This window comes from Heptranchias perlo, chromosome 27 (assembly GCF_035084215.1).
Source record: "Heptranchias perlo isolate sHepPer1 chromosome 27, sHepPer1.hap1, whole genome shotgun sequence".
NCBI lineage: Eukaryota > Metazoa > Chordata > Chondrichthyes > Hexanchiformes > Hexanchidae > Heptranchias > Heptranchias perlo.
The window spans coordinates 19112333-20265765 of record NC_090351.1 but is presented as its reverse complement, the minus strand read 5'-3'; the positions used below and the strand labels follow the sequence as shown (position 1 = coordinate 20265765).

At 41.9% G+C, this 1153433-nt stretch overlaps 3 protein-coding genes across 8 annotated transcripts in view; 2 read left to right on the top strand and 1 right to left on the bottom strand.

The window, feature by feature from the left end:
- itpr3 (inositol 1,4,5-trisphosphate receptor, type 3) overlaps nucleotides 1-127486 on the top strand; it is a 263682-nt gene extending 136196 nt beyond the window's left edge. Inside the window, exons 10-58 of one of the 2 annotated variants that reach the window (XM_068007423.1) lie at nucleotides 1983-2027; nucleotides 3347-3498; nucleotides 5954-6053; nucleotides 7397-7557; nucleotides 10464-10605; nucleotides 11686-11844; nucleotides 12990-13162; nucleotides 19444-19563; nucleotides 25494-25676; nucleotides 31018-31269; nucleotides 31584-31728; nucleotides 39313-39457; nucleotides 41439-41635; nucleotides 42851-42983; nucleotides 50321-50378; nucleotides 52037-52202; nucleotides 54965-55114; nucleotides 57588-57662; nucleotides 58359-58484; nucleotides 60180-60302; nucleotides 62688-62888; nucleotides 63018-63269; nucleotides 65506-65631; nucleotides 66587-66712; nucleotides 67618-67738; nucleotides 68723-68904; nucleotides 69727-69875; nucleotides 73107-73215; nucleotides 74254-74344; nucleotides 75300-75475; nucleotides 79814-80006; nucleotides 82433-82605; nucleotides 86201-86401; nucleotides 88577-88687; nucleotides 90307-90402; nucleotides 92471-92572; nucleotides 93312-93395; nucleotides 98359-98469; nucleotides 100572-100764; nucleotides 103255-103380; nucleotides 104300-104472; nucleotides 109169-109333; nucleotides 110715-110907; nucleotides 111719-111820; nucleotides 114663-114787; nucleotides 119311-119476; nucleotides 121443-121603; nucleotides 125975-126136; nucleotides 126589-127486. In XM_068007423.1, coding sequence (XP_067863524.1) covers nucleotides 1983-2027; nucleotides 3347-3498; nucleotides 5954-6053; nucleotides 7397-7557; nucleotides 10464-10605; nucleotides 11686-11844; nucleotides 12990-13162; nucleotides 19444-19563; nucleotides 25494-25676; nucleotides 31018-31269; nucleotides 31584-31728; nucleotides 39313-39457; nucleotides 41439-41635; nucleotides 42851-42983; nucleotides 50321-50378; nucleotides 52037-52202; nucleotides 54965-55114; nucleotides 57588-57662; nucleotides 58359-58484; nucleotides 60180-60302; nucleotides 62688-62888; nucleotides 63018-63269; nucleotides 65506-65631; nucleotides 66587-66712; nucleotides 67618-67738; nucleotides 68723-68904; nucleotides 69727-69875; nucleotides 73107-73215; nucleotides 74254-74344; nucleotides 75300-75475; nucleotides 79814-80006; nucleotides 82433-82605; nucleotides 86201-86401; nucleotides 88577-88687; nucleotides 90307-90402; nucleotides 92471-92572; nucleotides 93312-93395; nucleotides 98359-98469; nucleotides 100572-100764; nucleotides 103255-103380; nucleotides 104300-104472; nucleotides 109169-109333; nucleotides 110715-110907; nucleotides 111719-111820; nucleotides 114663-114787; nucleotides 119311-119476; nucleotides 121443-121603; nucleotides 125975-126136; nucleotides 126589-126681 — 7068 coding nt within the window. In that variant the 3' untranslated portion in view covers nucleotides 126682-127486. The remainder of the gene's footprint in view (nucleotides 1-1982; nucleotides 2028-3346; nucleotides 3499-5953; nucleotides 6054-7396; nucleotides 7558-10463; nucleotides 10606-11685; nucleotides 11845-12989; nucleotides 13163-19443; nucleotides 19564-25493; nucleotides 25677-31017; nucleotides 31270-31583; nucleotides 31729-39312; nucleotides 39458-41438; nucleotides 41636-42850; nucleotides 42984-50320; nucleotides 50379-52036; nucleotides 52203-54964; nucleotides 55115-57587; nucleotides 57663-58358; nucleotides 58485-60179; nucleotides 60303-62687; nucleotides 62889-63017; nucleotides 63270-65505; nucleotides 65632-66586; nucleotides 66713-67617; nucleotides 67739-68722; nucleotides 68905-69726; nucleotides 69876-73106; nucleotides 73216-74253; nucleotides 74345-75299; nucleotides 75476-79813; nucleotides 80007-82432; nucleotides 82606-86200; nucleotides 86402-88576; nucleotides 88688-90306; nucleotides 90403-92470; nucleotides 92573-93311; nucleotides 93396-98358; nucleotides 98470-100571; nucleotides 100765-103254; nucleotides 103381-104299; nucleotides 104473-109168; nucleotides 109334-110714; nucleotides 110908-111718; nucleotides 111821-114662; nucleotides 114788-119310; nucleotides 119477-121442; nucleotides 121604-125974; nucleotides 126137-126588) is intronic. The other variant, XM_068007424.1, reaches the window with a different exon arrangement.
- Nucleotides 127487-140417: 12931 nt separating this feature from the next.
- uqcc2 (ubiquinol-cytochrome c reductase complex assembly factor 2) lies at nucleotides 140418-156614 on the bottom strand. Its single transcript, XM_068007422.1, has 4 exons — nucleotides 156354-156614; nucleotides 149135-149209; nucleotides 146668-146737; nucleotides 140418-140653 (listed from the first exon to the last, which is right to left on the bottom strand). The coding sequence occupies exons 1-4, from the start codon at nucleotides 156489-156491 to the stop codon at nucleotides 140553-140555; spliced, it is 384 nt and encodes a 127-aa protein (XP_067863523.1). The 5' UTR covers nucleotides 156492-156614; the 3' UTR covers nucleotides 140418-140552.
- A 35372-nt stretch (nucleotides 156615-191986) lies between these two features.
- Nucleotides 191987-1114925, top strand: LOC137344446 (metabotropic glutamate receptor 4-like). Of its 5 annotated transcripts, XM_068007420.1 has the most exons (12): nucleotides 192004-192612; nucleotides 252610-253607; nucleotides 402840-403056; nucleotides 610018-610153; nucleotides 614020-614174; nucleotides 633225-633365; nucleotides 731704-731904; nucleotides 831339-831478; nucleotides 847948-848189; nucleotides 848721-848883; nucleotides 1076103-1076349; nucleotides 1114336-1114925. In XM_068007420.1, the coding sequence occupies exons 2-12, from the start codon at nucleotides 253083-253085 to the stop codon at nucleotides 1114383-1114385; spliced, it is 2217 nt and encodes a 738-aa protein (XP_067863521.1). In that variant the 5' UTR covers nucleotides 192004-192612; nucleotides 252610-253082; the 3' UTR covers nucleotides 1114386-1114925. The 5 variants fall into 5 exon arrangements, with proteins under 5 accessions (XP_067863522.1, XP_067863521.1, XP_067863518.1 ...); XM_068007417.1 differs by having other exon boundaries at nucleotides 192009-192612; nucleotides 252613-253607; nucleotides 847948-848883; XM_068007416.1 differs by having other exon boundaries at nucleotides 192009-192612; nucleotides 847948-848883.
- Nucleotides 1114926-1153433: the final 38508 nt, after the last annotated feature.

Sequence of the window (1153433 nt, the reverse complement as noted above, 5' to 3'; positions counted from 1 at the left end):
TCCAAACGATCATTGAGAAGCAAATTTAGAATGATTTAAAGATGCAGTAAAGTTTTCCTTTAAATTCACTTCTGCCTGTCAGCAGCTGTCTCGGGACTCTGAATGCCTGTTATATACCAGTGCTGGTAGCAATGGTAGGCAGTTCACATACAGCCGTCAGTATTTGGGTAGGTGCCCCCAGCTGCTGATCTCATGGTCTTTAGGGGGCATGGATGCAGCACTATCCATCTCCACCCATTTTCCTCTTCTGGCTGCCCCAAAACCATTTGAAATTGGATGGTAAAACAGAGGAAAATCAAATCCATGGAAGCAAGAACAAGGTTGTAAAGTCTATAATGAATTGGCTGGAAAATAAAGACTAGTTATCAATAACAAAGTTCTAGCTGAGTTGATCCAAGCCCCTGTCCATCCAATTATCAGTCCAGGGACCACTGCCATACTATTTATTAATGACCTTGAGGAGAGTATTGTAAGTAGACTATGTAACTGCTGATTACACTGAGTTGTATGGGAAAGTAAGGAATCCTATGGAGAGAAGTTTAATTTGAAGAGATTTAAATGACTAATAACTAGGTAGAAGAATATTCATCTATTTTATATTTAGAAATGCCATTACACAGTGAAAGTACATTGTTAAATAAGGTACATCAGGAATTTGTTTTGGGTGTCACAGTCAGAAGACATTCTTGGAACAAATTTTAGAAAATAGTATTCTGTTGTTTGGCACCAACTGTCAATGCAAATCAAATGGAAGGGCAAACTGAACAGCTATTTCCCATTTTATGTTCAGATCTTCTATGCAATATATCTTCTCGCATCACAATGAAGTAACGCGTTATATTTGTGCTTGTATTGTGATTCATATCATAAAATAAGCACCCACTCCACGGTACAGTGATCAAAATGTAATAGGTGCTGTATTCATGAAATGTGTATTGGTAAGATGGTACTCTGATATGGTGATGTAGTTGGCATCAACACTCTTTTTTTATTGCTGTGTGTTAACTTTGTGATGAAAATCAACCTAGACACTGCCCCTTTAAGTATCTGACTGTATCTATGTAGCAGTCAGAGAGGGGAGACAGGCACTGTCTCCGGTTTATCTTCTACCAAGTTGAGTAATTACCTCAGATACAAATGGATAGACAAAACTCAGACACAAGTCTAATACTAACTACTCTCACCTTCATTGGATGTGTCACTGTTCCTGTACTGATGTAGTTTTGATATGAAATAAAAATCACAGTGTAACTGTAAGCTTTTTTGCTGAAATTTTATCGTATCTGGTATTTACCAGGGGAGAAATATGCTTACAATATTCTAGAACTTATGTTAACAGGCGAACTTTTAACATGTTCGTATGACATTCCGCCATCTTTTATTTTAAAGGAGGTATTGACCCTTTTAAAATAAATAGGTAAAATAGCGGACAGAGGAAAGTCTGCTAATATTGGTACACTTGCCAATTCTGGTTGGGAGTGTACCTGGAGGTTTTATCGCATGACTTCTTTGCTCCAACTGTCCTGCCTAGTCAAACAGCCTTTTTCCCCATCTCCAATATTTTTTATGACAAATAAACAGAAGTGTTCGAAGAAAATGAAAGTAAAAACCAAAAATTTTTAATGCCCTTATGATTTTTCTCCTGGGTTCCTCGCAGCAGTGTCCAGAAGATTAATCTTTAATCCCTGGAGAGTCCAGGACAATCCTGGAGGGTTGGTGATGGTAATTTAAGATTACTGTCTGTACCATCTCCATGCATTATATCCTTAACAATTTTCACTATGTACAGCTTTACTTTGTCCTGCTTCTTTCAGACAACTTCTACATGACTCAAAGTAGGACTATGCTACCAGTTTTACAGTGTAGTCAGACAGTTTACTTTAAAGTAAAGTTACAGTGTCCTCTCTGCAAGCACTTTTATAGTTTTCTTGTTAGTGGACAGAAAATATTCATTTCATAATGTTAATTGTCAATGTTTTTAGGAAAACTCAGCTTACAAGGGAGATGCCTCTGATTCAAAATCTGTGGTAAGTTTTGTTTTTAATGTCAAACACTGAAGTGAAGTTAGTATGAAAATTGTATTTCTCTGAAGTTCCCAAGTCTATGCTCACATTAGCTGAGACAACAGTTGAAGCTGTGCAATTGGGCGTATTGCTCTTGTGATAGTGAGGGGAAAATAGCCAGGATCCCCTCTCCAGATAGTTATCCCATTGACTCCTAATGTGTGTGAATGTCAAATGAGTACAGGAATGGGATCAGCTGTGATCTTTTTCATAGTTGAATAGCCTGCTGCCCACTGTGTAGGCTCACGCATGAAGAAAGGTGATGCAGGCAAATTATCAAAGGGCTGGCAGCACCTGTGGAACTGTACTTCAGCAAGAGGATTGGTGAAAGAATTATAATGCTGAGAGTGCCGAGTACATAAGAACATAAGAAATAGGAGCAGGAGTAAACCATACGGCCCCTCGAGCTTGCTCCACCATTAAATAAGATCATGGCTGATCTTCGGCCTCAACTCCACTTTCCTGCCCGATCCCCATATCCCTTGATTCCCCTGGAGTCCAAAAACCTATCTATCTCAGCCTTGAACATATTCAATGACTCAGCATCCACAGCCCTCTGGGGTAGAGAATTCCAAAGATTCACAACCCTCTGTGTGAAAAAATTCTTCCTCATCGCAGTCTTAAAATGACTGATCCCTTATTCTGAGACTATACCCCCTAGTTCTAGACTGTCCATGGGAAACAACCTCTCAGCATCTACCCTGAAAGCCCCCTCAGAATCTTGTATGTTTCAATGAGATGAGTACTCAAATGTTGTTCAGAGATTTAATTTGTGATGGTGCTGGTTTTCCTATGATGCAGTGTATTCATACTCTGATGCACTGTACTGGATGTAGGCTCCATCCCATGATTCCGTACAGAACGTGACAAGTTTCCAATCTTAGTCAAGTGAGATCATCTAGGAGCTGCTGAGTGAAGGTGAATTGTGGCTATCATGGGCCTTGTCAACTTATGCAGCTCCCAGTACTGTGTTACACAGGAGTGCTGACACAGCATGGCAGCTGACTGCTACCTGCCTTCTTGAGAAAGGATGAGGCACAGAAAGATTGAAAAATTAGGGTCAGGGTAAATCAAATGGGGTAAACACATTTTTGTTGAAAGAGAAATTTACCTTTTAGCCATTATATAAAATGCCACTGGTCTTTTCAGAATAGTTAAGTAAGGTTACTTTTATAGTATCTATAGACCATTCAATAGGTTGAAAGCATTCTGTGACTGTACTGTGTTAGGAGTAAAAAATAAACACTGACTGCTTTAAATTGGATTTTACACTCTCTCGGCAGGGAGAATCCAGAGCCCTGAATCGAAACAGCAAGAGAAAGGCAGGGGACAGGGTCAGGTACAAACTAGTGGCTGTGCCCCATGGAAGTGACATTGCATCTCTGTTTGAACAGGATCCAACTACTCTGCAAAAAACAGATTCATTCGTTCCCAGGTACTGAAGTTCAAAATGAAAGATAATAGGTTTTACCAGCTGCTTAATGCCGTGTAACATCTCATTCTGGCACTAGGTCTGTGATGATTTAGTCATCTGAGTCACTATTCAAATTTAAACTGTCCATCACATTGCACAAAAAGTCTGGACGTTTTAGATCCAAATTGTTACTAAGTTACTGCTTAAGTTGTTAAGTTCGATCCTAAAATCTGAATTAGTGTAGATTTGGTTTATTTAAAGCTTGGCTCAGTATTGATACAGATTTGTCTGACTTGTCACATTAAGAAATAGAGAAAAGTTTTAACTCAGTTGATCGAGCACCAGACTCGGCACCACAAACTTACAGTATCTCCTAGCTTGTCATAAATAAAAGGGGAACAGCGCTGCACCCAATAGGAACTTCTTGACTAATGGAGACTGACCTCTCCTGGTAATCTCCCTTTAAGAAATATGTTCTATGCATGCATGTCCCTTGTGGTTTATTATGTCACAGTGCTTGCTAATGCTGGCAAGACTCTATGGGCAGCTACAAGTGGGAACTTAAGAGGAATTTTAAAAATTCAATTACTTAAAATACTGTAGGTGTTTTTTATTGTTGACTCAGAATTTTCTGTGTGTTGGTGGGCATTCTTTGCTCCATTAAAACATTAATTAGCTTTGAAATTCCTTGGGAGGCTTTTTGGGGGCAGATCGGGGGTGAGGTGGAAAATCCACCTGCCCACTTGTGCTCCAGATCTCATTTTCCAGGGTCAGAGCATTTGAATGGATCAGGGGGGTGTCCATGGCACTAATGGCATAACTGGGGCACCTGCATCAGAAAACTCACTGCTGGACCTGGCCCAATGCAACAGTACTGACCGAAAGAAACTCAAAGTAAACAAAAACATTCCTTATTTTTGAAAGGCCAGTTTCCATACTGCAGGCAATAATTTTGTGATCAATTTGCAAAAAGGGAACCTTAGCCTTAAAATGTGAATGGTTCTGCAGCCCTAGCAACACTGGAGGCCAAGGACCTAGATTTCCATGTATTTTAGTCAGCATTGTGTATGAAACACTACTTATAAGTGTAATAAACTTCATTACTAATGACTATGGACCAAGCTCAATGTTGAGATTCAGAACATGGGATTGATACATGCGCAGTAATATTTTTGTCTCATTTGCATGTGCACATTGCAGGTACCTACTTTCACAGAGTACACTTTAACTGGCAATCTCATGCAAATAAACATTTCAGTGCAAAAGAACAGCTGTGCCCTGCTCACACTGGAAATCACAGCCAATTTTTATTCCCTATAACCATAATATTTCCCTTCTCACTTAAATTTGAATGTTTTCCCAAATAGAATCATGTTTCCATAAAATGAATTCATAGTTTTGGTAACATCTTTGGAAGCATATGAAGGTTAGTGCTGATGTTTGGAATTCAGGTACTAATATTGTACTACTGCTTAAGATAATATGACTATCTCTAAAATCCGAGTATGTTGCAGAATTATTAATAAATCCTTGTGTAAGTTTCAGGAATGTATTTTGAGTTTTAAGAGTTCAGTGCCATATTCAGGTTTAAAATTCAGGTGTGAAAAATCATGCTTAAATCTGATTCTAAATGGTAGGAATGGATAGAAAAGTAATATATAATGGATAGGAGGCACAAGAGGGGTTGTTTTAAAGTTAAGATTGAAGTGCATTTGAGTGTGAAAATTTAGTAGGAGTTTCACCCAACTAACTCCATGCTTTCCTCACAGTGCTTGGCATTGTCTTAAAATTCAAAGAAGGAGACAAATCCTTGACTTGGGCATTCTCAGTAAAATCATAGAATTGTACAGCACAGAAGGAGGCCATTCTGCCCTATCACGCATGTGCCAGCTGTCTGAAAGAGCTAACCACTTAGTCTTATTCTCCTTCCCCTTTTTTCCTCTCAAATAAGCATCAAAAGGAAACTTATTTTAAACAGAAATACTTCAGGGATTTGAGGGTTGAGACTGTGCTGCTGGCAGGGCTCCTCAGTCGTCTGTGGTGCCTAATGAGAAATCATGACTCACTACCTGTAGTTTTCCATACAAATGGGCTGAAAATCGTGGACAGTATTCCTATGACTTCTCTTTCCATCGCTGTGGACAAGGCTGCTGCTGATGGGTGAACTCATCGGCCCTATAAGTAAACTTATAGAACATTAGAGGGCTGAGTTCTCAAGTCAGAACTGGAGGTGGATATTGGGAAATTGTGGAAACGCTGATCACAATGTTTCTTCCAATATGGGTGGAAAATAGTGGGCAGCGTGCCCACAATATCCCAATATCCGTGGCTGACAGGTGAGAATTCGCGCTGGCGAAACAAACGCACAAAACTCACCCTTTCAAGTATGAATTAGTTATTGTAAAAATTGATAATGCTTCCATTTATATGTAAGCATGCCAGTCATTTCTTACAAATATATTTTTCAACATTTCAGGAATTCATTTGTGAGGTTGCGGCATCTGTGTACCAATACGTGGATTCAGAGCACAAATATTCCTATTGATACCGATGAAGAGAGACCAATAAGATTAATGGTATTTGTTGAATTCAGGTTCCTCTGTCTAATTTTATGTTTCCTGGTCAAGTTTAGAATAATAGTATATGTTTCTCAACATAGTAAAAAAATGCTAGCAATTGATGTCGATCTATACTTCTGTGGTGATTCACTACATTTTGCAATCTCTCTGCACAGATTACATGGTTTGGTGAATCACTATAGATGCGGACTGGATTTTGCACAGTCCCATTGACCTTAAGTATGCAAAACTGCAAACAAATGGGATTTATTGAGATTTTAACTTAGGTTTGTGTAATTTGGAAGGCCACCATGGGGGATATTGGAGATTTCAGCAAGGAAGGTGACAGGGGCCAGAAGGAGCATGCATCAGTATGAAACTGCAACTTTAAAGCAGTTAAATGTAGTAGATTTAAACAAGAAATATGAGGGGAAGAGTAACATCACTGTCAATCTTCACACATGATGTGACAAATTTTGTGGACAGTGTTTTAACTAATCAGATTTACATTGTGTAAGGACTTATTTATTTATTAACCTTAAGATCGTTCTTTGGTCCCTATGGGGATGGATCTCTTAAGCTTGGTGATTAGATTAGTATGTGCAAAACTATTTAAATAGTGGAGTCTGATGACTGGAGATACATAAGTGAAACAGATGCAAGAAGATTACTTTGAAATGTTGTTGGATAATTTCATATTTGTTGGATTGTTCATGATATGGAGTCCATCCCTAATCAAGAATGCTAACAAAAGCTCACTAGAACACAAGGGAAAAGAAACAGATTTGTTCCATTGAATGTAATGTGTGCAATAAAAGAAGTCCACACATTACTGTTGAATGTAGGGAGATTTCATTGCAATTTCTGATAGTTAGGGGGGAAAAACATCATACATTGTGCACAAGAAATAATTGAAACTAGTACAAAACTCCAATCACTAAGGAACATTTTAGTTTTGGATTATGTTATTCATTTCAATTTATCAGGAATTCAATGTAATGGGACAGGGTTAATGGGAAGTAAGTTGATTAATTGTAATTTACTGAATGGCGGTGAAGAGGTGTGATTCGATACAATGGGGGTGAATGGGAAATTATTGTTTTGTAGTTCAGTAGAATGAAAGTATATGTTAAATAGACTAATGGAATTGCGTGTCTCAGGGGTATAAGCAAGGTATATTGGAATTGTTTGCTTGGATCAAGTGCGCATTTATGTGAAGTTTACTGTAGGTCTACAACTTTAAATTGATTAATTGGCAGGACAGATTGAAATATATTGAATAACTCGAGATTTAGCCTGCATACATAACATAGCATAAGTAATCATGCATATTCTATAAATGTTATCTTTATTTATTTTAGCTTGGAACGTGCCCAAGCAAGGAAGACAAAGAAGCCTTTGCCATTGTCTCTGTTCCAGTTTCAGAAATTCGGGATTTGGACTTTGCAAATGATGCCAGTAAAATCCTAGGGTCAATCGTAGAAAAGTTGGAGCAAGGGACCTTAAGCCATAATGACCGAAGGTAACATCAGAATCTTTTTCCTGTGAAGTATATCTTCCAAGTGGCTGAAGTACTATATCATAGGATTGTAGTACATAAGCTTAGTCCCATGATTCCCATCTATTGATTTTTCTATCTTAGCTGAGCTTATCTGGGGCAGGTGCTGGGTGGAGGTGAGAAGCTTCAGTTGGAAGGGCAAGTGAAGTAGGGTTGGGTTCCTGTACCAGCCAGCTCGATAGCTCCAGTGGTCAGACAAGTCTCACTCATTTGAAATGAGTCACATTTGTGTCTTGGTCATAAAAACCTGAGGCATTGTAAATTAATTCTCTTGTCCATAAAAGTCCCAATGGATGGGCAAGCTAGATTAGATGAATGGCCTTTTCTGGAATGCTTGCTGCCTTATTCTGCAGCTGCGTAATTGCTGCAATGTCCCTCAATGTGAACTTGATGCAGAGCAAAATCACCCACTCGCTGAAGGCAGATTTAATTTTGATCAACAGCAAAATAATTAAACTTGCCCATGTTAGCAGAACCAAAGCTGAATATCTCACTTTGGACTGGGATAAGGCAGCAGTCCATTGTTTTGTTTTTAAGAGCAAACTGTTTCAGCATTCAGTTTGGGCAGGGTGAAGTTGTACCTTAAAAACATATATTTTGCAGTAGTTTGCAATTGGATAAGTATTTTTTTTCCCAAGAGCATTTTATAAAATATTTTTCTTGCCCCGTTGCAAATCTGTGCTGGTTTGCTTCAGAGCATCTTCTTTTTGCAGTGATTATGAATAAAATTCCAAAGTGACTGAATTATATTGGTTGAAGAATAGGGAAGTTAAGTACCAGCATGTGAGGGCACGGAAGGAAAGTGAGAGCATATGTAGTGTTTATATAAATAGAAGACACAAGAGGAAGAGCCATAGATTAAGGTTTGAATCCTGTTTGTGGGCTTTTCTGATAACTTTAAAGTACTGAATCCACAATTAAGTTATGGAGCTACAAGTGGAATATGGATCAGATCATCACTCTTCTTCATGTATTCTGTTTATACTATGCATTAGGTAAGCAAGAGGAATATGTGTTCATTTTAAATGCAAACTATATTGCTGTGCAGATCATGGACTGGTTCCTATGAAGTCACTGTGAACCATTTTTCTCAGTTATACCATCGTCTCCTTGAAAGATTTTATCTGCTTTCCTTTTATTCTCCTGGAGTTTTTTTCTTCTCTCGTTAGTTTAATATTTCCCCTTTCTTCATTTCTTCAGTCTTTTCCTTTTCTCAGTCTTCTCAATCACCTTTTGCTCTGTCTGAGGACTTCTGGAAACTTTACTATCCAATTCGGAATCAGCTGAATTGTTGGATACAACAGGTATGGAAACACACGGTGATTCACTGCAGAAGAATTCAATTTGTTCATGCCCCACCCATTATGAAAACAGGGCAAAATATATGATTGTTCAAACACCCAATTCATTTGCAGCATGCAGTGTTAAAATCACAAGATTATCCAGCTGTCTTCTGTCATTATTCTAGGCTGCCAAGCATTACGTTTCTTCCTGGCTTGTCAAGACTAGTGTTGGTGATTTTTTTTGATGTAATTTCTGGGGTTGCTTCTAATCCACAATACTTCACCTCAAACCATGCTAAGTAAGACCTGTTGGTTGCACATCTTGAATTGTACTTCTTAATAATCAATATTTTTAAAATATAGCCTCCACTACTTGCACCCTCCATGCTTATCACAGACAGCTGCCTGCACTGGGCAAATGGCGCTAACCATTTGTCATTACCATAGGTGTCAGTTCCAAAGGAGCCGCTTAAACCGTATTAAGTGCGCCGGCTATTTCATGCAGTTCAGCACTTACCGATTTAATATCTTCGCTGATTTCAGGCAAAGTCAAGTCTTCAAGCAGCTTTAATCAGCTGTTCGCACTGTTAACAATTACGGGAAGAAGTCGGAAAGTGGAGACTTCAAGAAGCTTCAATCAGCTGAATGAAGCTGTCTGAAGTCTCCATGTTTGGACTGTCTCCCATATTTGTTAACAGTGCTAAAAGCTGATTAAAGCTGTCAATTGATTTGGAGTCAGTTTTCAAAACCCACATGATCTGCAGCTTCTTGCTTCACTTTCACAGCTACCATGGTTTCAGGTGTTGAGCATGACAGTGTATTGGAATGAATGCAGCTCAGGGCTTATTGCAAAACTGTGCTGCTCTGACAGCACATGCTTCAATCACACGTTCCAAATCTTCTGTTCCGCAATTTGAATTGAGTTCCAAATTGTGTGTTCCACATTTCAAATTGAGTTCCAAATCTTACGTTCCACATTTCAAATTGAGTTCCAAATCTTACGTTCCACTTTCCAAATTGAGTTCCAAATCTTACGTTCCACTTTCCAAATTGAGTTCCAAATCTTACGTTCCACTTTCCAAATTGAGTTCCAAATCTTACGTTCCACATTTCAAATTGAGTTCCAAATCTTACGATCCACATTTCAAATTGAGTTCCAAATCTTACGATCCACATTCCAAATTGAGTTCCAAATCTTACGTTCCACTTTCCAAATTGAGTTCCAAATCTTACGTTCCACATTCCAAATTGAGTTCCAAATTGTACATTCCCCATTCCAATTTGACAGTGTAAACAGTTGATTGAAGCTGCCTGAAGTCTCCATCAGCTGTTCGCACTGTTAAAAATTACAGAGGTCATTGGAAAGTGGAGACTTCAAGCAGCTTCAATTAGCTATTTGCACCATTTTATCACCCATCATGTATAGCGGGCAAATTACGTTAGCACGAACACACCCATTATATGTGGTGGGGACTGTATTTGGTTCTGCACATTTTCCTTTGTCAGTGAACATTATTTCCTGTGATCTTTGAGCTTGCTTACTGAAATCAGTGACAAAGATTTTGCATTATTATCTTCCCATTATAGGTTTGCAATCAAATTATTGGAAGATCTTGTTTTCTTCGTTGTGGAAGTTGTTAACAACGGTCAGAATGTTCTGGACATCGTCATGACAAAACCCAACAGGGAAAGGCAGAAACTGATGCGGGAACAAAATATACTGAAGCAGGTACTTAATAAATACCTTATTCATTATGCTGTTATTAATGGTTAGACAAAACAATACAAACAGTATGGGCTACTGCACATTACTGTGGTAGTGCCCAAGGTAAACATTTCAATTAAAATCAACAGGCTGACTTTATTTTCTCTTAGTCTGTGTTAGACTTATTTAGGGTTATGGCTATAGTCCCTCAGTCCAGCTGCTAAAATTGCAGCTTAATGTTCTCCCAATAATTTACAGAACAGGTAATCTACTCTCCAGATATCCTTACTTAATATGAATATGGGAATAAAGAAAAAAATTGTGATTTATATATTCTTAAGACTGTGAAGAAAACCCCCTCCCATACTTACGATAACCACCACATAACTACAGTTTTTTCCTTTCCTCCCAGAAACAAATCTCCAGATTTTGTGATTCTCCCTCCAGTTCCTCAGTAAATCTTTAGATTTAGTATTATAAAATTGCATGATCCTTTTCTCCTGAGGGACTCCTTCAGTGGATTAGTGAGTTTATCCGTGAGCAGCTGAGCTATACAGACCAGGAAAGCTTCAGATATGATCTTTGATCAGTACTCAGTTAGTTGATCTCAGCTGGGACTCTCAGTTCCAAATTGACAGTGGAGGGAATATTGGCAAGGTTCCTGTCCTGATGGCTATCCAATGACTGCTGTTGGAATTGTGGCCATCATAATGTTGGCAGTCCCCGTGCAGTTAGTCATTCAGGTAGTTCCTGCTACGGTGAATCTCTTCTTGTAGTGAAATGTCAGTGCGAGGGGAAACAATTTTGCTGTAAATGGTTCTACTATATGGGGGAATGGGACCAATTGGATAGCTCTTTCAAAGAGTCGGCACCGGCACGATGGGCCGAATGGCTTCCTCCTGTGCTGTACCTACTAATGATGTGGAGATGCCGGTGATGGACTGGGGTTGACAATTGTAAACAATTTTACAACACCAAGTTATAGTCCAGCAATTTTATTTTAAATTCCTACTACCTACTAATGATACCAATGATATATGTGGTTTTTTTTGTATAGTGAAAACATTACATAATCATCTATCTGTTGCCTCCTGTTTTGCACAGATATTTGGACTCCTGAAGGCTCCTTTTGATGATAAAGGAGAAGGGCCTATGTTAAGGTTGGAGGAGCTGGCTGATCAGAAGAATGCACCATACCAGTACATGTTCCGACTCTGTTACAGAGTACTTCGGCACTCACAGGATGATTACAGGAAAAACCAGGTGTGGTGCAATGACTCATGTTCATTGGTTTAAACCCAATTCTCAAGCATGATCTCAAGAGAGAATTAATTTCTCCAATGAGCATTCATGAGGTAGATTTGTAAAACTAGGTTTTTCTAATATCAGCATTGAGATTTAGAGCAAATGGCAATGAACAAAGGGCACAGTGTGAGACCATTTGGTTGTACAAAGTAGTAAATGTTACTCAAAATGAAAATACAGAATTCACAGACTGTAGGTGAGCAGAGATTTCACTGCTCACAAGATATGAGAATTAAAAGTTTGATTAATCACCCAGGATGTAACACTTAATGATCACTGGCAACATGCAGTGTTTCTGAATTCATTCACACTGAAAGTTCTCCCAGAAGCCATGGGCCTACAGAATAAAATTGTTCTCTCCAGTGACTGAACTGCCGGTGTTTTTTCATTCATTCAAGAGACCATCATCACTCACTTGTGCCTGTGCTGCTTGTGAATTCTAACATGGAATAATTGCCAATACTCACTGTCAGCAATGAGATATCCCGTACATGTTTCACAGTTAAAATTAATAGAGTAAAGTGTAGATACCACACACGTAAGGGCCTTGTCAGTTGACTAATTAAAACAGGAGTGCATTCTCATTTTTCTCCCCACTTCCAGCTTCTGCTATTGTATGACTAGTAGTGTTTTGGGTTAGAAACAAACTAAAAACATCAATAAACTAACTAGTGGTGAGAGAAATGGATTTCCTTCCATAAGGCAGTTTGCTGTAACCTGTGACATTGTCTGGGGCATGCTGACCTCCATGCCTGAATTCTTGTTTTGTGCCCCCATCATGCGTAGCAAGGTGTCGGAAGCAATAATTTATAAAGTCTACTTCACAAAGAACAATAATGAAACAATGCTTTTGTAAGGCACCTGTCTCTTTTGGAACGCATATGGCTTATGTGTGTGTGGGAGGGGGCTGAGGAAAGAATGCTATTGTATTTGCACAAAACTGCAGCAATAGTGAAACGTCCAGGTTTCAAGAGCACTAAATCAGTGAATAGTCAGCCCACGCCATGCAGTCTTGATGAGGGAGGAGACGATAGGATGAGAGCAAATGGGGTAAGGAAACAAATTTATTTTTGTTTCACATCTTCCTCTTGTTACTGTGCTAGGAACACATAGCGAAGCAATTTGGAGTGATGCAGTCTCAGATTGGCTATGACATTCTGGCTGAAGACACAATCACAGCTCTGCTCCACAACAACAGGAAGCTGCTGGAAAAGCACATCACAAAAACAGAGATTGAAACCTTTGTCAAACTGGTGAGGAAGAACCGAGAACCCAGGTAGGATGATAGATGGGTTTGGGCTGGTCCATCCATTCAGTGTACTTCAATCAGGTGTGGTCAGTGCAGCCCAGCCACTGGGTGGATTCTGTTCAGCCTGGTTGAACGGTCTGTGAAAGCCTCGGACGCAGCTTCTGCTGAGGGGGATTCCTCCAGCCATCGGTGGGATGCTGAGGTAGTGTTGCATTGTCAGAGGTGCAGTCCTTTGGATGAGATATTAAAACGAGATTTCTTCTGCCTAACCAGGTGGACATTTAAGATCCTATGGCACAACTCAAAGAAGATGAGGGAGTTCTCCCAATGTTTCGCACAACATTCTTCCCTCAACTAATACCGCCAAAAAAAAGATTAAATGTTCCTTCATTTCATCCTAGTTTTTGTGAATGTTGCTGGCACAGAATGGCTGCTAGTTGACAATAGTTACTGCGCTCCACAAGTAATTAATTGTGCCGACTGCTTTGCGATATTTAAACATGATGGGGTATATTTTCAACTTGCTGCCCAGGTGTAAAGCTGGCATTCCGGATTGGCTCCCTGTTCTAAAAACCACCTGATTGCCTTTGACTTCAGTTGGGTGGCTTCTATAATGAGCGGCCGATCCACAACACCAGTTTTAGTTCTGGGCGGCAATTTGGAAATCCGTCCCGATAAATCATGATACAGGTTACTTCAGAATAAGTGGCTGCAGCTTTAAATAACGGAACAAGTTTTGATTTATGCAATTGGACAGCAACAAAGCGTGTTTGTGTGGTATTGTAAATAGGTCAAACAATTGCATATCAGATTAGCTCCCATTCATTTTAAAAGGGAGCAGAAATGATCGGAAATATTTAAAAAGAGAAAGTTTTTAATTTTTTTGAGAAATTTGATCAAATTCATTTAAAAAAATGAATATATTTTCTTCACAGCTCATAGCTACAGAATTCAATTTTTTTGCTGCTTTATCAATACAGGATTTGAGCAAATCAGATGAAAGTGTGACACAGAGGTTTGCATGTAGACAGTCTGAAGGACATTGAAGTGAGAGGAGCACTGAAATATTTTGGACAAAATGTCTCTGCTGCAGAATTTATCAAAAACCAAAAATGAAGAATCAGTAATAGCGTTACATTTGAGGCCAGGTAGAGAGATAACACACTCAACTGGCTTCAAACACGGGATAAATCATTGATTCAGACGGGATTAATGTCATTTCCATTCATGAATGCTAATCTGGGTATGCAATGGCATAATTAGCAGGGAAGGTGAAACTCGTTGTTCCTACCGAGGGTGAGGTTAAGAAACAATGGGGGGAATTTGAAGCCGATGTCATGATGTCTGGACCATCTTCAGGCTCAGGCCTCATTTTAATGTAGCCCATCTGGCGCTTGCAGCTTACCAGATGTGGCAGGTCAGGCCTGGGGGAGGCTAGTCAATCCCAGAGGGGGTTGAACAGGGGCCAGCAGCAGGTTGCAGTATTTCTGTGGAGCCAGGAGGAGCACACAAGCACCTCCGCGCCCCACAAAAATTCTCCAAAACAAATGTTTTTTTTTCTTGAGCGGCCATCAACTGTCCCTTTAAGGACCACTGGCTGGGTGGTTAACTGCTTGGTGCAAATTTTGGGCGCTGTAAACTCCACCCATTTTGTACCTGCAACCTGTGTGGGACCCCGATCTGCATTTGTAAGCAACTTCCTGCCCGAAATGCACCCCTTTACAGACCCGCCTACAAATTGCATCAAGTGGACCTTGGACATAAGTGGGGCAGCCGAGTTGCCTCCATCCAATTTTTGAACTAATGGCCACCCAGGCTGCCAGCAGTTGAAAATCGCCCCCATTGTGAGGAGCAAAGTAGAAAAGGCTGAATTGTGCATCAGACCCCCTATCATGCCTGACCTGGCAATGCTTAGTGTTGACTTAGTGTTGTCAAAAGTGGAAAAATGGTATATTCTCCAGCACTGAAATCCCTCATCTTAATAAATAATAGACATATAAGTAAGTCAGTAATGGCTGAATACTCCTACAAGCCAGTTGCTCTTTGTCGTTAAAATAGAGAATAGAGAAAAAAAAATAGAGGCATTAAAATTCAGGATAATTATTTTTGAATGTTTGATTTTTAAAAGGATTCTTGATAATGAGACTCAATGGCCTCGATTGTAACCCCGCCACCCCCCACTCCCACCCCACTGGACAGGCAGGAATGGATTGGGCGAGGGGTTAAATCTTGAAATTCAAGATCCCGCTGTATTCTCGGCCGCCATAATACTAACGGCGGCAATTCAGGCCCTTGTCGAGGCTCCCACTAAAAGCAGACGGGGGGCCTACTGAAGATACGTGGCAGGAGGAACTGACTGGCCAGAAGAGGCTAAGGTAAGTTCTAAAATCGTCCTTCTCTTTGAACTCCTTGCCAGCCAGGAGGAGCAGGAATGCTCCCCCCAGGCCCATCAACGAGTCCTTGGACCTTCCCAACCCCAACCGCGCAACAAATCCTTAGCCCTCCCCAATCCCACCATGGTTGCCTTGGAATCCCTCCACCACTGACTGCCGGGGACTGTTCCCATGGTTCCCCGGCTGCGGCCTCTTGCGACCAAATTCCCGCTCTCGCCAGTCGGCCAGGTAGTGTATCTGGCCAGGTGTCGGGCGGGGGTCCTGGAAATTTTATTTAAATGAGGCCCTGCTGTTAAGAGTGGCAGAGCCTCCACGTCCCTGATTGGTCAATGTCCCAGACTCTTCCATCACCATCCCTGGGTATGTCCTGTCCCACCGGCAGGACAGACCCACCAGAGGTGGCGGTACAGTGATATACAGTCAGGAGGGAGTGGCCCTGGGAGTCCTCAACATTGACTCTGGACCCCATGAAATCTCATGGCATCAGGTCAAACTTGGGCAAGGAAACCTCCTGCTGATTACCACCTACCGTCCTCCCTCAGCTGATGAATCAGTCCTCCTCCATGTTGAACACCACTTGAAGGAAGCACTGAGGGTAGCAAGGGCACAAAATGTACTCTGGGTGGGGGACTTCAATGTCCATCACCAAGAGTGGCTCGGTAGCACCACTACTGACCGAGCTGGCCGAGTCCTGAAGGACATAGCTGCTAGACTGGGCCTGCGGCAGGTGGTGAGCGAACCAACACGAGGGAAAAACTTACTTGACCTCGTCCTCACCAATCTACCTGTCGCAAATGCATCTGTCCATGACAGTATTGGTAGGAGTGACCACCGCACAGTCCTCATGGAGATGAAATCCCGTCTTCGCACTGAGGACACCATCCAACGTCTTGTGTGGCACTACCACCGTGCTCAATGGGATAGATTCAGAACAGATCTCGCAGCTCAAAACTGGGCATCCATGAGGCGCTGTGGGCCATCAGCAGCAGCAGAATTGTATTTCAGCACAATCTGTAACCTCATGGCCCGGCATATTCCTCACTCTACCATTACCAACAAGCCAGGGGATCAACCCTGGTTCAATGAGGAGTGTAGAAGAGCATGCCAGGAGCAGCACCAGGCGTACCTAAAAATGAGGTGCCAACCTGGTGAAGCTACAACTCAGGACTACATGCATGCTAAACAGTGGAAGCAACATGCTATAGACAGAGCTAAGCGATTCCACAACCAACGGATCAGATCAAAGCTCTGCAGTCCTGCCACATCCAGTCGTGAATGGTGGTGGACAATTAAACAACTAACGGGAGGAGGAGGCTCTGCAAACATCCCCATTCTCAATGATGGCGGAGTCCAGCACGTGAGTGCAAAAAACAAGGCTGAAGCGTTTGCAACCATCTTCAGCCAGAAGTGCCGAGTGGATAATCCATCTCAGCCTCCTCCCGATATCCCCACCATCACGGAAGCCAGTCTTCGGCCAATTCGATTCACTCCACGTGATATCAAGAAACGGCTGAGTGCACTGGATACAGCAAAGGCTATGGGCCCCGACAACATCCCAGCTATAGTGCTGAAGACTTGTGCTCCAGAACTAGCTGCGCCTCTAGCCAAGCTGTTCCAGTACAGCTACAACACTGGCATCCACCCGACAATGTGGAAAATTGCCCAGGTATGTCCTGTCCACAAAAAGCAGGACAAATCCAATCTGGCCAATTACCGCCCCATCAGTCTACTCTCAATCATCAGCAAAGTGATGGAAGGTGTCGTCGACAGTGCTATCAAGCGGCACTTGCTCACCAATAACCTGCTCACCGATGCTCAGTTTGGGTTCCGCCAGGACCACTCGGCTCCAGACCTCATTACAGCCTTGGTCCAAACATGGACAAAAGAGCTGAATTCCAGAGGTGAGGTGAGAGTGACTGCCCTTGACATCAAGGCAGCATTTGACCGAGTGTGGCACCAAGGAGCCCTAGTAAAATTGAAGTCAATGGGAATCAGGGGGAAAACTCTCCAGTGGCTGGAGTCATACCTGGCACAAAGGAAGATGGTAGTGGTTGTTGGAGGCCAGTCATCTCAGCCCCAGGGCATTGCTGCAGGAGTTCCTCAGGGCAGTGTCCTTGGCCCAACCATCTTCAGCTGCTTCATCAATGACCTTCCCTCCATCATAAGGTCAGAAATGGGGATGTTCGCTGATGACTGCACAGTGTTCAGTTCCATTCGCAACCCCTCAGATAATGAAGCAGTCCGAGCCTGCATGCAGCAAGACCTGGACAACATCCAGGCTTGGGCTCATAAGTGGCAAGTAACATTCGCGCCAGATAAGTGCCAGGCAATGACCATCTCCAACAAGAGAGAGTCTAACCACCTCCCCTTGACATTCAACGGCATTACCATCGCCGAATCCCCCACCATCAACATCCTGGGGGTCACCATTGACCAGAAACTTAACTGGACCAGCCATATAAATACTGTGGCTACGAGAGCAGGTCAGAGGCTGGGTATTCTGCGGCGAGTGACTCACTTCCTGACTCCCCAAAGCCTTTCCACTATCTACAAGGCACAAGTCAGGAGTGTGATGGAATACTCTCCACTTGCCTGGATGAGTGCAGCTCCAACAACACTCAAGAAGCTCGACACCATCCAAGATAAAGCAGCCCGCTTGATTGGCACCCCATCCACCACCCTAAACATTCACTCCCTTCACCACCGGCGCACTGTGGCTGCAGTGTGCACCATCCACAGGATGCACTGCAGCAACTCGCCAAGGCTTCTTCGACAGCACCTCCCAAACCCGCGACCTCTACCACCTAGAAGGACAAGGGCAGCAGGCGCATGGGAACAACACCACCTGCACGTTCCCCTCCAAGTCACACACCATCCCGACTTGGAAATATATCGCCGTTCCTTCATTGTCGCTGGGTCAAAATCCTGGAACTCCCTTCCTAACAGCATTGTGGGAGAACCGTCACCACACGGACTGCAGCGGTTCAAGAAGGCGGCTCACCACCACCATCTCGAGGGCAATTAGGGATGGGCAATAAATGCCGGCCTTGCCAGCGACGCCCACATCCCGTGAACGAATAAAAAAAAAGGTCCAGGTGCGCCGCCCGCTACCAGACCGCCCCGCGTCCTTCACGCCCCCCCCGTCAAAATTAAGGCCAATATTTCTATTTCCCTTGTGTATTGTAGCAACTTTTAGCACCAAGTGCTGACATCAGTTGCTTCAAAGCAGTTCATAGCTGCTTTCAGTAAAGTGGAAAGCACTTTAAACTTATTGTTTAAGTATGATACAATAAAAATCAATTTTATGTCAGGAATTCATTATTTGGGCATTAAGTGTGGTGTTTGGAACTGGAATCTTCCTTCAATAGCATTTATGTTTGAAAGTGATTTTTAAAGAAAAGGGTGTTGGGTTCTACAATGTTAATATTCTAATCTAGCACAACTTAAAAAAATGTTCATTAAAAAAAATAATTCTCGGGATGTTGGCGTCGTTGGCAAGGCTGGCATTTATCACCCATCTCTCGTTTCCATGAGAAGGTGGTGGTGGGCCTTCTTCTTGAACCATTGACGGTAGCAGCTTGATACAACTGAGTGGCTTGCTAGGCCACTTCAGAGGGCAGTTAAGAGTCAACCACTTTGGTGTCTAACTGCAGTCACATATAGGCCAGACCAGGTAAGGACAGCGGGTTTCCTTCCCTAAAGGATATTAGTGTGCGAGTTGGGTTTTTATGACAATCTGATAGCTTCATGTTCACTTTCACCGATACCAGTTCATTCCCAGATTTTTTTGAGAACAAGTCTTTGTGCGTTAAAGTATGAAAACCTGTAGAGTTAAAGGGTTAATCAAGGTACGATACTGAAATAATCTTCACTTTTGTCAAACTCCTGTCTCTAATTCTTGCCTCTTTCTAACAGATTTTTAGATTATTTATCAGATCTCTGTGTGTCAAATCACATCGCCATTCCAGTAACCCAGGAGCTTATATGCAAATGCATGCTGGATCCCAAGAATGAAGATATTCTCATAAAAACTGAGTGAGTTACAGCTTTTCTCAGCAACACAAAATAATGTATTATAGGAGTTCTTGATTCATTTTTTGCTTAAAAAAACAAAGCTGATTTAGGTGCTGAATGAAACATATAGGTTGGTGCATAGGGTTTTCATTGTTTGATTAAAAGAACAACAACCATTCAGAGCAAAATTATACAGGACTATAAATGTCATCCTGTATTCACAGTATTCCTGATTACTCTAATAAATCAATAGCACTTCAGTGACTGTGGCATCTTCCAAAGTGGCATGCATCTTGAATAAATATTGCATTATGTTGACAAATGGTGTAAGTAGCTGCCAGTTTATGAATACTTCAAGTCTTGGTGTTCCTTTATATGAAAAAACAGCAAAAATGATTGACCTGCAGTGTGTTAGAATAACACTGTTCACTTCTCTCAATGATAACCAGTGTATCTGTCTCAGGACAGATATGATAACTTTTCTCTTCCATAAGTGTTGGGGTCCAAAGCAGATTGAGTTTGACTCTTCTCATTCTGTCTCACAAAGCACTGACATCTCAATTTAAGGAATAATTACCAGCCCAGAGACTGTACAAGTGAAGCAAGTGAAAGTAAAATTGCCACATAAGGGGACGTGCTTGTGTGTTTTCTTTGACTGAGGTTGAGGCGCATTGCCAAAGGTGTAGAAGGAGTTCTGCACTGCAGTTGACCTGTGTCATACCTGATCTGGGAGTGTCTGGAGGTATTTGTGGTTGTGATGTGGGAGAATGTTATTTTGTTTAGTGCTATTGTTTTATTCCATAAGCATTTACGTACAGACGCAGAGTGCCATCTACACTGTTTTTCTGGAATTTTTAAAGCTCTTCCGCTGAAGTTATGGTGAACAAACAGGAGAAATTCCATGGAAATTCACCTGCCTAGACATTAGACATGGCAAGCAAAATCACTAGAAATGAAGTGAGAATTGATTACATTGAGAAATATCCCATGACAGCAGTAAAATAAAAAGAAATACCCTGACTTTCCACATTTAATTATTCTTCACCACCTTATTGCATTTACCTGAGTAATCTGGAACATTGTCAAAACTAGATTCTTCTGTGCCCAACCATCTATTTAGGCAAGGAGACCGTGAATTTAACAATAATTTACACTTATATAGTATCTGTAATGCAGCTAATGTCCAAAAACGCTTCACAGTGGAGAAAATGGGATGGGGGAAACACACTGAGCAGTGCTAGGAGAAAATTTAGGGGAGATTATCAAAGGCATGATGGAAGAGGTAAGTTTTGAGTGGATATTTGAAAGTCAGGAATGACGTCGCTCGGCAGAGGGGGTTAGATCGAGAGTTCTACAGTTATGATGAAGATACCTAAAGACTCTTGTTAATGATAGGGCTGGGGGAAGGTATGCACAAATAGCCAGAGTTGGAAGGGCAGAGGCACAAGCTGGGATGTAGGGCTGGAAGAGGTTGCAGAGGTAGGGCGGAGTGAGGAATTTGTAAATGAAGGCAAAGATTTTGAATTCAGTAGGTTGGGGGAAGGTCAGCTGATGGTGGTCCCCATGGACAGGGGTAATAGATGAGTAAGATGTGGGCAACAGAGTTTTGGAGTTCATGAAGGGTGGCTAGTGAAGACAGCAGTGGAGAAATTGGAGGGGGAGACTTTAACTGGTTCCACCGGGGCGATAGTGGGGAAAAAATTAGCGGCCTGCTCACAGTCCATCTGACACCATCCTGGAAAGCACTTTCCACCGGCTGGAGTGCCCATCTTTTTCAGGTGGTAGACCCTTTTAATATGTAAACCGGGGTCCTATGATGTACTTAGGATCCCAATTGCCATTTCGGGAGACAACCGGGCGGAGCAAACGCCGTGCACGCTACACCCAGTTTTACCCGGCAGCAGAGCCAAAGAGGACCAAAAATGGTCAGTTTAAAATTATTTTTGTGGGGCGGCAAGTGCTGGAGTATCCCTCTGGGCCCCACAAGAATAATGTGGGTTGCTGCCACCCGGGCTCTTCCACAATCTGAGATTACCGCCCCCCCCTTCCCCTTCCTTGACGTACCTTACTGTTGGACTTTGGCGAGGAAAGGTAGATTGGAGATGGAGTGGTCATTTGTAAGGACAGAGGGTTTTGAGGGTGGATTTTTTTGAAGAAGGGGGCGATGACAGTGCTTTTGAACTCAAGAGGGATAGTACCTGAGGGGAGGGAACCATTTACAATGTCAGCTAGCATGGGGGCCAGGAAACAAAGTTTGGCAATCAGCAGTTTAGTGGGAATGGGGTCAAGGGAGCGGGAGGTGGTTCTCGTGAACTAGGTGAGCTCAGAGAGCGCAAGAGGGGAGATGGGAAAGAAACAAGAGAAAGATGTGGGTTCAGGGCTAGGGCAGGAGGGAGCCTTGGGGGAGATTTGGCTTGGTGGGAGAGGGGGAAGCAACAGAGGCAGCAGAAGTGATGGTCTCAATCTTAGTGAAGTCCATGAACTCCGCACACTTGTTCTTGGAGGTGAGGGTGGAAGAGGCAGGAGAGAAGGGTTTAAGGAGACAGCTGGTAGTGGCAAAAAGAAGCTGAGGGTCATTTTTGGTCTGCAAGAGGATCCTGACAGTTTTGGCAGAGGAGATTGTGGCCCAATAGTGCTTCATTTGGTCCAGCCAGATCTGGTGATGGATGGCTAAACCAGTTTTGTACCAAATAAGCTAGGCTGGCCATTCAGGGGCCCTGAATTTCCTCTCATCCCTCTCCGTTGCCATAGGTATGGCGAAGTGAGACTTCCGCCCACCCACTAGTTGCACCCCTGATCCTATATCAATTCCCAGGATCCCTTCCATTTAAATATTTCTGGCAGGTATCATGCAACAAATACAGCACAGCTGAGACACGCACCTCTGGTGGGGGTGGGGGGTGGTGGCGGGGAGTGGGGGTATTGTCGGGTTACAAACTTGACGCGGTGCCCTGCCACAGTGTAACTGGGCTCATGGAGCCTTCCTGCCCCGATAAACAGCGTCAAAAAATTTTGACAGTTCCCCCCCCCCAACCTCATTTTTTTCATAGACTTCAATATTGCAGTTAAACGCAGTAGGGGAACCGGCCTTTTCAATTCTAAATGCTCCTTAACAGACCTTAGCAACACCCTACCCCAGGGATGTACAGGCATCCCTTACACCCAGCATTCCTAAGATGCAAATAGAGGAACATTGCAGGACGGATTCCCTCACTTGTGTGGTGTCGTATTACGCCTGCTCTCAAATCCACAGAAAACAGACCAGTCGGGCCGAATGGCCTGTTTCTGTGCTGTAAATTCTATGTAATTCTATGACCGGGTTGGCCATTGGGTTGCCTGATATTGCAACTGCCCGGAGCTGGAGAGCTGTGGCGCGGTGCCGGATTGACACCCTCAGACCGCTGGTGACGTGGTAATGAGGCCCAGCCCTCAAAATGGGACCTGGCCTTCTGCCGGCATTACCGGGCGGCTGGCTGGTGCGCTCTGTCAGTTGGTCGTCCGATAGTTAAAATCTATCCCGAGTTAACTAAAACATAGGTGAAGATTGCAGCAACGGTAGGGGTAACGCCAGAGGTATGGGATGTTACAGGGATGTAAGCAGGTGTTCGTGGTGATGCATAGAATGTTGTGTTTGAAGCTCAGCTTGGGATCACCTCAGCTTGGGATCACCTCAGCTTGGACGGACACTGAGGTTTTGTACCAGTGAGTAAGTCAGATAGAATCAGCGTCTAGAGTCTTTTGTGACGCCAATTAAGATGGCTTTAGTCTTACCGATGTTAAGTTGAAGAAAGTTCTGGCTCATCCATAGCTTGCTGTTGAATAAGCAGTTGTTCAGAACAGTGACAGTTGTGGAGTTGAGAGTGATGGTGGAGAGGTGGAGCTGGAGGGGTAGAGCTGGGTATTGTTAGTTTCCATATGTACGCTGATCCCATGTTTATGGATAATGTTACCGAGGGCTAGCATATAGATGAGGAAAATGAGGGGATCAAAGATGGAACCTCTGAGGCACTCATGATTATGGGCGCAGGAGGAGAAGCCATTTAAAGAGATGTGCTAGCTACACTGGGACAAGTAGAAGTGGAATGAAGTGGGAACAGTGCCACAGGGATGGATCACTGAGGAGAGGAATAGTCAACCATGTTAAAAACCTAAAAATTGTCGAGAAGGACAAGGAGAGATAACACAGCAAGGCTGCAGTCACAAAAGGCATTTACTAGGGCAATCTTATAGATGTGAGCTATGTCGAAAGCAGACTGAAGGAATTCGAACAGGGGGTGGTAGATGTAGGGGTCCATGGCAACGACACAATCAACGCTTTTTTTTTTACCTGGAACTGATAATTGCAGGCCTAAAAGTTTTGTACAAAATTGATACGTTTTTCTGGTCCTGTTTTTGTAGTTCAAGTTAAATAACATAATGATGTTCCAGATTCAACACCAGGTTGACAGGCTCAATTCTGTGAAGCCCATGTGTAAGAGAGATGGGTGGAAATCCTGCATAAAGTGGCTATGTCACTTCTCTTACTGTATTTTTTTCCTGTTTCTCATAATAGCTTGAGACTAGCATAGCTACACAATGTTCCATGGATGACATACACAAATTGTTCTGAAATGCTTTATATTAATGCTGGTTGGTCAATCTCGAGCAAAGTTTGTCTCATTGTCAATTGTCATCTTTTCATCGCCATGATCTCAGCACAGCTAGCCAATCTTAGCTGTGGTTGGCATGTCATGTTGTGAGGTACTGCTGATACTTGAACTCATAACAGGATGTGAGGAAAGCGTCTCAACCTCTGCATTAGAAACTTGCTACAAATAGTTCTCTGAGACTAGTATCGAGGATCATATCAAACATTATAAGTGGAATGTAGCATTGTTGGTGATCCTCTATTATCTACAACTTGAAGGAGAGCTATCACTGAACACAAAGTGCAACAGGGTCCTGCTGTTACATAAGAACATAAGAAATAGGAGCAGGAGTAGGCCAATCGGCCCTTCGAGCCTGCTCCGCCATTCAATAAGATCATGGCTGATCTGATCCTAACCTCAAATCTAAATTCATGTCCAATTTCCTCCCCGCTCCCCGTAACCCCTAATTCCCTTTACTTCTAGGAAACTGTCTATTTCCGTTTCAAATTTATTTAATGATGTAGCTTCCACAGCTTCCTGGGGCAGCAAATTCCACAGACCTACTACCCTCTGAGTGAAGAAGTTTCTCCTCATCTCAGTTTTGAAAGAGCAGCCCCTTATTCTAAGATTATGCCCCCTCGTTCTAGTTTCACCCATTCTTGGGAACATCCTTACCGCATCCACCCGATCAAGCCCCTTCACAACCTTATATGTTTCAATAAGGTCGCCTCTCATTCCTCTGAACTCCAATGAGTAGAGTCCCAATCTACTCAACCTCTCCTCATATGTCCGCCCCCTCATCCCCGGGATTAACCGAGTGAACCTTCTTTGTACTGCCTCGAGAGCAAGTATGTCTTTTCTTAAGTATGGGCACCAAAACTGTATGCAGTATTCCAGGTGCGGTCTCACCAATACCTTATATTAGTTAAAGCATTCTTCAACAGAGTGAACATGCATTTGTTACAAGTGAAGGGAGGACTGTATGCAAAAGTGTAGCTTGGATCAATGTTGAGATAAAATGTCAAACTGAGGACTTATCTCCCTACTCAGTTAAGTTCTCTTGATGTCCTGGCCAATATTCCTGCCTCAAGCAACACCTCCAAAAACGGATTATCTGGCCATTCATTCATTTACTGTTTGTGGGACGTTGTTGCATGCAAACACTGCTGTGCTTTCCTACAAAACAAGAGGGACTCTATTTCATTCATTGTAAAGCATTTTGGGACTTCCTGAGGTCATGATAAGTGCAAGTTCTATTGTGATTTTTTGCAATGCTTTGTAAAGAGTGAAGAAGTTAAATGCTCTCTTGCATCTTCTTTGTAGATTGAGGCCAGTGAAGGAGATGTCTCAGTCTCCAGAATACATGAGTATGGAGTACTTTGATGAGGAAGTTTGGTTGATCTGGACAGACAAAACCAAGGAAGTCCAGGAGAAGAGCATCAGACAGCTAGCTCAAGAGGCCAGAGCTGGCAATGTTCATGATGAAAGTATATTGACTTATTACAGGTAATTAATAAATAGTTTATTAACATAATACAGTTGAATTGACTGACTAGTGTGGACTAATCCTTAGCTTTTTAATAAAGTTACATTCAGAAGCAGTACTCTATATACTTGTTAATGAACGGTGCTTCAAACAATCTAGTAATCATTAGATTGTGTGAGGCTCCTCTGATGATCATTCTGTGGCAAAGCTAAAAGTCGCCTTTTTGGAAGCGGTGCTGGTGATCAACGCAAGCCTCATTATAGCAACAGATTTTATTTAGTCCAAGAATGGATCTTGCTGGCAGCGCTGCTTGCCCTCCTGAAATTTGGTGGCTGGCCTGCAGGAGTAGGCATCTTAAAGATAAATGTCATTTTTTAATTGTTAGTTGAAAAGTTTGATTTTTTTTTTATTATGTTGCTTTATCAACATTTTTATTGGTGCATCAGACATCGCACATGTAAAACACAGATGCAGGTCCCATCCCTATGTTTACAAAATGTTGAGTTATGTTAAACCATTGAATAAAGGTTGCGCACTACTAAATCTCACATCCTCCAATCTGCAAGTCAGACATCACCAATCTGCCGATCTGAGTTTGTAACAGGCCTGCGAGAGAGTGTGCACCAAGGTTCTCTGATGATGTACTAGAGGCCTTGGTGCAAGAGGTGGACAGAAGGAGGGCCATCCTATGGCCTCGGGGGGCAAGAGGCATATGCTCCCGAGGCAATGGGAGGATGTAGGGAACGTAGTCAATGCCAGGCGCGTAGCACCATGAACATGGATGCAGTGCAGGAAGAAGTTCAATGCTTTGACACAAGTGGTCAAGGTGAGTGAGGTCAACTGTCAGTGGCATCTCCTACCAACTACACCACTAGCCACATCCACTGCCCCACACACGACACCCCCCATCACCCACATACCAACAAACTCTTTCAATCAGTACTCAACTCTTCCAATCATATGCTTTCTCTCACCCATTACCACTGTTGCAAGCCGCACACCCACAACTCACAGGTCAAACACACTGGCAGTTATTCAACCATGACAGCCACACTACCCAAACATTTTGCAGGACATTCACCGACACACGTCCCGCTTTCTTGCAGAAGAAGGTGGCGTATAACAGGAGGCAGCAAGTGGTGGTGGCTCCATAAAACATGAGCCTCTCTCAGGATGACAGCATTCCTGTCCCACCCCTGCCACTCCACCAGTGCCCTTGCTGTTGCCTGTCAACTACCCAGCCCACTCCCTGTAGAGTGTTGAAACTTTATTATAGGAACATATGGAGATAGGAACAGGAGTAGGCCATTTAGCCTCTCGAGCCTGTTCTGCCATTCATTGAGATCATGGTTGATCTGTGACCTAACTCCATATGCCCGTCTTAGCCCTCTTTCCCTTAATATCTTTGGTTAACAAAAATCTATCAATCTCAGATTTAAAATTAACAATTGAGCTAGCATTGACTGCAGTTTGTAGAACAGCGTTCCAAACTTCGACCACCCTTTGCATGTAGAAGCGTTTCCTAACTTCACTTCTGAAAGTCCTGGCTCTAATTTTTAGACTATGTCCCATCGTCCTAATATTCAAATATAAGAGACCTCCAAAAAACAGGTACAAATGCATCAGCAACCAGAAGCAATAATCCAGCATCTAACCTGTAACTCCTGCATGATCCCTTTAAATAGCACTTGTGGGGTGTGGGGAGGGTCCTCCATGCTGTTTATGACCTGTTCAGCTGTGCGAGGTTAAGACGGTGCATTGGCTGGAGCGTTGAGTTCCAAAATCGCATCGGTCCCTTTAAATCAGCGTTGCACACTGATCTACCGCATAGTCTCCCTTTTTTCTTGCTGCCGGTGTTCGTTATCTGCGCATGTGCAAACACCTTTACCAAGATGACGTCCAGCGCACATCACACTAGAAATGTGCGTGTATTTCGGACGCCATTTTGGGTCCTCAGGAGGCCGTGTAGTGCCTACAAAACGGGCACCATGTGGCCCAATTCATAGCCCATATACACCACATCACTGCATTACTTTTATCTTCCCAAATTAATAATTTCTTTGAAAAAAACTCTCTTAACTCTATCCAACCGTCTTGCTTCCAGCTACAGTTTCACTTGCAGCAATCAAAGTGGGCATGATGGTGGGGGGGGTTCCAATGGTGCTGAAGATTGGGAAGAAAGTTCTTAGGAGGACAAGAAACACAGGTGCGACTGTACCTCATGCTTTAAGTATGCACCTGTCCTCACCCCAAGACCTGCCTTTACTGGCCGAAACATGTCGGAGAAGACCAATCTTCAACAGCTCGGCTTCAAAGCTGCCAAAGAGCTACTTCGTCTCCTGAAGGCCAACTTGCAGACAATTTGTATCATATGGCCCCATATCTTGAGTGTGAAGGGTCAATAAACAAATTAATCTTTTATACCACTGGATCCTTCCAAGCCAGCACAGTCAACATATGCCAAATCAATCAGCTGTCCACTGATGCGTCAAGCAAATGATGTAGGCTTTTTACACAAGGGGCAACACATCTAAAATTTTCCTTGTGGAAAGAAGATATTTGCACGACAAAGCACAGAGCTTTACTTGGATGGTAGCGTTCCTAAGAATGCAGAGGCTGATAAGTGACAGACTGGTACTGTACAAATCGTTGAGCGTGGCCGCCACCTGCTGATGGGCAGTGGGCATTGTTGGTTTATGGAGAAGTTGCCCTGGAGTACCAGACAAGAAATGAAATAGGAACTTGCAAGTGGCCAGATTATTACTTACCATGTATCTGAACATAAAGGCAGATAATGAAACTCAGCTGTAATAATATAAGAGTTTTATCAATCTTTTATTACAGGGTTCTCATTTTGAATAGGACCATATAATAGAAACTGTTCATGCACCAGGAATCCAAATATTACCTCATTATGGCTATATGGGATTAAGGGACACAATATAATCTCCAAATTCAGATGCTGCCGTCCTGATTTTGCAGTCCTGATTTTGCACTCCTGGGAAAGTTTCTGCTGGGAATGATCAGGAGCCACCTCATGCAGCAGCATGTCCACCTTGCCAGCCATCAAACCGGAGGTCGAGTGTTGTGCCATTCCATTACTTGCCCATAGAATCTATTTCATGTCTCCACAATGGGGTTCACTTTTGTCTGCCACTTCCTCCCTCCCCCACCCCCCAGCCCCCCTCCACAGCCTTGGCAAAGATTGACAAATATTTTAAAATCCATTTTAAAACTTTATAAAGACAGAATAATGTTTGTTCCCTAATGCAGCCACTGAATTTGAGTAGGTAGATCCCTTTAAATTTGAGCTGCTGGCTGGATTTTCCATATGCTGCTTTAGACTAGCTGCTGGCAAAAAGGCCAAAGTTGAGCAGGGAGCTTATATTGTTTGGATGACCCTAATCTTGTAAACTTGTGTATAGTCAGCTCTGTGTGCTGTGTGCTAGGGTTGCTTTGGCTCCTGATCATTCCCAGCACAGACTTTGCCAGGAGTGCAAAACCAGGACAGCAGCATCTGAATTTGGAGATTATATTATGGCCCTTAATCCCATATAGTCATATTGAGGTAACATGAATGCTAATAATTGGATTCCTGGTGCATGAACAGTCTGTATTGTATGGCCCTATTCAAAATGAGAACCCTGTAATAAAAGATTGATAAAACTCTTATATTATTACAGCAGAGTTTCATTATCTGCCTTTACGTTCAGATACATGGAAAGTAATAATCTGGCCACTTGCAAAGTTCCTACTTCATTTCTTAATTTGGATGACAGGACTACCAGATACTTAAAGTGTATTCATAATTTTCGACTTTCATCCTATTTGTTTGGGCTAGATTTGAACCTACTTCCCAGGGACAAAAGGTAACTCTTTATCCCATTGTGTCGCCCAGTCACCTACTTAATGATTTTTCATATCTGTGTTTCCATACTGAATAGATTTATACACTCACCCTAATGAGATATTTTGATAGAGTAGATCTTACGATAATATCTACAGTACATGGGAGCTACTGAAGTTGTATATGGAGTAAAGGTTCTAGTTTGACAGGCTCAATTAATTTCCTAGTGAACATTGGCCCTTACTACAATGTTTCCTTCAGTACAGCAATAGTTGACAGTCTTATACAGAGAGACTACAGGTGTGGAAAATGGAAAAACGCAAGATCAGATGCTCCTCTGAAGTACAGGCTGAAGGATGTTGTTGGGTCAAAGTAAAGGGAACATTGTTCTGCATCTAACCGTGCTTTTGCTGAGCTAGGAGTGCTAGATGCTGATGCTGAGTGCCTGAAATGGAAAATGTTCCATTCCCCAGCACTATTATCCCTCACCTTGATGAACAGAGATATTAACACAAAAAAATCATAAAGAAAAATAAGTATTCGGTTCACGTAAGCGCAGTGTAGGCTAGAATCCATTACCATTTAGGTTGCACAAACTTGTATTTGTGTCTGAAGCATAAATGAATTGCATTCTCTCCCATTTGAGCAACATAAGTTGTTTCAATTTCCAGAAAGTTCAATTTATAAAATTGATAATTTCAGTTTATGCTTGCTTTGTGAGCTAGGCAAAAATGGCCTCTTAAATGTTTCTGTGCCAAATGAAGCAATTTCCATAAATGTTCATAATCAGTTATTTTGATAGGGGTGTTCAGTTTACATCAGTTTTTTTAGATCTGTTATTGTAATCATCTCGCTTCACTCTCAGACTCCAGAAGCATGGGCACTTCTCCCTCATAGATTGGTCCTTCCACATTTCGAATGACGGGTCGGTTGTTGTCATCATTAAATTGCACATGGACCTGAGTACACATCTGTTAGAAATCCAATACTGAACACACAAAAAGCAAGGCGAGCAATCAAAATGTGTCTTATTTTAGTATTTAAACAATGTTAATACACATTTAGTAAATATTTGCAGGTCACACAATTCAAACTTAATTTTTGGCAGTTATTCCAGAACAGCATTTTTAAAAATCCATTTATAGAAGCCCTACAGAAAGCATATTTAGCAGTTGTGGTGCACTGGAGAGTATTGTAAAGGGATCTACAGTGCATGGGGCTATCAACTCTAGAGGAGATTATCAGTTGTTAACACATGGGCGTACTTAGTGCATTGAAGATTATTAATAATTCAAACATTTTGATATTACAGAGGATCAAGTTACTTTGCCATTGTTAATCTACTACTTCAGTCATAAACTATAAATGAAGGTTACAATGGTAGCTCCAGCCATCTCAGTATGTAATACAATCTGTCACTGCCAAATAAGGCTTTCCACAGCAAAGGGATAGAACAAGTTGAAAAGAATATTTCCAAAGTATATTTTTAATATGTCCCAATTCTTATGTTTTAGGTATCAGCTGAAACTCTTTGCAAGGATCTGTCTGGATCGTCAGTATTTGGCAATTGATGAAATTTCCAAGCAGCTGAGTGTGGATTTGATATTTCTGTGCATGGCAGATGAAACATTGCCGTTCGATATACGGGCCTCATTCTGCAATTTGATGTTGCATGTCCATGTTGACAGGGACCCCCAGGAACTGGTAACACCAGTGAAATTTGCTAGGCTGTGGACTGAAATACCTACAACAATTACTATCAAAGAGTAAGACCATTTTTAGTTTTATCAACAGGTTTGCTTGCAGTAGATAAAGGTTAGATAGAACCATTTAAGAATATATATATTTGTGAGAGGGTATTATAACCCAGCAACACAAAATGCATTATTATATTTTTATTTTATAAAAGAATTTCTTGTCAGCTGACAGCATAACAGTTCCTGTTCTAAACTCATAATCTTGTAAAACCCCATTCTGACTATCACATGATACAATCCAGACAGTAAAACCCAACAGCCATGTTGATGACTATTAGTGTTGGTGAGAGAAAACTTGACAGTGGTTTAATTTTCATTGGCAGTTATGATTCCAATTTGAATGACTCACGGGATGACAAGAAAAACAAATTTGCTCACACAATGGAGTTTATGGAAGATTATCTCAATAATGTGGTGAATGATGCTCTTCCATTTTCTGATGAGGAAAAGAACAAGCTCACATATGAGGTAATTATTTTTTGTGCTTGCTTCCTTATAATTAATTATAGTTCTCACTCAGTCTGAACAATTCTGACAGTCTGGTGCACACAGATAGATGTTTTGTCAGGTTTGGTAGCTGCAGTACCAAACTTTACTTACAATGAAGGCTGCTATTTTTCATTGATTTTCAACAACAGATACATCTTGTCTCAGTGTGACTACAAGATCTATAATCCATGTTCTTCAAACTAATGCTCAATCCATCAACTGCCATTTTAATATATGGAGGTCCTCATTAGTACTGTGCTAGAAATACTGGGTAAAAGCTACAACTCTGCTGTGCATTCGTCCCTCAATCTGCTGTAGAATTCTCTTCGTAAATTTTTTCATCTTGCTCTGCCTTTAACTACCATAAAAATCTCCTCAAAATCTATTTCTTTAACTACCTCTTCAATCATCTCCCTTAACTTTTTTTCTAGCTTTTGCTTTGTGTCAGTCTACCTCCTTTAGACATTTCACTACATTAAAGATGCTATATAGTACAAGTTAATGTTGGCTGAAACTGTAGGCTTCATATGTGATTTCGTATCAACTCCTGTACATACACTTCACCCAGTTCACAATTTGTATGGTCACCATAGTAGATGGGTCTGTGTTTGAGAAGAAGACAAATGATTAATTGAGGGGCAGAGTTCATTTTTCCATCATTTCTGCCACATGTACATGTGTATATACCCCGGATATGTTTCCTGTATGATATAGTGGGGGTGTATAAATATGGCAATCAGGAAAGAATGTAGCAAAACAATGTGGTTATAATGGGAGATTTTAATTTTCATGTAGACTGGGGGAAGCAGAACAGATCAAGTAGTAAAGGCAATGAATTTCTAGATTGTATCTAGGACAGCTTTCTAGAATAATATGTTTTAGAACCAACAAGGGAATAGGCCCAACTGAGTTCAGTGAAGAGTAATAAATCAGAACTACCCACAATCTGATACTAAGGGAATATCTTGCAAATAGTGACCATAATATGATTGATTTTAATATTAGGTTTGAGATGGAGAAGGGAGAATCACAAACCAAGGTTTTAAATTTAAATAAGGCGACCTTCGAAGAAATGGGAAATGAATTGAACGCAGTAAACTGGGCTGAAGTGTTAATGGTAAACCTACAGACAAACAGTGGTAAATATTCAAAGAAGTATTTTGTACAATACAAAACTAGTACAAATCCCTAAAAGGCAAAGGCTCTACTTATGCAGTTAAGCAACCCTGGTCAACAAATGAGGTAAGAGACAGTATCAAGCTAAAAGAAAAAGCTTACACTAATGCAAGGAAAACTGGAAATCCAGCAGACTGGGAGAGCTTAAAAAGCAACAAAGGGATAAAAAGAAAGTAATAAGAGGTGCAAAAAGGGAATATGGAATAAAAAACTTGCAAGGGATATCAAAGCTAATAGCAAAAATTTTCTTTAAAAATATATTACGAGAAAAGAGTGGTAAAGGGGAATGTGGGCCTATTAAAGAGGGATGCAGGCGAGTCTATAATGGATATTAAGGAAATTACAGACTTGTTAAATGAGCACTTTTTATCTGTTTTCATATTCGCAGAAGAAAACGAAATACCATCAGTACAAGGGAACCTAAAAATAAGGCAAGGGGAGAACTTAGTGGACTTAATATAAGTAGAAAAAAATGGTAATGGAGAAAATAATGGGACTTAAGATAACTCTTCAGGACCTGATGGTTATCCCAGGGTATTAAAAGGAATAGATTCAGGAGTTGTGCCTTCGGATTGGAAATTTGCAAACGTCACTCCATTATTTAAGAAGGAAGGGAGGGAGAAACCAAGTAACTACAAAGCTGTCAGTTTAACATCAATTATGGGGCAGTTACTGGAATCTATCATCAGAGACAGAGTGAGTTGGACAAATATTAAGGAGAGTCAGCATATATTTGTGAAGTGTAGGTCATGTCCAACTAATCTAGTTGAATTTTTTGAGGCGGTCACTGGCATGGTGGATAGGGGAGTGTTTATGGATGTTGTCCATATGGAGTTCTCGAAGGCAATTGATAAGGATCGGCCCAAGAGATTATTAGCAAAAATTGGCGCATGGAATTGGAGGCAACCTTGCAATCTGGGTCGGTAATTGTTTGGGAGGTAGGAGACAGAGAGTTGGGATAAAGGGAATGTTCCAGGAGGATGCCTAAAACAGGCATTAGTCCCTTTAAATATGTAAATTAGTGGCTTAATGCCTGTTGAAGGACCCCATCAAGAAATGTGTTGCCGATGAACGGGGCAAGCAGGATTCTTCAGCAGCCCCCGCAGCCGCCAACGAAAAGTACGTTTTTAAAAAAAAATCTTTAAAAAACTGTTCCTGTGAAGCCCCCCTCATAGCCCACTCCAATCCCTCCCTCCTCTTTCCAGGACTGAGGACCGCTGCCAACATTGATCTCTTTGCTCGGGCGAGCTGCCTGTGGGAGGCGCGACCAGTGCTGAGTGTGCTGATGAGGCCCGAGGACCCATTTCCATCAAACCTTGGGCCTCTCGGTCTGGACGCACGCTGGTTGCACAAAGCCGAGTCTGGGACCGAAAACTGGCCCAGACTAAAAGATACCTGGCTATTTCCTCTGGTGGGGGAATCCAGAACAAGAAGACATAATGTTAAAATTAAAGCTAAGTCATTTAGGAGTGAAATCAGGAAGCACTTTTTCATGCAAAGGGTAGTGGAAATCGGGAACTCTCTCCCCCAAAAGGCTGTGGACACTAGTCAATTGAAATTTCCAAGACTGAGATGGATAGATTTTTTTTGGGTAAGGGTATCAAGGGATATGGAGCAAAGGCAGGTAAATGGAGTTAAACATATACTTGTATATGTATTAAACCTTGAAACTATAATTTCTTCACACCCTGAAAAACAGACTGACATATACCTTCAACCCACCTGTCCCAACTAGACCCACGGGAGTCACATGCATCACCATCCTCTCTCAATTAAATTGTCAGGAATTGAACTACAACTACACATTACATTGAAAAACTGTCACAGTGGCTTCAGCCAACAATAACATCTGTCAGGATGGAGGAAAACTATTCGCACTGCAAAATGGTATAGCGCATGTATGTTAAAGGACAACTGCATCTGAACTTAATGTCAGGGTGAGCACACCTAGTTTTTTTTGAAGCAACTCCTGTTTACCTGTACTTCTCTTGATCCAGGCGTGCACCTGTGCTTCTCTCTGTTGATTAATCTGCATGTCCCCTGTTGCTATTTATTCATTGTCTTCTTTTACTCAGTCTCTCCCCTTTCCAGTTATTCTCCTTTTCTCCCCCCCTTCAGTATGTTAATTTTTGTTACTTGCTTTTTTCTGCTGACTTTTGATTTAATTGGGCTTTTATGAAGCTGATCTACACTATTTCTCTCCCTCGGCAAGATTTCTCAACCCCACCTCACACTCTTGGGACAGTTGGATCGTCTATTCTCATTCCATTCCTGTGGCCCACATTAAAAAATATCACTTTGGGAGCACAGCGCAGCTCCCTGCCACTTTCAAAACACATCAGAGTGGCGGGTGATAATTTGGGCCAAACAAATGGGAATTACAATCGGGCACGTTAGCTCCAGAGGGTAGGACTTAGCATTTTGGACTGCAGGATCACGAATGGGAGTTAGAGGTGGCTTTTAATTTGGACCTTACAGGCTTAATGCTCAGGCCTGGGGGGTCCACGTGAAACTTTCAGGTGAGAGGCACTGCTGTGGAGTACAGTTGACACTGATTTATAGTCGTCGCCTTGGTACAGGAAGTCCCGTACTGTCACTCCCATGAGACCCAGTGGCAGATTTAAAATCTAGGAAGTGGCCACTTTACATGAATGTTGTGATTCACACTGTTTACGCACAGATTTACAAAAAAGAACCCACTTAGTGAAAAGGTCCACATTGATCTGGATTGATATTGGAATTGTAAAAATTTCTTCAAACTGACGTAACGTGTCACCCATCACAACTGAAGTTTCCAATATTAGCTTGAAAATATGGACTGGTTCTTCTGGGGAGGAGAATTGGATCAGGCCTGTTTTTGGGCGGGAGCTGCACGATCCGCTCTTGCCCCGCGTGTAATGGTCCCTGCGCAGGCAGGACGAGATTTTCGTCAGGCCTGAGGACTCACCTGCAATCTGCGTTGGAAATCAGTGTTGAACGAGCATTCCATGCAGTTTGCACTTTCCACCAGCAGGGGGAGCGCCAATCTCTTAAAGGCAGGCTGGCTGTTAGAAATCTCTTAAAGGTAGCTGATACCTGTTATTTGCTGAATATAACAGCCTGCTGTCTGCACGGAGCCTGAACGGAGATCAGACATTGCACACGTAAAGCACAGATGCAGGTCCCATCCCTATGTTTACATACTGATGAGTTATGTTAGAACATTGAATAAAGGTTGTGCACCACAAAATCCCACATCCACCAATCTGCATGCCAGACCTCACCAATCTGCTGATCTGAGAGTCCGTACAGCAAGGTTCTCTGCTGATGCACTAGAGACCTTGGTGCAAGAGGTAGACAGAAGGAGGGACATCCTATATCCGGGGTGGGTGGGGGGGTGGAGGGAGCAAGAGGCCCTCCAGACATACACCCAAAAGGCAGTGGGAGGCAGTAGGGGATGAAGTCAATGCCAGGCGCACAGCATCGTGAACATGAATGCAGTACAGGAATAAGTTCAATGCTTTGACATGAGTGGTCAAGGTGAGTGAGGTCAACTGTCAAGTGGCATCACCTACCAACTACACCACGAGCCGCATCCATTCCTCCACGCATGAAACCCCCCAACACCTACCTACCAACAAACTCTTTCCATCAGAACTCAACTCTTCAAATCAGATGCTTCCTCTCACCCTCACACATTACTACTGTTGCAAGCCGCCGAACCACAACTCACAGGCCACACGCACTGGCAGCTATTCATAAATAACAAGCACATTGCCCAGACCCACGTCCCGCTTTCTTGCAGGAGAAGGTAGCGCATATCAGTCGGCAGCAAGTGGCAGCGGCATTCAGCCCCTCGAGCATGATCCTCCATTCAGTGAGATCATGGTAGGCCTGTGACTTAATTCCATATTTCCGCCTTAGCCCCATATCCCTTAATATCCTTGGTTCACAGAAATCTATCAATCTCATATTTAGAATTCACAATTGAGCTAGCATCAACTGCTGTTTGCAGAAGAGCTTCCCAAACTTCTCTCAACCTTTTCATGTAGAAGCATTTCCTAACTTCACTCCTGCACGTCCTGGCTCTAAATATTAGGCTATGTCCCTGCGTCCTCGTACTCAAGTGTAGGAGACCTCCAAAAACAGTTGTAAATGTGGGGGCAGCCAGAAGTAATAATCCAGCCACTATCCTGTAAATCCTGCATAGTCCTTTTTAAATAGCGCTGGTAGGGGGTCCTCCAGGCACTCTAAGACACGTTCAGATGGTCGGGGTTAAGATTGTGCGTTGAGTTGAGCGGTATGTCCCAAAATCGTGTGCATCACTCTAAATCAGCGTTGTACACTGATTGAAGCCATTTTCTCGCTACTCTACATGATTCCAGCGTTCGTTATCTGTGCCTGCGCTAACTCCTATACCAAGATGGCGTCTGGCGCACGTCACGCTGGAAACATGCGTGCGCATCCAAGATGCCATCTTGGATGTCGGAGAGGCCGTGTAGCGCCGAAATAACGGGCGTTACAGGGCCCAATTTAGCGCCCATGGTTACATTGATACAAGATAAGTCTTTAGCTGAATGTCAAGGAACAATAACAGCCTCCATTTTAAGAACTCGTCCTGGTTTCTCTCTACGTGTAATATAAAGTGACAGCACAGTACACTCAGTATGACGGCCTTGCACTCCATTTGGACTTTCTAAAACACTCTTACATACTGAATATGAGCTCCTTCAACGTTGAGATTTCTGAAAGTAATGTTTCTGTATTGATATTGTTCTTTAATTTTATTCAAGCATATGGCCTGAATATACTGCACTAGGACAACAAAAAATAATAGTTTTGCACCAAAGAATTTGTTTTCCTCTGGAAATTTATGTGCAAAAATATATACTTGAAATAATCTCTGAGAACATTTGTAAAATGAAATCAGCTCTTGTACGAAAATTATGTTAACATAACAATCTGATTAAGTTCATTATATCATGTGTTACTGTTGCATATTTTGACAGAATTATTGTATTATTAGAACTAGAGGCTTTGAGGTTGGGGGGTGGGGATAGAAATGGGGAACAAAACCATGAATCCTAGACATATTTTCAATAAGGAGCTAAAATAAAAAGAGAAAATGCTGGAAATACACAGCAGGTCTGTTAGAACCTATAAAGAGAAAAAAAAAGTTAACGTTTTGGGTGTAGATCTTTCATCAGAATTGGTTCAGATAAAACTACTTACACATTTTGAAGCATTTCTCTGCCATCATCAAAAACTATAAGTTGATTTGGATAAATTAATTTATTTAAACAATAGTGATTTCAAATTATTTTCAGAAGTGTTTTCTGTGATGAAAATTGCACCAGTATCAGCACAAGCTCCAAGATTTCCGGACCACATACTGTTAAGGAAGTTCATATTGATTTTCTGAGTAGGTAGATCAGCATTCATCTAGTGTGGCAATAATAAATCATACACGCTCCACTATCCTTGTAAGGCTCTCAGTTACAATGCATTTGTTATCAGTAAGTCCATTAGACCATGGTTCTTAGCTTTTGAGTTTCATTTTATCCTTTATGGGATGTTTACTGCAACGTACCTTCTCATAACGTGCAAAATGCTTAACTCCACAGACCACTTTAAAATGGTGGTGAGGTCGATATGCTGCCTTAATACAACATGATCAAATTCCTGGTAACATCCTCCTCATGTGCAAATTGTAATCAAATCCCAGTTTTGTTCCTTATGTAGTGAGGGTATAGTTATGGTGCATGCAGGCATGTGTGTCTCTATAGAAGAGAGCATGATGTGGAATTTGCAACGTGACTACAGTAAAGGAGGGGGGAATGATAGGTGAGTGGGGGAAAGTGAAATGTGTATAAACTAACAATAACGCACTATGAAGATGTTCATTCAGTATTTCTTCATAATTTTTGTCTATTATAATTGTTAATCAAAGAGGAGCTCAGATGGTATTGTATTACAGCCATACAGAGCGATGTGGCAGAGTGATCTATAAAACAGCATTAGGTATTTGTTGTAAACCATTATATATTTGATAATGTCAATATTATCCATGAAATTGAAGTTCTTTCAGGATAAACTACTTATATTGACGAAGGGTCATCGACCTGAAAGGTTAACTCTGTTTCTTTTTCCACAGATGCTGCCTCACTTGCTGAGTAGTTCCAGCATTTTCTGGTTTTATTTCAGATTTCCAGCATGCGCAGTATTTTGCTTTTGATTTACTTATATTGAATTACCTTAAATCATTAGTCATAATATTTGTTGTATGGATTGGATAAGGTTCTTATTTACTCAGCAGGGTAAGGATTCAAGCTTTGTTCTGTGTGTGAATATGGTTGTGCATTGTACATTATAGCATCATTGATCCTCCTCATTTGTATTCTATTCTAGGTGGTCAGCTTGGCTAGACATCTGATCTATTTTGGTTTCTACAGCTTCAGTGAGCTCCTGCGACTGACCAGGACTCTCCTTGGTATTATAGATTGCATTCAAGATCCCAATGTTGTCGATGCAATGTATCATAATGAGGGGACAGGTGAATATTTTAGTACAATAGTTTTGTTCTCCGGGTTTTTACTTAGCAACAGTGGAGCCAATTTTTGATGTGATCATTTTCATTGGGCCCCAGGTAGGAGGAGCAAGCCCACCACCTGCCCAATGAAAGCAGTCAGAACTCCAAAGCATTTTGATAGTTGGGCCTCATTGACATATTCGTGGTGAATTTCCCACACAGTCAGAGCAACTCGCTAATCAGTGGGGGGGACGGGGAGAGGACTGCGGCGATGAGGCCATTGAGTTAAGATGAGGGATGGGGGTGATTCCGAGGGAGAGCTGCAGAGGGTTGGGCATCGGGTGGGTCAATTTTTTGTGGGGTCAGAGGAAGCATTAACGCGGCACCTGGCTCCACAAAAATTGCTGAAAAACCTACTTGCCCCGTTTTTGGAGTGGCCACCAGCAGTCCCACTGGTACTTGAAAATTACATCGGGGTCCTGCTGCATCAGATCCCGATTTGCATTGTATCATGAGGTTTCCACCTGTTTCCGGAGGGATCCTTGTCAGCCTATCTGAAGGCTGCAATCAAAAAGGTGGCAGATGGAACTACGGCAGCAACTGGGGGTAATTTCTCTACTCCAATTTTGAGCAAGCTACTGTTTATGGTTATGAGTACAGCCAATGTTAGGAGACGTGTGATTCTCCTAACATTGGCTGTACTCATAACTATAAACAGCTGAACATGAGGGAACTGAAAGCTTCAGTGACCCGCAAACATATGGGACTATGAATTTGCTGTTCCTGCCCAAAAACAGGGCTGAAAATAAGGGCCTATGTGATGAGAAGGAACTGCTCCAATATATAACTGCATTTTACACTGACTTAGAAATATAACCTGTGCAGAAATACATCTGCCGGCATCAACATCACCTGGTTTGAGAATATCCATTCAGGTAGTTTGGAAATTCCAATATCGTAACAAAAAAACAGCTTTTCACACATCTGCAGGTTGAACGGTTACACAGTTTGAGCAGATCTTCCACTTTCCTGGTTTTTACATAATATCTACTTAAAATCACACAATCTTTCTTGTGTACACACTGTGAGTCATTACAAAGTAATCAATTTTGCAGGAATTCCCATATCATATAAAATATCTACTGTTGTAAATATCAAAAGGGAATTCAGATTCCAAACTCCAAGCGATGGAGAATTGAGGCAGTGTGTGTTCCTTCACAGCATTCTCAGCTCTGACTCAGCTCGTGGTTGAAATTTATTGCCGATGTTAATGATGAATGTGGTAATGTGTTCCAATAAAATTTGTTGCTCACAATTTTAACCCATTCATGTAAAGCAGTTCAGTGCCTTCATTAAAATAGCAGACAGATGAATTTAATGCAGATGTTTTAACGCTTTTACTACTAATATTGCACAATTTCAACCTATATATAGATTTGGAACAGCTCACCATTTAAAAGAAATAATGATGCCAAATGTACATTGCTATTTTCCCAGTTCCTGTATGGGCTTCCTTCCTGTGTTATGATGGATGATGCTAAAGGAACTGCCAGCTGTGGCTTCAGTCGCAGTAACAAAGGCAAATTCTTTGAAAACTGAAATAATCCTTATCTTGCAGTGGCAGGGAATCAAAATAATAGCAGTGAGAGGAACACCTCATTGCTAACAGCACTTGCAAAATGTTAACAAAGTTTTTTAAAGATGTTCAGAGTCTTTCCCCTGTTTAATATTTTCTGGAGAGCTACCATTAGTGCTTAGTTTTAAGAAACTGATTATAATTTTACACCTTTCTCCAATTCCAATATATAATTTTCAGCATAAAATCATTTATCAGGTGATGTATGAAAAAAATGCTACAGAATTAAGTGGTCATTATCTAAAGAACTGATCTGCACCGTAACGGATTATGAGGCCAAATTATAGAGCTCTTGGGATATTCTCATAACATTATATGATTACAGCCTGGCCTACCTCAAAGCCCACCTCATTCATATATTTGTTTTAGCGAAAAGTATGAAGAAGTCAATCCATGGAGTTGGACAAATAGTATCCACTATGGTTCTAAACAGAAAACAGTCTCTCTTTGGTTCCGTTCCACCTCCCAGCGCAAGCATAGAACCACAGATAAAGCCGAAAGATATTCCTGACAGTAAAAACATCACAGTTATGGATACAAAGCTGAAAATCCTGGAGATTTTACAGGTATGAAAGATTATTGGGTCCATGGTTACAATATTAACCTTTCGCTTTTATCCTTGTTTTCAAAGTCTTGATCCTAATGCATCTGTAGATTGTAGGCCAGAGAGTAAATCTGTATTTCAGTATGTTTTAAGTATTGTTAAGAGTACTGCTATGTACTCAGGCTGTATTGACTTTTCCTGGTTTGGGTGCTTTATGGTCATTATCTAAGTCAGTTTTAAATGCCAATCTATAGCCACTTTTATATTAGAGGAATGGAGTGGACTATAGACCTGTGATTCTCCTAACATTGGCTGTACTCCTATCTAAAAACTGCTGAACATGAAGGGAACTGAATGCTTCAGTGACCCGCAAACATATAGGAATATGAATTTGCTGCTGGATTAAAGCTGGAGTCAGTCCACGTGTTTATACTCCAGGTCTGCATATAACTCGGCAGAACCCAGCATCCCTATGGCGATTGGCAGTTGATGCAAAAATTAAAAAGGGAAGGAAAGCAATGCACAAAGGTTACTCTTCTGAAATGGAAACTAAAGGAAAAGAACCTGGTAAAGTAAATATGCCTTATAGGGTTCTCTGTAGAGCCATTCCCTGACATGCCCATAGTCAACGTCAACAGAGTAACTCCCTGATGTGAGGGGATACCTGAAAGAATCCATGGGGTTGTAAAGTAATAATTGGAATGAGGATAAAGTACATAGATAAAGGCAGGGGGCAAGCCCTGATTTGAAATTGCACCTTCTATGGCTTCTTCCTTTGGAATTACTTGAATTTGATGACAGGTTTGAAACTTGTCAAAGAAAAAGCTCTGCAGATTTCACATTGAACACTTTAAAAATAAATCCTGTTTTATTTATGGCCCAATAGAAAGAGGCATTGTTGCTCGTCTGAGAATGAATTTGAGCTCTCAGTGAGTTATTGAAGAAAATGATTCAAAACTCTCAGCAGTTTGATCCCTTTAGTGTACTAACACGTAGGATGTCATGCTGTCTACAAGTACTAACCTCCAAGTCATTTTTGAGCCATTCACTTAATTACGTCGAGCTGGTGCTGAAGGGCAATCTGTAGAAGATCCAGTCAGTAATTTGACACTTTCCAGAAGAAACTGAATCCAAAATAGTGAAGCCAGGAAGTAAATGCTCGTTCACCTCTTCCCCCCCCACCTCCCACTCAAAAGAAAACTGTTCACTGAATTAATTTAAGTTCTTTGCTTTTCAGTTCATCCTTAATGTCAGGTTAGACTTCAGAATTTCATACCTGCTGTCAGTCTTCAAAAAGGAATTTGTTGACAGTAACCCTATGCCAGAGAGTACGGCTGAAGGTGCCATCGCTACATTTATGGAGTCAACAGGTAACAAAAACAATAACTTATCTCTCAGGAGTGTTTGACGTCCAAGATTAAAATTCTTGTAGAAACAATTTGTCTGCTCAGCATGACTGAATTCTGAGTTCTATGTGATCTTTCCAGTAGCTTTTAAACACTCTGATCTCTGTAGAGGAGCTTCTGTGTGAGTACTGTGCTCCTTCAATTCTGGAAAACCAGTGAGCTAGAAATTGGGCTGTGTAGCGCCCATTGTTTCGGCATTACGCGTCCTCCTGAAGTGCCAAGATGGCGTCTTGGCTGCACACGCATGTTTCCACGTGACGTGCGGCGGACACCATCTTGGTATAGGTATTAGCGCATGCACAAATACCGAATGCCGGCAGCATGTAAAGTAGGGAGAAAATGCTTGCAATCAGTGTGCAATGCTGATTTAAAGTGATAGACACCATTTTAGACCTTGAGGCTCAACTCAACGCACAGTCTTAACCACGCACACATGAACATGCCTGGAGGACCCCCCCTCCTCCCATCTGCGCTATTTAAAGGGACCATGCAGATGTTGCAGGTTAGTTGCTGGATTATTGCTTCTGGCTGCTGGTGGAATAGGAAGTGTTTTTTTGAAGCTCCCTATAGTTACTGAGAGTTGCTAGAGTACATTTGAGTGGTTTGGCAGGTACTGCCTTACAGTTTGGAAAGTTACAAGCGTGTTGAACAACATTCCTGGCAACCATGGATGGTCTGCAAGGGCTCCCGCTGGGAATTGAGCACAACTGGGAGCCTGCAGAGAGGCCACGCATAGCAGGTCAAGCGGAGAGGAGAGGAGGAGGATGTGCATGGCACTGATCAGGAGGCCATATCCAATGAGGGCCTTCCGGGACCAATTCTCTTACCTGAACATGAACGAGGAGCATTGCATCCAACGGCTGAGGTTCACCAAGGAGGCCGTGACGGAGATCCATCAACTGGTGTGGCCACCACTGCAGCCTCAGAGCAGGGCAAAGACAGCATTGCCTGTGGCTGTGAAGGTCAGCTTGGCGCTGAATTTTTATGGCTCAGGGGCATTTCAGGCCTCTGCTGGTGACATGTGCAACATCTCGCAGTATGCAGTGCACTGCTGCATAAGGGAGGTCACAGATTCACTGTACGAGATGAGGAACAGGTTCATTACCTTCCTTCTTGACAGAGACCAGCAGAACAAACGAGCGTGGGGTTTCGCTCACATTACTGGCTTCCCCGTGGTGCAGGGTGCCATTGACTGCACGCACATTGCCTTGCGTGCCCCACATATTAACTTGGTCCTCTTCATCAACGGAAAGGGCTTCTACTCCCTGAACGTGCAGCTGGTGTGTGACCACACGCATTGAATCAAGGAGGTCGATGCCCGCTACCCTTGGGACAATCACGACACCTTTGCTATGTGGCAGTCCAATGTGCCAGCTACCTTTCACCCGGCTCGACAAGTCAAAGGCTGGCTACTAGGCAACAAGGGCTATCCCCTCACGCCGTGGCTCATGACTCCGGTCAGGAACCCATGTACACGTGCACAGCAGGCCTACAATGAGAGTCATGCTGCCACACGCAACATCGTGGAGCACACCATAGGCCTCCTGAAACAACGCTTCCGCTGCCTGGACTATTCTGGAGGAGCCCTGCAGTACTCCGCTGAGCGGGTGGGCAGATTTGTGGTGGTCTGCTGCATGCTGCACAACCTCGTCACCATGAGGGACCAGCCCTTGCCACCGATGATCGGAGAAGACCCTGAGCCAGAGGCTGAGGAGGAAGAGGGGGAGGAGCCGGAGGAGGAAGTGGAGGAAGACGCAAGGGTGCAACAGAGAAGACACGCCTTGTCTGCAAGGGCTCTGCGTGCTCGCCTGATCCGTGCCCACTACCAATAATGTCAAACACATCCTCGGGCTCACCGACAGTCCTACACACCCCACCTGTCCGCTCCCATAGGACCATCAAATCGCCCTCCATCTGATTACATATTGGTTTCCCCCTCAGATCATCGCATAAATAAAAACCACCACCAAATGCAAATTCAAAGTCACATTCATCAATTAACAAATAAAATTATGGAAATAGAACAGAACCATTCACCCTTGTGCACTGCCTTAGTGCCTGTTGTTTGTGTGCCTTTGCCTTTCCTAGTGCTCCTACGAGGTGCATCCTCAGTGGCCGGAGCATGTAGTGGAAGGCTGCTGGCCTTCAATGGATGAGCGTGTTAGATGGCCTTGGAGGACGACTTCGGGCAGCTTTGGGCCAGGTGGGTCCGGCTTCAGACTGCACCATCTCAGCATGGGCTGCAGCTGTCTGGCTGATAGGCAACAACAAGGGCACTGGCGTAGTGGCAGGGGTGGGAGCAGGAATGCTGTCGTCCTGAGAGAGGACAGCAGGTCCGACTGCCGTGGCACCACTGCCAGTCTCCCGGGGCGGCGCCTCAGCACTCCTGGTGATCGTCTGGAGAACGGATTGTTGGAGTGCTGTGACGCCCTGGAAGCCCTGTTCCACAGTGGTCCCCAGATCCACAATAGCAGCAGTCTGAGCTGCAACCGTAGCTTGCAGATCTTTGATCACATCGGTTTGTGCTGCAATGGAAGCCAGAACATCGGCCATCAAGCGCTGCATCATGGTGGGTTCCACAGGTGCGCTGATGGAGGTGACCACCTGTTGGAAAGGATGGGCTCCAAGCTCTGCACAAAGGCCTGTGCCAATTTGGAGTGGGACTCCTCCATGCCCCTTCTCATTATGCGCATGCTTTCTGGTAGGCTTTCCAGTGCCCCAAGCATTTGATGGTGCACTCCCATTAACTGTCTTCTGTAGCCTAGTCCATTGAAGTCCTCATCTGACTCCTCTGCAGCAGAACCAGGGTGCCGCCACGTGTTCTTGGGTATCCACAATGACAAAGGCAAACAGGTTGGGTTGTGGAGCGGGGAGAGGAGCAAGTAAGACGTGTGTGCCGACAGCATCTGCACCATGTGAGTCAGAAAAGATTATGGGAGGAGGGAGATGTGGGAAACGAGAAGGAGCATTAGATATGCAGAGACCCCCTTCATCGGGACCTCCAGCGCAGCATGTGGTCACAGGTGCAGTGATGACCCGCCCAATGATCCGAAGCACAGTCTCCTCCAAGGAGGTGAGGATGTGTAGGCATGCCCATCCACCCTCAGGTCTCGCCGGCTGTTATGCACCACCTTCTCCTGCAAGACAGAGGGCAGTGTGTCAGTGAGTATCCTGCAAGGTGCCTGGGTGATGTGCCTGTCATGGTTGAATAGCTGCCAGTGTGTGTGACCTATTAGTGGTTGTTGCGTGGCCTAAAGTGTGGTACTATATGCAGGTGAGATGCAGCATACCGACTGCAGCATTGCGTATGGATGGGCAGTGTTTGCTGGTGGGTGGGTGACGGGGGGTGTGATGCATGGAGCAGTGGTGCAGTTGGTAGGATGTGCCACTTGACACTTGCATTCACTCACCTTGACCACTCGTGTCAAATCATTGAACTTCTTTCGGCACTGCACCCACGTGCATGGTGCAATGCTCCTGACGTTCACCTCCTGGTTCAATGCCCGCGGAGCTGGAGTCTGGAGCGTCTCCTGCCACCTTGCGGGTACATGTTGGCCCTCCTTTCATCCACCCCCTCCACCAGGGCCTCCGTGGGGCCCGCTCTCGTGCCGGTCCTGCCATCCTTCCGGCCATCTTTCCCTCCTCCTAGTGGAATGTGCATGTCCCATTTAAAATGTGCACCTGCACTTTTCAGAGGTGCAGGCTGCCGATAACGTGCGCTGAGTACGCCCCATTTCGGGCTTCCTCATTCTCCATGCAGCCTCTCAGCAGCGTGGGTAGCACTGGCTGAACAGAACTATCATGCTAATTAGCAGGCAGCATGAAATTCACGTGCTGCCAGCATAGGGGGCATCGGGTGCGGGTTAATAGCAGATCGCGCTACCTACGCCCAATAATAGGCCTTATCCAATTTTTTTTCCCCCCAGTGTTTCTGAAAAACATTGTAGCAGATGGGCACCTTACTGGTTTGTCGAACTCTCACTGAAGCAAGATTTCATCTGGTCACAGTGTATCAGTGACATCATAAACAGCTTGAAGATTTCCTCTGAATGCTATTTCTTGTAAAGTTGTAAAATAGTGAAGACAGTAAATGTTCCCACTATGTTTATGATAGGATCAATTTATAATAACCAGAAGAAATCTTTCTCCATTGCCAAAACAGATCAAGCTGCTCAGCCCCTTTATTATATTTACCCACTCCTACAACCCTGCAATGTAGGAATAATGTCCCTTCAAGGGAACATCTAAAAACAGTCCCAGAAACACACTGGGCAGGTTATAGGATGTGACATTCACACAACTTGTTTATTGTAAAAACACAGTGTTAGATATATGTATATTAATTTAAATTTTGCCCTGGTGTAAAAGCACAAGTTTATTTGGGTCACTGGTGTTGGAAAAGCGTTAAAACATTGATCTTAAATATTTTCACTGGTGACTATTTTTCAAATAATCTCAAGTTAATCTCTTATTTCATTATGCATGGCCAAGTTAAAAAAAAATATGGATCTCTCTCTTGTAGCTGTCTTACTGCTTGTTTCCTTCTCGAATTCTTTCTGTCTTTTCCTTTCTGTTTATCTTTCTTTCTGTCTCTGTGCTTCTCACATACTTTTGTTACTACTCCTGTATCTCTGTTTGCCCCTGACTCCCTTTCTCATTATATTTCCCTCATCCTCTCTCCCTTGATTCTGTCATGTATGTCTCCTAGTGTCTCTATGACTGGTAATTTCTGTGTTCTAAATAACTCTCTGGCCCCGATATTTACGGGGAGGCGGGGAGGGAGCGGGGGTGCGTGTCAGCGGCCGGGAAACCCAGAAATACCGGGAAGGCGGAGGTCCTGGCAAATTTAAAGGCAGGACATCCTTAGAGTTGTTTTACTCCATTTCCCACCTTGCAGCCAGCCAGATCGAAGGCTAGCCAGCTGCTGGGCAAGAAAGCCTGCTGCAGAAGGCAGCAGCCGGGGACTGCTGGAGACAGACCCCAGCAACTGCAGAAGATCGGAGTTCCTGGGGGGAGGGCTTGGAGTGCGGCAGCAATGAGAGGGGAGTCGTTGCGGGAGGGAGACATCCCAGGGGGAGACATCGCTGGGGGTGGGGGGGAGGGGTCAGCTGATCGTGGGGAGGGGAGATCGGGGGCGGGGGGTGTTCGGCCGATCATGGGTAGGGGGAGATCATGGGTGGGGGGGGCGTCGATCGTGGGGAGGGAGGCAGATCGTGGCAGGTTTGCTTGTAGGGCCAGGGGGAAGCACTCCTGCTCCTCCTGGCCCACAAGCAGGGCTGGTAAAGCACTTATCTGCTGGATCCAGCAGTCCTCCTCTCCCTTCAGCTGCCGGGTTTCCCGAGCCCTGGGAAACTCAGCCCGCAGCCATTAAATTTAAACGGCTGCCAAAATCTGAGCAACGCAGTCTCATTAACATATTCTAATAACTGACCTGCCTCTTGAGAGCAGGTTACTCGGCCATCCACCAACCCACCGCAGTTACACCGGATGTGGGCCGTGACGGATTGGGGTCGGGTTTCTTGTCGGGGGGGATTAAAATTCCCCCCCTTTATGTCTATTTTTTAATATATCTGGTACTCTATGTGTATCTCTCACATACTTTCTCACCATAACTCTCTATATGTCTGTCTTTTTTTCTGTCTGTCTCAGTTCTCACATTTTCATCTCGTTTGCCATGGAAACCTGAACTTTTATTTTTATTCGTTCATGGGATGTGGGCGTCGCTGGCAAGGCCGGCAGTTATTGCCCATCCCTAATTGCCCTTGAGAAGGTGGTGGTGAGCCGCCTTCTTGAACCACTGCAGTCCGTGTGGTGAAGGTTCTCCCACACTAAGGGCTCCAAATTTGGTAGCTGCAGACATGCAGTTGTTTGAGGGAGTTGGCACCGGGTTAGGAGGGAATGGGCTGGGGCTTTTTTGGATAGTAGTGGAGTGGCAGAATCTGGGGCTGAGGTTGGAGATGAGAGGGAAGATGGGTCTTGGAATACAGCTCTGGCTATAAAATTGATCGGAATTAATGATATTACTCTATGCTCTATACTTATTATTACTGCGATGCAGTTTTGGCTTTTCCATTGCATATTGTTGTCCTGCTCTGTTTTATAAATATTATATATTAATATTATTAATGGGGTGCAGTTTTACATCTATTTATTATTGCTGTGGATTGCCTGCATTATAATTGCTTTAGTTATTATTTTGCTGTCTGGGAATGAAGTCCAGGCTATGGCTGGCCTGTCTGGATCCTGGGCAAGTTGGGAGGACAAAGGGGCCAGAGCTGGAGGGCAAAGTAAGGTAGCCAGGTCAGGGTTGTGCAGGAATACAGTCAGCTCAGGTCGGAGGTCAGAAGGCAATAAGGATAGGTCTTTGGCTCAGAGACAGGCAGGCCAGGCTGAGGCCATGAGGCAGTGAGGTTGTTACGTAAATGAATAAAATTAGGAGTTTGTTCATTGGTGATGAGACCTGCATGTGAAGCTGTCAATGGCTGTGTGACAAAAGAAGCAAGTTCCTTTACACATATTTTGGAGCCCCACCATGTGGTAGCTCCTATAATTTGTATTCTTTAAACAATTGAATGACTTTTCCACATCTGCATGTTGTTTGTCATAAGGGGGCATCACATTGGGACTCTGGGGTCAGCTAGCTGGGTGGGGATCCGAAATATATGTATGTAGACTATGTTGTGCTGTTTGTCGAAAAGGAAAGAGGTGCTCGTGAGTTAGTGATTCTTTCTGATTTCTTTTTGTGTTTTTAATTTTAGGAGTATATAGTGCAGTGGGTGAGGAGCTGCCATGGTAGCCAATACCAAAGATATTTTTTGGTGGTTGGGGGGGGACAGGAATATGACAGGATACTTTTTTGTGACTGAGCCAACATGACACAGATGGTCCTAATTGGGCTCTTGTTGCATGGTTCTGGCATCTGTTTTATTCTTGGTTCTGGTATCTGATAGATTGAAGTCTAGTCACATTTTTGGATGAGATTCGTTGAAGGAACAGTGGTATACGGTTCTGTGATCAAAGAGGCTTTACAGATTATAGGATTACAGTCACACAGACACAAAGATTTCAACAATCTGGATAGATGGAACATAATAATTGGTGCTCTTACAGCATTATTTCCATCCAATTATATAACTGGTGGTAAGCTCAGAATGGAACCGATTTAAGCAAAATCTCTGCTTCTGCAATTCCAGATAATTTGAATCCCACCAGGAATAACTTAAGAGTAAATTATAGGCGAGGTTTTTCTCACTGACATAAATGATTGGGATGTTACTTGAACTCTACGTTTATCTTTTCAGTCACAACAGTAAACCTGGATCGTATTGGTGAGCAAGCAGAATTAATGTTTGTCATTGGGTAAGTGTCCTGATAATTACTTTGATTCTTTTTTGTTCTAAGATTGCAGCAATTGGAGTTGTAAATATGAAGGTAGAATAGAGGATACATGGAGAGCTGCAGTATATATTTTTTTTACCACAAATGTAATGATTGTTGACTATACTTTTGGTACTAAGCAGTTTCTCATTTACATCTGAATTCCCAACCGCACTTTCCAGTTAAAGTTAGAATATGTGTACCAATAGAACTCCTTATGTTTCACTGTCCTTCCACATGACATGAACCGATGATGTTGTACCACATTAATAAATCCCTTACGATGCTTTTTTACTGTGCTAATGCTGCCAGGTCCCCAAAGCACAGGCCTCGTGGAGCCAGCTACAAGCCAAATATAAAGCTTCTGGGTGTTCCTGGCAGCTGATCTCAGTGATTCCTGACAGTTTTATTAAAACAGCTGAAAATGGGTTTATGATCAAAAATGAGCATTTTTAATAGAAGTCTCCAGTCCTCTGCCTGCGAGTAACCTGATTTAAAATCACTGAAAATGACTCAAAAAAACTATACTGAAGCATTTACTACTGTTTTTTAATATTTAAGAACATTTAAACAGTTCCTACTAGTGCTTTTGCACCTAAGAAAGCTAGCGTAATTTTAAAACCCTCCTCAAATGGTCGCCGGCTGAATTAATCGGCGGAAACTCTCCATCCTCGTTGTTTCAAGCGGGGGCCGTGGCCAGTTTTGTAGGCGGGCTAGTCTCAGGGATTTTTTTTTGGCCAATGCAAAACATTGCAGAAACTCGACTAACACCGGATACATCAGTGTGAGGGGTTCATATCCTACACAGTAGAGAAAGAGAATGGAGGCATTGTTGCTTTGTAAAACCCCTTCCAAGATGTCATTGCAGACATTGCTGTACCAAAGCCCCCACCTCCCCAAAAAAACTTCAACTCCTATAGATGATGCTCATTGCCATCAGATGGGATTTACCTGTCTTTCTGCACTGCCCTAAGTGTGTTTAAATAGTGTCACAGTCACAACGTTGCTTAGTGGCCCCACAAAGTGCACACAGTTTTAACCCATACCCTCACTTTAGGCTCTCATTCTCATTACTATCTCAGTGACAAAGGTACTGGACCATGGTCCTGATTTTTTTCATGTGCTGTTTGTACTGTGTAGTCGGCCCTTTGTTTTATTTTTAACCATACCTAGGTTAAACTTTAAAAAAAACTCAAGTCAGTTGTTGAGCTGTGGCAAGGCGTGAGAATGACATTCTAAACAAATACTGACAGAGCCTAGCCGAGGACACATCTAGCCAGCATTAGATGACACCCCAACATTTTCCATGGTACAATTGGAGCCAATTTCTGATCCTTTTAATGAATGACCCAACAGATCTGACCCTTATTGTATTCAATTCCAGTCTCTGTCTAGACTCCTCCCTGTTTGATTTTTCAGTGCCCTTGTCTTGAATTTTGATTCTGAGATCTAAGCCACATCTCAACTAGGACTCAGCCTGTAAATGCATGTCTGGCATACCTCCAGCAATAACACATGAAATCCTTGGAAGTAGAAGTCAGTGTCTTGGTGATGGCACAGTAGTGGGTGTTGTAAACCACTCCATTGGTTTAGTGTTTCTGATCTTGTTTTGTTAATATACTTAATTTTCTTTTATTCAGCAAAAACAGCAGTCCACTGGAGGTGGATGATGAAGGGGGTACGATGTTTCTGCGAGTACTCATTCACCTGACAATGCATGACTATCCACCACTTGTTTCTGGATCTCTGCAGCTTCTTTTCAAACATTTCAGCCAAAGGCAGGAGTTGCTAGCCACTTTTAAACAGGTGAGAAATGGACTGTCGTACCGTTGGGAGACAAATACCAAACTTATACTAGAAGCAGGCTTGGGATTACGGGCAATTGGCCTGTAGAAGCAGTTTGCAAATTTCCAGCCTGGAAGTGCTGGAAGACCAATGATGAGGATACATAAAGCAGAGATGTAATTCTTTGCAGAAGGGGGTCAGGGGGAGACACAAAGGTCCCGATTTTAAAGGGTGGGGGGCATGGTGCATGTGAGCCCCAAAGCGAGCAGGGAGTCCAGGGACGTGGAGGCCTGGACAATTTTAACGGCCGGTCCTCATTTCCATAAATTTTTTCTGACTCCCACCTGAACCTGGCCAGATCCACTACCTAGCTGGTGGGCGGGAGCGGGAAATTCAGGCGGACTGATCTGCGGGATCGGTACCCAACAGGGTGTGGGGGGGGGGGGGGGGGGGCTTGGTGTGCGATCGTGGGGATGGTTGGAGCCCGGGGCATAGGAGGCCCAAGGCTTCCTTGTGGAGTCTGGAGGAGCATTCCTGCTCCTCCTGGTGCAAAAGAACACCTAAAAATAATGTTAGGCTCTTCTTCTGGCCCACAGTCCCCCTCTCAACAGGTTTGGCTTGATGGGGAAGCTGTCACTGCTCCCCTGCTCAGGCCTCCAACTAAAATTGCAAATCAGGTCCCAATTACTTCATCGGGCCCCAATCTGCATATTTAAACAAGACCAGTTTCCACCAGGTGGGGGAGTTAAAATCGGGTTCAAAGAGTGGAAAACAAATAGAAAGACTCAAGGAAGGAGATTGAAAGAATTAGAGAGTGGGAGACAAACAAAGTGGGAATATGTCTGTGAGGAACACCCAGAAGGCCAAATAATTTTGTATTTAAAAATAGCAATGTGTGGAAATATTTAAGATCAATTTCTTAACTCCTGTCACACATCAGTGGCAAAACAAACGTGTCGTTTTGCATCAAGGCAACACAGAGATTAGATCGTTCAAATTAACTTCCAAATCCAGTATTGTTTTTGTACTATGTATAAGCTGTATTAGTAGCAGTACCTAGTTGCTTGTGTCTGTCGCTCAGAATCCAGGACTTGGACAATCCTGTGCAATTTCTCACTGAAAAAAATCAATACTGAATCTAGTGGCCAGTTACTGAATTGCAAAATGACAAGGCATTATTGTCGACAGAGTTCCTACTTGGATTTAAATGACAACTTAAAAAAGTCTTAAGTTCTATTTAGTATGTTTGTTTACATGTTACGTTGGGTGAGTGAATTTTGCCCTTTTAAACAGAAGTGATGTGTGTAATAGATGTATATGAGCATTATTTCCTTTTTCTCCATCATGGTCATCACAGATGTTGTAAGTATGGGAGAGTGGGCTATGTTTATGTGGGCTTCATTACATTGTATAGTTCAGAAGCTTTTGTAGCTCACTACACTTTGACGTTAAATAAATGAAATTGCTAATTACAGAATGGAGTAAATCACAGCCAGTGCTGAACAGCATTGCAATTGTCCAAAAAGTGTTATTTTAATACTGGGGTTAACCCATTTATTTTGGACAGGTTAACACTGGTGTTACATTAATGGCAATCGGAAAATGTAGGCATATGTCACATAATGTGACTGCATCTAACTGATGACTTTTACAGATGCAGTGCGCACTATGAAACACAAGCCTAGATTTTCCAGCTGGCATTTCTTTTAATACCAGCGTTAATTCATTCAAAGTATTTTGGGTCTTTTAAAAACCTTCTTAATCTAGATTATTCCGGCTCTGGTATCTTAGATCTCTCTCATAGGTGCGTCCCAACTCCCTTTACCCTTGTAAGTGCCTTTCCTTGTCTTTAGATCCAGGCAAGATTTTGATAATGTGCCCGAGTAAAAAAAGGAAAATCCTGTTTGGTAATTGCTGTAGAATACTGGACTGTTTTAAACCTCCTTAAGATTTAACTTTGAAAGTGGTAGAGCATCATATCAGATGTTGCTTCTAAGTTTAACATATTTCAAGATATGAAGTGAATTTATTAAACTAGCATGAACAAGCAAATAATGTAACTGTTTTACAATACAATTATTTATTTACAGTAGAATGTCTATTAACTAACTTGCCAAGTGTGCACAATAATAAGAGTTACTATTTTCTTTATAGCTAATTTCTATCAACATAGTCCTTTTCTTTTTTACAACCATTTCTGACTATGGGAGTTAACTACTCTGCCTTCTCTTTTCCTGTGATGTTTCCAACTAGTTAAACTACCCTCTGAATACCTCAACTCTGAACAAATCCAGCCACTTAAATATCCTTTCACCACTTGCCATGGCTTGTATGGATTTTTTTATAACTGACAGTCGGATTAAAAACAGTTTGCTGCCATGCATTTAACCAAACAAATCACACTGCTTGCGTTTTTCAAAATTACTTTAGTTCCTCCCTTCAAGCCCACAGTTCGAAAGCCACAAGCCTGATCTAGGGATCTGAACTGCAGTCATTTTTTAAATGGCTTATACACAGTGACTGGATTTAAAGGGAAAGCCACTAAATAAAACCAGACAAACATAGATATTTTTGTCACAACAAAGAAAAGACTGAAAATTGCACTATGTGATATTAGAATATCAGATGACCTTCATTAAAATAGTGGACAAAGTAATTTTATATACGTTAAAAGCACTATTTTTAGATTCTGGTGTTACAGATTCTCCCCCCCAGTAAAATAGCAATTTTTAATCATGCTTAGTGGAAGTGAAAGTGATGTCTTTATTTTTCTTCCCTGTTAGGTCCAGCTTCTTATATCACCTCAAGATGTTGATAACTACAAAGGGATCAAATCTGATTTGGATCGCCTGCGCACAATGGTGGAAAAGTCCGAGCTTTGGGTGGACAAAAAGAGCAGGGGAGGATCCGAAGGAAAAAAAGCAAAATCAGAGGTAACTACCCGTTATACCATCTAAATATCTATACCCTGTGCTCGCTGACCTACATTGGCTCCCGGTCTCGGCAACACCTTGATTTTAAAATTCTCATCCTTGTTTTCAAATTCCTCCATGGCCTTGCCCCTCCCTATCTCTGTAACCTCCTCTAGCCCTACAACCCTCTGAGATCTGTGCGCTCCTCCAATTCTTGCCTCTTCTGCATCCTCGATTTTAATCGCTTCACCATTGGTGGCCGTGCCTTCAGCTGCCTAGACCCTAAGCTTTGGAATTCCCTCCTTAAACCTCTCTGCCTCTCTCTCTCTCTCTCTCTCTCCTCCTTTAAGCCGCTCTTTAAAACATACCTCTTTGACCAAGCTTTTGATCACCTGTCCTAATATCTCCTTATGTGGCTCGGTGTCAAATTTTGTTTGGGAACGCTCCTGTGAAGCGCCTTGGGACGTTTTACTACGTTAAAGGTGCTATTTAAATGCAAGCTGTTGTTGTAGTAGTAGTATCATAGTATGAGAATACCCATCTTGGGGATTACCCTGCTAAAAAAAATTACAAAATTCAGATCTTATTAGTTGATTAACAAATATTACTTAGTTTTACTTTACTTTTCTGGTCATGTTGGCAAGGTAGTAATAAAATTATTGAGCTGGGAGTTTAATTTCCTATAGCAGCATCACTGGTTAATGAGTTAGTACAGAATACAATTGTGCACTATTTTAAGGCAGTCGTTAAAGGTTTATCTCAAACAGATTAATGACACCATTAAAATTGAAATTTTATGCCAATACGTTAACCTTTCCTACCAGTGTTTTGTGATCAGCTATTTCATCATCACAGTGTCAGTGTCCAGACATTGTTGGGACATGAAAAAGCTGATTGAGTTCCACCAGAATGTTATTTTACGATGTGTAATGTTTCTAATCTCTACAAAATCAAACACATTCCCATTTTTATGGGAAGAGTCAAATTCAGTCTGTGACACTGTGAATTATGTCAGAAAACACGGTCAATAGATTTCAACACCATCTAGATAACAAATAGGAAACTTTGCCACTGACAGTTAAAGCCACTACAGGAAGATTACTGCATTGTAATATATACACAAACTCAGCTTTATCTTCCTAACTTCACTGTGTCGTTTATGAATTTTGTGATTGCTTTTCTGCTTTGCAACACATTCTAAGTTGGGTTGTATTTATTTTGTGGGACTGATCACGAGTACTGTAGCTTGTAGATTGTGTCTCTCTCAGCTGGGCAAATTCTGCTGGAATGAATGAAGATAGAGCAGATGACTGCATTTTTGTCATCTCACTAACATGGCCAGATTTGTGGGTGGAGATTCGTTCGGATGGAAGATTTGATGGACAAACGTAAATGATCAAGGAGACTTGAGCGTATTGTAGTTATGCGCGGAACTCACCCAAAATTCCACGATCTTTTAATTGTAAACAATTTTACAACACCAAGTTATAGTCCAGCAATTTTATTTTAATTTAAAATTATTTTATTTTAAAATAAAATTGCTGGACTCTAACTTGGTGTTGTAAAATTGTTTACAATTGTCAACCCCAGTCCATCAATTGCATCTCCACATCACGATCTTTTAAGCCATGTAATTTGTTTGTGCCCAGATTACGCCCAGTATGCATCTGGGCGTAAATGCGAAGAAACTCCAGGCCAGGGATTCAGTATTAATCATGATGCCTGTTTTCTTTTATTATGTATCTTGTTGAGGTAAAAATCCACCTTCCTTTAAGGTCTTTTTGTTCTGTTCAGCTGGAAATAGACACTGTATTTCGATACAATACTATCTCTGTGCTGGCAGGTGGTGGTGTTGCACTGTAACTAACAATTCAGGACATGTACAACAGCACAGATCTGATGAGCCTCTTGAAAGGGATTGAAAAGAAGTCTTTCTGTTCATCAGGAAATTTCTAATTTTATGATTATATTACTGAACCTCCTAATGGCTCTGTGGGTAAATGCATCATGTACAGTGGTCCTAAGCCATACAACAACAATTTGCACTTTTATAGCATCATGTGGATGGTGAAGTTGAGGGAGCATAAGTGAAATTGGAGAAGTGGGGGCTAGAGCAATTTAAATGAAGGTTGAATAGACAATGGTCCCAGAATCGATTTGCAGCGGGCACCCATGCCTGGAGGCAGCGAATTTTGGGGGAAAAAACTAATAGATGGAAAATTGTGGGCAGTGCACTCCCGATCTCCCAATCTGTGCAGCTGGCGGGCAAGGCTCCCTATTGGAAGCACAACCATAGAAAACGACCCCATTCAGGGTTTCCTACTTGGTTCAGATTTATGAGCCACTTGTCTGGATGTAGCAACAAAAATTATTTTATCTTCTTGCTAATGAAAACCACAACTGCTTACTTGGGTGTGTACATACTGTTGTGTCAGTTGAATTTCAAGGTGTCACATTTCTGTCTGATTCCACCATTCTATTGTTCATGTTTCAGGAGCCTGCTGATGATGCAGCTTTGGAGAAGACATTAGGAGGAAAAAGTAGCGGCAATTATAAAATTGCCAAAGAGGTGAGTTGTTTTATTTCGGAAGGCACGGAGGCAATTAACGGTGACTGTGTGTCTCCCTCAATTCCCTGGCCTCCCAGCGCTGCAGACCAGCGGTGGGCTGGCATCCTACAACTTGCTCCCAGATCTCTAATTGTGCCATTTGAACCATCACTTGGAGGAGGTGTACAAGAGTATCCTGGAGATGACTATGTGTCTCTTTTTTCCCCACTCAGCCTGTGGGAATGAATTTACTTGCTCACTGATTCCCTATAGCAGTATGGCTAAGATGGAATCTGAACAGTGTAAGGAGATGGGACATGGAACCTCATCTCACTGCCTCCTGGTGCATTGCGTATTCTAATGGGCAGTTCAAGAATGATATTGCTAAGGTCCTTGAAACAAGCTGTCAACTAGGCCTCTCATCATGTGAATGGAAGCAGCAAGGTGCTGACGTAAAAGAGCTGGGAAAACAAAAGAAATGAGGAATATAAAACCAGTAGTAATGAGACAGTTTGTCATTTGAACCAGTAATGTAATAGTTACACATCAGGGGTGATTTAATGAATTTGTACTTCACACAAGGAGTACAAATTTATGATAGCACCCCTATTATATCCTAGGAATTAGAGAGGCCATATTGGAAAATAAGGTGGGAGATGGTTAAGAAGCCATGATGTCAGTCCCACATGAGCTGATCTGTAATGTAAATCTTTTCAGATCTTGGAGCGGCTGAATAAAATGTGTGGAGTTGGAGAGCAAGTTCGAAAGAAGCAGCAGAGACTGCTGAAAAATATGGGTGCACACAAAGTGATGCTGGATCTGCTGCAGGTACCTTATGACAAGGTGAGAATATCGCCATGCCCAGAGTTAGTTTTGTACATTCTGACAATGACCTAACAAGAAAAAAGAACATGATTTACAGCCACATAAGATAACTGTTAGGCAGTGGGTGCTGGCCTTTTACGAGAAGATATTTTTGCTGTTTCACTGTTTGGCTTAATTTTATTCCAAGGTTTTGCCCCTTTATTTTCTCTCAGTCTCTTTGAGTCTCCCCACCCTGGGTCAGCAAGTCTCCTGCTCCGAGGCCTGTGCTAGTGCTCAACTGAGCCAGCTGCTAGGAGGTGTGTGAGAGAGAGAGAATTTCTGCTTCCTTAATGACTCTTGAATTGGACTTTGCTCCATTGCTGACACCTGGCGAGAGTTCACTTCTTAAGACCAGTTCTCGGATATTGGACTGGCTACCTTTCTCCTTTCAGTTTCCACCTTTAGAATCTTCCTTGCCACACAAACTGTTTCCCACCAGTCCATGTATTCTAAGGTTTCCTTTATGTTCATTTGCATGCACATACTAGTTGCCACTATGGACCTGAAGCTCCTAATCTCCCTATTACTTTTTGGTCATTTCCAGGCTCTGCTCTGCCCTCTCCTCCTCTTCATTTCATACAACCATTCCTCCTTTCACCTACCCATCTACAATACTATACCTCCCTCAATCCATCTCCTCACTTGACATTACTCCTCAATCATATTTTCTCTCCTGCTGCTGTCCCTGTCTTGAGTCCATTTAAGAATGAATCCATTGCCTCCCTCTGCACCTCTCTTCATATTTTCTGTCATGCCCAATGTGGCTCCCATCAGTGGCTCTCCCAGAGGAATATTCCCTGTCTCATCCCTTCCTCCTTGCGACTATCTCATCCAACTCATTCCTTGGGGATTAACCTCTTTATCTTCTTTCTATCTCTCTTAGCTCTTCCATGTGGATCACCAGTGCAGTGGGAGTAGTTTTGGATTGCTGTATTAAAGTGCCAGCAGAGATACAATGGGCCGATAGGTCTCCTTCTGTGCTGTAAAGTTAAATGGTTCCAAGCTGCGCAATGGGTCTACATATCCTGTATAAAACACAATAAATATTATTAACTAGGTATGCATGCCTTGTGTAACACAATATGTGTTATCCAATGGATCTCCAGATCATATACTTATCCAATCGATCTACAGCAAAAATGTATAGCACAGTATTAGCCAATGAGTCTATAGGCTCTTAGTGTAACTTGATGAGTCTGCGGACATAGGTTGACAATTTCCATGAAGCTGCTCCCACTCCACCGTCCCACCTTTGCCAGATTTGTGGCAGAAACCCTTGTAAACAAGGTTTCCGCCACACTTCCATCTAAGTTAGGGTAGCAGAGCAGGAGCAGCTCCGAGGAGATTCCCTGCCATTATTAATCAGGCTAACACCGTGTGTTTCAAAGAATCTGCAGTTTCCTCATGTATCACAATGTGCACTTTCTAGTTGGTGTCACAATGTCTTAGCATGCGACTACAGACTGATCATGTAACACAATGTGTATTATTCAGTGAATCTACAGCGCCATTGATACAAAGCAGAGGGGCACTGGGGGAAGAAAAGGTACCCAATTGTGAATAATGCCTCCATAATGACATAGGACTTACAATGGCAGTTTACTGTGCTCTTTCTCAGTGTAGTCATCTGCATCTATTCTGTAAATAATGAATAAAGGTTGTGTTTTGTTGCAGAATGATGTGAAAATGTGTGAAATTTTGAAGTACACACATCAGTTCCTTCAGAAATTCTGTGCAGGAAGCCCTGAGAATCAGACTCTGCTTTACAAGCACCTGAACCTATTCTTGACTCCTGGAGTAAGTAACCTTGTGGCTCACACAGTTACACTAGATTCAGATTTGTCAATGTCCACAGGTTGTTATTTTTTTTTAACAGCTGAGCCCATGCCTAAAGTTTCAATTAAGGAAATACTGATATCCTTTTAGATATGAATTGTCAGCTCAATGTCACTAAAAGCGCAACCCAGGAAAATTATGTTAGTGACTCCATATCAAACATCGGTGGCAGAATTTAAAGTTGGCCCAGATTTTCCTGCAACGGTGAGATCGGTGATGCACACCGTAAATCTCGCCATTGCTTATTTGCTCCAAATATTGCTGCTTTTCTAATTAGAATAGGCCACAGCGAACATAGCGGCAAATCAGACACTCAGCGCTGATCTGAATTGCTGAAGTGATGGCACATTCACCATCTAGAGCTGCGGGAGAGTTTCAGTGAACGGAAGTGTAATTTCTTAAATAAATGTTAATCTACAATCGAGCTTTGTATTAAACACTGATGTCCTGCTAAAGTACTCACCTGCCCCTGACAGAAAGATTAAGAGTAATAATTGACTCAGCTGCATCTGTTTAACAACCAATGATCCTGCGGCAGTGAGTGCTCCTTTACACACAGCAGCTCTCGGAGAAGGATGTGAGCCCCGTGGTCATACCGACAAACTCCTCTCACTGTTTGGTTTGTTTAATGAACAAGGTAAATAACACTGGCGCTTAATTGCAAGCATATCTGTATCAACGTATTAAGGGCACATGACGAATATCTCAACACCACAAGAAAAATGATTTCTGCAGCAGCTGCACTAGAAAATCAACATAAATGGAACATTAGTCTGATATTAATTAAAAATCATTATTCCTAAACCACTGAAATGGCTATACTCAAGTCCCTTCATTCTTCAACTTGCTAGTATAAGTTATGATCTTTTAAAGGGTTCTTTATTTAATGCTGAAGAAATGTTTCTAATTGTTCCTTTCATCTGGGGAAATGTGGAAACTTGACTCCATAATTGTTTTATTTTGCTTCCAATAATGGCACAGGAACTAGGTGCTAACATCGGGCTAAATAAACGGATGAATAAAAACCGCCTCGGTTCCTTTGTGATCTGAGGCAGTTGAGACGTTTCCAGGATAGTCACCATCACAAAATGATAGCAACAAACTTCCGAGTAAAGGATAAATAATACCGTAGACTACAGTTTGATTTTGACTGTCATAAATCATGCCATTGCCAGGCCACCAGCACCATTATTTTTAAGTCTGAGTGGCAGCGGCATAAGAACTGGCTGAAATGCAGGAAAATCTTGATCGCCATTGGTTTTATCGAGGTGGAGCTACGATAATTACCATCTGACTTTTTAGCGAGGGTAACGGTGGAGTGGCACAAAATGGCGGAGCGGCGTAATGAATGGCGAGTTACTTACTCCATAATTTCCTCTTTTGCGCGTCCGTGGGTCCCTAGTCCCCAGGAAAATCTGGGTCAAAGTGATTACTTATTGTGTAACCCATTGAGTTATGCTTCAACAGGACCTGCTGTCGAAGAGTAAGCAGCAGTACTGGTCTCCTGGAAGGCAAGCAAAGCCATGATTCCAACCAGACACAAATTGCTAGCATCCTGCCAACATTAGGCAGGTCCACTAGCCAGCACTGAACTCCACATAGACATTCTCTGTGTAGCTGATAATGAGCTGCATCTTTATTCATACTGAGTTTTAACAACTATGTGCCAACTCAATGCCAGCTAGCAGGTATGTTCTAAGGACATCCTTCTCCCTCAGTCTGACGAGATGGCATCTTGGTTACATTAAGATGAAAAGTGTAAAGAATAGATTTCTGTTTGATGGATACAAATTTCAGAGCCTTTCTCTGCTAACGTGCTCAAGTTTTAATTAATTGTTTCTATCCATGTAGGACCTTTGAAAGGTCCTGCAGGCCTATTTGGGTAGAGTCCCAAGATGCAGCTGAGCTGCTGAATGGTTACTTTGCATCCATTTTCACTTCAGAAGATGATGCTGGGTGTTGATAGTGTAATCTGATGCCAAAATTGAATCTGTGGAAACTGATGCAGAGTTGGTTCTGGCGAGGATTAGGATTCTTAAAGCAGATGGGACAGCTGGCCTTCATGGTATTCACCATAAAGTACTAAAAGACATTTTGGATACTCAGTGTGTGGGTGAGCAAGTCCAGAAAAGACACGTTAAAGTTTCATCCCTTCATCACTTCTAATGGAATATCTTATCCAGACCATTCACTGTTCCTTTTTCAGATGCTAACTGACCTACTGATTTTATTTCAGTCTTTCCTTTTGCTGTGCAATGTTCTTTGTGGTAAAAGTGATAAAGTATCTGTGGTGCCTTTTAGATAACATTGATGTGTCTCATTCTCTGAGCTCTCTCACTTTTGCAGCTCTTGGAGACTGAGACCATGCAGCACATCTTCATGAACAATTATCAGCTGTGTTCAGAAATAAGTGAAACCGTCTTGCAGCATTTTGTGCAGTGCTCAGCGACACACGGCCGCCATGTGAAGTATCTTGATTTCCTACATACCATAATAAAAGCTGAGGGAAAGTATGTCAAAAAGTGTCAAGATATGGTGATGACCGAGGTAAAAGCAGCTAAAGGCACCCAGCCTTGCAATGTTTGACCGTTTTTCATTGTAACTTTGAGTAACTGACTTGTCAACACAACAAAAAGGTTGCATTCATTTTGAGTACCTTATGTTTTATATCAACAGCTGACCAGCGCGGGTGATGATGTTGTTGTGTTCTATAATGACAAGGCCTCATTTTCTACCATGTTGGAAATGATGAATACAGCTAGAGATGGCGTGGAAGAAAACAGTCCCCTCGCGTATCATATCTCACTGGTGGAATTGCTTGCAGCCTGCGCCGAGGGCAAGAATGTTTATACAGAAATCAAGTGTACCTCACTGCTGCCTTTGGAGGACATTGTACGAGTGGTCACTCACGAAGACTGTATAACAGAGGTATTGCCAGCTGTTTAGCGATATACAAAACAAATAAAAAAATTCCTAATGTGGTCCTGTAACTCTTTTAGCAATCAAGCAGATTGGGGCAGAGGAAGAGTGAGGAAAATCAAGGAGGCAAATATTTAAAAAAACAAACTAGAATTTAGCCATTTAGTTAAAGAAGGTTGCTGTTGTCAGCAAAATCAGTGCAGAATCAGAGTTCAGTAAAAGAAAATCCAACACAATGCATTGAAGTAACTCTGGTGTGGTACAGGTTTGATCTGAATAAGTTACAATTGTCATGTATGAACCCAGGATGCCCATCAGACCAAGCATATGGGAGCAATGTGTTATGAGTGTGACCAACTAAAATAATGCACAGTATTCTTTTAGGTCAATTGGTTTACCATACATTACCAGGGGATAGGCAGTGCCTGTTTAATACAAGCCCACCAACAAAATGCTTACAGATTTAACATTGTTTTTTGGTTTAAATGTATATATTGGCATGGTAGTGGAACTCATAATGTGGGCCCTGTGTTTCAGCACAGAGCAAAAGAAAGAGATAGTTGTCCTCAACAAAAGTTAATGAGTAATTCTAAATCCTACAACATGACTTATGCACCAGTGTGATTTACAGATTTTTGGTAACTCATCAGAAAACTTTCATACGATGACCGACTGGGAAAGTTAACTGAATGTCTTTGGTTTTAGTAACTTACACAGTCTTCATTTTTACATCATTACTGGTAGTTCTTCGTTAGTTAAGTTCACAGAAACGCTGCTGTAGTTGCTTATGACCCTTTCAACTTAAACCAAAAATGTAAAATGCTCCACGTGAAATTGACAGAAGGTGTGAAGCTGGTTTCCCAGATTATTGCAATAAAAATGTTTAATCGTCTGATCTCAGTTGCGACTGAATATTGGGCACTCTTTGGGTAATTAGAGCTCTCAACACCTTTCACAATGCTTACTCCCTGCCATATAACCAGGAATCACTTCATAATTATTGACTAGCCCTAGCAAACAAAATGATGGGCTTCTATAGTTTATACAGTTGATGCCAGATGCTCAGCAGGCATGTGTGATGTAATTATTCTTCATTACTTTGCCTGGCACTATTTTGCCTATATGTTGAAATATGTCAGAGAAATGTTAATGTGTAGGAATTCTGTAATACTTGGATATGCTGCAGTGTAGTCTGCTAATACTGGGTCTCACCCTGGCTTAGTTGGTGCACTCTTGCATACGAGTCAGTGGGTTGGGGGTTCAAGCCTCACTCCAGGGTTTGAGGATATAATCGAACTGATACTTCACTGAGGGAATGCTGAATTGTTGGAAGTGCTGTCTTTCAGATGAGGTGTTAAACTGAGGCTGCCTGCTTGTTCTATGGTTTGGGTGGATGTATCGGATCCTATGGCACTATTTGAGGAAGAACGGGGAGTTCCTCTACTGTCCTGGCCAACATTCCTCCATCAATCACCACCACCAAAACAGATTAATTGGCCAGTTATCTCATTTGCTGTCTGTGAGAATTTACTGTGTGCAAAATGTCTCCCATGTTTTGATGGGCAGAAACCAAGTTCTGTGGTTTGGGCAGAGACACTACTGACTAGAGATGAACAGCATTTCCCTGGAAGCTGCAGACTACAGTCGCACTCTCTCATTCATCTGACAGGATGCCCTGCTATAGCTAATAAAATAATCTCGTGTTATGTTTTCCTGCGTTTGCTAATTTTAGCAAACAAGTATTCATAAAGATTCACAGATTTAAGATAATTGGCAAAAAAGCCAGGGGGGAGATGAGGAGAATTTTTTTCACTCAATGAGTTGTTATGAACTGGAATGCATTGCCTGAAAGGGTGGTGGAAGCAGATTCAATAGTAACTTTCAAAAGGGAATTGGATATAAACTTGAAAAGGAAAAATTTGCAGGGCTATGAGGAAAGAACAGGTGAGTGGGACTAAATGGCAGCTCTTTCAGAGAGCCAGCACAAGAACGAGAGGCCAAATGGTCTCTTTCTGTGCTGTATGATTCCATGAGTATAATTTTGGAAAGACCCTGTTATACTCATCTGCTTTTACACAAACATTAGTAAATTGAGAAAAATAAAGCTGTTAAAAGGAAAGGATCCAATGGAAATTTCTAAGGAGGGGAAAATAGAATAATGGTAGGGATATAGTCTGCTTCATTCCTATTGATATTTCAATGGACTTACCATTTACAGCTGTATATGTTTATTTCTGCTTATTAGGTGAAAATAGCCTATGTCAATTTTGTGAATCACTGCTACGTAGACACAGAAGTGGAAATGAAGGAGATTTACACCAGTAATCACATCTGGAAACTTTTTGAGAACTTCACCGTGGACATGGCTAGGGTAGGTCATAGAAAGTGTGTAATGCTAAGAGCATAATGAAATAGCGAACATAACAAAGTAGAGTCTGAGGAAAGTGTAATATTGTATAGCTTGGGGATGTGCTCGAAAAGGTGTATTAAAGGCTTTTGTATTTGTGGGCCACGTAGGTGTGCACCATGGAGTCTTGGGGGCCACATTAAAAATATTAATCAATGCTTCATTAATTTGCATACAGTTTCTGATTTCAGATTAATTCACCAATGAAGCAATTAATGATAAAAGCAGCCCATTCCAAACCTCCAGGCTCACAAAACCAGTCAATAAGAAATCTAAGCCAAATCGAGCTTACGCATCTGGGCTTTGTGGCTTTGATTGCCAGAATTTGAATGCTGCCATAGTTTGGACATCTCTGTGCTACTAAAATCACACCCGCGTCCCTGAGAGGTTAATATGATGTGACTCCCTTTGATGGAAGGATATTACTGTAGTTTAGTCATATTTTATCCTTATCGAAAGTAACAGTAATACAAGAGCAAGGTTCAACTAGCATTGTTTTTTCTTGTTGACTATACAATTTTGTGACAAAGTTGAACCTAAATCTAACAAATATATTTAATCTATTCTACAATTTTCTATAAGTTATGGAAACTAGGAGAGATCATGTACTGAGAAATATTACTGCAGTATCGGCCTATTTGAATTTGTTTATTGAAGAAACAAAAGCTGACATTTTATATATTGCGGTCATCAATTATTTAACATTTTATTTCAAATTCCGTGAATAATAATTAAATTTAGAAGCTTTAAACATGTCATCATTATTGTTTAGGCAAAATACATGTGAAAATTGCTGTAATATAATTTTGGATATAAACATAAAGAATAATTAGTCTTCATTATTATCAGATTTTTAATGAACTAATTCAAGTGTACTCCATTTGATGCAAAGGATCTGCTTTCATTTTAATTATATAAGGTTTGCAATAAAAGGGAGAAAAGGCTTTCAGACCCTACTCTGGAGAAATATGTGGTGACTGTTGTCATGGATACCATCAGTGCATTCTTCACTTCTCCATTCTCTGAAAACAGCACATCGCTGCAGGTAATTCACTGGGAATTCTTCATTATTAAGCTTTAAGCAAAACAACATTTCCCCTCTTTTCAACAGTGCCTGCATCTCTACTTAGGGTTTCCACCTAATCGAAAATCATATAGGTGCAGGAAATGGGTAGACTGGGGGTGGGATTATGGTTTGAGTTCTGAGATTGGCTTTGCTGATGATGAAAATTTATCACTAACCTTAATAATTAACTCCTGACCTTTGTGAGACACAAATAATTGGAAAATAGAGTTTGACTTCAATAAAAAAGACTTTTGGTGTTGGTTTACAGCTTAGAGATTTCCAGTGAGCCCATTCAAATATCGAGCTGTCCTATTAAGCCTGACTCCACCATGGACACAAATCATTCTCTGACCAAGAGGGTGGACAGACAGTTTTGCAGGCCTCTACTAATGGTGCATCATTACATACTGCTGAAAGGAGTGTGAGAGCAGTGATAGGTACGGCAATTGTACCACCACATCCCTCTCTCATATTGAGCACCAGGTCTCCGTCTCATGAGATGGACAAAAATCGCCCTACGAGGGTTCAAGTCCACTTTATAGCATTTCGTGGTGCAATGGCCTTTTTGCAGGTTCCACAAGAGCAAATTAACAAAAGGATTTTTACACAGTAAATCTATGTCAAGAAAATGGAACATTTTAAATTGCTGCTTCAGGAATGTATTTCCTCATTGCATGTGGGTGACATAACAAAATTAACATATTTTGCATATTGATATATGATGGAATTTAATGTGGCACCTCATGCCAGGATCCTTGTGCAGTAATGAACATATCAATGATTTCCTCCTATTCTCATTCTTAATGTTGAAAGGCACACAGTAAATTGTTCCATTTTAACCTGAATACATAATAACTGCATGTATTCCTTTCCATTTCTTGTAGACACACCAGTCTATTGTTGTGCAGCTGCTGCAGTCCACATGTCGGCTTCTGGATTGCTCATGGCTACAACAGCAGCAAAAGTTTTCAGTGGAAACCTGTATTAGGACATTAGCTCTGATGGGTAAGGTTCAAGTCCACTTTTTGGATTATTATGGTAAGAGATCTGAATTCAAAATAAATGAGACCATTCAGACAACACATGGCACATTTACCGTTATTGAGTAATATCCTTTTTCTTCTTGACCATCAAAGCATATCCTTATAGCCACAAAAATCAATTTAATATTGAGCAGGGGGAAGCAATTTTTTCTGTCTGTCTTCCTTTCACTTCCCTAGCTAAAGTAAACCTTATTTTGGTTTCTCTGGATAACCAAAGTACGAAGGGATGAATGCGTCTGGGGCGATAGCGCATCTACAGCCCGTTTTACACTCCACGCCACTTTCCTTTCTGTTGACTTCAAGAGAAAAGAAAATGGGGTGGAGTGTAAAATGGGCTGCCAATTCCCTATCACCCATTTTGCACTACCACCTGAGAGCAATTTTGCCCCCTATGTAATCAAAATGACATTAGAAAAGCCAGGAGTTTTCTACAAGTGTATTTAAAGGAGAGATATTTCTTAACTGGCATTGTCAGTGGTAAAGTCTATCACTTTAAGAATTAATTACCCATAGATTAGTGTTCCGGCTGGGACGACCATTTTGAATGTAGGTGTTGACCAGGCTGCAGATGTTTCTCCTCTCCTCTCCCTGAACTGTAGCCTGATCCCATTTCACAGGCTGCCAATAGTGACTGACATTATTTTGTATAAATCTGCCGATTTCAGTAAATTAGTTGTATGATGTTTATTTGATTATGAAGAGGTTTATTTGGGTCCTATCTTTGACTATTTTAAATGTTGTAGGGTGACTTCAGGGCCTTATGCAAGCGAGTTCAATTGTGTTAGCTGACTGTTTTTAAGTGTTCAGATTGGCTAAGAGTTGTTTCACATATAATGAATGCACAGGAGTGCCCCAAGAGACTGTGAAACTCAGTCTGTTTAGCTGATCGCATTACTTTCCAGGTTGGTAGGAAAAGCTAGTATAACTTTGTGGTTTTTCATTTTAGCAAAAAGCCGTTCAATACCCCTTCCAATGGACCTGGACACTCAGGCTGGCACCTTGTTAAACAACCAGTCATCGATAGCTCAGAGAAATGCTATGAACTGGAAGACAAGCACCCGAGCGTTCCCTCGCGCTGCATGCACACAGCAGCAATGGGACTACAAAAATATAATTGAAAAACTACAGGTTTGCTACTTCTGTTTAAAAGATATTTGTTTTTATTTAAAAATGGTCCAGACATTCACCTTTACTGTAATTCCAAGATAAACCTCAACAACTCACCTCCTACATATGGGTCTTTGTTCTCTTGTTCCCTGCCCCACAGGAAGATGGGGACCTGATTCTTGAGCCCTCCACTTGTTCTCAAGGGTTGGGCAAAAGAGCTGCAAGTCAAGCATGGTACCCCACCCCCAACTATGAAACTAGCCTCATGCTAACCCTAAAGTGTAAATGTTTGGTAGACACTTCTGAGATGAGGTAGCGAATCCCCTATTGTCCCTGATTATCAGTGGCTGCTCATTATCATGCCAATCTTCTCTTTTTCTTAGCAGCATTTTACACTTTTGTTAACTCACTTTAATTTAAAAGCAACACTTTAACGTAGCTAACTTGGTTAATCTATCTATGTCTTCCTGAAGTTCTCTATATTTCCCACTATGCCAAACGTCCTACCATTATGTTGTGAGCAAATTTTGAGCTTGTCCTCCCTGTAAGTAAGTCCAAATAATTTATATATAGATGCATATAACAAGCAAAAAGGACTGTAATGTCAACACATTTTATGCCAAATCATTGTCAGATCGCTTCATGAAATCACTTATTGGTCATAATATTGTTGCACTGCCAAATATAGTGGTTAAAATGGAATAGGAGCTTCAGTATATAATGCATTGATAGCTACAAGTCAGAAGTATACTATGACACTGATTCAAACAATGTCTATATGATGGTGGCACCTAGGTTTTTATTTCTCCTCCAGTTCTTATGTATCCTTGTGATTTTCTGTAGGATATCATAACGACTCTGGAAGATCGACTACAACCGCTGGTGGAGGCTGAGCTCTCTGTTCTTGTTGATGTCATGCATAGGCCAGAGTTGTTGTTTATGGAAGGAACAGAAGCCAGGCTGCGGTGCGAAAGTGGAGGATTTATCTCTAAGTAAGCAAGCAAACTATGGGCCTCGTGTAAAACATTACAAGAAGAATTTTCTACTGATGCAAGGCCAGCACCAAACTTACTGCCAATGTAGTGCATTTGCTCTATTAGCAAAAGTAACATTGTTGCCTCCTACACTAACTGGCAGTTTTAATGCAGATTATGTAATGACTGTGGAGAAGAGATGCTCTGCTGACCATGTCAACATTCATACAAGCATAAATTGAGATGTCTGATATAGAACAAAACATAAGTGCTGTTGCAAAATTTTTGCAGCCATATTTGTATTGTGGAATTATAGGAAAGTTTGGATCTTCGTATTCGTAAAAAATCTAGGCACTTAGTGCAAAGAGCATTACCCATTCCACTCCTGACTGATCTGTCTCTTCCTCCTACCCATTGTAGCACATTTCTTAATGCTGCTGCATTTAATTGAGAAAAAACTTGCATTTATATAGCACTTTATCACATCCTCAGGATGTCCTAAGCCACTATCACCTCAAAGATTTACTTTTGAAATGCAGTTGCAGGTGTTATGCAAGGAAGGAAAGCAGCCAATATATGCACAGCAAGATCCCACAACTATCAGTGAGATGAATGACCAGTTAATTTGTTGTTTTTGGTGCTGTTGGTTGAGGGAAGAATGTTGGTCAGGATACCTGGAAAACTCCCCAGTCGTCTTTGAATAATATTGTGGGAGCTTTTACATCCAACTGAACAGGTAAACAGGGTCATGGTTTAAAGGCAATTCCGTCAATGTAATACTCCTTCAGCATTATCCTGAAGTGTCAAACTATATTATGTGCTGAAGTCCTGGAGTGGGAAAATGAAAATACCCTTGCACCCTCTAATGGAGCAAGCTTTCTGTGTCAGTTTAAGAAGCAGGGGAAAAAATAATGTTGATGTATGCTTCAGTGGCAAGGTAGCAGATTTTCACCTTGAGTGACTGATCACTAGATAAAGCTAATGGTTGAGCTAGAGTTTGTTCTAATGATCTATCACAGCTCAGATGCTATAAACTTTCAAAGTGAAATGTGAAGGCTTGTGAACATCATCTGAGCCCCAAGAATATTTTACGACCAGTAACTCACTTTAACCTGACCATTATTTTATGAAATGAAAAGTCGGTGTTGTTTTTGAATGGTAAGCAGTAATAGTACTGCAAAGTTTGCAAAAGTTCTGCAGTACAGCATTGTCCACAGCCGTTTGGAACAGCCATCTTCTGAAGACAACAGCACTTGTTATCTTCCTTTGTTGTATTCCATAATCTAACAGTAGTTCTGATATCACATTGGATGATGAGAACGGTCATTGATACATTATTTTCCAGAAATTAACATAAATTTAATATGTAGATTCTAGAATACTTCTAAACATTGTATGAATATAGCAACCAAACATGAACAACAGAATGGATTTGGTGTAATGATATTGGTAGTAGTTGCTGGAGTTTAAAAGGACATATCACTTATAAGGCTGTTTATTTGACTGAATGTAGCACCTAGGAGCCCTAGCAAAGGCAAGCTTAATGGTGGTAAATGGGAAAACCCTTCAGTGGTTGGAGTAATTTCTGACACACAGGAAGATGTATGCGGTTGTTGGAGGTAAATCATCACAGCCCTAGCACGTTGCTGCAGGTGTTCCTCAGGGCAGCGTTGTCAGCCCAATCATCTTCAGCTATTTCTTCAGTGATCTTCCCTGCATCTTGAGGTCAGAGTGGGACTGTTTGTTGATGATTTTACAGTGTTCAGCTCCATTCACAACTTGAATGAAGTAGCGCATGCCAACCTATAACAGGACTTGGACAACATCCAGGCTTGGGCTGACATTGGCAGGTAATAATTGCAGCACATAAGTGCCAGTTAATAATCCCTGACAAGAGAAAGACTAGCCATCTCCCCATGATCTTCAGTGGTACCACCATCACTGAGTCCCACGCCATTAACATCATGGGGGTCACCATTGACCAGAAGCTTAACTGGACCCGCTATATCAACACTGTGGCTACAGGAGCAGAGCAGAGGGTGGATACTCCGTGATGAGTGGCTCTCCTCCTGGCCCCTCACAGCCTCTTCACTCTCTACAAGGCTCGAGTTAGGAGTGTGGTGGTACACACACTGCTCACTTGGACAGGTGCAGCTGCAACAACACTCAAGAAACTTAACACCATCGAGGATAGAGTAGTTAACTTTATTGACACGCCTGTCACTGACTCAGTATCCACTCTCCACCACCAGCCCACTGCAGCTGCAGCATGTACTGGATATAGGATGCACTGCAGCAACTCACCAAGGTTACTTTGATGACATCTCTCTCCCTGCGATCTCTACCATGAAGAAGGACAAGAGCAGCAATACTATGAGAACACCATTATCTCCAATTCACTCACCATTCTGACTTGATCTGTGTTTTCATCATCATTAAGTCAAAATCCGAGAATTCTCTACCCAATACCATTGTGGGTGCACAAGGACTGCAGCGGTTCAAAATAAGGTTCCAGTATCACCATCTCTGGGCAATAAGTATGATCTTGGCAGAGCCACCCGCATCCCTTGAACAACATTTCTTTTAAAAAATCCTTTCAGATCTAGGCTCTAGCTTCATATCTAGACCATACTAACAGAATGAAAGTTTCTCTGATAGCTGTTCAAGGCCCGGGTGAAGTGAGCAGAGGTACTAAGTGTAATTCATAAGTAAAAAAACTAGAACAAATTTATCATGAGAGAACTAACCACCTAAACCATACTCAGGAAGGTCTCTTTGCTCTATGCTCATGCAACATGTCTCTATATTAAAACAATAATTTGCTTTTGTTTTAATGGCTAGTGTAGTTTGTAGCAGCTGTGCACAACACCCAAGTATTATACTGGTAATAGAAAGAAAAAAAGACTTGCATTTATATAATGCCTTTCATGAGCTCAAGATGTCCCAAAGCACTTTACAGCCAATGAGGTACTTTTTGAAGTGTAGTCACTGTTGTAACAATACGCTGAGCAGTCATGATATTGACTATCATTACCATGGATTAAAAAACACCCCATAAAAACAAGTCGTCCACTAGGAACCACATATCTTTTCAAATAATGCTTCAACAAAGGCAGACAGGATTATGAGGATATTATTCATACTTACTAGCCATGATGTGGTGGCAATGACTCAAGGACCTACCGTTAGGCCACTGGGTGGCTGTGTAGTTGTTGCTCTTTTTGTTCCTAAATCTGTTTACTTTTCTAGGCTAATTCAGCACACACAGAATCTCATGTCAACGGAAGAGAAGCTCTGCATTAAAGTTCTCCGTAACCTTCAAGAAATGTTGGTCAGAAAAAGCAGCTATGGAGACCGGGTAAAGATAAAGAAATGTAACTGTATCCCTCTGGGCTGTTGCGTATAGAGAGAGCTGAGAGTCTGTTTAATTCTTTCACTAACACAAACCTGTATTTGGGTTCTATATTTCAGGATGTTTTACTCTACATTTCACGTTAACTGCCATATGTTTTATATAAATATTTGGTCTCGCCAAAGTCAAAAAAAGAGGGTAGAGGGTTGTATGCAAAGGGCTTCGGGCCAGGATTAAATGTTAGAAACATAAGGATAAATATGTTGATATTTTGTATTGGGAATCAGAGCATTTCCACAGAACTTTCTCTCAGGAGGTTAAATAAGTGACATAGGCAATGATACAATAGATTGTATACAATCTGTGAAATGAGTATGATTCATGGCGGAATGGCCTTTTCTCACTATGCTTTATTTGCATAATTAAAATGTTGCACAGGTGGATGTGTTAGTACAATTGTGATACATTTTTTTCACAAGCCTTTTATGGGACAAATACATTTATACATTGAGTCTATTGAAATTACAGTATCTACCTGAGTAGTGTTACACATTTGAGGGCTGCGGAGCAGGGTTATTGTTACTAGTGCCTTCAGTGAGGGAAAGGGCTTGTGAAGTTGGTGCCATCTTATGTCTTAATTAAGATGTGAACCCACATTAAGAGTTTAGAACCAAACATTTTTGGATGAAGCCCTGGGATGATTATTCTTCATTTCAGAATCCAGTGGCTTTAGTGAAATGTGCATTTGACTTTCACAGGAAAAAACTCCCATTCTCCAGATGAACCAACATTTGTGAAGGGATTGTACTAAGAGGGTTTAAGCCTTCCCACTAGGAACTTGCCTCAGCTCATCACACATATGCTCAACAGGTTGGAGTTTGAACTGCTGCTGAAATAGTATCAAATAATAAGCAAATTTTCCAATTTAATGGGAAGTTACCATTAAGATGATACATTTGCTGATCAGTGTGGAACTACAGCAGTGACCGCGAATATGTTGGAATTTTCAGCCCCAGTGCTCATCATATGATTCTCTTCCCACAGGGAAATGATTTAAGAAAAACTCTTCTGAACAGCTACCTTTATAGCAAAAAAACAAACTCAAAAGGCGACTCCAGCGATCTGTGTATTGGAGGTATTTATTAGCAAAATACAAACAATTAACATTCAATCAAGCTGCACTTTCATTGTAATTTTTCTACTGCAATGGAAACTTGATTATCCATCATAACGGAGGGCCGCCCCCCGCTCCCATCAGCTCCTATCAGTGAATGATCGAGATTCTCGAAATTGTAGCCTTGTATGTATGATGCAGTGGATCACTAGGCACAGGAATGAATCGAAGTATAATACAATCAACAAAAGAAACAGTGAGGGTCATGTTCTGAGTACACACCAGGGCATTTGAGAAAATTGCGGCAATCTTCCTTTATGAACTGAGGAGGCATGCTTTCCCATTGTCAAGGTTTATTCAGAAAATTGGCACATTAAGAAATTTTGTTCACGACAAGAAGGAGATTAAATACAATTTCTTTTTAAAATTGCAATGAGATGATAAGAACATAAGAAATAGGAGCATGAGTAGGCCATACGGCCCCTCGAGCCTGCTCCACCATTCAGTAAGATCATGGCTGATCTTCAACCTCAGTTCCACTTTCCCTCCCGATCCCCATGCCACACACCAAGGCTTTGCCCAGCGAAAATTCTGCTGCATTATAGGAATGTGGGTAATGGAAGCTGCTCTGTACACACGATATTATAAAGAGCATGTTTTAGATTCTTAGATAATAGATATCAGTGTGGAGTCTGTGCATTGAAACAAAAATATGTTTTATAAGCAAACCACTACACCAAGTGTATGTGTTTATTTTAATCCAGATTTTAATTTTTAATAAACTCCAACGTTTTTAACAATAGTTGCAACAGACTACACATTACTCTATATCTTTAAGGAACATCTCTTATTTCCATTTTCCATTCATCCTTCAGGATTGGTATGCAGTTTATAGGCTGCTGCACGACTTTCTGCATTGTTGCTTTTCACACATTTACCAAAAATAGTAATGTCTTTTAATTTATTCTTGTATAAGATCCAGATAAGTCTCATGACTGGAACTCAATAGCTCCTATCCAGTGTCGCCTAGACAGAGAAGGAGCCACAAAACTGGTTGCAGATCTCATCACAAGCTCCAACAGTGACAAAATTTTCCAGGAGAGTGTTTTACTAGCCATTGCCTTGCTAGATGGAGGAAACACAGAAATTCAGGTAACAACCCAGACTGTTGATGCGGACAATTGTAATCACCTTTATGCCTGAACCTTGGTTGAAATGAAATAATCGGCAACTTTATTACTAGTGACCGCGTATTTACATGCAGTAGATGTGCCAACATGTTTCCGAGATTTACTGTCTGATATGAGTATAACTTCAGTGCTCCTACGCTCTTAACAGGGATGTACACTTGAAGGAGGCATGAGTCGGAGAAAGGGCTACTACACTAGTGCTAATTCTCTGATTGGTACTGCCTTCGAATGTGGCTTCTTTCAGGCAGTGCAATGCTACTGAATTTATTCTATAGTTCCATGTAAACACTTTCCATGGCAGGATTTACTGCATCTGGTTTAAACAGAGTAGAGACACTACACTAATGAATGACTGTAATGCATGTAAGCATGTTACTTCACAATAGATGTGGTGGGGTATATTTGCTGATCAGCATTATTTTGATGCTAGTGGTAATCCACTTAAAATAAATAGGTTAATATAACTGGGTTACTGCTGACATTGTAATAATGCCAGTAGTACTTCCTGGATTCTTCATACAGTTGGAAATACCAGTGATCACAGATTGACAAGGATTCTTGTTTTAAATGGGAAGGCCAGTAAATAATGCTGCAAGAACAAGGATACAAACAGGATTTTAATTCCGTTCTATCTTTGCCAATTTTTGCTTTTTTTTTAAGAGCCTTTTTATTCCTTTTTTTTACAGTGGCAGTTCACAAGCAAAATGAAATAGAAAGAAAAAAAATAGCTGGAAAGGTGAAATAAAATAAATTTTTAAAATGCATAGCCGTTCTGTCAACATTTGAAAAGAGAACAAAAAGTTAATTTTTTGAGTAGACTCCCTTCATCTGTTATAATTCCACTGGGAGCATCATTCTCAAAGCACTTTGAAGGAAGACCACTTACTGCAGACACACAGTTCTCTACCATGTACCGCACTTTGTAATGCAAAGTACCCAACTTCCAGAGACCGAAAGGCATAGAAGACACACATTTTCATAGGTCTTATGAGCATCTATTGGATCTCCAATTAAAACTAAACTCTGACGATGTAGCTATGGGAATTGTGGGTTTCTAGCTTCCAACAGGCCTTAATTAGAAAAGGCAGCACCAGTTAATGAAAACAGGAAAAGGCAAAGCATGGAGGTTGTGACTCTCCCTTTGAGCGCTGCTTCCCTGGGATTTCTTATGAGAATATAAAAATGCCTTTAGGTAAGAAAACAGCCATTCATGGTAGTTTGTATTTTACGAGATTTAGGGAGTGCCACATCTGTACTGCACTCTTCCCCTTTTATACTCTGCTTTGGGAGGCAACCCCCTAATTGCTGCAGGGCTCCACCGTTAGATACCGAAACCCACAGCATTTACTTTACTGAACCCAGTGGCCTTTAGCTGACTACTCCATCATGCTAGCATCACCAGTTCCCCAAATGCGGGGTGCATCTGATGGAGGGGGAGCTGCAGGTCTGCTGTTGGGTGAACTCCTGTGGTATAAAAGTGCCTTCTGTCTCACCGACCTTTGGCCACTAAAATACCTATATATAAAACCAGGAAAAGATGGAAATGCATAGCAGGCTTATCAGTATCGGAAACGAGAAAGGAGCCTGTGCTGGAAAAATTAACTGTCTTTTCCCTCTTCAGATACTGACAGATTTGTTCTGTATTTCCAGCATTTTTGGTTTTTATTTGGATTGCTCGACATAACTGACAAATGAACAATCAACCTCCCAGCGTCAGTGTAGCACAATAACTAATTAAAGAGTTAGATCCCAGTGTCTCATGGCTAGCTCTAAATGGGCTGACAAAGATCTATCAGCTCCCTGCCTGGGAACATTAATGAAGCACGTCAGCAAATAAACAAGTAAAATTTACAGTTTAACAACAAACCGTCTTGAAAATGTGCAGTAGGTCAGAGAAAAGCAGGTTAATTTCCCTGATGGGACCATCCGCTCTGATGAATGATCCAGAATAACACCTGTCCGGCTTTTGACTGGATGGTCTGGTTTTTGATTGGTACATCTGGATATTTCTAAAATGAAAACCAGACACCAAAGTATTATTTTCTTTTAAAAACAGAACTACTTTTCTATTTCCATTTGCCTCCTCAGATAGTTATTATTTGAGGTATTAGTTAATGAGGTTTCTAAGGTTTTCATTTCTTAAAAATCAGCTCAAAAGCAAACAACAGAACTCAAACCACCGCCCCGCTCTCTAATCCCTTCCTATCCTGCCCTCTGTCCAGTTTTGGTCTTAGTGAATAATGGCAATCTTCCCACCATAGAACATTAAATGCTGACTGCCTTTCCCGTTTCCAACATTTTCCGTTATAATTTCAGACTTTTCAGCATTCACAGATTTTATTTTTTATTCTATCCAGTTGAACAATATAAGCACATCTGCCATCCTCAGGTCATTCCAAACAGTTACGCAGATTGTGTAGGGTGAGATAGACATAGCAACGTCTCCTCTACCATTCCCACTTGCCACGGCCATGACTTACTCGCTGCCTGTGTTGGCCAGCACATTTTCCTCCAGAAGGAAAGAGTGTGCAGGCTGGCGCAGCCTCCTCCGGTCGCCATCTCTTGCCTCATGTTGTGCCTAACCTTCTGCAAGAAAGAGGGGAGTGTGTTGGTTACAGCCTTGTGAGGTGTTTTGAGACTGTGCCTATAATGGTGGAATAGTTCATGTGTTGTGTGAGGTGTGGAATTGAGGGTTGCAAGAAGTGGTGAGAGTATGAAGTTCGGAGGGTGTGAGCAGGAGTAGAAGGAGGTGGAGTGAAGTGTGGTACAGTGATTGTAGAAGAATGAAGGGAAGCTGGAGAAGTGAGTGTTGTCAGCAGTGAGGCTGCTGGTGGTGGAGGTGTGCGGAGATAGTAATTGAGGTGAGAGTTAAGATTCTTACCTTAACAACTCTGTTGACGTCATTGAACATTTTCTGACATTGTAGCCATGTCCTGGGCGCCAGGCTCCTGGCATTGACCTCCTCAGCCACCTCTTCCCACTGGCGGTGGAGGTAGTGTCTGGAGGGTTTTCTGCCCGCCCCCAGGGGGAGCAGATCTCCCTCCTCCTGTCCACGACCTGAACCAGAGCCTCCAAAGTGACATCGTAGAACCTGTGGGTCCATTATACAGGACTTGCAGTCATTTCTGTGTTCACAAGCGTTCCCCACTGTTTGCAGGCACCGTGCACCTCCCCTTTAAGTGGCGTCGGAGATGCCCAAATTCCTCCCCCCCCCAAATAGGCGTGCAGCCAATAAGCAGTGCCGATAATGCTGTACACTTGACCCTCATGATAATGAGGTCCCAGTACATTTTTTCACACGGCCCCTGCGCCCATGTGAGCAGGTGCGTGCATCCTGTGCCCCACCCTCTGTAAGACTGTTGTTAGGTGCAATCGAATATCTAGGCCATTGAGTCTAAGTTCAACTCCTGTACGAATATGTTGAAAGATCATTTTCTTCATCACAGGAAACTGTTGTTTTTGTATTTTATGACCATTTATTGTTCCATTTTTGTGAAAATGGCCATGGTAATTAGCATAATTGCTTCATCACAAAAACCCTCTTGAGTAAAGAGTGCTTGATATCTGGTTGTGAATGCAGTTGTGCCCTGAATTCTTCTTGTTACTAAAACTCTTACTACCCCATGAGTCTCCCTGGATAATCCATGCAGCCAGACCTCACCAAAGAATAATTTTGATTAGTTTTAGTCCCGACATTGTTCTGGAGACCAGAGACTGATAGTAAATCTGAAATGGGTTGTGATTTATGTACAGACACTGATGTCTAGAATTTTTTTTATTTGAGAACAAAATGTTCCTAAGAACTGTGCTTGAGAGTGACAGATGCAATAACCCTCTTCTGTAATGATGGGCAGATTTGAAGCTCTAAAAATACACCCTTTCTATGGGGTCGATTTAAACTTGGAACAGGTTTTGGCCAAAGGGGGGGGTGGGGCCGAGTCGAAAACACACTCGTTAGCCTTCGTTTTAGGCCTGAGGTATTTTAACTCCCTTAAATGCAGACCGTCCACTTCCCGCCCGGAATGGTAAAGATTGCGTGACTCTTGGCTGCCTATTGGCTTCCAGTTAAGAGAGGGGGTTTCGGGAGGGGATTTCATAGGCAGGGGAGACTGGCACTTTCCTTATAAGGCCTGGAGGTGCTTCCCGGCTCAGGCCTCGGCTAAAATGCTATTGGTGCCCTTCGACATAATAGGACTCCGATTTACACGGATGATGTGCCCGCCTAAAGCAGGCAGCAGCTTCTTGAATTATGTCATGCTTGTTTGCTAATATGTTCGGCTGATTCATATTTTGTCTCTAGAATTCCTTCTACAGTCTTATGACTAGTGACAATAAATCAGAGAAGTTTTTCAAGGTGCTTCATCAACGCATGAAGATCGCTCAGCAAGAAATCAAAGCAACTGTTTCAGTCAACATGAATGATCTGGGAGTAAAAATAACAAAGGATGATGTGAACGAGAAAACAAATTCTAATCCGGGAGCTGCTCAGAAAGGTTAGAAGGTTCTCACTGATAGTTGCATTGTTCTGTTAAATCCACCATAGACAATGAAGCAGAGAAGGAATACTGCTTGAAAGGTCATTATGAATACGGATGATATTTTATGATGGTACCACAATTCCTCTTCTAAAAGAAACCTGATGCCTCAATATTTTCTACATACTGCGTTTGGAAACCAGCCAAAACCATATTGGCCTTTAAATTGCTCTCGGCCGCTCGTGAGATTTAAGTTCATCCACTAAGTTACCGCGTTCTTTTTGGCGGCAACTTCCTTGAAATCCGAGTTCAAAAAACAGCAGCACTTTTTCCCGGGCTGTGTGAGCGGGGAAAGGATCGCTATGTCCCCTCAACCAATCAGTTTGAAGCAAGCCAAGCTGTAAGAACCTGGAAGTAAAACTCAATTGACAAACTGCACAGACTAAAAACCAGGAAGTGCCCAACAAGATTTGTAAATGTACATTAAAATGAGATAGAGAAAGCGAAATAAATAGAGGGTAAGATTTAAAATCTAAGATAAAAGAGATAGAAAGAAAAAGTTTTTAAAAAATATTAAATTTTAAAATTTAATTTTTTTTTAAATGTCCAAAAACTATTAAAATCAGGAGTAACGAGACTCCACATTTTTCAAAGTAAATTTTCAGTGCCAGAGAGATTGTTTGGCAATCATTAATACTTACCACGCCGTTAAAGGTTAATTTGGATCTAAAAAACTCAGCGTACCTTTTTTTTAAGCGAGATTAGTTAGTTTCCAGCAGAGCAGGAAAGTAAGTTGGCGCTGGTCCATTGATTGCAGCCGGCGAGGTCCCTTTAACGAGAAGCAGTGAATCAGTAAGAGTGAGTTCTGGATTTCAGCATTTGACTGCGCATGTGTGCTCGTCAGAACTTGCTCTTCAATTTGCCCATTAATAACGGTGAGCGCTGTTATGCTCAGTGTTATTTTCCGAGCAATTTCCGGCCCCGTTGTTTATTAAAATTGCTGAGAGGGTCACAAAATTTCATTTCAAAATGCATTGAAAACTCTTATGTCATATGCTCTTTATGGGAAGAAACATTCCAAATGTGTCCACAGAGCTGCAGTACCAGTTATGCCTGTAACTGGTGCAATGATGCAATATAATTAATTGCTCTTCGTGTGACTGTCACGTGACAGGTACCATTTATCTAGTTGTAATCTTGATCTCTTTGAGCAGAACAATGGCAAGAAAAAATAAATCTGGGGCAAGCAAAGCTATTAAAATTTAAATTTGTTTGCCTTGATGGGATTTAGGAAAAAGCCTTCATGTTCGTAAAATTGTCAGTCAGGTGGCATTGTTTTGTCTCAGTGGCGTCTCATGATGACCCAGCTTGAGGCCCATCATTCAAAATAGCCTGGGATGGCTTCCTGAAAAACTTCTGGTCTATATCTTTCCCTGCCGTGCTCCTCAAAGGTCAGAACCCACTGCCAGCACACCTAAGCAGTCTTTGCAGGGATCATTCGTCACCTCAAAGTCTCCTAAAAGCCATTCTCCGAATTTTCCTTAGGATTGCCATCCTGGTTCATCTTCCATATCATTATGCTATATGCCTACCACACTGAATGTGCTTTCTATCCTACTGTTCTCTGTAAACCCCCACCCCCCAATGCCAAATGTCATTCCGGGTCCATTGCCGCTAGAGGCGATATCTGATATTGGAATTCAGATAGCAGGCATGAAGCAAGGAAAGTGCTGAGCAGCAGATCTGTGAATGGGCCTCCTCCCCTTCCCCTGCCTTGGTTCACTTATCCCTCTCCCCTGCTTGATCTGAATACTGCATTTGATTCTGACTCCTGAAGCAGAACACTGTGGGTGATCAACTTGTATTATATGAAATGTGTATTTTAATTACGGTCAACTTTAATTTGTGACATTTGGAACGTTTGGAAAATGTGATGCAGTACGTCCTGAGACCTGCAATGATTAAACAAAATATATTATGTGGTAAAATGATCAATTCTTTTAACTATTTTAGTGAATTTTTACCAATGAAGATTGCAACTAAAGCATACGAAATGTAGATTCAGTAAAAACAAGCATCTGTATTCTGAGGAATGACTGAATTTTCCAAAATCTTAATTGTTTTAATTTTTTTGTAGCTAATAAGTCTTTGTAGTTGTCAAGGCTATCTTGATTTAAGTTATCATCATAAAGGAAAAACAGACAGTTCATTGGAATAGCATCATGAAACCTCCAATGGGTTGGAATCATGCTGTGCAATATTAGTAACAAACACATTAACACCTTATAAAACTCCTCTGTCTGCTATTTTAATGAAGCCATTAACATCTGCTAGTGTAGTGGATAAAGAAAATTTACAGACATTTAATGTGTTTGACACTGATATTGCACAGCGCCAGTGATTTTGTTTCTGTTGAGTTTCAATCATGCTTATTTCCCCTGTAGGAAAGGGCGTCCATGTTTTGTTGGCCACAGCTCATAACAGGTCGCTGATGAACAAATTAGGAGATGCTGAACGTGGACAAAAGGAAGCTGAAATGAGCCCAGCAGTGGCAATAATGCAACCCATCCTACGCTTCCTACAGCTCCTGTGTGAGAACCATAACTGTAACCTCCAGGTTAGATCACATTGTCTCTTATAAGTCACCTTCAGTGAGGCTAAAAATACCACCAATTTCGATGTCAGGGAGCTGCTGTCTTGGGTTTGGATCTCCAAAAGCGTCAAAGAACCAATGGACAAGGTATAAGACTAGAAACTACTGACAGTGATATTAGTGGACAAATGATTAACACATTTGTATGATATTGTTCAGTCCACTATTCTAACAGAGGCATTAACCTGCTCATTTAAATGGGTCAGTACCTCCATTAATACCAGATAGACAAATGGTCTTAGAGGGGGTGCAACACAGATTCATCAGAATGATACCTGGGCTAAAAGGGTTAAATTATGAGGACAGGTTGCATAGATTAGAGTTGAGTATAAAAGATTAAGGAGTGATGTAATTGAGGTGTTTAAGGTGATCAAAGGAGTTGATAGGGTAGATAGAAACTATGGGCATGATTTTAGCCTGGAAAAACAGGTGGGTTGGAGGCGGGGGAGCATTAAAAATGGCAACAATTTCAAACCCACCTCCAACCCGTTGCACTTACTCCCATCTGGAGGCTGCGTTGCCTCAACTCACTCAACCTACCAGCCTCCAGTCCTACATCAGGTCCCGACTAAGTTGGGGAAGCAAGATTGGGAGCACTCAATCCAGCTTCGCCCTCAGGGCTATCCCTGACACCATTTGGCTTATAAGGTCCACGTAGAGGTTCCATCCCTTACAAGGCTGCCCAGAAAATCCCGAATCCAGCGCACTTACCTCTTCCTGACTCTTCTTTCTCTCATCTGACTGACACCAGCCTGTCAATCAGGGTGGGAAACCGTTAAAAAAATAAAAGACGTCCTTACATCAAAATCGTAAGGACGTCTGGGAAACCCGTACTTCCCGTTTCCCGTCTGCAATTCGATCCCCCCGCCCCCCCCCTTCCCGGCACCAGGCTAAAATTACCCTCCATTTTCTCTGGTGGGGGAGTCCTGAACAAGGGGGCGTAACCTTAAAATTAGAGCAAGACTGTTCAGGGATGATGTCAGGAAGCACTTCTTCACACAAAGGGTAGTGGAAATCTGGAACTCTTTTCCTCCAAAAAGCTGTTGAGACTGGGGGTCAATTGAAAATGTCAAAACTGAGATTGATAGATTATTAAGGGTTACGGAACCAAGGCGGGTACATGGATTTAAGATACAGATCAGCCATGAGCTAATTGAATGGCGGAACAGGCTCAAGGGGCTGAATGGCGTACTCCTGTCCCTACGAGTGTCTGTCTGCAAATATCAGCAACAGTGATTCATAGGCCTTTCGTGAATGGTAGTGTTGCAGCTCCAGACTTCTGCCACTATCAGGTTCTAGCAGCAGTATCACAGTATGTAACAGTATGAACATAGCTTAAAGACTCCAGGTCTGACTATTTTGATGCTGTCAGGTCCTACATCAGTTCCCTTCACCTCAACCTACAAAAAAAATATTTTCCCACCATAACCGTGCAGGCATATTGAATCTCTATTTACTGTCATTTTAAAATCTTTTTCCTCGGTTTCATCCTGTCATTTGTATTTGTTCAATTCATTTGAGTTTTAAGCTGTTTTTTCAGGTTTTAGTAACTCGATTGGCATTGAAAGATAAATAAAATTCTTAGAGGGCTTGAAAGGGTAGATGCGGAGAGGCTGTTTCCCCTGGCTGGAGAGTTTAGAACTAGGGGGCACAGTCTCAGGATAAGGGGTGGGCGATTTAGGACTGAGATGAGGAGGAATTTCTTCACTCAGAGGGTGGTGAATCTTTGGAATTCTCTACCCCAGAGGGCTGTGGATGCTTAATCGTTGAGTATATTCAAGACAGAGAGTGATAGATTTTTTGACTCTGAGGGAATCAAGGGGTATGGGGATCGGGCAGGAAAGTGGAGTTGAGGTCGAAGGTCAGTCATGATCTTATTAAATGGCGGAGGAAGCTCGAGGGGCTGTATGGCCTACTCCTGCTCCTATTTCTTATGTTCTTATAATGAATTACCAAATTATGAATGTGTTCTAATCAATTTTAGGAATAGATGCAAAAAAAAACACCGTACACAGGCATTCGATGTTCTATTCATAACACTCAAGTTTTCATCATTAATAAAATGATATGAAAGATGTTATTCCACTATTTCCAAGTCTGGAGTAAACCATCAGGTACTGTCACAGAATCAGTATACTATAACTAGTTTAGTAGGCCCCAAAATTCCCCAGGGATTTCGGCAGCCTACCGCTGTAACTCCGGTAGGAGTCCAGTGGAACGTACCAGAAAACAGCAGTGACTCAGTTGCACAAGATTTGGGATTTTCTGGGCAGCATTGCAAGGGATGGTACTTCCACGTGGACCTTATAAGCCAAAAGGTGTTGGGGATGACCCTGAGGGCAAAGCTGGATTGAGTGCTCCCAATCTTGCTTCCCCAACTTAGTCAGGACCTGGTGTAGGACTGGAGGCTGGTAGGTTGAGTGAGTTGAGGCAACGCAGCCTCCAGATGGGAGTAAGTGGACTCCACAGGAAGGGGATGGCAGGCTAGGGAAGTGGCCTGGACTCCCAAAGACTGGCCAATATTTTTTTGGGATCGGCCCCATTTATATCAGTGGCCAGGGGCAGACTCCATGGGATCAGAAGGGAGCTTGTGCAACCCCTCCCAAACCCAAAAGGTGGCCAGGTGCTGTATTTTCCAGCTGGATGGGGCAGGTAGGTGCCCATGGTGACACATAGGCCTACTGTCCCATGCAAATTGGGTGCTCCCCCACTGACTTCGCAAACTCCAGTGCTGTCAACACTGAAGGGCATTCATTGCTCAATCCCAGCATAACCACTAGGATCATGGCCCACAGAACTTCAAGACCAGAACATAGAGGGAAGAATTGCCATGGTCACTATGTTGGCATTTTTAACAAATTCCATATCATGCCAATCAAAGGGAAATCTCACAGAACACAGTAATAAAGTACAGACGACGGAGGCCATTCGTCCCATCCAGCTCATCCTTCCATAGGAATCTATGATCTCCAAAGTAAACCTATAAGAGTCATTTTGTGGCCATCCCCACCACAGTTGGGACCTCGCATACAGCCAGCAATATCAGAGGTGCGCTGCCCACAATTTTCCATCCTTTGAAATCAATGGATGTAAAATCATGGGCAGCGTGTCCATAATGTTTTGATATGTGGTGGCTGTGTGTGAGGCCGCACACCAGGGCCTCACAGAATTTACCTAATAGATTCTGCAGGAACACATTTACGACGCACAGCATTTCATTATTTCCATTCCGCACTTCAGGGACCAAATAAATGTTTTAATAATAATTCTAGCAAAAGTAGAGACATCAAATAGGGTATTGGTTTTTAATAGTGCACACTCATTGGTCAACCCTGTCTTACCTCCTTGGATAATGGTTTTGCCACTTAAGCAGATGCATGAGTGTTAAAAATTATTCTCTCGGTGCTAATGTTTTGCTTCTGGGCCTTTGTATTTTTAAATGAAGAGGATGTACAAATTGAATCCTCGTCTGCACCTAAACCTTGCATTTGATTCCATTCTGCAAGATTTTATCAGTAGCACTTTTTTTCTTGACTAAGTGTGTATTTTTCCTCAACAGAATTTTCTCCGCTGTCAAAGCAACAAGACAAATTACAACTTAGTCTGTCAGACTCTACAGTTCTTGGATATTATGTGTGGGAGCACCACTGGAGGCCTGGGGCTGCTGGGACTGTACATCAATGAAAATAATGTGTTACTTATTATTCAGACATTGGAGACACTAACAGAGTACTGTCAGGGACCTTGCACTGAAAACCAGGTACGCAGTATACCCAACATTACTGAACCATGCTCTGTGTAGTGCACACGGATGCCAGTTTCCATTTGGCATATTGGTACAACGGTACACCCCACCTGACACAAATTGGAAAATAAAAATCTGCTAATGCCAACTTCCTTTCTTACTTAGTGTTACTGGCATGAAGTTATCAGGACTCAGCAGACAAGTAATGACAATTAGTATTAGGGCAGCAAGAAGACCCTTTCTTTTTAGTCTTGAAACAGCTGGCAAAATCCAGGGCAGAAATTAGTTCAATTTGAATGAGGACTTTTCATTGCGGGTGTAAAAGCTATTTCAGGAAGGTTAACCATAACAACCCTTAAAAAACAACACATGAAAACTGGTATGAAAACAAAATATGCAGGAAAAACTTAGCAGGTCAGGCAATATCTGTGGAAAGAGAAACAGAGTTAACATTTCAGGTCGCCGACCTTTCATAGAATCATAGAAAGTTATGGCACAGAAGGAGGCCATTCGGCCCATCGTGTCCGTGCCGGTCGAAAAAGAGCTATCCAGCTTAATCCCACTTTCCAGCACTTGCTCCATTGCCCTATAAGTTACAGCACTTCAAGTGCACATCCAAGTATTATTTAAAAGAGTTGAGGGTTTCTGCCTCTACCACCCTTTCAGGCAGTGAGTTCCTGACCCCCACCACCCTCTGGGTGAAAAGATTTCTCCTCAGCTCCCCTCTAATCCTTCTACCAATTACTTTAAATCTATGCCCCCTGGTTGCTGACCCCTCTGCTAAGGGAAATAGGTGCTCCCTATCCACTCTATTTAGTCCTGTCATAATTTTATACATCTTAATTAAATCTCCCCTCAGCCTCCTTTGTTCCAAAGAAAACATCCCCAGCCTATCAAATCTTTTCTCTTAGCTAAAATTCTCCAGCCCTGGGAACATCCTCGTAAATCTCCTCTGTACCCTCTCACTTGCAATCACATCTTTCCTGTAATGTGGTGACCAGAACTGTATGCAGTACTCAAGCTGTGACCTAACTAGTGTTTTATACAGTTCTAGCATAACCTCCCTGCTCTTATATTCTATGCCTCGGCAAATAAAGGAAAGTATCCTTTATGCCTTTTTAACCACCTTATCTACCTGTCCTGCTACCTTCAGCGATCTGTGGATATGCACTCCAAGGTCCCTTTGTTCCTCTACACCTCTCAGTATCCTCCCATTTATTGTGTACTCCCTTGCCTTGTTTGCCCTTCCCAAATGCATTACCTCACACTTCTCTGGATTGAATTCCATTTGCTACTTTTCTGTCCACCTGACCAGTCCATTGATATCTTCCTGCAGTTTACAGCTTTCCTCCTTACTATCAACCACACGGTCAATTTTTGTATCATCTGCAAACTTCTTGATCAAGCCCCCCACATTCAAGTCCAAATCATTAATATATACCACAAAAAGCAAGGGAGCTAGTACTGAGTCTTGCGGAACCCCACTGGAAACAACCTTCCAGTCGCAAAAACATCCGTCAACCATTACCCTTTGCTTCCTGCCACTGAGCCAATTTTAGATCCAACTAGCCACTTTCCCTTGGATCCCATGGGCTTTTACTTTTTTGACCGGTCTGCCATGTGGGACCTTGTCAAAGGCCTTGCTAAAATCCATGTACACTACATCAAACTCATTACCCTCATCGACTCTCCTTGTTACCTGCTCAAAAAATTCAATCAAGTTAGTCAGACATGACCTTCTCTTAACAAATCCATGTTGACTGCCCTTGATTGGTTCGTCAGACTCGACCTTCCCTTAACAAATCCATGCGGTCTGTGCCTTTCTAAATGACGATTTATGCTGTCCCTCAGAATCGATTGTAGGATTCATCAGACCTCAATAGATGGGTAGCCTGTTAACAGGTTGTTTAAATCTACTCTTTGTAAAATGGACAATTGCTCAGGCATTGATTCATTACCCATCGAAGCTGCAATCCATAGTGGTTCTCTTACAGGAGGGACTGGTGAAAGGGAGCATATTTCTCACCCGTGAGTATTTCTATTAGGTTTATGTTCATTAAATTCTTGAAAAATATGAACTTATATCAGTACGTACAAAGCACAGCTTTAATAAGATGAGTAATCCTGAATATATTTCCTACTTTCTGCTGCGAGATATTTCAGAAGATTTTTTGATTTTTCATTGTCTAGACTTGCATTGTAACTCATGAGAGCAATGGCATTGATATTATCACCGCACTGATCCTGAATGATATCAGCCCACTCTGCAAGTACAGGATGGACCTAGTGCTACAGCTAAAGGTGAGGAGAGGTCTGGTCAAAAACATTGATAGCAGATTCCACCTAATATGTTCCACAGTAGACGCACTATATAAAGTATTGGACTGGGTAGAACTTGAGTAACAAGGCAGTGACACAATTGAGAAATTCAGATAAGAACATTAACCAGAAGAGACATTCATTTCTTCTTACCCATTTCATTTTAGATCAGAGATTTTATTTTTATTTGTGGAGGTTGTAGATTCTCAATGACTGGTTCAAATTATATTTAAAGTCACTGGGGGTAATTTTGTCTTTGGGTGATAGTGTAAAACGGATTATATCAATTTAGTCACCTGTTATATATCTCCTGAAAATCAGAAGAGATGTATAACAAGCAGGTGAATCGGTACTACTGCCCTCTCAAGAAGAAGGCCCACCACCACCTTCTCAGGGCAACTAAGGATGGGCAATAAATACTGGCCATGCCAGCATCATGAGTATGAATATAAAAAAAATGAGGTTCAGGATCCATACACCAAAGTCTTGCAAAAGCTTGAACACTTCCCTTCCTCCCCACCCCCCCCCCCAAAAAAAAAATAGAAGATGCAGTTGTCTCTTAGTATAGCATGCTAACATCAGCAGTGAAGTGTACCTCAGAATAATGGGTCTGGGTTGTACGTATTCACTGAGTTCCCAATCTCATGCTGCTGTGGGAAGCTGTCATGCAGAGGCTGAGCACTTCCCACAGTAAAAGAAGGAAAATTAGAGGTCGACCTACAAATTAGTCTGGGCCATGCTCCCGAACCAAGAGGCCCGAGGATTGATGGTGATTGGTCCAGGGGCCTTGTTTACGTACTTGGCACCTTCACAGGAAGCTCGCCCGAGTGAAGACATCAGTGTCAGACCGACTACCTCACCGGTAATGGCCCTTAGGTAAGTCCTGGGAGGGGCAATTGGAGTGGACTCCGATGGAGTTGGAGGAGCCCTCTGGCTCCACAGAATGAGTTTTTTAACAAAAAAACCTTTTTTTTAACTTGCTTGGAGTTGTGAGCCGTGGGTACCGCTGAAGAATCCGGAACAGGGGAGACTAATTACTTTCTTGATGAGGTTCTTCAATGGCGTTAGGCCTCTAATTTACATATTTTAAGGGGCGTAAAGCTTGTTTTAGGCGTCCAGCCGGGACCCACGAATTTAGCAACGGGGCCAACACCTGCGCACATTGGGCACAGGCCGTCCAACTGCTAAATTGGTATGCATTGCGCTCATTTTACGCCCCCGATAAATGGGCGCAATGCTTACCAGTTTCTACCCCGTAGTCTTTGCCAGACCATTCTTGCATATATTCTATCAGTCATGCATGTGCGAGTTATTAACGGAGACCTTTTAAGGAGACCATGTGCATTCTTATAATGTATTGGTGTGTGAAAAGCAGAAAAATAAAAGAGTGTAATTCACATTAAAAACTGAAAGCAACATACCACAGCAAAAAGAATATAAATACAAATTCCATGGCCTGTACTTCCCAAGTGAATAGTGAATTTGATGAGGTTCAATCCTGAAAAGAAAGTTTTAATTAAAGTATGTTTATCTTTTCTTTCTGGCAGTGCCAGTAGTTACATTAAACACTCAGATATTATCTTTAATATTCTTGTTAATAGGACAATGCTTCAAAGCTTCTACTTGGACTTATGGAAAGTAGGCATGACACTGAGAATGCAGAGAGGATCCTCTTCAACATGAGGCCCCAGGAATTGGTGAGTGTTAAAACATATTTTATTTATGGTCACAAATCTTGAACACAAGCATATCACTTTGCATGGGTTCACTGAGCTGTACCTGAATGTAGCTGAAATGGGTTAGCTGAACGTCTCAAATAAAAACAGAAAATGCTGGAAACACTCAGCAGGTCAGGAAGCATCTGTGGAGAGAGGAAGGTAGGGTTAATGTTTCAGGTCAGTGACCTTTCATTAGAACCTTGGGTCCCGATATTGAAGGGGAGGGAGCAGGGGTGGGAGGGGGGGTGGTGGAGGTTTAGCATCAGGAGAACGATTTGCCGGAGGTCCTGCCAAAATTTTTTGAATCGGTTTCCCAGCTGCAGTCAGCCAGCTTGAGAGGCTGGCTGACTGTCGGGCGGCCGCAGCAGGGGAGTAGACGGAGGGAGGGAGGAGGGACATCGGTGGGGAAGGGGTGTGGAATCGCGGGGCGGATATCAGGGGGGAAATCACAGGGAGGAGGTCCGATCGTGGGGTTGGGGGGAGGGTCCGATCGCGGGGGTCCGATCATGAGGTGGTTTACAGGTTAGCTTGGTGGGCCGGGGGGAAGCACTCTTTCTCCTCCTGGCCCACTAGCAGTGCTGGAAAGGCACTTACCTGTTCCGTCCAACAGTTCTTGCCTCCCTTCCCGAGGCCCAGGAAACCCAACCCCCAGGAGTTAAATGTGAAACAGAGGTTAATTTTGAGACAAGCAGCCTCATTAAAATGTTTTAAGGATGGACCCGCCTCCGGAGAGCAGGTTAGTTGCCCATCTCCAACCCACCTCCATTAAAACTGGAAGTGGGTGCATTGGAGGCAGTTTGGGGTCAGGGTTCAGATTTTTTTATTTTTACCCTGCCTCCCACCTTGTCCGTCCGGGGGGGTGGGGGTAAAATTACCCCCGTAATGTCTGATGAAAGGTCATCGACCTGAGAAGTCAACCCTACCTTCCTGTCTCCACAGATGCTGCTTAACCTGTTTAGTGTTTCCAGCATTTTCTATTTTTATTTTAGATTTCCAGCATCTGCACTATTTTGCTTGTCCAGCTGAATAACTATAGATATAATGTAATATTTGCAATGGAATATAGGCCATTACAAGAAATTTTTATGCACATCACAGTAGTTTTGAAGAAAAGAAGGAACTTGTATTTATGTAGCCTTTCGTGTCCTAAGAACAACTCAAAACGCTTAACACCCAATTAAATACTTTTTGAAGTGTAGACACTGTTGTTATAAAGGCAAACACGGCAGCCAATATTGCACATAGCAGTATCCCACTATCAGCAAATTAGATAAGTGAGCAGTCAAACTGTTTTTGGTGGCGTTGGGTTTGGGAGGAATTTTGTTCAGGACTGGGAGACCTTCATACCTTTTTTCATATTGTGCCATGGAATCTTTAGCATCCACTTAAACGGGCAAGTGGGGTGCAGTTTAATGTCTCATCAAAAAGGTGCAGCACTCAATCAATGCTGCATTATAGCTAAAGACTAGATTATATGCTTAAGTCACGACCTTCTGACTCAAAGGCAAGAATACTAAAGCCCAACATTTTTAGATACAAAGCTCCAAGTAAATCTTAAAAATGTGGAATTTTTAATCAGTATGATACTTTAAATTTCTCACCTGATGAAAGAACTCACATAAGCCGCAAACTTGTGTGATTTGCACACACTAAATTGGCCCAGTAAAATGAATCATATTGCTCTTAGAACACATTTTGAGAACAGCAGCATGACAAACTCTCTAGTCTAATAGTTTGAATCAAAGGTATCTTTTTATTGGGATCTGCTTTGTGTGTGTGTGTGTGTGTGTGTGTGTGTGTGTGTGGTGGGGGCCGGGCTGGGGGGGTGGGTACACTAGCATAGAATTGCAGTTGTTGATGACTTTACCAGAAAGAATACAGCATTAACTGTCAAAACAATTGGCTCACATTTTCACTTGACGATTCATTGTCATGACAAAGGCATGAATGAAAGAAATAAAAGAAGCATGTGCTGATATATTCTGATGTGACTCGAAGCACACTTCTGTCCTAAGTATTTAATTACTCTCGAATTATACCCTTTAAGGTTGATGTTATCAATAAGGCCTACTACCAAGAGGCAGAATGTGAGAATTCAGAAGTTTCCCCAAGAGATGTAGGACACAACATTTATATTTTAGCCTTACAGGTAATGCTGTTTCATTATTTGTTTCTTTGAATGTTACCTTTTACTTTCCTGTTCTCTTCTCTTCACATGTCTGTGGCTTTGCTTTCTCTTGAAGCACAGAAAGGAGTGAGGAAGCAATATGATCCTCACTGCTGTGATATGGTGCTGTTCAAGGATGAACGGGAGGAGGTAGATCATAGATCACCAGCTGTTCCCAAAGGAAGAACAGACTATTAAAATGGCCAGATATGAAACTCCCGGAATCACCACATATATTGATATGTTCACGCATTCAGGTGGCTGTATTATTTGCAGTAGTCTTAAGATCCTGTCAAATATGTAGCTACAAAAATATGGGGCTTCACAAGACTTCAGAATTAAGCGGGGTGGGGAGGTTGGGAGAGAAAAATCATTCCAGATAAAATTGAACATGACCACATTACTACTGAGTACATGCAATCAAACTTAGAAACGATTACAGTGTACCTAACACCAGATAATACAAGACAGTTGTTCACAGATGAATATTGTTGGTTAGTAGGCCTTTGTTTCATCTGCTGCCTTACCTTTTCTGTTTTTCTGTGAGATTTGTGTCTGATGACCACAGGAGATTTCCAGCCCTATCATACATGCCAGCTTCTTCCAGCTCTTTTTGCTGTAGATGCCAGATGGCATACGTAGTGTGGCAGTACCTCATCACAAATAATTCTTTACTTGATAAATAGTAAAGATTTTCTAAAGCTTGTGTTGTCTTTTCCAGTTGTCACGTCACAACAAACAACTGCAGCAGTTGCTGAAGCCAGTCAAACGGGTACAAGAGGAGGTGGAAGAAGGTATTTCAATGGTGAGCCAGTGAAAGTTTGCACTAATGAACAGGAATCATTACACAAAATTGTTGACTAAGTAAATGTGCCAAAGATTTGTATTTCCCATTCAGATTTTGGGTTAATCAGGCAACATGTTAATTGCCAGCTAAAGAGTTTTCACTTCCTGAGATCTGAAGTACATAATCTTTTGTTAAAGCCTATTTTGTGTGCTTTATTTTGGCAGATTGTGTATCCCGTTTACAATTAGAGGTCCCTAGAGTACACTGGGTAGTAGGGAGGGTTTATCCACGTGTGTGTGTGTGTGTGTGTGTGTGTGTGTGTGAGTTCGGTGGGATACTTTGGTTACACCCAACTCTTTGGGGGTAATTTACCTCCTTTAATTTGAAATGAGAGACTACCCATTTAACTCTATAATTAAGGACTACGAACAAAATTATTTTCTCAGTAATTGCACCTTTCGTAGTTGTGCTTTATATTTTGTTAGTGGGTTTTCAATTATAAGAGGAAAGCAGGCATTCTCCCATTTTTCATTAGAAGATGAAATTTGGCACCTTTGTAATCAGTGCCAGGGATCTTTATTGCCCAGCAGGATGCTTATTATCTTAGCCTGACACCAAAAACAATAATTTGTATTTTTATAAGGCCATTAACATTGAAAAACATCCCAAGGCACTTTACAGAGGCATCATCATAAATAAATGGACGCGGAGCCAAAGAAGGAGCTACTACGATGGGCCGAAGGGCCTCTATCCGTGCTGTATGACTCTATGACTAGGAGGGGTGCCCAAAAGCTCGGTCAAAGAGATAGTTTTTAAGGAGGATCTCAAAGGAGATGGAGAAGTAGAGGCAGAGAATTCCAGAGCATAACATCTCATCTGAAATTTGGTGCCTCCAGCAGAATGATGTCCCCTTAACATTGCACCTTCATGCCAGTCTTGGGCATGAGCTCAAATTCCCTCGGTGGGTGAAAAAGTAAGAGTTGTATCATCAAACTCAAATAATTGTACAAATGTACAAAGATTTTTTATTATTCATTCATGGGATGTGGGCATCACTGGCATTTATTGCCCATCCCTAATTGCCCTTGAGAAGGTGGTGGTGAGCCGCCTTCTTGAACCGCTGCAGTCCGTGTGGTGAGGATTCTCCCACAGTGCTGTTAGGAAGGGAGTTCCAGGATTTTGACCCAGCGACAATGAAGGAACATCGATATATTTCCAAGTCGGGATGGTGTGTGACTTGGAGGGGAACGTGCAGGTGGTGTTGTTCCCATGTGCCTGCTGCCCTTGTCCTTCTAGGTGGTAGCGGTCACGGGTTTGGGATGTGCTGTTGAAGAAGCCTTGGCGAGTTGCTGCAGTGCATCCTGTGGATGGTACACACTGTAGCCACTGTGCGCCGGTGGTGAAGGGAGTGAATGTTTAGGGTGGTGGATGGGGTGCCAATCAAGCGGGCTGCTTTGTCCTGGATGGTGTCGAGCTTCTTGAGTGTTGTTGGAGCTGCACTCCTCCAAGCAAGTGGAGAGTATTCCATCACACTCCTGACTTGTGCCATGTAGATGGTGGAAAGGCTTTGCGGAGTCAGGAGGTCAGTCACGCACCGCAGAATGCCCAGCCTCTGACCTGCTCTTGTTGCCACAGTATTTATATGGTTGGTCCAGTTAATTTTCTGGTCAATGGTGACCCCCAGGATGTTGATGGTGGGGGATTCGGCGATGGTAATGTCGTTGAATGACAAGGGGAGGTGGTTAGGACTCTCTCTTGTTACATAAGAACATAAGAACATAAGAAATAGGAGCAGGAGTAGGCCAATTGGCTCCTCGAGCCTGCTCCGCCATTCAATAAGATCATGGCTGATCTGATCCTAACCTCAAATCTAAATTCATGTCCAATTTCCTGCCCGCTCCCCGTAACCCCTAATTCCATTAACTTCTAGGAAACTGTCTATTTCTGTTTTAAATTTATTTAATGATGTAGCTTTCGCAGCTTCCTGGGGCAGCAAATTCCACAGACCTACTACCCTCTGAGTGAAGAAGTTTCTCCTCATCTCAGTTTTGAAAGAGCAGCCCCTTATTCTAAGATTATGCCCCCTAGTTCTAGTTTCACCCATCCTTGGGAACATCCTTACCGCATCCACCCGATCAAGCCCCTTCACAATCTTATATGTTTCAATAAGATCGCCTCTCATTCTTCTGAACTCCAATGAGTAGAGTCCCAATCTACTCAACCTCTCCTCATATGTCCACCCCCTCATCCCCGGGATTAACTGAGTGAACCTTCTTTGTACTGCCTCGAGAGCAAGTATGTCTTTTCTTAAGTATGGAGACCAAAACTGTATGCAGTATTCCAGGTGCGGTCTCACCAATACCTTATATAACTGCAGCAATACCTCCCTGTTTTTATATTCTATCCCCCTAGCAATAAATGCCAACATTCCGTTGGCCTTCTTGATCACCTGCTGCACCTGCAAACGAACCTTTTGATTTTCTTGCACTAGGACCCCCAGATCCCTTTGTACTGCAGTACTTTCCAGTTTCTCGCCATTAAGATAATAACTTGCTCTCCGATTTTTCCTGCCAAAGTGCATAACCTCACAGATGTTGGAGATGGTCATTGCCTGGCACTTGTCTGGCGCGAATGTTAATTGCCACATTTCAGCCCAAGCCTGGATGTTGTCCAGGTCTTGCTGCATGCGGGCTCGGACTGCTTCATTATCTGAGGGGTTGCGAATGGAACTGAACACTGTGCAATCATCAGCAAACATCCCCATTTCTGACCTTATGATGGAGGGAAGGTCATTGATGAAGCAGCTGAAGATGGTTGGGCCTAGGACACTGCCCTGAGGAACTCCTGCAGCAATGTCCTGGGGCTGAGATGATTGGCCTCCAACAACCACTACCATCTTCCTTTGTGCTAGGTATGACTCCAGCCACTGGAGAGTTTTCCCCCTGATTCCCATTGACTTCAATTTTACTGGGGCTCCTTGCTGCCACACTCGGTCAAATGCCTTGATGTCAAGGGCAGTCACTCTCACCTCTGGAATTCAGCTCTTTTGTCCATGTTTGGACCACGGCTGTAATGAGGTCTGGAGCCGAGTGGTCCTGGCGGAACCCAAACTGAGCATCGGTGAGCAGGTTATTGGTGAGTAAGTGCCGCTTGATAGCACTGTCGACGACACCTTCCATCACTTTGCTGATGATTGAGAGTAGACTGATGGGGTGTTAATTGGCTGGATTGGATTTGTCCTGCTTTTTGTGGACAGGACATATCTGGACAATTTTCCACATTGTCGGGTAGATGCCTGTGTTGTCGCTGTACTGGAACAGTTTGGCTAGAGGCGCAGCTAGTTCTGGAGCACAAGTCTTCAGCAGTACTGCTGGGATGTTGTCGGGGCCCATAGCCTTTGCTGTATCCAGTGCACTCAGCCGTTTCTTGATATCACATGGAGTGAATCGAATTGGCTGAAGACTGGCTTCTGTGATGGTGGGGATACCGGGAGGAGGCCGAGATGGATCATCCACTCGGCACTTCTGGCTGAAGACGGTTGCTTCAGCCTTGTCTTTTGCACTCACGTACTGGACTCCACCATAATTGAGGATGGGGATGTTTGCAGAGCCTCCTCCTCCCGTTAGTTGTTTAATTGTTCACCACCATTCATGACTGGATGTGGCAGGACTGCAGAGCTTTGATCTGATCCGTTGGTTGTGGAATCGCTTAGCTCTGTCTATAGCATATCACTTCCACTGTTCAGCATGCATGTAGTCCTGAGTTGTAGCTTCACCAGGTTGGCACCTCATTTTTAGGTACGCCTGGTGCTGCTCCTGGCATGCTCTTCTGCATGGTAGAGTGAATGTACAAAGATCATTCTCATAATATAGCTTTTCAAATTTTGGTCTTGCATAACAATCTCAGGTGTTTCTTTCCATACATTGTGCGCTATAGAAATATAAGTCAAGTTGTTGATTATTAACAACAATGCCAGGTTTTGATATTGGAACCTCAAATTGTTCCAAATGAGTCAAGAACTATTATAGTCATAAAACTCTGATGATAATTGGCTATTTTATTGACATTTAGCATTATAAAGCTTAAAACAGTGAAATTATTCCTCGGCTTTTATTGCCAAGATAATGTGTGTCCCTCTTTTCATGTGTTCTGTTGTATTGGATGATGCAATAAATTGAACACATAATACACAGAAAGTTACTAAACCGCACCAACCAGTGACATCATCTGTGAAGCATTCAATTGAAATTGGGGAAATAGCATTCATTTAAGAAGCAACCCATTCATTATCATAATTTGGAAGTCTACTCTTAGTAGTTTAGCTAACCATTTACTGTAATGAATGCCTTTGTTAGCAAAAGATATATCGTAATTAAGTAAATCCTGATTGCAGAATTGCTGGGTTTCTGTGGCAATAAATTTCCTCAAAGTAAATTCCCACCTAAACCAAACAGAATTCTGAGGCAGTAATATAATTCTGATATACAAAATAACTTCCTATTACATAGAATTCCTCTTCTGAGAATAGCAGTGATACGAAATGTAGCTCCCAGCCTTGTTGTAAATGCTTCCTAGTTGTCTGTGTTTTGGTTACGTAACATGCCATAAGAGCCTTGGGACGTTTTGCTACATTAAAGATGTTATGCAAATTCAAGTTATTGTTGTTGTTACTGAATGTTATAAGCCTATCAGGTGTCAGTCACCTTCACACACTGGCATCTTGATTTTAAAAAGCTTCTCTTGTATAAAAGTTTTCATTTAATTCGGCTTGCAGGATGCATAATTTAATGAGATGAGGTACACATAATCAGTTTTTACAGAAGTCCTGATCCAAAAAATAAATTTTAAAATAATAAGTGAAGCAACATGTACACAGAGTGACAGGACCAAAAATGTTCAGATTTCAGCTTCAGGATGTCGAATAAGCAGCAACAATAAATCCTCTGACTGGTGATTTAATGGATTTTTCCACATTTTCCAGCTTATGCTGAACAACATGCAAATACAGCAAATGTTGAAAACGGGTCATCAGGAGCAACAAGAAGAGGAAGATCCTTTGACCTACTATTCGAACCACACAGCACAGATAGAGGTAGACTCTTAACAAATGTGTCTTCAATTTGTGGGCCTGGCGATGTGCTACTTCCAATTGAGCAGCGCCACCAAGACCAATAAGCACTTTATTGCTGGCACAAGATCCTGAACAAAGTACAAAGAAGTAGTCTTTTTATAGCAGTAGGAATCAATGAAGTGCACATTATAGCAAGGACTGTTTTACAACATGGTGTTTTATATTCATGCCTGTTAATGAAGGAAAGCCAAAAAATCTGAATAATTTGAGAGGTTGTGGTAGGTAGTGTGAGGAGCTGCTGTACTTCACTAATGCTCTGAGGTTTGCAATATCATTTCAACATCAAGATTAAACGAATGTCCATAATAGAACATGTTTCAGCTTATTGTCGAAAGTCAATATAATGAAATGGTCTGTAGTTCCTCATATTTCTCTAATCCCATTCTTGTTTAAAAGAATGTTGCAATATATTTTATTCTACAGCAAGCTGTTCCTTGTCTTTTAATCTGTTTAAGATGATCTATCCCAGTATGAAACCCAGTGGGATGTTAATTGTAATTAGTCTTAAATAGGATAAAACCAATTACAAAGTAACAGTGAAAGTTTAAAGACTCACACAATAGTGGTTTGGCTGGCTGAACAACTAGGACTAGGAGCTTTTATCATACATTAATGCCACTTTATTGGCCAATCAGATCATCTGATTATAATAATCTATAGTGATAAATCTACACAGCTGTTGGGCACTTCCGAGAGGTTCCTTTCGAGCAACCTGACAGGTCAGTTACTGCTCTCTTGGTGCAGGGAACTGGAAGAAAATAGATACAAAATGGTGAGAAAACAAAATATCCCCCAACACCCATCAGAATCCCTTGGTATGTTATTGCTAGGTAATTCATTCTAACATGTGTGTTATCTGATGTGCAATCACTCCCAGGTTTCTATAATTCACTATCTAGTGCAATGTGAAGTACTTCAGCAAAACTAAGCTGGACACTTTGGAGTTGCTGGAATCATATAACACAAACTGGCAGCAGATATGGCAGGGTGGTGATATTCTCCACTGCTGGACCTGCAAATGATTCAGAAATTTAGAGTCAAGGGTCAACTAAGGCTCATTGGTGGCTACAAGTAACTGAATAAAAGCACAGCTAGTGAATACATACAATCAGATTTAATCATTTTAAATATTTGAAGTTTAAAAGGATTGTTTCAAAGTTTTGTCTATTTGCAGGAGCTTATTTTTATGTATCCAGACAAGTGCCAGGCAATGACCATCTCCAACAAGAGGGAGTCTAACCACCTCCCCTTGACATTCAACAGCATTACCATCGCCGAATCCCCCACCATCAACATCCTGGGGGTCATCTTTGACCAGAAACTTAACTGGACCAGCCACATAAATACTGTGGCTACAAGAGCAGGTCAGAGGCTGGGTATTCTGCGGCGAGTGACTCACCTCCTGACTCCCCAAAGCCTTTCCACCATCTACAAGGCACAAGTCAGGAGTGTGATGGAATACTCTCCACTTGCCTGGATGAGTGCAGCTCCAACAATACTCAAGAAGCTCGGCATCATCCAGAACAAAGCAGCCCGTTTGATTGGCACCCCATCCACCACCCTAAACATTCACTCCCTCCACCACTGGCGCACAGTGGCTGCAGTGTGTACCATCCACAGGATGCACTGCAGCAACTTGCCAAGGCTTCTTCGACGGCACCTCCCAAACCCACGACCTCTACCACCTAGAAGGACAAGGGCAGCAGGCACATGGGAACAACACCACCTGCACGTTCCCCTCCAAGTCACACACCATCCTGACTTGGAAATATATCGCCGTTCCTTCATTGTCACTGGGTCAAAATCCTGGAACTCCCTTCCTAACAGCACTGTGGGAGAACCTTCACCACACAGACTGCAGCGGTTCAAGAAGATGGCTTACCGCCACCTTCTTAAGGGCAATTAGGGATAGGTAATAAATGCTGGCCTTGCCAGCAATGCCCACATCCCATGAACGAACATTAAAAAAATCAAGATAATAAAAACCGGGGCCATACAGCTGTTAAGGCTGTGTGGTGTCCATCTGTTTAATTGCATTTTCCAACTGTGTTTGTGGTCACCAGATTATTCGGAATGACCGAAGTATGGAGCAGATTGTATTCCCCGTGCCAAGTATTTGTGAATACTTAACAATTGAGTCAAAGCACAGAGTGATCAACACCACAGAACAGGACGAGCAAGGCAGCAAAGTCAGCGACTTCTTTGAAAAGACCAATTTTTTATACAATGAGATGATTTGGCAAAAGAAACTCAGAAGTAAGAACATTTTGAAAGATTTCCTTTACTTTTCAGTCAATTCAAAGATTCATTGTTGTCTGAAATTCATGTTGGGAAGAAGAGAATTTGCTGCATCGATATACTGGACTGATCCACAGTATGTAGAAAGAGGCAGCAATGACACTATTGTGTTAAGCTTAGATCTCAGAAAGGACTATTTCACACAAATTGATTTCATTTCCTCATTAGGTATTTGTAGTGCAGTAGTTAAGACATTCATGGTAGTTCCTGTCTGCATATTTTAATGCAGTTGTTAACACATTTATTTTTAAGATAGTGTTGGAATTTATGTGAATGTATTTACCAGTGTGTTACAGATAGCACACAGAGAAAATTAAACCCAAAAAGATAGTAATGATATGAAGTTCGTAGAGAATGCCATTCAACCAAACAATATTAAGTGTGAAGGAAAATTGTCTCAATGAAATGACAGGAATTAAATGACTGGAACTACACTGTTGAAATAGAACTTGATCTTCAGAAAAAATAATTTGGTCACAGATCCTTTCAGAATAATTTCATTTTGGAGAGTTTATTAAATTATTTGGTTTGTACTAATATTTGAAGCTCATATAGTTACAGATTGTTTGTTTAAATCCCTCCCTTCTAGAATACAACACTAACCCTTTTGTACTGTTTTCAAATTTTAAGCTTTATAGTTTATTCAAGCTGTGCCATTAAAAATAAAACTAAAGTCTGAATTAGATTCCCATCATGTTCCAGAGAGGTGAAAGACCTCATTCACAAATTAAAGAATACTCAGGAAGAGGATTGTTGGGCTGGTGTTTCAAATCATTCCAAAATGAAATGTGAACCATTGTACACAAGTACTGTTTGTATTTTCACTGATGTTAAAGGTCATCTTTGGAGCTAGTATACCACCAATAAACAAAGAATAAGTCTCTTTATGTGATGCTCTTTCCTTTGCCCCCAATTTTCTCATCCCTTTCATGAAGGTAGTGACATACTAGAGTACGTTTTCACAGATGCAAACAGTCCCCTGGTACCAGGTAGCCCTTCTTCACAAGTGAGCCTACACAGTGTTCACAGACTAATCTCCGTGATTGGTATTAGAGCTGAGCCCTATCCTGTTTGTTACTTAATGTTCACACACACGTACGCACATACGCACATGCACACACATACGCACGTATACGTACATTCTGTTACTTTTCAGCATGGCTCACTGGGTAACAATCAGGAAGCCTTGCTGATTTTCCCTCCCTAACATGGCGGGCATGGATACTAGTTGTTGTGTTTCCACACACCCCCTCCGCCCCCCCCCCCCCCACCCCCCACTATTTGTGGCTGAGATTTGCTCAAGGATTGAACTGGGAGCATGAAGGCTAATTCAGCGATCCTTCACTCCCAGCAGGCAGTCACGCTTGCAGTTTATGATTTGGAGAATGAGAGCTACTGTGTTGCATCCTTGTCTTTGACCTATGCCCCTTTGGAGCATGACTTCCCCACTGAGATTGAGAAATTAGCCCCATGTATAACTCAGTACTGTATGGGTAGTGTATTTACTTACTGAGCCTTCAGGATAATCTTTATCCTCATTATAGTATTGCACGTCCTACTTGTAAGTTATTGCAGAATAGGCGTGTAAATGGCAAATGAGGTGGTGCATTTTGATAGGAGGAATAAGGGGGCCACCTACACCTTGGAAAATAAGAGTCTAAATGGGGTAGAGACTCAAAGGGATCCAGGGGTACACAAACACAAATCATTAGAAGTAGCAACGCAGGTTAACAAAGCCATAAAAAGTCCAAACAAAGCACTGTGGTCCATTTCTAGAGGAATAGAATTCAAAAGCAGGTTTACAAGGATGATACCAGAACGGAGAGGGTACAACTATCAGGAAAGACTGAACAGGCTGGGGCTCTTTTCTCTAGAAAAAAGACTGGGGGGATGACCTGATAGAAGTCTTTAAAATTATGAAGGGTTTCGATAGGGTAGACGTAGAGAAAATGTTTCCACTTCTGGAGGAGTCTAAAACTAGAGACTATAAATATAAGATAGTCATTAATAAATCCAATAAGGAATGCAGGAGAAACTTCTTTACTCAGATGGTGGTGAGAATGTGGAACTTGCTACCACATGGAGTGATTGAAATAAATGGCAGAGATGCACTTAAGGGGAAGCTAGATAAGTGCATGAGGAAGAAAGGAATAGAAGGATATGGTGAGATGAAGTAGAGTCGGAGGAAGCTCGTGTTGAGCATAAACATTGGCATAGCCGATGCTGGGCTAAATAGCCTATTTCTGTACTGTAAATTCTGTGTACGTAATTCTATTGTGTGATGGGAATTCAGTTCTCAAGAGAGTTCAGGAGAAATCCTGGCAATCACTAAATTTTAACAGAGAATTGAACAGTAAATCTTTGTGCACTCACTGATAGAATTATTTCCAGCAAGTTTATTTATAGATTGCAAGTCTTCACATGTATTGTCCCTCTTTTTTTTATTAGGCATGCCCCTGTTGTACTGGTTCTCCAGGAGGATGTCACTGTGGGGCAGCATCTCCTTCAACCTGGCTGTGTTTATCAATCTGGTCATTGCCTTCTTCTATCCATATGAAGAAGCTACTTCAATGGGTAGGCAATCGTGGATTATTTGAATGTATAAAATGTCCATCGAGTTGTTACGATCTGGAATGCACTGCCTGAAAGGGCGGTGGAAGCAGATTCAACAATAACTTTCAAAAGGGAATTGGATAAATACTTGAAGAGGAAAAAATGCTAAGGGCAAAGAGCAGGGGTGTGAGACTAATTGGATAGCTTTTTCAAGGAGCCAGCACAGGCACGAAGGGCCAAATAGCCTCCTGTGCTCTATGATTCTATGATCTGGATAGATTATGAATGATTGTCTGTGAATAATTAGGCTAGCATTTAATCAAGGACTTTAGCTAACTTCTTAAACTATGAATGGCAAAGTCCAAGCATTTGTCATCTGAACACAGGGCATTGTTTCACTTGCTGTTTATTCTCTTTTATGCTTTTTCTATGGTGTGCCTTGATAAACTCCAAACAGCATTAATAACAGTTAATAATAATGGAAGGTTACATTGTTGAAGACTGTAAGGACCAATTATGCTGTCAAGGTTGGAGAATAGCACTGTCTATTCTTCATCTCTAAACCACAGGCTTTTCTTATATTGAGATGCTTAGGTGAATGGACTTGATCCATAACCCAGAATACCACAAAGGTTGAAAAGAATAGGAAAAAGGGCAAGTATAGAAGACAATAAATAGCAGTTAAATGACATCAAGCTTAGGTTTTATAAGCCTGAGAGAAGGAGTTCCCCAGCTTTGATAACCAAATTTGATTTGAAACTACAGCCATGTAAGGTGCAGTTAGCTGCTGCTGAAGTGGTATTGCCAGTGTCCTACAGGCATAACTTGAAGGCCCACCTCAATGACTAGAAAGAAGGTTACATTATGCTTTGTTACTCAATAAAAATACATTAAGTCAAGAAGCATAGCAACAATCTGTTTTCTATTTTTCTTCTTACAGGAGCCCTGGATTCATCCTTTCTCTCGCTTGTTTTTTGGGGTGTAATATGTTTCTCAGCAGTTTCTCTGTTTTCCAAGAGATATGGCCTCAGGCCATTAATAATAGCACTGATAGTTCGATCTATATATTACATAGGAATAGGCCACACATTGTTAACACTGGGATTACTTAATGTAAGTATGAAGCTGATTATTAGCAAACTTTTATATTGAATTATGCAAAACATATGCTAACTTGCTTGTATTGGATAAGTATTAATTCCACAACATTTAATCCCTATTGCCAAAACAATTGTTCTACTCCGACATCTATGGTTTTCTTTCTATTTTTTATTTAGTTGATTAATTTATTATTTAATGCAATAGCTGGATAATTATCCAGAGAATCCTAAAAAAAATCAATACAAGGTGCCCTCATTTAGCAATTAGCAGACCAGTAGCTGAGCATAGAAATTACATCTACAAGTGATGCTGGCATTTACCCATGACCAACACAAGACTTCACATTTCAATTTGTTTGCTGGAGTAATTTGGCAAAGTACCAAGATCCTTGTACACATCCTCCATTTAATTACTTTGAGGATTACCTGACATATGGGCTTAATTGAACAGATAATCATCCACCTGAAAAATCAAATACACAACAGGAGAGCATGTTAGTTAATGAGATAAGAGGATTCTTTCAATATGAAGAGACAAATTGGATAACTTCAGTGCATGCATATAACTCAGGCCAGTGCTGTCTAATTTTGCAGAAAAATAAAGAACCAGAACTAAATTAGAAGAATTAGTATATGCATTGACTGATGTGAAAAGAATGAATAAGAAATAAGAAAATAACATGTAATTGTAACTCAGAAATAGGGAAAAAAAACTTGAATTTATATAGTGCCTTATCACATCTCTCACAGTATGCCAAAGCATTTCACAGCAGTGACTGTTGTTATGTAGATAAATGTGGTAGCCATTTTGCACATATTATGATGCCACAAACATCAATAAAATGAATGACAATCTGTTTTTAGTGGCAGGAGGAATATTGGCAAGGACACTGGGTAAAGATTTCTTCAAAAAGCACCATGGGATCGTTAATATCCACTGAACCACAATAACAAGCAGATAGGGTCTTGGTTTAACATCTCACCTGAAGGACAGCACCTCTGACAGTGCAGCACTCCCTCAGCATTGCCCTGGAGTGACAGCCTAGATTATGCGCTTGCCTAGACTGGGACTTTAAACCTCTATGAAAGTGTTACCAACTGAGCTCAGCTGACACTACGGCCCCTTAGACCTCACCATCCAGGACTCTCCAGCTCTGACCCCATTGGAATATGCAGTGTCATTTAAATATCCCACTTCAGTAGGAATGCTCCATAGATGCCCACTCAGCTCGAAAACTCAGCAACTGCTGCTATTTTATTGTGGGGGGGGGGTGCGGTCAGGGGCGCTTCCGGTAATACATTAATCACCAAGAGTAAACCAACGACATATTCAATAGTAAATCATTATCCCATTCAACAGTAAACCACCATCACGTTCCACAGTAAATCACCATCACATTGCACAGTAAATCACCATCACATTGCACAGTAAATCACCATCACATTGCACAGTAATTCACCATCACATTCCACAGTAATTCACCATCACATTCCACAGTAATTCACCATCACATTCCACAGTAAATCACCATCACATTCCACAGTAATTCACCATCACATTCCACAGTAATTCACCATCACATTCCACAGTAAATCACCATCACATTCCACAGTAAATCACCATCACATTCCACAGTAATTCACCATCACATTCCACAGTAATTCACCATCACATTCCACAGTAAATCACCATCACATTCCACAGTAAATCACCATCACATTCCACAGTAATTCACCATCACATTCCACAGTAATTCACCATCACATTCCACAGTAAATCACCATCACATTCCACAGTAAATCACCATCACATTCCACAGTAAATCACCATCACATTCCACAGTAATTCACCATCACATTCCACAGTAATTCACCATCACATTCCACAGTAATTCACCATCACATTCCACAGTAATTCACCATCACATTCCACGGTAAATCACCATCACATTCCACGGTAAATCACCATCACATTCCACGGTAATTCACCATCACATTCCACAGTAATTCACCATCACATTCCACGGTAATTCACCATCACATTCCACAGTAAATCACCATCACATTCCACAGTAATTCACCATCACATTCCACAGTAATTCACCATCACATTCCACAGTAAATCACCATCACATTCCACAGTAATTCACCATCACATTCCACGGTAATTCACCATCACATTGCACGGTAAGTCACCATCACATTCCACAGTAATTCACCATCACATTCCACAGTAATTCACCATCACATTCCACGGTAATTCACCATCACATTGCACAGTAAATCACCATCACATTCCACGGTAATTCACCATCACATTGCACAGTAAATCACCATCACATTCCACGGTAATTCACCATCACATTCCACGGTAATTCACCATCACATTCCACGGTAAATCACCATCACATTCCACAGTAATTCACCATCAGGTTCAACAGTTAACCACCATCACATTCCACAGTAAATCACCATCACATTCCACAGTAATTCACCATCACGTTCCACAGTAAATCACCATCACATTCCACAGTAATTCACCATCACATTCCACAGTAAATCACCATCACATTCCACAGTAAATCACCATCACGTTCCACAGCAATTCACCATCACATACAACAGTAAATCACCATCACGTTCAACAGTAAATCACCATCACATTCCACAGTAATTCACCATCACATTCCACAGTAATTCACCATCACATTCCACAGTAATTCACCATCACATTCCACAGTAAATCACCATCACATTCCACAGTAAATCACCATCACATTCCACAACAATTCACCATCACATTCCACGGTAATTCACTATCACATTCCACGGTAATTCACCATCACATTCCACAGTAATTCACTATCACATTCCACAGTAAATCACCATCACATTCCACAGTAATTCACCATCACATTCCACAGTAATTCACCATCACATTCCACGGTAAATCACCATCACATTCCACGGTAATTCACCATCACATTCCACAGTAAATCACCATCACATTCCACGGTAATTCACCATCACGTTCCACAGTAAATCACCATCACATTCCACAGTAATTCACCATCACATTCCACAGTAAATCACCATCACATTCCACAGTAATTCACCATCACATTCCACAGTAAATCACCATCACATTCCACGGTAATTCACCATCACATTCCACAGTAATTCACCATCACATTCCACAGTAATTCACCATCACATTCCACAGTAAATCACCATCACATTCCACGGTAATTCACCATCACATTGCACAGTAAATCACCATCACATTCCACGGTAATTCACCATCACATTCCACAGTAAATCACCATCACATTCCACGGTAATTCACCATCACATTGCACAGTAAATCACCATCACATTCCACAGTAATTCACCATCACATTCCACAGTAAATCACCATCACATTCCACGGTAATTCACCATCACATTCCACAGTAAATCACCATCACATTCCACAGTAATTCACCATCAGGTTCAACAGTTAACCACCATCACATTCCACAGTAAATCACCATCACGTTCCACAGTAATTCACCATCACGTTCCACAGTAATTCACCATCACATTCCACAGTAATTCACCATCACATTCCACAGTAAATCACCATCACATTCCACAGTAAATCACCATCACATTCCACAGTAAATCACCATCACATTCCACAGTAATTCACCAGCACATTCCACAGTAATTCACCAGCACATTCCACAGTAAATCACCATCACGTTCCACAGCAATTCACCATCACATACAACAGTAAATCACCATCACGTTCAACAGTAAATCACCACTACATACAACAGTAAATCACCATTACGTTCCACAGTAAACCACCATCTCATTCCACAGTAATTCACCATCACATTCCACAGTAATTCACCATCACATTCCACAGTAAATCACCATCACATTCCACAACAATTCACCATCACATTCCACGGTAATTCACCATCACATTCCACGGTAATTCACCATCACATTCCACGGTAATTCACCATCACATTCCACGGTAAATCACCATCACATTCCACAGTAATTCACCATCACATTCCACGGTAATTCACTATCACATTCCACAGTAAATCACCATCACATTCCACAACAATTCACCATCACATTCCACAGTAATTCACCATCACATTCCACGGTAATTCACCATCACATTCCACGGTAAATCACCATCACATTCCACAGTAAATCACCATCACATTCCACAGTAAACCACCATCACGTCCAACAGTAAATCACCATCACATTCCACAGTAATTCACCATCACATTCCACAGTAAACCACCATCACGTCCAACAGTAAATCACCATCACATTCCACAGTAATTCACCATCACATTACACAGTAAACCACCATCACATTCCACAGTAATTCACCATCACATTACACAGTAAATCACCATCACATTCCACAGTAAATCACCATCACATTCCTAAGCAATTCACCATCACGTTCCACAGTAAACCACCATCACGTCCAACAGTAATTCACTATCACATTCCACAGTATATCACCATCGCATTCAACAGCAACGGAAACAGTAATGCACTCTGACCATAGAATATTGTGTACAGTTCACATGTAACTAATTTTGCCATACTCCCTGAATATTGGAATATTTTTGATATACATTATTTTATATACTAATAATTAATATTTATTTTCTTTTTGTTATATTCAGCTCATCAACAAAATAGTTTATCTGGTTAGTTTTGTGGGCAATGGTGGGAAATTTATCATTGGATACAAGGCCATGATCATGGACATGGCATTCCTTTATCACATTGGATACATAGTGACAAGTGTGCTGGGGCTCTTTGTCCATGAGTTTTTCTACAGTATCCTGGTATGTTACATCTTTATAACTATTTTATCTAGACATGTTTTAGCTCTTTAATCGTAGAATGTTCCACCTCACTTCTGTTGCATTTTGTAATGAGCTCTGGTTGGGTTCAGTTGTTGCTTATAATGTTTTATCTCATCAAAAACTTTGTATGAAGTATAAAAAATTTGCATTCAAAGTGCTTTGGCTTTTTGTAATTAAAGACAGAAACTACACGGCTTGAAAATGCATATTGTAAATTGATTCTGTGTTTCATGCACTGTTGTACATGAGCTTCCCTACTGTCTAATCTTAAAAATATTTCAACTTAGAACTAATTTATAATCATTCTTGTGAATGATTAGTAGAATAGAAATGGTTAGAATTGTTGAATTTTATACATTAAAAGAAGGGGTGCAAGAGCCGAGGAATGGGACATTTTCCACTTTGTGGACACAACATCGGCATTAAATAACCCTTGGTCAGGCACAGCACAGCTAGCTCTTCTTCTTCACTGTCTGACTGCAATGATCTCTGTGCTTTCCAGGACTTTTTCAAATTATTTCTGCTTTTTAAAGAATCAATCAAAAAAAAAAATCAGTTCTGCTGAAGAGTCTACACCAGAAAGGAAGGGTTCACCAATTCTCTCTACAGATATTAATGACTTGATGTATATTTGCAGCATGTTCCGTTTTTAGTGCAGATTAAAATTGCCCTTACACTGCCTCAACTATACCCCATGTCCTAAATGCTGAGGAGAACCCATACTGCACCTGTGTGAATTCTCCATTCCTCATACCTTTATTGTCAATTTAGGGACAATTTTCCTGAATTATGGGCAGTGTCACACAGTGGACCCAGGTCAACTAGAAACTGGGTTGTAGTTTCTCAAGCTCATTTCAAGTAGGATTCCTAGAACCAATAGAAAGAGGAGATTCATGCCATCAGTCTGGGCTGGATTCAAACCCAGGCTCCTGAGATGAAGGGACAATTTACTAACCCAATGTACTACCCAGTCCACCATTTAAATTTGTTTTAATTTTTTGGACTAATGAAAGTATGGGAATGACATGAAAATTTAAGAAGGCATTACAAAACATTGGTCTTACCTTAAAATGTGTAGTAGATGTCATGGGATTTGAGGAAAGATGAACTAGATGAATATAAATCTAAAATCATTTTGATTTGGTTTCAGTAAACCTCAAAAAATGAAGTGCAGAAAAAGTTTTTGTTTCATGGTAACTTGGCCTAAATTCAAAACTACCTTATCATTGACATGTATTAGTGGAAATGTGCTAGATCAGACTATCCTGATAGTCTATCCTGCGTGGGTCAGAGCATAGAAATGACACTTTTAAAAACTGGCAAATGTAAACTTATCATATATCTGATTTCTGTATTTCAGCTGTTTGATTTGATCTATAGAGAAGAGACTCTGTTTAATGTCATAAAAAGTGTTACACGTAATGGCCGCTCCATCCTCCTGACAGCTGTGCTTGCTCTCATCCTTGTCTATCTCTTCTCAATTGTGGGCTTCCTCTTCCTAAAGGATGACTTCATTTTAGAAGTTGACAGGTTACCAAGCAGCAACACACCAGGTAAATATAGTTTGACGCTCAACTACCTTAACACAGTGGAGCTCAATTGTAATTAAGATTATGCTGCCTGAAGCTCTTGCACTGTCACGGTCATCAGACAGGGCCTTCTGCTTCTGCACTTGCCAGCCTGTGATTTCCCACCCATTCACTTTAATGGGCGGAAAATCGTGGGCTGGAAACACAGAAAAGGAAAACCCTACCCAGTATGTCTGCTATTAACTGCTCAGCCATTCCACTACATGCAGACCGACCAGAGTTTTAGAGCCTGCAGTGCATCCGTATATGTTTCATCTTCGAATTATCTGACATAGGACAGTCTGGTCACAAAATATGTTTCTGCACAAAGGTGGTATGAAACAGATTAACACAATTCCTTGCATAATAATCTCCTCATCTTGGACCTGTGACCAAGGAAAGTTGTTGAGAGTGGTAAGGTTTTTTTTTCCCATAGAGAGGAAGGGAAATTACAGGGTTAATTGCCACGGCTACCTTTGCATATCTCCTAATTAATGATCAACATTGTCAAAGGGCTGAGATTGGGTTGCTTTCCAACCTCTTGCCTGAGGAATGGTAGATGGCACATTGGGACCTAAAGAGAGTAAATTAAATACATTTGAAAATGGGACAAAAATAATTCAATAAAATGAAATGATATAGTAATAGCAAGAATTTTGTTCTTGAACCAAGTGTTGAGGGTGGTAAAACAAAACTAAATTAGATGCATAAACAAGAAGCTTCAGGCCAGGCAGAGCAAACCATCAGTAAAACAATGTTAAACAGACTATGTGTGAAATGTTTCTTTTGTTAATAGGTCCATTTACAGTACAAGGAAGAGCAATAAAGGATTTCATTAACTCATGTGCTGCTGATGATATTAATTGTTCTGCAGGCATCCAAGTCACTGAGTCACAAGGTCAGCATATTAAAGTTTAATCTACAGAAAGAAATGAGCAAAAAGCTACACATCACTCTACAGATCTCATAAACCATAAGATTGCAGAAGATATATACTGCATTAGTTTATGAAAATGGTTCTTTTCCTTTTCCACAGTTTCCTCCCGTCCTCTGATTTCTGCAGGGCTTGTATAGTTTCAGTGGTACTGACATCCCCCTGCTGTCTTACCCATTCACCCAAGTGTTTTTTATTCATGCATGAGCTGACAAGAAGTGTCTTCTCAAATGTGTAGGGCATCATAGCTGACCCCAGGCCTGTTCTCATCTGACTGCCATACGTCTGTATTTTCCAGCAGGAGTCATTAGATAGTGATCAGAAGTGGATATTTATGGATTTTCCCATCCTGAAGCCAGGGGCACTGGACCCCTAGAGCTACCTTAGCTAAGATGAGGTAAAAATGCAGACCAGGATCAAACTTGGAACATTCCTGGAATGACTCAGTACCACAGTAGATGATGTATTTGGACACTTGAGTGAACAGAGCAGCTCAAAGACTGTTTTTCAACAATATCTGTACAAGTGGTTGCATTGCTTGTGATGAATTCCAATACAATGTACATATTGATATGAATGTATTATTTTTTAAAAAGCTATATTTAACAGCACAAGCATTTGGATTTGAAAACTTTCAAATAGATTTTTGTTGAAAAATCTGAGGTGTATAATTGTTTTGAATTTTTGTTTAGAATTTTAATTTCATTCATCTAGAAAGGTGCAAGAATATACAGTTTAATTATGATGTGGAGATTATGATGTGGAAATTATGGAGTGCGAAGACAATGCAGATTACGGTGTGGGTTGACAGCGCCCTAACTTATCAAATTCTTCAGTCATACTCACTTCAAAATTCTTTAGAATACTGGGTGTACTGGATGATTTTGAATTCAAAATCCTCCTGAACATCCACAGGTAGTGAAACACTGTACGTATACAGATTCAAATTTGTTAATAATACAAAAAATGGAAGGAATAGTAGAAACAGAGGTTGCAGTTAATGGTCTTCCTCATGTGTAACTGGTCTCATAACCTTGTGTGAAATGTAGAATACAAGTTTACAAAAATTATGCTAAAACTTTCCAATACTTTAGTCAGACCACTCTTGGACAGCTGTATTTAGTTTGGTATTTACACCACAAAATTGCATTAGAATCCATGCAGAAAACAGCAACAGTAAAGGAAGGTGAGCTATGAATGAAAGACTTGCACCTTATTACATCTTTCTGAAACCCTCACATGCAATGAATTACTTTGAAGTTCAATGACAATTATGTGGGCAAATTTGGCAGCCATTTTGCACACAGCAAGATCCCACAAACAGCAACGACATGAAAGACCAGTTAATCTGCTTTTGATTGTGGTGACTAAGAAAGGGCTGTTGAATAAGAGACCAAGAGAACTCCCTGCTGTTCTTTGAGTAGTGCCATAGGATCTTAAATGTCCTTCTGAACCGCCAGAATAGATAGCCAGGACCTTGGTTTCATATCTCATCTGAAAGGTGGCACTTCTGACAATGCAGCATTCCCTAAGAACAAGCTGATATAAGAAAAGACTATGACAAAAGACTTGAAAAGTTTAAGTTTTACTATCTAGAAAGAAGCAGTTAAGGAGAACTTCATTGAGTTGCATATAAAATATTAAATGGCATAGAAAGGGTAAACTTCAAAATATGCGAATAATCATAGGACATGGAGAAATGTGTGAAAGGCAGATTTCGAATCAATATCAGAAAAAGTTATTTACTCAAAGAGTGGCAAATGTTTGGAATAAGCCAGCAAGGAGAGTTCTGGAAGCAAAAAATCATCAGGCTAGGCTAGGTACAGACTGAGATGATAAAAATCGGCTAGGTAAAGCAGCACCAGCATCCCATATAAACAATACTATGGAACTGTATGGGTTTGGTTAGGGAATTAAGGTTTAGTCCATTGTAAGCAGTCATTGACTATCCCCGCATCCTATGTAAATAGAACTAACTATTCTTCAACATGTTATTCTATCATCAGACAATCAATACTGTGAATGTGGATGTCAGAGATCGGGATGTCTGGTTCTGACTATTTGACTAGGCAATTGCATTTAACCTATTCAGCCAGTTATCAGATACGTTACTGAGTTCCACAATTCCATATAATCAAAATATTCAGTAAGAATGGGGCATTCCTCATGTGTTGCAAATCTAGCTTCGGTCGTATTAGCCTTGGTTTTCCGATCAGCATTATTTTGATGCCAGTGTTAACCCATTTAAAATGAGTGGTTTATGCTGGCATTCAAATTAAATTGATTGGAAAATCTAAGTTATTGAGTGAAGATAGTGCAGATCATTTAGTGGCAGGAGATAGGTTCTTCTGAGATATTGCTCTTTGCTACCGTCCTAATCTGAGCCAAACTTTTATGAATAGAAACAAGATACTTTCCCACAGGAAGCAAGGGATTATCAGAGTACAAATCAACCTACTTGCTCTACTGGTCTTGCTCTTTCAGTGACCAGTTACAGTTGTAGCATTGGCAGAAGCCTGGGGAAAATTGCCTACCTGTCCTCTCAGTCAATGGATGAAATAGCTTGTGGTGCAAGAGGGATCTCGAGAAACTAAAAATGGATGATTGGCATGGTGGAAGGGAAGGAGATCTCTCCACAAGTGGGTTCAGATTATTGACAGTGCAAGAGTCACAATTGATTAACTTTCATAAAAAATATGAGAACAATTGGCATTGAGCACACAGTCTAATTACTAATCATCACATTTTTAAAAGAGCACTGAAGACAAATTCTAATTTACTTTTGCTGCTACTTCTGTCATTACAGATGAGGAAGAGAGTGACAAAGAGCGTGCCTGTGACACTCTATTGATGTGTATAGTAACAGTATTGAATCATGGCCTGCGTAATGGAGGTGGTGTTGGAGATGTACTCAGACAACCGTCAAAAGATGTATGTAAATCTTCATAATGAGACAGCTGGAAGCATTTGTCTCTTACCTTTGCAGTTTGAAGTTTAAAATCTAGCACTTAGTAACCACAATTACTTATTGCCATATATATAGGTGCCAGATTTACTGAGTTGCCTCTTGAATGCCTAAACAGAAAAACTCTCTAACAACTATCTGTTAACATATTTGGAGTTTTGGAGTATATGCTATATTTCCTCTAATTCACAAATGTATAAGTAGTTACTTCCATGTTATTACAGTAGGAAAGGCTAAAACTCATTACTAGGCTATGCCTTTTGGTTTCTCTATTATTACACCTATAATTGTTTCAAATACCTTGGGGGATAAAAATTGGATAAGGGCCGCTTTTGGGCACGGATAGCGTGATGTGCTATTACCCCGCGCCCAATGACCCCTGCGCAGGCAGGATGCGAGTTTCGGCCAGTCTGAGTACGAACCTTCAATCAGCATTCATTTCTGGGCCTTGCACGTGGAATCAGTGCAATTTGCACTTTCCACCAGCAGGGGGAGCCCAATCTCTTAAAGGGAGGATGTTTCTTCGAACTCTCAAAGGCAGCTGGTACCTGTTATTTGCTGAATATAACAATCGACTGTCTGCACAGAGTCTGAACAGAGATCATACATCGCACACGTAAAACACAGATGCAGGTTCCATCCCTTTGTTTACACATTGATGAGTTATGTTAAAACATTGAATAAATCCCACATCCTCCAATCTGCACACCAGACCTCACCGATCTGCCGATCTGAGTTGGTACCAGGCCTGCAAGAGTGCATGCACCAAGATTCTCTGCTGATGCACTAGAGGCGTTGGCGCAAGAGGTGGACAGAAGGAGGGACATCCTATATCTGCGGGGGAGGGGGGTGCAAGAGGCCCTCCAGACATATATCCAAAAGGCAGTGGGAGGCAGCGGGGGACGAAGTCAATGCCAGGCGCACAGCATCATGAACATGGATGCAGTGCAGGAAGAAGTTCAATGCTTTGACATGAGTGGTCAAGGTGAGTGAGGTCAACTGTCAAGTGGTGTCTCCTACCAACTGCAACACGCACTACACCACCCCCCCCCATCACCCACATACCAACAAACCCTTCTGATCAGTGCTCAACTCTTCCAATCAGATGCTTCCTCTCACCCTTACACATTACCACTGTTTCAAGCTGCCCACCCACAACTCACAGACACTGGCAGCTATTCAACCATGACAGGCATATCACCCAGACACACGTCCCACTTTCTTTCAGGAGAAAGTGCCCCATATCAGGAGGCAGCAAGTGGCAGTGGCATTTAGCTCCTCAAGCCTGTTCCACGTTTCAGTGAGATCATGGTGGACCTGTGACCTAACTCCATATACCCACCTTAGCCCCATATCCCTTAATATCCTTGGTTCACAGAAATCTATCGATCTCAGATTTAATGTTCACAAGTGAGCTAACATCAACTGTCATCTGCAGAAGAACGTTCCAAACGTCTCCCACCCTTTGCGTGTAGAAGCATTTCCTAACTTCATTCCTGCACGTCCTGACTCGAAATGTTAGGCTATGTCTCCCCGCATCCTAGTATTCAAGTCTAGGAGACCTCCAAAAACAGTTACAAATGTCTCGGCAGCCAGAAGCAATAACCCAGCCACTAACCTGTAAATCCTGCATGGTCCCTTTAAATAGCCCTGGTGGAGGGTCCTCCAGGCACTCTAAGACACGTTCAGATGGTCGAGGTTAAGACTGTGCGATGAGTTGAATGTTAAGTCCCAAAATGGTGTCTATCACTTTAAATCAGCGTTGCACACTGATTGAAGCCATTTTCTCCCTGCTTTACACAATTCCAGCGTTCGTTATCTGTGCCTGCGCTAACTCCTATACCAAGATGGCATCTGGTGCGCGTCACGCTGGAAACGTGTGTGCGCATCCAAGACGCCATCTTGGATGTCAGAGAGGTCGTGTAGTGCCTAAACAACGGGCGCTACACGGCCCAATTTAGCGTCCCTTGTGTATTAAGTAAAGAACTGTGTGAAAAACTTACCTCAGTGTCTATCAAGCAAAACACAATACTAGAATTTATTTTTGTAATTTTAAGTCATTTCTATTTTTAAAGTTTGTTTAATTTAATACCACCTCCAAAAAAATGTTTTGATTTCCCTCTTTAGGTATCCCCATTCTACCTTCCATTCCCCTCATCAAGAGGGTTAACAGCTCCTAGGCCCCATTAATATGGCTTTTGAGCCAGTCACTAAAAACTATATAAAAGTGACAGGTGATTTAATGCCTGATGTTATCCAATTTCCCTGCGGAAATGTGCCTGTCCCATGCTTGGCATCACCTCTAATGGCACAGATGGGAATTGAACATGGGATTGAAGGGATGGTGGTAACTTGGTTACATAATTGGCTAAGGGATATTAGGCAGAGAGTAGTAGTGAACGGACATTTTTCTGACCCGAGAGAAGTATGTAGTGGGGTCTCCCAGGGGTTGATATTAGGACCATTGCTTTTCTTGTTATATATAAATGATCTGGACTTGGATATAAGGAGTACAATTTCGAAGTTCGCGGATGATACAAAACTTGGCAACATAGTAAATAGTGAACAGGATAGTAGCAGACTTCAGGAGGACATAGACAGACTGGTGAAATTGGCAGACACATGGCTGATGCAATTTAATGCAGATAAGTGTGAAGTGATGCACTTTGGGAGGAATAACATGGAGTCGCAGTATAATCTAAATGGTGTTATTTTGAGGGGGATGCAAGAGCAGAGGGACCTGGGAGTACATATTCACAAATCTTTGAAGTTGGCAGGGCAAGTTGATAAGGCGGTTAAGAAAGCGTATGGGATACTCGGCTTTGTAAATAGGGGCATTAAATACAAACACAAGGAAGTCATACTAAACCTTTACAAATCACTGGTTAGGCATCAGCTGGAGTATTGTGTAAAATTCTGGGCACCACACTTTAGGAAGGATGTCAAGGCCTTGGAGAGGATATAGAGGAGGTTCACCACGATGATACCAGGGATGGGGGACTTCAGTTATGTGGGGAGATTGGAGAAGCTGGGATTGTTCACCATGGAGCAGAGAAGGTTAAGCGGAGACCTAATTGAGGCATTCAAAATTATGAGGAGTTTTGAGAGAGCAAGTAGAGAGAAACTGTTTCCTCTGGCAAATAGATCGGTAACCAGAGCTCACAGATTTAAAATAATTAGCAAAAGAATTAGAGGGGAAATGAAGAGAAGTTTTTTCACACAGAGGGTTGTTAAGATCTGGAATGCACTACCTGAAAGAGTGTTGGAAGGAGGTTCCTTAGGAACTTTCAAAAGGCAACTGGACATGTACTTGAAGAGGACTAATTTGCAGGGTTATGGGAAAAAAGCTGGGGTGTGGGACTAAATTGGACAGCTCTTTCAAAGAGCCAGCGCAGGCACGACGGGTCGAATGGCCTCCTTCTGTGCTGTAAGATTCTATAAAGAGAATTGCAAGCAAACCAACATCCAACCAATGTACTGCAACACCACTCTGTCTGTCCTAAATTTTCAACATTGTTTAATTTACAATCTTAAAATAATATATTGTGAATAGCAGCTGCATCTTGTGGTTCAGCCTGTGGTGATGAAGAACGATGGTGTGAAAGGCTTTTTAAAAATTTTGTCCTTCATATAGTTTAAAGTTCAAATAGGGATCAAAGTCTGGAATTGGGAAGAAGGAAATCAAATCCAGGATAATAAACATTTATTTAGAAGTTACAAGTTACAACATGGAAACAGGCCCTTCGGCCCAACATGTCCATTTAGAAACACCAAGAAGAAAACAGAAAGGGAATAACAGGAATATTTAACTAAAAATGTTGGAAATTTAAGCTGGAAAGTGACAGGGTCAGGTGACAGAGAAAGACAGGGTCAAGAGACAGAGAAAGACAGGGTCAGGTGACAGAGAAAGACAGGGTCAGGTGACAGAGAAAGACAGGGTCAGGTGACAGAGAAAGACAGGGTCAGGTGACAGAGAAAGACAGGGTCAGGTGACAGAGCTGACAGAATTTCAGTGTGGAAAAGGACAAGTCTTGGGAGATGAAGAGGAAGATGGGAAACAGAGACATAACTGAGAGACTGAGAGATGAGAGACAGCTATATTGAGATTAAAATCTGCATGAAAATGATTTATTTAGAACACCATGAACAAAATAAGGTAGAAAATAATCAAGAATTACTTAGATCACATAGGAAAAGAAACTTAAACGTACAAAGAGGAGAGAAAGTGAGAAAATGAGTTTCGCAAAGACAGATCTCACAAGGAACTCGGCCAGCTTGTTTCATAGGAAAATGTTTCACTTATTAAATAATAAACTTTGAATACCAAACGGCCTGAGAAATTTTCAAAATAAAACAACTTCTCCCTAATATGGTGTCTGAAAATGATTTTCTGTAACTTTCAAGTGATTTATTCAAATTATTCTGCAGAAACATAGAGATATTGAACTTGTAGATTAAATTCAATCCTGCAATGATTGATTTATTCCAGGAGGCACTGTTTCCCGCCCGTGTTATTTTTGATCTGCTCTTTTTCTTCGTTGTTATCATCATTGTATTGAACCTGATCTTTGGTGTTATCATTGACACCTTTGCTGATTTGAGAAGTGAGAAACAAAAGAAAGAAGAAGTCCTCAAGTCAACATGCTTTATCTGTGGTAGGTACAGACGTCCAATACTTTTTGTCCAACAAATGGATAGAAACAGTCGGTAAAAATGTCTGCTGAAGAAATTAAAATTTCAGGTTGAAAATAACAGGTCAACCCAGTTCACTGGTCCAAGAAACAGCTTCCAGAGAGTATGAGGCTACATTAGATTTTTTTTGTTCATTTGCTGCGATATATCTTATTTTGACACATAAGCTGAAATGTCACAATTCTTAGATAATGCACATAAAAAATAGATGTAAAGGAATTAAATGTGTTACTTTCATCCTTTAAATAAGGTACAGAGCTGTCAGTACAGTGAAAATGATGGTGAGATGTGTGATCAACAATAATAGCACCACTCATAAACCTATTTAAACACACGGAGCTGCGTTTATTTTTCAGTGACTTGCATCAAAATAGGCTAAATTTTAGAGCTAAAATGAATGACTGTCACTGCCATTGACTGACACTTGGCAGGTCTGGATCTCTCTGTACCAGTTTTATTATAAAACTATCACTTGTGACAAATAAGTGTTTAAAATCTGCTGCAATGTAGGACAGAATGCACTCATAAGAGTCCTTAATATTTCCAATTCACATGGCATGACTGAAAGGAAAATCGACCCTGTTCTCTCACCCATCCCTGGGATCTTGCAGGCTAAAGAGGTTTTTGTTTAATGTTTCCATGCGACCAATAGTTAAATTGGCATTTCAAAGCAATTTCAATCTCTCTTGAAAAATAGAGCCTCAAGTTTCCCAAAGTGTCAACTGCTAAAAGCAGTGTGCACCTGAGTCATAAAGTCCAGAAGACTCCAGGTTTCAATCCCAATGTGTGCTGAGTTAGTTGATCTCAACTGGGGTGGCAGGATGGAGGTAACAATTAATCTGATCATCCCTTGGCTTAAGAGGGGAGGATGAGCCAAGTGACCTGATTGTTATCCAGTGACCCCGACAGGAACATGCACATGTATGGGCTCTGGGTGAAGACGGAATTGGGATCAGTAGTGATGCCCCATATGGTACAATGGCCTGTAGACATTTTACTATGTTAAAGGCACTATACAAATACAAGTTGTTGCTGTTGTGGACACTAACTGTCTAGGCTCACATGCATAATGGTTATTTATCGTCCAAGTATAATATATATACTCCAATTTATTCGAGAAAAACTATCGCCTGTGGAACTGTACCCCAACATGAGTCGATGCCTTTGGGAGGAGGGGATTTGCAAATAAACATAGTGCATCAAATAAAGTATCTGTTTAAAAAGCAGTTAAAAATAATACTGATTACCAACAAGCCTCAGATTACTGATAGGTCCACGAAAACTCCTTCCTTTCCATGCTGACTGTTTTCTTTGTTTTCAGCTTAGACACTGATAAACATTAATATTACAGATATTACGTTCCATCTAACATAAGGAATCATTTTATTACTGTGTTGTGGACCTTTAACTACCAACTTAAACCAACTAAAGTGTAATTACGCAAAGAAAACGGCAGGAATTTTCTCGGGGGATTCTCCCGATTGGCCACTGCCACTTCAGACAAAGATCGGCAGAGAACCCCCAAAGAAATTCCTGGCAAGAAAGATTTAAATGCTTTGCCAGTGCCTCCAGTGGCAGGACGCTCAAGCATTACTTTTTACCTGAGCCACCAGCAGCACATGTAAATGGAACCTTTCAACAATGCTGGTTGCTGAATGCTGCCATTTTTTTCTGGTTATTAGCAGGTTGACATTGAGAAAGGCCCACAGTTGGAATAGTAAAAATTGCAATTGGGACTTGTCAACTTGTGCATTATTCTGGTTTGCTGCTGGTACTCTGAAACTTGTGCCCCAGTGGAAACAAGGCAAATTCAGACAAGTGGGAGCTAAAACATACAACAGAACCAGAAATAATCTACAGTTCAAACTATTTTATGTGCTCGGTAACTTTATTTTTTCTGGAAGTAACTGTCTTTTTTATTTTGTGCAGGCCTTGAGCGAGATAAGTTTGATAACAAGACAGTATCATTTGAAGAGCACATTAACATTGAACATGATATCTGGAATTACTTATACTTTATTGTATTGGTTAACGTCAAAAAAAGAACTGATTACACAGGTCCCGAAAGCTATGTTGCTCAAATGATAAAGGTAATATTTTCATGAAACTGTCAACACAATTTCCCACTACATAAATGTGTGTACTTATTAATAGAAGAGGCTGCGTGGTGCCCTCTCACCCCTGAGTCCCAGGTTCCAATCCAGCTCAGACAAATGAGATGGCGGTATCTTTGCCCTGCTGGCTGAAATGAGTTTGGGCAATCTCATCCTGTTTCTACATGTCCAAGCGGAATTCATAAAACTGTCCCTAATTCAGCAAAAGTTGACACAAAATTTATAATGTCAATCAGAGAGGCCATAAGATGGCTGATTTGGGCAGTGGTAAAGTTCAGATTGATGCATTAAGTGCTCTCCTGAGGTTGAAGTTAAGGCACATTGGTATGGCAGAGTTAAGGGAGCGTTGTTCTGTAGCTGTCCATATCACATCTGATCGAAGAATATTTGATGTTGATTTCAGACTGTTAGCCAGCTTTCATGGCCTTATGCTCAGTCTACAGTTAGTCATGTCACTGGGACAGACGCATTCAATAAAATGCCAACTGTCATTTCTTGTTATTTTGCTCCCTACTTCATGGACTAATCCAACAAGGCTTCTGTTTGTATAAATGGAAGGAATCTTACAACACCAGGTTATAGTCCAACAATTTTATTTTAAAATCACAAGCATTCGGAGATTATCCCCTTCGTCAGGTGAATGAGTGAAAGATTCTCAAATCGCATATCTTATATTAGGCTGGGACAGCATCACACCAATCAAAAGGTGTCGTTGTTGTTCAAACAGGCCAGTCACGGAGAACAGCACGTCCCAGTACACTGGATATACATTGTGTCAATTACACAGACAGAAAGAAAGAGACCCAAATGGCAGAGAGAGAGAGAATATTAAAACACATAACTTTTTTTTCCCTTTTTGCTGTTGGGGTTACGTGTAGTGTGACATGAACCCAAGATCCCGGTTGAGGCCGTCCTCATGGGTGCGGAACTCGGCTATCAACTTCTGCTCGACGATTTTGCGTTGTCGTGTGTCTCGAAGGCCGCCTTGGAGAACGCTGACCCGAAGATCAGTGGCTGAATGTGCTTGACTGCTAAAGTGTTCCCCGACTGGGAGGGAACCCTCCTGTTTGGTGATTGTTGCGTGGTGTCCGTTCATCTGTTGTCGCAGTGTCTGCATGGTCTCGCCAATGTACCATGCTCCGGAGCATCCTTTCCTGCAACGTATGAGGTAGACAATGTTGGCCGAGTCACAGGAGTATGAACCATGTACTTGGTGGGTGGTGTCCTCTCGTGTGATGGTGGTATCCGTGTCGATGATCTGGCATGTCTTGCAGAGGTTACCGTGGCAGGGTTGTGTGGTGTCGTGGACGCTGTTCTCCTGAAAGCTGGGTAATTTGCTGCAAACGATGGTCTGTTTGAGGTTGGGTGGCTGTTTGAAGGTGAGTAGTGGAGGTGTGGGGATGGCCTTAGCGAGGTGTTCATCGTCATCGATGACATGTTGAAGGCTGCGGAGAACATGGTACACAAAGCCAACACACCCGGACATCCTATCGTATCAGGCAACGGAACCCTGTGTGAGAACCTCTCTGGATACGTCGAGGGCATCCTGTACAGGGAACCCCCAGCTTCTGTCGCGACACTACAGACTTCCTACAAAAACTCAGCACCCACGGACCAGTTGAACCAGGAACACTTCTCACCACGATGGACGTCTCGGCACTCTACACCAGTGTCCCCCACGATGACGGCATCGCTGCAACAGCCTCAGTACTCAACACCAACAACAGCCAATCTCCAGACGCCATCCTACAACTCATCCGCTTCATCCTGGATCACAATGTCTTCACCTTCGATAACCAGTTCTTTACCCAAACACATGGAACAGCCATGGGGACCAAATTCGCACCCCAATACGCCAACATTTTCATGCACAAGTTCGAGCAGGACTTCTTCACTGCACAGGATCTCCAACCAACGCTATACACCAGATACATCGACGACATTTTCTTCCTATGGACCCACGGCGAAGAATCACTGAAGAGACTACATGATAACATCAACAAGTTCCATCCCACCATCTAACTCACCATGGACTACTCCTCAGAATCGGTTTCTTTCTTGGACACACAAATCTCCATCAAAGACGGGCACCTCAGCACCTCTCTACCGCAAGCCCACGGACAACCTCACGATGCTCCACTTTTCCAGCTTCCACCCCAACCACGTCAAAGAGGCCATCCCCTATGGACAGGCCCTACGAATACACAGGATCTGCTCAGACGAGGAGGAACGCGATGGACACCTACAGACGCTGAAAGACGCCCTAGTAAGAACGGGATATGACGCTCGACTCGTCGATCGACAGTTCCGACGGGCCACAGTGAAGAATCGCATAGACCTCCTCAGAAGACAAACACGGGACGCAACCAACAGAGTACCCTTCGTCGTCCAGTACTTCCCCGGAGCGGAGAAACTACACCATGTTCTCCGCAGCCTTCAACATGTCATCGATGACGACGAACACCTCACTAAGGCCATCTCCATGCCTCCACTACTTGCCTTCAAACAGCCTCAACCTCAAACAGACCATCGTTCGCAGCAAATTACCCAGCTTTCAGGAGAACACCACACAACCCTGCCACGGCAACCTCTGCAAGACATGCCAGATCATCGACACGGATACCACCATCACACGAGAGGACACCACCCGCCAGGTACATGGTTCATACTCCTGTGACTCGGCCAACGTTGTCTACCTCATACGTTGCAGGAAAGGATGCCCCGGAGCATGGTACATTGGCGAGACCATGCAGACACTGCAACAACGGATGAACGGACACCGCGCAACAATCGCCAGACAGGAGGGTTCCCTCCCAGTCGGGGAACACTTTAGCAGTCAAGGACATTCAGCCACTGATCTTCGGGTCAGCGTTCTCCAAGGCGGCCTTTGAGACACACGACAACGCAAAATCGTCGAGCAGAAGTTGATAGCTAAGTTTCGCACCCATGAGGACGGCCTCAACCGGGATCTTGGGTTCATGTCACGCTACACGTTACCCCAACAGCAAAAAGGGGAAAAAAAGTTATGTGTTTTAATATTCTCTCTCTCTCTCTCTGCCATTTGGGTCTCTTTCTTTCTGTCTGTGTAATTGACACAATGTATATCCAGTGTACTGGGACGTGCTGTTCTCCGTGACTGGCCTGTTTGAACAACAACGACACCTTTTGATTGGTGTGATGCTATTCCCAGCCTAATATAAGATATGCGATTTGAGAATCTTTCACTCATTCACCTGATGAAGGGGATAATCTCCGAAAGCTTGTGATTTTAAAATAAAATTGTTGGACTATAACCTGGTGTTGTAAGATTCCTTACATTTGTCCACCCCAGTCCATCACCGGCATCTCCACATCATGGCTTCTGTTTGTATAGGCATTTCTTAATTATGCCCCTAAACTTAATGTCTATTATATTAGGGTTTTCATGCCCAATTTGGTTTCTTTTTAAAATTAGAGTGTGGCACAAGAACCTGCACGGTTGTACTCTAGGTTGCAAAGGAAACTGGAATGTTGCTGACTGCAAGCAGTGTACCCTGGTAGACAGGTGAGCTGGCCTTAGCTCAGTGGTAGCTTTTGAATCAGAAGGTTGTGGGTTAAAGCCCCACTGCAGAGATTTAGGCATATAATCTGGACTGACACTTTGGTGCAGTACTGAAGCAATGCTGCACTGTTGGAGATGCTGTCTTTAGGATGAGATGTTAAACCGAGGCCCCATCTGCCTGCTCAGGTGGATGTAAAAGATCCCTGGCATTATGTGAAGAAGAGAAAGGGAGTTCTTCCAGTGTCCTGCCCAACATTTATCCCTTGAGGAACACCATTGAAACAGATTATTTGGTGGTTTATTTCATTGTTATTTGTGGGACCTTACTGTATAAGATTTGGCTGCCACATTTGCCTACAAAACAACAGTGACTACATTGGCTATGAAACACTTTGGAATGTCCTGAGAAAGTGAAAAGCAATATATAATTTTTAAAAATTCGTTCATGGGATGTGCGCGTCGCAGGAAAGGCCAGCATTTATTGCCCATCGCTAATTGCCCTTGAGAAGGTGGTGGTGAGCCGCCTTCTTGAACCGCTGCAGTCCGTGTGGTGAAGGTTCTCCCACAGTGCTGTTAGGTAGGGAGTTCCAGGATTTTGACCCAGCGACGATGAAGGAACGGCGATATATTTCCAAGTCGGGATGGTGTGTGATATGGAGAGATGTAAGTTCTTTCTTTTTTCAATTCACTACTCTCATGCTGAAGGTTAAGTATAACAAGGTCATACATTCCAGAGACTTTGGACCAGTCCTAAAATGAAGACAACCTGAAGTTCAGTTGCTGTTTTCTTTCTTTACTTTCTGTAGACTAAAAACTTGGATTGGTTTCCACGCATGCGTGCCATGTCACTGGTCAGTAATGAAGGGGAAGGAGAACAGAATGAACTTCGAAATCTACAGGACAAGCTGTTCTCGACAATGAAGCTAGTAACAAACCTCACAAGCCAACTTACAGAACTAAAAGAACAGGTTGGTGTTTAAAATGAAAGTACTTCATTTATAGTGCAAAAAGGACAGATTTGCATATGAATTCAGACATTCATTTTGTGAAATAAAGTCTGTGAGCTTCCAATCTCAAACTGGTTCAGCCCCACCTTAGTCTGAGAAAATTTGGAATCCACCCGATTTCCATGCAGAAAAATAATTGCCAGTCAGTCCCTTGACTGCATTTTCATCCTCTCCTTCCCCATGCAGCCACTTTCTCCCTATCTGCCTTGGTGAGGCTGGCCAAAAGTTATGCAAAAAAAAATTAAAACTTGATTACATCTTATTATGAAGGTGGGGAAAATAAATTAATGCAAAAAAACCCTTTGTAATGAATGAGTAGTGGAATCAATATAATGGTAATGTTATCACTGAATAGTGTTTATTTAGATTTTAAGGAAATTAAATTAAAATTAGTCATCATTTGTTTTGTATAGATGACAGAACAAAGGAAACGCAGGCAGAGAATGGGATTTGTGGACGTCCAAAACAACCCATCAAACACAAACCATCAGATGACTAAAGCATGAAACTTTCCAGTGCACTATGATTAATACCCAAATGTCACTGCCTAAGAATGCTGTTGTGTACTATTGACATCTTCACAACAAAAGAATATCTGAATGGTAGATTAAATTGAAACAAAATATATTAGAATTTTCTCTGGGTCTGTGGAAGAGATCTTAAAATAAGGAAACTACATTTTTCAAACTACATGTGGATTAAATAATTTGTAAATTAAAAATGAGTATAGTTCTTGGGGAAGGGATGTGGTTTGATGTTACACGTTCTGGTGCTGATGTCACCGTGCAATACTTTATTTTAAAAATATGTGATTATTACTATTTTCTTACTGTGGGTTATATATATATTGAAAGTGTGTGTTGTACAAAGTCATTCATTCCTGTGTTTTACATTTTGGTAAAATTGGAAAACTTGAAGAAATCTTCTGCTTGCCTGCCTCAGGCAGGGAAACATTATCACTCAATGAACTTTGCCCTACTAACTTGCTCTGTAGGTTGCTGTCAAAATCATTAAACTGCATTGTCTAAACCCACAGGTTTAATGCTGGACTAGGAGACAGAGCAGTATCACCTCATAATTTAATCAGCATGAGCTCTTCATCCCTGAATTGGACTTGTGTGTTCACTCCTTGTAGCCATGTATGAATGAATATTTGGATACATGCAGTGCCGGTGTTAATATTTGCTGCATTCACAAGAATGCACTGATTACTACACTAACATTAAAATTAATTCTCAGAATGTGGAATCTACTAGAAATCACTTGGTAGATGACAGATTGTTGGATTCTAATAAACTTTGTTTTAAACTATTTATTGGAATGTGAAATGTTTTATACTCGCCCTGAGCTCTAATGAACAGTGAACAACAAAGCATCATAAAGATAGACTTGCATTTATGTAGCACCTTATCACCTGAAATGTCTCAAACATCTTCAGATATGTGTCCAAATATTCTGCCTTCCACATAAAGAAAGCTCTATGATTAGCCAACTGTTATTTATATGGTACAAAGTGTACTGCATTTGGTATTTTCGATTTTCTGATGTTTTTAGTGTGTTATACAGTTTGTCCTATGGATGAGTGAGGAACCTCATAATAAATGAGTAATGCATGGTTTCAAGGCAGTAACATATTAAGGAATCGATGTATCAAATCTAAACCGGAGATGTCATGTCTGCTTGAAACATATTCCACCCAGCGTTACTGTTCTGGGTAATGTATACAGGTCAAATTTGGCTGGTTTTATTTCATGTTTCATCTCTGGTATATTTACTGTTTTATTGCCAGTGACCTGTGTCACAGCAAACCCATTGTAAGATTTAAATTGAGTTTAATTTCATTACATTACATTACATTGGAATATAAATTGTGTATTGCACTAAGAAGCAATTGTGTTTTTACAATTTTCAAATGATTGGGAGATGGGTGGAAAGGTGCCAACAATATTGTGCAGAAAGACTCTGAGTTATAAGAAAAATCTACCAGTTCTGCAATGCTTTTGTGCTGATTTGTAGCCAAAGTGACAGACTAGGACATTGTAGACATGTGGGACTTTTGTCATTTAAATGGGACATATTAACATACAAGCATACGAAAAAGGACAGGAAAAGACCAGATGATCCATCAAGCCTGTTCCATCCCACATGGCGCAACATGCTCACACCATTAAACCCACCCCCACAATCTCTCAGGAGTGACAAAAAGACAGAGAAAGAAACATAGGCTAATTTAGGAAATAACTCTGGGAAATTCCTCTCCGACCCCTGTAGGCATCCAAACAAACTCCAGATCATAGCGACTGGTACCACCAGCTCCATCAATCCGCCTACTTTACTTAAATTGGAGGGGGCAGGGTGGGAGGGAGTATTTTTCACCTTCACCACCTGGGTGGTAATCTGGTGGAGTGGATCGCTTGCCCATTGTAGAATCCGCCTGATGTTCATCCTATTGAAACCAACATTAAACGGATCAATTAAGTATCTGTTATACATAAATAGTAAATAATCAGAGTAATTAATTTCAAATCAAACTAATCCGTCAGCTAATTAATACTGGACATCAAGTGATTCTATTAGTTCTAGAAATAAATAACTGCTAACTAATAAATCAATAAAGATTAGAGATGGCAGCACAGGCAGTCTGTTGGGACTGTAATATGTGGAGTTTGTGGACAGTGAGACTGTCCCGGATTGCCACATCTACAGGAAATGTCTCTGCCTTGTGTCGTTCCAGCTCAGAGTTCTTGAACTGGAGTGCGAGTTAGAGCCACTCTGACACATTAGGGAGGGGGAGGAATTTCTGGATAGTTTTCTGCAGAGTACAGTCACATCTCAGAGGAAAGCACAGGTGCAGGAAGGGGAGAGTGTGACTGTCAGTCAGCAGGGTACATGGAACCAAGGGGAGATAGAGAAGGAGATCCCACAGAACTGGTCCTATTCAACAGGTATGATGTGCTTGCTACCTGTGAGGATAAGGATGAAGGCTGCAGGGAGGATGGCCAGAATGCTAGCCATGGCAGTGTGGAGCAGGATGCGATCCAAGAGGGGAAGGGGCAGAATAGAAGAATAGAAAGGTTGCAGTCATAGGGAATTTGATAATTAGGGGGATAGATAGCGCTCTCTGAAGTCGTGACCAAGAGTCCAAGAGGATTTGTTACCAACTTGGTGCAAGGGTAAAGGATATCTCTGAGCAACTGGAGAGGAACTTGGAAAAGGAGGGGGAAGATCCAGTTGTCATGGTCCATGTTGGGACCAATGACATAGGGAAAAAAAGGGAGGAGGTCCTGCTAAGGGAATATCAGAAGTTAGGAACTAAATTAAAAAATCAGGACCTCACAGGTGGTAATCTCGGGTTTACTATCCGTGCCACGTGGTAATTGGCATAGGGATAGACAAATCAGGAAGGTGAAAGACTGGTATGGGAAGGAGGGGTTCCGTTTCACGGGATACTGGCACCAGTACTGGGACAGGAAGGAGCTGTACTGCTGGGCTGGGCTACACCTGAACTGGAATGAGACCAGTTCCTAGCGGAAAGGATAAATAGGGCTGTTGATAGGACTTTAAGCTCGTAAGACTGGGCGGGCGGGGTGGGGGGGGGGGTGGAGATCTGGTGAAAATAACACAAGCCTGAAGATAAAAGAAAAAGGAGATGAGAGTAAAGGTCAGACCAAGGTGAAGAATAAGGGTAAGATAAACGGTCAGGTAACAGATAGTTATAGAACATAAGTATAAGATGACTGTTAAAAATAAAGTGAGTGAAACAATTAATTAAAAAAAATTAAATTGCTTGTACACAGCATCCAGACCTAAACAAGGGAACTGGAGGCAATAATTTGTAATGGGGAGCCAGATGTAGTAGGGATAACTGAAACTTGGCTTAATAAAGAACAGGACTGGCAGTTAAATATTGCACGATATAACATATTTAGAAAGGATAGGGAAGGAAGGACGGGTGAGGTAGCTGTACTAATTAGAGACAACATAATGACGGTAGGAAAAAGGGACAAAACTAACATTAAGATAGAAACAGAATCCATGTAGATTGCGACAAAGGATAAGAAGGGATCGATCATATTAATAGGTATATTCTACAGACCACCTAATAGTGGACGGGAAGTGGAGGAAGAAATATGTAGCCAAATCTATGAAATGAATAAAAGACATAGAATAATAACCATGGGAGATTTCAACTACCCCCAAATAAACTGATAAGAAGAGGTAGGGAAAAGGGAAACGGGAATGGAGTTTTTATAGTGTGTTCAAGACTCCTTTCTTACCCAGTATATAAGAAGCCCAACAAAAGAGGAATCACTACTGGATCTAGTAATGGGAAATGAACCAGAGCAGGTAAGAGAAGTAAGCAGAGGGGAACATCTAGGCAATAGTGATCATAACATAATAATGTTTAAAATAATGATTGTGAAAGGGTAAGTCAAAGTAATAGATTGGAAAAAAGCTAATTTTGAGGGGATGAGAACGGAACTGGGAAAGGTAAACAGGAAAAAAGTGTTGACAAAGAAATAGAATAGCAGTGAGAAATATTTAAAACAGTGATCAATAGAATTCAGGAGAAATATATTCCTTAAAAAACAAGAACAAATTAGCCAATAATAAGAACATAAGAAATAGGAGCAGGAATCAGCCATATGGCCCTTTGAGTCTGCTCCACCGTTCAATCAGATCATGACTGATCTTCAACCTCAACTCCACTTTCCCGCCTGATCCCCATATCTCTTGATTCCCCTAGAGACCAAAAATCTATCCATCTCAGCCTTCAATATTTTCAATGACTCAGCATCCCTGGGGTAGAGAATTCCAAAGATTCACAACCCTCTGTGTGAAGAAATTCCTCCTCATCAGTCTTAAATGGCTGCCCCCTTATCCTGTGACTATGCCCCCTAGTTCTAGATTCTCCAGCCAGAGGAAACAACCTCTCAGCATCTACCCTGTCAAGTCCCCTCATAATCTGTATGTTTCAATGAGATCACCTCTCATTCTTCTAAACTCCAGAGAGTATCGGCCCATTCTGCTTAACCTCTCTTCATAGGACAACCCTCTCATTCCAGGAATTAATCTAATGAAACATCATGCATGAATAAAAAGATCAGGGTAAAATTGAAACTGAAAAAAAAGGCACACACTAAATACATAGACAATAAAGGAAAGGATGACAAAAGGGAATACGAAGAGGTTAGGAAAGAAGTAAAAAAAAATAATTAGGAAAGCAAAGAGGAACTAAATTATCGAGAAATATAAAAAGAAACAGTGACGTTTTGTGCAGACACATGAATAACAAAAGAAAAATTAGGATAGGTATAGGGCCACTAAGGAATGCACAAGATAAACTCACAGGTAATGACAGTGAAATGGCAGAAATATTGAATAGTTACTTCGCCTCACTATTTATATGGGAGACTAACAAGGTGGTTATGACATTATATGTTTTTTGATCTCTTCTAATGACATTTAAGATAGAAAGGGGGGAGATAATTGATAAACTGATCAAACTTAGAGAGGATCAATCCCCTGGTCCGGATAGATTGCATCCGCGCATCTTAAAATAAGTGAGGGAAGAGATAGCAGAGGCACTGTTACAGATATATAAAAATTCATTAGAAAAGGGAATAGTGCCAGAGGACTGGCGGACAGCTAATGTTATTCCTATTTTTAAAAAGGGAGCTAGAACAAATCTAGGGAACTATAGATCAGTTTGATAGAAAAGGTAATGGAATCTTTACTCAAAGATGTAATAGAAAAACATCTAAAAACTGAAAATATAACAAAGATAGTCAGCACAGATTTCAAAAGGGAAAGTCATGCTTGACCAACTTTATTGAATTCTTTGAAGAAGTAACAGAAAGAGTAGACAAGGATAATGCAATAGATGTAATATATTTGGATTTTCAAAAGGCCTGCAATAAGGTACCGCATTGTAGACTCATGACTAGAGTCAGAGCATGTGGAGTCAGGGGACAGGTAGCAGAATGGACAGCAAACTGGCTACAAAACAGAAATCGGAGAGTAGCTCCTCAGACTGGCAAAAGGTGGGAAGTGGTGTTCCACAGGGATCAGTGCAATTTACATTAATGATATGGATTCGGGAATCAGAAGAACAATTTCAAGATTTGTGGACAACACCAAATTGAGAGTTGTAGTTAATACTAAGGAAGAATGTGACAAAATACAGGAAGAAGTTAATAAACCTAACAGAATGGACGTGTAATTGGCAAATGAATTTCAATATAGATAAGCGTGAAGTGGTGCATTTTGGTAGGAAGCATAACGAGGCCACATACTCTTTGGAAAATAAGAGTCTAAATCGGTGCAAAGGGATCTTGGGGTACAGATAAACAAATCACTAAAAGTAGTGACGCAGATTAATAAGGCCATAAAAAATAAGCACTGGAGTTCATTTCTAGAGGGATAGAATTGAAAAGCAGAGAAGTCATGTTAAACTTGCATACAACCTTGGTTAGACCACAGTTGGAGTACAGTGAACAGTTCTGGTCTCCATATTATAAAAAGGATATGGAGGCATTGAAGAAGGTGCAAAAAAGATTCATAAGGATGATACCAGAACTGAGAGAATATACTTATCAGGAAAGGCTGAACAGGCTGGGTCTCTTTTCTCTAGAAAGAGAAAGCTGAGGTGGGGCCTGATAGAGGTCTTTAAGATAATGAAGGGGTTTGATAGGGTAGATGTAGAGAAAATGTTTCCACTTGTTGGTGTGTTCAAAACTAGAGGTCATAAATATAAGATAGTCACTAATAAATCCAATAGGGAATTCAGATGAAACATCTTTACCCAAAGAGTAGAAAGAACGTGGAACACACTACCACAGGAGTAGTTGAGGCAAATAGCATAGGTGCATTTAAGAGGAAGCTAGATAAGCGCATGAGGGAGAAAGGAATAGAAGGATATACTGATCGGGTTAGATGAAGAGGAGCAGGAGGAGGCTCGTGTGGAGCATAAACGCCAGCATAGACCAATTGGGCCAAATGGCCTGTTTCTGTGTTGTAGACTCTATTTAACTATGTAACTCTATGTTCTGCAATGGGCAGGCAATTCATGCTGCCAGATTACCACCCAGGCGGTGAAAGTGAAAATTACCTCTGAGATGTCTTCCACTCACAGGAACTCGCCTAGACCCATTTTGAACACTTGCAACAAATTCAAACTCAGTGAAACACATAATTTAATAATGTTTTAAAATATTTTTTTAATGGGATACGACTCCTCCCAAGTAATTGGTCTGAGTAAAAATATATTTATTTTCAGCTTTTTTTTTCTTTGAGACACCTCTTTGATGGTAGGATTAAAATCAAATAATCATTGAGGCATATTGGAATACTTAAGTGCTTAATGATCAATACAGATATACTGAAGGAAGGTCAGTTTGCTGTCAAGGAGTGCAAAGACACATGTGCATATGTAACTTAATTTTTAAAAAATTAAATCCTAAGACTAATGATTTTTTAACAGATTTTTCCATCAGACCTTGTCACATTAAGAGTAGATTCTAGTTTCCAGTGATTATGGTGTGACCCAACCCAACAACTTTACAACTGCTTGACCAGGTGAAATTAGGTTTGGGTTATTAGTCATACTAATAGAGTAAGGGTGTATCACCCCAATGTTAATAGAACTGGAATTTATCACAGTCGTTACTAGGGACTTTTAATGATTCATCTGCAACAGATGTTGTAAATTTAAATTGAACTTTTAAAAAATCTTTTGACGATCAGAGACAGAAGCAAATAATAGTCATTGCTTGAGATTCAATAACCTTGGGGTAAGGGAAGGTGCAGACCTTATTTTCTATCTTTACCAAAAAGGAATACTGCATGTAAATAATTTTTAAAAAGAACAGTGAATAACTGTTTCATTCCTATTTCTTCACTAAAGATCAAATGATACAATGTCAAGAGAAATTCATACTGGCCACTTCATTCACATCTGAAACTTTGAGATTGCTTAACGCCACAGTGGGTAAATTCACCGTCTGGTGTAGGGCTAAGCTATTCAGACCAGCAAGGTTTCAGGTTCAGGACCTGTTCTATGCTGAGCTATTTTAGGTGGTGGCAGTAGGGTCTCTTGCTTTATTTCTATATATATATATGCATGTTTCTACATCAAAGGTGCTTTATAAATGCAAGTTGTTGTTGGCTAGGGAGAGAAAAGATCACCCAGGGTTCCTGCTCTCGATCACTCAGCTACTGGAAAGTGTGCACTTATGGATATCTATTGACTTGAGTATGACTCCCCACCTCATCTTAATTTGAATTACTTTTGATGTCACTGTTCTATTGAGGGCAAATGCTGCAGTCAGTTTACACACAGCAAGGCCCCACAAACAGCAATGTGATAAATGATTAGTTAATCTTTTGGAGAAAAGTAAGGAATCTTACAACACTAGGTTATAGAACACCTAAAATAACCAACACCAGGTTTTCTTGGAGATGTTGATTGAGAGATAAATTAGGACACCAGGAGAATTCCTCTGCAGTTCTTCAAATAGTGCTATGTTATATCCACATAAACAGGTAGGTGAGACCTTAGTTTAACATCTCATCTGATAATGTAGTGCTCCTTCAGGACTGCATTCAAGTGTCAGATGAGATTATGTGCTCAAGTTCCTGGCATAGGGCTTGAACCCACAATATTCTAACTTAGAGGCAAGAGTGCTACCAATGAGCCAAGCTGATACATGAAGAATAGTCACACGAGCAAAGTACCAGTAGTTTACCACTGCTTATGATACCATACCTTTTTTAGTCAGTACTTTCAGGAAAGGAAGGCAATTGGGAAGGAATTCTGAATTATACTGCCTTTTACAGTAACAATTAGCCCTAAAGTTTGTCCTCAAGCAGAATTCTTAATCCTAACCAATTTATTTGAAGCATTTCTGATATTTAAGGTTATTCCTCTTTTTAATGCTTTCCTCTGAGTCAGGACTATATTTTCTGACATTATCTTAAAATTAAGATAACAGTGACTACTAAGGGTCAGTGATCATCTGGAAGAGATTACCTCCTAATTTTCTACAATTTTGAGTCCTTTCTTTTAGGAGAAATTCCTTCTCTTTTCAATAATGTGTCATAGAATCAGTCATTGCTGTGTAGGTAGAAACAATGTTTCTCTGCTACATTAATCAAGAAGTAGTGGAATAGCTGATGCATGCAAGTTTATGAATTGTTCCATAGTATTTCTAATTTGTGACATAGTCTAAAAAAATTCCCTGCAGGGAAAGGAATGTCAGGCCCTTTTTGTTCAAAATATAATCTTACTTCAAATACAATGACTGAGAATACTTAAAACAAATCACAGGTAGTTGGCCTTTAGTTGAAGGCTACTTAATTAATAGAAAGACTGAGTTTCTATTTGAGAATGATGTAATTATGTGCAAACGTTCCACCCTTTGTGGTTCAACAGAAAAAAAATTGTTCGCCAAATTTGGTTTGTTCTCCTTAAAGCAGATAAGGTTAAGGGGAGATTTAACAGAGGCATTCAAAATCATGAAGGGTTTTGATAGAGTAAATAAGGAGAAACTGGTTCCAGTGGCAGAAGGATCAGTAACCAGAGGACTCAGATTTAAGGTAATTGACAAATGAACCAGAGGCGAGATGAGAATTTTTTTTAATGCAGCAAGTTATGAACTGGAATGCACTGCCTGAAAGGGTGGTGGAAGCAGATTCAATAATAACTTTCAAAAAGAAATTGGATAAATACTTGAAGGAGAAAAATTTGCAGGGCTATAGGGAAAGGACAGGGGAGTAGGACTAATTGGCTAGCTCTTTCAAAGATCCAGCAGGGGCCGTATGTCCTCCTGTGCTATATCATTCTATGATTCTATTATTTCTCCCTCTCCACGCTATTCAGATCCTTTCATTATCATTTATTAGTTAATTTACTAGAGGATGGATTTGGATACTGCAACAACTGTTTCATTAACCAGTCTCCCCTCACTTCTCCAGCTAAGATGCTCCATCTACATGAAGCCTATGTTTTAATAACGGGAGAGATGATTTACAGCCGTTAGATAACGTAACCAGGGATGGGCAGTAAAAAAACAGCTTTGCCAGCATTGCTTGCAACCCAAAAACAAATGAAAAAATACATAGTGAGTGGAGATTATATTTAATTTATTCTGATACTATTACACTATACAACATAATACTTATGGAGTGTAATGCTTAACATTGTATCTAATGAGTTATTTTTTGTCACCATACTTGTCATTTCACCAACTATTGCAAAAAATATTTATTTAAGTAGAAATAATTGTGAACTTTTTAAAACAAAATGTTCCTCTGATTATGGCTTTATTCTCAGCACATATAGTCCCTGAAAATATTTTTTGATGTGTCTGAGTTTAAAAGTACTATGATTTAGAGGGAGGATACTTGCATCCCGCTGTCATTGCATGAAGTACCGTACTGCTCTGCAGTTGTCAAGTAAATAACGTGACACAGGCACTACAGGTGCAAGTTCTTAAACGAGAGATCAACATCCAGGAATCACACAGGAGTTAATGTTTGAACAAAGATCCAATGTGCGATCCTGTCATTGGCAGAACAAAAGAAGTCACAGTGGAATTGAGGAGAAAAGGATTCCTGGGAAACCTCAAGAATAAGAAGTCTCTAGCAGAGTAAGTAGACCAGAGATGAGTTGGAGTTCAAATAACAAATTGGATGAAGGGTAGGAAACGTGATTACTTATTTGGTGAGTTAGGGGGAATTGTGGGGTGGTGGTGGGGGCGCGGTGGAGAGGAGGAGTAGTACTCAAGTGACCAGTGCTGGGACTCCTGCTATTTGTAACTGTGATAAATTCCTTTTATATTAAAATCGGGATGATACACCCATCTCCAATACTAAATTCAGGATTGGGGGTGGGTGGCTTGGGGGGTGGGGGGTGGTTGAGTTTGAAGGGCGAATAAAATGATCTAAATTAAATCTTTGTGAGCAGAACAGTGGCAGATGAAATTCAATATGGATAAGTCTACGGTATTGCACAAGGGAAGGAAAAAATGGGCAACATCTGTATTCCCGCAAGCGGTATTGAAAGGATAAAATTTACTCGTAGCTAAGCCTGACGTGTCCCGTCACCTGTGGAGCAGCAAAAGAATGCTGAATTATGTATTGCTAAAGTACAAATGAGATGTCATACTAAAACTGTACAGTGCTCTGGTCAGACCTCTTTATTGTTTTGTCCACCAAGACAAAAAGGACACATTCTAAACTCAGATGGTACAGACATGAGTCACTAAACTGTCAAAGGAAGCTTGGGCTCCACCCTTTCAAAGCAGGTGACTGAGAAGGGGACTTCATGGTATATAAGGTAGTTAACCATATACAAAAAGGTAAATCTGGAACACAGTACAGCAACAGAACACAGGCTCAAACTGGACAAAATATGTCCCAAGACACACATTGGCATAATGAAAATGGACAGACAATTGGATGCTGTGATTGGGGGTGGTAAAGAGGGGACGTGTTGTACATTTTTCTTTATCAGCTAGGATGGCTGAATGATTTTACTCATCTGTATCTATCTTGCAAAATAACCTACAGGGACAGTGTTTCCAACAGTTACGACTTATCGGTTTTACATTATTTGTTTTGATGCACACAAGCCATAAGGAGGGGGAGGTAGAAATTGTCTCTCCCATGTATTACAGTAAATTGGATGCATTAAAATAATAGTGCAGAACCAGTAAATCTTTACCAAAATTCTAAATATTGGCAGTACTGCGGTGAATGTTAAAATTAGGCACAATAAAGGGGCTCAGGAAAGGAAGCTGAAGAGAAGCTGCTAATGTTAAAAGACTGAAGTAGACTGAAGAAGTATTGGAGACAAAAGAACAAAAAAAGTGTGGCAGAGAAGAGTTTAGCATTAAACACTGGATACTAGTTTCTTGGCCATCTGTGCTGCCATTACTTGAACGTCAGCAGTGGGGTGGGGGGGATGGAAATCAAGCAGGGGTTGAATCAAGCTGGTTCCCCATTACCCAACACCACTACTGGGATTTTCTGCAGGAAATGTCATTGAATGTATAATACACCCACCTAAATATACAGATGTATTGTTATATGACATTTATTATTTGCACCGGAGCAACAATGAGCTCCTGGCATCCAACATTGCTGTAGACTGTTTAAAATTTAAACGGCCAATTTACATTACATTGGAAGAGGAGTAGGCCATTTAGGCCCTCGAGTCTGTTCCATCATTCAATGAGATCAAGGCTGATCTGTGCCCGAACTCCATATACCCGCCTTAGCCCTATATCCCTTAATACCTTTAGTTAACAAAAATCTATCAATCTCAGATTTAAAATTAACAATTGAGCGAGCATCAACTGCCATTTGCGGAAGAGCGTTCCAAACTTCTACCGCCCTCTGTGTGTAAAATTTCCTAACTTCACTCCTGAAAGTCCTGGCTCTAATTTTTAGGCTACGTCCCCTCGTTCTAAACTCCCCAACCAGCAGAAATAGTTTCTCTCTATGTACCCTAACAGTTCCCCTTAATATCTTGAAAACTTTGATCAAATAACCCCTTAATCTTCTAAATTCCAGGGATTACAACTCTAGTTTGTGTAATCTCTCCTCGTAATTTAACCCTTGGAGTCCAGGTATCATTCTAGTAAATCTACACTGCACTCCCTCCAAGGCCAATATATCCTTCTTAAGGTGCGGGTCCCAGAACTGAACATAGTACTCCTGGTGTGGTCTAACCAGGGCTTTGTACAGCTGTAGCATAACTTCTACCCTCCTCTTGTATTCTAGTCCTCTAGATATAAAGGCCAGCATTCCATTAGCCTTGTTGATTATTTTCTGTACTTGTCCATGACATTTTAATGATCGATGTACATGGACCCCTAAGTCTCTTTGGACCTCCACTGTTTCGAGCTTTTCACCATTTAGAAAGTACTCTGATCTATCCTTTTTAGGTCCAAAGTGGATGACCTCACTTGCTTACATTGAAATCTATTTGCCACAGTTTTGCCCATTCACTTAATCTATTAATATCTCTCTGTAACTTTATGCTTCCATCTACACTGCTTCCAATGTTGCCTATCATTGGCAAACTTGGATATGTGGCTCTGCATCCTGTCATCTAAGTCGTTAAAAATACAGTGAATAGTTGAGGTGCCAACACAAATCCCTGTGGGACACTACTAGTCACATGCTGCCAATTTGAGTACCTGCCTATTATCCCTACTCTCTGTCTCCTGCCGCTCAGCCAATTTCCTAACCAGATCAATAATTTGCCTTCAATTCCATGAGCTTCTACTTTAGCTAACAGTCTCTTATGAGGGACTTTTAGCGAATGCCTGTGGATGTCCATATAAACATCCACTGACATTCCCCTGTCCACTACTTTGGTCACCTCTTCAAAAAATTCTATCAGGTTCGTTAGGCATTACCTACCCTTTACAAATCCATGTACAAGGCAATTGATTACGTTGACTGCCTTAAAGTGGCAAACTTAGAAAATAAAACCTTTTCCTTATCTTGTGCTGCTGATCACACTACATTATGGCAAGGTGCTGCAGCAATTTCCCTCCCTCTCATCTGAGATGGGTGTCGCAGCAGCTGTGCAAATAGATCCCCCCTTATGTAAATTAATGTTAATTGTCATCTTTAGAAAAAAAGCTGCATACATCTGTTTAAAAGGAATTGAGGTTACAATTATTCACTTAGGTGATCAAACTTAAAATGTTTCCAAATAGTGTTGAAACTAAGGAAATCCCATCCAAAACTTGTCAGCATTGAATCATGCAAGTTTTGATATTGGACATAGCCTAGAATTTTGCTATCTTTTTGAAGTCCGAAAATAAAAACTTTATTAGCAGCTTGATTAGTTGGCTCCTTCAGGAGATTTGAGTGGGTTGGGTAGAATCCATGATGGGGCAAACAGCAGAATGCTGTGGTGCAGGGGGAAGAGAAGATGAAATTGAGCTTGATGAGCAATTTTTTTTGTCATACATCTGTTAGCATTCTAAAGTCAAAAATAGTTCCTTTAAAGTACACTGTCACAAAGATCGTTCTGAAAAATATGACTGTGTTTTGTGGCATTTTAGAATGATTCCTTGAGAAAACTGCTGATGTTACAATTTATTTTTAAACTTCAAACTTAATTTGGATTCACATTTACATTTTAGAAAATGTGAAAGTGCACATTCAGGGAATGCACTCTTACTACATTGGTGTACTTCAATCATCAATAATAAGACTTCCATTTTTTTAGATTATGAAAGATTTTATTTCCATCCAACACTAGTATAATAAAAAGTCATGTCTAGAAACCAGACCCTTATTATTTAGAAATTGCAGTTTATAAGATCTAAGCAGCAATACTAACAAGATGAAACAGTTAGACATATTCCTTGGGGATGTCTTCTGGTTTGCCTGTGAACTTCTCTCGCAGCTTTTTCCACATACCTTTCTTCATTTCTTCCATCTGTTTCATGTTATCTATCAACAAAAAATAAAACAATAATAAACAAAGACATTCTATCTGGGAATCCTGCAACCCAGAGCATTGAAGTCAACTGTACCAATCCAAATGTCATCCTGGCTGGGATCAACTAACTCAGCACAGACCAGGAATTGAACCTGAAATCTGCTGATGTGTATGGCTCAGCTACAGGCTGACTTTACCAACTGAGCCATCAGGGATGCTTGAATATGACACTTCTTAAATATGATTAAGGTGTAAAGAAATCAGGCCGTGCCTATTAAAGTAGTAATGTTAGAGGATTCACAATATATTTCTACCATTTTGAAAAAACTTTTAGCCAAAAATAGCATTCAAAACAGTCTTAAAGAGATGTTATCTTAACAATTCTATCCTCCTGATTATTCTCTTGCTTTTAGGGTGTATTCAAGAACAGTAAATTTACAGAGATAAACAAAACAATTTGAAATAAAACAAAATGTGATGATTCCTTTCAATACAAGATTACATAAAAGCCAATTTTCAGCATATTTACAGATTTTCTATAATACAGAAAATGTATTGGCCATTAAATATAGTTAGCACTGTTATACAACTAATGTACATGTGTCATTTTTCACCTACAAAGGCATTCATATTACATGAGCCCCTAGGGTACCTGAAAACAATGTTTTTACTGGTTCAGTGATTTTCTGAATGTACATTTATCAGCAGTGTTGATGAGAATTTCCTTTTAAAGGAGAATGATGCTGCAAATAACATAAGAGTTCCAGCACAGTAATAAAGCAATACAAGTGAAAACTATATAAAAATAATGAAAATCGTTAGCTCCCCCAATTGTTCAAAGTTTATCCCATCAATAGCTAAGCCATTAACAAACCAGGAATGCTCCAGGTTCAATCCAAGTCTGTCTCAAGTTAGTTCATCTCAGCCAAGGATGTAGGGATGCTACAACTGGCTTCAGAATTTTTGGGCTAGGGAAAAGAAAATTAGCCAGGATTCCTGCTCAATATTTTGGGATAGGATCAGGCTTGGCCTTGATGTCCCTTTTGGTGTTGAGTAGCCTACCAACACTCACACAAGCAAGATTCACATACAAATAAAGGGAAGTAAGGGATCAAAGGATATGGGGATAGGGTGGGAAAGTGGGGTTGAGGTAGAAGATCAGCCATATATCTTATTGAATGGCAGAGCAGGCTCGAGGGGCTGTATCGCCCACTTCTGCTCCTATTTCTTATGTCTTTTTTATAAATAATAACCATTTTCAGGTAGTAGAAGGTAACTGCCACCTATGGAATCATACCTGCTTTTGGGAAAAGAGAGCAAATAGTTTTTAAAAATCAATGTTTGAAGCAAATGCTTTATTTAATATAGAGTGGAGTTGCCCACAGTGAATACCAACAAGCAAAAACAGATGGGGCTCTGTACATTCTACTTAATCTAAATACCAAAAACTATTATATTTAATTTGCAATCATTTGTTTTCTCCCTAGCAGGTTTATTTACAGGTGTTTTAAGTCAAGTTAGTGCATTATAATACCATCCACCCTAATTATCACACATTGTTTAGTGTTTATATTACCATGTCCCTATTTCTCGAGGCAATATAGTGTACACCTATGGTAAGTGAATAAACATGTCAGTGCTGCTACTGGAAAACTAGCACTAGAACATAATGCTGAGCGCATCAGAACCCACACAGTCTCTGGTTTCCAAAAGGTATGAAGAGAAAGTATTAAATATTGCTTTGCATTTATAATGTGCTCGAGTGACTCAATTACAAAGTACATCTAGGCAGAATTATCAGCTGTTAAACTGCTGAAAACAATATTATGTGTGGTCAATGTTTTTGCAGGCTGGGCTCATGCAGACCAGTTAATTGTGCTTTACTTTCACACCCTTCTGTACTACAAGCAATAGTGCAATGCAATTTCAGAAACATGCACATTAAGATCCTTGCATTTTTTAAATCAATTGCTGGACTTTTGAGATGTAGACTAGCTGAAGCAACATAGAGGATTTTCCACAGATTTGCTTAGCACATTAGCTTGTAACATTCCTCAGAGAAGCAAAAGTGAACCTTTAATTGCTGAGAAGCATCTGCATTTTGTAAATTGCAACTCATTCATGTGGTTTTAATTGAGATTTACAAAATGCATTTCCTCACATTCTACTCCTGAGTTTGTTGCAGCATGCACTACCAGACTAATGGATGGTTTCTTGGTGCGTTAAGATTTGCGAAAGATTCTAAGCAGTCTCAGTTTTTGCAAAATACTTTTCTTTGCCAGTTCCAAACTAAGTGGATGCCAGTAAGATAACGCTAGCTTAAGCAATATTTGTAAAGATGCATACTTTTTTTTTAAAGTGTCCAAAACCCCATCAATGTTCAAAAAATTAACTGCAATATTTGCACCTCCAAATATTACAATTTTCAAAGAACAGAAGTGCTTGACTTGAACTGTCTTGAATACAATCGTGCAACTCAAGCTTACTGCCTTGACCTTCGCAAGATGCTGTTAAATTGTTTTCTTTATAATAGACTCCAGTGTTTCTCACTTTCATAAATGTCAAGATAAAAGAGCTACAATTCCCATCATTGTTATGATTGATTCAAATCATTTACTAAGACCTCTTCAAGGCATCTGAAACCACCCTCCTTTGCAATGTAATGGTAGAAATGTCATAGATAGTGCTGATGCTACCCCAATTGCTTTCAATAATGTTGGATGTAAGTTACAGTGGGAGATCAGGAGAACTCCCCGCACAAATTCTACCCTCTGGTATATCGTCCAGTACTCCAATTTCCTTTATAAACTCATATTCCTCACCAGTTTAGTTATCTTGCTTGCAAATACTCATTAGACTTCAGTGGAGAAAAAAATTCAAACTTCTACATATGGGCCAGATTTTGCTGAAAAAATAATGGCGTCTGAACGACACATGCCGTTATTAATGCGCAAATCAGCCAGCAACTTGTAGAGAGGAAATGATACACCATGAATTGCGAATCGCCACAAATTGCTGGCTGATTTTTGCCGCTCCACCAGTAGCTTTGCAAAAACAACATCTCGTGCTTAACCTCTGTGATTTTCATGAAGTTGCTGTATTTGCATATTAATTGCCCATTAAACTCACCAGAAAGTTAAGTCTTGTAATTAACATCGTAAGTACCCTTTTAACAATGTAGTAATTGTTAATGACTGCCAATCAACTTCTCTTGCCTAGAAAGTAAACAATTATAAGTGTGGAGTCTCATTCCTTCAAGTTGTGAATTATTTTAGGAGATTTATAAAAGGTCAAACTTTAAATTAAAACTTCTTTTTTCTTTCAATCCAATTTTTCTTTCCCTCCTTATTTCTCTTTCTGTACCAGATTTGATATTGAATTTACCAACTCTAATTCACTCTCCTTCTCAGTCCTTCCTCTGTTTATTTCTCGATCCTTTTTCTCAGTGGTTAAGGAGATACACTGTTCCATTGTTCACCATGGTCCCAGATGCTCTGTTGTCCTCGCTGTGCCGTTAACAGCTCGCATTTCTAGCAACTTTGTGGGCAAAAAATTTAAAACCTTAATCCAGCAAAATCTGGCCCAATGTTAAACTCCCTGATTATCTTGACTTTCTTATACAGTACTTATAAGGTCAGAAATGGGGATGTTCGCTGATGATTGCACAGTGTTCAGTTCCATTCACAACCCCTCAGATAATGAAGCAGTCCGTGCCTGCATGCAGCAAGACCTGGACAACATCCAGGCTTGGGCTGATAAGTGGCAAGTAACATTCGCGCCAGACAAGTGCCAGGCAATGACCATCTCCAACAAAAGAGTCTAACCACGTTCCCATGACATTCAACGGCATTACCATTGCCGAATCCCCCACCATCAACATCCTGGGGGTCACCATTGACCAGAAACTGAACTGGACCAGCCATATAAATACTGTGGCTATAAGAGCAGGTCAGAGGCTGGGCATTCTGCGGCAAGTGACTCACCTCCTGACTCCCCAAAGCCTTTCCACCATGTACAAGGCACAAGTCAGGAGTATGATGGAATACTCTCCACTTGCCTGGATGAGTGCAGCTCCAAGAACACTCAAGAAGTTTGACACCATCCAGGACAAAGCAGCCCACTTGATTGGCACCCCATCCGCCACCCTAAACATTCACTCCCTTCTCCACCGGCGCACCGTGGCTGCAATGTGTACCATCCACAGGATGCACTGCAGCAACTTGCCAAGGCTTCTTCAACAGCACCTCCCAAACCCACGACCTCTACCACCTAGAAGTACAAGGGCAGCAGGCACATGGGAACAACACCACCTGCACGTTGCCCTCCAAGTCTCACACTATCCCGACTTGGAAATATATTGCCGTTCCTTCATCGTCACTGAGTCAAATCCTGGAACTCCCTTCCTAACAGCACTGTGGGAGAACCTTCACCACACGGACTGCAGCGGTTCAAGGCAGCGACTCACCACCACCTTCTTAAGGGCAATTAGGGATGGGCAATAAATGCTGGCCTCGGCAGCAACGCCCACATCCCATGAACGAATAAAAAAAAATTTAAAGGCCTACTATGGATGTAACGAAAGAATCTTCATTTCACCCAATGTTAATTCAGATTTGCTTTTCCAATTTCTTTCTTCACACTGAATATCATTTTAGCAGTTCTTTGCTTTATGCACTTTCCAATCTTCCTCTTTTCTGGTTACTTTCAATCGTTTACCTCACTTTTCTTTATCAATGCTGACTTTTCTACTTAATCATGAAATCTAGGTTTTGATATTCTCTTACCTCAATATATTTGTACTCTCTATAGCTATTCCTTAAATATTCATTTTTGCATTATTCTTTCAGACATGTTTATTGACAATGCCGCTGCCATCAGCTTTGTTTTATTACTCCCTCCCCCTCTTTGCTGGAGCCATGCCACAAGGCTGAATCTAATGACATTACTGGCAATAAAGTAATCCGCAAGCTCAATACTTTAAATCCATCTTGGGCACACTGTAAAATAACAGATCAAATAGGGACTTCCCAGTACACTTCTAAAATGCAATGTTAAGAAGTGCTGCAGCATGAGCTCCATGAATTTTTCACCCATTTTTAAATGTCTGCACCATCATTTTCATCCTCATCTCAGAAAACTAAAATTACTTACAATTAATACATTCCCTTTCTCTAATGTATTTTCCTCCATTCTTTAAATAAATGTCAATTTCTTTCCTTTTCTATGGAGAACTAAAATAATTCCAAACATTGTTTCCAGTGGTGGTGGTTTCACCTAGATTCAACTTCACCCTCCCTGGTGGAAAAGATTACGGCCTAGAAATTTGTTGATGCTGTGCCCGTTCTACAGGTGTAAAATGGGCACCTAGGTGTCCAATTTGGTGGGCAGCATTGGCATACACATTCCACAGCAGAAATGCACCACCCTCCATTAGTAAAGACTCCAGTCTAGGCGTCCAACGCCCATGCCTGAAAGGTGTTAGGCCATTTGCACATGTTTGAGGCCTCCTTCCCGAAATTGTTCCTGCCCTGAACGCAGCAGCCTGTTGCATTCAGGACAACAATGTCTACATGCAGCTTAACCAGTGGTCCTCAAAGGGACTAGTGGAGGCACCACCAAAAAGACGTCTTTTTAAAAAAAAACTTACCTGCATGTGGAGCCATGAGAAGGAGCGCTCCTCCAGGCTCCAGAACAGTCCTAAAGACCACTGCCAGCCCCCTCCCGATCGCTCCCTTCCCTCCCTCTTGTTCACCCCCACCTCCCAGGAGCTACTGAGGGAGGCAGCTAGCCCAACTTAGTCCTTGTAGAACCGGCGAGCTATCTCTGGAAACTCAAGCGGCATCTGCAGCTCGCAGGCACCACCTATTTCAGGGCCGAAAACGGGCTGAATGAAGTTCCACCCGTAAAACTTTTAATTCCTCTTCTACTCAATGTGGAAAAAAGTGGACAATATTGGTACTAATTTGCTTTGATGTTACAATGGCAGAACTCTTACCAGTTAGATGATAAAGTCTTAAATGGTTACCTGTTGCAAGAACCATTCGGCATTCTTCCGCTGTTACACCAGTAAAACTTGTGTTTCTAAGACGAGGGTACTGAAATGAAATAAATTGTTACACTTAAGAGATATTTATTTGTACAGTTCCGTGCAGAACCCACCTGCAGTCTTCTGATATTCTGGCAATCAGATTAAGTAACATTTTAAAGTATTTTTTTAAAGAATTCTGCAAAAGTAGAAAGAATTCAGTTTTAATGCGTTGCATGTGTACAGAACGGGGTTTCAATAAAAGATTGTTGGAGGGGCCAAGAAATTGATAATTACAACCTGCAAGCAAATTTTTTTATGAACCTCAATCAAACCGCGCTCTCTCTCTCGGATTGAATGCTATTCCAGGGCTAGAGCAGTTTCTCTGCCGCTATGGATGCTGCCCATTTGCCAAAAGCCGTTTCTTTCCCAAAACCCGCTGCTGCCTCGCACTGACCTGCACGCACTGACCTCACCAGCCTCCTGAATCAAGGAAAGCGCGTGCGAACGGCAAGAGGGGCCGTCCTTTCCTGCCCCAGTACCGTGTCCATATTCTTTCAGCGGCTGCTGGCAGCTCCTCTCCCCCTGATCCTGCCATCATCTTCTTTTCCTCGTGTTCTGATGGTGGATCCATTTCTTTGAGGAGTTTTGGCTTTGGGAAGTGAAGGTGGATGGCTGTCCCGGCTCTCCCTGTCTTTCTGCTGCTCTATAGGGTGATGGGCTGGCCTGTGACTCCCAGCTATCAGTCAGTCTTCCTGCAGATTCACTGCTCAACCAGAAAACTGCAATTTCACTCCTACCCATAATGGGACCTGTTGTGTTTTCCCTCCCTCTCAATCTGTTCTAAGACTTGCCTTTGGAAGCTTCAATATACCAGCACAACCTGTCATCACATTTCCCCCCTTTTTTTGGTCCTGTGATTTCCCTAATGCTGGTAAGTAGAATTGAGAAACACAGTTCATTACCGAAGTTACACTCGGCTCCAAGTGAGAGCGGTTTGAAATGAAATGGGAATTTAGACTGCAAAACTGTTCAGTGAACAGACCTGAACACTGGTGTGTGGGAGGGGGATTCTTAGGATTGTTGCAGCTAATAAACTGCTGATTAGAATCTCAGCTGGTTCTTCAAGATTGGAAAAATATTTTACAGTACATAATGACCATTTTGAAAATAAGGATACCTACAAAAAAAAAGGACAGCCACTGCCAATCCGTAAGGTGTCTGTAATTTACAGGTTTCACTATACATACATCCTATGATCATACAAAACTTAGGAATACTTTGTTCCAAAAATAAAATGCACAAGAAATTGATCTGTTCTGACCAAATTTGAAGGTTCCTAAATGTAGCCGTTTCATTGGGTTTCACAGCAACATTTTTTTATTTTGGTCATCCAGATTTGAATATTCCCCTCTAGCTGTTATCCTCCCTCTTATGGCTTCAAGCCTAGTCCAACTCCATCTAGACAAGCTTCTGGTGTTGAATTCCAGTATCTTTATTTCAACCCTTCAATGTTCTTAATTTTCTTACTATCTCTAATTCTAATCTTAACTTGCGTTTTTGCTGTCTAAAATGCAAATTGGATAACATTGGCAGAATACAAAACTGATAAACGAGCTGTGGAGGAATGGAAAGTCCACATGTTCTGCATTTTCAATGTAATTCCCAAATATATGGCTCTTTTGACATATTAAAGATTATTACATACTTCTGAACAAAATGTCTTAGATTCATCTGTGTTTTCTTTCATCCCTGGTTGCAGTGGTGATATCACAATCAAAGCTAGTTAGTTATTTGATCAACTTCAAAATGCTCCTCACTCTTCACAACATATTTTATGGGAGAAAGATGTGGAGCTCTTAAATGTCACAAGAAAAAAGAGACCTGCAAAGTCACTGCCAATAAAGAAATCTAAAAATATACAACTATTGCAAGTCTGATTTTTGGCTCCAAATAGATTTATACTAGGAGCGTTTTCATGCATTTTAAATGCACATTGACACTTTGCAAAATTGGTGTGATGTTCAGGAGGTCAACTGAAGTGAAGTCACTTAAATATTTAGTTGAAAGCTAATTAGACCGGTGTTTGTCAGTTTCCAGAAACTGAATTTCTGTCTTGAAATTAAAGATGCAAAAAGTCATACATCAGAATTGGTAAAAACCCAGTGAACATTTTCAAGAAATGAAGTTACAACTTTAGTACAGATCCAGTGTGTTCTTTATCTGGCAATTTCCAAAAATAAACCAGTAGTATTTGAGACATCTTGGCAGGTTGTGATGGTTTCCAGCTTTGAAGGGAGGCCATTGGTCTTATTGGCACAGGAAGCTTATAAAGTTTGAATAAAAAGATGACAAGTTGCTTTATCCAAGGAAAGCTAGTGGGCGAGCTGGGTCCTAACCTATGCCCTTTCCATCTAGCAATGTGTTTGGTATGCAAATACAAGGGGAGAAGTCAAAACACCAGTACCTTGTTTTTGTAGTAAGCAGAATGGATTCTGGCTAAACTTTCATACATCTGGTCACATTTCTCTGGATCTGTAATCTGAGCACAGAAAATATTTAAGCAAACATACTAAACAGTAAAACAATAAAAGCCAACAGTGGTACACATATCCTATGGAAATTATGTCACTTTATGACTTCTATAAATCAAAAATATGAAACAAATAACAGCTCATCCAATAATTCTTACACCAGCCCTTCACAACTCCCGAAGCAGAAAGAACTAAATGACAAACAACCCTATACTGAATATAACTGAATTGTCAATTTTTATCTTGTATACTGTGCTTATAATGGAATCAACATAACATGTTTTAACAAATCCATAAATCTTTGGTTTCATTTTAACTTTAAAGCAATTTGTGTGATGTGGACAGGTACTGCTATGGATAAGTGAGACTATCTTTCTATCGAGCAGTGCAATACTGTTTTGTTCTCCAATGCTGATGTCCTCATAATTTTTTTGGAATGGGGAATAGTTTTACTATTAATATCCATTTTCAAAAGCACACCCATATAAAATGAGTTGCAAATAATCAATTTGAACTTCCTTTTGTTTTCCTTTTCCCATCTATTTCTTAAGATTTGGCTACAATTGGTGATCATAGCTGGCTAATTAACTTGGTGTACTAAATTGCGAACCTGAGGCGGTTAAATTCAGTGATATACAATCATGAATTCATAGTGCATCATCAATAACTTTGTCATTTCAAATGTGTATGCCATTTCAACTCCCTCACAAAGTCAAGGCTTTATTTCTTCCCTAAATGACTTCTTTGCCCATTTAGTAGCACTCTAAGCTCTGAATCAAAGACGACAGGTTCAACTCCTTCTTTAGGACTGTAAGTTCAACCCCCTGGGATCCATCCTTGGGGCTCTCTGCCTCATCTACATGCTGTCCTTTGCAACACCATTCGTGGACAGGGAGTCAGCTGCAACATATATGCTGTTGACACCCAGCTCTACCTCTCCACCACCTCTCTCTCAATCCCTCCATTACCTCTGTGCTGTCAAGACTGTTTGTCTGACATTCAGTCTTGGATGAGCCGCAATTTCCCCCAGCAAAACATTGAGAAGACCGAAGCCATCGTTTCTGGCCCTCGCCACAAAGTCCGTATTCTTGTCACTAATTCCAACCCCCAATCCAACCAGTTTTGGGCTGAACCAGACTGTTTGCAACTTCGCCGCTGTATTTGACCTCTAGCTGAGTTTCCAACCCCATATCTTCTGCATAACAAAGAGTGCCTACTTCCACCTCTGTAACACTGTCCGCCTCCGCCTCCACCCCTACCCCAGACCATCCACTGCTGAAACCCTCATCCATGCCTTTGTCACCTCCAATGCTCTCTTGGTTGGCCTCCCATCGTTCACCCTCCATAAACTTCAACTCATCCAAAACAGTTTAAGCATAAATGCTTCTGCTAACTAATCTAGGCTGACATTTCAGTGCAGTACTGAGGAAGTGCTGCACTGTCAGAGGGACCATTCTTCAGATGAGATATTAAATGGTCTGCCTGTCCTGGTGATTTAGGCGGATGCTAAAAATTCCACAGCAGTCCTTGAATAAGAGCAGAAGTCCTCACAATGTCCTGGCAAACATTTCTATCTTAACCACCCACCAAAAACAGGTTAACTGGTCATCCACCTCATTGCTGCTTTTGGGATCTAAATGTGCATAAGATGCAATATAAATGTATGTCCAGCTTTCTTTCCCTTAATAGTGAGTGCATCAACATTGTTATAACTTTGTATCCACTGATAAGGCAATATTTATTGCCCATCCCTGCTTCTCCTGATGGCAACGAGTCAACCACAAACTGGAATCACATATAGACCAGACCAGGTAGGGGTCGCAGGTCGCTCCCTGAAGGACATTAGTGAACCAGTTGTTTTTCTGGCAACAATCTGGCAGCTTTCAGTCATTTTTCTTTTCTGGTGGCAGCCCACAAGTTACTGGATTTCTGTATTCAGTTTCACAACATGCCATGGTGGGATTTGAACTCACAAAGTCCAGTGATTACTTGGCTACCATAACCACCAACAGTTGATAGTTTCATGTAATTAGTTAAGATGGCTAAGCAATAACGAGCAATTCTTTTTAAGCTGTGAAATCTCTTCTACTTTATTAACAACTGATCTTAATAACAAACACTACATGGTGTCAGAATTCAAAGTATCTCACTGAATTTACCAGCATGTTTTAAGGGTAGATGCAGGGAAAACATGTTTGAAACTAGAAAAGCCAGCTTCAGCTCAATTTGCTTTTCAGCTAAATACTCTAAACCAATCTTGTACTCTTTTTGGCTTTATCCCTGTCTGTGCATGAGTTGAAAGTAATATAAAATGGCAAATTAAAATGTTAGGCACTGGCAATACAGCCACTGTACAGTTTTGTGAATCTATTATTCAAAATGTACTGTTACCAGCAAAACTGGAGATGGCATTCATCAAGCAACTGGAAAACTGTTTAAGAAAATTAGCAAAAATTATGAGAATGCATCACATCTCATGAAGCAACCAAAAGATGCCAGAACTGCTACGCTAATTGCTAGTATTGATAGTGAAGGACTGAAAATACCTGATGATCTTCAGTTTGAGAATGATGGAGAAGGTCAATATAGAGGCTGTTCTTGACATGACAGAAAAATTTTGTGTTAAATTCATGAAATCTATTGGACACTATATATTTGACAATAAGGATCAAAAGTCTGATGAAACAGTAGAGTTGTATGTAGTTAGTCTCTATAACTTAGCTGTGGGACGCTTGGAAAAAAGTATAATCAGACATAATAGTTATTGGAATACAGAATAATGGATACTGAATAACAGGACTGTGAAGAGACTTTTATAAGAACCAGATTGACATTGAAAGCTTACAATGAAATATGTGAAACTAGTAAATTGACAGCAAAGTAGCTGAAAGAAATAAGCACCTAAGAAACATGCAATTTTAGCAAGGGAATAAATGATTTCAGATATGAAGCCCAAGAAATTTTGAAACACTCCTGAAACAGGTTGTAAATATTGTGGAAAATATCATGTCAGAAAGAAAGAAGTCTGTTCTGCTTGAGATCAGAAATACAATACATGTGGAGAACAGAACCATTTCTCAGCCAAATGTCCAAAGCTCAGAAATTGGAACAAAGGCAAACAGCAGCCACGCAATTTAGAGGAAGCTACCTGTAACTCAGATGAAGGTTATGTTCGCTCACTTGATTTTGTTGGATTTGTAGAAGACCAATATGTTAAATTATATGCCACTATACTCATAACTACGGGTCAGACTTCAGCTGAACTGTTGAAGTTGCTACTCTCAATGTTTTACCTGATGATCCAAGTGGCAGAGAACTTGAAGATTCTAACACTTCACTGCTCATGTTCAACACAGAAGTTAAGCCAATAAGGAAGAGAATCAATGCTAGAAATTCCCAAAACAATAAAAAGCATGTCAACTAGCGCCAAAGTTACCAGACACTCTGCATCTTCAAATTGATCCCACCTACACAGTTGCAAGCCAGGAAACTATCTCTTGCTCTAAAACAACACCAAGTAACACATTAATGAGCTTGTTGAGAGGAAAGTTCTTGCATCAGTCAGTGTCCCAACTTACTGTCCCTCCAATTGTGATCAAAAGCAATTGATAAAGTATGCTTATGCATTGATCCAAAGCCACTTAACAAATTTGTCAAACATAATTGCTACCCACCTTGAACCATAAATGATCTGCCTGAACTAACGAAAGCAAAATTATTCATGGTTGCAAAGGCAAAGAATAGGTTTTGATATGTTGTTAAAGAATCGAGTCTCTTGGGACGATTTCCATTGGGGCAGAAAAGGCCAAGAATTTTAAGAGGTTTTTCTCAATTATGAAGAATCTTCATAGGGTGAATAGGGAAAGACCATTTCCTCTGAATAGGGAGTTAGTGACAAGGAATCATCAACCTAAATTGTCAATAAAAGAATGAGGGAGACCGGTTAGGAGGAACTTATTTACACAGAGTTGTCAGAGCATTGAGCAGTTAAGGCACAGACCATTGCATCTTTTAAGGGAATAATGGATAAATGTTTGAATCAGAGGAAGATACAGAGTTATTGGGAGAGAGCATGGCAGTATGATTAGTTTTGGATTGTTCTAGCAAAGAACCCGCACAGCTGAATGGCCTCTTTCTGCACTTATGTGGCCATAAGAGGTGGTCAAAACCACAGGCTCAAACTACACTGCAATAACCAGCCCAGTACCCTAAAAAAAGGAGTGGTACAGTAGTGTGAAAAAGACACAATTTTACCTGTGGGTGACTTTGTATGAACTGTTACTACTTGAACGGTTTGAATTAAGAATTTTTATCATTGTTGTTCATTAGATGTTTTTATTTAGTTTTTCTTTTGATGTGGGAGGTGCATCAATAGTGCTGAAACTTTGTATCCATGAACACAGTCAAGTAAAGAAGGAATAAGCTTGCATTTATATAGCACCTTTCACAACCAAGTAATTACTTTTGAAGTAAAGTTACTATTGTTATGTAGGCAAATGCAGCAATGAACTTGCACAAAGTCTCACAAATGAAACAAGTGACCAGATCCTCCAATTCTGGCCTCTTGTGTATCCCCGATTTTCTTCGTTCCACCTTTGGTGGCCGTGCCTTCAGCTGCCTAGGCCATAAGCTCTGAAATTCCCTCCCTAAACCTCGCTACCTCCCCTCCTTTAAGACGCTCCTTAAAACCTATCTCTTTGACCAAGCTTTTGGTCACCTGTCCTAATATCTCTTTATGTGGCTCAGTGTCAAACTCTATTCAATAATGCTTCTGTGAAACGCCTCGGGACATTTTACTACGTTAAAGGCACTATATAAATGCAAGTTGTTTTGGTGGCATTGTTTAAGGGAGGAATGTTTGCCAGAACAAAAGAGGAATTGTATGATTGACAATTGCCAGTTAGTGGAGATGGATGAAAAGTCCCTATTGCTTCCTGAATGAATGGCTACTTTAGATCTTTGATAGGGAGTCCTACTATGTTGTATTCTTAATTGTCCTATGCACTAGAAAAAGGACAATGTAGATCCTGTCCAGCTGGGCTGAGTCTGACTGCTCCCTTTAGCACAAAAGGTTTTTACAATTATATTAGAAGGAAAAAGGGTAGTCAAGGGTAATGTGGGCCCGTTAAAAACAAATGCGGGTAATGGCAACTACTTTGTGTCAGTCTTCACATAGAGGAAGAGGATAATATACCTGAATCAAGGACTGGAACTCACTAAAGTTAGAGTAAGCAAGCAAACTCTATTAGAAAAAATAATGGCACGAAAGACTGACAAATCCACAGAACCTGATGGTTTCCAACCCAGGGTTTTAAAGGAAGTAGGTGAGGAAATTGCAGATGCATTAGCCATAATCTTCCAAAGCTCTCTTGATTCAGGAATTGTCCCTTTAGACTGGAAAATTGCGAATGTAACTCCATTATTTAAGGTAAGAGAGAGAAACCAGACAATTATAGACCTGTTTGTCTAACATCTGTTGTGGGGAAGTTATTGGCAAATGGCATGTTGGCCTTCATTTCAAGGGGCTTGGAGTACAAGAGTAAGGAAGTCTTGCTGCAATTGTACAGGGCTTTGGTGAGACCTCACCTGGAGTACTGTGTACAGTTTTGGTCTCCTTACCTAAGGAAGGATATACTTCCCTTAGAGGCGGTGCAACGAAGGTTCACTAGATTGATTCCTGAGATGAGAGGGTTGTCCTATCAGGATTGTGTAGAATGGGCCTATACTGGGGTTTAGAAGAACGAGAGGTGATCTCATTGAAACATAAAAGATTCTGAGAGGGCTTGACAGGGTAGATGGTGAGAGGCTGGAGAGTCTAGAACTAGGGGGCATTGTCTCAGGATAAGGGGTCGGCCATTTAGGACTGCGATGAGGAGGAATTTCTTCACTCAGAAGGTTGCGAATCTTTGGAATTCTCTACCCCAGAGAGCTGTGGATGCTCAGTCGTTGAGTATATTCAAGCCTGAAACTGATCGATTTTTGGACTTTAAGGGAATCAAGGGATATGGTGATTGGGCGGGAAAGTGGAGTTGAGGTAGATCAGCCATAATCGTATTGAATTGGCTTGAGGGGCCGTATGGCCTATTCCTGCTCCTATTTCTTATGTTCTTATCTATAATTAAGGACAGCGTGACTGAGCATTTAGAGAAATTTGAGCTGATTAGAGACAGCCAACATGGAATTGTAAAGGTTAGATCATGTCTAGCAAACCTCATTGAATTTTTTGAGGAAGTAACTAAAGTAGTAGACAGTGGAATGTCTGTAGATGTAGTTTATATGGACTTCCAGAAGGCATTCGATAAGGTTCCGCATAAGAGACTGTTAGCTAAAATTAAAGCTCATGGAATTGAAAGAAAATTATTGACCTGGTTTGGAGATTGGTTAGGCGGTAGAAGATGGAGAGTAGGGATAATGGAATCTCGAATTGGAAGGAAGTGACTAGTGGTGTTCCACAAGGATCTGTGCTCGGGCCTCAACTATACGCTAGTTTATTAATTATTAGATAACATAATAGAACTATACATCCAAGTTTGCCGATGACACAAAGATAGATGGCATAGTAAGTATTGTAGGCGGAAGCATAAAATTACAAAAAGACATTGATAGATTAAGTGAGTGGGCAAAACTATGCCAGATGAATTTCAACGCAGTTAAGTGGACCAAAAAAGGATAGATCAGATTATTTTTTAAATGGTGGAAAGCTAGAAAAAATTGAGGTCTGAAGAGATTTAGGGGTCCATGTAGTTAGGATACAGATCAGTCATGATCTCTTTGAATGGTGGCACAGGCTCGAGGGGCTGAATTGCCTACTTCTGCTCCTATGTTCCCTCATGCCCCTTGATCCAACTGGGCTGAACCTCACTGAATCCCATTCGCCTCTTGAATCAGATGGGCTGAGTCTGACTACTCCCTCATGCCTTGACCCGACTGGCCTGAGTCTGAATGAGCCCCACTCGCCCCTTGACCCGACTGGCCTGAGTCTGAATGACTCCCACTAGCCCCTTGACCCGACTGGCCTGAGTCTGAATGACTCCCACTGGCCCCTTGACCCGACTGGGCGGGCTGGCTGGCTCCCTCCGCTCGGACATCGCGTTATCTGACGCCCTCTGGCGTTTCTCCCGCTGACTCCCTGCCTCCAGTTGCCGGGGTTACCTGGGTGCTTTCCCCTTCTCGGAAATCTTGTGCCACTCGCTGCCGAACGTAAGCGCCGAGATCGCGGCCCTTCTTGGTCTGATCGAGGGGCCACTCCTCGCAGAGTCTGAGGAACCGCCGGTACCGCGTGGCCGCCATGTTAGCGCACACTGGCCGGCATCCAGCAACGGGAATATTAAGAGTTTGAAGGTCGCGCCGGCACCGATTGTTAAACGAGAAATAAAACAAAATGGCGGAAATAACCGGAGCGCAAGAAACCAAGTGTGCGCATGTGCAGCATGCAGCCTGAACTACGTCACAAGCTGTTGTGCTCGCGCTGTCAAAGCTGTCAATCAATGAGAACTATTGCGTTCTCCAGTGCCTCTGAATGAACTGTTTTCAACTGCACGTGGTGGAATCATTTACTTTGGAGTAAGTTTTAGCTAATTTGACAATGGTCACTTTTGAAATTAGATGCAAAGCTCTTTCAATCATCTTATTTCTAGTGAATCTCCCGTGGCATTGCTCAGTCTCCCTAATCTGTTTTTTAGTCTCCCTAATCTATCTTTGTTGCTGATGCATTCTTTCTCCCTCCCTGCTTATCATGAGTACTGTTTTTTGTTTCACTCCTTTGGATGGACAGAGTTGGAGGAAGAGGAAAAGAAGCAGTAGCCTGCAGAACCAGGCTAAGCAGCAGCTGGGCCTGTAGAAAGCCTTACCCACCCAGCTCACAGGGTTATAGGACTATTTACTTACTTTCTTGTTTCTTGCTACTTACTTTCTTGGAATCTTCTGAGGAGCACTGCAGGAGGAGGTTGCGCTTCACCCGGCAGGCTGTCGCTGACCTAAGCAACCTCTTGCAGCGGAACCTGCTGCCTGCTGAACCAGGGGACCATGCTTTGCCAATGGCTGTCAAAGTCATCACCGTCCTTAACTTTGATGCAATAGGTTCCTTCCAGATTGCTACAGGGGACATCACCCGCATCTTTAAATCTGCAGTGTACAGCTGCATCAAACAGATTGCCAATGCCCTCCTTGCCAGAGGAAACCAGTATTATCTTTATGATGGATGCCAACAGCCAGAATGAGAGCGCTCTGGTATTTACAGTAGTGGCCAGTTTCCCTCATGTCCAGGGCATAATAGACTGCACTCGTAGCTATTGAAGCACCAGCAGATGAGCCAGGAGCTTATGTGAATGGGAAGGCCTTCCATTCCAGCAATGTTCAACTAGTGTGATCATCACAGAAGGGTAGTGCAAGTCTGCGCCAGTTTTGCTGACAGCTGTGACACTCATCCACCCCCCCCCCAATTTTCCACCCATCCAGGAAGTTCAGAGGATGGTCACCACCTAGCTGGTGACACCTCTTGGCAAACCAACCAGACCTGAGCAATATAGGTACAATGAGAGCCATGGGACCCCAGGAACCGCATAGATGCTCAGCTTGGGTTCCGCCAGGACCACTCGGCTCCAGACCTCATTACAGCCGTGGTCCAAACATCGACAAAAGAGCTAAATTCCAGAGGTGAGGTGAGAGTGACTGCCCTTGACATCAAGGCAGCATTTGACCGAGTGTGGCACCAAGGAGCCCTAATAAAATTGAAGTGAATGGGAATCAGGGGGAAAACTCTCCAGTGGCTGGAGTCATACCTAGTACAAAGGAAGATGGTAGTGGTTGTTGGAGGCCAATCATCTCAGCCCCAGGGCATTGCTGCAGGAGTTCCTCAGGGCAGTATCCTAGGCCCAACCACCTTCAGCTGCTTCATCAATGACCTTCCCTCCATCATAAGGTCAGAAATGGGTATATTCGCTGATGATTGCACAGTGTTCAGTTCCATTCACAACCCCTCAAATAATGAAGCAGTCCGAGCCTGCATGCAGCAAGACCTGGACAACATCCAGGCTTAGGCAGACAAGTGCCAGGCAATGACCATCTCCAACAAGAAAGAGTCTAACCACCTCCCCTTGACATTTAACAGCATTTCCATCGCCGAATCCCCCACCATCAACATCCTGGGGGGGGTCACTGTTGACCAGAAACTTAACTGGACCAGCCATATAAATACTGTGGCTGCAAGAGCAGGTCAGAGGCTGGGTATTCTGCGGTGAGTGACTCACCTCCTGACTCCCCAAAGCCTTTCCACCATCTACAAGGCACAAGTCAGGAGTGTGATGGAATACTCTCCACTTGCTTGGATGAGTACAGCTCCAACAACACTCAAGAAGCTCGACACCATCCAGGACAAAGCAGCCCACTTGATTGGCACCCCATCCACCACCCTAAACATTCACTCCCTTCACCACCGGCGCACAGTGGCTGCAGTGTGTACCATCCACTGGCTGCACTGCAGCAACTCGCCAAGGCTTCTTCGACAGCACCTCCCAAACCCGCGACCTCTACCACTTAGAAGGACAAGAGCAGCAGGTACATGGGAATAACACCACCTGCACGTTCCCCTCCAAGTCACACACCATCCCAACTTGGAAATATATCGCCGTTCCTTCATCGTCGCTGGGTCAAAATCCTAGAACTCCCTTCCTAACAGCACTGTGGGAAAACCGTCACCACACGGACTGCAGCGATTCAAGAACGCGACTCACCACCACCTTCTCGAGGGCAATTAGGTATGGGCAATAAATGCTGGCCTCGCCAGCGATGCCCACATCCCATGAACGAATAAAAAAAAGAGCATACCACGGGCATTTCGAAGTAAAGATTCAGATGCCTTGATCACTCTGGGGCTCCCTACAATATGGCTGAGGTAACGTGTAGTTTGCTGCAATCTGCACAGCCTGACAATGCAAAGAGGATTGGGGTTGTAGGAGGCACAGTAACAAGAAGAGGCATTATCTGCTGAGGAAAAATTAAATGAAGGTGAAGAAGTACCACAAGCAGGAGGGCCAGCAGAACGCATTGTAGGTGGACAGGCAGGATGAAGTTCATCGAGCAGTGGTTTCGGTGACCTCTATAAAGTCAGAAAAAGCACCATAGTATTGTTAACCCCTTCACCACTCCCTTGATTCTGCATTGAAACCATTCAGCCAACCTCTATGTCACTGACTTTCTGACAATGGAGACTAAGAAGTTGTAATCAGAAGAAACTACAGACCAAAGTTGCAAATGTAATAAGGTGTTGATTTTGATTCCAAGCACAATAGTGTAGTTAACTTTTTTTCACCTATGTGATCAATCCACAGTGCTTTTGTTAAAAGAAGGTTTACTAACTCTACTTCTTCTATGAGGTGACCCTCCAGTGGCTTCAGCAGAGCTGGTGGAAGGCTGCTGTTGCTCAGGTGGGAAACCTTGAGATGCTCGTGGCCGGCAACCTTTGGGAGCTCTGAGGGCCTGGCTGCAGACTGCCGCACTTTTGTTGCTGTCGGGGCAGTCTGGCCTAGCTGGTTTCCTGGCACTGTAGTTGGTATTGGTTGAGGGGCTGGCGAGGAAGTAGACATGCTTCCATCCTGAGAGAGGGCAATATATGTCGCTCCCGCTGTGCCATTGGCACTCCCATGGGGCTGGGCCTTAGCACTTCCACTCATCTGCATTAGAGTAGATTGCAAAATCATAGAATCATACAGCGCAGACAGAGGCCATTCGGCCCTTCGTGGCTGTGCTAGCTCTTTAAAAGAGCTATCCGATTAGTCCCACTCCCCTACTCTTTCCCCATAGCCCTGCAAATTTCTCCTTTTTCTAGTATATATCCAATTCCAAAATATGAGTGACACTTTGAAAGCCCCTATCTATTTGGCCTATTAACCTGTAAACAGATTTTTTTCAAGCAGTCAACTCTTTGTATACCTGTTCAGCTTTGCACTGGTTTTAGCCATTCAAGTGTTTATATTTGCTCGATCTTGACATTTTGCAATGTGAGTTTCACTTTAGTTCTAGTTTTGAAATAGTGCTAAAACATTTTGACAGGACCAGCAGAGCTGAGATGGACATCTACAACAAGTGTCACATAGATCAGGTGACACTTAAGGGCTGACACAATGCCTGCAGTGATTTAATCTGTTTCAGTAAACATGATGGAAGATATTCAGTGTGAGAGTTCATCAAAGAGGAGAGGTACACAGCATTAGATGTTGATGCAGTAACTCAAACTGGTGTTACGAGTTTTTTTTAAGGTAAAATAAATTTCCTAAGATCAAAAGAAGTAAAAGACAAAACACTTAAACTGGATCTTCTAGTTCTTGAACTTGCAGCTAAATTGGCACGGCTTGCTGTACTTTCTGTTACCTTTTAGCAATGTCATCTTAAGAACATGAGAGATCCTGGTAGGAAAGCTTCAAGTGTAAAATTATGTTAATTGGCAAACAGCTGATTACATATCCTGAAATAGGGACCTTTAGGGATACTCTATAACCAGCAACATTTTATTTATATCTTAACTATGTACAGTTATATTATTAATAGCATACAAAAGTAATGTCCTCATATGCATAGAATATAAATATAAAGTTTCTTTTAACTTTATTTGAATAGATCTTGGCACTTTCAACATTCACAAAAAGAAAGCTATATTTGCATCTCCCAATCACAAAAATTGAAAGGGAATATATTAAGTAAGCTTCAATGAACCTGCAACCAATCCAAATCAAACCTATGTAAAAAAAAATATGAATATCAACGAGATAAATGTGCGGTTTCTGGAATAGCTGCTGGTACGTATACAATCAGAATGACAATCGGCTGGAAAATTGTAGTAAAGGTGCCTAGTTTCTAGAATATAAATGGGTCTTAACACCCATCTAACATGATTTACACCTCCTCGTTATGATCTGGAATGCACTGCCTGAAAGGGTGATGGAAGCAGATTCAATCGTGGCTTTCAAAAATTGAATAAATACATGAAGGGAAAAATTTGCAGGTCCATGGGGAAAGAGTGGGGAAATGGGACTAACTGGATTGCTCTTACAAAGAGCTGGCACGAGCTCCATGGACCAAATGGCCTCCTGTGCTATAACCATTCTATGATTCTAAGCTCAGCTTAGATTTCATGGATCCCAACAATATTCGTTTAGCCCTCTTGGGCACCTATAACATGTTACGCCAAAAAAAAATCTATGAGTATTGAAATATAAGTTCTGGAATACTCATTGATAAAATTGCATATTTCAATTCAGGTACATTCATTCTCATTAATACCATAACAGAAGAATTCAAAATTGCAAAGTTTGTGGACATCCAAGAACAATCAGGAATTACTATCTGCACAAATGATAAACCATTGTTGAAAGTCCATGAGAATTTATAAGATTCTGCGGCCTCTTCTCAATTAACATTTATCAAAGTTCATCCAGTAGCATATGCAAATTTACCAACTGTTCAATAATAAAAGTCTGTGAGCAGCACTAAATAAAAATAAATAAAACATTAATACCCTTTCATGAATATTCATTTCAAGTGTCCAGTTGGTACCGTCGCCGCTCTTCGATGTCAATGCATTATTCTAATCAACAACAAATTAAAAAACACCCAAATAAGCAAATCTACAAAGTATCATAAATTGGATAATTCAAACTTCAAAGAAGCATTTTATTGGCTGGAACTAGTTTTATTTAATTGAAATAAATGACACAATTTTACTATAGGAACAATCAATATGCACCTTGCAATGTAATTGTGCTGTTTTTGTACATATGATTTGAGGAAATAAGACCACTGATTTCAACACAATAGGCTATAATCCACTAAGTTGCTGAGAGGCCATGAAAATAACAGAATTATAGATTAGTATTCTTTTTGACACAGCTTGTATAAAAATCATGTGTATTGATTTGATAAACATCTTGTGGGTATTAATGAACTAATCTGTTTGGGTCATAGCTTCCTTTCTGTCTGCTTTGTCATTAAATTAACGAACATGAACAGTGCATCAAGATTGATTGGAAGTCATAATGGAATTTTTGTCCATTTGTGCCACTACACTGAGTCTTGCTCCCATCCTATAATTTGATATATAAATTTGTCACATGTATGAAAAAAATCCTAATTACAACAAACTTTTCTTTTGATACTTAATTGTTTTTAAATATACAAGTATTCTCTTTTATAAATCGTCAAAGTCCAATCTATCTCAGCAGCATTAATGTGCTTTTCTTCTGTTCAGGCTTTCTTCATATGGATCTGAAGGAAGTGCTGTGTGATTGTTTACTCTGGAGTCTGCTTCGTCTGCAATCTTTGACAAGTAAACACGTGCTGCCTCATCCCTTGCAAAACACATGGGTATACAATTACATACATCTACCTGTCGAAGCGATTTCATGCAGAAAAGCCAAAGGATGATTGGTGCGGAAAAGTACAAAGATTCACACTAGCGGGGCACTGTGTTGTGGTTGAGCGTGGGTTTGAGGTAGAGATGTGGATTTGACCTGTGCTATACTGACCTGTGAGATGTTGATGCTGGATGCCCAAAATGGAAAAGCATTGCATTTCACATTTTGATGGCTATTTGGAAAAAAAGGCTTCCTTCCCCTTTGTCTTTATAGGTTTAAGCCCTAGCCTCTCAAAGGATAATGTATAATAATAGTTTTAGTCGGCAATTTGTGCTTCCTAGTGTTTAAAAACTGGTAAACTCAAAATTTGAAGCTGAGTTGCATACATGACGAAATCCTATTCTGGTTGCACTCCTTGTTGCTAGACAAGATAATATTATGCTATGAGTGTTCACATATGAACATTTTAACATTCCTTAGAAAATCCCTCATGGGTTAATGTCTCCATTAAATTAGAAGACAAAGAAATTCATATAAACTCCTTAAGCCTTCATATGCCAATACTGCACAACATATTTTCATGGTCTTAATTTTGAGCATATGCATTCAAAATACATTGAAGTAATTTTTTCTCTTGTTATGCACAAATGTGACAAGATAAATAAGAAGCTACCATTTTCAGGCAATTACTCTTAAATGCTGTGAGGATTTGCACACATACTTCCCAAATTGAATTAATAATTCTATAACTGTTTTGCACAAAACGTCATTGTTTTTCACAAAAGGATGATTTCTAACCAGATAGTTTGTCTAGTGCAAATTACCACACAGCAAACTGTACGCCTGCACGTGTCATTCTAAAAATGGTTCATGAAAAATGTTTTGAACCCAGCACTTCAGCTCTCTAGCTGTAGGAGAGTTCTGACAAAATATACATTATATTAGTATTTCCTTTACTTCATTGTTTAGCTGTCACTACAAACAACGTTTCCATAGAGGATTTCCTCCAGGTAAATCAGGCCTGAAGGCTTAGACTTTCCCATTTACAATTGCAAGACTGCCAGGCCTTTCAATTTTCTCAGTTGTTCATCAAGGATGAAGAAGTCTTAGAAATATGGGAGTCTTGCAGGTGAGATTATTCCCATAAAACATATTCTATTCCAAGATTAATGAACTTATATGGCAAGGCCTGAGGACTGAAAGTGAGAATGAATGGAGAATTTTGGAATTTCTATGCACAGCAAGGTGAGGGATATATATGCATGCTAGCAAATAAAATATTTTTCCCCTAATTTCTGCAATTAGAGTAAACATCAGTTACTTCAGATTACATATTATGTGGGCCAAATGAAGATTAAAATTTAAGATATCCATGCCCAAATAAAATTCTTGAACTCTAACTTGAGAAGAGCACCTTCAGCTCACCATATTTTCTACGTACACCACTTCTGTAGATTCATGTTTGAGACTGCCAGTTTTTGTAGAATTGTGAGCAGGTTTGTGATGTGGACTTGTGCACACAAGCAGATGTACTGCTACTTCCCTGAACTCTTAGTTTAGGAGGCTGGAACCAATTGAAGAGAGGAATCATTCCTCACATTAGTTTGGCTGTATTCAAACTCTGAAAAACATGCTGGATGAAATGGCCAAAGTAAAATTAGAAAGACCTGCTATTTTTTGATTGTTGGTTTTTATGATTAAACAGGTCCAAAAATGGAATAACTCTTATAAGCACAAGAGAAAAATATTACCCTTAGTATTCATGAATGGTTTTGTCAGACTGTGTGGGAACAGAATATAATTCCAGAGGCTTTTGTCAGCATAAAACTCAAAGGAAAACAAGGGAGTGCACGCCTAGAATTTTTTAAAAAATGTAGTGGGAGCTAACGGTGACAAATAACTTGGACTTTAGAAAGAGTCAGGTTAATTTGTAGGAATTATGGACAGTACTGTTCCCTGACACTTGCACTTCAGTCAGACCCAACAATCAATGAATTGTTTGTAATACCTACATACATCATGAACTCAATACAATGGTTTGATCACTGGGAGCCTTAAATGATGAACTGCAAAACGGCAAACAAATGCTACTTCAAAGGAAACTAAACCCTGGTCAAGTTTCTTAAATTACATTGCTCATTCTTTTTCTTAAATAAAAACAGAAAATGCAGGAAATTCACAGTGGGATATATTATAACCGGCAGGAGCGGATTAGCCGCCCGTTATACACTCTGCCTAATTTTCCTTTCCATTGAAGTCAATGGGTGGCCAATTTCCCACTGCCAGTTCACTGCCTGGCTGGGAAAGTTAACAGCTATCCCAATAGGTCTGTCAGCATCAGTAAAGAGAAAAGAGAGTTTAATATTTCAGGTGTAGAGCCTTCATCAGAATTAAAAGATGAGCAAGTCCCTTAGTAGGACTAGGGGGAAAAAAAGGAAGTTCAGAAAGGAGAGTTACTACAATCACAAAGAAAGAAAGACTTGCATTTATATAATGCCTTTCACGACCTCAGGATGTCAAACGCATTATAGCCAATGAAGTACTTTTGAGGTTTAGTCAACTGTTGTCATGTAGGAAATAGGTTGAATGCAAACTGCTTAATAGAAAAGCAGGAAACTATTCGGTGATATAAGAGGTCATCTCAGTGAGACAATGAAAATAACAAAAGAGCATACAATTAGTTGTGATGGTGAAAAGGCCCCACAAGAAAGAGCAAGGAAATGGGGGCAAAATTGAAACAAAAATCTGCGCACTTGAGCCTGCTATGTATTTCCAATATTATTTGTTTTTTCCAGTTTTTACATTTTTTTTCTTTTCACTCACTCTTCTTGCTGCTTAGTTACTGCAGATGTTTCCCAGCTGCTTCTTAATGCAGTGCTTAAAGAACCCTGTCATCAATTACTTCAACCACCTAGGTTGATGGCATATTTTTTACCCTGTTAAGAATTAGAGTTAAATCGCTAGGCCTTACTGACCCGTGGTTCACATGTAAACCCCGTTACTATAATTACTTATAATAATGAAAGTATTGAAGAAGAGGACAACCCTATTTCCTACATTAAATCAGTGGCCTGGATTTTAACTGCTAGTGAGTTTTAGGCAGGAAACCGTGCTGGTGAGTTGATTTCCTGCAGAATGAGACCTGCCAGATTTGAATGACCAGGCCTCACTTAAATCCCGCCGACCCATATCCTGCTTGAAACAAGTGGGAAGTCAGTGGGCATTGGCGGAAAAATCACATGGCCAGAAGTCAGTTACTATCACAAGGTAGGGGACGGGATTGGGTTCCGGGGGTGTCTCGTGTTTAGGAAGGGGGTGGGGGTAGAGCAGGGTAGGGGAGACCCAAGCTTTCTTTGTGGGGCCTGGAGAAACACTACTGCTCCTCCTGCCCCACAAAGGAAAGAAAAACACTTTACATTTTCCAGCCTCTTCTGGGCTTGTTCCTCTTCTGTCTCGGGTTGGCTTGGCGGAAAAGCAGCAGCGACTTCACTGGGAAGCAAAGTTTTTAGGAAGTGCACCTCAGGAAATTGAAGATGGCATCCTGTGATTTTCTGTCCATTCTTTAATGAATTAAATATCACAGACTATGTACCTGCGACTTCCAGCAAGGTGCTACCTATGAGTGCTGCTCTCTGCTGGAAAGCACCAGAATGCTATGAACAATGATCCACCATGTAGTACTTAATGATCAGGTTCACCTATTGTATAAACATCATAGGACATGGGTAGCATTTTGTTTACACCATGTTTTTTTCTGGGTCAAAAAAATAAAATGTTGACTTATAAAACCAAAACAGTAGAATATTAAATCGGAGGAAGTCGTGATTAAACTGCTCAGTGCTCTGGTCAGACTGCACCTTGAGTATTGTGTTCAGTCCTGGTCACTGAATCGCAAGGGAGACAGCAGAGAAGAACCATAAGGCTGATCCCAAGTGTTGAAGGTCTAACTTATGAAGAAAGTTTAGCGAAACTTGGGCTTTTCAGCTTGGAAATAAGTAATCTGAGTGTTGATCATATAAGGGTATATAAGATAATTAATAGAATTAAAAAGGTAAATCCAGAATATTACTTTAAATTAAATTGCGAGAATAGGACAAGGAATAGTACAAAGCAACACTCGTTCAAACTAGTGAAAGATAAATTTAGGACTAATATCAGGAGCTCTTTCATGCAGAGTAAGCAACACATAGAATAGACTTCCAGATAGAGTAGTGGAGGAAAAACTACCACTCTGTGTCTATGCGCGTCAGATAAATTATTTCCCTTGTATACTTAATTTGTCTCACTTACCTTTGTTTAAACTCTAGACTTGCAGCAAATGGCAGGCAACATGTCAGAGGTTAGTACTGAAGATGGGAAGGGAGAGGCCAGGGCCTAAATTTTAACCCGGAAGAACGGGTGGGGGTTGTGTGTGAGGGGGTGGGGGGGGCAGTAAAAATTGTAATAGTTTGGAGCAGGAATGAATCCCGGCTCCAACTCGCCAAAAAATGCGTTTCACCCAGACGCACCTGGGTGCGCGTGTGCTTCAGAAATGCGGAAGTCTCGCAGGCAGGATGACATTTAAAGGGGCAATTAAGATCGTTCAAGTAGTTAGCTCAATTAAATTTTTGTGGATTGAGGCAGATAAACCATTTTAACTCTACCTGAATGTGTCTCCTGTGGCCTCTGAAACACGCCATGGAAATGGAGGCAAGTTGCAGCCAGCAGCCATTTGGACATTTAAACCAGTGATTGACGCATGTGAATAAAAGATGAGTTTATGCAGTAGGGCAATCCATTCTCTCAGACAAACCTTTGGCTGGGTGTTCTTTGTGTTTGGACTGAGATTTCTTTGTTCATACTCAGAATTCTTGTGTTCACACATATTTATCTACATTTTGGACCCCCTCAAACTGACGCTATCAGGATGGGGGGGCGCAATGGATGTATTCAGCAGTACATGTGAGGAGAAAGCACATCAGCATCCGCAGAAAGCATAGCGTGCAGTTCTGGGAGTTGTAGCTCCACCACAGAGATGTACGCCACAAGGAGCTGCAGAAGAGGGGACCAACAGAGGGGCTGACATTGCAGGAGGCACTACCCTCATGAGACAGTTTACAGGCAGATGCTGAGGTTCCTGGAATTCTCTGAGGATCAGTGCCTATGAAGGCTCAGATTGAGTCGCCAGGTAGCCAGAGACATCTGCAGGCTACTTCATGCAGAGCTGCTCTCGGCTGGGCCTGGCGGCCACGCATTGCCAATCGCAGTTAAATTCACCAGTTCCCTCAATTTCTTTGCCTCCTGATCCTTCCAAGGCACCAGCGGTGACATCACCAGAATCTCTCAGTTGTCTGCCCTTAAATGTATACGACAGGTCACAGGGGGCTTGTTTGCCAGGGCATCCCACTACATCAACTTCCCCATCGACAACATCAGCCAGACTGAGAGGGCTTATGTGGTACCCATTTTACCTGCCTCTTGACCAATTTCTACCTCTAGAAATCTTCAGTGTTTGTAACAAGTAATTGTGGGCCTGAAGAATTGTTTTCCAAAATTGTAGGAAATCTCCCCTTCATTTGAATGGTTAGCTATCATGAGGTGGAATTGAAAATCGAACTCCGTAGTTTGAGTTTAAATGAGATGTTTCAAGTTGTTGCAGGATGTAGAGCATTCTTTCTGATTGTGTTAACAGCAAATTGGGGTGAAGAATTGAATGGGGTATTTTTAACTTTAATCGCTGGGTGAAAAATGGGCGATTGTGAACCGGCAGCCCGTTTTATGCCCGGTGATCAAAACTAAAATTACCACTATTAATATGTCCTGATACTTAGCTATTTTACCAGTTCAACATGAAACATTGAATAGTTGATTAATCATTTTTGATTAATTTGTAAATTTGTAGCTCATTGTAGCTCATTTTTTCTGAGCTAGTATTCAAAGAAAGTGTTGGGTGCCTGTAAAGACAAAGTAGTGGTTGATCTGGCATCTGACTGGAAAAATCAAACCATTCTATAAGTTAATTGATCAATATCCATTTATTTGTGTCATGGTGTGTGTGACATGCATTCACTGAGGGGGCATTTTGAGTGACCCAGGGGTACTGGATGGATACACTAATATGCTACACTGTGGAGCAGTGGACGTAGAAACCTCCTCTGAGATTCCTTGTGTGATAAGCCTCTGCTCTCACTGGAGGCTATTCGGGAAGAAGGATAGTGGATGTAAGCTCTGCTAATGGCAGAGTGAAGGAGAACGATTGCTGCCTGGTGAGTTAACTTGCTTCACTCTCCTTCACTTAATGGGCAGTTATCATTATGAAGGCCTAGGAAAATAATTCTTGGCTCTCCTGGTGGGAAAAATACATAATACACCATTCAATTTTTCTTCATTTCCTTGGAAAGCTGCTTTATCCCTATCCAGTAACTGCCCTCTCCTCAAATGATTTAATTGACGATGAGAGTTCACTCAGAGGGCATGAACTTTAGCCCTGCCATACCATGGTGTTGTACATTAGTATACCAATATATTCAAACGTTAAATTTTGCAAACTAGGATGAGAATGATGTGTTGCAATGTATCGCAAATAATTAGCAATCAATGGGTGAAAGATTGAAGATCATAAAAATAAAAAGAACTATAATTCCTTGGAAAAAAGAAAGCAATCACATTCTCGATACTTTCAGCTGGTGCTCTGATAAGCATATCTAGAGTAAGCACTGTGAGACACAATTGATAGGGTTCAATCATTCATGATTTATACTGTGATTTTACTAGCCCTATAATTTTGCTTCCTGATTGCAAAATAAATATCTTATTACCATCTTGTGCAATGCATCACCATATTATGTCATCAAAATGGTCTTCACCTCCTTCATAAAATGTGATTTGAAAACTACTTTTAACAGACAGTAGCATTTTATTGAGTCTATATATCATACAAAATAATAAATGGTTTCAAGTGAATAATAAGGCTGTAATTTTACCTTGTGGTTCAGAAGGTGCCTGTAAATCGTTTTAACATCAATTTCATGCTTTAGGACAGAATCTGAACCCTTCAATTAAATGATGGTCTTATTATATGCTCACAGCCATCCACACTTTCTACACTACCAAAGGCAATGTTTTACCTTTATAAGAGTAAAGCTTTTTTAGTCATTAAGGGCAAAATTTTGATAACACAGCACTATAGCCACAATGAATTGTATATCACTAGGTGGTATTTGAAATCTCTGATAAATGAACTACATGGGATTTTTACTGACTGAAGGCTGCATCTGCATTAGATCCAAAAAAAATGACTCCATTGAGAATTTTTGATGTCCTCCAAGGCCCACTACATGTATCATGTAGCATATGTCTCCCTTTACCATTTCAGACAGGAAAGGAAATAATCAAAAGAAAGGTTTGTTTCTCAGAAACTTACAACAAGCCTTTAAATCTACAGGGTAACACAGCCTAATATTTTTATTTTTCTTGAATTTAATAAATTGTCAAAGAATTAAGAAATGAATCATCTTCCAGGTTTTGTAGTGACCAACTAATAAGTTTGTTGTATGTACATATTTGTCTTTATAAATGAACTAGGCTTGTGGATCAATTCCATTTGGTACACCAAATAATAGTGAGGCATGACACTTTAATGAAACACTTGGGAACATCAATTAACACTCCAGCTAGTTTCCTTGCTATTTTTATTTACTGCAAACTCTGCTTCATATTGCTGTCAAGGTCTGAGATTAATGAAGGTACACAGCTCAGTGATAATCTCCATGGAAATGGCAGATAGATAATTTGGAAATACTAATTGTGAAAATCTGCAGCATTATTTATTTGAGATTTCAGTTCTGAGGTATTACTTCCAACAATGGCATTTTTCCAGTTTTTGCATGTTTTGCTCTAATAACTCTTTGATGTTAATGGCTTTCTCTAACATAACCTTTAGAATGTGTGTGTGTGACATGGAATGCCAGTTGCTGACCTGCCAAGTGCTAATCATTAAGAGCAGAAAATGCTGGAAACACTCAGCAGGTCAGACAGCATCTGTGGAGAGAGAGTCAACGTTTCAGGTAGATGACCTTTTCAGGAGATGTTCCGGATGAATAGCTTAGGACGGAGGAACAGAGCTAAGGAAAAGGCGGGGAGGAAAAAAAAGAATGGTCTGTGAATAGGTGTAGGAGATGGTTAAATACCAGAAGTGATAGTGTGACAAAAGGAGGCAATAATGAGAGAAATTAAAGATGTATCCGAGACCCAGAAGATGTGCTGTCTATGTTGGGGAGATCAAACACAGGTTGGCAAGTGTGAACCTGAGCTTTTGGTCTCTTGCCATTTTAATCCTCCATCTCATTCCCACTCTGACCTCTCCATTCTTGGCCTCCTATGCTGTTCCAATTAAGCTCAACACACGTTCAAGGAACAGCAGTTCATCTTTCTACTAGGCACTTTACAGCATCTGGCCTTAACACTGACTTCAACAACTTCAGACCTTTATTACAGCTTTCAGTGTCTCTTGGACAACAGTTGCTGCTAATGTAGAATGGGGCCTTCTGGGAATGGAGGTTGGTGCTTGGGATGGGGATCCCCTATCGGGTTACACGGCTAGCAGTCTACACCCTGGCTGTCACCTGCCTTTTTCTTCCTTATACTCCTGGGTCACTGGAGCCTTCTGCACTTTGCCAGATTTTCCATGCTTCCTTCCTCCTCTGCTATTCTGCTATAGTCATTTACATATCCTCTGGGTAACCATCCTTAATTTCTCTCATTATTGGATCAAAATCCCTGAGATCTGAGTCTGCAGGCTCCTGAGCCAAGGGATGACATCTCCCGAGCCTCCACTTAGCACCATCTGGCTTCTCTTCAGGCTGCCTTGTGGTCTGTGAATCACCCAGTGCCAAATATCCATCTGAACAGTGCCTTTCCCCTAGTGGTAGCAAGAAACTAAATGATTGCATGGGTGAGGTTGCAGTGGTATTCCCAGAGACACAGGGGCTTGCCATTTCTTCCTGCTAATCCTCCTCTGCTGCTTCTTGCTTTGTTTGCTCCTGGACAAGAAGAAGAGAGGTGAAAAAGGATTTCAGGTAAAATGGGAAGTCATCTAGTGCACAGAAAAAAGTTACAGGAGGGCTGTCCGTTCTCCCATTGCAGACCAGAGAAAAGATGCACATTGTCACCACAAACTACCTATGGACAGAGTGTCTCCCACTTCTTCATTGCCCCAATGTGGGTGGAGTGCCTCCCCTGGAGTGACAATGCCTCATTCTCATGTATGGTCAGCTCACAAATATGGGAGGGAACTTCCCCCGCAGCCTACCTCTCTCTTGCATTAGAGGCTGTCATAGAGTCATAGAGTTATACAGCACGGATAGAGGCCCTTCGGCCTATCGTGTCCGCGCCGGCCATCAAGCCCTGTCTACTCTAATCCCATATTCCAGCATTTGGTCCGTAGCCTTGTATGCTATGGCATTTCAAGTGCTCATCCAAATGTCTTCTCCCTCAGGAATTATGCAGACATTTTGAATTGTCTGTGAGTGGCTTGTAATTGTGCTCTACACTAGCTGATGGCAGGATTTATCATGGGGTCAGTGTTGGGACCAGTTGGCAGCTGGAAGTCCCACTCTGCTGTACTCACCAAAATGATACTCTAAATCAGATTTAACATGAACTCTATTGTGCTGAGTTTGCTACTGTGTCCACATGATGGAGCTGTTAACTGCTTTTTTTTGTGAATGTAATTACTGCTGGATAAATTCCCCTGCCAACCACACATTCACTGAACATTAATACAGATCAACCCATAAGATTTCCACAAGGGCTTTGCTAAAGTATAACCACATTTGGCTTGTTCTCACAGTAATTGTATTGCCTGAATGGAACAGAAATGCATCAGAAATATTTTTGTGAAGCATTTTGGCTAGTCATTAGTAATGAACTATAGGAGCATTAGGAACAGGAATAGGCCATTCAGCCGCTCAAGCATGCTTCGCCATTCAATTAGATCATGGCTTATCTGCACCTCAACTCCATTTACCCGCCTTTGCTCCATACCTGTTGATGCCCTTACCTAACAAAAGTCCATCTGAGATAGCCTTGAAAGCTCCCAATTGTCCTAGCATCCACAGCCTTTTGGGGGAGAGAGTTCCAGATTTCTACTACCCTTTGTGTGAAAAATGCTTCCTGATTTTGCTTATGAATGATCTAGCTCTAATTTTAATATCATGTTCCCTTTTTCTGGATTTCCCCCACCAGAGGAAATAGTTTCTCCATATTGACTCTATCAAATCCTTTTAAAATTTTAAACACCACGATCAGATCACCCCTCAATCTTCTAAACTCAAGGGAATACAAGCCAAGTTTTATGCAACCTGTCCTCATAATTTAACTCTCTAAGTCCCAGTATCATTTTGGTGAATCTGTGTGGCACCCACTCCAAGGCCAATATATCCTTCCTGAGGTGCAGTGCCCAAAACTGAATGCAGTGTCCCAGATGGGGTCTGACCAAGGCTCTATACAACTGAAAAACATGACCAGCTCTCTTTGCAGGAGCAGAACTAGCAAGTGCCCATACAGCAACCAATTAAAAATAAGAAAGAATCCAGAAATGATCCATAGCAGTCCACTTAACCAAGGATGTTATTTTTATTAGATTAAATATAGAAGATGGCATTAGAATCTATATCACTTTCTACGACAGGTAGAACCTGTTATAAATATAATGTTGGAAGTCACAAGATAAATTCAGATGAGTGAGGCCCTTCAGCTCATCTTAATTTATCCATCCAAAAATCTCTCTCAATTCTGCATCATCTAACTATCTTGAATGAATCTAGGGTTGCCTAAAATGGACTTTCTCCTATATCCCTCTGTTCTAGTGTCTTGGCTTACCTTGAAGTAGTGCTCCAAGTCTATCTTATCTATATAGTTTCATTTCTTTTATAAGGTCCCCTCTCAGTTGCTGACTTTGAAGACTAAAAGGAGCCCCAATTTATCCAGTCCTTCCTCTTGACTCAAGTCAGTGGACTTTAGCATTAAAAATTCTAAAAATAGCTTTTTTTGTAATGCTGTTTTGTAGCCAAAATTAATGAAAATAAGCAATAGCACAATTTCAGAAAAGCACAATTACACAAGACAAACATGCAGAATCCAAAAATGTAGAAAATTAGACTCTTGCCTTTTTATTTTGCTTCCTTCTAACCAATTTTTCTGATGAAAATTTTTATTTAATGCTTGAGTAAATCCCTACTTGGCACTTACACTGAGAGCATATTGTTTTTTTAAATTATCAACAATCATGTTGGGGTTACAATGTGTGTGACATGTGAAATGTAGTTTACCAAATGTTTTGAAAAATATTGAAATGGGTTCTGCTTTAAATATGACTCTTCATCAAGAACTCTATGCTGAAAGAGTTTTAGAACAAATGATGGGCTGGTCAAGAGCATTTTATCTATCAAGTGATCTAAATTCAGTTACAAATTCAACATCCGACTGAATAAACTGATGTTTAAATTTAGAATACACAGACCTTGTTGGATGAATTTTTTTGGATTTCAGCCCCACTTGAATTTGCCAGTTTGACAGAACTAAGTACAGTCCATTAAAACTCTGTTCTAGCCTCTTTAAGCATGGCACTTTCATGATGCTGGATGAATCCTGTTGCAAAATGAAGCTGAGGAATGTGAACAATTATATTGTGACTGCAACATCTCTAACTTTAAAAGCTAAAGTAATCCATACCCTAATGCATCTATTAAGAGAAGCAGTCAACATCACCGCAAAGGTAAGACACTATTGGAATTCAGTCTGCAGTGTACAGTGCCTAGATCATCCACCATGGGAGGGAGTGGAAAAAGAAGTGCCCATCACAAAATTTAATACACTGATCTAATTATTGTTCCTGTCACAGAAAACCTGGAGCCTGGAGAGCTTTTTTAAAAGCTTAGGGAACCTGAAGCATGAAGCCACTTTCAGGATAATGGGAGCAGCTCTGAACTGCATCTAACCTGACTTGAGCTTGGCCTTGGAATATTTAATACTACCACTGATATAAAGAGGGAAAGTGCTCCATTGCTCAGTTTGATGCAGACACAATTCAGTAAGTAAAATTCCACAAAAAAAGGCATGATTTTGAACAAAGTCTTTCTAACGTTTGCCCTAAAGAAATACAAATAAATTAATTCTGAACAAATGAGATGCTGAACAAAAACATTCTAGTTTTGTAATATGGGTCTTGGATCACACTAAGAACATAAGAAATAGGAGCAGGAGTAGGCCATTCGGCCCCTCGAGCCTGCTCCGCCATTCAACAAGATCAAGGCTGATCTTCTCCCTCAACTCAACTTTCCCTCCTGATCCCTATATCCCTTGATTCCCCTAGAGTCCAAAAATCTATCACTGTACCTGCATGATCCATAAATACTAACAATATCTGGCTGGATCCAAGAACAGACGATGATTTCCATAACAGCTTTCGCAGAATATTGGCATTTTCTGTTATTTTAACACTAATTATCAGTAATCTCATTTCAATTCTATGTCTGGTTTTGTTATCACTGTTTCAAACATGGTTAGAGTTTAATTGAAAAGATAATATCTGCCATCAGTATTCTATCTTAAGACTGGGAACATGAGTGTACGGATAATTTGACAAACCATGCTTTAGAACAGCATTCATTTTTAATGCTGTATCATTGAAAATGGACTGTTAAATTTCTTTTCTAACAGATAGTTGGAAGTCTTGTACCTCATTTGATGGAGTATATAACTCATCTATGATGTCTTACACTATGTGTTGCTTGCCTTTCTTAGATAGTTTTGTTATTTTGAAGCCTGGTTCCTGGACCAGGTTGCAAGGTTTGATGCCATTAGAGAAGGGATAAAGCCTTCACTCTCTGCCTTGTCCCTGCTTGAAATATACCCATTGTTACCTAATCATGAAGCAGTATTGACAGTGAAAGAAAAGTCATTTGCATCTCATTCTGTACTGCCTTCCGAACTAGAGGTAGTGTGTGGGTATTGGTCTGCAAGTGAAGGATGCGGGATGGCCCAAAGAATTGCTGTAGTCCTTTTCTTCTATTGTGTGCACTTCTTTCCAACCAGAGAGTGGAACCAAAAGCAATTGTGGACAGCTTAATAACCCATTATGTCCTGCTATCTTGGCCAAAGGGAACAAACCAGCTTTGTATGAAATATTGGTAAAAACAAAAAATTAAAAAATAACAATGTGATTGGTTACTTAACACAACAGCTTTGTGTTGAGTTAATGAGGGCAATTTTAACTTAACCCGCTCAGCAGGAATCTGATGGTATCAGATTGGCTGCCTGTCTTTATACCCCGCCTGACCGTATATTCCAATGATTTGAATGGAAAGTAAAATAGGACGGGATGTGAAACAAGCAGCAGATCTGATCCCATTAGTTTCCCACCAGGCGAGATAGTTAAAATTACGCCCATGTAATGTGTAAAAACAATAGAAATATGTATTTTTCTGATTAAAAACAAGATAGTTTCTAAAGATTTTTTCAAGCAGTATTGTTTGAGATGATGGTACGTTACTATCTGTTACTGGATTTTGGCAGGTATAATTAAATTAAGCTATCAAGAGAATGTAACAGTAAATGTATTAAAGTATCAGGATACATCGAGTTACATCGGAACTACAGCACAGAAACAGGCCATTTGGCCCAACTGGTCTATGCCGGCATTTATGCTCCACACGAGCCTCCTCCCTCCCTACTTCATCTAACCCTACCAGCATATCCTTCTATTCCTTTCTCCCTCATGTGCTTATCTAGCTTCCCCTTAAATATATCTATGCTATTTGCCTCAACTACTCCTTATGGTAGCACGTTTCAAATTCTTACCACTCTTTGGGTAAAGAAATTTCTTCTGAATTCTCTATTGGACTTATTAGCGACTATTTTATATTCATGACCTCTAGTTTTGGACTCCCCTACAAGTGGAAACATTTTGTCTACGTCTACGTTTACCCTATCAAACCCTTTCATTATCTAGAAGACATGTATCAGGCCATCCCACAGTCATTTTTTTAGAGAAAAGAGCCCTAGCCTGTTCAGCCTTTCCTGATAAGTATATCCTCTCAGTTCTATTATCATCCTCGCGAATCTTTTTTGTATCCTCTCCAATGCCTTTATATCCTTTTTATAATATGGAGACCAGAACGGTGCACATACTCCAAGTGTGATGTAACCAAGCTTCTATACAAGTTTAACATAACATCTCTGCTTTTCAAATCTATCCCTCTAGAAATTAACCCCAGTGCTTGATTTGCCTTTTTTTATGGCCTAAAAAACCTGCATTGCTACTTTTAGTGATATGTGTATCTGCACCCCAAGATCCCTTTGCTCCTCTTTCCCAATTGGACTCTTATTATTAAAGCAGCATGTGGCCTCCTTATTCTTCCTACCAAAATGCACCTCCTCACACATTGAAATTAATTTGCCAATTACATGCCCATTCTGCAAGTTTATTAATGTCCTCTTGCATTTTGATGTATTGCTCCTTTGTATTAACTGCACCCCCCAATTTGGTGTCATCCACAAATTTTGAAATTGTACTTCCATGGTACTTTGCTTGTATAACAGGTAATTAAAGTCAAAGCACAGTCCACTTTCTACTTAATCAGCATGAGTAAATAGTCCAATATGCAACATTTATTAATATTACCTTTAATAGAGTAGCAATTATATAATTTTTAAACTTCATAAATCTTAGATTAATATGATGTGGAGATGCCGGTGATGGACTGGGGTTGACAATTGTAAGGAATCTTACAACACCAGGTTATAGTCCAACAGTTTTATTTGAAAATCACAAGCTTTCGGAGGCTTTCTCCTTCGTCAGGTGAAGTGTGGGATTCCCTGAAGGTTACCGCATTTATAGTCAGAGAACAATACCTGGTGATTACAGATAATCTTTCCAACTGCCCGTTGTCAAGGCAATCAAAGTGTTCAGACAGAGAGATGTTACATACAGGACCACCGAATATACAAACGGCCAGTTGAAAAGACAGAGAGAGAGAGAGAGAGAAACATCCGAAAGGAAGAGAAAGAGAGAGAATGACCCGTTGTATTAAAAACAGATAACATTTTTTTTGCTGGTGGGGCAACGTGTAGCATGACATGAACCCAAGATCCCGGTTGAGGCCGTCCTCATGGAGGCAGACAACGTTGGCCGAGTCACAGGAGTATGAACCATGTACCTGGTGGGTGGTGTCCTCTCATGTGATGGTGGTATCTGTGTCGATGATCTGGCATGTCTTGCAGAGGTTGCCGTGGCAGGGTTGTGTGGTGTTGTGGACGCTGTTCTCCTGAAAGCTGGGTAATTTGCTGCGAACGATGGTCTGTTTGAGGTTGGGTGGCTGTTTGAAGGCGAGGTGTGGAGATGGCCTTAGCGAGGTGTTCGTCGTCATTGATGACATGTTGAAGGCTGCGGAGAACATGGCGTAGTTTCTCCGCTCCGGGGAAGTACTGGACGACGAAGGGTACTCTGTTGGTTGCGTCCCGTGTTCGTCTTCTGAGGAGGTCTATGCGATTTTTCGCTGTGACCTGTCGGAACTGTCGATCGACGAGTCGAGCGTCATATCCCGTTGTCTACCTCATACGTTGCAGGAAAGGATGCCCCGGAGCATGGTACATTGGCGAGACCATGCAGACACTGCGACAACGGATGAACGGACACCACGCAACAATCGCCAGACAGGAGGGTTCCCTCCCAGTCGGGGAACACTTCAGCAGTCAAGCACATTCTGCCACCGATCTTCGGGTAAGCGTTCTCCAAGGCGGCCTTCGAGACACACGACAACGCAAAATCGTTGAGCAGAAATTGATAGCCAAGTTCCGCGCCCATGAGGATGGCCTCAACCGGGATCTTGGGTTCATGTCACGCTACACGTAACCCCACCAGCGAAAAAAAGTTATCTGTTTTTAATACAATGAGTCATTCTCTCTCTTTCTCTTCCTTTCGGATGTTTCTCTCTCTCTCTCTTTCTCTGTCTTTTGCTCTGGCCGTTTGTATATTCGGTGGTCCTGTATGTAACATCTCTCTGTCTGAACACTTTGATTGCCTTGACAACGGGCAGTTGGAAAGATTATCTGTAATCACCAGGTATTGTTCTCTGACTATAAATGCGGTAACCTTCAGGGAATCCCACACTTCACCTGACGAAGGAGAAAGCCTCCGAAAGCTTGTGATTTTCAAATAAAACTGTTGGACTATAACCTGGTGTTGTAAGATTCCTTACAATTAGATTAATATGCCTGAGCAATAGCTTACTTTCTAATTACCCAAATTGCATAAAACTTATTTTTCTTGAGCAATAAATGAAGACTCAAAAAAAGTATTCATGGGGTAGATTTTCGTCTTCACAATTTAGATGGTAATCTGGTGGAACGGTTCGCCTGCCCATAATAGAACCTGCATGATTGAAGTCAGTGGCTTGAAAATTGGATGGGTTCAATAATGAGCAGGTAATCCACTCTGCCATGCATTGTCAAAAGCAGAACTAGTACAATAGTGAGCACATTTACATTGTAAATAATGTTTCAAAACGAGCCAATGCATCTTTTGTCTGTTTTGACTTTGAAAGCGATTTAATCACACCTTGTGTACTTAAAAACTGTTCAGCAGTATTTCCTCTCGAGAGCTTCAGTTATCAAAGAATAAAGTTTTTGATCAGTGATCAAAGAATAAAAATACAAAATCTTTTTTGTAATTTTATTCTTTGATAACTGAATCTCTCTTTCTCTCTCTCTCTCCCAAACACACATTAGCAAGTACAAGGGTTGTACCTTGGCCTAGTCACTGGAGGACCTCTGCTTCCGATAGTCTTCTCATACAGTTAATCTGTAGCCATTAATCCCTTTTTCTACCTCTACCTATCTCTATGTATATGTAATAAATCTAGAAAAAGGATTTGTTTCAAGTTAGAAAAGCATAGCTTCTAATGCTTTCTGATCAACTTTGAAGATTTATAGACTCTATAATTTTGTCATATCCAACAATTAGATGTTTATTAAAATTAAAGATGTAAATCTGTGAAAGTGTATAATTTTTTGGTTGAAATTATTTAAATTTAGAATGATTATTGGATTGACTTCTGATTTCATTTAGGTGTATCTTGCTATAATATTAAATTAGAAGAGAACAAAGTTAAAGTTTATAATTATCATCATCTACAACTTACATTTGGATACTACCATTAATGTAGCAAAATGTGTGAAGGTGATTAACAGATAGGAGTGAGGGAGGGGGGGTGGGTTTGGACACCAAATGGGAGATAGGTGGAGGTGATAGAAAGAAAGATTGAACAGGTAGGCTCTGAGGGAGCTTTTGAAAGTGGGGAGAAATGTAGCAAGTTGAAGGTGTTTAGAAGGAGAATTCCAGAGTGTAAGGGCGTGATGACCGAAGGGTCTGCCACTGATGGTGGAATGATAAATGTCCAGAGTCTGAGGATCAGAGAGTGTGAGCTGGACTGTCGGGCTGCAGGAGATTATAGAGGGAGGGTGGAGCAAGAACATGGAAAGATCTGCAAACAATGATGAGGATTTTGAAATCTGGAGACAGGGAGTAGCAAGGACGGGGTGATAGGTGAAAAGATCTTAACCTGGAATAGTCTGTGTGCAACAAAATTCTGGATAAGGCAGCTTTTGTGTTGGGAGACTGTGAGGAAAGTGAAGCCTTTATTAGGATTGGTATGAATGGAATCAAGAGAGACCGGTGCCATACAGGTGAACCACAGAAGCACGATAATGGAGGAGGATGAAATGGTTGAACGTGTTGAAGGCTATTGAGAGGTCAGGGGATAAAGAGAGATAACGTACTGCAGTTGCGGTCACTGAGGACATGTGCTTGTTTTTAAGTAGGGCAGTCTCAGAGCTGTGGGCAGAAAGAAAATCAGACTGAAGGGATTGAAGTGGTAGGAGAGTTGAACACAAGAGTTAGATAGTGGTGACACATTCAAGGGCTTTGTGAGGAAGAAGGCACTAGAAATGAGTTCGTAGTTGTAGAGGACATAAGAGTTGAGGGTGGGCTTTTTAAGAATAGGAAGATAGCAGTTTTGAAGAGGGGGAAAACATTGTCCAAAAAAAGAGCAATAATGGATAGGATATCAATATGGACGGGACCTATCATTAATGGGATTAAGTGCATACAAAACAAGTGTATGTTTCAAAGTGTACACAAGTTTTTTAACAAGTAGAGAGGCCATTCTGGTCCAATTGGGGGATTCTCTCGGGATTAAGGCTGAAAGTCATTTTTAAGACTACATAGAAAGTAGCCAGTGCTATACCCCTTCAGGGTTGCTCTCTACTCCCAGGGCAAAGCAGAGTACATTTCTAGATATATCTACACAAGACAAAAATTGACTGCATCCTCTAGTATTGATGTGTTGTTTGCATAGGGATGTGACAGTGTGCAAATATTTTTTAATCTGTGCTACAAAAATTATGATTATTTGGATATTGGTATGATAGCTACTAACCATTGAATCATTGGAAAAAATCATGTTTCACAAATATGTTGCATTGATATTACAATATTTGCAACCCTATTTGTATTTTCCTTTATATTTTGGGCTGGAAAGGCTACTTAGACTTTTTCAAACATACATTAGAAAAAATATAAAAAATGTAAATGAAAAGGGTTCAGATTTATTTATTGACGTTCAGATTTATTTATTGACTGAATATGTATGTTGTGGCTCAATGGAAGAAAGTGTGATTTTATACTGATCAAATGGATAATAATTGACTGGTTCACGAGGTAGAGTTCTCCTCTGGGTGCAAGCATAAAACTGAGTTTGTGCACAGGGCAGGCATTTTAACCCACTGTCCACAAAGCCACTAAGAAGCTAAACCCTTGCTTTGGCTAACAGAATGGATATGTACAGATTCAAGAAACATAGAGCAAGTAGTATTCTTTCAGCCACTAGCCATGCGCTAAGTCCTGGAATTGTGTAGCGATGTGTTAGAGATGATACTTTGGTTCTTCAGCTTTATACAGCTGGTATTTGCATGTTTCTAATAGGCTAAACTTTAACTTCTGAGAGCCAAAACAAGACAGAAATCCTGGAAATATGGCTCTGGATTTATCCCAGTTTCAGTAAAAATTTTATTGGTCTGTAAGAAAAACACAAGTCCTGAATGCTAGTCTCTGTTACGAAAATACAAAATTGACGGGCAGGAAATGACCAGCTGGTCAGTCACGTCTGCCCTACACCATGGTGGCCGGACCATCGTGGTTAAACACTTCTTCCCACCTTCCACCCACCCCTGCAGTCATGTAATCTCCTGGGAGAGGTAAAAAGCCACAGAAAAAACCCAGGGCCAATAAGGGGAAAAAATACTTTGGAAAATTCCTCTCCGACCCACTCAGGCGATCGAATAAATGAATATTGATGGGAAGCATATCAACAAACTGACAAATTAACCTGTAAATGAAGGTAGAACAGTATAATTTATTGGAATAGGTGGCATAGTGGGGGAGGAGCAGCACTTCTTGGCTGACTAAACACATTGGCTAATGCTTTGTAACATGGTCTGAATGGGGCAAACGGCCTGTTTCCAATGTAATTTTCCTGTTGCACAAATATGATGTAAACAGTTGCCATCATACTTGTAAGCTGTCTGAAGAAGATATACAGAACTTGCCATTGATCTCCTAGCCCCTTATAATGCTAGGTATCAAGGCAATTGCATTACAGTGTAGAGAGCAATTCTTAGGCTGGGCATGAATCTTGGCAAGTAAAAAATGCCATCAAAGTCAGTTTCAGGTTGGTTAAAAAGGTTGCTGATTTCTTCAACCATTTAATTAAAACATTACTGTTGACAAAAATGTACAGTGAGCTAAGCATCAGTATTGGGGGGAGGTGGGGGTGGGGAAATGAGAAATAGATTTCAAAACATTTATCCCAGGATTGAGCTCCTTGATCTCCATCTTCTTAAAAGGCCTTTGCTAATCCCCTGGTGCATGAGAGTAACATCCAAGTTCCTCATTTTATAAACAATGACTTACTTGAAGCTTCCTGAGAGAAATGGAGAGACAATAAGGTAAAAATTATGGAAACATTTGGCTGTAAACTAAAATGGGTAGCTGAATGGTGTGATGGTTAAGATGCTGTTTCTGGATACAGGTTCAAACCCCAGTGGGAAGGATGAGAGAATATTTTAGGTCTGACTTGTCCCTTTGATGGTGCTTTTTTGTGGCACTTGTTTTGATGTGATTTCTTTGATATTCCCTCTGAATTTCCTGAAACCAGAATGGATACTTTTTTTAAAAGGACTACATTGTGATATTTTCTTCCGATTTTATTTTTCTGCATGACACTTAGGTGAAAAAATGAAACCTCATCAAAATAAAGTACAATGATTTAGAAATTGGACCTTGTTGCGCCTATTTTATGGGTGTAAAACAGGCATTACGAGTCCCAATTTTGGGGCTCAATGTCCTGCAACCCAAGGATGACTGAAAAACATCCAAACCCAAATTGGGTCAGGTGCCTTGCAGCCACCTAAAACAGCTGTTGGTTCCCTTACATATGTAAATGAGGGGCTAAACGCTTGTTTCAGATCCCCTCCTAGAAATCGGTCTGCCCTGCTCAGGATTCTTCAACGGCTGCCAAATATAAATAAGTTTTTATTAAAATCATTCTAAAAAACCTCCAGGATTGCTCCCCGCAGCTCTGCAGCATTCCTGATGGCCGCTGCCAGCTCAGTCTATTCCCCACCCTCCTGCTGACCTCCCCTCGCACCCCAGGATCTCACCTGAGAACCGCGACTGGCGAGACAGGTGGCCTGAATTTGTTACTGCAAAAGGGTGAGCTTCATGTGGAGGTGGTTGCTAGATTATTTAGATGAGGCCCAAGACCCAATTTCAGACCAGCCCGGGGCCTCCCAGTTCAGGTGCATGTAATGGCCGCCTTGCTGCCTTCATGCCCAAAATCAGGCGCTGACAAATTTTCTCCCCAATTTCTTTTCATTTCAGTTAACACAAAAGTCTGAAAGTATAAAAGAAACAGCACCAAGCTCCTTTGATGACTCATTGGGTAAAAGTGTGTTGTGTTACAGAGCCACAAAGAGCCGTAAAGTCTCTGGTCTAGAGTGCATCAGCTGATTTCAGTTGGGATGATGCTGGATGTGCTACACTTAGTGCAAAAAAAATAAGCCAGGGTTCTTGCACCTTGTATCCAGTAATTCCTGCTGGAAGGTGTGCATGTGTGGATGGTGGGTCAGCAGAGAATCGGCTCAACTACATTGCCCCATATAGTTGAATAGCCCAGCCAAAATTCATACATGAACAATGGCTGTTTGCATGAGCACCTGGAGGATGGGTGAGCAGAGAAAATAATCAGGAAAAACACACAAATATCATCAAAGCAAATACTTCCACCATTTAAAGAAACAATGAATCTGAACTTCACATCACCTCCAATATACCATTGTTATTTGTAACCAAACATTTTGCAAGTTATCCTGTAAGATACTTTGAGTGTGCTATAATAATAGTAAAATGCAAAAAGCCAAGATTCAGCAGTGTTCTAATGAATTTAAAGTGTATCTTTTCATTGACACACCAACATGAAATGTATTAGCTGTGAGAATAGTTATAGTATGAAAATCTTGTACTAGTTGCAGAATTTTTTCATGGGGGCATAGAGAAGGTTGATTCTCTATCCTAATTAAAGGAATATGAAATGCTAAGGGAATTATTTGACATCACAACACGTTCAATGCAAATAAAACAAATAAACGTGCAAACTGCTGTCAAAAGGAATCTTGGAAGCATCATTCTACTTGTGACGGGACGTAGAAATCCTTTAATATTTATTATCTCATAGGACTTTCTATGACTCTGTGGTACAGCATTCCACAATTTTCAACTCTATTATTAGGTCCATCTAATGCCAATTTTCCAATAGTTACCATGGATTTCCCATTTGTTTTTTACCTTATAATGTCAACTTTGTCATCTTTTGATTAATATTTGTAAAACTTTCTAATGTGTTCTCACCTATCAGTACATTATAATCACACTAGTTGGATACAAGTGTTGGATTCTCTCTAAAAGGGATGACACATGAAACACTGAAGCTGCTGTTCCAAAAAGAAAACGACTGACATCTTGACATGGTTTTATTTTATTTCAAAATGTCCCTCTTGAATACTTGTTTCAGAAAAAAACATGTTGAATTGAAGGTTTCAGGCTGGTAAACAGAAAATGAATAAAATACATGGTTTAGATATACCTTGCTGGATGATTACTTAAATTATGGTATTAGCATACAATAGAATAATAGGATGCATTTTCCAGCTGATATTTAATATGCACAACCATTGGAAATCAGGCAACTGAACAGAAAATATAAAGTTCTAATTGGCACAAATCAGTGTGAGTTATTCCAGCATGGGCACAGACAATTCTTCAGAAGACGCCTCCTTCTCTATTGAACTGAGTAGTAAATGGCCAACTGGGAGTGTGCTTCGCAAGTGCAATAAATTCAAGTGCAACTTGAAATACTTCAAGGTTTTCAATATCACTTTCAGCTGTCTTTGCTAATGACATAGAGAAGCAACTGAAGGTAGCTGCAAAAAGATTGCACAACTTGTGCTGATACACTCCATTGCATATTGCTGCTGGGTAACTAAAAACACGTTATTACTGCGAAGGCCTATGAAAGAGAGATTAAAAGATAAACGAATGTGTGATGTGCAAATGTGTACATGCTAGTTAATTTTCCCCATCTGTTTATTTTACTATTTGGTTAATTGGAACAAGTGAGTAAATGGAACGTGTTGTTCACCATGGTAATGTTCCCCTCAAGAAGGTTATAAATCATAACTAATGATTGATAAGGACCTTTAGAAAAATTCACAATGGCCCAGGAATTTAACTGCACAGCTTTCATTTTTTGGGCAGCCACCTAAGCCTCTAATATGGCGGGCAGAAAGCGCACAATCATTATGAGCCGGAAGTGCACCACCCGCCATATTGGTAAAGGCCAATTTTCCACTTCAGCCCTCCCCCCTGAATTTCTAGGCCAAAGAATTGTATACCTTATCAATCATGAATGCTGTATGATGATGTGAATATATTCATCTTTAGTGCATACAAGCCTATGAAAGGAATTGGTTAGAGCTATGTATACGAGTGAAGCAGATTGCATGGAGTTCTACATTCTAGAAAAATACTCTTAGCAGCCGATTTGACTGGTGTAGGTTTCTTCCATAGACATTTTGCTGTCACTGCCTGTCTGATAAAATCCTATGGTTTTTGAGATAATCAAGTTTTTAGTTTTAGCTTCATTGCTGTCAAGTGATTAAGGAGACAATTCTTTTTCCCGCAAAATCCTTGATATGTTTTTCTCTGAGGAATACCAAATAAATTCAAATTACAAATGACAAAAAACTATCATGTTTTGAAGATATAATTTTTTAAATATTAAAATATCATAGCATTTTGTCTATGGATTAATCAACTGTATTGGTGGCATAGAAGAAGTCTTACTCCTTGTGTTGTAGATAGATAAGAGAGTTCATTACTTCGCTTCTTCAATCAGCTGTCTCAACCATGTACTCTTTGTGAGAATTCCTTATGTCCACCCAGGACAATAGGACAATCAGTTGTTTTAAATGTGTTCAATTATTCACATTTGTTTTTCTAATGTTCTCTAATGTATTGAAGGCATATTCCAGAAACATATTGTTACTGCTAAGTACTGTCTGGGTATGGGAATACTTCTTAACAATGGAAAACTGAGTTCCAGGTATGAAAGAGAGGCTTATTTTGTGGAGAATTCTCTTTCTCTATAAGTGAACTTGTTGCACCTCGCATCACAGAAGTTTGTATAAATATGTTCATGGTTGAGGTATACCAATGCATAAAGTATCTAAATGCACTTAAGCCACATTGTAACAGATAACATTACAAATATTCAATTAATGTTTCTCTCACCGAATTAGGCATTAAAAGAAGCCCCAGTTCATAACTGATTCCAATCTCTAGCCAGTATAATCATCTACCTTCTTAACTGATTACAGATCCATGGTCAAGTGGTTCAGTTTCTATTTTATTTCCCGTACCATCTTGGGAGATCATTTCTTTCTTTCTTCCTGCAATGTGTAAGCTGTCATCATTTGTAAGCTTCATTATTTTTGTTGTGGAACATTCTTCAAGATGCCATAATTTATATATTTTCCTTAACATTTAAAATAATAATTGATCTATGAATTCAGTTGTACTACAGCTATGGGCCTCTGATTGGTGTTGTATAATGTGATGTACATCTGGCAGAGTTATTCTGCTGACCACATCAGATTGAATGTGAGGAAAATAGTGTTATGAGCATGGTGCAAAGCTCCATTCTCCAGATAACATTTTTTTTATGATAGTTAAAAAAAGCAAATATTCCTGCCCACTCCTAACATTAAAATGACTGAATGAATAAGACATTTACAGTGATTTCCTGGTATTTTTAAAATGCAGCTTTGGATCAGGCTTGAATTAAACCTGAAGACCAATAGGTGAAGAATAGAAAACAACAGGTACTTGGTGGATGAGCTACATTGTGGGGGTGGGGGCAGTCCTGAGCAAGGTTGGGATTGCTACTGTTTCTAATTTACATATGCAACGTGGACTCAATGCAAATTGCAGATGGTACCAAACTAGGAAAGGTAGTGGAATTGAAGAAGATAGCTCAAAAATTAAAGAATGAGTTGGACAAAATATTTAAGTGGGCAGAACAATAGCACATGAAATTTAATACAGGCAAATGGAAGGTGTTACGTATAGGAAAGAAATATGGTCACTGACTGGCCCGAGACCGTTCGAAATTGTGCCACGGCCTCAACTACATCTTCAGGGCGAGCTGCCGACGCCTATTGTGCAATCATAGGCAGCTCACCCCACGAGAAAAATTAAAGTTTTTTTTTAAATTTCAAAAATGTGCCTTTAGTTGACCATCGCAGGGGTTGCTGAAAAATCCGTGGTGCAGCAGGCCCGATATCTGCGTTCATCAGGAACAAATCTTGCAGGGAGGGGGGGGGGTCCTTCAACAGGCATTGGGTTCCTTATTAACATATTTAAGGGGCTTATCGCCTGTTTTAGGCATCTGCCTAGGAAGCCTCAAAATCCTATCCTTTTTCTCTTTAATTTTTATTATTGTCTGCATATCTGGGTAAGTGGAATTTAAATGGTGTTACACAGCCTTACATTAATCATATCTAAATGAGTCACAATGCTTTTATAATTCAACATTTGTGTGTATATTTTACATTTGAATGAGTCACTTAGCATTCCTAAATGCATAGAGACAGATATATCAATTGTTTCAAACAGTTAAATGGTACCAGACATAGGCAGGGGTTGGTTGGCTCCATAACAGGTAGCTGCAGGTTAAACAAGGAGATGATTGGATTGGGCATCATGACAAATGGGTACAAATGGTGAATTGGTAGTTTGCAGTAATTCTCTGATGACCTCCCTACTGGTCTTCCTGGAATGGGACAGCTGGAGAGGGTCCAGGGATGGGGCTTTGGTGAATTGAATGAAGTAGACTCACAGATAGGGGATCCATAATCATTTGGTGCTTTCCTAGCTCCAGGCACAGCCCGTGCATTGCACCATCATACTGGCATTTGTTGCAACAGACTTGGATTTCTTTGCCAACTTGTATATGACAGAGTTGAACCCATTATGTTATGGTGGTCTATTTCTTTTAGAGCAAGGTCCACACTTTTATTTCTGAATGGTTTTATTTTCTATATTAATTGTAAATCAAGAACATTTCAGTGGTGATTTGTTAAGTCAGCTCTTTTATGTGTAGGAGAGACCCATACTTCATAAATGCTGCAGGAAAAGCAAATTGTGCTTTGCTTTCATAACCGTGACAAGCAAAATTGGGACTCCATTTCACTCGAGACTTTGTTTATACAATAGATATTTTAATAAATGTTGTTGGATTAAAATATATCACATTCTGGTGTAATGCAAAATTTCTAATGGAATCATAGAATGTTAAGGCATACGTTCTGTTCCCAATCTTAGTTATGCTGTGATCAGAAGGGGGGAATAGAGGAATTTCATACCATAAAACAAGAGAGAAGAGCAGAAAACACTGAACCCCTAATTTATTCCACAGGTAAGGAATAATTTGATAACTGGAGTGATATTACATGTAAGTTATTAGATCTTCAATCATGAATAAATTGTCTAGCCTGTTAAGTTTCTATTGTGTATCCTCAATTTATTCTATGGATATGCCTCATAAGTGAGATCAACCGAACAAACATCCCTCGAGTGAATATTCCATTTTTTGTACATATTTTAATATTAGTTGAAAAAAACAATGATTGTAAATAGTTTTGAAACTGTAAAATTGTATTACTTTTTTCTATTGGTGGTAACATTAGCACTCATAGTTCTCCCAGTAATGATTCTTCAGCATCACCTTTGCTACTAGCAATCCTTTATTCTTGTGGTGCCAGCTGAAAGAGTAGAAAGTTTTGGAGGTTCTTTGTGAAATCTTACGTTTATCAGTCACATCACAGTATATAGCAGAAACTGAGTGTACAAATGCACGTTATCATTTGTATTTTCACTAATGTGAAATAACAGTTTGAAAATTACATGGAAATATAATTTATACAGGGACTTTGTAACGTAAAGCCCAATATCACTATAGTTCAATAAATGTGACACAACAGTTCATTTCAAATCAGTGAATTTGATTAACGATGTTGGCCATAAATCATTCGTTTGTCATGAATTCCACTGCTGAGGCTAAGAAAAGAATGAAAACACCCCATGAACTCTATGTACATTGTATAAAATAACACTGACTAGAATGTATTTGAAGGACATAAGTTTTGGGGGTTTACAAAATATGTTGATAAAATAATGGAACTTTGTTCTGGCAGTTCATGATGCCATCTGAAACTCTCCACGTGTTTCACCTTTGTAACACATCTCAGTCTATATGTTATCCAATATATAATAAACAAAATTATTCTGCACAAGTTTCATATACAACATGTTGGGAAGGAATTCTTATCCTTCTAACTGAATACGCATTTAAAACATGTGATTAGAACATTACAGGAATACAAAAGGTTGGGACAAACTTCTCTCCCGAAATCCCACATTTTTTTTATTAATCAAAAATTCTATGATAACAGAAATATGTTATAACCCTTACCCTGCAAATATGCTGAAAGCAAAAGCTGTATCGACAGTTAGGTGCCTTTTTAAAATCCCAAGTACTGCGGGGAGAGGGAGGGGGGCAAGAATTTAAGATGGGTAGATCTTGCAAGAGAATTATCTGACGATCTCGAAATGTAGATGTTACGCACAGATCCCTTCCCTTTGACACTTGTTAAACTGGGGATATAGATTTACAAGGGGAGTCTATCGGGCTGGCCTCGGTGTTGCTGCAAAAACATAAGGATATTGGTCTGATCCCAGTAATCAATAGTTGAGGCAGATCTGAGCACTAGACGGCGCCTTAAGCCGTAAAACAGAGCGCCACTCAGTTTGAAAAGGAGTTGGAATTCTGCAGCGAACTTTTTGGGAAAGTATTAGCAACGTGATCTCGTGTTGTGATGGTGGGCTTAATTATACCAGAATGCTGCAGTTTAATAACCGTTCTCCGTATAAATCGAAGCTCCCCTTTTGCTTCTTTTTTTACCATTCTATTTTGACAAACAACATGCCCTTTAAAGATGGAGTCGATATTAAATTACTTACAAGAGGATTAATTGGACTCGGTGTCACTTCGAGGTTAACTAACTAAGGGAGTCGCACTAATTATCACTTAATTCCACACTCAGGTACAAGTGAACCGTAGTGGAATCACGAGTCGCTTGTTCTTCAGCTGTGGGACATTATGTTAACATCAATCAATTCAATTCTGATATTCTCAGATCTCTATAAAATATCCACTGCTAGATCTCTACAAAATATCCTCTGCTCTCGGGTACCTTCCATTTCCAAAGCGATTTTAACAGTTTTTTTGTTTTCGGCAATGATTTTTGCTTTTATTTTATCTGAATAAAAGTTGCGTGTGTTTTGTTTTTAAGTACGAAAAACAAATTAGAATAAAATTGTAGAAATGGTTTCAAAAACGAAGGGGTGATTTTCAAGATATGTTTAAGTATTGATGTGTTTATCTGGTAAGTGTTTTACACACACACACCAGTGCCACTATAGAGATATATTAGCACCACCCTTTGCAGTGTCTGGAAGAGGGCGAGCTGGCATTTAGCGCTTGCCTCGTCCTGTGTTTTATGCTTGTTTCTTTGGGTGCACCTATATACGCCAACAAATCATCCCTCCGCCATCATCAGTGGACTGATGTTAGATACTATTAGTTGATTGATACTGCAACAGTGCAATTGCATATCAGTGCAAGTGCATATTGCACATTTAGGAGAACGGATCTTTTTGCCATTTTATCTTTTGTGCGAATTAAGACCTCGTTCGAATTGTTGCCATCTGAGAATTATTTTAGTATTTATCTGACAAACGTCGGTCATGTCGAATAGCCAGCCGATGAAGCTCTGGTGATCAGATTATAAAGCACTGCAGGAATTCCCAAAGCGATTTGAAGACCTCTTGGTGTAGGAAGCCTTTTTGGTGGATGTTTTAACTATCAGTACATGCCATGCTCACTGGTCGTCATTTGCCCTCTCTGTCACACAGACACACGCAGTCACCGTCTGGTTCAATGACTTGAACTTTGTTCTGTTCAGGCTGGGTCTCTAACTATTAACCAAGAAAATCTAACTTCCATCCGCATTTTTTGATTTACATCCATCAAGTTCATTTGGAAACGTGCCTATTAACATCGTTGTAATATTGAAAGGCACGACGCCCTTATAAGTATTGAAATCTAAAAGAAAGTGAATTAAAATCAGAACTACATAATGTGCTGTATTTGCAAATCTCATGAAAATCTCAATCTGTTGCAGACCTATCCCCAGCGCTATGTTGTACTACACGCACGCCTGGTTAGAAACAACTTTTGGGGGCTTTTTAAAAAATTTATTGCAAGTACCATATTCCATTATGTTACTATGGTAATCCATTTACCGGCCGCTCTATTTCCAAACCAGCCGACTACATTGAAATCCCAGGTTGATTAGGTATCAGTAAATGGAACTGAAATGATATTGACAGGCAGATCGGTGGAAAGCCGATACTGCACCTCTGATGCAAACTGTACGCCACAGATGTCAGATGATGCCTGCACAGATACCGCTTTAGTTTAAATGAATTGGCAACAAGGTTTGGTACAGTGTTTAAATGTGTGCTTTGAAACGCTCGTGGTACACAGATTTTTGCAACATCATAAATGTGTTGTTTTTTTAAGATAACGCAAAACCTTTGTGATTCTAGTCATCAATAGAGATTATTGCTTTACAAAAAGTGAAAATGAATGCCTAGAGCCAAAGATCAGAATACAGTTGTTAGAATTCACTCCGAATGGAGCACGGTTACTGCAGAATGCCGATCGATTTCTTAAATCACGATTACTCTGTTCATGCGAAATCCAATTTCTTCAAAATGAGAATCTCTTCACCATGCTAAGTTGAAGGAATTGGTCCACACGAGGAAACTGCACTGTGACACGTCGAGTGGAGTTGCTTAAACGTGAAATAAGCGGCTCAGACTGATTGGAATCCCGGGCTTCTGGCTTTTTACAGTCACTCGGAGAGCTGGATAGGAACTGAAGACATTCATTACAAGACGTGTCGTGTTGCGTAGGGTATTTATACAGTTAGGTTCAGTTTCGCCGCCTGAATCACTGGTGTGGAGGAATGGAAAGGCATTAGACGGTCCTTGGAGAGCTGCTTCTTCTCATCAATGGATACTTCCCAGCCTACTTAGACCTTGGGTCGTTCCAGCATCGCCGGCGACCCCACTGCCTATTGCTCAAAGCAAGCAACAGCAGCTTGTAGATTTTCAGTGGCGAAATTAGTAAGAGAGAAGCGAAACCTGGAGACTGCACGACAAGCGATCTGGGATATCTTTAAAATTACCGGGCATCGCAATCTCAGGCTCAATCTCCCGTCTCAAGGTATGAGCACCTCAAACCTTTGCACTGGCGTTCTCTCGATTTTAAAATACAACAGTTCCGCGTTTTGAGTTCCCTCTGTGTAGCGGGTTGCAGCTTACCAAGCGCTCGTTGGGAGCCTAGCATTCAACATTGCGCACAAACTATTAAAGCGGGGAGGTTAAAAATAGTGTTGCTCGGATGATAATATTTAACAAAAGAAAAAGTTCCAAATACTGCAGAAGTTGCCTTCCAGCAATGATTGCAACGTAAAAGAAACCGCGCGTCGTTCACGATAGGTTGTGAGCGGCGCCTTTAATCAGAAGCTCCCAGTGAAGGGATTTCTTGGTTAGGTACCTAGCCAGGCACAGTGGGAAATGCAGAGGATGTCTGATAAAAGTCATTTACATAATTAGTAGGGATCTGCAGTGTACAGAACCCACCGGGATTAGTTTTCCAGCAAGGTTGATGCTGGCTGTTAATCTCTTGTTTAATTAATGGCATCGAACAACATCACTAACCAGTCAATATACCAGCTCGGAAATGAAAGGGCTCCCAGGCTTATGCTGGGCTGTATTGAAACTGAAAGGCGGTGCGTGGGATGAGGAGCTTGTTGAATATGGACAGCGCCGATCTGTCCAGGGCGCTGATATGACGGCCGGTAGGGTTAAACCCTTTGCCGTACTGTAGGAAGCGATGCGGATAGAACTTTCATCGGTTCTGAAAGGCTCTAGATCTCCTTCATAGCCCCGCATGTTGGTTGGGTATGTAGAAAGACGTTTTAAACAACTGTTCTGATTTAATCGGCTCTCAAGAGGTTAAACTCCGCTTCAGACTACAATGCAACGGAGGTATGTAAGGGTTTTAAGGCGCAGAACCACTTAGTTCTCAGTGGTTTCAAATGATTCACGCTGGTTCAAAAATAATAACGATTGAGTTACTTTAGTCAGTTTTTCAACTGATGCAAATCTGCATTACAATGTGCCATATAATAGTGTAGGTGTTTCACGTATACCGTGCTGATACATAGAGTTATATTCTGCTTTACAACAGTGGGTAATAAGATACAGGTACACAGAGCAGTTAAATGATTTGTTCGGGTAAATGGGATAAAACTGGCTTTGCAGTGGAATTTGAAAAGATCCGCATATTATTTCTAATATGTCTTTGTGTTAAGAGTCGGACACTAGCCGAATGGACTGTATGGCCTTTTTATATTTCCCACCTTCTTTGAAGCAATGGCAGCTATGATTCTTATTTTAAAACAGCTGACAATACTTGATCGTACTTTACAATAGATATTTACTCGACCTTTCTGCATTAATAGTGATGAAATATTGAAGATCTTAGTAAAGCCTTATGTTTCTCGTGTAAACATTAAACACGTCCCAATAAGTAGACTTAAAGAATATAGTTTTTTTTAGGATAGGAAGGGAATACAATACTAAGTCAGTTTTCATAACGAAGAATAATGTGACCAGTCCTATCTATACTTGGGGGAAGTAAAACGGCCAGATTTATTCTACTCTGCTGAATTCTCCCCGCTCCGCTCCCTTCCCCCAACAAAGCGCCCCAGACTATGAATATCACGGACATAAAGGAGAAGGCAGTTCAAGGTTCAGTAGTTAGTCTACATTTTAAGCGGAAAGCTATCTAATGGTTCTATTAGCTATCACTGTCATAGTAGCGGCCGTATTTCTACACACACAGGGTTTTATTGGGTTTGATTTAACAGTGGTGTGAATTTATTAGCTACAGCGAACAGCAATTTGCCAGTCTGGGTCAGGATAATATACTTAAGAACGTTCCTTCAGATAGATTTATTGTGCAAGCCTTTATTGCTTCAGCCGAGTGATGCTTAACCCTTTATGATTTCTGGCGGTATATTGCATCACGTCCAGGATAAAACCGGAGTAGCCAAGTGAGGCATAATGTGTATCTTTAGTAGTTAATAGCAGAGTATTTCTAGGTTATCCATTATTATTACCTTATCTTAAAGAACCATCGCAGTTCAAAATGTAGCGTCTCATTCTCGGAGATACCAGCACAATAATTATTTGCTTGTAAAGTTGGCATTAAATAGTCGCAGGCACGTTTCTGCAATAATAGTGTGCATTATAGTAGACAGTCACTTAAAAGCAAAATGGTGGTTGACAGTAAATGGGCATCTTTATGTCTCTCACTTTGTATGCAATGTAGCACAGATATATACATTTCTGTTGCATTTAAGTCTGGCTTCATGCAGTTTGCTTTTGTGTGTCATACAACGTGTCATCAACAATCAAATTCTCTTGAGAAAATCACCTTCCTCCCTTCTGATTTTCTGGAAATTTATATTTTATTGAACCATTTTATCTCCAATATAAGGCGATGTAAAACAAAAGCAGAAAATGCTGGAAAACGCTCAGCAGGTCAGGCAGCATCTGTGGAGAGAGAAACAGAGTTAACGTTTCAGGTTGATGACCGTACATCAGAACAAGACGTAAATACTCCAATAACACATTTAAATTGAAACCTTTGAACATTGACAATGGAAAACCTTGTTTTGATGGTGTCATTCACTCAGGTCACCAATAAAATACGTTGTTGAGCAGGTAGGATGCTCTTATGTTGTGCTGGAAAAAATCGTGGATTTGACCTGGTCATTTTTGTGATGTGACTCAGTGAAACTATTATGTCCTGACCATTGCTTGACTGAAAAAAGAGGCTTTGGAGCCAGTCTTCAACCAATCAGAGACCAATATTTGAAGATGTTCTTTTTAGTTCCAGGATGGGATTGCAGAAGCAAAGGAATGAAAAGGCAGGTACATTATCTATATCTAAAAAAAAGTTGCAGAAAAAGTAAGTTAGAAATGATGTTAACTGAATGTAAAAAGAGAACATCAGGAAGGGGAGGGGAACAAGACGGGGAGAACAGAAGTATAGTTTTAAAAGCTTTTTATCTAAAGATTTTTAAAGTACTTATACTAGTAGCATAGTATTTATAAAACTGATCTTCAAATGACATTATTATTGTAAAATATGAGGATTTTTTTCAGCATTACTGAGCTGACACTGCAACCTTTAAAAAATGACTGGCCCATGGAACACAGAATTCCTTGGAGCTGTCAGCAGTCTAAGGGTTAAACTGTAATGAAAGTATAATTTTCTTCTATAATTCAATAATGTTGATAGTCAGTGCTTTTTACCCTACAGGGAGGACAGTGGTATCTCTATAAAACCAAATGTAATTCAAGATGCCACTGGGATCTGGATCAAAGGTGGGTAAATAGAGTTGAAGTATAGATCAGCCATGATTTAATTGAATGGCGGAGCAGGCTCAAGGGGCTGAATGGCTTACTCCTGTTCCTATGTTCTATGTAACACTTTGGATGCTGAGATGATAATGATGATCTTCCATTGCAGCATTAGACGGGCATTAGAGTTTCCAACACATGAGTTTAAGTGCATCAGCAGTTTATGTCAGACCAAGTGCGTTTCCCTGAAGAAAATATCAACAAAGTTATCTCCTCAGAAATATATATATATTTAACAAATGTCTTCTGTCGGAAATAAAATGTTTTGTTGTTTAGCAAGAAAACTTGTGGAACATGATAAAAGATTGCACATTCAATTTTTACTTCACACAGAGAATTAAACTATTGATTTGTGAACACCTGTTGATACAAAAACATTACATTGTACAAAATCAATACATATCAGTAATTGTTCTTCTTGAGATAACCTATTTACCTTTTTAAGACCTTTCTTTCACCACCACATAAGTAGTGTGAGGCAAAGTAGACTTGCAACTTTTCCATAATTGCCATCATTGACATTAATCCATGTTCAGCTGGCAGATGGATGCTAGCCATAGGGTGAAATGAACAGTACCAATTTTCTTGCTCACATGTGATGCCCTCTACAGACTAACATCAGTCATCATGGCTATTGTTTCCTCTGTTTGCCAATTTTAGGGAAAATGTAGACCTGAGTACAAAGTGGGAAATTCTGATTTACACACTTTTTTTTGCTAAAATTTAACAATAAGTAATAAAATATGGGAAACATAGGTGCTGGTATTCTTCTGGGGAATCCTTAGTTAAAAATGAGATAAATGATTTGATAAATCTGCTTTTGGTGGTGTTGGTTCTTCAGAAAGTGTTATTGGATCTTATATGTCCACCTTGGTTTATCATGTCATCAATAAACTGATATTAAAGTACCTTTACATAATTAATAGACATTAAATAGGCTTTAATATTTTTATTAGAATGATTGTTTAGGTAGCTAATTCAAATCCTTTATTACAAAATATCATGATTTATGTTAGTAAATAGTTGTTATGGATTACATATTACTAAAGACATTTTTCTCCAAAGCACCACTCTCAGCATCTCCTCCCCAAAGCCATGGTCCCAGTTTCTGTCCCCTCTTTCTCTCGTTAATATTAATTTCCCTCTTCCCTCTATTGCCATCAACTTACCACTGCCATTCACTCCCCCTTTTCTCTGTCATACACTTGCCCCTCACTGCTATCCATACATCTCTTCCCCTCCCCATTCATTTCCCCCTTTCCATCCATTCTCTGCCTCCCCTCCTCTGTCATCCATTCGGTCTCCCCTTGCCATCTATTTTCTCCACCTGCTATTACTGGAGTCTAGTTGCCCAATGCATCAGACAGGGCCAGTTCTACTCTCCGTGCATTCCCAGCACTAATAGCTGGGATTGCCGTCTCTGTAAACTCTGAGCAGGAACTCTTGAGTTCCTGCCTGCAGTTTTCAGAGAAGGCAAACTCGGCCATTGGTGCTGAGGTGCAAGGCTGTATGTATCTGGTGAATTAGCTATCAGGCTCAGAAGGAGCAGGAATGGAGGTCAGTGTGGATCCCGGTTGTACTAATTTATGTCAGCATATGCTGACTGGTGCCCAAAACCTAGAGTGTTAGTGTGAAATGCTAATAATTAGCATGTATGATTATGCATTCTGATTTCATAAACTAATCAGAAACACATAAGCTTGATTGAGTATACTTTTACATATCAGCTCCCCTATAAACAATAAAATCACCACCATCTCTCTCAAACCCAAAATGCTTTTGTGCAGTCTCAGACATCCAGCCCTAATTGCAGCACTCAAAAGCTCTACACATAACACTTGTAACTTCTGGAGGAAACACTATCTTTAATCATTTTCAAGTAATTCACACATATAAATAAAAAATGCTATTGCTCCTAAAAATGCGGGCAAAGATGTAATTGTGAATCCAAACTGCAACTTTCAGGAATAGTCATTATGTTGAATTCATCAAGTCCACAAAAGAACAAAAATGCACTAATTTTATCAACATAATCTCCCACAAAAAAGGTAAACCTGAACAGTAATGTTGGCTCCATTTCATTATACAGGGCAATTAAAGACAGCATACCAATTGAAGCAGTTGATTTAGGGTTTCATCATTCAGGTGTTAGCTATGGATCAGTGGTTGCTTCTAGCCTCTGAGTCAGAAGGTTATGGGTTCAAGTCCCACTCCGGAGACTTGAACACAAAATCTAGGCTGGTACTGTGAGAGTGCTGCACTGTTGGAACGCTCTCTTTGTCTGCCCTCTCGGGTGGAAATAAAAGATTCCCTGCCACTATTTCGAATAAGAGCAGGGGAGTTCTTAAGAGTGCATGTGCACATGACAAGTTTGTAAAGTTTACCAAAACAAAATCATATTTTCACCTATAAGGGGCATCTAATTTGAAATGTAATGTAAAATCGTATAACAATCTTACCTGTCACATCCAGCCTTCACTTCTGAACCCAAAATGTTGAAGACCCACTTTTGAACCCAAACTGCTGAAGTCCATGTTTTTATTGCCGTCTAGGATCTGAAGTTCAGGTGTAAAATCCCAGCTGTTGGTGTTGCACTTAAGCAGATCCAGCGCAATCTGTGATTGGTTTTCATCGGTCCCTTTTACATAACAAATTCAGCTTTGCAGCAAAGTGGAAACCTGGTGCAATGCTAAAGTTGGTGAGAAAAGGTACCCTCAACTGCCCTTTAAAACTGTTTAGAGGAGATATCTGGAGACAGATATTTTTGTAAGACTCCTCATGATGTTTTGTTCCAGACGTCATGAATGGGCATCAAAACCATAGCCCAGCATTCTGATTCCTAAAGTAGTAAAGTGAAACTCCAAGAGGTCACAACGGTAGGACCTTGGGTAAATTTTCAGAGACTCCACTCCCTTGGAGAGTCTTGCTTGAATGGAGCAAAGATCAGAGAATTTTGCCCAGGAATAGCGGCCCTATTCACATTGCTCTCAATATTTTGGTAATTAATTTTAATGAAAAATGTAAGTAGCACAAATTGGAAGTGCTGACGTCCACCTTAGATTCTTTGATTCACATTCTCATTGAGTAGAGTCTCTAAAAACCTTACCCTATTTTCTATTTGTGGCTGCTTCCAAGTAACAGTTTTAAAGCTCAAAATGGTAGCAAAACCTGCTGAGAAGTCATAAATGTACAGATATCTTCCATTATGACATTTACAGTTCTATAACTATTCAGAATGCACTTTTTCTTCCAATAATTCAAATATTTTTTATGGGAAAACTAACCCCAATAGCAAAGTCATATTTCTCACAATCTCTCTATTTAGTTACTATGATCTTTTCTGAACTCCTTTATGTCCCTCCGGACAAAGCATCCTATAGACTTCCTCGTTCTTCTCTATCTCTTAGAATCTACAGGCTTTTAAAGCCAAACTTAATGTAAAGCCAATATAAATGCAAGTTATTAACTCCACCTCTTCACTATTTCTTGATTTACCCTATCCTTTTCAATCTTGGTGCGGTGCTGTATGGCCTTTGAGTCTTCACCTAGGTTTCTCAATTTAAAAAAAAACACAACATTTCAATTTCATTTTGTGCTAAGAATTTTAGTCATAGATATCAATGTAGGATCACTGTTCGTGTATAAATCCTTTGCCCATGGTCTCTATCTAGTACACAACTGAGTCCTTCATTGCATCATTTATCCAAAGGTCTTAGCAGCAAAAGAATCTGATGGCACCCAGGTGGCCTGAATAAGTAAGTAAAGCCTAGAGGACCATGAACAAAGGAATAGGAAACAACTGAGAAACATTTACAATGTTCATGAGTAATGGAATGAAAGAAATGGATTTAACTCTCCTTTAACTTGAACTGACGGAAAATCATTGGACTTCTATTGGTCACAAACAAGTTGAATTTTTGTATGTTAAGAAAAATAATCCCTGTACCAGGGTGATATTTCTATTTCTTGCACTTTCTATGATTATAGCCTCTCGTCAAAATTGCTAATCTGTGTCAAACTTAAAGGTAGGTTTGTGCTGAGTACTGTCATTGAATGGGGATTTGATTGGGACTGCCAAGTTCTTGAATTCGATTCTCAATCTAAAATATTAATAGTGAACTTTTAAAATCTTGATAAGTGTGGATCTATTATTATATAGTTAGAATATTGAAAGCTTTTAAATTCTGAATCCATAACTTCAATTTTGTGGTAATTTTTAATTTTTCAATCACTTTTCTCCTTAAAATGAGAACAAGCAAGGTAATGTGATACCACTGCAGATTCAGTATTAGGGTTTTGAACCCTTAATCGTATTTTTAAACTAGACTTTGCCTGCTTATAATGCAATTATACATGCTTTTGAAGAGCATATTGTCCTATCTGGCAAGAAGAAGAAAAAAATCTGCATCAGATTGTTTCTTATTCCCTGTCCCATCCAATCTCCAAGCAAATGTCTAATATGAATAATGTTATAATAGACTGCTGACATAGACAAATGGTTGTACTATGTCCAGTTTAGTTTTGAGGTACCAAAGTAGAGACTAAGTAGTCTCCATAGGGAGGATAGGAAAATAATCAGCTGAGACACTTTGAGTGGATTTCATGCAAGACTTAACAGCTGGCTCAAGAACAAGCTGATAAAAGTCAGGAATAGGATGGCTGCCAGCCTTCTCAACCATGGAAGAATCCAAAAGAAGAGAGAATAATGAATGCAACGTTGAGGAGGAGATAAGTTTTAAGACAAAAAAGGAATGGATTTTCTGTTCCCCATATAAAGAAAACAACATTACTAATTCTAAAACTATCTAGGGTTATTCATTCGTAGTCAATGCTTTTCTTACTGTTCCTGATTATCTACCTCCTCGAGTCAGTTCAACACATTTGTTTCCCCCCTTCCCTGACTGTACAAACATTTCCTTTAACCCTACTGTTTGGTCTCGCTTTCAGCAGGTGTACTTAGTATGTTCACAAAGGGAAGTCCAAATGCAAATGTTAGAGATTGTGACTGAAATTTAGGGCTTCATTGCTCTGGCATTGTGTTGATTAGATTACCCGTTCCATTTTCAAATGCAACTTTTACAAATACATATTCCTATTCAGCAATACTGTAGATGTATATTATAAGCAAATCTAAAACCATGCATTCTTGAAACAAAAAACTGATTACATCACTTAAGACTAAGTACCATTTATACTCAAATTTTTACTCAAATTTTTACTCAAATATTAGCACTGGGAAGAAAAAAGCTTTATAAGCATAAAGGATTAACAATTTTGTTTGAAAAATGTTACTTGTCAGCAGAGTTCTCATGGCATTGCTCATGACAAGTTGGAGGATACGCTGTTTTATAACAACAAAAGCATCACATCATGTAATGTACATTGTATCATTATATAACATTGCTCATCTTCTGTGTTGTTGCTCTTGGATGGGGGGGTGGTGGAATAAAATCAAAATTGTTTCTCTCTTCCTGCTCTCCTGAGTAGGTGGGTACCCTTGCTGCCTGAAGTCGGCAGGGTCCTTCTTTAAATATGCATGTCAGGCCCTGATAACGTCATCAAGACCGATTGTACTTTTAATTCTGACCTGAGCGGGCAAGGCCCTGCGGCTTTCCCACCAGGGTAACCTGAGACAGAAGAGGTATCAGCCCTGGAAGAGGCTGAAGAGGTGTGTTTTTCTTTCCTTTTTGTGGGGCTAGGAGGGGCAGGATTCCCCCTTCCTCTTTCTCCTGAACCCCATCCTGCAACATACCATGTGCTGGCGAGTGGCCTCTGGGCTAGGCGATATTCCGCCACTTCCCGCTGGGTGAGAAGTGAACCAGCAGCATGTTAATGAGGTCTGGCCGTTAAAATAGCCCGGGCCTGATTTCTGCGACAGTAAGTGAGTTTCGAACTTGCCTTGCCTACCCCCAAAATCCACCTGAAGTTAGAATTGGAGCCATTGTGTGCAAAGCCTAGCTTGGGTAAACTGTCAAACTATTTGCTCGTTTTCTTTTTCTCAACTTGAATCTCACTTTGTCTCTAAGTACAATGAGAGAATGTTAAGTGGTTGGTTAGTTAATTAATTGTTATGCCACAGGTGTGATCTCCTGAGTAATAGGTTATACTCAGTGAGTTATTTTGTTATTCAGAAATAAAAACTGATAACTTCAGGGGCCATAAGCAGCACCATGATTTAAAATGTAATTATATCTCTCTTTCCTAAAGCTAGTTGGAGGTTTTATGCACTCATCATAAAGCAAATTTTACTTGTTAAAAATATTAAGCTTTTCTATCTGTGGGTTGAGAATTTCAACTTGCCCAATGAACATCAGTGGTAAAAATTAAGAACTACTTTGATTTTTCCTCTTCTTTTTCCCTTCCCCTCCTGAAGGTTTAGGTATTGGTAGTTCTCTTATGTCAATTAAGCATCCACCCTTTATATGTGAACCTAGACAATGAGTTGTCAACATGTATACTTTAATCAGTTTTATCTTGTGCCTCCATATTCTGGCTTACCTTGAAGTAGTTCTCTGCATTTATCTTATTTATACTATTTGACACCTTGTACTTCTTTAAGGTCCCCTCTCAGTCACCTCCTTTCAAGGCTAAAGAGCCTCACTTTCTGCAGACTCTCTTCATAACTCAATTCTTTGACACCAGGGATCAGCCTTGTGGCTCTTCTCGGCAGTGCCTCAATGACTTGAATGTTTCCCTTATTTTCTGGTACACAGTACTTGAAGATGCTGTCTGACCAGGGCAATATATTGTTTTAGCATGACATCTTCTGGTTTATACTCAGCTGATCTTGCAATGTAATTTGGCCTTTTGTTTGCTTTGTTTATTGTTGTTCCACACTGATTTGATATGCTGAATCTACTATCACCCCCATATACCTTCCCACTTCAACTTTAGCTATTTCCATGCCATCCTTAATGTACTTTTGACATGCATTTTCCTTCCATTGTGCAGTATCTTGCACTTAGTTTCATTGCCACTTCATCTACCTCTGATTTGCACATTTGCTGTTTTCACCTAACTTCTTTTGTAGGTCCTTGGCTGATTCCTCCGATTCAACGACAAGCCCCACCAGTTTAATGTCATCTGCAAATTTGATCAGTTTACCTTGAGTTTCTGAATTCAAGTTGCTATTGGCCCCAGCATCAATCCCTGGGTTACTAAACTCATTACTTATCCCTTCCCATCTTGACATCATTCCCCTAAAAAGAACCCACTGCTTTCTTTCCTTCAGCCATTTCCTTATTCATATCAAGGTTTTACCTTGAATTATCATTGCTTTCAGTTTCAATAGCGACCTTTCATGAGAAACTTTATCAAATGCTTTCTGGAAATCGACGTACACCACATAATATAGTTTCTACTGTCCATGTGGGATGTCACTTCCTCCTAAAAATGAAGGGGGTTTGTCAGGCAGCATCTACTGAAGCCACTTTGATGGTCATTTATCAGATTTCCTCATTCAGGTAGTTCTCAAGTTTGCTTCTTTTGGTTGATTCCATTATTTTACCAGATATTGATATGAGATTGATGGGTTTGTAATTGCACGGATTAGATTTGTTCTCTTTCCTATATATGGGTACTATGTTAGTTTGTTTCCAATTTAGTGGGAACTCCCCAGCATTCAATGACTTCCTCATGATAATTGTCAGTGCTGCACAAGAGTAGGCCATACGACCCCTCGACCCTGCTCTGCATTCAATAAGATGATGGCTGATCTTCGTCCTCCACTCCACTTTCCCACCCAATCCCCATATCCCTTGATTCCTTAAGAGTCCAAAAATCTATCAATCTCAGTCTTGAATATACGCAACGACTGAGCATCCACAGCCCTCTGGGGTAGAGAATTCCAAAGATTCACAACCCTTTGAGTGAAGAAATTTCTTCTCATCTCAATCCTAAATGGCTGACCTCTTATCCTGAGACTATGCTCACTAGTTCTAGGCTCTCCAGCCAGGGGAAATAGCCTCTCAGCATCAACCCTGTCAAGCCCTCTCAGAATCTTATATGTTTCAATAAGGGGTGATCTGATCGAAGTTTATAAGATATTAAGGGGTACAGATAGGGTGGATAGAGAGAAACTATTTCCGCTGGTTGGGGATTCTAGGACTAGAGGGCACAGTCTAAAAATTAGAGCCAGACCTTTCAGGAGTGAGATTAGAAAACATTTCTACACACAAAGGGTGGGGAAGTTTGGAACTCTCTTCCGCAAATGGCAATTGACGCTAGCTCAATTGCTAATTTTAAATGTGAGATAGATAGCTTTTTGGCAACCAAAGGTATTAAGGGATATGGGCCAAAGGCAGGTATATGGAGTTAGATCACAGATCAGCCATGATCTTATCAAATGGCGGAGCGGGCTCGAGGGGCTGAATGGCCTACTTATGTTCCAATGTTCCTCGATCACCTCTCATTCTTCTAAACTCCAGAGAGTATCGGCCCATTCTACTCAACCTCTCCTCATAGGACAACCCTCTCATTCCAGGAATCAATCTAGTGAACCTTTGTTGCACCATCTCTAAGGCAAGTATATCCTTCCTTGGGTAAGAAGACCAAAAATGTACACAGTACTCCAGGTGTGGTGTCACCAAATTCCTGTACAATTGCAGCAAGACGTCCTTACTCTTGTACTCCAACCCCCTTGCAATAAAGGCCAATATGCACATTTGCCTTCCTAATTGCTTGCTGTACCAGCATGTTAACTTTCTGTGTTTCATGTACACGGACACCCAAATCTCTCTGAATACCAATATTTAATAGTTTCTCACCATTTAAAAAATATTCTTTTTATCTATTCTTCCTACCAAAGTGAACAATCTCACATTTCCCCTCATTATACTCCATCTGCCACCTTCATGCTCACTTACTTAACCTGTCTATATCCCTTTGCAGACTCTTTGTGTCCTCCTCACAGCTTACTTTCCCACCTAGCTTTGTATCATCAGCAAACTTGGATATGTTACACTCGGTCCCTTCATCCATATCATTAATCCAGATTGTAAATAGCTGAGGCCCAAGCACTGATCCTTGCGGCACCCCACTAATTACAGCCTGCCAACCTGAAAATGATCCGTTTATTCCTACTCTCTGTTTTCTGTCCTTTAACCAACCCTCTGTCCATGCTAATATATTACCCCCAACCCCATGAGCCCTTATCTTGTGTAACAACCTTTTGTGTGGCACCTTAACGAATGCCTTTTGAAAATCCAAATATATTACGTCCACTGGTTCCCCTTTATCTACCCTGCTAGTTACATCCTCAAAAAACTCCAATAGATTTGTCACTAGATCCATTCTCACTACTGTCTTTATGTCATCCTTTATTATCAGGGCTACCCCACCTTCCTTTTCCATTTTGTCTGTATTTTCGAAAAGTCAATTCCCCTGGAATATTTGGTTCCCAACCTTGGTCACCTTGCAACCACATCTCAGTAATGGCTACTAGATGAAACCCATTTATCTCTTTTTGTGCATTAATTTGTCTATCCTGTTACGAATGCTTCATGCATTCAGATAAAGCGCCTTTAAATTTAACTTTTTACTGTCTTGTTGATGTCAAAGACTGTAAATCCGCATGGATTATTTCAATTGATAGAAGATCTGTTACTGCGGTCTTGTCTAGTGACTACTTCAAGGAAATAATCATTGACTATTTTACCAATTCTCTAATCATTCTCAGTTTCATTGCCATTAAGGTTCTCATCTCTTCTTTGACTGTCCTCTAGCTGTCATAGTCCTGGAGGATTTTCTTGCTGTTGCATTTACTGTTTGCAGCTATACTCCCTTCTGGTCCCCTCTTTGTCCCTCTGACCACCCTTTTTATATGCTTTTAAATATTTTTATATTCTTCTCAGTGGACAGCCTACCTTTCTCTCTGAAGCCTTCTATTCCTAGCATTTACCATAGCTAATAAAAACTGTTAAACTATTAAAAGTCAAAGAAGCAATATGAGAGAATGGGATTAATGTGAGATAATGAGAGAGAGGTGCCGTTGCAGTGAATGGGAAGAATTGGAAGTACAGAGATAACTTTGTCTAAGATGAAAGACCAGAGCAAAAGGCACAGAACTGGGAGCCTGAGTAGCATGTGACAAAGTACAGTAGGATGTGGATTCAGCTTGTTATTTCCCAAATAGGAAGTTGCTGATTTTGAGAAGTGAGCTCTTCCCTACAGAAAGGGAAATAAAATCTTAGCATATCATCTTAGGCCTGCTGATTATACAGCATCAGAAGAAGGCTCCTGGGAGGAAACTGTACACCCTACCTTTGCTGGTGAAAGAGAGAAACATTTTTTTAAAAATTACAAATGATTATCCTGTTGCATTTTGGAATGCCATCAGAGTTTGTGCAGTGTAACCGTCTGGCCTGAAGGAAAGCCAGAATTCACCTTTTAACTTGCAGGAATGTGAACACTAGATTTTCCGCCCATTGACTATGAATAGGTGCAAGTTTCTACTCTGATACACCTGAAACCTTAATTCAGGACTGACCCTAGAGTGAATCCGAGAGTGTTTCTGAATACGAGTATAAACACAGCTTATGTATCAGGATTGTTTTTTACACTGCATAAATGTCAAAATAAACACTGCTGCGCTATGCAACTCTATTTGTTTGAACAGTTTTAAATATTGTGTTCCAATCATTTCTTGTATGAAAATAAATTGAAACTTACCTCATTTAGTGACAAGAATGATGTTCTGTTTGTTTTGATGGCATACGATACACACTGCAGTAGACGCAATGCTGTTAAACATATCACACATGTATTGTATACTGTCCTATCGAAACTATAACTGAAACAAACCTGTTTGTTCAGGAGACATACACAATTTTGCAGGAGCTAACTGTCATTTATTCAGTTGCCTTATGCACCTAAGCTGCTAGGCAAATGAATATTGGGTCCTTCAACATCAGCACAGCTTATTTCAAATATCAGCTCCTCTGCTTTTGTGGGCACAGTTTACCCAATTTATTGTGTACTTTATAAGAGTTGGCATGCAGACATACACTAGACATAGTACCAGATGTGAATGAATGATCACCTTGTGCATTGTAGTGTAATGCCTTTGTGTCTTTTACTACATGCTGCTATCTGGATTGCTTTACCCCATGCTGACACTACATAACTGCAGTAAGAAAAACACTATGGTGTCTTCCCAGGACCAGGAAGTACAGATGTGCAGCAGAGATTGTACTGATAATGGGGTCTTAATTGGGAAATAAATGGGTGTGCTGCTTACGTTTGAGAAGTAGTGAATGTATTTAGATTTAAGTAAAGGGTGTAATTTATATTTGCTAAAATCTCCTTAATTAGTCAACTTTGCTGACTTGCTGATAATGTCTAAACTGATTTTGAGCATCAGATTTGTACTTAGCTTACATATACCATCAGCATAAATAAAATGTGGATTTTTAATGGATTCCGATCATGTTTACATACAATTCATCTGAATTTGTTACCATTTATAGTTTGCTTATCATACATTTTTTTTACTCTGAACATTCACAATTCTGTCTTTTCTGAAACTGCTTCTTGTCCTCATCCAGGATCAATTAGCATGGTGCATTATCTGTAATGACTTGAATGAATTCCTCATCCAGCAAAAATGATCACGAGACCAGGAGTTCCTGTATGTAGCATAGAGTCTACTCCCAGAGCGCAGCAACAGCATTAGTGTACAAGCTGGAAGCAGAACAGGCAGTACAAAAAGTGGAGTGGGGGCAATCTCTCGGCAGATTATCGTGGAGCAGCAAATCAGCAGGTACAGTGGATATCGTTAAAGAATCACAGGGATAGTTAATTTGTCAATGGTTAATGGGGGAGAAAAGAAAGGGAAGAGAGCAAAAGGAAGCTGGAGATACATGGTGAAAGAATAGTGTAAAGTCAAGGCGGCAAATCAGATTGTGCAATTGGCTTGAGATTGAGGGATGTTTGCTGTTAAAGCCACCAACCTCTGGATCAAAGTTGGATCAGAGGGGTATGTCCTCCATTGGTTCTGCAGCTCCCTGAAGAAATCAATATTCTGAGGAAAGTTAGTTAGGTCCTTTTCTTAGTCTTTTGGAGGAGGGAGCATTGTTTCCCACCTAATAGCATAGGAAATACATTTTTAATACTTGTGGTTCATCCATCTGAAATCCCTTCTGCTTGATTAGTTTTTATGCAGGAACTTTTGTCTTCTTTCAGCAACAGCGACCATACCTTCCTTTATAAATGAGCCCAAGTCCTCGACTACTTTCCTAGTGAACCCGTCAAAGTGGAAGGTGCTCAAATGTGTGTATTGTGTTTGTTATATTGTTAAGATTTTTAATAACCCATAATCAAATACTAAAGCAAAAATAATTTTACATACAGCACCATTCAGCAGTTTACTGCTAGTTTACAAACGCCATCTTGCAGACTTCTAGATCTAACTAGTTGCTTAATTTCAACACTAATACAGCACTTAACTGCATTAAGGAAATGCCTCTAAATTCTCGTACTCAAACTGATATATAATCAGATGATGTATGTAGTCTTAGTACCCCTCTAATAACGAAGGGACGTAAATGGTTTTAAAAATAATGTGCTTAGCTTTGAACAATAAAGTTACAACTGGAATGAAAGTGACAATCTTAACGTCCAGCCGGGAAGGAAGCGGTGGGAGGGGGGAGAATTCCAGGTGCGTAACCCGCGAAGTAAGTGGGTGGGAACCAGGTCAATCAATTGCATTTCCAGGTTTTGCGGCCAGCAACTAGCCTGATTGACAGGCTGGCTGGCTTTCGGGCAGCAAAAGGCTGTTGCAGCAGGCCGCAGCTGGGGATCGGAGGGAGGGAATGAGGGAGGGAGGGATCACGGGCCAGATAGAAGATCGGGGGGGGGGGGTGCCGAGGTACAGATCAGTACAGGGGGGGAGGGGGCAAGGAATGGATCGGGGTGGGGGCTGAGTAACAAATAGGGGGACAGAGGAACAGATTGGGGGGTGGTCGGCTGATCGTGGCGATCCTGTCGGCCAGGTGAGTTTGTTGGGCCTGGATGAAGCATTCCAGCTCCTCTGGCCCACAAGCAGTGCAATAAAGGCACTCACCTCATGGATCCGGCCCTTCCCGCCTGCTTTCACCTGACGTGAATCGAAAGTGATGGGAAACCTGAACAGGTAAAGTTTAAATTTGTTTAATTATTCCAATACACAAGAAATTAAGTACCACAAGTATCTCAATGGGGTACATTGCACTTTTAAGTATCGGCCTGCCAGCTTTAAGTGGGGGTGGGACTTCCTGGTGTCTGCTTTCCACACGCACACAAACCTGCCTGGGTTAAACCCAGAAGTAGGTGTGTTGGAGCCGGGATGCCGTCCCACTCTGAAAACGGAGGATTTTTACTCCCACCCGCCCCCAACCCACCTGTTCTTGGGGGTTAAATGTGAAGGCAATCTGTGGTCTTTCCGAAAGTAACCAACCTACATGGTGAGGATTTGAGAGCTCCTATTATGCCATACTCTTGATTTTTTGCAAGAAATTATGCCCAGATTGAGCACCAGTTTTAATTGATGACACCGATTTATTTTAGTTTCTTATCATTTGTAAGCTGTGTTGTTTTGTGTTTCACTGAATCAAACATTTAAATGTGATTTTTAGTGCCTGAACCGTAAATCAGTTGAAGAGGACTTCAAATTGTGCTTTCAAAGTATGGCTCGATGCTGCTAAGGAAGGCAATAGTAACCCTACATTTTAGTCAGCATGGTCACATGAGAGACCTCTTAATTTGCTGATTCACATTACTTTATTCAACTCAACTCTGTAACACCAAGTATGGCTGAAAAAACAGCTCTAACTTTCTAATCCAGTGCAATGATAGCTGAGTTTGCATTAGTTACATAAACACAGTGGAATTATATATTAGCAATAAATATGATTGAGCTCTGTCCAATGCCCCAGAAGGTTGTTTTGAATTTAGCTGATGTCAGTGGTTATTAATGAAAGGAAGTGAAAAATATTACTTGACAGAATTACCGAATGCCATTACAGTACCTGGGATTAATGAAAAATCTCAGTGTGGAGTAGAGCTCATACAATTCTATTAATATTGATGCAGATATTAAGAGTGGTTGACTTTTAAAGAGGACCACTGCTGATTGCCACATGTTAATGAAGCAGAACATACACCTTTCATCAAAAAATCATTGTGTCACACAGCACAATAGACAATCTAAAATACATTAGCGAGCATAGTTGATAGAGCCATATGTTAATTATTAGAAAGTCCTTGTGTAGCCTTTTCATTTGTACAGTTTAGCAGAATATTTTATTTATATACTACAAATAACTGATATCTGAGAAAATAACTGGATATTTTTCATGTCTGGACATTGCGATGCAACTAAAATCTGATTTCTGCCCCCCACCACAAAAAAAAACTTTTAAAAGATGTGGGGAAGTACAAAGTGTCATAGCCAGCAGTGAAGTATGATAAATATCATTATCAGTGAGATTGACAGTATCGTGCATGAGTTTTTTTGGCCAGCCTCACTCGTGCAGAGGCAGTGCTTCTCCTGTCTCCGCATTAATATTGGGAGCCGCTGCCGGCCTACACTCACTCCCCCCACTCCCCCATTGGATTTACCTGCAGTTCGGCTTAACATCCGAGCCGGACGAAATTTGAATGGCCCGTAACAGTGAACTACATTGGGGTGCCCAATTGGCTCACTGGATTTATTCCGATGTGGCCCAAGAATGAATTTTAAATGGTTGTCGGGCCTTTCACACCAATAATTTTGCGTCTGTTATCGGGCACAATCGAATTTAGCCCCCAATGTATTTGTATGCGAGTGTTATAAATTGTACTTTCTGGGTTTAGATTCTTTTATTTAACTAGGTGTACGTGAATGTATGGAGGAACAGTAGTTTACATAAATATTTCTACCAAATGTGTTCTCATGGGACCAGCAGTGTGATTTCTGCTCAGTAATGTTATTGCAACCAATTTTGATGTAAAACGTACATTGAGTTTAAGATGAGTTCAAAAGTGGCTGTGCAGCTGGAACTGACTTAAATATGTGAAAGTTCAGTTATTTTCATGGATAACAGGAAGTGACACTTACTTGACACATCAAACAAAACCATGGATCTGAACAGCTAATTAGAAACATAAAATGCTGCACAATAAGTCATAAAACTATTAAAGAAACAAATATTGCCACAAAAGCATCAAAATGGACATTGATTTCAACTTATACTACAATGACACTTTTGATGAATTATAAGAGAAATGTACAGAGGATATTTTACTGGGAAATGTTGTCAATAAAAGCTAATATCCTCGGCATGGATTCTTCTACAGAACAGAAAACTGAAGAAATAACACCACAAAATAAGGAAGAAAATTACAAACCCCCCAACAAGGACAGTGAATGCAGAAAATAACTGCCAAATAACATTGTCACAAAGCCAAAAAAACACTCAAGTGAGCAAGTCATTTTGAAACACAAAGCAATCAAAACATAAACTAACTTAACAGAAAGATGATAGAAAAAGGGTGCCAACTTATAATGGAAAAATATATCAGTATCCTTGTTGGACACAAAAGGAAACAGAGAAAGAAAATAAACACAGATGAAACACTGCTAATATTTTATTTGAAGATGATAACTAATTGCAGGAAACCAGCACATACAAAACAGGCACAATAACCAAATGAATGTTTATTCACGTTTTTGTGAGGAAACATGGAAAAAGACAATTTTAGAAAATCTTCCATGGCATTGCTGACAATGATTCGGAGGTTACATTGTTGCAAGGGGAAGCGCAAGGAGGAGGGGTACACGTTTCCATGGAGAAAGTTTATAAAAGATTGCCGAGACAACGAGGTTAAGTACTTTTTGATTGGTTCATATAAAAATGTTTTTTATTCGTTCATAGGATGTGGGGGCCGCTAGCAAGGCCAGCATTTATTGCCCATCCCTAATTACCCTTGAGAAGGTGGTGGTGAGCCGCCTTCTTGAACCGCTGCAGTCCATGTGATGAAGGTTCTCCCACAGTGCTGTTAGGTAGGGAGTTCCAGGATTTTGACCCAGCGACAATGAAGGAACAGCGATATATTTCCAAGTCGGGATGGTGTGTGACTTGGAGGGGAACGTGCAGATGGTGTTGTTCCCATGTGCCTGCTGCCCTTGTCCTTCTAGGTGGTAGAGGCCGCAGGTTTGGGAGGTGCTGTCGAAGAAGCCTTGGCGAGTTGCTGCAGTGCATCCTGTGGATGGTACACACTGCAGCCACTGTGCACCGGTGGGGGAGGGAGTGAATGTTTAGGGTGGTGGATGGGGCGCCAATCGAGCGGGCCGCTTTGTCCTGGATGGTGTTGAGCTTCTTGAGTGTTATTGAAGCTGCACTCATCCAGGCAAGTGGAGAGTATTCCATCACACTCCTGACTTGTGCCTTGTAGATGGTGGAAAGGCTTTGGGGAGTCAGGAGGTCAGTCATTCGCCGCAGAATACCCAGTCTCTGACCTGCCACAGTACTTATATGGCTGGTCCAGTTAAGTTTCTGGTCAATGGTAACCCCCAGGATGTTGATGATGGGGGATTCAGCGATGGTAATGCCGTTGAATGTCAAGGAGAGGTGGTTAGATTCTCTCTTGTTGGAGATTGTCATTGCCAGGCACTTGTCTGGCGCGAATGTTACTTGCTACTTATTAGCCCAAGCCTGGATGTTGTTCAGGTCTTGCTGCATGCGGGCTCGGACTGCTTCATTATCTGAGGGGTTGCGAATGGAACTAACCACCGTGCAATCATCAGCGAACATCCCCATTTCTGACTTTATGATGGAGGGAAGATCATTGATGAAGCAGCTAAAATGGTTGGGCCTAGGACACTGCCCTGAGGAATTCCTGCAGCAATGTGCTGGGGCTGAGATGATTGGCCTCCAACAACCACTACCATCTTCCTTTGTGCTAGGTATGACTCCAGCCACTGGAGAGCTTTCCCCCTGATTCCCATTGACTTCAATTTCACTAGGGCTCCTTGGTGCCACACTCTGTCAAATGCTGCTTTGATGTCAAGGGCAGTTTCTCTCACCTCACCTCTGGAATTCAGCTCTTTTGCCTGTGTTTGGACCAAGGCTGTAATAAGACCTGAAGCCGAGTGGTCCTGGCAGAACCCAAACTGAGCATTGGTTATTAGTGAGTAAGTGCCGCTTGATAGCACTGTTGACGACACCTTCCATCACTTTGCTGATGATTGAGAGTAGATTGATGGGGCGGTAATTGGCCGGATTGGATTTGTCCTGCTTTTTGTGTTCAGGACATACCTGGGCAATTTTCCACATTGTTGGGTAGATGCCAGTGTTGTAGCTGTACTGGAACAGTTTGGCAAGTGGCGCAGCCAGTTCGTATAAAATAAATAAACAATATTTTCTTTATTCAATAGGGAACTACTTAGTTTATTTTTGGTGTTGATATGGCTGGTTCAGTTCAGGTTCATGTCAGTGGTGACCTCTAGGATGTTTCTGGTGGGAGAAACGGTGATGGGAGTGCTGTTGAAGGTCAAGGGGAGATGGCTGGCTTTCTCTTGTTTGAGAAGGTCATTACTTGGCACTTATTGGCCCAAGCTTGAATGTTATCCAGGTCCTGCTGTAGGCTGGCATTAGCTGCATCATTACTGGAGGAGCTGTAAATGGAACTGAGTATGGGGGGTGTGGGTAAAATATCCATCCTCTACCCCCTTCTCCAGAATTTCCTGGCCTTTCCTTGGGGTGGAATCTTGGCAGAACTGAATTCTGCCCATTTTCCAGCCCCCTTTCAACAGCAGAGATACAACTAGGCCAAGGCAGAATTTTGGGCGCAAATGACATATGTATTTTGAATAGACCAACCAGACTATCGTTTAGCCAAAATATTCGCTCTCACATTGGGACCTGTGTGGTGCATTTGCCATTGTACTCAAGAGAGCATGATGTGGTGGGAGGGAAGCAGGGGGGGACCAGTCGCACAGTTTGGTGTCAGCAAATGTTGACACGCTGATCAGGCCCTGGAAATACTGACTGTCAGTCTAAATGCTGATGGTTTGTATGTATCATTTCAGCTTATTACTTTAGCAGTGCAGTGAGGCAGCATCAGTTGCAAACCATATTCTTTTTACTTTTTTTCCAGTTTTTCTTTCTGATTTATTCTCTCCCGATCCTTCTCCTTTGAAAGTGGCAACTCATGGTGCTGTATAATTCCATGGGCAACATCACCCTAAATATGCAAGGAAGGATAGTGAGTACTGATTGGACTAGAACAACAAACAACAACAACTTGCATTTATATAGCGCCTTTAATGTAGTAAAACGTCCCAAGGCACTTCACAGGAGCGTTATCAGACAAAATGTGACACCGAGCCAGATAAGCAGATATTAGAACAGATGACCAGAAGCTTGGTCAAAGAGGTAGGTTTTAAGTGGCATGTTAAAGGAGGAGAGAGGTGTGGAGAGGTTTAGAGAGGGAATTCCAGAGCTTGGGGCCTAGGCAGCTGAAGGCATGGCCACCAATGGTGGGGCAAATGAAATCGGGGATGCATGAAGTCAGAATTGGAGGAACGCATAGTTCTCGGAGGGTTCTAGGGCTGGAGAAGGTTACAGAGATAAGAAGGGGTGAGGCCAGGATTTGAACACAAGGATAAGAATTTTAAATTTGAAGCGTTGCTGGACCAGGAGTCAATGTAGGTCATTGAGCACAGGTGACTATTCAGCCACTGAGTTCATCGTCATCTGATATCACCATAAGTAGATTTCCAGCTGGAGCCATTGCATGGTGATCAAAAGCAGAAAGCAACCCTGGCAGACTTTTCCTTTCTTGTCAAGCTCAAGGATGTTTACACCAATTAGAGTGTTGTCACTGCTGGCCCAGCCGAATCAGCCAACTCAGCACATACCTGGGACTAAACCTTGTTACCTTCCTCATCAGTATGGCTCAGTGCCCACCACATGGTGCATTTAACCACTGAGCCTTTGAGTAGGACCTAAACCCCTAACTCTGAGTTAAAATTCTATCTGTAGCTAATGTGCAAATGTGTCAGTTACACATGTGTAATGATTTGCTTCAGCTCTTGTCTAGGGGACAAGGTGAAAGATCTTCTGGGAGTTAAAGTGCATTATGTCCAGTGGACCACGTGTTCTATCCATTGGCTATGTATTGAACGACACTGGCTTAGGAAACCAGAGAGAAATTTATAAACTGTTCACCCCTCCTCCTATCAAGTGGCAGATGGGTACAGATCAATAAGTTTGACAAAACTGGGATATAAATAGAAAACTTGGGGAAAAAAAGCATTAAAAATGTATTAGATCAATGAGACATTTTTATCATTTTGTGTGGGATCGCGAGTCAATAGGTTTAAATCAATGAACGTAAAATAATTTGGAACAATCTTCAACTATTTTTGTGACTATTTCAATCTTTATTCCTATAATCTTGTTAATGTTGTGAATTCTGTTTGAGATAAATAGCAGTTTTTCACTTGTGTTTTGTTGAAGACCAAACAGTGCTCTGGGAATGCTTCTATTCCTGCCTTGGGAATGTCTCCTCATCTTGTCACATTATTGCAGCTAGTAATGTTTCAGTGAGCCAACAGCCAAGAGTTACCAGATCCATTAACGCCTGATTACATCAGCTCAATCCACATTTAACATTGATTGTGTGTCAATATTTGATGTATAAATGCAACTGAGAGCCAAGTGAATTCAGGAGCTAAAGTGCTTCTTTACAACAAAGCAAAATACAAGCAAACATCAAGTGGCAATAGAGAAGGCAAGACAAACTTACTTTTGAGCCCTAAATAAAGAAAAACTAAAACTGGAAGAAATGCAAATATCTACATTACAAGTGCACCATAAAAGAAAGTAGATTCAGGAACAGATTTTCCTGCTCCTGCATCTGGGACCATTTACATAGCCTGGGTCCAGTGAATACAGGAAAACTGAGCCGGTAAGGGAGGCCGCACAATTTTCTGTCCTTTTAAATTGGATGGGCTCCATTAGGTTTGTGCACACTTCTTTCTGTCCAATTTTCACTGTGTCCAGTCTATCCAATAGCCTTAGGCATAGGAATAGGAAAATCTGCCCCGACGCATCGTCTAAGCTCAGTAGTTCTATGAGTCAGATTATTTATTTATTCATTTGTCGGTAGTGGGATCTTGCTGTATGTAAGGCAGTGTTTTTGGACCATTTACAGAAGAACAGTGAATACAATTCAAAAGTAATCATTCACTAAAGAGACCTTTGGAAAATCTTGAGGATGTGATAAGATGCTATATAAATGCAAATTCTTTCTTGCAAAGACCCAGATATTTATTTTTAATGATTATACATTCAAGCTAATAAAACTGTAGGCCATTTGTGATACTGTGCCCTTTGTCAAGTAATATACATTTTGAATTATTTTCCCAACTTCTACTGAAACTGAAGAAATAATAGAGATTCTAATGCAGGGTTCACATAAGCATTTTAACTTATTTTTGAAGATAATTTTTGATACCTCTTGTGTAGTCACAATTTACAAGATCTCACACTGCATAATTATAATGGATAATTGTTTGACAACATTAAATACTTTCTATTGTCCTTTTAATAACAAACTACTTTAGTCAAATGTGGCGAGGCTTCCAAACTAGTTTTTCACACTGGATCATACTATTTCCCTTTTTGTAAGGCACACTATTTTCAATTTTCTACAGGCTGCCTGTTACAGGCATTATCCTTAAGCAAAGGGTCAGTTTCCAATTGTATGCTAATGATGATGTGGAGATGCCAGTGATTGACTGGGATGTACAAATGTAAGGAATCTTACAACACCAGGTTATAGTCCAACAGTTTTATTTGAAAATCACAAACTTTCGGAGGCTTTCTCCTTCGTCACTCACCTGATGAAGGAGAAAGCCTCCGAAAGCTTGTGATTTTCAAATAAAACTGTTGGATTATAACCTGGTGTTGTAAGATTCCTTACATTTATGCTAATGATGCCCAACTCTACCTGTTCACCACTTCTCTCAACCCTTCAAGTCGTAAATGGATTCATTTTACTGTAAGTAAAGTAATAAGAAAGGGAAGGTCTGCAGGTTTTATAGCAGGTAGTGTTTTTTTTAGTGAACCTAGGTCCCTAGTATAGTTAACATTTTCTAATTTCAACGTAATTTAAAAGGGGTAACGAAGCAAAGGCAAGTCATGGCAGCAGACCTCGCACCCGTGATATGCCCCTCCTGCAAGCTGTGGGAAGTCATGGACACTACCAGTGACCCTGCCGACCATGTGTGCGGGAAGTGTGTCCACCTACAGCTACTGACCGATCGTATCTCGGAGCTGGAGCTGCGGGTGGACTCACTGTGGAGCATCCGCGATGCAGAGAAACTCGTGGATAGCACGTTTAGCGAGTTGGTCACACCGCAGGTAAAGGGAGTACAGGCAGGAAGTGAATGGGTGACCACCAGGCAGAGTAAGAGGTGCAGGCAGGTAGTGCAGGCAGGTAGTGCAGGGGTCCCCTGTGGCCATCCCCCTCTCAAACAGGTATACCGTTTTGGATACTGTTGGGGGTGATGGCTCACCAGGGGAAGGTGACAGCGGCCAGGTTCATGGCACCGTGGCTGGCTCTGCTGCACAGGAGGGCAGGAAAAAGAGTGGTAGAGCTATAGTGATAGGGGACTCGATTGTAAGGGGAATAGACAGGCGTTTCTGCGGACGCAACTGAGACTCCAGGATGGTATGTTGCCTCCCTGGTGCAAGGGTCAGGGATGTCTCGGAGCGGCTGCAGAACATTCTGGAGGGGGAGGGTGAACAGCCAGTTGTCGTGGTGCATATAGGTACCAACGACATAGGTAAAAAACGAGATGAAGTCCTACAAGCTGAATTTAGGGAGTTAGGAGTTAAACTAAAAAGTAGGACCTCAAAGGTAGTAATCTCAGGATTGCTACCAGTGCCACGGGCTAGTCAGAGTAGGAATGACAGGATAGCTAGGATGAATACATGGCTTGAGAGATGGTGCAAGAGGGAGGGATTCAAATTCCTGGGACATTGGAACCAGTTCTGGGGGAGGTGGGACCAGTACAAATTGGACGGTCTGCATCTGGGCAGGACTGGAACCAATGTCCTGGGGGGAGTGTTTGCTAGTGCTGTTGGGGAGGGTTTAAACTAATGTGGCAGGGGGATGGGAACCGATGCAGGAAGTCAGTGGGAAATAAAGTGGTGACAGAAACAAAAGGCAGTAAGGGAGAGTGTACAAAACATGACCGGACAGATGGTCTGAGAAAGCAGGGCAAAGACCAAGGGAAGTCTAGATTAAACTGCATTTATTTCAATGCAAGAAGTCTGATGGGCAAGGCAGATGAACTCAGGGCATGGATGGGTACATGGGACTGGGATGTTATAGCTATTACTGAAACATGGCTAAGGGAGGGGCAGGACTGGCAGCTCAATGTTCCAGGGTACAGATGCTATAGGAAAGATAGAGCAGGAGGTAAGAGGAGGGGGAGTTGCGTTCTTGATTAGGGAGAACATCACTGCAGTAGTGAGAGGGGATATATCCGAGGGTTCGCCCACGGAGTCTATATGGGCAGAACTGAAAAATAAGAAGGGAGAGATCACTTTGATAGGATTGTACTACAGACCCCCCAAATAGTCAACGGGAAATTGAGGAGCAAATATGTAAGGAGATTACAGACAGTTGCAAGAAAAATAGGGTGGTAATAGTAGGGGACTTTAACTTTCCCAACATTGACTGGGACAGCCATAGCATTAGGGGCTTGGATGGAGAGAAATTTGTTGAGTGTATTCAGGAGGAATTTCTCATTCAGTATGTGGATGGCCCGACTAGAGAGGGGGCAAAACTTGACCTCCTCTTGGGAAATAAGGAAGGGCAGGTGACAGAAGTGTTAGTGAGGGATCACTTTGGGACCAGTGATCATAATTCCATTAGTTTTAAGATAGCTATGGAGAATGATAGGTCTGGCCCAGAAGTTAAAATTCTAAATTGGGGAAAGGCCAATTTTGATGGTATTAGACAGGAACTTTCAGAAGTTGATTGGGAGAGTCTGTTGGCAGGCAAAGGGACGTCTGGTAAGTGGGAGGCCTTCAAAAGTGTGTTAACCAGGGTTCAGGGTAAGCACATTCCTTATAAAGTGAAGGGCAAGGCTGGTAGAAGTAGGGAACCTTGGATGACTCGGGAGATTGAGGCCCTAGTCAGAAAGAAGAAGGAGGCATATGACATGCATAGACAGCTAGGATCAAGTGGATCCCTTGAAGAGTATAGAGATTGCCAGAGAAGAGTTAAGAGAAAAATCAGGAGGGCAAAAAGGGGATATGAGATTGCTTTGGCAGATAAGGCAAAGGTGAATCCAAAGAGCTTCTACAAATACATAAAGGGCAAAAGAGTAACTAGGGAGAGAGTAGGGCCACTTAAGGATCAACAAGGTCATCTATGTGCGGAACCACAAGAGATGGGTGAGATCCTAAATTAATATTTCGCTTTGGTATTTACGGTTGAGAAAGGCATGGATGTTAGGGAACTTGGGGAAATAAATAGTGATGTCTTGATGAGTGTACATATTACAGAGAGGGAGGTGCTGGTAGTCTTAACGCGCATCAAGGTAGATAAATCTCCGGGACCTGATGAAATGTATCCCAGGACGTTATGGGAGGTTAGGGAGGAAATTGTGGGTCCCCTAGCAGAGATATTTGAATCATCGACAGCTACAGGTGAGGTGCCTGAAGATTGGAGGGTAGCAAATGTTGTGCCTTTGTTTAAGAAGGGCGGCAGGGAAAAGCCTGGGAACTACAGACCGGTGAGCCTGACATCTGTAGTGGGTAAGTTGTTGGAGGGTATTCTGAGAGACAGGGACTGATTAGGAACAGTCAGCATGGTTTTGTGAGAGGAAAATCATGTCTCACGAATTTGATTGAGTTTTTTGAAGGGGTAACCAAGAAGATAGATGAGGGCTGTGCAGTGGACGTGGTCTACATGGACTTTAGCAAAGCCTTTGACAAGGTACCGCATGGTAGGTTGTTACATAAGGTTAAATCTCACGGGATCCAAGGTGAGGTAGCCAATTGGATACAAAATTGGATTGACGGCAGAAGACAGAGGGTGGTTGTAGAGGGTTGTTTTTCAAACAGGAGGCCTGTGACCAGCGGTGTGCCTCAGGGATCGGTGCTGGGTCTGCTGTTATTTGTTATTTATATGAATGATTTGGATGAGAATTTAGGAGGCATGGTTAGTAAGTTTGCAGATGACACCAAGATTGGTGGCATTGTGGACAGTGAAGAAGGTTATCTAGGATTGCAACGGGATCTTGATAAATTGGGCCAGTGGGCCGATGAATGGCAGATGGAGTTTAATTTAGATAAATGTGAGGTGATGCATTTTGGTAGATCGAATCGGGCCAGGACCTACTCCGTTAATGGTCGGGCGTTGGGGAGAGTTATAGAACAAAGAGATCTAGGAGTACAGGTTCATAGCTCCTTGAAAGTGGAGTCACAGGTGGATAGGGTGGTGAAGAAGGCATTCGGCATGCTTGGTTTCATTGGTCAGAACATTGAATACAGGAGTTGGGATGTCTTGTTGAAGTTGTACAAGACATTAGTAAGGCCACATTTGGAATACTGTGTACAGTTCTGGTCACCCTATTATAGAAAGGATATTATTAAACTAGAACGAGTGCAGAAAAGATTTACTAGGATGCTACCGGGACTTGATGGTTTGACTTATAGGGAGAGGTTGGATAGACTGAGACTTTTTTCCCTGGAGAGTAGGAGGTTTCGGGGTGATCTTATAGAAGTCTATAAAATAATGAGGGGCATAGATAAGGTCGATGGTCAAAATCTTTTCCCAAAGGTAGGGGAGTCTATAACGAGGGGGCATAGATTTAAGGTGAGAGGGGAGAGATACAAAAGGGTCCAGAGGGGCAATTTTTTCACTCAAAGGGTGGTGAGTGTCTGGAACGAGCTGCCAGAGGCAGTAGTAGAGGCGGGTACAATTTTGTCTTTTAAAAAGCATTTGGACAGTTACATGGGTGATATGGGCCAAGTGCAGGCAATTGGGACTAGCTTAGTGGTATAAACTGGGCGACATGGACATGTTGGGCCAAAGGGCCTGTTTCCATGTTGTAAACTTCTATGATTCTGATTTTAACTTTCAGGTGTTTAAAACGGGCAGCACTGCATCAGCTATCCATTATAAACCCCGTTCGATTTTCCGTTCCTTTGAAGTCATTTTGAAAACTGTAGTAAAGTATCAGCTATTCATTAGAAGCAGTTAATAATTTCCATATACCATCATTGGATTACTTTAGAAAGGAGTAATATGACATGAAAAAGATTATTTAATTGGGGTGATTTTCCAATTATGCAATGATGATGTTCAATCTTGCCCACAACCAGTGCATATCAGAAAATAATGGGCAGATGGAGAGAGTAAATGTTGACTAGTTATTATGATCCAGACTCATTGAAGAAGACTGGGGCTGGTTTAGCTATTATAGGGTAATTTCTGCGAAGCTCTATAGTAGGTGTAGGATATAAATCCTTATTCACCGCTGCAAATCGTGCTATAAACATGCATGAGCCTCATTTAAATAGTATATTGATTAAGATTAGTTCCTCTGCCAAATTTCTCTAGACACATTGGAATGCCAGGGAGTTGGTTTCCTCAAGCAAACTTCTTAAAAGGAAATAAGTTTTAGTTCCTTGTAAAAAAAAATTGAACTTTTTGTTTTTTTCCCCAGTACTATTCTTGGTTGTTGATGTCATTTAAATAGCAGATTCCAAGGAGAGCAATTGCTCTGGGGGGTTTCCATAAGACTCCATTATTTAGATGAGGACGATGCATTCATGAGGGGACAACAAATACAGGTGCAATGACGTCTGAGATGTTTTGTCCACACCCATCGCAACACTGGGACCTATATTTATGGATCTCTGCACAAGCACCTGGATGTATCACAGCCTCTGCTTCATAAGACAGCTTTTACAGAGTTGTACCATCTGATGCATGGTGATCTGCAGGCAACATCAGGCAAAAGGGATGGCTCCTCCGATAGAAGTGAAGGTTTCATGTTTTTACGCGACAGGACCTTTCCAAGCTGCTGCAGAAGAAATCTGCCACATCAGCAAGTCTGCAGTGCACGCATGTACCAAGCAAGTAACAAACATTAAGGGGTTGAATTTCCATGGGGATTCATCTTCCAAACTCTGGCGGAAGATCCTCGGAAACTCAGGAGAAATGCTATTTCTCTCGGGTTTCCATTGGTCTTCTGCCAAAGCTACAACAGACAATTGGAAGGACCCATGTGTTTGCAAGGGGTGATGCCATCGTTGCTTTCCTGTGGAAAGGATGCATCAACTAAACAATATATAGAGCTTTCACTGGATAGTAGGATACTTTTAAGTCCCAGCTCCTCATATTAACTACATGGCCTACATGAACAAAAAGGGTTTGGGATAGAAATTGGTTATGGTCCACTTTCAGGCACGTAACCAATGGTGCGCAGACAGCATGCGCCTAACCAGGTGGCCTGAGGCTCACGCAAAATTAGGTCTTGGCCCTCATTTCAATAATTTGGGTAAACTGTCGGTGCCTGTCGGGCTTCCAGAAGCAGCTCACACGCTGCCATTGAATTAATTTTGGGCCGCTTGCTAGTTTGGCAGCATAACTCCTGAGGCGGTGGTGGGGGGGGGGGGGGGTGGGTGAGGACAATGGGAGGGAGACCGATCACGGGCCAACAACGCCTGTCACTCCTGCTCCTTCTGATTATACATCAAACACCAGCATGTGCGACTACAGCTATTATTGAGGAGGCAAAATGATGCCTTCATTATGTGGAAATCTGTGGTGCTTGTATTTTTGGAAGAAGAAACACTGGGGCATGGCTATTAAGAGTTTAGGGTTAACCTTCGCATCTATGGCTGTTGAACCTCGTAACAGCAGAGGAGTGTCTCAGGCTAGAAGCATGAGGATCTGTTTTTGTTCCTTGACCACCATTTCCACCGGCAAAAAAAGTGTGCCGTGCAGCTTTGGCACGGTAAAAGAGTGTGGGCAAAAGGTCACTATTGCATACAGTGCTTTAAATAGTACCTTGCAAAGGGTGTATGGGTTCTCTGACTTAGACTTGAGGGCACATAAGAAACTTGTGAGTAGTGTGAAGTAAACTTACCTTCACCTTCCTCCTGATATGAACAAACTCCTTTCTTACTTGCAGGCAAGTACAAGGGATCTAGGTGACTGCATTGACTTGGTTGATGACCTTTCACCTTACAGCTTGCACCTATGTTTTTACTGAAAGGAGGCCTTCAGTCGCAAATAGGGCCCAACCTACTTTTGTGCACTTCCTGCAGCAGAACCATCAGGTCTTCAGTATTGAAGGGAGCAATGCTGCCCAAATGTCTCTGCTATGCAATTTACAGATGCTGACTGATCTGAGTACATCCAGCAATTTTTGATTTTCTTTCCATTTCTAGCATTTGCAGTGAACATTTTATTTCAAAGTGAGTAATGCTGCCCTCGTGTCTCCACTGTGCAATTCTGACCAATTAGTCAACTTTTCCGTCACCACCATCATACTTTTCCCTTCAACAGCAAGCTGCTGCCTTCCTGGGTTTTATGCTCCCTCGCCAAACGTCCGACAGGCCAAACTTTATGGACAAACATTTTATGAACCAGTCATCTATTTACATCAAGGGCCGCAATTCATTGCAAAATTTGGTGCAGCCTGTCTATTGAGCTGCAGGCAACCCTGTGCATGGACCAACTCAATCCCACTTCTATTTTTGCACATTCTTGGCTTATATACACTTCTGGCTGACACTTAAATTATTGGGAATTGTTAACTCCATTAAGAACACTTTGTGTGACAGGTATATATGAAAATCTGGTTGCATTACTCCAGTTACTTTGATTTTTGTTGATAATCTTTAGTCACTTGACCACACAAACATATCAGAAACATGCACTACATAGGTTTGATTACCATTCATATTAGTTCAAAGTACCTCACATACCAAAATTACTAGCTATAACTCATTAGGCTACTAAATAGGTTAGAGAGGGAGAATTATAAATATTACTTACTCCACTTTAGACAGCCAATAAATTTTACACAGAAATGGCATGGTGACAAGTTCTGGAGAAATTCACTGCCTGCTCTCACAGTGAGGGACGAATGCCAGGCATCAGGGGACCAGAACAAAAAGTAGAGCAGGAAATAAATACATTAGGAGTCCATCTCCCTAGTTTAACTGAAGTCCTTTAAAGAAGAGTAGAAGTGTGTCTGATTATAACCATATTGCTTTTTCAAGTAGGATTTTCCCCAAGTAAAAACTATTCGTAAAAAATATTTACATTCAAAATGAAAGCAACTGAAATTACCATGTGATCCTTAAATTAGAGGAAATTTCGGATGAAACTTTTAACTGAGGCCCCCGTCTACTCTCTGAGGTGGATGTAAACGATCCCATTGCACTACTTGTAGGAGAGCAGGTTTTTCCCAGTGTCCTGGCCAATATTTATCCCTCAATCAACATCACTTTTAAAAGAAACAGATTATCTGATCATTAATTGCTGTTTGTGGGACCTTGCTGTGTACAAATTGACAGCCGCATTTCCTACATTACAACAGTGACTACACTTCAAAAGTACTTTGTTGGCTGTTAAGCGCATTGGGACGTCCTGAAGCCATGAAAGGTGCTTTATAAATGCAAATTAATTCTTTCTTTTCTTTCTTTAAATATTTCTAAGTCTCTTCATCTTGAATGATGTGAATAGTTCAGAATGTACGGAAAGAGAGACTGAAGGACTTCCAGTCACAATTTTGGCATATCAGGGGTAATTTTTCGACTTTGCTCTTCAAGCAGGACACTTGCCTACGGAGACCTCGCATCAGAAATTTGGGTGCACCCTGCCCACAATTTTTCAAATGGTCGGAAAATTGTGGGCAGTCTACTCCCAAATTTCTGATGTGTGCTGTTGGTGGGTGAGTCTCCCCACTGGTAGCGCAAAGATAGAAAATTATTTCCGTAGTATTATATAAAGAAAATAGCTATGTCATGGTTGAAATGAAGCAGCAATAAATTCTATTCTATTTAGACCATAACAGATAGGAGCAGGAGTAGGCCACTTTTCCGCTCTTTCCCCATATCCTTTGACTCCCTTGCTGATCAAAAATTTGTCTAACTCAGCCTTGAATGTATTCAATGACTCAGCCTCCACAGCTTTTTGGGGTAAAGAATTCCAAAGATTCACGACCCTCTGGGAGAAGAAATTCCTCCTCATTTCCATCTTAAACGGGTGACCCCTTATTCTGAGACAATGTCCCCTAGTTTTAGATTCCCCCAGGAAGGGTAACATCCTCTCAGTATCTACCCTATCAAGTCCCCTCAGAATCTTGTGTGTTTCAATAAGATCTCCTCTCATTCTTCTAAACTCCAATGAGTATAGACCCAACCTGTTCAATCTTTCCTCACAAGACAACCCTTCCATACCCGGAATCAACCTTGTGAACCTTCTCTGAACTGCCTCCAATGCAAGTATGTCCTTCCTTAAATAAGGGCACCAGAACTGTCCGCAGTACTCCAGGTGTGGTCTCACCAGCACCCTGTAGCATGACTTCCATGTTTTTATACTCCATCCCCCCAGAAATGAAGGCCAATATTCCATTTGCCTTCTGGATTACCAGCTGCACCTATATATTGACTTTTTGTGTTTCATGTACGAGGACACCCAGATCCCTCTGTACCGCAGCATTTTGTAGTATTTCTCCATTCAAGTAATATTTTGTTTTTTTTATTTTTCCTCCCAAAGTGGATGACTTCACATTTTCCCACATTATATTCCATCTGCCAAAATTTTGCCCATTCGCTTAACCTGTCAATATCCCCTTGCAGACACTTTGGGCTCGATTTTCAGACGTCCGAGACGGCGGGTTCATGGCGGGTGGGCTCCGAAAATCGGGGATTCCCGGGGCGGGTCCGGAGCCCGGCTCCAACCCGCCCACTTCCAGGTTCCCCAGTGATGCGATTAGAGGCGTGCAGCCCCCGCATGCGGGAATCCCGCTGGCAATTAAAGCCGGCGGGATCCCACTTAAACCAATTAATGAGATAGTTCAGGTCGTTTGCACACCTGATTTGAAGGATATTTTACGAGGGGTGGGATTTTCAACTCAACTGAGCGTGTTTCCCCTACTGGGGGAAACGCTCCCAGTTGAAATGGACGTGTTGCAGCCACCCAGCCTGTGGCAGCTACAAAGGTCCATTTGACAGGTGGGGGTGGGGGGGAGAGACCCTCACTCATTGCAGGAGGTCACTCTGTCACTTTGGACAAAGTTTGGCCTCCACCACCCTCCTCCTAACAAAATTTATGAACTTGCAACCTCAACCCCGGTGTCCAGACACATTTACCTACCATGCGGACCCCCTCAAACGTACATCTTCCGGATGGGGGCCGCCGTAGCTGCCGTCATGACCTCCTCGGAGGGCGAACAGCATCACCAGCCATGCCGTCCACCTCTGACACGTGGAGCTCCACAACACAGTGCTGTGACACATCCACCTGCATAGCAGGAGGGAGGGCAACCGCAGAGAGAGATGCATCGCAGAAGGCACTACCCTCGCCACAGGGTCTACAGACCGAGGCTCAGCTTCCTGGACTTCTCTGAGCAGCAGTGCACACGGAGGCTCAGAGTCACTCGACATGTCGTCGTGGACATCTGCAGCCTTCTTCATGCCGAGCTGCTTCCGGCTGGCCTGAGCACCATCTTCTTACCTGTCGCTGTCAAAGTCACCATTGCCCTCAACAACTTCTCTTCCACATCCTTCCAGGGTGCCACCGGGGACATGGCCGACATCTCTCAGTCGTCTGCAAAAAGGAGCCCTGCAAATACACCTACACCCACTCTGCAGTGACACAATGGGTGACATCAGTTGTGGGGCTTCATGGTGATCCTCAGGAAAGGGCATTATTGCACAAGCCAGTCAAGAATGGCCAAAATGTGGCAGTAGTGGTGTGAGTTGATCAGAAATCAAATATAAGTAAAAACCATGACAAACCCTCAGACACCCTTGTGCATCCCCTTCATGTTCACAACACGTTTGCCTTACGCTTCCTGCTACACATGTGATGCATGCCCCGTGGCTGCAGCACAGGTAGTGGCAGGTTGGGTGAGGCTGACCGTGAAAGAGATGCATGAGAGGGTGAGTATGAGACGGACCCATAAGATTGTATGAGGATTGGGTTGAGTGGTAGTGGTGGGATGAGTACTGGCGAGGTGAGTAAGTGCAGGTAAGATGAGGATGAGCTTTGAGTGGGTGTGAGGAGTGATGTGATAGAGAAGTGTTGGCAGCGCAGAAGGAGATGTGGGGTGAGGGCGGTGATGTGGCAGATGGAGTGCAGGGGAATGAGTAAGTGTACTCACTTCGGCTGACCTACTTAGTTCATTGAAGCGCCTCCTGCACTGTATGCAGGTGCGTGATATGTTGGTGGTGCTGGTGACCTCCTCTGCCACCTCGAGCCAGGCCTTCCTGGTGGCAGAGGCAGGCCACTTCCTCCCGCCCGCCGGGGAGAAGATCTCTGTCCTCCTCCTCCTCCTCCTCACCCCATCCAGTAGGACCTTGAGTGAGGTATCATTAAACCTGGGAGCAGCCTTTCCCCTGGGCTGCTCCATGCTGTAATTTTGGCGCCTTTCTGCAGCATCAGTCAGTGGAGGACTGCCCCTTTAAATAGGGCTCCTCCAGCCTATGATGCCGCTGCGCAGTCCGCCTGCTGCGCAGCTTTCCAGCGCGAAACCCGGAAGTCAAGGTAAGTGGCTTCAATTAGGCTGTGATTGCGTGCGAGCACCCTGAATTCATTGGGTGCGTTACCCACGCGCCCAGTCGACCCCCCCCCCCCCGCCACCGCTGCCAACCCGCCTCCCTCCTAAAATCGAGCCCTTTGTGTCCTCATTGCAACTTGTTTTTCCATCTATCTTTGTATCATCAGCAAATTTGGCCACAAGACACTCTGTTCCTTCATCCAAGTCATTGATATATATTGTAAATAGTTGAGGCCCCAGCACTGATCATTGCGGCATCCCACTAGTTACAGATTGCCATTTTGAAAATTACCCTTTTATCCCGACTCTTTGTTTTCTGTTAGTTAGCCAATCCTCTATCCATGCCAATATATTACCCCCAACACCATGAGCTCTTATCTTGTACAGTAATCTTTTATGTGGCACCTTATCGAATGCCTTTTAGAAATCCAAATAAACTGCATCCATTGGTTCCCCTTTATCCACCCTGCGAGTATGTGCACTAATAGTTTTTGTTTTGAGCACATCCCAAAGCTGTCTGTCGCTTAAATCTGCCTGCTACAGCTGGGTGACTATTGTCAGTTAATGTTTGGGCTAGTAAATGGGGTACTGCGTGGCAGTGAGTACTTTAGTCCTCACTGCTTATCATTCTGGTATAAGATTGGAAGACTCAAGATTTCATTTTCGACAGAGAGAAAATCTTTTTTAAAGAACATTTTAAAATTTGATAGCATAGGGGAACTATATATTGGTGTTAAATGTGAATTTGGTAATTACTTTTGTGGAACTAGATAAGGGAGAAAATGTTTCTGAAGATCAAAATATCCTTGCCCAATTATAAATGTGTAGCTGCAACTATTCAGATCACCAAGTAGTAATCTGATTTAATGAATCAGAAATATGGATGTAAGCCAGGCTTGGAGGGTTTTACCCAAGGGACAAGTTCTCTGAACTACTGTTGCTATTTTTACAGGAGCACTCTAATTTATATCCAGGATGTACAAGGATTTCATGGCCTAGAAATTGGTTCTCATTGGCCTGCTGTCACAAACTGGGTTCAGGGAACGATCCCCATGGCAGAATGGGTAGGCTCGAGGCATATTCAATATTGGGCCTCGGGTCTCATTTAAATGAGACTGGTGAGCTGCTGACGCATGTTGGGCACTCCCAGGCAGCTGGGGAATTGGCATTGGATTGCAGGCTGCTGCACTGCCAAGAGCGGCTTTTGGGAAGGAGGCAGCGATTGGGAGGGGGCCGAGTGGGAACCTGCAACAGTCTTCACCTGGAGTGCCGTGATCTACAAGGCAACAGACCAAGTGCTGTAAAGTGGGATTAGGCTGGGTGGCTCATTTTCAGTTGGCACAGACAAGATGGGCTGAATGGCCACCTTTTGTGCTGTAAATTTTCTATGATTCTATGATTCAGCACTGCAATGGAGCTGGGAGAAGCACTCCTGGTGCCACATTCAGGTAAGTATTATTTTATAAACTTACCTTTTTGGTGGCGGCCTTCAGCGATCCCTTTAAGAACCACTGATTAGGCCGCATGTAGAATATATTTTCCTTAACTCAGCTTGCCCAGCACTGGCTAATTTCAGGGCAGACCAGTTTTGTAAAAGGGGCATCAAACTGGCATTAGGACCCTTACTTGAATATGCAAAGGGCCTATTGCCTGTTTCAGGCGTGGGCCCAGGATGCCTCGTTTTCTGCTTTCACCAATATGACAGGTGACACACTTCTGATGCGGAATGTGCGCGTGCATGCCGCCCGCCACATTCGACTCTTTGGCGCCCATTTTACGGCTGTAAGTCAACCAATTTCTAGACCCATGTTTTGAAAAATATTTTAAATATACATATATATGGATTTTTGTATTTCTAAAAAAAATGCTAACCAGTTCTCGGAGGTTCATGCCGTGGGCCTCTTAAAACAAAATATTAGTCATAACAGATTATTATTTCATGTCTTTTGCTATCCTAACCAACAACATTCTTGATACTCCTTGCAACTTGTCAGGAGAAGGCATATAGGCTTAAATGATTTCAGTGCATGCAGCACACGTGTGATTCATTGAGAAGTGGGGACCGATAATGACTTTCTAAATCATTTTAGCCTTGCCTTTCTATATCAGGAGTTCAAGGCTGAGTGAAAAAGAAAGCTGTAACAGGTAGAAACTTGCATGCATGAACTGGAAAATGGTATTGGAATAAAGCTGGCAAAATCCTGCAGCATTTCATTAGTGATTTTTTGAAGACAAGTTAAATGCAAGTAAGTCCACAAAGGGGACAGATGTGCATTTGATGAATTTCAGCATGAAAGCCAGTCGTCTCTAGATTTCAATTTTAGCTCTGATTTGTAGGGCTTGGGTCTGTCCAAACTGAATTTAACAATAAAACAACACTCCAGCTGACTCACAAGAAATTACTTTATATAGAGTGGCTTGGTGCATGAGAACATAAGGGAGAATGGCACAAAAAAAGCTTGCTTCTACCAGTGAACCACATACAAATTAAACTGCCACAGAAGTGAAATCTTCCAAGAGGAGGATACTCTGAAGTTTCTTCCTGATCCCAAAGCTAATCAAGTAAAATTTCCAGAACAGCAATCTACTATTGCAATGGGTTATTCAACCCTAACTGGTTGCATATCACAAACTGAATTTCCATGGTTCAAAAAGAACTGGAGCCACACTGTTTTAAAGAGCATTTGATCACATATGCTAATAATTAACCCAAGAAAAGAATTGAGTCTCTTTTTCATAACAAAATATTGGCCAAGCACTATTTAAAAGGAACTAATCAACATAGTATTCATTATATTTGATGGGAGACTATTCTACATATCTACTATGTTGCAGGGGGAAACGTTTTCCAATCATTAAGGTTGCTTGAGGCTAACCAATCCAGTACTCATACTGTATTAGTTTGAAAGTATAAGTACAGTGATAGCTTTGATGGTTATCACTGGCTGACTGAATTCCTTACAAACAAGTTCATATTTTATAACTTTCTTCCAAATATTTAGCTCAGAAATTATATACAAATATTAGAGAGCAAATCAATTTGTATATCTGCTATTTTAATGGAGGCATTAACTATTTTATTGTAAATTGTTTAGTGCCTCTGTTAACATAATGCAGAAAGGAATGCATTAAGCATTCCTATACTATTTCTTTGTCTGCTATATTGTATAGATATTAGTATTTTAATATATTAAACTTTCATCTGAAAATGTTCACACAGTGCAATCTTAAGGCCTGTATTCTGTTTTGTTCATCACAGCTGATGTGACCCAGATTGTTGTACCTAAGTTGTGAAGTTGCGTCTAAGCAAGATTTAGATTTTTAAAAAACTTTCTGTTGAAGTTAGGCACAGAGCATAAGCTGAAAGTTTGCTTGACTCCAGTTAGATGGAAGAAGAGAATTTTTTGTGATTTGTCGAATATTACAGCTGATTGCACGATCCTGGGAAAAATCACCCTGGGTTCAGTGTGTGTGTGTGTGTGTGTGTGTGTACACTTGTGCAACTGGAGTGGGGAGCTAACCTTGTCAGATTCATTGTCCTGGTGGGTACGTGTGCCAAAGTTTGCAGAGCAGTTTGGGGCCTGCTGATCTTCCTGGCATGCCTTCTTTCATCCTTCTTATCACCTGTACCACAAGGTGCTTTAAAAACAAACTCACCTTACTGAGTGGAAAAAAGACCTGCAATTTTTTTTCCAAAAAATTAATATGTTAATAAAAATTACAGAAACATGTCAAACACAGTACTATAAAGGTACTAAAAACATTATGATAAAACCTTTCCAAGGGCTATTTAAGATTTCCTGTGCCTACGGAGCTTCCCTGATCCCATTCTAAATGGGCCCAGAGAGAAATGGCATGCAGGACCAACATGCTTAAAAATGAATACTTAAATGAAGCACCTGCCTGTATGAGGTTGCTAGCCCCCCCATCAGCAAACGTGTTGGGTTGCAACTTGGCATACGTTCAGCCCGACAGGATTTCTGCCAATTTTCCATTATTGGTTGCCAAAATACAAACTGAAGATTGGGTGATAACATCAGGAAAATCAGGGCCTCAGTATCTGCCGACAGGAATAATGAATGGCCCTGCAACTACAGGCACCATGACTATTGCGGTGATGGCTGCTTGGACCTGTATGCTGAGCAATATGTTTGTCGCCATTTGAGCGAGGTGGCTAGGATGAAACAGATATGGCTTTGTGTCGAGAGACAACAGCATCATCTGCAGCAGCTCCTGCCATCCTCCTGCTGCTGAGCGCTCCTTTAGCTGGGACTTCGGATCTACCTGGGAGCAGACTGCAGGGCAGCAGTGAGGTTGTTGAGGTCCTGTGTTATCTGGTTGTCCAACATGGTGAATGTAGAGAAGACAGGGTGAGCCCCAGTAATAACATTCATTCGAGAACAGAATATCACCAGCTCCTATATGTCTTGGAGAGAATGTAAAATGTATTTGGTATTTCCTGATCAGCTTTCCCTGCTCCTCAAAACCCACTTGACCTCATTTATTAGTTTCTTGTAACATTATTGAGTGAAACTTGAATTGTTTGTTGAATTATTTTCCTGGTACACTTCTTTGAATTTCTCAGTGAGTAACATTTCTTTCAAAAGTGATATCATGGAAGAACTGACACAAATTAACTGATATGGATTGACAGCTTTTATTTTCCAATCTTTATATAGCCAGGTGTTAGCTTTAACTGGTTCAGACTGATTTTAACTAGTTTAGATTGCTAATGACAGTTACCCGTTGGGACTAATATGTGAATTCATTGTTTGTGGTAAAACGTTAAAAGGAGTAGAGGAGCACAGAGACTTCAGTGCTCAGATACACAGAACGTTAACAGTTGATCAAGCTGCAGAAAAAGCATATGGAATACTAAGTTTTATAAAGAGGGGCATAGAGTACAAAAGCAGAGGTAATGTTCAACTTGTACAAATTATTGGTTGGGCCATAGTTAGAATATATGGGTAGATTTTCAATTTGTTGCGGGCATAAAATTGATGTTGCAGATCAGCCGCCCGTTATAGAAACGGGCCAATTTTTATTACCATTCAAATCAATGGAAATGAAAATTAAGCCGTTTCTATAACTGATATCTGCAATGCTAGTTTAATGCCTGGGTGGCAAGTTGAAAATGTAAGCCAATGCGTGCAGTTTTGGGAAGGATGTCAAGGCCATGGAACAGGTACAGAAGTGATTTATTGAGAGGATATCAAGGATTAGCAGCTTTAGTTGAAAGGAAAGGCTAGAGAAACTGGATCTCTTTTTTTCTAGAACGGAGAAAGTTAAGAAGAGATGTGTTCCGAGTGTTTTTGGATAAAGTAAATCAGGAAAAGCTGTTTTCACTGGTTGGTAGCATGGTAATTAGTGGGCATAAATTTAAGATCAATACCAAAAAAATGAAAGGAGAGATGAGGAGATTTCTACACAGAAGGTTGTTAGTGCATGGATTGCCCTGGAGAAACAATGGTTGGGGCTGAAGAGTGAAATTCCTCCTGTTGGTAATTGTACCAAAACATCAGTACAAGTGCAAAACAGGACATCCCATTTTGTAATATGGTAACCTATTTGTGAACATTAGTGCTTCTAAATTCTGTACCTGAATCTGGAGAATAATTCTTTCAGTAACCCTTTAAATTCTCCATTTAAATCTACAATACAGTACTGTCTGCCAGATAATCCGCTCCCCGTCCTATCAATTCCAATCCCAAAGTAACTCATTGTGCGACTGAGATAAGCATATATCTTTTTTTTTTATTCGTTCATGGGATGTGGGCATCGCTGGCGAGGCTGCCATTTATTGCCTATACCTAATTGCCCTTGAGAAGGTGGTGGTGAGCCGCCTTCTTGAACTGCTGCAGTCCGTGTGGTGACGGTTCTCCCACAGTGCTGTTAGGAAGGGAGTTCCAGGATTTTGACCCAGTGACGATGAAGGAACAGCGCTACATTTCCAAGTCGGGATGGTGTGCGACTTGGAGGGGAACGTGCAGGTGGTGTTGTTCCCATGTGCCTGCTGCTTTTGTCATTCTAGGTGGTAGAGGTCACGGGTTTGGGAGGTGCTGTCGAAGAAGCCTTGGCGAGTTGCTGCTGTGCATCCTGTGGATGGTACACTTTGCAGCCACTGTGCGCCGGTGGTGAAGGGAGTGAATGTTTAGGGTGGTGGATGGGGTGCCAATCAAGTGGGCTGCTTTGTCCTGGATGGTGCGAGCTTCCTGACTGTTGGAGCTGCACTCATCCAAGCAAGTGGAGAGTACTCCATCAAACGCCTGACTTGTGCCTTGTAGATGGTGGAAAGGCTTTGGGGAGTCAGGAGGTGAGTCACTCGCCGCAGAATACCCAGCCTCTGACCTGCTCTTGTAGCCACAGTATTTATATGGCTGGTCCAGTTAAGTTTCTGGTCAATGGTGACCCCCAGGATGTTGATGGTGGGGGATTCGGCGATGGTAATGCCGTTGAATGTCAAGGGGAGGTGGTTAGACTCTCTCTTGTTGGAGATGGTCATTGCCTGGCACTTGTCTGGTGCAAATGTTACTTGCCACTTATCAGCCCAAGCCTGGATGTTGTCCAGGTCTTGCTGCATGTGGGCTTGGACTGCTTCATTATTTGAGGGGTTGTGAATGGAACTGAACACTATGCAATCATCAGTGAACATCCCCATTTCTGACCTTATGATGGAGGGAAGGTCATTGATGAAGCAGCTGAAGATGGTTGGGCCTAGGACACTGCCCTGAGGAACTCCTGCAGCAATGTGCTGGGGCTGAGATGATTGGACTCCAACAACCACTGCCATCTTCCTTTGTGCTAGGTATGACTCCAGCCACTGGAGATTTTTTCCCCTGATTCCCATTGACTTCAATTTCACTAGGGCTCCTTGGTGCCACACTCAGTCAAATGCTGCCTTGATGTCAAGGGCAGTCACTCTCACCTCACCTCTGGAATTCAGCTCTTTTGTCCATGTTTGGACCAAGGCTGTAATGAGGTCTGGAGCCGAGTGGTCCTGGCGGAACCCAAACTGAGCATCGGTGAGCAGGTTATTGATGAGTAAGTGCCGCCTGATAGCACTGTTGACGACACCTTCCATCACTTTGCTGATGATTGAGAGTGGTCTGATGGGGCGGTAATTGGCCGGATTGGATTTGTCCTGCTTTTTGTAGACAGGACATACCTGGGCAATTTTCCACATTGTCAGATAGATGCCAGTGTTGTAGCTGTACTGGAACAGCTTGCAATGTTCTCAAAACAAAATGAGCACGTTTTATTGTCGCATTCAGAACAGTTTTATTACTGAGAGAACCAGAAAGAGAAATCAGCCAGGTACCTGCTTTTGTACAAAACTGCTTTGGGGAGAAGACTTGATACAGTTGCCATCCCCATGGATTGTTGTTACCTGAATGCCCTTTACTCTTGCACTCAAAACAGTTAATCACTCTGCTTCTTATACATTGCTTGGTCCTTTGACCTGAGACAGAGGGTGAGAGAGAGAAATGTGGATTGATTCATACTCTGGTTGCCATAGAGATGTGATCACTGGAGTGTCCACTAACTTTCCGCACAAAATGGATGCTGTTTAGTTAGGTACTGCCTACTGTTATTTCCATTGTTGTCACAGGGGCATGAAGTTAATTGTAAGAATTGACTGCTCTCCATCAATTCTGAGCAGCCACTTCTTTGTCCTTACAGAGAGATTACATTATAAGAATTTCTCTTTCTCTCTTTCTAGCTCACTCTCTGCCTCCTTCACTATAGACATTGGCAATCAGTGGACTCCTAACTTTCTAGTCTCTACAGAGCCCTGATGTTACACCTATCCATTTCATAAAATCATCCAGCCACATTTGTTTCCTTACTTCCTTTTTAACTTTTCCAGATTGTAACAACCCGAACAATTGTCCTTGTGTCCTAACTAATGTGCCTACAGTGTGTTATTTTTCTTAACATAATCAGCCTCATGACTTGTTTCTTTTCCTGCCCTAGTTCAAAGGTACTCTTATTACTCTTAGTCCAAATAAATATCAAGATAAGAGTTCGTGAATTTGAAAAAAGGCCATTAAATCCATCATTTAGGCTCTTCTCAGGATCTTCTATCGGTCCCTTTTCATTTTTCTGTTATGCCACACTCCTATTCCTCTACTCCCTAATGAATCTAGGAAGCTGTTCAACTCCCTTATGAATTCTTCAGCTCAGTTAAGAATTACTACACTATGTGGCAGTCCGTTCTGAGTCAGAAGTTGCCCCTTCTATTACATTTAGGTTGTACTTTTAGTTAGTCATGTTTTCAGGGTTCTCCTACATTGACTACACACAAAATATCTTTCAATATCCACCTTATCAATTTCTCTCCTTTGAAAAATGTTTTGAGATTAAAACAAAACTTAAACTTAAGTTACTTAAGCACATGTCTAGAAACTGCGAGTTCCATGTAAGAGCAAGTTTAATGTTGTGGGCCCATGTGTTGTGAGTACCATACATTGGTAATAGTATCCTGAGTGCAGGTTGGTTACTGCAAGTATGTACATTTTATTAAGAAACCTATTTTAGTTTATTATTGGCACCACACACAAATCTACTTCACTTGCTGGACTATAGTGACTAAATACATTAAGAATCTGTCTTGGTATTATTGTGAATGTAGTTTGGTCCACACGTTCATGTTATTGAGAAACCTTTTTGGTACTTTAGTTACATTGTTTGTTGTATGGTGATTAAGTGAAGAGATATAGCTGGCATTTTGCTTGTACAAAAAACATTTGGTTTAAGTATTGGTTGGTCTTCATGCACTTAAGCCCATTGTTAAGAAATGATTTTAGTGTATTATGTTTTTTTTACAGAACTCTCCATTCCCTTGTTGGAGTACAGTGATTAAGTGGAGTGGTATAGAACAGGTTTCATCAATGCAGTGAGTCCATTAGTCTTTTGTTATTTTTTTTTACAGTGAGAGTTTCCCATTTTTCCTTCGAAACAAAAAGGAACTGACAGGAATCAATGCTACTGGTGGCAAATGTAATAGTGGAGATAAGGGTGTAAGGATGTAGAATGGGTTCCTGTTCCAACTGAGACAAAGAACGGGTGGGTTGGGGGCAGGTGGGAGGTTAAAATAATAACTTTTTGCAGCAGGACCGCATCCCAGCTCCAACAGGCCAACTTCTGGGTTTAACCCAGGCAGGTTTGTATGCATGTGCACGACAAACACCAGGAAGTCCCGGCCCCACTTAAAGTCGAGGGCCGATACTTAAAGGGGCAATGCACCTCATTGAAATACTTGAGGTATTTAATATTTTGTGGATTATTATTTCTAGGCCTTTCAGTCTGCTAATATCAGCAACAGTAGCTTCTTGGATTATGTGTTCTGTGAAGTAGTCCAAAATCAGGAGATATGAACTTCATCTCAATTCAAACAGTAGCCATGATGTGGAGATGCCAGTGATGGACTGGGGTTGACAAATGTAAAGAATCTTACAACACCAGGTTATAGTCCAACAATTTTATTTGAAAATCACAAGCTTTCGGAGATTATCTCCTTCGTCAGGTGAGTGTGGGAATCCTTGCACTTTTCGCATTTATAGTCAGAGAACAATACCTGGTGATTACAGATAATCTTTCCAACTGCCCGTTGTCAAGGCAATCAAAGTGTTCAGACAGAGAGGTGTTACCTACAGGACCACCGAATATACAAACGGCCAGAAAACGACCCATCATTCTCTGTCTTTCTCTTCCTTTCGGATGTTTCTCCCTCTCTCTCTCTGTCTTGTGTTCTGGCCGTTTGTATATTCGGTGGTCCTGTAGGTAACGCCTCTCTGTCTGAACACTTTGATTGCCTTGACAACGGGCAGTTGGAAAGATTATCTGTAATCACCAGGTATTGTTCTCTGACTATAAATGCAAAACGTTCAAGGATTCCCACACTCACCTGATGAAGGAGATAATCTCCGAAAGCTTGTGATTTTCAAATAAAATTGTTGGACTATAACCTGGTGTTGTAAGATTCTTTACATTTGTCAATTCAAACAGGTCAGTTTCAACCTTCTACCTAGGACACTCTGGCACAACGGACATAATTTTAGCCCGGGGGTAGGGGGGTGGAACTCCTGACGGGAAACCGGAAGTACGGGTTTCCCGGACGTCCTTATGATTTTGATGTAAGGACATCGTTTTTTTCTCTTTTGTCGGTTTCCCGCCCGACAGGCCAGCCTGATTGACAGTCTGGCTTTCAGTCGGACGGGAGAAGAGGACGTGATCAGGTAAGTGTTACATTGGTGGGGGGGGGGGGGTCAATGGCCGGGGTGGGGGGTCAGGGGTCACTAGGGGGTGAACGGATGGGTTAGCGGGGGTCAGTTATTGGGAGGCTGTCAGTCATTGAGGGGGCTGTCAGTCATTGAGGGGGCTGTCAGTCATTGAGGGGGCTGTCAGTCATTGGGGGGGTCAGCCATTGGGGGAGATAGGGTTGGGGGTCATCGCGGGGTTGGAGATCGTAGTGGGGTTAGAGATCATGTGGGTGGTCGGAGATCCTGTGAGGGGAGGTCAGAGATGATAGGGTGGGGTCGGAAATTGTGGGGGCACGGCGGGTTGAAGATCGTGGTTGGCGGCAGGTGGGAATCGTGGGGATGGTTGCAGCAGGTAGGCTTGTTGGGCCTAGGGAACGCACTCTTGCTCCTCTGGGCCCACAAGCAATGCTATAAAGGCACTTACCTGCAGTTTCGGGCCTTCTTGCCTCCTCTCGTGTGACATGAAGGTGAAGGCCCAGGAATCTGGGTCCCCAGGGGCTAAATCAAAAAAACTTTGAAATTGGAGGCCGGCAGCCTCCTTAAAAGCTTTTAATGCGGGTCACCCTCCCCTTGTCCTGCCCCCATGAAAACTGGAAATGGGCAGGATGGAGGCAGGTTTCGGGGGTGGGGTTGAGATTTTTGCAATTGTTACTGCCCCCTGCCCCCAACCCACCTGTTTTTCCAGGCTAAAATCATGCCCAAGGAATCATTGCTTCAGATGAGTTTATTTTTTGCGTGACTCTTCTGCATACTTGAGATTATTCAAGATTTTTGGACAAATCTGGTCACCACATGCCTTACTTCGCTCATTCTTTGCATTTTAGGAGTGCTTGGTGTCCTTTGCGTACTCTGTCCAACATTTCAGAGTGCATTGATGTATGAATCATCAAGCAAGCTGTCCATCTTGAACTATCACTTAACCTGCCATGGGACAGTGCAGTATTAGTCTGATATCTAGCCTTGATTTTGCTGGCTGACTGCATACATTGTTCTACAATCAGCTTATAGATAACTTCTTGAAGCTTGTTTCTTGTGACCTGTAGCTGCATTGCTGTGGATGGAATGCTTTGTAAAGTATGGATTTGTTTCCACTTGAAAGCCTCACACTGCTTTAGATCCTCCTGACATCAGAGCTCATGATATGCTGATATCGCATTTTTCCTTGGAACATGAGAAATAGTATACAAGAATCTCCTGAGAGGTAGATCAAACCTTTGTACTCAAGGAGGTAACTAGTCAGTATTTTTATGGTCCATTAAAAGTGGCTGCTGGTCAGTCTCAAACTGGAATTTCTTTCAAATAATGTACTTGTGAAATGTCTCTCATGCCCAACTAATAGCACAAGCTTCTTTCTCCATTTCTGCATATCTTGCTTCCATGATATTTAGTAATCATGAGGACTATATTACTGGTAGAATGATACCTGGTCCATATGAGGATGTGTCCATTGAGACTTAGGTTTCCATCGAGACATTGGCCTTGATTTTAACTCAGGGCGGGATTGGGTGGGGGCCAGGGCAAGCTACAAGCCTGCCAGCCCTCTGCCTGGAAAATTTTGGCCTAGAAATTCGATGACACTACGCCCCGTTTTACAGGACCTGATCTACATATTTAAAGCAGGACCCTGTTGCCTTCCGGCCGGTATCCTGCGTGCCTGCTGAAAACAGCAGGTTAAAATGCAAGACTGCGGGAAAGCAATGGGATCCCGGGTGGTAAAGTGCTGCCCATATTTTAACTGCCTCCAGCTCAGTTTCCTCTAGTCAGGGAGAGTTAAAATCGAGACCGTTGCTTTTTCTCACATGGTCATATCAGTGTGGATAAGGCAACTGTATAACCTAACATTTTCCTTAATTCTCTCCTTTTGAGATAATCTTGAATGATCCTTCTTCAGAAGGTAACAAAAGCTTTGTTGACTGAACAAAATTCACTGCAGGTTTTTTTCGCCCCATTGTTAAAGATAGACCAACATTCAGTCCAAGGTTGACGTCAAGGAAGTCATTACTTTTCCCACAGAGTGTTGGATACATGTAATAGACTCCAACAGTTATGATTGTGTCAGTTAACACTATGGAGAAAATAAGTTGTATGAATACCTGATAAAGAATGGAATTGAAGGCTTTATGGAAATTACAGGTAGATAATCAAATGTAATGTGGGACATGACCATTGTTGAGTTAGGAGCCATAGATAAATTGTAGCAAGAAAAGCAACTAGTTATGATGAATAATGTAGGTTGTAAGTATGGAATGTAAGTTGCAAGATTTGACAGGTATTCTGGAGATATCTTGATTTACATTTGGGGGTCAAGGAGAAACTGCAGAACTTTTCCTCTGGGGAATAGTTTGGGTCGATGTCAAAAGTACAGCAGGTTGTACAAAGTCGGTGGAAGAAGTGAGGTTGATAAGTCAAATGGCCTTTTATCACTGGATGTTTTCTTCTGTTATTAAATAGTTGATAAAATAAGAAGATGGGTACAGTATTAATATTGTGCCACTAGGTGGCACTAGCCTATTTAGTAAATAATGCAGCTTATCATATTTACAAAACACATTGAAGATAATTAAGAGCAAAACATCACAACTTACGCAATTTTTCATTTCATTGTTGACTCCTTGAATCCATCATTAAGGTCCTGTAAATCATACATGGGAGTCTCAATGGATTCCTAGATTTCTAGATCTAACTGCACTTCTGAAGTGCTTTATTCTACTCCCACAATGCATCACAACTAGTGGCATGATGGAGAACTGACAAAACTCATGAGGCTGAGGCAGATTGGTGCATAAACTCAGAGAGATGAAATAATACACCATTATCAGTCAATTATCAGTTGTTGGGTGATAACAATTTGTATGTAATTTTTAAATTGACAAAAGTACAGAATGGCCTTGGGCCTCCTTCAAAGCGTAATGAATCTCCTTTTTAAAATGTGAACCCAACTGAAATTGCACTCGTCTGTAATTTGCTTTCTGATTGATACGAAATAGCTCAAAAGTTTACACACAGTGGTAATAGTTACATTTTTCAGTAAAATAAAATGTAAGCAATAGTACAGTTTTAAAAAAATCATTACTTTAGGATTTTCCTAATGTGATGTCCATTTGTTGATGTTTATAGAAGTACATATTTTTGGATTTTTATTGATAAGAAATTGTGTGCAATAACGTTTATTAAAACATCCTACTGAACTCTCCTGCAGATTTTCTGTTAATCTGGGCAATAACAATATGATAGATTCTGCAGAAGCTGGGAGTGACATCAGTTTGTTGTCACTTTTTATGAATGGCCTGATAATGCATCCTGAGGCTTTTATTTTGTGGCTTGAATCCTGGATGATTAATGGGTTGGACACTTGACAGAAGACTATAGGGCCATCTCAAATTAATATAGGTGAGAAGGACCTTCCCCCTTGGGAAAATTGCTTGATCTTATCAGCAATTAAGTGCCACAGAGAGGGGAGAAGTTCTCTATATGGATCAAACTTCCTCTCGTGCAGTTTCCCCATAATCAGACTAGTTTTCAAGTGAAGTTCTCTGGAGTTCAATGGAAGCACAGTAAGAATTAAAAATTTATTTAACATGCTTTCACCGACAGAATATCCAGCTTATGGATAAATACATGAATGCTGTAGAGTGAAATAGTTGAAGGATTTTTATTGTTCCATTCAATTTGCCAGACAAGAAGGAAAAATAAGTGGTTGTTGATCCATTAATATAGTCATACCAGGCATGGGTATCCCTTTAATAACATTTAATTAAAGGAAAGATTGTCTTTGTCACTAATTTAGCCAATAATATGCTGTACCGTATGAGGAATAACTGGACTTTACTCTTCATGCAGTGTTTCCACCAAGTTCTGTTTTGGATTTATTTTAAAATGAAGAAAATACTCCTTCCTGTAGCGTTCCAAACAGTTATGTACTTCTTGCCAGTTACACTGTATTTATATAAAATGTATAACAGTTATACATTTTATATAAATACAGTGCTCAAAATCTGGAAAGTAATCAAGAAAATATAGCCCAGCTATAGATCCCAACAAGAGCCTTGAGATTACAAACAATTTACGAGATACAGCAAAACTTGAACATTGAAAACGGACCCTAGCTTTGCAAAAGCCTGTTAAAAGGAATGACCATGGGATGTGAAACTCAATAAATGGTATAACACAATAAAAACAATAGCTTGGAAATTGCTGGGTATGATATTATCATAAGAATGTATAAGGCATTCGTATCAATTTTCTCAGTCCACTATTTTAATGGAGGCATTAACCCATTTAAACTAAATAGATTTGTGTTAAAATTACAGAGAGGGGAATTTGATATAAACACATTAAGCATGTGTATGGTAACATTGGAAATTTTGAGCTAATAGGGCCAGATTTGTAATCCCACAATGAAGCAGTGGTATTATCAGATGATTTAATTTAATCGCCCAGTGTAGGAAAAAACACAGTCCTTCCATTATTAAAGAGACATTCTGACCATGGCAAAGCTTCCTGTCTTTCTATAAACAAATGAATGCAAAGTGGTGCAATTGATGATTCGGTGACAGTATCACTTAACTGACTGTATCTGCTGCTTCATATTCTTTATTGTAGTTACAGTTGTAAAAAATATTTTTTCCAATTTTCTCCTCTTCTCTCATGAAAGTGCTGTTTCTTGCTGGGTTTTATTTTCAGAAGCACCAGTGTATCTCCGCCCCCCCACCCCCAACACTGTAGGTTGCATAGCAGCCATTCTTCATATGTAAACTCGGACAGTGAGTGCTGCCTCAGATTATTTATTCCTCTCCTCTCCTGGAGGTACTAACTCTTTGCTATAACCTTCTGCAGCCTCACTCATTTGGCCATTCTACAGGTGCAAGCCGAGACAGTGAATGTTGACAGGCTGTTTGCCTGTGAAGGGGAATCACTGGATCACAAACTCACATCACATCCAAACATGTGCTTTGCTAACAGGAGTCACTGGATAATTATCAGGAGAGCGACCCTGACTGAAAACCTTTTTTCCCCTTTGCCTAAGGACACTGAAGTGCCCCAACTGATGCCTGGTTGAGATCTGCTAATTTAGCAAAGACTGGGAATTGAGCTCGGTCTGGTCTGTGCTGCTCAGTGTTACACCAGGAACTGCAAATTTTAATTCTAATTTGAGTAAAATACTGGAAAGCCATATGGGAAAGGTCGATGCTGCAGTGTATCTGGAGTCATTTGACTCGAGGTTTTGATGCAGGCTGTTCCAGAGCTAAACCTGCCCAAAGGACTCTTTAAATAATACGCATAACATTAATACTATGTATAGAACGAAATAGATCCTAATTTTGTTCATGAATTAACTTACTAGACTAATTAAAAAACAATACATTCCAAGGATAACCATTATTCTGTACATAATGCTATTGCATGTTCTCTATCTAATAAATTAAAAAATAAGCAGCCCTTTTTTGAAAGGCCTTCTTTGAAAAGGGCTGAAGCTATGAACAAAATGTTCAACAAATAAAAAGTTACAACAAAGAAAAGGTCATGGGAAAGCTCCATTGTAATACAAGCGGCTATCATTTCATTTAATAATTGTATTTAAAAATTCACAACATTTGCAAATGGCCATGTTACACAGAAATAGCAACCCAGCTGACTAGAGACCTTTTGTTCTCAAAAAGCAATTTGCAGAAAACTTCTTCCGCTTGAATTTATTAAAATAATTTCAAATCTAATTAAAAGTTTGCAGCTTTATGGTGCTTTTACAAACAACAAGCTAGGGAGCAGAGAAGTGCAGCAGCTTGGCTAACCTCCACAGAAAATGAGGTAAACTCAAATTTTTGTATCAAGCACAGCAATGACATGGAAGTAATTGGCTCATTAAGAATATTAGCATTTTGGCAAAGAAGAGAAGAAATATTTCAACCAAGCAAAGCCCTAATGTGTCTTTTGGTTGTTTGCTTAATGGAGGGCTAAACTTACTGTTGTGAGATGAGAAGGTAAGATAGGAAATGGATAAATTGCATTGGATGCAATCTGATAAAACTCTAAATGCATAAATATGTACTGAACAAACATGAAAATAATAGAAACAGTGCACCAGATTCATCTTTCATATGGAACTCCAGGATTAATAAAACAGTACTATGGGACAGTCTTTTGGGTTCTGTTGGCTGTTTTATGTAACAGCCATGTCCAGAAACTATCAGAAGCCAATTTAATGATGCTGAACTCAGAATTTCATTACACAAGAATGTTAAGTCTGTCCATTTTAGTGCTTCCAAGCAAGAAGAATGGGTGACATAGTTTTAAAATGAGCTGTATATCTTAAATGAAGGCTACAGTAAGCTTTTTGAACAAAGTATATACTTAATTGCTTAGAAATTGGATTGTGCTCGGCCTGTTTTATTTGCATAAAACAGACTAAGGGTCCAATATGGCGGGCAGCATGCGTGCGCACATTCCATGCTGGAAGTATGCTGCAGGCCATATTGATTAGGGCTTCTCAGTAGGCATCCAGGGCGCATGCCTGAAACTGGTATTCTGCCCATTATGCATCCTCACGTAATTTGTAGTTAGAGGATAGGGGGTAGTTGGACCAGGGTAAGCAGACATAATTTAGTCCCTATTTTAAAATCATACATTCTGTCTTTATTTTTATATTTAGTTCCATTATAAATTCTTGTGCCCACATTTATAATGGAAGCTGTCTGTGTAGATTTGTCATACTGTAATTACAGCCTCCCACCAGTGGTGGCGCTACAACAGCTCTAGTGGTGGAGGGTGTAATTACAGTGTGACAAGTTTACATGGGCAGTTCCCATTATAAATTCTTATAATGGGAACTGCCTATATTCTTCCCTGCACACAGAGTTTCTAGAGGACATGTTCCCACTGCACAAAACTGATCCTAATTTTGTGGGCAGTCACACAAAGAAGCCGCAGGATGGCATGTCTAATGGATAGAAAATGCGTACAGTTATGTGTGCCCTTCTGAAGTTGGGTCTGAGGCAATGTTGGTGCAGACTGGAGGGAGCATTACTTTGTATCTAACTCGGGAGTACTTGATGCTGAGACTGGATAACTGTAAGAAGAAAACATTCTATTCCCCAGCACTACATAAAAACACCTTCGAAAAAAGCACAAATACAATTTATTGATGCATAGAGAAGATTTCACCCTGCATTTTTTAAAATTATACTTTCTCACTGAGTTAGCAAATCAAAATATACCAGATGAATACCCCAAGTACTCACAGAGTGTAATATTGATAGAAACAAACAAGTGCTTCTAAATGCAATAAAATGAATATTTTCAAAACAGGTGTTTAAAAAATCATGATTTTATTTATACTGTAATCGGTTACAGTGTGTACGGTGCGAAAACTACAATAACAAATTGTGGGGTATCACCACTGTTGGAAGATACAGTTTAAGCTTTTTATTCTCTGCCCTGTGCGTAAGCAATGTAGTTTTAAAGAAATACTCCAGGATAAAGACTCTGTAATGGCCTTATTGCTGAGGTTCTATAGGATAAATATTGCCTTATATTTGTGAAAACATGATGAAGTGGCTTTCAAAATGATTTTAAAAATTCCATTATTTCCTTGTTTTCATGAGGCCAAGCCAGCTTGAGTCTACTTGCTTTTGTCCTGCAGGTAGTTCTTCAAAGATGACTCACTGATCAGTCTAAAACTACAGGACAGGAGCACTCAGTAAATTAACTTTGGGGAGGAGCCGAGGGATACAATGTTTAACCACAGGCTGAGTGTGCAACCGACTGTTAAATTGTGGATGAAGAACTTGATCTATGTCTAAAACCATGGCAGAAAAAAATGAAACCATGGGGCAAAAATGCATCCAAGTACACAAAAATACAGAATAAATGTGATCAAGCCCATAGCCATGAGCACAAAAAGTGGGACAAGAATCTGAATAAGAACAAATTCTTGTGGAAAGATTGGCACATGTGAGGAGGGCCTGGCAGCGAGCAAGAAATTGGGACAAAAACATAACTGTTATCAATTAGAAATTTTTTAAAGGGTATGTGAAAAGGGCAAGGGAAGGTGACAAAGTGGGTAGCTTTTTCAGAGACTTGATGCAGGTACGATTGGCTGAATGGTTTCCTTCTGTGCTGTAAAACGCTCCTAATTATATAAAAACTGTGGCAGAAAAGTGCCGACCTATAGAAACAGATTATAATAAATGATGGGATGACAGGAATTCTGGGGCAATGGCCATGGGGGTAATTTTAACCCCCAAGAATGGGTGGGTTGGGGGCAAGTGGACAGTAAAAATAGTATATTTTTGGAGCGGGACCACATCCTGGCTCCAACGTGCCCACTTCTGAGTTTAACCCAGGTGCGTTTGGATGTGTGCACAACAGAAACCCAGAAGTCCCGTCCCCACTTAAAGCTGGTGGGCCGATACTTAAAGGGGCAATGTACCTCATTGCGATAGTTGAGGCACTTAATATTTTGTGTATTAGAAATGTCAAACAAATTTAACCTTACCTGTTCGGGTTTCCCATCGCTTCTGATTCACGTCAGGTGGGAAGGGCCGGATCCATGAGGTGCTTTTACTGCACTACTCGTGGGCCAGGAGGAGCAGGCGTACTTCATCCAGGCCCAACATGCTCACCTGGCATGATCGGATCCCTGCGATCGGCCGCCTCCCTTCCGCTTCTGGACCCCCACCCCCCCCTTGATGCTGGACTGCCTTCCGCCCCCCCCCCCCCCCCAAATTCTGGACCCTTTCTCCAATGTTGGACTCTTTTTTTACCCCCCCCCCCCCCCCACCTGATTCTGTACCACCCTCCCACCCCCTCCAATACTGGACCAATCCTCCCCCCCCCCCCCCCCCCCCCGATCTTCTCCAAGGCCCACCTGATGCCGTCCACCTCCCCCACCCCTCCGATTTCCTCCATGGCCCACGATCCCTCTCTCCCTCCTGCCCTCCCCTCCGATTCGTAGCTCCTTTCCCTCTGGACAAGCAGGCAGCCTTTCAATCTGGCTGCCTAGCATGTGGGAAACCCTGAAGCACAAATACTTATCTTCAGTTGAGTTGTGATCGCAGATTGCAACACACTCATTTGGCTTCCGGGTTCCCCACGCGAATATCTACGAACACACTGGGTTCCCGGCTCAGAGCTAAAATCATGCCCCATATTTCCCAAACATAACAAGACATTTAAATATGACGAAAGAGTTTGCAATACCTATGGTCATTATTGATGAATTTTAGCCAGAAATGCATAATGATGCTCTTGGGCTGGTGTAGTGTTGTGGCTAGAGAAAAACTTTGAACAAGGGGACAGATTGAAACCTTGTAGACAATGTAGGGCTAATTTACAACTTCTGGCCAGCAATTGGAAATAGTGGGGGAAGGTGGGGGTACCTCAGTTGCCCCATTGATACCCAAGACCCAAATTGTGCAATTTTCAGGCTGGTTTGTAAATGGGTGAGCAGCCCACCCACCTGGAACAAGTAGGCGGCTGCTTAAATATGCAAATTGGGGTCCTACACTGGTTGTAGGACCATTATCACAATTTTCAGGTACAAATGGGCGGAGCTTGCATCGTACATGCTCAACCCAGTTGTACCAGGTGTTCCATAAGGGTCCTATTAAAAACTCCAGCATTCTGCCGGCCTACTTGAGACCCCCATAGGCCTGACTCAGCGTGGGAAATGGAAGTTTTCCTGCCCTCCCAGAACTGGCAGCATGGTAACTTGGCCCGAGCTTCAAAATGGCTTGGGCCTATTGCTGGTATGAACAAATGGGCGGGCGGAGTGGCTTTTTCCTTTTATTCGTTCATGGGATGTGGGCGTTGCTGGCGAGGCCGGCATTTATTGCCCATCCCTAATTGCCCTTGAGGAGGTGGTGGTGAGCCGCCTTCTCGAACCGCTGCAGTCCGTGTGGTGACGGTTCTCCCACAGTGCTGTTAGGTAGGGAATTCCAGGATTTTGACCCAGCGACGATGAAGGAACGGCGATATATTTCCAAGTCGGGATGGTGTGTGACTTGGAGGGGAATGTGCAGGTGGTGGTGTTCCCATGTACCTGCTGCTTTTGTCCTTCCAGGTGATAGAGATTGCGGGTTTGGGAGGTGCTGTCGAAGAAGCCTTGGCGAGTTGCTGCAGTGCATCGTATGGATGGTACACACTGCAGCCACTGTGTGTCGGTGGTGAAGGGAGTGAATGTTTAGGGTGGTGGATGGGGTGCCAATCAAGCGGGCTGCTTTGTCCCGGATGGTGTCGAGCTTCTTGAGTGTTGTTGGAGCTGCACTCATCCAGGCAAGTGGAGAGTACTCCATCACACTCCTGACTTGTGCCTTGTAGATGGTGGAAAGGCTTTGGGGAGTCAGGAGGTGAGTCACTCGCCGCAGAATACCCAGCCTCTGACCTGCTCTTGTAGCCACAGTCTTTATATGGCTGGTCCAGTTAAGTTTCTGGTCAACGGTGACCCTCAGGATGTTGATGGTGGGGGATTCGGTGATGGTAATGCCGTTGAATGTCAAGGGGAGGTGGTTAGACTCTCTCTTGTTGGAGATGGTCATTGCCTGGCACTTCTCTGGCGCGAATGTTACTTGCCACTTATGAGCCCAAGCCTGGATGTTGTCCAGGTCTTGCTGCATGCGGGCTCGGACTGCTTAATTATTTGAGGGGTTGCGAATGGAACTGAACATTGTGCAATCATCAGCGAACATCCCCATTTCTGACTTTATGATGGAGGGAAGGTCATTGAAGCAGCTGGTCTACCAACTTCACTCCTGTCTTGAGTGCTACTTGAAAATTATGCCCTCTGTTTTTATATTTTGTTTGGATTGACTTTGGAAAGGATAGAAAACTGGCTTGGGGAGAAATCCATTCCTGTATTGTTAAGTGAGCTTTCTTCTGGGATGGATCAGTGAGCATCATTAATGGCCTTGATAGTGATATCCAGCTCAACCGGAAAGTTACTTTGGATAATGTCTCATCACTGAAATCACTGAACAATTCATTCTCTTTGCACCTTGAAGTTCTGGTTCCAAAACTACAGGTAGTTCACCTAGGATTTGGTAAATCAAGACAGCACATTTAAGGAGTGAAATTGGCCTTCAGCCATGAAATGGGTGATAGTGAATTGGCAGGCCATTTTCACTGCGCCTGATTTTCTTTTCCATTGACTTCAACATAGTCCTGCAGAGCATCACTCACCACATCTTTCCAGTCTGAGAAATTTCTATTTACCCCAACCCTTTGTTTTTTGCCCTCCGACCATCTTTCTAACCACGTGGCCACATTCCCCTTAATTCCATAAGTCATTATTTTTTTAATAAGTATCTACATGGTACCTTACCAAATGCTTTTGGAAAATCAATATAAATCGTATCCACTACATTTCCCTTATCTATCCTCTGTGTTATTTCTTCAAAGAACTCTATAAGGTTGGTCAACCACAAATTGCCTCTTACAAATCCATGCTTACTGGTCTTGATTAATTCATTTTTCTCATAGTGCTAAATAATTCCATCTCGTGTTGTACATGCTACTAGTTTACCAACAACTGAAGTGAGACTGAAGTAAGAGCCGATTTTGTCCTCCTGCACATCCAGTGGGGAGTAGCACTCTCATGGAGTGCATCGTGGGACATTGCAGATATACATAGGAACATAGGAACAGGAGTAGGCCATTCAGCCCCTCATGCCTGCTCCGCCATTTGATAAGATCATGGCTGATCTGTGATCTAACTCCATATACCTGCCTTTGGCCCATATCCCTTAATACTTTTGGTTGCCAAAAAGCTATCTATCTCAGATTTAAATTTAGCAGTTGAGCTAGTATCAATTGCCGTTTGCGGAAGAGAGTTCCAAACTTCTACAACCTGTGATTTTCCATCCATCAATTTTAATGATGGAAAATTATAGGCTGTGTGTCTGTGAGGTGCTCCTGTGAGAGTCACTCCCTGATGGGAATGAAGGAATGCAGAAAATGTCCTATAATTGCCCGGCTTATCCCTGATTTTTTTTTTGAAGAGGGGAATCGTAGTTTCCACCCTCTGGTCCTTTGGCACGATTTTTCTTTCCACAGAATATTGGAAAAATATTGTCATCCCTCTGCTGTTCCTTTCCTGGCTTTTCTATAGGATCCTCGAATTAACCAACCGGTCTTGGTGATTTGATGATCTTGCGCTTGAGTACTTATTTCATACAATTTCTCTTTGAATAATGACCTTCACTAACTGGTGTACACTCGCCTCTAGTACTCCTAAAATCCCAATCCTCGTCTATTGTGACACTCCCCAAATTGAACAGCCTGCTAGCAAGTTTACCCATGTTGATGGTCCCTTGGGACAATACTGGAAGGCTGCTGTTGCCATGGAACTGTACTCCATTGGCAGAGGAGAAAATTGGGAAAAGCAAATAAGCTGGGAGAGTTGTTTACAATTTCTGCCAATAACAATTTCATTCAGAAACTAAACTGCACGTCAGCCAATTCTTAAAGAGATTGAGCTGTCCTTTAAGACCATAATTAGCTGATGAAAATTGAGTTAATCTAATTAATGTTAATCTAATCACAACTTGTTATCCCAATTGTAAATGTCTGATTGCAAAGATTTATTGTGTATGATCATGGTACCTTACTGCAAACTGTCTTGACTGTTGCTGTGCACAATAGATTAAATGAGTACTGGCCAAATGTCAGGATCCCTTGATCATGATATAACCTACAATGGTTGCATTTTAATTGCGACTTTGATTAGTAGAACATGAGTATCAAATTAACTATTATACACTTGACTTTGGAAGTTCATTAAGTCCATTAATGTATTATTATAATTTTTGTTTTATGCATGCCTTTTGCACTCTTGTTTGTGGTTCAATATAAAAAAAATTCTAGAAGAACAGAATTCAAAATTCAAGCAGATTTATTTCAGAAGAATATGTAGCACATACTCACCATTTAGATGCTAAAAAATGGGATTGATTCCACAAGTGATGGGGAATAAGTATTGGAGGCAATAATAAGATGGGGAGGTTCCTTTGCATGGGGCAATAATTTTCAATTTAACACCTAATCCTGCTGGTCAATCATTCCACATGAGTTTGCAGCCCACATTTGCTCTTTTACTGGGGGTCTGTCAGACTGCATGTTAATATCAGCTGTCAATGTAGCGATTTCCAAGTTGACATTCAACTTTGACGCTGATTAGATCTGAGCCCAATCCTGTCTTTTACAAACCTTTTTTAAAAAGAGTATCAGAACGTAGTGACATAACTGTAGTATTCTGTAGTATAATATTGCACCAATCTAGGTACTCATGCAAATATGTAACTGGTGAACTTCTGAGCATATTAATGCATTTTCATTTGATGAAATACTGAGTGTTATTTGAACCAGGGCACAGAAAAAATTGTCCTGATTTATCCAACTTTGAATTCAACATAAATTAAACTTAATTGGTAAATATTCTGTTTCATAGAATCATAGAAATTTAAGGCACAGAAGGAGGCCATTCGGCCCATCGTGTCTGTGCCGGCCGATAAAGAGCTATCCAGTCTAATCCCACTTTCCAGCTCTTGTGCCGTAGCCTTGTAAGTTATGGCACTTCAAGCGCACATCCAAGTACTTTTTAGATGCGATGAGGGTTCCTGCCTCTACCACCCTTTCAGGCAGTGAGTTCCAGACCCCCACTACCCTCTGGGTGAAAAGAATTCTCCTCAACTCCCCTCTAATCCTTCTACTTTAAATCTATGCCCCTTGGTTATTGACCTCTCTGATGAGGGAAATAGGTCCTTCCTATCCACTCTATCTAGGCCCCTCATAATTTTATACACCTCAATTAAATCTCCCTCAGCCTCCTCTGTTCCAAGGAAAACAACCCCAGCCTATCCAATCTTTCCTCATAGCCAGAATTCTCCAGTCCTGGCAACATCCTCGTAAATCTCCTATGTACCCTCTCTAGTGCAATCACATCTTTCCTGTTTCTGCCATAGGTACAGGATACAGAAATAATTTTAAGATAAATATTGTTTTTCCATATAATTTCAGTGATGGTTACCATGAGAATGAGGAATGCTATAATACTCCCCATTACTTTATATGAAGCTGCCATATAGTCGGATAGCCCTCATCTTGAATTATTCCCCATCTTAAAATTCCTCAAACTTGGATCGTATTTAAAAATAAGGGGCGAATACATTTCAATAATTTGTCACGGAATTGTTTTATATTTCTAGCCCTGTAATATAATGGGAATGTAAAAATATTAACAGTGGAGTTTCACACTGTTTTGAACTTTTACAGCATATTATTCTGTCTGATAGCACATATTTAAAGCATGTGAGTCACTCTCATGCAGTAAAGAAGTTAAAAAGTAAATTCACTAGTGTCATACGAATGACTTCATATCAAAAGTATTTAATTGTCTATAAGCGCTTTGGGACGTTCTAAGGTTGTGGAAGACACTAAATAAATGCAGATCCTTCCCTTTCCTTTTTTTTATACCTATGACAGTCAAGTGGTTGACATAGTCTCCAAAATGGCACATTTTGATAAAATGATATATAATGTAATTGAGGTAAAAGATTATACTGGGAACTATATAATGAGTACCACAAAGTAAGCTCACAATTTCATATAATTATTGCAAACAATGTCTGCATTGTTGACATAACACTTCCTAAAATGTTTGACTTTAATTTTCTCTCTCTTTCTTTAGCAGGAATACTGTGCAACATGTTAATCTTCAAATCTGATCATTGATGGCAGCACCTCCTATTTCTGACTCTTTTGGATATATTTCAGTGGCAACGTAAGGGCTAATAAACTTCGTTCAGGACACGCATAACCAGTCCTTGTATCTCAGGAGAATTTCTACCAACTGATGCAAAACAGAAACACAAGAAACTACAATAAACTCTGCGAAAGCATTTGATAAGTTAAATATTCGCAAAAAGAAAACCACAAACCTCAGCAATGCGTACAGCTTTATAAAATATGCAGCAAGAAATAAGTAAACACATTTCAACTGCACAGATGTTCTTTGATATGCTTGATGGGAGATTTCTGTCTTTTGTTTTGTGCTTTCTAAGAGGATTCCAGATAATTGCATAGCCACCACCCTACAACACAGCAACTTGAAGACAATATTTTTCTGGCAGTATTATGTCAGAAATAATTATTCAGTAGGAAATGGGGGCGTATAAAAGAAACCTCTATTTTTGGTCTGAACGTTTGTCTTTACTTTTATTTCTGTCTAGCTTTCACTGGCTTGATCCAGTTATTGGAAAACCTAGAGCATCATCACGTCCCCATGTGAATTCCATAAGAATTGATGGGGACATTGCCCTGGGTGGACTTTTTCCTGTGCATGCTCGGGGCGGGTCTGGTGCTAACTGCGGAGAACTGAAAAAAGAAAAAGGAATACACAGGCTGGAAGCAATGCTATTTGCCTTAGATAGGATCAACAACGATCAAGAACTTCTTCCCAATATCACATTAGGAGCTCGGATCCTGGACACCTGTTCCAGGGACACCCACGCCTTGGAGCAATCGTTGACATTTGTGCAAGCTTTGATTGAGAAAGACAGCACTGATGTGAAGTGCATGAGTGGAGGACCACCAATCATTACCAAGCCAGAACGAGTGGTAGCAGTTATAGGTGCTTCAGCAAGTTCTGTATCCATAATGGTTGCCAACATATTACGTCTCTTTAAGGTAAGCCTTGCATATTGAAGTAATAACATAAATTGGATTGTTTTAAGTCTGAGATATTGTTTCTCTTTTTGCAAGTGAAGGATCCACTTTAGATTTCTCAGAAAAAATGGTAATTTGATATTAAATTGTCAGGATTTTTTGTATAAAACAAGATTCTGTTTATTGCAATTGTAATTCACTTGTATGAATGATACAATATTGCACAATTTTAGTATGAGGAATTTCCAAAAATATTCATACCTTTATAAATAACTAGTTTCCAATACCTTTGAGCTACAGGAATTAAAATTTTGCTGTGTTTATTTATTTATAATTGGAGCTGTCAAATGAGGGTGGAACTAGATGAACAAGCTGAAGCCAGACCAGACAGTATGGTCTTAGTCACCCCTACTTGGTTGACTGACCACTCTATAGATTAACTTGTGTGCAAGTTTTATATTATTAGATCTCAGTAATTAAAGGATATGTGTGGCTGATTCATTGGTCAAGTCATTGCACTGAGGCTTTAAGTTATAATGAACTCATGTGAAGATTTGCTCTGCCAACAAAATCACTGCCAACCATCAGTTACCAAGTCAAAAACATTGACTGTGTAATGATCAAAAGTGGTACCAACAAGAATCTGTCACAAATGGAGTTTATTTGAGATTTAACCAAATCAAATGGAAACAGGCTGACATTGCACGATATTTCTGCCATTTTGATAGATGTCTGTAAAACTACTGCAACTAGTTTTAAGAGACTAGTGAGAGATCATTGATTTGACATCAATACTCCTATGTCTTCTCTCTGATGGACTATATTAGAAGGTGGCAGACTGGTGGGAAGAGCCGACTGTTTCACATATTGGAGTGTGTACTGTACTGTTTTATATTGTGTACCATTGTGAAGGAGCCAATTTTATCCCAAAATGTTGAAAGTTGGATTTATCTTTTAAATATACTATGAAATAATACTTTGTAACTCTCCATCTGATGTTTATTAATGTTAGTTTGGTAATGATAACACTAATAGAATATATCTGCACTTCAATGTTATAAATAAAATGCCTGTGCCTTTTAGTGCAATATAACCTAGATTCCTGTGGACAAAACATTAAAGTATGTCAAACTTGAAGCATTGAATTATATAAAGGAAAGAAAGCCAGAAGATGTGTTCCATAGGGACAATTAATTGATCGACTCAGGCCTTTGTCAGAAAGGAAGAAGGGATGTGTGGTCCCATCAGCTTGTTGCCTAATCCAGGATTAGATACAGAGACAGATGTGGCAGAGAGCTTGTTGCATATATCTCTGTACAATGTGATAAAAGGGGTCATATTAAAAAAAAAGAGTAGAAACATGGAGCTGCAGCTGTTAATGACAATTCAGTTCCAAGGTGGCCAGCATGACAAGCCCATTTTTTATTCAATTATTTTAACAAAGGTGAGTTTAAAAAATAGATTTCCATAGTTTAACCTCATAAACTGCTCATGATAACGTCAATTATAGCAATACTACTGCTAAAAAAGAAGGGCAAAATTTGATTACTGTCTATAGTTACACATAAGGCAAACTGGTGTATCTTCTGATGCTCCAGTCATGTCTTGCGAGGAATGATGAGTGCAAACCATATCTTAACATTTCATGATAAGGTGCACAGTTCATCACAGTAGTGAACATGATCTTTTTATTCCAGTTATGTATCTCACTTCCATGATGCATGATGTGAAAAAGACCACGTAGCACCACCAAATGAGATACAGAAAGATAGGGATGATTCTGGACGTGCGTCACAGATCAAACTGGCACAAGCAGAGTAGTTTCTGATGAATCAGACCAAACGTAGTCTCTTAGCCAATTCATTTTATGTCTGCATTTTCATTCAATCCAGCACACCCAATCCCTGTGATTCAATGCCGTTTTTATCTTTCTTGATGCAGCACAAATAGGCTAAAAGCTAGTTATGTTGTGGTCTCAGAACTAAAATGCTATTTTCATGATGGGTGCAGATCAGGTATTAATTCTGACATTAATTCAATATAAATGTATCATTTTGTGGCCATAATGAACATGGGATATCATGTTGGGTAAGTGGCTAGTTAATTTGAATTACTTAATTTTAAAAAGAATGATTTTAATATGGGGTTTTCTATTACATTTTGCAATGGAAATTCACAAATTTGGCTAGAAATTCCTCCATGTGTTACATTTATCCCATTGACAAAGTCACTGTGATTTTTCTCGTGGGATGTAACACAGGAAGGAATTCCTAGTCAATAATAATAACTACAACATACACAAGCTGTGCTGGTGATTCAGTCTGACAGTGGTAGCCCGGCCTGAAGAGTAACAACAAAATATCAAGGAAGCTAACTGATTAGGTGTGAGTCACAAAGCCCGTTCTATCCCAAATCCCCACGGCCACACTTTCTTCCAAGCTTTGCTGGTCGTAGAAGGTCAATTAAAATTTGAATGTTGTAAGTGCTGCCACGACCTCCATTCCTCCACCATTCCATTCCAATTACTGCCTCAGCAGAACAGAATTTGCAACAGTGTAAATAGTGGGTCTTGTGAGAGGAACTTTGAGCCATCAGTATTTGTAGTAACTTGGTAACTCTACTAGTAGAGTGTTGGCCTTGTAACCGTTTCTTTATATACTGAGAAACTAATGTGAAGGGGTAAGGCCGAGAGTGCACAACATCACTAATGTTGGAAAGAATGGGAAAGAAGTTAAGACAAGTGAACAAGTCACAGCTTGATGATTATAGACTTGGGTTTTAAAAGCCTGAATAGCGCGGAGGCAAGGGTGAAGAACAGAGGTAAGGAATTCCACTGTTTTGAGGTCCTGGGAAAGAATCAATTTCAAAAAGAGATAAGTCTTGATTTCAATACATTGATGATACATGGTAGGTTGGGATGAACAAGGGAGGGAAGATTGAAACAACCGTAACAACAATGATATTGATAAAATAGACAACTGAAAGAAAAGTTGCAATGGAGAAAGAGAGAAAGGTGATCTTCCTCTCCCCTTTAAACTCCAACCTTTCAGACTGGTGATGAGAAAGGATCACTTTTCAGACTGGAGGTGTGAGGAGGATCACTTTTCAGACTGGAGGTGTGAGGAGGATCACTTTTCAGACTGGAGGTGAGAGGAGGATCACTTTTCAGACTGGAGGTGAGAGGAGGATCACTTTTCAGACTGGAGGTGTGAGGAGGATCACTTTTCAGACTGGAGGTGAGAGGAGGATCACCTTTCAGACTGGAGGTGAGAGGAGGATCACTTTTCAGACTGGAGGTGAGAGGAGGATCACCTTTCAGACTGGAGGTGAGAGGAGGATCACCTTTCAGACTGGAGGTGTGAGGACGATCACTTTTCAGACTGGAGGTGTGAGGAGGATCACTTTTCAGACTGGAGGTGAGAGGAGGATCACCTTTCAGACTGGAGGTGTGAGGAGGATCACTTTTCAGACTGGAGGTGTGAGGAGGATCACTTTTCAGACTGGAGGTGTGAGGAGGATCACTTTTCAGACTGGAGGTGATCTGCCTCTCATCTGTCAGGTAACCAGCTTTTCCTTGTGTTCTGTCAAGGTGTGCAAGAGTAAAGCTAGAATAGGCTGCCCAGAAATTGAAGAATTATTCATTGTTTTTAATGGACTTGGGCTTTGTCGGGAGTTAAGAGTAGTTGATGGGAATCAGAGGAAATAGCAAGACTAAGACTATCAGTAGGTGAAGAAGAACAAAGATTAGAACCATCAGAGGTGGGAGCTGTTATTGGACTTGCGTGGGACATGAAGAATTGAATTAAACAAGCTTTTTATTGTTGCCATAAAGGGCATGGGGGAGGTCACAATTTAGAGATTGAACCACAGAACTGAGAAGAATGAAGGACTATGACGGTGTACGGCATTGGAAGTTGCCTGCATTTCTTGGTCAAATGATCAACGGAGTTGCAAAATAGAGCACTGCTGCATTTCATTATCAAAGACCCTAGAAGTACATCTCTTAAATCACAGAAAAGTGTCTGCGGAGAAGCCCATGTCTGAAAGTGGTCAGGGTGGAAGTGGAATGGAAGCAAGGGACCTTCAGGGTGACAAAGCAATAAAAATATTATTCAAAAAGATCAACAGGTGATAATTCCACATTCTGCCTATATGAACAATGGTGTAGACAATATGCACCCATGTCAATATGCTTAAAATTTTACACATGATGTGATTCAGTGACCGTCTAGCGATGCAGCATTTAAGAAGGCACATTGTTCTTGGCTCACTTCAGACTGTAACTGTCAAATCAAATTTCTTATGTGTATTTTACAACAGCTTTTGAGTTGACATAATTCATTTTGAATGCTGCATTATTTTACAGGCATGTAAATAAACAATGAAGTGGATTTCTGTGTTACCGGTGACATTTTATTAGATTAAAATGATTTAATATCTTGAGAAATGTGACCAGGCTTGGCTATACAAAGCAGAATGACTGGTGGGTGGCATATAAACACCAAAAAAAGGGATAAACTTTAGAAGGTCTGCATATAATCTTTGCATAATAATTCTTATTAAAATTTTCGTTGACTATTTGATGGGAAAGAATTTTCATCCTGAAATATGCAAAGGCAAGGGATTGAATAATAAAACACTTTAGATCCAGGCCATGTCGAAGGACTTATGCTTTTGATTTTGCCAGAGTTGAGTTTACACTATAGTAGCAAAGTGTGTTGTTTCCGAGTGAAATTTTACAGAGCTAAATTAGAAATGACTGTTGCATTCAGACTCAATTGGACTGGAATTAAGCTGAACTGTTTGAATCCAGGTTGAACAAATATTCATTTCTGTTCCAGTGTGACCATAGCTCTTCCAGGGCTACGAGTCATTGGGGCAAATTTAAACTTTTGGTGACAGTATAAAATGGGTGGCTGATCAGCTATTGTCCATTTTACACTATTGCCAAAAGTTAAAACTATCCCGATTAAGTGTACTGTGGGGTGGGTGTCATAATTGAATATAAATGAATGCAAATCCTGATTTAAGATCCAAGTTAATCCAAATTTTTGGCAGTGCCAAGAACTTAGTCAAGTGCAAGCTTTGATAGAGTCAGTATCAAATCAATCTTCTTTCTTATTTTTTTCTATAATATCACTCAAATTTTACCAGTGAGTCAAGTTTTCATGGTTCAGTGCTTCAGGATTGCCCTGAAGTCAACAAGAAATCTTCCTGTATCACTGTTCAGTGTGGAGTGCATATAATTGTCTGAGCAAACATCTAATATAGGGCTCTAAATTGGGCTGCGAAGTACCCGTTGTGTAGGCGCTACACGGATTACTAAGGACCCAAAATGGCGTCCAGAATGTGCACGCACACTTCAAGCGTGACTTGCGCCGGATGCCATTCGCGCATGTGCAGATGACAAATGCCGGCAGCGTGTAAAGTAGGGAGAATATGCGGTAGATCAGCATGCAACGTTGATTTAAAGGGACAGATGCGATTTTGGAACTCAATGCTCCAGCCAATGCACTGTCTTAACCTCACACAACTGAACAGGCTGTAAACAATATGGAGGACCCCCCCCCCACCCACCCAGCGGCGCTATTTAAAGGGATCATGCAGGAGTTACAGATTAGTTGCTGTATTATTGCTTCTGACTGCTGATGCATGTGTACCTGTTTTTGGATGTCTCCTATACTTGAATACTAGGACTAGGGGACATAGCCTAAAAATTAAAGCCAGGACTTGCAGGTCTGAAGTTAGGAAACACTTCCACATACAAAGGGTGGTAGAAGTTTGCAACGCTGTTCAGCAAACAGCAGTCAATGCTAGCTTAATTGTTAATTTTAAATCTGAGATCAATAGATTTTTGTTACCCAAAGATATTAAGGGATGGAGGGCTAAGGCGAGTATATGGAGTTAGGCCACAGATCAACCATGATCTCATTAAATGGCAGAACATGCTCAAGGGGCTAAATGACCTATGCCTGTTCCTATCTTCCTATGTTCCTATAATAAAGTTTAAATACTCTACAGGGAGTGGGCTGGCTAGCTGACAGGCAACAGCAAGGGCACTGGTGGAGTGGCAGGGGTGGGACAGGAATGCTGTCATCCTGAGAGAGGACAGCAGGTTCATTTCCATGGAGCCACTGCCACTTGTTGCCTCCTGTTATACGCCACCTTCTCCTGCAAGAAAGCAGGACGTGTGTCGGTGAGTGCCCTGCAAAATGTTTGGGTGGTGTGGCTGTCATGGTTGAATAGCTGCCAGTGTGTTTGAACTGTGACTTGTGGGTGTGCGGCTTGTAACAGTGGTAATGTGTGAGGATGAGAGGAAGCATCTGATTGGAAGAGTTGAGTACTGATGGAAAGAGCTTGTTGGTAGGTGGGTGATGGAGGGTGTAGTGTGTGGAGCAGTGGATGCGGCTAGTGGTGCAGTTGGTAGGAGATGCCACTTGACAGTTGACCTCACTCACCTTGACTGCTCATGTCAAAGCAATGAACTTCTTCCTGCACTACATCCATGTTCGTGGTGCTACGCGCCTGGCATTGACTTTGTCCCCTAATGCCTCGGGAACATATGTCTGGAGGGCCTCTTGCCCCACTGCAGATATAGGATGTCCCTCCTTCTGTCCACCTCTTGCACCATGGCTCGAGTGCATCAACAAAGAACCTTGGTGCACACTCTCTCGCTGGTCCGGTACAAACTCAGATCGGCGGATTGGTGGGGTCTGGCATTGGAAGATGTGGGATTTAGTAGTGCACAACCTTTATTCATTGTTTTAAAATAACTCAACAGTTTGTAAACATAGGGACGGGACCTGCATCTGTGTTTCACGTGTGCAATGTCTGATCTTCGTTCAGAATCCGTGCGGTCCTGTATCGTATATTTTCCAAATATCAGAGTCCCGCAAATGTTGAGCAGCCCAGTTGTTGCTCATTAAAAATTCCAGAGGTCCCAGCATCACTATATTTGCAGCACAGATTCACTTCACCATTGACTTCCACCACTTCCCGCCCCCACACTGCAGGCTGCCTTTAAATGGTGCTAGCCACTTGCGATATGTGGGCCCCCTGCTGTTGAGCAGCCACTCAACAGCGCAGGTAGCATTAGCTGGACGCAGCAATCAGGTAAATCGCCAGGCAGCACGAATGTTACGTGCTGCCTGCATCTCAACGACCGGGCACGGATTAATCGCGCAACGCGACTAGTGTGCCTGGTTTCAGGGGTGTTATCCAATGTAACCCCCATAGTATTTTATGGGATCCCGTTACTGCAGAGCAGGCCACAGGCTGTTGTCAGTTCTAACCTGAATCAAATGATGATAAATTGATTGTGCTACTGGAATAAAGGACCCAGTTCTGGAATAATTCAGGACAATAATTTGATGTTTTAAAAAAAATTCTAGTTGCTCTAAATGTGATAAAATTTGTTTAAAATGGATTAAACACAGTATCATTTTGTGTGTGAAACCAAGGATGGCTACAGAACAATTTAAAAATATCCTCATTTTAAAAAAAAATCTTCAGCAAAGTCAGATTAATGCGATTTTCCTCATAATTAAATTACTGGCTAATTGTCATTAATTAAGGCACTAGGTCTGCGCTCGCCTAGTTCTATTCTTATCTATCCAGTCATAGCCAGAGAATCACCTGCAATGGCTTCTCATCCCGCTCCTGCAGCGTAACCTCTTGAGTCCCCCAATGATATATCCTTGGGCCCCTCCTATTTCTCATCTATATGCTGCCCCTCAGTGCCATCATCCGAAAACATGACGTCAGGTTTCAAATGTACCCTGACGACACCCAGGTCTACCTTACCACCACCTCCCTTGACCCCTCCACTGTCTTTCATTTGTCACACTGCTTGTCCGTCATCCAGTACTGAATGAGCAAAAATTTCCTCCAACTAAATATTGGGAAGATCGAAGCCATTGTCTTCAGTCCCCACCACAAACTCCATTCCCTAACCACTGACTCCATCCTTCTCCTTGGCCACTGTCTGAGGCTGAATCAGACTGTTCGCAACCTTGGTGTCCTATTTGACCCCGAGATGAGCTTCCGACTATATATCCGCCTACTTCCTCTTCCGTAACATCACCCATCTCCACCCCTGCCTCAGCTCATCTGCTGAAACCCTCATCCATGCCTTTGTTACCTCTAGACTTGACTATTCCAAAGCTCTCCTGGCCTCCCATCTTCCACCTTCCATAAGCTTGAGCTCATCCAAAACTCTGCAGACTCGCACCAAGTCTTGTTCACCCATCACCCCTGTGCCCGCTGACCGACATTGGCTCACGGTCTGGCAATGCCTCGATTTTAAAATTCTCATAATTGTTTTCAAATCCTTCCACAGCCTTGCCCCTCTCTATCTCTGTAAGCTCCTCCAGCCCTACAACCCTCTGAGATCCCTGCGCTCCTATAATTCTTGCCTCTTGCGCATCCCCGATTTTAATTGCTCCATCATTGGTGGCCGTGCCTTCAGCTGCCTAGGCCCTAAGCTCTGGAATCCCCTCCCTAAACCTCTCTGCCTCTCTACCTCTACCTTCTTTAAGATGCTCCTTAAAACCTACCTCTTTGACCAAGCTTTGGTCACCTGTCTTAATATCTTCTTAGGTGGTTCAGCGTCAAATTTTGTTTGAAAATCGCTCCTGTGAAATGCCTTGGGACGTTTTGCTACGTTAAAGGCGCTATATAAATGCAAGTTGTGGTTGTTGTTATAAAATAACTTTGAAGTTACAACAAGGAAACAGGCCGTTTAGCCCAACCAGTCTGTTTTGGTGCTTATCTTCCACACAAGCAGTACTTCTAATCCCATGTACCTATTCTATTCCCATATCCCTTTATTCCCCTTTTCTTCAACCACCTTAAATGTTTACATGGTTTTTGCTTCAGGCACTTAACTAGTGCATTCCCAGCCTCACCACTCTCTTTGTCATTTCATTCTAGACCTGTCAACCAGTGGAAACAATCTGTTTCAATCTACTTTGTCTTATCTTTGTTACCTTCATAATTTTAAACACCACTATTAAATCATCCTGTAAACTCCTCTCTTCTAGTAAAAACAGCTGCAATTTTTCAAGTCTTTCTTTGTATATGTTTTTCCTCATACCAGGCAACATCCTAGTAAATTTGTGCTGTACCCTATCTGTTGCCCAATACTGCCTATGATATTCCAACTCTGCTCTTAGAAAGGTTTTATATGGATTCACCATTGCATCTCGATTTTTATATTCTGTACCTCTTTCTATTATAACATAGTATTCCATTGGAAGGTCATCGACCTGAAACGTTAAGTCTGTTTCTCTGTCTACAGATGCTTAATTATATTGAAAAAAAAACAATTATTATATGGATTGCCATCCATCATGATAAACATCAGAAAATGCACACAAATCCCCAGACCACCCATGAGAAATATGACAAGAGATCTGCTTGTTTTAAATGCAAATTTAAGAGAGTCTGACCATCAGAATAATTTTTACAAAGAACTATGAGCAACTTTTTTTGTTTTCTGTTTGTTTTTGTGTTTTTGTTTAAACAATGACAGCTGATGGTATTACCGGGGAATAATTCTTCATCTTGACAGTATGATTAAGTTGAATTAACATGGGTACTGTAACCAGCATGCTTCAGCAAATGTGGCATTTTAGCTATGTACATTAATTCAGCACTGTCACACTGCCAGACCAGCAATTCCTTAGGCTAGTTCCCCATAGTTAGTCAGGTACATTTGCTCAGTTTTTGCATAGTAAATGGCGTAAGAACATAGTGGAACTAAAAGCAACTGTGATAACATAAGATGTCTCATGAAATTATCCAGGTGACTGTTGAGAGAATAGAGAAACTTGGGTAATTTGTGCTGAAATGCAACAGACAAGTTGAAGTGTTCTCATCCTCCACTAACCCTGGATTCAGCAAATGAAAGGTAACTCGGCATTTGAGCTTCAGCACAGAAGATCAACGTTCTCAGCTATGACACTAAGAGACTTCTACTGGCATTTTTGGAAAGTGTTTTCAACATTGCTACAGAATACTGAAGTGCAGTTGCAGAAGCTCTTGTGTTCCTTACATAAATGTAGATGTCTTGTTTAAGTCGTATGGTGGTACTCTTGACTTACCTTAATGCTCTTTTTTTAAGCCGTGGAACTTAGTGTAACTTAATGTAAGTTAGTGGACCTCCAGAGTCCCAAAAGTTTAAAAGGAATTTCCAGAGCATTATCGTCCCAGTCATGAAATGATCCTACAGCTGGATCAACAAAATCAGAGTTCATGCTGGGGAAGTGTGATTGGAACATTATTACAGGTGTATTGTGATGGGTTTTCTTTAATTTCTGCCATTTCTGGTTGCATGGAAACTTAGGCAGCAAAAATAATTGCAGCCACCATCTTGATTTTGATTTCCACAAAGAAACTATATAGAATGCATTTTTTATGGTATAGATCTCACAATAATGCACAAATACAGCCTCACAGAGATGGTTTACTGCACTTCAAATAACCTTTAGCATCCTGGCAGGTCCAACAAAATTCCACTCTCCATGGGCCAGGCATCTGCTCTAAATTTTCAGTTCATGCACTGCAATACTGAGACAAAAACCAGAATTACTGGAATAATGCTATTCACATGTCAGGAGTAGCTTTAATATAGTAATAATAGTCCTCTATTATAAAAATAAACTATAAAAATAAAAACACTTTACATTTATTAACACAAACAGTTCTACATGGCCGTGTGCAAACATGGGGCCTTCCATCAATCATCCTCTCTGTCTCATGGAGCTGCCATCCATTTTACTCCATTTATATTCCAGATGACACACTACATCTGACATCACTGCCTCCCTTATGATTAATTGTCTCTGACTTATCAAGGACACTTCTGTTTGCCCAAAGCATCCTTTATTCTTACTAAACAATGGCCAACTCCATTTACCCATCTTATGCACAAGATAAGAATGGGATATGCACTACTCAAGGATGCCTCAAAGGTGACCAAAATATGCTGATATACAGAGAACAGAAAGCCTTGTTCACAGAAAAAAGCCTATATAATGTTTTTCCTAACAAGGTTAGCAATATTATATAGAAAGCTTGTATAATGCTTCTCTTACACATATATTTCACATGACAGGGTTTCAAATATTTAGATCTGATAGAAATCAAAAGCATCAAATTAACCTCAGATAGAAGGAATCAATGTGGCTGGAAACCTATGACATCAAGGGAAATAATTCAATTGCGAATCATTATAAAACGCCAATGGGAATTATTCAGTTAGTAAGAGCATTGGAGAAAAGGAAGGTACTAGTTATTGATGATAGAGATCTTTAAAATTGCAAATATAAATCCAAGGATTGACTGCAAGATTAGTTCTTGACACAGAATATTCAAGAGTATCGCAGAAGAGGTAATATATATTTGTTTAATATTCAGCAGTTAGTCTGAGAAAACTTGAAAGTTAGGGATTGATTGTTGTACCATTAGGATCAACCTTGTGTCACAGGCTGAAGTGAGTGCATAATAAGTGGCAAGTAACATTAGTGCCAGGCAATGACCATCTCCAACAAGAGGGAGTCTAACCACCTCCACATGACATTCAGTGGCATTACCATCGCCAAATTCCCTACCATCAACATCCAGGGGGTCACCATTGACCAGAAGCTTAACTGGACCAGCCACATAAATATTGTGGCCACAAGAGCAGGTCAGAGGCTGGGTATTCTGCGGCGAGTGACTCACCTCCTGACTCCCCAAATCCTTTCCACCATCTACAAAGCACAAGTCAGGTGTGTGATGGAATACACTTCACTTGCCTGGATGAGTGCAGCTCCAACAACACTCAAGAAGCTTGACACCATCCAGGACAAAGCAGCCCACTTAATTGAGACCCCATCCACCACCCTAAACATTCACTCCCTCCACCACCAGCGCACCGTGGCCGCAGTGTGTGCCATCCACAGGATGCACTGCAGCAACTCGCCAAGGCTTCTTCAACAACATCTCCCAAACCCACGACCTCTACCACTTAGAAGTGGCACATGGGAACAACACCACCTGCACGTTCCCCTCCAAGTCAGACACTATCCCAACTTGGAAAGATATCGCCGTTCCATCACCCTCGCTGGGTCAAAATCCTGGAACTCCCTTCCCAACAGCACTGTGGGAGAACGTTCACCACACGGACTGCAGCAGTTCAAGAAGGCGGCTCACCACCACCTTCTCAAGAGCAATTAGGGATGGGCAATAAATGTTGGCCTTGCCAGCGATGCTCACATCCCATGAATGAATAATAAAAAAAATAAGACGGATGTCCTAGTTTTTAGGAAAGGTGGTTTTAAAGCAATAAGGGAACAATGAGGAGGAGAAATAAAATGTACTAATAGATTTACAGAGAAGAACATAGAATATATTCCACATAGACACTCGGAGTATAAAATGAAAACAAACAAAAAATTATCTGCATTTTTTTTTTAAATGGGGGAAGATTGAAATATATACCGGAATGTAGTAAACAAAAGTAAAATGATAATCATAATTAGGAATCAGTCATCATGAGGAATAAGGTGGGCCCTCTTATTCTATTGACCGCCTTGACAAAAGTATTCAAAATAATGTCGAAGTTTATTGATGGCACTGCATTGTATGGAAAGCAGCATGTTACAAGGAAATGGACTCTGTTGAAATAGACAAATCATCATAAATGATAGGGCAGGTGATTTTGCATGCTTTGACAATCCCCTCCATATACTGCAAATTTCTATCATTAACACGTGATTTGCTGGCAGTGTACCACGATTTTACACAATTTTACTAAAGTAGTCCTGCAGGCAGCCAAAATACTGGCTTCTGAGTTGCCCTGAGTGATGATAAATCACTCATCCATTACTGAGAGTGAAAAATAATGAACAATAGTGCTGCACAATAGCAAACATTATTATGCAAGGAGGGTAGTATTGCTAAATAAGGTGCAGCAAGAAAATACTTGGGGCGTGATTTTATCTCGGAGCCGGGTACCTTGGGTGTTCGTAAATATTCCCGTGGGGAGCCAGGGAGCCGATTGAGTGTGTCACAATCCACGATCGCAACTCAACTGAAGTTAAGTATTTGTGGTTCCGGGTTTCCCACGCACCAGGCAGCCAGATTGACAGGCGGGAGGGAGAGAGATATCGTGGGCCATGGAAAAAATCAGAGTGGGGGTGGGTGTGGGTGGAGAAGGGTGGGATGCGGATGACATCTGGGATCCAGCCAACATCAGGATCGGAGTGGGGGTGGGGTCCAGTCAGCATTGGGATTGGGGTGGGGGGGGTCCAGTCAGTGTCTAGATTGAGGGGGGGTACAATCAGCATCTGGATTGGCGGGGGGAGTCCAGTCAGCATTAGGATCGGGGGAAATCCAGCCAGCAACAGGATCGGTGGGGGGTGGTCCAGTCAGCATTGGGATTGGTGGGGGGGGGGGTCCAGTCAGCATCGAGATTGAGGGGGGGTACAATCAGCATCGGGATTGGGGGGGTGGGGGAGGAGTCCAGTCAGCATTAGGATCGGGGGAAATCCAGCCAGCGTCAGGATCGGGGGGGCCAGCATCAGGTGGGGGAGCGGCCGGTCGCGGGGGTCCTGTGGGCCAAGTGAGCTTGTTGTTGGGCTTGGATGAAACACTCCTGCTCCTCTGGGCCCACAAGCTGTGCAATAAAGGCACTCATCTAATGGCTCCAGTCCTTCCCGTCTGCATTCACCTGACATGAATCGGAATTGATGGGAAAACCGAACAAGTAAGGTTAAATTCATTTTACTTTTGTAATACACAGAGTATAAAGTGCTTCAACTATCTCAACGAGCCCCTTTAATTATTGGTCCGCCGGCTTTAAGTGGGGGTGGGACTTCTGGGTGTCTGTTGTGCGCACACAGACAAACCTGACTGGGTCAAACCCAGAAGTGGGCTCGTTGGACCCACCCGTTCTTGGGGGTTAAAATTACCCCATTGGTGTGGCACTGACCAATGGCGGAAAGCGTTGTCAAATAGAATTACAACCATTACTGAGTCAATTAGAATGTTGGGGTTTCTAAGTAGTTTCATAGGGGCTGATAATGTGATGCAAAGTGCTTTTGGTACCAGAGCTCCTTATTATCTGATGTGGTGGCCCAATGCCAACACTGCATTTAATGTGCAGTGCCCATGTCTAGGCGATTGGGAAGTGATTTGGACACTAGGAGCCTGCACACAAACTGTACATCAGGCTCATTAAAGGGATAAATTTTATTTAAGCGCAAGGTCCTCTCCATAGAATAATAGAATCATAGAAAGATTACAACAAAGAAAGGGGCCATTCGGCCCATCGAGTCCGCGCTGGCTCTATGCACGAGCAATCTAGCTCGAGCACGAGCAATACTCCAGTTGTGGTTAAACCAATGTTTTATAAAGGTTCATCATCTGGAGCCTTGATCAGCTCCCAATTGGTGGAGTGCTTTATAAGACTTCAATTAGGCCCACATCGTACAAGGTGCATTGCTGATCTTTCTGTCTTAGGAATTCAATGTTGGTTTACACTATTTACACCATTTTTCAGGGGTTTTTGCTGTTTTTCCACTGAAGTTATGGTGGACGAACGGGAGAACCTCATGAAAACTCACTCTGAATGTTTCTGAACCATTTTGGTCGTAATAAGGGCAGATGCATTATGCCCTGAAATGCAGCATGTATTATTCTTCTGTCAAGCTGAGCTTTTAAGATCACAAGGTATCATTGCTGTAACTAATCACAGCCTGGTACAATTACAGGCTAATTCCTCTTTGACTTATCCTGAGGTCAGTCAGAGTATAAATTTTTTTTGTAAATTCATAGCTGATTTTAAATCCTTGGCTCCTCCAATGTCAGACAAACCAGCAAGAAATGTTTGGCTTTCTTTCGTCTTCTCTTAATTTTTTTAAGGTTGTTTTGTTTCTGTAATAAAGTGTGATATATGATGTGTGATGGATTCAAAGGGGTACATTTTCCTCTCCTTTTGCACACAGAGATTGCTCAGTTCCTGGGTGCAAAATGGAGGAAAGGGGTGGGGGGTGGCCTGTTTGTTGGGTTTCCATCTCCTTGACATTGTCCAGGGTGTTCCTGAGATTCCTGCCAGGGTGGGTGAAGTGGATACACTTCAAAATGGTAGTCGTGCAAATGAGGCAGAATGTTGCAAAATCAGCCATTTGTCCCATTTTACTTCTGCAATGCTGAGTGAGTGTTCATTTTGAGGGTCCCCCAAAAGAAGTGGGCCATAAATCTTATGCCCAGTCCCTTTCAGATTGGAGGACCTGAGAGAGGCAGGTAACAAGAAGGTGGAGCCTGGAAAAGGGTAAAGTACTTTTTCTTTACAGGTACTGGGCATCATTCTTGTGGCTTGGAGGCCTGGAAGCTTCTGTTGGGGACAGCAGCCAGAGGCCTCACAGCTGGCACTTGTATTTCTGCACTAGTTCTAGGTGCAAGGTCCTGCCAGGGGCTCGCCCTATGTCAGGAGAGCATCTGGCCTAGGCTAATGACCTAAATCCAGGTGGGTTCAGGGCATGTCAGGTGGTGTGCACTTCACGGTGTGCTGCCTGGCTAGCACCCAGGTGTGGAGTAAGGGAATCAAGGGATATGGGGATAGGGCGGGAAAGTGGAGTTGAGGTAGAAGATCAGCCTTGATCTTATTGAATGGCGGAGCAGGCTTGAGGGGCCGTATGGCCTACTCCTGCTCCTACTTCTTATGTTCTTATGTGGTGGGGGGAGGAACATCTAAAATATTTATTTATGTGTGGGTAACTTGAAGATTGACTACTTTGCACTGTTGCTAATCGATGGAATGGACTATCACCAAGTGCAGTGAACTCAGGCATGGATATAGTTCTTTCAGGTTAGTTTCTAGTCTAATAACCGGTGCTATAAGCTTGCCTTTGTTTGAGATCTTTGAACTACCTTAAGTAATCCATTATCTAATTTACTTAGATATTTAATATTTTAATTCTGCAATTGACGGCTGCCAAAATGATTCCACAGCTATAAGATGTTGTCAGTTTGAAATTATGACCTGCAATTTCAAATAAATCTTTAATCTTCTACTATATTAGACTGTGAAAGTCTGTTAAGCTGGCTGCTGTTAATTTGAGGAGTCACTTTAGGTCTAACCGTGAGGATAATTTCCACTTTCCATTAAGTATAGTGAAATCATAAGTGCGTTTTTTATGTATGGGTTGAAGAGTTCAATACACAGCACACAGAGGAAATTTCCCTACTCCCCCCCCCCCCCCCCCCCCTCCCGATCCATTGGATGGTTGATATTTCAGGTAAACACCACAAAAAGGCTGAGTCCAAATCCAGACAACCTGTCAATGAAAACTGTGCAGATGTTTATATGTTCTGTCACCAGGAGGACATCTCATGGAGAATTATTATAGTTTGTAACTATTATATATCATCTATATTTTCAGATGATTTGCATTGACAAGTGGAGATGCAATTATAATTGATGCATTCTGACTGTGCTACTAAGGCAGATGAATACAGAATAGGCCATATTGAACTTGTAAGACCTACAATTTTGAAACTGGGTGTCCTTTAAGACTCCCATGCCCTATATTCCGGAGCACAATATTGAATTCAAGGAATTAAAATGGATCAGAAACTGTAGCAAATATTGTTTTATTTTCTGCTATAAACCTAAATCAAAAAGAGACAAGGTACTACCTGCATATGCAACACCCCTCCTCCACTGAAAAATAAAGTTTTTATTTGAAAAAGTGCTCAACAAAAATAATATTCTATAATTTTCCATTCAGCTATTTTACCAAATACCAAAGCACATCCAATGTTACTACTTCTAACAACTTCTGTTGCTTTGTTTCAAATGCTGTATAATTGCCACTATAATACAATGCTTTATTTCAGCTGAGTCCCTGTTATAATAATTCAAATTGAACAGTGGGCTTCAGCTGGGTTTGGAACTAATTGTACACGTCAAAAAGATCCTACCTATAAGAACTATAAAGTTCCCTCTCTGCTCCTCACTATAGGCACCTAATGAGGACAACTAGCTACAACATTCTAAAGCCAAAAGTACAAGAAGGAAATAAATGGGCTCATTTCTCCATCAAAATAGAAGACTGAGGAACGACATAAGCGTGTATTACGTGTAACAGTAATTTTTGGGCTGTGGTTGCTTTAATGTGGTGAATTGTGTGGTAAATATTTTGTTCTAATTTTTCCAGTACAATTTAAGGAAGCAACATGGGGAGTATAACTTAAAGGGGCAGTCTTTTAAAATGGATAATCAGACAAGACTCTAGTAAAGAGCTGTTTTTAAAAAAAAAATCACATTTAAAGATTTATAGTAACTAGTTTTCATTGTACCACCTAAAGAGTACCACATTAGTGGGTTGTTGTTGGGTTTGCTGAGATAGTGATGCTATTGATAACTTATAATGTTAAACTTTTAATATCAAGCAGAAAAAAACCATACGTTTTGCATTTCCAGATATTGGACAAAATTGACAATTTGGCTCTATTGTGGCTCTTTAAGGTGCTGCTCTGTGTTCCAACCACTTGCCCCCTTCTCCTTGCTACCTGATTCTACTTCTAAATGACAGCGGCACATATGATAGACAACTGGGCCTGACCTTCCAGGTGCATGGAACCCAACAGGACAAGTTGGACTAAAGGGACACTGATCAATTAACAGTGAAATAAAAAATATGAACTATTCAGCAAGATCGTACTTTTAAAAAAAAACTAACCTTTTTGAAACCCTGTTCCTTTAGTTTGATACGCAATATTATGTACCACTTAGTTCTGTAGTGCAGAGGAAATGTTAAAACAGCATTTCATAATTATTTGCAAGCTAATAAAATACATTTAATGATACAAAGAACAAATCATTAAGTAGTGGACTATCCAGTGGAGCTAATTAGTACAGCATCTAAATATGCTAATACTTTGAATTCCTTAAATACTGCATAATAATTCACCTGCACAACAAGCAGATTAAGGTCGCAAACAGCTTGCTCAGTACTACACATCTTTAATTATGAACAGCATAAAAAATAGACATGTTATGCCTTGTTGAAAACATTTAAATTCAAATATTAAAGGTTTTCTGAACCATTTTATGGCAAGCTTTTGTTCGAAGGAATTATTTCTATCATTTGAAATTTTGATGTGCACATCATCTATGACGAATCCTTGTGGTCTGGCAGCAGAAATGCTTGTACGTGAACTCATGCAGTAGAAGATGTCTTCAGGTGATATTTGTATTCAAGCCCCCTGCCCATAACCCCCACCCTGCAAATTGACAATCTCAGTTAGATTATCAGCAGCAAGAGGAGAGAAAAATGTCACCAATAACCTACCAAAAGGTTAAAAAAAATTCCAGTTTTAAATAGTATTGGAAGTCTGTGGGTAATGGTAGTGCATAGAATCATAGAATGGTTACAACAGGGAAGGCAGCCATTCGGCCCATTGAGTCCGTGCCAGCTCTCTGCAAGACTAATCCAGCTAGTCCCACTCCCCTGCCCTTTCCCCGTAGCCCTGCAAATTTTTTCCCTTCAAGTACTTATCCAATTCCCTTTTGAAAGCCACGATAGAATCTGCCTCCACCAACCCCTCAGGCAGTGTGTTCCAGATCATAACCACTCGCAGTGTAAAAAAGTTTTTCCTCAAGTCACCTTTGGTTCTTTTGCCAATCACCTTAAATCTATGATCTCTGGCTCTTGACCCTTCCGCCAATGGGAAGAGTTTCTCTCTATCTACTCTGTCCAGACCCTTCATGATTTTGAATACCTCTATCAAATCTCCTCTCAACCTTCTCTGCTCGACGGAGAACAACCCCAGCTTCTCCAGTCTATCCATGTAACTGGATTTGGTTGGTTTGAGTTCTGTTTACTTTCACTTATTAACGACAGGCGCATAAAATTTCTGTTGCAACAAAAAACTTTATCATTGATGATCTGCTAACAAAATCACAGGTGTGAGTGGATTTGAAATGTGGGACTTCTAAGAATGTGATTTCCTCAACAGATTGTTAATTGTAGAGGAAAAGAGCCATCTGCCCATTTTTCATTAAGAGAAATTTTACCTCTCAAGTCCTATCAGAAACAATTAGTTTTGACACAGTCCCCACCACTTATAGCGGGCGTGTTGGTGTTATCGCGATTTGCCTGCTATATGCAGTGGATGGTAAGACCAAAAAGATAAGTAACCAACATATTTTTAAAAAACAGGAAATCTCACTGAGCAACGGCCTTTCATAATTGATAGCAGCTGCATCCAGAATCTTATCACGAAGGTAATCACACTTTAACGAGGTGCAAACAGCTGATTGAAACTGCTTGAAGACCCGACTTTGCCTGATATCAGCAGAACCTTTTAAATCAGTAAGTACAGGGTAAGTACTTGTTGAACTGCCTGAAATAGTCGGCATGCTTAATAGATAGGAACAGAGGAACAGGAGTAGGCCATTCAACTGCTTGAGCCTGTTCCGCCATTCAATTGGATCATGGCTGATCTGTATCGTTACGTGATATGCGGCGCCCTTGTAACTGACTCCCATGCTACTGACCAATGGTTAGCGCCATTTGTCCGATAGAGGTGGCTGCCCGTGTTAAACACGTTTGGTGTAAGTGGTAGGGACTGTACTAGTAGGTTATGATGTGGAGATGCCGGTGATGGACTGGGGTTGACAATTGTAAACAATTTTACAACACCAAGTTATAGTCCAACAATTTTATTTGAAATTCACAAGCTTTCAGAGGCTTCCTCCTTCCTCAGGTGAATGTGGAAAAAAAACAGCTGCTTTGATTGGAAGCAGCAGAAATTGGGCTGGGACGTAAAGATGTTCCCAATATTTTTCCTGGTATGAGCTAACGTTATGAAGAAATGCATTACAAGGACAAGTGAGGCAGGCATGAAAGGCTATGGTTATTATTCTAAGCACTTTGCTTATGTTTTCATTTTGATTTTGCATTTTAACAGCAGACAAATAATTTCCATAGATGCATCGCCAAATGAATTATTCAATCTTCACTTGTGTGTTAGGCTACTGAATGAGAATAAGTACAGTGAAGGAAATGTTTTTGCCGACAGCCTGTGTTCATGATGCAAATAAACACATTCCATTAAATCAGCATGCATCACCTCAGAGTACTAGCATCTGATTAGTATCTGTTAAGGAACAAACGCTAATGCAGATGAAGTTACTTTAAAACCTGCCATGCAATTAATCAGATGAATGCTTGTAGTTTTAACATTGTTTTATGCAGTTTAGAAGTGTGAACATGAATGGGCGTTAATGAAACTTTAAATAAAAGAACACACTGAAAAGTTTGTATTGAGGTCTGTGTTTAGTGCAACCAGCTGCCTTTGTCACAGCTTATATTCACGCATATTGTTTGCTAAATCAAGAAAGTAGACAGCTTCCCACTGCTAAGGCAATGATCACAAAAATACTTCCCCTTTCAAATGGTTATAACAATTGTGAGGGATATCAAAAAAAAAGCAGAATTAGAAATACTTACATAAATTTTTATTTTGAATCTTCCTGAAGTCAGATTTCTTTCAAATTTTGGCTAGATTGCTTGGTTCATAAAGCACAGGATTGCATCAATATAGATAAAATACTGTAGCTTTTCAGTCTAATGACATTAGCGCTGTGACAAGCATGAGTTCAGACAGGCTCCCCTGGGACGGCGGCGGGGGTGAGTCAGTGTAATTGTAAAGATTTACATTCTCAATAACTCGTTTTCCATTCCTGTTTTCTTAAACCCTAGATGTAGATCGTGTTGGAAATAGGTCACATGGTACATCGAGGACATATTTGTGGTGTAACCACGTGGTGTTAAGAACTACATTTAGATTGATAATGTTTCAGTGACGTTTGGCACTTAATAATCAAATAAAGACGACCCCTGTCTCCTTTCCATGTCTTGCATTCAAATTGAATGCAGAGAATATGAAGAGATGAAGGCTTTTGTAGCGTGCTATCTTAAAATTATAGAGATGCTGCCGGATGGATTAGTTGGTAATGGCAGCGTGTAACTGAGCCATACAGCCAAGAAGATCCCAGGTTCAATTCCTGAGTTAGCTCATCTTACCTGTGATAGCAGTAGGGTTGCTACAGTTGGTCTCAGTGGCAAGGTAGAGGAAAATCAGCTGGGTTTGGCACGGGTCATCACCATGCAGTGAACCTTGGTACAAAATTTTTGAGTGAACATCAGGTGAGGACAGGATTGGGCTCAACTGTGATGCCCCAAGTAACTTGTCAACACTCACTGTCTCAGCTCGTAAGAGAAGAATGGCCATTTGGGTGAGGTACCAGAGGGTACCCCGTACCTGTGGAATCTTCAGGGGAGAAGGAGGGGAGGAATGGGAGAACAATTGGCAAATGAGAAAGAAAGGTACAGGACTGGACTCCCATGCTGGTGCAGTTAAATTTTGATCCTTATTTAATCTCTTGTCATTCTCAAAGGGCAAAGTTGCTGGTTCTTATCTGGGTTAAAAGGTGAAACATCCTTTGGTTGCAGAACATTCCATGCAGTTAGGTTTGAATAATTATAAATTGTAATGATGGCATTCAGAATTTGTGCTTTATTACCAGTCGGAGATTGGAGAAAATTTCAGTTTTATCTTCTTGTTTTTGCCTGTAGTTACTCATCTCTCTAAAGCAATTAAATAATGTGAGGAGGATGCGCAAGAGTGCAAGTTGTACATGATCAGTTGGAAAGAGTGGGCTTGATGGGCTAAATGGCATTCTCTCATCTCCTGCTTTCTTAATGAGCCACGGGGCTGATGAAATTAGCAGAGAAGTTGACCACCCAGAGTACCAAAAGGGAAGGGTCATGTTTAGAGGAAATAACAGCTGGGACTGGCAGGATCCTTTAATCAAATCCAGGATGGCAGGTGCACCTGCCACTGGAATAAGGTCAGCAGTTAGAAGTGCATGTAAGTTCAGATTTGCTGCCTACACTCCTGGCTCATTACAACTAACTTGAGACTGCCCAAACACTTCTCACTAAGGGGACTTACAGCTAGCACAAAAAGGGTTTCATCCAATAAATCTGGACTGGATTCAAACCCAGAACTGAGAATTGTTATTTATCATTTATAAACATAAAGAAATTCAAGTAACTAGGTACAATATGGTTTAAAAACTCATTTCCCCATTATTATATTTAATTAAAATTCAGAGCAAACTATTATAATTTGCACATAAATTGATTATTACCCAATTGGTCACGTAATTACACTCTATTACTAAGGTTAGATTTCCCGATTGGTGTTGACCCCTTTATTTTAAACCAGTTAACACAGGTTTTAAATTATGCCAATCAGAAATTTATGCTGCAAAGGAATTTATATATTAAATCAGTAGAATATTGATCAGGTTAATGAAAGCCAATGAGAATCTCTGACTTTGAATCAACAGTTAAAAATTGCTGGTCAAAAGAAGGCACTTCAACTTTATTAATTTATTAAAGCAGTTCTAAATGCCTCTTTTTTGTGATACTAGAGTATATTATTACACTTCGTGGTTGGGCTGAAGCATAGTATGGAACAGAATGGATTGCAGGAAGAAAGATCAGATAATATCACGGCTAAATTTCAGAAACTTCGTCCATGCCAAGCCATGGACATTTCGTCGAGGTAGGACAAGGGGGAATGCAGCAAGAACAAATTTTTGTAAAAAGGGAAAAAATTGGAAGATGTGACAATTTATGAAAAATCCAATCTGTATCAGACAATTTTAATTATTAACACAGGAATGATTTCATCTAAGGCTGCCTTCACTATAATCTTTTGTCTGTATGTTTGCATTTTTTTTGAGGACAGAGGGTAAATTATTCTCTTGAGTTTCGTTTAGATCTGAGTGCACTACTTAAAAGTTTATTAACAGACGCCAGACTATCTGTACATTATGCTCCTTTCCTCTAAATCATAAATCTAAGCCCATACTTTCCTTTTTAAATTGTAAATTATCATTTAGGAGAATTTGATAACATCAAACACTCGCCTGCGAATTAGCCAGATCTTCCTGCATCATCTGTTACAGCTGCAATTCCTAATGTGGAATGCGCTTAGTATAAACTGGTTAAAACAATAGAACAATGATTGCTTTAGATGGGAAGGTTCTGCCTGCACATTTTCTGCCCACATAATTTAATGCAATTTCATTATAGGTCAGAGGTTAGATGGTTGTGACAGACAGGTGAATATTAATTCAAACTTTACATCCATGGCTGACACTTCATCTAGTAGGTAATTAAAATGGCAACAAGGCCCAATGTATAACATAGTTTGCATAGAATAATTATGCTCCCAGCTGATTCAGGCGGACGCCTTGGCCGCCCAGTGGAAGGCCTCAGGAAAAATGTCCTCCATTATTGCTCCATTTCCACCGCCAATCTCCCCCAAAATGTCATGCACTTTGAAAAAGTTAATGAAATATGCAGTTTGGATCATAGCTATATTGTGAACAGACCTTAGGAGACCTTCTGACTTGCAAATCATGTTTTGGTCTGTTAATATGCCAAGATTATCATAATAAAATATAAAAGAGTGAATGTAAATAGCTGCGCTAAATAGGAATGACCTAATTTTGGTCTTGTTTTAATTAACAGAATAGGTGGATTAAAAAAACAATAGAAAACAAATTAGATTGATGTGTGAAACTTCACACTGAGCAGCAAGAAGCTTATGATAATGGTAATAGCTTGAAAGGGAGCACTGGATTTTCATTATAGCTGCATATTTTATTTAATTTGAACAGCATAATCTATTCTACGTGATAAGTCATTGAAAAGCAAAGGGTTTCATCTATTCCTACCCTGCCCCCACTACTTTCAAACTGCTTTAATCAGTTTTACATCTTTTATATCAATCAGGAGATTGATTAAATTATCAAAATAATGTTCTGTGCCAACGGACACTGATGTGGGCACCAGTTCGCAGTATATGGCTGCGATATTTTAAATATAAACACAATAAATCATGTTAACCTATTATTTGCCCTGCAAACTGAGTGCGTTTGAAGGCATTATTATATTGTAGGTACTAGCTTGAAACCAATACCCATAAGAGAGTGATGCAGGGCTAGCAGAACGGAGTTATACTGCCAGCTCCAATTGCTCTCTGACCAGGAAAAATTTGTTCTGTTCATCAAATTCCATTTAACTCGTTCATTATCAGCCGAGAGCTGACCATATTATGGAGGAACTGCTCAACTGAAATGAAAAGCTGCAAATGTTAGCGATCTGAACTAAAAGCAAAAAATGCTGGAAATATACAGCCGGTTTGTCAGCATGTGTAAGACATGTGCAGGTTAATATGTGTTCTGGTCTGATGAAGGATCTATACCCAAAATGTTAAACGACAGTGGTGCTGCAGCCAGTGTGAAGCTGAAGTCGTGAGAGTCCATCTCCTGGAGATGGTATCACACCTCTTTCCTAAATGTGATTTAGGCAACTTCATACTTGAATTACTCTACACACCTTATATTAATCCGATGGAAAGACCATTTCAACTCAACAGAAACTGTATTATAACCAACTTTTTTTGCTCAATGCTCGCACTCTTGCCCTTGTAGGCTAATACTTCAGTGCTGCAGTTTTGGAGATGCTGTCGTTCAGATGAGATGTTAATCTGAGGTCCCGTCTGCCCTCCCAGGCAGACGTAAAACATCCTATTTGAAGACGAGCAGGGGACTTCTTCCAGTCTCATAACCAATATTTATCTCTCAGCCAACACCACGAAAAATAAATTATCTGGTCATTATATTGCTGTTTGTGGGACCTTGCTGTGCACAAATTGGCTGATGTGTTTCCTTGCATTACAACAGTGATTACACTTCAAAAGTACTTTTTGGGCTGTAAAGCACTTTGGGACGTCCTGAGGTTGTGAAAGATGGTATATAAATACAAGTTCTTTCTACTAAGGTATCGAGGGGATAATTGGCTTAAGATCTCTTGTAGCTTTATGCAGCCTTCATATTTTAAAGTTTTTAAAAAATGTACCTGTAACATAAAACATTCCGTCTCTGATGCTACATTCCCATTACCTTTCATTATAAATTACCTCCTAATTGCTGATTCCAAGCCAGTTAAACAAACATAAAAAATAATAAAATTTATGCAAATTAATGGTGCTTTGATATGAATTATCAACATACGTAAGGTCCTTCATTAACTCTGGGCTTGAATGTGCCCAGGATACTTGTGGACATGTTGATTCCCTGCCCCCCACCACCTCCAGACTGAATTCATAATTTGAATTTTGATCTTCCACTATATTATATATTATATACACTATATGTATATATATTCCTCAATTAATGTCAGAATTCACATTTTACGAAGGAAGCAATGTTTTGAAAGTAAAACCTATTCATGCACCAATTTTATAAGTCTAACACTTAACTGCGGTGTTACATACAATAATAAAGGCCAAGCTATATATATATATATACACACTTAAATCAGAATGTATGCTTATGAAACAAAGTCATTCTTTCAAAATATTTTTTATCACACTGATCTGCCTCGCTATAGAAATTTTATGAATTTGCAAACTGAAGCTCGTGACTATTTCTGTAACGGTGTCTCTAATTGTAACAGTCTTGATTTATGATGATTAAAATTGCTGAACTATAAAACTGAAGTTGAAACATTTAGGTGGAAACTATAACTAACAAAAGTCATTTGGGACTCTGATATTTTTATGAATAGCAAGTAAAGATTGGCTTCTAGAACTATAATAAACCAATTAACAGTCCTTGAAGCATGTTAAATTGAAGACAAATTCTTGCTTTCATTATATCTTGTCTGACTTTGCAGTTTCAAAAGAATCTTTTCTCAAATGTCCAAACATACAGAATGCACCTCTTTAAACTGTTATTATAACTGTTAGGCTTTAAAGTCTTGCAGAATATTATGATAATGAGCATTTAATCCTGTTGTTCACTTCTAAGGTCACCACTAATAAGACAATGGGATAGAAATTGATCATCATTGCATCCGTTTTCTGGATGGAAAATGGGGGCAAAGTTGACAAATTTTGCAGGACTCTGCCCTGCGCCCCAAGGACACCTGAAAAACATCTGATGCCATATTAGCCTCAGGTGATTTTCAGACGTCCGCCTAAAACCAGCATTAAGCTCCTTGTATATACTAATGAGAGACCTAATGCCTGTTTTCGGACCCATCTGAAAACCTGTTGTGCTCAGGTTTTCCTGGCGTTGATGTGGCCTGGGAACTGGCTGCCACCACAAAAATTCATGTGTAGCCAGGAGGAGCAGGAGCAGGAGTGTTCCTCCTAACTCCACGGCACACCTGATGCCCGCTGCCGGCCGCGATTAGCTCTCCTCCCATTGTCCATTGTCCCCCCCGCACCTCTTACCCGAGGGCCGGTGCCAGAAATGCAAGTGGCCTGAAATTCGCCTTATGAAATAAGAGAGCTGCCTCTAGAGGCACCTCAGGCACTGGCCGTTCACCCAAATTATTGAAATCAGGCCCGAGGCCCAATATCAGGCTGGCCTTAGGCCTCCTGGTTGGGGCATGCTTTGCCTGTGCTGTGCCAATTCTGGGCCTGAAAACGAACGAATTTCTACCCCTACCTTTTTTAAATTCAACTTTTTCTAAGCAATATCATTGAATTATTTCTAAAGCAGTCATTTTTAATTCAATCTTTTTCTGATTAAATTCAATATACTTTATGTCAAAATTGAATTGATTTTACTGGAGTTTGCTTCTGTTTAACATGTGTTCGAAGAAACATTGATTTCATCAACAGACTCAACTGCCAAAAAATAATTTGTTACAGGGTTAAGGTGCAAGAATAACAGTGAGTGTAGATCCTACACCTGTTTAGGTGCATTCAGTTGAGACAGTTGGCCAAGGCACTAATTTGACAAACCTGTGTTTGAATAGAGTCCAAATAGAAGATGTGAAAGTCTTTGTTTTTATCAGTAATGTGGAAATAGAACAAAATTACATCTGAGGCAAAATTTTTCCATTGGCACAGCAAAATGAATGCTGCATCTTGGAAACAGGTTCACAACCAAGGAGTTGGATAATATATAGGGGGGTTGCTACAGTACCTGTGATCTTAGTATCCCCCTACCCCAACTAGCTGCAATGATAAACTTAAGGACAAGAATAAGCCATTTAGCCCCTCGAGCATTCTAATAAATCAAGGCTGGTCTATGACGAACAATGACAGACGGGAAAAGACCCTCTGGTCCATCCAGCCTGTCCCACACAACTGCAATGCCCTGTGCATCTCACCTGAAAGCCACGCGATCTCCTGGAAGAGGCAAAAAAAACACATAAAAACCCAGGCCAATTTGGGGGAAAAAATTCTGGAAAGTTCCTTAGGTGATTGAAACTAGTCCAGGAGAAACTATTCCATTTACTTGCCTTTTCTCCATATCCCTTGGTACCCTTAACTAATAAAAGTCCATTGATCTCAGTCTTGAAAATTTCAATTGACCCATCATGCACAGCCTTTTTGGGGCAGAGAGTTCCAGATTTCTGTTTCCTTCCTATCTATTGGCACTAAAGTTGGCTCTGAAAAGGCAGAAGTTTTTGGGGCCATCAGAGTTTTTTTTTTCTTTCAGTCTGCATTTTTATTTAATTTTTGATGGCATTGGAAAATACTCCTCAAACAGCATTGATCTTCTTGTCATTAATTCTTATTGAATCAGGTTCTTCAACACAGGTCCCTGTTTTCATGGGAAATGTGTTTAATTTCAGATGCATTAGACCTAGTGGGCATCCTGTGGTAAATGATGACACTCGCTCACACACTGAAAAGAAAAGTTTACTCCTAGCCTCCAAAGCTCCTCGTCCAGAGCCTCGCCTTGTGTGAACAAACAAAGCTGAAGAAGTGAGCAGCACAGCACCATATTAGCAACAGGAAACCATGTTCTGAATGGAGATAATGGCAGCTTTCAAATAAGTCCCGCTGAGTGCAAAATGTTACTTTTAGTTTGATATGAAGCTGGGATGATAGTAACACATTATGGTCTTCATATAATCACCTACTTTGTTCCCCGGGATTCGCTCTGGCTACCCTGGAATTTTTCTTTAAGATTTAATTCACAGTAAACAGCAGCAAGCTTTAGCAGTAATGGGGACAGCTCCTGTGGCTGGATCTCAGCTGCCTGTCAAGAGCAAAGTAGAAAAGGGAAGAGTATGAAGACCCAGTGGCTGTTTGTATTGCTGGCATGAGAAAGGGTCTGTTCATTTTGTAATCTATTCATACATTTCTTAAAATGCAGATGTTGACAGTGACGTGAAAAACATTTCAATCAAAGTGTAAAATATAGAATTTGGGAATCTTTATGTTATCTTTGAGCATTACCTCTCTACGCGGGGAAGGCAGACCATCTGAAGACTAATTCTTAAAGTTGGTGTGCACAACTTGTAAACTTTATTTGCACATAAATTATGTCATTTTAAGCCCAGAGTTCCTTTTCACAACTATCAGGAACAATTCAGAGTTACAAATCACGCCAAGACTGAAACTGCCTGGCAGATATTGTACAAGAACCATAAATTGTGCACAAAACATGTGTTTTATGCTGTACCTGTCTAAGCTATACAGCAAATGAATCCTATAATCATGCCCTTCTATCAATGAATCCTATAATCATGCCCTACCAGCTAAGAATTCTATAATCACACCCTTCTATCAATGAATCCTTTAATCATGCCCTTCTATCAATGATTCCTATAATCATGTCATTTCATCATTGTCCACCATGTAGTTTAGTAATATTTACACAGTTTGCTGTGTACGTTATAAGCTCTGTAGAGAAGAGCTAAAATGGAGTCTTATGGCAATCATTATGCATTAGATGCTCTGTGTAGATAATGTGAGGTCAACTCATTTGCGCTGTATGACGGTGCCCTCAGCACTTTATGCATGATGCAATGGGAGCGTGCCAACGTTAGGATTTCTGGTGCCAGTAGCTCCTAAAATGATTGGGAGCAGAGCAGCCCAATTCAACATTCAGGTGCTAGAGGTTCTGCTGTTGGAGGTCATGCTTGAAGTTGCTTGCATTTGGAGGAGAGGGCCACCATGCAATAAAGAATACTGCCAGAGTAGCATGGCTGAGATGATGAAGCACATCAAAGCACTCCTACCTGTTGCTTGAACCTGGTAACAGATGAGGAAGAAATGTCTTGCTGTACTTCAGTGCAATACTGAGGGAGTGCCGTCTTTCACTTTAAACAAAGCCCCATCTGCCCTCTCAGGTGGGCATAAAAGATCTCAACATTATTCGAAAAAGAATAGGGACTTCTGCTAGTGTGCTGGCCAACATTTATCCCTCAAACAATAAAGCCCAAAAAACAGGTTATTTATCTCATTGCTGTTCTTGGGACCTTGATGTGCCAAATTAGCTGCCTTATTTCCCAATATTGCTACACTACAAAATACTTCATTGGCTGTGAATTGTTTTGGGACAAGTGATATTGAGGCTTTGGAAAGGGTGCAGCGGAGGGCCACTAGACTAAATCTCAGCTTCATCATAGTGTTATAGTAGGTAAGGCACAGGAGGAGGCCATTCAGCCCATCATGCCTGTGCCAGCTCTTTGAAAGAGCTATCCAATTAGTCCCATCTCCCTGCTCTTTCCCCATAGCTCTGTAAATTTTTTCCCTTCAAGTACTTACCTAATTCCCTTTTGAAAGTTACTATTGAATCAGCTTCCACCATCCTTTCAGGCAGTGCATTCCAGATCATTACAACTCGCTGCATAAAAAAATGTTTCCTCATGTTGCCTCTGGCTCTTTTGCCGATAACCTTAAATCTGCATCCTCTGGTTACCGACCCTTCTGACACTGGAAACAGTTTCTTCTTATTTACTCTATCAAAACTGTTCATAATTTTGAACACCTGTATCAAATCTTCCCTTAACCTTCACTGTTCTAAGGAGAACCACCCCAGCTTCTCCAGTCTCGCCACATAACTTAAGTCCCTCACTCCTGGTACCATTCTAGTAAATCTCTTCTGCACCCTCTCTAAGACCTTCCTAAAGTGTGGTGCCCAGAATTAAACACAATATTCCAGCTGAGACCTACCCACTGTTTTATAAAGGTTTAGCATAACTTCCTTGGTTTTGTACTCTGTGCATCTATTAATGAAGCCAAGGATCCCAAATGCTTTTTTAACAGCCTTCTCAACTTGTCCTGCCACCTTCAAAGATTTGTGTATGTACACCCACAGGTTTCTCTGTTCCTGCAACCTCTTTAAAATTGTACCATTTAGTTTATGTTGCCTCTTCTCATTCTTCCTACCAAAATGTGTTACTTCACACTTCTCTGTGTTAAATTTCATCTGCCATGTGTCTGCCCATTTCACCAGTCTGTCTATCTCCTTCTCAAGTTACTATCCTCCACATTGTTTACTACATTTCCGAGTTTCATGTCATCTGCAAACTTGTAAATTATATCCCCTATACCCAAGTCCAGGTCATTAATATATATATCAAAAAGAGCAGTGGTCCTAATACTGACCCTTGGGGAACACCACTATATACTTCCCTCCAATCTGAAAAACAACCATTCACCAGTACTCTCTGCTTTCTGTCCCTTAGCCAATTTTGTATCTACGCTGCCACTGTCCCTTTAATCCCATGGGCTTTAATTTTGCTAACAAGTCTGTTATGTGGTACTTTATCAAATGCCTTTTTAAAGTCCTTATACACAACAACCGCACTACCCTGATCAACCCTTTCCGTTACTTCATCAAAGAACTCAATCAAGTTAGTCAAACATGATTTTCCTTTAACAAATTCGTGCTGACTTTCATTTATTAGCCCATACTTTTCCAAGTGCCAATTCATTTTGTCCTGGATTATTGTCTCTAAAGGTTTCCCCACCACCGACGTTAGGCTGACTGGCCTGAATTGTCGGGTTTATCCCTCTCCCCTGTTTTGAACAGGGGTGTAACATTTTCAATTCTCCAGTCCTTTGGCAACGTCCCCATATCTAAGGAGGATTGGAAGATTGTGGCCAGAGCCTCTGCAATTTCAACACTGACTTCCCTCAGTAATCTAGGATGCATCTTAAAGCATTTAAGTTTTCAAGATAGGCTGAAAGAGCTGGAACTCTACACTTTCGAGAAGTGTAGACTTAGGGGTGATCTGATTAAGGTTTATAAGATGATGAAAGGAATAGAATGTGTTCCAGTTGACAGTTTGTTCCAATTAAATAGGTTAGGGAAGGACCATTGGTCACAATTTTAAGTTGTATAATGCCAGATCTAGATTAGATATCAGGAGGTTGTTCTTTTCCCAGAGAACAGTGGACCTCTGGAACAGGCTGTGGTGGATGCCGATTCGCTGAATTCCTTCAAGCGAGAGCTGGACCTTTTTCTGGCTGGGGCGGAGATCACCTCTTACAAAAGGTAGTGCACAGAATTATCAGGGTCAAAGTGATCTCCTGGATGAGTTTCAATCGTTAAAGGGGTCGGAAAGGAATTTCCCAGATCTTTTCCCCCCAAATTGGCCTGGCTTTTTATCTGGTTTCTCGCCTCTCCCAAGAGATCACATGGTGTGGGGTAGGGAGTATATATATTGTGTTAAACAAGGTATCACAATTGTATGGGACAGGCTGGATGGACCAGAGGGTCTTTTCCTGACCGTCATTGTTCGTATGTATCTAGAGGACATGAAAGAAGCTATATAAATGCAAATTTGTTCTTTCGTTTCTTTCTTTCTTTCATTCTTTCTTTTGTTCTTTCTTTGTGCAAACATGTGACAGCATCTTAATAGGCTGCCTTGTAACTAGAAAGATATGTCCAGAGCTGCACACAAATAAGCTTACTAAAAGCTCAGCTGAAAAGTTACAGATAAAAGATGCAGTGCAATTAGGAATGCTCTAAGAAGTTCCCTATTGCCTTTGTTTCTATGCATTTTTGTCTTTTATAGTGAGTCAATAAGAGAAACAGCAGTGTACCTTTAACAATAAGGACCTAAGTGAAGGAATCTGGATTTTTTATTGTACTTTTTTTATATGGACACTCAACCTATTGGGTACTGCTCAGGCCTCAGGATTATGTCTGACCCAATTCCGCCCCCTTCCTGCTGGATGGGTTAGGTTAAAATGACCCCTGTAGATAGGCCAGAGAGACTCCCTGAATGGTTCGCAGTAAACTGTGCCTAGTCCAGTTTACATTTAAATTTAGTGCAACAGAGATAACTGTTTGTTATTTTCTATCTTCCTGGGAAGGATAGTTAAACTGTAACCATTGTAAATTTACAGTATGTCATTACGCCTGTTCACTTATCATTTTGTTGTTTAATAAATCTGTTCGGCTGTTTATAGCCTAAGCCATGGTCTAGTGGATTGACTGTTCTACTGTCATTTAGAATTCAAGGAAGAGCACAGGAGCTGGAATACAGTGAAGAACATTTTAAGTTTGACCCCTTGACTTGCTACAAATGACCTAGATATTGGGAAGGTAAAGGCACACTCTGCGTCATAGGGAGTGAAGTGCTTGCCTTCAGGAGTTATGCAAGATGGTGACCCAGAGAATATATTTGGAATAAAAAAATGTAACTGATATCTCCAACAATGCACCATTCTCTCATACGTCACTTCACTGGCGGATTAGCTTATGAGCTCAAAACCACAGCCTTTTGATTCAGAAGTGATTCATTTAGCCAAGCAGATATGTAATGAATTAAAAAAAAAATCTTTGTCTATCTTCTTCTCTGGCAACAATAACCAGGATTTCAATTTGTCGAAATGTGCACGTGTTGGGGGAGAGGAAGGTGGCAAAATAAAGGAGGGGTTTTGTGGTGGGCCAAATAGAACTTTTTAGAAAGCATTTCTCAACAGCTCCAACACCACAAGAAAACACTCAACAAAATATTATTGTATGTAGCATTTAGAAAAACCCACCGGAATAAAAAGAATTGAAAATACGAGATTGGTATTATGGCTTGACTGTGTGAAACCAGTCAGTTAATACACAGCTTTGGAAGAATGCAGCTCCTTGAGTGGTTTCCAACTAGAATTGACAGGTTGAATCTCAAGCAGGCAACACATCTAATTTCAGGTTTAGACATCTCAAAGATTTCCATTCAAACCTTTCCTTATTAAGTGACAAAATTTATCTGGGCTTTATGTTTCCTGTTATGAATTCTTGTGATTTTAACCTGGATGCCCCACAGAACCAGGATATTAATCACTGGGGAGACAGTAATAGGGTCAATCATAGAGTCATAGAGTTATACAGCACGGATAGAGGCCCTTCGGCCCATCGTGTCCGCGCCGGCCATCAGCCCTGTCGACTCTAATCCCATATTCCAGCATTTGGTCCGTAGCCTTGTATGCTATGGCATTTCAAGTGCTCATCCAAATGCTTCTTGAATGTTGTGAGGGTTCCTGCCTCCACAACCCTTTCAGGCAGTGAGTTCCAGACTCCAACCACCCTCTGGGTGAAAAAGTTCTTTCTCAAATCCCCTCTAAACCTCCCGCCTTTTACCTTGAATCTATGTCCCCTTGTTATAGAACCCTCAACGAAGGGAAAAAGCTCCTTAGTATCCATCCTATCTGTGCCCCTCATAATTTTGTACACCTCAATCATGTCCCCCCTCAGCCTCCTCTGCTCCAAGGAAAACAAACCCAATCTTCCCAGTCTCTCTTCATAGCTGAAGCGTTCCAGCCCTGGTAACATCCTGGTGAATCTCCTCTGCACCCTCTCCAAAGCGATCACATGCTTCCTGTAGTGTGGCGACCAGAACTGCACACAGTACTCCAGCTGTGGCCTAACCAGTGTTTTATACAGCTCCATCATAACCTCCTTGCTCTTATATTCTATGCCTCGGCTAATAAAGGCAAGTATCCCATATGCCTTCTTTACCACCTTATCTACCTGTTCCGCCGCCTTCAGGGATCTGTGAACTTGCACACCAAGATCCCTCTGACCCTCTGTCTTGCCTAGGGTCCTCCCATTCATTGTGTATTCCCTTGCCTTGTTAGTCCCTCCAAAGTGCATCACCTCGCACTTTTCCGGGTTAAATTCCATTTGCCACTGTTCCGCCCATCTGACCAACCCATCTATATCGTCCTGCAGACTGAGGCTATCCTCCTCGCTATTTACCACCCTACCAATTTTTGTATCATCAGCGAACTTACTGATCATACCTTTTACATTCATATCCAAGTCATTAATGTAGACCACAAACAGCAAGGGACCCAGCACCGATCCCTGTGGTACCCCACTGGCCACAGGCTTCCAGTCACAAAAACAACCTTCGACCATCACCCTCTGCCTTCTGCCACTAAGCCAGTTTTGTATCCAAAGTGCCAAGGCACCCTGGATTCCATGGGCTCGTACCTTCTTGACCAGTCTCCTGTGGGGGACTTTATCGAAGGCCTTACTGAAATCCATGTATACCACATCCACTGCGTTACCCTCATCCACACGCCTAGTCACCCCCTCAAAAAATTCAATCAAATTAGTCAGACATGATCTTCCCTTGACAAAGCCATGTTGACTATCCCTGATTAATCCTTGCTTCTCCAAGTGGAGACTAATTTTGTCCTTCAGAATTTTTTCCAATAATTTTCCTACCACTGATGTTAGGCTCACTGGCCTGTAGTTCCCCGATTTTTCCCTACTCCCCTTCTTGAATAATGGTATTACATTAGCGGTTCTCCAGTCCTCTGGCACATCCCCTGTGGCCAGAGAGGTTCTGAATATATGTGTCAGAGCCCCCGCAATCTCCTCCTTTGCCTCACACAGTAGCCTGGGATACATTTCGTCCGGGCCTGGGGATTTATCCATTTTTAGGCCTGCTAAAACCGCCAATACCTCCTCCCGCTCGATGTTAATATGTTCGAGTATATCACAGTCCCCCTGCCGTATTTCTATGTCTACATCGTCCTTCTCCAAAGTGAAAACAGATGCAAAAAATTCATTTAGAACCCCTCCTACATCTGCCGGCTCCACACACAGATTGCCATTTTTGTCCCTAATGGGCCCTATTTTTTCCCTAGTCATCCTCTTACCCTTAATATACTTATAAAACATCTTAGGATTTTCCTTTATTTTGCTCGCCAGTGTTATTTCATGGCCCCTCCTTGATCTCCTAATTTCTTTTTTAAGTATCCCCCTGCACTTTTTGTACTCCTCTAGGGCTTCCTCCGTCTTTAGCCTTTTGTATCTGCCAAAAGCCCTCCTTTTTTTCCTAATCCATTCTCGTATATCCCCTGACATCCAAGGTTCCCTGGAGTTCTTGGAACCACCCTTGACCTTTACGGGAACATGTTGCCATTGTATGGTCTCAATCTCCCTTCTGAAAGACTCCCATTGCTCCGATGCGGATTTTCCTACAAGCAGCTGATCCCAGTCCATTTTGGCCAGATCCTGCCTTATCCTATTAAAATCGGCCTTCCCCCAATTTAGAACCTTTATTTCCGGCCCCTCCCTGTCCTTTTCCATGACCACCTTAAATCTCACCGAATTATGGTCACTCTCACCAAAGTGCTCACCTACTAGCACTTCTTCCACTTGGCCGGCCACATTCCCTAGAATTAGGTCCAGTACCGCCCCCTCTCTTGTAGGACTTTCTACATGCTGGCTCAAAAAGCTCTCCTGGATGCACGTTAAGAATTTTGTACCCTCTAAGCCTTTTACACTCTGAGTATCCCAGTTAATATTGGGGAAGTTGAAATCCCCCACTATTATTACCCTATTATTTGCACAATTTTCTGAGATTTGCCTACATATCTGTTCCTCTATCTCCCCCTGACTGTTTGGGGGCCTATAGTACACTCCCATCAAAGTGCTTGCCCCCTTTTTGTTTTTAAGCTCCACCCATATGGCCTCATTAGAGGAACCTGCTAATATATCATCCCTCCTTATGGCAGTAATTGATTCTTTAATTAATATTGCGACCCCCCCTCCTCTTATACCTCCCCCTCTGTCTCGCCTGAAGATTCTGTACCCCGGAATATTGAGCTGCCAGTCTTGCCCCTCCCTCAACCATGTCTCTGTGACAGCAACAATATCATACTCCCATGTGTTTATCAACACCTTCAGTTCATCCACCTTATTCGCAAGACTCCTTGCATTAAAATAGATGCCATCCAGCCTTGCCCTCACATATTTGCCCTGTCTTCCAAGCTGACTTGTTTTTTTCTCTATATTTGGCTGCACATCACCCCCTATTGTAGCTCCACTCTGTATCCCATCCCCCTGCCAAGTTAGTTTAAACCCCCCCCAACAGTGCGAGCAAACCTCCCCGCAAGGATATTTGTCCCGCTCTGGTTCAGGTGCAACCCGTCCGACTTGTACAAGTCCCACCTTCCCCAGAAGCAGGCCCAGTGATCCAGGAAACTGAAACCCTCCCTCCTGCACCAACTCTTTAGCCACGCATTCATCTGTTCTATCCTCCTATTTCTATACTCACTAGCCCTTGGCACTGGGAGTAATCCAGAGATTACAACCTTTGAGGTCCTGCTCTTTAATCTGCTACCGAGCTCCCTAAATTCTTGATGCAGGACCTCATCTCCCTTCCTACCTATGTCGTTGGTCCCAATGTGGACCACGACCTCTGCCTGCTCACCCTCCCCCTTGAGAATGCCTTGTTGCCGCTCAGTGACATCCATGACCCTGGCACCAGGGAGGCAACAAACCATCCTGGAGTCACGTTTACGGCCACAGAAACGCCTGTCTGTTCCCCTTACGATAGAATCCCCTACCACTATAGCTCTTCCACTCTCTTTCCTCCCAGCCTGTGCAGCAGAGCTACCCCTGGTGCCAGGAAGTTGGCTGCTGCTGCCTTCCCCTGATAAGTCATCCCCCTCAACAATATCCAAAGCGGTATATTTGTTTGAGAGGGGGACGGCCACAGGGGACCCCTGCACTGCCTGCCTGCTCTTCTTACTCTGCCTGGTGGTCACCCAATTACTTCCTGCCTGTACAACCTTTACCTGCGGTGTGACCATCTCACTAATCGTGCTATCCACGACGTTCTCAGCATCGCGAATGCTCCTTAATTAATCCATCCTCAGCTCCAGTGCCGCAATGCGGTTTGTCAGTAGCTGCAGCTGGATGCATTTCCCGCACACATGGTCGTCAGGGACACCGGAAGGGTCCCTGATTTCCCACATAGAGCAGGAAGAGCATAACACGGGGCTGGGCTGTCCTGACATGACTTACCCTTTAACTAATTAATTCCAATTAAATGAATCCCACCAATTTCACTTCAATTAAAAAGGTATACTCAAGGGCCCTTGCTGAACAGCAGTCCCCCACTACACAACAGAGACCAGAGAATCCACAAACTCTAACCTTAGACAAATTCAGCAGGAAAATACTCACCAGCCAATCACTTACCTCTTCCTTGGTGACGTCCCACTTGGATTACTTTTTGATTCTTATTTATCTTAGGTCCAGGAGTTAAGTCCCTGTGATGTCGCACAGTAGTTGTCTCTTGGTGCAGGTCTGCTGCTGCTTTTATTCCACAATCTCAGTCTTCTACTCTCAGGTCCACTACCGCTCTGCAGGAAAAGTTTGGAAAAGCAAGGCAAAGCAGCACCTCCTTCCCCCACTTCACCAAACTCCCACACTTACCGAACTCTCAGCACACTGTGTAATATCCGCACTGACAGGCCCCTGTATTTCTACAGTTGAGACTCAGATGAGTCAGGCCTGCCCCACCTTCAGGTACCAATTGAATCTTGCTAACCAATTAACTTGCTACAGCAATGTCATACCATGCAATAACATATAGCTGGTGTTTCTCATGGATCACAAAATTCATAATTTTGGCAACTGATGCTGTTGTTGCAAATTGTAATTTTGTGGATCAGCCTCACCTTCTCCACAGCAATAATAATGAACGCATAAACTGATTTCAGAGTAATTAAAGTTTTGTGAAGCTGTTCTTAACTGTAAAGATGAGCTGCTCCTTCCCACAAATACTGTAGCTACCTCGGCCCCGATATTTACAGGGAGGCGGGGAGGGAGCGGGGGGGTAGGGGTAAGCGGCCGGGAGACCTGGAAATACAGGAGGTCCTGCCGAATTTAACGGCAGGAACTAATTTACACTTTTGGACTCTGTTTACCGGCCAGATTGAGAGGCTGGCTGGCTGTCGGGTGGGAATGCCTGCTGCACCAGGCCACAGCAAGGGAGCAGAGAGGAGGGAAAGATCATGGGGTAGGGGGGAGGATATTGTGGGGTGGGGAGGGGGGGAGCATAGATTGATTGGAGGGGCTGGAGACATTAAGGGTGGAGACATTGGGAGTTGGGGGGGGGCGGAGATATTGGGGGGGGGGGATGCCCAGAAACATCATGGGAGAGGGGGGTGCGGGGTGCCCGGAGATAACGGGAGGGAGGGAGGGGGGGGCGAGACATCGGGAGGGAGGGGGGGGCGGAGACATCGGTCGAGAGCTGGAGAGATGGGTCGTGTGTTGGAGAGATCGTTGGGGCAGGCACGACTGCAGGGGTCCGATCGCGAGGAGGTTAACAGGTTAGCTTGGTGGACCGAGGGGAAGCACTCATGCTTGTCCTGGCCCACAAGCAGTGCTGGAAAGGCATTTACTTACCTGTTGAATCCAGCCATTCTCACTTCCCTTCAGCTGCCGAATTTTCCAAGGCCTGGGAAACCCGGCCTGCAGGCGTTAAATCATTAAAATATTTAAATTAGGGACCCACCTCCGGAGAGCAGGTTAGTTACCAGCCCCCCAACCTGCCTCCATTAAAACTGGAAGTGGGTGCTTTGGAGGCAGGTTGGGGTCGGGTTTCCCATTTAAAAAATTTTAACCCCCTCCATCCTGAGGGGTTAAAATTACCTCCCTAATGTCAATTAATAAATTATTTTGCTGCTATTTGTGAGTCTTTGATGTAAACATTTGTATCTGTTATATTGAGTAATGGAAGATTGTAACACAGTGTCACTAAAGCTGTGACACCAAACAAAATGTCGATCAGTTTGCTCATTGTGTGCAATTTCCAAAACCTTTATTTAGAGAGAAGATACAGGGGTAGAAACTGGGCCTCATTGCACCTTTAAAATGGGCGCAACGAGGTCCAATTTCAGGGACCAACATCCTGCACCCTGAGGACACCTGAAAAACGTCAGGCCATAGTGCTAGTCTAACAGTGATTTGAGTATGAAGAAAGATATTTTGTATGCTTGTGTTTTCATTTACCATTTCGTAATTCTACTTCAAGGCCAATGTTCTGTGTGCAGCTTTAGATCTTCAGACAATTTACAAAAGCTGTCATGACAACCACAGTGAATAAATATCTGCTGCAGTGAGGACTCTCCTCTAGCAAGTTTCACAACTGTGCCTTCATCTTATTGGATTTGGTTTTACAGTTTATACCATCCATTGACATGTAAGGTATGATGGTGACATCAGTGGACACCCAGTGATATCATCATATTCACAAAGTTGCCAAATGTTGTAAAATGTCTTGTAGGACATTTTATTCAGGATCAATCCAATTGAATTGTGAATAGTATGGAAAATCCAGCAAATGCACCTTTAGATATATTGCAATGGAATTGGTTTAAAACACGCGTTACCATATTAATAAAGCTTTTCTGATCTGGTGTGTTTATACCACTTCCCTCCCAATGGCTGTGTGACCGGTTGCAAGCTGTTAATGGGGCTTATCAATCGCAGCCTTTCAATTTGTTCGCAAAATATTATTCAAAATCAGGGAAACTTCAAGGTAAGATTCTCATTTCAAGTGCTGTAATTCTGAAGTTAAAAGGTAGCAAAATGTAAGATAGAATCCTCCACACAGTCGTTCTCCGATGATTCTGAGAGAAACCACGACAATGTCTGTATAATTTTACCAGGTGTCAGTTGTAAAATGCAATGAAAAGGAACACTTCTCACTCTTGATTTATCATACTATTTATGATAAGTATCACGAGCAGAAATCAGTAAGACACAGTATGAAAACAACTGCTGCACCATGCAACACTGTAGAGCTACGGCCTTTTCTGAATCGGTTTTCAATAAGAAACGAGGGAACCGTACAAATAAAAAGTTGTCATACTTAGTCAGTTATTGACACTGTGATTAATTATTGTGTTTGTACTTGTCTTTCACCAGTTCAGACCTATACCATTGACCAATGCATAGTTTGTGAATTGTCAGTGAACTAACTATTCATCCAATTGTCATTCTGCAGCACTTTATTTTCACCCCGAGACCAAATCCAACTCTGATGCAGGGTACAAAATTCTTCCTTTTTTATGTTACTCTAAAGATACACAAGTAACATGAAAATGAAATAAGATAGATTTAATTTTAGCCCTTGTCGTCGTTAGTTCACAGCACAAATCTGTGTTGATTTTATTCCATTTTATAGCATCACTCTTTTGATGTCATGGATTCTATATTTTGAGGAATGTAACAGGAATGGGGAAAGCGATGGCTGGGGAGGGGGAGAGATGCTGGCACTGGTACCGAGCGTGAACATTAAAGTGAAGCAGCTCAGTTTAGCAATGAACTCATTCGGTAACTTATCTGGAAATGCTTGATGTTGTCATAATTGGAAAATATTATATTATTTGGCACCTGCGGTTATCACCCTTGCTTTCATGAGCATGAAGTAATTATTTTAGCTGCAACATTTTAGCAACACTGTACTGCCTAATGTGTTGGGCGTGGTGGGGGGGAGCATTCCATGGATGCTGCCACCTCAATCAATCAAAGGGGAAGTTTCCCAGGAAGCTCAAATTCTCGAACAGCTAGAAACTGTCCATTCTGAAAGGTCCCAGACTGACTTCCTGCCCGTTTGACAGCACCATTTAAAATGTGGCTGCTTCTGTACCTGATGCTGTACGAACTTAAATACATTTTAAAACTTAAACTCTGAAATTATGCACTGGGATATGAACATATGAATGTTTCATATTTTCGTCTGAAATTCCTCTCCCCATTAATTTAATGTAAGGAGTCGTACAACACCAGGTTATAGTCCAACAGCTTTATTTGAAATCACAAGCTTTCGGAGCTTTGCTCCTTCGTCAGGTGACGTGAAGAGATGCATATAGGCACAGCATATATAGTCAGAGAACAATGCCTGGTGATTACAGATAATCTTTCTAACTGCCCTTTATCACACCTCGGCAGAGAGATAATCACAGCAATCAAAGGAGTGCATGGTGTTCAAACAGGTTAGTCAGGGAAACATTACATCCAAGAATACAGAGGTGGGGTCACAAGGGGTCAAATGTGGCAGATGCTGGGATTTGTATTGAGAACAGATAACTTTTTTTTGCTGGAAATCGCAGCAGGTCCGGCCGCATTTGTGTATGGAGAACAAGCCAACTACGACTTGAGTCTGGATGACTCTACGTCAGGTGGGGTTACATGTAGCGTGACATGAACCCAAGATCCCGGTTGAGGCCGTCCTCATGGGTGCGGCATCTCCACATCATTAATTTAATGGATGAGTTAACCAGTTTTACATCTCTGCTAAAATAGTGGAGAGAAGAGTTTCACGTGACTATGTGAGACGTTTGTTAATATCCTAAAGCGCACTTTCAAGGCCTTAGCTTTTATTTAATCTGAAATAAAAGATTAGTAGTAGACATGGTTGGCAACAAGATGACATGAACTATACCATTGCTCATGTACTTTTGGCCCCTCTAGCTATAAACAAGGTAAAGTGTCTTAAGAGACAAGATGGGGTGGGACTCATTTTCCTGGGTCAAGGTCAATGCAGGGCAGGTTCCCAGCAGTATCTCTGCCCTGCAGAGGGAGACCACCGCTGCTCAGGAGGAAAATATTGTGGATCTCCAGATGGACACTCGCTGCAGTTGCAAAAAAATGGTGGGTTAATTATTAAAGGGCCAAAAAAATCACTAAACTTGTATCGTTTATTGTAATTTCAATGGCAACAAAACTGGCAGTTGGAGGGAATAGGAGAGGGAGAGGTGACCAAATCTCAATCCTCTCCTTTCTTTCAGGTATTTCTCTGGCCTCCTGCTGCAACTGAGGCTTGAAGATAGGGAAATGTGTCCCAAGCCCTGTTCCCCTCATTGTCATTTAAATGTGATGGGGTAGGCAAAGGATGCTATCGACTGATATCAATGGCAGTGGGGGAGGCAGAGGGAAAAGTTGGTGGATCATTTTTGGGGCAGTGCTAGGCCTCCCTGCTCCATTTTCCTCTCCCCAAAATAAGTGGATTCCCAAGGGAAAATCCTTACCTTTACCTTCTTTACAAATCTTGCTCCTTTAATTGAAGGTCTAGTTTAAATGGACCATTCATCAGTGGAATAAGTTTTCAAGAGCCACAGCAATGTGGCACAATATGTTAAACCAATAATAAGAGCATCAAAAGTATAGAAATATTTTCTACAAAATAATCATAGAATTTTACAGTACAGAGGAAGGCCGTTCAGGTCATCGTGCCTGAGTTGGCTGACTCCTTGAAAGAGATTTCCATTTAGTTTGGGAGGTTTAACAATGTGTGGATTTTCAGCAAAGGCACGAAAGTGGGAGTAAGATTAAAAACAGCGGACATGTAGCAATTAAAAAGGTTAAAAAAAACAAGGTGGGAGTGGAACTGAGGAATAGAAACACCAGCAGTGGGAGTAAAGAAAATTGTCAGAGTGGGTGTAAGACCAAAGGAAACCGAAATACTAGGAGCAGGAGTTAAAAGCAGAAGAATTGCTGTGCTTAAAAAGAGAAGTGCTTGCAGTGGTATTAAAAATATAACTGCAGTTGCAGTTTTAAAAAAGAAGACATACTGAGAATGGGAATAAAACCAAAGAGCAGAACCATAGTTCAAGAAAAGTAAAATTGGAAGAGGGAGTAGAAAGGAAACAGCAGATCTATATTTTAAAACAGAAGCAGCACAGAGAAGGCTACAAAAAAGAAAAAGATGGAGCGGAACTTAGAAAAAATATAATTATTAGGAGTAAAAAATGTTGCGGTGTGGAATCGTAGATGCAGACGGTGCTGTCGAGCAGATTTGGGGTTGTGGCTTGGAGTGATCTGACTGATGTTTGAGGAATGTTTCAGGTTGCCAGACAAAGGATGTGATCAGGGCGCTCACATCTTATTCCCTATCCATTCAGAAAACGCCTCAACTCTCTTCCGCAAACGGCAATTGATACTAGCTCAATTGCTAAATTTAAATCTGAGATAGATAGCTTTTTGGCAACCAAAGGTATTAAGGGATATGGGCCAAAGGCAGGTATATGGAGTTAGATCACTGATCAGCCATGATCTTATCAAATGGCGGAGCAGGCACAAGGGGCTGAATGGCCTACTCCTGTTCCTATGTTCCTAACTGTTTGAAACTGCTCTTTTCTGCCTCATAATTTGTCCCTACTGTGTTGCACATCATGACCTCCAGGCCCTACCTGCTACTTTGTGGTTCTTGTATCATGCTCCCTCTTTTGCATGCCATTCCAATTCCTTCGTACTTGTCTGTTACTGCCTCAACTCCCATTGTACCCTCTGCTACCCCATTGCCACTCACTCCTCTCATTCCCACTTCAGAGTTGATCTCATTCTGTCCACTTTGCAGCCTGCTGTCACCCCTATATCATTTGCTCCACCTTATTACCCCTGTGTCATCCCCTATCAAGGCACCTACCCAGCAACAACCCCTGCCTCATCCCATTTCAATCTAACCTAGCACGTGATTCCTTTTTAGTGCTTTGTCATCTCTATTGCCCTCTCTCTGAGAGATAACCTGCCTCTTCCTGCTGCACCCTCTCCCCCTTCCCATGGCTGATCACATATCATCCTCTCCAGTTTGCCCAATATCACACCTCTCTGCTGACTGTCCTATATCTCACTCTTTCTTCGAGTCTCTCATCACCTTCTTCTGCAGCTGAATGTTTTTTGGTTTTCCCCCAATCTTGCTGTATGGTTTCATCCCCTCCCCCCCACCTCCCAATACCCATTACATCTACATTCTTCATTGGGAAAATATCACTGCCCATAGAAACATATTTACACCCCAAAATAATACGGTAAATATCACTACCACACAGACATGTCTACAGGCCAAAATAAGATAGTAAATATCACTGCCCACAAAAACACATCAAAATCCCAAAATAATAGCAGCAGAAGCAATTTACATTTATATAGTGCCTTTAATGTAGAAAATGCCCCAAGGTGCTTCACAGGGGCATAATCAAAAAAATTGGTGCCTATCCAAAAAACAAGATATTAGAGGGATGACCAAAAGCTAGGGTCAAAGAGAGGAATTTTAAGAAAGATCTTAAAGGAGGAGATGGAAGTGGAATAGATGGAATGATTTAAAGAGCATGGGGTTAGGCAGCTGAAGGCAAGGCCACCATTGGTGGGCCAAAGGTTGGGTGGGATACACAAGAGGCCAGAGTTAGAGGAAAGGAGAGTTTGGGGTGGGGGGTTTAGAGGAAGTTACAGTGATAGGGAGGGGCGAGGTACTGAAGGGGTTTAAACATGAAGATGAGAATTTTAAATTGTAAGTGTAGGTGGACCTGGAGCCAATGTACGTTAGTAAGGACAGGGGCGATGGGTGAGTGGGAATTGGAGTGGGATGGGATATGGGCAGCAGTGTTTCGGATGAGCTGAAGTTTACGGAGGGTGGAGGATGGGAATTCAGTCAGGAGAGCATTGGAATAGTTGAGTCTGGAGATGACAAAGATATGAGAAAAGAAAGAGAAAGAGAGAGAATATAGTTTCTTTCATGACCTCAAGATAGCCCAAAGCACTTCACAGCCAATTAATTACTTTCGAAGTGTAATCACTGATGCAATGTTGGAAGACCTGACAAACAGTTTGCACACTGCAAGGTCTGAGACAAATGACCATCATACTTCAGTGATGTTGGTTGAGGGATAAATGTTGGATGAGATACCACGAGTGCTCATTTGAACTTCTTTGAATAGTGCCATAGGATCTTTTATGTCCACCTGAGAGGGCAGACCCTGAGTGCTGCACCCAAGTGTCAGCCTAGATTATGTGCTGATGACTCTGGAGTGGGGCTTAAACACACAATTTTCTGACTCAGAGGTGTTAGAAATGTATTTTTGTAATAATATAGACAGAGATTGCAGTAGAGATTGAAGGAGAGAGAAGTACAGAGACAGTGAGGTTTAGGGAGGGAATGCCAGAGCTTAGGGCGTAGGCAGCTGAAGGCACAGCCGCCAATGGTGGAGCGATTAAAATCGGGGATGCGCAAGAGGCAAGAATTGTAGGAGTGCAGAGATCTCGGAGGGTTGTAGGGCTGGAGGGGGTTACAGACATAGGGAGGGGTCAGGCAATGGATGGATTTGAAAAGACAATCCCGGACCAGGTGACAATTTAGGTCAACGAGCACAGGGGTGATGGGAGAACGTGACTTGGTGCGAGTTAGGATACAGGCAGCAGGATGAACTCAAGTTTACGGAGGGTGGAAGATGGGAGGCCAGCCAGAAGAGCATTGGAATAGCCGAGTCTGGAGGTAACAAAGGCATGGATGAGGGTTTCAGCAGCAGATGAGCTGAGGCGTGGTGGAGATGGGCAATGTCACAGAGGTGGAAGTAGGCGGTCTTGGTGATGGAGCGCATATGTGGTCAGAAGCTCATCTCAGCCAAATAGGACGCTACGGTTGCAAAAAGTCTGGTTCAGCCTCAGACAATGGTCAGGGAGAGGGATGGAGTCGGTAGTTAGGGAATGGAGTTTGTGGCAGAGACCGAAGACAATGGCTTCTAACTTCCCAATATTTAGTTGGAGGAAATTTTTGCTGATGTCGGACAAGCAGTGTGACAAATGAGAGACAGTGGAGGGGCGAGAGAGGTGGTGGTGAGTTAGAGCTGGGAGTCATCAGTGGACATGTGGAACCTGACGTTTTGTTTTCGGATGATGTTGTCGAGGGGCAGCATGTAGATGAGATACAGATAATTTAGTCTCTCAGTGTAAACAATGTGTAACCTCTGTGCAGAGATTGCAACTTTCTGGACAATCAGTTAATGGCTATAGACTTAACTTTAGGCTTTTAACTTTAGAGCTCAATAAAAATGGATTATTTTACAAAATTGTTTGCTTAATAAATCTCGATCTTCATCTCTAAAGAGGCGAGACTGCTCCCACTGAGCCATGGCCGATACCTAACTGGGGGAGGGATAGAAAATCAGCTTGGACTCGAATAGGAACCTGAGATTGCGAAGAGTCTGGTTCAACCTGAGACAGTAACTGGGGAAGGAGATGGAATCGATGGCAAGTGTCTGAAGTTTCCAGGGGGAAAGGGACAAAGACGATGGCTTTAGTTATCCCAGTGTTTAACTGGAGGATATTGTGGCTCATCCAAGACTAGATGTCAGGCAAGCAGTCTGACAACACAGAGGCAGTAGAGGGGTTGAGAAAGCTGGTGGACAGTTAGAGCTGGGTGTTGCTTCCATACATGTGGAACTTGACCCCATGTCTACGAATCATATCAGGGTGACAGGAAGAGGAGGAGACATCAAAGCAGAGCCTGGGAGGGGCCAAGAGTTAAATAAAAAGGAGATAGGAGTAATGTGTTCGGGTATGGGGTGGTGTCAAACGTGCATATGAATGGATGCAGAGGGAATTCTTGTTACACAAATGTGTAAGTGCCCTCATACGTAGGCTTACAAACATCTGATTGAAAACTGAGCAAGCTGTAAAGTAATGGGTCTGTTTAATCTTTGAGTTATCTATTTTATGGGTTTAGTCTTTAATCAAAAAGGCTGCAAGGTGTTTTGTTCCAAAGCACAATAGCTTTATTAAGAAGTTATAATAAGTAGCAAAGATGTTAAAGTACAAGAGTACAATTAAACATACAACCGACAAGCTGCAAAGTTCATCACTGCAGACCTCTCGAAGGTCTTTGTTATTAGTTGAGTAGTCCAGCCCCGCTCCGAGAACATTCTAATCCATATGAAGATGCCTTCAACTTATACGTTTTTAGACACATTGGAGTAAATTTTAACCCCCAAGATGGGTGGGTTGGGCGTGGGTGGGGAGTAAAAATCCTCCGTTTTCAGAGCGGGACGGCATCCCGGCCCCAACACGCTTACTTCTGGATTTAACCCAGGCAGGTTTGTCTGCGTGTGGAGAGCAGACACCAGGAAGTCTCGCCCCCACTTAAGTCTGGTGGGCTGATACTTAAAAGGGCAATGTATCCCATTGAGATACTTGAGGTATTTAATATTTTGTGTATTGGAATATAAAATGAATTTAACCTTACCTCTTCAGGTTTCCCGTCGCTTCCGATTCGCGTCAGGCGAAAGCAGGTGAGAAGGGCCGGATCCATGAGGTGAGTGCCTTTATCGCACTGCTTGTGGGCCCGGAGGAACAGGAGTGCATCATCCAGGCCCAACAAACTCAACTGGCCCAAAGGACTCACTCGATCGGCCAGCTTCACCCCCCACCCGCCCCCCCCCCCCGCCGCCCTGCCGATGGTGGACCCCATCTACCTCCATCACTTCACCCGACCTCCACCAACCTCCGATCTTTTTCTCAACCCCTCCCCTGGGATTTTCTCCCCGCATCCACCCCCCCCACCCCGATCTTCTCACTATGATCCCTCCCTCCTGGCCGACAGCCAGCCAGCCTGTCAATCAGGCTGGCTGCCGGGCGCAACATCCAGAAGTGCCATTGATGGGCCTCGTGCGATCATGACCTTCCCACTTACCTCCTGGGTTTCGCACTGGGAAAACATCCCCCTACTTTCCTGGCTCTCAATTAAAAATTTACCCCATTAGCTCTATATGGGCCATGTGCAAACATCAATAGCTTTCTCTGTCTCCAAGCCATGACTCAGTCTTTAAACATTTGTTATTCACAATACTCGAATCCCCCTTATCAAAACTGCATACAAAGACTCCCCGGACATCTCAGATAACAGAATACCTGACATCGTTAGCCTCCCTTATGATTAGTTGTCTCCGAATTATCGAGAACTCTTATCTTTACCCAAACTAGAGACAACTCTCCTTTCCCATCTTATAAACAGGAGACCAGAATGACGCCAGATGCTCATGACTCAAAGAGGCCCTCTCTTCACAAAGTGACCCAAAAGCTTGTTTTGGATGAACAGAAAGCCTTTGTTCATAGGGAAAATGCTCTTCCCTAACTAGGTTAGCAATATTATAGAAAGCTTGTTTATTGCTTTTCTTACGTACTTATATTGAACAATATTTACAGAGCTAGCTAATCTCCGCGCCCCCCACCGCCCCCACACACACAAAATAGCAAACTCAGGATGCTAAAAAGCTGCAGAACTTATCAAACAACTTTCAGATGTTTTTTTATCTGTGACATCATGCACGTGTTAAAAGCTGCTGTGGGTATTTCAGACATGAAAATCTAAAGAATATTTTATCAGGGAGTATCGGAGACCTTGTACATGCTGATGGTGTGTTCCTGGACATTGGGAGATGCCTCTGCACCTCATCATTTTCATGTACAGTGGAGGTGATATCAGGCTGACAGCATGTTTGTAGATGGTGGCAGCAACCTAGACGAAGCTGGCTGGATACTTGTGACTAGTACATATTCTAAAATGGAGGCAGACAGTGACCGTGTAGAAGTTGCCTTAAGTAGGATAATGTCATATATTTATGTGAGGATTGGCAGCACCGACCTTGAATAAGCTATGTCCTCAGAGATGGTAGTGTCTTTCTTATGGAGATTGTTGGTGATGATGTGGTTAGTTACAGCAAACCATTAATAGCTGGCAGCAATCTCCTAGATGGCAGTGGTATCCACAGGAACATGGTAGCATTCGTGAAGAACTGAGCACAATCTGATAGATGCTGCTGATATAGTTGGGCTGGTGGGGTTTTGGGGGATATTAACAACACTGTATGAGTTTTTATGCTAAGTTTAAAAATTCTCTCCAGGTATCTCTCTCCAGCAAATGACTCTGACCGGCATCAAATGAAACAGTAAGTTTACACATGCATTCGCTTGCTTACACCAGTAAGCAATGTAAAAACTAGGTTTCCTCTAGAATAAACAAGCATTAAATTGGGACCACTATGGTTGCCAAAACCTTCTGCTATTGGTAAAAAATTCTCTAAGCAGGTGCTAATCCATTGAAAGTTGCAGGCCCTTTTTCTCTAATTTGGCTCACTTGTTACTTACCAGAAATCAATGTTAATCACTCAGACATTTCATCTTCTTTGTAAAAGAAATCAAGCAATTCACCATCAGTTATGATGAGGTTTGGTATCTGTTCATATTAATTCTTCAGCTTCTGGATCAATGAGTCTTCATGTTTCATTTCATCTAAATCAGTGAAATATGGGAAATGCAGTCTTGCAAAAAGAGGACTCCGCTGACTCCTTTCCTAACAGAAATATTGATGCTTCATTTCATTCAAACCAATGAAAGGGGAGAGAATGCCATCTTGAAATGGGAACTCCGATAATTCCTCTCTTAACTGAGATATTAATGTGTCACTCTAAGGATACAAGTTTGATTAAACAAGTTGCTCAAACGATTCAGAAGGTTAAGAGTCAAAGAAACCATCTTGTCTCATCAGTACCAAGAAAAGGAACTGTATACGTGGAATTAGCAATTCCTGATAAGACACAGAATTAACTGAACTGGGAATTAGAAAAATTAACTTCAGAGGGGTTATTAAATAAATAGTATTTAATGTAATCATTCACCAGGTTTCTAGTTGAACAATGATCTAGGACTACACATGTAAAACAAATGAAATGATATTTTAGTATAAAATTCAAAACTAAGTTTAGAACAACTGGAACTTTTAACTTCTTGATGTCCTTAATTTGAAAAAAATGATTTAATTTGAATAATTTTTGAAGTTTTGTTCCAAGGATGTAAGAAATGCTGCCAATGCTGTATTTACTGCCCATTCCTAGTTGTCCTGAATAGGTGGTAATGGGTCATCTTTTTGAACCACTGCAGTTCTTGTGGTGATGGTGCTCCCACATTAGTTCTAGGTAGAGAATTCCAAGATATTGACCCAGTGATGATGGAGGAACAGCAATATATGTCTGGTAAGTAAGATGTTTATGCACAAAGTAAGACAAATTAGAAAGAAGAGTCTCTGTCCTCAGAGATGGTGGTGTCTTTCTCATGGAGGTTGTTGGTGATGTGATTAGTTACAGCAAACCCATTAAGGGTGTGTGACTTGGTGAGGAACATGTAATAACTGGCCTATGACAACCACAATCACCATTTTTTGCATCAAGTATGACTCCAGCCACCGGAGGGTTATTCATTTGATCCCCATTGACTTCAGTTTTCCTAGGGCTTCTGGGTGCTATACTTGATTGAATGCCACCTTTATATTGAGGGCAGTTGCATTCACCTTTCCTCTGGCATTCAGCTCTTATGTCCATGTGTGGATCCAGGCTGTGATGAGGTCTGGGACTGAGTGCTTCTAGCAGAACCTGAACTGAATGTTGGTGAGGTGGCCATTGGTGTTGCTTGATGACACTATGGTGACTCCTTCTATCACTTTACTGATGATTTGGAGGAGACTGATAAGATGGTAATTGGTTGGGTGAGATTTATCCTGTTTTTGTAGATAGCACATACCCAGGCACTCTTGCGCAATGTCGGATAGATGCTAGTATCATAGCTATACTGCAAACGCTTGGCTGTGCCAGTGGCAAGTTTTGGAGCACAGGTCTTTAGCACTGCAGTCATGACATTGTCAGAACCTGTAGCCAGTGCACTTAGCCCCCTCATAATGTTATGTGGAATGAACTGAATTGGCTGGACACTAGCATCTATGATGGTGGGAACCTTAGGAGGAGGCCAATTAAGAGCATCCACTCGGCAATTTTGGCTGAAGACACTTGCAAACATTTCAGCCTTGTCTCTTGCACTCGCATGCTGGGCTCCACTGTAGTTGAAGATGGAGGTGTTCATGGAGCTTCCTCCTCCTGTAAGTTGCCTGGTTGGCCATCACCATTCTCAACTGGATGTAGTAGGGCTACAGAGTTTCTTCCAAAGTGAAGTTCAACACTGATTCTTCAGTTGGGGCAAGGGGAGGGGTGGTGGTCAGTAGATGGTGATCAGCAGGAGATTTCCTTGGCCTTGTTTGACCTGAAGCTGTAATGGGGTTCATTTTTGTGACTATTTTAAGTTCGGGTGTATTCTAATAAAACTCGAGCAAAATTTGACATCGGCAAAATAGGCTCGGGAAAGGAAGCATTTTCGCGTCCAACTTCCGGGATATGCCCGCGGAAGATATTCCAGGTCGTGATTTCTAAAATCTGTGCAACTTCTCTATTAAGTTTGTGATGGAAGAATATCTAGAGAGAGCACATATTTCTATAAAAGAAATCCCAGGATGCTCATGATCACCTGTTGTGGGGATATTTGCTAAAAATCATTGCTGAACGCAGGCCTTGCCAACGACGCCCACATCCCATGAATGAATAAAAAAGAATTAGCAAACAGACACTTAGCACACTGGTATGACATTTGTCTGTCTGCTATTTTAACAGAATTATTAACCCATAAACATCAAATGAATTAGCACTTCCATTAAAATACTAGACAGAGAAATAGCATATGAACACATAGAACATTTGTCCAATCATATAAATAACACCATTCCTAGCCTATTGTCTTTTTATAGGCACTGTTACAGTTTCATTTAAGCACTGCAATCAATCATGATTGGGGTTGGTTCAGTTGAAGGTCTTGTGATCCTATATACAATGGAGCTCCTGGATATACAGCACTGAACAAGAAGAATGGTTCTATTATTTGATGTCTGTGCTAGCAACCTTAAGGGAGTGATGTGTAATGGTTTTCAAATGGATTACATGAATTACTATAATTGCCCTTTTCTTTTCATTCGGGGAGCCCCCTTACCAAAATTTTAATCGAATGATGAAAAAGTGTAAAAATACTTTTACATTTTCTTTGTACCAGAGGCCATGAGAAACATAACCCTTCTAAACATTATGCTTTAACTTACTATTGCTCATCAAAAAAACTGGTTTTCCACCCCAAATTTTCAAGAAACGTCCATGTCGGAGAACCATCAGGGAAACGAAAGCAAGAAGTGACAGCTCTCTGTTGCACTGCTCCTACACCTGCTTCAGAATTATCTAACCGGTCCTGACAGTATATCCAGTCATCCATATGCAGATTTATTTATACATATCACTGAGTGCAACAATACATGCAGGAGCCAGGGAGGTGACCGTTTCTGTGGTGACTTCTAATCATTTCTGGAAAAGGATGGCCAGCCCAACTGGAGCAGCAGGTGTTGCAATACATTAATCATTTTGACAACTTCTCAGATAACCTCAACTGTACGATACAAAAAGTTGCTCTGGATTACAGAAATCGTTTGCACTAGATATGTGAATAGGAACTGGAAACCGAATGCAACTGAATTCGAATCGCAGTAAAATCGTAAAGGTGCTCCAACATTTAGTTTGCAATGAGTGGAATATTTTCTGATTGTTCAAATCCTTTGGGTTCTTTTATTTTGAGAGGGAACTTTGGATTTGCTTGGACGATTATTGAGTGGTTAATAATTTCTGTATATGGAACATCACCAGTAATGAGGATATAAAGTTCAGCGGCTCTTCTTACTGACACAATAGCTGCAAATAAAACTACTTTGCACGGTATGAATTTTAGGTCAAAGGTCGCGAAAGGCTAAGGAGGCAGAATTCATTATATTCTTCGACATTAAATTCATCTCTGGTGGGCAACCTGCTGCATTATGCACATGAAATGGTCTATAATCTTTCCATAAAATTTGAAACATTTTAACCCTATCCGCCCCCAGTGGAAACCAGGCAGGTGGCCAGTTAAAGTTGCTCAGGTTACTTACCCGTCCTGGGGCCACTGGGAGCTGACCGTTCCCGATTTGAACCTGAACAGGAGGCAAGGATATCCACCCAAAGCCGTCAGGCTTCTTTTTTACATGTGACGTCATCGGGACCTGACAGCAATTTTATCTCAAAGCTGCAGTGGTTTCCTGCCAGGTGAAGACAGTGGGAAAGAGAATCCAGGGTCAGAAGATACCCAAAGAGGTAAGGTGTTAAACTTTTATTTGCACTCATTGTGGGGCCCAGAGGAGCAGGAGTTTTCCTCCAGGCCCCACAAGAAAAGCTGAGGCCTTCTTTGCTGCTGACTCGACCCCCATCTTAATTGTGAGACCCCCCACCCCCCCACCCACCCCGGGATGGTTCTGCCCGCGCAGCCCGATTTTCCGCTGTCTCCTGATGATTTCTTGCCTGGAATGGGTGGGAAGTCGGCTGGTGGTATTTAAATGAGGCCCTGGAGTTAATATACCTCTGGCTTGGTTTCTGGAGCAGCGAGTGAGTTTCTAACTTACATCACCCACTCAAAACTAGCCCAGAGGTTAAATCTGGCCTCATGTTTGATCCAGCATCATAACAATAAAAGTAATCATATTTTGGTGGAACAAAGGAAGTAACCACATGATATAATTAATTGTATTCCAAGACAATAACAATAAACTATTAAAAGTTAGAAGAATAGGAGAAATGCTTTTTTAATGAGCTATGTGCTAACAAACATTGGACATGTGCAAACACCTTCATAAAAAAGGGTTTGATAAAATCTTTGTTTTGTTTGGGGGGAGAAATGACTTTATTATTTGTGATATATTGCAGGAGTAACATAATGATGTGTTTCAACTCAGTGTCAGCCTTTGCGTTGTGTCTTTGTAAGTAAACAAAAGCAAAATTTTACAAAACACTATTTTTTACTGAAGAAAATGCCATTCAAACACAGAAATGTGTGTGAGAGAGAATTCATGTGGTATCATTGTAAACGAATCCTTGATGCCTCATACCCAATTTTCTCTGGCCAGTCCTAATCGCTTTGTGTTCCCAATTTTGGATGGTTTGCCGGAAATACTTGGATGAAAGAAAAGCATTAGGAGACACATAGACAGGTTAGCAGTCAGTACAGTAGGCTATTTGTCATGCTGGGATCAAGTTTGATAATGCACATAATTAAGCTTGTTTCAGTCGGCTTTACTCCTCCTATAACTGAGTACGGTAATTGATATAAGTGTCTGTGTTGCATGCACTGCAACATCTCAAGTTACTAATGGGCAACCTACTGTTACAGTGTTACACATCAGAGAGACAGAACAAAGTGACTCGTTCACATTTGGAATCAGAAGAAAAAAATATATTCCTCCTCATTTGTTCAATCTCCACAAACAAATAGAATTTGCTTTCATTCTAAAAACTACCTGTTATTCCACAGAAGCCTTGATAGAGATAGGTTGTTGTAAAATACTGTAACAAAGAGTCGAAAGTTTAAGCACTATCTTAATAGTTGTAAAATATGGCTTCTCATATATGATTTGGTGAGCTATAGCAGTTCTTTGATAAGTCTGAAAAACCATTGTAACTTATAAGCAGTAAAGGGATTTATGAATTATGATGGTCTTTCACAAAATTATAAGAATTCTGGAACTAATGTTATGGTTTATATTGAGGCTGGTATCTGCAGGGTGTGATTTGCAGCCAGGAGTATCTAAATTATGCTGCAGGCTGTAAATCACACTCTGGGCACCAGTAGAGAGCTTTGCGCATGTGTAATGACATGGATTTGCAGAGCTCTGTTCCAACTGGTGAATTTGGAATATTTTGGGCATGAAGGCAGGAGCATCTGTTTTACCAAAATATTTAAAAGAAACTTTGCTGAAGTTCAATGGACTGCCTCAGCGCTATCATCCAGGTAAAATACCCTTTATTGGGTATACTAGGCTTTGCAATAATTCCAACTAGTAGCATGAGTCAGGGACGGGAAAATCATGTCCATTTAATTATGTAATATATAATGCATGAGCTGTCTTTTTTTAATTCATTTTGGACGTCGCTGGAACTGAGCTGTCTAATCCCATTTCTAATCCCATTTTTCCTCTCTCCTCATATCCGTTCATATTCTAATTTTCCAAATACTTAACCTATTCCCTTTTAAATGATGTTATAGTATCTGCCTCAATAGCCATTTGTGTTTAAACATTCTGGGGTGAAAATTCGGGGGCTCGCAGGGGGCACAGGGTACATTCCCTGCACCTGAAGGGTGAGGCCCAAGATGCCCCTGATATTGGGCCTCATTCCAATCAGTTAGAATGGCGCGAACAGTCAGCCGGTAAAGCAGCATCGCAGTGGCCCTCAGCTGGAGCACTCCAGCTTCATTCATTTCAAGAACTTACCTTTTTGGTCGCAAGGTCTGGTTTTACTGAGTGCAGCCAGCACTGGTGTTGCTTGCCTCCGGGCAAGAAAGCTTTGCAGCGGGGGCTTCAAACAGGTGATTGGCCCTTTGCCTTTTGCCTGTTTCAAACATGGGCCCTGGACATCTATTTATTTTCCTTCGCCAATATGGCGGGCAGCACTCATCCGGCCGGAAATGAGTGCGGGCTTCCTGCTCATCATAATGAGGGCTTGGTAGGCCTCTGTCTTCTAATAACCCTCTGTGAAAACATTTCTTCCAGCAATAATCCTAAATCTATGGCCTCCTGTTCCCAATTTTCCACCCAGTGAATCAACGGAGTATATTTTCCTCATGTGGTTTTCTGGCAGTCGCCCAGGGGAGCGCACCGACCGACCGGCCGATAATGCCAGCAGGAGGCCTGGTCCGTTTTGAGGGCCGGTCGTTATCAACATACTGTCGGCAGGCTGTAGGTGGAAAACGAGCATCCGGGCTGCCACAATATCGGGGCGGGGGGGTGGGGGGAACATGTCGGCCTCCGGGTCTGGAAAAAGGTAGGTCGGGGGAGGAGTGGACTGTTCCTTGGAATGGGGAGGGGGATGGCGGGGGGACCCAGTGCATCAGGGCTCTAGGTTGTTTTTGTGGAACCAGAGGAGCACCCCTGCTCCTCCTGGCATGACCAAAATAAGTAAGAACTTACCTTTGGGCTCCTCTTCAGATGGACTGCCAGCTGATACTGTGCGAAATGTGCGTGGTGCACGATCCACTGAGTTGAGTCCTAAAATAGCATTCAGGATCCTGTATAGGTTCTCGGACTGTGATTTGCATATTAAAAGTGCCCACTGCCTGACTCAGGCAGGCATCTGGCCATCCAGCGGTAGGTCCTTTGGTGGATAGCGTCGACCACACCATCAGTAAGACAATCCCCACCATTTTCAGGGTGCTACCATCCCATTTACGGCCAGTGGGCGGCCTCAACATCTCCCCCAATCTTTCATTACTCTCTCAAAACTTTTCATAATTTTGTAAACCTCTGTTAGTTCCCTCCTTGACTTTTTCTCTTCAAGTGAAAAATGTCCCACTTTTTCAAAACTTTCGTCATAACTATAATCTCTGATGCTCGGTACGTTCTAGTAAATCTTCACTATGCTGTGGCTTAAGTTTGCACAACTGATTTTACTTCAGACCATCATTTAGAAGAGTTTGCACTCCATCTAGACTTGTAATGGAGTCACCGAGTTGGAAAAACATGTTTCCAACGCATTGCGTGACCCAATCCCTCACACTGTTATGAATTGTAGTTAGTATAACTAAATTGGAAGCTCTTGTGTATTCTGTCAGAGTAAAAGATAACACTTCACCTCTTCAGATCGAATAGTTACCTAATATAGCTGGCCTTGATTAATTCTGTCTGAGCCTGTTATTCCATCAGACAGTAATTAGCTGGTTTAATTACTTTGACTCATTCTGCAAGAAACAGGGGAGGGCAAGTCTCTTCTCTGTCTCAGTTGAGTCATCAGGTGGAGGACATCTGAGTGTCTCCTGAGATCTCCAGATGTTTGTTGTTGATTAAATGCTTGTTGCACAGTTGTTCATGACTACTTAGAAAGAAGCGTTAACTTTGAATTACTTTAGAAAATTGTACATGATTTTTTAAAAAAATTAATGAAATGCTGTAAAATGCATTTCATTATTGTCAATTTACATTTGAATTTGTGCTGTCTTGTTACTTGACAGATTTTATTTTTAGTAATTATATATGAGAACTTTTGCATCATACTTACATTTTGTTGTCTGAATATCTCATTGATGTGACAGGTTATTAGATGGGTAAAAAACAGGATTTGAGACATCGGTAAAAGCATTCCAGGTTTATGTGTCAAGAGCCTGGATTTCTCAAAAATCAATAGGAAGATCTTCCCAGAAGCTCTAGCTGAATGTTTCAATGTCTCTGCTGGAATAATCTAGCCACGTTTAATGAGCGGAGAGGGCAGAAAATGATAAGTGGGACTAAGTCTAAGGTATGTCACCTACAGCACTGTGAAGCAGTTTCTGCATTGTAATAACACAAATGTGACAGTATAACTCTGGAATCAGGTCCTGATTTGACTCTGGAACAATTTGCAATGAGGCTGCCTTCGGTAGGCCATCTCGTATTGCTTGGGCTTGATACTGCATAGAGTATAACCCGAATGCAATTGTTGTTTTCGTATCTTCACACTCTTGTCTTGGAGAATAGTCTGAAGTAGTGGAAGGATTTGCATGCTGATTAACAGTCCGACATGAATGCTCCTTCCCCATAGCTATAACCATCTTTATATCAGTGAATAGGTTGGTTAGTTCCCGACGGTGGGAGAGAGGATGAGGGGGGAACCACACACATCCACCAGACACGAGTATCCTGCAGGGTGTCAACCCAAAAAGTTGCGTTGAAACCTTGCACTTTCTGACTCACAGGCTGGAATGTTACCACTAAGCCAAAGGCTGGCTCCTCTCGAGTGTAGTGTGATATTGGATTTTAAAAGCGCTGAGGAGGTCCATTGGACTTGAGCTAAGTTTCTTCTAAATATTTTGGTAAAACAGATGCTCCTGCCTTCATGCTCAAAATATTCCAAGTTCACCAGTTGGAGCAGAGCTCTGCAAATTCATGTCATTACACATGCGCAAAGCTCTCTACTGGTGCCCAGAATGTGATTTGCAGCCTGCAGCATAATTTGGATATTTCTGGCTGCAAATCTCACCCTGCAGATATCAGCCTCAGACTGGTCACTCAGTGTAACCATAACATTAGTTTCAGAATTCTTATAATTGTGTGAAAGACCATCATAATTCACAAATCCCTTTACCGCTTATAAGTTGCAATGGTCTTTCAGACTTATCGAAGAACTGCCAAAGCTCACCAAATCATATATGAGAAGCCCTATTTTACAATTATTAAGAGTGCTTAAACTTTGTACTCTTTGTTCCAGTATTTTATGATGTGGAGATGCCGGTGATGGACTGGGGTTGACAATTGTAAACAATTTTACAACACCAAGTTATAGTCCAGCAATTTTATTTTAAATTCACAAGCTTTCGGAGGCTTCCTCCTTCCTCAGGTGAACGTTGTTGGAAATGAAATCCTCGAAATGAAAAAATCCAGTATTTTATGACAACCTATCTCCATCAAGGCTTCTATGGAATAACAAGTAGTTTTTAGAATGGTAGGTGAAATGAAGAAAGACTCAAACACAGGGGATTTGTTTATCATGTGTCATACTGGATGACAGCTCATTTGTTTTGCTCTATGCTCACTGAAACTTTGTGATACTGTTACAGTGAAAGGAAGTAGTGGTAACTTAATAGCTGACATTTTATTTATTGAAGAAACACCATGATACGTCAGGTCAGATGTGTTAGAGTTGAAGGAAGGTTTAGGCAAAAATTAATGATTAACATGTTTAAAATTTTCAATTGTCCTTTTCTCTTCCACTATTTTTAAAAAAAAGATTGACTTTAATGCATTTTCTCAAAACCATTTTTTATATTTTTGAAGTGTAAGCAATGTAGATGCTTTCTTTTTACAATTCTGTGGTTGGGATGCATTAGTCAAAGGCTGGTGTGCTTTCGTCTGCATGCTGCCTTATGTTAAGTTGATTTTTAATGGCAGGTGCACGGAACCTACCCAGAAACTTTGTCTAGAATTGATGTTTTCAGAAGTTTGGGTGGATTAAGTGTGGTGTGATCTTTATGGCATGGATATGTAATATAAATAAAGAATGCATTCACACCATTCTTATTAATGTCACAAAAAATAACAACTTGCACTAATATAGCACCTTTAACATACAAAAACATCCTAAGGCACTTCACAAAGTTGTAAGGAAAAAAATGGATGCTGACCCAAAGGAAAGGGTGACCAAAGATTGATCAAAGAGGAGGGTTCTAAAGGAGGAAAGGGAGATGGAGAGACGGAGGGGTATAGGGAGTAAATTCCAGTGTGTGGGGCTTAGGCAGCTAAAGGCATGGCCGCATATGTTGGGACAAAGAGAAGAGAGATGCTTCAAAGGAATGGAGAGTTTGGTGGTGGTGGGGAAGTTGTCGTACTGAAGAAAGTTACAGAGATAGGGAGGGGTGAGCCAGTTAAATACAAGCATTTGCATTTTAAATTTGAGGCTTTGGGGGAAGCCAGTGTAGCTCAGCGAGGACAGGGGTGATGGGCGAGTGGGAACTGGTGCAAGATAGGATATTATTAGCAGTTTTCAATAAGCTGACTTTTATAGAGGGCAGAGAGTAGGAAGCTGGCCATGGGTACATTGGAATAGTCAAATCAGGAGGTGACAAAGGCCTAATGTTAGGCTATTTTTTCAGATTAAACCTACTTTAGGACTTTGTGTATGCAGTTGACTAAAATATATAGAATATTGCTATGAAGCTCAGTTATAATACTCATTACATTATGGATCATGATTGTTGGTTCCTAATTGTTTTATGTTGCATTTTATTTTAAATTATAAAGACATTGATAAAAGCATGTAACTCATTACAATGCATAAAATGCTTTACTCCCAAGGTCCATCTTATAATAAGGATGATTGAGGAGGCCCTCAATTATTGTACAAGGATTTCTCCATCTAATGAATTAAGAAGAGATCAGTTTAGCCAAGAATATGATAGTGGTAGATTACCTGCTCTGTATTTGCATGCAAGAACATTCGTGGTGCAGTAGTAATCACTGTTAAAAAGCCTTCTGTTCTTTGTGGGCGTTTCATTCAAAGTTCTATGATGAGGAAATTAAAGTTAAAGAAATTGGGGCAGTGAAGGCTTATTCTTAAAGGGGAACTGGGTGCAGAGCTAATACATTATGCTGAGGAAACTAGTCAAGTGAAAGCAGAACCTTCTAATGCAGTTTTGTACTAAATGAACTGCTGCTGAAGAAATTGGAATTGAAATGTTAAATGATCCTCAAGCAAAAAAAGAAGAAATAATGAGCTCATCTTTCTATCTAACCTTAAATCTACAGAGACAGTTGCCTGGAAATTCTTGTTTGTCTGCTAATCATGGACAAATTGTGAGTTGACTGAAAGTTTCTGGGAGAATTTATTTCTGTGGTTTTTCTATCACTATTTACAGTCTGTGAACAAGACTGTGAGCAGCATTGAGAAGGGAATGGCACTAACTTCTTCAAATCAGCTTTGAACTGCAATTAGGTGCCAAATAAGCAACTGAAATGACACTGAGAAACTAAAGCCAGCTGATTACTCACTGTAGATGCGGGTGCTACTGACCGAGGAACAGTTTGATTGACCAAGGGCTGTAAACCCTTCTGCAAGGACTGAGGCAGAGGAGGCACACACTTAAAGGGAATGTTGATCACACTCCTCCCCCAAGCAGCTACCTCTTTTAAATGCTGCCTGAGCTACTGTGCATTTCTAGCATTATCTATTTTTTTCTACCATGTAAAGTAGAACTCTTAAAATGTCACTCTGAAATCTCTGAAATTTATAGAAGTCCCACTTTATTATTTGATGCCCTATTTTTTTTAATAGGATTACATTTCCTTTACAGTTTCATCATACTTTTTTCCTGGGGCAATTATAGACTCTTACCTATAAAACCAGAAAGCGGAAAACTGTAAAATGTATACCATTAAAAAAAACTGTTTAGCAAACACTATAACATATACTAATGGTTTTAAATCCTGAAGGCATAATTGCTTTGCACAATCACTATGCGTTTTACAATTTTTCATTCTGTAAAATAAGATGCATTGACCCATCTTTGAGATGTTATAATTATTTCCTGCACCAAGCTCTTATTGTTTAATGATTTTCAAAATATATCTTTCCAGTTCCAGGAATATACATGAGCTTTTTTACTTGAATTCAGTAACAAGAAGGAAGTAAATCCGTAAATTAAAAAAAATGTAGATGGCTCCGCTCATGGTTCAGCTGGTTAAGGCAGAGTGTAGCTGAGTGATACATGGCAAGAATGATCTAGCGTTCAAATCCCAGTCTGTGTTAAGTTAGCTGATATCAGCTGGGGCAAGGTTAGGGGCATCACAATTGGCCACAGCACCTTGAATCAGGGAGCGGACATTGTTTTATCTTCCCCAACTCAATCACTATCCAACAATCCCGGTAAATGTGGGCATTGGAGCAAACAGGATCAGCTTAGCTGTGCTTTCCTTGTTCAAATAATTTGTCAACATTCATTATCTAGGCTTACACATGAAGAATAATCATTTGGGTGAGGGACTGAAGGATGACTGATGTTCATGGAACTCTACCAAGACAAGGATGCAGTGTTTTCAAGGAGGGAAGTAAACTGGCAGAAAAAGAGGGAGGAATAAAGCTAAACATTCTAATAATGAAATAATACATTCTAGCATGGTCTGTTAAAGATTGAAAGAAAGCATGTGACTGTAGAGAGCGACCTAAAGTGCTCATGGACTATTACAAAATGACTTTTTAGGTGCTCATGGAGGAGGAAGAGTTACAAAAGCTATTTATATTTTATTGAATTTTATCTATTTTCTGATATTCACTGCTCCTAAATTAACATTCGTTATCTCGGCTTACACATGAAGAATAATCATTTGGGTGAGGGACTAAAGGATGACTGATGTCTGAATGATGGCTGATTGATTCTGAATCTTTGAAACTCACCTGAAATTGAAAATTTAAGCAATGGAAAAAGGGCACTAAAGCTTCAAGATGAACTTTTCTTGTCTTTATCAAAAATTGAATTGATCTTTTAGGCTTAACTGTATTGTAATGCTCAGTGGTCAAGCACTTGTTATACTCAGTAGATGTGAATTTCATTAGTATAGGTAATTGTGGATGGTGAGACCTCATTTTCTGTCAAATGGGCTTCTATGTGTAAGTTATTCTCAGTAAAACAATCTTGTAGCAATAAAGACTTGGTTCAGTGGTACATTTACACTGTGTGACAGCTGGTCGATTCTCCTAAAATTAATGATAATGACAACCGTGTTTCAAACAGCCAATATCTTCATTCATAATAAAGTGCAATAGAAACAACGGAATACCATAATAGTAAACTTAACCCTTTGTAAAAATGGCGTACATTGTTTATCCTTTGACAGGTGTCACATTTTGGGATTTCTGACTATGCCTCCTTGCTTCTTAGTATAATATATGTTAGAATGCTACTAATGAATTACATTGAGCCCTTAACAGGTTAAATTCACAGGAAAGCATGGCTGGGGAATGTAGATTAAGATGAAGATGGGGTGTCTGAACTAGCATTCTTCAGTCAATGAAAATTAGCTTGGTCAGTGATTGTTCACACCCACCTAGTCTGGTTGAGATGGCTTGATTCATTTGAGCTCAGCAGGGATAGTTGCAGTCTGGTGAGATTCCACTTTCTGGGGTCAGAATTAACAAAAGGAAAGAAAAACCCATGTTCATGGTCAGTTGGGTCTAACAAAGGCTGTAAAAAGGCAGATCTTAGCTTCAGTTGGGAATGAAGATGTAGAAGGTTTGTTTTCCCAGCTTGAAGCTGACCTGAAGTGAATATTCCATCCATCACTCGGGAGAGTGTATGTTTTTGATGTTTTGTGCTGTTACAAGAAGCATTGGCGGAGAAATGTTAAAATGTGTAGAATTACTGCTTTTGCTCAATCACATGTATTTTTCAAAATGGACCAACTTCTTGATTTGTCTTTGACCTTGTTTTACCAGAGTGGTCATCAGTACCACACGTGGGAACATGTTCATATCTAGTTCATATGTTGAGGAGGACACATTGATACATCCTCTGGGTTATGTTATCATTTAAGTAGATATTGGGCAATGTGAACTAACTCTGGAATGTAAGAGACATGCAACTGGTGCCACTAAGGGTAGATAAGGGGGAACTAGTGGATGTAGTATATTTGGATTTTCAAAAGGCATTTGATAAGGTGCCACACAAGAAGTTGTTATATAAGATTAGGGCTCATGGGATCGGGGGTAATTATATTAGCATGGACTGGGAATTGGTTAACGGAGAGAAAACAGAGAGTAGGAATAAACGGGTCATTTTCAGGTTGGCAGGTTGTAACAAGTGGGGTGCCACAAGGATCAGTGTTTGAGCCTCAGCTGTTTACAATATATATCAATGACTTAGATAAGGAAACCGAGTGTAATGTATCCAAATTTGCTGATGATACAAAGCTAGGTAGGAAAATAAGCTGTGACGAGGACGCAAAGAGGCTGCAAAGGGATATAAACAGGTTAAGTGAGTGGGCGAGAAGGTGGGAGATGGAGTGTAATGTGGGGAAATGTGAAGTTATCCACTTTGGTAGGAAGAATAGAAAAGCAGAACATTTTTTAGAAGGTGAGAGACTAAGAAATGTTGGTAGTCAGAGGAATTTGGGTGTCCTTGTACACGAATCACAGAAAGTTAACATGCAGGTACAGCAAGCAATTAAGAAGGCAAATGGTATGTTAGCCTTTATTGCAAGGGGGTTGGAGTATAGGAGTAAGGAGGTCTTGCTGCAATTATATAGGGCTCTGGCGAGACCACATCTGGAGCACTGTGTACAGTTTTGGTCTCCTTACCTAAGGAAGGATATACTTGCCTTAGAGGCGGTGCAACGAAGGCTCACTATTGATTGCTGGAATGAGAGGGTTGTCCAATGAGGAGAGATTGAGTAGAATGGGCCTATATTCTCTGGAGTTTAGAAGAATGAGAGGTGATCTCATTGAAACGTATAAAATTCTGAGAGGGCTTGACAGGGTAGTTGCTGAGAGGCTGTTTCCCCTGTCTGGCGAGTCTAGAACTAGGAGTCATAGTCTCAAGATAAGGGGTCGGCCATTTAGGACAGAGATTAGGAAAAATTTCTTCACTCGGGTTGTGAATCTTTGGAATTCTCTACCCCAGAGGGCTGTGGAGGCTCAGTCGTTGAGTATATTCAAGACTGAGTCCGATAGATTTTTGGACACTAAGAGAATCAAGGGTTATGAGGATAGAGCAGGAAAGTGGAGTTGAGGTAGAAGATCAGCCATGATCTCATTGAATGGCAGAGCAGGCTCGCGGGGCTGTATGGCCTACACCTGTCCCTATTTCTTATCTTCTTATGTTGAACCCTAGAATGTATTTACTGCAGACCTGAAAATTGTAAGAATGGCTTACTTTATCAGGGGCTCATTTTGGTCTCACTATTGTCCTGTTTATTTAATTTAAATACCTAATTTAAGGAGCTTTCTATCAATGCTTCCCATGACATATCACGATTCCTGAGGGTCTGGGGATGAAATGACTTTGTATGATGCAGCACAGGTGCTACTACTCCCAAGGGTATAAAAGGATTGTGCCTTTAAATAAGGTGGAAAAAATGAACTAAAATTATTAATGCATGAAACATCATGGCTGGTTAATATTTGTGTGTATGTGTATTATATATATATAAATAAAGAGATATCCTATGGTGCTGTTCACAGTGAGTTGGAGGATACCTCATTGTGCCATGATAGGGCTTTATGCAATGAAATGCAAAATGTAGTATTATACAATAGAAGTCTTTTAACTCCATTGCTGTAACCTGAATACTTCTAAAGCTATAAAATCCTTTATAAAGGATGTTCTACAAGGGGATAATTGCACAGCATTTCAGTTTAACAGAAATAGTAAAATAACAATCCACAAGTGCAGAAGTGATTTGATTTTAAATTCCTGGTGTCGAAGAGCAACGATTAATGAAAGTGGTAAACTGTTTGGTCCAACTCTAAGGTGAGAACATTCAGCTCAAATTGGAAAACTCACACGTATTGCTAAGCTAATTTTGTAGCCAACTATAACTTGGTAATTGAAGGGAAATAAAATCAGGTTTGTTCTCGTTAGTACCTTTTATAATTAACATTCAAACAAGTAATACACAGTGTATTTGTGGTTGCTATGGTGATTGTTTCATGTGGAGAAAAGTTAAAAAGAAAATTTGTTAATTTGACTTGAAAGTGGAATTATTAAAAGCAACGTTTTGAAATCAACTTTTATATTAAGGTATCTATAAGTGATTTATAAAGTGAAGGTGGTAATTGTGTTGGTGATATATTACTTTGCTTTTGATAATTGCGAGAGTAGTCTGATGTTAAGCTTATTACAGCTTAGATGAGTTTTTTTTTAATACTGATTAAAACTGAAAGCCAGGTTCAGCAGGGGAATCCATGACGTCCTATAGAAATGTGAATGGACTACAGCAGGAAGTAGAGATCGAGAAAAATTGTGTGATTATACTTGGGACTCAGATATTGCACAACAGTGAGGCTGGATAGCTGGATTTAAAAAAATGTAATTAGAAATAATGCAGAGCGACAAATGGAAAAATTACTTCTGAAATGCATCATATCTAGGCAGAGGAAAGCAGCATGAGAGGAAGTGACAGAAAATGATGGAATTGGTGAAAGGAAGAGAAAATGGGGCATGGACAAAAAGAGATGGAAGTGATGAGGGAGAAAAACATTATAGTGAAGACAGAGAGAGCAAGTGCAAGGTTAGGGAAATGATAGGCTAAGTCAAGAGTGGAAATAAAATGAATGGAGACCAGGCATACAGGCTGGGGAAGGTGGACGGCAAAGTCATGCTGGGAAATAAAATGAGCAGACAACCAAATACAGAAAGTGAAGGGTCAGGGAAATGGACAGAAAAATCAGGATAGGAAATAAAATGAGTGGAGATCTAACACAACGAGCACAGGGTCAGGAGGATGGACAGAAAAACCTGGGAATTTGGGGAGAGGGAAAATTGACAGCCAAATATTTAATTAAAATACTCAATATTCACAGCTCATGGCCAGGAGCATGAAGGTACATAAACCAACTTGAAGGATGAAGATGGCATGAAAAATATTAAACCCGGTTCCTGAGATCAGGCACGTGACAACAGTGTCAACATATCTGAGAGATATCCCTGTCTCCTTTTTTAAAGATGTATGTCATATTTGCCACTCGCCAGTCCTTTCCACAGAATCTTGGAAAGTTATAGTCAGATCCTCTTGTTTTCTTTCCCTAGCTCACTTCAGGATCCTCAGACATAACCCATCTTACTATGATTAGTCTACCTTAAGCTTGAGTAACATTCTTTTTTAACCATTTCTCTTTGAATAATAAGCTCCACTAACTGTTCTACACCCACTTCTGGTGGTCTACAATACAAATATATGAACATATGAAAAGAATGATGCAAAAAGTTGATCAAGTGAGGAGGAACAAACCATAAGGCCCATCAAGCCAGCCATATTCAGATGTGATACAACTATTGACCCAACCTCCAATCATGCAATTTCAATCCAAATAACATGTCCTCTGGTAAAAACGGAGGCAAAGTATTTATTTAGCTTTGCTATCATTCTTCTCTACAAATTTCCCTCCTTCATCTCAAAACACCCCTGACCCATGACTATCCTCTTATTATCAAATGGCTATAGAAACTCTTTTATTGTCTGTCATATTTTTTACAAATCATATTTCATACACCCTCTTAACCTTTCCAGTCTCCCTTTTTGTAGCTTTCTCAAAATCTTTAATCTTACCCTGGCTTTCAATGTTATTATCTATCAATGAAAGGACTGAATACATTTTTAAATTTCAAATTTGATATAATTTTCCTGCTTATTCATGGAACCCCAGTTTTTAATATATTCCATTTTTCCTCCATTTGCTTTGTATCCTTTCCATCTTCTCTTTAAATATTTCTATTGCTAATCCGAAGTTCTCTTCGCTAATTTTTCCTTTAATTTAATCTGGGTAAGGTTCCCTTTTACTAACATTTTCTTTTTTCTAGTCATGTATCTTGTTCGTGACCATTCTTTTTCCTTTTTTATTCTTACACTGGACCTAATTATATTGTGGTCACTGTTTCCTAAATGCTCCCTTTCTCATAGGTCACCGATTTGCTCTGTATCATTGCCCACAATCAGGTGATGGGGCTTTCTTCCTAGTTGGAGTAGCAACATATTGACAGAAAAATAGTCCTGAACAAATTGCAAAAAAAACCTCTTTCACCACAAACATGATATTTATGGATATTTCAAATTGTCTATAATTATAACTCAATTGTTAATAATTCCTCTTTAATTTGTCCACAATTTTCAACCTTAATTTCCTTTCTACTGTTCAGTAGTCTATAGTGTACTAGTAATATGATTGGACCCTTGCTATCCCTCAGCTCAACTCAAAGGGATTCTAATTTGACAACTTTCTATTTAAAGCCTTATGAACCAAAGTACCTCAATGTTATTACTTATATTTTGCACATTTTAGTTTGGATTCCCTTGGTTTAGCAACTTCACTTTTTTTTTGGCCTTCCCCACTTTCATTTCTTTTTTTACGATCTGGTACTGCTCCAATCTCTTTCAATCTTTCTGTCTCCTTGTACCCTATACACTTACTTTCCCTTCCATGGTTTGTCAGCTCGACCGTCTTGCTTTTCCTCCCTCTACTGACACAGCTGGAGTTAACCTCCTTGCAAAGGCATTGGCCCCAGCGCTGGTCAGGTGTAATTTGTCCCATCAGTACAGCTCTGTACTACCTCAGAACTAATCTCGATGCCAAAGGAATCTGAACATTTCTAACCACACATTTACCTCTCCTGAGACTATGTTCTGTACATAAAAGTGGTAAGTGACTTCGAGTATCATATTCTACTTGAGACCCAGCAAAATAATGTGTTGAATGGGAGCACTGTGGAATTCCTTCTGATCTCATTAAAAATATATCACAGATTATGTGTCATGTTAATGGGAAAGTTTGAATAAAGAGAATTTTTACTCAGGTACTAATTCATTCCCTGTACGATGAACAGCATGTGCTTGGCACGAATGATTCCCTATATTGAACAGTTTGTTTGTCTATTAAAAGGCTGTTACTGTAATTCTTTACTGCAGACCATATGTTCAACTACTGCAAAAGTTACATATAAGAGGTTTATTAGTGCCAATTGTATCACTGTTCCACTGAGAACTTGCAATATCCTTTACCTTCATTATACTGCTTCTTTATTATTTGCAACTTTGAACCTTTTCGCTATGTTTTCCACTCTTTGGGCATTCATCTCCATGCCTTTCAACTGTCATCTTCTCTCTTCCTTATGGAGAGTTCTCTGGTTAAAAACAAGATTAATCTAGTCTACATGGACGTTAAACCGGAATATTGCTAACCAATCATAATACTTCATCGGGTTTCTACAAGCAAAGCATCCATCACAAGACACAAAGGGGATCTTCATTAACAGATGACGTCTGGCACTTAGCCTGTTACAGGAATGTGCTGCACGATATAATATTGATTAATTAACCTTTTCATGAAGCTGCAGTTTTCAGAAACAGAGGGCCCGATATTAGGAGGGCGGCGGGTTGGCAGCGGTGGGGGGTCGACTGGGCGTGTGGGTAACGCGCCCAGTGAAATCGGGGTACTCCACACGCAATCGCAGCTTGATTGAAGGTACTTACCTTTGCTTCCGGGTTTCGGCTGGAAAGCTGCGCAGTGGGCAGACTGCACATGCGCAGCATAGGCTGTCAGCTGGAGGAGCCCTATTTAAAGGGGCAGTCCTCCACTGATTGATGCTGCAGAAAATAGGCAAAATTACAGCCTGGAGCAGCCCAGGGGGAAGGCTGCTCCCATGTTTAATGATGCCTCACTCCAGGTCTTATTGGATGGGGTGAGGAGGAGGGGGAGGACGGAGAAGTTCTCCCCGGCAGGCGGGAGGAAGTGGCCTGCCTCTGCCACCAAGAAGGCCTGGCGCGAGGTGGCAGAGGAGGTCACCAGCACCGCCAACATATCGCTTACCTGCATACAGTGCAGGAGGCGCTTCAATGACCTAAATAGGTCAGCCAAAGTGAGTAGACTTACTCATTCCCCTACACTCCGTCTGCCACATCACCGCCCTCACCCCACATCTCCTTCTGCACTGCCAACACTATTCTATCACATCACTCCTCACACCCACTCATAGCTCATCCTCATCTTACCTGCACTTACTCACCTCACCAGTACTCATCCCACCACTACCACTCAACCCAATCCTCATACAATCTCATGGCTCTATCTCTTACTCACCCTCTCATGCATCTCTTTCACGGTCAGCCTCACTCAACCTGCCACTACCTGTGTTGCAGCCACAGGGCATGCATCACATATGTGCAGTAGGAAGCGTAAGGCAAACGTGTCGTGAGCATGAAGGGGATGCAGAAGGGTGTTTGAGGGTTTGTCATGGTTTTTACTTATATTTAATTTCTGATCAACTCACATTACATATTATATTGTCACCACTACTGCAAGGTCTTTGCAAATCTTGTCTGGTTTGTGCAATAATGCCCTTTCCTGAGGATCACTATGAAGACCCACAACTGATGCCACCCATTGTGTCACTTCAGAGTGGGTGTAGGTGTATTTGCAGGGCTCTTTTGTGCAGACGACTGAGAGACGTCGGCGATGTCCCCGGTGGCACCCTAGAAGGAGAAGTTGTTGAGGGCAGTGGTGACTTTGACAGCATCAGGTAAGAGGATGGTGCTCGGGCCAGCTGGGAGCAGCTCGGCATGAAAGAGGCTGCAGTTGTCCACGACTACATGTCGAGTGACTCTGAGCCTTCATGTGCACTGCTGCTCAGAGAGTTCCAGGAAGCTGAGCCTCGGTCTGTAGACCCTATGGCGAGGGTAGTGCCTTCTGAGACGCATCTCTCTCTGCCGTTGCCCTCCCTCCTGCTGTGCAGGTGGAAGTGTCAGAGCACTATGTTGTGGAGCTCCACGTGTCAGAGGTGGACGGCGTGGCCGGCGAGGCTGGTGATGCTGTTCATCCTCCGAGGAGGTCATGACTGCAGCTACAGCGGCCCCCATCCGGAAGATGTATGTTTGAGGGGGTCCGCAAGGTAGGTAAATGTGTCTGGACACCTGGGTAAGTGTACAAGTTTGTGAATTTTATTGTTAGGAGGAGGGTGGTGGAGACGAAACTTTGTCCAAAGTGACAGAGTGGCCTCCTGCAATGAGTGAGGGTCTCCCCTCTCCACCTGTCAAATGGACCTTTGTAGCTGCCACAGGCTGGTGGCTGCAACACGTCCATTTCAACTGGGAGTGTTTCCCCCAGTACGGGAAACAGTCCCAGTTGACTTGAAAATCCCACCCCTCCTAAAATATCAGGTCAATCAGGTCTGTAAACGACCTGAAGTACCTAGTTAATTACTTTAAGTGGCATCCCGCCGGCTTTATTTGCCGACGGGAGTCCCACATGCGGGGGCTGCGCGCGCATGTCAGTGCGTCACTGGGGAACCCGGAAGTGGGCGGCTTGGAGCCGGGCTCTGGACCCGCCCCGGGAATCCCTGATTTTTGGAGCCCCCCCGCCACGAACGCACCCGCTCGGGAGTGCGAAAATCGAGCCCAAGGTGTGAGCAGAATGCATTATCTGTTCCTCCCAAGTGTTTGTGCATAAATTGTGCATAAATTGAAAATATTTCATTGTAAAATCACTGGAGATAAAGATTTATTTTCTTAAAAATCAGAATAACATAAGTTGAATGAGCAAATAATCTTATGTTGAGCTGCTTACATCTCCATCTCCTTCCTTTCTGCAGTGAAAGACAAAGATTCTCCCAAACTCTCGGGCATGGAGAGATCCCTTAAGTTGAGAAGCTTGCCATGATCACACATTGTTTTGAAAACCTATTCTTGATATATTTAACTTGTATATACAGGAAAAAAACATTTACTTATTTCAATCAACGGTTGCACATATGAAAATCTGCACATTTTAGGCATATTACTCAAGAAGGTAAAATTTAATGTGAAGGAGGTCATGTCTAACAAATCTATTGGATTTCTTCAAGTAGATAGTGGAGCTAATGGTCAAGGGGAACTCAGTAGATACTATAGGGCCAATTTTCTCCTCTGAGGCGCCGGGGGGATACTCAGTTCTTAGGTGCAAAAGTGAGGAAAAGGGGGTTGGAGACCCAATAAGGCTGGGTCTTCTGTGCCTTAATATTGCCCCAGGATTTCCGGGGCTTCTTGAGGTGGGGAAAGGAAAAATGGCTGCGCCTACACCATGGCACGGGCAAAGGGCAGTCTGGGAAATGAGGTGGTTCACTAGAAAGGCACCCATTGTGAGGGGCGCAAGGCAAAGTTGGCGGTAGGCCTTGCACTTCAAGGATTGAAAGATCTGAGTAGCACAGACAGCAAGGTAAGGGAGTTGCGTAAAGGTAGGTCAAAGTTTATTTTTAATGCTCCCTGTGAGCTTTTGGGCTTGGAGGCCTTCTGGCTGTTGTTTTTGGACATGGGGGCACAGGAAATGCTGCACAGGAGACTTGTACAAAAAAGTCTGAAATCACAAAATGAGGGAGAGCTTCTGTAAAGATCAGAAATTGACTCAGTCAGATAGCAAAGGGCAATTGCTCATCTGAATGGAAGACAGTGATTTGTGGGGTGTCTAAGTGCTAAGAGTATTATTATTCACATTGTACATAAATGATACAGATATGCATGGAGATAGTATGGTTACTGAGCTGATGAGATGAAAATGATGAGATGAAACTGACTAGATGAAACTGGCTGCAAATAACAGAACAAGCTGATCAAATACCCTTTTAAAAGGCATTCAGATAGGTTGGGGGAGGGCTTGGGCTGACAAGTGACAGATGTCATTTACAAATGCAAGCATATGAAACTGGGGGAGGGGACTAAGCAGTGGGAAAATAAGATGAATGGTAGGACACAACACAGTCGAGGGATCTAAACATCTAAAGAAGATGAGGAAGACTTTGGGGTGTAGAGCCTGGGGATAAGACATAGTTCCGTGGTGTAATAGTGAACCTGTACAGAGCACTGGCTCAGCTCCACTTGAAGTACTGTCTAATTTCTGATCACTATACGACAGGGAGGATATCCTGGCTTTGGAAGGGTGTAGAGGGTGGCAAATAAACTGCTAATGGGAATTAGGCACCGGGGAGAAAATAAGGACGCTGAGTGTTATGACATTGGCAAAGAGAAAACTCGGGGGAAATCTTACTGGTGTGTTCAAGATTCTAAGGCATATGGATAAATTGAACCCCAATAAAGTATTTGGCATCAATTCTTTTCAAAAGGAATTTGGTTGCTTGAAAAAGGAACATTAAAGTGTATAAGGAGTGAGCAAGAGAGTGGGATTAGACTAGATGGCTCATGAGAAAAATACCAGCACAGACTTGAGAGGCAAAAAGGCCTGTTGACCGGAGGTCACCGGTTATGGTTATTGGCTTAGTACAAAGAGGAGAAGAGTCAATTCTCTCTTAACTCTCAATTCGCTTTATTTACGTTGTTAGATCATATACATATAGCTTATACGTCTGGTTAGATATAGACATGCAGTTTGCACCAGGTTATACAGTTTTATACCCAAACTAGGATCTAAACGCACACCCACTAGGTTTCTCTGACACTCCCTGAGTGGTCACAGAATATAAAAGCTAATACCCGAAAAGGAGATCTGACGCTGGCCAGGCGTTCCGTTCTCTCTCTCTTTCGACGTCGTCTCTACGTCCCTGACGTAGGTTCTTCCACTTCTGCAATGGTTGGTCTCCAGAGTCTTCACTCTGGCTCCATGCCCCAGATTCTTCATTCTTATTCCGAATCTTATCTCTTCAAGCTGTGCTGCCTCTCTCCCGTTGGTTTAGGCTTGCTCGCCTAGTCCGTGTCTTCTCCTCATTGGCTCTGTCCCAAGGACTTAGGTAGCATTACCTCATTACTCCTTTTCTAAATAAGGACTTGTGTCTTATCACATCTCCTTTGTCTTTCACAAAACTTAGCTAATTCAAACCGGTTCCAGCCAGCTCAGGCCAGCGACTGAACTCAGGTTACTTCAGTTCAAAAGTTGCTTTTGCCTGTGTGTCAGCAGTTCGGAATAAACTCAGTAGTTTCTGCATCCCCTGGCCAACAGGCCCATGATTATAGGATTCTACATAGAAATAAACTCTGTAATCAGGAGGCATAGACTTAAGCTGAAGGAGACGAAGTGAACGGAAAGTTTAGATTTAACTATTTCAAACAGTAGGTGATGAATGCGTGGAACAATCTGCTCAGGATCACAGTGGAGTTGGATCGTGTCAGCAAATTCACAGTAAGAAGCCATTTGGTCCATTATGCCTGTGCCACCCCTTTGAAAGAGCTATCCAATTGGTCCCATACTCCCTCTCTTTGCCGCTAGCCCTGTAAACTTGGTCAATAAGGCAGTGGTGGGGGTGGATTCAAATTAGTATGGCAGGAGGGAAGGGAAAGCAGAACAGACTGTAGGTTAAGAATAATTAGGAAAAAGGGATTGAGGATATTAAAGGATAACCTGAATTGTGTTTATATGAATGCAAGGAGTCTAAGAAATAAAATAGGTGAGCGAGAAGTGCTGCTACACAGGGAGGCAATGGATGTTGCAGGAGTGACTGAAAACTGGTTGAAATCTAATAATGAATGGGGAATTAACTTGCAAGATATTCTGTGTTTCAGGAAAGACATGAAAGGTAAGGCACAAGGATGGAGCTGGAATCATAGAAAGTTATGGCACAGAAGGAGGCCATTCAGCCCATTGTGTCCATGCCGGCCAAAAAAGAGCTATCCAGTTTAATCCCACTTTCCAGCACTTGGTCCGTAGCCCTGTAGGTTATGGCACTTCAAGTGCACATCCAAGTACTTTTTAAATGGGTTGAGGGTTTCTGCCTCTACCACCCTTTCAGGCAGTGAGTTCCAGACCCCCACCACCCTCTGGATGAAAGAATGTCTCCTCAACTCCCCTCTAATCCTCTACCAATTACTTTAAATCTATGCCTTCTGGTCACTCACTCCTCTGCTAAGGGAAACAGGTCTCCCTAGCCACTCTATCTAGTGCTGTCATAATTTTATATACCTCAATTAAATCTCCCTAAGCCTCCTTTGCTCCAAAGAAAACATCCCCAGCCTATCTAATCTTTTCTCATAGCTAAAATTCTCCAGCCCTGGGAACATCCTCGTAAATCTCCTCTGTACCCTCTCTAGTGCAATCATATCTTTCCTGTAATGTGGTAACCAGAACTGTACACAGTATTCAAGCTGTGGCCTAACCAATGTTGTATGCAGTTCCAGCATAACCTCTCTGCTCTTATATTCTATGCCTTGGCTAATAAAGGAAAGTATCCTATATGCCTTTTTAACCGCCTTATCTACCTGTCCTTCTATCTTCAGGGATCTGCGGACATGCACTCCAAGATCCCTCACTTTCTCTACACCTTTCAGTATCCTTCCATTGTTGTGTGTTCCCTTGTCTTGTTTGCCCTCCCCAAAGGCATTACCTCACACTTCTCTGGATTGAATTCCATTTGCTACTTTTCTGCTCACCTGACCAGTCCATTGATATCTTCCTGCAGTCTACAGCTTTCCTCCTCACTATCAACCACACGGCCAATTTTTGTATCATCTGCAAACTTCTTGATCAAGCCCCCCACATTCAAGTCCAAATCATTAATATATACCACAAAAAGCATGGGACCTAGTACTGAGCCTTGCGGAACCCCACTGGAAACAGCCTTCCAGTCGCAAAACACCCATCGACCATTATCCTTTGCTTCCTGCCACTGAGCTAATTTTGGATCCAACTGGCCACTTTCCCTTGGATCCCATGGGCTTTTACTTTTTTGACCAGTCTGCCATGTGGGACCTTGTCAAAAGCCTTGCTAAAATCCATGTTCACTATGTCAAATGCCCTCATCGACCCTCCTTGTTACCTCCTAAAAAAATCAATCAAGTTAGTCAGACACGACCTTCCCTTAACAAATCCATGCTGACTGTCCTTGATTAACCCGTGCCTTTCTAAATGACGATTTATGCTGTCCCTCAGAATTGATTCCAATAATTTGCCCACCACTGAGGTTAGATTGACTGGCCAATAATTACTTGGTCTATCTCTCCCTCCCTTTTTAAACAATAGTACAATGTTAGCAGTCCTCCAATCCTCCGGCACCACGCCTGTAGCCAGGGTGGATCGGAAAATGATGGTCAGAGCCTCCGCTATTTCCTCCCTTGCTTCTCTTAACAGCCTGGGATACATCTCATCCGGGCCTGGCAATTTATCTACTTTCAAAGATGCTAAACCTCTTAATACTTCTTCTCTCACTGTTTATCCCATCCAATATTTCACACTCCTCCTCCTCAACTACAACCTCTGCATCATCCCCCTTTTTTGTGAAGACAGACGCAAAGTATTCATTAAGAACCATACCCACATCTTCTGCCTCCACACATCGGTCACCTTTTTGGTCTCTAATCGGCCCCATTCTTTCCTTAGTTATCCTCTTGCTCTTTATGTATAGGTAGGAGGAGCATTATTTCTTAGAGTAGTACTGAGTCTCATTGGATAGAATTAAAGGAGAGAAAATGGAAAAAGATAGTAATAGGAATATACTGCAGGCCATCAAATAATCAAAGGGAGGCTGATACAGTTTTGTGGGAGACGACAAGACAGATGAGTGCCAAGAATTCACTCGTAATCCTGGGGGATTTCAATCTTCCTCATATTAACTAAAGTGCACGTGGGGACAGTCTGTATGTGATCAGAAATTTACTGAAATTTTGAGGGACTTGTTTCCAAAACTATGTTAAAGAACCCACAAGAGGCAATGCAATATTGGATTTAGTTCTATGAATGAGGAGGTAGCAATAAGCAAAGTAGAAGTAAGGGAACATTTAGGATCGAGTGGCCATAAAGTTCTGACATCAGCCCACATAATAAGCTACACATAAAGTCCAAATCCATGGGTATTAAAATGGATTGACAAATGGTTGGTTGGTAGACAACAACGGACAGGAGTGCATGGGCAGGTCTCTGGTTGACAGCCAGTTACCAGTGGAGTCCCACAGGTTCAGTGTTGGGCTGCTATTCTTTATAATATTTATAAATAATTTGGAAGAAGGAATTGTGTATAAGGTGTCCGAATTTGCAGACGATGCCAAATTAGGAGCAGTGGCAAATGATGAATATCAATGCGAACAAATTCAAAAGGAAATGTAAGGTTATGAGATTTGGCAGAGGGAAGGTTGATGTGGATTATGTGCTAAATGGGAATGTACCTGAATGGGTTTCAAGGAGGAATTAGACAGGTTCTTTTCAACAAATGGGATTCAGGGTTATTAGAAATACACCAAGGGAATATTGTGGGTAGGTGGGCTAGATGGACCGAAGGTCTTTTCCTGCCTGAAACTGTTATTATGATGCTAATTTTCTTAAAACAATTTCTGTTTTCATTGAAAATTCTGACCTTAGTCCCCATAGGTTTGGAATGGTTTATAATTAGCTGCTTCTGAATATGACAGTACTGTCTTTAATTGTCTCATATTTCAAGTAAGAAAATTGCCTAAGTGCTAACCTAGATTTTCTGGACAGTTACTAAACTATGTATGAGACCGTAGGTCATTCTCTGCTGATACACTAATCATGTTACAAAAGCCCCTTTTTGTGCTGGGTAGAGAGTATTACAACTGGGCTCATGGTAACCTGATTATTTTGAGGCTATGACAAGAAATTTCAGATTTCATTTCGTTTTTATGGAGAAAATCCACAAAATTCAAATAGGCCACTTTTTTTGAACAAAAAAGTAAATATTTATACAGCTGAGGCGTTTAGATCAAGTGATTTATATAGTTCTGTGAAGTGTTGCAGTACAACTTTTGCATTAATTTTGATAACGGTGTGGGATGAAAATTTCCTCTGCATGCTAGCTGTAGTGAAATTCTCAACTTGTTCTTTGTAAAGGTGCTTCAATTTTGCTACACCTGGTAGACAGAGGAGAAGTATATTTCTGGCCATGAGCGCCTGGATGTGTTCACACACAGCAGTACGAGGTGATCTCAATTGCTTTTTCAATCCTCTGGTGGGTAAATTGGCTGCAAGCAGGAACTCTTTGTAGAAAGATTTAATCTAATTGCACAGTTGTGTAATCTATTGCATTTTTCAAGCAAGAGGAGAAAAAAAATCTCACTCCCAGTAATGTGCCAAGGTTAGCTATGCATAGGGGATGATAACGCCATCCTGCGCTCCCAACAGGAAGGCTGCACTTGCAGGCAGCATGTCTCAGGCTTAGGGCCTCAATTCACCGACCTATGCTTCCTTCATGTGTAGCTCCCATCTTGGAGTCTGGGATTGCAGAATCACCCCTACATTGTCTCCTTGACGTGTAGTACATATTCAATGACAAAAACAGCATGCTTAAGATATGAAGGACGACTTTACAAAATTAGATCCCTGGCAGGAACCCCATGCATTTGGAAAATCACACATGCGTTTCCCGTGATTTAAATGAGGACGCCTGCAATTCCCCGATATTGGTGAGTGAAGTTGCCTGCGGGGAGCAAGTTTTTGTAAAATCGTTCCGATGATGCGGCAGAAGGCTTATGTTCCATATACGGCAGTAACTGCTGTCTATTTCACATGTGAAACTTCTTCTATGACTCGAAATCTGGTGATAGACATTCCCATTATCCACAAGAGTTTTCACAGTAGTCAGGGTTTAGTTTGCACAAACCAATTGAAAAAGGCAATTGAGCATTTTTCACTGATTGTTCGTAGACGTTGTGTTCTCAATCTAACTGGATGAGGGGTTGTTATCTGGATGGCCAGTACCCGGTGGAATTTATTTTCCATGATCTAGGCAACCAGCAGGAATTGGGTTGCCAGTATTTTTTTTGAAGAATATCTCCTCAAACGGAAAAACGTGGATCTTATTTGCACGTAAGGAACTTGATTAGGTAATCTGAATAGACCTAACAGAATCTAAAGGGTGCTTTCAATTATCTGGCAATTTCCCTTATCCACTGGCTGATTAATCCAGTTCTGCCTCAAAGTACACTTCTTAGAATAAATAAACCAACCCCTGGATTAACTGTTGGATTAACTGTGTGGTTAATTATAATCAAAATAAATCTGAATATAACACTCAGCATTGCTTTTCCACACTTGTTGCTCTTACAATGTATTATTTGAAAGATATCAAAGAGATGAGGAATGGTTTTCTTTTACTAGTTCAGCGGGAATGGACTCAATGGCAAGTAACTTTGTGGTTGATCAAGTTTCAAACAGCCAGTGTATTAAATAAGGAATTAACTGGAAAATGTTCTCCACTGAAGCTGATGTATTCTAAAATGTTGATGTTGATTGTAGGAGTTCTCTTAATTTCCAGCAAAAGGAAGAGGGTAAAAACCTACAAAAGTGATAGTAGTGATTAAAAAGTAGCAAATATTATAATATCATAATATATATTACTGAATGAATACTGAAGCTTATTTCTCACATGCACAAATCCAAGAGATATGGAAAGGAATGGAAAAAGAGGAAGAGAATGGGACATACAGAGACAAACCTCAATAGTTATTTTATATTCAAAGAAAAATTAAGTTTTGTTAATAGTTATGTGTGAGATTCTTTTATTGATAAAGTTAATCGATTTTTTTTTTGCTGACTGTTTGGTAAAATTACTGACTGACTGAATTTCATCCTCTTGACTCCTCTGATTCCTTCATTTTTACAGGAATACTTTTCATATCCCTCCAATCAATACATCATACAAAATGGATAATTTTGGATAAAAGTTTTAAAATTAATTTAAAAACCTGTGTGGATGAAGGAGTATGCTAGCAAAGTGATTTTTAAGCTGTTATCAGTGCCACTGAATTATATGGGCATAGAACACAAAGATCAATTTCAAGGACAATTGATTATAATAAAGTTACTTTAACTTAATACGGCTCATTAGTAAGGCTGCATATGAAATACTGCATGCAAATTTGTTCATCTTACCTTGAAAAGGACATCGAGGCATTGGAGAAGGTTCAAACAGCAACAATAGAGATGATTCTGAGGATATGTCTGACAGAATCTAACTTGTTTTCACTGGAGAAAATGCTGGGAGATACAGATAGTATGGAGATAATTAAATTAATTAACCTGAACGGTGACCACAGAATTAGAGAATGAAAACATAGTCTTGCTTGCATTTTGCTAATTCTAACGATCAGAAAAGGAATTAATATATTGGTGAACTTTAATTTTTAAGAAAAGGGCTAAATGAATATCTGGTTAAGAATGGGATAAAGTTTACAAGAATAAATATGGATGTCAATGGTTTCCCACTTTGTACTCAGGTTGATGCTTTTTTGGCAAATTTATCAACAGAAGGGATTTCACTTCTCTTCCCAAATGTTCTGTGTACTATTACGTGACTAGTTAGAGTTCAATATTGCATTGTAACATTAGGTTCATACCTAGGAATTCTCATTCAATCATCTTTGGTGGTCAGAGAGAAATTTTACAGGATTATCTTTGTAGAAATGTTATATTTGGTTATTCACCGCACTCAGGAAATTAAATAAATTGGAGAGGGTCCATGAAAGCAAAAGCTGTAGATGACCATCAAGAATAGTAGGTTCAATGCCCAAATGACCTTTTCTGTTCTCTACTTTACTTTATGTTCCATCATTTTATAATGTACATGTGTTTCTTTATCATCCTGTATTTTGTGAAAATGAGATCACAGTCTGCTGTTTTGTAAGTTTGCTGCTCTGGTGTGAAATGACCATGTCTACATTATTCTTTGGTATTGATTTTCTCCTTGCCTGTGCAATTCTTCATTAACTATTTTCTCCCCTTTGACCTTTGCCAGCCACTAACTGTGCTCCCTTGTCACTAATTCCACTCCCCCTTCACCCCCCCCCCCCGCCCCGCCTTTCAAGCTGACCCAGACCATCTATAATCTTGGCATCCTGTTGAACCCTAACCTGAGCTTTTAAACTCCAAATCCTATCTAGCAGCAAAACTTCTTACTTCCACCTTGGCAACTTTGCCCACCTCCATCTCATCTCAACCCATCCACTGCCGAAACCTTTATACATGTCTTTGTCACCTTCAGACTCAACTACTCTAACATTCTCTTTGCTGGCCTCCCATCATACACTGGCCATAAGCTCCAATATATCCAAAACTCTGCTACAAATATTCAGTCCTGCATCAAGTCTGACTTGCCCATCGATCCTGTCCTTGATGACTTGCACTGGCTCCTGGTCCCTCCAATACATTACATTTAAAATCCTTGTTCTTTTCTACAAATTCCTCCATGGCTTTGTCCCACCCGATCTCTGCAAACTCCTTGAGCCCCATATCCCATATGAATGCTCCATTCCTCTGACTCCAGTCTTCTGTACATCCCTCCTTTCCTTCACCCTATTAATAGCAGAGCATTCAGCTGCCCATATCCTACACTTTGGAACTCTCTCCCTAAACTTCACTGCTTCTCTCTCCACTTTTTAGAACTCCTTCAAGACCCATCTCTTTGATCTAGCTTTCAACCATACCGTCCAATCTCTCCCTTCTTGGCTCAATATCCGTTTTGCTTATCCCTATTTGTGAAATACCTTGGGATGTTTCTTATGTTAAAGATGCTACATAAATGCAAATTGTTGTTGTTAACACATCCCAGGGCGACACTGGTTATTTACACATACATAATAAAAAATTTGAAGAATCTTGCATATATTATGCAAAACAATGCATGAATTGGTGGCATATAGGAACAGGAGTAGGCCATTCAGCCCCTCGTGCCTGCTCCACCATTTGATAAGATCATAGTTGATCTGTGATCTAACTCCAAATACCTGCCTTTGGCCCATATCCCTTAATACCTTTGGTTGCCAAAAAGCTATCTATCTCAGATTTAAATTTAGCAGTTGAGCTAGTATCAATTGACGTTTGCAGAAGAGAGTTCCAAACTTCTACCACCCTTTGTGTGTAGAAATGTTTTCTAATCTCCCTCCTGAAATGTCTGGCTCTAATTTTTAGACTGTGCCCCCTAGTCCTAGAATCCCCAACCAGCGGAAATAGTTTATCTCTATCTACCCTATCTGTTCCCCTTAATATCTTATAAACTTCGATCAGATCACCCCTTAACCTTCTAAACTCGAGAGAATACAACCTCAATTTGTGTAATCTCTATTTGGGTTTCCACACTATCAGATCATATATTGTTCTGTATTTTACTACATGCTTGTGGACCTCAGTGTGACTTCTTATTTGATTCACGCATCACTGATGGCCTACTGGGTCAAGGGATCACCGGATGTAGTACTAACTCACAGAGACCGAAAGGGCCATAGGTTCAATTCCTGGTTTGTCCTGAGTTAGCTGATTCAGTTGCTATTTTAATAGAGACATGAATATTTAAAATAAATGGGTTGATGGCAGAGGGATATCATACAAATGTATTAAGCATTCATCTCGTAATATTACTAAAAATAATTTCTAGGTTCCGTCTAGAAGCAAAGAACTTGCATTTATATAACGTAATGTCCCAAAGTCCCAAAGTGTTTTGCAGCCAATGGAGTAGAATCATTTTTGTAATGTAGGCAAATGTGTCAGCCAATTTACACACAGTTTTTAGTCGTGTTGGTTCAGGGATAAATGTTGACCAGGCCATTAGGAGAATTCCCTTGCTCTTCAAATAGTGCCCTGGGATCTTTTACATCCGCCTAAGAGGGAAGACAAGACTCGGTTTAATGTCTCATCTGAAAAACAGCACCTTTTGACGGTACGGTACTGAAATGTCAACATAATATTTGGAGTAGGGCTTGAGCCCACAGTTTATTGACTCAGAGGCAAGAATGCTTAGCAAGGGCTGACATTGTCTAGGCTTAAAAGCGAAGAATGACCAGTTGGGGGAGGTATAGTAGGACAGTTGTCGGAGCCAGAGGATGGAAGAAAACTGGGTTATTCTTAATCACTGCAGACTATTAGTTGCCCTCCCACTTGCCATATTATTCTCGATAGACTCAGTCACTTGCTCTTCTGCCAGATGTCAATCTTTGTGGGCTCTACTTGCTTTCCCATTTGTACTATGGGCTGTGAACTGATGCCAATTTAAAAAAGGTGGATTTAGAATAAGCCAATTCATTTCATTTGAGATGCTCACAGCCATTAGATATTCATCTCATTGATCTGTGCTTCATTTAAACCTAAATCCTACAAATGAATGGGCAGTATTTTAGCCCATTGTTACCCATTCATAGATAAATCCTTATTTAAATCCATGGAATATTATCTGGATCATTAATTTAACACTACATTCCTTATATAAACTCCAAATATGTGTTTTTCTATAGAAAAGTTCACAGCATTTCATTTTGTTTAGTGTTCATGTACAACTAGGCAACATTAAATTAACTTTTAAATAAATAATCAGGATAATTTTGATTAATCTCTTTTCAGCTCAGTTATTTATTTAGCTTTCACACTTGTTAATGAAACTAATTAAATTCTTGAGCATTAATCCAGTTAATTATTTTTTTTAGTCAGGTGCATTGGACACATAAATTGGTCTTTTCTACAGTTTGCTTACCACAGCACATTCTATACAATCTGTAGAATTTACTGGTGCATACATTACTATGCCTGCTGCAGAGAGCGACTATCATCTCATCAGCTGAATGTGAAGCATACTTGGTGGTAGCACTTCAGCAGGAGCTCCTGACAAGCAGGACTTCCTGGCCTGTTTCCTTAAATGTCACAATTCATGATGTAATTGGAAAAAAAATAACATTGAATTAATATTTTGTAGGAAACCTTCCAGGTTGCTATAGAAATGGTGTCTGTGTATGAAGCAATCAGTTACTTAATCAATACAATCATGACAGCTGAATGGAGAGATACTCCGTGGACATTTTGAAAGATGTTTTAATATATTAAAAATGTATTAAAAAGCAGGCATAGTATTGCATGCAGCAATAAATTCCACAGATTGGGTGGTAGGTTAACAATAAAAAGGTCAATACATTATTATACTAGCACTGCAGTCAGAACTTGTCTATTTTCAAGGTATGAACTTGACAATAAGATTGATTGTTGGATGAGGGTTGTGTTCAAGGTATTTAAAGTGCCCATGAGTTTACAAATGTTTAAAGTTCTTGAAACAGTAATAATGGAGTGTATTATTTATTATAAAAAGGAATTTAAAATAATTGTAATACAGACTTACACTTATTTTAACTTGCTATCAGGATTCTTTATGATTATCTGCCATAAACATATTATTTGAAAAGGCTATCACTGAATATCAAAATATTTATGGTATGCCTCCCTAATTTACTGCCATTATTCATGTCATGGAACATCTTTATAGATAGCTGTGTATAACAGCACAATGACATAGTGCTACCTTTTTTATAGTTACTTCTTGCATACCTTAAAAGAGTTGGAGAATTCAATAAGGTAGTCTTAGTAAGGTTGGTTTGCTGGGTGGAGAAGCCAATTGCATCCAGCATGCATTTTTTTTTATATTTTGAATTTTGTAGTCACACTTGCAAGTTTCTGTGTTATATTTGCACCTGGTTAATGAAAATGAAGTCAAACAGCAACAAATCACAACTGAACAGGTGAGCAATTAATTAACAATCAGCAAATAACAAATTGGAAAGAAAACCACTAGTCCCGATGTTCTACAAATCAAGAAATGGCATCAGCAACATGTAACAAATAAAAATAAAATGTAAGTTTGAGCTTCAATTGCTCAAAATATTTTCTGACAATCCTTTGGTTGCCATCCTGGTTTCTGCATTAAACTGAGAACATACTATTAGAATTAAGGTTTGCAACATAATGATATCAGATTGCAACATTTACAAGAAAATGAATACACTTATCTATACAGTAGCATTTTCTGTTTTTAAAATACATGTAACAATGTTTTCCATCGGAAGCCTGTGCAAGTGTGAGTCGCGTGAGTTTGAAGTTTGTGCAGGTTAGTATTAACTGAAGACTCAACGGGGTAGCAGGCTACACCTCTCAGCATGCAGCAGTGCCTACAACTTCGAGATTTTTGTGATTAACAGCAAGACTGTCTATGCATAAAGCATAGCAGTACCTGCTCCCGCCAATGGAAATTACTCAGAACATCCCCCATAGAAATTATTGAGAGTAACAGAATCCCCCCCCCCCACCCTATTAAACACCAGAACAAGATAAAGCATGAATTCCTCAACTTTTTCTGAGGTAAATTTGAAAGCAAAAATACATAAACTATATATTAGCTGATCTCCTTCAAATAGTGTTGGAAGGTAAGGAAAAAGAACTGAACACAAGTACAGCTGAGGGGAAAATCAGCAATTTATGAATGACTTGGGTGGGAATGACTTCAAATGGAGTTAGTATTTTTGTACAGAGCTATGAATCTGTAAGCCAAAGGTAGATCCCACAGAGTGAGAGTAAGCATATGTAGTATGCACAATTTCCCAAAAATGCATTAGTAGCATTTTGCCTGCACAAGTGGAAGAATCTTTCTCTTCAGCCTCTAAGAGTATGTGATTGCTTTTTGAAATAATTTGGAGTAGACAAATTTCAAAAAAAAATTCAGGTGAAGTTTATAATTGATTTTTAAGAAGAGAGAGGCTGTGTGTAAGTAACAGGAACTTCAAACATGACAAGTAATACTGATAAAACATCTGAGGCAACTTACATTTATCATCCAATTCCAATTCTAGTATTTATTTTTCTCAGTGGAAAATTCAAATTGTGCTTTTGTACTTGACAGTATTTCAGTTTGTGTTTTTGAAAATGATTTGAATACAAATGGGATAATGGATTGTGTAGGTTTTCAACTAAACATTTAAACAAAACCATTAACTTCATCTTTCACTTCAGAAAGTGTGTCAAGCTGAAACACTGAGACAGTGATCGACAGATGAAAGAGCAAGAGGCACAATTCTGGTGTTTATATTTACAACTGAAAAACAAACCCCTTATTTGTCGAAGTTTTGTTTATGCATTTACAGTGAGGGGGGGGGGGGGACACTACTTATTTGCTGTTGAGTAGAAAATTCTGGAAGCCATATGAGGTAATTTATTTTTGTACATTTTTTTTGTTTTAACTCTCTTTACTCTTTAGGATAATCAGAGGTAAGAATCAACCAAAGTCTTATTACTTTTTTAACTAATTGGTTTTATTAACATTAAAATAGAACACATTTTACAGATAGAGATTCCTACAACCTTTAAGTCAATGGTATAATTGGAAACTTAGAATGGCCAATTCTTCTGCTTCGGGAGGCTGAGACGTTAATAATCCATCAACATCCTGTGTGGTGTTCTTTTGGTCTGTCTCGTGAACTGTGTTCTTATCGGTCTCATGGACTGTCTTTGGTCGGTCTCGAGGACTATCTCCTCAAACTTACTAAAATGATTGACTTTATACCCTTCTTGCTGGCAAAAACATGCTGTTGGTACTTCTCCACACACTTTTTCTCTCTTTCCTATGGTTTAAAACAAGGTGATACTACAGAATCTGATGTTTACAACAGCTTCTCAGATTTTCAAGGCCTAGTAGCTATCTTATTGCTAACTTTCCAGACAACCTGCTAATAAGACGTTTTGAATGTCGGCAACCTTCCCAACATGCCTTCTTGAACAGTCAGTTTAACAGTTCTTTAATGCAAACTCAGCTCCTTTTAGCAGGTATTTAATATTGAAGAGTCCTAAATCCTTCCCTATTAACTTGATTGTTAGGTTTTTCATGTTTTTTTTAAATAAAGGACTGTTACCTTGATAAATATTGTTTTCTGAGGAAATTTCTGGGAGTGTTTATGATTGATAACAAGATTGACCATTCACAAAGGGTATTACTTTTTATCATTTTCCAAGAGATATAAAAAACATGATAGTCCAGTAAACTTGGTCAATGAGGAAAGAGCAGGGGAGTGGGACTAATTGGATAGCTCCTTCAAAGAGCCAGCACAGGCACGATGGGTCGAATGACCTCCTTCTGTACAATAAGATTCTGTGATTCCGAGTGTTGATAGTTTAAAAAATTAAATTTACATTTTACGTTACATTTACGTTTATATATTTTTCCAAAGAAGCAGAAACAGTGGGCTCTATATATGTATTTGTGCAACTGTGGTATTTATTTATTAAAGGAAAGCAGTAACAATCAAAGTTTACTGATGACACAAACAAAAAGGGCTTGGCAAACAACCAGGAGTACTGTAATAAAATTCATGAAGAAATAAGTTAGTGGACTAGGCAGACAGCTGGTGGATGCAATTTGAGGTGAGGTAATACAGTTTGAGAGAAAGAACAAGAAATGGGAGTGTACACTTAACAGAAAGTCAATGGTTAAGGAGTCAGTGATGAGAGTTCATCAATGTAAAATTGTCACTGAGAGTTGGGATGCTTAGGAAAGTGGTTCGGACAAATTTCTTTACACTCAGGGTTGTTGGAGCATGGAATGCTTTGCTACATGGAATAGTTGAGGCGGTGACCATCACATCTTTTAATGGAAAAGCGGATACATATTTGAAACAGGGGAAGGTACAGGGCTATGGGAAGCCTGGTTTTGGTACAATCCAAAGCCACTCATTTACTGGAATGATACCCGGACTTCAAGGGTTAAGTTATGAGGAGAGATTACACAAATTGGGGTTGTATTCTCTAGAGTTTTGAAGGTTAAGGGGTGATCTGATCGAAGTTTATAAGATATTAAGGAGGAACAGATAGGGTGGATAGAGAGAAACTATTTCCGCTGGTTGGGGATTCGAGGACTAGGGGGCACAGTCTAAAAATTAGAGCCAGACCTTTCAGGAGGGAGATTAGAAAACATTTCTACACACAAAGGGTGGTAGAAGTTTGGAACTCTCTTCCACAAATGTCAATTGATACTAGCTCAATTGCTAAATTTAAATCTGAGATAGATAGCTTTTTGGCAACCAAAGGTATTAAGGGATATGGGTCAAAGGCAGGTAGAAGGAGTTAGATCACAGATCAGCCATGATCTTATCAAATGACGGAGCAGGCACGAGGGACTGAATGGCCTACTCCTGTTCCTATGTTCCTAGATCAATGAAGTAAATGAGGGTTGCCCACTCAATGCCTTTTCATTTTCAGCATGGAAAAGGTCTGACCAGGCTGTCAATCCTCCACAGGATTGCAGCTGGGGAGGTACCAAAAGAGCTGCTCGTCCTTGAGTCAGAACTCCATATTTGTACCAGGACCTCGAAAGTTGCTGCAACTGCTCCTCAACATTCTTTATCACTACAAAAAGTTTACATAGAATGCCAGTGGCAAACCTTGACACATCGCATACCTCTGGACTTTCTCCAGACGTGTCCGTGTTTGGAGCACTGACCTTCTGCTCAAAAGCTTAAAGGTGGAGTCAAAAACACTTGTTAAATTAGCATTCCTGGAAAATCACTACACTGTCTACTGGAATCCCAGTGCAGCTTCTCTAGTAGCCATCAAGGTCAATTTTGTGAGGCATTTGCCCTTGTTAGAGCTAGCTCTTGCTGTTTTTGCTACCTTAAATTATGTATTTTTGAAAAAACATTTAAATTATTCATTGGTTTATAAAATAGCAAGCACTGATTTTAATAAAAGTTGCTTGAGAGTCATTAGGAAATCCTAAAAGAGTTTTTAGTTATAGAAATAGGTTATCAATATAGACAATGAATTATTAAACATTTATTTGGAACTTACAAAGCTTTACTGATTGCTGTGGATTCTATTAAAATAAGTGGGTGTTCTGTCCCATTGCAGAAGTAAAGACATGATGATTTATTGGGTTTTCAGATGCCAGTTGATCAACTCCATTCTGTGCTAAAATGTTGCAATGTACATCTTGCTCAACTGGGAATGATAAAGATCGACAGACCTACACCTTTTGTTCATCCTTTGATCATTCGTGCAATCTCAATTTGGCAAGACAAAATACACACACTTTAATTGCGTATTGTACAAATTGAAGCAATATTGATGTAAAGCTATGTAGGCCAAATGCCACAAATAACAATTACATTGAGAGATTCAATTAAAAGTTAAAGTAAACCAAATTAATAAAAACAAATGAGAAATTCTGGAATATCTTGGAACATTGTTCTAAGCATTCAGATCTGCAATAGTCTGTCTATCTCATAATAAATTAGCCTCTCTACTCACATCAAAATTCATTTTGCCTAGAGAAAACTTGGTCACATTGATTCAGTGGCGTTGTTTTAACCTACGGCCCAAGTAGTAAGTGACGCAGAAGTGTCTTGAGGCCTATGCTTTGTAGAAGGGAATAAACAGGGTCTATAACACAGTAGGGGTAATTTTCCGACTGCTCTATCATGGGGAGCCTTGCTCATGAAGGCATGTATCGGAAATTTGGGTGGGTACTGTCCAAGATTTTCTAACCATTGTTGTAAATAATTGGGAATCATGAGAAGCGCGTACTTGAAATTTTTATAAGTGCTCTCGGCTGGTGAGCGTCCTTGATAGAAGTGCGAAGTCAGAAAATTAGCCCAAATGTGTCAAGAAATAATTCTATGGATAACAATAGTAAAATGTATGCTGCATTCACATTGAAGGGCCGCTTGTGGTTGTTTCAAAGTCACGAATCGGCAGAAGATTTCCTCCGTGTGTTATGCATAGTGAAATCGTAATCCCATTTATAAAGAACATGTTTATGATTTTGCTGCACATAATGAATGGAGGAAATATTCGCCCAGTTCCTCGGGAAGGTTAGTATAGGGTAATGACAGTAAAACTGCATTACGTGCCTGTTTGGGGCAGGCACGATGTCAGTCTACTTAGCAACCAAAAATATAGTCACTTCCACCCTGACAACAGCCACTTTGGATTTATGATGCCATTGGAGGTGCATTGTAGGCTCAAATCTTTCAGTGGTGTCTACTGCCTCATTTACATTGACAGTTGGTCACCAACTTTGGAGCTGTCATGGATGGCAGTCTAGCAACCTAAATTAGTTCTAAGTAAATCACTGCCAGGTAAAAGAAAGACTTGCATTTATTTAGCGCCATTCACAATCTTAGGACGTCCCAATGACGTTGCTTTACAACCAATTAAATACTTTTTTGCAGTGTAGTCACTGTTGTAATGTAGGAAACACAGCAGCCAATTTGTGCACAGCAAGCTCCCACAGACAGCAATGTGATTATGACCAGATAATCTGTTTTAGTGGTGTTGGTTGAGGGATAAATGTTAGCCAGGACATCGGGGAGAACTCCCCTGCTCTTCTTCGAAATAGTGCCATGGGATCTTTTACGTCCACCTAAGGAGTCTTGGTTTCAATGGCACCTCTAACAGTGCAGCACTCCCTCAGTACTGGAATATCAGCCTGGATTTTGTGCTTAAGTCCCTGGCATGGGACTTGAACCCACAACCTTCTGACTCAGTGGCGAGAGTGCTACCCACTGAGCCAGAGCTGATACCTAGGCAGATAAGCACTTCTACTTATTTTAGAACAAATTCAAGTTGTAAACATCCATTAAATTTGCAAAACGGAATGTTAATTTTTTCAGTTTAAACTAAAGTGGAAAGTGGCTTGTATTTAATATGAAAATTACTGGCGAAACCATCTGAGAACAATATCCGAAATGATAACTTAATCCTTCAATTTGGTAATTAACAAGGTAAATTGTGAGGAAAACTCATTCCATTGCAATCCTATTTACAATCTTTATCAATGACTTGGATGAAGGGACCGAATGTATGGTTGCTAAATTTGCTGATGACGCAAAGGTAGGTAGGAAAATAAGTTGTGAAGAGGACATAAGGAGTCTGCAAAGGGATATTGACAGGTTAAGTGAATGGGCAAAAGTTTGGCCGATGGAGTATAATGTGGGAAAATGTGAACATGTCCACTTTGGCAGGAGGAATAGAAAAGCAGTAAATTATTTAAATGCAAAGATTGCAGAACTCTGAGGTACAGAGGTGCTGCTCAATGGGGTGAGGAGGAGGAGGGGAACGTTTTTCCCAGCAGACGGAAGTGGCCTGCCTCTGCCACCAAGAAGGTCTGGCTCAAGGTGGCAGAGGAGGCCACCAGCAGCAGTAACATCTCCCAAACCTGGGTCCAGTGCAGGAAGTGCTTTAATGACCTAACCAAGTCAGCCAAAATGAGGATACTTATGCATTCTCCCACACTCCATCTTCCACATCACCTCCACCACCACACAACTCCTTCTGCACTGCCACCACAACGTACTCACATCACTCCTCACATCCATCCCACTTAAGGCAATTAATTTGATACTTCAGGTCATTAGCAGACCTGATTGGGAGCATATTTCAGGAGGGGAGGGATTTTCATCTCAACTAAGCGTGTTTCCTGTACTGGGGGAAACACTCCCAGTTGAAATGGATGTGTTGCAGCCACCAGCCTGTGGGAGCTGCAAAGGTCCATTTGATAGGTGTTGGGGGGGGTGGGGGAGACCCTCAGTCATTGCAGGAGGCCAATCTGTCACTTTGGACAAAGTTTGGCCTGCACCACCCACCTCCTAACACTAAAATTCACCAACTTGGAACCTCAACCCCGGTGTGCAGACACATTTACCTATCTTGTGGACCCCCTCAAATGTACACCTTCCGGATGGGGGCCGCCATAGCTGCAGTCATGACCTCCTCGGAGGTCGAACAGCATCACCAGCCTCGCCGGCCACGCAGCCACCTCTGACACGTGGAGCTCCACAACACAGTGCTGTGACACATCCACCTGCACAGTGGGAGGGAGGGCAACCGCAGAGAGAGATGCGTCGTAGAAGGCACTACCCTTGACACAGGGTCTGCAGACCGAGACTCAGCTTCCTGGACCTCTCTGAGGAGCAGTGCACACGGAGGCTCAGAGTCAGTCGCCAGGTAGTCGCGGACATCTGCAGCCTCCTTAATGACGAGCTGCTCCCGGATGGACAGAGCAGCATCTTCTTACCTGTCGCTGTCAAAGTCACCACTGCCCTCAACTTCTTCGCCTCCGGATCCTTCCAGGGTGCCACCGGGGACATCGCCGGGGTCTCTGAGACGACTGCACACAAGTGCATAAGGCAGGTCACCGACGGCTTGTTCTGCAGGGCCTCGCACTATATCAACTTCCCCATGGATGACCTCACTGTGGCTTGCTTCCCACGGGTGCAGGGTGCAATCGATTGCACCCATATAGCAATACAAGCACCTCCACACGAGCCAGGACTGTTCATCAACAGGAAGGGCAATCACTCCATGAACGCTCAGCTCATCTATGACCACTGCAAGAGATTCCTTCACGTGTGTGCCAGATACCCTGGCAGCTGCCACGATTCCTTCATCCTCGGGGATTCCAACGTCCCGCCCTTCTTCCACTCACCCAACACCCTCAAGGGCTGGCTCCTCGGGGATAAGGGATACCCCTGCACATGTGGCTTATGACACCGCTGAGGAACCCCACCACTGAGCCACAGCATTGATATAACGACACCTGGAGTGAGGAGTCAGAGAACCTTGCAGCAGCCTTGCCTCTGGCCTGCTCCATGCTCCTAAATTGTTTCTTTGCTGCAGGAGGAGCATTGGAGGACTGCCCCTTTAAACAGGGCTCCTCCTGCTGACAGCCTGTGATGCGGATGCGCAGTGCGCCCGCTGCGCCGGTCTAGAATGGGAAACCCGGAAGCCAAGGTAAGTGCCTTCAATTAGGCTGCAATGTCGTGCGGAGCACCCCAAATTCACTGGGCGCGTTACCCACGCGCCCAGTCGACCCCCACTGCCAACCCGCCTCCCTCCTAACATCGGGCCCCATAAGTCAAATCCTCTCCCACGCAAAGTCTTACACATCCATTATGTCCTTATAATGCTTCACAGAGCCACCTTCTTGTTTTCAAATAACTCTGGTCTTGACCCACCATAACTGAATAATGTTCTTCAACTGTATATCCCAGTCTGCAGCTTCCATTCCTTTGTCTCTGGATTAGTGTTTGTTTTCCGTTTCCTCCACTCTACCTCCAGTGGCGAATCTTTCAGGCACTACACCCATGCTCTTCAGAACTGAATCCCCAAATCACTCTGATTTTCTCCCTTTCTTCAAAAAGCTATTAAAAACCTATTTGTTTGGCTGTGCTTTCGGTTTGCTCTCCCTAATCTTTCCATTCTCTTGCTCAGTATCCTACCCTTCTCTCCTGTAAAGTGCTCTGAGACGTCCTTCTACAAGAGAGGTACTATAACAAAAATATAGCTTATTATTGCAAAGAACCATCCCCAAAGGCTCCATTGTATTTATAGTGGCTTGTTTCTTGGAAGCTGAATTCACTTGTGATTCACTCCATAATGAAATGTACTGCATTTGAGGAGCTTTTCATTCTGAATGTTTTATATGTTTTTCATGGAAAAGTCTAATTGAAAAGGAAAAAGAGAAGTATTGGATTTATAAAGTGCCTTATCATATCCAACATTTGATCTTGACTATAGGTTGCATTTTGCCAGGCCCGGTGTCACTGGTGTAACTTTAAATGAAGCCAGCGCACATGGGAAACTCTCAGGCCGACTTACAGCGATTTGAGATACACAAAGGTCATGACCAGCATTGAGATCCCATCAAAACAGCTGGATCTTATCTAGGAGCTTGATGACCACCTAAAGTTCACAAATTAAGCTGAATCTCACTGTTGACAGTGAAATGCATCTCCTCTGCTTGGAGGCACATACAGCATGTCCTCCTCAGCAACCCCACAACACACTCCTGTTCAAGGAAAGGCCATCCTATCTTTTCCTGGAGTGTCACTGGGTTTGGTTACCATTTTGTGATGCCCAGAGCAAGTGATGGTCTGTTCTCATCTTCCTTCTTGCTCTGGGCATCACAAAAATGGTAAACAAACCCAGTGACACTCCAGGAAAAGAAAGGATTGACTTTATGGACTGCTGCCCAACTACCTCATCCTTGCCAGTGGCCACCTAATCTCACAAGTGTGTAAACCTACTATGCACAACTATGCCAACAGACTAATTATATCAAATTGTGATTCCATAAAACAAATTTCATTGTCATTAAAAAAAAATGTATGGGGGAGAACTGTCTTTGAATTCAATTTTATTGTACATTTTTGTAAAATGTCATTGGCCATGAAGGGCTAGACATGATGGGCCCGATATTAAGAGGGAGGTGAGTTGGCAGCGGGGGGTCGACTGGGTGTGCTCGCAGCCTAATTGAAGTTACTTACACATGTTTCCGGGTTTCCCGTTGCAGACCTGCGCAGCGCGCGCACTGCGCACCCGCATCACAGGCTGTCAGCAGGCGGAGCCCTATTTAAAGGGGCAGTCCTCCAATGCTCCACCTGCACCAAAGAACCAAATTGGCAGCATGGAGCAGCCCAGAGGCAAGGCTGCTCCAAGGTTCTCAGACTCCTCATTCCAGGTGCTGCTCGATGGTGTCAGGAGGAGGAGGGAAACATTTTTCCCAGCGGACGGGAGGAAGTTGCTTGCCTCTGCCACAAAAAAGGTCTGGCTCGAGGTGGCAGAGGAAGTCAGCAGCAGCAGTAACATCTCCCGAACCTGGGTCCAGTGCAGGAAGCGCTTTAATGACCTAACCAGGTCAGCCAAAATGAGTATACTTACGCCTGCTCCCACACTCCGTCTTCCACATCACCTCCAACACCGCACAACTCCTGCACTGCTACCACAACGCTCTCGCATCACTCCTCACATCCACTCAACCATCATCCTCACCTTGCCTGCACTTACTCAACGCCCCAGTTCCCATTCAAACACTACCACACAACCCAATCCTGTCTCACATGCACCCTCCCATGCATCTCCCTCACGGTCACCCCCAACCACACCAATGCATGCAGCGGGTCACGTTGCAACCATCACTCAATCACTGTGTTTTGCCTTGATAGGAGAAGAGATGCCAGAAGGCCCAGGATAGGGATGATGGTAAAAGGGGACGTGGAAGTGGGGACGCCACTCAAAGCGCTTCCGCGTCTCACCAGTTGCCCCCCTCTCAACCAGTACCCACAATGCTGCCTCCTCTCCAGTTGCTCGAGTCAGCCCAAAGCATCTAATCAGTCAGTGCTTGAACAAGAGCAACCTGCCACTACCTCTGCTCCAGCCACAGGGGAAGCACCATATAGGAGTAGTAGGAAGCGTAAGCCAAAGGTTTTGTGAGCATAAAGGGGATGCGCAAGGGTGCTTGACGATTTGTCATGTTTTTTATTTATATTTGTTTTCTTTCACATTCACAATAAATCCTATTATTATCACCACTACTGCCACGTCTTGCCCATTCTTGACTGGCTTGTGGAATAGGTCCCTTTCATGAGGTTCACCACGTACACACACACTTGATGCCACCCATTGGGTCATTCTACAGTGGGTGTAGGTGTAGTTGCGCCAATGTTTTGTGCAGGGGGTGGGGGAGGGGGCTGGTGTGGCCGCTCCTCTGTCCAGGTGATGAGGACTGGACTCTTCACACTGTCTGATGTTAGGAGAACCGTTCACATATCAGTGACTCCCTGACCTAACGAGCAGCCAGGTGAGCCACTGTTCTGCCCATGGGTTGCTCCTCCTCCTCCACCTCCTCAATGTGGGTGGCAGATGTGGATGGGGCCTCCTCCAGCGGCACCCCTCTCTGTTGTGTCATGTTGTGCAGAGCACACCAGATGACAATAATGTGTCCCACTCTGTCTGGCGCGTATTGAAGCGCTCCTCCAGAACAATCAAAGCACCTGAAGCACATCTTGAGCAGCCCTATAGCATGCTCAATTGTAGACCTGGTAACGATGTGGCTGTCGTTATATCGACGCTGTGCCTCGGTGGTGGGGTTCGTCAGAGGTGTCATGCATCACATGTGCAGGGGGTACCCCTTGTCCCCGAGGAGCCAGCCCTTGTGGGTGTTGGGTGCGTGGAAGAGGGGCGGGACATTGGACTCCCCGAGGATGAAGGAATCGTGGCAGCTGCCAGGGTATCTGGCGCACATGTGAAGGAATCTCTTGCGGTGGTCACAGATGAGCTGAGTGTTGATGGAGTGATAGCCCTTCCTGTTGATGAACAGTCCTGGCTCGTGTGGAGGTGCTCGTATTGCTATATGGGTGCAATCGATTACACCCTGCACCCTTGGGAAGCCAGCCACAGTGTGGAATCCCACTGCCCTCTCCGTCTAGCTGAGGTCATCCATGGGGAAGTTGATATCGTGCGAGACCCTGCAGAACAAGCCATCGGTGACCTGCCTGATGCACTTGTGTGCAGACGACTGAGAGACCCCGGCGATGTCCCCGGTGGCACCCTGGAAGGATCCGGAGGCGAAGAAGTTGAGGGCAGTGGTGACTTTGACAGCGACAGATAAGAAGATGCTGCTCTGTCCATCCGGGAGCAGCTCGTCATTAAGGAGGCTGCAGATGTCTGCGACTACCTGGCGACTGACTCTGAACCCCTGTATGCACTGCTCCTCAGAGAGGTCCAGGAAGCTGAGCCTCAGTCTGTAGACCCTGTGTCGAGGTTAGTGCCTTCTGCGACGCATCTCTCTCTGTGGTTGCCCTCCTTCCTGCTGTGCAGGCGGATGTGTCACAGCACTGTGTTGTGGAGCTCCACGTGTCTGAGGTGGACGGCGTGGTCGGCGAGGAGGTCATAACTGCAGCTATGGCGGCCCCCATCCGGAAGATGTACGTTTCAAGGGGTCCGCAAGGTAGGTAAATGTGTCTCCACACCGGGGTTGAGGTTCCAAGTTGGTGAATTTTAGTGTTAGGAGGAGGGTGGTGGAGGCCAAACTTTGGCCAAAGTGACAGAGTGGCCTCCTGCAATGATTGAGGGTCTCCCCCCACCCCACCTGTCAAATGGACCTTTGCAGCTCCCACTGGCTGGTGGCTCTGTTGACATGAAAATCCCACCTCTCCTAAAATATCCCCCCAATCAGGTCTGCAAACGACCTGAACTATGTAATTAATTGCTTTAAGTGGGATCCCGCCGGCTTTAATTGCCGGTGGGAGTCCCACATGCGGGGGCTGCGCGTGCATCTAAGCACGTCATTGGGGAAATCAGAAGTGAGCGGGTTGGAGCCGGGCTCCGGACCCGCCACGGGAGTCCCCAATTTTAGGAGCCCCCCCCCCCCACCCCCAGCCACGAATGCACCCGCTCGGCCATCCGAAAATTGACCCCGATATTTTTTTCTAGTGCACAAAAATGTCTCAACAAACATGATACATTTAGTCTTAACCGTGACAAGAACACAACTGTAAAATCTATAATAAATAATGCATAAATGCACATTTTTGAATTGTCTGTAAAACCATCGGGAACAGATTTTGGAGATTTCTGTGTGGGACAGTAATTTAAAAACAGGGGCTATAATTGTGGAATTTGCTTTTGTGTCTGAGAATACTATCCTGTCCTATGAGGAAATAAAATGTCATATGACAATCACCTGTTGAATGATTAGGTGCTATTCGTTGGAGCCCCATATTGGAAACAATAACATGATACATCATGCTGTAATTAGTAATGAGTCTGGAAAAGCCGGATTCGAAATAAATAAAGATCTCGATTTTTTTTTTTAACTATTGTATTTTAATTATCCCAGTAGTATTTCTGCAACATAAAAATAGAGGCCTATGAATCACCACAATCTGGTGGGCAGGGGTTTTAGCTTACCAGTCTGACTTAACGCTGTCCCTTCCTGAATCCTGGGCAGGGGGCAGAGTGTAGGGTGTTATTACATAAAAAGGCAGGCACCCATGCCCCACAGCGGGTCGGAATTTCAGAGTTGCCCGTTGCTGCACCATTGAGGGGATGAGGCAGTCCAGGCTGGCTGAAGCCTAAATTTGTGCACCAGACGTACTCCTTCCTTTGTTGCCACTTTTCTTGGGAAACAGCTTTGTGATATATCTGCATCATACGTTGGCCGTACATTAGGCAGATTTAGTAAGATCTCGAGGAGGAATGTCATCTCGTCAGTCCACTTCTGAGACTGACCGACTGACATCAGGATGGAGAGGGATTGGCAGAAGAAGTGCTTGCTCCCTCTACCAATCGGGGAGTTTTGTACTGGGACTAAAAAAGAGCAGATACCCAGCAGATTCTGCTTCAGGTCCAATTCTTCTCCCCCGCCCTAGCCTAGAATACATAATTTATGCACCAAAAAATAGAATATATTTTGGGGCTAGTTTTGTAAATTTAGAAAAGAACACTGTCCCACATTGGACCAGACCACAGTATCTTCTACCACAGCTCTTACCTTCTCTGTGCTTCTGAGGTCCTTATTTCTATTTCTATTTCTATTTCTATTTCTAAACTACTGGTATGTTCCCCCTCCCCACCCAAACTGCTCACCTCCAAATCAGAAAATATTACCCCTCCTATCTGCTCCATGATTGTTCCTGCCATTTTCTCTAAAGCCACTACCAATCCCCTTCCGTGTTATTCTCTCAACAGGATAGGGAGCACTACAGGGAAATTTTAGAAGTGGCATTTTTGTGTCAACCATGGCTTAGTTGGTAGCACTCTCACCACTATGTTCAAATATTGTTTTAAAAGGTGAGAGCCTAAAAAAGGTGGTATTCAGAGGGATTTGTGTGTCCTTGTACACGAATCACAGAAAGTTAACATTCAGGTACAGCAAGCAATTAAGAAGGCACAAATTTAGCCTTTACTACAAGAGGGTTGGAGTATAAGAGTATGGCGGTCTTGCTGCAATTATATAGGGCTCTGGTGAGACCACACCTGGATTACTGTGTACCGTTTTGGTCTTTTTATCTAAAGGAAGGATATACTTGCAACAAAGTTTTCACTAGATTGATTCCTGGGATGAGAGGGTTGTCCTATGAGGAGAGGTTGAGTAGATATTCTCTGGAGTTTAGAAGAATGAGAGGTGATCTCATTGAAACATATAAAATTCTTAGTGGGCTTGACAGGGTAGATGCTGAGAGGCTGTTTCCCCAGGCTGGTGAATCTAGAATTAAGGGTCATAATTTCAAGATAAGAGGTCAGTCAATTAGGACCGAGATGAGGAAAAATGTCTTCACTCAGAGGGTTGTGAATCTTTGGAATTCTCTACCCCAGAGGGCTGTGGATGTTCAGTCATTGAGTATATTCAATACTGAGATTGATAGATTTTTGGCCACTATGGGAATCAAGGGATATGGGGATAGAGTGGGAAAGTGGAGTTGAGGTAGAAGATCAGCCATGATCTTATTTTTTTTATGTTTTAGGCCCCCCTTTTATAAGAAGGGGTGGTTTAGGGTGTGTTCATGTGCAGAAAACCAAAAAAACCCCAAAATAAGTGTCAAATTAAAATTTTATTATGTCAGTCTCGGATGCACTCCAGTCCCTGCGGTGCCCACCGGTCGCGGAAAGCCTCAAGCGTACCGGCAGACACCACGTGCTCCCTCTCGAGGGCCACCCGGGTGCGCAGAATGCCGCGGAAGAGAGGCAGACAGTCAGAGCGACCGCCGCCACGGGCCGCGTCTAACCTGGACCTGTGGATAAGGCTCGATGTTAATTGTATCCGTGTGATTTATATCAATTAGTGTTAATTGTATTCAGATGGTGCGTATCAAATGGGAACACACTCTTGTATCCATTTATAAGAGAGCTGATCTAGGCTGTGGTAGTGGTAATGTGGATCTCTGTGAATAAAGGCTTGAAGTAACTGAAGATCAGGCTCTAATATTCTATCCTTCACCACCTGGCTATCCAGTTTGTAACATGGTTAGCAGAGAATGGTTTGTACTGAAAATGTCCTTGCAGATGGGACTTATAAAGCTAAAGCAAGGTTGGTAGCTCGGGGTTTTGAAGAGAAACTGGGTGATACAGACGTTCGAGTGGATTCTCCCACTGCTGGAAAGGTAATCTTAAAAGTCTTTTTGGCAACATATTCATGGCTGTATAGGTCAATTGACATAAAGGCTGCATTTATGCAAGGCAATACTTTTCAGAGAGAAGTGTTTCCGAAACCGCCTCAAGAGGCAGCAGATGCGGAAGGAAAACTATGGAGACTAAACAAATGCGTCTATGGCCTGAATGATGCTTCCAGGCTATTGTATTTTTTTGGTGAGATCTGTTTTGCTGAAAATAGGTTGTGTTCAACTAAAAGCAGATCCTGCAATGTTTTATTGGTGTCATAACGGAAAACTTTCAGGTATCTTCACGATGCATGTTGATGATTTCTTATGGGGTGGTACTGCTGAATTTGAGAAATTCATCATTAATAAGATTAAGGTAGAAGTTAAATTGGGAGTCAGGCCTGTGGGACTTTTAAATATATTGGTTTAGACATTAAGCAGAGTGGGTCTGGTATAACTTTAAATCATCAGTCCTATTTCAAGAGTGTTACTCCCATCCTAGTGAATTGTACTAGGTCATCACAGAAAATTGATGTTATAGCTAAAGAAGAGACAGAGCAATTACGAGGCTTGATTGGTTAGTTGAACTGGTTGTGCACTCAAAGTAGACCAGATGCTAGTTTTGATGTGTTGGAGTTAAGTACGTCAATGAACCATCCCATGGTAGAGAATATTTTAAGGGCAAATAAAACATTATGAAAATTAAATATAGATAAATATGTACTTAAGTTCCTATCCTTAGGTGACCCAAAGAAAATGAAGCTAGTTATCTTTATTGATGCTCCAATGCTAATCTTCCTGATGGATATCCTAGTGCAGCTGGTTTCGTAATGTTTCTTATGGGTGAGAATAGGAAATGTTGTTCTTTAGCTCGGGAAGCTAAGAAAATTAAAAAAAGGATGTTAAAAGTACACTGGCTGCTGAAACACTGGCTCTTGTCGACACAATGGATATGAGATTCTATTTGGCAAATATTTTGAGTGACATCCTGTACAATGGAAGTACTGAAGATAGTATACCCATTGAATGTTATGTGGACGATAATGTGAGTGAGAAAAGATTAGGGATTGAACTTGCTGGCTCGAAACAAATGCTGGCGAGAAAGGAAATCTCTAGAATTAAATGGGTGGATTCAAGCCATCGACGATCGGATTGTTTTACTAAGAGGAATACATGTACAAAGAAATTATTTGGGGTCCTGGAGAAGGGTCACCTCACAATGTAATACTTTGAATAGTATAAGTTGTGATTTTTGAAATTTTTGTTTGTATTGTGTGTGTGTGTGTGTGTGTGTGTGTGTGTAATATATATGTATGTATGTTTATTTTTTTTATTTAGAGAGAATTGTTAATTGTGATTTATATCTATTAGTGTTAATTGTATTCAGGTGGTGCATATCAATTGGGAAAACTCTTGTATCCATTTATAAGAGAGCTGATCTCGGCTGTAGTGGTGGTAATGTGGATCTCTGTGAATAAAGGCTTGAAGTAACTGAAGGCCAGGCTCTAGTATTCTATCCTTCAACACCCGGCTATCCAATTTGTAACACTCGAGGGGTTGTATGGCCTACTCCTGCTCCTATTTCTTATGTTCTGTGTTAAATTTCATCTGCCATGTGTCTGTCCATTTCACCAGTCTGTCTATGTCCGCCTGAAATCTGTTACTATCCCCAGAACTAGATCCAGCACTGTTTCCTTCCTGTTTGGGCGAGAAACACACTATTGAACACATTTCAGGAATTTCTCCCCCTCTTTGCCCTTTACACTGTTACTGTCCCAGTCTATATTGGGATAATTGAAGCCTCCTATTATCACTACTCTATAGTTCTTGCATCTTTCTGTAATTTGCCTGCAAATGTTCTCCTCTATCTCCTTCCCATTATTTGGTGGCCTATAGTGTACACCCAGTAGCATAACAGCTCTATTGTTTCCTAATTCTAATGAAATAAATTCTGTCTTTGATCCCTCTACAACATCATCCCTTTCCAGTGCTATAATAATTTATTTGATCAATTCTGCCACACCCCCCTCCTTTCTTTCCTTCCCGATCTGGAACTCTAGGTTGTGGGTTCAAGTCCCACTCCAGAGGCTTGAGCACATAATCTAGGCTGACACTCCAGTGCAGTACTGAGGGAGTGCTGCACTGTTAAACCGAGCCCCGTCTGCCCTCTCAGGTGGACGTAAAAGATCCCATTGCACTATTTCAAAGAAGAGGAGTTCCCCTGGGTGTACTGGCCAATATTGATCCCTCAACCAACACCACTAAAACAGATTATCTGTTCATCATCACATTGCTGGTTGTGGGACCTTGCTGTGCACAAATTGGCTGCCGTATTTCCTACTTTACAACAATGACTACACTTCAAAAGTATTTAGTTGGCTGTAAAGCGCTTTGGGATGTCCTGAGGTCATGAAAGGCACTATATAAATGCAAGTTCTTTCTTAACTATCAACAAGATTGATACAAATTGCATACCTATTTAAACTCATGGGTCTGGGGTTCCTTTTGCATTTGTGCTCCGAGACATGCCACCAATTACGTGCTTTAAAGATCGTGGAATTTTGGCGTACGTGAATTAAGCGCATGACTGCAATATGTCCAAGTCTCCTCGAACTTTTGTGGCCATCCTTCAAAACCCTAACTAATCTCTGCCCACAAAATTGACAACGCCCCCAACTCTTAAATGTGATTATCCTCCAATTGCACTTGTTCAGAGGGTCTCTTCACATTGCGACCAGATTTTCAGGCACAGCAGGAAAGAAAATCATTCTTCTGGTGTTCTATTGCAATATTTTGGCTTTTTAACAAAAAAACAATTTTCACTGCAGTCGCATTGAAAAGCTTTCGTGATTGCAGGTTCCTAAACATGCTGTGTCTGATGTACTTGAATGATGGTTAAATGAGTTTTCATACTTGGAGAAGAAATCTACTGGTGTGAGTTCAGCACTTTCCTTGGGGCCCCAATTTATTTACGTTGATGTACATCCGTTTAGAGTCATTTTAATTTCGGGCATATTCTAATGTTTGGGAGGATACTTGGGTGTGATTTGACATCGACAAAATGGGTGCAGCATTTGGTATATTTTTGGGCCTAACTTCTGAACTGCATCCATGGAGGAAATGCCAAGCCATGGAGCTATACTTTGCTTTTAAAAGTGGCATAAATCAAGATCGGTTACATTATTAAACCAAAATGTATGATTGATTGCTAATCCTAATTACTGATATTTGGCAGATCTGTTCCCATTGCCAATCAAAGTGGTTTACTTATTTTATTTATAAACAGAAAATGCTGGCAAACAATCAGCAGGTCAGGCAACACCCGTGGGGAGAGAGAGAGAAACAGTTAACATTTCAGGTCGATGACCTTTTATCAGAACCTTTCATCTGAGATGTCTAGCCTTGTGGTACTACAAGTGCAGGCCATGAAATGAAAAGTATGGAGTGATCATGGACTAAATCCAAAGAATAAGGCAAAGAGGGCACATTGTTGTTTGTTCTTCCAACATTTGCCCATCGTTTAAGGCAAAATGATGATTTCCATAAGCAGACTGAGTGTTCTATGAACTGCAACCCACGTGCTTTATACATGCTGTGAGGGATTAATATGCCACGGGATGTGCAATTACCCTTTAATTACAGCATAATGCACAGGAGACCATGTGGGACGCCCATAAATTTTCCTGCTTGCTATGAAAGGTGGTAAATACAATAGTGTCAATTATATTCAGGCTAATACTAATTAGCAGATTTTTTTTTTGCAAGTAAAACAATTCATAGATGCAGTAAAACACGGATGATAATGATGCCTCAGAGCGAACCCCCTTGCTGGTTCAGCCATTTAGAACATAATGTATTCATCTATAAGCCATTATACTTTGACACTTGCGAGCAATTGAAACCATTCCTATGTATGCTTGGTTTGGAACCTACAAATAAAATACCCATTTCCCTTCAAAGAACGAATAATATGATTGGCATCTATAACTGAGTTAATTAACTATCCTGGCCAATCTACAGACCAAAGAACCTGCCTGGAACTTCCACAGACAGCTTGGGTCTGGTCTCCATTTTAGAGTTTAATAAGGGAAGGTGGCTTTACCTTAATTCTATTTCTGAAATACATATACCCTGTATCTGTTCTATATTAAATTGTATGAGGGTTGCAACCAATATTTCAAAGTATATTAATAACTCCTATGTCAGGCTTTGTAAATGAGAAGATCAATCTTACTAGGACAGCATTTGAAATAAGTACCTGTTAAGCCTGTAGGTGGTGCTGTGATTCGCATTTATAATGGTAAAAGATCTGTCCTGTAACGTTAGCTCAAAACTGAATTTTATGTTGTTGCTCTTAAAGCAACCATCTCTGTGAGCATGCAGGTCCACTGGGTGGCAGTGCTGAATAAACAGTTGTGTGAAGGGTAATGTAAAAATCATCTCTTAATGGCATTAGGAATCAAATCTTCATGGCCTTAGGTTGCTGATCCCACCCACTTCCCCAGTTTCTTCCTGACCCCCCGCCACCTCCCCCAATAACTTTAAAAAAAAATTGCCCGCCTTCTTACAAGATTGGGTTTTCCAAAACTAGAGTGTTACACCCCATTGGTCGTCATAACAACTGCATTGCCTCCCCCTACCCCACAAAAAGCATTCAAAGAGCTTCAATTATGTACATCTGGCTCTCATTCAAGCACATCCCTCCAGCCTCATGAACCATCAGTCATTGTCCCCACACTACTTCGGTGCCATTCATGTTGCATTTCTGCTGTACTTCAGCTATCGCTGGCCCAAAGAATCCCGATCATGCTAAAGGACTAACCCATGAAACAATCTGACTAGCTTCCTTCCTTCCTTCTTCCCCTCTTTTCCTCTCCTCCCTCCTGCCCCTGCTGTTCCTCCTCCCTTTGCCTATTCATCCTCCCATCTTTCCGCCATCCCTATCTATTTCCTTTCCACAAATTCCCTCCCATTCCCCCACCTTCCTTCATCTCTCCACCTGTTATCGGCTTTCTCATAGAATCATAGAATGATTACAGCACAGAAGGAGGCCATTCAGCCCATTGAGCCTGTGCCGGCTCTCTGCAAGGGCAATCCAGCTAGTCCCACTCCCCCGCCTTTCCCCGTAGCCCTGAAAATTTTTTCTTTCAAGTATTTATCCAATTCCACTTTGAAATCCACGATTGAATCCACCTCCACCACCCTTTCAGGCAGTGCATTCCAGATCATAACCGCTTGCTGCATAAAAATGTTTTTCCTCATGTCGCCTTTGGTTCTTGTGCCAATGACCTTAAATCTGTGTCCTCTGGTTCTCGACCCATCTGCCAATGGGAACAGCATCTCAATCTACTCTGTCTGGGCCCCTTGTGATTTTGAACACATCTATCAAATCTCCTTTCAACCTTCTCTGCTCTAAGGAGAACAACCCCAGCATCTCCAGCCTATCCACAAAACTGAAGTCTCTCATCCCTGGAACCATGCTAGTAAATATTTTCTGCACCCTCTAAGGCTTTCACATCCTTCCTAAAGTGCAGTATCCAGAATTGGACACAATACTCCAGTTGTAGCCGAAACAGTGTTTCATAAAGGTTCATCATAACTTCCTTACTTTTGTACTCTATGCCTCAATTTATAAAGCCCAGGATCCTGTATGCTTTTTTTAACTACTTTCTCAAGCTGCCCTGCCACCTTCTGCGATTTGTGCACGTATACCCCCAGGTCTCTCTGTTCCTGCACCCCCTTTAGAATTGTACCCTTTAGTTTATATTGCCTCTCCTCATTCTTCCTACCAAAATGTATCACTTTGTACTTCTCTGCGTTAAATTTCATCTGCCACGTGTCCGCCCATTCCACAAGCCTGTCTGTCCTCTTGAAGTCTATTACTAACCTTCTCACCGTTCACTACACTTCCAAGTTTTGTCACTACTGTCGTAACTATGGGTTGTTCGTTCATTCAACAACAACCTCCGCTTGATTCTAGCCCAAGTGGTTATAAAATAGCAAGTTTTAAAAGACTGACTTACAACAGAGTTGCACTACAGCTGTCTTCAACATTACATTCAACAGTTATTATAGTTATAATACAACTGTCTATAGGTTACATTAGGGACCAACAATCAATACAGCCTGATTTGTCCGTTCTTCAGGTTGATCAGACCTGACCTCCGTGGACTGCCTGTGACAATGGACTTCTGACCATTTCCTCTTGACAGTTTGAACTTTTGGGAGGGAACATGCCCTATCTTTATACTATTAAGCTGTGTTGTTCTGTATGTAAGCACCGCTGGTCTTATCTCATGGTCGTAAACCATCCTACTGTGCTGACTCTCCAAAAACCACCAAGGATTGTTTCAATGTCTTAGTGTTTATGTAACTTTTACCATTATCAGGTCTTAATATGTTTATACTAGGTTAGGACACCCTGTCTTGTGAATCTTATTGTTTTTCACTCTTCCAATGCCTCAGCACTCTTGCAATGACCTCTTGGGTTTCTGCAAGTTATTTTCCTTACAGAGCTGCGGACCTTTGCCCTCCTATTTTCTATGCTTATTTTAAACCATATTCTTACACCACCGCTCCTCTCTTTCACCGCTCATTCCTCCTTCTCCTCCCCTACTTTGGTTTAGTTATCAGCTCCAACCCTAACTCTGCTTGATCTGAATACTGCGTTTGGTCTTGACATCCCATGTGTAATGTCAAGGAGAATCTTACTGTATCCACAAAAAAACATAATACAGATGTTTCCCAAAATGTTGCAGCAGGGGAGGGAGGGGTGGAGAAAGGGTGAGATCTAGTGGGAAGAAGTTCAGGGCAGTTTGAACCAGACAGTTCACAGCCGTGTATATGGCAGACAGAGAAGAAATAATAAACATCCAGAGCTAAACATGATATTCCAGAATAAAAATTCAAACAGGGAATTCAATTCATAAATGATTATCACAATATTTTATTGGGGTACATATTACACCAGTATTTAATTTTGTTGTTGTTGTTGGATTCAACCAAAATTGTATATTGTGAATTGGTACAAGTCGACAGTTGTTTGTGGTACTCTGTGACCCTTAATAGAATACTGAAGCAGAAAGGCTCAATATGGTATGTTTTCATACTTTATATATTTGAATTATTAATCTAGTATTATATAATAAAGGAAAAAATCTAACATGGTTGGAAACAACTACACATAAAGCAGCATTCAACAGCTCACTGCTAACGTACAAATTTTGTCTTGCAGACTGACTCCTTGTCTGGAGTCGGGATCTCATGGGATGTTTAATTGTAGCTTTGACGCAGCGTTTATTGGTGGGCTGGGATGTCTATAGATTCTGATACTCAAACTAATATATCTTTGCAGCTGACATTTTTGGAAAGTTGTTTTCTGTGGTAATATGCGTAAGGAATTTGTTTGATTGAAAGGATTGCTGCTCTGCAACAGATCATATCATTTAAGTCAGTTCAAAAGTATTCACAGCTCTTAAAAGATCCAGAGATTCCTGATGTTAATTGGTTTTCACTTCAGTGTATTGTTGCTGAGAAGTAATCTTCACGTGTATTTCGCACACCTTTTTAATAGTGCATTCGACAGCAGACTGTGAGACAGCATAACTATGATCTAAAACAACATATTTTAAAACATTCAAAGGTTATTGATTGGCAATCTTTACCATTTTGTTCTTTGAATTATTTACTATTTGAGGAGGCCTCTGTGACAAAAATTGAACGATACAGAGAATGCAAATTCAATATACATAATGATCCTAAAATTCCTGATGATTATGTTGGGATCTCAGTCAGTGGTGCATTCCAGGAAGTTTCCTCCGGAGTTTTCGGGTTCTTGAGAAATCACCTCTTTTTAGTATAGGGCAGGCACGTGCATGAGCTACTTTGAGCACATCTCTGGGAATTGTTTGCTCCAAGCCTATGGAAATCCTGATGTTGCTCTACCTCTGGGTGTTGGAGTGGGGAAGGAGGGGCTTGTTGATGGCCTTTTCAGGCCCTGGCAGTCCTCCTCTTAGTCCCCTGAGCCAGGGGGCCTTATTGGATAATTTTGTTCAAAAAATATGAACTCTTTGAAGATCTCAGCCATTTGCTTGTCCTGGACTCCACCAGTGGGGATCACATACCCTTGTGGAGGCTGCTATGACTCCGCTGACTCAGTGTACCAGCAGCCACTGCAATGCCGATTCCCTGCATCTGGCCCCGCCCCCAGCTAATCATATTAAAGCGTGCAGCTTGCAATTAAATTTCAAATGCTCTGTCGATGTATTAAAAATGTACCCTTGTTCTGTCACAAGACAAAAGCTAGCATTTTATTTTCTGATAAACACCTATTTGTTATGTAACTTGAAAGTGCATGATAAATGTGGCTGTCAAAACAATATTGCTAAGGAAAGAACGCTGTCAGTAACTGGAGACTTGAATTCCAACATCAGAGCTCAAAGGGGAAAGCTCACTCACAGAAAAAAATCAAACCATGTCAGAATGTATTACAGTTGGCAATATAATTTGGAGTTTTGACGACTCAATGTTGAAACTTCACCCCTGATGTTTTATGATATTAGAATCCCAAACTGTGTTCTAAGCCTCTATTTTAACTGGACTGTATGTGGCAGGCGGGAGTTGGATGTTGGGTGGGAAGAGGTTGCCACCAAGGGCCTGAGGGAACAGTCCCTGGCATAAGATAAGTGTTCGGGGAGTGGTTTCTGAGGCCATCATGGTCGGGGAGGGGGAGGCCCAAGGCCTTGTGGTGCCTGGAGGACCACGCCTGCTCCTACTGGTGCACAAGGAATCCTTTTTTAAAAAATAAATAAATAAATTAAGACGTACCATGGCCTCATCTGGCCACAATCCTGTTGGCTGCTAGGTTTTACCGGTGGGCCAGGCTTTGAGCGTCACTACCGCGATTGGCAGTTAAGATCGGGTTGGGGTCCGAGTGATGTGATCGGACCCTGACGTTTAACTGTTGATGAGTCCTCCGCTTGTTTGAGGCTGGCGACCCTGATACTGCCGGAAATCCAGTAGTTAAAATGGTGACAGGCACGACCGTGTTAGAAATGCCTCTGGGCTAGCAGGGCTAAAATCTAGTTTTCCAACATACTCCAAGCTCATCTTATTTTCTACATATCTAAATTAAATTCACTGTGTCCTCAAATGGCCCAAGGTTTTTAAGTAAATAACATTTAATATATTTAATTGCCTTTTCTTGTCATGGCTTATTGCCTTCTTGCAACACACATGCGGAATGGAAAGCCCAGTTCGATGGTGTAAATGTATATATGATTGCCAGGAGCACTATTGCATTATACTCTTTTATAAATTATCCAGACACAGCACTTCTTCTGTACATGATAATGAGTGCACCCATCATACAACACACTTATAAAAATGGATGACAGCAAGGAAGGAAAGAAAACATCAGCCAAGAACAATTTGCTGACACATTTAAAAAGACAGTATTTAGCTTTTATAAGATTCTTTTCCGTTTCCTTTGTTCTTTCTATTTTGTGGAGAAGTTCGACAAACACTGAAGCTCCGTTAACACTTTCCATTCAGAATCCATGAAACTTCGATCGTTATTTTTCATAGATGCTTCATCGTTTTTATGACCTCATAGCAGATCATTTCAATACAATTCCAGAGTTTGTGAAGATATTTTGTGGCAGGCCGACTCTCCACACTATCCCGACTACTTTCCAATGTAACATGCAAGGAGACAAATGGCTCTTCAATTGAATTCTTTAGCAGTGCCAACTCTCATTCAAAAGCAGATTCAATAAGGCTTCTATCCGATGCAACTTAGGAGGGGCACTCAGCAAGCTGAGCCTCTGCTCAATACCACTTGGCCCCTCATCATCCACCGTAATGGCTATCCCTTCCTCCACCAGTGCCTGATGATTCACTCTGTGTTCCCGTTTCATTATCACTAGATACTTGGATAGTGTGCATATCAGTGCTGGTATTTGATATGAGCATAATGATGATTTGGAGCTTTGATGGATGCTCTTCTTCAAATTCAGACATGTGGATTCTCCTTGTTCTGTGAAGAGAGCAGATGGTACTTTATGGGGGTAATTTTCTGAGTATGTGCTGGTTCTGATTTTAACCTGTTGTTCTGGGGTGGTACACATGCTGGAAACTGGTGGGTTGGTTCTTTAAATATGCAGGTCGGGCTCCAATTATGTCATCAGGACCAAATATTTAACCAGCGGCCTGCACTGGGAAGCTGTTGCGACTTTACTGTCAGGCCAAATTAATGGGAAGAGGAGTCGGGGGCAGAAGAGGCCTAAAAAGATAAGTAATTTTAATGAATGCTTCTCCGGGCACCACACGGGAAGTTTAGGCCTCTCCGTGCCTGGGCTTTGCCATTCACTGATCAGTGGAAATAATATTTACCTTCTCACATCTTTTCACAATTCTGAACATTTCTATTACATCTCTTAATCAGCTCGCCTCTTGTGAATGCAGTGCTAGTTAAGTCTCTCATCATGACCATATCCTCTCATCCATAGTATCACAATGTATCTAGGTTGCAGTTTTTCAATGCATCTAGTATTTTTTTTATAATTGGGTTTCCAAAACCACACACAATACTCTAACTTTGGCCTAAACAATGTCTCGTTCAGATTCTTCATCACCTCCTTGCTTTTGCATTCAATGCCTTTGTACATCTGTGTGCCTAAATCTACAACTTCCTCAGAATAATATTTTTAGGATATATTCCCATTCCCTCTTGTTCCCATAATGTACGAATTTAACTGTTAATCCTGTTTCTGGATAAATGCTTTAACATAAACTGAGAGGTTTATTATTTTGAAAATGTAATTAATGTTAAAAACAGTTTTGAAAGTTAAGGGGGTATAACACATCATGTACTATTAAAGTAAACATTCTATTCAGAATTCCTGATAAGTGTTGTAGTAAACGGGAATTCACTGAACAGGATTAGACTTCATTACCTAATCAGCTGTGACCTGTATTTAGAAGAACGCTGGATTCATTTAAAAGTTTTCAGTCCTTCAGTGAGTGAGTGCTTTGTGAAGCTATTGGTTGGCAATGTTCTGGGGGTGGAGTTGGAGGGAGGAGGTGAAGTGGAGAGCAAGCGAGAAACAGTATGATATTCAAAAAGGGAGTAAATCAAGGAATATATAAGCTTACATGTAGCCATAAAGAAAGGTATAAAAAAAACTATAGTATAGAATTGTATGTTGGGGAATTAGAGGTGTTTACAGATGCAGTAAGGTAGTAACTATCAGTAAATTGTAACTGGATGAAAAGGATAACATAAGATAGAATAAAACACCTGACTGTTCAGTCTCTGTGCTGGAGGACAAGGTGGATGCCTGCTGACTGTATCCATCATGGAAACATCCTAGAGGCCAGTCCAGCTATATGTAGATCTTTATTCATTCTATATTACCACAAAGGACAGAAAACGTTTTTAATGTTTGCAGATCATATGCTACAATACTAATAATTAGAATAAATTCAATGTACAGTGGAACAGTGAGGAAAGATTTGAGCCAATTGACTTTTATAATGTATAAAGTAAAGAACTTGCATTTATGTAGTGCTTCATTACATCCTCATTCAATGTTGTTATGTAGGTAAACACAGCGGCCAATGTGCACACAGCAATGTCCCACAAACTGCAAATAAGACAAATGACCAAGTCATTAGTTTTGACTGAGGGAGGAATGTTGGTCAGGACATCAGAAGAATTCTCTGCTCTTTGTCAATTTACACCAAGGAATTGTTTACATTCATCTCAACATGCAGGCAAGGGCTTGGTTTAACTGCACATCTGAAAGACAGCACCTCCAATAATCCCTCAGTATTGTACTGAAATGTCACCTTAGATTAGATGCTCATGTTGTGGAGTGAGGCTTGAAACCACAACCTTCTGACAGAGGCTAGAGTGCTATCAAATGAGCCACTGATACTTATAACAGATAGTTGTTCATTTTTTTTCAGTAGTCCACAATAGCATTTCGGCCAAGAACATTGAGTGAATATGAACTATGACCCTTGATATCACCTCTTGTAAATTTCACAAGAGGCTGGAAATAGAACTTGGATGTAGACCAATGACTCAGCAGCTTCTGTCAAATGACATCATGTCCTCAGGTAGTATGACAATTGCATATAGTTTCTGACACGAGCAGCTTTAAGTGGGACACAAGCGGGGGGAAAAAAATCACAGCATAATAAATGATCTTTTCAGTTTATATAGTTATAAAGATGGAATAGGTCTTTCATATAGCTCTTGTTCAAAATTTATGTCATGAAACTAGCTACATCATTCAGATTCAACAGCTACTTAAGTAATCTGTATGATTCAGTCACAAAATTGACTGCTAAAAGCCCTCTGTTTCTATTTTCTTGCTTACAAGCAACAAAACAGCATACACAAAGTACAGGAGGTCATGTCTGCTTATAGTGCAACATGTGTAGTTATAGTTAATGTATTGGTGGCAGATTGAATGTATTGTGGCTTTTTCAATAAATATTTGAGGTACTCTCAGTAGGGAATCTTTATACAAGAAATCTATCTTCAAAGATCCTGCAATTGAATGCCTCAACCAATCTTTATCACAAAAAATCATTGCTGTGTCAACCTAAATGCCTGTTTGCAGTTATTACACATGTTTCTGTATAACAAACCAGATCCTCACATCTTAGTATTTCTACCAAGAATGTTACTTCGAAAAACAGATTTATGGCAGCACTGAAGTTTAAATATAGGTTTACTAATCTATATTTCAGAACCTAAGGTAGTTTCATCTTTCATAATCTGACAGTAAGGTTACCACCTATCCTGTGTTTTCCAGAACTGTCAGGATTTAACATGTGTTGTTGCAGGTTGGCCAGTTAACTTGTATGTTCTTGGGTCTGGGTGACAGTAAGGGTTCTTGATTTCCAGGCACCTGGTTTGTTGGGGGGGTGGGTTTGGTAGTGGGGTCACCTTCACGCCTTTTGACACTGCAAGAGAAGCAGTGATTTCCTTAACGATTTCTGTACGTCTTGAGAATTTCTACTACTGATGTTCTACCGCAGTGTTCAGGAATAGCCTGCTGTAAAATTTCCACCATGGAGCTTAGTTCCTCATCTCAACAGGTATGTTTTGAGACCAGTGAAGATTTGTATGGAGCAGGATCTTTTTAAAAATTCTTCTAGCTCAGTGTCCATCCTTCTGTGGTTTACATGGTTCTAGTATCATTGAAACCAATATTTAATAATTGGGAATGGAAGTACTTATTACAGTTACAATTAAAATGGAACCCTGTTATTGTCGGTCAGAATTGTGGCAATGGCTGAAATTTTCTCTTCATTCATAATGTTTGAGGGAAAATTCCATTACATTATAAGAGAAAATTGGAGGACTGAGAGGTCAGTGTCTAATCCACTACAATCACTTCTGGCACCTGGGTTTGAATCCAGCCCAGACTGACAGATTGAAGTCTCATCTGTCTGCTGGCTGTATGTGTCCAATATGATACGAGTTTGGGTAGTCTCCGTCTAGTTCAACAGAACAAGCTGCTCCTAATTTGGTGCTAATTGACAATTTCATTCAGAGACCCCAGTATGCTGAGGTATGAAATGGAACTATGTCATGCTAGTACATTAGGGGTCTGTGACTGAGGTTTGGGTAGAGTAAAAGGACCAACGGTTGTTTGCACTGCAGTCTGCTATTGAGCATCCATCTGTGCTGTACAAGAACGATCCGTGTTTGATCCTGACACTGGGTGCCCTGCATCAGTGTCAGAGGTTCTGTTGCTTTAGGTTCTGTAGACTCAGCTTTCAGAGGCAGTGGTTACTGTCAATTATGTAGGGCTGCATGATGAGACAGAACTGCCGCTAACAATTAGTTCCTCTTGCACAACTCCACACATGCTCCTGCTGGAAGGCATCTCTTCATAATGCTCCTGATCTCTGAGAATATAGAACAATGGCCATTTATCATTTGTTGCCTGCAAATGTTCTCTAAGTGAGGTGAAATTGTGGCCCAAAGCCTCCGCAGCAGCACTCTGAATATTAGTGTAAGATGGTCCGACTATGCCTATGACCCGTGCAACTAAGGTCACCACTGTTGATGCCACTGGTGTTGCTATGTACATTATCAGACTGTTGTGCAAACAATTGTTAGTCCAACTTATGCCATCTTCCAATATTGGTGCCTCGTTCTATGCATCTTCAGCAACTGTCTACTACTTCTGTGGTGTGTGCACCTACACTTGTATCTCCTTCAAATAGGGGTGCTGATGGTTGGTGATCAGGTGTGTGGTGCTGGTCCACTGGGTTCTCCCTACTCTGTGAAAAGCAGATGATGTATTTTGAATATATAGTACACTGACCTATTTGACTACTGTATTGTGCTTACATGTAGTCAGTGTTTACAGACACATTGATATAATGTGTCTGTAAACACTGACTACACGTAAGCACAATACAGCGGGAAAGAGCGAGACCAGAGCGGGGATATAAACAGCGCGGAGTCCAGTCGGTGAGCGGCGGGAAAGAGCGAGACCAGAGCGGGGATATAAACAGCGTGGAGAGAGCGGAGTCCAGTCGGTGAGGGGGGGGTCGGGGGTCGGGGGTCGGGGTGAGTCTAGTCGGTGAGGGGGGCGTCGGGGGTCGGGGTGAGTTCAGTCGGTGAGGGGGGAGTCGGGGGTCGGGGTGAGTCTAGTCGGTGAGGGGGGGGTCGGGGTGAGTTCAGTCGGTGAGGGGGGGGTCGGGGGTCGGGGTGAGTCTAGTCGGTGAGGGGGGCGTCGGGGGTCGGGGTGAGTCTAGTCGGTGAGGGGGGGTCGGGGGTCGGGGTGAGTTCAGTCGGTGAGGGGGGGTCGGGGGTCGGGGTGAGTCTAGTCGGTGAGGGGGGGTCGGGGGTCGGGGTGAGTTCAGTCGGTGAGGGGGGGTCGGGGGTCAGGGTGAGTTCAGTCGATGAGCGGGGGTCGGGGTGAGTTCAGTCGGTGAGGGGGGGTCGGGGGTCGGGGGTCGGGGTGAGTTCAGTCGGTGAGGGGGGGTCGGGGGTCGGGGGTCGGGGTGAGTTCAGTCGGTGAGCCACCCACCACGTTCTGAGAAAAATCCAAGTGTGACATCACGGAAACAAGTAAGTGATTGGTTGGTGAATATTTGACTCGTTTAACTTTCAAAATTAGTGTAACTTAGTAATTGTAAGGTTTTAGTAGTAGTAGAAGGTTTACTAGCAGTTGTAAAGCTTATTGGGAGTAGTAGGGCTTATAAATTATAAATTTAATTAAGAAAAATAATAAATCATTGTAGTTGTTGTTAAGCAAACTTAAGGGTTAAGTCATGGCAGGAGATCCCAAACCCATGTCATGTTCCTCTTGTGAGATGTGGGAATTCAGGGATCCTCCCTGGTTCCTTCACCTGTGGGAAGTGTGTCCAGCTGCAGCAACTGTTTGACCGCTTGACGGCTCTGGAGCTGCGGATGGACTCACTTTGGAGCATCCGCGATGCTGAGGAAGTCGTGGATAGCACGTTCAGTGAGTTGGTCACACCACAGATAAAAATTACTGAGGGAGATAGTGAATGGGTGACCAACAGACAGAGGAAGAGTAGGAAGGCAGTGCAGGGGTCCCCTGCGGTCATCTCCCTCCAAAACAGGTATACCGTTTTGGATGCTGTTGGGGGAAATGGCTCACAAGGGGAAGGTGACAGTGGCCAGGTTCATGGCACCGTGGCTGGCTCTGCTGCACAGGAGGGCAGGAAAAAGAGTGGCAGAGCTATAGTGATAGGGGACTCGATTGTAAGGGGAATAGACAGGCGTTTCTGCGGACGCAACCGAGACTCCAGGATGGTATGTTACCTCCCTGGTGCAAGGGTCAGGGATGTCTCGGAGCGGCTGCAGAACATTCTGGAGGGGGAGGGTGAACAGCCAGTTGTCGTGGTGCATATAGGTACCAACGATATAGGTAAAAAACGGGATGAGGTCCTACAAGCTGAATTTAGGGAGTTAGGAGTTAAACTAAAAAGTAGGACCTCAAAGGTAGTAATCTCAGGATTGCTACCAGTGCCACGGGCTAGTCAGAGTAGGAATGACAGGATAGCTAGGATGAAAGTTGCTTGAGAGATGGTGCAAGAGGGAGGGATTCAAATTCCTGGGGCATTGGAACCGGTTCTGGGGGAGGTGGGACCAGTACAAATTGGACGGTCTGCATCTGGGCAGGACTGGAACCAATGTCCTAGGGGGAGTGTTTGCTAGTGCTGTTGGGGAGGGTTTAAACTAATGTGGCAGGGGGATGGGAACCGATGCAGGAAGTCAGTGGGAAGTAAAGTGGTGACAGAAACAAAAGGCAGTAAGGGAGAGTGTACAAAACATGACCAGACAGATGGTCTGAGAAAACAGGGCAAAGACCAAGGGAAGTCTAGATTAAACTGCATTTATTTCAATGCAAGAAGTCTGATGGGCAAGGTAGATGAACTCAGGGCATGGATGGGTACATGGGACTGGGATGTTATAGCTATTACTGAAACATGGCTAAGGGAGGGGCAGGACTGGCAGCTCAATGTTCCAGGGTACAGATGCTATAGGAAAGATAGAGCAGGAGGTAAGAGAGGAGGGGGAGTTGCGTTCTTGATTAGGGAGAACATCACAGCAGTAGTGAGAGGGGATATATCCGAGGGTTCGCCCACTGAGTCTATATGGGTAGAACTGAAAAATAAGAAGGGAGAGATCACTTTGATAGAATTGTACTACAGACCCCCAAATAGTCAACGGGAAATTGAGGAGCAAATATGTAAGGAGATTACAGACAGTTGCAAGAAAAATAGGGTGGTAATAGTAGGGGACTTTAACTTTCCCAACATTGACTGGGACAGCCATAGCATTAGGGGCTTGGATGGAGAGAAATTTGTTGAGTGTATTCAGGAGGAATTTCTCATTCAGTATGTGGATGGCCCGACTAGAGAGGGGGCAAAACTTGACCTCCTCTTGGGAAATAAGGAAGGGCAGGTGAAAGAAGTGTTTGTGAGGGATCACTTTGGGACCAGTGATCATAATTCCATTAGTTTTAAGATAGCTATGGAGAATGATAGGTCTGGCCCAAAAGTTAAAATTCTAAATTGGAGAAAGGCCAATTTTGATGGTATTAGACAGGAACTTTCAGAAGTTGATTGGGAGAGTCTGTTGGAAGGCAAAGGGATGTCTGGTAAGTGGGAGGCCTTCAAAAGTGTGTTAACCAGGGTTCAGGGTAAGCACATTCCTTATAAAGTGAAGGGCAAGGCTGGTAGAAGTAGGGAACCTTGGATGACTCGGGAGATTGAGGCACTAGTCAAAAAGAAGAAGGAGGCATATGACATGCATAGGCAGCTGGGATCAAGTGGATCCCTTGAAGAGTATAGAGATTGCCAGAGTAGAGTTAAGAGAGAAATCAAGAGGGCAAAAAGGGGACATGAGATTGCTTTGGCAGATAAGGCAAAAGAGTAACTAGGGAGAGAGTAGGGCCTCTTAAGGATCAACAAGGTCATCTATGTGCGGAACCACAAGAGATGGGTGAGATCCTAAATGAATATTTCACATCGGTATTTACGGTTGAGAAAGGCATGGATGTTAGGGAACTTAGGGAAATAAATAGTGATATCTTGAGGAGTGTACATATTACAGAGAGGGAGGTGCTGGAAGTCTTAACCCGCATCAAGGTAGATAAATCTCCGGGACCTGATGAAATGTATCCCAGGACGTTATGGGAGGTTAGGGAGGAAATTGCGGGTCCCCTAGCAGAGATATTTGAATCATCGACAGCTACAGGTGAGGTGCCTGAAGATTGGAGGGTAGCAAATCTTGTGCCTTTGTTTAAGAAGGGCGGCAGGGAAAAGCCTGGGAACTACAGACCGGTGAGCCTGACATCTGTAGTGGGTAAGTTGTTCGAGGGTATTCTGAGAGACAGGATCTACAGGCATTTGGAGAGGCAGGGACTAATTAGGAACAGTCAGCATGGTTTTGTGAGAGGAAAATCATGTCTCACGAATTTGATTGAGTTTTTTGAAGGGGTAACCAAGAAGATAGATGAGGGCTGTGCAGTAGACGTGTGGTCTACATGGACTTTAGCAAATCCTTTGACAAGGTACCGCATGGTAGGTTGTTACATAAGGTTAAATCTCACGGGATCCAAGGTGAGGTAGCCAATTGGATACAAAATTGGATTGACGACAGAAGACAGAGGGTGGTTGTAGAGGGTTGTTTTTCAAACTGGAGGCCTGTGACCAGCAGTGTGCCTCAGGGATCGGTGCTGGGTCCGCTGTTATTTGTTATTTATATTAATGATTTGGATGAGAATTTAGGAGGCATGGTTAGTAAGTTTGCAGATGACACCAAGATTGGTGGCATTGTGGACAGTGAAGAAGGTTATCTAGGATTGCAACGGGATCTTGATAAATTGGGCCAGTGGGCCGATGAATGGCAGATGGAGTTTAATTTAGATAAATGTGAGGTGATGCATTTTGGTAGATCAAATCGGGCCAGGACCTACTCCGTTAATGGTAGGGCGTTGGGGAGAGTTATATAACAAAGAGATCTGGGAGTACAGGTTCATAGCTCCTTGAAAGTGGAGTCACAGGTGGATAGGGTGGTGAAGAAGGCATTCAAGATGCTTGGTTTCATTGGTCAGAACTTTGAATACAGGAGTTGGGATGTCTTGTTGAAGTTGTACAAGACATTAGTAAGGCCACACTTGGAATACTGTGTACAGTTCTGGTCACCCTATTATAGAAAGGATATTATTAAACTAGAAAGAGTGCAGAAAAAATTTACTAGGATGCTACCAGGACTTGATGGTTTGACTTATAGGGAGAGGTTAGATAGACTGGGACTTTTTTCCCTGGAGAGTAGGAGGTTTCGGGGTGATCTTATCGAAGTCTATAAAATAATGAGGGGCATAGATAAGGTGGATAGTCAAAATCTTTTCCCAAAGGTAGAGGAGTCTATAACGAGGGGACATAGATTTAAGGTGAGAGGGGAGAGATACAAAAGGGTCCAGAGGGGCAATTTTTTCACTCAAAGGGTGGTGAGTGTCTGGAACGAGCTGCCAGAGGCAGTAGTAGAGGCGGGTACAATTTTGTCTTTTAAAAAGCATTTGGACAGTTACATGGGTAAGATGGGTATAGAGGGATATGGGCCAAGTGCAGGCAATTGGGACTAGCTTAGTGGTATAAACTGGGCGACATGGACATGTTGGGCCGAAGGGCCTGTTTCCATGTTGTAAACTTCTATGATTCTAATTATGGTACAAGCCACCTATTCCACATTGTGCCAACTTCACCTTTCGAACAAAAGAGCAGTGGGGATTGAGATATGCTGGTCTCTCATATTCGGAACATGGCACGTGCTTAAATTCCTGATTTCCTTCCCTGGAGCATGAAGCTCTGTCAGGAGCTCGAGAGATGAAAAGTAACCCTTGGTGATTTGGCTTATGAAAATCCCTCCCTGCGGTACATTCCTCTCTTCCATCATGAGTAATATAGTTTACAAACAGTTATTTTTATCTCTGCTGCTTCATGCTTGCTAACTTTTCTCGATTAATTCATTGTTTTTGCAGGTATCTTTTGCAACGACTATCCTACATGTACATATTTATCTTTTTGCCCTTCTTTACACCAGGCATCTTCCAGCCAGATCCTCTGAGTCCTGAATACCCTGTCTGCCACAAATGGCCACACCTCCTGCCTTCTTTATGTGCTAAAGAGCTGTCCTCCCACACCAAGAATGTGCTTACATAACTCCATGACAGAGCTTGACAGCACCTGCAGAAGCTCATTGTTAAATTAACTCTTTCTTCGTTGGTATTGATAAATGTTCTCAAAATTGGGCATTTCACATTTGCATGAACCAACTTTTTGATATTTATTCCAGTTAACTGGTTCATTTGTTGCTTGAATAGCATTAAGGAATCATTATTGCACATGTATTATAATTGGCGGCTAATTTCTTTGCTGCTGCTCCCAAAATTGCATCTGAAAGGTGGATGTTGCTGTAATCTTGTCAGGGGCTCATTAACTTGGTAGAAAAACATGATTTCTATTGTTTTAATAAAATGAGATGTCACGTCACTGCAGAGGTGAATTTATTTATGAAAGATAGGTGACATATTTGAAGTTATTATAGGTTGATAAGTCATAGTATATGGTTATATTTACACCTGCCATTACAGTTCACAGTGTGCCCATTTGGGACAAAAAACACCTATTGAGGGTAATTTTAACCTAACCCGCCCCAAAGTCAATGGAAGAGAAAATCAGTGGGGTCTAAAATGGGACGTTAAAATTATCCCCATTGTTTTATGATAGAATGGCATATTGGAGTTTTGTTCAAATCTGTTCTTGTTACTGACTTAAAAGATTTCCAAACTGGCAAATGGAGAGCACAGTGATGTCAACCCCAAAATTTCTCATGGTGTGGATGGATTAAAATTAATGGACATCTGATTTAAAAAGTATTGTCACTTTTTGTTTTGTTAAATGCTTCCATCTTTCATGTGTTTTCCTCCCATTGGTGACCGTACGCAACAATAAGGGGGGGGAGGGGGGAAGGAAACAGAAGAATCCAAAATCACAGGTGGAGAGAGATAAAAGCAAAAGCACAAATGCTGAAAATCTGAAATGAAAAGGAAAGTTCCAGAAATTTACAGTGAGTTGATTAGCATCTGAAAGAGAAAGGCAGGATAGGACGTAAAACTTTAACCTACTTTGCTCTTTCAGATGCCGATCGGCCTGCTGTGCATTTCCATTCATTGTTGCTTCACAAGCATTATTGATATTCGGCACCATGCAGTACTTTCATTCACTGATGTATTCTGATTTTTAAAAAATCCTGTTACTCTGCAGTGTGAATAACACTTTTGACAGATTGATAACAGATTCACTTGCCTGAAGAATTTGCACAACTTCACCTCCCATTCAGTTAATTTAAAAATGGAGCTCATAATATTGGACATTTGTAGCTGCTGTGGTCACTCAACTCAGTAAAATTGATTGAAGCCACATGTGAAATAAATGACAAATTGTGTCAATATCGGCCAACAAAAGGAAACAACTGAGCTTTGAAATTTGGATTCTGCATGCATACAGTTATTTGTACATTTCTATCTGCTCTGTCTAAACCCTTTATGATTTTGAATACCTCTATTAAATCCCCTCACAACCATCTCTGTTCCAAGAACAATCCCAGCTTCTCCAGTCTATCCACGTAACTAAAGTTCCTCATCCCTGGAATCATTCCAGTAAATCTCTTCTGCACCATCTCTAAGACCTTCACATCTTTCCTAAAGCGCAGCACCTAGAACTGGACACAATACTCCAATTCTGGCCATTCCAGTGTTTCATAAAGGTTCATCATGACTTCCATACTTTTGTACTCTATGCCTCTATTTATAAAGCCCAGTTTACATCGCGCTCACCTCTGGGACTCTCCTTTTACACCTCGCTCACCTCTGAGACTCGGAATTGTCGGGAAATTCTAGTAAAAGATCTGCCTGGTATAATGACATGCTCCACCTAACACCCTAAGTGCTTAACTGCAGGACTATGTGAAATATATGTTCATGCCACTGGGTCATCCCCTCCCCAATGGCATTTTGTTTATCAGTGTGAGGTCTTAAGTAAATAATTTATACTGTACTGCTACACAGAAAGCACAATGCTTATTTTATCTTTAGGTATTTGAGATGACAGATTTATAATTCTTCCATTTTATAAATCATCTGGTTTAAAGCACATCAGGTACTAAAAGACACCCTCCCACCCCTGTAATCCCTGGAGCATGAATCAGCTTTCTGGTGTGCACAATAATAATTACAACTTCAAAACTGATGGCATTCCTGGTTCTTATTTATTGTCTTTTGATACTGGTATTTGTGCAAGCAAGAAAGATTAGATCATGGGAGAAGGGGACTAAAATATCTGACAATGATTTAGTACTAAATTCTTAGAGGTATAAACAGTGTAAAAATGCCATGTAGGGTCACTGTTTTGTGCGGAGCTGCGCTAAAGCACATCAGTTATTTCACAAAGTTGTCAATTATTGATCTTTTTATATAGTGATTGTCTGTTTTATGTGGGGGTAGCTGAAAAATCTGTAGCTGAAGATACGAATTGTGGAAGATGCTGTGTGGGATGGAGTATTAGCCAGTTATTGATGGGGAAAACAAAGGGATAAGGAGGAGGATAAGGAGGATATTGAAATGCATATGTAGTAAGCTTTCAGTAGCTCAATAAGATGCCTCCATAACAAAATGACAGTATGGTAAACCAAGGGTTAATATAAGTGGCCCATTTTGCTAGCTAGAATTAGAACAATGAGCTTTTCAAATGAGCTTATCCTTGACCATTCGTTTATGTTATTAATTTCCTGTATGAAAATGTATGCTTTATTATGAATCAAGCAAAGCGATATGATAAGCTGAATTCTGGGGTAAGCAGGTGTAGGGAGTGTTGTTTTGCAGCTACCTAATGAATGGATCCTTATTTCGGACAAGGTCGAAAAACATCCCAGGCCTGAGATAAGTGAGACTACCTTTCCTGTGACCTACGTATGAACAGGTATCACCTGTGAGTGGTCGGTCATTATGTCAGTTAGTATGGCTTGCCCAGACTCAGCTTATGATTGGTTTTAACCCCTTGCTACTCATGTCCCTCCCCACTCTGAAAATGTATAATTGTGTGAACTTTGACTGTGTAATTTGCCTGTTCTATGAGATTGACCAGACTCTGTCAAGAGTTGAAATCAATTCTATAGATAAGGTCAGCTGCAGCTAATAAAATTGTGTTAAAACTTTCAAGTGTATTCGCTTTCAGTTTTTGCTGAACCAGACTAAGAATAAAGAATCCGGTATCGTCAATATTACAGTCTTGTTCAATTAGGATCAGCTGTTCTCAGTCGGTTATGAGTTTTTCAATGTTCTATTTATGTTTAGCCTCAGCATTTTTTGCCTGCTAGACTTCCAAATCATACCCCAACTTTTTAAAATAAGATTTGATTTTTTTTTAAAGAAGTTCATCGCCCTATTGTCCTTTTCAATTAAAAGCCCACTGCATTCCATTGTAAAGGTAGAATTTTGGAATTGGTTGTCCTTTTAGTTAAGAGATTGATTTTATTTTGTTGTTACAAAATAAGATGGGAATTGATCGCAATTCAATTGAAATTAAGAATGAAATGCACTGGGTGCCCTTTTTGAACTCTTAAGTTTGAGGAAGGAAAATGGCCCTGTATTAAATGCAAGACAGGCAAACTCTGGGAAACGAGACCTGGTGCAGAGTGGAAAGGAGCTGCGTGTGGTTAACACAGCAAATGTGGGGTCTGAGTGCTTTAAGGTCCAAATTACGGTACTTATTTTTTAGAAACAAAATTAAAGAAACCTATCTGTTTCTTTTAAGTACTGTAGAAAATTCCATGGTCAGATACAGTATGAGGTGTGGTATTTCAGCCACACAGTACCAGGAGATAATGACATTTGATCCTTGTAGTTTGCAGATAACTGGTCTCAGGTGAGGCAGAGTGGAGGCACCAATGTTGGCCTAAGTTTCTCCACAAGTACTTTCAGGAAAGGAGAAGAAAAATTGGGGAAAAAGTAACTCTGAGTTTGATTTAATTCTTTGTTACCCCCTTGATTTTCTTCCTACCCAAAATTTATCATTTTTAAAATAAATCATGGTAAATTCTTCGATAAAGAAAATTATTCCAAAATCTGTAGATTGATTTTGGAAGTCCACATGCTTGAGTGTTGTGAAGTGCTAGCAACTGTTTGCTGAACAATCCAAAGTGAGAGGAGGGTCACTTTTTAAGAAGAACTATTTATCAGGATGTCATATTTTATTGCAGTTGAGCTTTAATAACTGACGAATTTAAAAAATACAAAATAAAGAATCAAATGGCAGTTAGAGATTCCTTCAGCTGATCAAATATAAGATAGTCACTAATAAATCTAATAGGGAATTCAGGAGAAACTTCTTTACCCAGAGAATGGTTAGAATGTGAAACATGCTACCACAAGGAGTAGTTGAAGCGACTAGCATGGATGCATTTAAGGGGAAGCTAGATAAGCGTGGGGAGAAAGGAATAGAAGGTTAAGGAAGCTCGTGGAGCATAAACACCATCATAGACCAATTGGGCCGACGAGCCTGTTTTTGTGCTGGACCTTCTATGTAGTCTTTAAGCTCTTGCTTCACACTTCTATAAGATGGGAAAGTGTCTTGAGGTTATGCATTGATTAACAATATGTATGCATTCCCACCAACATTGTTCTTTGATTGAAGGGGTCGGTTTGTATGGGGAAGGTGGGTCCAGGGGTAGAGCTATGTATGGGGAAGGTGGGTCCAGGGGCAGCATGGAGGCCAGCACTGAGCTCCTGAGAATAAGGGTAAGGGTGGATGCTAGGTTGGGGTTTCAGGTGCGTGGGTAGTGGGACTAGGTGATGGGGAGGCAAATTGATTTACAATAGAAGGAAAATTAAACTCAGGAACAGGACATAGATGGGCTTGGGAGTAGAATACAGTTTGGCGATAGAGGTGTTGGGAATGCAGAATCGAGCATAGGCTCTTCAAGCCAAGGCTTGTAGAGGTCCAGGCCTTTACATCAGAGTGCTGTAAATGCAGTTTTATGTTCAAACAGATAATCTCCTTGTGACTTTTGTTAAAATTGGATAGCCGTGTGGTGAAGGATAGAATACTAGAGCCTGGTCTTTAGCTGTTTCCAAGCCTTTAATCACAGAGATTCCCCTTACACACACCACACCCCAGCTAAGCTCTCCTATAAAAAGGATACTAGAGAGTTCCCCAATTGATACCCACCATCTGAATACAATTAACACTCACTGATATAAATCATACAATTAACAATTTTATTCCCAGGATTATATAATAATAATCCACTCATGTTTTTACAGAAAACTTTCCTTTCAGTCTAATTGTGGGTGGAAGGCTGTCTTGGCTGCTATATCTCAGAATTTTCCTTTTGCTCCAATGTGATAGGATACATTTTTTTTCGTGGTGAAATCTGACTGGAGAGAAAATTGAAATTGGAGAAAAAGATTTGTGTAATATGGTGAATCACAAAAGTAGAAATTAACTAGTTCGAAAGAGAAAAACGCAGCAACTTAACCAATGAGGAAGAAGAAACACTTGAGCAATGGAGAAAAAGGAATTTGACACATAAACCTGACAGTGGTGATATATATGACAGACATAAGAAATTTAATCTGATGAAACTACTGGGGTATTCATAGTTTGTTTTCTGGCAGCATTAGAAAAGCACATTACAGAAAGAAATAATTCACAAAAGGAAAGATGATTAATGTGCATAGATACAGTCGATTAGGTATTATTAATTTAGGTATTGTGATACTGGCTTTATGAATAAAAGAAACTATTAGGTAATACACTCCAAGTACTGTGTGAAGAAATATATTTTTCCTCTGTGTTTATTATTTAAGGGTGAACAGTTATTCCCTCTATTCCCTTTTCACCAAGTCACTCAGCAGCTTTGGTTTAAAAGTATAGGGACATAACCTGATCCCAGCCCTCTGTTAGTGTTATTCTGAATTGCTCTGAATCAGTCACAAGGAAGTGTGCAAAAAAGGGTAAAGGATGACTCGCTCTCCCAGAATGGTGCTGTTGAGATTGAGAATGACAACCCCTCAGTGAGGGAGTTCAACCTGTGCCCCATCACCCCTTCACACTCTTCTTTATCCTAACTTTAAAAAATTTGTACTTGGGGCATCTGTTTTGTCTCAGTGCTCAGGGTAGTATTGTGATTATTTTGTTGTCTGTTCCATGAGTTGCCCTCGATTCTTTGCCGTTTGATCTGTTGATGTGTGTGAACGTTGGAGGGCTCTGTAGATGTTTTGGATATGTGGGGTGGAACTTTGAGACCCGCACGACTGGGACCGTGCACACAGCAGGTGCCTTGTTGGAAAATTGCAAAGTCATTGCTTGTGATTGTCCACCTATTGATTGCAAATGGACAGAAAATTGTTGGCAAAGCATCCATGATTTTCCTCACTATGTGGAAGGCCCCGTTAGTGGCACAGGACGTTGGAAAGTTTTGCTAATGGTCTTTCTGTCACACACAAACAACTCGATGAATTTTGTGGCATGGGATAGGATGTAGGCAGAGGAATTTTGGACAAGTTGGAGTTTATATGGAGTGGAGCTCGTAAGGAGACTGTTGGAACCGTTGAGCTTGTGAGTGGATTTTAGCAGCAATGGGATTGGGTTAAGGGAGGAGGCAGGCAATGTCATAGAGGTGGAAATGGGCATTCTTGGTGACCAATAGCAGATTGAAGCTCAGCTCAAGATTAAATGGGAGACTAAGGGGGATAAATTGGATAAGGGTCCGTTCTGGACGATGGTAGCATGATGCGCTAACACCCTGCGCCGAATGGACCCTGGGCAAACAAGACGCAGATCTGGTCCCCAGGGAGCACTTACCTGCAACCGGTGTTCCTTTCCAGGCTTTGCACGTGGAATGAATGCAATTTGCACTTTCCCCCAACAGAGGGAGCTCAATCTCTTAAAGGGAGGATGTTTTTTAGAACTCTCTTAAAGGTAGCTTGAACCTGTTAATCGCTGATAATAACAGTCTACTGTCTGCATGGAGTCTGAACAGAGATCAGACATCACACACGTAAAACACAAATGCAGATTCCATCCCTATATTTACACACTGAGTTATGTTTAAATATTGAATAAAGGTTGCACATTACTAAATCCCACATCCTCAAATCTGCACACCAGACCTCACCAATCTGCTGATCTGAGTTGGTACCAGGCCTGCAAGAGTGCATGCACCAAGGTTCTCTGCTGATGCACTAGAGACCTTGGGTGCAAGAGGTGGACAGAAGGAGGGACATCCTATATCCGCAGTGGTGGTGGGTTGGGGTGCAAGAGGCCCTCCAGCCATATACTCAAAAGACAGTGGGAGGCAGCGGGGGACGAAGTCAATGGCAGGCGCACAGCATCATGAACATGGATGCAGTGTAGGAAGAAGTTCAATGCTTTGACATGAGTGGTCAAGGTGAGTGAGGTCAACTGTCAAGTGGTGTCTCCTACCAACTGCACCACGCACTACACCCCCCCTATCACCCACAAACCAATAAACTCGTTCTATCAGTACTTAACTCTTCCAATCAGATGCTTCCTCTCACCCTCACACATTACCACTGTTTCAAGCTGCCCACCCACAACTCACAGGCCACACACACTGGCAGCTATTCAACCATGACAGGCACATCACCCAGACACACGTCCCGCTTTCTTGCAGGAGAAGGTGGCACATATTCAGAGGCAGCAAGTAGCAGTGGCATTTAGCCCCTTGACCCTGTTCCACCATTCAGTGAGATCATGGTGGACCTGTGACCTAACTCCATATTTCCGCCTTAGCCCAATATCCCTTAATTCCTATGGTTCACAGAAATCTATCAATCTCCGATTTAACATTCACAAGTGAGCTAGCATCAACTGCCGTCTGCAGAAGAGCGTTCCAACCTTCTCCCACCCGTTGCGTGTAGAAGCATTTCCTAACTTCACTCCTGCATGTCCTGGCTCTAAATGTTAGGCGATGTCCCCGTGTCCCAGTATCGATGTCTAGGAGACCTCCAAAAATAGTTACAAATGTCTCGGCAGCCAGAGGCAATAATCCAGCCACTAACCTGTAAATTCTGCATGATCCCTTTAAATAGCACCGGTGGGGGGTCCTCCAGGCATTCTAAGACACGTTCAGATGGTCAGGGTTAAGACTATGCGTTGAGTTGAGCGTTAGGCACCATTTTGGGACCTATCACTTTAAATCGACGTTGCACACTGAAGCCATTTTCTCCCTGCTTTACATGATTCCAGCGTTCGGGGTTAGCGCACATGCGGTAACTCCTATACCAAGATGGCGTCTGGCACACGTCACGCAGGAAACATGCGTGCGCATCCAAGACGCCATTTTGGATGTCGGAGGAGCCGTGTCGCACCGAAACAATGGGCGCTACATGGCCCAGTTTAGCGCCCTAAGTCTGTACACCATTGGGTTCAGGAAAAGGGGATTGAATCAGGGATTATGGTGCAGAATTTCTAGTGGGAGCGGAACAAGTTAACTTGGAAGAAGTTCTGTTCCTCTGTGTATCCTCATTATACTGAACTCAAGCTTCATGACACTCTCGCATATTCTTTTCCAGGACCTCAAATGTGGAACTTCTTACTTTTGTCAATTTTTCATTCCTCCTACAATTTAGAGGCTTTTAAAACCTAAGATGATGTTGCCTGATTCCTACTTCTTGATTCAGCTTGTCTCCTCTTTTGCCCTTTTCAACCTCTGGTTGAAACAAGGTCTTCAGTGAGGATGTGCAAATTGACCACAGCACCGTGGTACAGGAGGCCATTCAAGTGGGGGGAGTAAAAAGGAATGTGTTAGTGGTAGGGGATAGTATAGTCAGGGGGCTAGACACTGTTCTCTGCAGCCGCAACCGAAAGTCCCGAAGGCTCTGTTGCCTGCCTGGTGCCAGGGTTAAGGACCTCTCCTCGCGGCTGAAAAAGAACTTGGGGCATGAGGGGGAGGATCCAGTTGTCATGGTCCACGTAGGAACCAACGACATAGGTAGAACTAACAATGGGGTTCTGCTGAGACAGTTTGAGGAACTAGGATCTAAATTAATTAGCAGAACCTCAAATGTGGTAATCTCTGGATTGCTACCTGTGCCACAGTGACAAAGCGATCACAGAGCTAAACGCGTGGCTCAGTGGTGTGGGAGACAGGGTTTCGATTCATGGGCCACTGGCACCAGTACTGGGGAAGAGAGCTGTTCCGTTGGGACGGGTTCCACTTAAACCGGGCTGGGACCAGCATCCTGGCAAACTGAATAGCTAGGGCATTAAACTAAAAAGGCGGGGGGGGGGGGGGCGGGGAGGGGTCAAGTGAGGGGAAATTTAGAAATCTAATCAGGAAAGTCAAGATAACAGAGCAGTGTAGTGATTTTGGGTGAAGATAAGCAGAGCTTGGCAGGAAGGGATAGAGAGTTTACCAATAATAGTGCATCAGCAAATAATGTCAAAGCAGGAAGAAATAGTAAAAATTTAAAATTAAAGGCTCTTTATCTGAATGCATGGAGCATTTGTAACAAGATAGATGAATTAGTTGCACAAATAGAGATGAATGGGTTTGATCTAATAGCCATTACAGAGACATAGTTGCAAAGTGACCAAGATTGGGAACTAAATATTCCAGGGTACATGATGTTTACTAAAGACAAGCAGAATGGAAAGGGAGGGGGTGTAGCCCTAATAATAAAGGATGACATAAGGACAGTGGTGAGAAAGGATCTTTGCTCGGAAGATCAGGAAATAGAATCAATGTGGGTGGAGATAAGAAATAACAAGGGGCAGAAAACACTGGTGGGAGTAGTTTATAGGCTCCCTATTAGTAGCAATGCCACTGGACAGAGTATTAATCATGAAATAAGAGGAGCTTGTAACAAAGGTAATGCAGTAATCGTGGGGTCTTTAATCTTCATGTAGACTGGGCAAATCAAATTGGAGGGTGAGTTCATGGAATGCATTCGAGATGGTTTCCTAGAGCAATCCATCATGGAAGCAACAAGGGAACAGGTTATTTTTGATCTTGTATTATGTAATGAGACAGGGTTAATTAGTAATCGCACAGTAAGAGATCGTCTGGGGAAGAGTGATCATAATATGATAGAACTTCACATTGAGTTTGAGAGTGATGTACTTTAAGTCAGAAACTAGAGTCTTGAACTTAAATAAAGCCAATTACATAGGTATGAGGGGCAAGTTGGCTAAGGTAGATTGGGAAACCAAATTAAAGGGTATGACGGTTGAAAAGCAAAGGCAAATATTTCAATATTCTCAACAAATATACGTTCCATTGAGAAATAAAATCTCGATGGGAAAAGTGATCCACCAGGTGGCTAACGAATGAAATTAAGGATAGTATTAGATTAAAAGAAGAGGCCTACAACATTGCCAAGAAGAGTAGCAAGCCTGAGGATTGGGAGAGTTTTAGAAACCAGCAAAGAACAACCAAAAAATTGATAAAAAGAGAAAAAAATAGAATATGAAAGTAAACTAGCAAGAAATATAAAAACAGATTGTAAGAGCTTCTACAAGTATGTAAAAAGGAAGGGAGTAGCAAAAGTAAACGTTGGTCCCTTAGTGGCTGAGACAGGAGAAATTATAATGGGGGAATCAAGAAATGGCAGATACATTAAACAAATATTTTTTATCTGTCTACACAGTAGGAGACACAAAAAAATACAAGAAATAGTAGGGAACCAAGGGTGTAATGAGAGTGAGGAACTTAAAGTAATTTAATATCATTAGAGAAAAAGTACTTGAGAAACTAATGGCACTAAAAGCTGATAAACTCCCTGGACCTGATGGCCTACATCCGAGGGTTCTAAAAGAGGTGGCTGCCGATATAATGGATGCATTGGTTATAATCTTCCAAAATTCCCTAGATTCTAGAATGGTCCCAGTGGATTGGAAGGTAGCAAATGTGACCCCGCTATTCAAGAAAGGAGGGAGAGCGAAAATGGGGAAGTACAGGCCTGTTAGCCTGACATCAGTTGTCGGGAAAATGCTGGAATCCATTATTAAGGAAGTGGTAACTGGGCACTTAGAAAATCACAATATGATTAGTCAGATTCAACATCGTTTTATGACGGGGAAATTGTGTTTGACAAATTTATTAGAGTTTTTTGATGCAACTAGCAGAGTAGATAACGGGAACCAGTGGATGTCGTATATTTGGATTTTCAAAAGGCATTCGATAAGGTGCCACGTAAAAGGTTGTTGCGCAAGATAAGGGCTCATGGGGTTGGGGGTAGCATGTTAGCATGGATAAAGGATTAGTTAACGGACAGAAAAGAGAGAGTAGGGGTACACGGGTCATTTTCAGGTTGGCAGGCTGTAACTGGTGGGGTGCTGCAAGGACCGATGCTTGGGCCTCAGCTATTAACAATCTACATTAATGACTTGGATGAAGGGACTGAGTGTAATGTATCCAAGTTTGCTGACAATACAAAGCTAGGTAGGAAAGTAAGCTGTGAGGAGGACACATAGTCTGCAAACTGATATAAACAGGTTAAGTGAGTGGGCAAGAAGGTGGCAGATGGAGTATAATGTGGGGAAATGTGAAGTTATTTACTTTGGTTGGAAGAATAGAAAAACAGAATATTGTTTAAATGTTGAGAAACTATTAAATGTAGATTGTTTAGAGAGACTTGGGTGTCCTCGTACAAGAAACATAAAAAGTTAGAATGCAGGTACGGCAAGCAATTAGGAAAGCAAATGGAATGTTGGCCTTTATTGCAAGGGGTTTGGAGAACAAAAGTAAGGAAGTCTTAGTATTGTACAGGGCTTTGGTGAGACCTCACCTGGAGTACTGTGTACAGTTTTGGCCTCCTTATCTAAGGAAGGATATATTTGTCTTTAGAGGCGGTGCAGCAAAGATTCACTAGATTAATACCTGGGATGAGAAGGTTGTTCGATGAGGTGAGGTTGAGTAGAATGGGCCTATACTCTCTGGAGTTTAGAAGATTGAGAGGTGATCTCATTGAAACATACAAGATTATGAGGGGGCTTGACGGTGGATGCTGAGAGGTTGTTGTCGCAGGATAAGGGTTTGACCATTTTAACACTGAGACGAGGAGGAATTTCTTCACTCAGAGGGTTGTGAATCTTTGGAATTCTCTACCCCAGAGGGCTGTGGATGCTGTGTCGTTGAATATATTGAAGGCTGAGAGGCAGATTTGATGACGCTAGGGGAACCAAGGGATATGGGGTTCGGGCAGGAAAGTGGGGTTGAGGTTGAAAATCAGCCATGATCTGATTGAATGGCAGAGCAGGCTTGAGGGGCTACGTGGCCTACTCCTGCTCCTATTTCTTATTGTAAACAATTTTACAACACCAAGTTATAGTCCAGCAAATTTTACAACACCAAGTTATTGCTGGACTATAACTTGGTGTTGTAAAATTGTTTACAATTGTCAACCCCAGTCCATCACCGGCATCTCCACATCATGCCTATTTCTTATGTTCTAAGATGGTGCATAACAGGAGGCAGCAAGTGACAGTGGCTCCATGGAACATGAACCCATTATCCTCTCAGGTTGACAGCATTCCTATCTCACCACTGCCACTCCACCAGTGCCCTTGCTGTTGCCTGTCAGCTAGCCAGCCCACTCCCTGTCGAGTACTAAAACCTTATTCAAATAGGAAGCCTCCAAAAACATGTACAAATGCATCAGCAGCCAGAAGCAATTATCCAGCAACCAATCTGTAACTCCTGCCTGATCCCTTTAAATAACGCTGGTGGGGGGTGCTCCATGCCGTTTAAGACCCATTCAGCTGTGCGAGGTGGAGTTCCAAAATAGCAGCCAACCCTTTAAATCAGCGTTGCACACTGATTCACACCCTGAACTCCATACTCTCCATGCTGCTGCCGTTCGTTAGGTGCGCGTGCGCAAACACCTTTACCAAGATGGCGTCCTGCGCACGTCACGTATGTGCGCGCACGCATCTCGGAAACCATTTTCAACGCTTGGGTGTCCGCGTAGTGCCTTCACAACACGTGCTACGTGGCCCAATTTCGCCCCCAATGTTTTTAATCTAGTGAACGAAAAGTGGCGATAACAGGAATTTATTGTACTTCAGCGCCGATGTTAGCACATCAGGCAGTAGCAAATGGTCACGATCAATATGATAGATTTAGATCCACACTATGCTGATCTGATAGTGGCTTTATTGTCCCTCTGAACCACAGTGTAATAGACAAATTTGACTATCTGTTTCGCGTTGATGCTCAGTGGTTTAAGCCTTGCATCAATGTGAATTCTGTTACGTAATTCAGGCATGAAATTACCCAAAGTAAACTAAGGCCATTAGTGTAAGTCCGCCTTCAAGATATGAGGGTAGACTTTCAACTTGGTGCCCAAGTGTAAAATTGGTGTGGCAGATCAGCCGCCAGTTATAGGAACTGCAGTGCCAGTTTTATGCCCGGGTGCCAAGTTGAAATTCTATTCCATTGTCTCTCACCGTTTTATCACTGCTGTTCATTTTCTTTCTCACATCCATTGCAGCATAACAGCAACTGGTGAGAAATGAACTTTAAGCAGAACTTTTTAAAGTTAATTTTTAATTTGTCATGTTAGAGAGCTAACTGTCCTGTTGGCTTTTTATTAAAGTTAAATTTAACTTTTTTTGGAAGCATAGGAAGAGCTGTATGTTTGGCAGAAATCAATGTGGAGCTGGCATTTTTTAAAAAAAACAATTCTTTGGATGTGGTGATGCTGGCAAGGGCACATTTATTGCCCATCCCTAGTTGTCACCTGAGAACATGATGGTGGGCAGTGGGATTTCTTCTTAATAGCCATTGATTTTACAACTGAGTGAGTTGCCATGTTGCTTCAGAGGCCATTAAGAGTCAATCACTCTTAGCTGAAGGACATTATTGAACCATTTGTATTTTTATTATGCTCCAGCAACACCCCAAATAGAATTCTGGTATTGCCTCCAACTATATGGAATACATTGTGGAAATTGTAATCCACAAGAAACCTTGTTCCTCTTCATTTCACTGTAAATATGATTCCAATTATTTCTTTGTTTGCAGTTTTATTCAGTAGAGACGATGTGTAGGCAAGAAGTTAACTGTTCTACCAACTGAATACCATTAGCTTTGTTTCACCATTGGACTGAGCTTGAAATCATCCCATTTGACATCAAACTGCGGTAATTTGCATCCCTAGGGTTACATTGATTTTCATGGAAGCCTTCCCATCTCAAATTAAACTCATAATTTCAACATAGTCTTAAAATATTTGAGGCTGATTTCTGTTTGTTTACGCCAATTTTTACGTTTCAGTTTATGCTAATGAGATTGGCAGGAAATTCAGGCCATGAATGGGTGTAATTTAAGGCGTAACTTCCCGATTAAATCCCCACAGGAAATTCCACCCCATGGTGTGGGTGAATGGGGAGCAAGGAGAACCTAAGGAGATATATTTTGAAACGTAATACTCCCACTAAGAATATTTATCAAGGATACCAATCAAATCCTTATCCCTTTCACCACGTCAAGAAATAGTTTGCTGTTTACTACTGAGGAATTTATGCTTAGAAGTTAATGATGCCTAAATTTGGCTTGGCAAACTGCCTTGCATCATCCAATTTGGATTATATTAGCATTCACACTACAAACCTTCCATCAAGAGCCACACAAGCTACTGAGTGAATGAATTAACCCTTGCCAATTATCAAAAGTCAGACAACAAAGTCATGAACTAACAATTGTTTATTAGCCTTGGAATCATAGTCAGCAGCACTTAAACATTGAGTATGCAAATAATTAGTAAATAGGATTAATTGACAAAATCGTAACAGAGGTTACAAACAGTTTATGTTCTAGTAGTTCAGTATTAACTGCTTTGCTGGTTATAGATTTACAGATATCTAGGATTGACATAAATTGGTGAGATTAATTTAGGATTGGACCGCTTCAGTAGCTGACTGGTTAACAGCATTATTAGTATTCGGTGTCCAACTTTTAATATTTCTCATTTGGATTTACCGAGAATTTGCATGGCCATGGGGAAAGAGCAAGGGAGTGGGAGTAATTGGATAGCTCTTTCAAAGAGCCGGTACAGGCACGTTGGGCCGAAAGGCCTCCTGTGCTGTGTCGTTCGATGATTCTATGAATTGCATTTTATATACTAATAACATCAATAGACTGTTAACATTTGCTGGATAGACAGACACATTTCCTATTTATTCATCTAAGTAAGGATGACCGTGGCTTGGCTGTACTACATAGATTGCCATGACTATCATCCACTAGAAAAATACTCTTAAGCATGCACTACTTAATAAACATTCAGGATCACATATGATTCTTTTATCTAAAAAGATACATAGGAGTGCAGTTAGGTTTAACTATAACTTGTCCATGATTAGTGAATAGGTTGACAAATCAGTTATAATTATTCTACCTGATGTACAGTAATGGCAGACCATTGAAAGAATCTATATCACATTATTCATGTGAAATTGTTGCTACTCATTACTTCCAGATAGGTAGTTTTACATTGATTTTATCATTAGCCACTTAAAATCTATATTGTACACTGATCCACTTCTGGCTATGTGACATTGAACAAAAGCCAAAGTATTGTTTTTTTAAATGTAAAGAATTGTGTTTTAATGTTTTGTCCAAAGGACAGTCAAATTTCAACAATTTGCGGAGACAGCGGCAATCAGTTCTAAAGAAGGTAGCCATTGGAAGTGTTCTTATCGTCAAAGAAAACAAGTTGCCACGACTGCTATTTTAACAAATTATTCAGTGTCAAACTTTTAATATTTCTCATTTGGATTTACTGAGAATTTGCAGGGCAATGGGGAAAGAGCAGGGGAGTGGGACTAATTGGACAGCTCTTTCAAAGAGCTGGGACAGTTTTATAACCTTTTATAAATTCTATTATGGATTGACGGTGAAATTAAAATCCACTTTTTCTAATTTCATCTCACTGTATTAGCTAACCTTGCCTGTATTTCTGAATTTGGAGACTTTAGATTTACAGCTATACGGTAATGTCTTTATTTATGATTCGCCAACAGCTGCAGCGCATTGCAGAGATATATATATATATATCTCTCTCTTAACATTGTGACCTCCGAATTGCTCAGTCATAAATAGATATGAAAGTTATGGAGGAAAGATGGCTGTGCTGGAGTAATAATTGTAGATAATTAGAGTCATTATAAATAATTGGAGCAATATTTATTATTTGGAAAAAACACTGTGGGGAAAGGCAGGGATTAAAATCTTCTGTACATCTTCTAAAATGTTTGTTCAACCAAAGGTTACACTGCAGTTGTATAGTATTAACACCATGATTCTAACATCAGTATGTTTGTGAATGTTGATACTGTAATAACTATATTGATAGCACAAATTTGGTGGCTGATCAAAGTGATGAGATAGCATAAACTAGGGAAAAAGGACTAAGCACACAGCAGCTTTCGGATCGGCAGCAGTGATCCAACCTCAATTTTTCTTTGTAATGAAGCCAATGCCTTAATTCATTCATTCTTCTGTGAACGGAATCAGTTAGCTAATTTTCCCCACATTTCCCTCCCCCTGTGGATTTCAAATATCCTTCAGTGACAGTGATTGATTGTTGTGTAAAATAATGACCCTTTCAAGAGAGGTACATGATTGTGGTGTTGTGTGACTTTTTTAAACTGCTGTGTTCATTCATTTCCTGCCATGCTTTGGCTCTGTGGTGTATTGCCTGTGATTACGGTTGAAATCACTTCATTACAAAGTGCACCTTATAAAATATATAAAACAAAGTAATTTGAACAAGTTTAGTTTCACTGTGGCGCTTTGTAGCTATCCATTGTAATCAAAATGTACTGAGCTGACTTTTGCAGGCTAATGGAAGATTTATCTTCAAACAATTGCTGTACATAGGACTGCATTTTTAATAAGGTGAACGATTTAAGCAGTCAGAACCATGATCCCACAACCCATTGGAAACTGAAGTGTTGAATTGCATTTAAGTGCAACAACAACAACTTGCATATACCGCCTATACTTTATATACCGCCTTTAACGTGGTAAAATCTCCCAAGGTGCTTCCTAGGAGCGTTATCAAACACCGAGCCATATAAAGAGATATTAGGACAGATGAGGTCAAAGAGGTAGGTTTTAAGGAGCGTCCTAAAGGAGGAGCAAGAGGTAGAGATGAGAGGTTTAGGGAGGGAATTTCAGAGCTTAGGGTCTAGGCAGCTGAAAGCACAGCCGCCAATGATGGAGAAATTAAAATCGGGGATGTGCAAGAGGCCAGAATGAATTAGGCTTCCACTATCAAAAGTTTAGTGCTGTGGCCTTCATCACCTGATTGGGATGGAGGGTGAAATAGCTCTTTTTTTGGTCTTCTGTGCTCTTATTCTACTTCAAACCTGTACTGGTTTCATATTTGGTTCTTGATTTCATATCCATCTACTTAATGCTGCTATTCATTCATATATTGTCTTGGGCAGAGTTTTATCTGCCTTGCGAAGTGCCGAGTCCATATTGGGATCAATTGCCATATGGTTCTTTCAATTTTTAATGCTTGTCCTAGTTAGTGCCCTTCGTCATCTGTCCTTCATCTCCTGGCATTCCACAATTCTACAAGGCATACATACACTAAACAGAAAGCAGCCATTTCACTACAACTGCTTTTATATTGCTCTGGTACTGCTAGCTCCACATAGCTGGGAACAACATCAGGCTAATTCCACTGAATTTTTTTTAAGACTGGCAGCCAGGAAGACCCATTTTTTTATTGGGTTGTCCCGACTGCCACCAGTATTTGTGGAGCTTGTAAATATGCTGCTCCAATGGAGGCAGTGCAATTTTCGTGGTGGTTTTTTTTCATTTGTTCATAGGATGTGGGTGTCGCTGGCAAGGCCAGCATTTATTGCCCATCCCTAATTGCCCTTGAGAAGGTGGTGGTGAGCTGCCACCTTGAACCGCTGCAGTCTGTGTGGTGAAGGTTCTCCCACAGTGCTGTTAGGAAGGGAGTTCCAGGATTTTGATCCGGTGACGATGAAAGAACGGCGATACATTTCCAAGTCGGGATGCTGTGTGACTTTGGAGGGGAACGTGCAGGTGGTGGTGTTCCCATGTGCCTGCTGCCCTTGTCCTTTTAGGTGGTAGAGGTCGTGGGTTTGGGAGGTGCTGTTGAAGAAGCCTTGGTGATTTGCTGCAGTGCATCCTGTGGATGGTACACACTGCAGCCACGATGCACCGATGGTGAAGGGAGTGAATGTTTAGGGTGGTGGATGGGGTGCCAATCAAGTGGGCTGCTTTGTCCTGGATGGTGTTGAGCTTCTTGAGTGTTGTTAGAGCTGCACTCATCCAGGCAAGTGGAGAGTATTCCATCACACTCCTGACTTGTGCCTTGTAGATGGTGGAAAGGCTTTGGGGAGTCAGGAGGTGAGTCACTCGCCACAGAATACCCAGCCTCTGACCTGCACTTGTAGCCACAATATTTATGTGGCTGGTCCAGTTAAGTTTCTGGTCAATGGTGACCCTCAGGGTGTGATGTGTGATGGTTTCTTTTTGTAACCTCATGATGACAGTACTTTGCACATTTGCACTGGCCAAAGTGTCACGGCCATTCTGTTTATACACACAGAGTACCCGATCCACTTTGCAAGAAGTCCAGATGCACTTTTCAGACATCAATATGCGAAAGATCAGTGCACTTAGGTCAGTCTTACAAGATCAGGGCTGCAACATAAAAGCAGCTCTTCTATCATGAGGACAGGAAATAAATGATAGCGTCTGTAAAATGCAAATACGCTATAGAAGCACTAATGTTCCTTTGTACGAGTTCAGGAAATAAAGTTGGTGCACACTAGCAAAGAGGAATGTGTTTTTCTGCAGGTGTGCATGTGCATGACTGGTGGTTTTTAAAATCATTCGGCCAGCTTCGGATCTTTTTGAATATATGCTGAGAAAGGGCCTATTCCAATTATTTTTGGTTCACTCTTCATCCAAGAAATGTCCTGCTTGTGCAGATGATGGACCACTTGTTTAAAAAAAAATGCCCTGTTGTTAACATCTGTGAGCCAGCACCCTAAGTCACCTGCAAGGCAACTCTTGATCCAAATCAAGACATTGTTATACAAAACATGTGCTTTTCGAAGAAAGTTTGGATATAATAGATGATATATTTAATAAAACATGTATACTTGAAGAACACATTAAGCTTTGGACAGCTCTGTATTTCACTTCCGAATGTAGCTGTATGAACCCCTTCCCTTGATCCAACCAATTTAAACCAATTCATCTTGACACCAATGACAAAGTTACCAAAGGTATCCTATGTGACTGCGACCATTACAAGCTAACTCCTCATTCTCCTTGGTCTCTCCATTAGTTCTGACATGGTTGATTTACTCTATCCTTTTTTCACTGCTTCTCCTTTGTAATCCATCTCTTTGACACCATTCTTGATTGAATCCATTTCTCTCTCTATCCCAACACAGCCACTAGATCTCTTGCAATGACTTCTCCTCCAACCACCTCCAGGATTTGATAAGCTTCCATCCTTGGTTCCCTTGTCTTCCTCATATACATGTTGTCCCTCATCCATAAACATGGAGTTCACCTCTATATGAATGCCAATGACATTATGTTGTCTGGATGTCTGCCATGCTGGATGAACCACAATTTTCTGCAACTTAATACTGACAAGATGATAGCCATCCATTTTGGTTCCCACCAGAAACTTCAGACACTATTCCTTTTTCCAGCTGCTTGCTCAGAACCTGACAATGCACAACCTTGGTGACCTGTTTGACTCTAAACTAAACTTCAAATTCCACACCCAGCCCATAGCCACGACTGCCCACTTCCACCTCTGGAATATTGATTGCCTATATCCTATGCTCCCCAACACCACTGAAACCCTAATCCATGCCTACATCACCTCATATTTTGATTTCCCCAACATTATTCTCGCCATGCTTCTGACTGACTCCATGAACTCCATCTCATCCAGAACTCTGTTGCTTTTATCCCATTCTTGTACAAAGTCCAGAACTTCTATCAATCCTATCCTCATCAACCACTTTTAGCTCTGCATTCTTCAGTGCACTGACTTTAAAATCCTGGTCTGTAGTTTGTGTCTCTCGCTTCTTCAGCTGCCAAACCCCTACACTCTGGAACTCTTCTGCATTGCCTCCGCTCTTCCCACTTTCAAAAGCTTTCTCAAAACCTACCTTTGTCACTGCACCTTCTGCCATCTCCTATAACTTTATTCCTTCTTCCTGTTCTGTGTTCTCCAATTGTCAGTGAGGTGCCTTGGGATGTTTATTACATGAAAGATATTGTACAAGTTCATATTGGCACCACATAAAGTGTTACTCCAGTGGTGTCAAGCCAGGTTTAAAAAATGCTCAGTCAGTTTGTTGGATCTCCTTTGGGTTTCTAGAGATTGAAGCAGGGTTACTAATGTTATGACAATGCAGGTGTTCCCTACTGGGCTCTCAAATAATTTTGTCTGTAAGCAGGGTAAAAGTGCGTCTATGCAACATTCTCTCTCAATGCTGGGAGTATGGATTAACAACCTGCATATAAATCTGGTGCTGCTGGGTGCCAACGACTTATTGCAGCTACTGATCTCAAACCAGTGACATGGTATAACAGCAGATAAAGTGTTTGCTCAGATCAGGAATTTTAAAAATTCATTCTTAGGATGTGAGTATCGCTGGCAACGTCAGCATTTATTGTCCATTCCTAGATGTTCTGAAAAGGTGGTGATGGGCCTTGTTCTTGAACTGCTGCAGTCTATGTGGTGAAGGTGTTCAGTAGCAGTTTGGATGCAACAAAGTGGCTTGTTTGCCCACTTCAGAGGGCAGTTAAGAGTCAACCATGTTGATGTAGGACTGGATTCACATATAGGCCTGACCAGGTAAGGACCACAGCTTTCTATTAGTGAACCAGTTGGGATTTTATGAGAATCCGACAGCTTCGTGGTCACTTTTACTAATGCCAGATTTTTTTAAAATTTCCAGATTTAAAAAAAACTGAATTAAAATTCTCAAACTGACATGGTAGATTTTGAACTCGCATTCTCTGGATTATTAGTCCAGTAACGTAACCACTACTTCCCCATTTCCTTGTGATAATCGGAATGAATGAAAACTATGGTCCATTGAAATTCTATGCTTGGATCAGAATTACGTTCAGAAGAGAAGTCTGTTCATCTAGAATCAAGTGTAGTATTTTGAAGCTTCTTTACGATATCAAATGCTAGCAGCTTGTAATAATCTGTGCTGGTGTTTATTTAAAAATGCGCTCAATTAATCAAATTATTATGCAGCAGAGCATAGAATTCACGCACTTCAAAAATTCATTCTATGATTTAAAGTTGTGAGGTGCACTTTTTAATATATCAGGCTATCCGAAACATTGATGCTCTGAGTGGTTCTACTAAATAACATGGTAAGTTTATGAGCTGTGTGGAGTCCTCCTCAATGATTTGTAATGTGTTTGACGCACTGTTGATCAATCCATTATGTGAATTACTGAGAAGGGAAAGAGAAGAAGCTGTGAATATACATCATCAGCATGAAGGCTGAATTTTAAGAGAGGAGTGAAACATTTGTTTTGCTGTGTAACCAGGAATAACATTAAGCACCTCCCAGGCAAGATATCAAGGGTACGAGATGGAACCTAGCACTTGCTCAGCATTGATCCAACAATATATTTAATCCTCAACCTAAGAAGAGCATACTCTGCTGCACTAATGTGACAGCCAACCTGTTCTTGGCCTCAATAAAGTAATGCCATTTAACAACAATTTCTGGACGGTTTTGTGCTGTCTGCTTGTGTCTACTGGGAACTGGGTTGAGATGGCGGAGAAACTAAATTCACTTTAGATACTTAACAGCTGCCAGGGAAATTAGGATTTATTCTATCTATCTGGGTTTCATTCAAACCTGAGCTTCAAAGATAAAAGGATAGTGACAAAATAACACAGTGCTATCCAATCCCCAGCAGTGAATTGATTTGAAAATTTAAAGGGAGACAAGAAACAGACAAAAATCTAATGGTTTCTTGGAATTTTATTTATATTGTAAATGCCAGTAATACTACTGCCGACAAGCTCTTGGCATCTTTACAGTTTTTTGTATCTTTTGGACTTGCAATATTGCACGGTAAATTGAAATTATTTAAATCATCAACGTAAATGCACAGTGTGATGTGGTAAAAGTATTTGCATTTATATAGAGACTTATCACACCATCAAAACATCTTAAAGTCTGAGGCATGGAGCATTGCTGTGATGTTTTGCTGCCAACCTGGCCTGTACCTTTTTAAGTTCACATACTCACTGTGGGATAGTGGTGTAAATAGTCACATCAGGTAATTGCAGCTTTTTGTAAACTCTTGGTAAGTTACAGGTCAGTTGGAACTCTTTGCAAATTTCAGACACCAGGTCAGTGACTCACTTTTTCTTTTTTGGAAAGATTGTTTTGCATTTGTAACAAAGGGGAGAGGAATTTTAACTGGGAGTGGTTTTCAGGTGGGCAGGGAGTGGTGACACCCCACAGTGGCATCGTTATGAGGCCGGGGCTATTTTAACTCCAAGCCCAAACAACCCAGTGTGGCTGGTTGCAGATCCAGAAAAATTTCCCATGGAGGACAACAATACTCCATTTACTGTGGTTATCTGAACTGAAACTATTTTCTTTTTGTTTTAAAAACATGCTTCAATTTTCTAACGTACAGCACGATTATTATTGCTATCCTCTGGCTCTGTAGTGATCCGCATTATAAATCATTGAAGAAATGAATAGAACTACAAGACATTTTTCAAAGAATCACAGGGTCACACAATAACCTTGCAGTTTTTTAAATTGTAATCCAAAATCTTAATGCGGCTTTCAGAAGCTCCATGACCAAAGTCAAATGACAGCATATAAAGGAGAAGTTGGACAGAATTTACAACTGCAAGGAAAGGGACGTGGCATGCCAGCTGGTGCTGTTGATGCAGATGCACAGTGCATCCAGTCAACAATAGCACTGAGGCAAGCTAGTATGTAAAGTGTTGGGAAAGTTATGGTAACAGGTGAACAATTGTGACTATCTTGCCAGGAGATTGATAAAGCAGGACATGAGTCTTTTGAAGCACAAGTGTGTGCCATGGAAATCAGTTAACTGACTCAAGGAATCAGCAATCATGTACAATAGGTCCAAGGGAACAAATATGTCAGCTTTTTGTCTGCGAGTTATTAAGTTGCAAGTGTTATGGGCTTTGAAGAGCTTAGAAACTGAACACTTTTGCATAGAAATATAAAGCATTCAAGATTCAGATGTAATTAGATAATCACTCCTTAATTAATGATGTATTCCAAAAACATTCACCATTTCACTCATTTTAGGCTTTAAAATCATAAATTGTTTATGTTTAACTCCTGATCTATCAATACGTTTGGCAGGACCACCATTTTTATTTTTCAATTGAACAGGAGGGGTCAGCCTACTAAGGATATCAGATTTACCACAGCCCTTAGACATTTTTGGTTCCTGAGCCACTGAGATGAATTTGAGACCGGAAATCACTAAAGTTTTAATTATTTAAATAAATGCATACTGTTCCTTTAAGTAATAAGAAGTGAGACTCTGCTGGATGAATGCCACCAAGTAATGCTTTTTGTGCACTTGAAGCCACTTTTCATGTAGCAGTAACTGAGAGAAAATATAGAAAAATCTAGTGTTAGGTAGCCATAAACTTCAAAAGACAAAGGCCAAACAAATTATACAGCTTAGTTTTTAAAAAAAATCATTCCCATGCTGAGATGTGTGGAAAACTTTGAGTGGACTTTAACATTTTCCAACAAAATATGCTCCCTCATTATCATGTTAAATGCTTAAATTCAGCAGATCATTACAAATATGTAAGAGGAGCTATTAATGGTGTTGAAAGTGGGTCAATCTGTCATGCAGCTGTGACTGGTTGGACCTTCAGCTTGGTGAGATTTTGGGAACGTCTCAAAATCTGCGGTCTACTTACAGGAGAGAAAAGATGAAAATTAAAAATTTAATTAAAACCCCACTAGCTCTTGACTTGAATACTTCCCAAAAAAGGTGCTGCTGTACTTTTGAGAATCCCAATTAATCACATCTGAGATTTCCTGTTACTGGTGTCACAGGAAATATTATAATCCTCCTGTGGCTCAGGTAATTTCGTGAATATTCTCCTACTCTTTTAATTATGCTGTAGCAATCCATGTAAATACTGATTATTTTTCTTTTTAAAAAAAATTAACTATTACTATTCTTTAATTTTTTTTTCCCGCCCCAGTCCTTAAGAATATAGTTTTTTTTTTATTCGTTCACGGGATGTGGGCGTCGCTGGCAAGGCCTGCATTTATTGCCCATCCCTAATTGCCCTCGAGAAGGTGGTGGTGAGCCGCCTTCTTGAACCGGTGCAGTCCGTGTGGTGACGGTTCTCCCACAGTGCTGTTAGGAAGGGAGTTCCAGGATTTTGACCCAGCGACAATGAAGGAACGGCGATATATTTCCAAGTCAGGATGGTGTGCGACTTGGAGGGGAATGTGCAGGTGGTGTTGTTCCAATGCGCCTGCTGCCCTTGTCCTTCTAGGTGGTAGAGGTCGCGGGTTTGAGAGGTGCTGTCGAAGAAGCCTTGGCGAATTGCTGGAGTGCATCCTGTGGATGGTGCACACTGCAGCCACAGTGCGCCGGTGGTGAAGGGAGTGAATGTTTAGGGTGGTGGATGGGGTGCCAATCAAGCGGGCTGCTTTATCTTGGATGGTGTCGAGCTTCTTGAGTGTTGTTGGAGCTGCACTCATCCAGGCAAGTGGAGAGTATTCCATCACACTCCTGACTTGTGCCTTGTAGATGGTGGAAAGGCTTTGGGGAGTCAGGAGGTGAGTAACTCGCCACAGAATACCCAGCCTCTGACCTGCTCTCGTAGCCACAGTATTTATATGGCTGGTCCAGTTAAGTTTCTGGTCAATGGTGACCCCCAGGATGTTGATGGTGGGGGATTCGGCGATGGTAATGCCGTTGAATGTCAAGGGGAGGTGGTTAGACTCTCTCTTGTTGGAGATGGTCATTGCCTGGCACTTATCTGGCGCGAATGTTACTTGCCACTTATCAGCCCAAGCCTGGATGTTGTCCAGGTCTTGCTGCATGCAGGCTCGGACTGCTTCATTATCTGAGGGGTTGCGAATGGAACTGAACACTGTGCAGTCATCAGCGAACATCCCCATTTCTGACCTTATGATGGAGGGAAGGTCATTGATGAAGCAGCTGATTGCTCAATCTTAATCAACAATATCAACAACAACTTACATTTATATAGCGCCTTTAACATAGTAAAACATCCCAAGGCGCTTCACAGGAGTGTTATCAAACAGAATTTGACACTGAGCCACATAAGGAGATATTAGGACAGGTGACCAAAAGCTTGGCCAAAGATGTAGATTTTAAGGAGCGACTTAAAGGAGGATAGAGAGGTTTAGGGAGGGATCTCCGGAGCTTAGGGCCTCAACAGCTGAGAGCACGGCCGACAACGGTGGAGAAATGAAAATTGGGGATCATCAGGGAGGTTTTAACAAACTTGGGGCTAGATTTTAACATGGGCAGCCGACTGGCAAAGTGCGCCAGCTGACTGGCCAGCCACGCCATGAAATGAAGAGTCTGGAGCCCTGTTGAGGCTTGGGCATCACTTAAATAGAACTGCTAAGCTGCCACCTCAAACTATCGTCCTGTTACTGCTCGACAAATTCAGGTTGACGCAATATCGGGTGGTCTGGAGACCACCTGGCTGGCACCTAATAGTGGAAAGGAGGTGGAGGAAGAAATATATGGAAGCAAATATGTGAAATGAATAAAGGACATAGAATAATAATCATGGGAGATTTTAACTACCCCCAAATAAACTGGCAAGAAGAGGTAGGTAAAGGGGAACAGGGAATAGAGTTTTTATAATGTTTGCAGGACTCCTTTCTTGCCTAGTATGTATTTGGACAGGGGTGGGGAAAAAATTAAAGAATAGTAATAGTTATGTTTTTAAAAAAACAAATCCCAACAACAGGGGAAGCACTGCTGGATCTTATAATAGGAAATTAACCAGAACAGGTAGGAGAAGTCAGCGTAGGGGAACATCTAGATAATAGCGATCACAACATAATAAGGTTTAAGATAAAGATTGAGAATGGCATAAGTAAGACAAAGACCAAAGTAATAAATTGGAAAAAGCTGATTTTCGGGATAAGAATGGCATGAGGGAAAATAAACTGAAAAAATTTACAGATAAACAAAGAAATAGAACAGCAGTAGAAAACATTTTAAAACAGTGATCAAAGAGTCCAGGTGAAATATATCCCACTAAAAAGCAAGAACAAATGAGCCAGTAATGAAAGACCATGGATGAATAAAGAAATAAGGGCAAAATTGAAACTAAAGGAAAAGGCATACACTAAGTATGTAGCCAACAAATGAGATGACAAAAGAGAATATGAAAAGGTTAGGAAACAAGTTTATAAAAAAAAACAATTAGGAAGGCAAAAAGAAATTATGAAATTAAATTATTGAGGAATATAAAAGGAAATAGTAAAGTATTCTACAGACACATAAAGAAAAATAAGGACAGGGCTGCTAAGGGATACACACAACAAACTCACAGGTAATGACAGCGAAATGGCAGAAATATTAAATAATTACTTTGCATCAGTATTTACCAGTGAGACTAACATGGTGGGCATGACATTAGAAGAAGAGATCAAAAAAGATGTAGACATTTTAAGATTAAAAAGGGGGAGATAATTGATAAACTAATCAAACTTGGAGAGGATCAAACCCCTGGTCTGGATGGATTGCATCTGTGTATATTAAAAGAAATTAGGGAAGAGATAGCAAAGGTACTATTACATATATATAAAAATTCATTAGAAGAGGGAATAGTGCCAGAGGACTGGCAGACAGCTAATGTGATTCCTGTATTTAAAAAGGGAGATGGAACCAATCCAGGGAACTATAGGCCAATTAGGTTAACATCGGTGGTGGGAACGATAATCCTTACTCAAAAATGTAATAGATCTAGAAACCAAAAATATATTAAAGAATAGTCAGCATGGATTTCAAAAAGGAAGGTTATGCTTGACCAACTTTATTGAATTCTTTGAAGAAGTAGCAAAAGGTGTAGACAAGGGTGATGTGGTAGATGTAATATATTCGGATTTTCAAAAGGCCTTCGATAAGGTACCATATAATAGACTCATGATTAATGTCAAAGAATGTGGAGTCAGGGGACAAGTAGCAGAATGGATAGCAATCTGGTTACAAAACAGAAAACAGAGACTAGGGTTTAAAGATAGTTACTCAGACTGGCAAAAGGTGGGAAGTGGTGTTCCACAAGGATCGGTGCAGGGACCACTGTTGTTCACCATTTAAATAAATGATTTGGACTTGGGAATTGGAAGTACAATTTCAAAATTTGTGGATGATGCCAAATTGGAGGGGTATAGTTAATACTGAGGAGGACTGTGACAAAATACAGGAAGACATTAATAAATTTGCAGAATGGGCATGTAATTGGCAAATGAATTTCAATATAGATAAGTGTGAGGTATTACATTTTGGTCAAAATAAGGGAACCATATACTGCTTGGATAATAAGAGTCTAAATAGGGTAGAAGAGCAGAGTGTTCTGGGTGTACAAACACACAAATCACTAAAAGTAATAGAGCTATATTAAATAAAAAAAACAAACCAAACACTGGGTTTCATTTCTAGAGGGATAGAATTGAAAAGCAGACAAGTTATGTCAAACTTGTATAGAACCTTAGTTAGATCACAGTTGGAAAACTGTGAACAGTTCTGGTCTCTTATAAAAAGGATATAGAGACACTGCAGAAGGTGCAAAAAAGATTTACTAGGATGATACTAGAACTGAGAGGTTATGCCTATCAGGAAAGATTGAGCAGGATGGGACTCTTTTCTCTGGAAAAGAGAAGACTGAGAGGTGACCTGATAGAAGTGTTTAAGATGATGAAAGGTTTTGATAGGGTGGATGTAGAGTAGATGTTTCCATTTGCAGGGGGAGACCAGAACTAGGGGCCATAAATACCAGATAGTCACTAATAAATCTAATAGGGAATTCAGGAGAAACTTCTTTACCCAGAGAATGGTTAGAATGTGGAACTCGCTACCACAAGGAGTAGTTGAGGCGAATAGCATAGATGCCTTTAAGGGCAAGCTAGATAAACACATGAGGGTGTAAGGAATAGAAGGATATGCTGATAGAGTTAGATGAAGTAGGGAGGGAGGAGTCTTGTGTGGAGCATAAACATCGGCATGGACCTGCTGGGTTGAATGGCCTGTTTCTGTGCTGTACATTCTAAGTAATTCTATTTGACAAATTAAGTCCCGGAGGGACTTTTGGGAGGGGCTGAAGCCCGGAGTGGCAGCGGCCCTGATTCTTTTTGTGGGGCTCTGGGGGAGTACTTCTGCTCCTCCTGGTCCCACAAATATTATTTAAAACTTAACCTTTTCTTGGCACCATGGATTTGGCTTGTTTCATTTTTAATTAGAGTTCATATGATGTTGCTCTTTTAATTCTAGGTTTGGAAGGTTTGCTGATTTCAATTGCTAATGGCTGCAGCAATGTAAATTACAACAGTTACTGTAACTTGAAAAAGCTAATTTTTGGATTGTATTTCTGGAAAAACTAATATTGGGCAAATCTGTGCAGAAAGAATGGATATTTCTGATTGGATGTGTGAATTTTTTATATATATATTTGAATGTGACTTCTGTATTTATGAATTCCAATCTTATTAAATTAGTATTCTAACCTGACTTCAAATGACTTGAATGGTTTTTTTTATTCGTCCATGGGATGTGGGTGTCGCTGGCGAGGCCAGCGTTTATTGCCCATCCCTAATTGCCCTCGAGAAGGTGGTGGTGAGCCGCCTTCTTGAACCGCTGCAGTCCGTGTGGTGAAGGTTCTCCCACAGTGCTGTTAGGAAGGGAGATCCAGGATTTTGACCCAGCGACAATGAAGGAACGGCGATATATTTCCAAGTTGGGATGGTGTGAGACTTGGAGGGTAATGTGCAGGTGATGTTGTTCCCATGTGCCTGCTGCCCTTGTCCTTCTAGGTGGTAGATTAAGCCTTGGCAAGTTGCTGCAGTGCATCCTCTGGATGGTACACACTGCAGCCACAGTGTGCCGGTGGTGAAGGGAGTGAATGTTTAGGGTGGTGGATGGGGTGCCAATCAAGCGGGCTGCTTTGTCCTGGATGGTGTCGAGCTTCTTGAGTGTTGTTGGAGCTGCAGTCATCCAGACAAGTGGAGAGTATTCCATCACACTCCTGACTTGTGCCTTGTAGATGGTGGAAAGGCTTTGGGGAGTCAGGAGGTGAGTCGCTCGCCGCAGAATACCCAGCCTCTGACCTGCTCTTGTAGCCACAATATTTATGTGGCTGGTACAGTTAAGTTTCTGGTCAGTGGTGACCCCCCAGGATGTTGATGGTGGGGGATTCGGCGATGGTAATGCCGTTGAATGTCAAGGGGAGGTGGTTAGACTCCCTCTTGTTGGAGATGGTCATTGCCTGGCACTTGTCTGGCACGAATGTTACTTGCCACTTATCAGCCCAAGCCTGGATGTTGTCCAGGTCTTGCTGCATGCAGGCTCGGACTGCTTCATTATCTCAGGGGTTGCGAATGGAACTGAACACTGTGCAATCATCAGCGAACATCCCCATTTCTGACCTTATGATGGAGGGAAGGTCGTTGATGAAGCAGCTGAAGATGGTTGGGCTTAGGACACTGCCCTGAGGAACTCCTGCAGCAATGCCCTGGGGCTGAGATGATTGGCCTCCAACAACCACTACCATCTTCCTTTGTGCTAGGTATGACTCCAGCCACTGGAGAGTTTTCCCCCTGATTCTCATTGACTTCAATTTTACTCGGGCTGCTTGGTGCCATACTCGGTCAAATGCTACCTTGATGTCGAGGGCAGTCACTCTCACCTCACCTCTGGAATTCAGCTCTTTTGTCCATGAATTGAATGGTTAAAAGCAGAGCAATGAAAAAGTAATGTGGTTTTCCTAAAATTGTGGTGACTTGATTCAGATGGCAAACTCTCAGTGTGTACCATCTTCAAGATGCACTGCAGCAACTCGCTAAGGCTTCTTCGACAGCACCTCCCAAACACGTGACCTCTACCATTTAGAAGGACAAGGGCAGCAGGCACATGGGAACGCCACCGACTGCATGTTCCCCTCCAAGTCACACACCATCCTGACTTGGAAATATATTGACGTTCCTTCATTGTTGCTGGATCAAAATCTTGGAACTCCCTACCTACCAGCACTGAGGGAGTACCTTCACTACTCGGACTGCAGTGGTTCAAGAAGGCAGCTCACCACCACCTTCCCAAGGGCAATTGGGTATGGGCAATAAATGCTGGCCTTGAGTAATGCCCACATCCCATGAATGAATTTGAAAAAATGCCACAATAAGAAATGAAAAATACTGATGCTGGTACAAAGTTCTTAAATGGCAAATGTTGCTTTTTTTTAAGGATTTTCTATTTATAGTGAAGATATTTCTTATAAAGGTCAATCTTACATTTAAATTTCAAATATTGAGTAAATGGTTATGTAAAAACCACAGTTAGTAACAGAGGGCTTAGGAATGGCTTGTGTAAGAAACAAATTAATTCACACTGATGATGTCGGGAGTGCAGTTCTGAGGTATGGGTTAGGCATATTATTTTGGTAAAATAGAGGGAGCTCATGCTGGTCTTTACTTTGCTCAACCTGGGAGTGCCTGATGCTGATGTGGGTACCAAAAGGGGAGAAGTAACTCCATAGCCCCATGAATGATGACCTTCACGTATTTGAACACAAGAAATTAACATCTACGTACTTCATAATTTATATTTACCTTGAGGGGGAAGACTAAAATGAGTCTTTGAATAAAAGGAATCATTGAAAAGTATTACATTTTTATGCATTTGTTTTCTTTGTTACAGATTCCTCAGATAAGCTATGCATCTACAGCCCCAGAGCTGAGTGATAACAGCAGGTATGACTTTTTCTCTCGTGTGGTCCCATCTGACACCTATCAGACACAGGCCATGGTTGACATTGTCAAAGCGTTACGATGGAATTATGTCTCTACTCTTGCCTCCGAGGGAAACTATGGAGAGAGTGGAGTGGAAGCCTTCATACAGAAATCTCGGGAAGACGGTCAGTAATCATTTAGCATTGATTTTCATTAGTACAATAACTAAATGGCCTTAAGTGGATTAAGAAAAAATGCTCGAGGCAATTTTCAATTGAGCAGATAAACCTTCATGTTTCCATTAAATACCTAATAATGCTTACACCGTTTCAATAGCTTTCTCTATTAAAAGACAGGTAAAAAGCAAAATGAAACATTGCAAAAGAATAAGATGACAATCAACGCCATGCTAAAAAATGTAATAACAGAACTAAAGGTAACTAATTACATTCATTCAAGCAAGTTAAGCTCTTATTGTTACCACAGCATGAAGTATTCTATAGACATTAAAAACCACAGTGCTTCTTTCTACTCTGTAAATTACCCTAGTACATAGTTTAGAGTGATTAGTGCTCTCGGAGTTACAGCTACAGTGATCTGATCCCGCGCACCTTCAAAGGAGTTCAAAATGGGGTGTGAAAGTCTTTATTTTTCCGAAGCAATTTGCTACTAAATCGTGACTCCTGGGTGCTACAAAGGTTGTCTAATTTTTCAGGTGAGGACAATACACTTATTGGAGCAAAAACAACAGGCAACTAATTGGTGCAACCCTGCAAAAATGAACTGGATATTTCAGTGGCTTCCCTGAGAGTTAATGAGTTCTTACGAGTGAATAGTTATTAATTGATATTAAGAACTCTTGAAAGAACAAACGAGAAGATAGCTGTTGGATGAACAGTTTCAGGGTTGTATAAGGTGTGTATAATGTGACTACCAGCATTGATACGAAATGACATTGCAGACACTGCATATTTGCATTTGTTTGTGTGTTATAATGTATCTCACAGCTCTGAGGGCTATTATATTAGAACGCTATGTTTCAGAGTGATATTTACAAGAAAATTACCTACATGTTATTGTATTAGGCTTTTTGTTTGGCATTTTATTTTTGTGCCTACAGCTCGTGTAGATGGAAAAAAAGGACGACAGTTTATATACTGTGACACTAGCTATCAAGAGAGCAACACACAGTTGACACCTTTATTTAAGAGTATGTGTTAAAGGAAAAAAATCAAAATTGCTCAATAGAAGCATCAATCAAAATGGTGCTAGAACAATCCCTGGTATAGGTGTAGTAGATTCGGCAAAGCCCCGTTCTTAAGCAAGGCTTTATATGTTGTTGAAAATTGTACCAGCAGTAGCTTAATTTCTTACATGATTAAACTTTAATGTTTTCAAGATCTTGGTGGAGATTTTGCTGTGTTATTCTCATAGACACTTTATCAACAATCTAAGTATTACATTTTCAGTATTTGTTCAAGTTAAACTTAGAACACAAAAACCCAGAAAAGTGATCAATTATTTGCTGAGGGCAATGCACAATCATAGGTGAGCAACAAAGCCTATTTCTGTAACATTGATAAAGACTCACCACATTGGTTATCTCTATTGGTTATCAGCCATGATCTGATTGAATGGCGGAGCAGGCTCGAGGTTGCCATGCGGCCTGCTCCTGCTCCTAGTTCCTATGTTCTTATTCATATCATATTTAACCCAGTCTTCTGCTGAATATGACACCTTGTTATAGATCCAATCAATCCCATTTGGAAAACATTCTTTTAAGTTTTTGAGAGATTTAGTTGGCATTTACTGAATACAAGTATGCACAGTGATTTGGAGACTTTGAAAACCGATGTTGAAGTGGTAACGTGTAGTCTTACTGTCATTGCAAAAGAGAAGAAAAAAGAATAACAAAGGGAAGAAATGGCATGAAAGACAAAATCTATTCTGAAATTGACTATTTTGTCACTTTGTCAGTTTAAAGTCAGCCAGCAATACCCAATGACTGATTTTATATTTTTGTTTCAGCAGTAAGATTTTCAGAATTTACTTCACTGTCCTACTTTGCACCTCCGAACTATACTCTGTCTAAGAGACAATATTTGTTTTATTTAATACAAGGACAAACGCCACATAGTTTTCAAAGCATTCATTGTTTCAGAGAGATGGGATTTTTCTGCTTATCAATGTGAAGGATTTCAGTGTCAAATCCTTTGTCCTGCTGTGTTAGTATAGAGCATTCTCACATCAGGTGTAGCATGGCTGGATTCAGAATAAACCTCTCCTGAGGTTCCTTAAACAATGTACCTTAACTTTAATCTCAGTAGAGAAACCCTTGTGCACTGCTGTGAATTTTTCTATTTTCCATCCCTATACCTCTTCGAGTGAGGTTACCAGCTTCATGCTGCGTTGTACCAAGTAATTTGGAGCTGTGCATTGCAACTGGCTACATTAATTTTACATAGGCCTTTATAAGCAGCAGAGAGAGAGAGAAAAGAATTTCATTTCCATCAGTCTGAGTTGGATTCAAATCTGGGTCAGAGGTGAAAGGACTATTTGGTAATCCCTGCCGAAAAAGCAAAAAGCAAACCTCTCAATTGCCAGTCACAGGTCCTTGGTAAATTACACAATGATGTGAATTATATGACACGACCTGTTTTCAATTATATTTAAAACAATGACAAGCAACAGGTAAACTCAAGGCTAATGAGTCCTGATTTCTAAAATCTGTAAGTTAATAAATCATTAGAAAAAGAGAAGTAATAATGAAACTTCTTTGTTTCGAAAATTATTAACTGGTTCAATAACAGCCAAATTAGTTAAGTTATTTAAGAGACCGAATGTTCCTGAATCAGAAGACAGTTGATGGGGATTAGAATTTTAGGTCGACAAGGTGATCAAGCCAAAACTGTGACTAGTACAAATAGAATAGGGGAATTTTAACTCCTGCCTGGCAGAAACTGGGCTGAACAGGGGATAAAGGCCAAGCGGTACCTTACCGCTGCTTTCCTGCCCTGTGGCTAGTTTAACGCCGCTGTTTTCTTGGGCAGCTCAGGAGGGAGCCTCAAGAATATATTGAAATCGGGGTCCTATCACTTAGATAATAAAACTAGTCATTGTGGGGCTGGGAGGGTAGGAGTGCTCCTCCAAGACTGCAAAGTAAGTTTGGGTCACTGCCCTCAAAGCTCTCACCTCTTCCCTTCAGAATAACCCTGCCAAACCCCCCCCCCCCCCGCCACCTCCTGCCTGACTGCTGACCTGGCGGTCTCTGGGCCTCCTGGTCTTCACAGACTGCAAGCTGGTGAGTTGCCTCTGGATGCCCGTTTCGAGTGGACAGCTGGCCGGTGGGATATTAATGAGGCCTGACCTTTCACATGGACGGGGTCTCCCACTGCAGCTCCTGGGAAGGTGGCCCACACATCCTGCCAGCTTCCCACCCATGAGTTAGAATTCCTCCTAAAGTCTAAAATAATATAGAAACAACTGAATGTAACATTGATTTATAGCACAAACTGGATGGTCCAAATGGCTTTTTCTTCTTGTTTTTCCTTCTGTAAATGTCTTCCTGCAAGGATGGTTGGGGTTATGTGATTATGGTAACAGTTTAAAACAGCTGCATGTTTTGCCTAGCAATTTAGATCAAGTCAGAATAATCAACGATCCAATAAATATGAATATTCAAGACACTCTTCACATGAAAGTGTCATCTTGGCTCAGTTGATAGCATTCTCATTTCGAAATCTAAAAGACTGTGGGTTCAAGCCCAATATGGACTTGAGGAAGTTGCAGTTCATCCAAGACTGGATATCAGACAAGCAGCCTGTCAGCAGAGAGTGGAGGGGCGAGAGAGGTAGTGGAGAGGAAGAACTCTGTGTCATCAATGTATATGTGACAGCTGACCCCATGTCTGCAGATGATGTCGCCAAGAGACCACATGTAGATGAGGACGAGGAGAGGGTCAAGGATTAATTCTTCGGGAACTCTGATGATAACAGTGTTGGGGTGGGAAGGTAAGCCATTGCTCTGGCTATGAGCAGATAGATAAGACTGGGACCAAATGAGAGCGTTCCCAGTGAGCTGGATGATGGAGGAGAGGAGTTGAAGCAGGATGGTGAGCTCAACAGTATCAAAGGCTGCAGAGAGAACAAGGAAGGATTATGGAGTACAGTCAGCCACAGAGAATCATCACTTTGGTTGCTGCGAGAGTGGCGGAAACCTGATTGCAGATATTCAAATAGGGAGTTGCAGGAGAGGTGAATACGTATTTGGGAGGCGACTACAAGCTCAAGGACTTGGATTGGAGATGGGTGGCAATTTGCAAAGACAATGATTGAGGAGAGGGCGATGATGGTGCTTTTGCAAGGAACGACAATGGTACTTGTGGATAGGAAGCCATAGTATGGGGGCCAGGAAGGGAAGTTGGTTGGTTAGGAGGTTGGTAAGAATAGAATCGAGGGAGCTGTGGGTGGGCCTCATGGGAGGGAGGGGAGGCCACTACTAATCCTTTTCCCTCTATGCATTGACTTGGGAGGCTTACCACTGCTGCCCAGGGCCTACTTCTACCCCACTCCTGGCAGTTGCTGGGGACAACACAGTGTGGTGGTAAGTAGGTGCCCTGCCAATGTGGTTGATTCTTAATCGCCCTCTGAAATGGCCTAGCAAGCCACTTGGTTGTAAAATCTTGCTACGAAAAGTCATAATAAGAATAAAACCGGATGGACCACCCGGCATCGGACCACGAGGCACTGGACATGACAAAGGCAAACCAAGCCCGGTCGACCCTGCAAAGTCCTCCTCACTAACATCTGGGGACTTGTGCCAAAATTGGGAGAGCTGTCCCACAGACCAGTCAAGCAACAGCCTGACATAGCCATACTCACAGAATCATACCTTTCAGCCAACGTCCCAGACTCTTCCGTCACCATCCCTGGGTATGTCCTGTCCCACTGGCAGGACAGACCCACCAGAGGTGGCGGTACAGTGATATACAGTCAGGAGGGAGTGGCCCTGGGAGTCCTCAACATTGACTCTGGACCCCATGAAATCTCATGGCATCAGGCATGTTGAGCACCACTTGGAGGAAGCACTGAGGGTAGTAAGGGCACAGAATGTACTTTGGGTGGGAGACTTCAATGTCCATCTCCAAGAGTGGCTCGGTTGCACCACGACTGACCGAGCTGGCCGAGTCCTAAAGGACATAGCTGCCAGACTGGGCCTGCGGCAAGTGGTGAGCGAACCAACATGAGGGAAAAACCTACTTGATCTCGTCCTCGCCGATCTACCTGTCGCAAATGCATCTGTCCATGACAGTATTGGTAGGAGTGACCACCGCATAGTCTTGTGGAGACGAAGTCCCGTCTTCACACTGAGGACACCATCCAACTTGTGGTGTGGCATGACCACCGTGCTAAATGGGATAGATTCAGAACAGATCTAGCAGCTCAAAACTGGGCATCCATGAGGCGCTGTGGGCCATCAGCAGTAGCAGATTTGTATTCCAGCACAATCTGTAACCTCATAGCCCGGCATATTCCTCACTCTACCATTACCAACAAGCAAGAGGATCAATCCTGGTTCAATGAGGAGTGTAGAAGAGCATGTCAGGAGCAGCACCAGGCGTACCTAAAAATGAGGTGCCAACCTCATGAAGCTACAACACAGGACTCCATGCATGCTGAACAGCGGAAGCAACATGCTATAGACAGAGCTAAGTGATTCCACAACCAATGGATCAGATCAAAGCTCTGCAGTCCTACCGCATCCAGTCGTGAATGGTGGTGGACAATTAAACAACAAACGGGAGGAGGAGGCTCTGGAATCATCTCCATCCTCCATCCTCAATGATGGCAGAGCGCAGCACGTGAGTGCAAAAGACAAGGCTGAAGCGTTTGCAACCATCTTCAGCCAGAAGTGCCGAGTAGATGATCCATCTCTGCCTCCTCCCAATATCTCCACCATCACAGAAGTCAGTCTTCAGCCAATTTGATTCACTCCATGTGATATCAAGAAACGGCTGACTGCACTGGATACAGCAAAGGCTATGGGCCCGACAACATCCCGGCTGTAGTGCTGAAGACTTGTGCACCAGAACTAGCTGTGCCTCTAGCCAAACTGTTCCAGTACAGCTACAACACTGGCATCTACCCAACAATGTGGAAAATTGCCCAGGTATGTCCTGTGCACAAAAAGCTGGACAAATCCAATCCAGCCAATTACCGCCCCATCAGTCTACTCTCAGTCATCAGCAAAGTGATGGAAGGTGTCGTCTACAGTGCTATCAAGCGGCACTTACTCACCAATAACCTGCTCACCAATGCTCAGTTTGGGTTCTGCCAGGACCACTCTGCTCCAGACCTCATTACAGCCTTGGCCCAAACATGGACAAAAGAGCTGAATTCCAGTGGTGAGGTGAGAGTGACTGCCCTTGACATCAAGGCAACATTTGACCGAGTGTGGCACCAAGGAGGCCGAGTAAAATTGAAGTCAATGGGAATCGGGGAAAACTCTCCAGTGGCTGGAGTCATACCTAGCACAAAGGAAGATGGTAGTGGTAGTTGGAGGCCAATCATCTCAGCCCCAGGGCATTGCTGCAGGAGTTCCTCAGGGCAGTGTCCTAGGCCCAACCATCTTCAGCTACTTCATCAATGACCTTCCCTCCATCATAAGGTCAGAAATGGGGATGTTCGCTGATGATTGCACAGTGTTCAGTTCCATTCGCAACCCCTCAGATAGTGAAGCAGTCTGTGCCCGCATGCAGCAAGACCTGGACAACATCCAGGTTTGGGCTGATAAGTGGCAAGTAACATTCGCGCCAGACAAGTGCCAGGCAATGACCATCTCCTACAAGAGAGAATCTAACCACCTCCCCTTGACATTCAACGGCATTACCATCACTGAATCCCCCATCATCAACATCCTGGGGGTCACCATTGACCAGAAACTTAACTGGACCATCCACAGAAGTACTGTGGCTAGAAGAGCAGCTCAGAGGCTGGGTATTCTGCAGCGAGTGACTCACCACCTGACTCTCCCCAAAGCCTTTCCACCATCTACAAGGCACAAGTCAGGAGTGTGATGGAATACTCTCCACTTGCTTGGATGAGTGCAGCTCCAACAACACTCAAGAAGCTCAACACCATCCAGGACAAAGCAGCCCACTTGATTGGCACCCCATCCACCACCCTAAACATTCACTCCCTCCACCACTGGCGCACAGTTGCTGCAGTGTGTACCATCCACAGAATGCGCTGCAGTGTGTACCATCCACAGAATGCACTGCAGCAACTCGCCAAGGCTTCTTCGACAGCACCTCCCATAGCCACGACCTCTACCACCTAGAAGGACAAGGGCAGCAGGCACATGGGAACACCACCACCTGCACGTTCCCCTCCAAGTCACACACCATCCCGATTTTGGAAATATATCGCCGTTCCTTCATCATCGCTGGGTCAAAATCCTGGAACTCCCTACCTAACAGCACTGTGGGAGAACCTCCAACACACAGACTGCAGCGGTTCAAGAAGGCGGCTCATCACCACCTTCTCAAGGGCAATTAGGGGTGGGCAATAAATGCTGGCCTTGCCAGCGACGCTCACATCCCATGAACAAAAAAAAGAATAAAATCCCCATTGGCATTTACATTCAGTCGGCAGGGAAGGGGCGGCTGTCCGGGTGGGGAAGGGAAATTAAACTTGTGGCAGTAATGTGGTGATTGGCCTCACCCTTCAACTTTGCCTCATTTTCCAATGGTATTCTGCTCAATTAAAACAGGAGCCAGAAGAGCAGGGTGCACTCCTGGAGTTCCTGGACAGAGTTCAGGTAGTGCAATAAATCTCCGAGAACTGACTTTGGACCAGTACATCTATTGAAAGAGCAATTTGGGGAACGCAGCATCCGTGATTAATGGAGACTTGAAAGGAGGAGGAGCATGAAGTACAAGGAAGTACCTCTCCGGTGTTATAGGGGATAAAGTCCACCACAAGAACTTGATGGAATATAGGTGGCTCAAACCAGGCAGCTTCCTGTAAATCACAGAGAACTGTGTCAGAAGGCTATATTTCAACAGTGAAGCTTTGAGTGAACTGTATGATCTAGTAAAAGAATAGCTGGACCTAAGATGTATCTGCGCTGCATGCAAAGTAACCACTACCTTAAATTTCTGTGTTACTGGCTCATTCAAGCTAACCACAGGAGACTTCTTCAGAGTCGGTTGGTTTGCTATACCGGTCGATGCATTAGTTAAGTTAGAGATACCACTTTCCTCATATCAGGAGATGCATCTGTTTTATCACCGGGCGGCAGCAACAGCAGGAGAGACAAACAACAATTGTGGCATCCCCGGGGTGCAGGCCATCAACAGCACTAGCATGCCAATTTGTGTACCTGTGTGGCACACACAAACAGAAAAGGATATTGCTCCCTTAACATCCATATGAAATTTGCCTGTAGGCAATGTATCACATTTGAATGGATGATTTCCCAGAAGTTTCATGACGCATTTATTTTACGACAATCCTGTGTCTCCTTTGAAGGTGATAATAGTTTACCAGGTTGGTTCCTGGGAGATGTGGCTTACTTTTGGAATCAAATTTTTGCTGACACCACTTCAAAACTCCCATACCCCAGAGCAAACTCTCTTGAATGGGACAGGAGCATTATAAATCAGATCTTTGGGGTATTCGAACAATGGTTGCAGTGCTTACACCGCATGGGATGGACACGAGAGCTTATCGTATGTCCCAGGATAGAAAGAACTATTATTGTGTGCTGTATGCTTGACACAAAGGGGCCGAGTTGAGGTGGCTGTAACCCGTAAAATGGTGGTGCTGCACTTCGCGTCCTTTTCCCGTCCCAATCCGCCCACCACCATTTTGTTCAGACCTTCATGAGGACGATCCAGGCAGCTGCCTGAAGCAGGCGGAAGGATTATTGAAGTATTTAAATCGAGGCCCATGACAGCAGTAGGACCCTGATGCAATTTTCAGCTGGAAGAAGTGGAAGTAATGCGCAGTGCCTGACCCATTCAGTACTATTGGGCAGTACAGGCATGAAATGGTATTTGGAAGCACTATTTGAAGAGGCACTGGCCTGCAAGCACTCAGCTTATTGGAATTAGTTTACAATTCACCTGGCTGATTTTGAAATTTCTGCCTCCAAAATTGCTGAATTTCTGTGTTATTCTGCTACAAAACTTTCACGTTTTGGGGGCTTTCTGCAGTACGGCCCATAAGAGAGATTATGGCCGTCTTCTGCATCCTGCACAACTTTGCTGTGCAACAGGGACGGACAATAGAGTCTGCACAGCAAGAAGACGTTCCACCTTCAACAGAGGAAGACCCCGAATACAGCGAGGATGTCGCAGAAGTAGGACGTAGCTGACAGCACCAGCCTGCAGCTAGAGGTCTTCTCCAGCATTTGATTAACCCACACTTTCGCTGATCATCTCCTTCCACATACCCTACCTCCCATCGGCGCATTAACAGCCCCCTGCACCATTTCTACCAGTCCTTCCACCCTCCAATAAAGTACTTCCAACCTCTGGCCAGCATTGATATACATGACACCTGGCATTGCTGGCTTAGTCGCCACCACAGAACCGCACTGCAGACAAGGTTACAATTTATAACTGGCATTTTAATGGCCGACACATCAAACAATATTTTCACCTGTGTTAGTGCTTTCCTTAAGTTTTTATTTGGTACTCTTCTGTTCCTAATAGGTACAGAAGAGTCCCTCAGGAGCTTCAGTATGGGTGGTGGTAGGTTGCTGAGTTGAGAGCCCTTGAGACGCTCGAAGTCAGCGGCTTCTAGGAGCTCGGATCTGAGAGGGCCTGACTGCAGACTGCAGCATCTCAGCTGTTGCCGGGGCAGTCTGGTCCAGCTGCCTTTCTGGCACCATGGTGGGCATTGGTTGAGGGAGTTGCAAGGGAGCAGGTGTGTTGTCACGTGAGAGAGGTTAATGCGTGCCAGGCCCATTGCATCATCGCCGCCCCCACTGAACTGTGGCTCATCACTCCCACTGATCTGCAGAAGAACAGACTGTAGGAGATCTCTGACATGATTAAAATCCGTATCAATGCGTTCCCGCAGCCTTTCGAAGGTGGTGGAGCCCAGAGCCTGAATGACGCCACTTTGATCTTCGATCAAAACTGTAAGCTGGTAACCAAGTCTCCTGTACCAAGGGCCCTAACTGCAGCATCCACAGACCTGACCACACACTCCATGATAGAGTTCCTCCTGCAGGGATCTGATGCCTTGTGGTAGAATGCTACACAAGCTGGAAACAGACTCCACCACATGCTCAGATGTGATGTGACAGTTTCTAGCAGGCTGAATGTACTTTGAACAATTTCTGGTGTGCAAAAAGTAGTTTCCTTTTGAAGACTGGGCCCCTAAAGTTGGCATCACAGTCCTTTCTGTCCTTGGCATTTCTGTCCACTTCAGCAAAGCTAGGACCCAAGGTTGCCCTCTGGCAATCCATCTTCTGGGCTGTCCTTCCCACTAGTCTCTGCTCCTCCTCACTTGTGCTCTATGATTCATCCTTTTCAGACCTCTCTGACTCATTTTCTACACCACCTGAGGTGCTAATTTCTGTGCTGGTGCTTGGGAAGGATTGAGTGAACCGATGTGTTCTTCAGGAGGTTTGTCCCCTTCCGGGTCTTGTTCTGCAGTCATGGGATGGACTTAGAAAAAGGGGAGAGGGACAAGGGTCCGCGTGGCACGGAAAGGTTAGGCAGTAGCAGTAGACTGGCAGCACATTGCAGCACCAGTTTGCCATGCTGCCCGCATGTGTGATTGCTTGAGGAGAGAGAAAGGATAAGAGAAAGGGTAAGAGAAATCCAGCTGAGCATAGCCTCCAGCCACGCCATCGGGAAGCTCCTTGATGCGCATGCTCCAATTATCTGCAAGACTTCCTCCTTCATCTGGGAGAGGGCCTGGAGGGAGGCTGGCCCTGCCCTGGTTCTGATCCTCTCCCTCGTGTTGTGAGACAACTTGTCCTGCAAAAAATGTGGGAGTAGGTTATTGTGTGGTTCTTGCATAGGGTTGTGTGGATGTGCGAGGCAGCTTCATAGAATGTGCATGTTGATGGGGAGAATCAGTGGATGGAGAGGTGGTCATGCACAAGAAAGTAGTTCCAATGTAAAATGTGAAAGCAGTTTGTGCCTGTTGTGAGGGCAGCGACAGCAGGTGAATTTGTGATTAAAATGAGACGGAGAGATGGTGCAGGGTCCCATTGTGATTAGAAGAGAAGCATGTGGAGTGGGAGAGGGAAGTGTTTGGAGTGCTGGAGGGGGCAGAAAGTGCTGTGGCAAGGTTGTAATACACAAAAATAGAAATATCACGACATCCTGCTCATGCCCACCTTTGTTGAAGTGCTTGCGGCACTGAACCCACGCCCTGGGGGTGATATTTTCAGGCAACAACCTTCAGGCCTGCTGCAGGGTCAGAGTTTAAATAAATGGTGGGCAGAATGATGCTGTTGGAGTATCTGCCTGTGGTAGGGGGAAGGAAACTGCAGCGGAGCGTGGCCACTGGTGCTGGCTGAAGATTTGGCAAAGTTCTCAGAACAAAAAAAGTTACATTTTAAAATCTCTTGCTTTGACTGAAAAAAGAGCAGTTTTCATTTCACCTTCCGCCACCGAGCAGTGAAAAGCTCAAAGATCAGCAACACTGTCTCATATCGTGCATAGTACAATCCTGCAGCTGATCTTACAACATCTAACTATGTAAACTTGCTTTCTCAGTGCTTTGAATGAAAACTAATAATGCACAATTTGTGCACAGTTAACCTTTTTCCTGCCAGCAATTTCAATTCAACTGTTTCATTTATGGCATCTGGAATTCCTCGCAAATAATCTGAATTTGTTTCCTTAGTGTTGAGGTGTCACCATTGCTGCAGCTTTAAAAGACTCTTTGCCAAGGAATCATGATGGACACTGGCTAGTTAGCTTCATGTCCATATTAGGCTCCCTCTTTTTAGGAATTCTGAAAGATCCTTTTTGTACCTTTCTTAAAATCTAGCAACATGTGTTTGGCAAATGCAGAAACTGGGTTTAACGTCCTTCTCATCGGTGATCATCTCTCAGCTAACTGTACCGTGCTCCCATTTGTTACCAGGCCCATTGTACTGTAAAGCACTCTGCAGTTTACCATGTACTCTACAATAATGTCCTCAACCTCATCAATGATCCTAGCTTTTTGAGCTCTACAACCCTCTACAGATCTCTGCTCTCCTCCAATTCTGGCCTCTTAAACATCCCTGATTTTCTTCGCTCCACCATTGGCAACTGTGCCTTCAACTGCCTAGGCCCTAATCTCTGGAATTTACCTCCCTACACCTCTCTGCCTCTCTACCTCTCCTCCTTTTAAGATGCTCCTTAAAACCTACCTCTTTGACCAAGCTTTTGGTCACCTGTCCTAATATCTTCTTATGTAGCTCAGTATCAAATTTTGTTTGACAACGCTCCTGCGAAGGGTCTTGGGACGTTTTACTATGTTAAAGGCGCTATATAAATGCAAGTTGTTGTTGTTGTGTATTCCTGATATTTACACAGAAAAGTATGCACTGCACAACTGTATCTGTTTTGGTCCATAGTTAAAATCTGAGCACTAATCGCCCATTGATCTATTGTGGATTAGAAATCATAGAATCATTGACGTTTACAACATGGAAACAGGCCCTTCGGCCCAACATGTCCATGTCGCCCAGTTTATACCCCTAAGCTAGTCCCAATTGTCTAGGTAGTAAACACGGTTTAAACACTGAACATTCCTCTTCCCCTCAGTGAGGCTGCTCAGAGCATTTGGCCTGAAATCTTTCTTGCCAAGAGTTTGAAGCCTTCACTTCGTCATTGAGGCCAACCCTGAGATTATAACTGATGTCATCACAGTTGTATTAGAATTATCTGATTTGCAATTAGCAGCACAATCGCATAAATTGGCTGACATCAGATCTGTGTTAAATTCAGCAAAATGATTTTTCCATTTGACAACCTCAGCACCAACACAATGATTCAGATCCCAGTGATATATTCTTCGCTTTAGTTAGAAGTGTTCCCTTACACTATTTTTTGTTGATTTAAGTGCCACCAATCAAAATAGCAGCTGGAAGCAGTTCTCATGTGGTTGCTTTTGCGAAATACACTTCGAATAGTGAGATTGACACAAAAGCAGCTGCGACAAAAATAAACAGCTTTGTCCATGGTATTCGCTTTCTTTCTGTTACAGTAAATATTAGGTTAAAATCCAGCTACAATCATAGAAGATGGACTAGCTTGTTATATTACATGATAATATCAGAATATAAATATTTTGGCATATTGACAGTGAGTCTGGTAAATGAGCGTATAGTTGATCTGGTTCATAACATGGGACAGAATAATTCTACTAAATACAATCTGATTGCAAATCTTAAAGAAGGGGACAAACATAAAAGCTTCATAAGGGCTTTTGAATTAATAGCCAATCACAAGAAGTGGAATAAAGAAATTTGGGCTGAGAGACACTCACCGTCACTTAGCGTTAAACATTAGAACGTAAGAAGTAGGAGCAGGAGGAGACCATACGGCCCCTCGAGCCTGCTCTACCATTCAATAAGATCATGGCTGATCTTCTACCTCAACTCCACTTGCCTACCCTATTCCCAGATCCCTTGATTTCCTTAGTGTCCGAAAATCTATCGATCTCCATCTTGAATATACTCAACGACTGAGCATCCACAGCCCTCTGGGGTAGAGAATTCCCAAGATTCACAATAGAAATAGCAAGACATCATGCTCATGCCCACCTTTGTTGACGTGCTTGTGGCACTGAAGCCACGCCCTCAGGGTGATGGTCTGACCATTGATATTTTCAGTCAACACCCTCCAGGCCAACTGCTGGGTAGATGCTGAGAGGTTGTTTCCCCTGGCGGGAGAGTCTAGAATCAGGGGTCATAGTCTCAAGATAAAAGGTCGGCCATTTAGGACTGAGATGAGGAAAAATTCCTGATCATCTTGTTTAAGAAAAATTGTTCCTCAGCCACTCTTGTTCAAATTGGGTGGTCCATCTGAAACCAACAGAGAGATAGATAGGCCTGAGGCATTTCATGGACGGCCAGCAATAAACTACAATGTGAAGTCGATAATATCGGCCTTTGTGTCAGGTCTAGTTCACATTGCCGTTTAATGCAGCAGACATGACTGTTTGTTACTTTTCAGTCTTCTGAGGTCTGGTTTAAGCATGTAACTAATGTAAATATGCAGCCAGGCATTGCTTTTATTCACTGATCCATTCACTATTTAATAAATGTACCATTTATAGGCTAAGCCATGGAAATGTACATACTACCACCTTCGAGGTCGAGGAAGATCACATGAGGGCACGTGATAAAAACTATAAGCTGGAATTTCCTGCATCGTACTTACACAAAATTTATGCCGGATTCTACGCTCATCTTGCTGACGGGAACTTAGATCAAAATTTCTCGCAGGGCACATTTGCCTATGCTGGAGCATAAAAGTCAACGGAAAACAAGCACAAATGCAGTGCCACCACTAAGAGTAATAACAAGTGGGCTGCTATCTTCTGCCATGGTGCCTCGCTCTGAGCCTCTTGCCTCTGCTGCTCCTTGTCCTCCTTCATTATTATGCAGAACAGGGGTATGCCCATTAGGAATGACATTCCAGCTGCTTAGTTTTTCTGAATGCTTGTGGGGAGAGGGAGGCGGTGGGGTCAGAAAGATTTTGGGTGCATTGGGACTGACAGCACATTAGTTAAGTATAATACAGGACTCAGTGAGAATTTTTTTTTAAAAGGCATTTTTTTTTTAGAATTTGGCTATCAAACTCCAGAAATCCCAGTTACGCCACTTTAGGGTGACTTCAGGCTGTGCTTCGCCTATATTTTTGGGCGTCAATCTGTGCCAGTGCATTACTGGCATAAATGCAGGAAACTGATGTGAGCTGGCCTTCTGCATGGAAGGCGGAGCTATGTAGATGAGTGACAGGGTTTCGGAAGGCTTGATCCATTGTGGATATCCAGAGGTACAGTGCAAACGATCGAAGAAATTCTCGCATACCGATGTTTCAGGTTCAATCAATTATGCGCAAATTTCCTTGGATAAAACAGCGCAACTTTGCTCTTGGACCGAAAAGTTCCAGAAATTACAAGCCACAGTAACAAGGATTTCTGTTCAGTCTCTAGGCTCGCGACAAATTGCCTAGATATTCAGGTAAAGGATCTATCTGGTTTGTAGGGAGTGAGGACTCACCTACGATTGTGGTCTTAAACACTGCACTCGGCGGGGGGGGGGGGGGGGGAAATATCTGGAGTAAAAACCCACAAACATGACATCAGCCAACCATGACCCCTGCAATCATGCTCCATCCACACTTCTAAATCAACTAAAGTGCCAGTTCAGTGGTGTAATGGAGGAAAGGTTCGTGCAGATAGCTGTAAAGTGAGTGAAACTTAAGCTTAATGCGAATATTTAGAAAATCCCAATGATAACCCAGTGCCCTACATGTAATAAAAGTTTCAGTACTCTTCTGCATTGTGTCATTAAACTAGGTGCAACCTGGGTAACTGTGCACTCTATAAGTGCGTTGTAAATCAGTTTTACGGCTCATGTACCTGCGATTTTCCATCATTGCTTGGTTAATTCATGTCTTTACAATGTCATGCATCAGATTTTAGAGGGATGATGCACGTCTTATAAGCAAAGCTAAAGGCTGCTGGCAATAGCATTTCATGAAGAAACAAAGCAGCTTGATGAAAGATGTCTGAAATGCTTTACTGAAGTGTTGCTGTAATATTCAGTTTTGTGTCTTTGACATGGTAACGATCTGAACTCTTAATTTTTTTTTGGTGAGACAAGCATCTGACACATGCAGAAACCTGGTCATCAGTTGCATTGCTGTAATATAACACATGTGCATTTGAGAAGGAATGTTGAGGATTAGTAATACAATATTCTGTGGTAAATTATGTATTGGAAGCAGATGTTGCTAATTGGAACCTGAACAGTCTATGTCTTTCAATCTGCTATTAGATTGGCATGATTTGAATTTAATTAATAGCCATCCAGGTCACCTCTCCCACAATTCTCTGTTCAGATCTTTTCAGTCCAGCTTCTGCACTGCCCACAACACAGACTACTCTGCTTAAAGTCACCAATAACATCCTTTGTGATTGTGACTGTGGACCTCCTCGACCCCTCTGTAGCATTCAACATGATTGATAATTCCATCCTTCTCCAGCATCTCTCCTTAAATTTGTAATGGGATAAGAGGAGTCGCTAAAATGGACAGAAAATGGGGGTACATCATAGTCAAGCCTGATCTGTTCCCAGCTGATGTCGACAGAAGAGTATTTTCCAACAAGGATCACCTGATAGCAACATGGAGTTTGAACTCTGTTTGTCCTCTCTTTAGTCCAGAGGTGCCAAGAGAAAGATAGGATTTGCATTTATAAATACTTAAATCTCTCAAACATCTCAAAGTGCTGACCACAGCACTGAAAGAACTCCATGTTGTTCAAGTAAGAACTTAGAGCACGAGGGGGAAGATCCAGTTGTCGTGGTCCACTTGGGAACCAATGACATAGGTAGAACTAGGAATGAGGTTCTGCTGAGGGAGTTTGAGGAGCTAGGGTCCAAATCTGGATTACTACCTGAACCACATGAAAATTGGCATAGGGTAAAACAGATCAGAGAGTTAAATGCGTGGCTCAAAGAGTGGTGTGGGCGACAGGGGTTTCAATTCATGGGGCACTGGCACCAGTACTTGGGAAAGAGGGAGCTGTTTCGTTGGGACGGGCTCCACTTAAACCGGGCTGGGACCAGTGTTCTTGCGAATCGAATAACTAGGCGGTAGGGCTTTGAACTTAAAAAATAAAAAGGGGAGGAGGGTTCAAGTAAGGGTAAATTTATAAATCTAAAGAGAAAAGTCAAGACCGTAGAGTAGTGTCGTGATTTGGGTAAAGATAAGCAGAGTGTGTCAGGAAGGGACAGAGTTTAACGGTAATAGTGCATCAGTGAATAAGGTCAAATCAGGGAAAAGTAGTAAAAAGTCAAAATTAAAGGTGCTTTATCTGATTGCACGAGGCATTCGTAACAAGATAGATGATTTAGTTGCACAAATAGAGATAAATGGGTTTGATCTAGCAGCCGTTACTGAGACGTGGTTGCAAGGTGTCCAAGGTTGGGAACCAAATATTCCAGGGTATTTGATTTTTTGAAAAGACAGACAAAATGGAAAAGGGGCATAAAGGCAGTAGTGAGAAAGGATCTTGACTCGGAAGATCAGGAAGTAGAATCAGTATGGGTGGAGATAAGAAATAACAAGGGGCAGAAAACACTGGTGGGTGTAGTTTATAGGCCCCCTAACAGTAGTTATACTGTTGGACAGAGTATTAATCTAGAAATAAGAGGAGCTTGTAACAAAGTTAATGCAATCGTGAAGGACTTTAATCTTCATATAGACTGGGCAAATTAAATTGGCAAAAGTAGTTTGGAAGACGAGTTCATGGAATGCATTAGAGACAGTTTCCTAGAACAATACATTGTGGAATCAACCAGGGAACAGGCTATTTTAGATCTTGTCTTGTGTAATGAGACATGCAGAATTAGTAAGCTCATAATAATTATCAACGAATATTCATTCCATTGAGGAATAAAAACTCCATGGGAAAAGTGATCCATTCGTGGCTAACTAAAGAAGTTAAGGATAGTACTAGATTAAAAGAGGCTTATAATGTTGGCAAGAAGAGTAGAAAGCTTGAATATTAGGAGAGTTTTAAAAACCAGCAAAGGATGACTAAGAAATTGATAAAGAGAAATTAGAATATGAGAGTAAACTAGCAAGAAATATAAAAACAGATTGTAAGAGCTTCTACAAGTGTGTAAAAAGGAAGAGAGTGGCGAAAGTAAACGTGGGTCTCTTAGTGGCTGCTACGGGAGAAATTATAATGGGTAATAAGGAAATGGCAAAGACGTTAAACAAATATTTTGTATCTGTCTTCACAGTATAAGACACAAAAAACATTCCAAAAATAATGGGGAACCAAGGGGCTAATAAGAGTGACGAACTTAAAGTAATTAATAGTAATTTCTCCAGTATGTTTTCTTTATTAACTGAACTAAAAGCCGACAAATCCCCTGGACCTGATGGGTTACATGCTCGGGTTCTAAAAGAGGTGGCTGCAGAGATAGTGGATGCATTGTTTGTGATCTTCCAAAATTCCCTAGATTCCACAACGGTCCCATTGGATTGGAAGGTAGCAAATGTAACACCACTATTCAAGAAACGAGGGAGAGAGAAAACAGGGAACTACAGGCCCGTTAGCCCGGCATTAGTAGTCGGGAAAATGCTGAAATTTATTATTAAGGATGTGATAATGGGGCACTTAGAAAATCATAATATGATTAGGCAGAGTCAACATGATTTTATGAAAGGGAAATCGTGCTTGACAAATCTATTAGAGTTTTTTGAGTCTGTAACTAGCAGGCTAGATAAAGAGGAGCCAGTGGATATAGTATATTTGGATTTTCAAAAGGCATTCCATAAGGTGCCACACAAAAAGTTGTAATGCAAGATAAGGGCTCATGGAGTTGGGGGTAATATATTAGCATGGATGGAGGATTAGTTAAAGGACAGTGAACAGAGAGTAGGGATAAACGGGTCATTCTCAGGTTGCCAGGCTGTAACTAGTGGGATGCCACAAGGATCAGTGGTTGGGCCTCAGCTGTTTACATTCTATATTAATGACTCAGATGAAGGAACAGAGTGTAATGTATCCAAGTTTGTTGTTGATACAAAGCTAGGTGGGAAGCTATGAGGAGGACACAAAGCATTTGCAAAGGGATATAGAAAGGTTAAGTGAGTGGGTAAGAAGGTGGCAGATGGAATATAATGTGGAGGTTATTCACTTTGGTAGAAAGAATAGAAAAACTGGATATCTTTTAAATGGTGAGAAACTATTAAATGTTGGTGTTCAGAGGAATTTGAGTGTCCTTGCACACAAAATACAGAAAGTTAACATGCAGTTACAGCAAGCAATTAGGAAGGTAACTGGCATGTTGGCCTTTATTGCAAGGTGGTTGGAGTACAAGAGTAAGGAAGTCTTGCTGCTATTGTACAGGGCTTTGGTGAGACCACACCTGCAGTAATGTGTTCAACTTTGGTCTCCTTACCTAAGAAACGATATACTTGCCTTGGAGACGGTACACCATAGGTTCACTAGATTGATTTCTGGGATGAGAGGGTTATCCTATGAGGAGAGATTGAGTAGAATGGGCCTATACTCTCTGGAGTTTGGAAGAATGAGAGGTGATCTCATTGAAACATTAAAGATTCTGAGAGGCTTAGACAGGGTTGATGCTAAGAGGCTGTTTTCCCTGGCTGGAAGAGTCTTGAATTAGAGACATAGTCTCAGGATTAAGGGTCGGCCATTTAGGACTGAGATGAGGAGAAATTTCTTCACTCAGAGTTGTGAACCTTTGGAATTCTCTAGCCCAGAGAGCTGTTGATGCTCAGTCATTGAGTATATTCAAGGCTGAGATTGATTAGATTTTTGGACTCTAAGGGAATCGAGGGATATGGGGATTGAGGGGGAAAGTGGAGTTGATGTTGAAGATCAGCCATGAACTTATTGAATGGCGCAGCAGGCTCAATGGACCGTATGGCCTACTCCTGCTCTTTCTTATCTTTTTATGTAAACCATCAGAACAGACAGATTGTGCCTCAGTGTATTGTCACAAACGGTACAGAGCTCTTCCAGCACTGCACTGAATTGTCACCCTCAAGAACTCCCTTAGAACTGTGCTGAAGTGTCAGCCTAGATTATGTGCATCCGTCCTAGATTGGGACTTGAACCTACAACCTTCTGGCACAGAGCTAAGTGTGCTACCAATTCAGCCAAGTTAACACCTACAGTTAACAATGGCCATGGCTAATTGTAGCATTCCTATTAAGATCAGTGAACTCATCACAAGTCAGCATTAAAACCTAGGACCTTCTGGTCTGTCTACCTCAGGTACACATTCTTCACTAACTCAGCTAGGGGAGCTTTAATAGTGAAACATTCATTCCTAAACTGTACCTTGTAACTGTATCATAATTGCATCTTGTAATGTGAACCAAAACAAATCCCCAAATTGTCATATGAAGTAAACATATGAACAGATGGAGACATAAGGGCATTTTTTTATATCCTTATTACTCTTCAGAGCATAAATTCTGCATGTAATCATGTTCAGTCTGAAGTGAGTGCATTTGTATGTGTGTTTGTTTTGGCCTTTCATTCCAAATAAATGATTGATTCAAAATCTTGTGATTGGGGTGTTCCATCAACTCTGCATTAAGCAGTGTCTGCCCAACATGAGTGTGACCATTATTCATGACTGTAATGTGGGCAGTCTAACCACATTTGAGCAGGCTAATATGGAGCAACAAATAATTAGTTCAGCTTGAGAGATTGTTATTTGAGTCACGCCTGCTTTGACGATGATGCACACATGCTAGTTTACCAGCTGGAAGCCGATTCTGGGAATAACTATGTACTTTTAGAGCCATTGCTGGTGCCTGGAGAACTCTTAATTGGCAAATCTATAACCTAATTTTAGCTGAATGGACAGAAAAAATAATCAACCTTTTCAGCAGTGGATTTTCTTTTGAACTTGACGAATATCCTGAATAAATTCAAAGGGATCTAAGAAAACGTGCAAGAAAGAAACCTGAAAGTAAATGTGCATCACAATTAGAAGACTGAGCATTATGGTCATTTTTGTAATTTTTCCAAAATATGACAGGGTTTCCACCTTTTAGTTGAATCACTCCAATTTTATGTTCATAAGATATTATAATTTCATCAAATGTCATGTTCTTTTAGATTAGTTATCAGGTAATTTACAATGAATGCATGGATTTGAAAGAATTTACGGTGATATGGGATGGTGACTCACCATTATCAATCGGCTTGTAAAGATTATTCTATGTGCGATGTGCATACATTAAATTATGTGATGCTTCATTTAACAAGTAAAGAAATAAATATGAGAAGCATATAATATGAAGTAAGAATTTCTTATCTCTTGACTCTCCCACACATTCTCAGCCATCCTCTTGACCTTGCCACCTTACATGGCCTCTCTACTCTCACGATCTCGATTACAGACAAGGCTATTTCTGACCGCTTCTTTTTATACCTCATTACCCGCTTCCAACTTTAACTTCTTCTACATCCACCCCTGGAAAAAAAAGTCTCCCCCAGATGACTTAAAATTGTACTTTCAAGTTACCAACTGCCTAGCTTTTGGCCTTCTATTCTTCACAATACTTCAGCAGCTGTTGATTTGCTTAACCAATCCCTCGCCTCCATCTTTGATGCCTGTGTCCTCAGCAAAACCTTTACTCTCTCCCAACCTGGTTATTTCTCCATTATGGCCCCATCTTTGCTCCCTCAGGTCCAAGGGGTGCAGACTTCAACTTATCAGGCACACAATTGGTTTAGCCATCCATCACCATATCTGGCTGGACTACACAAAGCGCTCTCAGAGCTCACTCTTCTTTGGCAAAACCACCCACCACTCCAGGATCATTCTCGAGAGCAGAAATAGCTACTTTTCTCCACCACCAACTATCTCCTAAACCCCTCCATCCTCATTTCCATTAAGTGTGAGAAGCGCATGGACTTCTTTGTCGATAAGATTGAAGCCATCCATTCAGCTGCATCTCCTGCTTTCCCCCCCCACTTCCCCTTGCCAATCAAGGCAAATCTTCCTCCCAGAATTCGCCCTGCCCCAAACCCTGATACTGCATCTTTTCTAGTGTCTGTCCTATCTCTCCTCATGCACTCTCCATCAGACTCATCTCCTGTTCCCTTGACCCCCATTCCCACTAAACTGCTAACCATCCAACTTAACTTCCTGGCCTGCATGCTAGCTAACATTATAAATGGTTTCCTTTCCTCGGGTACTGTCCCCCTCCCTTGCGAAACTACTGCCACCCCGCCACCCCACCCCCCAAAAAAACACACCTTTATCCTTGCAAACTACTTCCTCATCACCAACCTCCCTTTCTTTTCCAAAGTCCTTGAACATACCGACACCTTGCAAATCCATTGTCTCCTTACCATGTTTGACTCTCTCCAGTTGGGTTTCCAACCCTTCAACAGCACTGAAACGACCCTAATAAATGTCACAAATGTTACTTTGGGATTTCCCCAAGGATCTAGCATTGGCTCCTACCACTTCCTCATCTACACACTGCCCCTTGGCCACATCATCCACAGACATGGGGTCAGCTTCCACATGTACGCTGATGACACTTGGTTCTACCCCTCCATCACCTCTCGACTCCTCCACTGCTTTTGTGCTATCAAACTGCATATCCAAAATCCAATATTGAATGAGTTGCAATTTCCTCCAGTTCAATTTTGTGAAGACCAAAGCCATCATCTTTAGCCCCTGCCACAAACTCTGTACCCTTGCCACCGATTCCATCTCTTTCCCTGGGCAGTATATCTTGCGCTGAACCAGACTGTTCGCAACCTTCACTTCCTGTTCGACCTTGAGCTGAGCTTCCGACCCCATATTCTCTCCATCACAAAGCCCACCTACTTCCATCTCCATAACATTGCCCATTTCCTCTCCTGCCTCAACATATCTGCTGCTGAAAGTCCCAAAAGTGCCTTTGTCACCTCCAGACTCGACTATTCCAATGGTCTCCTGGTTAGCCTCTCATCCTTCCTGCTATATAGACTTCAGCTTATCCAACATTCTGTTGCCTGTATCCAATCCCGCACCAAGTGCTGCTCACTCGTCACTCCTGTCCTTGCTGACCAACATTGCGTCCCGGTCCCCTCACGCCTCCAATTTAAAATTCTTATCCTCCTGTTTAAATCCATTCATGGTTTTTCTCCTCCCGATCTCTGTAATCTCTTCCAGCCCAACCACCACCTCCATCTCCCCTCGCGCCCCCCACCACCCAGAACGTTTTGTGCCTCTGATTATAGGCTCTTGTACAGCTCCCCTCTCTCCGCCCCATCATTAGCGGCTGTGCCATCACCCATCGAGCGATTTCTCTCCCTTTCCACCTCCCTCTCTTCCTTCCTTAAAACCCAACACTTTGACCAATCCTTTGGTCACCCTTCCTAGCATATCCTTCTGCGGCTTGGCATTCATTTTTGTCTGATTATGCCTCTGTGAAACACCTTGGGATGTTTTTCTACATTAAAGATGCTATATAAATGCAAGTTATTGTTCTGGTTGACATTGTTGTTAATTTCCTATTGCTGTATGGAATAGTATAAGAGAAAAAACAAACCATACTAAGAAATAAATGTATTTTTTTTCTGTTCAAGGTGAGGCATTACCAGGATATTGGTAAATGGGTTGCACACTGCCCTTTGGCCATATCATCCACAGACATGTGGTCAGCTTCCACATGTATGCTGATGACACCCAGCTTTACCCCTCCATCACCTCTCTTGACTCCTCCCCTGCTTTTGTGCTATCAAACTGCATATCCAACATCCAATATTGGATGAGCCACAATTTCCTCCAGTTCAATTCTGGGAAGACCAAAGCCATCATCTTTAGCCCCTGCTACTCTGTTCCAATAATATGATTTAGCACTTTCCACTTCACTAGAGTGGCATTCTCCACTTCCCACATCAACCATCCCTGTGGCCTTTCTGAACAAGATTGCCAATTAGTCCTAAGTCAGAGGAGCTTTTGTGCTGTGGGACAAAGCTCAATATAATAAGACTGAGGCTATTCAATCTAATTTCACATTGGACCAGCCAGCAGAAAGAAGAGACTTTTATCACTCCTGGTCTGAATGTGAACTCACGTCCCAGAGGTATCAGGGCACTGTGCTAACCCATTACGTTACCTAGTCCCCTCAAAAATTAGCAATTTTAAAAGTATAAATAAAAGTAAAGAAAAAAAATTCAGGTAACATTTCTGAAAACCTATATAAACTATTTAACGTCATGCGTGCTTGCTGCAGTGTGAAACAAGGCCCATTATACTTAGATATGCCTCCTACTGGTTGAACTGCCAAAACTGATTACAATCAAAACCAGTTGATCAGAGTGATAGCTCTGGGACATTAACCCTGACGTATGTAGTAACATCTTATTTGGAAGTATGAATCATAGAATGATACAGCACAGAAGTAGGCCATTCAGCCCATTGTGTCTGCGCTGGCTCTTTGAAAGAGCAATCCAATTAGTCCCACTTCCCTGCTCTTTCCCCATGGTCCTGCAAATTTTTCCCCTTCAAGTATTCATCCAATTCCCTTTTGAAAGTTGTTATTGAATCTGCTTCCATCACCCTTTTGGGCAGTGCATTCCAGATCGTAACTCACTGTGTAAAAAAAATTTTTCTCATCTCGCCTCTGGTTCTTAAATTACCTTAAGAACCTTACCTTAAATCTGTGTTACTGACCCTTCTGCCACTGGAAACAGTTTCTCCTTATTTACTCTATCAAAATCCTTCATGATTTTGAACACTTCTATTAAATCTCCCATTAACCAGCTTCTCTAGTATCTCCATGTAACTGAAGTCCTGCATCACTGGGACCATTCTACTAAATCTCCTCTGCACCCCCTCTAAGACCTTGACATCCTTCCTAAAGTGTGGTGCCCAGAATTGGACACAATACTACAGTTGGGGCCTAACCAGTGATTTATAAAGGTTTAGCATAACTTCCTTGCTGTTGTACTCTATGCCTCACGCCTATGAACTTGCTGTGGTGTCATTTCGCAAACACTGCTGAAAAATTTCACATGCATTTAATCTGTTTTTTTAGCGCTTAATAACTGATAGCCTCAAAAGTTGCAGAAGCTAATGTTGTTCTCAAAATTAACTTTAAACTTTGTGTTGCGAGTCATTTTAAGTTGGAAGAATTTGAAAAGATGAGTTTATACAGGAGCTTTTATTCACATGCAGAGGATGTCATCACACACATAATGATTAAAAGAACACATCTCACAAAGGATAATCTGTAAGGTTCAGTGGTCGTGTCTTCACTGCACAAGCAGTGAAATTAGCATATATTTGAGCCTTTCCGATTTTTGTGATTGAGTGAGCTGTGCCTAATCAGGAAATGGTCCTTGGTAATTACAGTTGTTCTAGAAGAATACATATTGAATCACCGCAATACTGTTTTATCGTCTGGAACTGGAGCATCATAAAACACACACGTTCTGTTCATGTCATGTGGCAATTGCATTTGTTGCAAAGTACTAAAAGCAATAGTTGTGTTGCTCCAGGGCTATAGTCATTACATGCATTGTTTAAAAACCTGTTTATTGTAATTGGAATGTTTGAATAATCACAGAATTTTGTTCAGATTTTTTTTTATAACTTGATCTACATTTGATCTGTAAACATGAGGATATATGTGTTTTTTCAATCCATTGTAGTATACTCTAGTTGTTTTTCTTTGTTAAACCATATTTTATTTTGTCGACTTCCTTGGAACATGTTTGATACCTATTCAACAGAAAGAAAATGGAAGGCCTGGAATTTCCTGAAAACATGCGCCATGGTAATGACGCATCTACGGCGGACGCCGTTATCTGGCGTGCAAGTTTCAGGAAATTACGGAGTAAATGACCTGTAAAATTATTTACACCGTGCCATAATTTCCCGGGACTTTGGCCATTACCCGCGCCAAAACACTGACAACTTAATTATGATAGCTCTGGCTGCCCAATAAAATCAATGCAGATTGGAAATTTCCTGAATGAACGCTACTTTTTTTGCTGGTGCCATTTTGACTTGAAAGTTAATGGTACTGGTGGCCTGGCAGCAACATGATTTATTGCTCCTAGATCAGTTCCTTTGAACATATTCCCAATGCTCGCATAAATTATTTATCATCAGCTTCAACAATGGAAGTTGGGTGGGAAGCATTGCATCACCGGCTACAAAACAGGCCTAGCACGTACTGAGAGGAGCATTAGTTCCTTTACCTAATGTTCTTGCTTGATCTTGCAAGTTTTGGCAGCAGAGCATGCTACTCCCACACTACCAAGAAGGTGTATTGTTAGGACCTCTGAAGTTTGAAAATCCCAACCATCATCTTCCTCTCCCAAGGCGAAGTTTGCTTCCCTGGGGTCGTACATATCACTGGGAGAATTTAAATGTTGTTTCAGCTTCTGTACAATCTTCTCATATAAAATGCTCCTCATTATATTTAAGTTAATGGCAGTTTCACAAATTCTCTTCCCTGTTTTCAGTGAGATACTTTTTTATTTGGATGGGAAGACTTGTATTTTAGTTGTATATAATGGAATTGTTCAGCAAACGTCTGGTACGCTAGCATAGTGGTTATGTTACTGGACTAGTAATCCAGAGGTCTGGATTTAATAATCGGGAGTCGTGAGTTCAAATCCCACCACAGCAGCTGGGGAATTTAAATTCAATTAATTAAATAAAAATCTGGAATAAAAAACACTAGTATCAGTAATGGTGGCCATGAAACTACTGGATAGTCATGAAAACCAACCCTTCCTTTAGGGAAGGAAACCTGCCGTCCTTACCCAGACCCACAGCAATGTGGTTGATTCTTAACTGCCCTCTGAAATGGCCTAGCAAGCCACTCAGTTGTACAATCTCACTACCGAAAGTCACAATAAGAATAGAACTGGACGGACCACTAGGTATCGGACACGACCAAGGAAAACCAAGCCCAGTCGACCCTGCAAAGTCCTCCTCACCAACATCTGGGGACTTGTGCCAAAATTGGGAGAGCTGTCCCGCAGACTAGTCTAGCAACAGCCTGACATAGCCATACTCGAGAATCATAACTGTCAGCCAACATACCAGACTCTTCCATCACCATCCCCAAGTATGCCCTGTCCCATGAGCAGGACAGACCCACCAGAGGTGGTGGTACAGTGATATACAGTCAGGAGGGAGTGGCCCTGGGTGTCCTCAACATTGACTCCGGACCCTATGAAATCTCATGGCATCAGGTCAAACATGAGCAAGGAAACCTCTTGCCGATTATCATCCACCGTCCTCCCTCAGCTGATAAATCAGTCCTCCTCCATGTTGAGCACCACTTGGAGGAAGCACGAGAGGGTAGCAAGGGCACAGAATGTACTCTGGGTGGGGGACTTCACTGTCCATCACCAAGAGTGTCTCGGTAGCACCACTACTCTGGCCGAGTCCTGAAGGACATAGCTGCCGGACTGGGCCTGCGGCAGGTGGGGAGCGAAGCAACACAAGGGAAAAACCTACTTGACCTCGTCCTCATCAATCTACCTATCGTAGATGCATCTGTCCATGACAGTATTGGTAGGAGTGACCACCGCAGAGTCCTTGTGGAGACAAAGTCCTCTCTTCACGCTGAGGACACCATCCGACGTGTTGTGTGGCACTATTACCGTGCTAAATGGGATAGATTCAGAACAGATCTAGCAGCTCAAAACTGGGCATCCATGAGGCGCTGTGGGCCTTCAGCAGCAGCAGAATTGAATTCCAGCACAATCTGTAACCTCATGGCCCGGCATATTCCTCCATCTACCCTTACCAACAAACCAGGGGATCAACCCTGGTTCAATGAGGAGTGTAGAAGAGCATGCCAGCAGCACCAGGTGTACCTAAAAATGAGGTGCCAACCTGGTGAAGCTGCAACTCAGGACAACATGTATGCGAAACAGCGGAAGCAACATGCTATAGACAGAGCTAAGTGATTCCACAACCAACGGATCAGATCAAAGCTTTTTTATATTCGTTCATGGGATGTGGGCATCACAAGGCCTGCATTTATTGCCCATCCCTAATTGCCCTTGAGAAGGTGGTGGTGAGCCACCTTCTTGAACCGCTGCAGTCCATGTGGTGAAGGTTCTCCCACAGTGCTGTTAGGTAGGGAGTTCCAAGATTTTGAGCCAGCGATGATGAAGGAACGGCGATATATTTCCAAGTCGGGATGGTTTGTGACTTGGAGGGGAATGTGCACGTGGTGTTGTTCCCAGACTTCTACGTGGTAGAGGTCTTGGGCTTGGGAGGTGCTGTCAAAGAAGCCTTGGCGAATTGTTGCAGTGCATACTGTGGATGGTACACACTGCAGCAACCTTGCGCCGGTGGTGAAGGGTGTGAATGTTTAGGGTGGTGGATGGGGTGCCAATCAAGTGGGCTGCTTTGTCCGAGATGGTGTTGAGCTGCTTGAGTGTTGTTGGAGCTGCACTCATCCAGGCAAGTGGAGAGTGTTCCATCACACTCCTGACTTGTGTCTTGTAGATGATGGAAAGGCTTTGGGGAGTCAGGAGGTGAGTCACTCGCCGCAGAATACCCAGCCTCTGACCTGCTCTTGTAGCCACAATATTTATGTGGTTGGTCCAGTTAAGTTTCCCTCCAGCCAAGCTGAGCTGCGCTGTTGAGTGGCTGCTCACCAGCAGGGGGGCCTGATATCGCACTAATGGCTAGCACCGCTTAAAGGCAGCCTGCACCTCTTATTTGCAAAATAAAAGGTATGTGTCCACATGGAGTCCGAATGGAGATCGGACATCACACACGTAAAACACAGATGCAGGTTCTGTTCCTATGTTTACAACTGTTGAGTTATGTTAAAACATTGAATAAAGTTTGTGCACTACTAAATCCCACATCCTCCAATCTGCCCCCCTGGACCTCACCAATCTGCTGATCTGAGTTTGTACTGCAAGAGACCGTGCACCAAGGAGGGGCATCAGCAGGGGGGCAAGAGCCCTCCAAACATATACTCAAGAGGCTGTGGGAGGCAATAGGGGACAAAGTCAATGCCAGGTGCATAGCACCATGAACATGGATACAGTGCAGGAAGAAGTTCAATGCTTTGACACGAGTGGGCAAGATGAGTGAGGTCAATTGTCAAGTGGCATCTCCTATTAACTGCACCACTATCCACATCCACTATTCCACGCACTATACCCCCCCATCCCTCACCTACCAACAAACATCCCTGAAATCAGTACTCAACTCTTCCAATCAGATGCAACCTCTCACTCTCATACATTACCACTGTTGCAAGCCACACACACTGGCAGCTATTCACCATGACAGGCACATCACCCAAACATCCTGCAGGGCACTCACCTACACACGTCCCGCTTTCTTGGAGGAGAAGGTGGCACATAACAGGAGGCAGCAAATGGCAGTGGCTCCATGGAACATGAACCTGCTGTCCTCTCTCAGGATGACAGCATTCCTGTCCCACCCCTGCCACTCTGTCAGTGCCCTTGCTGTTGTCTGTCAGCAAGCCAGTCCACTCCCTGTAGCGTATTGAAAATTTACTATAGGTACATAAGAAGATAGGAACAGGAGGAGGCCATTTAGTCTCTTGAGCCTGTTCCACCATTCATTGAGATCATGGTTGCTCTGTGACCTAACTCCATATACCCACCTTAGTCCCATATCCCTTAATACCTTTGGTTAACAAAAATCTATCAATCTCAGATTTAAAATTAACAATTGAGCTAGCATCAGCTACCATTTGCAGAAGAGCGTGCCAAACTTCTACCACCCTTTGCATGTAGAAGCGTTTCCTAACTTCACTCCTGAAAGTCCCGGCTCTAATTTTTAGGCTCTGTCACTAGTCCTAGTATTCAAGTATAAGAGGCCTCCAAAAACAGGTACAAATGCATCAGCAGCCAGAAGCAATAATCCAGCAACTAACCTGTAAATCCTGCATGATCCCTTTAAATAGCACTGGTTGGGGGGTGTCCTCCATGCTGTTTATGATTTGTTCAGCTGTGCGAGGTTAAGACAGTGCGTTCGCTGGATCGTTTCTGTCCCTTTAAATCAGCATTGCACACTGATCTAACGCATATACTCCCTACTTTACATGCTGCTGGTGTTCGTTATCTGCATGTGTGCGAATGCCTTTATTAAGATGGTGTCCAGCACATGTCACGCTAGAAGCGCATTCCAGACACCATTTTGGGTCCTTAAGAGGCCGCGTAGCAAATTCAATACAGAGTTAAAGAAATGTTTAATAACAATTAAGGCTACTGATTTAGATTTTCCAGGAAAATGTGAACATAAATTCAACCTGAAAACACTGCCAACACTCCCAAAATATCTTTGTAAGAACAATACAATTTCACATATTCAATCATCATAAATCAGTGGGCCTGACAATACATTGTATGGTACATAACATATAAAATCATCTCCTCTGGCTCACCATGAGAAGCACCACTGGAGATTGCTAGAAATATTTTAATCTCTGCATGCAGATGTCACACTCCATACATCACACTTTGTTACAGAGCAAAATAATTTTAAAATCAATGGTCCTTCTAAGCTGATATTCCAAATTCCCGATATGTGCTCCCAGCATGTGAAGAGAGACAGAGAGAAACTGAGAAACATAGAGACAGAAAAATACTTACCCAGAGATCAAGAGACAGAGAGACAAATGGACCATTTTTTTTTCCAAATACAGTTCATGGCATGGAATCCCATCTACTGGGAATATATAAAATATAATTTATTTCTTGGCCTTCTATAAAAACTCACATTCTAAATGAGGGACAGTCGCAGTAGAAAGCTGGTTCTCCATATTACATGCAGATATTATTTCTTTATGTAACTCTGGTGTGTGAGTACAACAAATTTATTGTTTTACTTACCTATAGCAGGCAATTTATTTATTTATCTTTTTTTGCTTAGTTCCTGGGAAATAGATAATCAGTGTCTCTGAGGAGATCTCTTACAAATTTCTTTTGAAATACTTTCGGTGGGAATGTGTAGCAGTCTTCAGTTTTAACACCTTTAGAGCCCCTTCCCACCTTGCAACATTGAAAGAGCATAACCTCTGAATTGTTGTGAGCAATATCAGAGGAGACCTGCTGGAATAGTACTATCAGCTAGGACAAAAAATAATAAGAGCAGATGAATATACAGATTTAAGTGTTTGGGCATTTAACAGATTTAATTCAAATCTAACCACCTGACATGAAACTGAATGTATCTTTCATTTCAAGCAATACCTGGAGGATAATTATTATTCAGGTGTGATTACATGAGACTGACCTCTTCATAGAATTTATAAACTGTGAGAGTAATACTTAACTGATTTTGAATTGTTTTCTACCCCCTCAGTGATATGGCCTTGTAATCACTCCCTTATATCTGTTGATGATGTATGCTATGGAGCTTGTGAACTGGTTTTATCCAAGTTTTGTTGGAGGTGGTAGTGTCACTTGAATGTTGATGGTAAGACTAGGTTTTATGAGACAGTTATTTAAAGGGAGACTCCCTTTTGTGGAATAGAGATTTTCAATATTCCCTGGCTGACATCACTGCAAAGGATCTGTTCCACATATTCTGCTGAAGATAAATATAAGGATTATATATAAGAATATAATAGAATGAACCTTGTAAATAAAGGTTAGCAAGAAGCTATAACAGAAGAATGTTATTTACAACCAGAAAGGAACTGTTTGTGGAAGTACCCATCTGTCATGGAAGTTGCCCATAATGTTACTTCTTCTTTCAATGAATGTTTTGACTCATTTCCAATTCATTGTAGGCCAATCATGACCATACAACCTCTTCTACCCAAAAGACAAGGTGGTTTTTGACTCATTCAAGATCATTGTCAATTATCTATTGTTGAATAGGCAGATATAATTTAAACTAAAATTCAACCTCAACTCCGCTTTCCTGCCCTATCCCCATATCCCTTGGTTCCCCTGGAGTCCAAAAATCTATCTATCTCAGCCTTGAATATACTCAATGACTGAACATTCACAGCCCTCTGGGGTAGACAATTGTAATATCATAAATAATGCATAAATGCACATTTTCGAATTGTCTGTAAAACCATTGGGAACAGATTTTGTGTAATTCTGGAGATTTTAGTGTGGGACAGTAGTTTAAAAACAGGGACCCTAATTATGGAATTTACTTTTGTGTCTGAGGATACTATCCTGGGGTAGAGAATTCCAAAGATTCATGACCCTCTGAGTTTTTTTTTTACTCGTGGGCGTCGCTGGCAAGGCCAGCATTTATTGTCCATCCCTAATTGCCTTTGAGAAGGTGTCGCTGAGCCACCTTCTTGAACCGCTGCAGTCCGAGTGGTGCTTTTTGTAACGTGATTGTACCACTGAGTGGCTTGCTAGGCCATTTCAGAGGACAGTTCAGAATCAACCAATTTGCTGTGAGTCTGGAGTCCCATGTAGCCAGACCAGGTAACGATGGCAGGTTTCTTTTCCTAAAGGACATTAGTGAACCAGACGGGTTTTTACGACAATCCGGTAGTTTCATGGTCACCATTACTGACACCAGCATTTTTTTATTCCAGATTTTATTTAATTTTAATTAACTGAACTTTAATTCCCCAGCTGACATGGCAGCATTTGAACTCATGTCTCTGGATTATTAGTCCAGGCTTCTGGATTATTAGTCTAGTGACATAACCACTATACGACTGTAGCCGATAATGAGTGAAGAAATTCCTCCTCTTCTCAACCTTAAATGGCCGACCCCTTATACTGAGACTATGCCCCGTTGTTCTAGACTCTCCAGCCAGGGGAAACAACCTCTCAGCATCTACCCTGTCAAGCCCCCTCAGCATCTTGTATGTTTCAATGAGATCACCTCTCATTCTTCTAAACTCCAGAGAGTAGAGGCCCATTCTACTCGACCTCTCCTCATAGGACAACCCTCTCATCCCAGGAATCAATCCAGTGAACCTTTGTTACATCACCTCTAAAGCAAGTATATCCTTCCTTAAATAAGGAGACCAAAACTGTACACAGTACTCCAGGTGAGGTCTCACCAAAGCCCCGTACAGTTGCACCAAGACCTCCCTACTCTTGTACTCCAACCCCCTTTCAATAAAGGCCAACATGCCGTTTGCCTTCCTAATTGCTTGCTGTACCTGCATGCTAACTTATTGTGTTTCTTGTATGAGGACACCTAAATCTCTCTGAACACTAACATCTAATAGTTTCTCACCATTTAAAAAAAATCCTGTTTTTCTATTCTTTCTACCAAAGTCAATAACCTCACATTTCCCCATATTATACTCCATCTGCCACCTTCTTGCCCCCACTCACTTAACCTGTCTATATCACTTTGCAGACTCTTTGTGTCCTCCTCACAGCTTACTTTCCCACCTAGCTTTGTATCGTCAGAAAACTTGGATACACTATACTCGGTCCCTTCATCTAAGTCATTAATACAGATTGTAAATAGCTGAAGCCCAAGCACTGATCCTTGCGGCACTCCACTAATTACAGTCTGCCAACCTGAAAATGACCCATTCATCCCTGTTTTCTGTCCGTTAACCAATCCTTTATCCATGCTAATATATTACCACCAACCCCATGAACCCTTATCTTGCGTAACGACCTTAAATGTGGTACCGTATCGAATGCCTTTTGAAAATTCAAATATACTACATCCACTGGTTCCCCTTTATCTACCCTGCTAGTTACATCCTCAAAAAACTCTAATAAATGTGTCAAACACAATTTCCCTTTCATAAAACCATGTTGACTCTGCCTAATCATTTTCTTAGTGCCCTGTTACCACTTCCTTAATAATGGATTCCAGCATCTTCCCGACGACAGATGTCAGGCTAACTGGCCTGTAGTTCCCTGTTTTCTCTCACTCTCCTTTCTTGAATAGCAGGGTTACATTTGCTACCTTCCAATCCACTGGGACCGTTCTAGAACCTAGGGAATATTGGATGATCACAACCAATACATCCACGATCTCTGCAGCCACCTCTTTTAGAACTCTGGGATGTCGGTCATCAGGTCCAGGGGATTTGTTGGCTTTTAGTCCCATTAGTTTCTCAAGTACTTTTTCTCTATTGATATTAATTACTTAAGTTCCTCACTCTCATTAGCCCCTTGGTTCCCCACTATTTCTGGTATGTTTTTTGTGTCTTGTGAAGAGAGATTCAAAATATTTGTTTAACATCTCTGCCATTTCCTTATTCCCCATTATAATTTCTCCTGACTCAGTCTCTAAGGGACCCACGTTTACTTTTGCTACTCTTTTCCTTTTTACATATTTGTAAAGGCTCTTATAATCTGTGTTTATGTTTCTTGCTAGTTTACTTTCATATTCTATTTTCTCCCTTTTTATCAATTTTTTGATCATTCTTTGCTGGTTTCTAAATTACTCTCTCCTCAGGCTTGCTATTCTTCTTCGCAACATTATAGGCCTTTTCTTTTAATCTAATATTATCCTTAACTTCTTTAGATAGCCACGGATGAATCACTTTTCCTGTGGAGTTTTTATTTCTCAATGAATGTATATACATTGAGAATATTGAAATATATCTTTAAATGTTTGCCATTGCTTATCTACCATCATTCCTTTTAATCTAATTTCCCAATCTACCTTAGCCAACTCGCCCCTCATACCTATATAATTGGCTTTATTTAAGTTTAAGACTCTAGTTTCGGACTTAAGTACGTCACTCTGAAACTCATATTATGATCACTCTTCCCCAGAGGATTCTTCACTGTGAGATTACTAATTAATCCTCAGACTGTCTGAACTTTACATCAACATTACTTTTCAATCATTTTTTTTGGTCAGTCGGACTTAATGACCCTGATATTTAGGGGGAGGTGGGGAGGGTGTGGGGAGGTCAAAAACAGCCAAAGAACCCAGCAAGACCCGGAGGTCCTGCCGAACGTAATGGCAGAACCTTATCACTTTATTGTTCCGTTTCCTGCCCAGCACTTGGCCAAGTTGACAAATGAATTCTCTACCCCAGAGGGCTGTGGATGCTGAGTCATTGAATATATTCAAGGCTGAGAGACAGATTTCTGGACTCTAGGGGAATCAAGGAATATGGGAATTGGGCAGGAAAGTGGAGTTGAGGTCGAGGATCAGCCATGAACTGATTGAATTGCAGAGCAGGCTCGAGGGGCCACGTGGCCTACTCCTGCTCCTATTTCTTATGTTCTTACAGCCTGGATAGGGGTTGGGAGAGAACACCAGCAGCAGGAGGTTACAGGCGGGGACCCTTGGGGACAGTCTCCGGCAATCGGGAGGGAGGAATGTCGGTGACTGGGGCTGGGGAGGTTGGTAGACTGGTTGGGGGGGGATGGGGCGGGAAGTGGTGCTTGGGTTGAAGTTGGTGATCAACAGGAGGGAAAGAGAGGCCGTGATCGGCGGGGGAAGTCTGAAAGCTTCCTTGAGGGGCTGGGGGGGAGCACTCCTGCTCCTCCTAGCCCACAAGGAATGCTGAAAAAGGCTTGTAGAGATGGCAACTCCTGTCTCCCTTTCACTGCCAGGATTTCCGACCTCTGGGAAACCCACGCAGCAGCAGAGAATTTTAAATCGGGCTCCCAATTGCACTGTGGGAGCCTAATTGATATATGTTAATGAAGTGCTCCACCACTCCATGGCAGGACACTCGGACACCACGATATCCGCCACTGTAAAAAGGGCAGCAGACGCACACGTGGCATGTTGAGGACGTGTTCCCAGAATTTAATTCTTTAACCCCGCCGGGAGTTAATACCGAGGCCAATGAATTGAATTTGGTAATTTATCAAATGAATGTATCCACATCAATGCCACAGTAAATTGATAAGTATAACCTCTGTGCCTCATGACCCATGCAAGTTGGTTCACTTTTTTCTTCAAATTTATTCTTGTAAATTCAATAACTATGAATAAATTTGGAGGAACCTCATACTATGGCAAACCTCATAATTTATATAATTATATGGTTACTGAATAAGGAATAAATTACTGTAACTCAGTGATGATGTCTTACATCAATGATAACATTCAAAACGATTCAGATGATTTGGACTTGAACTCAGAGTTTGAATTTTAGAAGTTCAAATAGGCTGTTAACAACTGACATTGCTTAAGATTAACTTTCCTGTGACAAGTGGAAATTCATTTTAAGAGAATCCACTCTGTTATTTGCAAGTTAGCAGCATAATAGGGTTGCTAGACTTTGTAGGGGGAAATTGGTCTTGGTCCATTTGGAGCACAAGGTGCTGGAGGCCCGAGGCTCACCTCGAATTGGGCATATTGCTAATGATATGCAGACACAATTGGGTGTCCAGAGATAGCTCTACGTTCCACGAGGGTGAAGTTGGGCCAGCTGCCTCTCTGGCAGTGGCGCTCAGGTAGGTCCTGAGTGGGGTGGGGAGGTGATCGGGAGGGAAGGAGCCGAGCAGGGGCCAGCTATGGTTTTTGTGACTGCGCTGGAGCGTTCAGATAATTTAAAAAAAAACTTACCTTTTCGGTGGTGATCTCCAGCAGCCCCTTTAAATTAGGCCACATGTAGACTTTGTTATCCTGAATGCAGCCAGCCCAGCACTGGCTGCATTCAGGGCTGCTCATTTTTGAGAAGGGGGACTCAAACTGAAGTTAGGCGCCCTATTTTATGCATAGGGACTAATGCCTGTTTCGCGCACGGGCACTGGACGCCTATACTAGAGCCCTTAACAAAATGGCGGGTGACACACTTCTGTCATGGAATGTGTGTGGGCACGTCGCCCGCCATATTGGACCCTTAGGCGCCAGCATAACACCTATAAAATGGGCGCAGCATCAACAAATTTCTAGGCCTGTATCTCAGAGTTGTTGGACTTTGACATATAATCCTAACAAAGCCTCTATGAGATCCCCTCTTCATGGTTCCTCTCACAGTCCCTTTATTCCCCTGCCAGTTTTAATTGGTATTAAATTTTGAAAAAAACTTTAGCATTTTGAAAAAAATTATAGGTACATTTCTCAAGTAAATTGAACCAATTTGTAAATGGAATGTAGTCATTTTTGCATAAGGGGGATACTTGATCAGTGATTATGAACTGATATATAAGGATGAATTTGAAGCCTAAAAGGCAACACTGTAGGATCAAATTTCCGGTACATTGGCACAAGCATGAAGTTAGGCATGTGTGGTTGAGTTGCATCAGAGAACAAGATTTATGACATCAAGAAGTCATAAAGTAAGGCTACCTGCATACAGGCCGGATGTAATTTAGTTTCTGCCTCCCTGCTAATTAATTGCCCTTCTTAATACTTGATTTAATTCCTGGCAACTGAAAACGATGTATCCAAGATTTGCCAAATGGTTGGTAATTATTTCTTATCAAGTATGCATCCAACAACAAAATGGTGTAGTGTAAATTATATTTACATCTGTATGTGTTTTGCCTTACCTTAGAACACGTCCATCCCAAAAGGATATAATTCTTGTTCTCGGGTCCAGTGCCCCCACTTTGTGAAAAATAGATAGTTCAACTAAAGTTATTTGAAGATGCACTGGTAACAAATAATTCTAAGATGGCTGTTTTTTTCAGAATTATTTCTCTAGTGAGTTGGTTTCTGATTCCATGTAAGTTTTTTAAAACAATTTTTTAATTGAAACATTCCAGTGGCAGACCGCTATCTGTGGCAGCACGATGGTATGGGTGATCTGTGAGAGTAATTCAGCATAATGGCCAATGTCCAATCTACCTGATTCAGTAGGGGAGACTTTAGGGTTGGGTGTCCTGTTTGAGGGGAGCAGATGCCAGGTGAACAAGAACAGGCTGGCAGTGGCCTGGAAGATTTTGATGGGGCTCAGAGGAGCACCCTTGCTCCACTTGGCCCCACAAAAATCTTTATATATATATATAAAAAAAGTGCCTTTGGATCAGGCCTCCAGTGATCCCTTTAAGGACCGCCAGTTCGGCCTCTCAATGCCAGGAGAAAGTGGGGTTAGCATGCAGTGTGCATGCTTTGCCTGTTTCTCCTTGAAAGTTGCAATCAGGATGCTACAGTTGGCATGGGACCCCAATTTGTATATTTAAACAGTATTCCACCTGTTTTGGGCAGGAGTGCTGGACACCCATTCAAAGATCTACCTGAAAGTTGATTCAGGCAAGCCACCAAATTTTCAACTGTTTGTTTCGCTCAGTGCCTATTAAAGGCCTGAATCTCACTGCAGTTCTATCAAGAACATTCAACTGCTTGCTTCAACCAAGCCTTAACATTTTTCTGGTGAGTTCTTATTCCTTATAGTGCGATTTCAGATTGACTGATTATTACTCATCTTGCAGACAGCTGTTAGTGCTATTCCATGAAGAAATCAACTGTCAGTGAAAGCTGCACTGTGTGAACATAAATGAGGCAGACACTTTGCAAAACGTAACACTGACTGACAGTGGGGTTTTAGACAAGCAATAATCAGCCTATCTGAGCTGTTGCTACATGGGATGTGACAGACAAATATTAAGGTATTTTTTTTCTGACCAAGTCAGTTGTGGAATGATTTTGGCAAGACCAGAATGAGATTTATGGGTTTATCAATGATAGTCAGCTAAGAGTTCGCTGCACGTTTGTGCCACATAGTCCAGCCATACGTCACAAAACATGACATGAAATAAGTCTGCTACTGTAAAGATGAAAACAACCGGCATGCATCTAATCCTTCTCATTCTAGTCAATAATACTCCCATGTGCTGCAAATAAGGGCAGTTTGTTTTCTTTTGCAGATGTAAAATAACGTACATTTAAGGAGCATGTCACCAAGTGACTGAAGGAGGAAAGTGCTCGATCTAAACCAAATTCAGAGGGATATTGATCCAAGTACAGTGATGATTTGTTGTATTGTAAGCACCAGACTAGGTTGTAAACCAGTTGTTCATCAAACAAGTTAGACAGTCACAAATGACATTCTCTGTGACTGAGAATAGTGCACTATCCCACCTCATCCTTCTCCACCTCTGCAGCCTTTGATATGGTCAACCACGCCATCCTCCTCGAACACCTCTTGTCCAGCTGAGTGTGATTGCCCTCGCCTGGTTTCACTCTTACCTATCCAGTTGCAACTAGAGAATCACCTGCAATGGCTTCTCTTCCTGCCCCCCGCACTGTCACCTCTGGAGTCTCCAAAAGAATTATCCTTGGCCCCCTCTTATTTCTCATCTACCTGCTGCCCCTCAGTAAGATTATCCAACGACATGACTACAGGTTTCATATTTACGCTGATGACACCCAGTTCTACCTCACCACCTCCTCTCTCAACCAATCTACAGCCTCTGTGTTGTCAGACTGCTTGTCCGACATTCAATTCCTGGAATTTCCTTCAATTAAACATTGGGAAAACCAAAGCCGTTGTATTTGGCACAAATTTTATTCCCTCACCTTCAAATCCATCTCCCTAACTGGCCACTGTATCTGGCAGAACCAGATTGTTCACAATCTTAGAGTCCTATTTGATGCTGTGCTGAGCTTCTAACCCCATTATTTCCATCACAAAGACCACCTACTTCCACCCCCGTAACATTGCCCGTCTATACTCATGCCTCAGCCCGTCTGTTTTTGAAACTCTCAATCATGTTTTTGTTGCCACCAGACTTGTCTATTCCAATGCTCTCCCGGCTGGGCTTCCATCTTTCACCCTCAATAAAATTGAACTCATCCAAAACTCTGCTTCCCGTATCCTAACCCACACCAAGTCTTGCTCACCCATCACCCCTGTACTCGCTGACCTACTTTGGCTCCCGGTCCTCCAATGCCTCAAATTTAAAATTCTCATTCTTGTGTTCAAATCCCTCCAGGGCCTTGCACCTTCTATCTCCTCCAGCCTACAACCTTCAAAAACCCTGCTGCATTCCAACTCTGTCCTCTTACATGTCTCCCACTCCCTTCGTCCCACCGTTGGTGGCTGTGCCTTTGCCATCTAAGCCCTAATCGCTGGAATTCCCTTTCTAAACCTCTTTGCCTCTCCACGACCCCACTTAAAACATACCTCTTTGAGCTTTTAGTCACCCCTCCCATTATCCCCTTCTTTGGTTTGGTGTCAATTTTTGTCTGATTATGCTCCTGTGAAGCACCTTGGGATGTTTTTCAATATTAAACGTACTATATCGATGCAAGTTGCTGTTGTTGAAAGTGTTATTACCTAAATTTGTCGCTCTGTACTTGTGACAGATACTTGTATCATGGAATCCTTTCTTGTAATTATAGGTGAGCAAGAAAAATAATGACTATTTTACTGCATGTAATAAGTGCCATTGTTTCTACTTATTAGCTCAGTGGTTCAGCTTCATTTTAAAATGCTTGTTTCGAGGTCTTCTTAGATGAAGTGCAGCAAAGGAGAAATGCCCTCTTTGGCATCCTAAGGTACCCTGTTGTGAGAAAAAACGCTCAGGCTGTTAGCAGGAATTGGCTGAATGCGTGAATAGAATCTTAAACATGCAGAGGACCTGTGAGCAGATGAGAATAAAAAAACAATATTCTGCTAAGGTAAGGCTGGAGGGCTGGATGAAAGTCAGGACTAGTACTATCCTTTTTTGTTCTTCTTCCTCCCCCTAATAACTTACTCACTCATTCATCCATTTACTCACGTACATACATTGCAGCAAAACACCACATACACAATATTAACTATGCAAGGACTGTTTCATGGGTGCGTCTTAGGCAGTATTGTAACATACAGCTCTCCTATTTCTATAGGTGTTACCAATTAATCAGTTAATGGCCTGAGAAAGTCATCACTTCACAGAAATCTATTACTCACTCCACCTGTGCTAATCACTAGAACAGGTACATCTACCCAGGGGATTTAGGTAAGCCCTATGAGCTTGGTGCATCAGTTGAGGAACAGAGCATGAGTGAGCAGAGTGAGCAGAGAGAGGTAGGGGAGGCAGGAATCTTTTGGCCAGAAGTCTAGCTGGCGTCCTTCTTCAGCATTCAATATGGATGTCATGGGGTGCACAATTAAGACAAAGATGCAATCTGAGCACCAACATTTTCTGCAGTTTTTGGAGAATGTGCCATGCAAGGTCTAATAGTGAGTGTCGAGTAGAGCACTAGCCAATTCTATGCAACCTTGCACAAAGGCTTTTCAGATCTGTAGTCCACCACAGAAATTCCAGTGACAGAGGTTGTAAGACCAGTTGGAATATCTCTTGTGAATGCCCACACTGAAGCTGTAGAGGTCTTTGGCCCATTCTCCAAAAACCTGTATTGTCCAGCTTCAATATGATGAGATCAGATGGAGAGTACCATTATGCAGGGCTTCACTGTCCTCATTGCTATCCAGAGCTCTACTCACACACACTTCATCAGCAAAGTCATGGCTGGAGTAGGCATTACATAGAAAAAGGCCATTCGGCCCAACTAGTCTATGCCGGAGTTCATTCTTCACACAAGCCTCCTCCCACCCTTTTTCATCTAGGCATGACTGGAGCTGCTGCCTCGCAAGACAATGTGACCTCAGGCTCTTCCACTCAATTCAACCAACAGTATATATTCCATAAATCATGCAGGAGCAAGCAATCACTGCGGCAGTAGATATGGTGAGAGCAGTTGCAGGACCATTTTATGGAGTAGAGGGTCATTCAATACTGAGATCCAGCAGCCAGTTATCTCACTGCTGCCACTGAGGGAACACTCAGAAGGAGCACTACATTAGGCTCTAGAGTGCACAAATCATACACTATCACCAAGGGAAAACACTGCAGGGGGAAACAAACAGTCGCCACATACACTTATCACATTTAAGGAATTTGTTTGCAGTTCATTTCAACTGTTTCCAGTGAGACTTTTTGGGAAGTTGTAGAATAAGCATCTGTCAGATGAAAAGAATGAGATCTATGGTAGATGAGTTAATGCAGAGGTAAATATTGGTGATAATTCATTTGACCATTGCATGTTGCAGATGGAGAAAGGTCTATTGATGCACTGGGTGGATCGAACACTTAGTTGAAGGTTTCATCTATGAGATCCTGCCATATAGCTGTAGCATCCTGTAAAGGCAATTCAACAGAAATATCTTCCGGCTTCTCCTTTTTCTCATGCTCTTGGTTGAGGATGGGTGTATTCCTGCCCCATGTACTCCATGCTTGTGCCTTTTTGGAGCATGCAGCACACTACAATGATCTTGGAGCAGTTGTATTGTTCCATGTTCCCGATCTATCGAGGCATGATGCCTATAATGTGTTTGCTTACGATCCTGGTGGCTGCATGATCCTTGTTATATCTGTAGTTATATCTGTACTTTGCTCTGTTGCTACTCATGGCTGTCTCATGAACCAAGCCTGAAGAAAGTCTCCTGGGAGCCAACCTTGCACTCTTCTCGGTTCAAATAATCTTGGCATCTGGACCACTTTAGAATGCTGTACAAAGGATTATGGAAGCCTATGTGTCAGCTGGAAACATTAAAAAAACAAGTACAAGACGGACTTTTAAAAGGTTTAATGCCTTACCTTTTAAGTGTATGAGTCTTTTAAATGCATTTCCGCTTGCAGAGCCGCATGAGGCCTTGTCCATACCAGGTTTCACTGGCATACAGGAGACTCTGTGTCCAGCATGCCTGTGTGCCCAAAAGTGGCACGGAGCTCTTCCCCACTCTCTTCTGCATTTGCTAATGAAACCCTCAGGCAGGAGCTTCAGACCCAAAGATCAAATGGGGCCTTAACCAGTCGGGAATCCGGCGAAACTGATTTTCATCAGATTTCTGTACCTCTGCGAACTCAAATTGGAAGCAAGATGAAAATCGCCCTTATGAATATGAATAATAGTTTGTGTGTCCCTAGGATAAATATAAATAAGAGAGACAGTTGTTGCAATCACTTGGAATACATTATAAAATATATAGCTCCTTTTCCACTCTTTGGTTTTCTCCTCAGATGTAAATGTGTCTGACACTCTTATAGTTGCTGACTATTTACGTTATTTCTGCTTTCAAATTTACCTCAGAAAAGGTGGAAGAGTTGATGTTTTGCTTTGTTTTTATTTTTTTACAAAAAAGAAAAACATTCAAATTCCCTTAACTCCTTCGAATAACGACTTCACTGCAGTAACTTTCCATCAATATAGAGGATGAAGGAGGATGTGGGTCTTATCAAACATTAAATCCTGGCACCCATATATTGAGTTCAGGCTTGAATTCACACTGGGAACTGTAGCCTGTCACTTGGTAAGTCTCCTAGCTGAGATGGTACTGGGTACTCCCATGAACTCCAGACTGAGGCTTTTTACTTTGGCACCAGTGGAAAACATTCTTACAGGTATTTCAAACATAGAAAATGCAATTGTGCCAGTAGTTTTAATTTTTTAATACTTCTTTATTATGATACACACCTTTGAATACATTTTCTGATTTACTGCTTTCAGTACATGGCTTTACATGATGGAAACTCATATTGGGAACTCTGGTATAGAGGTCAGCATGCCCGAATGACAGCCTGCACCAATCCATCCATTAGAACAAATGAATGGGAAATCATTCAGTACATGAATTGGTCATGCTGACATACATGCCTGAGTTTCTAACATGTGCTGCTGTCAGACAAAACTCTGCATCATTAACGCTAAATGGGAAAATTTACCTTTTTATTTCCAAAGTAAGCCCTTTGTTTAGCAGAGAACCCAATTCGGTGGCAAAAAGCATTTTCAAAAATAATTGAAGTATTTTACTTTCAAAAATATTTGGATTGGCTCCCTTTTTGGTTCCTTGCTATTGGTAACTGTTGCTGAATGTTGATATCTGATCAGAATTTTTTTGAAATTGCTGATTGGTGGCTTTCATTTCTGGTTTCTACTTGTTGATTGGTAGGTTCCATATCTGTTCAGTTGTGATTTCTTGTTGTTTATTTTCAGCCAATCAGTTGTATGCATGTCACAGGAAATTTACCCAGGACTTTACTTATAATTAACTGTGAGCTGAAGTGACACACAGGAAATGTGATGTGACAGATAAGAAATGTCATATTGCATAGTGGACAGGGCTATTACACAACGTAACACACAATGGCCCAGAAATTGCTCAGAGCGGCGAACCGACATTGCTCGCTGCTCCATAGATTTATATTAAACCACTAACTTATTTTATTGGGTGCACTTCCTCCAATAGGAAGTGGAGAAGAGCCCAGCGTTAGTTCCAGAGAAGCTAGGACCCATGGGAGGAGCGAGAGTATCACTCTCTCCCCTCGACCAACCAGATTGCAGCATTTTTGACAAGCTGTGAACATTTTCATCAAGCTGGAGCGTAAAATCCAGAAAGTGAAAGGTACACCACTAAAATCATCTGTAAAAACAGTTATAGACAGCGCAAAAAAGAGAGGGTAAGAAATAATCAAATTAAATAAAAGAGACAGAAGGAATAAGTTTTTAAAAAAATGTTTTCATTTAAAAAATTTATTTACTGACCAAAAGCTATTAAAATAAGGAGTAATGAGACTTGACGTTTTTAAAAGTTAATTTTTAGTTGTTTGGCAGTCATTAAGACTTACCAGGCTGTTAAAGCCTAGTTTAGACCTGGTATTTTTAAGCATACCTGTTTTGTGGCGATATTAGTTACTTTCCAACTGGGCACATGAGCAAATTGGCATGGTCCGTTGTTTTCACTGATTCCAGCCAGCGATATCTTTTTTTAATTCAAAGCTGTCATATCGCCAGCAAACAGGGAGGAGCAAGTTCTGGATTTCCACATTTCACTGCACCTGCGCGAATGCCGGTACTTGCTCCTCGATTTTGCCACTAACAACGGTGAGCACCGTTGAGCTCACTGTTCTTTTTTAAACAATTTCTGGGCCAATGTTTTATTCTGTTGTGTCCCTTTAAAGAAACAAAGTCTGCTTTGGAACATCAGAGACAAAATTTGACCATAATTAGAAATTACTTTCAGCTCATCTATTGAAATTAGTTATGGTTCAGTTCCTTGTTAAATTATAGCTTGCACAAACGTTAGCTTCTTTCTGCTGCTGCTATTAGTTGTATGCTTTTTTTTTCCAATTTTGTGTTTACATTAGGTGCTTTTGTGTTAAAGGGTTATTAATTATATTCTTCCAATATTTCACTCCTCCAACTGAGACAAAAGTCACGTCATTTTAGTGACCTACTTCAGCTGCACTATGGAAAATTGCATGGCATTTAGATTAAGATTAAGAAAATTTTTTCACATTTTAGCCGGGAAATTATTGTTGGCATTATTAACAGATGAATTCTTAATATGTTGAAAAGACATTCCTTTGTCTGCTATTTTATTAAAATAAATGACTATGTTAAACTTATGAAGGGAATATCAATCAAATAGATTGGGGAAGAAATTGGATAGTGCTGGCCTGTCAGTGCAAAATGAGAATGATCCCTGGGTGGGGCCAAGGTTTGATCGACATTGGGCCTCGGACCTCATTTAAAGTACACTGGCAAGCTGTGGACACCTGCTGCGCGTCCCCTGGCAGCTCGCCAGTGAAGTGGACATTAATTTTAGGCCGCTGTGACACCAGCAACAGACCTCATGTAGGTCTTTGGAGGAGAGAGTAAGTAAAATGGGCCTATACTCTCTGGAGTTTAGAAGAATGAGATGTGATCTCATTGAGACATATAAGATTCTGAGGGAGCTTGACAGGGCAGATGCTGAGAGGTTGTTTCACCTGGCTGGCGAGTCTCGAACTATAGGGCATTGTCTCAGGATAAGGGGTCGGCCATTTAAGATTGAGATGAGGAGGAATTTCTTCACTCAGAGGGTCGTGAATATTTGGAATTCTCTACCCCAGAGGGCTGTGGATGCTGAGTCATGGAGTATATTCAAGCTGAGATAGATAAATTTTGGACTCTAGGGGATTCAAGGGATATGGGGATAGAGCGGGAAAGTTTAGTTGAGGCCAAAGATCAGCCATGATCTTATTGAATGGCGGAGCAGGCTCGAGGGGCCTAATGGCCTACTCCTGCTCCTATTTCTTGTGTTCTTATGTTTGTGGGGAGGCAATCGGGAGGGGGCTGAGTAACGGTCGCAATTGGAGGAGTGATATATTGGCAGAAGCTGTTTGTCTCTTCAACCAATCACAGGAGTTACCAAACCTTGGTTTATTTGCATTTGTGCTCATACACTGCCTCCAAGGTAAGACCTGTCAGCAGCTGTCATCCCAAGTTTGAGTTTCCTCATCAGCCATACAGTGGGCATTTAGTTTCAGCATGGTGAAGGGACATATGCAGGGCAGCTTGCAATGTGCCAGCCACTTTGATATCCTAGACATCCAGGCTTGCTCATTACCAACTTATCAATCTAAGTTCTTAAGTGAGGTGTTTGGCAAAGGGATGTGCCCAATAAGATTGATTCCTTCTGCGGCATTCTCATTGATAGGTTCATGTAGACTGGAGTTTTCTCTTCCTACAACTGTTCCATTTTTTGCCACAAATCTACTTCACAGCTTGGTCCTAGATTGCACACATGGCCCAACAGCACTTCTTCCACTGTATGCCTCGGAGTTCTGAACCACAAAAGAGAAATATCTGGACACGTCTTATACGGCACAAGCTTAACCTGCATTGGGACTTTGCTGGCATTGAAGAAAGACCAACTTGCATTTTTCCCTTTCTCAATGTGATCTTGAAATATGTCCAGGCTAAAGTTGATATCCAGCAGGACCCCTGGATACCATTATGAACTTACAATTGAGAAAGAAGCCGATTGTACCTTTGAATCAACATTTGTGAGATTTTTTATGTGGTGTGCAAAAGCCATAATACTGCACTTGAAGGCATCCACCAATCTGGCATTGAGCACACTGGAGGGCAAGTCACCCTCATGGTGGTCTCTTTAGCAAAACTCCTCACATGAGCATCTGGATTGAGAACTTGGTAACACACAAACACAATGCATAGCAGTGGATTTCGAAATGTAGAATATCAAGATGACCCATTAACTAATAGATAACTAACCACTAATTGGCAGTAATTAGACTTAGTTGGCATTTTCACTGAGATAGGCAATACCTGAAAATGTCACCCTGGTGCAGTAGAGGTGACGGTTGCTTAAGGCTGGAATTAAGGTGCTTTGTTGGGGTAAAGTGAAATTAGAGCTGTTCTGAGAAAGTTTGATGCTGATAATGGAAGCTAAAGCAGTGTCCAGGGTTTTTAAACCAGTACTGACAGCCCTCATCTTGAACATAAATCCCACCATCCTAATAGCATGAAGCAAATCCCTCCCCCTTATAGATGTAATTTTTCTCCCCATGCTGACTGATTTACTGCCATACATCCCCCCAATTGAAAGGATGGAAATACATCAGGACCAGTTCTGGTGGGGAAGCAGGGAAGACTAGACAATCTTTTTTTTAATGTATAAATTCTGATAGGTTGCGTTATTAAAAATTAATTTTGTTTAAAGGGATCTCTTTCTAATGCTATGCTCTCCAGCTTTGCAATAGTCAAAATCCTGTTTTGCTTTAAATGTATATAGATACTAACCATTCCAGGTTCATCCTGTGATCTCTGTGGGTAGGACTAAATGTTCTGTGGTAGGAATTACCATAAATGAGCAAGGAGAGTGCTGCAGTGATGAGCTTTTAAATCTGAATGTTTTAGATATATTTTGGAACTAGCATGCAAGCTTTTTTTTTATCAAAGTTTAATAATGATTATAGCAACTTCAGAAAAATGGCTAGATGCAGCTCAAATTGGATTGGGCATTCATAAACATACATAAACATCATGTGATATCCTGTACATAACCTTACAAAGTACCAGTGAGCACATCATCATTGATTCTAATGGAGTTAGTGAATCACTTTGTAGCTCTTGTTAATTCAATAGCCATCTAAATATTGGATCCACATCTCAGTCCTGGTGGAAATGGATCGAGCACAAACAAATTTCATTACTTCAGAGGTTTTTTTTCTAAAAATCAATGCGTGGATTTTGTCGTGAAAAGTACAACAAGCACTGCACATACTAAAGGGCCAATTTACCTCTCTACGAAATGGTAACTATTTACTACATGAATGCTTCGCAAAATACTGAAAATGTACCTGAAGGGAATGAGAATACTGACTGCAAATTCATAATGAGCTCTGACATTAAAATCTTTGAAAGGGGACCTCAAATCCCATTTATATAGGACTGCATTTTTTATGGCTCTGTTACGAGCACGATCTTCTGCGAGATTTTATGAAGCATCATTGGCTGTGCAATGCAGAGATCCAGATTGTACTTTTGTAATCTTTTCACTTCCAGGAGAATACCACTGCATTTTCTTCCAACAAAACATCCTAGACCTCAGCAAGGTTGTCGTTTGCTCTGTGAATATTTATTACAGAAACTTGACTCATAAATATGTTGGATGAGTCAATAGGTGGCTATGGAATTAAAGAAATGGAGCTTTATACTTGCTTTCTGTAGCATGTACGAGAGAGAGAAATGTTGACACCATAAAATCAATTTTACATTCAACTCAGAGCGGGGGATTTTAATTTGGGACTGGCCACGTTTTGAAAATGTACAGTGGGAGCAAAAAGGCAAAATTACTTTCTTGAATTTATTTTAAAATGGATTTATGTTCCTGATTTTCTCCTTGTCTATCAACTACAGCAAAGTGGTCTTCAACCAAGAGTGGGGGATAATCTGAGCTGTGCATTTTTCATGACTGTTGTCAAAGCCAAACTGTTCTCAGTCAACGACTGGGGTAATTATGGTAATGGCAATGGGAACAGCCAATTATCCCCGTTTTCTTTTTCTTGATATACTGTAAAGTGATACCAGAGGCAGGTACTGAATTCCTGATTGAGTCTTGATTAAATTCCCAAAAATGGCATGTACAATGGGTTGAAATGGCATGTGTGGTTGGTATTACTTTTAAATATTAGCATAGCCTATCCCTATAATTCCAATTTAGAATATAGCGTTAATATTCACAGAAATATTCATGGCTTTTCAGCTTCAACTCTTTATTCACTCTGGGCACTGGCCAGGTAAAATTCAGAGTGACAGGCATCCTGGGAGTCCATCCTATGACCATCTGTTTGCTAAGCAGGTACTCTTCTGGCAGTGCTAATATAGCTGACTCAAACCATTTTGCTGTCATAAACCTATAAACCGCTTTGAACAAAGTTACTTTAAAGTAAATTAACCTTTACACGAGCAACTAAAGCATTGTCAGCAGTAAAGGAGTACAACATCTTCTGTTGAAGGTAGAAATTTGAGGGCATCTGTAATTAAATCTTGAAAACTGTGCTGTGCAATGATATCGTCAAATTCCTCTGTCTGCTATTTAACAAATGCATTAAACGGTTAATGTAAATGGGTTCAGACCTCTATTAAAATTGTAGAAAAATTTGATACAAATACTTAGGATTCATAGGTAATATTGCAGCCTCAGGTTTCCCCAATGAGATATCTGTGAGAAGAATGCTAAATTTTCAAAGATGACTGAACATAATTAATTAGGAAATATTCCAATCAATAAATGGAAGGGAACTTTCATTCTTTTTTTTTCAGCATTGGTTCCCCATATGTACCACATATGTTCCCAGTCTTTCCATCTCCGATTGAGAGGGATGTCGATGTGCCACTTATCTCCATGGCTTCCACCTCTGCATCTGTGAGCTGCACTATTTGTGGAGGGCTACCTCCAGTCATCTCCCTCTTCCTTGCATTTTGCGCTCTTTTCTACTACTAGGGGCAAAAGAACAGACCTATGAGTGACTGAAGGTCACGTATTCACCCGACCGATGCAGTGCATTGGCTGAGGGTGACTAATCAGATTGAATAAGGATTGGGGTGAGTGGCAGCAGTGGAAGTCTGGGAAAGCAGTATCATTGAAAATTCTCTACCTTTGATACCGTGCTGCTAAAACAATTCCTCAGCAGTTAAACTGTCAGTTTAGGCCAAGAGAGACTGGGTCAAACTACCTAATAATGTTATTTCTTCCTCATTATGGAACATGCAGCCTTGCAGTACAAAATGCTTTAATCATTGAATGTTTGTACTGAACAAGTGAATATCACCTCTCCCGAGCCAAACTCTGTCCAACACTTGCTTATTTGTGCTAGTGACCTTAATAGGAGCAACGATCCCCTTCTCAGCCACTCTAGCCCAGTGCAACCCAGATTGCAGACAGAAGTTTTGAAATTTTGCTTCAAATATGAAACATTCTGTCTACCTTTTTGGTCTTGCCGAGCAACGCAAGTTAGGTTGTATTAACATTGGAAGCAATGCAGAAAAGCGCAATGAGAATGATTCTTGATATAAAAGGTCTATTATGCGGGAAGATTGTAGAAACTTGGGATTTTCAGCCTGGAAAGGAGGCAATTGAGAAGTGATCTTATAAAGCTGTACAGAAAGTTAAGAGTATGGAAATGGCAAATCCAGAATATTACTTTATATTAAACTGCAAGAGTAGGGAATGCAAAGTGATACATTTCGGTAGGAAGAATGAGGAGAGGCAATATAAATTAGAGGGCACAACTCTAAAAGGGGTACAGGAACAAAGAGATCTGGGGGTATACGTGCACAAATCGTTGAAGGTGGCAGGGCAGGTTGAGAATACAGTTAAAAAAGCATACGGGATCCTGGTCTTTATAAATAGACCTTTTACCTGAGGAAGGAGGAAGCCTCCGAAAGCTTGTAGATTTCAAATAAAATCGTTGGACTATAACTCGGTGTTGTAAAATTGTTTACAATTGTCAACCCTAGTCCATCACCAGCATCTCCACATCATTTATAAATAGAGGCATAGAGTCCAAAAGTATGGAAGTCATGATGAACCTTTGTAAAACACTGGTTCCGCCACAACTGGAGTATTGTGTCCAGTTCTGGGCACCGCACATCAGGAAAGATGTGTAGGCCTTAAAGAGGGTGCAGAAGAGATTTACTAGAATGATTCCAGGGATGAGGGACTATAGTTACGTGGATAGAGTGGAGAAGCTGGACTTGTTCTTCTTGGACCAGAGATGGTTGTGAGGGGATTTGATAGAGGTGTTCAAAATCATGAAGGGTCGAGACAGAGCAGATAGAGAGAAATTGTTCCCATTGGTGGAAGGGTCAAGAACTAGAGGACATAGATTTAAGGTGATTGGCAAAAGAACCAAAGGTGACATGAGGAAAAACTTGTTTACACAGCGAATGGTTAGGATCTGGAATGCACTGCCTGAGGGGGTGGTGGAGGCAGATTCAATCACGGCCTTCAAAAAGGAACTGGATAAGTACTTGAAAGGAAAAAAATTTGCAGGGCTACGGAGATAGGGCAGGGGAGTGGGACTAGCTAGATTGCTCTTGCATAGAACCAGCGCGGACTCAATGGGCCGAATGGCTTCTTTCCATACTGTAACCTTTCTATGATTCTATGACAAGGAGACACACACAGTTTAAACTGGTAAAAGGTAAATTTAACACTGATATCAGAAACTTCTTCACACCAAGAGTGATCAAAACATGAAATGGGCTTCCAGATAAAGTAATGAAAGCAAAAACACCCTGGAATCATTTAATAAACAATTAGATGTTTCAATTAGGGGAACGCAAGGTCTTTCTGTGAGGCTGAATTGCCTTCGTCATCTGTAATGATTTTGTTATCTGACTAAATATGTGCATATGTGGTTTTCATTATAATGCAGCTTTAGGGATAAACAAGTGCCAATGATATTATTTACATGATTGCTCTAGGCTAGAATGGCTGTAAGGGGATCACTGCCTCTATATTTTACATTTAAAGTTAACAAATGTTAATAAAAGGGTAAACCTGAATCATACAAATTCTGTTCCGATATCTCATATAACTTTTATGGAAGTGTAATTTTGGTCATAAATTAAGTTGGAGCGACCATTGTAGTTGCTATATTAGTAAGATGGTACAACTTTTATGGAACAGTTTCTTTTTCCCTTTTCCCCCTTAGATTTTCTTCCCCCCCCATCCCCCCCCTCCCCTGAAAGTGCTGACATTTGCTGGGTTCAATTCCATGAATACTGATCACCCTCCAGTACCTCATCCATGACCATTTTTAATGTATGACCATAGATAGTGATTTATCACCAGGCCATTGAATCATGGGGAACCACAGCCAAGCCTCATCCAGTCCTTACTTGATTTCTACTTTCCAGTAGGGTTTACTGAATAGTTATCAGGAGTGGGAACCATGGCTGAATTTGCCTTCCCCAAACCAGGGGTACTATGAATTCCATGTCCCCTCCCCTTCAAAGTTCCACACATCAATCACCATTTACTCACCTAGCTCTGCTGGCTCATTGTGTCCAGAAAATTGATTTCAGGATCTTCATCCTTGTCTTCAGTCCTCAATCCACCCTATTTGGAAAATCTTCCACATCCACACATCCCATCCTCTGCCTGACATTCCTCCAAATCTGGATTATTGCGTGTTTTCTGCTCCCTCCACTCTTTCACGTGTGGCTGATCTTTCGCCCATTATATCTCTGTCCTCTGCAATTCTCTCCCAAAACCACACTACCCCTTCCTACTTCACTCCTTACCTTAAAAAGCCTGCTAACAACTTGTCTCATTGACTATACTATCAATCAATCCCACTCCGCCCCCAATTCCTTCAGTTCCTGCTCAGTGTTCAGTTCTACATGGGAAGCACCATTAAAGTGTAAGATGGTGGTTGTTGTAAATCTTCAACTGGCAAAAAATAGTGTTTTGCGCGATTGCAAAAAATAAATGGAGACGAGAGATCTCTAAGCAACATGCTTGAGGAAATGAGTTTGGCAAACCATTAACTCTACCAGATCCTGAACGATGATGTAAACTACTGAATTTGGCAACATGTTTAGATAAGCAAACTTGCTGACACTAGCATTTTAAAGAAGGCCATAGAACGAACTGCAGATGTCTTACTGGAACGCTATGAATTATGCAGATACTTATTGGGAAATGGAAGCTTAATGTTTCTAACAAAAAATAGGCAAACAGTATCTTGCCTCCTTGATTTTAATAGTTCTAACAGGTAGTTGAAACACAAAGCTACTTGAAAAGTCCTATAAAGAGCAATAACTTGCTATAAAACGTAATTGAAAAGAAGAAAATGTTAGAAATATGTGATTAGTCACGTGTGTGATTTAAAATAATGTCTTTTATTGTATTGTGCCTAGTCAACTTCAGGAACTGGCTTAATGGATTGTATAGTGGAACTTCATGAATTATTTGTATCATTTTTTTTCTTATAGCAGTGGCAACCTGAATTATTGTCAGATTTTCAGCTTCCTAAGCAGCTAATTCGTGACAGGATTTCCACTGACACATTGGGTAACCTCTTTTCCCAAGGTAATTTTCCGAGTGCGCATGCTGGCAGGGGGAGCTTCACCCGCCTGTAGCACATATTGAAGCATTGTGCTATGTAAAATTGAAACTGATGGGCATAAAATCCCGATCAATTCATGCACAAGTTGAAGATATCCAATGTGAACGTCTGGTTTAGTCAACATATATGGGTAAGAATTCTTCTGGTTGCTGTGGATAACAACGTCATCAATGTGCTCGTGAGGATTTCCTCACAATTTTCCGAAAAGCATGGCGATTGGTCAAGGTCCTCTCTGCCAACATGTATTCAGAAACTTGACCCCCTTTAAATGTTACAATGGGCAAAAATAACTTGCCTTAAGGACACACAGGAAAAAATGGGCCGGATTTTGCTGTGAGCGGCGAACGAATGGAGCCCACCATTCATTAGACTTGCACTTGCCCATAGACTTTCTATGAGCTTTTACATGAAAACTTCTTATAAATTAGAGGGCCAAAAAGCACGGCGCTCTCTATAAGGCGACCTGTGTGAACAGGGCAAGCAAAAGTGTATCCTCTTAACCAAACAGATTGAAGCATGTTACTGAGCCGCACAGAGACTGAACCAAGGAGTATAAGTCAGAATAATGACTTCAATGTCAAATCAGGTACAGAAAGCGAAATAAAGAGAGGGTAAGAAAGATTGAATTAAGAGACAGAGATAAAAGAGACAGAAGGAGAAAGTAAAAAAAAATAAAAGTTTATTATTTTTTAAAATGTCCAACAACAGTTAAAATCAAAAGGAATGAGACTCCAGACTTGTAAAAGCTAATTTTTAGTGCCAGAGAGGTTGTTTGGCAGTCATTAAGAGTTACCACACCATTAAAAGGGTATTTACATCAGAATGGTCAAGCCCTAACTTTTTCTGGCGAGATTAGTCCGTATCTATGACATCAGTGCAGGATCCTCACGCTGTTCCATTCATTTGAATGGGGAGCCAGCCGGCAAGATGCCGTTTCTGTGGCGCTTACAGAGGAGGCTCGCATCTGGCAACTTCCGGATTTCTGCGTTTAGCTGCGCGTGTGCAGTCGCCGGAAGTTGCTGTCCGATTTGCATGTGAATAACGGTGAGCGCTGTTAGCCTCGCCATTATTTTTACAGCAAAATCTGGCCCAATGTAACCGACCAACTCTATTCTCAAATTAAAACAGAAAATGCTGCAAATACACAACAGGCCAGTCAGCATATATAAAGAGAGAAGATAAGTCAATGTTTCAGGTATATACCCTTCATCAGAACTCAAGCTTACTTCTGAAAGATTGACTTGTCTTTTCCCATTAAAGATGCTAACTGACCTGTTGTGCATTTCCAGCATTTTCTGTTTTAATTTTTAAGATTTTCAGCAATTGCAGTTTTTCATGTGGCGCCAGGAGAAGCTGATGATCGCAACTGGCCCCCTTCATTTCCTGGCTGTTTGTTGTGGTGCGTTGTTTGCTGTTTGCTAAGTAAATAATCTTTGTTTGCTGTAGTAAGTCCTGCCGTAAATCCCACTCAGCCTCCAACTCATTGGCTGACACAGTAGTATCAATACTCACTTTGATTGTTAAATTGCTGGGGGTGGAATTTCCTGTGTATTGTGCTCAGAGACGTGTGTAATCGGGGCGTAAAGCAAATATCCAGCGTGCAAAATCGAGCAAACCCGGGCAAAGTATGTTACGCATTAATTACACTGCACCCGAATTTCCTCAATCTTTTACACCAGTCTATCGATCCTTACATTGAGACTCAGTTTAATGGCTCTGACCTCAATTGTAAAGAGCTGTACAGGTGAATTTCCTGCAATTTCCTGCCACCATCCCGACTTGGAAATATATCGCCGTTCCTTCATTGTCGCTGGGTCAAAATCCTGGAACTCCCTACCTAACAACACTGTGGGAGAACCTTCACCACACGGACTGCAGCGGTTCAAAAAGGCAGCTCACCACCACCTTCTCAAGGGCAATTAGGGATGGGCAATAAATGCTGGCCTCGCCAGCGACGCCCACATCCCATGAACGAATTTAAAAAAAAATTATGCTGGTTCAAAATGGGTGTAAAATTAAGCCCAGAATTTTAAGTGCAGCAGGAAACAAAATAATTTTTTCTGGTGTTTTATTGTGATTATTTAAGCGTTTCTGAAAAAAAATTATCCTCAGAGGCCCGCACTGTTTTTTGTTTCTTTGAATGCATGTTTATGGCTTTTGTATGAGTCCCATTAAAAATTGAAAAGCTTTCACAGTTGCATATTCTTAAAGATTTGTGCCTGATATGCATGATTGATAGTTAAATGGCTTGAAACTTTAATTTTCATATTTAAAGGATTATATGGTGTGAGCTTCGTGCTTTTCTCGGCCCCGATTGTTTACAATGGTTGATGCCGAATTTTACATTCCAGCGTATGCAGGAAATTTAACAGTAAATTAATATCGGCAAAATGGGTGCAAATTGGGCATAATTTTGGGTGTAACTTTCCAATTATGCCCCCACAGGAAATTCCACCCCTTAAAGCCTTCCAAATAGTGCCCAATACTGAGAAGGATCCTGAATAGGTTTATGTGAAGTTATTCAACGATAGACCTGCTGCCGATTTCAGCCGAGTGTCTATTTGCCATTTTTTCTGGTCATTGAGACTGTGTGGGGAAGGAATTAAAAAGTGAAATTTCTGTGACTAGGTTACTAGAGTTTAAAACTGCTTTTGTTTAGTAAGTAATTCAAAGTACTTCCAGTAGTAATCACTTTTAAGCTGACTGTTTTATTAATTTCACAGAAACATTGATACAAATGGAAATACACTTAAATGGAATACAGTAGGGATTATCTTTGCAGCACACTAATATATCACATTCTGCAATCATTACAAAATCCCTTTCACAGTATATCCATTTATCTTGCTAATAGCCATCCTTCCTACCTCTAGTCCCTAATCTCCATGAGGCTAGACATTTAAATCTTAGTTCAATTTCTTCTTTCTGAGCCCTTGTGGTTTGAGAGCTCTCCATTAAACCCTTGCTAGCTCCCCTGTGACTCCTTCAAACTTACACATAAGAAGCTGATTTATACCTCCTGCCTAAATCTAAGGTGGACAACCATTGCAGTGTTGAGTATAAAGTTTATTCATCCCACCATTGTGTAAGAGGCCTTATTCACCTAGTTCTGAGTAATGTTTTTTTAAAACCAATGGGTCCCAAAGTGAGTTCTTAGTATTCCTTCTCATTTGTTCCTTTTTGTCAGAAGATCCAAAAGTTGTGGGAACATCTAATCCCCCCCCCACCAAGGGAAAATGGCTGAGGTTGTTATTAGAGTGTTGTTTCTGACATTTTTTGTGTCATGACAAACCAGTCAAATACTAATGCTTCTGCACAAAATAAACATATTAGTGCATCAAATAGCTGCACTTAAAACCCGCACAAAATCACAAGTGTATTCATGAATGGCTGTGAGACTTTTTATGCTAGCAACTTTCATTCTTACTTTCATGTTAAAAAGCTATCTTTCCAGATGTTTTGTCTAAATGTAAGACTGGGTTAGTTCTCTCTGCTTTATTCAGGTCTATTTAGTTCATGTCCCTCTATTTAGAATGTTTTAGCAGTATGATGTATTCATTTTGCAGTAATAGAGTTAAGGCTGAAAGAGTGCATTTGGTTTATTTCAAAATCATGGGCCAAATTTCCCTAATTCTGGCCCAGTTATGGATGTGTGGTAAAGACTGAATGAAGAGAGGTGTACTGAAAGCCATTGTACAGGTGTTTACATAGGCAGAGGAACAGACTTGGTGAAAAGAAAGTATATAACACAGACAAGTTTGGAAGTACTTTAGGAAAAGTTATCAACTACAAATATGAGATAAAATACATGCCGGGGAAGAACAGCATAAAGGTGGACATAATGGGGCTGAAATTGGTCTTCAGCAGTAGCGCAGAATGGGTGATAGCGAATCGGCATCCCATTTTACACTCCGCCTTCAATTGCACTCAATAGAAAAGAAAAACACACGAGGTGTAAAATGGGCTGCCGAATCACTGTCACCCATTTTGCGCTATTGCTGAAGACCAATTTCATTCCCCAATGTATCGGACACCACAAGCAGTGAAGGATCCAGAAGAAGCATCTGCTATTGAAGACCTGGAAAGGCCTGCCTATAGCACCATGAGGACAGAAGTAAAGCAGATTTGCTGTAAAATATTCCAATATCCAGCCTCCGCACCAGCAGGAACTCATAACAAAAAAGATATCAACCCAGAAAAGGAATGGAAAACCTACAACCAGGAAGCATTTCTCCGCCCCCACCGCACCCCATAACACAGACTATGTGGATGCAACAGCATTGAGAGGATCCTGTTTTGGGGAGTCTAATCTACAATCAAATTAAGAGAAGAAAACCCAATCCACAGCAATGGATTGAGGAGTCACCTGATTTCATGAAGCTACTGAGATAATAAGATTGGTTGAAATTGCACCAAGGACTGCTGTATAAGCTCATCTGGGAACTGAAGCACCTTAGTACCAGACACCAGTTGTTCCTACCAGCAATTCTTGGATTGGATGGGATTTGGGTTGGGACCTAGCTCTGGCCAGCCTTTGCCCTTTATTTTATGTAGAGAAATTCCAACGAGGGTTGTTGCTTCTTGTGCCTAATCCCCCCTCCCATGCTGATATCAGAAGAGGAGGCAGGGCTGGCATGATGATGTCAACCCCCAGTTCTGCCTCCTTTGAAATGTTTGCCTGCATAATGCAGTCGTATTGTGCTTGTCATCACTACATATTTTTTGGAAGTGGGCCGCACAGTGCTGGTTTTCTAATGGCCATCGATTGCAGAGTGTTAAGAAGGTGCAACTGCAAGAAGACTTGTTTTTAGGAGAGCAATTCACTCCTTCGCCAATTCAGCCAGAACAGCTCACCTCCCCCCACTTCCCCTGATGGAGTGGCAAGCTGCTGTCCCAAAATACTGAGCCCCCCATGGTATCCATGCCCAGGGAACACTGATTCCTTATCACTTTATGAAAATGACCCTGTTCCAGTGACTATGGACAGCATTAGGGAAGACTGGTTGCTGAAAGTCCTGCCCCACTGCAATGGCCCACCAGAGATTTGGGCATAGGACCTTTAGAATCAGGAAGATGTCAAGTCACGAGGGCTGTGCTCTCTTGTCAACTCCTGCTTTTCTACCAGCTTTTCCAACCATTTACACTTGCTGATCCAGCCTGCTTATCAAACAAAGGTACTGAATGTCTAACCAAAGACAGTTTCCAACCGTTGAGGTGGATGTACAGCATCATGATTAATCTTTCTTGAAAAAGGTATTGATTTGGTCTTCTCATTGCAGTTTATAGGACAAATAATTAAAAACTTCACTGTCTTTGTGGTTTTCCTTAGTTTTTGTCATCTGAATATCTAAAAAAAAACACAATAGGTTGAGAAAGCTTAATAAAGATGACTGAAAATTTCCACAAAGCACCTGAGGAACTACATACCATGAATGTTTAGAGCATCAAAGGATAGTTTAAGTATTTTGCTTGGTTGTCAGTCAACACTAGAATTGAATTCTCCTCACTTTCAGGCCAACTTGATTTAACCTTTTAAATACCGTAAGAGCGGTTTAATGTTAACACAAATGGGTTGAAATTATGCCGTACAATAGTAGCGACAAATGGGTTTAAATATTTTTATAAAATTTCATTGTTGGCTATTTTAATCATTGTGTTCATTCTTAATTATCACCGGCACTATTTTAACACAATAATGTATCCTTGTCACGAGGAACAAAAGCTACTGCAGAGTTCATGAACACTAATCCCCATAATTGAGGTACTTGTAAATTATGAGTCTTACATTTATGAAATCAGTAGTATGCCACTGCCACTGTGGTGGTCTTTATTGTACATCTTTCTATGTCTGCACGAAAATTGAAAAATTCTGCAATAAATTTTGAATCTTTTGAACAGCTCAATTTTAATACAAATGACTGTGGTTCCCATGGTGATGAGTCTTCTGGTTTTCTCTTCCTACCATTCCATAATATGTATAGTTGAATGATTTTTTTCCCCCTGCTTTCCAATACTGAGGAACAAAATATAGGGCCAATTTTGCTAGGCTGCGCTGCTGGTGCAGAGCCTCGCTGATGGGAGCATGGATTGCAGGATCAGGGGTTAAGCTCAACATGCCTGATTCATGGCGCACCAAGTAATCCAAAGAAAAATGTTTCATTGTTTATTGAGATCACGCTGCCATCCTCATTATACCTGTGACTACTAAATGAATGCATAGAAATTGATCCCATGTCAAATCTCCTTTCCCACAGTGTTGCTCAACCAGGGATGTTTGAATGGCCCAGCCTTTAACAAATTGGCTTCTTAAAGGTGTATCCTATTTCAAGTGTGGTTTGAAATTTTAAAGTTTTATCATCTACATTTTCAATGGGAGGAAGGAAAGAAGTGCAAATAGGAGAGTTCCACCTCCGATTCCATTTAAATTGCTCCCAATGGCTGGCCAAGAAGTCATACAGCGATATTTGCCTTCAGACTGCCTGTCTATAAAGAATGAGTTTACAATTTTGCTACAAGTAATAAGCAGAAGAAATTTCCCCCTCCATGTCAAGTGTGCTCTGGAAAGATTCCTCCTCACCCCCAACAAAAAGTTAATCGAATATTATATCATTAATTATAAATAACTTATGTAAAAGAAGGTGGCTCACACCATATTCATTGCAGTATAACACATCATTTGGAACTAACCATTAAACAGTATATTTATGTCTATGGGTTGGTTGATTGCACAAGTCCTGAGGTAAGAATTTTAAAGCATCTAGGAACAGCAAATGTATGTCGAACAAAAAAAAGTACACAAACAGTACATGCGATACAATAAAGACAAACAAATTCAAGGACTGTCTGCACAAACACTAACAATTATGCAGGATCCTCTTTGGGTTATTTTGGTCTGCTCTGCAAACTGATCCATTTGCCCAGAAATTGCTTAAAAAAGAATGTTGTGGAGATGCCGGTGATGGACTGGGGTTGACAATTGTAAACAATTTTACAACGCCAAGTTATAGTCCAACAATTTTATTTTAAAATCCACAAGCTTTCGGAGGCATCCTCCTTCCTCAGGTGAATGTGGAAATGAAAACTTCATTTCCACATTCACCTGAGGAAGGAGGAAGCCTCCGAAAGCTTGTGGATTTTAAAATAAAATTGTTGGACTATAACTTGGTGTTGTAAAATTGTTTACAATTAAAAAAGAATGGTGAGCTCAATAACGCTCTCCATTGTGAGTGGCAAAATCGAGGAGCAAGTTCTGGCATTCATGCTTGCGCAGGGAAACGCAGAAATCCGAAACTTGCTCCTCCTGGTTCGCCGGCAATCTGACAGCTTCAAATTAAAGGGATATCGCCAGCTGGAATCAATGGAACAGCGCCAACTTGTTCATCTGCCCAGCTGGAAAGTAACTAATATTGTCACAAATCAGGTACGCTTAAAAATACCAGGTCTAAGCTAAGTTTTAACAGTGCGTTAAGCCTTAATGACTGCCAAACAACTAAAAATTAACTTTTAAAAATGTGGAGTCTCATTACTCCTTATTTTAATAGCTTTTGGTCCTTAAAAATGTTTTTTTAAATTAAAAGTTTTTTTTAAATTTTCCTTTCTGTCTCTTTTATCCAATTCGATTATTTTATACCCTTTTTTTTTCACTGTCTATAACAAATCACAAATGATTTTAGTGTTGTACCTTTCACTTCCTGGATTTTACCTTCCAGCTTGCAAAAACTCTTCACAGCTTGTCAAAAATGATTGGTTGGGGGGAGAGAGTGCTCCTTTCGCTTCTCCCATTGATCCTAGCTTCTCTGGAACTAATGCTGGGCTCTTCTCCACTTCCAATAGAGGAAGTGCACCCAGTAAAGACTGCGGTAAGTTAGTGGGTTAGTATAAATCTATGGAACAGTGAGCACTGTTGGTTCACCACTCCGAGCAATTTCTGGGCCGTTGTGTTTTAATTAATTGCTCCTGACTATACCTTATCCCGCTTTGTACTCCACTATCTCAACAATCCCACCATCTATATCAATTCTCCTGTAGTTTGAAATTATTTTGCGCAATATTAATAATAACACCATTAACGGGTTCGTGTGAAATTTCCAAAACATTATTAGGAAAGAAATGATAATGACATTGTCCAAGATGAGCTCATTCAAACCGCAGTATTTTTATAAACAGACTTCTGACCTAGCGATTAGTAAATTTCTTCAGAGGCCTCGCTAAACATAACACCATGGTACTGTGTAAAAAAGCAACTTTTAAAACATTATTCATGTTTGATAGACCTGCTTTCACTATTTTCTAATTAACTTAATTTGTATATTTAATTAAGTGTAATTAGAGTAATCCATTAATGTAGTGACTCTAACAAATATTTTCTGCTGAAATTACTATGCAAGTTCCATGAAAAATTACTGTTTTTTTTTGTGGTTCATTCTCAATGAGCATCCATCAGAGTTAATCACAGCCTGTGAATGTTCTGCAATGTCTGTTGATGTTAAATGGCACCTTTAAGCTTCACGGACAATCACAGGCATTAATACTGTAACAGAAGCATTCAAATTCATGCATATTTCTGAATGATCAATTAGAAAAGTTTATGAATATCCATGAACTGTCTTGAGTTACTTATGGAAAATGGATGAACCTTTATCAATGTCCATGATTTATCAATGCATTTTGTGGCTTTTTCTCAATGGCCGCCATCATTGTTCATCCAGTTGTGTGTGTAAATTTAGTAACTGCTCAACTGCAAAGCTCCATAAGCAACCCTTGATAAAAATGTTTTTGCATTGAATACTCATTCATGGATATTAATTAAAAATATCCAGCAATCTTTCTTTAACATCGGTTCATTGTTTCTAGCCAGAAATGAATACAAAACAAAGAATTCTTCAAAGTGGCATAACTCAAATGATGAACATCAAACAATTATATTTCATTTGTTTGAGTTAGTTCAAAAAGAATTGTTTGCAAAAGACTATGGTTGAAATCAGCATGATGTAGAGGGGAGGGGGGGGCAGTAAAAAGTCAGATCTATGGCTATCAGGATCACTATGTAATGCTTTTATTAATCCTTGAACTTTAGGAGTGCTTCAGCTCTATGTAACAGAAATAATAAATGAAGAAGAATTATTATTGCTGCTAGTGGATTTCCCATAGCAATGCTAATGGTGTGTTGAAGGATATTAGTGAGCCATGTTTTATAGCATGGGCCTGCTAAACCGTGACAGCAATCTTTCCACCTTGCTCCCAGCAGAGACAGAGCTGTTGTCCCCACTCCCCTCCCGCAACAAGATTCCTCTCTTATGCCTCCTCTCCTTCAATAGGGTTTTCCCCCTCAACAAATTTTTCTCATCAACCTCTGAAAAGGGCTATCTCTCTCTGTGTCTCTCTCCTTCCCCTGAAAATGGCTCTCTCTCCCTGTCCCTCTCCCCTGCCAACCCAACAGGGTATTTCTCTTCCCCTCCTAGCTTCCCTTTTTGATCTTCCTCAACTGGGGATGTCATCTGCTAGTGGATCTCTTTCCCACTTCTGCCCCCCACCCCCCCTGAGCATGTCTTCTCTCATCTATTAACTCCTTAAGAAGATATCTCACCCCATCCATCTCCCTTTTCACCCTACCTCCCCCCCCCCCCCCAAACAACATCTCTGTCTTCTATCTTCCCCAGTTTTCCAAATTGCAATAATGGTGAAATAACATCAGAGGTTTGGTCATTGAAGAGAGACTCCTGCACATGCCAATATCTGGGCCGTCATTCATCATATCACTGGTGTTTTACAATGGAAAAATCTCTTTCTGTCCACTTCTGAGGCACACTACATCCTATTGGCTACAGGCATAATGTTAAACTTCGGTTCATAAAAGGTGAGGGCCTGCTTATATAAATTGCCTTTTGCAACGTACATGAGTAAAGTATGTTGGGAGGCAGTTGTAAAGCTATCTGGTCAAATTATTATGCATGAAGAAACACTATACTAAATTGTTCAGAGTAAAATCAGCAAAAGTAAAAATCCACATGATCCTATTTTGTAGTTACCCTGTGGCAATATATCTGCTGACTAACTCAACAGTAAAATATTTGAGTGGAAATGAACAATTATCTGCATAACAGTACAACTCATGCAGCATGGTGAATATTGTATTTATTATCCCTACAGTGTATCAACAAATATTTACAAATATGCTGGTCCGAATACTTCTCCCCTCCTCCTGCATTCTCAATGCATTATATCAAGGCTCATTGTCTCCTACTCTAACTCATTCTTTCCGTGGATCTCAAAACTGTGGAGCTCCTTATCTCCTCCCTTCTACAACCTTAAGATTTTAAAAACCCAAGCTTGGTGTCACCAAATCACTACTTCCTGATTTAACTTTCTCCTTTACCTTTTTCAACCTTACTGGTGTACTGTAGCATGGACCTGGGTCTTGGTTTCTCAAATAATAAGGAAAACAAAATAACCTATTGGGCTTGGTAGTTTGACCCAATAAACAGATTTATACAATGCATGTGGTAAATCGCATGTGATAAATAGTACTTGTCTCATGTAGATGGGATATGGAATTTATGCCATGCAAGTGAGAAAACAACCTGATGGGAAATAATTTCCCACAAATCACTCAGTTTAAAAATTGAAACATTGCACCTATGTTCAATGCCAGTGAATGGACAACTATAAATAAAACTACCGAAGGGTAGATTCTACAAGTTTGTACTCCTGGAGCAGAGTTTCATGCTCGGGAATTTGAGAGTGGAGGTAGTTATAATGGACAGAAAATCCTGCAGGATTTGGCCCTAGTCAAAGCACCATGTTCTATGCAAGAAAAAACCCCACCATACCGCAACAACAATATAGATTTATATAATGCCTTTCAAATAGAAAAACTACTCAAGGTGTTTCACAGAGGCTTGAGGAAAATGGACACTGAGCCAAGAATGAGAGAATAGGAGGGGTGACCAACATATAAATTTGTTTTAATCTTTTAGCAAAATAATATGGAACGGCAACACGTAACTTTTGTAAAGAGAATGTGAATTGGAAATTGGTGAACATGGGGGTTGATTTTAAGCAGATGGGTTTGCAGTTAAAACTGAGCAGGTCAGTTACCCACTCAGAACTGGTCCCTTTCCGGTCGCAGCCTCGACCTGCAGGGTTCTGCAGGCAAATAAGCCATCCACCTAGAGCAGGCAAGGGCCTCATGAATTTATGTGAATTGGGGGTCCTATTGTGTTAATAGGACCCCTGTTATATTCTTACTTGGGCCGGAACGCAGAAGCCACCATGGTTTTCCTGCCAAGTGAAAAGAGGTCGGGAAGGGATGCCTGATCTTCAGTAGCCCACAGCCGTTCTGTGCTCTCTTCTCACTTCCCATGCGGGAAGTGGACTAAGTGGCATTTAAATGAGGCTCAGCGATTAAATTTGCGGAAGGCCTCCTGCTGCGATTGGTGGGCGGGAAACAGCTGGAGCGGTTTTCGGCTAGAGTTAAAATTCCATCCGCCCATAGGCCTTGAATTTCCGATTGGTGGGTGGGAAACTGCTGGAGCGGTTTTCGGCTGGTGTTAAAATTCCATCCCCCCATAGGCCTTGAATTTCTTGTGTGGTCGCATCCTGGAAGTTGGGCCCAAAAATGCAACAATTCCCGTGCTAATTCTCCTGATCTCAAGCTAAGCCTGAATTCCTGCCAATCTTATTAGAATATACCCGAACTTAAAAAATGGGTGTAAATCAGCGCAAACAATCAAGGGCCAAGGGAAGAGGTGAATTCATACCAATTCATTCTTCTTTAAGTATGAAAATTAAAGTTTCAACTCATTTAGCCATCATTCATGCACACCAGGCACACCATGTTTAGGAATCTGCAAACAAGGGAAGCTTTTCAATTTTTAATATGACATATTTATGCCATAAAATACATTAAAAGAGACAGAAAATACAGAGCCGGTCTCGGTGAGGATAACCTTCTTTAAGTGCTCAATAAATTGCAATAAAATACCAGAAAAATGTCTTTTTTGCTGCAAGTGCCTGAAAATCTGGTAGTAATTTGAAGAGATCCTCTAAGTGCAATTTGAGGAAACTTGTGTATAAGGTGCTGTAATTTAGGAGTGGGGCCATTATAGTGGGCGGAGATGCATTCAGGCGGAGGGATCGATAGACGGCCGTAAAAGATCGAGGAGATTTGTATGTGTTGTACATGCGAGTGTAACTCACGCCAAAAATTCTGTGATCTCTTAAACCACGTAATTGGTTTGCACCCAGGTTACTCGTGTCTCTGGGTACAAATAGGGAGGAAATTCAACACCATGGTGTTTATTGCACTTGTCAAGGGTACATGATTCATGTAGAATAAGTGTTATGTTCAACAAGTTTGGTTTATTGTTAATTATCTATAGCAAAATTGTACTAATGCCACAATCCACACCACCAACCTGATTCAACAGTGAAAGAAATATGTAATGAATTTGGATTCCCCTTTTTATATAGTCAAGAGGAGATGAGCTGCTCTGGTTGCTTGTGTAACAGAATTATCGATTAATTAAAAAAGAACATGTTTATGATATCTCTACGCAAAGTGACCAGAGCAATTCTTTCTCAAGGACATTAAGGATGAAGCTGAAGAAGATCTTAGAGTCTTATTACACTCGATGCTCAACATGTCCAACCGGTGAAGAGCAGCAATCAACAAAGCCAATAGAGTGTTGAATTACACAGCCAGAACAGTAGAGTACAAGTCAAAAGAAGCTGTGGTCAAATAGTGTGCTGGTCAGAACACATCTTAAATACTGGATCCAATTCTGGTCACTGAAATGCTAGATTTAGTGCAGAGAAGAGTCATGAGGTTGGTCCCTGGGGCTTGATTTTCCCCGGAAATTGGGAGTGCTTTGAGGGTGGCGGGGGAGTGGGGGGGCTCCGAAAATCGGGGAAATCCCGTTCAGTTTCGGAAGCCAGCTCCAACCCACCAATTTCCAAGTTCCCTACGGATGCATCTGTGTGCGCACGGGCGTCCCGAATCTGGAAGTCCCGTCGGCAATTAAAGCCAGCGGGATGATAATTAAAGAGCCAAATGTACCTCATTGAGGTACTTACGGCACTTTACTTGTGACAGATTAGGTAGTTGGAACGATTTTTAACTTACCTGGGCGGCTTTCCCACGGCTTCTGATTCATGCCTGATGAAACCAGGGTGAAGAGCTGGATCAGGCAAAAAGAAACAAAATAAATTAAATAAAAAACCATTGCACGAAGTTAAAACACAAAATCAACATACCTTTCCACCCTGCTCCGATGTCTGATGTCTCCCTCTCCGATCTCCCCCTCTTACCCTCCACCGATCTCCCCTTCTTCACTGCCCTCTTCCCCCCCCCCCCCCCGATCTTCCACTGTCCCACCCCCCCCCCCACCCCTAATCTTCCGTTCCAGTGCCAGATGACATCTCGCTCTTTCTTTCCCCTCCCCCCCCCCCCCCCCAACCCTCGCGTTGCAGCTCCTGACCACAGCCAGGCTGGCTGCCGGGCGCGAAACCCGGAGAGTACGTTAATCACCATCAATTACAATGCGATTGCGTCGGAAACGGTAAGTTTTGTTTATTCGGGTTTGCCACGCGCATCTTTACCCCCCCGCTGCCAACCTGTCACCATTTCGAAAATGAGCCCCTGGTGTCAAAGATCTGAGTAATGAGAAACTTGAACTTTTCAGCCTTGAAAAGAAGCCTTCTGCGAGATGATCTTCAAGGTATATAAGATGGTAAACAGTATAGCAAAGGGAAATCGATGACTTCAAATTAATTTGCAAGAGTAGGATATGGGGTGACAGGTCCAAACTAGTAAAAGACAAATTTAAGACTGATATCGGGAAATTCTTCACACACAGAGTGATCCATCCATGGAATAACCTCCCATATAGAGTAGTGTAGGCAAAAAGTCTGCAATGTGGTGAGTTTAGTATCATTCTGGATGGAAAAAACTAAGATGAGCCAAATGGCCTTTCTCATCCATTATTATCTTTTGATCTTGTGAGTAATGCAACATTGCAGCCTACATTATTCAACTCTTCAATCCTGGCTCATTTTTCAGGAAGCAAACCACTATTTTTGAAACAAGAAGTTGCAAACTCCATATTTTGAATTTGAGCTGGACCAAAAAAGGTGGTACTTCCCTAATTGGTGAAAATCCTGATTTTTTTTTTTCCCCATTTCCTAGAATTGAAGATTATCCTAGAAAAGCATGTGAAATAGATAATTAGTCTCATTGCCGGAGAAGGATGTAGGGTACTTCGTTACTTTTCAGGATCAGAGATTATTCATGAAAAAATTTTTGCACAGGAGATTAAATGAGTGGAATAAGTTCTATGATAAAGTAGATTGTGCATTATGTTTGGACGAACCTTGAATTCCTTTATTCTTACAGCAAGCAGCTGCAAGGAAGAGAAAAATTGGGACTAACAAATAAAAGGAAAATAATTAAAAGAAAAAAAATTCTAATTAGCTTCACGTTGGCTCAAGAGTTTATCTATTGCAAAACTGAAGCATATGACAAAGAACATCCCAGATTCAACCCCTAATCTGTCTTGAGACAACTAATTTAAGCCAGAGTAATAGGAGGGACACCAAATTTGGCTTCAAGGTCTCTAGGTTAGAGAAGAGAAAATCAGCCAAGGTTCCCGTGACTCTTTCTCACATGTGGATGTCGGATGAGGATGGGCTTGGACTCAGCTGTGAAGGTCCACATAGTTAAATAGCCTGCCGACACTCTCTGTCAAGGGTCAGACATGAATATTGGCCAACTGGCTGAGCTACCAGAGGGCACGTGGTGCCTGTGGAGATGAATCCCAGCAAGGAGTCAATGTCTTTCGGAGTGGAAAGGAGGGGAAAAAAAATACTAAAATGAAACAGGTTATTGCTCTACAAAGCAGCAAAGGAGTGTTTAATATTATAAAGATTAGTTGCTTTAATAGCCTATTTTGTCGATGTGAAAGGTTTTAGAATTTAGATCTATCATGGAATACTGGATTAGGGTACTATTTTTTGACTTCTGGAACCTGGATTAAAGTCTTTGTAAATCTCAAGTTCTCTAAGAGTTAGGGGAAAACCCCAATTTTTAGCTGTAACTGATCGGTGTGACGGGGAAAAATCATTTGTGCAAAGTGGAAATGCCACCTGAAAAGGAAGACCAAATAAATAAGCAACAGGGAGACACACAATCCTCTGCTAAGAATGTTTTTATAAAGCAACATTGTTATTCTAGTGGGGAGTTTTCAGGCAGGCTAATGCCTGGGATAGCTTGAATCAAAATCTCAGTTTGATACAGGTACATTGTTGTTGGAAAAAGGCAAACAGTTTTTGCATTCTGCTTTTAGTTAAATTTGATATAATCAAAAATAAAACAGATTTTAACATCAACAAATGCTTGGTACGTTTTTCAGTTTACAAATTAATAGAATGGCCCTTTTACGCATCTGATTTGCATACGACAACAGGGGAAAAAAAATGATCAGTTTTCAAAGTGCTCCAAATTAGAATTGGAGACATTTAGATTTGTTGGAAGTTATTGGAATTGATCAATTTGAAATGAGTTTGGCTTTGCAATTAGTTTCAGAACTCAACTTATTTGTGATTCCTGCACCAATTACAGTAACACAGTCCCCAAAGATTGAATGGAATGTCGAGCACGATAGCAGTGTGTGTGTGTAGCTGTTTGTGAAAATTCTCCAGATGCATAACATTGTCTTAATTTCCCATTTGGGATGGAAATTGCTGGTGCAGCTCCATCTTCCAGCAGTCACTGCAGGGTAGAATGCCGAATATAGAAGCACAAAAGCAGGTCCTGTGGTCCTAGTGGCCAAAGAAACTATTGCAGATGAAAGCACAGTGTGAGGTTTTGAAGCAATAGATTTTAAGTAAACCACACTGGGGAATTTGATACAGTCACATCTTCAAAGGCACATTTAAAAAATGTAAAAAGTAAGTTAACCCTTTCTAAACCTAAAGCAGCCCTAAACAGTTGAGGGAGTTTATCATAATGCTTAGGCTGTTAATTTTGTACTAGAGTATATATGGAAATCCATCCAATCACTTCTTCATTTTAGTTTACTGCAGAAATGGATGGCTAGTCTGTGCCAGAGAGAGCCTTTCATCTCTCTGTCAGTATTTGAACAACAACAGTAACTTGCATCCCTTAAATGTTACAAAATGTCCCAAGGCATTTCGCAGAGGCGTAATTAGACATAAAATGGACACTAAGACAAAGAAGGAGATGTTAGGATCAAAAGCTTGGTTTTAAAGAGGGTCTTAAAGGAGGGATGGGAGGCAGAGAGGCACAGTGGTTTTGGGAGGGAATTAGAGTGTGGAGCCTCTCTGGGCCTCAACATGCGAGTTAGTCGTGCGCTCCAGGCCCCCGCGTGCACCGATCCCGCCCTGAGTTACAACCAAGGCCCATATCTTGGACGATGTCACAAAAGGGCAGAGATAACGGATGGGAAGAGAAGCCATTGTTGGAGTTGCTCTGGCTATGACTGGACCCAAGCAAGGGTAGTCCCAATGAGCTGGACAGCAAGTGATGTCGGTGTGGTCATGTGGCTTCTGTACACAGCAGCCCGTAACCAATAAAGCATTGAACACGGCACGAACACCCTCTGCCACCTTAACCCGCTGCCCCCATCATTGCCGTTGGGCGGGGACAGTTAAACTACCTGCTTAAATGCTTGTAATAGAACATTGACTGACAAAGGGTGAAGAACAAACAGCATGATGAAGTATGGAAAAAGAAAAAGTTCTTCAGTCCATCCAGTCCTGTCTTTAGAATGGGCTATATATAAATGAGAGCATCATAGTTTGTCCCTAATTTAGTTTGTTGAAGGCTACAAATAACCTGAGCTATGACTTCAAAGAAACATTTTAATTTCCTCTAACCCCATATTTAATCAAGTAAAAACTGAACATCCAGTTCCTCTCCCAGGAGTTAATTGACACAGCATTAATTAACTATGGAGGGGCTAAATTTCACACATTAGTTTATCATTGATGGAAGAAAAGTTTTCCAATTTCCAGTTTTGCTGGAAATTTGGCAGATTTGTACCCTCATTTTGTACCTTGGCAGTTAGTCTAATGTAAACCAGTACCAATGTAAACACAGCCAAATTGGATTGGCACCAACTGTTAGCCTTGGTTTCCAGCTCAAAGGAGGCACTGTGATATCAGTAATAATATGGTAATATCTGAAGGCTAAAAATTATTGCCGCAACCAAGCGTCAACACTTTTTTCAATTTAACATCTGATGTTAAGTGGTTCTAAGAATGGCCATACAAAGACTGAAGGCTAGATTTTCCTCCATGATACCCTCCGAAATTATGCGGGATAGCGACTGAAAATGGGGCAAAATTGGATGGCGAGGCTTACTGCTTCCTCCCCACTCCGCTCACCATCATTGTGCTGGATCACTCCCCCACCTGCCACCTGTAAATGCTGGCAGGGGCGAGTGGTGACAGCTTCTGGGCAGGTTTTCCTGCCACTTGCCCCTTTTATTGCTGCTCCCTGGGCTGCCTGGTAAAAGATGACTGTTGACCCAGAGTAGTGGCGGTAATGACCCTGATTTTTGTAAATGGAGGGAGATAGCCTGTTGGAGAGCTCCTCTTCCTCCATTTCAGCCCAATCTCCGACCTGCTGAAGGCCTCAGTCTCAGCCAAAACCTTCAGTAAAAATGTAACTAAAGGGACTAGATGAACACGACCACAAAATAAAAATACACCTACACCAAATATAAAAGTGAACTATCTGGGAGACTGGATGGCACAGTGGGTTAGTGCATTTACCTTTCATTTCTGGCATCTGGGTTTGAATCAGTCCAAATGGAAGGAATGGAATTCTTCTCTCACAGCTAGCAATATAACCTGAATTTATGTGGCCCCAATGCAGATCCTGATGAGTACAGATCTACAGTACAAAACTGCTTAATTAGGATTAATTTTGGTAATTTCTCTTCCTGCTTATAAAATATGAGATTAACTATTAGGAATTGAAGTACAGGAATGCAGGATGGCTATAAAAAGAGACTGATAATGATTTTTAGTGTGTTTTGTTCTCAAAAGAAAATTTAAATATGTAAACCACAATCTACTGAATGCTGAGGACAATTATAACTGTTAGGGTAAGGAGAGATGCATCCCCCAATTGAGTGAGCCCTTGTCTCAATTGTAGACTTCGCTGGAACAAATTGTGTTGCGACACCATGCCAGATTTTGTTGAATACAAACATTAGACTTCAGTTTTTGTTTTGATTTTTGTCCCTCTAATTTTCTCCTGTTCCCTCCTGAAGCTGCTAACTCAAGCTTGCGTATGGTTCCACAGGCACTAAGCACTCACTGACACTTTGCCCAAGTGGACATTCATCTTGTGTAGGATAGTCAATGAGTGTCAACTATATAGACTTCATAGTCCAGCTCAGTGCTATACTCACCTTATGTCCACCCATGCACATTTTCCAATAGGAGTCATTGGCTGATTTATGTCCTCCCTAACTCATGGCTTACTGATGCAACTATTATGAAGTAAATTCCAGAATCACTCTATACCTAGATTGGCAATACTTTAGCCAGGAGAGTTGAATTTGTGCCCTAAGTACACTTACTTAGCAGAAGGAGCACCGCAACAGAACACAGAGTAAAGGCATTGGAGCAACACACGTAAATCACAGGTAGCGTGCATTCTGTTGTGGCTGAACAACTGAGAAGCAAGTGATAAAATAAGCAATTAAAAAACTTGAAATTGCCTTTTGGCAGCTTGAACTTTTCTAGAGGAGTAATAACCGGCCTTATAAACTACTCCCAGGAGAAGGGAAATGACTTTCTAAATCTTTCACTCACTATGTTTCAGAACTTTTCATTTTCTTTACATTGTCATTTTTCTGGATAACCTTTCTCGCTGGTCTACAGAAAAGTGAGGGGTGAACTTCAAACCTTGTTGTAGACAGGAATCTGTTAAAGGTTAAGAGCTCAGGATTACAACTAGCAAGTTAATTAAGGGCTGGATGGGTTTGATGTGGGGATTCATTAAAAGTGAAAGGAGCTGTATTCCATTTACAACACTACAAACTGCTGTTATGCTGCATACACACATGCTCTACTTAATTGGAATTGAAATCATTTTTAAATATCGAGAAGAATATAAAATACAATAATTTGTTAATTAATGACCCGATAATATCTCTCGTAAGATCACATCCATTTTAGATATAGGGATATTAGTTATTGCATTTTGATTCTATTAAATGCAATGTTAAAAGAGAAAACAAAATTTTAGACAAAGTTGATTTTATCAAATTTTGACTTTATTAGGGAGACCAGGCTGTTCTTTCTAAACTATTCCATAGGAAATTCTAACAGCTTTCATTGAACAAATGTGGGTTAAATGATTTGTTATTCACGGTGCATTTCTAATGAGGCTCACTATTTGAAACAGTCATGCATCTGTAGTAAATTCGTACTGCCTCCTCTTCATTTCAAGCTGTTCTATAGGAATAATTGGGTCTATTAGCTATGATTCAACAGTCTCAGTGACAATTAAAGTATAATATTTTAGGCTGAAAATTACTGTTTGCGATAATAGTCAACATCTAACGTATTCGCATGACCTTTGTTTACTATTTGAATTCAGATATAAGCCCATTTATTTTAAATGGGTTAAGTCTTTTAAAATGCTGGAGAAAGGAATTACATGTGAATGTGTTAAGCATTTTTCTGCTATTATCACCAACAGTAATTTGTTGCCTGATATTTTCAAAATTACAGGCCCTGAAATTTCTGGAGCTGGAGAGGGTGTAAGTTGCATTTACATTGGGGAAGGGAGACTGGAAGATGAGCTGGATCTTCTGCCTGACCCCCCAAGTCAAAGAGACATTTTGGGGGGAGTTCTCGAGCATCCCCATGGAATTCCTTCCTTTGTGTCCTTGAAAGGCCTCACACCAGCTGAGCCTGGCACAAATTTATCCGGGGCATTCTAACAGCCCCAAACCTTTACTAGAGTAAGTTATTTGTTCCTGGAGCGAATCAATTACTATCTCTGGTTGGATTGGTTTCAGTGGGTGTTGAAGAGTTGTGAACAACACAAAACTATTTGACATGACCAGAAGTGAGGAAAGATTAGAGAAGGATTTAGATTTGTGTATTTTAATTAAAAATTTGTAATGAATACTTTGCGTCCGTCGTCACAGAAGAGAGGGACAATGTAGACATTGTAGTTAAGGAGGAGGAATGTGAAATACTGGATGGGATAAACATAGTGAGAGAGGAAGTATTAAGGGCATTAGCATCTTTGAAAGTAGATAAATGACCAGGTCCGGATGAAATGTATCCCAGGCTGTTAAAAGAAGCAAGGGAGGAAATAACGGAGGCTCTGACTATCATTTTCCAATCCTCACTGGATACAGGCATGGTGCTGGAGGATTGGAGAACCGCTAACGTTGTACCATTGTTTAAAAATGGAATGAGCGATAGACTGAGTAATTACAGGCCAGTCAGTCTAACCTCGGTGGTGGGCAAATTATTGGAATCCATTCTGAGGGACAGGATAAACATGTCACTTAGAAAAGCACGGAGTAATCAAGGACAGTCAGCATGGATTTGTTAAATGAAGGTTGTGTCTGACTAACTTGATCGAATTTTTTGTGGAGGTAACAAGGAGGGTCGATGAGGGTAGTGCATTTGATGTAGTCTACATGGATTTTAGCAAGGCTTTTGACAAGGTCCCATATGGCAGACTGGTCAAAAAAGATCCAAGGGAAAGTGGCAAGTTGGATCCAAAATTGGCTCAATGGCAGGAAACAAAGGGTAATGGTCGATGGGTGTTTTTGTGACTGGAAGGCTGTTTCCAGTGGGGTTGCGCAGGGTTCATTACTAGGTCCCTTGCTTTTTGTGGCATATATTAATGATTTAGACTTAAATGTAGGAGTCATGATTAAGAAGTTTGCAGATGATACAAAAATTGGCTGTGTGGTTGATAATGAGGAGGAAAGCAGTAGACTGCAGGAAGATATCAGTGGACTGGTCATTCAATCCAGAGAAGTGTGAGCTAATGCATTTGGGGAGGGCAAACAAGGCAAGGCAATATGCAATAACTGGGAGGATACTGAGAGGTGTAGATGAAGTGAGGGACCTTGGGGCACATGTCCACAGATTTCTGAAGGTAGCAGGACAGGTAGATAAGGTGGTTAAGAAGATGCATCCCATTTTCCAGCACTTGGTCCGTAGCCTTGTAGGTTAGGTTTCTGCCTCTACCACCCTTTCAGGCAGTGAGTTCCAGACCCCCACCATCCTCTGGGTGAAAAAAAAATCCCCTCAGCTCCCCTCTAATCATTCTACCAATTACTTTAAACCTTTATTAGCCGAGGCATAGAATACAAGAGCAGGGAGGTTATGCTAGAACTGTATAAAACACTAGTTAGGCCACAGCTTGAGTACTACGTGCAGTTCCGGTCACCACATTACAGGAAGGATGTAATTGCACAAGAGAGGGTACAGAGAAGATTTACAAGGATGTTGCCAGGACTGGAGAATTTTAGCAATGAGGAAAGATTGGATAGGCTGGGGTTGTTTTCCTTGGAACAGAGGAGGCTGAGGGTTGATTTAATTGAGGTGTACAAAATTATGAGGGGCCTAGATAGAGTGGATAGGGAGAACCTATTTAACTTAGCAGAGAGGTCAATAACCAGGGGGCATAGATTTAAAGTAATTGGTAGAAGGATTAGAGGGGAGCTGAGGGGAATTTTTTTTCACCCAGAGGATGGTGGGGGTCTGGAACTCACTGCCTGAAAGGGTGGTAGAGGCAGAAACCTAACCTACAAGGCTACGGACCAAGTGCTGGAAAATGGGATTCGGCTGAGTCGCTCATTTTTGGCCAGCACGGACACGATGGGCCAAATGGCCACCCTCTGTGCCCTGTAAATTTTCTACGATTCTATGAAAATTGTATATTTTTGTTTATGCAAATTTAATTTCAAATGATATTCAGGTATTACGTGTAAACAAAATATTTGTAAATTGTTTTATTTATTTTTATATGCATATGTGCATACATATATACACGTGTGTGTGTGTGTGTGTGTGTATTGATCAATACCTGAAGACATCACATCTCACAAGTTGGGTTACCATTAACCCAAGTGCACAATCTAAAGTGTATTGATTGCATAACAGACATATTGTTTGGCCAACGCACTCTTCACAAGAATTAAAGCTTCATTTATATACTGGTCACCAGCATAGATCATATTTATGAGCAAGGTATCGTGTGAGAATTTTTTACACACTGTGTTTAGTGCAACTATTTTTATATGATTTGAGAAGTTGTAAATACTTACTAGTACATAAAAGGCTACGGAGGGAAATATATCTGAATTCATAAGATTGCCTTTTCTCTCACTAAGGCCTTGGAGTCAGACTCCTTTCTGGTCTCTCTGATAGTAAACCCATGCTGTTAATAGATTCCCCCCCCCCACTCCCGTCTTACCCAAAAAGGTCAATTTAGAAGCACACTGCATAGGCTATTTTCTCTGATGATAAAATTTCCCAAAGCATTTTCATCCATGTGGTAATCAGAAGTGGATCGATCTGTAATTATTGCAAGTAATGACTTTTAGACAGACTAGAATGGGCTATTTATTTTCCTCTTATTGATTGGACATGTCCTCACTTACAAGCCCCACAAGAAGAATCCTATGTTCTTGGGAATCCAAAGTTTCGTAATATGAATAAAAGGGTCCAGTATGCTTCCACATTTGCATCAATGCAGAGTGGTTTTAATATGAAAAGTCAAGGCATAACTTGGGTGTCGGATTGCAATCTAACTCCAAACTTCACTGAAGCAGGGGGGTGTCAATCATCCTCCCATCAGTTTCAGTTCACAATTACTGCTGTATAATTCCACTCTATTTTGAAAACATAATTAAAAGTGACCAGATGATCCATTGGGTCCCTGAAAGTGTTGTATGAAATGTTTTTAATGTTAGAAGAGTGCAGACATTTCTGCACACTTTCTATCAACATTACAATTTAGCTGCCTTGGAAGCAGAACTCAATGCAATCTGCAGTAATATCCAGTCAGCAATAGAAATCTGTAGGTCGTGCATCGCACTTCACAGGTACTAGTCTCAAACCACAGGTACTAGTCTCAAACCACAGGTACTAGTCTCAAACCACAGGTACTAGTCTCAAACCGGTAAATGGTTTACATCTGCAGCCTTGGATTGTTTTTCCAGAATGCATGCAACTTGTGACATGTTTGAGAGGTATGCAGCTTCTTTGTGTTCTCCCAGTTGCAGTAGGTGGATGGAGCAATGAAGTTTATTGTGTTGCGAGTGGTGTGTCTGTGTTTTTGTTCTAATTGTATCTGCATCACTGTGGCACAGATTTATTCAGATAACTGTTTGTTTTAGTTCACTCATCCAAGATCCTTCGACTTGAAGTCTGATTTTTCCTTGATTAAGAAATATTTTTCGGTTGATATTTGCTTTATTTGTGGTTCTTGTTTTTTAAAAAAAAATAGGGATGTAATTCCCTAACTGCCCAATCTATCTCTCTTTAAGAAATGACACACATAAGTATCTGAAGAAGGCAGGCTTGTGAAGACAATAATCGGTTTGGAGTGAATAAAATTACTTTATCAAGTTGATCTGGGCAGGTTGGCTAGGCATTGGATGCCCTTGTCCTCCTAAATTTGGAAATTGACATTGATACGGACTGGCACTAAGTCCAGCTGTTTGTGCACGAAAGCTTGAGTTGTTTCTGTACTGTCAACGACACCATTAAGGTGTTTTTTCATTTGGTTAGTGTTCGCATGCCAAAGGGTACAGGGGTAGTGTTCTTGTGATCTACATATGGCAGTAATGCGTAGCAGTTGGATCCCTGATTTAACTGGCAGCTGCTATCCCTTTGTCTATATTGTCATTTGTTGGCAAACAGCTATTCTGCCCAGATGGAACCATCTATGTTAGGCTTGCTCCCTGCTCCGAGGGAAGCTTTAAATGTTTGATTAAATCCAAAAAATTATTAATTGCAGAACGCATTTCAAAGTTATAACAAGATAAGAAAAATACTTGTTAAAATGTTGGTGGATTCCATCAAGGCAATGGAGAGGGTGATCAAATATTATAGATTGCTGTAAATGCTTTGAAAAATGTACTTATTACATTCATATGGAGACTGTTACGTGTTAGGGTAATGTTAGCTCAAAAATATTTTGAATTTGTGTGAGGTTAATGGAAATTAAAGCAGGGAAAATGTTATATGACTTATATGTGAGATTTTTCTCTTGCCATTATTGATTTTTATAATCGTGTTGGCAGTATTTCTCAATTGTCCAAAGCAAGTTGTGCAAGGAGATAGTTTTTGGAAATGTATATTTTGCTCCTCACTGTTGGAGTTCACTTGTTATATCAATATTGATATTGGGTTATGTCAATAGTGGTTCAATCTCCAACCAACATTGTCAATTCTCACTGATGATTGGCAAGTAGAATAAAGGAACATTTAGTCAAACTTGAAACCATGGTGTCATGACCATGAACTGAATCAGTCTAATGCCTTTTGTAGGAAAGTAACCGCCAAACTTAGACATTGGGAAAATAGTTTTGAGTTCAAGACTCCACACCATCTTGTCAGCCATTTTGGAAGGGTGCAATGTCTGGAATATTTCAAAGCAATGCAGGCTTTGCCCATTAGTGACAACATCAAATTATCCAACTTTCCTATAAGTGCATTGCTGAATGTGCACTGATCCATCACATCCGAATTGCTGCTTAGCAGTAACATCATTAAACCAGACAGATTACTGTCATTTTTATCTGACTTGCAAGCTTTATTTGTTTTTAAGTACAGGAAAGGCCTATGTTTTCTGCTCTAATAGCATCAATTTAAATTTCAATTTGACACTCTCGGTAATGCAGTCTGTGTGTTTGCAGTGCTCCTTTTTTTCTGCTGGGCATTATATTAATGACTAGATTTTAATTGCATTATTTATGTTCCTATGTGTTTCCAATAAAAAAAAGATGAAATGTAAATTTATTAGTCATGTGATAATTTTTGAATGCAGTATCATTTTCTCACATACCCATTTTGGTAAACTGTTCTCATATTGTAGAAACAATGATACATAGTCTGACCTGTGAAATATTCCATTTCAATGCACGGTAGAATGGTGTTGCAGAGTAATATCTCATTCCAGCTGTTCTGAATTGTACCATTTAGGATATTTCCCTCCTAAATTTGCTCTATTCACATCAATGTAAACTTGATAACACCTAGCCCATCCTAGGTCAATGCAATGGCAAATGTTATTACAGATAATACTTTAAGCTTCCTAGGACATTATAAAATTAAGAATCAGGGATCTAAAAATCTGATTACAAATCTGACCGCCAGATTGGATTCTCCGAATATATTGGGGGAAATTTTAACCCTCAAGAATAGATGGGTTGAGGGCGGGTGAGAAGTTAAAATAATAAATTTTGCAGCCCGACTGCAACCTGCTCCAATGCGCCCACTTCCGGGTTTAACGGAGGTGTGTTTGGCTGCGTACGAGTAACCTACTCGCTGGAAGCAGGTTGATAATTAGTGCGGGCGGGTACTTTTCACAGCAGTTAACCTCGTCATCACGTTAATTAGGGGATTTTAAATTGAATTTAACAGACCCTCGAATTTAACGCCTCTAGCACGGGTTTCCCGGGCCGCTGGAAGTGTAGCGGGTAAAGGGAGGCGAGAAGGGCTGGATCCAGGAAGGAAGGGTTTTTATTGCACTGCTTGTGGGTCTGGAGGAGCAGATGTTGGGTATTCCTTATTTCCTGTGATTGGAACTGGACAAATACTCAAGCAAAGAAAATCACCCTCACTCACGGTAGTTTCATTAATCAAAAGTAATTATTTAATGATATAATTCCTACATGCATTTATGAAGCAAAATCAAACCATACATATGACTTTCCTCTATAAAATCCTGTTATACACTTAATAATTCGCAACGTTATTATGTAATGACTTAATAATTTATACACACATCAGGCAAACCATGTAACGTGTACAACCTTTAAACCAAGGTTTTTACTCATCAAGGCAGCTCAGAAGTGATCAGTTTCTTGTGTCTCGAGGTCCTCTTCTTGTGTGATGTTCGACTGCAGTGTGCATTCCTTGTGAATGCCAGGTGGTGAAGAGACTGTTCTTCTCTCAAAGTCTTCTTTTATATTGTTTTTGCCAATAGGACGTAGGATTGGGGAGTGTCATTCTTTTAGTCCAATTGCTCCCTGTTGCTCTGCCTCAATCATTAACACACCCAATGATTGACAGTTTAGGTTTTGATCATGTGACTGAAGACCATGTGCTCGAACCATGGAATGTAAAAGGCCCCTTTACTAGCTCTGTTTATGACCTTTCATGTAGAGGTAGCCCCTTTCATTTCTATGCACAGACATTCTTATTGGTCCTGACATCTCCAATTTTGATTGCTTCAATGGATTCAAATCCATTCCTTACACCATTTGACCATATGCTAGATGCAATACTGTTTGATGTTTTACAAATCCCAGTTCTTTGAACAGATCACCAGACAGGAATGAGAGGCCCATGCCTTTTCACACCTATCATTGCTTTCCCGATCCAAAGCCTTTGATGTATGCCCTTGTTGCCTTTTCTTACATTACCCCCTGCTATGTTGTAAAGCTTCTGGTTTTGAAAGCCTGACGATGCTTTAAGCTCAATGTTATCCATTTAGCTTATTTATTTAATAATCTAGATCTCTATCCGCTGTAATATATCTTCAAACCCAAATACTTCTCCAATACCATCAGCGTGATTGAGGGAAAAACAGGATTTGAGAGAACACAGTTTACTGCATTACTGTGTTTGCAGGTTATCAGATGTCTTTGTTTAAAAGGACCTTTCCTTCAAATGTCTTTTGTTAAAGGGGTTTTGAACCCCAAACAGAAGTGCTTCCCCGCTGCTTACCAAGCTTACCTTTTAAACACCCCACGATCGGCCGACCCCCCTCCCACGTGTCTAATGGGCCCCAATCCTCCCAGGATGTCCGATTTCACCCAACCTTCATGGTCTTTTCTACATCAAAGGGTCTCCAGTCACATGATCAAAACCAAGGATCAGCACCCCCTTCCAAAACTCGAAGGCTGCTTTCCCGCCCGACAGGCAGCCAGCTGTCAATCTAGCTGGCCGATGGGTACAAAACCTGTTGAAAACATTTTAAAGATGTCCTACCGTCAAAATCGTCACGACGTGTGGAAAACCCTTACTTCCGGGTTTCCCATCTGAAAATCCTCCTCACCCCCCACCTCTGCTCTCTTCCTGGCTCCGAGTTAATACCCAGGCCATTCAGTTTATTTGGGGAATTTCTCAGCTATCATTTGGTAAGTCGAAGCTTTCGTAAGACAACGCATGTCCTTGAAAATTCCTGGAGCGAAACAAACTGCAACTTGTCTCTTGTGTTATCAAAATAAACCAGAAGTGTCAAATTTGAAAACATCTCAATCCACCCTAACTAAAGAAACTGCAGAAATGCCTTTTAAGTTTATCCCCACTATTGTCAACCTAAAGTGCTACGTTGTATATGTACAAATGGTAACAGCTTAAGAATTAACATTGTACAGTGCAATCAGGGTGCTAAATGAAGAACCAACATGGTACAATGTAAAAATGGTATTTGGCAAAGATATTACTTTATGGAGTATTGACGAGATACTCTGAATGCAGAACACTGCCTATATTTGCACAATGTAACATATTTTTGAATTAAGCTTAATATTAATATTAACCCTTGCAGTTGATGTAATAAATTTTGTTGGAATCCACCTACAGTTTCAGAACTATTTCATTCTTAGAGATTAAAAAAACTTCTGATCACAATTCCTCTGTTTCCCTTCAGAGCAGAATAAAACACTTTGACTTCTGCTTTAATAGAAAAGATTTGAAACAAGAGTTGGTTGCTGCAGTGTATGCACTTCATGCCATTGGTTGATTACATTTATTCAGTGCCTTATCTCTGTAGTAATTTTAATGACTATAGAGAAATTATGGCCAGGGTCAGCATGTTTCTAATGGTGACATTCACTTAAGTCCGACATGTGGCAAGTGGTCTCATTATTTTCAACAAAACGTCAGAGAATATTTAAGCTTTCAACACAACCCGTGCTCCCATCACTAAGTAGAACAGCGAAAGCTTTTCCCATGTTGCTCCAGAGCAACTAATAACCTGACATTTAATATTTACCTTTCATTACCTCTGTCAGTTTTGAAGTTGTAGTGTTGTAATTTACAAAATAATTGTGGCTTAACAAGGAAAGTTGAGTTTTGTGGACTTTGTTGTGAGTATTTAATGATTTGCACTGAAAGCTTAGTCCCTCACTGAGCCATTGCTTTCACTCAGTTCTCTTACACTAAGGTCATATTTTGCTCTCTCTGATAAGGTTAGCAAAAAAAAGTAGATATTAATAAAAAGTGATGTAGTGCAGATAGAAAATGCTAATGGTTTATCTGTCTGTGTTTACTACTTCTGAGAGTTCCTGTCACTCCAAAATGGCTTCACATACATTAGCAAAGAGTTGGGAAACAATTGAACTTGTTGAAGGGCCAAACATGAGAACTTGCCCAGAGTTACTCAAGAATGGAAGGTAATTGAACAATGAATGTTTTACTCCAGGTCAGACCTTGTATGAGTGAGGAGACAATTTCAAAGCATCACTTTGACAGCAATAGAAGTAAATAGTACAGGGGAATTTTCCATGTCAAAGGATAGATTCAATGTCCACCGCCAGATAGCTCAAAGGGGGTCATTGGTCATTTTAACCTAACCCACCCAGCGGGAAATTGAGGGGATTGTATTGGCTGCCGGTTTTATACCCTGCTCAATTTTACTTTCCATTGAAGTCACTCACTTTGATCTTCTCCAGAATTTGAGCATCTGTAATGATGATTGCTTTGATTGTGCGTGCTCTGGTGAGTGGGGCATTTTAGGTGTGCTTTGCAAACCATTGGTTTCTCCTTGTTCCATGAAGATAGAACATTATGACTACATAACTATTCTTATCAATCTGTGGACTCTATTGTCCTTTAAGCACTATTGAATGCTTGTGCACAATCAATATTTCTGTGCACATTGATATAATGCACTGTGAAATTCATAGTATATGTGCCATTAATGTGGTACTAGGTTGGCACTTCAGTACATTTCTGTGCGAGTGCTGTGATAACAGAAATGCTGTCTCTTGAATAATATGTTAAACTGAGACCCCACCTGCCTGCTCAAATAGATGCAAAAGATCCCATGGCCGTATTCAGAGAAGAATTTGGAATTCCCCCGGTGTCCTGACAATATTCTTCCTTCAAGTAATGCTACCAAAAACAGATTAACTGGTCGTTCATTTATTTGCTGTTAGTAGGACTTTGCTGGGTGCAAATTTTCTGCATAATAATAACTGGAAAGCACTTTGAAACATCCTGAGAAGATGGCAAGGTGCTATATTAATGAAGTTTGTTCATTCTTTCTTTTACATACCTGAGCCTGAACATTCATGGGGTTTTCCTGATCTCCCTCTGTAACTACTGCAGAAGATCGATGGAAACTCTGGAGAAATGGCAGTTTTTAGCCATTGACCACATTTCTCATGGGTGGGGTTCCATCGATCTCCCGCTGGAGAACGCCCATGACCATTCCAGGTGCAGTTGTTTTCCATACCCCTGCATTCTCCAGATGTGCGACACCTTCTAGAGTTTCTCAACTGAATAAATCTATTATTCTCTCCTTATAGTCTAGAGATTACTGTTGGCTTAATGTTTTCATGGTATTCCTCTGCCCACTATTTTAATCCAGGCACTGACTTGTTTATTTTAACTGGGTTAAAGTCTCTGCTAAAATAGCAGAAAGGGGAATTTCATGTGAGCACATTAAACTTTCAATTGATATTGTCAACAATCATTACTATGCTTAAGTGTTTGTGTCAATAGTGCCTGCCACATGGGACCTGTATGTACCAAATTTTTCTTTTGAACATAACAGCAATGAATTAATACAATGTCACGTTAACCATTGAAATTTTTTCCTGGTGTACATTTTATTTGTCACCATGGCATGTTTAATGTAAGTTCCATAACTCTGCTATTTTCACTTCTGCCACCTTGCTTGGCTCAGTAGGTAGCTCTTGTACTTCTGAGGCAGAAGGATTATAGACACAAACCCCACTACAGGATTTAAGCACATAATCTATGCTGGCATTCCAGTGCAATACTAAGTGGGTAGACTGGACCCTACAGCATATCTGTGAAATCTTCCCTGGTCTGACTGGGGAACAGCAGATCCCCATATGATTCTATAAAAAGATTTCAGCGCTTCAGGGACAGCATGAATGATAGGAGGCTGCAACAAATTTTGTTTTTTTACTCTTTTCGGAAGCTTAGATTGAAAAAGATGTTTTCACTGAGTTCAAACAGAGGAAAATTGAATGATTTAATTCCACACAAATGAAAAGAAAAAAAAGAAAGACTTGCATTTATATAGTGCCTTTCACGACCTCAGGACATCCCAAAGTGCTTTACAATCAATTAAATGCTTTTGGTAGTCACTGTTGTAATATAGAAAATGCGGCAGCCAAATTGTGCACAGCAAGGTCCCACAAACAGCAATGAGTTAATGAGCAGATAATCTGTTTTTAGTGATGTCGGTTGAGGAATAAATATTGGCCAGGACACTGAGGAGAACTCCCCTGCTCATCTTCAAATATTGCCATGGAATCTTTTACGTCTACCTGAGAGGGCAGATGGGGCCTCGGTTTAATGTCTCATCCGAAAGACTCCCTCAGTACTGCACTGAGGTGTCAGCCTGTATTATGTGCTCAAATCTGTGGAGAGGGACTTGAACTCACAACCTCTGACTCAGAGATGAGAGTGCTACCCCTGAGTCACGACTGACACTTAAATGAATGACAGTATCTGGCATGATAAAATACCCAGTAACTAAAAAGAATTAGATCATTTGTTTGAGTGCACAGACTCCAAAGCAGCCAGCAATATCAAAGTCAAATCATTATACACTGAGAGGAGGTTCAGCTCCTGTTTGTCAGAATAATCGGAAAGGCATAGTGCTGTAATGCTATGGGGATTTATTTTCTTTTTAAATTTCAAGACTTGAACAAGAATTTATTAAACCAATTGTGTGCTGCTCACTCTTGCTTTACATCCAGAGTTTATTCTAGATATTTACACTGAAGTCAATAGAAAGGAACTTCGGGCTGGTGTAAAATGGGCAGCTGATTCTCTACCACCTGGATTCCATCCCCACTGATGTTGAATTTCACCCCATTGTAATGTTTGCAACCACATGGTAAATGTTTGAAAATATAAAACATTTTTAAAAAGCTTTTTTTAAAACTATTTTCTAGTTCTCGGAAATTAAGTTTTAACCACCCTGCGTTTTTAACTTTATCGTGTTGTGATTCAGTCCGCTATAGTACATTAAAATTTCCAGTTCAAGCTCATTATTCTGTTGTACCTGCCATTTTCCTTCAAAACAGAGAAAAAGCATATCTCCAGGTATTGGCTAAAATAAAGGCGCTGTGGGAATTCATAACTATAGATTTACACTAAATGCAATAAAATAAACGAAGATAATTAAACAACATTATAAAGAACATTAAAATACTGCACAGAAGGGTACTAGATGGAAAAGATTTCATCAGCACTAAAGGTTGGTGTCTAAGGGCAGATAAATGATAAAACTTTGCAATATTTCACTATATTCAGTGCTACAGAAGACTTCAGCTAATCAGTGAATTCTGCCTATTTATGAAAATTACAAGACACTGCTGATTAGGTAAATGAGTGGTATAATAGCATCAATTAAAATGCTCCCAATTGAAGTAAGGGTATTTCTATGCATTGTAAAAAATTAACTAACTACTTACATCAGAAGGGGGCTCCATTTTATATGGAATTACATAGAATTTACAGCACAAACAGGCGACTTGGCCCAACTGGTCAATGCTGGTGTTTATGCTCCACACGAGCCTCCTCCCACCCTACTTCATCCAACCCTATCTGCATATCCTTCTATTTCTTTCTCCCTCATGTACTTATCTAGCCTCCCTTTAAATGTAGCTATGCTATTTGCCTCAACGACTCCATGTGGTAGCAAGTTCCATTCTCTGAGTAAAGAAATTTCTCCTGAATTCCTTATTGGATTTATTAATGACTACCTTATATTAATGACCACAGACTTGGATTCCCACAAGTGGAAACATCTTCTCTCCGTCTGCCCTTTCAAATCCCTTTGTAATTTTAAAGACCTCTTTTACATGCACATGCATAGTATCAGAGGTAGGTCAACGACTGAGATATTCAGCAGAAACTTGTGAAAAAAGACCAATTTTACACAAGGCACCAGCAGAATATCGGGTAGTTGTGCTCAGAATGCTGAATGCACCCTCCAAGAAAGCTTTCTTTTAAAAAAAACTTTGAAGAATATTTTTGCCTCCTGCTAGGTCAGTTTAAAACATTCACTTGTCCATGTGTCCATTCGCATGCACATTTTGGCTGCTGCTCCGGACCTGAGCTCATTGCTTCTATATCCCCTTTTTTCAACTTTTTTCTTCTTTTACCCCTCCCAGTCCCCTCTTTCCTGTCACCATGCCTCCTTTCATTTCTCTCCTCTCAGGTACTCTGCTCCCCCAAATCCCTATCCCAACCATTCAGCACTCCTCGACCTTCCTACTCTCCTGCAGCCATCCCAGGATTGATTCCGTCTTAAATAAGCCTACAGCCTCCCTCTGTGCCTCCCTTGGCATCCTCCGAAGGTCCCATCGAGGCACTCGTCACTGCCTCCTTACGAGCAGCAACCCCAACTGCCTCATCCTACTCTCTCACCGACTTTCTCGTCCAGCATGCCCGCTAGGGGTTAATCTTGCCAATCTCTATCCTGTCCCACTCACCCCTCCCAGTGCTGACCCTGTGGACTCTGCCAGCGGATTAGCTACCACTGTCCCTCTCCGCATCTCCCTCCAGAATGCCCGTTCACTTGTGAACAAGGCCCTTGCCATCCATGAGCTTATTGTAGATGATTGCATTGACATCATGGCCTTGACGGAAACCTGGCTGACGGGTGATGATACCTTCCCCCTCAATGAAGCTTCCCCGCCTGGCTATATCTTCCGCCACTTGCCCTGCCCAGACCGCCGCGGTGGTATTGTGACCCTTATTACCAAATCACACTTCGGTCTGCCCCCCTGCTCCTCTGGCACCTTCTCTTCCTTTGAGCATCTCGCCTTGTTCCACTCCTCTCTCCTCCTTAAAAATTCTCATTCCCTACCGCCCACCCAAGTACCAGGCCAAGTTTCTCACCGAGATATCGTCACTGCGTTCCTCCCTCAGCCTCTGCACTGAGCGACTTCTCATCCTCGGACATTTCAACCTCCATCTCAACTCATCAGGCTCTCTCTCCTCTGAGTTCACTGCTCTCCTCTCCTCCCATAATCTCTCCCTCCATATAAACTCTCCTACCCATATTCACGGCCACTCCCTCGACCTTGCCATTTCAGGTGGCCTCTCTACTCCCATCGTGTCAATCATGGATAAGGCCATCTCTGATCATTTCCTTGTATCCCTCTCCACCCACATTCCCCTTGCCCCTCCCAACGCAACTTTCTTCTATGTGGAAAAAAACTCTTCCCCACGTCACTTACAATGGCACTTTCAAATTCCCAACTGTCCAGCCTTTGGTCCTCCATTCACCACAACATTTCTGCAGCTATCGCTCTGTTCAATCACACCCTCACCTCCACCTTTGATACCCTTGTCCCCATTACACCATCATCCCGGTCATTCCCCCAGGAATGGCCCTCATATCCGCTCCCTGAAGTCCAAGGGAAGCAGACTTGAATGTTTATGGTGGACAACTGGTTTAGCCATTCATCGCCAGATCTGTCTGGACCACATAAAGCACTATCGGGTCCTGCTCTCCTCTGCCAAAACAGCTCACTATTCTAGGAACATCTTGGAATGCAAAGATAACTCCCGGCTTCTCTTGTCCACTACAAAACATCTTCTCAAACCCCTCTCCACTGCCTCCTCCACCCTCACCTCTAACGAAAAATGTGAGGAGCTCATGGACTTCATTGTCACTAAGATTGAGACCTTCCATTTAGCTGCCTTTGCCGCTTCCCTCCCTTCCCCTAGCCCACCAACCCAAATTTACCCTACGATTCCCCCCTGCCCTATCACTGAATTCACATCTTTCTCTAGTTTCTCTCCTATCTCCACTGATGCCCTCCCCGAGTTCATATTGACCATGAGACCCACCTCCTGATCCCTTGACCTTATTCCCACTGGGATATCGTCACTGCTTTCCTCCCTCAGCCTCTGCACTGAGCGACTTCTCATCCTCGGACATTTCAACCTCCATCTCAACTCCTCACGCTCTCTCTCCTCTGAGTTCACTGCTCTCCCATCCTCCCATAATCTCTCCCTCCATATAAACTCTCCGACCTCTCAAACAGCTGACCACCCAACTCACTTTCCTGGCCCCCATGTTAGCTGATATTGTTAATGGTTCTCTCTCCTCAGGTACTGTCCCCCTCCCCTTTAAATCTGCCGTCATATCACCCCTCCTCAAAAAACCCACCCTTAACCCCTCTGTTCTTGCAAACTACCATCCCATCTCCAACCTCCTTTGCTTTCCAAAGTCCTTGAATGTGTTGTTGCCTCCCAAATCCATGCCCATTTTTCCCGCAACTCCATCTTTGAATTCCTCCAATCAGGTTTCTGCCCCTGCCACAGTACTGAAACGGCCCTTATCAAAGCCACAAATGACATCCTGTGACTGTGGTCAACTATCTCTCCTCATCCTTCTCGACCTGTCTGCAGTCTTTGACATGGTTGACCACACCGTCCTCCTCCAACGCCGCTCCTCCGTCATCCAGCTGGGTGGGACGCAGCTTGCCTTGCTCCATTCTTATCTATCCAGTCACGGCCAGAGAATGACCTGCAATGACTTCTCTTCCCACTGCTACCCCTGTAGTTAGGGATGGCCAAAAAATACTGGCCGTGTCAGTGACGCCCACATCCCATGAATGAATTTTTAAAAAGTCCCCCAAGGATCAGTCCTTGGCTCCCTCCTATTTCTCATCTAAATGCTAACCCTTGGTGACATAGAATTATAGAAAGGTTACAGCACAGAAGGATGCCATTCGGCCCATCGAGCCCATGCCAGCTCTATGCAAGAGCAATCCAGCTAGTCCCACTCCCCCGCCCTATCCCCGTTGCCCTGCAATTTTTTTCCTTTCAGGTACTTTTCCAGTTCCCTTTTGAAGGCCATGATTGAATCTGCCTCCACCACCCCCTCGGGCAGTGCATTCCAGATCCTAACCACTCGCTGTGTAAAAAAGTTTTTCCTCATGTCACCTTTGGTTCTTTTGCCAATCACCTTAAATCTATGTCCTCTGGTCCTTGATCCTTCCACCAATGGGAACAGTTTCTCTCTATCTACTCTGTCTCGACCCTTCATGATTTTGAATACCTCCATCAAATCTCCTCGCAACTGTCTCTGTTCGAAGGAGAACAACCCCAGCTTCTCCAGTTGATCCACGTAATTAAAGTCCCTCATCCTTGGAATCATTCTAGTAAATCTCTTCTGCACCCTCTCTAAGGCCTTCACATCTTTCCTAAAGTGCGGTGCCCAGAACTGGACACAATACTCCAATTGTGGCCGAACTAATATTTTATAAAGGTTCATCATGACTTCCATACTTTTGTACTCTATGCCTCTATTTATAAAGCCCAGCATCCTGTATGCTTTTTTAACCGCTTTCTCAACCTGCCCTGCCACCTTCAATGATTTGTGCACATATACCCCCAGATATCTCTGTTCTTGTACCCCTCTTAGAGTTGTGCCCACTAGTTTATATTGCCTCTCCTACTAAAATATATTGCTTCGCATTTTTCTGCATTAAATTTCATCTGCCACGTGTCTGCCCATGCCACCAGCCTGTCTATATCCTCTTGAAGTCTATCGCTATCCCCCTCACTGTTTACTACCCTTCCAAGTTTTGTGTCATCTGCAAATTTTGAAATTGTGCCCTATACACCCAAGTCCAAGTCATTAATATATATCAAAAAAAGCAGTGGTCCCAGCACTGACCTCTGGGGAACATCACTGTACACCTCCCTCCTATCCGAAGAACAACAATTCACCACTATTCTCTGTTTCCTGTCCCTTAGCCAATTTTGTATCTATGCTGCTACTGCCCCCTTTATTCCATGGGCTTCAATCTTGATGACAAGCCTATTATGCAACACTTTATCATACGCCTTTTGAAAGTCAATATACACCACATCAACTGCATTGTCCCCATCGACCCTCTCTGTTACCTCATCAAAAAACTCTATCAAGTTAGTTAAACACGATTTGCCTTTAACAAATCTGTGCTGGTTTTCCTTAATCAGTCCACACTTGTCCAAGTTACGGCAAATTCTGTCCTGGATTGTTGTTTCTAAAAGTTTCTCCACCACCGAGGTTAAACTGACTGGCCTGTAATTGCTGGGTTTATCCTTACACCCTTTCTTGAACAAGAGTGTAACATTTGCAATTCCCCAGTCCTCTGGCACCACCCCCGTATCTAAGGATGTTTGGAAGATTATGGCCAGTACCGCCACAATTTTCACCCTTACTTCCCTCAGCAACCTAGGATGCATCCCATCCAGACCGGGTGACTTATCTACTTTAAGTACTGCTGTGAAAGAGACCTATGCAGTCCACATACATTTTCCTTGCTCATAGAATAAACATTGCATTTAATAACTTCCTATTCAGTATCATGTAGTTCTGTTATTTCTGAACTCAAATCTTGTGCATGTGCACTGATGGCTATCAGAAGACAATTGGATGTCTTTACATTAAAAATTTACACTTCCCTGCCACAGCTGTGTGAAAATATCAAGGTAAAGAAAAATATGGTAAACTTGTTTAAGCAATTTACTATAAGCATATGACTCACAGATTATGTGTTCATCATTCCCGCATTTCATCGTTTAAATTTCTCCAAAAAGGTTTCTGTCCTGAGCACAGTAGTCACCAAAGTCTTTGAAGCAGTCGACCACACCATCCTCCTCCAGCATCTCTCCTCCATTGTCCAGCTCAGTGGGACTGCCGTGGCTTGGTTCCACTCTAACCTATCCAGTCGTAGCCAGAGCATCTCCAGCAATGGCTTCTCTTCCTATCCCTGCACCATTTACCTCTTGAGTCTCCCAAGGATCTATCCTTGGTCCCTCCTTTTCATCAACGACATGCTACTTCTTGGCAACATCATCCGAAGATATGAGATCAGCTTTCACATGTATGCTGATGACACCCAAGTTTACCTCTCCACTACCTCTCTTGAGACACCCACTGCCTCTTTACTGCTAGTCTTGGATGAGCCACAATTTCTTCCAGTTAAACATTGGAAAGACCAAAGCCATCATTTCATCACCCCAGATGCTCTGGCTACGACTGGATAGGTTGGAGTGGAACCAAGCCACGGCAGTCCCACTGAGCTGGACAATGGAGGAGAGATGCTGGAGGAGGATGGTGTGGTCAACTGCTTCAAAGACTTTGGTGACTACTGTGCTCGGGACAGAAACCTTTTTGGAGAAATTCCTCACTGACCTACATTGGCTCCCAGTCCCCCGTCACCTCATATTTAAAATTTTCATTACTTATGTTTAAATGCTCTCATGATCACACCCCTCCCTATCTCTGACATAGTCTCCCATCCTACAACCTCCTTTGATCTCCCCGTTCCTCAAACTCTTGCCTTGGTGCATCCCCCTTTCACTCTGGAATTTCTTCCTCAGCATCTCCAACTCCCTCTCCTCCTTGAAGATCCTTCTTAAAACCTACTTCTTTGATCAAGCTTTTGGACACCCCTTCAAATATCTCCTTCTATAGCTTGGCATCCATTTTTATTTGTTTTCTCCTCAATGAAGTGCCTTGGGATGTTTTTCTATGTTAAAGGCAGGATACAAATGCAAGTTGTTGTTGTCTATTGATTAAACATTTTTTCCCCTGTGATTATTGTGGATGTACTCACGCTGATTAGTTCACAGGTTTACAAATGATGCAGGAGATGGGGTGTAATCTGTTCAAAATTACATAGGGCAGTATGTAGCATCATGCAGTATTAAGTGCATCTTTTGCTCAAAGAAATAGGTTCGATAAAATTCTGGCAATATTGTAAAGGAGTTCTGATGAAGAGAACTACTGTTGGCTGAGGCATTTTTTACAGTATCCTGACCAACTACATAGAATACAATTCAAAATCTTTTATTAAATATACATAATCCTCCTATATACTTGAGTACATAATCTCGACTGATGCTTCAATCCAGTATTGAGGGAGTGCTACATTGTTGAATGTGCTGTCTTTCGGATGAGACATTAAAGTGAAGCCCTGTCTGCCTGCTCAAGGGGATGTAAAACAATTTAATCAGTACAATTTGAAGAGCAGAGAGTTCTGCCAACATTTCTCTCAATTATCACCACCACCAAAAACAGCTTGGCCCAGAACTCACAGGGGATCTCCTGATCTCCCATCGCAACTTTGGTGGAAGATTGGCAGAACCCCTGGAGAAATGGTGTCAAGAGCTGAAATCAGCTGTTTCTTTGAGGTTTCCGCTGGTCTCCTGCCAGAGTCACAGCGGGTGATCGATGGTATCCCATGGAATTTCAGGGTGTTATCTAGTCATTCGTTCATTTGCAGTGTGCAAATTGGCTGCCATGTTTGTCTACAAAAAAGAAAGATTATAAACTGGCATTTATATAGCACATTTCAGGTTGCCAGAACAGAGCAAATCACTTCACAGTCAATGAATTAATTTCTTGAATTACTGTCTTGTAGGCAAACGTGACACAAATATAACAATAGTGACTGCACTTTAAACGAATCCATTGGTTGTAAAGCATTCTGTGACATCCTGAGTATATAAGAAGGTATATAAGGGCAAGTTCTTTTTTTAAACTGTACTCTTGATCTACGGAGAGGTGGGGGGGGGGATTTTCCTCTTCTTCGGTTTGGATTTCCGGTGGGGCGGTATTTCCGCTTGGCCCCCTGTATCTATTCCGGTCCTGACCTATTTTTGGGGCTTATTAAGTATGCATGGTGGCATTCCTTCCTTCCAGTGCAAAGGAACAGACTCTGATGGCACTGCAGCAGGTTTGCCGCTGCAGCGCCAGAAGATTCAGCGAGGGATCTTAAAGAGATAGAAGCGCCCTGAAGATGAGAAATGAAGACCCACTGAAGGCTTCAGAGAAGATCCCAGCCTTCATTAGGAAAATCGCTGGGGACAGAATGGAGGGGGCAGAGGTCACTACAAGGTCCTTTGCTTCCATGGGGGCACCTCAGGACAGTTACTGTTGCTTCTCAGGGCCCATCACCACTATCCCCATGGTGGCCCCAGGAAGCAGCGGTGGTCTCAGCAGGATTGGGGAGGAGAGAAATCCCATTTGGGGCAGTTTGGCGGTGGTCGGCCTCACTGCATCATTTTCCCATCATTTCTGCCATAATCCAACCCAATTTCTGGTAGAATCATGGAGGAAAATTACCCTTCATGGTGTATTGTCTGTGCAATTTTTACATCTGACCTTGCTTTCATGAGTAACTAAATAAGCATGATTGTCAAATATTGCTCAGTTTTTCATTTTAAAGTTACCTTTATTTTAATATATCGATAAAAATTTGTGGCACTTTGTTACAAAAACAACTGATTGAGGGGGCAGTCCATAATTTAAGATTTATTGTAAGAGCCGTGCCTCTCTATTGACCTCGGTTCAGGTTTGTGTGCCTCCTGGTATGAGTGATGGTTATTAAGCACTCTAGCTATCATAGTGACAGTTGTCTAGGCAAGCTGTATCAGTGAGTTATACAGGGCTGTGGGAGACACTCAAAGCTCGGTCGATATGTATGACTGAGCAAAATCCATCCTTGGGCTTCTGAATATGTCATTTTAACAGCACCAGAGCTACCTACTAGGAATATGTCTGAGAATGCCTTAAGGTAATGGCTTAAAATGAAACCTTGGCATAGTTGGTACTTCAAAACATGGAATGATGAACACAAATGGCTTTAATTTGACACTGTATACCAGGAAGAGAGTTAGAATGTTACAAGTCAGCAGCATTTAAAGATTCACTTAAGGGTCTATCAGGAACCATGGAGTAAATTTTAACCCCCACGAGCAGGTGGGTTGGGGGCAGATGGGTAGTAAAAATACTCTGTTTCTGGAGCGGGACCGCATCCCGGCTCCAATGCGCCTACTTACGGGTTTGATCCAAACGTCTTTGGATGTGCACGCGCTTCTGACACCCGGAAGTCCCGTCGATTTAAGTGCCCTTTAAGATATTTAAAGGGCCATTTTAGGTCTTTAAGGTACATAATCCTATTAAGTTTTTGTGTATTGAGTTACACAAAGCATTTTAACTTCTCCCCATCGTCACTCCCGTGGCCTTTGAAACAAGCCATGGAAACGGAGGCGAGTTGCAGCCTACCCTCATTTGGATCTTTAAACCAGTGATTGACACGTGAAGAAAAGATGAGGTTTTTATCGCAGATCACTCCGTTCTCTCAGACAAACCTTTGGCTGGAAGTTCTTTGTGTTTAGATTGAGATTTCTTGGTTCACACTCAGAATTCTTGTGTTCAGACAAGAATTACCTATAATTTGGACCCCCTCAAACTGTCATCATCAGGATTGGGGGGGGGGCCGAATTGGATTTATTGAGCAGTACATCTGAGGAGGAGGCACATCACCATCCGCAGCAGGCACGGCGTGTAGTTCTGGGAGTTGCAGGTCCACAAGACAGAAGTGCGCCACTAGGACCTACAGAAAATCAGAGAGGGGACCAATGGAGGGGCGGATGTTGCAGGTACTACACACGAGAGGGTCTACAGGCAGAAGCTAAGCTTCCTAGACCTCTCTGAGGAGCAGTGCCTTCGCAGGCTGAGATTGAGTCGGCAGATGGTCGCAGACATCTGCATGCTCTTTAATGCAGAGTTGCTCTGGGCTGGGCCTGTTGGTCATGCCTTGCCCGTCGCAGTTAAAGTCACCACTGTCCTCAATTTCTTCACATCCGGATCCTTCCAGGGCACCATTGATGTCATCTCCATGGTCTCTCAGTCGTCTGCACATAAGTGTATACAACAGATCGTGGATGGCTTGTTTGCCAGGGCATCCAACTACGTCAACTTCCCCTGCGATAAGATCAGCCAGGCTGGGAGGTCAGTGGGTTTCAACACTCTTGCTGACCTCCCACGAGTATAGGGCGCAATTGATTGCACACATGTAGCAATCCAAGGACCTGCACATAAGCCAGGACTGTTCATTAACCGAAAGGGATATCACTCCATCAATGCACAATTGGTTTGCGACCACCGGATGAGGTTTCTGCAGGTGTGTGCCAAATTCCCTGGCAGCTGCCATGATTCCTTCATTTTGTGCGAATCCAAACATCCCGGCCCTCTTCCACACACAAAACAAACTTAATAGCTGGCTGCTTGGAGACAAGGGATACTCCCTGCATATGTGGCTCATGACACCTGTGAGAAGCCCCACCAACAAGGCACAGAGGCAGTACAACGACAGCCACATCACCAACAGGTCTGCCATTGAACAAGCCATAAGAATGTTGAAGATGCACTTCAGGAGTCTGGGTCGACCTGGGGGACCCTTCAGTACTCACCAGCGAGGGTGTGCAGAATAATAGTCATGTGTTACGTCCTGCACAACATCGCTCAACAGAGAGGGTTACAGGTGAAGGAGGTCAAATATCTTCTGTCGGCAACATTGAAGAAGACGAGGAGGACGATGAAGGTGGGCAAACCTTCACCAGAGCAGCAGCACACACGGCTGCTCGTGATGCCAGGGAGTCACTCATAACTAATAGGTTTTCATAAGGAGATCTGCAAAATGAAGATAGTCAAGTACTCAGACCACCTGGAACAATCAACACCAGCCTCCAACACCAGCCTCCACCTCCCCCGCTGCTGCACAAAACAGTCCTTCAACCACACATACATCCATTGTAAACATGCCCAGTGGGTGGCATCAAGTTTTGGTGTTCATGATGAAGCACATGAAAGGGCGCTTTCACAAAAGGGACTCAAAAATAAACAAGACGTGGCAGTGGTGGTAACAATTATAACATTTAATGCGCACGTAAGAAAAAACAAATATAAATGAAAAACATAACAGTCAGTCAGACACCCTTGTGCATACCCTTGGTGATCACAAAACCTTCGTCTTCCTCTTCCCACCGCTTCTACGTGGTGCATCCCCTGTGGCTTCAGCAGAGATAGTGGCAGGTTGCTCAGGTCCCTGCCCTGACTGCTGAGATGCTCTTGGCCTACGCCCTCTGGGTTTTGGAGCCCATGAGGGCCCCACCAAAGACTGCTCCACCTGCACCTGCATAGGGGCAGACTCGACCATCAGGAGAGGAGGCAGCATTGCGGTTACTGGTTGAGGTGGGGGGGGCAACGGGTCAGACATGGAATCGCTTTGAGCGGAGTCTTCACTTCCATGTCCCCTTTCGCCATCATCCCTCTCCTGGGCCAGGGCCATATCACTCCTGCTACTTTGCTGGACAACAGCTTGGAGCACATCTGTGATGCATTCTAAGGCCATGGCTAAAGTATCTATCTGCCTGTTTAAGAAAAGTTGGCTACCTGAGTCTGCACAGCCGTTGTCATGGCCTGAATGTATTCATTTGTGAATCGTGCTTGAAACTCAATGGAGGCGGTCATCGCAGACATTCCCACACTTAATTGTTCCCACACTTAATTGTGCCGTCATTCCACTAATCCTGGTGGTGGACTCCTCCAGCCTCTCCGCTATTGCAGAGAGTGTGCGTGGCATATTTTTCAGCGCCTCACAAAGGTGCAGCTGTACCTCTATCATTCTCGATCTCAACGATGGCCCCCCTGGGTTCAGCATCTGTGTTCAGCTGAGCAGAGCTTGGAGAGCTGGTAGTTACTCAGACCAGCAAAAGATGGGAAGTGGTGTTCCACAAGGATCGGTTCTGGGACAACCAAGTGCGCCCCCCGACGCAGACTCTCCACAGCTGCCCCTGCCACCAATGTCTGCTTGTGCTCACTTGTGAATGGTGAATCACCAGTTAACAACCCAACTATCTGCCTAACAGGACCCACTGAAGTGCCTGTATCTGCACTGTTGCATGGCTGGATGTGATGTGATGGTGCGCTCTCAGAGGGATGGAGCTCCTCTGAGGAATCACCCTCTTCCATGACGTGTGCCTCCTCATCAATCCTTGAAGGTCTTAGTTAATATTGCTTTATATTCTCTTCTATCAGCACAGAAGTTGTTTTGCAATTAGCATACTGAGGTGTGCAACAAGTCAATCATTGATAACATCAATTCATGATGTGTGTGAAGGATGTTAAAGTTCTGTCACCAGCCGTTTGTGGGTTGCCAGTCTCACCATCTCCAATGACCAGGCCTACAAACGTGCACTGAGCTTCAAGGCCTCCTCCTCAGCCTCTATCAGGAGCACTATTTGTGGTGCCCCCCCCCCCTCCGGTCCTACTCCTCTCCTTTGCATTTTGCGCTCTCTTCTCCTACAAGGGGAGAAAGAACTGACGTGTGAGTGAGTGAGGGTGACGTGGTCACCCAATGGATGCATTGCTATGGGTGAGGCTGCCAATGAAAGCAATGCATCAGAGGGTGAATATCAGACAGATTGATCACATTGCATCAGGGTTGGGGTGAGTGGGAGTGGTGGGTTCACAAATGGGGAGGTGAGGAAATGCACAGAAAGTGAAGATAAGTTGATAATGAGACTTAAGTGGGTGTGTAGGCTTGGCAAGACAGAGTGAGAGGGGGGCTAATGTGCACCACAGGATGTGAATCAGCTTTTCCTGATTTGGTTAGGTCATTAAAGCGCTTCCTGCACTGCACCCACAACCTTGCCACAGTGCTCCTGCTGCTCAGCAACTCTGCCACATCGAACCAGGCCTTCCTGATGGCAGGGGCAAGGTGCTTCCTCCTATCACCCGGGTACAGTATGTCCCACCTGCTTCTCATACCAGCCAGTGGCAACTCAAGCAAAGAGTGTAAAGTGGCAGTAGACCAGAAACTATCACTCACAGACATTATGAAGCAAGGTCACAGTCCTTTGAAATATTAGTCATTTTAAAAATAAATATAATATAATGAAGCTGCATCTTTCAAACTGTAATTGCCCCTTGAATTACAGAAAGCAGCTAGAATGTGTTAAGATCTGCATTATAGACACCCATTCACACAGGCTGAAATAATGTCACTGGAAAGTTTAATGAGATACCCACTCATTCAGAATATTTTAATGTCACAGATCGGGGGGGGGCTATCCTTATTCTGGCAATATGATCATTATAAAAAATGTGTATTGAAGGATATCATTAATCATGCCAAATTCCTCTGGGAGCTGAGGATTATAATAAATGCAGAGTTAGATATAAGTTAAAAATGCACGTGGTTAAAAATGTCATTCTTTAAATTGTCTCGTTTATTCAAGATTTCAATGTCACAGCTAATGCTTGCAGTTCAATTGACTTTGTCCAGATGAAAGTCTGTTCTGGTCTTCTGAATTAATTTTATTTTGATTTATTAAAATCAAGGAACATTGTTACTTTGCAGAAGTATTTAGTATATTCTCATTTTGTGATCCTCAGTATCATTGAACAATACCATCCAAAGTGGGGGCAATACTGCTCTCCTTTGAACATCATTTAGAGACACCTGAACAAAATGGCATAGTGTGCTTAAAATGTAAATAAAAAATAAAGAGAAGGGTGTCACAAGTTAGTTCACTATATTTTCTACAACAACAAAATAAAAGAAAAGGATCATAATCTTCTTTAAGGGATGATCGCTAAATCTCCCACCATCAATATCCTGGGGATCACCATTGACCAGAAACTTAACTGGACCAGCCACATAAATACTGTGGCTACACGAGCAGGTCAGAGGCTGGGTATTCTGTGGTGAGTGACTCACCTCCTGACTCCACAAAGCCTTTCCACCATCTACAAGGCACAAGTCAGGAGTGTAATGGAATACTCTCCACTTGTCTGGATGAGTGCAGCTCCAACAACACTCAAGAAGCTCATCACCATCCAGGACAAAGCAGCCCGATTGGTACCCCATCCACCACCTTAAACATTCACTCCCTCCACCATCGGCGCATCGTCTATGCACTGTGTACCATCTACAAGATGAACTGCAGAAACTCGCCAAACCTTCTTTGACAGCACCTCCCAAACCCGTGACCTCTACCACCTAGAAGGACAAGGGCAGCAGACGCATGGGAACACCACCACCTGCACGTTCCCCTCCAAGTCACACACCATCCTGACTTGGAACTATATCGCCGTTCCTTCATTGTCGCTGGGTCAAAATCCTGGAACTCCCTACCTAACAGCACTGTGGGAGATCCTTCACCACACGGACTGCAGCAGTTCAAGAAGGCGGCTCACCACCACCTTCTCAAGGACAATTAAAGATGGGCAATAAATGCTGGCCTTGTCAGCGATGCCCATGAATGAATATAAAAACAATTAAAAAAGGATTATTGAATTTATGACAGGCCAGCAAAGCAAATTTAAAGATGTTTTGGCTTTGGCAACTTACAAATATACGAAAATGACAGGCAGGAAAAGACCAGCTGGTCCATCAAGCCTGCCCCACACTCATGATGGCTGGAGTGGCTTATGTTTAATTTCTAATAATTTATTTTTAAGTGCTGTTAATTTATTCTTAGTGTTAATTTGAACAGAATGCAAACATTTTTGATTCAGATGAGTAAATTAATTCAAAATATTGGTGTCATGTGAGTCTGAAATGACTAATTAAAAAAATGTACATGGTGCTGTATAAGCTCTGACTTCAGCCTGTTTTTATCGACCATTGGGGGTTCCATTACTTTTCACACAGTACCAGTACACACTCATCCTGTTTTTTTCTCCTCTTTGTTATGTACTGGGTTTCTTGTTACACATTGTTGTTTTTTCTTGATTAGCTCCCTGTATGCCTGTTTATGTATTGGGAGATGTTTCAAGGTGGATTGTTATTTCGGCACAAATGGTGCAGCAACTTCAGGCGAGATTAACCAGATGCGTGGTTAAACGCGGAAATCCAAAAGTTGCTGTCCAAGATGTGCCACTCCACCGATGGCTTCGCGAAAACAGCATCTCACTGTCTGCCTCGCCATTGAGATGCATTGTACGGCGTGAAGTTGTTGTATTTGCGTGGTAGTTACGGCCCAAACTCGCCACAGAAAGTCTTGTCGTTTTCAGTCTATGTACCCTTTTAACAATAACAAGTGTTAATTACTGCCAGTCAACCTCCCTGGCACTGAAAATTAACTATTCCAAGTGTGGAGTCTCATTCCTTCAGGTTTTAATTGTTGTTGGAGATTTAAAAAATATAACATTATAAATTTTTTTTTTACTTTTCCCCTGTCATTTTTCCTCTCTCTCTTAATCCAATCTTTCTTTCCCTCTCTTTAGTTCTCTTTCTGTCCCTGATTTGACATTGAATTCACCCACTCTAATTTACACTTCCTTCTCAGTCCTTGTGCTGTCAATTTCACAATCCTTCACTCTGATTGGTTAAGGAGATACCCAGTTGCTTGCCCTGTTCACTCAGGCCCCAGATGCCCTGTTTCCCTCGCTGTGACATTATCAGCTCGCACTTTCAGCAACTTGCCACGCAAAAATTTAAAAAACCTAAACGTACAAGAGCAAGTCTAACTAATGGCAGATGCTGTCAGATACCCTGCTACAGCAAACTATGGCTCATTATTTTTTGGTGATGGGGAATCTTGTGTTGTATATAGTCTCACTCTGTTCTGAGCTTTACTGACAATGGAGGTCGGGGTGGGGGGGAGTAGTTAACTTCTATAAACAGCAGCACCACTCGCGTTTTGGGAAAGGCGGAGGGAAGATCGAGTTGATTGGCTGTTAACATTATTATGCTTATGGAACCCATTTCTTGCACAACGGTAAATGATAACTAGTTGTTTGTGTGAAGAGAAGGATGATTTGTTTGTTTATTCTTAATAAGGAAGCAACCAATGTTTCACACAAACAAAGGAGATTGTGAATGCTTGAAATCTAAAATAAAAATAACTTCAACTTTTCGCTCAATCTAGCTTTGTAGTCAATGTCACATGCACTTGGATGAATCTGTCATGTATTTTCTGCTTATTTAGAAGTGTTTACTGAGTCAAGGACCTGAAATGGCCTACTGGGGGTTACATGACACTGATATTTACTTACCATAGTGCCCTTATCTGCCAGTTGACAGTCCCTATGTCTGTTATATTTTTGTGAATTGTAAACAATTTTACAACACCAAGTTATAGTCCAAGAAATTTATTTTAAATTCCACAAGCTTTCGGAGGCTTCCTCCTTCCTCAGGTGAACGATGTGGAAAATCACCGTTCCACACCGTTCATCTGAGGAAGGAGGAAGCCTCCGAAAGCTTGTGGAATTTAAAATAAATTTCTTGGACTATAACTTGGTGTTGTAAAATTGTTTACAATTGTCAACCCCAGTCCATCACCGGCATCTCCACATCATATTTTTGTGACTTATAGTATATTGTTACTGCTGCAGTTTATAAAATTGTAGAGATTACCAAAAGTCTTGCATTGAAAGGATTCATCACCATGATTCCCAGTTTTAGCTGGACTCTCGGTTGAGATGTCTTCTCTCTCCTCACACTGAAAGTGCAGTGGGTCATGAGCTTGTCATTAGTAAAGTTGCAAGTGTACCCAAAATTCCTTATATAATAGAAAATTGTGGCAAAAATTGCAGAGAAATTGTAGAGTATTATACATATATATTTATGGTTTAATTGTGTTAAAGTCACTTGTACAGTTCTCACAGTTACATAAAGGCACTCTTCTTCCCCTTTCTCCCAGATCATAAAGGCATTGTTCTTTTTCCTCTCTCTCCTCAGTTCACTTTGGCACTCTTCACCTTCTCTCACCTGGTTTATGTTGGCACAATACTTTGCCCCCCCCCCCCCCCCGCCCAGTTGATGCTGGCACTCTTCTCCTTCTGCTCCCTCAGTACAAAGTGGCCCTCTCCTCAGTTCATGTAGGTACTCTTCTTCCTCTCACCCCTTAAATTCAAGCAGCCACCCTTCTTCCTGTCTCCTCCAAGAGCACGCTGGCATTCTCCTTCCGCATGAATCATGAACAGTTGGCATGCATGCAGAATGATTTTGGCAGCAGCCGAGGGGCAGACTGTCTCCATGCTCTCTCAAGTGCAGAAGTGTGCAAACCATCAGGAGAGCTATAAAAGAAGGGAGCAATGTTAAAACTTCAAAAGATTAAGAGAAATTATCTCGGGAATATTCATAGAATCATAGAAAGGTTACAGCATGGAAGGAAGCCATTTGGCCCATCGAGTCCATACCTGCTCTATGCAAGAGCAATCCAACTAGTTCCACTCCCGTGCCCTGTCCCCATAGCCCTGCAATTTTTTTCCTTTTCAAGTACTTATCCAGTTCCCTTTTGCAGGCCATGATTGAATCTGCCTCCACCACCCCCTCGGGCAGTGCATTCCAGATCCTAACCACTCGCTGTGTAAAAAAAGTTTTTCCTCATGTCACATTTGGATCTTTTGCCAATCACCTTAAATCAATGTCCTCTGGTTCTTGATCCTTCTGCCAATGGGAATAGTTTCTCTCTATCTATTCTGTCTAGACCCTTCATGATTTTGAATACCTCCATCTAATCTCCTCGCAACCGTCTCTGTTCGAAGGAGAACAGCCCCAGCTTCTCCAGTCTATCCATGTAACTGAAGTCCCTCATCCCTGGAATCATTCTAGTAAATCTCTTCTGCACCCTCACTAGGGCCTTCACATCTTTCCTAAAGTGCGGTGCCCAGAACTGGACACAATACTCCAGTTGTGGCCAAACCAGTGTTTTAGAAAGGTTCGCTGTGACTTCCATACTTTTGTACTCTATGCCTCTATTTATAAAACCCAGGATCCCGTATGCTTTTTTAACCGCTTTCTCAACCGCTTTCTCAACCTGCCCTACCACCTTCAATGATTTGTGCGCATATACCCCCAGATCTCTCTGTTCCTGTACCCCTTTTAGAGTTGTGCCCTCTAATTTATATTGCCTCTCCTTGTTCTTCCTACCAAAATATGTGACTTCTCATTTTTCTGTATTAAATTTCATCTGCCACGTATCCACCCATTCCACCAGCCTGTCTATGTCCTCTTGAAGTCTATCACTATCCTCCTCACTGTTTACTACCCTTCTAAGTTTTGTGTCACCTGCAAATTTTGAAATTGTGCCCTGTACACCCAAGTCCAAGTCACTAATATATATCAAGAAAAGCAATGGTCCCAGCACTGACCCCTCCAGTCTGAAAAACAACTGTTCACCACTACGCTCTGTTTCCTGTCCCTCAGCCAATTCTGTATCGATGTTGCTATTTCCCCCTTTATTCCATGGCCACAATCTTGATGATAAGCCTATTGTGCGGCACTTTATCAAACACCTTTTGAAAGTTCATTTACACAACATCAACTGCATTGCTTCATCTACCTTCTCTGTTACCTCATCAAAAAACACTATCAGGTTAGTTAAACTGGATTTGCCTTTAACAAATCCATGCTGGCTTTCCCGAATCAATCTACACTCCTCCAAGTGACTGTTAATTTTGTCCCTGATTATCGGTTCTAAAAGTTTCCCCACCACTGAGGTTAAACTGACTGGTCTATAGTTGCTGGGTTTATCCTGACAGCCTTTTTTGAACAAGGGTTTAACATTTGCAATTCTCCAGTCCTCTGGCACCACCCCTGTATCTACGGTTGTTTGGAAGATTATGGCCAGTACCTCTCCAATTTCCTCCCTTATTTCCCTCAGCAACCTAGGATGCAACCCATCTGGTCTGGGTGACTTATCTACTTTAAGTACAGCTAGCCTTTCTAGTACCTCTTTATTAATTTTTAGCCCATCAACTATATCTTCCTTTACTGAGACTCTGGCAGCATCTTCTTCCTTGGTAACGACAGGTGCAAAGTATTCATTTAATACCTCGGCCATCCCCTCTGCCTCCATGAGTAGATCTCCCTTATGGTCACTAATCGGCCCCACCCCTCTTACTACCTGTTTACATGTCTGTAGAAGACTTTTGGATTCCCTTTTATGTTGGCCGTCAGTCTATTCTCATACTTTCTCTTTGCCCCCCTTATTTCCCTTTTCACTTCTCCTCTGAATTTTCTATATTCTGCCTGGTTCTCACTTGTGTTATCAACCTGACATCTGTCATATGAGTCTTTTTTCCGTTTCTTCTTACTATCTCCTTTGTCATCCAGGGAGTTCTGGCTTTAGTTGCCCTACCTTTTGCTATAAGATATCTCAGTTGGAGGAAAATGGAAATTTGATGTATGCATTTTGGAAGGAAACAACATGGAATGTGACTGTACAACATATATTAGTATCATAAGATAAATTGTAGGGTATTGTGCATATATATTGGTATTTACGGTTTAATTGTATTAAATTCACTTGTACAGTTCTCACCATTACAGAAAGGCACTCTTCTTCCCCCTTCTCCCAGATCATAAAGGCATTGTTCTTCTTCCTCTCCCAGTTTGGCACTCTTCACCTTCTCTCACCTGGTTTATGTTGGCACAATACTTTCCCCTCTCCCCCCAGTTGATGCTGGCACTCTTCTCCTTCTGCTCCCTCAGTACAAAGTGGCCCTCTCCTCAGTTCATGTAGGTACTCTTCTTCCTCTCACCCCTTAAATTCAAGCTGCCACCCTTCTTCCTGTCTCCTCCTAGAGCACGCTGGCATTCTCCTTCCGCATGAATCATGAACAGTTGGCATGCATGCAGAATGATTTTGGCAGCAGCCTAGGGGCAGACTGTCTCCATGCTCTCTCAAGTGCAGAAGTGTGCAAACCATCAGGAGAGCTATAAAAGAGGGGAGAATTTTTAAAACTTCAAAAGAATAAGAGAAATTATCTTGGGAATATTGCTAAAAGATATCTCAGTTGGAGGAAAATGGAAATGTAATGTTTGCATTTTGGAAGGAAACAACATGGATGTGAGGATACAACACATATTAGTATCATGAGAGCATAGTCGTTAATTGGAAAGATGCTGAAAGATAAAGTAGAACAGAGAGACCTATAAGTGCAAAAACATAATTCCTTGAAAGTGTGAATGCAGATAGATAAAGTCACAAAAAAGCCAATAGCCTTTTGGGGTTTACCAAGGGGGCATAGTGTACAGGAGCAAAGAAGTTATGATAAATTTGTTAGGCCATAATTTGAGAACTCTGCAGTTTTGCCCACCCCGTTACAGAAAGGACATTAATCCTTATAGAACATATAGTATCGCCTTACCATCATATTACCAGGGATGAGAAACTATAGTCCCGATTTTAACTTGGGGTGGGGGCCATAACAGGTGGCAAACAGTCCAGCCCTCCGGAGATTGAGGGCTGGGAGTTTTTAACACCCAGGCCTCATGTATGTGCCCCAACGTTGTTGATCTCCATCAACAGTCAGAAGGCTCCAATCTCGGAGAAGCTTGCAGCAGTGCTCAAATGTCTTCTCCCTTCGAATGCTGCTAGCCCCTGCCAGGGAATGGGCCTGCACCAAGTGCCCCAGGGCCATATTGTTGACTCTGAAAAGGACATACCGGTGCTCCTGAGGCAGCACTTCAGGTGCACTGCTCTTGTCCAGCAATGGGATAGAGGGTGCCTGGAAAATCCTGACAATGCAATGGTTAGATTACACTTGGACCATTCTGTTCAGTTTAGGTGACCATGACACACACAAGATATACACGCATTGGAAAGGTTACAGAGAAGAAGAGTAAGACTGATCCTGAGAGTAAAGAGGATGGGCTATGAGGAAAGACTACAGCATAAGTTTTCCAGATTAGCGTGAAAATGGTTAAGAAGCATGGACTTCAGGTGAGGTATATAAAATATTAAATTGTGTAGATAGATAAATCCAGATTATTACTTCAAAGTAAGCCAGGAAAGTAAAATCAGTGGACATAAATGGAAATGAGTGAAAAGTACAATTAAACCAGATATATTAGGAAAGACTTTACTGAAAGAGTGTTAAATGCTTGGTATAATTTACCAAGCAGATGAGCAGAAACCAGAACATTAGGTTATTTAAAATACAGTTGATAGGGCATAGGCTTTGACAGGCCAGATGACCTTTTCGTTTCCTTGATTTTTATTATGTTCCCAAAATAGCAAATTTAACATGAAAGGTCTAAAACGTGTAACACAAAGATTTTGTAATTCACTTCCACTGATGAATATTGATGGCCTTTACATTTTTGAAAATGATTCGAGTGTACCTTTAGACACGTAAAATCTGACTAAATTTGTTTTTTCAATTCAATGCATATAAATTATCTTGTGCAGTAAGTGGAAATTTAATGAATAGTTAATAAGTTTTATATTAATTAGAGATACCATAAATGAGATTAAATATTTATGCACTGTCATGTAGATGAGATTATTCATACATAAATCAGAATCCTATTGTATCTAATATAATAGCAAGACATCTGTACCATTACTTGGTATCCTTGGACCACAATAAGGACCTTGTAATAATTAGTGTATACATTTATTAAATAATGGATAAGCAGGAGGGAATTATCAAAATCCCACTTAGTTCTGGAACAAATATTAGTAAGTTGATGAATATTATTTTGGTATTCTTTTATGCCATTTTAGCAATATTTCAGGATATAGTTTGTTGGCATTAAGAAGGAAAGTGTATTCCATAATATTGCTTGCAGGCCAGATAGCTTACAGATGGGATTTAGGGACAGACAGTTGTGACAGATGTGTGCTCTGTCCAGTGTCATATCATAACATATTTTCATGTTCTATTTTGTTCATATGAAATTGAAGCTTGGCCTCTGTACTGGGTGTTAAAATGGGGCTCTGCTGGCTACATCTGAAGAGGATTTTCTTTTTTTTTGCCTTTGGTCCTTAGTTTAAGCAGACATATGGACACTCTTTAGGATCATAAATCTTCCTTTGGGAATGTTTGAGCTCAACCAACCTCTGGAAGTATGGTCGTCAACGTATTTATTGTTTGGCCAAATGCCTCACACTTTTGAAATATATGTAAGTGAGCTAACTGAGGGGGAAAAAACAAATCAATTATCTGTTATTGGTAGACTATTAATCCTAAAGCTTGCTACCCCAATTACTTCATACATAAAGTTAAAATTTGGTTCATAGGAGATGTGGGAAACTTTATTTTAAAGTGTGCTTTAGGTGATATTATAACCCAATTTACATTACAAAGTCTACATCCATGAAAAATTGAATGTGCAATATAACTGACCTGTAAAATACCAAGGGGCTGATATTCCACTATTGGTGCAGTGACAGTGCAAACACATTTGCTTGGGTGTATTGTGCCAGCACATTAAGGGGACTTCCGCAGGTTTACCTCTGTCCCTGCAGTGCTATTGTGCTCCCAAAGCAATCTACATCCTGCACTGGCAGCACTGAGGCTAGGGCACCAGCACTTCCTGTTGGCAGCAGGGTTTGAAATTGGGCATTTCCTGCTGTGTATTATGCTGAGGTGAAGCAGGAGCCTGCTAATGTCCAGGCTGTAGGGAGGACAACCTATGTCAGGAAAAGAGTCTTGAACAGTCGGTGCATCAGTAAATTCAAAACTAAACAAAGGGGGAAAAAATTGATCCAACCCAAACAAGCAATCGTGCAATGCAAAGAAAAAACCTAACAATTAGGACTCATCTCCTTGACAGTTTAGGGCAAAAGTTTTAAAACTACTTCCAGTGGCTGTGCATCTTTAGAAGTGAGCTGTTTTCCAGCTTTTAAAGGCACACAGCGCTGGCTGCCTACCAATGGGGCAACATATTGGAATTCCCAGGCTGCAATGATATACCCCAACATACCTATACAACAACAACAGCAACTTACATTTATATAGAGCCTTTAATGTAGTAAAATGTCCCAAGGTGCTTCACAGGAGAGTTATCAAACAAAATTTGACACCCAGCCACATATTAGGACAGGTGGTCAAACAGATAGGTTTTAAGGAGCGTCTTACAGGAGCGTCTTACAGGTGGAGAGAGAGGTAGAGGGGCGGTGAGATTTAGGGAGGGAATTCCAGAGCTTAGGGCATAGGCAGCTGAAGACATAGCCGCCACCAATGGTGGAGCAATTAAAATCAGGGGTGCGCAGGAGGCCAGAATTGGATGAGCACAGAGATCTCGACCAAAGATTAAAGTTCCCAAATGTTTTGTAGAACTTGTCGGCAGGAATTGCAGGAAAATCAAGGGTGTAGGATGGTTTAGATCTGCAGGACCACAACCCTTAATTTGTAATCTTAAAATACACCCAATTAGGAAGCCTCTTTGCAGTCAAATGCCGACCCTCCACTTTGAATGGCAACCCCACTTTGTTCACCTTACTCTCCCAAACGATATCAACTTTAAATAAGAAACTGTGTGCTATGTGTGGTGAAATCAAAAATCCATTTATAAAGAACGCGTTTACGATTTCACTACACGTAGGAAACCTTCTCCCCAGGAACCTTAAGGAAAACAAAATCTCAATTTTGACCTGGTTGAATATAGTTACTGAGATTATGGAGCATTGCAGATGTTCAGCTCTTTGAATCATACCTATATGTTAGTAAAGAATTTAAAAATAATTGTTGCCAAAGATGATAGCACAATAGGGTAAATTGTCATCTTTTATACAGATCTGAAAAATTCATACAAAAATAAAGCGGCATTAAACGTTAAAGTAATTTCAACAGCACTTTAGTTCAGATTAGTTTCTGATGAATAGTGGGTTGTAGAGGTTTGATTTTCTAATAGTTCTGAAATGCATTGTAGGTAGGTCAACAAACTGTACAATCAAACATGACTCACTGTTAGTACGGTAACAGAGGTGAAATAATGAATCAAATTCAATTCATTTCAACATATGGCAAATCCTAAATATCCATGTAGCAGGAGACAGTTCTGTCATTAAGGAGCTACAGAAAACCATAAACAAGCTTTTTTTAAAATATATTTCTGCCAAAGAATTAAATTACCAGAAAGTCAGGGCCTTTCTAAATACATGTCTTGACCTGCTAAATTATGACTCAATTTATGAAAAAGATCTAACATTTTAGTGCTGAATATGTTGAAGTAGAATTCAATACAGAGAACAATAGAACATTTCCTAACTCAATGGAGCTTGATATATTCAGCCTCAGAGATAAGAGAATGTATCCAACTGTGTATATAGAGGAACAGGGATACGATGCTTGCAACTCAAACTCAAAATATGATCTAAGCATGATGAAAATAATTTTGATTTTATATTCATTTATTGAAGGAGCATGTATAAAACGGGCATGATTTTAGCATGGAGCCGGGAACCGAGTGGAAGTCAAGTGAGCGTGCTGGATTCTGCAATCGCAACTCAATTGAAGGCAATTGATTTCACTTCCGGGTTTCCCTACTAACAGCCTGCCAGATTGACAGGCAGGGGTGTCTCGACCATGAGGGTGTCTCGACCACCATGGGGAGTTTTCGACCATTGGCGGGGGGGTCTTGACAATTGGCGGGGGTCTTAACCACTGCGGGAGAGGGGGTATGGGGGAGTGAATGATGGTTTAATATCCTAACCATCAATTTCTGAGATAGAGGCGCTTGGGGGTGAATGAGAGTTTGTGATCCTATGCCAGAATTTCTGCTCAGTGATGGGGAGGAGAAAATTTGTTGTCCTAACCTGGAATTTCTGCTATGTGTTTGTGGTCCTATGCTGTGGGGATGCATTTGGGCTTATGTCATTTTTTGGGGGGTTGTTCTCAGATATATACTCGTTGGCTTGGTTCCCAATCTTTGCTCAGTGGGTGGGTTTTGATTTTTTTTGCTCAGTTGAGTGGGGCAATGTTTATTATTCTGCCGGGGGATGTAGAAAATGATGCAATGGTGGTGCTGCAGGGGAGAGATTTCTTTTCATTGGTTGTAGTTCTTACTAGTTGATCTTCCATGGCATTACACATGGGGAGTCAAAACCAATGAAATTTTTCAGATCAACCAAGGGAGATAATTGAACCAAGACAGGAGGGGAGGGTTAAGAGAAAGGGAGAGGGTGAGAACAGTGAAGGCAGATTGAGCGAGGGGGAGAGGCAGCGAGGGGAAGGAATGGGGAGCGGAGATAGAGTCGATAGAGGGTGAGCGCAGAGGAGGGGTGAGGTGAGGGAGAGATGAGAAGAGAGGAGGATGGTAAGGGAGAGGAGAGAGGGGAAAATGAAAGAGGAGGGGAGGAATAGAGAGGGATCAGGAGGAGGGGAGAGGGAGAGAAGATGATGAGTTGGAGAAGTAGAGAAACGATTTTATGATCAGTGCAATATAAGTTATATTCATTTTTTGAACTTGCTAACAGCACCAGCACTAGCATTAGCATTAAAAGATGAGAACCATAACAAATGTCTCTGGAATGCCACTGCATATGGGAAATGTGATGGATTCAATCAAAGGACCTGTCAACCACTGCTGTTGGAAGACTCAGCTGAGGAAAAAGAAGGACCTTTATGAACTCTGGTGTGGAAAATAGATTTATTACAGCAGATATGACAGAGAAGAAGAAAATTAGAGAAAGGGTCGAAGTATTTACTGGAAATGGGGTGGAAAGAAACACAATCCAAATAGTTGTGGGAGTCTGACTTGTAATGAATTTCTATGGAAAGCCTATTGCCAAAGATGGAGAGAAAAAGCCTGAAAAAGAAAAGAGACAGTCCATTCAAAGGCAAATAATGGATGAGAATCGGAAACACATGAAGTTCAACAATTTTTATTAGTAAAGCAGCCAAGTTCTTACAAAATGTTATTTTTTTTAAAGTAACTTGACTGCAGAATCTGCCAATATTTCAGATGATGTCATCATTCTTGAAAACATAAGTCTGTGCACACACTCAACATTGATTTAAAATGTTAACAATTGATTATTTTCAGTTCATTTAATTTAATTGAGTGATGACTGGAAGAGTGAGACCCAACACAAACAACTCTCAGCCAAACGTTTGCCTGAGAGAACAGAGATCAGCTGCAATCCCTGAGCTTTTCTTGAGATGTGTCAATCACAGGTTTAAAGGGCCAATTCAACTTCTGCACAAATCTCGCCTCCGTTTCATTGGCGCGTTTGAGAAGCCATGGAAAACCCGTGCAGGTAGGGTAAAATTTATTTCAGGTACAGAATCCGCAAAAAAATTAAGTACCTCCACTGTTTAAATTACCTACATTGCCTCTTTAACAAGCCAGCCACTGGCATTATTAGGGGATGCAATGTTCGGGTTACGGACGCGCGCGCATCCAAACGTGCTTGGGTTAAACCTGGAGTTGGCGCTTTGGAGCCGGGTTGCAGTTCCGCTGATTAAATCAACAATTTTTACTCTCCACCCACCCCACCCACCCCACCCCAGTTCTTGGGGATTAAAATTATCCCCAATTGCCTACAATATTCACAGTACTAAGATTACACTCATGTCTGATTCAGTGGATTTTGTCATGGGATTGATGAATGTTCAGGCAGGTTAAATGTGATCGAGAGGGAAATTAATCATGCTTCAAATTGTATAAAGACTCCACAGGGGTAATTGGCTCATATGGAGCACAATCCAGTTGTGCTGTAAATTATATGTAATTTTGACTTTACACGATAATGTAAAACACGTGATTTCGGTTTGGCCACCCCTTGAACACTGATTTTTGTTTCCAGAAATCAATGTACAATAAAGTTTCACGTGAAAAGTTTTTGTCCCTTTTGTTTTTTAAACAACATGGAAATGTGTGCGCAGCGCAAACATAGCAGAGATCCAGTTGAATGGCTCACCACTAAACTTTCTGCTCTAACACACCCCAAAAATTGGTACACATAGGGCACAATAGAAATGAAAATCATCTTATATATTTTTAGTATCTATTTGTGGGATTTTGGTTTGAATTGATTATTGCAGAAGGCAGTCTAGCTGCAATGTACATATGCTATGGTGACCCAGATCACACCAACCTGGCCCATAATTATTCAAATAATGTCCCCTGTGTGAGACAGGCTATGTACTTGTCACCAAAACAACGGGTTGTTCATTTGGGGTCCTCTGTCACTTATGATTTGGACACCGAACCTCAGGATACATATATTGGCCTTGGAAGTGGTTAAGTGCAGATTTACCAAAATGACTCCTCTGGTGAAGGAATCCAAAACAAAGGGGCATAATCTTAAAAGTACAGGTAGGCCATTTAGGAGTAAATTCACAAAGCAATTTTTTTTACAAAGGGTATGGAATTCTAGAACTCACTCTCCAAAAGGCTGTGGATGCTGGGACGATTGAAATTTTCAAGACTAAGATTGGTAGATTTTTGTTAGGTAAGAGTATCAAGGGATATGACACAAAGGCGGGTAAATGGAGTTGAGGCACAGATCAGCCATGATCTAATTGAATGGCGGAACAGGCGCTCCTATTCCTGTTCCTATGTGTTAAGGTTTGCAGGTTGTGTCAGGTTTTAACCATAGTCCAAAATGTAGAAGAAGGAAACTTGCAGTTTGTCTCAAATAACATTACGTAGCCTTAAATGTGCTTTGTATTTATAGATGAGAAGATGAGTGCTTTTGAGAATCTTTCCATTTTGACGGCTTTGTTCAAATTTGTATGATAGCTTTCTGTCAATCACACTTTTGAGATTAAAAGGGCCACTGGATTATAACCAGGAAAGGAATCTCTGCCAGTTAGCTCTTCTTGTACAGTGAATGTGGCAGTGAAAAGATGAAGGCTCCATTATGTATTCCTAACCTCACATATAGGGGTAGATTTTCATTTGGGTCTGTCAACGAATGCCCGAACCGAGAAGCCTGAGGATCACCAGGAATTGGTCTTCGGGACTCATATACATATACAGTATGAGGCTGGCAGCTCACCCATCAGGAAAAATCAATTCCAGGCCATCTGCCTTGTCGGTCAACAGGCAGGTCCTGGGAAGGGAGTTGGATTGGGCTTTGGAGGGGGGTGGTGATCACATGGAGTCGGGGGAGCACTCCTGCTCCCCCTGGCTCCACAGGAAGGCTTTATTTAAAAAAAAAGATTTGGGAATAAACCAACCTTTTGTTGGCGAGGAGAATGGAACTTAGACAATGAGTGAAATATCTGGTGGAGCTTGAAAATCCTAAGTTCTTGGGACAACCAGAAACAATCTCGCTTGTGAACAACTTATAAAATACTGAAGTCCAGGAGGTATGGCAAATACATTTTACCACCATTGTGTGGGAGGGATTGCAGTGAAAAGGATTGAACACAAATAGTTTCCAGCAAGCACTGGACAAGTGGGATTGTACTAAGAGATTACAAACTGCTCCTTGACTGAGTTTCTGTGTTTTAGGTTTTATTTACACAACTTCTGAGAGAAGCCTCATTCTGGGAATTTCACAGGGATTCAGCCTCTCTTGCTGTTCGCAATGTAGATACTTAAGTGAATTTCACAATTTTTTGCATTTTCTATGTTTTCTGTATTTTCTGTAATGTTTCTTTTTCTCTCGGGATAAAATTCAACTTCAGTGGGATTGCAGAATGGGTGGTAGTGGATTGGCCCCGTTATACAACCCACCCGATTTTCTTTTCCATCAGTGGAGGAAAATATATCCTATGTTGTCTCATAAAATTGTTGGGTTGAATTCTTGACTAAATTACTTAAGCATAAATGTCATTCTTGATTGACCTTCATACTCGAGCTCCTCCTATGAGATGCAGAAGAGAGATGTAATTGGCTAATAAGTCACAGGCTGCTCTACTTGAATTTGATGGATCAACAAAGAATCAGCATTTACAAGATCTGTACCAGAGATTTCTATGGGCAATGGTGATCCTGAGGGGAAGATTTTCTCTCTGCACTATGTGTAGTAAAATTGTAAACACGTGCTTGATAAATAGGCTGGTGATTTAGTTACATGGAGCACACAGAAGAAACCTTTCTCTTGGCAAGGAGCATGGATTCAAGTCAGAGGATGGAAACTAACACTGAAGTAAATTCTGGATCTTTAACTTTAGGATAACAGAAGATGCTAAAATATTATTTACATATTCTAAAAATTAGAGCCAGACCTTTCAGGAGCGAGATTAGAAAACATTTCTACACATAAAGGGTGGTAGAAGTTTGGAACTCTCTTCCGCAAACGGCAATTGATACGAGCTCAATTGCTGAATTTAAATGTGAGATCGATAGCTTTTTGGCAACCAAAGGTATTAAGGGATATGGGCCAAAGGCTGGTATATGGTGCAAGATCACAGATCAGCCATGATCTTATCAAATGGCAGAGCAGGCACGTGGGGGTTAATGGCCTACTCCTGTTCCTATGTTCCTATTATTTACAGATTCAGATGTGTTATAAAAGATAGTTCATATTTTTTTTAAAAGTCCCTGAAGTTATGCATTGGAAAATGAGCTAGTTTACTAAAGACATGAACCCATTTATTTTAAACAGGTCAATGTCTCTGCTAAAATAGAAGAGAGGATTTTCAGACAAACACGTTAAGTGTTCATATGCTCGTATCCCCTGGCATAATTTTAGGGCCAAAGTGTTTTATGTAGAAAATGAATAGTTGAAGGCACATACTCAATGATTAAATAGGACGAAATAATATAGAATCTTACAGCACAGAAGGAGGCCATTCGGCCCATCATGCCTGTGCCGGCTCTTTGAAAGAGCTGTCAAATTTAATCTCACACCTCAGCTTTTTCCCCATAACCCTTCAAATTAGTACATGTTCAATTGCCTTTTGAAAGTTCCGATGGAATCTGCTTCCACCACCCATTCAGGTAGTATATTCCAGATCTTAACAACTCTCTGTGTGAAAACATTTTTCCTCATTTCTCGTCTAGTTCTTTTGCCAATTATTTTAGATCTATGACCTCTGGTTACCGACCAACTTGCCAGAGGAAACAGTTTCTCCCTATTTCTTCGATCAAAACCCCTCATAATTTTGAATACCTCTATTAGGTCTCCCCTTGACCTTCTCTGCTCCAAGGAGAACAGTCCCAGCTTCTCCAATCTCTCCACATGACTGAAGTCCCTCATCCCTGATATCATCCTGGTATACCTCCACTGTACTCTCTCCAAGGCCTTGACATCCTTCCTAAAGCGTGGGACCCAGAATTGTACACAATACTCCAGCTGAGGCCTAACCAGTGAGTTGTAAAGGTTTAGCATGACTTCTTTGTTTTTGTATTCAGTGCCCCTATTTACAAAGCCAAGTATCCCATACGCTTTTTTAACTACCTTATCAATTTTTCCTGCCTCCTTCAAAGATTTGTGAATATGCACCTCCAGGTCCCTTTGCTCTTGCACCCCCCCTCCCGTCAAAATAGTACCATTTAGGTTATGCTGCCTCTCCATGTTGTTCCTCCCAAAGTGCATCACTTTACACTTATCTGCATTAAATTGCATTTGCCAAGTGTCTGCCCATTTCACCAGTCTGTCCATGTCCTCCTGAAGTCTGCTACTATCCTCCTCACTATTTATTACATTGCCAAGTTTTGCATCATCTGCAAAATTTGAAATTGTACTCCCTATACCCGAATCTGGGTCAATTTATATATAACAAGAAAAGCAATGGTCCCTATACCGATCCCTGGAAGACCCCACTGCATACTTCTCTCCAGTAAGAAAAACATCCGTTCACCACTACTCTCTGCCTTCTATCCCTTAGCCAATTATGTACCCAAGTTACCACCATCCCTTTAATCCCATGTGCTTCTATTTTCCAAATAAATCTGTTATGTGTTACTTTATCAAATGCCTTTTGAAAGTTCATATCTACAACATCTACTGTCTCATCAACCCTCTCTGATACTTCATCAAAGAATTAAATCAGTTTAGTCAGGCATGATTTGCCTTTAACAAATCCGTATTGAATATTCCTTATTAACCCATACTTCTCCAAGTCCAACCATCTTCAGCCAGAAGTGCCGAGTGGATGATCCATCTCGGCCTCCTCCCGATATCCACCATCACAGAAGCCAGACTTCAGCCAATTCGATTCACTCCACATGATATGAAGAAACGACTGAGTGCACTGGATACAGTAAAGGCTATGAGCCCCGACAACATCCTGGCTATAGTGCTGAAGGCTTGTGCTCCAGAACTAGCCGTGCCTCTAGCCAAGCTGTTACGGTACAGCTACAACACTGGCATCAACCCGACAATGTGGACAATTGCCCAGGTTTCTCCTGTGCACAAAAAGCAGGACAAATCCAATCCGGCCAATTACCGCCCCATCAGTCTACTCTCAATCATCAGCAAAGTGATGGAAGGTGTCGTCGACAGTGCTATCAAGCAGCATTTACTCACCAGTAACTTGCTCACCGATGCTCAGTTTGGGTTCCACTAGGACCACTCGGCTCCAGATTTCATTACAGCCTTGGTCTAAACATGGACGTAAGTGCTGAATTCCAGAGGTGAGGTGAGAGTGACTGCCCTTGACATCAAGGCAGCATTTGACCGAGTGTGGCATCAAGGAGCCCTAGTAAAATTGAAGTCAATGGGAATCAACGGGGAAACTCTCCATTGGCCGGAATCATATCTAGCATAAAGGAAGATGGTAGTGGTTGTTGGAGGCCAATCATCTCAGCCCCAGGATATTGCTGCAGGAGTTCCTCAGGGCAGTGTCCTCGGCCTAACCATCTTCATCAATGACCTTCCCTCCATCATAAGGTCAGAAATGGGGATGTTCGCTGATGATTTCACAGTGTTCAGTTCCATTCGCAACCCCTCAAATAATGAAGCAGTCCGTGCCCGCATGCAACAAGACCTGAACAATATCCAGGCTTGAGCTGCTAAGTGGCAAATAACATTTGTGCCAGGCAATGACCATCTCCAACAAGAGAGAGTCTAACCACCTCCCCTTAACGTTCAATGGCATTATCATCGCCGAATCCCCCAACATCAACATCCTGGGGGTCACCATTGACCAGAAACTTAACTGGACCAGCCACATAAATACTGTGGCTACAAGAGCAGGTCGTAGGCTGGGTATTCTGCGACGAGTGACTCACCTCCTGACTCCCCAAAGCCTTTCCACCATCTACAAGGCACAGGTCAGGAGTGTAATGAAATACTCTCCACTTGTTTGGTTGAGTGCAGCTCTAATAACACTCAAGTAGCTCGACACCATCCAGGACAAAGCAGCCCGATTGATTGGCACCCCATCCACCACCCTAAACATTCACTCCCTTCACCACCGGCGCACCGTGCTGCAGTGTGTACCATCCACAGGATGCACTGCAGCAACTCACCAAGGTTTCTTCGACAGCACCTCCCAAGCCCACAACCTCTACCAACTAGAAGGACAAGTGCAACAGGCACGTGGGAACAACACCACCTACACGTTCCCCTCCAAGTCACACACCATCCTGACTTGGAAATATATCGCCGTTCCTTCATCGTCACTGGGTCAAAATCCTGGAACTCCCTACCTAACAGCACTGTGGGAGTAACTTCACCACACGGACTGCAGCGGTTCAAGAAGGTGGCTTATCACCACCTTCTCAAGGGCAATTAGGAATGGGCAATAAATGGTGGCCTTGCCAACGATGCCCACATCCCATGAACTAATAAAAGAAATAATTTTCTCCTTGTCAATGGTCTCGAGTAGTTTTCCCACCACTGACGTTAGATTGACTGGCCTCTAGTTAATAGGTTTATCCCTCTACCCTATTTTGAATAGGGCTGGAACATTTGCAATCCTCCAGTCCTCTGGAACCACTCCCATATCCAAGGAGGACTGAAAGATTGTGGTCAGAACCTCTGCTATCTCCACCCTTGCATCCGATCTGGACAGGGTGACTTGTTAGCTTTGAATGATGCCAACCTAATTAGCATCTCCTTTCTATCTATTTTTATCCTATCCAATATCTCCTCCTCTCCTGTGACATTAACTTTATCCTCCGTTGTGATGCAATATATTACAAGTAACCTTTTTACATAAATATGCAGGCTAGAAAAACCTTGGTCTAGTTGTATGTCTTGGAAAAATAGAAATGCGTTCAACGTGATTCGATGGAATCACATGACGTAGAAAGAAAATCATGGCCATTTGTGTTTTTTACACTGCAGCATGAAGGGTGAAGCATGGAATTTCATCTGAAAGCCAATGGTGATAAATGAAAGATAAAGGAAAAAAGTCGTCTTCAGCTCTAATTAAAATCATTAAAAACCTTTGCCTTTTGCCATTTTTTCCAATGATTGAAAACATTCTTAGTCATCAATTTGTACATTTGCGTCACCAAAGTCAGCATGGATGCTAAGGCTATGATTTATATTAAATAGACAAATTACTTTGTGCATGGACAACCTTTCATGTTGAACTTTTATAATTAGCACTGACCTGGTTTTTATTGTGAAAATATAAGAATGAGTCCTTTCAAGTATAATTCACTCTAATATTGCCCAACTGACAATGTAACAAGATTGCCTTAACAACTGGGCCATATTGGGTTTAATTACAGTTGGGGAAAAAATAACATTCTTGTGCAGTGAAGCCCAGGTCACTGCTAAGCATGCAACAAATCCATCACGAGAGGTTGGCCAGGCACGAAGCAATTTGCCGATTAGTGAGAATCCAAGCATCAGCATTCTTGCGGACTTCACTGACATGACTGTACAAATACTTTGAGTAATTGCTTGAAAGCAGCAGAACTTATCCATCTTACAGAAGAAGACACTTCTTGTCCTGGTCATCACTGCACTGAAACGTGGGGGTGAATTCCCTCAGGGATTCTGCATCTCCGCTGCCGTAACTTCGACGGAAGTTCAGCAGAAACCCTATTTACATACGTAAACAAGGTTTCCGCCAAACTTCCACTGATATTGGGAGAAGCCCTGGGAAATCTACCCCATTCATTCCAATTAACACGTGTGCGAAGCTGCCAAAGTCAGGCCACTGCAACACCTTGTGATCTTATCAGAAAAGTGAGCGATATTGTACAGTGAAGCATTGAAAAAGATGGTCAATTTTATAATGAGATTACAAGAATAAATGATAATATAGAGTTGTGTGTGTTTGGGAGGGGGAAGCAGGGAAACTGTTGTTGAGTGACCTGCAGTTCAAGTTAAATGTTTCAGATATTTTGCTTTAGAATGACTGTAGTGTGAGCAAGAGAAAATCACGTGGCTATATTAGTTCAGGGTCTGAGGGTGTCAAAAGGTATGAGGTCTGACATTTTGTGAGTTAGTTTAGCTACTTGTGATGTAGTTCTGGCAAAGGGGACCAGAACTTGAGGCATCAGTCAGATACGCCAGAGTTACACTGGTTCTAAAATGCAGGCTAAATTCTGGTAGTATTTTCTGCTGGTGGAAGATGTACCCACCTCTAAAGTGGGGCTTGTATGGAAATGACAGGTCAATGAGGGTCAAAGGTGTTGTCCCAGAAATTTCGCCACTTACACCAGAATTGCACCTGACAAACTTGTAGGAAAGAGGGGTAAGTTACCTACATAACTTGTCTAACCTGGAAGTGGTTGATGTCATAACTTTTAATGTCCACAAACTATGAAATATCTGCTTTGACTGAAGCATTTACCATTTATCATTTTTTTTCTTAGCTGTGCAACTAAGCAAGGATTCTGTAAGCTGCTTTTCCACAGCTTCAGGCAGGGAAATCTTTTGCTTCTCACTCTTCTGCCATGGAGCCCTTACCATGGGGTTCACTATGGGCATTCCTATATATATCCTTAAAAGAAGGGAGAACAGGAGCAGGAGAAATAGGAAATGAGAGAGGCATGTAGGATAAGGCTACACCATAAGAGAAGACGACCAAATAGGCCAACCCACAGACCATGCCGTTCCTTTGATGATGTCTCAGAAGAGGTCCGCTTAAGAGGGTGACTGTTTCTGATGAGGCATAGAACATACTCTGTCTTCCAATGCAAACTGATATCCAAACATCCTTTAAAAACACAAAGAACAGACTAAATTCAGAGCACTGGACATCATATCACAAAGTGGGTTTATTGTGCAAACATATATATATATATTTACAAGTGCATCTTATGATCACCATGCCTATCCCTGGTGCTTCTCTTTACTGTTCTTAAACCTCTCCTAGTGCTGTGTCAAGGTGATACATGAGGGCTAGGGATGGCACTGGTGCTTGGCTTTGCTATGGTATCATTAGTCTCTGGGCGTCTGTATCCTGGGAGGAATCTTCAGGAGTGGAGGAGCATGAGCAGCCTGGTCTTGTATCCTGTGACCTATATGATTAGGCATGTGAGAGGGCTGGCTAGAAAGGAGACAGGATGGCATCATGTAGATGGATGTAGCCATGCCACTCGTGCTGGGTCCTGGATCTAAGTGCAACTAATCAATGAGAGGGAAGAGTTGATGGTATCAGTCAGATGTTGCAAACACTGAGAGATGCCTAAACTCTTGGAAGCTGCTTTCCATCATTCTCCAAATGGGCGCCCAAGGCCTGAAAGTCAGTGGTCAAGGCATCCACTTTGGATGCAGTAACTGCTCTGGAGGCCTCACTGTTAGGGAGATGGATATAGATATTTGTGGTGTCAGCAACCCCCACTCCAGGCAGTGCTACATTAAGTTGAATCCTTCTTGGATTAGCACTGAGGATGGCATTGGACTTTGCTGTGACCCTCGCCTTCTGTCTCAGATCTTCTGAGATGGTTCTCAGCAGCTTCATGTGAGTGTGATGCTCTTCCAGCATCCTTTTTAGAAGTCCACAGACTCAGGAGCCAGAGCATAACTTCTGCGGAGCCTCCATTTACCATTGTCAGATCTCACGGTTGCCTCTGACTCCTCTGGCACCATGTGAATAATGAATGACCAAGTGCCACACATATAAACAGACTGCAAGAAAAAGTAAGGGAGAGCAGGCAGCTCACCTCAACTGCTCTGGTGAGGTTATTAAGCATCTTCCTGTGCTGCAAAGGAGTCATGGGGTTCAAGGAGCTGGCACTCACTGCCACAGCCACCTCCCTCCTCAAAATACGTCCCACACTGTTGGTGGGTCTCCAGCCCCAATCATAAAACAGCTCATCCCTCCTGCACCATATCTCCATTAGACATACAGATTCACTCAGTGAAGCTTGCTGCTCATTTCCTTAATCTGGCTACCATTCTTGTCGTCCACTTTGCTAGCTACCTTCAATACTGCCACTACCACTTTAAGCAGCAGCAGGTTTTGTATCCTGCTACTGCACTAGGTCTCTGTATATTTTCTGGCCCCCATTCCCCATTTCCCCTCCCACATGCCACAACCCTGTCCACATCAGCCCCACTACCTCTAACCCCACTTTTTCCCCCACTCCAATTCCAGGTATTTTCCAGCTCTCTCTCTCTCTCTATGGTCCATTTGACACCTAACCCCCACTACTTTCCATCCCAATGCTCAGTGTATGTGAGGCATTGCAGGCTGTATTTAGACAGCCTGTATGCCCCTGCCTATATTAGAATGCTGACCTTGGCATTTAGTCCTGCTCTAGCTCAGTTCTGATGGTGTAATCGCAATTTTGTAAGTTTTAGTCCTTTGCTGTTGTAGTGCTGGGTGTTTGTCAGTAGAAAGCCCCAGTGATCAATGTACATAATGGCTCAGAATTTGCTGTAGCCAGTCTAAGAACGGCACCCGCCATTAGTTAGACTTGCTCTTGCCCATTTAATTTCCATGAGATTTTACACTGCAAATTGTTGGATCTGCGAGATGGAAGGAGAGAAAAGGGACTTTTTTTTTAAAAAGGTACTGAACTGGATCCTTATTCGGTGAAATTTCATACGTGATACATATCATAGTGCAGAACTAATTGATTTTTAACACCTGTGTTCCAGCGTAACGGAACAGAGGTAATATGATGTGGGAAAGAAAGTAACCAATTTTATAAAGAGAGATGCCTCCTTAATAACACTATTTGTAAATTCATCAATTCTATAAACACACCCATCAAACCGAAGATTTTTACAAGGTCCATGAGTCAATACACTTTTGAAATAAAAGCTAATTAATATTTAAACAGCAACAAAAGTAGAGTTATTATGAAAAATTATACAGGGGTGTTTAATTTTCTGAACACGCTAAAAAGGCCATGAAAAGGAATGATTAAATGTCATACATAATAGTAACAGAACCTTAAAGAGAGGCTGTTCTCAGCACTGAACCAGTACACACTGCAGGAATAGTGCCTACAGATACAATTATTTGTAAATATAGACAAAATATAAATTAATTATTTCACGATGTTACATAATCATGATCATTTGTAACCCATTAGTTACAGATTTAGATAAGACATGTGCCTGGTATGGCTCCCTGACCTCTGTAGAGTTCAACAAAAAAAAAAGGCAAAATCCAAAACATGGAATTGCTATTTCTCTGCAGATAAATTGCAAGAGTATTGCTGGAAAACACCTTGGGGTTGAAACTCTGTACCCATTCCAGTGTACTCCTGCCATAACTTTGGTGGGAATCTGCCGGAACAGGCACAAACTCAGTCAGGACCCGGATATGCCGGGTTCCAGCCTTGCACAGTATGGCCCTTATGGGGGTGGAACCTCTGCCCTTTGTGGGAATGGGATTGTGGGAGGAACATGGCCGGGAGTGGGGACACCCTGCATCGAGAGTTCCCACACCCCAGTCCTCAATTGGGATCTAGCGTAGGATCGGTGCAAGTACAGTTGGTCCCACTTGGTGTACCTAACTGACAAGCGTATGTGGCGCCCACTTGGGGATCTAGGCCAGAATCGGGACCTGAACCTCCCAAAGATGAGGGGGCTACTTTTTTATGTTATAAATTACTGGCGCCCTCATAACACTGGAGACTGTTATGTCATCTCTTTCCCTTTCTGGAGGGGTGGGGACAATACAGCATCCTCCAAGCCCAGCAGGTTTCGGCCAGCATTTCTGACCATTTCCATGGTGAGGAGGGAACATATTAGATGCACCTTAATCTTGCAAAGGCCTGTTACTCATGGCCCTTCCTCTGACTCTACAAACTCCAATGGGGTGTGTAGAGAGGCCACAGATGGACACATCACAGCACTTGCACCAGGATTAACCTCTCCTCTTACATGGGTTTCAGGGCCCTTTTTTGAGAATTCCATGTTATACTCCATTTGCAGACGGATCTGTCATTGAGCTCACTAAGTCATCAAAATGGACAAGTCACAGATGTTCATTTAGATTGTAACACCCAGGGCTTATTGAGGTGACAGATTATGTCTATCTGGAGATTAAGCTGACTGATAACAGTGATGGGGAACTGGCACATTTCCTCTTCTCACCCAGTAATAGTATTAAGCAATTTTGCATATCGGTTATCACATGCTTAGTGCAATGTAGAGTTGATTTATATTACAACTGCAACTTGCACTTATATAACATCTTTAATGTGAGAAAATGTCCAAAATTGCTTCACAAATGGAAAAAGATATGTACATTTGCCAAGACATGGAAGCAGAGATTAGGAGGGGTAACTGATAGCTTGGTCAAATATATAGGTTATGAAAAGGTTTTTAAAAGAGGAGAGAGAAATGGAGAGGCAACGGAGTTTAGGGGAGGATTTCCAGAGAGTGAAGTCACGGCAACTGAAATCTGTGCCACCAATAGTGAGGCGGAAAGAAGGGGGATGCAGTAAAGACCAGAGTCAGAGGAGCAAAGGGTACAGGAGATACAAGGCAGAAAGAGATTGCGGAGATAGAGTGGTGCAAAGCTATGGAAGGATTTGAAGATGAGGCGAAGGTGTTTAAATTTAATAAATTGGTGGAACCAGTTTAGGTCAGTGAAGATGGGAGTGATGGGTGAGCATGTCTTAGTTTGGGCATTGCAGTAATTGAGCTTTGAGGTGACACAAATGTTGATAAGGGTTTGGTAGCAGAGGGGCTGAGATAGTATGTCAGTCGGCAGTGTTGTGGAGGAGAAAATAAGTCTTCTTAGTGAAGGATACAATGTGGGATTTGAAGCTCTGCTCAGGGCCAAACCAGATGCCAAGGTCTTGCACAGTCTGGTTCAGCCCAAGTAAGTGGTCAAGGAAGGGAATTGAATCAGTAGTTAGAAGGTGGAGTTCGTTGTGGGGACTGAAAACAATGGCTTCAGTCATTTTGCTGTTCATTGGAGGAACTTGTAACTTATCCATGAGTTGATGTGAGAAATGCAATCTGGCAGCACGGAGGTGATTTTGTGGGGTCCAGGAAGATGGTGAAGCAGTAGAGCTAGGTGTCAGCAGTATATTTATGGAGAAGGAACATGTGCGCTAGTACGCCTGAGGCCTTCCATGATCGGTGGGGCACCGCAGGGACTGGTATGTATACTGGACATGGTTGGAAACATTATTATTTAAATTGTTAAGTTTCCTTTGTCTTTTATATGATTTGGGTTTTATTAGTTGTGCCCCTCTAAAAGGGGGGCACTTTTGTTTGATGACACTACGGCAACCCAGTGTCTCCTTAAGGGCTTAATTAATAGAGGCATACTTATGGAAGTTGACCCCATGCCTGCGGATGATGTTGCTGAGGACGTCGATCAAGAAGAGGAGGCGGCCAAGGACAGATATTCGGGGGACTCAGGACAATGTGAGAGTAAAAAAACTTACCTTAAATGGCTTCTTCTGGTTCTGGATCCACTTCACCTGTTGGAAAAGCCATAATGGTTTCCCCTCTCAAACCAGAGTTAAAATTGCAATTGGGGCACCAATGAGGTCATCCAATCCTGATCTACATTTTTAAAGAAGGACCCCACTGCCTGTTCCGAAGAGCAAGTTAAAATTGAAGACAACGTGATCCATGCTGACATCAGCGGATAAATCACCCGGACTATTTTAACTACCTGCCTGCCCAATTTCCCTGGGGCAGCTAGGATTAAAATCACCTTTAATATATACGTAAAGGTGTCCTGCCATCTCGGTTTTGGGAGTGGGGATGAGAAGGCAAGACAATTGCAATAACAGCGTACTATCATCTGAGCTGGCTCCAGTATCCAATATATTAGTGGACTGTGAGCTCTCTATTTTTTTCAGTAACAGTGGCTCCGATATTTACGGGGAAGAAAGGTGGGGGGGTTTAGCGACCGGGAAACCTGAAACCCTAAACCCTAATTAACACTTGTGGACTCCATTTTCCGGCTGGTAGCCAGCCAGATTGAGAGGCTGGCTGGCTGTCAGGAGTGTAGGCCTGCGGCAGCAGGCCGCAGCTGGGAAGCGGAGAGGAAGGAGGGAGAGATACATCATGGGATGGGGGGTAACATCGGGGAGGGCCCGGAGAGCAGGTTAGCCACCCGATACCCCAACCCGCCTCTGTTAAAACCAGAAGTTGGGGCCAGGTTTCCCATTTTTAACTCCACCCCGCCTCCCTGAGGGGTTAAAATTACCTCCAGTACTACTTTATTGTAGTATTTTGGAGCAAAATTACTTTCTGTTACGCTTCATTAAATCGCGCCTCTTTGGAAATATCTTGCTGATTGTTTGAAGACTGTGAAAGAATGAACTTTAAAGACTCATAATGTGATAATGGATCATTGGATTCAAACGATTCAAAATGTACCAAAAAGAATGTGATTTGGATATAAACATTTAAAAGGATTTTTACACTCTATCAATTTTTACATTTCAGTGACCATTTCCTTACTCTGAGTCACAGACTGAGGCTAATATCTTGTAATCAGCATTAGCACATCACAGTATGCCGCACTATATAAAATGATCGTTCTATTTGGTTGTGTAACATGTTCTGAAGCATCGCCCTTTGTATTTCCCGAATCCCGAAATGCCACTCAAGGAATGGGTACAGCAGCACTGATAAGTCTGGCCCATTCTCTCCCCTGCCTCCGTCCTTTCTTCCCAATTTTATAATAATATTTTTTTTTGAAATGCTACAAAATACAACAAATAGAATTCAAAAGTTCTGTTCCACTGGCAACAAAAGTTCTTCCTCATTTTTTTAAGCCTATTATGAAATATAATGGCTAGTGCCTACATTTTGCTGATTGTTTTGGCATTGCTGGCCCAAAAGTCCATGTAGTTTTCGACATTATAACAGTGACTACACTTCAAAAGTACTTCATTGGCTGTGAAGCACTTTTGCTGTCCTGCGGTCGTGAAAGGCGCTCTATAAATGGAGGTTAATTCTTTTTCATGTTCTGGTGGCATTTACCACACTAGGGTAGATTTTCAACTGGCCATTCAGACATAAAACGAGTGTCGTGGATTGACTGCCTGTTATAGAAATTGCACAATTGATTCCATTGCCCGGGCAGCAAGTAGAAAATCTACCCCATTATATCACAACAATTTGTAACACATCTACTGTTGCTGAGCACTATTCCGCAAATGTTGGTCAATAGAGTACATTTAATTTTGTGATACTGCAAAAAAAAATCACAATGTATTGTCCTGAAAAGTATGTTTCTGCCATCCCAGGGTTAATAGAATCATGTCAAGGGCTGTTAGTAATCTTATCGGAATGTGAATAAGTGTTTGCAGTGTGTATTATCCACAGGATGCACAGCAGCAAATCGCTAAGTCATCTTCGACAGTACCTCCCAAACCCACGACCTCCTCTACCTAGAAGGACAAGTGTAAACAATTTTACAACACCAAGTTGTAGTCCAACAAATTTATTTTAAATTCCACAAGCTTTCGGAGGCTTCCTCCTTCGTCAGGTGAACGGTGTGGACCTGACGAAGGAGGAAGCCTCCGAAAGCTTGTGGAATTTAAAATAAATTTGTTGGACTATAACTTGGTGTTGTAAAATTGTTTACAATTGTCAACCCCAGTCCATCACTGGCATCTCCACATCATAGAAGGACAAGGGCAGCAGGTGCAAGGGAACATCATCACCTCCATGTTCCCCTCCAAGTCACACACCATCCCGACTTGGACACATATCGCCATTCTTTCATCGTCACTGGATCAAAATCCTGGAACTCTATATCTAACAGCACTGTGGGAGTACCTTCACCACATCGACTGCAGCAGTTCATGAAGAAAGCTCACCACCACCTTCTCAAGGGTAACTAGGGATGGGCAATAAATGCTGGCCTTGCCAGCGTCGCCCACATCCCAAGAATGAATTAAAAAAATCTATGGAAATAGCAATGCCTGAATTCTGAGTCTCCAACCATAGTTAAAGCAAACAGTGATGAATCGGAATTTGTTTCAGATACCAAATACCCAAATATAAAGGATGTAGAGTTTTTACTCCAATCATACGACTGAGTAAAAATTATCCCTTCTGGGTCACTAAGCAGAAGATTTGCATCAGGCTAATGAAACCCAGTGAAAAAGGAAGTGTGTTAGGCTGATTGTCTATTGCTTTTCAGTCCATGAATTGAGTCTCTGTAAACCATGCGCAGCCACAAGTATAAATACTGGAATATTGTATTCAGTATTTGAACTGCATGTGATCTCCACAGGAACTGTAACGTGTAGAGGACAGTGAGATTCTGAATACAGTTCTTATCTCATGAATAAAGCTGACTCCGTAACAAACAAGCTTCTAAGTTGTTGCTAAATTGAGTCTGTTTCAGGAGTGGAATAAAAATTATATTCAGCATCTCACAATATATAGTATTTGGATTATACAACTTATTATTGCCAGTTTTAAGTATTGGAATTCCAACAGTCTGGGAGAACTATAAAAAGTAACAAAGGGATAACAGATGCAAAAAGGGAATATGAAAGAAATTTTGCATGGGTTATAAAAGCTAACTGCAAATATTTTTATAAATATATCAAGAGAAAGAGAGTGGTAAAAAGGAATGTGTGCCCATTAAAGACAGATGCTGGCAAGAACTGTAATGGGTAATAAGAAAATGGCAGACTTGTTGAATGAGTATTTTATATCCATCTTCACAGTGGAGGAAGAGGATAAAATCCCAGTGGTACAAGGGAATGTAAAAATAAGTCAAAGTGAGGAACTTAGTGGATTTACTATGTTAAAAAATGGTAATGGCAAAAATAATGGGTGGTAAAATAACCAAATCTCCAGGACCTGATAGTTTCCACCCCAGAATATTAAAAGAATTAGGTGAGGAAACTGCAGATAAATTAGTCACAGTTTTCCAAAGCTCTTTGGATTCAGGGATTGCAAAATTGCAAATGTCACTCCATTATTTAAGAAGCGAGGAAGAGAAAAAACAGGTAACCACAAACCTGTCAGTTTAATATCAACTGTGGGGGAGTTACAGGAATCTATCATCAGGAACAGAGGGGGGAGCTTGAATACCCCCACGATGGCAGGAGAAGGTTGCGGGGGGGGGGCGTTAAATTATTAAAAATGTGAAACCCGACCCCAATTCGCCACGAACACACCTACTTCCGGTTTAACCGCACCGGGTTGGGATGTGGCCGAGTAAACGGCTATCCACTCTGGAGAGGTGGGGTTAGTCATTGTAATATGTTAATGAGCCTGTGTTCCTCAGATTTGGCAACCATCTGAATTTAACGGCTGAGGGCCGGTGTGGGAAACCCGACAGCTGAAGGGAGGCGAGAACTGCCGGATCCAGCAGGTAAGTGCTTTTCCAGCACTGCTTGTGGGGCAGGAAGTGTAGGAGTGCTTCCCTTCAGCCTTCAAGCAAACCTTCTGCTACGATCTCCACCTCCCCACTGCGATCTGCCAACCAAGCTGCGATATTCAGATCCCCCGACGATCTTTCCCCTGCGATCTCTATCTCCCTCCTCGTGATCTGCCTACTCATGTGCCACCTATCGACTCCCGCCACCCCCAGCGATCTACCGACGACTCCGCCCCCTCCCGCAATCTTCCGACTCCTGCCCCCCGCGATCTGCCGACTCGCCCCTCTCCCCTCCCCCAGCGACCAGCCGACTCCCCGCCCCAGCGACCTGCCGACTCCCCCCCCCCCCCCCGCGACCTGCCGACTTCCCCCCCCCCCCGTGACCTGCCGACTTCCCCCCCCCCCCGTGACCTGCCGACTTCCCCCCCCCCCCCGTGACCTGCCGACTCCCCCCCCCCCCGTGACCTGCCGACTCCCCCCCCCCCCCGTGACCTGCCGACTCCCCCCCCCCCCCCCCCGTGACCTGCCGACTCCCCTCCCCGCGACCTGCCGACTCCCCTCCCCGCGACCTGCCGACTCCCCTCCCCGCGACCTGCCGACTCCCCTCCCCGCGACCTGCCGACTCCCCTCCCCGCGACCTGCCGACTCCCCTCCCCGCGACCTGCCGACTCCCCTCCCCGCGACCTGCCGACTCCCCTCCCCGCGACCTGCCGACTCCCCTCCCCCCGTGATCTCTCCCTCCGTCCCTCCTCACAGACGCGCTCCCAGCCCTTCCCCCACCAAACCCAACCCCCGATCTTTTTGATTGCCGGGGACCGTCCCCAGCAGTCCCTGGCTGCTGCCTTCTACAGCAGGCTCTCCCATCTGGCAGTCGGTCAGTCTTCAATCTGGCCAGCTGCCAGGCAGGAAATGGAGTTAAAAATCCTAAAGAGGCCCTGCCTTTAAATTCGGCAGGACCTCCGCCTTTCCGGGTTTCCCAGCCGCTGACACACACCCCCACTCCCTCCCCTGAGCTCTTGGAGAGGTATCAGTTGATCAAAGAGAGTCAGCATGGATTTGTAATTGGTAGATCATGTCTGACTAATAGAGTTGAATATTTTTAAGAGGTAACCAGCATGGTGGATAGGGGAATGTCTCTGGATGTTGTCCATATGAACTTCCCAAAGGCATTTAATAAGATTCCACACAAGAGATTATTAGCAAAAATTACAGCAGATGGAATTGGAGGTAACCTTGTGATTATGGATAGCTGATTGGCTGGGAGATAGGAGACACAGAATAGGGATAAAGGGTTTATTCTCTGATTGATGGGATGTGACAACTTGTGTTCCCCAGGGATCTGTACTGGGGCCTCAGCTTTTCATCATATATATTAATGACTTGTAGGAAGGAATAGAAAGTTGTGTATCCAAGTTCGCAGATGACACTAAGTCAGGAGGCACAGTGAGTTGTGTGGATGGGAAGAGGAAGTTACAAAGGGACATAGTGAGTGGGAAAAACTATGGTAGATGGAGTTCAATGTGGGGAAGTATGAGGTCATCCACTTTGGAACTGAGAAAGACTAATCGGAATATTTTCTCAATGGTGAGAGACTAGGAGCACTGGAGGAACAAAGAGATTGAGGTGTTCATGCATACAAATAACTGAAAGCTGGGAATATGTTGGTCTTGGAAAGGGTACAGTGCAGACTCTCCAGAATTATACCAGGGCTTAAAGGGTTAAATTACGAGGACAGGTTGCATACAGTCGTCTTCTATTCCCTTGGGTTTAGAAGGTTGATCTAATTGAGGTATTTAAAACGATAAAGGGATTTCATAGGGTAGATACAGAGAAACTATTTCCTCTGGTGGAGGAATCCAGAACAAGAGGGAATCATCATAAAATTAGAGCCAGACCACTTCGGAGTGAAATCAGAAAGCATTTTTTCACACAAAGGGTAATGGAAATCGCTCCCCCAAGAGGCTGTGGATTCTGGGTCAATTGAAATTTTCAAGACTGAGATCGATAGATTTTTGTTGGGACGGGTATCAAGAGATATGGAACAAAGGTGGGTAAATGGAGTTGAGCTACAGATTAGCCATGATCTAATTGGATGGCAGAACAGACTTGAGGGGCTGAGTGACCTATTTCTGTATGTTTCTAACATAGAACTTGTATTTTTAAATTAAATTTCTGTTTTATTTTCTTTTTGAGTGCCTGATACAGCAAACCTTTTTGTTATACAGCAGTGTGGCATGACCGGATCATTCCCTGGTGTACATTGTGCTTGATGCCATTAGTGTGTGGTCAGATATCTCCAGGTGGGGACTGTTTGAGGCAGGATTCTCTGTAACTAGTTCTGGTTTGTAAACATATGGGAAGAAACAATATAAAGGCTATGCTGGGCATGGTAGTGAAGATTTTTTTTAAGCTAGATCAAACCTTTATCTAGATAATACAGGATTGTAACACACTTTGGCTGTGGCTGATGGGCCAGTAGGATACTGGGGACTAAGCCAACTGTGTTATTCTGGCTGTGGTGGTGGGGGGTACGGTTTATGAGGGCATTGTAATATACTATCTGACTGAAAGAATTGGAGTATTTGGGGACTGAACACAATGTGAGATATTTTGCTTGTGTCAATCTTACTGCAAGAAACATGTGTATATTTTCGGCCTGTTGTTAATGTGAGCAAGAAAGTTGTTGCTCCCAGATTGGTATATGTAGGGTACAATGAGGCTAGCAGACTGAAGTTATACTGCTGACTGCACCACAATAAGCTGCAGTGAGGTCAGTAAAAAAGCATTAGGGGAGCAGGTGGGACCACAATTAAAGTGTAATTGCCCTGGGCTGAAGTTATATTCGTTCAATGCTTTAGTTTGCTCCCAGTGTGAACTGAAATAAAGAGCTGAAATAAATGGGTAGCAGAAACTTAATTAGCACTTTAGAGTGATAATTCAAGAAATGTTGGTCATCTGTTATAATCAGGATAACTGTGGGGCATTCCAAAATGTCCAATATGAAATATTTTCCAAAACACGCTTAAGTTGCAAATTCTCTGCAATGTATTAACTAGCTGCTAAGCTTTACAACTGGCTTACAGAGTCAATTATATGATTTTGGAATTAGCATGTAAAGGGTTTGTTACAGTTGTTGACATCTCTCAGGTGAGTACATGTGCCAACAAATATCTCCATCTGTAAGTGTCACGGGTCATCAGTTTGCAATGTAGTCTATCGCCATGTAAGGATTCCAGCTTTCAGACTGGTGGCTAAATCTCATTAATATCGAGATGGGCAATTGGAATTCCAGCTGTTGGCCATTTAAGATATAATTAAGGAAGAAATTGAGTATTATAATTTGTACCAATGAATGTTTTGCAGAAATATGATTAATGTGTCTGGTCTCACCCAATTGTTTGATGTGAGAGCTCCACATGCCTCAGATTAAATAGCTTGAGGGATGTTGTACTTCATGGTCTGAGGGGGAAGATTAGTGTTCACTGCTTGCACAGGATGTAGGAATGTCTTAAGTGCTTGGAACAGTTTTTAGTTTTAAACGAAGTAAATTTATTTTCCAATTTTCCCTTTCCTATCGCAAAGATGCTGACATTGCTGGAATACAGTTCCGCAGTTGCTGGGGTACAGTTCCGCAGGTGCTGGGGTACAGTTCCGCAGGTGCTGGGGTACAGTTCCGCAGGTGCTGGGGTACAGTTGTACAGTTCCACAGGTGCTGGCAGTACCTTGCCCAAGTGACCATTCTTCACGTGTAAGGACGTGTGTTCTCACTCAATCTTCACATGATTCACTTTTCAGCAGAAGTCACTGGCTAGCAACGTGGTAACCCTGGCTCATTTTTTCCCTGCATAGTCTGAAATCAGTTGTTCTAGCTCAGATCAGCTAACAGAGCACAGAGTGAGAAACAAACCTGGGGCCTTCTAGTCGTTATGACTTACACTGAGAAACCAAATATTTTTAACCAGATTAATTTCCAAAATTATAATGTAAAGAGATGCGATGCTGAACATTACAAACAACTTATGAATAAAGGAAATCATCTAGACATAGTACAAGGGTCCAATTTCTGACTTGTAAAAACAAACTATTATGCATAGACTCCATGTTTTTGCCACTTGCCTTGCATACACATGGAACATGAGGCGACAAAATTATCATTGAATTATGTAAAGTCCAGACCTGGAGTGCTACATTGCTCTTAAAGGAGTACAACGGGCTGAAATATTTAACAGCTCAGGCAGCAGCACAGAGAATATTATTTACGTACTGACTACAGTAGTAAACTAGTAACCGTGACACAAATAACAGGATTTGCACACGCCTATGAGCTAACCAATTTTTTAGCTTGAGTTTCTTGCTGTCCACGTCTATACCTGCACAAATGATCCAATTTCCACCCGTGAGCTGGGTATCATGTTTTTCACATTCGTGTTTTGCTTTTTGATACACCCATGTGGAATAGCTCCACTTTGATTATCAGTTCCAGGGTCACTGCTGTCAAGGAATAGCAGGTTGATAACATTCCCAGTTTAAGTTCCTATTCCTTCCTTAACAGTGCATTGGTCAAATTCTTTGTAGAAAAATATCACTCATTCCCCTTTTCAGATGCAGAATGCTGGCAAAATCCTTAATTTTTGTTGCACATAAGGAAAAGTATTTACTTTTTTTGAAAAAATGAATTGTAAAATGTTACAATCAGCTTCATTTTTTAAAAAAAAAGTAAAAATTAAGAGAATAAGGAAAAGAAGACAGATGTTTAATATTTTAATACTAATTTAAAATATAGTTTATTTCAGTTGTACTTGATTAATATTACAGTATTATAGCTACTCTTGACATTTGTGTGGATTCACAATTGCAATATTAGTGCTTGTTTCAGTATCACAGTGTATGAACTAAAAACTGATATATGTCTGGCTGGGAAGACTAGAATTTCCCTGGATCTGTCATCAGCCTTTGTATAACCAGCTTTTGTATAACCAGGCGTTACCTGCACACAAAATTGCACTGCGTTATCAAAATTTTCAAAAAAGAAGTCCTGAAGGAGCAACTGAGCCAACCTTTCTGCTTTTCAACAAGAGTATCCTTTTGGTTCTTAAATGCGTACAAAGAATTCAAAGTTTTGATCTTTTTCTTAGGGTTTTGATAACATCATCATTTGGGGGAATACACTGAGTTCAGTGGTGTAACAGCAAAAATTATCTTCTCATTACAGCCAAATACACATAACTACTTCAACAAATTTATTTATACTGTACATGTTTATTCACCAACCTTATATTGGTGGGTTAGAAACATTACCTCACCCGTACCTTTAATTCTATCATTAGAATTCTGCATTAAGTAAATATTCAAAAGATTAACAGAAAAAGACATTCATCATAACCATTTTAAAAGTTTGATTTTTAAAAAGGATATTGAAAATGATATTTCACCTTTTAAACAAAAGAAAACAGTTCCTTGCTTCCAAACAAAATCTAAGTTTTGTCTCATCTACCTACTAGTTCCTGATTGATGTCTTTCACTGTTTAAATTTTGGTGCCCCTGTCTTGGTCCTTTGTATCGGTTTCTTAATAAAAGAGAAATGGTTATTACAGAACTATATTTACTTATCTTCTACTTCAAATAAGTAAATCTACATAAAATGGGAAACATTAATAACCATTTCATGAGAACTGAAGAGAACTTAAACTATGGGGTCGATTTTCGGATGTCCGTGCGGGCGCGTTCGTGGCGGGGCTGCTGCTAAAATTCGGGATTGCCGGGGCGGGTCCGGAGCCCGGCTCCAACCCGCCCACTTCTGGGTTCCGCATGCGGGACCCCCAACGGCAATTAAAGCCAGCGGGATACCACTTAAACCAACTAATTTGATAGTTCAGGTCGTTTGCAGACCTTGATTGGGAGGATATTTTAGAAGGGGTGGGATTTTCACCTCAACTGAGCGTGTTTCCTGTACTGGGGGAAACACTCCCAGTTGAAATAGACATGTTGCAACCACCAGCCTGTGGGAGCTGCAAAGGTCCATTTGACAGGTCGGGGGGGCAGACCCTAACTCATTGCAGGAGGCCACTCTGTCACTTTGGACAAAGTTTGGCCTCCACCACCCTCCTCCTAACACAAAAATCCACAAACTTGGAACCTCAACCCCGGTGTGCAGACACATTTACCTACCTTGCAGACCCCCTCAAACGTACATCTTGTGGATGGGGGCCGCCATAGCTGCAGTCATGACCTCCTCGGAGGACGAACAGCATCACCAGCCTCGCCGGCCACGCCATCCACCTCAGACATGTGGAGCTCCACAACACAGTGCTGTGACACATCCACCTGCACAGCAGAAGAGAGGGCAACCGCAGAGAGAGATGCATCGCAGAAGGCACTAGCCTCGTCACAGGGTCTACAGACCAAGGTTCAGCTTCCTGGACCTCTCTGAGGAGCAGTGCATACGAAGGCTCAGAGTCAGTCGCCAGGTAGTCACGGACATCTGCAGCCTCCTTAATGACGAGCTGCTCCTGGATGGACTGAGCAGCATCTTCTTACCTGTCGCTGTCAAAGTCACCACTGCCCTCAAGTTCTTTGCCTCCGGATCCTTTCAGGGTGCCACCGGGGACATCGCCGGGGCCTCTCAGTCGTCTGCACACAAGCGCATAAGGCAGGTCACTGATGGCTTGTTCTGCAGGGCCTCGGACTATATCAACTTCCCCATGGATGACCTCAGTCAGATGGAGAGGGCAGTGGGATTCCACGCTGTGGCTGGCTTCCCATGAGTGCAGGGTGTAATCGATTGCACCCATATAGCAATACGAGCACCTCCACACGAGCCAGGACTGTTCATCAACAGGAAGGGCTATCACTCCATGAACACTCAGCTCATCTGTGACCACTGCAAGAGATTCCTTCACGTGTGTGCCAGATACCCTGGCAGCTTCCACGATTCCTTCATCCTCAGGGAGTCCACCGTCCCGGCCCTCTTCCACACGCCCAACACCCTCAAGGGCTGGCTCCTCGGGGTCAAGAGATACCCCCTGCACACATGGCTTATGACACCTCTGAGGAACCCCACCACCGAGCCACATCGTCGATATAACGACAGCCACATCGCTACCAGGTCTACAATAAGGTTGCTCAAGATGCGCTTCAGGTGCTTTGATTGTTCTGGAGGAGCGCTTCAATACGCGCCAGACAGAGTGGGACGCATTATAGTTGTCTGTTGTACCCTGCACAACATGGCACAACAGAGAGGGGTGCCGCTGGCGGAGGCCCCATCCACATCTGCCACCCGTGTTGAGGAGGAGGAGGAGGAGGAGGAGGAGACTGAGAAGGAGGAGGCCGAGTAGGAGGAGCAATCCATGGGCAGAACAGTGGCTCACCTGGCTGCTCATGAGGCCAGGGAGTCACATATATGTGAACGGTTCTCCTAACATCAGACAGTGTGAAGAGTCCAGTCCTCATCACCTGGACAGAGGAGCGGCCACACCAGCCCCCTCCCCCACCCCCTGCACAAAACATTGGCGCAACTACACCTACACCCACTGTAGAATGACCCAATGGGTGGCATCAAGTGTGTGTGTTCATGGTGAACCTCATGAAAGGGACCTATTCCACAAGCCAGTCAAGAATGGGCAAGACGTGGCAGTAGTGTTGATAATAATAGGATTTATTGTGAATGTGAAAGAAAACAAATATAAATAAACATGACAAATCGTCAAACACCCTTGTGCATCCCCTTTGTGCTCACAAAACCTTTGGCTTACGCTTCCTACTACTCCTACAAGGTGCTTCCCCGTGGCTGGAGCAGAGGTAGTGGCAGGTTGCTCTTGTTCATGCCCTGACCAATTAGATGCTTTGCGTGTTCACCCTTTGGGTTTCGGTGCCCGTGAGGGCCCCTCCAAAGACAGCTCCACCTGCACCTGTGCAGGGGCAGACTCAGCCACCTGGAGAGGAGGCAGCATTACGGGTACTGGTGGAGAGAGGGGCAACGGGTGAGACGTGGGAGCGCTTTGAGTGGCGTCCCCACTTCCATGTCCCCTTTCGCCATCATCCCTCTCCTGGGCCTTCTGGCATCTCTTCTCCTATCAAGGCAAAACACAGAGAGGCGTGATTGAGTGATGGCTGCATAGTGACCCGCTACATGCATTGGTGTGGGTGGGGGTGACTGTGAGGGAGATGCATGGGAGGGTGCATGTGAGACATTGCCATGAGATTGTATGAGGATTGGGTTGCGTGGCAGTGTTCGAATGGGAACTGGGGCGGTGAGTAAGTGCAGGCAAGGTGAGGATGATGGTTGAGTAGATGTCAGGAGTGATGCGAGAGCGTTGTGGTGGCAGTGCAGAAGGAGTAGTGTGATGGTGGAGGTCATGTGGAAGAAGGAATGTGGGACAATGCGTAAGTATACTCATTTTGGCTGACCTGGTTAGGTCATTAAAGCGCTTCCTGCACTGGACCCAGGTTCGGGAGATGTTACTGCTGCTGCTGACCTCCTCTGCCACCTCGAGCCAGACCTTCTTGGTGGCAGAGGCAGGCCACTTCTTACCGTCCGCTGGGAAAACCATTTCCCTCCTCCTCTTGACCCCATCGAGCTGCATCTGGAGTGAGGAGTCTGAGAACCTTGGAGCAGCCTTGCCTCTGGGCTGCTCCATGCTGCCAATTTGGTTCTTTGCTGCAGGAGGAGCATTGGAGGACTGCCCCTTTAAATAGGGCTCCTCCTGCTGACAGCCTTGATGCGGGTGCGCAGTGCGCCCGCTACGCAGGTCTGGAACGGGAAACCCGGAAGCACGCGTAAGTACGTTCAATTAGGCTGCGATCGCGTGCGGAGCACCCCGATTTCACAGGGCGCGTTACCCACGCGCCCAGTCAACCCCCCGGTGCCAACCCGCCTCCCTCCTAATATCAGGCCCTATATATTGTGACATTAATGAGTAATACTTTCTGTTCTGTTGCCTATTAATAGATGCAGGCTGCAGCCCCAGTGGCTCAGCAAGTTCATCCAGAGAGTAGCTGCACCATACAGACAAGAAATGTCCCAAGTTCAATCCTTGGCCTCTGCTAATTTAACTAATTTCAACTGGTATGGTGATAAGGGCATCACAATTGGGCTCAGTGCTCCTGGAATAGGACAGGAAAAATCAGCCAGGGATCCAGTTCTTGATTGTTGCCAATGCTTGCTGGAAGTCCAAATGTGTGGAGATTGAATGAGGTTAGGATTGGGCTCAACTCTGATGTCCCATATTTAATACCCTTCCAATACTTACAGTTACAGCTCACACATAAAGAATGGCCATTTGGGTGAGAGCCCAGAGTGGGGGACACATTTCCACAAGGAGTCAACATCTTCAGGAGAAAAGAGGAGAGGCTAGAAAATTGGAGGGTGGCAAATGTAACCCCACTATTTAAAAAAGGAGGGAGAGATAAAACAGGGAATTACAGACCAGTTAGCCTAACATCAGTAGTGGGGAAAATGCTAGAGTCTATTATAAAAGATGTGATAACAGAACACTTGGAAGGCATTAATGGGATTGGACAAAGTCAGCATGGGTTTATGAAAGGGACATCATGCTTAACAAATCTGCTGGAGTTTTTTAAGGATGTAACGAGTAGAATAGATAGGGGAGAACCAGTGGATGTGGTGTATTTAGATTTTCAGAAGGCTTTTGATAAGGTCCCACATGAGAGGTTAGTGTGCAAAATTAAAGCACATGGGATTGGGGGGAATATACTGGCATGGATTGAGAATTGGTTGACAGACAGGAAACAGAGAGTAGGAATAAATTGATCTTTTTCCGGGTGGCAGGCAGTGACTTGTGGGGTACCGCTATTCACAATATATATCAATGATTTGGATGTGGGAACTAAATGTAACATTTCCAAGTTTGCAGACGACACAAAGCTGGGGTGGAATGTGAGCTGAGGAGGATGCAAAGAGGCTCCAATGTGATTTAGACAAGTTGGGTGAGTGGGCAAGAACATGGCAGATGCAGTATAACGTGAATAAATGTGAGGTTATCCACTTTGGTTGTAAAAACAGAAAGGCAGATTATTATCTGAATGGTGATAGATTGGGAAAAGGGGAGGTGCAACAAGACCTGGGTGTCCTTGTACACCAGTCGCTGAAAGCGAGCATTCAGGTGCAGCAAGCAGTTAGGAAGGTGAATGGTATGTTGGCCTTCATTGCAAGAGGATTTGAGTACAGGAGCAGGAATGTCTTACTGCAGTTATACAAGGCCTTGGTGAGACCACATCTGGAGTATTGTGTGCAGTTTTGGTCTCCTTATCTGAGGAAGGATGTCCTTGCCATGGAGGGAGTGCAACGAAGGTTTACCAGACTGATTCCTGGGATGGCAGGACTGACGTATGAGGAGAGATTGGGTCGACTAGGCCTATATTCACTAGAGTTTAGAAGAATGAGAGGTGATCTCATCGAAATATATAAAATTCTAACAGAACTGGACAGACTAGATGCAGTGAGGATGTTCCTAATGGCTGGGGAGTCCAGAACCAGGGGTCACAGTCTCAGGATATGGGGTATGCCATTTAGAACAGAGATGAGGAGAAATTTCTTCACTCAGAGGGTGGTGAACCTGTGGAATTCTCTACCACAGAAGGCAGTGGAGGCCAAGTCATTAGATGTATTCAAGAAGGAGATAGATATATTTCTTAATGCTAAAGGGATCAAGGGATATAGGGAAAAAGCGGGAACAGGGTACTGAGTTTGACGATCAACCATGATCATTTTGAATGGCGGAGCAGGCCCGAAGGGCCGAATGGCCTACTCTTGCTCCTATTTTCTATGCTTCTATGTTTCTATGTTAACATTAGTCAATAAAAGAAAAACACAGAACACTCAGTTAGGAATGGCAGGTTCAAGGTAAAAGTGAAAACTTGCACACTGTGACTACTTTTCAGCCAATGACATTTAACTTTTTGTCCAAGAAAATAATGAAATATTTTGTGGATATAGTCATATCTGTTAGTCGACATCATTTCCAGGAATTGTTTTTACTTTTGCTTCAAACCTCTGATTCATGAAATCTCCCCACATTTTCAATTGGAAATAACATAATTGTGCTTATTGTTGACTCTAAATAAAGATGTATCCAATCTGAGCAGATTTGCAATGGGGCAACTGTATCAATCCTTGATCCAAGTGTATTTCCATTATAATGGAATGTTAAGAACTCTTGTTAATTGAAAGAACAGTGAACATGCCATACACAGACCAAGAAAGTGATGCTTATCAACAAGACCACAAATTACTTCAACATTTAAACCCTCATTACTCTCAGCGCATGTACACCCATGCTAAGAAACATTAATGCATCATTGTACTCCTCTCACAAGTGCTACACAATCATTATGAGCAATTACTTTATAAAATAAATTTGTGAATGTATTTTCTTGAAAATACAATATAAAAAAAGATCAGCATGATCGTCCCCATTTTATGTAGATTTACTTATTTGAAGTAGAAAATAAGTAAATATAGCTCTGTAGTAACCATTTTTCTTTTATTAAGAAACTGATACAAAGGACCAAGACAGGGCACCAACATTTAAACAGTAAAATAAATCAATCAGGAACTAGTTGGCAGATGAGACCAAACTTAGATTTTGTTTGGAAGGAAGGAGGGAACTGTTTTCTTTTGTTTAAAGATGAAATAGCATTTTGCCAAATTACAGCGGGAAACAGTTGCACATTTCAAATGTGTAACCATTAACGTGAGAAGCACAGGCATCCTAGAATAATAGAAACATAGAATGATACAGCACAGAAGGAGACTATTTGGCCCATCGTGCCTGTGCCAGCTCTTTGAAAGAGCTGTCCAATTAGTCCCACTCCCCTGCTCTTTCCCCATAACCCTGCAAAATTTTCCCCTCCTGTTTTTTGTTTATCATTGCTTTCTGTTTAAATTGCTGGGTAAATGATTGCAAAGATTTGCAAATTACCTATTAGTACTACGTTAAAATTTTCATCCATAAGTAAGCCTGAGCCAAGTAGAAAATTTCCTGGCAATCAGTTTAAATTTATATCAGAATTTTACTGTATTAGCTCATGGAAGCCAAGATTGTCCCATTACTTTTAATAAAATAGCTTGTTATGAAAAAGTCCTTTTTTTTTAGTTTTGTCCTCAAAACTAAAAATAGGTTTGCCCAACTAAGTTTAACATAATTTTCAAATTGACTTCCAGTGAACTAATGCTGCATAGATGCATGGCTTACGAATGAACTAATTATACTCCACTGTCCAAAAGAAAACTTAACATAAAAATATAAGCTGATGAGACTACATGTTAATTTATCACAAGCTCATAATTTTTTTTTATTCGTTCATGGGATGTGGGCATCGCTGGCGAGGCCAGCATTTATTGCCCATCCCTAATTGCCCTTGAGAAGGTGGTGGTGAGCCACCTTCTTGAACCACTGCAGTCCGTGTGGTGAAGGTTCTCCCACAGTGCTGTTCGGAAGGAAGTTCCAGGATTTTGACCTGGCGACGATGAAGGAACGGTGATATATTTCCAAGTCGGGATGGTGTGTGACTTGGAGGGGAACGTGCAGGTGGTGTTGTTCCCATGTACCTGCTGCTCTTGTCCTCCTAAGTGGTAGAGGTTGCGGGTTTCGGAGGTGCTGTCAAAGAAGCCTTGGCGAGTTGCTGCAGTGCATCCTGTGGATGGTACATACTGCAGCCACAGTGCGCCGGTGGTGAAGGGAGTGAATGTTTAGGGTGGTGGATGGGGTGCCAATCAAGCGGGCTGCTTTGTCCTGGATGGTGTCGGGCTTCTTGAGTGTTGTTGGAGCTGCACTCATCCAGGCAAGTGGAGCCTTGTAGATGGTGGAAAGGCTTTGGGGAGTCAGCAGGTGAGTCACTCGCTGCAGAATAACCAGCCTCTGGCCTGCTCCTGTAGCCACAGTATTTATATGGCTGGTCCAGTTAAGTTTCTGGTCAATGGTGACCCCCAGGATGTTGATGGTGGGCGATTCAGCGATGGTAATGCCATTGAATGTCAAGGGAAGGTGGTTAGACTCTCTCTTGTTGGAGATGGTCATTGCCTGACATTTGTCTGGCGTGAATGCTACTTGCCACTTATCAGCCCAAGCCTGGATGTTGTCTAGGTCTTGCTGCATGCGGGCTCGGACTGCTTCATTATTTGAGGGGTTGCGAATGGAATTGAACACTGTGCAATCATCAGCAAACATCGCCATTTCTGACCTTATGATGGAGGGAAGGTCATTGATGAAGCAGCTGAAGATGGTTGGGCCTAGGACACTGCCCTGAGGAACTCCTGCAGCAATGTCCTGGGGCTGAGATGATTGGCCTCAAACAACCACTACCATCTTCCCTTGTGCTAGGTATGACTCCAGCCACTGGAGAGTTTTGCCCCTGATTCCCATTGACTTCAATTTTACTAGGTCTCCTTGGTGCCACACTCGGTCAAATGCTGCCTTGATGTCGAGGGCAGTCACTCTCACCTCACCTCTGCAATTCAGCTCTTTTGTCCATGTTTGGACCAAGGCTGTAATGAGGTCTGGAGCCGAGTGGTCCTGGCGGAACCCAAACTGTGCATTGGTGAGCAGGTTATTGGTGAGTAAGTGCCGCTTGATAGCACTGTCGACGACACCTTCCATCACTTTGCTGATGATTGAGAGTAGACTGATGGGGCGGTATTTGGCCGGATTGGATTTGTCCTGCTTTTTGTGGACAGGACATACCTGGGCAATTTTCCATATTGTTGGGTAGATGCCAGTGTTGTAGCTGTACTGGAACAGCTTGGCTAGAGGCGCAGCTAGTTCTGGAGCACAAGACTTCAGCGCTACAGCTGGGATGTTGTCGGGGCCCGTAGCCTTTGCTGTATCCAGTGCACTCAGCCGTTTCTTGATATCACGTGGAGTGAATTGAATTGGCTGAAGACTGGCTTCTGTGATTGTGGGGATACCGGAAGGAGGCCGAGATGGATCCTCCACTCGGCACTTGAGGATGGGGATGTTTGCAGAGCCTCCTCCTCCCGTTAGTTGTTTAATTGTCCACCACCATTCATGACTGGATGTGGCAGGACTGCTGAGCTTTGATCTGATCCGTTGGCTGTGGAATCGCTTAGCTCTGTCTATAGCATGTTGCTTCCGCTGTTTAGCATTCAGTGCTGCCAGCAAGGTTCCTGTTAAACAGCATTTTAAATTTCCCAATCTTAACCAAATCTTCAGGAAAGGAACTGTGGAAGTTAGCACTTTCTCACATAGAAGATGAGGAATTCTTCAAGTGACTGATCTGATCTCATGTACCTCTTATGTTGCTGGGTTAAGCATGTAATGAACACAAATAAAAGTTCAATCGAAGCTCAGAGATGGTTACCTTTTCAATATTGGAACAAAATTATTAGCAAATCATTGCATGTAAAGTGAGTTTTTGGACTATTGGTTCTTCACACAATAAACCAAGGAATCAGAACAGTTAACAATGCTTCACTTAGTTCTGTACAGCTGTGCTTTTTGCACTTTTCATGTTATACAGCAACACTTTTCCTAACATATGATTGGATGGCACCTTCTTTAACTTTTAAATGACTAGGCTATCTCAGCATTGTAAAACCTTATCCCAATTTTTGATAATTTTCTTGCAATCGATTCATTATATCGTATTGTATCTTGGTGACAAGTAGTTATATTTTACTCAGCCAACTCTGAATACAGGAAAGTTCCAGGGATGAGACATAACTCCCCTGCCATCATCCTCTTGTTTACCAGGATGCTAAGATTCTTGAAAATCTGTTTGCTTTGCCATTTTCAATGAGATTGCAAAGTTTGGTGGAAGCTAACAATTTTTATCAACTGAAGGAGAGAATAACTAACAATCAGTGGCCCAAGCAAGGGACTTGTTTATAGTATGGAAAAGATGGCGACATGTTGCACATAATAATGACATAAAATATCATCAAAATGCCATTGCTTCTCTAATTTTCCCCATGATGACTTGTATAATTACTTTTGATATATATTGAGGATTTCTGCTAGAGTGCACCCATAATTTCTTTTTAGATTGGGTTTTACTAGGTAATCTGAATGCTATGTTTTGGAAGGAGTATCTTAAATTAACACTTACTTTAATTAAACACTTCAAACAGATAGATGATTAAATAACGGTTAATGTTCATTTTTAAATTTAATTTTTGTGTTTTTCAATTGTTATGTCTGCTTAAGCCTATTCCTTTGGTCCATTTTAACACATTGAAATTATAGCATCCAAGTACAACTAAGGTTTGCATTATACAAAACACCATACTCTATGTTAGTAAACGAGTTAATAACTTATTGACAATCAGTAACAGTGAGTTATGATAAAACTTTTTATAATACTCTACATTCTTTTAATTCAGCTCCTTCAGCTTCTTTTAATTGCAGCTCCTAGAATTCACTTCCAAATAATGCAAATATACGTAAATGTAGGCCCTGTTTCTTATCATAGAAGGTAAATGACACAGCATAATGTAACCATTACTAAAGTGAATCATTTTGGATAATTTTAACAACTGTGTATTTTTTACCGAGAATCTGATCTTTCCAAATTTTGCAAAAATAAAGTCTACTGTTTCTGTTACGAATACTGATACTAATGTTGGTTCTGTGTGCTTATGTTAATCAAAGTTAGTGGAGTATTGTGTGGCATGATTTTAATATGGCTGATTAGTGGACTCCCATTCCTATGGAAATTGGCCTCTGTCATTATATATATGACTGGACTCCCATGCCTACGGAGATTGGTCTCAATCTTTATCTTTTTATTGGTTTGGAGTATCAGCTTGTAGACCAAATAATTGGAATAGAAAAAGACTTGAATGAAGAAAGTCTTAACTGTGGAGACCCAGGGCCAACTGTTGATGCATCCAGAGGGGGAATTTGTAAAACTGTTTGCAAGATGAAAACGCCTAACTTGATTTCACAAGATTCCTTGCACATGCACTTAGAGGGCAATAAAAAAACAATTTCCGATCAGGACAAGTGTCCAATGTGCATGCACATGAAAGAAAAAGTCAAGGGCCTACATACTTTTGTGAGAAAATCACATCCATAAATAAGTTCCAGAACATATCCTGAGGATATAAAAATAATAACAGCATAGAAAAAATGTACTTAAAATAGAAAGTACCCATCCTTTAATGAGAAATGTGTGAAGAACTATACAAAATACTATTGAGGTAGAAATGGGGCCTTTTGTAATGATAGTAGATGAAAGCTTTTTTTGAATCTTCCTACAATATAGCCATGAAGGATTGATGTAATTTCCACAACATAAGTTTATTTTAAAAATGTTTCTACTTCTGCAGGAGATTTCAAAGCCACTCTTCCAGCCCAAAATGTTTGAAAGCTGTCAGCAGTAAAATCAATCTTACACAGTGTTGATAACTTATGTAAAGAAAATTACTACAGCTGCTAAGCATTTAAAGAGTTGGAAGACAGCACAGCTAGATATAGATATCCAGATATAGTGCTAGCAGTTGTAGTTCATTTCCTGCTTAAGATTAGACCATGGAAGACAGTAATCTCAGTTAAGGCAGCATGATATCTGTAGGCACCATTGTGAGAGGTTGCTGCATTTTCCAGAATTAGTTGTACCCGAGGGAATGTTTAATGGAATACAAATTTTTTTCAAGCCTAGTTGACCTTCTTCTGTTATCTTCGTCTTACTAAATAGAACTATATCCTCAAAAGAAATTAGACCTCTCAACAATCGTTAAGGCAGTGCGACCTCTACTCTCGTGGAAACAAATTTAATTTGCAGGCTTGATGTAAGTAAGTTAGTTTGCTGGGGTTATATATAGAACCTATTGGGCTCAATTTTAAAATCAAATTGCGGGGGCGTTGGGGGTGGGTGGGTACGGGGGGGGGCTGCGAAAATTGGGAAAATCCCGAGCGGGTTCGGAAGCCGGCTCCAACCCGCCGACTTCTGGGGTCGCCACTGATGCACTTGTGTGCGCGCGCCCTTCACAATTCCAGAAGTCCCGCTGGCAATTAAAGCCGGCAGGACGATAATTAAACCACTTATTGACATAGTTGATCTTGTTTAAGTCATTAATTTTGTGGAGATTGAGGCAGGGGTGCATTTTAATTCAACCTCAGCGTGTTTCCTGTGCTGTGGGAAACACTCCATGTTCAAGGAGACATGTTTCAGCCAGTTGGACATTTAAATGCTTGCTTGACAGATGGGGTTAAAAGGTAAGTTATTGCAGGAGGGTGCTCGTGTGTCTCAGGCAAACCTTTGGCTGGGAGATCTTTGTGCTGAGGCTGAAAATTCTTGGTTTACGCTCAGAATTCTTCTGTTTACGCATTTTTACCAACTTTTTGGACCCCCCTCAAACTGATATCATTAGGATGGGGGGCGCCATGGCTACGTTCACCACTACATCCGAGGACGAGCAACATCACCATCTTCCTCGGGACGGCGTGCACCTCTGCCACTTGGAGCTCCACAACACAGTGCTGTGCCACAGGGACCTGCATAAGAGCACAGTGGGCAACAACAGAGGGAGCGCCATCGCAGAAGGCACTACCCTTGCAGAGGGTCTACAGACCAAGGCTCAGCTTCCTGGACCTCACTGAGGAGCAGTGCATACGGAGGCTCAGAGTGAGTCACCAAGTGGTCAAAGATATCTGCAGCCTCCTACATGCCGAGCTGCTCCCAGATGGGTCTGGTGGCATCTCATTACCCGTCGCTGTTAAAGTCACCTCTGCCCTCAACTTCTTTGCCTCCGGATCATTCCAGGGTGCCACCGGTGACATCGCCGGGATCTCTCAGTTGTCTGCACACAAGTGCATAAGGCAGGTCATCGACGGCTTGTTATGCAGAGCCTTGCAGTACATCAACTTCCTCATGGACGACCTCAGCCAGACGGAGAGGACAGTTGGATTCCACTCTGTGGTTGGCTTCCCACGGGTATAGGGTGCAATCGATTGCACCCATATAGCAATACGAGCAGCTCCACATGAGCCAGGACTGTTCATCAGAAAGGGGTATCACTCCATCAACACTCAGCTCGTTTGTGACCACCGCAAAAGATTCCTTCATGTGTGCGCCAGATTCCCTGGCAGCTGCCACGATTCCTTCATTCTGAGGGAATCCAACATCCCGGGCCTCTTCCAAGCACTGAACACCCTTAAGGGCTGGCTCCTCGGGGACAAGGGATACCCCCTGCACACGTGGCGCATGACACCTCTGAGGAACTCCATCACCAAGCAACAGCGTTGATACAACAACAGCCACATCGCCACCAGATCTACAATTGAGCATTCTATAGGGCTGCTCAGGATGCTGGTGACCTCCTCTGCCACCTTGAGCCAGGCCACCTTGGTGGCAGAGGCAGGTTACTTCCTTCCATCCCCGGGGTAAAACACTTCCCTCCTCGTCCTCACACCGGCCTGTAGCTGTTGCAGAGGTGCATCATTGAACCTTGGAGCAGCGTTGCCCTTGTGCTGCTCCATATTGTGTGTTCTTGCTACTTGCTGCAGCAAAAGCAATGGCCATTTAAATCGAGCCGCTCCAGCTGACGGCCTGTCATTCGGGTGCGCAGTCCGTCGGCTGCGCAGATTGCGGACGGCAAACCCAGAAGCCACGTAAAGGGCCACCAATTAACTTGCAATCATGTAGGAAACGGTCAGATTTTTGTAGTCTGGTTACCCGCACGCCCGTTGAGCCCCCTCCCCCAAGCCCACCATCCCGCTGCCCTTTCAAAATCGAGCCCATTAAGTGAGTGGGAAAAACAGTGACAGATGGAGTTCAATGTGAGAAAGTGTGAGGTCATCCCCTTTGGACCTAAGAAAGATAGATCAGAGTATTTCCAACATGGCGAGAAGCTAGGAACTGTGGCTGAGCAGAGAGATTTAGGGGTCCAAGTACAGAAATCACTAAAAGCTAGTGGACGGGTACAAAAAATCATTTAAAAGGCTAGTGGAATGTTGGCCTTTTTCGCAAGAAGTCTGCAATACAAAACGGTGGAAATTATGTTACGGCTGTACAGAGCTCTGGTGAGACCCTATCTGGAGTACTGCATTCAATTCTGGAAACCGCACCTCAGGAAGCCTATATTGGCCTTACAGGGGATGCATTGCAGAGTCACCAGAATGCTAGCGGGGCTTTTTTTTTTATTCGTTCACGGGATGTGGGCGTCGCTGGCGAGGCCAGCATTTATTGCCCATCCCTAATTGCCCTCGAGAAGGTGGTGGTGAGCCGCCTTCTTGAACCGCTGCTGTCCGTGTGGTGACGGTTCTCCCACAGTGCTGTTAGGAAGGGAGTTCCAGGATTTTGACCCAGCGACAATGAAGGAACGGCGATATATTTCCAAGTCGGGATGGTGTGTGACTTGGAGGGGAACGTGCAGGTGGTGTTATTCCCATGTGCCTGCTGCTCTTGTCCTTCTAGGTGGTAGAGGTCGCGGGTTTGGGAGGTGCTGTCGAAGAAGCCTTGGCGAGTTGCTGCAGTGCATACTGTGGATGGTACACACTGCAGCCACAGTGCGCCGGTGGTGAAGGGAGTGAATGTTTAGGGAGGTGGATGGGGTGCCAATCAAGCGGGCTGCTTTACCGGGGCTAAAGGGGTTAAATTATGATAACAGGTTGCATAGACAAGGCTTGTATTCCCTTGAATATAGAAGATTAAGGCGTGATCTATATGAGGTGTTTAAGATGATTAAAGGATTTGATAGGGTTGATAGAAACTATTTCCTCTGGGGAGGGAGTCTAGAACAAGGGGGCACAACCTTAAAATTAGAGCTAGGCCATTCAGGGGTGATGTCACACAAAGGGAATCTGGAACTCTCTTCCCCAAAAGCTGCTGAGGCTAAGTCAATTGAAAATTTCAAAATTGAGACTGATAGATTTTTGTTAGGCTAGGGTATTAAAGGTTATGGAACCATGGCGGATAGATGGAGTTAAGATACAGGTCAGCCATGATCTAATTGAATGGCAGAACAGGCTCGAGGGGCTGAATGGCCTACTCCTGTTCTTATGTTCCTAAATACTACAAGGACAATTTCTTGGGTCCACATCCAGGCGCAGTCAATCGCCTGGGCACAGTGAATATCAGAAAACCCAATGGTTCGGCGAACATCCCTGTAAAGGAACCCATTTGATTTTCCTTCCAATGGGATCCTTTACAAGCGTGCACTCTGACCTGCCCAATTTTCCAATTTTTTTTTATTATTCATTCATGGGATGTGGGTGTTGCTGGGATGGCAGGCATTTATTGCCCATCCCTAATTGCCCTTGAGAAGGTGGTGATGAGCCGCCTTCTTGAACCGCTGCAGTCCGTGTGGTGAAGGTTCTCCCACAGTGCTATTAGGTCGGGAGTTCCAGGATTTTGACCCAACAATGATGAAGGAACGGCGATATAATTCCAAATCGGGATGGTGTGTGACTTGGAGGGGAACGTGCAGGTGGTGTTGTTCCCATGTGCCTGCTGTCCTTGTCCTTCTACGTGGTAGAGGTCCCGAGTTTGGGAGGTGCTGTCGAAAAAGCCTTGGCGAGTTGCTGCAGTGAAACCTGTAGATGACAACAGACCTAGGAAAACCTCCCCTTATATTTCTGAGCAACCTTTGCAACCAGTTATAATGCATGTAAAATGTCAACATCTGATAAAATACCAGATATAAACATTTATCAATGTGTTAGGAGTTTTAAAATACATGTATGAATGTCTTAAAATGTGTATCCTTACTTTGTGGGTGGAGTGGGACAACTTTCTAACCTTTAGCCTCACTTGAAGTCAGTTAATTTCATATTTGTGTCATCGAGCTCTGATTCTCAGTATAAGTTAAGTTGTCTGGCTATATCTATTATCTTTGCCTCTCAGCGTTTTGATGATCTGGATCATGTCTCCTCACATTCAGTTAGATCTATGAGTCTCTCTCCATAACTTGGAGCTCGAAGTAATGGCATCCAATTGAATGTTCCTTTGAAGGTAAAGTGTCCAAAAATGTATGTGGTATTTCAAGTGTAGCATTCACCACTGAATTATAGATAGCAGAACTTGTTCCAACTTTCTGTGAAATATTGTTTAGTTGCATTCCAAAACCATGGTTGACAACAAATTCACATTGACTGCATACTTTCAGGGAAGGATGAATAATCATAGCAAAATTCTTTTCCTCCTTTGCGAATGGACTTTCCTTCCTTAAGTAGATGTGTTGAGGAAGATTTTGCGCACAGATCTAATTGAATGGCAGGCAGGGAGGATTGCAGGCCTATAATGGAATCCACACGATTTTACGTCCTTCAATTTAAATGGTCAGAAAATTGAGCAGGCTCCTTTATAAGTGTGCAATCTTCCCCACTCAAGCAGTTATTTACCCCCTGATTTGGGGTGGGATAGTGGAGGAAGAAGGCAGTGGAGGCCAAGTCATTAGATATATTCAAGAAGGAGATAGATACATTTCTTAATGCTAAAGGGATCAAGAGATATGGGGAAAAAGCGGGAACAGGGTACTGAGTTAGACGATCAGCCATGATCATTTTGAATGGCCGAGTCTTGCTTCTATTTTCTATGTTTCTATGTAAAATCTGAGCCGTAGGCTCTCTGCAGTCAAATGCATCTGCATTCTTAAAGTTTGAGCAAAATTCTTCAGACTTCACAGAACTGAAGTGAAGCAAATAGATAATGAATTAATAATGTTGAGTTCCAATTAGTTCTTGTACAAATACAAGTTTCACATTGCCAGAGTGAAGCAGAAGGCATGAGGAATTGATTAGAGCAGAAACAAACACCTTCAAAAAATATTAATTTAATAATTCCATAGAAGCACTGGGTATTGGTGCTATTTAACATTTATGAATTCTAATCTCATTCTGACATAAATATCTGATTATTATTTAAGTAATGTATGTAGATTAAATTGTCCACAAACAATGAAGGAGTCACCAGGATTTAATTAGCCTTTTAACACCAGATTGCAAACTACCATTGTTAACCTTGATTAGAATGAAGCTGGGACACAGGCTGTCCACTGAGATTTCTTTGAAAATCTGGATTTTTACAGAACATTTCTCCTTTTATAGTTATTTGTCTCTATTGCCTCTTAAAATGAAATGTTCTATTAAAACATTCTGATCAATATGAAAATGTCTATGGGAATATTATGGAAATACTTCAATCGCTATGTTTCAGAACATGAAACCATCACATCGCAGCAAATGTAAGACACAAATGAAAACGTTTTCAAAGCTATGATGCTAAGGGAGATTTTATTTCCCAGTATTAAGAGGAATGGGTATTTCTAAAGGTCAACACATGAAATGGAAATAGGATATTAATGTGAGTCAACTAAGAAAACTATTAATAATGTGCAAGATGAATGAACATAGGAACAGGAGTAGGCCATTTATCCCCTTGAGCCTGTTCCACCATTCAATGAGATCTTGGCTGATCTGTGACCTAACTCCATATACCCGCCTTAGCCCTATATCCCTTAAAACAAAAATCTATCAATCTCAAGATTTAAATTATCAATTCAGCTAGTATCAACTGCCGTTTGCGGAAGAGAGTTCCAAATTTTTTTTTTATTCGTTCGTGGGATGTGGGCGTCGGGGGCGAGGCTGGCATTTATTGCCCATCCTTAATTGCCCTTGAGAAGGTGGTGGTGAGCCTCCTTCTTGAACCGCTGCAGTCCGTGTGGTGAAGGTTCTCCCACAGTGCTGTTAGGAAGGGAGTTCCAGGATTTTGACCCAGCGACGATGAAGGAACGGCGATATATTTCCAAGTCGGGATGGTGTGTGACTTGGAGGGGAACGTGCAGGTGGTGTTGTTCGAATGTGCCTGCTGCTCTTGTCCTTCCAGGCGGTAGAGGTCGATGGTTTTGGAGGTGCTGTCGAAGAAGCCTTGGCTAGTTGCTGCAGTGCATCCTGTGGATGGTACACACTGCAGCCACCGTGCAGCCACTGTGCACGTTCCCCTCCCGTAGCGGGATTTGAACTCATGACTCAGGATTATTAGTCCATTAACATCACCACTATGCTACCACCCTTTCCATGTCGAAGTGTTTCCTAACTTCACTCCTGAAAGTCCTGGCTCTAATTTTTAGGCTATGTCCCCTAATCCTAGACTCCCCAACCAGCGGAAATAGTTTCCCTCTATCTACTCTATCAGTTCCATTTATTACCTTGAAAATTTCGATCAAATCACTCTTTAATTTTCTAAATTCCAGGGAATACAACCCTAGTTTGTGTAATCTCTCCTCGTGATTTAACCCTTGGAGACCAGGTATTATTCTAGTAAATCTACGCTGCGCTCCCTCCAAGGCCAATATATCCTTCCTTAGGTGCGGTGCCCAGAACTGAACACAGTACTCCAGGTGTGGTCGAACCAGGGCTTTGAATAGCTGTAACGTAACTTCTAACCCCTTGTATTCTAGTCCTCTAGATATAAAGGCCAGCATTCCATTAGCATTGTTGATTATTTTCTGTACCTGTCCATGACATTTTAATGATCTATCTGCATGGACTCCTGAGTCTCTTTGGACCTCCACTGTTTTGAGCTTTTCACCATTTAGAAAGTACTCTGATCTATCCTTTTTAGGTCCAAAGTGGATGACCTCGCACTTGCTTGCATTGAAATCCATTTGCCACAGTTTTGCCCATTCACTTAATCTATTAATGTCGCTCTATAATTTTATGCTTCCATCTACACTGCTTACAAAGCTGCCTATCTTTGTGTCATTGGCAGACTTGGATATGTGGCTCTCTATCTTGTCATCTAAGTCGTTAATAAATACAGTGAATAGTTGAAGTGCCAACACAGATCTCTGTGGGACACCACTAGTCACATTCTGCCAATTTGAGTACCTGCCCATTATCCCTACTCTCCGTCTCCTGCCGCTCAGCTAATTTCCGAACCAGATCAATAATTTGCCTTCAATTCCATGAGCTTCAACTTTAGCTAACAGTTTCTTATGAGGGACTTTATCGAATGCCTTCTGGAAGTCTATATAAACAACATCCATCGACATTCCCCTGTCCACCTATTTAATCATCTCTTCTAAAAATTCTATCAGGTTCGTCAGGCGTGATCTCCCCTTTACAAATCCATGCTGGCTCTCTCTAATAAGCTGAAAATTTTCAAGCTGTTCAGTCACTCTATCCTTAATTATAAACTCTCGTAATTTCCCGACAACAGATGTTAGGCTAACTGGTCAATAATTCTCTCGTTTCCCTCTCTCACCTTTCTTAAATAGCGAAGTGACATGTGTAATTTTCCAATCTAAAGAAACGGTTCCTCAATTGAGAGAACTTTGGAAGATTATAGTTAGGGAATCTGCAGGAAAGGTTAGGGTTCCAACAGGATGAAAAGTACTGCAAGAAGTATAACTGTGTAGTAGGGAAAAACCTGCCAGACAGCAGTGATTGATGTAATTGCATATAGTACAGGCCCAGAAAGCAGAATTCAACTGAGAATCTACCTGTATGTTTTTGTACACAGGATTCTTCTAACAGCAAATGAGAGAGGCAAATAAGGAAGACTTAATCTTCACTGGACATCACAGTTCCATGATATATAAGACATAAGATTTATTGACAAAATCACAGGACCATAAGGAAATATTTTAATTAGTCCGTCAAAAAAAAGTTGGTTGGGTTCATGGAAAATTATTTTAGAATGTGAACACACCAAGACAGAATTGAGGTTAAGGTGCTATCAGTCAGCCAAAGTGTTAATATTTTTTGTCAGCATTTGATTGAAGAGATCTTGATGTTATAAAAAGATCAAATTAAGGATAACATTACCTTTATAGAAATTTATATTGAAGCAACTCAGCAAGGACAAGTCTTAAAACATCATGTAATGTGTTGCTACTACATTATGACTTTACCGTTGGAGATATAAGGAAGTTATTGTCTTTGAAATTGTTTGCTGGCATTGATAACAAGCATATGACTTATGCTATGACTTCATGCATGATAAACAAATTAATATATTGAAATTAAATTAGAATATTTGACTCTTGTTATATAAATATGGTAACATTCACTCACTTATGTTGTTACACATTGAGGAATTCTGCTTTATCCTGAGATGTGTTAGATTTTCATAGTTACACCAGATTCCTATGTTCCTGCTGAGTACTCTGTGTTTAAAAATGCCACATTGGTGATATATTTATATTTTTCACTCCATCATTCCATTTTAGTTCTATATCACTATTCAAAAAATGGGTGACATCGAATCAGCAGTCCGTTTTACACCTTGATCGAATTTATTTTCCGTCAGTGTAAAAGAAACTTGGGTGAGGTGTAAGGTGAGCTGCCGATTTTGTTATTGCCCATTTCTTACCCAGCAATAAAAGTTAAAATTACCCCCAACATGAGATCATGCATTCACTTCTCAATATGAATACAGGAAATAAGTAAATATGGGACGTCACACTGAGACGTTAAAACATTTATTGCCTTATGCATCATTAGAGATCTTGGGGCAGAAATTCCTTCAGACCCTCTTTCGGCTTGAAATGGGTGATGCATACAGAGTGTGCACCTCCAACTGGGAATCCGAGGCTGGCACAAGATTGGGCCTAAGGCCTCATTAACGTTATCTGGAGGAGCTGCAGGCGCATGTCACGTCTCCACAGGCAGCTCACCCATTTGATACAGATGAATTTCGGGCTGCTTGCATCACTGTCAGCAACCTGAAGGTAATTCCTGGGTGGGCGAGGCAGTGGCAATGGGTGGGATGATCAGAAGTACAGTGGAGACTGGGGAGCATTCCACAGTACTTCTCACTCACCTTTTGCTGCAGTGGCCACTAAGGACTCCTGAGCAGTGCAAGTCTGGCTCCTGCTCTGCTCATCCCAAACCAGTTTCTGCCAGGGGGCCTAAGACAGGTAGGCCCCTCATTTACATATTTAAGAGCCTAACGCCTCTTTTAGACGGCTGCAAGTGATGCCTGAAAAATGGCCTGGTCAGATGTCTTTCAGGTGCCTTTGGCTGTGGGATGTTGGTCCCCGAAATTGGACCTTGTGTCCATTTTATACCTGTAAATTCATTACAACAAGATCCAATCTCTAACCCCATGAGTTGACTGCAGTAAAACCATTAAGGGTTTACATCTCAGATCAACATTAAGGATTCAGGGATAATGTAGCAGCAGTGACTGGGTTTGGTTATCTCAGCCAAATTCATCCAATGTCCACTGGCATGACTTGATAAAGGGGCAGCAGGGACCTGTTCAAGACAGACGGGTTGTACTTCAACAGTACTAGAAAGGCTGGCTGTACCTAAATTAGATAAGTCACCAGGTCTGGATGGAAGGCATCCTAGGTTGCTGAGGGAAGGAAGAGTGGAAATTCCAGAGCTACTGGCCATAATCTTCCAATCCTCCTGAGATATGGGGGTGGTGCCAGAGGACTGGAGATTTGCAAATATTACACCCTTGTTCAATAAAGGGTGTGAGGAGAAACTCGGCAACTATTGGCCGGTCAGTTTAACTTCGGTGGTGGGGAAGCTTCTCGAAATTATAGTCTGGGACAAAATTAACAGTCACTTGGACAAGTGTGGATTAATAAAGGAAAGCCAGCATGGATTTGTTATAGGCAAATCATGTTTAACTAACTTGATAGAGTTTTTTGATGAGGTAACAGAAAGGGTTGATTAGGGCAATGCAGTTGATGTTGTGTATATGGACTTTCAAAAGGCATTTGATAAAGTCCCACTTTATAGGTTTGTCAGCAAAATTGAAGCCCATGGAATAAAAGGGGCAGTGGCAGCGTGGATACGAAATTGGCTAAGTGACAGGAAACAGAGAGTCGTGGTGAACAGTTGTTTTTCGGACTGGAGGAACGTATATAATGGTGTTCTCCAGGGGTCGGTACTGGGACCACTGCTTTTTTTGATATATTTTAATGACTTGGACTTGGGTGTACAGGGCATGATTTCAAAATTTGCAGATAACGCAAAACTTGGAAGTGTAGTAAACAGTGAGGAGAATAGTAATAGACTTCAAGAGGATATAGACAAGCTGGTGGAATGGGCGGACACATGGCAGGTGAAATTTAATGCAGAGAAGTGCAAAGTGATACATTTTGACAGGAAGAATGAGGAGAAGCAAAATAAACTAAATGATACAATTCTAAAGGGGGTGCAGGAACAGAGACACCTGGGGGTATATATGCACAAATCTTTGAAAGAGAAACTGTTCCCATTGGCGGAAGAGTCGAGAACCAGAGGACGCAGATTTAGGGTGATTGGCAAAAGAATCAAAGGCGACATGAGTAAAAACTTTTTGACGCAGCGAGTGGTTATGATCTGGAATGCACTGCCTGAAAGGGTGGTGGAAGCAGATTCAATTGTGTCTTTCAAAAAGGAATTGGATAAATACTTGAAGGGAAAAAATTTGCAGGGCTATGGGGAAAAAGCGGGGGAATGGAACTAACTGGATTGCTCTTGCAAAGAGCTGGCACGGCCTCGATGGGCCGAATGGCCTCCTTCTGTGCACTAACCGTTCTGTGATTCTCGGTGCTCTTCGCTCCTGCAGATCATTATTCATATTTCTTTTTAAAGTTTTGAACAAGCCACGCATTACAACTTTTTAAGGCAGAATCAAGAAAAGATATTTGTTACTTAATCCAATCATATCAGCAAAGCATAGACAAAAATTGAAATTAAGACATTTATCTAGCAGCTTGGTTTATCCCCAATTGAGCCATCTTCAGTACCGGTTGACTATTTTAAATTTGAATATAAGAGAATTCTCTGATGCAAATTTGACACATAAATAATTTGATAATCAATGATAATGACACTGTCTTCAATGTTAAATGATATTCGTTGCAATTAATTTTAACAGTGGACATGCTATGTCAGCAATAATATAAAGCATATAGTAAAAATAATCTACTATTGGTATCATTGTGGGCCATTATACTCTTTGAAATCTCTCTCTTTCAGCAAGTGAAGAATGCTATAGAAGTACAATTGGGTTGTTTCCAATTTCTACAGGTGCTAAAGAACTTTACAACTTGGTTCTGCAAGTTATGACCCAACCACATTTTTTAGTCCGGGGATAGAACTTAAAAACCATTCATTAAAATTTTTGTCATACTCTGAGATCATTTTTATTCCTCTCCCTCGCCAGAGGCAGAGGGTACAAGGGCATTCATATTATAACACTACGATTCATTAGTTTGTTCCTTAATGCCAGCTTGTTTTGCAATAATTTAAACATTTCTCACTGGATTCTAATGAAACTGTGGCGTATATGATTTTCTACACTTTCTTCTCATGACAAACTAATTGCTTTTTGAATGATCTTCACAAACTTTTTTATCAACATTTTTCAGGGTATTTTTATTCCTAGATTGTATGGCAACATTGAATTTAAAGGACAGGATTAGTTAAGGGCTGATTTTAACCCGCTCCCGCCCAGCGGGAACAGTGAGGACGAAGGGAATAAGATGGCCGGGGCTTCACACTGCATTACCGATACGTTCCCGATATTAACGGGATGCGCATGCCATTTTAACTGAGGGCCCGACTACCGCCCACCAGCAAAAGCTGGTGGCAACAAGGTTTCAGGCCCAGGTAAGTCTTTTAAAAAAAAAATGTTTGAAGCTGCTCCCCTTGGCCCTAGTATCACCCCCTCCCCTCATCGCGGACTTGCAGACCCCCCTCCAAGCTGTACTTACCTTGCCAGGGATTGTTTACATGGGTCCCCGATGGCGGTCTAGGTGCCACACTAATTTTGATTCCTGCCCGTCACCGGTGACAGCACTCCCACTGGCTTCAGGTGGAAGTCAGTGTCGGGGCATGCAATGAGGTCCAGGAGTTAAAATGTCTTGGGCCTCACGTTCTGGAGTTTGCTGCTTGCTTAGGTCCCCGCATCCCCTGAATCTCGATCCAAGTTAAAATCGGCCCTTTAGACTTTACTGTCAGACTGCCACCAGATTTACAGAAGTTTCTGAGTGCCTGGATCAATTGGCTGCTGTACTTTCCATTGCCTGTGCACATGTAGCTTGTTGATAAAGGGGGTGGAAATGTGAGAAAGCAGCAATCACAGTGACTGCTGGTAAGTTTAATTCTTATTTTCAGTTTACTGCCTTCTAAAAACAGAAATTAGGAAAGTTGTACTGTTGTGTTCATTTCGCTGTCAATGCTCATTAATACCAGTTACTGGCTTGCTATTGGCTAACGATGCTCATTGGTGCCTTTGAAGAGCCTTTTTCTGCTGGTTAAAATAAATATTCCACTGAAGCCCATTGTTCCACAGTAAGTTGTAGTTCTTTACACCCTGTGAATGTGGCTAGGTAGTTGCTGCTGTCCTGCATCAGCACAGGAGTTGGAGAACTCAGCATGAGTGAAAGCTGTACAGACAGCCTATGATCATCCACCTTAATGGCTGTGTCTACAGGCCTGGTTCAGCACCTCATCACGAGTGGAGCAGTAATGTGTTACCAGGCTAAGACTGTCCGAGGAGCTGTTTTATATACGTGGGTGAGTCAAGTGTAATACTTTAGATTCATCAGAGAACATATGCTATTCATGCCCTATGTAAATCCTACATAATATATACTTGTTCATTTACCTCATTCAGTCATAGTACATGAATGACAGTCTTTTTTTTTCCATTTCTTAAGACACATCTGCTTTTTTTGAACAGTGTGTCCTTTCACTACAAAAATTCCTTTAAAATGCAGATTGAGCTGCCACCATTTCTGGGGTCAGTACTATTTGTAGACCATTTCCACATTAATTTAAACTGTCACATCATATTTAGCTGATTTTGTGATGGCAACACGACACTTATATTACAAGCACCCTGCAATATTGGGGCTCAAGGTCTATACTAGCGCATTATGCTTCCTTTATCTATTACTATTACCTTACCTTGGTGACTTTTTGAAGATTGCAAAACTTTTTCCAGACTTCCTGGCTGAGGAACACAGCATTCTTTTTGGTAGTTTTTAGCTGGGCACACAGATCCAAAAAATGTATTTATCTGTTCAGATAAGTACAGATGGAGCAGTCAATGAAAAAGAATTCATCTGCATCGCTGTGCCAGAACTTGACAAGAATCACACTCTCCAGTTTCATTGATGTCTGAAATTGATACTTATATCAGCGAAGTGGCTGTTAAGCCACTTTAGAGATGTGAAACTGCCATGATGATAGGTACTGGTCACAATTCCAGTGCTAAATGGGTAAATACATCTCTCTGTGGAAAATTCATGGAAGAACGTTTGCTTCAGTTTAACCCAATAATCATGTTATTCACATATAAATAAACAAAAGTCGAAGGTATACCTGTAGTTTTGTAAATTTTCAGTTTGCTCAGTATGACTGTAAAAGACACTCTTAGAGTATGATCATTTTCTCTCTCTTTCTGCCCTCTTACTCTCCTAAAGGGAAATTGACTCTTGCTAAATGTGGTTCACAGGCATCAATTATCTTCTGGTGCCTCAGTCAAGTAGCCATTATTCACATGTGAGCATATCCGCTGAGTCGTCATTTTAATTATTTAGAGCTTAGTTTGCTGCTGTCTATGCTAACATTTTATCTGTTGTCCCCATTTATGCACTTGAACATGCAAGAATGATTGGAATTTAGAAAAGAACCTGAAATGTGAGACACCAAGATGCATCGACTGAGGCGTAAAGAATAAGATGCAGGTTCACTATTTTGTGTGTACGTGCATACGTGTTTCTGCTCAACAACAGCAATTGATTTGTTTAGTTGCAAGCAGGCAGCTGAACAAAGATGGTCACCAAACACACAGCACACCAAATGAGAACAATTTGTCAGTTAGGGGAATGTAGCATGGGAAGGGCACAGACCACCAGCTAATAATGGAGTGAAGGAAAATATTACAGTCTGCTTCTCCTAGTGCAAAATTATATTTTTGTGTTTAAGATGAAAATACAATTTGATTTAAAGTAAAAAAAAAAGTTCAATTTAACTCATAAAATCCATACCCTATAAATGCGTAATGTGCTTGAGAAACCATCTTTCTGTCAGATTTAAGAAGCTCACTGTATTGCAGATTTGACAGCATGCAGTACAATAATAAACTACTGATTGTCAGATCCTAATCTTGTGTGGAGCTGTATGCAAAACGACAATATGAAAAATAGGTCAGAATATTATGTCAAACTTATTTTGCGGCTGTAGTTTGGGACTAGCCACCTTCCCAATTATGTGCAGCCCCGTGCATAGGTTCAGCTTGGCTGGGTAGAAGATTCGTATCTCATTCCATGTTGTCAAGGTGGAATAGAAGTAGGTGAGGTGAATGTATTTGCAAATGGTCTGTACTTTACCAAATGATTCATAAAATATTCAGAGGGAAATTGCTATTTGCACTGCACCAATGTAATGCAATTGCATTTTTTTAGTTAAGATTAATCACTTGACAATACACCTGAGAAGTTTTGATTCCTATTTATTTTACATTTGTGATGGATGCAATTATATTCTCATTAATTAATATCATTCCTAATAGTAAAACAGTCATTAAAGATGCTGTAGTTCAGCTCTTTGTCCCAGATTCAGATCCAACATAGACAGGGTTGATTGAAAATACAACCTCACTCCCGGAAGAGAGAGCAAGCAAGCCAAGTTCTTGCTTTCAAAGCCTTGTCCCAAGGGCGTACAGGTCTGCAGCATGAAATTGTGATGCATCTGCTATTGCCAGCTCTGAGAAGTATGCTTTGGAAGTGTGGAAAAGGGGATGTTGCCTTGGACTGACTGGATGCACATACATACCCATAGACTATTTCATTCTGACAATATGTTCAGCTTTTATATACAGATACATTGCAGGCAATCTTAAACCAGCCAGATGTTTTAGTTTTTAGTACATAGTGAGTTTATTACATTTGTGAGCAAGATATAATACATTGTGTGATAGTCTTTGAATAATCTGATTATCTTCTTGTTCTCCACTCTGTATCTTCTGTGTGCTTACAGCGTTATTCTTTGCTCACATATAATGAGCTTTATTCACCCTCAAGGAATTTTGGCCTGATAATTTGAGAGATGAAGCACTAAGCCAATTGTCACATTCAAATTTCACACTCCAGCTTCAACTGAACCCTTGGTTGACCAGTTTCACCAATTCTCGGCCAAACCACTAGGTGGAGCACCATACGCAGCATCTCAGGGAAAGGAACTTCTGTTGGGACCAGTTCCTGCCGCCTTCTATTCTTTTGGAACTATATTTCCTGTAAGTCTGGCATGGAACAACTGCTGTGGAGATAAATATAGGCAAAGAAGGGCATTTTGCCAATCTTAGATCACCTGTCCAGAAAGAAAATGTGATAGACCTCCCATCGTACCATCCAACTGCTTCATGAACGAGTCAGAGATTTTTGCCTCACTATTCTATCTGAAAATTTATTTCAAGTGTGGAATACTCTTCATCTGAAGAAATTCTTTCTGACGTCAGACTTAAATATGCCTTTTGCCAATTTGAACCTATTCCTCCTTGTCCTACTGTTATTGCTAACCTGAAGTTGTCCTTTGGATTTACCTTTTCTGTACTTACATGCAGCTATGAGGTCCTCTCTCAGTCATTTTATCTCAAGGCTACAGAGCCTGAGTTTCTCCAATCTTCCCTCATAGCTCAATCCTCTGACATTGATCATTAGCCTTATGGCTCTTCTCCACATTACCTCTAGGGTTTGAATATGTCCCTTGCACCTTGGGTAGAAAAAATGGACTCGGTACTCAAGGTGGATGTGACGAGATGTACAGTTTCAGTATGATATTTTCTGAATTATGCTTTAATATTTAATAATAAAGTTCAAAGTTCTATTCACATTGGTTGCACTCCACAGTCATTTGACATCTTAAGTGCCAAGCCCACTAACACCCTCACATTTAGCTAGCTCTACACCTTTCACAGAGTATTTATATTACCCATTTTTCCAAGTAGTACCTTACACTTATGTACCTAATTCCTTTGCTGAACCATAACTGCTAACTCCCTGCCCCCAAGTTCCTGGCTAGGGTAGAGATCATGTCATATAAGAGGTAGGTACCAAGTAATATAAATCATGGTCAATGTGGTCTTCAGGACCAGTTTTGATCATCTAGGGGGAATTGGAGAGGAATTTTTCAGATTTTTTTTCTCTAATTGGCATTGGGTTTTTATTTGGTCTTTTGCCTCTTCCAAATTACATGGCACCAAGTGGTAGGGAGTATCTTAGTCATGATGCATAAACCATTACAATTGTATTGGACTGGCTAGATGGACCAGCTGGGCTTTTCCTGTCTGACATTTTTGGATGTTCATACGTAACTTTGGTGCTTTCTGTGAACTTGACTGAATTTCTGCATCTAAGTCCTTGATGCAACTCACTCCATCATTGCCCCCGAAAAAATTATTTGCTGCTTCCTAGCCTTCACCTAGTGTCTTATCCATTTCCAGATTTTACCTTGAATTCCCACAGCTTTCAGCTTACATGGCAATCTTTGATGAGGGGACACCCCCTCCAAAAAATCAATAAGATTAAGTCAGGTGCATTTTCACCTTCTGAAGCCATGTTGGCTGATATTTATTACGATATCATACTGATAATTCACAAAATTGCTGCTGACTGATTCTGTTATTTACCTGTTATTGATATAAGACTAATGGGTCTGTGGGTTCTTGGATTGGAGTTGACCGTTTTTTTCACAATATTGATCTTGGGCATAAGCTGCCCGGCAATCAATGACTCTCTCATTTTCTTTTTATTTGCTCTTGGGATGTTGGCGATCCTGGTGAGGCCACATTTATTGCCCATCCCTGGTTGCCCTGAGAAGCTGGTGGTGGGCCTTGTCCTTGAAGTTCTGCTGTCTTTGTGGTGATGCTGCTTCCATAATGGTGTTAGATAAGGAATTCCACGGTTCTAACCTAGTGATGAAGGAATGTTGATGTATGTCCAAGTGAGAATGGTGTATGACTTGGAGGAGAAATTGGAAGTGATGGTGTTCGCATACATTGCTGCTGTTCTTATTCTTGGTGGCAGAAGTTGCAGGAGAGGGAGGTGTTGTCAAAGTAACCTTGGTGAGTTGATGCAGTGCATTCTATAGATCGTACATACTGCAGCCACAATGTGCCAGTGGTGGAGGGGGTGGATATTGTGTCCAGTGCCAGGGACACCAATCAAACATATTGCTTTGTCCTACGTTTCTTGAATATGGTTGTGGCTGCATCCAGGCAAATGGTGAATATTTGATCACACTTCTGATTTGAGCCTTGTAAATGGTGGAGAAGCTGTGACGGGTGAGGAGGTGAGCCATTTGTCACAGAGTACCCAGCCTCTGCCTGCTCTTGTAGCCATGATGTTCATATGGTTGGTTCAGTCTCGCTTCTGGTCAATGGTGACCCCAGGTTGTTGATGGTGGGAGACTCCACAATGGTGGTGCCATTGAAGGTCAAGGGGAGTTGGCTTGGCTTTCTCTTGTTCAAGATGGTCATTACTTGGCACTTATGTGGCATGAGTGTTTCTTGATACGTGTCAGCCCAATTCTGGATGTTATACAGGTCCTATTGTAGGTTAACATGGGCTGCTTCATTATTGGAGGAGTTGTGAATGGAGCGCAACAATTTGGAATGTTCAGCAAATAGCCTCAATCCTGACCTAATGGACGGAAGGTCATTAATGAAGCAGCTTAAGATGATTTGGCTGAGGACACTTTCTGAGGAAATCCCGCAGTGATATCCTGGGGCTGAGATGACTGGCCTCTGACAACCACAACCATCTTCCTTTGTGTTAGGTATGACTCCAGCCATTGCAGGGTTTTCCCTTTGACCCCACATTGATTTCTGTTTTGGTAGGGCTCCTTGATGCCACACTCAGTCGAATGTTGCTTTGATATTAAGGGCAGCTACTCTCACCTTTCCTCTTCGGCTCTTGCACCCATGTCTGGATCAAGGTGTGATGAGGTCTGGAGCAAAATGGTTCAGTTAGAACCTGAACTTAGCTTTGGTGAGTAGGTGTTGCTTGATGGCACTATTAATGACTGCTTCCAACTCTTTACTGATAATTGGGAGGAGGCTGATGGGGTGGGTAATTAGCTGGATTAGATTTGTCCTGTTTTTTGTGGATAGGATGTACCTGAGCAATCTTCCATGTTGTCTGGTAGATGCCACTGTCATAACTGTCCTAGAGCAGCTTGGCCAGGGAAGCAGCTCGCTCTGGTGCACAAGACTTCAGTACTACCACTGGGATGTTGTCAGAGCGTATAGCCTTTATTGTGACCAGTGCACTTTGCCACTTCTTAATGTCCTGTGGAGTGAACTGAATTGGTTGGACACTGGTAGCCATGGTGCTGGGGACCTCAGAAGTGGAATCATCCACTCAGCATTTTTGGCTGAAGAAACTTGCAAACACTTTAACCTTGTCTCTTGCATGTACATGCTGGGCTGCACCATGGTTGAGGATGGGATTGTTCATGGAGCCTCCTCCTCCCATTAGTTACCCATTTGTCCACCCCATTCATGACTGCATGTAGTTAAGCTACAGACCTTTGCTCTGATCTGATGATTATGGGACTACTTAGTTCGTCTATAGCTTGCTACTTTTGATGATTAACATGCAGGTAGCCCACTATAGTATCTTTACTAGGTTTTCCTAGTGCTGCTCATTCATGCATGTTGTTGCTCCTAACATGCCCTCTGCAATGAACCAGGGTTGGTTGAGATCAAGGAATGAGGGATGTGCTGAGCCATGAGGTGATGACAGACTATGGTAGTATACAATTCTGCTGCTGCTAATGGTCCACACTGCCTCATGGAAGCCCAATTTTGGGTTGCTGGATCTGTCCTTTGTCTGTCTCACTTAGTGCAGTGGAACTGCCATGTTAAACAATGGGAGATGCCCACATTGTGGAGATTAGACTTTGTCTTCACGAGGACTGTGCAGTGATCACTTCTTCCAATACCGTCATGGACATAGGTGTCTTTGACAGGTAGGTGAGTGAGGATGAGATCAAGTAGGTTACTTTCTTATGTTGGTCCCCTCACCACCTGACACAGGCACAGTCTGGCAGCTGTGTACTTCAGGACTGGGCTAGCCTCGTCAGTGGTGGTACTACTTGAACCACTCTTAGTGGTGTACATTGGTGCCCTTGCTTCCCTCAGAGTTTCCCCCACATAATGTTCAATGTGGAAGAGTATTGATTCATCAGTTGAAGGGGGTTGGTAGGTGCTGAGGCTTTCTTGGTCATATTTGACCATATGCCATGACACTTCATGAGGTCCTGAGTCAATGTTCAGAACTCCCAGAGCTAGTCCCACCTGACCATATACCACTGTGGCCATACCTCTGATTAGTCTAACCTGATGATGGGACAGGAAATACCCAGAGATAGTGATGGAGGAGTCTGGAATGTTGGTTGATAAGTATAATTCTATGGGTACGACCGTCTAAAGCTGTTACTTAACAAGTTTTTGGGACAGCTCTCCAAATTTTGGAATCAGCTCCCGATGTTAGGACAACTTTGTTGGATTGACTGACCTGAGATTGTCTTAGTCTTATCCCTCATATTGTCAATAGGTCTATTCTATTTTCTTCTTATTGTTGAACTTTATATTGATTATTTACAACGAAGTGGCTTTCCAGGTCACTTCAGAGGGCATTAAGAGTCAACCATGTAGTGTGGGATTGGAGTTCCATGTAGGCCTGGGTAGGTGTGGCAGGGAAGGCCAGTAGTGAACTAATTGGGTTTCTATGATAATTTGGAAGCTTTCATGGTTATTTTTCTGATGCCTACAAATTTAAGTTCACAATTTGACATGATGGGATTTGAACTCACGATCGCTGGGTTGCTAGTTCCATACCATAACCACTAGGCTACGTACATGTTATGATGGCTGCTGGCTCATCAGAAGCCTTGTCCCTTGTCACTCTCATAACACACTGACATTAATATAATTTGTCCCTGGGGATTGTTTGTTTCAAGCCCTTTAAGCCACTCCACAATGTGCATCTCATTAAATTCAAAGTCCGTTTGTACAACAGAATGTTCTTGTGGAGAGCACAGTATTATAGTTTTCTCCAATGAGTAATTCGAAAAAATGTCATTGATTATCTTACCTATTCTCCGTTCATCCATTAGCATCCTTTAAGGTTCTCACCTCAAGCTTGACAGTCGTTTTACTATCATACTGAAAGAATATTCCTATATTCTTCCCTATTGTTCTCCTCACTTTTCTCTCTCGAGGCTTTGTAGAGTTAATTTCTCTTATATCACTTAGAATGGCCTTATTAATCTATTTAGGGACATTCTTGTTTAGCTGGTTGTCCACAACACACACTGTTCTGCCTTTCTCGGAAAGGATGATTTGCCAAAGGAGGACAAGTGAAATATTAAAAAAGATAAAAGAAAATGGAGCTCAGGAGAAAAATTAAAAATAAGCATGCGATTTTGACTTAATTACATATGCTTAAAAACTTACTGATGGTTTCTCAGTGTGCATCCATTCCCAGCTAGATGTTCTGTGAAAATGGTCTGGCTGGGTGCAGATTAATTGCAATCAAGAAATGAGCTTCAAGGAGATTTCCAAATCTCAACTGGGCCAATTCAAATTTATTTGTTTATAATTTAAGTTTGTATTCCAGACATCAACTTTGTACATTCCAGAAATGCTAAGCACAACAACAGGCCTTATGACAGTTAACACAAAATTGCCAGTAAAACTATTATATTACTAGAAAATTCAGATCTACTACAGCCTCTGCAGAGGTAGGAGAGAGGAATGAATGGTTGTAGATGGCTTGTGCCTCAAATTCCCTATGTGATTAGTTCACTGCCTTCATCATACCATCAGGTAAAAGGACAGGGTAGGGGTTAGGCTATTCTGTATAAGAAATTAGAGAAAATAAGAGGCTAGTTCCTTTTCATTCACCACTCACCAGGTTACCCATTAAAACTCCTGGCTGCAGGAATGATGCAAGGAGATGAATAAACAAAAGAGCATATTAATTACTTTTTTTTTACAAAAGTGAGACTGAAACTGAACACAATAGAACCCTGTTAGGTGACCACACTGCGAACTCGAGCATCCCTCCAAGTCGACTACTATGTCAAAGTTCTGTTTGAGAAATCGATGGTGTCAATGGGAATTATGTTCCACTAGTTTGATCATCCTACATAGTTTAATATTTTTATTTTTTTGTCCCAAGCTCTATTTTTGATCTTTCTAAATTGACTGTTGGGAGGTAGAGGTAAAGGTGTCATTTATATTTATATTAGAACATGGGGGCCAGGGAAAAATAAATTGCCTCATTTTCCAAAAGGCAGATATCCTTATGACACTTCCTGACTGGCTGATGTAAGGAAACTGGCTTTTCAAAATTTTATGGGCCCCATTTCCTCCAGTGTGATCCTTGCATGTAATGTACGCCTGCTTTATGTAAGTGTACGCTACGTTGAGGGTAACAGAGGCAGGAAATTTGTGGAAATTCCAGCAATGATGCCCTTCTGCTAGTCCCATCTCTTTCAGTGACACCACTACTGAAGGGAGTGGGTGCAAGAAATTCCTATTCCCACCGCCTGCTGAACCACTGCTGCATGTCACAGAGCAGGAACCCAGCAGAAGCAGGCCCCACCTAAAATCCATTCCCATCTGCATCGATAGTACCTTGCTGCTACTGAAATGACCACAGATTTTCAGGCCCAGAATGTTTCACCATAAATAGCAATTGAGATAGAGACTATGTGCATGATTGGGGGTGGGGTAGGAATTCCTGACGGGAAACCCGGAAGTATGGGTTTCCTGGACGACCTTACAATTTTGAAGTAGGGGATGCCTTTTTTTTAAGGTTTCCCATCCCACACGCCAGCCTGATTGACAGGCTGGCCTCAGTCGGACAGGAGAAGAGGAAGGAAGAGGATGTAAGCAGGTAAATCTTAGATTGGGGTGGGGGGTTGGTTCATTGGGGAGGAGTCGGTCATCGGGGGGGGGGGTTGGGGTCTGCGGTCAGCGCGGGGGTTGGAGATCATACAGGTGATTAGAGAGCATAGATGGAGTCACAGATCATGGAGGTGGGGGGGGTCGGAGATCATGGGGGTGGTACATGCAGGTAGGCTTGTAGGGCCTGGGGAAAGCACTCCTACTCCTCCTGGCCCACAAGTAGTGCCATAAAGGCACTTAACTGCAGTTTCGGGCCTCCTCTCATGTGGCGTGAAGTCAAAGGCCCGGGAATCCCGGCCCCCAGGGGTTAAAAACAAAATAATCTGTTAAAATGGAGTCCTGCAGACTCCTTGAAAGCTTTTAGTGACCAACTCGCCTCCTGAGTAGCTCACTATAATTGTACTTTACACAAGGTTTACAGAAGTCAATCATTACAGACATGTAAAAGTAAAGCTATTTATATGATGATAGGTGAAAAATGTTTCCAGTACGTGGGAAATTAAAGAATTTCAGTCAAAAAGACAACCGCGTCAGAAAATGTGTCAGTCCCAAATGAATCATTCTCTACATGGCCGCATCCTTAAATCCCAGGGCGGTTAAATCCACGATCCACAATTATGATGAACTATTGTTATTTCTCAGCCCTCAGCTGGACCAAGGGGGAGATTGCCTTCTAACAATGGTGTGATTCACCTCAGAGAGTGGGAAAAAAGCAACAGCATCCTCCCTACTGACATGTTACAGAGTGCCATTGGTGGTGGGCGTGAGCATGGAACCATCTGCAGTGAGATTACCTAAAGGGGCTAATCAAAGATGAGCTGCCTTGTGAGATAAACATAATTACAAAAATATCCAGGAGAGAATGATAATTAAAATGCTTCATGCCCCGCGATGCAGTCGGGTTCAAAATTAAGGCAGGGCAAATAGTTGTATTCATCTTGCCCTTTCACGGGATACTTTGTAATAGTTTATGATCTTATTTTCCACCAAATTTAAAGAACGGGTATTTATATCACGTTAGCAGTACCTTACAATACTTTAATGAAAAATGCCATTTTCCTCCTAAGAATGACATAACCAACATGAAGTAATGAAAATCTGATGGAAAACACAATAGAGAGAGGGGGTTTTGGCTGGGTGGGGTTGGGGCGAGCGTCAAACCCGCCCACAGTCATCAGTTTGATGCCAAGGCTATTTTAACTTGCAGATGACACGAAACCTGGAAATGTAGTAAATAGTGAGGAGGATAGTAACAGACTTCAGGAGGACATAGACAGACTGGTGAAATGGGCAGACACGTGACAGATGAAATTTAATGCAGAGAAGTGTGAAGTGATGCATTTTGGTAGGATGAATGAGGAGAGGCAATATAAATTAAACGGTACAATTTTAAACAGGGTGCAGGAACAGACAAACCTGGGGGTGTATGTACACAAATCTTTGAAGGTGGCAGGACAAGTTGAGAAGGGTGTTAATAAGCATATCGGATCCATGGCTTGATAAACAGAGGCATAGAGTACAAAAGTAAGGAAGTTGAGCTGAACCTTTATAAATTACTGGTTAGGCCCCAGCTGGAGCTGGCAGAGGCACAATGGGCCGAATGGTCTCCTTCTGTGCTCTGTGATTCTATGACTAATTTACATCCCACTGGCCAGCTGCCCGCCTGAAAGCGTTTGAAGTGTCAACACTGTTGTAATGTAGGTAACGCGGCAGCCAATTTGCACACATCAAGGTCATATAAACAGCAATGAGATACTGACCAGATCATCTGTTTTAGTGATGTTCGAACAAATATTGTCCAGACCACTGGGGAGGACTCCTCTGCTCTTCTTCCAATAGTGTAACGGGATCTTTTATATCTACCTGAGGGGGAAGATGATAAGGACCTGAGAGTGAAATTTCAAAATATATTAGAAAGTTTAGAATAATGAAATCACAACTGTTTGTGGCAAATAATGTGTATACTCTATAAACAGTAGATTGAGAACATGTTAAAGACTTCAGAAATCAGCTTCAATAATATTGTGACCTGATCTACTTGTAGGAATACCAATCAGTTATACTGCCACCTATTCAATTCAAGCAATTTTCAGAATTCAAGTATGTATTCCTAGCAAGAGTATCATTACCTAACTTTCCACATGATTTTCAAACGTTGGCTTTGAGTTAAAGAAGCTGCTATATATTTTACAACTTGGTCTTTAAGATAAATCAAAAGATTATTGACAGTACAAAATCTTTCTAAAACATTGCAGGTACACAGATTTAATAGAGATTTTTCAGAACTTATCAATATCTGGAATACAGTAGCCCACCACTCTTTCTCTGTCTGTCTCATTTCCTCTGTTGGTTTCAATTATTCCTTGAGATAACTGAAAGATTTATCTGTGAATAAAAATGTATATTGGAATAGATGACCATAAGAAGATGAAAGGCAACACACTGATTTATCATCAGCTATCCTGTTTCATTACTTGCCATAAAAATGTACAAAATAAATTATAGTATAATTTAGATTTTCTAATTTAGACAAAGTTCTGCTATTCCAACATTTCAACATGACTCCAACTTTATCACGAGGCTTCTAATGAAGTCTATCAATGAAAATGATTCTCATCTTAGTTTATTTGGAAACAAAAACACAAGTCACTCTGCACTTCCTGATTGACGTCAATGGAAATGAAAACCGGGAGAGATGTAAAACGGGCTGCTGATTCGCTATTGCCTGCTTTATACTATCGCACAAAGTCAAAATTACCCCCGCAGTGGGGTAGAAATTGCTCCCATTTTATGGGCGTAAAATGTTGCAGTGAGGCCCAATTTCAGAGACCACAGTCCAGTGCCCCAGGGACGCCTGAAAAATATCTGACCCGAAATTGTGTCAGACCATTTTTCAGGCGTCCGGGCAGCCACCTAAAACAGACGTTAGGCCCCTTGTATATGCTAATAAAGGGCGTAACACCTTTTTTATGAACCCTCTGGGAAATTGGCCAAATGCCTATTCCCTGAGTGGAGCAGGCATTGGGCCTGGTCCGCTCAGGTTTTCTAGACGTGGATGCGGCCTAGCCAGCGGCCACTGCCGAAAAGGTAAGTTCAATTATTTTCTTTTAAAATGATGTGGAGCCAGGAGGAGCATGGGTGCTACAATGTTTCCACAGCTCTCCTGACAGCCGCTGCTGGCTGTGATTGCCCCCACCTCCCTCCCGCAGTCCTCCCATTCACCCCGCGACTTGCCTGAGGGTCGCAGTTGGCGAGGCAGGCAGCCCGAAATTCGACTCTTCACTCGGGTGAGCTGCCTGTGGAAGCGCAAAAGGCTTCGGCAGCTCACTGCGATTATTCGGATGTGGCCCGAGGACCAATTTCACGTGATCCTTGGGTCTCGGTCTACGGGGATCGTTCCCTGCGCCCACTTGACACTTGAAAACTGGCCTAAACAAATTTCGAGGCCCATGATGCAATATCAGTTTATGGCTCAGTACACCTCCACTACTCGCCTTTAAACAGCCACCCAACCTCAAACAGACCATCGTTCGCAGCAAATTACCTAGCTTTCAAGAGAACAGCGTCCACGACGCCACACAACCCTGCCACGGTAACCTCTGCAAGACATGCCAGATCATCGACACAGATACCACCATCACACGAGAGGACACCACCCACCAGGTGCATGGTTCATACTCCTGTGACTCGGCCAACGTTGTCTACCTCATACGTTGCAGGAAAGGATGCCCCAGAGCATGGTACATTGGCGAGACCATGCAGACGCTGCGACAACGGATGAACGGACACCGCGCAACAATCGCCAAACAGGAGGGTTCCCTCCCAGTCGGGGAACACTTCAGCAGTCATGGACATTCATCCACCGACCTTCGGGTAAGCGTACTCCAAGGCGGCCTTCGAGACACACGACAACGCAAAATCGTCGAGCAGAAATTGATAGCCAAGTTCCGCACCCATGAGGAAGGCCTCAACCGGGATCTTGGGTTCATGTCACGCTACACGTTACCCCACCAGCGAACAAATGTTATCTGTTTTTAATATAATGGGTCATTTGCTGGCTCTCTCTGCCTTCCGGATGTTTCTGCCTCTCTCTGTTTTTCTTCTCTGTTTTTTTTCCCTGTTTGTTTTTTTGTTGAATGTGTATTCGGGGGTTCTGCAGGTGACACCTCTCTGTCTGAACACGGTGATTGCCTTGGCAACGGGCAGTTGCAGGGGCAGTCTGTAAACACCATGTATTGTTCTATATGTATAAATGCGTAGGCTTCAAGGAGATCCTGAACATTTACCTGAGGAAGGAGGAAGTCTCCGAAAGCTTGTGAATTTAAAATAAAATTGCTGGACTATAACTTGGTGTTGTAAAATTGTTTACAATCCATATTTTAAATTCACAATTTCACACAAGCTGCTGGGACAGAGCCCCAGAACTTCCTCACAGGGAGAGCAATCCTGGCCAGTTTTGTGCACCTTTTTAAAGCCAGTTACAAAGCAGAATTGCTGGAGACTTAGGACTAGATCATCCACCTACTCTCTTGGTCAGGGTTTTGGAATTATAAGGGTTCATTCAAACAAAGGTAAGGTGAGAAAGAATATTTTAAAGGTAATCATAAGAAATGCTTACTTTACAATAATGTAACTGGAATTTAAGTGCATTAATCTGAGAGAGTGTGAGCCTTAGTTACAACCAGTCAGAGATTATTACTGAAGCTCCATGATATTTCTTCTTTATAATACAGACTGCCTACAAGGCATAAATATGCAGAACCAGTTGAAACAGAAATTGTATACACACTATGAACAATGGCTAGGACCAACTAAGTTGTACCAATCAGCCTTTTGAGAATCTGCAAGAAAGGTGGATCAAGTTGTTTCAGCAGTTTTAGGTATCTCAATTTAGACTTAGTGGTGCACAAAATGTTAATGGAGTGCTTCATAGAATCATAGAATGATACAGCGCAGAAGGAAGCCATTCGGCCCATCGTGCCTGTGCTGGAAACTTCATGAACTTAGTTACCTTATGAAGGCTTCAGAAGTTTTAAAAGCAGCTTATTTCTAGGCTAATGTATCTTGTTATAGAATAATGTAAATTGCTTCAAACAGCAAACAGTTCTTGCTGTAATATAACACACTCCATTCCTTAAAAATTATATTTGAAATTTTCCTTGTGATTGCGTAATTCAATTGAAAGAAACTGTCTTCGTAGTGCCTTTGCCTTGTCGAGTTTGCATTCAAAGAATATTAGTTTTATTATGGTCTTCCTTGCTTCTGACTTTGAGTATTTAGCAAATGTGATTGAAATAATATGGTCTGTTTGAGCCTCTGGCAATAGAACAGTTTACAATCTGCCCGTTAGAATGTAGCACTGCATTTCCAAAACATACTCTTAAATTCAGGAAATATGAGAGCTAATTGCCCTTAATTCACATATCTTTCGAGAAGCTAAATTTAGTTTCCACTCAAATCAAACCTTCAAAATACTTCAATGGAACTTAAACCCTACAGTCTCTATCCTTGCTTCTGCTGATTAATCCAACTGAGAAACACTGGTGACAAATCACCATAATTTCTCAAATAAATATTTTATCATTGTATGATGCAATATCATTGTACTACCAGGATGGTAGAAGGCGAACTAGACGGACCTTGGTCTTTTTTCATCTAGCAATTCCTATGTCTCATATACATGTAATTTTGATTACATTGTGCAGTTTGCACAGCGTTGTGCAGAAGTTGATCTTTACTTTAGTTCACTGCTTATTTGTTTAAATATGCTAACAGAATATATATATATATATACTTACCCAAGATCAAACTAATAGTTAGTTTGATGTTTGAATGAGCTTTTAAATGTCTTATATTTGTTTCTTGAGTGAATTTTTGTGTTGAAGGTATAAGATGTTAACACTGGGAGATGGAACAATTCCCATTCTCAGAATTCTCCCAGTTCAGTCATAGTATGTCAGATGCAGAGAAAAGTCCTCTATAATCTACCCTAAATACTTTCCTAAGCTCCATGCTCAGCACAGTACTTCCTAGTGCTCCAGAATCGCATTTCTCAATACTCATATCAGCCATCTTTTGGACCCACTGAGTAAAAGAAAGAAAAACTTGCATTTATATAGCGCTTTTCACGAAAGGACGCCCCAAAGCGCTTCACAGCCAATTAAGCACTTTTTGAAGTGTAGTCACTGTTGTGAAGTAGGAAATGCAGCAGCCAATTTGTGCACAGCAAGATCCCACAGACAGCAATGTGATAAATGACCAGATAATCTGTTTTTCAGTGATGTTGGTTGAGGGATAAATATTGGCCAGGACTCTGGGGATAACTCCCCTGCTCTTCTTCAAAATAGTACCATGGGATATTTTACGTCCTGAGAGGACAGACGGGGCTTTGGTTTAACATCTCATCCGAAAGACAGCACCTCTGTCAGTGCAACACTTCCTCAGCACTATTTTGGAGTGTCAGCCTAGATTTTGTGCTCAAGTCTTTGGAGTGGGACTTGAACCCACAACCTTCTGATTCAGAGTTGAGAGTGCTACCAACTGAGCTGTTAATTGTATCCATATCATTTATATCAATTAGTGTTAATTGTAGTCAGATGGTGCCTATCAATTGGGGACTCTCGTATCCATTTATATGAGAGCTTATCTTGGGTGTGGAGTGGTAATGTGGATCTCTGTGAATAAAGGCTTGGAAGCAACTGAAGACCAGGCTCTGGTATTCTATCCTTCACCACCTGGCTATCCAAATTAGGACATGAGCCAGTTAATTAAATGCAAATTAATGCTGATATATAGGGATAGTTTTATGCTGTGGGCCCATGCCCATTGGAAAAAGGTTGAGACTTCCCACACTCATTTTACACAGAACCTACAGAGGCAATAGACGGAGGAGACATTCATCTCATTGTCTGAGCTGGATTCAATCATTAAATTGCACCATTTTGAGGGAATTTTAAGTAAAACATTTGACCTAAAATTGTAATTTTTAGTCTTCTGAATCATCTCATTGAATTGGGGAGATTTTCAAACTGCTGAGGCATTGTTCCTTTCTAGATTTCCTGATCTGAAATTGCAACCTGCGTTTCTCAATGGTTTGGCCTGTTTTAGAGGAAAATTAGAGTGAGTAAAGAATTGAACAGGGTCAAAAAAAATAGCAGCAAAGATAATTGTTGAGTTCAATGTTTTAGATTATGAAGAGAATCTTACAGAGTTGAACTTATTTTCATTGGAGAATAAAAACAGAAAATGCTGGAAACACTCAGCAGGTCAAGCATCTTCTTTGAGGAGAGAAAAACAGAATTAACGTTTCAGGTTGATGACCTTTCCTCAGGATATCAGCTTTTGTTTCATTGGTGAAAAGTAGATTGGGGGCAGTACGATTCAAGTTTTCATAATGCTGAGAAGCTTAGATGATATAGATGTTACCAAGCTTTTACCTAAGGCTATGATGACTAAACTTCAGGACAAATCTTTAAAAGTAACACAAGACTAGAGATTAGAAGATTCTGCCCCCCACCCACCCCAACACTTGAGACATGGAACAGAGCTAATTGCAACAAAATCAGTTAATAGTGTGTTGATTAACTGCTTCAAAAATTAATTGGATAAATAGTTTCATTGCATGCTGTCTTAGAATATGATGTGGAGATGCCGGTGATGGACTGGGGTGGACAAATGTAAGGAATCTTACAACATCAGGTTACACTCCCTGTGATGGAACAACACTTATCATGTTTTAAGTTATAAAATTGTGGTATTGTGCATATTTTTACTTTTATAACCTGGGAGCAGAGCCCCAGCTGCCTCTGCTCCCATGTGATTTTTGGACTCGCCTGGACTGGGCTGCTCTGCTGGAAGCCTGGTTTCTACCACTGTGTTTCTACTCTGCCTTTAACTCTTCAAGCTACCACATTGCCCGTCCCCACCCAGCTGCTGTGTGCTGCACCTGGATGCTGTTTTCACTGCGGGGGCGCAATGCTCCTGTCTGTTCTCTGGGAACTTTCTGCCACAGGACTCTAATGCTCTGCTGGACTGCCTGGGACTCCTCCACTACCAAGACTCTGTTGTGGCACCAGACTCCTCAGGGAACCCTGCCTGTCACCAAAACATAGCTCTCTTTTATCTCCTGGATTCATGCCCTGCTGGCCTCTGGATTTACTCTGCTGCTGCATTGACTCCTGGGCAGAAATCTGCTGCTCCTCTGGTTTCTGGACTTAATCCTGTTGCTCTGCTGGTTTCATGGGCTGAGCACCAGTAGCCTACTGGTCTCTTGGAATATGATTCTTTCTTCTTCCTTGTTTCTAGCTTCCTGGGTCAAACTCTTCTCTGCTGATCACCTGGATCAAATTTTACTGGCTTCTGGTCCTTACTCCACTCTTCCAAGATCATTTGGATTATTCTCTATTCCTCTAACAACTCCTAGATCAGTCATTGCTTTTCTACCAGCTCCTAAACTGGACCATTCTTCTGCTGCTACCAGAATTGATCTTTTGTTCCTGTTGGCTCCCGGTTGAACCTTCACTCCCCTGCTGCCTCCTGACCCAGACTTCAATACCACTACCTCCTGTCTGGGGGCTATTCCCCCCTCAAGACAAGGCTGCAGATACTGGACTGGTTCCCATTTTCAAGTCAGACTCTATCCGAAAATCATTCCTTGCCACACTTAATTTTTTCCATTGATCAGTGTATTTTAGGATTTCCCTCTCCATCCATTATCGTGCACATATTAGTTGCAGCCCCTGACTTGAGTCTCCTACTCCTGCTTTTACTTTTAGTCCATTTCCAGGTCCTGTTTTGATCACTGCTCCTCATCCTGCATATGCACCTTTCATCTCCACCTCCTCCAGCACTGTGCCTCCCTCGATCCTTTCCCCACTTGACACTGTTCTTCAGCCTACTTGATTTCCTGCTGCCATATCATGCTCGAGTCCCTCAAGAATGAGCCCATAACCTCCCTCTACACCTCCCTTGATATTTGCCGCTGCACACATCTTGTTACCCCAGCTATCTCAACCTCCACTCCCAGCGACCATCGGGGGTTGACTTTTCTAACTTCCCCTCACCCCTTCGTCTCACTCACCTCTCCTGCTGTCCAGCTCTGAACATGCCAACATATAATCAATCACCATCCCGCTCTGTATCTCCATCCTGAATGCTCACTGCTTTGTGGACAAGGGCCTCAATCAATCGTAATCTCATTGTGGATGAATGAATGATAACCTGGTTCTGACAGAAATGTAGCTTATGGGTTGTAATTCATTCCCACCACCAAAGCCTGGTTATACATTCCATCTCTTCCCCTGCCCGAGTTGCCTCGGCAATGGTGTAGCTCTTACAGCCAAGTCATAATTTGGTTTCACATCAACTCCTCATCATTGGTGACTTAAAATTCCCAAGCCCCCTCTTCTTCAAACTCTCTGCACTCCCAACTCCACAGAATCTCATCCTTCGCATAAACTCCCATACTCAACTTCACCAATTCTCATGGCCTCTCTGATTGAGGTCTCAATCACTGACAAGAGAATCTCTGAATACTTCCAGGTCTCCTTTATCACCCACATACCCCTACACTTTTGCTGTTGTCAACCTATGTTACTTAAACTTTTGCAGATCTGTGCAATTGAAATTGCGAACATAATTCCATAGAAGTATTTTGTTGAGATGTTACACTTAGAGTATTTATGAGGTTTGCTATTAGGGGAGTGTTATGTTGCTGCTGAGACTTTGTTGAAAATTGCCATTATGCCTCTGAGGGAAGGCATCGATCTACAAACTGCTGACAGGTGACATCATTCACAGGAACAAAACACACATAAAGTTCACTGAACACTGATATTAATCATTTAAATGGGAACATGGGCACATATATCTAGGTGCCACTCACTAAGCTTCTCAGATGTTAATCATCAAATTACAAGAACTTCAACCTCCAGTTATTGACCACAACAGTTTAAGTACTGCATTGCATTGCTATTGATTTCCTTTATTTCAGTATAGCTCTTCTTCACTTAATTCCACTCATAATGATCAACTCCCTTCCTCCACGGAGTGTGGTCTTACAAAGGTAATTATCAAGCACCCTGCAGATACCATAGTTATCGGGGATATGAGGTCCAATGTTATTGTAGTGTCAGCTAGGCTCTCACCTGCTCGTCAGAAGGTTGTGGATTTGAGCCCTGCTCCAAGACTTGTGAACATAATTTAGGCTGACACTTCAGCGCAATATTGGAACATAGAAACATAGGAACAGGAATAGGCCATTCAGCCCCTCAAGCCTGTTCCACCATTCAGTTAAATCATGTATGATCTGTATGTCAACTCCATTGATTAGAGGGAAAGCTCCATTATGCTGCCTTTTGGATGACTGTTTAGATAGATGAAAAAGATCCCAAGGCACTATTTGAAGAACAGGAATACTGGTCATTTCTCACTCACCAGAACAGATTAATTGGTCATTCCTTTCATCTGTTACTCGTGTGGGATCTTGCTGTGGACAATTTGTTTGCTATGTTTCTCTATATAAAAACAGTGACTGCATTTCAAAAGTAATTCATCAGATGTGAATCTTGAAGACACGGGACATCCTGCAGACATGATAAGTTCTCTATAAATGTCACTTCTTCCTTTTGATTATTCTTTTAAATGAGTATTTTAATGCCTTTGTTAAAATATTGAGCAGATAAATTTTCTGTCAAAGTACTAATACATTCTGTTATTAATAATCACGTAAGGTGATTTCAAATAGACTAAACAAGAATGCAAAGGCAAAATACTGCTGGAAATCTGAAATAAAAACAGAAAATGCTGGAAAAGCTCAGCAAGTGAGGCAGCATCTGTGGAGAAAGAAAAAGAGTTAACGTTTCAGGTCGAAGACTTTTAGTCAGAACTGGAAGATGTTAAAAGTTTTTAAGCAAATACAGAGCCAGGGAAAGGGGGCGGGAGGGGAGGGAAGGAAAGAACAAAAGGGAAGGTCTGTGATAGGGTAGAGGGTAAGAGTGATTAAATGACAAAAGGAATGATGGTGCAAGGTAAGGAGGATGGTAATGGGACAGGTTAAGAGATAAAAGATCAGTCTAGATTAGCTGTAAATGGCAACAGCAGAACCATTACCAGCACTTGCTGTCTGAGAAAATGGGAGCAATGGTTATGATCTGAAGTTATTGAAATCAATGTTGATTCCGGAAGGACTAAATAAGAATGCAGCTCTAGTCTTCAGTTATAATATCCTCAGAATTCATGGTTTAACTGCCCCTTGCGTTCCTTCAGAACACATGGATCTGGCTACTGTACTGACTTTTAATTATTGCTCTGTTTTGGAAAATCCTAACTTTGCTTAATGTTTGATGCTTCAACACTAACCATTGGTCAAAGCATTTGCCAAATTGAGTAACAATCTCAATGAGCAATTTTGAGATGAACAGGGCCGAAGAGCTGGACCTGATGATTACTGAACTTACAACGTTTATGTTCTTCTACTTTATGGATGCATTGTTATTTTAAACCTCAGATCCATTCCCAGCCAGACAATCATCCAGCACATTGTTTTAATTTGTTAATCAATACAGTATTAACTTCTTTAGCTGGGCATCTATTCTACATATCAACTACTCTATTCTCATCTTGCTTGAAACTTATTAGCCTTACACTCACCATTAATATTCAGACATTTTCCAATTACTCTTTCCTTCTGAAAGACTATAGTTTCCATTAGCAGACCGAATCTCCTACAAATTGGAATCTGGGTCTTTATTCTCTGCTGCACTGAGTTAGTGTAGCTCGGTCTAACAATTAACCTAGATTGCAGTAAATTGTAGCATACACGGGGTGCCGAATATGTCTCCTATCGATTTGGACAACATAGGCAACATTACTGTCCTGACTTATTTACATATTAAAGGACTCACAGAAACAAAGCATAGGTAAGATACTATACAACACATTACAACTCGAATTACATCCAAACGGCTTGCATTTATAAAGAGTCGATAGTTCTGTCAGTTTTTCTCAGCGAGCTCTTGAAAAGATGCTAGGGCTGAAATTGCAAGGCACCTCTGCTGGTGCAGATCCTCGCTAGGAGTGAGCAGTTACAGAATTGAGGCTATCGTGTTATATCCCTTTCTTCAACCCACACTTACATCTAGTAAGTCTCTGTATTGAAAACAAGATCTAGCAATTTCAGTCCTACAATCTCTGGTGGTACATAAATAAGAACCTACAGAGCTCAATACACCTTCTGTATGTATATTAGTCTGAAGAATATTTGGAGAGTCTTGTGTTATAAGGATATCACTTATGTTTTTGGTATTTTCTACCCTTCCTACTCTAGATTACCTTCATAAGTGAGTTCCAATTCCCCATGTCTTCAAAAGTGTCTTTAGTAGCCTTACTATCTGCGTAACATGCAGGTTCAGCAAGCAATTAGGAAGGCAAGTGGTAGGTTAGCCTTTATTGCAAGGGGGTTGGAGTATAAGAGTACAGACGTCTTGTTGCAATTATATATGGCTCTGGTGAGACCACACCTGGAGTAATGTGTACAGCTTTGGTCTCCTTACCTAAGGAAGGATATATTTGCCTTAGAGGGGGCGCAACGAATGTTCACTAGATTGATTCCTGGCATGAGAGGGTTGTCCTATGAGGAGAGATTGAGTAGAATGGACCTATAATCACTGGGGTTTAGAAGAATAAGAGGTGATCTCATTGAAATATATAAAATTCTTAGAGGGCTTGACAGGGTAGATGCTTAGAGGCTGTTTTCCCTGGCTGAAGAGTCTAGAACTAGGGGTCATAGTCTCAAGATAAAGGATCGGCCATTTAGGACAGAGATGAGGAAAAATTTCTTCACTCAGGGGATTGTGACTCTTTGGAATTCTCTATCCCAGAGGGCTGTGGATGCCCAGTCATTGAGTATATTCAAGACTGAGTTCGATAGATTTTTGGATACTAAGGGAATCAAGGGATAGGGCGAGAAAGTGGAGTTGAGGTGCAAGATCAGACATGATCTTATTGAATTGGTCTACTCCTGCTCCTATTCCTTATGCTCTTATGTATCCTCTATCCTATCCGTACCAAGTCCCGCTTACCCATCACCCCTGTGCTTACTAACTTACATTGGCTACTGGTCCCCCAATGTCTCCAATTTAAAATTCTCATCCTCATTTTAAAATCCCTTCATGATCTTGTCTCCTTATGCCCTATAACTCTCCGAGAACTCTGCATTCTTCCAACTCCAGCCTCTGGCTGTTGTGTTTTCAATCATGTAGGCCCTAAGTTCCGGAATTCTCTCCCTTAACCTCTCTGTCTCTCCACCACTCTCTACTCCTTTGAGACCCACCTTAAAACCTACCTCTTTGGCCAAGCTTTAATCACCCCTTCTAATTTCTCCATCTTTGGCTCAATATCATTTTTTTTTATTAGACTTCTAAGAAGCATCTTGGGGTGCTTTCCTACATTAAAGGTGCCATATAAATGTAAGGTTGGTGTTGTGGGTAACTTTTCAGTAATGGGCCCAGGATAATGAACAGAACAACCTTTCTTAATTACTTAATTTACTGGAAATGAACTGGAAGTTAATTACTTTATTTGCTGGAAATTAGCTTCCACAAGATTCTTCTATCGCCATTTGAACGTGGCAGAGCATAACGTCAGACCTCATTTTAGATTGAAATGATTAAGCAAATTTATAACAAACGATGAACAAGTGTTTACATCATAGAATCATAGAATCTTACAGCACAGAAAGAGGCCATTCGGCCCACCGTGCCTTTGCTGGCTTTTTGAAAGAGCTATCCAATTAGTTCCACTGCTCCACTCTTTCCCCATAGCCCTGCAAATTTTTCCTTATCAAACGTATATTCAATTCCTTTTTAAAGTTACTATTGATTCCACCACCCTTTCAGACAATGCATTTAAGATCATCATAACTCACTGTGTAATTTTTTTTTCCCCTCATCTCCCCTCTGGTTCTTTTGCTAATTATCTTAAATCTCTGTCCTCTGGTTACCGAACCTCCTGCCAGTGAAATCAATGTCTCCTTATTTACTGTATCAAAAACCGTCATAATTTTGAACACCACTATTAACTCTTCCCTTAATCTTTTCTTGTCTAAGAAGATCAATCCCAGCTTCTCCAGTGTCTCCACTTAACTGAAGTTCCTCATCCTTAGTATCATTCTGGTAAATCTCCTCTACGCTCTCTCTCCAAGGCCTTGACATCCTTCCTAAAGTGTGGTGCCCAGAATTGGACACAATACTCTAGCTGAGGTCTAACCCCGAAGTGGTTTATAAAGGTTTACCATAAATTCCCTGCTTTTGTACTCTATGCCTTAATTAATAAAGCTAAGGATACCTATTTGCATTTTTAACAGCTTTATCAACTTGTCCTGCTACTTTCAAAGGTTTGTGTATGTGTACCCCCAGGTCTCTCTATTCCTGCATATACACAACATCAACCTTCATCAACCCTCTCCGTTATTTTATCGAAGAACTCAATAATTTTTTTCTAACGTGACTTGCCTTTAACAAATCCATGTTACCTGTCATTAATTAACCCATTTTCCAAGTGAAAATTAATTTTGTGCCTGATTATTGTCTCTAGAAGTTACCACCGATGTTAGGCTGACTGGCCTGTAGTTACCGGGTTTATCCCTCTCCCCTTTTGTGAACAGGGGTGTAACATTTGCAACCCTCCAGCCCTCTGGCACCACTCCCACATCGAAGGAGGATTGAAAGATTCTGACCAGAGTCTCTGTTATTTTCACCCTTGCTTCTCTCAGCAAGCTATGATGCATCCCATCCGAACTGGGTGCTTTTTGTATTATGAGCGCTCCCAACCTTTTAAGTACCTCTTCTTTATCTATCTATATAATATATTTATATTCACAGTAGATATTCTATTGTCTAGGTCCTGAAAAACAATAAAACGTTGCTATCTATATGCTAAGCTTTTTTTTATAGATTACTTTTATATAAGCAGTTCCTTTCTTGTAATCTTTTCTAACTGTGGGAGCTAGCTGGTCCACCTTATCTTACTGTGAAAATTCTTATCAGCTTGATATAACTCCACCTATCAGAATTTTCCTCTGCTAACTCAGCATTATGAATAGTTCCAGCCACTTACATTCCCGTCGATGTGTTGCCAAGGCCTGTTGGATTTTAATAACTGACACTCAGGTTCAAAAATAATTGTCTGTCATACACATAACTGAACCAATCACACTGTGTGTATATATTTCAAATCTGTGACTCTCATGTCCAGTAATCTTGGAAACAAACCTTGCAGTATTTGCATTGATTTAAGCTGGAATGGTATAGCTGTCTTTTTAAATTCTTTGGGGCCAAATTCCTGGGGTGGGAAGAGGTGAAAAAAGGATGGATTATCCATTGGGAAGCCAGGAATTTGGAGGTAGAACCCATATCTGCCAGGTTTGTGTCCCATCGATGATTTGTTCAGACATCATTGCAATTTGGGCAACAACCTGGATCCACTGGATTTCTGCCACATTAACATTAAGATGGAAATTCTGACCTGGGGAGGGGGTCTGTCCTTCAGGTGAATATAAAAGATCCTATGGCACTTTTCAAAGAAAAGCAGAGGAATTCTTCAGGTGTCCTGGCCAATATTGATTCCTCCAGCAAGATCACTAAAACAAATTATCTGGTCATCTATCTCATTGCTGATTGTGGGATCTTGCTGTCTGCAAATAGGCTGCTAGGTTTCCTTACATTACAACAGTGACTACACTTCATTGCCCCATAAGCATTTTGGAACGTTCCGGGATCATGAAAGGTGCTATATAAATGCAAGTTCTTTCTTTACATCTTTACATGCAACCCCCTCCCCCCCCCCCCACCACATCCTGTCAGGAGTTCAGGGATATGTCTGGGGGCATTCCCGATTACCCCAGGAATTCTGCCTAGCTCATCTCTTTTTGGCCCAAAGCAAGCATGGGTTCCATTGTGGTTCTACTAAAGCCCCCAAAAATGTAAAGGAACAAAAGTAATTGGTCCCAGCAGAATTGATTACTTATTTACTGCTGGCTCACCTGTTTCCGTGGGGAATTTATTTTTTACATTTACATCTTTGGCTTGATAAAGGTCTTAGGTATCTCTATAGGTGCATTGGCATCTTCCCTCAATATTTGAGACATTAGCACATCTCCGAGTTAAATTGATGTTGGGGTCTGAATGACATCATCGGACCTCTATATGCCTGCCTACATGCTCCTGAAAACTCGGAATTTAAACTGCCAGGGAGTAGCAACACTGAGGGACTGGAGCTGCTTTCGCACTGCCTCCATTTTAATCCCCATGCTGCACCTTTCCCGCCAGGTGGGTAGGATTAAAATCAACCCTTTAAAGTTAATCTGACACATAAAAGGTCACTTAATGCCTCAGTGGTAACACTTCTAACATGAAAGGCTTAATTTGGCATAAACGCACTGCACCACTAGTCATTCTCAATTCAGTGTTCAAATTCAGTGTCCAGCTTTCACATCTGTTTCAGTTTCTGTAATTGGTACTCAGGCAATGTGCAAATATTGAATCAGGAATGCTATGAAAGTTGAAGACCTCCAAAGGTCTTGCTGATTATTGGACTGTGTAAGAGCCTAAAGAAGACATTGAAGGGGTAATTTTCTTACCCGTGAGCTGCTTAGCTTACAGCAGCAGTCAGGCCACATTGTTGTAGCCCTACCTGTAAGTGTGGGATCATGGAATTTTCCCATCAAGCTGTTATCAACTGATTCAATCTTCATTGTTTTGCCAAGTATTTGTACTGCTAGTCTATTGCTGAATTTGTCTGTTTACGTGTATTTAAATTTTTTGCAAATAAGTATGATTACTATTTTTAACTTGAGCAATATTGCCCGATAGAATGGTATTTTCCGTCTTCAGAGTAGACAGAAGTGTGTGAGGGCAGCCCTTGCAACCTCCTGCATAAAGTGTCAAGGGTAATTGTTAATCCTGTGACATGCTGCTTCCAACATAGCATGCATAAGGATTTAAGTTTCAGATCGTAGCAGATGTGGATCTGCTCGTGGAGTTTAGCTTTTGTTGTGAAGAAGAATAAAGAATTGGAATGGAGCCTGAATTTTAAAATATCCCAGAGACAAGCTGACCGATGCCATTAATAATGGTGTTGCCCTAGCTATTAAAACTAAAGAGAAAATGCCTTATTTTTGTCATATCAGTATCCTCCTGATCTTCACCTTAGGGGTGATTTTCATCTGCCTTCCATCCTGTTTTATAATGTGAATGGGCGGTTATAGGTTGAACATTCTTTTAAAAAATTGTGCTGATTTTTGCATCTGAGGTCTGCTCGATGCAATTTTCAAGTGGGCTTCAATTTAGGTGGCTGGTGCTGCCACCAGAAACAGGCAGGAATCTTATTAAAATATTTAAATTGGGGTCCGAAGACTCATTTAGTACTCCAGTGCAATGTTAGTCTTCCATTGGGGGAGCACAGGTTGCGTGAACCAAATATTGAGCAGCCAAACCAACAGCTCTTAAAGGGATTGCTGCAGACTGCTCCAGAAGAGCTTTTTCAATGACGAATGCTCCTCCTGGCCCTAAAAAACCTTTTCCAGCAGCCTTCTCTCCACTTAGAGACACAGTTCCAGCTTGGCTCCACGAAGGGGCTGGCAGATTTCCCACCCTGCCTAATCGGCGAGCTGCCTCTCAGTTCCCGTTCAGCACTAGCAGCTCAACTTGCATATTAAATTGAGATCTGACCACAGAAATGGATTGGGCCTCACGCTGATGACATCGGCTGGTTGGGGAGGATGCCCCGCCCACTGCCCTCCTGATTTATGCAATAATCAAAATCGCTACCTCTCAGTATAAGTTCAAAAATGTTCTTATTTTCTGGATTATCCTAATGCAATGACTGACCTTACTTTGAGAATAGGAGCATTGGGTGTCACCGCATATTTTGAGAGTATATTAAAAGGCTACAACACAATTAAAACATGTTCTTTAAGTTTCAATAGCTTTTTATATCTGTAGCATGATAAGTAGAGACATTCATGAATACTTGGTGGCTGAAAAGCATACATTCTAATTATGAATATGGATATTCAAATTATTAATACTTTAAATATATATTTTTAAAGAGCTTTATCAGTTCTTGGATGCATTGATTGTTTGGCAGAGCAGTAACATATTTTCCATTGGTAAAAAGTAAACATATCTCACATGAATATGCCCAAAGGGTACTGAAAATAAATAATTAGAAAGCTGATGTCTTGATGTCAGTTATTAGGAGCAGTGATGGTTAATCTCAAAGGATTTTATGAGCTTAACTTTTTGTTTTAAATTCATAATTTTGCTTTGAAGCACTGGCACTGAAATGTGTTATAAAATTATAGCAATTCTAAAGAAATGTTTAATGAATTCCAGCCAAACTCAATGTTATTATTCATATTGCTGATACTTAGTGGAAACCTGCCTGCAATTTAGCCAGGTGTCATTCATGGTTACAAAAACATGAGACACTGCTGCAATTTTAGATAAAGTCATCAAAGGATTATATGATACAATTCATTAACAGAATACAGAAATATATTTAGCAGCTGAGCTGTATGACTGTGTTGCGAATGAAGGTGTTGGAAAATGCAAAGCAAATCAGGTTCACCTTGCGTTTCTATGGAGTTCAAATTCAATCCTTAACACAGAACTCAATAAACTTCTCAGTAAAACTTAAGTGCTTAATCTAACGACCTGAAACCTTTATCTTCCAGTTACAGACAGTAACTTCTTTATATTCTGTGCCTAGTTTTCTGTGCGAAAGGGCTACAATATTACAGTTGTAATTCAATATACAAATGTAGTAAGAAAAACAGAATCTAATTCAGATTTTTAAGTAAAGCATTATTTTGTATAGCTGGAGGAATAACAATACTATGTGCCTTCTCTGCTGCTCGGTAATGTAATTATGTATTGCAGGGCATCAGAAATTGAAAATATTCTGTTAAGTGTAAAGGGAGTTTTAATGCTGCTGTATTTTTTTTAAAGTATAATCATTTTGGCCTTTGAGCTATACTAGAAATGTCTGTAAACCCTAGGTTTTCAAACCACAATCTCAGGCTCCTAGGTGGTCTATGAAGTAATCACAGGGGATCCATGAGCTCAAAGATTTCTTTTGGACCAGGCACGCTGCATGCAGTATCTGAAGAATTCCGTATTTTCCTTTTGTATTTGTTGGCTTACCAGCATGTGATCTCTGTTGTAATGGAAACATTGGCCCAGGATTTGCTGGAAAAATAATGGTGAGTTAAATGTGTGCGCCATTATTACTGTAAAAAAAAACCCTGCGATTTGTGATGAGGAAGAGATACGGTGTGAGTTGCGAATCACCACAAATTGCTGGACGATTTGTGCTGCTCCGCCGTCAACCTCGCAAAAATGGGAGCTCGCCGTCAACCTCCCCATGAGTTTTAAGAAATTGCTGCATTTGCACTGTAAGTACGAATTAAACTCGCCGCAGAAAGTTAAACTCAGTGGTTGAGGCAATTAGCATGGATGCATTTAAGGGGAAGCTCGGTAAGTACACGAGGGAGAAAGGGATAGAAGGATATGTTGAAAGGGTGAGATGAAGTAAGGTGGGAGGAGGCTCGTGTGGAGCATAAATATCTGTTGGGCTGAATGGCCTGTTCCTGTGCTGTGAACCTCTATGTAGTTCTCTATGTGAAGTTAATGAGATTTATGTTTCTGCAATGCCACTCAACCTCGGAGCCCAGAAGGGGAACAATTGAAACTGTTGAGTCTCAGTCCTGCTGGTGATCAATTGTTCCTAGAGATTTTTCAAATTTTAATATCTTTTTCTTATTTTTCCTTTCTCTCTCTCTTCATCCAATCATTCTTTCCCTCTCTTTACTTCTCTTTCTGTGTCTAATTGGACTCTAATTCACCCTAATTCCTTCTCAGTTGTTCCTATTCTTAAATTTAATTGGTTAAGGAGATAGACTGTTGTTCCCGCCACTCACCAAGGTTCCAGACACCCCATTACCAACTCGCACTTTCAGCAATTTGCAGCGCAAAAGGTTTTCGAGCTGAAGGGTAAGGAAAAAATGCAACTCATGGGGCAAGTTGCGAAATGCTCTGCTCCAGCAAATTCTGGGCCATTTTCCATAACGATGACACTTTGGGTAGCTGGTACTGTCTTTCAAAAGCCCAAGAGTCTATCAATATTTGCAGGGGCTCCTGGCAGTGCACGGGGTCCCTTAAACAGAAAGGATTGAAAGCCATTGCTCGAAACACAGCTTCTTTTGTCAAGAAATGAGCTGGTTTCAGATTATGAACCCTGTGGCACCTTAACCTGGTAGCAGAGAACTTCCAATTTAAATTTAGGATAACCAGACAATTCAGTTTTTTTTCTGATAATGTTGTGTTGTTCTGTGAATAGTAGATGGTTTTAAGACGCAAAACTAGAATGCAATGGCAACTAGGTAAATGAGATTAGGAGTGAGATGAGGCTCTCCCTTGTTTCATAAATAAGCAAGAAAATAATGTTTTAAACATTTTTTTGACAAAATAAACAAAGGTAACAATATCTTATGATTATGATTAAAAAATAGATTGTAAGCCACTGTAGCTTTAAAATCCTGAATGCACTAAATAGAATATTGCTTCAGCCATTGTGTGTTCAGTGTTCTTTCACTCATGAGAAAGACTTTGATATCTATTTCATGTCCGCAGCCTTATTGAGCTTTGAGGATTTCATGATGAGGAAATAGCTGAGAGAATGGCATTGCCACTGAAGTATTGTTTTTAGTTGCACCTGACAGCCCTACTTGGAAGAGTCAGTGCTGAGGAGGATGAGCCAGTGATTCAGTTGATTAAGGCATCAGTTGCTCATTTAATTAACGGACAGTGAACCTGGAAGCTCAAATCCATCAAAAGGCTTATGGCACAAAGAGACAGTCTAGTTGGTGGAATATCTGACTGGTGGAATTTTCAGCTTGAAAAGCCTGGAGACAACATAAGGGCAAGAGCTGTAGGAAAATACAGTGTACTTCAGGAATTGGGGGATCCAGCGCCATAAAGGCAAACCAGTCCTGGGTCTTGGAATTTGTTATAGAGCTCTGGATAACAGCAACAATGAATGGCAGGTTTTCTTTTTGTATCTGTGAATACTTGATGCAGTATAAATGGGCCATTGTTAATTGCTAGGAATTCACATCAAAGTACACAATATTAGATGAGTAAAATCTTCAAATACTATTGTACAATTTTTATTTGAGAAATCTAGGTTATGGCCCAATGTCAAATGGCAGAACAGAACCAAGATTCTAATTAAAAGTAAAAGAAAGGACAAGATAAATCAAGAAGTAAAGATTATTTGACACCCAGTTAAAGTTTTTAACAGCCTGTGTATTGTAAAAGGAAAGGAAGATGTTCCATTGTTTTGAGATCCTGGGAAAGAGTGAGTTAGTTTGTTGAGTCTTAATTTTAACAAGTGAAAGTGCAGGGGAGAGGAATAGCATGTAGAATGATGTATTGGAGCTTAGGAGGAACAAGAGAGGTTTAATAGAATAATGACCATAGTAAAATCAATAAAATAGAGACAAGAACATTTGTGATGGAAAAAGAGCGAGAGGTTGGAAGGTAGAGGTGATAAAAGTAACACCTATCAGCTGGCAAGCTTTTACTTTCACATTAAACATCATCCCCTGTGTATAAATGCAAGTTATTTTTATATTAGCCTGTAATGTATCATGGTAGCTCAGTCTTGTAACCATGTTTAGGTGCCTAACACAGAGAAGAAAACAAACGTTGCAACTCCTGTAATAAAAACAGAAAATGCTGGAGAAGCTCAGCAAGTGAGGTAGCATCTGTGGAGAAAAACAGATTTAACGTTTCAGGTCGAAGATCTTTCGTCAGAACTGGAAGATGTTAAGAGAGTTAAAGTTTTTGAGCAATTACAGAGCCAGGGAAAGGAGGGAGGGGAGGAAAGAACAAAAGGAAAGGTCTGTGATCGGGTAGAGGGCACGAGTGATTAAATGACAAAAGGGATGATGGTGCAAGGCAAGGAAGCTGGTAATGGGACAGGTTGAGAAATAAAAGATTGATCAGGAGTAGCTGTAAATGGCAGCAGCAGAACCATTACCAGCACTAGCTGACCGAAAAAATGGGAGCAGTGGTTATGATCTGAAGTTACTGAAGTCAGTGCTGAGTTTGGAAGGTTGTAAAGTGCCTAAACGAAAGATGAGGTGCTGTTCCTCGAGCTTACATTGAGCTTCATTGGAACACTGTAAGAGGCCGAGGACAGAGAAGTTAGAGTAGGAGTAGGAAGGGGAATTAAAATGGCAAGCGAATGGCAGGTCAGGGTCACGCCCCAAACTGGAAAATTCCATCAACTTTGCTTCCAATTTCAACTCTTCCCTCGTCTTCACATGGTCCATCTCCGACTCTTCCCTTCCTCGACTTCTCTATCTCCATTTCTGGGGCTAGGCAGTCAACCAATATCTATTATAAGCCCACCGACTTCCGCAGCTACCTGTTGACACTTCCTCCCACCCCACTTCCTGTGAGGACTCTATTCCCTTCTCCCAGTTTCTCCGTCTCCGTTGCATCTGTTTGACGATACCACCTTCTGCACCAGTGCTTTTGATATGTCTTCCCTTTTCCTCAACCGAGGAGTCCCCTCCACAGTAGTTGACAGGGCTCTTGACCTTATCTGTCCTATTTCCCACACTTCTGCCCTCACCCCTTCCCTTCCCTTCCAGAACCATGATAGGGTCCCCTTGGTCCTCACCTTCCACCCCACCAGCCTCCACATTCAACGTATCATCCTCCGCCATTTCCACCACCTCCAGCGCGATCCCACCACCAAACACATCTTGCCTTCCCCTCCCCTTTCAGCATTCCGAAGGGACCGCTCCCTCCGCGACACCCTAGTCCACTCTTTCATCAACCCCAACACCTGCTGTCCTCCCCACAGCACGTTCCCGTGCGAGCACAGGAGATGCAACACCTGCCCCTTCACCTCCTCCCCACCGTTTAGGGCCCTAAACAGTCCTTCCAGGTGAAACAGCGGTTTACTTGTACTTCTTTAAACTTAGTGTACTGTATCCGCTGCACACAATGCGGTCTCCTCTATATTGGGGAGACCAAATGCAGACTGGGTAATCGCTTTGCTGAACACCTCCGCTCTATCTGCAAGCGTTTCTGTTTTTATTTCAGATTTCCAGCATCCGCAGTATTTTGCCTTTATAAAGGCAAAATACTGCGGATGCTGGAAATCTGAAATCCAATCTGTAATCCAATCTCTTAATTGGATTACAGTTCTGATACTCCCTCCTACGTATCCAAAATCATTTGTAACATTCTTCTATTGGTCATGTGATGCTGTGATCATTTGATGTATGCATCACAAAGGATTGTAACATCCTTTCACCATTGTACATCATTCTGCGTTGTGCACTCCATGCTAACGTACAGCAGCCTATTTAACCAAAAGCCTCAATGAAAGATTAACGCATAAGGAATTTGAAAAATAAGATACAGCACAGTAGTCCCACATCATGACAAGAGTTTCATGCCAAAGTGAGTTCCATATCTCCATCATTCTGTAATAAGAAAACTTACCTTTGGATGATGATCACTGGAGCTGCTGAAGAATCCTACCCCACTCATGAGGTGACCAATTTGTCAAAGTGGTCCTTTAAGTTAGGCCCTTAATTTACATATTCATTTTAACTCCCAATCCTCATTTGCATTCCCCAAAACTGACTCCTGCCCAAAGCTGATTGAAATGACATAACTGTGGGCTGGTGGCACTCAAAATTCGTGGAGGGTCAGGCTGCAGCTGGGGATCCACAGAAATGATCCCCAGCAAGATAAGTACTGATTTGAGGGAGTTTGGCAAGTCAGTGATCAGGACGGGGAGGGCCAGGAGCAGCACTCCTCCCCCTGGCCCACAAGGAACTTTTAAAACATTTTGCTAAATCTCACATACCAGGGTTTGCTGAGGTCAGGATCCTGGCTGCTACCTGCTTTTGCTGGCGGGTCCGAGACTGTGCGAGCCTTAGTCAGGCCCATGGTTAAAATGGTGTGCGTGTCCCAATGATGTCATCGGGACGGGATATTGCCATTGAAATTAGGCCCCCACTTCCTCTGGGACAGGCGGTCTTCACATGTCTGAATTCAGGTGAGTTAAAATGGCGGGGACAGGATAGCGGCGTGAACCCCCCCACCCCCTCCCCACTCTGACCATTCTCTTCGGGCAGGCTAGGTTAAAATCGACCCTTATGTGACTGTAAAAGTGGATCTTGTTGGCACATACACACCTGCAACCAAGGGAAAGGAATAACAATGACGGTGAACGGGATGAAAGAGATAGATGAAAATCACAATAAAGATAGGAACAGAACCAGTTTTTACAGGTGCTCTGTGCCAGACTTTGTGACCCCGAGACAATCCTGCTTCTGTCCAGCCTTCCCATGTGCAGGGAGCACACGGAAATCAGGGGAAGGGCCTCGCACAATCCAAAAAGGCCAGCGCTACCCATTGCTGGAGTAGACTCGCCAGCGCCATGGATGAGCCCAGCCCCCATTTTAGTGCCCTTGCGAAACAGGGAATGTTTCAGCTGAGTTGCAGCGAGCGACGTCCATGAAGTCCAGAGAAGAAACCTGCAGTAGTTTGAATTTGGATGGTTCAAAAAATTGTTCCGGATAAGATGTAGCACTTGTAGAAAAACTACTTTCCTTCACTGATTTATTTTATTCCCTGAACTATTGTTGGAATTGCATTGGAAACAATTAAACAACAAATCAAAGGAGCTCTGCAGAGGTTCTTAACAATAGCATTCAAGAAAATCCATCAAGAGAATTACACTTTTAAAGAGAAAAAACAATTTTATGAAAAGAAAATTAATTTTTGAAAACCTCTGTAGGGATATTCAAACATGTTCAGACTGATGGAGCGCAGAATATAATCCACTCATGACATGGTCCACAAAGCTTATTTTCTGTGAAATAAAAAGCATCTGTGGAGAAAGGAAAAAAGATTCGGTTAATGTGTCCAGGGATGGGAGAGAAGCTGTGAGTTGGTGCCTGGAATGGGGATTCCCCTATCGGTACACGACTGGCAGGGTGGTCTGTGCCCCTGGGGTCGGCTGCCTTTTTCTTCTACCACACCCCCGGGCCACTGGAGCCTATTCCGCTTTGCCAGTTTTTCCATGCTACCCGCCTCCCTCCCCCCTCCCCACCTCTGGTGTTCTGCTGTAATCATTCACACATCTACTGGATCTGTAAGTTCTCTCATTATTGCCTGCTTTTGCCTTACGCGATTATCACTTCGATCATTTAATCATCTCCTGTTCTCCACCTAACCACTTTACAGATCATTCTTTTCCCTTTCTTGTGTATGTGATTGTATTTTTTCAAGCAACTATCTCCTTGCTGTTACATATAAGCCGAGCATCTGTAACATCGTTTGGTTTTGGCGAAGGGTCACAGACAGATGCTGCCTAGTCTGCTGAGTGTTTCTAGCATTTTCTGTTTTTATTGCTAATTTTCTCTCTTTCCCTATCATCCATTATCTGTGAGTCTGGTAGGACAATAAAGGGTCCTGGAAGCATATAGCATAACATTTCTTGATTATAATATGTCAATGGAAGTATCGTGTGCCTTATATTTCCACCCTCTCTTCTATTTTGCAGCATGTGTTGTTACATGTTGAGTTGATCAAACAAAGGACTGTAAAGTCTCTACAAAAATCTTTAAATCAACCTCTGGTCTCTGTTCCATGTAAAAGTAGCTAAATCTACAGAAGTCCACTTCCCTTAGTGTCTCCAGTAAGAACATTTGTGCACTGTAACAATAAAAGAATATATAATGTAGTTACAGTTAAATCTAAACAAGTAGCGATGGAACATTTTATCACTATGGTTACAGTAATGGCTGACCAATGGTTGGGCACATACCACAGTTTGAAGTATTGCAATAGATGATAATGACTGTCACCCATTAAATGCTGGTTTAGAATACAGCTTCTCTTGTTACAACTACGTTCAGGAGCACTGAAATCTCAACAGCAGGGAGCAACAATTATACTTGTTGAAAATGTGCCCTTGACATGCTGCTGATGTCAGCATGCTACAATCGTGCCACAGATTGTAATAGTCTATTATCTATTCATTTCGACAAAGAACAAAGCAGATCAATTCAACTGCATCCATGCTTTACATGTTCCTTTGACTTATTTCACTTGTTTTTTTTTGCAATGTGGGTCCCTGCAGGCCACTTATAAATGTGCAGCACGATATCAACTATCAGAAATAATTCAGTGGGGGAGAGGGGCAGGGGGCAACAGGAACTGGATGTACGGACAAAAAATTGTATGATTATATAAGCACACGCTCAATCTGGAAATAATTACATTACACCAAACACATGCTTACATTGTGTAATTTGATGTACTCGACCTCACAAAGACAAGTATAGATAATCCATTCATTGAAGCCTATGGTTTCCCCATTACAACATTTAACGGTGTCCTGGATGATTCAAGAGATTTTTGCATCGCCGACGTTACCAGGAGATCATTCTAGGTGAAAATCACTCTTTGGGGTCGATTTTCACATCGGGCGGCAAATTGGCATCAGATTGGCAGGGCGACTGTGCAATTCGCCCTCAAGAAATTGTGAGAGGCTCGAGCCATTTTCAACCTATCGCAGGCGAGCTGCCTACGAGTTTTATGACGTTAACGGGCAGCTCGCCAATGAGGGGGGGGGGGGGAGTCGAATTTCCCGTGGGTCCATCATAAAAAGAGACACAGCATCTCTTAAAGTGAGGACAACAGTTAACATTGCAGCACTATGAGATCACATTCAGCATCATAAATGTCCCCAAGGAACAGCACCGCGATTCTCCAATACAATCCTGGAGATTTGATGCTTGATCCGGGCGGATGCCATTTTCAGTCTCTAAACGCCATTAGCATTTGGTAAACCAGGTGAAAATCAGCCCCAAATTGTGACGGCATGCTTCCTTATCAGAACTGATCTTGCCTTTTACCTTTTTGCACCTATGTCTACTTGTCCTGCAGACGTAGTTTAAGTTGAGTGCTCAGAGTTAACCTATTCTATTCCACTAAGTATATAAGGTCCCTGCTCAGTTGCTTCCTTTCAAGGCTGAAGAATCTGAATGTCACATTCTTATTTCCAGCTTGTTTTCAGTCCAGTGGGACCTCTCCTGTATAAATTTGCTCATGTGGGAAAATAAGAATATACACGGCTGGTGGTCCATCTACTTGGTGCTAAATGTTAAATAAACACCATGCTACCCTTATATATCGCAATCATTTCTTTCACCAAAATTCTACCCAACTCCTTCCTGAATTTGATTCCACTATCTTCCTAGGTACTCTGGTCTACACATTCACCATCCTCTGTGTGAAGTTATTAAATCTAAAATGTCTCTTCTTCCTTTCTTCTTTTGAGCTCAAGTCTTTTGATAAGCAGCTAGACAACATCAGATGGAGATCAACAGTTAACAATCAGTCATTTGTATTTTTGATGTGAATATTTTGTTCTTTAAATCAAGGGTATATATACTTAGGAATTAATTATTTCTTTTTAATTTTCTTGCATTCAATGTTACCATCACACACTCTAAGGTCATATAGTACAAGAGATAAAGTTCCCTCTGCCGTCCTCTCCCACCTTCAGCAAAGCACCACACCAGGTGACATTATCCAGTTACCACTGTCACCTCCCTCATACATTCTCTATGAATTTAGATTCAATTGAAGTAAGGGCACTTCTGTGCCATAAACTAACAGGCACAGATGGCTTATGATTGGGCAGAGTCCTTTAATTCGGGGTGCATTCACTTATCAGGGAGATATTAATCAAATTGATCTGGGCTGGATTTGAACTGCTGTTGAAAAGACAATGAATAAATTATGTTGAAAAAACCTTTCTTTCCATTTTTAATTCATTATACTACACACTACTAATAAAAGCTTTTCAGTATTCTGCAAAAACAAAACAGCAATTTAAAATTGTACAACTTATTAAACTAAAAAGTGAGCAATGAGATAAAGCAATTTGACCCATTCAACTTATCCCTTCCACAAACCTGTACAACTTACTCCATCATAATCTCCTCACGGAGATGAATAATCACAGGTAGACCTTCCAGGAGAAAAATTCTTTAAAAATAAAGCTCTCTGAACTCACCTCTCCCTCTCCACAAAGATGAGTTTGTAAAACTCTAGGATATCAATGTATCATCACAACCTATGTGATTCAATACTAGTCAGTTGTACTTCACAGACGATATTCTTAGAAGAATGAAAAACATTGGGCTATAAATCGGGCTGCATAGCATCCATTTTGTAGGTGCTACGCGGCATCTTAAGGACACAAAATGGCATCCGGAACGCTCACGTCCGCCAAACGCCATTTTGGTAAAGGCGTTTGTGCACACGCAGATAACGAATGCTGGCAGCATAAAGTAGTGAGAATATGCATTGGATCAGTGCTGATTTAAAGACACAGATACAATTTTGGAACTTAACGCTCTAGCCAACGCACTGTTGTAACCTCGCACAGCTGAACAGGTCGTAAACAGCATGGAGGACCTCCCCCCCCCCCCCCCTCCCCCCCCCACACACTTGACAGATGAGAGGAAGCATCATATTGGAAGAGTTGAGTACTGATTGAAAGGCCCCGATGTTAGCGGGGAGGTGGGATGACAGCGGGGGGGGGGGGGGGGGGGGCAATTGGGCATGTGGCAAACCTGTATAAACCAAACTTACCATTTCCGACGCGATCGCATGTTGATTGATAGTGGTTAACGTCCTCTCCGGGTTTCACGCCTGGCAGCTAGCCTGATTGACAGGCTGGCTGCCAGCAGGCGCTGCAACGCGAGGTGGGGGGCGGGAAAGAGAGAGAACCAGGCATCATCTGGCGCTGGACTGGAAGACCGGGGAGGTGGGGTGTGGAGAGTGGAAGATCTGGCGCTGGATTGGAGGACCGGGGGAGGGGGGTGGAGAGTGGAAGATCTGGCACTGGACTGGAGGACCGGGGGAGGGGGGTGGAGAGTGGAAGATCTGGCGCTGGACTGGAGACTGGTGGGGGGAGAGGGGAAGATTGGGGGGGGAGAGAGGAAGATCGGGAGGGTGAAGAAAGGGACATCGGAGCGGAGACATTGGACATTGGAGCAGGTTTCAAAGGTAGGTGCATTTAGTGTTTTCACGTCATTGCGTGTTTTTTTATCTAATTTATTTTGCTTCTTGTTCCCTGATTTGGCCCTTCATGCCTGGTTTCACAGGTGTGGATCAAAAGCGATGGGCAAGCTGCCCAGGTAAGTTTAAAAAATCTTTCTAATCACTTCATCTGTCACAGGTAAAGTGCCTTAAGTACCTCAATGAGATACATTTGGCTCGTTAACTGTCATCCCGCTGGCTTTAATTGCCGGTGGGGCTTCTGGTTCTGGGTCGCCCGTGCGCACACAGGTGGGTCCCTGGGAAACTCGGGAGCCAGCTTCCGAACCCAAAGGGATTTGCGTGATTTTCGGAGCGCCCCGCCCCAACGCACCTGCATTTGCCTCTTAAAATCACCCCCAAAGAGTTTGTTGGTATGTGGGTGGTGGGGGTGTAGTGCGTGAAACAGTGGATGTGGCTAGTGGTGCAGTTGGTTGGAGATGCCACTTGACAGTTGACCTTACTCACCTTGACCACTCGTGTCAAAGCATTAAGCTTTTTCCTGCACAGCATCCATGTTCGTGGTGCTATGTGCCTGGCATTGACTTCGTCCCCTACTGTCTCCCACTACAGCGGGAGCATATGTCTGGAGGGCCTCTTGCCCCCCCTGTGGATATAGGATGCCCCTATTTCTGTCCATCTCTTGCACCAAGACCTCTAGTTCATCATCAGAGAACCTTGGTGCATGCTCTCTCGCAGGCCTGTTACAAACTCAGATCGGCAGATTGATGAGGTCTGGCGTGCAGATTGGAGGATGTGGGATTTGTAGTGCGCAACCTTTATTCAATGTTTTAACACAACTCAACAGTTTGTGAACAAAGGGATGGGATCTTCATCTGTGTTTTACGTGTGTGATGTCTGATCTCCATTCAGACTCTTTGCGGACCCATATCTTATATTTTGCAATAAGAGGTACAGGCTGCCTTTAAGAGGTGCAGGCTGCCTTTAAGTGGTGCAAGACACTCACGACATCGGAGGCTCCCCTGCTGGTGAGAAGTCACTGAATAAAGCAGCTCGGCCTGGCTGCTTGCAGGAATCAGGTAAATGACCAGAGAGCATGAATCTCACGTGCTACCTGCATCGCAGCGACCGGGCGTGGGTTAATTCGGGGGTAATCAAATTTAACCCCCATAGAATCATTGATCTTTTTTTCAATCTGTTCTTGGGGTGTGGTTGATGTTGGCACGATCACATTTATTGCCCAATCCCGAGTTGCCCTGGGTAATTGGCTGTGGGCTGCTTTCTTTAACCGTTGCAAGTCGTAATTGCTAGATTGCTTCAAATTATAATTAAGAGTCAAGTACTTAGTGTGGGACAGGAGTCACATGTAGGCCAGACTGGGTACAGGTGGTAGATCCCCTGAAGTATAATGAACCAGTGAACCAGTTGGGTTTTTACAACAATTTAGCAACTTACACTGTCAGTTTTCCTGGTGCTAGCCCACAAGTTAGCAGATTTCCTCTTTATTATCTTTATAACCTTTAATTCCTTCATTAATCAGATATTTATCCATTACCCTTCTAAAAGAATTAATCAGCACAACATTATCAGCACTTACTGGCAGTCTGTTCGACATAATAGGTCAGAAATCGCATAGTGCGGCGAGCAACGCTCACCGCAGCTCCTGTGAATTTAACTAACGAAAATACTTACTGTGGGCTCTGTGGCGTCCAATTGCTTGAATTTAAACTTTAAACAAAATGTGCGCTATCAACCCAGCCTCTGAGCAGTGTGAGTTGCCGCGCGGTTGGGAACGTCTGTGAGGAGAACATACGCCCACAAAATCTGTCAGGACAAGAAGTCATGCCCACAGATTCAGGCTACATTGCTCAAGCGGGCAAGCAGACTTCATTCATTTAAAGTTAGTATAATGGATGTCAATGTAAATAAAAACTACAATTTTTTAATAAAAAGCCAAAGAAATAATTGAATTAAATAAAAGGGAGAGAAGGGAAAAGTAAAAAAAATAATTTTTAAGTTTTAATTTTTTTTAATGACCAAAAACTATTAAAATAAGGAGTAATATTAGACTCCATATTTTTAAAATATAATTTGTAGTTGTTTGGCAGTGTTTAAGACTAATCGTGCTTTTAAAACTTAGTTTAGACCTGGTATGTTTAAGTATACCTGTTTGGTGGTATAATCAGTTACTTTCCAGCTGGGCAGATAAGCAAGTTTGTGCTTTTTCAATGATTTCTCTGATTGCAGCGCGTGATGTCCCTTTAATTCGAAGCTGACATATCACCGGCGAACCACAAGGAGCAAGTTCACGATTTCCGCGTTTCACTGCGCATGTGCAAACGTGGGAACTTGCTCCTTCAATTCACCACTAAAAACTGAGAGTGTCGTTGAGCTTCTCTGTTATTTGGGAAGCAATTTCTGGCCCAATGTATCTTTTAGTCTGTGGAGGGGGAAAAAAAATCTTCTCCTCTCTAACCTCACCTGAGGGTTGTTAATTATGTACTTATGTTTTGTAGAGCTATAGTTCTAATAAGATTTTTTAAAAATCTGCTTATACCTACACGATCAGTGTTTGAGCAATATGTGATGGTAGAGGCGCAAAAGGGTTTTCAGTAGGATGTAAGTAGGATCCTTTTTCAGTTGAGTTAACTGGAAAGTGACATGCATAACAATGGGAGATTGGAAACTTTGTGCTAGACTCGGTAATCAAGACCTGAGTCAGTACCAAAGGTGGCTATTAATGATTTTACAGCCAACTTGGCTCATTGATGGACTCTGGAGGGATTACCAGAGTCTGAGATACTTCCCACTTGCCTCCAAGTAACCCTGAAAGCCAATGTCCCAATATGTAAAGACTTGCACACCACCAGGTTATAGTCCAACAGTTTTATTTTAAATCACAAGCTTTCGGAGCTTACCTCCTTCGTCAGGTGAGTGAAGGGTTCTAAAAACGCATAGCATATATAGTCAGAGAACAATGCCTGGTGATTACAGATAATCTTTCCAACTGCCCCCTATCACTTCTCGGCTGGGAGATGATCACAGCAATCAAAGGTGTAGAAAGAGCGACGGTAGAGGGACAAGCAGTGGTCAGCTTAACAGTGCTCTATGCTGATAAGCTGGATGGTTTTAATTGGTCATAGATGAGCAGTATCCCGAAACAGATTTGGGGGTTCTTATATTGGCTCTTGCTTAGTTCTGTAGAACATCCCGCTTATCGGCTAGTGTGGCGTGTGCTGACTCTCTGCATGCTTTCAAGAGGGGGCTGGACCAATTCTTGGCTGGGGCAGAGATCACATCATATAGAAGGAAAGTGGATTAACAGTTAACATACGCGTGGTCAATGTGATTTCCTGGACTGGTATCGATCTCCTGAGGGGGGTCGGAGAGAAATTTTCCAGAGCTTTTACCTTTTTTATTTCCCTGTATTTTTTTTCTGTAGTTTTGCCTCTCACGGAGATTATTAAGCTACTTGGAGGTATGGAGTGTCTAGTCATGGTACTCTAGGTATCATGAGTGTGGAGCAGGCTTGGTGGACCAGCTGGCCTTTTCTTGCCTGTCGTTATTGTATGTTCGGATATTCATATGTATTCTGATGGTGAGAGACTATGTACTCCATTATCAGGCAAAGAGCAACTCTATTTGTATTCCTAAGTAGTTTGGTTTGGTTTGGAGACTATGAAGCATAATGATGGGCTCCTGCACATATCAGATATCTGGCTGACTACCATACAATTTCAGCAACTGAAAGCCATGCATGGTATCTCTTTTTAAAATATTTTCATCGGCGAATCTCTCTTCATAAAATAAAGTCCAACATCCTAAAATCACCCTTATAGCTTGTCATGTTTTGGGAATTTTCATTGTTATTTTCTTTGTGGAAAGGATGCTGTGATTGACTAATGGTTAATGGTTGAGTTTTAAAACAAAGTGAATTTGCATATGTTTCAAAAGAAAGGCAGTAGGCTGCAGGCACTGGATAATGTGTACAATAACAATAACTTGCATTTATAGAGTGCCTTTAACATAGAAAAATGACCCATGGTGCTTCACAGAGGCATAATCAGATGAAAATTGACACTGAACCAAAGAAGGAAATATTAGGAGGAGGGATGACCAAAAGGTTGATGAGAGGATTGTAAGGATGGATCTTAAAGGAAAGAGAGAGGGAGAGGTTTAGAGAGGGAACGAAAGAAAAGAAGACTTGCATTTATGTAATGCCTTTCACGACCTCAAGACATTCCAATACGCTTTATAGCCAATTAAGTACTTTTGAAGTGTGGTCACTGTTGTAATGTAAGAAACACGGCAGCCAATTTGCACACAGCAAGGTCCCATAAACAGCAGGATTTTGGCCCAGTGATGATGCAAAAATGATGACATTGTTTCAAGTCAAGATAGTGTGTGACCTAGAGGGGCAATTGGAGGTGATGGTGTTCCCATGACTTTCTTGACCTTCTTGGTGGTAGAGGTCACAGGATTGGGAAGTACTACCAAGGAAGCTTGGTGAGTTGCTGCAGTGCATCCTGTAGATAGTACAGACTACAGCCACAGTGTGCTGGTGGTGGATGGAATGCATATTGACCCAGTAGCAGGGTTGTCAATCAAGTATATGGCTCTGTCCTGGATAATGTTAAGTTTCTTGAGTGGTGCTGCAGCTGCACCATCCAGAGGAGTGTTGAAAATTCCATCACACTCTTGACTTGTACCTTGTAGATGAAAAGGAGGTGAGGCATTCATCACAGAGTACCGAACTTATGCCACATAGTCATGGTGTGGATACGGCTGGTTCAGTTAAGCTTCATTGGTGACAACCAAGATATTGATGGTGGGGGATTTGGTGATGAGAGTTCTGTTGAAGGTCAGGGGAAGGTAGTTGGGATTTTCTTGATCTGTCACTAAATTTTCTGGTGTTTTTTTTTCCACTGTGAAATTTGCATCAACAATTACGTATGAAAGTGTGACTTTCCTTGATGGTGGACACACTTCAATAGATAGCATAGTATATGTGTTGTGTACCAACTTTCATTGCTAGTGTTGTTCTGATTCTACAACTCATTGCATTTTCAGGATTTGGATAGGTGTTCATGCCAAACTAAATCCACTTCCCAAGTGACCCTCTTTTCCTTATACTTTGAACGATTGAATTTGAGCTTCATCGGGTGTATTTCATCAGGTGCTTGATTGACCCAATCCACATATGGGGGTAGAAATTTATTTTACATGCGTAAAATCGGCACCTAAGCATGCAATATGGAGTACACGCATGCACATTCCAGGCGAGTAGTACGCCGCCCATCATATTGGTAAAGGCTCCTGTAAAGGCGTTCAGGGCTAGCACCTGAAACAGGCATTAGGCCCTTTGCACATGGAATTAAGGGGGGCTAACGCCTGTTTGTGGCCCCTTTTCCAAAATTCGTTAGCGACTGTCAGCAGTTTCTCAGGCACTTAGCAGTTAAACCAGTGGGCCTTAAAGGGACCGCTGGAGGCTGCCTTCAGAAAGGCAAGTTTTTTTTAAAATTTACCTTACTGTGGAGCCGGGAGGAACATTAAATTCATGGGCTGCTGCCAGCGGCCACTCGCCCCCCCTCCTCCCAGATTCTGTTTATCGCTTGGGCTGGCCGATCTTGGTTCTTCCCGGGACTGTGAGCTGCCTCTGGGGCCCTGACTGCCCATCGCAGTAAACAAATGAGGCCGGCGGACCAATTCGGCGTGGACCTGCCACTGACACGTGCATGACACTGGGATTGAGCCCTGATTCGGGCGTGTACCAATTTCTAGACCAAGTACTTTGAGCCTGAATGAGTGATGCACAGGGAGCTGACTTCAATAGTATCTTGTTCAAATTTGTAGCATCACAGCAGTTTGGCAATGCATTGTGATGTGGTAATGGATTTTTGATGTTTGTCTGGATGTGTCAGCGTCAATTATAGGAAACAGCAGTGCAAGTGCAGTAAATGAAAAACAGAATATCTGAATTTCTACATCAGAAGCTATGTCTTTAAAGGGAAAAATCCTCCTGTTACCACATTTAATGCATCAAATTTACAGCATTTCCTTACTACAATAGCTTCAATGAAGTGATTCTTTTTGTTGCTACTGCAAATTTGATTCCTTCCTTTGCTCCTTATCCTTTCATGGAGATGCCAGAAATGTATAATGATGCATTTTTTTCAAATGCAGTATGGTTTTGAGTATATATATTATTTACATTTTTCACATTGTTCACTTATGAACACTTATTTAATTAAAACCTTTGTATGAATATTAGTCAAATATCTAAACTACACTGGGCATATCTGGTTGCATTATATTGAGTCAGCCATGGTTCATTGGGTAGCATTCTCGCCTCGGAGTCAGAAGGTTGTGGATTCAAGCCCTACACCAGTGACTTGAGCACAAAATCTAAGCTGACACTCCATTGCAGTACTGAGGGAGTGCTGCACTGTCGGAGGCGACGTCTTTCGGATGAGTCATTAAACCGAGGCTCCGTCTGCCCTCTCAGGTGGATGTAAAAGATCCCATACCACTATTCGAAGAAGAGTAGGTGAGTTCTCCTAGTGTCCGGCCCAATATTTATCCCTCAACCAACATCACTAAAACAGATATCTGGGCATTATCACATTGTTGTTTGTGGGACCTTGCTGTGCGCAAATTGGCTGCCATGTTTCCTACATTGCAACAGTGACTCCACTTCAAAAGTACTAAAGCGCTTTGGAACATCCAGAGGTCGTGAAAGGTGCTCTATAAATGCAAGTTCTACTTTCTTTCTTTACAGACAAAATGTACAACTCTTTTGCCCTTCGTGCCAGTAGTAGTAATGAAAGTTTCATGGGAGCTTTTTGCTACAGTCACAAAAAGAGAACACCTGACTCATAGTTTAATACACCTGAGGGACAGGCTAGACTAAAAAGAAGCTAGGGAGATCTCTGAAATGTGCTGAATTCTATGTTGTCTCTAAACATTGGGCCAGATTTTGCTGTGAGTGGTGAACGAACGGCACCTGATGTTCATTAGGCTTGCACTTGCCCATAGACTGTCCATGGGGTTTTGCACGGTAAGCTGCTGTCAGCGGGAGATCCAAACAGCGCAGCGTCCTCCACAGGGCATCTAGGACCTGTGAGAACAGGGCAAGCAACTGTGTGTCTCCTTAATCAATCAGATTGAAGAATCGTTAATGATCAGTGCAGAGTCTGAACCAGGAAGTGTAAGTTCGAATAGTGAATTCAATACCAAATCAGGTACAGGAAACAAAATAAAGAGAGGGAAAGAAAGATTGGATTAAAAGAGAGTGAAAAAAGAGACAGAAAGAAAAAGTTTTTATTAAAATTTAATTAAATTTAAAAAAAGATCTCCAACAATAATTAAAAGCTGAAGGAATGAGACTCCACACTTGTAAAAGTTATTTTTCAGTGCCAGAGAGGTTGTTTGGCAGTAATTAGCACTTACCGAGTCGCTAAAAAGGCCGCTAGACTGAATGGACAAGCCCTAACTTTTTGAGGCGAGTTTAGTCTGTATTTACCGCATCAGTACAGGAACTTCACACCGTTCAAAAATTTTGCAGGGCTACGCGGATAGGGCAGGGGAGTGGGACTAGCTGGATTGTTCTTGCATAGAGCCGGTACGGACTCGATGGGCCAAATGGCCTCCTTTCCGTTCCCTCTGTTTGATGCTCTTATTAAGTCAGCATGAAAAGTTTCGGTCATACAAACTTTTTTTTGTATCTCCTGTAAAGCACTGCAGCATTTCAATCTTCAGCAATCCCACAATATCCCGATGAGAAAACATAAACAGTTGTTGAAACAAACTGTAAGAATTGTACTATAAAAACTGTTCTACCACGAGAAAAAATCATTAGCTGTAGTTTGGTACTGCTACAAATATCAAGCCATAACCAGTTCCTAAATGTTTGATAACATTTATTATTCATTTGTAATAAACATGTCATGAAAGGATTAAAATATCTAAGAGGGGTAAATTTAACCTAATCCACCCGAAGGGAAACTGACAGGATCGGGTGCCAGTTTTATGATTCGCCCAATTTTACATTCCATTGAAGTCAGTTGGGGTGTAAAACAGGTGCCCGACCTGATCCTGTTAGTCTCCTGCCAGGCAGGTTAAGTTAAAGTTAAGCTTGGGCTGATAAATGGCGAGTAACATTCGTGCCACACAAGTGCCAGGCAATGACCATCTCCAACAAGATCCGATGGAAACGTACATTGAACCTTCCTGCAAAGCTCATTTGCCTATGGTGGAACGTAAAAATCAGCATAAACACCCTCCCCTTGACATTCAATGGCATTACCATTGCTGAGGTTCCCATCATTGACCAGAAACTCAACTGGAACCTCCACATAAATGCCATGGCTACTAGAGAAGCTCAGAGGCTGTGTATTCTGTGGCGAGTGGCTCACCTCCTGACTCCCTAAAGTCTCTCTACCACCTACAAGGCACAAATCAGGAGTGTGATGGAATACTCTCCACTTGTCTGGATGGGTGCAGCTCCAACAACACTCAAGAAGTTCGACACTATCCAAGACAAAGCAATCCTCTTGATCGGCACCCCATCCACTGGCTTAAACATCCACTCCACCCACTATCAGCGCACCATGGCTGCAGTGTGTGCTATCCACAAGATGCACTGCAACAACTTGCCATGGCTTCTTCGGCAGAACCTCCCAAACCTGCAACTTCCCCACCTTGAAGGATCAAGGGCAGCAGGTGCATGGGAACACCCATCACCTCCAAGTCCCTCTCCAAGTCACACACCATTCTGACTTGGACTTGTATTGTCATTCCTTTATTGTCGCTGGGTCACAATCTATAAGGATGGGCAATAAATTATGGCCTTGCCACCAACGACCACATCACAAAGAATGATTTTTAAAAATGTCCCCCTATATTTTTGTCACACTGTGTTCCACTGTCTCAGTTTTTTCTCATTATCCTGGACTAGGTAGAATTCTTGTTTAGATTATTACACTGAAAAAGAACAACAACATCCAGCAATGAACATGTTTTCTAAGTGATCATGATACTCCTGATCAGTGAGGCGTGCTGTTTGTTGTGGTCTCAAATTCCTGTGACTGCTTGCCAAAAGCGGCAAGCACTTCCATATCAACAGCTGCACATTCTCCTGCTTGTCAATCCACAGATACTGTCTCGTTGGCCTCTGGTTCAAAATGTTTTGTACCCAGTTGAAAACACAAAGGAGGCTCAGTGATTGTCACAATTTCTAATGCTTTTTTTGAAATTGCTAAATATTCTCAAAAAGAACAGAACTTAACATACAATATTAAAATGATAATAGATTAGGTTACTCATGTATGTAAAGCAATGTAAATCTACCCCCTCATTGTAAGTGTCAAATATATCAGCAATGTTTAAAATAAAATTTAAAATGGTAATGTGTTTATGTCAAAGTATAAGCCTCACCAAGTTGTTTGTCTGCAATGATTTTATAGCACCAGATCTGACAGCTACACATCCATTTCATAAATAATACTTACTACAGAGTGATGTGACAGCTCATACAGTATTAACATAGAAACATAGAAAATAGGAGCAGGAGGAGGCCATTTGGCCCTTCGAGCCTGCTCTGCCATTCAGTATGATCATGACCGGTCCTCTATCCAAATACCATATTCCCGCTCTCTCCCCATACCCCTTGATGCCTTCTGTGTCTAGAAATCTATCTAGCTCCTTCTTAAATATATTCAGTGACTTGGCCTCCACAGCCTTCTGTAGTAGAGAATTCCACAGGTTCACCACCCTCTGAGTGAAGAAATTTCTCCTCATCTCAGTCCTAAATGTCCTACCCCGTATCCTGAGACTGTGACCCCTCGTTCTGTTAGAATTTTATATGTTTCAATGAGATCCCCTCTCATTCTTCTAAACTTGAGTGAATATAGGCCGAGTCGACCCAATCTCTCCTCATAAGACAGTCCTGCCATCCCAGGAATCAGTCTGATGAACCTTCGGTGCACTCCCTTTATGGCCGGTATATCCTTTCTTAGGTAAGGAGACCAAAACTGCACACAGTACTCCAGGTGTGGTCTCACCAAGGCCCTGCATAACTGCAGTAAGACATCCTTGATCCTGTACTCAAATCCTCTTGCAATGAAGGCTAAACACATATTCTGTAGTTAGAACTTTGTGGTATTATAGGAATATGGGAATATACAGGACCAAAAAAAAATTAACCCATCTGACGAGCCCCAGAGTTCAAAGCTTTGTTAAAAATGATGGATGGGCTAGAATTTCCTGGATCGTACTTACACAGAAATTACGCCGAAATTTACGGTGGTTTCTGCGCTGAACTTGCCAGCGGGAATGTATGCCAAAATTTCCTGCAAAGCTTATTTGCCTATGGCATAACATAATAACCAGCATAAAACAAACGCGACTGCAGCACCATCAATAGGGAAACTATATCGGGGTTGCTGTTTCCTGCCATGATGCCTCACTCTCAGATCCTCCTGTTTCTGCTGCTCCTCTTCCTCTTCCATTATTATGCAGAATAGGGGTATGCCCATTGAGAAGGCAATTCCAGCAGCTTAGTCCTTCTGAACATGTGGCGGGGGGAAGGTGGGTGGCGGAGGGTTGAAAAATATCGAGTGCACTGAGACTGACTTCAGTTACGTATAGTCCAGGTCTTAGTAAGGAAAAGAAAAAAATTCCGCAGAAAATTGCTCTCAAGCCCCTGATATCTCAGTTACTCTGCTATCAGGTGACTTTGGGCCGTGCTGTGCCTAAATTTTTCGCAATAAATCTATGCCGGTGCAATATTTGCATAAATCTAGGAAACTTGCATGAGCTGATCTTCGACATGGGGGTGGAGCAATGTAAATGAGCGACAGAGGGTTTCAGCGGACATATCTCTGAAGTAGTGCAAACAATCTAGGAAATTCATGGATAGTGATGTTTCGGTGTAAAACGGGTGTAAATCCGTTGCAGCTACTGTGTTACACTGAATTTCCTAAAAAACTCTGCTCTTATGCCATAGTTACACTGAAGCTTTCTGGGAGATTCTGAGCCAATGCACCAGTTTAGTGCATAAGCAAAAATTAAGAATTTCTGTATGGGGACTAATTCTGATTGACAGGACCTGTAAGTACAATCGTGTTATGCTAGGTGGTAAGAGGGTGTCAGATACTCCCTCTTTATCCATGTCACTTTGGATTTTGAATTGGTTAGTTTCTTTTATAAGTTTTTGATTTCATTTTTTTAACTGGTGCTACTGTGATCAAAAGGAAAATTTCACATATTGATGCTGTCTTTTTTTTTCCCCTGATGGCAAAGTGTTTTTTTTACTTTATAATCTTTGGAGCTTCTGTTTTTAATATGTCCTTACACCATTGATTACTGAAGTAATTTTACATTTGCTGATTATTAATTGATAAATCAAGCGATCAATGAGCAGTTAATCAGTAAATATCGGATGTTAAGAGTTGTGATTGCATTTTCCTGCACCATAGAGTCATAAGCAATCAGTAACCCTCTCCATCTGACAGCTAGCTCACCCTTTGTACTTTCTCATTGCAGGTGGAGTCTGCGTGGCCCAGTCATTGAAGATTCCACGAGACCCAAAGCGAGCAGAGTTTGACAAAATTATCAAGCGTCTACTGGAAACCCCGAATGCACGTGCAGTCATTATATTTGCAAATGAAGATGACATCAGGTGAGTCTTGATACTGCAGGTGAAGGAAGCCTTAAATTCAAAAGCTCAGTGCTAGATGGTTAAATTGTAGATAATAACAAACTAGGAGAGGTAGCTGAATCAGAGGAGGCAGTCCAAGAACTATGAATTAGATACAATGTGTAAGTATTCTGAACCATGGTGGTAGGCATTTACTACAGATAAAGGGAAAGTATTGGACATGAGAAGAAAAAAACAGATGTCATACATATTCCAGGGGTTGGGATGAAAAAGCAAAAGGCCACATTGAAAGAAGCCTAGGAGTTGTAATAAACTCAGTGTTCAACATGTCCAATCACTGCAGAGCAGCAATCAATGAAGCACATAGAACACTGAACTACATATCGAGAACAGTGGAGGTAGAGGAAGTCATGCTAAACTCTATGGCACTCTAGTCTGACCATACCTTGAATACTGAAACAAGAAGGGATCATTTCAAGCCCTGCAAATGGTGCAGGGATAAGCCAAGACTAATCCCATAACATAAGAAATAGGAGCAGGAGTAGGTCATACGGCCCCTCGAGCCTGCTCTGCTATTCAAGAAGATCATGCCTGATCTTCTACCTCAGCTCCACTTTCCTGCCCAATCCCCATATCCCTTGATTCCCTTACAGTCCAAAAAACTATCTATCTCAACCTTGAATATATTCAACGACTGAGCATCCACAGCCCTCGGGTAGAGAATTCCAATGATTAACAACCCTCTGAGTGAAGAAATTTCACCTCATCTCAGTCCTAAATGGCCGACCCCTTATCCTGAGTCTACGTCCCCTAGTTCTAAACTCTCCAGCCAAGGGAAACAGCCTCTCGGCATCTACCCTGTCAAGCCCTCTCAGAATCTTATGGGCTCAATTTTGAAATGGTGGCGGGTTGCCAGCCTGATTGACAGGCTGGTTGCCGACAGGAGCTGCAATGCTGGGGGTGGGGGGAGAGAAAGAGAGAGAGAGAGAGATGTCATCTGGCACTGGAACAGAGAGTGGCGGGCGCTAAAGATCGGTGGGGGGGGGAGAGGGAGATCGGAGTGAGGAGAGGGAGATCGGAAAGGGAGACATCAGGGGCTGGGAGGGACATCGGGGGGCCGTCGGAGAGGGAGACATCGGAGCAGGGTGGAAAGGTAGGTTTATTTTGTACTTTAACTTTGTGCAATGGTTTTTTATTTAATTTATTTTGTTTATTTTTGCCTGATCCGTCCCTTCGCTCCTGGTTTCACCAGGCGTGAATCGGAAGCTGTGGGAAAGCCGCCCAGGTAAATTTAAAATTGTTTTCGGTATCTACTATGTCAGAAATAAAGTACCTTAAGTACCTCAATGAGGTACATTTGGTTCTTTAACTATCATCCCGCCGGCTTTAATTGCCGGCGGGACTTCTGCGTTCGGGAAGCGTGTGCACACAGGGAAACCTGGAAGTCGGAAGGTTGGGGCCTTTCATGTCCCCCCGCCCCCCCAACACACCTGCAATTTCCTTTGAAAATCGGGGTCTATATGTTTCAATGAGATCACCTCTCATTCTTCTAAACTCCAGAGAGTGTAGACCTATTCTACTCAACTTCCCCTCATAGGACAACCCTCTCATCCCAGGAATCAATCTAGTGAACCTTCGTTACACCAACTCTGAGGTAAGGAGACCAAAACTGTACACAGTATCCCAGGTGTGGTCTCACCAAAGCCCTGTACAGTTGCAGCAAGACCTCCCGACTCTTGTACACCAAATCCCTTGCAATAAAGGCTAACATACCATTTGCCTTCCTAATTGCTTGCTGTACCTGCATGTCTGTGTTTTGTGTACGATGACACTCAAGTTCCTCTGAAATCCAACATTTAATAGTTTCTCACCATTTAAAAAATATTCTGTTTTTCTATTCTTCCTACCAAAGTGAATAACCTCACATTTCCCCACATTATACTCCATCTGCCACCTTCTTGCCCACTCACTTAACCTGTCTATATCTCTTTGCAGACACTTTGGGTGGGATTTTAACTGTGAACAACGGATGGGTTGGGGGCAGGGGGGCATTGAAAATTTCCTCCAACCCACCCATTTCCGGTTTTCACCGGGACGGTACGGGACTGCTCCCAGGAGGCAGTTTGGTCACTAAAACCTTTCAGGGAGGCTGCGGGCCTCCTTTTCGAAGGGTTTTGCGATTTTAGCCTCTGGGGGCCGGGATTCCTGGACCTTCTCCTTCATGCCGCATGAGAGGAGGTGAGAAGGTCTGAAACTGCAGGTAAGTGCCTTTGTGCCACAGCTTTTGGGCCCTGAGGAGTAGGAGTGCTTCCCCCAGGCCCAACAAGCCTACCTGCAGCGACCCCCTGCTACGATCACGGACCCCTGTGATGACTGCTGATCCCGACCCCCCCCCCAGTAACTGACCCACCACTGACTGACGCCCAATCGCCCCCTATGACCCCAATCTCCGCCCCCCCCCCCACCCCCGACGACTGACTGTACTTCCAGGTTTCCCGGCCGCGATTCGACCCCCCGCCCCCTTCCCGGCTCCGAGTCAAAATCCTACTCTGTGTCCTCCTCACAGCTTACTTTCCCACCTAGCTTTGTATCGTCAGCAAACTTGGATACATTACACTAGGTCCCTTTATCTAAGTCATTAATGTAGATTGTAAATAGCTGAGGCGCCAGCACTGATCCTTGCGGCACCCGACTAATTACAGCCTGCCAACCAGGAAATGACCCATTTATCCCTACTCTCTGTTTCCTGTCCTTTAACCAATCCTCTACCCATGCTAATATATTACCCCCAACCCATGAGTCCTTATCTTGTGTAACAACCTTATGTGCAGCACCTTATCAAATGCCTTTTGAAAATCCAAATATACTACATCCACTGGTTCCCCTTTATCTACCCTGCTCGTGACATCCTCAAAAAACTCAAATAGATTTGTCAAACACTATTTCCCTTTCATAAAACCATGTTGACTCCGCCTAATCATATTATGACACAAAAACTAAATGTCCAAGTTATAAGGAAAGCCTAGAGAAGTTTGGCCTGTTCATTCTTGAAAGAAGCGGATCTTGTAGATGGTACAGAAAAGTTAAATCCAGAACACAACCTCCAATTAAACCATGATAGCCAACCAGGGGACACAAGTTCGAACTGGTGAAATATCAATTTATGATGTCAGAGAGCTTAATGTCACACAAAGAGGATTCAACACATGGAATGGACTTCTGGGAGGCAAAAGTCACTTAAGAAATATTTGAATGCTGCCATGAGGGGCTTTAGGGTCTTTCTAAGGAGATCTAAGTTGGGCTGCATGGGCTGCTCATTCGTAACTATCTTCTGATATAACATCATGTGATATAAATTCAAAAGTAATAGACTAGCTGTATAGTAAAAATCGTGTTCTATTTTTACATCAGCTAATCCATAATGGAAAACTGTGCTCATTTAAAACAATTATTGTGAATCAACTGATCCATGAGACATGACACATTTTCTCAAGCATACAACACGATACAAAATAAGCAACTAAAATCTAATTAACCCTCCCCCCCAAAATACAAATTGCTTTCTACTCTGCAAGCTGCTCCTAAAGGATGATATTAAGAAATAATAATAAATTCCATCTCCTTCATTTTTAAGGTTGCTAAGGAAAAATAACGCAGAGGTAATAATGATGAAGTCAAAAAGCTGCAAGTGCCAGTAGCGTTACCTTTTTCCTAAGGGATCATTCACAACTTACTTGTCAAATAATATATTGCGGTTCCATAATAGGTGCAGTGACCAAATTAGTTTTCAGAGCGCAGTAATCAATTTTGTGCCATATCTCCAGGCATAGCTTTTGCTTCCAGCAAATAAGTATCAAAGTAATTTCTTTCATGTTCTTTTTGTGTAGGCGGGTGCTGGAGGCGACAAAAAGGGCCAATCAGACCGGCCACTTTCTGTGGGTCGGATCCGACAGTTGGGGCTCCAAAGTGACACCAGTGCTGCAGCAGGAGGAAGTAGCTGCAGGAGCTGTCACTATCCTTCCCAGGAGGGTTTCAGTCCGAGGTGAGAGAATGTGGCCTCGTACCTCAGGAGATCCATTTCTTTTTCTCCTTGTCTTATTAACAGAAATGACTGCAAATTAATAACAAACCTATTAATTGATCTTGTTTTAAACTTGCAGTTCCTTTTTCACAAGTCTTCTGCAGACTGTAATTGAAATTTATAATATGTCCTTCTGTAGAAGTTCTGTGATCACAATCATTTTTCTTTTGGTGGTTATTTTATCTCTTCGAGGGTTGAGCAAAACTAAAAAAAAAAGGCTAAGCTTATTAAATAGCTCAGTGAGTAAATGCAAGGCTCTATCCAGACCAGGAAAATTCCAGGTTTGATCCTTAGTTTACGATGAGTTAGCTGATTTCATTTGGTGTGACATTAGGGCTTCTTCAATTGACCTTAATATCCCTGGCCTAGTGAAGGGAAAAAAGCAGACCAGGGTGGTTATCCTGGTCATTATCTAGTGAATCACTGCTGGAAATGCATGTATGTGGATGCCAGACAGGAATGGGATCAGGGTTGGTTGCAAAGGTTCTGTATTCTATCAGCAGCAGTCAAACTGCTCTCAGGAAAGGAGGTGTAATGGCAGGGGGGAGAAAAAATAATTATCACAGGTTTGCATTTATATTAAATTCTTTTGGTGCCTGACAGTTTTGCTGAGTTCTTCTGCTAAGGTTGTAGAGGATGATCAGGTCTAATGAGCTTAGGACACAGCTAGTGCTCAGGTCCCCAGACCGCTTTGCAATTGGCACTTGCATTGGAAACTTCAGCCTCTGCGCTTAATTTCCTGAGGTGCCCACCATTGCATTATCCACATCACTAAATCAGGATTATCGAATGTAAATAATCTATGCATTTAATAGTATAAAACTTTAATTATGCAAACAACATCCTATCTTTTATGCTTCAGCTATCCCTCAAACTGCATTTGTCACATCGTCCAGTGCAAGTTTCTGTGTTATACTTGACAACAATATCAAAAAACAAAGGCAGCCAGGCTATCAACATAAGGGGAGAGGCCGGGGGGCGACCACTCCCATAGTCGGGAGTTTGTGTGTCCTGACTCTCATTCGGAATTGATCATGATGTAATCCAGGCATACCCTCACTGTTAACGAGCTAAAGTAGGCCCTACCTGTGGGCCCAGGTCAAGGCTGGGACCTGGTCTCCGAAGATCAGGGGCTCAATTTATTTTATTTTTAGAACACTGACACTGGGCAACCCTCCCACCCCCCACCACCCACCCCCCCACCACCGTCACCCCCAACCCTGCCGAGTTTCAGCCCCTGTTTAGTAGAGGGAGCGCTGAAGAAGCACCCCAACCCACCAAAGGCCTGCTCCTTCTGATTCTTCAACCTGATCCGGCAAACTTTGGTGGGGCCAGCGGTGGAGTTCACCTGCAGTCATGAATCAGGCATAGCTGCCAGGACCACATCCCAAAATAAGAACATAAGAACATAAGAAATAGGAGCAGGAGTAGGCCATCCGGCCCCTCGCGCCTGCTCCACCATTCAATAAGATCATGGCTGATCTTTTACCTCAACGCCATTTTCCTGCACCATCTCCATATCCCTTGATGCCTTTAATATCTAGAAATCTATCAATCGCTGTTTTGAATGTACTTAATGACTTGAGCCTCCACAGCCCTCTGGGGTAGTGAATTCCAAAGATTCATCACCCTCTGAGTGAAGAAATTTTTCCTCATCTCAGTCCTAAATGGCCTACCCCTTATTCTGAGACTGTGACCCCTGGTTCTAGACTCCCCAACCAGGGAAAACATCCACCTTGCATCTACCCTGTTGAGCCCTGTAAGAATTTTGTATGTTTCAATGAGATCACCTCTCATTTTTGTAAACTCCAGAGAATACAGGCCTAGTCTACTCAATCTCTCCTCATATGACAATCCTGCCATCCCAGCAATCAGTCTGGTGAACCTTTGTTGCACTCCCTCGATGGCAAGAATGTCCTTTCTTAGGTAACAAGACCAAAATTGTACACAATGCTCCAGGTGCGGTCTTACCAAGGCCCTATATAATTGCAGTAAGACGTCTTTACTCCTGTACTTAAATCCTCTTGTAATAAAGGTCAACATATCATTTGCTTTCCTAATTGCTTGCTGCACCTGCATGTTAGCTTTCAGTGACTCATGTACAAGGACACCCAGGTCCCTTTGAACATCAACATTTCCCAATCTCTCACCATTTTAAAAAATAATCTGCATTTCTGTTTATCCTACCAAAGTGGGTAACTTCATATTTTTCAACATTGTATTCCATCTGCCATGTTCTTGTCCACTCACTTAGCCTGTCTACATCCCCTTGAAGCCTCTTTGCATCCACCTCACAACTCACATTCCGTCCTAGTTTTGTGTCATCAGCAAACTTGGAAATATTACATTTGATCCCCTCATCCAAATCATTGATATAGATTGTGAATAGCTGGGGCCCAAGCACCGATCCCTGCGGTACCCCACTAGTCACAGTCTGCCAACCTGAAAAAGACCCGTTTATTCCTACTCTCTGTTTTCTGTCTGTTAACCAATTCTCAATCCATGCCAGTATATTACCCCCAATTCCACGTGCTCTAACTTTGTTCACCAACCTCCTGTGTGGGATCTTATCGAGAGCCTTCTGAAAATCCAAATACACCACATCCACTGGTTCCCCCTTATCTATTCTGCTAGTTACGTCCTCAAAGAACTCCAATAGGTTTGTCAAACATGATTTCCATTTCATAAATCCATGTTGACTCTGCCAAATCCTATTATTATTTTCTAAGTGTTCTGTATCACAACCTTTATAATAGATTCTAGCATTTTCCCTGCTACTGATGTCAGGTCTGTAGTTCCCTGTTTTCTCTCTCCCTCCTTTCTTAAATAGTGGGGTTACATTTGCTACCCTCCAATCTGCAGGGACCATTCGAGAATCTATAGAATTTTGGAAGATGACAATCAATTCATCCATTATCTCCATAGCCACCTCTTTCAAAACCTTGGGATGTAGATCATCAGGTCCTTGGGATTTATCGACTTTCAGTCCCATTAATTTCTCTAGTACTATTTTTTAATAATTTGCAGGCTAACACATTGAAAACAGTATGTGTGCACGCAGACTCTCATTGCAGACATCATGCTTTCTTATCAATAGACTACAATCTTAAAATACTGTGCACATCTGAGCTGAAACCAGAAACTGATGAGCGCATTCAATTTACAAAGTTCCCTGACTAAACAGTAATTAAACAGTGAACAACCTAATTAATAATTAGACTATGTGGCATTTAAGGGACATAAAATACCATTATGAGCAAAATAAAACATTGTGTATTAACACTCCTGGCCTTACAGATCAATGAATCATCTGACTTATCTTGAGCAATGTCATGAGAAAGCCATTAGTTTTTAAGATATTTATTTAATGTTCTTTCCTTTGTAAAACTATCCCTCATCCTTGTTCAACCTGACCCAGCCACCTCTCTGTTGATGGGGTGGCTGCTTAGTGGGCGTCCATTGTGCCACCAATGTCCCTGTAGCTGGCTGCTAGCTGTGGCTCTCTCCTCTTTCTTTTCCTCCAGCCACATACAGATGGTGTACTCTTTGCTTGGTTCCTCTCTACTTGTGGCAACTGAGAGTGGGAAATTAGTGGCTGGAGATCAAACCTACACTCCTCCCTCACTCTTTGACTCTCAGCATTTTATGTATATATATATATTTAAGCATATGTATTAAATCTTTACATTTGTATGAAGGCTAGAGTGTCATACAGACACACTTGTCTCCTGGTTTGCAGTTTCAGAAGGATAGAAATGAAATTGCAAATATGCCATTCAATAGTGTAGTAATAGCTTCCCCGTGGTCTAATTGTATTGAGTTTTTTTGATTATAATATGGAGTTCTTTGCCTTCCAGATACACTCAAATTATTAACTGAAGGAACGTTCAGTTTGAACTGGATTCTAAAATGAGTGAATAAAGTTCCAATTTTTGCCCATTTAGTGGCGTTAGTCATATGAAAGCTTTGATTTGTGAGTCTCTGAACGAATAATGACTGCCATCTTTAAATAGTGTTCACCCAGTGGTGAGAATGTGGAATTTGCTAACACATGGAACGGTTGAGGCGAATAGCATAGATTCATTTAAGGGAAAGCGAGATAAATACATGAGGAAGAAAGGAATAGAAGGATATGTTGATAGGGTGAGATAAAGTGAGGTGGGAGGAGGCTCGTGAATAGCATAATCACGGCATGGACCCTTTGGGCCGAGTAGCCTGTTATCTGTGCTGTAAAATTCTATGTCGTTCTATATAATTCTATGTAAATCTACTTGAATCTCACCCAGTTTAAAACTTGATATGATCAAATGTGCACCTAGTTTAACCTGGAGTATCACCATTTGTATTCCCTTTTTAAAATGATAAGCTGTGGAAAATTATAATTAACATCAATATTATTTTTTCCTGTTTATTGTATTTGAATGTTGCTAATATTGTTGAATAGCGGGGCTGGTTTGACCTTGGCAGCATAAGAAAGTTACACTAACGTGGAATTGAAATGAGAAGACAGCTGAAGATCCTTGGGTTAATGTATAGATCTCTGCTGCTGTTAATTTATTTAGTGCACATCAATGGCTGATGTGAGAGCTTTTAGAACAGCCACATGCCTGATTCTTGCATCAACTGGGCTAATAATCAGTGTAAGAGCCAGGTGAATCTCCAGCTACATATTTAGAAATAAAATACAGGAGAGAAGTGAAATGAGTCGGGGAGGCTGATTCAGAAGCCTACCTTTTGCAATCCCCCAGCTCACTCACTCACTCGCGTGTTCACTCACTCACTCACTTACAGTATATCGCCATGTAAACTATGTTTGAAATAGTGTTTTGTAGCCAGCATTTTGGCACATGTTCTCTTTCTGTTTCTTTAGGCATTTCCTAACAACCAAGCACAGCTCCCAGTGCCGCACACAAAGCCAGCACCTCACACCTTCTGCACCATCAGTCCACTTGTTACAAGCACCTGTGCAGATACATCCACTCGGGGGGGACTGAGATAGTTGGTTTGAGGAGGGATCACTGAGTGGAATACTAGCCAGGATGATTAATGATATGGATGAGAAACTATCTTTTTATGAAGAGAAACTCAGGAGCAGAGAAGGCTAGCTAAAAGGAGATTTAATAGAGATTTTTAAAATTATGAACAGTTTTCATGAGCATTTCCCTAAGAGAGATAAATCTGCCCCAGTGTGTGCTCATAAATCTGGTCATCCTATTTCTGAGATGTTTAGGCACATAAGTTAAAAGTTGCAACCCAATATTGTGCTTCTATCTATCTCTGCAATCTCTGTTATCACGATCTTCTCTATACTGATGGGTCATTCTAAACTTCTTTACATTTACTGTCCATTTCTTTCACCCAAACACTCTGCTCTATCTCTGTCTGATTTACCACTGTCCTTTGATCTTTACTGTTCAAGGGACTGATCCCTTGTATCCCAGGCATTGAGACAGGAACCTTGTAAAATGGAGGAAATGAATTTCTAAAACAATAAATTATCTTGATATCATGTAACTAAGACATAAATAAGAAACACGATTTAGGAATGATAGTTTGTCTAAAATTAAATCATTTCTTAACTGGACAGATTTATGGGCCCCGATATTAGAGTGGAAGTGGGATGGCAGCGGGGGGGGCGGGGGTGAATGGGCACGTGGGTAACCCGCCCAATAAAAAATGTCCATTCCCCACGCGATCATGATTCAATTGGTGCCACTTAATGTGGCTTCTGGTTTGCCGTCTGAAAACTGCGCAGTGGACAGACTGTGCACCCACATCACAGGCTGTCAGCTGGAGGAGCTTTATTTAAAGGGCATTCCTCCAATGGCTTTTCCTGGAGCAAACATCCACACACCACAATGGAGCAGCACAGGGGCAAGGCTGCTCCAAGATTCAACAATGCCTCACTCCGGTTGTTACTGGATGGGGGGAGGAGGAGGAGGGATCTATTTTACCCGGCGGACGGGAGGAAGTGGCCTGCCTCTGCCACCAAGAAGGCCTGGCTCAAGGTGGCAGAGGAGGTCACCAGCAGCAGCAACATCTCCCGCACCTGGGTCCAGTGCAGGAAGCGCTTCAATGACCTAACTAGGTCAGCCAAAGTGAGTACACTTACTGATTCTCCTACATTCCGTCTTCCACATCACCGCCCCCACCCCACAACTCCTTCTGCACTGCCAACACTACTCTATCACATCACTCCTCACACCCACTCAAACCTCATCCTCAACTTACCTGCACTTCCTCATTATTTCTTCACCTCCCCATTAGTCACCCCACCACTACTACTGAACCCAATCCTCATTCAATGTCATGGCTCTGTCTTGTACTGACCCTCTGATGCATCTCTTTCACAGTCAGCCTCACCCAAAGCAATGCATTCATCGGTTGGCCACTTCACCATCACTCACTCACACGTCTGTACTTTCTCCCCTTATAGGAGAAGAGAGCTTAGAATGCACGGGAGAGGGCGAGGACCGGAGAGGGGCTGCAACGAATTGTCGTTCTCACAGAGGCGGAGCAGGAGGCGCTGGAGCTCAGCCGAACCCTCGAGTGCTTGTCTGTCCGGGACGCCGAGACTGGCAACCGACAAACATGTGGTGACACAACTTTAACATTCATCACACACAATATGAATTGATGTTAACATGCCTTGCCATCTTCAGCACCTCAGTATGCTCATCACAACATGACATTTCTCTGATGATGCTTAATATTGCCTTCTGTTCTCTTCCAGGGCCTTCGACGACTGCTGTGGCGGCAGAGGGCGACTCCTGAGAGGACCTGCCGGCCTTTGAGGGTGCACCGTCACATCTTAGCGAGCCATCCACCAGCAAAGATACTCACAGCTCGGTGGGTCCTAGTCCTCAGTTAGTTGGGCTGGCACCTGGTGAGTTACCACACACGTGAGCATGAGCAGACACTGGTGGCAGGGGCAGCTGTGGAGAGTCCGCGTCGGTGGGAGCACTCCTCTCCAGGCTCTGCTCAGCTGGACGCAGATGCGGAACCCTGGGGGCCATCCTTTAAAAGGAGAACGATCGAGGGTCAGCAGCACATTTCCGAGGTACTGGAACAGGTGCCACGCACAGTCCACAATAGCGCAGAGGATGGAGGAGTCCAACTCCTGCATGAGTGGAATGATGGCACAGGTACGGGAGGGAATCTCTGAGATAGTGTCACAGGGACGTGAGCAACTCTCTGAGATACTGTCACAGATAAGTGCAGGAACGTCTGCAATGGAGAGAATGCTAGCCTCCATTGAGCTTCAAGCACGGCTCACAAATGAGTCCATTCAGGCCCTGACAACGGCCGTTCGGATTCAGGCTGAACAACATTCTGCTGCCTTAAACAGGCAGACAGATACACTAGCACTGGCCTTACAAGGCCTCACACATGTCCTCCAAACTGTTGTCCAGCACAATGGGAGGAGTGATGTGGGCCTGGCCCAGGGAGGGATGATGGCGAAAGGAGACATGGAAGTGGGGACGCCACTCAAAGCACTCCCACATCTCACCCATTGCCACTGTAGGTGGCTGAGTCTGCCCCTCCACAGGTGCAGGGGGAGCAGTCTTTGGAGGGGCCCTGACGGGGTCCAAAACCCAGAGGGCATAGGCCCAAAGCATTTAATCGGTCAGGGCATGAACATGAGCAACCTGCCACTACCTCTGCTGCAACCACAGAGATGCACCACGTAGGAGTAGTCGTAAGAGAAAGGCGAAGGTTTTGTGAGCATGAAGGGGATGCACAAGGGTATTTGTCAGACTGTCATGTTTTTTATTTATATTTAGTTTTTGTTAAAGTAACATTAAATTTTATACTTGTCACCACTGCTACCACATCTTGCCCATTCTTGACTGGCTTTTGTGATAGGGCCCTTTCATATGAGGTTCACCATGAATGGCGACACTTGATGCCACTCATTGGGTCACTTTACAGTGGGTGTATGTGTAGTTGCAGGACCGTTTTGTGCAGAGACGGTTGGGCTGCCTGGAGTGGGCGCTGCTCTTTCCAGGTGGTGTGAGGACTGGACAGTTCACACTTTCTGATGTTAGGAGAACCGTTCGCATATCAGTGACTCCCTGACCTCACGAGCAGCCAGGTGAGCCGCTGCTCTGCCCATGGGTTGCTCCTCCTCGTCCTCGTCCTCCTACATGTGGGTGGCAGATGTGGATGGGGCCTCCTCAAGCGGCACCCCTCTCTGTTGTTGCCCTCCGTGCTCTTGTGCAGGTGCCTGTGGCGCAGCACTGTGTTGTGGAGCTCCAAGTGGCGGAGGTGGACGCCGTGCCTGGCGAGGCTGGTGACGTTGCTCGTCCTCAGATGTAGTGGTGAATGAAGCCATGGCGCCCCCATCATGACGCTGTGAGTTTGAAGAAGTCCGCAAAGTAGTTAAATATGTGTGAACAGAAGAATTTTGAGTGGAAAGTAAGAATTTTCAGTGAAAACACAAAGGTCTCACAGCCACAACTTTGTCTGAAAGAACTGAGTGCCTTGCTACAATAAGTGACCTTTTCTCCCCATCTGTCAAAGAAGCTGGCTGAAACATGTCTGTTGCAACATGGAGCGTTTCCCACAGCATGGGAAACACGCTGAGGATGCTTCAAAATCGCACCCCTGCCTCAATGTGGAGAAAATGAAGTCGTTCCACTATTTAAACTATCTAGATAACGGTGTCAAGTACCATACCGCCAGCATTAATTGCTGGTGGGACTTCCGCATTCGGGAGGCGCGCGCACCCAGTCGCGTCAGTGGGGAACCCGGAAGTCTGCGGGTTGGAGCCGGGTTCTGAACCCGAATGGGATTTCCCCGTATTTTGGAGCCCCCAACGCACCCGCAATTTCCCGGGAAAATTGAGCCTGTGTTGTCTGATGTACTTCTATGTTTCTCTTTGAGAACTCAGAGTGGTATGTACTGTGAGCTCTCACCACTAAGGTTTCTAGTTATGTTCAGACAGTCAGTGGAATTCAAAAAAAAACTTACATTTAACTAACATTTTCAGTCACATACCTTTTTAATGATCCAATTTGGATTTTCTGTTCCAATAATTATTTGGCACCTTTTTATTTTTCTAAACATCATACATTATCAAAGAGTAAAAGCAACTGAGAGGAAATGACTATTTTTCAACCAAAGAAGTCAAAATAACCTGATAATCATTACAATGGTGAACTGGAATGATTAATTCTGATGAGGTGATGACAGCAGTCATGTTTTAGAAGTTAGGCCCTGATTCATGAATGATTCATTTTCAGATTGAAACTGATGCTTTTACTTGTTTGCTCTCAGGTACCAGGTGACATTAATAACTGCTCATGGGAATATGCCGTCAAACATTCTCTCAAACACTGAGATGCTTGTAGGATATTAGGGATACAAACAGTTTTAATACCTCATAGCTATGGTGAAAATCCCTTTTTAAGTGTAGCATACCTTCGGAGGGAAACTCATGTTGCACTTTTGATTCCAGTGTTCAAATTCAGAGTAACTTTTAATTCAAGTGATTTTTTTTTCTTTAACAGTTTTACATGGATATTCACTAAGTTGATGTTTGTAGAATTAACCTAGTTTCTGATTGCCTTCACAGAATAAATTTCCCAGCCAGCGTTGTGTTTCACTGAATTTTTCTTTCTGAAATTACAGATTATTGGACTAAAACTTCTAGAATGGACAGGGTTATCAGTTGGAGGGGGAAGGGGTTCCTAGTTAAACAGTGAGATTTCTCTTCAGCTTTCCCATTTCATTGGGAAAATGTTACAGTTCAGTGTCTAACTTCTCTATCTGCTACAGTCAATTAGACAAAGGTCGTGGTTGCACACCTGAATTTCTGATGTATGCTTCTGGCAGGTGAGGTTCCCTGTTGGAAACATAAATTCAGAACATTACCATAATGTCTAACAAAAGCACAAATCTGTTCTTTTTAAATGGGTTTATCTTTCCATTAATCATTGTAAACCCTCTTCCAATATGACCATCTAACAACTAGTGCTTGGCTTACACACTACCAATTCCAAAGTCTCAATCCTCCCGCACAGCTTTATTTCAGACATCTGACCCCCAAATAAAATACTTCTTGCTCTAGTCGCTAAAATATGGATGATTGGATGATTCATGCATTTTCTCTCCATTGCTAACTGCAGTTGCAATATGGCTATTGTGCAACATTCTTTGCCATCAAATTAGCTTTTTTGAGTTCCCCTCCCTTCTCTGCTCCCTTCACACTTTCCCCAGCTGCAGTGCCTATGCTGTTTGAAGACAGCTGTTGATTACCCTTGAAGCCTGTCAAGCTCTTCTTGGAGATAGGCTACCAGAATCCTATTGCTGCCACCAACTCTGTACCATGCCTGGAGTCATATAGCCCTCTAATTCCAATTGGAAGTTCAAAGTGACTTTTATTCAACAACAGAATTGAATTGTTAACAGTGCCAGGTTAATGTGTGATAAAATCGATTTGTTTTCCATTTCTTTCACAGGATGGCTGTTGTAGTCTGGGTTGAGCTCTACTGAAATATTTCTTTATTTCCCTGCTGTAGCAGATCAATGAATGAAACACTTAAGGATAACACAGAACTAACAGTGGTGCAAATTTTTTGTTGAATTCATTGTAGTGAAGCTGTTTTTCCCTCCAGCCATTTTGTTATATTTTCTACATAGACTGTCGCACAAGGCTTACTCAGAGAGATTCTCAATCCGAAATAAAGCAGCGCATATAAGCTGCAAGGAAGGGCAAATGGAAGTGGGGGGAAAATCACAATGAACATAGAATCCAACTTACATTTTACCAAATGAATTACCTGGGTTTGATTTAGCAAATCCACTTTTTAAGTTTAAATTATACATGTAACTTTCAAAGAGGAATTGGATAAATACTTAAAGGGAAAAAAAATTAAAGAGCAGGGGAATGGGACGAAGGATAGCTCTTTCAATCAGCCGGTACAGGCATGATGGGCCAAATGGCCTCCTTCTGTGCTGTACCTGCTATGATGCTATGCTATACTTCCAAGATGTTTCATACCAGACAGAGCAGGAAAGCAACATTTTCAAAAGCAACATTCATTTATTAATGCTTCGTATTATTTCAACTGTGTTTTAAATATTTTTAAGTGGGATTGAGGCCTGGTGATATAATTGATCAGAATGCTTTAACATCTGGACACTGATGCTGAATCCTGCCAAATCTCATGGGTTGGCAATCGTCTCTCTTCCCAGATGTAAGACTGCTGAATGAAATTAACTTGGGCAATTTTAGCTCAACTCAGGTCCAGTAGGTATTAACCAACAGCACAAATCTATTCATAACTTTAATAAACTTGCAGAATGGGCATGAAATTGGGAAATGAATTTCAATTTGGATAAATGTGAGGTGTTACATTTTGGTAGGAAGAATAAGGAGGCCACTTACTGCTTGGACAATAAGAGTCTAAATGGGGTAGAGGAGCAAAGGCATCTAGGGGTGCAGGTACATAAATCGCTAAAAATAATGACACAGGTTAATAAGGCCATTTTTAAAAAAGCAAACAAAGCACTGGGATTCATTTCTAGAGGGATAAAATTGAAAAGCGGAGAAGCTATGTTAAACTTGTATCGAACCTTGGTTAGACCATACTTAGAGTACTGTGCACAATTTAGCTCTCCATATTACAAAAAGGACATAGAGGCATGGCGAAGATGCAAAAAAGATTCACAAGGGTGATGCCAAAGCAGAGAGGATATATTTATCAGGAAAGGCTGATCAAGCTGGGGCTTTTTTCTGTAGAGAGGAGAAGACTGAGGGGTGACCTGATATAGGTCTTTAAAATTATGAAGGGGTTTGATAGGGTAGACGTAGGGAAGACGTTTCCACTTGTAGGGGAGACCAAAACTAGAGGCCACAAATATACGACAGTCACCAATAAATCCAATAGGGAATTCAGGAGAATCCTCTTTATCCAGAGAGAGGTAAGAATGTGGAATTCGCTACCACAAGGAGTAGTTGATGCGAATAGCATAGATGCATTTATCGAAAAGCTAGATAAGCACACGAGTGAGAAAGGAATAGAGGATATGCTGATAGGGTTAGATGAAGAAGGATGGGAGCAGGCTCATTTGGAGCATAAACACAGGCACAGACCAGTTGGGCCAAATGGCCTGTTTCTGTGCTGTACTTACCATATAATTCTATGTAGCTCAGTACCAATGGACACTGAATTAGCAGTATCACTCAGAGAGGTATCAAGAGAGAGAATTTTTGGATTGTTAATTGTTAACTTTGTTCAATTCATGCTGAATTGATAATAGCCTATTTTTGGCTCCCCTGAATTTCTTCACATTTTGAGCGAGAACTTAAGCCATCCGATCACTTATACAAATGTAACTTATTTATGCATGCAAAGGAACAACTGACCTATGGAAATGGCGTGACTGGGTATGCTGGTGGCAGTACGAGTCAGAAGCAGCACAGAAGCTACGTTTCAGTGAAATGGAACTTTACCCACTTGCTATTGAATTTAGTGAAAGCAAACAATCTTTACTAAGCTGCAAAGCCACACTATCCATGTCACTTGACTGCACTAATGGCACGAGCCAGCAGCGTTAAAGGATAAATTTTTATTCTTGCCACAGAAATGTCTGTGTCTGTCAAATTGAATCAATGACTAACTGTTTGCATGGTACAAAACTGATCACAATACAAAGATCAAAGCCACGCTTTCAGACTACAAAATGCCACCTAAAAAAAGTGCTGACAAGACTAGAATAAAACCATTGCACAGATCTTCCATCTGAAACCAATGGTGCTGCCTTGTTTTCCATACTGCAGCACAATCTGCTAAGTGATAGAAGAACTTACATGTTAAGTACAATAATACAATTTATTTTTGAATAATTTATAAAGTCCACAATTTATGGGCTTGGCAGTACTATGGAGTGAAATCTTGCAATATTCCTCTTCTCTCATTTGTCATCTACCAAGGAAATATTTTAAGGCCTTGTTCTTTGACTTTTGCTGTAGTATTAGTGTAGGTACAGCTGAGCTCCCTGCATAGTTCAAAGTTAGAAAGTAAATTCTCTCGTATACATTGGCAGCTGAGTCGACCATGACACCCTTTATGTTGAATTATCCAGTAGTTCAAAAGAGTAAAATGGGTTTTGACCCAATGTCCAAAATCCTTACACTCTCCTCGGGTATGGTCCCCCTCCCCTTCAAGATCGGTGTCATCAGCCCCTCCTCAAAAAAAACCCTCAACCCCTCTGTCCTTGCAAACTATATCTCCAACTTTCCTTTCCTCTCCAAACCTTTTGAACGTGTTATTACCTTCCAAATCCATACCCATCTTTCCCGCAACTCCATGTTTGAATCTCTCCAGTCAGGTTTCCATCTCTGCCACAGCATTGAAACGACCCTAGCCAAAGTCCCAAATGACATCTTCGGTGACTGCGACCATGGTGCATTATTCCTTCTTGTCTTCCTCAACCTCTCTGCAACTTTTGATATGAAAAATCAGACCGTCCTCCTCCAATGCCCTTTGTCCAGCTCAGTGAGACTTCTCTTACTTGGTTCCACTCTTGCCTATCTGATCATAATGTGGAGATGCCGGTGATGGACTGGGGTTGATAATTGTAAACAATTTTACAACACCAAGTTATAGTCCAACAAATTTATTTTAAATTCCACAAGCTTTCGGAGGCTTCCTCCTTCCTCAGGTGAATGGTGTGGAAATGAAATTTTCGAATCCTTCGCATTTGAAAATCACAGAACAATGCCTGATGGTTACTGCCCGTTGCCAAGGCAGTCACAGTGAGCAGACAGAAAGGTGTCACCTAAAAGGCCACCGAATATACAAAACCCCCCAAAAAAAGAGAGAAGGAAGACAGTCAATGACCCGTTATTTTAAAAACAGATAACATTTGTTCGCTGGTGGGCTTACGTGTAGTGTGACATGAACCCAAGATCCCGGTTGAGGCCGTCCTCATGGGTGCGGAACTTGGCTATCAATTTCTGCTCGACGATTTTGCGTTGTCGTGTGTCTCGAAGGCCGCCTTGGAGTATGCTTACCCGAAGGTCGGTGGCTGAATGTCCATGACTGCTGAAGTGTTCCCCGACAGGGAGAGAACCCTCCTGTTTGGCGATTGTTGCGCGGTGTCCGTTCATCCGTTGCGACGCTGCGACAACGGATGAACGGACACCGCGCAACAATCGCCAAACAGGAGGGTTCTCTCCCTGTCGGGGAACACTTCAGCAGTCATGGACATTCAGCCACCGACCTTCGGGTAAGCATACTCCAAGGCGGCCTTCGAGACACACGACAACGCAAAATCGTCGAGCAGAAATTGATAGCCAAGTTCCGCACCCATGAGGACGGCCTCAACCGGGATCTTGGGTTCATGTCACACTACACGTAAGCCCACCAGCGAACAAATGTTATCTGTTTTTAATATAACGGGTCATTGACTGTCTTCCTTCTCTTTTTTTTGGGGGGGGTTTGTATATTCGGTGGCCTTTTAGGTGACACCTTTCTGTCTGCTCACTGTGATTGCCTTGGCAACGGGCAGTAATCACCAGGCATTGTTCTGTGATTTTCAAATGCGAAGGATTCGAAAATTTCATTTCCACACCATTCACCTGAGGAAGGAGGAAGCCTCCGAAAGCTTGTGGAATTTAAAATAAATTTGTTGGACTATAACTTGGTGTTGTAAAATTGTTTACAATTATCCGATCATAGCCAGAGAACCTCCAGCAATGGCTGCTCTTCCCACCCGTGCCACTGTATCGTTACCTTCAGAGTCCCCCAAGGATCTATATAAACATACAAAAATGGCGGACAGGGAAAGCCCAACTGATTCATCAAGCCTGCCTCGTACAATCATGCTGGAATAAAGCATCATGACCCCCAATGCTCCCACCCACCAGCAGCCATGTAATCTCCTGGGAGAATTAAAAAAAAAACAGATTTAAATGACCCGAGGCCAATTCACTCGGTGTCCATTTTTTTCTGATTACGCTTTTGTTAAGCGTCATGGATTATTTCTCTACATTAAAGGCATTATGTAAATACAAGTTACTGCTGTTGAGTTTAAAAGGATTAACAGAAAAAAATTCTGTGTGAAAGACAGAATTAGCAGAAGGTTGACAGTTTAAGCTTAAATGCTTCTGCTAACTGTTTCCTTGGAATTCTCTGCCACTGTAGAGCTATTTTCCAGCAGATTCGGGCTTGTTACATCAATGGAGCCACTGATGTATTTTAGTGGTATGTGTAATTAGGGATAGTTTTCACATAAGGGCAGAGGCTAATCAAATATTCATGATTTTGGAATGCATACTGTGCTACAGCTTTGCCTTAGGAATTACTCAAATTAGTCTTATTTCACCTTTGAATCCTGACAGTTAAATTATGATATAGTTTTATATTGCACAATCTTTTTCATTTTATGCTATTGAGCTTCTGGCAAAATTATTTATTGGCCATACAAATTAAATTTCATTAGATCACACTAACCAGAATGTCAGTATGGCATTCTTCAGTCCTGGAAGCCTGTGTTGTGCATGCCTGTTGTCAGGCTAAGGGAATATGGCATGAATGAAAGAGGCATGGTTGTGCAGAGGACACGTTGACACTGAAGTCTCATTGATTCACTTTAATCCGAGACGTTCCATAGACATTTTGCTGAGTTGAAAGTATACATCATTAGCAAATGATAATGAATTAAAACCATTTAAAAGCCTAGGCCTGAATTAGCCTTTGCCACCTTCCTTTATATTTGGATCACCGAGGCAACATTGGTGTCTCAGGGAGAAGCCCAATGCCAGCTTAAGAAAATTGAATGGTTATGAGACTTTGAAGGAAAAATGTAGAGGCAGTAAAAATAATCAGGAAATGTTTAAATGTGAAGAAATATAAAATGTAATCATTGAGTTGCTATATTTGCGGATAATCCGAATGTGCTTAAATGGGTGAGTACTAGATTGTAGTTAACAGCACAAAGGTAGGACTTCGCCCATAACTCTGCGAGTTATCTTAATGAATAGATAAGCCTCATGGAACCTGTTTGATCCTCAGTTTATGCTGAGTTACCTGGGAACAGTGGCAAGTGTTGCAATTTGCCTTTAAATTATGGATGAGAAAATCAGCTAGGTTCCCGCTGTTGATGACGATCCAGCTACTCCCGTTGGAAGTCTACATGTGTGGATATCAGATGAGAACCGACTGAGTTCAATTTTGAATCCCCTTGTGATCAAAGAATTTGACGAACGCAATGTCAAGGATTACATTTAGAGAACGGCCACATGGGCAGGACACTAGAGGATGTCTAGTACCTAAGGAACCTGAGGTTACTGAGGAGACAATGCCTTCTGGAGAAATGTGAGTGGAGAAAATTTGTGAGGGAAAAACAATTCAAAACTTCACCAATTACAGATACTGTAGTTGGACTGAATGCACACACATTCAGATAGCTACATAATCATCATAGTTCATTTGTTTCAGCTTAATACACCCTCACCTCCACCTTTGATGCCTTTGTCCCCATTAAAACCATTACTCTCTTTCACCCTGGTCGTTCTCCCTGGTATGACCCTCAAGGGACGCAGACTTGAATGTTTATGGTGGACAACTGGCTTAGCCATTCATCGCAAGATCTGGCTGGATCACATAAAGCACAATCAGGTCCTACTCTCCTCTGTCAAAACTGCTCACTATTCCAAGGTCATCCTGGAATGCAGTGATAACCCCTGCACTACAAACCATCTTTTTAAACTCTTCCCCCTGCACTCTCTACCCTTACCTTCAACAAGTGCAAGGAGCTCATGGACTACTTTGTCACTAAGATTGAGACCATCTATTCAGCTGCCTCTGCCATTTCCCTCCCTTCCCCTAGCCCCCCAAGCCAAACTTCCCCTAAGGTTCCCGCCGCTCTTGCCCTGAACTTGTGTTTTTCTCTAGTTTCTCTCCTATCTCCCTTCATGGCCTCTCTGAGCTCATCTTATCCATGAGACCCACCTCCTGCTCCCTTGAACCTATTCCCAGCAAACTGCTGACCATCCAACTTCCCTTCCTGGCCCCCATGTTAGCTGAAATTTTTAATTACCCTTGACCCCTCTGTCCTTGCAAACTCCCGCCCCATCTCCAACCTCCCTTTCCTCTCTAAAGTCTCTGAACGTGTAGTTGCATCCTAAATCCAAGCCCATCTTTCATGTTTGAACCCCTCCAATCAATGTTTGAACCCCTCCAATCAGGTTTCCGCCCCGTCTCAGTACTGAAACGGCCCTTATCAAAGTCACAAATAACATGCTATATGACTGTGACCATGGTAAACTCTCTTCTCATCCTTCTTGACCTGTCTGCAACCTTTGACAAAGTTGACCACATCCTCCTCCTCCAATGCCTCTTCTCCGTCATCCAGCTTGGTGGGACTGCGCTCGCCTGGTTCCGTTCCTTTCTATCCAGTCGTAGCCAGAAAATCAACTGCAATGGCTTCTCTTCCTACGCCCGCACCATTACCTCTGGAGTTCCCGAAGGATCTATCCTTGGCCCCCTCCTATTTCTCATCTATATGCTGCCCCTCGGCGACATCATCCAAAAGCACAGTGTCAGTTTCCACAGGTCGCTGATGACACCCAGTTCTACTTCACCACAACCTCTCCTGACCCCTCCACTGCCTCTGTTTTGTTATGCTGCTTTTCTGACATCCAGTATTGGATGAGCAGAAATTTATTCCAATTAAATATTGAGAAATCCAAAGCCATTGTCTTTGGTCCCCGCCACAAACTCTGTTCTCTAGCCACTGATTCCATGCGTCTCCCTGGCCGTTGTTTGAGGCTGAACTAGACCATTTGCGACCTTGGTGTCCTAACTAACCCGGAGATGAGCTTCCGACTCCACATCTGCTCCATTACCATGACCACCTACTTCCCCCTCCGTAACATCGCCCGTCTCCGCCCCCGCCTCAGCTCATCATACCTTTGTTACCTCCAGACTCGAATATTGCAATGCTTTCCAGGCAGGCCTCCCATCTTGCACCCTCAGTAAACTTGAGCTCATCCAAAACTCTGCTGCCCTTATGCTAACTCGCACCAAGTCCCGTTCGCCCATCACCTCTGTGCTTGCTGACCTACATTGGCTCCCAGCCTGGCAACGCCTCGATTTTAAAATTCTCATTATTGTTTTCAAATCCCTCCGTGGCCTCGCCCCTCCCAATCTTTGTAACCTCCTCCAGCAATACAACCCTCCGAGCTCACTGCGCTCCTCCCATTCTGGCCTCTTGCGCATCTCTGATTTTAATCGCTCCACCATTGGTGGCCATGCCTTCAGCTGCGTAGGCCCTAAGCTCTGGAATTCCCTCCCGAAACCTCTCCGCTTCTCTACCTCTCTCTCATCCTTTAAGACACTCCTTAAAACCTACCTCTTTTGGTCATCTGTCCTAATATCCCCTTAATGCAGTTAATGGTTCTGCTGTTGCCATTTATAGCTACTCCAGATCCATTGTTTGTTTCTTAACCTGTCCTGTTACCACCTTCCTTGCCTTGCACCATCATCCCTTTTGTCATTTAATCACTTTTGATATCTGCAGAGGGTTCTTTCCTCCCCTCCCTCACACTGCCTTTCCCTGGCTCTGTACTTGCTTAAAAACTTTAACTCTTTAACATCTTCCAATTCTGACAAAAGGTCTTTGACCTGAAACGTTAACTCTGTTTCTTTCTCCACAGATGCTGCCTCACTTGCTGGGCTTTTCCAGCATTTTCTGTTTTTATTTCAAATTCCCAGCATCTGCAGTATTTTGCTTTTATTGATAGCTCCTTATGTGGCTCGGTGTCAAATTTCGTTTGATAATCGCTCCTGTAAAGCACTTTGGGACGTCTTACTACGTTAAAGTCACTATATAAATGCAAGTTTTTGTTGTTATTGCCTAATCAGTCAATTCGATTTTTCATTTGATTCTCCTTTAGTTGAATCACTGGCAGTAAGAGATCATTCACCACTGTGCTGGATAAAAAGTTGCCCATAATTATTAGCAATGCGAGTGAACAATCAAACGTTTCTTTTATAGGTTTTGATAGATACTTCATGAGCCGGACCCTGGAGAATAACAGAAGAAACATCTGGTTTGCAGAGTTTTGGGAAGCAAATTTCAAATGCAAGCTGAGCCGGCATGGATTTAAACGAGGGAGCCATGTTAAAAAGTGTACAGGTATTGTACAACCTTTATCCTTTGTTAAAACTCTAACATCCACATTTTATACCTGTTTTGATTTCAAGTTTGATATTTCTTTTAATCTTGCGGTTCTATACTCGTAAGGTTAAATGATTCCGACAAAATTTATGTCAACAAATTCTAAATATTATGCGAAATCAGCCTTCAGAAGGCAGCTTGTTGCAAAGGAAAAATATGAATGTATTTTACCTGAAAAAAGCCATGATATATTTGGAATAACAATTGCAGCCAATTTTAATTGTGTGTTTGAGTATTTGTGTCAGCTTTATTATAAATCAATATTTCTCCATATGCTACTGTTTGCACATAGTTGTTTGATGAGTGAAATGACCTGTGACCTGAAATGCTCGGCAAATGATGTTTTTAAAAAGTTCAAATGAAAAGGAAATTTAAAATTCCGACCAATCTTTAGGTAACTGTGAGCAAATCGAAAGTTTCTGTTTTGATGACCACCAACTGTAAAGTGCCTTAGGACGTTTTGCTTCATTGAAGGCCTTGTATGGAACGTACTTTACATGTATAAGACACACTTGCCCTATGCACAAAGTTGAATGTTGTTTTCTTTACTGACTAGATCAAAATTAGTCAATATAAAAAAAATCCTAGGCCATTTACTTAAAATGAATTAGCATCTGTATGCTTAATGAATTTGTGTTATGTTTCTTAGCCCCATATAAAATAAATGGGTTCATGCAGCAAATAAAATTCATACAAACATATCAAGTGTTTCATACAATAAAAAGAAATGCTTGAAATTTGAAGGTCCGTGAGGATTTGCAAAGAGAAAAGACTGGTTAGTGGTTTGTTCACTAATCTTTGCATAACATATTTTCAAAATCAGTGTTTTCTCAGCAAGTTTCATGTCTTCAGGATATTTGGCTAATTATGGAATTTCTCAACATCACATGTAAACAAACATAAAGCCAAAAAACCTGTCACCAGATCTTTGCCTGACACAAAATTATTGATTAGTTTTGTAAACTTCTTGTACATTGCCAACATATAAATGCATCAAGCCACATTTACTGAATGAATGAATGTTACTGACAGGTTGAGCAATTTTTGGAATTGGTTGACGAATTTCTCAATCTTGATAAGATAAAAATTGATTAACTTGATGCCGTCATATTGTGGAAACTAATCGAATTAATCATTTAAAGAAGAAAACAAGTCAATACAAACAAACATTATCATTAAAATAGGCTCGTGGGTGAAAGACAATAACTTACTCATGTCTGGTATTGCATGTCAAGTGTGTGTTTCAATGCTAACTGCTATACCCGAGTCCTGTATACAGTCATATGCTCACCAATACAGGTAATAGTGGTAATGGAGGAGATAATACTATTTTTTTCATCCCTACAAAATACATCTCCTTTGAAAATGGGATAGCACTTCTATACACACTGTTGCCATTCACATTCCATGTGTTATATGTGAGTTTATGAACAAATATGTACTTTTACAGTATAAGAATATTTAAAACTGGGAATGATTATTAGGCTCAACATTTTTGTGCCTTCTCATCATATCCTTCAAGCCCTTCTTCTCCAGAAAAACATCTAATTGTCTCCAGCCCATTTATACTGTGATCTTTCCATTAGCCTAGTCCACTGAACTAACATTGGGGCCAATTTGCACCTTTGTCAGACATTGGATGGGCGGTTGGTGGCTGGGTCTTATATGCATAATGCCGGCGAGCTGCGAGTGCTGAACCAGCGCTTGAAGGCCACACTCCAGTTGGGGGGACACAGGAAATTCGATGATTCCTCCAAGGAGCTGTCCCAGAAGTTGAACCTTAAACAGAGCATTTATGTTCCTCCTGGCCCCACAAAAATCTGAAAAAAAATTAACAGTTTCCGAAGTGGTTCATAGTGGTCCCTTTAAGGACCATTAGTTAGGCCACTCAATGCTTAGTATCAATGGGTGAATTGTGTACGGTGCACATTTCCATCCATTGGTATCTCAAAATTGCACCAGGATCGTACAGGTGTAAGACCCCAATATGCATTATATAAATAGGCCAATAGGCAGGCACCTGGTCCGCCAAGGTGATGGCTCCAATGAAAATGCTGGCATATGGATCAGCGATGGAGACAGTGCAGTAAGTTCAGCCCCATAATTTTCGTAGAACTTTCACCCCGTTCCTCCCCAAAGGTGGGGACAAAATTTGCCTCTTTTATAACATTTTGTTGAAAAATATTCTGCTGGACTTTCCATTTTCCTAACTTCCTCATTTTTAACTTTTGGATTCCCCTGCATTTTAATCCTTCACCATATTGATCGATTTTGCCAGTATCCTTGGTAATCTTGAAACCTTTCATTAGATCACCTGCATCCTTCCTTAACATTTTCTCATAACTTAAGTTCCTGAAACTCAGAATCATCACTGCTTGCCTCTGTATCCTCTCAATGGCCACAATACATTGTGATTAGGTAATAGAATTGCACCCAGTTCTCCAGATGGGGTCCATGCAACACCTTATAAAGTAACAATACAACTCCTTCTGATTTGCATTCTATCCATCGTCTCTTCAATCCAATACCTTATGTGATGTTTTTGCTGCAGCTGAGCACTGTGCTGATTGTTTCGTAGATCTACCCACTATAATACATCTTTTCCTGATCGGCATTTATCCATTAAGCATATTTTTCCTCTCTTGGTCCTTTACTCCTATAACAATTATTTTTCACTCATCCACATTGATTTATGCCTGCTGCCTATTGGTCCAGATATATAAAAGATCCAAATTCTTGTCACTATGATTGCATTGTCCATTTATCCTGTTTTGCTGTTATCTGCAAATGGATTTTGCTTGTTATGCCTCATTCAGGTATCAATCGATTCAAAAGTTTTGAGAACATCAAGCAAACTTCAAAAGTGCCAAAAGTATATAAAAAAGCGAAAGATAGGCAGTCAGTTATTTGATGCTATTTATCTGAGCTAGAGCCAGAAATTTACAAGCAAATATCCCTCATTGAACAGAAATTAAACTCATTCACCTCAGGCTGTTTGCTTACAGTAATTGGACTGTGCAGCCTTAAAGGAAAAAGATCAGTTCAAACTTAACTCGCCTTAGCAGCAGAATAGTACATTGTGCAGTCCGCGCTATAGCTATAATGCTGCTGTCACTATAAAACAGTGTATCATCCAACTGACCATGAGCAACTCCACAAACTACTGTATAGTAGTTCAAGGATAACGCCTATGGTATCCTATTCCAAGGCCCGGAAATTATTCAGAGCTGCTCCCACTCCGCCACTGTTACTTCGCTGGAAATGCAACAGAAACCCCATTTACACACAAAAACAGGAATTCTGTCACACCTCCGGAAAAGAAACACCAGAGGGAGCGGAAGCAGCTCAGAGGAATTTCCCGGCCATTACACCATCTGAGTCCTGTTTTCAAGCACCATTTTCTATCTGGTACCTTCTATTCTGTGACTCTTTGCTTTCGTTATTAATTGCAGATTTGGAACTTTGTCAAACGCTTTCTGAAAATCCAAATATATAATATCAACTTGCAGTTCTCAGTCCAGCATTTTAGTAATGTCTTCGAATATAATTTAACGGGCTTTATATATCATTTAAGGGGCTTTGTATATAATTTAGCTGGCTTTGCTCCCAGCAAGTTTGTTTAAAGTCACCATAAGCTACTTTGGTTTCATTTGATCTTTATTCATAAACTGTCACATAGTTGTGGAGTTTTATTGATAAAACAGAAAACAGCAGAGCAAATCTAATAGGTTAACATTGTCCTGAAGGCATTTTGTTTAGATTTAAGTGTAAAGTGTTACTCTCATGGAGAGGTTACTGCCATAAGTTCTGGCCTGGAGATACATTTGACTTGAGATGGCGTAAAACAATTGCCTTTTTGCTTCATGGTTGAGCTGCTATTTAGATGAATGTATTGGATACAAGCTAAGTTGAAATTAGATGTTTTCAAAAAAGCCTTCCTTTGACAGACACTTTTCCTAGCGTTTCTAAAATTGTTTTTGCTTTCCGAAGGATCTGGTTTAAGAAGGTGTATCTGGCATAGCTTGGTATATCAATTCTTCTTGTAAGCTGTGGCTATATCTTGCTCAAAAATGAGGGGAACTTGCTGTGTGTCTGAATGGAACATCTAGAGCATGAAATTGAAATTCTCATTCAGTCCAGTAACAGCTCACGTAGATGAGCTCCACCACAGAAGAGTATAACATAAAAGGAATTAGAGAGCCTTAATTAGGAAGAGTGAATATAAATGTTCATAACACAAGACTGTAGCTGTACAAGGATTTTGACCTGTTACTTGTTACTGAAACACACACACCTGCAAACACTTTCAACTGAAACACGGAAATTAGATTTTTGTTGAAAATCTTCACTATCATTGATTATCAGCTAATATATGATGTAGTGCTATGTTACATAATAACTTGTGAGGAAGGCAAAGTTTTTGAGTGAAGGGGAAGTGAAAGTTCTTTGAATGGAGTTTTGATACTTAATTTTTTTTTGCATTTTAATTCAATTGTTAAATGTTAACCAGTTTTCCTGCTTCAACATGGAATCTGTTTAGCTTCTTGAATTAAAATGTGAAAAGTGTTTGCAGGTATGTGCATTTGTGTGTGTGTTTCAAAACTATTTTCACATGAAGGGGAAAAGTCTTGGACTGGTTTCCACACTGACCCAGTACTAGTGTACATTTATCAATGGCACTTACAAGAGAGTACATTGTTGGCCTAATTGAGCATATTTGTACAGGTCCGAAGTTCACACAGCTGGAATAGAAGCACACAGAGGTTATCCCACATCCTTCAGGTTTTTCTTTTGATTGGGTTACTTTTTCCTGTGTGCTTCTCCATTTGCTTAAACCATTCCACCCTCCGAAGGGCTATGTTGTGCAATCTGTGAGAGGAGACCCATTATATTGGTTTCCACAAAGGGCCCAAGCTGCTTGATGTTTTACCAGTTCTAGTGGATCCTGTATATGTCCCACTGGTGCTTAATCCATAGGTTTGTGGTGGGAGTGATAGAGTTTTATCATAGTGGCGAATCTATCTTCCTGCCCTAAGCCATGATAGTCACCCTAGTCAATGCATCTCTGGCAGATCTCACACCTCTGGAGACAGGCCTTACAGACAGGGTAATATATCTGAGTGGATAACAGTGCTGGTCATAATCTTTGTGGGATTCTGGATTGCTTCCTAAAATGGTTGAATTCAGGAATGTATCAAGAAGATGTATATAAGTGTATCACTCTGGCCACATCTTCTCCAACATTCATCCAACGAGGAGGGACAGAATCTAGGAAGCTTGTGTGGGGTGTGGTACATTTGTTGCATGGGCTTGAGTTGATGCTCACTTATTCTTTTCATCAATACATCATGTGTCATTTTTGTGTTCTGATAATGTTCCAGGTATTTTATTACTCTAATCCCATCTGATGAGACGTTAGAGGCTGACTGTGTGGATTCGGGATGACATCATGGCTGGATTTAGTAAAATATCTGAATGTTGGGCAGGATTCAGTAATACACTGGGATACTGAGAAAGATATTACAGTTTCACTCAAATAGGATCAGTTTTTTGGTAGAAGACATACACTGAATATATGACCTCAGTGTCATCAGTTTTCTGTGTTTACGGACAGGTTTGTGATCTGTGAGACTAGTTGAGAACATATCCCAAGTAGCAATGCAGAAGAATAGCTCTCTTATGCTTCCTATTGGACACCTTCAAATCTTTATTGCAGTGTGTTAGATCCAAAACAAATTTGGATTAGTTGTTCATAGTTGCTGAACCTTCATGTATTCTGGAATCAATCTGAAGTGACAGCAATAAACTTAGGCTTTGATTCTGATCAGACTTAACGCTGAGTTAGTAGATTTTGTTCCTAGCTCTCACATGGAGAAATCACAGCAAAAGAAAAGATCATCATGACAAAATAACATTACAAAGTGGCTTCAACTAATTGTGTTGAGCTGCAAAGAAGTTTTAAAAAGAATCAATTGTTTTGTCTCTGGCATAAATATGATAAAATAAATATGTCCCCTGGTGAAGCTGACCATATCTTACTCCTGAGTTGTCCACTCAGTTACAACTGAGGAGATATTGATCAGAGGAATTTTCTGGACATAATAGATCTCCTATTGAACCTAAGTTGGTACCTGAGATTTGGCCTCCCAAATCCGTGCCCACCTTTCCCTTGAATCCCTCCAAACTGGTTTCCGCCCCTGCACTGAAACTGCCCTTATCAAAGTCACAAATGACATCCTATGTGACCGTGACAAAGGTAAACCATTGCTTCTCATCCTTCTCGGCCTGTCTGCAGCCTTTGACGTGGTTGACAACACCATCCTCCTCCAATGCCTCTCCTCCATTGTCCAGCTGAGTGGCACTGCGCTCGCCTGGTTCCATTCTTATCTGTCCAATCGTAGCCAGAGAATCACCTGCAATGGCTTCTCTTCCCGCTCCCGCACCGTTTTCTCTGGAGTCCCCCAAGGATCTATCATTGGCCCCCTCTGAATTTCAATTACAGCTGCCCCTCAGTAACATTATCTGAAAACAAAACATCAGGTTCCACATGTACGCTGGCAACACCCTCACCGCCTCTCTCGACTCCTCCACTGTCCCTGATTTGTCACACTGCTTGTCCGACATCCAGTACTGGATGAGCAAACATTTCCTCCAACTAAATATTAGGAAGACCGAAGCCATTGTCTTCGGTCCCTGCCATGAACTCTGTTCCCTAGCCACTGACTCCATCCTTCTCCCTGGCCACTGTCAGAGGCTGAACTAGACCGTTCGCAACCTTGGCGTCCTATTTGACCCTGAGATGAGCTTCCGACCACATATCTGCTCCATCACTAAAGCCGCTTACTTCTACCTCCGTAACATCGCCTGTCTCCGCCCCGCCACAGCTCATCTGCCACTGAAACCCTCATCCATGCCGTTGTTACTAGACTTGACTATTCCAATGCTGGCCTGTCTAGTCTCCCATCTTCCACCCTCCATAAACTTGAGCTCATGCAAAACTCTGCTGCCCATATCCTAACTCGCACCAAGTCCTGTTCACCCATCATCCCCATATTCACTGACCTACATTGGCTCCCGGTCCGGGAACTTTAAAATTCTCTTCCTTGTTTTCAAATCCCTCCATGACCTCGCCCCTCCCTATCTCTGTAACCTCCTTCAGCCCTACAACTCTCCGAGATCTCTGCGCTCCTCCAATTCTTGCCTCTTGTGCATCCCCGATTTTAATTGCTCCACCATTGGCGGCCATGCCTTCAGCTACCTAGGCTCTAAGCTCTGAAATTCCCTCCTAAACCTCTCCGCCTCTCTACTTCTCTCTCCTCCTCTAAGGCACTCCTTAAAACCTACCTCTTTGACCAAGCTTTTGGTCACCTGTCCTAATATCTCCTCATGTGACTCAGTGTCAAATTTTTTGTGAAGGGCCTTGGGACATTTTACTACGTTAAAGGTGCTATATAAATGCATGTTGTTGTTGTTTTGATGTAGATCAGAGAAACAAACAATCTTCAGTGACTAACAATCACATTCTCTCTGAAGTTGAAGGTCACAAACATGGTCGAATACATTGGGGCTGAAGTTCTTAGGGGGTGGGGGCTTAGCGCAAAGCAGGTGGATTGCGGGTTAAAGGGAGCACAAATTTAGGGCAAAGCCTAGCTCTGATGAATTTCTGTTCCATGCAATTTACATCCCAAATGTGGCTTAAGGGTATAGGCAAATCTTTTGTCCATGTTCCCGACATCCGCAGCCATCCTTAAGGGTGTGTCTGGGGCCATTTCTGGGATATATTCCCAATAGGCCCAGTAGAAGCCACATCTTCTTAGAACAGGCACGGATTCTGGTTTGAGCCTTAAGAAGGTCTCAAACATTAGAGAAAGGAAAGGTAATTGATTCCAGAGGTGATCAATAACTCATATTGCTCAAACTTTTCCTATATGAGCAAGAAAGGTTGTTATTATATTAATTCTTTGGCTCATTTAGGGCCTCTAGCTCCCACCATTGCAGCAGAACTCTGCTCCACTTCCTTGCGGCAGACCTGTCTACAAGTGTGGACTGCCCACCCTAATTATTAAAATGACGCTGTCTCTTTGGATGACTGCTATGCTGAGGCGGCCGACAGGCCAAGCCTCGGGAGGGAGGCGATCCCGGGGGCAGGGGCCGGCAGCAGGTCAGACTTGTTTGAGGAGCCCACGAGGAACACTCCTGCTCCTCCTGGCACCACAAATATAAAAAACAAAAACTTCCTCGGCCTTTTTTTGAGTGGCCTCCAGCAGTCCCTTTGTGGACTGCTTGTTAAGCCACTCGGTGTCTGGTATGAATGGACGCCATTTGTACCTGAAAATTGCAAATGGGGTACAAGCACAGTGTCGTGAATCTAGCTTGGCAGAGCATTCCATTATTGGAATTAACTTTATTTCAGAAAGAGTTTCCATCTTTTAAATTTCACAAAATATTTATTCCTTATTTAAAGCCTTATCAAAAATTGTGGCACTTTTATGTTACATTAATTTTAGGGTTCCTGATAATTAGCATCAAAATGCAAAGGAAAAACTACGAGGTTTGTTATGATTGAAAACAATTTTATATATGGCAACTCACTGCTCCCTACAACCTCTATCTTGCAGACTGACTGACCCCTCCAGTCTGTATCTAACCAGTTGCTTAATTGAAACGTTGACAATTAAGGGGACATCATTAATTGCTCATCACTCTGATTGCAATTGTCAGTCAACATCATGTGTTTTTGACATGAACTAAGTTCCGTGCTTCATAAAGCAGTCATGAAAGACTGGTTCTGTCATATTGGAATGCATGATATGTATTGCTTTGGTTAAGGAATGGACTCCAGTGAAATTCTAATTAATAACTATTCAAGGAAGTGACAAGAACATCCTGGTAGATTATGTATGCAGGGGTGAATTGGTTCATTTGTATTTGGGAAACTGTCAAGATATATCTATCTGTTGACTAGCTTTACTAATGAAGACAAAGAACATGACTGTTACTGACTGAAATACACTGGGACTATTTATGACAATAAAATGTAATCTACGTAACATTGTCAGAAATAAGGAATCCAGTTCCATTTCTACTTCATTGAACAGGCTATTATTTCCTGGCAGAAGGCTGTAACTCTAAACAATTTCACAATCATACAATATATCAATAAAGATTTTTATATTGGTTAAGGTTAAAAAATGAATTATTTTGTAACTGTATTTGAGATAAAACTATCTATTACGGCAATGTGACTATGTCTCTGCTTTCCACGTAATGCAAGTAGTTTCAATTATGGGTGAATGAAGATTAAATGAAAGGGGTGTACTGCAACATGAAGATTCAGTGGAAAAAGGACCACAATTTCTTTACGTTGTGCAAAAATTGCCTTTTTTAATGTTCTCTCTACATGCGATGACAAGGGTTATCTCCCTGCAGGATTCTCTTTCAAACTCTTTATTAACAAAGGCTGGCTCGTTCCTCTTTCTCTTCACTTAGCAAGCAATTGTTTTTCTGAGACAGGAAAAAAAGAATGTAATTAAGCATTGGATATTTGTTCATCTCTGTTTATATTTATCCTCACAATCTTTAGTCTTGCTTTCACCAGATATTAGACTAGTTAGTATCACATCAAAGGAAGTGATCCACACAGCTTTTCCTGGTTCCATTGGGTCTCGATTCCACTACTGCCTGGGGCGGGGGGGAGATTTTGGAATTCTACAAATCCCTTGTCTTCCATAATCCTGTAGTAAGTATGATTCCTGCTACAAATTTGAGTAGGAAAAATAGTCTGGTTGGGTCCTGGATAATAGGATGATCTGCACAGACTGAGCGGCTTTGTCTTATCCTTGCACATTTATGTTTGTTTCTTTAAATAAATATGTACGTCCTGCTTCCATCACAGCAAAATGTAGTACTAATGTCCAAAACAATCAAACCACCTGTTTATGTCATACAATAATATTGTTACCCAGTGCCTCTCTAACACATACACCTTAAAATGAAACTCTTCGATTATTAGTGCTTAAACATTTGGTCAATTCTTATGAAATTCCTTTCATCCACCATTTTAATGGAAATGTCAGCCTGTTTAAAATGAAAAGGTTAATGCCTCTGTAAAAGTAATAGAAAAGGCAATTTTGTATAATCACTCTGGAGATATGGAAGGACTGGAGTTTGAATTCATGACCTCTTATTCAAACTGCAATTTCACCATTGTAATGACAGAAAGCTTACCCACTCTCATATACCAGCCAGCACTAGAAAAACATTCATGGACTAATATTCAATGGGGTGGAAATTGGACTTTGTTGCCCATGTTTTACTGGCCTAAAACAGGCACAACAGGAGCCAATTTCAAGGACCAACATCCCTAGATTGCCTGAAAGACGTCCAACCTGATATTGGGACAGGCCATTTTTCAGGTCCTTTTCGGCCGCCTAAAATAAGTGTTAGATCCCTTGTGTATGCTAATAAGGGGCTTAATGCCTGTTTTAGGACCCCTCTGGGAAATTGGGCTCCCCTGCTCCACTCAGGTTTTCCAGGTGTTCATGCAGCCTCACGAGCGGCCCTCACCATAAACGTAAGTACATTTTTGTTAGGTATGATGTGGAGTCAGGAGGATCAGGAGTGCTCCTCCCAGCTCCACCGCACCCCCGAGGGTTGCTGCCAGCTCACGATCGGCCCCCCTCTCATTGTCTGTCCCCCATCGCGACTTACCTGAAGGCTGCTGCCGGTGAGGCAGGCTGCCTGAAATTGATCCGTCGACAATGGGAGAGCTGCCTGTGGTGGCACGACAGGTGCCGGCAGCTCGACCAAATAATGTTAATGAGACCCGAGGCCCAATTTTGGGCCAGTCTCAGGCCTCCCAGTTGGAACGTGTGCTCCACGTGTGACACCAATTTCAGGCCCTAAAATGAGTCTAAAGGAATTTCCACCCCAAAGAGTCTAATTTCAAAGCATTAGTTTATGGCTCCTTCATTTTTTCCCATATTTGTTGACAGTAATCAGTGCTGAAATATTTATTGTAAAAATTAGGATTTTATTTCTAATTTTTCTTATCAATGGTAAATTAGTAAAACAATATGAAGACCTCATTATGTTGCTGTATAGTGGCTCATTTGAGTGCGAATTATTTCTATTTGCTTGTGAGGTTTAGCTTTTATTTCCTAAACCATGTCTTTTGCACCAGTGAATTTGTTGAGCAGTAATATTGCTCGGAGAATTCAGATGGCTGACCTGATGGACAAACCACAAGTGATTTCATAGATAAAACTATGACAGTTTAGTAGCAGTGGCAGAGACTTCACAGGCCATCAACCAGCCTCTTGAACAAACAATCAAAGTGATCCCCAGGGTAATATAACCTCTAGCAGGTTGACAGCACTGGCTTAAAACAAACAGGCCTGTAAGGGGCTCTCAGGCATATCTAGCATAGGCCAGCAATATTTTATTTCAGAGAAAATAGTCTAGGGATAATCATTCACTGTTATCAATATGGAGGACATTACCTATTTTTTCCATTCTTTATGATATTGGCATTTTATGGTTTTGCTACTATTAATGAAAAGAGGAAATTGTTTCTCCAAACAGGCCAATAGCTAAAGGAAAGATCATGTGGATAACAAGGGATCCTTGGAGTTGTGGTTCTTAAAGTTCAATGTAATCAAAGCTGCTGTTGAGAATTACATCTCTTCTAGGAGTTTGCTATGGAGTTGGCTTCTAGACATATAAAAGGACTAGAGTGTGAATGCATGACCTTATATTCAAACTGAAATTCCAGCATGTTGGATGATGGAGAGCTTACCCATTCTCATGTACCAGTCAGCCACCAAGAAGATCTTATATTCCACCTCAGTCCTCATCAACAGCATGGAACTGACAGTTGCAACTCTGTTTGGCCATCTGGGAAGTGTGCTCGTGAAGGACACATTCATTGATCAAGAGGTATAAGCACATATTCAGAAGGAACGCTCATTCTGCTAGCATCTACATGAATTTTCACAGAGCCAGCATGGCATCACCTTGCAGTCCAGGCTGAAGGTTTACAATACATCCCAACATCTGATTTGCTTTACTCACTGCCACCAAGCGTTGTGATAGCAGCACATTTAGAAAGTGATTCCATTTAAAGTTGTCATGCTAGCTTTCTGCCAACACCAAAGCATGTTTTAGCAAAGGTTGCCGGTGAAGCGTGCTCCTGCACCAGCAAATAAACTGGCATAATGGGGATTTAAAATAAATCTAATTAAGTTTATTAAATGTATCAAACCTTACCTCGAGTACCAGCATTAGGTGGAGTATCAGCTGTAATGCATTGGCTGTATAGAACCGGAGAATTTGCATTCATATTGTGCATTAATTGTCACATCTCGCAGGACGTTCCAAAATACTTCACAGCCAATGATCACTTTTGAAGCATAGTTGCCGCTGTTATCTAGGCAAATGCAGCAATCACTTTGCACACAACCAGGTCCCACACACAGCATTGAGATAAATGATCCATTATTTGCTTCATCAACAATTGGGTTTCCCAGAGTTTCTATTTCTGTGAGTACAAGTTAGAGATTTGTAATCTAAGGTAGTGCACCAGCTGTAGCCCTCCTGGTGTACTATGGCTATATTGTGCTTAATGGGCTGTAGCGATCACATAAACCGCACCCTTACATACAGTGCTGGTAGGGATAGAGAAGAACAGTAAGGAAGAAAACCTATCTTAACTGCAACTACAATGAGTACAAGAAGCTAGATAAGCAGCAAGGGGAAGCTAGATAAGTGCATGAGGGAAAAAGGAATAGAAGGCTATGTTGAGGTGAAGTAAGGTGGGAGGAGGCTCGTGTGGGACATAAACACCGGCATAGACCAGTTGGCCCGAATGGCCTGTTTCTGTGCTGTAAAATTCTATGTGATTCTATGTAATGCAGGAATGTGTGCTTTTTATGTCCTTGAAGTCAACTGAATAAAAACCTTAATAAAGGAGGTAATTTTCTACCCAGCAGGACCGTTCCTACTGATAGGTTTTGGGCATGCAGGAAACAGGATATAGGGCGGTGACATTTTTCACCGGCCCTCTACTCCACTTGTGCATGATGCAATTTACCAGTGGACTTTTAATGCATGCACATAATGCTCTCGGACAAATGATATGAAAGCTTCATTCATGCTTGTAATCTGAAGTAAAATGAACACATGTCATTTTTAACGCTAATGCCTGATTTGAACAATTAATGCACTTATGCTGCTCATCAAACATTCTGTCCTTTCAGGAAGTGAGGAGAGAAATTTCTTTATACAGAGGGTTGTTGAAGCACAGAATGCTTTGCCACAGGAGAGGTTGAGATAGAGGCCATCTTTTCAGGAAAAACTGGATACATTTTTAGAGCAGAGGAAGATAGAGGACCGTGGGAAGAGAGTAGGGCTGTGGGATTATTTTTGGATTGCTCTAACAAAGAACCAGCAAAGACATAATGGCTGAATGGTTTCCTTCTGTACTGTGGATATTTATGATTCTTAGTAATTTCTTAAAGATGAATGAACCATTTGTATTTAGATTGCAACCGAATTGTCTTACAGGAGCATTCAATGCAGGTATACAGATCATTGAAAGTAGTATAGCTGGGAAATAAGTCCATAAAAAATGCAAAGAAAATCTTTGGCTTTGTACCTGGAGACATAGGGGGAGGAATTGGTCTCGTTCCAAAATCCACACTCGATGATGTCGGCCTGAAGTGCACTGAAAATTGGGGCATGGGCCTCGTCCACATAAAACCGGCGTGCTGTGGCCGCCAATCAGGTGTTCCAATGCAGCTCACCGGCCAGGACCTTCACAAAATCGACCTGCCGAGCCAACCCGCAGGTAAGTCCTGGAGAGAGGGAAATCACAGGCCGTCAGTACCGTTGTGGAGCTAGGAGGAGTACGCCTGCTTCTCCTGGCTCCACATTAGCATAGCGAAAAAAATTTGAATTACTTTTTCTTGGCGACGTCCAGCAGTACCTTTAAGGACTACTGGTTAGTCCACTGTAGCCCCAGAAAAAATCTGAGCGAGCATGCGTGGTGTATAGTCCGCCCTGTTTTGGCCGAATTTGGTGGTTAGGTCCTAAAGCAGGCATTAGGTCCCTAATTAGTATATTCAAGGGGCTTACTGCCTGTTTCAGGCTGTGGCGCCCTGGACACTTGGACGTCGGCAGCTGCCAATTTGGCACATTTCCGGGGGTGATCGGTCGCGGGACACTGCCACCCGAAACTCTCATTTCTTGGACGCAGCATGGCCCAATTTCTCCCCCATAGAATACGAAAACAAGGAGGTAAAGTTCAGTCCATACAGGAGCTTTGGCTGCAGTTACTGTATTGTGTACAGTATTGGGCATTGTATTATAGGAAGGATAGAAAAGCATTGTAAAAGGTTCAGTGTAGATTCACTAGGATATTACCAAGGGTGAGCAGTTGCAGTTATGAAGAGACTTGAGAAGCTAGGGATTTTTCATTATAGCTGAGAAGTTTAGTCAGAAGCTGATGTCTTCAAGATTATGAAGAGTTATGATAAGGTAAAAAATGATAAACTCTTTTCACGGTCAGTATTGTCATGCTACATAATTTCACCATCCGAAGGGCCTAATTATGGAGGAGGAGGCCCATCTGGAGCCAGCACCAAAGGGCAACATTGACAATATCTCTGAGGATGTTGCTACAGAAACAGCTTTGCAGTCAGAAGTAATATGCAGACCCTCACAAAGGAGACATTGGGATAAATTTTCAACTTGCTATCTGGTGTAAAACTGATGCTGTGGATCGGATGCCTGTTATAGAAACTGCACAAATTTCATTTCCATGCATTCTGAGAAAGAACTTGTATTATATAGTACCTTTTACATCTTCAGGCTGTTCCATGGTGCTTTACAGTCAATAAATTACTTTATTGTTATGTAAACAAATATGGCTGCCAATTTAGGCACAGCAAGGTCCCACAGTCAGCAATGAGATGAATGATAAATTAATCTGTTTTGGTGGTGTTGGTTGAGGGATAAGTTTTGGCCAAGATAGCAGGAGAACTCGTTGCTCTTCTTCAAATAGTGCCATGTTACATTTTACATTTATCTGATCAGGCAGGTGAGGTCTCTGTCTCATTCAAACCACAGCACCTCTGACAATACAGCACTTCCTCAGTACTGCACTGAACTGTCAACCCAGATTACTTGCTCAAGTCGTGGAGTAGGACATGAGCCCACAATCTTCTGATTGATAGATGAGAGTGCTACCACTGAAGCAAGGCTGACACTTAACAAAGAAGAAGACTTTGATTTGAGAAAGAACTTTTTCACCCAGAGGGTGGTTGGAGTCTGGAACTCACTGCCTGAAAGGGTTGTGGAGGCAGGAACCCTCACAACATTCAAGAAGCATTTGGATGAGCACTTGAAATGCCATAGCATACAAGGCTACGGACCAAATGTTGGAATATGGGATTAGAGTAGACAGGGCTGATGGCCGGCGCGGACACGATGGGCCGAAGGGCCTCTATCCATGCTGTATGACTCTATGACTCTATGATCAGAGACTTTGACACTTGCACACATGCTTCCACTGTCTCCAGAGGGATAAGGAAGTACAAATGCTGGCTAAATTAATCATGTAAAAGAAATCACATGGAGTGGTGGGTCAATGCTCACCGCAGCTCTTGCGAATTAAATTAACAAAGATATTTACTGCGGACTCTGTGGCGTTGAATTGCTTGAATTTGAACTTTAAACAAAATGTGCGCTATCAACCCAGCCTCTGAGCAGCGTGAGTTGCCGTGCAGCTGGAAACACCTGTGAGGAGAAGACACGCCCACAAAATCCGTCAGGAAGAGAGGTCACACCCACAGATTCAGGCTGCATTGCTCAAACAGGCAAGCAGACTTCATTCATTTAAAGTTTGTATTCTATGTGTCATTGTAAATAAAAACTATAAATTTTCTTTAAAAAACCCAAAGAAATAATTGAATTAAATGAAAGAGACAGAAGGGAAAAGTAAAAAAAAATATTTAAATAAGGAGTAATATTAGTCTCCACAGTTTTAAAAGTTAATTTTAAGTTGTTTGGCAGTCATTAAGACTTACTGCTTACAGTTAAAACTTAGTTTAGACCTGTTGTTTTTAAGCGTACCTGTTTTGTGGTGTAATTAGTTACTTTCCAGCTGGGCAGATAAGCAAGTTTGCGCTTTTTCAATGATTTATCTGATTGCAGTGTGCGATGGCCCTTTAATTCGAAGCTGACATATCATCACTAGGAACAAGCTCCGGATTTCCGCGTTTTACTGCGCATGTGCGAACGTGGTAACTTGCTCCTTCAATTCGCCACGAAAAACAGAGAGTGCTGTTGAGCTCCTCCATTATTTCAGGAGCAATTTCTGGCCCAATAATTCCTGTCTCCAAAATACACCAACCCAATATAAAAATTTACACATCATAAGCCTCTGGTAGATTTTAGAATGGGCTGACTGCAGTCTGTTAGTATATTCACAGTCTATTCGAAATAATCTCGGTCAATAATCTATTATTTTCACATTTTATTCCGCACTCGTCAGTCTGGCACTGCCATATTTGTAAATTTTCAATTGGAAAATACTTGAGGATTTATCTCCTGTGATGCGTCTTGAAGTAAAAAGACTGATTGAGCATGTAACAGTCCTTCAGGCTTCAACACAGTGCTGCCATTTGAACACTTTTTTTTCTATCTTGCTCATTCTGGCATGAAGGTGGTATTTATACAATGATGGGCAGAGATGTTGGAATGCAAAAGCTCAGTCAGCATCAAGCAGGCTGTTTATATGCTTATCTGAATGTAGGTGGTAAACTATCAACAGCAAAATTATGCTTGTTGTTTCCAGGAAGGATGGAAGTACTCATGACTGCAGTGTACTATTGATAGGCTGGTTCCTATATGATGTGACACATTGAAAAACACAGCAAAATCTCTCAATTTACCATGACAATTGTAAATGTATCTTTATAAATAAGTTCAATCATTTAAACTGTGCTGCACTGAAAGCTTTGGTTATGTTATGCAAGGAGAACAAAGAAAATCATCTGTTCTACTATCTACAACAGGGTCAGATAGAAAAATTAGTTTGTCGCAATTTTGGGTTTTTATGCTAAATATTTTCTGGGGATCAGCATCACTGACCACTCCCATAAACAGACTAAAAGTCCCCTAAGATCCCAAGTGAGCCTTAGCCTGCCCAATATCTATACAAATGTTAGCGAGAGCTTGGGATTGTAACAGGGAACCCTTACTCTGTACAACGGCCGCTGTAATGTATCACATACTGTCATGCGAGTCTTCTCTCTACGAAAAGCAGGCTGACTATACACGTTTGCCAGAATGAGACTCAAGCTTTGAACCAACAAATGGTTTTGTTTACATTAGGCAGATTAATGAACAATCAACAGTAAAAAAATATTGAATCGTAAATTTATCTACTCTCCTCATTACATAAGATAATAAAGGCACTCTCTCTTTCTCTATAAACGTCAACTTTAAAATATAAGTTCACTTCTTGGACTGCAGAATTTATCATGGCCTCAAAACTTACACAGTTCTTTTTTGTCAACACAAAGCTCTTTTTTGGTTCGGGCACATCTACTGCCACCACTATGATGGCAGTAGCACATTCTGGTATTGCCACCGACAGGGTGTGGGAGGACAATACTCACCCAGCCCTTTGTCTGAACTGTGTAATTTGATCCAGTCTGCTGCAGAGTAATTCAAGTTCTCTGGAATGTGTAATTTGATTCAGTCATTGCCATGCAGGCTACAGAGTAGAGTTCAGACCAGGCACATTGCTAACACTACTGATTTCAGAGAACTGACAGCGCCGACACTACCGAGTTCAGAGAACGCACGGTGCCGACACTACCGAGTTCAGAGAACGCACGGTGCCGACACTACCGAGTTCAGAGAACTGACAGCGCCGACACTACCGAGTTCAGAGAACGCACGGTGCCGACACTACCGAGTTCAGAGACTGCACGGTGCCGACACTACCGAGTTCAGAGACTGCACGGTGCCGACACTACCGAGTTCAGAGAACTGACAGCGCCGACACTACCGAGTTCAGAGAACTGACAGCGCCGACACTACCGAGTTCAGAGACCGCACGGCGCCGACACTACCGAGTTCAGAGAACGCACGGTGCCGACACTACCGAGTTCAGAGAACGCACGGTGCCGACACTACCGAGTTCAGAGAACGCACGGTGCCGACACTACCGAGTTCAGAGAACTGACAGCGCCGACACTACCGAGTTCAGAGAACGCACGGTGCCGACACTACCGAGTTCAGAGACTGCACGGTGCCGACACTATCGAGTTCAGAGACCGCACGGTGCCGACACTACCGAGTTCAGAGAACGCACGGTGCCGACACTACCGAGTTCAGAGAACGCACGGTGCCGACACTACCGAGTTCAGAGAACGCACGGTGCCGACACTACCGAGTTCAGAGACCGCACGGTGCCGACACTACCGAGTTCAGAGACCGCACGGTGCCGACACTACCGAGTTCAGAGAACGCACGGTGCCGACACTACCGAGTTCAGAGACCGCACGGTGCCGACACTACCGAGTTCAGAGAACGCACGGTGCCGACACTACCGAGTTCAGAGAACGCACGGTGCCGACACTACCGAGTTCAGAGAACGCACGGTGCCGACACTACCGAGTTCAGAGAACGCACGGTGCCGACACTACCGAGTTCAGAGAACGCACGGTGCCGACACTACCGAGTTCAGAGACCGCACGGTGCCGACACTACCGAGTTCAGAGAACGCACGGTGCCGACACTACCGAGTTCAGAGACCGCACGGTGCCGACACTACCGAGTTCAGAGACCGCACGGCGCCGACACTACCGAGTTCAGAGACCGCACGGCGCCGACACTACCGAGTTCAGAGACCGCACGGTGCCGACACTACCGAGTTCAGAGACCGCACGGTGCCGACACTACCGAGTTCAGAGAACTGACAGCGCCGACACTACCGAGTTCAGAGAACTGACAGCGCCGACGCTACCGAGTTCAGAGACCGCACGGTGCCGACACTACCGAGTTCAGAGAACTGACAGCGCCGACACTACCGAGTTCAGAGACCGCACGGTGCCGACACTACTGAGTTCAGAGACCGCACGGTGCCGACACTACCGAGTTCAGAGATCTGACAGCGCCGACGCTACCGAGTTCAGAGACCGCACGGTGCCGACGCTACCGAGTTCAGAGACCGCACGGTGCCGACGCTACCGAGTTCAGAGACCGCACGGTGCCGACACTACCGAGTTCAGAGACCGCACGGTGCCGACACTACCGAGTTCAGAGACCGCACAGCGCCGACGCTACCGAGTTCAGAGAACGCAAAGCGCCGACTCTACCATGTGCAGATTGGAAGGTGTGAGGCCATGGAGGGATTTCAACATGAGGATGAGAATTTTAAAATCGAGGTGTTAGTGGTCTGGGAGCCAATGTAGATCAGTGAGCATCGGGGTGATGGGTGAACAAGACTTGCTGCGAGTTAGGATACGTGCAGCAGAGTTTTGGATGAGCTCAAGTATATTGAGGGGAAGATGGGAGGCCAGCCAGGAGAGCATTAGAATAGTCAAGTCTAGAGTAACAAAAGCATGGATGAGGGTTTCAGCAGCAGATAAGCTGAGGAAGAGTCAGAAATGCACAATGTTATGGTGGTGGAAGTAGGCGGTCTTGGTGATGGAGCGGATATGTGGTCGGAAATTCACATCAGGGTCAAATAGGACGCCAAGGTTGCAAACGGTCTGGTTCAGCATCAGTCAGTGGCCAAGGGAAGGGATGGAATCGGGGGCTAGGGAACGGAGTTTGTGGCGGGGACCGAAGACAATGGCTTCAGTCTTCCCAATATTTAGTTGGAGGAAATGTTTGCCCATCCAGTACTGGATGTCGGACTAGCTGTGTGTCAAATCAGAAGGGTCGAGGGAGGTGGTGGTGAGGTAGAACTGGGTGTTGTCAGTGAACATGTGGAAACTGACGTGTTTTTGGATGATGTCACCGAGGGGCAGCATGTGGGTGAGCAATAGGAGGGGTCCAATGTTAAATCCTTGGGGGACTCCAGAGGTAAAGATACGGGAGTGGGAAGAGAAGCCATGCAGGTGATTCTATGGCTACAACTGGATAATAAGAATGGAACCAGGTGAGCGCTGTCCTACCCAGCTGGACGACGGAGGAGGATGGTATGGTCAATGTGTCAAAGGCTGCAGACAGGTCGAGAAGGATGAGGAGGGATAGTTTACCATAGTCACAGTCACATAGGATGTCATTTGTGACTTTGATAAGGGCTGTTTCAGTACTATGGCAGGGGTGGAAACCTGATTCAGACATGCTGGAAAAATGGGCATGGATTTGGAAGGCGACAACACATTCGAGGACTTGGAGAGGAAAGGGAGTTTGCAAGGACAGAAGGATCAAGGGTGGGTTTTTTGAGGAGGGGGGTGATGACGGCAGATTTAAAGGGGAGGGGACAGTACCTGAGGAGAGGGAACTGTTAACAATATCAGCTAACGTGGGGGCCAGGAAGGAAGTTGGGAGGTCAGCAGTTTGATAGGAATAGGGTCGAGGGAACAGGAGGGTGGGTCTCATGGTCAAGATGAGCTCGAATAGGGCATGAAGGGAGATAAGAGAAACTAAGGAAAGGTGCAAGTTCAGGGCTAGGGCAGGGGGAACCATAGGGGAAGTTTGGCTTGGTGGGCTGGGGAAGGGAGGGAAGCAGCAGAGGCAGCTGAACGGATGGAATCAATCTTAGTGATAAAATAGTCCATGAGCTCCTCGCACTTGTTGTTGGAAGTGAAGGTGGAGGAGGCTGGAGAGAGGGGTTTAAGAAGATGGTTTATAGTGGAGAACAGAAGCCGCCTGTTATCTTCGCATTCCGGGATGATCCTGAAATAGTGAGCTGTTTTGGCAGAGGAGAGCAGGACCTGATAGTGCTCTATGTGATCCAGCCAGATCTGGCGATGAATGGCCAAACCAATTGTCTGTCATAAATGCTCAAGTCTGCGACCCTTGGACTTAAGGGAGCGGAGATAAGGGCCATACCAGAGGAACGACCAGGGTGAGAGAGAGTAATGGTTTTAATGGGGACAAGAACATCAGAGGTGGAGGTGAGGGTGTGATTGAGCAGATCGGCAGCTGCAGAAATGTTGTGGTGAATGGAGAACCAAAGGCTAGACAGTTGGGAATTTGAAAGTGCCGTTGTAAGTGACTTGGGAGAGCGATTTTTCCAGGGGCGAACACAGAAGGAAGTGGGATTGGGAGGGGGAAGGGGGATGTGGGTGGATATGGATACAAGGAAGTGATCAGAGATGGCCTTATCCGTGATTGACACGATGGGAGCAGAGAGGCCATGTGAGATGACAAGGTCAGGGGGTGGCCGTGAATATAGGTAGGGGAGTTTACATGGAGAGAGAGATTAAGGGAGGATAGGAGGACAGTGAACTCAGGAGAGGGCATGATGAGTTGAGATGGAGGTTGAAAACATCGAGGATGAGAAGTCGCTTGGTGCAGGGGCTGAGGGAGGAAAGCAGTGAAGATATTTTAGTGAGATACTTGGGTGGGCGGTAGAGAATGAGGATTTGAAAGAAGAGGTGAGAGAGGTGGAACAGGGTGAGATGCCGCTCAAAGGAGGCGAAGGTGCCAGTGGAGTAGGGGTACAGACCAAAATGTGATTTGATAATAAGCACCACACTGCCACTGCAACGGTCTGGGCGGGGCAAGTGGTGAAAGATATAGCCAGGCGGGGAGGCTTCATTAAGGGGGAAGGTGTCATTACCTGTCAGCCAAGTTTCCGTCAAGGCCATGATGTCGATGCAATCATCCATTATAAGCTCATGAATGGCAAGGGCCTTGTTCACAAATGAAGGGACATTCTGGAGGAAGATGCGGAGAGGGGCAGTGATAGCTGATCCGCTGATAGAGTCCACAGGGTCAGTGCTGGGAGGGGTGAGTGGGACCGGAAGGAGGCTGGCAAGATTAGACCCCATTGAGTGTACTGGGCAAGAAAGTTGGTGGGAGAGTAGGATAGGACTGTTGGGGTTGTTGCTTGTAAGGAGGCAGCAATGAGTGCCATGATGGGCCCTTTGCAGGTTGGCAAGAGAGGCACAGAGGGAGGCTGTAGTCTTATCTAAGACTGGGACGGTGGCAGCAGAATAGGAAAGTCGAGGAGTGCTGAAGGGTTGGGTTAGGGATTTGGAGTGTTAGAGTACTTGAGAGGGGCAAAATGAAAGGAGGCATGATGACAGGAGAGAGGGGCCTTGGAGGGGTAAAGAGAAAAGAAGAAAAAAGGTGAAATGGAAGTGATGGTCTCAGGTCTGGAGCGGCAGTCAAAACGTGCATGCGAATGGACACAGGAAAACTCAAGTTACATAGGTGTGGTTACATAGCAAGATTAGGCTAGGTCCTGGTAATAAACAGGGAATAGAGAGGAGACAATAGGAGGGAGTCCAAAGTTAAAGTCAGAGGTTCTGTGGTGGGATAAGGTTGACGTGGATAGGGTGGAGTCTGCTTGGAGCATCGACGAACTGATGTCCAGGTGTGGAGGGCAAGCTAATGGATTGTCTCCAACTCCATGCGCTCTCATTTTTGTTAGCATTCGACAATGTTCCACGTAAGAGATCGTTATCAGCATGATCTGATTAAAAACTCCCGTCAAACTCCCCTGTCCTCTGGAGGAGTGAGACCTCTACATTGAGCAGCCTCCCACCTCGCTTTGACTCTGAAAACACTCCACACCAGGCCAACCCAGCAATAGACTTGTGGGCCCCTTCAAATATGTGGCCCCATGAACGGGCACTGCAACATCATGCTGGGAGCTGCAGTCGTTTATCTGTGAGGCTGAATTGGACAAATCTACAGCATAATTACATAATTTGAGCTGCAAGGTTGGTTTTGTGAGGTGCATTTCATTGAACAAGAACGGGTGAGGGTAACGTCATTGGAAGTGAGGTCACTAGCGGAGCTGTAACTTTTTAGCATGCCGTGAGAGTGATGTCATCGGGTAGCCCGGCTCAGGCACAGAAGGAGTTCACGCGTCAATCGAAAACCGGAAGTGCGCACACTGTCACTCATCATTCTTATCAAACTAAACACTCTGGGAGAGAGCTGCGGTAACTGATGGGGAATTGTGTGCGGGCCATGGATTGTTTTCAGGTTTATTGGGTAGAAAGTGGGGGCAGGGGGGTCACCTTTTACTGTACAAAGTGAATAATGACACTGCGTCCGATGATGTCATTTGCCGCGCGTGCGCCGGGTTTTCCGAGAAATCAACTCACTGCCGTTCATGCTCAAGAGCGTGATCCAGGTCTAACGGGGAGGAGGAGGAGAGCGTGATCCATTTCCCTGTCCGGACCATGTTCTCCCTCTCTAACCCCCCACTCTTAGATCTGGATCACATTCCCTCCCCGGGATCCTCCTTCCCCTTCTGCTTCTGCTACCCCCTTCTTCTCCCCTTCCTCCAGGCTCTGCTCTCCTCCCCCCATATGACTACCTGATGCTCAGCCTCCAGTCCGCACTTTTAGTGATCGGCAGCGAGGACAGTTGGTGTCCTGCAATGCGCATGCGCGGCCCAACACGCTCCAGGCCTGCGGCGCATGCGCTAATCCCTGGCTGTCGTCACAGCGCTCTGGCTCCTGGCTGGACAGCTGAACTGATTTTCCTGGTTATTCCAAGCCCTTTGAAGTTATACAGAAACAAAAGGCAATGGATAACTGTATTTCTCATTACTTTTAGATCAACAGCCATCCACAGAATGCTGGATTTCTCTTATCACTATTGAATGGATAGCCAATCTTGGACAATGGCAAAGATGTTTGTGATTAATTGTGATGGCTCTGGCCATTTACACAATTCACACCATAGACATCCCATTGTATTATCCTTAGAAAGCCCCTGTAGCTAACCTGTCTAGTCTTTCATGACTTTTCTGTTCAGAACTGATGTCCAGGTTTGGAGACAGGTGTGGAGGGCAAGCCTATAGGTTGTCTCCAACTCCATGCACTCTCATTTTTGTTAGCATTCGACAAGGTTCCACATAAGAGATTGTTATCAGCAATTGTCATTGTTACCAGTGGGACTTTAAAGAACTCAAATCAACAATTTAATACAGGCAAAAAGTACATTTTTGCCACACAGCTGTTAATAGGAATGGCTGTAAAGACCATTGAGAAACAAACTGGGAAATAATAAAGATTCATTTAGATACAGAGTTTAACGGCAGTTTTGTTCACAGAGTGTCAGATTTAGATATACCACAAGACCTCAGTTTGCAAATTGATGTAGGTTTTTTATGATCTTGGTCATTCGAGTTCAACTTTTGCACAGGCAGGGCCTCATAAATATTCAACAGTCATAAATATTCAAAAGTTCAAACTTCATTCGGATCCCGATGTGACTTTGAGCTCGAGCCACAGGAAAGCTGTCGGCAAATGGATCCAGGGCCAGAAGAGGTCCAGCCTGCTAAGTTTTTTTTTACAATTTTAATGGTTTCATTTTGGGCCAGGAGGAGCTGGCGTGCTCCTCCGGGCCCCACAAGGAAACCACGGGCCACCCCTGTGGCTTCCGAAACCACCCCCCTAACACTGCTGACTTACCTTAGTACCAGGGACTGTTCCCTCAGTTCCCAGGCGGTGGCACTGGATAGTTATCAGGAGTGGTTACCCATTCCCTTTCCCAAGCCATAGATGCAACTTCTACTCCAAATGGACCAACACATGGATTTTGTGGAAATTAGTTGCCACTGGAGAAATTTTCAAATTTTTCAGTTCTTAATGTCCTTTTTTACATTTAAAAGGAGCACTGTTTAAATGATAGTTCCTCCTTAATGGGCTGCCAGGCATTATAATTGATGTTCTAGTGCTTTACGAAGCCACTCCCAAGTGTGATTGCTTGATTCTCTCTTAATCTAGCAACTGAAACATTTGTAACAAAATTTAAATTAACAAAACAGAATTTACTTAATATTTTGTCCATGACATACTATACCATTCCTGTGATGGACACAGGGTCTGTCCTGTGTCATATCATAAAATATTCTGATATCATATCTTTTCATATGGAATTTTAGTTAGACCAAATGTCTTAGCTTTAGTCTGGGTTTCTGGCGCCTGTTCCTTGAAACTAAATCTTTTATCTTTGTGTGTGGGGAAGTAGAACCAATATTGTATATATGTTAACATATATGTTAATTGCTCAGAAAATCTCTGTTTCCAATTATGAAACATGCAATAGCTTAAGTAGCTTAATGCTTGACAAAGGGGGATATGCCATCAATAAAATTCCAATTGGCTTTGTCTCAAGCTTACCAGAAATGCTGAGCAGAGGAAATCTTTGTGAATTCATTTACAATCACCCCAAATTCCTGGGGAAGTGGAGGGAGCGAGTCACATTTATACCCTGCGGGGTGGGGATATGGGCATGATCCTGTCTCCAGACATTAAATTCCACTCGGTGGGTGTGGAGGCTGTGGGCAGATCTTTCACCTGCACCCCCCTCATGCCAAGAGGACATGTTGGAAAATTCCTCATTTTACGCTGTTGAATGGCCTTAATGGAATTCACACCAGTTGAGACCTGGCGTTTGTCCCTTTGCGGTATTCGGCAGGCCCCAAACCTTCATTAGAGTTAGATAATCGATCCAGGAACTTTACAAAGGCTGATCGGCTCGGGATGAGGTTGCAGCCGCTGATACACCCCTGCAGGCACTGGTGACCCAACCCATCTATGCAAATGACTCCATCCCCGAAATTTGGGATGGGATCACCCGCTTTAGGTGAGGGCGGGTGAGGATTCTGCTCTGCCACATTTATGCCAGCAGAATGGGGCATCAGGAATTTCCAGGACAATGTTTCTAAGGATGCTTAAACTATTAAAAATAAATGCCTGCATTAAAATAGCACTCAAAGGAATGTCCATGAAGTTGCCAACAGTAATTTCTGGGCTATATCTCCTTTGGGTTTTGAGATGAATTTGAATAATTTCAAGAGTGCAGTCAGTGCTCTATAACAGATAGAAGATAAAAAAAAGATACACTCCCCCTCATTATAACAGGGACCTTCAAAACCAAGCATTTTACACAGTGGTGTTCTGTAATAATTTTTTAGTAACATAATTTTACATGCTACTTGAATGTAACGATTTATCTGAGAATCTTAAATGAGGTGAAGTGTACTTAAATATTTTTTTCAGTCCTTTTTGTTCAGTATGTTATACTACGAACATTTAATATTCCCTGATAATTCTCTCTCTCTTCTATGTATGGTACTATTAAACATGCCATGGGCAGAGTTTTTTTCATATAGATTCATGCTTTCTTTTTTCAGCCAGACAGTGATTGCTAGCAGGGACAAAGGTCAGTTACACTTACTACACTAAAAAAATAGAATTGCTGAAAGGTTAAAAATGGTCATTCCAGGATTACCTTGTTTGATTAATGAAGAATAGGCCTAAAAATAGACAAAGTATAATGAATCCCAGCTTTCCAAGAGGAAGTGATAAATGATGAAGAATTCATGACCAGGAATTTTAAGTAGATTGTGGGGAGGGGGATAATTTCATCAACCTCACATAGGCTGTAATACATAAATATTTAATATTCTGAGCCTTGAGCACCTCATTGCACAAAAGAGCTCAATTTCAAATCAATTTTAAATACATGGCCAATTCATTTTTGCTGTCATATCATATTAAAAACTTTACAGTGGAAAAGATTGCACCTGTTTTTTTTCCTTCAGAGAACAATTACATTCATAACTGTCTTGAAAAATATAAACTTTTCATATTAATAATTATGCTTACCTTAATAGCATTTGAGTTATCAACATCAAACTTGCACATAGCATTGAAATATATTTTAGGCAGACATTTAAACGTTACAGTGACCCACTTAACATTTGAATTCTGCCAATAAATCAGAGGGCTATTTTGCTTCTTCCTGCAACATATTTAAAGGTTAGCAAACAAGAAAAAAGTGGAATAGCTCCTAACACAAATATTCTGATAAAACATCTTAAGAGTAAAGGACACAGGACAAGTTCAGTTTAACTCAGATATCCTGTGCATGCTCTTTGTTGCACTACTTTTTCAGTCATGTGCTCCTAGTTCACATCCTGCCTGGACATTTCTTGCATTAATCCCTGACTACACCTTCCTCAAAAGTTGTACCTTACTGTAAAATCATTAGCTCTGAAACCATGCATATTAATGAATGGTTCATTAACAGAGAAACTATATAAAATATCTTCACAAAAAATTCCTTGTTTCTCTTGGCTTCAAAGAATGATTTTGAAGAGGTGGTTTACTGTACTTCACCTTCACACCAGCCATGCTGATACTCTTGGTGATGGAGTGCTGGAAGGAGTTGCTCTCTTCCTCAAGATGTTTTGAGCGGGAGAAAAGGTGGTAGATTTTAACTTTCACCACCAGGCGATAAACTCGATGTTGCCGATTGGCCACCCGTTATACACCCCGCTGGATTTTCTTTTCCACTGACTTCAATGGAAAGGAAAATTGGGTGAGATGTATAATGGGCAGCTGATCTGTTACCACCAATTCTGCCTGGCAGCAAAAGTTAAAATCTACCCCAATGTCTTTTTGATTCTCCACCACCAAGACCAGGGGCTATCATGCCAGCGGGGGAAGAGCTGGGGGGGGTGGGATTTTCGGGTGAGAAATCCAGAAGGGAAATAGACTGGTCGTGATCGCTTAATGCGGCTAATCAATGCCTCTTCTGGGTTTCGCGCCCGGCAGCCAGCCTAATTGACTGGCTGGCTGCCTGTCGGCAGAGAGGAGCTACGCATCTGAGATGGGGTGTGGGGGGGGGGACAAAGAGAGAGAGAGAGACCTCATCGGCCGTTAGGAGAGAGATTGGGGCGGGGAGGGAGTGATGGGAGATTGGGGGGGGTGGTGTCCAGGCGACATTGGCGATCGGAGCAGGGGAGAGGGGAGACATCGGAGATCGAAGGGGGAGGGGAGACACTGGAGATCGGAGGTGAGGGGTCCAGGCAGCATCGGTTTTAAAGTATGTTTGTTAACTTTTTTTACAATGGAAAATGTCATTTTATTTAATTTATTTAGTGTATTTTTCATTATCCGGTCCTTCCCATCTGCTTTCACCAGGCATGAATCGGAAGCGATGGGAAAGCCACGCAGATAAGGTTAAAATCATTTTAAGTGTCCAATATGCAAAATATAAAGCACCATAAGTACCTCAGTGAGCTACGTTGCCCCTTTAAGAATCGGCCTGCTGAATTTAAGTGGGGGTGGGACTTCCTGATGACTGCTGTGCTCACACACACAGATTTGCCTGAGTTCAATGCAAAAACGGGCGGGTTCTAGCCGGGATGTCTGCCCGCTCCCAAAAACATCAATTTTGTCTGCCTCTCCGTCCCCAACTGTGAGGGGTTTTGTTCCCGGGCCTTATAGTAGGTCAGCCAGTTATGTTTTCCTGAGCTGCCCTGCCCGCTGTGCGGTTTCGAATCGCTTTCCTCTTCCTGATTCTGAGCTCAGGACTTATCGAGCGGTAATAAGGACAGACGAACAGACCAGTGGATTGGTGCAAGGAAAACCAATGTTTATTAATAAGAAAACTAAAACTACAAGGTAAACAGTATTATACAGAAGATAAAAGGAATCGTAGTGAATGCAATACAGTCTTATACTTGACGGGGTGGAAGAAACGGACACATCGAGGGAAAGTTCTAAAATCACAATTTTAGCAATACCCCTTTAACTCCCACCCTTACACCTAGCTAGGTTGTCTTGTGGCAGCCAGAAAAAAAAATAATGCTCACCGTGAAACAGATGAAAAGGCCTGGCCCCATGTCCTGCTGCTGCCTTCGACATGTGGTTGCGATGTTTACTGGACGACCTTCCTTCTTGGTTGCTAGCAGGCAAGCAGGACACCGGGCCGAGGCGAAGAGAGCGAGAGGTTCTGGGATGCCCCCAGTTATACCCTCCTAGTAATGGGTTATTTTCGCGCCTCATCAGTTTGCTCCATTGTCCGATTTGGGCGTGAAAACGTAAGACAAAAGGGGTCCCGATCTTGGCCTATTTACATTAATGGCCGGTACCTGTACTGATCTGTTCCATAACTGCTTTCCGTTGTTCCGAATGTTCCTTGATGAGCTATCTTTAGTCCTGGGATTTCTCCTGCTCGAATTTTGATGTGTAGGCCGGCAATGTTGATGGCTTGCCTCAGGGCGTGAATGCAACTGCATTGTTCAAAAAGCCCTGTCTGAAACAAGGAGCCTGCCAAGCTGCCAGAGAATCCAATTTCAAATCTGCCGGCCCTTGGCCATGTGTCTGACCGCAGCCATTTTGAAAGACCCTGGATTTTTTAAAAACACAGTCACACCAGGGTTTCTTTAATAACTCCAATAAATCTTCGGGGGGGTGGGGGGAACATGTGAAATTTTGCGAATCCCTTCACAACCCACTCGATCTTGGGGGTTAAAATTAAGCCTCAGATGTCAGCGTTCCTGGTATGGGGTTGTTGAAAATGGTGAAAGCTGTGCCCCTTACCCCCTGCATTGTAAATGAGTTCAGGAAGTAGTTCAATGACTTGCTAAATGTACAAAGATAAGCCAATCTTAATATATAAATGGAGGTTCAAAGATGGATATAGATAATGAGGCTATCAAAGGTTCTAATTCCTCTTAGTTTCTCTCCCTTTGTTAACACCAATTTCCCTAGGCACCAGCTGCAGAAAATATACCCAATTGAAGGCTTTAATGTTCCACTCCATAGTATTTTAATTTTAGTAATTTTCTTTACCAATTGATATGGTGTGATGCAGCCCATCCAGTGCTCACAGTTAGATCCTGTATAATACTATAATTGCATCATATTATAGCTGGTACTCAGCTTCCTCAGAGATTTCTCTGGGCTGAGGGGAACAAAGAGCTGATCCTACTAGACCTCATTTTGATATCTTCCAGTATCTTCATACTCTAACTACTGTATAAAGACTCAACCTAGCTTTTGAAACTGAAGTAATAAAGATCTATTAACAATTCCAAGAGCACAGAGAGAAGCATCCAAGTAGCCATCCTGACTCTCTTTTCCCCCAACACATACACTTGCACTTTCTGAATGATGCACAACTCATTGTTCTCTAACAACTAATTGTTACATTAGTGTTCTCAAGCCTCCCCTTGGGTACTGCAACTTAATAATAAAGACAACAAAATGTTCTATGTTTTTTCAATTTTTGTCCAATAATCATTGACATTATTAGATAGATATGCAATTTGCTCTGCATGCCAAAAACCCGTAATTTGTAATCGATCCACATTCCATTATGTCATGAAAAGAATATACTGAAAGATCAGTCTACCAATGATCATGCATTAATTTCCTTATTGCCCCTTATTCCAGCACATAAAAACTGCTGGAAACTGCATTATAAGTCTGAGTACTTCCTCCGCAAACATGAGAAAGCTTCTAATACCAAATGGGAAAAGACAAATATCAATTGATCCAACTCTAATAGGTGGGATGTGCAATGTAAAATCACAATGTTAAGATAAAGGGAAATCTTGTTTTGCAATAAGGCTAATCAATAGTGATTTCTTTTTGAATCAACTTTTAAAAATCTTAATTGCTTTCTATTTTATGCTTTAAAAAAATGTTGATTTACAATCTACTTAACCTGCTGATTTTTTTCCTGTTGATCAGGTGATTATTGGGCCAGGACATTGCTGTGTAATTGGGAAAACTCTAAAAAGTTAATCTGTCAACATCCCACTGAGAAGCTCATGTCTAAACTTGTTGACTATATTAGCATTCATCAGGAGAGGTCATTAAGCAATATGCATGCCTTAGTCCATAGCCATGATATGCACACCCAAATCAGTCAGAAACTTCGGACCAAAGAAAAGCCTTGAAATTACATCATGAGATGCTGATCAACAAAGTTTATCTGAAATTTTTCTCCCTACTATTTTAGCAGAAGTGCTAGCTCATTTACAATAAATGAATTCAATTGTCTTTTCACAAAATGCAAGGACTATGACCTTTGACCAAACATCATCAGCAAAACGTACTACCCAAATGGTCATGATGCACCATAGAATCACTCAGCCCATGTACTTGCAGCACTGCTCCACCGTGGGTTTTTTTTCAAAGGAGGGAGAGAAAAAACAGGGAACTACAGGCCAGTTAGCCTGACATCAGTTGTCAGAAAAATACTGGAATCCATTATTAAGGAAGTGGTAACAGGGCATTTAGAAAATCATAACATGATTCGTGAGGTTATTCACTTTGGTAGGAAGAATAGAAAAGTTGAATATTTTTTAAATGGTGAGAAACTATTAAATGTTGGTGTTGAGAGAGATCTGGGTGTCCTCGTACAAGAAACACAGAAAGTTAGCATGCAGATCCAGCAAGCAATTAGGAAGTCAAATGAAATGTTGGCCTTTATTGCAAGAGGTTGGAATGCAAGAGTAAGGAAGTCTCGCTACAATTATACAGGGCTTTGGTGAGACCACATCTGAAGTACTGTGCACAGTTTTGGTCTCCTTATCTAAGGAAGGATATATTTGCCTTAGAGATGGTCCAACAAAGGTTCACTAAATTGATTCCTGGGATGAGAGATTGACTAAAATGGGCCTATATTCTCTGGAGTTTAGAAAAATGAGAGGTGATCTCAGAGAAACATAAAAGATTCTGAGGGGGCTTGACAGGGTAGATGCTGAGAGGTTGTTTCTCCTGGCTGGTGAATCTAGAACTAGGGGGCATAATCTCAGGATAAGGGGTCGCCATTTAAGACTGAGATGAGGAGGAGTTTCTTCACTCAGAGGGTTGTGAATCTTTGGAATTCTCTACCCTAAAGGGCTACAGATGCTGAGTGGTTGAATATATTTAAGGCTGAGATAGATAGATTTTTGGAGTCTAGGGGAATCAAAGGATATAGGGATCGGGCAGGAAAGTCGAGTTGAGATTGAAAATCAGTCATGATCTTACTGAATGGCGGAGCAGGCTCAAGGAACCATATGGCCTACTCCTGCTCTTAATTCTTATGTTCTTATATTATTAAACCAACGACATAATTGCTAGACTAAAAATAAGTAAGTCTGATTATACTTGAGTGGTTTAATATTTTTTCTCATGGTGTTTTGTGGAAAGTATGTGGGAATGTTGAAGCAGCATAAGGTAATAAAAGACTGAAAGCAACCAATGCTCAATGGAAACAGCTATGAAGCCAGTTCATATTCAATATCTAAACAGTATGTTGATTGGCTGTTATTGCATGATTGACACAAAACATTCCATATCTGCATTATTTCAATAGTGATATCAACTAGGAAAATGTTGTTTACAACTTAATTACATGACTATTCCTGCCAGTCATGTCATACCATTAAATATGAGCTGATAATAAAGAATGCCTGTTGTATTCTGTGAATAGTACCAAGGATTTCTGCATAAATTTGTGCGACTGCATGCGGATAGTGAGGAAGCATTATCGTGGATTCTGGACTCCTCAATGACTTCCAGAAGTGAGGAGTCATAGTATATAAGTTTGTTCTTTCCAGTACAATAGCTGTTGACTTTTTCTGAATGCTGGTGTGACAATATTGTTCTCGTCATTTATTCAGGCAATGAGAAAGGAATAGTTTTGAAGCAACATAACTGAGTGTTTTTTATATTCATTCCCAGGATGTGGGCGTCACTGCAAGGCCGGCATTTATTGTCAATCCCTAGTTACATTTGAATAGGTTACATTCTTGGTGAAGGTGCTTCCGCCATGCTGTTAGGTAGGGAGTTCTAGGATTTTAACCCAGTGTCAATGAAGGAATAACGATATAGGTCTAAGTCAGAATGGTGTGTGGCTTGGAGGGGAACTTGGAAATGATGCTGTTCCCTTGCACCTGCTGCCCTTGTCCTCCCAGGTGGTGGAGGTCGCGGGTTTGGGAGGTGTGGCAGACTAAGCCTTGGCGAGTTGCGGCAGTGCATCCTGTAGACAGAACATATTGCAGCCACGGTGGAGGGGGTGGATGTTTAAGCCAGTGGATGAGGTGCTGATCAAGTGGACTGCTTTGTGTTGAGCTTCTTGACTTTGTTGCAGATGTACCCATCCAGGCAAGTGGAGGGTATTCCATCACACTCTTGACTTGTGCCTTGTAAATGGTGCAGAGGCTCTGGGGAGTCGGGAGGTGAGCCACTCATCACAGAATAGCCAACCACTGACCTGCTCTAGTAGTCATGGCATTTATGTGGCTGGTCCAGTTCAGTTTCTGGTCAGTGGTGACCCCCTGGATGTTGATGGTGGGGGACCCAGTGATGGTAATGCCATTGAATGCCAAGGGGAGGTAGTTACGCTCCCTCTCGTTGGAGATGGTCATTGCCTGGCACTTGTGTGGCACTAATGTTGTTTGACACTTATCAGCCCAAGCCTGGATCTTGTTCAGGTCTTGCTGCATGTAGGCACAGACTGCTTCATCATCTGACGGGTTGCAAATGGAGCTGAACACTGTAAAATCATCAGCGAACAGGCCAACTTCTGACCTTATGACAGAGGGAAGGTCATTGATGAAGCAGCTGAAAATAATTGTGCTTCGGATGCTGCTCTGAGCAACTTCTGCAGCGATGTCCTGTGGCTGAGATGATTGGCCTCAACGACCACAACCATCTTGCTTTGTGCCATGTATGACTCCAGCCACTAGAGCGTTTTTCCCCCGATTTACTTCAGTTTTACTAGGGCTCCTTAGTGCCACATTCAGTCCAATGGTGCCTTGATGTCATGGGTAGTCACTCTCACCTCACCTCTGCAATTCAGCTCTAGTGTCCATGTTTGGACCAAGGTTGCAATGAGATCTGGAGCAGAACCCAAACTGAGCATCAGTGAGCAGGTTATTGGTGAGTAAGTGCTGCTTGATATCATTGTTGATGACTCCTTCCATCACTTTGCTGATGATTGGGAGTGGGCGGGTATGGCGGGATGGATTTGTCCTGCTTTTTGTGGACTGAGACATTTTGCACATACGCTATGATTACAAGGATAGCTGCAAGGTATAACTTGGGTATAAAATAAAAGTACTTTTGTCTGAAGGCAAAAAGTGTATATGCTATGGCAGACAATAGTCCCAATGTTGCATTAATAAATTTTACATAATAAAATTTACATTTCAACTGTGATTTAGATTTGTTTTAATTTTATGATATTTTTTGTAGTTTATTTTGTTTGCAAGGCTTTCTCCCTTAATTTTGTTCCTTTTTGTGCAATTTAGACAGGAAAGATTAAAACCCCACTGGCATCAGCACATTAAACTGTGTGCCTGGTCAGATGCCTCAGTTAACACTCTGGGATGTGATCGTTTTCAGCCTGCTCTTATTAAACTGAGAGGCGGTTATCTCCTTTAACATCAGTGCTGGGTTCACTTATCCCCAGTGATTAGTGGCAAAGGAGTGAACCAGCCTTTAAAAGGATGGTCAAAACTATGTAAAAAAGAAATGCTGTAAATTACAAGTTAATCACAGCAGAATTCTCCACCAAATATTATAAAGTAAGCTCTAGCTTATTGTGGGAAAATCCAGTCTGTGTCATTGTGTTTATTTATCAGTGGGAGAATGTCACTTTTTTCCTATTTGCTGTGATGGATTTTCATTCAGAAATGTATGACATTACTGGAGAACAGAGTTGCAGAGCTGTTCTACAGAAATTGGCCAGTATAAATCTAGTGCAGATGCACAGGTAATATATTATTTAGAACACCGGAGCAGTATGCTGATCATGGAACAGATCTGGAACTTATAATAGCTAAATCTATCAGTAAAGTGCTCAGCTGCAGTAAAAAGACATGGTTACATCACTAAACAGAGTACCAACCGAAAGAGTTTGTGTTGTTCCTTTATAAGATGTTCTGAGATCCAACCCGGTATACTATGTTGTAATTCTGATCACTTAATCAGAAGAAGGATATTGTTGTCATTGAGAGCATGCAGTGTTGAATTATGAGGATGATTAGGAATATCCTGTGAAGCGCCTTGGGACGTTTTCTTTGGGAAAGAAGAAACTTTGAGATGACCTATTTACATTTTTTTTTAGATTATTATGAGTGGGATTGGCAAGCAACTTGTTTACCATAGTCAAGGGAGACATGTAAAAGATAAAGAAGTTAGTCATAAGAAGGAAAGGCAGCTGGAACTTTTTCCTGAGAAAGGGAAGTAGACTTGTGGAATAAGATACTAGACAAGGGCATTAAATATTATAAATGGGTTGAGGAGACAATAACATTGGAATCTCCATAATCCACCATCCTGATTATTAGGCAAATATTCAGTTAATATTATGATAATTTTGCTGCAATTAAATATGGAAACTTTAGTAATTTTACCTGATGTAAGAATTTTTTGAATGTGGATGGAAGAGGTTTTAATGACCTCTGTTTCATCTCTATAACACAGGGGGTAATGTGAATGAGGTATATAACCTTTCAAAACTGAACGAGAATTAAGTTCAAAGTCACATAAGAATAAACCCAGGGTAATAGTTGATTAAGGTAATTGATTTCAATGGAATCGTTGAACAATAAAGAAGCCAATGTTGGTAAATAATAATGTAAACAAATATCACCATTAATGATGAATTAATTTAAAGGAACCTTATTTGTTTCTGATTCAATATTTGTGCTGTGCTGTAAAACTAACTCACTGCTGCTACACCAAATCTTATTGGCCCTCATCTCTTTAGGAAGCCAGATTAATTATTGTACAAGAAATCGATTTGTTGCTTAGCTCAAATACCCTGTTATTAGAATAATGAAATAAAACTGAATGTAATTGAGTTAAAGAAGCAAAACTCTATCACCTTCATTATTTCACTTCACAGGCCTTGATAAAATGAATTATAGCATTATAGATTGATTTTTTTATGTGTGTGTGTGGAATGGCCACTGACAGATAAATTAGACTGGACACTGATTCTTTAAGGAAACCTTACTGCAGGCTACAATGAATGTACTTTCAGTGAGAAATACTCAATGTTACTAGTGCCGTGAAAATATCAAAGATTTAAAAGATTAGTATCTTTGTTCCTTTTGCTTTTGGTGTTTTTTTTTGTCATTTATTGTAATTGGACTTTATTGAAGGGCAGAAGCTGAAACATGAAGCTCAGTGCAGAAATTGAGGTCATTTCAAGACCTTGATAGGACCTGAATGAACCTGATGGTTTATCGGTAAGGCCGCTATTTTGTCACTGCTGTCAAAGCTGGATAGAATCTTCTGTAAGGCTTAAACAAAGAAACGGTAAGGCAATCTCAGCCTCCCACCAGAGCACACTTCTTCTGTGACATGAAAATAGCAAGACAATAGTCAGATTTGAACATTCTTTGCTGTTTATCTTGATTATCCTGTTTTTATGTAATTTTGGTGCATTCTTTGACTAGTCTCTCACCGTTTTCACTATTTTTAGGTCAATTAGAATCTATTTTAACTAAGTCAGAATAACCTGGTACTTGTCATACCAATGTAAACCTTGTGCTTTTTTGACATAGCAACAGAGGAAACTTTAGAAACAGGAAAATGCTATTTGCTCAACAAAACCTGACTCTCTTAATCTCCAGCCAGCCTTCACCACTGGTAGAACTAGAGAGGTGATTCCTTAACCTAGTCAGATTCATAGCTCTCCCTGCTCTGCCTCCATTTTGGCTGAAGTTGACAGACACAATAGTGAGCCTCAGTTCCTCTGTCAGGAAATAGGGTCAAGTTCGGGGAGTGGAAATCCATAGTAATCAGTCAGCTTGGCTCAAGCACATTGAAAATACTGGTCCTAAGAAGTAATATCTTAAATGTGGGTAACCTGACTGCCTCTTGACTTAGGAACAAAAGTTAATCTAAGACAATCATAGTGTACTTAGACTACAGCAATAGAATCAGTGTGAAGCAGTTCTCCTATAGTGCAAGCAAAGCAGTACAAATCGTACATTATTTGCATTTGCCGGACCTGAGCAGACAGTATTATTTGCTAACATTGTTGTTTATCGAGCAGCTAATTGGTAACAGCAGTTACTCCAATTATATCAATGCTAGTGGATCAAGTGGATATGCCAGTGAATCAATTGAGCCTCTTGTGACTGTTGTGTTCAGTGAGTCGTTTTTATTATTTTGGCACTGTTGTGATACAATCTCTATAATGAGTGGAATGGTAGAATCATCTTAGTAGAATTCTAATACTGCGAAGTTTTCAATTGTGTATACCCTTCAGCAGATTTCCTGTGGCATTGCTTGCAGTGAGGCAGAGAATACAATGTTTTATAAAAATAGGGTGTTTATGCCATGTAGGGAATAATATCAGGGCCACTGATTTACAGTGACTGGAAAAAATGAATTCCATTTTTAATAAATGGTATTCTGAGCAACTTACTGGTGGCTTGGATTGATTTTCTGTCCATTAATCTGTGAAATTCGTAAATGAGTGACCTTTATTTTATATTCTAGTTGATCTCGCTTACATTGCACACGGCGAGCCAAAAGCATGTGTGCTATCCAAGATGTCCCCAGGCAGCTGAAGAATATCTGAATTTGAGGCCACTGCACGCTGGTAGGTCAGGTAGCTTGGAAAAAAGTGGTGGGGGTCATTTATTTTACAAACTTACCTTTTTGGTGGCGGCCTGGAGCGGTCCCTTTATGGACCGCTGGTTCGGCCTCATGTAGACCTGGAATGCTGGCTGCGTTCTGGGAAAACCAGTGTAGTAAAGGCGGCTTCATACAAGCATCAGGCCCCTTATTTTCATATGCAAAGGGCCTAACATCTGTTTCAGGCATGGGTCTTTTGATGCCTATACCAATATAGCAGGGGGGGGAATTCCGGCGGGGAATATGTACACGCATGCTTCCCGCCATATCGGACACTTTGGCACCTGTTTTACGCCTGTAGAATGGGTTCAACATAATCAGGTTTCTAGGCCTGAATCTCTGCAGGCCATTTGACTATTAGCGCACTACAGCTGAGGATGCCTTTGCCCACAGTCCACACACATATAGTTTCCAGCAAGGGTCAATGTATAACAATCAGGATTGGGAACCATAGCTGATTCTCTCTTTCTCCTCAACCCCCCTCCCCCAGGTAGGGGGCACTGAGGTTCAATTTGATGCCCTCGCTGCCACCCCAGCTGAGGCCAGCTAATTCAGCACAGATGAGGTTGGCTCAGTACCACACCACAAGATATATTTACCAATGAAAATCACATTGAAAAAAAAATCAGCTCACTCGAACCATCTGAACAGTCGTAGAGCCTGGGTATTTACTGCATTTTCCAAGATAAATGTAAGTCCTTTCTTTCATTAGCTGTGTCTTTGTTAAACTGCTAGGTTTTCAATACTTCCTCCAGTAGACCACCAGCTTTAAATATAATGGCCCCCTACCCTAGGAGTTTCCCTGACAACTATTGTGATGGTAGGAAAGCAATAGGATGGCAATAGGATGGAAAATACATTGTATACTGTAATCCCACCATTTGCACCTTGTTATAATGCGTCCACCCAAATATGAACTATATGCCGAACATCACTTCAGGTGGAAATCTTGGAAGTGGCTTCAGGGAACTGGCAGAAAGGTTCACTGTCTGATTTTTGTACCCCACCTGTGCAGCTTACGTATTATTATAACTAAGTGGAAAATCAACCCCACATAATTTGAAATAGTAAAACTCTATCTACAGTGGAAAAAAAAATCACATCTCCCGAATTCACTGTCATTTAACAGAATGTGATAATGAAACAGATATAATAAAAGTCTTATTGCAACCAGTGATTAATGTATAATGTCATCTGTTTTGCCTTACAAAGGAAGGGAGGTACCATTCTCCATTGGGGTTCTACATACGAGGAAGTAATGGATCCTGTAAGCAATTTACTGCAGTGGAGAATCGCTGGGTTTTATTTTCCCTTGCCCTGTTCATTTTTCATCTGTTTTCTATTTTTGGACAGCAAAAGCCTTGCATGCAGGGCACTGCAGACTGGGTTAGGAGCTGCGGTTGGTAGCAGCACAGAATGCTGTGAAAGCCATTCAGATTCATTTCATACAGAAAAGATTTACTTAAGTACACTGTAATGGATGAGCAGTGATTAAAGCACAAAATAGCCAAGAATCAGGTTTGCATTTTATTCCTATAAAAAAAATCAAGACAAATGTAGTTTGCTGCACAATTGATAACAGAAAACATACCTCTGAGAATTGAGACTAGAGCCAGCTATTTGTGTATCCATCATTATCACCACCTCTGTATTAGAGAAGATCATTGCCATTTTGGAGAGGGGATTTCAAACTGCTCGGTTTTCATAGTTCTGACATCAGGCACAATTAAAGTGACATCACGCACAATGAATGCAGTAATATTTTAATTAACTTTTGCCTCAGAAATGAAGTCATTATGATGTGTTCTGTCTTCACAAAGGAGGACACAAATAACCTCCCAGAAATGTTAGGGAACCAAGGGTCTAGTGAGAGGGAGGAACTGAAGGAAACCAGTATTAGTAAAAAAAAATAGTGCTAGGGAAATTAAAGGGGCTAAAGGCTGACAAATCCCCAGGGCCTGATAATCTACATCCCAGAGTACTAAAGGAAGTGGCCCTGGAAATAGTGGATGCATTGGTGATCATCTTCCAAAATTCAATAGATTCTGGAACAGTTCCTACAGATTGGAGGGTGGCAAATGTAACCCCACTATTGAAAAAAGGAGGGAGAGAAAAAAACAGGGAATTACAGACCAGTTAGCCTAACATCAGTAGTGGGGAAAATGCTTGAGTCTATTATAAAAGTTGTGATAACAGAACACTTGGAAGGCACTAACGGGATTGGACAAAGTCAGCATGGGTTTATGAAAGGGAAATCATGCTTAACAAATTTGCTGGAGTTTTTTGAGGATATAACTAGTAGAATAGATAGGGGAGAACCAGTGGATGTGGTGTATTTGGATTTTCAGAAGGCTTGTGATAAGGTCCCACACAAGAGGTTAGTGTGCAAAATTAAAGCACATGGGATTGGGGGGAATATACTGGCATGGATTGAGAATTGGTTGACAGACAGGAAACAGAGAGTAGGAATAAAAGGGTCTTTTTCGGAGTGGCAGGCAGTGACTAGTGGGGTACCGCAGGGATCAGTGCTTGGGCCCCAGCTATTCACAATATATATCAATGATTTGGATGAGGGAACTAAATGTAACATTTCCAAGTTTGCAGATGACACAAAGTTGGGGTGGAATGTGAGCTGTGAGGAGGATGCAGAGAGGCTCCAATGTGATTTAGACAAGTTGGGTGAGCGGGCAAGAACATGGCAGATGCAGTATAACGTGGATAAATGTGAGGTTATTCACTTTGGTTGTAAAAACAGAAAGGCAGATTATTATCTGAATGGTGATAGATTGGGAAAAGGGGAGGTGCAACGAGACCTGGATGTCCTTGTACACCAGTCACTGAAAGCGAGCACTCAGGTGCAGCAAGCAGTTGGGATGGCAAATGTTATGTTGGCCTTCATTGCAAGAGGATTTGAGTACAGGAGCAGGGATGTCTTACTGCAGTTATACAAGGCCTTGGTGAGACCACATCTGGAGTATTGTGTGCAGTTTTGGTCTCCTTATCTGAGGAAGGATGTCCTTGCCATGGAGAGAGTGCAACAAAGGTTTACCAGACTGATTCCTGGGATGGCAGGACTGACGTATGAGGAGAGATTGGGTCGACTAGGCCTATATTCACTAGAGTTTAGAAGAATGAGAGGTGATCTCATCGAAACATATAAAATTCTAACAGGACAAGACAGACCAGATGCAGGGAGGATGTTCCCGATGGCTGGGGAGTCCAGAACCAAGGGTCACAGTCTCAGGATACGTGGTATGCCATTTAGAACCGAGATGAGGAGAAATTTCTTCACTCAGAGGGTGGTGAACCTGTGGAATTCTCTACCACAGAAGGCGGTGGAGGCCAAGTCATTCGATGTATTCAACTAGGAGATAGATATATTTCTTAATGTTAAAGGGATCTTGGGATTTGGGGAAAAAGTGGGAACAGGGTACGGAGTTAGACGATCAGCCATGATCATTTTGAATGGTGGAGCAGGCCCAAAGGGCCGAATGGCCTACTCTTGCTCCTTTTCTATGTTTCTATGTTTCTATGTGTATGTGAGAAAAGTTTACAAAGATTTCCAAATAACTTTTCAGAATCAAGAAAGCACCTTTAAAATTAAACAGTTATAACTAATAATTTCAATATTCTTCTGCTTGGCTCCCAGATTGTTCAACAACAACAACTTGCATTTATATAGTGCCTTTAACATAGTAAAATATCCCAAGACACTTCACAGGAGCGATTTTCAAACAAAATTTGACACCGAGCCACATAAGGAGATATTAGGACAGGTGACCAAAAGCTTGGTCAAAGAGGTAGGTTTTAAGGAACGTCTTAAAGGAGGATAGCGAGGCGGAGAGGTTTAGGGAGAGAATTCCAGAGCTTAGGGCTGAAGCAGCTAAAGGCATGGTTGCCAATGGTGGAGCGATTAAAATAAGGGATGCAAAAATTGGAGGAGGGCAGTGATCTCGGAGGGTTGCAGGGCTGAAGGGGATTACAGAGATAGGGAGGGGCAAGGCCAGGGAGGGATTTGAAAACAAGGATGAGAATTTTAAATTCGAGGCGTTCCCGGACCAGGAGCCAATGTAGGTCAGGGGTGATGAGTGAACGGGACTTGTTGCGAATTAGGATACGGACAGCTAATGTTTACGGAGGGTGGAAGATGGGAGGCCAGCCAGTAGAGCATTGGAATAGTCAAGTCTCGTGGTAACAGAGGCATGGATGAGGGTTTCAGCAGCAGATGAGCTGAGGCAGGGGCGGAGACAAGCGATGTTATGGAGGTGGAAATAGGCGGCCTTGGTGATAGTGAGGATATGTAGTTGGAAGCTCATCTCATGGTCAAATTAGTTGGTTAGGGCAATAAACAGGCAAGTCATACAGATTAAAGAAGTTACAGCTTAAAGCTCAAGTCTGTGCTGAATTCACTGATGCTAGCTGGCACTACAGTTGGTTAGAGAGATGAATATCGGCTGAGTTTCCTGCTCCTGCAGGAAATGTGGGTATGTGGTGATTCGCATGGACAGGATAGGCTAAGCTATTACCATCCCCCTCATGGTGGAATAGTCTGCTGGAATTCACTGTCTCTGCTCACTAATGAATAATGGCCACTTGTGTAAGGATGATGGTAACCGTAGAATCTACCCCAACACCTTCAGCACAGTAATATGGGAAACGATCTGTCGAGAAAGGAATAAAACTATTTTGCTGTCATTTTTTTGGTGATTTTATGTTTTTGTGAATATTTGTGTTTAAACAATTAGGGATCAATTTTCTGAATGAGCTCCCAGCAAGGAGCATCACTCATGGGCATGGCACATCAAAAAATTACAGGCAGGCTGCCCAGTATTCTCTATCTATTAAAATGAATGGATGGAAAATTACAGACAGTGTGCCCATGATATGTGTAGCTGGCGGACAACACTTCATGCAGAAGTTGCACATTTGGAAAATCAGCCCTTTCTACACTGCTTAACAATGTAAATCAGGCATATAATGCCAGACAGGGGCCTTGCCCCAAAATTCCTTAACTGATAGGCTCTGGAAGATTGCCATTTGGAGAGGATCATTTATGGTCTCTCGGGTAACCAGACATGTTTCCAGCTCTTTCTCTGGCTCTCGTCCAGCTTTACGAGTTGCTGCTCACATACACAGAATGATCCAATACTCACAAAAACTCCATACACTCCCATCCCGTCCAACATACTCCTAAACTCTTCTCTTTTCTTAACACAGGATCGCAGCCCGACATGATTCCAAAATAAAATTGAGCAATGTGAACCAAAGCTGAGGGGTACCACATATTGGTTATTCCTGAAATACTATAGGAACTGTGTTATGCTCGAATGTCTTTTTTTGGTTAAATTTTTTGATCTGACTCTATTTCCTGCCTCCATTCCTGAAAAAGTAGACTTTCACAGAGACTGACCATCCATTAGTACCTATTCGAACCCAGAGAGCGAGTGCCATCAGGTTGGTTATCTGTTGAGGGCATCACAGCTAAGCCTGGTCTTATCTCACCCAACTTCCACATGCACAGATTTCCAGCAGTCAGGTGATTAATTTGGGGGCCTGGTAGCTTTGAAGAGTTACTGAGTTTGACAGTGTACTGAGATATACCAACATCATTGGAAAAATGATCATTCATCCAGAGTGCTGCACTGATCCTGATCGAGCTCCTTTGCACTGTCGGTCTCAGTAACTCCTCTCAGCCACTGTCGTTGTAACATCATCAGCATTCACCATTGAAATATTCAAGCATATCAACAAAAGCAAAAAGAAAAACGTAAAGAAGATTTACCAGAATTCTTTGTAACTTTCTGATTTTTAAAAAGAATATTATTGGTGATACCGTGGATGAGTTTCCTCAGAGTTCTCCCGCTTGTCTGCTGTAACTTCGGTAGAGAAACCATGGAAACCCCTGGAAAAATGGTGCAATCGGCCATGGAAATTTACCCCCGCTTTCTTCAAGAGAGAAGCAGATGCAAATAAAACGATTCAGAAGTATTTTTTTTCCAAGTAAAGGTCCCAATTTATTAATATGGAAATGGATATTCATTCATTCGCAAATGGATAAAACACATTTTTCTCGACATGCCTTTCAATTGCTTTTTCTTATCATTTTTTCAGAATGTTCCACCATTTGTTTATAGTAAAAAGCCTCATTTTATCAGATTGGTAAATAGTTGTGAGCTGGAGACAAAATTTGAAGTTCGAAAACTAGCCTGTGACCCAGTTCTTGACTTCGTGTTGGTACAAATTTATAGTTTCTCAACGAGGCCTTTTGGAGAATTGTTGCAGAAATTCAATAAAATCATTACACTTGAATTGTAACATAATTAATACCGAGGACTTTTCTTATTTTCAGGTAAAAGTTCTATTGTGCAGGCAGTATGAAACTGGTGAACTGAATCTTTAATAATTTACTACAGCATAAATATATAACTGAAATGTAATTACATAGGTAGGGCACAGTCTATAAACACTCTTCCAGGGAGAGTTCTCACACACAAAGGATGTAACTTTGATAGTGGCCAATGAAACAGTCCAGAATGGATAAGACCAATGGGTCTTATAAGCATAGATATTTAATTTGCTGCATAAAAATCTCAAGGTCTTCAAAGATTTTCCAACCTCTTTAAGTTTCATCAATTGCTCCATACTGAAAATTATTCACATGTCAGACATAATGCTGTCTCTGCATCACCAAATTTCTGGTGGACAGGCTGTTACAATGGAAAAGTCATTACTTTCATGCAAACAGCATGTGTGCAGGAACATGCGTTGACATCAATGACTTTGGACTTGCATTTTACTTTAAACTATTTCAACAAAGTTTTTCTGTTTGATTATTTTTAGTGGGGAGGGAAGGTTAATGATTTCAATGATTAAAGTGGCCTCTTGGTGTCATTTGGTTCATACTAATCAAGAATCTTGGTGCACCGGGGGCTGGATGGTGGCGTTTTACTGTGACTGATAGTTTGATAAAACAAAGAAAATAATAACATCCAGTCCAGTTACAGCTTACAGCCAGTGCATCTTGAAATTGCTGCATTAACCACCCTGATTGAAAAAAACCTATTCCAAAGACTATGTTACATTCCCTGCTTCTTCAGGCCATGAAACTGACTTGAAACTGACCGCATAGCTTACAAAAGAGGTCACAGTCTTGAGACTGATTTGTTCCTGTAGCTGAATTGGAATGAATGCTTTTAAACAGTGCAATTAAGGGATTTAGTTAGAGATTAATCACTTTATAATGATTGTAAGATCAGTCTTATTGATTTATGTGGTGCATTACCCTGCCTCCTAAGGCTAAACAATGGGAGATTAAAACTGTAAAAAAGTGGCAGTTTCATTTTATAACAGATGTGTTATTACATTTAGTTACATAGGAAATGAATTGAGGCATTTTCCATATAGATCAGCTTGTCTCGGTCCTTCCTGAGTTGTACACTTTATTAAAGGTTAACATCTTGCTCTAGTTGTGGTCAAATATAGTTACTTCTATTTATAAAGATCACACAACACTCTTACAGTTGAATATTACTTTTATGGTGAAATCAATCAAAAGAAAGACTTGCATTTATATAGTGCCTTTCACAACCTCAGGACATCCCAAAGCACTTTACAGCCAATGATGTACTTTTAAAAAGTGGTCACTGTTGTAATGTAGGAAACGTGGCAGCCAATTTGCGCACAGCAAGATCCCACAAACAGCAATGCGATAATCACCAAATAATCTGTTTTAGTGATGTTGGTTGAGGGATAAATATTGGCCAGGACATCGGGCATAACTCCCTTGCTCTTCTTCGAAATAGTGCCATGGGATCTTTTACGTCCACCTAAGGGGGCTCTGTTTAATGTCTCATCCGAAAGACGGCACCTCCGACAGTGTAGCACTCCCTCAGTACTGCACTGCAATGTCAGCCTAGATTCAGTCTCTGGAGTGGGATTTGAACCCACAACCTCCTGACTCGGAGGCCAGAGTGCTACCAGCGGCCTATGTTGGTCTGTTCCTTTCCAATGGAGCTACTTAACTCTGGCAACATTCTCTAGTAATACTGCTGCAGCTGTTTAGACAGAAAAAGCACTTTCCAGAAAAAATAGGTCCTTTCTTTCAATTTTTAGGGCCTGAGAATACGTGGGCTGCAATCCTGATGGCTAAGCCGAGATCACACCTGTTGGTTCCCTCTACCACTGACCCCGTCGGAATTGGTGAGGCCAGTGAGGGGGCATCTAATTAGCATCGGGGCAAACAGGAGCTACAATTAGCGCATCTCTGACACATGGCTGCCTCATGCTGCCAGGAAATCGGACAAAAATGAAGGAAAGGAAACCCCAGATACAGGCTGGAAGGTGCAGCTGACCAATTCTGTCATTGGCTGTGTCAGCCCCATGGTGCATTTTGGTAGCAGGTGATCTTACTGCAAATAGCCTAACTCTGCCTCTAGTTCTCTGCTAACCCAGACCCTGCAAAGTTGCTTCCCCACATCTGTGGCCAGATTGGTGATGCCTGCAAATATGGTTGGTGACATTTTTGTAGTTATAGCCAGTCTGGCTTTGCTGGCTGTGATCATCCTGATATGCCTTCTTTCATGCCATATCACTAAATGTGATTATGGAGCTTCTGTGGAACCATCAGGCATTCACATTTAGCAGGTACCATTAGGCCTGTTGTCACACTTATCTTCAGATTTGAAGTTTCCAGGTGCTGTAATCATCTGTCAAAGCGAGGTTTGACTGCCGATGTGGGTGTATAGTACTGGCACAGAGCACTTCTTATGCAGCCTAATTTATCTGGCATCCTTCTGGAAGTCATCCAGTTCTTCTTCCAAGCACCTCAGATAGAGGAGATTCCCATTCGGAAACCCAGTAATGGTGCTGGAGGCAAAAAAAAATGAAAAACAAAATAATTGGCAAAAAAGCCCACAAGAACCTAAGTGCCACAGAATTGAAAACAAAGAAAGTAGGAAAAACAGGCCACAATTGGACTTAAAATTGCTCAAACTTCTTTCTGACCTTTTCAACTTACCTTCAGGATACACCTCAGCACTTAGCAACCCTAGACACCCATTCATATGTGTGACCTTTAGAACTGGTATAGACCAAAGGTGTAGGCTGCAAAAAGAAACTAAAGATTTTGTAATGGTGCTCCTTCATTATGAGTGTATTATAATGAAACTCCCCTCTGTTTCAAGTGAGAGTTTCCTCTGCATCCCATTTGGTCAGCAGAAATGCACGTCATGTACAATAGGACCAGAATCTGCACTCCTCATTCTTATCCATAATACCCCATGAACTGACATACATGGGGTGTGATAGGCAGGAAAAACTGAACCAGTAAGTGTTGGGGCATTTTGTTTTATTATTTTCAAAACTCCACAAATAAAGAAAACCAGAAGTTAATAACCCTGCAATTTCCTCTGTGAACAATCTGGTTAATGAACATAACTATTATTACCTTGCCTCAGTATCTCTGAAGGATATGATTGTGTGCATGAATTTCACCACCACTGACCAGTAACATCATGATTTAGTACTTGTGAGTAATGGTAGTTTCACATTCACAAAAGGTCATTTGTAAAGATTGTTTCCAGTGTAATATTCTAGATCCAATCATTCAGTGGAAAATGCTAATTTTCAAAACAGTGTCACAGTTGTTATAAGTTGTTGTAACTCGACTATGGAGGAGCACTTCTAATTCTCTCATAGGAGGTAAGTCAGAGGATATAATGTATTAAAAGGACAGGAGTGTTATGTCACGTAATACATAATGTATTATTCTGCTGTGGTGGAGCTTCTCGTTCTCAGGCCAGAAAATAAATAATTTTTAACCAAACAGAGGTTTGAGTTTAATTGATTGATTGAGGTTTGAGTTTAATTGTTGATTGGAGGTCAAATGTGCTTGTCAGTTTCGGGCTGACGGTTAGTAGTACACAACATTTTAAGATCATTTATCTGGAATGAAGAGCAACATTTGGAGTGTGACATGTCTAATTACGATACATTTTTAATATATTACCAGTTGATCTCCGATGGTGTTGGTCATGGGGAGTTGAAAGATAAATAGGATGTAGGTGGGTGGTGTAGTGGTGGAGGTGGAATGATGTGTATAAAGTGGAGGATGAGTTGATGAAATAGTTTTTGTAGTGTGCATGTGAGAGATGAAAATTATGTGTACAAATTCTTGGAGCTAGTGACCGATGTGGGTTGATATGTGCATTGTGTTTTCTTTTAAACTTTGCTTATGTTTTGCTTCTGTTGTGTTTTAGGTTCTTTCGTGTTGGTTTTGTTGGCTTTGTGAATGATATATTGCGGATTTATTGATTACGTGTTTTGAGCTTTGTGAATTTGTATTTGATGCTGGAAAGAATAAGAGTTTGCCAATTTGAGACTAGCAGCAGTTATTAGTGTGGGCAGGGTGTGAGTGAGACTGGGGTTTTAGGAGAGAAATTCAACCTTGGTTCGCCTGTTTTTCAGGCATTAAAACAAGGGAGAAACTTACCAAAATCATGCCAGGATCTCCCGCACCTGATTTGCTCCCAATGTTCGACGGCTGCCATTTTGGATCAGGTGACTTTTAGTTGGCCAGGGCACCCGCCTGAAACAGCCCCTTGAATATGATAGTCAGGGTTTAATGCCTGTTTCAGGACTGCAATGCCAAATTGGGTGAAAACTGAGCGGAGCATGCTCAGACAATCCTGATGGCGTTCCCTCCCTCAGGACTTTTTCTTGAGACAACCTTTATTTGGTTGATCCGCCCTCATACCCCTCCCAGATTTTCCACCAGATTTTCCGGTCAGTGCCCCAGATGAGCTGCTCACTGGAAAATGAATGAACCACCCTCTGACCTCATAAAGTCAGTCAGGATCATGGATGGAGTTTCTCGGTGGGTGCAATCCCGGCATAATTGCCAGAATTGCAGGCCCACAGATTCTCAGAATTGTTGCTTTTCTGAACTACCGAAGTTTCCGAGTTATGAACAAATAAAAAATGTGACACCAGAGTGCAGTGAATCAAAGGTATGATGCCAGAGGGATAGGAAATGTGTGTTATAAAAACCATTTTTTATAAATATAAAATCTAGATGTTTGGTGGGTCGGGGTCAGGGCTGCTGTAGTTGGTGGGATGATACTTTGTGGCCCTGGAGGGCAGAAGAGGAGGGGGTTGCAGTGGCCACCCCCACTGCCCGCTGCAGTTTCCCCCCTTCCACCCCATCATCCTTCCCAACATCATCATGGGTGTACCGTCACCACAAATATTGCAGTGCTTCAAAAAAGGGACCACCTTCTCAGGGCAAGTAGAGTTACACACAAGATGGAGCCTGACCTGCATTGCCCACATCCCAAGAATGAGTTTTTAAAAAAATAAAGATTATTAAAATCAGTACATTTGTTGCATCTTCCATTGAGGACTTCAGTGCAAACACCTCCCTGTGGAATTACCCATTTTTAATGTGTCCACACCTACCTGTTATATTTGTATGCAACATTTTTACCTGTTACTCCCTGTAACAAACTGATAGGATTTTCCACTGTTAATGTGACACTGAAATATGAAAAAAAAGCTCCTCCTTGAAGTTAAATTTAAACTTTTGAATTGTAGTTTGAAGTTTCTATATTAATAATTTAATTTATCGATTTCCTTTAGGAATTCCTGCCTCTCCCCCTTTGGCTCTTTTCTCTGAGTACCGAAGCTCCCACTCCCTCGGGGTTCAGCTGTGCCTCTCTCCTCCCCCACTTTGTCAGGGTATTAGCTAAGGCCTCCCCTCTGGTGGCCCTGTTCTGCTTCCCCCTCTACCACCACTGCTCCCCTCCCACTCCTAATCACTGGTCTGAAGCCCGTTCTGGGGTCCCTCTCCGCACCCATGCCCCTTCCCTGCTCCTCTGCTGTGGGATCATTCTCACTGGCTCCACACTCTGCCGGTAGCCTCATGTCAAGCCTGCTACCAGATTTGAGGTCATACTTGCCGTTGCTGGTCCCAAGCCTGCCTGTTGCAGCAAAATATGGATCAAGACACAAAAAAAAAATTAATTTAAAATCACAATGGTGTGCACTTCACTTTAGAAAGCAGATGGATTTCAGCCCCATGATTTTCGTTTACTGCAATAGTGGGATTTTGTTTTTGTGCTTAATCCAAAGGCCCAACAGATCACTTTAAAGAGAATCTGGTTACCGGTGATCAGGGGATTGCTCCATTTAAATCATGTGTTGAATTTTTCATAGCAGTATATTTATCAGATTTATATTTTACACAGGGACCCCCCTTTTGTCTAGAGCTCGGTTATTACTTCGAACAGTATTGCACATTCATCGTTACAAATGGTTAAATTGATCCCAATCTGCCCAGATGCATTAAAGGCTGTGCTTATTTGATGGGGAGCAAGACAAAAGCTATCTGAAACATTGTGGCAGCATATGATTTTTACAAGCTTACATATTATTTAATAAAACATCACCCTCTCTGTCCCGCCTCCCATCTCTGCCCCTCCCCACTGGCACTGGGATGACAGAGATTTAGGGTGCCTTATCCTTTACGTTCCCTCCCTTTTGTGGAAAATGAGCTGCCTTCAAGTTGGTATATGCTTTAATGATCATAGATTCACTGTAGAACAATCTCAAGTTGGGAAGGTGGTTAAGTCAGTCCTACCATTCCATGGCAAATCGACCCTTGCATCACAGTGACACTGGCTGTTTTGTATAGTTTTCCACTATTTCCCATATTATTGCAGCAACCGCTTTGCCTCCCTATGGTTTGGGAGGTCAAAGAGAAGTCTATGTCTACATATTGTGGAGTCTGGTTTTCTACCAATGATTAAATGCTTGGCATCTATGGGACAATCTACTCACCACTGGGTGAACTTATGGAGGGTGAAATTCCTCGGGAGCTCGCCTAATCGACCACTGGAACTTCGGTGGAAGATCGGCGGAAACCCCATTTATGCATGTAAATAGGTTTCAGCCAAAGTTACGACGGCCGATCGGAAAATCCCAAGGAAATTCCTAGTGTACAACTTTCAATACATTTCCTTTGAATGTAAGCAATTGCTTTGTATCCATTGCAGCTGGACTCCAAATAAAGCTATGTAAATTCCTTTGTTTTAGCACAAAGTCTGATTTAAAAAAAAATAAAACAAGATCTATGTTATTTGCCTGCAATCAGCTGAAAACTACAGACTTATGTTGTGCATATTTTGTTCTGCTATTATTCTTCAGCTTAGAAATCATTGACCACTTTCTTCCCTTATACGTTTTCCATTTCTGCACAGCTACTGCGTTAATGCAGTGTGCTGAACCTCAATGGACCTCCGTCAGTATTATAGTATCAGGCAGTGTCTGATTAAAGACATGCAAATTAATAAATATTGTATTAAGCAGTGAATTATCAGGCAGTAATTCTATCTGAGGATTCAGCTGACATTTCGTAAACCATTTTAGCTTTGTTATTGAGGTTCACAACCTTATCTGAAATCCTGAGTGGATTTATTACCAAACCAAAAATATTTCTCATTCTCAGTTATCTCGACTTTTCAGAATTTTCTTAATCACCGGTTTATTTCCAGGCAGAGGGGCGCCGCAATATTGGTTACTTGAGGTCAGATGTCAGTGGCCAATGTGAGATTTATGAAGTTTATTTATAGTCACAATTATAGTAAGAAGATGTGAGAAGTGTCAACTTATTTTTATTTAATTTTATCACTGGATATAATCAGAAAGTATTACACATTCTAAAGTACAACTTAATCTACCCAACAATTTGAAGGTGGAGGTGGAAATTGCAGTTAGTTGAGTTGCTTTTCATCATTGAGCTTCCCCATGTGTATTGTAGAGGTCTGGCATGCTGTGGCTTTTTAAAATTATTGTTTTATTCCCCTTAGATCATTCTGTTTTATCTCTCTTTTAACTTTTAACTCATCTTTACTATTAGCGTGGGGTGTTTAAAAACCATGTTAGGTCAACTAGTGGTTATTTGGTCTTTCAGTTAATCTTACTTTCATTTTTTTTTCTGCTTTTAGAAACTCTAACACATAGTTAATGCATTTCACCATAGTTGCAGAGTATAGAAATGCCTAATTAAAACATACATTTTTATTCAGATGAAAGATGACCATGAAGTGGCAGCTTAAATGCACAATTTCATTATACATCCAGTGAAGTCCTTCCCTTCAGTGAATGTATAAATGGGCTTTACATCTTCAGTTGTAAACACTCCACATCAGCTTCCACTGAGACTTCAATGTGGAGCTATTTTCTGTGCGACAGGTGAAATATATTTTGTGCAAACAGGTGTACTATGACTGAAAGGCCGGGTTCTGCCCACCTGCTTCAGAGTTACTTAAAGTAGGTCCTTGCAAACTAATCTAACTGGACAATTGTAAAATATATCCACTCTCAGTCAAGGAGGAAAATTTCCAACCATACACTTTAAAGTAAAGCTAATGTAACCTACACCAAAAAGCTATACTTCAGATCACAGTTACTAGTGTCAATAATGATTTTGTATCAGGTGATAGATACATTTTAAATTTTCTCTTGTTCTCTCTTTTTCTGAAGTTACTGCTTTAAGGCCCCCAGTAGACTTTAGGCCCCAATTCTTCACATATGAGCTTAGGCAATAGGTGTTGGGAATCACAGCCACACCTAATCCTGTCCCCATCCAACATCTATACATGCACACTTTCAAGTGTTGGCCCCTGCACAGCAATTGGGCCCAGGGGTCCTGACTGATTTTCTCCCTTGTTAGCTCAAGGGCACTGAAGCCAATTCTAAAATCCCCACTGGTACCCTGGTTGAGATCAGTTAACTCGGATCATAAATTGAATGTGTGATTTCCAGTCTATTTGGCAAAAGGCATCATATTACCTGTTAAACCACCGGGACTGCCGATGTACAGTTACATCAGATGTCCTGCTGAAATAATTGCAGTCAGCAGGTTCAAGTTTTGAAGAAATGTTCTTGAGCTCTACGGCCAAAGTCCACAGCAGGAATCAAATTGCATTTTTTTCCCCTCTCCACTTGGACTTTGAAACTTCTGATCTGGTTGTGAAGGTCCAAATGTAAAAAGCTGAAGATGCTGACAGTGTGAGAGCTGTAGGACAGCCAGGGTAACCAGTTGTAGTTAAGGGCACACCACAGGTCTTTCCACCTTGTATGTTAGTGCAATTGCTTTTTTTTTCTTCTTTTCTATCATTTTTATGTAGCCTGTTTGCACCAGGGAGAGCAGACCTGTCAATAGCTTTAAGCCAGTGCCACCTCTTACTTGGTTAACGACTTGTTGCAGAACAACACACTGAGCAATTTTCATTCCCTTCCCCCAGGGTGAAAGTCTTTGGGCCATATATTCCTCATTTAATGAAAAAAAAAATTAACAACTGTCAATCAACATGGCATCACACCACAATTTTCCTGCAGGTGACTTCATAGAACCTGAATTCATTAGCAGGGATGAAAGAAATAACTGTCCAATTGCCATACAACTGCAGTAATCCTCCTTTCACACTTCTCAAGCAGCTAAATTGTCATTTGATGGAAATAACTGATGAAAAGTTCTACAATCACAGCTCTGGTTTGCTCAACGCTTGTGCATAATGACACAATTTGGAAATAATGTAGACAATCTCGATTTACTCACGAGTCTCAGTCTTCCTGAAAAGCAAGCCCCAGGTCTTGAATATTTTTAACGAAGTCTGTTCTCCACTGTATCGTGGCTGCTACCAGCCCGCACTTCTCTCATGCAGTCAATATATAGTGGGGCTCAGTTTCCATGGGGGTTCTCCTGACTATCCACCGTAGCCTGATGGAAGATTTGAGGAAACCCCAGCAAACCAAGCACTGGGGTTCATTTCTAGAGGGATAGAATTGAAAATCAGGAAATTTATGTTGAACTTGTATGGAACCTTGGTTAGACTTGGAGTACTATGAATAGTTCTGGTCTCCATATTATAAAAAGGATCTAGAGGCACTGGAGAAGGTGAAAATAAGATTTACTAAGATGGTACCAGAACTGAGAGATTATACCTATCAGGAAAGATTGAGCAGGCTGGGGCTCTTTTCTCTAGAAAAGAGAAGACTGAGAGGTGACCTGATAGAGGTCTTTAAGATTATGAAAGGGTTTGATAGGGTAGACGTAAAAACGATGTTTCCACTTGTGGGGGAGACCAGAACTAGGGGCCATAAATATAAGATAGTCACTAATAAATCCATAAGGGAATTCAGGAGAAACTTTTTTATCCAGAGAGAATGTGGAACTCGGTACCATAAGGAGTAGTTGAGGCGACTAGCATAGATGCATTTAAGGGGAAGCTAGATAAACATATGAGGGAGAAAGGAATAGAAGGATATGCTGATAGGGTTAGATGAGGTAGGGAAGGAGGAGACTCGTGTGGAGCATTAACACCGGCATGGATCTGTTGGGCCGAATGGCCTGTTTCTGTGCTGTATATTCTATGTAATTCTAGAAACAGTGTAAACATTCACGCTGTTTCTCCGGGGTGTCCGCAGATCTTCTGCCAAAGTTATGCCGGAGGATCGGGGGAATCCTCGCGGAAATTCAACACCAGTATAACTAAATTGATGAAATATCACTGTCAATATTCTCAGATTTCTTAGTATTGTTCATTTACTGAATTACAATAAAATTACATTGTGTGGCTTTGATCATTTTATGTACTTGTTACATGACAAAAAATGATTTTTTTTTTTGTCCTGATCAAATATTATTTGTACATGTTTATTTTCAAAGTAGGACTCACCCATATCTAGATGAATTCCATTCATTTTGTTGGATTCTGAAGTAACTGTTTGGAGCTGCAGCCACAGAATTCTTTGATCAAGAATTAGTTAAGATGAAGGCTGTCTTTGATGAGGATGCATCCTTAAAATGTTTAATCACACATAAAACTCGATGTAACCAGCCACTTCCGGATAAGAATATAGTTTATATGTGTAATGTGTGAATATAGCTTCAAAAACATAACTTTTATGACATAAAATTTCCTGATCCCAGGAAGTTTTATGACTTCCTGGGATCAATATGGCCATCTGTCAACTCATCAATCTGTAAGATCATCAAAGTAAGCCGCTAAAAGCAAAGAAATTACTCTTACTTTAAAGGAAACCCAATGTATAAATATCCCAGATCATGCTAGTAAACCTTAGTTATGGATAGTAACTAAAATACATGAGGGTGGTTAGACGTCTATCATTATTTGGGACTCATGTTTTTGATCTGTCATGTCATAACCTGAAGCACACATCTTGACATTGCATTCTGGGAGAAGAGAAGGCTTGTGTGTTTTATTCTAAGAAACTGTTGTATTTCAAAAAATGTAAGAAGTTTTGCGGGACTGGAAAGGATAAATTAACCTCTTGTGGATTGTTTCTAGATACTTTGTTTATTTGCAATGTAGTATTTGCCTAATATCTCCGTGAAACACCTAATTGTAAATAAATTCGATCAGTCATCTTAGCTTGTACAAAATGGCTTGAGTGCTTGATATTTTCTACCTTCCAGATTGACAGGAGATGTACGGGGTGGGGGGGAGGATTTAAATATTAACTGTAGTGTGCAGTGTTAGCACTGAAAGGCCTTGGGCTACACAACCTAAGAGATCCACTCCCAATTCTGCTAAGGTATGGCCCTGTCAAGGAGAATCTGTTACCATTTTTGGTAAAGAAATGGTATTTAAAAAGCCCTGAACTATAATAATGTCCTTGAAGTTTTAAAATGTCTAATTACAGAATGTGACAGCTAAATATTTATTTGTACAATACTTTTGATATAACATTCTTAGCCCAATGGCTCAACATTCCACAGATAAAACACAGTAAACTCCTATCTGTCAGATTTGGCTTAGCTTGGTTAAAGTAAAAATTAAACTGTTAATAAATCAAATCAATTAATTTTAAGTTAATTACCTTTAGCCAAAAACTGGAAATAAGCAAGAAGATAGCTCGACAAGTTTTTAAAAAATCAATTAATTGAATTAAATGAAATGTGTTGATTTCCATTTCATTAATTCCATGCCTGCTTCATCAAACAATACAACTTTAACATGCGCAAGTGGAACAAGTGAGGGATAAAAAGCAAGTTAAACATTTGAGAAAATAATAAGTAAGCTTCATGATACTTTGCCATGCAGTTGATGTTGTTTGTGTTGGAGACTTGCACAATGTGCTTAGCAAGCACCAGTATATGTCTTAATTTCAAATATGATTTACCTCTTTCTGACATCTGCTTTCAGATCCCAGTAAATACAATTCATCTCCATCCATTCTTCTTCCACTTACTGTTTATTGGCATATCATAGACCACCATGTCCTGACCCCAGCTCCTTCCTAACATCACTTAACAAAAAAATTTTCATTTGTATTTTTAATATTACCATTCTGAGTGCAGTCGATATTTAAAGTGTACATCCAGATTTATGACCTAGTTTTTTGAATTTTCTTTCCTCGACCACGACAGCTTTTATGGCAGGTACGTCCATGACTGAAAGTTAAAATGATATAATCTCCACATATTTCTTACATCGAAGAATTTATTTAAAACACAAATTTTCCTTAAACATTGTTTGTGGCACTGTTTCTATCTTATCAGGGAATATCTGCACTCCAGCGACTCCTGGCCACAAATAACAAACAGAACATTATCTGCTCACTGCAGTTATTGTGGCATTCACACAAAGGAGTACTTTCAACACACTACAGTTATTATTATTACCATTTAAAGGTCTGCCCCTTCATAGAGAAACAATTTAAACTTGGAAAACTCTGCTTTCAAAACCAGATTTTTATTTTCTTTAAAGGCACAACACATACAGTGCAGACTCTTAATGAAAACTAGATTTATAAATTAATTCTTTCAAATTGTGCTTCAGCAATTCATTGTTTATCACTAATGATCGAAAGACATGGACCACAGAGTTGAGTTGTGTTGTGCTGATATTTTAAATCTTTCCCTTTATTAATCATACTAACTCTAGAACCGACCTAGATTCCAGGGCTCACTAATCTTATTAACTCCAGGTCTGACCTAGATTTCAGGGATCACTAATCTTACTAATTCCAGGTCTGACCTAGATCCCAGGGCTCAGTAATCTTACTAACTCCAGGTCTGTGGAGGAGCCTCAGTCTTTACCCTTGTCCAACAGGTACAAGGTACTTGCTACCTGTATGGATGACGACAAAGATTGCAGGGAGGATGGGCTAATTGACCATGGCACCATGGTACAGGCGACCATTCAAGTGGGGGGAGCGAAAAGGAATGTGGCAGTATTTGGGGGTAGTATAGTTAGAGGGATAGATACTGTTCTCTGCAGTTGCGACCAGGAGTCCTGAAGGATGCATTTGCTGCTCGATGCCAGGGTTAAGGACGTCTCTTCATGACTGGAGAAGAACTTGAAGCAGGAAGATCCAGATATTATGGTCCTCGCAGGAACCAATTACATAGGTAGAACTAGGAATGAGGTTCTGCTGAGGGAATTTTGAGGAGCTAGGGTCCAAATTAGAAAGTAAAACCTCAAAGATAATAATCTCTGGATTACTACCTGAGCCATGTGCAAATTGGCATAGGGACAAACAAATTAGATGGTTAAATGCGTGGCTGAAAGAGTGGTGTGGGAAGCAGGGGTTTCAATTCATGGGACACTGGCACCAGTACTGGGGAAAGAGGAAGCTGTTCTGTTGGGATGGGCTCCACTTAAACCGGGCTGGGACCAGTGTCCTGGCAAATTACATAACTAGGGGGGTGGTAGATAGGGCTTTAAACTAATAAGATGGGGGGAGGGTGCAGATGGAGATAAGTTTATAAGTCTAAAGAAAAAGTCAAGGCTGTAGAGCAGAGTAGCAATTTGCGTAAAAACAAGCACAGTGTGTCAGGAAGGGACAGAGAGTTTAATATAGGTAATAGGGCATTTGTGACTAAGGTCACATAATGGAAAAATAGTAAAAAGCGAAAATAAAAGCCCCTAAATCTGAATTCATGAAGCATTTGTAACCAGATGGATGAATTAATGGCACAAATAGAGATAAATGGGTTCAATCTAGTAGCCATCACTGCGACATGGTTGCAGGGTAACCAAGGTTGGGAACTAGATATTCTGGGGGACTTGACTTTTAAAAAAGATAGGCCAAATGGAAACAGAGGGGGAAGGGGGCGGGGTAGCCCTGATAATAAAGGATGTAGTAGTGAGAAAGGATCTTAGCTCAGAAAATCATGATGTAGAATCGGTATGGGTGGAGCTAAGAAATAACAAGGGACAGAAAACGCTGGTGGGAGTAGTTTATAGGCCCCTTATCAGTAGTTATAGTGTTGGACATAGTATAAATCAGGGAATTAGAGGAACATGTAACAAGGGCAATGCAATAATCGTGGGGGACTTTAATCTTCATACAGGCTGGGCAAACCAAATTGGCAAAAGCAGTTTGGAGGACGAGTTCATGGAATGCATTCGAGACAGTTTCTAAAACAATATGTCGAGGAACCAACTAGGGAACAGGCTATTTTAGATCTAGTATTGTGTAATGAGAAAGGGTTAATTAATAATCTTATAGTTAAAGATCCTCTGGGGTAGAGTGATCATAATGTGATAGAATTTCATATTGAGTTTGAGAGTGATGTAGTTAAGTCCGAAACTAGAGTCTTAAATTTAAACAGAGCCAATTACGTGGGTATGAGGGGTGAGTTGGCTCAGGTAGTTTGAGAAATTAGATTAACAGATATGATGGTAGATAAGCAATGATGAACATTTAAAGAAATAATTCATAATGCTCAATTAATATACATTCATTTGGGGAACAAAAGCTCCACAGGAAAAATGATAGTGGCTCACTAGAGAAGTTAATGATAATATTAAATTAAAAGCAGAGGCTTACAATGTTGCCAAAAAGAATAGAAGGCTGAGGATTGGGAGGGTTTTAGAAATCAGCAAAGGATGACCAAGAAATTGATAAAGAGGGAGAAAATTGAATATGAGAGTAAACTAGCAAGAAATATAAAAACAGTTTGTAAGAGTTTCTACAAGAATGTAAAAAGGAAGAGATTAGCGAAAGTAAACGTGGGTCCCTTAGATGCAGGGACAGGAGAAATTATAATGGGGAATAAGGAAATGGCAGAGATGTTAAACAAATATTTTGTATCTGTCTTCACAGTAGAAGCCACAAAATACAGACCGGAAATAATGGGGAACCAAGGGTTTACTGAGAGTGAGGAACTTGAAATAATTAAGATTAGTAAAGAAAAAATACTGGAGAAATTAATGGCACTAAAAGCCAACAAATCCCCTCATGGGCTACATCCTAGTGTTTTAAAAGAGGTGGCTGCAGAGATAATGGATGCATTAGGTTTTGATCTTACAGAATTCCCTAGATTCTCGGATGGTCCCCGTGGATTGGAAGGTAGTGAATGTAACTCCGCTATTCAAGGAAGGAGGGAGAGAGAAAACAGGGAACTATAGGCCAGTCAGCCTGACATCAGTAGTAGAGAAAATGCTAGAATCTATTATTAAAGACATAGTAACAGGGCACTTAGAAAATCATATGATTAGGCAGAGTCAATACGATTTTATGAAAGCGAAATCATGTTTGACAAGTTTATTAGAGTTTTTTGAGCATGTAACTAGCAGGGTGGATAAGGGGGAACCAGTGGATGTAGTATATCTGGATTTTCAAAAGGCATTAGATAAGGTACCACAGAAGAGGTTGTTACACGAGATTAGGGCTCATGGGATTGGAGGTAATATATTAGCGTGGATTGAGGATTGGTTAACAGACAGAAAACAGAGTATAGGAATAAACAGGTCATTTTCAGGTTGGCAGGCTGTAACCAATGAGGTGCCGCAAAAACATAAGAAATAGGAGCAGGAGTAGGCCATCCAGCCCCTCGAGCCTGCTTCACCATTCAATAAGATCATGGCTGCACTTCTACCTCAGTGCCATTTACCTACACTACCCCATATCCCTTGATGCATTTAATCTCTAGAAATCTATCGATTTCTGATTTGAATGTACTCAATGACTGAGCCTCCACAGCCCTCTGGGGTAGAGAATTCCAAAGATTCACCACCACTTGAGTGAAGAAATTTCTCCTTATCTCAGTCCTAAATGGCCTACCCCTTATTCTGAGGCTGTGATCCCTGGTTCTAGACTCCCCAGCCAGGGAAAATATCCTCTCTGCATCTACCCTGTCGAGCCCTGTAAGAATTTTGTATGTTTCAATGAGATCACCTTTCATTCTTCTAAACTCCAGAGAATACAGGCCTAGTCTACTCAATCTCTCCTCATACGACAATCCCGCTATCCCAGGAATCAGTCTGGTGAACCTTTGTTGCACTCCCTCTATGGCAAGTATATCCTTTCTTAGGTAAGGAGACCAAAATTGTACACAATACTCCAGGGGCTCTATTTTAGCACCCGCTATCGGGTGCGTTCCTGGCGGGGGGGGGGGGGGGGGCTCCGAAAATCGGAGAATTCCGGCGCAGTACCGGAGCCCGCCCCGAACCTGCGCACTTCCGGGTTCCCCGCTGACGCGCCGGCGTGCGCGCGCAGCCCCCGCTGGTGGGAATCCCGCAGGCAATTAAAGCCAGTGGGATGCCACTTGACAGTATTTATTTAGGTATTTCAGGTCATTAACTGACCTGATTAAGGGATTATGTGGGATTTTAGAACAAAGTGGGACTGTTTCCCACACTGGGGGAAACACTCCCAGGTCAAATGGACGTGTTGCAGCTGTCAGCCTGTGGCAGCTGCAAAGGTCCATTTGACAGGTGGGGGTGGGGGAGGGGGGAGATCCTCGCCCATTGCAGGAGGCCACTCTGTCACTTGGGACAAAGTTTGGCCTCCACCACCCTCCTCCTGACAGTCAAAGTCACCCACCTGCACGCTTACCCCGGGGTCCGGAGACATGTACCCACCTTGCGGACCCCCTCAGATGTATATCTTGCGGATGGGGGCCGCCGTAGCTGCAGTCATGGCCTCCTCGGAGGGCGAACAGCATCACCAGCCTCGCCATCCACGCCGTCCACCTCTGACATGTGGAGCTCCACAACAGAGTGCTGTGACACATCCACCTGCACAGCAGGAGGGAGGGCTACCGCAGAGAGAGATGCGTCGCAGAGGGCACTACCCTCGCCACAGGGTCCACAGACCGAGGCTCAGCCTCCTGGACCTTTCTGAGCAACAGTGCACACGGAGGCTCAGAGTCACTCGACATGTAGTCGTGGACATCTGCAGCCTCTTTCATGCCGAGCTGCTCCTGGCTGGCCCGAGCACCATCTTCTTACCTGTCGCTGTCAAAGTCACCACTGCCCTCAACAACTTCTCCTCCGCATCCTTCCAGGGTGCAACCGGGCACATCGCCGATGTCTCCCAGTCGTCTGCGCAGAAGAGCCCTGCAAATACACCTACACCCACTCTGCAGTGACACAATGGGTGGCATCAGTTGTGGGTCCTCATAGTGATCCTCAGGAGCGGGCATTATTGCACAAACCAGACAGGATTCGCGAAGACATGGCAGTAGTGGTGCCAATATAATCTGTAATGTGAGTTGGTCAGAAATTCAATATAAGTAACACCCATGACAAACCCTCAGACACCCTTGTGCATCCCCTTCATGCTCACGACACGTTTGCCTTACGCTGCCTACTGCACATATGCGATGCATGCCCTGTGACTGCAGCACAGGTAGTGGCAGGTTGAGTGAGGCTGGCCGTGAAAAAGATGCACGAGAGGGTGAGTATGAGAGAGAGCCATGAGATTGTATGAGGATTGGGTTGAGTGGTAGTGGCGGGATGAGTACTGGCGAGGTGAGTAGGTGCAGGTAAGATGCGGATGAGGTTTGAGTGGGTGTGAGGGGTGATGTGACAGAGTTGTGTTGGCAGTGCTGAAGGAGATGTGGGGTGGGGGCAGTGATGTGGCAGACGGAGTGTAGGGGAACGACTACGTGTACTCACTTTGGCTGACCTACTGAGGTCATTGGAGTGCCTCCTGCACTGTATGCAGGTGGGCGATATGTTGGTTGAGCTGGTGACCTCCTCTGCCACCTCGAGCCAGGCCTTCCTGGTGGCAGAGGCAGGCCACTTCCTCCCGCACGCCGGGATGAGGATCTCTGTCCTCCCCCTCACCCCGTGTATTGATACCTGGAGTGAGGCATCATAAAACTGGGAGCAGCCTTCCCCCTGGGCTGCTCGATGCTGTAATTTTTGCTATTTGTTGCGGCATCTGTCAGTGGAGGACTGCCCCTTTTAATAGTGCGCCTCCAGCTGACAGATCTTACTGCGCATGCGCAACCCGCCCGACGCGCAGATCAGCAGTGGGGAACCCGGAGGACCAGGCAAGTGCATCCAATTAGTGGATTGGATGCTACAATCGCGAGGGGAACTCACTAATTTCACCGGGCGCGTTACCCCCCCGCCGAGAACCCGCGGCCCTGCTAACATCAGGCCCCAGGTGCGGTCTCACCAAGGCCCTATATAATTGCAGTAAGACATCTTTACTCCTGTACTCAAATCCTCTTGTAATAAAGGCCAACATATCATTTGCCTTCCTAATTGCTTGCTGCACCTGCATGTTAGCTTTCAGTGACTCATGTACAAGGACACCCAGGTCCCTTTGAACATCAACATTTCCCAATCTCTCACCATTTTAAAAAATACTCTGCATTTCTGTTTTACCTACCAAAGTGGATAACTTCACATTTTTCCACATTATATTCCATCTGCCATTTTTTTGCCCACTCAATTAGCCTGTCTATATCCCCTTGAAGCCTCTTTGCATCCTCCTCGCAACTCACATTCCCACTTAGTTTTGTGTTATCAGCAAATTTGGAAATATTACATTTGGTCCCCTCATCCAAATCATTGATATAGATTGTGAATAGCTGGGGCCCAAGCACCGATCCCTGTGGTACCCCACGAGTCACAGACTGCTAACCTGAACAAGACCCGTTTATTCCTACTCTATGTTTTCTGTCTGATAACCAATTCTCAATCTTGGAAATATATCGCCGTTCCTTCATCGTCGCTGGGTCAAAACCCTGGAACTCCCTTTCTAACAGCACTATGGGAGAACCTTCACCACCCGGACTGCAGCGGTTCAAGAAGGCGGCTCACGACCACCTTCTCAAGGGCAATTAGGGATGGGCAATAAATACTGGTCTCACCAGCGACGCCCACATCCTATGAACGAATAAAAAAAAATCCATGCTAATATATTACCCCAAATTCCATGTGGTCTAACTTTGTTACCAACCTCCTGTGTGGGACCTTAACAAAAGACTTCTGAAAATCAAAATACACCACATTCACTGGTTCCCCCTGATCTATTCTACGAGTTACATCCTCAAATAACTCAATTCTGATCAAAGGATCAGTGCTTGGGCCTCAGCTGTTAACAATCTATATCAATGACTTAGATGAGAGAACCGAGTGTCATATATCCAAGTTTGCTGACGATACAAGTTAGGTGGGAAAGTAAGCTAGTGAGGAGGACGCAAAGAGATATACACAGGTTAAGTGAATGGGTGAGAAGGTGGCAGATGGAGTATAATGTGGGGAAATGTGAAATTATCCACTTTGGTAGGAAGAATAGAAAAGCAGAATATTTTTTAAAATGTGAGAGACTAAGAAAAGTTGGTAGTCAGTGGGATTTAGGTGTCCTTGTACATGAATCACAGAATGTTAACATGCAGTTGCAGCAAGCAATTAGGAAGGCAAATGGTATGTTGGCCTTTATTGCATGAGGTTTGGAGTATAAGAGTAAGGAGGTCTTGCTGCAATTATATAGGGTTCTGGTGAGAGCACACCTGGAGTACTGTGTACAGTTTTGGTCTCCTTACCTTAGAGGGATGCAATGAAGGTTCACTAGATTGATTCCTGAGATGAGAGGATTGTCCTATGAGGAGAGATTGAGTAAAATGGGCCTATATTCTCTGGAGTTTAGAATAATGAGGTGATCTCATTGAAACATAAAAAATTTTTAGAGGGCTTGACAGGATAGATGCTGAGAGGCTGTTTCTCCTGACTGGAGAGTTTAGAACTCGGGGTCATAGTCTCAAGATAAGGTTTTGGCCACTTAGGACTAGGATGAGGAAAAATTTCTTCACTTGGAGGGTTTTGAATCATTGGAATTCTCTACCCCAGAGGGCTGTGGAGGCTCAGTCGTTGAGTATATTCAAGACTGGGATGGATGGATTTATGGACACTGAGGGAATCAAGGGATATGGGGATAGGGCGGGAAAGTGAAGTTGAGGTAGAAGATCAGCCATGATCTTATTGAATGGCAGAGCAGGCTTGAGGGTCCATACGGCCTACTTCTGTTCCTAGTTCTTATGTTCTTATGCCTGACCTAGATTCCAGGGTTCACTAATCTTGCTAACTCTAGGGCTGACCTGGGTCTCAGGACTCACTAATGTTACTAACTCCATGTCTGACCTAGGGTTCAGGAGTCACTTTTTGTTTATACCCCCCATTCACAAATTTCTGTTCATTGTCAAATGCAGAAGGGCTGAGACAAGATAATTGCATCAGACTTTTGAAAGCTTTTGTATCTGGCCAGGGTTTCCCTAGAAATCTTGGCTATGACAGCAAACAATGGGAGAAGACAGGAAGTGAAACAAGGTTAGTTATTATTTTAAAACTGTTTAACATTTAATTGTAGTAAGTGAACAATGAATTATAAAAAAAATATAATGATCCCACTTTAATTAAACTAATGGGGAATATGTTAAGGGGCTGATTGAATTATTAATAATTAATTATACATGATTATTTCACCATGGTTTTTCAATAATAATCATACCACAAGACAAAATAAGATAATGCTCCTGAATCCTCAGGCTATAACTTTCTTTCCCATGACATTTAAGTGTCTCATGCAATAATAATAGTAATTTTTTTTTGTTCCTGCTCATTTACTGCAGTGAAATTAAAACAAATAATTCATATCTAAATAATCACTTCATGATCTGATCCACAGTCTACATTCATCAAATCTCACCCCTTAACATTTTCCCCAAGTTTTCTCAATTCCACTTTCTGGGTAAAAATGTCTCGTTTTTCGTAGATAGCGCACACCCCAACCGGGAGGCCCAAGGCTTGCCTGACATTGGGCTTCAGGCCTCATTGTAGTTATTTGGATGAGCTGCTGCTACTTGTTGCCCCTCCAGAGTCAGCTCGCCCATTGTACAAGTTTCAATTTTGTGCCACCTGTCTTGCCGCCAACAGCCCTAATGTAAGTCCTAGGTGGGTGGTGGTGGGGGGGGTTCAGTCTGGCATAGGAGACAACAGTTCAGATTTCTGGGGCATTGTGGATATTTCGGGACTGCAGTAAACTGTACTGTTAGACTGCCTACACCTGAACAGAACTGGCACTACTATTCATATGGGAACATAAGAAATAGGAGCAAGAGTAGGCCTTACAGTCCCTCGAGCCTGCTCTGCCATTCAATAAGATCATGACTGAACTTCTACCTCAACTCCACTTTCCTGACTTATCCCCATATCCCTTGATTCCCTTCGAGTCCAAAAATCTATTGATCTCAGTCTTGAATATATTCAATGACTGAGCATCCATAGCCCTCTGGGGTAGAGAATTTCAAAGATTCACAACTCTCTGAAGTGAAGAAATGTTTCCTCATCTTGGTCCTAAATGGCCGACCCCTTATCTTGAGACTTTAACCCTTAGTTCTAGACTCTCCAGACAGGGGAAACAGCCTCCCAGCATCTACCCTGTCAAGCCCTCTAAGAATTTTATACGTTTCAATGAGATCACCTCTCATTCTTCTACATTCCAGAGAATATAGCCCCATTCTACTCATTCTCTTCTCATAGGACAACTCTCTCATCCCAGGAATCAATCTAGTGAACCTTCGTTGCACCCCCTCTATGGCAAATATATCCTTCCTTTGGTAAGGAGACAAAACTGTACACAGTATTCCAGGTGTGGTCTCAGCAGAGCCCGATATAATTGCAGCAAGACCTCCTTACACTTACACTCCAACCCCCTTGCAATAAAGGCTAACATACCATTTGCCTTCCTAATTGCTTGCTCTGCCTGCATGTTAACTTTCTGTGATTGGTATTTAGAGGGATTTGGGTGTCCTTGGGTTTCGCAGTTCTTTAACATTTTTAAGTGATCTGCTTCCATTTCGCACTGCCGTGGGTAAATACTGCAGAGCCAATGACACTTTGACCCATTCTCCTGACGGGAGGAAAATGTAATGGAAATAAGTGACTAAAAAGGAAGGTAGGAAAATAATGTTCAATTTCCTATATTATTGGAACAAACTTGTAGCACATACATCATGTTAAAGGTAGTAAATCACTCATGCCTTGTTCTGTTCGCCTCATGTATAGCTCTGCATCAGCTTATGCACATATGTGCCAAGGGCTGGTTTGTTAGGTGTCAACCATATCAAAGGAACCAATATTTGCTGACTGGTCTAGCTGTTTTGGTAAAGGAGGAGCCACCATTCATTTGACTTATCACTTCAGATGGGTATAGTTAATAAATCTGTACCTCTTTTCCCCCATTGAAAGCAACTGCACAAACAGTACTCCAGTTGTGCAAGCAGCATTTTATTTTTTGTCTTGCTCTGATTATTTTGACGAGTGTGATTTACGTGACAAGTAGTCTAAAATATAACACCAATACAAATCTTTTATAAATATTCAGTAATCAAGTGATTCATTAAGTTTAAGCAGCTAATGCAAGTAGCAATGACAGGCACTGGCTTGGTTCCAAATATGGCTTCTTTTCACTTTTACCCCTAACATCTACCTTAGCAAACAGATGGCAAAGGAACACTGAGCCTTAAGAATTTTTCCAATAAATGCAATGGGAATTAAATTTTTTAAGTCTGATTCCCAAATGACCATAGGAAGTGACAGGTGTAATCTAAAAGTTAATTCAGGGATCTCCTTAGAAAATGAACATATGTTGCAGTGGAGAGCAGCGATAGAGTGCACTAAGATGGCAGGGTATAGATACTTTTATGTGTGACGGTAGGTATCTCATTTCTAGTCATCATCACTTGGCTTGTAGATACAGACATTATGAATGTGGGAAAAGTGCCAGGGCATTTGGATGACTTCCACTGTCCCTAAGAGATCTATAATCATAGAGGAGATGTAGAGTAATCTTATGCAAGGGCTTAGAGGAAACCTTGTTATTGTCTTTGGCTGAGACCCCTTCAGACACAATTTTAAATCTGAACATAAATCAATAACTTCACTCACTTGCTGTGTCTTTGGGTCCCAAATCAAATCAGTGGCTCATTGCTTTCACATTAATCTTATACACAGACGGTGGAAAACATTCTTTATTAATAGGATTGACCACTTCAATTACCTAAGCGGATGTAGGAGTGTGAAGTCACATGGTCTCAGGGGACAGGTAGTGCTGCTGGATGGATGGATGTTGAATGGGAACATAAACCATCTGGAATTGCTAATTTGCCTCAGTCTGTGGTAGAGTTGTAGTTGCGAAAAGTGCCATTCTCCACAAGAAGCCTAACACTTCCCATCAATGGGAAACCATTGAATAATGATTGCTGGAAGTGCCACTAGCTTTGTTTGACCATTAGCAAGAGCAATGAAACTGGTTCCCAAAGAATGAATAGGAGTACTCTCGCAGTAAATTAAAAGGAGAAAATTGTCAACCATGGCATATTCAGCAGATCAGTGCAAAATTTCTACAGTAGAAGGTCTCCAAGGGATTGTAACGATGATGAAAAAGTTCATATTGATTAATCATCAGTTATAATCAATTTTTAATCGCAGTTCAGGGCGTGATGAAGCAACAGAACTGATATCATGTTGACCTGCTCAATTTAACAACTACTCTCCTCTGACTGCACTGAATCAGTAAAATACATCACATTTACTTGAGATAAAAAAGTACCTCAGAGACAAATTATGTGTGATATGTGGAATGAATAATGGAAGGAGCATAGACTGTTATGAAGTCAGACTGTATTCTAGCAAAGAAGGCTGAATTTTGTTCTCTGGAAGTAATTACACAGCTGTAGTTTCACTTAATTGACCAATCAGACTTACATTAGGACATGCATAAAATTAATTTTTGGTGCAATATATAGTTGAGTAGACTCTGTAACATAAGTATAATATTTTCATTATCAATTTTTCTAGTTTTGCAAAAAGTTGTCATGAGAGTGTGATAATTTTTACAAATGTTAATCTTGATATGTTCCCACAAATTCATATTTACATTAGCATTGTCATAGAGAACCAGTGATATGCTATTGGTTTATCTGAGCTACATGGAGCTGTGAGGAAAAGAACTGTGCTACACCTTAGAACACAGGGCCTATGTCAACTACAAGTACGCAGGATATGACATGATTGGTGAAAAAGAACCCTTTTAAATAACCCACTGCCCTCTCAGAAGCTTAATTCTGAATATGTTAATAGCATTTCACATAATTAATTTTTTTTCTGCTATGTAATGATTGTTGTTATGCAGATATGGCAGCCATTTTATTCCAGCAATGTCCCAAAAAGAGCAATGAAATGAATGAATGGTGAATCTGTTTCTATGTGGTGTTGGTATGAGGGAAAAGATTGGCCAGGACAACAGGAAAACTTTCTGGCACCTTCAATTAATGCCAAAGGGTCTTTCACAACTACCTGAATAAGCAGACAGGAACTTGGTTTAACTTCCCATCTGAAGAACAGCACCTACACGCCATCAGTATTGCACTGGTGTGTCAACCTAAATTCTCTGCTTCAAGTCCTGGTTACCGAAACGTGTCTGCCTCAATCTCGGCAGTGTCCAGCCCTAACCTGCCTCCTGCCATGCTGGAGGCTGCAGGCAGTCCCCCACTTATTTCTCTGTGTAAAGGGGAAAAACCTAAATTGAAAAAAAAACGTACCTGATTTTCAGAGGCCTTGACCGCTTCCCCGCTAAATTAATAGCTCCCAAAGAAGGGAGTCCATGGCCCTTCCCCACTGACATGGCTGGCTTTGTAAGAGGTGATTAGAGGCTCTATCCTTTACAAGGCCAAACAGGATTTTCCCAACTAACGTCAGGATCCCGTGTATCTGGGATCCCCTCCCCAAATCCAAGTGGTTCTGCTCGAACCCTGCTGGAGTTGTGATGAGACTCTGTCGAAACTGCTGAGAAAATTTGGCCCCACAGTGTGGGCCTCAAACCACTATTTAGACCCAGAAATGAAAGTTCTGTCAACTGAGGCAAGAAATAAGTCACAGGAATAAACATTAGTGCAATAGGAAAAATCCCACAAATATGTGACTGCTTTGGGCTAGAAATTGGACCCGTGCCCAAAATGGGCATCAGGTCAGCGGAACTATTGCTCCAAATGCCATTCAGTACTGATATGAGGCCCGTGCCAAATTTGGCAATGTGCCGCATCGGCATCTAACCGGCAAGCTGCAGTGGCCAAGAGGGCATCCAGAAGCAGCTCGCTAGTACAAAAGGCAGCAATTTGGGCCAGCTGCGATGCCAGCAGTGGCCCTCAGGTTGGTTCTACGAGGGGTGGGGGTGAGGAGGCGATGCTGAGAGAGGGCGAGCATGGGTTGACAGTGGCCCGTAGTTGTTCTATGGAGCCAGAAGGAGCACCCCTGCTCTTTCTGACTTCACAAAAGACTAAAATTTTGGGCCTCTTGGCGGTGGCCTCAAGGCCGCATAGGACCCAATACAAGTTTCCGGAGCTTGCATGGTGTAAGAAATGGCACCATTTTGGATGCCCGTTTTGGGTGCGAGAATTTCTACAACCGGTATAGGACCCCAATTTGCCTAAACAAACAGCTCAATGCCTGCTTCAGGCGGGTGCCTGGGCGATTAAAAGTCATCCCTTACAACATGGCAGCTGCCGAACTTTGGGGCGCAGATTGACTCAGGAGGTCCCGGCTTGATTTTGGTAAGTCTTTCCTCGTTTTATGTCTGATAAAACGAGGTTGAATTGCGCCTCTTTTGAGCTCAGAACAACTTCACCCACATCTTCTCTATCAATTGTCATTACTTTTAGTATTCAACCACCTTCTGGTAATAACTACAGCCACATTGAAATGAAGGAAAGAACAACTTTTGTTTCTGTGGCTGTTACTTTAAAAAATTAGTTCAGATTTTTCTGTTTAGTCTCAGAGCTAAAAAATATTTCTAATTCTGACCTCTTGGTGAAAAAATGAGTATATTAGCTGGCGACAACCATGAGATTAAAACCTAATCCAGTCACCTCCCTCCATTTAAGGAATTTTTGTAGTAAAGGCTAATCGCTCTTCACAGAAAATTGAGAGGCAGCTTTACGATGTAATGGGGAATGCAAAAGCATGCACCATGCTTAATAACCTAGTACGTCTAATCAATTTTAAACTTAAAACAGTCTTCCAAAGGAAAAACATTCCCTACTTCTTAAATGGAATGAAAGATGTTTACCTTATTTTCATTGTTTCACGTTTTGAATGGCCTACTTCTGTTCCTATGTTCCTATCCTCTATACACTGTATAGAACAGGGTTTTGTATTATGTAAGAGCCAAGACTCATTAGCAGCTGATGGATTTTAATTAATGGCTTTTAAAGACTGTATTATCCACTCTCTGGCAGATGTTGGAGATCTCCTGATTATCTGCAGTTCAAAACTAAAACTGCAAAGTGATCCTTTTTTATGTTGTGAGTGGTCGTGTGACATCAGTTATCCCGAGCCCTGTAGACTAATTGATGATCAAAGGTACGTTGCAAGCAGCACTAAAAGATGAGTGGTAGTTTGTTGGAAAATCAAAACAGAAACAAACAATTCTTGCAATGTAAAAAAAAAACATGAATGCTGGAAATCTAAAATAAAATAGAAAATGCTGGAAATGCATAACAGTCAGTCAGAATCTGTAGGCAGGTTCATGTTTCAAGTGAAATCTTTCATTGCAACAGCTCTGATGAGTAATCCCAAACAAAATCCCAGTATTTTCTGTTTTTATTACAGTTCTTTTAACATTACAAGTGAATTGCTCATGGTCGGATGAAGCAAATGATATGTCGTTCAGCTGTGTTTGTTGTAACAGATGAGAATGGCAGCCACACCTGGATGACTCGTGATTGTGCTACAGGTGGTGGGAGGATTGAGTGGTGGGCTTTATACTGTTGCCTAGTAGAAATAATAGAAATAAATATTACTGTTGCACCTTAGGCATTACTACTAAGTGTTACTAATATCACAAAAGTGTTAATAAATCACAACATCAAGTAGATGTGTCTCAAGAATTTTATATGATATATTTATCTATACAATATATTAAAAACAAGGAATTGTCTTAAAGTTGCAGATACTGCACCTGTAGCTAACATTGCTACGTGACAATTTGGAAGCAATGAGACACCACAAAACATTATGTGACTGTCCAAAATGGTACCTTGAGTGGTTCTTCAGACTAAGCAAAGAAAATGGCAGGACAGAAAATGTCAGTTCAGTTTTGCTGAATGCATGGGTTTGCCTGCCAAGGACCTTCCAAAACATGGTGATTAGTATGGTGGAGTCCACGAGTAACTTGCGTGGGTTCTCACACATGGCTTTGACACTCTGTAGTCAACTATGAAGCATTTGGTCACCTTAATGGACATTGCAGCTGTAACCGGCCCTGCAGGAATCTGTGAAACTGAGAATAGCATCCTTCAGGGATGCTCATACTGACACCATGCAGGCTCTGGGATCAACCATCTCCACTTCCTTGGACAGGCTGAAAAGGCAAAGGGATAGGGGCTTCACTCAGATCTAGGGCCTCCTAGATTCTGCTCCCTCATAGATTAATGGGAGTGCTTTGCCATAGCCCAGCAGCAGGGACAGATGAAAACTGTCACTTCTGTGTCCTCGCAACCTCTTAAACCAATGCTCATCCTTGTGCCAGAAAGCCATCTGGACCAAACTACCCTGGCAGATGTCGGGTTGTTACAGTCTGCTGTAGCTGAGCTCACTAAAGCCCAACCTCCTAGAGGTCACCAAGCATGAGCATTTTGTAAGCCCTTAATAAACCACAGCAACCTCTCTCCTTCCATGTTGCAGCAAATGGGGGAGCACCTCGTTAAAGCATTAGAGTTAGTAAAAGAGCTCTTCAAACAGGCACTAGAACCTCACACTGGGATGAGTAATAGTTTGTAGGCTTTTCTGAATGCCAGTAAAACTGTTTGAAGTCTTTGTGTGCAGAGAGTATTCCTGTGGTAACTGGTGATCCTGCAATGTTAGTTGACATGAATATCAATTTTGGTATTTGGACAGATGCTGTTGTTTGCAGGCTGAATGAACTGGGACAGATCTTGGACAAGACTGTTAAATGCAGGGCAGCACGGATTGCTCATAGAATCATAGAATTATACAATGATACGGCACAGAAGGAGGCAGTTCAGCCCATCGTGCCTGTGCCGGCTCCTTAAAAGAGCTATTCAACTAGTCCCTTTCCCTAATGTCCTGCAAATTTTCCCCCTTCAAGTATTTATCTAATTCCCTTTTGAAAGTTGCTATTGAATCTGCTTCCATCACCCTTTCAGGCAGTGCATTCCAGCTCATAACAACTCGCTGTAAAAAATTCAGCTGAAGTTCTCTGCAATGAGCTCCTGCCAAACAACTCTGGCTGCAGACAACTGTCAGAACCCCTCCTGCTTTCTTGCCATCCTCTATATCATCAGTATCCTCACCCTCATCATGCTGAATGTCCTCCTCCAGTGGTGGCTTCATGTGTTGTCCCTGATGCAGAGTTATGCAGTATAAGCAAGCTGCAATCATACAGGACACTCTTTTTAGGCTATATTGAAGGAAGCCACTGAACCTGTCCAAATTCATTGTTTGAGGACTTCAATGGTCTTCTCGATGAGCACCTGTTTAAGACAGGAGCTGTGGTCCTCAGAATTAACATCCCCTGGAAAAGTAGGCCAGTTGTAAAAGCAGTAGCAAGTGGATGGGAGAAGTAAACATTTTATTTTCTGCTCGCTATTGCCCCGTGTTGGAGTGTAAATGAAGAGGTAAGGAGATGAAAATCATTCCCACTGCGTTTTAACACTAGCAACTCGCATTTATATAGCACCATTAATGTTAAAAATATCCTAAGGCCCTTCACAAATAGAAGTAATAAAAATGGCACTGACCCAGGCAGGAGGGATTAGGAGGGGTGACTGAAGGCTAGGTTAAATACAGATTTTCAGGAAGTTTTTGAAGTTGGAGAGAAAGGTGCAGAGCTGAAGAAGGCTAGGGAGTGAGTTCCAAAGAGTAGCACAAAGGTAGCTGAAAGCTTTACCACCAAAGATACGTCCAAAGGAGGGGGAATTCACAGAAGACAGAGTTAGAGGAACAGGGCATTAGGGAGGGGAAATAGAGATGGAGGAGATTGCAGAAATACGATAGGGCAAAGCCATGGTGAGGGATTTATAAATGCAAACAAGATTTTGAAATTAGTGCATTGGGGATGGGAAGCCTATAGAGGTCAGGAAGGACTGAGGTGTTGGATGATCAGAACAAGGTATGTCCTTCAGAGTTTTGGATAAGTTGGAATTTATGGAGGGTGGACTTTCTGAGATCTTTTGTATCAGGTTTAGTCATGTAACGCTATTTCCCCTTTTGCTTGGGCTCAATGCGACATGATGCACAGGAAAATAGAAAATTAACTTTTTCTTTTAAACAAAGATATTTAGTATCGAGTAAGAGGTATCTTTTGTTTTATTTTTTCTTGCTAAATTTCTCCCTTCACCACCTTCACCACTTTCTTGCTGGGTATGGTTCAGTAAGCACCTACCACTTTGCCCAACTTTATTATTTACGTGTGCGCTGTGACAGCAAGCATGGTCAGAATATTGAACCATGGGATATGACAATGCCATCTGATTCTGTCCTCAGTCACGGCTCCAGCAGGGATCACTGCATAATGAACAGGAGCAGGAATCTGGATTGACTTTCCCTTCCCTCGTCCAGGGGCACCGAGGCTAATCATAACACTTCTCCTGCTGTCTTGCCTGAGATAGCACAATCCTATGACCTTGCTGGTCGATATGGTTCGACTATTCACTGGGTAGATTCACTGGGGAAGCTGTTATATAAAATACCTTGCAATAGGTTTAAGGTAAAGATTCAAATTGGGGTTTTACTGATATTCATGAACATCTCAAACTTCGCTCTTATCGTTGATAATGGCATCAGAACAACTTGATTGGATCACTACTCTGTAACTCAGCATTAGCCATGTGTTGCTCTCTTTAAATTGTAAGGCTGTGTGTAGTTGCATTTTTGCTCAGAATATGATGCATGGAACGATTGCACACAACATACAAACTATCAAGTAGTAACCAATTAATTTCACTACTCACTAATTTCTCCTTCACGGTTCATTATTTATTTAGTTATACTTATTTTCAATAGTTGCATAGAATAAAACTAGAATTAGGGTTATAAATCATGAATAAACTGTGATGTTTGATTCAATACAGGCTTAATGATTCACTGGTTATCAGCTGCAATCTGAAAAGGACCAAACACAGGCGATTGAGGCAAAATGTTTTCATCGCACTAAGAATGGATTAAAGAGAAAAGTGAATGAAGGGTCCACGTTAAATGGTTAAAACAACTTTTACTTCTATGGTGTAAACCTAAATGAAAATGAACAAGACATGGGTCAGTTTGAAAGCAGAAAAGCTCAGTTCTTGGAGGATTTGTGTACAAGAAAACAATCTTTTAGATGTTCTGAACATTATGAACTTTGACCAGCTGCAGCTACCTACTAATTTTAACAACATTCAAATTTCAATAGTGGCTTGTTTTTAATATTATCCTGCCACACAAGCACATAAAATGTGTCGTTGTGCCAGACTCTTCCATTTCAGCTCAAATGTTCAGAAAATAAATAGTAATTAAGCATAAAGTTAACCTTCATAATAGAGCCTGGAACATCTGTCTTCATAATTAAATATATATATAACTATTTCTCTATCTATCTGTGAGTAATCTGTGTAAAGTCCGGACCCTTGCACAAAGAGGCTCAAGGGTGCTTTGTTCCAAAAGCTTTATTCAAGAAGTTACAGTAGATATTAAAATGCAAGAGTACAGTTAGAACATACTAAACAAGACATTGAGATACAATCTGGCAAAGCTTAACACTGACAAGGTTCCGAGGTGCACTCTCGAAGGTCCTTATACCACTTGAACAATCCAGTCTCACTCCAAGAACATTCTAACATGTACGCTTTACATCCTAACTTATATATGAACAATCACATATTAGTTCTGCTGGACCTTGAGCCCCCTTGAGCCCCCTTGAGCCTGCACATTAATCATTTTCTCTGTCTCCAGGCTATGTTGCCTTTTGCTTACTCCTGCACATTCCAGAAAACAAGTAGTATCTGATACGAATTGCTTTCTACCATCATTCTCTAAACATGCTGATAAGGATGGAGACAGTGTGTTGCATTATTTGCTATTCATCAAGGACGTACTATCTACACAAGGTTTAAACAATCTTCAACAGAAGGTCTGGTGATGCTCTTTCTTAACAAGGTTAAACAATCTTTAACAGAAGAAACTGCTAATTCAGTTTTCTAAGAGGTTAACAATATTCAGCAGAAAGCCTGCAGAATGCCTTTCTTACATCTCTATATAAAAGTTTTGCAAATACAACATGTCTGTCACTTCAGATATCACATTCCAAGTGTTATACTTCATAACTGGCACAAAATCATCTTTAAAGAACAAAAAATAAATAGTTTAGTAAGAAAGACATTTGTTTTTTTTCTGACTTTGAGAGCCTGGTCTCTATTTCAGGACCGAAGCTGGAAATTTACAATCAGCTAGCAATCTATGGAACCTTCCCTTAGCAAATAACCTTTAATTGATCTCAGCATGTTCCTATTTAGACAACTTCTCCACAGAGAGTACCAGAACAGTGGCCTTAAAAGGGATCAACCACTATAAATACAACTCCATCTTAACAGCTAAAATTCACATCCATACTCCAGACTACCCCTGAGAAAATCCACTGAGATCAGTTAGTATATATAATCCAAACAATGCATTTTTAAAATGTTATATTATACTAGGAGTGAGCACTATCAAAATGAATATCACGATTTTATTTGGAATTGTCTATGTTCAAGTAAATTATCAAACCAACTGCTTTTTTACAGACACAATGATAAACAGATGAATAAGAGTAGCTTAGTAGCAAGTCCTTTAAAACCTCACTTAAAATGCAGGAGAATTTATTGTGCTGCATACTTTAGGTACCTAGAAATTTATAGATAAGCAGAATTCTATCCCCTGTGCACAATCTGTATGCCATTAACAGAACAGTCTAGAGCTGCAGCAGATCCTGAAGCATATTGACCTCTGATAACTGCATCTTTACTAATTTAAAAAAATATTCATGCATTATACTCTTGCAGTATTGGCATAGCAAGTAACTTATTAAACAAGTCAAAGATCTAGTAATATAGCTAAACATGCCCAAGGGTTTCTCATAAATGTAATGTGCCAATTAGGCATATAAAACTTGCATTTATTAATGATATTTCTACACAAATGTGAATTTAGCAGGAGTTACTTCTATGAAAAGTGACAAGGGGGGATTTTAAATTTTTAGTTCGTAAATGTTATATATGCATAGAACTAACATGGTGTGCACAATCCAATGTACCCAAGAATTACGGCAATAATAGCACCTGTCAGAATATGAAGTACAATTTTCAAAGTACCACTGTTCCCTCTTTTAACTCCTGCAAGGCCTTTTGAACACATGAAAAACCCTCTACCATGGCAACACTTTATAAAAATCACGTGGGTTTGTGACACACGCAGCAAATGATAGGTGCATATTTACATCACTTATGTAAGCTCCTGTTGAACAAATAATTAACTTTTATTGCCCCCTATTTATTTCCATGTTATATTTTTCCTGATACTTCATAATTTTTTGTGGCTTTAGGCAATCTTTGGTAGCTTTTCATGAATCTTCTTCACATGCTCACCTGACCTCTTTGTTCCTCTGAACCAGTTTCAATTGGCACAGCTCCTATGTTAATCATCATATTCGATCCCTACAGGCTCCTCACATGCTGCCTGTATTTTATTGCATGAAATTATGCTAATTAAGCTATCATACCTGCTGAGAGGCAAACATGACATGAAAAATACTGGATGATGTTTTTAATAAAAGTAAATACAGAAATGTATTTGATTATTTATTATTTTAATTTAATATTTTGAATGCGATAATAATTGTTAAGCTTTGTATAAAGACCAAACCCTTACATTTTTCCTCTTTGCTCTCATTTGAGGTGATAAATGATCATACTCCAGCTGCGATGAGTAAAAATATATAGAAATCCAATTTTCACACTCAGTACACTGAGCATTATTAATGAAGTATGTTTAATAAATTCAATGCATAGTGTGGCTCCAGTAATACTAATTTGCCTTAGGTCACTTACCCATAAATGCCCTGTTTTAAAAAGAAAAATTCCCTTTTCAGTACAAACAGGAATTTATAATGACTGTGACTGAAGGAGTAAAATTCCATGCAGTGGGTAACCCCAACCCCTTTGAGTATTTAAAATATTAGGGACCACAATTTGCTGTAGCAGGGCATCTAACTGTCTGCTGTTAGTTAGACTTGCCCTTGTATGCTTAGGTTTTTTAATTTTTTGCGTGGCAAGTTGCTGAAAGTGCGAGCTGATAGTGTCGCAGCGAGGGAAACAGGGGACTGGATAGCAACTTGGAGCCAGGAAGAGAGCGGGGCGGGGGGAGGATTTTCAGATGGGAAACCCAGAAGTAAGGGTTTCCCCCATGTCATGACGATTTTGATGATAGGACATCTTTTACATTTTTTCAACAGGTTTCGCGCCCGACGGCAACCAGATTGACAGGCTGGCCGACTGTCGGGCGGGAAAGCAGCCGGGTAGAGATCAGGATCTTTGGGGTTTGGATGGGGGGGGCGATCACAGCGGGGGTGGGGAAGTCGGACATCAGTGGGGGGGGGGGAGAATATCGGACATCGTGGAGTCTGTAAAGAGGTTAGGTTGGGGGGGCCAGGGGAAGCACTCCTGCTCCTCCTGGCCCACAAGTAGTGATGTAAATGCACTTACCTCATGGATCCGGCCCTTCTCGCCTCCTTTTTACCTGCTGGGAAACCTACGGCTTCGGAAACCCGACCTCCATGGATTAAAAATTAAAATTTCGATAAAATGGATGCACGCAGCCTCCTTAAAAGATTTTACTGACCGACCAGCCTCCGTTAAACCCGAAGATGGGCGCATTGGAGCCGGGTTGCGGTCCCACTTCAAATTTCTATTATTTTAACTTCCCTCCCGTCCCCAACCCACCCGTTCTTGGGGGTTAAAATTCCTCCCAGGGCATCCGGGACCTGAGTGAACAGGGCAACCAACTGGGTATCTCCTTAACCAATCAGGTTGTAGGATTGAGAAATAAACAGCGTAAGGGCTGAGAAGGAAGTGTAAATTAGAGTGGGTGAATTCAATGTCAAATCAGGTACAGAAAGAGAAATAGAGAGGGAAAGAAAGATTGGATTGAAAGAGAGAAAAAAGAAACAGAAAGGAAAAGATTTTTAAAAATTTAAAACTTGACATTTTTACAATCTCCAACATCAATTAATACCTGAAGGAATGAGGCTCCACACTTGTAATAGTTAATTTTCAGTGTTGAGGTTAGTGGCAGTAATTAACAGTTTACAGGATATTTGCGCTTGAAATGCTGAGACTTAAATTTCTGTGGCGAGTTTAGTTTGTATCTACCGTGCAAATACAGCAACTTCACGCCATTCAATACATTTCAATGGCGAGGCAGACGGCGAGATGCTGTTTTCGCGAAACTAAAGGTAGAACAGCATTACTTGGACAGCAACTTTTGGATATTGGCATTTAACCATGCATTTACCCCTCGCCTGAAGTAGCTGTACCATTTATGCATAAATATTGGTGAGCGCCATTAGCCTCACCTTTATTTTGACTGCAAATTCTGGTCCATTTATTTTCATCGTCTTAGGTGAACCAGAAAAGTTAAAATTGATTGGGAATTTTGTCTGTGGCACATGAAAACTAATAGACACACACACAGCAAGGTTCCACAAAGAACAATGAAATAAACGACCAGATAAACTGATGTTAGTGATGTTGGTTGAGGGATAAATATTGACTAGGACACTGGGAGAACTCCTCTGCTCTTCTGTGTTGTGAGATCTTTTACGTCCCCCTGAGAGGGCAGATGTGGCCTCAGTTTAACGTCTCATCCGAAAGAAGGGGAAAGTCAGCCAAGACTGCTACTCCTGATTTGACAGGGTGGGAGTTAGCTGTAGCCTCCTTCATGAAGGACTAGCCTACTGACAGTCAGGGCTCACAAGTAAATGATGGTCACTGGGGTGAGGCATGCAGCTCCTGTGAAACTGGCAAGGAGTAAATGCCTTCAGAAGAGGGGAGAAAATTGGGAAGAAAACAGTTGAATAAGAAAAATCATAAAGAAACCTACATAGGAACATGAGTAGGCCATTCAGCCTTTCAGGCCTGTTCCACCATTCAGTAAAATCATGGCTGATCTGTATCCTAATTCCATCCACCTGCCTTGGCTCTATATCCCTAAATACCCTTGGCTAGCAGAAATCTATCGACCTCACATTTAAAATAATTAATTCAGCTAACATCTACTGCTTTTTGAGGGAGGGAGTTCCACACTTCTATCACCCTTTGCGTGAAGAAATCTTCACCAGAGAAGAGGATGCTGCCAATGTAGCAATAAAGGAGGAGGTAGTTGCGATATTGGTTAGGATAAAAATAGATAAAGAGGAGATACTTAAAAGGTTGGTAGTACTCAAAGATGGGATGCATCCTAGGTTACTGAGGGAAGTAAGGGTAGAAATTACAGAGGCTCTGGCCACAATCTTCCAATCCTCCTTAGATATGGGGGTGTTGCCAGAGAACTGGAGGATTACAAATGTTACACCCCTGTTCAAAAAAAGGGAGAGGAATAAACCCAACAATTACAGGCCAGGGAACCTAACATCGGTGGTGGGGAAACTTTTAGAGACAATAATCAAAGACAAAATTAATTGGCATTTAGAAAATTAAAGGCTAATAAATGAAAGTCAGCACGGATTTGTTAAAGGCAAATCGTGTTTGACTAACTTGATTGAGTTCCTTGATGAAGTAACGGAGAGGGTTGATGCGGGTAGTGTGGTTGATGTTATGTATATGGACTTTCAAAAGGCATTTGACAAAGTACTACATAATAGACTTGTAAACAAAATTAAAGCCCATGGGATTCAAGGGACAGTGGCAGCATGGATACAAAATTGGCAAAGGAATGGAAAGCAGAGTGGTGAATGGCTGTTTTTCAGACTGGAAGGAAGTATACAGTGGTGTTCATCAGGAGTTGGTATTAGGACCATTGCTCTTTCTGATACATATTAATGACCTGGAGTTGGGTGTACAGGACATAATTTCAAAGTATACAGATGAAATGAAACTTGAAAACTTTTTACCTGGGTGGAAATCCATCTGCCACAGTTTTGCTCACTCACTCAATCTATCAATATCTCTTTGTAATTTTATGCTCCCATCTACACTACTTACTATGACACCAATCTTTGTGTCATCGGCAAACTTGGATATATGGCATCATTTCCATTTTGCAGACAAAGTAATTTGCCATAAGGCTGTTTTTCTCTTTATAGTACCTTAGAAATGTGATTACAGTAATTAAACCTGCATTGCCCGTAGGGATTCCTTTCTCCATAATATATTTTAATGGCACTCACCCACTGGTACTTACGTGTCAGAAATCTCTGGAATAAGATTAGTATTTTGGTAACATTTCCTTTGCAATATTTATTTGCACCATTTTTGATTCAAACATAAATATTCAGCTCATAAAATCCAGCATTCCTGAAGGGCCATAGCAGCAAGTCTTTAAATACCAAAGATTGTGATCGAGTTAAATAAGGTAACAATAGATTTTTTAAAAAAGAACAAGCATTTCTAGCAAATTTCTGGGCATTACAGCTTGAAGCATCTTTACTTTCAGATTTTATAGCCAGGTACCTTGCAAAAAAAAATTAAAATATCAAGTGCATTAAACCTCCACTACTGCTCCCTGCCCATAAAAGCTATTGCACAGATACAACAGGCAAACAAAACTATTGGAACAAGGGTTCCTAGCCTTCATATTAGAAAATTCAGATTTTGAATGTCGAAAAATTGGCGGAGATCCACTAGATCAGTTCCCTGCCCCGCTTTGCACCTGCCCTGTTTTCTGTTGTCATTTCCAGCAAAAGCCCAGCCCATTATTGGGTGGTTCCAAGCAAATGAGGAAATCTATTTCCTTTCATTTCCATATCATTTGCACTACTTTGTGTTCTCACATGTAGAAAACTGGTATCCAGGGTTGCTAGGCACTTCGAGAAGGCTGGAGAACGTTTAATAAGCCCAGCAACCGTATTCATGGCAGCGGTTTGTACATAATGTTTTGCCTTTTTTTCTGTAGCTATGTGCTTGTCTGCTTTTATGCCATTTGCTGTGGGGCTGTCATTTTTCCCCTTAACTGTTCCTACAGTTCCCATTGGGAAACCATACAGGCGAGTCTCTCTTGACTGCCAGATAAGGCCACTGCATTAACACAAATATGCCATCATCTACAGACCTTCCTCTGTGCACACTAAGTCATGAAGCTCCCATTCATGCCATCTAATGGAAGTAACTTCCAAACCTTTGCAAGAACAATGTCTGCACACACGATGGGTTCAATTTTGAAATGGCAGCAGGTTGGTAGGGGGGCATGAAGGTACACGTGGCAAACCTGAATAAAAAAAAACGTACCTTTTCCGATGAAGCCTGTCCCTTTAAGCAATGACAGACTTTTAATTCCTGCGGCAGCACAGTGTTTCTTAGATTGATTGGAAACTTGTCCAAAAAATAAACAACGAGGCTGATGCTGAAAGTTCTAGCAGGATCAGCGCTCATTACATCAGGCAGGCGTGAATCCTGCACAGCCCTACTTCCAGTCACACTTGCGCCCAATCGAAAAATCCAGGTTTCACCATCTATTCTCACGCATGAAGAATGACCATTTGGATGAGATGTTTGAGGGCTATGGTTATCAATGGAATTGTACCCCTGTTTGAACTCACTCTCTTCAAGAGAAGAGTGGAGTAAATGACAGGAGAACAGCAACTCCGCCCAGATATTTTTACAATTGAGAAAGCTAGTTGAAGGACCAATGCCTATAGTCAGAGACCACCAACGGTGAAAAAAGAAGTGAGATAAATAAAGAAGTAGTATGCCTAACTTGTGATTTGAAAGCTGTAACTTGTAGGGGGAAGGGAAGACTGAGGGAGGTAAGCAGTTTCACACCTCTGAGGTCCTGGGAAAAAGTGAATTAGAGTTGGAGGCAAGTCTTGATTTTAACACAACGAGGGGCGTATAATATGCACTTTACTTCGGTTTATTGCACCTTAAAGGAGTTGCCGTGACAGCGTATATAGTTAATTGTTAATTATGGCCGTAAAATGCCAAGGCCATAAATTAACATTAGAGGACATTAATATAAAGTGGTGGATTTTAACCCCAGTGGGTTTTGGGTGGGAAGGTCAATACAAAACGGACTTGCAGGTCTAACTTTGAGGGTATTTCAACTCCTGGGTATCATCTGCATGCCACCGGTCGGCTGCCTGCCCGAAACGTGGCTGGCTGGTGAGCAGGATCAGAAGTTTGGGCAGCCGGAGCCAAAGGGAGACTCACCGGCAAGCAGTTAAGTCACAGGAAGGGTTTCACGGGAGGGAGTCCAGGGCTGGGAAGGCCACGATGTTCCTTGTTGTGCCCTGAAGAGCACTCCTGCTTGTCCTGGCCCAACAATGGAAAGATTTCCACACAACTTGGAGGGCTTCTTTGGCATTTCAAAAGCTGTCACTCTGATTTCACCTGGCGGGAGAGCTACGGTGCTTCCCTGCTTTGGCCCGGGTTAAAATACAATCGGGGTTCCATTGATATAATGGGTCCCCAATTTGCATAAATATATGAGGCTCCTGCCTGATTCCGATAGGTGCCTCAGCCACCTAACTGCAGTGAGCAGTTAAAATGGTGGCCACGGGATTCCAGCAGGAACTGGACAAAAAGGCTGAACGATCCATTTTAGGGCCACCTGTCCCATTCCCGCAGGCTGGGTTAAAATTTCCAAAAGAAAGTTGCATTGATGTAATTCCTTTTCACATCTCTCTGAAATATCTTAAGGAACTTCACGTAGGATGAATTACTTCAAAATACAATGACTTATTATGTAGGCTAATGCAGAAATCATTTTATGCACCACAAAATCCTAGAAACAGCAATGGGATGAATTTTTGGTGGGCCGAGCTGACAAACTTTCCCAACTCAACTAACTCCTAAAGTAACTGGAATTGGTTTCATTCAGCAGGTCAAAAGTAAATAACAGAATGTGTGTTCAGCTTTAAAATAAGTTCTTAGAAAAATTGTTACTGCTTCCTAGCTGTTATATATTTTTAACTGGAGAAGTAAATGTGTGTTAAAAACAGAAAATGCTGGAAACACTCAGCAGGCCAGGCAGCATCTGTGGAGAGAAAAAACAGGTCATTGATCTAAAACGTTAACTCTGTTTCCCTCTCCACAGATGCTGCCTGATTGCTAAGTGTTTCCCGCATTTTCTGTCTTTATTTCAGATTTCCAGCATCCGCAGTATTTTGCACAAGTAAATGTGTGACCTGTTTTACTGGGTGCTACAATCAGGCAATCTGTGGATTTATAGTGCAATTTGAATTTGCGTTATTTTCGGTGGGAAACGCACAGCAGCCATACAATAAGATTGAATCGCAGTGTGATAATGAAGTTGAGGAAGTTAGTACTTAACAGTACAACACTGCTACAAAAGATATGGAAGTGGTGAGCCAAAAAATGTGTCCAGTTTTACAGTTGGCCGTGTTGCTGAAGTATTATGGGGGTCAGAGGAGAACGATCTGACCTGTCATCAGCTCATCTACAGAAGACACTAATACAAAAAACACACACAGAACAGAATTGATGCCAACGTCCCGGAGTATGAAATCAATTTGACAGTTTGATGAAAGGAGACCCATGGTAACTGCAAAAAACTTCTGGAAATCATGATCCTAATTTAATAGTAATGCTGTTGCTGTCAGATGAAAAGGATGTATGAGTGTATTGTGCATCAAACTTCTTTAGTCATGAATAGTAATTTTAGAATATAACATCTTGAAACCAGATTGACAGAAGTTGAACACAAGAAATCTTAAGGGCCCCAGCGGTGTTATTGCCATCGCATAAATTCTTCAGCGTGCAGTTGGAATACTATGGTAATCTCAATCCAACTCCCAGTGACAACAGGTTCATAGAACAAAAAAGTGCCCTCAGCATTCACCATTAAATGGATGAGTCAGAAAGGCTATCAAGATTGTGAGAAAGTATGCAAATTGGAAATGTCATATGAGTGCAATACAGGGCCCTCCACTGAGGTTATGGTTAAGGCATGTTATACGTTTACACTAGTAGAATCCAGGACTTCAGGCAGGTGACCGTTCAAGTGGGATACACTGTATTTGGAATGAGAGACCAGGGGTGGAAATTGGATAGAAACGGATGGCGGACGCAAACTGGGCACAGGGAACAATCCCTATGCCGGAACAAGTAGGTCCGATCAAAATTGGGCCTCAGACCTCATTTAAATGAGACTGGCGAGCTGTGGATGCCTGCTGCATGTCCCATGGCAGCTCACAAGTGAAGCAAACATCAATTTCTGGCTGCTGCGTTGCCATATATGTTTCCCATTAATAAGACTGAATTTTGAAGGTAGGAGCATACAAGAATAAAAACTCAGTAAGTTATATTAACTGCTGAATTGCTCTATTCAAACGCAAACTATTTAACACTTTTAAAGAAGGATATCAATCCCTGGACTGTACTGAGATAGAAAGAAAGAACTTGCATTTATATCGCGCCTTTCGCAACCTCAGGACTACAAAATGCTTTACAGCCAATGAAGTACTTTTGAAGTGTAGTCACTGTTGTAATGTAGGAAACGCGGCAGCCAATTTACACACAGCAAGCTCCCACAAACAGCAATGAGATAAAAGACCAGATAATCTGTTTTTTAGGTGTTGGTTGATGGTTAAATATTGGCCAGGACAACGGGGAGAACTCCCCTGTTCCTCTTCGAATAGTGCCATGGGATCTTTTACGCCCACCTGAGAGGGCAGATGGGACCTCGGTTTAACGTATCATCCAAAAGACAGCACCTCCAATATTGCAGCACTTGCTCAGTACGGTGCTGGATTGTCAGCCTAGATTTAGTGCTCAAGTCTCTGGAGTGGGACATGAACCCATGACCTTCTGACTCAGAGGCAAGAGTGCTACCACTGTGCCATGGCTGACAAGGTAGAACAAAAAAGTGCCCTCACTATTCACTAGTAAATGAATGAATCAGAAAGGCCAACAAGATTGTGAGAAAACATGGACATTAGAAATGTCATATGAGTACAATATAGGGCCCTCCACTGAAGTTTTGGTTAAGGCATGTTATATGTTTACACCGGTAAAACCCAGGACATCAGGCAGGTGACCGCTCAAGTGAGATATGCTGGATTAGGAATGAGAAACTGGGTTGGAAATTGGAAAGCATCGATCGCAAACACCAGTCAGGGTAGCAGTGGGAATGTTAGAGCTGGCTTCAGTATCCCTCAGCTATGGAGTGGAAGGGCCACAGCTGGGTGTACAGAGGGATACTCTGTCCTCTGCGATCCTGCCCAAAATCAGGTATGAACGTGGTGGAGAATGAAGAACAATTCAGGTGGTGAGGCCTACTTCCACCTCACCACCCTGACTGGGATTTCCCTCCCCCTTACCACCATCGTGACGGCTTCTTCCTTGCCCGCCAAAAACAAATAAGCTCATGTATGAAGAATGTACGAAGGATTGGAGTGCTGCCATCAACCAAAGAACAACATTCCAAACTGAGTTACTGCCTTTTGGAGAGGTAGGATAATGGACAAATTGGAGCAGAGGAGGCTGACAATTGAAAATTAGAAATCTTGAATTAGAAATGTAGCAGCGGCATTTATATATTTTGTATTTTTCAGAAGATTTTATTGTGAAGTAAGTGATTCCATAATATAAGCATAAACTGTGTATACAGCAGATGCTGAGTCTGAGTTGTATTGTACCAAACGTTTCAAAAATAGATAATATTGACTAGATTCAATGGCGAAAATTAAAGTTAATATAATATATCGATAAGTTACAATTTAAGCATGTTTGAGGAAGAAGTGGGGAGAAAAAGACCATAAGTTGGCAGTGAAGATTGGGAGGTAATTTTTTCAATTGAAGGCTTCTGGTACAGAGCTTGAACGACAGGGTTCTATCTCGGGAATTCAGGTGCATGGGTGGAAAATCAGGCATGCTGATCTCCGTGCCTGAATTCCTGATAAGCACTGCGTATTAAGGAGCTCTGTGTCAGGCGTGCTAAATTGTAAAATGGACCTTTAAGTGGAGGAATTAGAGAAGCATTAAGGTCGATCAGTTATACTATTAGCCTCAGTTGTGGACATATTTATCATATCATATATCACAGGACTTGCAATGATTCAGATCACCAAAGGCAATTTACTCTGGACATGTATAGATATTGCAGGGCAACATTTTAAAATGGTATTTAATTTTGAAGGGGGAGCATAAACAAAACTGGTTGGTGCAGAGCTTGTCTGGTTCCACTCACCAAATGGACATTGACTCACATGATTGAAATTTGATTAGTAATCAGTGATTACAGGTCTGTGAGTGTACCTGTGTAAATCTAAAAATAATTCACTGCCCACCTTAGCAGTTTATCCTTCAGGCAAACCGATAGAATTTCTTCTTATAGAGAGGTGCGGCACGTCTATCTGAAAATAGGATAGGCACGCAGCACACATCTCCCTGTCTGTTTAAATCACTTTATATATCCATATTCATCTTGCTGGCTCTACTCCTTAAAGCTGAAATCTAATGTTAGTGGGACAATTAATGAACTCATTTTTCTACTGTACTGAATGCGCGTACATCCCTGTTGAGTAATGTTAAATGTCGGGGCACTCCACTTTACTGGTAGAGAATAGCAGTCAGAAGACTGATGAAATGGTTGCCCTCGTTGTTCGTGTTGGAAACCCAGCAAGGCCAGAAATAATCTGGCAGGAAATGATCATTTGTCATTTGGTCCTCTCTGAATGACACGAGCCCTTTGCCCTGTCTGTCGGAGTTCCAATTTGCTGTGTGTTTTGTTCCAGATTTCCCACAATTCAATCTCTAGTACAGGAGCAACAAATGACTTCGAGCAAAATGATTACCCACCGGCTGAAACAAATCATATAAACTTCAGCCGAAAGAAATTGAAACATGATGGAAGTTGTGCCAGTCTTATTTAACAGATTGCTTCCTCCTGTTTAAATAAAAGTGCAGTCACCATCCAGTGTTTAATAACTGCTGTTATTTGTGAATCTGTTATGAAGGGTGGAGGGTTTCTGCTTTTTTTTATTGTCGCTGAGTGTATGGGTTGTAACATACTATCAAGTTGATACATGGTTAGGGGGTTTTGCTTGTAAATACTTGCTTAATTATCTACAAGAAGTATGTTAATTGGTACCTCATTGATACCCTCTATATGATTAATAAATTAAGATTGGAGGTAGTTCTGAATGCAAACTGGATCTAAATAATTAATAGAAAATTCAATAGGTTTGATCCACTGCAGGCATATTTCTTCCTTCACCATGTGAAGCATTAATAAGTAGAAGCATAATTTACTCAAAGGGAATTTAAGGAAATTAATTTATTCTCAATGAATTATTTTAAACTGGTCACAGTTAAGCTATATTCACATAAAGTAACTGAATATAAACTCATGTAGATTGCTATGACAGTTCTGCTGAGTTCACTGTGACAGGGTTGACCCCCACCAAGACAGCCCGGTTGGCACGAACTGTAGGTAGTAATGCCTGATTCTAGTCAGAAATCTGGAACAGACTGCTGTGCTTCTTTCACGATTGCTCAGCATGGCATCATCTAATCACTCGTGCAGTGCCAATGCTCTGTGGTATAGAATCAGACCGTGCTGCCATTAATGAGTTACTGCTTAATTTTACCGATGGAAGTTCAGGTATGATTCTGAAAATACAGCATGTCGATACTCTGGATAGACTCCTGTGCCATCCCACTTGCACTCATATTACTTAATTAAAATGTTTAAATTACAGAAGGTTTGTAAGTTGGCAAAGTAATGGTAGTGGAAGCAAAGGTTGGCTGGCTGATGGATAAAGTGGGAAAAAAAGCAAAAGTGATGCTGACTCTATGCCACAGTCGTTTTTATCTTGAATCAATTCTGTACTTTGTGAACCCTACTTCAATATCCATTCCTCTTTTTTCCTTTCTGCGTGCATCAACTGCCCTCATCTTCCAATATTTAAAAGCTATTTGTTCCTGTGTTACCGATTCTTCATTCATATCCAAATCTATTTCTTTGTCTTTTAGTCTTATTAAGCCTCTGCTCCATTCCAGCTTGCATTTATATTGATCTTCTCTCTGAAGATAGATGTCAGTCTCTGCCTAATTTGCTGTTTGCAACACAACAGAAGAATATGGAAATATTGATTGGATGGGCTGGATGGAATGAATGGCCTGTTTAAAAATTCCTACATGAATGTTCTTTATGTTCCGAACTGATAATTTAACTGTAATTTGACATTATATTATCCCAGGTGTGTGTTAAAATACCTATGCCATCATACATAATGATTCAGATTTATGATGCTCATCAGATCCGCATTTTTTTTTGGCTTGCCAGAAAACGCATTATTATGCTTAAATCTCCAAACCAAGCTACCAAGAAATAGGCACCAGTAGAAATTCTGTTTGCTCGATACATAGTGTACACTATTTCCGTAGCGACACATCTCACTTACCAAAATACAGAAAGCTTAGGCGAAGATCGGCAGAACCAAAGTTTTAAGACCCCAAAGTGTGTTTAGGGGTACTACTGTAGTTTCACCATGCAAAAGCGCACAACTTGCGAATAAACTTCCAGCTTTCAAAGCTAACTGCAAAAGTTTTTATCAATTTGTTGAGAGATGGTAAAGGGAGTGTGGGCTTATGAAAAATAGATGCAGGTGAGGCAACAATGGATAATAATGAAATGGCAGATTGTTAAATGAGTACTTTGTATCTGTTTTCATAGTGGAGGAAGAGATCAAAAGGGACACGGGAACCTAAAAATAAGTCAAGGGGAGGAACTCAGTGGATTTAATATAAGTAAAACAAATAGTAATGGAGAAAATAATAGACAAATCCACAGGACCTGACAGTTTCTATTCAAGGGTATTAAAAGAAATAGGTGAGGAAATTGCAGATACATTAGTCACAATTGTCCAAAGCTCTCCAGATTCAGAATTTGCACCTGTGGATGGGAAAATAGCAAATGTCACTCCATCATATAAGATGGGAAGGAGAGAGAAATCAGGTGACAACAGACCTGCCAGTTTCCAGTAACTTCCCTACAATTGATGTTAGACTATCAACAGAGGCAGAGGGGGAATTTAAACCCCCGAGAAGAGGTGGGTGGGAAGTTAAAATAATATATTTTTCCAGTGTGACCGCAGCCCGGCTCCAACTCCCAGGTTTAATGTCGGCTCGTTTGGATGCGTGTGAGTAACCTACACGCTGGAGACAGGTCCCTAATTAGTGCAGGAGGGTGGGTACTTAGTGGAGCAATTTACCTGTTAATCAGGTGATTTTAACGCTTCCAGCACAGGTTTCTCGGGGCCGCGGGAATCGCAGCAGGTAAAAGGAGGCGAGATGGGCCGGAGGCGGTAAGTGCCTTCATTGTATTGCTTTTGGGCCAGGAGGAGCAGGAGTGCTTCCCTGAGGCTCACCAAGCTTACCTTTTAAACACCAACACCCCCCCCCCCCCCCCCGACCAATGATGTCCGACTTCCCCCACCTCCCCTCTGCGATCAGCTGCCCATCCAAACCCCGTAGACTCCGATCTCTCCCCGGCTGCATTCCTGCCCGACAGGCAGCCTGCTGCCAATCTGGCTGCTTGTCGGGTGCAAAACCTGTTGAAAAAACTTTAAGCACGTCTTACCGTCAAAATCATCACAACGTGGAGGAAACCCTTACTTCCAGATTTCCCGTCCGAAAATCCTCCCCCCCCCACCCAGCTCTCTTTCCCCCCCCACCCCCCCACTCCGAGTTAATATCCAGGCCACAGTGACTGAGTACTTGGACAGATATCATTGATCAAAGAGAGTCAGCATAGATTTGTGTAGAATAGGCCATGACTGACGAATCAAGGTGAATTTTTTGAGGAGGTCACTTGCATGGTGGATAGGGGAGTGTCTATGGATGTTGTCTATATGGACTTCCAGAAGACATTTGATAAGGTTCTGCACAAGATTGTTCGCAAAAATGGGAATTAGAGGTAACCTTGTGACATAGAATCATGGAAAGGTTACAGCACAGACATGGACCAGTAATTTATTGGAAGGTAGAAGACAGAGTAGGGATAAAGGGAATGTACTCTGATTGGCGAGATGTGACAAGTGGTGTTCTCCAGGGTCTCAGCTTTTCACCAAATATATTAATGACTTTTATGAAGGAATAGAGAGTAGTATATCCAAGTTTGTGTATGACACTAAGTCAGGAAGAGTTCAATGTGGGTAAGTGTGAGGTTATGCACTTTGGATCTGAGAAGACAAATCGGAATATTATCTTAATGTTGAGAGACGAGGAGCTGTAGAGTTACACGTACGTAAATCACTGAACGCTAGTGCACAGGTACAAAAAGTATTCAAAAAGGCTAATGGAATGTTGGCTTTCATCTCGAGGATTGGAATTCAAGTGAGGAACTGATGCTTCAGTTGGATCACTGCATTTAGTTATGGACACCGAAACTCAGAAAAGATATATTGGCCTTGGAGGGGGTACAGCGCAAATTCACTGGAATTATACCAGGGCTTAAAGGGTTAACTTATGAGGACAGTTTACATAAACTTGGGTATTCCTTTGAGTTTACAAGGTTGACGGGTGATTTAATCGAGGTGTTTAAAATAATGACGGGTTTCAATAGGGTAGATACAAAAATGTCCTCAGGTGGGGGAATCCAAAACAAGATGGCATAATCTTAAAATTAGAGCTAGGCCATTTAGCAGTGATGCCAGGAAACACTTTTTCACACAAAGGGTAGTGGAAATCTGGAACTCGCTCCCCATGGCTGCTGGTTCAATTGAAATTTTGAAGACTGGGATTGATAGAAGTTTGTTGGGCGAGGATATCAAGGGATATGGAACAAAGATGGGTAAGTGCATGATCTCATTAAATGGCGGAACAGGGGCTGAATGGCCTACTCTTGTTCCTATGTTCCCACTACGTCCAGAGAGGACCATCCTACCCATAGGGCTGTTGGTTTTCTTGGTTATCGGGAGTGGTATGAGAGGAATTCATTTCTCCAGGATCATCTGGCTCTATACTCCACTATCAATCATCTCCTGAAACCCTTCACTACTGCCCCCTCCAACAACAACTACAAATAGCTCATAAAAGTCTTTGTTATTAAGGTTGAAATCATACATCCAGCTGCCTCCACAGCTTCCCTTCCTTCCCCTCGCTCACCGAGCCACCGACCCTCTTCCCCTCACCCCCCCACTCCCCACTGCTCCCCTTCCCTAGCCTTGAACCTGCGTCTCTCTCTCTCTATCTATTCTGCCCTCGCTTGGTTCCACCCTTACCTATCCAATCATAACCAAAGCATCTCTGGCAATGACCTGTCTTCCCGCCCCCAAATTCTTACCTTTAGAGTCCCCAAGGATGTATCCTTAGACTCCCCAGTTCATCTACCTGCTATCTTTTAGTGACATCATCCAGAGACATCGGGGGGTGATTTTTGGAGGCAAATGCGGGTGCGTCGGGGGCTCCGAAAATCGTGCAAATCCCGTTTGGGTTCGGAAGCCGGCTCCAACTTGCCGGCTTCCGAGTTTCCCAGGGGCCCACCTGTGTGCACATGGGCGACCCGAAAATGGAAGTCCCGCCGGCAACTAAAGCCAGTGGGATGACAGTTAAAGAACCAAATGTACCTCATTGAGGTACTTAAGGCACTTTACCTGTGACAGATGGAGGGATTAGAAAGATATTCCCTTCTCAATATTCCTACACCTCACTGCCTTCCTCTCACCATTTATGACTCTCCTTAAAACCCATCTATTTGACCAACCTTTTGAAGTGTTAGACTTGGCTCATTGGTAGCATTCTTGTCTCTGTCAGAAAGTTGTGGGTTCAAGTTCCATGTCAGAGATGTGAGCACATAATCTAGGCTGACACCTCAGTGAGGTACTAAGAGATTATTGCATTTTCGCAGGTGCCGTCTTTTGGATGAGACGTTAAACCGTCCTCTCAGGTGGATATAAAAGATCTCGTGGCAGTATTCGAAAAAGAGCAGGGTAGTTTTCCCTGGTGTCCTGGCCAGTATTTATCCCTCAACCAACTTAACTAAACCATGGTGACCAGCACAACTTACCATTGCAAATATATTGGGGGCAATTTTAACCCCACCCACCAGGTGAGCAGTTACTTACCCATCCTAAAGCCGGCAGGAACTGACTGATCGCATTTTTAACCTGCTCAAATGAGCACGCAACAAGGACACCTGCCCAAAGCTAACATTGTCCTTTTTTGCATATGTATTGGGACCCAACTGCAATTTTTACGATGGATCCCAATGCATATGCAAAAAAGGACAATGCAGTGAGTTTCCCACCAGGCCAAACCAGCGAAGAAGTGGATCAAAGCTAGTAGAGGCCCAAAAAGGTAAGTTTTTACATTTATTTTTTACTTTCCTTGTTAGGCCACGAGGAGCAGGAGTACTCTTGCGCCAGAATGGATAGGCTTGAGGCACAACCGATATTGGGCCTTGGACCTCATTTACATGAGGCCGGCAAGCTGCAGATGCCTGCAGGGCTTCCCCATGCAGCTTGCAGGTGAAGAGGGTTTCAATTTCAGGCCGCTGCATCAGTTAGGTCCTGGGAGAGTGAGTTAAGCGATTGGGAGGGAGGAGCAACCAGAAGGTTGGGGGGGGGGGTGTGGGGAAGCAATCAAGAGGCACGGGGGAGTCCGACTGGGGCTGGCAACAGTCCTTAGCACTGCACTCTTGATCCTCCTGGCACCACATTCAAATAAGTACTTTTTAAAAAACATAACTTTTTGATGGTGGCCTGCAGAGGTCCGATTAAGGACTGCTGGTTAGGCCACATATAGACCATGTTTTCCTGAACTCAGCCGTCTCAGTGCAGGCTGCGTTCCGGGCAGCCCAACTTTGCATAGGGGACCTCAAACAGATTTTAAGCGCCCTATTTGCAAAGGACCTAGCGCCTTTTAATAGAAAGAGCCTGCCATATTGGATGTTTAGATGCCTGTTGTATACCTGAAAAATGGGCGCGCCCCATCGAGCATCTACTCCAGTATCTTTGACAAACAATTGGAATGTTAGAACGATAGAGCAGTCCATTGAGAGTTAAGAGGGAGAGGTTACAGCAGTTCAGTAAAATTTAAAGACTGTATTAGCCAGAGATGGACAGATTTCATATATCACACGTGTGTAAGAGTTAAGTTTAAGAGTAACAAAACAAAGTTAGGCTGGAAAGAGAGAACCAATACCAAAAGGAGGGTGTAAAACTACACTGCCATACTGAGGTTCACCACATTGACAGCCCTGAAACAGGCCAAGCACTCCAGAGGGAGGCAAGACAACCAGCTCCTGTGCCGACTCAGAAGGACATGGTGAAGAAGCTCCTGATAGCCTCATTAATTTATACAAGCTTACCCACAATAAGATGAGCAAATTAGACTTTTAATATGCCCAGTAAACTTGTTATTCAAGACTGTTAATTTGTCAGCTAATCTAAACTAACCTTGCTGACTTTATGTCAATGACATGAACAAGCTTTTAATAGAAAGAGCCCAGCTATTGCTGTGTTATTATGGTATACTGGAAGCGCCTTTGTAACTTCAGATGTTAATTTTATCAGTCAACAATATCTACCTCAGTACCTTCTATACTCTTACTGTTTACCACTAAGCACTACTAATTGTATTACACTAAGTGAGTTAATAAAGAAACCCTAGTTCCTGATTTTGTTGTCTGACTTCCTCATTGATGACTTTGGCAAGGAGAGGTTAACTCATTCACTCAGTGGCTTGAACGTATATCCCAACAGGAGGTTTCTGGTGTAAACCTTAATATAATTTGAGCTGGTTGATGTAAGATGGTTTGGCAAGCCAAATTCAGGCATCAAGCAGATTGTTTTCAGTTGAGGGGTCAAGAAAGAGGGGCCATAGATACAAGATTAATGCAAGAGATTTCAAAGAGGGTAGGAGAAACTTACATAGAATCTACAGCACAGAAACAGGCCATTCATCCTAACTAGTCTATGCTGGTGATAATACTTCACACAAGCTTCCTCCAACTTTAATTGTCTTCCCATCCTGAAAAGTGGGAGCCAGAAAAAAAAATGTTCAATATGGATTGAATGAAAAACAAAAATTGAAAACAGGTGAGCAGAATGCTAATGTATCTCAAATACGTGTTGGTTTTCACCGATATGGATAAAGGTTGGTTCTTGCCCGAGCTCTGGCGCGAACCCAATGGCAACACTCCAGAAAGGAACACTGCTGCTCCTCCTGGCTCCACATTGAAGTCATTTAAAAAAAATGTTTACTTTCCTTTTTGGTAGCAGCCTCCAGTGGCCCCTTTGAGTACTGCTAGTTTGGCTACTTCAAGACCTGAGAAAACCGATACGTGCTGAGGTCAGAAGCGATCCAATGTGTCAAAGGGGCTTGAAGCGTGCGTTAGGCTCTCCATTTGTATAGGCAACTGGCCTACCGCTCATTTAAGATATGAGCCTGGGATGACTAAGGCACTCCCTAACCAATATGGCGACTGCATACTTACTGTGCGTTTTCTTCCCTTGTGGTCGGTGGCAGAAATTGGTAGGTTGTGGTCCCGTTGTATGCCCGTGAAATGGGCAAAGCAAGGTCCAATTTTGCCCCTATGAAATGTGACATAAGTCTACGTTTAGTGCCTATTTGTGAATCCACTATTAAGAATAGCAACGATATTTCAACATGATTTACATGACATGTTTAAACCAAGCGATGCCCTATGCTTTTCAAATTTGATAGAAAGAAGCTGTGGGAGATTTCTCTAGGGGCGCTAACTCTGACAAAATATATCTTTTGCAATGTAACAGCGTGCGTGTGTTCGAAATGCTGTGGAACTGAATATTTTTTGCTGCAATATTTTCAGAATGTTTGCTCAATTAAAATTATTTTTAATGATGGGATGCTCCCTATGCGTTGTATGAGGGCAGAGCAAAACAATTTCAGTGACATTTTGGGAGACTGGAAAAGTGTCCTTCTGTTAATGAGGGTTTTGATATTCAGTAATTGGTTGTTTATTACTCATGGTACAGTTGCTTTTATTTTAAATTCATTGTCCTAAAACATCATGCTTCCTCCGCAATGTTGGCCTCTGTTAAGTCTGGGTTAGGGAGATGCGATTGCTATGGAGCAGGTCGCTTGTTCTCTCCTGTTGTTATATGGGCTGCTTGTAGCAAATACCCGTCAATTGATCCAGGAGCTGATGAAACTTAACACACAGTTTGAGTGGCTGATTCAACTCAACAACGTAATCCAACATGATGCGATGTCAGTATTTCAATTTGTGTTCCTTCCCAACTTCCTTCTCTCGTGTTCACGGAAAATTGCAGTCTCCATGGGTGAACCAAAACTTATAATTTAAAGCATTTGGTTAATGGAAGTAACAATATCTCTTGGTCCTGCCATATTAGACTTTGGAAGTCATACAGGATTACTACTGTATGCTCCTGCTTTCCTTGATGCATACCATGTTGTCAGACCATATATTTTAGACTAAAACTACAAATTATATTTATTACAATAATTTCATTAATACAAAAGCAAAAATAAATCAGCAGGGACACAGTAATATGGGGGGGGGGGGTTGAAATTCACTGTGGGCATTAGTGCAGAACAGGTGATAGTGAATCAACCTCCCGCTTTCTACATTCTGTCGTTTTACGCTGCCGCCCGAGACGGATTTCACCCTCACAGTATTTGACTGATACTAATAGTTTAAAATGGTTCCCAAAACTAAAATAAAAAGGTATTCAAACTTTTTGAGCCCTTTTCAGAGACCTTTGACTGAGTTATTTGACAATTCATATCGTGGTGCCACACCTTGGTTCTGCAGAGTTCTGTCTCAATGCAATGAAATGCAAATACAGTTGAAAGAAGTGAACTGAAAAAAATGGCCAACAGCCTGTAGAGTATATCTCTCCTTAAGAGGCCCTGGATAAAAAAACAGCCAATCTAATCTGATCAGAATCAGACACAGTGGTGGGGATGCTTGCGTTCCATGTTAATGAGTACAGAGTCATTTGACAGGCAAGGGTTTTACACTTGTGCATGCTTCACATACCCAATTAATGTTTTGACAAGGAATAATTGAATTTAGCCCTGGGAATAGCTTTCCGCATCCTGACTGATTTACAAATCAAAGCTTATGTTCTGCAGACCCCTAGTACGCCATATTGTAACTAGTGAGGCAAGAGAAGCATCACCTTAACACTAATCAATCACACATTTCCTATATACAATGGAACCCATAGATAAACAATCATAATAACACCATAAATTTATAAATTGCAACTGGACAGATCACAATGTGATATTATGATATCATAACAACTGCACAACCAGATCGTTGATGACATATGTACTCAAAGCAACTTGTATGCAAATTTGAAATAAACAAAAGCGCAATATGTACATTTAGGTTGTAGGTTCAAGCAAGACCCAGGGCACTGCTTAATGAAACCACAGACAAAACATTTCAAGTTACATTGGCTCCAACACATTGAACTTAAAATCCTCTTCCTCATCTTTTAATCCATCCATGGTCTTTCCCTACCCCATCTCTTCAACTATTTCCAGCCTTATGTTCACCCCCGACTCTGGCCTTCTGTGCATGATCCTCACCCATTGCCCCGTTGACAAAGCTTCAGCTGCCTCGGCCCTACTTTGTGGAATTCCTTCCCTAAAAACCTCCACCTCTCCCACTTCTCTTTCCACTTTTAAAACCTTCTCAAAACCCATATTTTCGATCAACCCTTCACTCCCTCCTGACTATCACACCATGGTTGTTCAATCCTTTATTCCATTTATCAATATTTTTCTCCTCCCTCTGTGAAGTATCTAGGCTATTTTCTACATTGAAGGTATTGAATTATATAATTGCAAGATTTGTTGTAGTTGTTGTCGTTATGTGAGCCGAGAGTCTAAGCTTGCATAAGTGATCAATATAATCATCTTATCAAATGGACATTGGTTTTGAAATCCACATAGGAAGTAGTGAATGTACAGGGATGCTTTTCTAATGGTTTTAATGTTGATTTGTAATTTATACCCTGCAATGCTCTGATTCAAAAACATTACAAATCTACCCACAATTTTTCAATATGTCGCCTCCTGTATGTAAGGCCTGGGGCATGGGGCCTCATTGTTCCAATCTTAACTTGTACAATAGGGTCGATTTTAACACGAGGCGGGATCGATGAGTAGGGGGCCCGAAGTGGGCGGCGTACCCGGAAGTCATGAAAGAAGCGAGGCCCAGACAATCTTAATTTTTCAAATCTGCCTGAAATATTAGGAATTGGAGCAGGAGCTGGATGCAGCTGGGGACCCAAGGGAATAGTCCCCGGCATAAGGAAGTTTCTGAGGCGGGGGGGTGGGGGAGTGTGGAGAGGGAAAGCAGGGGCAGGGGAGGCTAAAGAAATACTCCTGAATAGCAAAGAAAACAAAGCTTATCTTGGCCTCTCCTTCGCCTTTTCTGGCCACTTTCCAGATTTCTCTGGTGGCTTTGCCACCAGGCAGGCCTCCCCCTGAGTTGCAGTGAAAACAACGTTGCAAAGCCGATGTTGTCATTAGGCCGCGACTTTTACATTTTAATTAGGCTCCCACCTGCCTGCAGCGGCTAACTTGAAAGTCAGTAAAGAAGAAGTGGTGCCAGACAGGAATGGAGCGACCTTGAGTGAATAAGTCGACTTGGCGATTTTAACCCCTCCCATGCATGTTCCCACCTCCGGGGGTTTAAAATTGACCCAATTATGTTTTGAAAATTCCCACTCACCAATTTCAGAGCAATGTTGTTCTTGTTGTTATATTCTTGAAATAAAGCAATTAAACTTACTTAACAAACTATTCCCAAAAATAAATTCTGCTCCTTTCCATTGCACATATTATGAAGTAAAGTTAAACAAAAAGAGGACCATAAAATAAGCTGATGAGATATACAGGATACATTAAGATGTTATGATTTTCTTGACTCTGTTGCTGTGTTCCAATAAATTATTTGAGGAAGTGTAATGTGCTAGTTTTAATTCAACTCTTCAATGTCACCATTTTCTTCCATTACATTAAGAAAATATAATGGACTTACATGTTGCACATGGACATCTCTCAATGAATTGAAACAGAGTTATTTAGCTCCCCCAAAAACCTTGATAATTAATTATTGTTTTGTGCATTAATATAGGAATCATTTTTAAGGGTTAAGCATCAACCTTTCAAATGACACTTTTTTTTCTAGGTCTGGAGAGAATTGGGCGGAATAATTCTTATGAGCAAGAAGGGAAAGTACTCTTTGTTATTGACGCAGTCTATGCCATGGCACACGCTCTGCACAACATGCACAAAGACCTTTGTCGAGGATATGTCGGACTCTGTTCCAAAATGGATCCTTTGGATGGCAAGATCCTCCTTGAATATATTCGGAAAGTCAACTTCTCTGGTAAGTATACAGAGCATTTGCTTACTGGATATTTTTGGTGGAGCGAGGGTCTAAAGTTAATCTTAACATCAGGCCCTGAAAGCTGGTATGGATATTTACTGCCAACTTGTGCTTTTTTACGTACTTGCAGAATGATGAGGAAATGTCATTTTCCACATTTTTACACAGTGCAAAATTTTCAAATTGTGAGCTTAAGTTAAATGATGTAATGGAATATTGGGTTTAGTTATTGGTACTCAGTTGTTGATATTACTTACAAATGGGGCATGATTTTATCGGGGGTGCGGCAGGGGGAGGGGGTGGAATTCCTGATGGGTAACCAGAAGTAAGGGTTTCCCAGGTGTCCTTACGATTTTGACGTAAGGACGTGTTTTTTTTTGTACGTTTCCCACTCGGCAGGCCAGACTGATTGACAGGCTGGCCTCAGTCGGACAGGAGAAGAGGAAGGAAGCGGATGTGAACAGGTAAGTCTTGGCGGGGGGGGTCATCAGGTCGGGGGTCTTTGGGGGTTCAGTCATCGAGGGGTCATCGGAGGGTTCAGTCTTCGGAGGGGGGGCTCATTCATTGGGGGGGGTCAGGGGTCATCACAGGAGTTGGAGATCGTGGGGGGTAGTCACTGCAGGAATGCTTGTTAGGCCTGAGGGAAGCACTCCTGCTCCTCCTGGGCCCACAAGCTGTGCTATAAAGACACTTAGCTGCAGTTTTGGGCCTTCTCGCCTCCTCTCATGTGGCATGAAGGAGAAAGACTGGGAATCCCGCCCCCCACGGGTTAAAAACCAAAAATCTGTCAAAATGGAGGCCTGCAGCCTCCATGAAAGTTTTTAATGACCAACCCGCCACCTGAGAGCAGGTTGGTCGCCCACCCCTCGTCCCGTCTCTGTTAAAACGGGAAGTGGGCGGGTTGGGGGCGGGTTTTAGATTTTAAAAATTTTTACTGCCCCCTCTCCCCTGCCCCCAACCCACCCGTTTTTCCCATTTAAAATCATGCCCACAGTGTGAATGATTTAATGGAATATTATCCAAATGCAAGCAGTGAATAAATAGCTTGCCGAAGTATTGTGCGACATGCTAACTTCAGCTCATTGGGATGCTCACAATTGTACTGCTGGAAGGTAGTGGAAATCACTCTGTATTTGCTGATCCAAGATTTCTATTTTACAAAGGAGTTTGGTCTAGTAACAACTTCAGAATTATAAGTTATCTGTTGTAGCTTGCTGTGATTTGTTGACTGGTATTAGTCCACTGATTAATGTACCCATTGTATTTTATTATTACATGTGTCAACATAAGAAAAAAATGAAAAGACTTTAGCCTGGAAATTATTGCTGGTGGTAATACAACACAAACGTTTAACATGAATTGTATGACATTCCCTTGTTCACAATTTTAGTAGAGGATGAACGCAATTGAAATGAATAAGTTAACACCTTAAAATGGTGGACAAAATAATGCCATACAAACAAGTTAAACATTCATCTGTTAAATGCTGCCACAGTCATTTCTGGGCACATACTTCTTATTTATCTTGTTAATGCATTGAGGATGGGAATACAGTCACATCCATATGTCAATCTGATAGATAATTGCTATATCAAGTGTTCCACGATTATAAAAAGCAGACTGAACTACATGTGAAGGACAAGACAGATACTAAATTAGAACCAGATAAAAGGGAGAACTGAATCAACATCTTACAGGTAAAAGCAATCTGTTCCTTGAGACAGCTGAAGAGAAAAGCAGATTTGAAAAATAATTATGTGTTGCACAGTCAAGTAAGTCAAGAAATGTGATCTAATGACAAAGGAAAAGATACAAGAAGAACTGATGAGAACGAACCGATGACAGATAATTACATTTTAGAGAAAAAAAACAAAGTGGTTCTGAGCAAAAATGCAAATTCTGACGCTAACTAGAGGCAGTGAACTAGATTGCCACAAACATGATGAGACCCTTCCAAAGGTGTGCCCCATATTCAGTACAGGGGAACTTCCATTATGCTTGCTCCAATTATCTGCTTTCCTGATTATCTGCACAGGACAGAGTCTTACAAGGTGTTGCCTCATTTCGTAGCCCCAACACCAATCTCCCCCTGTTTGACATAAATCCGCCTCGCAGGCCAATGAGAATTAAATTTAATTTCTGGTTGTATTGCACTTGTCTTCATTTCCACACTTAGTGTTACTGAACGATTATAAAACCAAAGTTTAAGTGCAAGCAATGTATTACTGTACTTTAGGTACAAAGCAAATTTGGATGTTTTTCACAAACTGAGCTTCAGTATGTCCATATTCATTTTAAAACGGTTCCTCAGTATGAACCTTCCTCATATAAACAGAATGCTTTACTGAATTTGGATTTGAAGTAGAATTATAGCAACTTACAAAATACAGCCTCCAAACAAAACTTAAATGATATGTTCCCCATTGCTTGTAACCTTCATCTTAACAAGGATACAAAAGTTAAATGAATATCTATAGCACCCAAATACCCACACTTATAATTTTGTGTACCAAATTACCTTGACTTTGACTAGACTCACAAAATGAGTTCTGCTTTTGAGAGGATTATTCAGTTTCATGTCACAAAAGAGGAATAGTGCACTTAGGAAACTCATTGGTTGTCATAATTAGCATAGGGATATGTCAAATGACCCACAAAGTTTTTTTTTGCTACATTTAATGCATGCATATGTGATACAAAGATGCTAAGTAACATGATCTGCTGATTTGTTATGTGTATAGTATAAAGAAATATTATAAACAAAGAACGAAACTTGAATAAAAATTAAATACCAATCAACAATATCACTGAAATAATGCCTTCCAGTTTCTGATTGAAAGTGGTTACTCCAGAAATCACCTAAAGCAACTATACTTGACATTACTGACAAATTTTCATCAAAAATGTTTCATCAATTGCATAGTAATTTGAGTACCGATGCATTATTGTTTATTAAAGGTAGATGACTTGGACCTTTTACCTGGTATTATCCCTGGTGTAGGTTCTGCATCTTCCTGGAAAAATGCATTTATTTTGGAAAGTGCTTGGTGGGGGAGGATCAAATTAATCTGATTCTAATTGCTTAAGTATTTTTATGGCTGTTTTCAGATACACTTCAGCTTCATCCTCCCTTTCACTGATGTTCATTTTCATATACACATACTACCAACACCACCACCACCACCACCACCACAACAACAACAACTCACATTTATATAGCACATTTTATGTAGTAAAGAACATAAGAAATAGGAGCAGCAGTAGGCCATACGGCCCCTTGAGCCTGCTCCGCCATTCAATAAGATCGTGGCTGATCTTTGACCTCAACTCCAATTTCCCACCTGATCCCCATATCCCTTGATTCCCTTAGATTCCAAAAATCTATCAATCTCAGTCTTGAATATACTCAATAACTGAGCATCCACATCCCTCTGGGGTAGAGAATTCCACAGATTCACAACACTCTGAGTGAAGAAATTTCTCCTCATCTCAATCCTATATGGCCGACCTCTTGTCCTGAGACTATGCCCCCAATTTCTAGACTCTCTAGCCAGGGGAGACAGCCTCTCAGCATCCACACTGTCAAGCCCTCTCAGAGTTTTATAAGTTTCAATGAGATCATCTCTCATTCTTCTAATCTCGAGAGTATAAGTCAATTCTACTCAATCTCTCCTCATAAGACAACCCTCTCATCCCAGAAATCAATCTAGCAAACCTTCGTTGCTGAACGAAGGCAAGTATATCCTCCTTTAGGTAAGGAGACCAAAACTGGACACAGTACTCCAAAGTGTGGTCTCATCAAATTGCAGCAAGACCTCCTTACTCTTGTACTCCAACCCCCTTGCAATAAAGGCTAACATACCATTTGCTTTCCTAATTGCTTGCTGCACCTGCATGTTAACTTTGTGTTTCATGTACAAGGACACCCAAATCCTTCTGAACAACAACATTTAATAGTTTCTCACCATTTAAAAAATATTCTGTTTTTCTATTCTTCCTACCAAAGTGAAGGACCTCACATTTCCCCACTCACTAAACCTGTCTATATATCTTTGCAGACACTGGGGTAAAATTTAACATACCGGTGGGATCTCAGTGGCCGGGGCGAGGGGTTGGTGGGATCAACGTGTGCTTGGGAAACCTGTAAAAAAAATGTTGCGCCTTTTCTCGAGTGATCGCGACTTAATTGAAGACCCTTAATATGGCTTCCGAGTTTTACGTCTCCAAGCTGCGCAGCGGGTGGACTGCGCACCCAAATGATGTGCTGGGACCTGGATTATTTAAAGCGCCAATGCAACCATGGGATTTGAGGGAGAAAGGAGTAATTTAAGGAGATGGAACAGCAGAGGAGGAGGCCAGCACCCAGGTTCAGTGACTCCTTGCTGGTGTTGCTGTTGGCTGTTGTGAGGAGCAGGAGGGAAACATTGGACCCGTCAGACAGGAGGAAGTGCCCCGCCTTTGCCACCAAGAAGGCCTGGTGACGAGCAGGACCACCATCGCCCGGAGGTGGATGCAGTGCAGGAAGTACTTCAATGACCTAACCAGGTCAGGAAAAGTGAGTACAGTTAGTGATTCACCTACATTCTGTGGTGCACATTACCCCACCTCACACTCTGCCCTGCGTAGCCTACTTCATCACATCACTCCTCACACCCACTTAAGGCTTGTTGTCAAGTTACCTTCACTTTCTGTGCACTTCCTCACCTCCCCATTTTGTGAACCCACCACTCCCACTCACCCCAATCCTGAAGCAATGTGATCAATCTGTCTGATAGTCACCCTCTGATGCATCTCTTTCACTGTCAGCCTGACCCAGAGCAATGCACCCATTGGGTGACCCTGTCACCCTCACTCACTCACATGTCTGTACTTTCTCCCCTTGTAGGAGAAGAGAGCGCAAAATGCAAGGGAGAGGAGTCAGACTGAAGGGAAGCCTCCACAAATAGTGGCCCTTACAGAGGAGGAGGCATTGGATATCAGCTGAATGGTGGAGTGTCTGGCCGTTGGGGATGCCGAGGTTGGCACCCCGCAAACATCGGGTGATAGAACTTTAACATCCCTCACACACAACATGAATTGATGTTATCAATGATTGACCTGTTGCACACCTCAGTATGCTCATTGCAACATTTCTTCTGAGATGATTCTTAATATTGCTGTATGTTTTCTTCCAGGGCCGTCAAGGATTGATAACGTGGACGAGGGTGATTCCTCAGAGGAGTTCCCTGCCTCTGAGGACGCAGCTTCACATCTTAGTGAGCCATGCACCAGCGCAGATACTCACACCTCGGTGGGTCCTATTAGAGAGGTAGTTGGGTTGTCACCTGATGAGTCACCACACACAAGTGAGCATGAGTAGACACTGGTGGCAGGGGCAGTCGTGGAGAGTCCATGTCGGTGGGCACACTCCTCTCCAAGCTCTGCTCAGCTGGACACAGATGCTGAACCCCAGGGGCCATCCTTGAAAAGGAGAATGATCGAGGTACAGACGCACCTTTGCGACGTAGTGGAAGACTTGCCACGCTCAGTCTCCACATTAGCGGAGAGGATGGAGGAGTTCACCTCCAGCATTAGTGGACTGGTGGCTTAGATAAGTGCAGGAATGTCTGTGATGGAGGGAATGGCAGCCTCCATTGAGCTTCAAGCACGGCTCATAAATGAATCCATTCAGGCCTTGGTAACGGCTGTGTGGACTCGGAGAATAACAATCTGCTGCCTTAAACAGGCAGACAGATACTTTAGCATTGGCCTTACAACGCCTCACAGATGTTCTCCAAGCTGTTGTCCAGCAGAGTTCTAAGAGTAATATGGCCCTGGCCCAGGAGAGGGATGATGGCGAAAGGGGACATGGAAGTGGAGACTCCACTCAAAGTGCTCCCACGTCTCACCCGTTGCCCCCCGCCCCCTCCTCACCCAGTACCTGCAATGCTGCTTCCTCTTCAAATGGCCGAGTCTGTCCTTGCACAGGTGCAGGTGGAGCAGTCTTTGGAAGGGCCCTCACGGTCTTCAAAACCTGGAGGTCGTAGGCCGGAAGCATCTAAGCAGGCCGGGCATAAATCTGAGCAAGCTGCCAGTACCTCTGCTGCAGCCACAGGGGATACACCACATAGAAGCTGTAGGAAGAGGAAGTGTAATCACCAAGGGTATGCACAAGGGTGTCTGACAGAATGTCATGTTTTTCATTTATAATTGTTTTTTGTTAAATGCACATTAAGTGTTATAATTCTTACCACCACTGCCACGTCTTGCCCATTCTTGAGTCCCTTTCATGAAAGTATGCTTTCATGTGCTTCATCATGAATGGCGAGATTTGCTGCCACCCGTTGGGTGTATGTGTAGTTGTAGGACTGTTTTGTGCAACCGGGTGGTGAGGGTGGGGGGGCGGGGAAACAAGGTGGGGTTGGTATGGTGGTGGTCGTGGTCGTTTCAGGGGGTCTGAGTACTTGACTGTCTTCACTTTACAGATCTCCTTATGAGAATCTATCAAATAAGAGTGACTCCCTGGCATCATGAGCAGCCAGGTGAGACACTGCTCTGTGGACGGTTTGCCCATCATCCCTCTCCTCCTCCTCCTCGTCTTCTTCAATTTTGATGACAAGTGTGGCTGCTTCATGACAGCATGGGACCTCCTCCAACTGTAACCCTCTCTGTTGAGCGATGTTGTGCAGGACGCAACACAAGACTATTATTCTACACACCCTCGCTGGTGAGTACTGAAGGGGTCCCCCAGATCGATCCAGGCACCTGAAGCACATCTTCAGCATTCCTATGGCTTGTTCAATGACAGAACTGGTGGTGATGCGACTGTTGTACCGTTGCTGTGCCTCGCTGGTGGGGTTTCTCAGAGGTGTCATGAGCCACGTATGCAGGGAGTATCCCTTGTCTCCAAGGAGTCAGCCCTTAAGTCTGTTTTGTGTGTAGAAGAGGGCCGGGATGTTGGATTCGCCCAGAATGAAGGAATCGTGGCAGCTACCAGGGAATTGGCACACACCTGCAGAAACCTCATCCGGTGGTCACAAACCAGCTGTGCATTGATGGAGTGACATACTTTTGATGAACAGTCCTGGCTTACGTGGAGGTCCTCGGATTGCTACATGTGTGCAATAAATTGCGCCCTGTACCCATGGGAAGCCAGCCAGAGAGTGGAAACCTACTGCCCTCTCAGTCAGGCTGGTGTTGTCGATGGGAAAGTTGACGTAGTCGGATGCCCTGGCAAACAAGCCATCCGTGACCTGTCGAATACACTTGCGTGCAGACGACTGAGTGATCCTGGTGATGTCACTGGTGGTGCTCTGGAAAGATCCAGAGGTGAAGAAATTGAGGGCAGTGGTGACTTTAACAGCGACGGGCAACGCGTGACCACCAGGCCCAGCCCAGAGCAACTCTGCATGAAGGAGCCTGCAGATGTCTGTGACCACCTGGCGACTCCATCTGAGCCTTCGTAGGCACTGCTCCTCAGAGAGGTCCAGGAAGCTCAGCCTCTGCCTGTTGAGCCTCTCACATGGGTAGTGCCTCCTGCAACCTCGGCCCCTCTATTGGTCCTCTCTCTGTTCTTCTGCAGGTCCTTGTGGCGTACCTCTGTCTTATGGAACTGCAACTCCCAGAACTGCACGCTGTGCCTGCCACGGATGGTGATGTGCCTCCTCCTCAGATGTACTGCTGAATAAATCCATTGCGCTCCCCCCCCCACCCCCCATCCTGATGTGTTAGTTTGAGGGGGTCCAAAATGTAGGTAAATATGTTTAAACCCAAGAATTGTGAGTGTGAACAAAGAAATCTCAGTCTAAGCACAAAGAACTCCCAGCCAAAGGTTTGTCTGAGAGAACTGATTGCCCTGCTGCAAAAACTCACCTCTTCACGTATCAGTCACTGGTTTAAAGGTCCACATGGCTGTCGGCTGCAACTCGCTTCTGTTTCCATGGCATGTTTCAGAGGTCACGGGAGACATGTTCAGGTAGAGTTGAAATCTCTACTCTTGATGTCTGCCTCAATACACAAAAATGTAATGCATCTTTAAATATTGGCCCGCCGGCTTTAAGTGGCGTCGGGATTTGTGGGTTCCAGAAGTGCGCACGCTCCCAGATACGTCTGGGTCAAACATGGAAGTCGACGGGTTAGAGCCGGGATTCATTCCCGCTCCCAAATTCTAAAATTTTCACTGCCCACCCCACCCCAGCCCCCAACCCATCCGTTCTTCAGGGTTAAAATTTACCCCTTTGTCTCCTCCTCACAGCTTACTTACCCATCTAACTTTGTATCATCAGCAAACTTGGATACATTACACTCGGTCCCTTCACCTCAATGATTTAATATAAATTGTAAATAGCTGAGGCCCCAGCACCGATCCTTGTGGCTAGTTAAATGATCCATTTATTCCTACTCTCTGTTGTCTGTCCGTTAACCTATTGTCTATCCATGCTAATAAATTACCCCCAACCCCATGAGCCCTTATCTCATGTAACAACATTTCGCATGGCATCTTATCGAATGCCTTTTGAAAATCCAAATATATTTCGTCCACTGGTTCCCCTTTATCTACCCTGCCAGTGACATCCACAAAAAACTCCAATAGGTTTGCCATACATGATTTCCCTTTTATAAAACCATGTTGACTCTGCCTGATGATATTATAATTTTATATGTGCCCTGTGCCATATCCTTAATAATAGATTCCAGCATTTTGCCGCTATCAGGCTAACTGATCTATACTCCCCTGTTTTCTCTCTCTTTCCTTCCCAAGGCGCTTCACAGGAGCAATTTTCAAACAAAATTGACATCGAGCCACATAAGGAGAAATTAGGACAGGTGGCCAAAAGATTGGTCAAAGAGGTAGGTTTTAAAGAGCATCTTAAAGGAGCAAGAGGTAGAGAGGTGGAGAGGTTTAGTGAGGGAATTCCAGAGCTTTAGGGCTTAGGCGGCTGTAGGCATGGCCACCAATGGTGGAGTGATTAAAATCGGGGATGCACAAAAGGCAAGAATTGGAGGAACGCAGAAATCCCAGAAGGTTGTAGTGTTGGAGGAGGTTACTGAGATAAGGAGGTTACTGAGATAGGGAGGCTGGAGACCATGGAGGGATTTGAAAACAAGGATGAGAATTTTAAAACCGAGGCGTTCCCGGACCCGGGGTCAATATAGGTCAGCAAGGGCTGGGTGATGAGTGAACGGGACTTGGTGCGAGTTAGGATACAGGCAGCACGGTTTTGGATGAGCTCAAGTTTATGGAGGGTGGAAGATGGGAGGTCGGCCAGAAAAGCATTGGAATAGTCAGGTCTAGAGGTAACAAAGGCATGGATGAGGGTTTCAGCAGCAGATGAGTTGAAGAGGGGCGGAGATGTATTCGATTCCTCCCCCAAAGTAGCTTTATTGTCTGGCTGTTGGGAGAGACAATAGTAGCTGAATTAGAAAGCTCAGTAGATAGCATGTTAAAGTTGATACTGGTATATGTATCATACCAAAGCTACATAAGATGCATAGATCATTTCAATACAGAAGATGTTTATAAGTATACTCTTGTAACATTCTAAAATTCTAGGAAATTCAATAGCAGCTACACCCATCAATACCACAACTTGTCTTGCTATCTAATATGTTCTCTGCTTGAATTCTTTTATATTGCCTGTTCATAAGATGAAGGGGTGATCTGATCTAACTGAGGTCTTGTCATTTATTCTGAAGCTTGAGGCCTGAGTTCTGCTTCAATCCGAGAGATGGAAGTTTCACTTGGGCATTGTGTGGGGACTCCTAGCCCCTGCTGACATAATCTGGGTGCCAGAGAGGGAAATGTATCATGAGAGTTGTTATTTTCATCCTGGAAGTGCAGAAGACAGAGTAGACCATGATAACCAGTCAAAAAAATGATGCATGAGTGGTGGACAAAAAGGATCAAAAATAAAAATGTTTCCTTTTTTTCCAGCATTTTATAGATTTTAAGCCGTTAAATAAAAATTCTGAGCTAATGGCATTGTTTGGGCACCTTGTGCTGAGCTCAAACATTATGGCCATGAGTCATTGAGATCTGGAGAATAGTGGATGACACCTGTTCAAAGTGCTAGTCATTGGAGATTTAACACGAGGAAAACCCTTGCTGATTGCAGGGTTACACCAATGACTGCTTCAGCAAGAACTACAAATCCATCATGGAAATGATTTGTATTTATTTTATTATTTATAGCTAAGTAGCAAAACTTACAACAATTTGAGAAGCAGAGATGTAGAGTTGGTTGGAGTATAAGCAGTACAAGCTGGGAGATCAAAACTGAGGTGCTGCAGCACCACCCTGGTGGCAGGGTGTAATTCCACAGGCAGCTTGCATTATAAACGGGGATGTAAGAATTTACAATAGAAAAGGGGTGACAAGAATGTGAAACAGAAAGTGAGGTTTCGTATATGAGAAGCGTGCATAGACATAAGATTTTCAATAATATATAGACAGAGAATAGTAAATATTGTAATTGCTGTAACATATCTTATTTGTGCTGGCTATGGTTCACTTACCTGTTCTATGTTAAATAAATTGTCTTTTGGTTTATAGCCTGAGCTTTTGTCTGGTAGAGTGTATATTCAGTCTGGCTACCAAAGACAAAGAGAATCGCACGATGGGACATGGTACATTCCAGTGAGCTGGAGTTCAGTATCAGGGATCTCTAGTCAATCCCTTAGTCTTGCCAATGTTTACCTACGTATTGAGCAGATAAAGAAATGTTCCAATTGATATGGGAGTTGCGTTCCATTTACGGGAGTGATCAATGACATTGAGCCCAAGTCGGAATATAAAGCATAAAAACCAAAAACATAACAGTATAGACAAATTATCTTCTAAGTTTTGGGTAGGTAAGCATTTGAAGCAGAGGAAGATACAGTTCTAGGGGAGAATGCAGTGATGTAGGATTACTTCAGATTGCTCTTGCAAAGATCCAGCACAGACATGATGGGCCAAATGGCCGCCTTCTGTGGTACTATAGGGATATCAAGTTGGAGCATATTTTGCCTAAGATGGCCCAATGATGCTTTTGGTACAACTGGTTGAGTTGATGTAATTAAATAACTACAGTTGTGTGGATCACATGGGCAGTACAGTTTATGCAGATAGAGCAATATGATTTATTTGGGAGCATACCTGGTATAGCTGATGAGACTCTAAAAGGGCACAGCTAACGTCGTAGTCCATGAAAGCATAATTAGCAAAAGTGAAAAGTTATCATCTTTAGGTATAAATAGAATGGAGAGTACAGTTCATAAAGATTACAGGTGTACCATAACTAATAGCAACCACGGAGTTGACAAATTTGCCTCAATAAAACTGCTGGAACAGCTGGTGTAAGAGGCATGATACATTAAAACTGTATGTCATCCGGCGAACATAATAGATGTTGGATGTCATTTGCTAACAGGTGATATTAATTTTTCATCTGTTATCCTAAATAATTTGAATAAAAAGCACATTTCATAAAGAAAACCACTGCCTTTGTCCACGTGGTAGGAATTGCAGATGTTTTAAGAGGCCTTAACTTGCTTTTAACAACAGGCAAAAATTAATCCGATAAAGAGCAGCTGATTTAATGCAAATTTTCTATTGTATAGTCACTGTTAAATGCATATCAAACAGTAAGGATATCAATAAGGGTTTCGCAAAAAAATACTTAACGTTTATGTTTACGTGTATATAAAACCAAAAGCTTCATTCGCTCCATTTATGTTGTCATCTGAGCCCATTAATTATATTGGAGTCATGAAGCTCCTGCTCCTTACCTCTCTCTGTGCTATGTGTTAAATTCCAGTTATACCGAGCAGGCTGACAGCACTGTGTTTAAGATGTCTATTTTACTCCCCTGAAAGCACAAGTTCAACTGTTAGTCAAGCTGACATAAAAATGTATCAGCCAAATAGGTAGGAAAATCATTCTTCTACACAAACACTTCATGGACTATCCATCGAGGCTTGGGGGCGGAGGAGGGGGCGGTGGGCAGCAACAACACATCGTTCATCTTACTCTGTGACATTTGCAGGTCCTGTCAGCATGTGGAATGTCAGAATGGTCCACATGATATTAAATACTTCATCAGTTGAGGGAGAATGGAAAGAAGTGAAATCATGATGGAAAGGGAAAAAAACAGTGAGATTAATAGAAATGAGAGAAAATCTCATCATCCCATACGTTGGAACATGTTGCAAAAATATAAAAATTGAACAGTCAATCCTCGTGATTTATATTCCAGTTAAATTGATCCTCAATAGTTTTGAATTAAATGATTCCATATCAGGATCAGTTCTGGCACAAATTATGTGACATATAAAACACAAAGGCTTATACATTGAATCTGTTTTTGTATTCCCTTTTACCAAGTTTTGGAAAATGTATAAATCCTAGTCCCCTCCCCCACATATGCTGATAAGGGATCATTTTAACTCTCTGGTGGGAAGCCGGTGAGATGTGCCAGGGTCTCCGTGGGAGGCCCAGCTGACATTAATGGCGGGGCCTCATTTACATCCTGCTGTCCACCGGAAACGGCGCTAGCAGGCAAAGATCGGGTGGCCTGGTGGCCGCTCGTTGGCACTCGGGTAAGTAGCAGAGGGGAGTGGGATTCAGCAGGGTCTCGCGGTTGGGAAAGGGGGAGCCCAGGGCAGCAGAGGCCAGACTTTCCTGTTGAGCCTGGAGGAACATTCCTGCTCCTCCTGGCCCCACACTTAGCTTTTACAGCCTCCGCTTTTTCCCTGACAGGCTCTACTGAGCTGTATGCTCCCATTGGGCACCCTGCTCTGAACACCGTTAAAATTCCATTGGGTTCCTATGTACGTCACAGGACTCCAATTATCATTTATTAATGAGGCTCCTGACTGAGTCAAGCAGGCACCTAAGCCACCAGCAAAAAACATCAGGGTTAAACTTGCTGCATGGCAGGAATGGAGCAGCAAATAGAGTCGCTCGATTTTAATTCCCGTTCCTTCCGGTTTCTACCAGGCGGTGGGAGCTAACATTTCCCCTTCACTGCTGCCTCATGTTGTTACAATTCCCTATTGTATGAGATTAAGCTAGTCTGAATGACAGGTAAAGCTGATCTATTTTATTATAAGTCCAATTCAGTACTAGAAATCTTACATCAACAATGTGCATTAATTTAATATTCCATCATCCTAATTTTGGGTAGTAATCTATTGCTCTTTCTCACACACGCACCTACAAGTCTTTTAGATGGGGTATTCCTGGAGTATTTTACAAAGGTCCTTTTTGTTAAAGAGTTACTAACAGCATATTGAAACACTTGAAGACAATTACTGAGAGAATTTCCAAGCCCTCATTTATTCTTTACATGCTACTGGAGGATATAATTTCAACAGGATCTTACTGTACTAATGTACAGCAATTCAAAGCTAAGCAAAGCAATACATTGACTATTATGGTGTGCTGGGGACATTCATTGTCAACACATCACAGATAATGAGCCATTCTGCGTGTAGTGCCCCAACTCTGATCCAAAATTGCTTGGAGGCTGAAGCATAGCATTCCTATCATGGCATTGAGGTTTCAGCAAGGCTTACTTCATGCTGTTTGTACATTTCTTTGCTTGTCAGTTTGCAGCCAATCTTATTCCACTGAACTACGCTAAAATTTAAACAGCAGTGTTCTGCCAGACTGATGGTAGATGCTTGATATTTTCTGGCAAGATCTGATTAATATGACTGACTCTAAGCAGTGGTGGATAAATTGTGATTCTCTCTGGGTGCTGCAGTTCACAGAGCACTGTCAGTACTACAGTACAGCAGAACCCGCTCCATTAAGTGCTGTTCAAAACATGTTGCTAATAAATCCTAATGGAATTTCCTACATTAAACTGCATAGTTCAAGCACTTGGCTTACTGTAAGTCAGGGACGACTTGTCATACACATAGATATATCTTGGTAAGGTTTGTATATGTGACTCACTGTCTATATTATTTATCCACAACAGTAGCAATGATATCTTAATTACATGTAGGAAATTTCCTGTTAGATTAACGGAAATAAAAATGCAGGTTAAAATGTTTCACACGTCAGACTTTTAACATTGTTAAACTACAGTATCTTTTTTTTAAACTGTGTTACTTTGTTCTGGAATCATGGTCAATGACAGTCATTGGATTAATGCATATCATCTACAACATGTTACAAATCCACGGAGGCTCATGTTCATATCACTGAGAATGATGATCAAAATCAGTAGCCTTTTTTTTCAAAACCTGAACCTAACTTTCATACTATTTAATTAGCACAACTCTCTTAAATGCTGTGTGAGTTTATCCAGTGAGTAGCTAAGCCATATGGACCAGGAATGTCCTAAATTTAGTCCATACTCTGTGGTGAGTTAGCTGATTTCAATCTTGATAGCAGCAGGAGACAACAATTAGCTCATGGGTTAGGCAAGTGAACAATCAGTCATGGATTCTGCTTCTGACAACTATCTCTCATCCCCTGTTGGAAGTGCAATTATGAGGATGTTGAGTGAGGACAGCATCGGGCTTGGCTGTAATTCCCCTGGCATCTCCCTTCCCTTTCCTGAGGTGGACCAGCCTGCTGGCACTCATGTTCAATGCTCACACATGACTAATGGCCATTGTGTTGAGGTAAGAATGTGGCCACTGTTTCTGGAACCATATTCCAGCCAACAGTCAACATCTTCAGGAGAAGAGGGATAGGGTAAAAATTGGTGATCATTACAACTTTTAGTCCAATATTCAACTTTTTTAAGCAGCTGCAGGGGCCTTTCCCACAGGATGCATCTGACTTTCCTCAGATGGGAGAATGGGCTGGTACAGACTGCAGAAATCTCTATAGATACCATCAATTCTGTTCCCCACTTGGGTTGTCAGGATGTTTACTTGAGTGATGCACATAGGGATTCCCCCTGGGCCGGTTTTCCTCCAGAGGTCTCAAATGAAACCAACAAACTCATCTCTGGGGGAAGCCTGAATCCAAATTTAAACCCAGGCCTTCTAATTATGAATCTACCATTTCTAGAATTATAACTAATGGGCTATTAAGCTAATGAGATGAATAATTTTTACAATGCCCATATAAATGTAGAGGAAGGATAATCTTCTATTACTACAACTTATTCCATTGCAAAGTTTACATTTGGTATAGAAAATAGTGATAGAGATCTATTTATCATGCTTCTTGCAAGCTCTGCATGTATATTAAAATTAATAAAATTTCATGACAATGTTGTGAACTTTGCTGGCTAAGTAGAATCCTTAATGTTCATAACCAGTTTACCAAAATCAGTCAATTTAACTACATGATTTCTAGGGGATGAAATTGGATAGCGCGGCCGGCTGGTGCGAACTGGGTGCAGAGAATGATCCCTACTCCGGAACGGGGTACCCCGAGGCACACTCCATATTGGGTCTTGAGCCTCATTAAACAAGCTAGCTGCAGATGTCTGCTGCGTGTCCCCAAGCAGCTCGCAGCGATGCGGATTTAAATTTTGGCCCATTGCCACCTGGTTTTGGGAAGGGGGGAGTGGGGGCGATCGGGAGGGTTGAGTGGGGGCAGCGATCGGGAAGGGGGCCGATTGAGGTGATCAGGAGAGGGGGGAAGGAATCGGGAGGAAGGGGAGGCGATCGGGATGGGTGGAGGTAATCAGGAAGGGGGGAAGACGATGGATTATATAGCCTAACTAATTAAGTTGTAAACTTCCACCTTGAGCAGTGAATTCTAATTTAGTTAAAACACTCAAAATGAAATGGGCAGATTGATGATTCAACAGGAAATCATGTGAGCATGACACCAAGACAGGAGTAAGACAAAAGTAGTGTGAACGACAACTTAAACAACAAGATAATCTGGATGAGCTGAACATCTTTTTGCATTTACTGTCTTCTTATTTGCTTTGGTAAGCAAATAAGGTTATTATATAACTTCAAATATAAATTTAAATGTGATGCACAATTCCCTACATTATATCAGTGACTAAACTTCAAAAAAGTACTTAATTGACTTTGGGATGTCCTAAGGTCATGAAAGATGCTATATAAATAGAAGTTCTTTCTTTATCTCAGTTCATGGCTTTTCCTCAAAGTTGAAATAAAATGAAATGCCATAGATGCTCTATTTATTCCCCTGGTGTTAGTCACACCATTTCTGCTCATAAATTACAACTTTTTCATTTATTCATCAATTTATAGAGGTTAGAGAACCCAGTAGACTTCTCTTTAAATGTATGAAACCCCAATCCACTCTGTAAATGATGGTGTTGAATGAAGTAAAACGCAATAAAAGGATCGACCTTTCAAAAATAATAAGAATAGTTTATCAATCGAAATTACAGGGTAAATTTTCTGCTATTCCATCCTTGGTGCTGAGTCTTGCCCCTCAGGAGCACACATCAGAAAATTACACCACTACCTTGAGATAGAAAATTAATCGTTACATCTGTACAATTTTCTAGTATGTGCTCCTGGGGGTGAGGCTCCTCACTGGGAGTGCAGAAGCAGAAAATTCTAACCCTGGGGTCCAGAATCCAAAATATGAACTCCAGCTTTAATTCAGCTACTCTCCTTAGGTTAATTGCTACTTCTGGAAAGAGGGAGAAGGGGAAAGAAATATATTAGGAGCACTCTGGCCCCACAAAGTCAACCCATTTATCAGCTGATTGTCTGTGGAACAATGGTAGTCATAATAAAATCAGCAATACTGATTAAAAGGGGAGACATGGTAGCAGAGAATGTGGAGAGGGGAAAATATAAGCAAATGAACAAACATCAATTATTAAAAGTCTAATCACAAACTGTACATTTGATTTTGTAACGTGTACAATGGGTCAGTGGCAGCACTACCTTTTTTCTATCAAAATTGGATAAAGGCCAGTGCTCTTCAATGCACTCACATGACCTAATTCCTTAATTGCCACATGCACTAAATGATGCAAGTCTCCTTTGTGAAACAGTAATAAAAAAACCCATGAATCATTAATGAAATAACTACATAATTCAAATTAACAAAGAACATAATCAGATCATCTCAGCATGCACAAAATTAGGACTCATTTTGACTAAATTGATCTTCTGCTCCCAGTTGTTTGTTTTGTATTCTTTTCTTATAAAATTACTTCATATCTGGCACCATTTTCTGGCTCAGAAGATGTTTAGAAGACCTTCTCTCAGGTTTCTGTCATTAATACTCTTGCATCATCTGCTGAGAATTACCGGAGTTAATTTTCTTCCTATCCCACCTTTCATAGAGAAGTCCCCATTTCCTCTTGGTCTATCACTCGAATGAACTGGCTCAGATCAGAAATTCACTGTGTGGAGAATTATAAGGATGAACCTATAATCTGCCTCTTTGTAATACATTGGGCTCGATTTTACCAGGCCTGCGGGTTCCCAGCGGGTGGTCCTCCGGGAGCGTGGTCAACACCCTCGGCGAAATTCGTGGGTTGCCCGCGCGATCGTAGCAGGCAACACACTAATAGGAATCAATTACCTGCTCCTCCGGGGTCCACGCTGCTGGTCTGCGCGTCGGGCGGGCTGCGCATGCGCAGTACGATCTGTCAGCTGGAGGCTCTCTAGTTAAAGGGGCAGTCCTCCACTGACAGATGCTGCAACCAATGGAACAAATTGCAGCATGGAGCAGCCCAGGGGGAAGGCTGCTCCCAGTTTAATGATGCCTCACCCCAGGTATCATCAGATGGGGTGAGGAGGAGGGGGAGGACACAGATCTTCCCCCCGGCGGGCGGGAGGAAGCGGCCTGCCTCTGCCACCAAGAAGGCCCGGCTCGAGGTGGCAGAGGGGGTCACCTGCGCCACCAACATATGGCCCACCTGCATACAGTGCAGGAGGCGCTGCAATGACCGCAGTAGGTCAGCCACAGTGAGAACACGAAGTCTTTCCCCTACACTCCGTCTGCCACAACACTGCCCCCACCCCACATCTCCTTCGGCACTGCCAACACTACTCTGTCACATCACCCTTCATACCCACTCAAACCCCATCCTCATCTTACCTCCACCTACTCACCTCGCCAGTACTCATCCTGCCACTAACACGCAACCCAATCCTCATACAATCTCATTGCTCCATCCCATACTTACCCTCTCGTGCATCTCCCTCACGGCCAGCCTCACTCAACCTGCCACCACCTGTGCTGCAGCCACAGGGCATGCATCACATATGTGCAGTAGGCAGCGTAAGGCAAACATGTCGTGAGCATGAAGGGGGTGCACAAGGGTCTCTGAGGGTTTGTCCTGGGTGTTACCTATATTGAATTTCAGAGCAACAAACTGCACACATTATATTGACACCACCACTGCCATGTCTCCGCGAATCCTGTCCGTTGTGTCCAATAATGCCCGCTCCTGGGTATCACTATGAGGACCCACCACTGATGCCACCCATCGTGTTACTGCAGAGTAGGTGCAGGGCTCTTCCGCGCAGACGACTGAGAGACATCGGCGGTGTAGCCGGCTGCACCCTGGAAGGATGCGGAGGAGAAGTTGTGGAGGGCAGTGGTGACTTTGACAGCGACAGGTAAGCAGTTGGTGCTGGGGCCAGCCAGGAGCAGCTCGGCATGAAAGAGCCTGCAGATCTCCACGACTACATGTCGAGCGAATCTGCGCCTCCCTGTGCACTGCTGCTCGGAGAGGTCCGGGGAGCTGCGCCTCGGTCTGTGGACCCTGTGGCGAGGGTAGTGCCCTCTGCGATGCATCTCTCCCTGCGGTAGCCCTCCCTCCTGCTGTGCAGGTGGGCGTGCAACAACACCGTGTTGGGGGGCTCCACGTCTCTGCGGCGGACGGCGTGGACTGCGAGGCTGCTGGGGCTGGTCATGCTGTTCGTCCTCCGAGGGTGTCCACGCACCACCCATCTGGCAGGTGTTGGTCTGAGGGGTTGTGCAGGGTAGGTGGGTGGTTCCTCGCACTCGGGCTGCGGTTTCGTGTCGGTCTGTCCTCTGGCTTGGCGGGGGGTGGTGGAGGGCAGGGGTTGCCCTATGTGACACGGTGGCCTCCTGCGTGGGTGAGGGCTCTCCCCCGTGGAGTGCACCTTGGCACCTGCCACAGGCTGCTGGCTGCAACACGCCTGGTTGGAGAGAGACTGTTTCCCCCAGTGTGTGAAACTCACTGCCTTGAACCTAAAATCCCACACTTCCTCTTTTGACAGCTGCTTCAGCTCATTAACTGACCTCAACAAGCAAGGTAAGTACTCTCAAGTGGAACCCCGCTGGCTTTAATTGCCTGCGGGATTCCCACCAGCGGGGCTTGCGCGCGCAGCCCCGCACGTCAGCGCGGTACCCGGAAGTGGCCGGGATTTCGGCGCGATCCGGTCACGTGACCGGATATCGGGATTTTCGGGGCCCCCCCGCTGGAAACCCGCAGGTAACCCGACGCGAAAATCGAGCCCATTGTCTTTTGCACATCAATGTTCTGCACAAAGAGCTAAATCTACCTTTGTAGTGCATAATATACTATAAATGATGGCTTGTAGTAAAAGCTTATGAACAATTAACATATTCATATGAAATTCCTTTGTTCATTATTTTAAAAAGAGGTGTTATCTCTTTTAAAGAAAACATATTAACATCACCATTAAAAATGAAGACGAAGAAATGTTATTTAACCATTAATACAATATCATCTCAAACAAATTAAATTCTAGTCTTAAATATTATGTTTAAAAACTACCATGTACCCATGTAGAAATAGCCACACAGGACAATTTATTATTAACGATCGTCCATTGCATGAAACATAAGACAACTCAATTTATTGTGCTTTCTAATGAGAAGTTGATATTTCCACTGCTGCATGTCTGGTATCTGCATTATTGTGGTCAAGGCTAGAATGGTACCACTTCAAAATCTCTAAAAAGCGAAGGATTAGTGAAAAATAAGATGTAATTACGAGTGTTACAGCTTTGTCAATAGATTAATCTGTTATCAGGACTGTTCAGTTGTCGGGAATTTCCAGTGAACGAACTGCCAGACATTCTCTTATAGAATATGTCGTATAAGTGTAATGTAAATAAAATATATATATATATATAACCAGTTACTCTTTGTTTGCATCAGCCTGGTAGTTAATGAAAATAAATTAAATCATGCAACATGTTATACAGAGGGTGACTGAGTATTTGGGCTCAGGTGGAGGTGAATCAATCTGGGAACTCCATTGAGCAGAGCTTTCACTGAATTCTACTATTCTTCGGTAATAATTCCGTGCTCTTTGGATTAATCGATTCAATATTATGCATATTAAGATCAGCTTTATTGTTAGAAGCAGTCTTTTTGAGACTACAAACCTCACCAAATTTAGCAGTGGTTGTGGATTTGAGATAACTTTCAAGAGCTTTGATCCAACCCGCCTGGTGCGAACTGGCGAATGATGAGTTCAATTTTCAAATGAAAATCCGGGTGCGTTGGGGGCAACAAAAGTCAGGAAAATCCGGAGCGGGTAAGGAAGCCGGCTCCAACCCGCCGACTTCCGCGTTTTACACAGACGTATCTGTGTGCGTGCTTCAGGAATCCGGAAGTCCTGCCGGCAATCAAAGCCGGCGGGCTGATATTTAAAGCAGTCATTAAGATAGTTAAAGTTGTTAAAGCACTTAATTTTATGGTGATTGAGGCAGGGAAAGGATTTTCATTCTGCCTCAGCGTGTTTGCCGTGCTGTGTGAAACACTCCATGGTGAAGGAGTCGTGTTTCAGCTGACAGCCATTTGGATATTTAAATGCCTGTTTGACAGATGGGGATAAAAGGTGAGTTATTGCAGCAGGGCACTCAGCTCTCTCAGACAAACTTTTGGCTGGGAGATCTTTGTGTTTAGACTGAAAATTCTTGGATTCCACTCAGAATTGTTCTGTTTACACACATTTACCAACTTTTCAGACCCCCTCAAACTGACACCATCAGGATGAGGGGGGCGCGATGGCTGCATTCACTACTACATCCAAGGACAAGAAACATCACCATCCTCGCCAGGCACGGCATGCACTTCCGCTGCTTGGTGCTCCAGAAAACAGTGCTGTGCCATAGGGACCTGCACAAGAGCATAGAGGGCAACAACAGAGGGAGCTACATCGCAGGAGGCACTACCGTCATCAGACGGTCTACAGACCGAGGCTTAGCTTCCTGAGGAGCTGTGCGTACGGACGCTGACAGTGAGTGGCCAGGTGGTCGCAGACATCTGCAGCCTCCTTCATTCAAAGCTGCTCGTGGCATCTCATTACCCGTCACTGTTAAAGTGACCGCTGCCCTCAACTTCCTTACCTCTGGATCATTCCAAGGCGCCACCGGTGACATCACCGGGGTCTCTCAGTCATCTGCACGCAAGTGCATAAGGCAGGTCACCGAGGGCCTTGCAATACATCAAATTCCCCATGGACAACCTCAGCCAGATGGAGAGGGCAGTGAGATGTGGCTGGCTTCCCACGTGAACAGGGTGCAATCGATTGCATGCATATAGCAATCTGAGCACCTCCACACGAGCCAAGACTGTTCATCAACAGAAAGGGGTTTCACTCCATCAACACTCAGCTCGCTTGTGACTACCGCAAAAGATTCCTTCACATGTGCTCCAGATTCCCTAGCAGTTGCCACAATTCCTTCATTCTGAAGGAATCCAACATCCTGGGCCTCTTACACGCACCGAACACCCTTAAGGGCAGACTCCTCAGAGACAAGGGATACCCCTGCACACGTGGCTCATGACACCTCTGAGGAACCCCATCATTGAGCAACAGCGTTGATACAACAACAGCCATATCGCCACCAGGTCTACAATTGAACATGCGATAGGGCTGCTCAAAATGAGATTTTGGTGCCTCGATTGTTCTGGGGGAACACTTCAATATGCACCAGCGAGAGTGGATTGCATTAGTGTGTTGTGTCTGCACAACATGGCACAACAGAGTGGGGTACCAGTTGAGGAGGCCCCTTCCCCTCATCCACCATCCACATTGAGGAGGAGGACGATGACGAACCTTTGGGCAGAGCAACGGCTCACCTGGCTGCTTGTGAAGCCAGGGAATCACGCATATGTGAACAGTTCTCGTAAAATCAGAAAGTGAGAAGAGTCCAGTCCTCACATCATCTGGAAAGACCAGTGCCAACAGCAGTCCCCACCCCCCTGCACAAAACAGTCCTGCAACTACACATACATCCACTGTAAAGTGACCCATTGGGTGGCATCAAGTGTCACCATTCATGGTGAAGCGCATGAAAGAGCACTGTCACAAATGCCAGTCAAGAATGGGCAAGGCGTGGCAGTAGTGGTGAGAATGATAACATTTCATGTAGCTTTAGCAAAAACTAAATATAAATGAAAAACATGACAATCTGTCAGACACCCTTGTGTATACCCTTCATGATCACAAATCCTTAACCTTTCTCTTCCTACCACTTCTAAGTGGTGCATCCCCTGTGGCTGCAGCAGAGGTAGTGGCAGGTTGCTCATGTCCATGCCCTGACTGCTTAGATGCTTTCGGCCTACGCCCTGTGGGTTTTGGAGCCCGTGAGGGCCCCTCCAAAGTCTGCTCCACCTGAACCTGTGCAGGGGCTGACGCGGCCACCTGGAAAGGAGGCAGCATTGCAGGTATTGTTTGAGAAGGAGGCAATGGGTGAGACATGGGAGCACTTTGAGTGGCATCCCCACTTCCATGTCCCCTTTCGCCATCATCCCTCTCCTGGGCCAGGCCCACATCACTCCTACCACACTGCTAGAAAACAGTTTGGAGGACATGTGTGATGCCTTGTAAGGCCACTTCTAAAGTATCTGTCAGCCTGTTTAAGGCGGCAGAATGTTGCTCAACCTGAGTCCGAAAGGCTGTTGTCAGGGCCTGAATGCACTCATTTATGAGCCGTGCTTGAAGCTCAACGGAGACTAGCTTTCTCTCCATTGCAGACATTCCTGCGCTTACATGCGACATTATCTCAGACATTTCCGCAGTTACCCGTGATACTATCTCAGACAGTTACTCACGTCCCTTTGACACCATCTCAGAGATTTCCTCCCATACCTGTGCCACCATTCCACACATGCAGGAATTTGACTCTTCCATCCTCTGTGCTATTGTGGAGAGAGTGTGTGGCACTTGTTCCAATACCTCGAAAATGTGCTGCTCTCCCTCAATCATTCTCCCTTTAAAGGATGGCACCCGGGGTTTAGCATCTGTGTCCAATTGAGTTGAGCCTGGAGAGGTGTGCGCTCACCGATTTGCACTCTCCACAGCTGCCTCTGCCACCAGTGTCTGTTTATGCTCACTTGTGTGTGGTGACTCACCAGGTGCCAACCCAACTAACTGACTACTAGGACCCACTGGGATGTGAGTATCTGCGCTGGTGAATGGCTCGCTAAGAAGTGATGGTGCGCCCTCAGAGGCCTGGAGCTCCTCTGAGGAATCACCCTCTCCCGTCACTGCGGTTGTTGAACTGTAAGAGAACAGAAGGTAATATTAAGCATCATCACAGATGTGTCATGTTACGATGAGCATACTGAGGTGTTCAACATGCCAATCATTGTTAACATCAATTCATGTTGAGTGCGGTGAATGTTAAAGTTGTGTCACCAGACATTTGTGGGGTGCCAGTCTCGGCGTCCCTGACGGACAGGCACTCGAGGGTGCGGCTGATCTCCAATGCCTCCTCCTCCGCATCTGCGAGGACCATTCTTTGTTGTGGCTCCCCTCCAGCCCTCGCCCTCTCACGTGCATTTTGCGCTGTCTTCTAGAAGGAGAGAAAGTACAGACGTGTGAGTGAGTGATGGTGAAGTGGCCAACCTATGAATGCATTGCTTTGGGTGAGGCTGACCATGAAAGATGTGCATCAGAGGGTGAGTATGAGAAAGGGACATCACATTGGATCAGGATTGGAGTGAGTGGTAGTGGCGGGGTGACAAATGGGGAGGCGAGGAAGTGCAGGTAAGTTGAGGATGAGCCGTAAGTGGGTGTGAGGAGTGATGTGATTGAGTAGTCTTGGCAGTGCCGAATGAGTTGGTCGGGGGGGGGGGGGGAGGTGGGGGGGGGGGCGGGGTGGTTGATGTGGAACATGGAATCCAGGAGTATCAGTAAGTGTACTCACTTTTGCTGACCTAGTTAGGTCATTGAAACGCATCTTGCACCGGACCCAAGTGCGGGATATGTTGCTCCTGCTGGTGACCTCCTCTGCCATCTTGAGCCAGGCCTTCTTGGTGGCAGAAGCAGGGCCCTTCCTCCTGTCAGTCGGGTAAAACAGTTCCCTCCTCCTTATCACCCCGGCCAGTAGCTGCTGCAGTGAGGCATCATTAAATCTTGGAGCAGCCTTGCCCCTGTGCTGCTCCATTGTGTCTTTTTCATCTTTGCTCCAGCAAAAGACATTGGAGCAATGGCCCTTTAAATACAGAGGCTCCAGCTGACAGCCTGTCATGCGGGTCCGCTGTCCGCCCACTGCGCAGCTTTCGGACGGCAAACCCGGAAGCCACGTTAAGGGCCACCAATTAACTTGCGATCGCGTGGGAAACAGTAACTTTTTATTATCCGGGGTTGCCGAGCACCCATTGACCCCCCCGCTGCCATTCCAATGCCCTTTGAAAATTGTGCCCAATGTGTCATCTGTTTGACAGAAGCCTTGGATGCTTTTGTGGATGTTTATTTTGGCTTCCAAATTGTGTAGCCTGTATCAAAACACTAGGCACTGGCTTCATTATCAATCTTTGGGTTGTCTGCAAACATTGCACACAACATATTCAATCTGTGGAACAGACAATCATCACTTTCAGTATGTGGAACACAAATGGAATGCTGAAGTGATGAGCACTGATCATCTGCTCATTGCTCCCACTGTTTCTTAGATTGAAAGTGGCCGCCAGTTCAAAAAAGCAAATTATTTTCAAATTATTCAAATTTGAATGATTACTGGATATACTGTCCGCTAAACATTTTTCAAGGGCATTTCACCTGGGTAAAATAATGGAGTTTGAAGGTTCACTAGTAGAAATGACTGCCTGGATGTCAATACATTGATGACTAACAAAAGTAAGGTGAGATACAAACATGGCTTCTATTTTCAGCAGGAGAACAAAGGCATTTTGGACTTTTTTTCCTGGCTCTTTGCTGTGTTAGATTTGAAATGGTCTGACAGAAGGTGATAACAATTAATGGTCACTCACTGTGCTAACTTTTGTCAGGTATCAGAAACAGATTTGTTTTCAAAGGTAATACACTCTGGTTGTAAGATATATGGTAGGCATCATATTTTTTTTAAATGGCCTTCCCGAACAGCCCCAGTTTCACTTGGAAGTCTTGAGAGATAATGTTGCACCGAAAAGGTTAACTTGAAAAACACACTGCAAACCTTCAACTCAGCATTAATGTTAATTATAACATTTCATAGTTTGGCTAATGATCTTCACATCCAACTAATATATTTTCTGGTTGGCCACTCTTGCAGCTAATGAATACATTCCAGATGTATCCCTGCATATGGGAAACTCAATATATAAAATTTTAGTATGTCAAACAACTGGAATCATGACAATCAGAAATAAATTTGAGATTCATCAAAACACACAGGACTGTTGTTGTGGCAGCTTAAATTAAACGACAATTGAAGAAAGGTTAAACCTGGTTTGAATATCATATTTATTTCACATTCACATGGGTGCTGTATGGCAGCTCTACAGCAGATAAATATCTTTTATGTGACAGTTGTATCTGTTGGAGATATTACAAAAACAATCACCACCTCCATTACCAACACATCTTGTCTGACTGCCATAAATCATCTCTCCTGCTACGGTGGTAATATAATTATCTGTACAGGACCTGACTCTAAGATATGCATTAGACATATGATACAAGACATCAGAGTGGATTTTCCTCCGCTGAGCTTGGCCATAAATGATTGCCTGGGCGGAGTGCATAAAGGAAAATCAGGCTGGAAGGATTGCGTCCCTCTAACAAAGCCTGTCTGTTTTTTCTGACTATTAAGTGGATGGAAAATCAGGTAGCCTCCGTCATCAGCAGGCAATTTTTGACTACCTGATTTCTATCTATGCGCTCCACCCAGGCACAAAACAGGAAAATCTGCCACGATAATTCTGCAAGCTATGGAGACCTCTATCTTGTGGGCTGGCCACACGTATACTAGTTTAATAGGGAGAAGGTCACAGAAAACTGCCAATCCATTTGGAGTTCTGGTAAGTGAGAGTGCAGTCTTCTTTCCTTTTTAATTTGCTTTTAAGAAATTGGTTGCACAAGGGCAATGTTTTATGTATATATCTATGCACGTGTAGCAAAGCTTCCTTTTACAGTTTTGGTAAAGAGAACTCTTTTTAAAATTTTACAAGAAATCCTTAAACTTATAATAGAATCCCTTTGTGAGTGCTTCTCATTCTTGACATATTACAAAATATAGTGTATTGTGTTTGGCCACAATGTGGCACTGGTTACTGCAAAGCCTGGATTTGGGGTTGCCAACCCTCCCTGGTTGTCCAGGAGTCTCCAGGAATTGATTGATCTCCGAGGTGTTGCTGCTGGCAACTCGGGAGAAACGTACTTTCTTTGCGCAGCTCATGCCTCCATAGCCCATTCTCCCAAATCCTGCCTTACTCGTCTGGAGGCGTGGTATGCAGGTAATGGTGTCTGTCTCTAGCCCTGCAACAATTTACTGATTGTTCTTTTGTGCAGGTTAAATGTCAGTGTTTATTAAATGCTGAACTAAGTGTTATTCTTTTGTGCAGCATTTTAAAGTTAGTGACAGGTCAACAAAGACAAACATGGTAACCAGTTAGAGGTTTGTTACAGAGCAATTAACAGTCATTTCAGACCTAGCCATTCTTGTCATAGAGTCATAGAGCACACAAGGAGAACATTCAGCCCATCGTGCCTGTGCCAGCTCTTTGAAAGAGCTATCCAATTAGTCTCACGCCCCTGTTCTTTCCCCATAGCCCTGCAATTTTTTTCCTTTTCAAGTATATATCCAATTCCCATTTGAAAGTTACTACTGAATCTGCCTCCACTATCCTTTCAGGCAGTGCATTCAAGATCATCACAACAACATAGTCTGGTGCGAATGAAAGATATTAAGGTAGTTTTTGGTGCAGATAGGTTTTTGTCACGGGACCTCGCCACTGTTAAACTAATCAACACCTGGCCTTTATTCCCTGAAATTGCTGTGCACTGATCAACTAGGGTATTTCTGAGATGGAAGTGGCTGGAAGGCTTAATTTCTGTGTTTAAAAATTAGACAGAACTTGTCAGGCATTGTGTAGTCATGTCTATGAAATGCACGTCGTTAAATGTATCGGCATGTGGTCCTTGGCTCCTACAGGAGTTGTTTTACAGGGCACTGGCTTGGTAACTGTCAAGAAAAACACAATGGAGTAAAGGTGAGAGAGATATCTGTTATGTAGAATCATAGAATCTTGCAGCACAGAAGGAGGCCATTCGGCCCGTAGTGCCTTTGCCTGCTCTTTGAAAGAGCTATCCAATTTAGTCCCACATCCCATCTTTTTCCCCATAGGCCCATAAATTAATCCTCTTCAAGAACATGTTCAATTGCCTTTTGAAAATTTCTATGGAATCTGCTTCCACCACCCTTTCAGGTAGCACGTTCCAGATCTAAACAACCCTCTGTGTGAAAATGTTTCTCCTCATTTCCCTTCTATTTCTTTTGTCGATTATTTTAAATCTGTGAACTCTGGTTACTGAACCACTTGCCAGAGGAAACAGTTTCTCTCTACTTGCTTCATCAAAACCACTTATGATTTTTAATACCTCTATTAGGTCTCCACTTAACCTTCTCTGTTCTAAGAAGAACATTCCCAGCTTCTCCAATCTCTCACATAACTGAAGTCCCCCAACCCTGGTATCATCCTGATTAACCTCCTCTGTACCCTCTCTAAGGCACTTGATATCCTTCCTAAAGTGTGGTGCCCAGAATTGTACAAAATACTCCAGCTGAGACCTGACCAATGCTTTGTAAAGGTTTAACATGTCTTCCTTGTTTTTGTATTCGATGCTCCTTTTTACAAAGCCAAGTATCCCATCTACTTTCTTAAACACCTTATCAACTTGTCCTGCCACCTTCAAAGATTTGTGAATATGTACCCCCAGATCTCTCTGGTCTTGCACCCCCTCAAAATAGTCACATTTAGATTATACTGCCTCTCCATGTTGTTCCTCCCAAAGTACATCACTTCACACTTATCCACATCAAATTGCATCTGCCATCTGTCTGTCCATTTCACCAGTCTGTATGTCCTCCTGAAGTCTGCTATTATCCTCTTTACTATTTATTACATTGCCAAGTTTTGCAAACTTCAAAATTGAACTCCCCATACCAAAGTCCAGATCATTTATATATAACAAGAAAAGCAATGGTCCTAATACGAACCCCTGGGAGACGCCACTGCATACTTCTCTCCAGTCTTTAATAGGAGCCTATTAAAAATAATCATTATTGATGACTTCAATGGAAGTCCCATCACTAATTGCCCTTGAGAAGGTGATGGTGGACCTTCTTCTTGAACTGCTGCAGTCCGTGTGGTGAAGGTGCTCCCACAATGCTGTTAGGCAGGGAGTTCCAGGATTCGGCCAGATCAGACAGTGGTATTACTACCGAGCTGGTGATGGACATTGAAGTCCTCCACCCAGACTACACTTTGTGCCCTTGCTACTCTTGGTGCTTTATTCAAATGGTGTTCAACATGGAGGAGTACTAATTGATCAGCTGAGGGAGGGTGGTAGGTGGTAATCAGCAGTTTCCTTGCCCATGTTTGATCTGAAGCCATGAGACTTCATGGGGTCCATAGTCAAAGTTAAGCATCCCAAGGCCTCTTCACTCCGACTGTATAGCACTGTGCTCCCACCTCTGGGGGGTCTGTTATGACGGTGGGACAGGACACATCCAGGGCCGGTGATGGAGGAGTCTGGGATGTTGGCTGATCGCTATAATTCTATGATATGTCTGTCAGGCTGTTGCTTAACTAGTCCGTGTATCCCAACTTTGGCACCAGTCACCAGATGCTGGTGAGGAGAACTTTGCAGGATTTACTGGGCTGGGAATGCCTTTGGCATGTCCTGATTCAGTGACTCGGTCGCAGCCGAGTGGTCCGTCCAGTTGTATATTTTTTTTTCCTTTCCAGTTTGATACAACTGAGTGGCTTGCTGGACTGCTACAGAGGGCAATTAAGAGTCAACCACATTAGAAATAACCTATTGTATGTGCCTTTGATAAAATGAATATTTTTTCAGAATGTTGTTGTTTATTATTTGCTAATACATTGGAGCTATCTTAAAATCAATTAACGATAAATAATGGTCCAATTATGGGAATTATGATAAGATCTTGGGAAAAGTTCTTAAAAGCTTGAATCCAATATCAATTGGTTTTGGTCTCAAGAGCTATAATAAAACTAGAAAGCTCACTGAGTGGATACATTACAGTAATCCCATAACCTATTGTGAGCATCTTCTTCTAGGTTTATGAAATGGTGTTCCTGGTTGGTCAACTAGGCTATGATAATTTATAATTTCTATAATTATTGAGGATGGGTGAGTGGGAAGTTTGAAGAAAAACAATTGTTTATATTGTACCGTGAAAATTATTAACTAGAAAAATATGCCATGTCATCTTCAGAGGCCTCAAGTAGTGAGCACAGGATTCACTAAAGAGTAACAAGTGGATAGAAATCTTATAATAATTAAAATAGTGCACAATGTAATAAAATAAAATAATTAAAATATGCAGTCTGTCATGTTGTTTGATTTGTTAAATTTTCATATATACCAATAAAATTATGTACAAGTGTCAAGAAATATACCGGATTAAGAATATTATACACAGTACAGCTTCTAGATGGAGGGTATTTAGTGAACTATTTTGAACTCTGTTGTGGTTCTTGAAATTCCAGAAGGCCTGAGGTGGTCTTTCCTCAGATTTTACACAATACTTGTCATTCCAACAGTTTTGATTACCTTTGTAGAAAAGGCTTTGCGAGTTTGTGCATCATCAATAATACTGGCTTCAGCGCACTGTAATTCATCTTTTTCAAATGTTGCTCCCTCTGTATTATAACTGTATGAGTCAGAATACTGCAGCCGTCTATTCTGGTTTATGTTGGTAGGCATAAATGAAAAGTACTTTATTTCACACATGTGCCTTTAGTACAATTGAAGGTCAAATGGACTCCGCATGTAATGAAAGCTGTCTTTGTATAATAACCCCAATATTATCTTGCTGACACCATCTAACCTCAGTTTGGCCTGATTATTTCTTTTACTTTTTTTTCTGTTAAAATTCTTCCTTATTTTTCACTTTAAGTGAATGAAGAGAATTCTGAGCAAATGACATGACAGATCCTGTGTAAAGCCTTCCCCTCATGGCATCCATTTCATTATTGAGAAGCGTATAATAAAGAAGCAATTCCTGGGAGCCTCAGTTATTTGCAGGGAAATTAAGTTCTGCTGGACCAGCAGCAAAACTACCTTGGCTAAAGAATGAGGCATTTAAGAAAGTTCTCAGTCATTTCATCTTTATGAAAATTCTTTCATTCTTGTTTTTATTTCAAAAAGGTGAAGAGTCAAGAAAGCCATTTGTGATTGTCATAACAGTGACATCAAGTGTAACTTTAAAAAACATTTGGGGCACGATTTTAAAAGGAAAAAATGGGTGGGTTGAGGGCAGAGGGGCATTCAAAATCGCAACCATTTCGGACCCGCCCCCAACCTCTACCCACTTCCGGTTTTCACTGTGGGGGGCGGGGGGGGGGGGGGGGGGGTTGGTGGGGATGAAGGGCCGGCGACCAACCCGCCTCCTGGAAGCGGGTTGGTGATTAAAACTTTTCAAGGAAGCTTCGGGCCTCCATTTCTCTACACTTTCTGATTTTAACCCTGGGGGGCCAGGATTCCCAGGCCTTCTCTTTCACGCCATGTGAAAGGAGGTGAGAAGGCCCGAGACTAACAGGTAATGCCTACAAAGGCACAGCTTGTGGGCCCAGAGTAGCAGCAGTGCTTCCCTCAAGCCCAACAAGTCTACCTGCAGCGACCCCCCCTTATAGATTTAGGAGCCCACCCCCCCGATCTCTGACTCCCTCCCCAACGATCGCGGACCCCAATTCCACCCCCACAATGATCGCGGATCCCCACCCCCGATCCCCGACCCTCCCCCAACGATCACGGATCCCTGCCCCAGATCCCCACCCCCCCCCAATGATCGCAGACCCCCGCGATGACCCCCGATCCTGACACACCCACCCACGTGACTGACCTCGGATCCCTCCCCCCATGATTGACTCCCCCCACCGACCCCCATGCCAACCCATGCCCCTTGCCCAACCATGCCCCACTTGCCCACCCCTCACCCCCTCCATACAAACAAAGATTCACCTGACGACTTACCTGAACACGTCCTCTCACTGGCTGGTCTCCCATCCAACTGAGACCAGCCTGTCAATCAGGCCGGTCAGTCAGACGGCAAATCGACACAAAAAAATAAAAGACTTCCTTACATCAAAATCGTAAGGACGTCCGGGAACCCGTACTTCCGGGTTTCCCGTCCACAGTTTGACCCCCCCCCGCCCCTTCCCGCCTCGGCGTCAAAATCATACCCTTGATCTCTGGAAGTGGGTGATGCTGACATGGCTTTATTTATCTCCCATCCCAGTTGCCCTGAGAAGGTGAGGTGGGCCTTCTTCTTGAACCACTGTAAACATTGTGGTGATGATGTGCCCACAATGATATATGGTCAGGAATTTTAGGCTATTTATTCAGCGCTGATGAAGGAATGGTGATATAATTCCAACTCAGGATGGTGTGTGACTCAGAGGAGAAAATAGAGGTGATGGTGTTCCCATGATAATGCAGCTCTTGTCTTTTCTGGTGGTAGAAGTTGCGGGGGGAAGAAGGTGTTGTTAAAGTAAGCTTGGCAAGTTTCTGCAGTTCATTCTGTTGATAGTACATCCTGCAGCCACAGTGCACCAGTGATGAAAGGGGCAAGTGCATTGATCAAGCAACCTACTTTTCCAGGATGGTATTGAGCTTCTTGAATGTTGTTACAGCTACACCCATCCAGGTAAGTGATAATTACTCCATCACTCTTCTGACTTGAGTCTTGCAGATAATGGAGAGGCTTTGAAGGGTCAGGAGTTGAGCAACTTATCACACAGTCCCCGGCCTCTGCACTGCTCTTATAGCCATGACATTTGTATAGTTCATCCAGGACAAAGCAGCCCGCTTGATTGGCACCCCATCCGCCACCCTAAACATTCACTCCCTTCACCACCGGCGCACAGTGGCTGCAGTGTGTACCATCCACAGGATACACTGCAGCAACTCGCCAAGGCTTCTTCGACAGCATCTCCCAAACCCGCGACCTCTACCACCTGGAAGGACAAGAGCAGCAGGTACATGGGAACAACACCACCTGCACGTTCCCCTCCAAGTCGCACACCATCCCAACTTGGAAATATAGCGTCGTTCCTTCGTCGTCGCTGGGTCAAAATCCTGGAACTCCCTTCCTAACAGCACTGTGGGAAAACCTTCACCACACGGACTGCAGCGGTTCAAGAATGCGGCTCACCACCACCTTCTAAAGGGCACTTAGGAATGGGCAATAAATCAGCGACGCCCACATCCCATGAACGAATAAAAAAAAATTTCTGGTCAATGATGGTCCCCAAAATGTTGATATTGGGGATCTCAACAATGTTGGTGTCACTGAAGGTTGTGGTTGGATTGGTGTGATAATTCATTTATACAAGATTCAGATCATTACATTGTGCATTTATAAATAAAAAAAGTTTGCCAAGCTTTTTGCTGAAGACAGTGGGGGTGATTTTAAACCCCAAGAACGGGTGGGTTGGGGGCGGGTGGGAGTTGAAAATAATTGTTTCTTGGTCGCGACCACAACCCGGCTTTATTTCCGGGTTTAATGTCGGCGCGGAAAAGTACAGGCTTCCTACAGGGAATGCCAAGTCCAAAAATTTTGCGGTCGCGACCCAGAAAACTATTTTCAACTCCCACTCTCCCCCAACCCACCCGTTCTTGGGGTTTAAAATCACGCCCAGTGTCTCGTAGTAACAGAGAGTACAGAAATGAGTTTGACGCAATCTGTTGTTCTTATAATAGTGAATTTGATACTGTACATGTGAAATAAAATTGAAATTTTTTTTATAGCGGTCTGACTCCATTGTCATGAATATTTCACATTGTCCTGTAAAGTAATTCTGGTAAATATATTTGAATAAAGCATCTTTTAGTCTTTTTGGAGAGGATGTTTTGGAGAGATTGGTAGCACTTTGTTGTAGTAGAGAGATGAGGTAGGCTGGTAACTTTATCCTTGTGTCAATCAGAAGCAGAACTTTATAGATCTGAGCCTATGGCTTCAGTGAAAAGCAGATAGAGTTTTGCTGGCATCTAAAGCACACCTTTAGTTGGTATGGTACATTGAGTATGTTATTAAATAGGTCCGGGATATAGTTTCCGGGATTTCCCAATATGCAAGGCTTCCTGGGCAGGAACATGCATTTATAAAACTGGCCCTCAGGTATCTTTGCAGCATGTGGCACTGCTCTGCAACTGGCTCCCTGCTGACCTGAATCCTGTAAAGCCATTTTGCCTTAGTTATTGCCAGGTAGTCGTGCCAGGGCCTGCAGATGGCATAATGATGGATGCGGACGGTGCAGCTTTGGTGCCTGCTGCTCTCCCTGGCATGCCTCCTTTCATTTTGTACCACTTCAACCATGAAAGTCTGTATTACTCAGCAAGCCAAGTTAAAATAAATGATGGTTGATAACTATTTGGAGCTCCTTTGAATGTTTGTACTGTGAAGGTTCTTTCATAATTTCCCTTTTTTTCTGCTCTTGATGTTCTGTTGAAGTTTTGGAAGAGGTTAATTACAGTCAATTTTCTGCTGATTTAGCAGATCATAAATATTCACCTATTTTATATCCATAAAACATTGCCTGCTGCTCTAATTCAACAAAAATAACTTTTTAAAAACATAGAGTGAAAAAGTTTCATAAAAAGCCGCAAAAAAACAAAAACCAGAACCAAAAACAGAAATGTATAACTAGAAATGTTTTAAAAACTGTCTGAAATGCTTCTATTGCTTTTAGTACATCATTGAACATGAAGCTTTGCTTCGGGCCACTCACAATGGGTGATCTTATCCCAAGTGGAGGGCAAATTATGCTATGTTTAATTTAAATGTATTATCATATTTAAATGAGGCTTTCACCCATTTTGTGTGAGAGCATTTTAGGCCAGCCTTAGAGTTTGACCAGAAGATCATGCAGTGCGCAAGAATGATACAGATCCAGCTATATGGATCCTGGCCACATCTCCTGTTGCACTCCTGTGTTGCTGGCCATGGTGACTGGATAATATATGATCATATAAATTGCGGCTACCCATCCTCTGGGCAGCCTCACAGTCGGTTGCTGCCATCTGCATGGCACAGTGTTATTGCCATTTAAGACTATTATATGGCAATAATTGCAGCATGCATTTAAGAAAAGTTAAGCTATAGTAGACTCACTGGTGCAGTGAATAAAGCACAATGTCCTTTTACCTCTGGGACTAGGATTTGAATGCAGCCCTGACTGGTGCAATGAAAGTCTGCTCCCTCTGCTGTGTGAAGCAAGGTTCAACAGCCTCAGTCTCGTTTCTGGAGGGTTCAAGTCTGCAGTGTAAAATGCATATAAAATTGACATTATCCTGCCTGTCTCAATTGGAAAAGCCATAAAGATAGGTAAAAGCAGGTATGAAAATAAAATCATTCTGTTGCTGTTCTGAGGTAGAGGGAAGGCACATTGTATTCACAGAAATTATACATTTCAAAGCCGCACGTCCCCCCCCCAGTTTTGTAAATGGGTCGTTAATTACTAAGGAAACAAGGCATTCTCCCATTTTTCACTAAAAGAAGAATTTCAGACTTGACATTATTAGACCAGGAGACGTTTCAGTCTGCGTCTGGCCGAGCTAAACCTAAACTGTGGGAGAAAAATGGAAATGTTTCTGCTTGTTGAGGTCCTGCTAGCAAACAGCTTTTTCCATCTAACCTGGCTACAAACATACTTCTCCCACCTACCATTGAGGAACAGATGATGGTCCATAAATAGGTATTTCACAGCCTGCAAAATGTAGTGTAATCATAATCAAATAAAGGCAGTAAGCGGACAGCAGGGTGGTGTTCACTGCCATTATCACCTGTACTTAAGTACACTTCCATTCACAAAGGTTTTGGGGAGCTGTGAAAAAAATCAAGTGAAAACAGTCCATAGGAGTGAGAATATGAGTAACTGTTCAGGAATAAATACTTGTACAACTGTGGAACCACAGGTACGCAATTAAGATATAATGTATATTTAAATATATACTGCAAATTTCAGTGGAATAAACTGTATCAAAACATTTCTTAATATAAGTTTGAATTTACTGTCTTGTTTTAGCTAAAAACCCTGCAGGAACCTACATTTCACCCTGGATTTCAGGAAATGAGTAGCGTGTCTATAAGGATACTAAAGACATGCTTTCAGCAGGGACTCAGAGCTGCTGTGTTTTAACCTACAGGCGGTAGAGTTGTCAAAACTTGATGTCTTAACATGCTCTGATTACAAGGGGGCTGATTTTAAACCCCAAGATCGGGTGGGTTAGGGACGGGTGAGAGTTGAAAATAATTGTTTTTTGGGTCGCCACCGCAACCCGGCTTTGTTTTCGGGTTTAATGCCGGCGGGTAAAAGTACAGGTTTCCCATTGAGAATTCAAAGTCCAAAAATGTTGTGATTGCGACCCAAAAAAACAATTATTTTCAACACCCACCCGCCCCCAACCCACCTGTTCTTGGGGTTTAAAATCACCCCCAAGGAGTTTGTTAATTCTTTGACAATCCAGAAATAAAGTGATGTTAGTAGATGGGCAGTAGTATAGAACCTGAGAGTTTTTTCCTCTGTCCCTTCACCTCCCCTTCAACTTTTCTCTCTTCCTTTCCTGAAGACATTGACTCCTGTTGGGGGACGGTTCACTGAGTGACAGCTGGCCTTCACGGTCTCTCTCAAATGGCCATTTTTCACATCTGAGCCTGAGTAGCAAGTGTCAGCAGGCTTTTGTCCATAGGGGCTGATCCTGTCTTCATCCGACAACCAAACAGATGTGTTTTTTCAATAGAGATCACTGGATGCTGATCGGGACTGAAAACCTTGGCTGATTTTTCCCTCTCCCTATCCCAGAAGCACCAAAACTAATTGTACTGCTGAGGTCAGCTGACTCAGCCTAGACCGGCGATCAAAATTGGGATCATCTTGTTTTTATGGTTCAGTTTTACAGCAGGCTAGAGATCTAGTGAGAGCAGAGGTAGCACTGGAAAGCAGAGGAGGAGCTGCCTCCACTGCTGATGTACAGCTCCTATCAAACAAGTTCGCAGCAGGACAGAGTCCGAGAAGTAAGCTGCATTGCACCTTTCTGCTCTACATAATAACAACAACTTGCATTTACGTAGCACCTTTAACATAGTAAAATGTTCCGAGGCACTTCACAGGAGCATTATCAAACAAAAATATGTATGTCTGCAGAGTTGGTCCATTGAGTACATTTTGCGTAACTCTGTGGGAAATCAATACATTTCATGTACTTTTGATACTGTCTGTATAAGACCGGTGTTACTATCCTGAGGAAAAGCATGCTATCACATTGTTTTATAAAAGTCTTCCTTTTCATAATGTCTATAGTAGGGCGGCACGTAATAAAATCAAATAGTATGTATCGCTCTATGTTTTGATAACATTAGCATATTGTTGATTGATCTTTTTTTCTTGACTGAATACTTAATGGTTTTGCACACATCCACAATTTTGAATTTTTATTGTAAATCTGCATTCCAAAAAATGAAAAGAACGCAGCTTAGAACTGGATGACCTGGCCCTTTCTCTACTCATCTCCTCCCACCTCAAAGAGCTAGCACCTCTTGATGGCCAGCAAGTCGGTTCTTTGGACCGACTGTTGGGCTCCATGCACTCCAGCCTAAGCACAAACTTTTGGAATATAGGCCATTATAGCAACTCTGCTTTCTGTTGTGATGATGTGGAGATGCCGGTGATGGACTGGGGTTGACAATTGTAAACAATTTTACAACACCAAGTTATAGTCCTATGCATACAAGGAGTTATTTCCCTTCTTGTACTGGGTAACTTTGCGTGGCTGGTGCTTGGTTAAAGAATTACTAACTTACTGGAAACAAGTTTTAAACACCATGGCAACATGTTCTAATTTGTTTTAAAATTAATTGCTACAGAAATTCTTTTCAGATCACTGACATTTCCATTATGTTAGGTAAATTATACTGTTCACTTCATTTATATCATAAACATAATTATTGTCGTAAATATATGCTGTGATTCTAAATGATATTGCATAGATTGATTAGCAAAATTGTATCAAAGATTGTTGAAACAGCAGGGAGCCAGTAAAGGGAAAGAATAAAGATTACAGTAATCAAAAATTAGTTTTCATACATTGTGAACATTGCTGGTGGAAATAAGAGGCATTTATCTCACAGCACCTGAATCTTAATGTAACCTTAAAAGAATAATAGGCTACTTGCCGGATCTAAAAGCACAGAGTGTACTTATGTTAATACAATACAGGATTGGAAATGTATAAACAATACACTCTGTATATAAAGCCAAGGGAAATAAAAACACTTTGCATTTCACAATAGCTAACAGGTTTCCTGCTTCAAACTAAATTACTTTATCAGTTATGAATACCATACTTGCTTGACCTTGTACTGGCTGTGATGGCTTTACCTTGTACTTCTTTGCTTTCAGTTTGATGGAGTCACAGCTGTGAGAAGCCAATGAAAAGCTTCAGTCAGTGCATTATCTGGAGAATGCTGTAAATTAAAATCGTCAGCACTGCGATGTAATTAGGTGTGGATGCCTGGAGATCTCCACCATGAATATTTACTAACTTTAACATGATCCCTGAGGAGTTTTTACATTTTTTATCTCTCCTTCCCCCATATATTCCCCCTCCCACTTTTTGTTCTCTTCTGTTCACCACTCTGCATCACTTATCCAAAATGAACTAGGCTATAAATGTCTCAGAGACTGCAATTAATTGTACTAATTATTGTTAATTCAGCAGGAGGAAAAGTATTAGAAGGGAAAGTTGGACAATGAATTAGATTTTTCCTGTTAGATATGGGCTGTTAATCTGTTTATACTTTTTTTGTTTTAATGGCAACAATTTGAAAAACTGCTAATCTCCATATTTCTCTGAAAGAGTTTCTTTAACAGAATTTCATTAGCCTCAGATCCACAAATCCACAAATCGGGACTTACCTTTATTAAGCATAAATTTGCACAAGTGGCTAAACTGTAAGAATTGAAGAAAGCAACAAATTCATAACACCGAGTTCACAAACACGGCCCTGGAAATGTGTACTTGTTCAGCCATTCAAAAACAAAATGACATTTCTGGAGTCACAGAGATGCAACGATTGTTCCTGATACAAAGGAGCAGATTTTCTTCTTTGGCATGGACTTATGGCAGGGTGAGCCTTTCGCCCACCCCTCTGCATTTCTCTTGGACAATAAGAGTCGAAATGGGGTAGAGGAGCAAAGCGAGCGAAGGGGACAGATGCACAAATCACTAAAAGTAGCGATGCAGGTTAAAAAGGCCATAAAAAAGGCAAACCGAGCACTCGGGTTCATTTCTAGAGGGATAGTATTGAAAAGCAGAGAAGCAGAGAACTTTGGTTAGACCGCATTTAGAGTATTGTGCACAGCTCTGGTCTCCATATAATAGAAAGAATATAGAGGCATTGGAGGGGGTGCAAAAAAAGATTCACAAAGATGATACCAGAACTGAGAGGATATCCTTATCGGGAAAGGCTGAACAGATTGGGGCTCTTTTCTCTCAAAAAGAGAAGGCTGAGGGATGTCCTGATAGAGATCTTTAAGATAATGAAAGAGTTTGATAGGGTAGATGTAGAAAAAATGTTTCCACTTTTGGGAGGGTCCAAAAACTAGAGATCATAAATATAAAATAGTCGCTAATAAATCCAATAGGGAATCCAGGAGAAATTTCTTTACCCAAACAGTGGTAAAAATGTAGGACTCGCAATCACAAGGAGTAGTTGAGGCAAATAGCATAGATGCATTTAAGGGGAAGCTAGATAAGCACATGAGGGAGAAAGGAATAGAAGGGTATGCTGATAGAGTTAGATGAAGTAGGGAGCATAAATGCCAGCATAGACCAGTTGGGCCGAAAGACCTGTTTCTGTGCTGTAGTTTTGATGTAACTCTCCCAACTCTGACCCAGGAAGGGTCGGAGTTCATTCTCACCACTAAGTGGGACCCCGCAGTGTGAGGATGAAAAATGCCAGTGATGCTGCAGCAGAGACATCCCTGCAGCACTAGAAGCAATGGTGAGGGACCTTAAAGAAGTAGACTGAGACCTTCAGTAGCTAAGTGCTGGGCCAGACTGGGAGGAAGAGGAGGCTGCTACAAGGCCTTCTCCCTCCATTAGGAGAACTTAGGACCTTTACCACTGCTGCCCAAGACCTACCACCACCTTCCATGTGGCAGAGTAAGCAGCACTAAGAAGGGTAAATGGAAGGGAAATCCGCCAGGCATGTGGGCTTCACCACTTCGCCAGCATTTTCATATGGTGGGCAGGGAAGCAGCAGCAGACAATAGTCCTGGCCGAGGTGCAGGAAGGAAAGTCCTGGTTGCGGCGGTCAAGCCGCAGTAGGCCTTGCTGCCCAAATTTTCCCTTATTCTCCACCATAATCCCACACTATTTTGGGCAGGAATGTGGAGGAGACTCTTCCACAAGCAGACCGGGTCTCACCAAGGGATAACCAGGAGGATGGTCTGGGGGGAATAAATTCATCAGCTCAACAATAACATCAACCTAAGGTAATGATATCACAGAACTGTAAATGCTGGTAATTGGAAATAAAAAATGAAAATAGTGGCCGAACATCGTGTTAGAATCTGAAAAATAAACATTACAGTGATATTGAAGTATTGACTCAAACGATAGTTATGGTGCTGAGGGCCATATTTGCACCTCAAGAGCTAATTGTTCTTTTCTTTTTGCTTGGTACAAAAGCATTGTTAATTCACATTGGCTCACTATATTTAGCCTTTGTGCCTATTTTTAGAAAGGATGTTGTTATAAATGTATATTTATTCTTTATGGTATCATTTGTCTATGTCAAAGAGAACTATGAATGAATACTTAATTGTAACATAAACCTGGCTCTTCTAATTGGGCGTGAGCTCAACTGAAAGTTGGGAAGTTCACGCCAGCTCAATGTAATGAGTTTTAACGCCATTGTCATTTCTGCAGTCAGCCTCATTATAATTTTTGGAGTGAGGTCCAAATATATGAAACAACACTGATTCAGAGCTCATCTATTGAAGCGGGGAGGAGGGGGTGGGATGGGTGGATGGTGTAGCAGGTCAAAAAGGCAGACATCATCAGAATCTTTGTGCTCAAGAAAGAAAAGTTCAGACAATCGGAAATGTCTGGCAAATCTTCAACAAAACAGAGAGCCTGCAGGTTATGTGCTTTCTTGCTACTTTATCTTGGCAATCTATTGTTAAACTAACCCAAGCTCTGGAGTTGGCTGGAAATTAGCATGTCCTTTCTTGAAAGTGCACTAAGTCCTCAATAGAACTTAACAAGAAAATGTTGGCCCTGAAATTCCGCAGGGACCGCACTGATCTCCTGCCATAACTCCAGTGGGAGGCTGATGGAACCCCAGGGAAACGGCATAAATGGCCGTTTTCAAGCGTTTATGGTATTTCCATGGAGTTTCTGCTGGACTTACACTGGGAAACTGGTAGAACCTTTTTGAGAATATTTTTACCATTTCATACACTTAAAAACAAGCAGGAAACATGGCATAGTGGCAATAACAGTACAAATCGCTGCTAATGCTTGAATGCATTTCTCCGTCACTTCTCTTCAATGATCCACTGCCATGGCAGTGCTGTCACCTGCTTTCGCTCCTATCTGTCCCAATTTAGCAAGCACATCTTCTGAAATAGCTATTCTTCCTGCCCTTGTACAGTCATCTCATGAGTGCCCGAAGGTCTCATCCTTGGTCCTCTGATATTCCTTATGTACATGCATCAATTCACAACATCATCCATATGTGGCTATGAGTTGGAGGAGAGATAGAGCCTAGTGTTGTCAACATACAGATAAGGTCACCTTCCTTCTGTATACTGATGATGTCCAGCTCTACCACAGTCCTCAACCCCACAGCCACTACTATGCTGTCTCTGACTGCTTGTCTGACATCAGCTCATGGATGAGCAGAATTCTCCAACTTAACATTGGCAAGATCAAAGTCATCTTATTCAGCTTCCACCAAAAGCTCTGCACTCTCGTACCCAATTCCATCATCTCCCCAGTTACTCACTCAGGCGGAATCTGATAATGCGTGACATTAGTGTTTTTATGCCCTGAGGTGAGGCCACATCCTTTCCACCAAGACCACTGCCTATTTCCACCTCTGCAACATTTCCCATCTCCTCCCCTACCTCTTTCCCCATCGCCACCGGAACATTACCTCCAGATGTAACTCTCTCCCTAAACCCCACTGCCTTGTTACCTTTCTCTTCCTTCCTCAAAACCTACTTCTACAACCATGTTTCTATTCATCTTCCCTAATTTTTCTCTTACAACAATTCGCTGCCTGTTTTTCACTTATGTGTAGCACCTTGGGATGCTTTGTTATTTTAAATGTGCTATATAAATTCAAGGTTTCTGTCACGTTTACCTCCTGATGGAAAATGTACCAAATGTTTGCTTTTCCCTCACCTCCCTCCTCCACACTCAATTTCTGAAATTAGGTTTCACCATGTGCTGCTCTACCTTGTGGTCCAACAAAATTCAGTGAACTAAGACAAGCAAGTTTAAATGGCAGTCAATCGTGAAAATTGAGCAGCCAACCACTTGAGTAGCAGTTAAGTACTAACCCGTTTCAGAGACTGTTCATATTATTAAAACCTTTTCGCTGTTGCTACTCTGAGAAAGATTGCAGCAACTACTTTAAAGATTTTTGGTTTACTATTTATAGTTCAACAGTTTAACCTATAAAAAAACCCCAACTGGGCCAGATTTTTCTGAAAAAATAACGACGTCTAAACGACGCATGCCATTATTAATGCGCAGATCGGCCAGCAACTTGTAGCGAGGAAGAGATAACCCGTAAATTGCGAATCACCGCAAGTTGCTGGCCGATTTGTGTCGCTCCGCCACTAGCTTCGCGAAAACGGCATCTCGTGCTTAACCTCCCCGTGAGTTTCATGAAGTTGCTGTATTTGCATATTAATTGCCCATTAAACTCACCACAAAGTTAAGTCTAGTAGTTATTAGCGTAAGTACCCTTTTAACGATGTGATAATTGTTAATGACTGCCAATCAAATTCTCTTGCCCAGAAAGTAAACAATTATAAGTGTGGAATCTCATTCCTTCAGGTTGAGAGTTGTTTTAGGAGGTTTTAAAAATGTCAAATTTTAAATTTTTACTTTTTTTTCTTACTTTTCCTTTCTGTCTCTTTCTTTCTCTCTCTCTTAATCCAATCTTTCTTTCTGTCTTTATTTCTCTTTCTGTACCTGATATGACATTGAATTCATCCACTCGAATTCACCCTCCTTCTCAGTCCTTCCTCTTTTTAGTTCTCAATCTTTTAATCTCATTGGTTAAGGAGATACACTGTTTGTCCTGTCGCTCACCAAGGTCCGAGATGCTCTGTTGCTCTCGTTATCAGTTCGCACTTCCAGAAACTTTGTGGCAAAAAATTTTAAAACCTGAACATGCACGAACAAGTCTAACTAACAGGGCATGCCACGAGATGCCCCACTCCAGCAAAATCTAGCCCATAATTTCTTTGTGCAATTCCAGCTGTCGTCGCTGTGCTAACTCTGCATTGCACTATCCCACAACCTTTAAATTGATCCCGAACTCCCTAATTGCCCTAAGACCTGGTACTTTAATACTGAAAATCCTCACATGGTTTGAAGCTTGTTTTTGAGGCTCCATGTGCCTGTGGGACCTATTGGCAACATGAGTACAAAAACTTGACCTTGAAAGTAAGTTTTATTTTAAATTTTACTTACTTGAGATAGAGGATATGATCCCAATCGAATACTCTAAAGATTTCTGTGATCAAAGACAAAAGCTGTGAGGTAGTATAAAAGAGTTGACTCTTGAGCAAAGTCTGTAGCTTTTAAAATATATTTTTTCTCTGCAATTTAACACAGATAAATGTATACTGGTGCAAATCTATTTGTTTTAAACGGACTAATGTTAAAATAACGCCAATTGGAAAATCTAGGCTTTAGAGTCCAAATACCTGTGACCAGCTCCCTCGATTTACTTTAATCAACAATCCAGCAGGCATAACCCAAAAGGACAATCATAGGCCTACATTTTTTCCTTTAATGGTAAAGTTTTATCGTAAATTGGTTTGTTTATCCAGTTGAGTGCAACTGACAAATGCAGAATTACATGTTTGCAGTTGGCTGCACTCCAGTCATGTAGAAGTGCCTTAAGAATCTTTAGATCAAACCACTAAGAAATTTACATAAGTACTTTTAGTTCACCTGATGTGGAGTGCACATTGTGTCCATTTAGGAATGCTCAGCACTTATGTAAGGCAGGAGAATTTAAGCACAGCTTGGCAACGGCCTAAATTTAGGGACCACCAACAAGTGTTCATGTAAATATTGCTGGAGTTTAACCACACAGGCTACCAGCATGGGTCGCCAGCATAGGTTATTAATAGGGTTTCTACTGCTTGTTCAGCCAAGCTCACCCTTGCCATTAGAGGATTGGGGTTATCTGGAGCCATCACTTGGCATGTCAGCTTAGAACCAACTCCACCTCCAAGCAGAAGACAATAACCAGTGGTGGTTTTAAGTTCTCGCTAGACAGATAGCAGATCCCAGAAACTCATGTGTGCTGTGGTGAGCAGCACAACAAAATGTGTGGGTGCCTTGCCAGCATAGTCCTGACCAGAGCTTGAACCCGCAGTGTAAGGAAAGGGTTAATCACACTGGCATCAGAGTTTTGAAAATTGACTCGAAGTGGTCCGACGAAGGATGTTAATGTAATGCAGCTATTGAATTGTCTTTATGTTGTTGTGATGTTAGCTTTTAGCCTTTGTTAAATAGGCACGTATGATTCTTAAGTGAGCATTGCCGCAGGAGTTCCTCAGGGCAGTGTCCTAGGCCCAACCATCTTCAGCTGCATCATCAATGACCTTCCCTCCAACATAAAGTCAGAAATGGGGATGTTCGGTGATGATTGCACAGTGTTCAGTTCCATTCGCAACCCCTCAGATAATGAAGGAGTCCGTGCCCGCTTGCAGCAAGACCTGGACCACATCCAGGCTTGGGCTCATAAGTGGCTAGTAACATTCGCGCCAGGCAAGTGCCAGGCAATGACCATCTCCAACAAGAGAGAGTCTAACCACCTCCCCTTGACATTCAACGGCATTACCAACGCTGAATACCCCACCATCAACATCCTGGGGGTCACCATTGACCAGAAACTTAACTGGACCAGCCACATAAATACTGTGGCTACAAGAGCAGGTTAGAAGCTGGGTATTCTGCAGCGAATGACTCACCTCCTGACTCCCGAAAGCCTTTCCACCATCTTCAAGGCACAAGTCAGGAGTGTGATGGAATACTCTCCACTTGCCTGGATGAGTGCAGCTCCAACAACACTTAAGAAGCTTGACACCATCCAGGACAAAGCAGCCCTCTTGATTGGCACCCCATCCATCACACTAAACATTCACTCTCTTCACCACCAGCGCACTGTGGCTGCAGTGTGTACCATCCACAGGATGCACTGCAGCAACTCGGCAAGGCTTCTTCGACAGCACCTCCCAAACCTGCGACCTCTACCACCTGGAAGGACAAGGGCAGCTGGCACATGGGAACAACACCATCTGCACATTCCCCTCCAAGTCACACACCATCCCGACTTGGAAATACATCGCCGTTCCTTCATCGTCGCTGGATCAAAATCCTGGCACTCCCTACCTAACAGCACTGTGGGAGAACCTTCATCACATGGACTGCAGTGGTTCAAGAAGGCAGCTCACCACCACCTTCTCAAGGGCAATTAGAGATGGGCAATGAATGCTGGCCTTGCCAGCGATGCCCACATCCCATGAACGAATTTAAAAAATCGTAAAATAGTTACAAGTGTACTAAGATGGTGGCCACTAAACTTTTGGACTGAAGACTGACTCTTACAGCGGGACTTAACCTGAAATAACCACCTGCTTAATGAAAGAAGCTAATTGGAGATGTACCATTTCATACTGGTTCCCAAGGTTCAGGGAGATTGTAATCACTGATGTGGGTACAAGAACAGTTAACCCAGCAGAAGGGAAACATTTGGGTAAAACATTATGATCTAGAAAATTGATGATGCTGCGGCCATTTTACAGGTGTGAAATGGGTGCCAAAGCATCCAATATAGCGGGCGGCATGTACACGCGCACTCCGCATTGGAAGTGCGCCTCCCACCCATATTGGTATAAACAAAGGAGGAGTCCAGTACTCGTACCTGAAACAGGCATTAGGCCCTTTGCATATGCAGATAAGGGCCCAAAAGACTGTTTGATGCCCCCATTGTAAAATTTGTCCTGCTGGTTGCATTCAGAAAAACAAGTTCAATGTGCAACCTAACCAGTGGTCCTTAAAGGGACTGCTGCAGGGCACCACCAAATAGTTAAGTTATTAAAAAATACTTGCCTGATTGTGGATCCATATTAAAACCACTGGTTGCTGCCAGCCACTGCTGGACCCCCCCCCCATTGCGGTCACTACCTCCTCCCTCCCTCCTGATCGCTTCTCCCAGTCAGCCCATCCCTTCCGATCGCATCCCCCCTACTCCCAAGATCAACCCGAGGGCCACTGCCGGTGATGCAGTGACCCGGAATTCTAGTTGTCTTCCTCACCGAGTTGCCTGGGGATGCCCATCAGGCATCTGCAGCTCGCCAGTCTGATGTAAATGAGACCCTCGGACCAATATCATTCCCCGCACCCAGTTCGCGCCGGCACAAACCAATTTCTATCTGTATGTTTTTAATTAGAGTTTGGAATCAAACCAGTGCTGGATGGTGCAGCATCAAAGACAGACTTATAATTAATGGTTTCACTTGGTGGGATAGCAATTATATATAACAGGAGAGACATTTGTGATAAAATAATGAAATGTGCGATATTCTGATCTGATTCACCCAGTGGAAAAAGAGCTTATTAGTAAGGAAATTAGCTTATTACAAGTTATTGATAACACATATGTTCTAATCAGTTTCTCCTTATATAGAATTGTTCTTACATTTTGATGTCATGATTAATGTAGAAATGTGCAAATTATCACATAGTAGGGTTAAAGTGGCAAATTGTAATAAGAATTTGGATTTGAGGGGATCAATCAACCTGGATACTGAGCTCAGAACTGTAATGCATTTGAATCCCCAACCATCAGGGTGGGTATGAGTACTATATTTTAAGTGGATGCTGAAGTACTACTGCACGTATTATATATATACTTAATAAATCTATGAACACTTGTTCTCAATGTTTCAAGTACCTTATTGATTTTGAGGAGTACATAGAACATCTAATCATAAAAAAAGTTCTCTATCAACAGCACACCTTTTTGAACAGTAGTTCCACCAATTGCAAATTCAGGGATTCATCAACAACTACTTGTCTCTCTGCAGCTCAATCTAGGTAAGCACCATGTACTGGATATAAGAGCACCAATTCAGTTGCTCAGCCTCCATACAGTGCCTTCCAACAGGTGTCATTGCAAACCTCTGAATTTTGTCGCCAGCTAGTTGATAGACACCTCCTGCCATCAGCATGGTAGAAGGATCTAGATAGGACAGCTTACGTCATGTCAGCCACCTTGATGTTCTAGACATCCAAATCCAATGCTGCATATGGGATTTATTCATCATCACCTGTTTAATCCATGTTCTCATGTAAAGGGCTCTGGCAAAGAGAACATTTCTGGTGTTCACATTAGTTTCTGGATTTCCATCATTTGTAACTTTGTTTTACTGGTATGAACTCACAATTCTTTCAAATTTCAATTATTCACTTCTGATTGGTGTCCAAATTGGGATTGCTTTTGTGCTTTAACTCAATTTGTTACACTCTTCTGCAATGCACATTTATATGGTGTGTCCAAGGAAAAGCTATTGTTCAGAGTGTACTTACCTGGATCATAAAAATATTTTGACTTTCTTTGTATCAGAGCAATAACTCTGAAAGTTCTAATAAAGATACAATTAAACATTTAAAGCGCTGTAACATGCACTTATATGGAATTAACTGATAACTGCCACAGGTAAAATATTTGAATTCATGTTGTCAACAGTTAAGTGTTATGCTATTTAAGACAATGTAGACTTAATTGTATTGATTTGTCCCATGCATGAATACTGGTGCCTGGTTTTGTTGAGCTGGGGGAAGACAGTGGGATGGAAAGCCGAGGGTTGATCTCAGTTGAGAGAATGGTAAGGAGTTGGCTCACTCCTGACAGAATAAATCTCTCACCTGTTGGGTGAACGAGTAAATGGAAATCGAGCAGAGTCATCTTGCATTTGATGTGGCACATGCAGAATTCCTATTAGTTCTGACTGATTAATTAGTTTGATGAGCCTTTTTGTCACTTCTTCATGTATATGGCCCTGAGGAGCTCAAATCTTCTTTGCCTTAGTAATGGAGATAGTTTGCTAGTGATCACTAAAGGCTCATGTGCAATTATTATGACATTAGTCATTTCTGCAATCTGCACCCAGCATTACATTTTAAGTGTACTGGAGTGTTGTGCAGTTCCATTCTTTTTAACACAATGAGCTTTCCTTCAAAATATATTTCCACACTCACAAAGGTTTCGCTGCAACAGTTTGCAGTGAAAATTACTAATATTTATATTCAAAGAAATTCAGATAGCACTAAAATCTCTTGGAGGCCATTTTAGTATTTTCACACCATGATAATGCATGAATTGTGTTTATTATTTCAAATCCACAACTCTCTGATGTTTGAAAATTGATTAATTGTCCGATGTGTGTCAATTAAAGAAAAATATTGGTCCAGATTTTGCTGGAGCGGGGTATCTCACGACGGGCCCCATTAGTTACACCTTTTCGCTCATCCTTCAGCTCGAGAATTCTTTGCCCTGCAAGTTGCTGGAAGTGCGAGCTGATAATGGGGCGTCTGGGACCTTGGTGAGCGACACGACCAACAGCCTATCTCCTTAGCTAATGAGATTTAAGGATTGAGAAAGAAACAGAGGAACCACAGAGAAGGAGGGTGAATTAGAATGGTTGAATAACAATCAAATCAGGTACAGAAAGAGAAATAAAGAGAGGGAAAGAAATAATGGATTAAGAGAGAGAGAAAAGAGACAGAAAGGATTGGTAAAAACACTTTTTAAAAATCCTGCGCTCAATATCCTCCCAAGTTCACCTTCCAGAAGACTGCACATTAAAAGCATTAACTCCATATTTTTACCCCTTCCAGTTCAGGGGCAGTGAGGCTAATTATAGCACTCCATATTGCCACCCTAGCTGAAATCTTTTAAGTCAACACAGACTAGGGATTAGTGTTTAAATCTGCCCAGGTTTCAATAAGGTTTTTTTGTAAGACAGTGCAAAACGCAACTTCAAACAGAATTTCACACAAACCAGTGTTGTAATAGTTTTCAGCAAAGTAATTCATATTGCTTTGATATTTTGTTTGTAATTAATTTTATCAGAAACTTTAGCTTTGTTATTTTATGTTCCCATCTTGAAACTCATTTGCTGCTCTTTAGGTTCTGTCTATGCCATACTGTGTTCACCAAATCAGAATGTCGATCACCCAATCTTGACAGAATAAATGTATTTTATCCTGTGCACAAGCACACAAAAAATATTTACCAAATGCTTAGGTGAAGGCAATGTCCCCTTAAAAAAATGGAGACACAAATTGAGTGTTTGAATTGTTATTTTTTGAGGCAGCCATTAATGTATTATACAAACCAGGCCAATGTAATTATAATAACAAATATTTTATGGCAAACATTAAATGATACTGACTAGATGTCAGCTGCAGATTTGTGCCTAACTTCATGTTTCCCTGTAGGAGCAGCATTGCCTCTAAGGAAGGGAATGAATGAATGTGGAGCCACACTTGATAGCAATGTATCTTTATGCTGGGTCAGGCAAGAAACATCAATATCTTTTTAATGGACAGAGCTTGAGAGAAATAAGTTTGCAAACACTGTTTATGTTTAAGAGTTTCTGCTGCCGTTAAATGAGCACTCATCCAGCTTGTAAAAAGATTGATCAGTAAAATAAATTTCTGTTTATCTGGAAAAGTTGTATTTAGTAACAAGTGCCAGAAAGTTTAAATGAAAATACTAGAAAACTGAAATTTGTAATCAATCTAGCACATCTGAACTTGTCATTTTTAAGCTTTTGTCCAATGATTTAACAATGAGAAATAAAAACAGAAAATGCTGAAAATATACCGCATATCTATCAGCATCTAGAAAGAGACAAGACTGATTAATGCTTTAGTGTAGAATCTTTTGTTAAAAGTGTTTCAGAACCATTTCCAAAATGAATTTAATTGGCATTTTGTGAGGTCGGAATTGTAAAAAGATAGCAGTAAACCTGATTCAGAGAAACAGTTACAGTGTAAACAGACACAAGGATTAATTGCATGAAAATATTAGAAAGACATACATAGACAAGTTTTCTGTACTTCTAAATTTGTACTTTATCAATTGACTCATAAGTCATAGTTTGTCCAGAAATAATCTGCAAAGTCTCCAATTGTTAACTGTACATTTAATGTACTTTATGTTTCCCAATTATAAACACATTGCAGTTATTATTATTTACAGCTCACACGAAAATACCTTGAAATAGTTAACTATTACCTGATAAATGTTTTATTGCAGATCTTCAATTATACACAGGTTACATTCCAAATCCAGAGGTCAAAGACATTGTGATTAGCACTAAAAATAGGGAAACAATCACTTGAAGAGAATGACCCAGAATTTGCTGGATGGAGCATCTTGCAGCATGTTTCATTAGTTGGATTTTTTTCCCTCACCCTTTAGCTCAAAAAATTTTTGCGCTGCAAGTTGCTAGAAGTGTGAGCTGATAGCAGAGTGGCAAGGTTAACTGGGCATCTGGGACCTTGGTGAATGACAGGACCAACAGTCTATCTCCTTACTCAATGAGATTTAAGGATTGAGAAAAAAACAGAGGAATGACGGAGAAGGAAATAGGGTTGAATTAGAGTCAAATCAGGTACAGAAAGAGGGAAAGAAAGATTGGATTAAGAGTGAGAGAAAAGGAGACAGAAAGGAAGTAAAATATTTTTTACAAATTTAACATTTAAAATTTGAAAAATCTTTGACAATTTACTACCTGTAGGATTGAGACTCCACAATTTCAATTACATAAGAACATAAGAACAGAAGAAATTGGAGCAGGAGTAGGCCAATCGGCCCCTCGAGCCTGCTCCGCCATTCAATAAGATCATGGCTGATCTGATCCCAACCACAAATCTAAAGAACACAAGAAGTAGGAGCAGGACCCGGCCACACAGCCCCTGGGCCCTCTCCGCCACCCACAGGGCATTGACCGATCCGAACTCAGCTTCATGTCCAATTTCCTGCCCGCTCCCCATAACCCCTAATTCCCTTTACTTCTAGGAAACTGTCTATTTCTGTTTTAAATTTATCTAATGATGTAGCTTCCACAGCTTCCTGGGGCAGCAAATTCCACAGACCCACCACCCTCTGAGTGAAGAAGTTTCTCCTCATCTCAGTTTTGAAAGAGCAGCCCCTTATTCTAAGATTATGCCCCCTAGTTCTAGTTTCACCCATCTTTGGGAACATCCTTACTGCATCCACCCGATCAAGACCCTTCACAATCTTATATGTTTCAATAAGATCGCCTCTCATTCTTCTGAACTCCAATGAGTAGAGTCCCAATCTACTCAACCTCTCCTCATATGTCCGCCCCCTCATCCCCGGGATTAACCGAGTGAACCTTCTTTGTACTGCCTCGAGAGCAAGTATGTCTTTTCTTAAGTATGGAGACCAAAACTGTATGCAGTATTCCAGGTGCGGTCTCACCAATACCTTATATAACTGCAGCAATACCTCCCTGTTTTTATATTCTATCCCCCTAGCAATAAAAGCCAACATTCCGTTGGCTTTCTTGATCACCTGCTGCACCTGCATACCAACTTTTTGATTTTCTTGCACTAGGACCCCCAGATCCCTTTGTACTGCAGTACTTTCCAGTCTCTCGCCATTAAGAAAATAACTTGCTCTCTGATTTTTCCTGCCAAAGTGCATAACCTCACATTTTCCAATATTATATTGCATCTGCCAAATCTCCGCCCACTCACCCAGCCTTGCAGGTTTTTTATGTCCTCCTCACTCTCTACTTTCCCTCCCATCTTTGTATCATCTGCAAATTTTGATATGTTGCACTCGGTCCCCTCCTCCAAATCGTTAATATAGATTGTAAAGAGTTGGGGACCCAGCACCGACCCCTGTGGAACACCACTGGTTACTGGTTACTGGTTGCCAGTCCGAAAATGAACCATTTATCCCAACTCTCTGCTTCCTGTTCGATAACCAATCCTCCACCCATGCCAGAATATTACCCCCAATCCCGTGATTTTTTATCTTAAGTAATAATCTTTTATGTGGCACCTTGTCGAATGCCTTCTGGAAGTCTAAATACACTACGTCCACTGGTTCCCCTTTATCCACCCTATACGTTATATCCTCGAAGAACTCAAGCAAATTTGTCAGACATGACTTCCCCTTCATAAAGCCATGCTGACTTTGTCCTATTAAATTATGCTTATCTAAATGTTCCGTTACTGTCTCCTTAATAATAGACTCCAAAATTTTACCCACCACAGATGTTAAGCTAACTGGCCTATAATTTCCAGCCTTCTGCCTACTACCCTTTTTAAATAACGGTGTTACATTAGCAGTTTTCCAATCTGCCGGGACCTCTCCTGAGTCCAGGGAATTTTGGAAAACTATCACCAAAGCATCCACAATCCCTACTGCCACTTCCCTCAAGACCCTAGGATGGAAGCCATCAGGTCCAGGGGATTTATCCGCCTTGAGTCCCATTATTTTACTGAGTACCATCTCCTGAGTGATTTTAATCGTATTTAGCTCCTCCCCCCCGAGAGTCCCCTGTTTGTCCAGTGTTGGGATATTCTTAGTGTCCTCTACTGTAAAGACTGAAACAAAATATTTGTTCAGCATTTTTGCCATCTCCATGTTTCCCACCATTAATTTCCCGGTCTCATCCTCTAAGGGACCTATGTTTGCCTTAGCCACCCTTTTTCTTTTTATATAATTATAGAAACTCTTGCTATCTGTTCCCTTTCTGGGCCAGAGAGGTTGAGTGGCATTGCAGAAATGTAAATCTCGTCATTGGAAAGGTACTTACAATGTTAAGTAGCTGCCCTAACTTTCTGTGGCGAGTTTAATTGGCAATTAATGCGCAAATGCAGCAATTTCATAAAACTTAAGGAGAGGTTGAGGGTAAGCTGCCATTTCTGTGAGGCTAACAGAGAAGCCCCACAAATTGTCCAGCAACTTGTGGCAATTCGCAATTCACAGGGTATCTCTATCTCACCACAATATGCTGGACGATTTGCACATTAATAATGATGTGCGCATTAAACTCGTGCAATTTTGCCAGCAAATTCTGGCCCAATGTGATCCACACAAGACACTAAGTATAATTGGGCTACCTAGCATCTCTACTAAATCCCTTTAGTTTTAATTTTAAAGACATTTTTACTGTAGCTATGCTCTACACTCCTCCTCTACATATTATCAGTGTTGATAAATTTTAATTTATTTTTTAATTCCTTTGGTCTAAAAGTGTTTTTTCCCTCTAACAGTAATGATAACAGAGGTTTCATGAAGTTGGTCCTGATAATGTAAAAGCACAGAAAGCCCTGGAGAAGTTGTGCTAGGATATCAGTGGCAATCTCGGAGCCTTGCTATAATCCAACCTGATTTAGACAAGCGGTGATTAGCTCTGCATTTAAACTCCTGCATTGAAGAGGCAGAGCACCAAGCCATGACACTGTCTGAGAGTTTCAGAAGTAGGTGAAATGGTGTTAAGCTTCATCAATCATTGTTCATCCTTTTGTTTTAAATTGATGGAGAACACTAAAGTGTAGTGGCAGTAGGTATATTCCTGACATAAATATCGGGATCTGACTTAAGGACCAATATTTGATCTGGTGCCAATTCAACAATAATTTTGTGACTCAACCACTTCTCTGTGGTGTTATAGTGGATGGACTACAGAAATGAGCAAGCCATTTTCATTGAATACATTGTTTTTTGGGGGATTTGGACTGTACTGTGTCCAGAAGCAAGTGATTGGGTTCCTGCACTGCCTCCCAAACAAAATCCAAACATTTCGTAACTAGGCTTTGTAGAACAATGAAGTTACTGACTATGACAAGTAACTTTCTTGAGTATTCTTAGTGTTCTATTGATTATCTCAGATGTGATTACCAAGGTAGGGAACTCAGTATTTATAGCTGAGGGGAACTTAGCAGTATTGTAAGGGAGATTTGAATGGTGGATGTTATCCTCGAGCTTTCTCAGCAGAGTTATTACCCTGATCTTTTTCAGCTCTAAAGTCGATGAGTATTCGTCAGTGTCTAACCACAAACAAAGCAGACTGTTGTGCCACGAGCCCCTGTTCATCACTTTCTGTCAGGAAAATTCATAAAAATGAATACTCTGCAAAAGCTCGTAAACAATTCCATAGACTTTCAACAATATTTCAGTTTAAAATATCAAACACAATTCTGTTTGTACCTGGAACTCTCCACAGCACTATTATTGAATAATATAGAATCATAGAATGATACTGCACAGAAGAAGGCCATTCGGCCCATCCTGCCTGTGCCGGCACTTTGAAAGAGCTATCCAATTAGTCCCACTCCCCTGCCCTTTCTCCATAGCCCTGCAAATTTTCCCCTAGATTTCCTCTAGATATGTCTCCTAAATTTTTAAACAGAACAATGCAATGACATAATTTGCTTATTGGTGGCATTTGATGCTAGTGTAAGAAAGTGCCTTTTGCGGGTTAATGCTGTAGTAGATAGATTCTGATGAAGTTTAACCCATGACAGCTCTCCAGTGAAGCAGTAATGTTTTTTGAAAGGAGAATTTAGTTGTTTTTTTAAATTGACAAACACTGGTACACAAAGAAGGTGATCTCCGGCTTTATCTCCGTTGGTGTTGGTGATGAGCAGGACAAGTGATTTGTTGCGACATGTAATTTATTGTCGCTCAGAAACTGACATTTTTTATTGCCTCTGGGACCTTCCATGCAAAATCATGATATTTTGGGAATAAATCTGGTTACATGAAGTTAATGTAGAAATTCACAGCATTTGTTGCAGAGTGTTATGTCATGCCATACTAAAACATTTGCAACAGTGATGGACCGATAGTTCGACTGACGCAGCCCTTTTGGTAGTAATGCCCTACCACCACTTACATAGAATTTACAACACAGAAGCAGGCCATTCGGCCCAATTGGTCTACGCTGGTGATTATGCTCTGCAAGAGCCTCCTCCCACCCTGCTTCATCTAACCCTATCTGCAATCTTTCTATTGCTTTCTCCCTCATGTACTTATCTAGCTTCCCTTTAAAGACACCTATGCTATTCATCTCAGCTACTCCTTGCGGCAGCAAGTTCCATGTTCTAAGCACTTATAAAGAAATCTGAAACCTGGTCACAGCCGCTATTAGCAACTAAAATAAATGTGCTCTGAGAGCAAAATCTAGCCCAGGGTACTTTTCTAATGCAATGTGCTCCATCTGGGGCTACAGCAAAGCACCGGTGAAACTCTATCAAGAGGAAGCAGGTGAGTCTGAATGTCAGTCAAGACTAAGATTTGCACTTGAACTTTCTGATTGTGTGTCTAAAGCTCTGGTGGTAGGACTGCTGGGCTGCCCTGCAATTTATCTCTGCTTTGATGCAGAAATGTTGGCTACAATCCTCAAAGGATCCAACAAAGACTTTTAATGGTAGGTGTACTGAAGCACGATGCCACAGAACGAGAAGAGTTGGATTGTCCCTTGCAAATCGCCAAGTAGTGAGGTCTGATGTCGATCAGGTTGTTGAGAAAAGTGCAGTGTGGAGGCCAGATGCTTATACTCAGTACAGAGGAGAAGAAGAAAAAGAGAGAGTAAGGCTTCTTTCTTGTATCTTCCAGTAGATAGATACAGCAGTACTGGAACTTCTGTTGTTCACCACCATCTTGTTGAGAGGTCATGCATGGCACTGGAATACTTACAGCATAGATAACAGTGATTTTCATAAATGGAGAAAAATAAAAGACTGCCAAAATCCAATTTAATTTCAAAACTGGAGTCAAACAGTTAGTTGTGAACCTTGTGATCTATAATAACATCCACTTGTACGGGGTAGAAATTGGTATGCTTTGCGCCTGTTTGTTGGGCATCTATGTTGTCCACTTAAATGGCCTACCCTGGTAACTGCTTATATGATGAATAATATTCTTTAAAAATAACATGACATCTGCCTATGTCAGGTGACCCTGAGCCACTTTTTTTTTTGTTGCAATAACTCTTAGTAGAATTTGTGCAAGTGGATGTGATTTCACAAACATCAGTTGTGTAGAAACAGTCCCTCGCTGCACAGTTTGTATTGAATAGGACTTTTAATATTCACTTTTCTGGAAATTAATATGTAGATAATATTTACTGACCTTTTCTAAATGATAAGATGGCACTTACAGGAAATTAAAATCCAGGAACTCTGGTTTACATTAATGAACTGAAGGGATTATAAATAATACACTCCTTTATAACTGAGCCCTATCCAGGCAGTGTTATTCTTTATTTGGTGCACAGATGAAAGTAAGGTGAGAGTTGTTATGAGGTTTTTGCAATGTAATCCTACCCCCCACCCCACACGCTTACAAACTAGTTGTGAAATCTGCTTCCCACTTGCAGTACAAGTTATGTATAAATTCTCAACTTCTACTGGAATATTCCAAGTCCAATCAGTACATAGATGAGCTTCTCACAATAACTAGTTATTTACTCTCATGCCATGAAAAGATAGTTGGACTGAAATAATGAAAAATAATGACTCTAATCCCAGTTAATGGCAGTGGATACAGAATCTTTTGTCTCTTCTGCATCTCATGGTTGAGTTGCTCCTTAGCAGGTGGGCCTCTTCTAGTGGTCTGTGCTGTTATAGACAGCGGTGCTATATTTTCTCTCTTGTCCTTTAAGGCCATCCCAGCTTTGATTAATATCTGATTTCTTTTGGAGGCCAAGTTGATTTTTTTTTGGGCTATTTCCTTCCAAAGGTAGTAACCTGATACAAATGACTTCAATTTTACTGGCATATTGAAGTGCCATTTTCCTTACAAAAGGCAAAATTTATATTGATACCTTATTAATATTTATTGATACCTTATTAATATTTATTTTCTGAGGAAAAGAGGAATCTCAGCATTGCTTCACACTTTCTTTTGCCTCAACTCCCATTTCCATCCATACAACAATAAAACCTACCTCTTTGACCAAGCTTTTGGTCACCTGTCCTAAAATTTCCTTATATGGCTCGGTGTCAAATTTTGTTTGATAACGCTCCCCTGAGGCGCCTTGAGACGTTTTACTACGTAAAAGACCCCATATAAATGCAAGTTTTTGTTGTTGATTGTACCGACTGAAATAGGGGCAATTGTGCAACAATCCTATAGGATGGAAAGGCAATTCCAATCTCTATTCAAACAAATATATTCTCAAAATAGACGAAGAGTTCACCTTTATAGTATTGACTTTTGCCAGCGTTTGGTTGCCCAAAACTCATAATCGACCCCATACAGTGGTGAAGTATTCAAATATTACTCTTTGTATAATATATAGCCATTTCATATCTCTTTATTGTTGTATTACTTTTAGTTTATTTTGACATTGTAATTATGAAAATAATTTCAAGGATGAGAACTAGATTTGTTTTCTGTTAAATGGTAGAATGCAATTGAACAAATAATTTGCAAAAGTATGTGGGGCTGATGATCTATTACTACTGTGTAATATTGAATACAGAATATCTTGATTACATTTTCAATTTTTCTTCCCTTCTCCCCCTCCTCTGCAGTACCGAGGGGCTACAACATTATTGCAGGTGCTGTCTTTCAGATAAGACATTAAACCAAGGCCCACCTGCTTGTTCAGGTGGATGTAAAAGATCCCTAGCACTTTTTGAAGATGAGCAGGGAGTTTTCCTGGTGTTCTGGCTTATACTCCTTCCTCAACCAACAGTACCAAAAACAGATTAACTGGTTGATTATCTGATTTGATGTTTGTGGGACCTTGTGTACAATTGACTGCACCCTTTGCCTATATAGCCATGGTCACCAAGCACTTTGGGATGGGACATAATAAGGCATTATATGAATCAACTGTTCCTTTCTTCTTTCCCTCAATGGGATAAAGTGCCACAGGTGTCAGGAGGCCTTGCACACCTTACCTAAGTAGCCTTTCACCATTTGTGCATCTCAAGCAAGTACCACCAGACCATTCAATTGTGGACGCAATCAAACCCATTCCTCTCCTGACTCAATGTCCATTTGCCCTTTTAAGCGGAGGTCACTGGATGAAGAGCACACATATAAACTTACAAAGAAAAAGGGCAAGAAGGGCAAGAAGGGACCATAAAGCCTATCAATGTTCACCCTATCAATGTTCACCCTATTTGTAAATTGCTCAACAACTCTCTGAAGCAATCAAGCAAGCTCCAGAAGGCTACGGTTAGCCAAAACATGTTGCTATGTTTCACAACCGTCAATGGCCCTGTTTGCCAAAAATCCATTCATCACCCTCCTGAAGTTTCTAACCTCCTCCACTTCCACTGATTCCCTGGGTAGGCTATTTCCCATATTCATTTTCTGCATGGAGAAATTAGAGGAACGATCTGATGGGTGCGTGCTCCCAGCGTGGAGCCTTAGACATTAGCAGTACATATTGGGAAATCAATGATGCACTCCCACATTTTCTATCCATTAATTTTAATTGACAGAAAATGTCGATAGCATGCCTGCAGTTTACCAATATGTGATCCCGAAGGGCAAAGCTCCTCACTGGAGGCAGGACTTCATAAAATTGTAGTTAACTTTGTAGTTGCTTTTTCGTGTCTAACAATTGACACTTCTGAGGACTTTTGCTCTATCCCTCGTATTATACATCCTAAGATCATGTTTTTTTTAACCACTGCTGCAAATTGTGTTATTCACTAAAAATCCCATTCCTTCTCCTGCATCCTTTCCTGCAGACTGTCACCATTTATCTTGGGCACAGTTTATTTCTGGAGCAGGGTTGAGAGGCCTGCAGCTTCGCTCACATTTGTTCCTGGATTTTTTAACGCACGTTCCAGCCTGGGGCAGGCCTGTGCCTGGAGTTTATCCAAGCCATGCAAATGTCTTGAGAAGGAATAACAGAAGCAGTTGCCTTCTCTCAGAGGGTGCCCATAGAGGAAATCTCCCCTTATAACAGTGTTACTGCCTCATAGAAGCTCCTAATAGGAGAAGCAAGTGTTCAAATAATTTTACATTAACTTAATTGGGACCTTACATCCACGTGTCAGACAATACCAGCATCCATAAAATAAATTACATCTATTTTCTCTCTGGATAGGAGAAGCTTGTACTTGCTCATTTTCACTTCCTGGTACTGTGATAAATTCTTACTGTAGGTTTAATGATGACGAGTTTTATGTTTAAGGTGTCCAAGCAGGAAGAATCAGATCCTTTGAGAAATTTAAAAACCTTGATGTCAACATATGTATTTTCCTGCTTTTGGATTGATAATTGCTTGGAGGTTGAACATTTGGCAGGGAGAAGGGAAAATGGCTCCTGTACAATGATACATTTGCTTATCAAGATACACTTTTAAATATAAAATGAAGCCCTCTTATTGTATCCAAACAGCAATCCAAATCTGTGTTTATAAAACAAACGAGAGCAGATGGAGACACAACCAAGGAGGAAATGAAAAAGGAAATTGAAGTGATAAAAATATAAGAATGTAAGATGGTAAAATTAGTGAGAGAGGGTTGTGAAATGTTTTAAATCAAGTTTGGAGGTATTAAAGGATGATATCAATGACCAGGAATATTGATATGCTAATATCTACATGAAGATAATGGCAGGAAATTGAATCCTAGGTTCGATATGAAGATCTTTAGACATCTACATCTTATTACTTCCAGTTAGCTGTAGCTGAATGAGATACTTTAAGCTATAAAAATTCATGAAAGAAATAGCATCCCACTCAAAAATAAAATGACATAAATTCACAGAGATGAATAAGAAGTGATTTTGTATTTTTTATTTCTCTAGTAAGTGGATTATGATATATATATATATATAATAAAGCAATAATGAACACTTTTCTCTCATTTCCATCTCTCTTCATCTATGCCTATTAAACTTTTTAAAACAAAATATCTAAAAGGTAATATTTTTGACTTTCTTCATTTGAAGTCAAGATTAAATTTCAATCTTTAAACTGAGGAAACAAAACCATTGTCAATGTTGAAAACTAAGAAGAAATAACTTGAATTCATATAGCACCTTATTGCATTTTTAGGACATCCTAAAGTGCTTTCTGACCAATGGATTGCTTTCGAAGTGCAGCCACTGTTGTCATGTAGGTAAATGTGACAGACATTTTGCACACAGCAAAGTCCCACAAATAGCAAATGAAAGGTTGAGTGAGGAACATTAGCCAGGACACCAAGAAAACCACCTGCTCTTCTTCAAAAAGTGCCACAGGATTTTACATTCACTTGAAGAGGCACATGGGGGTCTTAGTTTATGAATGAAAGTTGAATGATTCAATTCCTAACTATTATTTTTAATTGACAGTTTATAGGAGGTTGAGAATGAAGCACACAGCATGAAGAAAATTTATTCACACAAAAAAAATCGCTTTGGATACTTTGACAGTTCTGAACTTGTTTTGTTTTTGAACTGGTTCAAAACTACAGCAGGACACAAAGCAAGAAGGGCTGGAATTCACTTTTTTTTACAAACAACAACAACTTGCATTTGTACTGCACCTTTAACATAGTAAGATGTTAAACATACAGCTTTTATTTTTGGTTCAAACATATTTCAACTGTCACTAGTTAAAAGTGACAAATTCAGAACATATAATTAATTTTGAACATAATAGAACATCTAAATCTTTTCATTCAAAACAGAATTTATTTTACAATGAAAACTTGAATACATGAAAAGGAAATGACAGTTTACTGCTGCCATTACACTGAAATTACTGGGCTAAGACGGGTAGGTGTAACTCGCAATAAACACCTGAATGTTACTGAAGAATGCATGTCACTGTGTCTCAGTTCTAAGCTCAGCCAGTGGAGAGCTCTGTGCAAGTGTGCTCACATTGAGCCCTATTGCCAGCTGGTAAATTTAATGTTTCGAGAGCACACAAACTATCATATAACATTAAAAAGATCCTGCTTTAGTTTGCAAAATGAATAGACTATTCAATAGATGACTTGGATGCTTTTTAAAAGTAGCTCCACACCGGAGCCGAGTTGCACTACACCCAGTGTGAAACCAAGAGAGTATGAGGGTATGGTAGCATTGTGGTTATGTTACTGGACTAGTAACCCAGAGGCCTGGACTAAAATCTGGAGTCATGAGTTCAAATCCCACCACGGCAGCTGGCAAATTTAAATTCAATTAATTAAATAAAAATCTGGAATTAAAATACTAGTATCAGTAATGGTGGCCGTGAAACTACCGGATTGTCGTAAAAACCCATCTGGTTCACTAATGCCCTTCAGGGAAGGAAACCTGCTGCCCTTACCCGGTCTGGTCTATATATGACTCCAAACCCATAGCAATGTGGTTGATTCTTAATTGCCCTCTGAAATGGCCTAGCAAGCCACTCAGTTGTAAAATCTCGCTACGAAAAGTCACCACACGGACTACAGCGGTCCAACAAGGCGGCTCACCACCACCTTCTCAAGGGCAATTAGGGATAGGCAATAAATGCTGGCCTCGCCAGCAGCGCCCACATCCCATGAACGAATTTAAAAAAAACTTAGCAGAGGTGGTTGAGTTTCTCAAGTCAAATTGTGATAAGATGCTACATTGACAATCAGACTTCCAAATCACATTACTGATTGTGCGTTGATGCAAAGCATAAACCACTTTGAATTGAAGCAAAAGTGTTAGTATAATAATACCTTAATTCAAGAAATACACTTAATATCTCTTGAGACCCACTACTGCCCCCCCAAGAACACACTGCTTTAGCAATGAGTGGGCAGCAGATGAAATTGTTTAATTTATAGGTTAAAGCCATAAAAGATTTCAATTTAAAGGTATCAGTGCATCCAATGTGGTCAGCTGTGTCACATTTTAGCAGGTTTCATAAGTAATGGCACACTGAATGTTACAAATCTTTCTGTCAGCCCATTGTACCACAAAAGGAGATTTTTATCTCACTGCTGTCAGAGATAAATCATATCTGGGCTTTGCAGTCCCACCAACTCTGCAAAATCAGCAGGACAAACACTCCCACACCTAAAGAAATTGACTCGTTTTATCAAAGCACTTGCTTCCCCTTCACATCTATATGGAAAGTAAAACAGAAAACTCCCCTAATCCACGGGGATTTACACTGCCATTTCTCCTGCTGATATTTATATATTTTAAATCACCTCCCCACTGCTATGAATAAACAGAGCACGGAGAGCAAATAATGGAGAAAAAAAAGCAAAGATATTTAGTGGAAAATATGGTATAATTACTGCCTTCTTGACGGATCAGGCATCAGATCAGAATTAATGTATCCATGAAGAGTCTGGGGCCCAAACAATCTCAAGTAACAGTACAAACATAGAATTTGGAGGGAGTAATAGTAACCTTAAAGGAGTGGCAATCTGTAAATATCATTATTACCTTGGACCAAAATATATTTTTTAAAGTTTCATTGCACCAGATTTTGCTGTGAGTGGTGACTGAATGGTGCCAGCCATTCGTTAGACTTGCACTTGCTCATAGAGATTCTCTGGGGTTTTGCACAGCAAGTTGCCATCAGCCAAACATCCAAACAGGGCATCTGGGACCTGTGTGAACAAGGCAAGCAACTGTGTATTTCCTTAACCAATCAGATTGAAGAATCGTTAATGAGAAGCACAGAATCTGAACAGTAAATAAGTTAAAATAGTTAATTCAATGTCAAATCAGGTGCAGAAAGAGAAATAAAGAGAGGGGAAGAAAGATCGGATTAAGAGAGAGAGAAAAGAGACAGAAAGATAAAGTAAAAAAGTTATTTAAATTTTTAAAAAATCTCCAACAATAATTAAAAGCTGAAGGAATGAGACTCCACACTTGTAAAAGTTAATTTTCAGTGCCAGAGAGGACGTTTGACAGTAATTAAGACTTGCCACGTCGTTAAAAGGGTACTTAGACAGGAATGGACAAGCCCTAACTGTTTGTGGCGAATTTAGTCCATATCTACGACGTCAATACAGGAACTTCACGCCGTTGAATGTATTTGCGCGGTGGATACAAACTAAACCCGCCACAGATATTTAGAGCTAGTAATTAGTAGCATAAGTACACTTTTAACAACATGATACGTGTTAATGACTACCAATCAACATCTCTGGCCCTGAAAATGAACTATTACAAGTGTGGAGTCTCATTCTTTCAGGTTTTGAATTTTTCAGGGAGATTTTACTTTTCTTACTTTTCCTTTCTATATCTTTTCTCTCTCTCTTAATCCAATCTTTCTTTCCCTCTCTTCGTTTCTCTTTCTGTACCTGATTTGACATTGAATTCATCCCCTTTAATCCACCCTCCTTCTCAGTCCTTCCTATGTTTATTTCCCAATCCTTAAATCTCATATGTTAAGGAGATACCCTGCCGCTTACCCTGTTCACTCAGGTCCCTGATGCCCTGTTTCCCTCGCTGCCCCGTTATCAGCTCACACTTTCAGCAACTTTGTGGCCAAAAATTTTTTGAGGTGATGGGTGCAGAGCCAAGTCTAACTAACGGCAAATGCCGTTAGATGCCCTGCTGCATCAAAATCTGGCTCTGTGTATTTCTTGATGTTTTCCTCACTTGTGTGTGGATATAGTGACACATACAACGAGAGAAACCTAAGAACATGCACAGGATACAGGAAGCTTTTTGTTTGTTATCAGGCAGGACTGCATGAATTGGTAAAAAAATTTCCTTTTCCAGGTATTCTTGCCAACTCATTACTCTGCAGCTGTGAATTCAATAGCCTTTTGTTACATCCAATTTTAGCTAATGAATAGCTATATTAATTAGCAACAACTACAGAATGCATGACATCCGTTCCTTGTTCAGTCAATATTCAAATTGCTAAAAAGTGCACATAGAGTGAAAGAGATTTATGAACATATTCCACTTTCGCACTTACAACAACATTTTAACTGGGAAGAATTGTGCATTAAAAAGTATTTTTGTAGTTCAAACACATTGAAGTGGTTTTGTACTAAGATGTCATAGTAGGAAAATATGATTTTTATTTTCATTTATATTACAATAATTTATAACACTTCTAGTGTAAGAATGTCGAGTGTTAATATCTATCGTTTAACAATGGTTCAGTCCAGTAGTTGCTTTCTCAGGATATTTGCTCAGAGGTGTAATATGTGAATATCAAGTAATACAAGCAGTTAAGTAATTGAGATTAATTATGCTCCACGAGTATTGTATACATTAGTCATTAGATGTTCAAAAGCCAGTACGACCACAGGGGAACATTAATAATTTTAGTGAATAGACTTGACTTCCAAATTATGAACTTGTTGCAGAACTTAATATGATTCTATTTCACTCATTGTTAAAGCACATTAGGAATAAAGGGGCATTGCTTCTGCCGAGGGGGGTTTTCAGGCAGATGTAATTATTGAAACAGCCAAGAACAATCTGTCCTGAGAAAAAAAAATTGCTCAAAATATGCCATGGTGGACAATAGCATAACGTTGTGATGGAACGGGCACTGCACATTGTGTCTGCAGCCAAAGCCATTAACAAACTGAATCTAGAGCCTGTTAGCTGCTCATCCACTAAGCAGGGTACTGTTAAATTAGCTCTGAAAGGATGAAGTACGTTTGGTGAAAGCAGATGGTCTTTAAAGCAGTGCTGGAAGCTTTTGCAGATGAATTGAGAATAGTGCAAAGATAAATTATGAAGCAGCACAATGAATGGCTAAGAGGGTCTTTAGGGAGATGAAGCAGAATGAGTGCATTGAATTCATCTGGAAGAATATGCATTACACAAAAACAATCTCCTTTTTCCAATGGCTAAAATTTGTCGTCAATTATGTTGGAAAGAATTTCTCATCTAATGCCAATGGCTTACAAGGCCAATACTCTTCAATAAGCCCAGACTGTAGCAGGGATTTATCTGTATGGGGGTTGCAAAAGACAGTGCTGTGTGTTGTAGAGCTACAAGACCTCAATTAATCCATTCACTGAGAGGAAGTGGACTCTTAGACATGTTGCTTAACGAATGGTGGGGTGACAGATATTAATGTCATTTATGCCGAATTCCTAAAAGGCGTTGCTAGGGTTGGGGGAGGGGTGCGGGGAAGAGACTGGAAGGCAAATAGTAATGAAGATTAGTCATAGGCCCTTAAATGAGAGTATAGATTGAGGAGTATATAATCAGTAAGCCTCGTACACAATGTTGGAATTGGATCACTGTTAAATATTGTTGGTTGTGTGGCCATGCTGTGTGCAGGAGAATGCTGACAAAGCATTCACATAACTTATGCCACGTTCCCATTTACCACACTCTTTGCAGGAGAGACTCCTCGTGGCTGCTATGTGCATAGCAAGACTCAAATCCATGCTCATCAGTAGTTAAATGACCAAATGGTGATAATTTTTCTTGATTGGGGGAGAAGGAAGAGTTAAGCAGGGTCACTTCAGGGTCAAGCTGGCTTTAAGATGACATTTCTGGCCATAGAAAATTGGAACCATGTTGATGCTCTATGGCAGACTGAACCAAGTAAGTCTTGAGTATTCTAGGGCACTGATGATGATTGATTAGATACCCTGGATCATCGATGGGATCTGGACTGCTGCAGTTCTTCTCACTCTTATCCAAATAACCCTGCAAGCCACTGTCCTAATAGCGAGGTTAGTCCTAGGTAGATAAGCTGCAGTTTTAGGCAGTTGAACTCCTGCAGTATTCATATGCACACTTGGGGATTCTTTAGCCTTGGCTCTGCTAACTTGCACCAACGTTTTCTCTGCTTGGATATGTAGTGTGTGTCCCTCCTGGGAAATATGTGCACTCCGTATCAGGAAAATAATAACTGTATTTGTGTGGATTTCTCAGTAGTTTAGTTTGGAGAATCTTAAGCATGGCGATGGTTCACATGATTGGTGAGACACCTTACTAAGCAAAATAAAAAAAATGTCTGCTGCAGTGAAAGATGTTCAAGTGAAGTTTTTTGGGGTGAGGGTGTTAGATTTTAATTAAACTTTTGTCTTCTAAAAAATATAATTATGTGACTTAATGATGTAATTGCACCCCTGATCATGTGATTGCACATATTTCTGTTTGCAAGCTTTGTAATATGTTTGGCAGGATACTTTAATAGTGACTGTGATAATACCCTTTGAATTTAATACAGTGACCATCTCTTTAGAAATAAAGAAAGAAAGACTTGCATTTTTTTAGCACCTTTACTGTAAATAACTGCTCCATTCACTAGACAGGACTAGAAAACAAGGTGGGGGGGGGGGGGGGGTAGAAGATATGGTACAGCTATAGAAAGCCCTGATTAGACCACATCTGGAGTACTGTGTTCAGTTCTGGGAACCACACCTTAGGAAGGATATATTGGCCTTGGAGGGAGTGCAGCATAGATTTACTAGAATGAAACCTGGACTCCAAGGGTTAAATTACAAGGAGAGATTACACAAACTAGGGTTGTATTCCCTGGAATTTAGAAGATTAAAGGGGTTATTTGATCGAAGTTTTCAAGATATTGAGGGGAACTTATAGGGTAAGTAGAGAGAAACTATTTCTGCTGGTTGGGGGGGGGTCTAGGACTGGGGGATGTAGCCTAAAAATAAGAGCCAGGACTTTCAGGAGTGAAGTTCGGAAACATTACTACCTGCAAAGGGTGGTAGAAGTTTGGAACTCTCTTCCACAAATGGCAGTTGATGCTAGCTCAATTGTTAATTTTAAATCTGAGATTGATAGATTTTTGTTAACCAAAGGTGTTATGGGATATGGGGCTAAGGTGGGTATATGGAGTTAGGCCACAGATCAGCCATGATATCATTGAATGGTAGAACATGCTCGTGGGGCTAAATGGCCTACTTCTGTTCCTATGTTTCATACGAGGAGCGTTGAGTGCACTTTAAAAAAAAATACACCTCACAAGGGTTCAATTTTCTTAATTCTAGAAACATGTCTTCTTATTTTTAGTTTGGCACAATAATATCTAGACTCAAGGTGCGGGCATAAATAAATGAACACCTTGGTAAAAGTTTATGAAATATTGGGGCAGAAGTTGCTCGGTAACTTGTTACCGCCGCTCCGTAGTTTTAAATTAATGACTTACTTACCGCAGTCTTTACTTCGGGCACTTCCTCAAACAGAAAGCAGAGAATAGCCCAGCGTCAGTTCAAACAAAACTAGATCCCGTGGGAGAAGCGAGAGGATTACTCTCTCCCCTCGACCAATCAGATTGCTGCATTTTTGACATGCTGCAAAACCATTTCTGCAAGTTTGGAATGTGAAATCCAAGAAGTGAAAGGTACAACATTAAAATCATTGTAAAACAGTTATAGACTGCGGAAAAAGAGAGGGTAAGAAATAATCGAATTAAATAAAAGAGACAGAAGAGAAATGTTAAAAATAATGTTTAATTTTTTAATTATTTTTTTTTAATGACCAAGAACAAGTAAAATAAGGAGTAATGAGACTCCACATTTTTAAAAGTTAATTTTTAGTTGTTTAGCAGTTATTAAGGCTTACCGTGCTATTCAAATTTGTTTAGATCTGTTAATTTTAAGCGTACCTGTTTTGTGGCGACATTACTTACGTTCCAGCTTCGCAGATGAGCAAGTTGGCGCTTTTTCAATGATTTCACTCATTGCAGCCGGTGATATCCCTTTAATTCGAAGCTGTGATATCGCCGGCAAACCAGGAGGAGCAGGTTCTGGATTTCTGCGTTTTACTGCGCATGTGCGAAGGCTGGAACTTGCTCCTTCAATTCATCACAAACAACGGAGAGCAGTGATGAGCTCCGTTCTTTTCCAAGCAATTTCTGCCCCATTGTCTCATATGGTCGTCAGTCCTCAAATCTGTTACAATTGAATACATAATCTTGATAGAAACCTGTTATTACCAGTTAATAATTTTGTAAACTGGATTACAGAAATAATAGATAAATGTGAGTATTACTTTGAGGAAGGTGATACCTTCTCAGCATAGAAGTCATACTACTGGAGAAATAATTTACAGTAATTATGACGTTTTAAGGACTCAAACAAAATTACAGGGTCAGCCGATTTATCCTAAAGTGAACATGACCTGTCTAAAATTCCTTTCTAACAGCTACTGTGTAAAACCACAGCAAATCCTCACTCACGATTATTTTAGTGATGGGAACAATAACTTGCTTTGTTCCTTTAATATGTTTTGTGGTGAGATGACATAGTTTGCAGCTTTCAAATATTTATTTTCATGGATCACATAAAGGTCCCCCCACCTCACTCCCTCAGCTAAGTTATAGAATTAAATTAAAAAATAATTTTGTTCAATTAGAAACGTAAAAGCACTCACCCCCAAGCATAAGCTTAGTTAGAATTAGAAATTACTGTTTGAATTTGATGCTTTGCTTCAGTGGCAGATTGTAGGGGAGTGAGGCATCGGGCCTTTTGGGGTCAATGAGCCATGCTCACAGGCTACATATGGCCCATTGGCTGCTTTTAGATATAATTAATTATGTCAATAAAGTATACACTTATTGTATTCTGACTTAGCCTTGGATCTGGCATGGAACCACTTTTGTGCAAATTTTAATAAGTTGCCACCATTTTTCACATGTGTTGATTTAGTATTTTCCTGGACATATTTTCTTGGCTTAGAAAGCGAACTGGGACAGTTTGGACCTGAGCCAACAATTTTCCAATGACTCAATTTTGAAGAAATTCAGTTGGCGGAAAGCTCAATCAATTTTTGTGGTCAGACCTCACTTGCATTGACTAGGTGAGCTGCCCGAGCTAACCATGTTGCTTATAGGCAGCTCGCCATTTCGGAGAATGGGAAATTGCCATAGGCCTGCAGCAGCACCTTAAAGGGGAGGGGTAGAAGCATGGGGAGTGGAAAAGAGCAGCAGGGAATTTTTTGTAGCACCCACAATAGTGTGGAGATGAAATAATGGAAGCCTTTAAAGGCTGAAAACGCACAAAACAATGCAGAAAAAAAATGAATGCTAAACCTACTTCCAGCTTTCCCTGACTACAGGTAAGGATCCCATTAAATATCGCTGGAAATGGTCACCTCCCAACCCAAACGTCCCATGGTTTGTGAGTGGGTTGAGGAACTAGCAGTAGCAACACGGATTGAGATTAAAATGTCATCAGGGTCTTAATTGCATAATTTGACCCCTGTTCACACGAGGTTCCTGTTGTTTCCAGCGTGAGCAGAAACAGGATGCCAATCAATCATCAGCACATGTAACCCGACCTTCACGTACTCTAGATGGTGACCTGAATATTATTAAACAGTGCTGAAAGTAGAATGGAATGATTTTTAGTAGTTTTCCTGCAATCAAAACTTGTATAAGTTTATTTAGAAAGAAAAACGCCAAGTTCTTCAGTTAGTAGGCTTCATTGCTTCAAGCGTCCAAACCTTTGAGTTCCACTTGCAACTTTGGGTCAAATGGAAATGGGCAGCAGAAGCAAGGTCACATCTTATGGTAGCGAGTTCAGGGCCATGGGAGTGACATTACCAAAAAAGCCCCATTACAAATTTTTTAGGTTCAAACCCTAAAAGAACAACCATGAGGCTTTGTTACACCCTCAAGCAGAATCATAGCGCTGGCTTTCAAAATATGCATTATTTACATTGTGTGTCAGACTGAATTATTTATTCCAACCAGAAGTAAACTACCTCTTAGTTACCACGTGCCCATTCAGGTACATTGTATTTTCAATACCCACTAGTACAGTTTGATACGACTGTCGGAGCCTGAAATTAAATACTGGATTGTGATATACACCTTGTATGGAGTGCTGTAAGTGCACAAGTTTTCATGTTACAATTGAAGAATAGTCTGGCTGAACGCATATTGGCCTTTCTCTTTCCAAATTCTGGCATTAAGTTTAGTATCAAAACAGTCAATTTCTGCCGGAGTGTGAAATAGGAATTTTATCATTTTACGATGAAATATGAATATTAAATAAACAGGTTACTGACTGCTCAGTAGATTTTGTGGACATTTTTTTGCCTTTGGATGGGGTTGGTGTGGGAATGAGTGCACAAGAAGGTAAGTTGTATTTCTTAAGATATAAATTTCCATTTTAGGCCTTATAATATCGTGTGCCATGAACAGCAATTCACCATTTTATTCGATTTCAGTTTAGGTGGGCCAAATTTTGAAAAGAACAGTTAGCACAGTTTCTTTCAAAGTTTATCTCCCCCGTGTTTACATTAATAATAATCATCATCATTTTCTCAACACTAAGATAAAATGGAACAAAAAACATTTGCTTACATTGCAACCCATCTCACTTTGGATCAATGTGCACAAATACCTCCAGGCACTACAACATGGGGTGAGCAAATTGTTTTTTGGACATAGACAATGATTTTAGAATGAAGATTGGGCTAAAACATTATTTGCAGTGGCAGCGATTGTCAAATTCAAATTTTGACCTATTTTATAGTTCTGGTCACTTCTCCAAATATATACAGCATTAGAAATCGGCAGAAAATCACTTTTTAAAGACACATATGACTGGCTTTCATTATTTCAAACACTGTGCAGGTCATTCAAACCTCAGCAGTATCATGCTGACAAATTACAGTTTGAGTTATGCTCTGTTTGCCGTACACCTCAATATTTGGGTTTGTTCTAATTTAATGGGCCGGAAATCGCGCAGAGCGGCTTGGCATGGCTCTCTGCAGCTCCTGCAAATAAAAAGAACAAAAGTACTTACTGCAGGCTCTGCGGCATCCACTTGCTCAATTTTCAAGTTTTGTGAGCTTGTGCACTGTCAATTCATCCTCTCAGCAACGTAAGCTGATTCGTATGGGACAGCCTGTGGGAATGGAAGACCCGCCCACAGAATCTGTCAGGAAGAGATGTCACGCCCACAAGCAGGCTTCATTCATTTAAAGTCACTGTTCTGTACATCATTTTAAATAAAAATTTAACTTTTTTTTATAAAAAGCAAAGCAAATAATTGAATTAAAGTAAAGAGAACAGAAGTTAAAAGTAAAAAAAGTTAACTTTTTTTTTAATGAACAAAAAATATTACAATGAGGAGTAAAATGACATTCCACATTTTTAAAATTTAATTTTTAGTTGTTTAGCAGTCATTAAGAGTCATTGCGCTTTTAAAAAGTAGTGTAGACCTGATATTTTTCAGCGTACCTTTTGGTGGCGTAAGTAGTTACGTTCCAGATGGGCAAGTTCACGATTTTTCAGTGATTTCAACGATTGTAGCGTGCGATTCCCCTTTAATTCACAGCTGTCAAATCGTCGGCGAACCAATAGGAGCAAGTTCACGATTTCCAGGTTTTAGTGCACATGTGCAAATGCGTGAACTTGCTCCTTCGATTCGCCGTCAGAGACAGAGGACGCCGTTGAGGTACCCCGTTGTTTGGTGAGCAATTTCTGGGCTGATATCTTTTCTGAATTCAGTTAGAATTTCCATTCTCTTATCAGTACTATAGTGTTGAGTCCAATATTGATTTTTCATGTTTTTAAAATCACCTTATGTACTTGTATATATGTAACAGTTCAAAATGCTTGAAATAAACTCAGCTGTAGTAAGAAGAGCATGGCAGAAACCAGAAGTATAAGCCTGAATGTCAGAACTCAAAAACAGTAAAACAGAATCTTGAGATTCCTTAAGAACTAATCTTGCTTTGCTGTTGTGGTTTGTAGATTGGGCTATATGGTGAAAATCTTCTCAAACATTACTTGTTGCTTGGCAATTGAAACTCTTTGGAACTGACCTAAATTTAACTTTACACTCACCAACTGCCTTCCTTTGACCATTAACTTGAGGAAATGAAAATTGAGATATACCAGATATGGTCAAATAGTTGGCAGAGAGGAGCGAAGACCTACAAAAGCCGATAAAGATGAAAGATGGTGACAAGACAAAGAAAGGAACAAGGAAGAATCACAGATGGGGAAATAAATACACTGGTGTTGTTTGAAAGCTGACAACTTACTTTGTTTTTCATTTCACTCAACTAGAAAGCTACTTACCCCTGACAACTGGCAAGATGGCGATGGAGAATTTTCTAGCCTTGTTAGAGTCTTGTAACATTTTTCAAGCCACCCGTTATTGGTCAGACAACGGTTATATCTTTATAACTGCCACATTCCCTCGACTGGGGCTTATTTTAAACTAGTTGTTAAGTAGCTAAATATGCTAATCAAATACATTGTTATATATTTCCTGTTTAAATCTATTAAATAAGCAATTTACTCAAATTTTAGTTTGGATCACAAACCTGATGCTTAAAACTAGCACTGAAGTAAATTAATTTTGAGTTATACTGATAAACGTTGATGAAATTCTACGAGATTCTGCATTCTGATTCTCCATACACTAGTTTTCTTGTTACCTCAAATCATCTTCCCATCAGGGATGTTTTTACTGATTGAGTGTGACATTTTAAGTGATTAAAGGAGATGAAACATTGGTGTGTTAGTAACTTCCACAACAGTTATCAACATTCTTCTTTGATAAGCCAAAAGGACTGCAGTATGAGCAGTTGATTCACAAATTGCCACTCCCTCCTCTCCCAATTTCCCATGATGATATAAGCAGCCAAATTCACCCAACAGAAGCGCTCAAGTTTATGTGGGATCTGAATTCCCAATCAACTAGTCGACCTTGCTTGAGTAACAACACACCACAAAGTTCAATTTGAATCAATGTTATCTGCTACAATCTTAATCTTCCATTTCAATGCGGCCTGAGAAATTTAAGGGTAATGTTATTGTATGTATACAGCACACTCAAATCAAATTCCTCTCTCTGTTATTTTAGCGTCGACGTGAACGTGCTTATTTTAAACCACAAGAGACATCAGCTGCCGTCACCTGACAACCACATACAAGTACCTCCGGCAGGGACCATTGGATAGTGATCAGGAGTGGGAACCCTGCCCAATGAATGGAATAGTCTATCCACGAGATCTAGAGTTAGGGTGGGGTATAAAAAAACATGGCATTGATGACAGTTTTCTCCTAATTGTACGAAATAAAATTGACTCTCCCTGATGGAGTTTACAGAGTAAACTACTGGTTTGAAAGAACTGCAGGTAGATAGATACAGTTATTTCATCAATGATCTACTTTATTAGCTTCATTGGGGGTATATATTTTTATAATTCAAATATATTGATACTAATGTATGGTATGAAGTGGCTTCAACTGTTATTTTAAAGTAGATAAATATCACAGTAATCCTGAAGCACACTTTTTATAGCCTGTTACTTAGTGTACTACCAGTTAACCACTTATTATATGCATACCAGGAGGTCTGAAATTGCCTCAAGTCTTTCTTTATGACTTGCACTGCTGGTGCTATCCTGCCTTGTTTTACAATTGAACCCTTCTCCTCTCGCGATCTAAGAGAAAAACCCTTTTGTCTCAACTGATGCCACTTTCTAACTCAAGTCCCACAAACACTTGTGTCTCCAGAGACAGTTGAACACTTCCTTCTTTGGCAAAATATGAGTTGCTTAACTGAGCTACCTTGTTACCATGGCAACAGGCCCTTCTCACATGTGCAATGTCTTTAGTTTGAATGCACTACATGTTCCCTTATGAAATATTAACTTGTGTTTTACTTTAGTAGCATTTAATTAATGTTCTATTAAACTTTCATAGTTTCTTATTAATAAAACTTAACGATAAAAAAATATATAGTTGGTTATTTCATGAAGTTTTTAGATTAGGGAAGACTGTGACAATTCTAGATGAGGCAGTGCCTCATCTGCTCAGCTGATGAGCTGCCACTGCCGTATTCATATAATGACATTAAATTTATTGGACTCATGGAGTGCATCGAAAAATTGCACACATCTTTGTTGCTCTTTTTTTGTACCTTGCGTAGTATTATAAATTTGTTTGGTAACTGGCCTTGCAAAATTTTCTTACCAAAGAGACAGACCAGTAAAATATGGCTCTTTTCTAGAAGCTTCCAGGTCTTCGTGATAATGAAAGAAAATACGTGGCTTGAAAGATTGCGGAATTTTGGGCGTAGGTGAGTTACACACGTAACTACAATATGCCCAAATCTCCTTGATTTTTGACATCTGTCCATCAAACCCTCCTCCCACAAAACTGGCCATGCCCCTGACTCAAATGTGAGTCTCCTCCAATTGCACTTGTTCAGGGGTCTCTCAACATTGTTTCCTGTTGTGCCTGAAAATCTAGTCACAGTCATTTTTCTGATTTTTGAATTTGCAATTTTTGAGTGTTTTTTAAACAAATTATCCACACTGTGACCTGCTCTGTATTTTCTGTTATTTTTATGACATATTTATGAGTCACATTAATAATTGAAAAGCTTCCCCAATTGCAGTTTCTTAAACATGCTGTGCCTGATGTGCATGAATGATGGTTAAATGAGTTAAAACATAAATTTTAAGATTCACAGAAGAAATATACTGGTGTGGATTCAACATTTCTCTGCATTCCGATAATTTCCTCTGATTTATGCCCATTTACACCCATTTTAAGATCGAGCATATTCTAATGAGATTGGGAGGATACTTGGGTGTAATTTGATATTGGCAAAATGGGCATAGCTTCAGGTGCAACTTTCGGGCTGTGCCCGTGGAGGAAACTGCAGGCCAATGTTCCAACAGCGGCCTAATCAATGATTTCTACAGGCTTAGCAATGCCTTTTTGTTTTTGAACTCTACGCCTTATTTTCTAAAACCTCGGATCCTTTAAAATAAAAGCACAGAGAATAGTGGTTAATGGATGTTCTTTGGACTGGAGTGATGTAAACAGTTGATTTTGAACTAATAAAATTTACATGAGTGTGGTTTTAATATAAGCTGTGGTAATTGATTTTGCCATCTATGTGAAAGTGATGATGCAGTTCCCATGGTTAGTAGATTGCAATTGATAGTGTTGTTTAGGTTTGACTTAGTATCACAGAGAGGTAATTATTAAGCTTCAAGTTGCGCACAAGAGGAGAGGTTAACAGAGCAAGAAGAGCTCATAATCTGGTTATCCTCTGTGGCAAAAGAAAACAGAACAGCATGATTCAATTAACTACACTGTCCAGAACTGTGGCTATAATGTGCCCAGCTGAATTAAATTGGTAAACTAATTTGTCCTGCTTAAATGTGAAATTGTTAATTAGATCTATTCAATAAAATGCATTAGCTTTTAATAATTAGTTAAAATGCACAAAGGAGCACAACTTTTTTTTTTCAATTTTCATTCTGAAATTTGCTTATCTCTTCTATGAAATCACTGCCGTTTTATTGCACAGTAATTGCAGGAGAATATATTGGGGTTGGTAGTACAGTTTTGCATATGATGAGCACAATGTGCTTATATTGTTGAGACAATGGGAATTGAGCTGAGCTGGGGACATAAGAGATGCCGACTATAAAAATGTAGATTGCTTATGTAAGAAAGAAAAAGTTGCATTTATATAGCACCTTTCACGACCTCAGGGCGTCCCAAAGTGCTTTACAGCCAATGAAGTACTTTTGAAGTGTAGTCACAATGTAGGAAACTTGGCAGCCACCTTGCGCACAGCAAGGTCCCACAAACAGCAATGAAATATATGACCAGATAATCTGCTTTAGGTGTTGGTTGAGGGATGAATATTGGCCAGGACGCGGGAGAACTCCTCTGCTCTTCTTCAAAATAGTGGCATGGGGTGTTTTAAGACTACCTGAGAGGGCAGATGGGGCCTTGGTTTAACGTCTCATCTGCAGGACGACACCTCTGACAGTGCAGCATTCCCTCTGTACTGCATTGAAGTGTCAGCCTAGATTTTGTGCTCAAGTCTCTGGAGTGGGACTTGAAGGCATGAGGCGAGAGTGTGACCACTGAGTCAAGGCTGACACTTGTAATTTGATGAAATGTATAGTAGTGCATAACGTCAAAAAATTATGCACTGTAGGATCAATTTTAAACCCTGCCTGCCCAATGGAAACCGGGCTGGCAGTTCGAACGGCCCGTGGGACTTACCGACACTAAGCCCGCCTGTCACCCCCCGGGTTCCGATCTTAACCTGATCTTCTGAGCAGGTGAGAGGGCCATCCACCGGAAGGCAGCAGGGTCCTTCTTTGAATATGCAGATTGGGCTCTGATGATATCATTGGAGCCTTACTGCAATATTAACTGGAGGACTGCGCAGTCTAGTCGTTGTGGTTTCCCCATCAGGCCAGCCGAGCAGGAAGAGGAGCCAGAGCCAGAAGAGGCCCAAAAAGGTGAGTGGATTTTCGTTTTTTTTTTTACTTTCCTTCTGGGTCCAGGAGAAGTACGAGTGCTCCTCGGGCCCCACAAGGAAAAGCTACGCTTCCCCTTCCTCCTGGCTTCCCCCTGTTCCCCGCCCCCCCCCCAACCCTACAACTGTGTGGACCTCTTCAATCCCCTCCCAACCATTTACCTGAGTGCTGGGGATCATTCCTTCAGGTCCTCAGCACTGTCCTCCTGTCGCCCGACAATGTACTCTCACCAACTGGCCAGCTGCCACTTGCTGCCAGGTTTGGGTGGGAGACAGGCTGGGCCTATACAGATGAGGCACAGGAATGAAAATTTCCCCCCGCCTCTCACTGCCGAGGTCCAGGTGGTTTGCTGTCCTTCCTTGCCCCCTGCCTCCCGTCTTGTGTTAAAATCGGGGCTAATATAAATGTATGATGAATAGAATTCATTTAACACATGCAGGTTTAGAAAGGGACCTCGGAATAATAGTCAATGTATCACTTTCAATGTCTAGAAAATGCGCCGCAGCAATGAAGAGATGCTAATAGAATGTTTGGATATAAAGTCAGCAGGGGTTACTCTCAACCTTTGTAACGTTGAATGACCTGGATGTTGAACACAAGATCCATGCAAAATTGATGACCACAAGGTACACCCCAGTGCTGTGGTACTAATTGCTGAGAAGCTAAAGTGTGGATTTACCAGGATGTCTCTCCTGATAAATCCACACATGCCAGGTCTATGTAACCCAATCTCCCTCAGTGTCTACTTGCATATGCATTTTGGCTACCACTCCAGACCTTAGCCTATTGCTTCTACCTCCCTTTTTTTTCTCTTGGCCCCTCTCAGGACCTTCCCTCCTCTCTCCTCCCCTTTCTGTCACTCAGCCATGCCACCTTTTATTTCTCCCCTCTCAGGTACTTTGCCCCACCTCCCAATCTCTACTCCAGCTCACCATTAGTCCTCTGCCTTCCAACTCTCCTGCCACCATCCCAGACTTAAATCCCCCTTAAATAATTCCACAACTATCCTCTCTGCTTCTCTAGATATTCTCTGAAGAACCCATCAAGGCACCACTCGCTGTCTCCTTATGAGCAGCAACTCCATCTGACCCATCCTCCTCTCTCACTGACTTTCTCACCCAGTGTGCTCACAGGGCCCCAATCTCACCGCCTCCTTCCTATCTCACTCACATTTTATTGAGGATTATTGTAATGACATTCTGGCTTTGACTGAAATTTGGCTCACTGGTGGCGATGCCTTGCACCTTTGCAAATCCTGCCTGCCTGGCTATACATTCCACTACTTGACGCACCCAAACCGTGGCGTTAGTGGCATGGCTCATCAAGTCACACCTTAGTCTATTCCCCTACCCTTCCAGTACTTTCTCCCCTTGCGATCACCTTATGCTGTTCCACCCATTTTATCTCTCCTTTAAAATTCTCGTTATCTACCATTCCCCCCCTCCCCAAGCCCAACCCCAAGTTTGTCCACGAGATATCCTCCTCCTTTTTGTCCCTCAGCCTCTACACTGAGTGACTCCCTTTCCTCCATCTCAGCTCCCCTTACCCTCTTTCCTTTCAATTCACCACCATCCTGTCCTCCCTAAATCTCTCCTTACATATAAACCCTCCTACCCATATTCATGGCCAACCCCTGGATCTTCCCATCTCCTGTGTGCTCTCTACTCCTGTGGTCTTGATCGCTGCGAAGGACATCTCCAGCCACTTATTTGTATCCCTCACCAACCACATCCCCCTACCCCTTCCACGTCCACTTCCTTCAATCTACTGCTCGGGAAAAACTGTCCCCCAGGTCACTTACAACTGCATTTTAAGCTTTCAATTGTCTAGCCTTTGCCCTCTATTCGTTATGATACATCTGCCACTGTGAATTTGTTTGACCAGCCAAGATAGAGATCATCAGTTTAGTTGTCTCTGTTGCTTTCCCTTTCTTCCCTTGCCCACCAAGCCAAACCTCTTCCCTGGCCCACCTGCCTATCCCTGACTCTATCTGAATTCTCTCCCATCTCTCCCCATGTCCCTTCCATGCTTATCTTGTCCATGAGACCTACCTCTTGTTATCTTGACCCCAAGCCCACTAAATTGCTATTTACCCATCTTCCATTACTGGATCCCACGCTTGCTTACATTGTAAATGGTTCCATCTTCGCAGGTACTGTGCCCCTCATTTTCAAAACCACAGTTGTCATCCCCTTCACCTCCAGCCTATTTTTCTTTCAAAAGTCCTTGAACGTGTTGTCACCTCCCATATCTGTGTTGATCTTTCTCAGATCTGGAGATGCCGGTGATGGACTGGGGTTGACAAATGTAAGGAATCTTACAACACCAGGTTATAGTCCAACTGTTTTATTTGAAAATCACAAGCTTTCGGAGGCTTTCTCCTTTGTCAGGTGAGCGGTGTGGGATTCCATGGAAGGTTGCCGCATTTATAGTCAGAGAACAATACCTGGTGATTACAGATAATCTTTCCAACTGCCCGTTGTCAAGGCAATCAAAGTGTTCAGACAGAGTGATGTTACCGACAGGACCCCCGAATACACAGACTGCCAGAACAAAAGACAGACAGACAGAGAGAGAGAGAGAAACATCCGAAAGGAAGAGAAAGACAGAGAATGACCCGTTGTGTTAAAAACAGATAACTCTTTTTCGCTGGTGGGGTTACGTGTAGCATGACATGAACCCAAGATCCCGGTTGAGGCCGTCCTCATGGGTGCGGAACTTGGCTATCAATTTCTGTTCGACGATTTTGCGTAGTCGTGTGTCTCGAAGGCCGCCTTGGAGAACGCTTACCTGAAGATCGGTGGCTGAATGTCTTTGACTGCTGAAGTGTTCCCCGACTGGGAGGGAACCCTCCTGTCTGGCGATTGTTGCGCGGTGTCCGTTCATCCGCTGTCGCAGTGTCTGCATGGTCTCGCCAATGTACCATGCTCCGGGGCATCCTTTCCTGCAACGTATGAGGTAGACAACGTTGGCCGAGTCACAGGAGTATGAACCATGTACCTGGTGGGTGGTGTCCTCTCGTGTGATGGTGGTATCTGTGTCGATGATCTGGCATGTCTTGCAGAGGTTACCGTGGCAGGGTTGTGTTGTGTCGTGGACGCTGTTCTCCTGAAAGCTAGGTAATTTGCTGCGAACGATGGTCTGTTTGAGGTTGGGTGGCTGTTTGAAGGCGAGTAGTGGAGGTGTGGGGATGGCCTTAGCGAGATGTTCGTCGTCATCGATGACATGTTGAAGGCTGCGGACAACATGGCGTAGTTTCTCCGCTCCGGGGAAGTACTGGACGACGAAGGGTACTCTGTTGGTTGCGTCCCGTGTTAGTCTTCTGAGGAGGTCTATGTGATTTTTCGCTGTGGCCCGTCGGAACTGTCGATCGACGAGTCGAGCGTCATATCCCGTTCTTACGAGGGTGTCTTTCAGCGTCTGTAGGTGTCCGTCGCGTTCCTCCTCGTCTGAGCAGACTCTGTGTATTCGCAGGGCCTGTCCATAGGGGATGGCCTCTTTGACGTGGTTAGGGTGGAAGCTGGAAAAGTGGAGCATCGTGAGGTTGTCCGTGGGCTTGCGGTAGAGTGAGGTGCTGAGGTGCCCGTCTTTGATGGAGATTTGTGTGTCCAAGAAAGAAACCGATTCTGAGGAGTAGTCCATGGTGAGCTTGATGGTGGGATGGAACTTGTTGATGCTACAATGACAGGAGGGTTCCCTCCCAGTCGGGGAACACTTCAGCAGTCAAGGACATTCAGCCACCGATCTTCGGGTAAGCGTTCTCCAAGGCGGCCTTCGAGACACACGACAACGCAAAATCGTCGAACAGAAATTGATAGCCAAGTTCCACACCCATGAGGACGGCCTTAACCGGGATCTTGGGTTCATGTCACGCTACACGTAACCCCACCAGCGAAAAAAAGTTATCTGTTTTTAACACAACGGGTCATTCTCTGTCTTTCTCTTCCTTTCGGATGTTTCTCTCTCTTTCTCTCTGTCTGTCTTTTGTTCTGGCAGTCTGTGTATTCGGGGGTCCTGTAGGTAACATCACTCTGTCTGAACACTTTGATTGCCTTGACAACGGGCAGTTGGAAAGATTATCTGTAATCACCAGGTATTGTTCTCTGACTATAAATGCAGCAACCTTCCATGGAATCCCACACTCGCTCACCTGACGAAGGAGAAAGCCTCCGAAAGCTTGTGATTTTCAAATAAAACAGTTGGACTATAACCTGGTGTTTTAAGATTCCTTACATTGATCTTTCTCGCAACACCATGTTTGAATCTTTACAATCAGGTTTCCACCTATCCCATAGCCTCAAAAGGGCCCTAACCTAAATCACAAATGTCATTCTCTGTGACCGCGCTGCATTATTCTTCCTTGTCTTCATCAATCTCTCTGCAGCCTTTGTCATGGCCAACAACAACCTCCTTCAATTCCCCTATTCAGTTGTCCTTGCTTGGTTCCATTTATACCTATCCGATCATAGCGAGAGCATCTCCAGCAATGGCTTCTCTTCCTGCCGATACCTCCAGAATCCCTCAAGGATCTATTATTGGCCGCCTCTTCTTCCTGATCGAAATGCTGTCCCTTGGCGACATCATCTGCAGACATGGGCTCAGCTTCCATATGGATGCTGATGATGCCCAGCTCTATTTCTCTAACACTTTTTTTGATCTCTCCACTGCCTCTGTGATACCAGATTGCTTGTCTAACATTCAGTCTTGGGTGACTCTCAGTTTCCTCCAGCTAAACATTGCAAAGACCAAATATTTGGGCCCTACCACAAACTCCGTTTCTTGACATCATTCCATTCTGTTCTCAGGCACTGTCTCACGTTGAACCAGACCGTTCATAACCCGAATATCTTATTCGAGCCTGACCTCAGCTTCTGACCTAATATCCTCTTCTTCACAAAGACCACCAGCTTCTACCTTTTTAACATCTCGCACCTCCTTCCATACCTCAACCCGTCTGCTACTGAAACCCTCATCTATCCCAGACTCAACTCTTTGAAAGCTGTCTTGGCAAGCCTGCATTCTCCGCCCTCTGTAAACTTCTTTTATTTCAAAATCTGCTGCCTGCATCCTAGCCGACAACAAGACCTGCTTGCTCATCATCCTGTCTTCATTAACCTACGTTGACTCCTGGTCCCCCAACACGACAACATTAAAATTCTCATCCTGTTATAAATACATTCATGGCCTTTCCCCTCCCTATCTCAGTAACCTCCACTATACACCCTTCCCCGAACTTTCCACTCCTCTGACTCTGGCCTCTTGTGAATATCCCCTCTCATTGCCTCATGATTGGCAACCGTGCCTTCAGCTAGCTAAGCCTCTTAATCTGGAATTCTCTTGCTAAACCCTCCCACCTCCCTCTCCTTTAAAACCCTCCTTCAAACCCACCTATTTGACCAAGGTTTTGGTCACACCTCCTAATGCCTCCTTATTTGGCTTTGTGTCCAATTTTTGATTCACCTTTCTGAAGTGTTTTGGGATGCTTTTCTTTGATAGGTGCCATATAAATGCATGTTGTGGTTGAATAATAGATTGAAAGTAGAATCATAGAATCGTTACAGCACAGAAGGAGGCCATTCAGCCCATCGAGCCTGTGCCGGTTCTTTGTAAGAGCAATCCAGTTAGTCCCATTCTCCTGCTCTTTCCCCGTAGCCCTGCAAATTTCTTCCCTTCAAGTATTTATCCAATTTCTTTTTGAAAGCCACGATGGAATCTGCTTCCGCCACCCTTTCAGATAACGCATTCCAGATCGTAACTACTCGCTGCGTAAAAAAGATTTTCCTCACGTCGCTTTTGGTTCTTTTGCCAATCACCTTAAATCTGTGTCCTTTGGTTTTGCCTGCCAATCTTTGATTCCAATTGACCGGGGCCATATCCATTCTCAACCCGCTAAAATTGGCCCTTCTCCAATGAAGTATTTTTACTTTAGATTGCTCCTTGTCCTTTTCCATAACTAATCTAAACCTTATGATACTATGATTACTGTTCCCTAAATGTTCCCCACACTGACACTTGCTCCACTTGACCCACTTCATTCCCCAGAACCAGATCCAGCAATGCCTCCTTCCTCGTTGGGCCGGAAGCATACTCATCAAGAAAGTTCTCCTGAACACACTTCAGAAATTCCTCCCCCTCTTTGCCCTTTACACTATTACTATCCCTGTCTATATTAGGATAGTTGAAGTCCCCCATTATGATCACTCTATAGTTCTTGCACCTCTCTGTAATTTCCCTGCAAATTTGCTCCTCTATATCCTTCCCACTAATTGGTGGCCTGTAGAATACACCCAGTAGTGTAATGGCACCTCTATTGTTTCTTAATTCTAACCAAAGAAATTCTGTCCTTGACCCCTCAAGGACATCCTCTCTCTCCAGCATTGCAATATTCTTCTTAATCAATACTGCCACCACCAATCCCCCCATCCTTTTTTTCCTTCCCTATCTTTCCTGAACACCTTGTATCCAGGAAAGTAAATACCAGACTAAGTCAATCTTTTTAACAAAGAAAGAGGGATCCCAAAAACTGGGTTAGGGCAAAGAAACAAAATAAATGAAATTGTCTGCTTAGATTAACTAATGACACCAGATAGCTGAAGTAACAGAGGAGTCAAACAGAGGATTGAATGGACAAAGTGAAGTGTCGTTATGGTGCTACAAACATATGTTGACTTTTAGCTAGGCAACAAGGATGAAAGAGCGGGTTACTGAATTAGGAAAAGAAAAGAGCGTAGTGATGGGGCTGATTATGCATCAAATAACATAATATGGGCACAGTAGTCAGGAGTTACAATAAAATTGTCAGGTCGTTATTTTCTGGAAAAATTGATGGTAATATGTCAAGAAACAGACAAAGAAGAATGTGACTGGATGATGTGACAGAATAAGCATGTGTAACATCAGGGGCTAATTCGATTCCCCTGTGCAGAGACTGGAAATTCAGAATGCATTGCCACCAATCTCCAAAGCGCAGAAGGCAAACATACACACATATATATATATATATATATATATATATATAGAGAGAGAGATTTGAAGCCAGTCCCACCTTTGGTACTGAGATCACCTGAAAAGAAGCTCACGTCACTTTTAGATTGGCTGGGGAATAATGGGATAGAAATTGGGCCTCATTTTGCCCGTTTACGGTTAATAACATCAGTAATGAAATGTTTCACCTAGGTCTGATTTCACCTGCTGAAAAGTTCTTAGTATCAATAGGATTGCACCCTTCGTGGAAAACTTACTTTTACACAAATGTTCAGCGAATTTGAAAATATTCTCGTACATTTTGATACAAGTACAGTACATTAAGGCAGAGGAAAAAGGCGAGGTAATCTAGAAATATTTACATTTTAAATACATTGAATGCATAAATTGATTTGTTGGTGGCACATAAATAACATGATAGTTATTCCTCCTTCATTATTAAAGAAATTGTACAGGGCACTCCACATTCTTTACCTTACTGTAATGTATTTTCTGTATGACCTCCAAAACAGTGGTGAAGATACGACTGAGTACAAGAAAAACCTAAAATAATTTCTATATTTTTTAAGAACCAAAAAATACAAGTACTTAACAAATATTATTGGCCTGTTACATTAAAACAGAAATGAGTAATGACAAAATAAAAGTTACATTCTTCTATAAAACTTGATATTTGGGTGAAAATTCTGTAATGGCGCAACTGTAATCTGTTTATAGATTTCTCAATAAATCATCCCTTGATAATAAGGTGAATTTACAGCCTTCCCCATTCTCGGTGTTGGACAGGAGCAGCATAGTGCAGTGCTTCTATCCAGACCCAGGAGCACCTGTCCTTGGCGGGGTCTAGTGTTGGCAGAAGTGGATGGAAACTGGAGGGCAATGTAGGCCTGTCGAGCCTGCAGTTGTGTATCTGGCCTCCTAGATTGGGGCCTTTTGGCTCCTGATAGAGACCAGCAACCAGAGAGCCTCAATTGTCTCTAAAGATCCTGGGCAGGGGCAGTGGAAGCAATTTATATGTCCACATAGCTTCCGGTCTTTGGCCAGTCCCCAAAGCAGATCCTCTGGGTCTGGCAGAGGTCTGAGGGCAGACCACATGCCAGGGTTCACTAGCTGCTCCTGTGCTGGGGTGCTCAGCGATCTGAGTCTCAATAAAAGGAAGTGGAAGGCTGAGAACGTCACCTCATGTTTCATTTGCATGCTTCATTTGACACAGGTCTAGCTCCACTTCCCCGGATAAGCCATGAAAATCCCAGGGCAATATAAAAGGAGTGGAGACTTGGCAAAACAACAATTCTGCAGGGGTGAAGGTCAGGAAAATCAACCCTGAAGTCTTTTGTAATTCCACCCTCAATTAAATATTGGTTTGGAATTAATAAAGCAATGCTTTGTCTAGCTGTCTCCAAAAATATCAGGAAAAGTGTCAAAAATATTGTCAGGTTATGGGTGCTTATCTCATTATTTTACCTTTGGTTCAGATTTTGAGTGGGCTGCGAAGCTTTGATCCCCACTTCCACTGTCTTGATTAAAAGTAAGATACGTTAATGAAAATCTCCAGCTCAAGTCAGCAATGGCATATTGCCTCCAATATGATGATATTTTCAAATGGCCCACAGGTGGTAAAACTGATTAGTGTAAAATCAAATACAGTGCCTTAAGGAAGTGCAGAATCATTATGTTATTATAGCTAAGTAACACGTTCATCAATACTGCGAACAAGTGCTGGAACCTTTCAGCTTTTCTCCATTAACAGAGGCCAGATTCTGACTGGCTTTATAGATTATAGATGCAGGAGACATTAGAAGTTCCTTTGGGTTCACAGTATACTTTTAATTTGCTGCTGGTTTCTTTTCGAAATAATCTTCAATGGTTTAAGAATGTGCTTGTTGAACTCCTTGGCGTATTCCTCAATAAATAAAGAAACAAAGAAAACTTGCATTTACAGAGCACAGTTCAAGACCTCAGAGTGCCCCAAAATGTTTCACAGAATATGAATTAATTTTGAAGCGTTTTAATGTAGGGAACTTGGCAGCCAATTTGCGCACAGCAAGGTCCCATGAACAGCAATGAGATAAATGACCAGATAATGGGGGTAATTTTAACCCCCCCATGACAGGCAGGTGAGGGTCGGGGGTTAAAAATAAAAAATTGTGTAACCCGACCCCAACCCGCTACGAGCGCACTTGCTTCCGTTTTAACTGTGGCGGGTTTTGGGGCAATCCGAGTAACCTTCTCTGGAGGTGAGGGTCTGTAATTATAATATGTAAATGAGGCTCCGTTCCTGATATTTTGGCAGCCGTTTAAATTTAACGGTTGCCGGTCGGGTTTCCCAGGGCATGGCTTTCGCTGCGCCCTTTCAACCTGTCCGGCTGCTGGGTGGGAAACAGAGTAAAAATATGATAATGAGGTCCTGCCATTAAATTCGGCAGGACCACTGTGCTCCTGGCATTTCTGAGTTTCCTCCCCTCCTCCCTGTAAATATCAGGGCCATTCTGTTTTCGGTATGTCGATTGAAGAATAAATATTGCCCAGGACATCGGGTAAAACTCCCCTGCTCTTCATCGTAATAATGTCATGGGATCTTTAACGTCCACCGGAGAGGGTAGATGGGGCCTCGGTTTATTGTTTCATCTGAAAGACGGCAACTCTGACAGTATAGAACTCATCTACTTTTCTTCAAGGAATGCCGTAGGATCTCTTATGTCTACCTGAGAGAGCATGTGGTTTAATATCTCATCCAAAAGTCCAACAATGCGGCACTCCTTCAGTTCTCCACTGATGTGTCAGCCTGGATTATGGGGTGAATATCCCTGGGGGTTCTCCCACTTGCTCACTGAAACTTTGGCAGAACAGCCGTGGATGAGCGGGAGAACTCTACCAGAAATGAACCCCCTTTTTTGCTCAAGTCTCTGAAATGGGGCTTCAACCCACAACCTTCTAACTCAGAGGCAAGGCTGACACCTAGTAAAAGACTATAATGCTGATTTTTATCACAATTAGATTGCGCTCTGATCCCAATGTTGTCAGTCACTGTGGCACATTTGAAGCTGGCATGTCTGCAGTATTATAGCCCTGGATTGGAACAGTACCTGTTTTATCACAGCGTCAGCCAGCAGTACCAAGTTATACTCTTGGTTGCGAATTACTCTTTGGTCGGCAAAGCAGAGCTCCGCGCCTACATGTTCACACAGATGCAGAATTCCACTTAGTGGCATACAAATTGTAGTTACAATTTAATATTAACAAAAAGCGAATACTTTTAGTTTCAAAATGAAGTCCACTGGACTGACTAATATTTTATAAAATTTGCTTCACGCCAATTCTGCTGTCGCTGATGTGAAGTCAATACAGTGTGAAACTTCTTGAAGTGGTCTCATGTTGCTTGGCAGAATTCAATGTGCTGTCAGATCATTTACCTTATTCCCTGTGGTACAAAAACCGACATATAGCTAGCCTTGCTAAGGGCATACTGATACACCAAGAAGCAGAAGTAAAATTTTGGTTTTAAGGCACAGGATCAGAGAAATCATAGAATCATAGAAAGATTACAACACGGAAGGAGGCCATTTGGCCCACGAGTCCACACCAGCTCTATGCACGAGCAATCCAGCTAGTCCACTGCCCCGCCCTATCCCAGTAGCCCTGCACATTTTTTTGTTTCAAGTACTTATCCAGTTCCCTTTTGAAGGCCACAATTGAATCTGCCTCCACCACTCCCTCGGGAAGTGCATTCCAGATCATAACCACCCGCTGTGTAAAAAAAGATTTTCTTCATATTAGCTTTGGTTCTTTTGCCAATCACCTTAAATCTATGCCCTCTGGTTCTTGACCCTTCCGCCAATGGGAACAGTTTCTCTCTATCTACTCTGTCTAGACCCTTCATGATTTTGAATATATCTATCAAATCTCCTCTCAACCTTCCCTGTTCAAAGGAGAACAATCCCAGCTTCTCCAGTCTATCCATGTAATTTAAGTCCCTCATTCCTGGAATAATTCTAGTAAATCTCTTCTGCACCCTCGCTAAGGCCTTCACATCCTTCCTAAAGTGCGGTGCCCAGAACTGGACACAATACTCCAGTTGTGGCCGAACCAGTGTTTCATAAAGGTTCATCATGACTTCTTTGCTTTTGTACTCTATACTTCTATTTATAAAGCCCAAGACTCCATATGCTTTTTTAACCGCTTTCTTAACCTGCCCTGCCACCTTGAATGATTTGTGCACATATATCCCCAGATCCCTCTGTTCCTCTACACCTTTTAGAATTGTGCCCTCTCGTTTATGTTGCCTCTCCTCATTTTTCCTCCCGAAATGCATCACCTCGCATTTTTCTGTGTTAAACTTCATCTGCCACGTGTCTGCCCATGCCATCAGAGTGCCTATATCCTCTTGAAGTCTATCACTATCCTCCTCACTGTTCACTACCCTTCCAAGTTTTGTGTCATCTGCAAATTTTGAAATTATGTCCTGTACTCCCAAGTCCAAGTCATTAATATATATCAAGAAAAGCAGTGGTCCCAGCACTGATCCCTGGGGAACACCACTGCACACCTCCCTCCAGTCCGAAAAACAACCGTTCACCACTACTCTCTGTTTCCTGTCATTTAGCCAATTCTGTATCCATGTTGCTATTGCCTCCTTTATTCCATGGGCCACAATCTTAATTGCAAGCCTACCTTGTGACACTTTATCAAATGCTTTTTGAAAATCCATATACACACATCAACTGCATTGCCCTCATCAAAAAACTCTATCAAGTTGGTTAAACATGATTTGCCTTTAACAAATCCGTGCTGGTGAAACCCAGTATTTTAGATGTACCCCTGTGCAAAAATGTGATCAACAGATACACTGATTATGTAATTTTTTTTATGCTGGAGGGGGTAGATTTTGGTCTTCACCACCTGGGCAGTAATCTGTTTTTGATTTCAATGGAATGACAATCAGGAAGGTTCCATACAGGATGTTTGATCCATCCTACCAGATTGTAGCCCAGGCATTGAAATGAAAAAACTACCTGTTTGTGTGTCTTGGAGCACCTTCTTATCAGCAGTTGATGTCAACTGTTGCTCCACACCACCAGTGATACGACTTTTAAAATAGTGCCTTTCCCTCCTAACTTCAGTACAGGCTCCCACAGCTGCTTTTAGATCTACTCTTCCTCCACATATCCCGCTGGGCTGTCCCTCAATTTAAAGCAGTCGGGGTGAACGAAAGTCAGCAGGGAGAGTTACCATTTAAATATCACAGTACTTGAGGAGTGGAGCAGATTGCAGTCAGCTGCTCCTTCCCCGCACCCCACTTTCTTTGGATCTAGTTTCAGCTCATCAACAGTTAACAAGTGCCCTATGCATGGCATTTATTTAAGTTGCAAATGAGGTTTCCATTAAGTGTATTGGATAAAGAAACTTAATATGAATGCATTAGGTATCTGTATGTTTATTTTTGCAAGGAGTGATTTCAAAGCCAACTTGTTTAGAATAGTTTTTCCCAATCCTCCCCTTTTCTAATTGTGTATGTGTAGATGCCATCTTGTTCATTGCCCACCACAACATGCAGTTATTTCTTTTTCTTGCTTCTTTGTCTTACACTTGGCAGCAAAATGATTTTTAAAGCCATACTCGATTCATGCTTTTCTCAATGCTGGACACTAATTCTTGACCTTTCTACATGATTGGCAGTCAATCAATTTATTTTAAATCAGTTTGGCCTTCTGTTTGCTGGGTTTCTTCCAACAAGTTTTCGTTGGAACCCCCTTTTCCCGAATTGTATGGACGGTTTAATGATTACCAAGGTGCCCCTTCTGAGATTGTGTAACGTTTACAAGTACACATGACAATCAATCCCTCTGTAAATTAAAAGTATGCAAAAAATAAAGGAACAAGAGGTATTCTGGCCGTTTTATCGGACCTCGAGATAATCTGGAGAAGTTACGGAGAGAATTAGAAGAGGAACCAAATGACTGCCAACTTAAAGAAATGTCCAACAACAGTAATTAGCCTCTGACCTCAGAACATATATAAACAATCTCCCCACAGTGTACCCGAGTAGTAACCAAACTTGTCCTTTAAGGTCAACAGCTAACCATTACAACCATGCTCCAATCACAGTGACGTCCTCAGTTTCCCTGCAAGGTTCTTCCATGCTGTAACTCAGTGACGAATCCTTGATTTCTTGAATTGAACACTCATGTCTCCTACACAATATACTTCCTTGGCTGGCGACATTTTTCAAATTTTGCATTTTGTTTTCATTACCTGCCATTTCCCATGTCAAGATGTCACATCAATATTGCCATGAACGCATTAGCAGCTTTATAGTAAGGATCTGCTTCCTCTGTAACATTGGTAGCCAGTTCATATTTCATCCATCTTTGATTAAATTTCTTCCAGCTCTGTGCTAGATTTCCAATTAGTCCATGTATTAGCTTTAGTCAGCAGTTTCTGAAACCATATCTTCATGTATCCTAATTACAACATACTCTGTAACATCTTTTCTGACTGGTAGCTTCTTTATTTCTGCTTCACCAAAATGCATAACCTCCACATTGTATTTGAGAACTGGAGGTAAATTTACCAATCCCTTATTGTCACATTCGCACCCCCCTCCCACCTTCATCCCGAAGGAAGTCCAAGTGGCACAAGATCTACCTGCCCATATGTGGATGGGCGCATGCAACTTAAATTAAAATGAGGGAAACATGGCTCATTTCCCCAGTACAGACGCTGGATGCAGGATTTGCCTGTTGTGCCCCAGCATTCAAAGTTCTGGGGGAGGAAGGCTGAAAGACAAAATCAAAGAGAAGCTGTGCTATCACCCTTCGCGATGACATGTGCGGGTCCCAGGAACTGTCTCAAAACTTTTCATGTAAAAATTGGCCATTTTTAAGGCAGCTCTGAGACTGCCTTATCCTCCCATTGTGGCAGAACTTTGAAGGCCTGCCGCAGAGGCCCCGATATTTACGGAAGGCGGGGAGGGTGCGGGGGAGTGCGGTAGCAGGAGGAAAACCTGGCAAGGCCAGGGATGTGGAGGCGGCAGGGCCTCGTTAGCATATTGTAGGGCCACCTCCCACCTGGCAGCTGGCCAAATGGACAACCTGGTCGGCAGGCGGGAGGGAACACCAGTGGCAGGAGGCCGCAGCCAGGGACCCTTGGCGAGGCTGGTGATTGGGAGGGCTGGGGAAATTTGAGATCATGGCTGGGGGAGGTCGAGGACTTCCTTGGGATGCCGGGTTGGAGCACTCCTGCTCCTCCTGGCCCACAAGGAATGCTTAAAGAGCCCCTTATTTTGGGGAGCTGGGAACTCAGATCAGCTGTCGGGAATCCTATAAAATTCAAATCTCGGTGCCGATGATGTCATCAGCCCACGACTTTGGCATGTTAATTACTCCCCCCCCCCCCCCCCCCGCCCTTTGCGGGAGCTTTGGTCTGATTTCTGCTCTTTAAAATTTAAAGAAGCGGGAATGTATATATTGAAACCACATCAATGGGGGTAATTTTAAACCCCAAGAACGGGTGGGTTGGGGGCGGGTGGAAGTTAAAAATAGTTGGTTTTTTTGGGTCGCAACCACAAAATTTAGGTTTGGGTTGGGTCACCCGAATTTGATATTTTAACCCCAACTCGACCCTTTCCCACCTTTCGTGAGTGGGGGAAGTTAAAATCAAGACCAGTGTCTCTGCCCCCAGTCTGGTGTGACTCCCCGGTGGAGGCTGGAGGGCCTGTCTCCCACGTACAAATTACCCTAGGTCTGAAATATGACCGGGGTCAGGGGGGAGCTCTCAGGTCGGCAGAAGTCATACCCCACTGGGGAAACTTCCAATCAGAATGCCTAGGCCAGTGTGTTAACATGTGACAGAAGCACAGAATTAGGGAGAAAAGGACACAAACACAAATATGGAGTTACAGGAAGACTGGACGAAGAGGTTCATAAACTGCACTTGGAAGCTTGCAGATGCAGAGGCAGACACATGGCATAAGAGCACCTCTGGGCATAAGAGCACCTCTGTGTACCACGTATGGAATCAAAGACTAACAGTGTAAAGGTGACTTAGTGACAAAAAAATCTGGACTGGGATTAGTTTGGAAAATTCTGATTATGCTTATAAGACATAAAAGGGTGTGATTTTAACCATACCTGCCCGGCAACAGTTAAAATCAGCAGGTTACATTCCTGTCAGAAAGCCGCCAGGATCCCACTGTTCCGGATTTTAATGTGCTCTACTGAGCAGGTGACAAGGACACCGGCCCTAAAGCTGGTGGTGTTCTTCGTTACATATGGATTTCGAGTCCCGATGACGTCATCGGGACCCAACTGCAATTTTAACTGAGGCCTGTGCCTGAGGTCATCCACAGCAATTCCGTTCACTATCTTCATTTGCCGGAGGATTTTAGGTGAAGTATATGTTGAAACCACATCAATGGGGGTAATTTTAAACCCCAAGAACAGGTGGGCTGGGGGTGGGTGGAAGTTAAAAATAGTTGTTTTTTTGGGTCGCAACTGCAAAATTTTGGGACTTTTCATTCCCAGTGGGAAGCCTGTACTTTTCCGCATCGACATTAAACCCGGAAATAAAGCTGGGTTGTGGTCACGATCCAAAAAACAACTATTTTCAACTCCCACCTGCCCCCAACCCACCAATTCTTTAAAATCACCCCCAATGTCTTTCAGTAGGTGACCAGCTCTGTCTGTTTCTGAATAGGGCAGTATGTTATGGGCAGTGTCAACATTGCAATCTCACATTGCAGGTTATTTTGGCAGGTTGAAATATAGATATTTTATTGGATCAGGTAAGGGAACGTATTGATGTATTGGAATTTGACATTTTTTGATTATAATGTTTGAATGTAGTAAAGTTTAATTGTGGTGAGGATAAAGCCTAGGAAGTTGAAGTCATGGCCGCCAATGGTGGAGTGATTAAAATCGAGGATGCGCAAGAGGCCAGAATTGGAGGAGCGCTGAAATCTCAGAGGGTTATAGCGCTGGAGGAGGTTACAGAGATCAGGAGGGGAGAGGCCCTGGAGGGATTTTAAAACAAGGATTAAAAAAAAACTTTCAATGATACAGGGAATTTCAAATATTCACAAAGCACTTTTTGGCCTATGAATTACTTTTGAAGTGTTGCCACTGTTGTTGTGTTGTCAATTTCCACAAGGAACAAATGAAAAAGGAACTGTTAATCTGTGTTGATGGTATTAATTGAAGTAAAAGTACTAGCTAGGATACCAGGAAAACTCCCCTACTCTTTTTTGAATAGTGCCAGTGGATCTTACCTGAAGTGGTGGACAGGGCCTCGATTTAACATGTCATCTACAAGATGATAGTTTTAGGAACTGAAGAAATTTTAAGACTATTAACTAAATACTTTAAAATGCTTTTCCATATATAAATCTAATAGTGCAGTACAAATGTTAGGGAGAAGGCTTTCGCTGTTTGCTATATATCGTAATATCATAATTGTGTTCTAAACACACATTTACAATTTTGCTATGAACAGAGAACAGTGGAAATTTCCTCCATAATGTGCTGGTTACAAACTTTTGGGTTTTGCACTAGATATTCTCTCAAGTTCAGTGTCACCAGTCACTGCTGTAAGTGGGCCTTGTGTCCCCTATGATCTGGAGTGCACCTTTACTGCCCAATATTTAGTTAAATGATAGTGTGACCTGTGGATCATAATATAGAACCTTTGTTGGTTGTACTGACTACTGTAATTTTGTATGTATCATCACATATGTTCTGTTGTCTTTACAGAAGGCAGACAAGAGACATTCTAGTGAGATAAGACACAACTGTGAACCAATAAACTAGTTTATTTTGCATAAAATACATGAATGCACACGAAACAGTTTCCACAGTGAAATCTGTCAATTTCTTACTGCATGAAGATAATAAAAACACAACCCTAGCACTCATCTAGGCAATAGCCTAGTTTTAAGCTAGCAGTCCTAAGCTAACTTTCCTGGTTACGAACAGTTGACATTCACTCGATCATTCTGAAGTCTCAGGGAGAGAGAGAGAGTTCTCTGACCTCCCCAAAGTCTATCTGCATACAATATGAGAGATTTTCCTGGACCTGTGCCAAGGCACACTGTATCGCCTGGGCATAGGAAGTATCAAAAAATCAGGCCCATCAGAACTCACACCTGTAAAAGCACTGACCTGATTTTCCTTCCACTTAAATTAGCGGAGGAAGAACAGATGGGTTTCATTACAGGCACGCAAACCTGCCCAAAGTCCCAATATTCTCTGCACCCAGGTGATATATTGCGCCTGGATGGAGACCCAGCAAAATCTCCTCTAATACATCATTTCCAATTTAAGTAACCCACAACAAATATTCAACCAACATTGATTGAAAATTAAGAAGTCGATCTTTATTAAAGGTCCAAGAGGGTTCTCGGTGATGTGACCATTTTAGCTAACTGACCGCTGGGCTCTTCTCATTGTTTCAAAGCTACTGTAACACGCATGGATAAATGGTTTTATGGCTGGTCCATCTTTCTTTGAGAAGCTAATTAATACTTAAGGTCACTAAGGCCACTACATGTAACCGCATATCTGCTGGTTAATGTTAAGTCAAAATGTTGTTTTGCCTGGGGAGTCAACCCTTTATAAGCTGAATCTAATGCTATAGCAATATCATAACATAAATTAAAACAAAATTCTGTGCAGGCCCTGCAGGTGAAAGTTCCAAAATATTATACTGCTATATATTTACACCGGGCTGTTAGTTTCTGCCTCAAGATTTTTTTTGTATCTCCATTTTATATTATATATAGATATAGATAATATCATGCAGTGAATATATAGCAAAATATTGTGATCTAATAAACACCTGTTTTGCCTCAGATGGGTTTCTGACACGGCTTTTTGTTTGCCTGATAGAGAGTGCTCACTATCTCCCTGTAGGGACATACTTCACTAACCTAAGCCCCAAGAGTTTCATAGGTTGGCAAAGGCCATGGCTAAGAGACTCCCCAAGTGTACAAGGGGAAAATGCCAGAGCTTAACTAGCTAAAACTATCCTGTTGTCAGCTCAGTGCATTGGTAAGGCTTCTGCTACTTGCCAACTAGAACCATGCTATCGCTTAGAATATTGACTTGAGGATTAACTGGAGTGAGTGTGAAAATTTTTAGACCCCAGTGACAAATTTACCCATTAGTGCAGTGATTGCTTCTACTTTTGTGGAACCTCGTATCTTTTACCTATGAATTTTAATAAGAAGTAGTCTGTTAACAGCTGCTGCACTTCATAAGCACTTCTCTTTTATGCAAGGACTTGATAAGGATGACAGCGTTCTGGGAATTATTTGTGGTCAGAATTTTTCTCGTATTCAAAAGGGACTGATGTGTAAGGGCAGAAAAAGTAGCTTTCCAATCACATTAATTTCAATGTTAGTTTTATTTATTTATTTTTTTCCTTTACAAACATGTAGTCATAAGAAACATGTAAAATGTTTTGTGGCTTTGACCCTTCCTTAATTCAGATTGAGGTTGTGTAGGAGCTTTATACAAATATCTGTCAGATCCACAAAGAATATTTGCACTGAGTAATTACTCTGAGACGGAAATGTTTCAGAAAGAGTGTCACTAAACCTGTTCATCTGATTTAAGTTTTTACTTCTGTGTCCCAGACCATATCGAAAGCGGATAGAGTAGCTCATAGATTAATAATCAACTTTATATATAGATTTTAAACTTGCAACTTGCAAGTGGTGTGAATATTAATTCTATTAGGTACACCAAGAAGTTTGAGGCTGCTTTTCTAAAATTATGTAATGACATAAATGTGCCACATACCAGTAAATTCAAAATGGTTTCCTGAATTGTTTAATTGGTGCCATATTTTAATAGAGCAGATGGAGGTTTGAGGAAAACATGAAACAATTCCCTCCATTATAAACACTTTTGTGACTTGCTGCAACCGATTTTAAGACCAATCCCCAGCAACAGCTTCAACATATTGTAAGTAATTATTGCGACACACCGATCTACTTTGAGTTGCTTTCTGTCTCTTCTTGATAATATAGAGGGCGTTCTTCTGCATCATTCACATAATTAATATCCATTAGGCATATTAATTAATTTCTTGGATCATTAGGTGGCATAGTTACAGGGTGTTAACCGACGCAACTGTGAAGAGGAACAATCCTTTATCAATTTGATCTTGGTAATTGCTAGAAGCACAGTACGCTGCAGGTTCATTGAAATGATCCCAATGGAAAATCCCAAGTTTGATTTCCAGTCTGTGTCAGCTGATTCTATCCAGGGCAGTAATAAATACACTATAATTGGCTTTGTTTAAGAAGGGGAAAAGAAATCGGCCACACTTTTCTGCTTCTGATTTCTATCTAATGACTCCTGCTAGAAAGTATTAAGGGTGGACATCTGGTGAAGCCATGATTGTCTTCCCCCACCCCCCCTCCCACCTCACATGTCTGAACAACCTGCTTAATTACTGTCGGGATTCACACATGAAGAATGAGATTATGGTGGTTTGCAGGCACCCATGAAGCAATATCCCAGCATAAGCCATGACCAGCAGGAAAAGAGGAGTTCGTTCCTTCATCATCGCTGGGTCAAAATCCTGGAACTCCCTACCTAACAGCACTGTGGGAGAACCTTCACCACACGGACTGCAGCGGTTCAAGAAGATGGCTCACCACCACCTTCTCAAGGGCAATTAGGGATGGGCAATAAATGCTGGCCTCGCCAGCAACGTCCACATCCCATGAACGAATAAAAAAAAAGATTGAAAGGAAAGAATTTGCATTTATATGAGCATTCCAAAATACTTCATGTCCAATGAATTACTGTGGTTATGTAGGCAAACAAGACAGAACAAAGTCCCACAAACAGCAAGAGAAGAATAACCAGTAAATCTATTTTTATTAGAAGGTTTTGGTTGAAGGAAGAATATTGGACAGGATGCCAGGAGAACTTCCCTGCTCTAATTCAAATACTGCCATGGGATCTTTAACATCCACCTGAACTAGAAGACATTGGTTTAATGTCTCATCCAAAGGTTGTCAATTCCATAATGCAACATTCTCTCAGTACTGCTGTGAAGTGTCAGTCTAGGTTATGTGCTCAAATCCTGGAATGGGTCTTGAACCCATAACTTTCTGATTCAGAGGTGAGGGCACTACCAACTGAACCAAGATAACATAAGTTGTTCCTCGACCAACCACTTAGAAAAAAAATTAACCTAATATTCACTATTAATTCAAGATCTTTTTTCCTGCAACTTAAAATATTTTTTAAAATTTGTATATCCCGGTAAAAATGTGAAAACTTTAATAACCGGGTAAAATTTCTGTGGGAGTTCTCCCACTCTCCTGGAGAAAAGGGGTAAACAGCCATTTCTGCTATTTCTGCCGGGTTTGCGTCGATTTTCCGCCGAAGTTATGGTGGGGGTGTTCCCACCAAAATTCGACTCCAAGGTTTCTTAAAGGTTCGACATCATAATTTTGCAAGCAGAAGTGATTCTAAGTATGTAATTGTTGTAAGGTTGCCTCAAGAATCTGTTTTTTAACCAGCTGATTTTCGCTAGAGTCGAGACTTTCTTCTTGTGGTCCGATTCTCTTGATTTGTTGTTTTAAATAGAACTACAGAGTAAGACCCCATGCTTGAGTTTGTTTATGTCATCAAAAGCCACTTTAATACCATCTTTTATTCTGTTGCTAAGCATTTACATTACTCTTGGATGCCTAAGGGCACATCAAGAACTAGTCCTCAGTTTTCCTGCCTGAACAATTGGTGATTTGTTCTTCCGTCCTTGCAAATAAGCTTTGACATCTCCATCAAAATGGCAATGTCAGAGTAGGTATGTTTGGCAATGCATTGAGGGATACATGCTGTGGCTATTTTGGCCCTGGATGCATTCAGTAAAACCACTGGAAGTCACCAGAATCAATGCTTCATTCAAATTGAATCCAACTTTTTTTAAAAAATCATAAATATAAATATTTAGAGTGTACAGCAAAATAGCAGCTGTTAGAATAACAGCATTAGTGATAAATATTGGCATCATAAAGTTTCATGTACCACTTATTGGCTATTCAGCTCACACAACCCAAAAGAGATTTTGATAAACTAGAGTGATAGTGACCGAGATATATTTCAGATTACAGCAACCCAGACCATCAGTGAGTTTTAGATAAATATAGCTGCAAATGACAGAGATTTATTAACGATTTCTCAGCGTAATGCTGTCACACTGAACACATGATCGGTGAATGCATTGACAGATACTGCCAAGAGCTGTCAGAATGAAAGTGTTTGACGATTCTTTCTGTAAGAAGCCCTGACCTATATATGATTTAGTGAGATTTAATGCTCCAGTAGTTGAGGATGGTTTCAAACACACAGGAAAATCTGATTGGAAAATACCATCAAACAAGTCAAATTAAGTTATGTTGGATAAGATCTAGATTTTGGTTTGGTAAATCACAGACCAAGGAACAACCAATGCTGGTGAGTTGCTCTAAGGTGATACTGCTTGGTTCTTCCACAAAGCTTTTTTCAAGAAAATACATAATCTGGCTATTTCTATATTATCTCAAAAACCAATTTCTCCATCTACTATGATTTTATATTTGTCAAAATGAAACTATATGGTATAAGGCCAAGTCACACCATAACATTTGTTGTGATTTAAAAGAGTGTCCACAGGCAACCATTGGCCATTAAAGCAGTGAATTGTTAACGTCTATTGATGAGTCCCTTAAGCACAACACCTTAGAAGTACGTATTTAGAATGAAATATTTTCTAATGTTGAAAGGTGGATGAGGTAAACAAAATAGTGCTTGCAGCCATACTTCTCAGCTCCTGGACCAGCCAGGGACATGCCCCACACAAAATAAAACACAAGGAAGGGAGAAAAATGGTCAAAATCAGGGACATGTGCTTTTTTTGGTTGGGGTGGGGGAACCATATCGTGAAGATGCCTGTGGAAACCTATACACTGAACATCATTGTGCATGTCTTCAAGTGATGAGCATTCAAGTGTGTACCTGGTGTTTAGGAATTGCTTAGAATGAAAAATGTGTCATTGTGCTAGCTAGTGCAGAGTTGATTTGGAGAGGAAATAGAGTAGGCAGTGAAGGCTCTGAAGTGTGGCTAGTTACAATTATTGGGTAAACTATTGGTCTTCACGGACTTTCAGGATATAGTATACATTGCCAAGTGTAGGAAGGTTTTTCTTGCTGAACTGCAAAAAATAATATAAAGAATAATATTTCTTGAAGAATTAATCCACCAACTTTGTGAAAGTGAAGAAATTTAATTAGACCAAAACAGACTGGCCATTCTTTAAACTTGGAGTATTTGGCTATTTAAGTGTACTATGGATAAAATTATGGTTATAATTCTCCCAAAGATATATTGCTCCTGCCTGGTCAATCCTTTGCTGTTTCATATTTAGTCCGGTCTTATAACTTATTCTTATGAATAAAACAAATGTCATAGCAAACTAAGAAACCAGGACGCACTGCAGTGTAACAACTCATATCTATTGTCCAAGCTGTTCAGTACATTAGCTTCTTCAGCCATGTTTACATTCTTTCTGAACAGCCCCTGTATCAATCATTCAACTATCTATAAGAGGATAAGTTTGCCTTTCAATAAGGTTGCTAACCTCTTATAACATCACACTGTGTTCTAAATCCATGATAAAAGCCTCAAGTTGAATATTAATCACTTCGCAATTTAGATATAATTTCCATTTTGAAAAAATCTGTTGGTCTAAACATGAAATAATTACAATTCTTTAAATATGTGTGAAGCCCCAATAAGTTTGACTAAGAAAACTGACACAGTTTACAAATGAAGATATAATTTGTAAAAAAGATGGTTAGTTCATAACTTTGTAGTTTTAGGCTTAGGTCCTTGAATAATGAGGTCAGTTGAGTAATGAGTTTTGTCATCTCCCAATGGATGGCCTTGCAGCCTGGTCTGGGGAATGTAGCCTACTCAAAAGGAACTGATTTTTGTTTTGAGCACTATTTGGGGGCTACAGTGGTCAGAGTGTAGGCAGTTGGAGTGCCTGAAAGAGTCAGCATGGGACCCAATCCATTTTGGTCTTGGGTCCTCAATATAATGTAGTCAGCAATGTGCCAGTGCGAAATGTGCTCCTCAATAGGCAGCTTGCAATCAGGAGGCAGGAAATCAGCTGGGGCAGCTGAATACGAAGGGCCTGCAGCAACACCTTAAAGGGGATGGGTTTAAGCATTAGGGATGAAAACAGGCAGCACTTTAGAGCAGCAGACATATTGTGTGCAGAATGTACAGCAGCTAACACATTAATTTTGTAAGCCATTAAAGCTCAAAATCCTCAAACAACTGCCATACAAATATCTCTCCCAAACCTCCATCCACCTTTCCTTGACTGAAGTTGAGGGTCCCTTTAAGTTGACAAGGTGATTGAACTATTTGCTGTATTCTTCACACTAATGTTTTCTCTGAGACTCTTGTTAAAGTTTTTGAATCATTTAATTGGACTTGAGAAATGGGAAGAAGACCACTTTATTAGAAATGTCCATGAGAAACATTTTTGCTTTGGCTTACTGTGTGAATTAGTTTTGAAAGATTTACAAATGTAACCATTCATTCTATTCTCTCACTATCTGCAGGAAGTGCAGGGATCCCTGTGACCTTCAATGAAAATGGTGACACTCCTGGACGTTACGACATTTATCAGTATCAAGTCAAGGGCAATTCTACACGTGCATATTCGGTTATTGGACACTGGGTGAACAAACTTCATTTAAATGTAAGCAGCATACCTTTTTATTTTCCTTCAAAAAGTATACGTGAAATGTATGGGCCACTTGCAATTTAAAGAGCACTGTGAGGTCGCCTTGCCACTCCATCAGGGGCGATGCATAGGGTGAGCTGGCCAAAGAATTCCATGGTCCCAGCTTATTTTGCTCACTGTACCTTTGGACTTCTGCCGCTTTACTAGTGGCAATAGATCTCTCTATGATTGATTGAGATTGGTATATAACATGGTGGGCCCCATTTATGGCCGTGCACGGCAAATATGCATGTTTCCTGCAGACGCACTTAACATTGGCTGTACGCTGGGTAGAACTGGTGGGATTTCTGGGGGATCCCATCATACTTTCAGTTTCACCTCCATAAATGATGTCCTTATGGAGTGGGTAAATAAAGGAAGTGTCCAATGCCCAGTCCCTCAGAATTTTTCAATAAGGCCAGAAAGTAGCAGAAATGCAGTGGAAATGGTTCCACCCTAAATTCCTATCTCTCAATGCAGATTACATTAATTTTGTGCCAACAATGGTGCAGAAATTCCAACCTGAAGGGGGAAAAATTCAATAGGGGCCGCTATTACCCTGCGCCCAACAGCCCCAGCGCAGGCAGGACACAAGTTTCGACCCACCTGAGGACTTACCTGCAATCAGCCTTCCTTTCCAGACCTTGCACATGGAATCAATGCAATTTGTGCTTTCCACCACCAGAGGGAGCTCAATCTCTTAAAGGGAGGATGTTTCTCAGAAAGCTCTTAAAGGTAGCTGGTACCTGTTATTTGCTGAAAATAGCAGTCCACTGTCTGCACAGAGTCTGAAAGGAGATCAGACAGCGCACATGTAAAACACAGATGCAGGTTCCATCCCTATGTTTACACACTGATGAGTTATGTTAAAACATTGAATAAAGGTTGCACACTACTAAATCCCACATCCTCCAATCTGCACGCCATACCTCACCAATCTGCCGATCTGAGTTGGTACCAAGCCTGCGAGAGTGCGTGCGCCAAGGTTCTCTGCTGATGCACTAGAGGCCTTGGGTGCAAGAGGTGGACAAAAGGAGGGACATCCTATATCCGCAGTGGGGACAAGAGGCCCTCCAGACATATATCCAAAAGGCAGTGAGAGGCAGCAGGGGACAAAGTCAATACCAGGCGCACAGCATCATGAACATAGAGGCAGTGCAGGAAGAAGTTCAATGCTTTGACATGAGTGGTCAAGGTGAGTGATGCCAACTGTCAAGTGGTGTCTCCGACCAACCACACCACGCACTACACCCCCCATCCTCCACATACCAATAAACTCTTTCCATCAGTACTCAACTCTTCCAATCAGATGCTTCCTCTCACCCTTACACATTACCACTGTATCAAGCCGCCCACCCACAACTCACAGGCCAGACACACTAGCAGCTATTCAACCATGACAGGCACATGTCCCGCTTTCTTGCAGGAGAAGGTGGCGCATATCAAGAGGCAGCAAGTGGCAGTGGGATTTAGCCCATCGAGCCTGTTGCGCCATTCAATAAGACAATGGTGGACCTGTGACCTAACTCCATATACCTGCCTTAGCCCCATATCCCTTCATACCCTTGGTTCACAGAAATCTATCAATCTCAGATTTAACATTCACAAGTGAGCTAGCATCAACTGCCGTCTGCAGAAGAGCATTCCAAACGTCTCCCACCCTTTGCATGTAGAAGCATTTCCTAACTTCACTCCTGCACGTCCAGGCTCTAAATGTTAGGCTATGTCCTCGCGTCCCAGTATTGAAGTCTAAGAGACCTCCAAAAACAGTTACAAATGTCTCGGCACCCAGAAGCAATAATCCAGCCACTAACCTATAAATCCTGCATGATCCCTTTAAACAGCACTGGTAGGGGGTCCTGCAGTCACTCTAAGACACGTTCAGATGGTCGGGGTTAAGACTGTGTGTGAGTTGAGCGTTAAGACCCAAAATGGTGTCTATCACTTTAATCAGCATTGTACACTGATTGAAGCCATTTTCTCCCTACTTCACATGATTCCAGCGTTCGTTATCTGCACCTGCGCTAACTCCTATACCAAGATGGCGTCTGGCGCACGTCACGCAGGAAACGTGCGTGCGCATCCAAGACGCCATCTTGGATGTCAGAGACGCCGTGTAGCGCCGAAACAATGTGCGCTACACCGCCCAATTTAGCGCCCATAGTGTCCAAATTGCATCAGTATTTAAACCAAGCATTAGCTTTGTGGAAAAGAATTATTCACAGGTTAAAGTGTCATGTTGGCTCAGTTAGTATCACTCTTGCCTCTGAGTCAGAAGCAAGAGTGATACCCTCCCCCCTTCAGGACTTTAGCACATAATCTAGGTTGACACTTGCATCCAGTACTGAGAAAGCATTGATGAAACCAAGCCCATCTGCCTGTTCCAGTTCAAGTGGATGCAAAAGATCCCATGGCACTATTTGAAGGACAGGGAGTTCTATTGGTGTCTTGCCCAACATTATCCATCAACTAACAACTACCAAAGAACAGATTAATTGGTTACTCATTTGTTTATGTGATCTTGCTGTGGTTGTCACAGTGACTGCACTTCAAAGTAATACATTGCATGTGAAGATTTTTTGAGAGCTGTGATAACACACAATATAAATACACTGAACTCCAATATGTATTTCTTTTTTCTAAACTGTTCTTTCCAGAACAAGGTTAAAAAAAATTGAGTTGGCCATCCAGAAGGTCATTGTCACCACCATTTTCCAATGACATTGATTTAGCTTGTTACAACCAATCAAAGAATAGGCAGAGTAATATCACTATAGCTACCTTCAGAAAAAGGTGATAAGGTTCTGTAATGAGAATTGCATGAGGTTTTCAACATGTCAGGAAGAAGCACCAATTACTGAATGCTGAGAGATCCAGTACTATAACCCAGGGACTGTTCAGTGTCTGTAGTATGGACCTGGGAATACAAGTACATTTAAGCATATTTAAGGCATAATAATGTTTTCTGTATTATGTAATCTTAAATGATTGCAGCACTTTCCACATAATATATATACATTAAACATGTAAGAGGCCCAGGTATGTATGTATGTATGTGTGTGTATATATAATATATATATATATATATTATATATATATATTAGTTTCATTTATGATTATTAAAATGTACTTTACCTGGAAACTAAACACAGCAATACAGCTGTGGTTGTTCTAAATGCCAGACTACACTCAGTCAGATAAGAATCACGGACAGCAGCAAGCAGAGCAAACAGCAATATAGAATCATAGAATTGTTACAGCATAGAAGGAGGCCCTTCAGCCCATCGAGTCAGTGCCGGCTCTCCGCAAGAGCAATCCAGCTAGTCCCACTCCCCCGCCCCATCCTTGTAGCCCTGCAGATTTTTTCCCTTCAAGTACTTATCCAATTCCCTTTTGAAAGTCACGATTGAATCTGCTTCCACCACCCCCTCAGGCAGTGCATTCCAGATCACAGCCACTCGCTGTGTAAAAAGGTTTTTCCTCATATCGCCTTTGGTTCTTTTGCCAATCACCTTAAATCTATGCCCTCTGGATCTTGACCCCCTCCAACAATGGGAAGAGTTTCTCTCGATCTACACTGTCCAGACCCTTCATGATTTTGAATACCTCTATCAAATCTCCTCTCAACCTTCTCTGCTCGAAGGAGAACAACCCCAGCTTCTCCAGTTGATGCACGTAACTGAAGTCCCTCATCCGTGGGATCATTCTAGTAAATCTCTTCTGCACCCTCTTTAAGGCCTTCACATCCTTCCTATAGTGCGGTGCGCAGAACTGGATTCAGTACTCCAGCTGTGGCCGCACCTGTGTTTTATAAAGGGTCATCATAACCGCCTTGCTTTTATACTCTATGCCTGTATTTATAAAGCCCAGGATCCTGTATGCTTTTTTAACCGCTTTCACAACCTGCCCTGCCACCTTCAACGATTTGTGCACATATACCCCCAGATCTCTGTTCCTGTACCCCTTTTAGAATTGTACCCTTTAGTTTATATTGCCTCTCCTCATTCTTCCTACTGAAATGTATCAGTTCACACTTTGCTGCTTTGAATTTCATCTGCCATGTGTCCGCCCATTCCACCAGCCTGTCTATGTCCTCTTGAAGTCTATCACTATCCTCCTCACTGTTTACTAACCTTCCAAGTTTTGTGTCATCTGCAAATTTTTGAAGTTGTGCTCTGTACACCCAAGTCCAAGTCATTAATATATATCAAAAAAGGCAATGGTCTTCATGCCGACCCCTGGGGAACACCACTGTATACCCTCCTCCAGTCTGAAAAACAACTGTTCACCACTACTCTCTGGTTCCTGTTACTTTGCCAAATTCGTATCCATGCTGCCACTGCCCCCTTTATTCCATGGGCTTCAACTTTGATGACGAGCCTATTCTGCGGCACTTTATCAAACACCTTTTGAAAGTCGATATACACCACATCAACTGCATTGCTCTCATTGACCCTTTCTGTTACCTCATCAAAAAACTCAATCAACTTGGTTAAGCACAATTTGCCTTTCACAAATCTGTGCTGGCTTTCCTTTATTAATCCACACTTGTCCAAGTAACAGTTATTTTGTCCCGGATTATCGTTTCTAAAAGTTTCCCCACTACCGAGGTTAAATTGGCTGGCCTGTAGTTGCTGGGTTTATCCTCACACCCTTTATTGAACAAGGGTGTAACATTTGCAATTCTCCAGTCCTCTGGCAGCACCCCCATATCTAAGGATAATTGGAAGATTATGGCCAGTACCTCTGCAATTTCCACCCTTGCTTCCCTCAGAAACCTAGGATGCATCCCATCTGGACCGGGTGACTTATCTACTTTAAGTATAGTCAGCCTTTCTAGTACCTCCTCTTTATCAATTTTTAGCCCATCCAGTATCTCAACTACCTCCTCTTTTACTGTGACTTTAGCAGCATCTTCTTCCTTGGTAAAGACAGATGCAAAGTACTTATTTAGTACCTTAGCCATGCCCTCTGCCTCCATGCGTAGACCTCCTTTTTGGTTCCTAATCGGTACCACCCTCCTCTTACTACCCGTTTACTGTTTACATGCCTATAGAAGACTTTTGGATTCCCTTTTATGTTGGCCGCCAGTCTATTCTCATACTCTCTCATTGCCCCTCTTATAATATGAAAGTCAGTTGTCTTCGAGGTCCTGACTTAAAAAGAAAAAAGGATCTTTCAACCATTGTAAGAGTGACCTCTTGAAGATCTTCTAAAAAAAATACACAGGATCTGCACAAAGAATAGAGCAGTGTTAATAGAAGGGCCTATACTGCAAAACACTAAGCTAGAATCTTGAGTAGCTGCCTTTATTTCAAGAAAGCTTATGGTTTTCAGCAACTCACAGTACACAACGATAAAGGTACACACTGGTGGCTGACGCTGAGAATAGTTTTAAGAAAATAAACAAAAACCCAAGTCATGACTCAAGTAAATTGTAGAAATTAAGGGCTTCATGTTATGTGCAAATTGAATTGTACATGGTCAGGGTATTAATAGGTAAGCAGAACCTAGATGAAATGTGACCACCTGATCATTAATATTCTGTGCAATTATTATTACTATTGTGTCTTTAATCATAGTGATTATAATGAATTGAATTTTTGCCTGTGTTTGAGCTGAATTTCTTAACGTAATATTTCTGTGTATTAAATTCAGTACTTTTTTTCAACAATAAGGCAGCGATCTGAAATTAGATTGGTTACCAGAGTGAGTTGGAGTGTTAATTAGTTAAAAAAGTTAGGGTCATTATGTCCAATCGCAAACATTTTACACCATTGTGAGAAGATGGCTCACTCGTGACCCTTGAGAGGCCAGCAATCAGTCCACTTGCTTGTAGTATAGCATGATTTTGTTCAAAGTTTGAAGATGCTGTATGGCTTAGCAAGGTTATATTTACAGTGCTCACTGTTGCTGACAAGTTAACTGCGCAAAGGTGGAGATAACTTGCCCTTCTGGTCAAATAGCTTTGTGGTGCCAGCTGTTTGATTTCCTGCTGGGTGCTCTGCTATCCCTTTGAACACATTATTTCTGGCCATCATCTTCTTCCTTCAATCATCATCTTCTCATCCTGGCTTAGCTAACCTGCAGTTATGCATTCCTCTGTACTGCTATATGATACATAAGCCTCACACTGTGCTTGGAGGTATGAGATTAAATACTGTGGTGATACACATTTCAAAATGTTACTTCTAGATCTCTATTAACCTTACAGTTTAAACTTTTAAAACTCCTTCTGTTTTCTGTCTTTTGGCTTGAGGGCTCTGCTGCCCCTTGGCCAGAATTAACTACTCAACTGCATGAGGGGCGGGGGAAGAGGGGTGGGCGCCTCCTGCCAACTGCAACAAGTTTCTTAGGTTATCTTGTTTATTGCAGAGTAAATTTAGATGTTAAACTAAGCCCAAAACTAAGGTTATGTATTGTGCATAAAATAGCCTTGAAATGACTATGAACGCTGTTATTGTATAAATGCTTAACACATTCATATCAGATTCCTCGCTTTGCTATTTTAATGGAGGTGTTAACCATGTCTCAATGTCTCAAAATGGTCACTTCCAGCATTTGCCTTGCGGTTCTGTTGCTCTCCTACCACAGTTGTGGCAGGAGACCTTTGGTAGCCCTGGGGAATTTTGGAGCTGTGAGAACTTAGATGATTTTTTTTGGAAATTGAAGTTGTTGTGATATTTGCAGAGATATTAAAGTACTTCAAATGGGAAAACATTAGAACCAAGATTTATGATTGGCAAAAGCAGTACTGATTACAAACCCATTTATCTAGATGGATCATTTAACGATGTAAGAATGACATATATCGAAATTCACTACACTGTTAAACCAAAATGCATATCAGTCTCTAGGCGGATCTGCTACTTTGATATCACTCGTTTTGGTAACCATTCTCTAAAAGCTCCATATCACTGGGTCTAGCTTCTTCTTGTATATGTTATATGCTTAGCAATCAGTTCATGTGAAACTGTCTGTCTGCAGTTATCCTATATTATGTTACAACCATGAAATAGGCCTGGCATGTGTTTGGCATTGGCCTGCTGATGTGCTCTCCTTTTAGTTAAATAAGAAGTAGTGCCTTAAGAGCATCCATGTGCTTACTCTTCAGGAGGCCACTAGAGTCTTATTATTTGATTGTAGCTCAGCAGAAGCGATTGAAGCCACTGCTTGACAACAAAATAAATTAGAAGGAGCCAAAACCCTAAAGAATGGGAATGTAAAACAAAAAGGACAAGGAAAGGTCAGGAATATATTGGACGCTCCCCTGTCAACTGTATCAGGAATGGGGAATACTGGTCTGTATAGTTTCCAAATGTGAATGGTTTATTTTCAACAAAGTAGTACAGAGTGCTGTGTGATGACCATCAGAATCTGGAATATTAATAGAAAGACCAGGGTTAGTTTTATCAACTAAATGGACTGCAAAAGGACATTTAGCAGAGCTTCCAGCTCCTAATGAGTCTTTCCCCAAAGTGTTTTTATATATTCCTTTGCCAATTTCCTGTGTACCATCAAAAAGCTACATGCAGCCAAGATGATACGGAACATTGCAACTGTAATGCTATTTACTAAATAGCAAATACACTTCTATAGCTAGTTAATTTTTATAATCAACGTATGCTGAAAACCAGATTAAATAAGCCCATTACTCCAGAGTTGGACATCTGCTGAGAGAGCTGATCGAGACTACTAGTTAGGGCAGGGTGCATTTTCTCCATGCAAAGTAAATTTTAAGGAGAGTTATACTGTGCAGACAGGGATCCCTGTAGTATTTGTAAGCCAGCCCTGCAACTGAGCAGAATAAGCTGATTACAGAAACAAAAGGGATAACATGTATCTTTATGTTTTACATGGATGATCAGCGTGTCAGTGATCAGCGTGCCAGTTAGTGTTAGCTGGCAAAAATTCAGTGTGGTGTTTGAAAAGTGGTCACTTCGTAAAGCACCATGGCAAAATTTTTCTGCATATTCACTGATCTTTTGTGCAACACTCTCCAGCAGCTAGGTGCATGAGATATGCATTTTATGGCCTCACGAGTACAAGCAAACTGTCACACAGGTATTCAACCAGATGCCTCATGCCTTCCCAGTGTAAGCTCATTCAGTGTGGCTACCTCATCTGTGTGCCAGTTAGACACGCTGAAGCAGCCTGAGGCAGAACCCCAGGAGCAACAGCCAGCTATGATCCTGAGGTGAAGCTGGGGTTGTGGTGGTCCAGCCACAAGGCTTGCACAGCTAATTCAGGGTCTGATAGATAGCGCAGGCATACCTTGCCACCACATGCGTGGTACTGGAGTTGGTGCAGGAATGAAAGGTACCAGGCAGAACAGTTGTACATCTCTTGGACAGGTTTTCATGTAGTTTGTAGGCTCCTGGAGTTCAGGAGGATTGGTAGCCATGGTGATACACCCAGTGAGTAGTGCATGGCCTTCGCAAGTGAGCCATATAGCTCACATGTGAGCGATTGACACAAGGGGAGGGGATACATCACATTTTGATTTTTTATTTTACAATTTTTCCACAGAAAGAATTTGACGAAAAGAACTACTTTTTAATGTTGGTCTTTCAAAAGCATAGTATATTCACAAAAAGCTGAGAGATGATAGGTTGGTACGATGCTGCTGAGCTAGCTTTGAACTAGTTTTCCCATAGCCTGTAAATAAGCAATTCATTAGCCTGAATCAGCAATCATTAAACACCTCACACCCATTACACTGGAAAGTATTTGATCCTTTTTGTGGCAGTGAACAGTGAGAGATATAAGGGCCAATTTTAACTCAGGACTTGAATCGGGGGTGTGGGAACCGAAGCGAGCAATGAACCAACTGGCCTACTGAAGAGTGAGGTCTGGGAGATTGTAACTCCCGGGCCTCATTAACATGCCCCGACACTGATTCCCAACCGAAGCTGGAGAGAATGGCATCACCGCTGGTGGGCAGGAGTCAAAATTGATGCAGGGGCTCAGGCTGCCACCTGGGAACCTATGGAAATGATCTCCAGCAAGGTAAGTAAGGATTTGGGGAGGGTCAGCATGTCCGTGAACGGGGTAACGGGGATGCCTAGGGTAGGGAAAGCCTGAGGTTTCTTAATGGGGCCAGGAGGAGGACTTCTGCTGCTCCTGGCCCACAAGGAGCCTTTAAAAATGTTTTTAATAATCACTTACCTCAGCCTCCTTTGCCATGAATCCTTGCTGCTGCCAGCTTTTGTTAGCGGGTTGGAAACTGCACTTAGTCATTTTAACGCGGGTCTTCTGAGGCAGGTGGCTTTCCCGTGCCTGAATTTCAGCAAGTAAAAATGGTGGGGGGAGGGGGTTGGGAAAGCATCGGGAATGTGGTGTGAACCTCCCTGCCATCTTAATGCCTGCATGCACCATTCCTGCTGGGCAGAGGGGTGAAAATTGGCCCTCTAAAATATAGACTGGGATACAGTTAGGTTTTTGAAACAGGATGCTTCACAGGGAAGTCAGGTTTTTAAAGAGAAGCTGCAAAGCAATGAGACTCAGCAAAAGGCTCCAAGAAGGATACATTGCGGAGAACAGTTAGAAACTGGTTTGTTTAAGTTAAGTAAGGTGACCCACTTATGCGGGGAAGCATAATATGTTCATTATTTTTGTATTATTATGCCGAGATAAGTTGCACTGATTGAACTAAGTGAACCCGTTCACACCTGCTACTCTGCATGTTCACACAATGTGAAATAAGAGTAATTTAATGATTTGTATCACTTCTTCTCCCAAGCGTTTGCTCGGTCTGCCTTCAGAGGGATTGAAGAAATATACATGTGAAAGACACAAATATATGGTTCAAGTCGCAAGGGGATACTATTGTTATCCCCCCAGGTTACACTGTTGTGCAAATAGAAATAGGGCAGTGTGTGTCAACTCTTACTAAAGTAAGATGCTCAGACTGCTTACAGGAGCGACTGACACTACTGAAGACAAGGAGGTATCAACGGCAGAGCCAAATTTGTAACAGAAGCACAGAGCTGAAAATTACAGGGCCGCAATGACAATAAGGCACAGAACACATTAAATGTGCCATTGGCTTTCCCATGGGGGAAAGGAACTGTCAGTTACATCACAGCTTCTGTATAAAAGATTGTTATGATAGAATTTTATTTTACAGCATTAAAAACAATATTTTTACTAACAAGGTGGAAATCATTTTACTTAGGCTATTTTATTTAGTATATGGGATGACTACATATATTGATTTTAAAAATAATAAAGTCTTGAGTTAAGCATGTAAAATGAATTAGTATTACATGAGTAGAAGTTTTAATGATGTAGCTAAGTATAAGTTTTTCTCTGCAGCAATGTCACTTGCTATAAATCTTTAGAGCGCCTGGAGGCAAATAAACCCATTTGTTTTATTTTATATGAATCTGTTCACATTATAATCTACTGAACTGGATTTACTCTGAGAACAGCCATTGTTTACTGTGAAACAGTACATTTTTACAGCACAGTACGAGTACTTTTCCACTCTGCGTCAAATGAACATCTTTTGCCACAGGCATGTTATATTATATAATAAAACTGTACAGTAGGCAATTGATGGGAAATTAATTTGCACAAAAAGGTGACTTTGGGATATTAGAAAAAATGTAGATATATAAATGTTTCATTTTATCTATTTATTTAGTTTTTTTAATTGATTTTATCCTTCCCCTTTGCACCTTCGGGGTAGGTTAGTACTCCTGATTGATGAAATTCATGTACCAACACCTAACATACTTGTACTATCTTCATGTGTGGGCTATTTTAGCCCAGTTATTAACCCAGTCATTTTAAATGGATTGATGCCAACAGAAAGTTGTACTGTCAGTCATATTAAGGAGCTCAGGTAATCCGTAAACAGTACATTAGATGTCTATTAACAGGTTTCTATTGATATTAATTTGCTTGCCATAAGCTACATATTACACAACTTTTTTTCTATTTTACAAGTGAATTACAAGGTTCCAGTAAACAACTTGCAGACATTATAAAAGTAGCAATGCTTTGCCTCAGAGGGGATGTAACAAAAGTTCACTAGATTGATTCCTGAGATGAGATGGTTGTCCTGTGAGGAGAAATTGAGTAGAGTGGGCCTATATTCTCTGGTGTTTAAAAAAATGAGAGGTGATCTCATTGAAACATATAAAATTCTTAGAGGGTTTGACAGGGTAGATGCTGAGAGGCGGTTTCCCCTGGCTGGAGAGTCTAGAACTAAGAGGCATAGTCTCAGGACAAGGGGTCGGCCATTTAGGACTGAGAGGAGGAAATATTTCTTCACTCAGAGGGTTATGAATCTTTGGAATCCTCTACCCCCAGAGGGTTGTGAGTGCTCAGTCATTGAGTATATTCAAAACTGAAATCCATAGATTTTTGGACACTAAGGGAATCAAGGGATATGGGGAAAGGGTGGGAAATGAAATTGAGGTGGAAGATCAGCCATGATCTTATTCAATGGTGGAGCAGGCTCGTAGGGCTGTATGGCCTACTCCTGCTCCTATTTCTTATGTTCTTAATGCGTTTTTAACCTGAAAGCAGTAGCATTTCATCGATATTCATTCTTTCATTCAGTTGCCAAATCTCACTTTTATATCTTAGAAAAAAATATGCTCAAGTTATCCTTTAGAGCTATTTTTCAAATGTTATTTCTATTTTACTAACATACAACCACCATGACACATGATTTTTCACTCATTACACAGCCCATCAGTCCAAATGCAATTACTGGACTATATTCACAGGACATTCACCTTGGAGTTCAGTTTGAATGCATCCCTGAGAAACAGCGTGGTAGAGTGATATCATATGACCAAGGCAAAAACTGCACATTGGCATAATCTTAACATTACGTAAAGTGGTTAACTGTGTAAAGAATTGTAAGCAACTTCAGGAGGATATAGACACATTGGTAGATTCAGCAGGTGGATGTCAGATGAAAATTGTTGCAGAGAAATGTGAGGTGATACAATTTGGCATGATGAATAAGGAGAGGACATATACACGAAATGGTAAAACTTTAAAAGGGGCAGAGAGACATAAAGAGATCTGACGGAGGTGGTTAAAATTATGAGGGGTTTTGATAAGTTAAATCAGGAAATACTATTTCCATTGGTCGATGAGAAGTAACTGGAAGGCATGAAAGAACAAGGGGAGAGGTTAGGAGAAGTATTTTTATGGGGAGGGTTGTTGTAGTCTGAATCTAGAGAGTGATGTTGCAGTACACTTTCCAACTAAGCGGGCCGTTATAACTAAGGCCAATCTTGCCCTCGGCTATGCACGTGCGCACACACACACACACACACACACACACACACTTGTAATCTGGAGCAAGATCTATGCTGCTCTTTGCCTCCCTTAGGCCTGATATTGTCCCACTTGGAATGCGTGTGAAAAGGGCGCAGGGGAGGCTGTGACTTTCCTTGTGGGGCCCAGAGAAGCACTCCTGCTTATCCTGGCCCCACAGAGAAAAGTTTTACACTTATCTGAAGGGCCTCTTCTGTCTGCAGTGCAGCTGTAGACCTGCTTCTACCGATCAAGAAATCCACAGGGGCTTCCCCGCTCAGAACCTGGTTAAAATACCATTGAGGTCCTATTGACTCCATAGGACCCTGATTAACATTAATGCATCAAGTTCCCACCTGAGTGCAGCGGATGTGCCAAAACCAACAGTGTTAGAATTGGAAATCAGTGGGAATGATCATCATACTGTTTTGGATGTGGTAGAGTTTAATAAAATATAACAGGAGTCAGATGTGTTTTCTAATCTGAAAATATCATTTAAGCCACTTCTCTAGTGTGAGTAATCTGTTTAAGGTTTGGTCCCTTGCACAGAGAATAGAGGGTGTTTTGTTCCAAAGTATAAAGGTTTTATTAAAAAGTTATAATACAAGAGTACGATTATAACATACTAAATAAGACGTGATGATATATACTAGCAAAGCTGAACACTGACAAGGTTCCGAGGCTCACTCTCGAAGGTCCTTGTGATGACACTTGAGCGGTCCTGTCTCGCTCTGAGAACGTTCTAACAAGTACGGTTTACATCCTAACTTATATACGCACAATCACACATTAGTTCAGCTGTACCTACGACCCCCTTGAGGCTTCCCTAGCAATCCTTCTCTCCGACTCTAGGCTAGCAGCCATCTCTTTCTCTCCTGCACATTCCAGATAACATACAGTACCTAAATTAAAGTCCTCCCTTAAACCATCCAATAAACGAGATAAGAATGGAGATGGGGTGTCTCATTACTTGGCTCACTTCAAGGATGCATTATCTACCCAAGGCCAAGCCAGGACTATTGATGCTAACAACATTTAACAGAAGGCTGTGTTCAACAGAAAAGCCTGTAAAAATGCATTTCTTACATCCAGGGATTCCACTGATCCTGTGTTGGAGTTCTGGCAGGAGATCAGGAGAACCCCATTGACATTTACGGGCATCAGGCCAGTTCAGCGGTAATGTGTGCCAGGAGGGTAGAAGTGCAATCAGCGCAAAGGCAGTGCTGAATTGCGAGAGCAGGTGCTGTACAAAATTCTTTCTGGGCTGGAATTCAGTGCTTTCTTGTACTTAGTCAGCTGAAGCCCTTATGCCTTAGCCTCATTAATGCCCTAAATTTGAAGCCAAAATGTTTAAACAAACACCTAGCACATTTAACTCAGTGATATTTACACCGGGTTTGCTCCTTTCTTTGCGTGCGTCCATTTGAAATGAATGGTGCATGAAGAAGCTTTTACATTGCCTTTATTATTTTGCAGTGTTCACAATAACTTTAATTCTGATTTTTCACCCATATTTTGTGATTTTATATTAATGAGTATTTTTCAGCAAAATTTAGGGCCTTTTTTTCAATCTTAATAGTACATTTGTTTTTAAACCTCCGCAAGTATGGTTTTTCAAGTTTCAAGTGATACAAGATGAAAGAAGACAGATTAACAAGCACCAAACCATTTCTGCACACCTTGACATATCTGCCTGCTAATGACTGAAGCCAAAGTGCCTCAATTTGTTGTGGGTCAGCGAGGTAGAGCTTTGTCACCAGCAGCAACATAAGGACAAGGCTACCAGTGACTAGCCAGGCTATCCTCAATTCTTATTGCATTATGCCTATAGCTTATTTCCAACTAGCACTGCAATATTGGCTAATATGTTGCCTACAGATAACTGTTGGCCACACACTTTCAAACAGGTGACAGATGCATTGGTTAGCATTGCCAGCACGTTCATCTCCTTTCCCAGTGAATAGCAGTCACATGGTTGTCCAGTGTAACCATATAGCTATAAAGCCCCAGGTAGAGGGGATCACTGATGACTGTGTATGCCCAACCTGAAGCCCATTCTAAGTATCAGTAAGTGAGCAGATTTGTGCTTCAGTGCTTTGATGTATGAAGATCATGGAAGATGTGTTTGTATGTGCTAAAGGTTTCAGTGGTACATTGTGTCTTGATTATGAGCCTCACTGAGATGTGGAAAGGCATGAGATGCAATGACAAAAGCTGTAAGGTTCTGTAAGGGTTTGACAAGAGTTAATGTGGAACTGATTGACAGGCACAATTTATGGCATGGAATCTTGGACTATCTACTTGGTACATGATACTGTTGGGTAGCCCTCCTTTGCCAGATTTCTTAAAGTGTTCCATCTGCTCCCACAACTGTTCCCATGTCTGGCAGGTGCTGTAGACTATGACGACCCTGGCTGCCACCTCCTGCCAGATATGCTGCACTGCCATTCTCTAAGGAGGTGGCTCTGGAGTTCCAAACAAAGCAATCCTCCTTGCACCCATCTCATTTAGCATATCCATTTTGATAGCCACTAATCAGGATGCTCCTTTCCAACTGCCCCTGTTTCATGCCTCCATATTGGGTTTACTCCCCTTTGGTTCTTGTCATCTCTTCCCCTCCAATCAAACAGTCCGTATAAAGGCTGAAAACTTGTCTGAAGCATCTGAGTAGAGTTGAATATTTAAATTCAGATATGGTATAAATGTTCGAGTTTTGAAGGATTAGTTAAATAATCCAAGCACTTTTCTTTTAAAATGTTCACTTCAACTTTTCTTCCTCCAGAGTGACATCCTTTGCCTAAATAGCCATTTTTTGTGTGTGAGCCTGCTCATCAACTATGTAGGATTTTAATGAAATATTCTGTCCACACCTAATATTAGCAGTCATGCATTTCATCAAGGTTCACTGAACCACCATCAGGTGCAGAAACAATGTGGCCAAAAATCCATGGCTGTCCCGGTGAACTCCTGGTTTAACTATAACAGCAGTCCGCGGGAATAGCCAAGGGCCTGGTTACGCTAGGTTCTGACCTTGCACCAAAGATTCTTGTTAGCCTTGTGGGGGTGGAGCCTCTGCCTGCATCTTACAAGGCCATTGACACGTGGGAAGGCAGGGTCAGGGTGGGGAATTGAAACATCAGAGTGACTGTGCCCTGAGCCTACTCAGGGACTCAGCATAAGGTGGGTGTTAGAATGCCTGGTGAGGCGGGCTGACCAAGTGGTGGTTGGGCCCACCTGGGTGTCCAGGCTATGATCCATGAGATGCACTACTTTGCACATTTTTGGAGCCACTGTCTATAGATCAGAAATTCTGAGGCCAATTGTTCTACTCCTAATGCTTTTCCAGCTAAGATAGGCAAACTCGGTGCATACTAGGAATTGAACCTGGGAGTCCCTTGATCTGTATGAATTAGTATCACATTTTACTCACTTAATCAATAGGGGATTTTTAAGTAAACCCAATCTCAAAAACAATTCTGCCTTGCCTTAAAGCTATTGCTAAATCTCTTGGGTACTAATAGGTAATCTGAAGTATGGTTATGATATTTAGCTGCTAACCTGGCCTATCCCTTTAAAGCTCTTAGGCAACTTCAGGTAATTATAACTGCTTATACAATGTTGAATGCAATCGGAGGGTAATTGAACTGCTTGTAATTTTCAGGCTCCATGTCAATGACTGGTTTTTAACTTTTCTCTAAGTTTGTTTAGCATCTATAACAAAGTGTGATATGTTGAACTGTAACATCTGGTGTGTTTTGGATGCATGCTAGGCACAAGACTTTTACCTAGATACAGATTCTCTCCTGTGCTCCCTGCACTACATAGCACTGGCGACTGCTCTTAGTGCTTTACCAATGCAGCTCCAGAACTGGTTGGTAGCAACTTCATAAAGACAGCCTGGGAATGACTCTCTGTTGGATTTCTATTCCTCCCTGTGCAGGAGTGCCTGGCTTCCTTTCAGTGCTTCTCCACAGCAAGGCGTTTGATGTTATAAACTCAGTGAGGAGAGGATTGCAAGTTCTAAATTGTATCATACCATTACCATCAATAAGAGGCTCTTTATTTAAGTCATGATTTTAAATGTAATTCAGAATTGCTGTGATTACTTTTTAGTTCCTAACCAGGCATCTTAACACTAATTCTCTTTCTTTTTGCATTTTCAGGTTCGTACAATGCAATGGCCATCAGGATCCCGGCAACTCCCAGTCTCAATTTGCAGCCTCCCGTGCAAACCTGGTGAGAGAAAAAAAGTTGTGAAGGGCATCCCTTGTTGTTGGCACTGTGAACGCTGTGATGGCTATCAATACCAGGTGGATAAGTACAACTGCAAGATCTGTCACTTCGATATGCGACCCAATGAGAACCACACAGGATGCCGCCAAATTCCCATAGTCAAGCTGGAATGGTATTCCCCTTGGGCTGTTGCGCCTGTATTCTTTGCAATTATCGGTATCATCGCTACATTGTTTGTTGTCATAACGTTCATTCGCTACAATGACACACCAATAGTGAAAGCGTCTGGACGAGAATTAAGTTATGTGCTTCTCACAGGAATTTTCCTCTGTTATGCTATTACCTTCCTTATGATAGCAGAACCCGATGTCGCCATCTGTTCCATGCGACGCATTTTCCTTGGATTGGGTATGAGTATCAGCTATGCAGCCCTGCTCACCAAGACCAACAGGATATATCGGATATTCGAGCAAGGCAAGAAATCAGTCAGTGCCCCCAGGTTTATCAGTCCAGCCTCTCAGCTGATGATAACTTTCAGCTTTATCTCTGTGCAACTGATGGGAGTTTGTATCTGGTTTATTGCTGACCCACCCCACTCCTACATAGACTATGATGACCAAAAGACTGCCAACCCTGAGCTTGCTCGTGGAATTCTCAAATGTGATATTTCTGATCTGTCTCTCATCTGTTTACTTGGATACAGCATGCTCCTAATGGTTACATGCACCGTGTATGCCATCAAAACCAGAGGGGTTCCAGAGACCTTCAATGAGGCCAAACCTATTGGATTTACCATGTACACCACCTGCATTGTCTGGTTAGCCTTCATTCCAATATTTTTTGGGACTGCACAGTCTGCAGAAAAAGTAAGTACTACACCTCTGTAAAACTTTACATTATGCTGGAAGGACAACAGCTATGTGTGATTCATTAATGATGAGCATTATTTAAAATAATTATTGATATTATGATTTTGAAAGAAGAGGAGGCTGCAGAGAACCATAATAATGGAGACTTTCCTGGGTCTGTGCCCAGGTACAGTAGATTGCCTGGGCATAGTGGCTATCAGAAAATCGGGCAGATTCCTTTGCAAGCATATGCCCAATTTTATAATTTCCACCATGCTCAGGCGATCTAGTACACCTGTCCCAGACCCAGTAAAATCTCCCCTATAATCTTTATCCAGCTATCATAACTTTAAAAATTCCTGGTGAAACCAAATTGTCTTCCATTTCATGGAGCCCTCAAAGCATATGGGCAAAACACACATCAACCAGTCTGATTGCTATCAGGCTCTTTGTCAGCACAACAAGCAAAAAATTCATGGCATTGATTATTAGCAGTGTAGAAGACTCAGTTCTCTTCTGATAATGGTTATCTATGCTATTGTTTATCTTGAAAAATCTTGTTCCAACAGTGGTGTTTAGATCACCAGCAGTCACTGAGGAGTGATTCTACATGTAATAATTCTATTGTTCTTTCCTAGTGTAATTTTCTGTAAGTAAACTTGTGATTGGTGAAAAAGAAAGTAACTGGTTGATCATTGGCACCTCATACTCACTTCTGCTATATTCCTCTGTCTTTATTGGCCCTGAACTGAAACGGAAAGATACAGTTCTTACTCTCAAATAAGACTAGTGGAACAAAACGAAGAAGGTACTAAGTGTGACAGTGGAAATTCATCTGCTATATTCCTGAAAAGAATTGACTTTAATGTCAGTACTGATATGGTGCTACATGGTCACCATCTAGACATGGTCACCATCTAGACACATTAATAAATGTACATTCAAAGCTTGAGGACAATAGTGGAATATGATTGAAAGATGATGTTTCTTTAGTTGATGTTGGATTATAAATACTGGCTGCAAACTGTCTACAAAAACAAAGTGTAAAGCATATTTGTAAATGGGCATAACTGGCAGTATGTATTAGGACAAGGCTGTCAGAAGGTACTAGGAATTTCTGTGGCAGGGAATTTTATGATACTGAAACAACTTAAGGGATTAGAACTTGGAGGGAAGATAAATTCATCAGCTATAAAACCAAATAATAATAACATATATTGTTATCAATGTTGAAGGATTTACTAGATCTTGAATCACGAGATGAAAAGTATGGACAATAGGTCTGACTGGTGCTGTAAAGCTGACTATGTTTCTGAAGCTCAACTGGAAATGTATTATCAACTGAATTTGTTGATGGGAGCCATTATCAAATCATACCAACATTGCCCAGCAATCTCAGCCCTTGCCTTTTTAAGCACAAAACCCAAAAATAAGACATTGGGAGTAATTTTACAACTTTACACCTGGTGGGAGCCTCACATGCTGGGAACGCGTAACAGAGGCACCGTACATGATTTTCTGATTATTCATTCAAATGGTCAGAAAATGAGGTACAGTGTGCACCAGAATTTCTGCAGTGTGCTGTCAGCTCGTGAGGCCCCCCACCAGAAGCACAATGTTGCAAAGTTACCCCTATGCTTTTGACTTAATGGGTGGTGTTTCAGAATTATCCCAACTTGAATCTCCTCAACATCTGATCATTGTTATTCATTGTACTTAGTTACTGTTAACATTGATTCAACTTGAAATAGAAATTTAGGTGTGTAAAACAAATGTGATTTGTTATTTGTTAAATATAGCCTCCATAGATGAGCAATATTTATCTCTGTGCTGAAATTTCTATAAAACATCATCTGTTATTTGGCTTGATATGAGTTGAGAGATAATATTAGATATGTTGCAGGTGACATTAAATTAATTATAAAATTATTTTAACAAAGTGTGCATTGGTTAAAAGAACAGACGGTTCAGTTTCAGGCTTTAGGGTTTCCTTTGTCCTAGAATTCAGAGGTATCCTGCTACAGTAATCAATTGGAGTTTTACAATATTTGACAACTCTGGAGTGTATCCAAAAAATTACCAATAATTTCAATTCAACTTGCTTATTTATGCCTGCTTATGGTCAGGCAATGTAAAGACAATTTAACTGAACCACTTGTTACTTATATTGAAAAAGTGCATAGTCCAGTGTCAGTGGGATATTTTTTTTCTACCCAGCATCTGTGTTCTAACCCTACAATTGCCAAGTATCTGCTTTTGTGGTAATGTGAAGATCGGTGGATCATCCGTGGCATTGGTCATTCATAGTCTGGAATCGGAGACACAGTAGCCTTGGTCAAACCTGTCTCTTTTAAAAATAATTACAGTTTGAAACTAGAGCTTGAGTATTAGAGGGAATTGGAATAATTGAACATCTGTAGTACTGTTTTTGTGTCACATTATTAGACCATCAGTAATTTGTAACTTGAAAGTTACTTAAAGTTGTTTCATGTACTCTATCAACAAGGAGCAGTAAGATAATCCTTAAAACAATGTCAAAAAGACAACCTGACATCATTCAATGGATTATCCATATCTTTCATGTTACTGTTCCCAACTTCACCATTTTATTTATTCCACACTTTAGCCATTTACACAAATAATAATACACAAATTATAAATATCATAAGACTGATCTTCCTCACTCTTGCCCCATTCACTAGTTGGGAATGGCAGGAAAGTACTTTAACATACTGCTCAACCCCAGGCTCAGCTTCCTCTCCCACATCTGCACTGTTAACAATACAACTTTCTTCTAGCTCTGCAACATTTCCAGCCTCTGCCCCTACTTTGCCACACCACCACCAAAATCCTAGTCCATGCCTTCATCACCTCAAGGTTCAACTTCTCTAGTGCTCTCCTAGAGGGCTGCAATCATCTAAAACATACAATTCATTCAAAATGCTGCAGCCTGTGTCTTGCCTACAGAAGGTCCCACTGCCCCACCACCAAGGTCTTTCCAAGCTCCAGTGGCTCCCCATGCTTCAGTGACTTGACTTCAAAATTTTTAAATCCCTCCATGTCCTCATCTCACTCCACTTTAATAATTTCCTCCAGCCTCACGTCTTCACAGGCACACACTGCTCTTCCAACATCAGGCTACTCCTTCCCTCCCACATCCTCTGCTGCACTTTATCTTCTAGGGCTCCTTCTTTAGTCCCCTCACACTTCCCACTTCCCACTTCCCTCTCTGCTTTCAAAAACCTCCTCAAACCTTCAAAGCTTTAACTGTGCCTTTAGCCTCTTGTACCATCCCTTCTCTTTTTTCCCTCCTGCTTGGCATCCACTGATTTTTGATGAAAAGCGCTTTGAGGTATCTTTATACAATGAGTAGCGCTATAAAAATGTAATTCTTATTCTTTGTAGATAAATGGTTAATAACCCTTTTTTGTAGATTTTAATGGGTGCCAATCATGTCAATTCATTAGCACGAGAAACAAAAGCTGGCCAATCACGACACGTCTGTAATAATGTTAATTCGATCCAGCTCAAGCAGCTAAACTGCCATTGACTGATACAAATGATTACAGGTTCAGTAATGTAACAGGGCAGTGTGTGTAATTGCTCTACAAAAATTGAGAAGTTAACAATCATGGATCTGATTTTTAAAATCTATACAGAGCCAGTATTTAAGCAAGAAATAAATATTTGCATTTGCATAGTGTCTTGCGATGTCATCAAAAGACCTCAACGCACTTGACAGGGTGAATTTTTGGAGTGTAACGACTGTTGGATGTAGGCAGACACAGCAGCAATTCTGTACTAATAATATCTCAATAACAGCAATGAGGTAAAGGACTAGTGAACATATTTTTTTAGTGATAGGAGTGAACATTTGTGAACAATTGATATCAGGCTGGTTCACACAAGTGTCTAGCACTTCTGAGATACTCGTGGCATTGGGAGAGTAATATTTAATGGTTAATAGCAATATATATGTTGCATTTGTTAGCAGAAACCTGAGAAGAATTAAATTAAGAATATCAATGTCAAAAATTTAAATAAAAGAGTACACCTGGACCGCCTGATATACTTATGTATATCAAGAAAGGAATTAGAAAATACCCAGAGGAAAGCAAATCGCAAAAAAACAGAACACGTATCTTAGTTGACAACACAAAGCATCATGCCTATTTAAACTGAAGGAAATGCAAGTCCCTTACAACAAGGCAGATAGCAGTTGTGCCCTATATGTTGTACTGATCAAATACAACATATGGGGCACAACTTCCCTTCTACATATAGATGAACTGAAATGTAGTGTGGCTGTTCAAGATCTGAAAGTAGATATTAACCAACTATCAGGAAAGATTGAGCAGGCTGGGACTCTTTTCTCTGAAAAAGACTAAGAGGAGACCCGATAGAAGTCTTTAAAATTATGAAAGGGTTCGATAGGGTGAATGTGTAAAAGCTGTTTCCACTTGTGGGTGAGTCCCAAATATAAGCTAGTCACTAACAATTCGAATAAAGAAATTAGGAGGAATTTCTTTACACAGGGAATAGTGAAATGTGGAACTCGCTGTCACATGGAATGATTGGAGCAGATAGCAACTGATTTGTTTAAGGAGTAGTTTGATGCATACGTAAAGGAAAGGGAAATAGAATGTTTTTGGGGGCAGGATGGCAGGTGGCCATTTGAGTGAGAAGAGGCTCACATGGAGTACAAACACTAGCATAGACCAATTGGGCCTAATGGCCTGTTTCTGTGCTGTAGATTCTATGTAATTCTGTATCAATTTCTAGTTGTTATATTTGTCTTCACATTGCATTAATTTTAAAGGTTTTGAAAAGTTCAATAACTATCATATCTGGTGCAATCAATCCATTGTTAAATCATATCACAGCATTTTATCATGAATGTGACACTGCTGCATTTGATTCATTTACACATGATCTTCAAACAAAACTATAATTAAGCTTGTACGATAAATTGGGCTCATAAAAATTGCATTGGATGCTTGATAAAATGTTGCTGTTATTTTGGTTGTATAATTAAATTTTCATAAAACACGCCTGAATTATCTTTGGAATTTATGTATTGTTATTGAGCTGCACCATTTTAGATCATTTTTAAGCAATTAGTTGCTTTCTTGTGGTGTTGCACATGAGGAGTCAAGAGCAATTGCAGTTTTCAGGTCAAGCTGGGCTAGAGGGTGGGGAGATGCTTGGACCAAGGCAAAGGTCGGGGGTAGGGAGGTTGTAGGAGAGGGGAGGGCGGAAGGAAGAGAAAGGAGGAGGAAGAGAGTGGGGCAGGGAAGATGAGGGGAAAGGAGTGCAGAAAGGAGGAGGAAAGAGAGGGCCAGATGAACAAGGGAGATGGAAGAGATTGAGAGGAGGGGGAAGGGTAGGAAAGGCAAAGCATGGGTGAGGAATGGGAGAGGGAAGAGTTAGGGGATATGGAGAAGAGAGGAATGGAGAATCGGAGGTATAAGAGGGAGACGAGAAGAATGGGGAGGGGCAAAATTTGGGAAAGTACCCCAACCGAGAAGGTGGGCTGAGAAAACAGTTCAGCTGGAGGTTGGCGGAGGCAAGCTCAGCGGGATTGTGGGTTGGAGGGCTCTGAAAACATGCTCAGTGTGGGTAGAGATTGGTTAGCAGCGGGAGACAGTCATGGTAAGCGGGAGGGGAGGGGTTGTTAAGCGGGAGAAGGAGGTTCTCTAGCGGTGGGGGAGGTCAATCCTGGAAAACCACCTCAGTTAGGGTGCCTTCACTACAGTTCTTCTCATGTTGGGAATTGAAATGCTCACTTTGTTAACTATCAGAAGGAATGGTCACACAAATTAAGTTATTTGAATAAAAAATAGATGGATGAAGAAACATAAGGCAGTTGAATCTCCTGGTGCACTTTTGCAAGGACACATTGCTCCACTTGGGTGAGAGAATTAGACATGACAAACACAGGGGCGCACATGGTGCGGGCCAGCCAGAGTCCAAGGCAGTGGACAGGAGAGCCTCATCATGACACAGAGCTGATATTTTTCTCCATGTCGGGACAGGTTTGAGAAAGAGAGTAACTGTTACTGTGTTGTTAGTGGTGCCAAATCTTGCCTTATTATCCACTTGACACTCCAATTTCACACCAAAAACACACCTCTAAAAATGAATAGTAGAAGAAGCACTCAGATTATAATTGTACCCTCTTCCCCCTCTCCCCTCCCCCCCCCCACCCCCTTCACATTATGCATGGCCTTTGCATCTACACTGAGACATGAGAGACCTCCAGGGCTGTACTGTGCTGTGGTGCTTAAAGTGTCTGAGAAGATAGAGTGCCTTGAAAATGTACACATTGCTATTGGATTACTCCTCATGCACAGAAAGGCCATCAAAGGAGGCAGAACTCGTAAATCTTTGCAGTCCTCCTGTAATAAATACTCAACGGACTTGCCTCTATCATATCCATTGTCATTTTAAATTGTTTGCTGTTCGTTTGCACTATACCGGCACCTTTTTATCCACAGGTTATCTCTGTCTGCTAGGAATGATTCATTTTGGTTTCCACGTGAAATAAATGTCACAGATGAGGCAGTAGGGACCACACTGAAAGAATATGCTCAGGGTTGTTTGTACAATCACCTCCTTATCAGGACCTCAACCATCATCACTATTGGCCAGTGGGAAATTAAATAGATATAAGCCAGCCAAACTGGCAGTTTTTAAGATTGCAGTTTTATAAAGGGCTAGTGATTAATTAATGGATTTTATTTTATGCTGCATGACACAGTGTCAGTCCTGGGTCTGTTGCTAGCATACTCGCTTCTGAGTTAGAAGGTTATGGATTCAAATCCCACTCTAGAGACTTGAGCACAAAATCTAGGCTGACACTGCAGCGCAGTACTAATGGAGTACTGCACTGCTGGGGTGCCGTCTTTCAGATGAGATAATGAGATGTTAAACCGAGGCCCCATCTGCTCTCTCAGGTGGACGTAAAAGATCCCATGGCATTATTTCGAAGAAGAGCAGATAAGTTCTCTTCAATGTCCTGGCCAATATTTATCCCTCAACCAACATCATTAAAACAAATTGTCTGGTCATTATCACAATGCTGTCTGTGGGTCCTGCTGAGTGCAAATTGGCTGCCATGTTTCCTACATTACAACAGTGACTGCATTTCAACAGTACTTCATTGGCTGTAAAGTGCTTTGAGATGCCCTGAGGTTGTGAAAGTCACTACATATATACAAATCTTTCTTTTTGTGTATTGTACATGGGAGTGTTGATTCACTGCCTTAAATAAACAGTGATAACTCTATTGTTCATGGATGTGTATCATAAAGCAATCATACATTTTTGGGTTGGTTTTACTTTTTGAATCAGTTTAACACATTTGTTAACACACAGACGTTACATGATTATATATAGTTATGAAATATTAGAAACTGATATTAAAAAATAGAAGATAACTCTTGTGATATCACCATTAGAAATCTTTATTGGATCATTTTTCACTTTGTTATGCAGCAATAGTTTATATTAGTCAATAGTGAAAATAGAAAGTGACTCTCAGACCTATCAACCCACTCGCATTTCAAAGGTGATACCCTCAATTCTAAACGAGACCCATATTACTCACTATACTTATACACACTCATCTCTTTGTTTACTGTGTATTTGGCATTAAATAGAATAAAAGAAAACATTGTGGAAACCCTGAATCTCCAGCACACTTCACACCTCCAGCACCTGGCTTGGTCCTCATGCTGATAAAATTTTCTTCAGATTGGGAACTCTGCAGTTCTTTTCCTCATCTACTAAATGCACATTAGAGAGTATCCTACCCGTTGAAAGGACACGCATTATCCTGATCGTTTCTGTGCAACACCCTGCATAAAGTTTCTATTTGGGCAAGCTTGAATGCAAAAATACCTCCTTTCCAGCTCATCATTTGACATTTTAATTACTGTTAAACCTCCAACTGAAAGTTTATTTTAATCATAAAGGCCTAAGCAAACCTTAAGCTTTCCTATCTGATTCATATTTCTAATTGAACCATTAACCACAGATATCATGTCAAAATAATGAACTCTGTTTTTGAAGAGTGTTTTTAGTATTATTTTTCATAATATTTTATAGTTTGACATGTGTACTCTACAATGCAGAGAACTATGGGACAGGTAGTTTCCTTTCACTAGTTACAATGAATGCTGGGAGATGAAGCCTTGTTGACTTCCCCTCTTCCTTTGTCTTGTTCACTGGGTGAATATACTTTTTCATCCCCTGATGTAGTGATTTAGAGTTTGTTACCGTTTCCACTGACTGGTTGGCATTGTTCCAGTTGCTTTCCGTCTTAGTTACCTCTATATTCATGGCCTCTTATCCAATCGAGGAAGTGTAAATCAATGGCAATGGTGAGTGTGTCCAAGAGAGGAAGAACAAAAATTAAAACAAGAGTGATTGACAACACTTCCAGCCAAGCACAGCAACCAATAATTCCTTGCATTATTCAGAAGACAAAACAGATGTGTTGCAGACCACATCTTTCCTGAAATCTCAAAATTAGAATGCTGGACTGATAAAGAACGGTCTTCAAATTGTTTAATTAAACTTGGGTTTGCTATAGTTTCCTTACCCTTTTTGTATTTTAATCACTTCAGTTTATGCCAGTTTCCATCTTGACCAGGATACCAACAATAACTTACGTTTATTTCCAAAAATATGAGTTTCATTCTTGAATTACTACACATTTTAATGGGGGTGAAGAAAATGTCGTTGTTTTACCGTCATAAGGATCGTGGCGATTTATTATTTTAGCCAATTTGGGGACAGAGAGATTTATTTATTTTACCTGGTGTGGAGACAGGGAGATTTATTTATTTAATGTACTGAAGGAATGGCAAGATTTATTTTACCTGATTGAAAGGCGGACAGACATTTCTTCATCTCAGATGATTGGGGATGTGCCGAGATTTATTTATCCTGATGGATGGATACATTTATTTTACTGGGTGACACATTCATTTATTTTTGTCTGGAGAGGTTTATTTATTTTAACTCCTAGCGGAGATTGGTGGAAGTGTGGGGAGACACACTCACAGAACTCAATGGAAACTAACCTGAACTATTGCTTCATACAGCGTTTTTACTTTTAAAATTATCATTCTAAAATTACTTTAATCTTTTCCATTGTTAAAGGCGAAGAAAAATCCAGGGAACCACTTTTTATTCAAATTATTCCTCCATTCTATAATAAAAAAAACTATTCGGAAAAATTATCCTTGACATTTATTTTTAAAATCGTTGTATCTATTTCTGAACAGAGACCCACTCCAGGTTGAGTTCTCTCCTACTGTGAGACTGTTCTATAATGTTACCAACAGGGAGGCTTGGTCGCTGATCCAGAGCTGCCCAATCTCAGCCAAAAGCGTGCTTTCCTGAACTCAGGATCAGACAACAATAACAACAACAATTTGCATTTATATAGCGCCTTCAACATAGGTAAATGTCCCAAGGCACTTCACAGGAGCTTAATCAGGCAAAAATTGATACCGAGCCAAAGTAGAAGATATTAGGAGGGGTGACTAAAAACTTGGTCAAAGAGATAGGTTTTAGGGAGGGTCTTAAAAGAGGAGAGAGCAGTGGAGAGGTGAAGAGATTTATGAAGGAATTCGAGAGCTTGAGGCCTATATGGCTAAAGGCACAGTTATCAATGGTGGGGTGAAACGGAAGGGGGATATGTAAGAGGCCAGAGCTGGAGGAACGGAGAGTTCTTGGAGAGTTGGAGGAGATTACAAAGATAGGGAGGGGAGAGGCCATGAAGGTTTGGATGAGAATTTTAAAATGGAAGCATTGGTCAACAGAGAAGCCATGGAGATCAGAGACCACAGGGGTAATGGGTGAGCGGGACTTGTTGTGGGTTAGGATATGGCCCGCACAATTTTGGAAGAGCTCAAGTTTATGCCGGGTGGAGGATGGGAGGCCGGCAAAGAGAGAATTGGAATAGTCGAGTCTGGAAGTCACAAAAGCATGGGTGGGGGTTTCAGCAGCGGATGGGCTGAGGCAGGGGCAGAGATGGATGATATTACGCCGATAGAAGTAGACAGATTTTGTGATGGAGAGGCTATGGGGTCGGAAGCTTAGATGGAGGTCAACCAGCCCGTGAGGTTTTGAGCAGTGTTGTTCACCCTGAGACCGTCGTCGGTGAGGAGGATAGAATTTGTGGCGAGGGAACAGAGTTTGTGGTAGGATCCAAAGACAGCGGCTTCAGTTCATTCAATGTTTAAGGCACTTCACATCTGGCCTCTAGACAAAGATTTGGGGAAGAATTTTAACCCCCGCCCCCCCCCTCAGTGGGCAGGGGAGGGTTCAAAATTAAAAACCCTGTAATGCGACCTCAACCCGCTTGCCGCCATTTTTACGGCGCCGGGTTGCGTAGTGTGTCTGTCCCCCGCTCTCGAGGTGCGACAGTTCATTATAATATTTAAATCGGGCACCCACAGTGCAGTTGGGAGCCTGATTTAAATTTAACGCTGGCCGGCCAGGTTTCTCAAGGCTGGGGAAACCCGACAGCTAAATGGAGATAGGAACAGCCAGATCAAGCAGATAAGTGCTTTTTATAGCACTGCTTGTGAGCCAGAAGAAGCAGGAGTGCTTCCCCCTGCTCCCTCAAGCAAACATTCTGCCACGATCGGCTGACCTCGGCGCCCCCCCACCCCCCAAACCCGTGGCCCCCAAGCCTTATGCCCGACGATCTTTGCCGGCCACCCCCTTATTCTCCGCGACCTTTGCCAATGGCCGGGGACCATCCCCAACAGTCCCCAGCTGCAGCCTTCTACCACAGGCTTTCACGCCCGACTGCCAGCCTAACAATCTGGCTGACTGCCAGGAGGAAAAAGGAATAAAAAAAGTAATAATGAGGTCGTGCTGCTAAATTCGGCAAGACTTTCACATTCCCGGGATTTCCGGAATTCCCCCTCCCCGTAAACACACTCCCTCCTCCCCAGAATTATCGGGGCCCTGATGTTTCAAGGATAATTTTTCTGATTCTATATTTTATAATATAGATTAGAGAGTACTTTGAGTAAAAAATAGACCTTCTAAACTTTCCTTCTTCTTTAAATAAGTTCTGATTCTAATTACCAGTAAATTCAGCTACAAGATTCCTTCACCCATAGAATGTGACACTAATCTGCAACTTAATTATTCACATTAACTGCAGCTCCTTTTTGCACACTAGCAAATCAGCCTTTATCACAAAATGCATCCAAGTAGAGATTTTCTATTCCATCAATTTCCTGCATCGAGCTTATGATGAATTTTGAAATAATTTTATCGCCTTCTCAAGTGTCCAGTACAGAGTCGTAGGATTTAATTTGGGTAGAAATTCTCCAAAGCTATGAATGTCACACATCTGTCGCTGAACTGAGTATCTCCAAGAAGCAATGGCTTCTCTTCCAGCCCCCGCGCCGTTACCTCTGGAGTCCGTCAAGGATCCATCATTTGCCCTCTCCTTTTCCTCATCTACATGCTTCTCCTTGGTGATATCATCCAAAGACATAGGGGGTTAAATTGGATAACCCCCAAAACCGGGCACGGTTATCGCGATCCGCGATTAACTTGCGCCCAGTGCTTCAAGCAGAGTTAAAAACCAGACCTGACGATTCAAGGAAATGTGCACTTTCCACCAGCAGGTGGAGCCCCAATCTCTTAAAGGGAGGATGTCTCTTAAAGGTTGCCGGCACCTGTTAGTTACGAAAAATAACAGCCTGAACGAAGATCAGACATCACACACGTAAAACACAGATGTAGGTCTCATCCCTATGTTTACAAACTGATGAGTTATGTTAAAACACTGAATAAAGGTTGTGCACTACTAAATTCCACATCCTCCAATCTGCACGTCAGACCTCACCAATCTGCCGATCTGAGTTTGTACCAGGCCTGTGAGAGTGCATGCACCAAGATTCTCTGCTGATGCACTAGAGGCAAGAAATGGGCAGAAGGAAGGACATCCTATATCAGTTGGGGGTGGGGGGGGACAACATGCCCTCCAGACATATGCTCAAAAGTTGGTGAGAGGCAGCAGGGGACAAAATCAAAGCCAGGCGCATAGCACCACGAACAGGGATGCAGTGCTGGACGAAGTTCAATGCTTTGACACGAGTGGTCAAGATAAGTGAGATCAACTGTCAAATGGCGTTTCCTACCAACTGCTCCATGCACTACACGCCCCATCACCCACATACCAACAAACTCTTTCCATCAGTACTCAACTCTGTCAATCAGATGCTTCCTCTCACCCTTACACATTACCACTGTTGCAAGCCCCCCACGCACAACTCACAGGCCACACACACTGGCAGCTATTCAACCACGACAGGCATATCACCCAGACACACGTTCCGCTTGCTTGCATGAGTAGGTGGTGCATAACAGGAGGCAGCAAGTGGCAGTGGCATTTAGCCCATCGAGCTGTTCTGCCATTCAATGAGACTATGGTGGACCTGTGACCTAACTCCATATACCCGCCTTAGCCCCATATCCCTTAATACCCTTGGTTCACAGAAATCTATCAATCTCAGATTTAGAAGGCACAATTGAGCTAACATAAGCTGCCATTTGCAGAAGAGCGTTCCAAACTTCTACCACCTTTTGCATGTAGAAGCATTTCCTAACTTCACTCCTGCAAGTCCTGGCTCTAAATGTTAGGCTATGTCCCCGTGTCCTAGTATTCAAGTATAGGAGACCTCCAAAAACAGTTACAAATGCATCAGCAGCCAAAAGCAATAATCCAACCACTAACCTGTAAATTCTGTATGGTCCCTTTAAATAGCGCTGGTGGGGGGGGGGAGGTCCTCTCGGCACTCTAAGACATGTTCAGATAGTCGTGATTAAGACTGTGTGCTGAGTTGAGCGTTAAATTCCAAAATGGTGTCTATCACTTTAAATCAGCCTTGCACGCTGATTGTATCCATTTTCTCCTTACTTTACATGCAGCTGGTGTTTATTACTTGCGCATCCGCTAATACCTATACCAAGATGGCGTCCGGCGCACATCACACTAGAAACCTGCATGCGCAGCCAAGATGCCATCTTGGCACTTCAAGAGGCCATGTCGCGCCGAAACAACGGGCTCCAGATGGCCCAATTTCTAGCCCATTGGGTCAGCCTCCACATGTACATGAAGACACCGAGCTCTCTCAACTCCTCCATTGCCTCTGTCTTGTCAGGCTGTCTATCCAACATCCAATTTTGGATGAGCTGCAATTTCCTCCCGTTAGACATTGGGAGGACCGAAGCAGAGGTTTCGAACATTGTCATTCATTGTCTTTGGCCCTCTACCACAAACTCCGTACTCTCGCCATTAATTCTCTGCCTCTCTCTGGCCATGCCTTCAGCCATCTAGGCCTCACACTCTGTCATTCTTTCCCTAAACCCCTCTGCCTCTCCACCTCTTTATATTCCCTCAAGGTCCTCCTTAAAACCCATGTCTTTGACCAAGCTTTTGGTTACCCCATCTAGTATCTCCTTCTTTGGCTTGCTATCTGATTGCACCTCTGTGAGGCATGGGGTATTGTTCTGTGTTAAAAGTGCTATATAAATGCTTGTTGTTGTTGTTGATAGGGTGACAGCTGAATCATTCAGTTGGGAGCTAGTACAAAGCAAATGACAGGACAGTGTTTAAACTGAGAGCATCTTTATGTCTATGCTTTAAAATTCTACAATAAATGTGAAGTTACAAAGAAGGTCCAAAAATGAACAAGAGAATGATCAAGAAAAATGTAACAGTTAGAAGGAAGGAAAGGAAAAAACAGCAGATTGGCTTCAATTATTTAGTACAAACAATTATGGGGCAGAAATCGCTCCTGAAATAACGGAGGAGCTCAACAGTGCTCTCCGTTGTTAGCAGTGAATTGAAGGAGCAAGTTCCAGCGTTCGCATATATGCAGAAATCCAGAACTTGCTCCTGGTGGTTCACCAGCGATATGAAAGCTTCGAATTAAAGGGTCATCGCACGCTGCAATCAGAGAAATCGTTGAAAAAGCATCAACTTGCTTATCTGCCCAGCTGGAAAGTAACTAATTACGCCACAAAACAGGTACGTGTAAAAATACCAGGTCTAAACTAATTTTTAACAGCGCGGAAAGTCTTAATGACTGCCAAACAACTAAAAATTAACTTGTAGAAATGTGGAGTCTCATATTACTGCTTATTTTAATAGTTTTTGGTCTCTAAAAAAAATTAAAATTAACAAATTAAATTTTTTGTTACTTTTCCCTTCTGTCTCTTTTATTTAATCCAATTATTTCTTTGGCTTTCTATAAGAAAAACAAATACAATTTTTCTTTACAATTACATGCAGAATAACTTTCAATTAATGAAGTCTGCTTGCTTGCAGCCTGAATCTGTGGGCATGACTTCTCTTCCCTTACAGATTTTGTGGGCTTGTCGTCTCCTCCCACAAACTTTTCCAGCCGCTGCTCAGAGGCTGGGTTTATAGCGCACAATTATTTTAAAGTTCAAATTCAAGCAATTCAACGCCGCAGAGCCCTCAGTAAGTAATTTTGTTAATTTAATTTGCAGGAGTGGCGATGACCATTGCCTCCCACTCCAAGCGATTTCTGGCTCTATTTTTAAATGTATTTTTTCTTGATGAATTTTCATGAGCTCAAAAGCAAAGGATGTCAATGCTGAAAAATGGAACTATTTCCCACTATCAATGCTTCATACCACCGAGTTAAGTTATAGGTTTGTGAAAGGTTTGACAAAGAAAATATAAACTGTTTAAGAAATTATTGTAAACAATTTTACAACACCAAGTTATAGTCCAGCAATTTTATTTTAAATTCACAAGCTTTCGGAGGCTACCTCCTTCGTCAGGTAGCCTCCGAAAGCTTGTGAATTTAAAATAAAATTGCTGGACTATAACTTGGTGTTGTAAAATTGTTTACAATTGTCAACCCCAGTCCATCACCGGCATCTCCACATCATAAGAAATTATTGGTACTGAACAATCAAAATTGCCGATAAAATGCATTATTCAGATTGGTGTTTCCTGACCTTTCATTAACCTTCGGAGCCAACTGTATCTCTCAAAAACGTTATGGAGACAGCGAGTGCATAGTCCCTTAATTAGTAATGTATAATAATATAGGTGTTTAGATAGGAAAATTGTAAACAATTTTACAACACCAAGTTATAGACCAACAAATTTATTTTAAATTCCACAAGCTTTCGGAGGCTTCCCCCTTCCTCAGGTGAACGGTATGGAAATGACATTTTCGAATCCTTCGCATTTGAAAATCACAGAACAATGCCTGGTGATTACTGCCTGTTGCCAAGGCAATCACAGTGAGCAGACAGAAAGGTGTCACCTGAAAGGCCACCGAATATACAAACCCCCAAAAAAAAGAGAGAGAGAGAAGGAAGACAGTTAATGACCTGTTATATTAAAAACAGATAACATTTGTTCGCTGGTGGGGTTTACAGACAGAGGGATCCGCGGTACAGCAACCGAAGAGGAAAGAGTCTCACTGGACTCCTCCAGAGGGTCGCTGCCCTCAGCTTGACATGTATGCTCAAGCTGTCAGGAAATGCGTCAATGCCAGATTCATCAGCCGCACTCGGAAGACAGTCCAGAAAGTCACCCGAGCACAACGCAACGCCATCAAAGCTCTCAAGACCAACCGCAACATCGTCATCAAACCAGCGGACAAAGGAGGAGCCATCGTCATACAGAACAGAACGGACTATTGCAAAGAAGCATACCGACAACTGGACAACCAGGAACACTACAGATGGTTACCCACAGACCCGACCAAAGAACACACCCATCAGCTCAACAAACTGATCAAGACCTTCGATCCAGACCTTCAAAACATCCTACGCACTCTCATCCCATGTACTCCCCGCGTGGGAGACTTCTACTGCCTCCCAAAGATACACAAAGCCAACACACCCGGACGTCCTATCGTATCAGGCAATGGAACCCTGTGTGAGAACCTCTCTGGATACATCGAGGGCATCCTGAAACCCATCGTGCAGGGAACCCCCAGCTTCTGTCGCGACACTACAGACTTTCTACAAAAACTCAGTACCCACGGACCTGTTGAACCAGGAACACTTCTCACCACGATGGACGTCTCGGCACTCTACACCAGTATCCCCCACGATGACGGCATCGCTGCGACAGCATCAATACTCAACACCAACACAGCCAATCTCCAGACGCCATCCTACAACTCATCCGCTTCATCCTGGATCACAATGTCTTCACCTTCAATAACCAGATCTTTACCCAAACACACGGAACAGCCATGGGGACCAAATTCGCACCCCAATACGCCAACATTTTCATGCACAAGTTCGAGCAGGACTTCTTCACTGCACAGGACCTCCAACCAACACTATACACCAGATACATCGACGACATTTTCTTTCTATGGACCCACAGTGAGGAATCACTAAAGAGACTACACGATAACATCAACAAGTTCCATCCCAAGCTCACCATGGACTACTCCTCAGAATCAGTTTCTTTCTTGGACACACGAATCTCCATCAAAGACGGGCACCTCAGCACCTCACTCTACCGCAGGCCCACGGACAACCTCACGATGCTCCACTTTTCCAGCTTCCAACCTAACCACGTCAAAGAGGCCATCCCCTATGGACAGGCCCTGCGAATACACAGGGTCTGCTCAGACGAGGAGGAACGCGATGGACACCTACAGAGGCTGAAAGATGCCCTAGTAAGAACGGGATATGATGCTCGACTCATCGATCGACAGTTCCGACGGGCCACAGCGAAAAATCGCGTAGACCTCCTCAGAAGACTAACACGGGACGCAACCAACAGTGTACCCTTCGTCGTCCAGTACTTCCCCGGAGCGGAGAAACTACGCCATGTTCTCCGCAGCCTTCAACATGTCATCCATGATGACGAACACCTCGCTATGGCCATCCCCACACCTCCACTACTCGCCTTTAAACAGCCACCCAACCTCAAACAAACCATCGTTCGCAGCAAATTACCCAGCTTTCAGGAGTACAGCGTCCACGACACCACACAACCCTGCCACGGTAACCTCTGCAAGACATGCCAGATCATCGACACAGATACCACCATCACACGAGAGGACACCACCCACCAGGTGCACGGTTCATACTCCTGTGACTCGGCCAACGTTGTCTACCTCATACGTTGCAGGAAAGGATGCCCCAGAGCATGGTACATTGGCGAGACCATGCAGACGCTGCGACAACGGATGAACGGACACCGCGCAACAATTGCCAAACAGGAGGGTTCTCTCCCTGTCGGGGAACACTTCAGCAGTCATGGACATTCAGCCACCGACCTTCAGGTAAGCATACTCCAAGGCGGCCTTCGAGACACACGACAACGCAAAATCGTCGAGCAGAAATTGATAGCCAAGTTCCGCACCCATGAGGACGGCCTCAACCGGGATCTTGGGTTCATGTCACACTACACGTAACCCCACCAGCGAACAAATGTTATCTGTTTTTAATATAACGGGTCATTGACTGTCTTCCTTCTCTCTCTCTCTCTTTTTTTGGGGGGTTTGTATATTCGGTGGCCTTTCAGGTGACACCTTTCTGTCTGCTCACTGTGATTGCCTTGGCAACGGGCCGTAATCACCAGGCATTGTTCTGTGATTTTCAAATGCGAAGGATTCGAAAATGTCATTTCCATACCGTTCACCTGAGGAAGGAGGATGCCTCCGAAAGCTTGTGGAATTTAAAATAAATTTGTTGGACTATAACTTGGTGTTGTAAAATTGTTTACAATGGATAATGATAGTGATTTCAACCCATTTTCATGCTGTGCTTTCATATGAAATTTGTCTGCCTTAATGAATCTTAATGAAGATGTTAACCCATTTAAAATGAAGTTCCATCATCAATTTCATGTACAAGCCATAAGTGTCTAGAGTGGTTCATTCTGTGCAAATCTAATCCACAATCTACTCTAATGGTATTATCAACATGCAATGTGCATAAAAGCACATCCAAGCTGTGTTTAATGTCCGAAGAATTAGCTCCATAAGTCTTCAGACAAATAAGTATACAGAGATAATGTGAAGATATGAAATCCCTTGATCTTCTCCCTACCCCACTTTGTTTTCTATGTACTGAATGCAACCCAGGCCATAGAGGCAAGCTCCATCCAGGCCTCTGCCATTGCTGCTACTCTTTCAATTGACAACTATGAAACTGCTCGAGGAACAATTGAAGTTCAATAGTATATAAGGAAGTCTTACGGCTTTTATTTAAAACAAAAACGTAGTTAGCAAGAGTTATAAAACTAAACTTTGAGAGTAGCTTCCTTTGAAACTGCCAGGACGAACTGATAGTTCTTGTTCGCTATCTTTAAACTAATACAGAAGATATCCCTGTTGCACTTTCCCTCCCTAAAAGTTGAATCAATTGTCTTAAGTATCTGTCATAGATGCTTTTAGTATTTTTCAGTGTATATCGTTGTCCTTATAGTAATGGAAGCCAGTCATATGATTAGCCCACAAGCCTGCAGTGACTCTAACGAATCAAAGTTACTGACTGTTGACAAACAGTAACAAAATAGTGCAATCTCTGCTTTATCAGATCGATTTAAAAAAAACATTCCCACTCAATAAATCTAACTTCTATAATTATTACAGGCTGATTATACAGTAACCCATTATGTTAGTCATCTTCTATTGAGTTGTCTTTATTATTTGGTTTTACTTGTACAACAGAGATTGGAGCCTTCCTAGAAAAGATGGGTCAGATTTCACTGTAGCAGGGCATCTAACGGCAGAATTGCCCTGCATGTTTAGATTTTTAAATTTTTTGCGTGGCGAGCTGATAACGTCACAGCGAGGGAAACAGGGCATCTGGGACCTGAGTGAACAGGGTATCTCCTTAACCAATCAGATTGAAGGATTGAGAAATTGACAGCACAAGGACTGAGAAGGAAGTGTAAATTAGAGTGGGTGAATTCAATGTCAAATCAGGTACAGAAAGAGAAATAAAGAGAGGGAAAGAAAGATTGAATTAAGAGAGAGAGGAAAAAGAGACAGAAAGAAAAAGTAAAAAAAAAAATTTTACATTATTAAAATCTGAAGGAATGAGACTCCACATTTGTAATAATTAATTTTCAGTTCCAGAGAGGTTGATTGGCAGTAATTAACATTTATCACATCGTTAAAAGGATGCTTAGATTTGAAATGACAAGACAACTTTCTGTGGCCAGTTTAGTTCATATCTACCAAGCGAATACTGCAACTACATGCCATTCAATGCATTTCAATGGTGAGGCAGACAGCGAGATGCCATTTTCGCAAAGCTAACGGCGGAGCGGCACAACTCGGACAGCAACTTTTGGATATCTGCATTGAACTGTGCAGTTAAATGTGCCCCTCGCCTGAAGTTGCTGTATCATTTGTGCTTAAATAACAGCGAGCGCCATTAGCCTCACCATTATTTTGACAGCAAAATCTGGCCCGATGACTTTTCTTGAGGTGAATAATTTGATATGCCATTTGTTTGAGGGTGTCCAAGGTAATTTATTTCAAGGTAATATTGGATTCGAAGCCAGAACCTACATGCATTTATGTTCATTTCTTTAAATAACATTTAGTAATAGTATTTACTGTTTTAGGAGCTCTTTGTGTAAACCTCTTTCCCCTAAATTTGTCCCAACATGGACACATGAATAGTTGAAGTCATCCAGGACGAAGCTGATGAGGCAGCTTATCACTAGAACGCTTCTGAGATATGGAAGGAGTACTCAATAACAACTGCGGGAGTTTTGTAATGGGATTTATTTTCATAATCTGTGAATCAAAGTCTAACTGAAACTCATCCCTGAGAAGAATGAATTCATCAGGCTCAGACTTGACCATAGCAGTCGAGACTGTGAAGCAAGTCCCTTGAAAGAGATTAATCAATTGGTCTGGCTTTTTTGAATTACAAAACATCTTCTTCACCAGACAATTACAAAACATCTGTTTTCATTCTTAAAAGTGTTAAAGTTGTTGTGAATAGATGCAGTTTAAGCTGTATCAAGCTACAGGTCAATCTGCCAATATGCAGAAGTAGTAATATCATCTTTTCTCAAAGCTGTTTTGCTACAGCACCATCAACACCACACAAGCAATTACTTGGCTGATTAAGCTGTCAATTTGTTTGTGTGTGGCTACGAGCTGTCTGATACTTGTATACATCTTTGTGTACACCCTGCCCCCCAAAAAAAACTCGGTGCAAAAATGATGAAAAAATCCTTTAGAAGTGATATCCTTCATCTTGATAAACAAAAAATACAAACAGCATAAAATTAAAAGAAATGTGCTATTCCACATTCTTGTGCCTGAAATATGTAAAATATTTATTTAATAAGCAACTTGTATAATACACATTATTTCAGTGCTTGAGAATTATAAAAAAGTAAGAAAGAAATAACGTGCATTGCTATAGCGCCTTTCACAACCTCAAGATGTCCAAAAGTACTTTACAGCCAATGAAGGACTTTTGAAGCGTAATCACTGTTGTAATGTAGGAAACATGACAGCCAGTTTGCGCACTGCAAGGCCCCACAAATGGCAGTGAACTTATTGACCAGATCATCTGTTTTACACATTGGTTGAAGGATAAATGTTGGCCAGGACACAGGGAGATCTCCCCTGCCCTTCTTCAAATGCGACCGTGGGATCTTTTATGTTCATCTAAGAGGGCCGACAGAGTCTTGGTTTAACGTCTCATCCGAAAATGTTACACCTAAGTAGCACTGGATTAAAATAGAAAAGTTTCCATAAGGCTATATTTCATAGAAAACAGCATTACGAATTGCTAGTGGTCATTTGCATTGAGAACTGCTAGCAAAATGGTAAATGACTCGGGTGATTGGCAATACGTAGTGATATTAAAGGTACAACTGGCGCTGGATCACGCCTAGTGGTATTGGGCATTTTCTTTGGTAAATGGCATGGTTAAGTATGTCACAAATGGCATCAGAACTGAAAATAAAATTAGAAAAGCTACGCACTAAAAAGATGTCAGTTGAAAATTTCAAAACTGAGATTGATAGATTTTTGTTAGGCAAGGGTATTTAGGGTTAAGGAATCAAGGTGGTTCGATGGAGTTAAGATACAGATCAACCATGGTCTAATTGAATGGCGAAACAGGCTTGAGGGGCTGAATGGCCTACTCCTGTTCCTATGCACTGTTGAGAGTGATTGATTCTGATGATAGGTACTGACTGCTGGTCTCTATGTTGTAGACACAGCAATATGGTTTTCTTCAAATAGGGCAGATTCACAGTTCACTGATTGTCAACTTCATGATGACAGATAACAGCTGACCTTGGCTATGAGTTGCACAGTTGTACTTGCCACAGTCATGACAGCCTCAGCAACAATTACAAAAAGATGTCATGAAGTGTTTCCACCGAAGAAAGATTTTCCATATCTCACTCAAAAATCACTGATATCTTATTTTCATTCCTCTTTAGTTCTTAATCTCCAACTGAATGAGACAATACTCATTCCATATTTATAAACAATGAATCAATGGTGAATCAATGGCCATAGTGCCTACTTCAAGCAAATGGAACCTTCGCTTAGATGTTCAATCCTGACTGGCTAGCCTAAAGCCAAGCCATTAAAAATCAATTGTTAGAGCAAATGATGAACTGAACTAGATATTAAGGTTGCCTGAAGAATGTAAATCTCTCAGTCTGAATGATTAAATGTCACAGGTGGAAGTTGGGATAGATTTTTTTAAAATATCAATGAAATAGACCATGAATAATCACAGGCATTTGAAGATCTTCATATGTACAGTGGTAGTAAAAAAAATAGATTAGATAAAGCCCAATTACATTATTTAAAACTCAGAATTGGACAGTGTACAATTATTCCATGTAAAATTCTTTTATTTTTAATTATTGACCCGTTCAACATGATTTGCATATTATTTTTTTAACGCAGGATAAAATAACTTCAAAATACACCATAATGGTTTGGTTAATATCAATTTTCTAATAAAGGTGTTAAATTCTTACTCTATCTGACAGGGACTAGAAATGTTTCAGTTGCACTTTTCATATCTAATACTATTGGTTCAATTCTTGGTGTTTGTGAGGAATACTCAAATAGAGATCAAAGTATTGATTTTTTAAAAAAATATTTTTTGTTGGAGGTTGTATCATAACATATTCTGAAATGTCATTTTTTTTTGGGGGGTGGGATAGTCTATGTAACTTTTGTAATTTATTTTGCAAATAAAAGCTCAGAGTTTCCGTTAGATTGCACTGGCTTTTTCAGCGCAATCTGGCCGAATCAGCGCAAAACATCACAGAATTTCGATTTACACGGGGCGTAATTTATGCCGAACGTAATTCGCGATGTTTTGCACTGGTTCAAAAAAAATCGCACTGAAGCCAGCCCCGTCCACAAAACTGGCCATGCCCCTGATCGAAACAATGAGGGTGGCGACTGTCCACTGATTGCGCCAGCCTGCAGCCGTTCGATGAGGGTCTTACAAATAAGCTAGTTTTCTTAGGTGCATAGGCACTAGTAGGCATGTATAAAACATTTTTAAATATTAAAAATGTTTAGTTTACTAAGAAACTGACTAGTGTAAACCAGTGAAAGTAGTAAATGCTTCAGTATAGTTTTTTAATGTCATTTTCAGTGATTTAAAATCATGTTACTCACAGGTGGAGTGCACACTCTTATTAAAAATGCTATTGTTTGTGATAAACCCATTTTCAGCTGTATTAATAAAACTGCACCAGGTTACCACTCTTAAATACAGCAATGAATATTTTTTATCGCAAATAAAATAGTTAAATGATTACGCTCTATTAAGCTGCGGAATTGCGTTGATTCATAGCAGATTTTATGTTTGTGATTATGTTAATGCGTTTTAGCGGAAACTCAAAATGAAAACCAATTTTCGGGTGCAATTTGAGCCCAAATGCCAATTGCACCCAAAGCGGAAACTCTAGGCCACAAAATGCGATTTAAAAAAAACAGGGATGTAACAAGCAATTTGAAGCTTGCACACACAGCAGCCAATCCATTGCACCCCTACTTCCCCCAGCTTAGGGTCTTGAGACTTGCATAAGGACACAAACCATATAGATATCATGGTACACACCACTTCCTATTATCTGAATTAGTACAACAAAAATGGCCTTTGCCAGCATGAAAACAAACAACGCTCAAAATTACTCCAAATAATCTCCCTGCCATTGTTGGAATAACTGTTTGCAAGTACACATGTCATGTGTACTTTCCTACATCTGTTAGTACAATAGTTAGTGGCCAGTTACAAAAGCTACATTGGCAGAGATACATCCTCTCACTGTGTGACAACGGCAAACTGCAAGAAGGGGAAACAAGAACTGGGAAAAAATTGTTAGAAATAAAAACAAGAACCACCTTCATTCATTTTCTGGAGCCTTAGATGTCACTGGATAATAGTCTCTATTCTGTTTCCAGCTGACATACCTCACTGAAGGCTGTTGTCCACCAATGTCAATTAGTGCACAATAGTGAAACTATCTTCTCGCATGTGATGACTGAGTGTAACATATCAAAGTTTGCAGATGATACAAAGATGGGAGGGAAAGTAGAGAGTGAGGAGGACATAAAAAACCTACAGGGGGATATAGACAGGCTGGGTGAGTGGGCGGAGATTTGGCAGATGCAATACAATATTGGAAAATGTGAGGTTATGCACTTTGGCAGGAAAAACCAGAGAGCAAGTTATTATCTTGATGGCAAAAGACTGGAAAGTACTGCAGTACAAAGGGATCTGGGGGTCCTAGTGCAAGAAAATCAAAAAGTTAGATTGCAGGTGCAGCAGGTGATCAAGAAGGCCAACGGAATGTTGGCGTTTATTGCTAGGGGGATAGAATATAAAAACAGGGAGGTATTGCTGCAGTTATATAGGGTATTGGTGAGACCGCACCTGGAATACTGCATACAGTTTTGGTCTCCATACTTAAGAAAAGACATACTTGCTCTCGAGGCAGTACAAAGAAGGTTCACTCGGTTAATCCCAGGGATGAGGGGGCGGACATATGAGGAGAGGTTGAGTAGATTGGGACTCTACTCATTGGAGTTCAGAAGAATGAGAGGCGATCTTATTGAAACATATAAGATTGTGAAGGGGCTTGATCGGGTGGATGCGGTGAGGATGTTCCCAAGGATGGGTGAAACTAGAACTAGGGGGCATAATCTTAGAATAAGGGGCTGCTCCTTCAAAACTGAGATGAGGGGAAACTTCTTCACTCAGAGGGTGGTAGGTCTGTGGAATTTGCTGCCCCAGGAAGTTGTGGAAGCTACATCATTGAATAAATTCAAAGCAGAAATAGACAGTTTCCTAGAAGTTAAGGGAATTAGGGGTTATGGGGAGCGGGCAGGAAATTGGACATGAATTTAGATTTGAAGTTAGGATCAGATCAGCCATGATCTTATTAAATGGCGGAGCAGGCTCGAAGGGCTGATTGGCCTACTCCTGCTCCTATTTCTTATGTTCTTATGTTCTTATGACTGCAGCCAATTTAATTTAGTAATTCAAAAAGGTATAACAAATCTCCTTACTCTGCAATGTGTGATGACAAGTCGATAGTGCCATAGTGTTAATGCCATAGTATGATAAATTACCGCTGTCACTAAATGCTTGAGAAACACATTTGTATTCCAAAAATGCAGATAATGTGGTAAATAGTTAATACATTTGGAGGTTAAATTGTGTCAAACTTCTGAAAGAAAGTTATATGTTAATGAAATTCATTCATGGTTGGCTTTGTGAGTTGTAAATTGTCATGGGTCATGGTCACATTGATTTTCTCACATAATTGATCAGGGCAAGTTGCTACTATTTGATCTGTAACATCAATGATCTCCTGGTTTACTTGTCTGAAGACTCTATTCTACTTTTCTCAGCCTTTGGTCTAGTTGGAAATGTTTAATTAATTCTTGACTGGAATGATGAAATATTTTTCTTTCTTTTTCCCCTCGCCTCTTCAAGGTGTTGACTTATAGCTGCAGCATAGTTTCATAACTTCTGATTGTACTCTGTACCTTTCTTATGTAAGAGTCTTAACAGTAAGTATCGGCAAGTTATTCGACCAAAGGGGCTATTCTGTCCTTATCCAATATCACATACATGCTTTTCCAGCAGAGGTAATTGGACAGTAATTAGAAGCAGCAGCCATGACAGATTTTCCTTCCCTCGCTCAGAGGCACTGAGGCTAATTGTAGCACCTTTAGATTTCAACTATAATGTTAGATGATCAACAGACTCTGGGGTAGAATTTCTGCATATGTTCCCCGATCTCCCACTGCAACTTTGGCAGAAGATCAGCGTAAATCTCAAAGAAACAGCATAAATGGCTGTTCACTTAATTTCTCTGGGGTTTTCACCGATCTGCCATTGAAGTTTCAGCAGGAGATTAAGAGAACTTCAGAAGAAATTACTGGTCTCTATGTCAAGTTGGTCAAGAAAGGTATAATTGGCCTCATTTTAGTCTCTGGTCCAGATCCAAATTAAAGTAAGCACAAGAGGGACTTGTCTTCTGGCAAGTACAGAAGTATTGTTCCCAGGCAAATTGAAGTGACCCTGAGTACATAATGATTCCTTGAGTCCTTTGGGCATCTTAATACTCTCTCAACAAAGTATCTAGGCAATGTTGTAGAGCGCTTGAAAGCATTTCATCTATAGGCAGTGAAATAGATGCAAGTGGGCTACCATTGTGGAAGGCAGAAACTCTTAAAAGGTGTTGTACAGGAAAAGAACAAGAAAGATATCTGTCAGGTGATCACGGAGAGTACTGTCAGGACACTGCTGTATAGCTTCAGGTCTAGTTCTTATATCGGCCTGAGATGACATCACTGTCAAGGTACAGCTTTTGTACTCGCTGTTTCTTGCTGACGTTCATATAGGTGAATCATCGGTGGCACTCATGTTACATCTGAAAATATTCCCAGACGAACATCTGGGATCCAGAAATAAGATCCTGGTTAGGCCTCATCTGGAATACTGTGTCCAGTTTTGGTCGCCTCACATGGTGAATGATATAGAGGTTCTGAAAAAATTCAAAGAAGGGCTACTAGAATATTCCCTAGTTTAAAAGCCCTTAGTTTTCATAATAGGCCATGAGAGCTGGGTATCTTTATACTAGAAAAGAGTATACTTCAGGGTGATTTAATTGAAGTATTTAAAATGTTTAAGGGACTAGCCTGTGTCTGTGTGGACAGACTATTTGAACTAGATAGGTTAGGGCAAACAAGGGGGTCATGCATATAAGCTATGCAAGCATAGCACTAGGTTAGACATCAAGAGGCTTTTCTTTATGTAGGTGGTCATCGACATTTGGAATAAGTTACCAGCTTTTGTGGTGAATGTGGATTTACCCCAACAATTCAAAAAGGAGCTGGACAAATTCCATGCTGTGGATGATATCACTGTGTACAAAAGGTAGGTGGGACTTTGGATATGTATCTCGTGGTCATTGTGATCTTCTAAACTTGTTTTTGATCGCCGTACGGGATTGGATAGGAATTTCCTAGATTATTTTCCCCCTGAATTGGCCTACCTGTTTTTTTGTCCTTTCCCAGGAAATTACATAATTGTGGGTGGGAGGGAACGCTTGGGGTCATGATGTTTAGTTGTGTCATGACTGTTTGGGACAGGCTTAATGGACCAGGCCATCTTTTCTTGTCTGTCTTTTCATATGTTCATATTTGTTAGAAGTTTTTAACTCCAGGAACAAAATTAGGAGTGTGAGCAGAAGTTAATGCCAACACAATTAAGGCCAAGTCACAAAATTACTCTCCCTAAACCAACACTTGGCTCTAAAGCAGATAGCAAATGAAACTCTTGAGTGAAATCAATATAGATAATTTTGCGTTAACTACTTAACAATGATGTTGTTACTATCAAAAGTAAAACAGGAGTAAAGTCTTTCTCGTAATTCTGACAAGGTATATGAAAATTATGACACAATTTGAACCATATTTTACCGTGATTATGTTATACAAATTCTAAGTGATATTACTAAAAATATCACAAAATATATCTGTGAAACAATTTGCAAAAGAACAATTTCTGGTCACGATTTGACAGCTAGGAAAAGAGAGTGTTTCAATCTTCGAATTCCCAAATTATATATTCTCTAGTTTATGGATCTTTTATTCTTCTTTGATATTCAAATTCTATAAAAAAGACAAAAATTGTATTTTGTGCTGAATGTTGCCTTTTCAATATTTTGCTAATTAGAACTGTGCTCTATAGTAAGACTCCTCATGGGGCATAACTAGATATAATAAGAATGGAACATTTATGGTCCTGGTTGTATGAATTCTAAAATGATATGCTGAATTCAAAGAAAATAAATAATGACAGAATTTCCCCTCAGGGTCTCTGTTTAAAGCGTGGGCGAGCTGAAAAGCTACACAACACAATTATTATTCTTCCTTGCGCCCAGCTGTACTGTTTTTGAATTGGAGTAAATGCATGCCTGATCCATAAAGGTATTCGGCAATTTTCAAGAACAGTTGCAATATGAGAATACCATCTGTGATTCTGATTCTGAAATCTATGTTTTCAAAAGAGCACATGTGAAATTACAAGAGGAGTGTGACATTTTAGGCTGTGGGTGAAGATGGCAGAACCCCTACCTTATTTTTTACCCTAGGAACTTTCGCTAATTACAAGACTAATCCTTTAGGAAAGCTGCAGTGTGTTCAAAGGAATGTAAAAGTTTACTTTGTTGAGTCCAGGGGGACTCTCTGGTGATCCGTCAATGTGAAATATTAATCTTTTTCATGGTTGTAACTATATTTTTGAAGCTCTGTCTGTCCAGTTTTGCTATTGTAGATGCTCTATACATAAAATAGTGCTGTCATTAGTTCCCATATTCATAGGAATAAGAATATTGATATTAATACATATTCATCAGTGCCTTGTGTTGAGAACACGCTCAGTCTTTCTTTCCTCCTATAATCTGTAACCTTTTGAAAACCAAGCTTGGCATCATCCAGTTACGACTCGTCTTCTTACCTATTATTTTTAATCTCGGCAGTGTCTGGCACTTTCCTTTCTCCAAGCTTTCTCAATTTTTTTTAAAAAGGGTACATAATTCTGACACAAGCATATAATTATAATGTTTTCATCTCTATTTACTCTGATTGAATGAAGTTCTGAACCATGTGCAGATTTTTTTTGATAATTCTTCTGCATAATTTCCCGAATTAGACTTTATTAATGCTGTCTGGTATTATTAGAACTAGGTGTAATCTATATTTTCTTCATTGTATTCTCTCTTCACGTAATTAGATTCCTTTTGCATCCTATGATCAGGTTCTTCCTTTGGTGTCGGGTTGGTGGGCATCTGTCAGAGGCTTGCAGCAGTAAATCTCTACCCGCAATTATATTGCCAAGTCTAAAATGGATTTCAGTATACCCTAGTCTTTAAAATGATGACCAATCTGTATACCACCACTGACTGTGCAGTCAAGCTCAAGCACAAACAAAACTGATCAAACACAATGCAACCACTCAACTTGCCCATGACTTTAATTGACGATGAATGTTTCCTTTCATGCTAGACATTTTCTTCAATAAATAAACTTGTAACACTTCATTGGGCATGGAAAGTGTACTACAAGGACCAAGGCATGGTGAATTCCAACATTATACTCTCATATTAAATTCCACGCTCTCATTCATCAAATGAATATGTTTGAACACAGTAGCTATTACTTCCCTACATGCTTGAAGATAGATGACAGCACTTATAGCAATGGATGCCAGTCAAAGACTCCCAGCTCCTAGCCCAGTTGGCAGAAAATAACATAACCAGTTTGCTATAAGATGAACATTTAGAATTTTAATCACCTTGTAGTAATTTCATAGTTATATGCACAAGGCCTCTGCATCACATCAAAGCAAATCTGACAGTGTGGGTAGGGAGTCAATATGTGATCTGAAACTCTGTTGTAGTAAATCACTCCCAAGAGGTGATTTCATAACTCTTTGGCTTTATAACATTTGTGATATAAATTGGGTCCATAGTGAAACTGCTTTCAATAGGAACATAGGAAAGAACATTTGAACACAGGAATAGGAGTAGGCCATTCAGCCCCTCAAGCCTGTTGCACCATTCAATTAGATCATGGCTGACCTGTATCTTAACTCCATCTACTGTAGGGGGTGGTGGTCTGTGTCAGCTTCACCTCTGACTACTGAGCGGTCCGAATCGTTCCCACTCCCTGGGTTCTAGACCTTGGACTTATTTGGGGGTTGTGACAAAAAATGCAGCAGACAACTGGTTTTGGTACAAGAAAAGAAACTGGGTTTATTGAAATCACAAATGAACTTATAACATTAGGATAATACTGAGATACAAAGTACACTTAGTTAAGAATGGGGAACACACGGCATAACGAGGGAAAATCACCCTACTAATCCCCTTACCCTTGTCCCACCCCCAAAACCTAACTAAATTGAACTAGGAGAGGTCAGGAATCATGCTCACCAAACCAGGGTTCCTTGACAGTTCGAAATCCAGCCAGGTAAGCCGGTTGCAGTTTTGGGGTACGCTCTTTGTGTCCTCTGGGCCCTGTCGTCCCCACGTGGCCCTGGTCTGTGGAATCTGCGAAGGTTCTTCAGTTGGATAGAGTCTGTTGGTACGGTAAGGCGCAGTTGTGGGTGGACGATCTTCGTGCAGGGCTGTGGCTGCCTTCTTGCTGCTTCAAAACTGCTGTTTTAAAGCTGAACTGCTTAGAACCTGCTCCAAAACAAAAAACCTTCCTGCTTCATAACTGGACCCCAGTTATACTGACTTTCGAATTTCTTATCTGATTCCCAAAACAAGGTTAGTTCTTTGTGTTCTTCAGGTGATTGTTGGCTTCCTGCTTTTAGTAGTTAGTAGCGATAATTTATGCAAGGTTTTGATGGGCTTTAGTTTCGTGTAAGCTGAAGTCTTTCTCTGGGTTGATTGTTTTAAAGGGAAGAATGCGTATTCTGTCTACTCTCATTGTCTGGTTTTCAGGAACAATCCACTCTGTCACAACAAGTCCAGGCATGTCTTGCAGGGATCCATGTTTTAAAACTAGCAGTTGATACGTCTTCAAATAAAATTCCAAAAGTCATATCCTCGTTGATGATATGAAAAATGTGGGAATTTTGAGAACCCTTCACTATCCACCTTGGTTCCATAACCCTTAATACCCTTGCCTAACAAAAATCTCTCAATCTTAGTTTTGAAATTTTCAATTGACCTAGCCTCAACAGCTTTTTGTGAGAGAGTTCCACATTTCCACTGCCCTTTGTGTGAGGCAATCCTTCCTGACATCACCCCTGAACAGCCTAACTCTAATTTTAAGGTTATGCCCCCTTGTTCTGGACTCCTTCACCAGAGGAAATAGTTTCTCTCTACCTAATCTATCAACTCCTATAATCATCTTAAACACCTTAGAGAAGTAGGCAGTGGGCTCCCCCAGAGGTCGGTTGTAGGACCATTGCTTTTCTTGTTATATATAAATGGCCCGAGCTTGGGTGTAGGGAGTACAGTTTCGAAGCTCGCGGATGATACAAAACTTGGCAATGTAGTAAATAGTAAGCAGGATAGCAGACTTCAGGAGGACATAGAGAGACTGGTGAAATGAGCAGACACATGGCAGATGCAATTTAATGAGGGTTGAAGGACTTCAGTTATGCAGAGAGATTAGAGAAGCTGGGATTGTTCTCCTTAGAGTAGAAAAGGTTGAGAGACCTAATAGAGGTATTCAAAATTATGAGGGGTTTTGACAGAGCAAGTTGGGAGAAACAGTTTCCTCTGGCAAGTGGGTCAGTAACCAAAGGTTATTGATTTAAAATAATTGGCAAAAGAACTAGAGGTGAAATGAGGAGAAATGTTTTCATACAGAGGGCTGTTAAGATCTGGATTGTACTACCTGAAAGAGTGGTGGAAGCAGATTCCATAGGAACGTTCATAAGGCAGTTGGACTTGAAGAGGACTAATTTGCAGGATTATGGGAAAAAGCTGGGGTGTGGGACTATATTGGACAGCTCTTTCAAAGAGCCTGCATAGGCATGATGGGCCGAATGGCCTCCTTCTGTGCTGTAAGATTCTGTGATTCTAATTAGATCGCTCCTTAATCTTCTATACTCAAGGGAATACAAACCTAATCATTGCTACCTGTCCTCAAAACTTCACCCTTTTCGCTCCACAGGATGGGTTTTTAAAGGAAAAAAAAGTTTTTAATTTACTTGGAGTTGGTGGCCGCGTGGACCACTGATCCAATTCATCTGCTGACCCGTTCGTCTCCAACTAATTTCTTGATGGGGTCCTTCAACAGGTGTTAGGCTGCTAATTTAAATGTTAAAGGGGCCTAACGCCTGTTCCAGGCGACTGCCCGGGAAGCCTAAAAAAATGGCCTCACGAATTTAGCAGTGGGACCAACACCTACGCAGAGAGACCTACTGTGGAGAGGGTGCAGAAAAGATTCACAAAGAGGAGGCTTCATGAATCAGGGCTTCAGCTGCACTTCTGGTGAAGTTACGGCAGCAGAGCAGGAGCAGCTGCGAGGAAATCCCTGGTCTATGTGAATTTATTTGTGGCAAAATTGAATAAGACAAAAGAAAAGCTACACTTTCAAAAGAAACTTTTCTGAACTGAAAGTTTTTCTGTGGTTTTACATATATTTCTGATCTGCTTCATATTATTTAGCAATTCAAATGCATACAGATGATTCCAGTAGATAGTATGGTAAAAATATGTGAGGATTTCAAGAGATAAAAATAAAATTAAATACTCCTAGGATTAAAAGTCACATTTTAGGTCATCTCATCGTAAACTGCATCTTAAAAAACAATAAGATAACAGTAACATAGTGTTCTTACAAGCATTGTATATCAAATAAAAAACTCCATAGTAGGCAAAATGCATTGTATTAATACATAGATATGGGATGCAGGTGAATATCAACCAGAATAATTAGATTAAAGTATTAGATTATAGTTTTGGTGTACCAGAGTGCACACGGCTTCGCCAGGAGCAGAAGGCATAATCATTCTAGGAACTGTCATTGTCAGACTTTATCCTTTCCAATGAGATCTGACACTAATAAGGTTAAATTCGACCTACATAAAGTTACAAGATGTGCACTAGGAGAACAAATCAATTCTACAAAAAGGAGTGCTTGTCAGAATGGATTTTACTCACCTGGCCACTTGAGCACGTGTCAGTTTGGATGTGTGAGTGCTGGAAGTTTCCTAAGAAATATTCCTTTCAGAATATCACTTGATGATTGGTGATAACAGTAAAGGAGGTTCTGTAGGGAAATCAACTGACTGGTTGTTCCACACTGTGATTTAAAAGAAAAGTGAGGAAACATACAATTTGGTCAACCTATGTACATAAACAGTGTCTACCTCTGAAATACATCCATCCCATCTGTTTCAAGTCAACTAAATTTTCCTTTACTCCTTTTATCTATTTCATAACTAAACATTTTTATAGCTTGAAGCATATTGCCTATAGATGTTTCTTAAAGAAAGTATATGCTATTTTTACCAGTTTTGCCTGTTGTTTCTGTCACTTTTTGTGTACTATGAGTCTTCACAGGGTTTCATACAATATCCAGGGTTAGGCACAAAATAAACAGGTTTGCAGAGTTTCACTGTTCTAACTTAACTGATTTGTGTGAGACTCCCAAGAAGGTTTGGAAGATATGAATCATATCATTACAAAGGATATATAGAGACTAAACAATTACAAACTTACGAAAATTAAAGGCAGGAAAAGACCAGCTGCTCCATGAAGCCTGTCCCATGTTGTCATGGTGCAACTTCTTCACAACCTGATCCCCATCTGCTACCACCCGCACCCCCTACCAGCCACACAATCACCTGGGAGAGTCAAAAACAGAGAGAAAAATTGGTGACCATTTGCTGAAGCCAATGGCCATTTTGCAATTTTCTAAAAAGGAATATTCATGCAGTTGATAAAGTTTTGATTCTTGGAAGGTTGTGTCTGATCGATGCTAAATTCTGCACAATATGCAAGAATTGTTGTATTGGAAATTTCAACATGTAATCTAAATTAATCGAAGGATATCAGATGAATCATCCTCTACCCTTTTCTAATATATTTATAAGATGCCTAAACTAGCTGGCCTTTGGACTGACCCACATGCAGTCCAAACTATATCAATGCCCGCATGCAGCAAGACCTGGACAACATCCTGGCTCGGGCTGATAAGTGGCAAGTAACATTCGTGCCAGACAAGTGCCAGGCAATGACCATCTCCAACAAGAGAGAATCTAACCACCCCCCCCCTTGACATTCAACGGCATTACCATCGCCGAATCGCCCACCATCAACATCCTGGGGATCACCTTTGACCAGAAACTTAACTGGACCAGCCACATAAATACTGTGGCTACAAGAGCAGGTCAGAGGCTGGGTATTCTGCGGTGAGTGACTCACCTCCTGACTCCCCAAAGCCTTTCCACCATTATAAGGCACAAGTCAGGAGTGTGATGGAATACTCTCCACTTGCCTGGATGTGTGCAGCTTCAACAACACTCAAGAAGCTTAACACCATCAAGGACAAAGCAGCCTGCTTGATTGGCACCCCATCCACCACCCTAAACATTCACTCCCTTCACCACCGGCGCACTGTGGCTGCAGTGTGTACCATCTACAGGATGAACTGCAGCAACTCGCCCAAGGCTTCTTCGACAGCACCTCCCAAACCCATGACCTTTACCACTTAGAAGGACAAGGGCTGTAGGCACATGGGAACACCACCACCTGCACGTTCCCCTCCAAGTCACACACCATCCCAACTTGGAAATATATCGCCGTTCCTTCATCGTTGCTGGGTCAAAATCCTGGAACTCCCTACCTAACAGCACTGTGGGAGAACCTTCACCACACGGACTGCAGCAGTTCAAGAAGGCGGCTCACCACCACCTTCTCAAGGGCAATTAGGGATGGGCAATAAGTGCTGGCGTTGCCAGCGATGCCCACATCCCATGAACATTTTTTTTTTAAATTACCCAAGCCAAATCAATTATAACAGGACTGCAATACAACACTGAGTGAAGTGTAATTAACTCTTACCAGTCAAAGTCATTGAAAATGAAGTTGTACACAGAGATGCATTAACTAACACTACTTTATTTAACAATATCTATGATAACACAATTTATATCATTGCAAGATAGGTATTGAGGATTACAGTAAAGTAATTGGACATATATTATTAATTTACAAATCCTAAATCAGCATATACTCAGATGTAGCTTAAATGTATTACAATATAACAGCATCAATTAGGTTATGCTTAATAACAGTATAACAGACTGTCATGGATTTTTGATTGTTATTTTCTTCACAGAAAGGGATGGAGTAATATGTAAGGTTTGTGTTTTAATTTAATTAACTCAGAGAGGTTGAAAAAGAAAGGCCACAGGCTGCAAGCTTTGAATATATGAACAAAAGCCAGATGGGCTGGTTTGTGGAATTCATAACTGATGCAGTGAGTGTCAATTGTCTCATTCCAAACCATTAGCTAAAATGGCCCCCATTCATCTTGACAACAGCAGGAGTTTCCCTCATTACACTGACACCCCATGGGGCGAAGAGAAGTAGCTGGTTTTATTGACAGACCTTCTACTTAATTACTATGAAGAGGAAGTCAACGTCTCAGCCCGACTTATAGTCAGGAGTTCAGTGCAAATGGGGTTGAAGGAGCAGCAGGTTGATTTCATGGACAAAATGAGCTCAGAGAGTGTATGGGAGGAGATGGGAGAGACATACCACAATATAAGGCAGAGGCACACTTACCTACATTTGTCAGATAACTGGTATCTCTGGAGGCTTTGCCTTATCTGGGACTTGTGCCATATGCTGTAAACAGACCCAAAGCCCAAATCCACTACAGGCTCTGCATTGTCGGTGGCTGTTAAGGACATAAATGCCCTGAGAATTCACGCGACATGACCATTCCAGGCTACCACTGGGTATATTACTAACATTTGCTTATCAACATTAAGCAAGTTAAGATTGCATTGTTTGCTAGAGTAAGCATTTTGATCTCCATTCCCATGAACAATTGACAACAGCATGACAGGGCACTGCAATTTACAGAATGGAAGAATTCCCAAACGTCCAAGGAATCCGAGATTGCACCACATGACCCTCATGGTCCTTTGCACAATGCTACTAACCACATCAACGTACAACTCATTGTGATCAGCAGCATTGAATTATGCATATGCATGTTCACTCTCCTGGGATCTGCCACAGTGCCCTCATTTTAAGACAGTTCCTTATGCCACCACCCTTTGACCCAGAATGGTAAGCCCCAGGGTAGCTCCTGGGAGATCAAGGTCACTCTCTGTAGTCATGGCTCATGACAGCTGTCTGATATCCCAGGATATGAGCTGAGCACTAGTGCAATGGTGTCCCTTCATGAACCAAAGGAATAATCGAACAAACCTTTGACAATGTAAAAGACATCATTTAGGTGCTTGGACTGATCTGGGAGATTGTAGGTTGAAGGTTTTATGGGATTGCCACCTGTGTCTTGCATTATGGAGTGTCCTATGCTTGAAAAGAATGCAAAACAAAGAACTTATAAATGCAAGTTCTTTCTTTTCATTCATGAGCATTAATGGTAAGCAATCAAAGTACTTCAACACAGTGTGAGGTGGAAGAACAATGCGAATGGCAGACATGTTTAGTTGTAGATTCTTAGAAGGTGCGTCTGGTTCCTCTTAACTTGCCTGACATGGTAAAGCCATTAAACTTCTTTTTGCACTGCCTGGATGTATTGGAGGTGTTTGAGTTGACACTCAAAGCCCTGGCTACCTCCTTCCATTCCCTCTGGATAGCTCTCCTTGGGGCCCGGCAGTGTTCCATACCGAAGTGTTGAAGTATATGTGAATGTACATTAAGTAAATCTAGGAGTCACCTGGTGGGTTTACACAAACAAGTAGCTGAGCCATACAGACCAGGAAGGTCACAGGTTCAACCTGCAGTCTATGCTGAGCTACCTGACAGCAATGCCGCAGCACCTCAGCGTGAGGGTGAGGATTCACTATCCATTGTCCCCTGCACGTGTTTGGATGTTTGGTGAGGAGAGAATTGGGTCCAATTGTAATGGCCCCTCGAGCCAAAAAGCCTGCTGACACTCACCGTCAATGCTCACTTGGGAATAAAGGCCACTTCATCAAGCAACTGGAGGGTGACTGGTGCCTGTGAAACTATACTACAGCAAAGAGTCAACACCTTCAGGAGAGAAGCAAAGGGGAGACAATTGGTGAGATATAAAGAATACGGGGGTAATTTTATGAGTCTGGCTCATATTTTATTTTCCATTTATCCCACCTTTACAGAATTTGCACAAACCTTGATGCATAAAGTAACAAAATAGGATAGTAAAAAAAATCTGCATTTGACAAAGAGAAAGAACTAAGGAGACAGGGTTGATGGTGAAACATGTTCAATAAACAACCTTAATTCTCTGGTGGTTCATGGATTTCTATAGAAATGTCTGTAATTTCACGGAACACATGTTGTGAGGCAAGTGTAGTGCAGGGCAGAAACTCGAACAGCATTTTCTCATCCTCATGCGATTATTCAAAGACGTCTGAGGATCACCAAACAGAGGGTTAAAGCTCGCCACTTGAAAATGTTTTTTCTTTCAGATTGTAACAAAAGCCTAGATTTCCAACCAGGCGCCATTATCATTCTATTAGCTTTTGCTGCGCCAAAGAAATTTCTTACTCAAAAAGTGTCTGTGAGGTCTGCTGCAGGGGAGACCTCATTTTGTGGATTCTGCTGTGGATGTGCTTCTGTAGGATGTGAGGCCCTCTTTGGAACAGAGAGACGCAGAGCCCCAAACGGATTTGCTCAGGCTGATCACTCAATGTTGCAAAAAGCTCAGTGATCTGCGAAGGTCAGGCAAGGTAAAGGGAGTCATCCATTCCTTCGGGGAATTCAATGTGCCTGCCACTTACAATGACCTCCTCCTCACTTTTTATGAAAGTGCTTGAATTGCTTACCATCGATGCCCATGAGTTTCTGCACAATTCTTTATACTTCCAGCCTTCACCTGTAAGGGTTCCTTCACTCACACCCTTACATGCTTTCAGCCCATAAAAAGCCTCACATGTCATGTAATTGTTAGTTGCAGTTATCTGTCATTACACCCATTAAGGGCTGCATTTTACTGCATGTCATAGAAACAAAAATTAATACTCACTTTATTCATTCTTTTTCAAGAAGGTAGTCCATAATAATTGACAGATAGTTGCGAGAGAATAGGTATGGATAATGGTGTTGTCTCTCAGGATAGCAGCATATTCATGCCCTCCTGCCAACCCTCTCCAATGCTTGCACATTCAGCAGCACAAGAGGTTCAGCCAACAGCAGGTGCCATGCACTGAGAATTGCATCAGCCCCTTGAACTAAGGTGGCCATCAATGCATGGCACCTGCTGCAGACCGCGTCTCTTGTCCACCTCACACATTCTTGCCACTTGGGTAGCACCTAAGAGAAGCACATTCATCACGCACTGGTACTAAGGGAACCATGGTGGTAAGAAGCTGGCAAGCAGTATGGATTGTCTATAAGTTGTTGGTGGCAGCAAAGTTGTCGTGCATGTGGACACTGCCTTTGAGAAGATTTGAAAGTTGCTTTCTGGAGATGCATGAATGGGAACTTTGTGAGTTGTTAAACATGGAGAAGGGACTGCAGATGATGGAATATTTATGGCAAAAGGGGGAAGATATAGATAGGAGTTGATACATTGGCACATTGTTGAAGTCGAGCAAAGGCCTTCTAGTTCACAGTAGCATGAATGTCTCTTACAGCCAGGCTGCTCTTGATGATTCCTGTGCTACAGTGACATTTTTCAAATAACTTCTTGTAAACATCGGGGCAGGGCCTTGCTACTGCACTGTTAATTAAAATGATATGGTGCAGAATTGATCCAGCATATGGATCAACAGCTGCTTTTAGATTAGTTATGTGTGCACTGTACCATCACAGCATTATTATCAACTGCAAAGGTTCCCCATTTCAATTACAGGGCCTAATTTTGTACCTGTACTAGATTTTATTTTTGCTTAAGACAGACTTCTATACACAAGAGAAGCTATTACTAAATTCAGTTTTGCTATGTACCAGTCATTAAAATCCATTTATTTCACTGCTTTTTCTGTCCATGGTTTTTGCTATGAATTTCATGGACTCTGTCAGAACTTATTTATTTATATTCATTCTCAGCATATGAGTGTCACTCATATTTATTGCCCATCCCTAGTTTCTTTGAGGTTTGATGCAACTGAGTGGCTTGCTAGGCCACTTCAGAGGGCAGTTAAGAGTCAACTACACTACTGTGGGACTGGAGTCACATATAATAGGCCAGACCGTGTAAGGACGGCAGATTTCCTTCCCTAAAAGACATTAGTAAACCAGTTGTGTTATTACAACAATCCAACAGCTTTTACTGATACCAGCATTTTCTAAAAACTGAATTCAATTTCTCAAACTGCCATGGTGGGATTTGAACCTAAGTCCTTCTGGAGTATAACTCAAGGCCATTGGAATTCAAGTCAAATAACATATCCACTACACTACCATATCCCTGCACAGTGGAAGTGTGTGATTAGCAGTCAGTCATGACAAAGGGACACAATTGAATCTGACTTTGAATATTGTCCAGCCAGAAGATGCAAAGTGAATAGGTGCTGTATACGGTAATATTTGAGATTATTTTTAAGCTGGTGGGGGGAGGGGGAGGGGGAGGGGGAGAGGCGGGGGAGGAAGGGGAGGGGGGCTGTGATTGCATTACAGTCCCAAACTTAAATGGCATATTCACTTTTTGCACTTCATGTGTAATCTGCTCCTTTCCCAGTCAGGTTGCATAGTAACAGGTTGCTGCTTCTCAGAGAGAGAGCGAGCACTAGAGACAGCTCCTGCCCTGAGGCACACATCTCAGGCTGACTGATCACAAAGCACCAGCGATAGTTACCACAGAAAAGTCAAGTGCCCGGACCAAATGTATTGATAAAAACCGCACTGGAGACCTAAGGAAGGAACGACTAATTTAATAGTTCAAAATTTATCATAATACAGATTAGAATTCTTTTCTAATACATCACCAATGAATAGGCACATCACCATCAACAAGGCATTTAATATTCTGTGGGAGTGGGGACTGCCTGGTGCAGTGTGTCAGAATAGTGATCTATCATATTTAAGTCTATTCAAATCTAGCCCAAAGACCGAAAGCCATATCTTTTGTCTTTCATCATTGCAGAAGCTAGGCAATCTGAACAGTATCACTGTGGGTAGCCTTGTTTCATTTTCCAATGCAAAGAAGTCAATAACAGAAAACATGCTCTGAATATGGAACTAATTGCTGCAATTTTAAAAATCACATACAGGGGTGATATAAACAGCAAAGATAGGAAATGGATATTTCACACTTGTGTAGTTGGAGGGAACATTCTCCTGAAAACTGAAACTGTGATGCATCACTGCAACTGTAACATTGTAAATGAAACACAGAGCTCACCGGCTTTAATAAAGTGCAAACCAGAAACATATCTCATTTCCCACATATTTGTCTTTCACCTTGATATTAAGTGTGTGTATAAAGATGTTAACTGCAAAAGTGCACATCATGATAGCCATGCAAGCGGGAGTATAATATCAATTAAATGTATTTTAGTTCTCTCATACAGACCACATCTGTATCACTGTTCCCTGTAAGTTGAATGCAAGTGCGACCGTGCACAGCCAGGATAAAAAGCGCGGTCAACAGAAGGCCCGAGAGTGGAGAGGAGCGAGAGGATAGAAGGCCCGAGAGTGGAGAGGAGTAGGAGGAGCGAGAGGATAAAAAGCGCGGTCAGCAGAAGGCCCGAGGGCAGAGAGGAGCAGGAGGATAAAAATCGTGGTCAGCAGAAGGCCCGAGGGCAGAGAGGAGCAGGAGGATAAAAATCGTGGTCAGCAGAAGGCCCGAGGGCAGAGAGGAGCAAGAGGATAAAAATCGTGGTCAGCAGAAGGCCCGAGGGCAGAGAGGAGCAGGAGGATAAAAATCGTGGTCAGCAGAAGGCCCGAGTGCGGAGAGGAGCAAGAGGAGAGGGTACACACTGTATTTACACAGTTGGCATCAACTCACACAGGCAGAAATTGAAAGAGTGACATCACAGGTCAGCAGATAGAAGAGTGTCACTTTTTTTTCTCTAAATCAGGGCAGGGGTTTAACTAAGAGCTTAAATCAATATCTTAAACTAGATAAATTAATTGGTTAATGAAACCAAAATGTGGGGAAATGTGAGGTTATTCACTTTGGTAGGAAGAATAGAAAAACAGAATATTTTTTAAATGATGAGACACTATTAAATGTTGGTGCTCAGAGAGACTTGGGTGTCCTCGTACAAGAAACACAAAAAGTTAGCGTGCAGGTACAGCAAGCAATTAGGAAAGCAAATGGCACGTTGGCCTTTATTGCAAGGGGGTTGAAGGACAAGAGTAAGGAAGTCTTACTATAATTGTACAAGGCTTTGGTGAGATCTCACCTGGAGTACAGTGTACAGATTTGGTGTCCTTATCTAAGAAAGGATATACTTGCCTTAGAGGTGGTACAGTGAAGTTTCACTCGATTAATTCCTGGGATGAGAGGGTTGTCCTATGAGGCGAGGTTGAGCAGAATGGGCTTATACTCTCTGGAGTTTAGAAGAATGAGGTGTGATCTAATTGAAACATATAAGATCAGTGCTTGGGCCTCAACTATTTACAATCTCTATCAATGACTTGGATGAAGAGACCGAATGTATGGTTGCTAAATTTGCTGATGACACAAAGGTAGGTAGGAAAGTAAGTTGTGAAGAGGACATAAGGAGTCTGCAAAGGGATATAGATAAGTTAAGTGAGTGGGCAAACATTTGGCAGATGGAATATAATGTGGGCAAATGTAAACTTGTCCACTTTGGCAGGAGGAATAGAAAAGCAGTATATCATTTAAATGGAGAGAGATTGCAGAAATCTGAGGTACAGAGGGACCTGGGTGTCCTAGTACATGAATCACAAAAAATTAGTATGCAGGTACAGCAAGTGATTCGGAAGGCAAATGGAATGTTGTCATTTATTGCAAGGGGAATAGAATATAAAAGTAGAGATGTTTTGCTACAGTTGTACAGGGCATTGGTGAGGCCACATCTAGAATACTGTGTGCAGTTTTGATCTCCTTATTTAAGAAAGGACATAATTGCTTTGGAGGCAGTTCAGAGAAGGTTCATTCGACTGATCCCTGGGATGAGGGGGTTATCTTCTGAGGAAAGGTTGGACAAGTTGGGCCTGTATACACTGGAGTTTAGAAGAATGAGAGGTAATCTTATTGAAACATATAAGATCCTGAGGGGACTAGAAGAGGTAGATGCTGAGAGGATGTTTCCCCAAGTGGGAGAGACTAGAACTAGGGGCCACAGTTTATAAATAAGGGGTCTCCCATTTAAGACGGAGATGAGGAGAATTTTTTTCTCTCAGAGGGTCGTGAGTCTGTGGAACTCCCTTCCCCAGAGAACGGTGGAGGCAGGGTCATTGAATATTTTTAAGGCTGAGTTAGACAGATTCCTGATTAACAAGGAAGTCAAAGGTTATAATAGGTAGACCGGAAAGTAGGGTTGAGATAACAACCAGATCAGCCATGATCTTTTCAAATGGCAGAGCAGGCTCGAGGGGCCGAATGGCCTACTCTTGTTCTTAATTTGTATGTTCATAAGATTATGAGGGGGCTTGACAGGTGTTGAGAGGTTGTTTCCCATGGCTGGAGAGTTTAGAACTAGGGGGCATAGTCGCAGGATAAGGGGTAGAGAAGTAAACTCGGACAAAGTATATGAACACTAGAAGACAGGGAGAGACAGAAGAAAATAACATCCGAACTAGAGACAGCGACCCTCTTCTCCATCATCTGGCCTATCATCTATAGACTCTGGGTCTCAATCAGGATGTCCCCATTGCTCTGGTGACAGTGTTTACTTCTGAGATTTCTATAACCAGTTTTGTTTAATTAAAAATCCTTGACAGCTCACCTTGTTACAATTAACCATTATTTTGTACATTTGTTCTGTTTGTTATATACCCTGAATAATGTTTTCAAAAAAGATCTTCTATTCAAAGTTGAGATTTTTTTTATGGTAGTGTACACAGCCTTTATATCGGTGCATAAACCCAACCGCACATGGCCGAAAAAAAATAGAGGGAACATTGATCTGCACGTACATCTAAAAATAAAGTGAATGGAACAATTAATAAAAACAAATTAAATTGCCTGTACAGCAATGTGCACAGCATCCGAAACAAAACGGGGGAACTGGAGGCAATGATTCGTAGCGAGGAGCTAAATGTATCAGGGATAACTGAAACATGGCATAATAAAGAACAGGACTGGCAGTTAAATATTGCAGGATATAACATATTTGGAAAGGATAGGGAAGGAAGAAGGGAGGGGGTAGCTGTACTAGTTACAGATAACATAATGGCAGTAGCAAAAAGGGACTTAAGCAACATTAAGATAAAAAACAAATCCATATGGATTGAGTCAAAGGATAAGAAGGGATCGATCACGTTAATAGGGGTATTCTACAGACCACCTAATAGTGGAAGGGAAGTGGAGGAAGAAATATGTAGGCAAATCTACGAAATGAGTAAAAGACATAGAATAATAATCATGAGAGATTTCAACTACCTGCAAATAAACTGGCAAGAAGAGGTAGGGAAAGGGGAATGGACTTCTTACAGTGTATTCAGGAATTCTTTTTTACCCAGTACATAAGAAGCCCAGCAAGAGAGGAATCACTTCTGGAACTAGTAATGGGAAATGAACCAGAGTAGATAAGAGAAGTAAGCGCAGGGGAGCAATTAGGCAATAGCAATCATAACATAAGGTTTAAAATAATGGTTGAGAAAGAGACAAAGACCAAAGTAATAGATTGGAAAAAGCTAATTTTATGGGAATGAGAATGGAACGAGGGAAGGTAAACTGGAAAAAAATGTTGACAGACAAAGAGATAGAACAGCAGTGGGAAATATTTAAAATGGTGATCAATGGAGTTCAGAAGAAATATATTCCTCGAAAAAACAAAAACAAACTAGTCAATAATGCAACACTGTGGATGAATAAAGAGATAATGGTAAAATTGAAACTAAAAAAAAGGCATGCACTAAGTACATAGACAATAAAGGAAAGGATAATAAAAGGGAATATAAAGAGGTTAGGAAAGAAGTGTTAAAAAATACAATTAGGAAAGCAAAGAGGAACTACAAAATTAAATTATCAAGGAATATAAAAAAATTAGTAAAGTATTCTACCGACACATAAATAACATAAGAAAAATTAGGATTGGCATGGGGCACAAAGGGGTGCGCAAGATAAACTCACAAGTAATGACTGTGAAACGGCAGAAATATTGAATAGTTACTTTGCCTCTATATTTACCAGGGAGACTAACAAGATGGCTGTGATATTAGAAGAAGAGATCAAAAAAGACATAACGACATTTAAGATAGAAAGGGGGGAGATAATTGATAAACTAATCAAACTTAGAGAGGATAAAACCCCTGGTCTGGATGGATTGCATCCACGCATATTAAAAGAAGTTAGGGAAGAGATAGCAGAGGCACTGTTACATATATATAAAATTTCATTAGAAAAGGGAATAGTGCCAGAGGACTGGCGGACCGTTAATGTTATTCCTATATTTAAAAAGGGCGCTAGAACAAGTCCAGGGAACTATAGACCAATTAGCTTAACATCGATGGTAGGAAAGATAATGGAATCTTTACCCAAAGATGTAATAGAAAAACATCTAGAAGCTGAAAATATAATAAAAAGTAGTCAGCACGGTTTTCTAAAGGGAAGTCATGCTTGACCAACCTTATTGAATTCTTTGAAGAAGTAACAGAAAGAGTAAACAAGAGTAATGTAGTAGATATAGTATATTTGGCTTTTCAAAAGGCCTTCGATAAGGTACCACATTGTAGACTCATGAATAAGGTCAGAGCATATGTAATTAGGGGGCAGGTAGCAAAATGGATAGCAAGCTGGTTACAAAATAGAAAATAGAGAGTAGGGTTAAGGGTAGCTACTCAGACTGGCAAAAGGTGGGAAGTGATGTTCCACAGGGATCGGTGCTGGGACCACTGTTGTTCACAATTTACGTTAATGATTTGGACTCGGCAATCAGAAGTACAATTTCAAAATTTGCTGACGACACAAAATTTGGAGGTATAGTTAATATGAAGGAAGAATGCAACAAAATACAGGAAGACATTAATAAACTTGCCGAATGGGCGTGTAAATGGCAAATTAATTTCAATATAGATAAGTATGAGGTGGTGCATTTTGGTAAGAAGAATAAGGACCAATACTGCTTGGATGATAAGAGTCTAAATAGAGAAGCAAAGGGATCTAGGGATACAGATATACAAATCACTAAAAGTAATGATGCATGTTAATAAGGCCATAAAAAGGCAAACCAAGCACTGGGTTCATTTCCAGAGGGATAGAATTGAAAAGCAGGGAAGTTATGTTAAACTTGTATGGAACCTTGGTTAAACCACACTTGGTGTACTGTGCACAGTTACATAAGAACATAAAAAATAGGAGCAGGAGTAGGCCATAAGGCCCCTTTGAGCCTGCTCCGCCATTCAATAAGATCACGGCAGATCTTCTACCTCAACTCCACTTTCCTTCCCTATTCCCATATCCCTTGATTCCCTTAGTGTCCAAAAATCTATCGATCTCAATCTTGAATATACTCAACGACTGAACATCGTCAGCGCTCTGGGATAGAGAATTCCAAAGATTCACAACTCACTGAGTGAAGAATTTTTTCCTCATCTCAATCCCAAATGTCTGACTCCTTATCTTGAGACTATGACCCCTATTCTAAACTCTCCAGCCAGGGGAAACAGCCTGTCAAGCCCTCTAAGAATTTTATACCTTTCAATGAGATCACCTCTCATTGTTCTAAACTCCAGAGAATATAGGCCCATTTTACTCAATCTCTCCTCGTAGGAGAACCCTCTCATCCCTGGTATCAATCTAGTGAACCTTCATTGAACCCCCTCTAAGGCAAGTCTATCCTTCCTTAGGTAAGGAGACTAAAACTGTATCCAGTACTCCAGGTGTGGTCTCAACAGAGCCCTATATAATTGCAGCAAGACCTCCTTACTCTTATACTCCAACCCCCTTGTATTAAGACTAACTTCCCCTTGCCTTCCTAATTGCTTGCGAAACCTACATGTTAACTTCCGTGATTCTGGTCTCCATATTATAAAAAAGATATAGAGGCACTGGAGAAGGTACAAAAAAGATTCACAAGGATGATACCAGAACTTGGAGGATATACTTATCAGGAAAGGCTGAATGGACTGGGGTTCTTTTCTCTAGAAAAGGGAAGACTAAGGGACGACTTAATAGAGGTCTTTAAGATAATGAAAGGGTTTGATAGGGTAGACATACAAAAAATGTTTCCACTTGTGGGGGTGTCCAAAACTAGAGGTCATAAATATAAGATAATCACTAATAAATCCAATAGGGAATTCAGGAGAAACTTCTTTACCCAAAGAGTGATAAGAATGTGGACCGCACTACCACAAGGAGTAGTTGAGGCAAAAAGCACAGATGCATTTAAGGAGAAGCTAGATAAGCACATGAGGGAGAAAGGAATAGAAGGGTATGCTGCTAGGGTTAGATGAAGTAGGGAGGGAGGAGGCTCGTGTGGAGCATGAACGCGAGCATTAAAAGTTGGGCCGAATGAGCTGTTTCTGTGCTGTAGACTCGATGTTACTCTATGTATATCAGGATAACGCACACAATAATTGTGTTGCTATCTTACCTGGGACATCAGGTGTGCCAGTCGATTTCCAACTTATTTCCCTTAAAATCAAATATAAACTTATGATATAAAACTTACTCAAAACCGGAGTTAAGCAGAGATAGGCTATATTGCAAACGTATTGAAAATTGCAAGCCGTATAAAAATCAGTTGAGGATAACTAAAATGAGTATTGGAAAGAGTAAGAGGATAATAAAAAGTTGAACTGTGGTCAGTGGCAAAAAAGGGACAAAAGAATGTTTTAGTTTGAGTTTTAAATACAAAATAGATAGTTTAAAGGGCAAATTAGATGGAAGTGGTATCGAGGATTAAGAACTGACAGAAGTTAAATTAATTTTTCACAGATAAATATTGAAGACTGAATACAAATTCCAGATCTAATCATTTTGGCTCAGGACGTTGTAATACATGGAGATGTCAACAGCGCATGGATTATGAAGAAACTCAATTAAATATGTACATGCCACCTGGACCAGGATAAATGCTCACCAAAATCTTCAAAAAAATAAGAGAGGAAATTTATGAGGTTGTGATAAAACATTTTTCAGAACTTCATAAATATGGGGATGTACCAGAAGGACTGAAAGAAAGCAAATGCAATTCTGATATTCAAAAAAGGAGTGAAACATGAATCAGAGAATCATACCCATGTTCTAAAATTGGTCGTGGGAAAACAGCTCGAGCATTTTACAAAATACTGCTGAACTTCATCCAAAGAACATCGAGCTTCATAATAGATTGTCAGCTAAGATAGTCAGCTGTTGGCTAAGATAGAAGCCCATGGAATCGAGGGAAAAGTACGGACTTAGTTAGGAAGTTGGCTGAGCAAAAGGCGACAGAGAGTAGGGATAATGGGGAGGTACTCACATTGGCAGGGTATGACTAGCGGAGTCCCGCCGGGATCTGTCTTGGGGCCTCAATTATTCACAATATTTATTAACGATTTAAATGAAGGCATAGAAAGTCTCATATCTAAGTTTGCCGATGACACAAAGATTGGTGGCATTGTAAGCAATGTAGATGAAAACATAAAATTACAAAGCGATATTGATAGATTAAGTGAATAGGCAAAATGGAATTCAATGTAGGCAAATGTGAGGTCATCCACTTTGGATCAAAAAAGGATAGAACAGGGTACTTTCTAAATGGTAAAAAGTTAAAAACAGTGGATGCCCAAAGGGACTTTGGAGTTCAGATACATATATCATTGAAGTGTCATGAACAGGTGCAGAAAATAATCAATAAGGCTAATGGAATGCTGGCCTTTATATCTAGAGGACTAGAGTACAGGGGGGCAGAAGTTATGCTGCAGCTATACAAAACCCTGGTTAGACCGCACCTGGAATACTGTGAGCAGTTCTGGGCACCGCACCTTTGGAAGGGCATATTGGCCTTGGAGGGAGTGCAGCATAGGTTTACTGGAATGATACCCAGACTTCAAGGGTTAAGTTACGAGGAGAGATTACACAATTTGGGGTTGTATTCTTTAGAGTTTAGAAAGTTAAGGGGTGATCTGATCGAAGTTTATAAGATATTAAGGGGAACAGATAGGATGGATAGAGAGAAACTATTTCCACTGGTTGGGGATTCTAGGAGTAAGGGGCACAGTCTAAAAATTAGAGCCAGACCTTTCAGGAGTGAGATTAGAAAACATTTCTGCACACAAGGGTGGTAGAAGTTTGGAACTCTCTTCCGCAAACGGCAATTGATGCTAGCTCAATTGCTAAATTTAAATGCGAGATGGATAGCTTTTTGGAAACCAAAGGTATTAAGGGAAATGGGCCAAAGGCAGGTATATGGAGTTAGATCACAGATCAGCCATGATCTTATCAAATGGCGGGGCAGGCTCGAGGGGCTGAATGGCCTACTACTGTTCCTATATTCCTATGTTCCTATGTCACCATTGGTTTTAGAAGTAATAGGTCATGTGCCACGAAGATACTGGAACTCTTTAAGAAAGTAAATAAGCGAATGAATTATGGCTAGCCAGCAAATGTAGTTTATTTGGCTTTTTAGAAGTCACATGACAGAATTCTCACATGTGGAACAATAAAATTGATAAGGACTCATTGAGGAGAAATTAGCATAATGATTGATATCCATTGGCCAAGGTGAGAAGAAAGCGATTGGATTTTGTTGTGTGTTCATCATGATGAGGGATAGTGTTGGTGAATGGAATACGGTCTATTTCAGGTAGCCTGTGTCAGCATCAAGCACTCCCAGCCATAGCACATTTATAAAAACACCCTCTACTCTGTCCCAACAGTGTGACTCAGCAATCACAGAGGATAACTTCCTACTACACCAGTGTGGCATTTTTCCATTTTCCCACATGAATCATCCTCTTTTAGTATATTATTCATTCCTTTCAGGAAGCAGCAGGATAAAGATCTGTTAAAAATGGGATTGAAGGTTATAAGTGTAAAGATAAACACAGAAGATCAGGTACTCAGTGGCACACTATGATTTCTGCTACTGTGACCAAGAAAACATCATCAGTGGAATGCAATTTTTCAGAATTGAACAATATCGATTGTAATTCTTGATGTCCTGGACCTGTCACTCGATTGCCCATGGAGATCATGGAGAAAAATTGTAGTTTTATCTTCTCGGAATTTTTTCCCATGGTTATTCATATTCCTGAGTTGTGTGGAGTTGTTTATAGAGGGAATTGAATATAGCCCATGGAACGGTACAGATTTGCTGGATCAAGTGTCTGTTCGTCATTCCATGGAGCATAAAATTTAACTTCTGCGGGGGTGACAAATGGACAGTATCAGAGTGGATTGCTACAGCATCAGTTGTGGCTCAGTGGGTAGCACTCTCACCTTTGAGTCAGAAGGTTGTGGGTTCAAGTCCCATTCCAGAGACTTGAGTACAAAAATCTATCCTGCTACTTGAGTGCAGTACTGAGGGAGTACTACACCGTCGGAGGTGCTGTCTTTCGGATGAGATTCAACTGAGGCACCGTCTGCCCTCTCGGTAAAACTTCCCATGGCACTATTTTGAAAATGAGCAGGGTGTCCTGGCCAATGTTTATTTCTCAATCAACATCACTAAAACATATAATCTGATCATTATCATATTGTTGTTTGTGGGAGCTGGCTGTCGCATTTCCTACATTACAACAGTGACTACACTTCAAAAGTACTTCATTGACTGTAAGGCGCTTTGGGATGTCCTGAGGTTGTGAACGGCGCTATAACAGTGTAAGTTCTTTCCTTATACACCTCACCTGATTTTCCTTTTAAATCGATGGAAAGGAAACTCAGGCGGGGTGTTTAATGGGCGGCCGATGCGTTACCAATCGTTTTGCACACCCGCTGAAGTTGAATTTTACCCCATATCGCTTATGTTCTTATAACACCCTGGTGTGAAGTCTTGTATAGTCATGTTATTTGGGAATTACTTTCTCACAGTCATTATGTAACCTGAACTTAACAATTCATATTTAGCATCATGTAACTACTAAACGCATAATCAAAGCATAAGCCATGTTCCATTGGAGTACTTAAACCTCCAAATATTCCATTGTGTGCACTACTATTTCTAGATTCTTATACTTCCTGGGAATCACAGTTAGGTTAGTTTGGAAGACTCTTCAGCAACACTAATTTTACTGCAAGTGCATTTATGTCTTTCCATTCTAAATCTATGCAGAATGTTACCACAAATATTTCAGTTACAATGAATGGAAAATGTTTTAATTTATAATGAACATAGTTATAATATGCATTACTGTGTATGCATTGATGCAATCTCCTTAATAAGTTGAAATGTTTTTCAGCTCATCACATGCTGAAAACACAAGTCCATATTGTTTGAACAGACTGTGTCCTGTACAGCAGAAGATTATAATATAAATTGAATATATGGTGGAACATGATCATTATAATGGATTTATTTGCTAACCAAACTTACAGGCTAAAATTAGCCAAATTTAGAATGGTATAGACAGGTCTAAAAAAAATAGCTAAGCTTTGAATAGGAGAGCTAAAGTAAGGAATTGAAGTTACTGTTAGTTATGTTTAAGAACACAATACATTGGTATGAAACTTTTGCATATACTATGTTAATGCAGGCTGTAACCCATTTACTTTAAGTGGTTTAACGTTTGCGCTAAATTGGCAGTCAAAGAAATGTCCTATGAATGTATTAAGAGTTTGTGAATTAACATCACCAGGAGTAATTTCCAGACTATATGTGAAAACCAAGAGGTTTGCAGTAATAATGCAAGTGAATGGCCAAAATGAAAAGAAGTAACGATCATTGGGAAATAATAAGCTATGAAATACACTTAATGTGTGCTTGTTAGACTAGAGGTTAAAACATAAAATTCACAGGTAAGTAATTAAATTTGGTTATTTAAATTGATTGGAATCATAATTTAGGCTAACATTTCAAATCTGTAAAGGTGCAGTAGCTTAGAATAAAATTCTAATACACAACTAACTCCCCTAAGATAGTAATGAAAAGGAATAGGAGAAGGATTGATGGCTTGATATAGTACAGCACAGAGTAAATTGTAATTGGCAGGCTAAAGAAAAATTGTTCCTAAACTAGAAAGATAATAGCATGGCAGTTCTAGTGTCTATTTTACAATTCTTTGATCACACTCTACAGTCTTTGAGCTGTTTGTTCACTGCTGCAGCCCATCAATTCCTGGCAAAGTTGGCAGCTCTGCCTCAAAATGTGGGATGTGTGGAGCTTGATCAGCAATAAGTACACCTAGAATTCTAGCTGCAGTAAGAATTACATGGGCGAATGCTTTGTGAGCTAAGATTACAACCTGCCCGCCAGACAGTCTATTTTTAATTGGGTTGTCCATTTTTTGAACATGTGGTCCAGTTTCAATTTGATTTTCTGAGCCACACACTTCTTGTACACTCCTTCATTATGGAAAGGCTTAGTGTTTCCTTTTTGAAATCCTATTGATTTGGTTGAAAATTGATTTGTCATGGGTATCTTTCTGTTCACTTTCCAGAGAGAGTATAGAGAACAGGAATCTTGTTCTAAAGCAGTTGAAGGGAGGTCTGAGATGAAGGATGAAAATGCATCGTTAGTGCTGTGTACTCAGATATAAATATTTTAGTTGGCCCATGTTTTGGCTGATCTAACAATGCTTAGCACAGTTTGTCACAATTCAGAGAAAAATCATATATCTTGCAGTCATGCCGCCCTCCGTGATCGTCAGAATATAAAAAGGAACTATATGTTTCATTATTAATGATTTTGAATAAATCTTGAAGATTGCACAAACCATTAAGGATGTCCCACAGGTAGCTGTAACTAAGTTAATACTCTGAGCTTCATAACTTTATTTAAAATTTATTACATTAAAAGTAACTGTAGATGCTACTGTGAAGTGCATGTCATATTACTTTAGTTAAATGTGTATGTGTGTGTATATATATATATATATATATATATATATAAAAATGATTAGGTATTCTTAACATCATACGCATATCGGTGAGTAAACAGTGAAGCGGTAAAAAAAATGCAGCAAAGCGCATTGAAAGCATTGCTGCATTGATTTCAGTGGGCTGAAAATTCTGATATGTGCTGGTTAAATGCAAATGCCTGCCGGCAACATTGGACCTCACAAAATTTACTTAGAAAGATTTTTTAAACATTATACTTTCATGCATGTTGTTTAGTGCTAAGGCACATATATGTAATTTTTACACTTCACTAATTTATTGTCATATTCCTTTTCAAATTTCGATCTGAGCCAGAACAGAAATCTGTTACAGCCTTTAATTTATACTTCTTACTTGTGAAGTTCAGAACTTAACAGAATCAAATACATGGCAATTGTTAAAGAGGACGATTTCTAAAAGTTTGTTTATATTGCTCTCTGCTTTGATTCAGGAGCAGACAGGAGCATTTTAATGAAATGAGATTTTGATTCCAGTCCTACAGCAATGCAGATTTCTTTTTTATAATTACTTTATGTTTGGGGGCGGGGACTTCCTATGAACCTGCCTTAATCAGGTTTTACTCACTAAACAAGGTAACTGGAGCTTGAAGTGAGGAAATTAATTCCAAAAAATATATATTTTAAAAGGGGATGTAGTCCTGTATTAAATCCACACATCAGAACGGTAACAAAAAAAGAGTTGCATTTGTATAGCATCGTTTAATATCCTCAGGACATCCCAAAGTGCTTCACAACCAATGGTTTACTTTTAAAGCGAGTGACTGTTGTTATGCAGGTAAACACAGCAGCCAATTTGTGCTCTGTAAGGTCTCACAAACAGCAGTGAAATGAATGGGCGGAGATTTGGCAGATGCAATACAATATTGGAAAATGTGAGGTTATGCACTTTGGCAGGAAAAATCAGAGAGCAAGTTATTATCTTAATGGCAAGAAACTGGAAAGTACTGCAGTACAAAGGGATCTGGGGGTCCTAGTGCAAGAAAATCAAAAAGTTAGTATGCAGGTGCAGCAGATGATCAAGAAGGCCAAGAATGATCAAGAATGTTGGCGTTTATTGCTAGGGGGATAGAATATAAAAACAGGGAGGTATTGCTGCAGTTATATAAGGTATTGGTGAGACCGCACCTGGAATACTGCATACAGTTTTGGTCTCCATACTTAAGAAAAGACATACTTGCTCTCGAGGCAGTACAAAGAAGGTTCACTCGGTTAATCCCGGGGATGAGGGGGCGGACATATGAGGAGAGGTTGAGTAGATTGGGACTCTACTCATTGGAGTTCAGAAGAATGAGAGGCGATCGTATTGAAACATATAAGATTGTGAAGGGGCTTGATCGGGTGGATGCGGTAAGGATGTTCCCAAGGATGGGTGAAACTAGAACTAGGGGGCATAATCTTAGAATAAGGGGCTGCTCTTTCAAAACTGAGATGAGGAGAAACTTCTTCACTCAGAGGGTAGTATGTCTGTGGAATTTGCTGCCCCAGGAAGCTGTGGAAGCTACATCATTGAATAAATTTAAAACAGAAATAGACACTTTCCTAGAAGTAAAGGGAATTAGAGGTTATGGGGAGCGGGCAGGAAATTGGACATGAATTTAAATTTGAGGTTAGGATCAGATCAGCCATGATCTTATTGAATGGCGGAGCAGGCTCGAAGGGCCGACTGGCCTACTCCTGCTCCTATTCCTTATGTTCTTATGTCCTTATGAATGACCAGTTAACCTGTTTTTTTCTGGTGTTGGTTGAGAGATGAATATTGGCCAAGACACCGGTAGATTTTTTCTACGAATAGTCCCATCATCAACATCCTGGGGGGTCACCATTGACCAAAAACTTAATTGGACCAGCCACATAAATACCGTGGCTACAAGAGCAGGTCAGAGGCTGGGTATTCTGTGGCAAGTGACTCACCTCCTGATTCCCCAGAGCCTTTCTACCATCTACAAGGCACAGTCAGGAATGTGATGGAATACTCTCAACTTGTCTGGATGAGTGCAGCTGCAACAGCAACAAGAAGCTCAACACCATCCAGGACAAAGCAGCCCGCTTGATTGGCACCCCATTCACCACCTTAGACATTCACTCCCTCCACTACCGGCGCACCATGGCTGCAGTGTATACCATCTGCAAAATGCACTGCAGCAAATTGGCAAGGTTTCTTCGACAGCACCTCCCAAACCCACGACCTCTACCACCTAGAAGGGCAAGGGCAGCAGGCGCATGGGAATAAAACCGCCTGCACGTTCCCCTCCAAGTCACACACCATCATGACTTGGAAATATATCGCCGTTCCTTCATCGTCGCTGGGTCAAAATCTTGGAATTCCCTACCTATCAGCACTGTGGGAGTATCTTCACCACATAGACTGCAGTGGTTCAAGAAGGCGGCTCACCACCATCTTCTCAAGGGCAATTAGGGATGGTCAATAAATGCTGGCCTTGCCAGTGATGCCCGCATCCCATGAATGAATTAAAAAAAACATGGGATCTTTTATGTCCACCTGAAAAGGGAGAGGAGGCTTTGTGTCAATGTTTTATCCTGAAAACAGTACCTCTGCCACTCTCTCAGTACTGCACTGAAGTGTCAGCCTAGATTATGTGCTCAGGTCCTGGAGTGGGGCTTGAGCCCACAATCTTCTGACGTAGAAGCAAGAGTGCTACCACTGAGCCAATCTGATACTAGTAGAATAGCTATAGACAGTATGACAATTCAGACTCTCTCACGATGCCTTAAGCTGGGCTCAGACTAAAGAACAGTTTCCACAAGCGGACCTGCATCTTCTATGAACTGAAATGTACGCTCTCATGTACAATGTGGATGGGAATAGCACGCCATAGGGCTTACAATTAGCCTTTTAGCTTGGTATTTCATACCAGTGATTGCATGGGTTGAACACCGCCATCTTCTGTATGCTTCATGTTGTCAGACCATATTGCTAGGACTAAAGCTAATAATCTAATTTATTTCCAAGCAATATATAGGCAACTTTTACGGATTAGTGCTCCTGGAGCAGAGCTTCGCACAATGGAACAACATATTAGGAATGTGGGTGCAGAGTTGAGGAAGATAGAAACAGGAGTAGGCCGTTCAGTCCCTCGAGCCTGTTCTGCCATTCAATTAGATCATAGCTGATCTGTATCTCAACTCCATCTACCCAACTTTGCTCCATATCTCTGAACAAAATCTATCAATCTCAGTCTTGAAAATTTCAATTGACTTAGCCTCAATAGCTTTTTGGGGGAGAGAATTCAAGATGATGCAGCCCTCATAAGCAGCACACCATTTTTGAGGCAGGCAATTGGGCACTGTGTTTGCTTCTCAAGGGCTGACAGCAGCACCTTAAAGGGAAGGTGCATTTTTTTTGTGTGGCACGGAGAGAAGCAACACTGGAGCAACAGGCAACATAAGTTCAAAAACTACAGCAGCAACTATAAACACTATCACATTTTTTAAGGTGAATAAAACTCACAACCTACTGCAAGAAAAATATCTCTATAAGTCTATGGGCAGCTTTAACTGAGGGCAGCTGAGGATCCCTTTAATTATCACTCCGAATGGCCGCCTCCCAAATTGCACCACCGATGGTGGGTGGAAGCAGCAACTGGTGGTCGTCAGGCATTGAAGGCGGAAAATTGCGTTAGGATCTTCATGAAGCTCCTGTCTGCTTCGGATTGGGAGCTCTGGCTGCCAGGATTCATCTCCACCTGAAAATCGGACCGCACAAGAAATAGCAGAGAGTTGGTAGAACTAGCAGCCACTTTATTTAACGGGCAGTAACAAGACTAAAATCGGTCCCAAAATATCCAAAATCTTATGCTGGAAATTTCCTTGGGGGCTTTTCCTGATTGGTAACTTTGACTGAAGAACAGCAGAAACTCAATTTATGTGGTGTAATCTGAGTTTCTGCCGAAGTTATGGTGATTAACAGGAGGATCTCTGAGGAAATTCATATTGTTAATGTCCTTTCCACAATCTTATCGAAAAGTACCAACTTGCATTTATTTATCTATTTTAATGTAGAAAACAGCCCAAGGCACTTCAGAGGAGAAGTAGACAATGAGCAGAAGTCGAAGAGTTAGGAACGGTAACCAAAAGAATGGCCAAAAAGATTTCAAGAGGCTTTTAAAGATGGAAGAGGTGTAGCAAAGCAGAGGAGGCTTAGGGAGAGAATTTCAGAAAGTACATTAAAGGTTCTGCCACAGATAGTGGAGTGAAAAGAAAAGGGATACATAGGAGGCTGGAGTTAGGAGATCAAAGGGCACATGCTGGGTTGTAGGGCTGGAGGAGTTTACAGCTGGAGGATGTGGCAAGCCTGCGGAGGGATTTGTAAATGAGATTGAGGATATTGAATTTAATGCATTGGGATACAGGGAGCTAATGGCGGTTCACCAAAGGTTTTGCTTTGTTTGTCAGCTTTCCATATTTGGAAAGAACTGCCTCTGAGTAACTCCCAAGTGAATTGTTGCACAGTAAATTTATTTAGATACTCCCTATTATCCTATGACGAAACATCTGTTCTCTAGTGGACATCACATGAGGTGCAAGTTCCTCACTCTTCAAAGGTTATTGCAGCTTCAAATTTTGTTGCACATGCTTCTTGCATTTTATTTCTATTACTACTTATTTTGAGTTGTAGAAATTCCAAGGCTTGAGGAAAAATACCACAAATATGCAAGTGGTTAATCATCAAACGGATGTATTCTCTCCACTGACAGTTAATTTCATAATTTATTCTACCTGCACAAAATACATTTCAGGAAGTGGCATGAAGCTGTACTATCTCATAAAACATATACAAGAGTTATTTTGAGAGAATAGTTTGAATACTAACCTTCAGTAGTGATTCCCCACATTCTCTTTAGGTTCTCCTACTGTTTCCCTCAGTAAAACAAAACTGATGCAAAATGCTTACTAAGCATTTCCACCATTCTGTCAATCTCAAGTATAAAATGGCCTACTTCAATTCTAATTGGTTCAACCCCTTTTGTGATGATCTATTTACTTCTTATGTGCTTTTCAAATCCCTTGCTATTTCTCTTTACGTTGACTGCTAATCTTCATTATTGCTCCTGGTTAGACTTTCTATTTGGCTTCCTTTTTTATAACTTTTGTAATTCTCATAGTTGTCTACTGCATTATTCTGCTAAATTTAGTACATGCCCCTCTTTTGAATCTTAATTTTTGCCGGTAGTTATCTTCCCTTTGATACACCCACTTTGCTCCCAGTTGGAATGTATTTAGCCTGTACGTAATCCATCTCACTGTTTGATCTATTATTTTTCCAATTAGTCTAGTATAGGCCCACATTCATGTCCTTGAAATTAGCTAATTTTCAGCCCAACAACTTTCTCTTGGAGTCCTCTGACTAAACAAATTGGACTGGACTTTGTTCTGAGTGGCGAATGAACGGCACCTGCCGATTGTTGGACTTGCACTTGCCCATAGACTTTTCATGAACTTTTGCACGGCAAGTTCCTCTCATGGGGTTCTCAATCCAGCGCGGCACCCTCTCCCGGGCATCTGGGTCCTGTGTGAACAGGGCAAGCAACTGTCTATCCCCTTAACCAATCAGATTGAAGCATCGTTAATAAGCCATGCAGTGTCAGAACCAGGAAGTGTAAGTTGGAATATTAAATTCAAAGTCAGATCAGTTACAGAAAGCGAAATAAAGGGAGAGTAAGCAATATTGATATTAAGAGACAGAAGGAAAAAGTAACAAAATAAAAATACATTTATGTCCAACAACAATTAAAATCTGAAGAAATGGGACTCTACACTTGTAAAAGTTAATTTTCAGTGCTAGAGAGATTGTTTGGCAATCATTAAGACTTATCACGTTGTTAAAAGTGTGCTTAGACTTAAATAACTTGATGTACCTTTTTGTGGCAAGATTACTTCGTATCCATCAGGGCAATGCGGGAATTTCACACTGTTCCATTCATCTGAACAGTGAGTCAGCTGGCAAGATGTCCTTCCTACGAAGTTTACGGAGGAGCAGGGCATCTGGTGGAGCAACCTCCAGATATCCACGTTTAACTGTGCGCATGTGGTCGTTGGAAGTTGTCCTACCATTTGCACTGAAATAACTGTTAGGCTCGTCATTATTTTCAGAGCAAAATCCAGCCCATTATGGTCACTATTTCCTAAGCATCCTCCTACCTTCAGGTCACTTACTTGTCTTGCTTTGTTACCCAGAATTAGATTTGGAACGACATTCTTCCTTATCGGATGTGCAACATACCAATTAAGGAGCCCCTTCCCATTCTGATTTCAAACTTGTCTTACCTCAGTCTACTAAGGATGGCTACATCCTCATAATTAAAGTTTTGTTACCACAAGAAACCTTCCTAGATTGTCTATAATTCTCATCATCAATTTGTTTTGCACTATTCAGTGGTCTATAATTTACTGCCAATATAGTAACAGATTAATTCTTATTTCTTAACTCTTCTCAGATAGACTTTGTTTGTGTACCACCATCAATAAGAACTTTCTATGCCTGTAATTGTGGTTCTAAAATTCTGTTGGTGAGATGGTGGAACATTTTTGGGAGGACTAGAATTTTTGGCAGACCCTGGGACCTCTGGGGACACACCCATATTACTTTCTATTGGGTTTTCCGCCCCGATCTGCCACCAGAAAGTGATGTACTCATCTCCTAGTGCACTCTTTAGCGAAACCATGCAAATGAAGGGATTAAAATGGGATGACATCAACCTTCCTAAATCCTAAATCCCATCCTTGACTCTGCCCACGTAAACTACACTAGGATTTAAGTGGCATTTCTTTGATAACTTTGATGATGAAAGTGGAAGTGATTTCTTAAAGGAGACTGCACAGCTAAAGTCAATCAAAAAATTTAAAGTAGCTGTAACGTTCGTTTCCAATGTTCAATCTTGAATTTTTTCAGGAGTGCGCTTTGAGAGGTTCAGGCTACATTTTGCAGCATTCTAGAAGAGTGCAATTCCAGTAGAGAGATTTTGAGGAAAGTATTAAAGTCTTCAGAATGGGGGTCCAATATGTATGGGAATCCCACTGTTTATGCTTTACATGTTGGAGTCAGAGGAGGAAGAGCTAGCACCGGGAAATGAGCCAGACCCATCGGAGATACCCTACCACCAGAGTTTACAGACCAAACATTCTGTACAATTATGCATCAGAGGCTTTGGACAAGGAAGGTGCTCACAGTGCAGGAGAAAGTTGTAACAGCCCTTAATTTTTTTTCCACTGGGTCATTCACTGGAGCTACTGGTGATTTATGCCAAGTCAATTTCCAGTGCATTGGCGCATTCAGCAGATTATAAATGCCTTGTGTGCCAAGGTACCTCAGTTCATATATTTTGGTACTAAAGCCAGGCAGATGAGTGAGCGGGCTGTCAAATTTTACAGAATTGCAAGTTTCCCCAGAGCTGTTGGTGTGATTGATTGCACACATACTCATATGTGCCCCCAGTGTCAACCTTCACCATTTCATCAAACATATGTGATTTCCTTCCTGAATGTCCAATTGGTATGTGACCACAGGCGCACAGCTTCTTTCACGTTAATGACAAGTTTTAGGGAGCTGCCAAGAATCCTTATCGCGAGGCAGTCAGGGGTCTCCACTTTCTTTAAGGATGAAGGCCAAGGCTTCAGGTGGCTACTTCGTGACAAGGGTTACACCATAGTGCCCTAGCTTATGACTCCACTGCATTTGACCAGCAATGAAGCAGAGGAGAGATATAATGAATTTCATGTCTGAACTAGAATCAGGGTAGAGCAAGCTATTGGCATACTGAAAGAATGGTTCAGGTGCCTTGACAGGTGAGCAGGCTCTTGGCAATATGCTTCTAGCATGGTGTCCAAGATAATCATGTCCTGCTGTGGACTCCCTAGTTTTTCTCTGCAGAAAGTCCTGTAAATAGACATCCTCAAGAAGGATGAAGAGTCATAGGCTGCAAACATCAAAACTGATGAGACAATACATGATGATGTAGCAACATCACAGTCAGCAAACAGCTCAAGAGCTACAAAACGGACTTATTAGGGAAACCTTCAGTCATGAGTGATCCATCTCTTGTCATTGCATCTCAAACATCAGTGCTCACCACTCTCCTATTTCCACCATCCACTGTCAGTCCTCGCTATCATTCCCGCTTTAAATTGTACACATGAAATACAGAAAAAAAATTCAGTCCATCATAATGGTCCTCAATAATTTTGTGAAACACAATCTAATAACCACCCATGTGCTTACCCCTTGTGAATTTCTGTACTCTCTTTAGCCCATTTCTCATACTTCTAATAATCAACTTGAGGCCTGGGGTCTGTGATGTGGATGACTGCTTTCTTCCAGTATAAGCCTCTTTGGACGGAGATGATCCTCTTCTCAAGGTCACTGAGTTGTGGGATGGATCTGCAGCAAGCTGCATCTCAGGGTTTTCATCCCAGCAGCCTGTGTCTGCATACTTGCTCCCACTTGGGAAGGTCTCTGCGGAGGCTCTCTTGTCATAAGGGTCCTCTGAGTATTCTCCTGCAACCCCACTGGGAGCAAGGCTGTGATGATGGTGCTTACTGATCTGTGGAAGAACAGACCTAATAGAGTCACTTACTTCCCTTTCCCCCTAAGAGAGAGTGCAGCTGATATTCTTCAAACAATGGAATGAAAATCAGACGGGTTCTACAATGGTCGGGTGATCCACTCTGCCAGATTACCACCCAGGCAGTGAAGATGAAAATTTACCCCGTGATTTCCAGAAACTCTCACTACATGCGCGTCCTACACAACACTGGTTTCTATTGTCCTCCTACCTTAATTAGTAGACTCAAAGGACACTAAAATTACTGAAAATTGTTTCAAGCCAACTACATTTCAGTGCTAAGTCCAGTTCAAGCACAACTTCCATTACACACTCCAAAGCTTTCTTGCTCTGCTGGCCTCTCACAACTCGATCCATCATTTCGAAAAATCACATGGCTATGAAATGAAATGCACATCTTATAATCTGAAATACATACAGAGAGTTGTATTCATTATATAGTTAAACATATACATCATGTATTGAAAATGTGCATTCTCTATGTTGTGAAATACATAGACAGTGAGATTAGATCACCCAATATTATAGTGCTGGGAAGTGGGAGATTTGAAGAATACATAAATCCCTGGTGTGGTTACTTCAGGTCTTAACAGGAACACTGGAGCTCAGTGTTCTTACATCTGACAATCAAACCATTCATAATCCAATTGTGAATTTTTTTTTTTTCCAATTGTGTATCACAGTGTATTTTGGATCAAGATACACAGAAACGAACCCATGTCACACTGGAGAAAAATTTTGCAATTTGTTACACATGTAGGGTTGTAGGTTATATCTCACTATGTAGTATTTACATACCTCATGTTTATCATGTTTCTCTTTCACTATACACATTTTTCTATATAAAGTATAGATGATGTAAGTATTTAATTATATGATATTTTTCATAACAGAATTTTTTGTCTAAAATTTGTCAACATTTCTGTACAGAAGAAACTGCTGAGATCTTTATTTTTACAATAAGTTGAAATCCCAGCCAATATGTCAGAGTTACCATAGTGCAACATGGTTTATAGGCCATTCATCTATAATGACTAGGTAACATCAGTCTTAGTTTTAAAGATTAAGACTTGAATTTGTGTTAAAAAACACATGTTTATAAAGACCATTTATTCTTTTCTTTTACATACCAAGCTCTCCTAAAAAGACATTGATATCTGTGCTGCTGGGTGGTGCAAAGGGTTATTCATTGGTCTCGCACCTCTGCAACTTGGGTTCACCTCCAGCCCAGACTGAAGGAATGAGAGTCTCTCCTGTCTGCTGGTAGTAAGGATAAAATTAATTTAAGCAGTTTCAATAAAGTTCCTAATGGACATGGGACTGTAACACAAGACTGCCTCTAATTCAACACTGTTGACAATCTCTCTCAGAGAGGCCACAGAAAGTAAGCAGGCTTTGTGATGGGGAGGTTATGGGGTCTGAAACACAGCTCATGTCCAACCAGGATATCAAAATTCTGATTCAGTTTGAGACACTGGCTGGAGAGAGGGATGGAATCAGTGACAAGGCAACAGAGTTTGTGGCAGGGCTGAAGATGATGGCTTCGGTCTTCCCAATGTTGAACTTCAAGGATTTATGACTCGTCCAGTATTCGATTTCAAGCAAGTCTGATGGCACAGAGGCAGTTCAGGGGTTAAGAGATCCGGTGGAGAGATAAAGCTGGATGTGATTGACACACATGGAAGGTGATCCCATGCCTGTGGATGACATTACTAAGGAACAGCATGCAGATGAATAAGAAGAGGGGACCAATGATAGATCCTTGTTTTTTTTTATTCGTTCACGGGATGTGGGCGTCGCTGGCAAGGCCGGCATTTATTGCCCATCCCTAATTGCCCTCGAGAAGGTGGTGGTGAGCCGCCTTCTTGAACCGCTGCAGTCCGTGTGGTGACGGTTCTCCCACAGTGCTGTTAGGAAGGGAGTTCCTTGGTTGACTCTGAAAGTGCTAGTACGGGGGAGGGAAGAGATATATGCTTGCTACATTTGGATAGGTAGGAATGTAACCATGCGAAGGCCATCACACAGACTTGGACAATGGAGGAGCGGTGTTAGAAGAGGTTGAAATGGTCAACTGAAGAGAGGCAGTCCTATAATTGACCTGTGTTATAGTTGCATCAGGCTGTTCTATACCCGACCTGACCTAACCTGACAATGATTGATGCCGACAGTGGGTGCCCGAAATAGAAAGATTCCATTCCCTAGTACTGACATCTCTAACCTTAATGAACAAAAAACAAGGCAAAGATAGAACATTTTGAACCATCAAACTCATTCTTTCAATTGTGATATGGAGTCGTGGGAAGTGAATAAGCAGAAGTGATATTTCCAAGAAGATAAAGTTCAATGGAATTTCCCTGTAATCCCTAACATAATGCTGCAAAATTCTAAGATATTAGGCTAATCTAATTTTATAATTTACATTCCTCAGCCCTGACCAGTTGCATTCGTTAGATGGCATTTTCATGACCAACACAGCTGTTATGTTTTTGGGTTTTATGCTAAATTTTCTACTCAGGTTCAGCATCATCAATCATTCCTGTAAGTGGTCCTTGCAACCTCTACAAACTGGAATAGATCTTCACCTGCTCAATATCTAGATGAATGATAATGAGACTCAAGGGTCAAACAAAGAACTCTTGCTGCTGTACACCAGTGACGGGAATGTATTATATGCTGCAGATGATTGAATAAACACTTTATCACACTGAGGGCAAACTGTAAACCAACAGTAAACAATATACAAGCAATATATTTACTGTAGATTATAAACTTTACTATCCTCCTCCAAAGATCACACCAACAAAGACGATTCTGCTGAATTATCTCTCAACATACAATTGACTCGAAGCATGAATACTCACTTCTTACATTGCAAAACAATATCACAGAGCTAGGTTTGCCCAGCCTCTCTGTTGGCCATTGACTGACTGACCCTATGGGCATTGGAGCCTCATTATGAATCCTCCTGATTGCAACTTCCTGCACTGAGCTGTCTCTCAAAAAACCCTATGAAGAATTATTGGCTCTGTCTCTCTTACAAACCCCAGAGACAACTGTCAATAAAGATTACTATTACAGAATTCATATCAATTAGCTAATATGTTTGGAATTGGATGGGATAGCTTGATTCGTTGTTCTGTGCCAAATACTTTGAATTATCGGTGAAAATTAACATCCTCAGCCGTATAAGATACTATTCAACAGGTGAAGTCAACATTCAATTGTTATTGGCATATTAAACTCCCCTTTGTTTAACAAAAAATAATGTAGACCGATGTTAATTACCTTCAGTTTGCCAGATCTTAATGTGTATTCCTGAACCTTGCAGAAACAGCCTACAGAAACAAGCATTAAGTCTACACTATGATGAACAATCGATAAAGTGACGCAGACAGAAATGCTTAATGTTTGTCTTAAGGCAATAATTGTTTTTAAAGTGAGCCATTCATGAAGATTGTTATTACAAATTCATTGAAAACATTTACCATTTCCTAATTTCGCTCTAATATTTCGACCCAGTGTATTCTTTAATAGACCTATTGGTCTTCAACATTCCACAAAGAGCTAAAACATTTCTTTGGATCCTGAAATAAAAACAATAAATGCTGGAAACATTCAGCAGTTCAGGCAGCTTCTGTGGAGAGAGAAACAGAGGTTATGAGTCGGATGTAGCTTGAGCGCGGCATCTTGTGGTGTACGCTGTTGGTTAGACTTTCTCCAGCATCCTTCAGCTCAAAATTTTTTTGAGCCATAACTTGCTGGAAGTATATCGGTGTGGTGAGGGCAATGGGGCACCTTGGACCTTGGTGTCCAACGGGGCCAACAGTATTTCTCCTTAAGAGAGAGAAAAGAGACAGAAACAAAATATAAGAAAAAAAATTTAAATGTAAAATTTTCACTTTTAAAAATCTCCAACAACAATTTATTACAAGTAGGAAAGAGATTGACCACTTTTAATTGTTCCCTTTCTGGGCCAAGAGGTTGATGGGCATTGCATTAACAACTATCACATCATTAAAAGAATACTTATGCTCTTAATTTCCAGATTTAACTTTCTGTGGTGAGTTTAATTCACAAGTTATGTGCAAATCCAGCAAGTTCTTAAAAATAACAGGGGCGGGGCTAAGGGCAAAATGCTGTATGTGCGAAGCAAACGCGAAGCAATTTCTGAAGATTCGCAACTCACGGCATAGCTCTTAATCTTCTCAACTTGCTGGCCAATTAATGATGGCGTGCATCGTTAACACACCGTTATTTTTCCAGTAAGATCCGGCCCAGTGTTTCAGGTCGATGACATTTCATCAGAACTGCCTGTGGATTCTGTGCTGTCCACAATCCAGATTTCGACTGTCCTCTTACCCTTTCCAATATTCTTTTTGATTATCCTTAACTGACTTTTGTATGCCTCCCACTTTTCACTACAATTTGATTTGTGGTATCTTTTAAAGAAAGAACAAATTTACTTTGATACAGAACCTTTCCTCAATATGTCCCAAAATGGTTCACAGCCAATGATTTACTTTTGAACTGTAGTCACTGTTGTTATATAACCAAACACTGCAGCCAATTTGCACAATGCAAGTTCCCACCAATTAATCTGTTTTTGGTGGTATTGGTTGAGGGATAAATGTTGGCCAGGAGAACCCCCCTACCCTTCTTCAAATAGTGCCAGGAAGATTATATAGGGTCTCATTTTAATGTCTTATCAACAATGCAGCACTCCCTCAGTACTTCACTGGTGTCACTAGATTATTGGCTTGAATCCATGGCCTTCTGACCCAGAGATGAAAGTGCTACCACTGAGCCAAGTTGACATTTTAAAATAATTCCTTCCAGCCTTTGGGTCAGTTTTGATCTCTCAATTCAGCCACTGTGGTTTTGGCCATTGTATTTGCCAGATTTTTTCCTTCTGAAGCATATATTTTTTCCACATCCTTCAAAGTAGTGGGAAAATGAAAATTCAATTTTCCCTCTGCGTGGAATTTTTCCTTTGCTTCCCTTTCAGTCCTCACTGGACTGTGGATCAGTTCCAATGGTGGATGTTGATTCAGGCCTCATTGTAAGTAAATATTTATTTGTTTTATTTTATTTCTGCTCTAGCACCATTCACTGTTCAAAGATGTACTTCACTGTTCAACTTGATTTTGTTTCGTCAAAAAAGCTGCTTTAGTCTTCAAGCAGTTAAAGCTGGTTCACTAGAGTGCACCTTTTCGAAAGCATGAAATAGACATTGATAATACTTTTAACCATTCAGCAACAGACTTGAACTCATATACCAAGAAATCCTATCCAATTTTCCCAAATTATTCTATTTGCTTCAATTTTAGCATGAAATTACAAGTCATTATCCTATGAATAATCTGAGTAGACACAGTATGTTTCTGTTAATTGCTTGAATTATATTATATGCTGCCATAGCTACAGTTTTAACCTTTTAACAACCAAAATTGTTTCAACTTGAAGTGTTACTATTTTGAATGTATAGGCCGTTAATTTCAACTTGCGCCCAAAACGAGCACAAAGTCACTGAACCATTGGCTCCACGTGCTGGTCAGTGCCAGCCAACAGCCCGAGGTCCGAGCCAAATTTGGCTTTGTGCCTGATTTAAATGCCGCCGGTGAGCTGCAGATGCCAAATCGGTGCCCCACTGCAGCTCATTGGTCAGGAAGGGTGGGAAATTGGCTGGCCGCGATGTTTGGCCGGACGGCAGGTTGGGTCCGGGGTGGTGGTGGGCTGGTGGTGGGTTGAGGCCATCCAAGGAAAGACCTCGAATGCACTGGCAGCGGACTGGAGTTTTTTTGTGGGCCCAGGAGGAGTACTCCTGCTTCACCCGGGCCCACAAAAAGTAAAACTGAAAAATTCCTGACCCTTTTTTGAACAGATTACAGTGGCCACTTTAAGAATTTTCAACACCTGGTACAACTAGTTGGAGAATGTGTGGCCGCAAGCTTCACCCAATTGTACCTGTATTTCGCATTTGTTGTCCTACAATCAGCATAGGACCCTGATTTGCATATTTAAGGAGGCTAACACCTGTTTCGGGCAGACGCCCTGAATGACTAAAAGTCACCCGAGTCAATATAGCCTCTGGCACACTTACAGCGCAGTTTGGGCATGGCAGATCAGAACGCAGAATTTGGAGGTCTAACAGCGAATTTACATTGAAAAAATGGGCCGTTGTGAGAGGAATTTCTCTCCCCTAGTGTCTTAACAGATAACAGAATTATAGAATTTTACAGTACTGAAAGATGCCATTCAGCCCATCATGCCTGTGCAGGTTCTCTTAGAGAGCCATTTAATTCGTCCCATTCCCCAGCCCTTTCTCCAAACCCTTTTGAATTTTTCTTTTTCAAACATATATTCACTCCCTTTTGAAAGCCATTATGGATTCTGCTTCCATCGTTATTTCTGGTGGGACATTCCATGTCCTAGATTTGGGTTGATACTTGTACAGAAAAATGAAAACTGGAAATTCACCCAACTGGAAATTGACACCCCCACAAATTCCGCCATGCTGCCTCATTCAGGATGACCAGTCTTTTGGAGCTAAGATTCAAAACAGGTGGGCCACATGTGAATATGAAGAAACATAAGCCTCCAGCCACAAAAAATATACACACAAAAAGCAACACCCCCAAAAGTGACGTCGAGATGCACTCAAAAAAGCAAGACCTCTCTGTACATATAAAAGTAACTTACAAAAAAGACAAAGCCCCAACATACAACAATTAAAAGTAAGATCCCCATACACACAAAAAATGAGACCCACCATATACAAGGAACCAAAATCCTCCCATTCATAAAGATGGTAAAGACTAATTCCTGATTGGCACAAAAAAGCTGCTCCCTAATTGGTCAAAATCCACCAATCAGGGAGCGGCCTTTTTCAGTCGTCCAAGTCCAGGATCTTTAATGAGGTGAAGTTTAAATAGGCTTTGTGCACAAAGGAAAGAGGAACCAACGGAAGCTTCACAGGTCAGATCAGAGAAGCTTGACAACCGTTGTTCTAAGTTACAGCCATTCTATAGTCTGTTGTGATCAACTAACAGGAGACGTATCTCTGGAAGAAGTCAATCAGTTTTCCATTTTCTCCTTCGCTGTGAATCAACATTGTGAAGTGTTCCATCGAGCAGCCCCATGGAGATCTATCAAAACTTGCCCCTGCGTTGCAAATTAACTTGGAATGATTGTTACCACTGTAATTGGAACTCACAACATTAGTTTGGGAGTCCGATCTATCTATAACTGGGCCTATCAAGCTGCTTGTGGAACAACATTCAATTACTTCTTATGTTTTTCATATTAAGCAGAACGCCACATTAAATAGACTTATGAAAAGTAAAAGAGCTGTGAAAACATAGTTAAATATGAAAGGAGATACAAATGCATTATAATATAACATGTTAAAAAAAAGTTGTAGGAGGTATAATTGAAAGAAAACACATTCTGTTACTATGCTGATATCTTCCTTCACAGACATTTGTCATGTTTTGTGTCATATAAGAATCTATTTAATATTTTAATTCTGTGTAGCTTAAAACTCCTTCATGAGGCACAGTTAATGTAATTAGGTTTACATTCATACATGCCTCAATATTATATTGTAATAGCCATACATTGCAATGGTTTGGAACGGTTCTGGACGTTGAAATCTCTCTGTGCCATTTCTGTCAACTGGTTAGCGCGTTTGCATCAAATTCCTGCTTTATTTTAATGAGATCGTTAATCTATTTATCAATATAACAGGGCAGACCAGAATTTGATGCAAACGTGTTAACAGAGGAATTCTAGCCCTTGGTATTTTAGAATTCTATACTAATAAATGGCGTATGATATAAAATAATGTGATACATTCATTTAGTAACAGACTTTCTTTGGTCTTAACATCTATGCAGGAGCCATAGTATTTTTTGAGGAGCTAGTCCCTGGATTTCTTGGATCTTGGAAGATGTTATTTACTCCATTTCTCCCAGTCATCGCTACTCATGTTTGTAAATTTGCAGTGCTGCCATGAGGACTGCCATCATGATGTTCTTATGATATTTAATGTCAGTGACATTCCAGCATAGCTAGCTGAAAATATTCTTAGAGTTGGGCAAACATGAATGGTTTAATTAGTGAGGCTCAAAAGGAGTGTTAACTGCAGTGATGCCCCTGTCCATACATGTGTTTAGCATTAAGACTGACAACAGCCATAGAATCTCACCCATCGGTTAGTGCTTGATTAAGAGCAGAGATTAAGCACAAGGACTGAAAATGTAAATAATGTTTTTTGTGCTGAAGCTGTGCCCACAACATCACTCAACAGGTCTCCCAGTAGTCCAACACAAGTTCAGCTTACTTTTCTTTCCTCAAGGACATCCACAATTGCACTTTTCAAACTAGGGCAAGTCACCTAGTAACACAAAGGACAACCGGGGACACTCAGGATCAGCAGCTGTCAGGCTTGAAAGTCAACCATGCTGGGGGAATCCATGACCACAGGAGTGTAAAGCAGATAAAATGCTGTGTTATCCGCCTTTGGAACTCTTTAGCATGATAAGTAGTGCTTACATTTCTCTCCATCTGGTACATCAGATGGTCATTTGTCTACAATAGTTCTTAAATGCTCACTGGAGGGGAATGCCAAACAAAATTTAAAATCAAAGTCGAGATTAAAAAAGTGAGATTGTATATGCAGTCATTGGCAAAGAAAAACCTTCCTCTAGGCTCTTATCGAGCTTTAACCACACTGCCAGGGTTCTGACCCGAACATCTTCCCAGGAAATTACACTCCATGGGAGTGGGTGCTTCTTGGCCTTCCTCCCACCAAACCCAGAGAACACTTTAGGGGCATAGAATCATAGAATCATAGAATCATAGAAGTTACAACATGGAAACAGGCCCTTCGGCCCAACATGTCCATGTCGCCCAGTATATACCACTAAGCTAGTCCCAATTGCCTGCACTTGGCCCATATCCCTCTATACCCATCTTACCCATGTAACTGTCCAAATGCTTTTTAAAAGACAAAATTGTACCCGCCTCTACTACTGCCTCTGGCAGCTCGTTCCAGACACTCACCACCCTTTGAGTGAAAAAATTGCCCCTCTGGACCCTTTTGTATCTCTCCCCTCTCACCTTAAATCTATGCCCCCTCGTTATAGACTCCCCTACCTTTGGGAAAAGATTTTGACTATCTACCTTATCTATGCCCCTCATTATTTTATAGACTTCTATAAGATCACCCCTTAACCTCCTACTCTCCAGGGAAAAAAGTCCCAGTCTATCTAACCTCTCCCTATAAGTCAAACCATCAAGTCCCGGTAGCATCCTAGTAAATCTTTTCTGCACTCTTTCTAGTTTAATAATATCCTTTCTATAATAGAGTGACCAGAACTGTACGCAGTATTCCAAGTGTGGCCTTACTAATGTCCTGTACAACTTCAACAAGATATCCCAACTCCTGTATTCAATGTTCTGACCAACGAAACCAAGCATGCCGAATGCCTTCTTCACCACCCTATCCACCTGTGACTCCACTTTCAAGGAGCTATGAACCTGTACTCCTAGATCTCTTTGTTCTATAACTCTCCCCAACGCCCTACCATTAACGGAGTAGGTCCTGGTCTGATTTGATCTACCAAAATGCATCACCTCACATTTATCTGAATTAAACTCCATCTGCCATTCATCGGCCCACTGGCCCAATTTATCAAGGTCTCGTTGCAATCCTAGATAACCTTCTTCACTGTCCACAATGCCACCAATCTTGGTGTCATCTGCAAACTTACTAACCATGCCTCCTAAATTATGTGTGGGGCAGTTCAGGGCTAACCCAGGATTTCTGCCCAGCTCACCCTTGATAGGTTCAGCAGGATGTGTGCCTCTTAGAGCAGATATAGATCCCATTTTAGGCCTAGGGAAGGTTCCGTCAGTGCAGAGGAGGACAGGTATTGATCCCAGAGGGATCCCTTGCTATGGAGAAGGTATTCCAAAGGAACGCTGAGAAGTTTCAAAACTTTTTTTTTTACTCTTCCTTCCTCTTCGACTCATTTAAGGCCTTGGGTGTTCCCTTTCGGAGTGGCAAGGTTGCTACTCTGATGCCCGTCTTTTCAGCAAGGTAGATGCCCGATTCAAGTGTCGAAACAACTTTTTCCCTGGATATGGTACAGGATCACCTGCTGGCTAAATCAGTGGGCAGAAGTCTTACCCATTGCACTTACATGCCCTCTGAAGAGTTTTGCGGAACTTTTAGCACAACGATTTTTTAAACTTATTTTTGTTCAATTTTCTCCCCTCCTCTCCAGAAGGTGCTGACTGTTGTACTCTGTAACTGCCACCAGCCCCTGGTACCTGGCCCAATAATTATTCTTCATGTGTGCTATGCCTCGAAACTGAATACTGACCTGCAGTGGTTCCCTGACACCCACCACACTCAATTTAAATCCTCACCTTGCCTTTAAATCCGTCAATGGTTTGGCCTTACCCTATACCTGCAACCTGCTGTAACCTTGCATCCCCTTCCACACTCTTGCGTCTTCCAGCTATTGCATCCTGTGCAACCCATTCTTCTGACCCACTGTTGGTGGCAAACTCTTTAATTGCCTTAGCTCTACTCGCAAGAGCTCCCCACCACCATTTTACTTCGTTAAAAACCATCATAAATCCATCTTCTTTGACCGAGCTCTTGGAAACCCTTCCTAAACTCTTCCTCCATGGCTCAGCTCCTTTTATCTATATTTTTCTTTTCTCTCTTGCGTGTATAGCCCCTTTGGATGTCTTCTATTCTAAAGACACTATATAAATGCAAATTATTGTATTTCAGGGCCAGAGTGTTTTTTGTAGAGAAGCATAAATCTGAAGTGAAGTACAAAAAACACACATATGCATTTAATAGCAAAGTATAAATACTGTTCAATCCTTTGGATCAGTTTTGCTGAGTCTTGTAATATTTCATTCTAACTTGTAAAATGGCTTGTACCTGCTACATGTTCCATCTCATTGGCCCTGCTGAGATAAAAGTGTCTCACCTAATTTGTTGCTCCCTGTTGAATTAATCCTTTTCTCACATTATCTCACAAAAGAAATCCTCTTTTCCATATGTCGTACTGTGTATTGAATTTTCTTAAGGGAGATCGTTTTCAACATTTAGGATAATCCTGGAAGAAATTGCAATTGAATGTATACCTGGAATTGGGGCTTCACCAAACTGTTATAACCCACATTGAGGGCAGATTACAAGGTTAGTAACCTTTGAATTCTAGGGTAGTCATCCCTGGATTATTATTGGTGCTGTGAAATGGACAGTGTAGGTGGGATGGGATTAGACAGGTAAATGCATTTCTAGAGATTCTGGGGGTAGATTTTTGCTTTCACCACCTGGGCCATAATCTGGTCTGGGTGTATCGCCCACCTGTCATAGAATTGAATGAAAATTGGGTGGCTTCTGTACCGTACAAATGATCTGCTATGCCAGATTCTCACCCAGACGATGAAGAGGAAAGTTACTTCATGGTCCCCGATATTGCTCTCTGTAGCACCTGAGAAAGTTTTATTTTCCTAGGAGTTGCTAAGAAGAGAAAAAGCGACCCACTGCATCAGGTCTCCGTTCCCTTTCTATTACCCTGGGATTTCCCAAAAGGAATGGGTCAGATTCTTTGCTCGCAATAGGCGCAGGGGGAGACTTTGGAAATGGGACAGTCTCCTCCTGAACACTATTGGAACCAATATGCAGGTAGAGGACAAATAGAACTGCTTGGGAGTTGATTTAAACTAGAATGCTGGAGGGACATTTAAAAATCAGGAAACAGGCAACAGAAATGAACCAAATAGGGAATTTAGAGCAGGTTAAGAATAAACAAATGTACAATGAGACAGAGGAAAGAACAGGATTTGTGGGAAAGCTGGGTAGGTCTGCATCAAGGAGTGGAGTTAAACGTCTTAAAATAATGTACACAAAGCAAAAGGCATTAAGAATGATCAATGGCATGGGAAAAAGGCAGGGAAATGGAAATAAGTGGATAATTCTTTCAGAGAGATGGTGCAGGCACGTTGGGTATATAGTAGGGTTGCCAACCCTCCAGGATTTATCATTGTCTCATAGTAGGTACAACACTGGTTCTCTGTCTCCTTTACATTGCCCTCGGATTTCCGTGTCTTCCCCAGAAGCGTGGACCTGGGCTATAGCAGGCACTTCGCAAGCATGTAAATGAGGCATGAGGGGTTGTTCCCAGTCTCCCACCTCACCTTCCAATTGATTACACTATTGGGGGGCCTGAAGAAAGCTGGCGCTGTGTCTGCTCCCAGAACTCTGAGGGTCTGCGGGAGTACTGGGGACAAACTAAAGAGTCTGCAGGCAAGTCATAATTATTTCATTTAAAGCCCACAAGACAATCAAAGATACTTGGGGCCACCTGGCTGCTGCTTTGCAGCAGGGGCCAGAAGTCCTCAATCCTGATGCACTAGAGTGCAGGTTCAGGCCTTAGAGGCCTACAGCTGCACTCACATGTTCTCCCCCTTTTGATGGCATTAGGCCTTTCCAGGGGGGTGAGTCTGCACTGGGGAGTGGTGGTGGGATGGGGTTTCCAAGCCATATTAATGGTCTGAGACAGAAAATAGCAATTCTGGATTTGGGCAAACGCAGCAAATTTCAGGTTCAATGCTGGGGCAGAATAAAATCAGTCTCCAAGTCGGGTAAATGATTTGACATAACATCTGAACTTGATCCTATCCTCACCCAGTGACCATAAATGCACACAAATGCACACTTTCCAGCAAGAATAAATGGATACCAGGAACCCTCTGCATCTACTCAATGTTGAAGTGCTCTTAGCGTGCTTAATACTGATACTGTAAGAAACATGTTCTGTTCCCCAGCTCTGACATTCATTACATTGATGAGCACTTTCTTAAATATTTATTTTCTCAATCAGTAAATTAATGAACTAGATTAAATTGAAATGTGACAATTACTAGACTGGGAAAACAAGTGATTTCCTATGCATGTCATAAGCCCAAGGCCACTGTAATTAGAATTAGAGTAAGAAAGTGACTTTGAGCTGTCTTTCACATAGTTCACATTCTGCAGCAAATAGGTTTGAGTTATTATGCAGTGAGTGGCTCACATCCTGACTCCCCAAAGCCTTTCCACCATCTAAAAGGCACAAGTCATGAGTGTAATGAATACTCGCCACTTGCTTGTTTGGGAGCAGCAGCAACAACATTCAAGAAGCTCGACTCCATCCAGGACAAAGCTGTCCGCTTGATCAGCACTTCACTCACTAACCTAATCATTCACCCCCTCCACCACCGGCATATCGTGGCTGCAGTGTGTATGATCTACAGGATGCACTGTAGCAACTCGTCAAGGCTTCTTCTGCAGCACCTCCAAAACTCACGACCTTCACCACCCAGAAGCACAAGGGCAGCAGATGTGTGGGAACACCATCACCCCCAAGTTCCCCTCCAAGTCATACACCATCCTGATTTGGACAAATATTGCTCTTCATTCATTGCCGCTGGGTCAAATTGCTGGAACTCTCTACCAAACAGCATTGTGGGAGTACCTTCACCACATGGACTGCAGCGGGTTAAGAAGAAGGTCTACCTCCACCTTCTGAAGGGCAAATCGGGATGGGCAATAAATGCTGGCCTTGCTAGTGACAACCACATCCAGAGAATGAATAAAACAAAATGTTATATACATCATCATCATCATCGGACTGCTGTTGTTGGAGCTCCTGTGACTGTCCTGCACTTTAATACAGGGACTTGAATCTTAGTGTTATATTTTGGACTGTCCTCGATTGCTCTTTTATTGACTTATTGTGTGCTGCAGCTGTGCCACAGCTGGCAGGTTGTGATTGCCTTTGACTAATTCAAGGACTGGCTCATCTGCATTTCCTCATCAAAGGTCCCACTCCCCTCCTCCAGGCGCTCACCCGCTCAAATCTATTGGCACTTTCTGGAGTTAGCCAGGTTACTTCACTGTCGCCCTGCACTCAGCGTTGACCAAACACACAATGCTGTCTACTGTCATTACTATAGCAGGTTTTAATACCTACTGGAGATGGTTTTCACAACTTTTGACTTCAATGCACTCCGGAGTCAGACTACCAACCTGTGTCATAATTTACACTGTCACCCTCATTTACAGTAAGCATCCAAAACCGCTTTGCATCAATGCAAAGGTGTCAGTTTGGAAAGAACTTGGGGGTGAAAGCGGATCTTGTTGCACCTGTTTTGCAGGTAGAAAATGGATACAAAGGGATCTATTTTAGGGGGCCAACCTCCTGTGCTCAAACACCGTTGGTAACACATCTAACGCCATATTATTGTTGGCGCTGTAGAGGCGTCCCTGGCAGCTGCCTTAAACAGGTGTTAGGCCTTTAAGATATGCTAATAAGTGGTCTAGTGCCTGTTTTAAGATCTAAACCATAAATTGGTTTATCCTGAACGCAGCAAGTATCAGGCCTGATGCGTTCAGAATTACCAGATCTACGTGCGGTCTAACCGGCAGTCCTTAAAGGGACCACTGGAGGCTGCAACCAAAAAGGTAAGTTTCTTAAAAACACTTACCTGAATGTGGAGCTAGGAGGAGCATATTAAAATTGCTGGCCACTGCTTGTTCCCTTCCCAATTTTTCATTTAGGTAGCCTCCTAGCCTTTATATTGTGTTTGTGCTCAATATCTTCCTGAACAAACATTTGTCAGTTTTCATTTTTTCATCACTTTGTGTTTCTACACTTGGTTCACCTCACCATACAACAACTACGCAGCTCTTCTAAATATGAATTCCAGCTAATGTTTGAATTCAGCAATAATATAACTGCAACTCAAAAATACTGAGAACTTACTGCTTCCCATTATATTCAGAGTGCCACAAAGAGGTGAATGTTCCTTGTTCTGTTTGTAGTATTTAGCATTATGTATTGCAGGAAAACAGCCAAGTAGCTCAAGCAGTTGAGCACCTGACTGCTACCCAGAAATTCTTAGGTTAGCTGTGGGCTGATCTTGCTTTTATCAGTTCTTTATTTGCTTCATGGAGTGCCATTTGAAAAGAAGTTACTCCATCTTAAAGAGTCAACGTTTGACATTATCCATCTTGGTCTAATTACATAGTTGTAGTGATGGGAAAAGACTGCTTGTCGAGACTTTCCCATCCTCCCAGCAGGAGGACAAAGTGTGATCCATAGGGGGAGAAGGAATAAGAATATAATGTTGAAATGGTATATACTTATCCTATCTCGTTTTTCAATTATGTTCCGCTACTCTGATTGAACGTTATGATTTTCCCCAGGCAGTTTCTAGCTCAAATTGACAATGTACTGTGTAAGGAATGACAGGCTAGAAGCAATGGATTGCCATTTTGTGGTGCAGTATGACCCTGTACTAATGGTCTGCATTATCAGTGCTGCATTTCAGATATTCTATACTTCTAACTCACAGTTTGAAAACTTCAGAAGAAGTTCAGCATGCACAGGAGTGAAAGTAAGGAAAATAAGATTTGAATATAAATGAGTAAGTAAAGTTCAGCATGTACAGAAGCTAAAGAATGGAGAACATTAGAATTTAGATGAGTGAGTAATCTGCTTATTTAAAACAGCCTTCACAACCTACCTACCTATACAATGCTGAATACATTGATAAATGATGCACCATCTATTCCTGAAACCAATTTTCAGTCAGAAGCACATATTAATGCCAAACATGTACACAAGTGCATTAAGAAAATGCAACTCTGCTTTGATTGATATCCATGATGTTTTGAAGCTGCCTGGGCTCTGATAATGGTTTGAATGCCAATCGACAGAAATCATTATACAATGGTGATAGCTGCAGCGTGCTGACCACATGGGAATGATAGTTTATGAAACTAATGTTCATTAATAATGTTCAATTGATTATTAATCAAGTTAATTGTTGTTCAATTTAATTAAACTGTAAGTACAATTAAACTTAAATTTAATGTTTACCTTCAGGTGGAATTAAACTGGGTGCTTAAACAGGTGGGTGTTGAATTCAGGAGACACATACTTTAATTTCATACTCTAAGTGTAGGTTGTTATACACACAAAACATTACTACGCTTAAGGGTAACTTTTCAATTCACAGCAAGCGTCATTTATCCCTGTCATTTACCACCTGAGATCTTGTCAGTGCCTGTGGCCTTATTAGATGGATGCTTAACCCAAGGGCCAGTTCTACTCAATTAAAATTAAAATTCCAATCCGTTGCTATTTAAGACACCTTCTGGTGGCTTAACTAAGATGATTAGAATAGTTCTTAGCATAATGGGCCCTGAATTTGCTTTAGCGGGGCATCTCGTAGCACACTCCATTCGTTAGATTGTTTTCCTCACCCTTCAGCTGGAAAAATGTTTGCGTCACAAATTGCTGGAAGTGCGAGCTGGTAACGGCACAGCGGGGGCATCTGGGACCTTGGTGAACAATGGAACCAACTGTTTATCTCCTTAACCAAAGGGATTTAAGGATAGAGAAAGAAACAGAAGAACAATGAGGAAAGAAATAGGGTGAATCAGAGTCAAATCATGGAACAGAAAGAGAGGGAAAGAAAGATTGGATTAAGAGAGAAAAGAGAGACAGAAAGGAAAAGTAAGAAAACAATTAAAACATTTAACATTTTTATATTTTAAAAATCTCTAAGAACAATTTACTGCCTGCAGGAATGAGACTCCACAATTTCATTTGTTCCCTTCTGGGCTGGAGAGGTTGAGTGGCATTGCAGGAACATCATTAAAAGGGTCCTTACGTCATTAAGAACCAGCCCTAACTTTCTGTGGCGAGTTTAATTGGTTTTAACAGCACAAATGCAGCAATTTCTTGAAACTCATGGGGAGGTTAGCGGCTAGCTGCCATTTTTGCGAGGCTAACGGCGGAGCAGCGCAAATCATCAAGCACTATGTGGCGATTCGTAACCGTGGGATATCTCTTCCTCACCACAAATTGCTGGGTTATTTACACACTAATAACAGCGTGTGCATTAAACTCGCAATTATTTTTTCTCAAATTCTGGGCCTTTTTTTGCTAATGGTAGCATTATCAGATGATGGAATGAAGATTAAGCTTTTTCATCTATAGAGGAGATATGCAAGTGGAGAAACTAAAGTCCAGTTCTAGAATAAAAATAGATGGGTTGACATAGCAGAGAGGGGAATTTCATAAAAACATATTCATGTATCATAGTAGGTACAGCACAGGAGGAGGCCATTCGGTCCATCGTGCCTGTGAAAGAGCCATTAAATTATTCCCATTCCCCTGCTCTTTCCCTTTAGCCCTGTAAATTTTTTCCCTTCAAGTATTTATCCAATTCTCTTTTGAAGATGCTATTGAATCTGCTTCCACCACCCTTTCGGGCAGTGCATTCCAGATCATTACAACTCACGGATTAATGTTCCACGGTGTAATTCCAAGGTCCATATAAAAGTAAAAAGTTTTTATTATAAATCAATAAATTGGGTGATTAAAAGTAACACAAAAAAATGTAATAGATTCAAAGAAAACAAAAAGTAAAATAGAAAAAATTAGTGTTAAATGTTTAAAATATAATCAGAATGGAAAAAGAAAATAGGCAAAGCAATTGGAAACAGACATTGAGGAACTAAAGAGATTGGTTGGGTATGTTTGTACCAGGCAAAGCATTAAATAAGAAATGAGGGCCCTAGCGTGCAATAGAGGGGAGTCCAGTCATCAGGCAAAACATTTAAATATGTATTGTCTTGAAATTATGTTTTATGAACCTTTACTTAAAGGCATTTAACATGTTTGTATGAAACTTTTTTGTTTGCTCTTTTAAGGGAAGAATTAACTTGTTGATTTTAACCATTTGTTTAACCAGCGTTAACCATTTGCAAGTTAATATTCACACAGTGTAACTTCAAGGCCTATATTTTTTTCATATCAAGCTTTAGCTGGAGCATTCAAGTTGCTGTCTAGAGGGCTGGAAGATACATGTGAGATCACAAGGAAAATCAAGGTCAGCGAGGGAGTAATTGCAAAAATCAATGTCTGAATATCTGAAGCACCATCAGATAGGCAGTAGTGCTTAAGGAAATGGGGACAGAAGTTTGGGCTGCTTTGGTAGAAATTCTTTCACGTGGTTGGTACCAAACAAATTTCAGAATGATTAGAAGCATGGATCTGGAATAAACAGGCCTGCTACCTGGATGTCAGTAATGAAAAAAACAACATTGATGTCTATTCCAGAGGAAGGAATTCAAACACATCAGGTGGGGAAAATGCAATAAATCCAAAGCAACATGGTTTTATGAATGAGAGGTACGCAAAGCAAATTTATTGGAATCCTTTGAGAATAAAGTGTAATAAATGGATCATGGTAACCTAGTAGATATTGCTATCTGGACTTGTAGAAGTCATTTGATAAGGTGTCTCTCAAATATGTCATTAAAATGTGAAAGTTGGTACAGTGGATACTGAAGCTTTTTTTAAACTTCCAAGGCAAAACAATTTTGATGGAATTCTCACCAGCTGCATCTAACTAGCAGCCAATGCACATCATCACTGCATCAAGTGAAATGTTACCACTCAAATCCAACTGGTATTCTTCTTGCCTTCAGGACTATTTAGGCAAAAGTTGCAGCCCATTAGCACCAAATTGCCCTATATGTAACTTTATGTAAGTTTATAAATTTGCAGGAGTTGTGATGGGATGTTGAGCCATACCTAAACCACTCACCCTAATCATCGCTAGCGCAAAGCTACCTTTTTTCAGCTGGCGTAGATTTCAGTACTAATGTTCATTTGTCTGCTTGTACAGCAGATAGTTTGGACATTGAGTTAGTGCCCAAGAGGCCAAAATTGTAACAAAGAACCAATCCCTTTGCCAGATTAAATGTGAATTCCCAGATGTAACAAATTTAGTTAAAATATGAAAGATAAACACTATTGTAATGCATAACAGCCACAATTTAATGCACAATTATGAGAATATCATATTATTATTCTTGTAAGCCCAAAGATTTAAGGGCGAATTTTAACTCCCCGGCCCAGCAGAAACCAGGCAGTGCGGGGGTTAAAATGGACCAACTCCATTCCCATCCAGCATGATGTCAACAGCACTATTTTTTGGGCCTGCCTGAAGTAGAGGGATCCTCATTAATATATGCTAATTGTGGTCCTATGATATCCATGGGACCCCGATGGCATTTTAAACGCCAACTGAGCAGGGGGCATGCCACACAGCCTGCGTAGTGTAACCTGGTCTGCGGGAAGGAGAGGCCCTGTAAGCTAAGTGTTAAGCTAGTCATTTGTGGGCCAGACGGAGCAGGAGTGTTTCTACAGGCCCCACAAGGAAAGTCTGGGAATCTGTTGCCCCGGGCTGCCCCCCCCCCCCACCCCTTCCCACTTGCAAGACCCTGCTGAAAAGCCCTCGTAACTTACTTGAGTGCCGACGGGTGGCCTTTGGGTCGCCCGACCTTCACCTGCGGCGAGATGTAATTGAGGCCAGACGCTTAACATTGTCTGGGCCTTCCCACTGCTGCTCCATGGTAATCCAACCACCCACCCACCCGACTTCCCAGCATTCAAACTTCCCCCTACAGTGTCATTGCCCTGATACACAATGGTTATGTTAGAGGAATTAAGCCCTTAAAAAGAGAAAAATATCATACTTCTTTAAATTAAATTGGAATACTTAAATATATTTGTTCAACCATTACGATACTGAAGTGCATTTGCTCAAGATAGGTTCTTATTAGAGAAAGATCTCAGAACTCATAAATCCTTTAAAAGAAATTCAAATAAGTCGTTATGTGAACAGATTACCCTTATAGAAATTTGCACCCATTGACTATAAATGGAGGTGTGAAATATGATAACAGTAATAATTGTATTTATAGACATGATGTGGAGATGCCGGTGATGGACTGGGGTTGACAATTGTAAACAATTTTACAACACCAAGTTATAGTCCAGCAATTTTATTTTAAATTCACAAGCTTTCGGAGATTTTCTCCTTCCTCAGGCAAATGTTTCAGGATCTCCTTGAAGCCTACGCATTTATACATATTGAACAATACATGGTGTTTACAGACTGCCCCTGCAACTGCCCGTTGCCAAGGCAATCACCGTGTTCAGACAGAGAGGTGTCATCTGCAGAACCCCCGAATACACATTCAACAAAAAAACAAACAGGGAAAAAAAACAGAGAAAAAAAAACACAGAGAGAGGCAGAAACATCCGGAAGGCAGAGAGAGCCAGCAAATGACCCATTATATTAAAAACAGATAACATTTGTTCGCTGGTGGGGTAACGTGTAGCGTGACATGAACCCAAGATCCCGGTTGAGGCCGTCCTCATGGGTGCGGAACTTGGCTATCAATTTCTGCTCGACGATTTTGCGTTGTCGTGTGTCTCGAAGGCCGCCTTGGAGTACGCTTACCTGAAGGTCGGTGGATGAATGTCCATGACTGCTGAAGTGTTCCCCGACTGGGAGGGAACCCTCCTGTTTGGCGATTGTTGCGCGGTGTCCGTTCATCCGTTGTCGCAGCGTCTGCATGGTCTCGCCAATGTACCATGCTCTGGGGCATCCTTTCCTGCAACGTATGAGTCTACCTCATACGTTGCAGGAAAGGATGCCCCAGAGCATCGTACATTGGCGAGACCATGCAGACGCTGCGACAACGGATGAACGGACACCGCGCAACAATCGCCAAACAGGAGGGTTCCCTCCCAGTCGGGGAACACTTCAGCAGTCATGGACATTCATCCACCGACCTTCGGGTAAGCGTACTCCAAGGCGGCCTTCGAGACACACGACAACGCAAAATCGTCGAGCAGAAATTGATAGCCAAGTTCCGCACCCATGAGGACGGCCTCAACCGGGATCTTGGGTTCATGTCACGCTACACGTTACCCCACCAGCGAACAAATGTTATCTGTTTTTAATATAATGGGTCATTTGCTGGCTCTCTCTGCCTTCCGGATGTTTCTGCCTCTCTCTGTGTTTTTTTTTCTCTGTTTTTTTTCCCTGTTTGTTTTTTTGTTGAATGTGTATTCGGGGGTTCTGCAGATGACACCTCTCTGTCTGAACACGGTGATTGCCTTGGCAACGGGCAGTTGCAGGGGCAGTCTGTAAACACCATGTATTGTTCAATATGTATAAATGCGTAGGCTTCAAGGAGATCCTGAAACATTTGCCTGAGGAAGGAGAAAATCTCCGAAAGCTTGTGAATTTAAAATAAAATTGCTGGACTATAACTTGGTGTTGTAAAATTGTTTACAATTGTATTTATAGAGTGTGAAGAGGAAATCCTCGATGCAGATTAAATGTTAAAAGCTCATGAATATTGTGCTAGAGAATTGTTGGGATGGACACTAGGACGCAATTGTTTATGATTTATTTGAATTGCTGAACTCTGGAAAACAATTTATTATTAAAGTCCTGTGATTCGGATAAATTATTTGATCAAAAGTCAATTTATATTACCAGTATTTTACAAGTAATTTGACAAGCACTTGCAATAAAGTACCAACTGATTTTTAAAGGATTGACTGCTAAAAATCCATATACTGTATCAATATTATACAATCTATTTATTGTCAAAATCCATATGTCTGTCACCTATGAACACTTTGAAGATACTTTTCAACTCTAATTATGTCCACACTGTTTTTATATTTGTGACCATAAGACTGGCGGATTGTCATAAAAACCCAACTGGTTGACCAATGTCCTTCAGGGAAGGAAACCTGCTTTCTTAAACCTGGTCTGGCCTATGTGTGACTCCTGTGCCACAGCAAAGTGGTTGACTCTTAACTGCCTTTTAAAGTGGTCTAGCAGAGTTGCATCAAACAGCTGTGGAGCGGTTCAAGAAGAAAGCACACCACCACCTTATCAGGGCAACAAGGGATGGGCAATAAATGCCAGCCTTGCCAGTGATCCCACATCCTGAGAATTAATAAAGAAAAAGAAATGATGCCTGTAGCTGTGAATGTAATAGAGTTTTCTCATATTTTCCCTCACACCACACCTTTGCAGTCCCCCTCTGAAAAATATTTGGTTTACGTCTGCATGTGATGTAATTTCAGGCTTTGGCCACTAGGTGGTACAATTGAGCGGATTTGTCACTACCCCCGCACCCCCCTCCATCATCTGACAATATTTGATCTGCAATTTCTTTCTCAGTAACTGAAATTTCTATAGTTCAAAATAAAGGTTTGAATTCAAAGAATTACATATTTTACAATAACATGATAATTTGTCCATTGAATTGCCTGCTGTGTCTTTTAATGTCTTCATTAAAGTTTTCATTTGAAGACCTCAGCTTGTCTCAAACCCCTGGGCTTCAACTATCTATTTTATCTCACAACAGTTAAGAGAGAGCTTTCAATTACATCTGTGTATTCTACGCATGTGCGGTTTGCAGAATTTGCCAACATGCAATCTGTGCGTCAGCAGAAGTTGATAGATAGATGAGTGTGTCCACACATCCTGTGAGTATTTGAAAGTATCTTTACTTTTCCCAAAAGACTTCAAAAGAAACTGGAGATTAAATTCACAAAGATTTTATTTCAGGCAAGCGATGAATTTATATAAATAAAATAGTTGTATTATTCTGCTATGAACTCCCAAAAACAGAGTTAGTACGTGGGAACAGCAACAGATATTATGGGCCAGAAATTGCTCCTGAAATAACAGAGGAGCTCAACAGCACTCTCATTTTTTAGTGGCGAATTGAAGGAGTAAGTTCCTGCGTTCGCACATGCGCAGTGAAACACGGAAATTCGGAACTTGCTCCTAATGGTTCGCTGGCGATATGACAGCTTTGAATTAAAGGGCCATCGCACGCTGCAATCAGAGAAATCATTGAAAAAGCATCAACTTGCTTATCTGCCCAGTTGGAAAGAAACTAATTACGCCACCAAACAGTTACGCTTAAAAATACCAGGTCTTAAACTAAGTTTTAACAGCACGGTTAGTCTTAATGACTGCCAAACGACTAAAAATTAACTTTTAAAAATGTGGAGCCTAATATTACTCCTTATTTAAATAGTTTTTGGTGATGTCAAAAAATTTTTTTTTAACTTTTCCCTTCTGTCTCTTTAATTTAATTCAATTATTTCTTCGGCTTTTTCTAAAAGAAATTAAATTTTTTTATTTACATTGACATCCATTATACTAACTTTAAATGAATGAAGTCTGCTTGCCTGCTTGAGCAATGCAGCCTGAATCTGTGGGCACGACTTCTTTTTCTGACGGATTTTGTGAGCGTGTCTTCTCCTCACACACGTTTCCAGCCGCGCGGCAACTCGCGCTGCTCAGAGGCTGGGTTGATAGCGCACATTTTGTTTAAAGTTCAAATTCAAGCAATTCAACGTCACAGAGCCCGCAGTAAATATTTTCATGAATTTAAATCGCAGGAGCTGCGATGAGTATTGCTTCCCGGCTCTGTGCAATTTCTGGCCCTATAGTTTAAGCGGCAGAAGTGGAAACAGTGTTGCTGTTTTTGAGTGAGGTGCAGCAAATGGGAATAGTCACAGATGTTATTGTGTGAGGGGCAGCACAAGAACAGTAACAGTAACAGCTTTTATCATTTTTTTATTCGTTCATGGGATATGGGCATCGCTGGCGAGGCTGGCATTTATTGCCCGTCCCTAATTGCCCTTGGTGGCAGTGAGAAGCAGCAACTGTTACTGTGGGTTCTTTATTGACAGATTGCTTATAGAGAATAGATTTTTTTCCTGAACCATTTTTGAGGCTTGATTTTTTATATATATATATATATATATATAAGAACTTGGAGATTGCATAAACAATTAACTTTGAGCAAAATAACAATAACAACTTTTAATTTTATAGCACCTTTAACATAGAATAATTTCCTATAGCAGGAATAATATCTCAAGGAATGGATGTCAAGTTATAGTGGGACAGTTAGTTGAGGTAACTGGAAACTTGACTGAAGAAATAAGTTATAAGAAGATTCCCAGTGTTCAATTGGAGCGGATTTTGGCTCATCCACAACTTAATGTCAGCCAGGCAGTTCGACAACACAGAGATGGTCATTGCTTGTGTCTGGCTTCTGGTAAAAAGAAGAGTTTCACTGCTTTGAAACTCTTCAATACGCTTTTGTCACTTAAAGACTTGATTTTTCCAATGCCTTCCTTGCTGGCTACCAATCCTCCACTCTCCGTAAACTCTAACCTGTGCAAAATACTTTGCTGCTTCTATCTATTGGTTTACTGTATTTACATTAATGTAAACTACTGGTTACAAGTGCTGGCATGGTTATTTTGTATTTATTCCTATTAGGAACTGATTAACGCATTAGTATCAGTTGCAGCTTTTCACTTGTAGGACTAATTTGAATCCAGCCCAAGTAAATAAGATAAGACTCTCTTTCTGTTACTTGTGGGTTAAGAGCAACAAATTCTGTTAGTGCCAGCCTTATTTCACAGGGGACATTGGTTCACAATTGAAGGGAATCATGGGGCAGAATTTTGACCTCAAGCCGGGAAGGAAGTGGGGTTGGCGGGGGGTGCAGATTTCCGGGTGCAAAACCCAGAGGGAGGTTGGACAGATCGCGACCTTAAGGAGGTCAACAAACTTTACTTCCGAGTTTTGCGCCCAGAAGCCAGCGGCCAGCCTGATTGACAGGCACAGCTGGGGGTCAGAGGGAGGGAGGGAGGGCTCATGGACTGGGGAGGACATTGGATGGGCCGGGGAGGAGATTGTGGGGCTGGGGGGGAGATCGTGGGGTCGGGGGGGAGATCGTGGGGTCGGGGGGGAGATCGTGGGGTCGGGGGGGAGATCGTGGGGTCGAGGGGGAGATCGTGGGGTCGGAGGGGAGATCGTGGGGCCGGGGGGGAGATCGTGGGGCCGGGGGGGAGATCGGATGGGCCGGGACGATATTGGAGGACCGGGACTTGGAGATCGGAGGTCGCTGGAGGTCGAGTGAAGGGTCCACCATAGGGGGGGCAGCCGATCGTGGGGTTCCTGTCGGCCAGGTGAGATTGTTGGGCCTGGATGAAGCACTCACCTCATCAATCTGGCCCTTCCCTCCTGCTTTCACTTGACATGAATCGGAAATGATGGGAAACCCCAACAAGTAAGGTTAAATTAATTTTATTTTCCAATACACAAAATATTAAGTACCTCAAGTATTTCAATGAGGTACATTGCCCCTTTAAGTATTGGCCTGCTGGCTTTAAGTGGGGGCGGGACTGCCTTGCGTCTACTTTGTACATGCATACAAACCTGCTTGGGTTAAACCCAGAAGTGAGTTAGTTGAAGCCGGGATGCAGTCCTGCTCCGAAAAACTGTTATTTTAACCACCCACCCACCCTCAACCCACCTGTTCTTGGAGGTTAAAATTGCCCCCATGACTTCTTAAAGTGAAACGTCATAGGACTTTTGAGTTGATGTGATAATAGATCATGTCAAAAGTCGTTCTGTGTTCTTAGGATTTCTACAGTACAAGGTTAGTAGAGTGCACACTAGTTAATGTGTTCTCTATTCATTGGCATACTCATTTAAATAGAATATTTGCTCTGATTTATTCCCTACATCTTTCAGTGGGAAAGATTGATAATTTAAAGGAACAACTTAGAAAGACATCAGTATTTATACTAATGTAACCAGACACCATGAACTGATGTAATATATGCCTATTAGTCTTTTCATGTAGTACAAATACCGCAGTTAAACTGATTTTGCATAACTTATTACTGTCATATGATACACTAAAGTACATGACGGATCTATTTATTTCCTCGCTCAAAGCAACATTATTAAGAGATAAGAACATAGGAGCAGGAGTAGGCCACATGGCCCCTTGAGCCTGCTCTGCCATTCAATCAGATCATGGCTGATCTTTGACCTCAACTCCACAGATGAAATAATGACTTTAATTCATGGAAACTTACATAATACAAAATGAGTTATTGAGCTCAGTGTGCTCAGGTTCCAACTTTTTGCTTAATAGGAGTGAATAAATACCCAATCTCCCAGGAATAATGACAGTAATTGAATTGTGATAAGAAAAGACATTCAGTAGCATACCACAAATGTAAATACCCAGCTATTGCCATGACTCAATTGATAAGATGCATTGAGTCTGTGCTGAGCTAGATGGTCTGTGCCAGGGTGATAATAGGCATGGTATAGTTGGATTCTGCATCCCTAGGCTAAGGAGGGGAAAGTTGGCCAGCAATTCTGTTGCTAAAGATTATCTGGTGACTGCACAGGAAGTGCATGCATGTGGACACTGGGCGAGGATATAATCAGGCTCAGCTCTGATGTTGTCCCACAGTTGAATAACCCATCAACACCAACTGACCAGGCTCATTGTCCATGAAGAATGTCACTTCACTGAGGTCCAGCATCATCAGTACCAACAGTCAGAAGGCACACAGAATGGGTAAAACTGTAGGATACAGCAAATGTGTACCAAGTGGATTTAATTAAAACAGATGTAAGGGCAAACTTAACACATCTCGCAAGCTTTTTATACTAATGGGCTTAAGCGCTTTACAGAATTGCTTAAGTTTGCAATTGTAATGACCGATTCAAGTATCTCTTGTTGATTTAGAAATAGTATGAAACTAAGCATTCAAATGTTGAGATGTCCTTGCATGTTAAATCCAGTTGATCTAATAGCTTATTTAATGTTTCAAAAGGCATTACATTTTGTTATTAATTCATCTAGTTCTATATATACTAACTATGGCAAGCTGAACTTGAAATTGATCCAAATTCACCTAAGACCTTTGTCTGAAACCTGATCTGATTCAGTTCTCCTGATACCTGAACCTGGGAGTAAACACACCTGAACCCCATGCAACAAATATAATGGCACCAACTACTTCACCCAGTCTACTCTTGAAGTCCAACACAGACACCAGACTAAAAGCTGTGCTTCTGTCTGGTCATGGACATTGAATAAATTAACCATGCTGGCTCGCATGGTGAGGGAAATATCATAATTAGTATGTATGTGGTATAGACTCCTGCCAATCAATATTATGGTTAATCATCCAGTTCTTGAAAGGGCATTTTTAAAGGAGTTATATTTTGGGTAAAAAATGGGATTGAAGATTAGAAGGAAAAGAATAGACCCAAGTTATCATGTAATACATGGATCTGACAGTTCCTATGGTGTCATCTGTGGAATGCTGTTGCTCAGGTTGAAATAATGTAGGAATGCAATTGCTCAGCTGACGTCTAGAGTTTCACCAGAATACCCAAAAGTGTCACGAAGAAATTTCACAGCTTTATCTTCTTGGAAATAGCATCTCCTGGTTATTTACCTCATTCAGGAGATTAAAGAAGAGTCAGTGAAGAAATGAGCTTGATGGGCTGATGTTCTTTCCTCATCCAATATTTGTTTAAAGTTTATCCATGCCACAAGATTAGAAGGAACAAGGTTTTAGATATAATATGCTTAATGTTAGCCATATTTCTGATCCATGCAGGACAAATCATTTCAGTATTTTCACCTTATTCAACTGGAAATCTGTTAATCACTCCTGACACATCTGCCTGATGCCAACCTATAGTGGGCCTAGTTACAATGCTGTGATTCACCGAATAATTCAGTAATTGTAACCTCATTGTCTGCATTTCCAGAGAACAGACTCTACACTTCAGAGCAGGCAGCAGTCCATATATCTGATGAATATATCATTTATACAGACAGCTGTCTGTACTGATGTGTAGAATAGGTTCTGTAGAAATTAAAAGACCGAGGTTAAAATTGCATAATCATTAGATGAGTTAGAACAGTGAAACTGTAGGTCTAGAAACCCGCAGAAGCTCATATGAAGGAATTAATTTCTTTACACCATCTGCTGTTGTTTTACCCTCCAGATATTTGAACAGCTCGACCAACTTAATCAGGTTTGCACCAGTGCAGATGTTCTGCCTTTGTAAATCCTTTCCACCTACACCCGATCTTCTGCCTCCTGTGAGGATAGCTTCACCTCTGCAGAAAAATACATAATGTTTATTTATACTTTGTGTTTACTGTGCACCAGTAGTGTTACGTGGTTGGCATACGTTGCCCTATATAGCACTTTGTTTGTTGGTAATTGTGACAAACAGGAGGTCAGTCCTACTTAATATTGTAAGGATATTTATGTTATATATATATATATATATATATACATATATATCATATATATTTTTGCATAAAACTAAATGTATGGCAAGAGGAACAAACAATACTAAAATGGGATTGAAGATTAGAAGGTTAAGAATAGACCAAGTAAACATGGATGTGACAGTTCCTGTGGTGTAATTTTGGGGTGGGGGCAAGACATAGCTGTGTCAGTATTGTAGCCTCTTTCAATGAGTTATTGCAAAGCCCTGAGCAGTCTGTCTGGATGAAATACATATATCATTTGGATTAGAACTCCACCACCAATGGCTCATGCTTATGTAACTAATGTGACCTTGGGTTCCTTTGCTTCTCTTATGTCTTTAATAGTATTTAACAATATTTGTAAGACTGGGGCCAGCCATGTCGGTTGTGGCTCAGTGGTAACACTCTTGCTTCTGAGTCAGAAGGTTGTGGGTTCAAGTCCCACTCCAGAGAGTTGAGAACAAAATCTCGGCTGATACTTCTGTGCAGTACTGAGGGAGTGGGAGAGGTGCTGTCTTTCGGATGAAGCGTTAAACCGATGCTCCGTCTGCCCCCACAGGTCGACATTAAAGATCCCATGGCAATATTTTGAAGAATAGCGGGGAAGTTCTGCCCAGTGTCCTGGCCAACATTTATCCCTCAACATCACTTAATGTCCAAATAATCTGTTTTTTTTAAAATCACATTGCTGTTTGTGGGACCTTGCTGTGCGCAAATTGGTTGCCGAGTTTCCTACATTACAACAGTCACTACACTTCAAAAGCACTTCTTCATTGGTTGTAAAATGGTTTGGGACGTCCTGAGGTTATGAAAAGCACTATATAAATGCAAGGACTTCTTTATGTGAAGTGGAGGTTCTCTCAACCCATTGTTCAACAAATGAGAGAAGACTCCCAAGTAATGGAAATAGTTAAAATGGATCACTGGATCATCTCATACTTACAATCTATTTAATTTGATATTGTAGTAGGACATTGAAGAAACTGAAGCTGTCATGTCTGTCTCAACAAAAGGTTTTGTTATCAGGCTCACAGTTCTGCTTTATCCTGAAAATGGCTTCAGAAAAGGTTTCTGAGAGACTTTCTCTCTACCTTCAAATCTACTTTGTTAGTATTGTTTAATTGTGTGGGCCACCTTTCGATCTTCCTTTGCATAGCCTAACATGAAAGGGAAAGAGAAAGCTATAACTCCGGAGAGGAGCAGTGGTTTATCAGTTCTCTTCTCACTGTACTGCTATTTGGACAGAGGATGTCGTGTATCATTTTTCTTATATAAAAGTATTTTATCAAGGAACCAAATTGTTAAACTGCTGCAGAGAATTGCTGATGTTTCTTTATTTCTATTGTTTTGAAAGAGGACTGAGTTGTGTGAACTGCTATAATTGCTCCACCCATTGCCCACCCGATGTGCACTCAAAATGAGAATTCCACCCCCTCCCACTTATTCCTAAATCTGCTTATAAGAAGTTTGTGTTCTTCTTCTGTGCCATTCCCTTCACCTTCAATCATTCCTAAATCTTTCAATCCCAAAGACATTCAAAAATTAAATACTGGTCCATGTCTAGGCGACTATTGCATTCTTGGACAAGAAAATGCTTGTTCTCACATGGGTGATACCTCTTCCACCTATAGCTTTTCCCTCTTTGTGCCTCTCTGTCTTATTGATAGCAAGAGAGGGCCTTTATTACATCCCAAAAGGGAATGCTTGCTTTGAGAGAAATTTGATTCTCTTGCCATACATTTAATTTTATGCAAATCTCTGTTAGATATAGTCTAACCAGTGTCACGGACCCAAGGCCCAGAGATCTGCTGATTAAGTTTAAAAACATTTTAAACTCACCTTTGGGGTCTTTTTCAGTGTGCATCTAGGCCCTCTTTGACTCTTCAGTCTGATAAGGTTTCCAGAACAAGCTTCTTGGGAGAACTGAGTTGGAAGGCCGAGAATGCCCCCCTTCTACCTCGTTTGCATCTACGTGTTAGGCCTGCACCTATTGCAGGCACAGGCCTTGCCCTGCCTCTCAGGGCGGCATAAAGGTGGTGGGGACCTGATGAAACATGTCTCCGCCCCCCTTTTCCCTGACCTATGTATTCGGGGAATGGGCATTCCCGAGGGACAAAGACCAGGAGAATCAGCCTTCCAGTATATTTTTACAACAGTAGTATTGCTATAATTGATTTCTGATTGCACTAGAAACATTCCACATTAAACTGATCCCATTGAGTTCAGTATTTTCCAACAACCACCCTGGGCAGCAAATTGTGGTTCGAGATCCTTAACTGTCTTGTATAAAAATGGTTTGCACCTGCAGATTATTTTTCATTATTTTTTAAATACCATAATGCAGCATTTTACAGTTGTGCCTAACCCCTCTCACACGCACAGAACTTGTGCGGCTTGTTTATTTATTAGGATATCAGTTGACATAACAGTAAGGTACAATAACTTCAGTGAAGCTATCCCTGAGGGTTTCTGAGAGATTACAATTTGCATTGGGTGCCAATGGACAAGGCTGGAGCATACGACAACAACACTGGATCAGAAAATGTTTTGGTGCCGGTGTGCCATCTGGACCAGTACAGAACTGTGCATTCCATCTGTAGCTGCTGTTGTGTTCCTGGCACAAGCATGGGGGGTCTGGCTTAAATGCCAAAGATCCTTCCAATGTGTTTCGTGCCACGACTATAAGATCAAATCAAGAGAATTAATCATTTTTCTGTAAATTAGCACATCTGAACACCCCTTAGATACCAAAGAAGGCAAAAAAACACTGCAATGTTATTAATTTTAACGGTTATCAGATCATGTGCCACCTGACACTAAATCACATAAAAATGTTAATGATAAATAATAGAAAAAAATGAGAACTGGTTATTCAACCTGTGATAGTTTTTCTAGTCAGAACTTATGGATATAGTTTAGTTTCTAAATAACATTTTGTTCCGTTGTTTTTTGTATTTCTTCATCACTATTTAAAATTTCTTCTTGCCTTTTTATACCTTTTGTGCACTTTTAGCCAGGAAAAGAGCTCTACTAAGACCACTCTCTGACCAATTCCTAATGGGTAGAAAGAAGTAGCTAGAATGATTTGCCTTCACTTCCCTCTGTGGAAAGCTAACTGGCTTCCTGATGGTGCATTCCCTGATGGAACACAGCCAATATCCAGAATGTGTCTTGTGGGGAAGTCACATAATATGATCATATACTTCCACTCCATGAACACAGAGTAGAGAACTGGGAGTAAAGTTAACAATGCGATGGCTTCAGTGCAGAGTTTAATCATTCTTCCATCTTTGCATGTGAAAAATCTGAGCACTTCTACAAAACCATTATGGCCGTTTCCTGAGCATTTTGCCTCTTGTTCTGAAGGATAATCAAATGTACACATAAACTCTGGTAAACCTACCTTGTTAATAAGCAGATCAGTGATAGCACTAAAAAAAATTCATACAATATTATATTTATGCCTGTAATAGTACAGTATTGGTATTTACTCAGTATTGTTATTTTGGACTGAACTAACCAGAACACAGAAAAAATGTAAACTCAGATGCGCCAAATAGTGTTCCTCTGGGCAAGACTTTAATGTTTTTCTGTTCAAGTTGCACCAATGATGAATAAATATTTTTTCCTCCCCGATTTGTAATAATTATCCCTGGTACTGAGGATACACAGTATGACAATTTCATAATTTTTAGAATTTTAAAAGGCATTTTCTCATTTTAAACTCATTTCCTTTTTGAATACATTTTTAGAATGAAAAAGTAAATGTGAGATTTTACGCCATTATTTGAATTAGACATCATGAGACCCACTGGCGAGTTCTCCCAGTGGCTGATGATCCACTAATAATCATCTTTGACGACGACATCTTACCACTCGTGCTCAGCTTATTTCCATTTTGATTATTTCCTTTTTAGTAGAATAAAGCTTTCTTTTCTATTGTTGCTTACTTGAAAACAAAAGATGCAAAGTGAATGCTGCATTGTTTCCCTCAGTGTCATTATAATTAATAATGACCCATCATTACTTTTCAGTTTTTAATCCTTTGCTCATAAACCACTGGTATGGGTTTACATGTTAGATTTATCAGATGGGCTAGATTGTATTAGACAGTTGATATGTGTGTCTCTTTACATGGACATACTTAATCTTGTATTAATCAAACAACTTAATTCAGATTAATGACCATACAGAAAAATAATGCACCCGAACAAGACAGAAAGAAAGTACAATATAGCGTCAAAATAAATGCTAACAAAGCAAATTATTTTTTTTCTGTTTGGCTATGTACCAATTCCAGGGACTTTGGATGAGATTATAAAATAATTTTAAACAAAAATTACTTTACAACAGTGACTATATTTCAAAAAGTACTTCATTGATTGTAAAGCGCTTTGGGACATCCTGAGGTCGTGAAAGGCGCAAGATCTTTCTTCTATTGTGGTTTCATCAGTTGGGAAAAACCCTTGGAAGACAACTTTCTCAGTTTGCAAGAATACTGTATAGGACAATCAGAGATACAGTGATCTTTCAAACATGATCTGCTCCCCAGCAAATGGACAATGGAGATGGCTGTACCCAGCTGTTACAGGAAGTGAATCTCTCTGTGAAACTCCCTCAGAAAACAATAGACTTTGAAATGTACCTATCCATTCCCTATAGCAGATGAGTGAGGTGATAATGAGCTGAAAAATTAGAACAATGATTATTTTCCCGATTTCTCCCTTTGTTTTAAGATTTTACTATATTATTTTATGAAACATTAGACTGTCTGCTCCATTGAAACAAGCTATCCTGTAATCTATACCTCAGACCAGAATACATCCACCTTTACCTTTTAAAATGAATGCCAGGCAATTGATTCCTTTATTGAAAAAATATGTAACATACTTGTGAATCTCTTTAACTTTGCTATGGTTATGGAGGAAATGATTAGTGTCTTAGCCATGTTTGTTCTAACAAGCTGAGAGAGATTACAACACCAGCTCTGAAGCAAGAAAGAATAACAGGTGTTCCTGTCATCCTGTTTTCTTAGAAGTTGCAGTGCCATTGTTGAGGAACGAAGAATAGTAGGCTTTACTGTTAGCATTCCCACTACAACATTACCTGTTGAATTCAACAGACTGGGGGGGCGGGGGTGATAGCTTTACCAAATTACGGATTTTATATATACCAGTCAATCTCCCGTGACATTGCACTGATATATGTTTCTCCGCTTACCCTCAGCTTCCAGACACCCTCCCCTACTCTCCTCCCTTCCCTGAAAACATTCTGTACCAGGACTGCTGGAGCCTAGACAAGTGAAGAAACATCATGCTTTAGTACATGGCCTCGGAAGTGCCAGCCTTTCAAGATGGTGGCCTGATCAAAAGGTCAGGCAGCATATGACGACTTAAAACAATTCCTAGTGACTTAGTAGATACATTCATTACATTATGTGGTATTGAGCCATAGAAGCCAGGGAGGTCCTAGACTCGATCCTTTATACTGAGTTATGTGCTCACAGCTTTGGTAGGGATAGCAGTAGCCTCAGCTTGGGAGGAGAAAAAAGATGAGCCCGATCTCCCCTTGAAACACACAATACTACTAATTTTTGTTACTGGAAAAGGCATTGTTTTAATAAAATAAATAGACAAATTGATTTGAAAATGTGTAGAATGTGCACCATCCTGAAACGTATCATGAGATATAGTTAGGACCCTAGGAATTATATAAAGAAGCAATAGCATTTTAAAGTGAAGTACCAAGGTGCAGGGCCAATAACAATACATAGTATGCCAACAAGGGTTGAAAACTGTTAATTGGCTGCTGCTTTTGCCAACAGTGACTGAATTATTTTTGAAATACGATAGCTGGAAAACACTGGGATGTCTATCTTTCTGTCTTTCTTTCTCCCTTTCTTTCTCTTGCTCTCTTTCTTTCATCATCCTTTTAGGAGGTGTACTTGAGCATAGTGCGTAGAGATTTCCCCAACATGGACAAACTCATCTTTTGGGAGAATCCTTAGTGTAAATGATAATCAAACCTGGGGCCAAACCATGGTAACCTCATCAGTGTGCCAACAACCTACCAGTATAGCTATTGATTGTTCCACAGATCATCAACCATATTTGAAAGTCATGTGTTATTAGAGGAAATCTGTTGCTTTAAAAGTATACACTGGCAAATACTGCCATGTCAGTGGGTCTTCAAAAATTCTAGGTACATTAGAGAAAAACTATAGACATGATCACCAGTAATTTTCTGAGAGGTTCTCCCAATCACTTGCTGTAACTTTGACAGAAGATTAGGAAATCCTGGAGAAATGGCATAAACAGCGGTTTACACAGATTCACCAGGGTTATCCGCTGAAGTGACAGTGGAAAATCGAGGAACCCCTGCAGAAATTCTACCCCCATAGTGTCATTAAAGGCTAAGAGACAGACTAATGACACAGTTGATGCACACTGTATAATATATCACTTTCATCCATGTCACATCATGCACAAGATTTCTTAAGAACTATCCTTTGTAATTCTATCATTGATTGTAAAATTGTATATTAGCTCATTAAGATTCATGATAGTACTTTATTTTCAGTATTTTTAATTCGTCCCACTAGAACTATCAAGGCTCTTACTATTATCAGATCTTCAATTTAAAAATGATTAATGATAGAAACATACTTATACAGTGGAGCATGTTAAAAAATTCAATGTTTCAAAGATGCAATTTTAAACGGTTTATTATCCCCTGATATAGCAAACCAACACAGTATATTTCATGTTATGAAACAACACTGCAATGCAGTAAAACCACTGGTAATTAAATCACCATGGGGTGGAACTATTTTCTGACTTTTATTGCTGTTAAACGTTCAGATTCATTAGTCAATGAAAACGATTCACATCCCCAGAGTTCAGGATTTCTTAAAGCAAACACATGGATATTAGTTATGTACATAATATTCATTTTTAACACGGTTGTGAATTCCACTTCATTTTTGTGAACATCTGAATTGGAAATATTTTTATATTTGAACTAGTTAGAAAGTTACCTCAAAGTACCCAGACTATTTTAGTTTAAAGATGTATCAGTTATTTTCTTAAAGCATGACTCTCCATGTTTGTTCCTCAAAGTAACATTCTAGTAACATTATTAGAAATCTGAATCCAAAAGCAATAATATTATAACGAATAAAGTATGAAACCGGAGGTGTAATTATTCATGAATATTCAACCGAGGATGAATTTCTGTATGCTCCTCTCTCTTGACATTATCTACTAGAAATGCCTTATGACTCAGTAATTAATCCTCTCATTTTGTAACACTTGCTTACATATATTGAAATGTTTAAGCTAAGGCAACAAAGCATTAGAGGATCAAAATGTATGATTACTTCCTGTAATTGAGGACTGAGATTAAGGCTATTAATTTGAATCATCTAAACTGAATATTATTTTTTATGACGAGATCAATTTCACATTCAGCTAGGAACAGGTATGTAGGTTTTTCTGACTAATCGCTGTGAAAGATTGCAATTGAAATAAGCTAAAAACATTCTCTGTCTAATCCTACTTTATTCCAGTGGAAAGAAACCAAAATGCAAGCTGAAGGATGGAGCAAAATAATGAGTTAGTACTATCATCAGATGGCAGTTTCATGTTTCTCATATTTGCAGTCCTCTTCCGGTCTATAGGATTTTTATGCATGACAATAAGAACTGAAGAATGTATTTAACACTGCAAACAGGTATGATGATTTTAATACAAGCAAATTAGAAAGGATATATTTTAAGCAAAATAAAGAAAATTGATCTTAGAAAAATATTTCAGGTGTGCAAAACCTTGCCATTTGACGTAGAAAATATAACTATCCAAATTGGACAGTTTGTGTTGAAGCAGTTACATTTTGTTGCTCAGGAACCTTCAAATGTTCTGGATCCACTGGTTCATGACTTTGTTTATTTCGAGCTTGATAATGAGTTCAGTGTTTTCATTTGTTAATGTGCTTTGTAGTTTTCCACACAGTTCTAAGTGGTTTTCACTTGATATTTTGCTTCAATGTTGAAATAAAATGAGTTTCAAATAGTCGGTGAATTGTTAGCTCACTGGATGCACGATAGTGATTTTGAACATAATTCTGATGGTCACTGGCCCATATTTCTGCCAATATGTATGATGAGATTCACTGAATATTACCTGAATTACCAGTTAAGATAGGTAATAATCTATCACCCCTTTTAGAATGGCATTTCCTGTCAATTCACAGTGAAACACCAGATACCATGGTGAAATCTAACATCAATTGGATAATTCTTCTAATGGTGGGATATGGAGGCCGATTTTAAACTGGAATTGCGGGTGCATTGGGGGCGGGGTGCTTTGAAAATCGGGAAAATCCCGAGCGGGTGCGGAAGCCGGTTCTAACCCGCCGACTTCCGGGGTTGCCACAGATGCACCTGTGTGCACGCACATTTCACAAAACCGGAAGTCCCACTGCCAATTAAAGCCGGCAGGACAATAGTTAAACCACTTATTGACATCGTTGATCTTGTTTAAGTCATTAATTTTTTGAAGGTTGAGGCAGGGGTGCGATTTTAGACTGAAAATTCTTCGTTTACACTCAGAATTCGTCTGTTTACACATATTTACCAACTTTTTGGACCCCCTCAAACTAACACCATCAGGATGGGGGGTGCGGTGGTTGCATTCACTACTACATCCGAGGACGAGCAACATCACCATCCTCGCCAGGCACGGCGTGCACTTCCGCCACTTGGAGCCCCACAACACAGTGCTGCGCCACAGAGACCTGCACAAGAGCACAGAGGGCAACAACAGAGGGAGCGCTGTCGCAGGAGGCACTACCCTTGCCAGAGGGTGTACAGACCGAGGCTCAACTTCCTGGACCTCTCTGAGGAGCAGTGAATACAGAGGCTAATTGTGAGTCGCCAGGTGGTCGAAGGCTTTTGCAGCCTCTTTCATCCTGAGCTGCTCCCAGGTGGGCCTGGCGGCATCTCATTACCTGTTGCTGTTAACATGACCACTGCCCTCAACTTCTTCACCTCCGAATCATTCTAGTGTGCCACCGGTGACATTGCCGGGGTGTCTTAGTCATCTGCACACAAGTGCACAAGGCTGGTCACCGACGGCTTGTTTTGCAGACCCTCACTGTGCGTCAACTTCCCCATGGATGACCTCAGCCAGACGAAACAATGACAGCCACATCGCCACCAGGTCTACAATTGAGTGTACTGTAAGGCTGCTCAAAATGCGATTTAGGTGCCTTGATCGTTCTGGGGGAGCGCTTCAATATACACCAGACAGAGTGGGACGCATTATAGTAGTGTGTTGTGTCCTGCACAACATGGCACAACAGAGAGGGGTGCCGCTTGAGGTGGCCCCATCCACATTTGCCATCCACATTGAGGAGGAGGCGGAGGAGGAGGAGGCCGAACCCATGGCCAGAGCAACGGCTCACCTGAGTGCTCGTGAGGCCAGGGAGTCCCTGATATGTGAACGATTCTCCTAACATCAGAAAGTGTGAAGAGTCCAGTCCTCACACCACCTGGAAAGAGCAGTACCCTCCGCTCCCCCCCCCCACCCCCGCCGCGCCCCCCTGAACTAAACAGTCCTACAACTACAAATACACCCACTGTAAAGTGACCCAATGAGTGGCATCAAGTGTTGCCATTCATGATGAAGCACATGAAAGAGCGTTATCACAAAAGCCATTTAAGAATGGGCAAGACGTGGCAGTAGTGGTGAGAATGATAACATTTAATGTGAATATAACAAAAACCAAATATAAATGAAAAACATGACAGTCTGTCAGACACCCTTGTGTATACCCTTTGTGATCACAAAACCTTAGCCTTTCTCTTCCTGCTACTTCTATGTGGTGCATCCCCTGTGGCTGCAGCAGAGATAGTGGCAGGTTGCTCATATTCATGCCCTGACTGCTTAAATGCTTTCGGCCTACACCCTGTGGGTTTTGGAGCCTGTGAGGGGCCCTCCAAAGACTGCTCCACCTGCACCAATGCAGGGGCTGCCTCGGCCACCTGGAGAGGAGGCAGCATTGCGGGTACCGGTTGAGAGAGGGGCAACTGATGAAACGTGGGAGCGCTTTGAGTGGCATCCCCACTTCCATGTCCCCTTTCACCATTATCCCACTCCTGTGCCAGGCCCACATCACTCCTACCAGCCTGCTGGACAACAGTTTGGAGGTCTTGTGTGATGGCTTGGAAGGCCACTTCTAAAGTATCTGTCAGCCTGTTTAAGACGGCAGAATGTTGTTCATCCTAATTCCGAACGGCTATTGTCAGGGCCTGAATGGGCTCATTCGTGAGCTGTGCTTGAAGCTCAATGGAAGCTAGCCTTCTCTCCATCACAGCCATTCCTGCACTTACCTGCAACATTGTCTCAGACAGTTGCGCACGTCCCTGTGACAGTATCTCAGAGATTCCCTCCTGTGCATTTCGAGCTCTCTTCTCCTAGAAAGGGAAAAAGTACAGACGTTTGAATGAGTGATGGTGAAGTGGTCAGCTGATGAATGCATTGCTTTGGGTGAGGCTGACTGTGAAAGAGATGCATCAGAGGGTGAGTATGAGACAGAGCCATCACGGGAGGGAACCTCTGAGATACTGTCACAGGGACGTGCGCAACTGAGGATTTGAGTGAGTGGTAGTGGTGGGGTGACTAATGAGGAGGTGAGGAAGTGAGGATGAGCCTTAAGTGGGTGCGAGGAGTGATGTGATGGAGTAGTCTTAGCAGTGCAGAATGATGTGGCGGGGGTGGGGGGGTAGTGATGTGGAACACGGAATGCAGGAGAATCATCAATAAGTGTACTCACTTCTGTTGACCTAGTTAGGTCATTGAAGTGCTTCCTGCACTGGACCCAGGTGCGGGAGATGTTGCTGCTGCTGGTGACCTCCTCTGCCACCTAGAGACAGGCCTTCTTATTGGCAGAGGCAAGGCACTTACTTCCGTCCGCGGGTAAAACACTTCCCCCCCTCCTCCTCACTCCGGCCATTAGCTGCTGCAGTGAGGCATCATTAAAGCTTGAAGCAGCCTTGCCCCTGTGCTGCTCCACTGTGCCTTTTTGGTGTTTACTGCAGCAAAAGCCTTTGGAGCAATGGCCCTTTCAATAGAGCCGCTCCAGCTGACAGCCTGCCATGCGGGTGTGCAGTCTGCCCACTGCGCAGCTTTCGGACGACAAACCCCTGGAAGCTACGTTAAGGGCCATCAATTAACTCGCGATCGTGTGGGAAACGGTACGATTTTATTGGTTGGGTTTCCCATTGACACCCCAACACTCCCCACTGCCATCCCGCTGCCCTTTGAAAATCGAACCCATGGGGTATCAGGATGGTGAGCTATTGGATAGAGAGAAGCTAAATAACAAGATTTGATTTTGGAAATATAGAACTAAAATGGTTTATATGCTGAATCATATGGGTAAGTTTATACATGGAAAATTTATTCAGTTTCAGCCTAATCCTAAAGTTTCTGTTATGTTGTACCACTGAATAGATAAAGTTGATAACACATCTTATGTCAAACTTATGGTAATCTGTTTCCACCTAGCACTAGTCTATGTGGTTATTACTTTCTACCACTGGTAAATTATTTTGAAACAATTTGAATGTACTCTGATGGATGGGGACCAATTAAGTACAGGGACTACAGAATGATGGATGAAATTTCAAGTGGATTCATGAAAGTTAATACATACTGGAATAGGAAACATGGAACAAATGCAAATGATCCTATATTGCAATATGCTGGTTTATTATGAGATTGGGTGAAGCTCCACTTTTTAATAGAAGAGTACAGCTAGAAGTTTAGGGAGAGTGGCCCATCCAAAAACATCTTTTTTTATTAAAAAAACAAAACAAATAAAAGTAACAAAATTATAAAATTAATCAGAGAATTCAAAATAATGATACCACCAAAGGTACCATGTGGGGCCCCCCTCCCCCTTTGTCACAGACGGTATCCACTGAGCCGATAGACACTGTATTGGTATTGGAGGGTCAATGTAATGAATGGATGTCCATTTGCATATATAGAAATGAAAAGAAAATTGGTGTGCTGTTTACCATATAATTAAAGCATCCAACTAATGTGAAGCTGCTAACACTAACATTAATCAGATAGTAAATGCATCTCAAGACACTTTATTATAAGTGAAAATGTTATTTTAACATTAGCTATGTCATTGGTAAGGCCATATTTATAATACTAATGCAACTCTAGGGCCTTTCAGTTCAAAATCACATTGATTTAGCTCTAGCGATCAATGAAAGGTTGATTGAAGATCTTAAGGAAAGGGAATCCACCTCCCCTCTTTGCCCCCGACCCGCACCCCTCACCAAAGAGAATTGGATGTGTGGAAATCACTCCCAGTGAAAGTATTTAATATAATGTTGATTAACTGCTTCAAAATTGAGCTGTATAAATATCTAGAAACAAGTCTGAAGGTTATAAGACGACTTACGGACAGAGATGATCAGACAGCAAAAGGAAAACAATAGTTGGTGTCCTACTGGGAACATGGAAATGTCAACTGTGCAAAGTAATTGGTCAGGGTTGAATAATATAACATTTAAGGTTAAATTGGCAATCTGGAGTTTCACTCGATTACCCTTCAACAGTCAGGGAAAAAATTCATAAACACTTCCCTGCAGAAGATTAACTATATTGAGTCTAAGCCATGACGGAATACGTGTACACTGTCTCTTGAAGGAAAGGACCAGAGGGCTGACAGCCTTATTCTGATTCTGTGTTTTCTTATGTTTCTGAATCTCTTTGAATGCTGATAGTTTAGATTGCATTCACAGCACTTCATTACCACTGGCACTTAATGCATATTGTTATATTTATCAAAATCTGCAAAGATATAATTAACCAAACATACCTACACTATGAAATAATATGAGAAGAGTGAGAAGGACATGTTCCACACTATTCTAATTCAATTAGCATGTCATGTCCCTTTCCGATAATCTAGGTGGTTTGCAGCCTGTTTAGAAATATTACTGAGGCAAGGAGAATGTTAGTTCTTAGTTGTCTATTCAATGGTCCAGAAAATATTACCCTTTACAGAATTACCTTCATGCCTCAGTGCCATGGACAGTAAGCCCTTACAGGGATTTAGTGATCAGCACATTTATTTTACTAATTAGGAAATGTTAGTAAACACTGTGAAATATCTTGAGCGTACTTTTGGCCTTATTATCTGACAGTAAGAGCTCCTGCTGCTGTAATGCTGCAACCAGTATTGCGAACAGAAGGGAAGGTGGCCCATCCAAAAACTGCGAAACCGACATTCAAATTGATCAGACAGGCTGTGTATCTTTATCAGCTGCCATATGTAGTGGGAACATTTCCAAGAGGGTAAGGCCACTGTTATACCACAGACACTGCACCTTGCTGCAGGTCACACTGAGCTCAGCAGCGAAAGAATAATATGCATGCATGCTTGGCTGTATGCACAAATCTCTGCTCCCAGGATTACACTAATTTCTAATTGTTAATGTTATGAGAATGCAGGTGGGGACATCTCTACTGCCATAACACTAAAAAGAGTCAAAAGCAAGATTATAAAATTCTCAGGGTGCTCAATGGACTGTGTGACATTTTAAAAATGTGACTCCACCTGGTGCAAAGACCAAGCAATGTGAGAATACTTGCTAGAGATGATATCACACCTTGCAGTTTCAGTAATTCTCAGCTTCAGCAGGCTTGGGAGTAGATTGTAGAATGATACCATTACATTTATGTCAGTGTACCACAGACCATTATGAATCAAAGGATGTAATCAATAATAGCATGTAAGTGAAAATTGGACATAGGTTTTCTTTAGGTAGCATATTATCTTTTCCTTTTTTTCCATCTCACGTTCATACTATCTGCATCATCTCTACCCACTTTAGGTTGAGTGCTCTTGACTTTACCATGACTTTTTATAAGATTTCTGTTCTCCATATCAGCATGAAGCTAAAATCTTTGAAAGGGTAAGACAGAGCGATTGGCAGACTCTTCTCAAGTTGGAACACTTCATATAACAATTCACATGAGAGCTGACAATATTCATCATATGCACATGACATGTTTTCTCTCCCCAAAGCCTTTCCACCATCTACAAGGCACAAGTCAGGAGTGTGATGGAATACTCTCCAGTTGCCTGGATGAGTCCAGCTCCAACAACACTCAAGAAGCTCGACACCATCCAGGACAAAGCAGCCCGCTTGATTGGTACCCCATTCACCACCCTAAACTTTTACTCCCTTCACCACCGGTGCACCGTGGCTGCAGTGTGTACCATCTACAGGATACACTGCAGCAACTCGCCAAGGCTTCTTCGACAGCACCTCCTAAACCCGCAATCTCTACCACCTAGAAAGACAAGGGCAGCAGGCATATGGGAACAACACCACCTGCACGTTCCCCTCAAGTCACACACCATCCCAACTTGGAAATATATCGCCGTTCCTTCGTCATTGCTGGGTCAAAATCCTGGAACTCCTTACCTAACAGCACTGTGGGAGAACCTTCACCACACGGACTGCAGCGGTTCAAGGCGGCGGCTCACCACCACCTTCTCAAGGGGAATTAGGGATGGGCAATAAATGCTGGCCTTGCCAGCGACGCCCACATCCCATGAATGAATAAAAAAAAAGGAACCTGCTTGAGCTTTTCGGAAATATATGGAAGGGACTCTTCGCCAAGCTTTACTTTCCTGCCTCTATGCTGACAGGAATAGTTAGTTTTAAGAAGCCTGAACGTTTCTGTATTACCTATTGCTATAGTTCAGCCTGTAATTTCCTGAAGATTAATTATATACAGTAAAAGGGACAAGAGCCAGAGAAAGCTGAGCTGGGGCAGAAACACAATTAGTTATATGAAGGTGTAGGATCACATACACAAGGTGGAAACATTGAGTTCATTAAGCCTGCAACCACAATGACATGAAATAATTACTGTAACTGCTTAGAGACAGCAGGGGGATCAAGTTATGATGTTTTGCTCATTGAAGATATTAAAACACCTGACATAACCTCTTTCAATCTATAATAGGTTTAATTATTTCTTCAATGCATTTGCTGCCTTTTGAGCTGGCAATCAATCCATTCTTCTTATTGGTATTAGTCGGCTAGGACAGCCATGCTTTGCACACTGTGCTTATTTGGCTGTTGCAGAAAATAATTTGCATAACAACACCGCTTACAATCTGTATTCTACTCCGTGATTTCAGATAGACAAAAATGAAATAGTCTGATGGGATGTGACTTGCTCATCTGCCCTGGGAGTATTTTTCAATTATGCATAAATAAAACCATAAATCAAGCTGATATAAGTGTTATAAATTATGGTTTTCAAGATGTCATGAAACTGTACACTAAGTGTAACATTTCTGATTACAAATTAAAATTCTGATTGTTTTGGATGTGTTATTAAGGTTCATGTAAATTTCCATTGTGTCATTGACCACTGAATGATGCTCCTCTCAAATAACTGTTATTATTGGCTGCTTCATACCAAAAATCATGGAGATTTGGCAAATTTGTAATAAACCAATGCAGCTACTGAAAATAATCATTTCAATAACAGAACCCACACAATTTTCCTTACATATAAAGATACTTTGACCTCAAACCCTTGGCTTCCTGTACGGGTCTCACACAGCCAGAGGCACCGTAAGCTAAGCGGGCAGCATCTTGTAAGACTGATGGGCCACAAGAATTGTTTAATTAGGTCTTCTCGACTGCTGCCGGTCTTCCTGGGGCCATTAATGAGCTACTCTGGTGACAACAGCTTGTTCATCAGTAGCCATGTCATCACTTATGTGCATGGTGATTCCAAATTGTAGTGACATGATGTCACTTTTTGTTGATGACATGATGTCAATAGTTCATGAATGTGCGCTGGTCAAATTGTTGCAGCCAGCTTTCGTATGCACTAAAGAGCAAAGCCCACCATTACAACTGGTTTACAAGATCGGCTGCACTGTTCACAGAGTACAAAAGCAAAATACAGCAGATGCTGGAAACACTCAGCAGGTCAGACAGCACCTGTGGAGATGCTTGTGCTCCCGCCCGTTGGCCAGGCTGTCAGTTTGGCCGGCTGTCGGGCGGGAGTCTGCAGAAGATCATTTAAATGTGGCCTCCACGTCCTCGGCCTCACTGGTTCTTCTCACGCTTATGGGCTCCCCCGCCTCCCTGTTAATATCGGGGCTAACGTTTTGGGCTGATGACCTTTCATCAGAACTGGAAGATGTTTTCGATGCACAGCTTTTAAGCAAGTGCAGAGCCAGGGAAAAGGGGGCAGGGAAAGAATAAAAGGGGAAAATCTGTGTGAAGGGCAGGAGCATTTGAATGGCAAAAGTGATGGTGCAAGGCAAAAGGAGGTGATAATGAGACAGGTATAGAAACAAAAGATGGGACCAGAGGAGGTGTAAATGGTTACAGCAGATTAGCAGAGGAGGAGGGAAGCATGGAAAATTTGGCAAAAGAGATGGCTCCCGTGACAGGAATGTGGTGGAAACAAGGCAGGTAGACCCCACGGGCGAGGACCACTCTGGCAGCCGTGTAACAATAGGGGATCCACACCCCAAATACCAGCCCACATTTTTATTTTCTCTCAGATAGCAGGTGCTGACAATGGAGGATGACTATACTAGAGCTACTGGAAGTGGAGGAGTGTGGGCTGGTACTACACAAGGGCAATTTTGGGCCAGCCTCGGGCCTCCTGGTTCTGGTGCACGTTACGGCTGCATCATCACCTTTGCGCTTTTAAACTCAGTGCCAACAAATTTCCACCCCACAAGGGGGTACTATTACATCCCCAGGTTATGCTATTGTATGATTAGATATTGGGCAGTGCGGGCATACTCCTGAACATGAAGACATGGGGACTACTCACAGGAGTGACCAGCAAAACTGAATCCGCGAAAATATGTAAGGCAGATCCAACATTTGTAACAGCAGTACTGAGGCATACAGATCAGGGAGGTCCAAGATTTGACGTCTGATATTGGTCAGCTGATTTCAGAATTGAGGCATCACTCATTGATGATGGTGTTCCCTGAGCTGGACTGTGGCAGGGAGGAGGGGATATGAAAAAGTCAGCTTGGGTTTCCAATGCTGTTCTTCATACATTGTCTCCTGCTGGAAAGTACACATATGTGGTCAGTAGTGGGCCTAATTGTGATATACCCCATGGTCGAATAACTTATTGACATGCACTGTATAAACCCATACATGAAGAATGGTCACTTGTGAGGCATAAAAAGGCTATTAGCACGCATGGAACTATTTCAGGTTTCAATCAACGTTTTAGGAAGAGGGAATAAAAATATTTTAAAAATTAAAAAGAAAAAAGGCAGAAAAAATAGAGAATGTACAAAATGGCGTTTAAGAGTTTTTTTTTAATGAGAAGAGACGAGTTCATTTTGAAAAATGGATTTGTAACCTGACACATTGTGAAGATACAAACATGTTAGCTATTCCTTGTAGCATCATAAAGCACCAAATTTATGGTGAGATAGTGGCAGGGTACAACTTAAACTATCCCACTGAAATCAATAACTGCCTTTGACAAAATGAGGTACCATTGAATGAGGGAAATGTCTGATTTGAGAGAGGTCCATAAAGGAGAGAGCAAACTGGAAACCCTTTGGGGAGGTATTGTAGAAAGTTTTAGAAAGGTAAATAAAGCTGCAGACTCTGACAATTTCCATCCAAGGATACAGGTGCAGTTGACTGAGGAAATTTGCAAATCCCTCCCTTCATATCTTTCAAAGTTTGGAATTTGATAACATCCAGTGGATTGTAAAGTGGCAAATGTGACCGGCATTTTTCAAAAAGTGGGGTGGTGGAGAGAATGAACCCTCAAGTCATAGACCTTTGAGACTTTGAGAGTGGGGAAAGAGTTTGAGACTTTGATGAGTGTTAGCATAATGAATCAAATTGGAAAAAGAGGGTTTTCTTAGTCAGAGACAGCATAGATTCAAAGGGAGCAGGTTGTGTCTGAACAATTTAGTGGATTTGTTTGATGAGGTTACAATTCTGGTGGGTAATGTTGAGAGAGTGGATATTATTAGCTGGATTTCAGAATTTCCCATCCAACTGTTCAATTTACAAGATGTATATCCATGGGATGGATCACAAAGTATCAGCCTGGATTGATGCATGGCTGAAAGGTAGACAACAAAGGATGGTGGTGCATGAAGAGGTGTCAGAGTGGAAACCAATTTTTAATGGAATCTCACAGAGATCAGTGGTTGGGGCTTCTGTTATATTTTTATAAATGACTAAGAGAACAGAACATTGTCTAAGGTATCTTAAGTTTGTAGATGATACCAAATTGGGTGCTGTGGCTGATGTGCAATAATCCAAAGGGACAAGGTGAGTTAATGGACAGAGAGGTGGCAGATGGAGTTCAACACAGATAAGAGTAAAGTAATGAAATTACGTAGAAGAAGTGAGAATGTGGATCACATGTTAAATAGGAATGTGCTTGTGGAACAGAACAGGAAAAGAGACCTAGAGGTTTTGGTGGATCTCACTATATTTACCTAGGTATTGGGCAGGTATAGGCACACTCTGGTTCATGGTGGACATGAGCTCCACTTACAGAAGTGGTCAATAACGCTGAACTTCAGGAAATATCTGGCGTAAAAACCCCAAAACATTACATAAGAACAGAAGAAATAGAAACAGGAGTAGGCCATATGGCCCCTTGAGCCTGATCCGCCATTCAATAAGATCATACAGGCCCGTTCTACTAAACCTCTCCTCATAGGACAACCCTCTCATCCCAGGAATCAATCTAATGAACCTTTGTTGCACCCCCTCTAAGGCAAGTATATCCTTCCTTAGGTAAGGAGGCCAAAACTGTACATAGTACTCCAGGTGTGGTCTCGCCAGAACCTTATCTAATTGGAGCAAAACCTCCTTACTCTTGTACTCCAACCGCCTTGCAATAAAGGCTAACATTCCATTTGCCTTCCCAATTGCTCGCTGTACCTGCATGATAACTTTTTGTGATTCGTGTACAAGGACATCCAAATCCCTCTGACTACCAACATTTCTTAGTCTTTCACCTTTTAAAAAATATTCTACTTTTCTATTCTTCCAACCAAAGTGAATAATTTTGTATTTCCCCACGTTATGCTCCATCTGCCACCATAGAACCATAGAAAAAATACAGCACAGAAGGGGGCCATTCGGCCCATCGTGTCCGCGCCGGATCAAAGAACAACCAGGTGCCAATTCTAATCCCACCTTCCAGCACCCGATCCTGCAGCTTACAACACTTCAGGTGCAGGTCCAGGTACTTTTTAAAAGAGTTGAGGGTCCTTGCCTCTACCACCAATTCAGGCAGCGAATTCCATATACCCACCACCCTCTGGGTAAAAAAGCTTTTCCTCATGTCCCCTCTAATCCTTCCGCCAATCAGCTTAAATCTATATCCTCTATTTCTTGAACTCTCCGCTAGGGGAAACAGGTACTTCCTGTCTACTCTATCTAGGCTCATCATAATTTTGTACACCTCAATCAAGTCTCCCCTCGGCCTCCTCTGCTCCAAGGAAAACAACCCCAGCCTATCCAATCTCTCCTCATAGCTGCAATTTTCAAGCATTGGCAACATTCTTGTAAATCTTCTCTGCACTCTCTCCAGAGCAATTACGTCCTTCCTTTAATGTGGTGACCAGAACTGCGCACAGTACTCCAGCTGTGGCCTTACCAGCGTTTTATACAGTTCCATCATTACATTCCTGCTTTTGTATTCTATACCTCGGCTAATAACGAAGAGCATTCCGTATGCCTTCTTCACAATCTTATCTACCTGTACTGCCACCTTCAGGGACCTGTGCACATACACTCCAAGGTCTCTCACTTCCTCTACCCCTCTCAATATATTCACGTTTACTGTGTATTCCCTTTTACTGTTTGCCCTCCCTAAGTGCATTACCTCACACTTCTCCGGGTTGAACTCCATTTGCCACTTTTCCGCCCACTCCACCAACCCATTGATAGCTTCTTGGAGTCTACAGCTATCCGCCTCACTATCAACTACACGACCAATTTTTGTGTCATCTGCAAATTTGCCAATTAAGCCCCCTACATTCAAGTCCAAATCATTAATATATACCGCAAACAGCAAGGGACCCAACACAGCCCTGTGGCACACCATTGGAAATAGATTCCCATTCGCAAAGACATCCATTGACTTTTACTCTTTGTTTCCTGTTACTGAGCCAATTTTGGATCCAATTTGCCACATTTCCCTGTATCCCATGGGCTTTTACCTTTCTGACCAGTCTGCCATGTGGGACCTTGTCAAATGCCTTACTAAAATCCATGTAGACAACATCCACTGCACTAACCTCATCAATCTTCCTTGTCATTTCCTCAAAGAATTCAATCAGATTTGTAAGGCACGACCCTCCCTGAACAAATCCATGCTGACTATCCCTGATTAAGCCATGTCTTTCCAAGTGACAGTTTATCCTATCTCTCAGTATTGATTCTAATAGTTTGCCCACCACCGAGATAAGACTGAGCGACCTATAATTGTTCGGCCTTTCCCTTGTACCCTTTTTAAACAATGGTACTACGTTTGGAGTCTTCCAGTCCTCCGGTACCTCCCCTGTATCTAGTGAGGATTGGAAAATGATCCTCAGAGCATCCATTATTTCCTCCCTGCTGTCCTTCAATAGCCTCGGAAACAATCCATCCGGCCCTGGTGACTTATCAACTTTCAAGGAATCCAGTCCCTCTAGTACTTCCTCTCTCGTTATGTTTACCTTATCCAATATTTCACACGTCTCTTCTTTAACGACTACATCCAGATCATCCCTTTCCTTTGTGAATACAGAGACCAAATATTCATTTAAAACCCTACCCACATCCTCTGCTTCTACACACAAGTTACCCTTATCATCCTTGATAGGTCCCACCTTTTCCTTAGCTATCCTCTTGTTCTTAATGTACTGATAAAACATCTTTGGAATTTCTTTAATCTTACTTGCTAATATTTTTTCATGCCCTCTCTTTGCTTTCCTTATTTCCTTTTTTACTTCTTTACTTCATCCCTGTACTTTTATACTCCTCTAGGCTTTCTGCAGTATTTAGTTTTCTGTGACAGTCATAAGCTTTCTTTTTCTGCTTTATCTTGCCCCGTATACTTCTAGACAACCAGGGGGCTCTAAATTTGGCAGTGCCACCTTTTTTCTTTGAGGGAACATGTCTGCATCTCAGTGCCACCTTCTCACTCACTCACTTAACCTGTTTATATCCCTTTGCAGCCTCTTTGTGTCCTCCTCACAGCTAACTCTCCCACCTAGCTTTGTATCGTCAACAAACTTGGATCCATTGCACTCAGTCCCCTCATCTGAGTTGCATTTTACTATATCTTCTGCTTTGTTCCGTGCTGGACCTCTGCCAAGTCTTCCCACTATCTTAATACTAACATGGTGTGGGCTGGAATACAAGCATGACTAAATGTTTATGTTTGCCTTTAAGGTGTGCTTAAAAAGCTTCAAGGCTGGGCCTGTGCATTAGCATGCATTGAAGCAATTTTGTACTGGGAGAAATTTTGGGGAGGTGGGGAAAAATGTGCTTATGATTTGCTAATGCTAACACACCAAATAACTAAACATTACTGCAAAATTAGCACACGTGTTAGTTCTAACACACAGGGTAATTTCACTCCCTATATGAGGCTACAAAGACTATTAATTTGTATTTCAAGATGCACTTGCAACCACTGTCAAAATAAGTCATGGTGAAAGTTAACATGAACAGTTATGTATAATTTTATTCCTTTTATTAAAGAACTACTTCATATACATGCATGAAATATTCTGTACAACTTTAATACTAACTGACCCTGATTTCCTTTTACTGTTAAACTATAAGGAGGATATAATATGATTAAATAAACTAGAAAAAATCTGCTGAACCCAATTGCATCTGAATTTGATTTCTTCTGTCATATCTAGCCTTGCTCTTAATATTAATCGTTTTAGTTTAATGGGCAAAATGTTGTGTCTGTCCAATATCCATGTGTTGTAAGCAGACTCTCCCTTAGTTCTTATTGCTAATAAATCTGTAAGTGGAAAGACATCCTTGCAGCAAGAGAACACAATGATTTAGTGATGCTCAGATTTCCAAGCTAAATAACAGTAAGAGAATTGGTTCAGTAAATTGCCACAAATTCACTTTGCGGAGCAGCCAAAAATTGGGGAAGAAAGGAAAAACTGAAAGAAAATTGAAAATGGGTAGGCTGGTGAACCGTGAAAGAACCCGGAAAGGAAGATGAATGCGTGGCTGCAGGGATGGTGTAGGAGGGAGGGATTTAGATTCCTGGGACATTGGGACCGGTTCTGGGGAAGGTGGGACCTGTACAAGCGGGATGGGTTAACCCCAGCAGGACCAAGACCAATGTTTTGGTCCTGCTGGGGTGTTTGCTAGTGCTGTTGGGGAAGGTTTAAACTAGAATGCCAGGGGGATGGGAACCTGAGCAGGGAGACAGAGGAGGTGGAAACAAGGATAGAAACAAAAGACAGAAAGGGAAGAAGCAATAGTGGAAGGCAGAGAAAACAAGGGTGAAAAACAAATAGGGCCATAGTGCAATCTTAAAAAGACAATCGAAAGGCATTGTGTCTTAATGCGCGGAGCATTTGCAACAAGGTAGATGAATTAACAGCGCAGATAGATATTAACAGGTATGATATAGCTGCGATTACGGAGACATGGCTGCAGGGTGACCAAGGATGGGAACTGAACATCCAGGGGTATTCAATATTTAGGAACGACAGGCAAAAGGGAAAGGAGGTGGGGTAGCATTGCTAGTAAAGGAGGAAATCAATGCAATAGTGAGGAAGGATATTGGCTCGGAAAATCACGATGTGGAATCTGTATGGGTGGAGCTAAGAAACACCAAGGGGCAGAAAACGTTGGTGGGGGTTGTCTATAGGCCCCCAAACAGTAGTAGAGATGTAAGGGAGGGCATTAAACAGGAAATTAGAGATGCATGCAAGAAGGGTACAACTATAATCATGGGTGACTTTAATTTACATATAGATTGGTCAAACCAAATTAGCAATAATACTGTGGGGGGGGAATTCCTGGAGTGTGTACGTGATGGTTTTCTAGACCAATACGTTGAGAATCCAACTAGAGAACAGGTGATCCTAGACTGTGTATCGTGCAATGAGAAAGGATTAATTAACAATCTTGTTGTGCGGGGTCCCTTAGGGAAGAGCAACCATAACATGATAGAATTCCTCATTAAGATGGAGAGTGAAGTAGTTGAATCTGAAACTAGGGTCCTGAATCTAAATAAAGGAAATTACGAAAGTATGAGGTGTGAGTTGGCTATGATAGATTGGGGAACTTTACTAAAAGGGATGATGGTGGATAGGCAATGGCTAATATTTAAAGAATGTGTGCAGGAATTATAACAATTATTCATTCCTGTCTGGCGCAAAAATAAAACAGGAAAGGTGGCTCAACCGTGGCTTACAAAAGAAATTAGGGATAGTATTAGATCCAAAGAGGAGACATATAAAATTGCCAGAAAAAGCGGCAAGCCTGAGGATTGGGAACAGTTTAGAATTCATCAAAGGAGAACAAAGGGATTGATTAAGAGGGGAAAAATAGAGTATGAAAGTAAACTAGCAGGGAACATAAAGATTGACTGTAAAAGCTTCTGTAAATATGTGAAGAGAAAAAGATTAGTGAAGACAAATGTAGATCCCTTACAGTCAGAAATGGGGGAAATTATAATGGGGAACAAAGAAATGGCAGAACAATTAAACACATGCTTTGGTTCTGTCTTCACAAAGGAGGGCACAAATAACCTCCCGGAAATGTTAGGGAACCAAGGATCTAGTGAGAGGGAGGAACTGAAGGAAACCAGTATTAGTAAAAAAATAGTGCTAGGGAAATTAATGGGGCTAAAGGCTGACAAATCCCCAGGGCCTGATAATCTACATCCAAGAGTACTAAAGGAAGTGGCCCTGGAAATAGTGGATGCATTGGTGGTCATCTTCCAAAATTCTATAGACTCTGGAACAGTTCCTACAGATTGGAGGGTGGCAAATGTAACCCCACTATTTAAAAAAGGAGGGAGAGAAAAAACAGGGAATTACAGACCAGTTAGCCTAATATCAATAGTGGGGAAAATGCTAGAGTCTATTATAAAGGATGTGATAACAGAACACTTTGAAGGCATTAACGGGATTGGACAAAGTCAGCATGGGTATATGAAAGGGAAATCATGCTTAACAAATCTACTGGAGTTTTTTGAGGATGTAACTAGCAGAATAGATAGGGGAGAACCAGTGGATATGGTGTATTTGGATTTTCAGAAGTCTTTTGATAAGGTCCCACACAAAAGGTTAGTGTGCAAAATTAAAGCACATGGGATTGGAGGGAATATACTGGCATGGATTGAGAATTGGTTGACAGACAGGAAACAGAGAGTAGGAATAAATGAGTCTTTTTCTGGGTGGCAGGCAGTGACTAGTGGGGTGCCATAGGGATCAGTGCGTGGGCCCCAGCTATTCACAATATATATCAATGATTTGGATGAGGGAACTAAATGTAACATTTCTAAGTTTGCAGATGACACAAAACTGGGGTGGAATGTGAGCTGTGAGGAGGATGCAAAGAGGCTCCAATGTAATTTAGACGAGTTGGGTGAGTGGGCAAGAACATGGCAGATGCAGTATAACGTGGATAAATGTGAGGTTATCCACTTTGGTTGTAAAAACAGAAAGGCAGATTATTATCTGAGTTGTGATAGATTGGGAAAAGGGGAGGTGCAACGAGATCTGGGTGTCCTTGTACACCAGTCACTGAAAGCGAGCATTCAGGTGCAGCAAGCAGTTAGGAAGGCACATGGTATGTTGGCGTTCATTGAAAGAGGATTTGAGTACAGGAATAGGGATGTCTTACTGCAGTTGTACAGGGCCTTGGTGAGACCACATCTGGAATAGTGTGTGCAATTTTGGTCTCCTCATCTGAGGAAGGATGTCCTTGCCATGGAGGGAGTGCAACGAAGGTTTACCAGACTGATTTCTGGGATGAGAGGACTGATGTATGAGGAGAGATTGGGTCGACTAGGCCTATATTCACTCGCGTTTAGAAGAATGAGAGGTGATCTCATCGAAACATATAAAATTCTAACAGAACTGGACAGACTAGATGCAGGGAGGATGTTCCCGATGGCTGGGGAGTCCAGAACCAGGGGTCACAGTCTCAGGATACGTGGTATGCCATTTAGAACCGAGATGAGGGGAAATTTCTTCACTCAGAGGGTGGTGAACCTGTGGAATTCTCTACCACAGAAGGCAGTGGAGGCCATGATGTATTCAAGAAGGAGATAGATAGATTTCTTAATGCTAAAGGGATCAAGGGATATGGTGAAAAAGCGAGAACAGGATACTGAGTTAGACGATCAGCCATGATCATTTTGAATGGCGTAGCGGGCCCAAAGGGCCGAATGGCCTACTCTTGCTCCTATTTTCTATGTTTCTATGTTAAGATCAGTTACTTAGCATGGGGATGTCATTGTGGTTGAAGAGTAACTTTTTCACATGAAAGGAAACCTGAAAATGTAAACAACAACAACAACATGCATTTATATTTAACCTTTAAAGTAGTAAAACATCCCAAGGCGCTTCACAGGAGCATTAACAGACAAAATTTGACACCGAGCCACAAGGAAATATTAGGACAAGTGACCAAAAGCTTGGTCAAAGTGACTATTTAAGGAGCAGCATCGTGGCCCAACACATTGAAGCACCAACCAGCACCATAACAGAGTAATAGGATGTGAGTTCAAACCTGTGATCCTCAAGGCAGTGACTTCTTGATCTTGATTTTATAACTTTGGAGAAAAGGCAAGCAGATGCTAGCTTTCACTCGGGTAGATGTGGAGCAGGGACACTTAGCTTCATAGTTTGGTCACATAAGCAAATTTTCTAACATTATTTCTTGGATTACCCGCCTCTATATCATTGTTCAAATCATGTAAACAGTTGGGAAACCAAAACAGAATGCTGTGTAACTCAACATATCACCGCTCTCAGACAGAACCTTGTCTATGAATTATCACTTTTCCCAAAACGATTTTTTAATCCAGCTAGCTAATGTGCCATTGATTCCAGGAGGCCTTTTCTTTATTAAAAGCCTCAGAGGTATGGAACTTTATCAAATACCTTCTGAAAATCCAAGTAAATTTTATTTATTAATTCAGTTTATTCCCTAAAGAATTCCAATGAAGAATAATTTCTTCTAACATTATATGTATGCTCTTTATGGCTTCTATGGTCTTTAGATGAACAATGACAGTGTCTTGTAAAATGTTCTAATGCTACATTAATTGATCTATAATTTCTGATTCATTTCTCACAACTTTCCTGAATAATTGGGTGGTACTTGCTATCTTCTGTCCTTGGGTACTGCTCCACATTTAAGGAGCTCTGAGAGTTATTGAAGAGAACCTGTCTATTTCTATGCTCAGTTCTTTAAAGATAACAGGGTGCATCAACAACAGCAACAATGACAACTTGCATTATATAGTGCCTTTAATGTAGTAAAACATCCCAAGGCGCTTCACAGGAGCGTGACACCGAGCCATGTCAAGGCATATTAGGACAGATGACCAAATGCTTGGTCAAAGAGCTGATTTTAAGAAGTGACTTAAAGGAGGAGAGAGAGGTAATGAGGCAGAGAGGTTTAGGGAAGGAATTCCAGAGATTAGGGCCTAGGCAGCTGAAGGCATGGCAGCCAAAGGCAGAGTGAAGGAAAACGGAGATGTGCAAGAGGCCAGAATTGGGAGAGTGCAGAGATCTCGGAGGGTTGTAGGGCTGGAGGAGGTAACAGAGATAGAGAGGGGCAAGGTCATAGAGGGCTTTGAACACAAGGGTGAGAATTTTAAAATCGAGGCATTGCCGGACCGGGAGCCAATGTAGGTCAGCAAGCACAGGGATGATGAATGAGCAGGACTTGGTGCGTTCAATCTGCTCTCGGCTATTTATGGACTTACATCATGCTATGAGTTTTTCCTAATGTAAGGTTTACTGATAGAAATAAAAAAAACAATAGACTGCTGGAAAGAGAGATGTGTAGACAAACTAGAAACCTATTTAACTTCAACTAAAGATAACTATATATCAATGTAATAACTATATATAACTGTTATCCTGCTGCATTATTGATGTTTAAACTTTGAAAGATGTAAATTTTTAGAAAAAATACTTTTGAAAGAGGAAGGAGGCTGTACAAAGCATAAAACAATGTTTAAGAAAGCAGGCAAATAAAAACTATGAAGGGAAACGTTGCATTAGTGTTAAGAACAAGACGAGAATGGTGAAGACAAACACTGACATTGAAAAGGTGGGTTATACCACAGCCAAGAGGTTTACAGCAGTGAATTATGGATTTCATGTGCTGGAATTATATTGCAACATCACTACACATCTCCGACTCCTGACGTGTTAGCTGACAGCTACTCACTTTCTTCTTAGCCTCTTTATCTTTTTCCTGGCTTACTGATCTATTACATGCACTTGTCTCCGTTTTGTGCGTGTCTCATTCTTGAATCTCTGTTACGCTTTCCTTGCACTCCTTCCTACTAATTGCTCTCCAATCAATTTAATTTTGAAGGATTTCCCAATGTGACAGAAGAAGCTGTAATAATTGGATTATGCTTTTATGAGATCATTTTCAATAGTCTGCAGCATTAATTTTTTTAACCAATCCAAGTTGTGCAACACCTGACAAAATCAAAAGCAACTAATATGGACTTACACATTGATATCAAGAAATGGCTGAGTGCACTGGATACAGCAAAGACTATGGGCCCCGACAACATCCCGGCTGTAGTGCTGAAGACTTGTGCTCCAGAACTAGCTGCGCCTCTAGCCAAGCTGTTCCAGTACAGCTGCAACACTGGCATCTATCCGACAATGTGGAAAATTGCCCAGGTATGTCCTATCCACAAAAAGCAGGACAAATCCAATCCAGTCAATTACCACCCCATCAGTCTACTCTCAATCATCAGCAAAGTGATGGAAGGTGTCGTTGACAGTGCTATCAAGCGGCACTTACTCACCAATAACCTGCTCACCGACGCTCAGTTTGGGTTCCGCCAGGACCACTCGGCTCCAGACCTCGTTACAGCCTTGGTCCAAACATGGACAAAAGAGCTGAATTCCAGAGGTGAGGTGAGAGTGACTGCCCTTGACATCAAGGCAGCATTAGACCGAGTGTGGCACCAAGGAGCCCTAGTAAAATTGAAGTCAATGGGAATCAGGGGGGAAACTCTCCAGTGGCTGGAGTCATACCTAGCACAAAGGAAGATGGTAGTGGTTGTTGGAGGCCAATCATCTCAGCCCCAGGACATTGCTGCAGGAGTTCCTCAGGGCAGTGTCCTAGGCCCAACCATCTTCAGCTGCTTCATCAATGACCTTCCCTCCATCATAAGGTCAGAAATGGGGATGTTCGCTGATAATTGCACAGTGTTCAGTTCCATTCGCAACCCCTCAAATAACGAAACTGTCCGTGCCCACATGCAGCAAGACCTGGACAACATCCAGGCTTGGGCTCATAAGTGGCAAGTAACATTCGCGCCAGACAAGTGCCAGGCAATGACCATCTCCAACAAGAGAGAGTCTAACCACCTCCCCTTGACATTCAACAGCATTACCATCGCCGAATCCCCCACCATCAACATCCTGGGGGTCACCAAATGGCCTTTGCGTAATCACTCACAAAATAGAGCTTCAATTTCCTTTGAAGATATACGAGAATAAAGGACATTAAAACTATATTTCTCATAGCTACATTTGGATGGTCAGACATTCACTGGACCTGAAACCATGTTGGCCTATACAATATAGCTGCCAAACAAACATGTACTGTAAACAGCCATACAGGATGTTTGTAGTTGAATGAATGACTTGACACATTGATTTGTTCCAAACACTTTGAACAACTTATTAGGTCCCCATCCAAGGATACTGGCCATCTCATAATTACAGGAGCAATGCAAATAATGTTGCTTAATCAGCAATAATTACAGCAAGTGGGTAAACATCTGAACATCGGTGCCTTCAACACACCAGACCATAATTTATATTTTTGGCTGCTTAATGAATCAGCTAGCAGTATTTCATATTAACCCTGAGTGACATATCACCCATGAAACAATCCAATAAATAATCTATCATTGACAAAAAGGCTTGATTTTTGACACATCAACTCAACCTTACTGAGAAAAATGTGTGCAGAGGGTATGTCTCAGCTAGAAAATCATTAACCAATTGTGCTGTTCCCTGGAACTAGATCTGCAACTAAGGGGTAACATTGGCACTGTGTTACCAGTAGCAGTAAAAGTGATGATTGCAATCAACTTTTTTGCTATTAGCTCTTCTGGGCAACAACAGGAGACTTGGCAAGAATCAGTTAGTTTTCAGTTTGTTGCTGCATTACCCAGATCGCAGATGTTCTGTTTTGATATGTTAATGAATATATTAAAATCATTGCCAGCACAATGCAGAAGCCAATGGGGTTTTAAAAAAATGTAGCATCTCTAGGGCACAGGATACAATTCACTTCACCTATGTGACTATAGCTTTGTGTATAGATACTATCGCTAGGTGATGAGGGGGAAGCCCCCAAATAAAAAATATACCCCATTGTCCTGTCCCACCCTTTATACGTGGCTGTCCCTCTGCCTTTATCTTGAATTGAAGGAAACTACAGGATCAAATTGGATTACGTGCACTGAGGTTCTCAAACAAACATATCATAGACCTCTAACTTACTCTGATTATCGTCATAGGCTACCTCCAAACGTTGCACAGTACCTTTATTCTTATTTCTCACTTGATGCTGTTCTTCAAGTCTAACACTCTCTCTTTTGAATATCCTTCCAGATTCTCTTGACATAAGACCCTGCTTTGACCTCCTGTGCGATGGCCTCCCATGCCTGCTTCACCTATCAGGCATTGGTGTTTGCCAGTCCATTTGACAGACAACATTTCTCTGTGCCCTCATGCTGCTGTTGTAAGGATCTTGATTTATGCCTTTGTGTTCGCCTTTCATTTCTCACAAAGATTGTGCATTCCAGAACTAGAATGATACTGTGCACAATTCATACTGATTAAGTGGCTGTTCAGCTATTTGACCAGCATTCTTTCCAAATGGTCACCCAGTTCTGCATTTTTCACACATCCTGATGCACTTCAGCTTCCAGAATGTATACAGAGTAAAGCTGGGCACTCCTGCGAATGCATTAAAAAAGGGTAAAAATATTAACTCCTGCGTAATGAACTGCTTGTATACTCAGAGTAATTCAGCACCTATAGAAAAATGTATTTCCTGCAATACAGTGATATTTAATAATTTGAGGCTAGAAATGACTTGTTGATAATAGCAGGACCCATTTATTTTAAATGGGTCAATACATTTGGAAAATAGAGGAATATCATCTGAGCATGTTAAACATTCGTCTGCTTGTATTGCCCACAATAATTTCTAAGCTATAATTCTTTGAAACCTTTCTACAGATAAAAAAAAATTGGTTGCAGTCAGTTTATTGTAACTTAACCAACACCATGGATGGGACTTTCATTATCATTTGTCATTCAAACTAATGCCAGAAAAATATGGTCTGATGGCAATCTCAGTAATATACTGGCTTTAACTTAAGATGAACATGCAAAGAATCAGTTCTTAATAAGGTAGATGCAACCATTTATATTTCACTGAAAACTAGAAATAATGTCCCACTTCACTTCATTTGACTTCATTTGACCCCATTTGACCCCATTTGACTTCATTTGACTTCATTTGACCCCATTTCACTTCATTTGACCCCATTTCACTTAATTTGACCCCATTTGACCCCATTTCACTTAATTTGACCCCATTTGACCCCATTTCACTTCATTTGACCCCATTTGACTTCATTTGACTCCATTTGACCCCATTTCACTTCATTTGACCCCGTTTCACTTCACTTAACCCCATTTCACTTCACTTAACCCCATTTGACCCCATTTCACTTCACTTGACCCCATTTCACTTCACTTGACCGCATTTCACTTCACTTGACCGCATTTCACTTCACTTGACCGCATTTGACCCCATTTCTCCTTAGAGCAGAGAAGGTTACGAGGAGATTTGATGGAGGTATTCAAAATCATGAAGGGTCTAGATAGAGTAGATAGAGAAACTGTTCCCATTGGCGGAAGGGTTAAGAACCAGAGGACATAGATTTAAGGTGATTGGCAAAAGAACCAAAGGTGACATGAGAATAAACATTTTTACACAGCAAGTGGTTGTGATCTGAGGGGGCGGTGGAATCAGATTCACTCTTGCCTTTCAAAAGGGAATTGGGTAAGTACTTGAAGGGAAAAAATTTGCAGGGCTTCGGGGATAGGGCTGGGGAGTGGTCTAGCTGGATTGCTCTTGCAGAGAGCCAGCATGGCCTCCTTCCATGTTGTACCCATTCTATGATTCTATGTAGAATAATAATATCCTATATTTTAGTTTTGAGGACAGATTATACCACTTCTATTAAATCTATTTATCCAAAGGAACAGTACATTATTTGTTTCTATTCTTGCTCTTGTTACTATGCATTGCCTTGCACAAATCGGAAGAATAGGCCTTAACTTATACCTTTGGAGGGAGTTTTGGAAGATAGGAATAAACTGTTATGATGGTCTCCTGCTGTGTTGAATGCCTGATTATTTTGAAAAAAGAAATTGGCTCAGTCTTTGAATCTGAGGCTTTGGCATTTACATATATTCCAACAATAATAATGTGGACCACTTTTGTAGATGTGACATTTTTTCAATGACATTTGTTCTGTCACCTTAGACTGAATGATTTAAGGTCAACAGAGACAGGAGTGAGACAGTAGAACAAATCGCACATACTAAACCCAAGTTCAGGTAGTTAAGCTTCCGAGTACAAACTTTTCAATGGAGGATTATTTTCAAATCAAAGAAGGTAACGCAACTATTTAGTTGCCTTTACTCTAATGTGGCAAGGACATACTTAAAAACTTTTAAGATCTGTAATCTTCGAGACATACTTTATATTCTAAGGCAGCATACAAGCAGCATTGATGTGAGTGGTGCTCCTGTTAGAGAAATCCTAATTGAGTAAACAAAGTTAAAACTTTCTTTCAGTGTTTGTGAAAAGAACACATTTCTGTCCTGCTAACATTTTTTTTAGTTGCTAATCGCCGTACCTACTCCACCCAGTTTGGCAATCCAGCCAAAAAGGAAACCAAAGGTAAGTTGTTATTTATTTTTGTGGGTCAGGAAGAACAAGAGTGAAATTCAGAAATTCTGCCCTTCCAGATCTCTTCAAGAAAAGATCTGATATATCCAGATAGCTTGTGGATGACAAAGGATACCCCCTACTGTCATGGGTCATACCCTATCTGCCAGTTGCAAGAACAGCAGCTAGGGAAGGCTATGATGAAGCAAATGTTTCTACAAGAGTTGCATCTAAAAGAACTATTGGGGTCTTAAAAAGACACTTTCGCTGCCTTGATAGAACTGGAGGGGCTTTGCAACATGCTCCCGAGCATATATCCTGCATAGTGGCAGCTTGTCGTGTTCTGCACAACTTTGCAGTCCAAAAGGCGTGAATGGAAATTCCTGAAGTGGGGTGGGGGGGGGGGGGTGGAGGGGAGGGGAGGGTGGCTCCAGCTGCTTTGGAGACAGAAGGTCATTGGGTGGAGCTTCATATAAACTGCCACTTGGAGCATTCCTCAGGGGCATCAGAACTCAACTTATCATCAAAGTGTTCTCATCTGTTGAACAGCTTCCCTTGTAATCACTGCCTTGAATCCACTTTTCTTACCCACATAAATACTATTTCCTTTGATGTCATACCTATCCTAGAACCTGACAGCCTATCAGACCTTTTTAGCCTTATGTGGACATGCCAGAATAGCTGAGCACAAAATAAGTGCACCGTTTCCTGAATAACTATAATCACCATGAATAATTGAGTAAGAATGAAGTGCACTTTCTCTCTTATTATGAGCAAAACAAAGGTGAACATAAGCTATTTCCTCACCAAGTCAAGCAGAACCATTATCAGCTGTTGCCATTTACAGCTCCTTTAGACTTATCTTTTGTTTCTTAACCTGTCCCATTACCACCTCCTTGCCTTGCACCATCATTTCTTTTGTCATTTAATCACTCCTGCCCTCCGCCCTATCAGAGACCTTCCCTTTAATTCTCTCCTCCTCTCCCCCCCCCTCACTTTGCCTGGCTCTGTAATTGCTTAAAAACTGTTAAATCTTCAACTTCTTCCAGTTCTGATGAAGGGTCATCAACCTGAAACTTTAACTCTGTTTCTTTCTCCACAGATGCTACCTGACTTGCTGAGCATTTCCAGCATTTTCTGCTTTTATTTCAAAATTTCCAGCATCTGCGGTATTTTGCTTTTAACTTAGCTATTTCCTCACACCATGCTTCACCTGAGTGACCAAGCGTGCCTGTCTTTCTTCTATTCTAGTGTTGTTAAGGTGCAATCTGATGGCAGTATCTAAAGGGTTGGTTGGCTGCTCCTGTGGTACAGAAGGTTCATGCACTGAGATGGCTCTATTTCCATGGCAGCTTGGTTCTGGGACGGAACCGGTGCTGGCTGCATCTCCGGAGCATCCATCTGGGCAGCCTGGTTGTTCCCTTTTTTATGGTGAAATGGGCAGACACGTGGCAGATAAAATTTAACACAGAGAAGTGTGAAGTGATTCATTTTGGTAGGAAGAATGAGGAGAGATAATATAAACTAAATGGTACAATTTTAACGGAGGTGCAGGAACAGAGAGACCTGGGGGGGGTAAGTACACAAGTCTTCGAAGGTGGCAGGACAAGTTGAGAAGGCTGTTATAAGGGCAAATGGGATCCTGGGCTTTATTAATAAAGACATAGAGTACAAAAGCAAGAATAATCTCCTACCTCACAAGTGGCCCAGGACCAGTTATGCTAAACCTCTATAAAATACTGGTTAGGCCCCAACTACAGCATTGTGACCAATTCTGGGCACCACACTTTTGGAAGGATGTGAACGCCTTAGAGAGGGTGCAGAGGAAATTTACTAGAATGGTACTAGGGATGAAAGACTTCAGTCATGTGAAGAGACTTGAGAAACTGGGATTCTTCTTAGAGCAGAGAAGGTTAAAGGGAGATTTGATAGAGGTGTTCAAAATCATGAAGGATTTTGATAGAGTAAATAAGGAGAAACTGTTTCCAGTGGCAGAAGGGTCAGTAACCAGAGGACACAGATTTAAGGTAATTTGCAAAAGAACCAGAAGCAACATGACGAAAAATATTTTACGCAGCGAGTTGTTATAATCTGGAATGCACTGCCTGAAAGGGTGGTGGAAGCAGATTTAATAATAACTTTCAAAGGGAATTGGATAAATACTTGTAGGGGAAAAGTTTGCAGGGCTATGGGGAAAAAGCAGGGGAGTGGGACTAATTGGATAACTCTTTCAAAAAACTGGCACAGGCATGATGGGCCGAATGGCCTCCTTCTGTGCTGTATCATTCTATGATCCTATGTGCCACTTGTCTGATGCTCTGAGGGGGAAGGTCAACTCTCTGGCACATGCTGCTGACCTAGGAAATTGCAGCCACTCCAGCCATTGTCATTGTACTGGGCTTTAGATATGTTTGTCCATTGAACAGTGGCATGGCTAGTCTAATAGTTGCCATTAGATACTGAAATTTCTGAGAGACAGCTATCTGTATCCCCGTCCCAAGTGCCTGAAATCCAGTTGCAATGTGCTGCATAATTTGTCCCCAACTGCTACCTGGATAGCAGTCTGTGTTTCTGGGGAGGACAGGTCCTGGGCCACCTGTGAGGTAAGAAATTATTATAGAGTCCAATGAAGCTGCTGCATGCTCCATCGATACCTGCAGCAATGAAAAAGCTAACAAGGTGATCTCATAAATGAGGGCATAAGCTAAGAATAGATGAGCATAATCTATGAAGGAGATAGTGAAGGATGAGAAGGCTTCTGGCTGACTTCTGCTTTACAGGAATGCCATTGTGAGTGTAAGTTCTGCACCCACTAACCCGTAGCCTCCACTGTTCTACTCTTCTTGCTGTCTCCTGTGGCTTAAGTGGAGTGCCTTCCCACCATCTATATCATTTGCTCCTCATAAGGGTCAATTCTCTGATGTCCAAAATTCCCCTCTGGTCCTTTGAATTTCACTGGCATTGTGCACAAGTTTCAGCTGTAACAAAATTAAGCGGACTAGGTGAAAGCCAGCATGTGAGGGATGTCTCCTGGGCAGCATCAGACAACTGAGGTTATCAGTCTTCTGGTATCACCCTGGTAAAGCGGAGGAAAGAATTTTATGCTGGTGCATACAAGTAATTCCTGTTCGGCGAGTTGCCAACACCTCTTGTAAGCTACAGGCTTTGTGAACTTCTGAAGCACAGTGCAGTGTGAAGGATGACTTGTCCAGCTAGTCATTTTAGAGGGTGAGCAGTGTATTGACGTCCATGGAGCACAAGGAAGCAAAGGAATAGAGGCCAGTCTGTTACCTTGCCTGCCCTTGTCAGGTCATTGAACCTTTTCAGGTACTGGTCTGCAGTTCCGGGGATGAGAGAGGTGGCACTCAGTGCTATTGCCACCTCCCATCATATGGCATGTGAGACATTTTTTGAAGTTTCCTCCCATGGACAACCAGGAGTCTTTCTCTTCTTTGCGACATCTCACCCAGGAGTGTCTGAAGGTTTGCTTCATTAAAATTTTATGTTCCTCTTTTCTGCTTCCTTCCAATGCTCTGCTGACTTCTTTGAGTGCCTCTACTCATTTCTCCACTTGAAGGCATTCTTCAAAATTACCACAAAAGTTCATATGAGCCATCTATTACAACTGCCTAACAGTGAACTCTGCTCCCCCAGCAGTCATTTCTTGTTATTTAAAGACTGTACCAATAGTTTTCACCCCTTCCATTGCATTACTCCTTCGTTATATGAGAGTTGGGCTACAAAAATGCCATAGGGTATTTAAATGAGCTGACACTGAATTCGTAGTATGGTCAATGTTGCAGCTGATCAGTGGGCAAAAGTCCCACCTCCAGGTAAAACACTGGCATAAATGGCCCCATGCATTTTTGGGGTCATAGTGTGAATCACTATTAGTTAAGCACGTTGATTCACAGTAAAAATACTATAACTAAAACATTGCCATTTGTGAGATTATAGGCAAACACTTAATGACTCATGATATTCCTCTGCTATTTTAACAGAGCCATTAACCCATATAAAATAAACAAGATAACACCTCCACTCATATCATTGGCAGAGGAATCTCATACAAATTAACATCGCAAACAAAAACTTCTAGGCTAATATATTTAACAGCTACTTAGTTTTCTTGTATATTTGGAGGAAATCATGGATAGCGATACTGAGTGTGGATCTTGTTGCCCTGCATACAGTTTGAAAGAAATTACAATATCATTGCCTTGCACTCGATGACAAATTGCAGTTATCACTTGTGGTAACTCTAGGCTTGGCCATCCTTGAAGTTCTGTCACCTGTGAAACATTATCCAATAGAACTTGCCTAGCCTGCCCTTTTACAAAGTGGGAAGGTGTGTAATGATGACGTGATGTCACGATCTTTTCTCTATAGTTTGAACTTTTATGCCGTGACCTTCAATTGCATATGCTTTGTGCTTCTATTGCTTGGCGCTCTATTCCTCAACCAAAGCTTGAAACAATTGTTCTCCTGTGCATATTGATGAACCAATTTTGAACTGTAAAACCATTGCTAGATTGCAGGCGAACCATGAATGCTTACTTTATCATTCAGTAAGTTTACTTCGGTGAGATTTTTGAGTGGAAAAGATGATATAGACTGCTTAACAGAAATTTTCCCGGAATGATTGCTTGATGATAAAAATACACATCCCAGCAAGCCTCGCTAGGGCTAAGCAGTCATAAAACCCTTTAGCAATGTTCTGTTGATGTGTTGTAATTTTGTGCCTTATGGTAGGGATTCATATCCAGACCTCTGGCAATTAGATAACCTATATATGCTTGTTCATTCATTGTGTCCAACAAGTAATAGGAAATGTTGATCTGCTGGACTGGAATTTGCACTGTGCTCATCAGTTACTGTCTGCAACATTTCACCAGCTGCTTCTCTACTATATTAGGATAAAATCAATCACTTAGAAGCTTGATTGCATTAGTATTCTGCTGGGCGTCCGAGAGGTTTTCTGAAATAAAAAGGAATTACACTGAGGCTAAATGGCAGGACTTTCAATTTGTATAAGTTTTTTCTATTGAATATGACCAAACTCTTAAAATGATTTGCAACAGGAAAGTGGTAACATCTGTTTTTGATGACGATAGCAGCAAAGCAAAAAAAGAAAACTGCAGATGTTGGAAATATGAAATATGAACAGAGAATTCTGGACGTACACGGCAGATTCATCAACATTTGAAACAAGAGAAGATGGCTCACTGTTTTGGGTGTAGACCCTTCATTAGAACAGGAAACTGGATGATAAACTTGTCCCTTCATAATATGGAAGGAGGGAGGAGGGAAACAACAAACAAGAATTAAGTCAAGTATGCTGACCCCTGACACAAAGAGGTAGTTCATGAGTTTAATGACCTGCCTATTAAATTAATTAGCAGCCTTTTTGTGAGAGGAATCATTATATCTGATTTTTGATTTCTATCAGTTGTTCCAACCCCATTCCCCCCTTTTGTTCCATTCACTCCTTTAAAGAAGATTGCTTATCTTCCAATTTTCAATCGTAGTGAAATGGTCATCTGGCTGGATTGCTCCTGGCAAAGTGTTCCCATTCTAAAACTTTCGTGTGAAGCCAAAATTAGCACAACTGGAGTTTATGTTCTGTATATCTACAATAGCGTAACAAAGTCCACTGTACTTGGGAACCTGAGAAATTTCCCAGATGACACTGATCCTTTAAGCTTGAAGATACAAAACCTTTTTACTTTCTCACTGAAGAAAAATCAGGTAGAAAATATTAAATACAGAAGGCTCTTCAAAAGAAATTTTGAAGACAACTACTTCTTGGATGCATATGTGCATGTCCTCCAGTTGCCAAACATCTGCAATTTTTACTTTAATTACTCACCTAAAAGTCTTCTGTAGTTTCCATTTTGCATTTATAATTTAGATTGCACTGAAAATATGGGAAATTTCTGAGTATATCTAAGCATGTACTATTGAGGATATATTTAAAACGATTCACCTGTTGGAACAGTAACTTGCTGAATTGGTGGCACACATAAAGAAATGCTGTAACTGGCAAAAGATAAAGAAATGTTATAATTACCCATGGTTTGCCTATAGTTGGTTGAATAGCAGTTTCTTTTGTATATAATGTGCTGATGGGTTGGGAGAGAGATTTCAGAAACCTTCTCCATAGATCCAACCAGTAGTCAGAGCCTACAGCTACAGCATAACAGCTGACATAGCAAAATTTAATGTGAAATGTTCACATTAGCAATTTATAATGGTAAACATTGACACAAAAGAGAAATTGCTGTTGATAGTGAGGCTAATACTGGCAGTGAATGTACAATTGTGGCCCATAATGTCAGAAATGCAGTATAACACTTGTTTTTCTTTTGCCTGTTACAAAATTGTTGCCTGAAGACAGGCTAATTATTCTAACTGGAAAGCAGCGGGTAGGTAGTGAAACATTCCATATTGTTACATTTTTGTTTTTTGTTTTGATGCATTCACGTTGTTCAAATGGAACAGATGTTGCTGGAAAGGCTGCAGTATCAGAGCTGAAGTCTTCATGTAAAGCTGAACTGCTCTAAATTTCTGCATTCCTGTTTTTGCACACTAAGGGCACAGCATTTAGTGCTCTGCAGAGGAGAATGAAGTAAAGCAAAAAATGGCTGCTTATAATGTTACGTGACATTCTAGGTGTAGCATTAAGTCCCACCATTCCTCTACACAGTACTAAACACAACTAACCTGGTGATTTCAGTAAAATTAAGCTTAAGGAAGCTAAGGTTTAGCAAGAAGCCAGTGACAGAACTGAGCCAGCTCCTTCAGAAAGTCCTTCAGACAACATACAAACATCTGTACAGCACTGCCAGTGACTGTCAGAATCAGCTGGCCCTCAACTTTTCTGCATCATGGCCCTTCAAGGCTAGCCCTGAGGAAGTCTACAGTGTTATCCTATTTGCTGTCCAGAAATGTATTAAAAAGGTCACACATATATTATCATGTAGAGCCAATGACATCAGCACTTTCACCATTGACCAACAGTAGTTACATGAGAGGCCAACACAATTCCACACAATTGTGGCAGAGTCCAGGGGTCATTAACCATACTCATGTCATCATTTGCTTCTTTTACATTGTGTCCAGTGGGATGTTAGTGCTGCCAGCTCCCGGTGTGTGTGTCTCACACAGTCAGCAGCAACCCCAGAGGAAACCTGGTGGATTTACTAAGGCCGGCCACTAGGAAGACAAAGTAAAAACAAATCTCTGCACCATGCTCAAACCTAAGAAAAGCACAAATACAACAACCAAAAAGAGGAATATTAAGGGACATGGGAAATGGAGAGAAGAGGTGTAGATAAACACCAGCACAGACTTGATGGCCAAATCACCTATTTCTTTGCTGTAACATTCTATGATTCTATATTTTGTTTATCCACAGTTTCAGATATATGCAAATTAAAGGCAACATTGATTAAACTTTAAATGGTAGATTTTAGAAATTCACGTCCCCTATGCAGAGTTTTGCATTCCAGGAGAACGTATTGGTAATTCTGGCATGGAGATCAGTGGGGCTCACAAGACTTTCCATCCAGGAGCACAAATTCTAAAAATCTACATAATATGCAGATAAGTGGCCCACATGGGCAAAAAGCTTAGACACTCCAGCTTTAACCAGTTCCAAAAGCATGTATGTAATGCAACCAATTTTACAGGAAAAAAATGAATTGAAATTTCTCAATGTGCATAACCATAGGCAAAGCTGCAATGTGGATTGTTAAATTGATTTGCTATCAATTGATATAGATCAATACATTGTAGTGCCAACCACACAACAATGTATAGTGCAAATATTTTTGTTTCACAGAAAAAGTTGTTTATGCTGAATCCTGTTGGTTGTATTTACTGTGACTATACTGTAAGGTCATTCTAGTAATCCTGAAAATGTGCTCACAGCTGATTCTGTTTTAACTCTTGTGCAACTATTTGTGTTCAACATGTGTTTGACATGATCTGGGACTTAGAAATACTGAGAATCAGGAGTCAGATATATCATTTTTAAAAAAGCTAACTTCAAAGAAATGAGGGCACAGCATAGGCAAATTAATTGGGGGGGGGAAAGAGGGGTGTTTCTTAATAATTCTTCAGTAGAAGACAAGTGGAAGACCTTTAAAGACAGAATTCTGAGCATTCAGGATAAATACAAAACTAGGTTCAACAAATGTAGCCTAAACAAAAGGATTAACAAATGAAGTGGAATAAAGAGGAAAAATCATCCCTACAAATCGTGCAGGAAGAAAAGTGAAGATTTCACTGGGATGAATATGGGCTATACAGAAACATGTTACAAGGTGGTCAGAAGGACAAAATATGGCATGGAGAAAAGCATAGCTGCAGACAAAAAAAGATGACAAATTATTTCAGTGCTTCAACAAAGGGGGCAGTCGGAGAAGAGATGACAACTGTAAATTATGCAAATAGGGTAGAAACAGAAGATGACTATAAAATCGTTAATACTCTGAATGACAGATCTAGAAAACTATTTTAAACTAAATTGTAATAGTAGGACAGGGTAAACAGGTTCAAACTAGTTAATGGTAAACTTAGGGCTAATGTTGGGAAGTTCTCTTTCACACAAAAGATGATCAATTTACTCCTGGTACATAATAGAGCCAAAATTGATGGAATCATTTACAGTTGGATACCACAATGGGTCTTGATGGATGAACTAAAATCAGGCCAAATGGCCACCTTCATCCATATTTATCGTGTGACACTGAGAAAATATTAATTGAGGCTGCCCAGTCAGTACCACTGGCTCTTTTTTTTGCTTCAGGGACATAAAATAGTTCTGTCTCACTGGAGGTGAGTTGAATTCTGTTGTTTTAACTGATTCATAGGTTGGATATTAAACCATAATTTCCATGATGCTGATCGGAGATCTTGTGCTGTCTTGCCCAATTGATTCTTTATCAACTTGAAGTGGGTTATGCAGATCAGGTGGGCATTTAGCTGGCAGAAACCAGTGTGGATGACCCCTATAATGTTTGGCAAGTTTTCTCTCAGAACAGACTGCATGCCATCCTGAACTGCAGCCAGAATTCGGAACTCAACTTACATATTTCAGTAAATCCAAAGTTCAGGGAAGATTATATTTCAGCATCGAAAGTGCGAAGACCAAGAGTGAAAGAATAGGAAACTAGTGCCCTTGTCTGTTATATTACCAGTGTGGCTGACTGAAATGCTTTGTCTGTATTCGTTGCAGTAACTGAATTCATGATAAATGGGAATCCAATATATCAGGCAAGTTGATTAAGGAGCTTTGCAACTCTTGTGTGCCTGCCTGCACAATCAATTTATTGACTTTGATATGTACCAATGGGGAGTAGTTTCTTCCAACTGTGCAACAGAATTCTTTACCCTAAATGTAGATGCAAAATGATCCATGCTCACTTCTCCCTCCTCTTGTTCTTGTGGCGTAATTTCCCTTCATATTTGCAAATAGGGGGTTTTCCGGACAGTATTACATTGAGGGGGTGATGCGGAAGATTTGTTTTGGTGCTGTGATGATGGCCCAGAATTTGCTGGAAAAGTAATGGTGGTTTTGTGGCGCTCACCATTATTAATGCGTAAAAAAGCCAGCAATTTGTGGCGAAGAAGAGGTACACCATAAGTTCCGATTCTCTGCAAGTTGCTGAACGATGTGCGCTGTTAGCCTTGCCAAAAACAAAAAAATTACCATCTCGCCGTGAGCCTCCCCATTGTGAGTCATGAAATTGCTGGATTTGTGCCGTTAATACGAATTAAACTCGCTGCGGCCATTTAGGGCTGGTAATTCATGTCGTAAGGACCCTGTTAATGACATGATTTATGGTCCTGTCATGCCACTCAATCTTGGAGGACCAGAAAGGGAACAATTAAACTCCCATAGGCAGTAAATTGTTCCTAGAGGTTTATTAAAATGTAAATCTTAATCCACTCTCTTTTCTCCTCTCTATTTCTCTTTCTGTATCTTATTTGACTCTATTTCATCCTATTTCCTTCCCTGTCATTCACCCTGTTTCTTTCTCTATCCTTAAAGTTAATTGGATAGACCATTGGTCCCGATGTTCATGAGCTCCCACATGCCCTGTTAAAAACTCGCACTTTCAGCAATTTGCGGGGCGAAGGTAATACGATCTGAAGGGTGAGGTAAACAATCAATTCATGGTGCTCTCCACGAGATGCCCTGTTCCAGCAATTCCTGGGCCCATTGGGGGGTATTGCATGCAGGATGCTTTGGCTGTAAATGCTAATTGGACTTTTCATATGGGATCCTATCATGAAAGGCTGAGGAGATGCTGTGATCATCGAGAACTGTTCTGTATTCACCATGGTGATTTTTCTTGTTCAGCAGTGTGTGATCAATTTAATCTATGTACTATTATAAAATCTCAAAATAAAAGTTTAAGCGCATTGAAATAGTATAAACGAGCCAATCAAGTAAAAATAAGGCTGTGAATAGCGGTAATGGTAAATAATCAGAGCTCTGCCTGCAGACAGTGATGGGAGGAGTTTCACATGGTCTGTTCTTTGCCTGCTAATTTTTACACTATTCATAAATCATACGTAATATCAGATTTGTAGATGACCTCAAATCATGTGGCAAGGTGACCCATGCAAGGAACATTGAAAGGGAGCTGAACAAATTAAGTGAATGGACTAAGGAATGACTGGTACTGGTACAGAAAGCAGGGGGTAGAAATTCGTTCGTGTTTTGCCAAGTTTCTGGGCATAAAATCGCCGTTCCACTTACCAATTTCATGGTGGGACGTCCTGCACTGGAAGTGCGCACAAAAAGCGACCACCACCATATTGGTTAAGGCACTCCTTTGGCGTCCCTGGCGGCCGCCTGAAATGAACACTGGCCTCATTAAACTATTTAAATATTGCTCCTGCGCTTGTATTAGGACCCTTCTGGGAAATTGGTGCCTGGGAGCGTTTGATTTGCTCATTCTTATGCCCACCCAGAAAAACATGATGCAAACACTCAGCAAATAGGCTGAAGCAACGATACCTAAAGGGATCCCCACCTCTATTCAAGTAAGTTTCACTGGATAGTCGTTTTTGGCTGCTGGGGATTTTTGATGCCATTTTTTGGCTGCCTTTTCTCAATTAGGGACATTTTTGATACTAGAGGGCTGTAGGAGAGCTGCCTTTTGGCTGCAGCTGAACTGTTTGATTTCATTGGCTGCAGGAGGACCAAAAAAGATGGGAATGTCGCTGGGATTACCACTGATGCTGCCACGGCAACAGTAGCAGCAAACACAGCAGTGTACACCTGTGGAGGCTCAAAAGAAGATCGCCACTCCTGCTTCTCCTGCCTCCACAGGAATGCTTTTTAGAAAATAAATTTAACTTCCCTTTTATTGGCAGCTGCCGGGGCTGCTGAAGAATCCTGAACGGGGCAGCCTCTCCCGTGGAGCCAATGCCACTGTCATGGGGCTGCACATCTACACTCTTTATGCTCTGTGTGAGAACAGAGTGAAGAAGTGTGGTGATGTTCTGGAAGCCCCTATCCATGCTCTCCACACCCCTATCCAGGCTCTCCACACCCCTATCCAGGCTCTCCTTCATGGATTGAAAACCTAAGGAGATGCTAGTCTCCAGACTCACGATGGCAGCAGTCTGAGTTCTCAGCAAAGCTGTCAGAGCTATCACCAGAAGCTCCATTATTGTGGGGCCCACTGCAATGTTTATAGAGCTTGACCACTCACTCCATAGTTGACTGCATCATCTCAATGCCATGCTGGATGACCCCACGCATCCTAGAGCTGGACCCCTCCATGCTCGCTGCCATTGTGTGGAAGCTCGCTGGTAGGTTACCCATTGCACTGGCGTATAGGAACTAATTTGCCATGGTCCTGATGTCAGCCTCATTGAGGGCGTGCAATACGCGCTGCACCAGGATCTCTCGCAATCCAATTTCAAGGCCACTGTATCGCAAAAGTAATTTGTTGTGTGAAGCGTAACAAGACATTCCAGTGTGGAATGCACTTATAAGTTATTACTTTAATTATTAGCATGAATTCCTAGATTGCCTCATGCTGTACCTTACCTTGGGTAAAGAGGGAAAAGTTATTTTCTGCAATGCTCTGATCTAGATATTTGCACACAATCACCCTTGTGTAAAATCAAAAACATTGAGTGCTAAAGAAAATACAAATGGCATCATTTTTTAAAGTGACTGTCAAATGTTTTTCTTTGTCTAGTCTGCTGGAAATGCTATTAGCACTATTTTTATTTTGCATGCAAATTGCATTTTTTAGAACACAAACTAAAGTAAAACAGCAGGGGTTAACTATCTAAAATGGTGCCTGCTCTTCAATTTGTATCCAATTTTTTAAACATTTTTTTCATGTTATCACTACTGTTTAGTGGTTTAAACTGCAGTATCTTCAGCTAGTATAACTCAGTCACTGTCGAAAATTCAGAAGTGACATGCAGCACAGGTTTATAACAAGAATTTAACAATGGTGGCTTGGTCTTCATGTGGCACCATGGAGCGGTGGGATGTGGGTTGGTATCTACAGTTCATTAAACTGCTGAACTGTTAATCTTAACCATACTGCTGCAAGGAGGTGTGTAAGGAGAGGCCGGCCACGGACCCAAATGAAGAGGGGAAATGAGAGGGAGAATCACCACAAAGCTGCTTCTAACAGTTGTCTTACAGCAACATTAGTGTAGTTTGTGAGATCATGTTCTTTTTCTGAGTCATAATTGGTGCATAACCCAGGTAAAGTGAAAAATAAAGGTGGGCGAGAGAAGGACGTAATCCAAAAAATAGAAAATCAGCAACTTGTGTTTAGGATTAATCAGAAATTGTAAGAGATATAGAATGTTGCCTATTAAAAAAAAAGGAATCAATTTAATGAAAACAAATTACAACTATGACAGCTAGTAATGTAAAAAATATGAATCAAAAGTAGATTGTATTGCTGCACTTCGATATCAATGATTGAAAGGCAAAGTGATCAATAAAGCAAATGGAAAATCTAGGTCTAAGAGGCAACTTTTTCCCAATTAGGCAATGAGCAAAGCAATGCATTACAATAATTTTGTACTATAATAAAGTTCATTACAGATAAGTACCTGCCTCAAGCATTGTTGCTATCTAGGCATAACATATCTTGGCAAACCAAATATTCATCATGACCAAACTGTATAAGCTTTTGTTTATTTCCAATCTGCCTATGGCAAGAGAAGAATTAGTTTGTCGGTTGTCCATGCATTATGTATATGAGCATGATCACTGAAGAAATGTTTTATCTAATTCAACAGAGAATATGACAGAACTCCTAGTGTGATACTGCTTTTGTACAATGAGTTGACCCAACCATACAACACGTGATTGAAATTGCAAGTGTGTTATCTCAAGTCCACATGTTAGTTAATGTGGCATCTCACTGGGAGGCATAAGAATTTTTTTTATGCAACGGTTAAAGGGGAAAGAAAGACTAGGAGAATACTTTTTGTTCAAAGTACTTTCTATTTAGTAGAGAAAATATATTCACGGGAATCTGGTCTGATCATAAGAACATAATAAGAACATAAGAAATAGGAGCAGGAGTAGGCCATACGGCCCCTCGAGCCTGCTCCGCCATTCAGTAAGATCTTCGACCTCAACTCCACTTTCCTGCTCGATCCCCATACCCATTGATTGCCTGAGCGTCCAAAAATCTATCTATCTCAGCCTTGAACATATTCGTTAGAACATGTGGACACAGCATCCACAGCTCTCTGGGGTAGATAATTCCAAAGATTCACAACCCTCTGAGTGAAGAAATTCCTCCCCATCTCAGTCTTAAATGGCCGACTCCTTATCCTGAGACTATGCCCCCTCGTTCTAGACTTTACAGCCAGGGGAAACAACCTCTCAGCATTTACCCTGTCAAGCCCCCTCAGAATCTTGAATGTTTCAATGAGATCACCTCTCATTCTTCTAAACTCCAGAGAGTATAGGCCCATTCTACTCAATTTCTTCTCAAAGGATAACCCTCTCATCCCGGGAATCAATCTAGTGAACCTTTGTTGCACTGCCTCTAAGGCAAGTATATCCTTCCTTAGGTAAGGAGAACAAAACTGTACACAGTACTCCAGGTGAGGTCTCACCAAATCACTGTACAATTGTAGTAAGACTTCCTTACTCTTGTTATCCACCCCCTTGCAATAAAGGCCAACATGCTATTTGCTTTCCTTATTGTTTGTGCACCTGCATGCAACTTTTTGTGTTTCTTGTACGAGGAAACCCAAAACTCTCTGAACATCAACATTTAATAGTTTCTCACCATTTAAAAAATATTGTTTTTTTATTCTTACTACCAAAGTGAATATGCTCACATTTCCCCACATTATACTCCACCTGCCACCTTCTTGCCCACTAACCTAACCTGTCTATATCCCTTTGCAGATGCTTTGTGTCCTCCTCACAGCTTACTTTCCCACCTAGCTTTGTATCATCAGCAAACTTGGATGTATCACACTTGGTCCCTTCATCTAAGTCAATAATATCGATTGAGGCCCAAGCACTGATCCTTGTGGCACTCCACTAGTTACAGCCTGCCAACCTGTTACAGCCTGCCAATGACCCGTTTATCCCTACTCTCTGTTTTCTGTCCGATAACCAATCCTCTATCCATGCTAATATATTGCTCCCAACCCCATGAGCCCTTATCTTGCATAACAACCTTTTATGTGGCACCTTATCGAATGTCTTTTGAAAATCCAAATATACTACATCCACTGGTTCCCCTTTATCTATCCTGCTGGTTACATCCTCAAAAAACTCTAATAAATTCGTTAAGCACAATTTCCCTTTCATAAAACCAAGTTGACTCTGCCTAATCATATTATGATTTTCTAAGTGCTCTGTTACCACTTCCTTAATAATGGATTCCAGCATTTTCCCGACGACTAATGTCAGGCTAGCTGGCCTGCAGTTCCCTGTTTTCTCTCTCCCTCCTTTCTTGAATAGCGGGGGTTACATTTGTTACCTTCCAATCCGCTGGGACCATTCTAGAATCTAGGGAATTTTGGAAGATCATAACCAATGCATCCACCATCTCTGCAGCCACCTCTTTTAGAACCCTCGGATGTAGCCCATCAGGTCCAGGGGATTTATTGACTTTTAGTCGCATTAGTTTCTCCGGTACTTTTTCTCTGCTGATATTCATTACTTTAAGTTCCTCACTCTCATTAGCCCCTTGGTTCCCCACTATTTCTGGTATGTTTTTTGTGTCTTCTACTGTGAAGACAGATACAAAATATTTGTTTAACATCTCTGCCATTTCCTTATTCCCCATTATAATTTATCCTGTCTCAGCCTCTAAGGGACCAACACTTTTTTACATACTTGTAGAAGCTTATACAATCCATTTTTATATTTATTGCTAGTTTACTTTCATATTCTATTTTCTCCTTTTTTATCAATTTTTTGGTCATCTTTTGCTTGTTTCTAAAACTCTCCCAATTCTCCTGCTTACTACTCTTCTTCGCAACATTATTGGCCTCTTCTTTTAATCTAATACTATCCTTAACTTCTTTAGTTAACCCCAGATGAATCACTTTTCCCGTGGAGTTTTTATTTCTCAATGGAATGTATATTCGTTGAGAACATTGAAATATTTCTTTAAATGTTTGCCATTGCTTATCTACTCTCATACCTTTTAATCTATTTTCCCAATCTACCTTAGCCAACTCGCCCCTCATACCTATGTAATTGGCTTTATTTAAGTTTAAGACTCTAGTTTCGGACTTAAGTACGTCACTCTCAAATTCAATGTGAAATTCTATCATATTATGATCACTCTTCCCCAAAGGATCCTTTACTGTGAGATTACTAATTAACTCTGTCTCATTACACAAGACAAGATCTAAAATAGGCTGTTCCCTGGTTGGTTCCATGACATATTGTTCTAGGAAACTATTTTGAATACATTCCATGAACTCGTCCTCCAGACTGCCTTTGCCAATTTGATATTTCTAGTCTATATGAAGATTAAAGTCCCCCACGATTATTTAATTACCTTTGTTACAAGTTCCTATTATTTCTTGATTAATATTATGTCCAATGTTATAGCTACTGTTAGGGGGCCTATAAACTACTCCCATCAGTGTTTTCTTAGTTCCACCCATACTGATTCTACTTCCTTATCCTCTGAGCCAAGATCCTTTCTCACCACTGTCCTTATGTCATCCTTTATTATCAGAGCTGCACCCCCTCCTTTTCCATTCTGCCTGTCATTTTGAAACGTTAAGTACCCTGGAATATTTAGTTCCCAACCTTGGTCACCTTGCAACCTTGCCTCTGTGATGGCTATTAGATCAAACCCATTTATCTCTATTAGTGCCGTTAATTTGCCTATCTTGTTATGAATGCTTCATGCATTCAGATAAAGAGCCTTTAATTTTAACTTTTTACCATTTTTCCATTTGCCATTTACCATTAGCATAGTATCACAGTAGGTACAGCACAGGAGGAGGCCATTCGGCCCATCATGTCTGTCCCGGCTCTTTGAAAGAGCTATCCAATTAGTCCCATTCCCCTGCTCTTTCCCCATAGCCTATATTTTTTTTCCCTTCAAGTATTTATCCAATTTCCTTTTGAATATTACTATTGAAACTGCTTCCACCACCCTTTCAGGCAGTGCATTCCAGATCATTACAATTTGCAGCGTAAAAAAATGTTTCCTCATGTCACCTCTGGCTCTTTTGCCAATTACCTTAAATCTGTGTCCTCTGGTTACCGACCCTTCTGCCACTGGATTCAGTTTCTCCTTATTTACTCTGCCAAAACCATTCATGATTTTGAACAACTGTATCAAATCCCCCCTTAACCTTCTCTGTTCTAAGGAGAACAACCCCAGCTTCTCCAGTCTCGCCACATAACTGAAGTCCCTCATCCCTGGTGCCATTATAGTAAATCTCTTCTGAACCCTCCCTAAGGCCTAGAAATCCTTCCTAAAGTGTGGTGCTCAGAATTGAACACAATACTCCAGCTGAGGCCTAATCAGTGTTTTATAAAGGTTTAGCATAACTTCCTTGCTTTTGTACTCCATGCCCCTATTGATAACGCCCAGGATCCCATATGCTTTTTTAACAGCCTTCTCAACTTGTCTTGCCGCCTTCAAAGATTTGTGTAGGTGCATCCCCAGTTCTTTCTGTTCTTACACCCCCTTTAAAATTGTACCATTTAATTTATATTGCCTCTCCTCATTCTTCCTACCAAAATGTATCACTCCACACTTCTCTGCTTTAAATTTCATCTGCCATGTATCTGTTCATTTCACCAGTCTGACTATGTCCTCCTGAAATCTTTTACTAACCTCCACATTGTTTACTACATTTCTGAGTTTCGTGTCATCTGCAAACTTTGAAATTATACCCTCTATACCCAAGTCCAGGTCATTAATATATATCAAAAAGAGTAGCAGTCCGAATACTGACCCCTGGGGAACACCACTGTATACTTCCTCCAGTCTGAAAAACAACCGTTCACCATTACTCTGCTTTCTGTCCCCTAGCTAATATTGTATCAACGCTGCCAGTGTCCCTTAATCCCATGGGCTTTAATTTTGCTAACAAGTCTATTATGTGGTACTTTATCAAATGCCTATTGAAAGTCCATATTCACAACATCAACCGTGTTACCCTCATCAGCCCTCTCCATTACTTCATCAAAGAACTCAATCAAGTTAGTCAAACGCGACTTTCCTTTAACAAATCCGTGCTGACTTTCATTTACTAGCCCATAATTTTCCAAGTGCCAATTTATTTTGTCATGGATTATTGTCTATCAAAGTTTCCCCACCACCGACTTTAGGCCTGTAATTGTGGGTTTATCCCTCTCCCCTTTTTTGATCAGGGGTGTAACATTTGCTATCCTTCAGTCCTTCGGCACCATCCCCATATCTAAGGAGGGTTGGAAGATTGCGGCCAGAGCCTCCGCAATTTCCACCCTTGCTTTCCTCGTTATTTAAAAGATATGCTAATTTCTGTTTTTGAGCTGAGTGATGACATGAGAGGATTGGGCCATTGGAAATAATAGTGACAGTGATTCAGACAGCACAGGGACCCAACCCAGAGCCCAAGAACACGAGAACTCTCCTTTTTCAGATGAGATATTAAACCGAGGCCCCGTCTGCCTCTCAGGTGGACGTAGAAAGTCCCGTGCCATTATTTCGATGAAGAGTAGGGAGTTCTCACCAAAGCAGCCATTTTTTATTGATCCAGACAATAAATATCAGCAGACTATTTGATCACAGGGGATATTATAGCCGAACCCAATCCTGTCCTCGCCTGATGTCCACATATATTCAGTATTGGGAGCTCACTGGGTAGAATCAGAAGTGTGACAATTTTCTCCTCCCTTATCCAGGGGCATTGATCCTGATTGTAAGAGCCTTACTGCGCTCTGGCTGAGATCAGCTAATTAAAACCAGGCTGGGGAATGAACCTGGCCTCTTCCCAATTTGTATGGTTCAATTAGTCACTGGATAAACTCATTGAGCTATCTAGAGGGCAGGATTTTATAAAATTCAAGGTTTAAGACTTAGCTGTGTAAACTCAGCTGCCTTTTTTGAGGACTATATATATTTTCTTAATGTAAACTCTTATATAGAATTACATAGAAAATACAACACAGTACTCTGTGACTGGGAGTCCCATGTTCTAGTCTATTGGGCTACTCCAAAATTCTAATAAGGCCTTTTTGATTTAGTAGTAATAATAATTTTAAAAAAGCAAATTCTATTAACGCCAGAATTTTTGGTGGAAGTTGGTGTAGAAGGTAGCTAAAATATTTTGGTGACAGAAACACCGATACATAAATGTTAAAAAGCTTATGTCCGCATAACTTTCATTATAAATCCCTATGTCCAGATTTATATAATAGAAAATAGCTCTGTCAGCTGGTCGTGCTGTAATCACACCCTCCTGTCAGGGGTAGTGCTGTACTGCCTCAGTTTTGCATCTCCCAGCTCCTCAGCCTGGACTGCAGAGAAAGCCCAATGCTCCAACCAACACTAGTTTGCTCCCCAAAATGCCATAAGGTGTGCTTTTTAACTATAAATAGAATCATAGAATCATAGAAAGGTTGCAGCATAGAAGGAAGCCATTCGGCCCATCGAGTCCGTGCTGGCTCTATGCAAGAGCAATCCAGCCATTCCCACTACCCTGCCCTTTCCCCGTAGCCCTGCAAAATTTTCCTTTCAAGTGCTTATCCAGTTCCCTTTTGAAGGCCCTGATTGACTCTGCCTCCACCACCCCCTCGGGCAGTGCATTCCAGATACTAACCACTTGTTGTAGTAAAAAAGTTTTTCCTCATCTCACCTTTGGTTCTTTTGCCAATCACTTTAAATCTATGTCCTCTGGTTCTTGACTCTTCCACCAAGGGGAACAGTTTCTCTCTATCTACTCTGTCTAGATCCTTCATGATTTTGAATACCTCCATCAAATCTCCTCGCAACTGTCTCTGTTCGAAGGAGAACAACCTCAGCTTCTCCGGTCTATCCATGTAACTAAAGTCTCTCATCCCTGGAATCGTTCTAATAAATCTCTTCTGCACCCTCTCTAAGGCCTTCACATCTTTCCTGAAGTGCGGTGCCCAGAGCTAGACACAATACTCCAATTGTGGCCGAAACAATGTTTTATAAAGGTTCATCATGACTTCCTTGCTTTTGTACTCTATGCCTCTATTTATAAAGCCCAGGATCTCGTATGCTTTTTTAACCACCTTCTCAACTTACCCTGCCACCTTCAATGATCTGTGCACATCTACCCCCCAGAAATCTCTGTTCCTATACCCCTTTTAGAGTTGTGCCCTCTAGTTTATATTGCCTCTCCTCGTTCTTCCAACCGAAATGTATCAACTCCTTTTTTTCTGCGTTAAATTTCATCTGCCATGAGTCCGCCCATGCCACCAGCCTGACTATATCCTCTTGAAGTCTATCATTATCCTCCTCACCGTTTACTATCATTCCAAATTTTGTGTCATCTGCAAATTTTGAAATTGTACCCTGTACACCCAAATCCAAGTCATTAATATATATCAAGAAAAGTAGTGGTCCCAGCACCGACTCCTGGGGAGCACTACTGCACACATCCCTCCAGTCCAAAAAACAACCGTTCACCATAATATAAAATCAAAATATGATCTAAAAATAAGGTCAGAGTATATGACTTTTAAATGGAGACTAAATTACGTCTGTGTATTCTGATCCAATTATCCCACACCCTTTAACCCTGTTTCATCTGAAGACTACATTTAGTCTTGACTCCCCATCTTGACGCCATGGTAGATTGATTAGTAAACATTAATTAAGCATAGAAAAAGTGCATGTTTATGCAACATCTTTAATCTATTAATCAACAGAATTATCTTAATCATGAAAAAGCATTATCTCATAGTTATAATTATATAACACATAGCTCACACTATTCTGGTACTCCTTCTTTTAATCACCTAGTTAGCTGCATCTGTCTCAAAACATGGATTGGATTCATCAAAAACATGTAATCGTACATATCAAAATTTGTGCAGTGGGTATCGTATGTCACATCATATGACACGGAGTGCAATGCATTTACTATGTCAATAGCATTAAAACCGTAAGCAAGTGTTTTAAACTTTCATACATCCATGCAATAATTTCCTTTTTGCCCTTAAAGTAGTTATGGCTGATAGTACATATGTGGAGTTTGTCACCTGGATTTTGTTTCTTGTGAATGTGAAGAAGGCCCTTCATCCATTTCACCTCATCCTTTCAAAATACCATCCCTATCTTCATCTCATTACATCATTGAGTGATTTTTAAAATAAATTCATTGTCCTGGTCTCACCACCCTTCCTGGAACAAGAACCAGCATATGATTTCTGCAAGTATTGGATGTGTACCAATATTGTGGAGCAATCCACTGCATTTTCTTCCACAAGCCCATTTGCTCAAAAGACTAACTATCAATTTTGTTCCTGGAAAGAAGCAGTTATTTTAAACATCTATTTTATTTGTTTTGTTAATACCACAATTATATAAGAAATAAAGTAGAAACAGGAAAAGCAGTGGAATAAACCACCTCATGAACCAACCCTCGAATTCACTCATGCTCATGAATTATTGGACTCGATGGGCTCAATTTTAAAATGGAGCCAGGAAGGGGGGGGCGGGGGAGTCAATTTGAGGTCGGGAAACCCATTAGTACGGGTTTCCCAGACGTCCTTACGATTTTGATGGGGGGAATGTGTAGGCACAGGTGTGCAACGGGCATGGGTGGGCACTGGTGGACATAGGTGGACACGGGTCACGAGTCATGGGGATGGGATCGGGGGTCAGTCACAGGGGGGTCATCGAGGGGTCCGCAATCGGGGGGGTTTCGCGATCGTGAGGGGGAGGATTGGGGTTGGAGGATTGGGATCGAGGGGTCGGAGCCAAAGGATCGGTATTGGGGGGGGGGGGGTCGAAGGATCGGGGTCAGAGGTCGAGGTTGGAGGATTGGGGTCAGGGGATCGGAGGTCCGTGATCGGGTGGTGGGGGGCGGTCTGTGCAGGTAGGCTTGTTGGGCCGGAGGGAAGCACTCCTGCTCCTCCGGGCCCACAAGTTGTGCCTTTCTAGGCACTTACCTGTTAGTCTCGGGCCTTCTCACCTCCTTTCACAAGGCGTAAAACAGAAGGCCCAGGAGTCCTAGCCTCCCCGGCGTTGAAATCTGGAATTAGTGAAAAATAAAGGCCTGAAGCCTCCTTGAAAGGTTTTAAGGCCAGACCTGCCTCCTAGGAGCGGGTTGGCCACCCGCCCCTCGTCCCAACCCCGTGAAAACCGGAAATAGGCGAGTTGGGGGTGCGTCTGAAATGCTGGCAATTTTCAATGCCCCCCACCGCCCCAACCCACCTGTGGTTTACCTTTAAAATTGAGCCCAATGTTCTTGAGTAAATAATGACTCCAGTTTGTTCCTCTTTTATGTCCCATGTTCATCCTAGCAGTGGTCTAATTACACATATACTAGTTCTATATGTCATAAAAAAGAAACTTATAAAGCAACATTCGAAGAATCCATTAAGCTTTTATTCACTGCAGAGTACAAGAAGACACACTGTCATCAAATGCAAATCAATCTACAATAGAATTGCTGTGGGTAAACGCATACTTTACAGTAATGATTCAAATAGTTTAATATAATTCTCCACCTAATATTATTTTGATGTACCTGAATTTACCACTGTCCCAGATGGTGTACAAATGTTCATCATGTGAGTACATCGATCTCATTCCTTTTAATCAACATTGTGGATGAAAAAGAGCCCTGGAGTTCATTTTGTTTTTAACTTTAAGTTTTATCAACTGCAGTAGCCAAACAAAGGATTTTAAAACTGAACCAATATCAGGGAAACACAAACTTCAGAGATAAACTTCTGCTACAATAAAGCCAATTTATTTCTACTTAACGTACTTCTCTTTCATGCAGCTCAGACAAGCATTAATTGGAGTGTCATGGATGATAGTGTGAATGATCAATCATTTGTAGCATCATGACAATCTTCTAAATTTTTAGATTAATTCTCTGAAGTAAACAGAAAATCATCACAGGACGATGCTTTGGATTTGCATTTCAATTGTGACGCTAAAGCCACTGGATAATTTTGAAGCCAAAAACAAGACTATTTGGCAGTAGATACTGCCTAAAATGAGTCTGTCCAGGAATCACTTGATGAACCATTGCTAGTTAACAATTTGTAGCAAGAAAGAGCTGGGTGTTTTCCAGAGTTATGATGAGTTTAAGCAGGCATTTGACCTTTTCTTTGACTTATTGTCAAGTCAACCCTGGAAAGCTCTGAGTATCACATTTCACTCTGCCTCTGTTGTGATGTCTGTTTGAAGTTTTCTATTATTTTTCCATTTCTTTTTAAGCATTCTTATTTGAACAGCATCTGTATTGAAGTAAATATTTCCTGAGTTTATTGTTAATGACAGGCAACTCATGTGAAAGATAATGGTCTTTACACAAAAGAGGCAGTTCAGACATCCTACATAAATTAATATTGTCTTAGAGGCAGTTTGCTCAGATCTGTTGTTGCTACAGTCTAACAAGTACTTTGCTGCAGGACTGAGGGAACGAGTTCATTGAAGAACATGAACTGATGGAGCAATTGTTACATAATGGGGTAGAAATCGCTCAGGGCAGCGAACCATCACTCCTCACCGCTCCATAGATTTATACTAATCCACAAACTTACCGCAGTCTTTTCATAGAATCATAGAATGGTTACAGCACAGAAGGAGGCCATTCGGCCCATCGAGCCCGTGCCGGCTCTTTGTAAGAGCAATCCAGTTAGTCCCATTCCCCCGCTCTTTCCCCGTAGCCCTGCAAATTTTTCCCTTCAAGTATTTATCCAATTCCTTTTTGAAAGCCACGATTGAATCTGCTTCCACCACACTTTCAGGCAGCGCATTCCAGATCATAACTACTCGGTGCATAAAAACGTTTTTCCTCCTGTCGCCTTTGGTTCTTTTGCCAATCACCTTAAATCTGTGTCCCCTGGTTCTCAACCCTTCCACCAATGGGAACAGTTTCTCTTTATTTACTTTATCTAAATCCTTCATGATTTTGAACACTTCTATCAAATCTCCTTTTAACCTCCTCTGCTCTAAGGAGAACAACTCCAGCTTCTCCAATCTATCTACATAATTCAAGTTCCCCCATCCATGGCACCATTCTAGTAAATCTTTTCTGCACCCTCTCTAAGGCCTTCACATCCTTCTTAAAGTGCAGTGCCCAGAATTGGACACAATACTCCGGCTGCGGCCGAACCAGTGTTTTATAAAGGATCAACATAACTTCCTTGCTTTTGTACTCCATGTCTCTATTTGTAAAGCCCAGGATCCCATATGCTTTTTTAACCACATTCTCAACCTGTCCTGCCAGCTTCAAAGATTTGTGCACATATACCCCCAGATCTCTCTGTTCCTGCAGCCATTTTAGAATTGTACCATTTAGTTTAGATTGCCTCTCCTCGTTCTTCCTGCCAACAAGTATCACTTTGCAATTCTCTGCGTTAACTTTCATCTGCCACTTGTCCACCCATTCCACCAGCCTGTCTATGTCCTCTTGAAGTCTATTACTATCCTCCTCACTGTATACTACAAGTTTTGTGTCATTTGCAAATTTTGAAATTGTGCCCTGTACACCCAAGTCCAAGTCATTAATATATATCAAAAAAAGCAATGGTCTGAGTACCGGACACCTGGGGATCACCACTGTATACACCCCTCTAGTTCGAGAAACAATCATTCACCACTACTCTCTGTTTCCTGTCACTTAGCCAATTTCGTATCCATGCTGCCACTGCCCCTTTTCCCTTTTTATTCCATGGGCTTCAATTTTGTTGACAAGCCCATTATGTGACACTTTATCAAACACCTTTTGAAAGTCCATTTACACAACATCAACCACATTGCCCTCATCAACCCTCTCTGTTACCTCATCAAAAAACTCAACCAAGTTAGTTAAACACGATTTGCCTTTAACAAATCCGTGCTGGCTTTCCTTTATTAATCCACACTTGTCCAAGTGACTATTAATTTTGTCCCGGATTATCGTTTCTAAATGCTTCCCCACTAGCAAGGTTAAACTGACTGGCCTGTATTGGCCAGATTCAAGGGTGTAACATTTGCAATTCTCCAGTCCTCTGACACCACTGCCACATCTAAGGAGGATTGGAAGATTATGACCAGCACCTCTGCAATTTCCACCCTTACTTTCCTCAGCAACCTAGGATGCATCCCATCCGGACCGGGTGACTTATCTACTTTAAGTACGGCCAGCCTTTCTAGTACCAACTCTTTATCAATTTTTAGCCTATCCAGTATCTCAACTACCTCTTGTTTTATTGTCACTTTGGCAGCATCTTCTTCCTTGGTAAAGACAGAGGCAAAGTACTCATTTAGTATCTCAGCCATGCCCTCTGCCTCATTGCATAGATCTACTTTTTGGACCTTAAGCGGCCCCTCCTCTTACTACCCGTTTACCAATTGCATGCCTATAGAAGACTTTTGGATTCCCTTTTATGTTGGTGACCAGTCTATTCTCATACTCTCTTTTTGCCCCTCTTATTTCCCTTTTCACTTCTCCTCTGTACTTTCTATATTCAGCCTGGTTCTCACTTGTATTATCAACCTGACATCTGTCATACGCCCCTGCTTTTCTGCTTCATCTTACTCTTTCGTTATCCAAGGAGCTCTAGCTTTGCCCTACCTTACCCACTCAAGGGAATGTACCTAGACTGTACCCGAATCATCTCCTTCTTAAAGGCTGCCTGTTGTTCGATTATGGTTTTGCCTGCCAATCTTTGATTCCAATTTACCCGAGCCAGATTCGTTCTCAACCCATTGAAATTGGCCCTCTTCGAATTAAGTCATTTTAGTCTAGATTGTTCCTTGTCCTTTTCCGTAACTAATCCATACCTTATGATCACTTTTCTTTGGGCATTTCCTCAAATAGGAAGTGGAGAAGATTCCAGCGTCAATTCAGCGAAGCTAGGACTCTGGGAGAAGGGAGAGGAGCGACCTCTCCTCTCGACCAATCAGATCGCAGCATTTTTGACAGCTGCGTTCACTGTCTCTGCAGGCTTGGTATGTTAAACCATGAAGTGAAAGGTACAACATTTTAAATCAATGTAAAAACAGTTATAGATAGCGAAAAAAAGAGGGTAAGAAATAATTGAATTAAATAAAGGAGACAGGAGGGAAAAGTTTAAAAAAAGGAACATTTTAAAATTTTTTAATAACCAAAAATTATTAGAATAAGGAGTAATGAGACTCCACGGGCTCGATATTAGGAGGGCTGCGGGTTCGCGGTGGGGGGGCGACTGGGCGCGTGGGTAACGTGCCCAGTGAAATCAGTCTGCCCCGCGCGCGATCGCAGCCTAATTGGATCCACTTACCTGGTCTTTAGGGTTCCCCACTGCTGAGCTGCACGTCGGGTGGACTGCGCATGCACAGTAAGGTCTGTCAGCTGGAGGAGCTCTATTTAAAGGGGCAGTCCTCCACTGACAGATGCTGCAAGAAATAGGAAAAATTACAGCATGGAGCAGCCCAGGGGGAAGGCTGCTCCTAGGTTAATGATGCCTCACTCCAGGTATCATTGGATGGGGTGAGGAGGAGGAGGGGGAGGATAGAGATCTTCCCCCCCCCCCGCGGGCGGGAGGAAGCGGCCTGCCTCTGCCACCAAGACGGCCTGGCTCAAGTTGGCAGAGGAGGTCAGCTGCACCGTCAACATATCACGCACCTGCATACAGTGCTGGACGCGCTGCAATGACCTCAGTAGGTCAGCCGAAGTCAGTACACTTACTCATTCCCCTACACTCCGTCTGCCACATCACCGTCCCCACCCCACATCTCCTTCTGCACTGCCAACACTAATCTGTCACATCACCCCTCACACCCACGAAAACCTCATCCTCATGTTACCTGCACTTACTCACCTCGCCAGTACTCATCCCACCACTACCACTCAACCCAATCCTCATACAATCTCATGGCTCTAGCTCATACTCACCCTCTCATGCATCTCTTTCACGGTCAGCCTCATTCAACCTGCCACTACCTGTGCTGCAGCCACAGGGCATGCATCACATATGTGCAGTAGGAAGCGTAAGGCAAACGTGTCGTGAGCATGAAGGGGATGCAGAAGGGTGTTTGAGGGTTTGTCATGGTTTTTACTTATATTTAATTTCTGACCAACTCACATCACATATTATATTGGCACCACTACTGCCACGTCTTTGCGAATCTTGTCTGGTTTGTGCAATAATGCCCTTTCCTGAGGATCACAATGAAGACCCACACCTGATGCCACCCATTGTGTCACTGCAGATTGGGTATAGGTGTATTTGCAGGGCTCTTTTGTGCAGACGACTGAGAGACGTCGGCGATGTCCCCGGTTGCACTCTAGAAGAATGCGGAGGAGAAGTTGTTGAGGGCAATGGTGACTTTGACAGTGACAGGTAAGAAGATGGTGCTCGGGCCAGCCAGGAGCAGCTTGGCATGAAGGAGGCTGCAGATGTCCACGACAACATGTCGAGTGACTCTTAGCCTCCGTGTGCACTGTTGCTCAGAGAGGTCCAGGAAGCTGAGCCTCGGTCTGTGAACCCTGTGGTGAGGGTAATGCCCTCTGTGAAGCATCTCTCTCTGCGCTTGCCCTCCCTCCTGCTGTGCAGGTGGATGTGTCACAGCACTGTGTTGTGGAGCTCCACGTGTCAGAGGTGGACGGCGTGGCCACCGAGGCTGGTGAAGCTGTTCGCCCTCCGAGGAGGTCATGACTGCAGCTACGGCGGCCCCCATCCGGAAGATGTACATCTGAGGGGGTCCGCAAGGTAGGTACATGTGTCTGGACCCCGGGGTAAGTTTGCAAGTTTGTGAATTTTATTGTTAGGAGGAGGGTGGTGGAAGCCAAACTTTGTCCAAAGTGACAGAGTGGCCTCCTGCAATGAGTGAGGGTCTCTCCCCACCACCCCCACTTGTCAACTGGACCTTTGTAGCTGCCACAGACTGACAGCTGTAACACGTCCATTTCAACTAGGAGTGTTTCTCCCAATACGGGAAACAGTCCCAGTTGTTTCTAAAATCCCACCCCTCCTGACATATTCCCTTAATCAGGTCTGTTAACGACCTGAAATAGCACAATAAATACTGTTAAGTGGCACCCCACCAGCTTTTATTGCCTGCGAGAGTCCCACATGCGGGGGCTGGGCGCGCAGCTCAGCGCGTCTGTGGGGAACCTGGAAGTGGGCGGGTTGGAGCCGGGCTCCCGACCCACTCCGGGATTCCCCAATTTTCGGAGCCCTCCCCCCCGCCAGGAACGCACCCGATAGCGGGTGCTAATATCGGGCCCCACATATTTAAAAGTTAATTTTTAGTTGTTTGGCAATCATTAAGACTTACCGCGCTGTTAAAACATAGTTAAGACCTGTATTTTTAATCACATCTGTTTTGTGACGTAATTAGTTACTTTCCAGCTGGGCAAACAAGCAAGTTTGCACATTTTCAACAATTTCTCTAATTGTAGAGTGCTATATCCCTTTAATTCAATGCTGTCATATCACCGGCGAACCACTTGGAGCAAGTTCCGGATTTTAACGTTTCGCAGCATATGTGCGAACGCCGGAACAACGGAGAGCGCTGTTGAGCTCATCATTATTTCAGCAGCGATTTCTGCCCCAATTGCAATTTTCAAATTGCAAAATAAATGTATATAAATTATACAGGTGATTAGTGTTTGTAATGAATGTCAACAAGTAAAATATACCTTCTACTTACATTATCTCACAAAAAAAATCAAACGTAGTTTAAATATATCTGTTTCAATATGGGTTTATATTTGTTAGTCAATTATATGCATGATTTGGGAGTTGGAGGTCTACTATTCACAAGCAAATTATTGGAGAGGAAATGATTGAGACTATGAGGGCATAATAGATGGTAAGTTAATTTATATGTGTGAGTAACCTATACAAGTGTATATAATACAGATGGCTCATGTGTAGCTGGATTAAATGATATTTAGCCAAGCGAGAAATTGGGTAAGTGTTGGTTTTTTATATTGATAATTACAACTGACTAGAGAATCGTTTTTATGAAATTATAATGTGCATTGTATTTGCTATTTGCATGCTATTTAGAATTTAAATTAGAGAAAGCTGTAGGGCCTGGAAGTTATCATCTTCACATCTCAAACTAAAATCCAACTATAACAGTCCAATAAAAGTATATATATTTAAACTAATGCAAAATTGTTCTGTGTTTGGAAGAGATGCTGTATATGTCAATGTTAATATTTTGTTAACCCCTTTTCTGATTCATTATAAATCTCTATTAAAATCTATCCATAAAATTGAAAGTACTTTATGTTTAGTACTCATTTATGATTTTTTTTCCTTCTTCAAATCACCAATCAGCGCAGTAATGGTACATCCTGAAAGGCTTATGCACATCATTAAAGTCTGAATTTTACATTGGGATATCAAACTCCCATTTTCATATCTCTGAATTCCAAGCTTAGATTCAGATTTCTTAATTGTGCCTCGAGTTCTTATAACCAGCTTCAAGTACATTCTATCGAAATGTGCATCCACCAAGCTAGCTTGGGATACATTAATTCAATCTGAATTGGTCTAATTTAGGGAAGTTTAGAGCTAGGAATGATTTACCAACGCAGAGAGCGCAGGCTCATAAAATATTGCTTTGATGATTTTCAATTTCAGATGGAAAATGACAAAGAAAGAGAAATCTCTGGAAGGGGAAATGCTGATGTTGTGAACAGTAGGAATAGGTTTTGTTAGGTCAGCAAGGTTGACTGTGTTCTGCTTTCTAAGGTTATGGTTATTTAGAAATGGATTACAGGATTCTACCACTGTACAAGTGTAGAATTGCTTTGTGTAGCACCAGTTCAATCTTGGAGTTACAGTCCTTCAACTGGTTCAACAGTTCTATGAATAGTGGAATGCCAACACTGAATGCAACGTGACATTTTTTAAACAGTGTGCTGTCTGTATTAATGCAACTCCATTGATCTGAGAGTAAAGAACATCTTCCAGAAGGAAAAAGTACAACAGCAATAATAAAGCCGGAATCACGAGAATATAGATGTGAATCTATTAAACTCTGTGACACCTGCGTTTAATCCCCAAACATCCTTTGGGTTTGGCAGCTGAAGCTCTTAAATAACAGAAGAAAAGGATATTTGGTTACAAGCAATAGGGACTCCAAAACCCAGCAGAAATTATCATAATCAACAAAAACAGACCCCATGGGGTTGCATTGCCACTGAGCATATTGCAGAAAGTTAGCAGTGAAAGGTCAGGAGTAAATGAGTAGATAGCTGAACCCTTTAAAAAATAATTTGAGAAAAAACCATAACTATCAATAATAAATTCCATGAGATTGCCAAATCAGTGAAAGATTTACAAAACCAATTAAACCCGATCAGCACTTAGGTCCAAGAATTCAAACATTACTGTCATCATTATAAGAACGTAAAATGGAGATGGCAGCCTGTGAGATTAAACAGGAAGTCATGTGAAAAAATACGGAAAAAGACAAAACTATATGCAGAGTTTATACTGCTGGAAAATGCCTAGGTGTGTGATGATGTGTATTTCATACAAAGTTCACTCCCTAACCTGACTGATCTTGATAATAAAACACCAAAACTAGAGAAAGAGTAGGCACATGACACCCTTACTCAACCTTAGGCCAATCAACTATAAATGATTTTGTTTTGTTTTACATGTAGTACAAACATAAAGTACTGAAAGTAGCAAGGAATATGAAATCATTTTTTGACAAAAAGCTAAAATTATGGACCTTGGAGATCTGGAAACAATTCATAGTGCTCATCTAGAATATATATAATTCCAGATGATCACTAGGAATTCAGAAAAGCTGAAGGAAATGTGGGCAGAGCGATGCAGTTGGTCAGATATAGCCTTTTACTTATGGAACTCGATTTGAACCAAGACCAGACTGATGCGATGAAAGTCTCCTTCATTTGCTGTGAGGTTCTTTTGTGAATCGAATTTGAGCAGTCTCAATCCCTTTCTTAGTAGACATGTGTAAGCAATCTTACAACACCAGGTTATAGTCCAACAGTTTTATTTGAAAATCACAAGCTTTCGGAGCTTACCTCCTTCGTCAGGTGAGTGAGGTTTTAGAACCTCACTCACCTGACGAAGGAGGTAAGCTCCGAAAGCTTGTGATTTTCAAATAAAACTGTTGGACTATAACCTGGTGTTGTAAGATTGCTTACATTTGTCCACCCCAGTCCATCACCGGCATCTCCACATCATTAGTAGACATGGGCACACAAAGAATGCTATTAATTGACAATCTTTCTTGGAAAGGCCACAAGATGGCTGGAGTAGCAAATGGAAAAAAATCATATTGGTGTAATAGCAAGCAAAGGTGTGTCCCTGAGGTTGGGGCAGAGTGGAGGATGCTTCACTCTGCATCAAAGTGTGCCATATCTGATCTGAGAGTGGTTGGCTGTAATGGAAAGTGCTCCATTCCTCACCACTAAATCCCTTATCTTGATAAGCACGAAACCTACTGAAAAAAACTGAAGCAGAAATGCATTTTACTAGCAATAAATTCATTGCAATTCTCTGGGACAACGACATATGCAAGTAACTGTTATGTGGAAATATGGATCATTATTTGATTCAAAGTGTTTATACCTACTTCAGAAAATACTGTAGAATGGCAGCAACATTTTCATGCAACAGAATTTCTTTCACTATTGAATAAGAGGCAGAAAAAGCCATTTATACACCCAGTGTTGTTTAAGGAGGGGACCATGAGGGAAAAATGTACCCACAAATCAGAACTCCCAAATACCAGTGGTGGGTTGGTCAGTAAATGTTATTAGCTGGATACAGGTAAAATAGAGTAAATCCATGAACGAACGAGTGACCAATGTTCATGGTTTCAATTCATATTTTAGCAGGTATACAGAGGTTGAAAGCACACTGAAGCCCTGAAGAGCAATGTAATATTCTAACATTGGGTAGAATGAATCTCATTGATTGAAAACACTGAACACAAGATAATTCCTGAATGTATTAGGAAAATTCTATATTTATATTAGTAAAATTGACAAAAAAAGCCTCAGAAGCGAAGGCAATGTTTTTTTTTCCAATCTACTCTTGTTTTCAGTGCTGGTAGAATTTTATTTACAATCTGAAACCTCCGGGTGAATTAACAGGATTGATTTAGAACGATCTCATGCAACTATGAGAAATTAAAAACCAATGCCTCAGGATCTTGGGGGCTGTTTTTCTTCATTTAAGGGTTTGTTTCTCCTTTTTGTTGGAGCATAGGGAGAGAAAGTGATATGCACAGAGAGAGAGAGCAGTGAGCGAAACTCAGTGGGAGACAGTGGATTCAATTTTAAGCTTAAATTAAGGGTGCGTTGGGGGTGGGCAATTAAAGCCGGCAAGATGATAGTTAAAGAACCAAATGTACCTCATTGAGGTATTTTACTTGTGACATATTAGGTAGTTTGAATGATTTTTAACTTACCTGGGTGGCTTTCCCATGGCTTCCGATTCACGACAGGTGAAACTAAACGTGAAGGGCTGGATCAGGCAAAAATAAACAAAATAAATGAAATAAAAAACCATTGCACAAAGTTAAAACACAAAATCAATCTACCTTTCCATCCTGCTCCGATGTTCGATGCTTCCCTCTCCAATGTCCCTCTCAGCCCCTGATGTCCCTCTCCGTTCTCCCCCTCTTCCACCCCCCTGATGTCCCCCCGATCTTCCCCTCTCCCCCCGATCTTCCCCCCTCCCCACCGATGTCCACCCCGATCTTCCCTTCTCCACCCCCGATCGTCCCCTCTCCCCCCTGATCTTCCCCTCTCTTCCCCCCCCCCCGATCTTCTGTTCCAGTGCCGGATGACGTCTTGCTCTCTCTCTATCTCTCCCCCCGCCCCCCCTCGGTGTTGCAGCTCCTGTCGGCAGCCAGCCTGTCAATCAGGCTGGCTGCCGGGCATAAAACCCAGAAAGAACTTTAATCACCATCAATTACATCGCGATCGCGTCGGAAAAGGTAATTTTTTTTATTCGGGTTTGCCACACGCACCTTCACCCCCCTGCTGCCAACCCGCCACCATTTCAAAATTAAGCCCAGTGTGTGAGAAAAAGAACTCTGGGAAATTCCTCTCTGACCCCTGACGGTGAGACACATCACTCAACGCCCCATCTACCTATTTTATGCAATGAGATCAACATTAACCAACTCTCCCGGTTCACATTTGAACACTTGCGGTGAAACTGCACTCATTACACAAGCCGGCAACTTGTTCCGACAGTCTATGGCCTCTGCGCTAACTAAAAACCTCCTAATATTTAACTTAATTCTGTGCTAACATAACTTATAGGCATGTCCCTTGTTTTCCCTGACCTATGCAATTCAAATAGTCTATCCACATGGACACAGTCTTGTCCTTTTTTAAAGTTTAAATTTCCCGCTTCCTTCGCTCATTTGGGATGCAGCATTCCACTGGGGCTGGAACGCTGGGTGAGATGAAGCAGATGGGTGGAAAATGCCTGATCTCCAAGAGAAAGGTGCAACTTTTTTTTCAAAAGTATCTCTTTTTAAGGGCTTCATGAGGAGAAAAGGCAACAACTTTTAGCACTTTGCAGGAACTAGAATAGATTCAGATGATAGTGTCTCTTTTAAATTCAATAATCTTATGTCCATAATAGTACAAGCATTTTACTGGCAGATTCATTGGACAGTAAGCAATTATAATACTTTTTAGAGATAGCTATGGAACGGTTAATTCCTAATTGTGCAATTTAGATGAAGGGCCAAGGCCTGTACTGATCCTATCAAGACTGAAAAGTGTTAAAAAAAAGATGAATGATATTGTTTCTGTCACATCCAGTGCCTGAGGAGTGGAGGCTTATTGGTTCACTGTCATGAGCCTGGGCACTTCTTAGCCAGAATGTTAATTCATAGGATTAGCCCCATCTGTTTTTGGAAAAACATTTATGCACCACCTGAACCATATCCACAAATGTGTTTTATTTACTGACCAGATGTTAAGTAGCTTAATGCAATCAAAGGTACTTCTTTTCCCCTTAATGCAAAATCAGTATTGATTTCATATAATGGAACAGAGTTTACAACATGGTAATTGCATTTCTACATTTTAAAAGCTACATGCAGTCTCTATGAGTATAACGGCCACGATCACACCTGTGATACGATGTGACAAGAATATATTTTTTTCTGTATTAGATTATTAATATTGCTGGCAACAGTACACATGGAATTAATTATGCTTATAGGTGTTTTTTCTGCAAGGTAAAGAAAATGCACATTTCATTCAAGTCAGCAAAGATCCGTAATGTGCGACTGGGTCTTGTTTTTTTTTGAAAGGGGATTTTAACATGCTAATGCCAATTGAATGCAGACTCATTGGTGTCTTGGTGTGTTCTTGATAGCAGGCTAGATAATTTGTAAATTGCCAGCCATCGCAGGTATTCAAAGTACTTGGCCCAGATCTTGAAACATGTTAGTTCCAGTTATTGGACGCAGATCAAAGGATCAACAACCCTAAGGTGATAGTTTTGACTGACAGCTGTATGCCACCTGTGAAAGGGACCGTGTTAAAGATTATCTCTAGTCTCTTTGATTGATAGTTTCTTGGCCAGAAGCCTCCAATTGGGTGTTTGTCTGTGGTCAAGCCCAGTCAGTCAGTCCATGACTGACTCCTTGGAAATGGTTCATCACAAAAGACGTGATCATTAGTTTTCATGGTTCATAATATACAAAGGGATAGCTCATGGAGAAGTAATTTTATTATTTTGATATGTTGAGATGGAAAGTAAAGTTTATAATTATTGTAACATATGGTGCCTTCCACTGAATTCTATTCCATTACCTGTTTTAATTAAATAAATTGCCTGTTGGTGTGTAGACTGAGTCTTGGTCTCATAGAGTGTATATTCAATCCGGCTACTGAAGAGAGGGAAACAACATGTGGTGATACGTAATGCATTCCAGTAGTTGGTGTAGAATGGCAAAGATTCTCTGTTAGATTCTTGTGCCCTGTTACCATATATCACAACAACAACAACTTGCATTTATATAGTGCCTTTAGCATAGTTAAACATCCCAAGGCACTTCACAGGAGCATTTTCAAACAAAATTTGACATCGAGCCACATAAGGAGGTATTAGGACAGCTGACCAAAAGCTTGGTCAAAGAGATAGGTTTTAAGGAGCATCTTAAAGGAGGAGAGAGAGCTAGCGAGGTGGAGAGGTTTAGGGAGGAAATTCCAGAGTTTAGGGCCTAGACAGCTGAAGGCATGGCCGCCAATGGTAGAGCGATTAAAATCAGGGATGCGCAAGAGGTCAGAATTGGAGGAGCGCAGAGATCTCGGAGGGTTATAAGACTGGAGGGGGTTCCAGAGATAGGGAGGGGCGAGGCCATGGAGGGATTTAAAAACAAAGATGAGAATTTTAAAATCGAGGCGTTCCCGAACCAGACCAATTGGACAGATAAGGGCACACTCCGGATCAAAGGGGATGTGAGGTCCAGTTACGGGAGTGAAACTTGTACCTGAGTATGATATTTGGCATAAAATTGAAAAATATAACACGCTTCATTAAGTTTTCTCTGTCATAGTGAAAGCAGATTACAATAGAATCAATTTTACCAGTATTTGTATAGCACAGCAGTGAGATTAAATAACTTTGAGGCATATTTAACTGTCACGGCAGGCTTACACTGTTGGTACAGGCACAGGTGCGTTTCCATGGTTTATAACACTAAGTGTGTTAATACCGTGTCTGGCAGAATGAATAGTGCCATTATTGAACAAGGAGCAAAAACTAGGAGGAGTCATCAAAGAGACCTTGGGGTTGAAATCATGCTGCGTGATACTAGTAACGTGTTAACGTGTTTATGTGAAATTTTTCTGTGCATTGTTTTATCTTGGGTTAACACATTCCTTGCTAATGGTACACAGAGCAATTTCAACCTCTTAATGATAGACTTGTGAAAGGGATTAATAGTCGCAAAATTAAGTACAGATATGGATATTCAAATACCCTGTGGACATTATTTGCGGATGACACCAAATTGGGGAGTACAGTTAAAACTGAGGAGGACTGTGACAAAATACAGGAAGACATTAATAAACTTGCAGAATGGGTGTGTAATTAGTAAATGAATTTCAGTATAGATAAATATGAGATATTACATTTTGGTAGGAAGAATAAGGAAGCCACCTACTCCTTGGAAAATAACAGTCTAAATGGGGTAGAGGAGGAAAGGGATCTTGGGGTACAGGTACACAAATCACTAAAAGTAGCGACACAGGTTAATAAGGCCATAAAAAAACATAAACCAAGCACTGGGGTTCATTTCTAGAGGGATAGAATTGAAAAGCAGAGAAGTTAAGCTAAACTTGTATAAAACCTTGGTTAGACCACACTTGGAGTATTGTGAACAGTTCTGGTCTCCATATTATAAAAAGGGTATAGAGGCACTAAAGAAGGTCCAAAAAAAAATTACTAGGATAAGACCAGAACTGAGAGGTTATATCTATCAGGAAAGATTGAGCAGGCTGGGGCTCTTTCTCTAGAAGACCTGTTGCTATTCACCTTCCTTAGGGTTGAATAAATTGGCAAGAGTGGGTAGCAATGTAGATTGTACATGTTGCATTGTAAATTTTTACATGGTGCATTGATGGGACCAGGCTCAACGAACTGAATAGCATTTTCCCATTTCACAATTTACGTTCTTCCATTTTGACCTTTATTTCAAAACATTTTTCAAAATCTCCAAGGATTTTCTCACAAGCACACTATGGCAGAAGTGTACAACATAAGTTGAACGCATCTATCTCAAGTGTTCCAAAGACTCTGAAAATGACATATTCCTTTCAGCAAGTGACAGTGTGCAGTGCCTTCTCTGTCGGAATTTATTCCAGCTTTTTCTCCCACTTCTCCTGAATGCCACATTTACAATTTGAGACTCAGTGTGTGGAAATTGCTGTGAAGACCCCATCAACTACCACTCCATAGCACGGTACCATTATGCTAGTTCTTCAGTCTTCTTTGTTCTCTCCTTGCCTCATTATCTTTTTTTTAATCTGCCAGTTACGGAGTTCTGTAATGTTGCACACAATAAGCACTTATCGGAATAATAAACTTGTAATTTATCCTTATCACTTACCTACAATGCATGGCATCTCTGAAATGAACAAATAAGCCACCTTTGGGAATGAAAAATCTTCCCAAACAGGCCACACAGTTTATCGTGCAACGCATCAGGCCAGCAGTTCAGAAATTGTAGCCTGCCTTTTCTGATTAGATCCTGACATTCTAGTATGCAGGATGTTCATTTGTAATCACATAATTCTTAATCATTTTTATTCTTTTGTTCTGGCACTAAGGTTCTCATGGACTTTTGTTTCAGTTGTACTTTTTTGTTGTTGCCACCAGTTCCCTATTGGAGGCAGTGGGAAGAAGAGGTGGTCCGACCAAGAAATTCCAGGCAAGCCAGGTTACATGAGAAGTGCTCTGTGGCCACCTCATACTCCCCGTACACCCACATATGTAGACAGAGGTGAGAACACCTTGTTTTTGTAGATGTTTAGTGTAGGCATTGTAAATATATTCATTTCCCTATCTCTCAGTCTTAATATATGATGAGGAGATGCCGGTGATGGACTGGGGTTGACAATTGTAAACAATTTTACAACACCAAGTTATAGTCCAGCAATTTTATTTGAAATTCACAAGCTTTCGGAGGCTTCCTCCTTCCTCAGGTGAATGTGGAAATTCACCTGAGGAAGGAGGAAGCCTCCGAAAGCTTGTGAATTTCAAATAAAATTGCTGGACTATAACTTGGTGTTGTAAAAGTCTTAATATACTGAGTGGAGTAATGAGTCTCAAACAAATTCAAATGTTCTCACAACACTCTTTACTTTTTAGTGTAAGTCATACAATTCTTAATACAGTTGTCAGCATAATATTATGATACAGTTCCCTCAATTTTAACAGATTAGCTGCGTACAACTTTGACTGGACTGTACTGCACTCAGAATGATAAGTTGATTAGTCTCTTCGTTCATGAAGGTTTTCGGAACGTATTTCTTCTTGCACGGTATGTTTCCTCACCACTGGCTTGCACTAAAGCATCTAATTCTACCTTCTTTTATCCTTCCTTAGTGTTATGGACAGCACATAACTGCTGGTATGATCGTCCTCTTCAACCACTCTTGGTTCGTCACTTGAGTGGTCACCTCTCTTGATAGGTTACCTTTACTTGTGCGGCAAGCTTTTTCCAGTGATTGTTACTCGTTATTTTATCAGTGATATCTCTGCTAACCTTGACACAACACATGCCTGTACATTCATAATTTCAATGGTTTCAACAGTTTGTGGTTAACCACAGTTTGTTACCAAGTCCATAGTGCATCGTACAGTTCTGCTGACTCACTCCAGTATTTTCAAAATATGTCAAGTAACAGTCTCTTTTCAAGATGTGTCAACTAACAGTCTCAAAATCCATAGGTCAAATTAACAGTCCGAGAATCCTTCAACAGAGGTTGCTAGTTCCAAAGGAAGCTTGGGCAGCAGACCAATGGCATATATAAGAAATGGAATGCTTGAGTAACCATAATATTGAATGATTCCTTGGATGCACCCTAATCATAATATATGTTATGCTTTCAGTGGCCTCACCCCCAAAATGCTACCATCTGCAGGCATTATTGCACCTGCTTTGAGATAACCATAGGGAACTGTTTTCATAGCACGTGGGTCAGCAAAGAACCAGATGCAGAACTGTGGCATTTGCTTCAAGGACACCTGCAACTACCGTGCAGCAGAGGACTGGAACAGCCTGTGATTGTACTGGTCAGCTGTGGTGTCCAACCTGCTCCACCTCCTTGCAGATATGCTGCAATGTTAACCTATGGGGACGATGCCATAGAGTGGCAAACGAGACCACCCTCCATGCAACCACCTCATGCAGGCATTTCAGCAGTCATCAAACAGGGGTCAGGTACACTGACACTAACCCGCAGGTTCATGCCTGCACCTTAGGTTTGCTTTCACTTAATTTCTGCATGTCACTTCTTATTTGTCTCTCCATTCAACCTTGGCAAAGGTGGCTAACGGTTCAGATGTCTTTTGTGGGGGTGGAGGTTGATGCACCATTACTATGATGCAAGATTCCAGAGGATTCTAGCCCAACCTTTTTATCCATGTGTCAGCATTTTGGCGTTTTCTCAGAAAAATCAGCCTTTTCTCACTGAGATTGGAAGTTGATAGTATGAACTAATCAGATTGGTTGGACAGTAGGATTGAAGACTGCTAGAAGCAATCAATCAATCAGATGTTACTTTCTCCCACTGTTAGTTGTGCACAAACATGAGAAAAGCCCAGGCTTGTCCTTTGCTACTTCAGTACTTATTCTGCACGGCTCTCTGAACACTCAAGAAAATGTGTTTGGAGTGAGACCGTTAGTAATTAATAATATTAGATGCATAACACTGCAACTACCAGAGAACATTTGGATCAGGGGGGCAAGTTCACAGGAAAAATAATTTGTGTAATTTGATGTAAACATTGATAATTCAAAAAGATTTGCAAAATAGAAGTAGCATTTTTTTAAAAAAAGGATAGCTCATTCAGGTAAAAGTCTGTAATGCTATACATGTCATGTACAGTGGAGCTTGGATTAGCTTGTACATTGCTATTAATTTTTGCTGGACTTCAAGCAGAATGCCACATGTACCTGCATGTGAGCTTTCAATTGAGACCAATTAATCAGATAAGAGTTAATGAAGACCTGATGCAGCATCTGGATAATACACTGTGCTGTGAGCTGAATTTTCTTTTGGGAAGGAGCAGTTTGGTGTTACTGAGACAGATTGCCTCTGATTAAAAATGTAGCTGTTACTTTATAACTTTTCTACAAAGATAATTGGGTTAAAGTATGTTACAGTTTTAGTTCCTGCTCCTGATTGCTATCCAGTGAGCCTGCTTGAAGTGGACATTCAATGTGGACAAGATTGGGCTCGACTGTAATACTCCACAGTCTAATAACCTGCTGGCATTAATTGTCTGCGGTGACACATGATGGTCGCTTGGTAACGTAGCAGAAGGTGAACATTGCCTGTGGAATTGTACATCAGTAAGAAGTCAAATATGTTTAGGAAAGGAGGACAGGAGAGGGAAAAAAAACTGGCCGAAAAAGAGGAGGAAGGAAAACGTTTATCTCCATTACTAGGGCGTTTACTGGATGTGAAATAATTTCAGAAAATAAATGTACAGGTGTCCATTTCTTACCAGTTAATTTGCTGATCATCCAGTTTCTAAAACAAGCTGAAAACATAGGAATGATAGTTTGTGTTAAATACATAAATTAATTCTGAAATTGATCAGATTATTGGCAATGAGAGTCTGAAGATTTATGAACATTGGCATTTTTCCAGCAGTCTTTTGAATGCAATATTTAGACTCACACCAGCAGAAAATGAACATTTTTTTTTGCTGTGAATAATTCTGGTGAATCCAAAATTCCCGTGTTTCTCTATTTTAATTCACAGCTTCAATTTTCTAAAAGTTTAAAAAATCTCAGCATTTTCAATTTAAAATCAGCTTGAGTTCATTTAATGTGATTTAAATTGCACAGCTGTTCATTTCAGCTTATTTTTGCAGGCAAATTAAAATTAAATGAATTAGTTATGTCTTGGAAAAAGGGGAGGCTGATCTGTGGAGACCCTTGGCTTGAAGTTTAATTGTAATTTAGTTTATTTAAATGTGTGTGTAGTCAAAAACAATGAGGTCATTCGGTGTTAAGTGGGTCAAATACAACAAGTCACTTAGATAGAATCATAGAATCATAGAAGTTTACAACATGGAAACAGGCCCTTCGGCCCAACATGTCCATGTCGCCCAGTTTATACCACTAAGCTAGTCCCAATTGCCTGCACTTGGCCCATATCCCTCTATACCCATCTTACCCATTTAACTGTCCAAATGCTTTTTAAAAGACAAAATTGTATCCGCCTCTACTACTGCCTCTGGCAACTCGTTCCAGACACTCACCACCCTTTGAGTGAAAAAATTGCCCCTCTGGACCCTTTTGTATCTCTCCCCTCTCACCTTAAATCTATGCCCCCTCGTTATAGACTCCCCTACCTTTGGGAAAAGATTTTGACCATCGACCTTATCTATGCCCCTCATTATTTTATAGACTTCTATAAGATCACCCCGAAACCTCCTACTCTCCAGGGAAAAAAGTCTCAGTCTATCCAACCTCTCCCTATAAGTCAAACCATCAAGTCCCGGTAGCATCCTAGTAAATCTTTTCTGCACTCTTTCTAGTTTAATAATATCCTTTCTATAATAGGGTGACCAGAACTGTACACAGTATTCCAAGTGTGGCCTTACTAATGTCTTGTACAACTTCAACAAGACATCCCAACTCCTGTATTCAATGTTCTGACCAATGAAACCAAGCATGCTGAATGCCTTCTTCACCACCCTATCCACCTGTGACTCCACTTTCAAGGAGCTATGAACCTGTACTTCTGCAGATAACCTAAGGGAAATTGCTGTACAAATTTGACAGAAAGAAAATGGTTGCTCACTGGCAGTGAGCTTTAAAAAACATTTTATTTACATCCTTTAGCTGCTAGAATCTGAATGGATTGAAATCAGTCACAAACGGGGTAATCCCGTGAGATTTATATTTTAGCCCCACTAATGCAGTGGACTTTGAACTGATAGGAATCCAACGTAATTATCAAGTCTCGAATGTAAACTCTGAAAGGTGACTTAATATGATTAGAAACTAGTGTAAAGCCATTCTGTAGACATTAATTCTGCATCAGCTATTTCACCTTTGACCAGGACAGTAGAACCAGAGGACAAGGCCTCCACCTCGGAGGGTCAATTCAAAACTAATCTGCGGAAACAATGGCCTCGACTTTAACCCCCCCGCCACCCCCAACATGGGGGAGAGGGTTGGGGGGCAGGGGTTGAGATAAATTAATAAAGCTATATAAAAGCATATGGAATTGTAAATGGAGGCAGAAAGTATAAATGCAAACCTACACAAATCATTGGTTAGTTTGCTGATATTATATTGTGTCCAGTTTTGGATGGCCTACTTTAGGAGGAATGTCAAGGCCATGAGAAGGCTATAAAATGGATTTACTAAGATGATGCCTGCTTATGAGGCTTTAGAGAATCTAAGGCCCCAAAGAATAGAGACACTGGAAGCCCGATTATTACAGTGAAAAACGGGTGGGTTGGGGGCAGGGGGGCATTCAAAATTGCAACCATTTCAGACCCGCCCCCAACCCGCCCATTTCCGGTTTACACTGGGTGGGACGAGGGGCAGGCGATCAAACCCTCTCCCAGGAGGCGGGTCGGGCCTTAAAACCTTTCAAGGAGGCTTCTGGCCTCCATTTACCCACAGTTCCCGATTTCAACCCTGGGAGAGCAGGATTCCTGGGTGTTCTCTTTTACGCCTCGTGAAAGGAGGTGAGAATGCCCCAAACTAACAGGTAGGTGCCTTTCTGGCACAGCTTGTGGGCCAGGAGGAGCTGGAGTGCTTCCCACAGGCCCAACAAGTATACCTGCAGCGACCCCCCCAACGATCGCGGAACCCCCCCCAATCCCCAAACGCGAACCCCCCTCCCCGATCGCGGACTCCTCCCCCCCCGATTGCTAATCGGGGAACCACCCAACGATCACAGACCCCCGACCCCAATTGTGGACCCCCAACCCAGATCCCCAATCCTCCTCCTTCCCCCCCACCAATGATTGCGGACACTCGACCCCGATCGCCGGATCTCCCGACCCCGATCGCGGAACTCCGACCCAATGAATCTGGACCCCCGCGATGACCCCTGATCCCGACCCAACCCCCCATGACTGACCCCTGCTCCCTCCCCCCATGACTGACAATCTCCATGCCAACCTATGCCTTGTGCCAACTCATGCCCCCCATGCCTCCCCCCCAACCCCCCATCCATACAGACAAAGACTTACCTGCAGACTTACCTGAACAGTCCTCTCCCTGGCTGGTCTCCTGCCGACTGAGACCGACCGGCCTGTCAATCAGGCCGATCAGTCGGACGGCAAATCGACAAAAAAAAATAAAAGACGTCCTTCTGTCAAAATCATGTCCAGGGGCTTTTTTCATTGGAATAAAGCAGGTAAAGAAGTTGCTCCTGAGTTCCCTATTGGATTTATTAGTGACTATCTTATATGTATGGCCCCGAGTTCTGATCTCCCCCGCAAGTGGAAACATCTTTTCTATATCTACCCTGCCAAACCCTTTCATAATCTCAAAGACTTCTATTAGGTCACTCCTCAGTTTTCTCTTTTCTAGAGATTACGCGGGGCCTTGATAAGATGATTAGCGAGAAAATATTTTCATTGGTCGATGATTCAATAATTAGAGAACATGAGTTTTAAATCATCACCAAAAGAATAAGGGACAAACTTAGAATTTTTTTTTACACAGGAGTTTGTTAGGACATGGAATGTCCAAAAGGGAAGAGCTTTTAAAAGGGAAGTGGATAAATACTTTAAAAAGAAAAAAATTAAAAGGTTGTGGGGAAAAGGCAGGGGAATGGTAGTAAGTGGATAGCCCTTTCAGAGAGTCGACTCATGCACAATGAGCCAAATGGTCCGTAACGATTGTATGTATCTTCCTCAGAGCTCTACAGGAGCATACTTGCATTAATTGGGATCACATTTAAGCTTTATGAATACTCATGAATTTTAGAGTAACCGAAGCCAAAACATCAGGGTTCAGTTTTAGCCCATATGGCCGATGAGTGCAAGATGTGCATTGCTTGTATAAGAAATATATGAATATAGGTTACTTACTATAGCCATACCATCAGAAATATCAGATAAATACTACTTCTCCGTCACACCGAAATAGAATGCTTTGTCCCTTAGGCACTAACCACTCTGCTGGGGAGGTCATAAATATATCCAGTTTTCAGTACCGAACTATCAATTCTCATTCATTTGGAGTGATACTTGCTCATTTGGGTTTTAAAATGCAACCCAGGGATCTCTAGATAATTCAATTATGTTTATATGGATAGTAGCTTAGCCACACATACTGGCATGACCCCAGGTTCTGTGCAAAGCTACCTGATGTCAATCAGCTAAGTTTCTGTTTCTGGTCACTATCCGGTGATCCCAGCTGGAGGCTTCATGTGTCTGGAGCTCAGATGAGGACAGGATCAAGCTTGCTGTGATGCTCCTTGCAGTAAAATAACGTGCCATTACTCAGTGTCTGTGCTCACATTAATATTTGTCACTTCAGTAAGTTGCTGGTAGGCAACCAGGTCCAGCAAGAGGCTGGTGCTTTAGGGGGAGAAAGGGCTGAGAGTAAATATAAATAAATTCATTTTTACAAAATTTAAATTATTTTTGCTGTTTCTCACTCTTAGAAATAAAGACTAACGGGTCTGCAATCTGTCCCTCTGTTTTTGATCTTAAATCTCACTCCTACAATTTCCCCAGTTCTGACTCCTCTGCATTTTGATGTTGATATTGAGTCATAAACTCTACCAGGTACTTAACATGCATTTTACCCAAAGTGAAATGTGTCTGAAGTTGCATCAAAACAGACAAAAGGGCAACTTTTGAGCAAATGGGTTTCTTGACACTGCTGGTGGTAAAACTATTGACCAAAACTAAAATGAAGCAATTCTTTTCCAAACTTAAAGTGAATCAGTGCTAACCAGCATCATACTAAATTCTATGAAGAACCTTCGTTCTATCCCATTCTTAAGCCATGAGGACATACAAAATATTTTCTTTCTCTGCTTTCTCAAACAGCCCCTCACTCAAAAGTATCATAGTATCGTAGTAGGTACAACACAGGTGGAGACCATTCAGCCCGCCATGCCTGTGCCAGCTCTTTGAAAGAACTATCTAATTAGTTACATTCCCCTGCTCTTTCACCATAGCCCTGTAATTTTTTTTCCCTTCAAGTATTTATCTAATTCCCTTTTGAATGTTATTATTGAATCTGCTTCCACTCCCCTTTCAGGCAGTGCATTCCAGGTCATTACAATTTGCAGCGTAAAAAAATGTTTCCTCATGTCGCTTCTGGCTCTTTTGCCAATCACCTTAAATCTGTATCCTCTGGTTACTGACCCTTCTGCCACTGGAACCAGTTTTTCCTTATTCACTCTATCAAAACCATTCATGATTTTGAACACCTCTATCAAATCTGCCCATAACCTTCTCTGTTCTGAGGAGAACAACCCCAGCTTCTCCAGTCTCTCCACATAACTGAAGTCCCTCATCCCTGGTACCATTCTAGTAAATCTCTTCTGAACCCTCTCTAAGGCCTTGACATCCTTCCTAAAGTGTGGTGCCCAGAATTGAACACAACACTCCAGCTGAGGCCTAACTAGTGTTTGATAAAGGTTTAGCATAACTTCCTTGCTTTTGTACTCTATGCCTCTATTAATAAAGCCCAGGATCCCATATGCTTTTTTAACAGCCTTCTCAACATGTCCTGCCACCTTCAAAGATTTGTGTATGTACACGCCCGTCTCTGTTCCTGCACCCCCCTTTAAAATTATACCATTTAGTTTATATTGCCTCTCCTCATTCTTCCTACCAAAATGTATTACTTCACACTTCTCTGTGTTAAATTTCATCTGCCGTCTCTCTATACATTTCATCAGTCTATATCCTCCTGAAGTCTGTTATTATCCTCCACATTGTTTACTACATTTCCAAGTTTTGTGTCATCTGCAAACTTTTAAATTATACCCTTCATACCCAAGTCCAGGTCATTAATATATATCAAAAAGAGCAGTGATCCTAATACTGACCCCTAGGGGACACCACTGTATACTTTCCTCTTGTCTGAAAAACAACCGTTCACCACTACCCTCTGCTTTCTGTCCCTTAGCCAATTTTGTATCCACACTGCCACTGTCCCTTTAATCCTATGGGCTTTAATTTTGCTAACAAATCTATTATGTGGTACTTTATCAAATGCCTTTTGAAAGTCCATGTACACAACATCAACCATACTATCCGCATCAACCCTCTCCATTACTTCATCAAAGAACTCAATAAAGTTAGTTAAACACGATTATCATGTAACAAATCCGTGCTGACTTTCCAACTGCTAATTAAATTTGTCCCCAATTATTGTCTCTAAAAGTTTCCCCACCACCGACGTTGACTGATTAGCCTGTAATTCCTGGGTTTATCCCTCTCCCCTTTTTTGATCAGGGGTGTAACATTTGCAATTCTCCAGTCCTCCGGCACCGTCCCCATATCTAAGGTGGATTGGAAGATTGTGGCCAGAGCCTCTGCAATTTCCACCATTACTTCCCTCAGTAACCTAAGATGCATCCCATCTGGACCAGGTGATTTTTCTACTTTGAGTACTGCCAATCTTTTAAGTACCTCCTTTTTCTATTATTATCCTACAGAATATCGCTACTACCTCCTCCTTCACTGTTACAATGACAGCATCCTCTTCTCTAGATGGATGCGGAGTATTCATGTAATACCTCAGCCATGCCCACTGCCTTCACAAGAAGATCTTTTTTGTCCCTAATCGGTTTCACCCTTTCCTTGACTACCCTTTTTCTATTTATATGTTTATAAAAGACGTTTGGGTTCCGTTTTATGTTACCCGCTAATCTATTCTCATACTCTCTCTTTGCTTCTCTTCTTCCCTTTTTTGGATCTCCTCTCTACTTTCTGTATTCAGCCTGGTTCTCGACTGTATTCTGAACCTTACATTCGTCATAAGCCTCCTATTTCTGTTTCATTTTGATCTCTATATCTTTAGTTATCCAGAGAGCTCTAGTGTGGGATATTCGAAAGGAAAGCATCTCTGCTTCCAGATTTGCAATAAAGGTCAGAAATAAATCTATTGCTTCCACACAAATCACTGTTTGTATCTGAATACAAAAAAAAATCTTTCTTCATGAGAGAACAGCCCAGATCAAAACATTGAATGTAACTATTCAACAAACAAAATGATTTACTTAGCTGAAAAATGCAATCTTACTTCCTGATGTGCAGCATTATCCTCTGACTCTATACTGTGCATCAAGCAGGAACAATTAAACATATGCAAGACTTCCTGCATTCACCCGCTGGACACACTTCCAATTAATTCTAATTGAGACAGTTAAAATAAACAAATTTGCCATAAAATGTAGTGATGTAGCGAATCAGATTGCAAAGTGTGTTTTTGAAATAGCAGTTGATTTATAGTGGAGGCTCTACTGAATGGACCACAGTGAAGGTTACAGTGGACAAATGACCACGGACATGTGAACTCACAATTTCAAATGTACAGTTAGCATTGGAAAGCCTTTGTACGAAGATGGCATCTTTGAAATTGTTAAGAACTGTTCTTAAATAAAACATTTATAAAACATCTTCACTGTTGAATCTTACCATCACTGCAAGCTAGAAATTCTTCATAATGACAATTAAAGATTAAGCAACGCATAGATAAAAATAAATATAAAAATCATAATTCCTACATTAAAGTGCTAATTCTTGGTTTTAACTTTTGTACTCAATTAGTAGTTAAACATGCCTTAAAAAATGAACAGATTGTACTTTGGTTTCAACTAATTAGTAGTAATTGTCTCCCATGTTAGGACTTGATGAAATGTACTGTAGGTTTATCTGGAACAGAACTATTATTTATAAATAAAAAAGAACAGAACAAAAATGCTTTTCTCACCACAGTCAATAAAAAGTGCCATTAATTTAAGCAGCATCATATTGTCAGTCGGTTAGCACAAGATTTTATCCAACAGTCCAGTTTGATTCTTTTAATTATAGCATGTCAATGGGTGTTAGCAGGCTGTAATTTTGTATCTTGTTTCAAGGTGTTTTTTAATTTAATTTTTGCTGCTTAATGCACAGTATAGAGTTACAGGATAATACTGCACATCAGGAAGTAAGATTGCATTTTTGAGGTAAGTAAATCATTTTGTTTGCTGAATAATTACATTCAGTTTTTTGATCGGGGCTGTTTTTTCTTGAAAAAAGTTTTTTTTATATTCAGATCCAAACTGTGATCTGTGTCGAAGCAATAGATTTATTTTTAACTTAATAGAGCCTAATGGTTTCATTTTTTTGCAAGGCAAAGAGTTGCCTACGTGTTTTTATTTTGAAAAATAGGACTGTAATAGATATAATGAAGGATGTTTCCATGTTGTGTGTTTTTCAGAAGTGGTTGGATGTGTAAATTTTATCCTGAGATGATATTGAAAGAGAATATCCAATCCAGTGTAACCAAAACTAGTCAGTTTCTTCGTTTTAAAATTCTCATCCTTGTTTTCAAATCATAGAATCATAGAAGTTTACAACATGGAAACAGGCCCTTCGGCCCAACATGTCCATGTTGCCCAGTTTATACCACGAAGCTAGTACCAATTGCCTGCACTTGGCCCATATCCCTCTATACCCATCTTACCCATGTAACTGTCCAAATGCTTTTTAAAAGACAAAATTGTACCCGCCTCTACTACTGCCTCTGGCAGCTCGTTCCAGACACTCACCACCCTTTGAGTGAAAAAATTGCCCCTCTGGACCCTTTTTTTATCTCTCCCCTCTCACCTTAAATCTATGCCCCCTCGTTATAGACTCCCCTACCTTTGGGAAAAGATTTTGACCATCGACCTTATCTATGCCCCTCATTATTTTATAGACTTCTATAAGATCACCCCGAAACCTCCTACTCTCCAGGGAAAAAAGTCTCAGCCTATACAACCTCTCCCTATAAGTCAAACCATCAAGTCCTGGTAGCATCCTAGTAAATCTTTTCTGCACTCTTTCTAGTTTAATAATTTCCTTTCTATAATAGGGTGACCAGAACTGTACACAGTATTCCAAGTGTGGCCTTACTAATGTCTTGTACAACTTCAACAAGACATCCCAACTCCTGTATTCAATGTTCTGACCAATGAAACCAAGCATGCTGAATGCCTTCTTCACCACCCTATCCACCTGTGACTCCACTTTCAAGGAGCTATGAACCTGTACTCCTAGATCTCTTTGTTCTATAACTCTCCCCAACGCCCTACCATTAATGGAGTAGGTCCTGGCCCGATTTGATCGACCAAAATGCATCACCTCACATTTATCTAAATTAAACTCCATCTGCCATTCATCGGCCCACTGGCCCAATTTATCAAGATCCCGTTGCAATCCTAGATAACCTTCTTCACTGTCCACAATGCCACCAATCTTGGTGTCATCTGCAAACTTACTAACCATGCCTCCTAAATTCTCATCCAAATCATTAATATAAATAACAAATAACAGCGGACCCAGCACCGATCCCTGAGGCACACCGCTGGTCACAGGCCTCCAGTTTGAAAAACAACCCTCTACAACCACCCTCTGTCTTCTGTCGTCAATCCAATTTTGTATCCAATTGGCTACCTCACCTTGGATCCCGTGAGATTTAACCTTATGTAACAACCTACCATGCGGTACCTTGTCAAAGACTTTGCTAAAGTCCATGTAGACCACGTCTACTGCACAGCCCTCATCTATCTTCTTGGTTACCCCTTCAAAAAACTCAATCAAATTTGTGAGACATGATTTTCCTCTCACAAAACCATGCTGACTGTTTCTAATCAGTCCCTGCCTCTCCAAATGCCTGTAGATCCTGTCTCTCAGAATACCCTCTAACAACTTACCCACTACAGATGTCAGGCTCACCGGTCTGTAGTTCCCAGGCTTTTCCCTGCCGCCCTTCTTAAACAAAGGCACAACATTTGCTACCCTCTAATCTTCAGGCGCTTCACCTGTAGCTGTCGATGATTCAAATATCTCTGCTAGGGGACCCGCAATTTCCTCCCTAACCTCCCATAACGTCCTGGGATACATTTCATCAGGTCCCGGAGATTTATCTACCTTGATGCGCGTTAAGACTTCCAGCACCTCCCTCTCTGTAATATGTACACTCCTCAAGACATCACTATTTATTTCCCCAAGTTCCCTAACATCCATGCCTTTCTCAACCGTAAATACGGATGCGAAATAGTCATTTAGGATCTCACCCATCTCTAGTGGTTCCGCACATAGATGACCTTGTTGATCCTTAAGTGGCCCTACTCTCTCCCAAGTTACTCTTTTGCCCTTTATGTATTTGTAGAAGCTCTTTGGATTCTCCTTTGCCTTATCTGCCAAAGCAATCTCATATCCCTTTTTTGCCCTCCTGATTTCTCTCTTAACTCTACTCCGGCAATCTCTATACTCTTCAAGGGATCTACTTGATCCCAGCTGCCTATGCATGTCATATGCCTCCTTCTTCTTTCTGACTAGGGCCTCATTCTCCTGAGTCATCCAAGGTTCCCTACTTCTACCCGCCTTGCCCTTCACTTTATGAGGAATATGCTTACTCTGAACCCTGGTTAACACACTTTTGAAAGCCTCCCACTTACCAGACGTCCCTTTGCCTGCCAACAGACTCTCCCAATCAACTTCTGAAAGTTCCTGTCTAATACCATCAAAATTGGCCTTTCCCCAATTTAGAATTTTAACTTCTGGGCCAGACCTATCATTCTCCATAGCTATCTTAAAACTAATGGAATTATGATCACTGGTCCCAAAGTGATCCCTCACTAACACTTCTGTCACCTGCCCTTCCTTATTTCCCAAGAGGAGGTCAAGTTTTGCCCCCTCTCTAGTCGGGCCATCCACATACTGAATGACAAATTCCTCCTGAATACACTCAACAAATTTCTCTCCATCCAAGCCCCTAATGCTGTCCCAGTCAATGTTGGGAAAGTTAAAGTCCCCTACTATTACCACCCTATTTTTCTTGCAGCATGGCCTTGCCCCTCCCTATCTCTGTAACCCCCTCCAGCCCTACAACACTCTGAAATCTCTGTGCTTCTCCAATTCTGGCCTCTTATGCATCCCCGGTTTTCACTGCTCCACTATTAGTGCCTTGCCTTCAGCTGCCTAGGCCCTAATTTCTTGAATTCCTTCCCTAAACCTCTCTGCCTCTCTATCTCTCTCTCTCATCATTTAAGACGCTCCTTAAAACCTACCTCTTTGACCAAGTTTTTGTTTACCTGTCCTAATATCTCCTTATGTGGCTCAGTGTCAAATTTTGTTTGAGAACACTCCTGGGAAGTGCCTTGGGATGTTTTACTACGTTAAAAACGCTATATAAATGCAAGTTGTTGTTTTTGTTAAGATGTCAAAAATGACAGAAGTCCCATTTACAAGCACAATTTGAAGTATTATTTCCCTTGTGTGTGTGTACCAACATGTAAAGAAGGATGGGACTGAGCAGAATTCAAGTAATTCTGAACTGGTGTACTGTGTTTAGGTTTGAACTTGGATAACATTGACATTCAACCTCTATAGTTTTCTAGAGCAGCTACTCATTCATTTGGAAAGAAGAGTCATGAAATGTTCCCTTTGAAACTCCGAAGGCTCCACTCCCCTCCTCCATCAGAATGGAACAGAAAAATTGGATATCATATGAAAATGACTCGTGTCTCTTTGTTGATGAAGATTAAAGTTTATCCTAATTATAATTTGACATTATCATTATTTGACATTATCCTCAACACGGACGGACTCCAGCGCGGACTCGATGGGCCAAATGGCCTCCTTCCATGCTGTAACCTTTCTATGATTCTATGAACAGTTACACTCAGAAGCCATTTTTTCTTGTGAGTGTTAAGCCAGAAATTACTCTGCTAACGCTGACCTACACTGGCTGCCATTTCGCCAACGCCTCAAATTAAAAATTCTCATCATCATGCTTAAATTCCTTAATGGCCCCGCCCTTCCCTGTATCAGCAACCTTCTCCTGCCCTATAAACCTCCGACTGTGTTCCTCCAAATTTGGCCTCTTCGCCTCATGATATGCATATATATATTTGTGAGAGAGAATATATATAAAATTTTGCATCCAGTGCGCAACCATTACACTTCAGATGATGTATGTCAAAGTGTCGCACTTTGTTATAAATGCAGAACAATGCTTAAAAAGTATAGAATTACATAGAATTTACAGTGCAGAAACAGGCCATTCAGCCCAACTGGTCCATGCCGGCCTTTATGCTCCATAGGAGCTTCTCTCACCTCTCTTCATCTAATTCTGTCAGCATGTCTTTCTATTCCTTTCTCCCTCATGTGCTTATCTAGCTACCCCTTATAAAAAGAAAAGAGAAAGAAAAGGCAATCATTTATTACTGAGTGACGAGGAGTTGGAGATTTACAGAGAAACTATAACCTTGAATGACCTCAACGAGTGCCATTTTGCATTAATTGGAACTTGTGGCCTTAAAGATACAGGGCTGGAACAGAGAGTTCCAGATTAGCAGAAATATCCTCCCACATGCTGTGAGCAGCTGGAGATCAACAAGCTATTATAATATATAAACTCGCACTTACACATATTGTATATATTATAGAGCAGTTTTGCATCTAGTTTTAAGCAATTCGTCGAATTTTCTGCATTCATATTTTGTGCTGTCAGTTTTTTGACACCAGGATTAAATGAACCATACATCAGTTTTGCCAGGGTTAAGTGCCTCTGTATATTTAATTGAATACTTTTGCTACTTCTATATTTGACTGAATTCTGGTGTCACAAGGAGAAATTTCTTCAGTAAGACTGTGAAACCTTGTCAATTGGAACGTAGAAAGTCAAACAAAAATACAATTTTAATAATTGTAATGTTTTGTTTGTGTAACATTTTCACTTTTTACAACCGAGTTTAAAAATCTTGTGACAAGGCTGCAAAATACAAAAGAAAACAATATGAATATTCACACTTCAGTAAGAAAAGCTGTGCTTTTGTAGGTGCAGGATGACATGAAAAGAACTGACACTGTTCGTGATCACTTTGCCCAGAAATATTTACTTCCATGCTTAGTGTAAGATGAGTAACACTTTAATTACAAGCTTACGCGCGACACCCACTTACTAACGATGCAGTAATGTTCTATGCTCCAGAGAGAAAGATTAATTTGCTGACAAATTTAATTGCATTTTAAAGTGCCCTTTTTGATAAACACACAGCATTGAAAGAAGCATTCTGGGTAAGGGTTTGACGAGTGGATAAATGATAAGTTAATAATCCTCTAAACTGATATAAAAGGTAGACGGTCTGAGAGAAATAAAAAATAAAGGAGCCAAGAAAGAATCAGATAATGGTTGAACTTGCAGTCAACTACAGCACAGAAACAATTTGTATTGTGCGATGAAAATCAGTGGGAGTGCTTGGAAGCAATAAAGATCCACACTGCCATGTTGATTCTTGTATTACTGATCTTCTGTTTTCAGTGGGAAAAAAAACTGCTAATACAATTCCCACTGGTTTGAATCATACAAGAGAAAGAAAAAACAGTATTGAAACCAACTTTTGAAAACATTTATGATACGGAGTCGGTCTCCAATGATGTGATTCACAGGTAGTTCAGAAACTGGAGTGCGGTTTCTGATATTTACTGTAGTTCTGCGGCAGCACAGGTTTGTTTGCAATTGTAATAAAATAAATTTACAGCATCGCTGTATCACATGATAGATGTCGGGTAAAATGTTACACATGATACTGATACAGGCCTCTTGCTTAATAGTTATAATTCTATTTATTTACCACTTTACTGCTAAATCTGCTTCCAGCTTTCCCTGATTGCTAATAAGGAGCTCTTTAATGTCACTCAAACTGGTCGCTTCCAAACTTCTGCCACCCATGTTTGGCAGGCAAGAGCAGGAACTGATGGTAGTTTAGCAGGTAGAGTCGGTATTGTAACTATGTCATTTGGAATGCGCTGCCTGAAAGAGTGATGGAAGCAGATTCAATGGTAACTTTCAAACGGGAATTGGATCTCAATTTGAAAAGGAAAAATTTGCAGGGCTTTGGGGAAAGCACAGAGGAGTGAGACTAATTGGGTAGCTGGCACAGGCACGATGGGCTGAATGGCCTCCTCCTGTGCTGTACCTACTATGTTACTATGATCAGACCAGATTCCTGTGAACGGCCTCCTTCAGTGCTGTAAGATTCTGTGATCCCGATTAACACATATTCACGAGGCTCCTGCCTGTTCCAGGTGGGAGCTCCGACCTCTAGGATTGAGGTATGCCCGAAAATCAGATCAAGCAGGTCTTTGATGTTAAGTCACTGCTTCAACTGTACCTGCTAACTACTCTATGTTTAGGTACAGACAACACAGTAGAGTCACAAAAATCACCCTCATGTTTTTGATTTGATTTTTTTCCCTACCACTTTTAATTGTTGTAGTTTGTAAATTTTCTGCTTGGTTGTTATGTGTCACATTTATTTTAAATGGGTTAATGCCTCCACTAAAATAATGGATGAAGCTACATTGTATGAACACGTTGAGCATTTGCTCACTAATATCAGCAGCAGTAATTTCTAAGGTATGGATTGTGAAAAGAAAATTATTGTGCCAAACTGAGATATATCAACAGAATATATTACCCTGCTGTGGGTCACACTGAGTTCATCAACAAAGGGACTAGCAGCATCACGAAAAAAAACAGATTATTTGGTCATTATCACATTGCTGTTTGTGGGACCTTGCTGTGCGCAAATTGGCTGCCGCGTTCCCTACATTAAAACAGTGACTGCACTTCAGAAGTACTTCATTGGCTGTAAAGCGCTTTGGGACATCCTGAGGTCATGAAAGGCGCTATATAAATGCAAGTACTTTCATTCTCTTTATGTGTGTTTGGACACATTCTCAGAGCTCCACTCCCTGGGAGGCTAATTTTAAATATCATACAAGGGAAGGATTCAGGACGGGTCACGGGCTAATGTATACTAGCAGTAAAAAGATTCCATATCAAGCTTATAAAGTTCCCTGAAGGTTCAACACATCGCCTGGGCACTTTTTATAAATGACTTTACACTGAGCTGGAGTTATACTGTATTTAGTGCGAAGCCCAAGCTGTCATAGAGAGGTCCCTTTCTGGAGGGGTCTCAAATCACCCAGCTTCAGTATGCTTGGGATTCAGATCGGGACCAGATTCTCAAATTACACTACAAATCTCACATGTGGTTCAGAAACCCCGTTGATGCAAAGCCATTGTTTAATGGAAATCTAAAAAAGTGTTTAAATTTCTTATATGTTAACCATCCGTATGTTTAATAAAGATAAAGCTGTATGTTTAAAGTCTGCAGTAAACGGAGCAATATATTGGATGTTCCACTAGAATGGAATCAGCCTCTCGCTAACTCAGCAGTGAACGTAACAAGAACATTAACCAAGCTACTATCTTAGGATGGGGTCAATGATTCATTACGGTTCTATAGATTGTTATTTATTAAATCGTTTAACTAGCTTTCCAGCATATAGTCATACCATTCCATCTGGGTGTGTGAAATTTAGCCTCTCCATTTATTGCTTGTTTTACAATAAGTCTGTTAGTGTCATTAGGATGCTAGCATTTTAAATGCATTATAAGTAATATTAAGCTAACAATTTGCAGATATAAGTGAGGAGTAGTTGTTTCAGGTTAGGAGATCTATATACTTGCATCTGCTAAGAATATAGTTCCTCCTCCAAACTATCACTGTCCTTTAAAAATTATTATAATACAATCCATGTACTCTATTCCAATAGCTTTGAGGATTGTATTACTAACTGCAACTAAATATTTTTTTTAATGACTATAGATTTTAACAGTTTGACCCTTATTCCATTACAGTGTTCACACCACAAGGTAATCCTAGAACCTGCTGTTGGGACTGTACCAGGGTATCTTTGTGGTTTAGGTCTCCATCAGTGGCTTACTTGGTAATGCCTAGTGTTGAACTGAGCCAGACAGACCAGGGATATCCTAGGTTTGAATCACAGCTTGTGCTAAATGATCTGATCTCAGTCAGGTTGGCAGTTGTTATGCATCATTCCTTGGTTATGGAGGGGACAATTAGCCAGAGTTTCTGCTCTCTATCACTTTCTACTGACTCCTGTTGGAAAGTAGGGAAGTATGAACATTGATTGAGGACATTATTGGGTTTGGCAGTGCCCTCAGTGATTAAATAGCCTGCCATTGCTCATGACTGAAGAATGGCCATTTGGGTGAGATACTGGAGAGCAGCTAATGGCCATATCTCAGTCTTCAGAGATACAAACCAAACCCTGAAGGAGAAAGGTGAGGTAGAGGAACATAAGAAATATGAGCAGGAGTAGGCCATAAGGCCCCTCAAGCCTGCTCCGCCATTCAATAAGATCATGGCTGATCTTTGACCTCAACTCCACTTTCCTGCCCGATCTCCATATCCATTGATTCCCTTAGAGTCCAAAAATTTATCAATCTCAGTCTTGCATACACTCAATGACGGAGCATCCACAGCCCTCTGGGGTAGAGAATTCTAAAGATTCACAACCCTCTCAGTGAAGAAATTTCTCCTCATCTCAGTCCTAAACGGCCGACCCCTTATCCTGAGACTATGCCCCCTAGTTCTAGACTCTCCAGCCAGGGGATACAACCTCACAGCATCTACTCTGTCAAGCCCTCTCAGGATCTTATATGTTTCAATGAGAGAGTATAGGCCCATTCTCTCCTTATAGGACAACTCTCTCATCCCAGGAATCAATCTAGTGAACCTATGTTGCATTGCCTTTAAGGCAAGTATATCCTTCCTTAGGTAAGGAAACAAAATCTGTACACAGTACTCCAGGTGTGGTCTCACCAAAGCCCTGTACAATTGCAGCAAGACCTCCCGACTCTTGTACTCCAACCCCCTTGCAATAAAGGCCAACATACCATTTGCATTCCTAATTGCTTGCTGTACCTGCATATTAACTTTCTGTGTTTCGTGTACAAGAACACCCAAATCTCTCAGAACATCAACATTTAATAGTTTCTCACCATTTAAAAAATATTCTGTTTTTCTATTCTTCCTACCGAAGTGAATAACCTCACATTTCCCCACATTATACTCCATCTGCCACCTTCTTGCCCACTCACTTAACCTGTCTAGATCCCTTTGCAGACTTTTTGTATCCTCCTCACAGCTTACTTTCCCACCGAGCTTTCTATCATCAGTATACTTGGATACATTACACTTAGTCCCTTCATCTAAGTCATTAATGTAGATTGTAAATAGCTGAGGCCCAAGCACTGATCCTTGCAGCACCCCACTCATTGCAAAAACTAGTTACCCCACTAGATCCTGAAAATGACCTGTTCATTCCGACCCTCTGCTTTATGTCCTTTAACCAATCACCTATCCCTGCTAATAGATCACCCCCAACACCATGAGCCCTTATCTTGTGTAACAACCTTTTGTGTGGCACCTTATTGAATGCCTTTTGAAAATCCAAATATACTACATCCACTGGTTCCCCTTTATCAACCCTACTAGTTACATCCTCAAAAAACTCGAATAGATTTGTCAAATTTCCCTTTCATAAAACCATGTTGACTCTGCCTAATCATATTATGATTTTCTAAGTGCCCCATTACCATGTCCTTAATAATAGATTCCAGCATTTTCCCGACTACTGATGTCAGGCTAACTGGCCTGTAGTTCCTTGTTTTCTCCCTCCCCCCTTTCTTGAATATCGGGGTTGCATTTGCTACCTTCCAATCCACTGGGACCGTTTTAGAATCTAGGGAATTTTGGAAGATCACAACCAATGCATCCACTGTTGGCTTTTAGTCCCATTAATTTCTCCAGTACTTTTTCTTTACTAATCTTAATTACTTTAAGTTCCTCATTAGACCCTTGTTTCCCACTATTTCTGGTATGTTTTTTGTGTCTTTTACCGTGAAGACAGATAAACAAATATTTGTTTAACGTTTCTGCCATTTCCTTATTCCCCATTATAATTTCTCCTGTCTTAGCTTCTAAGGGATCCACATTTACTTTCGCTACTTTCTTCCTTTTTATATACTTGTAGAAACTCTTATAATCTGTTATTATATTTCTTGCTAGTTTACTCTCATATTCTATTTTCTCCCTCTTGATCAATTTTTTGGTCACCCTTTCCTGGTTTCTAAAACTCTCCCAATCCTCAGGGTTATTACTCTTCTTGTCAACATTATAAGCCTTTTCTTTTAATCTAATACTACCCTTAACTTCTTTAGTTAGCCATGGATGGATCACTTTTCCCGTGGAGTTTTTAATTCCTCAATAGAATGTATATTCGTTGAGAATTATGAAAAATTTCTTTAAATGTTTGTTATTACTTATGTACTGCCATATCCTTTAATCTAATTTCCCAATCTACCTGAGCCAACTCACCCCTCATACCTATGTAATTGGCTTTGTTTAACTTAAAGTCTCTAGTTTCGGACTTAAATACGTCACTCTCAAACTCAGTGTGAAATTCTATCATACTATGATCACTCTTCCCCAGAGGATCCCATACTATGAGAAAACAAGTAAAACATTGATGAAGGATAAATGAGAAAATAAATGAAAAAGTTCACAGCCAATACTGCACGTAATGAAAAAAAAGAATAAAGATGTTTGTATCAATTTAAGTATTATTAATAAAAGCTGGGTCCTGCTTTAAAAATAGCATTTGACTGAGCCAGTGGGCAATTTTAGAAAACCATTAGTTACAAAGAATATGTTTGGAGATTTTCACTTAAAAATATGTCTATCAACAAAACCAAAGGATCACTGCACATTACTAACATAAACTTTCTCATTTCTTATACAACTTATCATTTCTCATGTTACATCCAAAGATATCTCTCCTTAGTGGAGCAACACTAACAACAGATTAACAGGTGCTGAAAAAATAGTGAGCAGATTATTTCGAATTTTTAAATAAAACACCAACGCTGCAAATCCTGGAATGTGTAGCAGATGAGTCTGCGTCTGAAAGACAAAGATAAGCTAAAGTTTTGAAAGTGGTCATGTGATACTATTTAGTCAGATTTTAAAGATATCTTTCAACCGATTACAGATTTTGTGAGTGAGTAACTTTCAATTTCATTTTTCACACAATAAATGCAAGGATCCAGTTAAAGTTTTTCATTTGAACCTTGTTTGAGGGACAGGGAATTTCATTCAATTTTAGAATGCACACTATAGCCTAGAAATGATAGTGATATGAGTGTACATGTCTCAATGTTCTATTTAATGGAGGCATTGATCCATTATTTTAAATGGGTTAACGCCGCTGTTAAAATAGCAGAGAGGAATGGCACATGAACATGTTAATATTCATACACTATATGGCAAACAGTAATTTCTAGGCTTATATATTTTTTGCTGATAATTAAAGAAAACAACGTTAAAATATATATTAAAATACTTACAAAGATCTTATGATCAGATGCAATATTAATAAGGTTGTAGTCTGTTAAACGTATGTGGCAATGAGAAAGAAAACTGCAATAAACTTAGGGGCATAGAAAATCGATTGTACTCTGTCCGTTTTATAAGCGTAAAATGGATGCCTAAGGGTCTAATAAGGAGGGCGGCGGGCACGCACCTGTCCCATGCCAGAGTGTGTTACCTATCACATTGGGTCATGTTGCTCCTCAGGCATCCAGGACACCCACTGGAATGATTCAGGAAGCTCATTGTAATATTTAAATAAGGGTCCTACGCTGGTAGTAGGAATCTTTTATGAAATTGGTCTATCCCAGCGTCTGATCCGCCACGTTATAAACCTGCTCAGCATATTATGACATGAACAGACAGGTGGAACCTGCAGGAATGCTGTTTAAAGGGCTCACCCCTTCCATATAGATTCATTGCTGGTTTGTCCTCTATGGCCGCTAGTTAAATTCTGGGCCTTTTTTTGTGGTCCACAAGTGAATTCTGACTTCTGGACTGATGCAGGACTCCTTTTCTCTTCTTTGAAAACAATTTATTCCAGTCATGAGTGGCCTAGTACATCTGCCTTTGAGGGTGGAAGAGGAAGGACAGCAGCAAAGAAGACAGGAGCAAGTAGGGGCAGCTGGGAGAAGAGAGAGGAGGAGGGCATTGTGCAGGAGGCCATACCCACAGTGGGTCTTCAGGGAACACTTCTCATACCTCAACTTCACTGAGGAGCAATGTGTCAGGCACCTTTGCTTCACCAAGGAGGCTATCACTGAGAACAAATCACCTGTTGCAGCCACAACTGGAGCTCCAAACCAGAGCATGTACAGCACTGCCTGTGTCTGTCAAGGTCACTGTGACTCTTAATACATCACAAAATCGTTCTGTGCTGCAGCAGGTGACATCTGCGACATATCACAGTTTGCTGTGCACTGCTGTATCAAGGAGTTGACTGAGTCTCTCTACACAAGGAGGAATACATACATCACATGCCCCATGAACAGAATGAAGCAGGACGAGAGAGCTCCAGGCTTCACCTGCATTGCAGGGTTCTCCACAGTCCAAGGTGCATCTCCTCCACCCATATTGCCCTGTGTGCTCCCCATCACTAGCCTGGCATCTTTGTCAATAGAAAGGGATTCCACTCCCTCAATGCCCAGCTTGTTTGCAGCCACATGCTGTGCATCATGCAGTTCTGTGCTTGGTTTTCTGGCAGCAGTCATGAATCATTCAGCCCTCTGTGCCACCTTTATTGCAACCAGGCCATCAGGTCACAGGCTGGCGACTTGGCGACAAGGAATATCCCCACTGGACATAGCTCCCGAATCTAGTCAGGAACCCAGGCACAGATGCAGAGCTGGCTTACAATAAAAGCCATGCCACCACCAGAAATGTCACTGAGCAAACCATTGGTATACTCAAGCAACACTTCCACTGCCTGGACCGTTCAGGAGCATCTCTGCAGTTCACCCCTGACGGTGTTTCCAGAATTGTGGTCGTGTGCTGCATGCTACATAACTTTGCTATACTGAGCCCTTATCGAGTGAAGCTGCAGCTTCAGGAAGGCTCCCCTCCTCTTCCTGCACTGATACAGGGGTCTCGACGTTTTCTGCACCTGAAATGAAATAGAGGGGCAAGGGTTAGCTTTTAGTGTGAATGCAGAGCAGAGCCAGATGAGTGGCCACTGAAAGCAGCTGCAGTTTGTCATGTAAAATGCATAGGGTGAGATAGAAGTGAGAAGGGAAAAAAAGGGTGAGATGTTAAGAGACCCTGCGTGACACTTCCTCCAGCTTTGCCACTCGCCTGCTGCCTGTGATATCCAGCATGTCCTCCTCGAGTGCGGAGAGGGTGCATAAGCGGCCTTTGGCTTCTCTGGTGGCAGTGTGCTGCATTACGGCAGACCTTTCAGGAGCGAGATTAGAAAACATTTCTACACACAAAGGGTTGTAGAAGTTTGGAACTCTCTTCCATAAACGGCAATTGATACTAGCTCAATTGCTAAATTTAAATCTGAGATAGATAGCTTTTTGGCAAGCAAAGGTATAAAGGGATATTGGCCAAAGACAGGTATATGGAGTTAGATCACAGATCAGCCATGATCTTATTAAATGGCGGAGCAGGCACGAGGGGCTGAATGGCCTACTCCTGTTCCTATGTTCCTACGTCGTGTATGACCTTCTCCTGCAAGAAAGCAGGGTGTGTGTTAGTGATAACTTTGTGAGCAGTTTTGAGACTGTGTCATGGTAGAACAGTTGTAAACAATTTTACAACACCAAGTTATAGTCCAACAATTTTATTTGAAATTCACAAGCTTTCGGAGGCTTCCTCCTTCCTCAGGTGAATGTTGTGGAAATGAAATCCTCGAACCCTTCGCATTTATAAATCACAGAACAATACCTGGTGATTACAGATAGTCTTTCCAACTGCCCGTTGCCAAGGCAATCACAGTGTGCAGACAGAGAGGTGTTACCTTAAAGGCCACCGAATATACAAACATTCAAAAAAAAACAGAGAGAGAGGCAGAAACATAGAAAAGACAGCAAATGACCCGTTATATTAAAAACAGATAACATTTGTTCGCTGGTGGGGTTACGTGTAGCGTGACATGAACCCAAGATCCCGGTTGAGGCCGTCCTCATGGGTGCGGAACTTGGCTATCAATTTCTGCTCGACGATTTTGCGTTGTCGTGTGTCTCGAAGGCCGCCTTGGAGTATGCTTACCTGAAGGTCGGTGGCTGAATGTCCTTGACTGCTGAAGTGTTCCCCGACTGGGAGAGAACCCTCCTGTCTGGCGATTGTTGCGCGGTGTCCGTTCATCCGTTGTCGCAGCGTCTGCATGGTCTCGCCAATGTACCATGCTCTGGGGCATCCTTTCCTGCAAAGTATTAGGTAGACAACGTTGGCCGAGTCACAGGAGTATGAACCGTGCACCTGGTGGGTGGTGTCCTCTCGTGTGATGGTGGTATCTGTGTCGATGATCTGGCATGTCTTGCAGAGGTTACCGTGTCAGGTATTGTGTGGTGTCATGGACGCTGTTCTCCTGAAAGCTGGGTAATTTGCTGCGAATGATGGTTTGTTTGAGGTTGGGTGGCTGTTTAAAGGCGAGTAGTGGAGGTGTGGGGATGGACATAGCGAGGTGTTCGTCGTCATTGATGACATGTTGAAGGCTGCGGAGAACATGGCGTAGTTTCTCCGCTCCGGGGAAGTACTGGACAACGAAGGGTACTATGTTGGTTGTGTCCCGTGTTAGTCTTCTGAGGAGGTCTATGCGATTTTTCTCTGTGGCCCGTCGGAACTGTCGATCGATGAGTCGAGCGTCATATCCCGTTCTTACTAGGGCGTCTTTCAGCGTCTGTAGGTGTCCGTCGCGTTCCTCCTCGTCTGAGCAGACCCTGTGTATTCGCAGGGCCTGTCCATAGGGGATGGCCTCTTTGACGTGGTTAGGGTGGAAGCTGGAAAAGTGGAGCATCGTGAGGTTGTCCGTGGGCTTGCGGTAGAGTGAGGTGCTGAGGTGCCCATCTTTGATGGAGATTCGTGTGTCCAAGAAAGAAACTGATTCTGAGGAGTAGTCCATGGTGAGCTTGATGGTGGGATGGAACTTGTTGATGTTATCGTGTCGTCTCTTTAGTGATTCCTCGCCGTGGGTCCATGGAAAGAAAATTTCGTCGATGTATCTGGTGTATAGTGTTGGTTGGAGGTCCTGTGCAGTGAAGAAGTCCTGCTCGAACTTGTGCATGAAAATGTTGGCGTATTGGGGTGTGAATTTGGTCCCCATGGCTGTTCCGTGTGTTTGGGTAAAGAACTGGTTATCGAAGGTGAAGACATTGTGATCCAAGATGAAGTGGATGAGTTGTAGGATGGCGTCTGGAGATTGGCTGTTGTTGGTGTTGAATATTGATGCTGTCGCAGCGATGCCGTCATCGTGGGGGATACTGGTGTAGAGTGCCGAGACGTCCATCGTGGTGAGAAGTGTTCCTGGTTCAACTGGTCCGTGGGTGCTGAGTTTTTGTAGGAAGTCTGTAGTGTCGCGACACTGTAGAACAGTGCAGGTGTGATGTGAAAGATATGAGGTATGGGGCATTGAAGGTTAAAACAGTAATGAGAGGAGGAAGTGCAGAGAATGTGAGTAGGAGGAGAAGGAGGTAGAGTGAAGTGTGGTGCAGTGATTGTAGGAGAGTGAAGGGAAGCAGGGGAGGGGAGTGTTTGGAGCAGTGGGGCTGCAGTTGGTGCAGGTGTGAGCAGAGGATAATTGAGTAAGAGGTGGGATTATTACCTTGACAAATCTGCTGAGGTGATTAATCTTCTTTTGGTATTACAACTATACATTCCTTAAACATTCACTCCCTCCACCATCGGTGCACTGTGGCTGCAGTGTGTATCATCTACAAGCTGCACTGCAGCAACTCGCCAAGGCTTCTTCGACAGCACCTCCCAAACCCACGACCTCTACCACCTAGAAGTACAAGGGCAGCAGGCGCATGGGAACAACACCACCTGCACGTTCCCTTCCAAGTCACGCACCATCCTGACTTGGAAATATATCACCGTTCCTTCATCGTCGCTCGGTCAAAATCCTGAAACTCCCTTCCTAACAGCACTGTGGGAGAACCTTCACTACACGGACTGCAGCGATTCAAGAAGGCGGTTCACCACCACCTTCTCAAGGGCAATAAATACTGGCCTTGCCAGCGATGCCCACATCCCATGAATGAATTTTAAAAAATGTCTTGGGAGCTAAGCATTGATCTCCTCAGCCAGTTCTTCCCGGAGGTGTTGTCTGGAGGGTTTTCTGTCCTCTCGGAGATGGAGGCAGGGGAAAACAGGATCTGCCTTCTCCTGTCCATGGCCTGGACCAGGGCCTGCAAAGCAACATCAGAGAACCTGGGCACCCAATCTGCAGGTCTTGCAACCATTGCTCTTATCAAAAGGGGTCCCTCCTGTCTACAGCCAGAGTGCACCTCCCCTTTAAGAGATGCTGCATGCTGTTAAGTGACGTCAAAGAGGCCTGATTTCCCATCACCCCCCAAACAGGACGTGCAGCCAATAAGCAGTGTGGGTAGTGCTGGCTGCATGCCTGACCCATTATAATGAGCTGCCAACACCAACTTCACCTGGTCGCTGTGCCCACATTTCAAGGCACATGCAGGGGGCCCTGACCCCTGCTCGCCTGTTTTCGGTTGAGATCGAATTCCAAAACCAGGTACTCCTCCAATTATAGCACCAATCCCTGGCGCTATACACAGAGAATGCTGTAAAATCACTGGAGGACAATGGCTTCAGTTAAAGTTGCACAATATTAAATATTTGATTCTTCATTAACTTTGGTTTAAGACATATGTAAAAATAACTCCACTTAATGTGTTCTCTTGAGCCTTTATACTTGTATGAAATTCTTTTATCCACTGTTTTAACAAAGATATTAACCTCTTTATTATACCTATTTCTATCAGCAAATTTGGGTAAATACTTTAAGAATGATAAAATAATGAATTACATGCAAATAAATAGAATAATTAAAAAAGACCTGTAGTGGTTCGCAACTTCTTCTGCTCTCATTGCTCTCATGTTGTATGGCTATTATGCTTATCTCAGTTCTTCAAAGCTCTGTGACGAGTGCATTTATCTTATCTTCAAGAGGCCTGTCTCATATTACTGTTTTAGCTCTAGTGAGACTAATGGTTGGGGCCTCATTGTTACTTTTGATTTTCAATACCAAACTGCCATCAGCAGATCAGAAGGAACAATTGGATTCTGTCCATCTGAGCTATTTGAACGAAAACAGACGGAGGAGGTTGTTGCTGAATTGCTAACGCAGTTAATGTTATGCTGCCATAGGACATGATATCGTGAAGTCAGATTTCTGCAGATGTAAATAGAGCTCATGAACTAATAGTTATAGGAAGTCACAGCAATCACATTGACATCAATCTGGTTCACCACTGCCATTTAGATACCAATAACTAGCATTGTGCCTTCCTGCAATGGAAAGTCAAGTTCCTTAGTCTAGCTGCTATCCACATATTTCACAGTTATGAACTGCACATGTATCATTTGGACAATCACAGTTAGACTGGAACAAACTGATAAACAAAATAGTTAAACTGTACAACAGATCTTGAAATGGTGCAGACCAGTTCACTCAAGCATGTACTGGTTATGTGGACTTTTTTTGCCCATTAACCTGTTTCCGTAGATCTTTGCAGGGCCCCAAAGACTGGAACAAGTCTTTTACTGAAGGCCTCAACCGAGACCAAGGCCTTCAGCAGGTAAGCGATTGGAGTGAGAAAAGAGGAAGAGGAGGCCCCTTCTCGGCCCTCTCTCTCCACTCACAACATTCAGGGGCATTACCATTGCTACTCGAGGCATACAACTGCTACCCCAGGTCTACCATCACCTTTCAGCAGGCAGTCTTGGGGAATGCGTCAAGAGGAGCAGACAAGAAGGAAACAGTACCACTTTAAGTTTTTATTTGAAATACTTTGCACTGCATGAGAAGGAATGTACAAAATGCAACATATAAAAGAGTATATATTAAAGTAATCTTTTTTTATACATTTAAACTCAGTCTGGATGAGGACCATGGGGGTGAAATTGGACATGGGCGGGAGGGATAAAAGAGGTGGAATGGCTTTAGCCGACCATTATACGAAAGGCCTGATATTCAGTGCTATTGAAGTCAATGAAACTGCATATCTGACGGAATGTATAACAAGTGACTGATGCGATACTGTCTGTTTTGCATCCCCGCCCAATTCCAATTTCACTTCCCCAGCAATGAAAATCGTACTTACTACCAAATTCAAACTAACAAAATTCTAACACCATGTTACCACTTAGTGCTTTAAATGGAATGTAGTAAGACAGTATTAATCTAAAAGGTTTTTTTGGCTCTATCATCTTCATTTTTTGTCTCAACAATTACCAGTTCAGAACGACAAAGTGTTTTGTAAAATAAATAGGTATGATTGAATAAATATTTTCATATGGCATGACGGGTCAGTATGCTGAGGCTGTAATGTTCTGTGCCATGTACAGACAGGGCATGGCTTTGTTCATGCCCACAATGAAGGCCTGATCTCAATCATATCATTGTGGGGTGGCTTTGAGCACAGCCTAGGCACCATTGGGAGGGAGAGCACCAGAAAAGAGCCAACAATAGATCACCCTACCTGTTCATCGTAAGCATATTACACCTCTCAGTAGGTTACAGAGCCACACTGACAGAGGCCTGGTAATTGGTTACCTATCTACCTTCTCAGCCAAAGATTGCACTTGGGGAAGAGAGACCTAAGAAATGGGTGTATAGAGAGAAACGTAAGAACTACCCCCTTTAAAAAATTGTAAACAATTTTACAACACCAAGTTATAGTCCAGCAATTTTATTTTAAATTCACAAGCTTTCGGAGGCTACCTCCTTCGTCAGGTGAACGATGTGACCTGACGAAGGAGGTAGCCTCCGAAAGCTTGTGAATTTAAAATAAAATTGCTGGACTATAACTTGGTGTTGTAAAATTGTTTACAATTGTCAACCCCAGTCCATCACCGGCATCTCCACATCATGACTACCCTTTAAAAAAAGTTACAGGATTAGTCCAAACTTTAGTTTAAAAAAGTGAAGAAATTGAGAGAGAAGCAGAACTTACTACATTTCTGACAGCTTCAGCATCGGAACAGACTGGCAGAAAGATTAAAAATCAGTTTGGTTCAATCCTTTAACACCTTTAATCTAGCAGTTGCAGCACAAAAATACAGAGTGGGTGTTTCAGAGCTTCAGAAAACCTGCAGGGACCAAGCCTTACTCTCATTTTCTTTGGTAGTTTAACTATCCATTTGGGATTGTGAGGATTTTAAGAAATGTGTTATAAGCCAGTTAATTGCTACATGACCTCCACTTTCAATTCTAGAAGAGCTTTCTTTTTGTTTGATTTGTTGATAGTCGTATGACATCTTCATTCACCCTAAGAGTGGTTTCCCCTGTGTGTTTGAACAATTTTATATAATTTCCTTGTTTTGTTCTTCCCTGTATGTTGCTGATTGTGTCCCTTTTGTTTCTCTGCAATCATTTTTGTTCCAGCTCACATATTCTATCACAGTATAATGGCTCTGCATCTTCCCACTGAATGCCTCCACCTCCATTTTGTTCTTGTTCCCTCTCCAAGCTGCCACATTTCTACCTCCTCCTGAAGCTCATTTTCTATCAATGATGTGCTGCAAACCAGAAACTTGCTCTCTTGATTTGCCAGCAAGAATATGTAAGGCAATGAAAAACAGGGCAGTATCAGGCTCTCTAGCTCTGTTTTGAAAATGTTTGTTAACAAGAAAAGCTACATTTTGTACATGCATGTACATAGGGCAGATTGTATGACCCTAATAACAGAAGCGGTTGTGCCTGTGTGCCTATGTTTGTAATGGGAGAAACCAATAAATGAGATGCAGTTTTTGTACAAATAGCATACAAATCCTATATGAGCTGTATGTAATACCCATGTAGTACACACCTAAAAAGACTAATTCAGTGAAGAGTTCAGAAAACACTGCATCATTATCAAGCATTGTATAACCTTCATTCATTACCTGACAAACAGCCTAGTAAATCAAACCTCTGAGAATTTGAAGTGCAAGATAAGATGTAATTCAATGTAAGTTGCAACGGTAAGGCTAAAATATCATGGGACTGGGAAACAAAAAAACAAATGACAGCACTAAGCTTTCAAGTTTATGGCCTAGAAATTCAGCAGTGCAACACTTATTTTTGGGGTGGCAAACAGCCTCCAAAGCCCCCAATATGGCTGGCAGGATGCCCACGCTCATTATGAGCCGGAGTGCACACCCGCCATATTGTTTTTTTTATTCGTTCAAGGGATGTGGGCGTCGCTGGCGAGGCCAGCATTTATTGCCCATCCCTAATTGCCCTTGAGAAGGTGGCGGTGAGCCGCCTTCTTGAACTGCTGCAGTCCGTGTGGTGAAGGTTCTCCCACAGTGCTGTTAGGAAGGGAGTTCCAGGATTTTGACCCAGCGACGATGAAGAAACGGCGATATATTTCCAAGTCGGGATGGTGTGTGACTTGGAGGGGAATGTGCAGATGGTGGTGTTCCCATGTACCTGCTGCTCTTGTCCTACTAGGTGGTAGAGGTCGAGGGTTTGGGGGGTGCTGTCGAAGAAGCCTTGGCTAGTTGCTGCAGTGCATCCTGTGGATGGTACACACTGCAGCCACTGTGCGCCGGTGGTGAAGGGAGTGAATGTTTAGGGTGGTGGATGGGGTGCCAATCAAGCGGGCTGCTTTGTCCTGGATGATGTCGAGCTTCTTGAGTGTTGTTGGAGCTGCACTCATCCAGGCAAGTGGAGAGTATTCCATCACACTCCTGACTTGTGCCTTGTAGATGGTGGAAAGGCTTTGGGGAGTCAGGAGGTGAGTCACTCGCTGCAGAATACCCAGCCTCTGGCCTGCTCTTATAGCCACAGTATTTATATGGCTGGTCCAGTTCAGTTTCTGGTCAATGGTGACCCCCAGGATGTTGATGGTGGGGGATTCGGCGATGGTAATGCTGTTGAATGTCAAGGGGAGGTGGTCAGACTCTCTCTTGTTGGAGATGGTCATTGCCTGGCACTTTTCTGGCGCGAATGTTACTTGCCACTTATCAGCCCAAGCCTGGATGTTGTCCAGGTCTTGCTGCATGCGGGCTCGGACTGCTTCATTATCTGAGGGGTTGCGAATGGAACTGAACACTGTGCAATCATCAGCGAACATCCCCATTTCTGACCTTATGATGGAGGGAAGGTCATTGATGAAGCAGCTGAAGATGGTTGGGCCTAGGATACTGCCTTGAGGAACTCCTGCAGCAATGCCCTGGGGCTGAGATGATTGGCCACCAACAACCACTACCATCTTCCTTTGTGCTCGGTATGACTCCAGCCACTGAAGAGTTTTGCCCCTGATTCCCATTGACTTCAATTTTACTAGGGCTCCTTGGTGCCACACTCGGTCAAATGCTGCCTTGATGTCAAGGGCAGTCACTCTCACCTCACCTCTGGAATTCAGCTCTTTTGTCCATGTTTGGACCAAGGCTGTATTGAGGTCTGGATCCGAATGGTCCTGGCGGAACCCAAACTGAGTATCGGCGTGCAGGTTATTGGTGAGTAAGTGTCGCTTGATAGCACTGTCGACGACACCTTCCATCACTTTGCTGATGATCGAGAGTAGACTGATGGGGCGGTAATTGGCTGGATTGAATTTGTCCTGCTTTTTGTGGACAGGACATACCTGGGCAATTTTCCACATTGTCGGGTGGATGCCAGTGTTGTAGCTGTACTGGAACAGCTTGGCTAGAGGCGCAGCTAGTTCTGGAGCACAAGTCTTCAGCACTACAGCCGGGATGTGGTTGGGGCCCATAGCCTTTGCTGCATCCAGTGCACTCAGCCGTTTCTTGATATCACGTGGAGTGGATCGAATTGGCTGACGTCTGGCTTCTGTGATGGTGGGGATATCGGGAGGAAGCCGAGATGGATCATCCACTCGGCACTTCTGGCTGAAGATGGTTGCAAACGCTTCAGCCTTGTCTTTTGCACTCACGTGCTGGACTCCACCATCGTTGAGGATGAGGATGTTTACAGAGCCTCCTCCTCCCGTTAGTTGTTTAATTGTCCACCACCATTCACGACTGGATGTGGCAAGACTGCAGATCTTTGATCTGATCCCTTGGTTGTGGAATCGTTTAGCTCTGTCTCTGGCATGTTGCTTCCGTTGTTTAGCATGCATGTCGTCCTGAGTTGTAGCTACACCAGGTTTGCACCTCATTTTTAGGTACGCCTGATGCTGCTCCTGGCATACTCTTCTACACTCCTCATTGAACCAGGGTTGATCCCCTGGCTTCTTGGTAATGGTAGAGTGAGGAATATGCCGGGCCATGAGGTTACAGATTGTGCTGGAATACAATTCTGCTGCTGCTGATGGCCCACAGCGCCTCATGGATGCCCAGTTTTGAGCTGCTAGATCTGTTCTGAATCTATCCCATTTAGCACGGTGGTAGTGCCACACAACACGTTGGATGGTGTCCTCAGTGCAAAAACGGGACTTCATCTCCACGAGGACTGTGCGGTGGTCAATCCTACCAATGCTGTCATGGACAGATGCATTTGCGACAGGTAGATTGGTGAGGACGAGTTCAAGTAAGTTTTTCCCTCGTGTTGGTTCGCTCACCACCTGCCGCATGCCCAGTCTGGCAGCTATGTCCTTCAGGACTCGGCCAGCTCGGTCAGTAGTGGTGCTACCGAGCCACTCTTGGTGATGGACATTGAAGTCCACCACCCAGAGTACATTCTGTGCCCTTGCTGCCCTCAGTGCTTCCTCCAAGTGGTGTTCAACATGGAGGAGGACTGATTCATCAGCTGAGGGAGGGCGGTAGGTGGTAATCAGCAGGAGGTTTCCTTGCCCATGTTTGACCTGATGCAATGAGATATTGGTAAAGGCCAAAAAAATTGGCATGCAGTGCTCATGCCTGAAAAAAGGCGTAACCACTTTGCATATCTTCAACACAGTGAATACATACAATTGACACCTTTCATTCAGAAGTTATGTAAACTATGGCTGAGAAATTGGATTGTGCCTGAACTGGGCCCGATCTGGGTGCAGCACACGCTGCATGGGCCTAAAGAGGCCAGTGGCAGGACCAAAAGGAAATTGGTCTGCTGGCCTCATTAGTACAGTGCCGGCGAGCTGCAGGTGCTAGTCATGGCTGCTCCCCTGTCGCGGGAGAGAGCACGATCGGCCAGCTGAGACGCCGGCCATGGGCAGCAGGTAAGTCCAGAAGGAGGAGGAATCGGGAGGCGGGGTGGCTGGCAGTGGCTCACAGTTGTAATGCGGAGCTAGGAGGAGCATTCCTGCTCAACCTGGCTTCACATTCAGGTAGTAAAACATTTCTTACTTACCTTTTTGGTGCCTCCACTCGTCCCTTTTAAGACCGCTGGTTTGGCTGCTGTGCGCCTGAGAAAACTGAGCGTAGCGTGCACGATGCATGCAGATTTATTAAAGCTTGGACCATTCACAAGTACATAATACTGGACAGATCAAGGTTGATGGAAGTTTTAAATATTTCTCACACTCGTGTAAAATTTGATGAGTAGCAGTATCAAATATGAAGCTCGATGAACAGTTTTAATACACCTTGGGGACCGTGACTTTTAGAACTTCATTTACAGCCTTCCAACCTGTTGACATGGATGTTTTAAAAGGAAGCTCAGAACCTCACCCATTTCTTCTGGACACACAATGGAATATAGCCAATTCCACTTGCTGTATTGAATTTTTATTTCAGATAATGCACACACAGTTTTACTAGGCATTAGCAGAAAATCACTGGTGATTTTGATTCCTTCTCACTTTACAGATGACAATAAAATGAGTGCATTTTTTTATTTGGGCTTTCTCTAGCACCTTTTCTTAAGTGAACAGTTTGATGACAGTCTCCATTTGCAAACTGCGACTGCTACAAGGGAAAGATTTTGTTTTTTATTCTCTGCCACACTGAGTCGTCCTGGTACAACAATTAACCTTGATCGCAGTGAATTGTACACTCGGGAATAAGTTGGATGCCACCCACATTGCCTCCTATCAATCTGGACAATGAGAAATATTGTGCTATTAGATCATTTTATATACTGTTCCAGATTTATTTACAAATAAAATTGCATATAGAAGCATAGACCTTGACAAAATACTGAGCAGCACAATCATTAATCATGCAACATATCAACTAGTTTGACTTAAAAAGAGTCTTTCGTTTTTCCAGTTTTTCTCAGCAGACTCTTGGTAAGAAAGTCTTTAGTGGGACACACATAGAATTATCGTAAGAGAAATTATCTTTTAAATACTTCTCTCCACAGGTATATAGGGGTAAATTTTACCCCCCATGAACAGGGGGGGCAGGGGGGTTGGGGGCAGGTGGGCAATGAAAATGATTGGTTTTGGGATCGGGACCGAATCCCGGCTCCAACCCGCCGACTTCCGGGTTTGACCCAGTCGCATCTTGGTGCACGCGGAAACCCGGAAGTCCCCCCGGCACTTAAACTTTCCCTCAACGTGTCTCCCATGGCCTGTGAAAGACGCCATGGAAATGGAGATGAGTTGCACCCTGCCTTCATTTGGACCTTTAAACCAGTGATTGATACGTGAATAAAAGGTGAGTTTTTGCAGCAGGGCAATCAGTTCTCTCAGACAAACCTTTGGCTGGGAGTTCTTTGTGTTTAGACTGAGATTTCTTTGTTCACACTCAGAATTCTTGAGTTTGCCCATATTTACCTACATTTTGGACCCCATCAAACTGTCACCATCAGGATGGGGGGGGGGGGGGGGTCGTAATGGATTTATTCAGCAGTACATCTGAGGAGGAGGCACATCACCATCTGCGGCAGGCACAGCGTGCAGCTCTGGGAGTTGCAGGTCCACAAGACAGAGGTGCGCCACAAGGACCTGCAGAAGAGCAGAGAGGGGACCAATTGAGGTCGTAGGAGGCACTACCCATGTGAGAGAGTCTACAGGCAGAGGCTGAGCTACCTGGACTTCTCTGAGGAGCAGTGCCTATGAAGGCTCAGATTTCGTCGCCAGGTGGTCGCGGACATTTGCAGGCTCCTTCATGCAGAGCTGCTCCCGGCTGGGGCTCATGGCCACGCATGCCCGTCACAGTTAAAGTCACCACTGCCCTCAATTTCTTCGCCTCCGGATCTTTCTAGGGTGCCACCGTTGACATCACCAGCATCTCTCAGTCGTCTGCGCAAGAGTGTATACGACAGGTGACGGATGGCTTGTTTGCCAACTTCTCCTGCGATGACATCAGCCAGACTGAGAGGGCAGTGGGTTTCTACTCTCTGGCTGGCTTCCCACGGGTACAGAGTGCAATTGATTGCACACACGTAGCAATCCAAGCAACTCCACATGAGCCAGGACTGTTCATCAACCGAAAGCGATATCACTCCATCAATGCGCAGCTGGTTTGCGACCACCGGAAGAGGAGGGGGATCAGTCCTCATAGCAGAAGGAGAAACTTTCTTCTCTTTTTTTAAATATTTCAAAATATACTTTATTTCATAAAATTTTAAGATACACACAGTTCAATGTAAAAAGACACAATTTCAAGCATTATAGTTCGAACCAATACAATGCAGATTGTACACATTATGATCTCGTTTTTACAATTCAAAACGCGGTACATATCTTCTAATATATTCTGTACAATACAAAGTGGGGTAGCTTTATATGGTGGCCTTTCCTCCATAGAGCCTTTGCGTAGGCCGCACCTCACTTCAACTTGTCTTCTCCATTCTGCTCACATGGAGCTGACTGCAGACTATTGTCTCATCACAGCTTTGAAGCAGACTGAATAATATGGGGAGTCTGCAGCTGTATCCTGATGAGGCCTCATTTAGACAATGCCTTTGATAATCATGTTCATTCTGTTTCTGCAGCCTCAGCAAGGACTTTTATGACCACCTGAGGAGAGGCTGGCAGGACCTGTTCGCCTCTCCACTGAACAAATCCTTATTAATTTCTCTGCTGATCTAGATTTTAGTTCCTGATTCCTTCACTACTTATGGAGTAGTTCCATACACAACAGCAGCAAAGACGAGCGGTAGGCTCTGGAGCACTCAAAGGTCTTGAGTTACAAGGATGTTTTTCCTTTGTAGCTCAAGCCCATCTCTTTGACAGTCTGCCAACCAAGAAGTCAATAATCACAACACATGCAGCAGTGGGATTTTACTCCTACTGTTTTCATGCAAAACCACCATTCGGAATTACAGTCTGACAAAATGGTGCGTCTGTCAACATTTTAAACATGTTTGCCCACTATCAAAGGGAATCCATCATTAACTAACTTGTGGACAGTCAGACCATCTCTGATTGTTGTACTTAGGGAGAAAAAGCTTATATTTTAACCCCAACTACTCAAACTGTAGAAAAGACAGACATTCCTATTTTTGAACTGTCATGACTTGTGGATACTGGGTAAACAGAATTATTAATATTATCTACAGCCTAGGTGACAAGTTGAAAATCTACTCCCAGATCTGCATTAATTGCACACCAACATTAGTTCTTAACTTCACATTATCTTTCTTCATACAAACAATCTGCTTTTCTTATTTTACGTGAAATTACACTAAGTAAATTTGAAGATTACAGTCCAACTATTTTTCTCACCAGCCACATCTCAATTTTTAAAAATCAATCAGGAGCCAACCACAGATTCCGTTGAGCTCAGTTCAGTTCTTTTGCACCCTACCAACCACAGTTTAACTTGGAATTGGGACCCCAAACACATTCACAAAATTTGCAGCTCCTTTCAAAATGGCAGATCAGATATTTGTTGTCTAACACCCACAGACTGAACAAGTCACAGCTGCTCATTAAATACATACACAGACTATAATTTCATATTGTTAGTAACAGCATTAAATGTTTTAGTGCCATGATACATGCTGCACGTTATCATTATTGACATTGTGTAATTTGATATGAATTTTTTTTTGTGGCTGCTCATTCACTGTTTTTTGCGCTTTTGTCTGCTTTGGGGGAGGAGATGGAGGTGATTCAATCAGCCATATAACTTTCATAGTATCATAATAGATGCAGCACAGGAGGAGGCCATTCGGCCCATCATGTATGTGTTAGCTCTTTGAAAGAGCTATCCAATTAGTCCCATTCCCCTGTTCTTTCTCCAGAGCCCTGTAAATTTTTTCCCTTCAAGTATTTATCCAATTCCCTTTTGAAAGTCACTATTGCACTGCATTATTAAAATAAAATATTAAACAAATAACTGCCACAAAAGCTTCTGTCCAATGATGCATGATTATTTTAGTGAGATACAGAAGGCACAAACCCATGTCTGAAAGCAGCAAATTCAGCTTAGCATTCCTTTTCCATTAATCAATTAGCCCTGGTCTTAATACATGCCATCAGCTCATTTAATTTATAAAGTACGAAAGCTTTAAGATAGATAATCACATGCAGTCTTTATTTTGTTCAAGTCCTATAATTCTACACCTAGTCTACGATCTAACAACAACAACTTGCATTTATATAGCGCCTTTAATGTAGTAAAACATCCCTGGGCACTTCACAGGGACATTATCAAAAAAAAATTGACACCAAGCCACATAAGGAGATATTAGGACAGGTGGCCAAAAGCTTGATCAAAGAGGTAGGTTTTAAGGAGCGTCTTAAAGGAGGAGAGAGAGGTAGAGAGGCGGAGAGGTTAAGGAGGGAATTCCAGAGCTTAGGGCCTCGGCAGCTGAGGGCATGGCCGCCAATGTTGGAGAGATTAAAATTGGGAATGCGCCAAGAGGCCAGAATTGGAGGAGCGCAGAGATCTTGGAGAGTTGTAGGGCTGGAGGAGGTTACAGAGATAAGGAGGAGCAAGGCCGTGGAGGGATTTGAAAACAAGTATAAAAATTTTTAAATTGAGGTGTTGACGGACCGTGAGCCAATGTAGGTCAGCGTGCATAGGGGTGATGGGTGAACAGGACTTGGTGCAAGTTAGGGTATAGACAGCAGAGTTTTGGATGAGCTCAAGTTTATGGAGGATGGAAGATGGGAGGCTGGCCAGGCAAGCTATCGAATAGTCAAATCTAGAGGTAACAAATGCACGGACGAGGGTTTCAGAAAGGATAAAAAAGGATAAGTAATAAGAAAATCCTTAATTTTTGGTCAATGTTAAAAAATGTTCCCTAGACAGAACTGAAATTAATTTTTATACATGTGTAGAGCATTTAAGGTTTTGAGAATTTATACTTGAAGGGAAAAAAATTGCAGAGCTACGGGGAAAGAGTCAGAGAATGGGACTAACTGGATTGCTCCTACAAAGAGCTAGCATGGGCTCAATGGGCTGAATGGCCTCCTTCTGTGCTGTAAGCATTCTATGATTCTTCAGTTGTCCTTGGAGTGTTTATAGAGCGGAAATATAAAAAACGGAACTTTCTGGATTCTTCTCAGGAGTTGTTTATTTATTTCTGTTTCCAGGTTGTTCTCTGTGTGACCAGTCTTGTTTGTTCAGTCTATGTAAGCAGCACAAAATTGAATATACTTCAGCAATCTCATCCATCAATAGTCTAGACTGAAACAATATTGGAATGAAAGCTCAGTCATCCCATTCTGCAATAGTCATAGAGCAAAGTAACCTGTTGTAACAGAATGGGGTTGACTGATTAATATTGGTAGAGCACAGTTGGAAATAAATTGTTGTTGGTAAATAGAAAATAAATGGGTCGCTTGTTATAAAATCTAATTAAGTATGGGCATGCAAACAATGACAGACAGGAAAAGATCCATTGGTCCATCCAGCCTGTCCCACGCAACTGCGATGCCTTGTGCATCACAATATATACACAACCTACCCCACCCGGAAGCCAAGTAATCTCCTCAGAGAGGTGATAAACCAGAAAAAAATCCAGGTCAATTAGGGAACAAAATGTGGAAAATTCCCCTACAACCCCCTTAGGCGATCAAAACTAGTCAAGGAGACCACTCTGGCCCTGATTAATGTTATACCTTTTGTACGAGGTGATCTCCGCCCCAGCCAGAAACAGGTCCAGTTCTCACTTGAAAGGAATTAGCTCCCGCTTGAAGGAATTAAGCAGCTGGATAATTTCCAAATACTTATTACTGCCAAGAACTACAAAAGTAAATTAAAGTCACAATGGAACAAAAGCCATCCATATAAGCAAAATGTCATAGAATGAACAACAAAAAATGAACAAGTTAATGACCGTCTGTAACTCATTTCTTATATTTAGGCTCAAGATCGAGGGGTTGGAATTGAGATATTGCACACAGCAAGGTGGTTTGTGATAAGATTCATTCCCAATGAAATGGGATTTTCAAGACGTTTAATTCAGCCGGCATTTGAGATCACTTCCATCAGTTCTGGTTTTAAAAAAGGCAGGCTGAACTGAGTCCCAGATATGAGACAGCAAGCACGATGATGACATAGAATCACAGAAAGGTTACAGCACGGAAGGAGGCCATTCGGCCCATCGAGTCCACGCCGGCTGTATGCAAGAGCAATCCAGCTAGCCCCACTCCCTGCCCTTTCCCCGTAGCCCTGCAATTTTTTTCCTTTCAGGTACTTTTCCAGTTCCCTTTTGAAGGCCATGATTGAATCTGCCTCCACCACTCCCTCGGGCAGTGCATTCCAGATCCTAACCACTCGCTGTGTAAAAAAAGTTTTTCCTCATGTCACCTTTGGTTCTTTTGCCAATCACCTTAAATCTATGTCCTCTGGTTCTTGACCCTTCCGCCAATGGGAACCGTTTCTCTCGATCTACTCTGTCTAGACCCTTCATGATTTTGAAAAGCTCCATCAAATCTCCTCGCAATCGTTTCTGTTCCAAGGAGAACAACCCCAGCTTCTCCAGTCTATCCACGAAACTAAAGTCTCTCATCCATGGAATCATTCTAGTAAATCTCTTCTGCACCCTCGCTAAGGCCTTCACATCTTTCCTAAAGTGCGGTGCACAGAACTGGACACAATACTCCAGTTATGGCCTAACCACTGTTTTATAAAGGTTCATCATGACTTCCATACTTTTGTACTCTATGCCTCTATTTATAAATCCCAAGATCCCACTTTCTCAAACTGCCCTGTCACCTTCAACGATTTGTGCATATATACCCCCAGATCTCTCTGTTCCTGTACCCCTTTTAGAATTGTGCCCTCGCACTTATATTGCCTTTCCTCGCTCTTCGTACCGAAATATATCACTTCGCATTTTTCTGCGTTAAATTTAATCTGCCACGAGTCCGCCCGTGCCACCAGCCTGTCTCTATCCTCTTGAAGTCTATCACTATCCTCCTCACTGTTTACTACCCTGCCAAGTTTTGTGTCACCTGCAAATTTTGAAATTGTGCCCTGTACGCCCAAGTCTAAGTCATTAATATATATCAAGAAAAGCAGTGGTCCCAGCACTGACCCCCGGGGAACACCACTGTACACCTCCCTCCAGTCTGATAAACAACCATTCACCACTACTCTCTTTTTCCTGTCCCTTAGCCAATTCTGTATCCATGTTGCTACTGCCCCCTTTATTCCATGGGTCGCAATCTTGATAAGCCTACCATGCGGCACTTTATCAAACCCCTTTTGAAAGGCATTCTGTAAGAAACACAATCAAAAATGTTTTAAAGCAATTAATAGTATAAGATTCTCATCTGTACAAAAAAAATTGCTGCTGGTGAAACCATATTTGGTTGCTTCATTGTCCTTGCCAATGTGAGGGTATCTGAAACATCAGAAAATGCCACAATAGTAAATGCAGCAGCTTTTACCAGTCAGTTGAGAGCTTTATTCAACGATTCCGCACACAGAATCCACAGTCTCAATTTGAATTCAAACCTAAGTAGGCTAAAAACACTCTTGTAATCGTGACTAAAATATTTTAAATCCACGGTGGATAGAATTTCTGCGAACATGTCCTGATGTCCCGCCATAAGGTCGACCAAAATTACAGAAGGAGATCAAGAAAACACCAACAAAAATTCCAGATGTTCAAACTGCAACCCACGGGCCACAAATGACCCATGAACCCTGGCAATCTGCCCTATGAACTCCAGCTCTTTCAGTTCTACTTGCATTTATATTTCTTACTCCCTGCCTTTTGTTCTGTTTGAATTTCAAGCACCTGCAGGTTTGAAAATGGCTGTTTTAAGTGCTGTTGCCTTTGTGGGGGATTAATTCTAAATCTCAACACCAAAGATCGGTTGGTATTTGCTGGCTGAGATACATCTAAATTCAAGGGAACTCTAATTTAAATTTTATATTTTTGACCTCCATGGTAGGCACCTAAAAGACTCACGAAAATTAAAATATGGATGTACTTGTACTTGAATTATTAATAAAAATGGATGCTTTGAGGTTGAAAAATGATTAAATGATCAGCAAAGTGGCTGCTCAGTACAATAAATGACTATGTCTGGATTGATGAAGACTAGTTATAGGAAGTTTCTGAAAATTATTTCAATGGATATCTGAACAGCTTCATAATCCAGTAAAGCAATAAAAGTATCCCAAGTACAAGAACTGTTCTAGTATCACATTTTCATTCCTTAATTGCTGTATGAATATGCTCCGAAGCAACTAATAGTTTCCGAATACCACAATTTATTACGTTTATTTATTTTGAAAAACACATTACTTAGAATTTAGTACAGCATGCATGATTTCTTACCCAAGAGCTTAATCTGCTTACTCAGAGACTTTTGTTTCATTACATTGCCACATCTGTTAACAAGTTTAATTCTCACAAAGTACGCCATTTGGATCACAATGTAATGTGTGAAAGTCTCTTTATCTTCATTTAAAGAGACCGTTCACAATACGAGGTTTGTACCAGAACATCTACAAAAGTAATACAATTAGGATTCAAAGTAGTTTATTTTACCCAACAGTTGACTTTAAATGATTAGGTATATAATAATTAAAATTATATAATATCAAAATCATAACTTAGTGCATACAAAAGTATTGTGAAATTGATCCCTTTCTTATTTCAAAATATCCTGGTTTGTAGCAAACTAGTTCAGAGATGGACAGGTTTTCTTTTCAAAAAATGTACTTTATTCATAAAATTTGCAACAATACAGTTGTTAAATCACATTTCAAACATACACAATACAGATTATACAATTTGCAAGATGCATACAGTACAGTTCAAATATGATTCCAACAATAGAGTTACACATCGTACATAATTACAGTTCATGACACTCTAGGGTGCCTCATTGCATTACAATCAATACAGCTTATTGATTACAGGTACATTACAGGTACATTGCATTATATAAATTTGAATTTTACATTCTACCCGAGTGGGTTTTTCCCTGATTGCAGCCCCTTGGTATACAATGGCAGGAAGGCTCGGACAGGTGGCGGTTAGTACAATAGTGCTGCTGTTAATAGGAAGCCTTTGGGACTTTGACTTTTCAATTTATGTGCAGTTGGATTATAAGGGAGCTGCAATAAAAGGACAGAGGAGAGGGAGCAGCCAGGCAAGAGATGCACATATTGATAGCAAGACACAGGAACAAACATAGACAGCCTCCTGTAAACATTGATACATTCTGACACACCCCTGGGGACCCCAGTCTTAACTTCCAAAAGACAGTGCCAACTATTCAAAGGTAGATCTCATTACAGAAACAATTGTTTTATTCGTATTCAGCAACAAAAATAACACACCAATATGTCAACAAGTACAGAAAAACTACAGGAATATGACGATCTTTTTGACCCCCTCTGAAGACTCTAGTTTGAAATTCATTTCTTAATTTTTTTTTTAATAAGAGATAAAGTCACTAAATACCAGGATCAGAGAAAAAAAATCCAAAAGATAGCAGATCCCAGCATTCAAATCAAACGATTTAAGCTGAAGTTATATTATTCAATGTGATTCATACCACAGTAATACTGGGTTTTACTTTACAGCCTGTTATAGGAAAAGTGATTACTCTGTACATATTAAAAGAAATTTCCCGATGTCAACAAATCTTTACCAAATTCCAAGTTTATTCCTGATTTTGTCAAGATTTGGCATGATGGTATCATATATGAGCTGTTTAAAAGCAAAATATGTTTTCTGTACGTCACAGCCTATTGCATGCTGTAAGGCTCCACTGCAGCGAATACTCTAAAATCATTCCAGTTTTTATCCAACAGTAAAGCAGCCCTCATGGTTTATATTCCAAGCTCTAGAAAAAGGCAGGAAAATGAGACGAGCTACATTAGAATTTAAATGAAGCAGTGTGGGTGTGTGCATGTGGGAGTTTGTGCTGCTGGGTTTGTGACCTCAGTTTAATAAAAGAGACTTGTGTTGTGTAGTTGTAGAACAAAAGTAAGGGCTTATCTGTACTTTACACAAATGTCTAATACTCTCACATTCTCATATGGGTGATACTCTACTTTGGACCTTATCAGTGGAAGTGAATAAAAAGGCAATTTGCTGCTTTTTGTGGGAAGAGAAAGATATGAATTGAAATGTAGAGCTTTTAAATCCTGAAGGAAAGTAAAGAGACATTATAATATCATTCTCAACAACAAGGCTAAAACATTAAAGGCTGCTATGTTGGCAAGTCACCTTCTAAGTCTATCACAGTCAATGTTGCAGGAAGGAGAGTTTGAAAAGTAGTGGCATAGGCAATTAATTGCAACATTTGTGTAAAGGGGCAATATACAAGAAAAATGCCTACATGTTGCTTATCTTAATTGACTGCATCCCCTATCAAAACACTCTCCTCTTAGCAAAGTGTCCCAATTTGTAGCTCCTGTCTATTCTTTTGAACTGCTTCTACACAGGCTGTCTTGGTCATACCATCAATTCAGTTTTTTAAAGCACGGTTGCCAAAAGAGTTTGTTGTCAAGGCTCCCACAAGCATTGAGCCAAGCTTTTGGAATTTTATAATGAATTTCACACTAATATAATCATTACTGTGAATGCGTGTAACAGCGTAAATATATCATGGACATGTTACGGTTTGCTGATTTGCTCGCAATACAGGCTAGTGCTGAATGTGTATCTGTTACTTTAACTGTTCAGATTCAGTGTTATAATTGATGGCTCAGGGACATATAGGATTTCAAAGCATTCAAGCTTGCTCATTCCGCAGGACTTTTAACTTACAGGATACAGCTGTGGAGAGGTGGGGTTTGGGGGGGTTGGTCTTTGGTTTTTGTCCAAAACTGGTGTGAAGTTGGTGAAGTGGCTGTGCCACCCACCCATTGGTGCCAGCATGAAGCCCGAGTCATTTTGAGGTCTGGACTTCATTAACACACAACTGGCGACCTGTGGGCGCTAAGCGGGCACCCAGCTGCAGTTCGCTGGATATGGGAGGGTGGAAATCAGTCAGTTGCACGTTGAGCCAGCCAGCAGGTCTGGTCTGGGAGCGGGCAATCCCGGGTGGGGCCTTGAACGGGCCGGCAACAGCTCAGAGTGTTTTTTGGTGCCACTAAAAAAAATTAAATGTTTCCTTGGCCGTTTTTTGAGTAGCTTCCAGTGATCCCACTGGTTCGGTTGCCCAATGCCTGGTACAAATGGGCGGAGTATGTGCACGACACACTCCACCCATTTGTACTTCAAAATTGCAATTGGATTCGTACAATGTCATAGGATCCCAATTTGCATACTTAAGCAGCCTCCAACCTGTTTCAAGTGGACTGATTGCTCGCCCATTTACAGGCCTGCCTGAAAATTGCATCAGGCGGGGCCTTGATAATCAGCGGTGCCCCCCACCCACCCCCGATTTTTAATCGCCGGCTGTCTGTTTGTCAGGTGAGAAATGGGCGGCCGGCAGTAGAAAATCGCCCCGTGTGAAGACATCCTCGCTTTTGTCTGGTGCCAATGTTAACCACTTTTCAGCAAAATATATTGACAAAAGTGAACTCTCTCCATAATTCAGGAACTCAGTTGGCTCTTGCTTGTAATCTTCTTGCATATGAGTTCCAATTTATGACTTACAACTCAAGGCTCCCACAGCCCCTTGTGAGCCAAGCATTTGGAATTTTATAATGAATTTCACACTATTGTAATCACTATTGTGAATGAGTGTAACAATGTAAATATATCATGGACATGTTACGGTTTGCTGCTGTGTTAGAGGCTCTGCTGTGTTGAGCTGTTGTCCTATGAATGATGGTTCAATCTACTTATTCTCATGAAAAATAAAGACTGATTAAACTCGTTGCAAAAGGAAGGACATTAACTCTTTCTCCCCTCCTCCTGTGTGCTGACTAATATTCGACATAAATTGTTCACAATAAGCATTCCAGAGCTGTATAGTTGTGTTACTTTGGTTAAATATACTCAAACATCAAATTCTACAACCAAAAAATTGGGCTTTCAAGCTGAGGCGGGTATAATACAAATATATATGTACAATGTATATGTTATCTGGAAACATCCACCTATTTTTTTCAACATATTTAGTGTCATAGGTAATTTTCGGGGAGTCAAACAGGCGCAAAGCATAACAATTTAGCAATGGGATGGCCCATTGGTCCCACTGCTAAATTCATGTGGCCCATTTTTAGGAGTCCTGAGAGGATGTCTAAAACAGGCATTAGGGCCTCTGAAAATGTTAATGGAGGGCCCTTCTTTTCAGCGAGCTGCCTACAGGGCCCCTGACTAACGCTGGCAGTTTTCCATTCACATTCAAATCAGGCCCCACCACGAAAATTGATGGAGCCTCCTGCAGACTGCATCGGGTGGGCAGCATGGATGCCCTACCCACTGCCCGCCCAAAATATGCTATATAGGAAAATCGACCACATGATCTCTCAGCATTTCAACTGGAAGACATAATAAAGAAAAGATAAAGAAATTAAATGAAAAATAGTCCTTCTATCAACTAGAAATAACTGGGTTAAACGTAGCAGGTGGAATTGAAACAATTCAACTATATAAATGGAAGTGCTGTCACTTGTGACAGCAAGTTATGACAGTTCCCTAATGAGTATGAAAGACCTGTAACTTGTAAGTGCCACGGGCACAAGATATGATGATCTTTTTCATGAGTGAAAGCATAGCTGGAGCTCAGCATCGCTGAGAGAACCTGCTTACAGTATTAGTCCAGCTGTCCTCTTAGTATCTGAATTGTGTCTTCAAATGAACTCTAGATCACTGCGCACTGCTACCAATTATTAAATGTAAGTTCACAATCATTAATTATCATTATTGATTTTCACACCTTTGAAATATTGCTGCCATGAAGTGTCCTATTCACACCCATAGACAAAACGGTGTTATTTAGCAGCTATTTCTTCTGTAAATGCCATTTGTCTTTAATTAAACTTTGTAAAATTGGGGAATGAATTACACTACAATTTTGCTACACAAAGTGACCCAAGTAATTTCCTCCCATAAGGCCCTGAATTTCCTTAGACTTTCTGCTGCCGCGCTGCCGTAACGTCGGCAGAAATGCGGCGGAATCCCCGTTAATATGTGTAAATGGAGTTTCTATCACACTTACAATGAAGTTACTGCAGTACCAGGCTGAAAGTCTGAGGAAATTAAGGGCCTATGTTTATAATGAGGTCCAAAAGGACTCCATGCAATTCTCTCTATTGTCTTATGTCCTTTATTGAGACTGATAACAGCAGTTATACTGCACATACACAGCTGATGGTGAAGTAGTCAGATTATTAGAGTTCAGAGTCTAAACAATAATGTAGTTACTGTGTCACCATACTATCAACTCTTTTAAGGTATTTCTTCATGTTTTTGCTCTTTCTACACCCTATACCATATAGTTTATGCTGGTTGAAAATCTGGCAGGGAGCTTGGCCTTAGGCTTTTACTATTATTCACTAAGAGATGCATCCAAACAGTTTGGCGTGATTCACCCTCTCTCTGCCTTTCTCCTTTACCCTTGGTGGAAGCATCCAACATCTGCTGTATACCTCTCCATGTTTTCAAGGTTGAGTTTGGGAACTCAATGTGTGATGAATCATGAGCACAAATCTGCATGCAAACGCTGTGCCATAACTTATTGAAACTGCAATGTTCTGCACCACTGTGCTATCCAAAAACACCATTTAAACTACCAGGACCCAATAACTCAGCAAGCACACAAACCATGTATACAATAGGTTGCAAATGATACTGATTTGCTTTTGTGCACAACTTGTTAATTTTCCCTCTTGCCACAAGAGTAAGATAAAATATAAATGTTCTGAAAACTGCTTGAAGACACACACGCACAGCTTGGGTACTTCACTGTCTGCCTGGAGAAAGGAATACATTTGCTATCTCTTCTCTCAAAGCAAGGTGACATTAATTACATTGACAAGAACAGGAGCTGTTTATTTGCCACACTGTTGCCATGACAGAAACAGTGGTCCATTATTTACATGAGGTATTTTATTTACATAAGGTTTTTTTCTAACAAAGCAAAAACTAGCTGGTAAGATACAAATAAGATCCACCTAAAGTAGATCTAAGTCAGTGAACAGATAAAACAGCCAGCACAGATCAAGTGAACAGCAATCTTGTTCCACTGGGCATGCACAGCATCTTCCTGTCTAATTCTTGATGATCTATATTTTTCCAGTTTATCCTTCTCCCCCTTTGTGAACAAAGGTCTTCAGTCCAACAGTACAATTTGCATACTTAAGGAGGATTGAAAAATGAAGGCCAGAGCTTCTGCTATCTCCTCTCTGACTTCTTTCAACAGCTTACGGCACCTGCCATCAGGGTCCAGTGATTTGTCTACCCTCAATCCTGCTGTTCTTTTCAGAACAAATTTATTATCGATAGTTCCATATTGTATCCATGTAACAATTATTCCATATCCTCCTCTGGTGCAACTACATTCCCACTTCCATCATCATTTGTAAAATTCAATGTAAAATATTTATTTAATACTCCACCATACTGCCATGGTCAACAATTAGACTACCTACTTCATCTCTGAGTGGCCCTATCCTCTTCCACATAAAAGCCAACACATCCAGAATTCTACTGTCCTCACCCTATCTCACACAAATTCCTGCTCACATATTACTTTTGTCCTTGTAGAACTCCATTGGCTCTTATCCCTCAGTGCAATGACATTGTAATCCTCCATCTCATCTACAAATCCCTCCACAGCCTTGTTGCTTCTGACCTCTGCAAATTCCTCCAGTCCTACATTTTTACGTGTACCCTTTATTTTTACAGCTCTGGTGTACTGTACATTCCCCTCCTCACAGTCAGTGGCAGAGCCTTCTCCCAACTTGCTCCACACTCTCTCCCTGCCCACCTCCCACAGCTTATTACGTTTCTTGCCACTTTCAAAAGCCTTCTTAAAACCAATGTGTTGACCATGCTTTCGACCACCTCCTGCACTTCCCTTCCTAATTCAATGCTGGTCTGACCCCAAACTGTAAAGCACAGCTGGATATTTTACTACATTAAAGATGCTATATATGCAACATGTTTTGCTAAAATTAGAAATAGAAGAAAATATACCCTGTCTGCTTGCTAAATGAGCTTCTTAAAATTATATTCCTTCTTCTGTCAAAATGAAATAATCCTTATAAATTGGTCATTAAATTGCACAGGACCATATTTGGTTCTGTATTGAAAGTGCTGAAGATCTGCGAGACCGCCACAAATTCATTTTTATGTTCTTCAATGAAAGAAGCAATCCATCTCCCAGTCCTTTGGTAGCTTGTTAGTTGACAAAGATATTCATCAATTTAGGTATAATAAATTATTCTCTATGCAAATCTTAGAAAACTGAATCGTTGAAATTGTAAAATCATTGTTCAGTTAATTTGTTTTTCTGTAGATATCCAAATTGAAGCAAATAATGAACTATAGTATTTAATTTAAAAAGCTGTATCTGACAATAAGTCACAGCCAGCATTTTTAAATCTTTCACCGGCACAAACGTGTTTTGGATAAGAAGTTAAATCTCCAAACCTACATTTCAGTTTCCTTCACTGTCATTTTTCATGCTCCAATGTTCCATCTAACATTCTTCCCTCATCCCTCTTTCCCTATGGACTACAAACTACAGTAAATAAGAATTTTGTGGTCTGAAAATATAGCATCTTCAAGAAATGCATACAAATTTGTAATCATAGTTATATTTATGCCATTTAGAAAAAAAAACATATTTATTTATAGTTCTCATTTGCCTCTTTGGTTTTCCCATTCCTGCTTGAAAAGGCAGGTAAATGAATAGCTTCCAGGCCTTTGCCAATGCATTATTGACCACTAGGCAAAGCATGAGAGCTGGCTGGGGTGGCTATTCTGTGTTTTCAACTGCCTCACCTCCTTGGGAAAGCATCTGACCTTCACTTGGTGCATTTTGACAATGGCATAACTAAGACTGACAACTCACCACTCGTAGGAAGCAGAGATGTAAATCCATTTAACCCAACCAGTCCCTGTTGGTGTTTATCCTTCACGTGAGCAGTAGTCCTAATCCCATGCCCCCATTTCAATTCCCTATCCTTTATTCCCCTTTCCTTCAACCACCTGTCTAACCCATTCATCAATACTCACATTGGGCTCGATGTTAGCAGGGCTGTGGGTTCGCGGCGGGGGGGCTATTGGGAGCATGGGTAACGCGCCCGGTGAAATTAGTCAGCCACCCGCACAATCGCAGCCCAATTGGATCCACTTACCTGGTCTTCCGGGTTCCCCACTGCTGATCTGCGCGTCAGGCGGGCTGCGCATGCGCAGTAAGATCTGTCAGCTGGAGGAGCTCTATTTAAAGGGGCAGTCCTCCACTGACAGATGCTGCAACAAATAGAAAAAATTACAGCATGGAGCAGCCCAGGGGGAAGGCTGCTCCCAGTTTAATGACGCCTCACTCCAGGTATCAATAGATGGGGTGAGGAGGAGGGGGAGGACAGAGATCTTCCCCCCCGGCGGGCGGGAGGAAGCGGCCTGCCTCTGCCACCAGGAAGGCCTGGCTCGAGGTGGCAGAGGAGGTCACCTGCACCACCAACATATCACACACCTGCATACAGTGCAGGCGGCGCTCCAATGACCTCAGTAGGTCAGCCAAAGTGAGTACACTTACTCATTCCCCTACACTCCATCTGCCACATCACCGCCCCCACCCCACATCTCCTTCTGCACTGCCAACACTACTCTGTCACATCACCCCTCATACCCACTCAAACCTCATCCTCATTTTACCTGCACTTACTCACCTCGCCAGTACTCATCCTGCCACTGCCACTCAACCCAATCCTCATACAATCTCATGGCTCTATCTCATACTCACCCTCTCGTGCATCTCTTTCACGGTCAGCCTCACTCAACCTGCCACTACCTGTGCTGCAGCAACAGGGCATGCATCACATATGTGCAGTAGGCAGCGTAAGGCAAACGTGTCGTGAGCATGAAGGGGATGCAGAAGGGTGTTTGAGGGTTTGTCATGGGTGTTACTTATATTGAATTTCTGACCAACTCACATCACATATTATATTGGCACCACTGCTGCCACGTCTTTGCGAATCTTGTCTGGTTTGTGCAATAATGCCCTTTCCTGAGGATCACTATGAAGACCCACAACTGATGCCACCCATTGTGTCACTGCAGTGTGGGTGTAGGTGTATTTGCAGGGCTCTTTTGTGCAGACGACTGAGAGACGTCGGCAATGTCCCCGGTGGCACCCTGGAAGGATGCGGAGGAGAAGTTGTTGAGGGCAGTGGTGACTTTGACAGCGACAGGTAAGAAGATGGTGCTCGGGCCAGCCGGGAGCAGCTTGGCATGAAGGAGGCTGCAGATGTCCACGACTACGTGTCGAGTGACTCTGAGCCTCCGTGTGCACTGCTGCTCAGAGAGGTCCAGGAAGCTGAGCCTCGGTCTGTGGACCCTGTGGCGAGGGTAGTGCCCTCTGCGACGCATCTCTCTCTGCGGTAGCCATCCCTCCTGCTGTACAGGTGGATATGTCACAGCACTCTGTTGTGGAGCTCCACGTGTCAGAGGTGGACGGCGTGGATGGTGAGGCTGGTGAGGCTGGTGATGCTGTTCGCCCTCCGAGGAGGTCATGACTGCAGCTACGGCGGCCCCCATCCGGAAGATGTACATCTGAGGGGGTCCGCAAGGTAAGTACATGTCTCTGGACCCCGGGGTAAGTGTGCAAGTTGGTGACTTTGATTGTCAGGAGGAGGGTGGTGGATGCCAAACTTAGTCCCAAGTGACAGAGTGGCCTCCTGCAATGAGTGAGGGTCTCCCCACACCCACCTGTCAAATGGACCTTTGCAGCTGCCACAGGCTGACTGCTGCAACAGGTCCATTTGAACCGGGAGTGTTTCCCCCAGTATGGGAAACAGTCCCAGTTTTCTATAAAATCCCACCCCTCCTCACATAATCCCTTAATCAGGTCAGTTAATGACCTGAACAAGCAAGATAAATACTTTTAAGTGGTATCCCGCTGGCTTTAATTGCCTGCGGGATTCCCACCATCGGGGGCTGCACGCGCACGCTGGCGCGTCAGTGGGGAACCCGGAAGTGGGCGGGTTGAAGCCGGGCTCCGGACCCACTCCGGGATTCTCCGATTTTTGGAGCCCCCCCGCCAGGAACGCACCCGATAGCGGGTGCTAAAATGATGCCCATGGTCTCCGCTTCAATCACTAACTCTGATAACCTCACATCCCTGTGTGTAAAAAAATAAGTTTATCCTGCTCTCAGTCCTAAATCTCATACATTTAACCTTGTATCTCTATCCCCTTATTCTTGCCTCCTCAACCAGAGGAAACTGTCTGTTTCTATTGATGCAGTCCCATCCCTTCATAATTTTAAACACTTCTATCAAATCACTGCTTCATCTCCTCTGTTCTAATGAATACAGCCCCAATTTTTCAAGTTCATGTACAGCAAGGAAGGGCTCCAGTGTGCTGGTCATTGCCTCCTCCAAAACGTACAACTGTGCAGTCGAAATCTCACATCTTTAGCCATGAAGATTAGGATTTTATTTAAAAAATCAGAGATATTTGTCAGATGTAATAACAATAGTTGCACTCACACTTAAGTGTAACCTTAGATCTAACGATCTGACAAAAATTTAAAGATATTTGCAGAGATATTACATTAATTCACAATAATGTATGCCAGCCATAGAACTGGCAGCAAATTAAATCTCGATAAACTTGCAGTGTTGGTGTCACGTTATTAATCTGTCAATATAAATTTCATCACATATCAACACCACTGACAACTACCATTGGCATAGAGATGACTTTGGCCCAGATTTTGCTGCCAAAATAACAGCAAATTTAATGGCAGTCGTCGTGTTTAATTTGTACATCTCCCAGCAACTTGTGGTGAGGAAGAGATACCTTGTGAATTGCGAATCGCCACAATTTTCTGGATGATTTGCGCTGCTCCGCCGTTAGCCTCGCGAAAACAGCAGCTCGCCCTCAACCTCCCTGTGAGTTTCATGAAATTGCTACATCTGTGCATTAATTGCCAATTAGACTTGCCGCAGAAAGTTAGGGCTGCTACTTAACAACATAAGGACGTTTTTAATGAGGAGATTTATGTTCCTGCAATGCCAATCAACCTCGCTGGCCCATAAAGGGAACAATTTAAACTGTGGTATCTCAGTCATACAGGTAGTAAATTGTTTTTAGAGATTTGTAAAATTTTAAATTTGTAAATGATTTTCTTACTTTTCCTTTCTGTCTCTTTTTCTCTCTCACTCTTAGTCCAATCTTTCTTTCCCTCTATTTCTCTTTCTGTACCTGATTGACTCTAATTCACCCTATTTCCTTCTCCGTCGTTTCTCTGTTTCTTTCTCAATCCTTAAATCTTATTGGTTAAGGAGGTAGTCTGTTGGTCCCGTCGTTCACTAAGGTCCCAAATGCCCCATTGCCCTCGCTATCCGTTATCAGCTTGCGCATCCAGCAACTTACAGTTTGAGCTGAAGGCTGAGGGAAAAAGCCTAATGAATGAGGCACGCTGTGAGATGCCCCGTTCCAACAAAATCTGGGCTTTTATCTTTTCAACTCTGAACTCCATTGAATTACTGTCTCATAAATGCTCCTAGTTGTATATCGATTCTGTACATACAGTATGTATTATTTTGCTGTGGCCAAAACTAGAACAAAATATTGTTCACTTTCTGTTTCTGAGAGGCAGTTCACTCCCTCACGTCCCAGTGTGCTTCACTCTTAGACCTATAAAAGTAAGGATGATACAGTTGAATGGATGTAATACTAATATCCTCGAATACGATGGAACATGAAAGGAAATAAGCTAGCTTCAAGCATTTCCTAAGAATGTCCTATATTTATTATTTGATGCAATGGTGAAATAAATGCTCAATTTTAAGATTTCCACTCTGCTGATCACAGTTGCAAAAGAACAGTGAAGCACAGCTGAAGTTATTTAATCCTCCCTCTCTACATGCCTAGGCTCTTGGTCAGGCCCCTGGGTTTCATATAAAAATGAATGCACTGAAACTGTAAACCATTCATTTCTTATAAAAAGGGATCAAGTTGAGTGTTTGCAGCTGAATATTAATAGTGTGGATTATTTACCTCGATCTGCACCGACAAGACTTGTGTGTGCTTCTGAATGACTTGGGGATTCTTCACCATTTTCAATATTTGCAGAAGTGTAGGAAAGAATACTGCTTTTGACCTGTGCTGCCACACAAGTGTCTTTGTGGATGTTGGCATCTTAGAACAAACTCTATTCCAGTCTACATTTCAGTCTAAAAATTTCATTCCTTGCCTCCTGTAACATTTACAGACTTGTGTTGAAAATGTGACAGTGCCTAAAAGTGTGTCTGATTTAAATGTGTTTGTGTGTATACAGGCTTACCAGGGTAAAAGTGGTGGTAGGAAAGTGAATTATTTCCAGTATGCACCTAGTTTCAGCATCAAGCATTTTTAGGTCTGAAAATTATATAACCTTTCAATGGTGTGCAGCTTATTTTTCCATTCATTGCAATTGCCAAATTAATCAATTGGTGCCAGATACTTGCCCACTGTTACACTGGGAATTGGATTGATATGAGCCAGATTGTATTTCACATAGGATTTTTCACAGATATACACTGTTGTAGCTTTTATCTGGGTAATATTTTAAAGAGCGAGGGGACAGGATTAAAAAAGAATGGTAAATATTTATCAGCTCATCAAAATTAATATATTGTCAGTGCGAAGGATAAACTTTTTCTCCCACTTTTTCCACTTTCAGTGCTAAGTAATCCCAGGTGAGGGATATCATTGTCCAGATGCAGGACAAGTCTCCCTTTACCATCTCTCAACATGTACCTTATTTATTCCTCCCTGAGAGGAGCACCTTTTACTGCATGAGGGTTGCATTTCCATGTCCATTCTTTGATACCAATTTTTGCTGTCTTATGGATAATTTTGTGCTATAGATGTGTGCCCTGTAGGAACTGGGCAGATACTGCCTGAAACTCATTTCACTTAGTACTCTTACAGGAGAAACTTTTCATTTTATTAGGCCGAAATGGATTTGAACTGCCTGATTTTGTTCTCATATTAGGGAACCATAAAAGCAGGAGAGATTACACAAATTGGGATTGTATTCTCAAGAGTTTAGAAGGTTAAGGGATGATCTGATCGAAGTTTATAAGATATTAAGGGGAACAGATAGGGTGGATAGAGAGAAACTATTTCCACTGGTTGGGGATTCTCGGAGTAGGGGGCACAGTCTAAAAATTAGAGCCAGACCATTCAGGAGCGAGATTAGAAAACATTTCTACACATAAGGGTGGTAGAAGTTTGGAACTCTCTTCCGCAAACAGCAATTGATACTAGCTCAATTGCTAAATTTAAATCTGAGATAGATAGCTTTTTGGCAACCAAAGGTATTAAGGGATATGGGCCAAAGGCAGGTATATGGAGTTAGATCACAGATCAGTCATGATCTTATCAAATGGCGGAGCAGGCACGAGGGGCTGAATGGCCTACTCCTGTTCCTATGTTCCCATAATCTGGTGAGAAACCTGTTGAGGTACTCCTGTTGTGCTAAGGTATCATTTTCCTTGACATCCAGTTATAACCAAGCATCAATCAAATAGTTACATAAACTAAATGGGCTGTTAATGATCCAATTGAGGATCAAAAGCTGGCATAAAAACTCTGGTTTTACGCTGCATTCATTGAAATTGAATAAATACAAAATAAAATGCTTTGCATCTAGGAGAGAAGGGAGAGAAAGATTCATATCTGTTACTGGCACAACTACAATTACTGGAAGAATATGAAACACAACTGGTCAAAGGATCCTATTGTCAACCTGCTGATGTTTGTCTTTTTTTATTTGAATTGCCTTATATGACTAAAAAAATACATTTAGCCACTTAGATACATAGATACAGGATTTAGAAAATCTTTTAAACACATATAGGTCAGGCTTGGCAGTAGCACTATTTAGAATCCAAACTTTCTAGTTTAGTTTAAACTGGATCCTTGCATTACCTTTCTCCATCAATTGATTTAAATGGATAATACCAATCTTGGCTTTGGTACAGATATTTTTTGATCAAATTGGACCCCGGGCCTTTCCATATAAATTAATGAGGCTGATTTATTTAGGAAAACGGGGATCTGAGGTGTCTTAAGATGTGCCCAAAAATGCAAAATGTGACAAGAACCCTAAAATTGGTTATAATGTCGTTCTATCCACAAGATTATCAGCCTGTTGTGAATTATGCACCAGGTATAGAGATTGTTGAACAAAGGGACATTGCTTCATGGCACAGGAGAATGGAAAGCATGGTTGAAATGAAAAGATAAGCAAATTAAGGGAAGTGAAATTGGGGGAGAGAGATAGAAGGGAAACATAAGAAGGTAAAAAGAGAGAAACAAATCTGTGTCCCCATTTTTTTCAAATATATGGTGCTGAGAACGAGTAAGAATCTATAGAATGATAGAAGTTTACAACATGGAAACAGGCCCTTCGGCCCAACATGTCCATGTCGCCCAGTTTATACCACTAAGCTAGTCCCAATTGCCTGCACTTGGCCCATATCCCTCTATACCCATCTTACCCATTGTAACCGTCCAAATGATTTTTAAAAGACAAAATTGTACCCGCCTCTACTACTGCCTCTGGCAGCTCATTCCAGACATTCACCACCCTTTGAGTGAAAAAATTGCCCCTCTGGACCCTTTTGTATCTTTCCCCTCTCACCTTAAATCTATGCCACCTCGTGATAGTCTCCCCTACCTTTGGGAAAAGATTTTGACTATCTACCTTATCTATGCCCCTCATTATTTTATAGACTTCTATAAGATCACCCCTAAACCTCCTACTCTCCAGGGGAAAAAGTCTCAGTCTATCCAACCTCTCCCTATAAGTCAAACTATCAAGTCCCGGTAGCATCCTAGTAAGTCTTTTCTGCACTCTTTCTAGTTTAATAATATCCTTTCTATAATAGGGTGACCAGAACTGTACACAGTATTCCAAGTGTGGTCTTGTACAACTTCAACAAGACATCCCAACTCCTGTATTCAATGTTCTGACCAATGAAACCAAGCATGCTGAATGCCTTCTTCACCACCCTATCAACCTGTGACTCCACTTTCAAGGAGCTATGAACTTGTACTCCTAGATCTCTTTGTTCTATAACTCTCCCCAACGCCCTACCATTAACGGAGTAGGTCCTGGCCCGATTCGATCTACCAAAATGCATCACCTCACATTTATCTAAATTAAACTCCATCTGCCCTTCATCGGAACACTGGCCCAATTTATCAAGATCCCGTTGCAATCCTAGATAACCTTCTTCACTGTCCACAATGCCACCAATATTGGTGTCATCTGCAAACTTACTAACCATGCCTCCTAAATTCTCATCCAAATCATTAATATAAATAACAAATAACAGCGGACCCAGCACCGATTCCTGAGGCACACCGCTGGTCACAGGCCTCCAGTTTGAAAAACAACCCTCTACAACCACCCTCTGTCTTCTGTCGTCAATCCAATTTTGTATCCAATTGGCTACCTCACCTTGGATCCCGTGAGATTTAACCTTATGTAACAACCTACCATGCGGTACCTTGTCAAAGGCTTTGCTGAAGTCCATGTAGACCACGTCTACTGCACAGCCCTCATCTATCTACTTGGTTACCCCTTCAAAAAACTCAATCAAATTCGTGAGACATGATTTTCCACTCACAAAACCATGCTGACTGATCCTAATCAGTCCCTGCCTCTCCAAATGCCTGTAGATCCTGTCTTTCAGAATACCCTCGAACAACTTACCCACTACAGATGTCAGGCTCACCGGTCTGTAGTTCCCAGGCTTTTCCCTGCCGCCCTTCTTAAACAAAGGCACAACATTTGCTACCCTCCAATCTTCAGGCACCTCACCTGTAGCTGTCGATGATTCAAATATCTCTGCTAGGGGACCCGCAATTTCCTCCCTAACCTCCCATAACGTCCTGGGATACATTTCATCAGGTCCCGGAGATTTATCTACCTTAATGCGCATTAAGACTTCCAGCACCTCCCTCTCTGTAATATGTACACTCCTCAAGACATCACTATTTATTTCCCCAAGTTCCCTAACATCCATGCCTTTCTCAACCATAAATACCGATGTGAAATATTCATTTAGGATCTCACCCATCTCTTGTGGTTCCGCACATAGATGACCTTGTTGATCCTTAAGAGGCCCTCCTCTCTCCCTAGTTACTCTTTTGCCCTTTATGTATTTGTAGAAGCTCTTTGGATTCTCCTTTGCCTTATCTGCCAAAGCAATCTCATGTCCCCTTTTTGCCCTCCTGATTTCTCTCTTAACTCTACTCCGGCAATCTCTATACTCTTCAAGGGATCCACTTGATCCCAACTGTCTATGCATGTCATATGCCTCCTTCTTCTTTTTGACTAAGGCCTCAATCTCCCGAGTCATCCAAGGTTCCCTACTTCTACCATCCTTGCCCTTCACTTTATAAAGGAATGTGCTTACCCTGAACCCTGGTTAACACACTTTTGAAAGCCTCCCACTTACCAGACGTCCCTTTGCCTGCCAACAGACTCTCCCAATCAACTTTTGAAAGTTCCTGTCTAATACCATCAAAATTGGCCTTTCCCCAATTTAGAATTTTAACTTTTGGGCCAGACCTATCATTCTCCATAGCTATCTTAAAACTAATGGAATTATGATCACTGGTCCCAAAGTGATCCCTCACAAACACTTCTGTCACCTGCCCTTCCTTATTTCCCAAGAGGAGGTCAAGTTTTGCCCCCTCTCTAGTCGGGCCATCCACATACTGAATGAGAAATTCCTCCTGAATACACTCAACAAATTTCTCTCCATCCAAGCCCCTAATGCTATGGCTGTCCCAGTCAATGTTGGGAAAGTTAAAGTCCCCTACTATTACCACCCTATTTTTCTTGCAGCTGTCTGTAATCTCCTTACATATTTGCTCCTCAATTTCCCGTTGACTATTTGGGGGTCTGTAGTACAATCCTAACAAAGTGATCTCTCCCTTCTTATTTTTCAGTTCTACACATATATACTCCGTGGGCGAACCCTCGGATATATCCCCTCTCACTACTGCAGTGATGTTCTCCCTAATCAAGAACGCAACTCCCCCTCCTCTCTTACCTCCTGCTCTATCTTTCCTATAGCATCTGTACCCTGGAACATTAAGCTGCCATTCCTGCCCCTCCCTTAGCCATGTTTCAGTAATAGCTATAACATCCCAGTCCCATGTACCCATCCATGCCCTGAGTTCATCTGCCTTGCCCATCAGACTTCTTGCATTGAAATAAATGCAGTTTAATCTAGACTTCCCTTGGTCTTTGCCCTGCTTTCTCAGACCATCTGTCCGGTCATGTTTTGTACACTCTCCCTTACTGCCTTTTGTTTCTGTCACCACTTTACTTCCCACTGACTTCCTGCATCGGTTCCCATCCCCCTGCCACATTAGTTTAAACCCTCCCCAACAGCACTAGCAAACACTCCCCCCAGGACATTGGTTCCAGTCCTGCCCAGATGCAGACCGTCCAATTTGTACTGGTCCCACCTCCCCCAGAACCGGTTCCAATGGCCCAGGAATTTGAATCCCTCCCTCTTGCACCATCTCTCAAGCCACGTATTCATCCTAGCTATCCTGTCATTCCTACTCTGACTAGCCCGTGGCACTGGTAGCAATCCTGAGATTACTACCTTTGAGGTCCTACTTTTTAGTTTAACTCCTAACTCCCTAAATTCAGCTTGTAGGACCTCATCCCGTTTTTTACCTATATCGTTGGTACCTATATGCACCACGACAACTGGCTGTTCACCCTCCCCCTCCAGAATGTCCTGCAGCCGCTCCGAGACATCCCTGACCCTTGCACCAGGGAAGCAACATACCATCCTGGAGTCTCGGTTGCGTCCGCAGAAACGCCTGTCTATTCCCCTTACAATCGAGTCCCCTATCACTATAGCTCTGCCACTCTTTTTCCTGCCCTCCTGTACAACAGAGCCAGCCACGGTGCCATGAACCTAGCCGCTGTCACCTTCCCCTAGTGAGCCATCTCCCCCAACAGTATCCAAAACGGTATACCTGTTTTGGAGGGAGATGACCGCAGGGGACCCCTGCACTGCCTTCCTACTCTTCCTCTGTCTGTTGGTCACCCATTCACTATCTCCCTCAGTAATTTTTATCTGTGGTGTGACCAACTCACTGAACGTGCTATCCACGACTTCCTCAGCATCGCAGATGCCCCAAAGTGAGTCCATCCGCAGCTCCAGAGCCGTCAAGCGGTCAAACAGTAGCTGCAGCTGGACACACTTCCCGCAGGTGAAGGAACCAGGGACACAGGAAGGATCCCTGAATTCCCACATCCCACAAGAGGAACATGACACGGGTCTGGGATCTCCTGCCATGACTTAACCCTTAAGTTAGCTTAACAACAACTACAATGTTAAAAAAAAAGGAAAGAAAAACTACTTACCAGTCACCAGCCAATCACTTACCTGTTGGCTGTGACTTCGTGCCTCCAGCAGCTGCAGTAGCTCGATCCTCCTCCTTGTCAACTTGCTTGCCCTCCTCACAGTGCCTCCTTTTTTTTTGGTTAGAGGAGGGAGGGAAACACAAGTGTAGTGTTTCGGGTTTAACTGCTCCTCGACACCAGTTCTTCTGCTACCCACTGTTCAGTGGAGGTGACTTAGCCGACTTCTCCCAGAATGCCCCTCTGTCTCCTCTGCGTTGTCTTTGTCTTGTCTGAATAATACAAGTTCAAACCGAACAGTCAGGCTGAGACCTGTTTACTCACCTCAAACAAAATGTTTGTAATATTGTTGATAAAGGACAGGTGTCTTCTGTTGTATCTTACTTGAAGTAACAGCATGATGGATGTTATAAGGAATAATTAGCTTTTCTGTTGGAAATAGTTCTGGAATTAATAAAAGTAGACTCAATTCTGTAAAACAAAAATAGTAACCATGAACTAGCACAAGCAAAGATAAACATCAGCCAGGCAAATATCAACTGTGATATTATCCATTCCATAGGGGGAAGTATGGAAAGCAGGCAATTACATCAACAATAATTTCAACATGGAAATTATAATACCATTATAATTAATTGGTCGTCTTATGTGCAATTATGCAGATACTCTAACCTTGTCAGTGACCTCTAAAGCTATTATATAATTACATGAAGTTTTTATTAAAATTCACCACAACTGTTTTTCTTTTCTATTAAAACGGAAATCCGAAATCCAAAATAAGTGCCCTTAATGGAGTAATATATTCCCAGTTGCTAACTGATTTGATCGCACAGTCTGCTGCATCAATATTGATCAATTAATCTTCTGAGAACTGAAACACTCTTGACCATTTTAACCTTCAGCGCACACTTTTAATGTAGAATATTATAAAGTAAAAATTACAGAACTCTACACAACTGTAAATTTTTGGAATTGACTAAATCATACCAATCTTTTCACCCAATGTCAAAGAAAAATACTGCAGATGCTGAAAATCTGAAATAAAATCAGAAAATGCTGGAAATACTCTGCAAGTCAGGCAGCATATGTGGAGAAAGAAACAGAGATAACAGGCTTGATTTTAAAAGTAAAAAACGGGTGGGTTAGGGGCGGGAGGCATTGAAAATTGTCACCATTTCAGAACGGCTCCAACCCGCCCATTTCCAATTTTCATGGGGGCAGACATCCAACCTGCACCCAGGAAGTGGGTTGGGCCTTAAAACCTTTCAAGGAAGCTTCAGGCTTCCATTTTTAACTAATTCCCCATTTCAACCTGGGGGGCCGAGATTCCCAGGCCTTCTGTTGTACGCCTCGTGAAAGGTGGCGAGAAGGCCCGAGACTGCTGGTAAGTGCCTAGAAAGGCACAGCTGATGGGCCTTGAGGAGCAGGAGTGCTTCCCCGAGGCCCAACAACGCTACCTGCACCGACGCCCCAACCCCACCCTGATCGCGGACCCCTGACCCCCCGATCGTGGACCCCCACCAATTGCGGATCCCCAACCCCAACCACCCCCGACACTGTTCATCCGATCCCCCGACTCCGATCCCCCAACCCCGAACCCCGATCCCCCTCCCCTCCCCTCCCCTCCCCCTCAATGACCGCAGACCCCCACGATGACCCCCGATCCTGCCCCATGACTGGCCCCCGATCCCATCCCCCATGACTCACGACCCCGTGCCCACCTATGCCCCCCGTTTACTCCCCCCCCCCCACTCCATCCATGCAAACAAAGACTTACCTGCAGACGTCCTCTCCCTGGCTCGTCTCCCATCCGATTGAGATGAGCCTGTCAATCAGCCGGTCAGCCAGATGGGAAACCGAGAAAAAAAATAAAAGATGTCCTTATGTCAAAATCGTAAGGACGTCCGGGAAACCCGTACTAATGGGTTTCCCGACCTCAAATTGAACCCCCACCTGACGAAGGGTCATCGACCTGAAACGTTAACTCTGTTTCTTTCTTCACGGATGCTGCCTGACTTGTTGAGTATTTCCAGCATTTTCTGTTTTTATTTTCACCTAATGTTTATGTTTTGGAGACAGAACCTCAAGTTCAGATCTTAAGTGGTTGGAATATGGGTAATTTTTCAGGTCAGTAGAAAGCAATGTTAAAAGAGGAAGGGTATCAGGAAATTGGGAAGAAATTATTTCTTTGGCTCCCGGTTGGCATCCAGCATCTTTTCGGTGAGTGGAAAGTGCTCTCATACAGAGTATGCGAAAGCTTCATTACCATAGGCAATCTTTTGTAAATTATCTTGAACGGAATTGTCATCTGATTTCCTGTTCTTTCCAATGTAATTATACAGTGCACATAGCCTGGCCATATAGAGTGGACATAAAGAATATGACTCTCCATAGGAAAGAATTGTTAAAGGCACAGAAATTAGTTTTTTTTTGGGGGGGGGATTTTTTTTTGCATATTTTTCCATTTTCTTTAATCAAAACATGTAGAAAATAAGTTCTAAAGAAGGGCTGGGCCCAAAACATTGCTCTCTCCACACATGCTGACTCACCTGCTGTATATGTCCATCATTTTCTGTTTTATTATGTAGAAAATGTTTATGTTAATAGAGAAACACCCAAATATTGCCTTCAGAATCATCGCAAAGCTACTTGTAAATGAAGAATTTACAAGAGCTCAACACCACAGAAAGATCATTAAAGAAGGAGGAGAATCTAGAAAGTCGCTCCTGGACTTTCACTGCAGCCCAGTCAGTGACATGCCTTCCAACTGTAAGATACAGATACCTATTTGTCAAATCAAGTTAAAATTAATGATGGGTGTTGCTTTCAAAATGCCCCAGTTATAGTATTTAATGCTTGGAATGTGAGAGGACATTCAACAGTTCGAAAAATACCCCATGTGCAGACCCCATACCAGTCAGTTCCTTGTACATGGGGCGCATCTGACAGAAATACGGAGGCATGTTGAATCAGGTAAATGAACAAGGGGAGCATGATGACAAACTAGGAGAGGCAGTGGAATCAGAGGAGCTAGCTCAGATACCACAGAATGAGTTGGAGCAAGTATGTAAGTCGGCAGAACAATGGCAGATAAAATTTACTGCAGGAAAGTGTAAAGTGCTGTACATAAGGAAAAAAATAGACAACACGTATACTTCATGAGTGGCGTGAAATGGCTGAGGATGAAGCTAAAAGAGACCTAGGAGCGTTAGAGAGTTGACGCTAAACATGTCCAACCAGCAGCAATCAGCAAAGCCAACAGGATGTTGAACTACATAGGCAAAACAATAGACTACTTAATCAGAGAAGATAATGATCAAATGTTATAGTGGTCTGTTCAGACTACATCTTGAATATGGCATCCAGTTTTGGGTGAGACAATGGGATGAAAATTGGGTGGGTAATCCCCTCCCTCTGTTTATCGCCCGAGCAGTGAAGGTGAAAATTACCTCTTATTTTCTTAAAGTATCTAAACTGATATCTATTTAAATGAGGGTGTTAACCTGTTAAAGTAGAAACCAAAGGTATTTCATACAAAGATATTAGCATCCTTGTTAATAATATGGCACAATGTAATTTCAAATCCCACATGTATCATGAGACCTTAGCTACAGTACTGAGTGTTAGGATGTACTTTTTCAACCAAAATTTCTCTTGAAATAGAGAGTGAGACAAAGAGATTAACAAAATTACATTTATAAATTTGAAATTAAGCTAGCTCTTGTAGCAAATTAATCCAACGTAGTAAAGTGTTGAGGGCTTTCCTTCAGTAGAAATGTCTAAAAGTTGGCCGACAGATTGTAATAAGAGCTTCAAGGAGCTAATTTAACCTTAAGGAGTTCATTTCCTTTATACCCTGGTTTTAGTACGCTGGTTAATGTGTTTGCTTTAAATTCGTGTCTGCACTTAATAGTTGTTTTAAAAATGGGTTAATGATTCCATTATAGTAGCACAGGCAGGAATGTATAGTGAATGGATTTACCAGTGTGCGAAAGCTAATGCGCAGATGAAATCAAACCTTTAAATATTTTATTTCTTGGGAAAAATATCACTTTAGAGATTTTAATATTTGCATGAAAAATATGTTTGTTACAAAATAGAATACTTGAGAATGAGTTTCCTTATCCCAGTAGCAAATCACAGTATATTCAAAAATCACTATTTTATTTATTTTAGAATTGTTTCTAAAAGATCTGCACCCTTTAGTAGAAAAAATATCATATACAGTATAGTGTCACTTCACCCAGTTCTGTAACTATACGGTATCTTATTTCAATAAACTTAATTACAGGTTTGGACAGGAGGAAAGCAGATAGCATTTCACAGTGTAGCAATAGTCTTTCTTTACAAATTCAGGCTCAAAAGTGATTGTTCTTATTCATATCTCAAATCTACAGAGGGAAAAAAAAATCTTTAGAAATTAAGTGGGGCACAACACATTACACCTGGGTTTTTGTCATTTGAATTTTAAGTCTCTGCTTGCATTGACAGAACAAGAGCCAATGAGTATTCCCACTCTTGTGCTTTAGATATAATTATTTCCAGCGATATGACTTATTATAGTGAAGGCGATTTTGCTCAACACTTTTCGTTGTGTGCTCAGACATTTATAACAAAATCAGTTTGTAAATTTGTAAACTGACAGTTCTATCAGTGCTCTAGTGCTAGTGACCTGCATATAGATAAGCACGTTCTATTGCAGCAAGCCAACTAGATATTCGGTGTAAGAAGCTGCAGCAACAGATTTCCTGTGTATTATGCCAACCAGGTGATGTAAAAATGTGACCAGAATAAATCACTGAAGTGCTTATTTGTAAAGTTAATTTCTGCAAGAAAACATAAAATCAATTCAGGTGGACCTAATTCCATCTTTAATGCTTATAACAAAACATTGCATAATGTTTAGGGCTGAATAATCAACAGAAAAGTCTAATAGATGAATATTATGTCATATGTCTGGAATGCACTGCCTGAAAGGGTAGTGGAAAAAGATTCAATAGAAACTTTCAAAAGAGAATTAGATAGATACATGAAAAGGAAACATTTGCAGGGCTTTGGGGAAAGAGCAGTGGAGTGTGAGTAAGTGAATAGCTCTTTCAAAGAGCTGGCACAGGCACGGTGGGCTGAATGGCCTCCTTCTGTGCTGTATGATTGTATGATAAAAGCCTTGAACAGAAAAGTAACTTATAAATTATTAATTGATATAATTTGTAATTTGCACACATTTTGGCATCAGGGAGAGACAGTTGTACTAACCTTAGATATAGAAGCTATGGATATAGACTGGAAAGAGTTTGTGGTTTGAATGTGTATCGAAGGCCCATGAGGGAAAGATAATTGAGACCAAGGAGTGGAGGATAAGCATGCATGGAACAGTGGCAGGGTTGGGGTGGAAAAGGTATGTTGCATGAGAATACCTGGGGGTAAGGGGAGGAGAGCATGACATAAACCAGTGAATAGCAGAGAGGAACTGAGATGTCAAAATGTAGGAAGAGAGCAGAGGCATGGGTCTGGCAGCAGGTTGGGGAAGACAATTGTAAATATGCACTGTGGTATAAGGAGTAGTAGGAGGATGAGGGAGATGCCCATCAATGGCTGACAAAAGAGGAGAGGTCAGAGGTTAGCAGAAGATGATGAACAGAGTTACCTTAGTGAAAGGTCAAAGAGCAGCTGCCATCAATAGGTGGGTAGCAGTGATATAATGGAGCCAAGGACACGTCAAAAGGCGGCAGTGAGAGGTATAATGGCATGTGTATACACAGAAGGAGCAAAGTGGCAGAAAAGTCACAAATCTGTAATGGAAAGGGAAGTCATGGAGGAAGGCCAGAAAATATTGGGAGGAAAACCCTAAGAAAATATGTAACATGGGGGAACGGAGGAAAAGTCAACCCAAGGACCTGAGCTAGATGTAGGCCGCATGGGAGAGATTCTTGGAGGTGTTTTTAAAATAATTTATAGGTAAGTATATTGATAAGTTTGGTAATTTTTTTCAGAATGTGTTTTTTTATGTCTTTATTATGTTAGACCCTTACTTTTAGTACTATTAACCTTACTGTTAGTGAGAAAGAATGATGGGGGGACTGAATAATATTTTTTGAAAATCCTGAGTAATTTGATTTGTTCAACTACTTGATAATTGGTATGTTACACACTTGAAGTGAGGTGAGAGTGACTGCCCTTGACATCAAGGCAGCATTTGACCGAGTGTGGCACCAAGGAGCCCGAGTAAAATTGAAGTCAATGGGAATCAGGGGGAAAACTCTCCAGTGGCTGGAGTCTTACCTAGCACAAAGGAAGATGTTAGTGGTTGTTGGAGACCAATCATCTCAGCCCCAGGACACTGCTGCAGGAGTTCCTCAGGGCAGTGTCCTAGGCCCAACCATCTTCAGCTGCTTCATCAATGACCTTCCCTCCATCATAAGATCAGAAGTGGGGATGTTTGCTGATGATTGCACAATGTTCAGTTCCATTCACGACCTCTCAGATAATGAAGTAGTCTATGCCTGCATGCTGTAAGACCTGGACAACATCCAGGCTTGGTCTGATAAGTGGCAAGTAACATTCGTGCCAGACAAGTGCCAGGCAATGACCATCTCCCACAAGAGAGTCTAACCACCTCCCCTTGACATTCAATGGCATTACCATCGCCGAATCCTCCACCATAAACATCCTGGGGGTCAGGAACTTAATTGGACCAGCCACATAACTACAGTGGTTACAGAGCAGGTCAGAGGCTGGGTATTCTGTGGTGAGTGACTCACCTCCTGACTCCCCAAAGCCTTTCCACCATCTACAAGGCACAAGTCAGGAGTGTGATAGAATACTCTCCACTTGCCTGGATGAGTGCAGCTCCAACAACACTCAAGAAGCTCGACACCATCCAGGACGAAGCATCCCACTTGATTGGCACCCCATCCACCACCTTAAACATTCACTACCTCCACCACTGGCGTACCAAGGCTGCAGTGTGTACCACATTCAACTCCATGTCACACACCATCCTGACTTGGAAATATGTCACCGGTCCTTCACCTTCACTGGGTCAAAATTCTGGAACTCCCTACCTAACAGTACTGTGGGAGAACCTTCACCACATGGACTGCAGCGGTTCAAGAACGTGGCTCACCACTACCTTCTCAAGGGCAATTAGGGATGTGCAATAAATGCTGGCCTTGACAGTGACGCCCACATCCCATGAATGAATTACAAATAACTTGTTGAGTTGTGATTGTTTGCTGCTTATCAATATTGCATTTTAGCCAATGAAATGCAAATATATATCTGAAGACTTGAATGGTTACAGTATCGTACTGAAGTGCCCACTTCCAACCTCCCCTTCCACTCCAATGTCCTTGAACGTGTTGTCGACTCCCAAATCCGTGCCCATCTTTCTCGCAATTCCATATTTGAACCTTTCCAATCAGGTTCCCGTCCTTGCCACAGCCCTTATCAAAGGCACAAATGAAATGCAATGTGACTTTGACCACGGTGTACGATTCCTCCTCATCTTTCTTGGCCTCTCTGCAGCCTTTGTCATAATCTACCACACCATCCTCTTCTAACTCCTCTCCTCCATTGTCCAACTGAGTAGGATTACCCTCGCTTGGTTCCACTTTAACTATCCAGTCGTAGCCAGAGCATCTCCTATAGTGTCTTCTTTTCTCGCCCCTACACTGTTACATTTGCAGTACCCCAATGATCTTGGACCCCATCCTATTCCTCATCTACATGCTGCCCCTTGGCAACATCATCCAAAGATATGGCATCAGGTTCCACAACTATGCTGATGACAGCCTACTCTACGTCTCCACCACCTCTCTCAACCACTTCATTGCCTCTGTATTGTCAACCTGCTTGTCCGATATCCAGTCCTGGATGAGCTGAAATTTCCCCTCGCAATTGATTCCAACCCCTTCCCCGGCCACTGTCTCAAGCTGAACCAGAATGTTTGCAACCTCGACGTCCTATTTGTTTCCAAGCTGAGCTTCTGACCCCATGTTCTTTCCATCACAAAACCTCCTGATTCCACCTCCATAACATTGCCTATCTCTGCCCCTGCCTCAGCCCATCCACTGCTGAATATTTTATCCATGCTTCGTCATCGCCAAACTCGATATTTCAATGCTAACCTGGCCGGTCTCCCTTACTCCACCCTCCATAAACTTGAACTCATCAAAATCTCTGCTGCCCGTATCCTATCCCACACTAAGTCCTGCTCACCCATCAGCCCTGTGCTTACCAACCTACATTGGCTCCTGATTGATTCTTTCAAATTTAAAATTCTCGTAGTTGTGTTGAAGTCCCTTCATGGCCTTGCCACTCACTATCTCTGTAACATCCTCCAGCCCTACAGTCCTCCAAGAACTCCTTCAATCTGGCATCCTATGCATCCCACACTCCTTTTGCCCTACCATTGGTGGCCATACCTTCAGCTGCCTAGGCCCTAAGCTCTGGAATTGCCAATTTAAACCACTCTACCTCTCTCTCCTCCTTTAAGATGCTCCTTAAAACCTACCTTTTTGACCAAACTTTTGGTCACCTGCCTTATTATCTCCTTATGTGGTTCAGTGTCAAATTTTGATTGATAATCGCTCCTGTGAATCGCCTTTAACGTCGTAAAACATCCCAAGGCGCTATATAAATGCAAGTTATTGTTATTGTTGTTAAAAGCAGTGCTGAACATACAAAAATGACGGCAGGAAGAGGCCAGCTGGTGCATCAAGCCTGTCACACAGTCATGATGCCTGGAGCCTCATGACTAGATCCTTCCCAACCCCCTGCAGGGATGTAATCTTCTAGGAGAACCCAAAAACCAAGAGCCAATAAGGGGATGCATTGTAAAAGGACTGGATAATAAGTTCAATTTTGAAAATGTCAGAAAAATGGCACAAAGGGTATTTTACTTCAACATTGGAGTTGTTAAAATGCCCAACATGATCAAAATGATAGATGCACTATTTTCAAGCATTTCAATGAACAAAATAATTCAATGTTACATTTTCTTGGTTTGTATTTTTGTGAAAAATGTTCCAAGAATAAATGAAACGAGGAAAAATAAGTCCCACCTGGTAGCCTGCCAGTTACAGTGTGCTGGTCTTAAACAATTGATCACAGATTCCATTTCAGAATTGCCTGACAGTTGAAGTTGCCAACCTCAATTTTGATGGTGTTTTTCAGTTTGCAGCCAAGCTGTTTAGTGGAGTATAATGAAATACTGGATCATTCAGGGAAGTAAAACCTTCCTGACTTATCTTCCTATGGCATTGGCTGACATTATAGAGAGGGGCACAGCTGAATGGAGTCACATGAGAATGAAGATCACAGGGGGGAAATTACGTTATAGAAAAATAACGAAGGGTTGGAATTAAAGAAAGAACAAAAGACTTGCATTTATATAGTGCCTTTCACAACCTCATGACGTCCCAAAGCGCTTTACAGCCAATGAAGTACTTTTTGAAGTGTAGTCAGTGTTTTAATGTAGGATTGGCCAGATATATGCATGTATGACCCAAACAGATTTATTAATGACAATTGCTGCAACCAAATGTACTTTTGCAAGTCAATACATTTATACAAGTGGAACGTGTTTACTGAAACATGTATTTTTTTTCTTTTATTTTTTTCAGATGTATATTCAAACCACCACTTTGACTATTTCCATAAATCTGAGTGCTTCTGTGTCGCTCGGCATGCTCTATATGCCCAAGGTTTACGTCATCCTGTTCCACCCAGAGCAGAATGTGCAGAGGCGCAAGCGCAGCCTGAAAGCTGTAGTGACTGCAGCCACAATGTCGAACAAGTTTACCCAGAAAGGAAATCTCCGTCCCAATGGAGAAGCCAAAACTGAACTATGTGAAAGTCTTGAAACCCAAGGTAAAGAATTTTTCTCCAGTTAAAATTCTGCAGTGCAAATATTAGCATATGATTATTTAACACATTCATATGAAACTAATTTGTGGAGAGATTAACCTTTCATTTTAAATGGATTACTGTCTGTCATGGCTCATAATTGTTTTGACAATTTCTCCACGGAACGGATTTGGAACAAAAAGAGTTACTTTTAAGTGTTGGGTTTTTAAAGTAAGATGTATTCACACAAGTTTAAAAAAAGGCACTGAGGCAACAGGGAATTAAAATACTATTGAATCAAACTTTGATGCTGCATTTCCACAAGCTATAAATAATAAGCAATTCGGTAGCCTGTTCTGGCAACCAATATACACCTCACACAAAGTGTTTGGTCCTTTCTAGCTGTAAACAAGGGGAGATTTTTTAAAAAAAACAGAGACAGAGATACAGGCAATTGGTCAGCTCCAGAATAGCCTGCCAAGTCAGTCAGATTTTACACAGAAATCTACGAGGGTAAGCTTTGGCCAGGGTCAGAAGAAAAATGGAGCAGGGTAGTTTGAAGTGATTTTGTTTCTGTTAAGGTAGATGACCAACTAATGTGGGGAAGCATAGCATGTTCATTATTTTGCATTATTATGCAAAGATAAGTTGTACTGTTTGAACTAAGTAAATCTGATGCTAACTGTTACTTTATATGTTCACTCGCTGTAAAATAAAGCAGCTTAACAATTCATATCTTACCAAGTGTTTTCTCAGTCCGTCTTGGGAGAGACTGAAGAAGCACAGATGTAAAATCCAGTTCAGATTAAAAAAGGATATTATTATTGCAACCTGAGTTAAACCATCATACAGCTACATATTGGGCAGTGTGGGCATAGCACTAAATGTAAGATGCAGGGACTCCTTACAGAAGTGACTAGCAGTGCTGTGCCCAAGAGAATATCTAAGGCAAGACTCTAAACTCACAATAGTCTCCTTAAAAATAACAGATAGAAGAATTTCAAATCAAATCAAAAGTAATCAATAGATTTGAGAATCAGGTGGTTTCTTTAATGGCCGTTTTACGCTTGGGCAGCAGGTTGAAAATCTACCTCAAGAACTGTCGACTGAGTATTCCCATGTTGGATTTAGCCCAACATTTAACTAGAGGTTAGGAATACGCAAGTGTGCGTTCATCTGGTTAAAAGAAACTCCTTAATTGAAATGCATAATTGAACATTACTGGCATCATTTAAAAGAAACCTTCACAATGCAAAGCAATTTTAAAAACTGTCCTTCATTGTAGTAGACATTACTGGTTTCCCACTGCTTAATTAGCAAGACTAGGCGTTATATGTGTCAACTTTAGCAGCTACATTTAAAGCATTAAACAAAATAATTACCTAGGTAATTACTGATAATATATCGTTATAACACAGCCCATTAGTTGAGGCAAGGAGAATCACCCACCAGTCACACTTCTCCAACTGTCCCAGTTTTGTGAAGGAATTTCATCCTGACCCACTTGTCTCAACCTCTGAGCAGCACTGTCGAATTTTAAAAAATCTTCCAAACTTAAAACTATTCCAAAGACTGCTTATTTTAATTAGAGGAACTGGGGAATAAAACAGGTCCCCATTTTTCACTACCCCACATTACTCAACCGGTGAGTTTAACACTTGTTTTATTTAGATGCTCCGGCCATGCCACTGCTGCTGGGCACTCCCTCAGCATGTCCGCTAATCTGAATGGAAATAGATCTCTGGGAAGAAATAAGGTCTGTGAACCCCCTGCTTCAATTTCTCAATATGTTCATCCAGCATGTTGAAGCTGGACATACATATAAATTTGAGGCCAAGCCCTCTACAGCACAAGTGCAAATAGTTTATAAGAGATACTTCCACTGTGCTTAGGATGTGTGGCCACAGAGGCTCCACTGCAGAGGCCCATGTATTTGCTGCATGCTCCATGACAGACTGCATTGCAAACAGCATTCATCCACATTTGCACAGATCCAGCTAGTGGATACATCCATACACCATGTCTGACTATGCAGGATATTTTACACAGATTCAAGTGACTGCAGTGGATGATTTTGCTCAGACAGCAATCTTCTACAAGCAGAACCTGTGAGGTCAGAATCCCTAGGTACTACAGCTGAGGCACAAACTATGCTGGCCCTCGGCGGAACAGCTGCCTGTTCTTTATTTGCTAACACCACTGGCTTCCCCTCACCCGTGCGCTGTAACTCACCCAGTGTTACATCCTCAAGCTCACTGTTTTACATCCTTTGGGATGTATGTAGCTGTACTGGTGCTTTGCAGAAGTGGTGGGAGTGACGCAGGATCCTTGAGGTACTGACTTGCTTAAGGACATTAGCTGTGGTGTCGATCTGATCCTCCAGGCGAACAAAAACAGAACAGGAACATATGTCAAAGTGCTTCAAGCGATCCTTGTATTGTAATGCACAATGTCTGATAGTTTTCAGGTCCAGCCTATACCTGTGTGTCAATAATTGAATAAGGAAACTTGATGGTATAGGGAAACCACCAGTTTTATACTTCCCATATTCCTCAATGGTATTCTGGCCTACAATGTCCAAGGTGGCCACCAAAAATGGAGCAAACCTCCCACAATTCTGCTGCTTTTTAATATGAGCACTCTTGTCCCACAAGCAGATAAGTAATCTTAAGCTGGATTGTGCAAATCTAGTTAGCACACACAGTGACATACAACTGTCCATCATGCATCGGTGTTGGCTTACAAGGATTTCCTATTGACACAGACTACTCTGCTAAGGGAAATCAGTCCTCCCTATCCACTCTTTCTAGTCCCGTCATAATTTTATATACCTCAATTAAATCTCCCCTCAGCCTCCCTTATTCCAAAGGAAACAACCTCAGCCTATCCAATCTTTTCTCATAGCTAAAATTCTCCAACCCTGGCAACACCCTCGTAAATCTCCTTTGTACTCTTTCTGGTGCAATCACATCTTTCATGTAATGTGGTGCCCAGAACTGTACACAGTACTCAAGCTGTGGCCTAATCAATGTTTTATACAGTTCTAGCATAACCTCCCTTCTCGTATATTTTATGCCTCGGCTAATAAAGGAAAGTATCCCATATGCCTTTTTAACCACCTTATCCATCTGTCCTGCTACCTTCAGGGATCTGTGGATGTGCACTCCAAGGTCCCTTTGTTCCTCTACACCTCTTAGTATCCTTCCATTTATTGTGTACTCCCTTGCCTTGGTTGCTCTCCCCAAAGGCATTACCTCACACTTCTCTTGATTGAATTCCATTTGCTACTTTTCTGCCCCACCTGACCAGTTGATTGATATCTTCCTGCAGTCTACAGCTTCACTACTCTTCACTATCAACCACACGGCCAATTTTTGTATCATCTGCAAACTTCTTGATCAAGCCCCCCACATTCAAGTCCAAATCATTAACATATACCACAAAAAGCAAGGGACCTAGTACTGAGCCTTGTGGAACCCCACTGGAAACAGCCTTCCAGTCGCAAAAGCACCCGTCAACCATTACCCTTTGTTTCCTGCCACTGAGCCAATTTTGGATCCAACTGGCCACTTTCCCTTGGATCCCATGGTTTTTTTTTGACCAGTCTGTCACGTGGGACCTTGTCAAAAGCCTTGCTAAAATCCATGTACACTATATCAAACAGGTTACCCTCATCGACCCTGCTTGTTACCTCCTCAAAAATTCAGTCAAGTTAGTCAGACACGACCTTCCCTTAACAAATCCATGCTGACTGTCCTTGATTAACCCGTGGCTTTCTAATGACGATTTATGCTGTCCTTCAGAATCGATTCCAATAATTTGCCCACCACGAGGTTAGACTGACTGGCCTATAATTACTCGGTCTATCTCTGTCTCCCTTTTTAAACAACGGTACAACATTAGCAGTGCTCCAATCGTCGGGCGCTTGCCTGCAACCAGGGAGGATCAGAAAATGATGGTCAGAGCCATGGCTATTTCCTCCCTTGCTTCTCTTAACCCCCTGGGATACATTTTATCCAGGCCTGGGGATGTATCTACTTTCAAAGATGCTAAACCCCTTAATACTTTCTCTCTCACTATGTTTATCCCATCCAATATTTCACACTCCTCCCTAACTACAATCATCCCCCTCTTTTGTGAAGACAGACGCAAAGCATTCATTAAGAACTATACCCAAATCTTCCGCCTCCACACATAGGTTACCTTTTTGGTCTCTAATAGGCCCTACTCTTTCTTCAGTTATCCTCTTGCTCTTTATGTATTTATAAAACATTTTTGGGTTTTCCTTAATTTTATTTGCCAGTATTTTTTCATGCCCTCTCTTTGCTTTCCTAATTTCCTTTTCAATTTCACCCCTGCACTTTCTATACTCCTCTAGGCTTTCTGCAGTATTGAGCTCTTGGTGTCTGACATAAACTTTCCTTTTTTGCCTTATCTTACCCTGTATGCCCATTGTCATCCAGGGGGCTCTAGATTTGGCAGTCCCACACTTTTTCTTTGTGGGAACATGTTTACCCTGAACCCCTTAAATCTCCCCCTTGAATGCCTCCCACTGCTTTGACATTGATTTACCTTCAAGTAGCTGTTTCCAGTCCACTTTTGCTAAATCACATCTTAGCTTAGTAAAATTGGCCTTTCCCCATTTCCGAACTTTAACTCCTGTTCTATCTTTGTCCTTTTCCATAACTATGCTAAATCTGACTGAATTATGATCACTACCACCAAAATGCTCTTCCACTGATACTCCTTCCACCTGCCCCGCTTCATTTCCTAAAACTAAATCCAGAACTGCCTCCTCTCTTGTTGGGCTTGCTACGTACTGGCTAAAAAAGTTCTCCTGAATGCAATTTATGAATTCTGCGCCCTCTATACCTTTTGCACTGATTGTATCCCATTAAAATTAGGGTAGTTGAAATCCCCCACTATTACTGCACTATTGTTTTTGCACTTCTCAGAAATTTGCCGACATATTTGCTCTTCTATCTCCCTCTGGCTGTTTGGGGGTCTATAGTACACTCCCAGCAGTGTAACTGCCCCTTTTTTGTTCTTTAGCTCAACCCATATGGCCTCATTTGATGATCCTTTTAACATATCATCCCTCCTCACCGCCGTAATTGTTTCTTTAACCAATATTGCCACCCCCTCTCCTTTTTTATCCTCTCTATCTCATCTGAAAACCCGTAACCAGGAATGTTGAGTTGCCATTCCTGCCCCTGTTTATGCCATGTTTCAGTAATAGCTAAGATATTCAGTAATAGCTAAGACTTCCATGTGTCTATCTGTGCCCTCAGCTCATCTGTCTTATTCACTAGACTCCTTGCATTGAGGTATATACCATTAAGCACTATCAAACTCCTTTGTTGTCTAGTTTCTAACCTTTGTTTCCTCTGCCTTCCAAACTCACTTACTAATTTTATGCCTTCCATTTCCAGCTTTGCTTCTCTCCCTTTTGAATCTACGCTCAGGTTCCTATTCCCCTGCCAAGCCAGTTTAAACCCTCCCCAAAAGCACTCGCAAACCTCCCCGCGAGGATATTGGTCCCGGCCCTGTTGAGGTGCAACCCGTCTGGCTTGTACTGGTCCCACCTCCCCCTGAAATGGTTGCAATGCCCCAGGAATCTAAAACTCTCTCTCCTGCACCATCTCTCCATTCACGCATTCATCTGCTCTATCCTCCTATTTGCATGCTCTCTCGCGCGTGGCACCGGGAGTATTCCGGAGATTACTACCTTTGAGGTCCAGCTTCTTGATCTCTTTCCTAACTCCTTAAAATCTGCCTGCAGGTCCTCATCACTCTTTCTACCTATGTCTTTGGTACTGATATGGACCACAACCTCTGGCTGTTCACCCCCCCCCCCCCCCCCCCCACCCCCGTACAGCTGAGCCACCCATGGTGTATGGTCTTGGCTCTGGCTGCACTCCCCAGAAGAACCTTCTCCCTCACCAATACCAGTTAGAGAGCGAGAAGCCCTCAGGGGACTCCTGCACTACCTGCCTGGTCCTCCTTGTCTGTCTGGCAGTCACCCAGTCTCTCTTTGCCTGCACTCTCTTAAGCTGTGGGGTGGCCACTTCCTGAAACGTGCTATCCATGTAGATCTCAGTCTCGTGGATGCACTGCTGTGACGCCAGCCGCTGCTCAATCTCTGAAACCCGGAGCTCGAGCTCCTCCAGCTGATGACACTTCCTGCACCTGTGGCCGTCCAGGAAGTGCCTGGAATTCCCATATGGCACAAGATGTGCATTTCAGGGATATGAGGTACCTTGCCATGACTCGATTTATTAGACTATTAAATAAACTTAACAGAAATAAACTTAAAGACTTTAAAAAAAACACTCAACAGCTACTCACCAATCAGCTCCTTCCCTTTTGCTGACCTCACTTTGTTTTTTTTTCTCTCTCCCTGACACTTGCGCTCCCGCTCCCTCTCCTCCGCTCTGCTGCCTCTGCTGCTCTCGGTCCTCCGACTCCCACCTTTTTATGGGCCGCTCCCTCTCCTCCGCTCTGCTGCCTCTGCTGCTCTCGGTCCTCCGACTCCCACCTTTTTATGGGCCGCTCCCTCTCCTCCGCTCTGCTGCCTCTGCTGCTCTCGGTCCTCCGACTCCCACCTTTTTATGGGCCGCTCCCTCTCCTCCGCTCTGCTGCCTCTGCTGCTCTCGGTCCTCCGACTCCCACCTTTTTATGGGCCGCTCCCTCTCCTCCGCTCTGCTGCCTCTGCTGCTCTCGGTCCTCCGACTCCCACCTTTTTATGGGCCGCTCCCTCTCCTCCGCTCTGCTGCCTCTGCTGCTCTCGGTCCCCCGACTCCCGCCTTTTTATGGGCCGCTCCCTCTCCTCTGCTCTGCTGCCTCTGCTGCTCTCGGTCCTCCGACTCCCACCTTTTTATGGGCCGCTCCCTCTCCTCCGCTCTGCTGCCTCTGCTGCTCTCGGTCCTCCGACTCCCACCTTTTTATGGGCTTCTGCCTCTCCTCCACTCTGCCACCTCAGCTGCTCATGATTTATTCCTGCTTTAAAAACAGCTATAAGTGGGGGTTAAAGAGCATGCGAAAATTCTCCTAAAATCCTTCTGTACGGCTCTGTAATTGCGGGCTGTAGTAGAATTCTTTAGTGCACCAACAGCAATTTCCAGTCTTTAAACAAGGTGAGCCTGGAGCACCAGCATTAGAGGTTTTTTTTGTTTTCTCTTCAATGTTTTGTTGTGGTACTTTTCAAAATGAGGAGTTGCATTTACTATGAATGGGCGAGGGACCTCTGGCTGATATTAAGTACAGTAGTACATTAGGGATTAACCTGTCTGACAGTGCGTCAGTTAGGGAGTGCATATCACTGAAGATGATTGCAGGTTTCTGCACCATAGTTAACTGATGCTCAAATCAATACCTCTACGTACAGCAAGTAAATTACCAACATCTTGAGGGAATGATGAGGCAGGGCTGGCCTTAAATCAATATGTAATATGAACCCACAGTCTGCTGGGTGGTTATCAGAAACTCAGTTTTACCATAGTAGGATTCAACCTGAAAACCATGGTCACACTTATTTGTGCTAAAATAGTTGCATGTATATGGAACGTGGATAGAAATTTAAGAAAGATAGAATTCACTGATGCCAGTGCGTCCGTCTGTAAGGCATTTCTATATTTACAGGATTCATGACACATATATGGTTATCAAAGGCTGCTATTTTTTCAGGATTTTCTACTCACTTACTTGGACAAAGTTTAAGAAAATGTAACAGCAACAACTAACAAATTCAATTTTCAAAACATACCAAAGGACATAGACAGCATAGCTCATAAGAAAATTGTAATGAGGGATCTCACAATTGGTGGGATGTAATATCAGACAATTTCTGATTGATGGGTAGCAAAGGGACATAGAACAAGAGAAAACATTCAAGTTCTGTAATCACAGGGTGTAGTTGAAGGAGAGAAACAGAGGGATTTGGAAAATAGCGAAATAAAGCAATGAAAGAGAGGGAAATCAGGACAGATGAGAGCAGAAATGGAAGTGGACAACTAGAGAAGAAATGGGAGTGAAGAGAGAGCATGTAAAGAAAAATTAAAGCAATCAATAGCAAAGAAAAACTGATTACATAGAAGCATAATGTCAAAATCTTGGATCAATTATTTCCCCTATGTACATAAGAGAGAACACAACAGCGGGCCCATTACATTGTTTTCATGAATTTACCTCGGGGAATCAGATACATATGTAAAAGAAAATTAAAAACAAGATGTGGCAATACACTGTACAGGGAACGTCTGCACATAAAACAGCAGTACTGTCATGTAAATGATGCCAAACTCTTTCAGTCTGTGCTATTCCTTTCTCCATTCTATTGTTTATCTAATTTTGAGGATTCTAAGTGAGTTATTACTCCTAAAGATTTGACATTTTACTGTAGCAAAAAAATGTTTTATGGAGTTTTTTGGTGATCTTTCATTTGCTTTGTGAATGCAGCTTGTATTGGTGTATGTTAGTTCTCAGATGGGTTGTATGCTCTGTTAGCACACTGCAGCAGAATATGTTGCTTCAGAAAACCCAACATGGGTGGAAGATTTCAATGTAGCTTGCTGCATTCTGCACAATATTGCAAAGTAGAAAGGCTTGCTACTTCTAGAAGCTGAAGACGATGATGAAGAGGGGGTGGAAGATCACATCCCACAGCATGAGGAGGGTGCACAGGAAGGAGAGGATATGGGACAGGACATCCAGCAGCCAGAGAAAGGAAGACACAACAGATAGCTAAGTGCTTTCAATAAATAATGGTTGCCTCACTAATTAAAATCATTTCACATCTGTCTGTTCTCTCCCCATAACCTTACGGAGTCTCTCACTGTCAAAGACTTCTGGCAAGTTCCTCCAACAACAACAGCTTGCATTTATATAGCACCTTTAACATAGTAAAATGTTCCAAGGCACTTCACATGGGCGTTATCAGACAAAGTTTAACACTGAGCCACATAAATGGATATTAGGTGACCAAAAGCTTGGTCAAAGAGGAAGGTTTTCAGCAGCGACTTAAAAGAAGAGAGAGAGGCGGAGAGGCTTAGGGAGGGAATTCCAGAGCTTAGGGCCTAGGCAGCTGAAGGCAAGGCCGGCAAAGAAAGAGGGGATAGGCAAGAGGCCAGAATTGGAGGAGCACAGAGATCTCGGAAAGTTGTGAAACAGAAGCCTACGTTTCCCCTACCATCAACCAAACCCCCAAAAAGAGAAAACATATACAGAAATGAACTCAGAACTCTGTGTGTCCAAGCCGTGTTTACTTTATAGAACAACATAGTCTCCAAAAAGTATCAATTCACCCAAAATCTATAATTACTTCTTAACACTGTCTACCCTTTGAGGCAGCTTCATCAACTTGTATTATTGTATACCAGTTTTCAGATGGGCTGTAAGCTCTGTGGGAAAGTGCTGTGTAGCAGAATATATTACTTCAAGAACAGAAAATCTAACATGGGGAGGATTTCCTCTACGCACCGGCTGTAGAAAATTGTAAGCCCATTCGTTATGAATGCACTTGTGATTTAACTACGGTTAACACCGAGAGAAAATCTCTTGTGTCTCCAGTTTTACCCTCAGCACAATAGTGCAAACAAATTTGCAATTCTACCACACAATCATTTTTGTTGTAAATTGTGTTTATGATCTGATTTGAGCTGTTCAAACTTTTCTGCTTAACGCTTAAACAATATTACTCAGTAGTATCAGGGCTAAAAAATATATTAATCAGAAGTTTGTTTTAATTGTGCTACACAAGGTACTTCCTTTTTATTTTCTTTATTATGCTACTGAGAAATCCTGTCTGCTTATAATATGGCCACAGTGCATAAAAGCATATAGGTGACCACTCAGCTGTTTCCTATGGGATATTTTTATCAGGGAAGAAGCAGGTGCTACAAGGAGAGGAAACTAGATACCAATGAATAAATCTTTGGTGAAAGGCCACATGATGGTACCTTGTTTAAAATTATCAAAAGTTCTGGCGATGTCGAAGGCGGTTAATGAAGATTCATCAAAGAGTCTCAGAATTCTTTCCTTTGATGTTACTGCCCTTAGTCCTCTGCCACATCTCCTCCATTGTTAAAGCTGCCTTCAAATAGCTTAATGTACGGTGTCGTACAACACCAGGTTATAGTCCAACAGCTTTATTTGAAATCACAAGCTTTCGGAGCTTTCCTCCTTCGTCAGGACTCACCTGACGAAGGAGGAAAGCTCCGAAAGCTTGCGATTTCAAATAAAGCTGTTGGACTATAACCTGGTGTTGTACGACTCCATACATTTGTCCACCCCAGTCCATCACCGGCATCTCCACATCATGGCTTCAAATAGCTTGGTCTCTCTTTTATACCGAATAGTCTTTCCTGTCAACAACTCTTAATTCTCAATAAATTCTAAGGTAATCCAAGACATGAATACCATTCCTACAATCCCACCAGACTATTTGAAAATAAGACACTTCCATTAAGCATGCACGCTTGATGTTTGCTATTCTAATGTGTACTACATGTATGCATATTAAGATTCATCTACCATTCCATAGCTCAGCCATATATTTGGCATGGAATCCTTTGAATGCTAACAATCTCCCATATACTCAACACCTGATCTTATAGCTTAATGCCATCAGCAAACTTTATAACATTATAAGAAATATTGCACTCTCCTCCACATCATTCATGAATACTGTGAACTCCACCAGTCATTGCCCCCAAGCTGGGATATTTTCTAATAATCATTATCTTGTTTCCAGTATAAATCTAAACTTATCACCTTATTTAGAAGCCTCACTTGATTAGTTGGTGTCTGGAAATCTACATAAATAATCCCAGGTGGGCACCCTTCCTCGATTAGCTTGGTTACTGCCTCAAAGAATGTCAATAGATTTTTGATGCATGACTTACATTGCTTCTAAATCTACAATGAATTCTCCTCACAGCCTCTTAGCTATCCAGATGGATATTTAGACAATCTTCTCAGGGGTAATTTTGTAAATTCATGCTGCCAGCAAAACCTCACTCATTGACAGCGTGTATGAGAAACTTAAGTGCACACGATTCATAATGTTTCAACCAATAATAGGAAAATCATATGCATCGCACACACAAATTTTCAATAGGCGCGATCAGTGGCAAAGCTCTCCACTGGTAGTGCGAAGTCAGAAAATTACTACTCTTCAGAGCTCTTATATATTTTCCCCATTAAGGATGTTAGGCTAGCTGATCTTTGATCAAGGTCATGCCTCACTCCTTGTTTTTATAAAGGCAGCATTTGCTAATTTACCTTCCAGTACAGCTCTTGTGTTTATAGAGCTCATAAAATACTAACGTCTCACTTACAGATTTCCTCACACAGTTCATTGAGGATTCTAGTTGTATCCCATCTGGCCCAGGTATTTACTTTTCTCAGATCCTTCATGAGAGATGCTTTACTGACCTCTACATATATTACAGATGTACCTCCAGTCAACTCCTGACACTCAATGGCAACTTTTTCTTCTCTGGTGTGACTACATTTATCATTAAAGTACTTGGGGGAATTTTAACTTTGTGCGATAGTGTAAAACGGGTGATAGTGAATCGGCAGCCCATTTTACATCTCTCCCAATTTTTATTTCCGTTGAAGTCAATGGAAGCAAAAATCGAGAGAGATTTTAAGCCGATTCACTATCGTCCATTTTACACTATCGCACAAAGTCAAACCCCATCCTCATCTTACCTCCACCTACTCACCTCGCCAGTACTCATCCTGCCACTAACACGCGACCCAATCCTCATACAATCTCATGGCTCTATCCCATACTCACCCTCTCATGCATCTCCCTCACGGCCAGCCTCACTCAACCTGCCACCACCTGTGCTGCAGCCACAGGGCATGCATCACATATGTGCAGTAGGCAGCGTAAGGCAAATGTTTCGTGAGCATGAAGGGGGTGCACAAGGGTGTCGGAGGGTTTGCCATGGGTGTTACCTATATTGAATTTCAGAGCAACAAACAGCACACATTATATTGGCACCACCACTGCCATGTCTCCGCGAATCCTGTCTGTTGTGTCCAATAATGCCCGCTCCTGGGTATCACTATGAGGACCCACCACTGATGCCACCCATCGTGTTACTGCAGAGTAGGTGCAGGTGTATTTGCAGCGCTCTTCTGCGCAGACGACTGAGAGACATCCGAGGTGTAGCCGGCTGCACCCTGGAAGGATGCGGAGGAGAAGTTGTGGAGGGCAGTGGTGACTTTGACAGCGACAGGTAAGCAGTTGGTGCTGGGGCCAGCCAGGAGCCGCTCGGCATGAAAGAGCCTGCAGATCTCCACGACTACATGTCGAGCGAATCTGCGCCTCCGTGTGCACTGCTGCTCGGAGAGGTCCGGGGAGCTGCGCCTCGGTCTGTGGACCCTGTGGCGAGGGTAGTGCCCTCTGCGATGTGTCTCTCTCTGCGGTAGCCCTCCCTCCTGCTGTGCAGGTGGGCGTGCAACAACCCCGTGTTGGGGGGCTCCACGTCTCTGCGGCGGACGGCGTGGACTGCGAGGCTGCTGGGGCTGGTCATGCTGTTCGTCCTCCGAGGGTGTCCACGCACCACCCATCTGGCAGGTGTTGGTCTGAGGGGTTGTGCAGGGTAGGTGGGTGGTTCCTCGGACTGGGGCTGCAGTTTCGTGTCGGTCTGTCCTCTGGCTTGGCGGGGGGTGGTGGGGGCCAGGGGTTGCCCTATTTGACGCGGTGGCCTCCTGCGTGGGTGAGGGCTCTCCCCCGTGGGGTGCACCTTGGCACCTGCCACAGGCTGCTGGCTGCAACACGCCTGGTTGGAGAGAGACTGTTTCCCCCAGTGTGGGAAACACGCTGCGATGCAGGTGAAATCCCACACTCCCTCTTTTGACAGCTGATTCAGCTCATTAACTGACCTCAACAAGCAAGGTAAGTACTCTCAAGTGGAACCCTGCTGGCTTTAATTGCCTGCGGGATTCCCACCAACGGGGGCCACGCACGCAGCCCCGCACGTCGTCGGGGAACCCGGAAGTGGTTGGGATCGCGGCGCGACCTGGTCACGTGACCTCATATCGGGATTTTCGGGGCCCCCCCGCTGGAAACCCGCAGGAAACCCGACCCTAAAATCGAGCCCTCTGTCTTTCCTTCTCTATCCTTCTGTCACTGTTTCTCTATCAGGACATTCATGTGTTTTCTCTTATTAGCTTCATACAACACATCTTTTTCTTCTCTTTGATTTATTTTTACTTTATAATTAGTTCTGCTCAATTATTCTGCTTGGTTGGGATAATAAAGAGGCTTTGTTGTTCTGCAGAGTTTCATTTGTCCAAAAAACAATAATTCACAACTATGAAACTCTGTGAATAATGATCACAAATGAGAAGCGCTATTTAATAAATGGAGGCTGCACAGTAGGAGACAGCAAAACGGCATGTTTATTGAATTCAAGACTTACAAAGTAATTAGTTATAAAGGCATTCCTCTTTGTGTTCCATTGTCTATTCTGATTATACAGTATGCATATACAAATAAAACAATTATTTTTTTTAAATTTATATCCCTGGAAATTAGCCAACATATCCTTTAACACCTTACAAAGCATCTTCCCCGTGACTAACTTAAGTTCTCATAGACCTAAATATGTATGTAGTGTCTTTGATGGGGAGGAGGAAGAGGTCATCCGACAACTGTGCAAGCAGCTTTATATGATCCTGAAATGTTTTTAACACCAGTATAAGAAAACAAATATAGTATATCTGTGATAATAACTGAACTGCTCTTTCAGCTCCAGCCCCACATTTGAGTTTATCATAATGGGAATCAGCGATTTATGAAAATCAAATGATTGCATTTTTCCCAGGTGATGTCAATTTGAATAAAGAGGAAAACCTTCATAATTTGTTAGCTCTTCCTTATAAAGTATCCTCTGCATATATTATGCAAGAGCTTAATAGCATGAATTCAATTTATTTGGAAGCAGAATAAAAAGGAGTGACTTTTTTTTCTTATTAAAATCATGGTTTGAAATGGAACATTTATTGAAATATTGTTCAAGAAGGAGGAATTAAAATGAAGCAGTAAAGAAATAAAGTGTAATAGCTGGTATGGGGAGGGGTGGGGGGGTGGGAATGGACTGCTAGGTAGGCTTATTAGTGCCAAAGTAGAGGTGAAATTGATTGCAGCTCATGCATGAAATAGCAATTATAGCAATACAGTAACCATTGTGATAACAAATGTGATAAAAATTATATCAAGAAAATATTTTCAATCAGTTTCTAATCCCGCACACATTCTGAAGCGGATTTTTAAAAATTCGATCATGGGGTTTGGGCGTCACTGGCGAGGCCGGCATTTTATTGCCCATCCCTAAATGCCCTTGAGAAGGTGGTGGTGAGCTGCCTTCTTGAACCCCTGCAGTCCGTGTGGTGACGGTTCTCCCACACTGCTGTTAGGAAGGGAGTTCCAGGATTTTGACCCAGCGATGATGAAGGAACGGCGATATATTTCCAAGTCGGGATGGTGTGTGACTTGGAGGGGAACGTGCAGATGGTGTTGTTCCCATGTGCCTGCTGCTCTTGTCCTTCTAGGTGGTAGAGGTCGCGGGTTTGGGAGGTGCTGTCGAAGAAGCCTTGGCGAGTTGCTGCAGTGCATCCTGTGGATCGTACACATTGCAGCCACAGTGCGCCGGTGGTGAAGGGAGTGAATGTTTAGGGTGGTGGATGGGGTGCCAATCAAGCGGGCTGCTTTATCTTGGATGGTGTCGAGCTTCTTGAGTGTTGTTGGAGCTACACTCATCCAAGCAAGTGGAGAGTATTCCATCACACTCCTGACTTGTGCCTTGTAGATGGTGGAAAGGCTTTGGGGAGTCAGGAGGTGAGTCACTCGCTGCAGAATACCCAGCATCTGGCCTGCTCTTATAGCCACAGTATTTATATGGCTGGTCCAGTTAAGTTTCTGGTCAATGGTGACCCCTAGGATGTTGACGTTGGAGGATTCGGTGATGGTAATGCCATTGAATGTCAAGGGGAGGTGGTTAGACTTTCTCTTGTTGGAGATGGTCATTGCCTGGCACTTTTCTGGCGTGAATGTTACTTGCCACTTATGAGCCCAAGCCTGGATGTTGTCCAGGTCTTGCTGCATGCGGGCTCGGACTGCTTCATTATTTGAGGGGTTGCGAATGGAACTGAGCATTGTGCAATCATTAGCGAACATCCCCATTTCTGACCTTATGATGGAGGGAAGTTCATTGATGAAGCAGCTGAAGATGGTTGGGCCTAGGACACTGCCCTGAGGAACTCCTGCAGCAATGCTTTGGAGCTGAGATGATTGGCCTCCAACAACCACTACCATCTTCCTTTGTGCTAGGTATGACTCCAGGCACTGGAGAGTTTTGCCCCTGATTCCCATTGACTTCAATTTTACTAGGGCTCCTTGGTGCCACACTCGGTCAAATGCTGCCTTGATGTCAAGGGCAGTCACTCTCACCTCACCTCTGGAATTCAGCTCTTTTGTCCATGTTTGGACCAAGGCTGTAATGAGGTCTGGAGCCGAGTGGTCCTGGCAAAACCCAAACTGAGCATCGGTAAGCAGGTTATTGGTGAGTAAGTGCCGCTTGATAGCACTGTCGACGACACCTTCCATCACTTTGTTGATCATTGAGAGTAGACTGATGGGGCAGTAATTGGCCGGATTGGATTTGTCCTGCTTTTTGTGGACAGGACATACCTGGGCAATTTTCCACATTGTCTGGTAGATGCCAGTGTTGTAGCTGTTTTGGAACAGTTTGGCTAGAGGCGCAGCTAGTTCTGGAGCACAAGTCTTCAGCACTACAGCTGGGATGTTGTCAGGGCCCATACATAATAGGGAACTGTGTAAATGCCAATTCATTCCACAAGGCAGAAGACCTATAATCGTAGAATCATACAGCACAAAGGAGGCCATTCGGCCTATCATGCATATGCCGGCTCTTTGGAAGAGCTATTCAACTAGTCTCACTTCCCTGCTCTTCCCCATAGCCCTGCAAATGTTTTCTTTTCAAGTATTTATCCAATTCCCTTTTGAAAGTTACTATTGAATCTGCTTCCACCACCCTTTCAGGCAGTGCATTCCAGATCATAAGTAGCTGCATTAAAAAAAAATTCTCCTCATCTCCCCTCTGGTTCTTTTGCCAATTAACTTATATCTGTGTTCTTAAGTTTCTGACCTTCCTGCCAGTGGAAACAGTTTCTCCGTATCTGTATCAAAACCCCTCATAATTTTGAACACCTCTATCATATCCCACCGTAACCTTCTCTGCTCTAAAGAGAACAATCCCAACTTCTCTTGTCTCTCCGCATAACTGAAGTACCTCATCCCTGGGATCATTCTGGTAAATCTCCTCTGCAATCCTCCCCAAGACTTAATAAAATATAAGGGTTTTCCTACTTCCCAAATATTCTTGTTAATGAAAGCATAATTGATCTTTTTAAGAGAAAAATCAATGGCTTGCAGCAAAGTGCAAGAGTCCATTGTAGCCGAACTTCTTTTGAGAGGGGTGGCAGACAACCTATGCAGAGAGGATGGTATTTTTTTTTGATTTTGTGTTCGACCATGAACCTTTTTCACTTTTTTAATAATTTTCCTTGAAAGAGTAAATACACATATTTTGTAAATTTACTGTGCAGATTGTGACATGTTATTTCCAGTCATATACATTGGTACTTGTGGAGGAGTACATTGATGCATTGGGGTAGTTGCTTTGTGAACACACTGGAACAGTTTGGGGTTTGGGATAATCTGACAGCAGTCTCCGGAATCTGTTTGGTTTGGGGGTATCAAGGGCCCTACAAATGTGGCCTTTTTGACTGGGCATTATCTTTTTCGAAGTAGTAGGAGAGGGGGTTGTTAGTGTTTGACTCCACTCTGACTTTCTTGAGGGTGTGTGACCTGAGACAATTTGGGAGAGGCCTTGGTCGCGTGGGCTTCCAGGAGTGGTTTCCAGACTACCTGGTATTTCCTGAGATCTCGGCAGAGTTCATACTTTGCCCCCTCTAACAGATACAGATGTTTCACCCATATGTTTGCTGTGTACTCTGCCAGTGGCAGTTGAGCTAGTCTGCATATCGCAGGGGAATTCACTCACTGGCGGATAGGTGCAGCAGGAATAGGCTCGGATCTGCAGGGAGTGTAAGGCCTCTCATGCTGTATGTGCTCTTCTGGATTTCTGCCCAGAAGGACTGAATGAGGGTGCCCCTCTGATTGCAATGGCTCCAGTATTATCCCCCAAAGGAGAAGAATTTGTGAATCAGATGTGGGTTGTGCTAAGCTTGATGTATTATCTTGAACTGGCCCTTATATATTTTGCTGTAGGTGGTAATTACGAGGGTCTGCTCCACACTTCTCTCCATTCCACCCCTCCCTCACAGAGCTCTTTAAGGTTTTCTATGTTGTCTTTTGTCTGCGAGCATTTTTCAGAAAATGAAGGTACATTTCTAGAAGAGTTACATCATGTTGAAGTTTCTTGAGCATGGTTGGGTCTTGAAGGAGATGCTTCATTTAGAGGTAACAAAATAGGTCAAACTGTTTGAGGTGCAACCTGTTTGTCAGAAGTTATACTCTGGCATTTGCTGAAAAATGGTGATGTCAAGTTCAGAACCCAGTGAAGCAAATACATCTAGAAGATTGGGGAAAGGGGACGATACGGAATTTGCAAAGAGATGTAAACCTCCTTCCAGGGTGTTATTGGGTGTTTCTGGGCCCTCATTGGCCTTTACAGGTGGTCTATAAAGGGATGTCATGGTGCCATCCCCAGTCAAGATTTATAGGAGCAGGCAGATTCAAGCTTGGGCTGCCACATAGAAGTGCTCGAGATTCAGTGGGCTGAACCATGCTTCATGCTTGGGAAGCATGTGTTATCTGATAGCATCTGAAACAGGTAGAAGAGGCAGGGGGACCACATAAATTTTTATTATGTTAGCCCTTTCCAGGAGTGATAGGATCAGGTTGTTTCATCTGTACAGGTCAGCTGGTCAGAGTGCAGGCGACGGGGGGACCGGGGAGGGTGAGGATTTTTTTTCTACAGGCCAGAGAGTTTGGAGGTTACTGTTACCCTAGATCTTGACCATGCAAAGAAATAGGTCTGTGGGAGATGCCCTGCATGAGGGACTGCCTCTCTGTTTGTGAGAAGTTAAACAAATATCCCGAGAGTTGGCTAGATTCCTTGATTTTCTGGAAGATGCTGAGGAGTGATTTGTAGGGGTTAGTTACATAAAGTAGGACATCATTGACATACAGTGATATTTTGTTGTCTGGTAACTCTAGCTTCTACCCCATGGATATTTAGACTTATTCTGATGCTTGCTGCCAGGGCTGTAAGAGATAAGAAGATAAGGGGCTTACTTGTCTGGTTCCACATTGGAGGGAAAATTAAGGAGAGCTGAGGACATTGGTAGACACATTGGATCTGGAGTTGGAGTGTAGGATTTTAATCCATTTCTGGAATTCTTCACAGCATGTTCTTCCTCTGTTGAAATAGTCAAGTTCAACTCCATATTCTTTGTATTAAAACCACATGGATGTTTTTATTGATGTTTTCTGCACATGAACAAGCATGTGCCCTCTTGATAAAAGGCCAGAAGTTGGGGATCATTGTTGTTTCTGAGAACTTGGATTCCTCAGACAGGAAACTGATGTGCTTGATTTGGAGGTAGCTCAAGAAAGCACTTGTGCAGGACCTGGTGCTGACATGGAGGTCACTCTGATATATCACAAACCCCTGATGGAGAACGTTGCCTCAGGAGGCACAGAGTTGTTTCACGCTAGCTGCACCCTACTGCTTTCTGCAGCATCATCTTAAAGGGAACAGACTGAGTCATTAGTACGACCCAATAATTCACAATCTGTGTTTGATTTGGAAAGTTGATGTTCTCCCTCTAAGAGCAGCGAGCTGCTCATGTTACCTGCTTCACAAATTGGAAGATAGCATGGCCTAGAAACTCGGCCGTTTCGGGATTGATCCCTGCGCCTGAATGGTGAGTCATGAGGCGTACCCAATATTGGGCCTCATTACCATTGAGCCGGCGAGCTGCGGACAATAACAGGCCGTTCGTTGGTGAAGCAGGATGGAAGATTGGGCCATTGCGATGCCAGCAGCAGCCCTCAGGAAGTGATTTGCCAGGTCGGGAAGGGGGGCAACCGAGAAGTAGACGATCGGGTCGGGGGGTGACGGTGGACGGTGGATGGTGGACAGGGTAGTGGCGGCGTTCGTGGAGGGGGGTAAGCGGTGACCGGCAGCGGTCCGCGTTTTTTGAATGTGGGGTTGGGAGGAGCAGTCCTACTCCTCTTGGCTCCAAATTCAGGTAGGTATATTTTGAAATCTTGTTGCCTTTGGCCTGCTGTAGTCCCTTTAAGGACCACCTGTTAAACCGTTGTAGACCTGGTTTTCCTGAATGCAGCCAGCGTCGGGGGCAAACTAATCTTGCAGTGGTTGGGTCCCTTATTTACAAATGCAAAGGACCTAACTCCTCTTTCAGATGTGGGAACTGCACAGCGACTTTTTGGCCTTTACCAATATGGTGGACGGCACACCTCTTGCTCGTAATGAGCGTGTGCTTCCTGCCCACCATATTGGAAGCTTAGGAGGCTACTCAGCGCCTGAGAAACAGGCACTGCCTGACCGAATTTCTAGGCCCATGAATTTGGAACATACCAGATGGGGTGAATCTTCCTCCCACCTCCTCAAGAAGACTGCCTTCCACTGTCACCATATCAATGTAGATCGGTATATTGTTCAAAGCTGGTCAGAAGCTTTATTGTGTTACAGCCCTCATTAGTGTCACTACAGACACTTTATTGTCTTCTAAAACTGACATGAATAGACATTATTGTCAGGATTCATTCAGAAAGATTCATGAAATCAGCCACAGTTTTTATGTCTAGTCATGGCATGCACAATTCACTGATCCTTTAGAGACCACTTTTTTAAAAAAAATGTTACTTTCATTATGGTACCTTTACACTTATATCTGTGTCAGCACGGGACTAATTATAGCTTTTGAGAACAACGTTTGTAAGACCATAAGCTATCAGCTTGAAAAATGTGAATAATGTCATCGAAGCATTTAACCCGCACGACAATAACCTTGGTTTCAGAGCCTAATAGTGGAACAGATCAGTCAATAGATTATGAGGGTTAAGTTGGTTAACCCCCGAAACCGGGCACGGGTATCGCGATCTGCGATTAACCCGCCCCCTGGTGCTTCTGTTGCAGGCGGGATGAGGCATTTGTCCTGCCTCAACACTTACCTCAGCCAAGTGTTAAAAACTTGCGTTGACACGAAAATTCAAGGACATTCACACTTTCCACCAGCAGGGCGAGCCTGAATCTCTTAAAGGCAGGCTGTCTGACAGCTAGCCAAAATCTCTTAAAGGTAGCTGGTACCTGTTATTTGCCAAAAGTAAGGTACGAGTCTGCATGGAGTCTGAACGGAGATCAGACATCCCACAACAGTAAAACACAGATGCAGGTCCCGTCCCTATGTTTTCAAACTGTTGAGTTATGTTAAAACATTGAATAAAGGTTGCACACCACTAAATCCCACATCCTCCAATCTGCATGCCGGGCCTCACCAATCTGCCGGACCGAGTTTGTACCAGGCATTCGAGAGTACATACACCAAGGTTCTTTGCTGATGCACTAGAGGCCTTGGTGCAAGAGGTGGGCAGAAGGAGGGACATCCTATATCTGCGGGGGGTTGGGGGGGGGTGGGTGGCGATGTTAAGAAGCCCTCCAGACATATACTAAAAAGGCAATGGGAGACAGTAGGGAATGCAGTCAATGCCAGGCACATCACACCATGAACATGGATGCAGTGCAGGAAGAAGTTCAATACTTTGACATGAGTGGTCAAGGTGAGTGAGGTCAGCTGTCAAGTGGCGTCTCCTACCAACTGCACCATTCGCCTCATCCATTGCTCCACATACTACAGCCCCCATCACCCACATACCAACAAACTCTTTCCATCATAAGCAACTCTTCCAATCAGATCCTTCCTCTCACCCTTACACATTACCACTGTTTCAAGCTGCACACCTGCAACTCACAGGCCAAACACACTGTCAGCTATTCAACCATGACAGGTACATCACCCAAACACACGTCCCGCTTTCTTGCAGGAGAAGGTGGCGCATAACAGGAGGCAGCAAGTGACAGTGGCATGTAGCCCCTCGAGCCTGTTCCGCCATTCAATGAGATCATGGTCGATCTGTAACCTAACTCCATATACCCGCCTTCGCCCCATATCCCTTAATACCCTTGGTTCAGAGAAATCTATCAATCTCAGATTTAAAATTCATAATTAAGCTAGCATCAACTGCCAGTTGCAGAAAAGTGTTCCAAACTTCCACCACCCTTTGAGTGTAGAAGCATTTCCTAACTTCGCTCCTGCACATCCTGCTCTAAATGTTAGGTTATGTCCCCTCGTTCTAATATTTAAGTATTGGAGACCTCCAAAAACAGTTACAAATGCATCACCAGCCATAAGCAATAATCCAGCAACTAACCTGCAAATCCTGCATGATCCCTTTAAATAGCACTGGTGTGGGGTTCTCCAGGCACTCTAAGACATGTTTAGATGGTCGTGTTTAAGACAGTGCATTGAGTGGAGCGTTAAGTGCTAAAGTGGTGTCTATCACTTTAAATCAGCATTGCACACTGATTGAATGTATGTTCTCTCTACTTTACATGATGCTGGTGTTCGTTACTTGCACATGGGCTAAACCTTTTCACAAGATGGCGTCCGCGCACTTCACGCTAGAAGCGTGCGTGGGCATCCAAGATGCCATCTTGGATCTCCAGGAGGCCACGTAGCACCAAAACAACGGGCTCTACATGGCCCAATTTAGCGCCCGGATTCTTTGTTTTATATATAGGACTCAGCCTTTGGGAGATGCCAAGATTATAGGAACGGTTTGGGAAGAGCTCGATGATTAGTGGGGTTTGTTGCAGAAGACTTTGCATCAGGTTTTTCTATGTCTTGGCCACTTGTGTTGGGAGTCTACTATCTGATGAGTCAGTGGATGACTCCAGAAAAGAAGGAACAACAAAGGCAGTTTCAGTGAAGACATTGGGATAATACAATGCTTTCTTCTGCACCAATGTCTTCGGGTGTCACTGTTTGTTCCTGTTCTGTCCACTCATTGCTATTATATATGGTAATGAGCCAGATGGCTAACACGTGTCCAGTCCAGCCAAGGTCCTTTCCAACATGCCATCCCTGTGACAGGAAAAATACCAAGAAAGGAAATTGCACATTACTGTAAGAGTCTACGTTCCTGAGAATCTCTTGGCTGATATTCGTAGTTCCATTTCCACATCCTCAAGATGTGGTGTTTCTTCCTTGCATGCCTTTTCGGTTTCTGAGTCAGCATAGACGAGGTCCATAAAGCATCAATCCATATACAAGTAGCCTGGCCCTGAACTTGGGTTAATGTACTGGTCTTTTCTACCAAGAAGATCATCTGGTTTCTCACACATGCCATCAAGAAGGATAATGAGATTTTGGTCAACCATTGTGTTTGCATTGTGACTTTCTCAGTGCCCAGCTACGTTTATGGCCTTCTTTGAAGAACTGGTGACTAAGCAGTTCATTAATTGCTTGAGAAATGTGAAAATGAGCATCAGTTGTTTGGCCAGTTTCTGCTGGGAGAGATTATTGAATTCATGAGGCACTAATAAGACTAGAGGAAACACAGAAACAGCCACCAGTTTGATGGAGAGGTATTGCTAATGAACAGAAACATTTCGAAATGAACTCATTTCTAAAAGCACAAAATATGTCACTTATCTATTTCATGAATGAATAGTAAAGCTGGTCTGATTATTTATTTCCCTGACTCATTATAGTGACAAAACAAATGTGAATATGTTGCCAAATTCACTGTTTGATATTATCTGGAAGCAATCAGTCTTTTCACCATTTCAATTCCATACAAGTTGCACGGCCCGAAATTTCCTGAAGGTGCCTGATTTATGATAATAGAATGGGCAAAATAGTTTCAGCCTTGATGTTATCACAACTTGTGATAAATTCCATATGACATTGAAGTCTGACAAGATCTATCAAAGCAGCTGTCATAAATTGGGGATGGCTTATTGATTCAAATCATTGATATTTAGATATTCTGATTCCAAATCACATAGTAATATGAAGTAATTACAGCCACATTCGGTAGCAAATGCCCACCGTCTACTAAAATACTCCATTAAAAAAAAGTTTTCTTAATATTGATTTCCTGTTGAGGTCAATTCTGAACTTCACTTCAGTAGCAAGAAATTGGGCTTAAGATGTTTAGTTTCTTTTTTACAGTGCACCAAGACATCCCAAGATGCCGAAGTCAGTTCAGAAGGGACACAAGTTACTGTGTGATATAATTTATGTTATTTGATCAAAGTGATATTTGCATTATCACAGTTACTCAGTGTGAGCTTTGAAGGTTCACAGTAACGCGGTTTAAACTGACTGTGAATGTAAGACGATTACTGTTAAAAATTTTGGTTCTGTCTTAGACATTCACTCGGATTAACGTTGCCAATCTTTCCTGTAAGTGGGCCCATGTCCCTCATGATCAGGAGTTCATTTTAGCCATCCATTATCCAGATGTGTAATAACATAACCCCAGTGGAAGGAATGGGTAAGAATAGGACTGGATGTAGTGATCCTACACTTCTCTGATCTTCCGAAAGGCAGACTAATTAACACTTTAGCATTTGTGCTCCTTCTGGCCCCACACGACTCAATCCCCATGATGTCCAAACCTCCACGGTCCTCCTTCAAGATCACCTCCCCCCTATCTTAACCTGCTTGGGCTCCACGGTGGAACCACCGGATTTTCGGCCCCCTTCTATCGGCAAGCTGCTCCAAACGTGAGAGCACCTCACCAGTGGAATGGTACTGAGGCCTGACCATGAAAATTAGTAGGGGAGGGGGAGTTGCAGTACTGGGGGATGTAGGAAAGGAATTCCAGGGTGTGGAGCCTAGGTGTATGAAAGCCAAAGGAGAGCAAAGCAAGAAGGGATGCAGAAGAGGCCAGAGTCAGAAGAATGGAGAGTTTGGGGAAGGCTGTGGGGCTGCATGAGGTTACAGAGATATGGTTGGTGAAGCCATGGAGAAATTTAAATTTGAGGCACTGGGCGATTGGGAGCCATTGTAGTTAGCATGGAGGCCGCAAATAGAAGTTAGGTGATCAGATGTTAATGCTCCTTCAAACAGTTCTACCATGTTTGATTGCCTCAGAATGAAAGCATTATGCATTCTTCCCTGGACACATGCATTACTTTTTAGTGGTGGTTCCCTACTTTTGCACATTGATGAAGTAGCAGTCCTTCCTATTATGTATAAATTGATGCACATAACGATATCCTGCAACTGTGGAAATGATCAATCTGATAAAATTGTACCTGTCTGTACTGCTCGTAATGGTGATTCCTACCAAAGTGTGGGTGCTTGTGACACATAGCTCCCATTACATCCCTAATATAGCAATGGTTGGTATAATAACAGATTCCTGTGCCATCCCCTGTGGCATAAAGGTTAGGGACAGTGGCTGTTTTTTGTAGGCAAACAGGGCAGCCATTTTTGCAGGAAGCAAAATCCCACGCTTGGAAAATGAGATGAATGATCAGTTAATCTGTTTTTGTTTGGTGGTATTGGTTAAGGGAGGACCAGAATTGGTTAACCAGAATACCAGGAAAATTCCCTGTTCTTCTTTAAATAGGGCCTTGAGATCTTTAATGTCTACCTGTATTAGAGAGGGCCTCAATTTAACTTCCCATCCAAAGAATGACACCTCTGACCTCAGGGTCAAAAGCTGAATCCTCCTTTGCTGGAGTACAGACAATAACACTCAACAGAAATGTCTTTAAATTTGTGGACTTGCTGACCTAAAGAAATATCAGTTTCAGACATTTCAGTGAGTCACATTGTCACAGAGACAAATGGCCCTTTCTGATGCTGCAGTAGCACTGAATCTCCCTCCCCTCCAGAGCGGGACTGCCTAAACAAGGTACTAATGGTGAGGAGAGTCCACCATGACACTTAATGTAGCTGCATCAAGGAAAATTAGACTGGTTCACAGCAGAATTATACTGATGGGTGAAGTGCAGAATTGGTGCTATTTCAATAGTAAATCCACCACTAAAGAAAATCTAGCCCTCTATCTTCAGAAATGTTTAGACATATTTAATCACCACTTACCTTGTGAACAATAGTGACAATACTACCACGGTTGTATGCCTTAGTATTGAAGCTGAGGAGTCTATATATTTGCTGGAATAATCTATTCATTTGTGGCTTGAAGTCTTGAGACACCTATTACGATGCTGCACAGAATTTATGTTCTAGTCCATATCAGTTTATGTTGAAAAATCCGCTAGTATATGTCTCTGACAGATTAGTTGTTTCATTGTTATCCATGTTCTCTCAACTATACACTTTCACATGGACACATAGGCACAGTATGCATATAATTTCCTTCACTGAACCATCTTTTATCTTGCCTAGACTTATTGGTGTTGTGCAGCTTTCCTTAGCTAAAAGGACACAACTGTCAACAGTGATGTGCCTAGGCTTTGAAGACAGGAGGTATGCTTAATACAGGGTGAAACTGTCCATGTCATTTTTAAGGCATGCCATATAACAGTTTGGTAGAGAGCTGTCAAAATGTATCACAAGTGAAGCTAATGATTCAAGTAACAGACAGTATTCAAGAAACCAGAACTTGTGCCCTCAAAGTTATGAAGCGTGTACCTTGACATTGCTCTCTTACTTTACTTTCTCTATTTTATTCGATTCCTTTAAGAAATGTTCATTTCCACACCATCTCTTATAAGTGAGCATGTGCCAGTGAGGGTGCAGTTCAGAATACACAAACTGATTGTGGAGCTAATTCATTAAAAAACTAAGTCTTTCCAATTTCTGCCCTTTTTTCTTTCCTATTTTCTCCCCCTTTTCTTCTTTCATCTCCTACTGCCTTTTTGTACATTGCCCAGGAAGCCATTCTTCATGTGGATAATGAGTATTGAAAGGTATTTGATCTTGGAAGCTCCACAGTCAAACTCAACCCTGCCCTTGCTCAATATCCTCACACATGAGCTTTACCAGCAGGGCATCAGGATTGGCAACCGTGGTCAGACTTTTCCTCACCAGGCCTAGGTAAACAAGAATAAAAACAGAAAATGCTGGAAATGCTCAGCAAGTTAGGCAGCATTTGTGGAGAAAGAAACAGAGTTAACATTTCAAGTTGAAGACCTTTCATCAGAACTGGGGAAACAGGCTTAGGTTTTCCTCAACCTACTCTAGAAGGGTTAGGAATTCTGAGCTGGGAATACGATTTGAAGCAAATATGATTATGGTAAAGTCCTTTTAATATTTTTGTCATCTATTTTATATTCCGTCTGTTCCTGATATTAAAATAACAACCCCGTCAGTTATTGGGTATTGCCATTGGTGTATAGATTTGTATTGGGGCAGTAACGCAAAACTGGCGATTGCGAATTGGCAGCCCGGTTTGCACTCCACCCAATGCTCTTTTCCATTGTGGAACAGGCTGCCGATTCACTACCGCCCATTTTGCGTTATCACTCAAGCTGAATTTATATCCCGAAAGAACAAATGATTGTCATAATTGTTGCACTTCCAGTAACTTCCCATTTCGTAATACACGCAAGCCCTTTTTGGCCATTGCCAGGGGTATTAAGCCTAAACCAATGGATCAATAAAAAGTAATCACTTTTTTAATTGCATTCACTGGCAAGGCACCCTCAGCTCACACTTTCTGCTTAAACTCATTAAAATGCAGTTTATGACATAATTCAAAATAAAGCATCGGACATTACTATACACACGAATGATGAGTTCCTAAAACTATTTAGATGGACAATGTGACTATCTGTACATTGTGGCTTTAATGGAGCGAATTTGCACTATTGTGCATCAGAAGTGACATGGATCAAAACCCCTAAACTATGTAATTTGCACAATAATGCAAATTTGCTCCTTTAAAGCCATACTCTGCAAACAGTACGCAGAGGGTCATTAAAATGCAGATTACATTACATGTGAAACATAATTTTCTGCTGGGAAATACAAAAATAGATTTTCTACAAGGACTGGGAACATATTGAAATCTCAGTCTATGATCATAACCACCATTTTTAAACCATACTTGTTTAGCCCACATTTTGGTAAAAGCATTGTTCTCTAACTTTAAAAACAAAAACCAAGATCTATCATCTTGTGTTGGGTTTGTAACTCAGTATATATAAGTTCATAAGCATGACTGAATGTCTGAATTGGATATTGGGTTTAGTGTGAAGATTTACCAGAAAGTACTGAGTAAGTAATTTACCTTACAGACATTGTTGGTGAATTGCAGACAAAAATGCAGATGGATCTGCCAGTTTTTATTTTTGGTGGATTATCTGATCTTGATTTGCCTCTAAATACTGTCTGAATATTTCAACAAGGTTCATTTATCACTCACACTTAAATATCTAGAGCTCCACGTAACCAGCAATCTACTTTTAAATCGTCCGTCAGTGTTGCAACCATTTTAATTACTGGTTCAGTGAATAAAATAAATACATTGGATCATGTAACGGAGTACACTTGTCAGTTGCATAAATTTCACATTAAATGTCAAATGGGCAAAACATCAGAATTGGAGAAAAGAATAGCAAAAGGGGGAAGGAAAGAGAAACAGCAGAGGAAAAATTGAAAAGGAGCAGGCTACAGTTTGAGCATGTATATTACTGACCAAACCAGGCGTTAGAGAGTTAGGGGGTGAATTGGACATGAGCGGGAATGAAAAACAGGCGGTATTGCATCTGTCGCCTGTTTTATGCTCCGCCTGATATTCACTTTCATTGACTTCAATGGCATTGAATAACAGGTGTGTGGTATAACTGTCGCCCAATGCAATTCCGATTGTTTTATGTCCCTGCTCATGTCCAATTTCTCCCCCTTAGTATCAATCATATGATATAGAAGTAAAGATTTATATATCGTATATATCTCCTGTTTATAGTTTGAAATCCATGTTTATGTGATGGATGATGTAAAGGTTTGATTTTAATGTGAACTCTACAACAATACAGGACTTGTACACCATAGAAGTCAAACCTGCAACATGATGATTTTCTTGACCTCTCCACACTTTCAAAATAATTCCTAAGATCCGCCTCCAATTTACAGCTGCAGATGGGGATATTTTATTTAATTGAAAATTAAGGGTAATACATCTGTTATGCACTCACACAGAAAAAGCCTTGTCACTGCTAACTGCATCCTGAACTGTAATGGACTAAAACTCTCCCCACAACAAACATGTGAGTGGAACATTTGTGGAACATTTCCCAGGTGGAAAGGGTAAAGAAAGAATTTGCATTTTTATGGTGCCTTTCACACCTGCAGGATGTCCCAAAGTGATTCAAAGCCAATGAATTACTTTGAAGTGTAGTTACTTTTACTATGTAGGCAAACGCAGCAGCCAATTTTTGCGCACAGCAAGATCCCAAGAACAGCAAAATGATCAGCCAAACTAATTTTGATGGTGTTGCTTTAGAATAAATGTTGACCAAGGCAAACACCCCTGCTGTTCTTCAAACAGTGGCATGGAATTATTTACATCCAGGGCCCCAGTTTAACATCTCATCTGAAAAAACAGCACCTCTGATAATGCAGCACTCTCTCTTCACGGCATTGAAGTGTCAACTTAGATTTTGTGCTCACATTTCTGACTCAGAAGCAATAATATTACCAACTGAGCCAAACTTAGAATTAATATATGGTTAATACAGGGACTCTACCTGGATTTCAGGATATATAAAGTGTGGGATCCATTGTTAGGAGGCCACATGACGAAAGCACTTTTCACACAGGCCCAGATCCCACTACCCATTAAGTCTGAATGGAGCAGCAAGTTAACAATCATGGTCCTCAAAGGGCAATGCACAAAGTGTACAAGGCCCAAAAGAATATATGCAGGACCGTTTTATCCCCATGACTTGGCCAAATGACTATTATCAGATTATCTTGACCGCCAAGCAATTCACTGTTCCTAATATGTGCACAGCAGATCAATAACCCAGCTGTATCATTTGACTTCACATGATGCATATAACTACTCATTGCTTAAGGAAAATTATAATATACGAAAAGTAAAAAAAAAAGAGGTGTTACTCGGGATAATAACAATATTCCTTAAAAATGAAGAAATGGGAAAAAACTGAATGTTAGAGCCACAAAATTATCTTTAGTACTTGTAAGAACACTGGCATATTTATTATTGAATAATCTTAGGAATATGTGTGCAATAAAAGTCAGGTCTGGATATGACTACGGGCTGAATTTTCAGTCTTTCAGCCCTTTTGCCCAGTGGAAACAGGACGGTAGTGCGCTGAAAATGATTAGCAATGACCTTCCACCTTGTTGCTGCCATCACTGTGGCCGTGGGATGTTCACTGGAGCCTGGGCGGCTGGAGCGGTTCCTGGAGTTAGGCAGTCGGCCCATTTGATCTGGGAATCGAGGTCCTATGACTTCTACAGGACCTCTGTAGGCAGAGAGGTATGTATCTAACTTTAGCCAAAGGCTATTAGGAGAACTGGAACTTAGATTAGTGACTGACCTTTGGAAATACTAGACTGATTCTAGCTGTTATTCCACTGGTAGTTGAGAAGCGTACCTTTCAAAGTACAGGAGGTAGAAATTATACCTTTATTAAGTACAAACTGATCAACGTGTTCCTAACTTCTTATGTGAAACCAGATTGTGCAGATCTTGATTAAATGTCTCTAAATGACAAGGTGAGGTTGATGGCGGAATAGCCTTTTCTTATTGTTATCTTGTTATAGGCCTTACAGCTTTGTTGGGGGGGGGACAATACCACAAACCCTGCAGATGATCAATATCATTTTGTATGCTCGCTAAAAAATAGATGGGTATTGGATTTGTCTTAGTGGATATAGAAATAATTAAATAATAATACTAGACGAATGAAAAATACACTGGTTAAGTACCTTTCAAACTCATATGTCAGCTAATGGTTCAAAATTACATCCAAATATCAGGATTTGATTTTCCAGTTAGTTGAACTGCCAACCTTTTGTAAAGAGGTGTAATTGTACCAGTCAGGAAGCTGTAGTGTCCATGAATAATGTGACTGTTCACTCTCATTTCACCATTTCTGCTTTGTATTTTCTGAGGCTTGGTAAAAGGTCATGCTGCACATTTGTTTTTCATCTCTGTCCATCACTAACTCCACAGCCTTCTTGAATAGTGCTAACCAAAGAGACTTGGTTAGCACTTCACTCACTGCGAGATATAAATTATTTATGAGGGGAAAACAACACACATTACTTTCACTAGTGATGTTTTATATTTCTCAGTACTAAATTCCCCATGACTTTGCAGAATATATACACTTCCTTTTTCATCACCTAGCATCTATGAGAATATTAAAGAATGTTTTGTTCAAGCATGTTATTAGCTTTACTGCTGAATTTTTAATTACAATTTGATTTCATTAAAGAGAAGCTAAATAAACTTCAAAGATAATGGGTTCAATTTTCAAAGTAAGAAACAGCAGGTTTGGGGGCGTGGGGAGCATTGAAAATTGTCACCATTTCAGACCCGCCTCCAACCCACCTAATTCCGTTTTTCACCGGGGCAGGCGACCAATCTGCTCCCAAGAGGCGGGTCGGGCCTTAAAACCTTTCAAAGCGTCTTCAAGCCTCCATTTTTCCCGAATTCCTGATTTCAACCCCGGGGGGCCAGGATTCCCAGACCTTCTGTTTTACGCCTCGTGAAAGGAGGCGAGAAGGCCCAGACTAACAGGTAGGTGCCTAGAAAGGCACAGCTTGTGGGCCTAGAGGAGCAGGAGTGCTTCCCCCAGGCCCCAACAAGTCTTACTGCACCGACCCCCCCCAACAATCGCAGGCACTCGACCCCCAATCGTAGACGCCCCCCCATCACGGACGCCCAACCCCCGATCGCGAACCCCCCCCACCCCGACCGCGGACCTCCCTCCGCCTCCCCCCGATCGTGCACACCCGACCCCCGACCCCCGACCCCGGACACCCGACCAGCGACCCTGGACACCTGAACCCCAACCCCAATCCTCCCCCTGAGCCTGATCCTCCCCCTCCCGACCCCGATCCTCCCCCTCCCAACCCCAACCCCTTTCCCGATCCTCCCCCCCACTCCAATCTTCCGACCCCCAATGATCGCGGACCTCTGCGATGACCCCCGATCCCGATATCTCCCCTCCGTGACTGACCTCCGATCCCGTCTCCCATGACTCATGACCCCTTTGCCAACCTATGCCCACCCGTGCCAAACTATGTCTGCACATGCCCTAAGTGCCCACCCATACAAACAAAGACTTACCTGCAGATGTCCTCTCCCTGGCTGGTCTCCCGTCCGACTCAGACGAGCCTGTCAATCAGCCGGTCAGTTGGACGGGAAACCGACAAAAAAAATAAAAGACGTCCTTACGTCAGGACGTCCGGGAAACCCGTACTCGTGGGTTTCCTGACCTCAACTTGACCCTCCTGCCCCTTTCCCAGCTCGGTTTTAAAATTGAGCCCAATGTCATAGAATCATCGAATCTTACAGCACAGAAGGCGGCAATTCGGCTCAATTAGTCCCACTCCCCTGTTCTTCCCCATAGCCCTGCAAATTTTTCCTTTTCAAGTATAATTTCAATTCCCTTTCGGAAGTCACTATTGAATCTGCTTCCACCACCCTTTCAGGCAGTGCATTCCAGATCATAACAACGCACTGCGTGAAAAAAATTTCTCCTTCTCATCCCTCTGATTCTTTTGCAAATTATCTTAAATCTGTGTCCTCTGGTTACAAACCCACTCACCAGTGGAAACAGTTTAGCTGTATTTACTCTATCAAAACCACTCATAATTTTGAGCACCTCTATTAAATCTCCCCTTAACCTTCTCTGCTCTAAGGAGAACAACCCCAGCTTCTCGAGTCTCTCCACATAACTGAAGTCCCTCATCCCTGCTACCATTCTAGTAAATCTCCTCTGCATTCTCTCCAAGGCCTTGACTTCCTTTCCAAAGTATAGTGTCAAGGATTGGACTCAATACTCTAACAGAGACCTAACCAGTGGTTCATAAAGGTTTAGCATAACTTCCTTGCTTTTGTAATTTATGCCTCTATTGATAAAGCCAAGGATCCCATATGCTTTTTTAAGAGTTTTATGAACTGATCCTTCCACTTTCAAAGATTTATATATGTGAACCCCCTGGTCTCTCTGCTCCTGTACCATTGTGTCATTTAATGTATATTGCCTCTCCTCATTCTTCTTCCAAAAATGCATCACTTCACACTTCTCTGTATTAAATTTCACCTGCCATGTGTCTGCCCATTTCACCAGTCTGTCTATTATGTTCCTTACTTTTTACTACATTTCCAAGTTTTGTGTCATCTGCAAACTTTGAAATTGATAGTTAAAGTGAGTAATACCCAAGTCCAGGTCATTAATATATATCAAAAAGAGCAGTGATCCTAATACTGATTCTTGGCGAACATGACTGTATACTTCCCTCCATTCTGAAAAACAACTGTTCACCATGACTCCCTGCTTTCTGTCATAGAAATAGAAAATGGTGGAAATACTCGACAAGTCAGGCAGCATCTGTGGAGAAAGAGTTAACATTTCAGGTTGATGACACTCCGTCAAATCTGGAAGAAGTTGAAGATGTCTGTTATCCAATTTTGTATCCATGCTACCACTGGCCCTTTAATCCCATGGACTTCAATTTTGCTAACATGTCTATTATGTGGCACTTTATCAAATACCTTTTGAAAGTCCATATACACAAAATCTACTGCACTACCTTCATCAACCCACTCCGTTACTTCATCGAAGAAATCAAACAAGTTTGTCAGACATCACTTGCTTTTAACAAATCCGTGTTGGCTGTCATTAATTAACACATGTCTTTCCAAGTAAAATTAAAGTCATTGCTTTAATTACACTACTCACACTACTTTCAATTTAATTGCTGTGACTGTTTCTCAGAGGTTTTCTCTCCTTTGTCAGAGCAATAAGTAGTCACGAATTTAGGCTATACGGGTTCTGATAACACATCAATTCCTGTTATAAACCAAAAGTAACTTGTTAGTTCATTCAGTTCAGAGCGTATACACCCAATGGTGCTTAGGCTTATTTTCACAGCTGGTCAATTCATTTGACAACATGGAATTACTCACTTTAACTATCAATTTACAAATCTGGAATTCTTTAAATAAATAACCAGTGCATACAGTCCAAAGAACTTTCAGAATCTGCAGATCTGCAATCTGAATAATATGAAGAAATAAGTCTTTACATCTATGAGCTCTTGTCTGGGGACCGAACCAAACAAATGGAGGAGCACATATCAGTCTGTAACAGGATCAAACAAGTCTACTTAAAGCCTTGCATGGTATTCTAAAACTATCACATGCCATGTAAGAAAAATCTCCTTATTCCAGCAGATTGCTGGAGATTATAAGGACTCATTGCAGGTTTTTGGTCCTGGCTTTACCAACCAATTTCTGGAAAACAGATAATGACTATTGTCAATCATTGTACAGAGATAGCACTGCCTCATAGCTCATTACACCGCTTATTGAGGCTAAAGAAATCTCCAACAGTTGGGCTCTGGTGAGATCACTTGGACCCTGATGCGAATTTAACCCTGGGCCATGCGACCGTCACTGAGTGCCCAATGCCTCTGGGAGAACTACGTTGGATCAATCCAGGGCCAGAAGAAGCTTAGCAAGGTCAGCTTTAAAAATTTGAATTGGTTTCCTTATGGGCCAGGAGGAGCAGGAAACGTTGGGCCTCTCTTGTACGAGCTCCTCACCCCACCCCACCACCACTGATGACTTACCTTAATGCCGGGGACCGGTCTCTCTGATTCCCGGTGGCGGTCACCAGCAGCCCGAAATCCCAGTACCGTCTGATTCTGTCATTTGGTTCAGCCTACACATGCCGTACTTATGCCCACAGTTAAAATTGGGGCTTTAGTGTACCAGACATGTAAGGTCATCCGACAGGTATTACGAATAAAATTAGAAAATGCTGGAACCACTCAGGAGGTCAGGCAGCAAGTGTGGAGAGAGAAAATCATAGGGTTAATGTTTCAGGTCGATTACCTTTCTGTATTAGTTACAGCTTGGCTCTGCCTCCTTTACTTATGCCATTCTATGGTCACTCCCCCAATTCAATAGATGACTGACTCTACATTATCAGGCAAGAGCTAAAAATGGCCTCTATAGTCCCACTTGTGTGGCAGACAGGTTTTGAATTGGCTCAGATCCAGCAGTTTGACTCCTGTCTACCATTAAAAATACTCATTTGCAAGTTTACATTGAGGAGTCAACAAGTTTCATTTAAGTAGCTGGTCTCAACACCAGGCCAGCATAGAGTGCACCCAGTAGCAACTGCCATATCTCCATCTAAAAAAAAATGACCAACCATATGCCTACTCTTCCTCCCCTCCCAGCATCAGCTGCTGCTTCTAATCCCCGAAAGGGAAAGATGAAAGAAACTGAAGAATCTGTATATGTATGCACAAATATTTAAAGAACGAGAGAACTTGCTTTTATGTAGCGCCGTTCATATCCTCAGGACATCCCGAAGTGCTTTACAGCCAAAAAATTTTTTTTTGAAGTGTAGTGATTGTTGTACTGTAGGGAAATGTGGCAACCAATTTGCACACAGCAAGGTCCCACAAACAGCAATGAGATAAATGACCAGATAATCTGTTGGTGGTGCTGTTGGATGAGGGACAAAACACCAGGACACTGAGGAAACTCCCCTCCTCTTCTTCGAAATAGTGCCACGGAATCTATTGCATCGACCTGAGAGAGCAGATGAGACCTCGATTTAATGCCTCATCCTAAAGAGAGTGCAGCATTCCCTCCATACTGCACTGAAGTGTTAGCTTACTTTATGTGCTGATGACTCTGGAGTGGGGCTTGAATTCACAACCTTCTGACTTAAAAGCAAGACTGCTGACATCTAGGGGTAAATTTAAACTGGGAGCCGGGAAGAGGGCAGGAAGGTGGAGTTCCTGATATGAAACTCGGAAGTACGGGTTTCCTGGACGTCCTTACGATTTTGACGTAAGGACGCGTTTCATTTTTTTTTGTAGGTTTCCCGCCCGACAGACCAGCCAGATTGACAGGCTGGCCAACAGTCGGACGGGAGAACAGCCAGGGAGCGGTGCCAGCAGGTAAGTCGTCAATGGGAGGTTCGGTCATGGGGGGTGGTGGGGGTCGGGGTAGGGGGTCGTGGGGGGATTGGGGGTCATGGGGGGGGGTCGGTCATCAAGGGGCGTCATCGGGGGGGGGGGGGGGTCGGTCATTGGGTGGAGTCATCGGGGTCTGAGGTCGTGGAGGAGTCGGACATCGGGAGGGTTGTGGGGGGAGGGTCGGAGATCGTGTGGGAGGTCGAAGATCGTGGGGGGGGGTGGGGTGGGTTGTTCGATCGCGTTTGTGGGATCGTGGCAGGTAGGCTTGTCGGGCCAGGAGGAAGCACTCCTGCTCCTCCTGGCTCACAAGCAGTGCAATAAAGTCACTTACCTGTTGATCCGGGCATTCTTGCCTCCTCTTAGGTGGCGTGAAGCAGATGGCCCAGGAATCCTGACCCCCCAGGAGGTAAAAATTAAGAATGTGTCAAAATGGAGGCCCGCAGCCTCCTTAAAAGATTTCACCGATCAACCCACCTCCTGAGAGTGGATTGGTCGCCCGCCTCTGTGAAAACCGGAAGTGGGCGGGTTGGGGTCGGGTTTTAGTTTTTTACAATTTTTACTTTCCCACCTGCCCCAACCCGCCCACTCGTGGGGTTAAAATTTATTCTCTAGGCTGGTTTTGCAAGGTCATGCTACCAAAGGGGACTCTTGCCCATTAGCCACACATATCAGGAAATCATAAGTGTGCTGCACATGAGTTTCTTCCATTAAAATCAATGGGCAGAAAGTTGTGGGCATTGCACCTGCAATCTCCCTATCTGTGTAGCTGGTAGGTGAGAATACAACTCTTAAATGGGTCAGTTTCTGGCAAGAATGCGAAGAAATAGTACAGACAGAATACACTCTTTTCCCTTTTAAGATTAAGTGTTGAACTGCACTTGTAAAGAGCGATGCCTCTGAATATTGGCTACAAAGATGCGTCAGGGTGCACGGTTTGGTAAAAGTATAGGGGAAATGTGGAAAATCAGCAATACCTATTGAAAGTCATGTAACCAGGAATCATTACAGAACTGGAAGTGGAGCAGTCACAAGAAAAATTCATATATTAATTTTGGTTGATTCTTATTGTCTATAGTGGTGGATCACTAAGGCCTTTGATGATTTTCAACGGCTGATTCCTGGAAATAACAGTCTGTAAATTTACAATGTGGACTCTGGATAGTTATTATTAGATGAGGAGAAAAGGCAGGAAGTGAGGGGTTCAGATGATATCCTAAACCCTAAGAGTGGGTCTAGATCAGTTTTGTTCATCAGTTGAACTTCATTATTATACTACTGTCCCAAGCTTGAATGCTAATATTTTTTATGTTTTCTATATTTGCAGTTTAAGTTTTTTATATTTTCTGTTAAAAATCTTTCTCTGCACGAGCCCGGGGCTAGGAAACCAGTGGCAGAAGTCACAATATGTAAGATCATGTAAGATCTCTTTGGTTATTGGGCAATAAAAGGAAAGAGCTCACAGGACATCATAGGAATTTTCTGGGTGGTGATTACAGTAGAATCATTCGCAATCTTTCAACGTTATACCCATTATGAAGGAAATTTGATAAAGGTTATTTAAAACGAGTAATGTGCACAATAAAAAGAATAATTCATTTTGAACAAATTAAAATTGCTTTCATTGTGTGGTTTTCCAAATGGTACATTGTTGGTGTCATGGAGCAGTCAATTCCACTTAACTATATATCTGCTGAGTGCCTATCTAATTCAGCTGTATAGCTTTATAGAAGCCAAAGTCTTCCCATTAATTTCTATGGCAACCTCTTCCATTAAGTGTATAATTATTACAAGGTTTACTTCTGTATATTGAATTGTAACCCACACTTAAATAGTACATTTATGCTTGCCTGTCCTCACCATATCTGTTAACTATACTATGAAATGGGTCAATTTTAATTCATTATTATTCTCTTAAAAATTGCAGTTTAGATGTTGAAAATGCCTTTCATCAGTGACCTTAACTGTCCTATTGTTGTTGCTATAAGTTGTATATTTCTGTGTGCCGTTTCTACTAAAACATCATTTACACCTATTGTACATGTCTCAATATTATATTCTTATGCACTTATCTAGAGTATAAGAAAACTAACTATACACAGCTGGGACACTCCATACCCAAAGTTTATGCTCCCCTACCTTCCCATGGTGGTGTCATTTTAGGCAAATGGATATATTACAGTAATAAGGGAGACCTCCCAGTCTGAATTTCAATTCTATTAAAGCATGCTGATTTTTTGCTTAACAATTTTATATAAATTGTGCCTCTTTGTTACATTCTTCACACATACTGTCCAAATTTCAATGCACTGCTTTATGGCACCCTGGTGCATTTTATTCAAATTTAAATGTAGAAATTTATCAGTGAAAAAATTAAGACTTGGTCAAAATTAAAATAATTAGTCATAAAATAACAATACACCCTCAGTTTAACCTCAGCATAAATATTGTAGCGAAACTAAATCCCAAGCATTTCATAGGCTTTCATTAAGTATGTTATCTCACAGGGAACATTAAAGAATTAGCTAATTTAAATCAAATTACATGGCGGGGAAGTACAGTAGCTTGAGACTTTGCTAACGGTTCAAACAGCATAAATACACAGTTTTCCTTTGTGCATGTGAGATGATTTCAAAATCCTGCATGAGTAACGCAAGTCAGAATGATGCTGCCAATTTCAGTTTTAATTATTAAGACATTAATGTGTTATTGGTGTTTATTTGTCCCCTACAGCATTAGCTACCAAGCAAACATATGTCAGCTACAGTAATCATGCGATCTAAGTGAACATGATGCTCCTTGAGGATCTTTCAAGATTTGGAAGTGAAGAATAACTTGAAAGACAGACTTTTCATTAGTCTGGACGTCCACCTACAGATGCAAGGGCAGTTGCAGAGGTCCTAGAAGACCGATAGTAAAAGGATGGTATCCAAGCTTAACATTCATTAGGAGACCCAAAACATCAAGATGACAAACTGCACGGAAGGAGGATGACAATTCCTGAATCGTCTGATTCTTTGATGATTTGTCAACAAAATTAAGTCCCTTTAAATCTTGTGAAGTTGTCTGTGATTGTGTCAGAGTTGTTTTTATTTCTATTGATTTTGAACTTACTCTATGTGTTGCAAAATAAAATATGTCTAAGTGCTCACCAAATAGATGGCAAGTTAATGTATGTGACAAACTGACTGGAAAAAAAATGTCTGCTTTATGTCCTGACCAATCAAAAGTACAGTGCCTGGTTGTTTATGAATACTTAATGGAAAGTGTAGAGCATGTTCATTTTTATACAAAAAAATTTCTAATAAAATAGTGTTTTGCAACTGTGTGGAACTTTCTTTCAATGAAGATAATCCTGTAAGTGAATTGTTTGATAGGAGGTGTATTTTGCACAATGGGATAGTTTTCTCTTTCAATTTTTCATCCTCCGTTGGTGGCCTGTCTGCTACAGACTCCTGTTTAAGGAGGATTAATGAAGAATTCTAAGAACACATTAACTCCCCGGCATATTAAGAACTGCTTCAACATCTCATCATCATTCTGTCCCCCGTCATTTGTACAATCATTTCAACCTCACAAAGAAGTCATGCTTACTTTATTATATTGTCACCTAACACTACAGACTTCATGGGCTCAATTTTATGGGGAAATTGCGGGTGCGTTGGTGGCGGGGGGCTCCGAAAATCGCAAAAATCGCGTTCGGGTTCGGAAGCCGGCTCCAGCCCACCGACTTCCGAGTTTCCCAGGGACGCACCCTGTGTGCGTGCGGGCAACCCGAAACCGGAAGAGTTAAAGAGCCAATGTACCTCATTGAGATACTTAAGGCACTTTACTTGTGACAGATTAAGTGATTATAATGATTTCTAACTTACCTGGGCGGCTTGCCCACCGCTCCTGATTCAAGCCTGGTGAAACCAGACATGAAGGGCTGGATTAGGAAAAAAGAAACAAAATAAGGTACATCAAAAACCATAGAAGGAAGTTAAAACACAAAATCAACCTACCTTTTCCACCCTGCTCCGATGTCCAATGTCTCCCTCTCTGATGTTCCCCTCTCTCCCCCCCCGATCTTCCTCTCTCTCCCCCCCCGATCTTCCCCTCTCTCCTCCCCCCCGATCTTCCCCTCTCTCCCCCCCTGATCTTCCCCTCTCTCCCCACCTCGATCTCCCACTCTCCTCCCCCTGATCTTCCCCTCTCCCCAACCGATCATACAAAGGAAAAGATATTTCCAATTATTTACAGCTTCCTTAAACAGGAGTCTGTAGCAGACACTCCACTTAAGGGGGATGAAAAATTGAATTACGTGTGCATGATCCTAAATAAAACTAGTTGCAAACAGTAGAAAACCATTTGATCCCTTTCAGCATATTATAGTTTTCCTAGTTTTGCTTGTTTCTCATCTATTGTAGTATTGCCATGTCTTTTCAATCATTCCCTTTTAAATTTTAAGATGATAATTTCCCTTTTAATCAGCCACCTCTTTCAAGGGCACACTTGTGGACATTTATTATTCGCACCTGTCAGATACAATCTTCATAGCCCCCTCTAAATAATTGGTGCAATTGGGATCTTCACTAAACTGCAAGAGAAGCTGTGGGGAAAAAGTGTCTTAACCCTATGATAGAATCATAGAATGGTTACAGCATGGAAGGAGGCCATTCGGCCCGTCGAGTCTGTGCCGGCTCTCTGCAAAAGCAATCCAACTAGTCCCACTCCCGCGTCCTATACCTCACTGTTGTGCCCTCCGGTTGCTGTCAAAATGGCACTGTGGTTGCATCTGTCTGTTAATTATTGATGTATTTCTACTTTGTTTAAATCCTAATGGAATTGCTTCCAGCTCATTTAAAAAAAATGTTGTATGGATATGATTTTACATAGGGTGGATTCAACAACAAAATAAAATGGGAGGTTAAAGGCTTAAGATGTAGGGGGAAAAATTAGATAAGGGTCCGTTTTGGGCGATGGTAGCACAACCACCCGTGCCTGAAGGACCCTATGCAGGCAGCACGTGAACTTCATGCTGCCTACTACTTACCATGATATCTCTGTGCAGCCGGTGCAACCCTCGCTGCTGAGAGGCTGCACTGAGAATGAGGAAGTTGGAAATGGGGCGTGCACAGCGCATGTCGTCAGCAGCCTGCACTGCTTAAAAGTGCAGGCGCATTTCAAATGGCAGGTACACAGCTTACCTGCAGGAGGGAAAATGGCCATGAGAATAGCTGCACTGGCACGAGAGAGGGCTCCACGCTTCTCCGGTGATGATCTGGAGGCCCTGGTGGAAGGCGTGGACGAAAGGAGGGCCAGCATGTACCCACAGGGTGGCGGAGACCCTCCAGATTACAGCTGCGCAAGCATTGGCAGGCTGTGGTGCAGGAAGTGAACACTAGGAGCATTGCACCACGCACGTGGGTGCAGTGCCAGAAGAAGTTCAATGATTTGACATGAGTGGTCAAGGTGACTGAATAAAAGTGTCAAGTGGCACATCCTACCAACTGCACCACTGCTTCACGCACGACACCTCCCGTCACCCACCCACCCACCAACAAACACTGCCCATCCATACGCAATGTTGCACTCGGCATGCTGCATCTCACCCGCACATAGTACCACACTTGCAGGCCACACAACCACCACTCACAAGTCACACAAACTGGCAACTATTCGACCATGACAGGCACATCACCCACACACCTTACAGGACACTCACTGACACACTGTCTTCTGTCTTGCAGGAGAAGGTGGCGCATAACAGCCGGCAGCAGGAGGGACCTGAGGGTGGATGGGCACGTTTGCACATCCTCACCCCCCCTAGAGGAGACGGTGCTCCAGATCATTGGGTGGGCTGTCGCTGCAGCCGGCACAACATGCTGTGCTGGAAGTCCCGATGAAGGGGGTCTCTGCATATCTAATGCACCTTCTCCTTTTCCACTTCTCCCTCCTCCCATAATCTTTTCTGACTCACGTGCTGCACACGCTGTCAGCACACACTCTTACTTGCTCCTCTCCCCATTTCACAACTCAACCTGTTTCCCTTTGTCATTGCAGATACCCAAGAACCGTCCGAGGAGGAGGAGGAGGAGGACACCGAAACCACACAGTCACTCGATCTGACACTTGCTTCCACCAGCTCAGAGACTGACACTGCGCGTCCTTTGGAGGTTAGGTTAGAGGAGGGATCTGCACGTGGTGAGACATCGAGCACAAGTGCGCAGGAGCTGGGGTCGGGGGAACGGATACCACAGGTGCCAGCTCGCCGCAGGGCGAGGTCACTCACTGGCTCTGCTGCAGAGGAGTCAGGTGACGACTTCGATGGGCCAGGCTACAGAAGAAGGCTGATGGGCGTACACCACCAAATGCTTGGGGCACTGGAAAACCTGCACAAAATGAGAAGGGACATGGAGGAGTCCAGCTCCAACTTGGCGCAGGGCTTTGCACAGAGCTTGGAGCCCATTCTTTCCAACATGAAACGGGTGGTCACCTCAATCAGTGCACCTGTGGAACTCACCATGATGCAGTGTCTGATGACTGATGTCACAGCATCCATTGCAGCACAAACATCTGCCATCCAAGGTCTGACTGCTGCATTTGCAGCTCAGACTGCTGCCTAGGAAGCTCAGACTGCTGCTATCATGGCTCTGGGGACCAATGTGGAACGGGGCTTCCAGGGCATCACAGCACTCCAGCAATTGGCCCAGAGCTGCTCAAGGTCATCCTCCAAGGCCATCTGCATGCTCCTCCATTGAGGGCCAACAACCTCCCACCACCCATGCTCCAGCCACTGGGGAAGCACCTTAAGGGAAAGCACAAGGGTGAATAGTTCTGTTGTGTTTGCATATTTTCATTTATTCATTGATAAATGAGACTTTGATTTTGCATTTGGTGGTGGGTTTTTTTATGCATTAAGCTGAGAGGGACACCAATGTGCAATCAGATGGAGGGCAATTTGATTGTCTTGTGGAAGCGGAAAGGTGGGGAATGTAGGACTGTTGGTGAGTTGGGGGATGTAGTTCAAATTATTGATAGCGGGCACAGATCAGGTGAGCATGCAGAGCCCTTTCAGACAAGGCATGTGGTTCCTGCTGCACCCTTGCGTCTTCCTCCACTTCCTCTTCAGGCTCCACCCCCTCCTCCTCCTCCTCCTCCTCTTCCTCCTCAGCCTCCTCCTCCTCAGCCTCCTCCTCCTCAGCCTCCTCCTCCTCCGCCTCCTCCTCCGCCTCTGGCTCAGGGTCTTCTGCAATCATTGGTGGCAAAGGCTGGCCCCACATGTTGGCGAGGTTGTGCAGCATGCAGCAGACCACCACAAATCTGCCCACCCACTCGGGGGAGTATTGCAGGGCTCCTCCAGACTGGTCTAGGCAAGGGAAGCATTGTTTGACTACGTCTATGTTGTGTTTCATGATGTTGCGTGTGGCAGCATGGCTCTCATTATAGGCCTGCTGTGCACTTGTTCGTGGGTTCCTGACCGGTGTCATAAGCCACGTCATGAGGGGATAGCCCTTGTCGCCCAGTAGCCAACCTTTGACTTGCCGAGTCGGGTGAAAGATGGCTGGCATGTTGGACTGCGTCGTTAGAAGGCGTCGTGACTGCTCCCAGGGTAGCGGGCATTGACCTCCATGATGTGATGCTTGTGGTCGCACACCAGCTGCACATTGAGGGAGTGGAAGCCCTTTCGTTTGATGAAGACGGCTGAGTTGATGTGCGGAGCACGCAGCGCAATATGTGTGCAGTCAATGGCACCTTGCACCATGGGGAAGCCACCAATGCGGGCGAACCCCGGTGCTCGCTCATTCTGCTTGTCTGTGTTGAGAGGATAGGTGGTTCCTCATGTGGTACAGTGCGTCTGTGACCTCCCTTATGCGGTAGTGCACTGCATACTGCAAGATGTTGCACATGTCGCCAGCAGATGCCTGAAATGATCCTGAGCCATAGAAATTCAGCCCCACGGTGACCTTCACAGCCACAGTCAATGCTGTCCTTGCCCTGCTCTGAGGCTGCAGTTGTGGCCGCACCAGTTGACAGACCTCGGGGACGGCTTCCTTGGTGAACCTCAGGCGTCAGATGCAATCCTCCTCAGTCATGTTGAGATAAGAGAATTGATCCCGGAAGGCCCTCATTGGGTAAGGCCTTCTGCTCAGTGCCCTGCGCCTCCTCGTCCTCCGTCTTCTCGTAGCTTGACCTGCTATGCGTGGCTTCTCTGCATGCTCCCAGTCATGCTCAATGTCAGCAGACCCGCCCATGGTTGGCAGAAATGTTGTTCAACCACGGTTGTAACTTTCCGACCCGTAAGGCAATACCTGCCAAAGCACTTTCAAAGTTAGTGTAGGAACTCTCAATAAGAACAGGGAACTTCAAAAAACACTTCCTTCTCTTCCAGCAGCCAGAAACAATAATCCAGCAACTAACCTGCAACACCTGCATGGACCCTTTAAATACGCTGGTGCGAGGTCCTTCAGGCACTGTGAGACACCTTTAGATGGTCGAGGATAAGACTGTGCGTTGAGTTTAGAGTTAAGTTCCGAAATGGTGTGTATCACTTTAAATCAGCGTTGCACACTGATTGCACGCATTTTCTCCCTACTTTACATGCTTCCGGCGTTCGGTATTTGCACATGCGCTAACTTCTATACCAAGATGGCGCCTGGCGCACGTCACGCGTGCACATCAAAGACACCATCTTGGATGTCGGAGAGGCCGTGTAGCGCTGAAACAACGGGCGCTACACGGCCCAATTTAGCGCCTGTAATGTCTTGAGTACATTCTGTTCCAATCTCAATATAGGTCTTTTTAGTGAGAGAGTTAACTTTATTGAAAGAGAAGTTTATTTTCAATCTTATCCAAAGAAAACAATATCATATTGGAGTGAAGCCACTTTCTTACTGTCACTGTTGGCACATTGAAAACGGTGCAATGGCAATATTAATTTATATCAAAAAATTTATGTGTATTCTATGGCAAAATCCCAGCTTCACCCATTCAATGCACTGAAAACATCAAAACGGCATAATATTTACATAATATTGCCCAAGGGCCCTAAATTCCACAGGGGTCGCTCCGCAGGTGGAAGAGTGGCAGAGCAGATCCCCATCTGCCTATATGTTCGGCTGTAAACCTTGTCCCAAATTGTGAGGATGGAGTCATTTGCATAGTCAGGGCATGCTGTTGGCACCTGCAAGGGTGCCTGAGTGGCGACTGCCCTGACCCAAATTTGTGAGGTGCCCGTCATTGCTTTTTGGCTAAAGAGAGAAAACTTTGGCATTCTCAGTTCCAAAAGAAACCAGAGAGAAAGTGATCATTTCCCTCCAGGACTATTTACCCTAGCCTGGGTAAGGTTTCAGGCCTTCAAATGCCTCATAGGGATTCATGGCAGCTGGCATTGATTCACTGAGACCCTTTAAGGGTGTAAAGAGTAGAATTCCTGGGGTAGCCCGAGATCTCCAGCCAAATGCCCCCAGATGCGGGGAGGGCAGGTGAAAATGAAAATTGGGTGGTTTCTATAACACATTCAGGTAATTAAATTTGAAAAACCTTTTTAGTAGCAGGCGGTCCAAAGCTCTGGTATTACTGAATGCAGCCAGCGGTGGGGCCAGCACCAGCGTAATCTTGAAGTGGGGGCCTCAAACAGGCATTAGGCCTCTTACTTGCATATGCGAAGGACCTAACGTCTGTTTCAGGTGTGGGTCCTGGACGCCTTTTTTTTTCCTTCAACAAATGGCGGGCAGTGCACTTCCTGTTGGAAATGTACACACGCTTCCTGCCCATCCTATTCAGGGCTTAGTAGGCCAGTTAGCGCCCGAGAAATGGGCACTGCACGACTAAATTGATAAGTCAGCATATCTTTAATTTAAAGGCGGCTTGCTCCATTTTCCCGAGAAAAATACCTTGCGCAATTTTCTATGTATAAGTCTACCAAGATTTGGAGATAATTACAATGAAGCAGAAACTCAGCAAGATTGAAGGTTGATGGGACAGTACAAAAGAAGCATTTCTGTATTAATTCAAACTTATCAGGCATAAGGTGTTAGCCACACTTGACATATGTACTCCAAACCGAATTATACCTGTATAAGTGTAGTTTCAGTCAAAATTCGATAACTCTGCTCTCCTTCATATATTTAAATAGCATTAGTGTTTACTTGCTTTAACATAAATTTAGGCCACATGCTTTTGCCTTCTTAAATCACAGGATGCAATTGATTCTAACAATACGGCTGTGTCAATTCCATTGATTTAAGGTTCTAACTCTTTTCAATAATCTAACTATCAGTCTATTATATTAGGTGCATCTGTCATGGTTTTTTGAAACAAACAGCATCATTTCATTTTGTTTATTTTAATGTACACTACTTAACAGTAGATTACTTCTAAACATAGTGCATAATGTATATTTTGTAATCAACAACTGAACTAAATAACAATTGGAATAATTTAATAAGCATATACATTTGAATGAAAGAACATAAGCTGTTATCAAAAACAACACGTACGCCCATCTTGTTTCCTGTGGATCATCACATTTTAATATAAGGCATCATGTCGCTAGATCATCAAACTTAATTTGCTGGCTGCAATGCATTAAAATAAAATCCAGTGCACAACAGGTTGCATCCTATGGTGAACAAACTTGTTTAACCAATGCATAATGACTCAGTATAAACAAACATTTGCTAATCAATTAAAATGATTTCTATGAAATGATTTTATATCTATTCTATGCTTTCATGGCTGGATCTAAAAAGATCACAAGTGCAGGCTGAACACGGAGCATAACAACAATTTACATTTATATATCACTCCTAACAACATTTTAGAGCACTTTACAAGGAGGGGGGGTGATGGGGTAGTGGATATGGAACAGACACCAAGCTGGAAGTAAGGGATCCAGGCGGAAAATGGGTGCAAAGCGGGTGGGACTGGCACCTCCTGCGCCCGAACAGTGTCGAAAGCCCGCCTGATGCCATACAGGTTCAGGCACTGTAGAGGCTTCCCTGGCAGCCACCTAAAGCATTGGGTGCTTGGATATGTTAATAAAATAAGATAAAGAAGAGGTACTAGAAAGGCTAGTTGTACTTAAAGTAAATTAGTCACCCGGTCCAGATAGGATGCCTCCCAGGTTGCTAAGGAAGTAAGGGTAGAAATTGCAGAGGTACTGGCCATAATCTTCCAAACATCCATAGATATGGGGGTGGTGCCAGAGGACTGGAGAATTGCAAATGTTACACCCTTGTTCAAAAAAGGGTGTGAGGATAAACCCAGCAACTACAGGCCAGTCAGTTTAACCTCGGTGGTGGGGAAACTTTTAGAAACGATAATCCGGGACAGAATTAACAGTCACTTGGACAAGTGTGGATTGATTAGGGAAAGCCAGCATGGATTTGTTAAAGGCAAATCATACTTAACTAACTTGATAGAGTTTTTTGATGAGGTAACAGAGAGGTTGGATGAGGGCAATGCAGTTGATGTGGTGTATATGGACTTTCAAAAGGCGTTTGATAAAGTGCCGCATGGTGGGCTTGTCATCAAGATTGTGGCCCACGGAATAAAGGGGGGCAATAGCAACATGGATACAGAATTGGCTCAGTGACAGGAAACAGAGAGTAGTGGTGAACGGTTGTTTTTCGGATTGGAGGGTGGTGTACAGTAGTGCTCCCTAGGGGTCAGTGCTGGGACCACTGCTTTTCTTGATATATATTAATGACTGAGACTTGGGTGTACAGGGCACAATTTTAAAATTTGCAGAAGACACAAAACTTGGAAGGGTAGTGAACAGTGAGGAGGACAGTGAAAGACTTCAAGAGTACATAGACAGGCTGGTGGCATGGGCGGACACGTGGCAGATGAAATTTAACACAGAAAAATGCGAAGTGATACATTTTGAAAGGAAGAACGAGGAGAGGCAATATAAACTAGAGGGCACAATTCTAAAAGGGGTACAGGAACAGAGAGATCTGGGATATATGTGCACAAATCATTGAAAGTGGCAGGGCAGGTTGAGAAAGTGGTTAAAAAAGCAGACAGAATCCTGGGCTTTATAAATAGAGGCATAGAGTACAAAAGTAAGGAAGTATTGTTGAACCTTTATAAAACAGTGGTTCGGCCACAACTGGAGTATTGTGTCCAGTTCTGGGCACCACACTTTTGGAAAGATGTGAAGGCCTTAGAGATGGTGCAGAAGAGATTTATTAGAATGATTCCAGGGATGAGGGACTTTAGTTACGTGGATAGACTGGAGAAGCTGGGGTAGTTCTTCTCGAAACAGAGAAGGTTGCGAGGAGATTTGATAGAGGTGTTCAAAATCACGAAGGGTCTAGACAGAGTAGATAGAGAGAAATTGTTCTCATTGGTGGAAGGGTCAAGAACCAGAGGACGTAGATTTAAGGTGATTGGCAAAAGAACCAAAGGTGACATGAGGAAAAACCTTTTTATACAGCGAGTGGTTAGGATCTGGAATACACTGCCCGAGGGGGTGGTGGAGGCAGATTCAATCATGGCCTTCAAAAGGGAATTGGATAAGTAACTTAAAAGAAAAAATTTGCAGGGCTAGGAGGAAAGGGCGGGGGAATGGGACTGGCTGGATTGCTCGTGCATAGAGCTGGTGTGGACTCGATGGACCGAATGGCCTCCTTCCATGCTGTAACCTTTCTATGATTCTGTGATAAGGACCCAAACTGGAAATTGATTTACCCTGAACACAGCAGGTGCCGAGCTTGCTGCGTTTCGGATTAGCTGGTCTACATGCGACCTTAAAGGCTGTCTCCAAAAAGGTACGGTTTCAAAAAAATACTTACCTAAATGTGGAAACGGGAGGAGCTATGGGCTGCTGTTGACCATCACTCGCACCCCCTCCTGATTGCCTCCGCTCCCTCTTGCCTGGACTCACCTTGGGCCCTTGGCTGGGATCCCAGCAGGCCGATATTGATTCCCCCTCCCCCCTCCTCCGATTGGAGAGTGCCAATGGAGCTGTGACTGGCATCTGTAGCTGACCAGTACTATGCTAGTGAGGCCAGTGGACTATTTAATTGTTGTCATGCGCCGGCCTCATTAGGCACATTAAACTTGCGCTGCACCTGGATCACATCCCAATTCGACACAATCCACTTTCTAGGCGTTAGGTTTTCGAGTGCAGGGAGAGAGTTAACAACCCAAAGTGATTTTAGAAGAGAATTTCAAAGGACAGTGTGATAATAGAAAAAAAGAAATTGCTTTTTACAGCACATTTAATGTCCTCAGGACATTCCAAAGTGCTTTTGAATAGTAGTTCGCATTGTTTGGATGGCAAACTTGGCAGTCAATTTTCACGCAGCAAGATCTTACAAGCATCAGTGAGATAAAAGATCAGTGAATTTGGTGGAGGGATGTGTTGGCCAGGACAACTCCTCTGCTCTTCAAATAATGCAATGGAATAATTTACCTCCATCTGAACAGCCAGATACCGAATTTCCATTTAGGCTTTTATACTTGACGCACTGCAGGGCCTGGACCCTCATATTGATGTTTGTACCTTTATTAAGGGAATATAAAAATGATCAAGTGCTAGTGCCATGGTAATTAATGTCCCCGGGTCTTGTAGTCATTAATGTTTCTACTTTAGGATCAACTATTAGATTTAATGAGATCACTGCCCAAGGATGTCAAATTTTATGTGTTGCTACAGTTATAGCTCAAGTTTTTTGTGCTGAGGAAACTATGAAAAAGAGCTACTTTTTAAGTTAAAAAAAAATTAAAAGGCAAATTAAGAGATTTATTAAATATTTATCTAATTTGTTGCAATCACTTGACATCAATTATGTTCAGTTATTTTGTTTGCTGAGCTCATAGTTACTAGAAATTTTTCAATACCTCAGCAACTCTACAAAATTATTACCATTCACACATATCGTAAATCTTTACAATAATCTTTGAATCATGGCCCAGAAATTGCTTAAAAAAGAACGGTGAGCTCAGCAGCGCTCTCCATTGTTAGTGGCGAAATGGAGGAGCAAGTTCCGGCGTTCGCACATATGCAGTGAAACGCGGAAATCCGGAACTTGCGCCTCCTGGTTCACCGGCGATATGACTGCTTCGAATTAAAGGGATATCGCCAGCTGAAATCAGTGGAAACAAGGGACCTGCGCCAACTTGTTCATCTGGCCAGCTGGAAAGTAACTAATATTACCACAAACCAGATACGCTTAAAAATACAAGGTCCAAACTAAGTTTTAACAAGCGGTAGGCCTTAATGACAGCCAATTAAAAATGAACTTGTAAAAATGTGGAGTCTTATTACTCATTATTTTAATAAATGTAAGGAATCTTACAACACCAGGTTATAGTCCAACAAATTTATTTTAAAATCACAAGCTTTCGGAGATTATCCCCTTCGTCAGATGAATTTGTTGGACTATAACCTGGTGTTGTAAGATTCCTTACATTTGTCCACCCCAGTCCATCACCGGCATCTCCACATCATGGCTTATTTTAATAGGCTCTGGTCATTAAACAAAAATTAAAAATTAAAAAATTTTAATATTTCTTTTTTACTTTTCTCTTCCGTCTCTTCTATTTAATTTGATTATTTCTTACCCTCTCTTTCTTGCTGTCTATCACTGTTTTTACAAATGATTTTAGTGTTATACCTTTCACTTCTTGGATCTTACGTTGCAGCCTGCAGAAATGCTTTGCAGCTTGTCAAAAATGCAGCAATCTGTTTGGTCGAGGGGAGAGCGATCTTTTCGCTTCTCCCATGCGTTCTAGCTTCGCGAGAACTAACGCTGGGCTCTTCTCCGCTTCCTGTTAGAGGAAGTGCACCCAGTAAAGACTGCGGGTAAATTAGTGGGTTAGTATAAATCTATGGAGTGGCGTGCACTGCTGGTTTGCCGTTCCAAGCAACTTCTGGGCCAATAATTGTAACAGTTTATTACCTGGCACTTTAATTAACTAGGCCCCTCCCACATCCTTTAAAACATGACGGCAGCAATCTCAAATCCTCCATTAACCTTCCGCTGGCCAGTTCGAATCACATCATTGCTCTCAGAATGCTATTAGTTTATGTGATAAAGTTATCTCTGAATGTTACTTTTGTGTATTAATTGTGTTTTTTCCCATTTTGCTACAATTTTTACTGAATTGCATGGAATATAGCCCCTCGAGCCTCTTCTGCCATTCAATAAGATCATAGCTGATCTGTATCCTAACTCCATGCACTGCCTCGGCTCCATATCCCTCAACACCCTTTGCTAGCAAAAATCTATCAATCTCAGTTTTAAAATTATTAATTGAGCTAGCATCTACTGCTATTTATGGGAGAGAGTTCCACACTTCTACCACCCTTTGTGTGAAGAAGTGTTTCCTAAATTCTCTCCTGAATAGCCTGGCTCTGATTTTAAGGTTATATCCCCTTGTCCTAGACTCCCCCATCAACAGAAAAAATGTCTATCTATCCTATCAATTCCTTTCAACATTCTAAAAACCTCAATCAAATTACCCCTTAACCTTCTATGGTCCAGGGAATACAAGTCTAGTTTATGTAATGTCTCCTCATAATTTAACCCTTGGAGCTCTGGTAACCTTCTGGTGAATCTGCACTGCATTCCTTCCAAGGCCAATATATCCTTTTTGTGTTCATCTTGATAGCCCTCATAAGTTTCTTTTCATATTCCCGTTTTGCAACTCTTACTATCTTTTTTGACTTCCTTTGCTGTTGTTTATATCTCTCCCGGTCACTTGGATTAACACTATTCTTTACACTTTTGTATGCTCTTCCCTTTAGTTTTGTTATCTCTCACCTATTTTGTCGAACATGGCTGTCTTATTTGCTAAGTAGGGGTACTTAAATACCCCTAAGTATTTACCCATTAGGAGTATACACTGGTCCTGTATTAAACTAAATTCTTTTTTGAACATCTCCCGCTGTTCATCTGTAGTTTTACCCGATAACAGTTTGTCTTTGAAAACCAACAAGCAACAAAAGTAATTATTTTTAATGAATCTGCTGTTATTTCCTCTTTTCAGTCACCCTGTGCTTCTCTGCCTCTTCCAAATGATTCAGTGTAACCACTAGTCCAGACTGAATAAGAGCAGCCAAAAGTGACTTTCTCTTCCTCTTTATGGGAAAATGCACAGATTCTTCATGCTAACTCCCCCAACAGTCCTGCCGAGATAAGAAATTCACCTTATGGGAAATTGTGGATTTGAATCTTCTTTCCTCAACTATCTCTGGTTTCAGATGAGGGGTAGGCCTCTCCTCTGTTGTACTGCACTGGCTGACTTAAAGGGACAGTCTGAAAGTGTAACGTAAGTTAGTGTCTCACTTTTTTCTGGATTTTCCTACAATCTTCTGGGAGCTCTGTTGTTGGCCAAGGGGAGCACTTTGGGCCAAAGTCTAAAGGTGGTGGGGGGGATAAATGTTACCCTCATCCCCTTCAGCAGTACCGGTGTGTCATTTGGAATGCCTCTATATTTGGCATATTTGGAGAATGAGGAGTAAGATGAGAAAGAGGCAATTTTGGATCCTTGAGATGTGAGGCATATTAGGGCATATCATAGAATCATAGAATCATAGAAAATAGAAGCAAGAGTAGGCCATTCGGCCCTTTGGGCCTGCTGCGCCATTCAAAATGATCATGGCTGATCGTCTAACTCAGTATCCTGTTCCTGCTTTTTCCCCATATCCCTTGATCCCTACTTAATATCTACTTAGCCAAACTCAGAATGATGCACTTACTGGTACGGCAGGAGTTTTCTGGAGCTGACTGCGGGACATTGCTTGCGAAGGCTTCGATTCCCACAGAGGTGATCCAGGAGCTGTGCAACCTACCACAGGAAGTCCTGCAGCCATGCTCCTCATAGGCACAGCACTGACAGTGACAGTGAAAGTTACCATTCCCATAATTTCTTTGCCACAGGGGGCAACTGGGGATATGAGCAATATTAGTCAGTCTTCTGCATATTGCTGTATAAAGCAGGTGACTGAGGCATTGTTTAACAGATCAGATCAATAGATGATGATCCCCTCGGAACCCTGAGAACAACATGTTCAATCCTTGGGCTTTTTCATGCTTGCCAGATTCCCCAAAGGACAGGGCGAAGTTGAGCACTCATGTAGCACGTCGGGCTTTGCCTCAAAGGAGTGCTTCCGACATGAACTTCAAAGACTTCTATTGCATCAATGAGCTGATTGTATGTAATTACCAGCATCACATCATGCAAATGACTGCCAAATATTCAGGCTGCACCTAGTTATATCCAACTATAGGCCAGTCAGTCTAACGTTGGTGATGGAGAAACTTTTAGGATCAAAAATTCAGGACAAAATTAATTGGCAATAGGAAAAATATGGGTTAATAAATGAAAGCCAGCATAGATTGTTAAAGGCATATCATGTTTAACTAACTTGATTGAGTTCTTTGATGAAGTAACAGAGAGGGTTGATGAAGGTAGTGTGGTTGATGTTCTGTATTTGGATTTTCAAAAGACATTTGATAAAGTACCACATAATAGACTTGTTAGCAAAATTGAAGGGACAGTGGCTGCCTGGATATGAAATTGGCTAAGGGACAGAAAACAGATAGTAGTGGTGAAAGGTTGTTTGTCAGACTGGAGGGAAGTATACAATGGTTTCCCCCAGAGGTCGGTGTTGAGATCACTGCTTTTTTTATATATATTTATGACCTGGACTTGGCCACACAGGGCATCATTGCACACAAAACTTGGAAATGTGAGGAGGATAGTAACAGACTTCAGGAGGATATAGACGGACTGGTGAAATGGGCAGACACATGGCAGATGAAATTTAACACAGAGAAGTGTGCAGTGATTAATTTCAGTAGGAAGAATGAGGAGAGGCAATATGAACTAAATGGTACAATTATAAAGGGGGTGCAAGAATAGAGAGAACTGAGGGTTTATGTACACGAACCCTTGAAGGTGGCAGGACAGGTTGAGAAGGCTGTTATTAATAGAGGCAAGAAAGTTATGCTAAACCTTTATAAAACACTGGTTAGGCTCCAGCTGGAGTATTTTGGCCAATTCTGGGCAACACATTTTAGAAAGGATGTGAAGGCCTTAGAAAGGGTGCAAAGGAGATTTACTAGAATGATAGCAGGGACGAAAGACTTCAGTTATGTGGAGAGACTGGAGATACTGGGGTTGTTCTCTTTAGAGCAGAGAAGGTTATGGGGAAATTTGATAGAAGTGTTCAAAATCATTAAGGGTTTTGATAGAGTGAGTAAGGAGAAACTGTTTCCAGTGGCAAAAAGGTCAAGAACCAGAGGACACAGATTTAAGATAATTGGAAAAAGAACCAGAGGCAACATGAGGAAAACATTTTTTATGCAGCAAGTTGTAATGATCTGGAATGCACTGCCTGAAAGGGTGGTGGAAGCAGATTCTATAATAACTATCCAAAGGGAGTTAGATAAATAATTGAAGGTGAAAAATTTGCAGCGCGATGGGGAAAGAGCAGAGGAATGGATCTAATTATATAGCTCTTTCAAAAAAAGGGACTCCCAACACTGGGAGTTGTCGTACACTGAGCTCAGAGGTGACCTGCTGTAAAATCAGTGGATGAGACTCTGAGGGAGAAGAGGCTCACCGGTCTCCAACCCTGGTGCAAGTGTGATTCACTGTGAGTGGAGGTCCATGGAAACATAGAAAAATTTATGGCACAGAAGGAGGTCATTCGGCCCATTATGTCTGTGCCGGTCGAAAAAGAGCTACCCAGCCTAATCCCACTTTCCAGCATTTGGTCCGTTGCCTTGTAGGTCATGGCACTTCAAGTGCATATCCAAGTAATTTTTAAATGTGATGAGTGTTTCTGCCTCTACCACCCTTTCGGGTAATGAGTTCCAGACCCCCACCATCCTCTGGGTGAAAAAAATTTTCCTCAGCTCCCCTCTAATCCTTCTACCAATTACCTTAAATCTATGCCCCCTGGTTATTGACCTCTCTGCTAAGGGAAATAGGTCCTTCCTATCCACTCTATCTAGGCCCCTCATAATTTTATACACCTCAATTAAATCAACCCTCAGCCTCCTCTGTTCCAAAGACAACAAACTGAGTCTATCCAATCTTTCCTCATTGTTAAAATTCTCCAGTCCTGACAACATCCTTGTAAATCTCCTCTGTACGCTCTCTAGTACAATCACATCTTTCCTGTAATGTGGTGACCAGAACTGTACGCAGTACTCAAGTTGTGGCCTAACTAGTGTTTTATGCAGTTCTAGCAATCTCCCTGCTCTTATATTCTATGCCTCGGCTAATAAAGGAAAGTATCCCATAAGCCTTCTCAACCACCTTACCTACCTGTCCTGCTACCTTCAGGGATCTGTGGACATGCATTCCAAGGTCACTCTCTTCCTCTACACCTCTCAGTATCCTCCCATTTACTGTGTATTCCCTTGTCTTGTTTGACCTCTCCAAATGCACACTTCTCCGGATTGATTTCCATTTGCCACTCTTCTGCCCACCTGACCAGTCCACTGATATCTTCCTGCAGTCTGCAGCATTCCTCCTCACTATCAACCACACGGGCAATTTTTGTATCATTTGCAAACTTCTTAATCATGCCCCCTACATTTAAGTCCAAATCATTAATATATACCACAAAAAGCAAGGGACCCAGTACTGAGCCCTGCGGAAACACACTGGAAATAGCCTTCCAGTCACACAAACACCGGTCGACCATTACCCTTTGCTTCGTGCCACTGCCACTGCCTGGACTCCCGAAGATGAAGGCAAATTTATTTAATAGTGGGAACAGCCACCGTACAGAGGCAGCCACCGCCTCCCATAGCCTGTTCTGGTGAAGATGCCCCCCCCCACCAACCCCGAACCATCAACGGTCTGCTTTTTGTGACCCCGTTCCCTAATCTCACAAAATTTGGCAGGGTCAGCAGTGGCAGCCAGGAGTGGGCACATCCTAACACTTATGCTGTGATGCCTCTACCCATGCATTTTCAGGCCCACATCTTTTGCAAGTTCAAAGTCCTACCCTGTCCAAGCACTCTCGGTGGTTCAGCTGGTGCAGGCACTGCCCTGTGCAGAACTCGAGTTGGGTAGGGTTGGACCCTCTTCTTCTCAGCAGAGTAGCATTAAGGAGAAGGCATTTTTTCCCACCACTTGTCCCAACCGTAACCCTAACCCATTTCTTTGAGCCAGGGGTCATTCCGTATGCAAGGTCCTCTGACGGGATCCTCGAGGGAAAAGGGTCCTCCCCTACAAGAAAAGAAATCCAAAAGAGGTGGCTGCACAATTAAAGGGGCTGCAAGAGGCCTGTAGAAGAAAATAACATTTTTTTAGACCTTGGCTGAAAGGAAGGAATAGAAGCCCACTCCAAGACCCTTTCCCTCAGTGGATTGAATTCGAGCACCAACCATCACTGCTCCAAGGCCTATTGCCATCTTTCTCCTGGTAGTCCTAGGGTTGGCAGCGATAGCTGTGGTATGGATGGAATTTGGCCAAAAACCCAGACCCCAGCCCACCCCCCTTTCCCGGCCAACAATTACATGGAGCAGGTGGGACTTCATTGGAAAAGTAAATCGGCCAGAGTGTAAAACAAGCTGCCAATTCGCTACTGTCCATTTTGAGCTACTGTTCAAGCTAAATTTATACTGCTATATCTTTCCACCCATATGTACATCATGGCTATCATCAAAAGTGCCGCCATTTTGCTACCGATTTCACTGTAAGGAGGACTTTTACGGTCAGGCTCAGTACCAAGATTAGCCAGGAGTAGGCCACTTCAAGGATTTCAATGGAAGTCAGCCATATTGGCTATTAGGTGAGTTAATTTTCTCACTGGAGCTGAACAAGTTAAGGGGTGAGCTGATTGAGGTTTTCAATATTTTGAAGAGTTATGATAAGTTAAATAGTGATAGATTGTTCTCACTGGTTGACAAGATGGTAACAAGAGAGGGCTAATTTAAGGTAATCATGAAAGGAATTAAAGGCAGGTACTTCCCTACATGAAGCGAGGTGTTTAAGAGTTCATCAATGGCAATATTTAATCAGATCACATTTTCTTAGAGAATGACAGAATCTTGGTGTCTATTTGAAAATCTGCTGATGCGAAGTGCACGAAAATCACCTGGTGCCAAATCTTGTAGACTGAAAGGATTTACTATTTCCTGTCACTGGGAACCAGATTTTCTGTACCAATAGGGATTCTGTACATGTGGAAGGGTTCTCATGTCAAATATGTTGCAAGATAGTTTAACAGATGAAATTATCCCTTTAATATTTCCATTACTTTCCATTTCCCTTCTTGTAGTACATAAGCTAATGAATGTAGAACACTGCAATAATGTAATTGCTTCTTTGGAGCTGGTGTTACACAGATTCCATCACATTTGTTGCTCCTCAGGTGAGTCCACACTGTGCGATATTAATACACCACACCATTGGAAAATGTGAGGTTATGCACTATGGCAGGAAAAATCGGAGAGCAAGTTATTATCTTAATGGCGAGCAACTGGAAAGTACTGCAGTACAAAGGGATCTGGGGGTCCTAGTGCAAGAAAATCAAAAAGTTAGTTTGCAGGTACAGCAGGTGATCAAGAAGGCCAACGGAATGTTGGCTTTTATTGCTAGGGGGATAGAATATAAAAACAGGGAGGTATTGCTGCAGTTATATAAGGTATTGGTGAGACCGCACCTGGAATACTGCATACAGTTTTGGTCTCCATACTTAAGAAAAGACATACTTGCTCTCGAGGCAGTACAAAGAAGGTTCACTCGGTTAATCCCGGGGATGAGGGGGTGGACATATGAGGAGAGGTTGAGTAGATTGGGACTCTACTCATTGGAGTTCAGAAGAATGAGAGGCGATCTTATTGAAACATATAAGATTGTGAAGGGGCTTGATCGGGTGGATGCGGTAAGGATGTTCCCAAGGATGGGTGAAACTAGAACTAGGGGGCATAATCTTAGAATAAGGGGCTGCTCTTTCAAAACTGAGATGAGGAGAAACTTCTTCACTCAGAGGGTGGTAGGTCTGTGGAATTTGCTGCCCCAGGAAGCTGTGGAAGCTACATCATTAAATAAATTTAAAACAGAAATAGACAGTTTCCAAGAAGTAAAGGGAATTAGGGGTTACGGGGAGCGGGCAGGAAATTGGACATGAATTTAGATTTGAGGTTAGGATCAGATCAGCCATGATCTTATTGAATGGCGGAGCAGGCTCGAGGGGCCATTTGGCCTACTCCTGCTCCTATTTCTTATGTTCTTATGTTCTTATTATACAAAATTCCTTCATCTGCTATTTTAACCCAAGTGTTACTCTTTTAAAAGAAATAGTTTAATGATTTCATTAAAATAGCTGCTAAAAGATTTCATGCAAAGGTGTTAATGTGGCCCTATATTAATAATACACAGTGTGATTGCAGCACATAAGTGTTTCTAGTGAGCATTTGTCAGATCTGAACAGGAAACTGCTCTCTCATCATGGGTGCTACACCTCAGTATATCTCAGGATTTCAATTTAACAATTTAAAGAACATGTTATCACTAAAATCTATTTCCTTTTTGATGATTTTACATTCATCGCAGAAATTGTATACCTTTGAGTCTACTTCTGAAATGATCTCCCCTTTATGTCTCTGCTAGAGCCATGACAACAGTGGGTGACCTGTTCCCAGGCATTCATCTCAGCTGCTCCAACATGACCACTGTAAAATGTATAAGAGCAGTCAAAGGCACAAAGTCCTTTCTTCTCCCGTGGGGAAATGCCTAGCTTCCACTTGGCACTTGATGCAGCTGATTTCAGAAACTCACCAAAGTATGGAGTGAAACCTGCATCCCAGCACTCTATATTGTGTGGCAAAGCCACGTGCTATCACTACACTACATAGGTATTTCAATTTTATCTTGGTTAGAAAAAGTTGCATAAAATAATTCAGCTACTACATTAATTATAGTCCATGAAATGCAATTTACATTTACTCAACATTCAAAATTAATTCTTGTCCTGGTTTAAGCATTATAGAAAAGTACACATTGACCATTTTTGATCTAGATTCTTGAACATTATACCACAGAAATGAGGCAGAGCAAAACTTAGAATTCCACTGTGAGATTATAGATCTGAAATGTCTTTGACTACCATTTTAGAGGAGGCATTTACTTGTTTAAAATAAATGAGCTAATGCTCCTCAAATCATAAAGAGAGGAATTTCAGGCAAACACATTTTGGGCTCTAAATTGGGCCGTGTAGCGCCCGTTGTTTTGGCGCTACGTGGCCTCCCTGAAATCCAAGATGGCGTCTTGGATGCGCACACATGTTTCCAACGTGACATCTGTCGGACGTCATCTTGGTATAGGAGTTAGCGCAGGCGCAGATAACGAACGCTGGAATCATTTAAAGTAGGGAGAAAATGGCTTCAATCAGTGTGCAATGCTGATTTAAAGTGATAGACACCATTTTGGGACTTAACGCTCAACTCAACGCACAGTCTTAACCCCGACCATCTGAATGTATCTTAGAGTGTCTGGAGGACTCCCCAACAGCGTTATTTAAAGATACCATGCAGGATTTACAGGGGTTAGTGGCTGGATTATTGCTTTTGGCTGCCAAGACGTTTGTAACTGTTTTTGGAGGTCTCCTAGACTTGAATACTAGGATGCGGGGGGGCATAGCCTATCATTTAGAACCAGGACATGCAGGAGTGAAGTTAGGAAATGCTTCTACACGCAAAGGGTGGGAGATGTTTGGAACACTCTTCTGCAGACGACAGATGTTAATGTGAATGTTAAATCCGAGACTGATAGATTTCTATGAACCAAGTGTATTAAGGGATATGGGGCTAAGGCAGGTATACAGAGTTAAATCACAGGTCGACCATGATCTCATTGTATGGTGGAACAGGCTCAAGGGGCTAAATGCCACTGCCACTTGCTGCCTCCTGATATGCGCCACCTTCTCCTGCAAGAAAGCGGGACATGTGTCTGGTTGATGTGCCTGTCATGGTTGAATAGCTGCCAGTGTGTGTAGCCTGTGAGTTGTGGGTGGGTGGCTTGAAACGGTGGTAATGTGTAAGGGTGAGAGGAAGCATCTGGTTGGAAGAGTTGAGTATTCTGGAAAAAGTTTGATGGTAAGTGGGCGATGGGGGGGTGTAGTGCGTGGTGCAGTTGGTAGGAGATGCCACTTGACAGTTGACCTCACTTATCTTGACCACTCATGTCAAAGCATTGAACTTCTTCCTGCCCTGCATCCATGTTGATGATACTGTGCGCCTGGCATTGACTTCGTCCTCCACTGCCTCCCCCTGCCGTTTGGATATATGTCTGGAGGGCCTCTCCTCCACCAACCCCCCCCCAACCTCTGTGGATGTAAGATGTCCCTCCTTCTTTCCACCTCTTACCCCAAAGGTCTCTAGTGCATCAGCAGAGAATCTTGGTGCATGCACTCTTGCAGGCCTGGTACCAACTCAGATCGGCAGATTGGTGAGGTCTGGTGTGCACATTGGAGAATGTGGAAGTTAGTAGTGCGCAACCTTTATTCAATGTTTTAACATAACTCATCAGTTTGTAAACATAGGGATGGGACCTGCATCTGTGTTTTGCATGTGCAATGTCCGATCTCTGTTCAGACCCCATGCAGACAGTAGACTGTTATTTTTGGCAAATACCAGGTACCAGCTACCTTTTAGAGATTTCTAAGAAACATCCTCCCTTTAAGAGATTGAGCTCCCTCCGGTGGTGGAAAGTGCAAATTGCATTGTTTGCACGTGTAAGACCAGGAATGGAACATGGATTGCAGGTTAGTACTTCGGCCGACCAAAACATGTGTCCTGCCTGCGCAGGGATCATTGGGCACGGGGTAATAGTGCATCACGCTACCCGTGCCCAAAAATGGCCCCATCCAATTTTTTTTCCCCCCCTTTTAAGTCTTCATATACTATTACCCCACAATATAATTTCAAGGTCATTGTTTCTTCCAAAAAGTAAAGCTGTACCGTGACAAGCAATAAGTTCATATAATCTTATGTAATTCTAAATTAATAACTGCATAATACATTATAAATTCAATTGAACCATTTACCTTGTCATTACAATGACTGTGCATTTTTAAATCTGCAAAATACCCATTGCAGAAGATCCATGTGGCTCTCCCATGAGGCTTTTATAGAATTTTATGAAAAGGTTAAGCAACAAAAATAGTACTTTGGGAAAGACTGCAGACCCCAAACAATTAGACAACATGGAGAAGCTCGGAACCTCCCGAGCAGAATGGTATTTTCACAGAAAAAACTTTGGATCCATTTTAACATTTAAAAACATAATTTCTAAAAACAATATTTTACTCAGACATTTAAACTAGCGAGAAGCTTGGTGGAAATTTCACCTCTTGCAAAATTTAACGATGGAATGAAAATTGTTACAAAGCTATTTACAATCTGAAAAGGGTGATAATTAGTTATCTCATTTTTACCCTAGTGGAAATACGATCAGGAATCATATACAAAATTTCAGGCTTCCGGCAGTGAAGATCCACAAATCTGTTCTAAAAAAGCCCTCCCATATCCTACATTTCTAAACCCTTTGCTTTCTTGATATAGCTGGTTTTTCAAGCATTTCCTCTATGATAGATTGAATCTGTTGTCAGAAAATGTTACTGTTAATTCAAAGTGTTTGAGTCAGATTGGTCAGCTTCATACACAGGTGGAACACATATTGTGTTGCAGTGGTCTGTCAATGTGCAGGTGGACGGTAAAAATGTTTTTTTATTTTGTTGGTCCACGGTTATTAAGTTGCATCTCAAAGGTACATTTTTCAAAGTCTACGCATCTGAATGTTGTAACCCAGTCACCATCATTCAACCGCTCGTCTGTGAAAGTATCACTGCTCGAACTTTTGAATCCTCCTGAGAAATGTACTTTGAAATTAGCTCAGTCTTTCTCTCCCTTTGGTTAAGTTTCATCCTGCCTTCACCTGATCTCGGAACGTGGGCGCTGCAGAGGGCATCGAATTGCAAGTAAGAGCAAGAACATTGGCCCATCTTTCCCTTCCCTGCTCCTGGCACACTGAGGTTGATTACAGTTTCCCCTTGATTAACCTGGCTGAAAGCAACCTATACAGCACATATCAGGATCAAACGGGAGATCTTCCTGATTGCTGCAACTTGGCGCCACACCATGTGACACATTTACCCACTGAACCATTGAATATTTTTCAAATGATATGCTTAAGAAACAAGTTAATAATCCAATGTACAGGATTTTACGTACTGAATTTCCTGTGGTTTTGCAACTTTTCAAGACAGTAGTCCTTGTGATGCCAAAAAATGTCATTAATCTATTGACGCTTCTCAATCATTCTGATATAAAGGCCCAGAAATTGCTCGGAGCTGCAAACCAACAGTTCACTGCTCCATAGATTTATACTAATCCATTAACTTACTGTGATCTTTACTGTGTGCACTTCCTCTAATAGAAAGCGGAGAAGAGGCCAGCCTTAGTTCCAGCGAAGCAGGGACCCATGGGAGAAGCAAGAGGATCACTCTCTCCCCTCAACCAATCAGATTGCAACGTTTTTTGACACGCTACGAAGAGTTTCTGCAGGCTGCAACGTAAAATCCAGGAAGTGAAAGGTACAACACTAAAATCATTTGTAAAAACAGTCACAGACAGCAAAAAAAGAGAGGGTAAGAAATAATCGTAATTAAATAAACGAGACAGATTTTTAAGCAATTTCTGGGCCCCAAAGACAGAATTGCCCTCAAAGAAAAAATGTGTTTCTAAGGGCTCTATTTTAGCACCCGTTATCGGGTGCATTCCTGGCGGGGGGGGCTCCGAAAATTGGGGAATCCCGGAGCGGGTCGGGAGCCTGGCTCCAACCGGCCCACTTCCGGGTTCCCCACAGACGCGCCGGCGTGCGCGCGCAGCCCCCGCAGGTGGGACTCCCGCAGGCAATTAAAGCCGGCGGGGTGCCATTTAAGAGTATTTATGTTGCTATTTCAGGTCGTTTACAGACCTGATTGAGCTGTTATATTAGGAGGGATGGGATTTTGCAATGAACTGAGACTGTTTCCTGTACTGGGGGAAACACTCCCAGTTCAAACGGAGGTGTTGCAGCCAGCAGCCTGTGGCAGCTGCAAAGGTCCATTCGACAGGTGTAGGGGGGAGACCCTTCACCATCGCAGGTGGCCACTCCATCACATTGGACAAAGATTGGCCTCCACCACCCTCCTCCTAACAAGAAAATTCACCGACCTGGAACCGCAGCCCCGGTGTGCGGACACACTTACGTACCTTGCGGACCCCCTCAGACGTACACCTTCCGGATGGGGGCCGCCGTAGTTGCAGTCATGACCTCCTCGGAGGTCGAACAGCATCACCAGCCTCGCAGGCCACGCCGTCCGCCCCTGACACGTGGAGCTCCACAACATAGTGCAGTGACACATCCACCTGCACAGCAGGAGGGAGGGCAACCGCAGAGAGAGATGCGTCGCATGAGGCACTACCCTCGCCACAGGGTCTACAGACCGAGGCTCATCCTCCTGGACTTCTCTGAGGAGCAGTGCATACGGAGGCTCAGAGTCAGTCGCCAGGTAGTCGCGGACATCTGCAGCCTCCTTAATGACGAGCTGCTCCCGGATGGACCAAGCAGCATCTTCTTACCTGTCGCTGTCAAAGTCACCACTGCCCTCAACTTCTTCGCCTCCGGATCCTTCCAGGGTGCCACCAGGGACATCACCGGGGTCTCTCAGTCGTCTGCACACAAGTGCATAAGGCAGGTCACCGATGGGTTGTTCCACAGGGCCTCGCACTACATCAACTTCGCCATGGATGACCGCAGCCAGATGGAGAGGGCAGTGGGATTCCATGCTGTGGCTGGCTTCCCACGGGTGCAGGGTGTAATCGATTGCACCCACATAGCAATACGAGCACCTCCACACGAGCCAGGACTGTTCATCAACAGGAAGGGCTATCACTCCATGAACACTCAGCTCACCTGTGACCACCGCTAGAGATTCCTTCACGTGTGCGCCAGATACCCTGGCAGCTGCCACGATTCCTTCATCCTCAGGGAGTCCACCGTCCCGCCCCTCTTCCACGCACCCAACACCCACAACGGCTGGCTCCTCGGGGACAAGGGGTACCCCCTGCACACGTGGCTTATGACACCTCTGACGAACCCCACCATCGAGCCACAGCGTCGATATAATGACAGCCACGTCGCTACCAGGTCCACAATTGAGCAGGCTATAGGGTTGCTCAAGATGCGCTTCAGGTGCCTTGATCGTTCTGGGGGAGCACTTCAATACGCGCCACGCAGAGTGGGACACATCATAGTCGTCTGTTGTGCCCTGCACAACATGGCACAACAGAGAGGGGTGCCACTGGAGGAGGCCCCATCCACATCTGCCACCCATATTGACGACGATGAGGAGGACGAGGAGGAGGAGGAGGCCGAGGAGGAGGACGAGGAGGAGGAGGAGGCCGAGGAGGAGGCCGAGGAGGAGGAGGAGGCCGAGGAGGAGCGAACCATGGGCAGAACAGCGGCTCACCTGGCTGCTCGTCAGGCCAGGGAGGCACTGATATGTCAACGGTTCTCCTAACATCAGACTGTCTGAAGAGTCCAGACCTCATCACCTGGACAGAGGAGCGGCCATACCAGCCCCCTCCCCTGCACCCACTGTAGTATGACCCAATGGGTGGGACCAGGTGTTTGTCTTCATGGTGAGCCTCACGAAAGGGACCTATTGCACAAGTCAGTCAAGAATGGGCAAGACGTGGCAGTAGTGGTGATAACAATGGGGTTTATTGTGGATGTGCACTAAACAAATATAAATAAAAACATGACAGATCGTCATACACCCTCGTGCATTCCCTTTGTGCTCACAACACCTTCGCCTTGCGTTTCCGGGAACCCCTACGTGGTGATACCCCTGTGGCTTCAGCAGAGGTAGTGGCAGGTTGCTCTTGTTCATGCCCTGACCGATTAGATGCTTTGGGCCTATGCCCTCTGGGTTTCGGTGCCTGTGAGGGCCCCTCCAAAGACTGCTCCTCCTGCACCTGTGCAGGGGCAGGCTCGGCCACCTGGAGAGGGGGCAGCATTGCGGGTACTGGTTGAGAGGGGGGCAATGGGTGAGACGTGGGGGCACTTTGAGTGGTGTCCCCACTTCCATGTCCCCTTTCACCATCATCCCTCTCGTGGCCCAGGCCCACAACACTCTGTCCACCCTGCTGGACGACAGTTTGGAGGACCTGTGTGAGGCCTTGGAAGGCCACTTGTAAAGTATCTGTCAGCCTGGTTAAGGTGGCAGAATGTTGCTCACCCTGAATCCGAATGGCCGTTGTCAGGGCCTGGATGGACTCCTTGTTGAGCTGTGCTTGACGCTCGAGGGAGGCTAGCCTTTCCTCCATCGCAGACATTCCCGCAACTACCCGCGACACTATCTCGCAGATACCCTCCTGTACCTGTGCCACCATTCCCCTCATGCAGGAGATGGACTCCTCCATCACCTGCGCGATTGCGGAGAGTGCGTGTGGCACCTGTTCCAGTACCTCGGCAATGTGCTGCTGCCCCTCGACGACTCTCCTTTTCACGGCTGGCCCCCAGGGTTCAGCATCTGGGTCCGGCTGAGCAGAGCCTGGAGAAGAGTGCTTCCACCAACGCGGGCTCTCCACGGCTGCCCCTGCCACCAGGGTCTGCTCGTGCTCACATGTGCGTGGTGACTCACCATGTGCAAGCCCAACTAAGTGAGGACGGGGACCCACCGAGGTGTGTGTATCTGCGCTAGTGGATGCATGGCTCGGATGTGACGATGGACCCTCAGAGACGGCAGGTCCTCTGAGGAATCGCCCTCCACGCTCATGGCGCTCGCAGACGGCCCTGCAAGAGAACAGAAAGCAATATTAGGCATGTGGACAGATGTTGAGGTGCGGCAGATGCCAAGTGATGGTAAGATCATTCGCTATCATGAGTGCTGAGTGTTAGCTTTCTGTCACCGGCCGTTTCTGCAGCCCCAGCCTCGGCATCCGCCACGGACAGGCACTCCAGCGTGTGGCTGAGATCTAACGCCTGCTGCTCCGCGTCCGTTAGCACCACCTCGTGTGGCGGGCCCCCTCCGGTCCGTGCCCTCTCCCGGGCGTTCTGGCATCTCTTCTCCTGTCAAGGCAAAACACAGAGGCGTGATTGAGTGATGGTTGCATGGTGAGACGCTGCATGCATTGGTGTGGGTAGGTTGAGTGAGGGAGATGGATGGGAGGGTGCGTGTGCCACATGGCCATGACATTGTATGGGGATTGGGGTGCGTGGTAGTGTTCGAATGGGGACAGGGGCAGTGAGTACGTGCAGGCAAGGTGAGGATGATAGTTGAGTGGATGTGAGGGGTGATGTGAGAGCGTTGTGGTGGCAGTGCAGAAGGGGTTGTGCGGTGGTGGAGGTGATGTGGAAGACGGAGTGTGGGAGAATGCATAAGTATACTCACTTTGCCTGACCTAGTTAGGTCATTAAATCTCTTGCGGCACTGGATCCAGGCCCGTGAGACGTTGCCGCAGCTGCTGACCTCTTCTGCCACCTCCGACCATGCTTTCCTGGTGGTGGAGGGAGGGCACTTCCTCCCATCCGATGGGAACAATGTTTCCCTCCTGCTCCTCTCCCCATCCAGCAGCAGCTGGAATGAGGAGTCCGAAAATCTTGGGGCGGCCTTCCCCCTGGAGTGCTCCATAATGTTCCAGTCGTTGTTTGCAGCAGGAGGAGCATTGGTGGACTGCCCCTTTAAATAGAGCTCCACCAGCTCTCGGACGTTACTGGGCATGCGCAGTCCGCCGGCGCGCAGCTGAGCAGCGGGAAACCCGGAACCAAAGGTAAGTGGCTTCAATTATCCTATAATTGTGCGCAGAGCTGACTGATTTCACCGGGCGCATAGCACCGCCCCCCCACCGCGAACCCGCAGCCCTGGCAATATCGAGCCCTAAGTGTTCCCGGGTGCTGGAACATCACTGTCATCACAGTTTAGCAATTGTTCAGGTTTAAACAAAAGATTGTATACAGCCAACATCCAAGTCGCATGCCTCTCTGAAGACTTCATTTACTTCAGGGATAAATATATTAGATCGGCTAATTGTGTTTTTGTAGCTTCCAGATGTCAAATGAAATAAAGGCTTTAGAAGAGGAAAGCATGGGGGTCTTATGGGCCTGACTGTGAGGCACTACAAACATTTATAACATCAAGAGGAAACTATAAAGTTCTCAAGAGATTTCTGTGATGGCCTGTGAAATAAAACATAATGAGGATCTCTAGTGGGACTTGTATGATAATTCATCCACTGGGTGATTTTTGTAAGAGCGGACTGACCTTAATTATAAATTATGGCAAAACTCAAATGATGTGCTTACATTTATGACATGTTTATGCAGAAGAGTATCAAGGCTAATTGTAATAATTGGAAGCAATAAATTCACACGGAAAAGAATTGGGACTTCAGCTTGGTTAGGCATTCAGTTTTTCAACTATCATTTATCAATACTTCCCCAAAGATCATGCTTTTAATGATATACATTTGAAATCGTTCACTTTGAAGGTCGACAGAATTTCTTTTGTTTACCAAATGGCATGTTTTTGTTAGAATATAAAATCCTACATAATATATAATGTCCCCGAAAAGCTGCGGGGCCTCGCGGCACAATCCTGGTTTAAATCCACCAGAGTGAATACAAATTGGTTCTGGATACGACAGGTCCCGGCCTTCACTACCAGTTTCTGTCATAGGGACATAAGAACAGGAGTGGGCCATTCGGCCCCTCGGGCCTGTTATGCCATTCAGTGAAATCATGGCTGATCTCTATCGTAACTCCATTTACCCGCCTTGGCTCCATATCTCTTAATACCTTTGGCTAGCAAAAATCTATCGATTTCAGATTTAAAATTATTAATTGAGCTAGCATCTACTGCTTTTTGTGGGAGAGAATTCCACACTTCTACCACCCTTTGTGTGAAGAAGTGTTTTCTAACTTATCTCCTGAATGGCCTGGCTCTGACTTTAAGGTTATGTCCCCTTATCCTAGACTCCCCCACCAGCAGAAAACGTTTCCCCCTATCTACCCTATCAATTCCTCTCAAAGTCCTAAAAAAACCTTAACCTTTTATATTCCAGGGAATAGAAGCCTAGTTTATGTAATCTCTTCTCATAATTTAACCCTTGGAGCCCTGGCGGGGGGAGTTGAATTCTATGGCCACCATTCTGCTGAGCTTCCTTTATGCTGTAGAACTGGCATACCCATATTGATACCCAGGTCAGCAGGTGTGGGGCCCATGTGGGGGCCCAGGCCTGGGTCCTGGTCTGGACCCCTCAAAAATTTGCTGACACATCCTTTAAGTTTGGCCCCTTCTAGCAAGTGCCCAAGATGTGTCCATAGTGGCATGAGCGGCTGCTGGTGATATTTACATTAGGCAACCTTTCCCTTTCCTCGAGTACTTTGGCGGGGTTAGGAGCAGAGGTCACTGCTGGGCGCTCCCTGGCACTTAAGTTGGCAGAGCGGTTCTGTGTATTTTCAGTGCCAATGTCTTCCAATGGCTATTGCTCCCCAACAATATCTCAATGTGAAGCCAAGTGTTTATGTACACCGCTGCTAGCTGGCCCTTTAGAACTAAAAAAGCAATCAGAAGTGATCTGCATCTCAGTTTTTGTCCAATCCTTCTGGGAATGTATCTAATCTTCACTAGTTGCCTTTTCATTAGTGCAGTTAAGGCTCAGTGCTCTTTGCCTGCAGAGTTTTTAAACTATCAGCAATAAAGAACATGTACTCTAACATATCCTCGCCCACTCTTGAGAATACAGAAATCTAACTGATTAATAAGTATCAACTGTCAAAAGAAGCATTGACTATTTCACTATAATTTAATGTATCATTTAGCAAGTGGATTAGCTTTAAATATCAAACAAAATTTATCCAAAATATAGAATTAAAACCAGAGTATACATTTGGAAAAATATTACATTATCCTAATAAGAGCATTGGTTTATCATCAGAATATGTGATTTATTTTTGTATCTGCAATCTTTGAACATAATTATATTTTGGCTGTCCTATAATATATGCAGAACAAGATTAAATGTGCTTGTGGATCTGGTGATGATATTTTTTGGCCTGTAATCATTGGGATTCACTAAGGTATCTACTTGATGAATGATTAGATTAATCGGAGATTGCCAGTGTTCAAACTGACCTTGTCAGTTGCCATAAACTTCTATGAAGCAGCATGTCCTAATTTGTCAAGGAACATGAAAATGGAAGAAATAAAGATGACTTATTCATTTTAAGGCACTGAGTTGTTGTCAGCTTTACCAGTAAAGATGTGCAAATTTAACAAATTCTTGATCCCAGCCAGGTTTCTCAAATTCCACCCCATGTTATTGATTATTTGGTTCACATATAATGGGTTTAATTCAAAACTCTTTTGTAGGTGAACACGGCAGTCAATAGGGGATATTTCATGTGACAGAGGGTGTAATTCATGTTAAATCAAATAAAGTGTTAATAAGGTTTCAGCACCTATTTCTTAATACTTTGTACACACCTGCTTCATTGTGCACTGTGTGGATCAATTTTAACCTGCTCACACAGGAGGGTTAAAATGGCGGTGCAGTTCTGACCGCCCTGTTTGCACATGCATGGTTTCCACCGTCATTTTGCCTCCGGTTAGGACCCGGACGATCCAGGCACCCACCTGTATCAAGCGGCAGCATTATCTAAATATTTAAATAGTGTCCTATCATGAGGATAGGACCCCCCCCGCTGTGGTTTTAAAAGGAAATAGCGGGGCAGCTGCTGGGTGCAAGTCCTGTCCAGGAAGCCTCAGACATGTGGAGTGGAGTGGCTAGCACCCTGAAAGAGTTAAACATCAGATGGAAGAAAAGAGAAAGAAATCGTACCCTGCTTTTCCAATCCATCCAATTTTCCATGCCCAATACTCTGAGGGAGAACTGTGCCCACAATCTCCAGGGCTTCCTGTTCCATGGAACTTGGGACCTGGGTGGAAGCTCCTCCTGTTCGCATCCGCTCCTGGGTAATGTGTGTTAACTTGTCCTGCAGCATGAAGGGGAGCTTTATCAAAGGTTTGTGAATTTGTGTGAGGCATGCTGATGAATGCATGGTAAGTGTAACATGCAGCAAGCAGAGTGCAGGATGGTCAGGTAGCTCAGAGCAGGAAAGCAGGAGGGTGACATTTGCTGGGAAATACAAGAAGAATGCATAGCTTTCCCTGTGCAACCAGGTGACAGCAGTATGTCACATGCACCTGCTGTGAGGGCAACAGCAGCTGCTGATAGTGCAGCCAAAACCAGAAGGCGGGTAGGCTTAGTTACCATTGCTATTTAGAGTATAATCAGGTGAAGAAGGAGAGGGGAGGGCTTAGGTTGGTGTGTGGGCGGGAAGGGCAGTCTTGTCTTCCTCGGCACTCTAGTCCTAGTGGAGGGGAAGAAGAGGTCTCTGCGTGCCCTCACTTCAAGCGGCAAGATTTCAATGGCAGCATCTAAAAATCTAAGTGCCCAGACCTGTCCTTCAGATTCACCGCCCAATGTGCAGAACAAATAACGACATCCTCGCTTTAGGAAGGTGCATCTTGCTCCAAAAGACGCAGCCTCTCTTTGTATTGATGCTGGACCTGCTTGAAATCCTGTCCCACCACCCCCCTTTATTGGTGAGCTGCCCATTGACGCCGGAAAACTCCTGGGCTGATCACCTTTCATAGGATAATGAGGCCTGACCATCAAAATGTGGTCGAGTCACACATCAGCCTTCTCATTTAAAATTGGCAAAGCTGTTTTGTCCTACACAATTTCTGTTCTAAGTGTTTTTAAGTTTTGAGACATAAACCAAAATCCAAAGCAGATTAATTACAAAGTGCCCGTCCATTGTTCTACTCTTTAAAAGGGTCGATTCTTTGATCGGGTGCAGTAGTAATGACAGCACTAGTCAGACAAATAGCAGAAGGAGATGGGCAAGCGGGTGTATTTCTTGCACAGTGTGCAGGGGAGTCTCATTTTGCACCCACGCGTTATTTTTGTACAGAGGGCTATCACATCCTTTGTACAATATAGTAATACAGCCTTCAGAAATAATTTAAATTACATGTTGGCGCCATTTCCCGTATTTAACCCAGGAATGCACTGAAGCCATTGGGCGGGGGGTGGGGAGGGGGGTGGGTGGATATTGGTCCTCGTCATGCATGTTCTTTGGGCGGAAAATAAGAGTTGGAGGGACCAAATTCTGGGCTTGATCTCTCACGTCCGATCTCCCCTGGAAGTGCGCCAACTGCCAATCTGGCAGTCGATGACTTCCAAGTGTCCAGGGGTGCCAGCCTGAAACAGGTATCTTCAATATGCTAATTAGGGGCCTAACATCTGTTTTAGGAACCCGCTCCAAATTTGGCCTAAACAGGGTAGAGCATTTTTCTGGATCTACAGCAGCCTAACCAGCTGGAGGTCCCCAGTGGAAAAGTAAGTAAAAATGTAGGGGATGGCTTCAGCCCTGGCTCATAAGCCTCTTAAAATGGGCACAAACAGTCAATGTAGCGAATAGGAATTTGGTGGAATATACCATTAGAATGTTGAATCAAAAATTTAGGTACTTGGCCAGATCAGTAGGGTGTTGCTGTATAGCCTGACAAAGGTTTTACCGATCTTTGCATTTTGAACAGCTTCTCCATATATAGAGGAATTATATTGGAAGCTACAACCCTAGCAGAGGATGACACTGAGACACTAAGACTGAGCAGGAAGATGATGACAACTTATATCAAGCATCCTTAGAAGTGAAATCACAGTATCCCACTGGATAGCATAAGTGCTGGCTGCCTCAGCAGCCTATCACTTGAGAGGAGAGGTTATATGATAGTAGGCTCAGGTGATACTTTGTTACTGATACATCTAATGTCACTGTTGTGATCAAGTATGCTGCCAACAGAAGCTACTTTTATGCTGCATGTTCATGGACTAACACAAGATAGCACGTAGACTGGGCCTAAGGGGGACATCATCTATACTTTACCAAATTTCAATATATGTATTCTTTGTATCAGCTTACAGGAGAATGTTACACATAACAGATGGGAACAAATGCAGACTTGAAGGGGAGTTCCTTCCAACTACCATCTGCTAACTCATTAAAAGGAGTCAGCCCTCCAAAGCTTGGGGCCAAAAGTCATAATGGGAATGGGAATAAGTTTATTGGCCACTCTCAGTGTGGTTACCATCCTTCGTGCTTTATTTTATTCTCCACTCACTCATTGATACACTGGCATAAACTGATCCACGGCAGCATAATACTGTGATATGTAAACTCTGTTAGAAGGGGTACCTTACGGCCAGTATTCTAACATATGTTCTTTTCCTGGTCCTATAGGTGTCCCCGAAGATAACAGAAGAGAAGACACTGGCCACCATAGCCCCAGCCCCTTACAGCACTCTGCATCATTCACTCCAACTTTGGCTCAGGTATACCCAACATGAGGAATATAGATAATGAGTTGGAGGTGGAACACGGTGAATTACAGAGCACGGGTGAGGAGCAGCAAGTGGAGTTGGCAGTGGAGGAGCAGAAAGCTATTGTGTGGGTCTCCTTAAACTACTGAGCTCCTGGGATTGAATATCATGGGACCTACCTACAAACACAGTCTGATATCTAAACTTCAGCATTTCATGCAGTTATTTGAGGGTGTTGACTTCTTCTGTAAATTCCTTTTTAGTTCCACCTTGATAGAATAGTAGAAGGTAGTAGTTCAATTATATTTGCTAAAATTATAATTACACAAACTCTAGATTATACTTGCATGAGCAGACCTTAATAAATTGTCAAATTTTGTTCGATAATCGCTCCTGTGAAGTGGCTTGGAACCTTTTATTACGTTAAAGGCTCTATATAAGTGCAAGTAGTTGTTGTTGCTATAACATCGAATGTTAATGAGTTAACTAACTTGGAAATCAAGCAAGTTGATACTGTTCCATAGTGCCAGGCTCCCTCCAGTGTATGGTCCAAATGGCCATTATTCACCTATGAGTCTCAACAGTGAATGTAGGAAAGATATTTGATCAGGAAGAGGGCAGCAACCCAGATAAGCATGAACCTCACCAGTGATCATCTATGGTAATCATGGCCAGTTGTCCCATCCTTAAACCAAAGTACTGAGGCAAATTGAAGCTTGGTCTTTAATGATTTGTACTTCTCAACTACTCATTGGATGAAACCCACTGAGACGTCATGAGGACTTTAAAATCTTCAGGGGCAACATACCAGTATAAGTGCCAATATATGTCCGCTAGGAATCTCCACTGCTGACTCTGGAAGACTTCCCAGGTTTGAGGGAGGTTCCCTATTCTTAATAATCTGGTGAGCACCCGCACCACTATGGGCATATTTTGGGCAGCCACCAGTGGTGGAGGTGGCAAAATATAAGGGAGGCTGCCTCTGGAAGAATAAAACTTTTAAAAAGCACTTAAGTATAAAATTTCAAAAATCTCCAGGTGTCCAGAACGAGTCCCAGGTCCTCACGTGGGCATTATTTCTGCCAGCTGGCAGGATGGTACGCCTCTTCCCACGAATTCTCAGGCTGGGGGCCAAGAAAGCTTTGGGCCTGGGAGTCCCCTTCTCCGGGCCATGCCCACTTGATGCACTGACCTTGTTTGGGGGTGAACAGAGGTTCCATCCCAAACTAGGTGCTATAGAAACTGACGGAGAAGGCCTGGATTTACAGTTGCATATTTCATGTGTAAACTCAATATATCAGTTTTACAAGTCCACTGTTCTCTTGTTGGATATAAAAGAACATCTAAATACAGTATGTTCTCACTGGAGCACAAGGATATGACGGTTGAAAAGATGCATTGCACAGAGCTCACACAGTAATAAAAAAAGAAGCCTTCTCTCTGAAAGAAAAAAAGAAGTAAGAACTTGCATTTATATAGGGCCGATCATGACCTCAGGATATTGCAAAGCACTTTACAACCAATACTTTTATAGTGTTGTCACTGTTGTAATGTAGGAAATGTAGCAGCCAATTTGAACATCGCAATGTCCCATAAACAGTAATCAGATAAATGAGCACATCATCTGTTTTTTAGATGTTAGTTGAGGGATAATTATTGGCTAGGACACCAGGAGAACTCCCCTGCTCTTCTTTGAATAGTGCCATGGGATATTTCATGTCCACCTGAGAGGGCAGAAAGGGCCCTGGTTTAATGCCCGATCTGAAAGATGGCACCGCCGGCAGTGCAGCACTCCTTCAGTACTTTATTTTATTCGTTCATGGGATGTGGGCGTCGCTGGCAAGGCCAGCATTTATTGCCCATTCTTAATTGCCCTTGAGAAGGTGGTGGTGAGCCGCCTTCTTGAACCGTTGCAGTCGGTGTGGTGAAGATTTTCCCACATAGCTGTTAGGTAGGGAGTTCCAGGATTTTGACCCAGCGACGATGAAGTGATGGCGATATATTTCCAAGGCGGGATGGTGTGTGACTTGGAGGGGAATGTGCAGGTGGTATTGTTCCCATGTGCCTGCTGCTCTTGTCCTTCTAGGTGGTAGAGGTCGCGGGTTTGGGAGGTGCTGTCGAAGAAACCTTGGCGAGTTGCTGCAGTGCATCCCGTGGATGGTACACACTGCAGCCACAGTGTACCAGTGGTGGAGGGAGTGAATGTTTATGGTGGTGGATGGGATGCCAATCAAGAGGGCTGCCTTGTCCTGGATGGTGTCGAGCTTCTTGAGTGTTGTTGCAGCTGCACTCATCCAGGCAAGTAGAGAGTATTCCATCACACTCTTGATTTGTGCCTTGTAGATGGTGGAAAGGCTTGGGGGAGTCAGAAGGTAAGTCACTCGCCGCAGAATACCCAGCCTCTGACCTGCTCTTGTAGCCACAGTATTTATGTGGCTGGTCCAATTAAGTTTCTGGTCAATGGTGACCCCCAGGACGTTGATGGTGGGGGATTTGATGATGGTAATGCCGTTGAATGTCAAGGGGAGGTGGTTAGATTCTCTCTTGTTGGAGATGGTCATTGTATGGCACTTATCTGGCATGAATGTTACTTGGATGTTGTCTAGATCTTGTTGCATGCGGGCACGGACTGCTTCATTATCTGAGAGGTTGTTAATGGAACTGAACACTGTGCAATCATCAGCGAACATCCCCATTTCTGACCTTAGGATGGAGGGAAGGTCATTGATGAAGCAGCTGAAGATGGTTGAGCCTAGGACACTGCTCTGAGGAACTCCTGCAGCAATGTCCTGGGGCTGAGATGATTGGCCTCCAACTGGACTGGAGTGTCAGCCTAGATTATGTGCTTAAATCTCTGGAGTGGGACTGAACCCATGACTTTCTAATTCAGAGGTGAAAGTGCCAACACTGAGCCACGGCTGACAATTGAATTTCAGAACTTCCAGATATGTTTTAATTAGCTCCCAAAGACAGAAGCAGCTACATAGCCTGCAGTAATGAAATGTTGCTTGATACTTATCTCTGTAGTATCTACAATTCTCCTTTCCGGTAATCCTGCTTCCAGGCTAATGGTAACCTGATTTTAAAAGTAAGCAAAGTTTTTCTTCTTAAACGAATATTGTGCAAGTTTAAACCTGTATTATTCATTTTGATAATCTGTACACCTGCTAAACATCAAAGCTAATATGAATTAACTGATAAAAATGTGGAATTATTTTGCATTAGTTTAAATATGTTATCATGCTCTTGAACAGGTAAAATTAGACTGAATTGTTTTTTTCTCAGTTCCTTAGGTATAATTAATGATTAGAAACACCTACTGCAGAATACAGTAAACAGGTTTCCTTCTGTCTCTTTAAATAACAAACAGATTCCATTTCTTTTTACAAGGTAATATGTAATTTCAGTATCAATTTCTATTGTTCATAATATGCAGCAAAGAATTTTCATGATTTATATTTTGGAGTTGGAATGAAAAGTACTCACAGTAGTTTGAAGCAATTCCACTGTATTAGCAATATAAATGTATCTACATGCAACTATTGTGAGGCTCTACTCCCCAACTGATCTCATCAAAAGCTTTATGTAATCACCACCCATTTCACAGTGGCAGCAGAACTGTGACATAAATGACACTATTATCAACTAAAATAGCAATTTTTTCAAGGCAGCGTCTATACAGGTAAACAATTTATTTCAATAATAACCCACTGCATCTAGTCCAAATCATTTCAGACGCAAAAGCAGCCATTTTATATATAAATAAGAATCTATTATGCAGATTTGTAGCAGCTAAAAATACATTTTCTCAAAATTAGATCCCATGAATGAGTTGACTGAATAATGTTGGATGGAAGTGTGGAAAAATAAACTTTAGCTTCAGTGTCAGCAGAAGTCACACACAGAGTCAAAGCTCTGGAATTCCCTCCCTGAACCTTTCCGCCTCTCTACCTCTTTTTCCTCCTTCAAGATGTTCCTTAAAACCTTTCCCCTTTGACCAAGCCTGCCTAATATCTCCTTATATGGTACAGTGTCAAATTTTGTTTGGTAACGCTCCTGTGAAGTGCCTTGGGATGTTTTCCTACATTAAAGGCGCTCTATAAATGCAAGTTGTTGTTCTCTAGCACGTAGTGAGAAATGGCCACACAAGTTAACTGATGCCTATTTAATTTAAAAAGGATACATGTAAATGCCCACACACCCCTGGTATGTGGCTATTATTAAACGATCACAATGATCTTAAAATACTTCTAATTTTTGGGTTTGAAAGCATAACTAATTAGCCTCTGGTTAAATTCTCTGTATCATGCAGCTGCACATGTTATTAGGGAGAATATTCTTTGGCCATGGTTAATAAGTGGAGTCAAACATTGTTGATACAAACCTGCAAAGTGATTTTCATATCACTGGTTTGCATTAACAACATTAAGCTCTACTTAGTACAATGGGGGACTTGTCAGGAGCTGTACGAGTAAGCTTCTTGGAATTAATAAAAGACAATAAAGGCCATAACTGTTTCTTGTAGGAAACTGTTGTTAAATCAAGAAGGAATTGAAAAACCTATGGAATAGTGTGCACATCTCTCAATGGTTAGATCCTCCAATATTTGAAATGAATGATAATCCTTATACTCAGCTGACTAATGCCCTAATCTTGAACATGAACACGAACATCAATGCAAAGAAAATGAAGCACAGCAGCAAACTGGTTTGTCACGGTTTATTTCAAGTTTATTTACAGTGACGCTTGAGAACTAAAAATCACCCTCCTGCATAACCCTAGCGCCTCTCTTCTATGCTCATTTGACTATTCTGGTGCTCCTGTGAGGTGCTTCCCCACTGGCAACAGCATGGGAAGTAGAAGGCCGCTGAACTTGAGCAGGACTCTTACCTTTGCAGCTCTAGTGAGCTCAATAAATTTCTTTCAGCATTGCAGCCAGGTTCTGGGTATAATGCTCATGGCATTCACCTGCTCTGCCACCTCTGACCATTGTTGCTGTCTTATTTGCCTAAGCATCCTTCTGCCATTAGAAGGAAATAATAGCGCCCTCTTCCTGCATCAACACCTCCAATACAGAGTTAGAGAATTGAGAGTCCCTTGTTGCTGCACCTCTGCTTGCCCTTTTTGACTGTGCAACGGGAAATCAGCTCACAACATCCAAATTGTACCTCCCCTTTTAAGAGGTGCAGGCTGCCTTTAAATGGTGTCACTGAAACCCAATTTCCCACCACCCCCAATTGGCAAGCTGCCAATCAACAGTGCGAGGAGCACTAGCGTTGAACCATACATATTAAAATGAGGCACATGGTTCCATTTCACGTATCATCAGATGCGTTTTTTAAAGCAATGACAATTTCACACCAGTTTCTGGCGATAACTGAATTTCTCAATCAATGTTTTCTTGAAGGTGTTTTGTTTTTCAGTTAC

What these genes read in the sequence shown, in the direction of transcription:
- uqcc2 (XM_068007422.1), bottom strand. Translation starts at nt 156,491, where the DNA reads ATGGCGGCCACGCGGTACCGGCGGTTCCTCAGACTCTGCGAGGAGTGG. An exon ending in GAGAAGGGGAAAGCACCCAG is followed by an intron (nt 149,210 to 156,353) that starts GTAACCCCGGCA and finishes TTCTGTGCTCAG; the next exon opens with ATTACAGATCCAGAGAAATG. An exon ending in CTGCTTACTACAAAAACAAG is followed by an intron (nt 146,738 to 149,134) that starts GTACTGGTGTTT and finishes ATTTCATTTCAG; the next exon opens with TACCCTCGTCTTAGAAACAC.
- LOC137344446 (XM_068007417.1), top strand. Translation starts at nt 253,083, where the DNA reads ATGGGGGCGTATAAAAGAAACCTCTATTTTTGGTCTGAACGTTTGTCT. An exon ending in ACAGAAATCTCGGGAAGACG is followed by an intron (nt 403,057 to 610,017) that starts GTCAGTAATCAT and finishes TTCTCATTGCAG; the next exon opens with GTGGAGTCTGCGTGGCCCAG. An exon ending in TCGGAAAGTCAACTTCTCTG is followed by an intron (nt 731,905 to 831,338) that starts GTAAGTATACAG and finishes CACTATCTGCAG; the next exon opens with GAAGTGCAGGGATCCCTGTG.